The following is an 818,471-nucleotide window of genomic DNA, read 5'->3' on the forward strand; positions in this document are numbered from 1 at the left end:
TCAACTTAAAATAAAGCCACAGCTTTGGCACAGCAAAGGAAACTATCAACAAAACTAAAAGGCTGCCTACTTAATGAGAGAAGAGATTGGCAAATGATATATCTGATACGGGGTTAATATCCAAAATATAAAAAGAACTCATATAACTCAGCAACATCAAAAAACAAACAACCTGATTGAAAAATGGGCCAAGGATCTGAACAGACATTTTTCCAAAGACATACAGATGGCCAATAGACACATGAAAAGATGCTCAACATCACTAATCAACAGGAAAATGCAAATCAAAACTACAATGAGATATCACCTCACACCTGTCATAATGGCTATTACCAAAAAGACAACACATAACAAATATTGATGAGGATGTGGAGAAAAGGAAACCTTCATGCACTGTTGATGGGAATGTAAATTGGTGCAGCCACTATGGAAAACAATATGGAGATTCCTCAAAAAATTAAAAATAGAACTACCATATGATCCAGCAATTCTACTCCTGGCTATTTATATGTAGAAAACAAAAACACTAATTACAAAAGATATATGCACACCTATATTAATTGCAGCATTATCCATTAATAGACGAATGGATGAAGAAAATGTGGTATACACATACACACACACACACACACAATGGATATGCTCGGCCATAAAAAAGAATGAAATCTTGCCATTTTCAGCAACATGGATAGACCTAGAGGGTATTATGCTAAGTGCAAGAAATTAAACAGAGAAAGACAAATACTGTATGATTTCACTTATATGTGGAATCTAAAAATAAAACAAATGAACAAACATAACAAAACAGAAACAGAATTATAGATACAGAGAACAAACAGGTGGTTGCCAGAGGGGAGAATGTGGTGGGGGAAGGAGAGAATTGGGTGAGGGAGATTAAGAGGAACAAACTCCCAGTTGCAAAATAAGTCAAGGGTATGAAATGCATGGTGTGGGGAATATAGTCAATAATTACGTAGTATCTTTGTTTGGTGAGAGATGGTAACTAGACTTATCCTGGTGATCATTTTGAAATATAGCGAAGTATGGAATCACTATGCTGTGTAACAGGAACTAACATAGTGTTGGAGGTCAATTATACTTCAAAAACAAACAAAAAACACAGAAAAAGAGACCAGATTTGTGGTTATTGGAGGAGCCAGGTCAGGGGAGGGGGAATTGGATGCAGGTGGTCAAAAGGTACAAACTTTCACTTACCAGATAAATAAGTACTAGGGATACAATGTACAACATGATAAATATAATTAGCACTGCTGTATATTATATATTAAAGTTGTTAAGAGAGTAAATCCTAAGAGTTCTCATCACAAGGAAAAAATTTTTTTCTATTTCTTTAATTTTATATCTATATGAGCTGATGGACAGTCACTAAACTTAATGTGGTAAACATTTCATGATACATATGTCAAACATTATGCTTTACACCTTAAACTTATACAGTGCTATATGCCAATTATATCTCAATAAAACTGGGAAAAAAGCATTGACATGTTAAAAAAAATAGATAAAATAAAATAAAATAAAGCCAGTATTTCATTTTACTTTAGGGCAGTGAAACATTATATAATTCATTATAAAATCATCTGAATCAACCAACCAAATCTAAATTTTCAATTGATAGGAAAAATAAAATTAACTTATTAGTAAAAAAAGAACACAAAGTGCTGTTATGGCTGTCAAAGTTGTTTAACATATAGAAATGAAGTAAACCCATGGCAGTGAAATTTGGGGATGAATGGGCATATAACATTCATTATGATTTGAATTAAGGAGATACACTGTTTCAAAGCTCAAGGGAAAACAGGTACCCCCCACCCCGATAATATTTAGTTCCAGAAGATTTATATGCTTAATTTTAAAACATAACATTCTCTTAAAACATTAAATAGTTATCTTAAATTCAAGCCAAACCAGCAATCATCATCATAATAATAATGCTATGTGTTTACATAATCATTGTTCAGGCTTACACCTTCTATTAATACTTTATTTTATTGTATTTTTAATTAAAATTATACTGTTCAAATTAAGTCAGACATGAAATTAGCTTCGGAAGAAAATCACTTTGGTGTATTATTTAAACCTTTGAGGATAAAATGCATGCAAGTTCTTCCAATCATGCAGATAACAGGACATGTGAGATGTAAAATGCACATTTATTTTTATTATTTTCAATACAAGATCAGAGTTATAATAAGTTTCTCAGAAACTACTGTAATAAATTACTTCATGGTACAAAACTGCCATAGAAATTTTCCTGGTGAATGGCAGATGGGGCAGCTAAGTTTCACATGCTTATTTCCCAAAGTGGTACTGGTAGAGGAAAACCTAATTTCTAAAATGGGGATATGTTAGAAATGTAATACTTCTTTTTGCATGATGTTAATAATTTCTATCTAAATTAATCAAACTAATTAATTTGATGTAATGGGAACTGATGCAAACGGATTTCATTATCAAGGTAATCTAAGTATATGAAATTCTATCTCTATTTAAATTGATTCCCTTTGAAATTTTTCTGTAAATGACATAGCTTCACCAGAAATGCTCACAGGGACTGATTCATAGATGTAATAGTATTACAACTGGACAGACTAAAAAATAAATAACATAGAAAATAATAATCAAGGGTAAATGTCCTGGTTCTACCCTCAAATCATTTAGTAGTATCAGACCTAGCTGTGCTCACTGGTATGCTCTTCATCTTCAAATTATTTACAACAGTGACATTCTAACTCGTGAATGTCAAGTAAGTCCCATATGAGCGTTGCCTCTGAACTAAGCTTAAACAGTCAGTGCTTAATCTTGATCTGGCAATGCTGCTATTGTGGTTTTGTTTTATGACTTGATTCGCACCAAAAGTATAAAAAGAAAAAAGAAAAAAAGGTGGAAGTGGGGGGTGGGGAGGTGTAGGCGGGACTACCTTTATTATCTTGGCAGACAGGCAAATTTTTCCCTTAGAGCTAAAGAAATTCTGCATACTCAACTGTCAAGTTATCTTGAGGTGAAAGATTTACAAGAGCAAAGAGATAATTATGTGAGCAAAGATTTGAAAACCTAGAGCACATCAAATCATTTGATGTTGCGTTAACAGGTCTCTTCTTTTACCTGTACAGCTATGTAAGACAAATCACTCTGTTCACTCTTGATATCCCAGTCCTCATCTGTTTCTGAGTCACTGGAGTTAAGTGTCAAAGAGAGAGGACGTTCTAGACCACAATTCATCAGTCTGAGTAGTTGCATTACATAGCTGTGTTCCAAACACTTTCACTTTGGTCTGAATACCTGAAGGAGAATAAACACAATTACCTATGAGTTAGAATTTGCTTTTCATATACAAAAGACCAATTCAATTGATCAATCAACTGAAAAGTCAAAACTTACCCACACTGTAGTGAGGGGGTCTCTTCAGAGATATTTGTGTACTTTTGTGCACTGGGCCTTCCTCACAGTGAGTAGGTACTGAAGTGACATCATTAGATAGATTATCAGCATGGACTTGTGTTTGTATAACTTGATTTTCATGTGCAATCTAAAAATATAAATCAGAGGAGAATTATACTGAAGGTAAGGCCTTCTTTATATGGTTTTATCTCCTAAAAGTTACAAACAGTGAAAGAGTATAGATAATACTTTTCAAGGTCACATATTAGGAAGGCTGGAATTTGAACCCAGCCAAGCTGGCTCCATAGTCCAAGTTCTTAAGAAGTCTGCTATACTGTCCTTTACTATTTCTAAATCTATTTCTAAGCATTGTGGTCAAGCAGAAATCTATATGCTATTAAGCTATTTGCTGACAACCCATTAAATTTTCCCTAAATCAACAGCTGGAAGAGATAATACTACTAGTACTAAATTATTATAATAGTATTAAATATATCATAGCAAAGCAGTAGCATCGTTCTAGAAAACCTAATCATCAGTCCTTTATACATGACAGAGAAATAATTTAAGATAATATGCTTGAGTGTTTTTATGCTTTCCTGAGAAAAGTTACAACGTGAAATGGAAATTTTGATTTATGGGAGAAGTAAGAGGTAGAAAGGAGGAGAATTTGGATATTCAGAAGGTAATGTAAGACTGAGTACCTGGAAATTACGTGGAAGAGGCTAAGAAAAGATATCTGGAAAATGTAAGAGGGCCTGTGGGAAGAAAAAATAAGTGATAGAGAAATGAAAAAAAGTACTTTGTAATTTTACCTAGGCCACTGAAAAAAATTTTAGCAAGCATCCTTGGTTGCTGTAACACAGGTTATGAATGCCCAAGTTAAAGAAACTTTATGAAGAAACTTTTGTGAAGAGTCCCTTTGTAACATGAAGAATTACACCTAATATTTTTGAGGATTTAAATAAAAATTGAAGTCTTTATCTTTGTGTTTATAGTTATGACTAATTTTGACAGCTAATCTACTTCTACTTTTAAGCCAAGCATTATAAAGGTCTAGAATAAGTATATATTTCTTTACAAAACAGATGTACTCCTGATAAAATGGAGTTTTAGGAATTTATTCAGGCTTTAAAAAATAACTTTTGTTCCCTTTATAACAGTAATACATTGTATCACTGAGGAAAATTTGCACCATACAGAGAAGCAAAAAGAAAAAAAAATTAGCCGTAATCCCATCACTCATAGCTAACAACTTCATATTTTGGTATCATTTTTGTCTTTTTCTATGTATTTCTAAAAATTGGGAATATATGTTTTATAATCCTGTTTTCTTCTTTAATACATCATGTTTCTATGTTATTAAATATTCTACATATAATTTTTATGGCTGCATAAAATCTATTGTACAGATATACTGTAATTTATTAAAACAATCCATAATATTAGAAATCTTTGAACAAAAATTTTTGTGTACATACACGATTACTTCTTTATATTAAAAATTTAAGAAACAGAATTTCCAGATATGTATTAATCAACTGGAACATGAATCAAAAGAAAATTTTTAGAATGAGGCAGAGAAAGACAAAAGGATGAAGGCTATGGAAAAGGTCATAAGAGATATAGCAGAAAAGATGAAAAAGCATAATATATAATAACAGTTGTAGTCCCAAAGGAAAAGAAAGAAAATGGGACAGAAACAATATTTGAACAAATAACATCTGAGAATTTACCAAAATGAATACAAGGCATTAAGACAGGGTTTTACAAAAGTACTAAATGTATTCACTAAAATAAAAACAAAGGAAACCCTATCTATGCATATTACAGTAAAACTGGAAAACAAAGAGAAAAACTTAGGAGGAGCCAGAGGAAAAAAGATACATTGTCTTCAAAGGGGCAACCATAAGACACAGTAAGGCCTAAACTCTTAAGGATACACAAAGATTGAAATAAAAGGGTGTAAAAAAGATGTAATATGCTAACACTAACCTACAGAAAGCTGGTGCTGCTATATTGGTGCTACATAATAACACAGCTTCAAAATATATAACACAAAAATTGTTAGAAGACTAAATATGTAAATTAAAAACCGAGGTGGAAGATTTAAACACACCTCTCTCAGTAACTAATAGGCAGGCAAAGATTCCATAGGGATATAAGAAATTTAAACAACATGATTAATAGACATATATGGAGAATTGTACCCAACTGCAGCACATTCACCTCAAGTGCATATGGAACATTTATAAAAACTGACCTATGTTAGGCCTAATACAGTTTCAATAAATTTCAAAAGATTAAATCCATACGCTCTATATTCTCTGGCCACAGTGTAATTGACCTAGAAGTCTATAACAAAAATATAACTACAAAATACCAGCATGTTTGGAAATTTTAAAATATACGTCTAAGTAACCCATGATAAAATTACAGTGGAAATCAGAAGATATTTTACACTAAATAATAATAAAAATATTCAAAATCTAACACTTGTGGGATTCAGTTAATGTCATGCATAGAAGGGCATATATAGTCTTAAATGTACATAATAGTATAGAAAAAATTAGTCTTAATTTAGATTGCAATTTTAACACCATTCAAAAAATTACTTCACAAAATATTTCTAATGTATCTTCATTTCAGGAGTTTTCCCTCAAACAATAAACTCTACTGAATTCTACATTTGGGAAGTAAGCATGTCAAACTTAGCTATCCCATCTGCCATTCACTATGAAAATTCTGGAAATCAATGATCCAATTTAATGCTCAAGAAGTTAAAGAAAGAATGGTAAATAAAAATTGAAAAAGTAGAGACATGAGAGAGTGAACTGTAAAGTAATTGATGGACTTCGAGTTATAACGATGTGTCAGTGTAGGCTCATCAGTTGTAACAAATGTACCACTCTGGTGGGGGATGTTGATAATGGAGAAGGCTATGCATGTGTGGGGGCAGGGGGTAATTGGGAAATCCATCTTCCCCTCAATTTTGCTGTGAACCTAAAACTTTTCTAAAAAAATAAAGCCTTAAAAAATTTTAAAAAAACTATTGGAAATCTTTTAATATGCAGCTCAATGTTCATAGCAGTATTATTTAAAATCGCTAAGACATGGAAGCAACCTAAGGGTCCATTAACAGATGAACAGAAAGGAAGATGTGGCATATAAATATATAACATTACTCAGCCATAAAAAAGAATGAAATCTTGCCATTTGCAACAATATGGATGACCCTGAGGGTATTATTCTTAGGGAAATATGTCAGACAGAGAAAGACAAATACTGTATACTTTCATTTATATGTGGAACCTGAAAAATAAAACAAATGAAGGAATATAACAAAACTGAAACAGATTCGCAGATACAAACAGCAGACTAGCGGTTACCACTGGGGAGAGTGGTGGAGGGAGGGGCAAAACAGGGAAAGGGGATTAAAAGGTACAAATTATTGGGAATAAAATAAATAAGATACAGAGGGCAGACAGCAGAAGCAAGAAGAACTACAATCCTGCAGTCTGTGGAACAAAAAGCACATTCACAGAAAGACAGACAAGATGAAAAGGCAGCGGGCTATGTACCAGATGAAGGAACAAGCTAAAACCCCAGAAAAACAACTAAATGAAGTGGACATAGGCAACCTTCCAGAAAAAGAAATCAGAATAATGATAGTAAAGATGATCCAGGACCTTGGAAAAAGAATGGAGGCAAAGATCGAGAAGGTGCAAGAAATGTTTAACAGAGATCTAGAAGAATTAAAGAACAAACAAACAGAGATGAACAACACAATAACTGAAATGAAAAATACACTAGAAGGAATCAATAGCAGAAGAACTGAGGCAGAAGAACGGATAAGTGACCTGGAAGACAGAATGGTGGAATTCACTGCTGTGAAACAGAATAAAGAAAAAAGAATGAAAAGAAATGAAGACAGCCTAAGAGACCTCTGGGACAATATTAAACGCAACAACATTTGCATTATAGGGGTCCCAGAAGGAGAAGAGAGAGAGAATGGACCCAAGAAAATATGTGAAGAGATTACAGTTGAAAACTTCGCTAATATGGGAAAGGAAATAGCCACCCAAGTCCAGGAAGCACAGAGAGTCCATACAGGATAAACCCAAGGAGAAACACGCCGAGACACATAGTAATCAAATTGGCAAAAATTAAAGACAAAGAAAAATTATTGAAAGCAGCAAGAGAAAAACGACAAATAACATACAAGGGAACTCCCATAAGGTTAACAGCTGATTTCTCAGCAGAAACTCTACAAGCCAGAAGGGAGTGGCATGATATACTTAAAGTGATGAAAGGGAAGAACCTACAACCAAGATTACTCTACCTGGCAAGAATCTCATTCAGATTCGATGGAGAAATCAAAAGCTTTACACACAAGCAAAAGCTAGGAGAATCCAGCACCACCAAACCAGCTCTACAACAAATGCTAAAGGAACTTCTCTAAGTGGGAAACACAAGAGAAGGAAAAGACCTACAAAAACAAACCCAAAACAATTAAGAAAATGGTAATAAGAACATACATATCGATAACTACCTTAAACATGAATGGATTAAATGCTCCAACAAAAAGACACAGTCTTGCTGAATGGATACAAAAACAAGACCCATATATATGCTGTCTACAAGAGACCCACTTCAGACCTAGGGACACATACAGACTGAAAGAGAGGGGATGGAAAAAGGTATTCCATGCAAATGGAAATCAAAAGAAAGCTGGAGTAGCAATACTCATATCAGATAAAATAGACTTTAAAATAAAGACTGTCACAAGAGACAAGGAAGGACACTACATAATGATCAAGGGATCACTCCAAGAAAAGATATAACAATTATAAATATATATGCACCCAACATAGGAGCACCTCAATACAAAAGGCAACTGCTAACAGCTATAAAAGAGGAGATCGACAGTAACACAATAATAGTGGGGGACTTTAACACCTCACTTACACCAATGGACAGATCATCCAAACAGAAAATTAATAAGGAAACACAAGCATTAAATGACACAATAGACCAGATAGATTTAATTGATATTTATAGGACATTCCATCCAAAAATAGCAGATTACACTTTCGTCTCAAGTGCGCACGGAACATTCTCCAGGATAGATCACAACTTGGGTCACAAATCAAGCCTCAGTACATTTAAGAAAATTGAAGTCATATAATGCATCTTTTCTGACCGCAACGCTATGAGATTAGAAATCAATTACAACGAAAAAAATGTAAAAAACACAAACACATGGAGGCTAAACAATACGTTACTAAATAAACAAGAGATCACTGAAGAAATCAAAGAGGAAATCAAAAAATACCTAGAGACAAATGACAATGAAAACACGATGTTCCAAAACCTATGGGATGCGGCAAAAGCAGTTCGAAGAGGCAAGTTTATGGCTATACAAGCCTACCTCAAGAAACAAGAAAAACCTCAAACAATCTAACCTTACACCTGAAGGAACTAGAGAAAGAAGAACAAACAAAACCCAAAGTTAGCAGAAGGAAAGAAACCATAAAGATCAGAGCAGAAATTAATGAAATAGAAACAAAGAAAACAACAGCAAAGATCAATAAAACTTAAAGTTGGTTCTTTGAGAAGATAAACAAAACTGATAAACCCATAGCCAGATTCATCAAGAAAAAGAGGGAGAGGACTCAAATCAATAAAATTAGAAATGAAAAAGGAGAAGTTACAGCAGACACTGCAGAAATACAAAGCATCCTAAGAGACTACTACAAGCAACTCTATGCCAATAAAATGGACAACCTGGAAGAAATGGACAAATTCTTAGAAAGGTATAAGCTTCCAAGACTGAACCAGGGAGAAATAGAAAATATGAACAGACAAATCACAAGTAGTGAAATTGAAACTGTGATTAAAAATCTTCCAACAAACAAAAGTCAAGGACCAGATGGCTTCACAGGTGAATTCTATCAAAATTTAGAGAAGAGCTTACACCCATCCTTCTCAAACTCTTCCAAAAAATTGCAGACGGAGGAACACTCCCAAACTCATTCTATGAGGCCACCATCACCCTGATACCAAAACCAGACAAAGATACTACCAAAAAAGAAAATTACAGACCAATATTACTGATGAATATAGATGCAAAAATCCTCAACAAAATACTAGCAAACAGAATCCAACAACACATTAAAAGGATCATACACCACGATCAAGTGGGATTTATCCCAGGGATGTAAGGATTCTTCAATATATGCAAATCAATCAATGTGATACACCATATTAACAAATTGAAGAATAAAAACCATATGATCATCTCAATAGATGCAGAAAAAGCTTTTGACAAAATTCAACACCCATTTATGATAAAAACTCTCCAGAAAGTGGGCATAGAGGGAAGCTACCTCAACATAATAAAGGCCATATACGACAAACCCACAGCAAACATCATTCTCAATGGTGAAAAACTGAAAGCATTTCCTCTAAAATCAGAAACAAGACAAGGATGTCCACTTTCACCACTATTATTCAACACAGTTTTGGAAGTCCTAGCCACGGCAATCAGAGAAGAAAAAGAAATAAAAGGAATACAAATTGGAAAAGAAGAAGTAAAACTGTCACTGTTCGCAGATGACATGACACTATACATACTGAATCCTAAAGATGCTACTGGAAAACTACTAGAGCTAATCAGTGAATTTGGTAAAGTTGCAGGATACAAAATTAATGCACAGAAATCTCTTGCATTCCTATACACTAATGAAGAAAAATCTGAAAGAGAAATTAAGGAAACATTCCCATTTACCAATGCAACAAAAAGAATAAAATACCTAGGAATAAACCTACCTAGGGAGACAAAAGACCTGTATACAGAAAACTATAAGACACTGATGAAAGAAATTAAAGATGATACCAACAGAGGGAGAGATATACCATGTTCTTGGATTGGAAGAATCAATATTGTGAAAATGACTATACTACCTAAAGCAATCTACAGATTCAATGCAATCCGTATCAAATTACCAATGGCATTTTTCATGGAACTAGAACAAAGAATCTTAAAATTTGTATGGAGACACAAAAGACCCCAAATAGCCAAAGCAGTCTTCAGGGAAAGAAATTGAGCTGGAGGAATCAGACTCCCTGACTTCAGACTATATGACAAAGCTACAGTAATCAAGACAATATGGTACTGGCACAAAAACAGAAATATAGATGAGTGGAACAGGATAGAAAGCCCAGAGATAAACCCACGCATCTATGGTCAACTAATCTATGACAGAGGAGGCAAGGATATACAATGGAGAAAAGACATTCTCTTCAATAAGTGGTGCTGGGAAAACTGGACAGCTACATGTAAAAGAATGAAATTAGAACACTTCCTAACACCATACACAAAAATAAACTCCAAGTGGATTAAAGACCTATATGTAAGACTGGACACTATAAAACCCTTAGAGGAAAACATGGGACGAACACTCTTTGACATAAATCACAGCAAGATCTTTTTTGATCCACCTCCTAGAGTAATGGAAAAAAAACCAAAAATAAACAAATGGGACCTAATAAAACTTTTGCTTTTGCACAGCAAAGAAAACTATAAACAAGACGAGAAGACAACCCTCAGAATGGGAGAAAATATTTGCAAACGAATCAAGGATAAAGGATTAATCTCAAAAATATATAAACAGCTCATGCAGCTCAATATTAAAAAACCAAACAATCCAATCAAAAAACGGGCAGAAGACCTAAATACACATTTCTCCAAAGAAGACCTACAGATGGCCAAGAGGCACATGAAAAGCTGCTCAACATCACTAATTATTAGAGCAATGCAAATCAAAACTGCAATGAGGTATCACCTCACACCAGTTAGAATGGGCATCATCAGAAAATCTACAAACAATAAATGCTGGAGAGGGTGTGGGGAAAAGGGAACCCTCGTGTACTGTTGGTGGGAATGTAAATTGATACAACCACTATGGAGAACAGTACGGAGGTTCCTTAAAAAACTAAAAATAGAATTAACATATGACCCAGCAATCCCACTACCGGGTAATAAACCCAGAGAATACTATAATTCAAAAAGACATATGCACGCCAATGTTCACTGCAGCACTATTTACAATAGCCAGGTCATGGAAACAACCTAAATGCCCATCAAATGGATAAAGAAGATGCGGTACATATATACAACGGAATATTACTCAGCCATAAAAAGGAACGAAATTGGGTCATTTGTAGAGACATGGATGGATCTAGAGACTGCCATACAGAGTGAAGTAAGTCAGAAAGAGAAAAACAAATATATGTGGATATATGTGCATATATGTGGAACAGATAAACCAGTTTGCAGGGCAGAAATAGAGACACAGATGTAGAGAACAAATGTATGCACACCAAGGGGGGAAAGCCGCAGGGGGGTGGGGGTGGTGGTGTGATGAATTGGGAGATTGGGATTGACATGTATACACTGATGTGTATAAAATGGATGACTAATAAGAACCTGCTCTAAAAAAAACCAAATAAAATAAAATTCAAAAATTCAAAAATAAATAAATAAATAAGATACAAGGATGTAATGTACAGCACAGGCAATACAGCCAATACTTCATAATAACTTTGTATGGAGTCTAATCTATAAAAATATCGACTATGCTGTACACCTAAAACTAATATAAGTGTAAGTCAACTATACTTCAATTAAAAAGAATACTAGAAGTGTGTTAAAAAAATGTAAGCAGTTGGGCAAAATTTGAAATATTTGGTAATTCAATATTCCGTCTTCACATAAGCAAGTTAGTTATCCTTAAGTTCTCCTTTGTTTGAAATACTACATCTGAATATGTAAAGATATCCTAGTGTTTAAGTGAAGTTTTCACATTTTAACAAGTTTGTTTAATGTGAAAACATATAGGAAAAGGTCTATGTTAATCATTTTAGCTCAGTAATGTATAAATCTAGTGTATCAATTAAAAATCAAAGCTGAACAAAATAATATGAGGGGAAGAAATAATAAATAATAGAAATAAAAAGAAAATAATATCAGAGAGAAGATCAAAAGGCAGAGTTCACTCTTTGAAAAGACTAATAAAAATCGATAAAAAGAATGAAAAAGCAAAAATTACTAACAGATCATAAAGAATTTTAAAAGATGGAGTATCATGAACACTTTTGTGTCAATATGTTTAAAAATCTAGATTAAACTGACAAATTTTTAGAAAAATACAACTTATCAAAATGGATATAGAAACAGAAAAACTCTGAATAACCCCATAACTATTAAAGAAATTGAATCCATCATTAAAAAAATCTTCTCATAAGGAAAACTTCAGGACTAGGTGTCTTTTTCAGTGAATTCCACAAAATATTAATATCAAATTTATTAGTGGACATATAATGCCAATTTATATAAACTCTTCCAGAGAATGATGAAAGAGGGGAAAACTCCAAACTGGTCAGCATAATCTTGAAACCAAAACCTGAAAAAGGCATTTCAAGAAAGAATAGCTATAGACCAATTTTGCCTATGAACACATATGCAAAAATCTAAATAGAATGTTAACAAATCAAATTAAACAATACCTAAAAGAATAATACACCTTGGCCAAATTGGGTTTGCTTCAGCCATGCAAGTTTGACTCTATATTTCAAAACCAGGCAATAAAGTTCACCACATTAACAGAATAATAAGCAAAATACGTGATCATTAATAGGTTCAGAAAAAGCATTTGAAAAAATTCAACATCATTTATGATTTAAATCTGTAGCCAAAACTTGGAATAGAGGGGAACATTTCTTTTTATGGTAAGAGCAGCTACCAAAAGAACTATAGCAAAAATCATATCAAATGGTGAAATATTAATGACTTTTCCTTTGAAAATAGGAATGAGAAAAGGATTCCCCATCACTTCTGTTTCCCACGCTGTAATGGAGGTTCTAGCTAGTGCAATAGGAAGAATAAGAAACAAAAGCATAAACATCAAAAACTATATGCATATATTTTTTATACATGTAGAAAATCCAGAAGTATCTGCAAATTATCAGAATTAATAAATGAGTTTAGCAAGGTTTCTGGTTACAAGGTCAACAAAAATCAATTTATCCATATACATTTATAGAAAATAAAATTTTAAATAATACTATTTATAATAGCAAAATCAAATAGGAATAAACCTAATGAAATATGTAGAAGACCTCTATATAGAATGCAATAATGTTTTTAAGAGAAATGTAAAAACCCAAATAAATGGAGGGATACATTATGTTCATGGATTGGAAGAATCATTATTGTCAATATGCTCTTTCTCCCCACATTCATTTAAAAATTCAATGCACTCTCAGTCAAAATCCCAACAGATAATTTGTGGAAATTGATGAACCAATCCTAAAATATATATGGAAATTTAAAGAGCCCAAAATAGCCAAGACATCCATGAAGATGAACAAGGTAAGAGGAATTAATCAACTGGATATCAATTTTTTGGGGGGGGGGTGCTGTACAATGACCAAGTGCTTTATTTTGTTTCTTCTGCTCTGTGATTTTTAATTTCAATAGTAACCTCCATATAAAGCAAAACTACTTGATTACCTCAACTTTGGTTTAGATTAAGGTCTCATAACGAATTTTAGCAAGTACATTTAAACTAATACCATAAAACACAATCATTATTGAAAATAAGCATTTGTCAGAAAAATATGCCAACTGGATATTAATTCTTAACATAAGCTATAGTAAAGTATTGTGATAATGGTGTAAAGATAGGCAAGCATAAATGGAACAGAATTTTAAAATGTTGAAACAGACTAATGTGTATATGAAAACTTGATTTATGACAAAGCTGACACTGCAGGACAATGAGGAAATGCTAGCCTTTTCAATAAAAGATGCTGAGTCAATCGGGTATCTATATGAGGAAAAAATGAAACAAACTCCACTTCGTACACAAAAATCAATTCTGAATGGGTTGTAGATATGAATGTAAAGACTAAAAACAGTAAGTTTATGGAAAACAGCTAAGTAGCATGCTTTAAGCATTAAGTATACAGAAAAAGATGGTTAGGTTGGCCTACATTAAAATTAAGAACTAAGTACACAGAAAAAAAAAAAAAAGAAAAGCTCAGTACATCAAAAGACACTATTAAGAGTGAAGAGGAGAAGGTAGTTAAAGCATATTTAACTGACAAAGGACTTGAAGACAGAATTTATTAAGAACTCTATATCAACCAGAAAAAGACAATCCAACAGAAAAATCGGCATATCGCCAAAGAGGCTATCCAAATGTTCAATTAACATTTGAAAAGTTGTTCCCTTACTAATGTCATTTATGAAATGAGAAAGCAAAGTAAACCACCATTACACACCCTTCAAAAAGACTCAATGTGAAAGACCGACAATCCAAGTGTAGGCAAGAATGTGAAACAACGTAAACTCTAATTATGTTTCTAGTAGTGTAAACTAGTACAACTATTTTAGAAAATTATCTGGTATTATTTACTGAAGTTTAATATAATATTATGTCTCAGAAATTCTAGGTATATATCATCAGAAATGTGTGCACATATGAAAAAGACATGTAGAAGGATGTTTACAGCAGGATAACTTCTAATAGCCCCCAAATGATAACAACCCAAATGTCCAACAACAGAAGAGCTAAAAAAATTTTTTGGTATATTCGTATCATAAACTGCTATATAGTAATGCAAACATATTACTGCTATATGCAACAATATGGATGAATCTTACAAATATAATGTTGAACAAAAAAGCCAGATGCAAGAAATGCCTACAGTACGATTCTACTTACATCAAGTTCAAAAGAAAGCAAACTTGGTTGCTTTGAGGATGGAGGAGGAGCTAGGCTTGGGCTCTTGAGTTGCTAGTAATGTTCTAATTCTTTGACCTATAGTAGTTACACATGTTCAGTTTCTGATAATTTAATGATTTAAGCACTTTCCTGTATTTTGCTATATTCGAATTAAAGTTTAAAAAATACAGTTAGGTTAGAAAAACAAGGATGCAAAATTAACAGTTAAGGAGAGACAATAATTCTAGCTATACGAAGCAAAACATCAGTGTATGGTGCTCATCAGAACCCCCTTTTTCCCTTGGAGGTGGCCCCTAATCTTTCCTCAAGCTCCCTAAAGATAGGCTACATTCATACTTCTATTTATCTACATATGGCACAAAACACCCAAAACAGTGTTTACAATAGCTCCTCAATAAATATTGTAGAGTGACTGGAAATTTGCTGTTTAGTCAGTTGGTCTTGGAAAGAAAAACAGTGAGTGGGGGAAGGAGTGAAAGGTGGCACAAGTAAACTTTCTTAGAGATGCTATTGGGGTTCTCAATCCAGACCGGCTAAAAATTTATTGCTATCAAGTCTAAGTAAACTTTTTAAACTTTATATAAAGTACTACTGTTAAAACCTACACATAGTTCCCTAATGACTCAGCATGTATATTAATGTAATATGGATTGTTAGAAGTGTTGGCTGGATATATTTACTAATTGGAAAACAGAGTTGGTATCTATTCTAGATTTCTCAATAGTTAGCCTTTGTTGTATTATAAGATCTTTGGTTGTTTTATTAGCCTGGCTTTTCTTCTCGCAATTTTTGATTAGATGGTCGAATTATGAGGAAGAAAAATGGTGTAAGGGTGTGTGTGGCACATGTTTAATATTTACCTCTTTTACTACATATTTATATATATCTATATATAGATGTACATATATGGACTTGGGTAAAGGTTGGCTAGGCAATGATGGTGGATAGATGGTTCAAGGAAGAGGTAGATGTCTTGACTGGTATACAGCTTGGTGAGAAGGGAAGCTGGCAGAGAAATGAAATTTTAGCGTACTAAAAAAACTGTTCTCATAGTCACATAATCATTCCACAAATATTTATTGAATTCCTTAAATCTGCAAAATATTGTTCTAGTTGCTGGCCATACAATAGCGAACAAAATCAGATAAGATCCCTACTCTCACAGAGCTTACATTCTAATGTGAGGACAAACATTAAGCAAATTATACAATTATTTCGTGACAAATGTGATGAGTGCAACTGAAGTATATGTGCTAATGAAGTGTATGAAGAATGAGAATATATAAGTAGGGAATCAAAAGGGAAGGATGTTTGAGCAGATTTTTAAAGTAAAAGGACTCAATTGATGATGATGGGAAATGGCAGGGGCATAATTCCAGGGCAGTACATGAAATAATGGGGAAAAGGCTTATTGGTAGGAAAGAATACAGCATGTTCAAAAATTGAAAAGATCAGGGGCTTCCCTGGTGGCACAGTGGTTGAGAATCTGCCTGCCAATGCAGGGGACACGGGTTCGAGCCCTGGTCTGGGAACCAGACATGCCGCGGAGCAACTAGGCCCGTGAGCCACAACTACTGAGCCTGCGCGTCCGGAGCTTGTGCTCCGCAACAGAAGAGGCCGCGACACTGAGAGGCCCGCGCACCGCGATGAAGAGTGGCCCCCGCACGCCGCAAGTAGAAAAAGCCCTCGCACAGAAACTAAGACCCAATGCAGCCAAAAATAAATAAATTAATTAATTAATTAAAAGAAAAAAAAATTGAAAAGATGAGCATGACTGGTGCACAGTGAGCAACAAGGACGGTGGGCTGGGATAGGACTGGTGTGGTAGGCAGGGGCAAAAAGCACGCAGAGACTTGTACATTGTGTTAATAATATTATTCTTCATCCTAACAATTGCAGGATGTCATTAAAGGGTCTTAAGCATCCACCCCAATGTAGGAAGCAGGTTGGTATGGCAGAAGAGTTTCTGTCTGGCAATTAGACCTAGAGAAAACGCTCCTGAGGAAATTAACCTCCTGGACTGGCTTCCTTGCGCATAAATAGTGAGTCTGAACTAGATGAGCACTTAGGTTTCCTTCAGCTCTAAAATTCAACGAATACCTCTATATATTCCAAGCCAAAATGTCAGTTACAAGTCACCTGACTTCTTGGTGAATTCCTCCTATCTCTAAAACTGAACACATTTTAGATCCAATTAAGAGTCATAATTTAATCTATGTTATGGTGATAGGGCTGAAGTTTGACTAACTCAAAGAAGAAGACTGAGAAGTCTTCTTTAAGATGGGAAGTGGGCAAGAAGGCAGTAGTGACCAGATGCAAAATAAGTGTAATCGATGCTTATGAGTATCGAGAAAGTAGGCAGAAGAGAGCAAGACAGGAATGTTCAGTTCACTGGAACGATTTAATTTAAAGGCAGCCAGTCAAGAGGAAGTTTAGGAGTGGGAAGGGACAGTTTATGAGCAAGCCCCATCTTCATCAGCATCTCGTATCCCCCTTCCCCCGCCATTTTGACAGTATAATTGATAATTCCTCAAGCTTATGTAATATGGTATGCAGAAACAGTTTCAAGCACCCCATTCCTTGAGATTTGCTCAAATTAAACGCTTTCTATTTAAAAACTCAGGAGCGGAGAGTGAAGGCGACTCTATAATCTGAAGGACGAGAGAGACAGACAGACAGACAGAGAGGGAGAATGAGTGTGTTTTGGGGAAGAGGAGGTAGAAGAAAGTATAATTCCAGAGTGTTAATGCTAAATAGGCTCTTGGAGATCACTGAGTAAACAGAAACCTTCGAGGTGAGGTGACCTTCCCAAGACGACACTAAGTGAAGGAGCCTAGCCACAGACCCGGGGTCCTCCAACGACCCTCGGGGGGCTCCTGGGTGGCCCTTTACCTGTGAAGCCGCAGCCCTCTTCCTGGCCTGGAGGAGTGTACAGCAGGCTGGCCCCGGGGCAGCCTCGGGCTGCCTGACTGCCTGGGGCTCCCCTCCCTTCTCGGGGCCGCCCGCCCCGTCTCCCTCTTCTTGCCCCTTAGGTGCCGGGGAGGACACCCGGTGCAGGGTGGGCACGGCGCCCGCCACGAACCTCAGGCGCTGGGAGAAGCGCAGGTTCTTCTGGATAACCGAAGAGACGTCAAAACAGGCGGGAGCAAAGTGGTCGGAGCAGATGACCGAGATGTCATTGCCCTCGTACCAGTCGGCGCGGCGGCCCCGCACGAAGCGGCCCCACAACAGCCGCACGGCCCGGTCCTTGGGGAAGCGGAACAGCGACTTCCCGGACGTGGTGGTGTTGCCGCAGTGGGCGGCCACGCAGCGGGCAGGCATGGCAGCTGACTCCGGGTTGGGAGACGAGAGCCCTCCGCACGGCCGCGCCCTCCGCACGGCCGCGCCCCCCCCCCGAGCACTCACCTGACGGATTCCGCGTACGCCTTGTCTCCTTCCCCCACCTCCGGCCGCCGGAAGTGCCGAACTGCGGCCCCACCTGGGAAAGTACCCGGCTCTCGGAGATCCTCCTCCTCCCTGCAGCTTCCCCTGAGAGCAGGTGGCCACAGGCAGGGGGATACAAATTTCGCGCGGGCCCAGCTGAGGTGGGCCGTAAAGAGGGACGGACCGGAAGTGGTGGTTGTCATAGCTACCGAGGTGGCTGGCCTCTTCCCCGTCTTATCCTCCTCTCCACACTCCCGCTCTGTTTTTATGAGGCCAGGAAAATAGAACTAGGAAGTGCTGACGTTTTGGGTCCCCCCAAATATAACCAGAGGCTCTAACGAGGGCATCGGCCAGTGATTTGGTGGAGGACCAGACCGGAAATGGTAGTTTCCATGGTAACTCCTGAGCGGGTTGCCTGGGAGATGACCCCTTGCGCTCTCTCTGAATCTGTGCTGTAGCGTCACTTCTAAGGCAGATCTAACTGATCTTCTTGGACTGTCTCCTGCCATGATTCCCGGGAAATACCGCTCTGTTTCTGGCCGGGCTGCGAGCAACGTAGGTTGGGTCTCCTACTTTTTCTTCCCATTCGTAGCGTCCTTTCTGACTGGCGTCTTTGTCCTAGGTGATGGGCTGTATTATTGGGACCAGCACCTCTGAGTCTACGCAAGCTATTGTCTGACCGAGGCTTGACATTCCTGGACTGGAGCAAGGCACTTGGAGGGTATTTAATATTGTGTGATGGGTATTCAAAGTCTTGTCCAGGATCTGGGCTTCCCAGAAGGTGGAGCTGGTCTGCTGTGAAAGGCTAAGCTTCATTTAAATTCCTTTAACTGGTCAATTCCTTTTTTTTTTTTTTTTTTTTAATTAAGAAAATATTAACTGGCACCGCCACCTCCTTCACCGGTCTCACTGAGCTATTGACTTAGACCTGAAATAGCAAGTGTCAAAAGCTTTAGGTGCTAAGTAGAGGGTTAAATTGCTGCAGACATTTTGGAAGATAAATCACAGTGAAACCTTTTAATTCTTAGTTGTGATTTTATTGTTTTCAGCAGATCCCCAGAACATGATAATTTACCAGAAACAAGCAAAAAGCGAGCATTCTGTTTTATTCTAATTTTTTGTTATATCTTTGTGTACTATTTTGGGGAGGTATGTGTGTGTATAAGTTAAGAGCATGTTTTATGGTTTAATTTTTACATTGTAGGTGAACTGTGGGCTTCATCTGGTAATTCAAACATCATCGCTTCCTGAAAAAAACAAAGTAAGATTCAAGCAGATTTGTATTTAAATTGAATATAAATTGTTTTATATTCTGCAAAATAGCATGATTTAAAGAGCAGAGTCTAAACTTGAAAATTTAAGTATATTTACTTTGGTCACTAATCTAAAGGTAATTTTTACTTTCTGCCTACACAAAGCCAACTAGTGGTTACCAAAGAAGAGAAGGAAGGGGGAGGGGCAAATTAGGGGTATAAGATTAAGAGATACAAACTACTATGTATAAAATAGCTAAGCAAGAAGGATATATTGTATATCTCAGGGAACTATAACCACTGTTTTGTTATAACTTTTAACGGAGTATAATCTGTAAAAGCACTGAATCGCAATGTCGTACACCTGAAACTAATATAATATTGTAAATCAACTATACATCAATTAAAAAAATCAAACAAAACGAAACCAAAAAAAACCCCACCTCTTTTAAAAACTGAATCTTATTTCATCAATTACAAGAGGTAAGGTGGGTTTTTTTTTGACACCTAAACATTTCTTAAATCAGGACCCTTCTTAAAACTGATGGCACATCTTTGTTTAATTGGGGAAGTTTTTCCTTCTTAGTAGTGGGTAAAATAATGGCATGTCTTACTACTGATGGAATCTTATAATAGATAAAATGTGATAATTTGGGGGCACATATCTAACATTCCAGAAAATAATTGATTAGCAGTGGAAATATATTAGGCCAAATGCTATTTCTTTTCCCCAGTTTGCCCATATTCTCCCTGGCATTTCCGTAACTTGTGGCTTTTGATTTGATCTCTGAGATACTCATGTTTTCCCCCCCAGCCCCAACCTCAGCTCTCAGATATACTCACCCACCTCCCACACAACTGTGTTTCAAGACACAACACAAATTTTCCTTCTTTGACCAATTTGGACACCTCCAACTGGCACAACTCAGGTTTTTCCTAAAAAGTTGTTAAATAGGTGTCACTGAAGGAACTCTAAAGTGAAGGGCAGAATTTACAGATAAAAACCTGAGAAGGCTAAGGAGGGGCATGAGGAAGGTGGATGGAAGGACACCATTGGTCAAGGAGGCAGCTGTGGATTACATTATGTATCTGGAAATAAACACTTGGAAAATAGACCATTTGATTATCTTGAATAGATAGTAGTTAGCTAGATTAATTGAAAATATTCTTTATTGTAATTGGACCTAATGGATTCCTTCCAAAGCTTTGCTGATTGATTTCATTGGACAAATCCTATGCCACTATTATACATAGTATGTTTCTAGGAACTATGGCCTCATCCAGATTCTTTCCAAACCACTCATTTTCTCTTGTGTGGACATGTATTCTGAGAAAATACCTTAGCTCATATAGTGCATAAGGATATAATGTAAATGCTATTATAATTTTTATAGTAGCATCAGAAACATCATAATTCTTTTATGATATGTATTTAGGGGTTTTGGTAGCTAATCATGAGAGGTTGTTTTGGTTTTGTTTTTCTCAGTCCTCCTATCAAATAATTTAAAATAAATTTAGAGAAAACCCTTCTTAGAAGGTTTAGATATATAATTTTATTATGTTATAATTGGACTGTTAAAGGAATTCTAATGATAAGAACATTGTGATATTTTTCAACAGAATTTAGTTTCTATTGTATGTTTTTTGCTTTTCCTTTTGAGAAAATGATTCTTGTAATCACTGAATTGTGGTGAGAGTATGGAGGAATTGCAAGTGGCTCAGACTGGAGCCTGGTTTCATCTGACCTCATGAAACTGACTCTGATTTGTGTGTGTGTGTGGGGGGGGGTGGTAAAATACACATCACATAAAATTTACCACTTTAACCATTTTAAATTGTACAAATCAGTGGTATTAAGTACATTCACAATGTTGTGCAACCATCACCACTCTCTAGTTTCAGTTTTTATCACCCAAAAGGGAGTCCCTATACCATTAAGCAGTCACTCCCCATTCTACCTTCCCAACCCTCTTGGAAGCCGCAAACCTGCCTTCTGTCTCTATAGATTTTTCTATTCTCAGTATTTCATAAATGGAATCATATAATATGTTACATTTTGTGCCTGGCTTTCTTCGCTTAGCATGATGTTTTCAAGGTTCATCTATGTTGTAACATATATTGGTTATTTTATGTTACTTTATAATTATATTCATTACTTTCTCCAAAAAATTTTTTTTCTTAAATAATGTTTTTTAGGTTGAATTCAAGCTAAATAAAGAAACGCCATCATTCCCTGGTCGACTCTTACAACATGATCTTGAAAGAAACTACTCAAGTAGGCAAGGTATTGTCAGAGAGTAGAGATCAGATATGGTTTATCTTCTTTAAGTAATATTGTTTAATAATGTTGAATTTCTAGATCCAAAGAGACTTGAATTAAAAATGACATCATTCATTGGTTACCAAATTGATTGGGCATTTGTTTAAATCAGAATTGATTTTATATACACAGCATAGTAGATTATTTCTAATACAGGAAAAGCTGTTGTGTTTTAGTTTGGGGTGGGCTCTGCACAAGAGAATGGGAAGGAATCTTCCAAATAATGTCTTAGAACTAGGAAAATAGCTCATTAGTGAGGGTAAGAGTATGGGAACACAGATCTTTAGGGAATAAGGAAACAGTGGAAAGAATGGAAAGTCAGGAGTAGAAAAGAAGCTATCTCTTTCCCTTACTAGCACATATAATTATAGATATTTTATATCAAAGGCCTTAAACTTTTGTGTGCATCCCCCAAGATCTTGTTAGAAATGCAGATTCTTAGTGCTTCCCTTCCCTTGTGCCCGTCCCCATTCTGATTTTGTAGGCCTTGGGTGGGATTTGGAAATGTGCGTTTTAGTAATGCCTCAAGTGATTCTGATGTATGTGGTTTGTGGACCACCTTTTGAAACACAGCCTCGTATGATCTGGTTATATTTCTGAAATGTATTTTTCAATTCAAGGAGAAATTTTCTTTGGAACATTTGAGTTGTTACTTGGTTGCCGACAACTGTTAGCTATCTGTAATGTGCTAGTGTTAAGCACTACAGAATCCTTACATACAGTACTATCCCCATCTCCTAGGAGTTTATATGAGAGGGCTGATGAGTATAGCCTCTCTAGATTGTTTATCTCACTACTGCATGAACATGCGGCGATTTTGAATATTTTATTAGTTTTCTTTTTTTGTTTTGTAACTTCTGGACTTTCGTCTTGGGCCCATCTAATTTGACATGACTTTTCTCTTTCCTATATCCTACACTCTTGTCTTGGTCAATTGCTGGACATGACATCAACCTAACTGCTGTTCCACAATGTAGGAAGCATGTGTCTTGCCTTTTTTGGTTCGATTCAGTATGTATCTACTAAGTGTGTACTGTGTGCCAGACACTGTATTAGGCACAGAGCTATAAATGTGAACCTGAAAATTCTCAAGTAGGAATTTTTTTTATGTTTGCATTGTGAATTTCCTTCACATTTTTGATAATAAATCTTGAATTTGTTTTCTAAAACTTAAATACTTTTCCCAAGGTATTCTTGAGTTAGAGGAGGAAGTTGGTAGACAGATTTGTGTATGTCTGGCTAGGTAAGTTTATTTAAGTGTTAAAGTATTGCTAGATATTTGCTAATGAGGAAATAGTATGGCGGCACTGAATTTTGTGAACCTGAAAGATGAATAAACTCTTGTACATAAATAATGACTTTTGTACTCACTGTTCTTCCTCCAAAGGCACAAAACTTTGGAAAAATTATAAGTAGCAGTTTATCAGGAAAAGTTGGGGAATCTCTATCTAATAGAATGCATCCTGATACCCAATTATTATAATTAATTTCACCTCATTCTTATTTTTTCTATTCTTCAAAATTAATTGGACATATATAATCGCCCCTCACCATAAATTAACCAGTGGTACTCTCAGTCCAAAGTAAAGAAACTCTATGTTTTAGTTAGGCTACTTAGTCTAAAACTTGGTATGTGATTTTTTTAGGCTTTTTATATTAATGTTAAGAGTTAACCCCTGTATCCTTGAGATTTTGTAAGAGCCAGGGACTGCTATACAGTAAAATCTCAGTTAACCAGACCTTAATTGATTAAATCCCTTAATTAAGAATTCTAAAATATGTGTATAGAGAGGAAGAGGCAGTGCTTGACTCTTAAGGTCATGATAAATCATGAAAAATATAGAAACAGGATTTTTGTTACCAAAACAATCTCAAAGGTAAGGCTGAGTGGACACATATATGACCATGTACTGTATTATCCATCCAGCCAGCCAGCCTTCTGTCCATCTCACTGCCCATCTGTCCATCCATCTTTCCGTCCATCCACTCACCCGTCCATCCATCCATGTATCTAGGGTGCAGTGCAGTGAAGACTCTTACCAAACATAGACCATTATGCCTCTAAACACTTTGAGATCCTAATTATGAAAGAATTCATTAGCATTTTTGTACTAAAATGCAAGAATATCTGATTTTCTTTTTTAACGGAAATAATATATGTAAAATGGATTTCTGATTTACTCTTAATAATGGAAAATCAGTTAGTTAATTTACTGATTGCCTAGTGAATTTAGATTCTACAAAGAATATGAAGAATGTAAAATGAGCTCCATTTCTCAAGGAGCTTATAAATTTAATTGGGAAGACAAAAGCTACATATCTGGTGAATTAAATAGTGATATATGAAATCACCAATAACAGAAAATGCTTCAATTAAAATTTTGCCACATAGTAGTGCAGTTTATATGCAGGATGAAACATTCCACATATAATGTGGGTGTTTGATACACCCATATTTGTATATATATGTGGGTGTTTATATATCCACATAAAAATGTGAATGTTTCAATTGCAGATCACTCTGGTTCCCAGTCATTTAGAGCAGCGCTCCCCAACCTTTCTGGCACCAGGGACCAGTTTTGTGGAAGACAATTTTTCCACGGCCGGGGTCGGGGGTCGGGGCATGGTTCAGGTGGTAACGGAAGCAGTGGTTCACGTGGTAATGCGAGCTTTGCTCTCTTGCCCACTGCTCACCTCCTGCTGTGCGGCCCAGTTCCTAACAATTGAGGGTTGGGGACCCCTGATTTAGATTATCTTGCTTGTAGATTTTAAGGCCTTTCTATCTAATCATTCTCATATCCTGCTATTTATTGTATGATGTATTTCATACTGATCGTGATAGTAAGCTCATCATGCAGATAGTAATTTTGACTTCTGTGTATGATAAGAGCTGAAAAGTGTGAGGATGAACTTCCTTTATTCACTGAAGTAATTGGTGAAATTTACTCCTTGATTATTGCCTCTATATCCCAAGTCTTATTAAATTTAAATCTGCCTTCTAAATTGAGGAATGGCTTGAAGCCTTAAGAAAATAATTTTAAAAACCTAATTCTGATGCTAACAAGGGAAATCAAGGTTGTCTATTGTTTGGAGTTTTTCCTTTATCATATTTAGCTGACCAGTTAATCCTTAATCAGTTTATCCTTACACTGGGTTTTGTTCTTTTAACCATCCAATTTTTGATTTCCAAATCAGTTTACTGACTCATGGTTGCTTGGGTACCTTGCTAGCAACTGGTCATGTCACAAGACCAGTTCATTTATGAACATGATCTCAATTCTGAATGCTTGTACTCTAGAACATCATTATTAGTTATCTGATATTTCATGATATTCGGAAAAGTGGGATGTGAGCACTGATTATTTTGTTCAAGAAGCGAGGTATGTGATACTTTGGTTTATATCTTGCATACCTGGAGAAGTTAGTAAATACCACTGCTTTACAGTTCTTTAGTATGATATATATGGAACTTGATTTTAAGATGGCTTCCCAAAGAATATGTTAGCTTCCTATATTTGGGTTCATCTTTTTGCTTTATTGGTCAGTTTAAGCAGTAGAATTCTGTGGTACCTTAAGTTCTATTTTACTGCTTATCACTCCCATCAGCATCGATTGCTGCTTTTAGGAAATTTTCTCTTTGTAGAAGGAAATAGAGTTGATTTCTTCTGGTGTTCAAACTGGTACCTTTGACCCATTGCTCAAGTCTTACTTCATTTACGGAACGTCCCAGCATCTTTTATTAACTATTCTACATTCTTCTAGGTCTTTAGAATATATCTTAATATCCACCTCCCCCAAAACTCATCTGTGACCATCTTCTTTAAGTAAAAAATAACCAGACACATTTATGTGTGAAATTATAAATATATATTGTTTTTTTTATTCTGCATTTTGTGTATGTTGTTCTGTACAGTTTATTAATTTCATATGTGTTTGTCCACTAGATTGAAAGCTACTTAATGGCAGGGACAACATCTAGCCAACAACCTATAAACCTCATAGGGGTGTCACATACCTTGTGGACCCTAACTACAAGTGTACAAGATTTATTGACATCCACTTTGGTCTCTGCAATATCCTCCACCAATAGTAGCTGAACATACAAAGAAAAACGGATGATGCGAGGTTTACATTTGTCATCCAAAACTACTTTCTCTGTATTTCCTGTAGCAAAGTCATGTATTGTGTAGCTTTGTGATAAATTTTTCGATATTTTGAAGGAGATGGAAGAGTAATAAGCCCTTCACCTCGTAATAAATCATCCTGCATCTCATCCACAACAAATGTGGCAGAATTATGTGGGCTGGAAATGAAAACTACCATGAGCTCCTTATCAGCATTTGGAGATTCTTCCATTCAGACACCTTCAAAGTCCAGAATCCGGCCGGGCTGTCATAGTGCTGGCCCAAATGTATCTGGTAATGAGGGACTATCATCTCAGTTGTAAGAGAGTTAAAATTTAGTATTAGGAGTCAGGATTATAAAGGGATAAAGATAGCACTAGCGTAGTTCTATACTTTCAACCAATCTATAAGGCAAGGGAAAAATTATTTGGTATACACGGAACACATAGTTTTGGTTTGAGGAGGAAAGAAATGAGCTCAAGTTTAGTAACTAATTTCAAATATGGAGAGCTATGGAAGCTATATTTTCTAGAAAGGATATTTGTAGGTGCCGGAGTTCTCCAAATATAAGGTGACTATAGTTTCAAGATTTTAAAGCTTTTTCTTAATCAAGTAATTTGTATATCGTTTTCAATAGGTGATCATATTAATTTGGTGAGCTCATCAATGCCATCATTTCCCATTCTCCAACGTTCTTCTGAAGAGAAAATTCTTTACTCAGACAGGTTGACCCTAGAAAGGTGAGGACAACTTACTTTTTTGACTAGATAATTTATAGACATGGTACAAGATTTGAAAGGTACAAAAGTCTCTCTCCCTCCTCTTATTTTCCTGCTATTTAGTTCTACCTAGGTATAATCACTGTTACCAGTTTTAAAATTTATCCTTCCAAGAGTATGTGGAGAAATTTTATATCTATATAATGTAAAAGAGCTTGACTATACTCTAAAACAGTACTATAGATAAAACTTCAAAATATAGTCCTCACATGGGCTTCTCTGCCCTATCCAGTTGAGTTCCCTTTTACCTCATTGGCTCACAGCCTCCTAATCTCTCCTTCACTCACCCTGCTACAGCCATACCTGCCTCCTTGTTGCTCCTTGAATACACCAAACATGCTTAAACCTCAGGCCTTTTGCATTTGCTGTTCTCTCTGCCTGGAATGCTGTTCCACCACATATCTGTAGACTCACTGTCTTTACCTCCTTTAGATCTTTACTCAAGTGTCATCACCTAGGGATAGCCTTCCCTGGCCACCCTCTCCAAAGCTGTAACTCCTTTGACCCTGACTGTCCCCAGCCCCTTTCTCTGCTTTATTTTCCTTCTTAGCACTTATCACCCTCTAACATATTAAATATTTAACTTATTAAGTTTATTGTTTGTCTCCTCCCACTAGAATATAAGCTCCACAGACACTGGGAGTTTTGTTGAGTTCTGTATTTCTAGCACCTAGAACAGAGCCTGGGACAAAATAAACTATCAGAAAATTCTGAATGCATAAGTATGTTTAGGACTTGATCCCCATCTTTAAATCTAGGAAAGTATCAGCAGTAGAATGGTGGATGAAGGATTTCAGCCTTACCTTAGCACTATGACCAGCAGGGAAACTATCTCTGCTGTGCATACCTTTAGCTTAGCAGTGCATATCTAACAGCAAATGGTTAAGCAAACTTCCTAGCTTAGCAATGCCTGAGCAGTGGCTTGATGGCAAATGCACTTCTCTGGTTATGTGACATGGTTCTTTGAATCATCTCAACCTCTATTGCAGAAGGCAATTACATTGAGTGTTTTATGATGTTAAGTTAATTTTATGTGAAATAATTAATGTTGGAGTCTTTTTTAATGCAATGAGAATTAGACTTAATTTTAATAATTACCCTGGCCAAAGTATATTGACTTTTATATGAGTGAATTACACTTAGATCTAGAATGCTTAGTTCATGGAGGCAAGAAGTGGTTCTATTTATCTTTTTCTCCTCACAGCATGGGAGCATGAAGATACTACTATTAATATTTGTAAGAGGAGGCGGACTGCTAAATCAGAACCTTATTAACTTTAAAAAATGTTTTCTAGGCAAAAGCTGACTGTATGTCCTATCATCGATGGGGAAGAACACCTTCGTCTGTTGAACTTTCAACACAATTTTATAACTCGGATCCAAAATATTTCTAATCTGCAGAGGCTAATATTCTTGGATTTATATGATAACCAGATTGAAGAAATTAGTGGGCTTTCTACTCTGAGATCCCTCCGTGTCCTTCTGTTGGGGAAAAACAGGTAATCTTTGCAGATCAGTTTCTGTTTGTTATACTTAGGACTAACGTTGAATCCTATGGTGTTTAGATGGCAACTCAAAATTGAATAATACTTAAGAAACTAATAGACTAAAATTTTTGAAAGATTATTTAAATGCATTAAGATTCAGTCATAATTTGTTTTATGAGATTCAGTCTGACAATTATTCAAACCAAGTAACATTTATTAAGTGCATATTTTATTATTTCTGTTGCTTTCCAGTGCCATATCTTATGCGGAAGTAAATAGCAGACTTTGGCCTTTATGTTTTTCTTTTAATTAATTATTTTATTTATTTATTATTTTTGGCTGCGTGGGGTCTTTTGTTGCTGCGCGTGGGCTTTCTCTAGTTGTGGTGAGCGGGGGCTACTCTTCACTGCAGTGCGTGGGCTTCTCATTGCAGTGGCTTCTCTTGTTGCAGAGCACGGGCTCTAGGGCACAAGCTTCAGTAGTTAGTGGCACGGGCCTTTATGTTTTATTAGGTTATATTTTAAACGTGTATTCACATTAGGATTATGTGTTTCATTTGTGATTCTTTTTGGTGCTTGACTGAGGGTAGACATTTGATACTTTGTGATTGTCGAATTGTAGTCAGTCATCTGTATCCAGTTTCTCATCCATGGATTCAACCGAGGATCGAAAATTCTTGAAAAAAATATTCCAGAAAGTTCCAAAAAGCAAAGCTTGAATTTGCCACGCTCCTGGAAACTATTTATATAGCATTTACACTGTAGTACATATTATGAGTAGTCTAGAGATGATTTAAAGTCTGCATATACTCTGCCATTTCACATAGGGGACTTGAGCATCTGCAGATTTTGATATCCATGGGGATCCAAGAACCAATACCCTGCTGATACCCAGTGACAACTATACTGATTGATTGTTGTTCAGATGATATTCTCAGTATGTATTTGATATTACATCCTATATCAACTTCCCCAGTTCCTTTTATAAGGCTCTATTGTGTAGTGCAGCTACATAATTCCTCACTAATTTCTTTGGGATTTGTTCAAGACTTTTCTTTCCATTCTTTTTTACTAGATAGCTTTTGCAATGCCTACAAAGAAAGGCTGTTTAGCAAATTCCAAGAATGATTTTTATATTATCATGAAGTTTAGATATAGCATTATACCTAAACTTGGTTCCTTCCCTCCCTATTTCCCCTGCCACAGCATGGACCTTGAATTACCTCTTTATTCTTGCTGGCCAATGGTAATATAAGATACTTTTTCCAAGATCATGTCCCAGCGTTCTAGGCTCTTGTCTCTTTTCTGCGGTTTCCTGAAAGTTCCCATCAGTGTAGTTTATCATCTACAGTTGGTTCAAGTGTTAAACTAAGCATTATGGTAGCATGAGGGAATTTAGAGTAATTTTAGGATCATTGAGTATTAGAGTTTGGAGTGACCTCAGAGATCAGCTCTCTTATTTACAGATGAAGAAATGGAGATGTAAATTGACTTTTACGAGGTTAGATATGTCCAAACTATACACACTAGGAGTATGCCACCAGAGCATTCACTCAGTAAAGTGAGGAGTAAACTTTTCGTACAATTAAGGCATTTCCTTCTAGATGCTCCCGGTCATCTCTCCCGGAGACTTCTTTACTAGTTTCTGATCCTTGGAGTTTCTGATTTGTTTGTCTAGCTTCCATTTATTCTTTAGTATCATGGCTTTTAGGTCCTTCTTTTAGTCCTTGAGTAAGTAGTTTTTTGATTGTTTTTGTTTTCTTCCAGTTTTCTTGAGATATAATTGACATACAGCACTGTGTAAGTTTAAAGTATACAGCATAATGATTTGACTTACATACATCATGAAGTGATTATCACAATAAGTTTAGTGAACATCACCATCTTATATAGTTACAAAATTAAACAAATAGAAAAAAATTTTTTTTCTCGTGATGAGAACTCTTAGGATTTACTTTCTTAACAACTTTCATATATAACATACAGCAGTGTTCATTATATTTATTATGTTGTACATTATATCCCTAGGACTTATTTATCTCATAACTGGAGTTTTGTATCTTTTGACTGCCTTCATCCAATTCCCCTTCCTCTCACCCATCCCCTGCCTCTGGTAGCCACAAATTTGATTTCTTTCTCTGACTTTGTTTTTGAAGTATAATCAACCTCCAACACTATGTTAGTTCCTGTTACACAACATAGTGATTCGATACTTCTATACATTTCAAAGTGATCACCATGATGATAAGTTTAGTTACCATCTCTCATCATACAAAGATATTACATAATTGTTGACTATATTCCTCACGCTGTATATTTCATACCCATGACTCATTTATTTTGGAACTGGAAGTTTTTGCCTCTTAATCTCCCTCACCTATTGCTTTCCTCCCTACCCCCATCCCCTCTGGCAACCACCTGTTTGTTCTCTATATCTATAAATGTTTCTGTTTTGTTGTGTTTTTTATTTTCCATATATAAGTGAAATCATATGGTATTTTGTCTTTCTCTGTCTGATGTATTTCACTTAGCATAATACCCTCTAGGTCCATCCATGTTGTTGCAAATGGTAAGATTTCACCCTTTTTTATGGCTGAGTAATATTTATATATATACAACAACATCTTCATCCATTCATCTATTGATGGGCACTTGGGTTGCTCCATATCGTGGCTATTGTAAATAATGCTGCAATAAACATAGGGGTGCACATATATTTTCTAATTAGTGTTTTTCTTTTCTTCAGATATATACCCAGGAGTGGAATTGCTGGATCATATGGTAGTTCCATTTTTAATTTTTTGAGGAGTTTCCATAATGTTTTCCATAGTGGCTGCACTAATTTACATTCCCATCAACAGTGCATGAGGGTTCCCTTTTCTCCCCATTCCTGCGTCTTCTTTTCAGCTTCTCTGTCTTCTTGGAAATAACGTTTTAAGTTTGTTTTTGTTTTGTTTTGTTTTTTAGTAATGTGTGCCTTGAAGACACCAGTCTATCTTTCTTTTTCTACTCCTCCATCTTTTTTAAAATTTAATTTTATTTTTTATCTTTATTTTATTTATTTATTTATTTATTTTTGTGGCTATGTCGCACAGCTTGTGGGATCTTAGTTCCCCAACCTGGGATTGAACCCGGGTCCTCAGCAGTGAAAGCGCAGAGTCCTAACCACTGGACTGCCAGGGAATTCCCTCTTTTTGTTTGTTTGCTTTTCGCTCACATTTTATTTTATTTTTTACATGAAGAAGATAGATGTTTTATTTTTTACATGAAGAAAATAGCTGTTTTATTTTATTTTTTACATAAAATAGAACTGTTAGTGTTCTTTTTTTTATTATTATTAATTAATTAATTTATTTTTGGCTGTGTTGGGTCTTCGTTTCTGTGCGAGGGCTTTCTCCAGCTGCGGCAAGCGGGGGCCACTCTTCATCACGGTGCGCGGGCCTCTCACTATTGTGGCCTCTCTTGTTGCGGAGCACAGGCTCCAGACGCGCAGGCTCAGTAGTTGTGGCTCACGGGCCTAGTTGCTCCGTGGCATGTGGGATCTTCCCAGACCAGGGCTCGAACCCGTGTCCCCTGCATTGGCAGGCAGATTCTCAACCGCTGCGCCATCAGGGAAGCCCTATTAGTGTTCTTGAATCAAAAAGAAAATGAGTCAGAAGACTACTTTCCACACTGTCCCAAATTGCGTATTTCTGAAGTATCAGTACAATGCAAATCTGATCCCTAAAACATGTGCCTACTGCTCTCCAGCCAGCTGACTTTGTCACAGCAAGGGGCCTGTGAGCCTTGAAGATGCAAATCTATAGTAAGGCAGTACTTTAGTGAATATTAGGCAAACCTGGCTGAGGAATGCTAGAGAAGAGAGAAGTACATTTGCCACCCCTTGTGTTTGTCTTGGATGACTTGTTGCCCCCGGCTGGTTAAATCCAGAAAGCACTGTAGTCTTTTAGTCCAAGGCAATGGAACCACATATGAAAATCCAACGCAACCATATGCCTTTAAATTCAAGCAGATCCAACAAAGATTTCTGCTCAGAAGCTAGAAAGATCCTGCTCAGATTCCGTATGTGAAGTTTACATTGCTACCAAAGAATTCCCAACCCCTCTGTACCACTTTGCTGTTGAAGTTCTTACCATCTAACTCTTCTGTTTTCTGTATCCCCTATTTATCCTTGTGAGATCTTCTGGTACCCTGATCATCACAGGCTAATGAATAGAACTTCTGTGGATTTTCTTCTGATCACCCAGGACTATAGATAACAGAATTCTCCACCAGACTATGGGATTCCATATTCCCTTCCTTTTGATTTCTTGAAGGTTCCCACTTAAGGATTTGTCTTTGACACCTGAAAAGCCAGGCCCTGTATAGATCCTGTAGTGGGGTCCTTATTCTGGCATCAATCACATAATGTGGCCTGCAGAGACAAGCTGTGATATATCCCTAGATGTCTGTATCTGCTGAGTGATGAGTGAGACTTGTGTTTTTCTAGTTCAGTTCTGTTTAATGGCGGAACTTTAAAAATTTAAAACCTTTCAGGTCACATTTGTATCAACGTAAAAATCTTAAGCTATTTAGGAACTGACTAGGATTCTGCAAATTCCTCATATCAATAATTAATCTGACCAGTAACCTCCTAGGTCAACTGATGCCTTCATCTGCCTCTGAATTCCTTAGAATTAGATTTGTTTTTATGTTACTTCAGGTACTGGGGGGTAGGGAAAGAATCTATGGCAAAGGCAGTTCATGAGAACAAGAGAGCAAGATATTTGGCTGCTCTTGGGGTTAACCGACTGAGCAACTTGTCTATTTTTCTTCCTATTCACCTGGGCAATCAGAATCAAAAGTGAGAGTCATAAAGCCACTATGTGTCAAAGCTAAGATAATGCTTGAAGTCACAACAGATAGTGACTGTTTTACTGGATAGCTTAACAGTACGTGTGGCCCTGGTGGAATGCTTTGAGAAGGCATATTACACATGAAGTTTTCTGTGACTGAAGTGCCTTAAATGTGCCCAGAGTTTCTGATAAATACAGAAACAGATTACATTCATCCGCCACATCAGAGAAACTTGGACTGAGACAATCTCCATATCTTATGTATAATTTTGAAAATATTAAAAATATAATTCTCAGACCAATAGATGGTAACTACAGGCCAAAGTTTTAATTAACTCAATAGTGAGGGAACCGGTGGGATGACAAAGCTGGTTCAAAGGAGGATAAGAGACACTGATATATAGTCAATGAAAAATAAATAATGCTGGAATAAGATTAAGTTATTGAACAGGTTAATATCCTACAAAGCACTAAACTCATAACCCTATGGGTTACCTTTTCTATTAGACAGAACAAACTACATTCCTACTTGGCAAAAATTATCATTACATCTTATTAGTTTTCCACAATTTAGTATGTAATGTTACAGAGTTTGGGCTCTAGTTAGTTGTAAACAGTCAGATGATCCTTAGGTAGGTTTGTTGACAGTGCTCTGATAGGACATTGAAAGGACATGCAGTCATCGCTTTGCCTTATTTCCAAGTTTTGGTTATCAACACTTGAGTACACCCTTCATTCTATAATCACGTATCACTGTTTTACAAAACTGGTTTTTATACTATGTGTTTTTTACTTGAATATATTTTATTATTTACTTCTTCTCATGTCATTACGGGTTCTTTGAAAATTAAGAGCTACATAATATATATGGATATATATAATAATTTACTTAATAGTTCCCTTTTGTTAGACTTACATTGTGTCCTTTGTGTATGTGTGTGTGTGTGTGTTGTGATGAATATCCTTGTCTATAAATCTTTGTCTGCATCTCTGATTGTTTCCCTAAGGAATTCTAAGATAGGCTTTAGTAGATGAGTTCACCCTCATAAAGCTTATATGAGGGGGGAATTGAGATTTGATGAGGAAAAAAGTCTATATTTTAGGGTAAAAGTCTATATTTTAGGGTGTGGCTCACAGTGTGATTCCAGGACCAGCAGCATCAACACCACCCAAGAACTTGTTAGAAATGCAGATTTTTGGATGCTATCCCAGAAACTCTGGAGGTAGGACTCAGCAATTTGTGTTTTTAGCAAGCCCTCCAGATGATTCTGATACACACAAAAGTTTGAGAACCACTGTTTTAGGGAACGTGAGCTTGGGAGTATAAAAGAATTGAATGAAAGTCTTCTCTAATACCTGTGAGGTCAAATTACTGTTAGAAAGCATCACTCTGTCCTAAGCCATATTTTTAGGGTACTGTAATTTTCTCCAACCATTCTAGGTATTTCAAGAGCAAAGCAGACAGAGGAATAATTTTGTTCAAAGTTTTGTCTGTTTTCCCATCTGGTTTAGCTGCTGTTATTATTATTCTTGTTATTATTAATATTGACTATTATTATTAGATTTAAGTGTAAGGTGAGATAATCTTAAACGCCTGAATGCCTGACTCTGGATGAAGGTTAATGAAGGATTCCTATGAGTCCAGAGGATGTTAATGGTTTGGATGAACTGACTTAGGGGTGTTCAGGGGTAGAGTGCTTTCTAGGAAAGGAGCAGATTCTGCCAGTGTTGTGGTGTGACAAAGGGGACTGATGAGGGGGTTGTGGTCATAAGGGAGTGTGGTGTGTGTGTGTGTGTGTGTGTGTGTGTGTGTGTGTATGAATGAGGGAGAGAGAGAGAGAGAGATAAGGGAGAGAGGAAGAACTATAGTCACTCTGTGATGGAACATAATAGGTGTATGATAAATATTTTTATAAATTAAATTGGATTGGATTGGTTGTGGTAATATAAGTCTGGATTTGGCTATGATGTAAGATGGCTCAGGTTAAATGGAGATAGAAATTCATGACGTTTAAATGTGCGTTATCTTTACATAGTGATCAGCATATATGAAGCTTCAAGGTATGATCCAGGTTCTGGAAACATTTAAGAAGGTAGAAATGGTTCTTTGAGGCAATAAACAATGACAACAGAAATAAATAGTGATAGACAGATGATGATAAAGATGGATTGTATGAACTTCATTTTACCCTTTCTTTGCCATTGCTCCTTTCCCTCTACTGAATAATGGTAGTAGGAGAAAGTAGGATCTGTAGGAGGGAGAACAATAAAAGGGAAGTGGTTTTTGTTTTGTTTTTTTGTTAAGAGGACAGTCCAGTTGGAGGCAGTTGGACAGGTAAGGTAGCCATCGAAGATAGGAATTAGGGAGACAGTGGGTAGGCCCTAACCATTAGGGAACTTAAGAGGGGGCGTTTTATTTTATTTTATTATTTTTTTAATATTTATTTATTTGGTTGCACTGGGTCTTCGTTTCATCAGGTGGGCTTCTTAGTTGCGGCTCCAGGGATCCTTAATTGCAGTATGTGGGCTCCTTAGTTGCGGCAGACAGGCTCCTTAGTTGCGACTCGCGGGCTCCTTAGTTGCGGCTTGTGTGCTCCTTAGTTGTGGCACGCAAACTCCTAGTTGTGGCATGCATGTGGGATCTAGTTCCCTGACCAGGGATCTGGTCCTGGGCTTTTGTTTGTTGGAAGATTTTTAATCACAGTGTTAATTTCAGTGCTTGTGATTGGTCTGCTTATATTTTCTGTTTCTTCCTGGTTCAGTCTCAGAAAGTTGTGCTTTTCTAAGAATGTGTCCATTTCTTCCAGGTTGTCCATTTTATTGGCATATAGTTGCTTGTAGTAATCTCTCATGATCCTTTGTATTTCTGCAGTGTCAGTTGTTACTTCTCCTTTTTCATTTCTAATACTATTGATTTGAGTCTTCTCCCTTTTTTTCTTGATGAGTATGGCTAATGGTTTATCAATTTTGTTTATCTTCTCAAAGAACCAGCTTTTAGTTTTATTGATCTTTGCTATCGTTTCCTTCATTTCTTTTTAATTTTTTCTGATCTGATCTTTATGATTTCTTTCCTTCTGCTAACTTTGGGGGTTTTTGTTCTTCTTTCTCTAATTGCTGTAGGTGTAAGATTAGCTTGTTTATTTGAGATGTTTCTTGTTTCTTGAGGTAGGATTGTATTGCTATAAACTTCCCTCTTAGAACTGGTTTTGCTGCATCCCATAGGTTTTGGGTCATGTTTTCGTTGTCATTTGTTTCTATGTATTTTTTGATTTCCTCTTTGATTTCTTCAGTGATCTCTTGGCTATTTAGTAGTGTATTGTTTAGCCTCCATGTGTTTGTAGTTTTTACAGATTTTTTCCTGTAATTGATATCCAGTCTCATAGCATTGTGGTCAGAAAAGATACTTGATATGATTTCAATTTTCTTAAATTTACCAACGCTTGATTTGTGACCCACGATATGATCTATCCTGGAGAATGTTCCATGAGCACTTGAGAAGAAAGTGTATTCTGTTGTTTTGGGATGGAATGTCCTATAAATATCAATTAAGTCCATCTTGTTTAATGTATCATTTAAAGCTTGTGTTTCCTTATTTATTTTCATTTTGGATGATCTGTCCGTTGGTGAAAGTGGGGTGTTAAAGTCCCCTACTATGATTGTGTTACTGTCGATTTCCCCTTTTAGGGCTGTTAGCATTTGACGTATGTATTGAGGTGCTCCTATGTTGGGTGCATAAATATTTACAATTGTTATATCATCTTCTTGGATTGATCCCTTGATCATTATGTAGTGTCCTTCTTTGTCTCTTGTAATAGTCTTTATTTTAAAGTCTATTTTGTCTGATATGAGAATTGCTACTCCAGCTTTCTTTTGATGTCCATTTACATGGAATATCTCTTTCCATCCCCTCACTTTCAGTCTGTATGTGTCCTTAGGTCTGAAGTGGGTCTCTTGTAGACAGCATATATATGGGTCTTGTTTTGAATCCATTCAGCCAGTCTATGTCTTTTGGTTGGAGCATTTAATACATTTACATTTAAGGTAGTTATCGATGTGTATGTTCCTATTACCATTTTCTTAATTGTTTTGGGTTTGTTATTGTAGGTCTTTTCCTTCTCTTGTGTTTCCTGCCTAGAGAAGTTCCTTTAGCATTTGTTGTAAAGCCGCTTTGGTGGTGCTGAATTCTCTTAGCTTTTGCTTGTCTGTAAAGGTTTTAATTTCTCCGTGGAATCTGAATGAGATCCTTGCTGGGTAGAGTAATCTTGGTTGTAGGTTTTTCCCTTTCCTCACTTTAAAAATGTCCTGCCACTCCCTTGTGGCTTGCAGAGTTTCTGCTGAAAGATCAGCTGTTAACCTTATGGGGATTCCCTTGTATGTTATTTGTTGTTTTTCCCTTGCTGCTTTTAATATTTTTTCTTTGTATTTAATTTTTGATAGTTTGATTAATATGTGTCTTGGCATCTTTCTCCTTGGATTTATCCTGTATGGGACCCTCTGCGCTTCCTGGACTTGACCATTTCCTTTCCCATATTTGGGAAGTCTTCAACTATTATCTCTTCAAATATTTTCTCAGTCCCTTTCTTTTTCTCCTCTTCTTCTCGGACCCCTATAATTCACATGTTGGTGCATTTAATGTTGTCCCAGAGGTCTCTGAGACTCTCCTCAATTCTTTTCATTCTTTTTTCTTTATTCTGCTCTGCAGTAGTTATTTCCACTATTTAATCCGTTCTTCTGCCTCAGTTATTCTGCTACTGATTCCTTCTAGAGAATTTTTAATTTAATTTATTGTGTTGTTCATCCTTGTTTGTTTGCTCTTTAGTTCTTCTAGTTCCTTGTTAAACGTTTCTTGTATTTTCTCCATTCTGCTTCCAAGATTTTGGATCATCTTTACTATCATTACTCTGAATTCTTTTTCAGGTAGACTGCCTATTTCCTCTTCATTTGTTTGGTCTGTTGGGTTTTTACCTTGCTCCTTCATCTGCTGTGTGTTTCTCTGCCTTCTCATTTTGCTTAACTTACTGTGTTTGGGAGCTCCTTTTCCCAGGTTGCACGTTTGTAGTTCCCATTGTTTTTGGTGTCTGTCCCCAGTGGCTAAGGTTGGTTCACTGGGTGCTGTAGGCTTCCTGGTGGAGGGGGCTGGTACCTGTGTTCTGGTGGATGAGGCTGGATCTTGTCTTTCTGGTAGGCAGGACCACGTCTGGTGCTGTGTTTTGGGGTGTCTGTGACCTTATGATGATTTTAGGCAGCCTCTGTGCTAATGGGTGGGGTTATGTTCCTGTCTTGCTAGTTGTTTGGCATAGGGTGTCCAGCACTGTAGCTTGCTGGTCGTTGAGTGGAGCTGGGTCTTAGCATTGAGATGGAGTTCTCTGGGAGAGCTTTTGCCATTTGATATTACATGGAGCTGGGAGGTCTCTGGTGGACCAATGTCATGACCTCAGCTCTCCCATCTCAGAGGCACAGGCCTGACACCCGGCCAGAGCACCAAGACCCTGTAAGAAAGAAAGAAAGAGAGAGAGAGAGAGAAAGAGAGAGGGAGGGAGGGAGGGAAGGGGGGAGGGAGGAAGGAAGGAAGGAAGGAAGAAAGAAGGAAGGAAGGAAGGGAGGAAGGAAATAAAGTTATTAAAATTAAAAAATAATAAAAAAAATTATTACAAATAAAGAAATTAAAGTAATAATAAAAAAGAAAGAAGAGAGCAACCAAACCGAGAAACAAATCCACCAATGATAACCAGTGCTAAAAACTATACTAATAAAAAAAAAAACCCAAAAAACGGACAGACAGAACCCTAGGACAAATGGTAAAAGCAAAGCTATACAGATAAAATCACACAAAGAAGCATACACATACACACTCACAAAAAGAGAAAAAAGAAAGAATATATATATCTATATATAAAAATAAAAGGAAGAGAGCAACCAAATCAATTAAACAAGTCTACCAATGATAATAAACTCTAAATACTAAACTAAGATAAACATAAAACCAAAACCAAATTAGATGTAGAAAGCAAACCCCAAGTCTACACTTGCTCCCAAAGTCCACAGCCTCAATTTTGGGATGATTTGTTGTCTATTCAGGTATTCCAGAGATGCAGGGTACATCAAGTTGATTGTGGAGATTTAATCCGCTGCTTCTGAGGTTGCTGGGAGAGATTTCCCTTTCTCTTCTTTGTTCGCACAGCTCCTGGGGTTCAGCTTTGGATTTGGCCCCGCCTCTGCATGGAGGTCACCTGAGGGCGTCTGTTCCCCGCTCAGACAGGATGGGGTTAAAGTAGCGGCTGATCTGGGGGCTCTGGCTCACTCAGGCCGGGGGGCAGGAGGGGTACGGATGCGGGGCGAGCCTGCGGCGGCAGAGGCCGGCATGACGTTGCAGCAGCCTGAGGCGCGCCATGCGTTCTCCCCGGGGAAGTTGTCCTTGGATCACAGGACCCTGGCAGTGGCGGGCTGCACAGGCTCCCGGGAGGGGAGGTGTGGATAGTGACCTGTGCTTGCACACAGGCTTCTTGGTGGCGGCAGCAGCAGGCTTAGCGTTTCATACCCGTCTCTGGTGTCCGTGCTGATAGCCGCGGCTCGCGCCCATCTCTGGAGCTCGTCTAGGCGGCGCTCTGAATCCCCTCTCCTCGCGCACCTAGAAACAATGGTCTCTTGCCTCTTAGGCAGGTCCAGACTTTTTCCCAGAGTCCCTCCCGGCTAGCTGTGGCACACTAGCCCCCTTCAGGCTGAGTTCACGCAGCCAACCCCGGTCCTCTCCCTGGGGTCTGACCTCTGAAGAAGCTGGAACCTCAGCTCCCAGCCCCCGCCCGCCCCGGCGGGTGAGCAGACAAGCCTCTCGGGCTGGTGAGTGCTGGTCGGCACCGCTCCTCTGTGGGGGAACCTCTCTGCTTTGCCCTCCGCACCCCTGTGGCTGCGCTCTCCTCTGCAGCTCCGAAGCTCCCCACCTCCGCCACCCGCAGTCTCCTCCCGTGAAGGGGCTTCCTAGTGTGTGGAAACCTTTCCTCCTTCACAGCTCCCTCCCACTGGTGCAGGTCCCGTCCCTATTCTTTGTCTCTGTTTTTTCTTTTGCCCTGTCCAGGTACATGGGGATTTTCTTGTATTTTGGGAAGTCTGAAGTCCTCTGCCAGCATTCAGTAGGTGTTCTGTACGAGTTGTTCCACATGTAGATGTATTTCTGATGTATTTGTGGGGAGGAAGGTGATCTCCACGTCTTACTCCTCCGCCATCTTGAAGGTCTCTCCTCAAGAGCTCTTTTTGATAAGGTCATCTGGAAAGGCTGCTCCGAGGAGATATTTGAACCAAGACTTGAATAACGTGAAGGAGTGAACCATGTGAAGTTCTGGGGGAAGAACATTAAGGAAGAAGGAACAGCAAGGGTAAACACCCCAGGCAGAAATTAATTTGTCAAGTTAGAGATGGCAAGAAAGCTCCTGTGGCTGGAGCAGAGTGAGTGGGGGCGCTGGAGTCTTGGTAGGAGATAAGCTGGAGGAAGAGTCAGTAGCCAGAGAGTTTAGGGCCTTGAGGACTGCGGTAAGGAATTTAGGTTGTATTCTAAGGTGAAAGGAATTGCCTTGAATAAGTGCCTTGTGCTAAAGTTCCTAGGAGTAGAATTGTTCTTTCCTAAAGATAGGACTTTCAAGCTGACTTTGGGACATTTCCCCAATGGGACTGCATCTTTAACATTATAATTAAATCAATGAAAAAAATGTTTTAATATATAATTTTATATAATTTCTCTCTATGTATATTTCTATGTCTGTCTGTCTGTCTATCTGCCTGCCTATCTACCTATCTAGAAAGAATAAATGAAAATGAGTTATGCCTTAGAGTTTTTGATTTACAGTAGATGTGGTACATCTGTATTTCTACTCTACTTACTCTGATTTTCAGAATCAAGAAAATCTCAAATCTGGAGACTCTAAAAAGCTTAGATGTCTTGGACCTTCATGGAAATCAGGTATTGTTAAAGCCCTTTCATTTCTTTCTTATTTGAAAAAGCTCTAGGAAATTTCATATAAAAGTTTTAAGAATTATACTTGTGTTGAATTTTTCCAGAGTTACTTTACTGATTCACTGAAATTAGCTATGGTATTAAGGTATTAAGCTCATTTATATAAGGTTTGGTAATTCCTCAGTGGTAAGTGACAGATAAAACTTATAAAACATTTAGAATTCTTATAGTTATGACAATTTTGATTCTTATTTAGTCTTTTATTAACTTATAGCCAACCCCAACCCAAGAACTAGAATATTACTAATGATTTTCTTCTACTTAAGTGTTCTTTCTTTATTCCAAGATACCACTATTCTGGATTTCACATTTATCATTCCTTTATTGGTGTTTTTAGTTGGTTTTATCACATATATATGTGTCTAAATAATATATTGTTTAGTAGTATTGTCTTTTAATTTAAAAAAAGGTGTCAAACTATATATTGTCATCCAGTGTTTGCTTTTTGGATACAACATTATGTTACTGAGTTTCATCTATTTTGACTACATAGCTGTAGTTTATCTTTATTGTTGTATGTTCCACAGTTTGATTATACAAAAACCTTTTTCTGTGTTTTATTATTGATAGACATTTGGGTTGATTCCTTTTTGTTTGTTTGGGGTTTTTTTGTTTCCTATTAGGATAGTACTTCTAAGAACATTCTTGTACATGTTTCTTCCATACATCATATGTACTCTAGGGTATATATCTAGGAGTGAAACTGATGGGTCACAGGTTATTTAAATGTGTAACTTTAAAAGTTAATGCCACATTGTCTTCCAAAGCGATTGCACCAGTTTATACTCCCACCAGTAACACATAGTAGATCCTGTTGCTTCACATCCTTTTCAACATTTGGAATTTTCCGACTTCTTAATTTGTGCCAATTGAATTGGTATAAAGTGGTGTCCCCTTATGGTTTTGATTTATAATTCCGTGATTACTGTATAACCTGGGATCATTATTCCATTTGATTAGTTTGTCTACCCATATATTTGTCTGTCTTAATTTCTCTGTCTGGTTTGTTATGTTCCCTCTCCTTATTCTTCTCTTGCAGAGCATCTTAGCTGTTTTTTAACCCTTTGCTCTTACATTTAAATTTTAGTCTTTGCAATATGAGTACTTATTTATAAATAGCTACATGAGCTACATACTCATGCAGAAGGTAAAACCTCTCCTGAGGTGGTAAGTGTACATGGTGGGGTGATCTGGGAGTCCCTGCCTGTTGAGAACAAATCTCCCACTTGCAGTTGGTCAGGTGTAAACCTCAGTGTGATCTCTTTAGGCCTTCTAATAGCTGTTAGTCCTAATCGTTTTGTTGAAAAGCTAATATAATTAATAAAACCTTGATAGATATATTAGATAGGCCACATCTGCTAGGTTCTAATCTCATCCCAGCCCCATCTATATGTCTGCCTGTGTGTGTACTCAGAGGGAGGAGTGTTGATGCCTGGGAATTGTCCAGCTCTGCAGGCTGGTTAGTATCACTCTAGTAGAGGGAAAGTTACCCAGTTAGTTAGATGGTGTTGAAAGAGGAAGAAGAATTAGAGTCTTGTCAGTAAGAGAGCATCATATATAAAAGCACTGAGACTAAAAACAACATGATAAGTATGTTTTACTGTTGGAGAATTTAGCACATGTTGAGGGATGGTGAGAGATGAGGCAAGAGAGGTAGGTTTAAGGCCAGACTGTGGAAAGCTTTATATGCCATAATAAGGAATTGCTATGTTATCTTTCTGTAACCCACTATTTTAAATACCATTCATCAGTATAAGTGAATCATTTTATGGTAGCAATATTTTTCTTAAGTTTAATTTAAAATGTATATATGAGAAATAAGCATTTATGCGGTTTTTATATTATAATATACCTTTAAGAATTCATGGGCATTACCCAACATCTATAAGAGCAACTGGTAAATGGATAACGTATCACTTGGTCTAAATATTAGACCAAGTCACCTTGTTACCTTGTTAGCTGACCTGTGTTATGTGTTATGTGTTAAATGAAAATCTGAGTCTTGTTTCAAATATTTAAATCCAATAAACAAAAATTTGGAGTATTTCAAAGCAAAGACAGTCTTGGTGACTAAAAAGTCAGGAGATACACTATTCAAGTTGAAACAACGTGCAACTCTAAAAAAATAGCATCAGGTAGTTAAAAAACTAAAAGAAAATTAAGTGACTATTTTTTGTGTTTTGAATTTACTTCCATTGGAAATAAAAATGATACGTGGTGTACATTGTGAAAAGAAATATAATTGGTTTACGGATGTGAAAACATTGATAGGAATAGTGATAGTGTTCAAGAAACAGATTGGGGAATGTAAAGAGTTGAGGGGAGGTGAAACTGGAGACAGAGAACAGCTGAGAGACTAATTCAATAATCTTGGTGAGAAGTAATGGCAACTTAAAGTTGTAGCGATAGGTATATAACAAGGGGGCAGATTGGATAAATATTTAAAAAGTAAAAACATTAAGATTTAAAAATTGATTATATGTGAGTAGTAAAGAATACAGAGGAATATGAGAGGTTGACTCTCAGTTTATGACCTCGATTTTTTTTTGTCTACCAGAAAATGTTCTCTTGGTAAACGCTTGCTTTAACATGGACACAAATGTGCTTCAAAAAGAATCTGTTCTTTCAGTGACATCTTTTCCTTCAGGGAGAGCTGGCTCTTTCTGTGGTTGCTTGCCTGAAAGCAGATGTCTTTCCTATTGCTGAGTAAGAAGGTTGTCTTTATCCAGATAGAGCAGTCTGGGTTACTAGTATACACATACATAAGACTGGAGTATCCAGCTTTCCTAGACGTACTATAAAGCTCTGCTGTCTACCTTGAGACTCTCTCTTATCAGTGTGACCCAGGATTAGGCTTTTGAACATTCCTATCATCTCTTCTTCTGGCTGTGAAATTTATTAACTGATCAAGAACTCTGCTCTCACCCTACACCACCTTTTTTCTGAAATTTCTGTCATTTGCTCTATGCCTGTGACTTTGTCCATGGCTGCAACAAGTAACAGACTATTCCATCAGAGATGTTGCACACAATTCTGACCTGTCTGATAGCAAACCAAGAAGCTGAACAATATCCCCAGTGACTTTTTTAAAATTACGGATTGATATATATAAGAGTTAACAACGTTTCTTTTCAGAGTGACCAAACTAATATGTAGGCATTCTAATTATATGTCCCACCAGGACCAAATAGAATTGGAAAAAGGTAGTTTTCTAAAAGAAATGTCCCAGGATTATTAGCAGAAGGGAGAAGACACCATATACAGGCTATGTACCCCTTCATTCTGTATATTTATCTTTCTTGAGTTCAGAAAAGTTTTATGTATATGTATAAATTTATGTATATATTTACATATTGCTTTTCCATATACCTATCTCTATTTTTTTAGTATTTTAGCAGAATTTCTCAAGCTTATGCTGTTATTATTGATTTTCTACAGTATCTATTTTACTTTTTGCTGATTCTATACATTTTAAATTCTATCACCTATTTAGTTTTGAAATGTTTTTGTCTATGTCTTACTGTACAGCTCTGTAATCTGCAAATACTGATAACCTTGTTTCTTCTTTTACAGATTTTATTTTCATTTTACATTAGTTACACCAAAAATCTCAGGACAAATTTTAAAGCATGGTCATATATTATCTTTATATATTATTGAATTTGCGATAAATATACTTAGGTTTCTCCTCTTGAATGTAGATGAAATCTAGACGGTATTTCTCGAATATAAGAGAAGGTCCAAACAATATCATAGAAAACTGGATTATAAATCTTAAAAACAGGCTATTTTAGCCAATATCTGCTTTGAAGTGTTAAATAGAAAATTTCAAATAATATTGTGATGGCAATACAGATGAGAAAATTAATCTTCAGTGATTGTGAAATTTGTTTTAATGTTCAGAAGAAAAGTGTTGTGTATAACTCATTGTTACTTAAGTACATTACATTAAAAGGTTGAAGCCCTCTGCAAGAAGCCCTATTTCTGGGTCACGTAGAAACACATCCCGTTGTGCTACGCTTGCTGTATTACAGTAGTGGGGCTGAAAATCATGTTGAGCTCTCATCATTTCATGGGCTATACCCTTTAACTTATCCTTACTTGTGCAACTCAAATTCCTCCGCTGCAGTTCAGTGCTTATGTGCATGTGTATATTCCATAATTCAAGTCCACCATATTGTACCCTGCCTAAATATTATCTGTCTCCTCTCTTAAGCAGTTTCACTACTAAAGAATATCCATCCTCACCCTCTACTGGGGATCCTAGTTCCTTGAATCTTTTCCATTCAGACTCTTGATTGCTCTCAGGATCCTGCAGTATAAGTGGAGAATTAACAAGGGGAACTTGGTATCATTCCTTTTCCTTGCCTTTTCTCTCAGAAGGTAGTCTTGTTTGATCAAAACATTGTGAGCTTATGCCTTGGGCTCACAGTTTCTATTTGACAGCTAGTATATTTCTCTTCACCTTCATGGGACCTGGCACAGTGTTGGACACTTAGAGATGCCCAAGCAATGGACTTATTATTTGATAAAATATACTTACCATGGTCAAATTATAAAATATGTTCTGTTAGTTAATTTTCACAAGTTAAGTAACTTCATAATATCTACAACAGAGGAAACTGGAAGTAGATTTTGAAATGTCTTCATATAAACTTGTCACTGAATTCAATGACTGTGTCTTTTATTTTTATAACATGCATATCTGAGATTTATGCCTGCTAATCATCCCTTCCTCATTTTTTAACAGATTACCAAAATTGAAAATGTCAATCATTTGTGTGATTTGAGAGTTTTAAATCTTGCTAGGAACCTTTTAAGTCATGTTGATAATCTTAATGGGCTGGATTCACTAACTGAGCTTAACCTGCGACACAATCAAATCACTTTTGTGGTGAGTATTAAAATGGAATCAATATGTGATTTCTGGCTTTTCTTTTAAGGGAATGAAATAAATGTTATAGCATTGCTTTCTGCAAAGTAAGAATCTAAAGTAATTTAGTTTTTTTCTGAATTTAAATTGCGGATATAATTGTTAAGCTTTATAATATTTTGATTTGGGAAATGTTGTGGTGTTTTCCATTCTAAAAGATAAATGTAAAATTAGGAGCACAAGTGTTATCAGTAAATGAATCAACTAGTGGTAAATGAATACTGAATCCTTTCCTGTGTTGTTATAGGAAAACAATTAATAAGAAAGAAAGTTATTGTTGACTGAAAGTTGATAACTTATTGCACCGAGAGGAAAAAGGCACAGAGAGGAGTGGTTGAGGGCTTTGAAGACATGCATAAATATCATATTATTTGCAGTTTTTCAAAGGCAGCTTGGTATGGTGGAAAGAGCATTGTTACATAGGACATGAGAGGCCAAGTGCAGGTCTGCTTCAGCTCTCATTATCTGTGTGACCTTGGGTAAATCACTTTAACTCTGTAAGCCTCAGTTTACTTTTCTCTAAAATGAGGACATTGGGCTAGATCATCGCTAGAGTCCTTTTTGGCTTGCTGGTTCTGAAAAAAGATATAAATATTGTAGAAAGCTGGCATGTGAGCAGGAAGAAGAGTTGGCATTGTGGGGACAAAACTATATAGAAAGGCTACTCTGAAACTCTGAGGATGAACTTCGTTAGATTTATAGTTTTATTCAAGTTTAGCAACTAAATAACAGCTTGATGCTCAGGTATTTTGAACTTGTGCATATATGAAGAGCTCTAGAAATACGACTTTCAGCTGTATGACATGATGCAGGCCAAGAAGACATCTGAGGATTTATAAAAACATTTGTTCTTTTAACAAGTTTCCTTTGTTTACATGCAATAGAAAAACTACATTAGGTTTTCTTTGGGTATCGTTTAAGCACTTTTAAAGGTAAAATCTGATTAACTTTTTCAAGACATTGAGTTCCTTAGTAAATAGTTAAATGTACTGTAAGTGGTACACTGGAAAAAGCTGGGAGACAGATGATGCCTTATCTCTAGGCCTCATTTTACAGATTGGTTTCATTTTGAAATTTTCCCAGAAAGTCTGAGCCAAGTAATGCTCATATCTTCTAGGAGGTTGGGATAATTTCAGAACCTTCTCTAAGACATGGAGTTATCCCAGAACCTCTAAATTCTGCCAGCTCTTCCCCCAGACTGGATTTAAATATTGGAAATGGCTTGTTTATTTTAAAAGGCACCCATATTAATCTGTTACATTGCTGTCTCTAGAACTGTTCAGACTGGACTTAATCTGTCCTAGGGACATTGGGTATGGTAAGAATCCAAAAAGCTTTGGTAGAGTGGAGTACAGAAATCTATTGGCCTTAGCGTATTCCTGTCTATGTTTTGTCTTTCATTTGGAAAATGTATAATACACATCCAGGAAATTGCTTACCCAATTTCCCATTGAGTATTATGTCTAATCATTACTGTTATAGATTAGGCAGCAGTAAACATCTTATGGAAAAGGAAATTGTCTTAATTTCTAAAAGTGAAAAAGATTTATTAAGTATTATGCATATGGTATAATTATCATGATAATAAGTATCATGCATATTAATTGATTGGATATTGTGAATATACGTGTAAGAAAAAATCAGAAACTTTTCCAACTCTATTTCTTTTTTGAAGCATCCTTTTCCTAAAAGAGCCAAGAGACTTTTAAATCTGAGGATTCTTCTTTTTGGTTTTTTTTTTTAATTGTCTCTTCTTTTTTCCAGGGTCAGTTATCATACTTATTCTTTTTGCTTTTTTTTCTCTTGTGGTTTTGATTTTCCTCAATAGCTGGTAATCCTTAAATGAAGGACTATGTTAAGGAGTGTCTGGCTCTCCTGTGCAGCTGAATAGGTCTTTTTAACCATAAAATCTCTCCCTGGAATGATCACTAGATCTGTGTAAGTTGTTGAATCCCACACACTGGCTGACTTCCCTTTAGCGTGAGTGGAAGGGAATAGGGAGCCTCACTCTGTAACTGCCAAAATAAGAAAAACTACTTTGTGTATGTGTGTGGGTGCGGGTAAGAAGGACTTCAGTAACTTTTGCGCCAGCTGAAATTGCCATTCCTTTTCCCCCTCTGGTTCTACTGTAGCAGTTATTAACCATCTCCATAGATAAAATACCCATGCTGTCCATCCTTCCTTGATACTGTTTTGTTGGAGAACAGATCCTGAGGCTCTAGCTGAGGTTTTCTTCAGCCAGCTGCTCTGTACCTGGTTGCGTGTGTGCATGGCAGGGGTGGGAGTGGGCTGGGGGTGGGGTGGGTTGGTTGGTGTTCCAGGAATAGCTGTTGAGTAGACAGATGTTTAATAACACATCTACTTGATTAGCCACAGTTACCCATAGTCCACGCCTGTTCTTTGTATGTACTGACTCTGAGCGTGGAAGGTCGCGTTCTTCTGGAAGGAATTGCTGCATTTGCAGCGCAGCATCTCTCCTGCCAGTTCTGAGCCGCAGTTTTCTCTGTTCAGGGTTATCTCCAATAAGATCCTATCTGCTTTCCACCTTCCTGAAATTCATCAAAAATGTTGATCTATTAATAGCTCTCTTGTTTTTATCATTTCCATGGATTCACTCATTTTGTGTATTTTTTGTTTGTTTGTTTCACCCATTGAATCTTGGGAAGGAGATGAAACAAAGGCATTACCTACTTTACCATCTTATCAGAAACCTTCTTCACTGGTATTTTCAACATAGAAAAGTCATTGTTTATTGTATTAAATTCACTGATCTTTTTCTTGGAAATTTTATAAATTTCTAACCAAATGTCTTTTAAGTTTATATGGTATCTTTCCCTTTTAAAAAAGTATGAAACCTTTCAGACATTCCCAAAGAATAGGAAATAATATTACAAACATTTGTATGTCCACCAATGAACTTAATAAGTAAAAACCTTTTAAATATAGTTGAGGCCTACTATGTATCCCTCCTCCAACACATTCCCTGCCTCCTTTGCAGAGGTAACCACAGTTATGAATTTGGTGTTTATTCCTATGCGTGTCTTTTTCCTTTTCCTGTATATATCCCTAAACCATCCCATATATATACCCCTAAACAATGAAGTAATTGTTTTGCATGCTTTTAAGTGTTCTGTAAATGATATCATCAAACTGTACATATCTTCTGTAAGTTACTTTTATTATGCTTTGAGATTTATCTATGTTGATACCTGTAGCTCCAGTTCACTAATTTCCATTGTTATATAGTATCCCACTGTGTGATTGTAACTAAATATTTATTCTTCTCTTTATGGACATTAATATTATTTCTAATTTTTTGTCGTTAAGAAGAAATAACATTTTTGTACATGTCTTTTTGTGCATAATTATAACAATTTCTCCAGGACAGTGGCTTTCAGACATTTTTTAGCCATAATCTACAGTAATAAATAAAATTTACATTGAAACCCAGTAATTAAATACATATTTATATGAGTACATTATAAATAATGGAAACAAGCATTTCATGACTATACCTACCCTTACTGCAATCCATTCTGGTATATCCTAGTCTATTCTATCTCATTAAAAAATGTTGGACTCAAAAAAAAGTTAGTCTCAATCTACTGAATTGATTTCTTGACAAATGAAAAATTGGTTGCAACCTGCATTTGAAAAATAATGCTCAGTGGTGGATACTTGGGAGAAGCATTGCTGGGTGCCAGGACTATGCACATCATTTAATTTTATCAGCTAGCACCACGTTTTTCTCAAAGTGGTTGTACCAAATTACATTCCCATCAGCATTACCCGAGGGTTCCTTTAACCTCACAACCTTAGTGACACTTGATGTTGTCAGACATTTTCATTTCTGCCAGTCTTGTAACTATGAAATTGTATATATTATATTGAGATTTTAATTTTAATTTCCAGTGAGATTGAATGCCTTTCATCTTTTTTTCAGTTTTGATATTGAGATTGCCTCTTCTGCAAATAGCCTTATCCTTTGCCCATTGTAATAACATTTTTTTTTCTCTTTCATATTGATCTGTAGTATTTCTTTTGTTTCTGCTGTCTTTTGAGAAACAGAAGTAAAAATCATCAATAGTTTCCTTTATTGTTTCTTCTTTTTGTTTGAAAAATCCTTTCTTATGGGCTGAGGACATAAAGATATTTTTCTGTGTTGTCTAACAAGAGTTTTAAAGTTATTCTTCACATAGAGGTGTTTCATCTATTTGGAATTGACTTCTGCTTGTGATGTGCAGTTGAAATCCAATTTCATTTTTTTTTTTTCTCATGGATTACCAATTGTCCCAGCACGTTTTATTGAAAAGTGAATTCTTTTTGTTCTTCCCTCTCCCCTTGGCAGTATCTTCCTTTAGCAAATTAAATATCCACACATGCATGGGTCTGTGCCTGGCCTCTCTGGTCTGTTTATTTGGTCTCTATCCATGTTCCAATATAACACTGTCATAATAACTATAACTTTCTATTATGTTCTAAGAGCTAGTAGAATGAGGTCCCCAATCTTCCTTTCCCTTTCCTTCCTTTCCCAGCCTTCCTTCCTTTTAAAAAAAATTATCTTGGTCTTTTCTTTTTCTGTATACACTCTAAAAATAGCATGTTAAGTTTCACGAATAACCCTACTGGTCTGTTTGATTGGACTATCTTTTAAATTGAAGACAGCTGATGTTTTTATGACATTGCAGGCTCAATATCATAATGTGAACATGGTATATTAATATGAATGGCATAGTATGACTAGAGCACATTTCTCAATTCATATGTCTCATTTGATGATTTTTATGCTTTTCTCCATAGATCATTATTTGTTTTTGTTAGATATCTTCCATATATCTTATACTTTTTTGTTGTCATTGTAAATTTTTTTGGTCAGAAATAGATTTCTTACTGTTACTAGTATATGGAACCACAGTTGATTTTGGTTCATTGACCTTAAATCCAGAAACCTTACTCAGACACTTAACAATTCTAATAATGTGTCTGTAGATTATCTTAGATTTTCTGGTTAGACAATTATAATTTTTTTCGAACAATGATAGTTTTTCTTTAATCATTATATATTTTGTTTCTACTTATTTGACTGAGCTAGACTGAAGTTTGACTTAACCTCTAGTACAAAGTTGAATAAAGAAACAAAAGTGGTCCTCCTTGCCTTATTCCTGATTTTAAAGGAAATGCATCACTGTCTATGTTTGCTAAATGCCATTTATCAGTCTGAAGAAATTATCCTCTATTTTTAGTTTGCTTAGAGTTTATATTATGAATGGTTGTTGGATTTTATTAAATAATTTTTCTACAATCCTTAGATTGTCATACGGATTCTTCTTTAATCTTAATTTTGAAAATTATATTACAAGATTTTTGTTATGATAAGTCATTCTAGCATTTTGGGTTGTTATATATATTATGGGCTATATATCATCACATTCCTTTTTTGTTTGCTAATATTTGATTCACAACTATGATAATAAATGATATTGGCCTGTAATTTCCTTTTATTGTTCTTTTCTGCTATCAGGGTCATACTAGCCTCATAAAATAAGTTGAAGAGTGCTTCCTATTTTAATATTCTGTGATTCCCTATTTTGATTTCCTATTTGGTATAAATGTCAGCTTATATGAGATAAAGATGGTCTGTTCCTTGAATATTTTGGTAGAATTTTTCTTGTAAAATAGTCTGCATAGTTTTAAACTGTTGACTCAGTATAATAGTGGACATCAGTTTTGATACGTTGTAGTTTCCTTTCATCTAAATTCTTTTTTTATTTTATTTTTTGGCTGCTCTATCTATATAGTCTTGTTCCTCTTGTCACTTCTACTAATGCTTATTTATACTTTCTTTTTTCTTGATCAGTATTGTCAGAGGTTTGTTTATCTTACTAGTAGTTTCAAAGAACCAGCTTTTAGCTTTCTTGAACCCCTCTTACAGCTTTTAAAAATATTATTTTATTGACTTTTGTTCTTATCTTTCTTATTTCCTCTATTTAAAAATTTTTCTCTCTAAAGTTTTGTGTTAGGTATTTGATACATTGGTTTTCAGTCTTTTTTATTTTTTGATGTAAGCATATAAGGCTATAAATTTCCCTCTAACTGCCACTTCAGCTTCTTCAAAGAAGTTTTGAAATTTAGCATTTTTATTATTATTTAGTTCTAAATATTTTCTAAGTTCCATTATTTCTTCTTTGATCCAAGTGCATATTTAAAAGTGTATTTAAACTTTTTGATATGTGTGGATTTATTACTATTTTTTTTGTCATTCTTCTCTAATTTAATTGCATTGTGGCCAATGAATGTTGATTATATGTAATTGGTTTGTTAAGGTTTGCTTTATTGCCCAGTGTGCAGTTACTATTTATAGTCAATACTTACTTTCAGTATATTTGCCTAGTATGTGGTCAGTATTGAAAGCTGTGTTTCTAGGTGCTTACAAGATTTAAATTGATGTATCTTCCTGGTAAGTTGTTTCTTTTATAATTATGTATTAACTGCCTTTATTACTAACTCCTTCATTTTGTAAGTATTTTATCAGCATAGGCTACATGCCAAGCACTGTTCTAAGTATGTAGTATATATCATGAAGCTAACAATACTTCTTGCCTTGACATTTATTTAGTCTAATGTTAATATCAGCTTTCTTTTGGTTGTTTCTTTCCTGGTATATGTTTTTGACCCCTTAACCTTTTTAAAATTTAAAATTTTGACATAATTTCAGAAACTGCTGCACCAATAGTATAAAGAATTCAAAGTACCCTTTACTCAGAGTCCTTAAATGATAACATTTTAGTACATTTGCTTTATCCTCTCTCTTGATCATTCTCTTTCTTCCCTTCTCTTTATAGCTACCAATCTCTCTCTCTATGTATATATTTTATACATATAAATATATATGTATAAAAAATATATATTTTTTTCTGAACCATTTAAAAGTTGTAGACATAATGCTTCTTTATTTTCATATACTTTAGTGTGTATTTCCTAAAATCAAGGAATTCTTTTACATAACCATATTATAATTATCAAAATCAAGAAATTAACATTGATCTGATACTAATATCTAATCTATAGTTCCCATTCAGATTTTCCCAATTATCTCAGTAGTGTCCTTTATAGCAAAAGAAAATCCAAGATCATACATTGCATTCAGTTTTTATGTCTCCCTAGTCATCTTTAATCTGGGATGGTACCTGAGTCTTTCTTTGTATTTCCTGACATTGACATTTTTGAAGAATATCAGTTTATTTTGTAGAATGTTACTCAGTTTGGACTTGTCTAATTGTTTCCTAATGATTAGATTCATGTTATGTACTTTTGGCAGGAATATTAACAGTAGTGTTGTTGAATTCTTCTCAGTGAATCATATTAAGTGTTCTTTAACTTTCAGCCTTTTTCTTATAAAGAATGCACACTCCTTTTTAAATTTACAATCTGAGGATCTGTCTTCTGACCAGAGACTTTCATCTGTTACTAATTGTGATTACTGATATATTTACATTTATCACTTTGATGTTATTTCACGCTTTCTATTTGTCCTGCTTTTCCTGTGCTGTTTTTTTTTCTTGTGTCTTATTTCGAGTTGATGGAATTTTCTCTATTCTTCTTCACTTTAATGGTTAGTCTTACCATTTTAAAATACACACTTGTCTTAAATTATAGTGTTAATACACATCCCTACCCTCTTCTCAAATAAGGACCTTAGAATCATTTAATCCAGTAAAGTCCTCCCATGTGGCATGCTTTTGTTGTCTAGTATTTCCTTTTTATTTTTTTACTACCCAATTTAGATATTTTAATTCCTATGTTTTCAGTCAATGCTTATTTGGATTCATCCACCTGCTTGTTTGGGTTCACTACTCCTCCCCAAATACATAATTTAGATAAAGTTCCTGTGGCTCTGGTGGTAGTAAGCTCTCTCAGTTTGTTTGTCTAATAATTTGTTTATTTCATTTTTACTCATGACTGTTTGATTTGGTTGAATCAAACCAAATTGTTTGGTGTTTTTGTTGTTGTTGTTTTTCTCCCAGATGTTTGAAGCTCATATTCCATTGTCTTTGGCTTTTTATTATTGTAATTAAACTGTCTACTATCATTTTTTGTAGGCATTCTTTTTCTTCCTCTATTTTAAGATTATAAGATTTCTTTTTGAAGTCCTTCAGACTCACTATGATGTGTTTAGATGTGGAACTACCATATTTGACCAATTTGAGACATGCATTTTTCTGTATGTCAACAACTCTCAAATCTGAATATGTCTTACAATCTACATATGGCATCTTAAAATCACTATTGGACAGGCTACAGCAATTTCACTGCTATATATATGTGAATTTGGTTATAACTGTTTATATTATTGTCATTTCAGTTGTTGGTATTACATGTGTTGAGTTTAATTACTCTTCAAAATGTATTTTAAAAGGTTAGGAAGTGAAATGAAATATTACTCTATTCAAAAAGGCATGGAAATAGAACAGCAAAGACCTAAATTTAATATTAGTGAAACATACATTGGAGGAATGACTGCAATTCCACATTTTTTGCTAATTAACAATCAAATACTTTAACAGGAAGATAACCACGTTTGACAAAGCTGTGTTACATTTTGCTACTGAGATAGGTTCAGAGAAGTTGCTTATCACATGCCAAGCAATATAACTGAAGGCAAGAGAAATTGAGCAAACTCCTTGGAATAGGTGAAAGAAATTTCAAAGCAACAGGAAGCTGTATGGATAATTAATGCTTGTGTCTTAGTCCATTTGGGCTGCTATAACAAGATAGCCCAGACTGGGTAGCTTATAAGCAACACAAATTTATTTCTCACGGTTCTGGAGTCTAGAAAATCCAAGATCAAGGGGCCAGCATGGTTACATTCTGGTGAGAGCTCTCTTCCTGGTCCATAGCTGTCACTTTCTCTCTGTGTCCTCACATGATGGAAGAGGCTAGAGCTCTCTGTGGGGTCTCTTTTATAAGGCACTAATCCTATTCATGAGGGCTCCACCCTCATGACTTCAGCACCTCACAAAGGTTGTACCTCCTAATACCACCATTCTTGGTGGTTAGTATTTCAACATGTGAATTTGGAGGAGACACAAACATTCAGACCATAGCACTAGTGTTTCTTTACCTTAACAATATCAAAACATAAGAATGGTTGTCAGCAGCTTGGAAGAAGATCCTGTAGACGATAATAGAGCACACTTTAGGATATATTGCATCACCAATGTTCTTGATGGCATAGAAGACAATATTGTGTGAAAAGCATGGACATTATTAGGTAAATAGGGATTCAGAAGTTGAACTCTAAATATGAAAACTTTCCCTCCATACTTTATTAAAGTATAATTAGATACAGTAAAATGCACAAAACTGTACAGTTAAAAAAATAATTTTTTTTATATAAGTGTACTTTCATTTGCCTACCACCCAGGTTAAGAGAGAAAACATTTCTATCACTCCAGAAAGTTCGTTTTGCCCCTTTCCAATCAATGCCTTTCCCTGCCCCAGAGGTTTCCTGACTTTTATCCCCATGGATTAATTTTGCTTGTTTTTGAAATTTTTATTTTAAATATATATATATATATATATAAATATAAAGTGTGTACACTTTTGTGTACTAAACATAATGTTTCGATATTCCTCCATTTTGCTGTGTGTATCAGTAGTTCTTTTTACTTGTTGAGTTGTATTTATTGTGTAAATACAGTTTGCATTTTCATTCTTCTGCTCAAAAGCATCTTCGGTATTTCCAATTTTTGGCTCTTACAAATAAAGCTGCTATGAATATTCTTGTGGTCTTTTATTTATGTATTTACTTTGTTGGACATATACTCTTATTTCTCTTACATAAATATGTAGGCATATCATTACTGAGCCATGAGGTAGGTGGGTGTCTAAATTTATTAGAAACTGCTAGACAGTTGTATAAAGTGATTATACCATTTTACACTCCCACCAGCAATAAGTGAGAATTCTAATTGCTCTACATCCTTGCCAACATTTGACATTGACAGTCTTTATAAGTTTAGTGATACTATGATTTTCATTGTAGCTTTAATTTGCAGTTACTTAGTGACTAATGATATTGAGCATCTCTCCAATTACTTATTGGCCATCCTGGCATATCCCTTTGTGAAGTATCAGTTCAAGTCTTTTGCCCATTTTAAAAAAATGGGTTCTCTTTTTATCCTTGAATGTGGTGGATCTTTATTCTAGATTCAGTCCTTTGTTTCGTATAGGTATTGAATGTATTTTCTTCATGGCTTCCTTTTTGCTTTCATAACAATGTTTTTGATATGTAAAAGCTTTAAATTTTAGTGACATACAATTTATCAATTTGTTTTCTTTTATCATTAGTGCATTTTTTGTCTTGTCTAGAAAGTCTTTGCTTACCCCAATATCGTAAATATGTTTTCCTCTGTTTTTTTCCAGAAGGCTTATCGTTTTACCTTCATTTTATGTCTGTCATCCACCTTTAATTAAATTTTGTGTATGGTGTGAGATGTAGAGGTCATGATTCATTTTTCCCAAATAGGGATGTCTATTTGATCCATTGCCTTTTATTCAAAAGACCTTGCTTTCCCCATTGAATTAAATTGGTTTCTTTTTCAAAATTGAGTTATAATCAAATGAGTCTTTTTCTGAACCTTCTATTCTGTTACATCTATTTGTCTACCATTATGCCAAGACTATACTGTCTAATAACTCTAGCTTTATAATACATGGAGATATTTGGGGAGATCATTAATTTAATGAATTTAATTTGCTTAGATTTTATGTGTGAATAAGAATGATGTATGGTTAAATAAATCTAAAAGAGCTCTTTCAGTAATAATGAAATAAAAATTCAAAGTGATATTTTATTATTGGTTAATCATAAGTTTATTTTCACCAGGTGTTACATAAAATAATTGTGAGATGGTATCTTAGATTTGATTAAATACGGTAATTTTATTAGCATACCTAATATTTGTGTTTTATGAATCTGCAGGTTCATTTCTTTTACTAATTATGGGAACATTCTGAGCCTTTATATTTTCAAATATTGCCTTATCCCACTTTCTCTTTTTCTACTTCTTACACACCTGCTAGACATGGTATGGACCTTCTTGTTCTAGTTTTGTTTCTTAAAATTTTCATCATTCTTATTTTTCTCTGCTACATTTCTGCATGATTTTTACTTCTTTAATGCTATCTTTCAGTTCACTAACTTTCTCCTCAGTTTTGTCTAATCTGATTTTCAGTCCATCCATGAGTTTTTAATAATGACAATAATTTTTTGCTTCTAGAAGTTCTGCATGGATTTTTAAAAAACTAAATGCCCAGATACCTTTATTTATAGCATCTTTTTTTTCCTCATGTTTTGATTCATTTTATTTCTCTAGTAATTTTAGACATAGATATTCCATAGTCTTTATCAAGTTATTATGTTTTCTTAGGTTTTTGGTAATTCTACATTTGTTGCATAAAATTTATTCTTACTCTTGCTCACAGTAATTTTTTTCCCATAACTTGATCATTGGGGATTGTCCAAATGCCATAAAGTCTGAATTGAGTTTGTGTCTTTCCAGTGAGTTTTGCCAGGGGGCGAGAATGCTGGGGACCCTTTTTATGAGGAGTCTTGTTAGATCATGCATGTGATGTAAATTTGAACTACAAATTCAAATGTGGAAAGTCCTATGATTGTGAAATTGAGACTTTTTCTATTTTTCCTCATAGCTGTTATATCTAGCTCTCTTAGATTATAAAGACTGGAAATCTCTTAGTCAGAGCATCAGTGCGTGTTTATTAATCTGGTTTTTAGTTCCTTTTTATTTGGGGGGAATTACAACAGTGTATAGAAGAAAATCAGACTGAAAGAGTAGCTTGCAGCTAGATTGACATATCTATTGTCATGTAATGAGTAGTAAATAAATATAAAAAGTAGATACACATATTAATGCCTTTGGATAATAGAGGCAGATAACGGACATTTTTCATGGCAAATAAAAGTATGATGAGTTGTTGATATGACGGCTTACACATATTATTCCTCATGTGTCTGTGTTACAAAGTGATGGCTATAGCAAGTAGTTATTTTGGAATTAATTTTATAAAGCTTTTTATAGAAAAGAATACTTTTTTCTTTGATTTTTTTCAAACTTATTCAGTGCTTTGTTAATAAACCTGTTTTTACTTCTCAAAATTAAAATAATTACCCATACATATTTTAACTCTGACTTTTTTATATAACAGAATAGATACCAAAATGAGAGTAGCCATGATTTTATTATAGTCATCTTTGTGCTCCTTGATGCATGCCAAAGCCTCTATCTCTTCACCCTTCTTCTTCCTTATTCCTCTGCAGGAGGCTGCTCTAAAAATAGCTCCAGTAATAGATGTTCTACACATAGTCAGATTGCTGAATCATTTAGTTCTTTTGTGAAGTTTAGGAATATGGAAAACTGTCTGAGTTGAGTAGGACAAGCATGTTTCTAAAACGGCAGGTCATTATTCTTTTGAAAAATAAAGAATTATAATCCTCTCATAATCTTGTAGTAAGTAATTTTTAAAGTCTATTTTTACAGGATTGTATTTTTTAATATATGAAATGGTTTTGAGTCTTACTTTAAAACATATTTTGAATGTGATTCTGGAATTGTGTTTTGTTAAATATAATAAATTTGACACTAAGAGAAGGTTAACAGAGGAGCTATAAATATTCCCCTATATGTAAATATTTTATTTCATCTTCTTTTTCTTATTTTAGGTATGTTATTGCCTCTTTGCAATAGTTTTACTGCCCGTGAAACAGTTACCTCCAGAAAAGAATTTCTGGTAGTGTTTGACACTTGACAGTGAAATAAATGTGCTGACTTTTTCTCAAAGTGATGAGGATTTAGCTTTCTGAAATTATCTTTAGCCCCTTATTTCTCCTTTCCCCATTATTTCAAAATAATTATATATTTTTTTGATAAGCAGATTGTTGAGTGCTGGCTTCCCCAGAGTGGCACCAGAATAACCTGCTGATAAAGAAAAACTGAGATTATTACTTACTGGCAAGAAGAGCACATTTCCCTGACACAGTCTTAGTCATGTCTTTAAGGGCTAAGGCAAGATATTTATTTTTGAGATTTCTTGGGGGTCTGGTTTAAGGTGGGTCTTTAGTGCAGTGGCTTCAGATTGATGAATTTATGATATAATAGATTAGGATTGTCTGGCACAGCAAGATGAGCGTTTCAAAGTGAATATTGGACCATTATGTTAAACTTTTCTTTTCTCTGGCATTAATAACTATCTCACTTCTCCCATTAATTGAAGGTTCTATTTAAGTACCATTAATTAATGTCCAAACTCCCTAAGAGAACTCTAAAATTCTTCTCTGTATCGGCAAAGATCTCAAGTAATCTATCTGTTTCATTTTCTCTCTTCAAAGATACCCCTTCTGGAGCCCTCTGTCCCCTGTCTCTGATGTAGACTGGTTGCCCTTAGGCCTGCTATGGAGATGACATCCTTGGATTTCTGTTGCCTCCAATAGTGAATCAAATTCCTGGATCTTATGTTTCTACATCTTTGGTTTACTCTCATATTAGAGCAACCATCTTCTAGTAGCTTTCAGCAATCTTTTTTTCTGTAAATAACTCCTGCATAGATAATTGATACGATAAATAGGATGTTTTCTTTTTGTCTATTGTAATGCTAGAAATTCATTACAAAGTATACCTTAGAATTGCTAGAAAGACTAAAGTTACAGTTTTCTTATAGGAATGAAATTTGGAACAACAAAAATTACTGTGGGTAATTATTTTGCTTTTTAAAGTTCTGGAAAGGCTATCTACTAAAATGGTTTTGGGGTATGTGTAGTTGAATTCTGATTTTTAGTTTTTCAACTTGTGAATATTTTTTATAGCTCTATCAGGTAATGAGAGTTAATAATTTTGAAAATTTGATAAAAACTTCTGGTAAAATTTTGTTTCTTAAATGAAGATAAGTACAAAACACTGTAATCAAATAAACTTAAAAACCCTTTTCTCACAATTTATACCTGATGTAATTTGAGTTTATATTTTAATAGCAAAAAAATTATGTCTTTGAAAGGTATCTGTGTGTCTGTAGTCTTTGAAGGTGGTAGGCTGGGGCTCAAAGAGACAAGTGTATTTTTTTTTAAGGTGCCTTGATTCAAAGGAGATTCCGGCTACTGCTTCTCAGTTTCAACCAGTTAGATGTCAGCAAACAATGTTTATGCCCAGAAATATCTCACGTAGGTTCCAGGAAGAATTTAGGAGAAGAGGGCTTCCTCAAACAGAGAAGGCTTTCAATCTGGCTGTGACTATAAACTTCTAGAGACCAGATAGGAAGCAAGCTACCCTTTCCTTTGGAAATTAGGGCCCTGGAACAAAAAGAGGTAATCCAGTTCTCCTCCCTTCCCCCACTGTACTCTCATTTCTGGGAATATCAGAGAGAGGTAGCTGGTGGAGATGATTCAAGAAGTTTGCCAATATATAGAGCCTGTCACCCAGTGAGGCAAATTTGATTGTCTTACTGTTTTCTGAAGACTTATTCTTTGACCATGGTTGAAAAACTCTCAAAATCACTAACTCACATCTGTGGAACAGGCTTTTCAGGGGTGGGCCTGAGAATGGTAATGCCAAGTGAATCGTATACATAGCCAGTGTTTTGATCACTGGTAGTTGTATTTCTTTTACATGGATTAGGGTCTAAGGGGTTGAGAGAAGGTTGAAGAATGGCACACGAGGGAAGCTATGTGGGAGAATGTCTTAAGCCAGATTCATTTCTCCTATGTCCTCTCAAAAATCAGTGAGACGTGGCTCTGCCACAATTCTATCACTTTATGTTTTCTTGGTATAACAAGCTTTAAAAAATAAATAAATGAACTGTTTTTTGAAAAGCTGATCTTGTCTGTAATTTTAATGCATTGCCTAAATTTTTATTGGGTCTTGGAAATAATGGTAGTTTTAAAAGGGAGGAAGAAAAGGAGGGAGGAAAGAAGATGATGACTTATGCAAACAGTAAAACAAGTTTTGATTGGGTTTAAATATTGGTCCCAATAATATTTAAAATGTACATACTTTTATTAGCATCATTCAATCTCATATAACTAGGAATTGTTTTAAACAATATTGCCCTTAAAAATGAAAAACATTTAATATGAAGGTAGCACTGTGTGTAGTATTTTAAAGAGCAGAGCATTGGAAGTCAGGATAACTGGAATCTTGTCCTTTCTTGGCTTCTGTATGTATGACAGAATGTGTCCTGGGTCACCTTTCCACCCCTCTCCCACGCTGCCCCTGCGACAACCTCAACTGTTTACTTTTTCTCATGAGAATAATCTAGGTAAATTACTAAGCTTCCTCTCAAGATTCTGGTATTCCAGAATATGTCATACTTTTCAGAAGGTTTGTGTCTTTTCGCTTAGTAAAATTAGTAAAAAATCATTTGGACCAAAACATTTCAATATTTGCTAAAGGTAACTATGTTTAAACAGCAGTGTTTTGCTCAGGGGTGCTGCACCTAAACAGAACAGCATAGATTTCCAATTGTAAGAGTCTCTGATTCTTGCTTAGATTGGAATTTGTCCTTAACGATGCCCTCCGTTGTCACTTATTATGATCTACTTTCAGTGTTACAGGGGAATTGTCAGTGTACTGGTTCATTTGTAACTGAGTGGTATATTTCTGTGGGTTTGAGAATAGTGAGGTAAATAGCTTTGAAATTCTCAGTACTGTTTGGAAAGCTGATTGCATAAATTTAAAATGTAAGGCATTTGAGCAGCTTCTTTTTAGAAGTGATGTTTAACAAATGTTTGATCGTCGTACTGTATTTGTGCTACAGTTGAAAAGCTGAAGTAGCATTTTGGCTCCTTTCCCAAAAGCATGCTTGAAGAGGCTAGCAGCAACATCTCCCTCTGTTCTCTTCAGTGCTTGTTACCTTGTGAGTGGTGCAGCTTGTTCTGCGGATGTACTGAAACCCTCCCATTTAATCTGCAGTGGAGAAGAATGGAGCTCAATCTCCAGTAGGAATCAGTGGTCTAGCAAGGTTGCAGTAAATAGAAATGACTATATATTTCAACAGCTGAGCAAGGAACCATTTTTTAATATTTTTCTTCTGTCAGCTGGTAAATTTTTACTTTCTGTTTCCTTCTAGAGAGATGTGGATACTTTGCCCTGCCTCCAACGTCTGTTTCTCAGCTTCAACAATATATCTACGTAAGTGGAAACTCCCAACTTGTCATTTATTAATAACTTGATTGTGTGGGTTCTAGTGCTTTAAATTAAGATTGTAAATACCTTGGAGTAATCTATTGGCATGTAAGATTTTAAGTTGGAAAATAATAGGGCTGTCTGTGACCAAGTTCTTTGTGGAAAAACAAAGCTCTTGTGTATATCAGTGACTCTGATGCTAAAATGATGAAATTAGTGTAACATGTGTTTTTTATAATTTTACTTTAGAGCTGTTCCTTTGTAAAACACGTACGTGGAAATTTCAACATATATTTTGCCGTCCTTTGTTTGACGCTTAACTGCACTAGTCAGTTGAATTAGAATTTCTTTCATAAATTATCATCTACAATCTGTGTAGCTACTAAGCAATTTTGGCATAGCAGGCTATATTTTTCACTAAGCCACTTGCATATTAGGCCATAGCTTCTAACTTGGTGTCCCTACTTAGAGAACTAATGCAGCTAGAAGACTGTATATTAGAATATATAAATGTATACGTTTTGTTTTCTGAAGATTTGAAGCATATCATCCTTTCTATTGTGACGATACATCATTCAGTGTCAACGTGGAAGATTTCAGAACTGGAGCTGAGGACGGGCAGTCAGACTTTTCAATGCAGAAGGAGTAGCTACTCTTCCCTAATTCTCTCCTTCTCCTCCTTCCCCCTTGCCCTTCAGTTCTTTAGTTTCACTTCAAGACTGTTCTCTGAACCTAACTTTTATAGGAGGGTCAGAACTAAGTATAAAAGTGTTGAGAGCACATCTTTTCCTGAGCTCTAGGTCTATGTTTCTGATTATTAAAAACCAGTTGAGCTTTTGCACATTTTCTGTTTGCATCTTTTTCCTGTGTTAACCCCACATCCCTGTACTATATCTCTAAAAGGTAGAGATTAAGTCTGGATGGTGAATTTTGCATATAGGCGTTGTCTCAAAGGAAATACCCATAATTATTCTCTTATTACTCTTCTAAAGTTTTCTGAAAAACTTTTAATATTCTCTTCAATTTAGGTTGAAGGCTGTTCCAGGGCTTTCATTTTCTTACTGATTGCTTTCTTTGTGTTTCTACATAGGCTTAGCCCTTTACCCTCCTCTAGTGCTTCCAGGTGATCTGCTTCTGAGGTCAAGTACATTTTCTGCTCTGTTCCTGTTGATGCCTATGGCCCGGGAGATGGTATAGAGAATATATTGGATCTGGGAGGAGAAATTGGAGAGTGCAAGCCTTGAAAACATTTCCGTGAGCTTTACTTAAGGCACAAATATCTCAGATAGCTGGGAAAGTAGATGATCTGTAGTGATAATTATGGTATCCTCATGTCCCGAGTGTCCTGCTATAGTCCTGGCATGATACAGTTGCCTAATTTTATAGTTCAGTGACCCAGGAATAACATATAAGAAGAGTAGAAATAGCAGTGTAAAGGTAAAAGTACCTTTTAGGACTTTCTCTGGATAACTCTCAAATATCATCCAGCAAATGAAAATATCCAACAGTATATCCATTTTGGGGAGACAAAAATGTATTGACTGTTACATAGTAGGGCTTTTTGGTTTTGACCAAGTTGTTGGATTCTTAGAGGTCCATTTGCATAAATGGTCCATAAATGGACTTCTTGCAGGTCCATTACCTGGTGGAAATTCAGAAAGTTCCAAAATGTGATGGCACCCTACTGCATTCAGAGAGCTTCAACTTGGGATAAATAGGTACCTATATTTAATGGTAGGTTGACCATGGCCTTTGTGGACAGAACCATTTTTGTATGTTTTCCTGCAGATACTAGAACAGTTCATTTAGTTCTACTAGTAGGCATGCAAGATATATTTAGAGAATGAATGACACATATCCACGTCTATGTATCTGAATAGAACCAGTGCCTCTGGTCAAAATATCCCTCAGAGCGTGAGGAAGACAGAGACACGAATAGGTAATTATAATACAGTGAGTTAAACTTATTCGTGGTAATACGCAGAGATACTAGAAAATGTAAATCACTGTGGGGAAGGGAAGTAAAGGAAGCCTTCCTAGAAGGAGATGGTCCCTGGGCTGAGCTCTAAAGCTCACTTTACCCTTAGTAAAGTGAAGGGTACTTGGACATTCCAGGTAAGGGCACAACCTGGACAAAGTAGACGCAGAAGGCTCAGAGTGGACTCACTAGGTCCACCCTCTGGGCACCTGCAGTGAGATGCTTGCCCTCCGGCTCCCCTACCCCTATACTAGCCTCAGGTCTTCCTCCAGCTCACGGAATGCTGGAGGGACCTGCCAAAGTACATTTTATAATGATGACCCTGAGAGAAATACTCTGTGGCTAATCAAGAGAATTGGTTATATCTAATTCATTCTTCAGACATGTTCATTTCATTATTCAGCTCTTCTGAGGTGCTGTTGTCTGCTTGATTTGTTTTGTTTTTCTTGACTCTCATGATCTTAATTTCCAAGTAGTCTGCATTTTTTTCTCTAATGGCTTATTCTTGCTTTACGAATGAGATAAAGGTTTTTTTTAATTTCTAGAATTTATTTTTTTCCCGTTACCTGTATTTGTTTTTTAAACTAAACAAAACAAAAATGCTTTCTTTCTTTTGTTCATTTGTTCTATGCTTATTTGGATGGCAGTTCTTATTTATAAATGAGAATCTGGATGAATTTGTTTCCTCAACATAGGTTAGAAATATCACTGTGAATGCAAGTTATAAGGTCTCTGTCTGCAGAAGATATAGGAGGGAGGAGGAAGGATATCCACCCAGTTGGACTTTCCTTTATGATGTCCACAAGAAACTTGCCTTCTGGGAATGGGTGCTCCTTTTACGTCTTGGCCCAGATGCACTTACCCAAAGCACTGCCCTATTCTCTTACCATTTTCAACCTGGGGACAATTCAGGAGTCAGCTGCTTTGAGGGTGAGAGGCTGGCGAATTGTTACCAAACCCTCCGATAATTACTGGACAACTGACCCACATCTGCTGGCAACATTTTCTGCCTCTGATCCTAGGGAATATTCTGAGGTTCTTCTGGCAACATTTACTTAACAATGATCCTGTTCATTTCAGGTTTTACTGATTCCATCTGCTGTATATCTTCCAGAAATTCCTTAGTGTTCTGGTCTCCTGATGGAACTCTTCCTGGTTTTCTAGTATTGCTAAGGATATTTTCATACTTCTTTTTTTTTTCATACTTTTATGTTCAGTCATTTCAAAGAGATTTTGAGAGGGTGGAGAAAGGTAAGAACATGTGCTTAGGCAGTCATTCTCATAACTGTCCTTACTTTGAGTGATTTCCCCAAATAGGCTACACATAAAAATATCCTTGGAAGCTTTAAAAACACATAGTCCTTGGTTCACTGCTGGGTAACCTGCTCCAGTAGATTTGGAGTGGGGCCAGAGAGCTGTATTTTTTTAAGGCTTCTCAGAGAATACTGATGTGCAGCTTGATGCTAGATTTGGGAACCACTGAGTTATGGCACCCCAAAATAAGAATATTTGTTAACTTAAAGATTACTATTTTATGTAAAATTTCCTTTCACAAGGAAAAGCTTTTAGACAAAAATATTTTTCAGGGATAAATATGTACTACCCTCAGGAGGTAGTTTATGATCTGTAGCCAAAACCCAGGGTGTTTCATCTGTTTTCCACAGAGGCAATGCAGAGTTCTGCTCTTCATTACAAGGTTAAGTTGTAATTGATTCTTCTTTCCTGTCTCTCTTTTCTTTCATTCTCCAACGCAGAAAGTTTTTACGAGCTTCTTTTTTTTAAAACAAAGGAAGATGCATTTATAATTCTAGTGCCTTCCTTGCCTAAAAGGGAATGGTTACTATTGCTTCCAGAACCGAGGGGACGTTAGTATCATTGGGAAAGGAGTCAAATACTAGCCAAGGTCAAGTATCAGCTCAGGACTCTTAGTCTCATATATTCTTTTTTTGAATTGTGGTAAAATACTCATAAAAAAACCATCTTAACCATTTTAAAGTATACGGTGCAGTGGTGTTAAATACAGTTACATCCTTGTGCAGCCAATCTTCTGTTGCGCAGAACTCTTTTCATCTTGCAAAACTGCAACGTAATGCCCATTAAACAATAATTCTCCATCCCTCCCTCCCCAAGCCCCTGGCAACCACCATTCTACTTTCTGTCTCTATGAATTTGACTACTCTAGGTACCTCACGTAAGTGGAATCATGCAGTATTTGTCTTTTTGTGACTGGTTCATGCCACCTAGCATGATGTCCTCAAAGTTCATCCATGTTATAGCATGTGTAAAAATTTCCTTCCTTTTTAAGGATGAATGCTCATGTATGATCCTTGAGGCGGCATGGAACCAACTAGAAGAGGGAGCTGGCAGCATGAACCATGACTACCTCTTCATCCTCACTGTCTTCCCATAGTGCCCTATGAACTTGCCGTGTTCCACTGAACTTCCTTAGACATCATGCTCCCCCCCCTTGCCCACTCAGTCTTCGCATCTACTGTGGCTTCTGACAATAACATTTTTTCTATCCTCTGTCTGTCTGAATAACACCTGAGGATCCTTTAGATCTCAGGTTAAATGACACCAAGGGTTCTCAAACTTTAATATGCCTAAGGATCATCTGGAGAGCCTGCTAAAATGCCGCGCTCGGGAACCCATCTTCCATGGATTCTAATTCAGTAGTTTTAGATGGGGCTCAGGAATTTGTATCTTTAGCAAGTCGTGCAGCTGACTTAAAAATACCGTTGGTCTGTGTTTTTCAGACTTTGAGTCAGAACCCACACAAGGATCCTAAAGTCGATTAGTCAATTTTAGTTCAAGCCCAGAAAAATAAAAACAGAATAGAGAATATCAGTTTGTTACGCATTGTAAGGGTGAACACTGTCTCATGAAAAAGTTACAGTTTTAATATACGTGGGTGTATCTATGCATGCATGTGTGTGTGTGTGTGTGTGTGTGTGTGTGTGTGTGTATTATTTTACTGTAGATATTTGGGAACTGGGTTACATTGTAAATATATTTCTCACTATGGATTGGGTTTAAAAAGTTTAAAAAATACTGTGGGGTCTTGCTACATGCTTTCATAGCTTCCCTATATTTCTACTACTATTGCAGTGTTCATAATTAATTGTACCTTCATTTTAAATTATTCTCCCTGCTAGATTGTAAACTTGACGAAGGCAGAGGAATGTCTGCTTTGCTCACTACAGTCTCTCCAACATCTAGCACGTATGTGCTCTTAGTTGAAAATTTGTAACAAGAATTTAATCCCTCAAATAGAAAGATTTTCCTGTGTGGTCTTGTTTTGGAGGGCCCTCTTTCTTATCATTACTAAGTCTTTTGGACTGCTTAATGTCTGGGCGTGTGAGGTTTAAAGGCTTAAGCAGTCCAAATTATTTTGGTAGTTGTTTCTGGCTTCCAGGTCAATATACTGATTTGCCAGTAAGGATCTTGCCAAGAACTTCTAGATATGAGACAAATCTATAGAAACTAAACCTTCCTGTTAGACAGTGCTGTATTAAGGCTAGGGTCGTGGATATGCTTTGTCCCAGGGTACAGGCAATATGGAGCTGCAGTTTCTGCAGCAGTAGAGCATTTATATGGTCATTTATACTTCAAAAACAAATGGACAAACAAACTCATAGGAAGAGAGATCAGATTGGTGCTTAGCAGAGGCAGGGGGTGGAAGGAGGAGGAATTGGAGGAAGGCAGTCAAAGGTACAAACTTCCAGTTATGAGATAAATAAGTACTAGGGATGTAATGTGCAACAGTCTAATGAACACTGCTGTATGTTATATATGAATGTTGTCAAGAGAGTAAATCCTAAGGGTTCTCATCACAAGGAAAAGGTATATACATTTCTATTTCTTTATTTCTGTATCAATATGAGATGATGGATGTTCACTAAACATCATTGCTTCTTCTTATCACTATGCACTGGAAATTTTAAACAGTACTCCTTCCTGCCAGTGTAGACCTCTCATACGTCCTTCTTCCCCTAGTAAGACAATGGTATTTGGACTCTGCTTTCTCTTTATGATGTCATGGAGAATTTTAAACTAGGTTTCCATTTTCTTTTTTGAGGAAGGAATGCTTTTACACGTTGTCTAATGACCTCTCTTAGTAATTATAGTATAACTAAAGGTCAGTGAACTACAAGCTTTGGGGTGTGACTTTTCCTTTATTACAGGGCAAGATGATCCTCCAGGCTATTTTCAAAATTTTACTGAAAATGGTTCATGGTTTTACCTTTATCAGGAAGTCATTTTCTTTGCATTTTTCTCAAACTGTACTTCAACTTGGTAAGTCATTCTGTATGAATTATATATTCAGGAAAGAAGCTATGTTAAGCAAGTCAGAGAAAGTCTAACTGCCTTGCAGTTGTCTCTTTTAGTACTAGCTGATACTTTGAGGAGTGAATTATTTCACTGACCTTCAGAATGTATTGATATTTGTTATGAACTCAGGTTGTTACATAAAGTAGTCCTATAGTTGAGATGTAGGACAGTGTTGCTATGTCATTTTGGCTTGAAGGAAATTAATTTTCCTTAGTTCTAGTATCCAGCAGACTGTTAGAATACCTTCATTTTTTTTCCTTTGTGAGTAAAATTAACAGGTAACCAACAGTATAGGAATCTTCTTGCTAACTGAATGAAACACAGGAAATCACCTATTGACAGATCTTTTCTGACCACCTACTAAGAGCTTTAAATTTGAGAAATGATTACATACTTATTGAGGAAATTTCATTATCAGTATCCATTTAACTACTTAGCTTCTCTTGAGGTGTTTGCCTAATGGCTGACATGTGATTCACCTTCAGACAAACATTTAATTGCATTTTTCTAAATATGATGACCTTCATCTAAAGAGAACCTACAAGAGCAAATTCTAAAAATAGTTTGTTTTTTTTTTTAATCCATTGCTGTTTTACTCCTTTACCATGAGCAAAACCCCCAGACTATGCTAAGGCATAGTCCCTTAGTGGCTGACGGTCAAGCCTAGCTGCAGCTTTTGAATTCTTTCAGAAGGAAAATAGGGGAAAAGATATGTCTCCACAACTAATGACAGATTTTTTTTCTACTACTTCAGAACAGTAGACTCTGAGGTACGATAAATTTGTTTTATCATTCTCATAGTTGACGTAATTATTTGATCTAAATTTAATTTATTTAAAACATAGAAATTTTACTAAAATAATTTTTATATAATTCTATTATATACCTGATGCCAATATTACGTTATTACAGGCAACTTTTTCTTTTAGAGATCAAAAGTAGAAATTATTCTAAGACATAAAAATGTTTAAAATGGACCAACTTCATTTTCTTCATTGTTTTTAGGACATTCAGTTTGTTAGATGACTGTGCTGTCTGTAATGCATTGCATTCTAATACAAATGCTTTGAATTTTTCTACACTAATTTAATTAGTTAATTTCCTCTGCCTTTGTTTTATTTTTGTAATCAAAATGACTTTTTATTTCTGTTAGTTTTAGGTGTTTGCTGATCTCCTGTTAGACTACTAACTATGCAGATGGAATATGAATACTGTGATACTGTGTACTCTTGCCAAGTGGCAGTATTTATTATTGAAGACATTGGAGGTTTTTTTCTGATTTAAGGGAACTAGCATTACTGCTATTCACACAGTAAAACTGTAAGATTTGAAATTGTAAGATTATCCTATTAGGTTCTGTAGATGAATGAGCATTAGAAATCAACAACTTTCTATGCCTTGTACATGCTTATAGTATTTTGTACGGTTATAAAATCTAAAAGTGTTTTGCGTTAGCTGGATTTTAAAGTGTGTAGAATACATTTGCTTTATATCTTCTAGTTTACTCAGCTGAATATAGAATTTACTGTCAAGAGAAAATTACTGAAGTGACATGACGAAAGGTTAAAGGCTTCAGTCAGAGGTGTTGTCAGGGAGCACCTGAAAACCAGGTGACTGACTGCAGCAGGGTCAGAGCTTTTATAGGACATTTGGCAAGTTGAGTATGTAATCTTGTGGTTTACCATACGAAGCAATTTTCAACTTTAACCTCCATTAGAGGTTGTGGATTATTCTTGTTTTCATGCCTGTTGCGTGAGGACTCAATAATCATTAGAACAGTATTTTTTGAGGACTGTTTTTGCAAGCCTTGTGGTTTATTAAAGAGTCAAAGTTATAGGGCATGGGTGGTAGATAGTAAAAAGGAAAGAAAGCAGGGAATAGGTACGAGGCTGTGGGGAAACTGGGGATCCTCTATCATATTTGTTTTATTCCTTTTGTGTTATCTTTGAAGGAGAGAAAGGCAGGAAAAATCTATTGGGTAGCAGTTACTTTTTATTGTTATTACAAGCCGATTTTATTATCTTTCTTTCTATCAGTATCTGTAGTCATGTAAAACATTAATTCTGTAGGTACAATAATTTATACAAATGCTGTTATGGATTTTATTTATATCATTATGAAGGAACTTCACAGGAAGTTTTCTGGCTATTCTTATTATAATCATAAAGTTTCCTTTTCATTTATGTAAGGGTAATTTACTTGTGTGTGTATGTGTGAGTTTTTCTAAAAGGAAGGATTCTTGAACTAAAATTAAACTAAGACCCTGTGAGCAGGCTGTTTGCACACCTAGGCTCATACTGGGTTCATACATACATAGTTGAGAGGCTGATAGCTATTCATGGCAGTAAATTAACATTTTAAGGCACTGATGTGTCAAAGTCCCTTTTGGGTTTTACTAATGTGAAGGTTCTAGAAGTTGCAGACATTTTTGGTACATATTACTAAGGGGGAATTTTGAGTCTTAAAATTACTCATGATTATATGTTATATTGGGAGATTGTTTCTAGGTGTTCAGAAACACAATTATGGTAAATTGAGACCAATGTGTGTTTTATGATTTCCTTTTTGTTTTGTTCTACAAATTCAAGGTATAAGTAGATTAAATCCAAAGTACATTTAGAAATAAACTTAACGTATATAGGTAACTTCCACTGGTGCTCTTCCTTGTACTTGTAGAAAATACTTCCAAAAGGGGTTTGAAGTATTTTGCAATAAAAGTCTCAAGTACAGTGAACATAAACATTTAAAACAAAGGTAAGTGACTGTAATATTCCCTTCTTGTCTTTGTCTTGTTATGTTATGTTTTGTTTTCATTGCAGTATAGTTGATTTACAATGTTAGTTTCAGGTATACAGCAAAGTGATTTGGTTCTCATGAAAATAGAAATTCTAAAAAAAAATGTTTACATATCTGTTATGGGTTAATTTACGTCCATTCCACCTCCCAACTCCCCCACCCCAACCCAAATTCCTGTGTTGATCTCTTAACCCCCAGTACCTCAGAATGTGACCTTATTTGAAGATATGGTCTTTACAGAGGTAATCAAGTTAATAGAAAGACATTAGGGTGGACCCTAATCTAATAAGGCTGATATCCTTATAAAAAGGGGAAATTTGGAGACAGGTATACAGGAAGAGTGCCATGTGAACATAAAAATGGCTATCTACAAGTCAGAGAGAAAGGCCTAGAACAGATCCTTCCCTCACAGCCCTCAGAAAGAAGCAACCCTGCCAACACGTTGATTTCAGACTTCTAGCCTCTAGGACTATGAGATAATAAATTTCTGTTGTTTAAAAAAATAAAAATAAAAAATAAAACAAAGGTAAGTGAACAGACACTGAAAGGACTGAATAAACTGGTTAGTTACTTTCAGGAAAAAAACAAGGTTAAAATCAATCATGCCAAAACCCCAAGTATGTACTGCTAACCACAAAACTTTCAAATTTGATCTACTGGAGGAACTTTTGTTCATCCTTTATAAATTAATTCATCCTTTATAAATTAATTCAAACACTAAACAGGGAGAATTATTTTCTTTTTCTATTATCTCTACCATACCTCTTAGAGTACTATATATAATATCTGTTTTGATGTATATCCAGTTATAACTTAATCATAGTATCTGTCATATTTGGCACGTAGTAGGCATGTAATTATTATTAGTTTAATTAATGAATAAATAAGACCAAAGTTTAAAGCTGATGTTTTTCAATATTTATAGATAATTTTTAATAGCCCTTTTCAGCATGTTATCTTATTTAGTTGTCTGAGGATTCAGTTTGCAGCTAATTCAGCATGGCTGTCCCCTGGGATATAAAATGCTAAGAAGTAAATAAAACAAGGAAACTAAATTAAAATTATTTTATGGTAGAGTTGGGTTATTAGAAACAACTGTCACAAGATCTTCCAGACTGAAAGCTTTCTTCAGTGATTTAAGATTTCATTGGGTTACTTTTTGAATATTTGAGTAGATTCAAAGTTGTTCTTGGAGAAGAACTGAGACTGTGCTTCAGGTAGTTTCTAAATTATCTAATGCAAAGATAAGATAACCCTCTTGTATATAAATATAAATATATGCCGTTTTAAAGTCCTTGTCTACTAATTCCAGCATTCCAACATCTGTCATATCTGGGATTTTTATCGTGACCTGTTTTTCCTCTTTGATATATGTATTAAGTTTTCTTGCTTTCTCATGTGTCTGGCAATTTATTATTGCATTCTTGGCATTGTGGATATTATGTTGTTGAGACTCTGTGTTTTGTTGTCTTAATTTAAAGACTGTTGAGTTTTGTTCTGTAAGGTAGTTAAACTACTGGAGAATCAGGCTGATGCTGTTGAGGCTTATTTTTAGGTTTTTTTTAGGGCAGGTCTAAAGTAATCTTATTCTACAAGTAGAGAAATAAGCTTTGTATCTATATTTATTTTTTCCTGACAGTAAACACAAGGTTTCTACATCAAAGGCAGACTGATTAATACCTGCAGAATATCTTTGCACTGGTTTCCCATGTTCCATTTTTCCCCAAAGGGTTATGTGATGGGGCAGATGTCACGTACATGTACCGGGTGGGGAGTTTCTAGCACATCAGAGGAACCCAAAATTATTAGTTTTGGAGCTTATATAGGAGATGCTTGCACAGCTTCACCTCTTCCCCTCTGGAGAAGGAGAGAGAGAGACAGAGACACAGAGAGAGAGAGAGATGGGGAAGGCTTCTTGGTCAAATACCCTTTAGAATGTAACTGCTTAGTTCTGGGAGATAAAGTTCTATGTCATTCCAGAGGTCTCTACCTATGCAATCACTTTTAACCCAGGTGCCAATTTTCTTTGCTCAGAAAGCCCTGCATATGCAGAAATATGAACATCTTAACATTGCCCAATACAGAGCAGACCAACAGCTAAGGCATAGCATTTCTGGGACCTCAACTGTATTCACTGTGTGTTCTCTCTACTATGTCTGGTTGGAACTCCAATGTCTCCCAGCTCTGTGTGGCCTATAGGTACACTTTTCATCTCATGGCCCCTTAATAGTTGTATTTGGTAGGCTTCCCGGAGCCACCCTGTGTTGGTACATCTTAATATTCAGCCAAATACTTGAAAGACTTCTTTGCAGATTTCTGGAGTTTCTTCTCTACACAAGTCCTTATTCTCCACTACCCCCCACCTCAAATTCCAGCAGCCCCAGCGGACCCAAACTCTGACCTCTGTTTCATCCACCCTGTGAGACCTCTGTTCCTTTTTGACTCCCCTTCTCTGTGCTATGATCTGGAAAGTGCCTCCAGGCAGAAAGCAAGACTAAAGTGGCCTTCATGTGTTTCTCTTCTCCAGTGATCACAGCTCTATCCTGTCTGTTGTTCAGTGCTTGCGTCTAATATTTTGTCCAGTTTCGTAGTTGTTTACATTGGGAAATAGAGTCTGATACCATCATAGCCCAAACTGCAAGTTCCTTCTACTATATTTACAAATTATCATGTTGTAGACCATCTTTGCCATCTGCCTGTCTGGTATTTAAAGGATATGAATTCCCTTTAAATTAACAATACTGTATTCCTGTATCTAAGAACCAGTGACTTAATCTAATCCTGAATTGGTACATGTGCAGTTTCTGTCAAAAGCCTTCCTGATATTTAAAATAAACAATTAAGAAATGAGCTAAAAATCTATTGTAAAAATCCACTCCAATATCATGTTATTTGTCCAGAAATCTCCATGCTCTGTCTTTATTACTTTATCTCCCTATAGAAATTCCTTCAAAATTTAACATATTCTAATATTTTTTAAAGAGATTGAGGAAAGAACTAGTTAAACCAGAAAATTCTGGCAAGTGAAAGATACTACAATGGAGCACCGATTTTGTTATGGGTTAAAGTGAAAAGGGAACACTATGAATGTATGATTAAATTATTGGGATACTTTTTCATATGCCCACACATTAAATATGTCTACATATAGTCGTTCCTGAGTCCATGTCTGAGATTACAGGATCGTGTCATTCTCAAAAGAAAAATACTTTTTCCTATTTGTGATAGAAAAATACATGTTATCTAAAAGCTGTGTTAAATTATTTAGGAATACATTTATAAGAATTGTATGTTTCTATAAAACCTGCTGACTTTCGATGTTTGAAGGGTGATTGATAATCATACCCTTTCTCTTCTGCTCTAAGTTTTGAATCAATTGAAAGATACAGGAATCAGACAAATGGAGTATGAAATAGCAGAATGCAGTTTAGTTATGCACCTACAATCAGGCTTCCTAATATATCTCTCCTGGATTGGATTTTCAACTCACTGGCAGAGGAATTGGAAAACTGAGATCTCCCTCTCTGGGAGGAGTGGAGCTAAAGAGAGCACTCCCGTCCTGGAGACTGGGTGGCCTGAAAGCAAAATAAGAGAATACTATTATGGTATTCTGGTACTATTATGTATGCACTTCTCCTTTTGAGAGTTTACCTCCTAAGAATTGTGTGTGTGTGTGTGTGTGTGTGTGTGAATAGGTTATCAGGTGGGGTAAATTAGTTGCTTTCTCCATATTAGTTTTTAGTATTAAAGATGACTTTTATGAAGGGCTGAAACTTAGCTTGGTCAGGAAGGAAAATTATTGCCTGATCTTGATAGCCGCTGAACTTCCAGTCAGGCCTTGGTTAAAGAACAGGGCATTTTCCCCTTTAAAAAAAATCTTGCTTATACCCAAGTAAGGGAGTTGGGGTTCTCTATAAATAGGGAGGATATTTCTGGATTCTTGCGTTGAAGGGAGGTGAGTCAGTTAGGCTTGTTTGTCCTGGGCACCTAAAAAGATATCCCAGTGGCTTAATTATATACTCCAAGATACCTTAATGGGTAGTTCAGAACTGTTGACTAGCATCTGGGAATTGTTTTTTGACAAAACGTCCTTCTTATGGTTTAAAAAGAAGTTGACAATGTCAGTTGTAGACCCCATGTTAGAGACCATAGTTTTTAGTTTAGGAATCTCCTGGGAAGCACTGAATAATGTAAGCCAAATTAATAATATTTCTCTGCTAGTTCCTTTCATCTTGTCTTTGGGGTTTGCTTTTTTGCACTTCTGGGGTATTGGCTTGTGATTCTCCAAAATAACCCACTTGAGGGATTATGAGAGTGCTTTTCACAGCTGCTTGGGATTAGGATGTAGGACTACCTTAGAGATATCCAGAGGATGGTAGCTAATAATTGATCCTCACCCTTCACATCCTCTACCATTTCATGAAAATAGCTTCACCTCTTTCATTTAAAGAATTTAAAATTTCTTCCCAGTTGGTTTCTGAAGAACGTTGTTGATACATTTCTCTACGTAAAACACCAAATAAGGCATTGTGGGGAGTGACAGAGGATAAATATATGGCTTCTTTTTTCTATGAGTGTATAATCTAATGACAGAGAACATACAAAGACACAAACGTAAAACAAACCACCACAGCTGCCTATAGAAAAGCCAACAGCCCCAGAATCACAGTCTGTCAGCTTAGAAGCTCTGATGCAAAGAGCACTTCTTCCCTGATAACTCTGGCAAAAAGGTTTTTTTGGGGGGTTTGTTTTTTTAATGAAATATAGTGTTATTGAAGTATGTTGTGTTAGTTTCTGGTGTACAGCAAAGTAATTCCGTTATACATCTCTCTCTATATATATATTCTTTTTCATATTCTTTTCCATTGTGATTTATTATAGGATACTGAATATAGTTCCCTGTGCCATGCAGTAAGACCCTGCTGTTAATCTATTTTATATACAGTAATTTGTATCTGCTAACCCCAAACTCCTACTTTATCCCTCCTTCACTCCCTTTCCCCTTTGGTAACCATAAGTATGTTTTCTATGTCTGTGAGTCTGTTTCTGTTTTGTAAATAAGTTCATTTATATCATATTTTAGAGTCTACGTATAAGTGATATCATATGGTATTTGTCTTTCTCTGACTTACTTCACTTAGTGTGATGATCTCTGGGTCCATCCGTGTTGCTGCAAATGGCATTATTTCATTCTTTTTTATGGCTGAGTAATATTCCATCATATATATACATATATATATATATATATGTATATATATATATATATATATATATATCACATCTTCTTTATTCATTCATCATCAGTGGACATTTATGTTGCTTCCATGTCTTGGACATTGTAAATAGTGCTGCTATGAACATTGGGGTGCATGTATCTTTTTGAATTAGAGTTTTCTCCATATACATGGCAAAAAGTTTTTGAAGAGCCCTAAAGTTCAAAAATGTGGTCCTGGACCAGTAGTATCAGCATCACTGGACGCTTATGAGGAATCCAGAATCTCAAGCCCTACCCTAGACCAACTAGATCAGAATCATCATTTTTGAAAGATCCCTGGGTAATTCAAATGTGCATTATAGTCTGGGAAGCACTGTTACAGAGGATTCTGATTGTGCTTGTTTGTTATTTAGGTCAAGTGCCCAGTTGGAACTAATCACTCTGGCCACAGGCATATAGGACATACTGAATGTTCAAGGCTGGGACATATGTTCTCTATTCCCTAGCACAATATGCATAGGATCAGTTTGTGGATTGGGTTTGCTACAGAAAAGAAGTGTTCTGTTACCAGGGGAAGCAGGGAGATAAGAGATATCTGACAAACTTATTTCCTCTTTCAGATCTTAGCTTACATTAATGTTAGGGCCATCTGTTTAGTAGCCTGTTCACTTTGGGTCATTTCATCCCATTTCCTCTGTGTGTGTTTGTGTGAGTGTGTGTGTGTGTGTGTGTGTGTGTGTGTGTGCATGCGTGCGTGCGCGTGCATGCGCAGGCACACGTGCTACTCCCAATCTCCCTCACCTCACAGTACCATCTGTCTGGCTGACCTAGATATCACAGATTCTTGCTTCTTCCACAGCATGGTTCTTCTATCACCTCTCACCATCATATTTATCAAATACATATGAACACTTTAGGATAAGCACACACAGACCTGTGCCTAAGTCTGAATTCACTTCCTTGTCTTGGTAAGCATGTATCCCTCACTTACTGTCTTTCATCTTGCCACTAAGGAATTAATCCTTGGAGTCATGCCTCTTCAAGCTATGAATTGTTAAAATGCATTTATATTTACTAGAGGGAGTCATACTTTTAGCCCTCAGGAATTATAACACCTAGTGACTAACTTACAGAAAGTTTTATAACAGGGAAAGAGAAGGTTATAATCTTTTACTATTGTTATTTACAATTGACCCTTGAACAACGCAGGGGTTAATCCGCTGATAATTTATAGTCAGCTCTCCTTATCTGAGGTTCCTCTATATCCTCGGATTCAATCAACTACACAGTACTACTGTGTAGTACTGAAGTATTTACTACTGAAAAATATCTGCTTATAAGTGCACAGTTCAAACTCACATTGTTCAAGGCTCAACTATATTTTGATGTTCATATTTTCTTGGATTTGTTAAGCTGTCTCCTATTATCTTTTGATATGTCCTCATTCTTTGAGCACTTTCTTACTTTCTGGCACAACTAGATGTTCCAGGCTCATCTTTTACAGGGGTTCTGATTCCTTTTAGTGGAAAACGGTATTTAGACATCAAGATTTGAGTGCCAGGTATGTTCATGGTTACTGGGATATCATTGCTTCTAGGCCTTCTCAGTGGATAGAATTAGGAAATGTGTGTGTGTGTGTGTGTGTGTGTGTGTGTGTGTTTCTGTGAGTTATATCTATTTATCTATTTGTCTATCTGTATACATTTAAAACTATGGCTTTATACTGACACCTTCATGAATTCAATAATGAAACTTTCAATTACGATTCAATTCCACAGGGCTTATGTTAGCTTATGTTAAGTTTTTCTATACCTTGATACTTGAAGGACAGTTTGTCTAAATATAAAATTCTTGGTTCTTTCATTCTTTCCGTGAGTTTTTAAAAAAAATATATTGCTGTTGTTACTTTGCATTGTAAGTTGTGTTTAGGGCATCTGGTGCCAGTCTGATTTCAATTGTCATCTTTACGCTTAGAGGTCTTGAGGATTAAAAAAAAAATTTTTTTTTAAGTCTAACAGTTTTATTAGGATATGTTTTCAAATTGATCATCCTGGTTCAGTTTTCCCAGGTACCTGCTGGTCCTTTTCAATATGTACATCTTGGTCTTTTCTTATTTCCAGAAAGTATCCTTGGGTTATACTTTTAAGTATTAGTTCTGTTCAATTGTTTTGTTTTTATCTTCAGGACCTCCTATTACACATACTTGTTTTCTTCTTTGGGTTTCTTCTATTTCAACCACTTTACTTCTGATCCATTTTCTTTCTTTGCCTTGTTTTCATTCTCTTGGTTGTTTTTTCTGGCTTTCTTCAAGGTCCCTTAGTAAAATTTTATTTGGATCTAGTCTCCCTTGGGGACTTTGTAATTTAATCTTTGATTCTGCAATGATTTTGTCTTTTGCTTTCATTTCTTTCCTAAGTTCAATCAACTCTATTTTTATTTCTTCCTGTTATTGTCCATTTCTGCTTTTAATTTTTGAATTTTATATTCAAGGTGGTTTTTCATACCTCCAAATGCTTATTTGAGGATAATTAATTCAGTGTGGAATATCATGTTATAGTTTTCCTGTTCTTCATATTTCTTTTCGAGGTGGGAGGGAATTTTCATCAGCTTAAGTGGGCTTGATTTTGTCTTCTTAAAATACTTGGTATAGATTTAGTCTGTTATTGCCAGTTTATTTTGTGAGTTTGGGTGATTTACAAGAATCTTAGGTCAAGGGTATCTTCTGTCAGTGTAGCAAAAGTACAGTACGTGTGTGTGTGTGTGTGTGTGTGTGTGTGTGTTGGGGAGAAGGGGTTGTGTATCTTTCTAATCTTTTTTTTTTTTAATATTTATTTATTTTTTGGGGGCTGTGTCGGGTCTTAGTTGTGGCATGCAGGATCTTTCGCAGTGCATGGGCTCTGTAGTTGTGGCACACGGGCTTAGTTGCCCTGCGGCATGTGGGATCTCAGCTCCCCAACCAGGGATCGAACTGGTGTCCTCTGCATTGCAAGACGGATTCTTAACCACTGGACCACCAGGGGAGTCCCCTTCTTTCTAATCTTTATTTTTGGGGTTCTCTTTTGTCTTGCAAGCCTCTACATTTGCCCCTTTTGCCCCTTTGCCCATTTTCACCTTCACCATCCAATTTCCAAAGACCTCCTTTACCTTCCTTTCTATCGTCTCAAGATCAATGAATTTTTGAAGACTGCCACAGCGAATCATGTGCTCTTAAAAGTCCATTCCATGTAGTACATGCTCTGATCTAATGGCACTCTCCAATATTTTTGCACCTAGTGTGGACTTTCTCTTTCTGGTGGTGATTGTAAATTAGTCTTAGTCCCACTACTCGTTCCCCTTTTCTCTCTTGGACAGAGTGTTTTTCCAAAGTGTCCTTCTATATTACCTACTTATAGGTAATTTGATACTTGCGCACTCTCTGTCTTTTTGTTATGTTATGGGCATTGGTTTTATGTGATTTGTCTGTTGTTCTTGTAGTTCTCATATTGTTTTTTGGAAGATGGACTGGGGCATTCAGTTTATGCCCCTGCATTTACCTCACATATATGTGTATACATGCATGTATGCGTGTATATACTTATCTCTCCTATCAGAATGTAATTTCCTTAAGAGTAGAAATTCAATTTTACTCATCCTTCTGTCCTTAACAATAATCCCAGTGCCTATCATACACAATGCCCTTTAAACCTTTCTTTTCCATATTAACAATTAAAACAAAATTGTAGTACAACATGTTACTCTGTTAATAAATTATCTCTCCCTTTCCCAAAGGCTGCAGGTAGCTAAAGGCTTGTAATATGAAGTGAAAACTCTTCTAACTATGCAACTATGCCCATGTGGGCTAGATAACCGGCACTGGGAGTTATTATTTGAGAACCTGAATATACAGAAATTGCCATGTTCCTCATAAGTGAAGGAATATGATTTATATAGCACTATAAGATGATGCTCTTCAGTTTAGAGGAGAGCCCCATGGTTCCTGAATGAATACATTATTGTTATTATTCTTGTGACTTGACTGTAAAATGAAATGCGAGATTTCAGGAATCTTTTGTTCAAATGAAGAGATAAGTAGCAGTGTTACATTATGCTACTGTAGTTTAAATTGGTTGGGAAGGTCAAAAGTGCTACAATGAATATTTAATGTTCTGATGAAATCTTAAGGGAAATGATGCTGTATTCACCAATACCAGTTTCACACTGAACTCTTCCTTACCGTCATTCTGTCTGGATCATGTAGCAAATGAAATTTAATGTAACTGCCATTTGAATAAGAGACAGATACTTTTGGCAGTTCAGGATTCAGAAAGAGAAATAAGTGATGGATAGGGATATAGGGATCAAACCTAAGCATATGCATAAAGACTTATATACGAGTGCTATGGGCTGAAGCGTGTTCTATTCCCCCCCCCCACCCCAATTCATATGTTGAAGTCCTAATCCCTGGTACCTCAGAATATGACCTTATTTGGAGACAGGGCATTTAAGGAAGTAATTAAGGTAAAATGAGGTCATATGGGTGGGTCCTAATTCTGATAAGAACAGGACACCTCTACACACACACACACAAGAAAGCCCATGTGTGTGAAGACGGGGATAAGATATGGCCATCTACAAGCCAAAGAGAGAGGCCTCAGAAAAAATAAACCCTGCTGACACCTTGATCTTGGACTTCTATCCTCCAGAACTATGAGAAAATGAATTTCTATTGTTTAAGCTACCCAGTTTGTGGTACTTTGTTGATAACCCTACCAAACTAGTGCTACAAGGATACTCATTACAGAATTTTTTAATAGCAGTTCAAAATGGAAACAACATAGGTGTCCAAGAGTGGAGGCACAGATCTATTCTTTTCCGAGGTTACCTATCCTACCCCCTCTGGCAGTCTCTTTGATGGCAGCAAAAGACAGTAAGAATAGTCAAGGATGCAGGCTGCCACCATCATAAGTAACCCAAGCCAACTCATGAGAATTACCAGTAGAATGAGCACCACTATCTTTCAGTCTATGGTTTCCTCTATGCAGTGGATAGTGTAGCAAGGCCCCATGGATTAAAACATTAGTTTTATGTACGCTGATCATGAACATGCCAGAGAGAAAAAGAAGACAGGTACTATGCCTGGAAATTCTAAGCACACAGGCTCAGTATATCACTTTTTACCAAAATGATTTCATTATTTGTTTCCTATACAAATTTCCACCAGAACCTCCACTGAATTAAGATTTAAACTGCTCAGTTTATTCTTGTTTATTATCCCTAATCTCAAATTACTATGCCAAGACCAAAACATATTTGCTTATATCTGATTAAATATTTCTGTTTTTTGCCAACTAAACCTTACAGTATAGTCCCCAAAATTCATTACCACAAACAAAAATCTTTCAAGGTTTATTTCTCATATATATTATTTCTTGTAATTTCTCTCCATTTTAATATAGCAGATTTGTTCCATAGATGACTAGAATCCAGCAGGTTAAAAAAATTAGGATATTCTAAAAACATTGAAATACTATGCATTCATTAAAATAATAATTTTAAAATAATGGCATGCAGAAGTGTTAGTAGACTATTAAGGAAGCAGTATACAAAGCTATTTCATATAAAATGCTCTACATTTTGTATATATATAGATATCTATCTATCTATCTGTCTATATATATATATATATCTTTAGGAAGAAAGATTTCACATGGTTTTGGTTTTTTTCCAAATTTTGTTTTTATACTTTTCCAAATTTCCTCACAGATTATGTATTACTTTTATAATCAGAAAAAAAGGAAGGCAGAAAGGAACAGATATGGAGAAGACTGCTGATTTAATCTCATTCCACACTTAAGATTTTTTGTTGTATAATTATGGAGTGAGGTGAGGTTTTCAAAACAAATTTTTTTTAATGCATGGACACTGATTCGGTCAGAATAGGTGCTAAACTGGATCTCGAGGCCCCTGCTGTGTCAAAGGTTAATCTTTTTGCCGCCGAAATAATAGGAGGTACAGGGCACCTCAGGGCTGAGAGTGGAGCAGTGAGGAGGGGCATTTAGGTATTTTGAGAGTAGTGGTCTTTATCACCTGGCATGGAAGTATTTCAGAATTTTAACTAAGTCAGTTAGTTGTACGAAGTGTATATCAGCCCTGCATGTACATCTCATCCTCTTTAATGGCTACATTTAATTTCATTGAATGGATTAATCTTAATTTATTTGATGAGTCCCTTATTGATGGTCATTTAGATAGTTTGCCATTTTTTGACATATTATATTTGTGAACATGGGCCAGTATATCACAGTGTGACTTTGGAGAAGTCATCTTTCTCCTCAGAATTGTGAATTCTTTCTTAATATTAGCAAGGAATTGTGAAGTTCACATTAGAAATCTGTAGTTTTAAGGGGATATTGAAGTTTACCTCAATGGTCTCAAACCTTGACTTTGCATTAGAATCACCTATAGAACTATTAGGAATTATTCACCTATGACCCTACACCTAGAGATTCTGATTTAGATCTGGATGGGTTCTAAGTATTTGTATTTTTCAATAAGCTCCACAAATGATTCTGTTGCCCAGCCAGTATTAGCAGCTACTGAAATGTAGAAGAATTAATATTTTAAAAGAGGACAAGATTGTACGATTTGCCAATGTCTAACATATTATAAGAAGCATTGGCGAAGATGTGGAGCTACTGAAGCTCTCATACCTGCTAGTGGGAGTGTAAATAGGTAAAATCATTTTGTGAAACTCTGGCAGTATCTATTAAGTTGAACTTAATAGCATACTTTATACTCAGCAGTTCTACTCCTAGGTTTATACTCCACAGAAAAGCTTAATATTCTTAGTTTCTCTATTTATAATAACACCAGCCTGCAAACAAGTGTCCATTAATAGTAGAATAGAGGAAGTAAATTGAGTGCTATTTTTATATAATGGAATACTACCCAGCAATGTGAAATCATCAAACTACAACTACATACAATATGGATGAATCTCAAAAAAACAAAACGTGTAGCAAGAGAAGCCAGATTCAAACAAATGCATATATACAATTTTATCTAAAACAGGCAAATCTGTATCTATAGTGTTAGAATTGGGAGAGTGGTTACCTTTGGGAGGTGTAATGGCTGTAAGGGGACACAAAGGGAGGCATCAGGGTGTGGGTAATATTTTGATCTGGGTACTAGTTACATGGATATGTTCAGTTTGTGCAGAATCATCAAGTTGTGTACTTGTGATCTGTAGTCTTTCTATGTATTACACGTTGATAAAAAGTTCAAAAATATTGTAAAACCATCATTAGGAGGAAGTTCCTCCAAATAACAAAATTTTTTCATGATAGAATAATAGCTGTCCTTCCATTAACTGTAAAAGAGGAATTTGGTCTGCAGTGGTGTGCTGAGGCCAGCTTGTACTGGCTCACTAGACCAATTTAGGTGCATCTCCTCACCTCAGCAACGTCATCTTCATAGCTTAAAATTGGCCATGTTGGAAATATTTACACCATGGAATTGGCAAATGCTACATCAGGTGGTTGTTTTCTCAGAGAGCTGCTTACCTACTCAGTACTGAGTTTACATCTCTTTGTATGTGGGGATATTATTTAGCCTGCTTTGTAGCTCATGGAATTAGTAAACAATATAAAGGTCTAAAGTGGCTAAAATGATCATGCCTTGTAGAATTATCATTATCATATTTGAGACTGCAAAGAATCCTTTTTTTCTTCTGTAATTCACATATCAATCCAGTAAGAGGAAATATGTCATTAAGAACTTCCTTTGTCATTTTAAATTTGGTTTCAGTGTCACAAATTAGCATTACAAGAACATTATCAGGTCCTGAAATCTACCCTCAGTAATCAGAGTCATTGTGAATCACCTGAGACTGAAGCTATGTTGTTGTTTTTTTCCATTTTACTGCTAGAAAATGATCACTGTAGCCTGGAGAAAGCTAATAGAATTGTCATCTGCAATTGAGACACTCAACTCTGTGCTGATGTCTTCTGTCAACCAGATGCATACAGACATAATAGATATTCTCTTTATTGAATCGTTGTCATGGCATTGTTGTAACAAAAGATATGTAAAGAGACAGTTTAACATTTTTCTCTATTACTTCTGTTCAACTCTTTAGGTCTCTATCTTCTCCTTTTCACTTTCTTTTTGATTCTATCTATATCCACAGTCTTCTCTTTATTTCTCTCTGTTGTCACTTTAGCTTCTCAGATATTAAAATCTTTTAAATATTGTGATGAATGGGTTAAACTACTAAGTTTCCCCAAGGGAAATTTGGCGTTCTTTTTCGTGCAGTGTGAAATTTTTTTTCCAGCATATTTTTGCTTTGTGACAAAAACATAATGACTTATTATTAGAAGGTATCTTGAGATTCTTTAGAACCATTCATTTCTAAGAACCCCCTACTACCATCATGTACTAAAAAGAATTCTAGTGACTAACATTAATTAACATGTATCAAACATAGATGGTTACTTGTTATGGAGCTCCAAAAGAAACAGGAAAGTGAAAGAAAATGTATACGGAGGAAAAAAATATATATGTATATACGTATACATATATATTGGGTTGGGCAAAAAGTTCGTTTGGCCAACCCAATACATACATATATATATATTTATATGAAAAAATGCATGTTAGTTTTGCTGACTATAATGCTAAAACTGATTATGGGGTTCAACGGTTGTTAGCCTATTCCATTTTTAATAAAGTTCCCCATCATCTTTTCACCTAAGTATTTTAGTAGTTACTGATGATCGTTGTCTGAATCCATTACTTCTTTGGGGGTTACAAATGGTGATATTCTATCATTCTTCATTTTTTAAGCTATGTTTCTTCTGTAAAGAAAACTTTTACTAGCTTTTTGGTTTGTTCAAGGAAAATAGAGTAAGTGCTGATTCCCTTTATCTCCATCCACTGCCTTTGACTTTTTTACTTTAATTAAAAAAAATTTTTTGATCTCTAGAAGTTCTGTGCCTTTTCAGCTCTTCTTGGAGTTTACTCACATTTTTAAACCTGTTTTTATTTCTTGGAATATATTATAATTTTTATATTCTGTTTGATGATCCCATTATATGAAGAAGTCATAGCCAGTTTGACAGTGTCACCTGTTGTTTCTGCTGGCTGTTAGAGTGTTTTATTTCCTTTTGAACCGTGAACTGTTTATTTATCTTGGTACCTATCTTTGGGAATTCTTGGGGTCTTGTATAAAGGTAGGTTTCTCCATGGAGGAGTTTCATTTGTTTCTGTCAGATGCCTATGGACCTAAGAAGCCTTCGACCTCTTCAAAATACCAATTCTCCTCTTGAAACATTTTAGACCACCCATTTAGTGTGGATTCAGGTTGCAAATTGTGGTCTGTGGTTACAAGTAACCAGGGAAGAATTTTCCTCCAGTTCTTAGCCCCAGGTTTTGAGACAGGCAATATTCCTGGGGTAGTAGGTAGAAAAGTTTATAACTCACCCTATATTGAGACCCTAGCCCTTGGGGTCGCAGGGTTATGGACAGGTCTCCAGTAGACTCTCCAACTTGGGTGGCCCCTGGGATTTGTCTTCTGTCCTCCAGCTTTGAAGGTCATGTAAACCAGAGCTCAGGTTCATTGGGTTCAATAAGTACCCTCACAACAAAAAGGTCAGTTTCAACATTCTGCTTACCTCTCTGGCTTCCTACCTTTACTTTTTTTTTTGGCTTGCGTATTTCTTTTTTTTTTTTTTTTTAACAGGTTATGGATGCATTTGAGAAGATTTTTAAAATATATTTTATGCAGCATTTTTAGTTGTTTTTAGCAAGAGCCTCAGCCCACAAACTTAGTTCATCATTTTATCAGAAATACAAACACTGTCATTATATGCTCTTTTCTTTAACTGTGCTTCATTCTTTAAGACTTAGATATTATCTTATTGATCTTTCTAGTTATTTTATGTTTATTAATTGTGTATATTTCAGTCCTTGTGAGCACACTTGATTTATTCTACTGTTCCATTTCATTTTAGCCTGCTAGACACAGAGTAACTATTCAGTAAAATTCTCACTTATCAGTATAAAATAAGTGAGCTTTTCATTAAGATTATTCCAGAGTACTTGATACTTCATTGGTATGAAAGAGTAAAACCCCTTTTACTAGAGTACCTATCTTACTTTTGGGGAGAACTTCCTAATTGGAGAAATTTGACTGGTATTTGGGAATTCTTAGTTAAATATCTATGTGGTATACATGCATATATGGGAATTTTATATTTTCTCAGTATTTTATTAAGTAAGCATAAAATGGACTGAAATAGTTCATTTTCCTTTTGAGATGAAAGTTTTGATCAGTAGGGACAAATTGTTCCTCTGTAGGTTCTTTAGCAGATAGGAAGCAGATGTGGCATTGGGAGGAGACTGCTAGGGGAAGAACAAATGTATGAGTAATCTGGAAAATGATTAAAGTCAAATTATGAGTTAAATGTCAGCCTTTGGACCAAAACTTTTCCATTCTTGGTACTTTGAAGAGACAAGCAACTGAGTGTTCTTAATAAAGGAGAGACTGTTCTTAAAAGCCAGTACTATTCCACTATACTTAGTGTTGTATTCACAAGTGTTTTTGTTTTTTAACAATCTGATTTAGACTTTCTTTGGTTAGGTGGGATATAACCCTTCATTAGCCTGTATTTGTACCTAAGGAGTCTGGTTTTATTTGATTAGAGAATGTCTTTAAAATCATATGCACTTTGTCAGTGTATTTCTAGGAATGTCTGGCATGTTTACTGGTCAAATGCCTTGCAGATGGAAATGAAATTTTGTGAGGAAACTTCTGGATCAAATACGAATCTATTTTTACTTTAATAAAACTATTCAAAGCGTAAAGACTTCAGTCTGGGTGTAAAATGCTAGCTGCTGATCTGGGAAGGGTTGCCAGGAAGGTACCTGCTAAGGATTGAAATGATTTCCCCATTCCTGGTGCCTCTTTTTTGGTTGTGCTTTAATTACAGGCATAAACCAGATGGGCATCAACAGGTCTTCTAGATCTCTGAAGTGCTTCATGATGACTACATTCACTAGGCATAATGTTTTCTCCTATATTCACTAATGTGCTTTATAGTATTTGAATTCAGTGAAGATACTGTTTAGTTTTGTGTTTAACAACACCCATTTAGAAATTATTAGACTAATTCCATTCTCCAGGGGAATACTTGAGAGGTAGAGCTGGGAACAGTTATAATCATTTCAGTTTAAAATTATACCTGCAATAAGAAATAAATCATAGACTCTCTGTAGTCCAGCTTGTAAATAAATAGTAAATAACAATAAAATTAGAATATATCTACAATGAATGAAGTTTTCCAGCTTCTCTGTGCTTCTGGACATATTTTCCACTTTTCAGTGCATCTACCTAATTAGTGACAAATATCAGGTCATAGTGGTCTTATCCGGTCATAGCTTACAGTTTAATTCTGTTCAGATATGCTGGGCCATTGAAGAAAAATGCTCTTCAACATAGAAGAGCTATGTTGCCTCTGCTTCTCACATTAGTTAATATCTTAATGTTGAAATTAGTTATCCCATCCTGTGGTAGTTGGAGGAAAACGTAATGAAAGCCTTTTGGAAACATGTGCTAATAGCCCCTGGCCACCAGTGTAGCATAGTGTTCCTCATAAAGGAGAGCTGATAGATGAAAAGGTGATCTGTCAAACATGTATTTTTTAATACTTTAAGTTTCTTTGTAAATCAATTTATTGAGATGTAATTTACATGTAATAAAATGCACCCATTTTAAGTGTAAAGCTCAGTGAATCTTGACAAACTACACACTCTTGTAATCACCGCCTCAATCATTAACCAGAGGGAGAAACCTGAATGTTTTTCCAGATTCCTCTCTTCCTCACACCCAAATAATTACTAATTTCTGTTCATACTACACTCTGAATTTCTGTAGAACCTATTCCCTCCTCTACTCTCATAGCTACTACCTTAGATATGCTTGACCCCTACTTTTTTCACCTCTGTTACTTACTGCAATCTACTTTATAACTGGTTTTTTACTCTTTAACTCTTTTTTTTCTTTTATACCTTCCATAATGTTACTAAGTTATGATTATTCTAATCACATTAGCCCCCTACCTTGCTTAAAATCCCTTGATGACCCTTCACAGTTCCCATTCTCAGTCATCAATTTCTAAGTAAGAGATTGGCTCATAGTGGCAACTGCCTTGATGACTTAATCAGTTATGAAATATGCATGGAGAAGCAGATTTGTGAAGGGAAGGTGATGAGTTAGTTCACTTAACAATGTGAAAGGAGTAAAAGTTTGCCTTGTGTTTCAGTTTTAAAGTTATCAGAAGCATTTTATTTGATTCTAGCTTTACATAAAAAACTATGAGCGAAGGAGAGAAGCATCTTTCAAACGTTCATCTAAAACACCGTAAACTGTTTTGAGATATTTTATATTGATGAAAAACAGAATTTTATCAATGCTAGGTAGGAAAAATTGCAATATTTGTTCTCGTTTATTTATACTCAAAGCAATTATTAAGTCTAAATTCATGAACACTCATTTTATTTGCATATACTAGCCTTTTAAAAAGTGTCTTCCCTAATTCTCAACCACGTCTCAAAACCCATAATGTGTATATGAGTTATGAGATTTACCTTTTAGATTGGTAAAGATAAGCTCTGAGGTAAAATAATTGATAGCAGAGTATCTCTACCTTGAATGGGAGGAAAACATAGAAGAAATATTTAAATATGACAATAAAAAGCATAATGAACTTTATTTTTGCTACAGATATCATCTCAACCTTAATTGTCAAGCATATAGGTTATTTTCTATACCATAAATATTCTATATCCTCTAGTTTTTCTTAACACAGAAAGATATTTAGTATAGTTCCTAAATATAAGTAAAGTAGTCCTAAAGTACTTTTAGGCCTGTTTACATTAGTTACTTGAATAGTCATTAAAGAGAGTGATTCTAATTTAAATGAGTTTTATCAGTCTGCTCTGGGGTATTATTTAGAAAAGTGATTATTTCCTTCTTTAAAAAATGAAAGTCCTCAAAAATTAAAAATAAAACTACCATGTGATCCAGCAGTTCTTCTTCTGGGTATTTATCTGGAGAAAATGAAAACAGTAACTGAAAAAGATATAGGCACCCCCATGTTCATTGCAGCATTATTTATAGTAGCCAAGATATGGAAACAACCTAAGTGTCCATTGATGGATAAATGGATAAAGAGAATGTGATACACACACACACACACACACACACACACACACACACACACACGCACAATGGAGTATTATTCAGCCATAAGAAAGAATGAGATCTTGCCATTTGCAACTGCATAGATGGACCTTGAGGGCATTATGCTAAGTGAAATAAGTCAGAGAAAGACAAACACCGTATGATCTCACTTATATGTGAAATCTAAAATAAATAAATAAAATGAAATACCAAGCTCATATATATATAAAACAGATTGGGTAAGGGGTGGGTTAAATGGGTGAAGGGTGTCAAAAGGTACAAACTTCCACTTATAGAATAAATAAGTCATGGGGATGTAATGTACAGCGTGTCAACTATAGTTAATACCTTATTTCATATTTGAAGATTGCTAAGAGAATAGATCTTAAAAGTTCTTATCACAAGAAAAAATATTCTGTAACTATGTATGGTAATGGATGTTAACTAGACTTAATCATGGTGAACATTTTGCAGTATATACCAATATTGAATCATGTGTATACCTGAAATTAATACAGTGTTGTATGTCACCTGTACCTCAATAAAAATATGAAAGTCCCGATCAAAATCCCAGCAAGCAGATATTGACAAATGGATTCTAAAGTTTATATGGAAAAGCTAAGACCTAGAATAGCAACATGACACTGAAGGAGAACAAAGTTGGAGGACTGACACTTACCTATTTCAAGACTTACTATAAAGGTACAGTAATCAAGACAGCACGGTACTGGTGAAAGAATGGACACGTATATCAATGGAGAAGAATAGAGGGTCCCAAAATAGACCCACACAAATATAGTCAAGCGATCTTTGACAAAGGAGCAAAGGCAATTCAATAGAGAAAGAATAGTCTTTTCAATAAATGGCACTGTAACAATTGGATATTCATATAAAATTGAATCTAGACATAGACCTTATACCTGTTGCAAAATTAACTCAAAGTGGATCATACCTAAATATAAGACATGAAACTATAGAACTTCTAGAAGAAAACTTAAGAGAAAATCTAGGCACTGTTGGGTTTGGCAAGTTTTTAGATACAACACCAAAAGCATGATCCATGAAAGAGAAAATTGATAAGTTGGACATAGTTAAAATAAAAAACTGCTGCCCTGTGAAGGACGCAATTAAGAAAATGAAAAGGCAAGTCAGACTGGGAGAAATATTTGCAAAACATATATCTGATAAAAGACATATTCGTGATATGACAAAAAAACTCTTAAAACTCAACAATAAGGAAACAAAGAACCCAATTAAAAATGGGCCCAAGAGCTGAAAATGCAGAGAAGATATACCGGTAGCAAATATGCATATGAAAAAATGCTCAACATCTTTGTCATTTGGGAGTTGCCTATTAAAACAATGAGACCACTACAGACCTATTGGAATGACTAAAATTTTTTAAAAACCTGACAGATATGAAATGCTGATAAGAATGTAGAGCCAGTAGGAATGCAAGATGGTACAGCCACTTTGGAAGACAGTTTGGTGGTTTCTTAGAAAGCTAAACATAGTCTTACTGTACAATCCAGCAATTGCACTATTGAGTGCAATTCAATACCGAATTGATATGAAAATTTATGTTCACACAAAAACCTGCAGATGAATATTTAAGCCGCTTTATTCATAATCACTGAAAACCAGAAGCAACCAAGATGTCTTCAATAGGTGAATGGACAAACTGTGGTACATATAGACAATGGAATATTATTACTCAGTGATTTTTTAAAAAATGGAAGCTATGAAGCCACGGAAAGATACAGATGAACCTTAATTGCATACTGCTAAGTGAAAGAAGCCAGTCTGAAAAGGCTACAAACTATAATATATGATTCCAACTATATGAAATTCTGGAAAAAACAAAACTATATAGACAGTAAAAAGATCAGTGGCTGCCAGAGATTCAGGGAGAGAGGAGGATGGTTAAATAAGGGATTTTTTAGGGCAATGAAACTATTTTGTATGATACTTTCTTGGTGGATACATGACATTATGCATTTGTCAAAACCCATAGTACTTTACAGCACAAAGAGTGAACTTTAATGTATGCATATTAAAAAAATAATTTAGGAGGTTGGAGGATCCCAGGAAGAAATGAATATAGACTATGACAGGAGATTGTAATTGTATGGAACAACCTTCTTGAAGGTATGAGCAAGGAAGAGTGGGAGGGGAAGGTGCTGACCTAAGTAACTTTGGAAATGAGTCTGTAAGACTAGGTGCAAAAGGAATTACACATTATCATTATGCTTTTGTTAATAAAGTTATTTCCCATGGGGGTACAAATTGAAAATTCTGATACCACTATACATATATTCTGGAATTAATAATTAACTAAATGGATGAGAGACGGTGGGAGCCAGATTTCTCCTTGTTGGAGTAGGAATTTACAGATAAGTAAGGGAAAGAGGCTAGAATGATCCCTTTGGTAATAGATTAGAGTTGGAGACATCAGTTTGAACTCATGGTTAGCTTAACGTAGACACAGATGGTTTCATAGAGAAATATCGATATACGTATACGCACAGGTTGGTATACACACATATATTTCCTTGCTCTGTCATCAGAGGGCCTAAAAGAAATGACACCTAGTAGTAAATAGTACACCTAGCCACTAGATCTTTGTTTCTAATGCCATTCCCCAATAAAGGGAATCATGGCTTCTTGAAGAAATGGCTGATTCTAGGACTGGGGTAGGAAATGAGTCTAGAGAATGAGAAATGAGTCTAGAGAATCTTATAATGCTAGAAAGTAAGGAAGTGCTTACAAAAACAAAAAGTCCATGTTAATAGGGGTATGTCAAATGGACATAGGAGCCAACTGAAAGAGGTCCAATGGCCAAAGCTGGAACAATTTGAACAATAAAATAAGTAAACTAGTACTGGATTATAACCCAAAGAATGAAATGAAATGTCCATGAATCAAAACTGATATAAATAAATACACAGGGAAAAGACAAACTCCCTGGGAAGAAGAATTCCAAATAAATTATGTAGATACTGTGCCCTCAATGAGAGGAAACTGAACTTCCACTCCTTAAGTATGGGCTGCGCATAATGACCACTTTCCAAAGAATTCAGTATGGAAAGAAGGGGAGGGAAGAGTAACTTTACATTGGAGAAACCTGACAAACACTGTTTCAGTTAGGTGATCAAGGTCAACTTCAACAGTGATAAGTCATATTAATTAATAGTATGTACCGTAACCCTAATCTCATCATGAAAAAAAATATCAGACAAATTGCAATAGAGGGGCAGCCTACAGAATAACTGATCAGTACTCCTCAAAACTGTCAAGATTATCAAAAATAAGGAAAGTCTAAGAAAATGTCACAGCCAAGAGGAACCTAAGGAGACATCACAGCTAAATGTAATGTGGTATCCTGGATGGGATCTTGGAACAGAAAAAGGACATTGTGTAAAAACTAAAGAAATCTGGATAAAATATTGAGTTAGTAAGAATATATCAATATTAGTTCATTAATTGTAAAAAATGTACTATACTAATACAAGATGTTAATAGTAGGGGAAACTTGGTGTGGAGCATGTGGGAAGTCTGTACTATCTTCCCAATTTTTCTGTAAATCTAAAACTGTTCTAAAAAATAATGTGTATGAAACAAAACAAAGTACTATTTGAAGGTCTCACAGTAATCCAGTGGTTTCTGTCTTTCCTGCAGTTTTGAGAGTGTTTGCTGCCTTGCTGATTCTACTTCTCTCTCAGACATCACTTTTGATGGCAATCCAATAGCTCAAGAGTCATGGTACAAGCACACTATCCTTCAGAATATGATGCAGCTGCGCCAGCTAGATATGAAGAGAATCACGGTGAGTGAGAACTCTTCTAAAGTGCTCACCATATTGTTTTAGTTAGCATGGGTTAGAACATTGGGGTGCATATTCTTTGCTTGAAATGCTTCTTATTTTTAATGAACTATGGATTATCATGACTATATACTTCATAATTATAATGACAAATTTTTTACCTCCTATCCGTATTCCCAATTTCATTGAATTAAATTTCTAGCCTTCTTTTAAAATTAGTCATCATGCTTGTTTTTCATTCTTGCTTAATATCCAGCTAATAATTTACTCTGAAATAAATGAATAAGAATTTCGTTGATAAGTTATATAGCGTAATGGTTAAGAACATGGGTGCTGGAGCCAGACTGCTTGAGTCTGCATCCTGGCTTGACCATTTTCTAGTCATATGACCTTCAACAATTTACTTAACCTTTCTATCTAATTTTCCTCAAGGTAAAATGGGGATCATAATTATATTATGTCATAGGGTTGTTGTCAAGATAAAGTGAAGCACTAAACCTTAGAACAGTGTGAGGCTCCCAGGAAGCATAATATGGAGCTATCATTATTATTATTATTATTATTATTATTATTATTACTACTACTATTGATGCTATACCTCTCAAAGTAGCTATCTCTTTTTTTATTCATTCTGTCTCCATGGTAGACATTTTCTACACTTAGAAGTTTCGATATGGCTCCTGATCTAAGTGAAATGCCGCATGTAATAATACCCCTCCTTTTAGGTGTACAATGCACATTAGCATACTTTAGGCTCCAAGAAGTTCTGTAATAAAGAAACTTGCCTTAATTTGTTTCATTGCATCCCAAATTTATTTGAACATTTTATGATCTCAGAAAATATCTGTTAATGATCTCATTTTGATAATCTCTGACCTAGAAAAATATCCTAAACCTCCACTGTTTTCTTACTTCTAGACTCTGCTAATTTTGATGTGGATTCTTTTTTTTTTTTTTTTTTTGCCACACCTCACAGCTTGTGGGACCTTAGTTCCCCGACCAGGGACTGAGCTTGTACCCTCGGCAGTGAAAGCTCAGAGTCCTAACTACTGCCAGGGAATTCCCTGATAATGGATTCTGAGTGATCAGCTAGGTTTATTCAATTGCCAGTTGACTCACTGCCTGTCCACTGGTTTCACACTGTGGCCCATTCACATTTCTACCTCAGCAATATTATGGACACCTAGGGTGGCTAACAGACAAAGTGTTGATGAATTTGTAAATACCAGCAGTCTTCTGGGGTTGCACCTCTCTCTGTTCCAGCGTGGAGGAAAGGTTCTTTGTCCTCTCGGTTTGTTTGGATCTATACTGGCAACTCTGTCTTGTACTTTTACCCTTATCTCCAGGTCTTTCTTAATTAAGCATCTTTGGTACTTCTAATCAATTGATCTTCCTGATGAGGTTGCAAGAACAGGGTGAGAAAGGAAGCTAACCAATTAAATAAATTAGTAATCATATAGTATGTTTCTCATGTGAATTTATGCCAGTCTTGTCTACTCAACTAATGTACATAGTCCTCGAGGGCAGAAGCCATTCTTTGTCTTCCTTGCCTGATACATGCAGATGTTCTATCTATACATGTTTATTTCCTTTCCTTCTCTATCTCACACAATGCTGAGAATGTAGTAATGTTCAGTAAAGCCTTGTTGGTTGAGTAAAGTTTACGTACTTCCATGCCTTAAATAAAGGAGAACAATATTGTCTATAATTACTGTCCGTGTACATTCCCTAGGATGTGTTTGCTTGGTAAGGAAATGAGGAAAATCACCTGGGATGGGAACAGGGCCAGCTCTTCTGCTAATACAGAGCAGTAATCCCTGCACATCTGCTCTTCCACTGTTTAATGCTAGAAATTTAAAAAATTTTTAATGGAAATAATCTCAAAGTTACAGAAAAGTTATAAGTACAGGACAAAGAACTTTTGTTCCTGAACCATCTGAGAGTAAGCTGCTGACTCAATTCCCCAACCTCCCTGAACACTTCAGTATGTATTTCTTGCGAGCAAAGACATTCTCTCATGTAAACACAATATAACCAACAAAATCAGGAAATAAACATTGAATAATTGCTAGTGTGTAATCCTCACACCACATTCAAATTTTACCAGTTATATTAATAATGTTCTGTGGGGCGAAATGATCCAGTTTGGAATTATACGTTGCACAGAGGTACATTTTATTGTCATGTCTCTATTGTCACCATTTTTCAGGAACAGTTCCCTAGTCTTTCCTTGACTTTCATGGCTTTGACATTTATGAAGATTATAGGTCAGTTATTTTGTAGAATGACCCTTAATTCGGATTTTATTTGATGTTTCCTGACTGTTAATTATTTGTTATAGACTTCTGGCATAAATATCACAGAAGTGATTTTGCATTCCTCTCACTGCGTCCTATCAAGTGATATGTAATTTATATTTATCTCTTTATTGACGTTGTTCGCTTTAAGATGTTGTCTGCCAGGCTTCTGCACGTGAAGTTATTCTTGTTCCCTTTTCTTCTGGTGTTCTGAGACTCAGTTTCCAGTGGGGTGGGGGCAGGGTTCCCCACAGCTCCAATGAGAAATTCTCAGAACACCATCTCAGTGTCTAAGAATTCAATTCAATTCTGACACTGTCTACCTGGAAGGTAGCACCAGATTCCACAGGTTGAGGACTCAGTCCTGTAAGACTGCACACGCACCCTTCTCCCCCCACCACCCGCCCCCCCCGACCAGACGCCAGTAACAAGTCCAGGTTGTTAACTGTACTTCCAACCCCCTGGCTATAAATCAGAGGTTCCCACAACCCCCTCTCCTCAGGTTTGATTAATTTGCAAGAGCGGCTTACAGAACTCAGAGAAACATTTTACTTACTAGGTCACCAGTTTATTGTAAAAGGATATAACTCAGGAACTGCCGGATGGAAAAGATGCGTAGGGCAAGGTATGTGGGAAGGGACACGGAGCTTCTAAGCACACCACTCTCCCCAGATCTCTAGGTTTCACCAACCCTGAAGCTCTCTGAACCTGTCCCTTTGGAGTTTTTATGGAGGCTTCATTACATAGTCATGATTTATTATATCATCGGTCATTGGCAATTTCTTCTTTTTTAATAAATTTATTTATTTTATTTATTTATTTTTGGCTGCGTTGGGTCTTCGTTGCCACGCGGGCTTTCTCTAGTTGCGGCGAGCGGGGGTTACTCTTCATTGCGGTGCGTGGGCTTCTCATTGTGGCGGCTTCTCTTGCTGCGGGGCACCGGCTCTAGGAATGCGGGCTTCAGTAGTTGTGGCTCTAGGAATGCGGGCTTCAGTAGTTGTGGCACGTGGGCTCAGTAGTTGTGGCACACGGGCTCTAGAGCGCAGGCTCAGTAGTTGTGGCCCACGGGCTTAGTTGCTCTGTGGCATGTGGGATCTTCCCAGACCAGGGCTCGAACCCGTATCCCCTGCATTGGCAGGCGGATTCTTAACCACTGCGCCACTAGGGAAGCCCAGCCATTGGCAGTCAATTCAACCTCCAGCTCCTCCTCTCTCCCTGGAGGTCTGGGAGTGGGATGGGAAGTTCCAACCCTCTAATTGCATGGTTGGTTCTCCTGGCAACCAGCCTCCATCCTTAGATGGGGTCCAAAGTCACCTCATTAACAAAACAAAAGACACCTTTATCACTCTCCACACTTAGGAAATTCCTAGGGTTTTGGGAGCTGTGAACCAGAAACTGGGATGAAGACCAAATATATATTTCTTATAATAAATCACAGTATCACACCTTTATAATTCCATACCTCATAAAAATTTCAATTTAATAACTTATTCATATCGGTATAGACTCATGGTGTTCTGACTCACCTTTTGTTTATACCTTTTTAGTAACTTTAGTTTGGAAAGAATATACCTTTTAAAAGACTTTCTATTAATTTGCCAACATGGGCTAGTGTTGACAAACACTAGCCCATGAGCGGGCCACCTGTTTTTGTAAATAAAGTTGTGTTAGAACACAGTCATATCCATACATTTATATATTATTTATATCTGCTTTGATGCTACAGTGGCAGAATTGAACAGTTGTTAAAGAAACTATATGGCCTACAACCCTAAAATATTTGCCACCTGGTGGCAAATTTTGCTGATACCAGTTCTATAACTATTTTTCTCTTTAAAGATATCTTTTGATTAAGTTTTATGTAATTTACCATATGGACATTCTAGCTGGGGTGGATTACACAAATATTTAATGAACTTCTATGCACTGGGGCTATGGTTCCCCAAACGGCATTCCAAGGATACTGCAGTGAACTCAGAGGGGCAATGTGGAATATTTATAATTTCCAAGCAAAACACAATGATATTTTATATCTGTGAGACACTGAGAAAATTACTAGCTTAAGGTAGTTTACCATTTCAACATTAGGTCACAGTATATTTCTCTCTATGGCATTATATCCTGGCAAGGCTGACCTTTCAGTGGTTGCGATAAAAACAAATACCATGCCAAAATCAATATAGAGCAGGAAATGAAGGTGACAGTGTCCAATCTAATTCTAATGTTTGAGAACTTGTGTAATGCCTTGCAGACACACACATTTCATTAGTAAGTACTTGTGGTTATTCAAGAATGGTATTTTTTCTTTAATTTAAAAGTATTATTTTTTCAAATGGCTACTAAGTTGCTAGAACATGAATACTTATTAAGTTGTTTACTAACTACTTAGTAAACAGAGCTGTAACATATTTCTTTTGACCTAAAGTCACCATGAAAAAATTCCTGAGACATTCTTAGGCACCTTGAACTGAAGTTTCTGCACTGGGGTATGTATTAGACTCTAGAGATGACAAGATCAGAATCATAATTCAGGCCCTCAAGTTACTTACAGTCAAGTACAGAGGCAGGCATGCAGCCAGATTATAATGCAAAATGACAAGCTAGTTAGATGAGCTCAATCAGGAAAAGTTCCAAAGGAGAAAATACTTGACTTGAGACTTGAAGAGGGGCAAAGAAGAAGGAGGTTGTATCAGTGGAAAGTGTTCCAGGGAGAGAGAAGGCGTGCAAAATGCAGACGGGTGTGAGAATACAGCAACTGATAGCAGTTCAACATGGCTGAGCACTGACTGTACATGGGGGAGAAGAGCAAGAGGAAAAGGATGTATGACCAGCAAGGGCTGGGTCATGAAGGGCATTTTATGACATAGGAAAGAGTTTAGATTTTTGTGTTGAACATAGGAAATCCTTAAAGAGTTTTAAGATACTTAAATTGGATTAGTCTATTGAAAAGTTTATCTGAGTAGCAGCCCAGAGGATGAATTGTGGAGGATAGGATGGGTGATAAAGTGAGAAGCGGGGAGGTTAGTCAGGATAAGAGCTTCTGGGGGTCTGATCCAGAGGAATGGCAAGAGATAATATGATATCAAAAGATAATGTGATTTCCTGGCCTCAATTCCTATTTTGCTTTTGTTATCTCTGTTCAGAAGAATGGCTTTTAGTCAGTAAAGAGAAGAAATAAATATTAATTAAGTGAAAGTAAAGCCTAGGATAGGTGAATAAAAAGTTTGAATCCAGACCCATTTAGATCAGGGGCTGGCAAACTTTATCTGTAAAGGGCCTGTTAGTAAATATTTTAGGGTTTTGGGGCTATACAGTCTCTGTTGAAAACTATTCAACTCTCTCATTGTGATGTGAAAGCAGGCATGGAAAATACATAAATGAGTGAGCATGGATCTGTTCCAATAAAACTTTATTTACAAAAAAAAAGGTGGCATACTGGATTTGGCCTGTGGGGTAGAATTTGCCAATCTTCGATCAAGAGCAATGGATAAATGTAGTGAATAAATTGCTGGGCCTTTGAAAGTTATATCTGGGAAGCAGTATAGAATAGTAGAGTAGCTGAAAGATAAGATGAACTAATCTGTCTTTGTATCATGGAAAGAAAAAATATTGTAACAATAAACTTAAATGTAGATTATGAAAGAAATCTAAACTGGATTATTAGAAGATGGGTTGTGAGTACTTAAGGAATTGATCACCAGGAGGCAGCATTAGTTCACAAAAAACAATTTGTGCCCTACAAAATTAGGTTCCTGTTTTAGATATTATAAACAGACCCTCTCAGAAGAGTGCTATAGAGAGACAGTGTTTTGTTATTTAAGCAAAACATTGGACAGAGTCTTTTATGATGGCATGTTGAGTACGTTGTATGACAACATTGTTAAGTGGATTTGTGATTCAGGTATACCTACGGAACAGAAAGTAATGGATTAATGCCAGCCTGCAGAGAAATCTGTACTGGTGTGCTGTGAGGCTTTTTCTTCAAGCTTATTCTCTTCAACATTTTTGAATGTTGACTAGTTGAGAACATTTATATTATTCTGATAAAATATGTAAATGACAAACTGGAAAAGTTAGAGATCCTGATGTACTGGTTGATCAAATCAGAATCCAAAAGTAGCTCAATAATCTAAAACAAGGTTTGGCAAACTACAGTCTGTGGGCCAAATCCATCCCACAGCCTGTTTTTTTCTTTTTACAGCTCTCAAGCTATGAATGGTTTTTATATTTGTGAAGCATTGTGAAAAAAGAAAAAGAATATGCAATAGGGATTTTATATGGATCACAAAGCTTAAAATATTTACCATCTGGCCCTTTACAGAAAAAGTTTGCCGACTTCCAGTCTATAAATATAAGCAGAACTTAGCAAGATAAAAAATAGAGAAATAGAAAATTCTGGACTTTACTTCACAACAAGAAGTGTAACAATTCTCAGCCAAATGCAGGGTTTTGGGAAATGAGACTTAGCATATTTGAAAAAGACTTGCATTGGAATCGATAAGTTCAAAGTGAGTTAATTATGAGATATGATTGTTAGAAGTTAATATGGTTTAAAACAATATTCATTTATAGAAATAGAGAATTCAGAAAAATGGACAATAGTCCCCTTTTTTTCTTTAACGGTCAAATTATACCTAAACTATTAGTTTTAGAAGGGTGATCACAAACTGGAAGTATTTCCAGAGAACCTGGCACAATTCGTTGACAAACGAGAAGATATTACAGTAGTCTTCAGATATTTTTACAACTGTCCAAAAAAGGAGAGAATAGACACATTTGGAGGGGCTAGAAGAAGGACCATTGTATAGAAAATTCCGCCTCCCAGAATTTTTTATTTCCAAGGCAGTGTTTTGTGAATGCAGGTGCTATTCTCACAGTTCTGAAATGGACACAGTGTCTAAAGTTTTCACCTCAAACTCACATTTAGTTGGCTTCACATGATCTTGTTTACAATTTGCCCTCCAAAAAATGCAGTAGCCTATCTGAGATAGAGGTGAGTCTCCTGTCGTGGTAGCCATTACTAAGGCTCACCCATGCGTTCTTGTTCTCCTCCTCTTTTTAACAGGTGGAAAGATGATATTTCCCTTTCCATTGGAGTTAAACGTGGTCGTGCAGCTTGCTTTGGCTAATGAAATGTGAGCAGAAGTAATGTACATAATTTTCAGACAGAAGCATTTAAAAGCTGAAGTGAGATTTTCCGTGCTTTTCTCCCATGCAGTGGTCATTGTGGAATCATACATTGAGTCGAACATGCCATCAGGTCATAGTACCCAGGAATACTTAGCCACTACATGGAGAACAGTTGCAGTGTTCTTTGCATGATCAAGAAATAAAATTTTCTTATTGTAAGCTAGTGTGAGTTTTAAAGTTGTTATGGCAGTATAACCTAGCCTGTTCTGGCTCCCCTCCCCACCAAAGTATAATATAGCTATTATCCGTGGGCCAGTAGAAGTCAGGTGACATGGCTTCTAATCTTCACTCTGACATTAACTGTGACCCTGGGAAATCAGTTTTGTCTGTAAAAACAAAAAGATTGAATGAAAAATATGGGCCATTCTCTTCTAGACAGAAACTCTGTAATTTTAAATCTGTTTTAATATTTAGTGTAGTCAAGGAAAACAATGTTTTATATAACTATCTATTCTAAAGTATATGGTTAAAACCTCACATTGCCATTGTTTTTAAAATTCCACATAATAAATTGCTGCCTATATTAGGACTGCTATTATTTATTTGCAGCAAAATGTCTTCTCATATAATATATGCATTGTTTTAGAGCCTCAATAAGCTGCTAACAGTATAATCTAAGTTATTAAACACCTATTAAATCACTGCACTTCCTAATTAATTAGAAATCATTTCTGTATTGGGTCTTCATGACAAACTGAAGTAAGGAAAAAAGTGTATGTATATTTTTAGTCCCAGATAGATCCCTTTCTTTTGTTACATAAAGGATATGGCTTTTGTCCCAGACGTTGGACTATTATCGTGAAGATGCCAGAATTTTACAATTTTTTTCCTTCTTACCAACAGACTTATAGCTTATCTTTACAATTAGAGGTGCATTTTTGTTTCTAAGTTTAGTTACTCTATAATTATTTGGGCTGAAATATAGTCATCAGATGTATAACTTTTTAAAAACACTCAATATTTGAATTGATTTGGCATATATCCAGTTTTCCTAGGTTTAGCTTTCCTTTTAAAGTCGTACTGCCTTTAATAGAAGCTCAAATTCTTTTTGAAAATCTGATGAAATCATCTCTTAAGTATGTGTAGTACGTGACCCATACAGTTTCTAGTACCGTTTAAAATTGCTCTTTGAAAAACCAATCTGTTTCTAGTTCACATTCAATACATGAGTCAACAATAGAACGTCAATATATTTTGTTATTTTAAAAAGTCTTTTTCTGAAGCAGGTTATACTTAATAGGTACTAAATCAGCATCGACTGAGCAAAAGAGTTTAATATGCTTATTAATCCAGCTATTCTACAAAGCCTAGTAATCAAGGTTCTGAATTTCATTTTTAGTTTATTTCTCCTCATTACCTCTATTCAGCCTTTAAATATCAAGAATAACTATTTTCCAAATTGTAAAATACAATTTATTTATTTATTTAAAATCTTTATTGGAGTATAATTGCTTTACAATGGTGTGTTAGTTTCTGCTTTATAATAAAGTGAATCAGCTATACATATACATATATCCCCATGTCCCCTCCCTCTTGCGTCTCTCTCCCACCCTCCCTATCCCACCCCTCTAGGTGGTCACAAAGCACCGAGCTGATCTCCCTGTGCTATGCGGCTGCTTCCCACTAGCTATCTGTTTTACATTTGGTAGTGTATATATGTCCATGCCACTCTCTCACTTCGTCCCAGCTTACCCTTACCCCTCCCCATGTCCTCAAGTCCATTCTCTACATCTGTATCTTTATTCCTCTCCTGCCCCTAGGTTCTTCAGAACCTTTTCTTTTTCTTTTTTTTTTTAGATTGCATATATATGTGTTAGCATACGGTACTTGTTTTTCTCTTTCTGACTTACTTCACTCTGTATGACAGACTCTAGGTCCATCCACCTCACTACAAATAACTCAATTTCGTTTCTTTTTATGGCTGAGTAATATGCTTGTATATATGTGCCACATCTCCTTTATCCATTCATCTGTCGATGGACACTTAGGTTGCATCCATATACTGGCTATTGTAACTAGAGCTGCAATGAACATTGTAGTACATGACTCTTTTTGAATTATGGTTTTCTCAGGGTACATGCCCGGTAGTGGGATTGCTGGGTCGTATGGTAGTTCTATTTTGAGTTCTTTAAGGAACCTCCATACTGTTCTCCATAGTGGCTGTATCAATGTACATTCCCACCAACAGTGCAAGAGGGTTCCCTTTTCTTCACACCCTCTCCAGCATTTATTGTTTGTAGATTTTTTGATGATGGCCATTCTGACTGGTGTGAAGTCATACCTCATTGTAGTTTTGATTTGTATTTCACTAATGATTAGTGATGTTGAGCATCCTTTCATATGTTTGTTGGAAATCTGTATATCTTCTTTGGAGAAATGTCTATTTAGGTCTTCTGCCCATTTTTGGATTGGGTTGTTTGTTTTTTTTGATATTGAGCTGCTTGTAAACTTTGGAGATTAATCATTTGTCAGTTGCTTCATTTGCAAATATTTTCTCCCATTCTGAGGGTTGTTTTTTCGTCTTGTTTATGGTTTCCATTGCTGTGCAAAAGCATTAAGTTTCATTAGGTCCCATTTGTTTATTTTTGCTTTTATTTCCATTCCTCTAGGAGGTGGGTCAAAAAGGATCTTGCTGAGACTTATGTCATAGAGTGTTCTGCCTATGTTTTCCTCTAAGAGTTTTACACTGTCTGGCCTTACATTTAGGTCTTTAATCCATTTTGAGTTTATTTTTGTGTATGGTGTTAATGAGTGTTCTAATTTCATTCTTTTACATGTAGCTGTCCAGTTTTCCCCGCACCACTTATTGAAGAGGCTGTCTTTTCTCCAGTGTATATTTTTGCCTCCTTTATCAAAGATAAGGTGACCATATGTGCGTGGGTTTATCTCTGAGCTTTCTATCCTGTTCCATTGATCTATATTTCTGTTTTTATGCCAGTACCATACTGTCTTGATTACTGCAGCTTTGTAGTATAGTCTGAAGTCCGGGAGCCTGATTCCTCCAGCTCCGTTTTTCTTTCTCAAGGTTGCTTTGGCTATATGGGGTCTTTTGTGTTTCCATATAAATTGTTCAATTTCTTGTTCTAGTTCTGTGAAAAATGCCACTGGTAGTTTGATAGGGATTGCATTGAATCTGTAGATTGCTTTGGGTAGTATAGTCATTTTCACAATGTTGATTCTTCCAATCCAAGAACATGGTATATCTCTCCATCTGTTGGTATCATCTTTAATTTCTTTCATCAGTGTCTTACAGTTTTCTGCATACAGGTATTTTGTCTCCTTAGGTAGGTTTATTCCTAGGTATTTTATTCTTTTTGTTGCAGTGGTAAATGGGAGTGTTTCCTTAATTTCTCTTTCAGATTTTTCATCATTAGTGTATAGGAATGCAAGAGGTTTCTTTGCATTACTTTTGTATTCTGCTGCTTTACCAAATTCATTGATTAGCTCTAGTAGTTTTCCGGTAGCATCTTTAGGATTCTCTATGTATAGTATCATGTCATCTGCAAACAGTGACAGCTTTACTTCTTCTTTTCCGATTTGGATTCCTTTTATTTCTTTTACTTCTCTGATTGCTGTGGCTAAAACTTCCAAAACTATGTTGAATAATACTGCTGAGACTGGACAACCTTGTTTGTTCCTGATCTTAGTGAAAATGGTTTCAGTTTTTCACCATTGAGAATGATGTTGGCTGTGGGTTTGTCATATATGGCCATTATTATGTTGAGGTAAGTTCCCTCTATGCCTACTTTCTGGAGGGTTTTTGTCATAAATGGGTGTTGAATTTTGTCGAAAGCTTTCTCTGCATGTATTGAGATGATCATATGGTTTTTCTCCTTCAATTTGTTAATATGGTGTATCACATTGATTGACTTGCGTATATTGAAGAATCCTTGCATTCCTGGGATAAACCCCACTTGATCATGGTGTATGATCCTTTGAATGTGCTGTTGGATTCTGTTTGCTAGTATTTTGCTGAGGATTTTGCATCTATGTTCATCAGTGATATTGGCCTGTAGTTTGCCTTGAGACATCTTTGTCTGGTTTTGGTATCAGGGTGATGGTGGCCTCATAGAATGAATTGGGAGTGTTCCTCCCTCTGCTATATTTTGGAAGAGTTTGAGAAGGATGGGTGTTAGCTCTTCTCTAAATGTTTGATAGAATTCGCCTGTGAAGCCATCCAGCCCTGGGCTTTTGTTTGTTGGAAGATTATTAATCACAGTCTCAATTTCAGTGCTTGTGATTGGTCGTTTATATTTTCTATTTCTTCCTGGTTCAGTCTCGGAAGGTTGTGCTTTTCTAAGAATTTGTCCATTTCTTCCAGGTTGTCCACTTTATTAGCATATAGTTGCTTGTAGTAATCTCTCATGATCCTTTGTTTTTCTGCAGTGTCTTTTGTTACTTCTCCTGTTTCATTTCTAATTCTATTGATTTGAGTCTTCTCCCTTTTTTTCTTGATGAGTCTGGCTAATGGTTTATAAGTTTTGTTTATCTTCTCAAAGAACAAGCTTTTAGTTTTATTGATCTTTCCTATTGTTTCCTTCATTTCTTTTTCATTTATTTCTGATCTGATCTTTATGATTTCCTTCCTTCTGCTAACTTTAGGGTTATTTTGTTCTTCTTTCTCTAATTGCTTTAGGTGTAAGGTTAGGTTGTTTATTTGAGATGTTTCTTGTTTCTTGAGGTAGGATTGTATTGCTATAAACTTCCCTCTTAGAAGTGCTTTTGCTGCATCCCATAGGTTTTGGGTCGTCGTGTTTTCACTGTCATTTGTTTCCAGATATTTTTTGATTTCTTCTTTGATTTCTTCAGTGATCTGTTGGTTATTTAGTAGCATATTGTTTAGCCTCCATGTGTTTGTATCTTTTACAGATTTTTTCCTGTAATTGATATCTAGTCTCACAGTGTTGTGATCGGAAAAGATACTTGATACGATTTCAGTTTTCTTAAATTTACCAAGGCTTGATTTGTGACCAAGATATGATCTATCCTGGAAAATGTTCCATGAGCACTTGAAAAGAAAGTGTCTTCTGTTGTTTTTGGATGGAATGTCCTATAAATATCGATTAAGTCCATCTTGTTTAATGTGTCATTTAAAGCTTGTGTTTCCTTATTTATTTTCATTTTGGTTGATCTGTCCATTGCTGAAAGTGGAATGTCAAAGTCCCCTACTATGATTGTGTTACTGTCGACTTCCCCTTTTATGGCTGTCAGCATTTGCCTTACATATTGAGGTGCTCCTATGTTGGGTGCATAAACATTTACAATTGTTATATCTTCTTCTTGGATTGATCCCTTGATCATTATGTAGTGTTCTTCTTTGTCTCTTGTAATAGTCTTTATTTTAAAGTCTATTTTGTCTGATATGAGAATTGCTACTTCAGCTATCTTTTGATTTCCATTTGCATGGAATATCTTTTTCTATCCCCTCACTTTCAGTCTGTATGTGTCTCTAGGCCTGAAGTGGGTCTCTTGTAGACAGCATATATATGGGTCTTGTTTTGAATCCATTCAGCCAGTCTATGTCTTTTGGTTGGAGCATTTAATACATTTACATTTAAGGTAGTTATCGATGTGTATGTTCCTATTACCATTTTCTTAATTGTTTTGGGTTTGTTATTGTAGGTCTTTTCCTTCTCTTGTGTTTCCTGCCTAGAGAAGTTCCTTTAGCATTTGCTATAAAGCTGCTTTAGTGGTGCTGAATTCTCTTAGCTTTTGCTTGTCTGTAAAGCTTTTAATTTTCCACCAAATCTGGATGAGATCCTTGCTGGGTAGAGTAATCTTGGTTGTAGGTTTTTCCCTTTCATCACTTTAAATATGTCCTGCCACTCCCTTCTGGCTTGCAGAGTTTCTGCTGAAAGATCAGCTGTTAACCTTATGGGGATTCCTTTGTATGTTATTTGTTGTTTTTCCCTTGCTGCTTTTAATATTTTTTCTTTGTATTTAATTTTTGATAGTTTTATTAGTATGTGTCTTGGCATGTTTCTCCTTGGATTTATCCTGTATGGGACTCTCTGCACTGCCTGGACTTGATTGACTATTTCCTTTCCCATATTAGGGAAGTTTTCGACTCTAATCTCTTTAATTATTTTCTCAGTCCCTTTCTTTTTCTCCTCTTTTTCTGGGACCCCTATAATTCATATGTTGGTGCATTTAATGTTGTCCCAGAGGTCTCTGAGGCTCTCCTCAATTCTTTTCATTCTTTTTTCTTTATTCTGCTCTGCAGTAGTTATTTCCACTATTTAATCCGTTCTTCTGCCTCAGTTATTCTGCTACTGATTCCTTCTAGAGAATTTTTAATTTCATTTATTGTGTTGTTCACCATTGTTTGTTTGCTCTTTAGTTCTTATAGGTCCTTGTTAAATGTTTCTTGTGTTTTCTCCATTCTATTTCCAAGATTTTGGATCATCTTTGCTATCATTACTCTGAATTCTTTTTCAGGTAGCCTGCCTATTTCCTCTTCATTTGTTAGGTCTGGTGGGTTTTTACCTTGCTCCTTCATCTGCTGTGTGTTTCTCTGTCTTCTCATTTTGCTTAACTAACTGTGTTTGGGGTCTCCTTTTCGCAGGCTGCGTGTTCATAGTTCCCGTTGTTTTTGGTGTCTGCCCCCAGTGGCTAAGGTTGGTTCAGTTGTTTGTGTAGGCTTCCTGGTGGAGGGGACTAGTGCCTGTGTTCTGGTGGTTGAGGCTGGATCTCGTCTTTCTGGTGAGCAGGACCACGTCCGGTGCTGTGTTTTGGGGTGTCTGTGACCTTATTTTGATTTTAGGCAGCCTCTGTGCTAATGGGTGGGGTTGTGTTCCTGTCTTGCTAGTTGTTTGGCATAAGGTGTCCAGCATTGTAACTTGCTGGTCATTGAGTGGAGCTGGGTCTTAGCATTGAGATGGAGATCTCTGGGAGAGCATTTGCCATTTGATATTTTGTGGTGCCAGGAGGTCTCTGGTGGACCAATGTCGTGACCTCGGCTCTCCCACCTCAGAGGCACAGGCCTGACACCAGGCTGGAGCATCAAAACCCTGTCAGCCACACAGCTCAGAAGAAAAGGGAGAAAATAAGAAAGAAAAAATAACATAAAGTTATTAAAATAAAAAATACATAATAGTTATTAAAAATAAAAGAAAAATTAAAAAGTAATAAAAAAGAGCAAAAAAAAAAGAAAGGAAGAAGAGAGCAACCAAACCAAAAAACAAATCCACCAGTGATAACAAGCACTAAAAAAGCACACTAATAAAAAAAGAAGAAAAAAAAGAAACAGACAGATAGAACCCTAGGACAAGTGGTAAAAGCAGAGCTATACAGACAAAATCACACCAAGAAGCATACACATACACACTCACAAAAAGAGAAAAAGCAAAATATATATATATATATATATATATATATATATATATATGTATATAAAAGAAGAGGAAGAGAGCAACCAAATCAATAAACAAATCTACCAATGATAATAAACTCTATATACTAAACTAAGAAAAACATAATACCAAAAGCAAATTAGATACAGAAGGCAAACCCCAAGTCTACAGTTGCTCCCAACGTCCACCCCCTCAATTATAGGATGATTCGTTGTCTATTCAGGTATTCCACGGATTCAGGGTACATCAAGTTGATTGTGGAGATTTAATCTGTTGCTCCTGAGGCTGTTGGGAGAGATTTCCCTTTCTCTTCTTTGCTTGCACAGCTCCTGGGGTTCAGCTTTGGTTTTGGCCCCGCCTCTGTGTGTAGGTCGCCTGAGGGCATCTGTTCTTCTCTCAGACAGGACGGGGTTAAAGTAGCAGCTGATGAGGGGCTCTGGCTCACTCAGGCCAGGGGGTGGTAGGGGTATGGAATGCGGGGCGAGCCTGTGGCGGCAGAGGCCAGTGTGACGTTGCAACAGCCTGAGGCACACCATGTGTTCTCCCGGGGAAGTTGTTCCTGGATCACAGGATCCTGGCAGTGGCGGGCTGCACAGGCTCCCGGGAGGGGAGGTGTGGATAGTGACCTGTGCTTGCACACAGGCTTGTTGGTGGCTGCAGCAGCAGCCTTAACATTTCATGCCCGTCTCTGGTGTCCGCGCTGATAGCCGCACCTTGCGCCCATCTCTGGAGCTCGTTTAGGCGGTGCTTTGAATCCCCTCTCCTAGCGCACCCCGAAACAATGGTCTCTTGACTCTTGGGCAGTTCCAGACTTTTTCCCAGAGTCCCTCCCAGCTAGCTGTGGCTCACTAGCCCCCTTCAGGCTGTGTTCACACAGCCAACCCCAGTCCTCTCCCTACGATCTGACCTCTGAAGCCATAGCCTCAGCTCCCAGCCCCCACCCGCCCCGGCGGGTGAGCAGACAAGCCTCTCAGTCTGGTGAGTGCTGGTCGGCACCGATCCTCTGTGCGGGAATCTCTCCGCTTTGCCCTCTCTACTCCTGTTGCTGCGCTCTCCTCCATGGCTCCAAAGCTTCCCCCCCCGCCACTCCCCATCTCTGCCAGTGAAGGGGCTTTCCAGTGTGTGGAAACTTTTCCTCCTTCACAGCTCCCTCCCAGAGGTGCAGGTCCTGTCCCTATTCTTTTGTCCCTGTTTTTTCTTTTTTCTTTTGCCCTATCCAGGTACTTGGGGAGTTTCTTGCCTTTTGGGAAGTCTGAGGTCTTCTGCCAGCATTCAGTAGGTGTTCTGTAGGAGTTGTTCCACAAGTAGTTGTATTTCTGATGTATTTGTGGGGAGGAAGGTGATCTCCACGTCTTACTCCTCCACCATCTTGAAGGTCTCCCTCCGTAAAATATACTTTAAATTCATCAAAAAATCACATAAATTTTCATTCCCTTTAAAACAACTAAATCATATGGCAGATTGCTACTAAATTGTGACCTCACCTTTTTCGTCTCTCTAAAATCAGTAAAACACATTTAAATATATCCTTATTATAAAAATACAAACTGCATTCTCACAAATGACTTCTGGTCCTGATCCTGGCTTTGTCACTGGCTGTGTGACCTTGTATAATTTACTAAACTTCTCAGAGTATTCATTTCCTCATTTCTAATATTAGAGTTTTACCGGAGATGCATTCTACTTTCCTTTTTAACTCCATGATAGTTTCTCTTTGTGCATTTTTTATTTACTTCTTTAGTCTAGGTCCTTTCTTTGTTTTCAGAAGCATTTGTAATGTCTCACACCCTAGAATACATATTTGTGATCTGTTTGACCTTCCTTAATTCTAATATAATGTATATACTGATCAGGATAGGCTAGATTATATTACAGTAACAACTTCTCTAACCTCAGTGGATTAAATCCACAAAGTTTATTTCATGCTCATACTGTCAGTCTGCCCATAGTATGTGATCTGGGAACTTTACTCTGTGTTGTCCTCATTCCAGGACCAAGGCCTTCAAAGTACCCAACCTCTGAAGCTTTGCAAATTCTACAGTAGAGGTGAGAGAGAGAATAGCTATGTCATCATTGTCTGAAATCTTCCACCCAGAAGTAAACACATGTCACTTTTGTTCATATGACATTGACCAAAGCAAGTCACATGACCTCAACTGACTTCAAAAGGGCATGAAGTGCTATCTCACAATGTGGCCAGGATGTGGGAAGACACAGGAATATTTGATGAACAGCTCTTATGACTATCCATTATATTTTAAATCAAATGTTAACTTCTGGTAGAAGTGTCAATTAGTACTACATTTATGGAGGGCAATTTGCAAACATATCAAAAGCCCTAGAAATATGTCTACCACTTGATTTAGTAGTTTCAGTTTTAGGAAATTATTGAACAGATATATAGAGATGTACATTCAATAATTCATTCCTTGAATATATGTTTATTGAATATCTACTATGTAATGGGGAGCTGACATGGTCCATACCTTCATGGAGCTATTTGCAGGAAAGGGGAGAGATAGTACCAGAAATAATTTAAATGAAACAGTTTAAGTGCTGTGATTGGCAAGTATAGGCTGGTATGAAAGCATACAGGAAAATTTCTTCTGACGTGTTTTCCAGTTGACTGATTCTCTCTTCAGCTGTGTAAAATCTGCTCTTCAACCCACCTCCATTAAATTTTTTATATCAGTTTTTATAATTTTTTATTTCTTAAAAAGTTCTCCTTCAAATGTACTGAATTACTTTTTAAATTTTCTGTCATTGAAGATATTTTCAAGTTTGTCTTTTATGAAGAAATTGTTTTCTCAAATTATGACATCATTTTGAATGCCTACAAATCTTTTGGTAATAAAAATTAAAACTTACATGGTTATAATTTACTTTATTAAAATTTGCCAATCTTCAGGGGGAAAAAAACATGATCCAGATTGTGTATACAGATTGCAACATTTAAAAATTTGCTCATAGTGAGTATTGTAAGGTGATACAGAAATGATAATATTTGAGTTAGGGTGTTAAGATTATGACTGATTTTAAAGATTTTTTCTAAACTGTAATGTTATTACAGTAATATTATTTCATAGTTTTTAGAATGGAAGAAATTAGCCTGGCCAAATCAACTTAAAAACAAAGTAAAAGTAATGATATAAATGGAGAATAATTTATTAATATCAGTGGAGAGTTTTTAAAAGCTTTCACAGTTGTTTTGTCGTTAAAAAAATACCTCTGATTTGCAACCATAAATAAAGATTGTTAGGAGTATAATTTTTATCCTTTTTATCTTCATGATAGCAAGTTTGTTAAGTCTCTCCATGTGGAACTACAGTACAAAGAAAAACTATACAAACCTGCTTCCCCTTTCTTTTTTCTCTTCTCATTCTTTTTTCTTTCTTGTATTAGTTAGGTTTATCTCACATCAAGAGTGTGGAGCAGAGTTAAGAATGTACAGGTTTCTTTTAGAATTAAGATGGAAGAAGAAAATAAAGAGGAACATACTAACTTTTTCTTTGAGGGCATATTTTCTATTAGCAAGTAGTATGCCTCTCACAAAGAAAATCAGACTTGGAGAACTGAAGATATTTAGCATAAAAAAGGTTAAATACTTAATAATACTTTTTTACATTTTTCTTTTAGGAAGAAGAAAGGCGTATGGCATCTGTTGTAGCCAAAAAAGAGGAAGAGAAGAAGCGAGAAAGTCATAAGCAATCTTTGCTTAAGGTATTTTCTCTGACGTCTACATTCATATATGTGCACATGCACTCACACACACTGAAGCTAGCTAGCTAATCAGCTAGAAAAGTAGTTTCTAAACTGTAAATTTTTCATTCCTATCAATAGAGTGTTTTTAATAAACAAACACCCTTAAAACTTTTATAAGTTACTACCTATAAACAAACTTGTACTTCTGAAATACAATATAATGTACATTGTAAAACACATGCAAAAGCTAGAAATTGTAAAAGAGATTAAAAATAAATATAACAGAAGTTATAATTTTTTCCACACCAGTACATCACCGTGTGTATCCTCATGGCATGTGCATTTCATTTTGGAAACCGCTGTAGTAGACTGTCATCTTTAGTGATATATTTTAATGAGCTCTGCTACATGGGTTTTTTTTAAATGATGGCTTTTTGCATTTAAAAAATTTCTCCATTAGCTTCTCTGATATAGAGGTGGTAAAGATTTTGAGGAGTATAGGAATTAAAGGTTTTTTTAAACTGGTTTTAAATTATTTAACATATCAGATGTTACTTTCCTTAAAATGTTTTCTTTAAAAATATTTTATATTAACATAACAAAGTATAATAAATAAAGACAGCTTAAAGTTTATAGTTCTTATTATGATTCTACTATGTTCTGAAACTAAGGATATCACCCTGATTATCATTACTCATTCTTGTCTTGTGTAGGTGCTTTTCTTTTTAAAATTAAAATGGCATTCAGAATTTTTAAAAATGACTAATAGGGATACAAAGTTGTATCCTAGGGAACTTACTGGGGTGATGGAAATGTTATGAGTTAACAGATATATGCATTTGTCAAAACTGATCAAAGAGTATACTTGAACCTGTGTATTTTACTCTATGAAAACTACTCCAAAATTAACAAACAAAACAGAACAAAACAAACTTGGTCCCAAACCCTCTCAGCTCCAGGCTGCTACTTCAAAAGTAATTAGAACTGTTACTCAGTATGCTAAAATTTTCTCACCTGCTGTTATTGGTGATTTAACTCTCAGGCTTCCAGTGTAAGTAGAACCTGGTATAGGCAACAAATCGTACTTGACTCCATCTTTGAACTGAACATTCTTTGTTATATACCCAATTCAGCTGCTTGTAACCATCAGTGTTTTTGGAAATATGCCATTAAATTTTTAGCTAACATGTTTTTTAGATGTTTGGAAAATTTTTATGAAAACTTCAAAAAATACCTAATGCTTCTCTTGAAGTCACTAAATAGGACTCTTTAATTATGAGGGTTATTTAGTTTTAAAATTTTTTAGTAAGAGGAAAAGTATAGGAAATCAGGAATTCTAGCTGTAGCTCAGACTCAGGGTCATGATATCAAAGACCCTCAGCCTTTACTGGAGATTGTTTCATGTGACAACACATATTGATCATTAAGAAAATGGGATGTGTGGTTATAGAGGGGCAGGAAGAGTGTATGGACCTGTATCTTCAGCCTTATCGCTTTTCTATCTTTCTATTTTCTTTTCAAACTTGGAAATGAATGGAAGTGATAGTTATGGGATATACTGGTGTGGTATTGCTCGGACTATAAAGAATAGACTCAAGTGGCAGAAGCTGAAAGTTGGCGTCTTCTAAAATAATTGTCACTTTAACACAGACTTGGCAAATTGCCGTCTAGCTATAGTCATGATTGTACTAATATATGCCAAATGCATCCATGATCTTTGAGCATGAAATTTTTGGGGTGTACCCCCTTTTGCCTTACAGAATCTCTAGGCTTTCTTTTGCTCCACAGACACCTAGGGCCCTTGTTTGGCCCCCTGGCCAACCAGCAATCCCCACCTGACCCCAGACTGCACTCTTGTTTTAAAATATGTCTTCCCTTTTCTTGGCCTCGGTGAAAATATCCATTTTCTTAGTCAACCTGGTGTTGATCTGATTTTAATAACCCAATTAAAGAAAGCTTAACTTTGGGATTGGTATAGGAAAGTGTTTGCATTTTCAGAGTATCTTGTTATAAGTTTGTTAACATACTCAGTGGTGTAAACTTTTGTGCCATTTTTCTAAGCATCGCTATATCTACCTCATTAAGAATATTTATTTTTGCCGACTCCAAGTCAGCCAGAAAACCAAATGCATGGAGCCAGCATGATAGCCATCCTCCATTTACTCACTGCCCCTGCCTCTTTCAAAGTAGCCTTGGTACTGAGTAAAAATAGTGGTATTGCTTAGATTAAGAATTGGGTTGTCCCAGTCATCTGCAAATAACTGAAATAGAATTCTTTAAGGTAAGGTGCGTTTTTATCATAGATTTGGGGGAAAAATTTATAGTAGAATGGCAGATTCCTACTTGCTTTAGATAAGAAGGACATACATAAAATGTCAAAAAGGCTCAGAAGTATATACATATTAAGTATAACCCATTTAATTATATAAACAAATTTGAAATTCCAAGCAATAGAAAAAAGAACCCATGCTAAAAACATTTTTAAATGCAGAAATAGAACTTTAAAAATGTTTAGTTTTAATTAAGCTTTGTCACCACTTTTCATTCCTATCCAATGCCATTTCTACATCTAAAATTTTAGACAGGGAAAGAGGTGGAACTAAACATAAGTATTCTGCATGTGTGAATGCACTGAGGGAATGGGCAAAGAATCTTCCTAACAGCCTTCACTGGCTCCAAAGAGAGCAGGTGACAGTATCACACAGATGACTTTTCACTGGATGATTGTTTTCTAAGTAAAGAGAAAAGGGAAAGTGTCCATTTTCAGCACTCTGATTTAATCAATATGCCATTTAAAAATGTTAACTTTTGATAATGGATAATCTAGGATGCTACTAGTTATCTAGAAATATTTCAACCTAGTACAATTTCATTTAGTAGTCTATGTATGATTATTAACTTTCAGACATTGTAATTTATGCTGTGAAGCTTGGAACATTGATCAAACTCTCTCCTTCCTCCCTTTCCCCCCAAAGTATTCCACCATATTTGCCATAATTATTGAGTAGGAAAATTAAAATATCATTAGTTTTTTCTTGCTGTGTTTAAACACAAAGGCATAATTTTCTGTCTAATTAAAACTTCACATAACGCTTGAATATATAAATTTCTGTCAAATTAAACTTTCAAATAGTGAATTTTCTTATCTCCAATGGAAGTAATTATTGTTTGTATATAATTTGTTAAGGATGATAGAACATTGTTGAGATGGTTGATTGCATAGGTTAAATAAAGGCCACTTATACTGTGTTTTAGAATACATATTTGGTAGCTACTTTTAAGTAACATACTCCTTTTAAAGGTGTGATAAGTAGTACAAACAATATGCTTCTTGGACTCTTCTGCTACAAAAATTGCATTATGTAATTCTTGTCCCAATGAACTTTTTCATAGGAGAAGAAAAGGTTAACAATTAACAACGTAGCTCGAAAGTGGGACTTGCAACAACATCGCATTACCAATATTGCTACAAACCAAGATAGAAAAGATTCTGACTCTCAGGACCACTGTCAGAACGATGGAAGCACCATCTCTGCATTTCCAGAGGAAACAGGGTATGCAATGGTATTCTTTCCAGATACTACTATCTTTGGAGAACTGAATTTGGAGCAGAAACAGGAAAACATTTGACATATAATTATTTTAAGATAGTTTTCTTAAGAAAACCTACTGAAATTAGCAGTAGGTTTTAAAAGTTAAGATGGAAATATTGAAAATATAAGCTGACCCCTAATTTAAAAACCCTTCAGTAGTTTCTTATTTTTCATAGGAATAAATCTAGATTACTTAATATAGCCTGTGAGACCCTCTACCCACCTCACCTATTTTATCCCATACCATCAGCCACTTTATTCTTGTGCTGCAGCCTCAGTGATTTCCAGTTCAGTTACTTCCTACTTCAGAACCCTTTTCTTACAAACAGTTGTATTCTCCCCTGCCCTACTTCCCTCACCCTACCCTGGCTAACTACAACTCAGCCTGGAGGTCTTAAATTTAAACCTCACTTCCCCTGAAAAGCCTTCCCTAACAACTTCCCGGAGACTAGGCTAGATCAGATACCTTTTTTTCTCCCAGTACTCTGCACTTGCCCTTGTTAGCACTTATCATGACCATAATTAAATAACTAGTGGGTAATTAGTTGTTTCATAACTGTCTTCCCCACTAGAATGTAAGCTTCTCAAGGAAAAGAATCCTAATTGTCTTAACCTCTGTTGTTTCCCCAGTAGCTATCACAAACCCTTACTCCTTAACTAGTAGTATTAAGCAATTCGGCATAAAATCTAAATAGTTACTCCAGTTGTGTTCTATAATATCTGTCTATTCTAGTGGCTCACAGCCTCTTTCTTCTATGACACATTGGTCAGATAACACATATCCCTTGATTTATGAGCAAATCTGAGGACACTTTCTAGACTTCATATATTTCTCTTCCTCTCAAGAAGGCATACTAGAATCAAGTAAATAAGAGGAATATAAAGCATATATATCTTCATAGTTTATTTATAATTTAAAAACATATGTATATAATTTAAAAATAAAACCTAAAAATCAAAGATAGAATGCACTGCAATTTTGTTTCACTTGATGCACAGTTATCTAATGACCAAACCAAATTCTGAAATACATTTCAAACTAAATATAATATAGCTTTTATTTCAAGTTTTCAGCTAGTATTCTTTAAGCTTTCCATATATGAAGAATGTAATACAGTCATTTAAAAGGAATTAGAATAATATTTTAGAAGTTTACTGGAGTTAAAGAGTTTGACATGTATTTTAAAGACAAATATACTTTTACAATTTTAGTTATAAGATTAATTTATATTGATCAATGTACCTCCTTCAGCTCACTTGGGTATCCACATGTAGATCTTTTAGCTAGAAAAATAAGGAAACAAGAATTAAAATTCTAATTAAGTATAACAGATATATCACTTATATTGCCCTGGAGCTTTATTTAATATTATTGAAATGTCAAAATATAATTTTACTTGGCTAGAACTATACTTTATAAAATTAAAACTTTGTATCATTGGGCTTTAGATTTATGAAATACTACACAAGTCAGTTCTATTTCTGATTTATCTTTTCTTAAAAAATATTTTTTCTATCTACCTTAAGAAGGTTTCCTAGTACCTAGTTTATCCAAATGATCTTATAAATTTTATTCTAAAATTTTAATAAGGTTTTAAAATTACTCCTTTAATACGTCAAATTTATTTTTATATATGGTGTTAGGTAAGAGTCTAACTTGATTTTATTTCAATTGACTAGTTAATTTTCTAATAGCATTCCTCAATTAAATTATTGTCTTTTTTAATGAGAATGCCATTTTCATCTTATAGTAAATTCCCATAAATATTGGATATATTTCTGGACTTTCTATTCCATGTCACTAATCTACTTATATGTCTTGATGCCAATACCAGACTCTTTTGATTATTGTCATTTTATACTAAGTTTTAATATCTAGTAAGGGAAATATGCTTTCACTATTCTTTTCAAAGTTTCAGTTCTCACACACTTGTTCTTACATATGAACTTTAAAATCATTTAATCTAAATGGAAATGTTAGAATCTTATTCAAATGGCATTTAAGTTGTTTATTTCAGTAGGATTAACATTCTTAAGATAATAAATCATCACTTTAAAAATCATGGTATATCTCTCCATACTTTTCAAGTATACTAGGGAGCTAACTGGGGAAGTGTTGCGTTACTGAAGGAAAATCCTGAGGAACTAAAGGAGGTTATAGACCATGAAACTGTAGCAACTACAGTCTGAATTGTTGAGTGAGTATTCCAGGAGCACAGAGTAGCAAGGTGTATCAGTAGAGAAGCTAAATGTCTTATAAAGAATAAGGAGATAAAGGATCAAAGATAAAGAATTTAAAAATTCAAGTATAATGACAAAAGAAAGAAATGATGGACCATATGGTCTAGGCGATTTTTTTTTTAATTAATTGCTTTTTTATTATAGTAAGAACACATTATGAAATCTACCCTCTTAACACATTTTTAAGTGTACTATGCAGTATTAATAAAGATAGGCACCACATTTTATGGCACATCTCTAAAATGTAACAGAAACTTTATACCTATTAAAAACAACTCCCCATTTCTCCGTGCCTCCCCCAGCCCCTGACAACCACCATTGTATTCTTTTTTTTTTTTTAACATCTTTATTGGAGTATAATTGCTTTACAATGGTGTGTTAGTGGGCAAGATGAATCTATCCTTCTTTTTACTTTTCTTCCCACCTTTTTACATTGCAGTTTCTATCAGCTATACTTTTCTAATTTCCCTTGCTATATCTTCCTTGACCTATTGGTTGAGTGTAGTTTAATTTCCACATATTCGTGAATTTTCCAGATTTCCTTCTGTTACTGATTTCTAGTTTCATTTCATAGTGTGAGTTCAAACTTTCAAAATTTATTGAGACTCATTTTGTGGCTTCTGCCCTGAAGAATGTTCCATGTGCACTTAAGAAGAATGCATATTCTAATGTTGGGTAGAATCTTCTGTATACATCTGTTATATCTAGTTGTTTTATAGTCTTCTTCAAGTTCTCTATTTCTTTTTGATCTGTCTAGATAGTCCATCCATTATTGAAAGTAGGGTATTGAGGTCTCCAAATATTATTGTAGAACTATTTCTCCCTTCAGTTCTGTCAGTTTTTACTTCATATATTTTGGGTGTTAAGTGCATGTATGTTTATAATTGTTATGTGTTCTTGATGAATTGACCCTTTTATCAATATAAAATGTCCTTCTATGTCTCTTGCATGTCTCCTGTGACAATTTCTTATATAACATCTCTTTTGGTTACCATTTGCTTTGAATATCTTTTTCCTTCCTTTCAATTTCAATCTATGTGTGTCTTTTAATTTTGTAGAAAGCATATAGTTGAATCATTTTCTTAAAATCCATTCTGCTCATATCTGCCTTTTAGTTGAAGAATTTAATATATCAGGTCCTAATGAGAAAGGTCTTACTTCGGTCATTTTGCTTTTTTTTTCTACTTGTATATTTTCTTTATTCCTCAATTCCTCCATTCCTATCTTCTTTTGTGTTTGATTTTTTTAGTGTAACATTTTAATTCCCTTCTCATTCCTTTTACTGTATATTTTGTAGTTTTTTTTTTTAGTTGTTACCCTGAGGATTACAATTAACATCTTAATGTATAACATTTTAGTTTGCATTAATACCAACTTAGTTGCAATAATATACAAACACTTTGCTCTTATATAGCTCCACACCCCTCTATGTTGCTGTTATCACAAATTTCATCTTTATACATTGTGTGGACATTAACATAGATTTATAGTTATTATTTTATGCATTTGTCTATTAAATCATATAGGAAAAAAGAGGAGTTACCAACCAAAAATACAGTAATACCGGCTTCTATATTTATCTGTGTAATTACCTTTTCTAGTATTCTTTATTTCTTCATGTGACTTTGAGTTATTGTCTAGGGTCCTTTCATTTCAATCTAAAGGACTTTTAGCATTTCTTAAAGGGCAGGTGTACTAACAATGAACTCTCACAGTTTTTGTTTATCTAGAAATGTCTTAATTTCTCCCTGAGTTTTGAAGTACAGTTTTGCTGGATATAGAATTCTTGGTTAACAGGTTTTTTTTTTCTTTCAACACTTTAGGTGTGTCATCCCACTGCCTTCTGCCTTCCATGGTTTCTGATGAGAAGTTGGCTGTTACTCTTATTGAGAATTCCTTTTACAAGACTAGTCATTTCTCTCTTGTTGCTTTCAGGAATCTCTCTTTGTCTGTGTCTTTCCACAGTTGGAGGTGATTGTTTAGGGTCCTCTCAGGTCTTTTCTGAGCATAAATGTGAACATAAATGTTGCCCTCTAGATTCCCTGGAATACACAGGAGCTTCTCAAAGTCCCTCTTCCCCTAAGTATCTTCTTCCCCAGCCTCTTGTTTCTCAGTCTTTTTGGTCTGTCTATGTTTGCCCCATGTGGCAGCAGCTAAATATGTTTTTGCCTTTAAATACTTTTGAGGGCTTCCCTGGTGGTGCAGTGTTTAAGAATCCGCCTTCCAATGCAGGGGACAAGAGTTTGAGCCCTGGGCCGGGAAGATCCCACATGCCACGGAGCAACTAAGCCCGTGCGCCACAACTAAAGACCCAACGCAGCCAAAAATAAATAAATTTGTTTAAGAAAAAAAATACTTTTGAAAAATGCTGCCCGGGAAGCCACCTCAGCCATGAGGAAGCTCTGAGTCAAGAAAACAAAGGCAATCCCTTGAGCTGATCCTTTGGGGAGCTATTAGATGTGTCAAAACACATAACAACAATTTTTTGATAGTAAGGTATGTATGGCTTCCTCTGGTACCAGCAACCTACACAAGGAATGTGGACTGTCATCTTCAAGGCTGCCACTGAGCAGGGGAGTGGGGAATGGTAGCAGGGTAATTTAAAATGCCACAGAACTCTCTTAGTAAAATTCAGCACTTTTTTTCTTCATTAAGCATTCCTCTGGTTGTTGTAATTTCTTTTTAGACTCCAGAATTCTGAAAAAGTTGATTCTGACAGTTTGTGCTATCGTATTTGTTGCCTTCTGTAGGGATGGAGTTTCTCTCCTTTGATATGCTAGTTTTGCTGTATTCTATGAGCTGTTCTTTTACATTTCAAGATCAGTATCATTTTTATCTGTTCTGTAACCAAAACATTTGTCAATTGGTAGCATCTAAAGATTGAAAACTGGTAAACAGTGTTTAAATTTCTGTGATTATGTAACTATCATGTAACTATATTTTACTTGAGAGTTAAGTAGTATACTATGATTATATCTCATTTTCTGCTCCCTAAACCATTCAAGGAGACTAGTCCTAGCATCAGATTCAAATATTACACTTCAAAGTTTGTTCAAAACCATGCCACACTTCAGTTTGCTTCGTATTTGAGCCATGCCTTTCTTACATAGTTTCTTTTTATCTGGGGTTTCTGATGGCCTGTTTTGTTGTGTTGTTTTTGTTTGTTTGTTTAACAAAGAAATGTGTGCTGCCTTTACCACATTCCAATTTCTTTGAATTTCTTTTTTATCTTTTGAATAGAATCCACTCTTATTGAAGCTTTCTATGTCCCTGACCTAATTTAGTCTCATTATTTCCTTTTGGACCATTGTTTACAGTTTATTATTTTATATCATATTACTAGCAGCCTTTGCTTTTTACTTGGATTATGTGTATTTTTCATATCCTCAAGTACTTCTATCCTCTCAACCTCTAGGTGATAGAATTCCTCTGAATTTGATCCTGGGCCCTCTTTTCACTCTCTGCTTCCCCCCTAAGCAGTATCATATATTTCTTTGACTTTAAATGTCATTTATATTTTGAAGATACCAATATGTATTATCTCTTCTTTTATGGTTTACCCATTTGGATTGTGTTTAAGGGAAAAAATCTTTTACTACATTGAGATTATAAAAATATTCTCCCATTTTGTCTTCCTAAAGGTTTAAAATTTTGCCTATCATATTTTAGTCTTTATTACACTTGGAATTGATTTTTTAAGTTTGAGGCTGAGGTCAAATTTGTTTTTCCCCTTAGGAATAACCAGTTGCCCCAGTGTTATTTATTGAGTATTCTTTCCTTTTCCCACTGAACTGCGATGCCCCTCTGACTGTTTTATTGGCAGTGGGAGAAGTAGGTTGTAGGGTCCTTTTGCAGATCTTCATTTAATGCCCCTCCCGCACTTCTCATTCCCATCTTCCATCATATCTCTGTTCTTTCCTTTCCAAAGTTCTACTGGGCAGCTTGGCTGCCGTCTTTGTTCTTGTCTCCAGTTCATATTCAAAGCTATGGCTTCCTTTGTCCTTCTTCCTCACTCAAAATTCTTCACCTTCCAGCTTCCAGAAATTTGTTGAAACTTCTTGCTGAAGACTGTCTCCCACTTTCCTTTTTACTTGTTATTGTGGGTATACAACATTTCAATTACTTTAATGGGGACTTAGAGGGAGAGGTTTCAAACACATGTGCTCATTCTGTCTACTTTTTTATCTGAAAGCACAAAGTGAAACATTTTAAATATTAGAAGTTATATTACTACATTCTCTGTAAATATTTAAAAATATAATTAAATTTCATCTTTTGGGAATGATATAAGCCTGGCTGTCTCTGAAGGTAGAAAGCTAGTCAGAGGGCCACAAAGTCTCTTCCTTAGGGTTCCAATTTGTTTTTTAATGCTTCATAAGATTTTCCATTTTCAACTATCCCATTTATAGTCTTTAGTATTTCATAATGCCAAAATAGTGGCTAATTCTTGTGTTACAATGTCTGTGACCTTTGGCTTGTGGGTGTGTAACTAAACGCCTGGAAATAAGTATCCATGAAAAAAGTACAGGCACATAAAGAGAAGAAATTCTGTAAAACTTTGGTATATCCCATTAATGATTTCACTGTTCACTATACTTGGGACAGATCTATAGTAAAGTGACATACTACAGGTTTCTTTCCCTTGCCAGAAATGGGAAAGTACTTGGTGTAATATTTTCTTTGCTTACATTGGATGCATGCAGTGAAGCTGGTTTATTTTTGGTCATTTCCTGTCTATGAACACTGTGTTATTTTAGCCAACACTACTATAATAAAATATAATACATAAAATGAATTTCCACTCCTATGAATGTTGTAATAGAAATTCATAAAATACGTTATTATAGGAATCAGCACCACTTATTCACTGGGAAAAGAATCTTCTGAAATATTTTAAGTCTTTCTGTTCTGGCCTGTTATAGAATGCATAAAGATTTTTTTAAAAACCTGTAGTCCTCTGAAATATTGTCTTTTTTTTCCATTTAGGCATTTAAGAGTATATTCTCCATTTAGCCTGGCTTCAGGGACTCATTACTGTGTTGCATTAAGTTAATCACCCTGTCTTAGTGTCCTCTACTAATCAAGAAGGCATGGAATATTTTTCTGATTAATTCTTACATAAAGATTGAGTTGGATAAATGAACATTTGTACTTGGAATTAACCAGTAAAGATCTTGAAGAGAATTCCTATTTGATGGCAAACTGCCTACTGTTATATAAATAATACTTGAGTAGGGAAATATACATGGAAATGTATTGGGCTTCATGGAGAAACAAATTTTAAAGCATAGATCCTCCATAGAGGAATACCACATTTCTTAAAGCATAAATTTAAACTAGACAAGGGTAAAACCTAGACCAGGTGACTCCATCACCTAGTCTAAAACATTTGAATAACACTTGAATCCTCCCTCTCCTTCCTTCCCGACAATCACTAAGTCCTACTTTTATGATCTCTTAAATATCTGGTATATCTGTGTTCTCTTCTTTTATTAATAATTATCACTAAAATGTATTGAACTAAGCATGGAGTATGGTTTAGAATATGATTTCTAGTCTTAATAACAACTCTGAAAAAATATGTATTATGACAACCATTTTACATACAAGGAAACTGAAACCACAAAGAAATTAAATAACTTGCTCCAAAAGTCATCTATTTATCACTGGCAGATCTGGGATTTGAACTAAGCTCTATCTGATCTTCATGTCAATGCCTTTTCTACTGCATGATACCCTCTTTTTTGTTATGCCCTTATATGGTCTAGTTGACACTATTGCACTGGTCTTCCTACTAATCTCTCTCCATTCAGTCTCTCCCTGCTACATCCTCCACAAAGTTCACCAATTTATTATCTGTCTCAAGTAGGTCCTTGAGGGCAGGGAACATATCTTATTCATCTTTTTATCCCAAGCACCAGAACCTAGCTCCATGCATGGCACATTGGAGATGCTTAAAAACTTGCATTGAATATGGTTCTGTTACTTTTTTATTTAAAAATCTTTTTCTGCTCCTCAACCTTATGGGATAAAATCTGACTTTTCAGCTTCATCTTCAGCTACTACTCCCCCATATGTTTAAGTGTTTAATTTCTATGTTTCAGTGTTCCATACATATTGAAATTGTTCTTAACTGAATATGTTATATATAATTAGGCTTCTGTGCCTTTATTCATTCTATTTTTCTTATCTAAAGTGTGCTTCTTCCTTCTACTTCTGATGAAATTCTACTGTTCATCTTTCAAGGACCAGTTTAGATACTACCTCCTTTTGAAACCTAACTTCTCCCCACTAGAAGAATTCATTGTCCTTCCTCTGCATTTCCATAGCATATTGCTTAAATATTCATTATATGACAATAAACATAAATATTATATTAGGATTAATGTATACATTTATCTTGCTTTCCACCCTCCATCCAGATTGGGAGCTCTTTAAGGACAAATAAGTATTAATTTATCTTTATATCCCCAGTGCCTACCACAATATCTGACACATAATAGGTTCTCCAGATTAACCTATTTGTTTAATGAGGTTGAGGTCATTTCAGTTTAGAAATTATACCCATGTGTTTATTAATTTAACTGCAGAGTATGATTAGAGCAGTTCTATTTCTGGGAACATAGCCCAATAAAAGTGAAGAGAGTTTTGATATATTTAAAAATTTGCACATGATTTCTATACTGATTGTCCTTATCAATTCAGATGAGTTGGTTGCCTGGGACAAATTCTTAGGACAGTGCCCTGTGGGCTTTTAGCAAATGTTTGGTGAATAAGTGAATAAGGGAGCAAATGAAATAATATGTATGTATGTTTGACTAAAAAGATGTGGACATATCTATTAAGCACACAGGGAAAACTGGAAGGACGATCCCCAACATATAAACATGGGGAGCAAACGTCCTAAGTTATGTTTTATGGAAATCAGAGCACACTTTCGCCGAGGGACAGATTCCTCTGTTCCATATTGGCCAGCGTCTGAGGCTAACCTCAGGCCTCATTCAGAAAATAACTGAAATGGGTTTGGTCTTGTATGACCTATTTAATAGGTGCTTTGTTTCCTATCTACATCCCAGCAAACTTGCCATTTGTTGTTACTGAATGTCCATGTGAGGTCTATAAAAGTTAGAAATTACTTCTGCTTTGTTTTGTAACTACACAACTGTTTTGCTGAGGCTAGGTTTGTTTATTTCACTTATTTTCCTAACAGTTTGCTTGACAAACCTTTAAAGAAAATAAATAATCCTTTTCTAATAATAGACATTTTATTTTGTAGTTTATATTCTTAAACTTTTAATCATGTGGAAAAAAGGTAAACAAGACACTTCCAAATAGATGATATAAAACAACACAGCTTCTCAAAGGATTTATTCATGTTTTTGGCACATAGCTGTGATTCAGCTTCTTTTGTTGCATGTCATGACCATCAGGCATCACTACATCAACTAGCAAACCTTTTTCTTGCCTTGACTTTACTTCTTCATTATTGGTCTTTGCCTCACCTGCAGAAACCTTCTTACTAACCCTTAGCCCGTGACTATGTCACTGACTTGTCCCTTTGCTCGAACCACAGTTTATGATTGGAACACCCTTCTTAAGAGTCCATAGATACTCATAAGAAACTTCATAATTGTCTCATTTCATTAATTCTTTGAAGAAATATTTATTGAGCACAACATGTGCTAGGGAACTGTGCTAGGTGCTGGATCTACTATAGTGAATGTGACAAAGTTTGAGCCCTCAAGGATCACAATGTTTAGTAAGAGAGACAGACAAGGAAACAAGTAACTGCAGTGCAGTGTGGTTAAGTGCTGTAATAGTGGTATATATTCTTTTCATTAAGCCCTCTTTATTTCAGTGGCATTGAAATGTAACTCCTATCATTTATCCTATTCTAGGAATGATTATATGCTTTACATAGCTCAACACAAAGTTATCACACAAAGCACAGTATAAGGAATTCTTCATTCTCATCTTATTTTTGTTCTATATTATCAGCCATTACATTTATAGGATTATCATCTAAGATTATTCACACACCACTGCTCACTGAATGTTTGATTATTGTCAGATAATAATCATTGTCTTGAGCACTAGTCTGGCAGAAATCAGTCCTTTTATATTTTCTCAGTTGCATATTCACTTAGAGTTGATTGATGTCATTACCCAGCTTCTTATTGTGTCAACAAATGTGTTACATGTTAACTGGTACCTATGAAGTAAGTACAGTAAGTCTAGTAAAGCATGATAAACCAACAGGGTGATGGTTTGTCAGTCTTACTCCCAGCATCAGCATTATAAAACTTTTGAAGATCTTTAATAATGCAGTCATTTACATTGTGAAAGGCCCATTGTGAAAAGCTCATAGATTCCAGAGCCCCAAAGCTGAAAAAATATAGTCAAAATTGTAAACACATAATTATGCTTGAGTATGAGAAGTGATGTATTGGAAGAGTGTACAAAATTCCATAGGAGCACAAAGGAGAGCAAAGCACTAATATATTAGTAAGGGCAAATAAATAACTGTCTGAGAGCAGAATTCCAGAACGAAAACCCATAGAACAAAAACCAAGCATCGAGGGCTTCCCTGGTGGCGCAGTGGTTGAGAATCTGCCTGCCAATGCAGGGGACGCGGGTTCGAGCCCTGGTCTGGGAAGATCCCACGTGCTGCGGAGCAGCTGGGCCCGTGAGCCACAATTACTGAGCCTGCGCCTCTGGAGCCTGTGCTCCGCAACAAGAGAGGCCGCGACAGTGAGAGGCCCGCGCACCGCGATGAAGAGTGGCCCCCGCTCGCCGCAACTAGAGAAAGCCCTCGCACAGAAACGAAGACCCAACACAGCCAGAAATGAATAAATAAATACATAAATTTATTAAAAAGAAAAAAAAACAAGCATCGACTGAGTTTTGAGATTGGGTAAAACAAATAGTTATGTCTCTATTCACAAAGCAGAAAATTTGAATTGGATCAAGCTATTTCTTTTCTTCTTCAAAGAGCTATCATTTAGGTAACCTTTTATAAAACATGTGGCTCTAACTGAAAATAATAACAATGATCATATTCAGTAGATATGTGAAGTTATTTCGTATATGTATGTGTGTGTGTGTGTGTGTGTGTGTGTGTGTGTATATATATACACACACATAGAGTCAGTAGTGGATTTTTTTATCATTTCTTATTTCAAAATGGGGAGGAAATCTTCATTGATTGTACTGCTTATAACTGTAATATATATACACTTGCAAAATTTCAAACAACATTGAAATATTCAAAAATAGAAAGTCAAAGTTACCCTTTAATCCAGCTTCTGAAAGAGAAACTATTCTTAGCAGTTATTATATAAATTCCCAAGTGTTTTATAAACGTAGTTTTATATTACATGGTTCTTACTATAGAAATATTATTTTGTAAAATACAGGTTTTTTTCAGCCAGACAGTGGAATACTTTATAGATTAGGAAAACCTATTTGTTTTCACATGCAAAGATATCTATGATATATTAAATGGATTGTTTTAAAACCAAATAGACTATCAATTATCTTTCATTGATATAAATAATTTGGGTTTAAAAGTGGTATTTTTGTTGTTCACACGTGCCTCTTTTTGAATTGAAGTACATGACTAGAAGAACACAAAACTTGTAGATAGTCTATTGAAAATTAGTCTTTGGTGCTCTGGGTTTAATTACCGAAATGAAAAAAAGTGAATATAAAATTTCAAATACCTTTCCAACAGGTCTTTATAATTTGTTATTTACTTTGCATGATAAGACTTTCATTTAAAATTATATGTTGGGTTTTCCAGGTCTCTGGACTCAGGACTCACCAGTGCTTTACAAGGTCTATCTGTCACAGACACACACCTTGTCGAAGTGGAGGGAGACACACTTTCCTTGTATGGCTCAGGAGCGCTGGAATGTCTGGATCGGAATTGGAGTGTGCAAACAGCAGGAATGGTGACAACAGTGTCCTTCACTTTCATAGAATTTGATGAAATCGTCCAAGTGCTTCCCAAATTGAAGATTAAGTTTCCTAATTCTTTGGTAAACATTTCCTTTTAGTTGTATGTTTGAATTCTTCTCAGTCATGACTTGTATATTCAGGCCAAAGACCTGTTTTAACTTTTATTTCTGCAGTTTCTATCTGGCAAGGAGACTAAGTTCTTGTGTTGATTTTCTGAATCTGGGATTTAAATTAGTATTCATAAATGGACTTACAGTCTTCTGTAAATATTGGAAATTATCTCTCTAGAAAATGCTTCTTTATGGAGTATAACGGACTAATGTAATTTTATTCAAATTATATATTTCTACTTTGTAAAACTTTCAACAGGACCTCACCCAACTGTATATTATATATTCATTTATTGTACCTGGTATTAATGGGACATATATATTTACATATAATTTTTACAGTAGTCCCCTAACAACACTTAAAATAATTTTAATAGCTCATTAAAATTACTTTGAGAAATTAGCCCTTTCCAATTATGGTATTATTGTATTATTTATTAGTATGAATTTGCAGAAACTGTGATTTCCATGAATTATCTCCTGAGTTTTTATTATCATTGTGTTTTTCTCTGTCAGCCAAGTGATTTCCCTCACCTACCCTTTATTAAGTGTTTTTTATTTTTCTTTTGTTATATCATCCTCCCTAAAAAAGATAGAAGTGGAGACAGTATGTTTAGAAAAGACCATCCAAATTCACAGACAGAACACTACATTAGCATTTCGGTTTTAGTGATTTTATTTTCTAGTAGCCAGTTTAAGTAGCCTACATAGTAATTAGCAAGATAAAAGTAATAATGGTTAACTAGTTTTTCTCAGAAGCGCTGTGTGAGCCCTGTATTTATAAAATTCTGAAAATTTTACTTCTGATCTTTCCTTTGTAGATTTCATCTCATTGTAAAGCATATAAAATCATTGTAATGCCTGGAAGAGTCTGAATTATTGTATATTTATATAATTTTTAAGACTCTTAGGTTGTTAATGAATAGGGGGATGTCCTTTGCAGAAGGGAAATCACTTTGAATCCAATATTGGATGGATTAATATATTCCATCAATAATTTTGCATTAGGTGGATTAAAGTTTATGTAAGTTTAATACATTCAGTTGGTTTAATGTAATTGAAAACATATTGGCTAAGCGTAAAGTTTACATTTATTTGGGGAATGATCAGTGAAGCTTTAATGTTAATGTTTTAAGATGGTTAAACTCAATATTCACCTCTTTTTTTGTTTTATTGTTGTAGCACCTTAAATTCAAGGAAACAAATCTTGTAATGCTGCAGCAATTTAATGCACTAGCACAACTCCGTCGAGTTGACCAGCTGACAATTGATCCTCAAGGAAATCCAGTTGTCAGTTTTACGCTCTGGAAATATTATGTTCTGTTTAGACTGAGCCATTTTAATATGCAGAAAATAAATGGAACAGAGGTAAGCTAAACACGAAGTCAACTGTAGAATTAAAATATTCCTTTTTAGGGGAAGTAGTCATAAAAATGGCCAGGAATTTATGTATAAAATCATGATAGAACTTTTGAGAAATAATGTTTTAAAAAAAAAAAATCTTGACATTTAAAATGTTGAAAAGCTAAAACTATTTATCTAAAAACTTCTAAGGTATTAGACAAATTTTGAAAATAAAATAGTAACCAGATCATGGTGAATAGTAAATACTTTTGTGATAGTTTAGGTATTCAGAGAAGTAAAGTGTTTGTAGGATAATAGTTTAAAATTTAGAAAAACCACTTCTGTAAGTAATGTGATCTTTGTATTTTTCAGAGTGCTTTACAGACTGTCTGACATGCAAAATGGTATGGGGAAGTGATACTAAATGTCAATTAATAAGGATTGTGGTAGAGGAAGGGAAGAATAACATGGAAAAAAGAATGTACATAGGGAAAGAAGAGTGATTTTAAAAAGAAGAGATGAGAAGGAGAAATAAGCAAGGAGGAAAGATAAAAGAAGATAAAGTAAAGATGAGTGAAAAAGGAAGTAAAACAACCATAAGTCCATAAACGTCCGGACTGCTTTGTTAATAGTTTGTAGCAGATGCTTTTGGCATATCTGCATTGTATAACTTGGACCTGGAGCCTGAATAACTGGAAAATTATTAGTAAAGAGTTATTTTTCAGATTGATTCTGCTAAGGTTGTCACAGGGTTAATCCCCCAGCTATCCAAAGATCATGTTCTCTTTAAATATTACTTTGGAAGAAAAGAGAGAAACTATGCTTCTTCCTCTACTGTGGAATTCCAGAACTGAATTTAAATAATCCTCTAAAGGAAAAAATCTTTAATATGCTGTTAGTATTATTGTGCTTATCTCTTAAAATTCAGACCTCCTTATTGTAAGATGAACTATAATCAACTTTGCTAGCATGGTGGTAATAGCAACTGTATTTCCCTGCAGCTGATACACTGTAAGTAACTCTAGCCTAAAACTCCAAAACTACAGCATACCATTAGGAGACTGGAGGTCTCTGGGTCATTGTACAAAAGCCATATGAAATTTGCATCAACCATGGTAGGCCCATGACCACAGTATCAGCCATCTGTTGAAGATGTAGGGCAAACCTGGAACCTTCAGATGGCTATTAATTTCTCCAGCTAGTTCTCAAGAGATTTGTTTCAGCTTTATGTACCCTCTTGGTACTTCCCCAGAGAGGCTGTGAGTCACCGGTCAGATCTAATAATTAGTTCCAAAAGTTTCCAAAGCTAGCCTACACTGGAAATAGAATAGTTATTTTTGCTATGGGTGAGTAATTCTTCCTCATTAGTGGCCAAATCGTTATCTCAATTAACCCTAAATAGTGTATTTACCCAAATGTGGATCACTACTGGAGATGTAATAATTATTATAAAACCTTGAGATAGGAAGTAATAGTATAATATAATTGTATAAAGTAGAGAAGAAAGAGAAAGAACCAATGTAATTTATTCTGATTGAAAGTTCCGAAAATGTCAATGCCAGGGATATTTGACCCTTTAATAAAAGACCTTAAATAAAACTGCTTATCTCATCCTTGACAATATATAATAATGTTATACTATATTTCTACTTCTCTTTGTATAAGAGAGAATGATATTGCTTGAGGAGACTTAAATTGAGTTATGAGCATCGAGAGGAAAAGATGGAGTAGTGCCCTGCACTGGCCACTAGGTGACTATATTAGACCAAACAACTTAGCTGTCAGCTGAAGGACGGATACCAGGGAGCAGCAGCCTCATTAACTATGAAAGTCTAGGGAAGGGAAGGGAAAGAGTCAGTCTGCACTGATTCATGTGTATAAGATGCTTGTGAATTAGGCATTTATTTTCCAGAAATTCCTGTGTAGTGTATTACAGCTAGTGTAAAGAATAACGTTTTTAAAAATGCAAAATTTAACTATACCAGGGTTTCTCAACCTCAAATGCTCTGTTGGGATTTTGGATCAGATAATTCTTTATAGTGGGAACTGTCCTGTGCATTGTAGGACATTTAAAGGCATCCCTGGCTTCGACCCACTAGATGCTAGTAGGACCCCTCCACCAGTTGCGATAAACCAAAATCATCTCCAAACATTGCCAAATGCTCCCTAGGGGCCAAAATGGCCCCTGATTGGGAACCACTGCATTATATTGACAATCTAATAGTATTTAAAATGCAAGCAACCTAATTTTATATTAAAAAATATGCCTACATATTAATACAAGTCCTGCTTTTAGTAGTTTCTTGGTTAACATAGGAATGAGCCCTCATGGGGAATATATCTGTGACAGATTATTCCTTGTGGGGAGAAAGGCGGACATAATATCAGAACGAATAGGAGTGCCTTTCCTAATCCAATGTTCATTCCCTCAGAAAGGGACAAAATTATCCTTTTAGGAACAAGGTATGAACAACACCTTGTCTTACCTTTGACACTTTTTTTTTTTTTTTTTTGGGGGATTATTTTAATCCTGTAAATTAAATTGGGAAGAAGGTAAATCTTTATTATATTGCCTTTTAGCCAGAAACTTGATAGATAGATAGATAAATCCATTTATCTTCAAATCTCTTTTTTTTTTTTTTTTTTTTTTTTTTAGAGGGTTCTGTGAGCTGAGAAGCTGTTGTGGGGCTTTTCAGATTTTTTTTTTTTTTTTTTTTTTTTTTTCACACACACACACACTGTATTTTATTTTTACAAGAGATAAATAGACTGACACCAAGCATTGTACATGGATGACCACAACAAAAGCAACAATGATTGCAATTACCAAACATGAAACACACTCATACTATGTCATAATATTGACATTCAGTCCAGTAATCCTCCACTGTAACAGCTCCTTTACTTTGCAGTGAAAACTGATTTGTATCTTCTTTGCCTCTGAGTCCTTGTGGGATTTTTTTTTTTTTTAATTCAGACAGAAAGTCACAAAAATTATACTCATCCTCATCAGTTCACTCAGTCCCATGTAATTAATTTTTTTTTTCATCTTGATCTTTTGTTAGCACTTTTATGAGTTCATCAGTTTTTCATTAGAGTTCTGAAAATGCTTATTCATTCAGTTCAGCAGTACAGTCAGTTACCAGAAACCTGTACTTGTCAGAGTCTTTTCCATGAATTTTTTGAAGATGAAACCCTTTTATAGGAACATATTTGCAAAATCATCAGAGTACACCCAGAACTGTCTGTAAATGACAAAAGACTTAAAAATGACCACGGTTAAAGATTTGATGAAAGTTCATAATAATGCAGTTGACAAGAAAATTAGTTATTTCTGAGATATACATTTTAAAGTAATAACTAGGATTATTACATATAACATTATACCAGAACATATAAGATTTTTAGAAATTTCATGTAATGTCTGAAACATTTATATTAACATATTTCCATACATATTTCCATACAAATACAAATATAAGATTTTTAGAAATTTCATGTAATGTCTGAAACATTTATATTAACATATTTGACACATTATTAAAGTCAATCTATTCCATTGACACTTGAGATTTTTCCCCCTAAATCATTCTACTCAAAGAAGCTATAGGATTTTTGAAAAAATTTCATTAAGAATTTATGGTGTCTCAAATATAATCCTTAGGAACCATGGCTTCTAAGTCAGAGCTAACTCCTCACTTCCCAGCCATCATCCATCACCATGGGCCACATTTGTATCAATACATCTTCATTCTAATCAAGCGCAAGGAAGAAAGAGAAATATCAATGAGAACTCACTCTCCTCTTACAGCCCAGGAGCATGTATTTTTCTGGACTAAAAGAAAATATTTAATCTGGAAATTTCTTTGGAATTATGTTAGTTGTATCAAGCTAAGAGGCAATGTCATTTTTGACCCCTCTCCTTGATATCTCTTCAGGTGACGCAAAATGATATGATAATGGCTGAAAGGCTCTTTGGAATCCTAGCACATGTAGCATCTTCTGAATTACCCCAGTACCATCTGATTTCAATTCTGGGTGATGCCAGGTAACCTTTGATTTCTATAGTTTTTATAGAAGTACTGTTGCACTAGAAAAAGAAATATATTCCACACACCTCTTAATTGTGCTATTTATTCATCCCACAAACATCCTAAATTTGTTTTGTGTCTGGCTCTCTCCAAAGTGTTGGAGGTATAAAGATGAATAAGACAAAGTTCTTGCTCTTGGGTGGCTTATAAGCTAATAAATTAACTTACTAGCTTATAAGCTAATAAATTAAAGACATTTCAGATGCTATAAGAGAGGGCTGTAGGAGCATAGGAGACACTACATTTTGGAAAAACATTGGTGAAGGCTTCACAAAGGAGGTAACATTTTTCTAGTTCTTCAGGAATGAATAGGAGTTTTTTCAGGTACAGGGTATGAGGGAAAGAGATCTGCAAAGGCACAAGGAATTGTAAATAGTTCAATATAATTGGAGCATAGGATGATTGCAAATTGTGATAGGAGATGAAGGTAGAAAGATTGATTGTGATCTGATTTTGAAGAGCCGAGAAATCCATGAAAAACAAAACTGAATACTGTGCTTTGTAATTAAGCACAACAATCTGTGATTAGATTCATGTTCTAGAAAGGCTGATATTTAAGAGGACAGAGATGGAAGGAATGGAGACCAATCAAGAGGCTAGTCTGTAGTCCAGGAGAGAGATTATAAGGGTCTGAACTAAGACAGTGAGAATGGAGAAGAGGATAATTTGAAAAATACTTAGAAGGCGTGTACCTGACAGAAAACACTGACTGACAGGATGTAGCATAGATAGAAGGAGAAAAGTCAAAGATGGTGTGTTAGTCATGATTCAGTTATAGATAATTCACTCTGGCTAGAGTAAGGAGAAAATAATTGATATATAAGAAATTAGTTATCTACAGAATCATTGGAAGGAATAGGGAAGCAGTCTCTAGACTGGGCCTGGAAAGGATCTCAGAATGATACCACGGAACCAGTCCACCAAGGAAACTGCTACCTTTGCTATAGTCTGGGAGCTGGGTGATCAGGAGGCTTGTCCTGACCTCGACCTCCAGGATCATACCACTTTTTACTTTGAGGATCAGGAAGTTCCCCATTCCCCTCCCCAAAACTTGGCTCCAGAGCCATGCTACCTTACTATAATCTATACCAACAAAATGGGTATCTTGTGTGCTTACTTCCCCACTTAGTTCAGTTCTGATTGCATTGGTGAGAGCAGAAAAGTGGCAGTTTTCTCTAAGAAATTATAACCAAAGCCAATCTTCAGGTAAATTTGCAGCCTGAGTTTATAATACATGCATAGTTTAAAATAATTTCAAAATTTAAACATTACTATCTCTAGATACCTGGTAAAAACAAATGCACCTTCTATCTGGAGGAAGTTACTCTCATCCTATCTCAGATAATCCCCATGGATAATTTTTAAGGACAATGACCAACACACAATGAAAAGAATTTTTTTAAATAGCCAAGCACACAAGGAAATAAGGCACCATGTATAAGAACTAGCAGGAAAAAAATAGACCACAGAAACAGACCCACAAATACTTTAGATTTGGCGTTATCACCTATAGATTATAAAATGACTATGCCTAATATATAAATATTTCATGGTATAATAAACAAGGTTGAAAATATCTGGAGAAAACAGGAAATTTTTAAAAAGTGATCCATCAGATTTGAAGGGAAACTAAAGGAACTTCTATAAATGAAAAATATAATAAGCATAATTATTAAAGCTTAATTAAGAGGTTTAACAGCCAATTAGACACACCTGAAAAGAGAATCAGTAAACTGGGAAATAAACTAGAGAAGGTTTTGCAAAATGCAGAACAAAGAAAAAAGAACACTATATGGAAAAATGGTTAAGAAATTTGAAGATGGAGTGACTTAGAAGATTTAACGTTATGTTTGACTGGAGTTTCAAAAAGATACAATAGAGAGCATAGGATAGAGATAACAGCAAATAATTTTTTCAGAATTGATGAAATACACTAATCTACGCATTAAATAAACTCATCCATTCCAAATTTGTTAAATTAAAAGAAATCTACACCTAGTCACATCACAGAACACTGACTATAAAGTAAAAATTTTTCAACAACCAGGAAAAGAGAGGTTATCTTCAAAGGAGTGCACATCAACAGTTGACTTCATAACAGCAACAGTGGAAGCCAGAAGACAGGGTAATGAATGTGTTCAATGTACTGAAGTAAATTAATTGCCAAGCTAGAATTCCATACAGGCAAAAAAGTCTTTTAAGAATGAAGGTGAAAGGGACTCCCCTGGTGGCACAGTGGTTAAGAATCCGTCTGCCAATGCAGGAGACACGGGTTCGAGCCCTGGTCTGGGAAGATCCCACATGCTGCGGAGCAACTAAGCCCATGCGCCACAACTACTGAGTCTGCTCTCTAGAGCCCACGAGCCACAACTACTGAGCCCTCGTGCCACAACTACTGAAGCCTGCGCTCCTAGCGACCATGCTCTGCAACAAAAGAAGCGCACCGCAACGAAGAGTAACCCCTGCTCACGGCAAGTAGAGAAAGCCCACGCACAGCAACGAAGACCCAACACAGCCAAAAAAAAATGTTTTAATAAATAAATTAAAATAAAAACCTTATAAAAAACGAATGCAGGTGAAATAAAGACATTTTAAAACAAAATAATAAAAACAAAACTTAAGAGATTTCCCATCAGTATTCCTGCAGTAAATGATAAAACCTATAATTAAGGCAGAAAGAAACTGATCCCAGATAGAAATTCTGAGGTGCAGGAAGAGCTAAAGAGCAAGGAAAGTATTAAATTTGTGGGATAAAACTAAATGAACATTGACTATATAAAGCAACAATAATAGTATTGTGAGATTTTAAAATGTAGAATTAAAATACACTACAACAGTAGTATATATATTGGGAGGGGTAGATGGAATTATAGTTTTCTAGGTCCTTGTATTATCTAGGATGAAGATATAGTAATTAAGCTTAAATGTTAGTAAGTTAAGAGTGCATGTTGTAATTTCTTTGGTAACCAAAGAATAAAAGAGTATATAACTTCCAAACTAGTAAGGTCAGGGCAGGGGTGAGAAGTGGGGAGAAGAAAAAAAGGAAAAGAAACATAGAATATTTGGTCAAATAGAAAGAAAATAAAATGTTAGATTTAACCTAAATACTAGTATATCAGCAATTACACTTGTACCAAGACTCAGTGACTTAAAACAAGAAACATTTTCCCACTGAGTCTGTAGGTCAGCTGGGTGCTTCTTCTGCCCTCAGCTCGGGACCTCATGCATCTGCAGTCACCTGAGGGTTGGATAGGCAGCTCTGCAGATCTTCCCTAAGCTCTTTCACTTTTGGGGGGTCTGAGAGGTTGTAAGCTGGTCTACAAAGACCTTACTTAGGACAACTTGTCTCTGCTCCACATGGTCTTTCATATACCAGAAATCTTCCTGGGCTTGTTTTCATGGCAAAGGCAGGGTTTGAAGAGAGCGCAGAAACATGCAAGACCCCTTTAGGCCTAGGCTAAGAACTGGTGCACCATGATTTCCCACATTCTATTGGTCACAGTCACAGGGCAAGATTTAAGAGGCTCGGAGGTATACTTACCTAACTGTGAAATCATATTGTAAAGGGCATGGATTCAAGGGAGCCATTAATTATGACCAAATCTACCTCAATGATAAAATGCAAATGTACTAATTGTTCTGGTTAAAAGTCAAAGATTGGGGCTTCCCCGGTGGCGCAGTGGTTGAGAATCCACCTGCCAATGCAGGGGACACGGGTTCGATCCCTGGTCTGGGAAGATCCCACATGCCACGGAGCAACTAAGCTCAGGTGCCACAACTACTGAGCCTGTTCTCTAGAGCCCGTGAGCCACAAATACTGAGCCCGCATGCCGCAACTACTGAAGCCCGCACACCTAGAGCCCATGCTCCACGAGAGAAGCCACTGCAATGAGAAGCCTGCGCACCACAACAAAGAGTAGCCCCCGCTCGCCGCAACTAGAGAAAACCCGCGCACAGCAACAAAGACCCAACGCAGCCAAAAATAAATAAATTAAATAAATAAATTTAAAAAAAAAAAGTCAAAGATTGTCAGACTCAATTTAAAAAAAAAGTTCAACTGTACGTCGTTGAAAAGAGACACATCTGAAACATAAGGTTACATAAAGTTTGAAAGTAAAAAAGTGGTAAAAGATAAACAACATCAATACTAACCAAATAAAAACAAAGTAGCCATTGAGGACTAAATAAACTAAGGTTAAAAGCAGTACTAGAAATAAAGAGGATCATTTCAAATGATAATAGGTTCAGCTCGCCAGAAATATCAATTTGCTAATTTAATTTGTCTGCAACCTATAAGCTTAGCCTTAAAAACTTATAAACCAAAAATTGACATTACTGCAAGCCCACAGCTGCAGTGGGAAGTTTTAATATACCTCTGAGTAATTAATAGAAAAAGGATGTAAAATACTTGAACAACATGATTAACAAACTTGACTTAGCCATTTAGAGAACATTACCCCAAACAACTGCAGAACACAAATTCTTTTCAAGCATACATGGAATATTTATAATAATTGATCAAATACTATCCAGAAAGCAGATGTCAACAGATTCCAAAGGATTTACATGGACTATGCTCTCTGTTCAAAATGAAATTAAACTTTAACTCAGTTACAAATGTTAACTAGGAAATCCCCATGTATTTGGAAATTAATGCATTTCTAAATAACCTACAAGTTAAAGACAGTTTTATAATGTAATTTTGAAACGACCTTGAACTGAAATGTAGTAAAAATACCACATTTCAAAACTTGTGAGATCAAGTTACAGTGGTGCTAAGTGGAAATATTTTAGCCCTGAAATGGGCACATTAGGAAAGAATAAAGACTGAAAATGAATGAGCTAAACATTTATCTAAAGAAGTTAGGAAACCAATAGCAAAATAATCCTGAAGCAAGTTAAAGAAAAGAAATAATGACATTAAAAACATAATTAATGAAAAATTGATTATTTGAAAAGACTAATAAAAGTGATGGATAATTTGTATATTGCTTTTGTAATTAAAAATCAATAAAATAAATGCAGATAAATACCTATATGTTACTTTCTTCTTTATAAGAGTGAGAAAATTATGCTACTGAAATATCCAGTAAAAGGGACTGATTATGTAAATTGATCTACGTCACAACTGAATTTTATTCATTCATTAAAATATTAATTTCAATACCATAGAAAATGCTTATTATATACCATTAAGCAAAAACAGTATACGAAACTGGATGTTTAGTATGATCTTAACGTTTTACAAAAATTTATAGAAAAAGCCTGCAAAGAAATATGTCTAATGTGAACAATGTTAATGATTTACATAGATTTATATGCTATAGACTTATGGGTGATTTTACTCTATTTCTTCATACTTTTCAAAATGCGTACCCCTTATAATTTCTAAAATAGTTGTGTTATACTCTTAAATTGGGAAAAGGAAGACATTTTTAAAAGATATATTCCTTTTCTGCTCCCAATCTTCAGTTCACAGTTCATAGTAAAGCATTTATATCACTTCCCTGAGAGACACGCTAAGTGGTAGAAACCAGAAAGTGACCTTCATGAAGGACGAGTTGCAGTCCTCTGGAATTCTAGGCTTATGGGTCTGCAAGTGATGCTGTGAGCACTGTTTCTGTTCTTCATAACCAAACGAAGCTTCCTGTTTCACTATTTACCTCCTAATAAGATCTTACCCTGATATGATAACAGTTAGAGGTTTTTGGGTTTTTTGTGTTTTGTTTTTACCTAAACTTAAACCAGTATTCCATTCCATTTCTTTTTTTTAATATATAAATTCATTTTTTTTATTTATTTATTTTTGGCTGCATTAGGTCTTCTTTGCTGCACGCGGGCTTTCTCTAGTTGTGGTGAGCGGGGGCTACTCTTCATTGCGGTGCGTGTGCTTCTCATTGTGGTGGCTTCTCTTTTTGCGGAGCATGGGCTCTAGGCACGTGGGCTTCCGTAGTTGTGGTGCACGGGCTCAGTAGTTGTGGCCCATGGGCTCTCGAGCTCAGGCTCAGTAGTTATGGCGCACGGACTTTGTTGCTCCGCAGCATATGGGATCTTCCCAGACCAGACATCGAACCCACGTCCCCTGCATCGGCAGGCGGATTCTTAACCACTGTGCCACCAGGGGAGTCCCTCCATTCCATTTCCAGCTATGGGTAATACTACTGAGCTGCATAATGGAATTATGAACTATTTGTGTGATTTATAAGATGTGTAACTAACATGTTTTATGGGATATAAAGACTTCGAAAGTTTGGTCTACTACATGTGTAATTAGCGTTGGTCCTCTGTGATTATTTAAGTTTTATATTGTTTTTTTAGAGTTTTTTCACTTTAGAAATGCTTGAGACATGTTTATGTTGATGATTGGTAGTTGTGAAACAAAAGAATTTGAGTTGTATAGCTTAATTAGTAGAGAGATTGGGGTAGTGAACTGACTTAAAAAAACTCAAACTCATAAAACAGATATTCAAAAAAACATATGCTACCCTCTAAAGTCAACAAAAACTAGACATATTTTCACAAATCAGATAAGTAACTCTCTAAATCTCTTTACTGTCTTTCTACAGGAAGAAGCAATTCCGGTATCTTCTAGAAACGAAAGGGAAAAAACCTGGTATTGTCAATGAGGAAAATAATGATAGCAAGAGACTTGTGGGAGAAAACACAAATCGTGCTACACTAAATTATACCACAAGAGACTTTTATAATGAAAAGCTGGAGGTAAAACTATCATTATCTTTGGAACCTATTGTCTGGATAAATCCCAAATGGCTTGAGACTTGGGAGTTGTACGTTTCTCTCCTAATCAGTTAGGATAACTTTTTTTTCTTCTGGAATGTTAGCCAGCCTTATATACAGAGCTGGGGACAGTAGGCACCAAGGCATTAGGGAGAAGTAGAGCCCACAGTTTCAATATATTTAAGCAGAAAAAAAAAAATGTTCAAAAGAAATAGGTACCAAAAATCCAGACCAAAGTAGGTCCAGATCTCTCTGAAGTAAGAAAACTGATATAGGCTTGCTCTGAGTACTTAACTAGCCTGTGCCGGCCTGGCAGAGGACACAGCAGAACCTCCATTTCTGTTCTCTTTGCCTAGGTCCTTGATGTTTTAATTCACTATTTTATTCTCCTACACCATTACCTTCTGTGTTCTTAGTCACATAATTTTAAGCTATTCTGTTTCCACCGTAGCTATTTAGACAGAAAAGCTGGAACCAATTCTTTATTCCTTTATGTGTTCAGAAGTTTACTGAGGGAACATTGTGCTAGGGTACTGCAGAACTACCAAGAAGAAAGCCATGCAGCGCCTGCCTTGATGGAACTCAGAGAAAGCTGCAGAAACAAGTCATCTAAATAACAATAGAAAGTTCAGATTCTACAAGAGATTTTGAGGGGACTAAGTGGTGTGTGTGTGTATACTTATATATATACACAAAATGGCCAAACATTTTTCAAATGTTTTATAACAGCTGTGAGATTCTTTATTCAAACCATATTGTAGCTGGAAACTCAGTATTTCAAAAGAAAGCAAAACAGCAGAGCTATTCTTGTTGTAGATGGAGTTCAGGGCTTTATTTGATTGGATCTTCTATTCTTTTCCTCTCCCTCACCTCACCCCCTGTCCTGAAGCATATTTTTGGAACCCATAGGGCTCTAAGGATTATAGCTTGAAAAATGCTTGAGAACTCAGTGCAGCAATATTTTTATAGCATCCTGAAAAATGTTCAGATTCTGCTTTAAATTCTCCTAGTGCAAGAAAGGTCACTGCTTCATGAGGTAGCTGTATATCACTGAACAACTCTAACAGTGAAGAAATTCTTACCCATGTTAAGCGAAATCTGCCTCCTAATAACTTTCAGTTAGTGATCCTAGTATTATTGCCTTATGTAGAAAAGAGAACAAGTCGTTCTTATGAAAACTCTTCAAATACTTGAAGTCAGTTCCTTGAAGTCCTCTCTATAGTCATACTTTCATTCATTCAAAAATCATGTGTTGAGCACCTATCGCACATAATACTTGGGCTGTAAGAAGTCGCTGTCCTTATCCTCATGGATCTCACATTCTAATGGGGGAGATAGACATGTGCAGGGATAAATGAAAATCACTACGTCAAGAGAGTAGAAGAGGGATAGCTTATCCAGATCCAGAGAGGCTTTCTAGAGAAGAAGCTTCCTGAAATCTTAAAGGATAAAATATAGCTATATGGTAAAGGGAAAAGGGCATTTCTAGGAAATAGCACAGTATGAATAAAAGACATGGAAGCATAAATTAGTTAAGGAGAGGGCCAGGAACTTTAAGCAGTTCACTGTTGTTGAAGCACAGAGACTGAGGTAGATGGTGTTAAAAGATGAGACTGGGAAGGTAGTAAGAGGGGAAAGAGATTGAATTTAATCCCTTGGCAAATAGGAGCTTCCCGATGTTACGAAAAGGGAAAATGAAAGCCAAGCTGGCAGGATTATGAGTCCTTGTCTTCCTGAAAGCAGTCAGTTCTAGGAGTCAAAAATTAATACTGATTTCAATAAAGGACATTTAGAAAAATATCAAAGGGCTGCTTGCAAAACAAGAATAGTTTCATAGAGAAATCTACCAACTCTTTAAGGAACAGACAATTCCAATAATTTTTGAATTGTTCCAGAGTATTAAAAAAAAGGAAAACTTCTTCACTTTTTAAAGTCAGACAGTGTAACATTGAATCCAAACCTTCCAGGACTGCACAGAAGAAGAAAAGCCAGACCAAATACCTAAGAATATTGATGATGCAAAAATCCTTAAAAAATTATATCAAGCAAAATACAGCAGAACATTAAATGAATAATGAAACATTACAGCCAAATATGGTTTAGTCTAGGAATGTGAGAAATATTCGATATCAGTAAATTATTAATAGATTGAAGGTAAAAATTTGTGATTATTTCTATAGATATTCAAAAGGCATGTCATACAATTCAACATCTGTCCTTAATTTTTTCAGCTCAATAAATAGGATAATTAGAAATTGGATAGATAGCTGTAGTAATTAAGGCAGTATAGGAATAGATACATAGACCCATGGACAAAATAGCCAGAACTATCCCACGTATATAGGAAAACTTTATACAGATAGCAGGTATTGCAGACTAGTACAGACAGACTATCTAATAAATGCTACTGAGGAAATGGAATATCAAATCAGAAATAAATACAGGCCCCCTACTTCACACCACACAAGAAAAATTAACTCCATATCAAATAACCCAAGTATGAAAAGCAAAACTTTAAAGTGTAGAGGGGAAAAATTTGATAAATTTGGCAATAGAAGTCATTTTTATTCAAAACAGGGATAGTTTCAGTGGAGTCATATAAGCAGAGTCCTGCTTAAAGTGGTTTGAGCAGTAAATAAGCAATCAAGAAGTAAAGACAGCGAATGTTGACTACTGTTTTGAGACATATCGAAGGGAAAAGAAAAAACCTGAAGCCACATAACATTATAGAAAGAATACTATGCCATTAGGAGACTTGGATTTGAGCCCATGATTCCACCACTTATTTATTGCCTGAAAGACCTTGCCCATGTCCCTTAATCACTTTCTCTTGACTCACAACCTAGCATTCACCACTTCTTAAAAAATATTTAAATCACTGCAACACAAAGTGCTCATTCTCTCTCCTCTGTATATCCTGAGTTGTTAAAGGAATTACTTGAAGTAAGTTTCTCACAAATCAGGGTAAGCAGACCCTTTCATTATACATATGACATGTATAATTCTGTTGCTTGGTAGTTGTTCATTCAACCTCCTGGCTCATTCTGAAAAAGATTTAAGATGGACGGAGAGCTGAAAGGGACTTTAAAAGAATCCAGTCATGTTCTTAGACAGGTAAGGAAAACTGGAAACTTAGGTGAACTACTGAGGCTCACATGGGGAGATCCTGACTGAACTGCCTCTAGAACTCAGACCCTCTGATTCCTGACCTTGGCTTCTTTCACAGTATATCATGCTGTTTCCTGAAGTCTTCTTGACCACCCCAGCAGAAAGGGCTCTCGCTTCTTTGAACACTGATTGTATTTGCTGTCTAAACATCTCATTCAGCACTTATTTACTGTTTCATTTCTTTCAGTTAAGCTTTTAACATGTGTAGGCCATCTCTCCAACTAGACTGCAGGTTCTACAAGGACTAGACTAGAGTTTTCTCTAGATTAGTATTAGTAGATGATGTCTAATCCTGAGCAAGTCTCTCGACCTCTGTTGACCTTAGTTTCCCATTTATAAAATGGAGATATGGATTAAATTCCTATACAAATACCATTATAGTTAGCGTAACTCTATAACAAATCTACCTTTGACCTACTTTTTTTCCTATCTTCATGACAACAAAATTTTAGTTCAATGAAATAATATAAACAATATTGTATAGAGTTCACCTCATCAGGATTGAACTTGTAAAATACTTGATTTATGACCCCGCACAGGGATACTGTGGGCTAGAAAAAAAATAAGTATATGAAAGCATTTGAGAATGGAAAAAGCATTATTCAAAGAGCAACAGCTTCTTGACAGGTCAGGGCAAGAGAGGTATCTCTAATGTGCTCTTAACAGGATCATTCTGGACATGCAGAGTGCATCGTCCTGGCAGACACCTGATGAGTTATAGAGTTTACTGTATGGAGAGACAGGGTAGTTGGCTTAGAAGAGAGAAGAAATGATGAAGTAAAGATGCTTTCAAACACATTTACTAAATTAAGGGTTATTATAATAGATAAAGTTCTGTATCAGCATGTTTCTAAAGAAGTCGTGGAAGAAACTATAGCAGGAAATTTTAAACCACCAAAAATTGCACTATGCCAATTATGAAAAGTTTAATTTGTATTATGTATAAATTATTTAACAAAATTCATCATTTAAAAATTCTGTAAATTTTTGTTATCCCTTATTATTATAAAATTTTTCCAGCCCCTGCCGCTAGAACATTTTTTAAAATTCAAAATCATGTTTTCAGAAGCTTAGAAATCTGTAAGAGAGGTCTTCTACTTGTGTAAATACATTGCCCATTGTAAAACATTGCTCATTTTAGTTACTGATCTCTGGTGATTCACATTTGTCTTTCTTCCTGGTAGTCCCTTTGTAGCCCAGATTTACTGAGTGTTAAAAGGGGGCAGCTAAATGCTGTTCTCATCGACAAGCTAACTTAGTGCAGGTGGCTAAGTCCCAGACTATATTTCAGAGTTAGTGAAGTTAGGTTCACCAGAGAAGTCGCCAGCTGGAACCATTTGTTATTTATCGCCCATCAAAATCTGTACATATTTTTATGATAGGTCAATTCATGCCCTATTGTTTTTAACACATGAACTAAATCAGATCAGCATGTTGATTCCTGAATGGTGAGTGATTACTTAGAGAAATCTTATATGTCATAGGAAAATTTCCAAAATATGCCTCTGTTAGAGGAAGTTAGTGACAATTGGGACTCACCATTAATTTATATTAATTGATCAAGAATCTAAAACATGTTTATTTTGTTGTTCTATAAATTGTAAAAATTTGGAAAAGGAAGAGAAATAGAAAAAAGGAGCAAAAAATACTCATTGTCTCAATACCCAGAGACAATCTTAATGACACTTCAGTATAATTTTTTATTAATTTTCTATATATTTTTGTAACTTTTAAAGGAAAATTTCAAACATACAACAAAGTTGAAAGAATCTTACAGTAAACACTCAATACCCAAACCTAAATTCTACTCTTAGTGTTGTACTGTACAGTGTACTTGCTTTGTCACTTATCTATGCATTTACCCATCCTTTATCCATCAACAATCCACCTTATTTTTAAAATTTATTTTAAAGTAATTGCACACATTACCACACCTCTCCCTAAATAATTCAGCATGCAGATCATTAGAGTTCAGTATTTCATATAGTTTCTTATTTTGAGGTAAAATTTATATACAATGAAATGTAAATCTTAGGAGTACAGTTGCTAAGTTTTGACAAATACATACACTTATGTAACCCAACCTCTATCAGAATTTCATTTTGTATTTTTCTTTTTCCACTTAACATTATAATGTAAGCATTTTCCTTGTTAGTACAAATCTCTGTAGTGTGATTTTAATGGCAATATTTGTTGATATTTTAAATTTAACTATTTTTAAATTATTTTGGTGTTTTGATTTGAGTTGGAGGTTTCAGTATATCCTTTTCCAAGTAGTTAAACCTATTGACACATTGACATTTATTATTTCTTTCTTCCTCCATTTATGTGAATTGCTTCTTCTTTAATTCTGATTATCTGATCTATTCCATTGATTTTTTTTCCATATATATTATGGCACTTTCCATCATCATGCCTAGATACTCTCTAAAAGTATCAACAGCCAAAATAAATGTTGAATTCTTGCATTAATCAAAATGGCTTTGTTTCAGCCTCTAGGATGATATTGAGGCCCAGTGCCCCAATAGCCTCGGGCCCAAAACTTCTTCTGTTGTGTTTTGAACCCAGGTTTTTCATTTGCAGACTGCCAGACCCAGAAGTTGAGTGGGAACACTGTCTCTTCTGAAGGCCAAGTTCTGGGTCCCAGGCTTGTATATATGTCCTCTTCCTCCTTGTACACTTTTCCCCCAACTTTGTCCAAATGGTCTTGGCCACATAAGTCAGTGTAATGCATCACTACATGCTTTCCTAAAATACAGAGTGAATTCACAGTATGGATATTTCAAATATGTATATGGATATTAACTGACCTCATACTAATTAAGAGTGTCAGCCTCAATGCCCTGATATATTTACTACTAGAAGGCATGAATCTATGCATTCAGTTAATTTGTGCGAAGTAAACTACTTTCACTGAGAAAGGAGAAAGTCTATCAATGAAGAAATAGTTGTTATGATCCAGTGATTCCAATAAAGAAACACTTTTCTTAACTATAATTTAAAAGCTTTATTTCCCCCCACAATTAGCAAATGGGTTTCATATTAGTTCACCTGCAAGTTTTCTTCCTACAGCTGCCAAGAAATACATTTTTAACAGAGCTGTCCCACGGAGGTGGGAGTGGACTGGACAGAAGTGAGCTCCCAGTTGCTGTCTTTACTCAAGCAGAGCTCTGTGTCCAGAGTGTCTAGGAGAGTCTTCCTGCTATGAGGGTTGGGGGTCAGAATAGATTATTTCAAGTTTCTCTGGTTCAGCTAATTGTTGCTTTGGTTTGGGGATTAATTATGATTGACTGTAAAATGTTCTTTTTTTTAACAGGAAATAAAGGAAAAAAAGAAATTCTGCAAGATGTATATCGAGGATCTTGTGAAGGAAGCCACAGAAATCAACATGAAAAATGAGGCTTTGCAGAAGCTTTGGCCACAGATGTTCATTGAGCTTGTTAGGGATGCAGTCGTGGAGATCCGCAATAAAAATTCCTATATGAAGCTTTGCCTACAGCAGATAACTGACCAAAAATAGAAATGGCTTTTAGTTACAGTTGATTTTTGCAGTTTTATGTTTTTGAAGGTTGAAAATATGCAGGTTAAACATGTTAAAACAACAACAACACTATCCTACAAACTAGAAAGACTAGCGTCAAAGCATTATTGCCTACTGTTCTTGTAGTTAAAGGTTAGGAAGGAAAGAAGGAAAGAGAGGGAAAGGGAGGAGTCATTTCCTAGGTATGTTGACCAAGCAATCTTTGGGAACTAAGCAGTCTTTAGAGATAGCCTGGGCCTTGAATGGGCCCCGCATCTTCAGTTCTTGCTTTGACTGGTGCCCCTGCTATAGCCCAAAGCACGTAGTGTTTGCTCATGGTTCAGCATGAGTTGCTTCTATCTACTTTCAGCTGATAATTTTTAGTTACTTGCCTCTTTATTTTATGTCATTATTTCAAAGCCAAAAATATGTTCTTTTTTATGAGTGAAGAATAAACTTATTAATAAATTAGTTTAAAAGAAAATGTGTTTGCCTCCTTAATCCGGTCAGAATTGTCATATTTATTATATGTTTCTCTTTAGCTGAGTGGGAGCCCTTCTCTTCACTTATATAGGAAGAGGCCTCATTATATTCTAAGGATGCATCCTCAGGGCACCAAAGGGGGTCCTGGGGGGTCACTACAGGCAGAAGATATGAAAATGAGTCAAAACTGGGGCAGGAAGAAAATGCTTTTTCTTAGGAGATCCTGAGTGTATGTAAAATGTAGTGACTAATCCTTAAGTCTCCTTCTCTGAATGGTGTTTCTTTCTGTTGTTAGCTATTCTAAGGCTCTTTTTTTAGGTAGGCATGTATACCTGTACCTCAAAATTATTAGGGATTTATGAGTGAAAGTTTCTAATTTTTCTAATTCCAGTTGAAGGTCAAACAGGTAAATAAGATGTAAGCCAGGTGTTGTCATACTTCCTGCTGGTGAGGAAGGTGTTTGGAGCCCATTACCGTAGCCAGAAGTGATACAACTTAAGAAACACAATCTTGCAGGCCAATAAATAGGAATTCTCCAATTTGCTCAGATTTTACCAGGCAACTCTGTCACAACAGGACCACCAGGATGTGGGAAAATGAGAACAGAAGTTACGGGACAACAAAGTCCTACGGAAATGCTCGGAAGGAAGTGAGGTAAGCTGCCTTTGCAGTTCTAAGAAAGGCCTACATCCTTAAGAGCTCGCGGTCACCCTCGCCCAAGAAGGAGTGCTCAAGTTTAGGAGGTTAGCATCATGTTTCAGAACGTAGCCTTTTAAGTCTCAGCACTTCAGCTCCCAGTTTAGCTTGTGACCCATCTGCACCTCAATGTCCTCATAATAGTACCTACCTCATAAGATTGTTCTGAGGATGAAATGAGATAATGCATTTAAAGCATTTATCATAATGCCTGGCACAAAGCGACCATCCCGTCAAAGAAGCTGTTCTTCGTCTTCTTCTAGAAACAGGTTGAACCACAGAGTTGGTGCCCCAGGACAGGAAGAACTCAGTGTCTCCTGGTAATCCTCTGTCTCTAAAGTGAAACATATGGACCATCTCTCATCTGTCTGGTAAAGGGTGATCTCTCCCGGGGTCTCTGTCTTATTTGGTACAGAAATGAGACCTACCTTGAGGGTGATGTTGAGATGAGAAATAAGAATATCTTGTTCATGGGCTTCTAGGAAATAGGAGAGGCAAGAACGTGTGACTCCTCAGGCATGTGGGGAATGGTTGCTCGCTCAAAGCCAGGCAGGTGAACGCCTGGCTGTTTCAGAAATGACCTGTCTAGCTTCCTGAATGCTGCCTCTCCGCCCCTAACCCTCCCACCCCTGATGCTAAAGAGACTTGACCCTCACATTCACATGAATTCTTGGCCCTCCACAATCCTCCTGGGTATTTAAGGAACCGAAGGTCAGCACACACTGACTTGGCAGAAAGCCTACATGCACTGCTGCCTCTGCCCAGACCACCTGCTTCTGGCCTTCTCGTTCCTGAAACCAAACCTCCTTAATGCCCCAGCTTTAGTCACTTGGTCTCTCATCCCTTTGTACCTGAGCCCCCTCTTGGCTACCCCCACTGTCTCATACCAATTGATTTCTATTACTTGAATCCTTATTTTGCCTGGTCCCAAACTCCCACTGGCTGTGTCCTCCCATATAATTCTTGTCCCCTGCAACTAAGCTTCCTCCCAACCCGTGCTTGCTGGAGTTCCTGGGCGAGAATTACGCCCAGATGAAAGGACAAGGGGACCTGGGTCTACTGTGGCTGGAATCAACTGAGGGCCCTATGTTGCTAGTGGTGATCCCTGGAACGAGTTGTCCTCTCCACTTGAGGCTTTCCAGGGTCTTTGGGAAGGGGGAAGAGATGCACACCCCACAGTCTGAGACTATCAAGGCTAGTATGTTCTGAAGGATTGCTTTTTTCCAAAAGGGATCTCGAGCAGAAACAGAATATCGCCTCAAAAGCAGAAATGTCCAGTATCTGCTATCTGGCGAGATACTGTCCCCCATGTTCTGGTTCAGCAGTTAGGTTGTTAACGTGTGCTGTTACATCTGGGGATGGCTGCTAAGTGTGCTGTTGGATCTGAGGCTAGCTAAGTGTGCTACTGTCTGAGGATGGTGCTGGTATCAGCTCCCCACTTCCAGAACTTCACTCCACTAAAGGCCTGGCACGTAAGACAGTGAAGCCTTACCCTGCTCCTGATCTACTCCCGACGAGGGCAGGGACTACAGTAGAATTCATATTCTCCTCCACTGACTAATAATAATCATAACAACAACTAAGATTTATTGGGTGGCGCCTTGCATTATTCTAAGCTCTTTACATGCATTGTCTCATTTAATCTCCCCACACTGTGATATACATGCGCTATTACCCCTATTTGAACATTAGAAAACTGAGGCAGAGAGGTTAAAAACCTCACCCAAGGGTATTTCAGCCAGTATATATTAGATAGGACCTGCATTCATAACCACTGTTAGTCTTAAGCATCTGGCATCTGAGTAAAATAAATGAAAGAATGAAAAGAAAGGAAGGAAAGGAAAGAAGAGGAAGGAAAGGAGAGAAGGACAAAAGAAGTGAAAAGAAGAACCTGGCTAGTTAGCAAGGCAAAAATGCAAAACAGAATACAGAGATACTGCTCAGGAGAGTATTAAGTTAAATCTTGAAGAACAAAGGTTAGTTTTCCTAACCTGCTTTTATGGGTCAGCTGGAGATGGAATGGTTCCTGTTGCCAAGAAGTTCAGAGCCAAGTTTGAAACTTGATCACAGTGACTGTGGTTAACCAGTATTGGTGGAATATTTGTTATCTTTGATCCTGATTTTCTACTTAGGTTTATGTTTTCCTGGCTCATTGTATGTATCTTTTGTTGCAAGCTTCCTCAAATCCTTTCTGGAAAGAGGATAAGGATAAATAAATGAGCTAAAGTACACCCCAACTCCAAAGAATACACTACTCCTATATTTTTGGGCAATGAAATGCTTTACGGTTTCTCTTCAGGAGACAATGAAACTATTAATTCCTTACACCAGTCTCTCTAAGCTTGAGTTATCAGAGAGTTGACTTCTTTCTTCTCTTTGTTTATCTTGAAATATATCAACATGCAGAAAGGCAGGTAGAATAGTATGTCAAATGAATACCCTGTATCCACCACCAAGCATAACAGATATTAATGTTTTTCCACATTTGCTTCAGATTTTAAAAATAAAACATCACAAGTAGAAATGGAGCCTCTGTGTACCTCTTTCCCTAGAGGTACCACTATCCTGAATTTGATGCTTATCATTCATTCATGTTTTCGTACGATTCCTATTTATGCATACATGCATAGGGAGTTCATTGAATTGACTTATATTTTCATATTTTACATAAATAGTATCATGCAGTATGTATTTTTTGCGTAGTTTTTTTCCATTCACTATTCTGTTTCTGAGTAGCTCTACCCAGAAACATAACTGATGGGAGTAACTCTACTTTCTTTTTTACTGCTGTTTCATATTTGACTGTATGACCAATGCATGATTTATATATCCATTTTCTTGTTGGTGGGCATTGAGTGATTTCTGGTTTATAACTATTACACACAATGCTGCTTTGAATATATGTGCTCACATGTCTTGAGTTTTGGGGGTACACAATTGGCAGTGGAGTTTCTGGGTCATATGCACACATTCAACTGCATTAAATATTGTCAAATTGCTTTCTGAAGTCATTATCAGTTTACATTCCATAAGCAGAGAATACAGTTCAGTTGTTCCACATACTCAATGACAATTAGATTTTTTTTTTTAATTCTTTATTGAATTTGTTACAGTATTGCTTCTATTTTATGTTTTAGGGGGGTTTTTTTTGGCTGCAAGGCATGTGGGATCTTAGCTCCCCGATCAGGGATCGAACCCGCACCCCCTGCGTTGGAAGGTGAAGTCTTAACCACTGGACCACCAGGGAAGTCCTGACAATTAGATTTTAATTTTTGCAATCTGATGTGTTAATGTGAGGTATGTGTGTGTACTTGAGGGTGGCTTTTGTGCAGAGAAGAGATTGTTCAAGACCTTTTTTTTTTCCTAACATCTTTATTGGAATATAATTGCTTTACAATGGTGTGTTAGTTTCTGCTGTATCACAAAGTGAATCAGCTATACATATACATATATCCCCATATCTCCTCCCTCTTGCGTCTCCCTCTCACCCCCCCATCCCACCCCTCTAGGTGGTCACAAAGCACCAAGCTGATCTCCCTGTGCCATGTGGCTGCTTCCCACTAGCTATCTATTTTACATTTGGTAGTGTATATATGTCCATGCCACTCTCTCACTTCGTCCCAGCTTACCCTTCCCCCTCCCCGTGTCCTCAAGTCCATTCTCTACATCTGCATCTTTATTCCTGTCCTGCCCCTAGGTTCTTCAGAACCACTTTTTTTTTTTTTTTTTTTAGATTCCATATATATGTGTTAGCATACGGTATTTGTTTTTCTCTTTCTGACTTACTTCACTCTGTATGACAGACTCTGGGGTCATTCAACTCACTCCAAATAACTCAATTTCATTTCTTTTTATGGCTGAGTAATATTCCATTGTATATATGTGCCACGTCTTCCTTATCCATTCATCTGTCGATGGACACTTAGGTTGCTTCTATGCAAGACCTTTTTTTAAAGGTGAAATTTATATACAGTGAAATGCACTTAAGTGTAAAATCTGATTAATTTTGAAAATATCATCAACAACCCAATTAAGATATAAAACATTTTAATCACTTGAGAAAAGTTGTTCTAGTCTATCCTTGCCCTCCCCTATGAGCTACTATTTTTCTAATTTTGTTCACCATGGATTGATTAATTTTGTCTCTTCTAGAACTTCTTGTAAATGGAACAATAGGTACTCTTGTGTCAGGCTTCTTTTACCCAACATATGTTTTTGAGAATCACTCATATTGTTTCATGTATCAGAAATTGATAATTTTTTATTGCATATTGTGAAGATACCACAATTTGTTTAACCATTCTATTGGGTTGTTTCTAACTTTGGGGCTATTATGAATAGACATTTTGTACAAGTCTTCTTGTTCAATGGAACTACTGGGTCATAGAATAGTTTTAAGTTGGACTTTATAAGGAATTGCCATACATTTTTTCAAAGTGTTTGTATGATTTTACACTCCCTCCAGCAATGTACAGAGAGTTCTAACTGCTCCACATATTTGCCAACATTTGTTGTTGTGAGCCTTTATTATTTTTAACAATTCTAGTGTGGCTTTTTCAGCCATCTCATTGTTGCTTTAATTTTATTTTCTCTGATGTCTAATGATGTTAATCATGTTTTTACGTGCCTTTTAGTCATTTTTATTTCTTCTTTTGTGAAGTAGATGTTCAGGTCTATTGCCCAGTTTTAAAATTTGAATTGTCTTTTTATTATTGATTTGTATGGGTTCTATATATGTTCTAGATAAAATACTTCTGTTTTGAATTATGATTAAGTCAATTCATTGATTCTACTTTTATGGCAAGTGCTTTTTGATGTTCTTTCTAAAATGGTTTGCCTGCCCAAAGTTTGCAAAGATATTCTCCTCTGTTTTCTTCTGGAGGCTTTATAGTTTTAACTATTACATTCAGGACTATTATCCTCCTTGAATTAATTTTTGTGAATGCTGTGAAGTAGGGGTCAAACTTCATTTTCTTTTCCATATGGAAACCCAGTTGTTCCTGTATAACTTGGTGCAGAAAAGTTCCTTTCTCCCATTGAATGGCCTTAGCAATTTATTGGAAAATCAATTGACTTGTATATGTGTGGGTCTCCTTCTAGACTTGCTATTCTTTTCTATTTAAAAATTTTTACATGAATACCGTACTGTCATGATTACTGTAGCTCTGTAGTAAGTCTTGAAATCACGTAATGTAGTTCTTTCAACTTTATTTTTATTTTACAAAATTGTTTCAGCTAGTCTAGGTCTTTGCATTTCCATATAAATTTTAAAATCAGCTTGCCAATTTCTACAAAGAAAATGATTTGGGGCATTTTTATTGGGATTATAGTGGCTCTATAGATGAATTGCGGAAGATAGATATCTTAATATATTGAATCTTCCAATGCATGGATATGAGATATCTCTTCATTTATTTAGATCATTTTTTCAGCAAAATTGTGTAAGTTTCAGTTTAAATTTTATTCTGAAATAAATTTATTTATGACTTTTTTATATTTTAAAGTATTTTAAAGTTTCACTTCCAATTGTTTTTGCTAGTATATAGTAATACAATTTATTTTTATATATAGCTGATCCTCATTATTTGTAGATTCTGTATTTGCAAATTCACCTATTTGCTAAAGGATATTTGTTACCCCAAAGTCAATACTCACAGTGCTTTCATGTTCATTCACAGACATGAGCAGTGTGATGAAAAATTCAACCAACACACACCTCCCAGCTGAGGTTACGGAAGGCAACATTCTGCCTTCTTGTTTTAGTTGTCACAATGTAAACAAGTGTCCTTTTCATGGTATATTTAGTGTCACATTTGTTGCATTTTTATCTTTTCTGTTGGTGACGCTGCTGTTTAAAATGTCCCCTAAGGTAGTGCTGAACTGTTCTCTGGTGTTCCTAAGCACAGAAGGTTGAGATGTGCCTAACAGGAAAAATACTTGTGTTAGATAAGCTTTGTTCAGGCATGAGTTATAATGCTGTTGGCCATGAGTTCAGTGTTATCGAATCAACAATATATATTTTTTAAAGATGTCTTTAAACAAAAGCACGCATTAAAAAAATGTTCCTATTGATTGACTGTCAAAAGTGTTGTACTCAGGTTCTCGAGAATGTAACCCTGCAGTTTTCCTAGGAGCAAATGCTAGTATTTGCTAATTCAGTGTTCACAACATCTTTATAGGATAAAACTTCAGTGAATAATGAGAATCTACTATATTGACCTTGTATCCTGTAACCATGCTCTCCTAATTTTGATAGATTCTTTTGTGGATTTCTTAGGATTTTCCAAAAATCATTTTGTCTTCAAATACAATGTTACATCTTCCTTTCCAGTTATTATACCCTTTATTTCTTTTTCTTTCTTTATTGCACAGGCTAGGACTGCCAGCTCAATGTCTAAAAGAAATGGTAAGCGTGGTCATCATTATTTTATTCCTAATCTTACAGTAAAAGTTCGATATTTCACTATTATAAGTTTAGCTGTAGGTTTACATAGATAACCTTTGTCAGACGGGGGCAATTCCCTTTTATTCCTAGTTTGCTGAAAGTTTTTTTATCGTAAATGAATATTGACTTTTGTAAAACATTTTTCTACATCTGTTGAAATAATCGTATGACCCTTTTCCTTCATGCTGTTAATGTTATTGATTACACTGATTGATTCCCAAAGGTTAAATGAGCTTTGCATTATTACTAGGATAATATAATGATATCCTTTAACATATTACTAGATTTTATTTGCTAAAATTTGTTTAAAGATGTCTTTGTCTATGTTTATTAGGAATATTGGTCTGTAAGATTTTTCCTGTTGCATCTTTTTTCAGGTTTTGGTATCATGTTTAAGTTGGCCTCATAAAACTAGTGGGAAAGTGTTCCCATCTACTGTGTTTTCTGAAAAAAACAGAAGAAGAGCTATACCCTTTAAAATATATGCTAAACTTCCTTGTGATTTATTCTTTGACTTGGAGGTTATTTAGAAGTGTGTTGTTCAATTTCCAAGTATATGGCCCATTATTTGAATAATAAAACTTTTCATGTCCTGTTGATATGTGTGTGGTATCACCAGTATCAACATCTGAACCAAAGTTTGATTGAGGAGTCTATCTCAGTTCTGAAAGGTGACTATAACATCTGTATATCAATTTAGGTCAAAATTCTTAAGTATGTTGTTCAAATCATTTATCTTTTTTTCCTGCATAGTCTATCGATTATTGAAAGACTCAAAATCTCTGACTAGGATTTTGGATTTATCAGTTTCTCTTTGTATTCTATTATTTTTTGCTTTATGCATTTAAGGGCATGTTATTAAGTGCATACAAATGAAAAACTTACATATCTTACTGGTGAGATGATGTTTTTGACATTATGAGATAGCTCTTTTATCTCTAGAAATTCTTTGGCCTTAAAGTCTATTTTGTTCAATATTAATATAGCTACATCAGCTTTCTTTTTTTTACAATTTGAATGAGATATTTTTGTATACTTTAATTTCAACCTTTCTATATCCTTATGTTTTAGGTGTGTTTCTTTTAAACAACATATAATTTATATTTTTATCCAGTCTAACAATCCAGCCTTTTAAATGTGAACTTAGTTCATTTGCATTTACTGTAATATAAAATTAACTGGGTTTAAATTAACCACCTCAACTTGTGCTTTTACTTATCCCACCTCTTCCATGTTTTATTTCATTCTGTTTTTTCATCCTTAATTGCTTCCTTTTGAATTATTGGGTATTATTGGATATTAAATTATGGATATTTTTAACCATAATTTTCTCTATATGGATTTAGAAGTTATACACTCTTTCTATATTTTGAATGACTTCCCTAGAACATATATATATGATAGTTTTATAATGAACAATGAATTGAGAGTTAGAGGTAAAAGCACCACCAGTTCAATAAAACCCAAATTTTATATAGACTTAATAATGTACATTTGTACTTCATAGTCACACTTTTATATTTCATCTGTTCATGTCAAATCATGATTTTACACAGTTCCATATGCCCAGCACATTCATTTTCTCATTCTTTACACTGGAATCAGCTCACTATTTAAATTTATATAATTTCCATTAATTTAATATGTACATCATTATTCTTGACCAATAAACCATTTTTGTGAACTGTGGCTAAATACATTATAATAGAAATGAGAAATATGCAAATTAAGGAAACATTCATTCAACAAATATTTATTTGAGTACTTATGAGTATATTGAGTATATACCAGGCATTGTGCTGTGGCTCAGAATATAAAAGTGAGCAATAATAGATGTGGCCTCATAAAACTCATAGTCAAGTAGACAGTACAGTGTGAATGGTGGGAAGCTACGTTAGCCCAGAGGAACTCTATTGACTGATTTTCAGCAGAAAACAACTGTTTGGAAGATGGATAACCTTTAAGAATAAAAATATAGGAATATGTCTATACTTCTGTGAAAATAATTTTATGTTCCAAGTTTGTGGAATATATATATATATATATATATAAACAATTTTTGAAGTATTTTTGACCTCTCTGAAACTACCAGATTATCTGCAGCCCACTCATTTAAACTGCTGGGGTCCAACAATGGTCTAGAGAAAGTGATTTGAAAAATATACATATAGATGTGTTTTTTAAATATCCCCCTCCAGCAGTGTAGCAGAATTTTGGTTGGTGGGATTAACTTCACTTCCTTGCTCCAGGGTTGAGCCTTGTTTGACAAAAGTTGGTTAACATAGTCTCTTATCTCTTGCTACAGTCATTGTGCAGTGAATCAGATTTAAGCCAATCAACATATGGAATTTCTCTAGCATCAGTAATTGGTTCAGTAGGGCCAATCAGAGAGAAGTACAGTTTTGTTTTGTTTTGTTTTGCTTTATGCTTTGAATGGTTGGGAATAAGAGAGTTGTCTCTCTCTTGCTCTCAATACAAGATGTACAAATCTGAAGTCTGGAACTCCTGTAGCTCTTTAATATCGCAAAAGAAATCACCCACACTCAAAAGGGATTGCTGATAAATTAAAGAGGACTGGAAGAGTCCTGTTGGAATTATGCTTGAAGCCCTCTCTACTGCTGGACATTTTCTCTGCTGACTGATGTCTGGGGCCTCAGGAAGGAAGAGGCATAGGCTGGCATCTGGAACAATCTGAAGGATTATTGACTCATATGTCTGGTGGTTGATGCTAGACTGGGACTTCCCCTGGGGCTGTCACCCACAACACCCACACATGGCTTCTTCAAGTAGCTGATTAGGATTCCTCATAGCATGGCAGCTGGGTTCCAAGAGAAAGCATCCCAAGCTCTATCATCTTTTATGACTTAGCCTCGGAAGTTGCATAGCATCACTTTGAGATCAGAAATCACATTGATCCAGCTCTAATCTGGTGGAACATCAAAGTCACATTGTCAAGAAAAGCATGTGGAATGGGAAATAATGTTACATCCATTTTGAAAACTACAGTTTGCCACCATACCATGCTGTTTCTTGTTTCTAAGGCCTTAGATATTTTGCAACATTTTTTTCTACCTTTTTCACTGGCTAAACCATACTGAACCTCCTCTGGGTGAGAGGGATCCCTATGAATGCACACACAGCACCCTGTATTTCTTTTATAGAGTTTACTTGTAATTTACCTGTCTGTCTCCTCCACCAGTCTGTAAGGTCCTTGTCTTCAAGTCTTCATTGCTGTAATCCAGCATATTTAGCAAAATATATGGATGAGTAATAAAGCTTTATCTTGCACTTTGTATAGCAAACCAGTTTCATTTAAACTGATTTCTCATTTTTGAGACAGCCCTCAACTTCAGACTTTTAATATCCTTACATCCTGCATTTTTAAGCCCTTTGCACTGACACCTCTATGCATCTTCCAGATACAAAGTTCAGACTTTTATAAGTCAGACTTTTATAAGCCAGGCAAAGAACGTTCTAAGCTACCTCATGGTGGCCATGTCTGGCAACCAATTGTTTGGTCTTAGAAACATCACTATGTGTGCACAGCAGAGCGAGTGGAAAAAGGAAAAAATATGTAACTCTGATACTAGTGATAAGAAGTAAAAATCTCACAGGTACTATGATAGAGTCAAAGATGGAAATGATTAAAAATGATGAAAGTACAATAAAGAACAAGAAAAGAACAAAATGGAAAGAACATGTACAAGATGCTGGAAATATCATCAAAGATGGAATCTAAAAAGTAGGATATTACTATGAATTTTATCATTTTTTTTTAGCTCTCTGAGACTGAAAGCCCCTCATAATATATAAATTCTTCTGTTGAACTTTTGATTTTCTAGCAGATTTATAGGGATACATTGTACACTAAAAGAGTAGATTGCCTATCCTAAAAAAGATGTGATGCTCATAATTAGTTTACATCGACTCTGCAAGTCAAGTTTAACAGTGTATCCAGGCTGTGAACTGATGTTGAAGATGGCAACAGTAGGATATATGGTCCGGGAAGAAGATTTGAAGACTTAGATATACCTGTGCCTGACACAAGCAGAGGGTCATACCGGGTTCAGGATTGGCAAGACACCGTCTAAAATGTAAGCAAAGACCTACTGTCATTACTCTGGGCAATGTTTCTCAAGGAATGGCATAGGGAGGCCCACATCAGAATCATATTAGGGAGTCTTATAATTCAGATGCCTGCCCCCATCCCCTTTCCTCAGACCAAATCCCTGCGAGTGGATCCCTGCCTTTTTAACAGGCTCCCAGATAACTCTTATACATACCAAATTTTGGGACCAGTGCTTGGTAGATGCTGACGTTGGAGCCATGAGTCACTTGGCCTATCCCTGCAGGCTGGAAAGGAGTCCACTTTAGTCTCACCACCATGAGAAAGTCAACCTGGACAGACCCCAGACCCCAGGTGGTATAAGCCTATATTAACAAGAAGAGAGGTTTGCAACAAGAGAATGAGAAGAAGAATCCAAGGAAAGTTTTGGCCATCAGCTTTTAAAATGCTAACTTGATGCATTTTCAAATGTCTAAGGTCTCTGCCTTTCTCCCCTGGCTGACATTGGAATAGCAGAACTGGGTAGCCATTCTTCCAACAAATTTCTGTGAAGTGCTGGTCACGTGGTCTAGAGAATATTAAACTGGACTATGGGAAGAGACAAGTGGCTAGTGATGGAGCATTTTGTGAGACTGTGATGCAGAGACTGAAGGCTTTAAGTATTTGTAAGAATAATAACACTTCTGGCTTCTGCGCTGTGTTATAGCCGGCTGACAATGATGGAAATGGTGACAGGATAGGATTGATCAACCATGCGTGGGGCAAGTGAGACCTTTGACTTTCAGCTAATCCCAGCACTGAATGTAAGAACGCAGAGATCTTCCAACTCATGAATTATGGGAAGTTAAATCTAGTAGCTGAGCTTACAAAGCCTAAGATGGCCAACAAGATGAACATGAAGATGCTGTAGGCAAACAATAAGTAGCCTAATGACCAATGCCCAAGCAAAACTGAAAATGGAAATATGTAGCTCCCCCCATAGAGCTTACTTCTTAATATGAGTTCAGCTAAAACCATTCAAATTCTGCTGGCTTTTTCCATCAGTGAGTCTGTGGCTTGTATTTACGGTATGGGAAAGAAATAGTACGAGCGAGCCTCTCTCTACTTTTCTTTCTCATCCTGACCATTTTTCTCTCCTTTACTGTCCTCATGTCTCTCCCTGCTTCTCATATCTTGCTGTAAATCTTCTCTCAAAATTAATCATTTTTTCTATATCTGTCATTTATTTTTCTCCCTTTATTTTTTGTCTCAAATATTGCTGTAATCCTCTTGCTATCTTTCCTGCTCCATTCTCTCAGTACTCTCTCTTTCCCACACTTCTCATCACAAAAACACATCTCCCTCCCTCTCATTCCATTCATCTTTTCCTGTCTTTGTTTTTGTTTCTTTGTTTCTGAGTGTCTCCAGCCACTTGTCTGTGTATCTCAGTCTTCCAAGACCTCTATGGCTATTTTTAAAATCTCTGTGTTGATCTCAATCTCCATCAAGTTATTCTCAGGAGTATTATGTGCCAAGGGAAGTGAGATATTCTGACGAGCAATGTCTAAGATCCTATGGCGAGAAGAATAGAGACATGTTACATCCAGCTTATCTCCTACTAGACTGTGAATTCCTCAAAGCAGTGCTTAGACCATGTTAGGAGCACGTATATTTATAGAACTGTTGTTTCTGGGGAGAAAGTCTTGGTATCAGGTGATACCGATTACTATAAGAAAAGTAGGGTACATCAATATAACACCATTAGCAAGAGCAAGGAGCCGTGGGGATATATGTATATGTATAGCTGATTCAATTTGTTATAAAGCAGAAACTAGCACACCATTGTAGAGAAATTATACTCCAATAAAGATGTTAAATATATATATATATATATATATATATATATATATATATATATATATATATATATATAAAACACCATTAAATTTGAAAAATCACTGGAAACCATAGTTTATTTTTTAAAGTCGCATTTTCCAGTGCAAGTGGCTCAACAGCAGTGTTGAAACTTTTGCCCATCTTTCATATGTGTCCTCCCATGCCCACTATTCTAATACTTTTTTCAATTAAAAAAATAAAACAGGACTGCTCAGAGAATAGTTGGCTCTTTGTGCTGGGAAAGGGAAAAGAACGATCAGAATGAGACTGGAATATCCTGTTGCCACCAGAAAGCAAGAATCTGATTTTTTTTAAATGTTAGGGGCAATATGAGAATGCCAAAGGACCCAATTTAAGGGTTTCCATTGACCAAGCTGTAACAATTTGAGCACAAAATATTATTGTTATTATGGTTACTTGGAGCAAGTTGAGTCTATGAAAGACCATGGATTCATAATATTTCTCAAAAGAGAAAAGTTAAAATAATGAGTACAAAAATATAGCTGTAATCAAAAAATGGATAACCAATTATGGATTTGCTTCTTGTTAATGGATTTTAACAAGCGGCTATTATTTATATATGGATATTTCGTTAATTATTGTTTTGTATAGAAATGCGTAAATATATATGTGCATATTTGTTTCTGAGGAAAAAAGAAAGCTATGGAAATGAGCAAACCAATAATCTAGGGAAAAAACAGGAACTCTATCAAGAGGAGGACAGACTGGTTTTGTTGGTATGAGATTAACATATAATTTAGATGGAAAGAAAGTCCAACACTTAATCAGGATCAGTGATCACACAAAATTACCAAGTAGAAGAAAGGGTCAACAGGGTCTTCCAAAAAGATGAATTAGTCAAATGTCCCAAAGAGGAAGAAACTACAACCCAGACCCAATGCCTCATCTTACAGGAAGAGAAACCACTAGATGGTCCTACTCATTTTAATAAAACAGCAATAAGGAATACATATTTCTTTAAAAAGGTAACAGACCAAGTCAATATATCATACTGATAGGATATTGGGTTCTGTAACTCTGGTAAAGTGAGACTTTAAAAGTATGTTATTTCCTGAAAGACATCAGGTTGTAGAAAAATAAAACCCAAGTGAAGGTGTGACCTTAAAAATCATGTTGCAGTAAGGCCAGAAGTTATTGCAGCCTGATGATGTGTCCTGTACCCAGACCAAAAATGGATCAGCCAGTAATCCAGATTCTGCTGCCTTGGCTGGGCTGAGCACGTATACTTTTTCTTTGGGGTCTAGTAATATTACTCCACCCCTGGGAAGAAATAAAAATATATTACTAAAACTCTAGGAAGATATTAAAATAAGTATACTAATATCCCCTCAGAAGGTATAAAACAAGCACATAAATTATCAAAGAAATGAATAAGTCCATTGTTCTGAGGCTTTAGAATACATTCAAGTGTAAGTATAATAATAAGCTTTGTAGTCACTGCATTTGTGAAAGTTTTATATATTTGAAGTGTTCAAAAGATCAGCCATAATACATCTGCAAATGCATTTTAAAAGATATAGGAGAAATTAATCAAATTATAGTCAGTTTAAAATTTCAAGATACTTTGTTTTAAAAATATTTTTTATTAGGTATATGAGTTCAGTAATTTGAACATTAAACAAAATACAAGTTTCTTGCTCCTGACAGGAAAATTAAGAAACCTGGGCTGTGAGGTCCCTTCCCCTAAATCATCCCAGAGGAAATTGGAAACCTTTCTTGCACATTAGAATTACCCAGGAAGCTTTAAAAACTATTGATAATCAGGGGCCCTCCTTGGACCATTTGTATCAGAATCTTCAGAAGCAGAATCTGGGCACTAGAGTTTTTTTTAAAGACTCCTCAGTTCCAGCTAATATGCAGCCAGAGTTGAGGAATTAATAGAGGAGTTGAGAAGGCAGAGTCTGCGGAACTAACATCAAAACTTTGAAAAGGCCACAAGGAGACCAAAGACAGTTGTAAGTTGGTGTAGAAGCTCAGGGCAGTCTGGGATGGGGGCATAGTGGAGCAGTATGTGTAGCTATGGCGGGTGAATTTTGCTGTTACTTACCCCCTACATTGCTTTGGCGGGATTTTTTTCTGGCCCCATCACTTCCATGGACTGGAAATTAGCAAGAGCAGCCCGGTTATGCATATGGGGGAAATGGAAGGGTTGGGGAGATGGGGAGAATATCAGGGTAGCTTCAAGACCCTCCCAAGTTGAGAATCTGGTGAGAACACGTGCATAACATCTAGCTGCCCTAAGGCATTTGCTTCCTCATTCCCTTCCTCTCCATACCCTCCATGACAGTGGATTGCAACCTAAGAAGTTTATCTCCTCTTGGAGATAATCTCGTTTTTTCCAGGAATTTAAGGAAGATTCTCTGAATGGAGGCAATGCCTGGTGAAGGAACTGGGAATGGAGTTGGTCTGCAGGTTCTGTGATGTGTGATGCTCTCATTCCTAGAGACCTTCCCCAGCCTCCACAAATAGTCCCAAGGATCAATACCACACAGACTATATTCTCTGACCGCAACGCGATTATGTTAGGAATAAATTACAAAAGAATAATTATTGGGAGATGATTCTCCATGGGTCTCTTGTGTTTCTTCTGTATGTCTTCTGAGCAGAGGCACTGTCAGCTTTTGACTACCTTTTCAAGTATGTTTATGTAACAAACAGCCTTGGAAAATAAAGATAGCATCTCCCTCCATGGCAGAGGGCAGGTGTGTTTGCTCCCTAGTAAAATGAAGGTAATGTCTCCCTGTGGGGCAAAGATTGGGTAGGTTGGCTTATACCCCCTTATGAAAGATTGGCGTTTCCTAAGCTCAGGGTCCTTCAACTGTGACTGAAACCTACTATAGGTGCAGCATCCTCCTGGACCCATATATGCATCACTCTTGTAGGACTTAGGAGGCAAGGGGCACCAATGAGAAAATGAAGTCATTTGTCTTTGATCCAGGAGTCTCATATCTTCCGCCATTGTTTTTGAAACTGACTGGCTACCTTGGTACCTTACAAGCAGGTAAAATCCAAGATTCTTCACAGTTGTTGATAATAACTTTTTAAAATCCTTTAAGTCTAGAAATGAAATTGCATACAACTAAAAAATCTTTAGATTAAAAAGGAGTTCATGAATATAATACAGAAAAGAGAATAAACTGAAAGCATTTTAAACCAAAATTTATGGACATAGCTAAAGCAGTATTTGGGGGGAAATTTATGAATTTAAATAAATGTATCAGGAATCAAGAAAGATTGAAAACTAATGAGCTAACTGTTTAGTTCAAGAAGAAAGAAAAAGGAAATTAGAGCAAAACTAAAGAAATCAGAAAGGGAGAAATATTAAGGGCAGAAATCAAAGTAAAGAATAAGAAAACAATAATACTACAAGATATAATAATAGTAACAACAAATGATACTGAAGATCAGTAAAATTAAAAGCTGATATTTAAATTTTTTTGAAAAGATAAGATGGTCTTCTGGAAGAAAGAAAGAAAAAGATTGTATAAAGCAAAATGCAGAATGATAAAAAGGGAATAACTGCAGACACATAAGACATTTAAAAATAATAAAAGAATATTGTGAAAACTATAGCCTAATATATTTGAAATGGTAGATGAAATAGATTTTGCTCTACACGGTAGTATTTAAATAACTCAGCAACAAGTAAAGCTTGGTGCTGCCTAATCAGGATGGGCATGTGCCAATCAGAAAGCATTCTGCCTGGTTGCCAGGCTGGTGTGTCCTGCCTGAAGAACAGCTCTGTATTTCTGAGATGAAAATTAAATTCCCAGTTGGCCCAAGGAGAAATATAAATATCAAACAGGCCAGTGAGCATTAAAGAAGCAAAATGGTAATCAAAGGTTTCCTTTTCCAAAAAGCTGCAGCCCAGAAAGTTTTTTAGATGAAAGCTCTATGAACTTGTAAGGAACAGGTAATTCCCTACTTCATATATTCTCAATGGGATCAAAATCCACTGGTTTTGGGAGAAGGGGAAAAATCTTAGGTATTAAAACACTGTGGTCCTCCAAAGGGTCACGGTACATAAACAGATATACAGTGTCTCTATGGTATTAAAATTTCAAGGTGGGGGATTAGAAAAAAAAACCTATCTAAAGAGGCTCCATGGAGAGGGGGAGACTAATGGAAAAAAAAAAGAAATTGAGAAACACTCCCTAATTCTAGTCAAGAAAATAGAGAAAGAGCAAAAACTTCCGAAAGGCTAGTATAACTGAATACAAACCTGGATAAGAAACGCGCACACACACACGTACACACGTATATATTTATATACACATATGTATGTATTTATATTCATAAGTGAAATGTCCCTCTGTAGATATACAGAGTCATGTTCAATTATGAAAATGCGTGCAAAAATCCTCCATAAATACTCGTTAAATTAATCCAACAATATTAAAAATATATCTCAGAACCAGATTTACCCTCCTGCCTTAAACAATGAGAAAAACTGGACAGAATATATGGAGCAACTGTTTTAAGATATAGGATGATATGAAGATGAAGACTGTGATTCCAGAGAGAAGGGAAACCAATGAGGTGAGTCCTACCATCACTGTAGCTTTCTGCCTGGAAGTACATTCTGGAGAGCAGAGTGTGTAGGACATTCCCAAGCAGAACACAGTGTCCTCTCTGAGTTGAGGAGCAGAGATTGGAGTTCTGGGAGTCTGAGGGAGCTAGAAGCTGTGGAGGCCGAGTTCCATAGAGGAGAGAACTACAGAAAACCAGCTCAGTCTTTGGTTAATACTAGGATGTGTAGACACAGAGTGAAACTCTTCTATATACATTTATGTACATCTATACATTTCTGTGCATATATGTAACCAGAATATTACTATTTGAAGGTAGATTGTGATAAGTAGAGCTGTTTACTATACATGCTAAAACAACTACTGTATACAAAACAAAGAGTTATAACTAATGTCCCCAAAGGAGAAGAAAATGGGTTCATAAGAATATTCAATTACTCCAAAGGAAGTCAGTAAAATAGGAAGAAATTCCCAAATAACAGATGGAACAAATAGAAATCAAATAGTGAGGTAGAAGCATATGACTTATTGCATAAAGTACAAATTGTATAAGCACCAAATTAAAAGGCAGAGATTGTCAGATTGGATAAAAAAACAACACCTAACTATATGCTGCCTACAAGCAATCCACTTTAAATATAAAGACACAATAGATTAAAAATGAAAGAATGGAAAAGAATACCAAGGTAACCCTGATCAAAATAAAGCGGGAGTGGCTATACAAATATCAAACAAAGTAGAATTCATTGAAAATAATCTTAGCAGGGATAAAGAAGATTACCATTTAATAATGATAAAAAGATCATTTCATCAAAGGATATAACAATGATTTTTGCACCAAGTAACAGAGGATCAAGATACATCAAGCAAAAAGCTAATGGAGTTGAAAGGAGAAATTGGCAAATTTACAATTACAATCAGAGATTTCAGCATCCTCTTTTAATAATTAATAGAACAAGTAGAAAATCTGTTTGGACATAGAAGACTTGAATGACACCATAAACCAAACCATAAAGGTAAACCATATTTATATTTATAGAACACTCCACCCAACAGCTACATAATACACATTCTTTTCAAGTGCTCAGGGAATATTGACTAAGACAATATTCTGGGATGTAAAACAAACCTCAATAAATTGAAAACAATTCAACTCATGCAAAATATGTTCTCTGACTACAGTGCAATTAAATTAGAAAACAAGAGAGAAATACCTGAAAAACCTCCAAGTATTTGGAAACTAATATACTTCTAAATAGCCCATGGATCAAAGAAGACATCAAAAGTGAAATCGGAAAGCATTTTGAACTGAATGAAAATGGAAACACAACATATCAAATATTGTAGGATGCTAGTAAATTAGTGCTTAGAATTTGTTGGAAAGGTATCAAATTAACGACCTGAGTTTCCACATTAAAAAAGTAGTAAAAATAGAGCAATTCAAGCTCAAAGAGAAAACCAATGAAACACTTGTTTTTTAAAAAAGTCAATAAAATTGATGAATCTCTAGTCATATGGATTAAGACAAAAAGAAGACACTAGGAGAAGGAAGTGATGTAACCACAGTTTCAACAGACATTTAAAGGATAATAAGGGAATATGATGAACAACTCTACAGACATAAATTCGGCAACTTAAATGAAATGGACCAATTCTTTGAAAGACCCAGACAACGGAAGCTTATTCAAGAAGAAATAGATAACCCATATAGCCCTGTATCCATTAAAGAAACTGAATTTTTACTTCAAAGCCTTCCCACCAAAACAACTCCATGCTCAGATGACATCACTAGTGAATTCTATCAAATATTTAAGAAAGAAAACTAATTTTAAATAAACTCTCCCAGAAAATTGAAAACACTTCCCAACTCATTCTTTAAGTTAACATTATTCTGATCCCCAAACCAAACAGACATTATAAGAAAGAAAATTACAATCCCAAATCCCTCAGGAACAGAGATACCAAAATTCTTAACAATATTTTAGCAAATCACGTCCACTGATATATGAAAAAATATTACATCATGACCAAGAGGATTTCATTCCAGGAATGTAAGGTTGGTTTAACATTTGAAAAATTAAACAATGCAAATCACTATATTAAGGACTACAAGAGAAAAATGAGATGATTATCTGAGTAGATACAGAAAAAGTACTTTGTGCCATCATTCACAGCCTCCCCTGTGGCCCACGCACAAGGGCAGGAGAACATCAGGAGAGAGGATCTGTAACAGCTTTGCGAGTGACGAGAGTCACCCCTCCACACAGACATCCAGATTGCTCCTAAAGGGTTCTTGCCTCTGGGCCGGCTCCAGGGAGTGGACAGAGAGGCCTTCCCTTTGCCTTGTGATCAATAATTCCCAGACCTGCCTATGTGATGGCCCCCAACTACTGCCTGATCCATCAGAGTTTTAACCCCCATCTTAGACTACTGGTTTCATCCTATGATCTTAGGGTATTAGGTGGCCAGGTGCTTCACCCAATCCCCTCTCTGCCAGTAATGGGGACTGACATGCCCACCACCCCTGAGGTACTGACCCCGCCCCATTCCCTTGATGATGGTTAAGTGGTCAGTTTAGGGCTTTGCTACCACAGGTGAATATTGTTTACCATTCAACCCACCCTACCATTTTGTCATCCCAGATGGATGATAAAAATGGGTTTATATTTTCTTTTCTTTTTTTTCTATAAAATTCTTTGTTTCTATTCTTAGAATATTAAGTTGAAATTTTAAAATCATGTTTATTCATTCTTTAAACATTTACTGAGTGACTATGTGGATAAGTTCTCCATGAATGTAATGTAAATTTAGCTTCAGGGGATATTTTTTGTTTGTTTTTATTTGTTTTGTTGCCTTTTGGCCCTCTTCACCTATTTCTCCTAACCCGCACCCCTCGCCTCTGACAATCTCCAATCTGTTCTGCATACCTGTGAGCTTGGTTTTTTGTTTTTGTTTTCATTTCTGTTTAGATTCCACATATAAGAGAGATCATATGGTATTTGTTTTTCTCTGTCTGACTTATTTCACTTAGCATAATACCTTCAGTGTCCATCCATGTTGTCCCAAATGGCAAGATTTCATTACTTTCTATGATTGAATAATACTTCATTTTCTATCTATCTATCTCTCTATCATCTATCTATATATTTATCTATATCATTTTCTTTATCTATTCATCCATCAATGGACATTTAATTTGTTTCCATATCTTGGCTATTGTAAATAATGCTGCAATGAACACATGGGTACATATATCTTCTCAAGTTAGGGCTTTCCTTTTTTTTTGGATAAATACCCAAAAGTGGAATTGCTGGATCTTATGGTAGTTCTATTTTTAATTTTTTGAGGAACCTCCATACTGTTTTCCATAGTGACTGCACCAATTTATATCCCCACCAACAATGCACAAGGGTTCCCTTTTCTCCACATCCTCACCAACTACTTATTTCTTATTTTTTATAATAGCTATTCTAACAGGTGTGATGTGATATCTCATCGTTTTGATTTGCATTTCCCTTTGATTAATGATATTGAGCATTGTTTCATGTACCCATTGGCCATCTGTATGTCTTCTTTGGAAAAATGTCTATTTAAACCTTTTGCCTATTTTCCAATCAGATTGTTTATTTTTTTTTACTACTGAGTCGTATGAGTTCTTTATATATTTTGGATATTATCTTCTTATCAGGTATATGATTTGCAAATATTTTCTCCCATTCAGTAGATTGTTTTCTCATTGTGTTAGTTTCCTTTACTGTGCAGAAACTTTTTAGTTCAATATAGCTCCACTTGTTTATTTTTGCTTTTGTTTCTTCTGCATTTGGTGTCAGATTCAAAAACTCATTGCCAAGACCTATGTCAGGGAGCATACTGCCTTATATTTTATTTCCTGTGTACTCTAAATAGGGCCAATAGCTTCTTGCTTTTACTCTCAAATCACCCGTAATTTTTCTCATAATAATCTCCACACTTTAATATTTCCAGAGCCCCCTCTAACCCAAGTTTGTTGTTAAGATAGTTTCTTCAGTGAGGAGAGGGAGCCTGCTGGCAAGACTGTGGGAAGAGGACTACTGTTTTACATTATAAACCTTGGAAGCACTATTTGACTTTTAAAACTGTATATATGTAATTCTTATATAAAATTAAATCAAAAAAGAAAAAGAAAAGGTCTAGTATGCTTGCTGTTCTTCTTCATCCTGGGCCTAATGCAGGCATCACTAATCTGTAACAGTGCTCCTTTCTACTATCTCACAGCCTCACAGCCCTTCTCAACACAGTACTCCAGGCAGGCACTACCAACCAGAGTTGACGTGAAACCAGTTCTCCATTCCTGATCTTTTTCATCGGCTCTGCTTAGAGATTTTGATTTTGCTTTTCTAGCTCTGAACTTTGTGCCTTTTCCAGAATGAATGCAAGCTTCAGCTCTCCGGTGTCATACACCACAGCCTATGATGTATACTGCTTCTAAACCAAGCCATGCCTCACTGCCAGGGAACCTTCTGTGGACTCCCTGCTCAATGGGGAGGGGGATTTAATAGCTATAGTGTACCAGAGCAGATTCATTTAAAGAGGTCCAAACAGCCAGAACCCCTAAGAGAAACCCCCTTTGGGGATAGTGGGTGCAGCTGACTGGACATCTTATTGCTTCAGAGGTCTGCAGTCCCTTCTGTCAATGTGGATCACCCTCGGGACAGAGAGTGGCCTCCTACCTTTCAATACTTTCCTCTCTAAGAAGAGTAGCAGCTTCTTACAACCCTTCCAACTGTGGTTGGGTTACACCAGGTAGAGAGATCTTGTATTATATCCTCAGAGGGTGTGGTACAGGAAAATTACAGCAGTGAGAGCTGTTACTCCATGCTCCCTCCCATTAGGAAGAGCACTGACCGCTTTTTTATATTTTCCCTTGCAAATCTTCAGTCTCAGAATCAGAACAATCAATCGTATTGTCAACACAAATAGGCCTCATAAAATTCAAAGTTAAAGTCACCTCTGACGGTTTCCTCACCCATAAAACGAGCGGGGTAGACCAGATAATCTCTCAGGGTCTTTCCAGCTCTCACATCTAGTGACTTTATGGCTTCAGTCAACAAGATAAAATAAGAGTGGAAAGCAAAGGACTCCCTTTAAAACTTAGCACAGGTTCTGGAGAAAAAGAGGATTGATTTGAAAGGTAAGAAGCCAAAATGAATTCTGAAATGAAGTAGGACAATGAGAACGTGCTTGTAAAATGAATCACCACCCAAGTGCCTTCCAGTGGGCTCTGGATAACTTCCAGACTGGGTGATTACCGACTGATAAGAATCGTTCTTCATTAATGTAACCGTGATTTGTTGTGTTTGCCAAAGGTTGGAAGAAAACTGAGCCAAGAGCTGGAGGCCAGAAGTTCCCACTCCTGCCCTACACATCTAGACTTTGCATTTGTACATTTTCCACTACATTTCAAGGCAAGTAACTTTAATTTTGCTTCTCTGTCCTCTGTCACTGTGAAATACCACATCTCCATGGGAACAGAGGATGCCTTTACCTTCAGCAAACCTGCTAAAGTCCTTCGAGAATGTGACGTAGCAGGATTTGCCTTTCCGTTGTTGGAGGTTCGGGCCTGTACGAGAAGAGTTGCTTGTTTCCAGAATGCAAACTCTCCAAATCCAGAGATACAGGAGCTCTCTCATGGAGGAAGCAGTGGCTGCAAAAATTTAAATGGAAAATCCTTAGGCAAGAAAAGCTTGTCTTAAGTTTGGCACAGAATTTGGGACCATTGCTTCGGGAGTCAATGACACCCAGATGGGAATGGAAACCTCCGGGATGGGTGAGGGAGCTCAGGGAGAGCAAGTGTGTTCAGGGGGAAGGGATGACTTGGGAGAGGAGGCTGTGGGATGGGTACTATCTTGGGTCTGTTCCTAAGAGGCATGTTTTTCCAGCCTCTTCATGCCATCACACACCTCCACTTAGTAGAGTGTTGCATGTCTTTATTCACTTATTGAATCATCCATTCTTTCACTTACTCACTTGCTCATTTGTTCAAAAAGCATTTATTCAGCACCTACCACGTGCCAAATATTGTCTGAGTTCACGTGGAGGGATAGGACACTGTCCCTGCCCACCAGGGCTCACAGCCCAGGTTGGGGAGGTAGATGCCACTCAGCACGGTCCATGCCACGGTGGGGTGAGCAGATGAGGCGGTGGGAGCATGGGAAAGGGGCAGCTAAGCCACCTTTGGGAGGGAGCTCAGCGGGCTTTTCAAAGGAGAGCCTACCTTATGGGTCCTGAAGGGCATGGTGTTATTTGAAGGGTCCTGAAGTGGTGAAGGTGTATTCTAGGCTCAGGGGGTAGCTTGCAGGATGGCTCTGAGACAGGGAAGAGCACATGGGGCTTGGAGGTCTACAAGTGGTTCAGAGAGTTCGGATGATGAACTGACCACACGCTTTGTGGGGGGCTGGAGCCCTCATCTTCACTGGAGGGTTTCCTGAGCCCCTCCTGCTAAGAAATCACCTTGTTTGTGCTGGCCACGTGAATTCATGTGGTTTGATTGTATTTGACTCTGTGTGGTTGGGTTCAACGCAAGGTTCCCTCTTCGGAAGGAACATGTGGATTTTTGAACCGGAGAGTAACTGAAGAAATTGTGCAGTAGTGGACAAGATGATTGCTCGGTGAAGGGACTGAAAGGAGAGGCCCTCAGGAGAATCTGGCCACCATCAGAGGCATTCAGAACGGCGCATACACAGTAGGGAAGGGAAGCAGTGTTCACTTTTGTATCAGGCACCAGGAGAAATGCTATAGGCAGGTTACCTCAGCTCCTCACCACCACCTAATGGAAAGGGGTGTTACTACACCCACTGTACAAATGAGGAAGCAGAGGCCTGAAGTTTGTCAAAGCCACTTGCCCTGCATCGCTTTGAGAGGTTTGTCATGGTTTTCTGACTTAAGCAGAGACTGAATTAGGTCGGCAGAAGTAAGATCCATGTTGGGGGAAGAAGCAGCACAACTGAGTGTCTAGTTAGGTGTGAGCAGCTCAGGAGACCTTCCATGAGCTGGAGGACGTGACAAGTAGTGGTGTCACATATACGGCAGGGAACTCAGGAGAGATGGCAGATTTTTAGCACACAGTTTCATCATTCTTCATTCTAACGGTTCAATGAAAGATTACACTAGACATGCAGCAGCAAAAGCAAAGAAAAAGAGACAAAGATCTGTGCTATTATGGACCTTACATTCTAGTGGGGAGGCAGATAAACAAGATAAATACATTTACACTAGAGTAGGGTAAATGGTGACATGCACTAAGGAGAGAAATAAAGGAAAGAAAGGAACACAGAAATGTCAGGGTGGTTATATTTTTTTGAAGGAGTGACCAAGAAAGTAGCTTGTGAGTTAAGAAAGACCTGAAGAAATTGAAAGGTGAATGATGAGGATATCTGGGGGGAAAGCGTTTCTGGCAGAGGAACTAGCAAGTGCAGTCCCAACACTGGCTTTGAAGTCTGTTTAGTTTCATGGTCACTCCAGGGATCTCTTGGAAACTGGTGGGAGGGTGCCCTGTCCCCTGTATGGTATTTTTATGAGGCATTTATTTTTCCTGCTAAAAATATCCTGTGCCTTTCTGAAGGTGGGGGGGGGGGGGGCGGGGAGGGAAGTGGAATGGAAAAATTATTTCAGCATCTTGCTTGCAAATCTGCTCAGTGGACTGGAGTTTTTACCTACTGTGGGTTTGAGCACTTGCTTTCCATGCCCATGTCTGGATGTCCTCACTAACATATTCCAGCCCAGGCCCTTCCTGTTTTAATGAAAGGAAAGCAGTACAATCCCACCCACTCATCTTAGATACTCCCTCTGGATGGCCTGGCCAGTTTCCATTCCAGTAGATGGCACGAAGCTGAGTTCATGGAGCACAGAAAGTCTGAACATCTGTTTCTATGGGTCTAAATGATGTCATTTGTCCTGAAACACCCCCAGCCCCACACACAGACAGCCCAGATTCTAAATTTGGAGGAAGAAAAAAACAGAAGGGGAATTCCTACCAGGCTAATGTTCTGGATGTGGAGGGGTACCCAAATCTGGCTTCCATGAATGGAATGATTGAGCTAGGTAGACTCAGGAGGGTTAATCTCCCCTCACTGCTTCCCTAAACGCTGTCCTTTGAAAAAAGAAAAGAAAAATAGACTGGGAAAAGTCATTACTGTGTGAAATGGGGCTGGGGATTAGGATTTCCACGGGTCTAAGAGCAATTGAGTCATTACCATTGCACAGATTCAAGGTTGATTTCAGGGTGGCTGAGTTCATATGTCTGAGAAACTGTCTAAAAAAAAATTTCACTGTGACCCAGCCTGAGCCAGAGTAACAGCTTGCTTCAGAAAAGCGAAAATAAGTAAATAACGTCCCAACTGTAGAAAGAGGTGGGGTAGAGACTGAAACATGGAGAAAGGAGGAAGCCATGTGAAGGGAACTTTATGTGACTCAGAGGAAGGGCTCCTCCCTGAGCTTCAGGAAAGTCCCTGCAACAGTTCTTCAGGGTGAGGGCTGTGACCCTTCCAGGTCTCAGAACCAGGACTTGGGACCACCATGCTGGTCAGTTTGGGTTTGGGGAAGGATGAGAAAGGGATATTCTGTGGACAAAATTTAGCGTTCCAGGTTAGGTGGGCTGCTTTAAAGTCCAGTTCGGGAGCGGGTCACAGTGCACAGTGCTGGTAGAAGGCCAGGGCGGGAATGGGTGGGGTATAGCTTAGGTTCTGTTTTGCCAACTTGGGGCACTAGACTCTCAATGGCAGCAGCATATGGGGTCCTCCTGGTAGAAAACTATATCCACAGCATTATCTGGAGAAGTGCTTTATCTTAGCACTTTAAGAAGATAGCAAAAGATGTGTTTGAAGCTATACTTTTGAATAAGAACTTTATGTTGTTACAGTATAGATAATGTAAGTTTAATTATATACACCTGTGCAGAAGGGTTACCATAACAAGCATGAGACTGCTGTCCTTAGAAAGGCCCACTTGTCATGTTGGCCCTTGGTTGGTGTGTGGGAACTTGGCCAGTAAACAGTTCCCGAGACTGATACAAAACTCACCCTAAATGATAAGGGTAGCTCACTATGCCTATCCTGTTTGTATAATGTGGTTTATGTTGAACACCTGGTTTCCTTCTGGGAGTCTGGAATGTTGATACAATAGGGTGTCTGTATGACCAGCCCCCCCAAAAATCCTTGGACGCTGAGTTTCTAATGAGCTTCCCTGATAGACAGCACTTCACATGTGTTATTACAACCCGTTGCTGGAGGAATTCAGCTTGTCCCATGCGACTCCACTGGGAGAGGACTCTTGGAAGCTTGCACCTGGTTTCCTCTGGACTTCTCCTCATATGCCTTTTCCCTTTGCTGACTTGGCTCTGTATCCTTTCACTATAATAAATCATAGCCATGAGTGCGACCACATGCTGACTTCTGTGCGTCCTCACAAATCACTGAACCTGGAGGTGGTCTTGGGGACCCCCGCACAACAGTAAACCATACATACTATAGGGCTGAGTTCTAAAATTAATGACCAAGCAGCTGCATCGCACAGGGAGATCAGCTCGGTGCTGTGTGACCACCTAGAGGGGTGGGACAGGGAGGGTGGGAGGGAGGCGCAAGAGGGAGGGGATATGGGGATATATGTATACATACAGCTGAGTCACTTTGTTATACAGCAGAAACTAACACAACACTGGAAAGCAATTATACTCCAATAAAGATGTTAAAAAAAAATTAATGACCAGCTTCCTCTACACTAAAGAATTTGAAAAATTCTTCAGTTAGGTAGGGTCAAAGGAAGGTGCTGATTCCAGCCTGGATAATCCTGTTGACTTATTCTTGGTGACCCCTACCGTTCCTGTCCCGTGCCCTGTCTCACAGAGTAATTGCTTCCCTGTACCAGGACCCTACCCCCATGTGCATGCTATTCTCAGTCTCTACTTACCTATCACGGAGCACAGGCAGATCAGAGACAAGGAAGGAGTATTGGGATCTATCAGTGATTGCTGCTCAGAACTCCATGGGCGTTTGCAGTTCAACTCTCAAGCCAGCAGGAGAGTGACGATGATACGCTGGCCTACAGGTCCAGTTCAGGACAGACCCCTTCAGCAGGGCGTAGATGGGCTTTTCCCAAGTGTGCCTTTCTGACTGAGGTTTTTCTAGATTCCAAGCTGACCTACCTTTACCTGGTTTCCACACACTTTTTCTTTAGATATGCTGATGCAATCAATTAATTAACACAGAGTCATGCACTGGCTTGTGGGCCTCAGCTTCTGTAAGGTGGCTTTTTCTGTCCATAACCCCATGTGCTGATTGGCTCTGAAAGACCAGATTGATCCAAGCTTGGGGGCACTCCTCACTCATGGTTCCTTCCTCCAGCTGCAGTTACCACCTTGTATGCAGAATTGCTTAGAAGCCTGCTGTCATTTCTGGACCATCCCACAGAGAAAAGCACGTTTTCAGCTTGTATGTGCTGTTCAAGGTCTTAGAAAGCAACTTGCCACGTACCACATTGTGGTTCCCAGACAGCCGCTCATATGTGGAGGCTTTCCTGGCAGGACGAGCCTATTTCTCCAGCGTCATTCCTTTCTGCAGACATAGCCTACATCCGTGAGGATATGAGAAGGGACCTTAGGAAGTACACAGGAGACATACTGAGAGGAGGTCATTCTCAGAAGTCTGGAAGATGTGTTTGTCTTATAGACTTTTGACTCCAAGGGCTGGTTTTCTACATTTCCTAGTCCTGATTTGCTTTGGAAGAAAATAGTCCATGGGTCTGACAGGCCCCATAGAAAGCCAGAGAAAAGTGGGGCTCCTGGGTGTGGAGGTGAAGGGAATAAAGGAACAGAAGTGTCTCAGTGGCCGCAGGACCCAAGGGAGTGGTAGGAGAAGGAAAGAGAGATGTCCATGCATGAGGGGCCAGTAAACCCTAAGAGCTTTTTTCTGATAGAAGTCTTATCACCCCCACTGAACAGTGGAATAGGATCGAGGGACCACTCATGATTGTTGACCCAGCGTGGACCTTCATGGGTTGCTACAGGTGGGTTGTTACACGTAGCTTCAGATCCAAAAAGAGAAACCACTCAACGTGTTCTGCCTCTGCATGATGGATAGGCTGAGAGGAAGACTTTTGGCTCTGTAGGAAAAGCGGAAAATCTCATAATTACCACTACAGGAAGTGCTAGATGATCAGAGGAGTATATTAGAACTCCCGACTTTCCTATCTGGCAACTTTTCCTCATTGTTAACTTCAAAAGTCTCTTTATCTGAGGTATTTGGGGTCAGAAGCCTTTAAGGAACCATGATGTGAAGAAGGTGTCCTTTCATATCTAGAGGATCTGCTCCCCATCTCCAATGACTGTGAGCAGAGACCCCATCATTTGCACTGACACACATTGGCTGTGCACCTGGGGTGGCTGGGAGAAGCCATAGAGTACTGACTAAGACACAACCTCTTCCTTCAGGGAGCTTGCCATCTAACATGGTAAGATCAGTAAGTAGGACTAAGAAGATGGCATATTATTGAACAGAGGACAAGTCAATGGACCAATCCCAGCCCTCATCGGTGGAGGGTTCTATCCTTACACGTTTCCCATCTGCAGACAGATTTGCTCAGAAGACTGTGGGAGCTATATCCATTCCCCAGAATTAATGGCTTTCTGCACCCTCTGTAAATATCTTTTAAGGAGGTCTTCAACAAGTGTATTTTAGTTTCTCATAACTCAAGCCAATCCAACATTTATTAAGGCCTACAAGAATGGAAAAGAATGTGGTCTGTAACCTCAGGTCCCCTGCTTTTGCTCTCTTGAGATTGCCCATGAACCCCAAATCACTGCTTGGCAGGCAGCACAAAACTTCCAACCCCAGCTGAGCCATTGAATAGGTGCTTAAGTTGAAATTTCAGAAACATTCCAGAGGAAAAAAAAGCAATTTCCCTAAGCATACAGAAATATTTCATGTAGCTGTATTTGTATACTCTGCATTTCTTCCTGTTGCAAAGGATGACCTCTCTCTGCCTCTGCCTCTGCGTCTGTCCAGGGCAACCCACCACCTGTTGACTGGGTCCTATCCCTTCTTTCCTTTCAAGGACTTTGCATCTTTCTCTTGTATCATTAACTTTCCCATTTCTAGAGGTTTATCCCATTGGCATATCAATATGTTGTAATGTCCCTTAAGATATTAAAAAATAAACAAATCTCTTCTCGACTTCCAGTTCTTTATCTATTCTTTCTTTATTTTGCTTTCTTTATAGCAAAACTCCTCAAAACAGCTGTTGCTCCTATCTCTACTTCCCCTCTTCCTATTCTTTCTTTGACCCATTTCAGTCAGGCTCTAGTCTCCACAGTAATAATGAAGCCAGAATTCTCACAGGCCCCAACAACTCTCATCTTGCTAAATCCACTGGTCAATTCTTATCTTCATATCAGTTGACCTCTCATTAGCATTTAATGCAGGAGGTCACTTCCTTCTTCTGGAAATCCTTTCTTTTCTTGAATTTGAGGTAGCCCATTCTCCTGGCTTACTTATACACTGATTACTCCTCCATGCCCCTTACTGACTTCTCCTCCTCTTCCCTCCCTGCAAATGTCGGGGTGTTCTTGCGCTCAGCCATCAGACTTGTTCTCTATCTCCCCTCACTCTTAGGTGATCTTACCCAGTCTCGTGATTTTAAACACTGTTCATGCTCTAATGACCCCCAAACATGTTTCCAGCCCTGACCTCTCCCCTAAGCCAAACACCTTCTTACCATGCCCACTTGGACACCTGCTGGGCAGTTCATAGTTTGTATGTCCAAAACAGAACTCTTAATTTCCCACAAGAACCCCTCCTCATGTCTGTGTCTTTTCCAATTCACCCCTCTCTCAGTCAAGGGCACCACCACTTACCTAGATGCTCAACCTCCAAGCCTATGAGCTGTAATTGAGTTTTCTCTTTACCCTACATTCCACATCTAAACCATCAGTAAGTTTGGTTGGTTCCATCTGCATAATACATCCCGGATTCAACCACTTCTCACCACTCTTACTGATGTCACCTGTCTGAGCCACGCCCATCACTCTCTGGACCCACTCCAGTAGTCTCATAACTCATCTCTCTGCTTCCCCTCTTGCCATCCCTCCCCCAGTCTATTCTCTTCATGGCCACCCAAGTGGATATTTTTAAAATGCAAATCAAATCATGTCAACCCGTGCTCAAAACCTAGAATGAAACCCAATTCCTTACCATGGCTGCCTCTCACTCTCACTTCTCTCTCTTACCCTCCTATTCTCACTACACCAACCTTCTTGCTTTTTCTCAACCCACTAACTTTATTCTCACCTCGTGGCTTTCATATTTCCTATACCTACTGCCTAGAATGCTGCCCAGGATCTTTTGCATTCTTACTTCTTCACATTACGTAGATCTCAAGCACTTATTTTTGCCTGATATTATAATGTTTATTAATTTATTTACTTGCTTATTGTCTGCCTCTAAATTTTATGGTGAGAATTGAGTCTGTCTTGTTCACCAGTGTGTCACTAGTACCCGAAATAGGGCCTGACACCTGGAAGAGGCTCAAGAAATGTTTGTTAAATGAGTGAGAAATAATGATAGCTAGAACTTATTGAGCATTTACTATGTACCAGATACTGTGATAAGGGCTTTACATACTCATTTAACTCTCACAGTAACCCTTTGAGACTTTACTGGTATTTTACCCAGTTTTACAGATGAGGAAACTTCCACGTAAAAAGATGAAGAAAACTTGCCTAAGATTACACAACTACAGAGGGATGGAACTGGACCTTGAACCCAGCTTGGCCTCACTCCAAAGCTCCTGCTCCTAACCACTAGATTATAATGCCCCCAAGGAAAGCAGCTTCCCTTCCAGTTAAAGTCCCAAAGAAATCAATTTAAGGTCCCCTGCTTAAGAATTCTGCATGTGGGCACCATCAAGTGCTCCTTCCATTGTCTAATGGGGCTGAAAAGAGCCATCATTGCTTAGGAAAGAGTTATGAGGACTCTCGGCCTCCAATTCTCCTGCCCTGCCCCTATAAATGGATTCATATTTCAAATATGGGGTAGAGGGTGGGGAAGGGGAGGAGTACAGGTGGGATGAGAGAGAAGAACTGTATTCCTGGAGGCCCAGGTTTCCAATCTTTCGAATCTAGGCTTTGACATAGGGCAAACTCCATGTGTTCTCCTGCTGTCTTAATTCTCCAGCTTCACTTTTGCTGCTCTCCCTTCCTCCTTCTCTGGATGAGAGGGTGGGACTCTCTTTAGGAGATGCTCTAGGTCCCCCAACCACAGCCCCTGGGTCTGCCCTAGAGTTCATTTGTAGACAGTTCCTCACAAGGAATGTTTTCCCAGGTCTCTGCCTAAGGACAATTTCCAGCCCAAGAATGTGCTTCGTTACCAGTAGGGGACAGGCCAGAGGTGCCAGGTGAATTATGTTCCACAGTTTCCCAGAGGGTCCCCAGCAGGACTGAGCCCCAGTTGCCCACAGTGGTAACCCACTCATTAACACACCCTTCATCAACTTTCATTTCTTCCCTGTCTCACCTCCTCTCTCCCTCACATGCTTCCTGAGCTCACCCCCCAAGTAAGTTATAAGCGCTGGAATCCTCATCTCAGTGTTTACCTGACTCATGACAGACCAGCTCTCCTGAAACTCTTGAGCAGAACAACATCCAGGAGTCATCGGAAGAGTCAGCCCACCTCCCTCCAAATTTAAGTTAAATTACATTTCAATGAGCTGTACATTTCACAGCTTCTGCCATGATTTCATTTAATGTTTTCAATCATCCTGCGGTGGACACTGGTTGGGGAGTGTCAGCCCATTCCACACGTGTGAAAACCAAGGCTCAGAGAAGTGAATTAAATAACTGACTAAAGAGACTCCAGGTCAGCTGCCACTTCCCCTTGGAGGTTTGTGTAAAGATCCAATAAACTCCACTCTATACCATACCCAGCAGAGAGCCTAGCCCTCAGTGGGTGTTCAACCCATGCAAGTTCTCTTTTCTCTTTTAACTTTTATTTTTCCAATGAAAGGTCTTAAACCATTTTGTCAATGGAGTTTGGCCCATATTTCATAGTCAAAAAAAAAAAAAAAATAGACGTACCTCAAGCACTTCCTTCTCCTAGGTGAATATGAGCTCATGTTTCAGAAATTCCCCACTGGAGTTCATCCCCTTCTTTCCACAGGCGAGGTTTCTGAATCAGACTAAACTTGACTCTGGACAAGCTGCCCATTTCCAGGCTGGCATGTCAGCCTCTGCTGACCGCCACCTCTGACCTGACTCCAAGCTTCTTCTCAGGCTCCCAAAGGAGGCAAGCACCTCGATTCTCTCAAGGGCTTAGATTGGAGCAAAACAGGCTGGAGTGAGAGCTCGGGGCTCAAGCCGAAATGTGGGCTGGTTCCTGATCCTGGCGTGGAGCACATCTCTCCTTCCAGCATGTCTTTGCTGTGGGTCTGGAGCCTGAGAAGTTGGTGTCTTTAATGAGCACACTCTGGAAACGTGTCAGCTATCTGATTACAGCTTCCTCAGAGGTGGAGCGTGCGCCCTGCCCGCCCATGTGTTTCCCCCACAACTCTTCCTTTGCTGTTCCACAATAAGGCCCATCTACCATAGCAACGCCTACAGCTAGTGACACCTTGCAGGGTGTTTCTTCTCAGCAGCGCAATGTTTCCTTAAAGAAACACACACCTTGAAGTGGAATTTCTGGAATGATTCTTGGATGGATGTTTTCCAGAGGAACCCTAGCAACATGTGCAAATACCCTTTTATTTTCCAACCAGGCAACAAATATTTCCCATCTTTCTTTTTAGTGTGGGGACTGGGCTCAGTAAGTACTCAGGTGACACGTTTCTGGGTGGCAGGGGTGGATGAGGCCAAAACAACACCTGTCGGTTCTGGGTCATTTCCACCAGCACCGAGTGGATTATTATTTTAATATCCCAGTGGAGATTGCAAACTGAATCCCAGGGAAAAAAAGATGGAGATGAAAATTCTGGAGAGAGGGAATTTTAAGCTATGAGAATGGATGCAATCTCTGCAGAAGAGAAAAGAGAAAGGGGTAGAGAGTGATAGGCAGGAGGAGATAGGGCCTCAGGTAGCTTGATCATATAATTTGTTGCCCAAACTGGAACAACTTAGGGAGAGATAGGAGCCACTATTAATAATGACATTGGGAACTCAGATGTAAACCATAATTGTATTCGGCATGGGAGGACATATGGTCACCCTAACACGAGGGTCACCTCTACTGAAGGGCTGGTGATGATTGCCTTTGCCACAGCCCTGACACTTTCTTACATGACAGCAGGAAGTGGTGAAGAGGTGATCATCTGCTACAAGTCCAGAACATGAGTCCTTTCAGTAGGGTCTCCTGAGGGGACCATTGTGAACTCTGGCAACTTGTCTTCCCTTGGGGCCTCTAGCCCTTCTCCCATCCTCACATCATTCCTTGGGGACAAGTGTGGTATGATGAGGATAGGACACAGATGTGCGTGTGCTCTCCAAATGCCTCAAGGGGGAAAACTGTAGCTATTGGGAAATTGATAGAATTGTCAAGAGAATATAATCAGCTACATAAATCGTTTAACCAAAGTCACAGTGCTGTGATAAAAATTAAAATTGTCTTCATATGCTATTAAAACTGATACCACATCCATATAATTCCCGTCTCCCTCCAATCTAATTGCAACATACCTTTGTCCCTACTTAGTTTCTGACCCAGTCTCTTTATTCTAGGCCCTCCTACCTCTTCTGGGACCTTGATCCATATTTTAAAAAAATCATCTCTTGACCCTGAGTCTCCCATTTTAACCTATATCTATAAGAGTGTAGATGCAATATCTTCCATTCTCTCTCCCACCCCTTTTACTCCCTAACCTATGGGTTTTTTCATCTCCATTTTTTTTTTCAGTGTTTCAGACTAGACTGAAGAGTTCTGACTTCATCTGAATAAGTGTGGTTCACAGTAGGCTCTGACTAGCTGAGCCATTTCTGAATGTCAGATTTCTAACAGAAACCAACTTGTTCTCAGCAGTAACCAAAGTAGCAAACTGATTCCAAATTGGTCAAAATCAGTTTTTAACTGGTTCGAACCAGGTCAAAACCAACATTCCTGGTTCAAATTGGATAAAGCCAGGTCAAGCAGGATAAAACATTCCAACTTAGGACAAATCAGATTCAAAGCAATTCACGATGATTGAGACCAGATGGGCCTGGTTCTAACTTGTCCTTACTGGGTCAGACCAACATGAATTGAGTCACAATGGTTCAGAAGGAGGAAACTGGATTCAGCCAGGTGACACTGCTTCGTATTAGGGAAAAAATAAATAAAAAATGATTTTTAGCAGAGCAAACAGATTCTAACTAAATTAAACCAGTTTAAAGTCACATTTGTTGGAAGGAAATCTAAAAAAGAGGGGATATACGTATAACTGATTCACTTTGCTGTACAGCAGAAACTAACACAACATTGTAAAGCAACTATACTCCAATAAAAATTAAAAGATAAAATCACATTTGTCAAAGTAGCTTGATTCAAGTTGGATCAAATCAGCTCTAATTTCAATAGTGTTGCCCTTGCTGATTAAAACCAGCTTTAGCCAGTTTAAACCAGATCTGGCACCATTGCTTAAAATATATATTATTAACTATTTATTGAGGAAAAAAAGAGATGGATAGGTTATAGATGTCATTATATCTTATAATTTACATTTTGCTTTCATAGATCATTAAGAGGTATATAAAATCCAAAGCAAGCTCTTTACCGATTCAGTAATCTGTAATGTCCATTCGGCTACAGATTTCTCTCGGCATTAAAATTATTTCTTACACTGTTGAGTTTCCCAAGTTTTAATCAAGTTGAGGCAGGTTGTCTGCAGAAAAAAATTTCCCCAGTCATCTAGAGAAGAGATTCCCTCAGTGGAAGTGAACTACATCACCAGGCTCTGACCTTCTCACTGGTCTTTTGGCAGAACGTCTTTTTTCATGGGGACATTACCCAGATTTGAATTGCTTCATCAAAAGTAATTAATGAGGAGCTAGACCTACAACAGCAGACATTTTCAAAGAGAAATGATTTCTCCAGATCTGTGGGGACTCTGTCCCGAGGTGGTGCTGCTTTTATGGAAAATATGTTGACTCATGAACTGTTGAACCATCTTTCCATGATCTGAATATAGCTCTCTAATAAAAACCTTTTCATATTTTTTTCTTCAAATAATTTCTGGATTAAATCATAATTTGATACTGATGGACAGTGCAAAAATGAATGAATTCAGAACTATGTTGGTGACCTAGGAGCCACCTGAACGGATACCTAGTCATACTTATTTATCCAAATGGCAAACTAGTACAGAAGAAGAACAAAAAGGTGTAGAAATTGAAAGAGAATACAAGTTATAATACAATTAATAGTAAAACTGAAGTGGAATGGTAATTTATATGAACAACATTCTTAAAATGTATTTCAGAGACTGAGAGTAAATACTGGATTTTGTGTTTCAAAACCAGACACCTACAAAACTGCAACCCTGGTCGATCAGATCAAACTTGTTTCAACAATTCTATGCAAATGAATTTGTGCTCGATTCTTTAAGCTGCTTGCAATTGGATTAAATGAGAACTGCCTTTTCATTTCAAAGTTTGCACTGCCCATGGTCTCACAGTGTTCTCTGGGAGGCTAGATTGTGAAGTTAGAAAATGCCTCTCCGCTGCTATACTCTCACCATCCATCACATCTCCATTTGTTCCCTTGGGGAAGAGTTGTTTTGTGCAAAGGAGCCCCCAAATGATCCATGTGCACTTGAAAGGAATGTGTATTCTGCTGGTGGGTGGAGGGGTCTACAAATATCAATTAGATTCCATTGGTTGATGGCGTTGCTCAGTTCTTCGGTTTTTGCTGGTTTTCTTTCTACTTATACTATCAATTACAGAGAGAGGAGTTTTGAAGTCTTCAGCTCTAATTGTGGATTTGTCATTTCTCCATTTATTTCTATCAGTTTTTGTTTTTTGTATTCTGAAATTCTGTTGTGGGTACATATGCATTTGGGATTGCTACATCTTCGTTGTGAATTGGCTCTTTTATCATTATGCAATGTAGTTTTCCTTGTACAGTAAGTCCTCTACATACGTTCTGAGGCGGGTTCGTAAGTCCAATTTGTTCGTAAGTCCAACAAAGTTTGCCTAGGTACCCAACTAAGACAATCGGCTATATAGTACTGTACTGTAATAGGTTTATATAATACTTTTCACACAAATAATACATAAAAGACAAACACAAAAATAAAGAGAACGTTTTTAATCTTACAGTACAGTACCTTGAAAAGTACAGTAGTACAGTACAGCAGCTGGCATACAGGGGCTGACATCGAGTGAACAGGCAAGAAGAGTTACTGACTGGAGGAGGGAGAGGAGGTGGGAGATGGTAGAGCTGAAGGATCGTCAGCAATAGGAGATGGAGGGCAAGCTGCAATGTCACTCACGCCTGACGCTGATGGCACAGGTTCTGGTTCCTTGCTGGATTCAATTCTATCTACCCTCTTGAAAAAACGATCCAGTGATGTCTGGGTAGTAGCTCTTTTCTCGTCATCGATGACACAGTAGCACTGGATTGCATTCTGAACGGCTACTGCAACCTTCATGTATCATTCTACGTTCGGGTCCTGTGCCTCAAAAACTAACAGTGCCTCCTCAAATAAAGAAAACCCCCTTGCATTTCCTGCATCGTGAATCTCTTCGGTTCTTCAGTTACTTCTCCTTCCTCTTGTTGCTCTTTGGCCTTTCTCTGTGCCTCCAATTCCATCAGGTCTTCATTAGTAAGCTCCTCATGTTGCACAGCAAGGAGTTCAGTGACAGCGTCTTCTGGCAGATCTAGCTCCATCTTCTCGCTGAGGGTCACTAAGTTGCTGAAGACCTCTTTGGACTCCTCATCCACCTTCCCAAATCCACGAAAATCGTGAACAAACTGTGGGCAAAGGTTCTTCCAAAGCACATTCAGGGTGAAGCCTGTAACGTCACGCCAAGCAAAGTCAATGTTTTTTATGGTCCTGTAGATGTTATAGTCCTTCCAAAATTGTCACAAGGTTGTTCCTGATTCATCTTTCACCTTTACTACCTGATGAAGAGTGTAACATAAATAATATTTCTTGAAAGTCGTTATAACTCCGTGGTCCATAAGCTGGATGAGTGACGTAGTATTCGGTGGCACATGCACTACTTTGATGTTGGGATGGAAGTCATCCATGAATGGGGTGTGGCCCAGAGCATTGTTGAGCAGCAAAAGAATGTTGAATGAGACATCTTTCTCCAAGTAACATTTCTCTACCCCAGGGATAAAGTGGTGGACAAACCACTCCTGGAAAATGGCCAGGCTTTGTAGCCTGTGTAACCCAGGCTTTGGGGTTACTCTTCCACACCGCAGGAAGAGAGTCCTTGGCTCTGTGTTTTGTTTTGTTTTTTCTTTGTTAACATCTTTATTGGAGTATAATTGCTTTACAGTGGTGTGTTAGTTTCTGCTGTATAACAAAGTGATTCAGCTATACATATACATATATACCCATATCTCCTCCCTCTTGCGTCTCCCTCCCACCCTCCCTATCCCACCCCTCTAGGTGGTCACAAAGCACCGAGCTGATCTCCCTGTGCTATGTGGCTGCTTCCCACTAGCTATCTATTTTACATTTGGTAGTGTATATATATATCCATGCCACTCTCTCACTGTGTCCCAGCTTACCCTTCCCCCTCCCTGTGACCTCAAGTCCATTCTCTACATCTGCGTCTTTACTCCTGTCCTGCCCCTAGGTTCTTCAGAGCCATTTTTCTTTTTTAGATTCCATATATATGTGTTAGCATACGGTATTTGTTTTTCTCTTTCTGACTTACTTCACTCTGTATGACAGACTCTAGGTCCATCCATCTCACTACAAATAACTCAATTTCGTTTCTTTTTATGGCTGAATAATATTCCACTGTATATATGTGTCAATCTTCTTTATCCATTCATCTGTCGATGGACACGTAGGTTGCTTCCATGTCCTGGCTATTGTAAATAGAGCTGCAATGAACATTGTGGTCCATGACTCTTTTTGAATCATGGTTTCTCAGGGTATATGCCCAGTAGTGGGATTGCTGGGTCGTATGGTAGCTCTATTTTTAGTTTTTTAAGGAACCTCCATACTGTTCTCCATAGTGGCTGTATCAATGTACATTCCCACCAACAGTGTAAGAGGGTTCCCTTTTCTCCACACCCTCTCCAGCATTTATTGTTTGTAGATTTTTTGATGATGGCCATTCTGAACGGTGTGAGGTGATACCTCATTGTAGTTTTGATTTGCATTTCTCTAATGATTAGGGATGTTGAGCATCCTTTCATGTGTCTGTTGGCAATCTGTATATCTTCTTTGGAGAAATGTCTATTTAGGTCTTCTGCCCATTTTTGGATTGGGTTGTTTGTTTTTTGTTATTGAGCTGCATGAGCTGCTTATAAATCTTGGAGATTAATCCTTTGTCAGTTGCTTCATTTGCAAATATTTTCTCCCATTCTGAGGGTTGCCTTTTGGTCTTGTTTATGGTTTCCTTTGCTGTGCAAAAGCTTTTAAGTTTCATTAAGTCCCATTTGTTTATTTTTGTTTTTATTTCCATTTCTCTAGGAGCTGGGTCAAAAAGGATCTTGCTGTGATTTACGTCATAGAGTGTTCTGCCTATGTTTCCCTCTAAGAGTTTTACAGTGTCTGGCCTTAGATTTAGGTCTTTAATCCATTTTGAGTTTATTTTTGTGTATGGTGTTAGGGAGTGTTCTAATTTCATTCTTTTACATGTAGCTGTCCAGTTTTCCCAGCACCACTTATTGACGAGGCTGTCTTTTCTCCATTGTATATTTTTGCCTCCTTTATCAAAAACAAGGTGACCATTTGTATGTGGGTTTATCTCTGGGCTTGCTATCTTGTCCCATTGATATATATTTCTGTTTTTGTGCCATTACCATACTGTCTTGATTACTGTAGCATTGTAGTATAGTCTGAAGTCTGGGAGCTTGATTCCTCCAGCTCCGTTTTTCTTTCTCAAGATTGCTTTGGCTATTCGGGGTCTTTTGTGTTTCCATACAACTTGTGCAATTTCTTGTTCTACTTCTGTGAAAAATGCCACTGGTAATTTGATACGGATTGCATTGAAACTGTAGATTGCTTTGGGTAGTATAGTCATTTTCACAGTGTTGAACATGGTATATCTCTGCATCTGTTTGTATCATCTTTAATTTCTTTCGTCAGTGTCATAGTTTTCTGCATACAGGTCTTTTGTCTCCTTAGGTAGGTTTATTCCTAGGTATTTTATTCTTTTTGTTGCAATGGTAAATGGGAGTGTTTCCTTAATTTCTCTTTCAGATGTTTCATCATTAGTGTATAGGAATGCAAGAGATTTCTTTGCATTACTTTTGTATCCTGCTACTTTACCAAATTCATTGATTAGCTCTAGTAGTTTTCTGGTAGCATCTTTAGGATTCTTTATGTATAGTATCATGTCATCTGCAAACAGTGACAGCTTTAATTCTTCTTTTCCGATTTCGATTCCTTTTATTTCTTTTTCTTCTCTGATTGCTGTGGCTAAAACTTCCAAAACTATGTTGAATAATAGTGCTGAGAGTGGACAACCTTGTCTTGTTCCTGATCTTAGAGGAAATGCTTTCAGTTTTTCACGACAGAGAATGATGTTTGCTGTAGGTTTGTCCTATATGGCCTTTATTATGTTGAGGTAAGTTCCCTCTATACCTACTTTCTGGAGGGTTTTTGTTTTATCACAAATGGGTGTTGAATTTTGTCAAAAGCTTTTTCTGCATCTATTGAGATGATCATATTGTTTTTCTCCTTCAATTTGTTAATGTGGTTTATCACACTGATTGATATGAGTAGATTGAAGACTCCTTGCTTTTCTGGGATAAACCCCACTTGACCATGGTGTATGATCCTTTTAATGTGCTGTTGGATTCTGTTTGCTAGTATTTTGTTGAGGATTTTTGCATCCATGTTCATCAGTGATATTGGCCTGCAGTTTTCTTTCTTTGTGACATCTTTGTCTGGTTTTGGTATCAAGGTGATGGTGGCCTCGTAGAATGAGTTTGGGAGTGTTTGTCCCTCTGCTATATTTGGGAAGAGTTTGAGAAGGATAGGTGTCTGCTCTTCTCTAAATGTTTGATAGAATTTGCCTGTGAAGCCATCTGGTCCTGGGCTTTTGTTTGTTGGAAGATTTTTAATCACAGTGTTAATTTCAGTGCTTGTGATTGGTCTGTTCATATTTTCTATTTCTCCCTGGTTCAGTCTCAGAAGGCTGTGCTTTTCTAAGAATGTGTCCATTTCTTTCAGGCTGTCCAATTTATTGGCATATAGTTGCTTGTAGTAATCTCTCATGATCCTTTGTATTTCTGCAGTGTCAGTTGTTACTTCTCTTTTTCATTTCTAATTCTATTGATTTGAGTCTTCTCCCTTTTTTTCTTGATGAGTCTGGCTAATGGTTTATCAATTTTGTTTATCTTCTTAGAGAACCACCTTTTAGTTTTATTGATCTTTGCTATTGTTTCCTTCATTTCTTTTTCATTTATTTCTGATCTGATCTTTATGATTTCTTTCCTTCTGCTAACTTTGGGGGTTTTTTGTTCTTCTTTCTCTAATTGCTTTAGGTGTAAGGTTAGGTTGTTTATTTGAGATATGTCTTGTTTCTTGAGGTAGGCTTGTATTGCTATAAACTTCCCTCTTAGAAGTGCTTTTGCTGCATCCCATAGGTTTTAGGTCGTCGTGTTTTCATTGTCATTGGTTTCTAGGTATTATTTGATTTCCTCTTTGACTTCTTCAGTGATTTCTTGGTTATTTAGTAGTGTATTGTTTAGCCTCCATGTGTTTGTATTTTTTAGATTTTTTTTCCTGTAATTGATATCTACTCTCATAGTGTTGTGGTTGGAAAAGATACTTGATACGATTTCAATTTTCTTAAATTACCCAAGGCTTGGTTTGTGACCCAAGATATGATCTATCCTGGAGAATGTTCCATGAGCACTTGAGAAGAGAGTGTATTCTGTTGTTTTTGGATGGAATTTCCTATAAATATCAATTAAGTCCATCTTGTTTAATGTATCATTTAAAGCTTGTGTTTCCTTATTTATTTTCATTTTGGATGATCTGTCCATTGGTGAAAGTGGGGTGTTAAAGTCCCCTACTATGACTGTGTTACTGTCAACTTCCCCTTTTATGGCTGTTAGCATTTGCCTTATGTACTGAGGTGCTCCTATGTTGGGTGCATAAATATTTACAATTGTTATATCTTCTTCTTGGATCAATCCCTTGATCATTATGTAGTGTCCTTCTTTGTCTCTTGTAATAGTCTTTATTTTAAAGTCTATTTTGTCTGATATGAGAATTGTTACTTCAGCTATCTTTTGATTTCCATTTGCATGGAATACCTTTTTCCATCCCCTCCCTTTCAGTCTGTATGTGTCCCTAGGTCTGAAGTGGGTCTCTTGTAGACAGCATATATACAGATCTTGTTTTTGTTTCCATTTAGCCAGTCTATGTCTTTTGGTTGGAGCATTTACTCCATTTACATTTAAGGTAATTATTGATATGTATGTTCCTATTCCCATTTTCTTAATTGTTTTGGGTTTGTTATTGTAGGTCTTTTCCTTCTCTTGTGTTTCCTGCCTAGAGAAGTTCCTTTAGCATTTGTTGTAGAGCTGGTTTGGTGTTGCTGAATTCTCTTAGCTTTTGCTTGTCTATAAAGTTTTTAATTTCTCCATCAAATCTGAATGAGATTCTTGCTGGGTAGATTAATCTTGGTTGTAGGTTTTTCCCTTTCATCACTTTAAATATGTCCTGCCACACCCTTCTGGCTTGCAGAGTTTCTGCTGAAACATCAGCTGTTAACCTTATGGCGATTCCCTTGTATGTTATTTGTTGTTTTCCCTTGCTGCTTTTAATATTTTTTCTTTGTATTTAATTTTTGATAGCTTGATTAATATGTGTCTTGACGTATTTCTCCTTGGATTTATCCTGTATGGGACTCTCTGTGCTTCCTGGACTTGATTGACTATTTCCTTTCCCATATTAGGGAAATTTTCAACTATAATCTCTTCAAATATTTTCTCAGTCCCTTTCTTTTTCTCTTCTTCTTCTGGGAGAACTGTAATTCGAATGTTGGTGCATTTAATGTTGTCCCAGAGGTCTCTGAGACTGTCCTCAATTCTTTTCATTCTTTTTTCTTTATTCTGCTCTGCAGTAGTTATTTCCACTACTTTATCTTCCAGGTCACTTTCCGGTATTCTGCCTCAGTTATTTTGCTATTGATTTCTTCTAGAAAATTTTTAATTTCATTTTTTGTGTTGTTCTTCATTGTCTGTTTGCTCTTTAGTTCTTCTAGGTCCTTGTTAAACATTTCTTGTATTTTCTCCATTCTGTTTCCAAGATTTTGGATCATCTTTACTATCATTATTCTGAATTCTTTTTCAGGTAGCCTGCCTATTTCCTCTTCATTTGTTAGGTCTGGTGGGTTTTTACCTTGCTCCTTCATCTGCTGTGTGTTTCTCTGTCTTCTCATTTTGCTTAACTTACTGTGTTTGGGGTCTCCTTTTTGCAGGATGCATGTTCATAGTTCCCGTTGTTTTTGGTGTCTGCCCCCAGTGGCTAAGGTTGGTTCAGTGGGTTGTGTAGGCTTTCTGGTGGAGTGGACTGGTGCCTGTGTTCTGGTGGATGAGGCTGGATATTGTCTTTCTGGTGCAGCCCAATTTTTTAATGAAACAAACATGAACCCATGCGTTTCATGAATATGTGGCTCCTTTCTTGTCCATGTAATTGATGTAATGTGTCACTCAAGTTCTCATTCTCAGTAGAATTGGGAAGTAAACTGGTCCATTAATGTTACTCCTTTTCTTCTGGTTGTAACACACAATTCCAGGGTAGCATAGTAACTTCCAGCTAAGCGAGGCCTCTTTGGGGTAACGGCAGATTGTTAAAGGCTTCTCTCCCCTCCCGTCTCCCAGATGGTGATGCTGCAGGCCGCATCTTGCACGCTATCTCCAGGCCTGGGTCTTTGTCCTAGGGAACGTACTGAGGATGTGCTGGGCTCACCCAGCATTTGGACCCCACCGGGTTCTCCCAGGAGCAAGGAGTAACTTCTAGGTTTTCTTTTAACCAGTTGCGATGGCCCCGTACTCCTAGGCTCTGTTTTTAAGGGCTCTTTGGTTCTCTGAATGATAAATTAAGAGAGGCTTCACCTTCATATCACCGGAAGCTTTGCCACCAAACAACAGAGTTAGCCTATCCTCTGCTGCTTTATAGCCTGGCATCAACTTTTCCTCCTTACTGATGTAACTTCTGTCTGGCATCCTCTTCCAGTGCAGTCCTGTCTCATCCACATTAAAAACCTGCTCTGGTAAATACGTGCCTTCATCAATAATTTCTCGAAGCATTTCAGGAAATTCCCGGGCAGTTACCGTATCTGCACTCACTGCCTCGCCACTTACTTTTACGTTGTGAAGGTTGTCTGTAGCCTTGAACTGATGAAACCAGCCATGGCTGGCATTAAAAGATGCACTCTCTGATTCTTTGCCGTGTTTCTTCAAGTCTTCATAAAAGCTTTTAGCTTTCTTTTGAATTGGCATTAAGCTGAGCGGGACTTGACGCTGATGCTGATTCTGCATCCACACACTGAGAAGTTTCTCCATCTCCTCCATCACTTTTCCACGCTTCTTCGATATTATTGTTGGCATCATCCACACCGCAGACTTCACATGTTCCATGATCTTGTCTTTGTTCTTCAGAATCGTGCCGATGGTTGAACAGTTCATGTTATAAGGACAAGCGATCGATGTCTACCATCTTTTTGCCTCGCTCCACTCTCTCAATTATTTTCACTTTTGTTTCCATTGTTATCTCTTGGCACTTCTTAGCAGTACCAGCCACATCACCGCTGCTTTTACACTTGCTTCTGGATACCCTGGGCTTGAACTAAAGATACTGTACTACTGTACTCTATACAGTACTGTACAGTAAAGTACACAAAAGCACAACCACTTGTAGAGGATGCACTCATGTAACAATGTACACCAGACACGTGAACTAACTTACGTGACTGGACATGTGAATACCCGTTTGTATCTTTGAAAGCTCGCAACTTGAAGCTCGTATGTATGGGACTTACTGTACTAAAGTCAATACTTTAATTATTGTACTTTTCAGTTCCAAAATTTCCATCTCATTTGTTTTTATATCTTCCTTTTTTTCCCAGAGACCTTCTGTTTTTCTTTTGTTTCAGGAGTGCTTACCCTTACTTCTTTGAGCATAGTTACAATCACTGCTTTAAAAATCTTTGATTATCCTAACAACTGCATCTTCTCGGGGTTGATATCTGTTGATTTTCTCTTTCCCTGTTAGTTGAGACTTTCGTGATTCTTCATATGCTGAGAAATTTTGGCCTATATCCTTGATATTTTGGAATATTATGAGACTCTGAGTCTGGTTTAAATCTAGTTTAAAGAAACATTGTTGTTTTTTTTTTGAAGCAGGCAATTAACCACGTTATATTCTGGCTGTAAGTTCCAACCTGCCTCTGTGGGCTATGGTTCCAATACCAGTTCTGTTTTCAAAGTGCAGCCTTATTCACATCAGTCCTGTGTGTGTGCCACCCAGTAGGCAGTCTTGGGGTAGAATCTTGGTCTAACCTGTAGTTCAGTTCTCAAAACCTGTGGTATGCTTTTTAAAGTCAGATCCATACATGTTCAGCTTGGAGGTGAACCCAGGAGTTCATACATTAAGTTCATGGATTTCTTTCTTAACATCCCTACTCTCCATGATCTTGCCAACACCTCTTGGCTCCTCGGAGCCTTCTTCCTAGTCCTTTAGCCAGCAGGCTTGGTCTATAGTTCGCTAGCTCTGCCACACACTTCCTGTGACTGTTATTGTGTCTGGAGTCGAGTGGCAGGAGGACAGAGAGAGGAAAAAAAGGAATGGAGACTTGCTCACCTTCTTCTGATCACTGCTTCTCTGGTCAAACAGAATGGTTCTCCTTCCTCCCTCAGGGCTTTAGGTGCCTGCCCATCACCACTGTCACCACCCCTGCTCCCATCCCCACCACCACTGCTGCCTGTGGGAGAGGCTGAAAAGAAGGAAAAAAAGAAACAAAAACCAGAGGATTTCCCCTCTCTTTCTCTCTGACTCTTAGGAGTCCCCTTTCTTATTTCTTGGACCAGAAACAGAGGACTCTCTTGGAGCTATTTCTGTCGGCCCCTGGGGCACACTTCTGAGTTTCTGGCTGCCTTTGAGTCCAGACTGGGCAACACTAGAGGAAAAAAATGGCAAACGCACTGCTGGCTTAGCAGAACTTTGAATCCTGGTCTCCTTCCCCAATCTGCCTGCTATAATTTATGTTTCAGGGCCCTCAGAGAGCTACTCCCTCCATTCTGTCCAGGATTTATAGTTGCATTTAGTGTGCCCTTCCTTATTCTATCTTTTGTGGAATCAGCATCTCATTTAAATCATTGGTCTTTTGCTATGTGGAAAATGGTATGTGTATATATATATATATATATATATATATATATATATATATATATACACACATACATATATATATATATATATATATACATATATATATATATATATACCCCCAGAAGTTGCATTTTAACATTTCATTGACCAGCAATAGCTCTTTATTATGGCTCTTTTTTATGGCCTGAAAGAATTAGGCAGTCCACGTCCTATTTTCTGAATCTACAATTAGAGACATTCCCCCCCCGAAACACAAATTCTCAAAGGAACAAATTCACATTAAGACTGAACCACAACCTTACCTGGCCTGTACAGTACTTTCAGTTGTTTCTCTTGTTTACATTCTCCCCTTTCACATTAACAGGAAAAAAAGAGTGTCCCAAGAGGCCATAAGAATTCTGAGATTTTAAGCCTAAGCGATTGGGAAGACAGCTGCCCTTCACCCAGATATGGAGCCTGGAATAAGGAGACAGCGGTTTTGGTGGTGGGAGGTGATGGTTCCCTCCGTCACACGCTGACTTGAAGCACCTGCTAGATTATCCAGGAAATGGAAGCCTGGAGTTGAGAAGTTATCACGGAAGATGTGAGGAAGAAAACTATTACAGCAAGAAAGGAGAGACAGGGACCACATACCGAGGTGAGCTTAAACTTCCCACTGCCAAGGATGTCCCTCCCCCCGCCACAATGCTGGTCTCATTCTAAATTGCTGCCCTTCGAGACCCTCCCACTGCGGTGCCTGTTCATCCCTGAGCATCACTCAATTCCCCAGAGCCTGTGAAATCTCCCTAGGCATCTCCCCTTTTAGGTCATCGATTGACCCTTTATCTGGAGCTTATTCAAAGGTAGATGGGGTATTTTGGTCACCAAGGCAGAACTACTGGGGGAGATTTTTTAGGATTTTCCTGATTCTGGCCCCTGGTGGAGACAAATAGTCTGGATTAAGTTGCCACTTTCTGTGGCCTGCCTGACCCGTGCCCAGAAGTTGCCCCTTAACTTGGGCTAATCAATACAATTACCTCTGGATAGTGAAATAACAAGGCTTCTCGAGCACATTGCCACTGCCAACTGGTATCTACAAATACCATCATATTTTATTGTAACCACCACTGTTTCAGTCACGGTGTACTAGGTTTTGCTGCAATAATAAACAAACCCAAATCTCAGTGGCTTAACACAGCAAAAGATGCTACACATCCAACAGGAGTGGTGGGTGCTCTGCTCATCAGAGACCTCTGAGACCCAGGCTAACCAAGGTAACATCTTAACCGTAGCTTCCACAATCATGGCACCAGTGGGAAGGAAATGTGATTGGTACGCTGAGACTTAAAGCATCTGTTGGCTTTCCTCCCTCCCTCCCTTCCTTCCTTCCGTCCTTCTATTTTTCTTTCTCTCTTTCTTTCTATTTTTAAAAAGAGAAGTCATATTCCATCGACCAAAGAAAATCACATGGCTACATTTAACTTCAAGGGGACAGTGAAGTTAAATCCTCTCTTGCCCCTAAAGGGGAAATAGTAGTGAATGCCCAAACCGTGCCCTCAAGAATTGTTATCTTCTCTTCAGAGCTGAAAAACTCAGACTCCATTAGGGCACTTTTCCAAAGTCACACCGTTAGTAAGTGAGCAGAGCACGGACCCAGGTGCACACTTGTTTAGCTCAGATGTCTCCTCTTCAGGAAGTCATTTTATAGAAGGTGTTTCTTATTATCTTCAAGGGAACTTCAGATGCTGACAAGTAAAAAGCTTGACCCCCAATTTCACAAAGTTAATTTTTCTTTGTTGAAAAAGAATGAAAGAATGAAAAAAACAAAAGAACAAAAGAAAAAAAGAGAAAAAGAAAGAAATTGAAAAGAGAAGAAAAAATAAAAAGCAACCAGGGCTCTTGTCCACCTTCACCAATATCTGATTGCATGTCAGGGTGATTTGGTTTCTTTCCCTCTGTGTGGTATTTTCCATTTGTAGGACTGGGTCAGAAGTTTGTATATTAGTCTACATGCTTGTTCTTGCTCATGTTTGTTCTCTGCTTGATCCCATACCCTTCATTCATCCTTGGAATGTTCCAGTGACAATGGAAAAACAGCAATATAGCTAGTCAGACAGAAGGGACTGACCAGGGACACAGCCCACCTTCTCTCAGAATTCTAAGAGGGAAGGTAGAGGGCATGAGAGTGCGCTCTACACATTTCCCCACTTGAGAGAAGTCAGCTGTGAGCGTTTAGTCTCACTCGGCAGATGAGAAAACTGAGGCTCAGAGAGGTGAAGACAACGTTCAAGGTCACATGGCTAGAACCAGATTAAAACAAGCTGCTACGATTTTTCTGAATCGTAGCTTCAGACCACCCCACTCTGCAGCCTTCCATCTACTCTCATACTCATGGTACACCTGCCCTGAAATATATTATGCCAGCTGATGCAGGGGTAGCTCTGCCTTGTCTAAAGACTTCCACCTTCACACGGCTTGCTCTTCGAAGGGCGCAAGGGCAGGTGCAGTCCTTTCCCATGGAGAAGTAGAGGTGAGGCAGCAGCCCCGCTGCTCAGGCTGCCGGCTCTGGAGGTGGTAGTCCTCCCAACGCTTTAGAAGAAATGCTTCCCGGGCCTCAGAACTCTTCCTGAACAAACTTGAGATCCATAGATGAGTTCTAGAAAGAGGCAAGGCATGGGTAGTAGTAGAAATTTGTGTCCATACTGCAGGGCCAAGCCTCCAAACAAGCCCATGAGGGAGATCCAGCAGTGTTTTTGTTTGAACCCCAAAGAAGGAAAAACACCACTTGATTAGATCAAATATGCTTTGAGTAGGGCCTGAAGTCCTCAGCTTTAATGTGTATGAGATCTGAAACTCAAGATGTTTTTAGTGGCTTTGAGAGCTGTTTCTGACAGCATGAGACCCCAGTTGTCTCCATGCATGAACTTACAAGGGGAAGGACGGCTCCCTGAAATAGCTCAAGGCCTGGCCCCCGTGCGGTAATGGAAAGGGCACCAGCCCAGCACTTATCAGGGGTTCTTGCTCTCAATCAAACACACACATACTCATAGTATGAATGTTTGCCACTCGCTTATCTGCGTAAGAAGAAATGCCCTCTTCCGCCTCTAGAACTCCATGATTTGAAATAGGGAAAGGTGACCTTAGGAAGAAGCTGGCCACGGACAAGGATCCTATAGCCCTTGGACTGACAGCTACTTCATGGGGAACATCGGAGCCATTCCAGGGCTCACACACACAGCAGGCCTTCTCTCATCCGTCCGAAACAAATGAGCACAGCAGCTAAGTCAGTGAGTATTAAAGCCTCAAGACACGGGCTGTAGGGAGTTTTCTCTTGAAGCCATAATGTGGCACTAGAGTTGTGTGGTAATTCTCTACATTGCAGGAATAAAAGAAGGCGTTTCAAATGCAGCTTGAAATTTTTAAAAAAGAAGTCACATGCTTCTCTGTGTATGTCATCTTTTCCCAGATGGATCCAAAATGAGCCACATAATTTCCCTGTTGCAGAGTTTCTGAGAGAATAGATCTGAGAGCTGGAAGGGGCTACAGGAGTTGGTGTGAGCCCCTTTTCTTCCAACATGTATAAATAAGTTCTTCCTATTTTCTAAATGAGGGGACTGCAGTTCTGAGGTTGGTGATTTCGATATTGACATGGCCAGCGAGTGATACTGGCGTGGAGGTTGGGGGATACCTGCCTTCTTCTACTACACTCAACTGCTTCTTACAAGGAGAAGATGCCACCATCACGCAGAGAGTAGGAAACAGGAAACAGGAAAGAAAAAAAAAAAGGAATGCAGGACCCATAGAAATCTTGGCAGCAAAGTCTGGCCAGATGTCACAAGTGGCACACAGTAGGTCTCTATATATTGACAGTAGAGGCAAGACAAAGATGACTGGCAAAGTAGAGCAATGAACCTAGAGACGGTTTGACTTTGTGGTCTGTAGTGCCTGGGATTATGTACAAACCATATCTGGCCCGTGTTCATTGGATATGCGGTATCTCCGAGACTTTGTAAAAATCAATTCATTCAACAAGAAAGCCAGTTTGATAAAAGAGGGAAAATTGCCAATGAGGCTAAGGTGACAGCAATTTCAGGCACCGTGTAAGCTGATTAGCCTCAAACAGAGACACTGCTCTCTGTGCTGAGACCTCTAACACCGCGGCCGTCTTGGAGACTTGCGGTGCCAGTCACGAGGGCAGCATGGGCAATGAGTGAAGGCCAAGACCTTATTAGGAGAGTCTCCCAGGAAGCAGGGGAAGGCAAACACAGGGCATTCCTTTAGAATGATGGATTTGTTTTATTTTGCATTTATTTTTGCATTACAAAAGAATTGTGAAATGATGTTTTTACATTACCTTTTTTTTCTTTCTTTCTTTCTTTTAATTAACCAAAGGAATTTGTTTTCTCTCCCTTTGGATAAACACAGATCTGGTCAGGTCAGCCCCTGCTTAAACGACCTCAGAGGCTTCTTCTTGCTCATTTGAAAATAACCCAGCTCACGAAAATGACGCTAAACATCACTGACCTTTAACAGATTTGCGCAGGACAGCTTTCCCTATCGATCACGAAATGATATGTTTTTGGATTGGTTGATTAATAGCCACTACCTTGAGCTGCCCCCAACACTTCTTCCCCTCTGGGATCCCTGGACCTTCCCGAAATCCAGCATCTAGGGCAGCAGGGGGGCCCCAGGACCCTGCCCCAGCCTGTGGCTTGTATCTGTTCTGATGGGACATGCCTGTGCCTTTGTGGTTGTCAAAGGCTCATTAACCACTCCCGGAAGACTCAGCACGGTCAAACGTATCCCCCTGCCCCACTTCCCCCCTTTCTCTCCCTGAGCCCTGGCCACACAGCCCTTCTTTATGTTCCCCAGGTGCATCATGCTTCCCTCGGGGCCTTTGCAAGTGTGCTTCCTTCTGTCTAGAACAATCTCTCCCACCCTGTCCCCTTTTGACTTTGGTTAACGTTTCTCATCCTCCCTTCGATCATTCATAGTCAGCTTCAATAAATATAGGTTGGATGGATGAATGAAAGAATGACCAATCATGTGTGAGAGGAGCAGACGCTAGCAAACGGACCTCTTCCATCGCTCTCCATTGTCTTTGCCTAGTTAATCATCGCCAGAAGGAGAAAGGGGGCCTGTGGATCTGGAGGCTGTGATGTCCGCCTTCTGCTTTGCTCCGCATTGCTGCTCCTGGAGAGAAACGGCTTCAACCTGGGTGATGCCTTTTAGCTGTGAGTATTACCGCTTGCAAAGAGGGAATAGAGAAATAATCTGAATATTTGGGATTCCAAAAGTTGTCTTGTACCAGGTAACTTGAGGCTTCCTATCTCCTCTTTCTGGCCATGAGACAAGAAAGGGAATGAGAGTGAAGTGAGAGAGGTAAGGGGAATTAGATAACCTGAACACAGCCTGAAGACTCCCCGACACTTCATCGGAAACCGACATTCCATTGAGAAGTCATTTTACGTCTGTCCTCTGAGCTTGCGGTACAGCTATTCTCTTACAGGCCAAGTGGGGGCCAGCCCCAGGCAGGCCCTCGGGAGGAACCCGGTTTTTAGGTCCATACCCCAGATGCCCTGGAGGAGGAAGAGAAAGAAGTAAGTTAAGGAGGCAAGCAGGGGAGGGAAGGCTTCTTAACACTCACCAAAAGGTTCTCAGAAGCAGCTTAAAACTACATGTTTACCAGCTCGCGAGGGGCTGTGTTGTGTTGTGGTGCTCTGTTTTGTTTTATTTTGTTTTGTTTAAATCACGCTTCCCTTATTTCCTTATTATTCACTGGGCACAAGCTTGCCTTGACTTTACAGTCTACAAACGTTCACAACCAAGAAAATGAAGAGAACAATTTTGCATTGTTCCCGGTACCAGGTACCTCGCTGGAGCCTGAAATTAGGGGTTGGACTACATGTCTGCTTCCCTTCCACCTCCAAATGTTAACAAAGTAGGGATAATGGAGGGGTTTTCTTCCCTGCTGGGACACAACCCCCAGAAATGCCATTAGGATGAAAACGTTAGTGTTTGTCAAGAGCAGAGAGCAGTATTTTTTCAAAGCATAACTTCTGGAACTCTAGCCCCAAGAAATATTCTGCTGGTAAAAGGATTCCTGGTCGGTACTTATTAGTGAAGTGCAGAAGCTGGGTTACTCATACGTTCCCCCAAAAAGGTCCGGTTGTCCCAAGCTGCCTTCCTGCAGTCTGTTCACACTTGGCTCTTGTTCCAGTCCCACGTGCTCTGAAATCCCAGGAAGCTGCTCTCAGCAGTATGTCATCTGTCCCCCAACATTAGGAAGTCCTCACTAGTGCCGACGTTATGCTCCAGGCTGGGGACCCCCAGGAGGAATGGTGGGATGTTGGGCATGTGGCGCTGGGCAGGGGGCAGGCTTAGTGGGGCGGGGTGGTGGCAGTCTTGTGCAGGATGACCAGGTCGTCTATCATAGCAACCTGGACAGTGGAGTGAAGGGGGCACTAATAATTCCTAAGTATGCATGGCAGCAGGTGGAAACTAGGGCTGCCCTATATATGTGGAGCTGACAGAGGGGTTATGATTTTTGTTTCTCATCTTGGGAGCCACTTCTAAGGCCAATGGGCAGTGGTCACAGGAAAAAGGTTTCAGTTAACCATTAGAGGGGGCTTTGTAACAGAAAGTCTCCAACAACAGTATGGGCTATTTTATGAATAGTGAGCATCTTGACACCGCAGATATGTACGAGGGTAACTGACAACTTGCCCTCCAAGATGTTGTGTACAGAAGACACTGACATGCCAGGGAGCTGGACGGCCACGGGGTGTTCTGTGACTGGGAGCTGAGGCACCCACTCTGCTTTGTCCTCTCTGTTGGAGACGGTTCGTTGTTTATACATGAGGACCAAATTCTGCCAGTCTGATGCATGCACACACATACGCTTGGGCAAAAGTAGGAATGCAACAGGACCGAAAGATTTAAAACTTGTTGATTTTGTATAATTAATATTCTCCTGTGTCTCTACATAATGTAAATAGCTCTGTTTAAAATGAGACTAGATTTCACAGTCTTGACTTTAAAAAAGAGAACGCTCTGTGACATGTAAGCAAAATGTGGTCACAACTATTTGAACAAGTTTGAAGTGGATCAGAATCAGCTCTGAAAAGCCAGCTTAGGTCACTTGGATTAAGTTTGGTCAATAAAAATTGCACTCTGGTTATGTAAGATGTTCACATCAAGGGAAGAAGGGTGGGAATATAAGGGAATTCTTTGTACTATTTTTGCAACTTGTCTGTATGTCTAAAATTAGTTTTTAAAAAACTCCATATCCTTGGCTCCTAAGCCCTGCTCATACCATGGCCTGCCTGATGAACTTCCCCCATCCTTTAAGGCTCAGCTCTGGCAGAACATCCCAGATTTCCGATCCCCTCCCATGAGTTCGGGATCTGCAGATGCCCCAATTATACCTACCACCTACCAGTAGGATTTTCTATTTTGCACCTTTCTCGCCTTACTCTGAGCTTCTTTTGGACTGGAATGTTTTCTTCATTTTATCTTTACCTCTGAGTACCAAGGCCCTACTCAGCACTCTGTACATATCTCTTCAATAAATTAATAAATCAATCCATTTTGAACAAGTTTTATTCGTTATTTTTTCTTCTTAAAAATTGTGGTAAAATATACACTACATAATTTTAACCATTTGAAGTGTCCAATTCACTGGGACAATAAGTGTATCCCAATGTTGTATAATTTTTCTATCATTTTAAATGGTTTAAACTGGTCAGAGCTGTTAGAGCCACTTAATCTGGACCCAAGGGACTCATGACACTCAGAATTAATTTAATCCCACTGTTCCTCCAATCAGAATCTGTTTGAGGGAGTATGGAATTATTTCATCCTATTTGAACTAGCTTGAATCAGGGAGAACTGGCTCTGCCCAGGCTCCAGGCCAGTAGTCGGCACTCAAAGTTGGTGATTTTCTTTGGCCTAATCTCTTGGGTTGTCGCATTCTCTTTTGTTAGTTTTTTTCCCTTGGAGCTATCTGCCCCGCTGCTCTCCTTTCTCCTCCCACATACCACACCCGTCCCTGGTTCGGCCTGGCTCTGGGGCAGGGAGCTTACATTCTACTGCCACCTTCATTGTCCCACCCGTGCACCTGCACTTTCAAAACAACTCCTGCAGGCAGGCTTTGGAGGCAGTCGTAATCAAACAGGCTGCCTCATTTAGGGAGTCTACCTGTAGCTGGACAACCTCTTCAGATATTTAAGGTCACCCTTACCCCCTCCTGGGAGAGGAGGGACATTTTCTCACAGTCATTCTATTTCCTACCTCACTAGCTCTAAATGCCTCCATTTGAATTGAAAGAATGTAGCACTGCATTAGGAACCAAGAAAATGGGCTCTAGTAATTTTCCGGCCATTAGCTAGCTGGATAATTTTGGTCATGCCCTCTCTGGGACGATATTTGCCAGTTAGTAAAAAGAAGGGCTTGTATATACAGATCAAAGTTTGATTTTTATCATTACTGTTTTGCAGCAGGTTTTTTTCTGTGTGTGGGGATACAGTATCACCCTAAGACAAGAAAAATGCCGAATCCCTCTGGCTGTCAGAAGCGTGTTTTCTCTCTCCCCCATGCTGTCTAACCCTAGTTAGAATGTGGAGGGCTCTTGTCCTTTGTCCCTTGCCTTTAGAAGGAGCCCAGTGAGTCTTATCTTGTGTGTGAGTGTGCTCGTGTGACTGTGTGCCCTTTACAGGAGGGCTCTTCTTTCGCTGTCCTTATAGTCACTGCCTTCTTCTCCGCTCTTGTTTACAGCAAAAATTTTCTTGCTGGCTCCCTGCTTCAGCCTCATCCTCACCCTCTTGTAGCCAGAATGGTTGTCCCAAAACGCAAGGATGCCCCCATCCCTCCTGTGCCTCGGTCCTTCAATGGCTCCCACAAACCTCTGGATAAGATTAGCGCGGAATTCAGGGCCTTCCACCATCTATCTGGCCCTAGTTTAATTACCTCCTGGTCTCACCCCTTTTTCCTCTTACTTGGCCAGCCCGGACCGCTCTTCCTTCCAATCTCGCCACCCTCCTCCCTCCTTTCCTCGGGCTAGACTGTCCTCCCCTCTACGGGATGATGTCTGTCCTCTCTCACCCAGGGATCGGTGGCGCTCATCCTTGTTAAGGGGCCCCTCTGGGGAGTGAGGGTGGGTTGGGGGCCGGTGCTTCCCGAGGCGGCCGCCAGGGGGCGTCAGGAGCGGCTCCAGATGACAGCAGGAGGCCGCGAGTGGGGGAGGGAGGAGGGACCGAGGGAGCGCGGATCCCGGCTCTCGGGATCGCAAACTCAGAGCCAGAGCTCTCCGCGCGCACCCGAGCCTCTGGCAGCCCGCGCAGCCCGACGCGGAACCCGGGCGCAGCGGGAGCCCGTGCAGGACGGGCGCGGGGCGGGGGCGGCGGCCGTCCATGCGGCGCGCTCGGGGCTGCCCGGCGCCGGGAACCACGCGGGGGCGAGGCGAGGCGTCCACCGGCCGCTCCGGGACACGGACCGCCAGGTGAGCCGAGCTGCCCGCGCCGCGCGCCCCCTGCGCCCAGCCCGCGGGGTCCCGACCCGGCCCGGCCGCTGCCAGCCTCTCGGGGCCCCTCTGGACCGCCGGGCGGGCTGGCGCGGGTGGCGGGGCGCAGTGGGTGTGTCGGGGGCGCCGGGGGGCTGCGTCCGAACCAGGCTGGGGGAGCCAGCGCGCGCCTAGTTCGTGCCGACGGCTGCGCCTCCTTCTGTCCTCTTCTTTTCCTGGGGGACTTGCTCTGTCCCAGCGCCAGCACTCACCCCTCCACCCTCCTACTTGGAAACTCTAGGGACAGTCAACCTTGGCCGTCCTGGAGTCGGGGCCCCGAGCTCTCTTGGTTGCGGCAAATGGGGACCGGCGAGTGAACACCCAGCCCGCGCGACCCCACGCCGGCCTCGCCAACCTCCTGCCCGGGGCCGGAGAGAGGGTCGAGTCTCGGTCGGCGCGCGTCGAGACCCAGCCTGGGGCCTCGGCCACATCGTTTTCTAGAAAGCCTCACATCTCTGTGTGTGTGTGTGTGTGTGTGTGTGTGTGTGTGTGTGTCTCAGCTAAACCGCTGCAACCTAGCGCCTCTGGGAGCCGGAGTGGATGGGCGGTTTCCGCCAACTCCGGACACTTCCTCAAGTGTAGCCCAAGTACCTGCAGTCCCTTGGCGCGCTTGTAGAATTAGCTTTTACAGAACTAGCCCACTCTGGAGCTTTAGCGATCTGGAAGTTAATATTTTTTTCTTTGAAATAACATCAGCCCTAAGTTGGGAAGAGGCTTTCAGGTCGTTCTCAGGCCCACTTAGCATCGGGAATTTGTGGGGTCTGGGGTCTCCTTAAGCAGTCCACAGCCAGCCGCGCGCCCCACCCCCCTGCCCGTGCCTCCACTACTGCCTGGCGAGTGTGCGTGCCTGCGCCTCTTCCTGTCTCCTCTGTGACCCCCACCACGCAGCCCTTTGTCCCTTGGCAGGCAGTAAGTGAATCTGAAGCCTTGGTCCTGGGTAGCCAAAGCGATCATGGGATGCCTGTTGGAATTTGGAAAAAGAGAAATAGAGACCTGAGAGAGGTCTACGGAATCATCTCCTCCAACTGTCCTTTCGCAGCTGAAGGCACCCAGATACAAAAGAGTCTAAAGATTTTTCAAAGATCACACAGCTCTTAAAACCTGTATAACCTGCATATGTCTTCTCCTTCATTGATAAAAGTAATGAAGTGGTTGGGCTTAATAGGATTTTAATGGGTCTCAAAATACAAAGAAGCAAACATTTTAAAAAGGTGATTTAAATACAGTGCTACTCAATTCCTATAGATTTTTGTTGGCACCATAGTTGAATTCCTTTAGAAAACAAAATCCTAGCCCTGAAATTAATGCAAGGAAGCAGACAGGAGTCCTGGGACTTTCCTATAAACCTCTGCAGGGCTGGAACAGGGATTTCCCAGAGGTCTGGGAAACAAGTTTGGGTGATCAGAATACTGGAGGCCCTAGTGAACAAGCAACTCGGGTGGCCTCTTGTGGGGAGGGCTGGCCAGATGAGCTTGTGTGGTCTCCTCCATGCCCAGCACCCAGCAGGGTGCCAGCTTGGTCTTATCTTCATTTCAGTCTCCCCTGCCATGAAGAAGTGGTTCCAGTTGGCTGTTAGGAAAAAATAAATAAAATACAGCCTAGAGTTTGGGCATAAGATCAGGATTGGATATTTTGACTTGGACGGTTGTTGTTGACCTAGAAATGCTTATTGTGATTGTAATCAGTTATCCTAAAGAGAGTCTGGGTACTGATTGCCTATCCTTCTCCATCCCCCAACGTTTCTCTCCATGGTACCACCTTTCTCCCAGTTGGCTGGGAGTCTCTATGTTTGAGGGCACCAGACTCCGCGTCCCAGCCCCCTCATTTATAGCTAATTCATTACCAAGTCCCATCCACGTTCTTCTGTGGGTCCAGGAAATTATCTTCCTGTCTCCATTCCCTCTGCTCCCTCCTTAAACCATGTCCGCGTTACAGTAAGAGTCTCCTCTCTTGACTTCTGGCCACGAGTCCCTTTCTTCATTTTAATCCATCATCTTTCATGCTGACAAATTAATATTCCTAAAATTCTGATTGCACCACATCACTTCTTTCAAGAAATCACAATGGCTCCCCAGTATTCACTTCTATTTAAGTCTTCTCCAGCCAATATTTTTGGGGGTCTGCTGTGTGCCAGGGAGTGTTACCACATGCTGAGGCTTAAACCAAGAACAAGACAATATCCTTGCCCTTGATTTGTTGACAGGCTAGCAGATGATGTATAGCCACCTGGGAGAGAAAGAGATGTAAAGAAAGAACCACAAAACAAAGCAAAACATTGGGAGTGTGCAAAAACATCAAGGAGACACAGATGAGGGAGAAATATTTTCCTGCATGGGAAGAGCTAGGAATATTTCTGCTGGGCTTTGAAGCATGGGGAGGAGTTCAAGGAGATGGGAAAGGCTGGAAGGAGGGGAAGCATGGCAGGCAAAGGGAAGAGCCTGAGCAAAGACCTAGAGATGTGAAAGCGTTGGTATGGACATGGTGGCATCAAGGCCACTCTTCATCTGGATGTTTCAAACTTGCCTTAATTTGAGTCTACTTTATTGATCCAAGAACAGCCCAACTCTTCCCTGCCTGAAATCCTTCACTCCACTTACCTGTTCTTTTTATCGTGGTCTTGTATGTCCCCTACCCCCAGCTCAGAAATGCAGATTTCCCCTCTGCTGGTCTAAATTTTGCCAGGAAGTGGATCCCAGCCCTTCTTGCACACGCCCATCCCTCTCTTCCATGAACCCATTTTATGTGTTCCCCTGCATTCTTTGCACGGTCTCTGTATTCAGCCTGGACATGTCCTAGTGGGCAAGCCGCATCTCCCCAGCCACCCCAAAGTTTCTCCAGAGCAGCTCCTGGGTTTCTGTTCCTAGGGCCTCTCCCGGGCCGTGGGGCACAGTTCCAGCACGTTGCCAGCACCAGCGAACTTGAAAATGTGACTGGCTTTGACCTTCCATCCTACTTTTCCCTCCTTTCTCTTCTTCTCTCCACTTGTCCCACCTTTTATCTTTCCTCGTGTGTGTGTGCAGAATCGTGATATTTATTTACATATGTGCAGATCTAAAGGTTGCATGTGTGTTTATTGGCTGGCTTCTCTTTGAAGGTAATGGTTTAGAAATGCTGTGCCAATTGCTCACGCAGGGCCCAGTCTGCCACTGGGAGGGGAGCTTCAGTGCGAGGCTCTGCCTTGAGGCCGCTTTGCTGACTCTTGCCCTCTTTCAGGATCCCCCCTCTTCACTCCCCTCTGCTTGACCTGTGCGCTGATGCTGGGCCACCCCTCATCTTGGGCCTGATTTGCCTTCTTTGCTTTCTCCAACCCATCAGAACTGACTTCTCCGGTTTCTGGAGCCTTGCTGGCCTGACGGACTCTTTCAGGTCATGTTTAATGAGCCCTGTGTGTGTGCTGGGCTTGATGCTTTCATCCTTCCAGCAACCTGTGACAGAGACAGTATCATCTGCATTTTACGAGGAAGGAAACTCCGCTTACTTGCCTGAGGTCAACAACTCAGGTTTTGAATCTAAGTCTTAGAACCCAGCTTCCTAAGTCTGGTGCTCTTTCCACTATATCGCTGTTTCCTGAAAGGGTTGTATTCAGAACACCCGAATCAGAATTAGGATCTGGTGGGGAAAAAAAACAGATTCCAGGGTGGAGGCAGGGCGTGGGAGAATGAGCATTTTAAAGACAGCCTCAGGTAATTCTGCACGCTCAGGTTTGAGGACCACCGCCCTAGGCTGCCTTTACAATGAGGTTCTAATGACAGGTGGTGAGTTAATGAGCCACTGGATCCCAGGTAGCACGGTCCCTTTTAACAGAGGCCTTGACCTTGACTCTTAAGGAGTGAGCCATGGAGCAGAGCCCCCTTTTGGTTAAGGGGGTCTTCAGTTCAGTCCTGAAGGCATGCTCCCCACCTCTCCCCATCAGGCTCACTGTGAGTGTATTTCTGGGCCTGAGCATGTGCTGAGGGAGAGGGACCAGGGTGGATTGGTTTGGAGACCCAAGTTTCCTGAGGTGACAGTGGCCTGGGACTCCCCAGACAGGGCTGAGCAGGTGGGCGTGGTGAGTCCCACCTCCTTCCCCGGAGTGGGGTCTGGTCACTGACACATCTCCTTCATTCTACAGGCCTTTATTTTGCACCCTCCCACCTCTAGGCTTGGTTTCCCCATCTGTAACAAAGGATGGCCACATCCTGGAGGGCTGGTGTAGGGACTGGTGCACAGGCACACGGGGCATTAAGCAAAGGCCCGGCATCTAGTGGGTGCCCGGTGTCAGTTCGCATCCCATTTAACTGCTCTGTACCCAGTCAGAGCTTGGCAGGCAGTTGGTGCTCAATAGATGAGCTCTAGAAAAAGTACATCATCTCAGGCCCCCTCAGGTCCGGGGGGTTTGTGTCTGAAGGGCTGAGTATTGCAACCTTATATTCAAACCCAGGAGATGAACACCCCCAGCTGTGCAGTAATAATAGTGATGATGATGATGATGATGATGAAGAAGAATTATCCATTCAACATCCTCTTCCCTCTCTATTTCCTTCCTCCAATTTCCCTTTAGTTTCCTCTAAGAAGGACCTAAGAAACAGGTAGGCAGCAGTTTGCTTTTATTGATGGTTACTTGTCCCGGGAGAGTGGTCTCTTTCTGCTTATCTCTTTTTCTTTTTCCCTAATCCTTTCCCTGAACATACTGCGCATGCTGTCTTCTCCCATGAGCCTTACTCAAGCGGATCACCGAGCAGTACCCCGGCAGCGTTCTCCCTTAACCCCTCTCCTCTCGGGCGTGGTCCGGAGAGCCTGCTTACACTACACTTGTCCCAGAAGGGTGGCATCAGGCAGCCCACGACCTGGGCTGGGCAACCCTCCCAGACAGCTGGCCGTCTGCCCTAGGGCTGGCCAGCAGCAAGGACCCAAATAATGAGTGATTAATGGGCGCCCCATCTAATCTCCTGCCAGGGGAAATGAAGGGCCAGCCGTGGGCTGGGGCTCGTCATGACCTGCTCCAGGTGGGCTTGGAATGCACCCAGCTCAGGATGGGGATTAAGGCTTGAAAGATGAGAGGAAATGAGACGTTAACCCTTTAGGTTGTGGCCCTCTGAGCCCCAGCAGGGAAATCGCAAGGGAATTATCTGTAGGCATCTGATGAAAGGGGAGCTTGGCCTTTGATTTACGGCAGGGACGCAGCCACATGACTGAGGGGAGAGCAGCAGGGTGAGACAAGTGACGTCTTTGACTTAACCATTTTTCTTGGAGGCTCAGGTTAATTTCTTATGCAAATGGATACGCGGACTGCAGGGAGGCTGCTCTACCTGCTTCCTTCTTGGAAACCTTCCGATCATATCAGCACGTCACAGATTTGTAGTTGCCAAACAGACTATTCCTTCTGTAGCACGGTGCCTCTGATCCCTTGTCATTTCGAGGAGGATGGAGAAGGGAGTCTGCCACTGGCTGGACACCGTCTTCGGCAGCGGGTCCACCTCCTTCCCCGGGTCAGGCAGCTGAGGGTGGGAGCCCTCCCGAGCCGGCTGCCTGAGTTCAGGCCTTGACTCAGCCATGCTGGGGGACCCTGAACAGTTCCTTAACCTCTTGTGCTGTAAGTCTTCCCATCTGTAAAATGGGCATAATAATACATACATACATACATACATACTGTGGGTGAGAGTCATGAGAACGTAAAAAGCTTAAAACAGCCTCAGGCACGTGGATGTGCCATGTGAAGGTTAGCCATCACTTTTTTCTCGCCTCTCTGGGAAGGATGTAAGCAGCTTCTCTTCCACACCTCTCACATTTGCTTAGGGTGATTGATCTCGATTGTTTGACCTCTAACCCTCACATGCCTTGAATTCTGGTCCCTCTCGCCCCTCCCTTTGCTACTGGCTCCCTGGCCTTCAGCTGCCCTTTTGATTCCACTCCTCGCCCCCCGCCCCTGCCTCCATGCTTGGCGGCCAGAGCTGGTGGACTGGGGAGTGACACCTGCCTGGTCCTGTGGTGGCACGGCCCTTCCACGCCAGCGCTGCCCGCAGCCAGCCTCGCTGTGACCTGACAGCCCGGAGAAAAGTGGCTGAGAGTAGGGAGGGCAGCTGCCTTGAAAGCAAAATTAGGAGCCGTGGAGACAGTCTGACCTGGGTGCAAATCACGGCTCTGCCCCTTCTTCTGGTTTCTTTGAGCTCTGGTTGCTTCATCCTTGATTGATGCTAAGAATAGCAACACTTATCTAATGGTCGAGAGGGTCCCACCCGACAGTGGACATGAGGCTCTTTGAGACTGTCGGTGGAGGCGGAGAGTTTATTGCTGGTTATAAGGTGAGCCTTGGGAGTGGAGCTGTGTGTCTGCAAGTTTTGAAGTCTCGTTACAGGGTATGCACCGACATCCTAGCCTCTAGCTCTGTTTAGTGTCTTTTCCAGAACAGACGAGTACTCAGGTCCTGCTTGACTTTAGTGATGTTTTAGTCAAGGCCTAGGGTTTCATTCTTTTTTTTGATTAATTTTTATTGGAGTATAGTTGATTTACGATGTTGTGTTAGTTTCTGCTGTACAGCAATGTGAATCAGTTATACATATACCTATATCCACTCTTGTTTAGATTTTTTTTCCCATATAGGTCATTACAGAGTATTGAGTAGAGTTCCTTGAGCTATACAGTAGGTTCTTATTAGTCCAGGGTTTCATTCTGCTTGAAGTTCGAAGGATCTTCTGGCCAGCTAAGGGAGAGGGAACTGCTGTTTATGGAGCTCTGTGTCAAGTGCTGGGATTTACCTGCATGAACTTATTTAATCCTCTCAACAATCCATGTAAGCTAGACAATATTCTCCTTGTTGTACAGCCTAGAAAACTGAGGCTCAGAGAGGTTAAGGAAATTACATGGGCTCACACAGCAAGTGGATGTCAGAGTGATATTTGAATTCCAAGTCATCTGCCTCCAAACTATGTGCTCTGGGGGAACTACTGGGCCAGTTAGTGCCTCATTATAATTATAACCCGCTGAGAAGTCTAATTGTAACCACTTAAAAGTCTAATTGTAACCCACTTGAAAATTTTAAAAATTGAGATTCACCATTTTAAAGTACACAGTTCAGTGGTTTTTACTTTATTCACAAAGTTGTGCCGCCATCACCATGATCTAATTCCAGAATATTTTCAGCACCCCTAAAAGAAATTCTGCACCCATTAGAAGTCATTCCCCACTCCTTCCTCTCCCAGCCTGTGGAAACCATGACTCTACCTTCTGTCTCTATGGATTCTGGACATTTTATATAAATGGAATCATATAATACATGGTCTTTTGTGACTGACTTCTTTCACTAAGAATAACGTTTCCAGGGTTTGTCCATGTTGAAGCATGTATCAGTGCTTCATTCCTTTTTATTGCTATGTAACCCACTTAAACTAAAAAGTAAGGCTGACTCTTTTGCTTAGAGAAGGGGTGGAGTTACAATCGCAAAACAGATGTAGCACAAAGGGGGGCTCATTTTTTACTGTGGGCAGGTGTGAAAGAACCGTGAATATGGGAGCAGGTGGAGTGAGTAGGGCTGCCTGAGTGTGTGGAGGCGGAGGCGGGAGGGAGGTTGGCTGGGTTCCCACGTCTGGGAGTAGCAGGGATGCCCAGCTTCTCTCCTCCAGGCACTCGTGCTGCCCTTGGCTTGTGCCACTGGCAAAGCCTATTGAGATGTGCCCTGGAGAGGCCATGTGGGTGCCATGGACCCCTGCCTGGGAGAGGCGGGCTGGAGGGTTTTGGAGCTGTCTTTGCCACAGTCTGCCTAGTTTCGGTACAGTATAGACAGTTTAGCCCCTGCACAGTCTGCTGCATCGCTTTTAACTCCACGTGGACCCCAGTGTCAAAAGCTGTTTGCTGATAACGGCACTGCTGATTTGCTTTTTAAGTTTCTAGATATAACACTTTATTTTTTTCTGATTACAAAGGTAAGATATATTTATTGCAGAAAACTTAGAAAATACAGAAAACACAAAGAAGAAAAATAAAAATCAACCATAATTTCCCAACCAATGATGACCATTATTTTGAATGTGTATCTTCCTGGTGTCTTTCTCTCTCTCTCTCTCACCCTGCCCACACACTCTTTTATAAGATTGGTATTATGTTAAACATATTGTTTTGTTCACTACTTTTTTCACTTAATAATTCATCATAAACATTTTCCTTCTGTACCAAACATTCGATATTCTTCCAAGACATGATTTTTTAAATGGCTGCAGTGTATTTTTTAAAAATATTACTGTTTGATTTATGATAAAAACCCTCCAGAAAGTAGGCATAGAGGGAACTTACCTCAACATAATAATAGCCATATATGACAAACCCACAGCCAACATCATTCTCAGTGGTGAAAAACTGGAACCATGTCCACTAAGATCAGGAACAAGACAAGGTTGCCCACTCTCACCACTATTATTCAACATAGTTTTGGAAGTTTTAGCCAGAGCAATCAGAGAAGAAAAAGAAATAAAAGGGATCCAAATTGGAAAAGAAGAAATAAAGCTATCACTGTTTGCAGATGACATGATACTATACATAGAGAATCCCAAAGATGCTACCAGAAAACTACTAGAGCTAATCAATGAATTTGGTAAAGTAGCAGGATACAAAAGTAATGCACAGAAATCTCTTGCATTCCGATACACTAATGATGAAAAATCTGAAAGTGAAATTAAGGAAGCACTCCCATTTACCACTGCAACAAAAAGAATAAAATACCTAGGAATAAACCTACCTAAGGAGACAAAAGACCTGTATGCAGAAAATTATGAGACACTGATGAAAGAAATTAAAGATGATACAAACAGATGGAGAGATATACCATGTTCTTGGATTGGAAGAATCAACATTGTGAAAATGACTATACTACCCAAAGCAATCTACAGATTCAATGCAATCCCTATCAAACTACCACTGGCATTTTTCACAGAACTAGAACAAGAAATTGCACAATTTGTATGGAAACACAAAAGACCCCGAATAGCCAAAGCAACCTTGAGAAAGAAAAATGGAGCTGGAGGAATCAAGCTCCCGGACTTCAGACTATACTACAAAGCTACAGTAATCAAGACAGTATGGTACCGGCACAAAAACAGAAATATAGATCAATGGAACAGGATAGAAAGCCCAGAGATAAACCCACATACATATGGTCACCTTGTTTCTGATAAAGGAGGCAAGAATATACAATGGAGAAAAGGCAGCCTCTTCAATAAGTGGTGCTGGGAAAACTGGACAGCTACATGTAAAAGAATGAAATTAGAGCACTCCCTAACACCATACACAAAAATAAACTCAACGTGGATTAAGGACCTAAATCTAAGGCCAGACACTGTAAAACTCTTAGAGGAAAACATAGGCAGAACACTCTATGACATAAATCACAGCAAGATCCTTTTTGACCCACCTCCTAGAGAAATGGAAGTAAAAACAAAAATAAACAAATGGGACCTAATGAAACTTAAAAGCTTTTGCACAGCAAAGGAAACCATAAACAAGATGAAAAGACAACCCTCAGAATGGGAGAAAATATTTGCAAATGAAGCAACTGGCAAAGGACTAATCTCCAAAATTTATAAGCAGCTCATGCAGCTCAATATCAAAAAAACAAATAACCCAATCCAAAAATGGGCAGAAGACCTAAATAGACATTTCTCCAAAGAAGATATACAGATTGCCAACAATTCATGAAAGGATGTTCAACATCCCTAATCATTAGAGAAATGCAAATCAAAACTACAATGAGATATCACCTCACACCGTTCAGACTGGCCATCATCCAAAAATCTACAAACAACAAATGCTGGAGAGGGTGTGTAGAAAAGGGAACCCTCTTGCACTGTTGGTGGGAATGTAAATCGATACAGCCACTATGGAGAACAGTATGGAGTTTCCTTAAAAAATTAAAAATAGAACTATCATACGACCCAGCAATCCCACTACCAGGCATATACCCTGAGAAAACCATAATTCAAAAAGAGTCTTGTATCACAATGTTCATTGCAGCTCTATTTACAATAGCCAGGACATGGAAGCAACCTACGTGTCCATCGACAGATGAATGGATAAAGAAGATGTGGCACATATATACATATACATGTGGAATATAATATGTGGCACATATATATGGAATATTACTCAGCCATAAAAAGAAATGAAATTGAGTTATTTGTAGTGAGGTGGATGGACCTAGAGTCTGTCAGACAGAGTGAAGTAAGTCAGAAAGAGAAAAACAAGTACCGTATGCTAACACATATATATGGAATCTAAAGAAAAAAAAAAAGGTTCTGAAGAACCTAGGGGCAGGACAGGAATAAAGACGCAGACGCAGAGAATGGACTTGAGGACACAGGGAGGGGGAAGGGTAAGCTGGGACGAAGTGAGAGAGTGGCATGGACATATATACACTACCAAACGTAAAATAGCTAGCTAGTGGGAAGAAGCCGCATAGCACAGGGAGATCAGGTCGGTGCTTTGTGACCACCTAGAGGGGTGGGGTAGGGAGGGTGGGAGGGAGACGCAAGAGGGAGGAGATATGGGGATATATGTATATGTATAGCTGATTCACTTTGTTATACAGCAGAAACTAACACACCATTGTAAAGCAATTATACTCCAATAAAGATGTTAAAAAAATATTAATGTTTGCTTAAACAGTCCCCTATTTTGGACATGTTGGTTTTTTTTCAGTTTTTCGATATTATTTATGAATAAAACTGCTTCTTTTGTGCATTTTTTGTACATCTATTAATGCATAGCGCTCCTTCTGGGGCAAAAGATATAAATACTCTTAAGGTATTTGATACATATTATCAAATTGGCCTTCCAGAAAACTATATAATTCCACAACTGTGCTATATTTTAACTTGAGTTTTACTGTACGTGTTACTTTGCCGAAGTACCCCTCCGTTCCCCTCTCCCTCCCTCCTCCCCTCCCTTCTCTGTACCCCCTGACTCACCCCACATATCTGCATAGTACACTAATTGCTCATATTGTTTTCTCCTTGATATTTGCCTATATTTTAATTTAAGCATGTCTTTTTCACATAGTATGATTTTTATGTTAACATTTCTCTTGACATAGTCGGGGTTCCCATTTTTAAGCTTAGTGACCATTTCCATCATTTTGCCCCATCATGGTTTCCTTAGCCATTCCCCATCCTCTGTTAGAGATCTACCTGGTTTCTCGTTTCTTCGTCATCAGAAAACTAGTACTACCAACTTGAATGTTCAGTTTGCTCTTTTGTTTTGTGTTTTTCTGATCTCATGTTCCATTTTGGAAATTCAGTTCCCGGTCATTTAATTACTAGGTCCAAAGCAGGAACTGTTCTAATAACATTAATGCTGCTGAGGGGCCTTCAGAGAAAAGGCACCTGGGAGGCCCAGGTGAGAGAACCCAGAAACAGAATGGATGCTTATTTTGGCCTCCCTTTTCCCTTCCTTATTAGGTACTGTTCTTTCCTCAGGGAAACATGGGAGGAACTCAACACCTCACTCCTACGAGGGATATAAGAGGTGCTGCGAATTGGGACTTCCCGAGTTCCATGCAGGGAAATTATGTCAGTGTTCGTATGGTGTCCACATATAAATGGCATCATACGATAGGTGGTCTTTTGTGACTAGCTTCTTTCACTAAGCATAGTGAAGGGGAAGATCTTGGCGGCTTCTGAGATTGTGCAAATACGCTTTCGTGGTTCTGCGTGGGCCTCGCCTTGCGTCCATTCGCCCTGCTTCCAGTACTTTCTGAGCCCCGACCACGCATGGCAGCAGGCCCCTCCATCGTAAATGGTGTGAATTCCAGTCCTGACTTTGTCACTTAGTGCCTGTGTACAGCTTAACCTGTTCCAGCTTCAGTTTCCTCGTTTGTGAAAAGGACTAATGATCACTGTACCTGCCGTCAGAGTGAGAGGAGACAGCGTTTGTTCATTCCTCTCTTGAAACGAAGGGCCTTCATGGGCGCTGGGACATCTGTCCGCCTTCAAGAGAAAGGAGCTGGCATTCCTGCCTCGGGGGGCACTTACAGCCTTGGAGGGGCCAGGCGGGGAGACGATGCGTGTGATAAAGGGAAGGCAGGGGCCCAGGAGAAGGGCATCAGACTGAAAGTGGTGGGAGGTCACAGCGACTTAAGAAGGGCCGCACGCTAACATGGGAAAGGGAGGGAGGACGCAGAAGCCTGTTTTACGGGAGGGCTGCATTCTCGAAGACCTCACAGAATTCAGATCTCTCATCATTCAGACTGTGGTTTTCCCCAGAGAATAAATGTGTAGAGCGTGCATGGGTGCGTGGTGCATTCTCAGAATGCATAATTTTGCTTGAAGTTGGCTTTTCACGCTGTCACTGTTATCACCAACACTGCACAGAGAGCTCGCTCGTAAACGGCCCACTTGGTATCTCAGGACACTTGTTTGGCTTCCTCAATAGCCAAGCTGCTGGTGGTGGTTGTTACTGTCATCAGCACAGTGTGTTTTCAATCCAGCACCACCATCTGACAGACCATCTAGATCAGAGGTCAGCAAACCTTTTTTGTAAAGGGCCAGTGAGTTAATATTTCAACTTTGTAGGGTCTTTGTTGCAACTAATCAGCTCTGCCTTTTGAGCACAAAAGCAACCATAGACGACACGGAAAAGAATGGGCAGTAAAAACCTTACTTGCGCGCGCTGCAATTTGAATTTCATATAATTTTCATGTCGTAAAATAGTATTCTTCCTTCGATATTTGTTCAGCCATTTGAAAATGTGACAAGAGCAGGCCGTGGGACAGGTCTGGCCCACTGGCCAGGGTTTGCTGACCCCTGGTCTAGATGACTATAATATTTGAAAATTGTTTTCAATTGAGTGAATGTTAAAAAAAATAAATAAAAAGAGTGAACGTTAAAATAGCCCTGCAGTCAACAAAATCACTTATAGAAGTTCCAGTGATCATAAGAGTATAGCTAAGTTCACAAGTTCTATCAAAAGATTGTGGGTATTTATCAGCCTGGGCGATGCCAACGTAGGCAAGTTATTCTAACGAATTTTAAAATTTAAATCATATTGTTTTGAAATGTAGGCATCAATTGACTTTATTAATAGTTATATCATTCTATTTCGTGGTTCAAATTGTATCCCATAACTTTGTTCATTACTGTGTACCATCCTAGAATCTAACAGCTCTGCCTGCCTCTAGACAGTCTGATGGCCTATGGTAAGGGGTTTGGAGCTTGATCCTGGCTGGAATTGTTGTTGTAGGAGCATGGGAAGGAGCACCAAGGCGTATGTCTGGCACATGGTGAATGTGGGATAAACTTTGTTCTCTCTTTTCCCTTTCTTTTCCTCCCCACCCAAATGTTCTGTATATTTGGTCAGCTCCAAAACATGCTGAGCCTCTTTGAAATTGGTACTCTGGTTCTTTCCACATGCAGTAAAGTCACTAACCTTTTTAAATGGAAACAAAAACAAAGGCTGTTAGAAAGCAGTTTCCCCTCCCGGGTCACCAGCTTTCCCTTGCTGGAGAATAAGCAGTGCTGTGCTGAGACCACGGCCGGGGCCAGAAGAGAGGCCCCAGGTCCAAAGCAGGCGCCTCCAGCTGGGGGCAGACCCAGCTCTCCAGCCAGGAGCAGACCCAGCTCTCCAGCCAGGAGGGGGGCGTCTGGTCTGCTGGCTGCTCTGAGGTCCACGGCTCCTGGGTGTATCTTGGTTTCAGAGATTCCAACGGTAGGAAAGCCAGGATCGTCTCCAGATGGGAGACCACCAGCCCCGAAGGTGACTGTGCTGCTGTGGTTCTTGGCTCTCGAGTGTGCTTGTGCTGTGTGTGTTGGATGGAAGGCCCGTCTTGAGTAGACGTGTGTTTGTGTTGTTCAGGGGCTGATGTGCGTAACCACGTGTGCTTTCTGGCCTGGGGTCTGGCAGGATGTGAAAAGAGGCAGCCACTATCCTTTGGCCGGTGAGATTTTGCACTGTTATGTTGGGGAGGGGGCTGGCATTCTTCCTGTGCTTTTGGAGCTCTTTGGTTTATAGACGAGTGGTCTTGGAGCTGAGGGCATAGACACTGAGTCCTGACTTTGCCACCACTTTGTCATTTGATCTCCAGTAACCCATCCTACTCTGTCTCTGGGGTCACTAATTCCTCACTCCTGAATGAATGATGATAGCCATTTCTGGGGGCCCATTTCTCAGCTGAGACATGTGGGGAGCCTGGACTTTCACTCCCACCCAGCAGCAGTAAGGCGTCCTTGCCCCTCCCCACTGGGTGGTCAGAGGAGGCCTCGTGGAGAGTCAGGACTCTTAACCACCACCCAGTAGTAACGAGGCCACGCATCCTCTCCTGCCCCCTGCCTTCCCCCAGTGGTGCCAGTGGAAGCCTTGTGAGGCACAGTGATGTGGCCCTCGTACCCCTCCCAGCCAGGGAAGTATCGGTGGAGACTTGTTGGGGAGCTGGAACCCTCTCCCCTATCAGCAGTAATGATGAGTCCTCCTCCCCACTTAGGAGGCCAAGCGGGGAACCTTGACTTCTATCCCCACCTGGCTGCGATGAGGTAGGATTCCCCTTCCTCCCTGGAACAGTGTCAGAGGAAGCCAGCTAAAATGGAAGGTTTAAGTAAGTTCTAGAGCCTCATAACGTCATACCTGAAATGTCCAGGTTTTAGTTGAAAACCACTCATCACACCAAGTTGCATGCAGACCTCAAGCTTAATGAGAAGAGACAACACTGAGGTGACAGGGAAGTGGCAATTATCTGAGGAAGATTTTGAAGCAGTCATCATAAACATGCTTCAGTGAGCAATTACGAACATGCTTGACACAAACGAGAACCAAAAAAATAAAGTCTCAGCAAAGAAACAAAAGGCATAAAGAAGAACCAAATGAACATTTGAGAATGGAAAAAGACAGTAACCGAAAGAAAATCACACTGGTTGGGCTATACAGCAGAATGGAGATGACAAAGGAAGGGATCAGTGAATTTGAAGACATAACCATAAACATTCCCCGATCTGAACGACAGAGAGAAAATAGACGGGAGGAAGAGAAAAAGAGCAGATCCCCAGGGGACCTGACACTTGGGTCTTTGAAATCCCAGTAGAGGGGAAAGAGGGTAGGACTGAAAAAGTTCTCAGTAGACTAATTGCTGAAAACTTCCCAAGGTTAGGATGAGACACAAGCCTCCAGATTCAAGAGCTTAGCGAATTCCGAACAGGATAAACCCAAAGAAATCCATACTGAGATATGTCATGCTCAAACTTCCGAAAATAATTTTGAAAAAGAAGAAAGTAGGAGGAGTCAGTCTCCCAGGTTTCAAGACTTATAGCCACAGTAATCAAGACCGTGTGGTGTTGGCAGAGGGACAGAAGACAGAACCTAGAGGTGTGCCCATCTGATTTTTGGCAAAGGTGCTTAGGGAAATCGGAGAAACACTCACAGCAGTGACCTGGATGGTGATTTGGAAGAGGCTGGTAGTAGATGGAGAGGAGGGGGGAGGGTGTACCTGAGAGACAGTTACAAACAAAGAATTGACAGCTGGCAAGAGATGGGGTCTAGGGCTCATGGGAGGGGGAAATCACAGAAGCCCAGGTAGGCTTTGAGCTTTGTTCATTGGAAGAATAGTGATACCACCATCAAAGTAGGAAAGCTCGACAGGAAGAGGACTTTGTGTGGAGCTGGTGACCAGGTCCTTTTATCATTCAGCACGTGTGGGCCATCAGCAGGAGGAAACTAGAAGTACAGGAAAACAGTGTGAATGAGAGGGTAGGCCTTGAGGTGTTGGGTATTTGAGACCTCTGCATGAGATAATAAGCAGAGGTCGGAGTGTAAGAGTGCTTACCCAGTGTACAGAGCTCATTAGCGGGGGATGGGTTGTGGTTGATATTTTTCTAGTCCTGGTTTGGGTCCCCGGGGGAGCAGACAGAGGAGACCGGCAGGGAGCAGACAGAGGAGACCGGCAGGGAACCGACGCAAATGGCTGCTGACGATTGGGTTCAAGAAAAAGGGTACGGTAACGGTTTTATTCTTGCTAAACCCAATTGTCTTTTACTGTCCCCCTTGACCTTTGGGTGACCTTTGACTCCAGTGACTTGCCTCTCTTGGTTTCCTTGAAAATATTTCCTAATTCACAAGATGGCTGTCTGTTTTTCATTCTCATAATCTTTTAATCATGGCACCCGATTTCAGCTTTACCTAATACCAGCCCATCACAGAGTTGTGTCAAGGAACTAAGACTAATTTGCTGGGTTTTTGCTTCCCTCTGTAAGGATATATGAGCCTTTCAGCCTACACCGCACGGCAGTGATTGCTACAAATCATTGACTAGATTTCTATCGCTTAAAAAAATAATGACATAACTCAGATGTCAATGCAGAAGCCCCAGGAGCTGAGCAGGAAAAGGCAAATCCTCCTCTCTGATGTTCAGAAGCACCAAGGGCAGAGTGTGTGGCCGGCTGATTTACGGTGGCCGAGGCACACGGAGCCGGGATGTGTTCTGGACGGGTAAGTGCATGGGGGCACTGAGATGATATGCTGGACTCAAGGCCAAAGCTGCCGTGGTGGAGTGAACGGGGCAGAGCACAACCTCATACACAGCAGCTCCCCTGGCGGGGCCCAGGCTGCAGCCTGCGTTGTGCACTCGGTAAACGTGAACTCAAGCAGCTCTCCAGGAAATGTGTATCTGATGCAGTGTGTCAGGGGACCTGAGAGGCAGCTTAATGGAGTGCTGACGCAAGCCAGGACTCGACAGCAGGTGGGCTTGGGTTCCATCATGCTGCTGCCCTTTACTAGGGGCATATTGCCTCTGGTGACCTCGGACACAGTGCTTCACTGCTCGCCGCCTCAGTTTCCTTCTGTGTAAAATGGATATATCAATAGCACCTACCTCGTAAAGTAATGTTTGAAAAGTGTTCAGCGCAGTCTGTCAGGTGTTATACACTCAATAAAAATTAAAAATCCGTAGTCTGATGTGGACATGGTGGGGGGAAGAGGAGGGTGGGACGAATTGGGAGATTAGGATTGACGTATATACACTACCATGTGTAAAATGGATAGCTAGTGGGAACCTGCTATAAAGCACAGGGAGCTCAGCTCGGTGCTCTGCGATGACCTAGATGGGTGGGATGGGAGGGTGGGGTGGGAGGGAGGTCCAAGAGGGAGGGGATATATGTATACATATATAGCTGATTCGCTTCATTGTACAGCAGAAACTAACACAACATTGTAAAGCAATTATACTGCAATAAAAATAATCTCTAGTCTGAGCTTTGCCTCTAATTAGCTGCGATACTTTGCACCAGTCAGCTTATTTCATTGAGCAATCAGTTTATTCATCTGTGAATCATGATTACAAAATAATGGATTTGGAGAGTTGGGTGGGAATCTCCCAGTTTTTGTGTGCTTTGTGATTCTGTGACGAGATGTCAATCAGAAAAGTCACAAAGGAAATGACTGAAAGATTTAAAGACAAAATAAAAACTTATTTGCATAAAAGTTACAAGCAAAATTACAAGACAAAAATCAAACTGAAAGAACTTGACAAAATGAGGGTCAATGTCCTTAATATAGAAACAGCTTCTTAAAAATCAACTGAAAACATTATGAGCTCTACCGAAAAACTGGCAAAAGAGGTAAAAAATGCACAGAAGGGATAGTACACGTGGCTAATAGAAATGAAAAACGATTGCAACTTTACTAGTAATTGAAGGAATACAGTTAAAATGATTTACCTTTTTTTGGCCTATTGTGAGTAACACACTGAATGCCCACCCTGTACCAAGCAAAGTTATTTACTCAAAGGTTTCCTGGGAGTATGGACAGACCACATTTTCCACACGCTCTTGCAGTTAGGTATGGCCATATGACTAATAGAATATGAGTGGCAGTGATTTGTTAACGGCTTCTCACAGCTGTTAGCTCAATCCCCCGTGCTTTCTCTTTTCCCTTGTTTGTTCACTGGCTGGAAAGTAGAAAAAAACCAGCTGAGGATTCCGAGGCTCTAGACAATGGTGGAGCCACTAAATGAAAAGAGACTGGGTCCCTGGATGCCTGCATGCCTGTGTGGAACAGTGTGCCTCTTCCAAGCCACATCAGACAATGAATTGAGCAAAAACTTATTGTTGTGTTAAGGCTTTGAAACTCTGGGATGGTTTGTTGCAGCCCTTAGCCCACCCTAACTAATTATCGACCAAATTAAAAAAAGATTATAATGCTAACATTATTGGCAAGTGTGTTTATTTTACCCACTACAGTGGGATTTTAGGTGGATATGCTCTTTTTGAAAACAACCCATATGTAAGAAGGACCTTAAACAGTCATACCTTTTGGCTTAGTGATTCTGGTTTTAGGAATCTACCATAAGGATCTAAGCAGAGAAACAGATAAAGAATTTCCTGTAAAGATACTCATCACAAATTCCAACAATAAGGGAACTACTTAGATATGTTATCCAGCTTCCATGGGGTGAGCTATTATACGGTGATTAAATGAGATGTTTATGATTTAAAGTCAAAACTAGAATGCAAAACTGCATAAGTGATTTTGTATATGTAGAATAGATAGATAATATAGCTAAGCATTAAGCACAGAAAAAAGACCAGAAGGAAGAACATCAAAAGCATTCAGAGTGGTTAACCTGGAATCTGAGGCTATGAGTAATTATAGCTTTCCTCTTTTATGTTTTCCTGTAGCTTTCAATTTTTCCTCAATAAACATGTGCAATTGTAGAGACAGTTTTTTTCTAAAAGACTATCATATTAGCCATGTTCCACCCAGCCTTGAAGTCTCACCTAGACCTATCTTGTGGATGAATATGATGCTTGCTATCTGTGAGTTTGTCTCTTAGTGTTAGTGCACGTGGCATACCCACTTCCCCGACGTGTGTGTGTGTACGTGTGTGTGGTGCATACGTAGATGTACACAGGTGTTTGCCAGAGTGCCAAGAGGCCACTTGGAGATGCCAGGACCTTATATCACAAGGAGGGGAAGGTGGACCAGGAGGGGAGCTCAGCCTGAGCCAAAGCTGCCATTAGTCTCATGGCCACCTGCCTTTGACCAAAGGTGGCTGGAGAATATATTGCTTTTTGAAATGAGATTCATCATCGCCTTGGAGAAGGCCTGGGTAGCACATCAGAAGATCTGTGTTTCCTGTGCAGAGCTCAGGCTGTGGAAGTCTGATCTTGTTTCCTTTGATGACTACAATCCAGGGATTGCAAATCACTCTTGGCAGAGGATGCGGGGGAGAGGTTGAGTCTGAGTGGGGAAGAAGGCTGGAGTCTGCCTCTAGGTATCTTCGATTCCTAGGTAGGGTGGCCTGCATCACATCACAGCTGTTTATTCGTGTGTCCAAGTAGGGCAGAGAAGGTCACTGATGGTGTTAATTTCAGAAACAATTAGCAGTCGCTACAAAACAGGAAAGTCTCTATTCAGATTGTGGGCTGGGCATCAGTACGTTAGAAATGTAGTATGGTCATGCTTGAAGAGAATGTCCTCCGTGTGAGATTGAATGTTAAGTTCTCTCTGTCATCACAGAACACCTGTTGGGCCCCCAGCTGCTGTTCTAGGCACCAGGAATATAAAAAATAAGTCTTTGAGAAAAGTCTTTACTCTTCTGTAGTGTCCTGTTATGGGGAGGAAAGGAAAGCACAAATCATGATGATACACTGTGGCAGTTGCTAGGTTGGAGTTCTGCATGTGCGACTTACACAGAAGTAAAGAAATTTAACCAAGTTTATCAAGTGCTGTAAATCAAGTGACTAAGTAATATTTGGAGAAGAGAAAGCGCCCTTACTCCAAATGCATTTCTCCCTTCGATCTGCAGTATCATGTCATCCGAAATTGAAAAAGCAACTCTCTACAGAAGCAGGAACAAATGGCTCATTTATTGAAAATATCTTGCCTGCCTGCTATTTCTACCCTTGACTGTTTCCCTTAGTTACCTGGAAAGCGTTTTTTAGGACGGAAAGCAAATATACACCACATCAGTGTTGATGACCATGAAGATGATGTAGTTTTCATTGAAATGCGTGACTAATCTGTGCTGATTACCTAGTTTCTCCAGGGAAGAAAGGAGAAGTAAGGTGTTTCCTTTAATGAGTTAACAAAACCCACTGTAATGTGTTTGCTTAATAGTATCCAGGGAGTTTTAAGATCTTCTTCACATTTGTACCTAATTCAGATTCTCTGGGTTTTCAGGATGCTCTGGGCAAGCCAGCCAGTTTGCAGAATGGAGGTTCAATGGGAAGAAATGAGTTCTGTGGCTGGGTTTGAATGTGATGGGAAAAAAGGATGGGCTTTGCAAGGGGTGGGAGAAAAGACCAGAGATTGAGAGCAGAGGGGTTGTCAGGAGAACATACCTCTGGCTGGCCTCAGATCAGTAGGGGGGAGACTGGAAAGGTGACCGGGGGCCTGGGGCTCCAAGGTCAGCTTTCCTGAATGCCCTGCTGCCTGAGGCAGGATTTCCTGAGAGGGCTGTGGCGAGTGGTGATGGCCAGCAGAGGGCTTGGGAGGGTCGGACCCTCCGTGGAGGCAGCACACATCTGCGGTGGGCCGGTGCCTTCGTTCTTTCTCTAGGGCAGTCTGTAGCCATTCACTGAGCACCAGCAATAGCACCTAGAGAGAAATCAGACATGGGCCCGCTTCCTAAGAAGTACAAGTCTATTGGAGACACGTGCTGTTCATCCTTCATTCATTCATCAAACTTTTATTGCAGGGCCACTCTGTACCAGGCAAAGATGAGTAAAGATGAAAAGATGAATAAACTTATCCCTGGCCTTGAGAAGCTCCCCATCCAGTGAGGGACAAGCGTAAACAGAACATAGAGCGAGCATGCCCGGTATCGGTTAAAAGAGATGATAATCCCTTCTCTTTTAAGCTTCTAGACCCTGTCCTGTACCTCCTATTGTTCTCTGGCAAATTTGCCCACCGTATTGTTAATGGTGACTCTTTTGAGAAAGCATATTTCTTTCTCAAAAGAATAACGTAAGTGCTAATAATAAAAGTCCACTGTGCTATTTACTTCCTTGGACTGTTGGCATTCCTTTTGCCTGTACCAGCCATTGGGCACTCAGTCTAGGGTAATGTATCGTTGTGAAAGAAATATTCATTTATGTATTTTTGTATTTATTTGTCTGCCTCAGTAAAAGTGTAAGCTTCTCAAGGGCAGGGATCCCCCCCCCCCCCGCCCCCGCTTGTCATATGTAGTATCTGGCACGAAGCTTCCTACCCCAATAGGTATTGAAAGCTCATTAGCTGGTAACCTGATTGCCCCACATACAAATGTTCAAGGACTTCAGGATCACTGGTCCCAGCCCTACAGGAGACCTGGGACCACTCTGATGTGTTGCGACTTGAGGAATCCATTCAGCGTATCCATTGAGACCTAGAGTGTTCCTTTATCTCTAAACTAGTAGTCGAGATGACACCTGGGAAAAGATGTGGGCCAGCAGCAGACACAGACTCTGTTTTGATCCTTTAAGCCAGCCCTGTTCGTGTGTGGGTAGAAGGCAGTATCAAATGACGGTTCAGTGCATAAACTCTGGGCTCAGGCTGCCTGGGTTTGCATTGTGACTTTCCCACCTACTAGCTGCGTGACTTTGGAAAAGTTATTTAACTTCTCTGTACCTCCATTTCTCAATGGTACCTCCTTCATGGGGTTGTTGTGAGGATAAAATGAGTTAATATAAAGCACTTAGAAAACCATCTGACACATGGCAACCACTCAGTAGATGTTTGCTTGAGTGCCCAGCTACGTTATTATTATTCTTATCTGAAATAATAGGTTATTACATTACTCATCTTGGCTCACTTTGCTGTAGGTGGTGTTCATGGCACAGTCAAGTCATGTCCTGAAATGTTTCATCTCCCAGCAAAGAGGTGAGGTACACCCAGTCCCCTTGGGGTAGCATCCATCCATCCATCCATTCATTCATTTGTTGAGTGTCTAGCTATGATTCTCTACCAGGTGGGAGGTAGTGAGTCTAATAAAGTGAAAAGAGGAGAAGCCCTATGGTTGGTGGTCTGTATTCAAGTCCAAGCCCTACCCTCCACCCGTCGTGTGGCCTAAGTTTTGCTGTGAGAATTAAATAACATGCTTATATCGCATATCAGGTGTGTTGTGTAGTAAAAGTGGATTCCTGACTTTCTTGACTTTTCTTCCACTTTCCTGTTAATGGAAGACAAAGGTAGGTTGGACACACTGATGTTGGGAGCCGACATCCTGGTACTTTGGTCCACAGACAACTGGACCAGTCAGGTGGGGACGCCGCACACAGTGGGCTGGGGTTCTGAGAGACGATATTTCTGGGGGAAGAAGACGGTATTTCAGGAGGAGAAGCCTATGCGTGACGGCAGGGAGGGCAGGAAGGGGATCTGGGGTCTGTGGTTGGGATGTGGCCGCAAGGTGGTCTTTCGGAAGCCAGACCTGAGAGGCTGATCAGACCCTTCTCTTTAGGGTGCACTGAAATCAGGGGGCGTCTTCCAGGGGTTCTGGTCAGGCCAAGAAGAGAAGGGGCAGGAAGGATACTCAGAGGTGGCCTGTGGGAAAGGGGCAGCACAACAGCGCCAATGTCCAGGGCACCGTGGCCCCTTCTGGGGTCAGGGAAGCCAGCTCCTGCCCTGGGTTACATCTGTTGTGGCCCCTCTTTCCGTCCCCTCCATCCCAAGCCTTCGTGCCTCCTGTCACATCCTTCCTGTTCCCCAGGTGTGTGGGGACCGTGACTTTGGCCTGAACCAAATCAGGTGACTTGTCCAGCCTTCCTGCAGGGTCTTTGTGGAGAGGAGAGCCGGCGGGGCCTCCATCGGCCAGGGAACATATGTTTTAACAGAAACTAGATCGTTCGATTTTTTTTGTTCACTGTCAAGAAAGGTTATAAATCAACAGGAGCAAACCCCCAAAGGTGACTCGCTCCACAGATAGCATGTTTACTCAATCCCCGGCGCTGTTGCCAAATGGATTTTCGGGAAACCTCACTTTCATCAGGTCCCTCCCTGCTCCAGAACCTACAAGGGCTCTTTCTTCCCCATCTCGTCAAAATTCTCCTGGTGCTTCCCAGGGCTTGGTTAACGTGTCTTCGCCACATCTTCACAGTTTTACTCCTTCGTCACGGTGAGAATCCTGCAGTGCTTTCTGATCGTCCAGAGCCAGGGCTATTTAAACTTTTCTGACCAGTAGCCACAGTGAGACATACTTACTTAGCCTCACTGTGTGTGATAAACGCTGGTACTTTCTTTTTTGTTCTTTTCTATTTCATTTAAAAAAGTGCAGGTCATGACTCACGCAGTTGATTTCATGACAGACTAATGAGTTGTGACCCACAGTTTGAAAAGCAGAGCTGACTTAGCACATAGTAATCATGTTGGCACGTCCAGGCTCGTACTGTTCACTGCGGGACAGGCCAATCAATCGAGAGACGAGCTGCTGGGGCAAGGAATAGCGAGCGACTTAATTCAGAAAGCCAGCAGACCGAGAAGACGGTGGACTCGTGTCCCAAAGAACCATCTTACCCAGGTTTGGACGCCAGTTCCTTTTATAGAACAAAGAAGGGGAGGTGAGGAGGTAAAGTAAAAAAGGTGATAAGTTGTTAGAAATATTTCCTGGTTCCGGCCAGACTCCACAGGGGATGTGTTAATTTCTATCTTCCTGCAGCCATTCACAGGTAGGCCTGGTCAGGAAGTTTCCTGTGAGCTAAACAAAGGTATTTTAACTTAACACTCAGGCATGGGAGGCAGGGTTCCTGGAGAATGGGCCATTATGTATACTTTAAGCTCTAGGCAACATCCCTTGAGTGATTAATTTGTAGAAAAAGCAATAGAATACAAAAGTTAAAGAAACAGATCCAACACGGAGTCAGATTTGTTCTTCCCTATCACAATCATAGAGACCCAGGTGAGTATCAGGAAATGGCAGAGCTGCTACCAGCTGTGCCAGGACACCACTCATCAACCATTTCATAAGATAAAAGTGACCAGTCAAATCTGACAAGAAGTTGGTCAAAAAACACTCAAGAGTAATGGCCTCCACAAATTTTTTTTGATTGCACACCCCATCAGTAAAAAATGTTTGAGCGTACAACGCTAATCTATGTTTGGTTATTTTTTTAACCTATCAATGTATGACGTGACCACATAAAACACACACTCAAAATATAAATTGTAAAAGGGTGGCATAAAGATGAAAGGAACCATATTTTAAAGTGACATGCTAATTGTGATGGCTTCATTCTATTATCAGCAAATATCTGAAGGCAAAATACACAGAACGAGGTTCATGGTTATCAGCAGCGGTTGTAAATCTATTTTCAAACTGTTCTGATCATTCAAGATGTTTTTCTGGTTGACTTCTTGTCAGATTTGGAAACCACTGCCTTATAGCACACCCTCTTCCCTCAACGTTGCCCTTCCTTTCCTGACAAAACTAAAAAAGCTCAGTTAGCACCTCCTTTTGCTACCTCAGTCCACCAGAAATCTGGAGGGGGTGGAGGGAGTCCCCTTTGACACCTCTTTCCCTTGCCCCCCTCACCATTCATTTTCCACATTCTGTGGATTCTACTTCTCAGTAGGGGGTCAGCTCTTCCCGGGGTTTCCTTTGATTGCTACGTTCCCACCATGCTACTTCCTTCCTTCTTCCTCCCAGTTCCTCACGTGCCTTTACATGTGCGATTCCCTCTCCGTGGGATGCCCCCCTGCCTCTTCACCTGCCTGACTCCCGCTCACCCCTCAAGGCCCAGCATAAAGGTCTTCCTCAGAGGGACCTTCTCTGACCACTGCCCAGTATACTTTCTGAGGCACCTTGCACTTTCTTCTTGGCTTCCATAGGTCTTATCACAATTTATTTTTATAAATATTTTATAAATTTTATTGTAGAATGTAATTTCCTTGAAGGCAGGGACCATGCCTGGCGTGTGTGTGTGTGTGTGTGTGTGTGTGTGTGTGTGTATCTAGCACCTAGGTCCTGGAGTCTCAATAAATATCTGATATGCACAACAACCCTATGAGGTAGTTATAGACAGTATCCCCATTTTACAGATGAGGAAATTGAAAGCCAAAAGGGTTAATTGCCTAAGGTCACCTGCTTAATAAATGGAGGTATTGGTCTTAGATCCAGGTCTTTCAGTTTACAATGTGTACACTCTTGCACTCTTTGGATTGTTCTTTTGTAACCCACATAGGCTAAGGGCTGATGTTCAGTCTCATCTTCCTTGCTGATACCTGACCAGCCCTCTCTAGTGATTCTCCTTCTCTTGAACTCGCTTGATTTATGCTCAGGGTCTCTGTGTAACACTATTTACCCTGTGTTGTTCTGGATAACACCAACCTTTTCCCACACAATTCCATGTCCCTAAATCTTATCCATGTAAGCTAGGTTGTAAAGCAAGACTCTGCATTGCCTCATCTCTTGAATTCCATAGCACCTTGGAGAGGACCTGAGCACCCCACATGAGTAAATAATTGCTGATTAGTTGATCATTATCAGGAGCTTGGCAAAGATCTCATCTGACTCCCAAGTTAAATCCCGTCTTTGTGCATATCCGCTTCCCAGCCAAGAGCAAGAAGACCGTGCCTCGGATTCAGAGGAGTTTTAACTGTTCCAATTTGCACTTGTTGGCCTTCTTCCTGGTGGATCTCAGTGTAACTTTTGGCTGAGACCCAAGAACTTAAGGGTCTTCAATACCATGAGTAATTTCATGAGTTGCTGATGGCTAATTAGGGGTGATTACATTCAAGAGGCTTGATTTTCTTAATAACCCCCAGAAAGGGCTGGTGGTAACTTTACAAATCTTATTTCCCCCTGCAAATGGAATTTTCTGATTCTCCTGACTGTCTTTTCGTAAGTCCTTGTAATTTATCCACCATCTCCCGTTTCTAGTGAGAAGGAAATTTGCAGTCCTGAGAAGAATTTGGAAACCAGTGATTTTGGAAAACTCTGGGGTTCAAGCCAGGGATTGAACCCGGGCCACCGCAGTGAAAGCTCCTAGTTCTAACCACGGACCACCAGGGAATTCCGCAGAGCTACGTTTAATTGAGCGTCCTCTGTTCCAGGCACTGGGCTAAGTGTATGACATGTGTCCATTCATTTAATCTTCATAATCTGCCACAGTTCTTTAGGCCATATTTTTTGAACAGTTTTATTGAGATGTGATTCACATACCATACACTTCGCCAATTTAATGTGTACAATTAAACTTTCTTTAGTGTATTCACAGGGTTTGTGCAATCATCATCACAATCTAATTTTAGAACATTTTTGTCACCCCAGGAGGAAACCTCAGACCCTCGAATTAGCCCCTCCCCACCCTCCAGACCTTGGTAACCACTAATGTATTTTTTGTCTCTATAGATTTGCCTATTCTGGACATTTCCTGTAAATGGAATCATATAATAAGTGGCCTTTTGCATCTGGCTTCTTTCACTTGTGTAATGTTTTCATGGTTCGTCTGTCTTGTAGCATGTATCCAGACATCATTTCTTTTTATGGTTAGGCTGTATTTTTACCCCTACTGTACAGTTGGAGAAACCAAGACACAGAGGTGAAATGACTTTCCTGTGGTCAAGTAGCCTTTAATGGATGGGGCAAGTTTTCCAACGCGCATTTGCCTAATGCCAGCTCTGCTCTTAGCTTAGAATCTGAGGTAGTCATACTGATGGGAGTTTATTAAACATCTTCTATGGGTCAGTCACTGTGCTGAGTGTCCTGTAAATTTGTTACCTCATGTTCATACATAATCTGCTTTCATTTGGGCAATCTGGTAACCATAATTGGGCATAACTGGGCAATGGTATTTTTGTCCTAATGTCTTCCATTTGCTTACTTCTGGTTTAATTGGCCAACTTAAGCTGCAGAATCTTAGGCTCTAGAATCTTCCTAAGCAAACGATGCTAAAAATAGCATTGTTATTCTTCTGTAGGAGTTGAGTGCCACCCCCATCTGCAGAAAATTGGCAGCATCTCTGAGGAACCCTTGCTTTTCCTGGGATACCCAGCATCATGGTTCCCTGTTTCCTGGAGTCTCTCAGGTAAGTGGAGGACCTTTTAAAAAAAGAACAGGGAAATAAGAAATTTGATATTTGAATTTTACTGTATATTTCTTATAATAACTAGCCTTGAGGGCCTGCATCTCACAGATATTTTTGATATGCTGTGTACATATGTGTAGTAAGTTTGTTATTCACAAAGGCTGCTGGGGCCTGGGGAACTGTGTGCTGTGGTGAGAGGTATTTGGACTGAGATTCAAGTGACTTAGTTTCGATGCTGTGCTCTGCTATTTGCTGGGAAACATCTAGGACTCAGATTTTTTTTTTTTTTTTTTTTTTTTTTACATAAAGATGTCACTGGATTGGTGGGTATTTATCATGGTTGCACAATAGAATCACCTGAAAAACTTTAGAAAATATTGTCCTCTGGCTGTATCCCCACAGACTGTGACTTAATTGATCCAGTGTATTTAGAAGGTGACCTCTCTGGTCCCTTCTGTTCAAAACATCTATGACTTACACCTGTATGTTTTATTTGATACAGATATCAACCATGCAAAGTAAGTAGAACAAGTAGTATCGTCTCTATATGCAAACCAGCAAATCAATGCTTAACTCCAGTTGCTCATTTCCCTCAGTGCAGAGTCAGGGAAAGGGCTCGGTGCTCTAGAATCGAGGCTGTTTTCAAACTTTCCTTAAGATGATAGACCCCCTTAAAAATTCTTCAATCAAAATCCTATGTAAAAATCTCAACATACAAATAGCCAGCGACAGTATTTTATTAAGAGAAATTTATTTTAGATGTTTGAGTTTGTAATATTTACACATTATGAGATTAATGAGTCTGTCTGGATAAATATCAAAATTTGACATCAGATTTATGGATGATGGCTTGTACATCAGTCTCAGCATCTAGTTTATTTTGCGACTGGTTTTAGCTGCCTAGTATTAAGAAAATCTTGATCCATACAGGTAAGTAATGGCAATTGGTAACAGTTCTTCAATGCAGCTCATTTTGCAATCTCAGGATACTCTTTAAAGAAATTGATTCAGAATCTAGAAAGGGAAAGGAAGCACTTTTTATTTCACAGTTGAGTCACTAAGGATATCCTGTAGTTTTTTTTCCCCCCTTTATGTTAGTCCCAGATGCCCAGAACTTACACTGAAAAGTAAAACGGTTTGTAATATGTTATTATGACGGTGCCACATGTGATGGCCCAACCAGGGCTAGAGCATTTGCCAGGCAGATGCTCTTAGGCCCATGCCTGGCATTTCGCTGAGTGTAGTACGTGTGTGTGAGCTTAGGCTGTAACTGCCTGTATAATTTTACATGAATTGACATGTGCAGGCCTGCAGTCCAAAGACCCATACAGAGCTATAAGCTTCTTCATCAATGACATAAACAAGTGTGTCAAAAAAGAGTGAGAGAAGGCAGGAAAAGCTCCATCCAGAGGCTTCTGCAGAATCCAGCCATGAACAGAGCAGCCCAAGTCTCTTCAGGGTTAGTCTTTGGTATCTAGTCTAAATTAGCATGGGTGCATTTTTTTAGCCATAGTTTAAAACATAGTTTAAAAGATATTTCAAGACATAAAATATGTATCCAGTTTGTGGAAGCTCCAACATACTGCTGTAAAACCACAGGGGAATGAGAAATGCAGTTGGACCACTGGGTCACTTTAGGACCACAGCATATTTGAACACCAGGACCCAGTGGGAGACACAGAAGTGGAGGTCACAGTCATATATTGAACTGGATTGAAAAGAGCAGCAGATAAAACCTAAGTTTCCCCATGTGGTACGCAAGTGTAAATCTAGCTGCCATCAGAAAGGCCCCTACGAGTACTGAAGACCCTCAAAATTGTGGCCACCCAGGCTGTACGAGAAGGGCTTCATTTGAGAGAAGTCCCTTTTGCAAAGTTTTTTTTTTTCTTAATGTTTGGAATTTTAATTGATGCCCCTGCAGTTAATCTCTGTAATGATCTGTGATACGGAGGCCATCTCCCTTCAAGGGAGGCTTGGCGGGCTCACCTCCAAGCTGTGCATTATTTCAGAGAAATTGCCCACAGATTAGAAATTAGCAGGGTGGGAGTTGTTGAAAGCTAGATGTGGCCTTGCTACCCTGCGGGCAGAACTCTGGAAGTCTTGACAGGCCTCCAGGATTATGGTCCTGCTGAAGGGATTGTTCGAACAGAGCTACTCAGCAGGACGTTTCTCCAACAGTCCTGCTGTAAGGACTGGGGAAAGAAAATGTGAGTTATGAGGACGGGAGAGTCTTTGGGAGAGCTCAGCTGAAGATTTCCATCAAGTCTCCTTCTTCATAAGCCAGGTACTCATAAACCATTTTGCATTCTGTTCCTAGGGCCACGTAAATATATTTTAACCTGAAAAAAACAAACAAACAAAAACTAGAGTGTCTTTTGTTTAAATGCTTTCAAAATGTTCTGGGGGAAAGAGCTATGGTTACTTTAAGAGTGAGAGGTCTTTCGGCCACATGAAGCACATGAAAAGATGCTCAACATCACTAATTATTAGAGAAAGGCAACTCAAAACTACAATGAGGTATCACCTCACACCAGTTAGAATGGGCATCATCAGAAAATCTACAAACAACAAATGCTGGAGAGGGTGTGGAGAAAAGGGAACCCTCTTGCACTGTTGGTGGGAATGTAAATTAATACAGCCACTATGGAGAACAGTATGGAGGTTCCTTAAAAAACTAAAAATAGAATTACCATATGACCCAGCAATCCCACTACTGGGCATATACCCAGAGACAACCGTAATTCAAAAAGACACATGCACCCGAATGTTCACTGCAGCACTATTTACAATAGCCAGGTCATGGAAGCAACCTAAATGCCCATCAACAGACGAATGGATAAAGAAGAGGTGGTACATATATACAATGGAATATTACTCAGCCATAAAAAGGAACGAAATTGAGTCATTTGTTGAGACGTGGATGGATCTAGAGACTGTCATACAGAGTGAAGTAAGTCAGAAAGAGAAAAACAAATATCGTATATTAACGCATGTATGTGGAACCTAGAAAAATGGTACAGATGAACCGGTTGCAGGGCAGAAGTTGAGACACAGATGTAGAGAACAAATGTATGGACACCAAGGGGGGAAAACTGCGGTGGGGTGGGGATGGTGGTGTGCTGAATTGGGCGATTGGGATTGACATGTATAAAGTGATGTGTATAAAATTGATGACTGATTAAAAAAAAAAAAAGACACAACTGGAGAAAAAAAAAAAAAAGAGTGAGAGGTCTTTGATAAAATTGGTAGATGAGAAGCACACAGAGAAACACAAATATTAAGGGCTTTTAAATACTTATCAAGGCAACCAAATACATAAAGATCAATAGGAAAAGCTGGAGGATTTCTCTACCTATAGAGAAAACACTAGAGAAAAATTAGGAGTTAGCTGCCAAGAAAATCCCTGAGAGGAAAAAGCATTTAAGGGGATTCACAATTCTGATATGCAGAGATTTTCTTTAAAAATCCCTCCCCAGTTCTTGCCAAGCCACAGGGAAACAGAAAGCCAGCCTCCCCGTCATTGAAAGAGATGGAGAAGCCCTGAGTATTAACATAGCAAGAGTGTCTCTGCCCTGCTCAGAATCTGTAGTAAGCAAAAGAACCACGGTTAAACCCAGTAGCCGAAGAGACGCTAAGATTTTAACTCTAGATGGAGCTGGTTAGCGAGTTGCCATTGAACCTTGGACAAGACTTGGACGCCATGCAAAATTCAGGGCAAGTGAAATCCGTTTGGACCAAAGGATTGGTCAAGGCTAGATTAAGGTTTGTCACCTGTTACAAGTTAGAGAGGAAAAGGCACTAAGTAATACAGAAGTGTATATATTTCTTAAAGACTTGCTCCAAATTATTCACCTTTTTTTTGTATGGACAGTTACATCTTTGTGTGTTTTTTCAGTGCTTGAGTGGAAGGAAACTCAGTTTTCTCCCTAGAAGCAGTGTAACAAGTGAAGATGGCCACCTACCATGGCCAGCCAACAAAGTCTCTTTAGAGCCAGTCTGCTTGATCAGGGGCTCTTTCTTTACCTCATGGAGTGCTTTTGTATAGTTGATACAATTTATCTTTGAAATGAAAACCCAGAGGAAAACAAAATTATTGAAAATGCCAAACAAGTGGTTAAAGTTGATTCGGGGATCCTTATTTTGAATAGTAGTTTTTGAAGAAATGCGGATGTAATTAGAGGGATTACGGGGTTAGATGGTGATTTTTATTGCTCTTACAAAGGAAAGTTCTGGATCATTTTACAGGTTGATGGCCTTAGGTCAAGTGTCTGGTTTTAGTCTTCTGAAAAGTAAGGCTTTTCTTTTCCTCGATACACACAGTAATATTACTGTAATGCCTGTCAGCTACTTCGCTGAGAAATACAACCAGAAGGGATTGAGGAAATGAGAAAGAGAAAGGCGGCTGTTCTTGGGGAACTGAAAAAGATCCTGAATACAAACAACAAGAAGGAAGGGGGTTGAGAAAGTTTACTGGTAAGTGTGAGAAAGAGAATGCCCAAAGTAGTGATAGCTGAGGAATGCAAACTGAGACTCCCCTCGGAGTAGAGAAATATGTGATAATTGGGAAGGGTCATGGGATCAATTAGGGTCCTTATGCCAGTGATCAAGAAATGGGGTGAAGGAGGAGGAGAAATATGGGCAGGAAGAAAACAGGAAAGAGGAGGGGCAGGAGTGGGAGTGGGAGGGGCAGGAGGAGGAGGGGGAAGAGAAGAGGCCAGGCTGGGATCCTAAGTATTGAACTTCAGGGTGTCAATAAGGCAGGGCTGAGTTGGTGTAGCCCGCATCTAAACCACTATCCAGTTGATGGTTAATAAATATTTGTTGAATATTGAATGAATAAGTTAATAATTATCTTTCATGTGAGAGAAAAAAAGGAGAAGATTCTTCTTTCCTGATTAGGATCTTCAGTTAACTATAAAAATAGGTTAAAGCAGAAGATCATACAAATGATACAGACACACACCTTTAACAGTTTATTTTTAACTTAAAACACATGTACATTCACTCCCCAAGTTTTTGATATGGGGGCCAAGGACTTTTCTTTGAGCGTGAACCCCTGATTGTCTTTCTTGCACAAACCACACCCGTAAGCATTATCTGAGGTTTCCATCTGGGTTTCTTTAAAGTGGAATGGGACTCTAAAGACATTTGCAAAGCAATCTGAGTATAGAATGATTCTGGATTTTTATTATTTTTGCCCCTAATCATTTACAGTTGTCTCATCCACACCTAATTTGCCAGTTTTTTGGGGGTTTTTTTTGGCAACTTGCCTTTATTGAGTCTTTCCAAAGCATTCAGCTTCGTTTGTGTAGAAACAACTACCAACTACTCTTTCTTTCTGCATTCTGCTTCATGGGCCTGTGTACTATTTGAATATTTTATGTAATTACAAAGCCCTGGCATGGTCAATTTTGGGACCATGGTTAAACTCCATATAAACACAACTCATCTGGTGGATGCAGAAGAGTACAAGTGCAGCAAGGAAGAACCTGCTGGAGTCTTTTGTGGGAAGCCCGGTAGGAGCCATCTGAATGGTAGGCACAGAGGCTAGCAGGAAATAAAATAGCTTTCTGGAGGACTGCCCTGGCAAACCCACCCCTGTGAAATGATGGCAGGCGTTCGGACAGTATTGATTTTTCTTTATGCCTGGCACAGTGCTGCACCTGGCACTCATCCTCATCACTCAGAACTTGACTGTGGGATTTGCTAGAACCTTCTGTACCAAAAAGGGTTCAGTGGAGTCAAGGTGTGATCATTGAGCTGCCAGCTACCTGTTCCTTGTATACTCAAGTGAATTTATATGACTCAGGTTAACATTGACACCCCTCCCACCCCGGGATCAGAATCAACGTCTCCAACTTGTAGAAACCCACCTTTTAGGATTGTCTTTTTCCTTCCCCAAGTTCTGTTTTTCCAACAGAGAATTCTGGGATGTACTAAGAAAACACTTTACTGATGAAAGTGTCGGTCACAGCAGCACTTTGTATTTCTTGGTGACTGGCATTTCCTCTCTCTCATTTTTCTTTCTCCCCTCACTTCATTCTCTCCTTCCATTCTTTTATTCACTTGCTATTGATTAGCCCTGAGTTTGGACCAAGACGGCGCTGGTCGTCCTGCTTGCTGCAAAGATGAATCAGAACCGTTTCCTCAAGAAGCCTACCATGAAGCAGGGGAATTTACCAAAGGATCTTGTGTCTTAAAAAGCTGTGCTGTGACAGAACACCTCACTTTTCCAGAGACCCCAGTCCAGAAAACACAAATGGCTGTGAGAGTTGAGAACCTGGAAATAAGCAATAAAAACCAATAGGCAATTAGAATAGGTGTCCCTAAGTCCATGCTCTAAAATGGAAACATTTACTCCACGCAAGCCAGGCAGGCCTTTTCCCTGAGCCTGTTTGATCTTGGTTTGGCTGCAGCCTGGTTGTCTAACGGTTTCCGAGGCCAAGGCGGACCCGAAGGAAGCCGAGTTAAGAGGCGCAGGCTTATCTGTAGGAAGGTAAGCGAAGCCTGCCTGACAGTAGGGAGGAGCCGGCCAAGGGCCAGCTGGATTCAGAAAGCCCCAGGCTTCCACGGTGCTCTCAGGCTGCTCTGCTCCAAGGCCGCCACCTTATGCTGCACAAACTGATTAATACTCACTCTGGTGACTCTGAGCCATCTAAACAAGATTGCTTAAGCACAGCATATTCTGTATGAGAAAGCAGGGCAAGGAAACAGAATGTATTTTTTTTTAAGTTTGGGATTTCAATGGTAAGCTTCAATTATTTTAAAATTTAGACTGTTGTCTAGTGAGAGTGGATACATGAAGTTTTACTGTATCCGCTTATTGTCTGATTACTTTTTGCAAGCAATGACAGAAAGTAAAACAGACGTGTGAAGCCACAGCCTTATACAGACTGAGGAAGAAAAGTGATGTAATAAAATGGCAAATGCTTGGTTTCAAGGTGTGTTGTGTCCTGGGAGGCCCCAGAGCACAGGGTCCAGGCCAAGAATCTGACTTCTGGCATTGAAATCAGGCTTTGCCACTCATTAGGTGTGTGTGCCCTTCAATAAGTGACTCTTAGCCTTTCTGTGCCTCAGACTCCTCGCCTGAAAAATGGGTGTAATCAAAGTGTCTGATAGGATGGTTTTGACGATTAAATGAAATTATACTTGTAAGCGTTGAGGTCAGTGGTAACCACGTAGTCTTCTGGCTAATGTCATTTGTAACCCATCTCCTTCTCTTGCTGCCTTTACTCTTTAACTGCTGTCAGAGGAAGGCAGAGGGTTGAGTTGAACACAGTAAAATGCACGCTTAGCAAAAATTTTTGATCTGCAGAGTGCAGGTGGAGATTTCACTTCGATGCTAAGATTTTGGCTCTTTTTTGTGAAGGTCGGTATAATCTTATTCGTGATCATGTTGCTCCCAAAATATCTCTTGGGTTGTATTAACTGAAAAGGAAAACAGTAAGTTTTTTGGGTTTTTTTTTGCTCTTTTGCTTGTTTTGTGACTTGATATGCTCAAGTGGCATTGAGTTCATTGAGATAATCCGAGGTACACAGAGGCTGTGACATGATCCACCCTCACTGGAGTCAAGGATGATTGGGGGAGGGGGGTGGGAAGGGGTTGGCCCAGGCGAATACACAAGGGCAGAATCCCAGTTCCGTGATGTCAATCTCGTACCAAATTTCAGTGGGCATTATTTTCTACAGGAAATGAAATGTTGGAGTGTTTAAAATCTAGAACAGGGCTGGGTAAACGGCATAACTTTTTTTGTTGTTGTTGTTCTGATTGGTGTGAAATGTTGGGCTGCTTCCCCTGCAAGGTGAATCGGAAAGTCTTGCTAGAAATGTGGCTTCCGCCACCGCTTGGAGGGGAGAGTGTGATTTGTTTGCCAAAGGCCCTGGTAGCCTTCAACCTGTCAAAACGTTTGCAAGCTGGGAGCAGTTTGCCAAAGCAAACTATCAAAGTGGAATAACACACGAGTCGCACACACACAGACACACACATGCTCTCCCATTCCCCAAACATTAATTTCGAATTGGGTCAGGAGGAACAAGGCTTTGGGCCAGATTGTCAGTGTTTTAAAGAGGTGTGGGCACAGCTGTGGACTAGCAATTAGATAGGTATGTGTGAGCAGGGTGAGGTGTCCTAAAACGGAGTCTACAGAGTAGGGGTGGGAAACTTACAGCCCTTGGCCAAGTTTCATCTGGCCCCTGGGGTTATATATTGCTCTGGCTGCTGTGATTGCAGCCCAAAGAATAATTTCCCCTCTGGGGGAATTTATTCTATTCCATTCAGAGCAGAGCCCATTTACTAACTAAGGTTTTATTCCAGCAAGAATTTTATTGGGTATCCCTATGCATTTTAGCCTCACTGGGGCCCAGCTTGATGAGGAAAAGAAGCATCTGAACATCTAAACATAACTTGCATAGCACTTTTGCAACAAAAGCACCAACAGACATTCTGCTGCCAGACCTTGTGTAAATCCTATGAGAATGAATTTTTGGAAAGTCACGTAGAGACTCAAAAGCACACTGATTTTTATAAATCCCTCATAAAAGAGCTTTGCAAAGCTCCCAAAGTTACTTTGGACATTTTGAAATCCACTAATCCACACTATTTCCACTTATCTTGAACTTTCACAGGTCATAAGATGATGAGGCCTCATTCATTAATTCAATGAATTAAGCTCTTCCTATATAGCAGACACTTTCCTGGGTGCTGGGAGATAAAGTAGTAACAAAACAGATTCCCTGATCTCATGGACCTTATATCCTAGTGGGCAGAGGAAGAAATTTAAGTGAATAAAGACATACTATGTGAAATGGAAAGTGCTATGGAGAAAGAGAAATAAGCTGGGCTGGGAGAGGGAGTCCTGTTTTTTGTAGGGTCAAGGAAGCCTTATGGACAAGAGACACCTTTGGGCAGACACCTGAACGTGGGGAGGGAAGGACCTGTAACCATATCTGGGGGTAGAGTTGACCAGGCAACCCTGGAATGCAGTCCCTCCAAGACAACAGGAAACCTAGAATTTTCCCTTCTCCCATCTTTCACTCCCTCTCCCAACTCCAAGTCCCCAGACTGTTATGGAAGTGCAGCCTGGGATGAGTGATTATGCAAAACGGCTCCTGATTGCATTACAAATATGTGGCTTAGGTGTGTGCCAAGAACTTTGAGGGGCTGAGGTGTAACGCATTTCTGGAGCTGCTGTTTGTTTTCTTAACAAAACCACACCAATCTGGTTTTCTTTTTAAATGAGTAAACAGTGCCAGAATGTGTTACAAACGATTCAGATTTGTAGGCATGGCTTCATAATGTGCTTTCTTGCACATGAACTCATTTGAGGTAGGCAGGGCGGGTTCTATTATTCCCATGTTACAGATGAAGAAACTGAGGTGCAGAGGTGCTTTGCCCAAGGTCATGTAACCAAGGAGCATAAACTCCCGAATTGTGATGCACATGTCCTAGGTTGGTTTCTAGGACCACCTGGATCCGGTAAGGATACAACTAGAAAAATAACTCTTCTTTTCCCATCACTGTGTTCACACCCACTCCTTTAGATACCCCTGCCCCGTGCCTGGAAGACAGGCTTAGGCAGTTTTCTGGTCCATTGCAGGCTTAATGAGCAGTCTCTCTTTCAAGTATCAAAAGGCCCCAAAAGATGTGTGTATGTGAGGGAGGGGGGGTAGCTTTAATGGTTGAATGCCCATCCTTCTAGAAGTTTTAGTTTTCCTTCAGTAGCTTTAGTTTTTGTTTTCCTTGAGTACTTTTTGGATGAATCTAAGGCATCAGTAACTTCACCATCCAGGCGTGTACCCTTAGCCCCCCGTGTGCTGAGCAGCACAGATCCGTATGCCTGTGCATTGGACAGTACAGAGAGAGAACATTTCCATTGTTGTAGAAAGTTCTCTTGGACAGCACTGGCCTGGAGCCTCAGCAAGTTATAAATCAACTCTTTGATTCTTTTCACCACTAATTTTATATTTTTCTGAATAGATTCCTTACTTGGAAGGATTTCGTGTACAGATATGCTACATTAAAAGAAAGTCTAGTCAGATATAAAATCTTCAGTCTCTCATCCAATTTAAAGCTTCTTTCTTTCCCCCATCCTGGGCCTGGTCTGGCCTCAGGCCCCTGTGGTGGGAAGAGAGGCCTTGGCTGGTTTCTTCACACTCCTAGTTCCCCCCTGTGGCCCCCTCCCTCTGGTCCTCATTAGTTCCTCCAGGACAGAGCAGGGGAGGGGACAGATAGCTGGGCAAAGGGGATCTCAATAGCATCAGTGCCCGCTGTCATCTGGTGTTGCTGTCCTGGCTTGGCTGATGTCTATGTTGTGGATTCTCCTCTCAGGGCCCTTTGGTTGGTCCTTTGGAGGACCTCCCCCTCACTGGGATCTCCTGCTGCACATCCCCTGGTTCAGGCTGTGCAAGTACCGGCTGCCTCTTTATCCCGCCTCCCCCAGCTCCCGGGCCCCGTGGGTACACACCACACATCACCTGTCTTTTGGTGAGCGATCTGCTTTGATGAGGTCCTTGCCAGAGAACCTACGTCCTGCTTTCCCTGGGAGAACCCCAGCTTTTCTTGCCCCCGTAAGCTCCAGGTACGTAGGCTGCTCCCACTCCAGCCCTCTCTCACCACTCTGCCCTCCTACACACTCCAGCCAGGTTTTGGCCTTTAAATACGTTTCAGGGGAAAATCAAGCACTGCTCCTTATACCCCAAACCCAGGGGGGTCCAGATCAAGCTCTCGAATGGTAGCCCTCCTTGTTTGGCTGGGAAGAGCTCCAACTTTTCCTCCCCTAAGGGGGGTGGAGGGGCTGTGCTCAGCATTCCTACGTCCCTAGCAAACTTCTCCCATTCTCCAGCCCACACCCCACTCCTTGCTCAGCCTGAAGGTTTAGGGTGAGGGGCTGCGGGACAGGATGCGGGGGGCAGAGGGAGGCACCTCCGTTTCTGGTCCTGAGTACACGGCGCAGCCCTTCTCTTTGGAATGTGCGTGTATGTCGTCCCGTTGGTTCTTAGCTTTGGGGCCTCAGTGCGACTCTAAGACAGCAACAAAAAGGATGCATGTAACACCTTGGTACATATCCCTTCCCCCCTGCTTCTTGTCCCACCACACGGTCCCTAACCAGTCCGGCCACATCCATTCCGTGTGGTCTGCTAGGACCGGTCTCATTTTCAGGCACAGTGAAGGTTAGGGTGGAATTTAGGGTTCTCAGAGATGGTGGGAGCTTTTCCAGCTCCACAGGCCTTACCCCCCAGATTCAGACAGGTTTTCCTCATGCCCGCTTCTACACTTTGAGTTTTCCTTGGACAAGGGCATGTTTCACATCTCTCAATTACGTTAGAGGCCTCAAAAAGATTGAGAAGCACTGGGTTACCTAACGGCCCTCAGGGTTAAACCCTTAAAAAAAGGATTCAAAAGACAACTAAGTAGAACCAGTGGCCTTTTTCCTGGGATGCTTCAAACAATGCTGTTGATGATGCGACATCAGGAAGCTTCAGGCATTTAATTAATTGGCAGTACTTGTTTCTCCTCTGACTAACTAGCTGTGCCGGGCGTGTTCATCTCTGTTATCTTCAGTGATCCTTACAGAAGATGGCAACATTGAGGCCCAGAGACATTGGCTCACCCGGGATCACCCAGATGGGAATGGCGGAGTTGGGATTCTGGCCTCGATGTGTTTGAATCCAAAGCTTCACGCTCTCCCAGCACACCCTGCTGTCTCGGGGCCAGCTGGCTCCTATTTCTACACCTTCTCTTTATTTGATGACAAGCCCTAATCAGGGCTGGTGACAGTGGGGCTTAACACAGCTAACCCCACCCATGGAGAACATATGTGACACTGAAAGGCGAAGGACGGGCAGAGGAATGGTTCCGAGGAAAGCCTGGAGTGCGGGAGAGGAACTTCCCTGGGAGAAGCAGCCCCCTTTCTGGCCTGACCTTACCACCTCCACGAGGACCAAGCATGCACGAGCACTTACTCTGTGCCAGGCACGGTGTGTTATCTTATACAGGCCTCCCCAGACCTCCAGCCAGCTTCTGTGGTATCCCCCTCTTCCAAGGGAGGAGACTGAGGCTGAAAGAGGTTAAATGTCCTGACTTGGGAACCTTGCCGGTAAGCGGTAAAGTGGGGTTTGATCCCAGGTCTGCCTCATGCCACAGCCCCGCCCGCAGCTGTCTCCTCTCCTGTGGGGCCCTTTGCATCTTCACGGGGTCACATCCAGGGCCTGGGTTGGACTGTGCTCTCCCTTCCAGTGATGAGACGGAGATGTGCCTTCTGGCTGCTGCTGCCTGGAACATACTCACAGCCCTGCCTGTTGCTGTTTTTCTTTCTCAGTGTCCTGGGTTCCCTCCTGCTGCTTGGACTCCAGCTCGTCTGCCCACAGCCCTCCACTGAACACAGAAAGGTAAGCCATGGCCATTCAGAGGCTTTCCTTCTCTGCCCAAGGGCCTGGGGTTGAACTAGTCATCACCACCTTGAGCTTTGTTCTATTTGGAGGTGAGTCACCGCTGATTCTCAGAGGAAGCACCTCTTATAGGATGTTCACCAGTCTTCCTATCCTTCCTAAGTTCTTGATCTTCAAAATGAAGCTGGTGTCCAGAGTCAGTCTCTGATCCGAAAGCAGTGCTGCCTTTGTAGCCCGTGTCCGTTAGAGTGGGGCGGTTAAGGAGAGGTCATTGAGCAGACTCTACCTCCCGTAGGAGTGGAGGAGCACCAACACGGAGCTTTTACCCCCTCGAGGGGCACCTTCAGGGGGATGGGTGTGGATGGTTAGAGAGAGAGCTGCAGCTAAAGCTGAGGCCGTAGCCATGTAAGAGCACCCCTCGGAGGGAGCCATCCATGATCTTCGGTTAGAAGGACACTGCAGCCAGCGGCCAGGCAGGGAGGGAGCAGGGAAATAAGGACCCAGTCCTCTTTTTCCTCCTCCCCTCCATCTCCTGCTGGTGACTCCCTAAACCTGAATCCAACCAAAGGACAGAAGACAGAAAAATCCCTTAATGCAGTGCTCAAAGGCCAGCCTCCTGGGCAACAGGGCCAGGTGGAGAAGGGTGGACAGAGCATCTGGAGGGACAAATGGACAGTATCAAGCATGCTTCCCTTCAGGCTCTGTGTGTTTCATAGTAAGGGAATTATTCACTGTTGCCTAAACAAGCCCAATGCTGTCCTGCAACAGAGCAGTTGTGTGATTAATATTTCCTTAGAAACAGATGCATGATATGACTTTGGGAGGATCCCTGAAATCCCTTTCTCCTACCTAGGAACTCCTTATGTCTACAGGTAATGAAATGCAGATACTTCTGAGATGACTGATAGGTCAGTCATTTGTATCTAACTGTGACTGAGTTGGTTGGAACCTTTCCTAGAGGGGCTTTTCATAGGTGAAGTCCAGGAGAGAAGGGGGCCAAGAAAAGAGTATGTGTACAGGTTTGCCTAGATGTGCACCTTCTTGGGAGAAGTTCTTGATGTTCTTGTCTGATTAGTCTAATTTATCTTAGGTCTGTGGATTATGTTCTGACTTTGTCTTTCTGGGCCAGATGTGAACCTGTATTGGGTTGTGTCCCCCATTAGGGTGTCAGCTCCATGAAGGTGGGATCTTATCTGTCTTGTTCACTCCCCGATTTCCACCTCCTGGAATACAGCCTGGCCTGTTGTAGGTGCTCAATAAAATACTTGTTGAAAGACTGACTGAGTGAATGGAAAACCTGGCCAAGATCTAAGCATCATTTTGTTGGAGTCACTTGGCAATTTACACCCCTTTTACTCTACTGCATCATCCCCATTCATGATTTCAAGAGTCAGAGAGGGCAACTATGATAGATTGAATATTTGTGTCCTCCCTGCCCCCCAGGTTGGTGTGTTGAAACCTAAACCCCTATGTGATGGGATTTGGAGGTGGGACCTTTGGGAGGTGATTAGGTGATGGAGTGGGGTCCTCAAGAATGGGATTAGTGCCCTTGTTAGCATTATGGGAGAGCTTGCTGCCCCACCATGTGAGGATACAAGGAGAAGTCTGCACCCCGGAGGTTGGCACTGTGCTGGCACCCTGACCTCAGACATCTAGCCTTCATAACTGTGAGAAATCAATTTCTGTTGTTTGTAAGCCACTCAGTCTATGATATTCTGTTTTAGCAGCTCAAACGGACTAAGACAAAAATCGGCACTGAGAAGTGGTGGTGCTGCTATAACAAATACCTAAAACGTGGAAGTGGCGTTGGAATTGGGTAATGGGTAGAGGCTGGAGGAGTTTTGAAGTGCATGCTAGAAAAAGCCTATGTTGCCATGAATGGACTTTATTTATTTATTTATTTTTAATTAATTAATTAATTAATTAATTTATGGCTGTATTGGGTCTTCGTTTCGTGCGCGGGCTTTCTCTAGTTGCGGCAAGCTGGGGGCCACTCTTCATCGCGGTGCGCGGGCCTCTCACTATCGAGTCCTCTCTTGTTGCGGAGCACAGGCTCCAGACGCGCAGGCTCAGTAGTTGTGGCGCACGGGCCTAGTTGCTCCGCGGCATGTGGGATCTTCCCAGACCAGGGCTCGAACCCATGTCCCCTGCATTGGCAGGCAGATTCTCAACCACTGCACCACCAGGGAAGCTCACCATGAATGGACTTTTAAAGGTGATTTGGGTGAGAGCTGAGAAAGAAAAGAGGGGAGCTCAATCTTCCTAGAGAATACCTAAGTAATCCCGAATAAAATATTGGTAGAAATATGGAGGTTAAAGGCCATTCTGATGGGGTCTCAGATGGAAATAAGGAACATGTTATTGGAAACTGGAGGAAAGGCTGTGCTTGTTATAAAGTGGCAAAGACCTTGGCTTTTTCCTGTTCTGGTGTTTTGTGGCAGGTAGAACTTGCAAGCGATGAAATTAGATATTTAGCCAAAGCAATTTCTAAGCAAAGTGTTGAAGGAGTGGCCTGGTTTCTCTCGACTGCTCATAGTAAAAAGTGAGAAGAGAAAAATGACTTAAAGATGGAACTGTTAACTGGAAAGGAAGCAGAACACAGAACTTAAAGATTTTGGAAAATCTTCAGTGGATCCATATTGAAAAGAATGAGAAAGCTTGTCCAGGAAAGGATACTATGGGTGTGGTCGAGAGACCGTTTGATTAAGGCCATTAGTCAGTTATCTTGACAGACGCCAGGAGCTATTGTCCAGGACAGCGGAAGAATGCAGAGGGGGCTGCGGTGCCTTCCAGATCTGGCTCATCTAGGCATCACCTTGCTTGGCGGTTTCCACTCCCTGCACTCACTCTGAGCTCCTCAGCTGTGCCAGGAGCTGCTCCAGTGGCCCAGGGAGGGTGTGGGCTGTGCCCAGCAGAGCCTTGGGGACATGACTGCCTCCACCCATTTCAAAGGACAAGGCTTGAGCCCAGGTCCCAGGACCCCAACCTTGGAGAACCACAGTGGGGACAGGGCAGCCTGAAGCTTTGGGGCCCCAACCCGTGCAGGTAGGACCATGGGCCCAGTGGGCCTGGAAGGCAGAACACGGAGCCACAGAGGATTATTCTTAAGCCTTTATGGAATTTCCCCGGGTGGGATTTGGACTTTCTTCTTTCCTCTTTCTCCCATTTGGAATGGGAATGTCTCTCCTGTGCCTGTCTTACCATTGTATTTTGGAAGCACATAACATGTTTCATGTCACATATTCACAGCTGGAGAGCAATTTGCTTCAGGATGAATCATACCTTGAATCTCACCTGTATCTGATTTAGATGACATTTCACTCCGGGCCTAGAGTTTAATAATGATGCTGGAACCAGTTAAGACTTTCAGGGTTACTGGGATGGAATGAATGTATTTTGCTTGCAAGAAGGGTGTGATTTTTGGGGGCCCAGGGATGGAATGCTATAGACCAAATGTGTCCCCGCAAATTCATATGTTGAAACTTAATCCCCAGTGTGATGATATTTGGAGGTGGAGCCTTTGGGAGGTGATTAGGTCATGAGGGGGTAAATGCCCTTATGAAAGGGTCCCAGAGGGATCTCTAACCTCCTCTACTATGTGAGGATACAGGGAGAACATTGCTGTCAATGAACCAGGAAACAGGTTCTCCCCAGACACCAAATCTACAGGCCCCTTAATCTCGGACATCCCAGACTCCAAAATTGTGAAAAATAAATTTAAGTTTTCCATAAACCACCCAGTCTATAGTATTTTCGTTATAGCAGCTGGATCAGACTAAGACAACTGTCTATTTTCATTATTATGTTGTATTATTTCTTAGTGTTCAGAGTTAATCAGGGTTGTTAATCCTAATAGTTGAATCAATCTACCAGTGTTCATTTTTTTTTGCTGCTATTCAAACAGACCATCATAACTGAAAATGTTTTATAAATGGTCAATTTACTTTGCTGTTTCTCTTAATTTTCCAAGTTAGCCTGAATGATTTAAATGTAGCCTGAACAAAAGGTTCACAAAAAGGTATTGCCTCCATATTTCTTTCCTTTCTTTTTTTTTTTTTTTGATGATGTTTATTCTCTTTACCAAGCTGTACCATAATGTGCTTGATAAGCCTCCATATTTCTTAAAGAAAGTATTTGTTCTGAGAAATTTTAAAAAATGATTTATGAATTACTTTAGAATGTTGAATTTAAAAACTGAGCAAAAAGTTTCACATCTTGGTGTATGGTTCCTCCTTGTCAAAATATTAAAAACTTGGCAGTAGAAAGTTAGATTAAAAAAATTATTTTTTCAAAATAATGTATAGATACCTTTACTTGGAAATCATGCATTTTAGGTCAGTTCTTCAATATATTTATACGCATTTTAGCTGCCAGGATCATTGTCATTGTCATTCACCCCAGAGAAGAAAAGACTCAGTGCTTTCTTGGGTGGTGAATTTCTTCTTGACGTTTTATTGGAGCTCTGTGGAGCTGTGACTGTCATCCTGCCTGGCTATATCCCCAAAATCCTTGAACACAAGCAGTACTGGCAGTAGTAGCATCCATTTATTTCTGCAACGTAAGAAATAAGGAGATATTAAAACAGGGGTTGGAAATGTTTCTCTCTAAATGGCCAGTTGTGACTATTTTAGGCTTTCTGGGCTACCAAGTCTCTGTCACAACTAGTCAGCTCTGCTTTTGTAGCACAAAAGCAGCAATAGATAACATGTAAATAAATGTACATGGCTGTGTTCCAGTGAAACTTTATTTACAAAAAAACTGGATTTGCCCCATGGCCCACCATTTGCCAGCCACTGCTCTGAAGTCGGGTAGAGAGAGGTTAACTGTAATTACTGTATATGTGTTTTGAAGTTGGAAATTGTCTCCTCCTGGGACCTCAAGGAACACAAAGGATTTGAGAAAAACAAAAAGTATATGTTTTCATTAAAACATAGGAATTATGGTTGCTATCAAATTGTTTTCATTACTTAGATAAATCATAATTGAATTCCTGCTGACTGTTTTGTGGCAAGATCCACTCTCAATCTGTAGTAGAGAGCAGCAGCAAGAATAAGAAAACCATTTATGGTAAATTCTTAAGGGACAACATTACTGATTTGTGCATACTGTAGTTTAGTATGCGTATGAAAACTACCCTCTAAAAGACATCTCTTTTTCTTCCTCATTTATTATAGCATGTCCAACTTTAGCATATGGAAGCATTTCTACAGTGTAAGTTATTCTGAGGAAAAGACATAATTTGTAAATGCTGTCAAGTAAACTATGCATTTCTAAATGCTGCTTGGGTGACTGGATACATCTCTGTAAAAACTGTCCCATAATAGTGCAGGAAAAGAGGACTCGGGTGCAGAGTGTAAGTAGCTCGTTTGAGATATTTCTATCCAGAAGTCTTTCTCTCACTTCTGCAACATGGATGGCATCAGAAAGGATTGCTCAACCTCTGTTCTTGGTAGTTATTTAATGACACGTGGCAAATGATTTCATTTTAAAAACTCCCTGTGGCTTCATTTGCTGATAAGGTAAGACCAAAAGCAAAAAAAGCTTGACCCAGACTTTAATAAAAACCATATGTTATTAGTACGGGAAAATATGTAGATTGCAGAAAGCTTTTCAGTTAACGAAACTGTTCTGTCTGCTCGACAGACATTCACTGAGCAAGTTGCTTTATAAGTCATAATGTGTATGGTCAACATAATCTATTTAGGAAAGAATCGTGAAACATCGTATTTTATTCCTACAAATGGAAAAACATACACATACTTTAATCACAATTGCTTAACTTGTTTTTTTTTTAAAGTTTACTTTTTAATTAAAAGTATGCATGTTTATTACAGAGCATTTAGAAAACAATGAAAAACAATGAAGAAGGAAATAAAAACTCACTCCTAGGGCCACCAGCCAAAGAGAAGTGCTCCTCAATCTGTTATTTATAGAAACTTTAAAACAAGCAAACAAACTAAAAAAACCCAGACACGCTACAGGATGAAGAAAGGGTGAAGAAAAATATTTGTTTTGCTAGCTGATTAGCAAGCCACAGTGTGAATAGCAGGGGACCTTGTAATGGGTTTAGAGCCTACTATTACTGTGTGCAGCTATTGACTTCAAATTGCCTCTTGACAATGTCCTACAACTGGATATTGAACAGAAAGCCTATAGAAGGACAAAAAGAAGTTTTAGGTAACATAAAATTTCTCATATTATTGCTCCTGTATTCAAGAAGGGAGAAAACAGTAATGTTTCCAGAAGAAAATATATGAAAATATCCTGACGATTTGAGGTAGGCAAGGATTTCTTAAACAACACACCCAAAGAACTAACCATAAAAGAACTGGACTTCATTGAAATTGAGGACTTTTGTTTATCAAAATAGACCATAAAGAGTGAAAAGATAAGCCATAGACAGGATGAAGATATTCACAATTATATATTTGGTAAAAGATTTATACTCAGATTGTATAAAGAAACTACTAATCATTAAGAAAAAGTTAAGCAATTCAATTTTAAAATGGGCAAAAGACTTGCAAAGACACTTCATGTAAGAGGGTATTCTAATGGTCAGTAAGCATATGAAAAGATGCTCAATCAAAATCATTAATTAAGTAAATCATTAGTCCCTAGAGAAATACAAGTTAAAATGAGACACCACCAGAATGGCTAAAATGAACAACACTGACAGTACCAAGTGCTGATGAAGGTGTGGAGCAACAGGAACTTTCATACATTGCTGGTGGGAGGTTAAATAGTAAACCCCTTTGGCAGCGTATCTTAAAACTGTTTGGCAGCATATCTTAAAGCTAAACATAGGCTTTTTTTCTAACAACCTGGCTATTCTACTCCTAAGTATTAATATTAACCCAAGAGTGATGAGTGCATGCCTCACCAAAAAATACACATTAAAAACGTTCATAGAAAAAAAAAAAAAGTTCATAGAAGTTTATTTACAATAACTCAAAATTGGAAATAATCCAAAAGTCTATCAGCAAGAGAATGGATAAATAAATTATAAAATGTTCATACAAGATAACATTAAACAACAATTAAAAATTAGACGTCTGTTTCCAGCCAAGATGGAACAACAGGGATCGGATTTACTCTCCCATCTAGAATAAGAGCAAAATGGCCAAGATAGAGCAACAGGGACCAGATTTCCCCTAATCCCCTGACCTGAAACAACCAAAAGAAAATAAAACCAAACAACATATATAAAACAGTGTTTTTCAAAACACTGGACGTCAGGCAACAAAAGACAGTGATCCCTGAGAGATGAGAAACAAATGAGTTGAATGTGAAAATTTCCCCAGCTAACTGCTGGGGAAATGGGAATACAGGCAGAACCTTTTGGCCTCCTTGAGTTAAGGAGATGGACTTGACAGTCCAGCAAGATCAAGGTGGAGAGAGTCTGCAGGGCAGAGTACCAGAGAGGAGAGAACTACAAAAAGGGAAGACTGCAAGAGATCTGCTGGACTTTCTCCTCAAGGATACAGTGCTGCACTGATCAACACATGTGTGAGGAAATAGCTTGAGGCCAGAAGAGAATTGTCAGACAGGATTAAAGGGAACAATGCCTGGTACTCACGCAGGAACAGGAACAGTGACTCTTCCCAGCAGCCAGGCTTTATAAACTCATAATCCAGGAGGCATTGGAGAGAATACTCAGGAAGCTCTTGCCTTGGTACTGCATTGCTCCGAACATGACAAACAAGTCATAAAAGCACTACTGAAAGGGTCAAACTGTTTCTAAATAACTTAGCTATCCTAGCACAAGTCTCAAGAATATAGGAATATGAAAAAAAAAAAAAAGAATATAGGAATATGAAAATATCCAGCACCCAACAAGGTAAATTTTACCAACAAGGTAAAATTCAAGATGCCTGGCATTTAGTCAAAGATTACCAGGCGTGCACAGAAGCAGAAAAACATTAGCATTATTCTCCATAATGAGGAGAACAGTCAATCAATTGAAACCAACTCAGAATGACACAGATGTTAGAATTTGAAAACAAGGATTTTAAAAGTTATTAAAACTGTATTCCAAATATTCAAAAAGTTAAGTAGAGGTTTGGAAAATATAAAAAACATCCATGTCAAACTTCTCGAGATGAAAATGAAAAATACACTGGATGGGATAATGGAAGATTAGACAGTGCAGAAGAAAAGAGAACTTGAAGATATAACAATAGAAACTTTCCAAAAAGAATCTAAAAAAGATGAGGAGTATCAATGACCTCCGGAACAACTTCAGGTGAGTTTTTATATGTACAATTGGAGTACCAAGAGGAGAAGAGGTGGGGGGGGGGGAGGGGTGACAGAAAAATATTTTTTAAAATATTAGGAAATGTCCCAAATTTGATTAAGACTATGAACCCAAGAATATCAATGAACTCCAAGCACTGGAAACATGAAGAAAATGGCACCCTTACACCATTATCAAATTGCTTAAAATTAGTGATAAAGAGAAAAAATTTTAGAGCCCTTAGGGGAAAAAACATTACATCCACAGAAGCAAAGATAAAGATGATAACAGATTCCTTGTCTGCTGTCACTCATGCAAGTGAAGCAATATCTTTAAAGTACTGAAAGAATACAACTGTCAACCTAGAATTCTATACCCAGAAAAAACAACTTTCAAAAAATGAAAGTGAAGATGTATTCAAACATAAATGCTATACCAGACCTGTACCACAAAAATTGTTAAAGGAAATTCTTTAGGCAGAAGGATAATGATATCAGATAGAAATATAGACCTATACACACAATGAGATGAACCAGAAATAATAATTGCGTGGATAAATATATAAGGTTTTGAAAAATTACTTAAATCTCTTTTAAAGATTGACTCCTTAAATGAAAATGATACAATGTGTTGTGGAGTTTATAACATATGTATAAGTAAAATGTATGGTAACAATAGTGTAAATGCCAGAAGAGGATAAATGGAAGTATAGTATTGTAAGGTTCTTATAATATATGTAAAACTGTATCATATTACTTGAAGGTAGACTGTGATAAGTTAAAGATGTATACTATAAACCTTAAAGTGACAATTCAAGAAACACAACAAAGAATTTTAGCTCAGAAGGAAATAAAATAGTGTCATAAAAATACTCCAATAATTCAAAAAAAGGCAGAAATAGAAGGAAAAGAGATAGGACAACTAGAAAACAAATAGCAAGATGAGAGACTTAAATATAATTATATTAATAATCACAGAAGCACCTCAACTAAAAGGCAGAGTTTGACAGGTTGGATATAAAAAAACAAGACAGTCAACTGTCTGCTGTTTACAGGAAACACACTTCAACATAAAGACACAAATTAGGTTAAAAGTAAAAGGATGGAAAAAGATATACCATGTTAACACTAGTCAAAAGAAAGCTGGAGAGACTCTATTAATATCAGATACAGTAGATTTCAGAGCAAAGAGTATTACCAAGGATAAAAAACACCATTTCATAATGGTAAAGGGGTCAATTCATCAGAGGACATAACAATCCTAAACATTTATGTATCTCATAATAGAGCTTCAAATTACTGAAGCAAAATCTGATATAGCTGCAAGGAGAAACAGAGAAGTCCACAATTACTGTCTGAGATTTTAATACCACTTTCCTAATACTGGTAGAGCGCATAGACAGAAAAATCAGTAAGAATGGAGAAGACTTGACTATGACCATCAATCAACTTGACCAAACGGACATTTGTAGAACATTCCCCCAAACAAAATCTGATATGTATTCTTTTCAGGTGCATGAAGAACACTTACTAAGATAGATCATATTTGGGGCCATAAAGCAAGTCTCAATAGACAGGATTCAAGTCACTGAGAGTTTATTCTCTGATCACTGTGGAATAAATTTAGCAATCAATAAAAAAGATACCTGGAGAATTCCTTAATATTTGGAAATGAAATAAAACACTTCTAAATATCCATGGGTCAAAGAAGAGATGAAAGAAATTAGAAAGTACTTTGACCTGAATGAAATTGAAAACACAAAATATCAGAAATTGTGGGATGCTGCTAAAACAGCACGCAGGGGGAAATTTATATAACTAAATACCTATAAAGACAACAAAGGTCTCAAATCAGTGACCTCAGCTTCCACTGAGGAAGCAACTAGAAAAAGAATGATTAAACTCAAAGTAAGAAGGAAGGAAATAATAAAGATCAAAGAAGGAATCTGTAAGGTAGAAACAGAAAAACCATAAAGGAAACCATTTATTCCAAAAGTTGGTTCTTTGAAAAGATCAATAAAATGGATAAATCTTGAACCAGAATCATCAGGGATAAAAAAATGAAGACACAAATTGTCATTATCAGGAGACAGGCTGGTAACATCACCATAGATTCTGTAGATATTAACAGGATAATAAGGGAATATTATTCATACTTTATTCTTATAAATTCAACAACTTAAATGAAAAAGACAAATCATTTGAAAGATACAGACTACCAAAGCTCACTCAAAAAGAAATAGATAGCCTGAATATTCCTATATTTATTAAAGAAATGGAATTTGTAGTTTAAAACCTTCCTGCAAAGAAAACTCCAGGTCCTGATGGCTTTACTAATGAATTCTTACAAGCATTTAAGGAAGAAATAATACTAATTTTACAGAAGCTCTTCCAGAAAATTGAAGAGAAAGAAAACTTCCCAACTCATTCTATGAGAACAGCACTACATACCAAAGCCAAATAAAGATGTTACAAGATAAGAAAACTATAGGCGATTATTCAACATGAACAGAGATACAAAAGCTCTAAATAAAATTTTAGCAAATTAAATCCAACATTATAAGAAATGATAATACATCATGAATAAGTGGGCTTCATTCCAGGCAAAAGAGTTTGGTTCAACATTTAAAAATGAATTAATATATTTCATCATATTAACAAACTAAAAAAGAAAAACCATATGGCTACCTCATTAAATGCAGAAAAGTTCTGACAAAATCTGACATCCATTCCTGATAAAAGCTCTCAGCAAAGTAGGAATAAAAAGAAACTTGCTATAACCTGATAAAGGACATCTACTAAAAACATATAGCTAACCATACTTAATGGTGAAAGACTGAATGCTTTCCTTCTAAGACGGAGAAAAAGACAGCAGTGTTTTCTCTCACCACTTCTACATTGTACTGGAAGTTCTAACCAATGCTGTCAGGCAATGAAAAGAAATAAAATGTATCCGGATTGGAAAGGAAGAAGTAAAATTGTCTTTATTTTCAGACAGCAAAATTGTCTGTAGAAAATCTGATGAAATCTAAAAAAGACTATTAGAATAAGTGAGTTTAAGTAAGCTATTAGATATAAGGTCAATATGCAAAGAATCAATTGTATTTCTGTCAACTGCCAATGAGTAATAGAAAATTAAGTCAAAAAGAATATCATTTACAACAGCATGAAAAATATGAAATACCTAGGGGTAAATTTGACAAAAGATGTGAAAGACCTATACACTTATAACTATAAAACATTATTGAGAGAAATTAAAGAAGACTTAAATAAATGGAGAAATGTACTATGTTTATGAGTAAGAAACTCAGTATTATTAAGATAACCATTTTCTCTAAATTGATGTATAGATTTGACACAATTCCAATAAAATTCCCAGCAGACTTTTTGCAAAAATTAACAAACTCATTAAAAAACCTTTATGAAGTGCAGGGGACCTAGAATAGCCAAAACAAATTTCAAAAAAAGAATAAAATTCCAGGAGTTACACTACCTAATATTTGCATTATTATGAAACTACAGTAATAAAGATATCATGTTATTGGCATCAGGTAGATACATAGTGGAACAGAATATAGACCCACAAATATATGGACAACTGAATTGTGGAAAAAGTGTGATGGTAATTCAGTGGAAAAAGGGTAATCTTTCAATAAATAATCCTGGGACACTTGGATATCCACATGCAAAAGAGTGAACTTCAATCTATACCGTGTACAATATGCAAAAATTAACTTGAAATTGATCATAAATCTAAATGTAAAACCTAAATCCTTAAACCTTCTAGAAGGAAACAAAGGAGAAAATACTTGTGACTGGACTAGCCAGAGATTTTATTTTTCAGATACATCAAACTCGTGACCTATAAAAGAAAGAGTTGATTGATTAAATTTTATCAAAACTACTAACTTCTGTTTTAGAACACTCTTAAGAGAATGAAAAGGCAAGCCACAGACTGAGAGAAAATATTTACAAATCATATATTGATAAAGGACTTGTATCCAGAATATATAAGGAACACTCAAAACCCAATAATAAGGAAAAACAACCTGATACAAGAGTAAGCAAAAGATTTGAAATGATGCTTCACCAAAGAAGGTACATGGTTGGCAAATAAGCTCAGGAAAAGCTTCTCAACATCATCAGTCATTAGGGAAATACAATTAAAACTACGATGAGATATGGCTACACACCCACTAGAGGAGCTTAAATTTAAAAGACTGATTGTACCAAGTGCTGATGGTGACGCGGAGGAGCTGCCTCCCTCGTAGGCTGTTGGTGGGACTATAAAAATGGTAAACTATTCTGGAAAACACTTTGGCAGTTAAAAAAAAATTACACATATACCTATCGTATGATCCAGCATTTACCCAAGAGAAAAGGAAATATATATTCACACACAGACCTGTACATGAATATTCATAGCAGCTTTATTTGCCGTAAACTGGAAACAACCCAAATGTCCATCAACAGGTGAATGGATAAACAAACTGTTGTCTATCCACACAAAGAAATACCACTCAGCAATAAAAAGAAAGGAACTATTGACACCTGCTACAACATGGATGAATCTCAAAGTAATTATGCTGAGTGGAAGAATCTACACAAAAAAGTGGACTGTATTAATCCATTTATATAAACTTCTAGGAAATGTAAACTAATCTATAATGATGGAAAGAATATCTGTGTTTGTGGGGGTTGGAGAAGGGGAGGAAGGGGAGATGACCAAGGGGTACAAAGACACCTTTGGGGCGATGGATATGTGCATTATCTTGATGATGGTGATGGTTTCATGGGTGAATACGTATGAGCAATCTTATCCAATTGTACACTTCAAATATGTATAGTTTATTGTGGGTCAGTTATACCTCAATAAAGTTGTTAAAGATAAACTACTCGTATAAGCAACAACTGAATAAATTTCACATGAATTCATTCAGTAAATTCACTGAATACATTTTTCTTATTGACTCGAAGAAACTAGACACAAAATACCTACAGTATGAGTCCATTTATATTAAGTTCAAGAACAGACAAAGCTAATATGTGGTGAAAATAAAATCAGAATAATTGATACCTATGAGGGGTGGGAGTGGGATTGACTAGTAAGAGGCATGAGGAAACCTTCCAGGATGTTGGAAATACCCTTGATCTTGACCTAGGTGCTGGTTTTTTAGGTCTTAAAAGCGTAAGGAGTCATACATTTAGAATAAGAATACTTTATGCACTTCATGTGTGTTATACCTCAGTAAAGAAAAGGAGAAAGAAGACCATGCAGTGCATTAAATGCCAGTACTGAAATGGCAATGAAAGTCTTTGGAGCAGTGTGGGATTGTCCTTTGAGAGTTACCAGGAAACAAAGATGCTCTTCAAAGAACAGCATAAGGCACATTCTTATTAGTGAGTATCCAGCCACAGAACCCTTGCAGAATTGGAAGCTGACTCTAAAGCAGGCACTGTGTCTTTTCCAGCTGGTATTTGTCAGACCTTCTGTTTCTAATGGCATAAATATAACTGACTGCTTCTGAAAAATTAAGAGTTTTTCTACTTATGAGAAATGAAGAAATTAAAGTAAAAGGACCTTATTAAGGACTGGGAAGAATGTCAATGTTCATTAATTCATGCTGTGCCGAATCTCTTGGATTCAAATCCAGCAGCCAAGAAGTCAAATTTGCTTCTATTACTAATGGAGCAGCAAGCTTTGGACCGTATGTTCGGGAAAGCCCTTGACAACGTAGCAGGCTTTTATTTGGTGCATAATGGGGCATTCCTGGCCTCTTAACCTTTTTCTGGTATAGGGCCAGGATTCCCTACCAGATGTCTAATTTTATTCTGAGTGTGCTATTTGCCCATGGGTAGATGGCACAAAGCGGAACACAGAATAAACCACTCTGCCTGGAACCCAGTTTTCACGTTGGCCAATGCTTGCTGACTTCCTCAACCGCAGACCAGGTCTGCCTTCCCAGCCCCTTGGGACTTCTTTGCCTTCTCCAACCTTGGCTGACTTAACTTGCATTAGGTTTTCATCCTCCCAGCCTTGTGGTATCTACCAGGTCTCTCCTGTGGAGAAGGAGTCTTGGTCCCATTTATGCTGATGTCCACTGCCCGTGGCCGGTGCCAGGAAAACAGGAAGGAAGTCACAGCCATCCCCTTCCCAACATGGAGGCTCTGCCTTTGTTAATCCTCTGCTCTGCTTCAGATCCCTCCTTCTCTAGATTGTGAAAGGAGTTCTTATCTTGTGGGAAAGCTCTAAATCAAGAAATGAAACATGAAAGACCTAGATAAACTTGGGTCACATATTCTATTTGTAGAAGTCTGTGAAGATGCTGAGGGACCATCAGAGGAAGCAGACACTGGGGTAATGTAAGCCGGGAAAACTGAGGCAACCAGAACACATTTTTAATGGCAAAAATGATATCTATTGAGTTTCTTTTTTTTTTTTTAAGATTTACTTATTTATTTTATTTATTTTTGGCTGCGTCAGGTCTTAGTTGCGGCACACAAGATCTTTGTTGTGGTGCATGGGCTTCTCTCTAGTCGTGGTGTGCGGGTTTTCTCTTCTCTAGTTGTGGCGTGCAGGCTCCAGGGCACGTGGGCTCTGTAGTTGTGGCACGCGGGTTCCAGAGCGCGTGGGCTCTGTAGTTTGCGGCACATGGGCTAGAGCTGAGGCGCGCAAGCTCCGTAGTTGTGGCGCGCGAGCTCAGTAGTTGTGGCGTGCGGGCTTAGTTGCCCCGCGGCATGTGGGATCTTAGTTCCCTGACCAGTAATCGAACCTGCGTCCCCTGCATTGTAGGTGGATTCTTTACCACTGGACCACCAGGGAAGTCCCTCCGTTGAGTTTTGAGCGTTCCTTCCCTATGACACCCTGTGCCCTGATTTCTTTAAAAAACTATTTTTGGTATTTAATTCGTACTAAGTTCAGGGGCAAAAAAACCTTTATTTTTCTACATCGTGAATATTTCTTTTGTTCTAAGTGATTTTCCTGCTTCTCACAAACACACACAACCCAGTTTATAAATTCCTTCCTTTGGAAGTTTGTAGTTCCATTTGTAACAGTATTTAAAAATAAATACATTATAAATTTGTTATTATTGTCTGAACAAACTCAGCACCCGTATCTCACATGTGATCTTACTACAGACAAGCAGAGTTCTACAGAATAGATTTTTTGTGTGTGTTTTGACCCTAACAAAGTGACTTTGAGACTATAAATAGTTGTAAGAAAAAATGACTATTTTATGTACTTTAATTTTTTTCTTGAGATTTCCATTCCCTCCCACACTTATACACACAAAACTCAAACCATAAAAAGGTGTGTTTAAAATAACTTCTAAATTCCCCACTATGTTATGTTTCCAGGCCAGATTACAGTTAAAACAAAATTTTGACAGACAGAATAACTTATCACTTAGGCCACAAATCTCGGTCTTTGGAAAAGAAAATGAATAGTACAGTCTAGGGCTTCCCTGGTGGCGCAGTGGTTGAGAATCTGCCTGCCAATGCAGGGGACACGGGTTCGAGCCCTGGTTTGGGAAGATCCCACGTGCCGCGGAGCAACTGGGCCTGTGAGCCACAACTACGGAGCCTGTGCGTCTGGAGCCTGTGCTCCGCAACAAGAGAGGCCGCGATAGTGAGAGGCCCACGCACCGCGATGAAGAGTGGCCCCCGCTTGCCGCAACTAGAGAAAGCCCTCTCACAGAAACGAAGACCCAACACAACCAAAAATAAATAAATAAGTAAATAAATTTAAAAAAAAAATAGTACAGTCTTAAGGCCACTGTCCTTGTGTGTATGTTAGTGGCCCCCTTCTCCTCCAAATGATGATGTTACCCGATTCTTGATGGTGGAGGAATTTGGCAAGTGGAGTCTTCACATGCCAGCTGGCTTCCATCCCCTCCACAGGATGCTCACTTCTTGGGTAGTTTGGAGAAGTAGAGAAGTCAATGTCCTTTTGTTCCTAATTTTATTCTGTTTGTATTGCTTCTCATATCTTTGATGCATGTTTTTACTTATGGCCAAGTTCATCTCTTTTCCATTAACTCATCAAACACTTACCAAGTGCCTACTATGTGAATTTGGACTCTGGAGCCAGACTGCTGAGTTGATACCTAGCTCTGCTGCTTACTAATTCTGGACCTTGGGCGAGCTCCTGTGCCTCAGTTTTGTCATCTGTAAAATGCGGATGATAATAGTACGTATTGCATAGGTTGTTCTGAGGATTACGTGAGTTGTACATAAAGAGTGTAGGATGTTGTTGGACCCAGGAAGTCGTATGTAAGGGTCGCTGTCATTGTTTGCTGTTGTTGTGATGGCAGATGCCAGCTTTGAGCTACATGCTGTGCACCCAAACAGGCTGCTTCTCAAGGAGCTTCCCTTCTAATGCCACAGGCAGGATTTCTACCCAAGCCTGATGTATCTAGACCAGAGTTTCTCAGCCTCGGCACTATTGGTATTTTGGGCTGGGTAATTCTTTGCTGTGGGACTGTTCTGTGCACTGTTAAAAGTTTAGCAGCATCTCTGGTCTCTACTCACTAGATGCCAGTAAGACGCTCCTTCAGTTGTGACCATGAGAAATGTCTCCAGACGTTGCCAGATGTTCCCTGGGAGGCAAAATTGCCTGCAGTTGAGGGCCGCCTGTTGAGCTGGGTCAATCCACCTGCAGAGGCAGCACTGTGGTTCCCCCTGCTTTCTAGGGAGACCCCTGGCTACCTGTGGTCATCTTCCCTCCGAGCTTGTTTTTGAAGAGCCATGTTACGTTTTACAGGTGTCTCTTAACCACGTGTTTGGAACCATAGGGACATTTCTTCTGTGACCACTGTGGCCTCCTTAGTAGGAGGGACTCCTTTTTAAAATAGCCTCCTCTTTCTCAATTTCTTGGGCTTCTTTAGAGAGAGGAACGAGAGGGACTTCCCTGGCGGTCCAGTGGTTAAGACTACATGCTGTCACTGCAGGGGACACTGGTTCGATCCCTGGTCGGGGAACTAAGATCCCACATGCCGTGCAGCCAAAAAATAAAAATAAAAAAGAGGAAAGAGAGAGACATAATCTTCCTAGCATTTCAGTTCAGGGCTCCCCGTGAAGGCAAGCCCCCTGGCCCTTTATAGCTTAAGGAATTTACTGCTTACCAGCATGGGGAACAAGCAGGGATCGCAGGACCACACATGGGGAATCTCACTATGGGAGTTTGTGTGGCCATGGTCCTTGGTCCTTGCTGATGGTTAACATTGAGAGAATGCTCACCATGCGCCAGGCTCTGTGCTAAGCACATGATGAGGGTTGTTCACATTCACCCTCGAAGGCAGATATTTTTATCCCTGTTTTATAGGTGGGGAAGCCTCAGCTTAGAGATATTAAGACCGCAGCTACCAAGTGGCAGAAGCAGGATTCAAACCCGGGCGACTGAATGCAAAGTGCTTGACCCCAGCGATACTTATCCTCAACGGCATCTGCCTCTGGTCTCTAGGAAGCAGCAACTCACTTCTTGGGATGTCCCCTGTCTGTGCCCTAATTACCTGTCGGTTCCTAGAACCCATCCTGGTCGTATACAGCTGTCCATCAGTAACTTCAGGCTGACCTGAGATGTGATGGGAGTGATTTTATTTTGTTTTGTTTGCGTGCTGATAATGTCACAGCTGAGACCGCCCCCCCCCCCCGTCCCCCGCCCCTATTTCTTGGCTCTGCCTATGCTAAAAACCAGACCATTTCCTTCCCTGTGTTTAGGCTCACTGTGTGCTTCTGCTAAATGACAAGGGTCGCTGTGGTGTAAACCAACCTTGTAAATTAGGTTAGAACTTTTGAGCTAAGCCCTTCGGTCACAGAACTTACCCTGTTGGCACCAGGTGTCCTAATATCTAAATTTCCCTAAGACGAACCTCTTTAAAACTATCAATACTAATTCTGTAAGCAAAAAGTGATCACTTTTAATATAGCTCCAGTTCTGCCCCAGGCAAAGAACCCCATATAAGCCCCAGACAAGAACTTAGTATGGAAAGAGAGTTATACCTAATTTCAAGGGCCTTTACTAGAATTTTATTGTATTGAATATTGTTCAAAATATGTTGCCCATTGAAGGTATGGTGTCTTTTTTCCCCTAGTTTATGCTAACAGGTTATGGTTTGGACCATAAATCCATCTATTACCTGATTTCTCTTTGGCCTACCTTGGTTTCCTTTTGCTGAGGCCACATGGATCTGCTTTACTTTTCCACTCTGTATTAAAACCCTTGGCTTTAAGATCATTGTCCTTATAATTTTAGTAAAAGCATCAGCATCTGGAGAAAGCACTCAGAGAAAATGAAGGTCATAAAATGTCAGAGTACAAAAGAATTTTGTAGAATCTTTGCCTTAGAATATTTCTGAGTAGCATCAAGAACATCTTGTTCTCTTTCTTTATTCTCCTCCCACGCCTTTTACAGGGACACTCCACGTCCATGCACAGAACCACAGGAGGAGGGCGTAGAGTTCAGTCTGGAATTAATCATCGAGGCAAAAAAATGCAGGAGGTTTATTGAGCACTTGCTGTGTGCCAGGCACTATACAAGGTCCTGGGGATATGATGGTGTGGTACTGGCCTCTCCCTGGAGGAGCTCAGGGCCTAATGGGGGCGACAAAAATAAACGATCACGGTGCAGTTGGGGAGATGCTATGATCGTGTCTGACCATTGAGTTTGGGATCACAGAGGAGAATGGTGATGCTGATAGTGACACCTAACATTTACTGAGCACTTTTTACATGCTTGACACTGTACCTTCTACACATTATCTATTTTTTTAATCCTCACAACAACTGTGTGAGGTAGAAGCTACTCTTATCCCCATTTTACAGATGGGGAAATTGAGGCTCAAAGAGAAATTCCCTAAGCTTTGTCTTAAAAGCCAAGTAGGAATTATCCAGGGGGAAGAAATGAGGAGGTGGAGATTCTGGAATGAGGGAAAAGCAAGTACAAAAACACAGAGACGAATGGATGGGATGACCTCTGTGTATCAAGAGGGCATTGGGAGCTGGGGGTACACCATGTGGTTCTGCCCATGGTTAAGTGATTTCAACCTTTTGACTTGTTTTTTCATTGAAGAGCAACCTATGCTTCCTCAAGTAATGGGCCGCTTAATTATGTAATGCACCCATGTGATGGGGGTGAACTCCTCAACCTTGAAGTGATTGTTCAAGTGACTCTGATTTTAGGCTTGTGGGAAATAACAGCTGGGCCTCTCTGGGAAAGTCGTAGGGCTGGCAGGATCCCGGGGGGTATTGGGTTCTCAGGCTTCCAAGCTGGACTTCAAGTGTCCTTAGGCAACTCAGCCTCTGTGACATTCGCTTTGTCCCTCAGATGTTCAAGTCTGTATCCCCAGAACCTACTTCACTTGTATAATCCATAAAATGGGGATACCAGTGAAGGCAAGGCATTTCAGGTGATTAATTCTAGCTCAGATGAAAGCCTTTAAACCATTTGGTGAAAGGTGAGGCATAAATAATCCCACTTCACAAGATTCCTTCATTAACTAGTCACCAGTGATCTGAGTCCTTATATGTAGAGCTGGCAGATGTTAGATGTACTAGGAAAACTGTCTTGGCCTCTGCTTCGTGCAATTTTAGTTCACAGCGGGTGGGTACAAATAAGAGCAAACCAGAGGTGGAATTTTTTTCCATACAAGGAGCATGCCTAGTGGAAAAGCAGCCTTTTCAGCAGGGGAAGGCAGGTCGAGCAGGACAGCCCCTGATTGTGCCTTGTCTGATGGCTTCTCCTTTGCAAGGGCTGATCCCTGACATTGAGTTGGGGGAGGGTGATGATCGCATTGAAATATCTGCTCACAGGCAAGGCCCTGCCTTCCTCCACACCCTCTCTCCTCCTCTAAAGACTTTCTGGAAAACAGAGCAAAAACAATGAGGCAACCCCAAGGGTTGATGAGAAGTGCATTCTCCGTGCAGCCACGATTACCCTACGCCTTTGTCCCCGTGGACTCTGTGAAGGGTATGGCTGTCAGGTGTCGCTCCTCCCTGGGCAGGGTAATCTGCACTGATTGACTTGTCCATTGTCCTTCCCCTGGAGCTAAAAACAAAACAGGAAAGGCTGCTTGGTGGGCATGGAGGGGAGCTTGGTGGCCAAATGCTGTTGCTTTCCCCGCGTTGGACACAGGCTCATTCTCTCTGAGAAACTTACATCCAAAGGCAGTGACTTTGAAAGGACCGTGGCTGTGGAATTAGAGACAGATGCTTAGCTGGCCATGAGTAGATATTAAATTGTATTAAACTATGCAAACCGCATTTCTCATGCAAGGCCTGTTTCAACCTTACATCAGCCCTTGGGCTGCATTTGCATCTCTATAGAGAAGGAAATAAAAGCAGCATGTCACTTACTCATTTCTATTCATAACTGTGAGCTGTTATTATTCTAGCTCTTGTCTCCCCTACACAGCACGGGCCAGATTAATCTCTCTAAACCGCCATCAAGAGCTAGCTGCCAGCATTTCACTTTATCAACTCCTGTTTATAAGGCCCAGGAGCTGAGAAGGATATAAGGAGACGTAAGATGGGACTAATTTTAAGGTCACCAGACATCCTGCTTTGTCTGGGACTGTCCTTGTTTATGCCTGTTATTCTGATATAATTAGTAATAAGACCCCCTTCCACTCTCAGAAGTGATCCAGTTTTAACGATGAATTGCATGGTCACCCTACTCATGCCTTTCAAGTGCTCATAAGCTAGAAGGGGCAGAAAGTATGAAGCGAAATAATTGCAGAACAAGGTAGACACTGGAGGAAGAGGGTCAGAGGAGGAAGGGAGCCACCCCAGGCCTGAGATTGACAGGGCTGCCTACGCAAGCCTAGGCTTCAAAGGATGAGGAAGACCCAGACAAAGGGGGAAGGAGACCTTGATGAAGGTAGGCAATCAGCATGGCGAACGGTGCGTGTTCAGGGTTCTCAAGGGGCCACATAGATGGAGGTTTCTCCCGAGGAGAGGACAGAGTGGACCGGAGAGGTGGGAGGGATGTATCTGGAGGGCTTGAAAGGTAGCGGGGATCTTGTGCCTTACCTTGGAGCCTGCAGGAAGCCACAGGTAAGGGCATGAAAGGCTCAAGGTGAGTAGGAGGATTAAACTGCTCCCGGTCTAGGACTGGTCACCCAAGTACTAGCTGCAGCTACAGGATCTGAATGGTGGAGGCTGTGCTCTCCGCCGTCATGCCATTCTGCCTACCTGTCTCCCATGTCCCTCACGATTAACTAGGCAAATTAAAATTTTCCACACATGACAGCGTGAGGCAAATGGATGTTCCGGTGTCTTTGGTTTCCTCTAAGCAAAAGTCTCCAGCCAAGAGTTGACGTGAGCTTGCTGTTTTCACATCATTTAAAATAATGATTTTAGCATGATTTTTGACAGGAAAACAACCCAAAGCCTGCATTTACAGGAGCAGGCTGTGCAGTTAGGACAGGTAGGACCCTTCAGGGGGCCGTCAGAGAATGACTGGGGTGTTTCTGTGTTCCGTGGAGGTAATCATCTTCTTAGTAATTCTGCTTGACTGTAGTCAGAGGTAAGGTTCCACATGTGCAGCGAAGCTATTTGTTTCATCTGTGTCACTTCTATCTCGTCTCTTCATTCCTTTTTTTTTCCTTTCTTTCAACTAAAACCATTTATCGGGTACCCCAAACACGGCCAGACTCTAAGCTGGATGCCCGCTTCACTATCACAACAACCATCCAATCCTCTGAGATCAGAGCCTACCCATTTTACAGCTGAAGAAAGTGAGATTCGCAGAAGTTAAGAGAGCTCCTCACAAGCCAAACCTATTTTCGTTTGCTAAGCTAGAGAGTCTAACTGTCACTTCCCAAATCAATAATTTTAAAAGTCTCTTTGTTTGTGGAACGTGTGCCGTATGTGTTCATGAGAGGAAACCCCTTGGGGAGTAAGTGATTAACCTTGGTTGCCCAGCAGAATCACCTAGGAAGTTAAAAAAAAAAAAAAACCCACAAAAACTACTGATGCTGGGCTCCGTCCCCCACTCCTCAGCATGTCTGGAGGTGGGTCCTGCTCTGGGTAGCTTTGTGAACATCACCCCCGGTGCAGGCTGGGCTGGGAGAGGGTGGCCAGAGGCATCAGCGCTGTGCAGGCGCCTCCTTAACCAGATGCCATGCGGGCTTCTGACACCTGCCTGCAGATTCCCTTGCAGGGCACCCCTTCTCTCCCCGCACCCCTTCCACGTACCACTTTGATTTTCCTGCCAAACAAAATAGAAGGGAAAGCAGTCAAGGGCCTGCTGACACCCATCACCGTCCTGGAGGTTCCCTGACAGGAGGCTGAAATAGGTGACAGCTGGTGACACTGTCCCAGAACAGCAGGAAGGAAGCTGTGTTTCCGGAGCAGCGCCAGAAGATCTAAGCTCCGGCAACAGAGTGTCTCTGCTCACTTTTGTGAATGTCGGGATGCACGGGGTGCCACCAAGAGGAAACACTTCTGCGTGGGGACTCCCCGGCTCTCAGCCCTCTCCACTCAGTGCCAGGTTCCTAGTGCCACCTTCACCAAGACTTACTCCATCATAGCTGCCCGCTCGTGCTTCACAAAAATTGCTTTTGCTTGAAGTCACCGGGGCCTCCTAAGCGGCACTTCTCATTCTCTCTGCTCTCCCTGAATCACCTGGTGCGGTTGGCCACCCTCTCCTCTCCTGGCATCCTTAGTCCTGCCTCCTTTCTGTTCCTTCTCTATTTCCTTTACTGACGTCTTTGCCTTCTCTCGCCGGTCAGTGGGAGCCTTTCCCCAATGCCGCCGTCTTTGTCCCTCAGCACTTCTCCCCACACTATCTTTCTCTTGGGATTCTTTCCCCAGATCCAAGGCACTGGCCTGACATACGCTGAGTCCCAGTCTCCCCATAGCATCTATTCACAGAACTTCCTCTTGTGTTCACCAAATTGGCCCTGTCTCTGGGACCCTCTGTCTTTATTTCAGGCACCACTGTCTCTTCTGATTTCCCAGGCATGGGAGCTGAGCTGCGTTAAGCTCCGTTATCCGGTCAATACCCGTGTCTGGTCCACGTTTCCTTCCTGATGCCTCTCACGATGGCTGTTCTTGCCTGTGCCTCTGCTACCTTGCGCTGGGTTGTTGTGAGAACCTTCCAGGGAGCCAGCCACTTTCCAGTCTCACTCTACCCCCATCTACATGTCGCTCTCAGCGTCCTCCTTCTTATGTGCTTTTACTCCTCTCCCAGCAAACATCTATGGATCTCGTGCCGAGTGCCTGGCATAGTGCTAAGCGTGGTACATCTGTTATCAACCCGACGGCGACCTTATGAATCAGTAAACACTATTATTTTTCCTCTTTTACCTGTGAGGAGGCAGATTTGGAAATGGTTGGGAACCATCCATCCATCCAAGGCTCTTAACCAAGGACAAGTGGTGGAACAGAAATTCAGACTCGCTCTGGGCCTCTGAACCAGACTCCGTTGCCTCTCCCTTTGCCCACGGCCCTCAGCAGTTGCCCAGCACATGTAGAATAAACACCAAGCTCCTTGGATTGGCACACAGGCTTTTCCAGATCTGCCCTAGCCTGCCTTTGCCATCTTCTCTTCTTTCACCCTTCCATGTAGGCGTTAGCTCCACGTGAACCGGTTTACTCCTGGGTCCCCGAGTCTCATCGCTCTGTCCCTCTTGCCCAAATCGTTGGTGACATACCCCAGGGGCAATGCCATTCCTGGAGCTTGGTCTTTTGGGCCTCTTCAAACCTTCTGAATTTCAAAAGCCTTTTTTGGTGTACTCTCTTGTGTTTTACATTCCTTTTGTTCATTTTAACGTGAAACTGCTGTGGACTCCTTTTCAGGTATTTCAGTGTTATTTTCCTGGATGGGTTATAAACCCTGGTGGGTAGGACTGTGTCATAAACTTAGTTCCGTGTCCTGAGTTCCCAGCGCTGCATCCTTGGATGCAGTGGTCGCTCAAGTCCGAGTTGATTATTTTGACTTCTGCTCTTGTCCATTACAGCGTCTTGTGCTTCACGATGTAAATGAGGCTGTGAGAGGCCGTCCCACCTCCAGGAGCTGTTCTGCTAAGGTGCCCTGGTCCGCCTCTGGTCCTCTGCACAGCCGGAATCGCTTGTTAGATTAGTTTTCCATCCTTCGTGGGAATCATTTTTCTTCATACGTTTTTGTCTTTAAAGTTTGAGTAAAATGGAGACTTGGCTGGACACCAGGGAAGTTTAGGGGAGAAATGAGCAGTGAGACCCCCCCCCAGCCAAACCTGGCTGCAAACCGCTGACTGCACAGGAATACAAATGACTTCTAGCGGAATGGGTGGGACTCCTGGGGGACATACTGCCGTTCGTGCTTTGGATCAGGGGCTGGGCTGGTGTTGGGAATCTGAGTACAGTTGTCCCTTGGTATCTTCGGTATCTGGTATCCACGGGGGATTGTTTCCAGAACCCCCTCGGATACCAAAACCCACGGATGCTCAAGTCCCTTATATAAAATGGCATAGTGTTTGCATATAACCTATGCATATCCTCCTGGATACTTTAAATCCTCTCTAGATTACTTATAACTAATACAATGTAAATGCTATATAAATAGTTGTAAATACAATGTAAATGCTACGTAAATAGTTTCTGGCAGGTGGCAAATTCAAGTTTTGCCTTTTGGAAATCTCGTGAATTTTTTTTCAGATATTTTTGATTCGAGGTTGGTTGAGGCTGTAGTTGAGGAGCTCATGATACAGAGGGCTGGCTGTATTAGTGCAGCCCTCCAATGGGCTCCCTACTCTGTACCTTCTGGGGTGAACTGGGTGTCCACAGTGAGAAAGGGTCACCTCTGCTTCAGATCTGCCTCTTGCCAACGGGCACAAGTTGGTGTTTGGGTCGGCAGCTCATGACATGTCTTATACAGCATTATGTGAATAATAGTAGCATGCTGTGAAACAGAATGACATATAGCACGACAGTGAAATAAACAACTAGGTACGATGGGTACAATTCTGGTGATTCATAACTTCTAGGATTTCTAGGTTCTTCCGCCGCCTGGATTATGGTTCTAGGCCAGTGTCAGAGAGTCAGGGTTACCTAAAGGAATAGCTGCTGGGGTTGGCAAGAACCCTGAAGTACTATGAAGGTACCTATGAAGGATGCACGAGGTCTATGTCCTGTTTCTTTCTTCCCTTTAATGGATGATGAAAAGTGATCCCCACATCCCTTTTCCACAAGCTCAAGTTGCTTTTCTTGCCCCTGAGCAGCAGTCGCCTCCTCTGGTTTAGCCCCAGCCGGCTTCCAGCAGTAGCAGCCGCCTGCCACTGAGAAGCACAGCCCACCCATGGCTTCAGCACTAAGAGCCACGTGGAAGGGTCTGGAAACAGTCTGCTGCTTCCACACTCTGGGCCTGGGGGATAAATTTAGGGAGCATAGGGTACAGTTTCCCTATGACTCCATCCCAGGTGGCCTGTTGCCTTACTGGGCCCGATTCCTGTTTGTCACTCATTTTCTCGCTGAAACCAAGGCTTGACCCTGAATGTAGGCCCTGTTTGGAGAGGCCCCACAAACCCAGTTCGGTCCTACCAGTCCAAGGCTGCACCTGCTTTTTAGTAGCCTTTAAGTGTCTCAAAAATTGTGCATGCCTCTGCTTCCTGGACACCAGCCATTCCTGGTCTTCTGTGGCATCTGCTTCGGGGTGCTCACATTTGCACTGTGAGATCCTAAGACCCACTGCAGTGGCTTCACTGCAGAGGCATGGAAACCGTGGCTAGTCGTCACCTGGTGGGCTGTTACACCTGGATTCCCAATTGGAAACGCTGCTCTGGGGAGAGCTAGAGGCTTCCAGGGGTGCAGGAAGAGGAACGAAACAGCCTGGCATGCAGGAGCCCAGGAGGGGGCTGGAACCCTGTCTATCATCCTTCACCATGTGGGATGTGTCCTCCATGCTCTCACGGGGCACTGCTTTCTTCAGTCAGTAAATATTTATTGACTAGTTTTATGTGCAAGGAATTGCATTAATTCATTGTAGAAGGTGGAAAAGCAATAATGTTCGTGAATGTACCTAACAGTACTCAGTCCGTGGGAGATGCCAAGAAATGTTAAAATCTTTAGGTATGTATATTCTCCTGCAAAAGATAAAAAGACAGCTGAGCATTATTGAGTTCAGTGAAGGACAGCGTCTCTGCTGGGATCCAGAGGGTTTGGGGAGGCAGAATTGGGAAGAGTTCAATAGATGGAGGCAGGTAGGGAGGACGTGTCTCTTGTCAACTGGAGTGTGTGTAGGGTGGAGGGGGATGGGGAGACACTGATGGTGGGGAAACCAGCTGGTGGTAATGATAATAATAACAACCAATTATTGAACATCCCCTAGGTACTAGGCTCTGTACACATATGATTTCTATCTTACTCAACAACCTGACAGAGTGAGTACACTTAACTAATGAGGGAACTAAGACTTATCCATATTGAATAGCCCACCCAGAGTCATAGAGAGTTTGTAAATGGCAGGACCAGCATTTGAACTCAGGACTGCCTTTCAAAGCCCAGGCTGGAGTAGGTGAGGCGTTTTTTATTATGAATTTGGGATTCAAATTAGGGGAGTTATAATCAAATTGAAAAGAAGGGTCAGATGAAAGACATGACTGGAAGAATTAAGAAGACTTGATAACTGACCAGGTTTGCAGGGCAAAGGAAACTCAGGGAAAAATAATGACTCCATTTTGTAGCCTCGGATATTGGGAGAGAGGCAGTCCAGCCACCCGACCCCAAGTGTCATGAGGAGGAGGTGATCTTGAGCAGGTGAGGCGAGAAGGTATTGTGATGAGTTTCAGAAATGTGACAATTGATGATATCACTTATACGTGGAATCTAAAAAATAACGTAAATGAATGTACACGCAAAAAAGAAACAGACTCGCAGAGACATAGAAAACAAACTAGTGATTACGAAAGGGGAGAGGGAAGGGAGGAGGGGCAAATCAGGAGTAGGATATATTGTATAACACAGGGAACTATAGCCATTATCTTGTAATAACTTTTAAAGGAGTATAATCTGTAAAAATACTGAATCATAATGCTGTACACCTGAAATGAATATTGTAAATCAGTTGTACTTTAATTTAAAAAAAAAAAAAGAAAGAAATGTGACAATCAAGGTAGCGGCAGACATGCCAGGGTCAGGCATCTTCTCTGACTCATGTTGTAGACAAACTGGGAACATGAATGAATAGGAACATGGAAAGGAGAAAGCCTCCTATGTTAGGGGTAGATTCTGGAGGAAGTTAGAATGAGGAATGGCAGTGGAAGTAGCCGTCAGAGAAGCAGGAAGAGGAACAAGGATGGCATCATGGTGTGCATGGCAGACACCAGCTACGGAGGTGGTCCCAAGTAAGTTGTCAAGGTGTCATACATGTCCGAGAAGGCAAGACGCATGCTCCTGCCTGAACTTGGGAGGACTCAGTTCAACTCACCATGTACTCAGTAAGTGGCTCCCATAGGCCTGGCCTTGTATTTGGTACAGAGGATAGAAAAAGGCAAGACCCTGCTGTTGACAGGCTCAGGAAACCTTGAAACAGACCTGAGTTGCAATGTGGCTCTTCCACTTAGCAAGACTGCTATTCTCTGAACTTCTGTTTCCTTGTCTATAGAATGAGCATACCCCCGAGCAAGTATTGCTGCTGGGAATTGTTCTGGGATTCACAACCGATACATGTACAACACTCACCCAATACCTGGAGCTTAATGGTGCTTGCTCGATCATGCTTGGAACTCATAATGACAAATAAGAGAATGAAGGGCAGTTTCTGAGGGTCTGCCTGCCAGACTCAGGGAAGCCTGCCTTCCTTGGGAAGGCATCCTCTCTTCAGTGGTTTGTGCTGTTCAGTCAATCAGGCCTGATTTCTGCTGCCTCATGTGGCTTTTCAGGACTGAAAAGAATCTCCTATTTCTAGAACTTCCCGTCCTTTAATGTGTTTTTTTGGCCCAGATGTTCCAACAGAGCTCCCTTTCATTTTTCTTCCCCAACTTCAGACAGAGACAGAGCCCCCTTCTGATGGCTGGTGGTGTTCTCACTGGCCACGCCCCAGGAAACATATGGAGTGCTCCGTGACAGATGAGAGGATCCCCAAGGGCTCTGAAGGTTGACAGCACAGATGAGCTGGATGTACCATGGGCCGAGTGGACTGACCCTTTGTCCTCTGGGGGCCCGAGGGCTGCAGGTCTCTGTGTTTATCTGCTTGAGGGCCTTGCTGCCCCCAGCACAGCCTCGCTGGGGACTGGGAAGTGGGGAGGCGGGTAGGGGTATGGCTCTACGTGTGTTTGGCACTGTTGGGACACTGGGGTGTAGAGGCTGGAGGCGGGGGATTGATGCCCCAAAGATAAGTGCTCCCGGAGGAATCCGTGTGTGACCTAGAAGTTGGAGGATGTTGGGGGAGGGGGAGATCAAAGAGGGACAGGAAAGGCCAACAAGGTGCCCTGTGAGGCTGGCACAGGAAGGTTGCACTGCCCAAACACTGCTTCCTTCACCAGCTCTTCCTGGTAGGCAGCTCCGTCCCATTTCTTTGCTGTCAGTCACCCCGGGTCTATATCCGGGGCATGGAGATTTTTGCGTGTCAGGCTGGGAGGGCCTTCAGGGGTCACCCATCCCTTCCCCTCCCTCCTCCCCGCAGTTGACTGTTGCCTCAGTTTCCCAGATGGTTGGAGGAATGTAAATCACAGGTGTCTCAGGGTCACAGCTGTAGCTTTGGGCCTGGAGAGCAGACTGGGTCATAAGGATGCTCATATCCAGGGTAAGAAGCTTGCTAACCTTGCATAGTCTGCCTCTTCTACCTAGCCAGGTAGGCCCGGCACCGAAGAAGGCCAGCTGGGATGTGTGGGCTCTAGGTTGAGTTAACTCTCTCGGCAATGCAGGTAGGGGCACACCACCATCCACCGATAACGGATGACCCAGGTGCCTTTAAATAAAAATTCACTTACACCCCGATCGTTCCAAGGGCCCTGCCTCAACCATTTAATGGGTCAGAGCAGCATTCCCTTTCATTCCGATTGACCGATTCCAGTCTGGGTATCTTCCCTATTTAACCTCAGTAGTATCAACTTTAATCAACTGGCATAAGCAGTTCCCCTATTAATAGATTCACTGGAAATCCCCTGATGTGTCATTTTATTTGTTGACCTTGTTTAAAATTAGCGCATACCAACATCCACTCGCCAGGCATCAAGAACCAAACTGACCTACCCAGGCTCTTTGCACGGGTGCCATGAGATATTAGAGGCCGGGCCCGGGATACATCTCGGGGTCCCTCACATGTGCACTCCCACATTCCCATTCCCTTTGGACCTTCTCTTTTTGGACCTTTGCTCCCTCCCACTTTGTATCCCACCCCCTTCCTCCTCTCAGCCACGATGCTGGTGCTCTGGGGACCAGATTCTCTTGCTCTACACAGGCCAGAGATGGAACTCTGCAGAGAGCAAGGCTGAGTCATGTCAGGGTATCCCTGGCTTACTCCAGAGCAGGGTTTTTCATCCTCAGCACCATTGACATTTTGGGCCAGATAGCTGTGAAGGTGCCTGGGGAGCAGAGGGTGGAGATGACTGTCTCATGGACTGTAGCATGCTAGCAGCATTCCTGGCCTCCACCCACTAGATACAAGTAGTGTCCCCCACACCCTCAGATGTGACAACCAAAAATGCGTCCAGCTACTCTCTAATGTCCCCCGGGTGGGCAGAATTGCCCCTGATTGAGAACCATTGTTCTAGAAACAACAGCAGCCGTGAGTATTTCAGAGGCCTCTGGAGCTTTCCCCACGTTTCTCCTTCAGTCGGGAGTTTCGGAGGCATCTCCGGCTGCGGGGAAGAAAGGGCATGTCCCAGCTCCCTCCACATTCCTGGGCCCAGCGTGCTCCTCCTTCATTTCTGTGACTGTTCTTTCAACCAGAACCCCATCACTCTTCACATTGGTCTGTGGTTTGCTGAGTCCCTGTTGTCCCAGACAGGCTGGTCTGCAGAGTCTCTGACCTTGCATGGCAGGTTGACTGGGGGCAGGGGTGGTGGAGAGAGTGTGAGAAATCCTGGACTGGTGTCCTGGCTCTGCCTCTCGCTGGCGGTGTGACTTAGATTACCTTGTGTGGAATGTCAGCACTGGGTCCTAGCGAGCTTGTCATGTCATCCAATGGTATTACGGCCAGAGATGCTGAAAGGCCTGACTCCTGCCTGTGGGATTCCCACGGGAGAGAGACCCCGACAACAGTAGCAGATGGGAGACAGAGCATGGTGTGTCCTGTTCTAATGCCTTAGTTATCTCCCTGAGGGGTTTTGTGCTAAACATCAAGCCATCAAAGCCATGTTTCGAAGGAACAAAAGGGTTAAGTGTTTGAGAGTTTCATACTTGCAAGAATAATTTTTTTCTCTGTAAGAATTAATGAAGGGTTATTAGTGGTCACAGAGTATGTTTTGGTAAAATGTGTAGGCCATTGTCATCATGATCCATTGTTATAATCAATAAAGTACGAAATTGAAATAAGATGTTGGGGATAGGGTGCGCCGTATCCAAACAGTGCAGCTCCCTTCACAACCGCCTCCCTCAGCAGGAGAAGACGCCGTGTTGTTGGCAAACCTCGAGCAGAGCCGTGCCCACCTGGGGCAGCGGTGGCTTCTCCCGCGCCCCTGGCTGGCTTCCCTCGGGAATCTCACTTGGCCAACGTCCGTGTGATGGTGGCTGTGCTCATTTTTAATCATTCCCGTTATATCCAATTTACAGTAAGAGTTCTTTTGTGAGTAAAATGCCAGAAAACACTTTACCTGGGTCAGTGCCTAATGGCTCCCAGTGCAGAGTTCTGACAAATCCTAAGTGGATTATATAGCTTAGATTTGAGGCCTACATGGAACCTTCTGTGTCTGTGAGCCCAAAGCAGTGACAGCACCCTCAAGAGCTTGTAAAGAAAGAGGTGGAGGACCCCGTGCTGTGGAAGAAACAGCCGGAGGATGGAGGCTTTCAAAGTGGTACCTCTGCTTGCCAATAAATGTGGTCCAGGCAGCATAAGGGATTCTAACAAATTAGATTAATGACTCTCGTATGGATGAAAGGTTGATGCTGATCTCCCAGGATTGGGGTATGGATTAAATGAATTTATACTAATGTAGTATTCTTACCATCAAACACGTCGGGTCTCAAGCCTCAAACAGCTTGACGATCCAAAGGTGCCTCTGATTTCCCCACACTGGAACTGCCCCGAACGTGGCAGAATCCGCCTGCCCTCCCAGCGCTTCCTACGGCACCTTTGGTCTCCCACATAATCGACTGTGAGCATTGGAAATAGCTGTGGCTTTTAATACAGTGATATTTCCTCTTCAGGGACTCTAGCCCCTGGTCTGATTTCAACAGCTGCTAGCACGGTCCCAAAACGTGGTTCTTGTTTCTTCCTTGTCTAATGGAGAGAGTGTTTGCATTTGCACAGGGTTTTTAACGGGCTATACACTGTTGGCTCTGAGAGGGATTCTTGGTTCAGAGCCAGGGAGAGTTTAAATGTTTGGGGAAGCCTACACGAGTGCTGCAGAGGAGGTCCTTCCGGGGCTGTCCACGTGACCCACATCCACAGGGTCAGGGAGACATCCTGGCAAGCGGAGGTTGCCAGCAAGCGAGGAGCCCACCTCCATGGGATGGGCACTGCTGGAGGGTTCTGTTGCTCACCTGAGCAAGGACTCTGGACCAGGTGACCTTTTCTATGAATGTCTGGGGCAGAAGTTTCAGAGCAAGCCAGAGACTGTTAAGAGGGACCCTTTCTTTTTTTTTCTTACCATTCCAGAAACAGTGGTGGGAGCTTCCAATTTGACTGCCGCTGGTGGTCTAGACCATAGCGTTCTCGGGATGGAAATAATTTCCTGAGATTTTCTCTTTCAGGCAAGACCACACCTACGCCATCCCAGAAAGACAGGTCTGTTTTATTTTGAACTGCTCTGCGAAGGAGGCTTTGCGACCATCCTTGGACACCCTTGGAGTCTCTTTTTAATAATGTCTGTGCTTTTGCCTTGTCACCTAAACCACTTTAGCTGAGGTCTGTTGACCTTTGTCTCTTTAGCACCATCCTTCGTGACCTTGAAGATCATTGTTTAGGACGGTTATCCCTCGGTTACTCTTCTCTTTGCTAAATCATTTCAACTCTAGTACTTTTGGGTGGTGGCCAGTACAGTTTGGGGCTTCTCAAATGTCTCCCCCAAAATGTCCCACTAGAAGAGTGTGAACCTTTGCACACACACGCACATGCACGTTCACAGTCATGCACAATACAGCCTTTGGAGGAGCCCGAAGTAGCCTACTGAAGGCTTAACATTTCCTTGAACTCTACTTTTTTCTTTAAACATTCTTGGAGATGTGACATTATGTCCCAAAATACAACTGATTGTTTTAATTTTAAAACAATCCTTTAAATTACTTAACATCAGGAAGAAATTCACATACACATACACCTGTTTTTTTTAAACTCTGAGGAAATTGGCTGTTGGGGAAGATGCCATATCTTTTTTTTCTGGCATGTCTGGTGCACTGCTAACAACCCCAGTTAGAGAAGGTTGGGGACTGGGCATCTTGGCTCCTGGAGCAGGTAGATCTGAGTTTCAATTCTGACTATATCACTTTCTAGAGCCTAAACTTACGCAGAATATACTAGCTTCTCAGTTATACCAGAGGGATGATATTTCCTACCTAGAAGGGTGTATTCATTCAGCACCTACTATGTATTAGGCTCTGCTCTAGGGCCTGGGAATAGAGGTGAAAAAGAGACACAAGACCCTCATATATAAGGAGGCATATCTATTCCAGATGGGAGCAACAGACAATAAACAAACAAGCAAATAAGAGCATTTCAGACTGTATGAGGGAAGTGAAACAGGGCAATGTGATAGTGACTCTGTGTGTGTGTGTGTGTGTGTGTGTGTACATGTGTGCCCATATACACTTGCTACTTTAGATGATGTGGCCAGGGAAACCGCTTTGAGGAGATGACATTTGAATTAAGGTCTGATTGGTGAGGCAGAGCCAGCTTTGAGAATTCAGTGAAGTAAATTAGTTAAGTGCCTGGCACATGGTAGGGCCTTAATAGACATTAATTGCCTCTCTTTCTAGAAGAGTCAAAGAAATGCTATTTAAACACAAACAGATTTTTACAGGTCATTGGATGTGATTGGAAGGATCTCAAAAGGGTAACTAAGGAATTCAACTGGACTTTGGAAATGATATGGTCAGAAAATTTGTTTGCGTCCCATATTATTGCACCTCTTTCAGGGATGGCTGCCCATGGGTGTTCCTGAGTAAACAGGAGTTTGCTAATTGCATTTGCACATGGGCCCCTGATAATCAGCATCTTTTCCTTTGTTGAGAGGTTCCGATTTTCTGCTCACCTGCTCCCATGGAGCATGTAATAATATCTTTCCCTCCTTAATCAAATAATATCAGGTTTGAGTTGTAACCTGTTAACTCTATGGAGAGAACTGATATACATATTATCTCCTTAAAGAGGCATTGTATTGTGCAAGATAGGACATTTCCTAAAATGTGCCAGTTCCTTTTCTAAAGTATTTTCCTTTGACCTATATAAATAGAAATAACCTAAACTAACCACTGTATAGGACTTTATGGCCTATGAAGCTCTTTGGTACCCAGTATTTGGGCCTCATAGCATTCTTGAGAATTAAGCAGCAGGGGCAGAGAGAGGAGTCAGAACGTTGGAATCAGCCCAGCCTGGGGTCAAATCCTGGCTCTGAGTGTCATCATTTTTCTTTAAAATTAAAACAGTGTTTTATAAGCCAAGGACCCATAGCTCCCTGGAATCCTGGGTATATTCTTGGTGAACTGCAACTTAAATTAGATTTTTTTAGTTGAGAATTTTCATTTTGATGATAACCTAAAAATATATGTCTATTCTGGATAATCTGAATGACAGTTTATACCTCCGTTTTAGTGAGAAAAAATTTTTACATTTTTGAATCCATAAAAGGGTGGGGATATTGAGATACCATCTGGGGTGCCAATCTCCAAAGACCCTGTCCTGTAGAGATTCAGAACCATGTTCACCTTCAGCTGTATACACAGGTTCTGCCTTTTGTGACCCAGATCATACTAGCTCACTCATAGTAAATACAGTGGTAAATAATAGTGAATTTTTTTCTTTAAGCAGCATTTAAATTTTTTTTCAGCCTTATAGATTGGTCCTTCTAAATGATGGATTGGTGGTGTAAACAGGTTCATTTTTCAAAAGGAAAACATAACAACTCAAATGATGGTCCATCCTGCTCTAATTTAAAAGAATCTAGTCAATAAGTGAAACCTCAAAGACTTAAATGTGTCCTACATCACACCCTACAATGTCTATTTAGTTTCATTAACTATCTATCACATTAAATTAATATTGTTAATTTGATTTTGTTGGTTGTTTTCAGTTTTGTACTTATTCCATTTGTAAGTAAGCGTAAGAAATTTATACTTGGTTTTGTTTCACAACTTGGGGTATGAGACATGTCAAAAAAGAAGTTATAATGGAATATAGTGAAGTGTGCTCAAAGTTCTGTGGACGCCTAAAGGACAGAGCAGCTATCCTTGCCTGGAGAGTTGGGGTCGTCTCTAAAGAGGGTGTACTTCTTTCCAATAGGGTCTTGAAGAATGAGCAGGAATTGATCAGGTGAAGTAAGGGTGGGAGGTGAGGGAGGGCTTTTGAGCCCAGTGGCATGTCATATAGCACAGGGTGGTGTAAAGACTTGGGGTGGTTGAGTGAGAAGTTAAGAATAGGGAAGTGCTGGCAGGGGAGGCTGCAGGTCTGGGGAGAGGCCAAAGAGTGAAGGGCCTTGTGAGCCAGGCTGGGGGGACTAGATGTAGTTCGGGGGGCAGAGGGGAGCTCCGGGAGGTCTATAAACATGGGTCTTGATTGATGTGATTTTTAGGAATGTAATTCTAGAAGTGGGGGAATGGGGAGATTGGATGGATAGAGACGAGGTAAGAGCAAATGGGAGTGAGACCGTGACCCAACCACGGGCCGTGGGGATGGAGGAAATGGGACAGAGTCCAGGGATATTTTTGAAGTCAGACTAGTAGGATTTTATGTCCAGTTGGATGAACCAGAAGATGGAGCAGGCATTCAGGTCCTGGTTAGGTGACATATTGAGTATGAGAAGCCCATGCGTCATCCTGGCGAGTATGTAGAGTTGGTGATTTGGAATGTAAATCTGGTGCCTGGGACAGAGTTTGGGGCTACCCATTAATAAGGGTGATATCATCATAAAAGATCTTTGCTGATGCTACAGTATTTCCCTGTAAGAAGGGTTGGATGAGATTGGAAAACCAAGAATGGAGCCCTAATATTTGAAGGGCAGGTAGAAGGGGAGAAGCCAGCAGATAGAAGAAGAACTAGATAACAGAAGAGGAGAAGAGAGCTACAAGCTTAGGAGGAAAACCAGGACAATATGGTGTCCTGGAATCAAGGAGAGAGAAAGTTTCAACAGGCAGGAGATAGCCAAGGGATCAAATACTGAGTGTATTACTTTCAAGAGACAGAACTGTCACTTAGGCACATGGAGCAAGGGAAACGATAGAGGCATCATAGATCACCACCCAAGTGGCTGAACAGCCATGGCACATGCTGCTCTAGGGAGAGGAGGTGTTTGATGTTTCACAGAGCAAGAAACCAAGCAGTTGGTACATTCGTCATTCATCCATCCATCAAATATTCTCTGAGGGCCTTGCCAGGTGACAGACTCTGTAAGAGGTGCTGTTAGAGTAGATGGAAGACGAAGATAAATAAGCATAATCCCTGCTTGGAGGGCTCACGGTGTTACTGGGGAGATGGTTGTGTACACAGATAATTATAGTGCCAGGTGGTGAGTGCTATGGAGAGCCATGTGGGTAATGGCCCTGCAGCATGGGAGAGAGACCATTTGGTCTTTGGAGCTGGGTAGGAGTTCCCAGGCAGAGGAGGAAGGGAGAGGTATTTGAAACTATTTGAGCTTCAGCAGGGTGAAGGCAGGAGGGGAGAAAGGGCGTGTCCTGCTTCCCTACTTCGTGCACGCTGGGAGCACTGGGGGTGGGGCAGAGGGCAGCAGAGGAGTTGAAGCTGGAAAGGAAGGGTGAGGCCAGTTTATGAAAGGCTTAGAATGCCACGGCACGGAATAAGTTTGGATCTCATCTTCTGGAGAGTGAGAACTCAAGAGACATTGGTAAGCAAGAGAGTAACGCAATAGGGCTAGATTTCAAGAAAATAGCTTTGGTGGCACGAGGAGGCCTGAGTGGACAAGGGAAAGACTGAAGATGGGGATCCAGGTAGGGTCCCATCTCAGCCCATCTGCAGGCTCCTTCATTCAGCAGAGTGTTTCCAGAGCATCTACTGTGTGCTCTGCTCTGCGCTGGATGCCGCCAAGTTGCAGGGAGTGCTTTCCAATTGCCTTCCTTATAGGGGCCTGCGGATCCCAGCTGCTTCCTGGGGAGTGTTGGAGATTGACTCAGATGCAGTTGGCCAAATCACCAGGCAGAATTCTCTGCTGGAAGGTTGCTGTTCCCCAAGTCAACCTCTGGGTCCAGAAGCCGGCCCTCTTTATTGTGTGAATTACTCACTATTTTGACTGTCCTGGTTGGCTTGGGTTGAAGGTAGGGGATTGCTGTTGAGCGCATGAGGCCAAAGGGACTAGCCACTGAACAAAAGAACACACCCAGGCACTGTGCACAGAGACATCTGCTTCTGTTTCCTGAGTAACTGCGCAGCAACACAGGGCGGCCTCGGTACCCAGGCACATGCTCTGCGTTATTTTCTAGTTATAACCGAGGATGATTTCCATGTGGCTGGTGATGAAAGAGTCAGGTCCATTTCAGAAGGGGGAGTGTTTCCGATTATGTAGATCACATTCAAATATTTACCTCATTCCATCCTTTTGGCTGGGCCCTGCCTTCGAATACTGTGGAAAGGCATCCAGGCCTCCTTTGCACCGCCTTTAGGGAAGATCTTCTGTGCCTAAAGCCTGCTCTTTGCTGGCAGTGGGGACCCCTGGGCACAACCTCTGGGACTGCCTCTCAGTTGTGGTACTTGAAGCGAATCAATACGTGGCAAGGAATGTCAGTGCTCTTCCAGGAAAAATCCGAGCCTGTTAGCACTGGAAGGGACCCCAGCCCTCATCAACCCCAACCGGCTCATTTTACTGATATGGAAACTGAGGTCCAGACCCACAGACCGACTTGCCCCGAATCAGAAAGTGAGTAACGGCAGACTTGGGACCAGAACACAGGGGCCAGTCCAGGGTTTCCCACGAGGCTTCCCTTCCCTCTTCTTTCATCTTTCTACAGTTCCCATTGCTGCTGTCCTTCTTTTCTTAAAAGTACATTTCAAATGGAGTCTTCTTAGCATGGATCCCATGTTAGGTGGGTATCGTTCTGTGAATGTTTTCCTGCCTCATATGATAAGCTCCAGGTTGGCCTCAACTTGAATGGCAGAAGTGGCAGGGGTAGGCCAAAAAGCAGGGAATTTGAGGGTGATAAAATAATGTGGCTAGAACATTTGGGGATTAAGGAAGTAGCAGTATATGGTAAAGGTCCAAAGTCCAGAGGGTAAGCTCAGTTGAGTGCTTTCCTCTGAGTTTCACCTAGAGGTATCCGGGGGCCAGTGATTCTCAAACCAGAGGATGCATTCAAATCACTGGGGAAGCTTGTTTAAAATGCATATTCCCGGGCCCCACCCCAGAGGTTTTTATTCACTGAGTTTGCTGTGGGATCCAGGAATCTGCATGTCTCAAATAGACGTGAGGTCGATTATGTTGTGGGTACCTTGTGGGTCACACATGGAGAAACAACACAGGATTAGGAGGACGAGGGTATCTCTGTGTTCGTCTCCAGTGTTTGGGTCAGAGTATATACTCAGTACCACAGTGAGTGGATATAGTGGAGTTTGATGTATTTGAGATCATTTACCGTCAGGATTCACCAACTGGGAGGACACAGGTATTGAGAGAGGGCCTGAGGGCCTGGCAGACAGAGCTGGAATTGGCAGGGCAACCAGACTCACACTTGCTTAGCTTTTGGGTGACTATGTCAGTGGATTTTCCTCTATATGGCACATGCTTTGGCTCAGGCTTGATATTTCTCTTTCCATACATCTCTCTCTCTCTCTCCCTTAACCTTCACTCATTCCTCCCCCTGTTATGGCTTTGTGCAACTGCATCCTTTTAACTGTTCCTGAAGTGCATTGGTGAACTCCCTTATATATAAACTACTTTGTGGGAGATTCTGACGCAATGGTCAAGGCTGAGCATGTTTTACTCCAGTCCAGTCTCCCATATTTGTGAGATTCTCATATTCATTTTGCAGCTGCCGGCCTTGACATTGTGCTGAGAGGTAAGATTAGGGGCTTTTGCAGTCTGTGTTGTGTCAGAGTCAAGATAGGTGGTTAAGATGTAAGGTTAAATTTGTGTCTCCGAGAAACCATCGTGGAGGTCCTTAATTTAGATCTGGTTTGAGTTTGGAGCTTCTTTATCAAGATGCACCACCTCCCCATGCTCCTGCACAGGTAACAAATGTCCTAGCTGAGCTGCCACTTCTATGTGCCTGCTTTCATGTGCTCTCGGAGTTCCAAAACTTTGCTCTCTGGGCTCAAACTCCAAGGTGTATTTTTGTAATGTTTGCGTTAGGGTGTTGACTTGTTATGTGGCTAAAACAAAACCTCCTTTTCCCAGTCTCTTCTAGAATGAGACTTCAGAATGTCAGACTTTGCATGTGACTCACTTTCTATGAAGAACAGATGGTGGGTTTAATTTTGTAGAAAGAAAATTAGAAATCAGTGAAATCTTACATGATTTCACATTAGTACCAAAACCAAATACATTGAAAACATTTAGAGCTGTTCCTAGCTAGTTACGGATTTACTGGTGGCGATGAGAAATTCCCAGAGCTTTCTGTGAGGAGGGCTACCACCGACTCTTGGTCTATTCTGTGCCTCCCCCATCCCCCAGCAGTCTGTTCTGAATCTTTCTCCACTTAATCTATTTATTTTTATTTATTGAGCAAGCAATATCATAACCATGACTGAGCTTTTCTAAATTACAAGAAAACTTACCCGGGGTCCAGCTTCAGTAACAGATCGTATGTTTTCATTTTTCCACGTTCCCTTCCAGGCTTTGTTCACATGCTACAGAATCTTTACATTATTATAATCATGGTATAGTTACAAGTTTGTATTTGGCATTTTTCACTTAGTATTATATTACAGGACTCTTTCCGCATTGCTCTGTATTATTCATGATTATGCTATTTCATTGAGTCATGAAGCCCCAGTTTATTTGACCACCGTTCTATTTTAGTCACATATGTTCATCTTCCTTAAAAAGATGCTGATGGAATAAAACACAGCCACAATACCTCAGATTGTTGCTTTTCCAACTCCTCTAAGCTCACTTGCTGTCTGTCCCTGTGATCTCCTATTCACTTAGCCCATCATGTTTCATGGAGACCTCGGTTCTCTGGTTACGCTGACTGTGGTCAACTGTTGTCTCCATATGAATCCTCCAGCCCTGGACCCCCTTAATCCCAAGGCTTCTGCCAAGTCAGGACCACCTTTAGTCATTCCACTCATTGCTTTCTCTCCAAGTCCTGTGCCAAAGGCAGACCCGGCTTATTTCACACTGCCTTTGTTACCACACTTTATCCATATATTTTAATATTTGCACTCATTTAGATACCATTTAGGGTTCTTTACTGCAAGCCACAGAAACTAACATAAGCAATGGGAAATTTCTTGGAACCAGCCTAGGAAGCAGGTGGGCATTGAGACACTCCAGAGAGCAGCAGGAATGGTCTCAGAGCGTAAGCAGTGAGGTCAGGACGAAGGATCCAAAGCCATTTGCAGTCTCTCAGCCACTTTACTGGTGATTCAAATTCCAGGGAGTGTTCAGTTGGCTCACATTGCTTACCTTGGCTTCAGCTGACAGGGTCCCTGAATACATTCCTATCACACTTCATCCAGTGTGGAGGGGTGATTTCCTAGAGGACCCAGGGAAAGGGGAATGATTGCCAGGCTGCCCTACACACGCATATCCTACCATCAGTATACATTTACAAAAACATCCCTGCCTAACAGTCACTTCCATACAACAGGTCCCACAGTGTTGTTAGTTACGGCATCCATCTCCAAACCCAAAATCTTTGGGGGATTTTAATCCCCCCTCCAGTTCTACTACAACCTCTTCTTTCGCACGACCCGAGTTCAATAGGGATGTGACTAACGTGATTCTCCTACTTCTTTGAATACCTTCCTTTTTTTTCTGTTCCCTGGCTCGTGCCCCACAGTGACTATCTAGAAAAGCATAATATCAAGCAGTCATTTTTCTATGAGGAAGGGGGCTGTTAGAAGGTTCGGAGGATTTTATCCAAAGTACACATTTCCCTTGATCCTAGGCAAGACATATTATAACCTCTGGGGAAAAGGCATGGCATGGTATGTGTACTTTGAAAAGTCTTCTCTTTTAATTCTGTTATCTTGCCTCTGCATCCACCCTGCCTCTGTTCTTTAAAACCTCCGGTGGAATGGAGAGAGCACCAGTTTTATTTGAGGGCTCGATCTGCTTCTTACACATTATAAAACTTTTGATGGGTGATGTAAGTTCTTCCAGTGAAGGGACGAAATTAGAGGTCTTCTATGCTCCTGCTTGGTGACTGGTAGTGTGTTTGACGCTTTACTTCAGTATTTCATTTCATCTACCCAACAACACCATCAGATCTGCATTGCAGTCAATCCTTGGATACGCGGGGGATTGGTTCCAGGACCCCCAGGGGTACCAAAACCTGCAAATGCTCAAGTCCCTTATATAAAATGGCATGGTATTTGTGTATAACCTATGTGCATTCTCCCATATACTTTAAATCATCCCTGGATTACTCATAATACCTAATACAATGTAAATGCTATATAAATAGTTCTAAACACAATGTAAATGTTATGTAAACAGTTGCCAAGTCAAGGCAAAATCAAGTTTCGCTTCTTGGAACTCTGGTATTTTTTTTTTCTGAATATTTTCAATCCAAGGTTGGTTGAATCTACAGATGTGGAACCCGCAGATATGGAGGGCCAACTGCATTTTGTTTCTTATGTGTATTTTCAAAACCCATGCTTCATCCACTAGGGCACTCTGAACCTCAGTGACCATATCTGCAAAATGGAAGTAAAAATCCTTGAAATGAATCTTGTGAATATCAGATGTAGGGCTTACGCTAAACCAGTTCAGGCAAATAAAGGAAATTTTTGCTCATCCTAACTACACCTTCTTTCTGTAATCTTCCAGTCTGTCTCTCTCCTTCTTTCAGTGGCAGATCTTACCTCTTTCCTAGAAGGCTGAAGCCATCCAATGTGAACTTCGTCACCCACTCCTTTCCTTACAGCAGAATATTGCCTTTCATGACAGAAGGTCAAATATCAATAATTATTTGTTTCAACCTAGTGATATCTGTAAATAGGTCTATTCTCTAACACTGTTCTACTTCTTGGTATTTTTTTCACTAATTAATATATCATGGAGAGTTGTCCAATTTAACAGGTATAAATCTATCAATACCTCATTCTAACAGATAAGTTGTAATCCATTGCTTGGATGGATTAGATTTGGGAGGATTTAACCAGGCTCCTATTCGTGGGCATTTAGGTTGTTCCCAGATATTTTTGCTTTTGTTCTTACAAAAAGTAATGCAATAAAAGTTTTTCTATAAACAGCTTTATGCACTAGTTTTGAGTGTATCTATAGGGTGAACTACTGAAAGTAGAGCTGCTGGGCTAAAGGGTACGTACATTTCAGATTTGGTAGGTATTGCAAAGTTCCTTCCAAAGAAGTGCCCCAGTTTAGACTCCCATCAGCAGGGAACATTCTTGCCATATCAGTATTGTCAAACTTTATAATCTTTGCTAATCTAATAGAGATAAAATGGAATTCTGTTGTTTTAGTTTGCATTTATTTGATTATATGTGATGTTATACAGTTTTCATATATGTATTGTATTTATTTTCCTGCTGTACTAGTCAGCCTGGGCTGCTATAACAAAATACCATTGACGGGGTGGCTTAAACCACAGGAATTATTTCTCACCGTTCTGGAGGCTGGGAAAAGTCCAAGATCCAGGTGCTGGCAGATTTGACTCCACAGTGGGAACTCTTTTCTTGGATTGAAGGTGGCTGGCTTTTCACTATGTCCTCACATGGTGGAGAAAGAGAGAGAGTTCTGGTCTTTCTTCCTCTTCTTATAAGGATACGAATCCCATCAGAAGGTCCCATCCACCCGACATCATCTAAACCTAATTAACTCCCAAATGCCCTACCTCCAAATATTATCACATTGGGGTTAGGGCTTCAAGACGTGAACCTTGAGGGTACACAGACATTCAGTCCATAACAACTGTAAACTCCCCATTCAAAGTAGGTTCCCTTTGAACCTACTTCCATTGGGTTGTTTGTCTTTTTCTTACTGATTTGTTAGAACTCTTCATAAATGAAAGAAATCAGCAGTTTGGGGGTCATTTGAGAAGCGCTTCGTGTTTTCTGCTTCAGTCTTTACATGTCGTGTGTGTCTTGGGGAAGGGACAACAGGCTGGCAGTTGACATGGCTTTGAGTTTCTATTATTTGTTGGTTTTTGTCTCTCAGCATGATTTATTCTTTGGTTTTGCTGTTTGTCATTGACTAACTGAGGTCCTGTGAGTTAGTCCTAATTTTAGGAATATTATGTCTCAGAACACTTGGAATTTTTCCCATCCTGCCTCACAGAAAACTCCGTGACCATCAGAAAAGAAGGAAGGAGGAGGGTCATTAGGAGGACTGGGAAGACGTAGAGGGCAGATGGGAAGTTGATGGAACTGCGAGGCTGACACGCAAAGCTCTCCTCCCTTTATTTTTTCTTTGATATTTCTTCCTTTCTTTCTCTGCATTTCCCTCCTTCCTTCCTTTCTGTTTCTCTTTTTTTCCCCTGGCTATGTACTATAAAAATACAATTCTGGAGCATGGGGTTGGATTCCCACCGTGGGGACTGAGATGGAATTTCAAGTCACTCACCATAATTCAACTTTATAAATTAGAGAATTCTTATGAATAGAATAGGATGGAATGTGGTTTCATGTTTTCCTTCCCTAGGGACCCTGCCCAGTTTGGCAATAGGAAACTAAATTAAGGGTGGGATTAGCTCTAGGAAGTGGATTTTTAGTCCAGCTGCACGTCTAAGCCAAATATTATAGACAGTGCCTTAGTTATCTATGTTCATGAGCAATCAGGAAGTGGTGGGTAACTGAAGTCCCCAAATGTGCCAGAAACATACTTCTGCCTTTGTTTGTTTATCCTGATTATCCTCCTACTAGACTATCAAAGTGGATTTATTACTACTCATTTTACTCTTCTGTTTTCCATCAACAACATAGGCAGGGAGGCAAAATGCTGCATGAAAAAAAAAAAATGCTACAGTAGGTGTCAGGAGACCTCAATTTTAGTCCTGTCGGTGCCCCTCACTAGACTGAGACATGGGCAAGTTATACAGCTTCTCACGGCCCCAGTTTCTTCCTGTAAAAGGGACAAAATGACCAACCTCCTAGGGTGGCTCAGGGGCCCTGTAAAGTGTGACCTGGAGCTCTTGGTGCCTATATCATAGAGTCCGTCCCCATGCATGTGAGCTGTTTGCACGGTACCCGGCACAGAGAAGGAGCCCAACAAATGCCTGTCTGCTTTTCTTCCTTGTCCTGGAAGTACCAACAGATTGTATTAGTTTCCTAGGGCTGTCGTGACAAATAACCACAAACTTGGTGGCTTAAAGCAACAGAAATTTATTCCCTCACAATTCTGGAGGCCTGAAGTTCAAAATCACGGTGTTGCCAGGGCTGTGCTCCTTCCAGTAAGTAGGGGAGAATCCTCCTTGCTTCTTTCAGCTTGTGGTGGCTCCCGGCCTGTGGCTGCAGCACCCCAGTCTCTGCCTCTCTGGTCACATGGCCTTCTCCTCTGTGTCTTCTAAGGACACTTGTCATTGGATTTAAGGGCCACCCAGAAAACCCAGGATGATCTCATCTCAAGACGCTTAACCTAATTACATCGACATTGACTCTTTTTCCAAATAAGGCCACATTTACAAGTTCTGGGGCTTGGGGTGTGGACATACACCTTTTGGGGAAGGCCACCATTCAACCCACCACACACACTCTAGGGATTACTTTATATATCAAGACTATGGCCTGATTCGGCACATTTTTTTTTACAATCATCCAGCGAATCCACCATCGGTTGGATATTAATAAATCAGGGTATGTCAGGGAGGAGAAAAAAGAACAAAAGCTTGGTTTTTGTTTGCTGTGTTTTGTTTTATATTTATAACCCTTCTCTCCTGGGTTCCCAATTTAGTAGTGATGAGTTGAGTGTATTTGCTATTCGTGCGCCCTTCTTCCTGCCTGCTGCTCACATACTGGTGGTCAGGAAACTGCAGCCCTCCTGTCGCGGAACCTTCTGTCCCGCCCTCGCTCCACTGCATCTCCCGCTGGCTCCACTCACATGACCCCTTGACCTCTCGCCGTGGCTCTCTGAACATGGCGCCCATAGACTGGCGGGCTGACATCGAGCTCTGGGCTTAAACCTCTGATTAGATGCTTGTTTGCTTCCTGGACTCCTCAGCTCTCTCACTCATCTTGCCAGTAGTCACTCCCCGAACCTTCAGGAACCCAGCTTAAGCTATCAAGGTCATCCAGAGACCCCCGTCTGTGCCCTGGAATGTATTGAAGGAAGGTGGCCCCAATTAAACAAGCCCCATGGCTTCAGGGTAACTGAGTACCTGGGAGCAAGGACTTTACCCTGGAGCTGAGCCCTGCAGGGCTTTTAGTGACTATGGTGCCATTACAGTGGTGGCTTACTCTTTCTGAGCTCTCACCTCAGGCTCTTGGGGGGGGGTTTCCTCATCCACACCACCCTCTGAGGTAGTCTTAGCTCCAAGTCTCATTCCCATGTGCTGTGAAGGAGTTCAGCCTTATCGGGTTTGTTCCACACAAAGGGGAAGACAATCCCTGTACCTTCTCACCTCTCAGGGGTATCGTGGGGACAGAAGAGTGTAACTGCGAAAGGTCTTCAAGCTCTTGGACCAAACAATGCTGATGAAACCCAATATCTAAAAAAAAAAAAAAAAAAAGCCAAGGTAATCTGGAGGCAATTATGCATGTCAGATGGAAGCCTGAGGTTCACTGAAAATCCCACATTTTTTTTTTGAATTTTATTTTATTTTTTATACAGCAGGTTCTTATTAGTTATCTATTTTATACATATTAGTGTATATATGTCAATCCCAATCTCCCAATTCATCCCATCACCACCACCACCACCACCCCCCACCACTTTGCCCCCATGGTGTCCATACGTTTGTTCTTTACATCTCTGTCTCTATTTCTGCCTTGCAAACCGCTTCATCTGTACCATTTTTCTAGATTCCACATATATGGGTTAATATACGATATTTGGAAAAACCCACATTTTTTAAGGAAAAAAAGTGTTTTAAAAAGTGTTAAAAGTGTTTTAAGTGTTACTCGGTGTCCCAAGGGTAGGAAGGACATTCCAGGGGAAGGCTTCAGAAGCGCAAGAGCAGCTGTCTGCTGGGGGGAGAGCAGGGAGTGCTGGAGCTGCAGGTATTGGAGGCTGGGGAGACTCGAGTCCAAACTCTGCTGCAGCCACATGACTAGGGTAGGTCACAGGTCTCTGAATCTCAGGTGGGAAACCTCTTCTCTGAAAGGTGAGAATGGTTGTAACCAGGGCTGCTGTGAGGACTAGAAATTACATGCGTTATCTGGCACCAAGTGGGTGCCTGAATAATTACAGCTCTTTTACCATGATTGCTCCTCTGAGGACTTCTCAAGCCCCACCCTACCCAGACAGGCAGCCAGTCCCCCCCGGGGAGCCTCCCTAGGCTTGTCCTAGCTACATAAAGCTCTTTGCTGCTGGGCCAGGCCATTCGTGCAATCTGGGGTGCTTTTCTCCTTGTCCTCAGGACCTAGCTTAACACTGGTATATACCTGGTGCTCAGAGCCTGTCTGCATCATGAAGGAACACAGTGTACCCACGCTTAGCACCCTGCTTGGCATGCTAGATCTCTGTGAAATGACCAGTTAAGTGAATGGGGGTGTAGAGTCACCCTCGGGATAGAACTTTAAAACTTTCTGACGTTTTTAATCTGATTCATCTGGGAAGCAGGAAAGGTTATCATTATGGATTTAACAAGTATGTGTTTAGTGCCAGCTCTCTGCTTTGCACGTGGACATCTGACTTAAATCTCCTTACAGCCCTGTGAAGTAGGTAGGTACCATCCCTCTTTAGAACACAGAGCGCTTCAGAAACCTCCCAGTCACGCTGGTAGAAGAGGTGGCAGGGGTGTGACTTCAGGCATCTGGTTCTAGAGCAGGGACTCTAAACCCTGGAGTTGTGTTGCCTTTACTGCATGGAGACACTGGGGCATGGCCTCCTCAGCAGCTTAAGGGAAGCCCTGTCCTTCTAGCCTGGACCCTAAGCACCAGAGGGGTAAGCCTCAGTTAGGAGGTGAGGGCACCACACTGAGCTCTCCAAGGCCGTGGCCCCCAAAGCCAGGACCACATACAATTTTGGTGAGCCCTATGCACTCCGGCCTTTGTGTGTCCCTTCATTTATTTAAAAAAAAAAAAATATATATATATATATATACACACACACACACACACATATATATGTATACACATACGCTATATATACTCATTCATTCTATTTTATGACTGCGTCTGCGTCTGTATGAAGACGAGTATAACCCAGGCTGGATTCAATTTTGTTTCTCAGATTTTTAACACAGTCCCTGTGCCAACTTGTGCCTAATGGAGAAGCCTTTCGGGTTATCCAGAGCCTTTGCGGGTGAAGCAGGAACGGGTGTTGCGGTCCCCTAACCGGCCTCTGTCTCCACAGGTCCCGCAGCGGATGGCGGTGGCCGAGGGCGCTCCCGAGGACGGCGGCGGCGGCGCCCCGGGCGTGTGGGGAGCCTGGGGCCCCTGGTCCGCCTGCTCGCGCAGCTGCAGCGGCGGCGTGATGGAGCAGACGCGACCCTGCCTGCCCGGCTCGTACCGCGCACGCGGGGGAACGCCGCCCGGAGCCCCCGCGCGCGCCTTCGCAGGCCACGTGGTGTCAGCCGTGCGTACGTCGGTGCCGCTGCACCGGAGCCGCGAGGAGCCACGCGCCCCCGCCAGCCTCAACTCCAGCCGCCAGGGCCCGGCGCAGCGAGGCAGCCGGCACCCGCAGGCCCGGGGCCGCGAACCCACGGCGGAGAGAAGGTACACGCCCTCCCGGCCCCCGCCCGCCACCGTCCCCGTCCCTGTCCCTGTCCCTGCCCCTGCCCGGATGTGCCGCGCGCGCTGCTCTTCATCCTGGATTGCGCGGTTAATTCCTTGCTTCTGCCAGAGGGGGAGGAATTCTTGGCTCCACAGACCTCCTTCCATCCTTTGGTTTATTTTGCAGCCTTTTAAAAGCGTTGAGGCCACTCCCACCCCCTCAGTGATTCTGAATTGCCTTCAAAGTGAAGCTGAGTTTCAGAATGCCCTTAGGCTCAACCTTAGGGAGGCCCTGCGGAGGGTTGAAAGAAAGAGCTACCCGGAGCCGGGAGACGTCTGTCCTAGTGCTCCCCTAGTGCTGGGGGAAAGGGGGATTCCTGGCCGCAGGATGTGTGGATTTGAGCTGAGGACACAAAACAAGGGGCCTTTTAACCCAAGAGCTGACATGAGTTTGGAATCCTTGAACAAGTTAAGTGTCTGGAGTCTAACTTGCTCCCAGGCTGTAGGTTTGAGGATTCTATGAACTTTTCTACAAAGTTTCTCCAAAGTATTTTGAGTGAACACACAACTTTGAGGATATGTCTAATTAAAGACCTGGACATTTTTTATAGTCTTAATAAAACATGAACTCCAGAAATGGCATACTGGCATCAGAATAGTTGTGTAGCTCTCAAAAGCCTCGGGTGGCTAGGCTAGCATAAATATGCCAAAGTAGACAGTGCCCATGGAAAGGTAGGAATATAGAGGCTGAGAAGAGCTTGTCAGTGAATTATTCAACCAACATTGACAGATTATTCAGCATCCATTCAGCAGTATTTGTTGGGCGCCCGAAGTCCATGATAGATTCTGAGAGAATATTCATATGGAAGCAGTAACAATAACAGCAAACATTTACAGGAAGAACAAAAAGCGTAAGCTATGCTCGCTGTGCTTAAGAAATACATAATTTAGTGGCTAAGCCAAGTTCATGCCCATCCCAAGCAGGGCACGAACATATCAGGTGGGCCCTGCAGTTCAGACATTAGCACCAATGGCCACCCTGCCCCACTGTGGCTAACGCTGCCTGAATCCTTCTCAGCTGCCAGCCACCTGGAGGTGGAGAGGAGGTGCAAGCCATCCACCCTTGCCAGGCACACGAACTCTCTTGACCTGGTCACTGGGAGTTTGGAGAGAGAGGATCATTTCACGGAGAAGGTGCTTTGGCCGAATTCTGAATGATGAATCAAATCTGAGTTGATAGAAGGGAGAGTCCTGAGGACTGGCATGGCATGTCGGTGGGAGAATAAAAGAGAGACCAGCTGGGAGAGGATGATTCCTTCTTTCTCTCTTCCTGCGTATAGACCCGAGGACCCTCCAACGTCACTGTGGGACTGAGGGGCTGCTACTACTAAAGCCAAGGGTTTGACATGTGTTTTCTCTCTTCATCCTGACCACAACCCCATAATAACGTAGCTCCCCAGCCCCTTATCTGCAATGCTCACGGCCAGTGCATTTTAGGATTCAGAACTGTTCAGAGTTTAGAAAGGTATTGTTAGGGCATATTTCACATGTTAATGACATTCCTTCCGTGGCGTACGGCAGCATCCCATCATCAAACACATTATTACTGTTGCAGTGAAACATACGAATGTTCACATCAGCTAGGATAAAATAAAAGACCATGAAAAGCTTTATGTCTGTTAAGGTGAGGTTTGCTGCCCAATTAGTTTTGCCACCAAACTGAGAAAAATATAACAAGAAAAGGAAAGACGAGGGACTTCCCTGGTGGTCCAGCGGTAAAGAATCCGCCTTCTAATGCAGGGGATGCGGGTTTGATCCCCCTGGTCAGGGCTCTAAGATCCCACATGCTGTGGGCAACTAAGCCTGCGCACCACAACTGTTGAGCTCCTGCGCCTCAACTAGAGAGCCCGTGTGTTGCAAACTGAGAGCCCACACACCCTGGAGCCGGTGTGCCACAACTAGAGAGAGAAAAACCTGTACGCTGCAACTAGAGAGAAGCCCGAGTCCGCGACAAAGAGGCCGCATGCTGTAAGGAAAGATCCTGCATGCCTCAGCGAAGATCCCGCGTGCCACAACTAAGACCCGACACTGCCAAAAAGATAAGGAAAATAAATAAATTAAAAAAATAAATATTAAGAAAAGGAAAGACAAAAACTTGGTTTTCAAAACTTTTGGTTTCAGAATTGCAGATTTATAACAGCTAAAGTTTATTGAATGCCTATTCTGTACCAGGCACTGTTCTTGTCCCTTTGCACTGACAACCGTATGAGATAGATGCTAATATCATCCGCATTTTAGAGGTGAGGAAACAGAGGCCCAGAGAAGGGGAGTAACTTGCCCAAGGCCACACAGCTAGTCTGTGAAGAGTTAGGGTTGGAACCCAGGCAGTCCTGGCTCTAAGGACCTAATGAAGTATCGTTACACATGAGGATCTAAGGCCCTAAGAGGTTAAATGACTGCTCAGATTCCTAGAGCCATGGGAAAGCTGAGATTTGAAGGTGCTGCTGATTCCCAGATCCCTGGAGGACTAGGGACTTCTCTTCCAGCCTCTGTGGTTGAGAACCAACCTAGGAGAGCTGCCTAGGGAACAGGCTCAAGTTGGCTGCAGGCCTGGGCTGCAGACATTCCAGCCCACGTGTTTTGGCAGCAGGAATTTGTTTTTTCTTCGAACTTATTGACAAGGGGCCAGTTACTGTTTACTATGAAGTTCCTACAAGTTTCTAGCATGCTCTTGTAATTTGACAGTTTTAGGTGAAACACTCCAAATATTAGCCTGGAAGACCCGCACTGCTGACAAATGTCGAGCTCTTCCTGGCTGACGAAAATCACATTTGCTTATATTTATTAGTCATTAGGAACTTGCATAGTATATGTGACCCCAGAAGAAATGTCAGTGTGTTCTCTGGATGGCCGTCTGCCCCACTCTCTGTTTCAGGTTTGAGGTTTGAGGCGAAGGCTATTGGGAGCTTAGATGTTTAAGAAACTGTTAGGTTGTAGGCAACTGAAAACCTGATTGGAGACAGATAACAAATAAAACAAAATAATTCAACCTTCTAACAAATATTTATTAAGCATCTACTATGTTGTAAGGCCCTGGACAGACACAAAGGTATAAAAACCAGGTGAGGGGTCCTCCAGGCTCTTACTGACAGGCTGGAGCAGCTGTTTGCAAACTTAACTATTTTTTGAAGCATAAGAATCCTTTCTGCAAAATCAGCCTTAGGTAGAGGCTCAGTCTGTCACACAGACAAAAGCTGAGGTGCTCTGGTGGAAGCCTCAGAGGCATTGCTATAGAAACCCAGGGTCTAGATCCAAATGCAGCAATGGTTTTCAACCTTGGTTGACCATCGGAATCCTTTGCCCATCTTTTAGAAGTCTTGACGCCCTGGTCACATCCCAAGTGAACATCTGGATCTCTAAGGGTTGTGCTTGAAGATCTATATAATTCCAATCCAGCCAAGGTTGGGAGCCATTGATCTGGAAGTATCTCTTTGGAACCTCAAGGTTCTGTGGAAAGTAATTTGGGAATCAGTCTTGTCCAGCAGAATTTTCCAGGTTTGGCGAGAACGTATCAGGATCACTTGCAGTGGGGTGGGGAGGCTTGTTAAAAGTAGAGTTGCCCAGTCTCCACTATCTCCCCTGCCTGATGGGGATTCTGTTCTGTAGATTTGTACTGTGACCTGGGTAGCTTTATTTTAAATGATTCTGATATGCTCCAGAGTTTGAGAACCACTGCTCTAGAAGGTTGGAAAAGGCGTGTGTGTAAATGCCTTCCAGATAAGGCAGTGGGCTGAAATAGTAATCGTAATGGTGATGGCTACCATTTTGGATCATTCTTATGTACAGGCACTATGTCAAATGCACTGTAACGTTTACAGTTCACACAGCCCTATGAGGCCGATGCAGATATTCACGTTTTACAGATGAGGAAGCAGACTCGGAGGAATGAAGTGACTCACTCAAGCTCACCCACTTCAGAAGCAACAGAACCAGAGTTCGAATTAGGTCTGTCAGAGTCCAGCACTAAAGTTCTTTTCTCTGAAATGAGTATTTTTGAAATGGGTATTTTGAAAGTGGGGCTGCTCACTTCCAGCAGGTGTGGTCCAGAAGAGCTGCTCGGAGGTTGGATAGCTTGAGACACGTCTTGAAAAGTGGATGGGATTTGGTAGTCAAGGTTTAAAATGAACTGCATCTCTTCCTTGCAGTGTTCAGCTCTCTTACCCAGGGAAATCTTTGCATCTAGTCCTGGGTACCAGGGCAGTTCAAAAAAAATTGGAAGCCATGGTCCTTGTCCTCGGCAGCCTGACAGTGAGGTAGTGGATAAGTGGCAAACTCACAGAACACTGCAAGGGCCAGAAAACAGTAGACATGTGGCCAGAGTTCAGGAAGATGGGAAATCTTGGTGGGATGGAACAGTCAGGGAATACTGCACAGAACAGGTAGGATTTGAACCTAACCTTGATGAATAAATAGAATTTACTTGGCTGGAATAGATCTGGAAACTTCTTTTTTTTTAAAATTTTATTTATGTATTTATTTATTTATGGCTGTGTTGGGTCTTCGTTTCTGTGCGAGGGCTTTCTCTAGTTGCGGCAAGCGGGGGCCACTCTTCATCGCGGTGCGCGGGCCCCTCACTATCGCGGCCTCTCTTGTTGCGGAGCACAGGCTCCAGACGCGCAGGCTCAGTAATTGTGGCTCACGGGCCCAGCCGCTCCGCGGCATGTGGGATCTTCCCAGACCAGGGCTCGAACCCGTGTCCCCTGCATTGGCAGGCAGGTTCTCAACCACTGTGCCACCAGGGAAGCCCTGGAAAGTTCTTGAGTCCAGTTGCTTCCACATCAGACTTTTGTCTCATTAAAACACACACATTCACACTCTAAAAAACCTTAGAAATCATGTCAGTACTGATTGGAGCTCTCCCAAGGATCCTAAAGTTATTTAACCTCTCTGAACCTCAGGGGCTTCATCTTTCAAATGAGGATAATAATACTATCTGTCATATGGGACTGTTGAGTAATTAAATGAAATAGTATATCATCTGGTCCATAGTAGGTGCTCAATAAATTGTAGCTTTAATGCCATTATGAATTTAGAGGCTGAGCGGTAGTGTGTTGGAGAGTTCCAGTTAGAACTCTTATTCTGCAGGAAGAATCGAGTGGAGAACTAGGACCACAGAGGAAGACAGGGAGTCGGGAACTGAGGACTAGTCTAGGAGGGCAGGACTCTGGGCAGCACAGTGTGGGTGCAGCCAGGATGCCAGGGCCTGGGCACCCTTCCCTGTGCCCTTTCCTGATGTAGCCTGCTCGGAAAAGGCCTCCACAAAGGTGGCCTTCCCTGGGATTTCGTCAGAGCAGTGGCAGCCTGGGGAGGCTCAGGCCGGGGGGACTGCAGCCTGCAGGTCTTGGCCAGCAGATTCCAGAAGCATTGCACCAAGTCCTTCCATTCTCCATGTCCAAGGCTGTGTCCCTGGGATGGCTAAAGGGAGAGGGGTGGGCGGGGGAGGCATTTAGGTGAGTCGGGCAGCAGTGCAGCAACTCCCACCTGGGAAATTAAAGACACCCCTCAGCAGGAGAGGCCTCCCCCTCGATTTCTGGAAAAGGGCACCCGCAGACTGGAGGGAGGCCCAAGGCGCCCCCTGCTACGGTAGGACCTTCCCTTTTGTAACAGCAAAACCAGACAGATTTCCCATTCCCGAAATGTCTAGTGACAGCGGCACCCAAAGTGAGGTCCTGCTGCCCGGAGTTCAAGTACATAAGCTTACAGAACCTGTTGTGAATACCTGCTGGCCAGTTTCATTCAGCTTCCACAAAGACAGGAAATGAGAGCAGCGTCCACTACTATTTGAGGACCACTTCAGGTAGCTTTGTCGTCGCTCTCATTGCCAAAGAGCCCGCTAACAGGCAGACATTCCTCCCCCTGGGCTTCCTCACGCTCGCCTGCGTGAGCCAGTTTTCCTCATCATTATGCGTGTGAACCAGCTGGGGAATCCGGGGAATGGGATGCTTGATGGCTTTAATTCGGAGATGTTCAAGATAGGGAACGCCCTCCCGCAGTGGGCATTGCCAAGTCGAAAACTGTCATCTACTGGAGACCATTGTAGGAGCCTGGGGCTGGAAATTCACAGCTGTGAAAATCATGGTCATTGTTTCCATTGGGTGGAGTGTCATATTCCTCAGGTGTGAGAAAGAGGTTGTAGAGGGTGAGCTTCCCAGAGCCTCCGAGCAAGTAGAGCGAAGTTTCCTCTGGGAGGTAGTCTGGCTGGATCAGCCATTCTGTCGCCCAGGCTGTGCAGACTGCTCTCGGGAGCAGTTTGTGGTCAGTTCTCAATTATTTTTTTTTTCTTAGAAATATTGGTCTTTATTTGTTGTCACTCTTTTTTTTTTTTTAAAATTGAATTTCACACTCACAAGAAATAATTGTTTAATTATTATTATTTATTTATTTATTTATTTATTTTTGGCTGTGTTGGGTCTTCGTTTCTGTGCGAGGGCTTTCTCTAGTTGCGGCAAGCAGGGGCCACTCTTCATCGCGGTGCGCGGGCCTCTCACTGTCGCGGCCTCTCTTGTTGCGGAGCGCAGGCTCCAGACGCGCAGGCTCAGTAGTTGTGGCTCACGGGCCCAGTTGCTCCGTGGCATGTGGGATCTTCCCAGACCAGGGCTCGAACCCGTGTCCCCTGCATCGGCAGGCAGATTCTCAACCACTGCGCCACCAGGGAAGCCCCTGTTGTCAGTCTTTTAACCAAACCTTCTGATGATGGGGCAACGGGAACTAACCCATCCTGAGAGGCTGCAAATTGCATGACGGTGAAGAGCTCAGCTCTGGTGTTGACACGTCTGGGTTCTCTGCCCAGTTCTGCCCCGTGCTTGCTGTGTGTCCTGCTGACACCGCTTAACTTTCCCCTGATGAGGATAATAACACACCTGCTTTGTTGGGTTGCTGTGAATTGGATAATTCATACAAAGTGTTTAGCATAGTGCAGGGGCTACTCATAAGCCCTCAGTAAAGGTGTCAGAATGCCTTCCACATGCCAGGCACATTGGCAGGCGTTTTATATGTGGCATTTTATCATATCTTCATCCCAGTTTTGTGTGGCAGACTTATATTGTTCCATTTGTGGTAGACGAACTCGAGGGTCGAAGAGAAAATGTCAAGTTCAGGGTCACACAGAAGGAAGGCAAGAGAATCAGGGTTTAAACGCATCTGTACTTACCATGTTCATCTCAGACTTGCCCTTCTAGAGAGCCGTTTTCAAAGTTAAAGGTAACACTCGTGAATTAAGCTAAGTTTGGTAAAGTAATACTTCTCTGTTTGAGATGAGACACAAAAATGGTCTCCAATATTTACCCCATATATAACATGGACATAGATACAGATATAGATATAGTAACACTGAAACCATCTCCACATGATCCCATGTGTGGGATCCCAGGAGAAATACCAACTAGCCACAGTCAACAGCTGGCCATGCAAAACTTTCACATAAAGGTATCTGCTTTTAAAGGCTGCCTCTGGATCACAGGGCTTAATTAATAGAGATGACCTGGGCATTACCTTGTTGTGTATAGTTTTCATTTTAATTCAGTCAACGTTCCTTGTGTATTTGCTGTGACCCAGGCCCTGTGCTAAACACAGAAAGGATAGACAGGTGAAGGAGGTGTGGTTTTCAAGGACCTCCACGCCTAATAAGGAAACAGCTCAGGAATAACCACCAGAATGCGGTGTAGTGAGTATTCTACCTGTGGGGTGAGCAGAGGCCGTGGGAACACAGAGGTGGAGCTAATTCTTGGGGAATTAAGAGGGCTTGGTTGGTGGAAGTCCTTCCTTGCAGGGTGAGTTCGCATTACTCAGGGGGGAAAGAGCTGGGGAGTACTTGGTATGGATGGGAGATGGCAGCGGTTTGGTGACACAAGAGGAACAAGAAAGTCTCCTTGTCCTCAAGGAGGGCATGCTGGTGGGGTGGGAGAGGAAGACAAGCAAACAGACATTTACAAGACCAAGTGCTCTCTTAAGAGAGATGCTCAGGGTGTGAGGAAGGAAGGGAGGGCAAGAAGGGGCACCAGGGAGCCAGAGAAGGCGTCACAGAAGCAGACTGAGCTGAGCTCTGAAGAAGGATTTTAGCAGAGAGGTGGGCATTCCCCCCAAAAAAAACAAACTGCGAGGGCTGACCCCTGGAGGCATGATGAGCCTGTCATGCTCTAGAAGTTCTAAATGGTCTGATGGGGCTGGAGCACAGGCTGTATATGAAGGTGTGTGCAAGCGAGACCAGGAAAGTTCACAGGCTCCTTTCCAAGGACGGATTATCAAGCAGTCCTAAGGGGATTGAAATAGAATTTCTTCGAGAGAGGTGGTCCCCGTAAACATGGATAACCAACACTTTTTCATCTTAAAGCAAGATGATGTCTCCATTGTATAGTTGGTCTAAATCTCTTCTTAATGCCCTTGTGATTTTACAAGTATTTGGCTCTGCTACCCTCCTCCCCCAGCCCCATCTCCGTAAAGCTCATGAAGCTGGGGTTTACTGCCTGGGAGCTTGGGCTTGATCCTCTAGTTTTGCAGTAGGTGTTTTAGTTTCCTATTGATGCTGTAACACTGACCACAAATTTGGTGGCTTAAAACAGCCCAAATTTATTCTCTTACAGTCTGGAAGTCTAAAATCATGGTGTCGGTAGGGCTATGTTCCTTCTTGGGGCTTCAGGGGAGGATTTGTTTCCTTCCCTTTTCCAGCTTGTGGAGTCGGCCTGCCTTCCTTGGCCCGAGGGCTTTTCCTCCCATCACCCCACCCTCATGCCTCTGTCATCTCACCCTCTCTAACTCTTATCCACCCGATCTCCTCCTTATAAGGACCCTTGTGATTACGTGGCACCCACTCAGATAATCCAGGATAATCTCCTCATTTCAAAATCCTTAATCACATCTGCAAAATCCCTTTGCCACTTAAGGTAACATTCACAGGTTCCGGGGATTAGGATGTGGGCATCTTGGGGTTGGGAAGGGGGGAGCATTATCCAGCCTACCATAATGTACTTGCGTTTGGGGGGGGGGGTCTTAAGAATACCCTAGTAATAGGACAGTTTCTGTGCTAGCAGGACCACCAGCCATTTCCCCACATCATGTCTGGTAATCGTCTATGGGAAATTCAGCAGTGCCGTTTCCCAGTGAAAAGAAGAGGAAAAACCACGCATTCCCCATTGCGCTCTTCTGTGCTGTGCTTCGGACATGCAGGGTTAATCAAGGACAGTGTTAATGAACTTAAAGATAATAGACGCCCAAGGCAGCTGGCGTAGAATAAAGAACTCTGTATTCCAGTCCAGAGTCCAGGGTCCAGTTCCCAGCTCTCATGAATGCTTTGATCTTGGGGAAGTCACCTCATTTCTCTGAGCCTTAGTTTACATGTTTGTAAAACAAAGGGATTTTATCCATTCATTAAGGTCTCTTGCCTGGTATTGATGTGTTATTGAGGTCCGATTGCTCTTTTAAATGCTCCCACCACCCTTCTGCCATCCCAAGTGATGGAAAGACGGTGGCTGGGAGACACAGATCTCAGACCTGTTTTCCAACACACTCTGGAATGCGACGGCTTTTTTTCTCTCTAGATGCATCCACATCGTAACCCTCTGTTCAGACTTCTGCCCCATCACGTGAGTTTTTCTTAAAAGTGCTGTCCATATGTCTGACCTCCTCTTCTTGGTCTCCCCCTGGGCTTTGGCCCTTTTCTGTTGGAAGCACTGGCAGTTCTTACCTTGGAAAAGCCCTGGGCTGGGAGTCATTAGACCCCACTTCCTGTCTCATGGCCGTGACTTGCTAGCTGGATGACCTTTGGGAATCAATCTAATCTATAAAATCTGGATAATTATTTGTCCTCTGTCTTCCATACAGGCCTGCTGAGAGGGTCAGATGAGGTAACAGCTGTAAAAGTACTTTCAAAATATAAGACACTGTTCAAAACCAACATGGCTTGATTATTTTATTATCATTGACCAGATCACCTTTGGGTTTTAGAGCCTTGAGTCTTTTTCTGTAATTTCTAGCCTATGCGTGTACATGCGTGTGTGTGTGTATGCATGTAGTGTATGTATGTGTGTGCATGTGTGTGTTTTTGCTTGAAAGGTCCTTTCATTTCGAAACAGGACAGACAGGATCAGGCCTAGGTCACAGGCTGTCCCATCCTTCCCCACCTCCCCAGGGAACTGTCTCTGGCTTGTGGGTAAGAATCATTTGTTTTTTTAGCTCCTCCTTTCCTGCCCACTTTCTTGGAGGCCATTTGCATTTCATCATTAATAACTCTGGAGCAATATGTTGTTTCTGCCCTGAGGGCCCCTGGAGCCAAGTGGGCCCCTTCATGATGTTGGATAGCAAATTTTGCTGTTAATTAAACTTCACGAGGCCACATGCCATTTTCTTGACCCTCCGTCGAAACCTAGGGAGTCTTGTTACATACAGGCAAGAAACCACATGACAAGAGAAGGGAAAGCTTTGGCATTGTCTGTGTTTCTCCTTGGAAAACCTCCCTGGCGATCCTGGGCAGTTAGCAGAGAAAGCAGGTACATCTGTTTGAAATGCATACTCTATGATTTTGGTGTTGTTTGTTTTCTGCCTGCAAGGAAAGTTTTGTTTCTTTACCTTCTTTTGAAGCAGGATTTCTACTTAGTCCCTGAATTGTTTGACAAGAAGTTACCTGTTGATGCTAACCAGATAAATGGTGTTTTAATATGCTTCGGTTTCTAAATCTGAAACCTCAGCGTTTGTAGCAGAGCCGGGCTCACTGGTGTGTACACTTCTGCCTGTAGGTTAGGAAAGGTTGGAGCCAGATTTTAAGCTTGAGCGACTCTGCTTGCAGACAAGGCTCCAAAGAGCCCATGCTCCTTTCTTGTGGCATTTCGTTAAGTGTCAGAAGTGTTTCATTAGTTATCAGAACGAAGATCACGTTTGCCATAAGAATGCTGCATTGAAACTCCTCCAAGTCATTCATAACTCCGGGTTCCAGAAGAGAGATGATGGGCTCTGGAAAAAGCCAGACAACAATATGTGTGCCCCACAAAGGGGATCTCCATCTTGCATCTGGGACCCCTAGGGCTTCTCCTTGGATGCATGCCTGGTGGCAATCAGAGATGCCTTCGTGTAAGGATGGGAGGGGGGACACATCCTGTACGTGTGGGGTTACTGTCATTTCCTTTACTCACCCCCTCCCTGTACACGTTGCTAATTCAGTCGTAGTGAAGACAACCATTTTTATAGCACCTACTATGTGCCACATCAGTCGCATGTGTATTTGAGCCTTAAGCAGCCCCATCTTGCAGTTGAGAACACTGAGCTGAGGTAGAAAAATCCCCAGCGTCTTGCTCCTGTAAGGGGCGGAGTGGATCTGAGTGCGGTGTCGCCTGACCCCAGCCTCCCCACTCTTCCTACTCCGAGCCTATAATGTGCATCCAGGTAATTTACCTGTGAGAGAGTTTGGGGTACAAAAGCTGTGGCCTCACTGTTGGTTTTCATGGCAAAGTACTAACAGCCCCTCAAGGGCTTTCTGAGTCCTCACTTTCTCATCCATCCATAGACCCTTTCCTGGGCATATCATTCTTTTAGCTCATCTCTGTTAACAGTAACAAGGGTAACCACAACCGATGTTTATTGAGGGTTTACTGTGTGTAACAGGCTGAATAACAAACCCACCACCACCCACCCAAAGGTATCAAGGCCTGATCCCTGGAGCCTGAAAATGCTAGCTTATCTAAAAAAAAAAAAAAAAAAAAAAAGACTTTGTAGATGTAATGAAGGATCTTGAGATGGGGAGATTATCCTACATTATACAGGTGTAGGCCCTAAATGCAACCATGAGTGTCATTATAAGAGACAGGCAGAGAGAGACTTGACATCCAGACACACAGAGGAGAAGGGGATATGAAGACAGAAGAGAGAGATTTGAAGGTGCTGTTCTTGAAAATTGGAGTGATGGGGCCACAAGCCAAGGAATGCTGGCAGCCATCAGAAGCTGGAAGAGGCAAGAAAATAAGAGTCTCCCCTAGAGCCTCCTGAGGGAGCACAGCCCTGACAACAACTTCATTTCAGTCCATTGATACTGATTTTGAACTTCTGGCCTTCAGAACTATGAGAGAATAAATTTCTGCTGTTTTAAGCCACCAAGTTGGTGGTAGTCTGTACGGCAGCTACAGGAAACTAATGCACCGTGTTGAAGGCTTTGAGCTAAACCTCTAAGGACTCTTAACACGTAAAGTAATCCATATTATCCTTTTTTTTTTTAAATACGAGAAGAACTCTGCGCTTAGATGAAGTGATGAGCCTTCGGGCCCAGAGCTAGTAGGTTGTAGAACAGGGATTTGAATCAGAGTTTGGCTCTAAGCCTCTGCTTTTAATCACTGTGTTGTTCTCTCTTCCTGTCCCCTAGACTTATTTCTTGGTTTAATGCCCCCTACGTCAGGCCTAGGTCAAGATCAGACCTTGCCCCAGAGACTTCCTTTTCCTCTTTACAGTCTGACTTCCAGACATGCATTATTTTCTTTTTTCCCTCATGAAACTTTTTCCTATAGAAGCATTTAGTCCTCCGTGGGCCTTGTGGATCCAGCAGCAGTTAGCTCAGATTTCCTTTTCCTCGGTGATTAGAACACATGGGCTAGTGCTGAAAATGTTTTCTTTCTGGATTTGGAGGGAAACAGTAATTTCCCCCACCCTGTTTTCCAATAAATGCTCATTCCAAACAGTCCTCCCCTATAATCCTTTGTGAATGGCATTTGTTATTTATAAGCTGTACTCCACTGCAGCTGTTTAAGCTCCTTAAGAGCTTACCATTCATTCATTCAGTAACATTTGTTAATATCTCAGTTATATCCATTCACACAGACTTTCTAGCTTGGAAGGTTGTTTAATATTTTTTAGACTCAGTTTCCTCAGGTATAAAATAGGAATAATGACCCACTTTACGGTTTGCAGGGTTAAATGGATAACACGCATAAAACATTTGGCAGGTGTTCAGTAAATTACTGTGATCTGAATACTGAATTTATTTAAGTACACAGTGCCATTTTGGGGGACGGAGTAACAGCTAGGACAAATCCCTTTTTCCTTCAGTTAACTGAGGGTGACAGACTTGTACCTAAAAAACTTCCTCTAACACAAAGAAGAAAGTTATGCATCATTTTTCACACCCGACCGTTATAACTGAAATATTTCATATTTATAATAAAGAAAAAATGAAGTGATATATGGCAAGTGGGTACACAGAAAGTGGTATGTGTAAAAGCTCAGATTGGAGAGACATTCAGAATATGAGAGAAATACCATTGCTTCCTCCGTGGGCCTTTCACATAAAAGATGCTCAAGAAATGTAAGTTGCATTATCATCATTATTACTGTTCCATTAATAAATTCAGCAGAACTTACAGAAAATAGTTCTTCAGTTTGCTTCAACCTGCTGGGGGGTCAGCCTCTGGGGCAGAGAGCACTGTTTGAGAGTCCCCAGGGGAGAGGGGTTAGGAGCTCATGTTTGCTTAGCACCTGCCTGGCCAGGCACCGTGCCCCACTCCAATCTCGTTTGGTTTCCCCTAAGCCCCCGAGTCACGCAGGGCCGCTCAGGTTCAGATCACAACACACACCAGCACCAGGTTTGATTCCCAAGAGGGCTCCTGTCAGTTACGCTGGAGAAATGAATGCATTTACTGTTCTTTCATGCAAAGCCAGCGCTGTACCTCTCAGCCCCCATTTGGCTGTCTGCCTCTGCAGTGACCTTCGTGTGTCAGGGTTGCAGGCTGTGTGTCTCTCTCCTTGGGGACAGTGCAGCTGTCATGGTAACCACAAGTTATGGAGCATTCACAAAGGCTAGGCCCTTTACCTTCATTGTTTCATCAACACCCGCTCAATGGCCCTTATTCCACCCCTTGGGGCCCACACTGCACAAGGCACCTGAAGATCAGTCCTGGAAACCCAGGGTCACTCAGATGCGCAGTGGCACCAGTGAGCCCTGTGGTGACTTGTTCTTAGGGATACTTGGCTGGCTTTCAAACACCATCCTTTAGACAAGGGGAAGCAGCCTGATGGCAAGATCTACATCAAAGTCTAATTCATCTCCTGGGATCCTTGCCCCAGAAGAACTGGGTCCGTTCTGAAGGCTGTTTTATATTTGGGGGTGTGTGCGGGGACAGCGCCATGGTCCTTGCCTTCTGGGAGGCCGGCGGTTTGGTTGGGTCACTGAGGATAGGGTCTTCTTGAGGCTTGGCTTCCTGGTGAAAAGAGGGCCTTTTAAACTCAGAGTCTCTCCGTTCTGCTTTCTTTGCTAGATTGCTTGCCTCTTGGCTCCTGCTAGTACCCCTGAATCCATTCGTCACTTGCCCCTGTGTCCTTCCTCCCTCTCTCCCTCCTGCCTCTCCCCCCTCAGCCATGTATAAGCCCTTGAGATCCTTCTTCCCTGAAGGTTCAGAGCAAACCTATCAGCTGATTCTTTTTTTTTTTTTCTAATTTTATTTATTTATTTATGGCTGTGTTGGGTCTTCGTTTCTGTGCGAGGGCTTTCTCTAGTTGCGGCAAGCGGGGGCCACTCTTCATCGCGGTGCGCGGGCCCCTCACTATCGCGGCCTCTCTTGTTGCGGAGCACAGGCTCCAGACGCGCAGGCTCAGTAATTGTGGCTCACGGGCCCAGCCGCTCCGCGGCATGTGGGATCTTCCCAGACCAGGGCTCGAACCCGTGTCCCCTGCGTTGGCAGGCAGATTCTCAACCACTGCGCCACCAGGGAAGCCCCTATCAGCTGATTCTTACGCTGGTCTTTAGATCCAGACCTTGAATACTTTCTGGGGAGCAGATGTGGTTAAACCGGCATATGCGTGTGACAGTGTGTACCGGCCGGTAGACAGACAATCAGGAAAGCTTTTGTTTTCCTCATCTTAATTTTTATTTCCCTAAGTGGTCAGATTTTTGCCTCTTCTGGAGACACCAGAGAATTTATTGCCTGGAACTGCTCTGGCAGAACTTTCAGTCTTCTGAACTTCTAAGAAGACATATGCACTCAACCTAAACCATTTGCTCACAGCCTCTTTGAACTTAGCACATTCTTTCTCCCTTGGGCAGGTGATCACAATGGAACAGGGCGAATTTTAGGAACACAGGGCTCTCTTTCCAGCTTTGAGCTGCAGACTCCTTTCCCTCCAGCTTTGCCTTGGATCACGAGGCCCCCTGGTGAGCGCATGTTTCTGCTCTTCAGCTGCTGTAACCTTCCATTCTTCCTCCCCTCGAATTTGAGCATTAAGGTCTCTCTAGGTGGCCACTGGCTACTGATTTTTAATTTCACCAGCGCCCTTTGCTTCCCACCCAGAAGCGTGGGGCTGCCTTGACTTCTTGCTTATTGGAACTTAGAGCCTTTATATCTCTACTAATTGATCCATAGAGGTAACCTTTACTGACCCACTGGTAAGAAATGCTGAGCAATTAAGCTATGGTCTCTAACAGGTGCTATTTCAACAAACCCTCACAGAGTGCCTCTGGGTCAGACCTGCTGCTAATCTCAGGGATTACACACACGGGAATAAGAGACTGACAAGCCTTGCCCCCAAAGACTAGAAGACTTGTGAGGAAGCCAGACCTTTTACTTAACAAAGTTACCAAGATACAGTGTTAATGCCATGGCAGAGGGGTGTGCGGACTGCAGAGAGCACTAACTGTGTGGGGACCACTTGGGGGAAGCATACAGGCGCTGATGTTTATTTTGGGCCTGGAAGGCTGTACCAGTTCAGAAGTCGGTAGGTAGGGTAGAATTCCAGGCCGGCCCTTAGAGGCACAAGAGCTCAGTGTGTTTGGGAGATGATGAGTGATCCTTTATGCCTGGGAAGTGTAGGGTTGGCGGCAGGAGACGGGGGAGAGGATGAAGACTGGAGTTGAATTTGGGAAGAGAGACTGAGACCAGATGATGAAGGACTTAACGTGGCGTCAAACCAAATGTGCCTTAAACCCATCTATGTTTGAACCTTATTTTCTAGGCAGAGATGAGCCATGAGTGCTTCTTGAAACAGAGGGTAATGACCAAGGGCTGTGTTTATGAAAACAAATCTAGTGGAAAGAGAAGTCAAAAGTGCATGAGGTTCCTGACCCTGACTTGGGTACCTCCTGGATGGGGATGCTATAGACAACCTGGGAATATGCACTGGGTGTTTGTCATCACTATAAATACCGGATTGGATGTCACAGAGCCAGTGCTATTCCTTACCTAGGCTATGTCGCCCAGGCACATCCAGACTCCAAAGAAGCTGGGCACAAGGCTGGTGATGGCCTTTGTTGATCTAAAATCTTCTGGGAGTATATGACTTTTCGGTTATTGACAGTGACATTTCAGAAGAATATTTTCTTCCCTAACTATTTCTGTCCGTTCAGTCTTTGGGGATTACAGCTTCTTTATAAGTGGGTATTTTGTGTCCAGTTGAAATGTCTGCATATTTAAGTATTAAGTTTGCTGACTTGTATTCTCTTTGTGATGTTGTGTATACAGCAGGCAAAACCTTTAAGGAGAGTTCTGACTGGGGATTTCTGCGTTTGCTTCTTACGATCCTCCCCACATCCAGCTGCATTTTAAAAAATTCAGTGGAAAGCAGTTTAGTGTTATTCTTTTTGACATCACTTTCATATATCGAAAACGTGCAGAAGACAAAAAATATATATATATATTTTTTACGATAGTAGGAAAGGGTAAGAAATGACAAAGGAATCTGCTTCAACCCCACCCTGTTGAGTCCGCTTCCCAGAGGAAATCATTGCCTAAAATTTCATTTGTATCAGTTCAGAAATGTATCCAGCATATCTATGATATATTGTATACATTTTTTTCTCTTTTCTTTTTAAACACAAATGGGGAGCATGAATGCTTAGTGTCTTCTGTGTCTTGTTCTTTTTCATTTCCCTGTACTTTGGAGACCATCCTGCATCAGTATATACGCATCTGCCTCATTCTTTTAAAGAGCTTTATTGAACTCCAATATGTACTCTGACGTTTACCTTAATTTGCCTAGCTCGTTATTCTCCTGTTTAAGGATGTTTGGGTTGAGTGTCAAATTTACAGTCACAACTCAGATACGCAAAATGCAATTTATTTTTCTACAACTAGGTTTGGTTCTTCATGAGTCTCTGTTTCTGCTGTTGCAGGAAAACTGCCAACTCCAGGACACTCAGATGATTTGACATGTAATGTTAAACATGATCAGTTTGGGGGTTTATACTCAGTTCATTCAGGGTTCTCCCCCTTCCTCAAATGCTACTGTTTTCCCCGGGGGCGACCTGGGTCCCCAGATGAGAGGCTTCTCTGCAGTCTTTGTTCCTGCTCCACTTCCTTGACTGCCTCCCATCCTTTGCAGTAACTGTTGCTGAGGTCTCCACATGCGCTCTAGTCAGTGAGGGCCATGTGCTCTGGGTCCTTGCGAGGACCACAAAGACCCCTTTGGGATGACCTACAAGTGCTCAGGTGGGCCCCTCCCTCCCAAGGCCTCCCACATCAGGCGCCATATTGGACACCGGCTTCCCCACAAAGCTTGCAGGTCCCTTCTGTTCTCGGGCTCCTAAACAAATCTGGAGTTTCTATTACTCCCCACACCAGGCAGAGTATTCTGGCCTAAGCTTTGGTTACTGCCTCTCAGTTGCTCCTTCCTCCGCCTGCTAGCCAAACTCTTCATTTCCTTAGGTTTGAGAAGGTAATTCCAAAGTCATAGCATCTTCTTCGTATTCTGTGGTGGATACTATACCTCTGCTTTCTATGCCTCAGACTTTGGTTCTTGCCAGACAAAGTCCAGCTTTTCAAATTCTAAAGAAACTTCTTTTCTCCTGCTGACCTTTAGGTCTTCTCTTCTCTGGTGCTGTAAACATCAAGGTCATTCTAGAAGCACTGAGAGGAGAGAGAAGGGACTGCTGAGAGGGAGAAATGTACTGGCTAATTTCTCAAAACGTTGTCCTGTGAGGGTTGTTTCAGGTGTCCTGCCAGTTCAAGAGGGCTGCACTGAGGACTCCTGAGCTCACGTCCCTTTGTACCTCTGTAACCACCTGAAAAGATAATTCCTAGTTATGATTCCTGCTGCCCAGTATCTTTGAAAATGTCTATTAAAACCTCTTTAAAAATGCATTTGGGGATAAATTAGGAGTTTGGGATTAACAGACATGCACTACTATATATAAAACATATAAACAACGAGGACCTTGTATAGCACAGGGAACTATATTCTATATCTTATAATAACCTATAGTGGAAAAGAATATATCTATATACATATCTATATCTATATCTATATCTATATCTATATCTGAATCACTTTGCTGCACACCAGAAACTAAGACAACATTGTAAATCAGCTATCCTTCAATAAAAAAAAAAATGCTGGGACTTCCCTGGTGATGCAGTGGTTAAGAATCCGCCTGCCAACGCAGGGGACACGAGTTTGAGCCCTGGTCCGGGAAGATCCCACATGCCGCGGAGCAACTGAGCCCATGTGCCACAACTACTGAGCCTGTGCTCTAGAGCCCGCAAGTCGTAACTACTGAGCCTGCGTGCCTAGAGCAACGAAAAGAAATCCCCACTTGCCGCAACTAGAGAAAGCCCGCGTGCAGCAATGAAGACCCAACGCAGCCAAAAATAATAAATAAATAAACATTAAAAAAATGCTTTTGGTCATACTAATGGATTTTGGGAAATGCATTTCACTTGATAGTAGTTACAAATCACATCTTCCTCCCCTCTCTCCAAGCTTAGAGTGCTGAGTGGAAATGCCTTGTTTTCTCAGTGAGAAGAGAAAGGGAGGAAGAATGTGCACATTTTAGATGCTGGTGTAGAGGCAACCCTCAGATGCAGCATCCCTGCATCTGTAACTAGGAAACTGTGATTTTAGCTTCTCATTACCTAAGACCTGTCTTCGATGCTAAGACTGACCAGGTAAATTTGCCCCCAAACATTGGCTTGGGAAGAGTTTAGTTTTGATATGTAAAAACAGTGCAAGGTGCAAATGTGGAGTAAAGGATCCCTTTAAATCATATGGAGATTTGTTTTCTACATCTGTGACTCTATTTCTGCTTTGCAAATAAGTTCATCTGTACCGTTTTTCTAGGTTCCACATATAAGCAATATTATACGATATTTGTCTTTCTCTTTCTGACTTACTTCACTCTGTATGACAATCACTAGGCCCATCCATGTCGCTGCAAATGGCATTATTTCGTTCCTTTTTATGGCTGAGTAATATTCCATTGTATGTATGTACAACATCTTTATCCATTCCTCTGTCGAAGGACATTTAGGTTGCTTCCATGTCCTGGCTATTGTAAATGGTGTGGATATATGTATATGTATAACTGATGCACTTTGCTGTACAGCAGAAACTAACACAACATTATAAAGCAACTATACTCCAATAAAAATTAATAAAAAATAAATCATATGGGGATTATTCGTTAGATACAGTAAGATTCAACAGGATCTTAGATTTTCTCAACAGCATCTAGTACAGGAACTTCCACCCACCCCTGGTTCTGTGAGCCATCTCCAGTAATCAGTAATATTCCATCTCGCAAACCTCCTTCCCATCTTCCCTGTGGAAGGATTGACTTCTTTTTACCTAAAATTCAACTCAGGTAGCTCGAGCTTGCTGCAAGGGATGCGCCTCTCTAAATGCTGTAAAACCTGGAACCTCCGAGATAAAGCCATGCAAGGAGACTTTCCACTTGAGCAGGGGCACTTGACCTCACTGCCCAGCCCCTGGCTGTCAGGCTTAGGCTCCTAGGGGTCCTTGCAGGCTGCTCCCAGGGTCTGCTGCTCCACTGGATGCTGGGGCCCGTGTGTGGTTCATGTTAGCACAGATGAGAGAGGCTGGACCTCTCACGGAGACCTGACTGAGCTTGAAGGGAAAACACAAGGGAAATAAACATAAAGAGTATAAGAAATACAAACAGCCTGGCTTCCAGAGGCAGGGTTCTCTCTCTGCCCATTCCACTCCGTACTGGAAACTAAGACAAGAGATGGGAAGCCATCCTGTAGTCGCAAGCAGCTGACAGACAGCCTTTCCTGGTGGCTCTCCAGCTCTGACAGGTATGCGTGGAGCACCTTGACCTCTTAATTCTTCCCGCCTTTTGAGAATAAAGCTGCGTCCCAGCCTCTGTCGGATCCTCCTTTCTATTCCAAGGACCCATGTCTTCTCCAGGTGTTTGGTATCAGGAATGGTCTCACCCAAGAGATGAGACTTTTATTGCTACATAGAGGGATAATTCATGTACCGGAAATTAAACACAGATAGTAAGGGGAAGGGGAGATTTTCCTTCCTTTGGCAATCATGGTTTGAGCCATTCCTTCATTTGTTATTTCAGTTTTTCAACAGTTATTGAACACCTACTCTGTGGCGGCCGTTGTACTAGGTTCTAAGGATATAAGACAAATAAGACATACCCCCTGCTCTCAAGGAGCCTATAGTCTGGTAGACTAAGGCAGACTAAAGAAATCGGCATAATAAAGGGTTATTGTGCTGTGACAATTACATGGGGTCCAGTGGAAGGACAAAAGAGAAGGACATTGATACTATGGAGTGAAGGGCTGGGCTGGGGTTTGGACCAGGACAAGCTTCATGGGGGAATTAATGCTTCAGCTAAGTCCTAAAGGGCGAACAGATAGTTGTTATAGAAAACGGTGGTGGGGAAGGCAGCCTGGAGGAGGAAACAGCATAGCCAGAGCATATGGAGAAATAACTTGGGTTGTTCTGTTGGGAAACTCCAAGAAGTGTAGCGTGGGTGGTCCACGCAGTACCCAGGGTGTGACCAGCCATGTGGTGCAGGCTGGGTGACTGAGCCAAGGACTTTGAACTTAATATACAGGGGTGAGGAGAACAGAAGAGCCAGCCGACTTCAGGGGATGTTGTGGTACTTGGGAGTGAAACAGAGCATTGTGGCCCACAGACCAACAGCATCCCTTGGGAACCTGTAAGAAATGCAGATTCTCAGACCCTACCCCAAATCTCCTGAATCAGACTCTTTGCAGGTGGGGTTCAATAGTCTGTTTAGATAAGACTTCCAGGTGATTCTGATGCTTGTTCAAGCTTGAGAACTACTGAGAAGGAGAGTATAGGAAGAACTTGAAAGAGAACCCTTTTGCGTCATGGGGTGAAGATGATGAATTTGGGCTTGAATGTGTTGAGCTTGAGATGTCTGGGGGGATGTCTAGGTAGAGAGAGCAATTAAAGTGTAGTCAGAGGACCCACAACATCAATGTCATCTGGGAGATGGTTACAAATGCAGAGTCAGACCCCCACCCCCTGACCTCCTGAATCAGAAGCTGTAGTTTGACAAGATCCCCAGGTGACTTGCATGCACCTCACAGATGAGAAGCAGTGCTATTCTAGAGGTTAGTTGGGTCTATGGGATTGATGCTCAAAAGAGGCGTCTGGGCAGGCAGTAGACATGTGAGTGTTGTCAGTTTCAGGTGGTAGCTGTAGGTGACACACTTCAGGGTTCGTGTATAGAGCTGGGAAGAGGGAGGCTAGATGCGGTGTCTTTGCTTGAATCATCACACTAACTGGCCAGGATTAACATCACCAAGCTGCACAACATCACACATAATGAGCCCCTGGATGGTAGCCAGCCTGTTGTAAGGAAAGTGTTTTATGTGCTTATTACCCTTTCCAAAATGCTATTTGCAGCCATTTTCTCAAGAAACAACAATTTCCCCAGACATCCATAGTAGGTCATTGGAAGAACTGGGACCAGAACCTGCTGTCAGAGCACTTACTGCCCTGTTCTTGTCATTGCGGGGGAGGGAGGCATTGCACTTAACTAATGTCGTCAGGCTTGGGAATGTGAACGAGCAGAAAAAAATATCACACATGATGTGCTCATAGATCAATAAAAGTTTGTTAAAGGTTGTTGAAACAAGTGATGGAAAATGAATGATAAAAACTGCTTTCAGATTTGAAAAATGCATTCCTGTTGGTAACCTCAATTTGACCTTTACGACATCACTGTAAGTAGATAAGATGGGAATTATTCGTGCTCCCATTTTAAAAAAATAACAGCTTTATTGATATAATTAATGTACCATAAAATTCACCATCTAGAGTGTATAATTCAGTGGTTTTTTAGCATATTCACAAGGTTGTGCAACCATCACTACTATCTAATTACAGAACATTTCCATCACCCCAAAAAGAAACCCGTACCCTTTAGCAGTCACTGCCTATTCTCCCCTCCCCTCCAGCCCCTGGTAAGCGCTAATCTGCTTTCTGTCTCTATGAATTTGCTGTTTCTGGACATTTCATATAAATGGAATCATGCAATACGTGGCCTTTTGTGTCTGGCTCTTTTCACTTAGAATAGTGTTGAGGTTCATCAGTATTGTAATATATATCAGTACTTCATCTCTTTTACGGCTGAGTAATAATCCAGTGTATGGATATGCTCTGTTTTGTTTATCCAATCATCAGGTGATAGGCATTTGGGTGGTTTCCATCTCGCGGCTATTATGAACAAAGCTGTTATGAACGTTCGTGTACAAGTCTTTGCTTGGACATATGTTTGCACTTCTCTTGGGTATACACCTAGGATTGAAATTGCTGGGTCACACGGAAATACTGCATGTAACTTTTTGAGCAACTTCGAGATAGTTTTCCAAAGTGACTGCACTATTTTACGCTCCCACCAGGAATGCATGAGGGTTCCAGTTTCTCTGCATCCTCTCCCAACACTTGTTATTATTTGTTCCTTTTATTATAGCCATCCTAGTGGGTGTAACTCATTTTATAGGTAAGAAAATTGAGGGTGCATTTTTTTTGCCAGAGTTTGTGGAGCTAGTAAATGGCCAAGCTTGAACTTTTTTTTAAAAGAGCAAATATGTATATGAAGCATGCTCTGTGCAAGGCATTATTTAAGTCCTTTGCTCTTAAGTCATTTATGTTTTACAACAACCTGGAAGGAAGGCACTATTATCATCTTTATTTATAAATGCATACAGGGCCAGGACTGGACCTGAGATGCAACATTTAAGGAGACATCGCAACCCTGAGAGTGAGTGTCTCCTTAAATGTTGCATCCTAAGTGCTTCAAAAAGCCTAGTGACTGACCCAAATTTCATAATTACCAGGTGGCAGAGCTGGGATTCAAACTCAGGAAACCTGGTTTCAGAGTCCAAGTCTAACCACTATGCTTTACTAACATCCATGTCCTTGACTTCCAACTCAGGCTTTTTCCATTTCTTTCTCAAAACCTAACTTTGCAAAATTAGCTAGAACTTTGACAAATGGGATATCCCAAGTAAAATCCCAGAGATGGGTTATGGGGAGACTAAGCAGAACTAATCAACCTAACAGCCCCCAGGGCACCTACCGCGAGCACCCCTGGAAGGGTTAACCGGCTACACAGATCCTGTCGGCCGCATCTGTGCTTATTATCCCAACTCCGCATAAATCTACCCAGTTCATGTTGGCCCCCTTGCAAGCGGCCAGATGGACTCTGTCCTGGTGGGGAAGAGGCCATTCTGAACCATCAGGATGATAAGCTCTGACCAGCCGGCTGTAAGGAAAACACACATTCTCCTGGCCAAGTGGGGATGAATCTGCGGCTTGTCCAACTGTTCCGAGTCAAGGATTCAGAAATCCTCTCTCTCACAAGGGCACCCTAACTGGCTGCTCCTTCTCTGTAGTCCGTTTATCAGAATTAACTGGCCGTTTGTTTCTGAATCATCCTCTTTACGATGGTGCTGCTGTTTGAGTGGGTTTTGAATGGTTCTCTGGTTTAGGCAGAGCCTCCCACAAGGCAGAGTGAATCCAAAAATATACATGTGCACGTGTATCCCTTACCCCCTCAGGGGTGATGGGCAGCCTTTGGAAAGATGCTTACACAGGTCATCAGCCAACTGTAGTAGGTTCTCCCTCTGCCTCCTCTACTTTCCAAGAGCAAGGTCAAGGCAGTCTGGGTTCAGCACCTCTCACTGAGCTATAGCAGTGCAGCCCGGCCCAGACCAGCAGATTTTTGTATATGTCACAAACGCAGAGGTTTTTATAACAATTTTATAGCTGTCTTCCTCCATGAAGCATGATACATTTTGTTGTTGAATTCTCACTCTTTTGTTTGGAATATCAATTCTGTTCTTTGATTTTGTTCCTCAAGTCATGCTGGTGATGCTTGTCCAAAGTCGCTGGTCTAGGAAGCAGCGTCACCTGGGAGCTTGTTGGAAACGCAGAATCCTGGGCCCCGCCCCAGACCTCCTGAATCAGAATCTGACTCTCAACAAGACCCCTAGGCGATTCCTGTGCACATTCAAATCTGAGAAGCATCACTCCATGTGTGTTTATTTCTCTGTTACCTTCAGCTGGGGTCTCCACCCAGTGCTTACTTCGAAGCTAGAATTTCTGTTAGGCTTTCAGAGCTTTAAAAAAAAAAAAAGAAAGACAAACACACACACAGAAATTCTTTCCTTCACTTTTTCATGATGTCATTCATTCATGTTACCTGGCCTGCCACAAGAAGAAAAAAAGCAAATTATATCCAACATATATATATATATATATATATATATATATATATTTGTTCGTTTGTTTTAAGGCTAACTTCTTTTTTTGTTGTTGATTTTTCATCTAATTTATTTCAAGATTGTTATCTTTCTGCATGAATCTTTGCTAGCATTTCTTTTTTTTTTTTTTTGACATCTTTATTGGAATATAATTGCTTTACAATGGTGTGTTAGTTTCTGCTTTATAACAAAGTGAGTAAGTTATACGTATACATATATCCCCATATCTCTTCCCTCTTGCATCTCCCTCCCTCCCACCCTCCCTCTCCCACCCCTCTAGGTGGTCACAAAGCACCGAGCTGATCTCCCTGTGCTATGCGGCTGCTTCCCACTAGCTATCAGTTTTACATTTGGTAGTGTATATATGTCGATGCCACTCTCTCACTTTCTCCCAGCTTACCCTTTCCCCTCCCTGTGTCCTCAAGTTCATTCTCCAGTAGGTCTGTGTCTTTATTCCTGTCTTGCCCCTAGGTTCTTCATGACCATTTTTTTTTTTTTTTTTAGATTCCGTATACATGTGTTAGCATAGGGTATTTGTTTTTCTCTTTCTGACTTACTTCACTCTGTATGACAGACTCTAGGTCCATCCACCTCACTACAAATAACTCAGTTTCGTTTCTTTTTATGGCTGAGTAATATTCCATTGTATATATGTGCCACATCTTCTTTATCCATTCATCTGTTGATGGACACTTAGGTTGCTTCCATGTCCTGGCTATTATAAATAGAGCTGCAATGAACATTGTGGTACATGACTCTTTTTGAATTACGGTTTTCTCAGCGTATATGCCCAGTAGCAGGATTGCTATCGTATTTCTATTTTTAGTTTTTTAAGGAACCTCCATCCTGTTCTCCATAGTGTCTGTATCAATTTACATACCCACCAACAGTGCAAGAGGCTTCCCTTTTCTCCACACCCTCTCCAGCATTTATTGTTTCTAGATTTTTTGATGATGGCCATTCTGACCGGTGTGAGGTGATACCTCATTGTAGTTTTGATTTGCATTTCTCTGATGATTGGTGATGTTGAGCATTCTTTCATGTGTTTTTTGGCAATCTGTATATCTTCTTTGGAGAAATGTCTGTTTAGGTCTTCTGCCCATTTTTGGATTGGGTTGTTTGTTTTTTGATACTGAGCTGCATGAGCTGCTTGTAAATTTTGGAGATTAATCCTTTGTCAGTTGCTTCATTTGCAAATATTTTCTCCCATTCTGAGGGTTGTCTTTTCGTCTTGTTTATGGTTTCCTTTGCTGTGCAAAAGCTTTAAGTTTCATTAGGTCCCATTTGTTTGTGGTTATTTCCATTTCTCTAGGAGGTGGGTCAAAAAGGATCTTGCTGTGATTTATGTCATAGAGTGCTCTGCCTATGTTTTCCTCTAAGAGTTTGATAGTGTCTGGCCTTACATTTAGGTCTTTAATCCATTTTGAGTTTATTTTTGTGTATGGTGTTAGGGAGTGTTCTAATTTCATTCTTTTACATGTAGCTGTCCAGTTTTCCCCACACCACTTATTGAAGAGGCTGTCTTTTCTCCACTATATATTCTTGTTTCCTTTATCAAAGATAAGGTGACCATATGTGCATGGGTTTATCTCTGGGCTTTCTATCCTGTTCCATTGATCTATATTTCTGTTTTTGTGCCAGTACCATACTGTCTTGATTACTGTAGCTTTGTAGTATAGTGTGAAGTCCAGGAGCTTGATTGCGCCAGCTCCATTTTTCTTTCTCAAGATTACTTTGGCTGTTCGGGGTCTTTTGTGTTTCCATACAAATTGTGACATTTTTTGTTCTAGTTCTGTGAAAAATGCCAGTGGTAGTTTGATAGGGATTGCATTGAATCTGTACATTGCTCTGGGTAGTATAGTCATTTTCACAATGTTGATTCTTCCAATCCAAGAACATGGTGTGTCTCTCCATCTATTTGTATCATCTCTAATTTCTTTCATCAGTGTCTTATAATTTTCTGCAAAGAGGTCTTTTGTCTCCTTAGGTAGGTTTATTCCTAGATATTTCATTCTTTTTGTTGCAGTGCTAAACGGGAGTGTTTTCTTAATTTCACTTTCAGATTTTTCATCATTAGTGTATAGGAATGCAAGAGATTTCTGTGCATTACTTTTGTATCCTGCTACTTTACCAAATTCATTGATTAGCTCTAGTAGTTTTCTGGTAGCATCTTTAGGATTCTCTATGTACACTATCATGTCATCTGCAAACAGTGACAGCTTTACTTCTTCTTTTCCGATTTGGATTCCTTTTATTTCTTTTTCTTCTCTGATTGCTGTGGCTAACACTTCCAAAACTATGTTGAATAATAGTGGTGAGAGTGGGCAACCTTGTCTTGTTCCTGATCTTAGTGGACATGGTTTCAGTTTTTCACCATTGAGGACAATGTTGGCTGTGGGTTTGTCATATATGGCCTTTATTATGTTGAGGAAAGTTCCCTCTATGCCTACTTTCTGCAGGGCTTTTATCATAAATGGGTGTTGAATTTTGTCAAAAGCGTTTTCTGCATCTATTGAGATGATCATATGGTTTTTCTCCAATTTGTTAATATGGTTTATCACATTGATTGATTTGCATATATTGAAGAATCCTTGCATTCCTGGGATAAACCCCACTTGATCATGGTGTATGATCCTTTGAATGTGCTGTTGGATTCTGTTTGCTAGTATTTTGTTGAGGATTTTTGCATCTATGTTCATCAGTGATATTGGCCTGTAGTTTTCTTTCTTTGTGACGTCTTTGTCTGGTGTTGGTATCAGGGTGATGGTGGCCTCGTAGAATGAGTTTGGGAGTGCTCCTCCCTCTGCTATATTTTGGAAGAGTTTGAGAAGGATAGGTGTTAGCTCTTCTCTAAATGTTTGATAGAATTCGTCTGTGAAGCCATCCGGTCCTGGGCTCTTGTTTGTTGGAAGATTTTTAATCACAGTTTCAGTTTCAGTGCTTGTGATTGGTCTGTTCATATTTTCTGTTTCTTCCCGGTTCAGTCTCAGAAGGTTGTGCATTTCTAAGAATTTGTCCATTCCTTCCCAGTTGTCCATTTTATTGGCATGTAGTTGCTTGTAGTAATCTCTCATGATCCTTTGTATTTCTGCAGTGTCAGTTGTTACTACTCCTTTTTCATTTCTAATTGTATTGATTTGAGTCTTCTCCCTTTTTTTCTTGATAAGCCTGGGTAATGGTTTATCACGTTTGTTTATCTTCTCAAAGAACCAACTTTTAGTTTTATTGATCCTTGCTATCGTTTACTTCATTTCTTTTTTCATTTATTTCTGATCTGATCTTTATGATTTCTTTCCTTCTGCTAACTTTGGGGTATTTTTGTTCTTCTTTCTCTGATTGCTTTAGGTGTACGGTTATGTTGTTTATATGAGATTTTTCTTGTTTCTTGAGGTAGGATTGTATTGCTATAAACTTCCGTCTTAGAACTGCTTTTGCTGCATCCCATAGGTTTTGGGTTGTCGTGTTTTCATTGTCATTTGTTTCTAGGTATTTTTTGATTTCCTCTTTGATTTCTTCAGTGACCTCTTGGTTATTAGGTAGTGTATTGTTTAGCCTCCATGTGTTTGTAGTTTTTACAGATTTTTTCCTGTAATTGATATCTAGTCTGATAGCGTTGTGGTCAGAAAAGATACTTGATATGATTTCAGTTTCTTAAATTTACCAAGGCTTGATTTGTGACCCAGGATATGATCTATCCTGGAGAATGTTCCTTGAGCACTTGAGAAGAAAGTGTATTCTGTTGTTTTTGGATGGAATGTCCTATAAATATCAATTAAGTCCATCTTGTTTAATGTATCATTTAAAGCTTGTGTTTCCTTATTTATTTTCATTTTGGATGATCTGTCCATTGGTGAAAGTGGGGTGTTAACATCCCCTACTATGATTGTGTTCCTGTCAGTTTCCCCTTTTATGGCTGTTAGCATTTACCTTATGTATTGAGGTGCTCCTATGTCGGGTGCATAAATATTTACAATTGTTATATCTTCTTCTTGGATTGATCCCTTGATCATTATGTAGTGTCCTTCTTTGTCTCTTGTAATAGTCTTTATTTTAAAGTCCATTTTGTCTGATATGAGAATTGCTACTCCAGCTTCCTTTTGATTGCCATGTGCATGGAATATCTTTTTCCATCCCCTCACTTTCAGTCTGTATGTGTCCCTAGGTCTGAAGTGGGTCTCTTGTAGACAGCATATATACGGGTCTTGTTTTTGTATCCTTTCAGCCAGTCTATGTGTTTTGGTTGGAGCATTTAATCCATTTACATTTAAGGTAATTATCGATATGTATGTTCCTGTTACCATTTTCTTAATTATTTTGTGTTTCTTATTGTAGGTCTTTTCCTTCTCTTGTGTTTCCTGCCTAGAGAAGTTCCTTTAGCATTTGTTGTAAAGCTGGTTTTGTGGTGCTGAATTCTCTTGGCTTTTGCTTGTCTGTAAAGGTTTTAATTTCTCCGTCAAATCTGAATAAGATCCTTGCTGGGTAGAGTAATCTTGGTTGTAGGTTTTTCCCTTTCATTACTTTAAATATGTCCTGCCACACCCTCTGGCTTGCAGAGTTTCTGCTGAATGATCAGCTGTTAACCTTATGGGGATTCCCTTGTATGTTACTTCTTGTTTTTCCCTTTCTGCTTTTGATATTTTTTCTTTGTATTTAATTTTTGATAGTTTGATTAATATGTGTCTTGGCGTGTTTCTCTTTGGATTTATCCTGTATGGGACTCTCTGTGCTTCCTGGATTTGATTAACTATTTCCTTTCCCATATTAGGGAAGTTTTCAACTATAATCTCTTCAAATATTTTCTCAGTCCCTTTCTTTTTCTCTTCTTCTTCTGGGACCCCTATAATTCGAATATTGGTGCATTTCATGTTGTCCCAGAGGTCTCTGAGACTGTCCTCACGTTCTTTTCATTCTTTTTTCTTTATTCTGCTCTGCAGTAGTTATTTCCACTATTTTATCTTCCAGGTCACTTATCCGTTCTTCTGCCTCAGTAATTCTGCTATTGATCCCTTCTAGAGAATTTTTAATTTCATTTATTGTGTTGTTCATCACTGTTTGTTTTCTCTTTAGTTCTTCTAGGTCCTTGTTAAACGTTTCTTGTATTTTCTCCATTCTATTTCCAAGATTTTGGATCATCTTTACTATCATTACTCTGAATTCTTTGTCCGGTAGGCTGCCTATTTCCTCTTCATTTGTTAGGTCTGGTGAGTTTTTACCTTGCTCCTTCATCTGCTGTGTGTTTCTCTGTCTTCTCATTTTGCTTAACTTACTGTGTTTGGGGTCTCCTTTTCGCAGGCTGCAGGTTCGTAGTTCCTGTTGTTTTTGGTGTCTGCCCCCAGTGGCTAAGGTTGGTTCAGTGGGTTGTGTAGGCTTCCTGGTGGAGGGGACTAGTACCTGTGTTCTGGTGGGTGAGGCTGGATTTTGTCTTTCTGGTGGGCACGTCCATGTCTGGTGGTGTGTTTTGGGGTGTCTGTGACCTTGTTATGATTTTAGGCAGCCTCTCTGCTAATGGGTGGGCTTGTGTTCCTGTCTTGCTAGTAGTTTGGCATAGGGTGTCCAGCACTGTAGCGTGCTGGTCCTTGAGTGGAGCTGGGTCTTGTCGTTGAGATGGAGATCTGTGGGAGATTTTCACTGTTTGATATTACGTGGAGCTGGGAGTTCTCTGGTGGACCAATGTCCTGAACTTGGCTCTCCCACCTCAGAGGCACAGCCCTGACGCCTGGCTGGAGCACCAAGAGCCTTTCGGGAGGTCTGAGGTCTTCTGCCAGTGTTCAGTAGTTGTTCTGTAGGAGTTTTTCCACATGTAGCTGTATTTCTGATGTATTTGTGGGGAGGAAGGTCATCTCCACGTCTTACTCTTCCCCCATCTTGAAGCTCCTCCTAAGACCAACTTCTTAATTGCATCTCTCAAAGCAGCATTATGGATCCTCCCATCATTCATAGAGTCCTAAGTGTTGCCAAGATTAATTGAGAAATGCCTAAACGCAAAATAAACACTAGCACAGTTTAATTCAAAACTGTATCAGCTAAGAATGATGGTGCAATTAGTGATAAAGATGTTAATAATTACTTGTGGTCTGTTAAATGTTGCGTTCAGTGGTTATGTAGAGTGAAGCAAGAATTTCCTCGTGAGTGCAGAAATTAATGTTTCACCTTGATCGCTATTTTAATGTGCTTATTTTAATGGGGCCATCCTGTAGAAACTCTTGGGCACATTTCCAATTTCACATAAATGTAGAATTAATTATTATGGAAGCATAAAATTTTAGAGCTGGAATGACCTTCGTGGTCATTTAATCCAGTTCAGTCATTTTACAAATAAGTTAGAGTTATATGTCTCACTTAAATCCTTCCACAGAGTGTTGGAACCTTGCTTCCCAACTCTCAGACCAGTGATGGTGAAACCTTCTCAGATCCCTGCAGACAGAAGGGTGAGGAATTCTGAGGCATTCTCTTAACTCAGAATTCCTGACGCTTTGCTTGTTGTATTGCTCCCAAGGCTGTTACCCCACCTTGTGTTATGTTCTAGTTGCTTTCAGTTGTACGGTTGGGATCTTGGGAACCCTCTCTGATTCACTTTTATATTTCTTCATCATTCCTAACTCTGTATTTTGCAAACAGTATTTTCACAATACATTTGTATGCAGTGGTGTGCTGGAGTTTGTTTTTCCCTGCTTGTTAGAGATGATTGTGTCTTCACATTGATAGCTTGAAATTGGCCATGGTGGGAGGACTTACACCGTGGAAATGGAGAAATGGCACAAATCAGGGCTTTCCCCCCCCCACCCCGGAAAGCCAGTTGTTGGAAATTTACATGCACACTTCTGTTTACATGATTGTCATAAGACCTCACAAGGCAGCTGGTCTTCACAAAACCTAAAGATCCATACCAATGTGAAGATGACCATTTACTCATTGTTCCACATGGGTTCCGCATTGTTCAGCCTCCTCTCATTTCATCAGGGATTGAGTTTGACCCAGAGCAAGTCACCCCTCAGGACTGCATTAGTCTTTGGTTGCTTAGCTAGGGTCCATTTACCTGGAAAAGCTATTTGGGCATGAATGGTCATGGAAGCAGGGTCTGAAATATCAGGTACAATTAAGTGAGAAAAAAAACCCCACAAACTATTATCTGAAAAAAAGTGAACAGGACGTTACTCTGGCTGAAATTACAATTCTATATTCTTCTCAAAAAATCTTCAGTGGCTCCCTACAACCTACAAAAACACCCAAACTCCCTGACATAAATCACATACTGGCCGCAGCTTACCGTTCTAACCTCATTTTCCACCAGTCACATCACCCACTGTTGATTCCCACCTTCATTCTACATGGCAGTCTCTGTAGAGCCTCTGTTCCAGCCTCCAGAATCTTCCCTTCTCCTGGAAAGCCCTCTTTTACCTCCCTGTTCCACTGTAGGCTCTCTCCCAGGCTTCTGTTCCTACCCAGTTCCCTCTCCCATGGATCAAAGCTTCTGGGTTAACATGAAAATCCTCTCTTGTGTGTCTCTCTTTAGGAGCAGGACTCGAGGTCCCATCGGCCCCGGCATGTATGGCTATGGTAAGGCCCCATACATCTTACCACTGCAGACGGACTCTGCACACCTGCCACAGAGGCTTCGGAGGCAGAGGCCCTCATCCCGGAATTCCAGGTCCCAGGGGGCATCTGGTTCTAGCCATGGCTACAACCTTCCAGCCCACCGGGGCCCCCGACATGGACCTCTGTACCAGAGTGACAGTGGCCCTCGTCCTGGACTGCAAGTCTCAGAGAGCTCCATCTACCAGCTGCCTCTGACCCATGACCAAGGCTTCCCTGAAGCCTCAAGTCTCTTCCACAGCCCAGAAACAAGCAGCAGCCCTGGCCTGGGGGCCCACAGGGCAGCTCAGAGCTTCTCCCAGCCTGCCCGATCTACAGCAATCTCCTGCATTGGGGCCTATCGGCAGTACAAGCTGTGCAACACGAATGTGAGTATACACCGCCTGAGACTGGCCCTGGAAACAACTGCTACTCTTATCTTTCTGCTGGTTGGCAGTAAACGTGGTGGAAGACAGAGAGGGCATGGTTTTCTAGGCCACGTGAATGCACCTTTTAGCTTCCCTCCCTTTCATTTCTCTTCATGTGTTCTTCCCATATACTTTTCTTTTTTATAAGGTTATTACTTTAGTAACTTATGGATAACTTCTTGAATCACTCATTGACAATCACTATTGCTGCATATAGCAAACAACCCTCACATTCTCAGTGGCTTTATATCAACAATATTTTTTCTTTGCTCGTGGGTCTGCGAGTCAAGTGCAGTTTGGCTAACTTAGGGCAACCAGTGGTGGTGTCAAAGATGTGGGAGTTTTGGGAGGTTTGACCAGCATGCATATCATCCAGTAAGTTTCCTGGAGGCTCCCTGCTCTTCAAGGCATAAAGACTTTGCATATTGTACCGTGAAGAAGTCTGATAGTGAAAAATTGCTGAAGATTCTACAGCTAATGATTCCACAGCAAGGCGAATTATAAATGGAAACTACATAAGATGACCAAATGTGTTTTTAAAAATAAATATCAGTTTAAAGACTTTATATAAAAGAGAAAGGAATGAGAATGTTTAAAGGTTAAACTTCCAAGTTACTATATTTTTCATTAATAATTTAATCTGCCTTAATAGTCTGTTACTGGATAACAGGACAGCTGTTATATATTAGCTTCAATTTCCTCATTAAAAATATATTTCCTGCCGTAGAGTCCATAGAAATGACTTAATTTGTGATTTTAATAATTCCTCTGAATGCCTGGATTGCTTTTCAGCTTGTTCTTCCACTGACAGACTTCAGGAATTATTGATTTTTGTAAAGCAGTAGTTTTCCTAAAGCCTAAAGTAATTTTCCTAAAGCCATCAGTCAACTAGTAAGTCTTAATTGAGCATCATTGCTTGTCTTGTAACGGACCAGGCTCCATGGAAGATAGAAGTCATATTATCTACCTCATGGAGTTGTTACAGGGATCAAATGAGGTGATGTTAAGAAAGTGCTTTATAAATCAAAAAAAATACTTGTGTCCATGATAAGACACAGTCCCTGTTCTGGAATATCCATTGCAATTTTTAAAAAATGAAATGAATTCGTTTCTAATGTAGAATATATTCTCCCATTGACTAGTATGTGTCAATTTTAAGGACCAAGTAATCCATAAAGAGAAGGGAAAAGAGAGAAGGCGTTTGACATATATGTGGACCTGATATCTACTTAGCACTTCGTTCATTTAACCTACGTTTTTGAAGCATACACTTTTTTCCAGACCTATGCTGCCAACAGCAGGGCTGTCTCTTCTCATGTAAAAGCTGTGGCTTCTCCGGGTGCTGGATAACTCCACTACCGAGGAGATTGAATTGCAAGGAATATGTAAAAATTCTTGTGAATTCATGATGTCTGCATGATTTTGGATGTAGGTAAAACAGTGTCTCACACATTTTCTTAGACAAAGAAGTAAATGTTGACAGAGGATTGTACAGGTTTAATTCCCTTCTTTTCACTGTAACATTTTGCATGCCGTCACCCCAAGTCACATCCTACTTACCCTTATTGAGAGATAGCTTTCCTTAGAGGTCCCATTACTACATATCTTCTTTTTATAAGCCCATGGCTTCTTGTGACTTGGGCCATGCCCCGTGGACACTTTAAAACTCCCTGTGTTAGTGGTCCCCCAAACCACTCCTAGGTTTAATGATTTGCTAGGAAGACTCACAGGACTCAACATATAGTTGTATGCACAGTTATGATTTATTACAGTGAAAGGATACAGAGAAAAATCAGCACAAAGAAAGGTGCATGGGGCCAAGTCCAGAGGCAAGCAGGGACAGTCTTCCAAGAGTCCTGTCCCTGTGGAGTTGCACAGGATGTACTTCGTTCCCTCAGCAATGAGTTGTTACACACGTGAAGTGTTGTCTACCAGGGAAGCTCATTACAGATTCCGTGGCCAAAGTTTATATTGGTGGCTAGTCACATAGGCACCCTTTGCCTGCTACATACTAAAGTTCCAGGTTCCCAAAAGGAAAGCAGGTGCTTAGCATAAAATATATTGCTTGTACATATAGTTGGAGCATAGTGAGTCACTCTTATCACTTAGGGAGTGGTGGGAACCCTTTTGAAATCCAAGTTCCCAGACATCAGCCAAGGACCAACCTTGCAATCAGGCCTTTCTAAGGAGAGCAGTCTCCGTCTTCTGTGTTGTCTTATTTGCACATCCTCCACGTGGACCCACGTGCTCCAGCATCTTAACATCAATGACCTTATGTAGACATGTACGTATCCTCCTCGATGTCCAAGTGAGGGGATGGCATGAGTCTCCCAATTATGTAAATCTTCCTACTGAAAAAAGAAAGAGGTGAAGGGTAATACTGTGAACAAGGAATGACAGTTATCACTTACGTCCTCTTCAAAAATTAGAAAATCATGCATACATTTCGAGTTCTCACCCAGTTATTATCTGGGAGAAGAAAAAGAAGGGAAAGTAACCCAGGGTAGGTTGGAAATATCTACTGATTTCAGAACTTCATCCCTTTAACCAAGTGCCCAGTGTATCCCACCCCAGTTCTTGACGGAATGCCCCCTTTCTAAAACTACCCCACAGTAAAGGGCTCAGTTCTGAGCTGTGAGCTCACGCGTATGACGGGTGGTCTGAATTAGGGGAAATGTTTTTGCAGGCTTCCCAATCTTATCACTGGTCACAATCCCTCCCTCAACACAGCAGAGAAGGTGCTAAATGCAGCCACTTGTAGGTCATAGCACTGGGTGCTGGAGCACTTAGTGAGGGGGAAGGAGCTCTGAGAGCACAGGGCAGGAGGCCACAGGGTTGGGGAAGGGAACAATTGAGCTGGGCTTTCAAGGATGGCAAAAAAAGGGATAAGAGCATTTGGGGCCAAGGAAGCAGCTTAGTCAAGGACAAAAACGCAGGATTGTTTCAGGATCTTGGGTGCTGCGGTGACTGCCAGGTGGTAGGGACCCTCCTTTCCCTCCCGCCTCCTTCTATCCACTTTAAATAATCACGGTCTTAATGGGAAACTTACGCTTTAACATCTCAGAATACAGAAGTATCACACGGTCTTGCTGGACTTTCATACATGAGATTGATGGGTGAGAAACGTTTTAAACACAGTGAAAAATCAGACAGCAATTCTAATCAGCTGGTTTAATTGGATGTTAAGCCTGCAAGACAGTGTGGGACAGTGAGTTTGGGAGCTAAGCTGAGCTGGATACAAACCCCAGCTCCAACACCGGGAGCTGAGTTTCCTTGGACAAGTTACTTAACTCTTTGAGGATCATCTGTGAAGTGGGGAGAATAATAGTACCTGCTCCATAGGGTTGATGTGAGGTTCAGATAAGGTCATGTGTAAAAGGAGCTTGGCATGTGCTGACACATTGTTAGTAAATAAACCATTTGGACCTGGATAAGTGCACGTGGCTGAAGATAAGAATGGAGTAAGATGTCTGCATATCTGAACAGCTCCCAATTCCTAAGGGCTGAGTCATGGAACTGTGGATGAAATGGTCAGACTTGCTCAGAATCCCCTTTTGTCCTTTGGGCTAGCTGTGCTTGAGAGTCCTTTACCTTTGCCCAAGAATAAAACAAGATTGCTGAGAGACCCAGCATTTTCGCTGTGATGTGGCTTTCAATGTAATCACCCTTGGGTCATGTTTAAAAGTGATAAAAGTCAGCCTATAGGTAACTTCATGCCAGTGAAGCCTTTATACCCTCAAATGTGCATATTTAATATTAAGCCCTACCTTGTGATGTCATCTGGGAATTTTAAGCATGCTAGTTTGTCTTTAGGATTGTTCGGTTCATACAAGATGTCCTGTATGAAATAGTACTTCAGTATCAGTAATAAGTGCAGCACTAATGATCCCTGAATGTAGACTTTAAAAATACGGAAGGTTTTCTTTTTCCTTGCCTACAACGTGTATGAGGAAGTGAAGGTGGTACACTCCAGTAAAAATAAAGAATCTGTGGTCTTTTAGAGCAGGCATCATCTTAGACGTCTACTAGTACAACAGTCCAAGTCGCTCACTATTGCGGGTTTTTGCTTGGAGACCATAAGCACGGCACTGACATCGACTGAGTGGGGTCAGGGACGCTGAAATTAGAGCAAGCTCTGAGCCTAAGCTCAAAGTCCAGCGGGAGAGAGAGACTCATAAATAGGTAATAACAAGCTCAGGGCACAGGCACCACGCTACACGCTGTGTAGGCACTTTGAAATCTCCAGGTAGTGGAAATGAACCTGGCTTGGGTGGAGGCAGCAAAGGCCTCCTGCAGGCGATCCAGCAGAAGGGAGAGTTTTCTAGGAAGAGGGAGTGACAGGGATCCGAGAGCCCCTTTGCGCTCCCGTAAGAAGGGGCGCTTGGAGGACCTCTCGGTGGAATGAGATGCTTTTGCCATGAGTGGTGGCTTCACCTGCAAGTATGTCTTCAGCAGTGAAGGGGCAACACAGAGGTGTCCGTGGTTTATCCACAGCCCTGCACTTCCTCAGCTATGGCTAAAAATTATAAGTATTCAAGCAATCGAGGAAATAGATAAGTTTCTTCTTCATGGACTTTCATTGAAGGTTAAGACCTGGGAGCAAAAGGACTAGAGTCTTTATAGGGGTGACACAGGGGAAGGAGAAAACCAAACCACAATCCCTCCTGGTGCCCGTGGAGATGTAGTAAAAATACAGTTCTTTTCTACTAGCTGTTTCTGGGGGTTTGTATTATTTTTTGCAAAATACATGAACCAACCAAGACACCTTATGCCCTTTGTCCTGGAGACCTAGGTGTCTCTCTCCCTCCTTCTTCTCTTAAGCACTGTGAGTTCAGTGCTTCCTCCCTGGAGAGGGGACTGACACACAGGCTCCTTCTGGATCAGGGAGGCTGGAGGGAGTCACCAGGTGCAAGGCGGGGGCAAGCTTTCGAGTTTTTAAAGGGCTTTGCTGCCAAAGGAAGTATGATCCTGAATTTAGACTGAGTGCACTTAACGTTTCAAGGGGAAAAACCTCTGGGGCTAAAAAGCAGCTTTTAGCAAACAACGGCTGTGATGAGTTCTGGTATCAGTGACTCTCCAGTAAATTTCCCTGGGGTGGGACTGACTTCTGACAATGGGTTTATCCATGTGGACTTGTTTCTGGCTCAAAGTAAGTGAAAAATGAAGGGAAGATGTTGGACAAATCTCAAATATAGCTAAACTCTCTATAGGCAGATTCTAATTCTATCCCATTCCTAGTCTCATATGAAATGAGACTAGGAGCTGACAGACAACTTCCTGCGTGCAGTTTAAGGAGAAACTTAGCAAATGGGCCACGTCAAGAAGTCAGTGCAGTTCTGTAAGGTGTAAAACATGCCAGGAAATGTGGGACCAGTTAGCGGATGGACGGGTCATCTAACTTGAGGGCTCAGTGTAGGTTTCTCCTATCGTGAGCTTGTCACCAGCCTCCTTATCTGTGAAATATATGCTAGTGTCAGTGCTTTTTGCATTATTCTGCTTTCCATCTTCTCAGACCACTGGCAATTTTCCACAGAAAGTTCTCTTATTGACTTTCATATGTATATGAAAAGTGGCCTTACATATATATATATATATATGAAATAGGTATATGAATAGTTTGTGAACATACACATATTGAATATATTAAACACGTAAATATTAAATATAAATATTCAAATAAATTTCATATAGATATATTTCATAGGTATGAAATATAGATGTGTGAATCATACACATATATATGAATTGTTCACAACTGTCACTTTTCATGATTATAAAAAGTAGTACAAATAGGAAGAAATATCACAGTGGTAGAGAGAGGTGTATATATCCTAGTCCCTCTCCCAAGATGGAATCACAGTCAATCATTTAAAAGTTTTACTCTCATTCTCTCCATAAGTCTAAATAGTGTACCAACATCTCTGCTTCTTGATGTGTCAACTTCAAATTTTCTCTGACTCCTTACTCTGAAAGATGAAGAAATGATCCTCTTTCCTTCCACTCTGCTGACCTCTGCTAGCCACATTTTATTTTCACTTATATTTTTATTATATATAGTATATTGACAATTTTTATTGTCTTGATTTATCAATATTAGAAAGGATCAGTCCCCTCCTTATTTTGCAAGGTTAGAAATGTAGTGCCCAAACAGTTCGCCAAATTCCTCTCACTGCATTACGTGTTTTGGTTTATGTTTTATTTGTTGTTGGGCTTTTTCATTTTTGTTTGTTTTGTTTTGTTTTGTTTTGTTTTACCTTGGCCTGTGAAATCCCTGCGAGAGACTATTATGAGGGATTTTTCTCTGTCTCCTCAATGCTTGCAACACCTGACACATAGTAGGGGCAGAGTGACTATTTGCCTTTGAAGGAATTTCACATCCTGCCTCAGCAGATAGCAGAGGGGAAGAAACCAGTCTTATTAATGTGATCCCTAAAGTAGCCGAGAAATTTATGCTCCCTGGGGGAGTAGGAGCTGTGAATTTAAGTTTACATTTTGCCACATACTTCCTGGTTAGTTAGAAAAAAAGATATTCTCTTTCAGACCTTCTTACAGGCATAGAGATACATTCATAATCTAAAGAGAGAGAAATAAACAAGCATTCCTGGGGTAAGCCTAGGTTTGTATAGACATGTGTACAGAGTATTTATTTATTTATTTATTTTTATAAATTTATTTATTTTATTTATTTATTTTTGGCTGCGTTGGGTCTTTGTTGCTGCACGTGGGCTTTCTCTAGTTGTGGTGAGCGGGAGCTACTCTTCCTTGCGGTGCATGGGCTTCTCATTGCGGTGGCTTCTCGTGTTGCCCAGCACAGGCTCTAGGCACACGGGCTTCAGTAGCTGTGGCATGCAGGCTCCAGAGTGCAGGCTCGGTAGTTGTGGCGCACGGGCTTAGTTGCTCCGCGGCATGTGGGATCTTCCTGGACCAGGGCTCGAACCCGTGTCCCCTGCACTGGCAGCTGGGTTCTTAACCACTGCACCACCCGGGAAGCCCTGTACAGAGTATTTAAAAAATAGGGTTCTCCCGGGTGAATGGATGGGCTTAGTTATAGTAATATTCTTTGGGTCTTTGATGTATTTATTGAATAAGAGAGAAACTCCTTTCTCTAGGAGAACAGTATGAACTTGGATAGGAAAAAAAAAAAAAAGTGTTTGAGAACTAAGAAAACCTCAGTTATTTGTTTTTTGTTTTTTAAATCCAAAGCCTTTACCCAGCTCTTTTGGACGAACCAATTCACTGACTGTCTAGAGGGCCCTGGAAGTGGTAGGAGGTGGCAGAAGAGTTTTTGTGAGGTTGAGTTTGTTCCAAGTGACTTGAGAAAGCAGATGTTAAACATATTTGAAAATTGTGCTGGATAACTTGTAAGAAATTTTGGTCCATGGTTATGTGATTCTATATCATATAACAAGATGATGGGAAACAAAGCCCATCTTCCATCTGTAGAAGAGAAAAGAAGGGAATGTTTGCTCAGAACACCTGCCTGTCGGGCACTTAACAGCTTCTGGAACTGCTGGATTCATCTTTGATGTCTTCTTTGATTCCAATTCAGCTAACATTTATTGAGCATTACTATGAGCTAGAAACTTTAATATATTACTAGTTTACTCCTCACAGAATTCCCGGGTTAAGGGGTGAGGGAAGTGGCACAGGGCTTGTTATTGAAATGCAGTCATTTAGGTTTAGAAGAGCAAACTGCTTTGCCCAAGGTCACATAGCCACTTTCTCATGGCAGTACGGGGACATTTTCTAGATTTTTTTCTTTAGATTTTTTTTTTCACTGTGGTGATGTTAAATACATCGTGTGTTGCTACGGTAGCCGGTCTTTTGATTGAATCCAGAGCAATGCAAAGGGCAAAAACAAAAATGCATATTGGACCCAGGCAGACCCCAAGGTCATGTTCCTTGGTGTCATCTTCATCGGGGATGATACTCTTCAGTCTCCTGGGGAACTGAAAGTAATTAATTACTGAAAGTTAATTGTGTGATCACCGACAGCGGCCTCTTGAGCAGTGAAGTTACATACGGGCAGTTGTCATCTCAGATTAACCAGGGTCACTAGAAACATAGTCAGAGTTTCCATAATACTCTTTGTGACTCATAGCAACTCCAGGCAGTTGTCTAGATGGAACTTTGGATAGGGCCTGAAGTGCTTTATCAGGATTCAGCTCATTATATTAAAGTACATCTTTATTCTTCTTCCCATAAGAGACCAGTGGGAATATCCCTCCCTCTCTGTGGTGGAAAGGAGTCATTTGAAGGGAGGTTATCTCCCAGGGCCGTTCCTTGGCTATAAAGCTCCGGTCTTAGCTGGCCGCATCCTGAATGAGCCTGATCTCTATCTACATGGCTTTTCCCTTGTTTCAGTTTTCTGGCCTGAAGATTATAAGAATCCGTGCCCATGGAAAGGATCAGCTGTCTGCAGGAAATCTGCCCAAAGCCAACTCACAGTGTAATAAAGAGACAGTTACTGATAAGGTGAGGGTGACTCAGTCTATGGCATCAGGAAACAACCCACTTAAAATATAACAAATGTAAAATGATCTGTAACCTGGAAGTTTTAACTTCAGAGAGTCTGTTAAAATGAGAGGAGATCTTATACTGATAATAGTATAAGTACAAACAGATGTAATCTACAAAAGAGACATGAAACAGAAATTCCCCAGCCCTCCTTGGTTTTTATCCTCAATCCACGGCTCCCTGATCCTTGTTGCTGGGGCCACTTCAGTAGGCCTCAGAGGCTGAATCTGAACTTGATCTCCAGGACGTCTCCTGACAGTAGGCAAGAAGAAGTTTACAGCCCTCTTGTCTGAGGACCCATTGCAAATTAACTACTATCCACACATTCTTGAGGGGCACTGTGGCATAGTGGTTACTGTTGTGGGTTCTAGGTTCAAATCCTGACTCCCCCTGCGGTCTTGGGCAGCTCATTTAACTTTTCTTTGCCTTGGCTTCCTCATCTGTAAAATGGATATAACAGTGGTTGTCCGGATTAAATGAGCAAATACACACAAATCATGGTGGAGTGGCTGACATTTAGTAAGTGTCAATAAAAGTTAGCTATTCTTAACACCATCATCATCATTATCACCCCAGGCATCTGTGTTCCTCACCTGTACCATAATTCTGTCTCAGTAGCCCACTTCCATATCTGGACTCTGTGAGGCTTGCATTTCTCTGGCCAGGTCTCTCTCCTCCCCAGGAAGTAGTGTCCTGCCTTTAACTGGCAGCTCACCTGGCGTCTTGTGGGTCCCTGCTCAGGGTCACGCACAGGGAGACCCCCATCTTCCAGAGCACCTTGTTACCTCCTGCTGCACCTTCCCATGCTAGGTGCTCGCTGGATACCATAGTCAACCTCTGGGCTCAGCTGCCTCCTGGCAACTGTAGGTGGATTTGCTGCTTCAGCACCTGATGCCTCACTGTGGGTCTGATGCCACGTTAAGCCCTCTGGCCTCAGGAGGTAACTGGGCCACACTCAAATATAAAGAACTTGTTGATGACCAGGGACAGGGTATCCTGAATGACGCATCACAGGTAGCTGCTTGATTAGGCAGATGCTTATGGAAATAATAAGAGCACCAGGCATTAGCATTAAAAACACTGATAAAAATGTTATCAGTGTTGAGCCCTTCCAGCTTTGCGTGGCTATGTGTTTGGAAGGGCTCAATACGGATATGTTTTTATTACATAAATGTCATATATTTATTGTAGAGAAATTAGACAGTACAAATAAACCAAAAGTTAGTTGTAAAAAGAAAACTTCTATAACCCACCTTCCAGAGATAACACTTTTAGCCTCTCTCTCTACACACACACACCCCACACACATAATCACTTTTTTCACTTAATGGATTGTGGACTGCTTTCCATGGCATGAAATATGCATTTATATCATCAAATATCGAGCAATTCAAAGTGATTCTGAAGGTGTGTTGTTTCGTGGTCCAGCCCATTGGCACTATGTTACTGATGGGTAGAAAGAGGTTAAACAGACTGGCTAAGTTAGGTCTACAGCTTCTAATTCTGGTAATTGCCACTAGGTTAATTAGGGTGGCTTCTGGCTGGAGCCTCATTCAGAGCAGCTTGGCTTTACGTAGTTATTTGAGGAACAGGACATTGGGCCCACTTGTTCTGGTCTCTTTCCATTATGAAAACCTGCCACCCACCCAGCAGCGGATCTCGAGCTTCTAGTGATGGCCAGGGTGGGTGGTCAGCATTCTAGGCTCTGTCTCTGTGTCACCGTGGGACTTCTGGTAAGGTACCCCACTTCGCCACACCTCTATTTCCTCATCTTTAAATTAAAGGGGTTGGATTTGCTTTTCTTCTGCTCTCACACTGTGATTTCATGTTAAGTAATTTGGCGTGTGATTGAGGCTTGGGAGTGGCTCTTAATTGCGGCTGCATAGTCTGGTGCCAGGCTGGCTGTGCCAGAGGGAACACTTCGAGTGTATATTCCTGGCCCTCTTGCCCACCCTCCACTGGGGCGAAGCCCGAGAATCTGTATTTTTAACAAACCCCTTAGCGATTCTTTCTCATCGCAAGGATGGTACTTACTCCCAAGCTGCCCAGCTGATCCCATCCTAGTCGAACTTTGGTTCTGGCCAAAGGGTTGTAACAAGCATCTTAACTCCAAATCCTTCATGGAGGCAGCTGGTATTGCTGGGAAGCCTACACGGTTCCGGCTTCAGGACCACCAGCAGCTTGGCTTCCAGAGCCCTTGGAGACAGCCTTCCCCAGCCTGTCAGCTTCTCACCCATTGTCAGAGCTCAGCCGGCCCTGCCCATCCTTCCAGCCCTTTTTTCCCCCACCAGTTTCCATCACGTTCTACTTCACATGGTTTCTTGCTCCATATGGTTTGGCTCAGGCCGCAGCAGGGTTATGACCACCCTGAGTGTTTGTCCCAGAGGCCTCCCCAAGTGCCCTTTATCAAGCAGGGGATGTTTTTCCTTCCACCTGGTTTCATTTCTTCCTCTGTTCCCTCATCTTCCACGAGACCTGATATTTCTAATACATGTTTAGATTTCTTTCTAAATCCTTCAGGACTTGAGCTATCATATTAGCAGTTTATTCCAGAGACTTCTATACAGAGGTTTTAATATTTAAGGGGCCAGATGCCTTTCCCGTCTGATTATTAAAACACCCCCTCACCACACACACACCTTACACTTAAACAGAGTGTTGCTAGTTTTAAAAAGCTAGATCCTAGCTTTAAATGAGAGATTCTGATCTTATTTCACATTTATGTCACATTTTGCTCATATTTATCATTTATAAATGGGACTTCCCTGGTGATGCAGTGGGTAAGAATCTGCCTGCCAGTGCAGGGGACACGAGTTCGAGCCCTGGTCCGGGAAGATCCCACATGCTGCGGAGCAACTAAGCCCGTGCGCCACAACTACTGAAGCCCACGCGCCTAGAGCCCGTGCTGTGCAACAAGAGAAGCCACTGCAATGAGAAGCCCACGCACCGCAAGGAAGAGTAGCCCCCGCTCGCCACAACTAGAGAAAGCCCGCGCGCAGCAACGAAGACCTAACACAGCCAAAAATAAATAAATTAATAAAAATAAAATAGAGATAGTTATTTAAAAAAAAAAAAAAAAAAAAAGGAAAGAAACCAGAGGGAGCTGGATGTTTTCTTTGAGTAGTCTAGTGTATCAGAATTATCTGGATAGTTTGACGAAATACAGATTATGGGGCCTCCTGCCAGATTTTCTGAATAATAATCCTTGGAGGAGGGATCCAGGAGTTTGCATCTCCCAGGAGCTCTCTGGGTGGTTCTTTTGCATGCTGAAGGCTAGGAGCTCTTGCTTTAGATGGTGGAGAGAATTTAGACCAGAATTTAGACAAGATGGGAGGACACTGAGAGAGAGCCTGGTGGGCACCAGACTTCTTGGGGTTCAATCCAGCCTCTGTCCTCACTGGCTGTGTGGCTGCTTCGTGCCTCAGTTTGCTCACCTGTGAAAAAAATCTAAAAATACCGTATCAATCACATTGGCCATCGTGAAGATTAAGTTAGTTAATATGTGAAATATGCTTAAATAGTGCCTGCACCTGCTAAGAGCGCTGTACCTGTTTGCTGTGAATATTATCCCACGCACAGGAATGGCACGAAAAAAGTCAAACAGATGGAAATGGATGGCCTCTTTGAGGGAGGCGAGCAGACCACTTTGTCAGGAGCAGGTTTGGTCGGTGGTTCTCAAATTATGGTATGGAAAAACTTAACACGGGGAGCGTGTTAAAACTTTAGTGTCCTTCCAAAGTTTCTGATTTAGTAAACTTGGAATGAAGCCTTGGGATCTGCATTTAAAATTTTCGATATAGATGATCAGCACATTTGTAGAACCCCAGGTTTCGGTGGAGGAGGACTGACATTTAACGTTGGAGGGGTCTCCTGGGATTTGGCTGGGGCCATGAAGAGATATGGACACTAATTGCATGTTTAATATCTGCTTTATTAGGTGTGTCCAGAAAGCAGTAGAAGTATCTGGGAGGTACAATGTGCATCCTACAACAACAAGCCGTTCATGGGCCGGTTTTATGAATGGGAACCGTTTGCAGAAGGTAAGAATAGCCCTAGCCCTGTCCACAGCAATTATTTTCTGTCTGTTCTCCAACCTTGTTGCCCTTTGGTTATTCCTGGAGGAATTGGTGTGATCCTGGCTAGAGTGACAATGAGGGAGAAAGTGTGACCCCCAGGGCAAGGGGGAGCCGGTAGGGGTCTTTACCAAAGGTAATGTAGCTCAGGTGACACCTGGACCATCAGTCAGATGGATGAGGCATTGACTGAAGCAAGCAGTGTCTGAGGACGGCAGGATGAGTGAGACGGAGCAGGGTTTGAGGAATGGGTTAGAGCGAGAGTTTCAAGCTAAGGTTGTGAGGAGTGAGCAGGGATGGAGTTTCCCTTTTCCTTGGTTCCTGCTGCAAGCGCTGGTGTGGTGGCTTAAGAGAGCATGTAGAGTTGTAGGGTTGGCAGTTGTTTGGCTTTTGTGTTGGCGGAGCCTTGAATGCTTTTTCCAAAGATGAAGTGTGGTAGGTAGCCATTGCCCTTGGGACCAAGGTTCCTCCTGCCTTTTCAAAATGATGGGAGATCTGATATTGGTAGAGCTTGTCAGTACTGTTCTAGATCTTGGAGTCACTTTCCTTTGTTGAAACCCAGATGATAGCATGGCTTTTGGGCTGAGAAGTGTTGAATTCTGAGATATATCTTCCCATCACAGAGAAAGTAGGCTCCAAAGTGGTGATGGGTCAAGCAAAACTTGTGGGGTTCAATACCGACAGCCATGCTGGCCAGAGGAGAGAGTGCAGCTGCCCTCAGTGTCCAGCTGAAGGGCTCTGCTCAGCGTCAGCCCAAGGCAGTGACTGGGGCAGCTGGGCTGGGCCACAACCCAGTGTGTGGAGCACTGCTGTTATGTCTGATCTCTGGAGAAATTGTCCTGGGGGGGGGAGGGCTTGATAATGAGTTGTGCGGATTCCATTACAGAGTCAATGTCCAAATGTGGAAGGTTGTGCCTCGGTGTAAGCCCTCGCGGAGGAGAAGGCAGGATTGACGTCCGCTCTGAAATGGGATGCAGAATTATTCTTGTCTGTGCATTTTTCTCAGAGAAGAGTCTGTAGCCTTGATCGGATTCTCAAAGGGGTCTCATGACCACTGCCCACTAGAATCGCTGAAGAGCCTTCTAGAAATACTGATGCCTGGGCACCACTCCCAGAGATTGTGATTTACTTGGTTTGGGGTGTAGCCTGGGCATGAGGATTTTTTAAAGATCCCAAGTAATTCTAATGAGCAGCTGGGGTTGAGAACCTCTAATCCGAGAGAGAGGCAGGATTTCAGAAGAGCTGGTGACTCTGGCTTAAATTAAGGCACAGAATCATGGGTGTTTCATAACCTGTGAAATACATTCTTGTGTCAGAACAACAGTACTTGTCAGTGAGCATTTAGAGCATTTTGTCTGAGCTGCACCCTTGCTTTATTGCTGGCTGTGGATAATAATAGCTGCTTTGCCGTGATTCACTGGGAAGAAAGGCGAATTCCTCCAGCCTTGCACTGTGCTCCACATTGTTTCCCCTGGAGCTGGAGCCCCATTGCCCAACCGTCTCTGCTTAGCTCAGGGTGGTCATCTGCCAGCCACCTGATCCTGTCAAGCCCGGTAGACTCAGGTCTAATATCAAAAGCCCTTTGCATCCAGCAAAGAAAACTTGTGCTAATATTTTCACCTATTATCAATATTCCCTGTGGATGCCTGCTATTGTCTGGTTTATGTATGATTCTACCTTTTCTGTTCTTTTGTTTGCCCTGATTTGTGCTGGACTTTAATTGTGAGTCCTGGCCGGGGGAGGGGAGGAGGCTTTTTGAACATTTGATTTAACTTTTTATTTTGGAAAATTTCAAACATATGTAAAAATAGAGAGAATAGTATAATCGTATAATAATAACCTCCTATTTACCCGTCACTTAGTTTCAACAGTTATCAACTCATGGCTAATCTTTTTCATATATAACCCACCCGCTCTTCCCCATCCAGATATGAGGAGCTATTTGGATTCACATTATATAGCATAATTCACTGGTGTGTATATTACTTAGAACTCTCGGTTGTTAGTGACCGAAATCCAACCTACCTATATATAAACAAGAAAGATATTTTGTTGGTCATGTTACTGGGAAGTCCAAGAGGTGGGCTGCGATTCAGATATGGCTGCATTCCAGGAATTCAATAATATTAGGACCTTGCTTTTCTCTATCTTTCTCCGTCTCTTGGGTCTGTTTACTTACTTCTCAGGTGGATGGGCAGGCTTACATGGCTTTGAACTTGCAATCATAGTGAGAAAGGCTCTGTCTTATCTAGTGCTGTGGGTTGAATTGTGTCCCCCAAAAAAGATATGTTTAAGTCCTATCCCTGGTACCTATGAATTTGCTTATTTGGAAATAGGGTCTTTGCATGGTAATTAAGGTGCAAGTTAAGAAGAGGTCATACTGGATTAGGGTGGGCCCTTATCCAATATGACTGGTGCCCTTATAAAAAGAGAAGAGGCACAGAGACACACATACAGGGAACACTCGGGCACAGAGACAGAGGGAAGATGGCCACGTGACGACCAAGGTGGAGATTAGAGTGATGCAGCTACAAGTCAAGGAACACCAAGGATTTCGGGAAAGCACCCGAAACCAGGAGAAGGCACAGAAAGATTCTTCCCCAGAGATTGCAGAGGGAACATGGCCCTGCCAACACCTTGATTTTGAATTTCCAGCCTCCAGAACTGTGAGAGAATAAATTTATGTTGTTTTAAACCACCCAGTTTTTGGTAATTTGTTACGGCAGCCTAGAAAACTAGCATGCCTAGTGATGGTTTCAATCTCAGAAAAACCACACTGTGATCTTGTTTGGATCATATCCCCATCCCTGGACCTGAGTTCAGGGCCTGAGAGGGTCGCTGGGCTAACTCAGGTCATGTGATCGACCCTCTGGTGGGAAACACACATCCCAGCAAGCGGAGGTGGGGAAGAGGGGATTGGGACAGACGGAAAAACAGAATCTTCTACAGAAATTATTGTCTACTTTTTGGCCATAAGCCCTGAAAGTTTGAAGAAGGCAATTAGAATCCTGGTATTTTACAAAGAAAAGAAAAATGCAGACTAGCAGCAGACTAAAGAAATCAGCTATCTTCTACACTGTGTTTGTTACTTTGCCTAGAAAATTCAGCATTCTTTAAAAATATTTATTGACGTTAATATGTCTCACATGCCTAGAAGAGGATCCCATAGTCACCGAAGCTGCATTTACTTTGGCTTTCTTTAAACAGTTCTTCTTGCTGCTAAGATTGTTTTCTTGATTTTGTCCTCTCTCCTTTTAAATGACTGCCAGGCTGACCAGTGGGAGGAAGACGCTGTTAATGTTTCTGCAGGGTGTTCATACTTTACGGCTGGATTTTGCATTGGGCTCTTGGTTTTGTTTGGAAGTCTACTGCTATTTGCACGTGCCTACTTAGGGAAACAGCTGCACTCATTCAGTCCAATGCCACACAGAATAGTAAAAGCAGAGTACACTCTCTGATAAACACATTAATTTCTCCACATGCTTCTTCTTAGGCTTTTAAATGCATTTCCTGGATATGGTGATCTGTCCTAAGATAATGCCTCTAGGAATTTTTCTCATAGACCTAATACCGTAAAGACGATAGAAGTAGAATTCCAGCGCCTCTGCATCCCTGTTTACTCAGGATAGTGATATAGTTCATGCCTGTCACCCTAGTCCCCCTTCATTCAAAACCACTTTGGACAATAAATTATATGGTCAACGTAGCTATAATGGGAAAGTCTTCTTTAATAGACTTTTTTTAGGTGCATTGGGGAAAATTGTACCTGTTTTCATGACTAGAGTGTTGGGGCTGGGCGGCCCTAGAATCTAGAGTTTTGCTGGGTCGCTGTGGGCTATTCAGCAGCAAGCATCAGTCTTAATCCATAAACCAGGGACAGCTTTGTATTGGAGTACCATAAGTGCACCGTGTGTCCCCAGTAGCTGAACTAAATAGAGTGCAAATCTAGAAGCCAAAAGTGAGGCTGAGTCAGAAATTGGAGGTTGCTAAGTGGTCATGTGACCAGGGCCACTGTATCTGTCAGGGCTTAGTAGCTTATGCTGCAGGAACAAAGAGCCCCCAAATCCTAATGAACAAAGAGCCTCCAAATCCCTAATGACATGAACAAAAGTTTGTCTTATGCTCATGCTACCTGTGTAATGTAGTAAGTATTCTGCTCATTCGGGGACCCAGGCTGATAGAAGCTGCACCTCAACTTCTGCTTCCACTGAGGCAGGGAAAGGGAGCAAGTGAATCACACATGGGTTCTTCAAGCTTCTACTGGAAGCGATCCCTGTTGTTTCTGCTCACATCTCATTGGCCACAGCAAGTGGCATGTCACACTTAACTTCAAGGGCAGCAGGGAGGTACCCATCCCACTGTGTGCTCAAAGGAGGAGAAATTGAATATCCGTGACCAGCCCTAATGACTAGCACAGGCAGGGAGCTCCAACAGTGCCTTCCTTCTAAGTCCAGGAGACTTTTATTAGGCTGCTTGCAAGGAGAGTAGATTTTGCTCCAGGAAATATTAAAGGTGCCACATAGTTTCTAATAGCCACAGCCCCCTGAGCCACTGAGACCATTTCTTCTCCTTGACTAAAGCTCTGAGGGGCAGAGGTGGAATGTTGGCGCCCAGGTGCCCAGGTGTGCTGCTGACTCCCCCACCAGTCTGCCCTGGCACAGATACTCCACTGGCGCGTGGGGCAAGGGCTGCCATAAACATGGACAGTATTATCCAAACTGTATGACATGAGGAAGGAGGGCTTAGGACCAAGTGCTGGTCAACCTGGGATTAGGATGTTCATGTTTTAATGAAGCACCTTCATTCATTCCTAGGTACCTGCAATTCTCCATCCTCCAGCCCACCCCTCCTGCACAGACAGTTCATAGTCATCAGGGACCTTTCAGAGTGGACAGGGGAGGCCTAAGGGTAACGAGAGGAGTTTTCCAGTAATACCTCCCCCCACAAGATCCGTTCTCAAGCTCTCTTATCCATGCCTAGGAATACCTGGCAAGGCTAGGCCGTGATTGCTTACATATGAGTGTATTATTGAGGACAAAGCAAAATCCTGAGGGCAACCTCTTTGTGAAAACAAAACGGTGATTTGGGTTTTATATACGTTGAGTTTGAATGAATGGTAGCGAGATGCCCAGCAGGAAGTTGGGGATGTTTAAGGGAGATACCTTAGGGTTGTAGACCTATATTTGAAGCCATTAGCTTTGGTGTGATAATTAAAGCCACTGTGATGGATAAGACCTTCAAGAGAGTGTAGAATCATGAGGACAAGGGATCCAGGAAGGAGCTTTGGATTATGCCCACTTTAAAGAAGCAAGGGAGAGAGAGTCAACCATGAAAGGTGCCTGAGAAGAGGTGGCACCAAAGCATTATAATGCCTTATATCATCTCTTACAGTAATATAGTCTATTATGGTTTATAAAGTTCTCTTATTACATACACCACAGTGAGGAACAAATGAGATAATAGAAATTGCTTGTATTTATTGAGCACTTACTATGTACCAGGCATAGCTCTAAATGCTACTCATTTATTCCTCACAACAACCCTGTGAGGTGGATACTATTATCAGCCTCATTTTACAGAAGAAACAAAGTATATAATAGTTAACTAACTTGCCCAAGGTTATCCAGCTAGTAAGTGATAGAGCCAGGTTCAAAACTCAGAATCTTGCTACAGGATCTCTACTCTCAATGTGTATGGAAGTCAGGAGAAAGATGTGTACAGTTACAGTTGTGAGCATTTAAGACCAGTCATTGGGTACCTGTTTTCCTCGTAAAAACTATCTGAGTAATTAACGTTTAAATTTTCTTTAAAAGATAAAAGAAGGGGCAGTGGGGGAGAAGCAGTCATTAACAGCTTAACACAACAAGAGGTCAAGGAGAGAATGAGAACTGGGAAATTAAGACTAGGATAGATGGTTGGGAAAACCGCTGGAAAGAAATTAAAGAGGGTAGCCGGTGAATAGAGCTAGCTCTTTCTTTTAAAAATTGCCGTGAAGAAGGCATATGGAGAGCGTTTGCTAGTTTAAGGGGAAAGAGAAAGGTTTGTTTGGAATGGTAGAGAAATGAGGATTCTGTAGATTGAGAGAATGAAACTTACAAAGAAGAATAAAGGGTTAATAGAATGGTGCCTATGAACCTCCTCTATCCTAGAAGAAAAGGTGGAAAATAGGCACTTTTTTTCCTCTTGGAAAAAGTATGTTATTGTTTCTCTGCATTCTGTTATAGAAAGCTTCTTCACCATTAAATAAAAATGCATTTATTCAAGAGAAATGAAAGCAATCATAGGTCCATAAAAAATATTTGTTTAAGAATGTTCAGAGCAGCTTTTTTTCATAAAAGCTCCAAACTGGAAACAACCCAACTATCCATAAACAGGAGACTGAATAAACAAACTATGGTACCTTCATACAATGGAGTATTACTCAGCAATAAAAAAGAACGCTCTACTGATGCATATAGCAATCTGGATGAACCTCAGAAACATTATGTTGAGCGAAATAAGCCAGATATAAGAGTACATACTGTCTGATTCCTTTTATATTATGTTCTAAAGTAGGAGAAATTAGGCTATGGTGATGGAAGTCCGAACAGTGTTTGCCTGTTTGGGTGTGGGGAAGGATTAGCTGGAAAGCGGCATGATAGAACTTTGTGGAGCAATGGTAATGATCCAAATCGTGATTGGCATGTTCGTTACACAGGTGAATATAGTTGTCAAAACCCATCAACTGAATTCTTGTGATCTAGGCATTTTCTTGTATATAAATGATACTTTTAAAAGTCCATTAGATTCTCTTTCCTCTTCTCTGTCTTCATCTCTGTGTTCCTAAAAGTGAAATTTAGAGCCAGTATAAATTTCACCACTATAGAACTATCCTAAGGCTTGCTAGTTTACCTCTTTCTCTCTCATTCTATTTTAAATACTCTTTATTACTGACCATGGAGAAACAAGAGGATTTTAGGGAGAATGGACTCAGATGCAGAGTACCATTTTTGGAATCATTTAGGATCGATCATAGGGCTTTGTTGGGCCTGGAAATCCTCAGATAGGTCTGGAATCTGAGGAAGCAAGCTGCACATCTGTATAAGTTAGCATTCTTTTCTTTTTTCCTTGTAAGCAACAGACACCAATTTTGGCCGAGTCAAACACAAAAGGATTTTATTGGAAGGATATACAGTAGCTCCGAGAATCAACAGGAAGTGTGCAGGACCAGGCTGGGTGAAGGACAGAAACTGAGGAAGCTCTGGGGATCCAGGTGGACAGAACTGACGGTCTTACTTGTCTGCTGCTGCTGCTGCAGTGGATAAATTCCAACAGGTTTCTCCATCCAAGAGTCAAAGCCCTGGAAATAAGAGCCCTATTGGCTTGCTACAGGCCACATGCCCACTCCTCGGCCGGGGGTAAAAGGGTGGGGGGAGTCCTGACTGACAGTCGCAGCAAGACTACACATAGAGGGGGAGGATTAATTTCCAAACCAAAAGAAGGAAGAATGGGTCTTGAAGGGCCCCAAATGACCAATGTCCATGACAGAAACTCGTAAGTCAGGATGCCCATCTGGTTTGTCAACTGTCCTTTCAGTCGTAGGCTCACAGGGCTTCTTGACACCTTTGAGGGATTATTGGAATGAGGATATTACGTTTGAGTATCACTCGTTTGTTCTCCTTGTGTTTATGTTTCTGCAGATTTCTACAGATAGGCCTCCTTATGCATGTATGACATGTGACTGTGTGGGTCCCCTTTGCTTCCACACATTATCAGGCATAATTCAGGTTTACCAGTGTGCTTTTACACGGGGGCACAGGAGAGAGGCTGGTGTTCTGTGGTAACCTTTACCATCCCACTGCATCCTGTGTGGATGATGATGACCTCACGGGGAAGGGAAGGGGGCTTAGTAATGGTTCTGTTCCTTCCCCCGATTTCCGTAACCCTAGTCACCCTCCCGCTCCCCAGTGGGATTATCTATGTGAAGTACACCTAGAACACGTCTAGTTCTTGCATCCACACTGTGTTTCTCTCTGTATCTGAAGAGTATGAAAGATGTAGGGTGGAGCACACGGTGTCACATCTCTGTGAGTCTCTTTTCCCTGGGAGATTTAGGATTTAGAAAGGGAAAGATTGTTTGAGGGAGAATATCGCCCCTGCTCTAAAGTATTCTGGAAGGTATAAGTGATTCGTGTAAAAGCAATTTCTTTCCTGGCACTTGAACCAGCGTCATTCTAGGTAATAGTAAAGAAAAGCCTCAGGGTATATTTCAACATCTAGTAAGCAGATTAGTCTAAATGTGAGTAATTTTGAGGATTGAAAACCAAGGGTAGAGCTTAAACCCATTGCAAAATATTAAATAATGAGACCCAATCCTGTCATTTCTGTCTTCTAAGAAGCTCAGCTTTCTTCAAAGACTGCCTCATCTTCATGGTGTCAGGATGGGCAAGGTCCGATGTCACTACAGTGTTCCTAGTCTACAGACGCAGGCACTGAGACTTCAGGTTGGATGGTTTGCTCCGGGTCGCAGGATAAAATAGAAGGATCAGATTAAACAAGAAGTTACATAACCACAGCCTGTTGATTTCAGAGCAGTCATTTGCCTCAGGGGCTACAAAAGAATTTCTCTCTCTGTGTAACCAAGCTGTGACCAATTCGGTACCTTTAAAAACAAACAAATGTGTTTTTACATCGACTAAGACTTTTCCAGGAAATCCTGGGGCTCTGTCTTAGTCCCTTGTAGCACAGCTCCGTCACCCTCTGAGCAGAGGCCTCTGATTGTAAATTGGTAGAGCTGGGTCCCAGCTCTAGCTGGGTTGCACCTTGCATGAACATCGAGACATTAGTATGGGGCCAACATCAAGAGGTTTTTAGAGTTAGAGGCCTTAGGGCTAGAAAGTAATCAATGAAAATGCAATTTCTGTTTAAACTGTAAATCCAGCCCATCCTTTTGCATATTTATCAAAGAGATTCTCCCTCATCTGCATAGTCCCTCCCCAAAAGCTATTAAATAGCAACCATACCTGTCTGTATCTGCTTCTTAGAAATTCCATGAGTGAGAACATTCCATGAGTCAGTGGGACTTGTTTACAAAGGATTAAAGGAAAAATCTGTTGTGTATCTGTGGTTGGGTGGGAAGAAGGGAGAGAGCATGCTTCAGCATTCCCAGGCAGTCTGCTTCACCTTCCTCCTCACATTGCCTACACTTTGCAATAATGGCATTCTTCTAATGCCACTATAATTCACCCTGGGATGATTATTTGTTGCCTGGCTACCCTTTGGAGCCACATTGAATGAAACCTCCAGGTTCCCCCTTCAGATACTTGAAAGCAGCCGTCTTGTCACCCTAAATCTTGTTTCACCAGCCTGCTGAATGTTTATTTCCTTCAGTTGATGCCTTATGGATTGGAGCATGCAACTTGTTTATCATCTTGGCTCTTCTCTTTAGAATCAATACATGAGTCCTAACAAGCAGCTCTGGTTGAGTGTGGCTCTGATGTGCTGGGCTCAGGAGCAAGGAGTGTCTCTGGGATTGATTAGTGATGTCTCGCGGAGGTATGGGAAGGGAAATGGCAGCACGAACACTGCCTCTTTTCTGTCTTTACAGTTTTTTTATATATATTTTAATCTTATTGGAGTAGAGTTGATTTACAATGTTGTGTTGGTTTCAGGTGTTCAGCAAAGTGATTCGGTTATACATATGCATATATTCATTCCTTTTTAGATTCTTTTGTCATATAGGTTATCACAGAATATTGAATAGAGTTCCCAGTGCTATACAGTAGGTCCTTGTTGGTTACTTATATATCATAGCGTGTGTATGTTCATCCCAAGCTCCTGGTTTTATCCACCCCCACCCCATCCCACTGTGTTTCCCCTTTGCTAACCTTAAGTTTGTTTTCGATATCTGTAAGTCTGTTTCTGTCTTTCACATTGTGATGATATAGGTGCCAATTACCCCTGTTAGTTGTTTGAAAATTTGGGATGAGTTCCTATTTATTGAACAGAGATGAGACTCTTAAATGATTCACAAAGTTTGCCAAGCAGCACATAGGTCTTGCTTCAAATGCAAGTATAAAGCTTCTGAGTTTAGACTACAGTAATCAAGGAAATGATGCAAATAAATATAATGAACACATCATTGTACTAGTTATGTCTAAAATGTGTTCACATTTAAAATGTAAGTAAAAACCAAATAATGTATAACTGTTTGTAATTTTCCAAGAGAGGCCTTTTAGGATGGCTGAAATAGCCAGGGGAAGGCCTGCTTTCCCAGAGTGGTCCTTTAAATTAAGGGTTCTTTCAGGGGCTCGGTGTATCTAGAGGTGGAGGGACTAACTCAAGGACAATTTCTAAAAACTGGATTGTCTGATATTGAAGTGTGCAATAGGTTTCTTTCTACCTTTGGAATTGTACTTCCTGTCTGCATCTGAGGCTGTGTCTACTGCAGCAAAACAGAATGAAGTAGTGGCAGGGACTTTCCTGGTGGTCTAGTGGGTAAGACTCCGCGCTCCCAATGCAGGGGGCCCGGGTTCGATCCCTGGTCAGGGAACTAGATCCCGCGTGCATGCCGCAACTAAGAAATCCACATGCCGCAGCTAAATATCCTGCGTGCTGCAACTAAGACCTGGTGCAGCCAAGAAAAATAAAAGAAAAAGAAAAAGAAAAAAAGTACAAGGCAAAATTTTTAAAAAATGAAGTAGTGGCAATGATTTATATTTGAATTATCCTGCTTCCAAGTCCAGCTATTTTCAGCCTGAACTGTGGAGAGCACTTGTCATCATGTCTTGAGTTCACATGCATCACTATCACACCTCTTTCCTGCAAACCTAGGTGACACGAACAGCTAACTATTTGAGGTCCTTTGAACCCAAATACTTAGCAACCGAGTATATATTGGGATGTATGTTTTTCTTTAAGCTTACTAATTGTGATACATAGCCTGATATATAAGGCTTTAGTTCACAACCATTTCTGTTCATATGGGAGAAATTTCTGGATTGTTTTATTTCCCCTCTCTTTCTTGTTCTGTGACTGTCACTGCTCCATTCTCACCCATGATGGAAACCAGTGATCTTTGGTTGGCCCACTGAAGGAGACGTACATTTCTGGCCCTTTCTGTGCTGGAACTAACAGGATGCAGATTCTGTAGCTCCCCCGGGGCAAAGCAGAAGTACTCTATTATATGATTCGTACTGTTCAGCTCACCCTTCTCTGGTTAGTGCTTAGTGTTTTTACTGGATTTTTTCCGTTCTCTCTTTTTGGATTACCACATACACACATACACATACCGCCACCACCACCAAAACCCCCTGTGAGGAAATCACTGTATAACTTTGTTGACAAACACATGTGTGGATATGTTTAAATAGTTCAGAAGTAAAACAAGGAAAAGCCCCGTATAAATTCTACTTTTTTTTTTTTTTTTTTTTTTAAGGAATACGAGAATGATTATTTTAATTTTTTTCTTTTGAGAGCACTATACAATAGGGGATAGTGGGGGTGTTTTTGTTTTTATTTATTTATGTATTTGTTTATTTATTTATTTATGGCTGTGTTGGGTCTTCGTTTCTGTGCGAGGGCTTTCTCGAGTTGCGGCAAGCGGGGGCCACTCTTCATCGCGGTGCGCGGGCCTCTCACTATCGCGGCCTCTCTTGTTGCGGAGCACAGGCTCCAGATGCGCAAGCTCAGTAATTGTGGCCCACGGGCCCAGCTGCTCCGCGGCACGTGGGATCTTCCCAGACCAGGGCTCGAACCCGTGTCCTCTGCATTGGCAGGCTGATTCTCAACCGCTGCGCCACCAGGGAAGCCCCTAAATTCTACTTTTGAACTAAAGACTAGATAGTGGTTTTGCAAATGTAAGTGATTGATAACTGATTAGCAGCTTTGGAGCTGGTCAACAGACTTTACAACTCAAGATTGTTATTTAGTAATTAATGACGAGAAAAGTTTAGGAAAACAAAATTCTACATTGTACTCAGTTAATATTTTTCTTTTAAACCTTGTTGCAAACGGTTTTCATCGTGGAGGCATGGAGGAGAATGGTGAGTAGACACTGACTGGGAAGGGATTGCAATTGGGAGAGGCTGAAATAGAGCAGGTTATGGGGGTGGAGAGAGCCAGTCATTTCAGGGGTCAGACTGCTAGGCAGACAAGCCTTGTCATGAGCTTAGTGAGGCCAGAAGTCACCAACAGATAGGGCAAGAGACTGGCAGGGCAAACCATAGATTTCACATGGTTACCCAATTAATTTTTGCTTTAAGATTTTATCAAGTGAGCCATAATTTATTGGGCTGAGTCAAATTTTGTTCAGGGGAGCGATTAAAGTTTGGGTTAATCCCTGGAAACAGCTTCCGTCTAAAGTCATGTTCCAGCAAACAATGTTTTTTTTAAAAATATTGAGCAGCACATTAAAAATAGGTCAGATTTAAACAGGACAGTGGAGCTTTTGGTCTGGGGGAAAACTTGCAGTCACTATTAAGAGATGTGTCTGTTGTGAGCATTAGGCCTGCCAGTCTTTAGGAAAGGGCGAAAGTGGAGGGGAGGGCTCTGACCCTCCATTCTGTTCATGTAACCTCTTGATGCCAAAAATTAGAAAGGAGAAGCGTATCTGATACATACAGCCCAAATTCCATTTGTACTTAAGGTTACATAACTGCTCATCATGTAATAGCTTTGGCCCTTGCCCAACGAGCATGTAGATATTGGCAGCTTTGCGTGCCTAATAGATCCCCATCAATCAGTCACGATGCCTTGTCCCACACCCAGTTGCCTTGTTTGTTTAAGCTGGCTTTGGAGGTTGTATAAAGAGCTTTAGCAACCTGCTGTGCCACCCCTGGTGATCAATGGCACCTTCAAAAACTCCCTTGGCATGTTCTTAGGATTCGAAGGAGTAGAACTTGGCCCACTGATGTTTACCATGGTTATCGGTCTTCTTCCCTGTATGTTCTCATGCATCACAGGCAGGGAGCATGGAGGGGCCCCTGGGGTAACTGCTCCCACCCTGGCTCCCTGGACCTGCCAGACCTCTGCCTTTCAGAATCAGCTAGTGTATTGTCCCACCTGATGGAGCCTGGCAAGGGCTGCACAGGGACTGCCAAATGAAACTCTGCCTCAGGACTGGACAGGTGAGTTCAAGTTCACACAGAACAGAAAGGTGCACTTTTTCTCCTTAAAAAGTGAAAATAATAAAAGGTTGCTACAACATGTTGGCGTTGATTCAGGCAGCCACCTTTTGTTCTGTGTGAGGGATAGCCTTGGAAGGACAGTGGACAGAGGACACAACCCCAGAGGTACCAGCCACAGCTTCCTTGGACCACAGTAAGAAATAGCTTCCTCCCGTTGTGAAGATCCAGTTAGATGATGTGTATGTAGCATGTGTATAAAGGTTGTAAGTTCCACTATTGATGACCAGGTGCCTGCATCCTCCAGGTGGAACCTGGAACGGTGAATAGTATGGGGCATATGCAGATGTCGGGAAAGGCATTCCAGGCAGAGGGAACAGCACAAGCCAAGGTGCAAGGGTGGAAAATACAGAATGTATTAGGGGAAATCAGGGAGTGTCCTTTGGCTGGAACAAAGGGTATTTAAAGGGAAGAAATGCAGGATAAGGTTGGGCTGGAAGTTTGGGGCCAGATTATGGAGGGCCTCAAATAGGAGGCTAAGGAAATTGGACTTCATTTTACAGGCAGTGAGGAGGTATTGGGGTTTTTTAAAGCAGGGGAGTAACATGATCAGAGCTGAGCTTCAGGAAAATTAATCTGGCAGCAAAATGCTGCAAAACCTCTTTGGAACAAGAAGGGATATAAATAAATAAATAATTCGAAAATTTGGCAGGAGTGTTTTCAAATACGTTCTGAAATGTATATGCTATATATTTTGAAATGATAATATCTGTCTTGTTCTTTCTTTTTTTTCCTCACAGCAGCCAAATTCCTTTTTCATTCCCTCTCTTTTCTTTCTTTTCTGTGTTCCCTCCCTCTTTCCCTCTTCCTTTGTTTCTTTCTCTCGCTCATTCACTCTGTCAATCCTTCTCTCCTGTCTGCCTTTCATGGTGGGTGTTGCTTTGGCGGGGGTGAAAACCCAGCCAGAGGTTGAGGGTTCCAGCACAGTGCTTCCAGGAGGTCCAGCCTTCTGGAGCCTCTGCGCCTGCTGTGATGGGGTCCCACTACTGAAGGCAGCAGAAACATCCAACCTTGATTGTCACCAACCCCGACCATACAAAACATAGGTATTTTGAATGAGCAGGCAAATTCCTGTAATTCATGTGGACAGTGTTTCTATAATCCAATTTTCTGGACTCATCACCAAAAGGTTCAGTCGACTTCTGTAACACCTGGGTTAGCAAGAACAATGGCATTTCTATGGGTTTTATCGGTATGGCCCATGTCCTTTGCTCAAGCAAATTTGATAAATGTGTTTAGACCCTAGGTGTTTCTGGATTTCACTTGCAGGTTTGTGACACTGTGTGAGATCCCCTGACTGAGATATGAATCTGAAAAGTCTGCTTTGCAAGATGTGTGTCTGGAAAAGTGTCACTTAGCTTTATTTTTCTTCACTTATTTGTGCATTTGCAACAATGCTCATTAATTAGTTAGAAAAATTTTGCTTGTTTCTGTGAAAAATGGCAATCAAGTGAGATATAAACCTATCATGAGATGTGAAAGTATGGTTAACTTGTAGTGTGTAGCATAAGGCTATGAACAGGAAACTCTCCATGGATATTTGATTCCTGAAAAAGCTGGGAGCCTCTATAAATATTTTTGTGTTTGTGAATCTGGGAACTCAAGAAGGTTCCAGATATATGCCTCAGGAATGTCAAGAGTCTGCTGTAAATCCAAATTCACAAAACAGATAAATTTTTGGATGATTATTCAGATTGCAAAACAATTTTTCATTTTAATAAATATTTACTCTTCATGTTTACCCTAGAGAAGTTCTTTAAGGAAATATAGTTAGTATTTGATTTACAGACATTCACTGTATACAACTGTTTCTTTTTTTTTTCTTTTTAGCATCTTTATTGGAGTATAATTGCTTTATAATGGTGTGTTAGTTTCTGCTTTATAACAAAGTGAATCAGCTATACATATACATATAATCCCCATATCTCCTCCCTCTTGCGTCTCCCTCCCACCCTCCCTATCCCACCCCTCTAGGTGGTCAAAAAGCACGGAGCTGATCTCCCTGTGCTATGCGGCTGCTTCCCACTAGCTATCTATTTTACATTTGGTAGTGTATATATGTCAATGCTACTCTCTCACTTCGTCCCAGCTTACCCTTACCCCTCCCCGTGTCCTCAGGCCATTCTCTATGTCTGCATCTTTATGCCTGTCCTGCCCCTAGGTTCTTCAGAACCTTTTTTTTTTTTTTAGATTCCATATATATCTGTTAGCATGTGGTATTTGTTTTTCTCTTTCTGACTTACTTCACTCTGTATGACAGACTCTAGGTCCATCCACCTCACTACAAATAACTCAATTTCGTTTCTTTTTATGGCTGAGTAATATTCCATTGTATATATGTGCCACGTCTTCTTTCTCCATTCATCTGTCGATGGACACTTAGGTTGCTTCCATGTCCTGGCTATTGTAAATAGAGCTGCAATGAACATTTTGGTACATGACTCTTTTTGAATTATAGTTTTCTCAGGGTATATGCCCAGTAGTGGGATTGCTGGGTCGTATGGTAGTTCTATTTTTAGTTTTTTAAGGAACCTCCATATTGGCTGTATCAATTTGCATTCCCACCAACAGTGCAAGAGTGTTCCCTTTTCTCCACACCCTCTCCAGCATTTATTGTTTCTAGATTTTTTGATGATGGCCATTCTGACCAGTGTGAGATGATATGTCATTGTAGTTTTGATTTGCATTTCTCTAATGATTAATGATCTTGAGCATTCTTTCATGTGTTTGTTGGCAATCTGTATATCTTCTTTGGAGAAATGTCTGTTTAGGTCTTCTGCCCATTTTTGGATTGGGTTGTTTGTTTTTTTTGATATTGAGCTGCTTGTAAATTTTGGAGATTAATCCTTTGTCAGTTGCTTCATTTGCAAATATTTTCTCCCATTCTGAGGGTTGTCTTTTCGTCCTGTTTATGGGTTCCTTTGCTGTGCAAAAGCTTCTAAGTTCCATTAGGTCCCATTTGTTTATTTTTGTTTTTATTTTCATTTCTCTAGGAGCTGGGTCAAAAAGGATCTTGCTGTGATTTATGTCATAGAGTGTTCTGCCTATGTTTTCCTCTAAGTGTTTGATAGTGTCTGGCCTTACATTTAGGTCTTTAATCCATTTTGAGTTTATTTTTGTGTATGGTGTTAGGGAGTGTTCTAGATTCATACTTTTACGTGTACCTGTCCAGTTTTCCCAGCACCACTTATTGAAGAGGCTGTCTTTTCTCCAGTGTATATGCTTGCCTCCTTTATCAAAGATAAGGTGACCATATGTGCGTGGGTTTATCTCTGGGCTTTCTCTCCTGTTCCATTGATCTATATTTCTGTTTTTGTGCCAGTACTATACTGTCTTGATTACTGTAGCTTTGTAGTATAGTCTGAAGTCAGGGAGCCTGATTCCTCCAGCTCCATTTTTCATTCTCAAGATTGCTTTGGCTATTCAGGGTCTTTTGTGTTTCCATACAAATTGTGACATTTTTTGTTCTAGTTCTGTGAAAAATGCCATTGTTAGTTTGATAGGGATTGCATTGAATCTGTAGTTTGCTTTGGGTAGTATAGTCATTTTCACAATGTTGATTCTTCCAATCCAGGAACATGGTATATCTCTCCATCTATTTGTATCATCTTTAATTTCTTTCATCAGTGTCTTATAATTTTCTGCATACAGGTCTTTTGTCTCCTTAGGTAGGTTTATTTCTAGATATTTTATTCTTTTTGTTGCAATGGTAAATGGGACTGTTTTCTTAATCTCACTTTCAGATTTTTCGTCATTAGTGTATAGGAATGCAAGAGATTTCTGTGCATTACTTTTGTATCCTGCTACTTTACCAAATTCATTGATTAGCTCTAGGAGTTTTCTGGTAGCATCTTTAGGATTCTCTATGTATAGTATCATGTCATCTGCAAACAGTGACAGCTTTACTTCCTCTTTTCCGATTTGGATTCCTTCTATGTCTTTTTCTTCTCTGATTGCTGTGGCTAAAACTTCCAAGACTATGTTGAATAATAGTGGTGAGAGTGGGCAACCTTGTCTTGTTCCTGATCTTAGTGGAAATGGTTTCAGTTTTTCACCATTGAGGACGATGTTGGCTGTGGGTTTGTCATATATGGCCTTTATTATGTTGAGGAAAGTTCCCTCTATGCCTACTTTCTGCACGGCTTTTATCATAAATGGGTGTTGAATTTTGTCGAAAGCTTTCTCTGCATGTATTGAGATGATCATATGGTTTTTCTCCTTCAATTTGTTAATATGGTGTATCACGTTGATTGATTTGTGTATATTGAAGAATCCTTGCATTTCTGGAATAAACCCCACTTGGTCATGGTGTATGATCCTTTTAATGTGCTGTTGGATTCTGTTTGCTAGTATTTTGTTGAGGATTTTTGCATCTATGTTCATCAGTGATATTGGCCTGTAGTTTTCTTTCTTTGTGACGTCTTTGTCTGGTTTTGGTATCAGGGTGATGGTGGCCTCGTAGAATGAGTTTGGGAGTGCTCCTCCCTCTGCAATATTTTGGAAGAGTTTGAGAAGGATAGGTGTTGGCTCTTCTCTAAATGTTTGATAGAATTCGCCTGTGAAGCCATCTGGTCCTGGCCTTTTGTTTGTTGGAAGATTTTTAATCACAGTTTCAATTTCAGTGCTTGTGACTGGTCTGTTTATATTTTCTGTTTCTTCCTGGTTCAGTCTCGGAAAGTTGTGCTTTTCTAAGAATGTGTCCATTTCTTCCCGGTTGTCCATTTTATTGGCATAGAGTTGCTTGTAGTAATCTCTCCTGATCCTTTGTATTTCTGCAGTGTCAGTGGTTACTTCTCCTTTTTCATTTCTAATTCTATTGATTTGAGTCTTCTACCTTTTTTTCTTGATAAGTCTGGCTAATGGTTTATCAATTTTGTTTATCTTCTCAAAGAACCAGCTTTTAGTTTTACTGATCTTTGCTATCGTTTCCTTCATTTCTTTTTCATTTATTTCTGATCTGCTGTTTATGATTTCTTTCCTTCTGCTAACTTTGGGGTTTTTTTGTTCTTCTTTCTCTAATTGCTTTAGATGTCAGGTTAGGTTGTTTATTTGAGATGTTTCCTGTTTCTTGAGGTAGGATTGTATTGCTATAAACTGCCCTCTTAGGACTGCTTTTGCTGCATCCCATAGGTTTTGGGTCGTCGTGTTTTCGTTGTCATTTGTTTCTAGGTATTTTTTGATTTCCTCTTTGATTTCTTCAGTGATCTCTTGGTTATTAGGTTGTGTACTGTTTAGCCTCCATGTGTTTGTATTTTTTACAGATTTTTTCCTGTAATTGATATCCAGTCTCATAGCATTGTGCTCAGAAAAGATACTTGATACGACTTCAACTTTATTAAATTTACCAAGGCTTGATTTGTGACCGAAGAAATGACCTATTCTGAAGAATGTTCCATGAGCACTTGAGAAGAAAGTGTATTCTTTTGTTTTTGGATGGAATTTCCTATAAATATCAATTAAGTCCATCTTGTTTAATGTATCATTTAAAGCTTGTGTTTCCTTACTTATTTTCATTTTGGATGATCTGTCCATTGGTGAAAGTGGGGTGTTAACCTCCCCTACTATGATTGTGTTCCGGTCAGTTTCCCCTTTTATGGCTGTTAGCATTTACCTTATGTATTGAGGTGCTTCTATGTTGGGTGCATAAATATTTACACTTGTTATATCCTCTTCTTGGATTGATCCCTTGATCATTATGTAGTGTCCTTCTTTGTCTCCTGTAATAGTCTTTATTTTAAAGTCTATTTTGTCTGATATGAGAATTGCTACTCCAGCTTTCTTTTGATTTCCACTTGCATGGAATATCGTTTTCCATCCCCTCACTTTCAGTCTGTATGTGTCCCTAGGTCTGAAGTGGGTGTCTTGTCGACAGCATATATACGGGTCTTGTTTGTATCCATTCAGCCAGTCTGTGTGTTTTGGTTGGAGGATTTAATCTATTTACATTTAAGGTAGTTATCAATATGTATGTTCCTGTTACCATTTTCTTAATTGTTTTGGGTTATTGTAGGTCTTTTCTTTCTCTTGTGTTTCCTGTCTAGATAAGTTCCTTTAGCATTTGTTGTAAAGCTGGTTTTGTGGTGCTGAATTCTCTTGGCTTTTGCTTGTCTGTAAGGGTTTTAATTTCTCTGTCGAATCTGAATGAGATCCTTGCTGGGTAGAGTAATCTTGGTTGTAGGTTTTTCTGTTTCATCACTTTAACTGTGTGCTGCCACTCCCTTCTGGCTTGCAGAGTTTCTGCTGAAAGATCAGCTGTTAACTTTATGGGGATTCCCTTGTATGTTATTTGTTGTTTTTCCCTTTCTGCTTTTAATATTTTTTCTTTGTATTTAATTTTTGATAGTTTGATTAATATGTGTCTTGGCGTGTTTCTCCTTGGATTTATCCTGTATGGGATTCTCTGAGCTTCCTGGACTTGATTGACTATTTCCTTTCCCATATTATGGAAGTTTTCATCTATGAGCTCTTCAAGTATTTTCTCAGTCCGTTTCTTTTTCTCTTCTTCTTCTGGAACTCCTATAATTCAAATGTTGGTGTTTTTAATGTTGTCCCAGAGGTCTCTGAGGCTGTCCTCATTCTTTTCATTCCTTTTTCTTTATTCTGCTCTGTTGTAGTTATTTCCACTATTTTATCTTCCAGTTCACTTATCCGTTCTTCTGCCTCAGTTGTTCTGCTATTGATTCCTTCTAGAGAATGTTTAATTTCATTTATTGTGTTGTTCATCATTTTTTGTTTGCTCTTTAGTTCTTGTAGGTCCTTGTTAAACGTTTCTTGTATTTTCTCCATTCTATTTCCAAGATTTTGGATCATCTTTACTATCATTACTCTGAATTCTTTTTCAAGTAGACTGCCTATTTCCTCTTCATTTGTTTGGTCTGGTGGGTTTTTGCATTCCTCCTTCATCTGCTGCATAGTTCTCTGTCTTCTCATTTTGCTTAACTTACTGTGTTTGGGGTCTCCTTTTCGCAGGCTGCAGGATCATAGTTCCTGTTGTTTTTGGTGTCTGCCCCCAGTGGCTGATATTGGTTCAGCGTGTTGTGTAGGCTTCCTGGTGCAGGGGGCTGGTGCTTGTGTTCTGGTGGATGAGGCTGGATCTTCTCTTGTTGGTGGGGTGGACCACGTACGGTGGTGTGTTTTGGGCTATCTGTGACCTTATTATGATTTTAGGCAGCCTCTCTTCTAATGGGTGGGGTTGTGTTCCTGTCTTGCTAGTTGTTTGGCATAGGGTGTCCAGCACTGTATCTTGCTGGTTGTTGAGTGGAGCTGGGTCTTGTTGTTGAGATGGAGATCTCTGGGAGATTTTCACCGTTTGATATTACGTGGAGCCAGGAGGTCTCTGGTGGACCAATGTCCGGAATTCGGCTCTCCCACCTCAGAGGTACAGGCCTGACACCTGGCCAGAGCACCAAGACCCTGTCAGCCACACAGCTCAGATGAAAATGGAGAAAAAAAGAAAGAAAGAAAAAAATAAAGTTATTAGAATAAAAAATTAAAAATTATTAAAAATTAAAAAATTAAAAAGTAATTTAAAAAAAGAAAAAAAAAGAAAGAAGAGAGCAACCAAACCAAAAAAGAAATCCACCAATGATAACAAGCACTAAAAACTGTACAAAGAAAAAAAAAATGGACAGACAGGACCCTTGGACAAATGGTAAAAGCAAAGCTTTACAGAGAAAATCACACAAAGAAGCATACACGTACACACTCACAGAAAGAGAAAAAGGAAAAAAGAAAAAAAATATATATATATATAAAAGGAAGAGAACAACCAAATCAATAAACAAATCTACCTATGATAATCTCTAAATACTAAACTAAGATAAACATAAAACCAGGAACAAATTAGATGTAGAAAGCAAACCCCAAGTCTACAGTTGCTCCCGAAGTCCACCGCCTGTATTTTAGGATGATTTGTTGTCTATTCAGGTATTCCACAGATGCAGGGTACATGGAGTTGATTGTGGAGATTTAATCCGCTGCTCCTGAGGCTGCTGGGAGAAATTTCCCTTTCTCTTCTTTGTTCACACAGCTCCCAGGGTTCAGCTTTGGATTGGCCCTGCCTCTGCGTGTAGGTCGCCTGAGGGCGTCTTTTTCTGGCTCAGACAGGATGGGGTTAAAGGAGCAGCTGATTAAGGGGCTCTGGCTCACTCAGACCAAGGGGAGGGAGGGGTACGGAATGCAGGGCGAGCCTGCCGCAGCAGAGGCCAATGTGACGTTGCACCAGCCTGAGGCGTGCTGTGTGTTCTCCTGGGGAAGTTGTCCCTGGATCACGGGACCCTGGCAGTGGCAGGCTGCACAGGCTCCTGGGAGGGGCGGTGTGGATAGTGACCTGGGCTTGCACACAGGCTTCTTGGTGGCTGCAGCAGCAGCCTTAGCGTCTCATGCCCGTCTCTGGGGTCGGTGCTGGTAGCCGCTGGAGCTCCTTTAGGCGGTGCTCTGAATCCCCTCTCCTCGCACCCTGAAACAGTGGTCTCTTGCCTCTTAGGCAGGTCCAGACTTTTACCCGGGCTCCCTCCCAGCTAGCTGTAGCGCACTAGCCCCCTTCCGGCTGTGTTCTCGCAGCCAACCCCAGTCCTCTCCCTGGGATCTGACCTCCGAAGCCCGAGCCTCAGCTCCCAGCCCCCACCTGTCCCAGTGGGTGAGCAGACGAGCCTCTCAGGCTGGTGTGTGCTGGTCGTTACCAATCCTCTGTGCGGGAGTCTCTCCGCTTTGCGCTCCGCACCCCTGCGGCTGCGCTCTCCTCCGTGGCTCAGAAGCTTCCCCCCCGCCAACCCCCATCTCTGCCAGTGAAGGGGCTTCCTAGTGTGTGGAAACTTTTCCTCCTTCACAGCTCCCTCCCAGAGGCACAGGTCCCGTCCCTATTTTTTTGTCTCTGTTTTTTCTATTTTCTTTTGCCCTACCCAGCTACATGGGGGAGTTTCTTGCCTTTTGGGAGGTTTGAGGTCTTCTGCCAGTGTTCAGTAGGTGTTCTGTAGGAGTTGTTCCACATGTAGATGTATTTCTGATGTATTTGTGGGGAGGAAGGTGATCTCCATGTCTTACTCCTCTGCCATCTTGAAGGTCTCTCCTATACAACTGTTTCTGAATAGATGTATTATGTTAAGTGGAATCCCCTTTTCATGGCATTAGGAAATTTGAAGATAATCATTTCTCCACTTGAAAAATTAATTTACATATATGAAAGGTACTCATTCAATAATTATTAATTTGTTTTTTAACCCCAAAGAATTTTGCATTATGAATGATTCTAATTTTCAAAGCTGCTTCATAACAAAGGTTCTTATTTGTTATGCTCAGTCATCATCGTATTCAATAACCTTTGGTTTACGCCCATATAAAATAGCCTTTAAAACTCTGATGTGTACCTGACTCTGCTGACCATAGGCCTCAGATTCTGCATCAGTCAAATGCGGATAATAGTAGTATCCCCTCAGAGGTCTTTGAAGAACATTAAATGAAGTAATTCATGCACCTTGTGCCTAGTAACTGCTCAATAAATGTAAGCTATTATGTTATTACTATTATTACTATTTTGCCAAAAACAAGATCAGCTAACTCAAGCTAAGCAGTATTTTATTTCCAAATGAATGTTTTTTACTCAACTTTTATTCAGGATCTAAACTGTTACACATTTTACAAAATGAGAAAATGTTTGGCATCTAACTTAAACTACTGGTGTTTAGCAGTATCAGGAGACCCTACCTTATCTGGTGCTTGGATTAAAGTGTTTTAACAGTTCATTAATTTATGATATTCCCTACCCAACTGTACCATAGCCTAAGAAAGAAGTGAAAGGGGAAAAAAGAAGAAGAGGGAGAGGGATGGGGGAGGGGGAGGGGGAGGGGGAGGGAGAGGTGTCACTTTTATGTGCATGTTTTGTTGATCCCGGTTATTGTCATGGTCTTATTTCTAGCACTATCCTCTTGCTTGTGCAGTGGTGCCTTGCTTCCAACATGGCCAATCTAATATCTGCTCCTTGGCTTGGAGGATCCACAAAGTCAAACACCCACAGTAACCCACGTTTGCTTCCCTACCATTTCACTTCACATACTTTCCATTCTAACCAGGCACATCCCCATGAACTTGCTCATGTATTGACTCTGCCTAAGATCTCCTCCACTTCCCTTTTGTTTATCCAAATCCCGGCTAGTCTCTGGGACCCACTCAGTGCTTATCAGATCCATTAAGGCTTCCATGACTGCCTTACTCGTCACTGATTTCTTCCTCATTCAACTTTTGTGTCCTTTTCAGCCTTGACCCTATCCATATCTGTGGTTCCACATCCACAGATTCAACCAACCACAGATCCTGTAGCACTGTAGTATTTACTCTTGAAAAAAAAAAAAATCTGTGTATAAGTGGACCTGCCCAGTTCAAACCCATGTTGTTCAAGGGTCAACGGTAATGGAAATCACAGCAATAAATACAAACCCTCATAAAATTCTCTAGCCCCCAGAACTTTTTCACTTTCATTATTTCTGTAACTTTTCTAACAACCCTATGAGATAGGCAGGTGGGATATTTTTATCTCTTACTGTACATGGTTACTTGGTCAAACTTACACAGCCAGTGAGACCAATAACTTGAACTCACTAAGTCTACTAGCCCTATTTCCCAAATATGGTTTTATACCACTTGTTTCTTGTATCATCTCCTTAACTAGTCTGTAAAATCTTGATGTTGGGGGGAAATGTCTTTTACTCCTGAACTTCTCAATAGCACTTGGCACTGTATCCAGCACTTACTAAAGACTTGGTGCCTAATAACAGTCATATTTAGCAATTGCTTCCTGTGTGGTAGGCATTATGCTGAGCTTCTTTACAGGAAATATCTCACTGAATCCTCAGAATGCTTCTATAATATAGGTGCCATTATTACGTTTAGTTTCAATCTAGGTTCAGAGAGGTTTAGCAATTTGCTAAGATCCGATAGATCAAAAAAGTAGTAAATAGCTTTAACTCATCACAAAGATTGCTGTTACCATGGGAGATTTTTTGTGTTGTTTCTTTCTTTTTTTATTAATTTTTTTGGAGTATAGTTGCTTTACAGTGTTGTGTTAGTTTCTGCTGTACAGCAAAGTGAATCAGCTATACGTATACATATATCCCCTCTTTTTTGGATTTCCTTCCCATTTAGGTCACCACAGAGCATTGAGTAGAGTTCCCTGTGCTATACAGTAGGTTCTCATTAGTTATCTATTTTAGTGTTGTTTCTTTTTAAACTGAGACTTCTAAATGGAGACTTTAGGAGAAAAAGACCTTCCTTTCTGTCCTGTTTGGATCTTTTATCTTAGGAAAGAGCAGCCCATTGGTCTCTTACCAGAATTTCACATTTTAGTTGGATGGAATTATGTCAGTACCGTAATATTCTACTTAAACCAGAGGTATAGTGCTTCTGATACCTTTTCTCTCAAGTGCATTTAATCCCAGAGCAGGTAAGTGAGAACCCTGGGTATGTGGCCTCAAGTAACACAAAGAAAGGCTAGGAATGTCTATACATTCTTACAAATGCACGAGGGTTTTTCATTGTACATGATAACATATACATATTCGTCTTAGTAGAAAAATTAATTTATATTGCTTACCATTGAGGGAAAATGTGAGATACTGTTGTTTGGTTATTTTTAAAAATTGGGTTGCTAATGCTGCATAATAATACGTTCTAGGTCCAGACAGCTTCTCCCTCTTTCCTGGCGTTACAGTATTTTGAAAACATAAACTCATACAAATAAGTGTTGGGGTATTGTACGTGGGAAGATGCCCAGAATGTTGCCAAAGAAGTGGTTTCATGCTGTATTTTCAGGCTCCTGAAAATTTCCCTGAGTATTTCTTCCTCTGAGAGACCAAGTTACTCCTATAATATGACGGACCCAAAGCGTTTCTGATTTCAGTTATGAAAAAAACTGGTGTTTTTTGTTTTGGCCATTAATATAAATAAACTGCCTCAAAGACATATAGTTCCTGGGGTCTGTGCTCTTCATATAAGTCAAACTTTTTTATTGCAGCAGTCAGTTCTGCCTTGCAGTGGTGGGTTGAGGGATTTCAGCCGTGCAAAAAAAACTTTCCCAAGGAGGTCAATTTGTGAATATCAAAATAATTCAGTGTATCCAGGTCTTTACCCTTTATTTTGAGAACAGTTGCTCCTGCATTAAGAAAAACAACCAATTCAATAGTCAGTTTAAGAACATTAGCTGAGATCTAGTCTTTCCTCCAGCAACAGCCAGTATTCAACGAGGTAATAGAGCAAGCTTTTGGATGCACTTTTTATTACAATGTGTCTAAAAAGTTTAGTAGTCAGACACTGTCCTTCTTTCCTTTTAAGGTGTGTTCTCTGTTGAAGCTACAGCAGTTTTGAGTGCACTCACCAGCCTCCATCCAGGCTGTCATTCTCAATTTTAGCCACTGTCTGTACGTTTTCAGATATGTGAGCACCATTATGATTATGAGTGGAATGGAATGGAATAATCATACCTTGCTAAAAATTACTTCATCAGATATTTCACAGCTAAACATTTTGCACATTAACAAGCCTTTACAACGATATTATAAACAGAAGCAGCAAAGACCATAAGTGGACTAATAGTTAATACTTCTCAACTGTCTGGAAAGTTCCTTAGATGCTCCTTTACTTGTGTCTGTTGAATACTTTAAAATGTGTTGTTTGGTAGTAGTATTGATTTTTTTTAGCCTATCTCTTTTTGATCCAAACCAGAAAAATTCATGTATACATATCAGGGCTTCACCAGATGTTCTCTTGACTGAACTTTATCTCCTAAGGTGTTTCTGAAACTAACCCTGAAGAAAGCTACAAGCAACTTAGGGCTTCACTAACTGTGTTTTCCAATGGATTGTTCCAAATCCCAACTTCTCTCTTACATTGAAAAAGGTCCTAGTGGTTTTTCTTCAAAAGTTTGCATAATTTATTAATAAATATCATTGCAGGAAACTTTTTTCATGCAGCCAATCCTCAGATTTTTTTTCCACCATAATAAAAAAAGTCAGGTTTAGGTTCATTTGTATATCTACAATGATAAACTCTTTCTTTGATGTATACATAGAATGCATTTAAAAAAATTGACATTTACATATAAATGCATCCTATGCATTTTAGACAGATTGTGACCAGTTTGCTATAAGTTGGGTTTGGGGTAATCCTATTATTCTTGTTGTTGTTTTGCTATTGTTATCATTACTTGTTGTCAGTTTTATAGTGAGGAAATTTCAAAACTTGGGCTGATTTCAAATTATTTTGAATTTTGCCTATTATTGTCCACATTTTTGATTGTTTAAAGTTTATACTTCAAACTTCCACTTTTTAACAAATGGTTATCATTCCTAGCAGTATGCTGACTCCCGTTTGGGAAGGATCATACTTGAGTTAAACTCATAGTCACAAATAAATTAACACTAAAAATTGTGTCTACCTGGAAAATATACCAGAGAAAATGAAATACTTAGGTAGCAAAGGGAAAGTACGAGAGTAGCCTTTTGGGTGGTTGAATACAGCAGTGTCAGATGCTTGTATTTACAGAAGGAAATGGAAGAAAGTTCATCATCTTACAGAATACTGTGTTAATATTTAATATTTAGAAAAGTGTAATAGCATCCAAGAAAAACTGAAAATAATATGCTTATTATCCCATAGTGTTTTTATATAAGCCTACAGACCTAGATTTTTACCCACTGCACTATCTGTAATAAGCATTATGGGGTAATATTAATGTCCTTACATTCTTCTTTCATATGCATGAGAATATTTTTAAATTTAAATGTTTTATATCCAGAGCAGTTCCAGACATTACCCGAAAAAACAATCAAACTTCATGTGGTGAAGAGAAATAGGAATATGTTTCTGGGAAACTGATAGATGTAGACTTTAAAAACAGCTTTGAGTGAGGCAACATAATATGTTCCACAAACATATTTTGTGGAAAATAATCTTGCACGATTTTGAAACTAAGACAAGCCTCCTGCCACACAGGAGTCAAGGACCACCATGGGGTCAAATGCCAAGAGGATGAACTTGCATATTTCAGATGCTTCATATTTTGCTTTTGATATTCTGAGCCGCTGGAGTCGGGTACAGTTCTTCTTGGGTTGATAAACTGTGTTAGGAGACTTCAAGTTCAAGAAGGAATTTTTAACCCTTCTTCACTTAAAAATGAATGACTTCTATGGCTAAGGGCTAATACAGTTCCTATGATACTTGGGGGAAAATTTGAGGAAGAAAACAACTCCTTTTCACATTTGTGCAATTTTATACAATATGTGCAGCATGCCCTGTTAGTACAGAGAGGCTACCTGCAGAGGATTCTGGGTGATACTTCCTGCAGCAAATGCCCTAGTTTATGCCCAATGAGACATATAAAATGTTTAGAAAAAAATGAATCTTACAGTCCCACATAACTGTTTGCTTGGTATTTACTGAGTTCAAGCCTGCGTTTAGATGGTAAAAAGGAATAAGTCCTCAGTGAACATTTAATGTGAAAAGAGATAAAGACAAATCAAAAACTTTCTTATCCTGTCGTTTTGATCTCTTTTTGAAAGAAGGCATTCTGACCTCAGCGAGGAAATATCAGCTTGGAATGAATACCTATTTGATTTGGCCGATGTGAATAACTATTCTTTCTGAGGCTCCAAGAAGTAAAAACATGGGACAGCCACTGAAATATACCTCAGAGTCATTCCCCCATTGTACAGATGGGGAAACTGAGGTCTGGAGGTGTCTAATGACCTTCTTGGGTCAAAGGGCAGGTGAGGGTTGGAATGGAGAGTCAAAATAAATACCTGGACTCCTCTCATCATCCCACCTCCTCCTCCTGGTCAAGTCCAGTTGGAAGTCAAAGGGCAAGGACTCCCTCCTGAGACACAGAGCAGGTCAAAGAAAGGCAGAGAATGGGTCAAGGAAGGCAGGCAGAGAATGACACATTGATCACATCCGTAATGAAGAACGTCCTTATGAATGCTGATTCAGCTCATTCAGTAAATCACAGTATCTTACTCATCACAACAGCATCCGCATACATTTGAAATGGCGCCTATGCACATGTGTGAGACTTATTAGTTACACAATCTGCTGACAATACTTGGTGCAGTTTCTGTCTTCAGGCTCCCCTCACGGTTACACCAGGACCTTCCAGGGATCTGTGGTCTTCTGCACGGGGGATTTCTGCATAAAGAAACAAAGAAAACACTTCCAGTGGGCAAATCCCCAACTGGTGGAGGTTTCTATTTATTAGTACTGCTTTTTGAAAATGGGAGATGGGTCCTTCCCTGCCTCACGCCCCATACCGTTCCTCCTGAATAGAATAGTAGCTCTGCTTCTATTAGACTAAGATAGATACCAAGGCCGTGCCTTTGTGGGTTCCCTCTTGAGGTCCAATTTTCAAAGGAACTAGTTAGGCAACTATTAAGTAAGTATGGAGGACATTAAGTGGACCAATCAGTAATCTAATTATTGTGGATAGAGTGTAGAGTTCTAAACTGCCTGATATTGCCTTAGCCTGACACCTTCTCAGCTCTTGTTTGGGGCTCATCGTTTATCACAGGGCGTGGCTTTGGCTTCCTCCTGACAGGGGAGAAATGACTGGAATTCACTTTCCTGTTTTCCCAGCTGGATGATCCCTCCCTGCTGAATAATCCAGAATGAAGCGATGGTGCCAGCGCATTGGGGGAGCACCCACACATACTGAACACCTCCTCACCCACCTTTTCCTAAAGCAGATATGCATCAAACACCAAAGAATTTTTACCAGTTCTTCCTTTCCCGCAATAGATGGGATAGGGAGAAGGGTGTTGGAAGTTTTGCTCTGGATCAAACTGCCTCGGTCCCTGTACCACGTCCTCTTGGTAGTACTGATGGTGCAAGCTGTCGGTGATGGTGACCATGTGGTGTGTAGCCTTGGGGGCAGGTGCCGGTTCAGCATGTCCTCTGTTCCTGGCTGAGTAGCTTCCAAGCTGGCTCTCATGGAGATTGTGAGCTGCCCAATGTCCTTTAAATATATTTTCTGTTTAATCCAGCTAAGGTGGGTTTGGTGTTTGCAATAGCACAATAGAGCACTTTTAACATCCATGAATGATGCTGTCATTGGAAATTTTAGTCTAAATCCCAGCTTTCATTTGTATGTCGTTTAGATTTTCTTCCCTCTTGTCCTGTTAGTGTCTCTTTGGGACCTCCACAACTATCCACTTACTAGGTTGCTTTTAAAAATGAGCTTGTTTACAATAACATCCAACACTTGGAAAAATTCTTTGCTTCCAGGAAGCTGAATGCATGGTAATTAGATTTATTTCAGGCTTTGATTACTAAGAAGAGCAGAGATACATCATTCACTAGTACTTAATTTAAAAAAAATTTTGATTGTATAGATATCTCTTTTGGTCATAATATATAAATTAGTTACCTTTGAATCTTGTTTATAAGCCATGAAACACTTAACTGCATAAAAAGCTGTTGATTACAAATAAGTAACCTTGTCATCACGTGTTAGAGGTGGCAGGAAGGTTTGTCTCTACTGCCAATTCCAATTAAGTTATTGTTAACATGTATAATCACACCCTAATTGATCTATCTTAAAAATCTGGTTTCCTTTCTTTTTCCTTTTTTAAATTAACTTTTATTTATGAACATATGCATATAATTTAAAAATCAGATAGTCCTTAAAGGCTTATAATGAAAAACAGTATTCCCCCCAAATCCTATCCATTCCCCAGAGGCAACTGTCTTCAACTTCTTGAGCTGTTTCTTTTGGCATTTACCTCCATTTTTCTAGACAATGTGAGTTATCCATTTTGAATATTCCTTCTTGACTTATTGTAAAGTAACTGGATTTAGCATTCTTAAACCAATCACTCCCAGCCTTACTACTGCCCCCTCCCCGCCGCTTCCCCCCGCTCCCCCCTCCTCCAACCTTCCCCGTGTAGTTGTAACTGAACTTTTAAATAGTCATTGTTCATATAATTATGACCATGGAAATACTGTTCACTACAGTTCTTTCATATGTTACCGTTATTTCTTTCTAAATAGTTCAATACATCTGTATTTGTCAGAATTCTCCAGAGACACAGAAGCAATAGGATGTATGTATGTGTGTATATATGTATATATTTACTTACTTATTTGTTATAAGGAATTGGTTCACATGCTTTTTGGAGGCTGGCAAGTCCCAAGATCTGCAGTTGGCAAGCTGGAGACCCAGGAGAGCCAATGGTGCAGTTCCAGTCCGAAAGGCAGTAGGCTTGAGGCCCAAGAAAAGCTGATATTTCCGTTTGGCTCCAAAGGCAGGAAAAACCTGATGTCCCAGCTTAAGGCAGTCAGACGGGAGGAATTCCTTCTTATCACCGGAGGGTGAGCCTTTTTGTTCTATTCAGGGTTTCAGCTGGTTGGATGAGGCCCACCCACATTAGGGAGGACAATCTGCTTTGCTCAGTTTATTGATTCAAATGTTAGTCTCATGCAGAAACATCCTTACAGATACACCCAGAATAATGTTTGACCAAATGTCTGGGCACCCTGTGACCCACTGAGCTGATGCATCAAATTAACTATAACAGCATCCTTCTGACATCCCTCGATTTTTCCAAGTGCTCAAATACATAAAATAACCTACCATTTATATTTTGTTTTCTCTTGGAGATCTTCCCTCCTTATCTCTCCACCCTCCTGCTCTGTCCAATCTGGACTTGTTGGTTGTGTTCTAGGCTGAGGGCATAGCTAGCATCCTCTCTTGTGTTGGCCCTTGTCTACTGTGTTCTATGATCTTCTGCTTTCTTGGTTTATTCTTTTGCTTGGCTGAAGCACATCCTCTAACAGCTTCCTAAGGAAGGGTGCAAGGGAAATATTTTATCTTTAGTTTTTGCATATGTAAAAAATGTGTTTATTCCACCCCATGCTTGACTTATAATTAAACTAGCTTTAGAAATCAATATTGGAAATCCTTTGTCTCTGAGAATTCTGAAGGCTTTTTTCACCATTGTCTTCCAGCATTCTGCTTGAGAGAAGACTTTCATGCCATTCTGATGCTCCTTGCTTTGCGAGGGGTGTGAATTTTGCCTCTGGAAGCTTTTAGGGTCTTCTCTTAATCTCTGGTGTCTCCATACTTCACAATGAGATGCCTTGGAGCAGACCTTTGTGTGTGTCCATTGCATCATATGCATACCTTATGATGGACCTTTCAAGCTGGAAATGCATTCTTGGGCAGTTTCTTTTAATATTTCTTTGATAAGTTTTTTTGTATTTTCTCTGTTCTTAATTTCTGGAACTCCTTTTTGGATAGAGTCTCAAATGTTCTTATCTTTCCTGTCCTATTTTCCATTGTTTTGCTTTTTTGGTTCTACTTTTTGGGGAGTTTGCTTGACTATCTTCTAGATTCTCTGTTGACCTTTAAAATTTTATGACCATGTAATTTCTAAGAGCTCTTTCTTGTTTTCTGATTACTTCTTTAACATAGCATCCTGTTCTTGTTTCATGGATGTGATATCTTAATGTATTCACTTTCTAAGAATATAATAGGATTTTTCAAAGTTCTTTTTATTTGCTCTGCATCTCCCCTCACCTCCAAGTTATTTTTCTGTTTGTTTTGACTCTGCCTTTCCTGTTAGATCTGCCGACCTTTAGTGAGTTTTTATATTTGACAGTAAGTCACTAAAAGCTACGTGAAAGTTCTACGTACACAGGTCGGGTAGTTGGCTGATGAGCTTCCTTTGGGGAGAACAGATTTTTGAGCTGGCCTTTTTGTTGGAACCTCACACACACATGTCAGTGTATGGATGTCTTTCCTCTGAGGTTATTCATTTTCTCCAGGGAAGAATTCTTTAATCTCCTGCCTGGGGAGGCGGACGTGTGACTGGTGTTCTGGGAGTCCCTCATCCCTCGCTTCTGTTCTCCACCACGTCTGCTTCCTGAGTCTGCAGCCCCTCCTCAGTTTCTCCCGAGAATAAACCTCTTGCCTGCTCAGAGCGGGAGATGGAGAATACAAAGTGGTCTGGCCTCATAAAGTCACAGTAATGCTGTTTTTTTTTTCATTTCCCTGATGCCCATCTTTCATGGAACTTATGCCTCCAAGGCCTGAGCTGCTGGGGTTGTCAGGCTGGTTGGCTTTGATCTCAGCAGATCCTTCACGGCGGATTCTGAGTTTAAAACGTGTACTCTATTACCAACTTTGCTGAAACCTTTGATTCGCTGATGTCTTCTTTCTGTTGCCTTTATCCTTGTGGGTTACAGTATTTTTAATTGCTTTACTGACACTTTAGTAGGGTTTTGGGAGGGAGAGGAGGTGAAGGCTGATAGTCACTCCTCCATGTTTAACTGGATGTGAAAATCTTGGCTTTCTCTTCAGGCCTGAGAAGTGTCCGTGGAGCCCAGTTCCTCCCAGTGGCTGCCTGGGGGCTGCATGGGGGATTCTGGGGCCACCATGCATCCTGGGGTGGGGGCATTTGCAGCCCCTGTGCTAAGTGTTTGCCATCCCCATTTTAGATGTCTGTCCTCCTACCCTTTGCTTTTCTTCCTATTTATCCTGCCTTAGTCCTCGCCCTCTTCTAGCCTCTCCTGTGCACATTTATGTTCTGCTGCTACTGCTGCTTACATTTTCAACAAGTCTTTCACACCTCTGTGAGCTAAATGCTGTCAGGTTAGGCTTTCTTTCTCCCGGCCTGAGCCTGCTCTGCCGTGGTAAGTGGGGAGCTGCCGTTTCTTTTGTCTTCTTGTCTGTCCCGAGTGACGTTTTACAAAGAATGCCTGTTAATCTCTGTCCAGTTCAGTCACCAGGAGCCAACTAGTCAGTGACACAAGCAGTTTCCTCCAAGGAGTCAGATTCCTCTTAGAGCTAATAAAGCGAAGAAAATGTGGCCTAAGCAAGCCGAGTTGAAGGGGTCCCTTCTCACCTTCGCCTCTGCCACATCAACGTTCCTGTCTGATTGTCTGATCTCATAGGCTGAGAGCTCAGAACCCACTGAGATGGGTTCAGTTCAGGAGGTACCAGGGTTTACATTTTTCCTTCTCAGAAAGCATCTTGGCCTAAATGTTCCCCATCCTGACACAGGCTGCCCGTCTCTCCCTAAGTGTCAAAGCTGCCATGACCATCTCGGTCCCTTACTATTCTTGGTCTGCGATGTCTATATTCACATCAGGGCTCTATGATTATCCATAATGTAAACGGCTGGCCCCAAAATGTATGGCCTGAGTTTATCCAAGGCCCAAACAATTACCAAACATTCCTTTTAGATAGAAGACAGATTTCTTTCCCTTGGCAAAGATTTTCTACTGAGATATATTACAGGATGTTTTACATTCTCTTGGTCTTGTAATAACACCACACCCAATCCAGTATTGATGCATTGGTGGCCACTCGGAAGGTTGTTATTTTTTAAATATATATTGTTCTCAGTCTGGGGCTGTCATATCTGTAAAGAAATACAATCCTGTTTCCCCCTTTCCAGAGTTTTATGACACCTGGTGACTTGGATTAAGTCAGGATAAGACCAAGATCGGGGTGGGTTTGTGGTGCCTGCATCAGAGAACTTGAAAGGGCCTGTGAGTGCCCTGTAAGCTGGAAGGGATGTTCTAGTTGTGGCGTTTAGATAAGCAGATTGGGCTGGACACCTGTGGTTTCAGTTAGGCAGGAAAGGAAATCATCTGGAGTAATCTCTTGCCTGGATTATTCCGTGTCTTCCCTACTGGGGTCACGGTGATCCTGGGAGCGTGATGTTATCAGCTGCGTTTACAGATGGATGAACACGATGAGACTCAGGGAGGTGGGATGACCTGCCCAGGGTCACCATTAACTCTCAGGGCCAGGATTTGAACTCAGGCCTCCTGACTCCAAGTCTATGCCCTCCAGCTGCTTCCTGAGCCCCTTTCCTGGATCATTCAAGCAAAACAAGCCAGCTTCCTGCTCTTTGAGGGGGAAAAGGGTCTAGTGGGGACTGAATCATTAAGGTTGTATGTTCCCTTTGGTTCATTTCAGCAGGTCATCCCCGGCTCTCTGTTTCCTTTTCCGTAGTCACAGATCAGAGGCATTCTGACTCTGTATAAATTCACTTTGTGACACTGGGTGAATCATTTCCCTCTCTGGGTTTCAGTTTCCATCGTAAGATAAGTATATTGGAATTCAGTGGTTCTCAAATCTGCTGGTGCTTCAAAGTCATCCAGAGAGGTTTTTTTTTTTTTTTCTAAAGAAACAACTCTATTAAGGCATATTTTATGTATCATAAAATATAAAATTTACCTATTTCAAGTGTAAGAATTCAATGAGTTTTAGTAAATTTACCCGGTTGTGCAACCATCACCATAAATCAGTCTTAGAACATAGAATATATGCACTTTCTATCTCTGTAGATTTATCGTTTCTGAACATTTCATGTGAATAGAATCATGCAACATGTGATCTCTTGCACTTGACTTCTTTTACTTAACATGTCTTTGCGGTTCATTAATGTATTAGGTATCAACAGTTTGTTCCTTTTTGTTGTTCAATAGTATTCCATTGTCCGGATATACCACATTTAGTCTATCTGTTTGTCAGTTTATGGACACTTGGCCCAGGTGATGGACTTAGCAGGTAGTGAATAATGCTGCTAAGAACATTCATGTAGAAGTTTTTGTGGGAATGTATGTTTTCATTTTTCTTGGGTACATACCTAGAAGTGGAATTGCTGGGTCATATGGTAATTCTGTGTTTAACTTTTTAGAAAACTGCCAAATTGTTTTCTAAAGTGACTGTTCCATTTCACATTCCCATCAACAATGTATAAGGGTTCCCTTAGGGAGTTTTTTAAAAATTCTAATTTCTGGGCCTAACTCCCCAGGGGTCTGGAGTGGGGCCCAGGAATTTGCATTTAACAAGCTTCCCAGGTGATCCAGATACATCGGGCCGGTGGATGTGTGTTTGGACCCACTAAGACCAGGTGGTCTCCAAAGCCTCCCTGAGGCCAGTTGTTTCTATTAGTTTGTGCCTCTAGGGCAAGATGCATATTCCTGCCAACTATTTCTTGGTGTTTGTCTTTGGATCCGAGAAGCAGTTATGTAGGGTGGGGTTGAGGGAGTTGGCCAAGTCGTATTCATAAATCTGTGCAGCACCTGTCCTTCATTATCCTCAACACAGGCCAAGGCTTTGTGTCCCTGGCTTCATAGACATAAAATTTTATCACAGCTTTTTATGTGTTATCACACTGTAAAAGTACCATAAAATCAAGGGTCCAGTTTTCAGTGCGTCTGAAAGCATCCTCTTTCTTTAAGTTATAATCTTGGTTGCTGCGATTTTAGTAACTTATTGAGAAGCTTCATCCCAACCTTGCCATTTATTAGCTGTGACTGGTTTCTTAATGGCTCTGAGCCTCTGTTTCCTTGTCTGCAGAATGGGACTAATAATATTAACATCATGGAGTCTCTTGTGAGGATTAAATGAGATAATATGAAATGTAACTAGGATGGGCCTTAGTCCTCTTTTCTCCCTCTTTCTTGCCCTGTGCCCTATTTCATTATTATACATATTTTCATGTGCTTGTTGGCCACTTGTATATCTCCCATTATTTCTTTAAAATTTTATTTTACTGTAGTCAAAACACAACATGAGATCTACCCTCTTAACAAAATTTTAAGTATACAATATACTATTGTTAATTACAGAGACAATGTTGTTCAGCAGATCTCTAGAACTTATTCATCTTGCATAATTGAGACTTCATGCCCATTGATTAGTAACTCCCCATTTCCACTCCCCCAACCCCTGGAAACCACCATTCTACTCTCTGATTCTATGAGTTTTGACTAGTTTAGGTACCTCATATAAGCACAAACACGCAGTATTTGTCCTTCTGTGACTGGCTTATCTCACTTAGCATAATGTCCTCAATGTTCATCCATGTTACCGCATATTGCAGGATTTCCTTCTTTTTTTTTAAAAGACTGAGTACGATTCCATGATTTACCACACTTTCTTAATCCGTTCGTCCATCAGTGGACATTTAGGTTGTTTCTACATTTTGGCTATTGTGAACGGTGCTCCAAGAACATGGGATTGCTAATATCTTTTCAAGATCCTGATTTCAGTTCTTTTGAATACATTCCTAGAAGTAGGATTGCTGGATCACATGGTAGTTCTATTTTAATTTTTGTGGAATCTCCATATTGTTTTCCATAGCGGCTACACTATTTTGCATTCACTCCAACAGCATGCAAGGGTTCTAGTTTCTTCACATTCTTGCCAACATTTGTTGTCTTTTGGTTTTTTTTGAAAATACCTATTCTAATTTTGTAATAACCTGTAAGGGAAAATAATCTGAAAAAAAATAGATATATATGTATGTCTAACTGAATCACTTTGCTGTACACCTGAAACTAACACAACATTGTAAATCAATTATACTTCAATAAATTTTTTTAATTAATTAATTAATTTACTTTTGACTGTGTTGGGTCTTCGTTGCTGCATCTGGGCTTTCTCTAGTTGTGGTGAGCAGGGGCTACTCTTCGTTGTGGTGCATGGGCTTCTCATTGCAGTGGCTTCTCTTGTTGTGGAGCATGGGCTCTAGGTGCATGGGCTTCAGTAGTGTGGCACACGGGCTCAGTAGTTGTGGCTCGCGGGCTCTAGAGTGCAGGCTCAGTAGTTGTGGCGCATGGGCTTAGTTGCTCTGCAGCATGTGGGATCTTCCTGGATCAGGGCTCAAACCCGTGTCCCCTGCATTGGCAGGCGGATTCTTAACCACTGCACCACCAGGGAAGTCCAAATACTACAGTAAAATTTAAAAAAAAAAAGAAAAGAAAATGACTATTCTAACAGCTGTGAAGTGATATCTCATTGTGGTTTTGATTGCATTTCCCTGGTGATTAGTGGTGTTGAGCATATTTTCATGTACCTATTGGCTATCTGTATTTTCTTCTTTGTAGAAGTGTCAATTCATGTCTTTAGCCCATTTTAAAATTGGGTTATTAGGTTTTTTGCTATCAAGTTGTAAGAATTTCTTTTTTTTTTTTTAACGTCTTTATTGGAGTATAATTGCTTTACAATGGTGTGTTAGTTTCTGCTTTATAACAAAGTGAATCAGTTATACATATACATATGTTCCCATATCTCTTCCCTCTTGCGTCTCCCTCCCTCCCACCCTCCCTATCCCACCCCTCTAGGTTGTCGCAAAGCACCGAGCTGATCTCCCTGTGCTATGTGACTGCTTCCCACTAGCTATCTATTTTACATTTAGTAGTGTATATATGTCCATGCCACTCTCTCACCCTGTCACATCTTACCCTTCTCCCTCCCCATATCCCCAAGTCCATTCTCTAGTAGGTCTGTGTCTTTATTCCCGTCTTGCCACTAGGTTCTTCATGACCTTTTTTTTTTTTTTTCTTAGATTCCATATATATGTGTTAGCATACTGTATTTGTTTTTCTCTTTCTGACTTACTTCACTCTGTATGACAGACTCTAACTCCATCCACCTCACTATAAATACCTCCATTTCGTTTCTTTTTATGGCTGAGTAATATTCCATTGTATATATGTGCCACATCTTCTTTATCCATTCATCCGATGATGGACACTTAGGTTGCTTCCATGTCCTGGCTATTGTAAATAGAGCTGCAGTGAACATTTTGGTACATGACTCTTTTTGAATTATGGTTTTCTCAGGGCATATGCCCAGTAGTGGGATTGCTGGGTCGTATGGTAGTTCTAATTTTAGTTTTTTAAGGAACCTCCATACTGTTCTCCATAGTGTCTGTATCAATTTACATTCCCACCAACAGTGCCAGAGGGTTCCCTTTTCTCCACACCCTCTCCAGCATTTATTGTTTCTAGATTTTTTGATGATGGCCATTCTGACTGGTGTGAGGTGATACCTCATTGTAGTTTTGATTTGCATTTCTCTAATGATTAATGATGTTGAGCATTCTTTCATGTGTCTGTTGGCAATCTGTATATCTTCTTTGGAGAAATGTCTATTTAGGTCTTCTGCCCATTTTTGGATTGGGTTGTTTGTTTTTTGTTATTGAGCTGCATGAGCTGCGTATAAATCTCGGAGATTAATCCTTTGTCAGTTGCTTCATTTGCAAATATTTTCTCCCATTCTGAGGGTTGTCTTTTGGTCTTGTTTATGGTTTCCTTTTGCTGTGCAAAAGCTTTTAAGTTTCATTAGGTCCCATTTGTTTATTTGTGTTTTTATCTCCATTTCTCTAGGAGTTGGGTCAAAAAGGATCTTGCTGTGATTTATGTCACAGAGTGTTCTGCCTATGTTTTCCTCTAAGAGTTTGATAGTGTCTGGCCTTACATTTAGGTCTTTAATCCATTTTGAGTTTATTTTTGTGTATGGTGTTAGAGAGTGTTCTAATTTCATACTTTTGCATTCCTATACACTAATGATGAAAAATCTGAAAGTGAAATTAAGAAAACACTCCCGTTTACCATTGCAACAAAAGGAATAAAATATCTAGGAATAAACCTAACTAAGGAGACAAAAAACCTGTATGCAGAAAATTATAAGACACTGATGAAAGAAATTAAAGATGATACAAATAGATGGAGAGATATACCATGTTCTTGGATTGGAAGAATCAACATTGTGAAAATGACTCTACTACCCAAAGCAATCTACAGATTCAATGAAACCCCTATCAAACTACCACTGACATTTTTCACAGAACTAGAACAAAAAATGTCACAATTTGTATGGAAACACAAAAGACCCTGAATAGCCAAAGCCATCTTGAGAACGAAAAATGGAGCTGGAGGAATCAGGCTCCCTGACTTCAGACTATATTACAAAGCTACAGTAATCAAGACAGTTTGGTACTGGCACAAAAACAGAAACATAGATCAATGGAACAGGGTAGAAAGCCCAGAGATAAACCCACGCACATATGGTCACCTTATCTTTGATAAAGGAGGCAAGCATATACAGTGGAGAAAAGACAGCCTCTTCAATAAGTGGTGCTGGGAAAACTGGACAGCTACATGTAAAAGAATTTCTTATATATTTTGGAAAGCAGTCCCTTATGTGATACAAGATTAGTGAATATGTTTCTCCCATTCTGTAGGTTGCCTTTTCACTCTATTGTTTCCATTGCTGTACATAGGCTTTTTCATTCGATGTAGTCCCACTCTATTTTTGCTTTCATTGTCTATGCTTTTGATAGCATATCCATGAAATCATTGCCAGGACCAATGTCATGAAGCTTTCCTCCTGTTTTCTTCTAGGAGTTTTATAGTTTCAGTTTTTCCATTTAACTTTTTAATTCACTTTGAGTTGATTTTTGTGTATGGTGTAAGATTAGGGTCCAATTTCATTGTTTGAACATGGATATTCAGTTTTCCCAATACTGTTGAAGAGACTATCTTTTCCCTACTATGTATTTTTGGCACCCTTGTTGGAGATCAGTTGACTGTATATGTGTGGTTTGATTTCCAGGCTCTCTATTTTGTTCCTTTAGTCTATATGTCTATCTTTAAGCCTGTATCCTACTATTTTGATTACAGTAGCTTTGTAATATATTTTGAAATCAGGAGTGTGATGCCTACAGTTTGTTCTTTCTCAAAATCATTTTGGCTATTGAGGTCTTTTGTGGTTTCATATGAATTTTAGTACTTTAAAAAAATTCCTGTAAAAAATGCCATTGGGATTTGCATAGGGATTGCATTGAATCTGTAGATTTCTTAGGGTAGTGTGGACATTTTAACGATATTAAGTGTTCTAACCCATGAACACAGAATTTCTCTCCATTTGTTTTCTTTAATTTATTTCATGAATGTTTTGCAGTTTTCAGTGTATAAGTCTTTCACTTCCTTAGTTAAGTTTATTCCTAAGTATTTTGTTTATTTCTTTACTTATTGTGCGCTTGTAAATGAGATTGTTTTCCAATTTCCTTTTCAGATAGTTCGTTGTTAGTGTATGGAAATACAACTGATTTTTGTGTATTGATTTTGTATCTTGAAATTTTATAAAATTTATTTATTAGTTCCAACAGTATTTTGTGGGCTCTTTAGGGTTTTCTGTATATAAGATCATGTCATTTGCTAATAGAGATAATTTTACTTCTTCCTTTCCAATTAGGATGCTTTTTATTTCTTTTTCTTGCCTAGTTGCTCTGGCTAGGACTTCTAGCACTATGTTGAATAGATGTGGCGAGAGTGAGCATCCTTACCTTGTTCCTGATCTTAGAGGAAAAGCTTTCAGTTTTTTTACCATTGGGTATGATATTGGCTGTGCACTTTCCAAATATGGCCTTTATTATGTTGAGGTGAGTTCCTTCTATTACTAGTTTGTTAAGAGTTTTTCTCATGAAAGGATGTTGAATTTTGTCAAATGTTTTTTCTGCATCTATTGAGATGATCATGTGATTTTTATCCTTCATTTTGTTAATGTGGTATATCACATTATTTGATTTTCATATATTGAACCATCCTTGCATCCCAAGGATAAATCTCACTTGGTCATGGTGTATGATCCTTTTAATACTGCTACTATTTGGTGAGGATTTTTGCATCTGTATTCATCAGAGTTATTGGCCTGTAATTTTCTATTCTTGTAGTATCTTTTTCTGGATTTCAGGGTAATGTTGGCCTCATAAAATATTTGGACGTGTTCTTTTCTCTTCAGGTTGTTGGAAGAGTTTGAGAAGGATTAGTGTTAATTCTTCCTTAAATGTTTGGTAGAATTCACCAGTGAAGCCATCTGGTCCTGGGCTTTTCTTTGTTGGAAGGTTTTTGATTCTGATTCAATCTCCTTGCTAGTTACAGGTCTATTAGGACTTCCTGTTTCCTCATGACTTAGTCTTGATTTATGATTTTGGCGTCATATTTAGGAATCCATTGCCAAATCCAGGGACATAAAGATTTACCCCTATGTTTTCTTTTAAGCGTTTTATAGTTTTGCTCTTAAATTTCAGGTCTTTGATCCACTTTGAATTAATTTTTGGATATAGTATGAGGTAGAGGTCAAACTTCATTCTCTTGTGTATGGCTATTCAGTTGTCCAAGCATCATTTGTTCAGTCAGTCTATTCTTTCCTCTTTGAATGATCTTGGTACTCTTGTCCAAAAATCAATTGACAGTAGATCCATAAAGGTTTATTTTTGGACTCTCAATTTTAGTCCATTGATCTATATGTCAGTAATACCACACTGTCTTTGTTATCGTAGCTTTGTAGTAAGTTTTAAAATTGGGAAGTTTGAGTGCTCCAATTTTGTTCTTTTTCAAGACCCTCTTCCGTTATTAACTGGCCATCCTACTGTTCTGCAGTACCCACTTAAAACACATTCATTCTTTTGCTACTGGACCAGGGTATCAGCTAAGTATACTGTAAAATCACCTATACATGTCTGGCCTCACTGTTTTTTTTTTCACTTGATGAGGCTTCATTTCTTCTCTTCTAGGCTCACCTAGATATTCCCTCCTTCAACGTGGCTAACACTACCTCTATCTTCAATCTGGAGTTTTATGGCTAATTTCTCTTTAAGCCCCTGGTCCAATGCTGACCTTTTATTTTAATCCCCTCCATGGTTGGAGAAGTAGAATTTTTGTTGTTGGGTCCCCAGGATGCCCTTCAGGCCTCAGCTCTCCTCTCGTGACCATCCAGCTCAGCTTAGGAGCCCTCTTGGTGTGTCTGAGACCCAGCTTGGCAGCTTCTACCTTCCTCGCCTGCCCTGATATTGGTGCTCTTTGCCCAGAGTGGGCACCTCTGAATCAGATCTCAATGAGCCTCTTGGGTTTTATTATAACAGGGATTGTCGTTTTTTACTGTCATCGCTCTTGCACCCTCCCATTTCATCAACATGCATATCGTCTCCCCCAAAGAGATTAGGTGCCTTGTCCCAATTGGGAAGAGTTAAAACCCAGGATAGAACACTTGTCTCTTGATGTCAAGTCCAGTGACACTGCCTTCTTCCTAGATGGCTGTGCTTTCTGTCTGTCTCTTGAGAAGAGCATGGATATTGAATTCAGACAAATGCGGATTTGATTCTAGCTCAGGCCCTTGCTATTATGATGTGAAGTTGGGCACACTTCTTAAACTCTTTGAGCCTCAGGTTATTCATCTGTGAATTGGGGATAGCAGTTCTGACTTTACAGAATTAGTACTCAGATCAAATGAAATAAGGAATGAAAACCACCTAGCACAGTACCTGACACAGGTGCTGGATATCTTTCGAAGCCTCCAATGTCCTTTACAATGATGCTTCCCATTGTGTGCAGTTTCCAAATTCCCACAGATTATTGCATTCCTTCTCAGATGGCTTTCAACTTGGGGACCACCGGGTCTGGTGCCAGGCATCTCCATTGTCCCTTCCTTCTGCACCAGCCTGATGCTCTCAGATTCTGCCCTGGCTTTTGTGAGTCTCTGGTCTCAGTTGTACTTCATCCTGCTGAGCTGGACAGCGCAATTGAGAAACACAGAGCAGAACGATAATTAAAAAGAGGAGAGCTAGAGTTGGGTGACTTTTATGGAACTGTTTGAAACGTTTTACCATATTTTGAGGTTTTTAAAACTTAGGTCATCTTGTAGTTTTTGTTTTCAAATGCTTGGCTTCTTGATAGGGGCAAGCTAAGCATTGTGGATGCTTTGATATTCTTCAAATATTTGTTCCACTATTTAGAGAAGCTGTGCAGGGTGATAGGGAGAAGGAGGACCACTGGGGCAGCAGCTCCTTTGTTGTCCTGGGCATTTCACCTCTGGCCCCAAACTTGCATGCATCACTGAGCAAAATAAAAACAATGTGCTTAACAGGAATCACCTACCTGAGAAAGCATTTTGGTGACCGCCTACTGTCACTCAAGCATACCCCTTACGGTTGTCATGACAACCACAGGCCCCTTCATCAGAGGACTTTCAACCATTTACAGAGCCCTCTTTGAAAGGAGTTCTGGCAAATCCTATTTTCTTTCTCTAGTTAGGTTTTCCTTGTATTTTGGCATCTTGGCAGTTTCCCTGCTGGCCTGCCCCTTAATCTGGAACTGGAAGGGACCCTGACCTCTTAGAAAGCAAGTTCTGAAAAACACTGTAGCTGAGGACCCTGGGTGGGGGTGGGGGAATGGTATAATAAGAGAAAATTGCTGAACGTACATGCTCTCTAGACCCAGAAAGCCCTAAACTAATGGTCAACTCTCACACTACTAGGGATAAGGAATGGAATTTTCATAAATGTGCCTTTTGAAGGTTATTAAAAAACTGGTGTGGAATATATTCTTACACTGCATCAGTCTGGAACATCCTCATAAGTTAGCAGCCCTATTGTAAAATGAGGGCCAAGCTTTCATCTAAAGAACAGTTTTCTGTCTACAGCTGTGTTCCCTCCGAATACCTAACAAAACAGCTTTTTCTCAAATATTATTTTTTTTACACTGTCCTCAAGGATACACCACTCCTATATGTTTTATTTTTTATTTTTTTCAAAAACTACCAGAGTTAACAGAAGGACATAAATGGTACCTTTAACTGGGAATCAGAGGAGCATCTCTCCAAGATAAGGACCTTTGTCTAGAAGAGGCTTTCAGAGCTGCACAGGGATGGCTGGAAACTTGGGATGGTTTGATTAATGCTGATTATTAGGGATTGGTTTAGTTGTTATTTCTGGACCAGGTGCTGTATTCATAGAAGTTTCTTATCACTTTTCCTGCTAAATCGCTCAGTCCTATCCTAGGCAGAGTTCGACTTTTTAAAGCCCTAACGCTTACCAATTTTTCCAAAATTATCCATGAAGATACTAGTCTAAGAGTTTAAAAGTACCAGTAAATATCTAGAGAATAATGTGTTCTTTTTGATTGCTTTGTCTGCTTTAAACTCTTCATGTAATGTCTGGCAGTAGAACAGTATATGAGAACTTAAGTTTCAAATTAAGAAATTACAAGCTACATAATAAAATAAACAGATTGTGTTGGCAAGTTCTAAGGGAGCATCAAAGTGCCTTGATAAACATCTTCTTCCCAAAGAACCAACTCCCAGCTTCTGAAACCACAGCCAGAGGACTCTTTTGCTCTGAGATTTTACCATTGTCCAAAACAATATCTGTTTAATTGGAAAAATCCCTTTTAGGACATAAGAATTTGCTAAAGGAGAAGATAAAATCTGGACAGTGCTTGTTTTATTTAAAATAATCTGTGCCTTTCCTGCAAGACAAGGGAAACTTCTCTACCCGAAGGGCATTTTCCTCTAATTACCTAAAACTTGCTTCATTAAAGGTTGGGAGTTTCTGTTGTTTTTGTTTGTACATTCTTAAACAGAAATAAGGACTGAAGGCAAAAGAGAAAAAAATCAGCTCTGATTCCCTCACGCAGAAGTAACTATTAATTTGTTCTATATGTTATTTAGCTTTTTAACAAAAACTGAGATCATAGTGTACATAATATTGCTTAGCCTGTCTTTCTGCGCTTAAAAATGTATTGTAAACAGCTTTTTAGGCCAACAAAGAGAGGCTTAGATCATGATTTTTAGTGGCTTCAAGTATCCTATGTAATGGATGGATCATAATATATTTTATTAACCACCTATCGATTGCTATCTAAGTTGTTTGTAGGATATTACTATTTGAAACAATGCTTTAGTAAACATCTTTGAACACATACCTTTGTGTATTGGGGATAATCATTCTTCTCCATCTTTGCTGTTCTAAAAAAATGTTATCTCTTAAGTTCTTTCTGAGTACTTTTCCAGGTCTTCTGGCCATTTATATTTCTACTTTTATGAATTGTTTCTTGATGTTATTTGCTAATGACAACTTCTCTTTAGATTTCTAGAAAACTTTTATTTGCCCTCATTTATAGGGGATAAAAGAAAAGCCTGGTTCTCTTTGGACTCTTTTACCTGGCTCTGAACTCTAGACCAGAAGTTCCTAAACATGATGGAACACTGGAATCAATTTCCTGGGGATCTTTAAAAACTGTTGGAGCCTGGTTCCCAATTCCAGACACAGATTTAGTTGGGATGGGGTGGGACCACTGCTCTAGCCTAGATCAATCATCAAGCTTGCTTCCATAGATATATATTTCCTTCCAGTTTGTCCCATATATATATTTATTTCACTCAGAGCGTCTGTACATCTTTTATTCTGCATTTTAAAAAGTTTCATATTATATCACAAGCAGCTTTCCAGACTTTATTTAGTAACCATCATTTTAGGCCCACACAATACTATTTTGAGTTAATTGACAATAACCTATTTTAAGTGTATCCTACTAAGAACATTTCAGTTGATTTTGCTAAAGAAGCAGCTGAGTATAATGGATGCAAACACTGACTCTGGTTTTAGACTGTCTGGATTTGACTTACTAACTCTATGACTGTATGACCTTGAGCAAGTTGCTTAACTTCTCTTGACCTCAGTTTCCCCATTATAAATGGGGATGATAAAATAGTACCTACTGCATATGATTGTTGTGATGATTAAATGAGTGACTGTATATAAATCATTTAGACAATATTTGTCTGTTAGTAAGTAATCAATAAGGGCCATAAAACATCTCTGAGAATAGCTCTTACAGCACCTTATAAGATATGATATATATATATTTTTAATTTTATATTTTTTATATTTCTATTTTATAAGATATATTTTTAAGCTATTATATCCTACTAATATGATTCCATTATAACTCCTTTGTAATATGTGTTCATATCCAGAAGGCCTGATTCCCCTTTATTTACTCTGCTTTTTTCCAAGGTTCTCTTTGCTGTTCTGGGCTGTCCTTTTTCCAGATGAACATTAGAGTGATTCTTGTGCTTTCTTTTGAGTAGTTTAGTATCTTTTTTATAATGATTTTCTCTGGGGTATCTGAAGATCTTCTCCAGTAATTTGAGTTTCAAGTTACAACTCCATGTTTCTAATTTGAGTGTGTGTGTCAAGGTAGTTGAAATTGTGTTCTGCTTGGATACTTGCCAGGTAACTATCCTCTCTTCTAGCCAGTGGAACTTGTTGGGAGGGAAGGAAACATCACTCAGTCTTTTCAGTACATGACATTAGAAAGATGGGGTGCTTTTCGATTCCTCCTGCCAGAGGATCTCGTTGGGGTCTGACTTCAGCTGCTTGATGCCCATGCTGGTGCCACAGCCAACTACAGGACATTTTGATTTTGTGCTCAGACAAGGACTGGAGTTGTCTCTCCGTGGGAGCAAGGTTAGGGTTGGTTTATTTGGGGACATATTTCTGAAGACCGAGGTTTAAAGTAGTAGGTTCAAACCCGGAAAATCTTTCTGCACGTAAGAGATGAGCTGCCAAGTATTGCTGTCGAAGTCTCCTTTCCCTGGCAGGGCTTTCAGTCCTTGTTTGGTGGGATTTCATGGGCCTGGGGCTACATAGAGATTCTCTTCCCCAGGTTGGAGAGAACACCAGAAGTGGCAGAGGGTGAGGGCTGGCAGGGCAGACCTGAGACCCAAATAGAGAAGCCAAACTCTGGTGACCCCAAGAGGGAAGGCCAGTGGGTCACCAGAACCACAGGGGCCGCAAACAGGCACTGCAGCCAGAACACACAGCCGGGAAGGCCATAGTCAGAGAGATGAGAAGAGCAGGGCCAGCAGATCCCATCCGACAGAGAGGCTCTGGTCTGCTCCTGAGAGCGGGTCCCATCTCCGGCATGGTGCACACCACCTGCAAAAGGGCCTGCTCACACCCAAGATCCAAGTGGGATGCTTTGGGGGTGTCCATGGGGAGTAAGTAAGGCAGCCAGGTAATGACGATTTGGGGCTCCTGTCTCCAAACACACTCCTACCCACACTTAGCCCAGTGGACACATCCCTTCTTTGGGCCAGCAGCAAGTCTGCTTGGCTGCTGCAGAGGGGCATGTAATGATGTCAGTCACTTCCCCTCATCTGGGGAGATAGTACCCGTTTTCACTCCTTCCACCACCATGGCCCCCCAAGCTCTATGCCTTCTGGCTTCTCATTCAGCCCTTCTCCCCCTACCACTCTGCAGGGTGCAGGGCCTCAGGGGGCCTTCCCTTCCCTGTGAAGCCTTGGTTTGACCCCTAGAAATGGCAGCCTGCATCCAGAGAACACTACATGCAGCTCTAGGTCTCCCAGCTTCTGATGTAATGTCTGCCTTTGTGCACTGTGTGCCTCTCAAAACCCTTCGCCATTCTCATTCCAAAACTCCCTCGCCCAGGAGGAGACTCTGATTTGCCATGTCTGGGAGAAACCTCGGAATCTGTGTTTATAAAAGCTCCCCACGTGATTCTGGCAGTCAGTACATCTAGCTTCGGGTACCCATACGTTCCCTGTGCCAGCTGGGATGGTGGCCAAACCTCCAGGCAAGGCCCACATAGACTCCAATTAGGGAGCTGTAGGGCAGGAAGCGGGCAGTCAGCATGGGCTAAGTTCTTGCAGATCTCTGGCAGATGCTGATGTCTGCTCTGGCTGAAGAGGGAATGGGGAGACAAATGATAAATGGGCTCTAAAGTTGTAAAGGCTAATGTGATATGTGTTTGCTTATAAGTGTGGACCTCACGCAAGCCACTTCTGTGAGTAAAGCAGTACATTTGACATGAGGTTTCTGCTTATCTGTTTTTGATTTTGTAGGAAGAACCAAGGTGGTGGGCCTGATAGAAATTGGCAGTGGGTCTCAAATGTGTCGCCTCTTCCAGAATCTTCCCTTTCAGGTTTTCCCATATTACTACTGATACTCCTTCTCTGGAGTCTTGCATTTAGTGCCATTCGTCTGGGTGATACTTCCTCCTAACTGGGTGCTGTGCTGGCCTTTGGGAGTCCTTAAGGAGGACGTTTTACTGGTGTTCTAGGTTAGTCCTAGCCTGACATTGTGCCTGGTGTGGTTACGCCAGGTAATGTTTACCTAGAGAACACCACCGGGCATACGTAGGTCCTTTAACACTCTCTGGGTGTTAAAGACGCCTCTAAGCTGCTCATCATGCCAGCAACCCCAGGCTGCTCCACTTTGGTTCACAAGGACCACTTTGCCTGGACCCAGAGCAGGCCCCTTTGGTTCCCTTTCCCTGGTTGGCCCTAGCTGTGACCTTCGGGATCAGAGGGCAAAAGTGGAGAAGGACATTTCCCCAAGGAAGGGCACTAGGGGTTGAAGAGCAGAGGGGGCCCAAGCTGCCCGTTCCATTTATTCCAGCTGTGGGTAGGGGGCCTCCCAAGGTGGCAGCCCGTCCCAGAAACCACCCAGGATGCTGCACTTGCCCTGGGAGGGAAACTGAAAGGACTGAATCATGCAAAGGCCGGGGCCTCTCACTCTTTGTGAAACGTGAGAAAGCCTGTCCCATCTGGCTGTGACCTGCAGGGCCTTTGGTGGGGGCTGTCCGGGTCACCCCGCACCGGGTGAGCCGTGAAGGGGAAAGGGGGAGACTTGTGACTTGTGCTCCCTTCAGAGGTTGAATGGTGCTTTGACAATTGTTACTTCAGACCCTAAATCCTCTGGTTGGAGTTCAGGGGAGACATCACTTATTCTGAAGTTTGCCACATAGAACATAGCACTTCTATCCCAGTGTATCCCAATTAATTCTATTTCCAGTATAGTTATAATGTACGGTATTATCCTGCATATTGAAAAATATGTTTGACAGTAAAATTTTCAGTCTTATCACTGAAATCTTGGCTCAAGTTCTCTTTCCTCCTTTCTGTCTCTTGCCCAATTTGAGGATTCTATCAATGTTTCCCTTCGGGAGAACAGAAGAGCATTACCTAAGAACCTTGAGATTATTTTCCAAGAACTCAGGTTCACCTAATTTGGAAGACGCCTACAGGGATTTCCAATGTTCTCCAACCTTGTCCATGGTAAAAGGTATTCCATGTAAGAGATCCCTGCTACAAAGAAGTAACCAAAAATGCATATTTGCCCCATATCAGATAATTAATCTCCCTAACAGACTTGTCGATTTATGCAAAAAGAGTGGTAGAATATAAAAGATCATTAATCATCCTGGCATCATGGTCTCATGTTGTTGTGAAATAAATATGCTTACTAAATGGATCCAGATGCTATCAAATACATGCGTCCAGTAAAGACTATTTTCTCTTCTTGGCCTGGGCAATAAACACACGAGGCTTGTTTGAAACGCTTCTCTTCCATCAGTCGCCAGTGGTCCTACACATATTCTTTTAACCTCTTTCCTTAACCGCTGTGCTGCTGGTGAAAGGTAGGCAAGTGTTTTCTGATAAGGATTCTGGGGAAAACCCTAAGGAGCTAGGAGACTTTTCCCCATGACCCAGAGCTGATAGATGATAAGGAAATGACAATCATATAGCCAGTCATCTACCAATCCGGGACAAAACATTTTTCTCTATTCATCTTCTTGCTCAATACATCAAAGCACAAATTCCAACCCAAGACTGTACCAGTCCCCAGAGGACAGACTCGAGTCTTAGAGGACCCCCTGCAATCTGCCGTGTCAGGACGGAATGACAGAAAGATGGAGACAGATTCAGTTACCATTAAACACCAGGTTCTTGACATGGTGAGCTGTCTTCCCAAGACCGCCCCCGGGGGTTGACCGCAGGGCTGGAAGGCAGAGAGGGCCCATCGTTGTGAGAGAGGATGGTGTTCATAGTTGAGGGCAGTGGCTAACATGGCTTTGGAGCCAGACACATATAGGTTCCAATCTTGTGACCTTCAAAGGTGTTCTGCCTCTCTGAGTTCATTTTCTTTATTTGTTAACTCTGAGTTGCTGGGAGGATTAATGAGGCTGTTATTATAAACTGCCCAGTAGCTAGGATGAGCCTGAGACGTGGTGGCTATCATGACCTTTATAACGAGATTACCGCGGATGGAGACTCTGGTCATCCAGGAGAAGTATATGAGTATCAAAAAAGCTATCGACTCTAATAGCAGTGACGCTTACATGTGCTACTAACCACAAGGCCTGTCCTGCTAGGAAAGACCTCTCCTCACAGCTTAGGCTTGAAAACTCCGTGAGAGCCGTGACTTCCTCTGTCTCGTTCACTGGGTATCTCCACTTACTAGAACAGTGCCTGGTGCATAGTGGGGCTCAATAAATATTCACTAGAATGGATGAGTAGATGTAGGTTAAAATTAGTTTTAATATATGGATAATTTCAAAATTTAAAAAAATACTGCTTTAAGGGGAAGAGAGCATTTACCTTTTGGAGAAGAGTTTCTCAGGAGAAGCATGTCGTTTTTGACTTTTGATTTATTGTGGTTACCCCTGCCCCTATGCAGCTGAGGTCTTGGCTGTCATCTATCTACACAAGGCTCCCTTCATTTCAGAAGACTAGTACTGACAGCAGGTCGCTGTGGCTTTCGTGCCATTATTAGTATCATTTTTGTACATGATCATCTCTTTAGCCGAATTTTCTCTATTAGAACTAGGACTCAGGTCGTCAGAAAAAACACAGTCCAGGCTTCTACTAACAAAAGCAAATGACAGCTGTCCTTTAAATGAGCTCTTATGTGTTAATACGGATGACTAGATGTATGGAGTGTTTTCCTGCGGGATTCTTCTGTCAGGAGGGGCTTTGAATACCAAGTTGCTGAAAGTCCTACAACTTTTCCCAGTCTTTAGAGAACATTGACCCTAAGAAAGTTTCTGGGTGAGTTAGAAAGGATCATTTTAGTCATACGATCATAGCTCTTTTGAAAGGTTTGGTAAGAGTCAGTTTATCGAGAAAGAGACTGAATGTGTGCCTTTGGGTAGGGAGCAAGAAGAACTCATTTGTGTGTTTATTTGTTTTCAAAAGGTGGGTTTAGCTTTAAATGTACTTAATTGGAAATCAAGTTGGGATATTAAGGGAGAGCCATTCAGCAGAAGTTGGAAAAGCGAGAATGAAGAGCAAGATGGAGGCCAGGAATGGCAACAGAGATAAATCACTGCAGTAGGGGAATCAGGTGGTGTGTGACTTTAGTTATGGCCGGGGCCCTGTCTTGGAAGCAGATTCTCATACGGGCTGAATTTTAGACTTGAAAATTTTAGCAATCTACTGGTAAGACTTAACAATGAATACTTAATGTTTGTTATTTTTTGTTCTGTGCCGCCAAGGATGATTTCGGCCTGGTGTGGAAAACTGTTGGTTGTCCCCAGAGAGTTTTATCCCCATTTGCAGACTAGTCCCTGCTCGAAAGTGGCCCGTGAGTCTGCAGAAAGAACCATGAAGTCAACACAAAAGTTACATTTTCACTGTTTTTTTTTTTTAATTTATGGCTGCGTTGGGTCTTCGTTGCTGCACGTGGGCTTTTCTCTAGTTGCGGCGAGGGGGGCTGCTCTTTGTTGCGGTGCGTGGGCTTCTCATTGCAGTGGCTTCTCTTGTTGCGGAGCACAGGCTCTAGGCGCACGGGCTTCAGTAGTTGTGGCATGTGGGCTCAGTAGTTGTGGCTCACGGGCTCTAGAGCGCAGGCTCAGTAACTGTGGCGCATGGGCTTAGTTGCTCCGCGGCATGTGGGATCTTCCCGGACCAGGGCTCAAACCCGTGTCCCCTGCATTGGGAGGCAGATTCTTAACCACTGCACTACTTTAATCATGAGGTCTTGGAAGAGTCCTTCAGGTTTTAAAAATGTTTGACAACACTTATGAACATGGCTGTAGTTAAAGGAATCCAACCTTTATCCAGAGCTGAAACACTGTGGGATGTGTTCAAAACAACTTTCATTTCGAAAGTTCACTTCTAAGTTTCATTCTTAAGTTGGATTCCTCTCTACTTTCCCAGCACCACATTTCTGTTCTATGGGGGAATTTAGGCCACTGCATCCTTATGAAAAACGTTTAGAACAGGAATCGTATGATACCCGTGCATTACCTTGTACGATTTCAATATGGCGCCATATTTTTGGTGATCATATTGTAGCCCTTGTTATCTCTGAATGAGTTTTCCAAGAAAGGATTTTATTGAAATACATGATTAAATATTTCCATGATTGGCCCTGATTGATTGGCTGATATTTATATACTACAAAGCTTATAGGGCATCTTGAGACACATATTTACTTTGTTTTTTGAACATCTAGTGTTTAAAGATTCTCTTTTTCTCTAATAACCCCAGAGTTTGTATTATAGCTTTTAAATAGATTTTTAAGAATAAAGGGCCATAGGAAGGAGAGAGATTTTTGAGAGCCCACTGAAAATTTCTGGGCTTAATTATCTTTTTCTTATGGTACCAGGGTAAAGAATAAGTAGAAGTGAGCTCATGAAAAAGTCTTTGTTTAACACCTTGGCTGGTAGAAATTGCCTGTGTCAGAACTGGACCTTTCTACTTTTACTCTATCAATAACTATCCTGTGAAGTTGTTGAAGGAGAAATAAGAGGTGCCTCTTAATACTTGTGCCAAATAATTTGTGCCAGCATCTCTTTGGTTTGCTGAGTCAGGCTTCTGCCAGGCTTGCAAGTGTAATACGGAAGTGTTTAAGGGCGTGTCACATGCTTTACTGGGCTAAATAATAGTATTGTATAATGGTCAGTCGTACTCCTTCCTGAGACCAGCTTCTTCTGCGTAAACCGTGTTCTTTCTCCCGTTGCCTTAATTTTGTAATAAGTATGCTGAAATTGAACAGAGAAAAAATAGCAATGTCAAAATAGGAGAGGAAATAGGTAGCCACTCCGGCAGCTCCCTTAAAGATGGGATGCTTGTCTGAAGCCTACATTATAGTCTGGTTCTCCCCTGCAGAATCAGACATGAGGTGTTAGGGATTTTAATTACATGAGCTTCAAATTATTAAGAGTAATAAATGCAACTACCAGGTGACGTAGAGACATGTTAGCTGGTTCTCACATTCTTCTCCCTAGAGGAATATGTATAGGGGAAGCCAGTTATTATTCCAGAGGAAGAGCAGTTATCCTGATGTGATGTAATGAACATGAGCTGTTCAGCTGGACAAGGGTGACTTGAACATAGGTTGGTAACTCAGCCCTCTGGCTTACAGTGTGTGACTTTGTGTAATCTTACTAAGTTCGTGGAACCCTAGTTTTCTTACTTGTAAAATAGAATAGTAATCATTTATTCTACTGAATTGTGAGGATTACATGACGTAACATGTAAGTGCCAAGCACCGTGGTAGTTACTGATATTATAGTATTTTTATTTAAAGATCACTTGACCATTGAATTTGAGCAGAGGAAGTCTAAGAAGGCTTAAAGTCTTGGAGTCTGATGCTTCCTTTTTCATGATCAGAAAGCATGTGTCCAAAAAATAGACACTCATCTGATTTGTCCAGGCCAAGCTCTCCCTGGGATATAGCTGGAGATATTTCATGCTCCAAGGACTTACCCTCTTGAGAATCCAGACAACCCCCTTCTAATAAGTAGTCCTTCTTCATATTATGAATTGCTTTTCATAGACCACCTTAAAAAATAAAGCTAGCCAAGTCTTTCTTACCTGTTTTGACAAACTTTCTGCCTTTTAAGGTGACTAATGATTAATGTGGATCTTACTTTTTGTATTGGTTCTACCAATTTATGCTCAGGACTGTACTTATAATAATAAAAATAGTACTGTGTATACTTATAATAATAAAAATAGTAATTATAATATCTATCATTTATTGAACAATTATGTGTTTGCATTGTGCAAAATGCTTTGCATTGATTATCTCATTTAATTCTTATAAAGAAATCTATGAGATAGATACTATCTTTATTCTCAGAGTGAGGAAAAGGAGACTCTTAGAGAGTTGAAATGACAGCTATTAACTGGCAGAGCTGGTGTTATTACAAAGTTGCACTGCCCCCAAGTTTTGGGGACACACCTGTTTTTGCCTTGTACTTTGGTAGCTATATTTAGAAGGCTTATCCAGTAGTGGTGATCAGGAGCTTTTTATGCTTTTATTTTATATTATTGTTATTTAAATTAGAAAATTTCAAATGTAGAGAAAGGTGTAGAAGGTAATAAAACATGGTGTATTCACTACTAGTATTGAATACATGCCACCATTTTGCCATATTTGATACAAATTTTTAAAGATACAGAAATAACTAAAACGCATCTCATCATTTCTTCTTATTCCTTAATCTCCTTAGCAGAACCTAATATACCGAAGGCAATGAATATCCTTCTCTGCGTGTTTTTATGATTTGTGACTTATGTACGAACCTAAACAAAATATGTAATATTTCTTCAATGTGTTTTTAAAATGGTACCATATTGTATCTTACCTTTTGCAAGTTTTAGCTGAAATTTATTTTTGTTGATACATGCAGATCTAATTCACTCCTGCTGTATAATATTCTAGTGTGTAAGCACTTCACAATTTTTTTTATCTATTCTCACATCGATGGACATTTAGGCTGTTTTCATTTATTAGCCCCTGCAGACAATGCCTCCTTATACACATGAGTGAAATGAGTGTGTGCTAATCTTTTGTCGGCTATGTGTATTGCAATTACTTTCTTCTAAACCAGGTAGGTATCAGCAAACTCTTTCTGCATAGGGCCAGTTAGTAAATGCTGTAGGCGTTGTGGCCCACTGAGTCTCTGTGGCAACTACTCAACTCTGTCATTCCAGCGTGAAAGCAGCTGTAGACATAAACAAATGGGCAAGTCTGTATTCCAATAAAACTTTATTCACAAAAAAACAGGCAGAGGGCCAGATTATGGCCCATGGGTCATGGTTTGCTGACCCCTGTTCTAGATTATTGCAACTTTATGAAAGCTTTTGTTATACTGAATTTTTATTTGAATGCAGTCGGTTTTTCCCAATCTTTTCCTATTTGTTTCTGTTTTGGGGTTCTTTTCAAGATACTCTTCTCTCCTCTTTGTATTAAATACTTTGTCCTATTTGCACCTCTGAAAGCTTTAAAGTTTTGCATTTTATATTTAAGTTTTCAATTGGCGTGGAATTTATTTTCGTGTGATGTGAACGATGAATCTAATTTTAATTTTCTTTCTATGGAGGGGTTGTCCCAGCCATTTATTGAATAGGCCATCTTTCCTTCACTGATTCATCAAACTGCCTCTGTCGTATACCAGTTTGTTTAAAAATAACCCTTGTTAAATGCTGCAGAAGCAACAGTAAGCTGCTATGTATTGATTGCTACCCATGTGAAGAATTAAGCTAAGTTTGAGACCTTCTAGTTGGGCAAAATTTAAATATTCCTGGGAGAAACACCTTCTTAGGATTCTTGCCAGAGAAACACGATGTAATTAGTCAATCTCATGCCTGAGTATTGGTCAGGGTAGGCTCACTGCTACAGCAAGCAACCCCCAAATCTCAGTGACTTAACATAATTAGGATGTATTTCTCGCTCACATCACACACCAGTGTGAGTGGGTGGTGGGTAGATGGGAGTGCTTGGTTCCACGAAGTTATTTAGGGACTTTAGCTCCTTCCACCTTATGGATCAATGTCCCTTGTTGGCCTTGGGGACCTCCAGTGGGTCCTCTGCCACAGGATTGTGTGCGACGGAAGAGAGAAAGCATGTGGAGTTTTATGGGAGGTAGTGTACATGGCTTCTATCCATACTCCATTGGCCAGAGCTCAGTCAAGTCACGTGGCTGCATCTGACTACGAGAGGTCCTGGGAGGTGCTGCCTAGCTATGTGTTTAGAAAGAAGAGGAAATAAATTAGGTGGTTATGGATAAATATAGGAGCCCGCCTGCATTCAGATCCAGAAATGATTCACTGTGAGAGCAGGACCATGTTTATTGCACTCCCCTGTCTCCCTAGCACCTAGCACAGTGCCTGCCTTATGGAAAGGGTTCATTGAAAAACTAGAAAGAAAGAAAGAAAGAAAGAAAGAAAGAAAGAAAGAAAGAAAGAAAGAAAGAAAGAAAGAAAGAAAGAAAGAAAGAAAGAAAGAAAGAAAGAAAGAAAGAAAGAAAGAAAGAAAGAAAGAAAGAAAGAAAGAAAGAAAGGGGACTGAAAGAAGGAGGAAGGGGAGGGAAGGAAGGAAGGAGGAATGGAAAAAAGGAGGGTAGGTTGACAAGAGAGTGAATGAATGAATGAATGGGGAAGCCCGAGGCATTACCGAGGTGATTGTCCCAGACTTTTGTGGAATCTATAGGTCAGACACAGGTGTACCTTTATTGAGGGTGAGTGATACAGAACTGTGACTCTGCAGCGGCCTGGATGTCATTTGGCTCTTTAAGTGCAGTAGACCCCAATCTAAGCCCATTGCTGGTAGGGATGGGGACACAGCATGCTTCTAGGCTTGGCTTCTAGAGGCCAGAGGACTGAGTAGAACCAATCCTGCAGATGCGCTTCTTCAGTGCAGCTGCTGAGCAGAGCAGGGCTCCCTGGGCCTAGGGCATGCAGGGCCCCCAGGGAGCAGCAGGAGATGGCTGGAAGGTTTATGTTCCCAGCATCTCAGTGGAGTTCCCAGAAGACAGTGTACTGGGTGTCAGGGCCAAAATCTGGAGACCCTCATATAAGACTATTTTTCCTGCCTGTTCTGGGAAAGCCCATGTCGGAAAAATACGCAAAGTATTGTACTTTGTAGTTATCAGTGAGACCTAATAAACCATTGCCAACCCTGACATTTATATTTTTATGCAACACAAAATGAGCCATGGGAACTGCCATCCAAGGTCCCTCAGAATGTGTTGGGAGAACCCGAAGTTTAAAAACGATTGGGTGAGATGTAAATGTTTAGACAGATTAGATTGCTTAAGTGTTTGCTTTGTGTAAGAATAGTCTGAATATATATATATGTATAGCTGATTCACTTTGTTATAAAGCAGAAACTAACACACCATTGTCAAGCAATTATACTCCAATAAAGATGTTGAAAATAAATTAAAAGAAAAGAATAGTTTGAATAAACTGCCGAGGGATTACTTTCAGGGTTGGATATCGGTGTCTAAAATAGTCGATATGAAAGTGACTAACTCTCTATTCCCTTTACCTGTGAAACAGATTTGTGATTGAGAGAATTAAAAGTGATGAGTAGCCACGAAAGGAAAAAGGGTGTTTGTCTCCCATGAACCCATCTCTGTGTACGTCAGGTGGAGTTCTTTGGAAGATGGTAAAGTGTTCCCATTGGGGAAATTTGTTTTTCCTTAAGATTCCAAGGGTGAGGTTGCCTGTGAAAGAGGGTAGCAGAATAGCTGAGGATTAGGGATGGCCTGGTTTCAAATCCTGGATCCACCACTTAAAACTGATATCTGACAAATTATTCAACCTCTTTGAACTTTTCCTCAGACAGCATGAGGGTAATCACAGTACCTATCTTCATCGGGTTCCAATGGTGTTAGATGAGATAAGCCACCTAAAGTGCTTGATTAGCAAAATGCCTGGTATTTGGTCAGTGCTCAGTAGATGTTAGTGGCTCTCACTATTGTTATTATCAAGAGAGGAAACAGTGGAGCTTAGAACATATAGACCCAGGAATAGGGTACTTCTTGCCCCCAAATCCACCTGCCAGTGGCTTTTAGGGGGCTGTAGAGGGAGGAAAGATTCAGGAAGCGTGGAGTTATGTGTTCCTAATCTGCTTGGGCCTCCCATGGGGGGAGTCGTTAGGGAGGCCCTTCACAGGAGGCATGCCATGAGCCAGAAACAAGGCAGTGAATTTGGAAAGGCAAGGACTTGAAACAGCCAAGCCTCCTGGTCAACATAGAGTAGGACAGTCACCGTGGATGGCCACCAGCATGAAGGCTGAGGAGATCAGGTGTGCAGACAGACGGGGGAGTCAGGGAGTGGTGGGAGGGATGGGGGCAGGGTGGTTGGAAGCAGGGCTAATTCAGTGTCCTCTGCACCTGGGCCTTTTGTTCCTGAGCCACAGTGAGAGATGGAGTCTTAATAAAGAGTTGGAATCCTGGTCCAAGATGAAGGCTCCTGGAATAATCATCCTGATGGGAAAGGCCAAAGTTCTTGGGAGGCACTCAGGGTTTGGCCACAGAGTCACTGATGGGGCCAGAGTCGTTAAGGTCATTCGGACCAACACAAACACAGAGTCAAGGGCCCGTAGCTGAGGCTGGGGCTCAGCCCATCAGTATCAGAAGGACCCCAGAGACGGCAGAACCACACAGAATCATTTCATTCTGGGGTAGAAGCCACTAAGGTCAAGATACTAGGGGCAGTGAATCTAAGACTTAGGGCAGAAGGAAGACAGACATCCAGGTTAACTGGAAAAAGGTCAGATGATGTCAGGTGTGAACCTGAGTAGCAGGAGGCAGAGGGGCCTAAGTGTAGCCCATGGAGAGAGCGCTGAGCTGGGAGCTGGTACCCTACATGCCAGTGGAATTATCCTAACTTGGTGTATGGCCTCGGACAAGCTGCTCTGTTTCTCAGTCTCAGTTTCCTCATCTGCAAAACGGTCGTGGCCACACCCTGGGTCATAATGTCGGTTAATGGCAGAATCTGAATTAGAGCCGGACCTTCGGGGGATCACAGTTAGCACTTGTGCCTTACTTTGGTGCTTGCAAAACCCTCTCTTAAGTGATCACATTTGTTGATATTTGGTCCAGGTCTGTTTTCAGCACACCATGGTCCTAAATGGTCTCTTTAGGACACTCTTGCTATGTCTGATCAAGGAAACAAGGAACACTAAAATACTGACATGAAACAAGGATTTCAAAATCTCTAAAATGTCCCAAAGTTCTTAAAATTTCTGGGAAATACTCTTTTACATTAATTCCAGAGTGAAAACACTCTTCCTTAAAGCATTCAAGAAAACAGAACACTATTTCTTCCTCAACATTTTTCTTTGTCCTGGTCCCAGAGTGCCCTGTCGGTGGCGCCCTGGTAGAAATCAATTAGGGTGGCCCTGAACATGCATTTTGCTAAGCTATTAATGAAAGCTTATTTGGCGAACAAGTAACAGACATGTGCTTAAACAAAGGTAAGCAAATTATTATAGGACTTCTCAACGCTTTTACTCTACTAATGGGAATTATAAATTTTTGAAAGGAAGTTACAGTAACCAGGCTTTACCAAAGGGTAAAGGGTCACAGAAGTTTTTTTAAAATTGGGCTTTTTTTTTAAACAGGAATCTCTCACCACTAACATTCTTAAGAAAGTGCTTTGGAAAATGCTGACTTAAGGATTCATGTTTGCTGAGCTCAGAGTTTGCTGAGTCACCCCTGTGAACCCCAGTTCCCCCAAGTTGGCTTTTGAATGAGTCATCGTCCCAAATCAGGGTAAACTGGGTGAGGTCATTCTGTTGTCACCATAATAACCACATCACAGTCTAATGGGATAATTCCGTAATGCCTTACATTTGGTATAAGACTGAAGTTCATAAAACACTTTTGTATATTTGGAGGGTACTAAGGACCACCAGCTAACCCAGACTGAAACAACCTCAAAATTGTTTGCTGAGTGTCTCTGTATTAGAGCAACTCCCCTTCTCCCATGCTCTTTCCTTTACTTCTTTTCATGGGGATACCGCCTTCTAGAAAAAGGGACTCTCCTTTATATCACAAATTATTCCCCTTCTTAAAGGTCCCTGATATTACTAAGATTTAAAATAGGTCAACTCACATTTCTGGCCTTTTAATACAATGCGATCCATCGTGGATTAGTAAAGAGACAGACAACACGTAAAAGAGAAGATCTGAATAGCCACGGAAACCCATTCCTGGAATATCACTGAATGTTTTGCTCCACCACGTATCTTTCGTCAGCTTTTCAGAAAGTGTGAGACTCACACTGCTGGTGGTAGCACATCCCTTGACTTTAGGTGGAACCAAGAAACCCAATTACCTAACACTGAATCATAGAATGAGAAAGTCATCCTTTTTTAGTTCTTTTTCAACCCCACGATACATCTTTTTTTTTTCTTTAACATTGAGAAAAATGTCTCAGTTGGGTGTTAGTTATCTCCAACAATTCTCAAACGGAGCTAGCCTTTGACAGTATTCACCCAAAATTTAATAACATCGTTTGGCTTTCCTTTGTATTTATTTTCTTGCGACCTTTCATGGATGGAAATTGATGTGGGTTTTCCACTTACAGGGTAAGATGAAATTTCTTTTGAAAATAAATTTTTAAAAGTTTGAAATTTTAGTCCATGAGATGGCAAAAATTGTGAAGGAACTGCTGTCATAACAGTTGCCAGGCCACCTTCCGAAGTTGACCCCACTTGATGAGTTGACCCTCATCATTTTACAGATGAGCAAACTGAGACTTGGAGAGGTGAGATGACTTTGACTCAGTTATTTGACTGGACAGCCAGAGCTGGGACCAAGATCTTTGGCGGAACTCACCTCATCAGAACTTTTGTATCAGCTCTTTGTGTTAAAACATAAGGTTAAAATAGTCTCTTAAAATAATTTTTCCTCTCCCCACAATACTTTGATATCCTATTCCAAGAATAGGTTAGAACTAAATAAGGTCTTAAAATATTAAAAGCAGTTACGAATATAAAAGCACTAAAAAGGCTTCCCTGGTGGTGCGGTGGTTGAGAGTCTGCCTGACAATGCAGGGGACACGGGTTCGAGCCCTGGTCTGGGAAGATCCCACATGCCGCAGAGCAACTGGGCCCGTGAGCCACAGTTGCTGAGCCTGCGTGTCTGGAGCCTGTGCTTCGCAACAAGAGAGGCCACGATAGTGAGGGGTCCGCGCACCGCGATGAGGAGGGGCCCCCGCTTGCCGCAAATAGAGAAAGCCCTCGCACAGAAGCGAAGACCCAACGCAGCCATAGATAAATAAATAAATAAAAGCACTGAAATAAATGTAATTGCATTCTTAAAATGCTGTAACATCAGATGATAATTTTAAGTTAGACTATTTAACCAAAAAACAGCTGAAACGACTTAAGACCTGTTAAAGCAACAAATGAGCTAATGTGAGCAAAGTTGAAAAGAATCTTAAAATATTATAGTCAATTTAATAGGGGCCCAAAAATATTACTTAAAACCTTGAAAAGCAGCTAAAACAAATAAAAGCCAGAGTCAACAATTGCAGATGTTAATAACAATCAAAATCCACGAGAACTGAAGGGCAAATTTAGAACTGAGTAAAAATGATAACATAGATTTCTTTTGGGGGTTTTAATATGGGTCAAATTAAGTTGAAATCAATCTCGGAGTATACTGAAATGCACCTACTAATAGTTTTAAAAAACTATTAATAGTTTTAAAAAATCCATTGCAGATCAAACATTGTTGTGGAATTCTGCCTGGAAGGGATAGGTGACTCTTCAGGAACTTTGAAGAAATGTTCCCCTAGTCTGCCTGATTTATACCTACTGGCTCACTTGCTGGAAAAGAGCATTTTCATGAGGTAAAGAGACTGGGAGGCTGAGATTATAGGTAGGCTGACTGAACAAACTCAGCCCTTGCTAGAGGATATTTGGTTATCAGAACCATCTGGGAAAAAGGGTCAGAAAAAAGTGAGCAAATTTAGTCCAAGGAGAAGATCAGAATAACTTAATGGGTTTGTTGAATCATTGTGATTTCCTCCTATTTTAAAATTTTCAACCCTGTCTATTTCACACAGTATCGGGGGTGGGGGGGAGGCGGTAGTAGAATTCTAAAAACACAAATGTATTAGCTGCCTATTGCTGCATAACAAATTATCCCCAAACTGAGTGGCTTAAAAACAACGATAAATATTTATTATCTCACAAAATTTATGTGGGTCAGGGATTCAGAAGTGGCTTGGTTGGGTGGTTGTGTTTGGTGTTGCTCATGAGATGTCTGGGGCTAAAGTCATCTAAAGGCTTGACTGGGGCGGGAGCATAAATGTCCAAAGCAGCTCACTTGCAGGGCTAGCAATTTGGCACTGGCTGTTGGCAGGAGGCCTCGGTTCCTCTCCACCTGGGCCTTTCCACAGGGATGCTGAGAATCTTCCTGACATGGTTGCTGGCTTTCTTCAAAGCAGGCAATCAAAGAGGCAAGGTGGAAAGTACCACATCCTTAATGACCTAGTAATGGAAGTCATAGACTGTTTACCTTTGTCATCCTCGGTTGATTACACAGGCTGGTCCTGATCCATGTGTGGGGAGACTACACAGAGTGGTGAATCACAGAAGGCATTGATCATTTGGGGGCCCTTTTGGAGGCTGACTACCACAGCAAAGGATTAAAGATCATGAAGAGAGTAGAGAAACCCCTGTTGTCCTGTGGCCAGCATTGCAGGAGCAGGAGGCCCAAGAGATAGATAAATGGTGGCAGCTTAAAAGGAGAAAGAGTCAGCTAAACCCCAGTGAGGCCCATTGGAAAGAAGATGAGATTGTTCAGGCAGCCAGTGAGGAATTGAGCGGGGGAGCATAGCAGGAGAGGGGTGGGGAGTGGAGCCCATTCAGTTTTCTCAGATTTCCTGAATACTGGCTATAGAGCTTCTGACTGGTTTGGGTTCCAAGAAGGTCATCCTGAGCTGAAAGCTTTGGGCACTGTAGCAGTTCCTTACAGTTAAGTTGAATGAGTGTCCCAAGGTTGCAAGAGAAAAGTTGGTTGATGGGAAGAAAAATAAAAGATGAAGCAGCTGGACTTCCCCCGGTGGTGCAGTGTTTAAGAATCCACCTGCCAATGCAGGGGACATGGGTTCCATCCCTGGTCCAGGGGGATCCCACATGCCGTGGAGCAACTAAGCCCACGAGCCACAACTACTGAGCCCACGTGCTGCAACTACTGAAGCCTGCGCGCCTAGAGTCCGTGCTCCGTAACAAGAGAAGCCACCAAAATGAGAAGCCCACGCACAGCAACGAAGAGTAGCCCCTGCTCGCCACAACTAGAGAAAGCCCACACGCAGCAACGAAGACCCAATGCAGCCAAAAAAGAAAAAAGAAAAAGGATGAAGCAGCAAAAATCAAGGGCTGCCTATATGGCTCTGCTGCTCCCTTTGGTTTAGCACAAGGTTAATACAAGAATCTGACTCTTAGAAACACACACACAGAGCCCTTTTCCTCATAAAGAATATATTGATGATAGGAACTTTAGAAAATGCAGGTAAGCAAGAAGAAAATAAAAATAATCTGTAACCCCACTACTCTAAGAATACTACTGAAATTATGACTTCTGTTTTCTCCAGTGCTAGTGAATTTCTCACTCTATCAGTGAGTATGTGTTTTACCAAAGCAGTGTCACGCCACTGTTACCTGCTTTTCTCGTGTAGCATCTTTAATGTCAACCCCTGTCGTGAATGATTCTTCTACAGCAGTGTTTCTTGGCCTTCTTTTCATTACTGCTTCACTAAGGAGTCCTTTTAATACTACCATGAAATTTTAATACCACAGATATACTGTATATCTGATTATATATTATGGTTCTTGGGAGGGCTGCAAATAATTGCAGTATCTAAGATTTTTTTTTTACCTCCCAAGAACAAATGTTTGCCCCCTGTGACACTGCATGTACTATAGCAACATTTTATATAGCTTTATGTTATTTCATTATATGAGTGTACAGTAATTTATATAACCATCCGCCTTGACTGAAAATGTGGGGATTATTTCCAGGTTTTACTTGTTATACACAATGTTGTAACAAACTCCTCACACATGTCCAGGAATCGTTTCTCTCATCCATAGGAGTCAGACTCTGATCTGTAATCTCCAGGACGATTGCCTCCTTTCCCTTTGATTTCACGACCATGAGTTTTCTCTCCATTCCTCGGGGCAATAGTCCCTGAGTACCAGGCTGTTGCCAGCCCATCCTGAGTCTGGTACTGGAGAGAGACAGATGACTGAGAACCTGTTTCTATATGTGGAGGGAAGGAGGCAAATGTGAGGATGAAAAGGAGGCAGGGAACCTTGACACCAAAAGAGGGTCCTCAGTATGGTCTAAGGGGGTTCAAATGTAGGATATGTCATAGCCCCATCTTCCTTGGTACTCAAGTCAGAGCACAAGATCACATGTTTTGTGATTGTTGCAAACCTTGATTTCCACATCTGCACAGTGGGCTAGCAACATTGACTGCACAGGGTTTTTTTTTTCCCAAACCTGTGCATCTGGGGCTCAGCTTCTGAAACGCCAAGCCCAGATCAGAGCGGAGTCCAAGGAAGTGCTAAATTAGAGCCCATTTGACTTCTGAGTATGATGTAAATTAAACAAAATAATCTCCCCTGGATAGTTTGTCCAGGGGGACACTGTGGGTTTATGATGACATCAAAGTCAGAAAGAAATAAAAATTTTTACTGGGAACTTTTTTCCTCTTACCCCTGAGTAATTCTAATGACATGCATGTAAAATACATTATGGCAAATCCTCTAACAATTTCCGCCTCGGTAGTAAATGTTGCATTCTAGTAGAGCAAGAACATCTGCTTAATAATTTCATGGAACTGCTCTGCAAAGCTGCCGGGGGAGGGAGAATTTAGTCAGTTGGGTATAGCATGAAGCGGATGGCGTGGGAGAAAGGAAAGATGCATTTTGAACCGAGATTCAGCCACTGATGTGACCTGGGGCAGGTGATTTAACTTCTTCAAGCCTCAGTTTCCTCATCCACAAAGTGGAGATAATAAATGATACATACCATACAGGGTTGTTGTGAGGATTCTGTGAATGAATGTGTGTCAAGGGCTTAATCTTAGTGCCCAATACAGAGCCAATATCTGGTCCAGTGTGAACACTCAATAAATGGCAGGTGATGATAATGGTGGTGATGATAATGGTGATGGTCATGATGGTGATGATGGTGGTGGTGATGGTGGTGGTGATGATGGTGGTGGTGGTGATGATGTTGATGGTGATGATGGTGGTGGTGGTGATGATGGTGGTGGTGGTGATGGTGTTGATGGTGATGGTGGTGGTGGTGATGATGTTGATGGTGATGGTGGTACTTTTGGTGACAGTGATAATGACAATGGTGATGGTGGCGGTGGTGGTGGTGATGATGGGAAAGTGAAAAAATGTATTGCTAACATGAATCAGGAGTGATTTTCTGGTTGTATTGCAGCTGTAGCTGAGATGCAGAGTCAGGAAAAGAGAGTAGTAATTTGGAGGAGGGGTGGGGTGGACAGAATGAAACTATTTCAGAAAAGAGAAAGAGTAGAAAGAACAGAGGTGTGGGAGGCCAACAGACCAAGCAACATTTTGCCTCTAATCTTCTATAGGCTCTGTGATGTTCAGTCTCGGTGATTCTTGATTGTCCACCTGTGAAATGGGAACAGGACCTTCCCTTCAGGTTGTAGTGATGACCAAAGGAGACAGTACGTGTGAAAGCAGCTGATGATGGGCAGGCCCAGTAAATGGTAGTTGTGTTCATGAAAAGGATATTCAATTAGCAATTTGAACTCTCCAATGGACCACACGTCTTATTCCATTTCCTCTTTTTAATTGTTTTATGGTTGCCTTTTTTCCTCCTATGAAATGCATAAATTCCCATGCTTGTGGAGGGGCTCACACTGTCCTGCCACCCACATTTGTTTCAAACAGCTCCTGCCAGTCTAAATCTTAGCCTCCATCTACCACATTGTTGTCACCTCCCTCAGGAAGCCCTCCTTAACTAACCTGACCCACCTAGAGCTTCCTTTCTTGGGACTTCTGAATCATGCATTTTATAAAACAGTTCACTAATGCTTTACTACGCTAAGTATGTATATTTATTTTATATATGTGTTTGTTGTCTCCCTAACAAATTAAAACTCTATGAAGTCAGGAACTCTGTTATATTTATTTTTTGAATATCATCTGCTTTCTTTTATCCAGATTCCCTCCCCCTAAAAATTCATTATGATACAGAGCTGAACAGATAATGGGCATTCGATAAATAAAGCTGTATTTGGATTTCTTTTTATAAATCCTGCTTTTTCTCTTGTCCTTTTTCTTCACCTCACTCCCCGTATCGTGTGCCTTCAAATATATACAAATACAACCTTTTATGTTTATATATTTAGTGACCTGCTTGTGAAAATAAACCTGTTACCATGTGGGGCCTGGGACACCTAATACCATTGGAGCCTCAGAATATATTAATTAATTCAGTCGTGTTGGTGAGAGAATGGTAATTTCTTAATTTAAGTAAGTGTACTGTAGCGAAGGCCGGTATCTTTCCCCACAAAGATACTGAAGTGAGGAATAGGATGAAAAGGAAAGCTACTCTCTTCACTGCCTCGCTGATTGGGCTGTGTGTCCTCTGTTCCCAAACCCCAAGGTGATCTGACTCTAAAAATATTAAAAACCCTGGCTCAGAGGAGAGGCCTCTGGACTAATGTTGCATCCAGCTGTGGGATCCACTGTGACCCCTCTTATTAGCAGTCTGTGTCACTGTATTTTTGTCCTTGTCTTTATTTCTCTTCTTTCTATTTCTTTCTCTTCTTTTTTAAAATTGAAGTATAGTTGATTTTCAAAATCGTGTTAGTTTCAGGAGTATAACAAAGTGATTCAGTGATAGATATATATATACATATATATATATATATATATATATATGTATATATATATATACATATATGTATATATATACACATATATATATTTTTTCAGATTCTTTTCCAAGATATTACAAGATATTGATATAGTTTCCTGTGCTATATAGTAAATCCTTGTTGCTTATCTATTTTATATATAGTAGTATGTATCTGTTAATCCCATAATCCTAATTTATCCCTCCCCCCTTCCTTTCCCCTTTGGTAACCGTAAATTTGTTTTCTATGTCTGTGAGTCTGTTTCTGTTTTGTAAATAAATTCATTTGTATTTTCTTTTTAGATTCCACATGTAAGTGATATTATATGATATTTGTCTTTCTCTGTCTGACTTACTTCACTTAGTATGATAATCTTTACGTCCATCCATGTTGTTGCAAATGGCAACATTTCATTCTTTTTTATTGCTGAGTAATATTCCCTTGTATATACATACACCACATCTTCTTTATCCTTTCACCTGTCGATGGACATTTAGGTTGCTTCCATGTCTTGGCTCTTGTGAATAGTGCTGCTATGAACATTGGGGTGCATGTGTCTTTTCGATGTAGGGTTTTCATCTTTTCTGGATATTTGCCCAGGAGTGGGATTGCTGGATCATATGGCAGCTTTATTTTTAGTTTTTTAAGGAACCTCCATACTGTTTATTTCTTTTTCTTCTTAATTCAATCTTCAATCATATAATCTAGCCAGCTGTGTGGATGATAGTGGCCATTTGGGTGTTTCGATCTGCCTTTTATGGAAAGATGATGCAAGAACTTTTCATCTAATCCTCCTGAAAGTTATCAGTGACTGCATACCTTGGTGGCAGGAAGGGAAAAGGGTAATTTCACATTATTTCACTTGTGGCTTTGCTCTCCCCTTCCTACCAAGAGTCAGTTTGGCCTGATGGTTCTCTTCCTTATATTTACCCATTTGTTCATTCATTCAGCCAGTCTGCCTTTTTAATAAATATTTAACCTTTGTCCACCAAGTGCCAGGTGCTATTCTGGGCTTTGGAAGTAGAACAGTGAATTACACTGATAATGCCCTGCTCTCCAGAAGCCAGCATTTTAGCAAGGGAAAGAAAACAGTGTATGGCACGGACATTTTTTGATTGGAATTTTTTAAAAACCCTGACCCTTGGAAAAAGTCCACTTTCCATGGGCTCATTAAATATGCAGAACCAGACAGTTAGTGCTGCTGACTAGAGATCAGGGTTCAACAAACTTTAGCTCCATGACACAGAGCATTTGATTTTATGATTTATAAAATTAAAAAGTACGGCCCTCCGCGGATGTCACATCTGGTTTGTTCACTGTGTTCCCTAGAGGCAACACAATGTCATGGAAAAAAAGCAAGACCAAGCTTTGTGGCTCCAGTCACTTAGGCTCACTGGGCCTCAGGTTCCCCATCTGTTAAACGGGAGGGCGGGGGTTGGATAGTATCTATGGTTCCCTTCCCATCTGCAGTCTGATGACTCTAGTCCTACAAGATCAAGATCTTTTTCCTAAACAGCCTTTTGCCATCTTTTAGCTTCAGGCCCAGCCAGGGCATCTGAGAAATACCGAGCCTTCGTTATGATGTGTCACCATGAAAACGCTGGCTGCCCTCTGGACGGAACTCTGCTGATGCTGTGGCCCAAAGTTAAATTTAGATAAAAATCAGTTAGGAGCTTAAAATATTCCCAGCTTTCCTGACAGGTCGTATCCATCATCATGGGAGGAAAAACAAGGAGCTGGCTGCCTGGCGATAGGGAGGGGGCCAGGCGAGTGTGAGCTCAGGCCTCAGCTGGAATCTCGCTGACTTTGGAAGGCCAGAGCCGTGTCCTGGGAAGTCAGAGGCAGACGGCGGAGGCTCGGGTCCGAGGAAAGTTCAACGGGAGAGAAAGGTGGCCAGTTGTCCGGGTGACCCACCCTGCCCGTAACTTCTAGAAGGTTCTTTTAGGGAATCCTGTTCAGGATGAAACCCCGAAACTTCCTTTGCTGATTCCTTAACAACTTGCTTTAAAGGGATTCTTCAGCCAAAAAGCATACTTTAACTCAGTGGAAAGGTGATGATTGCGTTGATCTGTGTCCTGTAAGACACCACGTTGGCAGGCGGTATTGTGGGTCTGAGTTAGAACTGCAGCTCTGCTCCCAGTACTTGTGTGGCCCTGCCTGTCTGAGCCTCGGATTGTGAAATCGAGGTCATGCCACTTACCTGGCAGGGCTGTGGTTACAATCACATGAGGTTAATATGTGCAAAGTCCTTGGTTTGGTAGTGAGCCCATTGTTAACGCGCAGTCAGTATTCAGGGTCATTGCTAGCATAATACTGCCCTCCTGGGCCGTGTGAATAGTGGCTCTGGCTGCCCCTGGGTGCCCATGGGAAGGACTTAGGGTGTATGGAGCCAGTCAGACTCGGTTCCAACCTGTGCCCCACCCCACCTGTGTGACTATAGCTATACGACTTTTACTAAATTCATCTTTCTGAGTCTTTGTTCTCACTTCTCAGAAACGGGTAAGACATGGATTTTGTAAGGTTATTGTAAGGATTCCATGAGGTCATGTAATTAAAACACCAGGTACACAGTAGGTATTCAGAAAACACAGGGAATCATGCATTGTTTTGCGGGGTAGAGTGAGCTCCGACGGTAGACTGACGTTAAAACCCAGGCCTGGGCTTCCCTGGTGGCGCAGTGATTGAGAATCTGCCTGCCAATGCAGGGGACACGGGTTCGAGCCCTGGTCTGGGAAGATCCCACATGCCGCGGAGCAACTGGGCCCGTGAGCCACAACTACTGAGCCTGCGCGTCTGGAGCCTGTGCTCCGCAACAAGAGAGGCCGTGATAGTGAGAGGCCCGCGCACCGCAATGAAGAGTGGCCCCCACTCGCCACAACTAGAGAAAGCCCTCGCACAGAAACAAAGACCCAACACAGCTAAAAATAATAAATAAATAAATAAATTTATTAAAAAAAAAAAAAAACCCCAGGCCTGACCGATTATTAGTTGGAAGGCTTTGGGCAAGTTGCTTCACCACTCTGAACTTCAGTTTCTTCTTCTGTAAAGTAGAAATAATGATAGTACTGACTGTCTAGAGTTACCGTGAGGATTAGATGACATAATGCACGTAAATCAATTAGCACAGTGTGTGGCACTCAGCAAAGCCCTCAATAACCGTTAGCCCTTTCCTTCCTGCCCTAAGTTCTTCCGGGACCCAGTTGAAGGCAGTGCTCAGGCACTGTGTTCCTTCTGACCTAAAATACTGTTTTATAAACCCGCTCACTTTTTCTCACTTTTTCTCTCTGTCTCTGCCGTGGCTGACCCTGGTCCACTGCCCTGTTGGCTGCCAAGAGTAAGAGAGAGGCTAGTTCCGTGAGTAACTTAAAACAGACGTCATCAGTTGACACATCAGAGGTGTGAATGGCATGGACGCTAATTAGCCTGTTTACCAGCTGTCCCTGCAAGCTGGCCTTGGCGAGAGGGGAGGAAGGCCGTGCTCATTTGCTCTCCCACCTGTGAGTCTCCCGGGGCATAGACAGAGAACTGAGCTCCCTTCTGTACTCCCCTCAGTGGCCTTTGGCCGGCAAAGCTGTTTGTCTCCCCTTCCAGTCTTCTGCTACAGTCATCGAGACACCATTGATTGGTTTTCCTGCGGTGGTGTTTGGGCGTCTCCCCCCAGCCACCTAGGTGTTTGGCCTGCAGTGGTGATGGAGGGGTGACTGCCCTTCCTCAGGCTCCTCCTGGCATTGGAGAAGCAGCTTTGAAACCTCCAGCTGGGGCAGGCCGAGAATATTTGGATGCGGACACATGAACCCCTGGTTTCATCTGAAGACGGTCAGGTCTCAGGCGGCCAGATCACTGGGAACAAATGTGGCTTTGCATCTGAACTCCACGTTTGGGGAGACTTGGAGTTATCAGTCTCAGCTGGCTCCGACTCAGAGCCGATTAACTTTTATGAAATGATTGTCTCCAAACACACTTACTAAATGCAAAAACCTGCTGTGGCTCCACGGGGCGGGGTGAACGGCAGAGGCGCGTTCTCTCTGGGATGGCTCTGATGCGGTCTGGCTCTGGAGCACGGCGGGGCGGGAGGCGGAATCCCAGATACAGATGCTGAAAACCTAGGCTTTGGTCTTGGCCCACCGCTAATCAGTTGTGGGACTTGGGGTAAAGGCGTCCAGCTTCGCAGAAAACACCTTAGGCCCTGTCTCTGGGGCTCTCTGTGGAGGGTTGGGCGGTGTCTGTGTCATTTGGATTCCCAAATAGCTAATATCGAATTGCAGCTCTTTGCTCATCCCTTTTGTGACACTGGGCCAGTGCTTGTTTCTTGAACTTCAGCCTCCCCATCTGTAATACAGAGGTAATGAGATTCTGTTTGTCAGGATCTTACAAGAAGCAGACACCAAGACAGGATTAAATGGGCAAAGGTTTTATTAGGGGAAACGTGTGGGCTAGGAGAATGGTCAGACAGCAATGCAGGTCTGTCCTCGATTGAAGGAGACAGGGAGGGAAGGTTGTGGGGAAGGATCCTAGATTTCCAAGGAAGACCATATCGGGGAGCCCTGGAGTCAAAGTTGGCTATCAGAGGATCCGTGTCTCCCAGGAACAGACTTGCCTCTGTACCCCTGCTGGGTTCAGCCATTGTCTCTGGGAAGCACAGCTCACTGCAGAGCCAGTGCTGCTGCAATGATGAATTTCAGAACCCAGCAGCTGGGGCCCTTGGTCTGTTACACTCCCTGTAGTTGAAGGTCTGCAAAGGACATCGTTCTCAGAGGCGCCACAGATACCTACACTGCAGGTGGCTGGGAGGATAAGAGATCAAAGATGTAGAGAACGGGACATCTTATTTTAAGGTTGATGTATCTGTATGCATGGGTACATGTGTGTATGGCAATTCTTGGCTGTAGAATATGGAGGGAAGAATGCCAGGCTTGGAATCAGGAGACCAGGGGCGGTGGGGAGACAAGGACTCTACTTAAGGTCCTTCAAATTCCTACCTTAATTTAATCATCCCCACAAACCCAGGGAAGCTGGGCACCTGAGGTTGCAAAGGTAGAGTGCAGCACGCCTGGGATTTGAACCCCAGTTCAAGTCTTGCGAGGTTAACATTTTATGACCCAGGGGCTGTCACAAGGTTAAGGCAGGGTTCATTGTCCCTGAAGGCAGCTGGGTCTGTCTGTTTTGTCCATGCTGTGTAATCAATACCTGGAATCGTGCTTGGTACACAGAAGGCTCTCGAGTAAATATTTGAGTGATGAATCCATTGATTGCAGACTGTTAGTTTGGTGTCCAATCTAGCTCATCCAGATTCCATTTGAGCACCCCACCCCCATTAGGCCTCCCTAACTGTGGTGCTTCTATGGGAAGACTGGGACGCTGGGCTGAGAAGGACATCTTCCCTCTTTGCTGGCTGCAAGGTCATGGAGGAGAGAGCCCCTGTGCATTGTGCTTTCTGCTTCCTGCTTGAAGAAGAGGGGTATAATGCAAGCTTTAGCAGCTCAACCCAAGAGAGTGGGCTTCCTTCCTTTGGAATCTCCAGGCTGAGGTTGTGTCAGGAGGAGTTTACGGAGGTTCAGCCTTCAGATCAGGCATGCGTTCTGTGGAGTGGGTCCCAGCCCACCTAAAGCCCCCTCGTTGCTGCCCTTGTGACTGTTAATGTATCGTGGAAGTGGAGAATTGCCCATCAGGACTCCAAACAGCTGCCTATTTTATTTCCCATTTCTGATGTGTGGGCCTCTCAGATTTGAGCTTTCTCACCCTCAACATGCTCTAATTAGGTTGAGCCTTTGTCTTTTCTTGGCCAGGAGCCTTGTTGTTTTGGCATCTACAATTTTGGACAGGAAAAGTATGGATTTGAGTGTCTGGCAACTGGTACACTGAGAAGGGCAGTGATATTAGAGGACAATCCCAGGCCATCAGGTGGGCCTTTTAATTCTCCCAAGAATCCACCAGACTAGGATACTAGGGGCTGTGCTTGTCATTAGAGACACATATGAAGTCTTTACTTAATACTTGACTTAATGCTATTTCCCTCTCATTAGAGGTAACGTTTGTGTCAAACATCTGATCTTTAAGGCAGTACCAAGCAGGAACAAACCTCTCTCTCTTGCAGGGCTTGGTAGATGCTTGTGGACAAAGTGTGAACTTTAGTTGACGAGATAGTTCTACCGAAGGTTGTGGTTTCCTTCCCTCTCCTACTCTCCAGTCCTTTATCGTCAAGTCACATTTCTAGCCTGACTCCTTTATGCCAGATATGTGGAACTCAGAGATGAGTAAGACACAATCTCTGCCCTCGAGAAACTCACAACCTCCCAGCCTGCTGTTTTTGGTGCTGGTTCGGTTAACGAAAGTATTTAAAGAAAGACCACTTTTAAGATTTAGAATTCACATTATGGAGGACTGTGTGATGAGATACATCCAGCAAACAGGGAGCCAGAGCAGTATATCAACAACCAGAACAGTCATAAACAGAGAACTTAGCTCCTTTCCACAAAATCATCCAAAGCATGTTCACATGCATCGTTTTTCTTCGGGATATATAATATGTGAACAACAAGGAGAATTCTCTCCTTCTTGCAAATGGGCAGACAGCGTTAAAGCCCCTCTTCAAAATCCTAGCTTTGAAACCAATCCATGGTTTCTCTAGAACCGTTTCTCCAAGAGATAAACATTAGCAGCCTTTCTACATGGATAGGTCATAGGAGAGAGTTGGGGCATTAAACATGAGAGTTTATATGTGAAGCATTTGGTACATTGCAAGGGTGCTTACTGAACATCCAGTAAAATTGGTAGCTCTCATTTTTTACTATTATGTTCATCATCATTCTTATCTTCCCACTTTACAGCTCTGGGAGCAGCTGGTGCAAGGCTGTCACCCAGGATCCAAGTGTGTGGCCGAATGCCATCCCATCAGGGCAAATGACTCAACAGGCCAGGGTCTGACCCAAGCCCAAGAGAAGAAACACAACAGCTTTCCTGTCTCCAGTTCTTTGAAATGAAGCCTTTGACATCATCTGATTGCTGGATAGGTCTGTCAGCCTCACAGCTCTCAGAAATGTCATCAGATATGGTAGATAGAGGAAGGGAAATGTATGTTCTCCATGGAAGCTGTGCTATTCATCTGGGGCAAAGGTGGACTGTGTAACAGAGTGTGCTGCTTTCTGAAGCTGCTTATTCAGAAATAGAATGTGGCTAAGTGACAGACTGGAACAGATGCGCCAGGCCTGCGCTGGAGTTTAGAAAGGCCCTCCCCCTTGAGCAGAATTAATGGAGCTCAGGTCCTGGGAGGCTGAGAGCACTCTTGGCATGCAGCTGTCCTGTGTGACTTGGGCTACACTCATCTGTGGAACATGTTGGATCTGAGAAATGAGTCTTGGATCCTGGGTCATGTTAGCGTCAGAGTCATCTTTTATTAATTAAATGAGACAGTACATGTGAGGTGCTCAGAGCGCCTGGCACACAGCTCACGTTCAGTAAATGCAAACACATCAGCACCAGCATCTTTTAGCTGAAGGCTCTTTGCTTAAATCAGCGTTGTTGGGTTCGGAGATGGTACTTCAACGAAACAGAACTTTCTACTCTGTTTAGGAATTGAACGAAGTACCCCCTTCCTCGTGAGGATTTTTGTATAATCCTCACCCTTTCGAACCTAGCCTCCAGGATGGCAAATAGAATTAATCTGGTACCGTGGATTCTGGCTGTACTCCGTTTTGAGAAGAATTCTGGGGTTGATTTCAGATTCAGAGGAAAAGGATATAGGGATTGATTAGTGATGTCTGTCATGAGTGTGGGAGAGGGGTGGAAGGGCGTATGCGCCATGCTTTTACCATCTCTAACCAAACAAAGGAACCTCAAGGCCTGACCTCCTCCATCAAGATGCGTATGAGGCTCATTTCTGAAGATGTTGCCATTCTGGCAAGCAGCTGAGACCTGAACAGCTGTTTGTCTTCCCGGTCATGTTTCTGGTTTCTGGCTGTTTGTCTTTTAACGAGAGGTCAGCTATTAAGGGCTCCTCCACATCTGCAGGGAGTTTCCCGCAGAATTAGGATGTGTAAAATAAACCTACGAAATCAAAGCCCCAAGCAGATGCTGGAGATTGTTTCCCACTTGAGGTCATCCTTCTTCTTGGAAGGGCACGGGGGTGGGTTGTAAGGGAATGATGTGGAAGGCCAAACTTGAGGGGCTGGACTGCAGCAAAGCATAATGAATTTTAAAAAATTCTGAAACTGGGGAGAAATCACCTCAGTGGATGGCCTTTCAATTTTAATTCACTAGGGAGGGGCACTGTAGTGGCGGCTGCCATACCCCTATGTGTGAGAGATGCATGCACGCTCTCTTTCTCTCTCCCACAAATGCTCACGCTTCTAGAACCTATTTAAACAGTTAAGTGATTTAAGGCAATAGTTTTTCAACTTTTAATATTACAGCCTTGGTCTGAGTGGTGTGTCTCTCCATGATGCATGGAAAGAAGAGGCATCTAATAAATATATGAAGACCCTTTTATTAGAAGTTTATAATAATTTGTTGAATCTGAAATTCATTTAAACATAAAACAAATTCAAATTCAAGTTACCGAAAAGTTAAAATTCCTATTAGCAATATTTGAAGCAAGGAATTCTTTACTTGGCCATTTTAACATGTAAGGAAGAAAGTAAAGTGGTCACTTGGGTGTGATTGCTTTTCTTAAAGTTGATGATCAGTACGTGGAACGGTTGGTGTTACCACTAGTCATTCATTAAATTCCACATAGAACCACGTCTCCATTTGTTTTAAAGTACCATATGTGCAAAGAAACAATAGATCTCAGAGAATTAGACTTTTTTAAAAGGCGTAACGTATTAAATTTCTGTAAGACATGCGTTCAAAACCCTAATCTAGCAACTCATCATTTCTCTCCCTCAAAAGATTTTTTAAAATTCATAACGTATTTTCTCTTATTTGGTCATTCAGGTACAGTTTCTGAAGCAGCAAACAGATGGAACCTCAATCTGATTTTTCTGTAGGAAGTGGGTGAAATTCTAAGAATGATGCACAAACCTGTCAAAATGAGCGAGGTGTTCACACCATCAGGAAAAATGCTATTTACTATTTTTTAAGGTCACCTGGAGGTGACTTTGGTCATATTTAAGCATATGCCTTAGGGAAGCAAGGGCGTTCTTTGCATGGGTACCATTTGCTTGAGGGCCTTTTGTTGTCTGCCCAGCCCTTCCAGATCTTAGGACAGATCAGATAGTGTATGCATACGTGTCTGTCTGGTGGGGAGGGGGAAGAGGGGAAGAAGAAGAAGGGCTAGAATGACCACTTAGTCCTGGGCTAGGCAGAGGACATCTGTGGATATGGGTGTGGCTCGACTGGATGCAGCACTCAGTTGCTCTCTAGCCCCACCCATAAGAACTGCTCTAAAGCTGAGTGGCCATTTCCCAACCCAAGAGAGGACTGTAGGGGGTGGTCGTCCCTGAAGCTACCGAGCCTGAGGAATGGACGGTGGACCCAGCCTGGAGGCCCAGAGAACCTGGCGGCTGTGTTAGGGTCCAGGTGGACGCGTAGAGCCAGGCCCCATGGCCCCTGGTGGCCCTAGGAGGGAGGAGCAGGCTGAGCCCAAGGGAGCTGGGAGGAAACGTGGCCCTGGAGGGCCTGGCCCCAGTTATTCAGTGTCTTGTCGCCCCGGGAACGAAACCACAAATACTTGCCGTGTGAGCTAAACCTTACAAGAATCAACTAGTTAACGGGTAAAGAGTCATCCTAAATAGGAACTGGATAAACTGGTCTGGCCTGATAAATAGCAAAAGGGTCTCCCAGCCAGGAATGGGGTGAGAGAGCCCTCGGACGTTCTGCCCAGGCAGGCCATCCATGCAGCAAGTCTCTGTTCAACCCTGGAGGTCTCGGAAGCCTGGGCCCCGGGCCAGAGAGGCCCCAGCCGGGCTGGAAGATAAGGCTTTGCGTGTTGGGTGCCCCACACGGGCCTGATGGAGGGCTGAGACACCCGGAGACATGCCTGGAAAGCTTGAGGGGTTAGTAAGGTAACTCCCGGATGCGGTGTGATGTAGGCAGAATGCTCATTTGAAGGTCAGACTGAGTTCTAATCTGGACTCTCATTCACTAACTGACTGGTCCAGTTTCTGAGCCTTTTTCAACCTCAGCTCCCTCCCTGGATAAATAAATCGGGGCACTGACGACCTCGTTCAAGGATGGTGAGGATTAACAGAACTTTGTTAAACACAGTTTATCACCCAGTGGTACCCAGCAAAGGCTTGTGTCCACATTTCCCCTCCCAGTGCTGTTCTTAAACTCCCCCATCCTCTCCTCCTCAAATGCTATCACCTTATTTATTTCCCCAAGAACTGGGTTCAAAGTATGGTTTTTAACATGGAAGAATCAGAAGTTTGGGCTTTGAATCCTAGCTTCCCTCCTTGGCTGAGCAACCTTGAGCCAGTCCTGCAATCTTGGCGTGCTTTGAAATGTCAGGATTCCTTGGTGGTGGCTCCGGCCCTCCCGCCCTGACCTCTCCGAGCTCTCTGCAGTAGCGCAGGAGACTCCAAAAGTAGTCTGCTCACACGTTGCACGATCAGTGTTCTTTGGACCTGTGTCTAAGCCAGTCTTGCACGTCAGGGAGCTCCATGCCGCTCCAGTTCCTACTCACATGTGGAACCTAGAATCAGGCCGTGAGGTAATGCCAGGAGTATGCGGACTGTATAAATTAATATGCTGATCTCCTCCACAGTGAGGTTCTTTCAGCTCTGATTTCTCCTTTTATGGTGTCTCTTTAGAGGAAGGCAGGGAGGTTAGGAGGCCATTGACTGAGGAGTTACAGAGGCACGTGCCTTTGGCTCGAAAGGGCTGGAGTTCAGCTTTTTGTTTCTGAGCAAATTCTATTGTTCGGGTTTGCTTAATCGGTGATGGAAAACTGAGATTATTAGAAGGAAAAGGCACTCGTAACCAGCCTCTTGCAGTAACCAACACTTCGTGGGAGGTAAGAGAGGAGGTAAATGGGACAAAATAGAAAAGTACGTCCAACCTGAACCACCAGAGTGGGCCTGGCGAAGACTGCAGTCTCCAGTTTGGTGTGGCCAGAGCTGAGGCCAGAGTCCAGCCACTGTCTGGAAACCAGGATCAGGATTCTGGGGCTACCCGTCTGTCCTAGGGGTCACCCCTAGGCCTGTGTGGCCGGTGTTTATAGGATAAGCTTCTTGCAGGGCGGTCACCCTGTGTCGCTCCAGCCGCTGGCCGTCTCTGAGGCTCGCCTCCTTCCAGGCCATCTTGTCCTGATCTCATCCTGGATCCTGGATCTTTTTGTCAGCCTTGTTTTCAGCCTTTGAAATATCACTCCCTCTGTGCACTGTGCCCTGCTCTTCATAGCAGTGTAGCATTCTTAGCATGTTTCATCTCAAACTTTTTCAGTGTTCTGTGCTGTTTCTTGCTTTTTTTTTTTTTTTTTTTTTTTTGCCTCTGCCTATCCAAACTCTTGCTTCTGCCTCCTTTTGATTTCTTTATTTTTTAAACCCAGAAAATCTTCCATTCGTCCTTCAAAACCCAGATTGAGTTTCATCACTCTTAGGAAATCTTCCTTGACCTTCTCAGATATTTTATTATTTCCCGCCTGGGTTAGCACACATGTCCTGTTAAACTGATCACGGTGCATTATTTTATATTTAAGTGCCTTGTCCCTATCTAAAAATGTAACCTCATTAAAAATGAGAGCCGTATATTATTTATTATCAAGTAGGCATAAGGTATAGTGTGGAAGAGATGGATTACTTAGATGAAAATCCCAGCACTACCGTCTGCAAGCTTTGTGACTTGAGGCGCGTTCTTAACTTCCCTGTGCCTCAACTGCCTAATTTATAAAATGGGAACAATTAACGAACCCACCTCCTAGGCATGTTGTGAGGATTAAACGGCAAAGATGTATGAAGCACATAATTGCTCAGCGTTGTGGTTGCTCAGCGTATTATTGTTGATGTTGATCTGATCTCTAGGCTCCATTACAGCTGTGGAGCTTAGCATGGTCTCAGTAGATGTGTGCTGATCTGCTTTGTGTTCTGAGTCCTGACCAGGCTGGGTTTGCTGAGGAAGGGCAGCGTGACCTGCCTGCTAAGGTACATGGTGGATTTGGCCCTTTGCTAGGATGGGTCTCCTATCCCTGCTTCATAGATGAGGAACCTGAGGCTCCGAGAAGTTAAGGGACTTGTGGAAGGACACTTTGAAGTCCAAGATATGGTAGAAGTCCTGGAACTCTAAGTGAGAGCTTGAACCAGAGAGTCTAAAATGTCAGCCACCCTCAAATTGAAAGGTTCTGGCCTCTCAAACTAAATCCTCAAGGGGATGAGCTAGAGGAACCAGGACGTGTGGCCCTTTCCACGCGGCATGGGAAGCTCATCGCGCTGCCCGCCCTCTGGCTGGCCTTGGCTGTGGCGGCCTCCCGTTACCCTACCACCCAGTCTTTCCTCTGCAGGAGAGGTGGCCGGTGTTTGGGCCTTAATGAGCCTGCAGAGACCCTTCCATAAGCTTTCCAAGGGGGTTCACTTGTGAAAATGGGATAGGAGGGCCTACACTGGGACCCGGGTTTCTAAGGTGGGTATCTAGATAATGACGTCACCATTTCTTCTGAGTGGGTCTCATTCTCTCTGTCTCCAGTTTCTTTTCATTTCTTTTCTTTTTCCTTTCTTTCCCTTCTTTTTTCTATCCTCCCTCCTCTTTCCTCTCCTTCCCTCCTTTCTTTCTTTCTATTTATTTCCACTTATGGGAATTTTATTATATTTCTTTTAAAATAATGACCTGAATGCCTTAATTTTTTTTTTCTAAAAGTAGTGTGTGTCCAATGTAAAGAATTCAACAATCCAGATGAAAGCCAAGAAGAAAGTAAAACAATCACTCCAGATTACACCACTGAGAATTAATTCTTGTTAACAGTAGGTGAACATAATTCCAGGCATCTCTGATGCGTCACACACACACACACACACACACACACACAGTAGGATGGATGAGTGGGTTGGTTGATGGATATCCTGTTAGAGAAACCAATACATCAATTGACTGAAATGCTTTTTATAAAAATGGAACAGCAGATATTATTTAGCAACATCTACTCAGTTCCATTTTCTTCCTGGAGTTTAAAAATAACGCAGCTGATAAGGTTTTTTCCTTTTTTTGTTTTTTATAAATTTATTTATTTAGTTACTTAGTTGTTTGTTTATTTTTGGCTGCATTGGGTCTTCGTTGCTGTGCGCAGGGGCTACTCTTTGTTGCGGTGCGCAGGCTTCTCCTTGCAGTGGCTTCTCTTGTTGAGGAGCATGGGCTCTAGGCGTGCAGGCTTCAACAGTTGTGGTACGTGGGCTCAGTAGTTGTGGCTCGCGGGCTCTAGAGCGCAGGCTCAGTAGTTATGGCACACGGACTTAGTTGCTCCGTGGCATGTGGGATCTTCCCAGACCAGGGCTTGAACCCGTGTCCCCTGCATTGGCAGGCGGATTCTTAACCACTGCGCCACCAGGGAAGTCCCTGATGCCCCATGAGATTTTAAAGTATGCTTTGGGAAGCTGGAACGGAGGGGCCGTTTGTGTTACAGAGACTGTTGTAGGTAATGTGAACTATGCATCATGTACATGATGAATCTGATAAAGAAGTGGGGGTGTGTCCTGGGCTCAGGCCTGTGGTCCTCTCCCTGCAGACACTCTGGAGGGCCCTGAGTCAGGGGGCGGCCTGAGAACAGGAGAGAAGAGACAGCGGAAGTGCAATCTCAGCATCAGTGTCTCTCCTTCTCCGACCTCCCATTGAACTGACCTCCACATGGTACAACATCTTCCACTCTCTAGACTCCCTCACCTGGCTCTCCATGTCTCCTTATGCCCCTGCCCTGAGGTGCTGGCAGGGACAGACCCCACAGGGCTGCAGAGTGACCCCTGGGTGCAGCCCACAGTTGCAGCCTCGTTGGCTGACTCTCACGTACTTTGCTCTCAACACAATGAGCGCTGTGCCAGGTCCTCGTGTTGGAGGGAGCCCAGCCCCAGCCGTAAGCAGCACCTGAAGCGGCCTTCCCCACCCAGCATCACAGATGGGGGCCCAGGACACCAACTAGATGCCCCTTTCCTCATGGTGAATTTAACTCCTGGGGTCTTTGATGTCGGGCCCACCTAGACCCTCTGAGAAAGTCAGGTGCTGAGTCTCAGAAGGTGTTTGCCATCCTAGTTTGTTTGAGGCTCTCTGCTATCTCACCATCTACTTCTGCACCCAAAAGGATCTTCAGAGAAGTAACCTTTGCCACACCCCATAAAGTTCCATTTCATTCGCATGCCAGAGACTTTGTGCCTACTGGTCTTATGTTATCATACCTGGGAGCGAAAATGATTTCTTCTCTGGACAGAGCCCACCCCTAAATGCCCACCCCTAAATGCCCTGCCTTGCTCACTGTATGAGTTTCCTAGGGCTGCTATAACAAACGACCACAGACTTGATGGCTTGAAACAAGAGAAATTTATTCTCTCATGGTTTCAGAGGGCAGAGTCTGAAATCAAGGTGTTGACAGGGTTGGTTCCTTCTGGAGGCCCTAAGGGAGAATTGTTCCATGCCTCTCTCCTAGCTTCTGATGGCTGCTGATAATCCGTGGCTTTCCTTACCCTGTAGATGCATCCCTCTAATCTCTGCCTCTTTCTTCATATGGCATTCTTTTTGTTGTGTCTGTGACTCTGATCTACCTCTACCTCTCATAAGGACACCTGTCTTTGGATTTAGGGTTACCCTAAATCCAGGCTGGTCTTATTTCAGGATCCTTACTTTCATCTGTAATGCCCCTTTTTCCAAATAAAATCACCTTCACAAGTTCCCAGGTTAGGATTTGGATCTATTTTTTTGAGGGGGGTGGGGCGGTCACTCTCTACTATTTAACGCTCTACTCCCTCCTGATTATCAAGAAGCATTGGCCGTGTCTCCAAAACACGTGTGAGCTGCCTCTCCAGACACACGTGCGAGGTGCTAGCTAGCTGGGTGTCTGCTTAAAAAACCTCACCTCCTTTACCCTTTGTGGTGTCCTCCTTGACACCTAGCACTGTGCTGTAAGCTTACCTTTAGTTTCTTGCCAGACATGATAATTTAGGAAAAATAGTAAACAGTGTGAAAGTTTCTCTGGGCTTAAGGTACGGGCATTATTTTCACACTCAAAAAAAAAAAAGAGCCATGGAAATACTGGGTTGTATCGCAAGCATTCAGAAGGATTTCTCATGCTTGCCTCTGTGGATTCTGTGTTCATATGTACGAGGTCAACCCAACAAATTGACCTTGCTCACCAGAATCTGCAGGGTTGTGGGAAGGATTTGAAAATGGTGTGGTATCAACGTCTATTTCTCAGTTCCAACCAGTGAGAGCTACCCAGGTGGGAGATGCCCTTTAGGTGTGATGGCAGGAAAGTGAGCCAAGAATTCTGAGTATGGATGTAGTCATAAGGAAAAAGTGTGGAAAGAGAGGTGCAGATTGCACTAGGCGAAATATTCAAGGGGGAGAGCATGAAGCTTAAAGTCCAAAAGAAGACCGTTGTCAGGTTTCTTCATCTTTATCCTTGACCTTCCTTAGTCTAGATGGGGTCTGTGACATTGGCTATAAATATATGTGTGACTTCTCATTTCTGTAAGGTACATTTTTGTTCTGTCTCAGTGGGCAGTTTTATCTCTCTCTGTGTGTGTGTGTGTGTGTGTGTGTGTGTGTGTGTGTGTAGGGTGAAGGGAGGGACTGACTTTGAGTCAGGAGGAGTTGTACCCTAGCAGCCTGCCAATAGGAAGCGTATTTCATATGTTAGCAACTCCAGTCTCAGGCCAGAGGAGGTGGAGGATGGGAAGCTGAAATACAGAAGGCAATAATGCAGGGCCAAGGGTAGCTGAGAGGCCTGTAGAAGAAGAGAGTCCTGAACTCTTTGATGGACCACTTTCTTCAAACAGGAGAGCTAATGCTACCTAATGGCAGATTTTTTTTTTAACTTAAACAATTTTGAATTTGATAATAAATCACACATAAGAAATCTGGAGGTAGCTAGTTTGTGGGCTTGCTAGTTTAGCAGCTCAACAACATCAGTCTCTGGGATGGTTTCTCTGAGTTTCTAGTGGCTTTTCCCTATTTGCAGGGTGACTGCCACGGCTCCAGGCATCAGCGTCAACACATAAATGTCTACCTTAGGTGGAAGGGAAGAGATTTCCTGCACACTGTTCCCTCTTTTTGCTAGAGAACATCTTTCTGAGATGTCTCCAAAGAGTTCCCATTACAGTCCATGGACTCCAAATAGATAACCATGGTTTATTTTTATTTTTTACGTTGAAACAGTCTCAAATTTACAGAAAAGATGCAAATCCTGTACCCAGAATTATTTTTTTCCTGAACTATTTGAAAGTAAGTTGCCAGCAGGATGCACCATTACCCCTGCATGCTGTATTTCCTATAAACAGAGACATTCTCAGACATAATCACAATAAGTCCATCAAAATCAGCGAAGTAATATTGATATATTACTACCATCAAACATCATTCACATTTCATCAATTGTCCCAAGAATATTCTCATAGCGAAAGTATCTAGTTCAGAATCACATGTTATATTTAGTTGTTTTATCTCTTTGGTCTCCTTCAATCTGGAATAATTTCTCAGTCTTCCCTGGACTTTCAGGGCCTTGACATATTTGAAGAGTGCAGGCCATTTATTATGTAGGATGGCCCTCGGTTTGGGTTTGTCTCATGATTAGATTAGATTAGATTTCTCATGATTAGATTCAGGTTGTACATTTTTAGCAGGAAAATCACAGAAGGGATGGTGTGTCCTTATTGTATCCTAGCAAGTGGTACATGATGTCCATTTGTTCCTTTATTCAATCATTTATTTATATCAGTATGGACACATGGATTTCTCTAAAAGAGAAGTGGTTTATGATTTGTTACTATCATTCCTTATTTTTAGGCTCAAATTGTCCTAATTGAGCCAGTGGGAGTCCTGTCAACTTGTGTCTTTTTTGACACGCCCCCGTCATTCTTTGAGCACTTCCTCACTTTCTGGCACAATAAGATATTCAAAGCTTATGTTGTGTTTTTCCAATCTATGCCTGGGAATCAGCCATTTTTCCAAGGAGACTTGGTTCACTTAAGTGGGGAATGGAAGTTAGAAGCCAAGATCTGGAAGATGGGTGTACCTATTGCTACTGGGGCATTGCTGCTCCCAGGCCCTCAAGGTGGACGTAGCTAGGCAATATGTATGTATATACATACATATTTACACCCATATCAATCTATTAATTTCTGTGTCCATATATATATATATATATAATTGTGAGTTCATACTCATATCTCAAGTTTCAATCCAACATCATAAGGTTCATTCCAGTTTTCTCTCTTTCCATATTTGTAACTGTTTTCTCTGATGATGAGAAATCCAGCTCCCATTATGCTTTGTATGTTTATTTGCTCAAGCACCTTACATGTAGTTAATTTTCCGTTGCTACCATTACCCCTGTCCTATGTAGATGCCCACTCAGTGCCAGATCATCCTCCCACATGAATGCCATCTTTCTCCCACTAGGGCTCTGGCACCTTGCTCAGGCCACCACCAGATGAACATCTCCCTTGCTCAGCCCCCTAAACACACACTTTTAAAGGCAAAGAGTTTGACTTTATCAGGATCTACATTTTCTGTATGTCTAAATCTACTCATTCAATCCTTTCTCCTTCCTTGATTGGTACCTTTAGTGCCCCACTAATGACCCTTCCCTAAGTGGGGATTCTGCTGGTCCTCCTTGGGCCCGAGGCAGGCTCAGGGGCTGGTTTCCTATCCATAGTGTTTAAATATGCCTGTGCTGTCCAGTATGGTGGCCAATAGTCACATGTAACTTTTAAGTTTAAATTAATTAAAATTAAATAAAATTTAAAATTCAGGCTTCTTAGTTGTGCTAGCTATTTTCTAAGTGCTCAATAGCCACGTGTGACTAGCAGTTACCATATTGGACAGTGTCGATATAGAACATTGCCACTGTCACAGAAAGTTCTATCGGACAGCTCTGTTATATACTGCATAAACCCACTCTTTTTTCCTCCTAATTTGACATTGATCCTTCCCTGACTGCTCTTCATCCCAACTCCAGCTTAATTTTTCATTTTCAGATGATCAGTTGATCATCCAAACACTTGGCAGTCCTCCACGCTAACTAGCCTGGCTCCATACCCACATGGTAACAGCTTCACTAATCTCACCCCTAAGTACTCATTCACAGTACGCATCAGTCCATCCATTGTCCCAGACTGTCCATAATATGTGGTCTGCAAATGGAACAGAGTATTTGAAACTGAGACTGTCTTGGAAACTCTTGGGCTTACACTTACAGTAGTTATAAAATGAGTGGAATCAAATTCCTGCTTGTCTGAGCTTTTGAAAAGCTTGCTTTTTAGGTTATCTGTGGGAACCTTGATTCCATGTTGTCTTTTCAGTTCCTCAGTACCCAACCTTTGGCATAGGGCCTCCTCCTCCAGATCAGTGCTTCTCAAGCTTTAATATGTAGCAGAACCACATGGAAATATAAAAATGCAGATGCTCTGATTTAGGAGGTCTGGAATGGGCCTGAGATTCTGCCTTTTAATGAGCCCCAGCGGGTGCTGGTGTTGCTGGCCTGAGAACCACAGCAGCAGGTCCTGGATGTCTGAGATGCTGCATCCCAGAAGTGTTAACTCTCTCCTCTGTTTTTCCTTTGTCTTCTCTCAGAACACCTGCTCCGCAAAACTTGATATCTAGGTGAATGTTGTCTTTCAACAGAGATACCGCAAGAGTCTACACCCTGGTGATACCACCATTTCAGAAAACAGCTCAGAGCTTAGCTCTTGCTTGTGTTCAGAGACAGGCAGGGCCACTGAAGATGTAGTGTCTCTGTTTTATAGTCACACCAATTTATAATGGCTGTTTTTGCCTTTAATTAAAATTTACACTTTCCCATACAGCCTTTTGCTGCAGATTTGGTTCCAAAAGATGAACACCTATAACCACCAAGCTATTTAAAGGAATGCGCCACATGTTCTATAACTCCATGTAAATAAGGAGTCATATAAGCATTTTGAGTAACTGTATCATCTTTGGAGTAAGCGCCAAGTCTCCAGGGTGAGCCCCTTGAAAGGGGGGCAGTGCTCTTATTTGGAGAGGCGGGTTTTCACCTTTTAATTATGAAATTCACTTTCCCTTACAAATGCATCGTGTACTGCAATCTCTATAGCGATCCATTCTGGATTTCAGACATATATTCTCTTTTTCTGGATGGTCCTCCTACCTGTGGCCTCAGATCTAGCTCATCCTCCAGGGCTGTGCCGCATGGAGCAGTGGGGAAACCGGGACAGCAAAGTCAAACTAACCCGGGTTCAAATCCCATGTCAGTTCTTCTTAACAGCAAGATCATAGACAAATTATTTAACTTCTCTGAATTTCAGTGTTTTCATTTAAAATGAGGCTTCTCTGACACTTGGGGGTTGAATTAAACATAGTGTATATGGAGGATAAATTGGATACAGAAGTGCCCAGCCCAGAAAAGCACCCAAAAATGTTGTTTCCCTTTTTTAGTTGTTTCTCTCTTTTGTTTTTTTTTTTTTTTTTTTTAAACATCTTTATTGAAGTATAATTGCCTTACAATGGTGTGTTAGCTTCTGCTTTATAACAAAGTGAGTCAGTTATACATATACAATATGTTCCCATTTCTCTTCCCTCTTGCATCTCCCTCCCTCCCACCCTCCCCATCCCACCCCTCTAGGTGGTCAAAAAGCACCGAGCTGATCTCCCTGTGCTATGCGGCTGCTTCCCACTAGTTATCTATTTTACATTTGGTAGTGTATATATGTCCATGACACTCTCTTACCCTGTCACATCTCACCCCACCCCCTCCCCATATCCTCAAGTCCATTCTCTAGTAGGTCTGTGTCTTTATTCCCGTCTTGCCACTAGGTTCTTCATGGCCTTTTTTTTTTTTTTTTTTTTTTTTCCTTAGATTCCGTATATATGTGTTAGCATACTGTATTTGTTTTTCTCTTTCTGACTTACTTCACTCTGTATGACAGACTCTAACTCCATCCACCTCATTACAAATACCTCCATTTCATTTCTTTTTATGGCTGAGTAATATTCCATTGTATATATGTGCCACATCTTCTTTATCCATTCATCTGTCGATGGACATTTAGGTTGCTTCCATGTCCTGGCTATTGTAAATAGAGCTGCAATGAACATTTTGGTACATGACTCTTTTTGACCTATGGTTTTCTCAGGGTATATGCCCAGTATTGGGATTGCTGGGTCGTATGGTAGTTCTATTTGTAGTTTTTTCAGGAACCTCCATACTGTTCTCCATAGTGGCTGTATCAATTTACATTCCCACCAACAGTGCAAGAGTGTTCCCTTTCCTCCACACCCTCTCCAGCATTTATTGTTTCTAGATTTTTTGATGATGGCCATTCTGACCGGTGTGAGATGATATCTCATTGTAGTTTTGATTTGCATTTCTCTAATGATTAATGATGTTGAGCATTCTTTCATGTGTCTGTAGGCCATCTGTATATCTTCTTTGGAGAAATGTTTATTTAGGTCTTCTGCCCATTTTTGGATTGGGTTGTTGGTTTTTTTGTTATTGAGCTGCATGAGCTGCTTGTAAATCTTGGAGATTAATCCTTTGTCAGTTGCTTCATTTGCAAATATTTTCTCCCATTCTGATGGTTGTCTTTTGGTCTTGTTTATGGTTTCCTTTGCTGTGCAAAAGCTTTTAAGTTTCATTAGGTCCCATTTGTTTATTTGTGTTCTTATTTCCATTTCTCTGGGAGCTGGGTCAAAAAGAATCTTGCTGTGATGTATGTCATAGAGTGTTCTGCCTATGTTTTCCTCTAAGAGTTTGATAGTGTCTGCCCTTACACTTAGGTCTTTAATCCATTTTGAGTTTATTTTTGTGCATGGTGTCAGGGAGTGTTCTAATTTCATACTTTTACATGTACCTGTCCAATTTTCCCAGCACCACTTATTGAAGAGGCTGTCTTTTCTCCACTGTATATTCTTGCCACCTTTATCAAAGATAAGGTGACCATATGTGTGTGGGTTTATCTCTGGGCTTTCTATCCTGTTCCATTGATCTATATTTCTGTTTTTGTGCCAGTACCAAACTGTCTTGATTACTGAAGCTTTGTAATATAGTCTGAAGTCAGGGAGCCTGATTCCCCCAGCTCCATTTTTCGTTCTCAAGATTGCTTTGGCTATTCGGGGTCTTTTGTGTTTCCATACAAATTGTGAAATTTTTTGTTCTAGTTCTGTGAAAAATGCCAGTGGTAGTTTGATAGGGACTGCATTGAATCTGTAGATTGCTTTGGGTAGTAGAGTCATTTTCACAATGTTGATTCTTCCAATCCAGGAACATGGTATATCTCTCCATCTATTTGTATCATCTTTAATTTCTTTCATCAGTGTCTTATAATTTTCTGCATACAGGTCTTTTGTCTCCTTAGGTAGGTTTATTCCTAGATATTTTATTCTTTTTGTTGCAATGGTAAATGGGAGTGTTTTCTTAATTTCACTTTCAGATTTTTCGTCATTAGTGTATAGAAATGCAAGAGATTTCTGTGCATTAATTTTGTATCCTGCTACTTTACCAAATTCATTGATTAGCTCTAGGAGTTTTCTGGTAGCATCTTTAGGATTCTCTATGTATAGTATCATGTCATCTGCAAATAGTGACAGCTTTACTTCTTCTTTTCCGATTTGGATTCCTTTTATTTCTTTGTCTTCTCTGATTGCTGTGGCTAGCACTTCCAAAACTATGTTGAATAATAGTGGTGAGAGTGGGCAACCTTGTCTTGTTCCTGATCTTAGTGGAAATGGTTTCAGTTTTTCACCATTGAGGACAATGTTGGCTGTGGGTTTGTCATATATGGCCTTTATTATGTTGAGGAAAGTTCCCTCTATGCCTACTTTCTGCAGGGCTTTTATCATAAATGGATGTTGAATTTTGTCGAAAGCTTTCTCTGCATCTATTGAGATGATCATATGGTTTTTCTCCTTCAATTTGTTAATATGGTGTATCACATTGATTGATTTGCGTATATTGAAGAATCCTTGCATTCCTGGGATAAACCCCACTTGATCATGGTGTATGATCCTTTGAATGTGCTGTTGGATTCTGTTTGCTAGTATTTTGTTGAGGATTTTTGCATCTATGTTCATCAGTGATATTGGCCTGTAGTTTTCTTTCTTTGTGACATCTTTGTCTGGTTTTGGTATCAGGGTGATGGTGGCCTCGTAGAATGAGTTTGGGAGTGTTCCTCCCTCTGCAATATTTTGGAAGAGTTTGAGAAGGATAGGTGTTAGCTCGTCTCTAAATGTTTGATAGAATTCACCTGTGAAGCCATCTGGTCCTGGGCTTTTGTTTGTTGGAAGGTTTTTAATCACAGTTTCAATTTCAGTGCTTGTGATTGGTCTGTTCATATTTTCTATTTCTTCCTGGTTCAGTCTCGGCAGTTTGTGCATTTCTAAGAATCTGTCCATTTCTTCCAGGTTGTCCATTTTATTGGCATAGAGTTGCTTGTAGTAATCTCTCATGATCTTTTGTATTTCTGCAGTGTCAGTGGTTACTTCTCCTTTTTCATTTCTAATTCTATTGATTTGAGTCTTCTCCCTTTTTCTCTTGATGAGTCTGGCTAATGGTTTATCAATTTTGTTTATCTTCTCAAAGAACCAGCTTTTAGTTTCATTGATTTTTGCTATTGTTTCCTTCATTTCTTTTTCATTTATTTCTGACCTGATCTTTATAATTTCTTTCCTTCTGCTGGCTTTGGGGTTTTTTTGTTCTTCTTTCTCTAATTGCTTCAGGTGCAAGGTTAGGTTGTTTATTCGAGATGTTTCCTGTTTCTTGAGGTAGGCTTGTATTGCTATAAACTTCCCTCTTAGCACTGCTTTTGCTGCGTCCCATAGGTTTTGGGTCGTCGTATCTCCATTGTCATTTGTTTCTAGGTATTTTTTGATTTCCCCTTTGATTACTTCAGTAATCACTTCGTTATTAAGTAGTGTATTGTGTAGCCTCCATGTGTTTGTATTTTTTACAGATCTTTTCCTGTAATTGATATCTAGTCTCATAGCGTTGTGGTCGGAAAAGATACTTGATACAATTTCAATTTTCTTAAATTTACCAAGGCTTGATTTGTGACCCAAGATATGATCTATCCTGGAGAATGTTCCATGAGCACTTGAGAAAAATGTGTATTCTGTTGTTTTTGGGTAGAATGTCCTATAAATATCAATTAAGTCCATCTTGTTTAATGTATCATTTAAAGCTTGTGTTTCCTTATTTATTTTCATTTTGGATGATCTGTCCATTGGTAAAAGTGGGGTGTTAAAGTCCCCTACTATGATTGTGTTGCTGTCGATTTCCCCTTTTATGGCTGTTAGTATTTGCCTTATGTATTGAGGTGCTCCTATGTTGGGTGCATAAATATTTACAATTGTTATAGCTTCCTCTTGGATCAATCCCTTGATCATTATATAGTGTCCTTCTTTGTCTCTTGTAATAGTCTTTATTTTAAAGTCTATTTTGTCTGATATGAGAATTGCTACTCCAGCTTTCTTTTGATTTCCATTTGCATGGAATATCTTTTTCCATCCCCTCACTTTCAGTCTGTATGTGTCTCTAGGTCTGAAGTGGGTCTCTTGTAGACAGCATATATATGGGTCTTGTTTTTGTATCCATTCAGCCAGCCTGTGTCTTTTGGTGGGAGCATTTAATCCATTTACATTCAAGGTAATTATCGATATGTATGTTCCTATTCCCATTTTCTTAAATGTTTTTGGTTTGTTATTGTAGGTGTTTTCCTTCTCTTGTGTTTCTTGCCTAGAGAAGTTCCTTTAGCATTTGTTGTAAAGCTGGTTTGGTGGTGCTGAACTCTCTCAGCTTTTGCTTGTCTGTAAAGGTTTTAATTTCTCCATCGAATCTGAATGAGATCCTTGCTGGGTAGAGTAATCTTGGTTGTAGGTTTTTCTCCTTCATCACTTTAAGTATATCCTGCCACTCCCTTCTGGCTTGCAGAGTTTCTGCTGAAAGATCAGATGTTAACCTTATGGGGATTCCCTTGTGTGTTATTTGTTTTTTTTCCCTTGCTGCCTTTAATATGTTTTCCTTATATTTAATTTTTGACAGTTTGATTAATATGTGTCTTGGCGTGTTTCTCCTTGGGTTTATCCTGTATGGGACTCTCTGTGCTTCCAGGACTTGATTAACTATTTCCTTTCCCATATTAGGGAAGTTTTCAACTATAATCTCTTCAAATATTTTCTCAGTCCCTTTCTTTTTCTCTTCTTCTTCTGGGACCCCTATAATTCGAATGTTGGTGCGTTTAATGTTGTCCCAGAGGTCTCTGAGACTGTCCTCAGTTCTTTTCATTCTTTTTTCTTTATCCTGCTCTGTAGTAGTTATTTCCACCATTTTATCTTCCAGGTCACTTATCCTTTCTTCTGCCTCAGTTATTCTGCTATTGATCCCATCTAGAGTATTTTTAATTTCATTTATTGTGTTTTTCATCATTGCTTGGTTCCTCTTTAGTTCTTCTACGTCCTTGTTAAATGTTTCTTGCATTTTGTCTATTCTATTGCCAAGATTTTGGATCATCCTTACTATCATTATTCTGAATTCTTTTTCAGGTAGACTACCTATTTCCTCTTCATTTGTTAAGTCTAGTGTGCTTTGACCCTGCTCCTTCATCTGCTGTGTGTTTTTTTGTCGTCTCATTTTGCTTATCTTACTGTGTTTGGGGTCTCCTTTTCACAGACTGCAGGTTTGTAGTTCCCGTTGTTTTTGGTATCTGTCCCCAGTGGCTAAGTTTGGTTCAGTGGGTTGTGTAGGCTTCCTGGTGTAGGGAACTAGTGCCTGAGCTCTGGTGGATGAGGCTGGATCTTGTCTTTCTGGTGGGCACATCCACGTCTGGTGGTGTATTTTGGGGGTGTCTGTGGCCTTATTATGATTTTAGGCAGCCTCTCTGCTAATGGATGGGGCTGTGTTCCTGTCTTGCTAGTTGTTTGGCATAGGGTGTTCAGCACTGTAGCTTGCTGGTCATTGAGTGATGCTGGGTCTTGATGTTGAGATGGAGATCTCTGAGAGATTTTTACCGTTTGGTATTACGTGGAGCTGGGAGGTCTCTTGTGGACCAGTGTCCTGAAGTTGGCTCTCCCACCTCAGAGGCACGGCCCTGATGCCTGGCTGGAGCACCAAGAGCCTTTCGTCCACACGGCTCAGAGTAAAAGGGAGAAAAAATAGAAAGAAAGAAAGAAAGAAAGAAAGAAAGAAAGAAAGAAAGAAAGAAAGAAAGAAAGAAAGAAAGTAAGAAAGGAAGAAAGAAAGAAAGAAAGAAAGAAAGAAAGAAAGAAAGAAAGGAGGGAGGGAGGGAGGGAGGAAAGAAAGAAAGAAAGAAAGAAAGAAAGAAAGAAAGAAAGAAAGAAAGAAAGAAAGAGGCTATAATATAGTGAAGCAAAATAAAGCTATTGTAAAGCAAAGCTATACAGACAAAATCTCACCCAGAAGCATATATATATATACACTCACACAAAAAAAAAAGGAACAGGGGAAAAATTAATATATCCTGCTCCCAAAGTCCACCTCCTGAATTTGGGATGATTCGTTGTCTATTCAGGTATTCAGCAGATGCAGGCACATCAAGTTGTTTGTGGAGTTTTAATCCGCTACTTCTGAGGCTGCTGGGAGAGATTTCCCCTTCTCTTCCCTGTTCACACAGCTCCTGGGGTTCAGCTTTGGATTTGGACCCGCCTCTGCGTGTAGGTCACCTGAGGGCGTCTATTCCCCGCCCAGACAGAACGGGGTTAAAGGAGCCGCTGCTTCGGGGGCGCTGGCTCACTCAGGCCGCGGGGAGGGAGGGGTACGGAGGAGGCGGGGCGAGCCTGCGGCGTCAGAGGCCGGCGTGACGTTGCACCAGCCTGAGGCGCGCAGTGCGTTCTCCCGGGGAATTTATCCGGGGATCACGGGACCCTGGCAGTGGCGGGCTGCACCGGCTCCCGGGAGGGGCGGTGTGGAGAGTGACCTGTGCTCACACACAGGCTTTTTGGAGGCGGCAGCAGCAGCCCCAGCGTCTCACGCCTGTCTCTGGGGTCCGCGCTGATCGCCGCGGCTCGCGCCTTTCTCTGGAGTTCGTTTAGGCGGCGCTCTGAATCCCCTCTCCTTGCGCGCAGCGAAACAAAGAGGCAAGAAAAAGCCTCTTGCCTCTTCGGCAGCTGCAGACTTTTTCCCGGCCTCCCTCCCAGCCAGCTGTGGTGCGCTAACCCCTTCAGGCTGTGTTCACGCCGCCAACCCCAGTCCTCTCCCTGCGATCCGACCGAAGCCCGAGCCTCAGCTCCCAGCCCCCGCCCGCCCCGGCGGGGGAGCAGACAAGCCTCTCGGGCTGGTGAGCGCTGCTCGGCGCCGAGCCTCTGTGCGGGAGTCTCTCCGCTTTTTCCTCTGCGCCCCTGTTTCTGTGGGATCCGCGCTGTTAGCTGCGGCTCGCGCCCGTCTCTGAAGTTCGTTTAGGCGGCGCTCTGAATCCCCTCTCCTCGCGCACCAGGAAACAAAGAGGGAAGAAAAAGCCTCTTGCCTCTTCAGCAGCTGCAGACTTTTTCCCGGCCTCCCTCCCAGCCAGCTGTGGTGCGCTAACCCCTTCAGGCTGTGTTCACGCCGCCAATCCCAGTCCTCTCCCTGCGATCCGACTGAAGCCCGAGCCTCAGCTCCCAGCCCCCGCCCGCCCCGGCGGGGGAGCAGACAAGCCTCTCGGGCTGGTGAGTGCTGGTCGGCACCGCTCCTCCGTGCGGGAGCCTCTCCGCTTTGCCCTCCGCACCCCTGTGGCTGCGCTCTCCTCCGTGGCTCCGAAGCTTCCCCCCTCCGCCACCCGCAGTCTCTGCCCGCGAAGGGGCTTCCTAGGGCGTGGAAATCTTTCCTCCTTCACAGCTCCCTCCCACTGGCGCAGGTGCCGTCCCTATTCTTTTGTCTCTGTTATTTCTTTTTTCTCTCTTTTGCCCTACCCAAGTACGGGGGGAGTTTCTTGCCTTTTTGGAGGTCGGACGTTTTCTGCCAGCGTTCAGTGGGTGTTCTGTAGGAGCAGTTCCACGTGTAGATGTATTTCTACTGTATCTGTGGGAAGGAAGGTGATCTCCGCGTCTTACTCTTCCGCCATCTTCTCTCCTCTCCCTCTCTTTTGTTTTGACCTCTCTCTTGCTCAGTTCTTTCCTTCTTCACCCAGTCGTGCACATGTCCGCTATCGGGAAAGCAGTGACATGGACCTGCTCCTTTCTCTACATGCTATTCCATGTCCTGTCCTCCCTCCACTAACAGTTTCCTTGAAGACATGGCCACCGGCTGTTCTCATCACTTCCCTGTCTGCCTGGCCCCGAGAGCACGTGGCCTCGGTCTGGACAGTCCTGTATGTTCTCTGACCCGCTCCCTCTGGGAGCCCGCATCTCCAATCTTTTCTTCACTCGATGGTACTTTCACAGGTAAAAGTGGGCCACGCCCAGCATGGGTCAAAAATCACTGCGGCCAGAGGAGGATTGCTGAGCGATTAATCAAAGGATTGGTTTTTCTTTTTGTTTTGCTTTCACGTGTTTTGGAGAAATGCGACAAGGCTGTTGTGTGCGTACATTTGTGTTTGAAATAGGATGGCATCCTTACTCTTAGAGGTTTCGGGGGCTTTGTAACTGAGGGGGAGATGGAATGTGGGCCCAGCCGGGGTAGCTGATAAGCAGCTGGTCTCAGGAGGGAGGTTAGAGCAGGAGGGAGAGACACGGTATGTTTCTCCAGGAGCAGAGGTTTACAGCCCATTAATTTTAACGTAATGCAAATCGGTTTATGGAAGTGCTGACACACTGTTATTTAAAAAGCATGAGTAGCATGATAATTAAATCTCCATCTATATTTTATTCTAGCACATTTATAGTGTATCCTTGTCCAGCTGGTGTGATAGATTTCCAGTCTTAAAATTGTAGAAACTGCAAAGTACCAAAAAAAGAAAAAATAGTGAATTGTGATGCCGAAACCGTGGAGGAGGGGTGTATTAACTTGAGCTTCATTATTTTAAGCTGAACTTTGTTTTGTTCCTGAGTTTGATGACATTTACTCACTAAAAATATCCCAAAGTTACGCTTTCCAGTATCTAACATGAGGGGATATTGGGGTCTGTTCAGTGTTTCTTTTCGGCACCTTCATTTTGAAGCGTGCATTCTTGGTGGGGAGCCGAGTGCCTTAGAATTCACACAGTCATTCCCTGCCGAGTGGAGGAGTGGAACAGAAGCAAGTTCTTTGCTGGGAATCAAGAGCCCTGAGCTCTGCTTTGGGGCTGCCACTGACTGGTGAAGCGGCTACCCCTCTGGGAGCCGAGGTGCTGTAACTTCTAGAGCGAACATTTTGTGACTCGAATTTTTCTTTTTCCTTCTTCCTCTCTTAAAATAAAAATCTCCCAACCCTGCCGTTAACACAACTCTGAAGTCAAATTTCTTCAGTTCCAAAACATTCAAGTAGAAAGAATGGCCAACAAGCTTGAGATGTCCATGGACGGTTAGGAGGAAGGTGGGGAGGAGAGCCAGGGAGATAAGCTGAGACCTTGAGGGAAGGGCAAATGGGAAAAAGAACAGAGTTGGTGACAAGGGTGTGCCACCCCCAGGTTTGGGAGTCTCCTCTTTATAAGTTGCAGGCAAAACATGTGGACACACCTCTAACCTCTTCATTGCATTAAGCCTGTTGGTAATTCTAAGAAACACCACTGGGAGGATGGGTGATTTTTATCACCTTTAAGCTGAGCTGATTCGTGAGGCCACTCGGGTCCCTGTGTTCGAGGAGCATAATCAAACAAGTCTGACCACAAGCCACGGTTGGAGCAGCTTTGCTTGAGCTCCAGCTGGGGTACCAATTACCTCTGTTTGGGAAATGCTTTCCAGGGCCAGCTGTGGTCCTGGGGTATCAGGTGAGCGGTTGGGGAGCCACTGGGGAGTAGTAGAAGTCCATGTATACTCTGTAGGAAAAAGGCCCTGCATCACAATTAAATGTTGCATGGTAAATCAATCACGGGACGTGAGCACTGCGAGAGGCATTAGAGAGCATCTGGCCCAAGCCTAGAGGCCCAGACTCAGCGAGTGAGGGCCAGGGCCAATCGGCTACCTGATGCTGAGCTGAGCTTTCTGCGTTTCCCACTGTAACACACTATATGTATGTCATTATTACAAAAAAAAAAAAAAATCCTTTCTTTAGGAAAAGTATGCATAAGTAATGCAGACACATACAATAATAGGCCCTTAAACTATATTGCTTCTGTTGATTGATTTTACCCTCTAAATACTGTTTCTTCTCCCAACTTACAGATTTCATGAGACTTCTAATCTCGTTCCTTCTCCCAGCTGTCTGCTCTTAAATTCCTCCCGGTACAAAAACTAAACAACCTTTTATAACTTCAAAATAATATCTAAATGCTTCTCACATGTGCTCTTGCTCTCATTGTCTGGCTCGAGACTGCAGGCTCTTGGCCACAGCTATTTCTAGGTTCTCACCAGAGACGGCGTTTGCCTGGTCCCTCTCCTGGGCTGGTGATGGTTTTCTCTGTGGCCAGATTGGCCTGGAAACAACATGGAAACCAGTTCCCCTTCTGCAACATGTCTCCCAGCTCGGTCCGTGCCTTTGCTGCTGTCTCCTTACTCCCTTCCAGGAGCCATATTGGTTAAGAAGTCAATTACCAACTCATGGTTACTTGCCGACTCTGGTCTGCATTTAGGAAACCCCTTGCTTTCTGCCATTTAGCTTTTCCACCCACAGTTTGCCAGCCTTTGGTTCTTTTTAAAACTTCTCAGTACATGTGTGCAGCTACCTGATAAAAGCCCCCTTTGAAGAATCATGACAGCCCTGTACGTCTCACTTTGGCGTCCAAAGTGGGCCTATTACTTAAACAAAAGAAAAGATTACAATGTTCCTTTATTTTTGGCAAGTTGTTGATTTGAATTAGTTGATACCTTCCTGGTCCTTTTTCTTTTTCTTTTTCTTTTTTTTAAGCATCCTTTTCCAATCAGGAACATGTTGAATATTCATTTGGAAAGATAGAAACTTCCAGGACACTCACTCCTGGTGTTACTGCTTCTATTACGTTCAGTCCTCAGCCAGGTTAAGGTTTGATGATCGGTCCACAAGGTAAACCTCTGACTTAAGACACATGGCCTGAGTTTATCCGAAGCCCTGATGGTTGCCAGCCATTCTTTCTGAGAAGCAGATGTGTTTCTTTCCCTTGGCGATGGCTTCCTATGGAGATAAATTACAGGATGTTTCACGTAGTCATGGCTCCATAACAGAGTAGCAGGCATTACTGTGTCTGCTGTGTCGGTTATGAACGGGGTTGAAAGGTATGGGTCTTTAAAAACCAGGTAAATTGGAACATATTGAACTTTACTAAAGCTTCTAGACACCCTGGGACTTAGAAAGAGTTTGAGAGGATTTGCTAGTGTAGTTGAGGTCATTCCAAAGAGTATTTATTGAGAACTTCTGTGGTCTGCTAAGGATACAAATGTTAAAGACATGGGTCCTGTCCTCAGGAGTTCCGGGGAGTTCGAGATACCAGGAGAAAGAAGGGAATACTTGTAACCCAGTATCATATGTGCTATGATTGATAGAAGTTTAGCAGCTATCATAACACTTTATGAGCCCCGCCCCCGAAAAGAAAAGGAACTCCAACCAGAGTTTGGGTGGGGGAGGGGTAATGGAAAGCTTAACTTTTAAGCTGGATCTTTTTAAAAAATTGAGATAGAACTGACATATAACATTATATAAGTTTCAGGTGTACAGCATAATGATTTGATATTTGTGCATATTGCAAAATGATCACCACAATAAGTCTAGTTAACATCCGTCACCAGACACAGTTACAATTTTTTTTTTTCCTTGTGATGAGAACTTTTAAGCTGGATCTTGGTGGAATTCTCCATGTGGACACATGGATGGAAGGGCTGTCTAGGAGGAGGGAACAGTATGAGCGAAGGTCCAGAAGCCTGAAAACTCTGGGAAATACTGTTTTTGTCTCTGTGGCTTGTCTAGATGTGGAGTAGGTAGGAGATCAGGAGATGAGTCTATAAAGGCAGCTGTGGCCAGCTCTCCAAGGACCTGGCAGGCAATAACTCCCATTTGTTCAACACCATCTCCTGTACCAGACACTTTGCTGAACACTCTGTGTTTGGTGCTTCATTTAGTTATCACAGCATATCCATCAGACCCTGATGATATCAACAGACACATGCCACGTGAAGCAGAAGCAGGGTTTCTCTGTTTCCATCCAGGGGTGTCACACCTAGAAGAGCCGTGGAGGATGAGGAAAATAAAATCTTCATGGGACACAACATCTTTAATTTGTTTGGGCCTAGTGCAGTTTTTGACAATAGATGATCCATGTCAATAAAGTGTCCAATGATTCATTAGAAAGCACTTAATCTGTTTGCAAAACAATCCATGATGTGATACAGTTTTCAGTTTGCTTTCGAGAGGCAATGCAGAGCAGACGAGAAGGAACACCTAAACCATGGTTTTATTTAAAATACTTCAAAGATGTTTTCTCTGTCTTTACAGGATACGTTATTAAATTTGAGGTTTCTGACCCAGACGGAGTTACTGATGAGCTTCAGGGAGATCCAGGACACCCTTTAAATTGCATACAAACGTTTTCTCTACCAATACATACCTATGTCAGGTCCCTTGGAGAAAGTCCATGCTTTTATACAATTCTAAAAAGGGTCTGTTAGTCCCCCAAATAATAGGAGCCGCTAATGTATAGGTTATCTACAGAATGCAATGTCCCCAACACTTCTTCAAAGCCTGGATGATAAGATCTCAGCTTCTTTGCATTGAAGGCATAGATTTGAGCATCAGACAGACCTGAATTCAAATCCTGTCCCAATCCTTCGCTGCTGGTGTGACTCAGCTTTCGTTTCCTCCTTTGTGGACATGGAAAGTTATATGGGAACAGATAATGAGATTCACACATGTGTAAAAGGGAGAGCAAATGAGATTGCCAGGTGATTGAGGAGGGAAGGGGCTGAGGATGGAACCCTGGGGAGCATCAGGATCCAAGGGGCTGTCGAGAAAGGGGAGCCGATGAAGGAGGCTGAGAAGGAGAGGCCAGGGAGCTGGGACAGAAGTCAGAGAGGAAGAGGGTCCAGCAGGGAGGCATCAGAGTGGCCTTAGACTGATCCAGTTAGGTAAGGACTGAGGAGACACCTTTGTATTTTTTTTTTTAAAGCTATCTTTTTTTTTTTTTTTTAATTATTTCCAATTTGTTTATTTATTTACTTTTGGCTGTGTTGGGTCTTCGTTGCTGTGCGCGGGTTTTCTCTAGTTGCGGCGAGCGAGGGCTACTCTTTGTGGCGGTGCACGGGCTTCTCACTGCAGTGGCTTTTCTTGTTTCGGACCGTGGGCTCTAGGCACATGGGCTTCAGTAGTTGTGGCACGCGGCTCAGTAGTTGTGGCACATGGGCTCTAGAGGGCAAGCTCAGTAGTTGTGGCGCACGGGCTCTAGAGCACAGGCTCAGTAGTTGTGGTGCACAGGCTTAGTTGCTCCATGGCATGTGGGATCTTCCCGGACCAGGGCTCAAACCCATGTCCCCTGCATTGGCAGGCGGATTCTTAACCACTGCACCACCAGGGAAGTCCCTAGAAGACACCTTTGGTTCTTCATTTTAATCCCAGATTATACTTCTCAAAAGTGTGGCTCAGAGAGTACTTGATGAACTAAAGACTCCTCTATTATTAATGTAGTGTCAATTTACTGCATGCCTATTATGTGCTGGGCAAAGCCAGTGGTGTCATGGAGCTTGCTTCATGCGGTCTCACCTTTAGAAACTTTAGGCTAACATGATTCCCACCCCTACAGTTGCTAATGAGCATTGGATGAGATGACCAGACAACATATTGGTCCACTGAGTGGCCATGGGCAGGCCACAGGATCTCTCCAGGCCTAAGGGATGGGGACTAGGTTATCTGTCAAGTTTCTCCAATCTACAGTGAATCCTACATCACTGCCCAGTCAAGATGGGGGCAGGAGGTGGTAATCAATGAATGCCTTTCACATATAGAACTCTGGTTATACCCAGAGCACATCATCGTGTAGGATGTCCCTCTGTCAACTTCATGGCCCTCTTGTTCTTCCTTGCAACTCCTGGGCCTGTGTGGTGTCTCTGCCCATGTTTGGTGGGTGGATAAAGTATTGCAGGTGAGGAGTTTTTCCTCCCAGGGAATCCTGTTGTTTTCACACGAAACCAGTACAGATGTTTTATAAAACAAAAATAACATTGCTGAACGCCAACCATGAGCTAGGCCCTGTGCTAGATTTTTTCATATACATGACCTTGTTTGGCGTGAGGGTCCTCTTTATGGAGATTTCAATGCACTGCAGATCAATTAGTGTTTCACATAAAGGTTTTCCTGGAGCAAAACCGCAAGCCATAAAAGAGTGATATAACACGCTAACTGCATAAGGTGAGTGTTAATCCTGGCCTCCTTACACCCAACTCACCAAGGAGTTCTTCTTTATGTGAAATTGCCTTCCAAACCTGATGACTTTCGGAGCAAGACATGCTTTCCTCCAGCTGGTTTGAAATTTGCCTCTTGTGTGTGTGCACGCACGTGTACACACACAAAATAGAGGCTCTAAATGAATGTCTCGCAGTTGATTGCCCTAACGTCCCAGAGGTTGGTTTCTTGTTTTTGTTCCAAGTGTGGACCGGAAGCTCAAGTACCAGATTGTGTTGTTCAGTGGTGCCCTGAGAGGAGAGGAGGGATCACCAGGTGAACGGGACTGTGCTGGGCTGGTCAGCAGTTGCGGGAGGAAGGAAGTGGCTGGCCCAGCCCCTGCTCAGCTGGGAATGTGCTCTTGGGCAGCCAGGTCTGGGCCTCGGGGAGCTGAGCTAGTGGACGGCAGGGCCCATGGAGGATGCTGGCGCACGACCGAGTTTCCATCAGCAGGACCCGGTGGCAAGGAGTAAGGCGTGATGTAGTATCTTCTTCATGTGTCAAAAACGGAGTCTTCGCCTCTTCCAAGTTGTCTGTCAGCTTCTTCCGCTTAGCTCTAATTAGTTTTTTCTCCAGAACATTCTATTCAGTTTCTTCTTCCAATGAGGTCGATGACTGGTCTCTGCACATGGTTATTTCTGGGGCCCCAAGACCTTCCGTGAGCACCCAGAGCAAAGTGGCCGTGCAGTCAGTCCCTTCCTGGTCCCCCCCTCTGGTTCTCCCCATCACACTTTCAATCCAAAAAGAAGCTGGGGGAGCTCTTTGTTTGTTCATTTATTTATTGTCTCTCGCCCCCTGCCCCCCCACAGTGGAATGTAACTTGGTGAGAGTGGAGACCTAGCAGCCTCATTTCCTGCTGTGTCCCCAGAGGCTAGAAAAAGTACTTGGTGCGTAGTAGGTGCTCAATGAAAATGTGTTGAATGAATGAACAGAAAGCAAAGGGAAGGAAAGTAAGAGAGGAAGGGAGGGAAGGAAAAAGGGATGGAGGAAAGAAGAAGGAAACTTCAGCGGGGATACTATCTCTTCTTTTTTTTTAATAAGTTTGTTTGTTTGTTTATTTATTTATTTATTTATTTGGCTGTGTGTTGGGTCTTCGTTTCTGTGCAAGGGCTTTCTCTAGTTGCAGCGAGCGGGGGCCACTCTTCATCGCGGTGCGTGGGCCTCTCACTATCGCGGCCTCTCTTGTTGCGGAGCACAGGCTCCAGACGCGCAGGCTCAGTAGTTGTGGCTCACGGGCGTAGTTGCTCCGCGGCATGTGGGATCTTCCCAGACCAGGGCTCGAACCCGTGTCCCCTGCATTAGCAGGCAGATTCTCAACCACTGCGCCACCAGGGAAGCCCTAACTCTTCTTGTATTAAGCAAGCTGGGGTGGAGGAGGCCACGGTCATCAAAGCTCACGAGGGGTACCCTGCTCCCGGAGTGCGGCTCACCTACCCCCTTGGAGCTCACAGCGCTCTCTGTCTTAAACCAGATAGGAGTCTGCCGTGGCTATTTCAGCACCAAGGGGACCTGGAATGCCCTCACAGCTCCTTCTTTAAGGGGAGTTCTTTTCCCAGGACATTAGCAGCACTGTGCACCCAAAGACACCAAGGGACAGGGCCCAGGGAGGCAGTCAGGTCTAGCCTGGGGGACAGCAGAGAGAGACAGGGGCTGCCCAGCTCAGCCTCTGCTTCTCCCCATCTTACAAGTGCGAAAGATATTTTCTTTGTGCATTTGGGGTAAGAAGGGCACATCCATGTCCGTGCTCCCAGAGCTTAGTAGGTGCACAGGACATGATGGCTGCCCCATTTGTGTCCTGCAGCATCCGGGCCAAGGACCACTCCTTCCCAAATGCTCATGCTTATCATTGTATAGCTGGTGGAGAGGAAGCAAAGGAATGTCCCCTCCTCCTCGCTTCCCACCTCCCACCCAAGCACTTACTGCTCTCAGCCCCTTGATTTGGTGGCTGCCACGCTTGGGACAGGCAGTGTGTGGTGGCGCGTCTTTGCTGCCGTGAGGACCCTGTTGCTGTCCCTGAGATGGCTCAGCTGGGAGGCTTGCGTTTCCTTGGCTACCACTCCTGGCCCGGGTGGGAGACGCTGTGCAGGATGCTCGTCAGTGTGATTTTCAGCAAGTCGACCCGGTGCGACTCTGTGCAGGATGGCTTCTCCGAGAGGGCGTGAGCTGTACTGCCAAGTGCGGGGAGGGCGGCGGCCAGGCTTTGAGAAAGTATTTGAGGCATGGAGGCCGTGCAGGGCCCCATGCCCTTGCTCCCTCTCCCCTCCTGGCTCTCGGCCTGCAGTTTTAAGATGGGCGGGGGCTGGATTAAGTGTCTTGGCAGAATCTAGCAACTGGAGTCCTTTCTGGCCGAGGATGGAGAGTGCACTTCAGGATCACATTCCAGATGCAGGGACTGAGATTTGGGAAGGATAAAGGAAAGAGAGTGACAAAATTAAATGTGGCGAGAAATGGATTTTCCCTTTCTGCCGTCTGAAAATAACTGAGTTATGTTATTTTGCAAAATTATCTGTTTGGGGGTTTTTCCTGGTCCCCGTCATACTACCGATTGCCTTACTGATTTGAAGAGGGGAGAAAAAAGCATTCATTTTGGCCCTGTGCTGTGGTTCCTACGAAATACCTCAAACCTGAGCCACATTCTAAGAGATGGCTCTGCTGTCTGTTAATGCTGTGGAAACGAGAACCCAAGGCCTGGCCTTTTAGGGGAGGGGTGGCCGGATCCCCTTTGGCTTCTCCCACTTATCCAGACAAGTGCCCATAGCACGGACTTCCCCCGGGCCTTCCCCTTCTCTGGGCTTTGAAGGGCTTAGTCACCTTTGGCTGGAGACCCTCAAAGGTGTCTGTCTCACCTCGTGACGTCCTGTCAGAGAATCTCTCCCCTCGTTCCCAGCTGTTCCTTGAATTCTGCTCCTCGCCTCTCTTGGTGGTGGCTTAAGGGAGAGTTCCCACATCAGGGTTGCCCTGACAGTGAAAGCTCTTCATTAGCAGTCCAGGGAGTATTTAGTAACTGTACTTTAATTGTAGAGTGTGATCAGGTGGAACTTCCGGCATCTCTCCAGCTGAAATCCCATTAGGTAGGTGTCCATTTAGAAGCAGCCTCACCGTGTGACAGGAACAGGCATGGGGCTTTCAAGAGCTTCAACTCTGGAGCCAGATTTCATAAATTCATATCCTTCCTTAGCCACTCATCAATGGGATGGCCTTGGACAAAGATGTAACTTCACCGTGCCTCAGTTTTCCCAGCTGTGAAATGGATGCAAAAATAGTATTTACCTCTGGCTGCTGGGAGGATTCAATGAAATCATGAACATAAAGTGCTGAGAACAGTGCCTCATATTACTTAGCGTCAATGCCATTGTCATCATCATCTTTACTTACTATCTGGTGGCCTTTTGTAAGTTACTTTCATTCTCTGAGCCTTGGCTTCCTTATGTGTAAAATGGCTATAACACTAATAGGATTGTCAAGAAGATTAAGAGAGAATGTATGTAAAGACATTAGCCCAGGGCTTGACACCTAGTGAAAACTTGGCAAAAATGAGTTCCCTTGTCCCTCTCCGCACAGCCTGCCTCTGTGTAGCCTGTCAGCTATTTGGATGGAAGGATCCATTTTATTATAGTGTGGCTGGCTGTGTATGGCAAGTATAGTCCTTGTCACTTGTTGTAACGTGGTAGAAGTTACCATCATCTTCAGTCTAAAAGTCAACTCCTTTTCCCATCCTCCGGTTCTCTCCTTTGCATCTTCTCTTCTGCTGTGCATCAGTCAGGCAATTAGTTTTGAGGGCCTTGTACATATCTAGGATAGCGGCAGGAGGCCCAGAGCTCACTGAAGGTGTGGAAGAATTTCTCCTTGGATGTCAAACTCAACATGCCTAATACTCTTTCCTGACCCCCATTGCATCATTCATATCACCATTCTCCCATTAATCTTGAGTTACCTTTGATTCTTCCTCTATTGCTATAATACCTTCCATTCAGTAAAGGCCTATAGTCACCGTACTATGTGTCTTTACTTTGTCATCTCATTGATTTTCACAGTAACCCTGGGTGGTAGGAGCTATAATCATCCCATTTCACAGATGAACAAACTGAGGCTTAGTGAGATTAAGAATTTTGCCGAAGGCCACTCGGTAGTAAATTAAGCTGGGATTGAAACCCAGGTACGTGAGAATCCATCTTCTGCATTTCCCACTCTGTTATTTTGTATCTGCTGGTTCCTTTATGTTTTGGCTATCTATTTCTATGTAACAAATCACTGAGCGGCTTAAAGCAACAGCTTATTATTTTTTATTATTACCTCTCATTATTCTGAGTGACTGCAGTCAGCTGGGTGATTCTTGCTCGTTCTCTCCTGTACTTGCACTCAAATGGTGACCAAGGCAGGGGCCATCTAAACGTTCCTTCACTCAAATATTTGACACCTGGGCTGGGAAGAGCTAGGGGCTGATCAGGCATCTCTTTCTCCCAGTGTGATCCCTCCATGTGGCTAGCTTGCACTTTCTCACAGCATGGTGGTCTTAGAGCAGTCAAATTTCCTACGTGGCAGCTGACTCTCCCCAGAGCAAGCATTCTAAAAAATCCACTGGCAGCTGCAAGGCTTCTTATGACCTAGCTTTAGAAGTCCCAGACCTTCACTGCCACCACATTTTATTGGTCAAGAAAGTTACTAAGGCCAGTCCAGACTCAGTGGAATGAGTTATTAGGCTTGATCTCTTGTTATGAGAAGAGGCATGTGTGTGTAGTGAAGGAAGGAATTGATGGTCGCCATCTTTATCTGATCAGCCACCAAGACCCATCAATGTTTTTGCTTTAAAAAAGTCCCTCTTAGCTGTCCTATTCTTTTAAAAAAAAATTTTTTTTATTGGAGAATAGTTGCTTTACAATGTTGTGTTTCCACTGCACAGCAAAGTGAATCAGCTACACGTATACACATATCCCTTCTTTTTTGGATTTTCTTCCCGTTTAGGTCACCGCAGAGCATTGAGAAGAGTTCCCTGTGCTCTACAGTAGGTTCTCATTAGTTATCTATTTTATACATAGTATCGATAGTGTATATATGTCAATCCCCATCTCCCAGTTCATCCCACCCCCCTTCCCCCCTTGGCGTCCATACCTTTGTTCTCTACGTCTGTGTCTCTATTTCTAGAAAAATGGTATAGATGATATTATTAGCTGTTCTATTCTACTGCTACCACCTTTGTAGAGTTCCGTTTTGTTGTGCTTCATCTTTGGTTCACTACAACCGTCTCCTAACTGGGTTTTGACACTCTCCCCAGCTCCTAATCCACTGTGTACTTCAGTAGCATACAAATCCTCATGAGATGCCTCTTTCAACCATCAGTTCATATATTCATGGATCTAATGAGGACCTTAGAGTCATCCAGTCTCACCCTCTCATTTTACAGAGGAAGAAACCAAGACCCCAAGAGAGCATATTCAAAATCATATGGTTAATTTTTTAACAAAGGTTTTTTTTTTGTTTTGTTTTGTTTTTTTAAATTTTATTTATTTATTTATTTATTTATTTATTTATTTATTTATGGCTGTGTTGGGTCTTCGTTTCTGTGCGAGGGCCCTCTCCAGTTGTGGCAAGCGGGGGCCACTCTTCATCGCGGTGCACGGGCCTCTCATTATCGCAGCCTCTCTTGTTGCGGAGCACAGGCTCCAGATGCGCAGGCTCAGTAATTATGTATGGCTCACGGGCCCAGCTGCTCTACAGCATGTGGGGTCCTCCCAGACCAGGGCTCGAACCCGTGTCCCCTGCATTAGCAGGCAGACTCTCAACCACTGCGCCACGAGGGAAGCCCTGGTTAATTTTTTATAGAGCTTCAGGTCGGTCAGCACTTACAAACTGTCCTCCTTAGGCTAGAAGAACAAAGAGGGAGAAGACCCAGTTCCTGCCCTTGAAGAGACTATAGTTTAATAAGGGTGATGGGTACCTTAGAGATAATTTTAATGGAAGTTTGCACATGGTCCCATATGAGTACAGAGGAGAGGCATGTAACACAATTTGGGCTTCTGGGAAGACTTCTTCCCAGAAGAATTTCCTTGAACTGAATCTCCAAGTTTATAGAAAGAGTTGTCTGAGCAAAGTAATGTGGGAGGATATCAGGACAGAGGGAATGGCCTGAGAGACAAAAGTAAGAGGTGGGAACTAGGGCAGGGTACGTGGTAGCACAAGGTATTTGGTGTTGCTAGAGCATGAAGGGCCCTGGATGTCATACTAAGAGGCCTGGACTTGATTCTATAGGTAATGGGGAGCCACTGATGGGTAAAACCTACACGTGGTTCTTTAACATGTTCCACTTATCTGGGAAAGAGTTTAAAAGCTTACTTACTGCCTTACTTCTCTGTCCCCCGACTCCATCATGGCCGTACTTGGATGGATTTTAAAGGGTCAGTTCCCTCCCCCTTAAAAAGACCAATAGCCCAAAAGAAAATGAACCAAAAATATTTGAACATACAGTTCTTAGAGATGCAAATACAAATGACTTAACTATATGAAAAGATGCGCAGCTTCATTCATAATAAGGAAAGTGCAATTTTAAGCTACAGTGAGATACTATTTGTCATGTCTTAGAGCAGCAAAGATCAAAAAGACTAATAGCACCTGGTTTGGTGAGGGTATGGGCTTCCTCATACCTTGCTGGTAGAAGTATAATTTTGGTCCCCTCTCCATGGAAAACGACTTGGTGATATCTATCAAAATTATAAATGCCTGTATTATTTGACCTAGCAATTCTACTTCTCAGTGTACAGTTATTCTTATGTTTAGAGGAAGCAACAAATGCACGTGATTATTGTAGCATTGTTTGCAATTGCAGAGGATTGGAAATAACCTAAATGTCTTGGAAAGGAAACTGGTCACATAAATTATACTCCATCCATATGAAGGAATGCTATGAAATTTCGAAAAAAGAGAATGAGAATTTCTGTATGTGCTGATCTGGATGGCTTGTCAAAACAAAGTATTGGGTGAAGAGAAAAAAATTGTAAAAAGAAAGTGGAAAAATAAATATACATACATATTTGCTCAAATATACATAAAATATCTCTGGAAGGAAACATAAGAAACTTTCGATATTGTTTATAATAATGAGTAACTGGGGAACAGAAGTAGGAGGAAAATATTTCATTGTTTACTTTTTTGTACCTCTTGAATTTTGAACCATATGAATCTCATTTTTATTTAATGGAAAGGAGACAAAAGAAAAGCAAGAATTTCAAACAAACAAACCATTAATACTGGGACCTTCTTCAGATCTAGAGTAGACTAAATACTCCATGGATCTCCTTCATTATACGGTCAATTAATGAGAGAGGAAACTTGGCCTAATCTTCCCAAATTAAAGACTATGAAAATAAAATCTTAAGCAAAGCAAATATGACAAAATAGTAAAGTGAGTTGAGTTGAGCACACAAGTATTTCATACTGCCTTTCCATATGCTTAGGGTTATTTTGCAGTAACAAAGAAAAATTGTGACAAGTAAATAAGTAGACAAACTAATCATTTGCATGGCATGGCTTTGGTGTTCTACTGTGAGATTACTGAAGTTCCTTAGCCATTTGCAGCCATACTCAGCACTCCCATCTAAGTTTCATTTCTCCCCTAAACGCTCCCAGCCATGGAGACTCACTTTATTTTATTGTCATTTTTGGATTTTCATCTAGGTATACTCATTACTTCCCTTCACGAGATTATGAACTCTGTAGAAGGTAAAGATTGTGTCTAATTGAGAAGTCAGCAAACTTTTTCTGTAAAAGGCCAGATAGTAAATATTTCAGGCTTTGCGGGCCAAATAGTCTCCGTCATAACTACTCAATGCTGCTGTTAGTTATATCACAAAGGCAGCCATAGTTAACGCACAAATGAATGCATTCCAATAAGATTTTATGTACAAAAGCAGGTGGTTAAATCAGATTTAGCCTGAGGGCCATAGTTTGCTATTACCTAATTCCCAGTTTGCTATCATCGGATTTCGCTCTCTCCCTTTCCCTTGTCCCCCTGGCAAAGGGCTGAAATTCCTGGTCTGTGTGCATGTGTGTGCATGTGTGTTTGTGTACACATATGTGTGCATTTGTGGTCCCTGGGAAGGGAGGAACTGAAAAAGAAAGGAGAAAACATACTGTGTTTCTAAATTAGTGAGGAATTCAGCCCAAGTATCTCAGGCAACAGTGTTAAGGAATAGTTTTTTAGGAAAAGGTACAATCATGATGCGCTTTCAAATATAAAATGAACATGTGTCGAAGATTTTATTGAACTCATTAACTAATGAGGGAACCAGTACGATGTTACAGCTGGTTCGAAGGAGAGAGCAAGCACACATAAAGGCCAACCGGCGTGCTGAAAGGAATTGGCTGTAGATTAAAATCTAGCCTCTGGGGAAGCAAGGGGGCTTATAATTTGTGTCTCCACAAATGACAAAAATCATTTGCATTACTATCAGTTTTCTACCATTTATAGAGTCGTAAAAGAGCTCAGCTAAAGACTACGAAAGGCACTGACCTATAAAATTAGGTCATCCAGAAAAGGTTATTAAACAGTGCCTAATTTTACCAGAAAACATGCTCAAAAATCTTTTTTTGTTCTTTCAAAGTTTTCCCCAATTTTGTGTGATAGAAATAACATTCAGTAAAGTCATGGTACTCTAGATTATAGAAGATCTTGCAATCTAGGCATGCGGTTTTCAAACTCAGACAGTGATGGGCAGCTGTGGCAGATGCTTGAGCCTGTGGCATAGAAGGTACAGGAGGGAGATACATTTACCAGCAGTACTCTAGGTGAAGACTGATGTTTGACCAGTGAAAGTGAATGAAGTGGACAATTCCAGGGACCATTTCAGAAGAGGCAGCGTGGTGACATGGAATTGCACAGTACTGGAGTTAGAAAAGCCACATTTGAGTCCAAGCACTGCTACTTCACACCCCTCTGACATGCAGCAAGACTGGCCAGTTTGCTCATAGCTGGTTAGGGGGTAATAACAACTGCCTCACAGACCATTGTATCAAATGAGAAAGCACATACTTCATACTTACCACTTTGCCTGGCCCCAGCAGTTTGGTATACTGGTAGGGTATAATGTTAATTTCCCACCTTCCATCTGAGGTGCTCGCTAGACACTAACTTGTGTGCCCTGGGCAAGTAGCTTCAGCAACCTGAGCTTTGGTTTCTTTATCTGTTCAAATGCAACAAACGATACCCAGCTCTCAGATTCGCTAAAAGAAACGGCAGGTAGCGGTTCCAGAAAATACTAGTTTCCCTTTGGGGGTTCAGGAGGTTCTAACAGAGATGACCACCAAGTCAAGTCTTGATGGATGATTAGATGTTTTTGCATGTCAGCATTTCCAGATTTTGTAACATTTCCCAGCACGATTATTAGTGTTTTTGCAACTCAGTTTTATTTATTTTCGTCACATCATTTTGGACCATTTGTGTTTTCTTTCTGGCCAGCACATGGCACCGCGTTTTAAAGCGTGTTATGGTAGGGGCATGTGTTCTGGTCGTAGCAAGTACAAAACGGTATGAAATTGCTTGCAGCTTATTTGGGGATGGATTATAAATGGAACATATATTGTGCATGTGAATTAATGGTTATGTAAAGCCCTGTTAAATTGCACTTTGGGGGGGACAGCCCTAATCACAAATATTTTCACCCATGGCTTCCACCTAAACAATAAAATATCTTAGGAATTCTGTTATTTTTGACACCTAAACTACATATCCCAGAAAAAAAATACAAAAAAATCAGATCGTTGAAAATGAAGCTCATTTAACTTTAGTTCATAAAATTGTGTTTGTTTCTCTCCCTACGTGTGTGTGTGTGTGTGTGTGTGTGTGTGTGTGTGTGTGTATGTGTGGGGGTCTGTGTGTGTGTGTGTGTGTGTGGAGAGAGAGAGAGAGCAAGCCCACCAGCCATGACCCACTTGATTGGGTGGGTGCTGCTTAAGGAATTTGCATGAGGATTTCCAGGGGAAGCAGAGAACGCTCTAGCTCTGACTTTCCCTGCTTGCCTTCTGGTTGTCAGTCTTCTATACCTCACGTCACTGTTGCTGATGTAACAGTAACAAGGCCGCCAAAGTGGTGGTTCGGGCAGGTCTCCAGAGGAGGAGGCTTAACCCCAAGGGCACTGTCTCCACTCCATCAAGCTCTCTTTCTGCCTGCCTGGGATTCCTACCCTATCTTCCTTGAGCTGTGGTTGCCCTAACTCTCCCCTTCTAGTAAAAAGCCTCCTTCCATCCTTTTCCTATCTCTCAGAATCCCTCTATCATGTATTTCCCTTTCTCAGCGATAGCCTTCAACAGCACAATCTGCTGAAACTTTAGAGATATATGGGGGAGTGGAGAGGGGGACAAGGAAGAGGTTTTATAAACTGAAAGGAGGTTTTGGGCTGCCTTTGGAGCCCTTGGTATCCCAGCATCCTGAATGGAGATGGATGGAATGGAGATATAACTTGTAAGTGCAGCCAGTAAATTGAACAAGAAATTCATGGGATGTAATTACAAGCAACTTTTCTTTTTCTCTCACTGCCTTTTTAAAAGTATTTCAGTAGAAGTTCTTCCACTGCCGTTGATTGAAAACTCAGGCAGTCCTATGACTTTTCTCATCACTCTCAGGTAATATAAATTCCTTGGAACACTGGAAGTTGACAACACAGTCTCAATTTAGTTTTTAAGTGACCAGTCTACGTAATAATTTCCAACTTGTTTTAAATTTAGATCTGCTCCTCTTTCTAAATTAGGAGCCAATGCAGGTGAGAAGAGGATGAGTTTCCTTTTGGCTCTGCTTTCACACATCCTCGCTCATAACTGTGACCAGCGTTGCCGGCTCTGCTGGGTATATGGACTGGGAAGAGGAAAAGGCAGGAAAGCTCTGACTTGACAAGTCCTGTTGTAAGGTGTCCTCACTGGGTGGGCGTGGAAGGTCTATAGAGCCAACTATTTCCCTCATGGATTTTTCTGTGGGCTCTTTTGAGATGCTTACTGGGAACATTGACCTATATGTTCCCTGACACACATGTTGCATTTTCCGCCAGCCAGCTCTCCTTTCCTCAGCTTTCAGACCCATTCGGTTGGGCTTCTGTCACTTTCCCATGGAATCCTCTTAGGTGGGATTTAAATAGATCCAGACTCACTCTCTCCACAGTACACCTTCTGGTCCACAAGAAGCTCTTACAGAGCATCTGCCCTGACGATCTCTAGGAAAACAGTGCCCAACAGACACTTCTCCTTTGCTGGTACCAATAGAGCATCTAATCTTTTAGATTTTCCAGGCAGGAATTAGACCCACGGCTCTGTGTCCCAGTAATTGTAAGGAGACCAAATCAAACCCTCCAATGATCTCACTGAAGTTCCTTTCTCTCAACCTGAAGAAGAGCCCCACCCTTTCCCCTGGGGAGGGGGAAATGCCAGCACAACTCTCTCCAAAGATATCCTCTCTTAAGCTCCATTTTCTCAAAACTATTCTATGCTCACTGTGAGTAAGGGATTCAAGTCATGTATTTGCCCTTCAACTTTGAAATTTTGTGTTGTATTCCCTTCAAAATGTAGCATCCACTGTCTTCCTATTTTAGCTGAAAAGGGGACAGAACAGGCCCGTTTTAACATCCAGTTACACAAGCTTGGCCTTAGAGCCGGCGTCGCATTTGTTGTCTATGCTAGACCCCTTTTCATATTATCTCTTTTAATTCTTGTCACAAACTCTTTCTTGAGAGAAGGAAATTGAGTGATTATATGATTTGTCCAAGAGCGTTCAGATAGTGTTAGGGCTAGGCTTGGAAACAATTCTTCAAAATAGTTAATAATTTTGGTTTTGATTGCCTCTTTAATCAAAAGAGTTATTTCAAGGAATGTCCGTAACTTGCAAGCGGATAGATTAAAAATAAGTCTTCTAGAATCAGTTTCTAGTTTTATGCTTTGTTTCTTTTGGGAGCAGAAATATAGCCCTGCATTCTAACTTTTAGATTGTAGTGAGGTTTGTATGGTGGCCTAATACATCGGCAGTTTTTGTAACTGTTCCATGGATATTTGAAGACTATGTATTTGCTTTTTCATTGCTGGATAGAGTTCTGTGGCTTTCTCTTAACTTGGCTCCTAGTTCAGGGTGTTACACACAGGAGATCCCAGAGACTGAAACGAAGCCATTATGGAGTGCTTACGACCAACACAGCAAACTTTCATCGAAAACTTTAGCATACCCGAGACTCAACTACATTTTTGTTATCTCATTCTCAAGAAAGCAGGAGGTCTCTTCTAGATCCATAAGATCTGGTGGGGAGGCGTTCTCCACTTCTAAAACAACTTTGGATGGTGAGGCGGGACACGTGAGTTTTTGGCCCAACTCTGCCACTAACTTGCCCCTGGGTGAATTGCCTCCCCATGAAACACGGCGGTCGGGGCAGATGTTCTCATGGTCAATTCTGCTTCTCAAAGTCTCAGACCCTGCACAGTGGGCCTCTGGCTTTCCATCCTCAGGGTCATAGGCAGTTCATGAAGCAGGGTGTTCCCATCGCAAATGAGTGTTTCTTGGAGAAAGCATTTTGCACAGGCAAGTGCTACACACTGGTCCCTGGGAATTGCAAAATCATTATTTAAAAAGTGCTGGAACTGCTGGTCTGCAATCAGTTGTAAAATCACTGGGGTACCCCTTTCCTCAGTTTGTTATATGAACGCTGGACCAAGTTCAATGACAAACTAGGTCAGAGGGCAGACCTGGAATGATAAGCACAATCCTGGCTTGTGTTTTCTTTGTCTAGAACAGCTGCACATGGCCTGGGTGATGTGTGTACTCCCTGAAGGGGATGCAAGCACATGTTTCTAGCACTCACTGCTGTACTGTTTCTTCCCAGATGCCCTTGACTGTGGGGTAGGTGAAGCTCTCAAAAGGGGGAAGTGGAGGGCGTGTAACGGTCTATGCAAAACACATGGGTCGTTTTCTTCATTTCAAATGTCCCCTTGAAACTGCATCTTAATTATTTCATTCATTTTCCATCTGTTGAGCATTTAATACGTGTCAGGTTGTGCTATCTTCTGCAGAGACAAAGATGGAGTAGAGACCAGAAGAGTTTAATGGATATCTGTCACTTCTTATCCCACCTAAAGTAAGGCATGAGCTAACCACATTCTAAATAAGAATAAATGAGTGTGGTGAGATAGGCGATGTGGTAAGAAAATATCCATCTAACTTTCCAAATCAGAAAGGGACAGTTTTGGGGAGAAGGTGGCAGCGTCTACTCATTCAATGGTCAGAAAAAGCTGCCTTGACCTCATCAGAGCACTGGGGCCTCCCTCCAGCTTCCTCAGAGGCTGCTTTGGGGAATGAAGCTTGCGGGTGAGCAATGGCCCTGACCCTCAAACTTTGAATTCTAATAATGAGGTTGTTTGCAGGAATGAGCTCAGCCTAATCACTTGAAATTAAGACAGCAGAGGAAAACGCCCCATCTCTGTTTATAAACGTGGAAAACAATTTTCGAGACAGCTATTACTCAAGCAAGAGACTGTTCACAGATGGTGGCTTGGACTGGGAGTGGACACAAAGGCTAGGACGATGGGCCATTAATCACCGTCTGCAGATGTGCTGCCAGTTGTAAGCGGCATACCGGGCTGAGGCAGGGTTTAGTAGGGCTTGGTGTTGAGCCCCCTGTCCTGCAGGTGATTAGAGAAATCCTCACAGCCACAGAAAGCACCAAATCGCCGGGGGGATTTCAGCCAAACCCATATGTCCTCACGTTCCCCACTCATCCTCTCCCATGCCTTCCTAAATACAGAACAACTCCAGCCTGTTGCAAAAGTATGCATTCCATCAATGAATAAAAACGTCCACGTCTGCTAGAGCCCAGCTTCCTAAGGAATGCCTGGGTGGATTAAAGATCAGCTCTTCATCCAGGTTGGTTACTGTCTAGACGTGGAGATAAGGTGGAGCGTGTGTGTATATACAGGTGTGTGTGCAAAAGGTAAACAACCCCAGGCAATACGTAAGTTTCTTCCCCCCCCTTCCAGATTACCTTCTCCTCATCCTTCAGGTCCAGCTCAGGTTCACGTTCCCCTGAGCAGCCTTCTCTGATCTTCTAAGACCGAGTGAGGTGCTCTGTGTGTTTCCACCGCTGCCTGTGCTTTCCCTGTCACAGGACCTCTCACACTGAATTGTAATTGACTATAAAATTCTTTGTGACTTCTGGGAACAGGGACTTTGCCTGTCTCTGTTACTCCCAGCACGATACATGTTTGTCGATAGATCGTATACACAGTGTTGATAATGTTCTCTAAAAGTGGAGATGGACGAGGTCATTTTAAGCCCAGGAGAAAGGACTCCAGCTGGCCCCGAGAGATAAGAACGAGACGAGAGATGATATGGTTTTACCTAGTGCAGTGGTTCTCAAACTGAGGTCCCTGGACCAGCAATATTAGCATCATCTGGGAACTTGTTAGAAATGCAAATTTCTGTCGTCACCCCACACCTACAAAACTAGAGACCCTGGAGGTGGGACCTGGCAATCTGGGTTTTAATAAACCCTCCAGGTGATTATGATGCACATCAAAGTTAGAGAACCGTTGACCTAGCGCCCTGCAACTCTGTCTCCGTGTTATTTACAGCTGAGCCAGTGAACTCTCACATACAGATTTGGCCCTACCTGTGACTTTGGGACCAGGCATGACAAATAGAATGTATCTCATGTGCTACTTTCGATTGATTGACAGTGGCTGTTTGGAGATCTTGTATGAAGGATTCTGAAGTTATTTCTGGGCCCAGAGGGAAAACGTGCCATGATCAATTATTGACCTCTGCCATGTGTGCAGGAATAAGGAGTACTCAGGTCCCTTGTGTCTGCCATTGTTGATCTGGAGCCAATCCTGAATTTATGCAGGACAAGGTGAAGACCATGCTTAGGGCTGACAGTCTGGCTGCGGGTTCTGTTCTGACCTTCATGCTCTAGTATTCTAGGACCCACCCTCCTTTCTTGTGCCCCAGTTTGGGAGTCCTGCCCCTTGACACTAGTCTTGCCGTAATTGGGTCTTCAGTACGGGCCACTGGACCTCTCCCATACTGATCACCACTCCTCTGGGTCTTGGTTGATGGCCTGCCCTGTCACTGTTTGACCAGCCCCTCAACCCCTTGTTCTGCACTGGGACCTTTCTCTAGCTGCCCTCGTGACCTCCTTCTGTGGCTGGGTCAGATCATTTTGGATCTGCCCTTGAACATACATAATTTTGATGTGCCCTGAGAAAAACAAATCTTTTCCCCCTTGTTCCCATTTGCAAACACTTTAATCTTCACACACACCTAGTCCTGGCTGTCTCCTCAGCCTGCCCCACTTATCAACAAAACAGATATCATGTATTAACGCACGCATGTGGAATCTAGAAAAATGGTACAAGTGAATAGGTTTGCAAGGCAGAAATAGAGACACAGATGTAGAGAACAAAAGTATGGACACCAAGGAAGGAAAGCGGGGTCGGGGTGGGGGGCGGTGGTGGTGGGATGAATTGGGCGATTGGGATTGACATGTATACATCAATATGTATAAAATAGATAACTAATATGAAACTGCTGTATAAAAAATTAAATTAAATTAAATTAAAAAAAAAAAAAAAAAGAAAAGAAAGGGATTCCAGGTGGTGGCACCAAGTACAAATAAAGGCACAGAGGTCAGAATGTGAAAAATGATCGGGTCCCCTTAGAAGACCGGTCTGGCTTGGCTAAGAACCCATGTCAGAGTTTGGGATTGACGTAAACACACTATTATATTTAAAATAGATAACCAACAAGGACCTACTGTATAACACAGGGAACTCTCCTCAATATTCTGTAATAACCTAAATGGTAAAATAATTTGAAAAAGAATAACTATATGTATATGTATAACTAAATCACTTTGCTCTACGCCTGAAACTAACACAACCTTGTAAATCAACTATAGTCCAAAATAAAATAAAAATTAAAAAATAAAAGAACCCATTCCAAGGCACATTGGACTGAAACACTGGCAAACAATTGGTAAGATCAGATTATGGAAGGTCTTAATTCCCCAGCTCTGGAGTTTGGACTTTGCGCTGTAGGAGGGAGCCATCAGTGGCTCTGAGTTGGAAAAGGTGGTGACACTTGAAAGAGGTTCTGTAGGAGTTGTGACGTAGCAAGTGTGCTCAGGGTGATGAGCAGGGCAGGGACCAAGAGGAGACTGCCACAGTTATCCAGGCTTGATGTGGCACTGGGTGCAGGAGTGGAAAGAAACTGACATGTGAACGAAACACTGGAGACATTCCCGAGAGGGACTGAGTTGGGCTGGATGGGTGACTTCATGCAGGAGCTAAGGGCTAGAGAAGAGTCAAAGATGACACTGTTTTGAAGCTATGTGACTGGAATAACGGCACCCCTGACACGAAACAGGCAGTCCAGTGGGGAAGAACAGAAGTGGGAGGAAGTTGAGAGCTTGAGTTTAGCTATGAAGTGAGTTTGTGGTGAAGTCAGGATGTCCCAGTGGGAATGCTGTACAGGCATATGGAGAGCCAGGACCACAGGTTGTGTGCAGATTGGGATGAACAGGCATGTGGGTGCCCTCCATCCCGGGAAACAGATGAAAAGGGGGGAGTGGAGAAGGAAATTCAGACTCTGAGGCATGACCTTCGGAGAATGCCTATCCGGGGTGGAGGAAGAAGAACCAGGGGAGGAACAGCCCAGGAGGAGGGCAACCTGGAGACTGCAGTGCTAGGGATGCAAAGGGACAGGAGAGCACTGAGGGAGGGGGGGTGATCTGCAGTGTAAATCTGCAGAGAGGACAAGGAAAGAGAACAGACCTGATGAGTATACCTGTGGGTTGATGGACAGCACCCAGAGTGCTGTGGGCCATTCCATGTCAGGACAGCTATTTGGTACCTAAACTAACAGTGTATTGCCAGGGAAATCCTTTTGTGGACAAGTTTACAGATCAGACTTGCTGGGCCTGAGAACTTTGTGATGGAGAGAAGTCATTCTTTAGATTCCTTGTGATCTAACTTGTGATCACTGCTTGCCCCCTTCCCAATTCCCTAACACACACACAAACACACACAATCCCGCCTCTTTCTGTCAGTGACTCTTCTGAAGCCAACATGAAAGTAGCAGAACATAAATAGTTCTACCGTTTGCCACCAGCTCATAGGCTCGGTTTTTCAAGGCTAGTCACATAGATGCCTGAAAGAAATCATCTGCCTTGCACAGTTGTTCAGGCTGTGCACTGAACAGGTTACTGCATCTCCAGGGTCAGTATTTACATTGTAGGTATCTTTTCTTTTTTGAATTTTTGAATTTTATTTAATGAATTTTTTTATACAGGTTCTTATTTGTTATCCATTTTATACATATTAGTGTATATATGTCAATCCCAATCTCCCAATTCATCACACCACCACAACCACCACCCCCCCACTTTCCCCCCTTGGTATCCATATGTTTGTTCTCTACATCTGTGTCTCAATTTCTGCCCTGCAAACCGGTTCATCTGTACCATTTTTCTAGGTTCCACATATATGCATTAATATAAGATCTTTGTTTTTCTCTTTCTGACTTACTTCACTCTGTATGACAGTCTCTAGATCCATCCACGTCTCTACAAATGACCCAATTTCGTTCCTTTATATTGCTGAGTAATATTCCATTGTATATATGTACCACATCTTCTTTATCCATTCGTCTGTTGATGGGCATTTAGGTTGATTCCATGACCTGGCTATTGTAAATACTGCTGCAATGAACATTGGGGTGCATGTGTCTGTTTGAATTATGGTTTTCTCTGGGTATATGCCCAGTAGTGGGATTGGGGTGGGTCATATGGTCATTCTATTTTTAGTTTTTTAAGGAACCTCCATACTGTTCTCCATAGTGGCTGTATCAAGTTCCATTCCCACCAACAGTGCAAGAGGGTTCCCTTTTCTCCACACCCTCTCCAGCATTTGTTGTTTGTAGATTTTCTGATGATGCCCATTCTAACTGGTATGAGGTGATACCTCATTGTAGTTTTGATTTGCATTTCTCTGATAATTAGTGATGTTGAGCAGCTTTTCATGTGCTCTTGGCCATCTGTATGTCTTCTTTGGAGAAATGTCTATTTAGGTCTTCTGCCCATTTTTGGATTGGGTTGTTTGTTTTTTTCATATTGAGCTGCATGAGCTGTTTATATATTTTGGAGATTAATCCTTTGTCTGTGGATTCGTTTGCAAATGTTTTCTCCCATTCTGAGGGTTGTCTTTTCGTCTTGTTTGTAGTTTCCTTTGCTGTACAAAAACTTTTAAGTTTCATTAGGTCCCATTTGTTTATTTTTGTTTTTATTTCCATTACTCTAGGAGGTGGATCAAAAAAGATCTTGCTGTGATTTATGTCAAAGAGTGTTCTTCCTATGTTTTTCTCTAAGAGTTTTATAGTGTCAGGTATTACATTTAGGTCTCTAATCCATTATGAGTTTATTTTTGTATATGGTGTTAGGGAGTGTTCTAATTTCATTCTTTTACATGTAGCTGTCCAGTTTTCCCAGCACCACTTATTGAAGAGACTGTCTTTTCTCCATTGTATATCCTTGCCTCCTTTGTCATAGATTAGTTGACCGTAGGTGCGTGGGTTTATCTCTGGGCTCTCTATCCTGTTCCGTTGATCTATATTTCTGTTTTTGTGCCAGTACCATATTGTCTTGATTACTATAGCTTTGTAGTATAGTCTGAAATGAGGGAGTCTGATTCTTCCAGCTCTGTTTTTTTCCCTCAAGACCACTTTGGCTATTCGGGGCCTTTTGTGTCTTCATACAAATTTTAAGATTTTTTGTTCTAGTTCTGTAAAAATTGCCATTGGTAATTTGATAGGGATGCATTGAATCTGTAGATTGCTTTGCGTAGTATAGTCATTTTCACAATATTGATTCTTCCAATCCAAGAACATGGTATGTCTCTCCATCTGTTTGTATCATCTTTAATTTCTTTCATCAGTGTCTTATAGTTTTCTGCATACAGGTCTTTTGTGTCCCTAGGTAGGTTATTTCCTAGGTATTTTATTCTTTTTTTGCAGTGGCAAATGGGAGTGTTTCCTTAATTTCACTTTCAGATTTTTCATCATTAGTGTATAGGAATGCAAGAGATTTCTGTGCATTAAGTTTGTATCCTGCAACTTTACCAAATTCATTGATTAGCTCTAGTAGTTCTCTGATGGCATCTTTAGGATTCTCTATGTATAGTATCATGTCATCTGCAAACAGTGACAATTTTACTTCTTCTTTTCCAATTTGTATTCCTTTTATTTCTTTTTTCTTCTCTGATTGCCGTGGCTAGGACTTCCAAGACTCTCTTGGATAATAGTGGCGAGAGTGGACATCCTTGTCTTGTTCCTGATCTTAGAGGAAATGCTTTCAGTTTTTCACCATTGAGAATGATGTTTGCTGTGGGTTTGTCATATATGGCCTTTATTATGTTGAGGTAGGTTCCCTCTGTGCCCACTTTCTGGAGAGTTTTTATCATAAATGGGTGTTGAATTTTGTCAAAGGCTTTTTCTACATCTATTGAGATGATCATATGGTTTTTCTTCTTCAGTTTGTTAATATGGTGTATCACATTGATTGATTTGCGTATACTGAAGAATCCTTGAATCCCTGGGATAAATCCCACTTGATCATGGTGTATGATCCTTTTAATGTGTTGTTGGATTCTGTTTGCTAGTATTTTGTTGAGGATTTTTGCATCTATATTCATTAGTGTTATTGGTCTGTAATTTTCTTTTTTTGTAGTATCTTTCTCTGGTTTTCGTATCGGGGTGATGGTGGCCTGATAGAACGAATTTGGGAGTGTTCCTTCCTCCGCAATTTTTTGGAAGAGTTTGAGAAGGATGGGTGTTAGCTCTTCTCTAAATGTTTGATAGAATTCACCTGTGAAGCCATCTGGTCCTGGACTTTTGTTTGTTGGAAGACTTTTTTTTAATTATTTACTTATTTATTTATTTGACTGCATTGGGTGTTTGTTGCTGCACACGGGCTTTCTCTAGTTGCGGCGAGCTGGGGCTACTCTTCATTGCGGTGTGCGGGCTTCTTATAGCGGTGGATTCTCTTGTTGCAGAGCATGGGCTCTAGGCACATGGGCTTCAGTAGTTGTGGCACGCAGGCTCAGTAGTTGTGGCTCATGGGTTCTAGAGTGCAGGCCCAGTAGTTGTGGCACACTGGCTTAGTTGCTCCGCGGCATGTGGGATCTTCCCGGACCAGGGCTCGAACCCGCGCCCCCTGCATTGGCCGGCAGATTCTTAACCAATACGCCACCAGGGAAGTCCCTGTTGGAAGATTTTTAGTCACAGCTTCAATTTCATTACTTGTGATTAGTCTATTCATATTTTCTATTTCTTCCTGGTTCAGTCTTGGAAGCTTATACCCTTCGAAGAATTTGTCCATTTCTTCCAGGTTGTCCATTTTATTGGCATAGAGTTACTTGTAGTAGTCTCTTAGGATGCTTTGTATTTCTGCAGTGTCTGTTGTAACTACTCCTTTTTCGTTTCTAATTTTATTGATTTGATCCTCTCCCTCTTTTTCTTGATGAGTCTGGCTAATGGTTTATCAATTTTGCTTATCTTCTCAGAGAACCAGCTTTTAGTTTTATTGATCTTTGCAACTGTTTTCTTTCTTTCTATTTCTTTTATTTCTGCTCTGATCTTTATGATTTCTTACCTTCTACTAACTTTGGGTTTTGTTTGTTCTTCTTTCTCTACTTCCTTTAGGTGTGAGGTTAGATTGTTAATTTGAGATGTTTGTTGTTCTTGAGGTAGGATTGTATTGCTATAAACTTCCTTCTTAGAACTGCTTTTGCTGCATCCCATAGGTTTTGGATCGTTGTGTTTTCATTGTCATTTGTCTCTAGGTATTTTTTGATTTCCTCTTTGGTTTTTTCAGTGATCTCTTGGCTATTTAGTAACATATTGTTTAGCCTCCATGTGTTTGTGTTTTTTACGTTTTTTTCCCTGTAATTGATTTCTAATCTCAGAGCGTTGTGGTCCGAAAAGATACTTGATATGATTTCAGTTTTCTTAAATTTACTGAGGCTTGATTTGTGACCCAAGATGTGATCTATCCTGGAGAATGTTCCATGAGCATTTGAGAAGAAAGTGTAATCTGCTGTTTTGGGGATGGAATGTCCTATAAATATCAATTAAATCTATCTGGTCTACTGTGCCATTTAAAGCTTGTGTTTCCTTATGAATTTTCTGTTTGGATGATCTGTCCATTGGTGAAAGTGAGGTGTTAAAGTTCCCCACTATTATTGTATTATTGTCAATTTCCTCTTTTAGAACTGTTAGCAGTTGCCTTATGTATTGAAGTGCTCCTGTGTTGTGTGCATTATATTTATAATTGTTCTATCTTCTTCTTGGATTGATGCCTTGATCATTATGTAGTGTCCTTCCTTGTCTCTTGTAACATTCTTTATTTTAAAGTCTATTTTATCTGATATGAGTATTGCTACTCCAGCTTTCTTTTGATTTCCATTTGCTTTCAATATCTTTTTCCATCCCCTCACTTTCAGTCTGTATGGGTCCCTAGATCTGAAGTGAGTCTCTTGTAGACAGCATATATATGGGTCTTGTTTTTGTATCCATTCAGCAAGCCTGTGTCTTTTGGTTGGAGCATTTAATCCATTCACATTTAAGGTAATTATCTATATATATGTTCCTATTACCATTTTCTTAATTGTTTTTTTTTTTTTTTTGTAGGTCCTTTTCTTCTCTTGTGTTTCCCACTTAGAGAAGTTCCTTTAGCATTTGTTGTAGAGCTGGTTTGTTGGTGCTGAATTCTCTTAGCTTTTGCTCGTCTGTAAAGCTTTTGATTCCTCCATCGAATCTGAATGAGATCCTTGCCGGGTAGAGTAACCTTGGTTGTAGGTTCTTCCCTTTCATCACTTTAAATATGTCCTGCCACTCCCTTCTGGCTTGTAGAGTTTCTGCTGAGAAATCAGCTGTTAACCTTATGGGAGTTCCCTTGTATGTTGTCGTTTTTCCCTTGTTGCTTTCAATAATTTTTCTTTGTCTTTAATTTTTGCCAATTTGATTACTATGTGTCTCGGTGTGTTTCTCCTTGGGTTTATCCTGCCTGGGACTCTCTGTGCTTCCTGTACTTGGGTGGCTATTTCCTTTCCCAGGTTGGGGAAGTTTTCGACCCAAATCTCTTCAAATATTTTCTCAGGTCCTTTTTCTCTCTCTTCTTTTTCTGGGATCCTATAATGTGAATATTGTTACATTTAATGTTGTCCCAGAGGTCTCTTAGGCTGTCTTCATTTCTTTTCATTCTTTTTTCTTTAGTCTGTTCCGCAGCAGTGAATTCCACCATTCTGTCTTCCAGGTCGCTTATCCGTTCTTCTCCCTCAGTTATTCTGCTATTGATTCCTTCTAGTGTATTTTTCATTTCAGTTATTGTATTGTTCCTCTCTGTTTGTTTGTTCTTGAATTCTTCTAGGTCTTTTTTAAACATTTCTTGCATCGTCTCGATCTTTGCCTCCATTCTTTTTCTGAATGTCCTGGATCATCTTCACTGTCATTATTCTGAATTCTTTTTCTGGAAGGTTGCCTATCTCCCCTTCATTTAGTTGTTTTTCTGGGGTTTTATCTTGGTCCTTCATCTGGTACATAGCCCTCTGCCTTTTCATCCTGTCTATCTTTCTGTGAATGTGGTTTTTGTTCCACAGGCTGCAGGATTGTAGTTCTTCTTGCTTCTACTGTCTGCCCTCTGGTGGATAAGGCTATCTAAGAGGCTTGTGCAAGTTTCCTCTATAGGTATCTTTATTGTTTTGATTTTCTTCATATTTTCATTATGACTCTGTTGACTCAAAAGATGAATGATTTGCATATTTACTGTGACAACTTTCCAGCAGATGGCAAAAAGTGGCTTTTTCTAATGGTGTCAATACATTATGACAATTTTCTATCAGGAGGAAGTAAGTGTGTTGAGGAAGGGACACGTATTCTAATTCTTGTAAAGGCACCATGAAGGAGACCTGGAGAGCTCACATCAGATGAACAAGGGGCCAGCACTTTGGCAAGTAGATCATCAGCCATCTGCTCTCCATATGTTGAGGGACCATTAGAATCGGCTCTGGTTGGTCCATTTCAATTTGACAAGCATTTATCGAATACCAGTTGTGTGAGAGGACCTCTGTCTAGGCTACTAGGATGAGAAGACCAGGTTCCATCGTCCTCAAGGAACTCCTGATCTAAGTGTGGGCGTGAGTAGGAAAACAACATAGTACAATAATCACAGGTATAAAGTGCTGGGGGCCGGAACTCAGTCCTGCCACATCCACTGTTCTACTCCATTATGCGCTTGCTTTTAATGCAATAAGCTTACATATTAGCCATTAATTAAAGCATCAGTTTTATGGATCTTTTATTGTTGTAAGTCATTGCTTAATAAACCTAATTCTTTCTTCTAGGCAAAAGGAGATAACATGTTTTAAACCAGTTGTTGAGATCAAAATTATTTAGGCCTTCTACCCCCTGGACTAGGCAGCTGTGGAGAGAGAGAGAGAGACAGAGAAAGAGAGAGAAGGCGTTTTTCTTTAGCTTTTCTCATTTTCTCCTTCTCAGGTACATTTTAGCAGATGGTCTTGGAGGACAAGGAAAGGCCTGCCTTTCTGTTCAGCTCTACAGTTCTAAGTTCTCTTTAGGTAGCCGGAGGAGGGTTGGGTCCTCTTGGGCTTATCTGACTCTCGTTTTCTTATAGTCAGGTATTCTCATAGCTAGCTTGTCCTTCACCAGCTCTCCTAAGAGAAGGACAAGATCAGCCTAGCTTTTAGTTCCTTGCCAACCTCTGACTCCCAAGTTTGTCGTCTTTGAGAGGCTACTGAAGCAGGTGGCTTCTTTACTTGCCTGGGCCTCTTTTTCCTCTGACCATCATAAATAGCGTGGACTTAAGGGATCAGTCCCACTTCCTTACTGTACAAATAAAGAGATGGAAGCCCAGAAAGCTGCTCAGGTTCGGACTGGGAGTTTAATACCAGGAAGCAATAATTTATAAATAGAATTGCACGTTGTTTACTTTAAAGAAAGGAATGGCAGAATGGAGAGTAAACTAAAGGCATGGAGGAATTGATTCTGAAAAGTGATGCTAATGATGAAACAGAAAGGACAGAGAAGTAGTCGTGTACACAGGCCACGTGCACTTGTATTTCCTGGGGCTAATCACTGAGTGGGTGTCTGGCCAAGGTGGAATCCACACAAACGTACAGAAAAGCAAGAGACTTGAAGGCACCAGAAACAAGAGCGGGGCAACCACAGCCTTGTCCTCACGGCCCAAATGTTTGTGTGTTTATTTATTTTTAAAAATCAAAGACAAAACAGGCAGTTATTGAACAGTTTTGCCCAGCCAAATAAAGGAGCTCATGCTGGGAAAAGCTAAGATCATAGTTCAAAGGAATGCCAGCCCGGGGCGGGGGGTGGGTACGGGAACCACTGACCTCCAGGTAAACAATATCCAGCTTCAGAGAAGGGTTTCTGGACTAACCTAAGGATGTACAGTTCTAAAGAAAGACTGATGGGGACCTGCCCAAATCGTGGGGAAGGGAGTGAACAGGGGTTGGGAGAGGTCCTGCAAATGCCACAAGGATGAAGACCATTGGGGGCCTCGGAAATAAGGAAAAAAGCCAGATGTTTCAAATAAAATGGCAAGGATTATGAACGAGAAAGTGGGAATGTAAATTTGACCTAGATTTATAGGACAGTAAAACTAACATTATCTGCCTTTAATGCAGACATCTAACTTTCCAGCAGATGGAGATGTTACCATGTGAAAGAGAAGTTTGACAGGTGGGCACAGCCCCAGCCTTCCTACTTTCCAGAATGGGATGGCTTGTTTCTTAGGAGGGAGACACAGAGAGTCTGAAATATGTAGACTCCGATCACTAAGTAAATAACACTTTTTAAGAGAAAATGTGGGCGTTACCTAGGTTCCAAAGTCAGAGGTCAGCTGTTAAAATGAGGAAAGTCTTCCCCAGTTATTTCCTTCTCTATTTGGAAGAACTTGGAGAAAATCAATTGTTTTCCAAGCTTTGTGTTTGGAAACCATAGGCTGAAAAGGGTTCTATTTGCCTTCTAATCAACATACATTTGCATTATAGTACTTGCTACTTTAGGAGTCTAGGTTTCAGGGTTTTCTGTTTTTGTTGTCTTTTCTTTTTTTCCTGGGCCCTGGAGATTCCCTTGCAACCGTGGGCATGGGGGTCAAGTTGTTTTCACAGCTTGCTTGCGTTTTGTTTTAGGCTTCTGAGGACTTGGGCAGGATGCTTTTATCACCCGTTTGAAGAATTGAATAGCTGTGCACTGCAAGCTAGCTGCTAGGCATAACTCATTAACATTAAAAAAAAAAAAAACCTGTCTGAGTGCCTATAGAATGGGATCTTTTTGAGGACAGTGTTGTCTGGGTGATCTCAGGTGTTAGATAAGCATTTTCAGATCTGCTCAGGATGCTGTGGTTGGTGATTGTCTCTAAATCAAGGAAGTGGTACCCATGAATCAGGGCTTATATAGGGGTTAATACGGCCTTAGGTGTAAAGGGGATAATGTTTTATCTCCCCCAAAGTCTTTTTCCTAATGAGTTTTTTAAAAAGAACTCAAAATTCATTCAAATACATTTTCAGGAAAACTGTAATATGTTCTCTTCTTTTAGATTTTAGTCTTAGAATAAATTCCAGGAGGGGGATGAATAGATCAGTGGGTATGAATTATGTCACCTGATATCTGCCTTATTTTCCCAAAAGTATTGGACCAATTATACAAGGATACCACTTTCACCCGGAACTTGCTTTATGTGCCATCATTTTTAAAAAAAGAAAACAAGACATCTTTTTTGTTAATTATAAGTATATGCGGCAAAGGCTTAGAAGTAAATATTATGGTCAGGTCAGGGAATTTCAGGCATGTAGCTCAGAATTCTGGTCTGCACAGCTTAGGAGAAGCATCTTACAGATTTTCTTCTCAGCCCAGAACCCCTTTTCCACATTCCTCTAAGTTCAAGCAAAGGTTACCCTCCCTTGGCCAGGGGACCTCTTGCTGCCTGCCAGCCGGGAAGTCTGGATCTTCTTTTGATCTTCTATTTTTTTCTCAACCCAGAGCTATTTAATCTCTCTGGGGAGAGGCAGAGACATTTGTTATTTGGCCATCAACAGTTAACTGCTTTTGTGGTTTACACACATAAACAGAAGACAAATCAAAACTGCACTCAGGATATCACACATTCCCGGTAAAATCTGAGACTTCAACAAGAACCTACTTTACCTTGTTTCACATAAATCATCCCTCGGATTTGTCCACAAAGAGCAATCAATTTGTGTTTTTAACACTCTCGAGGGGTTCTTACAATTCTGTCATATAGCTGCCTGGTTCATTCCCCTTAAGCCTTTTAGTGACTCATTAATTTGCTCACCAAACCCATATGGAGTACCCAGTATGTGCCAGGCCCTTTCAGGAGGAGAATGCGGGTGAAAGCGATGGAAATGTATCCCAAGTAATGGGGAATGAAGCAACCTTCACCCATGCTTTGCTGGTTTGGAGTCAGTAATGCCATCTTTGTTTGCAAAGGACAGCTGATGCCCACTTCACTTGACGAGAGCAGACAGCAAATCTCTGTGGGGCAGCGTGATCTGGTGGATCATCCAGCTATTGGAATTTGACCACCAATTTTAGGTATTGTTTCATTAGAGTGTTGATTTGAGCCTTGGAATATAATGGGAGGAGGGGCAGACTTTTGAATGTAAAGACTCTAGTTCCGTTTTTTCAAATTTGTAGCAAAATACAGATAACAAAATTTACCATCTAAACTGTTGTTAAGTATACAGTTCAGTAGTGTTAAGTACATTCACATTGTTGTGCATCCAATCTCCAGAACCCTTTTATTCTTGCAAAACTGAAACTCTGTACCCATTAAATAATGGCTTCTCATTTTACCCTCCCCCTAACTCCCGCCACCACCATTTTGCTTTCTGTCTCTAAGAATTTGACTACTCCAGGTGCCTCATGTAAGTGGTACCATGCAGTGTCTTCTTTTAAGTGGCTTATTTCACGCAGCATAATGACTGAAGATACATCCATGTTGTAGCATGTGTCAGAATTCCCTTCCTTTTTAGTGCTGAATAATACTCCATTGTAAGTATATACCACATTTTGTTTGTTCATTCATCTGTCGATGGATACTTGGGTTACTTCCACTTTTTTGGCTCTTGTAAACATTGCTATTATTGTTGTAGGAAAAAAATGAGGTGTGAGAGGATGGGCCCAATGGAATCTAGGCCAAAGGTTTAAAAGAGCTTATATTACAGTCCCTCTCTGTTTATGTTATCTAGTTTGATTTTCATGGGGCTATCTGTTTTTGGTGAAATCTTTGTATGGCTTTAACTGGACAAGGAGAACAGTGGGGGAAGAGTAGAGAGGACTTGGAAATATGGTTAGAACTATTGGAAGATTTCTGGATTGCAGAGGGAGCTGTGGAAACTTTGACTTTCTTAGGTCCACAAGGTTGAATCCAGCTTTGCATCTCACATCTCCCTCTGTCTACTCTGTCACATAACCTTCTCCTGACCTCCAGCACTCTGAACCCACAGAAAGACCTTGAGTGTCGTTGCTCTAAACATGTGCTTGCCCATTTGTCACAGTGCCCTGCGTTTAATATGTTGGATGATCCAGGAAGTTTTCCTGGAGCCTGATCTGCCTAGTACAGTGAAGAGGAGAGTAGAGGATAAGCTGGATTACTCAGTCAAAAAGATCACATCCTTTTATCTCAACTCTATTAGGCATTTAAAGAGAATTCTTTTTCTGGCCCCCTCCCCCGATTTTTTAGGTAATTATGGCTGGCTAAATCTTCCCAAAGGAATCCAGAACATCGGGCTATGGCTACATAGTCAAGGTGAAGTAGGGGACTGGGTCTAGGAAAAGAACCAATAATCTCACAAAGGTATACTGGCTGTGACTAGGTACTGTTGGAGTATGGGGAGAGGTGCCTTCTTTCCAGGCATCCCGGTCTGTCACATGCTTTTCATTGAGGCAGAGTGTGCTTGTCGATGGGAACTTCTGCTGAAGGAAAAGAATAGCGAGTCCCTCACTAAGACCTATATTTGTCAGTGGCTGAGGGTTGAACTGCAGGGGATGCTGGCCCTTTAGAACACAGCAGACTCTCAGAAGACGGATTAAAACCGTTTCTCTATACAGATCCAATAACGAAATGAAACTTGCAGGTGGCTATTTGCAAGAACCATAAAGAGAAAGAAAATAGAATAATGAGATCTTAAACAGCGTTCCCAAGGTTTGGCTACTGAGCAGCTGGAGTCCTGAAGTGCAGCCAAAACACCATGGAACCGCTCTCCCTACTCGTCTTCCAGGCTTATTTTAACTTGGCCACGCTGTTTCGGCAATTATCAAAGAATATTCAAAGAACGGGCAGCTCCGCAGAGCTTTGAAGACAGCCTAACGTCAATTAACTACCTACTGACAAGGGAATACTTTTAATAAAGACTTGAAACTAGGGGGGACTACCACCTAGCGCATCTTTTTACCTCCAGCCTCCAAGGGTTGCCACATTTCAATAAAGTCAGATATTTCCATGTCTGCAGTTCTTACTAAAGCTTCCAAACACAGACTTCGTCACTTCCCTGGACATCTAGTTTCGGGGGAGAAGAAAGGAAGTGAACAAATATTTGCACCTGTGCTTTTACAAGCCTTCTCTTATTTGATTCTCAGACAAGACTGTGAGATAAGCATTAGCATACCCATTTTAACAGATAAGGAAAGCAAGGTTCATAGACATAATTAGTCCAATGACACAAGCTTAGTAAGCGGCAGAACTCAGATTCAAACCTAGGAAAGGACGTAACAGAGCCACGCTCTTTCTCTTTCCCTTTTATGCCTTTCAGTGGATTCGTGAATGCTACGTGGTTTGTCTAAAGGTCTAACCAGCATCTTTTCTGCTGCATTTCTTTAGATACAATTTTTAAATTGCATTTTGAAGGTGCTAATGGACCCTGAAGGCCTTGCCTAGGGAGCCGCAATGCTGGCAGCAGCTAGTTCTGCAAAACGGCTTTGGGTCTCTGAGATTGAAAGGAAGGCTGCACCTCTTTTAACTCAATGGCCACCATCCAAATCATCCCAACAGTCAAGAAGTGGGCCGCTTTTCATGCCTCTTCTGTACACATCCTTTGTTTTTCCTTTTTGTCTTTGCCCATCCTTTCCCCCAGATATCACAAAACACTGTTTCAGCCTGAGGTTTCAATTAGGTTCTGGCGTGATGAGCTCATGCCACGCTTTGTGTGGCCACGGCAAGAACATCCTTCCCAGTGCTTTCTTAGCGAGGGAGCCGGGGCTGCTGAATTCCCTTTTCATGCCTCCACAAGGGAGCCTCCGTTTCTCATTTGTCCAAATCCTTGTTTGTCTTCAGGAAGTGAAATGCTTGCATTTGATTGTGATTGGGATGGATTGACATCTTTTCAAGTCCTGTGGAGGAATGAAAGCCAAGCTTACTCAGAGGGATTATTCCCCTGCTTTCAGTCGGGTTGAATGTTGCATTCGTTTGGTAAATAGTGGTGGAGGGTCCCACCCCTGCCTTTTTCTCTGGGTGGCTGTGCATATTTGGACAGAACGTGTTCTGCCTGCAGAGAAGGCCCGAAAAAAGTCTCTTAGCAAATAACTAGGACCTGAAAGGGACAAACGAGGCTGGCTGGTGAGGCCTTTCAGTGTCACAGTTCCCATCTTAAGGTAAAAATGATCCCTTTCCACACTTGTCATGTCAATTCCATGGGCCACCATGCAAGAGTAAATTCACCAAGCCAGCAAGGAGGAGAGCCTTCTTGGTTCCTGGCTCTTATAGAGCCTCCGGAAAAAAGCAGGAGTCTAGCTGGTCAAAGCAGCCGCTGGCTGGGGTTCTTTGTGTCTGTCCCTGTGTTTGTGCATGTGCAAGTGGCCTCTGCTCTGTCTGGCTGGCTGTTTATTTTGTTTGGAAAGCTCCTGGCTGTCTGGGATTGTATCTATTCATCCCCCTCTGTACAGAGGCATGTAAATGAGCTTGTTAATTCAATCAAACAATTGATTAGGCTGTTGTTTTAATGTGCCCAGCGCTGTCCTAGGCACAGCAGGAGGGCATGAAAGATGCCTCAGCGGGGTCTTTATCTGTGACCTTGAGCAGCTCCGGAGCCTTTCTGAGCCGCCTGTTCTTATCTGTGGAGCTAGAAGGTCAGACTACCTGATTTCTAGGACTCTTCCTGCTCTGAGGTTCTCTGATTGAGGTCATGAGAGATGGAAAGAACTGAAGCCAGCTAAAAAATAAGACCTGTTGTGGTAGAGAATACAAATGAGTTATGTAGAAAAATATGTCCTTTGGTTGTATCCAGCGTAAGGTTGCTAGCAAATAAAAATAAAGAACGTCCAGTTAAATTTGAATTTCAGATAAACAAATAATTTTTTAATGTATTTAGCCTAAGTATGTCCCATACAACATATCTTATGCATCTGAAAATTTTAACTGGGCATTCTGCACTTTATCTGGCAACCCTGATCCAGAGAGATCATGAGAACTGTGGACTTAAAGAAGGGTCACCCCTCCAGGCTCACTCCTCTCCGGGCTGTCTCTCCAGCCACACTGGCCTTCTTTCCACTCCTCCTACCACAGGGCCTTTGCACAGGCTGGTACCACTGCTTGAGGTGGCTTCCTCTCCATCCCCTCTCTCATAAAACTAATTCATTCTTCAGATTTCAGTTCAAAAGTCACTTCCTCGGTAAAGCCTTTCCTGATACTTTAGACAGAGTGCATTTCTCTGTTCTATATTCCCTGGGAGACTCTGCCTTCACAGCACTTGTCACAGTTTTTAAGTTTGTGTATTTCACAATCATATGCTGGAGGTAGGGTTTGTGTTGGTAGATTGGAATGTCAAGGACATTCTGGAGAGGTGAACAAAAGAAATAGAGCCACAGAGGTGAGAATGCCCACGGTGTGTTTCCAGAACAATGAAGAGAATAGTTGAGTCGTTAGTGAAAGACCCACTTGTAGAGAACGATGTCCTTGAACCCCATCTTAGGGGCTGGAAGTAGACGTTCTGAGGAGAGTGACGAACTCGGGATGGCTGCAAGAGGAGTGGTAACGCGATGAAAGTCATTCTTCAGCGGGTTTTATGAAGCCCCAGAAGGGAAAGCTGAGTCTGAGGTTAGCTGGGGCTCCTTGAAGTTTTCCCCTGAATTCTGAGAATTTGTCATACCAAGGCATCAAATGGCTTTTGATGGCCTCTCAAAACTTTCTTCCTGCTGAAACCTTCTTTTTCTAGTGTCTTACCATGTCTGCTCTTAAATGTTTAGAAGAGAGAGCCTTTGTTAGAACCACTGCTTGGTTTTCAGGTATGTGGATTTGCTACATCTGCCCACACATTCATGCAATGTTTTGCCACCTTATGCATCAGCTCATATTGTGTTCTTATCATTCTTGATTGCTTTGGCCTGGCGCCAACAGACTCTGGAAGATACATGTGTGCATACACACTTATATACATGAACACACTTATACACATAATGCACACGTAAATAAGTACACATATACACACGAATATATGCACACAGGCATTCCTACACCCAGATACATGCAACATATATACATACTACACACATGTAAATATACACATATACACGCATACCTATACATGTATATATTTTTTACTATGATAATGGCAGGAGATGGGAAGTCAAGCCACCCTCCTCTGGGTGTTGCCTGCAGAGATGGTGTCACTTCCTCTGCCTCTGAGTTTCCCTGGCCTCTGAGACTTTTACTTTACAGGGCAGTTTGTACCAGAGTTCCCTTCCCCAGCTTCCTTCTCGGAGCTCTCAACAGCCTCAGTCCTTAACAAGAAAAACCCCAGCCACATTGTTTTGCTGGAGGATATGTATATATGCCGTATTTTAATATATCCACATCCGCTCAGATAGATATATATTTTCCCATAAGAAACTGGTTATGACCTCCCACTTCTATTGAAGCTGTCAAGCTGCTTTCCTGACAGTTGGCCAAACTGGCTTTCTACTGACAGAACCCCTTTCACACTTTCATTTTTTTATTAAATGTAACATTTTAAGATGTAGCGCTACATGTCACACAGCTTGAAGAGTTTTGAACAGCATGATTTTTTTCCATAATGGTATTTGTTTTCAGTCACTTTTTCCAGCTTTGGATTTACTATGACATGAGAGAAAAAGAACACATTTCAGAAAAAAGGTTGGGTAACTTGGACAATGTTGGCTTAACCAATTCCTGTGAAATTACGTGTCTAGGAACTTTCTCCAAATGGGAGGCTACTGCTGTTCCACGTTCTGCTATCAGGAAAAGTGCAAAGAATGCTAGCCATGGTGCTTCGTAGAACTCAAGACAAGTGTGTTCATTCTTTCTACAAGAATGATGGTCTTGCATGCCCTGGGCTGCCGATCTGCCTCTGCAGCCTCATCTCAGCTCATCTGCCCTCGCTCTCTACTTCCACCATGGAGTATGTCTCTCACCCCTCAAACGGGCCATGTGCTGTGATGAGCTTGCCTGAGCCTCCAGGGGTGAGGATTAGCTGAGTCAATGTACATAAAGAGTCTGGCACATAGTAGGTGCTCAGTAAACAGTAGACATAAAAATTGTAAAAGGCAGGAAGAGGTTAGGCAGCCAGAGGCAAATGCAGATGCTAAAGAAAGAGAAGTTCCTTTTCCCTCTCCGTTTCCTGCATAGTATGGACCGTACCTGCCAGCTCAGAAGGGAACTTCCTCCTTGAATGGCCTCTTGATTACAGTCTCGACTGGCTGGCTTGCATGTATAAAACTGTAACCTTTGATTTAGTTAGCTGAACATCATTTTGTGTGTCAGCTTTGGCAGTGCATTCCCAGGGTGTCAACTAGTGGTCTGGTCGCTGGGTGGGTCTCCTTTCCCCATCCTGGTTCAATAGCACCAATTAGAAGAATGGTTCTCAAAGTGTGGTTCCCGGGCCAGCAGCATTAGCATCACCTGGGAACCTGTTAGAAAGGCAGATGCTGGGTTTGGCAAGAATCAGAAACCTAATGAATCAGAAACTCTGGGGCTGGAGTCCATCAAACTGTGTTTTAATGAAACCTCAAAGTGATTCTGAGTACACTAAAGTTTGAGAACCACCATTAAAGTGTTACCTACTAGAAATGTGTGTAAGTGTGAGCAGTGCTAAGAGGAATTTAACATCTATGCAACATTGAGCCAGTGATTTTTCAGGATTTAAAAAAGGCATTTTGGGGCTTCCCTGGTGGCGCAGTGGTTGAGAATCTGCCTGCCAATGCAGGGGACACGGGTTCGAGCCCTGGTCTGGGAAGATCCCACATGCCACGGAGCAACTGGTCCCGTGAGCCACAACTACTGAGCCTGCGCGTCTGGAGCCTGTGCTCCGCAACAAGAGAGGCCGCGATAGTGAGAGGCCCGCGCACCGCGATGAAGAGTGGCCCCCGCTTGCCGCAACTAGAGAAAGCCCTCGCACAGAAACGAAGACCCAACACAGCCAAAAATAAAATAAATAAAATAATAATAATAATATTAATAATAATAATAATAATAAATTTTTTTAAAAAAAGGCATTTTGTGTACTGTTTTTAGTCCAGATCTCCAAGTCTGTTAAGACTGTCAATTAAATAAGATTCAAAGTTTAAATCACACAGTTGCAGTGTGGGATAGAAGGTTAGGGGTATTATTGTCCGTAATTGATAAGCTGTATGCTTTTGTATTTAAGGTTTGATAATGGAATGCACGGCCAAACAATTTCCTCTTCAGAACAGGAAAAGCTAAGAATTCGTCTTGCCCCTCGTCCCTACTTTTTCAAACAGTTTTCTAATTCCAGAGTAGAGTCTGGGCTCTCAGAAGCATTCTCCTCCTCTTATTTTCCATAACTTTGTCCTGGAAAATACAGTCTGGAGGAAAGCAGTTTATAGAGTAATCATCTGCGTCTAGTGCAGAATTTGGAGTCCAAGGGCAGGCAGATCCTTCGTCATAAACAGGAGGATTAGCACGTAGATAATGTAGTTTGCAGAGGTCAAGCCCGGCATGGCTATGGCTATGGCTCTGGCTGCCCTGGATTACTCACCCCCAAGCAAATGCTGCCAACTCCGTGCCCATTGCTAGGACTTTGGGCAAACACCTTTTTATTTTATATAAACCCTGCATACACAGTTAAGACAGTGCATCCGCACGTTTCTAATTCGTTTACACTTCACTCATCAGCATGTGTTGGGTGAACACCCTGCCACGTCTGAGTTTTATGAGCTGCGTTTACGAGGCTGCTTTTCTTGAACAGGGATATCATATATTCTACCAAAAAAATGGAACTTGAGCCTGGGAAACGAGGGCTTCAGTGTTAAACTTGGAGTGAACTTGTGAAGTTTGAATGGATCCGAAACTAAGCACAGATGTTATCCATTCTCCAAGAATAGCCTCACGTATTTATTCACAGAATGTCTCTCCTCTTTTCTTACCTGAAATTTTCTCTCTACTTAAGGGAGGGCGAAAGAATGTGCATTTGTGGGGAAAGCCTGAACCTCATTTCCTGCCACTTTGAGGAGTCTCCCTCTTGCTTACTAAGAGATAATGCAAGCCTTGGTAGTAGCAAAGCTGGCTAAAATCTAGAACCTTCAGCAACGTGTTGCTTTCGTGGAAAGCAACATTTTTGCTCTCCCACTTATGCTGAGTTCCTGAAAAGACAGCAAGGAGTTTTATAGTTTTGTGTTAATTTTGAATAGAGATGGAAGGGACCTACCACTGATAGAAACTGTGCAGGATTCCATTTCTCAGAACCCAAATTGTTGGAGTTATTTTTTAAATTCTTTTTAAAAATAATTTTTATTGTTTAATCTAAGTTACGCATGCATGTATCTTACAGAGTCAAATAACTCTACAAACTTTGTCCCCTCCAGTATTTCTTCCTCCCCAATAATTTTAGCTGTTCTTTTGATATTTACCTTCTTATCTCTGAATAATGTTTATATCGTTACTTCTGGATTTTTCAGTTTCAGGTATTTTCTGTTGAAGGTGATGATGTAGCCCTCTTTCATCATCCTCTCCCTCCACCTCACCACACATACACACTTCCCATTCCACACACTCTCAATGTAATTATGTTGTAATTTTGGTTAGATTAATAACCATTGCTTACAGCATGACTATGTGCATGCGCTTCACAGCTGAGCCATAATAGTGTACTAGGTCAGATCTCCAGGATGCTAATCCTGAGGCAGAGATTTGTGCCCAGTGTTTATTAGGCAGTGATTCTGGAACTATGCCTGTGAGGGGTGTGAGATGCAGGAATGAACAGCTCTGAGCTGGTAATTACCCCAAACTGAGACGGGATGGGCCATTGTACAACCATATCGACCCCGTCCTTGGACAGGGGCTATCCCCGAGAAGGAGGTTGGGTGAGGCGGCTCCCTTAGGCTGGGGGCAAGTTCCAAAAAGACACAGCTGTGAGCTAACAGCAGGCAATACTCCCAGCTGCTGGGGGAATCCTGACTTGGGTTAGGATGGTAATGGTAGATAATCTGAGCACCCTAACACCCTGGTCCTGGGCACTTGGTGGGCTCCTTCAATCTGGAGAAACAGAAACTTTCTTGATATTTATGTGTTGATTTCTTGGGGATCTAGGAAGCTAACTGCTGCTGCTGGTCCTTTTTAAAAAAATAACGGCTTTATTGAGATAAAATTCACATACCATAGAAGCCACCAATTTAAATAGTACAATTTAGCAGCTTTTAGTATAGAGTCATACAACCATCACCATTATATAATTTCAGAACATTTTCATCACCCCAGGAAGAAAGTCCATACCCATTAGTAGTCACTCCACATTCTCGCCTCCCTCCAGCCCCTGGCAACCACTAATCTACTTTCTACCTCTATATGTTTGCCTATTCTGAATATTTGATATAAATGTAAGTATACAATATGTGACTTTTTGTGATTGGCTTTTTTCTCTTAGCATAATGTTTTCAAGGTGCATCCATGTTGTAGCATATATCAGTGCTTCATTCCTTTCTTTTGTCACGTAATATTTCCTGTATGGATATACCACATTATGTTTATCCATTCATCAGTTGAAGGACACTTGGATTGTTTCTGCTTTTTAGCTATTATGAATAATGCTGCTATGAATTTTCACGTACAAGTTTTTGTGAAGATGTATGTTTTCATTTCTCATTGGTATATTCCTAGAAGTGGAATTGCTCATATGGTAACTCTACATTTAACATTCTGAGGAACTGCCAAATGTATTCCAAGGAAGCTGTTCCATTTTACCATCCAGTCAGCATTGTAAGAGGGTTCTGAGTTCTCTACATCCTTGCCAGTGCTTCTTATTGTCTTTTTTTTTTTTTTTTTCTTCAGCCATCCTCTGTGTGACGTGATATCTCATCGTGGTTTCAATTTGTATTTCCCTAATGACTAATGATATTGAGCATCTTTTCATGTGCTTATTAGCCATTTGTATATCTTCCTCAGAGAAATGTCTATTTAAGTCCTTTGTCCATTTTTAATTGGAATCTCTTTTTATCTTTTAGTTATAAAAGTTCTTCATAGATTCTGGATACAAGTCCCTTATCTGGTGTATGATTTGCAAAAGTTTTGTCTCATTCAGTGGGTTGCCATTTCATTTTCTCAATGGATTTCTGTGATGAAGTCCAATTTATCTTGTTTTTTCTTCTGTCACTCGTCCCTTTGATGTCATATCATCTAAGAAACCATTGATAATCCAAAATCATGAAGATTTGTGCCTATGCTTCCTTCTAGGAATTTTATAGTTTTAGCTTTTACATTTAGCTTGATGATCCATTTTGAGTTAATTGTTATATATGGTGTGAGATAGGGGTCCAGCTTCATTCTTTTGCATGTAGATATGCAGAGTTGTCCCAACACCATTTGTTGCAAAGACTATTCGTTCCTCATTGAATTATCTTGACACCCTTGTCAAAAATCAATTGACCATAAATATAAGGGTTTATTTCTGGACTCTCAGGTCTGTTCCATTGATCTATGGCCTAGCCTGTGATAATATCACACTCTTCATTACTGTAGTTTTGCAGTAAGTTTCAAAATCAGGAAGTATGAGTCCTCCAACTTTGTTTTTCTTTTTCAAGGTTATTGTGGCTGTTCTTGGTTCCTTGTATTTTCATATAAATTTTAGGATCAGCTTGTCAATTTCTGCAAAAAAAGACAGCTGATATTTTTTTTTTTAATTTTTTTTTTAAAAATTAATTAATTAATTTTTTGGCTGTGTTGGGTCTTCGTCTCTGTGCGTGGGCCTTCTCTAGTTGCGGCGAGCGGGGGCCACTCTTCATCGCGGTGCGCGGGCCTCTCACTGTTGCGGCCTCTCTTGTTGCGGAGCACAGGCTCCAGACGTGCAGGCTCACTAATTGTGGCTCACGGGCCCAGTCGCTCCGCGGCATGTGGGATCCTCCCAGACCAGGGCCCGAACCCGCGTCCCCTGCATTGGCAGGCGGACTCTCAACCACTGCGCCACCAGGGAAGCCCGACAGCTGATATTTTGATTAGGATTGCACTGAATCTGTAGATCAATTTTGGGGAGTATTGCCATCTTAATATTGTCTTTCGATCCATGAACATGGAATTTCTTTCCATTTATTTAGATCTTCCTTAATTTCTTTCAACAGTGTTTTGTATTTTTCAATGTGTAAGTCTTACACTTCTTTTGTTAAATTTGTTCCTAAGTGTTTTCTTCTTTTTGATGCTATTGTAAATGCTATTTTTACAATAAAAAATATGCTATTATTTTAAGGTTGTTTTATTGATAGTGTATAGAAATATAATTGATTTTTGCATATTGATCTTATATCCTGTAACTTTGAGGAACTTGTTTATTGGTGCACTTAAAAATTTATCTATACACAAGGTCATGTCATCTGTGAATACAGATAGGTACTTTTACTTCTTCTTTTCAATCTGGATGCCTTTTCTTTTTCTTGTCTATTTTGCCCTGGCTAGAAGTTTGTTTTGTTTTGTTTTGTTTTTGTTTGTTTTTTGTTTCTCTAAAATCAGTAGTAATGTCCCCTCTCTGTTCCTAATTTTAGTATTTTGAGTCTTCTCTCTTTTATTCTTGGTTAGTCTATCTAAAAGCTTGTCAATTTTTTCCCTTTAAAAAAAAAGCCAACTTCAGTTTCATTGATTTTCTCTATTGTTGTCTCTCCCTTGTGTGTTTAATTTATTACCATTCTAGGTTCCTTCTTCCTGTTGGCTTTGAGTTTAGTTTGCTCTTCTTTTTTCAATACTTAAGGTGGGAGATTAAGTTATTGATTTGAGATCTTTTTTAACATAGGTGTTTATAGCTATAAATTTCCCTCTAAGCACAACTATAACTGCATCCCATAAGTTTTGGTATGATGTGTTTTAATTTTTATTAATCTCAAAGTTTTTTCTGATTTTCCCTGAGGTTTTTTTTTCTTAATCAGTTATTTAGAAGTATGTTGTTTAATTTCCACATATTTTTGAAATTCCTAAATTTCTTTCTGATATTGATGCCTAATTTCATTCCATTGTGATCAGTAAGCATACTTTGTATGATTTCACTCCTCTTAAATTTATTAAAGCTTGTTTTATGACCTAACATTTGTTCCCTCCTGGAGAATGTTTCATGTGTACCTGAGAGGAATGTGTATTCTCCTCTTCTTGGGTGGAAGGTTCTATAGATATCTATTGGGTCTAGTTGTTCTATCCATTATTGAAAGTGGAGTATCAATGTTTCAAACTATTATTGTTGAATTGTCTGTTCCTCCTTTCAATTCTGTCAGTTTTTGCTTCATGTATTTTGGGGCTTCATTGTTTGTCTTCCTGATGGATTTTATCATTGTAAAATGCTCTCATTTGTCTTTGGTAAAAATGTTTGTCTGAAAGTCTGTTTGGTCTGATATTAGTATAGCCACTCCAGCTTTTTCCAATGTTCTCATTGCTTTTATGAAGGAGCTGATTTTCAAAGGCTTTTAGCTAACCATTCTGGAAAGTAGAACCTCTGACTAATTCTTAAATACGCTTATAGATAATTTTTCTGTTTTTAGGCCTGCTCTCTCCCCTATTTCCAAAGTTGCCTTCTGGAGATGGTACAATACTAGGTAGCTTCATTGTTTCAATTCCTGCTTAAGATCCATTTGCTTGGGTCTGTCTGCTAAGTCATTTCCATGGATCCTTCTGCTTCCCACCTTCCAAAATTTTATAACTGTTAGCTCTTTTTCTATATTCTTTGCCCTTTATCACTTAAAAATATCTTTACTCTTAAATCAATGGATTTTCCAATTAAAGAGTTCAATGAGTGATTTAAACATTTAACCTGTATTTGAGGGTAAACCCTTTAGCTGTTAGTCACTTTATTCTAAGCAACCTGAATTTTCTTGTATATTCTCCAGAATTTTAAAAAATGATCAGAGGGCTGTTTTACTGTCAGAGATCCAGGCACTATCCTAAATTAAAAATAGTGCTTGTATTAACTTTTAAATTTAGGCATGGAATTTGAACATCTTTGATTCAATGTAAGAACAATCAGCTGCTTCCAAGTCTGTTCACTACTTGATGTTTTCATAGAGCAGTTGTTCCCAAACTTGACCATGCACTAGAATCACCCAGAGGGCCTGTCAAAATACAGGTGTCCAGACTCCATCCCCAGGGCTTCTGATTTAGGAGTTGGAAGTGAGGCCCAAGAATTTGCATTTTCAACAAGTTCCCAGGTGACGCTGATGCGTCTGGTCCTGGGACCACACTGAGAGTCACTACCTCGGTGGTGTGTGGAATGTAAAGGTATTCCCTGTGGGGGTGGGGAGGACCTTTAGGAAGCAGATGAGAGCAGAGAGGGAGAGCAGTAAGAGGGAGATAAGCGCGGAGGAGAAGGATGTGCCCACTTGCTCTTATCCTGTTGTTCTAGCTTGTGCTCTCCTGTTTTGCCCCCTCTCTCTGCAAGGAGGAAACCACGACAAAATCTGCTTAGAGAAGAGGCTCTTGGCATCAGAACTGTAATTCTATTCAAGGGGAGAAAAGAGGAGTGAAGTGACCATCCATGAAAAACATTAAACTGTAGCCCTGCAGATGTATTTTTATGTGGCATTTTAAAGCGGTTGAGGAGTACGAGGAGGGTCTGGAGAAGTCAGGGCTAATGTAATTTTATGAGATGCTCTACATGCAATATTGCTAAGGCAGCAGGATTCTGGGCAATTTTGTCAGGTAGTCACTTGTCCCCAGGTTTCAGTTATCTCCTAGGATCCCCCTTTTCCTTGTTGCAAGTCTGAGAAGGCAGGGACACTGCCTAAGCCACATAGGCAGAGGGTCAGAGCTAGTAGCTGGTTTGGGCCACAGGTAGGAGAAACCCAGACTTAAGGCCGTTCCTCTGGGTTATTTTCGTGTAGCCATTTGCTGTCATTGTCTCATGTTTAGCCATCTTTTTTTTTGTTCTCAGAATGTTCTTCCATAGTATGGTTGCAAATATTGAGGGATAAAGCTGTGGCTGCCAGTGATAGTATTCCAAAGGATAGAGGTGATTGGGAGGAAGCCCAGAGAAGTGAGAACTCAAAACCCTTGCCCTCTGGGAGGCTGCCTTTCAGACACTTTTATTACAAAATGCAACAACGCACCTGGATAGTTCCTGCTATATCACCTCCCAAAGTAAGGAGCTGGGAGAGAGGAAATGGGGTCTGGATACATAGACGACATGAGAAAGCAGGTTGTAGGAGACTAATTTTCCCTCTAACTTGTCACTTCCTTTCTTAGGCCTGGTGTGTGTGTGTGTGTGTGTGTGTGTGTGTGTGTGTGTGTGTGTGTGTTTAATCCGTAAAATGATGGTTTGGTTTCAGACATTCCCAAAGGTGCTTCGTCTCTGGTAATCTTTGACTTTTCCAAGATCACCTCTTATATCTTTTGGGCAGCCAGTGCAGGAAATCAAGTCTCTCGATTTCTCCAATAGAGCTCAGAGTACACAGAAGATTTCAGTCTTCCATAAACCATGCGGTCCCAGAGGTTGCCCGTGATTTCCTGTTAGCGGTTTTCAATGGCTTTGGAGTAGAAGGAAGTTCATTGCTATGACAGTCACGCAGCCACACTGGGGAAAGTATGATGTATTGTGTTGTGTAGGAAAAAGTTAGTATTATCCAATGCAGTAATCAGATTTTCAGACAAAGGCATGACCCTGGAACATGCTGTTTATGGCTGAACATAGCATCAGTCTTGTCTCCAAAAACAGTGAAACAAAATCAGTGTGTACTTGGCATGTCTTTCTCCCTTGGATATGGAAATATATCTCGCCTGAACATTTTTCTCATTCTTATTTTGGAGGCAACTAGATTGCTCTGAAAATATTAGTTGTAGCAGTAATTAATTTAGGATTTATTGAGCACCAGCCTTTGTGCTGGTGAAGCGCTTTTTGTGAAGTAACAAAAATATAAAGAAACACCCCGAGGTAAGGGAATCTATCTAGTGGGGAGAGAGGAGAGAAAGGCAAAAACAAAAACAAAACAAAAAAAACCCCAAAGGCCAATATTCATTTATCTATCCCTCCTTTTATTCCTCAGGGATTTGTTGAGCATTTGCTATGTGCCCAGCTCTCTACTGAGTGTTGGGGATATAAAAGTGAATAAGATAGACACATCTCTGTGGTCCCTCAAAGCCATGCTTCAAATGAAGTTTGTTTAACCTTATAGTAGAGGAGACTGGGTCAGCCTGTGATGGATGGACCTATAGAGTAGATCAGGATCTGTGGAGGGCTTCCCAGAGGGGGTGACCTGGGAACTAAAGCAGAGTAGAAACAGGTGCTAGCCAGAGGAACAGTGAAACAATGGCTGGACAGAGGAAGTGCTTAGTTGGGGATAGAATGCACATTTAAGGAGGAACAGGGGGAAATGAGACTATAAAGGTAGCCAAGGTTCAGCTCCTGAAAGATGTTTTATCCCTTGCTGAGGACTTTGGACTCCAAACTAAGGTGATAGGGAAACCACTTAAATATCTGGTAATGGAGGAATTATTACAGGAAACTCAGCCATTTAAAAGAACATAAAATGATATAATTGTATAGATCTTAAATAATAAAAAGTAGAACATAAACATTGTGTGCTCACTGTGATTGCTGATTTATACGATATAATTTTGACTATGTTAAAGCATGGGAGGATGTCTAAAAGTGGAGTCTATTATTTGCATTGTGAGATTCTTTAAGAATTCCTTTACAGTACTCACTCAGCATCGAATCTCTACTATGTGCCTGTAGATCAAGATACAACCCCTTCTCTCTACCATCAAATAGAGAGAGATCTAATAACTTTCACGCATTTTAAAAGGTGTGTGACTGTGACATGTCCAGAATAGGCAAATCCACAGAGACAAAAAATAGATTTGGTGGTTGCCAAGGTCTTGGGGGGAGGAGAGAATTGGGAATGACAGCTAACAGGTCCAGTGTTTCCTTTTTTGGGGTGATAGAAATGTTCTGGAATTAGTTCACGGGGATGGTTGTACAACACTGTGAATATGCTAAAAACCACTGAAATGCACACTTTGGTTAAAATGGTTAATTTTATGTTATGTGAATTTTATCTCAATAAAAAATATAGGAAAAAAAAGATGCTTATTGATTATTGGGTTGTGTTTTTCTTTTTCGGTAGCCAAGGGCAATCGGAAGTGTGAGCTGAACTGCCAGGCAATGGGCTACCGCTTCTACGTACGGCAGGCTGAGAAGGTCATTGATGGTACCCCCTGTGACCAGAACGGCACGGCCATCTGCGTGTCTGGGCAGTGCAAGGTAAGTGCCCCTGGACTGGCGTATCTGGAGTGGCTCTCGGGTGTTTGATCTGTGCCTGCCGACTGCACTGTTTGCCAGGCTGTGGTGTGCTTCCTCCCCACAACTTATGGTCCCCTCCACTCCAAACCATGAACTCCGGGAGAAGTGCGTAAGACAGGGCGGCTTGTTTTGCTCCGTGTTTTCGATCTTTGGGAGTTGCCAAGTCTCACTCTGGCATTTCAGTTATTAAGTGATTTATGCACGTTTATATCACGTGCGTGGTAAGAAACTCAGCGATCTTTCCTTGTTGGATCCAAAGCTTCTTCCTTCCCTCTGAAGTGGAGGTTATGGAAAGGGCACTGCTGGATCAGTCAAGAAACAGTTGAAGTCATCAGGGTGGCATTTTAAGGGCATGGCGTATTTTATCTTGCCTCCCACCAGCTGGGGCCAGCTTCCAAATGAAAGTTGTCTAGTGCCTTTATAGCTGCAGTTGTACTTTCAACAGGAAGTTTTTAGCCTCCTTGGACTTCTGAAGTCTGTTCCAGGAACTCCCAGCCCTGCATTCTGCAAACATTCTGGTCTGTAGAGAATCCCTGTGGGATGCTACCCTTTGACAGAAAGCACCATGTGGTTAAAAATAGGTGCCCCAGAGGAGATGGCACCAATTCCACAGCCACATTAATTGGAGCCTGGATGTCGACCCTCCTTTCATCTATAAATGTAAGAGTGGAGGTCTGACTCTAGCAGGTAAGTTACTCTTTGGAGCCCAGACTAAGATTCTATCTTAATTAAGTTGCTGGCAGGACTGAGTTTCATCAAAGGAAGAGCTCTTTGGCTATCACGTCTGAAAGTTCCTGTTCTACTTTGAATGTAAATTGCCACTGTGTTTAGTATTAGAGCTATTTGAGTATGATTTATAAGCACCCCCATTCCCCTTCCAGCCTTTTTCTTAATGAGGTTTTAAATAGGATACAAAATAATTTATCAGAGCAGTATGGATATTCTCGGATTGTGAATAAAGGAGGGAAAAAGCTGTCATTTGATATCTGATGCATGTGAGGTTGTCTTCGGATGAGCAAGAAACCCCCAGAACATTGATGCAGCACAAAAGAGGTAGGGAGTATGATGGGAAGCACACTGAAGGCTGGGACCCATCTGGCCTCCAATCTCTGCTCGTTTGGAAAAAACTGGGTTTCACGCATCCCCTCCCTCCTTACTGTCCTCAGATAATACCCAAAGGAGTTCCATTAGTGTTCTGTGGTTTCCGGCTCAACTAGTTCCTGCTTCTAAATGCTACTGAACCTGAAATAATGCACCTTATAGCAACCTAGCTTTTTCTTTCAGATCCTGAATCAACTGTTCTATTTCCTGAATACAGGTGCACACTGCTGGGAGGTGGTGTAGTTTAGTGGTTAAAAAACATGCCCTCTGAAGTCAGACTGCTTGGGTTCAAATCCTACCTCTTCCATGATTGACTGTGTGACCTGGTACAAGTTCCGTAAGCTCTCTGTGCCTGTACATCATTTACAACACGAGGAGGATGGTACCTACTTCCTGCATTGTAGTGAGGAGTCCCGAGCCAATACACATAAGGTCCTCATAACAGGTCTGGCGCTTAGTAAAGCATGCTGGCTTTTCTTAGTATTATGTTTGCTTATGCCCACATATGTCCTGTTGTATATGAATTTTCTATGCGAAAGTATTTGCTTTTTTTTTTTTTTTTGCAGATTGTAGATTTGTGAGATTCACATTATCTTTTGAGGCAGCGTTCTTACACTGTAGTGTGAATCACAGGGGGATGGCAGATTCTACATTGGTAGGTCTAGGGAAGGGCCTGAGTAGTCTATTTTTTTCAACTTTAATACTGTATCTTATTTGACCTAGTGTATCCAAATTATTATCATTTCAACATGTAATCAACATAAAAATTATTAATGACATTTTTACATTCTTTTTCATATTAATTCTTCAAAATCTGGTGTGTATTTTACTTCTTTCAGTGCAACTCAGACTAGCCACGTTTCAAATGCTCAGTAGGCACATGGGAAAAGGTGCTAAACCTCACCTGTAATCAGGGAAACTCACCAGATTGCCAAAAATTTAAGGGGCTGACAATGACAAGTCTTGGCAAGGATATGGAGGACTCTTTGTTTTTAACTTTTTATTTTATTTTGGAGTAGAGTTGAGTTGTCTGTTTTTCCAACAAGCTCCCTCCCATGTGATGCCCATACTGCTGGTCAATGGATCATACTTTGAGTAGCAAAATCTTAAAGGGCACAGTGATTAAAATATAGTTCACAAAGATGCCCATCTGCTGGTCAATGGATCATACTTTGAGTAGCAAAATCTTAAAGGGCACAGTGATTAAAATATAGTTCACAAAGAACCAGAAATGTAAATATACAGTGGTGAGATGAGTTGGAAGGAAGAGGAAATGTGGTCTCTTTCCACTGGGGGAGCTTGTTTTCTTAGTGTTGCATTAAGTGCCTCTAAGCTGATGATATGAAAGGAAAACAAACACTTACAAGGACATGGGTATGGATTCTTACTAATTGATGAAAACCAGTGGTGTAGGACAGCACAGTTTGAAGATGATAATTGCTGAAAGACTGAGACAGACATTCCCCAGGATGTGAGTAGATGAATAGGAATTGGATGTTACAAGGACAACTTGGATATTACTCCGTATTTGTTCTCTGTGCATTTGCCTGAAATTCGCTCATTGATGTTGTTGGAACCGCTGACTGTCGAGTCCTCTTTAGAACTTCAGTTTAAATAATCAGAAGTACATATGCTTCCCAGGCTGAAGTTCTGTTTAGTTTGCAACTTTCAAAGGGTAAAGTGCCCTTTTCTGAATACTTGATCAGAAGCCCAGAATTCAAGTTGCTCTCTCTGCCTCGCTGACCTGTGGCTGAGAGAGCTGTCACTCTCTGACAGGAGTGTCTACATCTGAAATAGCTCCAGAAAGCCTCTGCTGGACACAGAGAGTTGAAAGCAAACCCGGGCCTGCCGCAAAAGTTAATGAAAAGTGACAAGCATTAAATAAGAATACGCGCTAAACCTACACAAGAGTAGCTGAGGGAGAAGCGTGTCCTCCTGACACCAAACCACTTCCAAGCCACCCCAGGCCCACCCAGAGCAAGCTGGAATGCTCTGTTCCAGCTCCTGGCAGAGCGCTCCCTGGCCAGCCTGTGTTTACCCTGTTGCTGGAGCTCCACTGGGGTTTTAGATCCAAGAGTTGGAAGAGGGGCTGTAAGAATGCAGAAACCCTTGAGCTCGGGGCTGCAGAACATGGGAATTCCTCGCCAGTCCCTCAGAACTGGGTGACACTTCCTTTCTTGACAGGGAATGAAGGATCCTAAATGTTGGCCTCAGACTAAGGACTGCATATTGATAGCCAGGCTTTGAAGGGAAAGAACTCTAGCCCTGACTTTTCCTAAATCAAGAGGGTGTATCTGAAGCCCACAGAGATTCTGCCTTCCTCGCCTTAAACTCATCTCTCTAGACATCAGATAGGAACATCCGGCCAGTCTTCAGAGAAGTCTCTGCCCCACCCAGTCATGATTGTCATTGATGGGAATGGAATAGCATTTATGTCTAATTAACAGAGAGCACAGTAACCATTTCTATCATTAAGCATCACATTAAGTGTGCTATGAGGTTTTTTTTTCCCTTGATCTCAGTTTCAAGCTCTGCAAAATTCTGGATTTTCATAGTTTGATAAAGTACATATTATTTTTGCTGGAAACTTAATGCAAATAGATGGAACTTTGCCTCAGAGGTATAGCAGCCATTTGAAAGAACAGGGTCCCTTGGATAGAAACTAAAAAGTAGCACAAAAAACAACCTTAGCTCCCTGGAGACCAGCCTTTCAGAAACCTCGGGCTTTCAAACTTGAATGATCATGAAAGAGTCAGACTCACCCCAAGACCTACCCTCCCTCCCACCAGAAAAAAATCCCTGATGGTGGAGAAACAGTCCTTGAGTAAGTGCCTTGAAATAATAGGCTGATGCAAAACCTCCACGCAGGAAGGTGTTGAAGCTAATGCACACAGCAAGGAGTTGCTTCTGAGTGTTCACCCTGTGCCAGACACTGTGATGTGTGCTGTTCATACAGAAGGATGCCTTAAGCCATTTGTCTTCACAATAACTCAGTCAGTATGCATTATCAGTCCCCATTTTACAGACAACTGTTATGAAGACAAAATGAGTTGGATAATACTGGCTTTTTAGGGTGAATTGTTAATATTGGCTTTTTAGGGTGAATTGTTAATCAGAACAGAAAGAGTAATTTAAATGTGATAGGCGGAAACTCTTGTGCTTTAGGTGTCTCCCCTATTCTGATTTTATTTTCCTCACTGCGTCTTTCCAAAACAAACTGTCTTTCTAGAACACACATTAGGATTATGCCTCTCTTTTGCTTAAACTCCACCTGTGGCTCCCCTTGCCTGTGGAATAAAGTCCAGGCCCTTCATCGTCTGTCTCCTGCCTGGCCTTCTGGGGCCCTGTTGCTGGCTGGGCTGGGATGTGTTGCTCCCTGAGCCAGGGGTCCTGCAGGGCTGTGCCTCCACAAGAATGAACACACTGTCTGGCAGCCTGGAGAGCCGTTCCACGTCCACTCTTGGGCCACCCGGTGGGCTCGGCCCAAAAGCCACTGGCTGACCCCGTTGAGCACTGTTTCTGTTCTTCTGTTCCCACTTCTTGTGATTATTTGTTCCCATCACCACTGCCTACCACCCATCCAGGCCAGGAGCAATTCCAGGCACTTTGCTTTTGAATAGGTACTTAAAATAATTGTGTAAATGAATTGAGGTACTTGGTGACTCAATCTGTTGGATTTCAGCAAACGAAATTAGTCTTGAATCCAACACAGAGCTTTCTCTTTTGGCTGGGATGGGCAGTTGAGGGCTGATAACACAAGGATATGAAGGCCCCTTGGCTAAATCCCCGGAACCCAAGGCTTTGAAGGTCAGGGAGAATTCTTGGCACCTCCCCAGGCTCCTGTCTTGTTTTTAATTTTATTCACGCTGAATTTCTTGAGTCCTGACCGAGCTAATGACAAGAAGAAGCTAAGCAAAGGGTGAGAGTGCAGTCTCCCATGGTGCCTTCTGTTGAGGGAAAAGACCCCCTTCTGCCACCCACCTGCCCTCTTCATCCCTGGTCAGCCAGCACCTTCCATGCGGGGCCCACCGTCTGCGCCCCTCCCCGCTCGACGGGGGCTTTCATACCTCCTCTCCCAGCTGGGTCACTGCTCGGCTTGGACCAGGACACATCAGTGGACATTTTCATATTTATTCAGTAAACTAAAGCAAGGTAACTCTTTCCACATGTCCAGAGATAAGCTCTGGACCAGCATGTTGCCGTGACTGGGAAGGATGACATGATGGGCGTGTGCATCTATGTGCACCTGTGAGTTCAGGAGCCAGATTTCCTCCATCCTCTATAAACTGCTGTTGTGCTCTCCTGAACCAAACAACCCTGTTCATTTCTCTGCCCATTTGCCCTAAGTTGCTTTTTTTTTCTCTTCTGGTTACTGGCTTTATTGTGTGGGCTTTGCTTAGAGTTCTGTTGTTACTCGAATGAAACCAAGAGAATCATTGCTTTGAGCAAAGTGTTCTTGCCTGTGCCAGACATATGCATGAGTCAAGCCTTGAAATAGGGTGGAGAGCTTTTACTTTGCTTGAATTCTGAGCTTATGTGACACTTGGTGGGCTCCCTGTTGCATCCCCACCCCAAGCAAACTGTGTTCTAAAAGTACTTTCTGCTTGTATTAAAATGCTTATCATGTTATGTTACAGTAATTTTGACATGTGTCTGAGCTCCTAAAGCAGAGGGAGTGTTATACATATTTGTATCCTCAGTGCTTAAGGTATTAAGATTATTCAATAAATTGAATCAGTTTTAAAAATGTGTAAATGAACGAACCGAAGAACAAGTTAGAAATTGGCTTTCCTAACCCCTTTTCCTAAAAATGATCAAGAATAGGATTAACTAAGCATTAAAATTTTAGAGCCCAAGCCCTGCCTGATTGTTCTCAGGGCCTCTTGAAATCTTAAACAGAAACCTAAAGTGAACTTGATGAAATTTGCCTGATTCTATGTACTTCTTTTCCATGATCTATGATTTTTCTCATTTTCAAACATTGGGACCACTACCTAACAAAACTCAGTTTGGATTTCTTAATATATACTTATGAATTATTAACTAATCATTCATCAATAACCCAAGCAACATGCACAATTAACTCAACAAATAGTCTTAACTGCTCCCAGCCATACACTGGGCTAGGCATTGGAGATAAAAAAATGGGAAAGATTAACAAGGTTCCTACCCACATTGAGCTTAATTTAATGGAGAAAGTAATAAAGAGAAAAAGTCGGTTAACAAACAAAAAGAATGACAAATTTTGATGAGCACTTTGAAGTTAATAGGGAACTGAAATAGTGAACAGTGGTGAGAGCACATGTTAGATGGGGTGTCAGGGGAAGGTCTCCGAGGCGAGCAGGGGTCGGGAGAACAAGTGGAGGCTATATTACCGGCCATGCAGGTCCAGGGACTGGCGAAAATGTGTGCCAGCTCTCCAGGCAGGACCCAGTACCTATGCAGTGCTCAGGAGCTGATAGATACCAAGGTGATCATTTTGTGTTTTCTTCTGCTGTCTGCCCTTGGGTGAGTCTGGTCTCCCCCTGATGGTGCCATTCTTTCCTCCAAGATACTCACACATCTTCCTGGGTGCATGCTGGCTTTAGCAATAGAAAGCCCTCCACTGGGTCATTCTCTAAGCCGAGAAAGATTGCCCTGGAAACTGGATGATATAATGGGTCGAGAACAGGTTTGGGGGTCAGCCAGGATCTCTAATATCAAAACAGATGAGAGAGGGTTTGCTTAGGTAAGATTGGGGTAGGATGTCCGGAACCTCCAACCTGCCCTTCCTGGTGGTCAGTCCTATACCAGAGTGTCGGAAGAGAGAGAATTTTAGGGTTCCTTTCCCCTGGTCTTCTGAAGGAAGGGGCAGCCTTCCCCACAAAGGGGACTTAAAGAGCTATTCTATCCAAATTGGCAGGAGTGCTGACTGGCACTTGTAACTGAGAAATGAGAGGAAGCTTCAGCAAAGTCCCCTGGGCCAGACAAACAGTCCACCTTTGCCCCAGTCCATCTCTATTCCTACCCTGAACCAAACACAGGCTAGAAGCACTGCCTGAGTATGACCTGTTATGATACAGACGCTACGGAGTTATGCAGCGCTCATTGTATATAAGCTCATCTGCAGATACTTTTCCACAAGGCACGTAATAAAAATTTTAAGGATGCAGAAAACTGTATTGCGTGTGGAAACCCCAAGGCAGTGTCTATTCAGACTAACAGAGCCAAGGGGAGCAGTCCCCCCGCCCCTTTCCCTTTGGCCCCTGTGCACATTCTTGCTGAGTCAGCTCATGTTCTTAACTGATGATATTGACAGAGGACCAGACTTTAAAAAAAAAAACCAAGTAGGCTGCTTAGCCTGATGATGACTTCGGTAGAGCCTGAAAGCCCATCACCCTGACACCAAGTTTGGGCATCTTTTTATAAGTCAGGTCAAACCAAGTAGTGAGTAGCACTGCTAGTGTGTTAGAAAAGCTTCAGAAAAGTATCCTGAGGTGTTGTGCATCTAGGTAGAAATAGATATTCGAGGGCAACAGTGCCAGAGGAAAACACATTTTTTATTTTGTATTTGTAATAGATAATAATATATTACATGACTCCAATATCAAAAAATGTGATCCCCTGTCTCCATCCACCCCGTTTCCCATTCCCCAACAGGAAATAACCACTCTCTGAGAGTTCCTTTTTTAAGGCAGATGCTTTCATGCACTTACCAGCCCATTCGTATTATATTATTTTCCCTTCTTCTTGGCAAATATGGTCTGGACCTTGTTTTTCTTTTTTCTTTTAAAAATTATTTATTTATTTGTTTGTTTATTTTATTGAAGTATAGTTGATTTACAATGTTGTGTTAGTTTCTCCTGTACAGCAAAGCAATTCAGTTATACATATATACATTCTTTTTTTTATTGGAGTGTAATTGCTTTACAATGCTGTGTTAGCTTCTGCTGTACAACGAAGTGAACCAGCTATATGTATACATATATCCCCTCCCTCTTGGACCTCCTCCTCCCACCCCCACGCCCCCATCCCACCCATCTAGGTCATCGCAGAGCACCGAGCTGAGCTCCCTGTGCTACACCGCAGGTTCCCACTAGCTATATCCATTATGGTTTATCACAGGATATGAATATAATTCCCTGTGCTATACAGTAGGACCTTGTTGTTTATCCATCCTATGTATGTAATAGTTTACATCTGCTAATCCCAAACTCCCAATCCATCCCTCCCTCACCCCCTTCCCCCTTGGCTACCACACGGACCTTGCTTTTCTTACTTAACATATCTTGGAGAACTTTCCCTTTTAATATCTAAAGCACGGCCCCCTTCATTCGACAGTGGCATGGTACTGTACTATATGAACTAATCGTAATTTATTTAACCGTGATGCATGTTCAGGTCGTATCCAATCTTTCACCGTTACCAGCAGTGCTGCAATGAATACTCCCATGAGTGAGTCATTTTATGTTTGCCTGTATCTGTAGGATAAAGTCTTAGAAGTGAGTCAAGAGTCCATATGTATTTGTGATTTTAATGCCCAGTGGGTGGCAAATTGCTCTCCAGAGTGGTTGAAACCACTAACCCTTGGACCAGCAATGTCTGAGGGTAGTGTGTTGTCCAATATTTGGATTTTTGCCAATCTGATAAGTGAAAAATTGTATCTCGGGTAGTTTTCATTTGCTTTTATTTTGAATGAGGTTGTGCATCTTTTCGTATGTTTAAGATCCCTTCAGGGCTTGGAGTAGGATGAGTGAGGTGCCTTGGATGCAGAATTTAAGGAGGCACTGAATAAAATGAAATTCTCAGGGTCTCCTTAAATCTTGTCCCTTAGGCACCTCACCTGTCCCACTCCAGTCCCAGCCCTGCACTGCACCTTGATCTCCTGACCTGGGAACCATTTATATTCCTCTCCTGTGATCTGTTTTTCTATTGGGTTATTGATCATTCTCTTAATTTGTAGGAGCTTTTCATACATGAAAGAATTTTGCATGATATAAATTGCAAGGCTTTTTTCTTCAAATAGCCTTTTGACTTATGCCTTTGCTCATGCAGTTTTATTTATCTTTTTGCCAGGCAGAAGTTTTACATTTTTTAAATGGTGAATTTAGTAATTTTCTCTTGTCTGATTCTAGATTTTGTGTCATGGAAAGTCTTTCTACACTTTGAAGTTAAAAAATTTCTTCTGTGTCTTCTTTCAGTAATTTATAACTGTATGCTTTTACATTTTTACATTTCATATTAATCCGTTTGGAATTTATTCTAGTGTGTCATATGAGGTATGGATTCAATTTTACTTTGTTTCAGATGGCTACACAGTTACGCCTTTATCATGATTGAATAAATCTTTCCCCCACTATTTTGGGGTTCCCTCTTTATTACCATATGTATGTATGCATGCATGCATGTATATATGTAGATATGTATTTTGGGCTTTCTAGTATATTCCATTAGTCTGTATGTCTATTCATAAATGAATACCAGAACATACACTTTGAAAGAGAAAAAAATGGACTGGCATTTAACCTTATGAAAGGTAAGTTTGCTCTTTGCTTGGAGCTAATGCACTCATGGCCTTCAAATGGAAACGTTTGTTTATCACTTGGAAAAGCCATCTGCATTTAGGGACCTTAGTAAGCCTTCATATTTACAATACATTTTTACTTGATTGAAAAGTGTATGTTCCATGACTTTTAGGACTGGAATAGCAGAAGTTACAATCATGAAAAGTACTCCAGATGGCAAAACCATGGCAAAAAAAAAAAAAAGGAATTAGATTTATTAAGATTCATTGAAAAGCACAGAATAAAACGTCTAGCAGCTATTTGCTTTTAGAATAAACTGGATTTGACAGGGAAAAAATGCTGTCCCTAAGAGCAACTCAGCTCTTGGGGTCCCATCTTCTGTCATTCAATAAGTAGGAACATCTTCTACAAATTTTATTTAATATGTTTATGGATCCTATCAATTTCTGAAAGTTTAACAACTCATCTCCTGATGGTTAGAAATTTACTATTTTCCTACTTATTTTTCCTGTGTTTTATTTTCAGCATAATGCTAGTAGTTGTAGCAATTAATACCTGGTCTCCTAACCAAATCTTGAGAGGGTGCCAGGAGAAAAGATTCTTTCTTGCCCTACCGCCAAAATCACTCAAATTGGACTAAGGAAGGAAGATTAGTAGTGGCCCATGATTGTCAAGAGACTGAATAAAATCATGTGAGTTAAAAGACCTTGGATTCAAATGTTGGTTTCCAGATACCAGCCTTGTTTTCTCAAAACTGTACTTGACAAAACCTCAAAGTATGTTTGTCTCCCTTATGAGAGCTATGATGAGCTTTTCCTGGGTGAAAGATTTTTGTATGCTATGGGTTTCAAATCATTTTCTAAAAGCCCAATCTAAAGACCTCACACATGCAATGGGAGGTTTCAATTCCTGGTCTTCCAGTGGTGCTTGATATGATTTTATTATTATTTCTCACTTGGGGAAAAATAGGCTTTTTTTTTTAAGCCCCTCAAAGTGAGCCTAGAGAACATGCAGTATTTTAATGAAAGTCTGTCTTATTGCTGTGTTCCAGTTTTTATAGATTAAGTAGCACAATACCACGTAAATGTGACTTTAATAATTCTTGGTGATGACTTTTTCCCTGGTACTACTTTATGAAGGGTGGTTGTGTGGAACCGGTTAACCGTGACATCTAGTGTCCAGTATTGAAATTACATGTCTTTTTGGGAAGCATGGAATTTGTAGCAACGTGGATGGATTTAGAGATTAGCATACTAAGTGAAGTAAGTCAGAAAGAGAAAGACACATACCATGTGATATCATTCATATGTGGAATCTAAAATATGACACAAATGAACCTATTTAGGAAACAGAAACAGACTCACAGACATAGAGAACAGACTTGTGATTGGCAAGGCGGGGTGGGTGGGAGAGAGATGGATTGGGAGCTTGGGGTTAACAGATGCAAACTATTATGTATGAAATGGATGGGCAACAAAGTCCTACTATATAGCACACTGTATAGCATTCCGTGTCCTGTGATGAACCATAATGGAAAAGAATATAAAAAAGAATGTGTATATATATATATATATATATATATATATATATATATATATATATACACACACATATGACTGAATCACTTTGCTGTGCAGCAGAAATTAACACAACATTGTAAATCAACTATACTTCAATAAAAAAAAAGAAATGTTGGTGGAATTGATGAACAGGAGAGGGAGAGGAGAGAAGTGGAACAGAGGGAGAATACAAGTGTAGCAACTTGGTCACTGAATCTAGGGGAAGGGCGTGTGGATGTTAATGGAACTCTTCTTGCAACTTTTTCTTTAGGTTTGTAATCCTTCAAAATACAAATTGGAGGAGGGAAAAATGAAAGATTTGCCCTGTTTTCATTTTTGCATTCAAAGCATTTCTTTTGGGGGAGACTGGACCCATCTGCTGTGTGTTTCCCCCTTCCTCACCTGGCCTCCCTGGGCTGCTCTGGCTGCTCGTACTTTTTGTGTCCAAAGGGAAAAGCTGTCCTCTGCCCACAAGTCTCTACCTGACTTGGCTCTGCTCAACCGGGGTTCCACCTCTAATTACGAGAAAAACAGGTTCCTCTCTTTCTAGGTATAAACACTTAATGTTGCTTGGAAGCCACAACATATTTCGGAATTGGGGATGAGGAGGAATAACGTTAAATTTTGCAAAGAGGAAGCATTGAAACAACCCCTTGAAAATGCTTGTTCATTTCAGAAGCAAGCAAACAACAAAACTGTACGTTTTCACTTCTGGCTCCCCCTGCTGGGCATTTGCAGAACTGCGGCATCCCAGATCGCTGGTAATTTCTTGTGCTGTACTTTTGAAAGGCATGAAGGGTGCCACGTTCAAATCTATATCCCATCCCATTCCCTTCTGCAGCAAGCATTGCTTAAATCTTTAAGCTCTGTACTGAATTAAAGCAGAATGGGCAAATCTCATTTCAAAACAAAAGCCACATAGCAAACGCTCCTCAAGTGCTTCTTTTTTTTATATATATATAAATTTATTTATTTTGGGCTGCATTGGGTCTGTTGTTGGGTCTTCGTTGCTGCGCGCGGGCTTTCCCCAGTTGCGGCGAGTGGGGTCTACTCTTCATTGCAGTGTGCGGCCTCTCATTGCGGTGGCCTCTCTTGTTGCAGAGCTTGGGCTCTGAGTGCGTGGGCTCCAGTAGTTGTGGCACTCAGGCTCAGTAGTTGTGGCTCACGGGCTCTAGAGCGCAGGTTCAGTAGTTGTGGCGCACGGGCTTAGTTGCTCCGCGGCATGTGGGATCTTCCCGGACCAGGGCTCGAACCCATGTCCCCTGCATTGGCAGGCGGATTCTTAACCACTGCACCACCAGGGAAGTCCCTCCTCAAGTGCTTCTATTTTATTTTTTAGAAGAAAGGGCCTGAGGCCAATCCTAGAAGTAAAGACTGTCATACATCCCTTCTGTTATGTGGGTTGCTTGAAGATCAGATGCTTTTTCTTAATTGAAAATCTGCCTCTCCTAAGGCTGAGGGTACTTTCTGAGATAACAGACCTTTAGTCAACTTTTTTTTTTTAATTCCTAAGAAACGGAATTTTCCAGCAATGGAATGGCCCTTTTCATGTGGTATACTGCCTTCCCCATTAAAAATGGTGTGAATGCCTGTTAAATGTGTGGTGAACGGGGCGGGGGGTGGGCAGGCAGGCACATAGAAAGATGCACGGGCAGAGCATGGACAGACTGATGCACTGGTGCTGGGGAACGGATGTCTAAATTGAGTGCAGTCTTTCCATCTAAGATATTGCAAATCTGCCATTCTAAAGTATTGAATGGAGAGTTTAAAGCACTGAATCAATCTGAAGTGTCTTAGACTGATACCACCTCTTCTGTGACCACAAGTGACATTCCTAACTTGTCTGGTCTTTTACCAATTTAATTGTTGGTCAGAAGACAGATATTTACCAAGAGAATCAAGGTGTCCTCTGTAGCTAGGCCTCTTTTGGGAGCTCCAGACTCATACTAATTCACTATTATGCATTTCCACCTGGAAATGTTCAGCTTGATCAAATCTGAACTCATGTTTCCCTCCCTCCTTGTTCATCTTCATGTTTCTGATTTTGGCAAGTGGCGCCTCCATTCTACTGGTTTCCCAAGCCAGACCAGCCGGATGCCTTCCTCATTCTTGCCTCCCCACATCCAGTGGTGACCAAGTTCTGTCCATTCTACATCCTTGAAGTCTCCTGTGTCTGCCCCTTTCTTGCCTTCTTGAAGCCACTGCCTCATTTCAGGTCTTCAATCATTTGGACCATTGCAGGGGCCTCCGAACTGGTCTTCCTGCCTCTTTTCTTGTTTTCTTTCATGGAAGTTGAGCTTTCACTTTGCTGCCAGGGGGATTTTAAAATATAAATCAGAGTAAATTTACTCTCTTTCTTCTGTGCCCATGATACCCACCCCTGTTGTCCACAGACAGAGTCCAGACTCCTAGCCTGGCATTCAGTATGCACCATGATGTAGTCCCGCCTACCTCTCCACGCTGAAGGCACTTACCCCAGCCACACCAAACCAGGTACAGCTCTCTGAATAGGCCATGCCTCTGTTTTATGCTTTGCCCCTCCTTCTTCTGCCTGGAGTGTCTCTTCTTCCCTATACAAACGGCAAATAGCCGTAGACCAGGCAAGACTCAGTTTAGGCGTCATTACCTCTATAACACTGTTACTCTTGGTCCCAGGAGAGGATGGACGCCTCTCCCAGTTGTGCTCCAAATAGACTTCTATCAAGACACCTGTAATTCACTGTTGCCTTTTTGATTTACATGTCTGCCTCTCCATGGATGCCCAGAAACACCTTGAATCAGTGACCAACCTTGTCTTTCTCATCTTTAATCGTCCATTGACTAAGCACAGTGAGTCAGCACATGGTACTTACTTTGTTCAACCAGCCATGAGATTTTTCAACACTGTTCATTTAGAGCTACTGGATTATATGATCTGTTCATTCTTCACCAGGTCTTACCTGGGTATCTCCTGACCTCACAGTCACATTTACAGCAGGACCCACAGTGTCCATGTTCAACTTGATCAGCAGGAGGTTCTCTCTTTTCTCAGATGATCCTCCCAATCATTTCAATGGTGCTATCAAGTAGGCAGCTGGATATCCAAGCCTGAGGTTCAAGGACTGGTCGGGCTCATTGTTCTGGCTGACTGGAAAGAAGTGATGGTTTAGTTTTCTGACTAAAAGCCTCAGAAATTTCTTTTCAAGGTTACAGGATTCAAATATTACCCATGAAAGTGCATGGGCTCTTTACGATTTTGTGCTTTTCTTATACATAACAACGTGAAGCATGGGGGACGTTTGGCTGAGTTCAGTCTTGGAAACGAGTCCCTACTTTACCCCCTTTAGCAACTACATGCAGGATGGCTCCACCTAGATGTCCAACAAGGACCTCAAACCTCAGGATAATTAAAATGGAATGTTTCCTATCTTTCCCCCCAAAGGAAACAACCTTACCATCATAGATGCTCTCTCCTGTATCTCCATGAATAGCATCCAACTAGTTATCCAGGCCAGAAATATGAATGTCATCCTCAGTTCCTCTTTCCTTCCCCCCACCACGTCCAGTGGTGATTCAGGTCCCAAGGAAACTGCCTCAGTAAGTTTCTGCATTTTGCTCCCTTTCTTCAAGTCTTCATCATTGCTGGTGTAAGTGAGTAAAGCAACCACTGTCATGATCTTCCCGTCTCTGGCATTGCCCCTCCTTATACAGAATTACCAGTGTCACCTGCTGAAAAATTTCAGTAGTTCTTTCAGGGTCTTTAGGTCTCTGCTTAATTGTGCCGTGTCACTTCATCACACTACTCTTTCACCTTACACGTGGGTAGTACTAATACTTCTAGATCTTAAAACAGGTCATCTTCTGTCATATCTCTCATTTCTTTAGTACACGCTGCTGCTTCTGTCTAGAATGCTTTTGTAGCAGGATGTTTTTGGCTGCAGGTAGCAGAAAATCCAGTCCAAAAGACTTAAACACTAAGAGGATTTATTAACTCACATAGCATAAGCCTGGGCACCTGGTGGTTCTAGGCTTGATTAAGACGGCAAGTCGGTGATGTCACTGAGAACAAGGTCCCCTTCATCCTTCCACTCTGCCAAACTCTGCGTGGTCTCCTCAGGGTTCCTTCCCTCGTTTTCAGGACATCTGCCATGCGTCTAAGCATCGCGGGCAGACATGAGGTCCAGCAGAAGAAAGAAGAGTCCATTCTTTCTTCTTCTTCGAAGAGTGAATAAAGCTCTTCTAGACACCCTCACAGCAGAATTTGCCTCCTGTCTCATTAGAACCGAGTCTCATGCCCCTCCTAAACCAATCACCAGCAAAGGGATTTAACAAAGTCAAAAGGGAGAGGGAGGGAGGGAGGGAGGGAGAGAGGGGAAGACATTGGAATGAAAGCCAAGGCATGTCAGCATGGAGGAAGGGAAAACACCTGTTGGGTTGGCAAACAACTGTGTCTTCTGTAGCCCTCCTTCCCCTTCTTTAGCAGGTTAATTTTACCAGGCTAATTCTGAATATTCAACTAAGGAGTCGCCTTGCGGGGAGATTTCTCTGACCACCTCCCTTCCTTCCGGTCCCTTCTGATGAGTTACACTGCCATAGAACCCATCCCACCAGACCACAAGTGCCTCGTGGTTAATCAGTACCTGGCATAGTTACTGTCACGTGGTTACAGGCGTGTACTCTAATATTTGTTGAGTAAGAAAATGAATGGCAAAACCTGAGTTGTTTTGTCAGTTAGGAATGACTTTCTGCTTATAACAGAAATCCAACAATAGTGATTTAACCAAATAAGGGTGTGTTTTTCCCACGGAACAACAACTCCAGAGGAAGAGGCCCTAGGCCAATGAAGATGCTCTTGTCAAGGACCGAGACTCCTTCTGGCGCCTTAGCATGTGACCACGTGTCCTCATGAGGACCAGGTGGCCATTCTGCCCCACTGAGTTCCACGTTCCAGGCAAGAAGAAGGGCGGAGGGTGCTTGTCAGCCAAGTCTGTGTCTTTTCCTCAAACAATAGCTTTCTCAGCAGCAACACCTAGTTGACTTCTGGTTACATCCCATTAGCTAAACCTGGATCTGGTCTTCCGGGGACATTGCCAACGTTGCCAACCCATTGTCAGGGTTGTGTTAGGAAGAAGGGGAGGCGGGAGAATGTGCATGCGCTTAGGTAGTGCCTGCCTCAGTCACCTCCAAAGGGTCTCAAGATAATTTATTCTTTACTTATTGTCCCACCTGCCAGCTTGAAACAAAATAGCAGCCATTCAAAGCAGTCACACGGAAGTACCGTGTTATATCCTGGAACTGGGCCTTGTAAGAATGGTTTATATCACACTATCCAACAGCCTCATTGAGAATGTTGAGAAGACAAAGTGGAGAGAACCGAGGCCCAGAAAGATGTCATTTGCCCAAGTTTGATGAGAAATTAGGTGATAGAGATTGTCTGGGAGTAACCTATCCTTATCTCCCTTAACATACTGGGCATTTAGTGATTTCAGTGCATATGATCCTGGGGTAATGGAAATTAAATTTATTAACTTCTTTTTCCAGTCTTACATAACAAAGTATTCAAAAGCAGAAAGTGTATCTGTATGATTTTCTAGATATCATGCTCAGTATCGAGTCATGTAATGAGGATCTTCATGTAGTCATTGCTTCCTGCTGTTTCTGCAAGGGCTCCTAGAAAGATCTATGAAAGAACAGTGCAGGACCGACGGTGGCCTGCAGTTACCTCCATTCACACCTAGGTGGCACTCATACATCGATCGGGAAACGGTTGACTGATAATAGTAACCTCCTGGTAGGAACTGACAGACTCTTGGATCAAGGTGGTGAAAAGTTAAATGTAGGTGGCTTTCAGGCACGGCTGGGTGAATGGATTCGTTAAAGGAGAGGTGGTGAAAACTGGGGCCTGGCTGTAAACACGTTTGATGATTACGTAGGACTCTCCTGGCCTTCTGTTCATTCTCCTTCAAATCCCAGGTCCCTCCTGGGCCAGCCACAGCAGGCAAGCCCAGAAACTGGCGGGCCGGTCTCACCTGCGTGTGCCTACCTGACCAGGGACAGCCTCAGCACTGCCCCAGAGGACGCCGGGGAGCCTATTCACTTCGGTCACAGGCTCTAAGGTGGTCATCACAGAGGAGACTAGGTGGCCAGGCCCTGTCTTCACTATTCAAATGGAGAAGGCTTATATGTTGGGTTGCGTTAGCAACTAGGTGATTGGCTTTTAAACTACTCTTGTAGACATAAACACACATGTCCTTATTCAGTACCGCTGGTGTCAAACTCTTGTGCTACTGACTTAACTAAATTATCTGGAGGTATATTGGACACTGTTTCTATGTGGTAGCACAGTAGAGTGGTGAAGAACATGGGCTTTAGAGTTAGAAGGAGCTGGGTGCTAGTTTAGGTTCTATCACCTACTACTCTGTGGCCTTGGGTAAGATTAATTAGTCTCTCCTCTCAGAGAAATGGAGGTAATACTAGAATCTACTTCCCAGAGTCATTGTGAGGATTGAGTGAGATAATTCTGTGTGAACCACCTAGCACACAGTACCTGCTACACTGTGAGTACTCAAAAAAAATTAGCTACTATTGTTGCCATAATCCAAATTCATGAAAGTCACAAAGGACGGTGATGTCTATTCTGTTTTCCCCTTCTATACAGGCATTTTATAATCAGCTTAACTTGAGTTGTAAAAAGTGCTGAGAGCAAAATCAATAGTATTTGACAGTAAAATCTATTACTAAGTTCAAGTTAAACTAGCATTTTAGAAATAAGTAGATTTAATTAGGGGGAAATTGATTTGCAACATAAATTCAGACCTCAAGCTACTAGAAAACAAAAAGCAGGTATAACCTGCTTTTAACCAGTTTAACCCCATCTGGTATCTGTAAGATTTGCTGGCCAAAGTTAATGCCTAGTTCTCTGGGTAGCTTTCACCACAGATGTATAGTAGGGTTTGAGACACTTAGGAAAAAAAATTTCATTTTAAACGTAGGACAAGAAACTATTCTCCATATTAAAGCAACATGGCAATGCAAAGAGATGGATCAGGGCTCTGATGTAGAACGACCATCCAGGGTGGACACGGATGGCCCTAAGGGAGGTGTGAGGTGCAAATCTGGATGGAATCCAAAGAAGGGACAGAGGAAGGAAGGTGTTGGTGTTGGACAGATATTTCAGTCCAGCGATGTGTGTTTGAACACTTGAAGGGGATGGCAGACCTGTCTCTAAACCAGGTCAGATCGGGTCATTGTAGCTAATGACTTGAGTAGCTGCTGTCCCTCTGGTCTCATATGTTCCACTAACTGGTTGGCGTTTCTGCCTGGAGGAGACGTGGGCTCGGGAGAAAAGTGTAGACTCACCCCGTTGGTGCCCTGTGACTGTGGGCCAGAGTGAAAGTAATGCAGGCAGCTGAGGATCTCGTCTTGCCTTCTTTTCACCCGAGAGAGCTGAGCCTGCTCAGAGAGGCTTGGGAGAGAACAGGAAACAAACCCAAAGCACATTGAACTTAGGCTCAGAAAATTCAAGTTCACACGCAGCTTCCTTCTCTTACAAGCTGTGTGCCCATCGACAAGTTGCTACCACTCTCTGATCTTTCATTTTCTCATCTGCAAAATGGAAATAGCAAAGCTTACAGCACCCAAGATAATGAGACACGTATAAAGTAAACAGCCACAAAGGGGAGCTTGTGGAGGTGTGACTTTGTTCATAACCGAGTTCAACTCGTTCACAAGGCCCCGTTTCCACTAAGTAGACAGAGTTGCCGGGGCTGGGGAGGGGGTGGCATTTAATCTTGTCAGTTAAAGTTCGTCATTTCTGCTTTAGAAATCTCCTCTGGACTAACTCAGTGTCTTTGGGAAAAATCCTCTATCTCTCAGAGTTCCTCCCTCTTTCTCGAGGGTCCCTTCTCTGACCCTGTTCTCCTGGGGAGGGTCGAGGTGAAAGAGGACGTGTACAAAGCCTGGTGGTGCTGGGGGCCGAGGCTTTGGCCCCCTGTGGGCCTTCCTGCTAGCTCCTGCTGACTGGTTGACTGGAGTCCATATTGCCTGGTCTTTGGGTGTCCCCTCCATCCTCGCTGCATCTGCTCCAATAGCAGCGAATGGAACTGCAGCACAGTTGAGGGCTGGTGGACTCCAGTCCTCCCTCATGCCCATTTTGGCCACTGATGCTCCCAGGCCCCCCTGCCTGCCCCTGAGGCTCCCAGTTCTGGGCCATCCACCTCATGCCTCAACTCCTCATGCAGCCACGTGCTGGCCTGGGTTGGGGGGGGTGGTGCATCTCAGCTCCTTTCTCTGCCTAGACCCACCACACCACTGTTTCTTCTCTCCTGCAGCTTTCCTGTGTTGCTGGGGACACAGGGAGGGGGTCTCCCAGTTCCCACTTTCCCATGTGGGAAGGTCGACACACATCCCCTTGGCTTTGGGTTCCCAGCTATTTCTGGAGGTTTCTATTCCCACCTCCAGTGTTTCTACCCTGGGCTGGATGGGGGGGGGGGGGCTGCATGTGGTGAAGGAACAGGTCCTACACTTGAAACTTTAGCCCTCCCCCCCACCGCCCTTCTCCCAGCTTTCAAGGGCATTTATGCCTGTTCTAGACTGAATTTTTGCCCCCTTTCCCTAACATGCATATGTTGAAGCCCTAACCCTAATGCGATGGTATTTGGAGGTGGGTCCTTTGGGAGGTAATTAAGTTTAGGTGAGGTCATGAGGGTGGAGCCCCCATAGTGGGATTAGTGCCTTTATAAGAAGAGACCCCAGAGAGCCTTCCCTCTCTCTCTCTCTTTCTCTCTTTCACTTTCCCCTTCTTCCTCTCTCTTTACGCAAACACGTGGAGGAAAGGCCATGTGAGGTCATAGCAAGAAGTTGGCATCTGCAAGCCACGAAGAGAGTCCTCACCAGAAATCAACTCTGTGGGACCTTGATCTGGGATTTCTACCCTCCAGAACTGTGAGAAAATACATGTCTGTTGTTTAAGCCACCTGGTGTGTGGTGTTTTGCTGTGGCAGGGGGAGCTAAGACAGCCCCTGCCCCCCTGTGGCAAGACACTGCCCATGCAAGAGCTTGCTCTGTCGTTTCCAGTCACAGCCTGTGGTCAGACCCAGCTTGGGGTGATCTTGCAGGCCAAGCCCTTTCAGAATTCAAAACTAAACTCTTTCGCACCGAAGCATCTAGCTCTTGCAAGTCAAAGGCCTTCTGTCTGACATGGGCTTCAGGAACTGACCTGTGGTCTCCATTGTGCCTCAATGGATGGAGGGCCATGGAACAACTTGGTGTTACCGACCACAAGTGAGCAATACATTGGATAATGATTGTAAATAGTATTGGGGGATATACTATTCAGCAGATGTGAAATTGTTTAGTACTATGCCTGGTAAACAGTTGGTGCCCAGTGAATGTTTCCTAAATTTTGACGTTGAGTAACAGCTGTGAACTTGAATATCCTAAAAAATAAAGCTGAACTACATTAAAACGATGGTTGTCCACTTGTTAGCAGCTTTGTCCCCTGGAGGCATGATATTCAGACCTGGCGGGATGTGGTTGTGTGCAGTTGTGAAGATGCTCTGATGGGCATCTAATGGGTAGTACATCAGAAAATCCAATGTGGTGGTCGTTGCCTTCTTGTGTCATGACCGTCATGGCCACCTACTGGCAGCCCCCAGAGGTGAGGAACCCCAGGCTCGGGAGCGTGGTTTATTTGTTGCAAATGAATCTTGGTGTCCATGGTGGGTGAAATGTACATTTAAAACCACTCTTCCCTCTCTTGCTCTTCTAGGAAAGAAATGGGGTGGGGGGGAGAGAGGAATAAAACTTCATGTTTAAGTCAAACAAGGCTGTTCCTGTACATTGATGTAACTGGATAGCTTTGAAAAGGAGGGTGGGATCATCCCTGGCCTGGGTCTTGGAGCCCGGCTGCCAAAGAAAGAGGCAGCCTGGCCCCTCTCCCAGCTGTGGGGCTCCGGGGCTGCTGAGCCCGAGGCCCCATGTGTGACACCTCGTTCTTAAGATACTCTAATTTATAGTTAACGCCTTTTAAGCAAACAAGAGGGAGAAAAAAAAATCTGGTTCATATTATGGCAACTTGCAATGAAGGGAAGTCTGGGAGTTCAAAGAAAAATGTCCCAGGAAAAGCACAGCCCGTTAAAATTCATTCTAAGTGGTCGAGATGGTAATTGGAAAGAAGGCTTTGTCAGTGCGAGGTTGGCAGCCTGGTCCCCCTCCCTCCAATCATTTCTCCCTGACACGAGGTCATTCCAAAGAGGAACAAAATTAACAAGGATCGGTTACTAAGACAGGCTAAATTGACTGAAGAAATAAAAACTCCAGAGCTCAGCTGAAAGGATCAAGACAGGAGGAATAAGTACACTCTCCTTCCAAAGCCAGAATCCACTTCGGTTTGACTTGAGGGTCACAGAAGCTCCCTCTCCCTTCCCACACTCACCTTTGCGGTCCAAAAAAAATCGCTCTCACCTGCTGCTCCTCTGGGGCTTGATTTTCTACCAGCAGTAAGTTCCTAACTGGATTCTTTGAGCCAAGGCGTATTTTGTGGCTCTAAGTGCTTGTTGGAGGTCTGCGGGGCAGGAGGGATGAGAGCCAGAAGAAAGCAGGTGAACTTTGCTTCACCCCCCTGCTCCTCACCTCTGCCCTACGTTGAAGCCTTGGGCCTCTCCAGGCTGGAGGGTTTTCATATTTGATGTAGCGGTGGCACCAGGATGACTAAATCAGAAGGGCTTGGGGCGGCAGAATGGTTGGAAGGCAGTGTTAGGGGGCTCATCTATAGCTGTGCTTACTGAGAAGCCTACCGTTTGGGCTCAGACTCTGCGCTGAATTGGTGGTTTGGTGGGTGGGCGGGGTTTGAAGGAGAGCATGGCGGAGGTAACATCGTTCATCCCCGCCAGCTCTCCCATTGGCCCTGATACTTCATGAAAGGGGGCGGCCCACCTCTTAATAAACAGGCATCATTCAACCCTCCGGGGTAGCCTGTATGCCGTCAGCCCCATGCCCAGCATTGGGTATTCATTCCTTTGACCTAAGGAATTGGCCTGTAATCAAATGCTCTTGTCCCTCCGCGGCCTGACCCCCCTGCCTAGTGGGAAAGTGAATTGATGGATGTAATCCGTTCCAGATGAACCCCAATTTGGTTGAGGGGTAGGGGGCAGGAATTAGGAGCACTGAGGAAGGGGGCAGAAATTTGACACAGTCGATGCTGAAAGGGAGGTGGGAGGTGTCAGAGACAAAATTGCCCTTTTCACCTCGGGGTGGCCCTGGATTGCAGCAAGAAGGAGCACCGTTCTTTGTGCTTTTCCCCACAATTCTCATGGGTCCTATTGTTTTTCTTGAGCAGCAGAGGCCACTGATGCCTGCCTGTTTCATCCAGGTCAGTTTCCTCTCTTTCTGCGCCTGCCGGAGAGTCAAGGGTCAAGCTCAGCCCAGTTTGACCCGCTGACTTTTCAGGCTGATCCCCTTTTGTAAACAAAGTCAGGCTTGTCCTCCCTTAATTAGAATCCCCTGGTGTGAATGGCAGTGTTATTTGGTTTGGGTATGAGGAAAGAACTTTTCTCTTCCTTTCTTTTCCTCTTGTGGTTTGCTTTTAGATTATTTAAATAAATAGAGGAAAATGTCCCCAGGTGAGCATTCAAGGAGTGCCAAGGCAGCATGCCATGTTTATTCATATATTTTCCACCCTGTGTATTCCTCTTCACCTCGGATTCTAAGGCAATCTTTTGCCTTTCTTTTTCCTGCGTAATTTCTTCCATTTCCAGAAAACATTTTTGCCAGTAGCTAAAAGGAGCTGCCTTTAAGTATCAATGAGATAGTGGAAATGCTGAAATGCTCATGCTTGCTGAAATAAAAAGAGCTAGCATTGTCTCATGCATTGTGGAGATGAGTGAAGCTCTCTGCTAAGCACAGTACCTGCCCATCTCAACCGATCCCCAAGCAACGTTACTAGGTAGGTTCTGTCACAGTCCTCAGTTTACCCATGGAGACCCGATGCACACAACAGTGTGACCGAGGTCTTATACCCGGTTGGTGGCTGAGTCAGGAGTCACACCTCATCTGAGGGGCTTCTGAGTCCGAGAACCCCATCCGGGGGCTGCACTGCTTCCTTCTCAACAAGGCCTTGTTAGAATTTGAAAGAGTTGGGGCAGAATGGGGAGGTGAAGCAGATGAGGAACTTCCATGAGTATCCTTTAGACAAGGATGAAGGCCCCATGGGTGTAGAATTCCATCCCAGCCTATGAAGGAGCTGGCCTCGGAATGATGGTGGTGCTGGTGTTTCCAACCTGTACATTCAGCCTGAGGTTAAGAAGCAGAGGTTCATCACCTGAAATAAAATCCATACTCCTTGCTGTGGACTACAGGTTCTCTATACTCTGGCCCCTTCCCACTGCTCTACTCTTCTCTCTGCTACTGTCACTTAGCATCTGCCACCTCACCCTTCTTGTTCTTGGGTCTTGTCAAGCTCATCCCAGCTCAGGGGCTTGACACTTGCCGTGACATCTGCCTGGAGCACTCGACCCTGGGATCTTTGCGGGGCTCATTCCTTCGCTTCTTTCACATTCCTCTGGAAGGATCCTCCTCTAACCAGACTAGCTCCACCCTGCCTCTACCACCACACTCTCCTCCCTTGAATGGCTTATTTTCTCCATAGCACCATTACCTGAGACGACAGTTATTTATTTAGTTATATGTTCATGGCCTGCCATCCCCACCAGAATGTGAGCCCCACAAATGCAGGGTCTTTGTCCAAATTGCCCACCACTGGATTCCCTGCAGCATGACAGTGCCTGGCACGTATGTGTTGAATGAGCAGATGAATTCACGGAGTCTGTGGCATCTGCCATTATCAGAATCTCTATCAGCTGATTTCTGGGCTTTTCCAGTTCTAGGATAAATTATTAAAAATGACACAATCGGGCTTCCCTGGTGGCGCAGTGGTTGAGAATCTGCCTGCCAATGCAGGGGACACGGGTTCGAGCCCTGGTCTGGGAAGATCCCACATGCCGCGGGGCAACTGGGCCCGTGAGCCACAACTACTGAGCCTGCGCGTTTGGAGCCTGTGCTCCGCAGTAAGAGAGGCCGCGATAGTGAGAGGCCCGCACACCGAGATGAAGAGTGGCCCCCCACTCGCCGCAACTAGAGCAAGCCCTCGCACAGAAACAAAGACCCAACACAGCCAAAATAATAAATAAATTAATTAATTAATTTTTAAAAAAATGACACAATCCTGTGAAAATGTAATCTTGTTATAATAGATCTCTTTCACATATGCATTAGTTTTGTTCTTTAATGGCCATGGGTAAATTGTTCTAATTGATATCAATATTTCTGTTTCATGGATGGTAAAACTGAAGCTCAGAGAAATGCATTGACTTGCCAAAAACCATATAAGCTTTGAACAAGAATTTTATCGTATAAATACATGTGGAAATTTGATTTGTGTATCTATTGTTATAGAGTGGAAAGAGCCTAGGATTTGGAGTCAAACGTTTTATATTTTATATTTTGTATTAGTTTGCATTTTAGCATGTTTATCACAATACTATCTCAGACAACAGACTTCCCTTTCTAAGCATCAGTGTTCTTATTGTAAATGAGGATAATAAATGTTTAAAAATAGGACTTCATTCACAAGGCTACCTGTGATAGCATATTTAGTATTTAGTAGAGTCCAGCATACCTGTTAGGCACACAGTAAATATTGGTTGACTTATACACACCTATTTCCTCACCTGTAAAATACTATGCCCACCTCTCGGGGTTGTTATTAAGCTCAAATAAAGTAAGGTGTCAAAAGTACTTCATGAACTATAAAAAGCATAATGCAAATGTTAACTGAGTATATTATTGTCATGTTTCAAAACACTGGGCATCCTAGAACTTTCTAAAAGAGAAATAAGTGTAATGAAAATATTCTTTTCATCCTTAGACATAATTGGAAAAACCATTGACGGCATTTATGTTACCGAGAGAGAGTCCTTCTTACCCTGTGAGATTTCCACAACTTTACGGTTTACTCTTTTTTTAAAAAACAGTTTAATTAATTAATTTATTTTTGGCTGCGTTGGCTCTTCGTTGCTGCATGCGGGCTTTCTCTAGTTGCTGTGAGCGGGGGCTACTCTTCGTTGCAGTGCGTGGGCTTCTCATTGCGGTGGCTTCTCTCGTTGCGGAGCTCGGGCTCTAGGCGCACGGGCTTCAGTAGCTGTGGTGCACAGGCTTAGTTGCTCCATGGCATGTGGGATCTTCCTGGACCAGGGCTCGAACCCGTGTCCCCTGCATTGGCAGGCGGATTCTCTTTTTTTTTTTTTTAATTAATTAATTTATTTTAATTATTCATTTTTGACTGCGTTGGGTTTTCATTGCTGCGTGCAGGCTTCTCATTGTGGTGGCTTCTCTTGTTGCGGAGCATGGGCTCAAGGAGCGCAGGCTTCAGTAGTTGTGGCATGCGAGCTCAGTAGTTGTGGCTCGCGGGCTCTAGAGCGCAGGCTCAGCAGTTGTGGCGCATGGGCTTCGTTGCTCTGCAGCATGTGGGATCTTCCTGGACCAGAGGACCAGGGCTTAAACCTGTGTCCCCTGCATTGGCAGGTGGATTCTTAACCCCTGTGCCACCAGGGAAGTCCCATTTATGGTTTATTCTTATGCACAGAATTTTTAAAAGAAGCTTCAAAAAACTTGACTCTGTTATTCCTTTACAGTGGTACTAAGTGTAGATAGTGCTTTCACAAGTTTTGTTATTTGCTGGATGCATGGGAACTTCTCTGCTTGAATCCTTGCCTGTGCCGCCATTAATGTTTTACACGTTACTTGAAAAGAGTTGGAACTTATCTTTGAGGGAACCGGAAGGGGTACTTAAGACAGCTTTCTCATGAATCCCTAACTGTAACTTTGTCAATTCTCTTTGAGTCTTCAGTACTAGTCAGCATTTTCATTTCTTCTTGTTTTCTGTCTGGTTAACGTGCTTCTGAGCTAGTCACTCAGCAAAGCACACCAGTGCTGTCACAGGTGGGAGTTTTAGTCTACTCACCTTGCTTGGTTCAAGGTAGATGGAAACATTTCTCCTGTAAGTTTTCTTCAAAGAGTGTATCTCTTGCCGTAAAATAGAATATATGAAGCAAGTGTTATTTAGATTCCTTTTTAATTTGAAACTTTCAAAAAGATACACATATACCTTCCAAGTAACACTCACACATAATCCTTGAACTGCAGCAAAATATAAATAAAATAAGAAGTGAATACATGTAAACTGAGTTATATCATAACTAATGTTATTTCAGAATAACATTTCAGCTTTGTGAAGGATTAGCCCGTTGTGAGTAACTCTGAACTAGAGAGTAGCAAATGAATTGATAAATCCTAGGGAGGTATTATTAGGCCAGTAAGCTTTACACTTTTTAATCTTCTGCATTATGTTCCCTCTTACAGCCTCGATAGTGAGCCTTCCACAGACTGGGTCTACATCTTGTCCCCTGCCACACTCAGCAATACCTTTTGTGGCCCTGGAGGGACCAACACTCTCTACCTCTGGGCCCGTCTCCAAGTTTCTACCCATGAGAAGTGCCATGGCCCCTTTTCACGTTTCTCTGGAGCTGTCCCCTCTCTCCCCCTTGATTCAATGCTGATGGTAATTTTCTTTCTCAAGCACATTCCCTGAGGATCCCCTAAGGGAATGGCTAAGAGGCTGAAACCTAGGCCAGTTGTTCAGAGCCAATGCATGCTAATAGAAGAAATAAATCACCTACCAGCATTCAAAAATATATAGGTAGATAAGCAAGGAGGAGAAGAAATACAAGCCGCCTGGTTTTTTTAAAGCATGCCTTTGGTCCCAGATAACTCCAGGAGTAGATTAAATGGTATATTAAAAGGCACTTACGTATCATGCCTGCTCTCGCAGAATTAATGGATCGGAGTACATTCCACACGGAGTTTATTATGCCTGCCAGCAGGGCTGGATGGCATGTGGACATATTTGCACATTGTGGAAACAGTAGCTTGGTTTATGACAACCCAAGTCCTGAGCTCACATCAGAATCTGACAGTTTTGCCCATGACTCTATGGGAGCTGATTTATCCTGGACCATTTAAAGTCAGCAGATACTTTTTGCTATCTGAGTCCTGCCCTTTCTGTCCCTGGGCTGGTGGCTGTCTCTTTAGTGAAAATAGAAAAGGGCTACCTTGTGACAATGATGAATGATCCCTGTTTGAACACAGTTCAGCCACCTTTAGTGTTTAAGGCCAAGGTTATTTTTTTTCATGATGGTGTCTAGTCATTGCCACCCAGCTAGATGGGACTGGAAGTTACCACATCACAGTTTGCTTAACTAATCATTCATTGCCCAGGGCAGTCAGTCCTGGGAAGACCAAATAAAATCTGTGTCTTCTGTATAGTTTCCTACATCCTCATTTTATACATGTTGGCCCCCTTAGTGAGGTCCCTACTATTTAAGCACTAAAAAGAAAAATGGAGTTTTACTAATTGTAGCTCAGTATTAACTCTCCTGTGTTAGTTATCTCTTGCTGTGTAACAAATTACTCCAAAACTTAGTGACCTAAAAATAATAATCAACATTTATTTTACCACAAAGTTTCTGTGGGTCAGGAATTCTGGAGCAGCTTAACTGGATGGTTCTGATTCAGGGGCTCTCGTGAGGTGGCAGTCAAGATGTTAGCTGGGTCATCCTGCTGCCATCTAAAGTCTTGACTTGGGCTAGATGATCTGCTTCCAAGATGGCTTACGCACATGACTAGTAAGTTGGTACCGGCCATTGGTAGGAGGCCTCCGTTCCTCATGGCTGAGTCTCTACAGGGCTGCTTGAGTGTCTTTACGATATGGCGGCTGGCTTCCCCAGATGATCCAAGAAAGCACAAAGTAGAAGGCCCAGTGCATTTTATGACCTAACCTCAGAAGCCACACTTCATCATTTCTGTAATATCTCATTGGTTACACAGATTAGCCTCATTCAGTATGCAAGGGAACTACAAAAAGGCATGAATACCAGTTGGCCAGGATTATTGGAGGCCACCTTAATGGGGGCTACCACACTCTCTATAGCCCTTCAGAATTTGAATCCCCTCTAGTAGAAAATTCTAATAGTGTTATTTCAAATAAAGAACCAAAGGTGCTCTTGGGATCTGTAGGTTCCATCAGTATTAAATATGGCTACCAAACAGTGTCAATATTATACGTAGTCCTGTTAAAAGAAAGATTCAATTGCAAACATCTGATTTGATGTTTGTTAAGAAACAAAACAGTCCAGAAAAGTCAGGGTTAGAGTCCACTTTATTTTTTTTTTTAATTATTTACTTACTTACTTATTTATTTATTTATTTATGGCTTTGTTGGGTCTTCGTTTCTGTGCGAGGGCTTTCTCTAGTTGCGGCAAGCAGGGGCCGCTCTTCATCGCGGTGCGCGGGCCTCTCACCATCGCGGCCTCTCTTGTTGCGGAATACAGGCTCCAGACGCGCAGGCTCAGTAATTGTGGCTCACGGGCCCAGTTGCTCCGCGGCATGTGGGATCTTCCCAGACCAGGGCTCAAACCCGCGTCCCCTGCATTGGCAGGCAGACTCTCAACCACTGTGCCACCAGGGAAGCCCTAGAGTCCACTTTTGATCACACTTTCCAAACAGGATTTTCTTCTACCAAGATGAAGCCATATGGGCACTGTCAGTTTTCTTTTCTTCCCCAGTGTTTGCACTGAGGAAAGTTAAACAAATCAGAACTGAACCCATTCACAAAGTTACCATTGTCATGGATTGCCATCCTGGAGTGCAAGGCCAGTGTCTTTTGTTAGCTGCTGCTTTGAAATCCATAGCCAAGATTGCCTGGCACAAAGTTTTGCGTGTTGGCAAGCCAACCCCAGTGAATTGGAAGTACATTCAGAGCTAAAGGAATAAGACCAGAAGCGCTGTAGAATCAGATCTCTGATAGCCTCACGGTTGGACAGAATCTACAAGACCCTCCAGACGAAACTTCCAATGTATGCAGGTATATATTCTGAAATACTAAAGATGTGTAGATGATCATCCTGCTTCTGCTTTAATATCTTAAGTAAGAAAAAGCTTAAGCTACCACTCCCTTTAATTGTCAAAGAGTTCTAATTTGCTGCTTAAGCCACATTTTTATCTCTGTGTATCTTCTGACCATTGACCTTCCCCCCCACCAACCCCTGGAACAAAACCAAATGTGAAATTACTTCAGATATTTGAAAACCGCTCTCATGTGGGTCTCCTTAGTCTTTTCCATGGGTTAAATATTCCATGTTTGTTTAGCCTCCACATCCCTTGCCATCTTAGTTTCAAGGTCCATCTGAAAACGTGGTATCCATTCATTTGTGCGACCAAGTATTTGTTGAATGCTGTCTGTTGGCAAGGCACTGTGTCAGTCCAGATGTCTGAAAAAGACAGAGTTGAGTGGAGCTGTTTCTTCCAGTTAACTTAGATGTTATGTTTCTGTTGATGTCACCAAAGATTGCATTAGTTTTTTTGTAGCCATGTCAAACTATTGGATTACTTTGGGCTGTGATCAACTAAAGTGATCACTTTTTGTTGAAGGGAATTCTTCTCAGTTCTTGTCTTCCCAACCCTGTAATTGATTTTTTAATTTTTTGAATCTAAATGAAAGACTTCACATTTATCTCTATCCAGTTACATCTCATTGGTCCAGCTCATCATTCCAGTCCATCGAAGTCGTGTTGATATTTGCTGACTCGTAGATCTTGACTTCATTGTATTAGTATTTCTTGCAGCTTTGTGTATTCATCTGCAATTTTGATCAGCATTTCTTCTCTCTTTGCATCCAAGTCACTCCTAGTAATGGGGAGTAGAATAGGACCAGTGACAGAGTCATTTGGTGGGCCATTAGACCCTTCCCTTCCCCCTTCCATCCCCTCTTTGCGAACAGATTTTCAGCCAACTATGAGTTGCCCAAATTATACTGTCGTCTGGTCTGCATTTCTCCATCTTGTCCACAAGAATTTCCTGAGAGACTTTGCCAAATGCCTTGATTAATCAACACATGCTGGGTCTCTGACATTCACAGTTGTCAGTTGTAGTGACCTGCTTCTTGCTCCAGAGGAAGAAAGGGAATGGGGCAAGCTGGGAACGGTTCTGTCTTCTGCTCCAACTCCCTAACCACCAAACTCCTGGCTCAAGCTAGGGGACTGCCAAGTTCATGAAGATGTATCTATTGACTGACCCCTTGACCTGACCCTTTAGAACCAAGACATACCTTGTTGCTTAAAAGTATTAGAACCTTGATTAGAACCCAAGTCTCTTCATTCCTGATCAGCTGTTCTTTCTAGCTGTCTTGGGTTCACGTCACTCTCCCCTTTTGACCTCATTTGTCCGTTCTCTACCTTGCTTTGATCCTCAGGATCATGGGTTTTCATAATTCAAATCACCAAATATTATGAGTGCTTAGTGTACGTTCCTGTACAAGATATGGCCATGCCATGTCAATACTTTTTAATGCACCCTACGCAACTTCCCAAACAACAGTCCATAACAAGCCACCCTGGTCAGCTCTGCTCCACCTTAGGAAGTCCTGCAAACTCACACCTGTCTCCACCATCCTAGGTGTCCAGCCTTACGTGTTAGGATCTGTGATTTCTCCATTATTTTTGGCTTCATGCCCTGCCATGCCCATTGTCTTTGGGTCTTAGATTTGGTAACTAGGTTCAGACAGTCTACTCTGGCTCAGACCTTGTTTCCCACCAGCAGATGACTTCTATTGGATCAAGCACTGTAGGTAGGATGCATATTGCCCTGCCCCACCCTGGAACCTCCATCACAGAACTTGCCCTTCACCTGTCAGAAAGATTAGAAAGACAGTGGGCAGAAAAATAGATGGAAAGACTGGGTTCCAGTTCCCAGTCCAGTACTGATAATCCAGTATAGTTTATTGCCCGTTAATTTTAGATAAAGCATACTTTTGCAGGGGAGGGGTGCTGATTTGTAGTAATGAGACCCAACCATCATTCTTGGTGATAAGAATGAAAAGGTACCCACCATCAAGGGTCACAATTCAAGTAACTGTGTTACCCACAATCTGTCTCTTCTAAAGTCTGTAGGACCTTTAAGTTGTGAGCAACATACTCAACAAGTTTGCCCTCATTTTTTCATGGAAAATATAGAGCTTTGGTGCTATTTTCTGGGACACACTCGTTGTCTTAGTATAGAGTCATAGTCTAACCTGGACATTTTCCTCTCTAAAGCTTAAGCTTTTAACTCTCTAGATCAGAAATTCTTCTGCCATCTTTTCTCCAGTTTGGGGAGATGTACATTGTTTCTTTTTATTTCTTTATTTTAGAGTTTTTGTTTTTCCTAATTTTATTGAGATATAATTGGCATTTAACATATTTTTAAGATGTACAACATGATTTGATATATGTATGTATTGTGAAATGATCACAATAAGTTAACATCCATCACATCGCATACTTACAAATATTTTCCTTGTGATGTATGTATTTTTAAGATATAATCTCTTAGAAACTTTCAAATATACAATACAGTATTGTTAATTATATTCAACATGCTGTACATTACATCCCCAGAACTTATTAATCTTATAACTGGAAGTTTGTACTTTCTGATCACCTTCACCCATCTCCCCCATCCCCTACCCCCCGCCTCTGCCAACTACTAATCTGTTCTCTGTTTCTATGAGTTCAGTGCTTTTTAGATTCCACATATAAGTGAGATCATACAGTATTTGTCTTTCTTTGTCTGATTAATTTCATTTATCATAATGCCCTCAAGGTCTATCCATATTGTCTCAGTGGCAGGATTTCCTTCTTTTTATGGCTGAATAATATTCCCTTTTATACATATGCCACACTTTCTTTGTCAATTCATCCATCGATAGACATTTAGGTTGTTTCCATGTCTTGGCTATTGTAAGTAGTGCTGCAGTGAACATGGGGGTGCAGATATCTCTTAGAGGTAGTGATTTCATTTCCTTCAGGGTTATACCCAGAAGTGGAATTGCTGGATCATATGGTACTTCTGTTTTTAATTTTTTGAGGAACCTCTATACTGTTTTCCTTAGTTGCTGCACCAACCTACATTCCCACCAACAGTTCGTAAGAGTTCTCTTTAATTTACATTCTCACCAACACTTGTTTTCTCTTGTCTTTTGGATGTTAGCCATTCTGATAGGTGTGAGATGATATCTCACTGTGGTTTGGATTTGCATTTTCCTGATGACTAGTGATGTTGAACATCTGTTCATGTACCTGTTGGCCACTGGTATGTCTTCTTTGGAAAAATGTCTATTCAGTTTCTCTGCTTGTTTTTTAATTGGAGTGTTTGGTTTTTTTGCTATTGAGTTGTATTATTTCTTTATATATTTTGGATATTAACCCGTTATCAGATATATGATTTGCAAATATTTTCTCCCATTCTGTAGGTTCCCTTTTCATTTTGTTGATGGTTTGCTTTGCTGTGCAGAAGCTTTTTAGTTTGGTGTAGCCCCACTTGTTTAGCGAGCCCCAACTTGCTTTTGTTGCCTTTATTTTTGGGGTCAAATCTAAAAAATCATTACCAACATGGATGTTAAGGAGCTTATTACTCCCTATGTTTTTTCCTAGGAGTGAGGTGTACACTGTTTCTGCCCAAGAAGTCATAGAATCCTTATTTGTAAACCCTGCCCAGGTAGCCAGCTACCAATTTCCCATGTATTCCATGATCTTCCAAATCTATGGCCTTCAACTGGAGTAAGAGATGAAAACATCACCTCTTTCCTTAAATCAGAGGTCCCCAACCTTTTTGGCACCAGGGACCGGTTTAGTGGAAGACAGTTTTCCCACGGATTCGGGGGCTGGGGGGTGGGATGTGTCTCAGGCGGTAATGTGAGTGATGGGGAGTGGCAGGCAAATGAAGCTTCGCTCACTCGCCCGCCGCTCCCTCCTGCTGTGTGGCCCTGTTTCTAACAGGCTGCGGACTGGTACAGGTCCACAGCCGGGGGGTTGGGGCCCCCTGCAAATCTTTAATTCCCTACTTAGGAAAGTGAATATATGCATTTTTAACATCAATTTATATCCCCTAAATGATAAGTGAAAATGAATGTTTAAAACTTTCCAGATTAAGTAAAATTTGTACTTGTGTGTGGCCCTTACCTGGGGTATTTGTTCCCCGGTGGGTGACTGACAATAGAACTCAAGCCCCTGGCTCTCCCACTAAACACTAGGAAATCGGAGCTTTTAGCCTCTGAAATTCTTTACTAAATGAGCCTGTTTCTACTCATTTTCAAATGTATTAATCTACTCTAACATTTCACTGTGAAGAAAACAAGGTTTTTATTAATTGAAGTGGGATCTCCCACCGGATGTTCGGTGTGATTGGCTGCATCATTACATAATAGTAATAAACAAATGAGCCGCCTTTGAACTCAGCAGTTCAGGCTCCTACTGTATCTTGGCTGTGGTTCCATAGTTTGACACTTGTGCTGCAGTTAATTAGGGTGACTGTGAAAGGTAGACAGGGGCAGAGAAAAGGCAGGATTTAAAAGCTGTTCCTGCTACCTTTTGGGGAGTTTTAAGTCCTTTCTACATTATAAAGCTAAATGATAGATTTATGCTTCATTTTCTCCCTGGCCTCCCTCTTTGGCTTCAGATTTAATGAGCCCAAAGGAAAGGGGATTCATTATTTAAAATCTGGGTGACGTGCATTTAAATTTAAGATTTGTATTTGCCTAGACTTTTTATTCCTGCAACCCAAGTTACCTACATATAAATCAAACTTCATCAGTTACATGGTCGGTATTCATCTCCCCTGTTGGGAAAAGCTTAATCTAATGGGTTACTTCCCAAAACCTGCTTTGTTGCTTTCTTATTTGTGATGCATATAGTATCAGCTGAAGGAGGGAGGAAACTGGAAAGAATGCTTCGGTCACTTGACATGAGTTTTTAAATAGGGGCAAATAAGGGAATGCCTATTCACAGTGCTTATTGGCAATTCCTTGGGGTGTCAGGTGCTAACGTTTCCTGTGACAACAGAGTGAGAAGTCTAGAAAGCAGGGCCCAGGATGAAATTGATGCAGGGAAGAGGGCCTGACCTACCCTTCCTTGAGAATTCTGAAGGATATTTCTTCTTCCTCTTCCAGCTTTTCTGCCCCTCTTCTACTTTAAACACAGGGAATAGAGGCCTGAGGAGGAGAAGCTGGACCAGGGAAACAAGGTCAGACTGGATATGCCGTAGACCCTCACTGCCCGCCTGCTCTCCAGGCCCCCCAGTCCGAGGCCCTATCATGCTTTAAAAGGTCCTTTCCTTTATCTGCCAGACCTCCTTCTCTGGCCCCGTGGAAGAAACCTCTAGGTAGACTCTCCCTAAGTTCCACTCTTCATCCCTCAAGTGTTTGTTCCACTCTCTGGATCTCTCTCAAATGCTGTTCTCCTCCCTCCCCTGGTAGAGGCCATCAGTACCTCCTGCTTAGATTGCTGCAGTGACTTGGAAATTGCTCCCCCACATCATGCTGACTCGTCCCTGACCCTCTTTCTGTGTTGCAGCCAGGGCTGTCTTTCCAGAAGGCAATGCCAATCTCGAGCTCCTCTGGTTAAATCTGGAGGGACTTCATCCTTGTGGCCCTGAAGATGAAATCTCCACGCCCTAACAAATCTCCGAGGCAGTTCATGACCTGACCTCTGCTATCTCCCGTTCCTCCCCTCTTGCCCTGCTAAGCTCTATTCCAGCTACACTGGACTGGACATGAGCTCTCGTGCCTCTGGGCCTAGTGCCTCAAGGTCCTCGGGTCTCAGCTGAGACAGACTTCCTTACCCAGACCCTTAATCAAGTGTCCCCTCTCAGGTATTGCTTCACATTTATAACCAGAGCCCCAAGTTTCCCCTCCAAGAAAACCTATTAAATTCTAGGAAAGGCCTAGAAGCTCCAAAGCATTTCCCATGATTTCCAGAGACTTCCCACGCTTGCTTTTTCATGCTTCTCTCTGCCTCTTCACTTCAGTATCTTCATGTGCTACCTTGGTTTCTGTCCTCATTAGTCAAGCCCCCAAATCCACTTCCTGCAGAAATCCACATGGTATGAGTTTACTTTCATGAATTGACTATCTTTACTGAAGATTGAGGTGATCATGAGAGGTGACTTTAACAAGTGATTGGTCATATGTCCCTTCACTGGCTCAACCCTCATTCCACTGTCTTTTTCTTATTCCCCTTTACATTAAGTTCAACTCTAATAGAAATAATAATAATAATTGCAGTGATCTAAAGGAGTTTATTTCTGTCTCACATTGAAGAAGTCGGAGAGTGGCAGGGCAGTTTTGTTGTCCTCAGTATGAGTTCTTCTTTCATTTTATTTCTTCATACTTGGCTTCTATTCCTGAGGTCCTCTCACTATCTAAAATGACTGCTGCAGCTCCAGCCATTACTCATACGTTCCAGCCAGCAAGAAGGGCATGCACTCTCCCTTTAAGAATATTTCCCAGAAGTTGCACAGACCACTTCTGCCTCCACCCTGTTGGCCAGAAGTTAGTCATATGGCCACACCTTATTACAAAGTAAGTTGGGAAATGTAGTCTTTATCTGGGCAGACATGTGCCCAGTTAAAACCTAGGACTTCCATTACTGTGGAAGAAAGGGAGAATAAATATTGTGGGGGCATCCCATAGACCTATAACACCTATAACAATAAACACCCATCCACTTTTCTTGCCTTGCCTAGTTTGATGTATGGTCAGGTTTCCTCCAAGCTTCACATTTGACCCAGGAACTTGTTTGGGTATATTTCCCAAACACCTACAGCTTACTTCCAAAGAGGGTGCTGCTGAAAAAAAATTTTTCTCCATCTTATAAACCATGCTAACTTCTCTGTGTCCTGCATTGCTCAGACCCCCTGTGGTTGTCATGGGTCTGTACCAGTGGGGTTCCTTGGGTTGCACACATAGGCCTGGTCTGCACACATACGTAACAGTTTCAGTCGACTCAGGTCACAGTTTCAGATTTACCAGTTCTCAGAATGCAACAGCAAATTCACAGGTCAACAGCCATGGTGAACAGTAAAAGAACAATGTGAGAACGTCCTTGGTATGGCTCCCTCATAGCCGCAGGTCCACGGACACACACTAATGTCTGGGTTCAAGGCTGAGAAGCTACCCACCAACTTCTTCTGATAGCTCCCTTCTGGTGAGGCGAGGCACAGGTGATATTTATCTACTAAACAGCACCCATATGAATACATTTAGCTGGATATGTATTCAACTTATGCTCAACACATCTGCATCAAATATATCTTTGGAAGACTGCCCTTTTTGGGGAGGAAAGCAGGAAATTCATAATCTGGTTATCTCCCTCCCCGTGTTCTCCACTACACCGGTCTTGCTCACTCTTGACTCCTTTTTCAGTGCTTCACTTGGAGCCTGACACAGAATAGGCTTTCAGTAAGTATTTGTTTAAAGAATAGATGAAAGAACACCATATGCTAAATGATGAAGATGCAAAGTTAACTGAAACATGGTCTTTATCCTCAGAGCTCAAAATCTAGTGGGGGAAGCCAAACATAAGCAATCATATTATAGAGAAAAGTATACAGTATAAATACATGCACAGTGTTGAAGTAGCACAGAGGAGATGTCTGAGTTGGATTTCGTTGTATGAATATGAGTTTGCTAGGCCCATGGAGGTAGAGAAACCAACTTGTACAAGGGTCTAAAGGGACAAAACAACCTTACATGTTCAGGCAATAAGTATAAGAGGTTCCCTAACTTAAAGACCTTATAGTTTTTAAAGTAGCTTTTTTTTTTTTTTTTTTAATTTATCTATGGCTGTGTTGGGTCTTCGTTGCTGTGCGAGGGCTTTCTCTAGTTGCAGCAAGTGGGGGCCACTCTTCATCATCGCGGTGCGCGGGCCTCTCATTATCGCGGCCTCTCTTGTTGCGGAGCACAGGCTCCAGACGCGCAGGCTCAGTAATTGTGGCTCACGGGCCTAGTTGCTCCGCGGCATGTGGGATCTTCCCAGACCAGGGCTCGAACCTGTGTCCCCTGCATTGGCAGGCAGATTCTCAACGAATGCACCACCAGGGAAGCCCTAAAGTAGCTTTTTGTAAAACTAAACTTTTCCTCTTTTTTTTCTAGAAGTGATTCATAATTACTACTGATTTATCAAAGTTCAGAGCTTTGATTTAGAATGATGATTTGCATGCAAATGTTATAGAACAGGATCTGGTCATTTGTTAGAGTTCTATCCACTCCCCACCTGGGGGCACCAGTAAAACTGAAAATTCTGCTTTCTTTCCTAGATGTTGAGTACTTGGAGCCATGTGAATGCTACACTTCAGTAATTTCAATATAAATGTCTTTTAAAACCCCATCAATAACCACAACTAGAAATCAGCAACAACAATTGTTAATATTTACATGGCAGAGTGCCAGGTGCTGTTCTAAGCATTTTATATGTATTGACTCATTTAATTTTTATAATAACCTTATAAGGTAGGTGCTAGTATTATCCCCATTTCATTGATGAGGAAACCAAGTCACCAAGATTTAGTGACTTGCTCAAGGTCACAAAGCTCAAGGGCACTCAAGCGACTGAGTTAGGATGTTAAACTCTTACACAGTTCAAAAGTTTTACAGTGTATTTAAAGTTATCAGGCTGTTTCTTTTATTATTTTACTTGTTGAGCTTTTCTGCTAGGCAAAGAAGTTTTTTTATGAGGAAAACCAGAAAGAGTTTGCTGGGTTTTAGATAACCCCTTGGGCCCTGACATCTCGGGAGCATTCCCTCACCTCCGTGTGCTGTGGGCCCCTCTCCAGCATGGCTTCCCTCTCTGGCTACTCCCTCAGTGGCTGGTCCCCACCTCTGCTCCCCATGCCAGCTACTCTGAACATGAGCACCGGCCCTCTGCATGGGAAGATTCAGAACTAATCACTAGAGCAAGCAGGTGGAGGTATCCAAAAGTCAGATCCATGGAACAGTTTCTAGAACGTTCTTACAGGAGGCCCTGCCTCCCTCTGAGACTGTGAATGCACTTAATCCTTTCTGTTTCATCCCTTGAGAGCAGGGTATACCACTCTCACCTCTTCAGTGGCCCTTCTTGCACACCCAGGCAGCTCTGAGGTGGAAGACTGGGTCTGCAGTGTGCAGTGTGCCCCTCTGAGGCCGTCTGGCCCACTGCCCCCCGTTCCCCACCTCTGGCCTGGCCCATACCCCTTTTGTATCACCTCAGTCAGATGTTTGCCTTTTGCAACATAAGGGAGAAGTATAGTCAAGTAGCCAGGAGCAAGGATGGTCTGCTCAGACACGCCCGGGGTTCAAATCCTGGCTCAGGCATCATACTAAGTATGTCACCTTAGGCAAGTCCCCCAAACTTGTTATTCCTCAATTTCCTAATCTATAAAATGAGAGTGATAATACCTTCCTGGCAGTGTTGTCATGAGGATTCAGGTAAGATGATCCCTAGTGCTCAGTAGCAACGGCTCTCAGAGGCTGTCTGTACAGTGTCAGAGCCTGGGCTCTGGAGTCCCACAGTGGGTTTGAATCCCAGCTTGGCCACTGTCTAACTGTATGACCAGTGACTTTGTGACTTCTCCTCCTTTGTAACATGGGGCTAATAGTAGTATCCACCTTATTAGATTGTTGTAAAGATTTCATGCTTATCATATGGTGAAGTGCTCAGTGGGCTGTCTGGCACATACTGGGTGTTCAAGAAATACTAACTACTACTGTTTGTCATTTCTCATCATCATTACCACCAGTTGAAGTTAACCCATTCTGGATGAATGATCCGTAGTGGCTGCGAAAAGGCTCATCTGAGTGGGGATCCTTTCCAGCACAGCTCAGACTGTCCCTGTAAGCCTTACTCCTGCTCTCCCTCCAAGTTCCCAGTTAGAATCTCCCCAGCTGAAGGTTTCTTTGCTTTTCTTAGTGGACAGAGGTTTGCCTACCCTAATGGGCAGGGTTCCACAACAGACAAACTAGGAATTTCTCCCTGAGGAGTCTTCATTCCAAGATGAGCGTTCCAGAACACTCATCTTTCTCTCAATGCATCTTTGGAAGTCCCGCTCGCTGACCTGCTTGGAAACTGGAATCTTGATTTTAAGAAAGGTTGATTTCACAGGAGGTTGGCTGTATGTTATTCTCATAAAGCACATGTCATCTTAACTGAAACTGTGTGAGTGGTAAACTTTGCATTCTAAATTTAGAAAAACGGCATTGGGAGGGAATGTAACCTTTGAAACAGTGGAGGAGACAGTGTGAGTTGTTTTATGTAACTCTGGTGGGAAGAATACCTGGGTCGTGCAGGCTGACAGCTGTTATTGGTGAGGTCTTTCTGAATAGCACGTTTTTAGGGTTTAGTTTTTTTTTTTTTTTGGTTTTTCTGATGTTACCCAGTCTTTTTGCAATTTTTATTGACCATATGCAGCTTTGTGAATCTTAACCTGTTTTACTTCATTCAGTACTATTTTAAGAGCCACAACCTTTTTTCTGGGCCATGCCCCAACTAGGACTCTTCAGACTAGATCACTCAGAGTTGTTATTGTTTCTGAGTCTTCAAATCCACAAGGTGACCTGTTGGTAAATTATTATTCTCTCTAATAATAGTAATAGCCTCAGCACTAATCCCTGGCATGCTCATGTCGTTGTAACAAGGTGGTCTCACCCCTCTCTTCTCAGCCCTACATACAGAAGAGAGGCAGGGAGCATTCCCTTCCCATTGCCACTGCTCCTGGTGGGCGTGGGAGTGGTGTCAAGGACCCTGCCCCCTGTTTTGGGAGGCTGTTGACAGTGAGGGACTTGGAGCCTAGAGGAGTGTGAATGGGGCCAGCAAAATCCCCATGCATGTGCATGCTGCAGGATGCGCAGAGATGTACAGGTCGCCACCAGCGGAGGGCGCTCATCAGAAAGCAACCAGCCCAGTGCAGCATCACCTGGGACTTTCTTACTTAGCAGCCCAGGCTATCCCAGACCAGTTCAGTTGGAACTTCTAGGGCTAGGGCCTGTGTGGTAGTTTTCAAAGCTTCCCAGGTGGTTCAGATGTGCATCCAGGCTGAGACCCACCCTACTGAGGTCCCTCTGGTGATGGACCTTGCTGGGCAGTCTCTTGATGCTGACTCCTTCTCATGAGGTTCTCTGGTTAGGCTCACTCGCTGCCCCTCTGACCTCCTCTGGGGTCAGGCTTTGTCCACTCAAGGAATCCTAGTGCCCCAGGGGCAGAAGTAGCCACAGTTCATAGCCTCTTGTGCCCTTACAGAGATATTCTGCAGTATTTGTAGACAAAGGTCAGCATCACAGTACACACTGTTCGACATTGGCTGCTTTATTCTTGTTCCTGATGGCAGAGTTCTCCATGGCTTCATGCAACCAGTCTGCTGTGGTGCCAGATATTTTCCTCTTGCCCCTCCAGACCCTTTGGCTGCCCTTTCCATCCCTCTGTCTGCCTGCAGGAGGCTCTATATGGATTGTATCATCAGGCCTCCCTCCTCCTGGTTTCCCATTGGGTTCAGCCAGGGGGAAGCTCAACGTGAGACAGGAAGGCGAGAGGAGAGTGAGGTTGGGGTATTTATTCCCTTGCCTCACTTCTTACTTCTTAGGTGCTTTTTCTACGTGACCGTTTCCTTTCGGGTTTCAGCAATCTCTCCCTCCCCTTGTCCCGTTGGGCCAAGGGGCCTCTCCTTCACTCTTATGTCCTAAGTTAGTACACTATGCAAGTGATCCTCAAAGTGTGACTGCTAGACCAGCAGAATCAACATCACCTGGAAACTTAGAAATGTAGACTCCCAGGCCAGCCCCAGACCGAGTGATTCAGACCCTCTGGGGATGGGGGTCCAGCAGTGTGTGTTTTAACAAGTCCTCTGGGTGATTCTGATGCACAGTTAAGTTTGAGAACCACTGCCCTAAGCCTTCTTGTTTTGCCTTACTTTGCTAATAATCCCTTTATTAAGCCCTCCTCAAATTGTCACAATTTGAACCTGCCATCTGTTTCCCTGCCTGATGTACCTGTTGACACACATTTAGGTTTGCTGTTCCAAACAGTTGTGATCTTTGTTTATAGATCTCTGCACATATATATGAGCTTATAGGTAGAATTAAATTCCTTCAAATAGCATAGGATGTGTATTTTAAATTTCAATTGCTATTGCCAAATTTGTTCCCTAAAAAGGTTGTCCCAATTTGCTATTTTCTAAACTGGTCTCTAGTTATTTCACATTGTAGTACCTCTTCCAGTGGCTATTAATTGACCAGACAGTGGCAGTGTGTCAGGGTCATACTTCTCAGACTTGGGTGCACACAGATCACCTGCGGATCTCGTTAAATGCAGATCCTGATTTGGGAGGTCTGGGGTGGGGCCTGAGAGTCTGCGTTTTTAACAAGTTCCCAGGTGATCCAGGTCTGTGCTGGTCCTGAATAACAAGGAGTTAGAGAGTAAGCATAACGTAATGGCTAAGAAATAGGCTTTGGGTTTAAATCCCCAGTCAACCACATACGGTGACTTTTGGCAAGTTTCTTAATCTCCTTGAGCCTCAGTTTCTTCATCAATAAAGTGGGGATTGGATCACAGGTTTTATGATGATCAAATAAGGTAACACATGTATATAAAGCACTTAGCAAAGGGCTTGACACATCACTGACATTCCATAAATGGGAGCTCAGATTCTTCTTTGCCCCACCCCTGCCTATTCCTGATGGTTATTTGCCCCATGTTCTGTCTGTTGCTGATACTTAGCTGCCCTTAAGTCCCCTCAAACAGCTTCCAGTGTCCCAGACTGGCAGCTTCTCCAGAAGGTTCTGCTTATCTTCAAGTCAGCCCCCGGATCCTAAGCGATAGCTGGAACCCAGTACTATTCTGCTTTAGCATCTTTAGAGCGGAACTTGTGGCCAAGTCACTGCCAAACCCTCTGCTGAGCCATTGTTCCACTAGTTCAAGAAACGTTGGAGACATTCGCTTTTAGTCAAGTGAGCCTTAGGGAGCACCAGCTGCCCCAGCAGTCTCCCAGGCAGGCATCTAATCCATCTTTTTCTTTAGAATGATCGTAATCCTAATGAAAACCTTTAGGAAAGTCTCTAATCCTTCTTTTCTTTTGGACGAGCTTAAGGGAACCCCCCAGTGGCATCCACCCATTTGGAGCAAAAGGTAGAGCGCCTGAATTACTCCCAGCAGAATCTAAACTCAGCTTTCTAGGGAACTTGGCCATATGCAATCTTGCCTACAGATGCCACTCATAGCCTGTGGGGATATATATGCAAATTGTCCCCTGAAATAGCGCAGTTCACCCAGGTAAACATGTAAATCATTTGTAATACAGATCCTGGTTTACAAACATTTCAAAAACCAGAGCCATGAGTTCATGGCATTGAGAAGAGGGCTCAGACCCGCATGGGGCCAGCCAGAGCCAGCTGCCCAAGAGTGGGTCCCTGACGGGCTTGCCTCATTCTTCTGTGTAATGTGGAGTGGAGTAAGAGCATGAACAGACAGCCAGGAAAACTGCGAGCATGTGTGGAAATGGCTTTGAAGTTGCCCAGAGGAGTCCAGAAGTGGAGGAAGTGGATGTGCTGCACCACAGGCCCCGGGTCTTGAATTCATTTTCCCCACACTGCCCGCAGCTCTTGTGCCAGGAGGATGAACGGACGGGCGGATAGCAAGAGACACTTGAAAGTTCCGGGAGGGGTATGGAGGCCACATTGGGAGCCTCACGCTGCAAGTTACAGAAAAAGAAATAAAAGCTGCTGCTTCCGTTACTTCTTGAGCAGCTCTCTTATCTGTGGGTCCTCGGCCCCTTCCATTTTCGCCCCCTTAGCTGGGTCCGCTCGTCCTCCACTGTCGTGCTGGTGATTCTCCAGTCTTCATCACTAGCCCAGATCTCCCTCCCAATCTCCTGCCCTGCGTCTCCAGCTGAACGTCCCTCCAGAGCCCCGCCATCAGCATCCCTAAGACCGCTCTCCAGCCCTGCTCCTCTTTCTCTGTTTCCCACTCCCAAGTAAGGCTTCATGTGAAAACAGTGTTCTGCAGCTTAATAAATGATTACAAACAGTCATTCTGCTTGCTTCCAAATCCGTCCCTGGATCAGGTGCAGTGCAGTAGAGCTGTGTGACCAGATCAAATTGTTCTGGTCCCCAAGGAAGAGGGCTTACGCTTTCAGCCTGCTTTGAGGGCTGTTGTTAAAAACAGCCCCATGAAACTGCTAGCTGGCTCTGTGCAGTGTTTTCTTGAAGATGTTGTTCATTACATTCCACAGCAGCCTTTTAATGAGGACCCAAGGAAGAGATTTCCCTCAGGTTTAGCTGAGTAGAATTAGCTGTCTTTGTACTGAGCAATCAGCCGACTCTGGTCCTGTGAATCCTGTGTCATATTGCTTATCACAGCAGAAAGTTCAGAGCTTACCTCTAGCAAGTACATGAGAAGGTGTGTTATGTGTTGTGTGCTAACTCCACTCCTGGCTTTGTTATGTCTTCATCTACTTATTTAAATTTATGTGATCTTGTGTTATAACATATATTTATTTAAGATTGGATATCAAATATAAAGGATTATACCTTCCATTCTCATATTTTTATAAATGAACATGCACATACGGTGTCTATAGAGAGACATTTATTAAGTAGAAAGATGCAGCTTTTAGTGGAGAACATGATTTGGTGGATTCTTTCCAAACTATGTACTAAATAGTGACAAAATCAAAGTAACAGCATTTTTAGTAACCTGTTATAAAATAGTGCAGCATTGTGAGGAGAGATTTAGATCTTGGACTTCAATTGGAGAGAATGTCAGTTGTAGGTAGCAACCAAAATTCCCTTTTATGTGGCTTAAAGCACACACACTCACTCTAATTATGTAACATGTAACAAAAATATTGGGGACCATTTCCTGATAATGGGAGGTGCCTGGCAACCAAATGAGTGTTTGCAAGGCACATGAACCATATGGACTTTCTTCCAGACACTGGGCAGTGTGGCAAAGTGCTCTGAGACCTGTCTTTCCCGTGCTTCCCTAACGGGCCATTAGAGAAAGGAACTATTTGCTGGTTAACAGAGATGAAAGTTTCTGTCATTTTCCTGCAAGTGGACAGGTCTTTAATATTTCCTGAAACCACAGGTCTGCTGCGTGTCTTGTAACTGAAACAACTATAATCCTTAACACCAGAGAGCAGTGGGCCCCCAGTAGTACAATGGCAGTCCAAGGGAGCAAAAACACCTGCAGAAAAATTAGGCAGGACATTTTTTGCAAGCCATGTCTGGGATCTGTAAATGCTAGCTGATCACTGGCAGGTTTTTTTGGTTTTTTCTTTTGTTTTCGTCAAATGTTTGCAATGACTCTGCTGTACCTGAGTGAGGTATTTGATGGAGATATTTCACACGAATTCCCAGGAGATTTAAATACCATTCTCCACATCCATTTGTCAGTGTTATTTATCATGTTCACAGCTTCTGTTTCTGATGCCAAATCTTAGTCCTTTTAATTGGGTAAGCTTTCTTTTTCCCTGACACTAATGAACTTATTTTCATTAGAGTCTGCCCTTTCCCAATCAGTGCTTCTGGATTTGGGGTTTTACGGACAGATCAAGGGCAAATCATCAAGTTAGAGGTGGGAGAGAAGGTCAACTTTACCTTTGGGAAACCGTATGAAGACTAATTCACAGATATGCTACTCAGAATCTGAAGCAAAGGCTTTTTATCGGTTGAGGTAGGAGATGGACAAATTTGAGGAACAACAGGTTGGGCTGTTTTTAGTACTTTGATGGGAATTTGGTTTAATTTTTGAAGCACATTTCAAACTTTAGTTGCCAGATTTTTTAAAAACATACCTCTAACTCTCTAGGAAAAGAAAACTTTTTTCCTCTGGAAGGCCAATAATACCTGACAAATTATATCCAGAATTCTATACAAGCTTTAATTGATTTTCTAAATGAAATAACTCTATTGTTTTAATTCTGACTTAAAATTGCTATAAGCTTATATTTGATACAAAAAATCAGATGTTCATAAAAAAGAAAGTGAAAATATTTATATTCTTACCACTCAGAGAGAAACACTGCTAACATTTGGTATATTTCTTTTCAGGCTCTTTCCTATACATGTAAACGCATATATGTATATATATTTTGTATAAGAAAGGATTCATGCTATACATAAAATGTTTATAACTTGCTTTTTTCTTAATATGTTTTAGATATTTTCCATGTCAATATGTACATAGGTCACTATCATTAATAATAATGACTATCGGGACTTCCCTGGCGATCCAGTGGTTAAGACTCAGGGGGGCACGGGTTTGATCCCCGGTCGGGGAACTAAGATCCCGCATACCATGCGGCGCAGCCAAATAATAATAATAATAATGATAATAATAATAATGACTGTTGAATGCTCCATTATATGTATCGCAATTTATTGAATTCCTTAGTTTTTGATATTTAGGTTGTGTATCAGTCACCTATGGTCATAATAATGCTGTGTAACAGACAACCACAAAATCTCAGTGCCCTGTAGAAATAAGCATTACTTCTTACTCATGAGTTTACAGACTGGCTGCAGTGGCACTGGTGGTACATAATGAGGTAGATGGGGAGGCTCTGATCCATGAGTCTGTCATTCCCCCTCCTGGGATCTTCTCACACGGATGCCAGCTAGTGTTGTATGTTTTCTCATAGTGATGACAAACGTGCAAGGGTGAAAACCCAATTGCACAAATGCTTGTCAATCCTTGGGTTGCATCCTGGTCATGAATATTTCATTCGCCAAAGAAAATCACTGGTCCAGCCTGAATTCAGGGGGTAGGAAGTACACTGGGTCCACAGAGAGGGACATAGGAAGAGTATATATTTCCAAACATGAATCTAATATACCACATTGGCTTCATTTTTCATTATTGGAAGCACTGCCGTGAACTCTCCTATGCTTACAGCTTGCACACATGATTGATTTTTTTTTTTAGGATAAATTCATAGAAGTGAAAATTGGTCAGGGGTCAAAGCATATATAAAGTTTTGATTTTTATACATGTGACTGGACTGCCTTTGTTAGACTTGTTTAAAAACAAAACTGTTGTCTAGGAATGATTTTTTTTACTGATGTTTGTGAGATTGTTTTGGGGAGAGGAGAAAGGAGGCTATTCACTAAGCCAAAAAACAACAACAAAATACCTGTACTTGATTGAGAGAAAAAAAGCTCCAATGATGACAGATTTTGCCTTTAAATATAACCTTTAGACTTTGTGAAATAAGAAGCCCCAGTTAGATCCAGGGCAAGGTATTCTGATGACTTTGGAATATCATACTGTTAAACTCGTATGGAAAGTACTGAAAGATATCTATAACTTCTAAGTATATTATAGAATTTGAGTTATTCCTTTATATGTATATACATATATATATTTTTTTTCTTGGTGTTTCTAGCCATTCTTTGAAAATGCATCCTTTTAGCTTTTAACACCAGAAAAGTGGCCCAGAACCATGGGTGCCCTTCCCAAAGTCCAGCATCAATGTGGGGTTTAAAAGAAATGATCCCTACTCCTTCTGACTGTACTCTAATCACAAAAGGGCCTAAGATAACAGCCATATCAATTAGTAATGTGATTGGCTTCAAGTAATAGTAACCAACAGAGTCGCTTAAACCAAGAGGGATTTGTTTTCCTCTCATAACAAAAAGTCTAAAGTTAGGCACTAACCAATGTTGTTGTTCAGTACTTTAACAACCATATCATCTCTACTGATTCCCTTGGCCTTTCTCCCATGGTCAGGGATGGCCAACCGTCATCTCTGAGTTCAAGGCAGAAAGAAGGATAGAAAGGGGAGTACTGCAACCTAAGTGTCCATCATCGGATGAATGGATAAAGAAGATGTGGCACATATATACAATGGAATATTACTCAGCCATAAAAAGAAACGAAATGGAGGTATTTGTAGTGAGGTGGGTGGAGTTAGAGTCTGTCATACAGAGTGAAGTAAGTCAGAAAGAGAAAAACAAATACAGTATGCTAACACATATATATGGAATCTAAGGAAAAAAAAAGAAAAGGTCATGAAGAACTTAGTGGCAAGACGGGAATAAAGACACAGACCTGCTAGAGAATGGACTTGGGGATATGGGGAGGGGGAAGGATAAGATGTGACAGGGTGAGAGAGTGGCATGGACATATATACACTACTAAATGTAAAATAGATAGCTAGTGGGAAGCAGTCGCATAGCACAGGGAGATCAGCTCGGTGCTTTGTGACCACGTAGAGGGGTGGGATAGGGAGGGTGGGAGGGAGGGAGACACAAGAGGGAAGAGATATGGGAACATATGTATATGTATAACTGATTCACTTTGTTATAAAGCAGAAACTAACACACCATTGTAAAGCAATTATACTCCAATAAAGATGTTAAAAAAAAAAAAAAAAGAAAGGGGAGTACTGTAAGTTTTAATAGGAAAGCAAAACTTTCCCATTACTGCTACCTCCAGCTAATCCCAACTTATATGTCATCGGCCAGAACTGTTGGCATGCCCATCCCTAGCTATGAGGGAGACTGGGAAAGTGAATGTTTCTGTTGAAGACATCAAAAAAAGAAGGGGGTTGAGAATAGGTATTGGATTGCCAATAAAAAATGTCTTACACAACAAGGAATACAAAATATTAAAGAGCTATAAAAGCACCATCCAGGGATAGAGAGGGAGCCAAGGGAGAAGGTACACAGGCCAAGTTGGGCTGACTGAAGTCTTGAGTCCTTCAGCCTTGTTCCAAGGTATCAGATACCTCAATTCTTCTTGAATACCTTCTTCTTAAACTTCCCCAAAACTTTATATGTTTGAATATATGTAAATGTATGGTTTATATCTTATTTGATATATTATTGGTATCAAAATGGATAAGAAATTACTAATTACTAATGCTAATTACTGATATTTGGCTTTTGACTGGACATTTTATTTAAGTGAGAGTAATGTTCTTAAACTTGGTCAAGTGGAGCGAGAGGCAGCGCCTGTGTCATGAGAAGAGCATTTGATGGCAATTTGCTTAGGAAAGTAACTTGAACTTTCACAGCCTCAGTTTCTTCTTCTGGGGAATGGAGACTGCAGCCTCTTTGCCTACCTCATAGTGTTGTGAGCAAAATGTAACAAATGAGAAAGTTCACGGTAAACAATTATGGGCCCTTCCAGTGTGTCCCTGTTTATTTCTCAGTGGGCCCATCAAATAGCTCTTCCCTGAGCCTGGACTTCCTCAAGATTTGAAACCGTGATGGAGACCAGACTACTCCCCAAAGGGAGCTTTTGAAGTATTTTCCTGCAAAATTCCTAAAGCTCTGACCACCGGGGAAATCCTGCTGATCTCATTGGTTCCACCGGCACAGCTGAATGGTGAAGAGCATCCCTGGAGAATGGTTCTACTTTTCTAAATTAGCTCTCAGAAAGGCCCACATGCTGTTGTTTCCATGAGTAACATCAGAATAAACTGGCCGTGGATCTCTTCCTAAACTGTTTTTCCGATGAAATAGGTACTATTATTATTCCAAATTTAAATTCGAGGAAACCAAGGCTCAGAAAGATTATGTGTTTTAACCAAGATCTGGCTTTTAAACCCGATCTGCCTTATCCGAAGGCAGAGCTCTTAGCCTCAGCTCCTATCAGGGGTCAGAGGTAACATCATCAACATCAAAATTCTTGTCTTCCTCCTCCTTCTCCTCATTTTCCTTTAAGCACACCGTTTATCTTACATAACCCCCTCTTCTCACCTCTGAGGTTGTTTGAACTGTGAGTTTATTAGCCCCAGTTTACAGGTGAGGAAACTGAGGCTTAGAGACATGAAGTCATCCATCTATGATGCTACAGGGAGTTCATGATTGAGGGAGACCTTGTGATGGAGTAAGACCTGGAGTCAAGATTCTCCTTCCCAGACAGTTGGAAGCATTCTAACTTAAAAGAGGTCGTGGTGCAGAGAACAGACTGGTGGTTGCCAAAGGAGAGGGGGTTAGGGGAGGGATGGAGTGGGAACTTGGGGTTAGCAGATATAAGCTTTTATATATAAAATGGATAAACAACAAGATCCTACGGTATAGCACAGAGAACTATATTCAATATCCTATTATAAACCATAATGGAAAAGAATATTAAAAAAAGAATGTATGTATATGTATAACTGAATCACTTTGCTGTACATAGGAATTAGCACAACATTGTAAATCAACTATACTTCAATTTTAAAAATTGAAAAAATAAATAAATAAAAGAGGTCATGGGTTTCTGACAAAAGGTTTGGTCCTGGTTCATAAAATATGCAATCTGTTTGAATTCACTGAAGATTTCCCATCTTCTCTGAAACAGACATCTGGCCAGTGGCCTCCGCTCTCCTGACTCTTGCTGACCTGCTCAATGACATTCAACAAACGTTTAAACCAATCTGTGCCTTCATGTATGCCATTTCTCCACTGTTTTCCTGAGCTCCACTAGAAGCTAGTGTTTCCAGATTTGGAAGGAAGAGGGCAGGGCTGGGGAAGGGTGTTTTATGAGTAACCACCACTGCCCCTCCTGCTATCCTCATTAATGTTAATGGTTTTTTCTAGGCCTCATTGGCTCAACATATGTATATTTTTTTCTGCCATTATTCAGCTGACCTGATTCTCATCAGCACAGTGCGGAGCCCTAGATGAGGAACTGGAAGACACAGGTTCTAGGCCAAGGTCTCCACCTCTGGACCTCAGATCCTTTTCCCTAAGCTGACATGGTTGAACTGGAAACCCTCTAAGGGATTTCTCTGTGATTCATTTCCCTCCTTGGGCAGAGTTACAATTCACCATCATTGACTATTTTTGGCTCAAAATTATTGTGGTTCAGTGGTAGGAGAGGAACTTATTGCAAATTCATCTTTAAAGTGTTTTGAGATCATTCACAGAAAATTGAGCTCACCATTGCTTCTAGAGCATTTGATTTTACCAACCTTGCCAGGCAGAGGGAGTCCTGAGTGAAGTGGAATTTGGAGTCAGAAGTGCCTGGAGATCCCAGACTCCTCCTCCTCCCACCTTCTATGAAGGGGAGACCACAGCCCAGGTCGCCCCACTTTTAAGAACAAAACAGAGCATACAACTGTGTTTTCTATATTATTTTATGATTACTTTCATAGAATGGCAAATCTTTACTAATATATATCTTAGTGTTATTCCTATAAAATTAGTGACCATGTGTATCAGCAATGCATACCATTTTCTTTGTGGTCGAGCTCAGTTACTACTACAGCTCAGTGACAAGTTCTTTTTTCAGCCTGTGGAAATAATTACATCGTCAAATACCACTTCATGATTAAAAACTTTTCTAACCAGGAATAGCTTCCCTTTCACAGTAATTACTTGTGGCAAGTATCCTTTTTTTTAGAAAATAAACGCTGAACAAACTCAAGTCAGATCATTTTTTCCTCTCCTGCTAAAATAATTGTATGAGTAAGAGGTGACTCCAGTTTGGGGGATGTTTGTAGTTTTTGTAGTTTTATATATTGCATGGTATTCAGTCTTCAGCACCCTTAGACACCCTCCTCTGCAGCTTGAAATGTTTCTCTTTCTCAGAGTCGGGGCTGAAATGGATACAGCTTCCTTTAAAATCAGCTCTCTTTAATTCTTCCTTCCTGGGTGATAGTAAGCCCTCGATTTTACACATTTTTCTTTAGCAGCTGTAGTTTCTCCCCCTTTACTATTTTGAGGTTCCAAATCCAGTTCCAGTTATGCGACCTTGGGGAAGTTAAACTCAGGCTCAGTTTAAAAAACTGGGAATAATGATTTTATCCCACAGGCTAGTTGTGGGAATTATATGAGAAATTTACATTTTAGGAGAGTGGCTGGTACGTAATTAGCTCAGTCAGTGTTCATTCTCCCACTTACTTATTGTTTTTCTATTTTGGCTTATGGCATACAGGTGGTGCTCACATCCTACCGTGAGCATTGGAGCCAGTTGCCTACCTCCCTGGTACAAAGCTTCTTTTCTACTTTTTGTTTTTATTTTTTCCTATTCTTTCCTCTATTTCTATAAACATTTTAGACAGAGTTTTTAAAAGTCTCTTTCAGACTGGCCTCTTATCTGCTATTCCTGGGTGTGAATTCCCTTATTTTGAGTGCTAATGCCAGCTCATGGTTGGATATTTCTCCCATGCTTTGCAATTTTGGAGTCGAGCTGGTTCAGCAGGAATTGTTTTCCCTGAACAACCCATTTGTCCTGTGTTCAAGAGGAGTACCTATGGGAAGATTTTGAATTTACCTTTCTGGGGTGCTACAGATTTCTCCATGGGCCATGTTATATGTTAACTTCTGTTTTTCAAGACAACACCAATTGAGTGGTTCCCCACTGGTTCATAAAACTTCCAGTTTATGCTGAGAAAACCCCTCAGGTCCAGCTTCTTTTCTGCCTAGGAGGAGGTTGGCTATAGTCTCAATTGTGGACAGTTTTAAAATTGTATTCGTATCTCATCCCTGCAGGTTTTATTAGGGTCTGGTACCACTGCAAGACTTTCAGCTTAATGCCAGCATGACATCCTGACTTTGTGTTTCCTCTTTATTTCTGATGCCTCAGGATTTCCCTTTCTTATTCTGAATGTGGCTGTGTGGGATTTTGCATATATATGTATTTTATCCAATGTAACAGTGTGCTTGGAGCAGGAAGATCAGCTTTTTGCATCAGTTCACCTCCCTGTAATCAGGTGAGAAGTTCTGTGCCTCTCTTTGGGCACTGAAATGAGTGGCTTTTGGTAACAGCTGCTGACTGGTTTTCAGACTCACTATTCTATGGAAACTGCTTTCTTGAAGGTCAGCAGTAACCTCTTTGTTGCTAAATCTAGTTGCCTTTTCTGAGTCTCAGTATACATAGATTTTTGGGAGTATTTTATAGTAATTGCAAGAAATTGTCAACCAAAATATGAGGTCACAAGTAGTGTGGTAAAGAACAATTCTTGTTTGACTTATGTTTGCAATCTGCCTGAAGCCCAGCACAGAATCTTGTATGTAGATATTTGTCTAGTTCCAAGGAGGTAAAACCATTGATACTTATATTAAGATCATGTTAAATGTACACAATCCAAGAACACGGCATGACTTTACATTGTTCAAGTGTTCTCTTGGAACCTTCGGAAATATTTGAAATATTTTTATAAGTAACTTTTACACTTCTTAATTTATGTGTATTTTAATCTTTTTACTGCTGTTGTAAATGGAAGCTTTTTTTCCCCATTATATCTTCAGTCTGGTTATTATTTGTAAATATGAAAGTTATTTAATTCTGTATAATTTTTCTACTTTATTATCTTCCTAAATTATTTTATTATTTCAGTAGTTTTAATTTTTTTTTCCTTTTGGATGTTCAAAGTATGTAGCCGTGTCACCTGCAAGTAGTGGTAATTTTGCCTCCTTCTAATCAATATTTTTAGCCCTAATTTCTTTTTCTTGTCTAATTATATAGGCTACTACTTCTGGTACAGTTAAATAAGAGTTAAATCCTTGTATCTTTGTCTTCTTCTTGACTTAACTGAAGATGCTTCTTGTATTTCTTTCTTTAGCATGATGCAGGCTCTTGGGCAGGGGTAGATTTACTGTTAAGGGAGCATTCTTATACCATTGAGTATTTTAATAAAAATAGATGTTGAATTATGCTTTTTCTTCTTAAACTTACTAATATGTAAATTGTATTAACATGTCTCCTAATATTAACTTGTCTCTATTCCTGGCATAAACCCCACCTGGATAGGATGCACTGTTCTTTGAATATTCTGGACTCTGTTTGTGTTGTAACTTCTTTAAATTTGTTAAGTGGAGCACAGGGTGCTGGATGGTGAGCACCATTCAACAACAGATCACAAGAGAAATTGAAATAGAGAAGTTAATTACTCACAGGTCCTAGAGGAAGTACACAGCACACCTTGAGGGGCCACATGGGAAGGTCAACGCACAGTACAGACAGTGAGAGGCAGGACCTGGGGCACATGCCTTTATTAGGATCTGTGGGTAGAGTGCTTTGGGGTTCCCAGGCTGGGGCCTGATTTGTTGATTCAGACCAGAGGAGTGGTTTTTTGGTAAGCCCCACAAGGGTCTTATCTAAGGGGCTCAAAAGGCATACAGGCCCTGGGAGATTGTTGATCACAAGGGCTATTGGGGAAGTCATATCAGGAGCTTACATTTGTGTGTGACTGCAGCTGCTGTCTAGGGTATGTGCTTGCATTAGGGGGCTAGTGTCAGTTTAAGGTCCATGAAAGCTGCTTAGCAGAACAAAATAGATGCTGAAGCAGTAATATCACAGAGTAGCTTAGCTAACCTCTCAACACTTTAACATTTTGTTTAGGATTTATGCATCAGTATTCATAAGAGATGGTCTGTGACTTTATTTGTGAAATCTTTGTTGCATTTAGTTATTGCTCACAGCAGAAAATTTGGAAGTATTCATTCTATTTCTGTGTTCTAGAATAGTTTAAATTACATTGGAACTGTCTATTCTTTGAAATTTGGTGGAAATCCTATATGAAACCAGCTGGATCTGGTACTTTTTAGGAGATGAGGCTCTTTGTCAACTTTCCTCATTTTTTTTCCCCCATGGAAACTTGTCTGTTTAGATTATCTCTTTTTCTGCAGTCAGTTTATGTAAATTATATTATCTTCAAAAATTGTTCATTCGCCTAGGTTTTCAAATGTATTTATTTTGAGTTTAGCAAAGTAGTCTTTTATGGTTCTTTTAGTTTGCTTAGATTTTGTAGTTATTTCCTTCTAACATTTCTTACTTATATATTTACTATTTCCTCCCTTTTCCTGATTAAGTTTTAGCGAGCAGATTAACTGTCTTTCTCCCAAAAAAAGCTTTTAGTTCTATTTATTCTGCTATTTTCTATTTTCTAACTCACTAATATCTGCTTTTATTTCTATTAATCTCTTTCTTCTGCTTCTCCTCAGTTTATTTTCCCTTTTCTAACTTATAATGCTCAAATTTGTTGTTGTCTTAGATGTACAGTTAAGTGTATTCAGAGTGCCCTACCAGTCCTTTTGCTGCAGTTTCCCCAGTCATCTTTTGGTGGACTGTAGTGCATCTTCTAGAAATTTCCACAGAAAACTCATGGGGTCAGTGTTCCCTGAGTTCTTGCATATTAAAATTATTGTCCTATGAAGAGGTGATCAAGGACTATGCAATCAAAAAATATAGGGAAAGAAGATATTTAGAGGTGGGGCATTATAGAAGAGGGGTTTTATAGAGGTGGATCAAGCAGGTAGTTGCAGTTTTTAGAAACATATTATTTTTCTGGATTTTGGTGGTGTGTGTGGAATTTATCAGCTTAAAAATTTACATGTATTACCCTAACTTTGCTCATTCTAAATAAATACGTTTGTGCATAATTCTGTATTTAAAACATACTATCTTTAAAAGGGGCCCCCAAATTGTATAAGCTTCAAGCCCACAGCACTGGATCTACTTCTGACTGCTGCCCAGCTCACCCCCATCTGCGAACCCTCTCTTACAGATGACGTCTCTGCCTTAGTCCCCTGGGTGTGTCCATCACCCTCCAGAAGTGCATTATTTTTAGGGCTCTATGAGCTCTGCTGTGCCTAAACTGTCTCTCCTCCTCTTCTTTATACTTCCTCCTCTGGAGCTCCAGAGAAAATTTGTTTGCCTTTTGTATCCCTTTAAAAAGTTGATGTATGTTTCTTGGTTCTGCCAGAAATGGAAGATGGTATGTTTTTTCCTTTTATCCTCAGTTTTGGACTATTTCCACAAGCAGGAGGGGGAGAATGCTGACTTATGCAACTATATTCACACGAGAAGTCCATTTCTGTCATCTTAAACATTTCTTTCTATTTTAAAAATAAAATACATATACATTATAGAAAATTCAGATCCTGAGAAGTATAAAAAAGAAAATTAAAACCATCACTGTTAAAATCCTTGTGTATTTCTTTCTAATCCTTTTTCCATGCTTACATATTTTCTTTCCCTTAAAAAACTGGGATCATTCTAAACCTGCATGATAAAAAAATCTTGATTTTTTTTCACATAAGCATTTTCCCAAATCACTAAAAGGAAAAGAAGGGTTGTAAAAGCTGCATAAAATCAATTATATTATCATTTCCATGTTGTAAGCATTAGGTGAGTGTATTTTTTTTTAAAGATTTATTGATTGATTGATTGATTGCTATGTTGGGTCTTCGTTTCTGTGCGAGGGCTTTCTCTAGTTGCGGCAAGCGGGGGCCAGTCTTCATCGCGGTGCGCGGGCCTCTCACTATCGCGGCCTCTCTTGTTGCGGAGCACAGGCTCCAGACGCGCAGGTTCAGTAGTTGTGGCTCACAGGCCTAGTTGCTCCGCGGCATGTGGGATCTTCCCAGACCAGGGCTCGAACCCGTGTCCCCTGCATTAGCAGGCAGATTCTCAACCACTGCGCCACCAGGGAAGCCCTATATTTTTTATTACTATAAATTGTACTATACAGGTTGGAAAACTATGGTTCATGGGCCAAATCCAGCCTGTGGCTACCTGTTTTTATAAATCAAGTTTTTTTGGAACACAGCCATGTCCATTCCACTATGTATTGTTTGTGACTGGTTTCTCCCTGCAGTGGTAGAGTTGAGTAGCCACAGAGACTGACTGGCCTGTGAAGCCTAAAATATATGCTATCTGACCTTTATAGAAAATTCCCTACCCTGTTGTACTGCAGTGAACATCTTTCCGTATTCATTTTTTATATACATGTCTGTGTATATACATGTTTATTTTCTCAACATAAATTCCTAGAAAAGGAGCTATTTTGATCAAAGGGGTATGAACATCTTTATGACACCTGACAAATTGTCCACCAGAAAAGTTTCACTTTTCTGTAAGATCCACGCTTACATAACTAGAAGATGAAACTTTGCCCTTATCCCCACACCCTTGAACAACACTGGGCATAATCATATTTTGTAACAAATTTTGTAAGTTGATGAAAGGTGTCTCATTTTCATTTGCCTACCTTTGGTTACTAGTGAGGTGGAACATTTCTTCATAACTGTCACTACCGTTTCATTTCTGAACTGCCTGTTCACCTCCTTTGCACATTTTCCTGTTGGAGTGTTTGCTCTTTCTTTGTGACCTGTTAGACGTATTTAAACGTTACTGATATTATACATGTGATGCTTTGGATGTAGGCAGCTTTGCTTTTTCTCAAAATAATGTGCTCTCAGTATCCATAACAAGAATGGATGGTGTACCATGAGTCTGAAGTCATATGTCAGTTCTTTCCAGCTTAGGTTTTGTTTTGAAGGAAAGTACATGTGTGTGGGAAAGCTAAGGACCTGGCTTCTTCTCCCTGAACCTAAGAGAAAGAAAGCTTCCAGAAAAGAAACCTAGCAGTTTAGGAAGCAGACCCCTTTTTCCTTTCTTTTCTCAGGCCCGGAGTTAACCCAGGGTCTTCTTCAAAGCAGAAAAGCGCCCCCCTGCCATTGTTCCTGTATAAGCCTCTCAATCAATTCCATACTCATGGAGCCTGGTAGAAGGAATGGATGTGTGTGTGGCAGTCATTATTGCTGAAGCATGCCACGTTTAAACCCTTTGCCCTCCATGAAATATCTTTTTTATGTTTTTCAGAAACCGTTTAATGAACTGTTGAAAAAGGGTTAATCGCTGTAGTGCGGAAAGTAGCCCCTTGAAAAGCCACACCAGCCATCACACTTTCCAAATAAAATTTTGTGAATTCAGGTGGGCGTCTTGGCTGGGAGAAGGCAGCAAGAAGATACTTCTGAACCATATGGTTGTCCCTCATGTCTTAAAATAAACAAACCTGCTTGGGTTACTCAGAGTAAAATGGTTTGGGAAGACCTTCTCAGGTTGGCATGAAAGCATGCACACTAAGCCAGCTTGCCCCTCATTGCCCTCTCTGTGCTCTGGGATAATGAGGTGATAGCAGGTTTTTTGAGCCAGCTGGAGGGTCTAACGTTTAACTGCGAGACTGCCTGTGGCCTCTTCTGAAGTTTGGCTGGCAAATCAGTTCTCCATCCCTGTACCTCTCACTCTTATATTTCTTTGATTGTTTATAATATTTTATAATTTCCCCTGAGTTAGGGCTGGAGCCATCTCAAACTTAATAATAACGTATATTTTTGTATAGCACCCCACAGGTTCAGTGAGCTTCCTTCGCGTGATCTTTATCATCTGTGAGGAAAATGTAGCTGACCATTCTCCCCATTTTACAGCTGAGTAAACTGAGGCTCCAAAAAGCTTGATGGGTTCTCGTGTATGAGTCATACGACTAATGTGCATCAACATTTGTGTATGAACCTGGGCTTTATTATTACTCCAGGAACTCCATATACTTCAATGTGGACAAAAAACACAATTGGATTGCCCTGAAAGTGCCGGCGCAAACTCTCTTTGTCTTGGGGATAGCAGCTCCTTTCACCCAGAAGGGAAATATTTATCCCACTCACACTATGTACCGTCCGTTCTGGGAGGTGTTTTACATACAGTATATTGAATCGGCCATAGGTACCCTGGGAAGGAAGGGCTATTGCCATCGTTAGAGCTGGGGAAAGGGAGGCTCAGAGTGGTTACCTTGCCCAAGAGCACATCAGAGGTTGTGCCGGGTGTGAACCCCGCCCCGTGCAGCCCGGCTACTTGGTGTTGTGCTGACCTGCATGAGGCTCAGGTTGTGAGTGGTGGCGAGGGCACGGCTGAACCTGGCAGCCTCGACCCAGCCCTTCCTAGTTCACAGCACTGCTCTCGGGTAGCATCTGAGTGATGGAACACCCAGATGGAATCCAACTTTAATTTGATTCAAGACTGCAAAGGTCAATTTCATAAGGAAATTATGCATACCAATATGGGGAGGTTTTTAAATTACGCATGAACCTTTGTAAATGAAAAAATTTAGGTAAAACTGTTTTTTCAGTTTACACCTACTGTTTTTATTTGCAAACTAAACTCGTTGGGAGGAGGATTTTTTTTTTTTAATTACAGTGAAATAAATGAACACCAACATGAGAAGAAAGGATTGGGTTCATCTCTGTCCCCATTTTTTCCTTTCTAACCCCACCTTCCAAGCTGGGAAACCTTGTGCCCTAAACGCGTCAGAGGGCCCAAGTCATGATCAGCCCTAGAGTCTCGAGAATTCCAAAGGCTGGCACAAAGCACAGGCAGCTTCCAGATCCAACAGGACACGGATTTTTAATTAAATATTTTCGAAAGCTTTCAAGCAGCCTACGTATGTATTATACAAAGTTTCCTCTTTACTCTTCCATATTCTGACCCCCTCCCCCATCACCACCACGTCATGGATCCCCAAAGAAATACTGTCTGGATCCTTGCCCATTAGAGAATTCACTATTTTTCTTTTAAGTTCTGTTTCAGTTCAGGAAGAAGAGTGGCTTTATAAACCATTACCAAATCAAAGCCCCATCAGAGGAGGACAGAAGCCCCCATACGTTGGGATGAATTATTTTTGGTTCTTGATTTTATGCCAGTGCTAGTGAAATTTCACAGCTGGTTATTAAAAAAATCCTGGGGTCGGGGTTATGTGCTATTTATGTCACAAGAAACAGGAGAAATGAAATACCCTAAAGATATGAAAATATTTTGTAAATCGACATATTTGGGGCATATGTTTCTCTTTCAGGGCCTAGGAAGTGATTTATGTGCTCTGATGAAGTGCTGGTAGAAAGACCTCCACTGAATCCCCACTTAATGGTCCACGCACCTTCCAAACTATTGATACAGCTGACCTGACTAAGGCCCGTGGCGGGTGAGATGAGGGAGACTGAGGAAATGGGGACAATTTATTGCCTTTCAGAAAGAAATGGTGCGAGTGACCTAAGTCACAGTTTCCTCTAAAGGTGGAAACTGCTAACAATTCAAGTTGACAACTGCCAATGGCAACCCAGCTTTGCTTTTCTCCCTATAAACTTGAATCGTTGGGTTATTTGAGAGAATGCAAAAATGGAGTGCCCCCCTCCTACTGCTTGGATCACTTCCAGCCCTACCCTCAAATGCAAAGAGCCAGACACCAAAGTCCCTTTTCTAGACATGAAGATGGCCCACAAGCCAGCCCCTCCCAGAACAGATGTATGCCTCCATAGAGGAATGGGCTTCAAATGTCTTATTGTGATTAGCTAATGGTTCCCAATATCCAGTCCTCTGAGAATAACACTCTAAGCTAAACTAAAATACGAAAAGTGTAGTTTCTCTTTGTTAGTTAGAAATATGCTATAGGAGAAAAGGAATCATTTTTTTCTTTGCTCAGGAGATCTGACACCCAACAAATCAAACAGGACATGCCCAAGCTGCTGGGTCCAGAAAACTGCAGACTGCAGAGGTTGGGAAGGATTAAAATGAGGGTCAGTATTATTATCGTTGTAATGAAAAGGATTTGGGTTGAGAAACTTCCCATGTGGGCTGTAAAGGAGGAAGTCTAAAGCTATATCTCACAGACACATCTCACTGCCCCCCAGGGACACTCCCAGGCACCCAGTCCATCTTATTTTTAGCTTCTCCTTGAGGCTTCACGTCAGGAAAAGAGCGTGCATCTCGTTTAAGCCCATGGTAGAGTCACTAGAGGGGCTGATTACAGCTTCAGGCTTTGGAAGCATTCAGGGCCTCCTCCGTTTGTCTCAGGACAGTCAGCTGAGGCTCACACTCATTACTTTCTAGGCAGTAAAGCACCAGCTCAGGTGCTGGCCCGCCTTGGAGCAGAGGCTTCTTTCTTGGAGGGAATGGTGGATCACAGCTAAGTACCATCCTTTGGTTTCTTAAGTTACAGATCAGTTTGGAACCTCACTTGTCCTGCATGAATCTATTCCTTGATTAAGCTGAACTGAGATCGTTTAACGATGTTAGTGAGACCCATCTGTAACTTACATGAACTACAGCTTTTGCATCCTAATGTTACCTCATGGTATAGAAAAGATAAGTTTTTGATATTAAAATTGACTTAGTGTACAATAGAAAGCTGTTGGTTTGAAGCATTACATTAATTAAGATTAGAATCTGCTGCACAAACAGAAGACTCAAAATAACCATGGTAGAGTCCCAAAGGGGGTTTTCTTTTTCTTTCACTTGAAAGAAGTCTGTATGCAGGCAGTGAGGATCCTAAATTCCTCTGCTGTTTTGTTCTGTCCCCTCAGTATGCAGCTTTCATCCAGGTTGCCTCGGGGTCCAAGGGGCTGCAGGAGCTCCTGTCAACAGAAACGCATTCCAGGCAACAAGAGGAAGGAAGGAGAGAAAGATAAAAAGTACTACTGCTTGTTCCCCTGTTAGGGAACTTTCCCAGAAACTGCCCTACAACTTCCACTGACATCTCATTGTACACCCCTGGCAACAAGAGAGGGTAGAAACTATAATCATTTAGTTGGGCTCCCTGATGCATGCACTAAAACCAGGGTCTGTCCTAAGGAAAAATGAGAGAACGAGTAAGTGACTCAGCGTCTCTGCCACAAGCAGTACTAGAGAAAGGAGAAGACTGTGGCACAGCCCCTGCCCCCTTTCCTCTTGGGGTGGCAGCAGCTGAAAATGAGAGAAACCACTCTGGGAGCATTTTCTAGAAGCTTTGTGCCCTGAGCAAAGTGATGAATTGGTTACCGAACGGAGAAGGAAATACATGAACACTGGGCATGTTCTAGACTTTTCCATCCAAGAAATGAGAATGCCAGTACTGCTGTTGCTCCCTAGCCCCCAAAGAGTATTTTGCAAAAGGAAGGATGTTTTACAGATTCTGAAGTTGTTGTACCCCAAAGTAGATCTTTCTGCAGTAAAGATGTAATTACACAAATTTGAATATTTTTCAAAATGCTCTGTTAATAAGGAGAAGAGAAAGGGAGTATGGCCATGTGTATGAAGGTATATATGTGCATGAGATAATATATATGCATATAAGAAATATATAAAAAATACATTTAATTAAATTCATCGTATAGTGCTTACTACATTGTGTCCTTGTTCAAGGGGTCTTGTCTACAGACATAAAGTTTAATCTCTTTAAGACTGAAATTCCCTGGGGAAAAGCATTACTTGCCAAGCAATCCTCACTGGGTTATAAGGTCCCCAGGTTACTGCAGTCTTTGCAATTGTTTTTTCTCTGTTAATCAACATACGGTTGTCCATCTTTGAATATAACTATGGAACTGTAAAGATTTCTCTTTGTTGAATAGGCAGAATGGGCTTTTAATGCCATGGTCTAATAAAAAAAAAAATTGGTTTCAGTGCCCTGAAAAGTAGAATATTGCTTCAGGATCATCAACGCAATGCACTTGGTGGATAGAATGTCTGGTACATGCCAGTGGAATTTTCAAACGGAGGAATTAAACATGTTTTGGTTAAAATTATATTTAAAGGAAACTGAATTCTTTGCAAGAGAAGAGTCGAGTGTAGGTTGATTCTTCTAATGATTTAGGCACTTGTCCTAACTGGGGGTGGCATGAAGCCCAACATGAGCTGGTGATAGAAATCTAACACTTGAATTTAATGATTGAGTGACTTTTAACTAATAGAAACCCTGCTGTTGGATTATGTTACTCAAAACAATATTAAGTTTTGTAACACTGTCTAATCAGAAAGAATCCATGGAAATAATCCATATAATATCGTCATTTATCATGCTTTATGGGGGAAACTACTCATTCTTCTTGAGAAAGCTGATTATTTCTCATCTAATTAAAACGCTAACATTTTAGGGGCCATTGCAAGTTGATACCCACAAAACCTTCCTGCTGTGTGCAAGTACCTTAAATGTATTTTAGAATATTTAAAATTTTTTCACCCCAGTTGTGCTTGTTATTAATACCTTACTGATACATAAGAGTTGGGGCAAAGTATTTTATTGTTTTTCGTTCTCTTTTTTTTTAATCCCATGGCTGCCTCTCCTAACGTCTCTCAACCTTAGGGTTTCTGTAGAATCATTCCTTCGTCTCACTGCCATGACCACCTCCCCAGTCCAGGCTTCACTGCTGGTTTCCTAGATGATGAAGTAGCCACCATGGCTGCTCCCTCTGCCTCTGTTTCTGCCTTTTCCATTGATCCTGTACAGAGCAGCCGGATTCATCTTCTGATGACATGACTTAGGTCACCTAATCACCAAGCTCAAGAACATCTATTAGTATTGAGTTGATGCCAGATGAAGCGCTGTAGCTTGGCATTGATCAAGCACATCCTACTTATCCCACCCTGTCTTTCATTATTTTCAGACATAAACCGTTCACCTTGGTCTAATTGGTCCCGTTCCTGGTACTCAGAGTTGCTGTTCCCTCTTTGCAGTTTTGCTTCACACTATCTTCTCTACCGAGGATGTGTCTCTTTACTGAGTCTGATCCTCCCCGCAAGGCCCAGGAGGAAGCCTGTCCTTTGCTTTGACTACCCATGGGGCAGTGCTCTCTCCAACACCAAGTTTTCAAAGCACATGTTGTCCCTGATACTATGTCACGTAAGATTCCATGTACTATGTTTTCCTTACATTTATGCTCTAAGCAACTTCAAAGCCAGGCTTATATATCTTAGAGGCTTAGCACAATTCTTTATGTATAATAATAAGATTGTTGTTGATGATGAAAGGGTATGAAAATATCACCAAAGCTAGGGGTTTGTCTTTCTTTCTTTTTTCTTTCGGAGGAGGTAGGAAGAATGAAAGAAAGCAATTAACACATATTTGGCACTTTCGCTCTATCAAACGCTTTCTACATATGATTATTCTTAGTACAAACTCACGAGGTAAGTGTTGGTCTCCTTATTTTGCAAAGAAAGAAACTGAGACTCACATTTAATAACTTCGGTTATTAAAGGTTCATGCAGTGAGTCCATGGCAGAGTCTGGGTTTGCCCAGAGTGGACTTGTCTGACTTCCAAACCTGTGTTTTGTTTATTCTCATTCTCATCTTCAGTCTCTTCTCCATTTCTCCCCTCGCTTTGTCTCTCTTCCTCTCCATGATGGTGTTTTCCAACTCTGCCAATGTGAGCTGTTGACCGCCTTCATACCAGGGCTAGGTAATGCCAAGGTCAGTATTAGCCATCCTTTGGCAAGTGTATTTCATTATGGCAAGGGAATTTAATGGCTGAACTGATGGAATAATCCAGTGTGCTCTGGCTTAATTCAGTAACCTTGTGAGTCTCTTTTGAACAGCCAACAGTTGAAGGCAGATATGAATTTAAAGATGCAAATAACTCTTTCCATTCTGACACCCTTGTGAAACTCCAGGACCATTTTCGTTTTGGTGTCATTGAGTTATCTTGTGCCTTCCCTTTCCTATCTCTGCCTCCTCTGTTTAGTACATGTTACATAATTTCTGCCACCAGAGAGAGAGCAAATCACGCAGAGAACACACCTATTTAACTATGCTTAAGATCTGCCCAGGAATGTGGAACATGTTTAAATATAAAGCTGAGAATGAGGGCTTTGACATTGATTGATTTTAGAAATAAAGTAGGACTAATCCACAATACCGATCTCATAGAGAACTATTTTCACAAAATTCCAGAACATTTGTGGGAACTGGACCTTAACTAGAGCCCCATTGTACAGGGATAAATAGCATGATCCTTAGAGTTGATATAGCTACTGAAAGGAATGGCACATAATCAGGGCAAGCTGGTACATTTAGATATTATAGACGTTTAGAACTGCTTGTATATAATATAGGGCCAGTCCAGAAAGCATTGAAAAATACATCTCAACACTTTTTATGGGCTATTGAAATTAACTAGGAGTACAAAAGTTCAGCAAAATTAGGGTGGGGAAATGAATGAAAACAATGGGATATGCTTCTTTGTGAACTTCTGTGGAAAACAATTTAGAGGTCACCATGGATCACAGATGAACAGGAACGCAATATCTTATCCAAAAGCAAGCACAAAGGGTGTTTGAACAATTATAGAATCTATTAAAAATCTTCCAACTTAACATTAACTGTGTACAACAATAATGTATCAAGTTTTATGCTTCACAAGTTAGAGAAATGAAACTCAAAGGAGTTCAAATATGATTAAAGCAATGGAAGGTAAAATGTAAGAAGAGTTGAAACAGTTGACTTGGAAAATAATAGATTGGATCATCGTATGTTATATATTATATATTGAATAGAGGCAAGAGGTTCTACAGAAGATAATTTCAGGCTCCTGTCCATCTTTAGATAGAAAAAGGCTAGAAAACATTGTAAGTGAGAGTTGGAGAAAGAAAACAAATCATTTAAATGAGGTCTTTCTGGCATATGGTCAAATATTGGATCCTCACTACTGACCCTACACATGCGGTTGCTTCAGTCCTCATGTGTGCCAGGTGCCACATCAGAGGCTGTCATCTGACTCAGGGAATTTGCAGTCAAGTGTACTTACATACTGTTGAACTTGTATAGTATATACTGTATATCCACATATATCCATATGGGTATAGATATATAGTATATTTTATATATATATATATATATATATACACACACACACACACACACACACACACACACACACATATACACAGTTTATATACTAACATGTATAGTATATATAACTGAACTGATACAGTGTAAGAATAGCACAGGGTACCGAATACTATAGGAGATGTAAACAAAACCCCACCCAAGCTGCTAGGGGAGAGCCTTCCAATAAGGGTGCTTTTCTTTTTCTTTTTTTCTAGTTTTTATTGGAGTATAGTTGATTTACAATGTTATGTTAGTTTCAGGTGTACAGCAAAGTGAATCAGTTATACATATTCATATATCCACTCTTTTTCAGATTCTTTTCCCATATAGGCCATTACAGAGTATTGAGTAGAGTTCCCTGTGCTATACAGCAGGTCCTTATTAGTTATCTATTTTATATATAGTACTGTGTATATGTCAGTCCCGATCTTCCAATTTATCCCTCCCCACCTCCTTTCCTCCCTGGTAACCATAAGTTTGTTTTCTACATCTGTGACTCTATTTCTGTTTTGTAGATAAGTTCCTTTGTACCATTTTTTTAGTTTCCACATATAAGCGATACCATATTTGTCTTTCTTTTCAAGTGTTACTGAAAATCAGGCAAAACAGAGCCTCAGAACCAGTTCTCTTGTAGGATCCACTGTTATAGCGTTGGTGTGAACACACCAGGTTTATGGAGGGCCCGGCTTCTGTCTTTTCACATGAAACCTTATCCTTGAACCTGGCCTTTCCATGGAGCTGTTCTGTCTGGGGATCCTGAACCCACCCATTAGGAGCTTGTCTGGTCCATAAGTGAAAACAAAACAAGGCAAACCCCCAGCTTGGCTGGGACCCATACAGTCTAGGAGTTGCTGCAGCAAAGGGGGTCTGGGCAACACCTCTCTGCTGACCTCCCAACTCCCGGCCCCCCCCGCCACCAGAGTGTCACCCTCCAGGGTCGTGGCCTAATTTATTTGCTCTTGAGCCCTGAATTGAGAGTTTTGATGGACAGTCAGCACAGTAAAGCCAAAAGAAGCACCAATTTCACTCCTGGAGCCAACCCTCCCATCTTTTTCAATAGCTGAAAATCATGCACAAAACAGGAAAATGGAACCATTGTCTGTACTGTAATTTTCTAACTCAAGTGACCATGAAGAACCAGTTCATACTGGCACTTATTATGCAGACAGCCTTTGGAACCCAGTTACTCAGTAAATTATGATTTTAGAGGGTATATAGCATGGTGGGAGGAGAGAGGTGGAAAAGAATGGTGGAAAATTATGGCTTTTCAAATAGCAGGGCAAATCATACCTTTCAGATTCAGCAAGGCCCCTGGGACATGCCCTTGTTCTGAGCAAGTAATGAAGAATTTCATCTTTCTTTATCTTTATGACTTGAGGGCTGGGACTCCAAGTCAACAGGGAATCTTGAGGGGTAGCTCAGAGCCTGGCTTATTATAGGACCTTCAATATATGTGTGTTGAATGAATGCACAAGGGAATGAATGAATATATGCATGCAAGGTTATGGAAGCTGAGACAGTTAAAGGTGAGGATGGTCACCTCTGTTGATTTACACAGAAGAACTGATGAAAGATTAAGGGACTTCTTAATTAAGTCAGATGACTTCAGAAGAAACAATTTTAGAAGCATTAAAAACTAAAGCCACATATTCCTCTCACAAAGTATGCAAATAATTATAGAAGGTGGAAAAAAGAAAAGATACAAAATGGAGCCAGTGGCTAAAGCCCCAACTACAAGGAATTTGAGAATAACATATTGTTTGGATTAATTTTTTTAAATAAAGTTTTTATTTTGGAATAATTTCAGATTTACCCAAAAATTGCAATGATAGTTCGGAGAATTCCTGTGTACTGCTTTAGCTAGTTTCATTTTTGCCTAATGTTAACATGATAAATTACCAAGGTACATTTGTCAAAACTAAGAAGCCAGCACTGTTCAGACACAGTGTCAGGAGTTGGTCCCTGCCCACTGGGACATCGCTATTAACTAAACTCTAGACTCTATTCAGATCACCAGTTTTTCCATTATCGTCCTTCTGTTCCAGGGTCCAAGCCAGGATCCCACATCACGTTAGATCATCACATCTCCTTAGTCTCCTTTGGTCTGTGACAATTTCTCAGTCTTTTCTGGTTTTCATGTGCTTGACATTTTTTGACAGTTTTGAGGTGTGTGGTCAGGTATGTTGTAGAACATCCCTCAAAAATGGGTTTGTCTGAGGTTTTCTCATGGTTAGACTGGGGTTACGGGTTTGGGAATACCCCAGTAGTCCACAAGGTGACTACCGCAAAGGTGAAGTGCCCTTCTGGACATGTCATATCAGGGGCCACATGACATCACTAGGGATATTAATCTTGATTAATTTTTTGGACCACAGTTCTTGCCTTTACCCAACATGGTCCCATCCTATGGCCAACCTCCCACCCTTCCAGGCTCACATTAAGTAGCTTGGAGTCTCCTTTCAGACATCCTCAGAACCCTGTTCCTTTGTACCGTAACTGAGACCCTGTTCCCACACGTACTCTCTTTTGCTTTAGCAGCAATGAACTCTCCCTTTATGGATGTTTGTTGAGTATCTGTTTAAACATTATCAAAGAGAGTGAATGAAACAGACATGCACTTAAAGACGTTCTTAGGGCTTGAGGAAGGAGATGAAAGCACTGAAATGCAAAATGAGATACAAACAAAGAACAAAACAGGAGAAAGATGGCAGCCAAAAGTAGACAGCCAAATCAAACAAGAGCAAAATTTGTGATGAAAATAGCAAATGCAAAATGGAATAGTGGTCAAAAGCAAAGTTAAAAAAATTCAAAAGTTAACCAACTTTAAAATTTTGCAGGACTTCCTTGGTGGTCCAGTGGCTAAGACTCTGCGCTCCTGATGGAGGGGGCCCTGGTTCGATCCCTGGTCAGGGAACTAGATCCCACATGCGTGCTGCAACTAAGAAGTCCGCATGCTGCAACTAAGACCTGGTGCAGCCAAAATAAATAAATATTTTTTAAATTTTGCAAAAGTAGAGGAAATTTAAGTCGTTCGGGTTTGTAGGGACCAAAACATAAACCAAAAAATATGTTTCAAATAGGTAAAGCAAATTTTAATGAAAAGCAAAATAATATAGTTATCTGATTTTACAAAAGGAAAATACTGCAATTTGGAGAGTGCAAGAACCTTTGGGCAACCCTTAAGTGATAGTAGCTATCAGCTTGAGCTTAACGAAGGGGTCTGAGGAGGACTGTACCGAAGGCTTAAATTTGGACCTGTTTTCTTTGTATAAACAGAGTCGTTTTGTTTTGAGAGGCAGACAACAAAGGAATTTTAAATCCTTTTTAGAAAATTTAGCTTGGTAAATGGTTTTTGTTTGTTTGTTTATTTTTGAGGAAAAAATGCATGAACATGTTTTCTAAATGTGGCTCATGCCCACGATGTCATATGAAATGTTTTCTTTCACTCAGCAATTTATTGTGCATAGTCTCTCTGTTCAGACACAGTGTGAGGAGTTGGTCCTGCCCCCAGGGACTTGTAGTCTAGTTAGTATATGCCCATTTTATTCCTTACCTCTCATTTGCATTTTTGCTGGTTTCGAGCTTAGGAGTGAAATCTCTTTCGCAGGCAGGGTTTTGGTTTTGCTTTTTCCTTCTGTAGCCCAGGCTATGCACCATGTCATTTAGGAAAGTGTATTACACATCAGGATGAGTGACCTGTCTCAGCACCTCTCTCCTACCCCCTGCCCAGGTTAAGTACTGTATTGCTGATGCTCTCACTCTCACTTCCCCATGTGCTTGCAAGAGGAGCAACCCATGAACATGGTAGAGACAGTAAATTTGTCTCCATAGGTTGGCTCTACTTTGTATACTCCCTTGCCAACCAAGCCCAGGTTGTTTGCAAGTGACCTGCCTTGTCCAGCCTTTCGTCCCATCCAGCACAAGTGCCACACACCGGACATTCCGTCCCAAATAAGAATGTCAACACAAGGTTATGAAAATCCGTGTAATCCACACAAAACTATGTAACACATTAAACCTTCAGGTTGCATATAGGAAACAAAGATCCTACTATATCCCACAAGCCCCATTATTTTTTAGTTTTGTCAATTCCATCACTTATGGTTGCTTGAAGAGCAAGTTGTCTTTCTCAGCCTGAACTGGCCCAAGGCCCCTGCCATGGCTGGACCTTTCTGCCAGCTTTATAGGGTTTGTGTTCTAGGCTCATCTGTCAGGTGCTGTTCTGTTCTAACTTGTGTTCATGTCACATTGCTTAGTTCACAAATGCCTGGTAAAAGGAGGAATGCTACCAATATACCATGTAAGTTAAGTTGATTCATCTGTGATTTTCTAAGGTAGAATAACAGAAGTAGAATTACAAACTTCAACAGCTTCAACAGGACAACAAAACAAAGCAAAACAAAACAATACCTCAGTAGGGTGCTGCATAGACTAGAGCCTTTACAGACGTATCTTAAGCAAATTAAAAATGAGTGCAGTCAGGGAGATCAGCTTGGTGCTTTGTTGACAACCTAGAGGGGTGGGATAGGGAGGGTGGGAGGGAGATGCAAGAGGGAGGAGATATGGGTATATATGTATACCTATAGCTGATTCACTTTGTTATAAAGCAGAAACTAACACACCATTGTAAAGCAATTACACTCCAATAAAGATGTTAAAAAAAAAAATGAGTGCAGGAACTTCCCTGGCGGTCCCGTGGTTAAAACTCTGCGCTTCCAGTGCAGGGGGTGTGGGTTCGATCCCTGGTCGGGGAGCTCAGATCCCACATGCTGCATGGCGAGGCCAAAAAGTTAAAAAAAAAAAAAAAATGAGTGTATACCAAGGGCTCCAGCCTCCAGAAGAAGCACACCTCCTGCCTTTTGGGGCTGTAGGGCTGCAGTTAGTTGTGCTTCCTGCTGTGCCTTTAATGGCTACCCTGTGGCTCAGAGCTCTGCTTCATCATCTTGACTCAGCACCTGCAAGCCAGTGCTGCCACTCTTTTGTCTTTGTACATTTTTAATATTCCCTGAGGTCGACTCCAGAACTCTAAACTTCCTGCTTGGGGTGTTAAATTATATCCCAGGAACCAATTATTGTTTTTGCCTGGCTTCTGGTTACAAAGTTGCACAGGTTTTAAATGGTTGGCCCTTAGTTTTCCCAAAAACTCTACATTTTTAGGGCACTATTTTGCAGAACACAAGGTTTTTCAGGGGTGCATATTGAAAGGCCTATACTCATCTGTGTTTTTCTTTCAACCACACTCAGATCTTTTCCCTTTGATATGTTCTTAGCTGGGGACACTGCGCCTTTCATTGTCCCAAAGTTTGAAAGGTGGGGGCTGAGGAGAAGAGGGGTGGAGTCACATAGTTCCTAGCAGTTACCTCAATGTATTGCCACTGCAAACTCCATTCCCTCTAGACCCCAAACTCCATGAAGACAAAGACCAAATGTTTGGTCTCCACATCCCTCATGCCTGCAGAAAAGCCTAGACTCAGAGTTGGAATGTTAACTCAAATTGTCTGTAACAGGTGTCAGAAAGCCAGATGCCCTTCCCAAATACACTCCCCATGGAAGCAGGGCCAGAATTATACTGCAAGACTTTTAGGGATAAACCCCATGATGCTCCAAGGGGCCCACTCTAATTCAACTAAGCAAATTGACCAATACCTCAATTAGATCTTCTAATAACTTGTATTGGGCTTTTCTCCTGAAACGGGGAAGAGCAAAGTCATTGCTACCAAAAAGTAAAATAAAAAGTACAATGGTGCAATAATGTCATTCGAAAATAATAGTGGGAGAAGAAGAGAGAGATAAGTGTATGACTGAGAAAGATGTGTTACATGAGTTGTGAACATAGCTAAGGGAGCGGGAGGACCCCTTAATTATCCAGGGAATTAGGAACTGTCTAGACAAGTAATTCAGATACCTCAGGCCGAAGCCAACCCTTCAGGAGTTTGTGCCAAAGCCCAACCTCAGTCCTGCCTACTGGAGTCCCAGGGTTTTGTTTTGCCCTGGGTTAAGCAGCATCGCAGTTGGTGGCCAACTATTAACAATGAGTGGCTTACCATAAGAAGCTCACTCCTAAGGGAATTCTTCTCCCTCCTGTCCACTGTAGTAAAGGGCCGGTGAACTAAAATGCAAAGAACTACTTCCCCCAAGTTCAGAGGGTCATGGTTACCTTGGCCAGACCCTCCATACCCCGCCTTGCCCTGCTACCCCTTGCAGATCCCTCAAGGAGAAGGCATAAGAAATAACACTGGAAATCAGAGGGCTTGCATTCCAGCTCTGCCGAGGACCTGCTGGGAATCTGGGGGCGGTCATTTAACCTGTCTGTTTCTTAGTTCCTCATCTGTGAAGTGAAGGGGCTGAATGAGAACACTGCATTTTTTTCTGAGTAGAGAGGTGATAAAACACATTTTCATTGTTGTAAAACATGGAAAAATATCATGCGTATGTAAAGTATTTTTAGAGATTATAAATACAATTTGGGATCCTGTTTCTTCCCCTAACGTTATATGAAGCACTTCTCCATTCATTAAAATAATTACGTGTCATTATTAAAATTTCACAACGCTGGGTTTCCAAAATGCCTTCCAGCTCAAACATTTTAGGATTCTTTGAGTGATGATACAAAAAAAAAAGGATGAAACTTTATTTAAAAGAATGCCTTGGGAGGACCTTCAAGATGGTGGAGGAGTAAGACATGGAGATCACCTTCCTCCCCACAAATACATCAAAAATACATCTACATGTGGAACAACTCCTACAGAACACCTACTGAATGCTGGCAGAAGACCTCAGACTCCCCAAAAGCCGTGTGGCTTACAGGGTCTTGGTGCTCCAGCCGGGTGTCAGGCCTGAGCCTCCAAGGTAAGAGAGCCAAGTTCAGGACATTGGACCACCAGAGACCTCCCAGCCCCACATAACATCAATCGGCGAGAGCTCTCCCAGAGATCTCTGTCTCAACGCTAAGACCCAGCTCCACTCAACAACCGGCAAGCTCCAGTGCTGAACACCCCATGCGAAACAACTAGCAAGACAGGAACACAACTCCACCCATTAGCAGAGAGGCTGCCTAAAATCATAATAAGTTCACAGACACCCCAAAACACACCAACAGATGTGGTCCTGCCCACCAGAAAGACAAGATGCAGCCTCATCCACCAGAATACGGGCAGCAGTCCCCTCCACCAGGGAGCATGCACAACCCACTGAACCAACCTTGGCCACTGGAGGCAGACACAAAAAACAACGGAGACCCCTGCAAAAAGGAGACAGCCTGCAAAAAGGAGACCCCAACACAGTAAGTTAAGCAAAATGAGAAGACAGAGAACTACACAGCAGATGAATGAGCAAGGTAAAAACCCACCAGACCAAACAAGTGAAGAGGAAATAGGCAGTCTACCTGAAAAAGAATTCAGAGTAATGATAGTAAAGATGATCCAAAATCTTGGAAATAGAATGGAGAAAATACAAGAAACGTTTAACAAGGACCTAGAAGAACTAAAGAGCAAACAGACAATGAAGAACAACACAAAAAATGAAATAAAAAATTCTCTAGAAGGACTCAAAAGCAGAATAACTGAGGCAGAAGAACAGATAAGTGACCTAGAAGACAAAATAGTGGAAATAACTACCACAGAGCAGAATAAAGAAAAAAGAATGAAAAGAATTGAGGACAGCCTCAGAGACCTCTGGAACAACATTAAATGCACCAACATTCGAATTATAGGGGTCCCAGAAGAAGAAGAGAAAAAGAAAGGGACTGAGAAAATATTTGAAGAGATTTTAGTTGAAAACTTCCATAATATGGGAAAGGAATTAGTCAATCAAGTCCAGGAAGCACAGAGAGTCCCATACAGGATAAATCCAAGGAGAAACATACCAAGACACATATTAATCAAACTATCAAAAATTAAATACAAAGAAAAAATATTAAAGCAGAAAGGGAAAAACAACAAATAACATACAAGGGAATCCCCATAAGGTTAACAGCTGATCTTTCAGCAGAAACTCTGCAAGCCAGAAGGGAGTGGCAGGACATATTTAAAGTGATGAAAGGGAAAATCCTACAACCAAGATTACTCTACCCAGCAAGGATCTCATTCAGATTGGACGGTGAAATTAAAACCTTTACAGACAAGCAAAAGTTAAGAGAATTCAGCACCACCAAAGCGGCTTTACAACAAATGCTAAAGGAACTTCTCTAGGCAGGAAACACAAGAGAAGGAAAAGACCTACAAAAACAAACCCAAAACAATTAAGAAAATGGTAATAGGAACATACATATCAATAACTACCTTAAATGGAAATGGATTAAATGCTCCAACCAAAACACAGAGACTAGCTGAAAGGATACAAAAACAAGACCTGTATATATGCTGTCTACAAGAGACCCACTTCAGGCCTAGGGACACATACAGACTGAAAGTGAGGGGATGGAAAAAGATATTCCATGCAAATGGAAATCAAAAGAAAGCTGGAGTAGCAATTCTCATATCAGGCAAAATAGACTTTAAAATAAAGACTATTATAAGAGACAAAGAAGGACACTACATAATGATCAAGGGATTAATCCAAGAAGAAGATACAACAATTATATATATTTATGCACCCATCATAGGAGCACCTCAATACATAAGGCAAATGCTTACAGCTAGAAAAGGGGAAGTTGACAGTAACACAATCATAGCATGGGACTTTAACACCCCACTTTCACCATTGGACAGATCAACCAAAATGAAAATAAATAAGGAAACACAAGCTTTAAATGATACATTAAACAAGATGGACTTAATTGATATTTATAGGACATTCCATCCAAAAACAACAGAATACACTTTCTTCTCCAGTGCTCATGGAACATTCTCCAGGATAGATCATATCTTGGGTCACAAATCAAGCCTTGGTAAATTTAAGAAAATTGAAATCATATCAAGCATCTTTTCAGCGCTATGAGACTAGATATCAGTTATAGGGAAAAAACTGGAAAAAATACAAAACATGGAGGCTAAACAATACGCTACTAAATAACCAAGAGATCACTGAAGAAATCAAAAAATACCTAGAAACAAATGACAATGAAAACACGACGACCCAAAACCTATGGGACGCAACAAAAGCAGTTCTAAGAGGGATGTTTATAGAAATACAATCCTACTGCAAGAAACAAGAAAAATCTCAAATAAACCTAACCTTACACCTAAAGCAATTAGAGAAGGACGAACAAAACAACCCCAAATTTAGCAGAAGGAAAGAAATCATAAAGATCAGATGAGAAATAAATGAAAAACAAATGAAGGAAACGATAGCAAAGATCAATAAAACTGAAAGCTGGTTCTTTGAGAAGATAAACAAAATTGATAAACCATTAGCTGGACTCATCAAGAAAAAAGGGGAGAAGACTCAAATCAACAGAATTAGAAATGAAAAAGGAGAAGTAACAACTGACACTGCAGAAATACAAAGAAAGGATCATGAGAGGTTACTACAAGCAACTATATGCCGATAAAATGGACAACCTGGAAGAAAAAGCAGGCATAGAGGGAACTTACCTCAACATAATAAAGACCATATATGCCAAACCAATAGCCAACATCGTTCTCAATGTGAAAAACTGAAACCATTCCCACTAAGATCAGGAACAAGATAAGGTTGCCCATTCTCACCACTATTATTCAACATAGTTTTGGAAGTATTAGCCACAGCAGTCAGAGAAGAAAAAGAAATAAAAGGAATCCAAATTGGAAAAGAAGAAGTAAAACTGCCACTGTTTGCAGTTGACATAATACTATACATAGAGAATCCTAAAGATGAAAAACTACTAGCACTAATCAACTAACTTGGTAAAGTAGCAGGATACAAAATTAATGCCAGAAATCTCCTGCATTCCTATACACTAATGATGAAATATCTGAAAGAGAAATTAAGGAAACACTCCCATTTACCAATGCAACAAAAAGAATAAAATACCTAGGAATAAACCTACCTAAGGAGACAAAAGTTTTCTGTGTGCAGAAAACTATAAGACACTGATGAAAGAAATTAAAGATGATACAAACAGATGGAGAGATATACCATGTTCTTGGATTGGAAAAATCAATATTGTGAAAATGACTATACTACCCAAAGCAATCTACAGATTCAATGCAATCCCTATCAAACTAACAATGGCATTTTTCATAGAACTAGAACCAAAAATTTCACAATTTGTATGGAAACACAAAAGACCCTGAATAGCCAAAGCAATCTTGAGAAAGAAAAACAGAGCTGGAGGAATCAGGCTCCCTGACTTTAGACTATACTACAAAGCTACAGTAATCAAGACAGTATGGTACTGGCACAAGAACAGAAATATAGATCAAGGGAACAGGATAAAAAGCCCAGAGATAAACTCACGCACATCTGGTCACATTATCTTTGATAAAGGAGGCAAAAATAAACAATGGAGAAAAGACAGCCTGTTCAATAAGTGATGCTGGGAAAACTGAACAGCTACATGTAAAAGAATGAAATTAGAGCACTCCCTAACACCATACACAAAAATAAACTCAAAATGTATTAAAGACCTAAAGGTAAGGCCAGACACTATAAAACTCTCAGAGAAAAACATAGGCAGAACACTCTATGACATAAATCACAGCAAGATTCTTTTTGACCCAGCTCCTAGAGAAATGGAAATAAAAACAAAAATAAACAAATGGGACCTAATGAAACTTAAAAGCTTTTGCACAGCAAAGGAAACCATAAACAAGAGGAAAAGACAACCCTCAGAGTGGGAGAAAATATTTGCAAATGAAGCGACTAACAAAGGATTAATCTCCAGAATATACAAGCAGCTCATGCAGCTCAATATCAGAAAACAAACAACCCAATCCAAAAATGGGTGGAAGACCTAAATAGACATTTCTCCAAAGAAGATATGCAGATTGCCAACAAACACATGAAAGGATGTTCAACATCACTAATCATTAGAGAAATGCAAATCAAAACTACAATGAGGTATCACCTCACACCGGTCAGAGTGGGCATCATCAAAAAATCTACAAGCAATAAATGCTGGAGAGGGTGTGGAGAAAAGGGAACCCTCTTGCACTGTTGGTGGGAATGTAAATTGATACAGCCACTGTGGACAACAGTATGGAGGTTCCTTAAAAAACTAAAAATAGAACTACCATATGACCCAGCAGTTCCACTACTGGGTATATCCCGTGAGAAAACCATAATTCAAAAAGAGTCATGTACCACAATGTTCATTGCAACACTATTTACAATAGCCAGGACATGGAAGCAACCTAAGTGTCCATCGACAGATGAGTGGATAAAGAAGATCCATTGTATATATATGTGGCACATATATACAATGGACTATTACTCAGCCATAAAAAGAAACGAAACTGAGTTATTTGCAGTGAGGTGGATGGACCTAGAGTCTGTCATACAAAGTGAAGTAAGCCAGAAAGAGAAAAACAAATACCATATGCTAACACATATAAATCTAAAAAAAAAAAAAATCGTTCTGGAAAACCTAGGGGCAGGACAGGAATAAAGACGCAGATGTAGAGAATGGACTTGAGGACACGGGGAGTGGGAGGGGTAAGCTGGGACGAAGTGAGAGAGTGGCATGGACATATATACACTACCAAATGTAAAATAGATAGCTAGTGGGAAGCAGCCGCATGGCACTGGGAGATCAGCTCGGTGCTTTGTGACCACCTGGAGGGGTGGGATAGGGAGGGTAGGAGGGAGACGCAAGAGGGAGGGGATATGGGGATATATGTGTACATATAGCTGATTCACTTTGTGATACAGCAGAAACTAACACACCATTGTAAAGCAATTATACTCCAATAAAGATGTTAAAAATAAATAAATAAACAAAAGAATGCTTTCTAAGAGAGATGGTTGCATCTTTGGCTATCATGTTGTAGGCACTGTGGGACATAATCTAATCATGTTACTCTTGGGCCACAGTCCTCTATGGGTCTCTCGTGCTCTCACATGTCTTCCTGAGTATGCCAAGAATATGAGGCCACGACTGCTTTTTACCTGAGCCATTTTTCAGAGTTGTATTTTCGGCAAGCAACCCTGAGAAATGAGCTAAGATCTACCTCCAGAACAAAGAGGAGGCTTGCTTATTGCTGGCTGTAAAAGCAGTGCATCCCCCAAGCTCAGTGTTCCTCAGCTGCAGTGCAAACCCACTACATGTGCAACATCTATCTGGACCCCTCTGCATTGGCCTCAAGGACTTGGGGAAAAAGGTAGCTGATCTAAATACTGATGTCCATGCTGCTTGCTGTGCTGTGAGTAATGAAGTCTTTAGTCTCTGACCCAGGGGGTCTCATATCTTCTGCCAGCAATAGATTAACTCATTAACTTACAAGTGGGGTCAAATCAACCCTCAGAGAAAACAATACTTACATGTTAGTTAAACGATGACAGTTGAGCAGCAAGGACATTTAGACTCCAAGAAGGAAGGCATCTTGCTTAACTTTACATAGCTGATGATGGCAGAGCTAGAAATGAAACCTGAGTCTATCAGATTCCAAACCCCATATATTTTATTGATTGCTTTCACCATATCAGACACCATACTGAATCCTCTAGTCAGTAGAAACCATTTCATATGAAATTAACTGAGAACTTCAAATGGATTCTTCATTAAGAAAAATAGCTGATCCTACTTAGATGTTAAGTCTGAAGTGACTTTACCTGGAAAACCTTACCAAATGTTACCTCTTTGGAGGGTTCATCTACCAAGCTACACCACTGGTTTATTTAGATTAAATGAAAGCACTTAAATCTGGTTCTTGTGGTGTTTTATTGGTTTTAAAAAGAATTTTTTCTCCAGCAGGCTCCAGTTCATAAATATTATGGATATTCCTGAAAATGAAATAAACACAGTAGGAATCATTCTAATACCCATGTTGGCAGAAAGTTATAAACTTTCCATACTGGAGTGAAAAAAAGGTGATGAGTAACCCTAGTGACATGTGTCACTGCTATGCTGGGGCACGAGACCTGTGTTTTTTGGGTTTTGGGGGGTTTTTTAATTAATTTATTTATTTATGGCTGCATTGGGTCTTAGTTGCTGTGCACAGGCTTTTCTCTAGTTGCAGCGAGTGGGGATTACTCTTCGTTGCCGTGCGCGGGCTTCTCATTGCGGTGGCTTCCCTTGTTGCGGAGCAGGGGCTCTAGGTGCACAGGCTTCAGTAGTTGTGGCACGTGGGCTCAGTAGTTGTGGCTCGCGGGCTCTAGAGCGCAGGCTCAGTAGTTGTAGCGCATGGGCTCAGGTGCTCCATGGCATGTGGGACCTTCCCGGACCAGGGTTCAAACCCATGTCCCCTGCATTGGCAGGTGGATTCTCAACCACTGTGCCACCAGGGAAGCCCCAAGAGACTTGTTTTTTTTTTTTTTTTTTTTTTGACAGGCCCAATTTTTTTTTTAATTAATTAATTAATTTATTTTTGGTTGTGTTGGGTCTTCGTGTCTGTGCGAGGGCTTTCTCTAGTTGTGGCAAGCGGGGGCCACTCTTCATCGCGGTGTGCGGGCCTCTCACTATTGCGGCCTCTCTTGTTGCGGAGCACAGGCTCCAGACGCGCAGGCTCAGTAGTTGTGGCTCACGGGCCCAGTTGCTCCGTGGCATGTGGGATCTTCCCAGACCAGGGCTCGAACCCGTGTCCCCTGCATTGGCAGGTGGATTCTCAACCACTGCACCACCAGGGAAGCCCCGAGACCTGTTTTTAAGACTTATTTTTTTTTAAAGCAGATTTAGGCTCCCAGAAACATTGAGAGGAAGGAACAGAGATTTCTCACATCCCCCTGCCCCTACACATGCATGGCCTCCCCCTTTAACAACATCCCCTACCAAAGTAGTACATTTGTCACAACTGATGAACCTACAATGACATGTCATTATCACCCAAAGTCCATAGTTTATATTAGGGTTTGCTGCAAGAGACTTTTTATTGATTAAAAACAGAATATTGCCTATTGACAGAAATTCCTTATGTTGCTAGAACACCCAGTGAGCTTGCTAAAAGTACTCTCTGCAGCGTCTGGTATCTAGGAAACACTCAGTAATTGGTAGATATTGTGATTAGGTGCTTAGTAAATGCCTTCCAATGAATGACAGTTATTTGTTCATCCATTCATGTGTTCCATAAGTGCACTGGTGATACAGCAGTGAACAAGACAGACGTTCCTGCCCTCATGGAGCTTATGTTCTAGAGCAGGGGTCCCCAACCCCCAGACCACAGACCGGTAGCAGTCCGTGGCCTGTTAGGAACCGGGCCGCACAGCAGAAGGTGAGTGGCAGGTGAGTGAGCGAAGTTTCATCTGTATTTACAGCCACTCCCCATCGCTCGCATTACCGCCTGAGCTCTGCCTCCTGTCAGATCAGTGGTGGCATTAGATTCTCATAGGAGCACGAACCCTATTGTGAACGGCGCATGCGAGGGATCTAGGTTGCACACTCCTTATGAGAATCTAATGCCTGATGATCTGAGGTGGAGCTGAGACAGTGATGCTAGCGCTGGGGAGTGGCTGCAAATACACATTATCATTAGCAGAGGGTTTGACTGCACAGAGACCATAATAAGTCAATTGCTTGCACACTCATATTAAAACCCTATCAGTGAGTGGCAAGTGAAAACAAGCTCAGGACTCCCACTGATTCTGCATTATGGTGAGTTGTATAATTATTTCATTACATATTACAATGTAATAATAGTAGAAATAAAGTGCACAATAAATGTAATGTGTTTGAATCATCCCGAAACCATCCCCTCCCCACCCCCACCCCCAGTCCATGGGAAAGTTGTCTTCCACGAAACCAGTCCCTGGTGCCAAAAAGGTTGGGGACTGCTATTCTAGAGGGAAGACTGATAATGAACAGATACACAAATCTAGAATGTCAGTGATGATAACGGCTCTGAAAAACGTTAAATGGGAAGAAGAGGCTAGAGAGACATAGTGTGAGTGGGGCTCTTTTAGATTATGTGGTCAGGGGAGGTCTTCGCACGGAGATGATATGTGAGTAGAAACCTGAGTAAGATATGGGAGCAACAGTGGGAAGATGTGGGTAATGCTACCTGGATTAAGAATAGACATGAGAGTCACATAAAAAGGTTCCTTCGCAGCCCAGCCTCATTTCCTGTTTTGGACTATGGCCTCTCTGTGGAACTCAACTCACCGGTAGCCTGGGGATAATCCTTATGCATAGAGACAGCAAACAGAGCCTTTGGCATTGTGAATGAATCATCAGAGTGCTTATCATTTACTGCAGGTGGCCATCATAGAAGCAGAAATTTTTGTTTTTATTTAAACTTAACAAACATTGGTGTTTCTCACAGGCCAGGCTCTGATCCCAGAGGCTGAGTGTGATTGTGCTTGGTGGTGTGACTAGCTGTGTTTTGTTATCAGGATTGTGGGGAGAGCAGTGTGAATGGGGATAAGGAGAAATAAAAAACATGGCTTCTGTTTCCAGTGGAGCCAATCAGATGGATAAGATGCCAGACCATGGGAAGCAGGGAAACAACAAGGAAAGGGAAAGAGAGTTGTTCTGGTTATGGGCTGTTTATGGACCTGGTGGCCAGGTTGGTCTCAATGGGCATTTTTGTGGACATTTGGTATTGGTCCAAGGCAGGGGTTGGAGACACCAGCCTCTTTCTCTCAGCTTTTGGCTTAAAAGGACTTAAAGAAGAAGAATAGATTCTCTTCCCTTCTTAGCTAAAGTTGGGCATAAAGGTGGGAGGATTAAGAGACTTTTTGAAGACGTGGGTCTTCTCATTGAGTTGAATAACATAAATTTTATTGTCATTTTTTCTTCCTCCCCGGAAAAAGAAAAAAGATTTACTTCCATTGCAAATATTTAAGCATTTGTAGGGTTCATTTTCACAAAAGAGTTAAAACGTGGGAAAACCAAACATCCCCCCCTCCACCGCTTTCATTCTGGCTTTTGCTTAATTTTGTAACATTAATTCTTTGATCCTTCCAACCATAAATCATTTAAGTGACTTTGATTAAATAACTGCTTAACTTCCAAAATTCTTTCGATAATGACTGTGTTTCTTGTCATATTCCGTACAATTATAATGAGGTTTTCCATAGCGGGTTCAAATGCCAACGCACCTGGACTCCTGCTGGCGTGCCATGATTTAAGGCAAGTTATTTCACCTCTCAAAGCTTAGCTGTAGCATTGGTTAAGAAAAGTTTGGTATTTAATATACATCCCCCCATGGAGAAGGTGTCGGGAATTTTATTCAGTTAGTGTTCATAAAGGATCTTTATTGGAGACCCCAGGGAGGGCAATGCTTTAATATGCGATAGGAAATCTGCTCTTTGGACCATCTAACCGATGTTATATAATGACTTGTTTTTTGGCTCCACATTTCCTACTGAGACTTTTCTTCTGGCTTCTCTGGAGACTGAGTTTTGCTGTTTTCCCAGTGGCTAAGAAATCAGGGGTGTGGCTGCAAGTTGAACACATGCCCAGCATGGTCTTCCTTTGGTGTGGACGCCCTGATTATGTCTGCATAGGATCAACAGCAACTGCCAGTGTCTCTAGAGGGTATATGCAGATCTGTGAAATACAGGACCCCTAGCTCAGCTCACAAGGTTTTATCCAAAATTCTAGCAAATTACTCTTAATTTTGCTCACCTTACAGCTTTATTAGCAATACCGGTTGACTCCCACTGACATTTATGGGTGGCTGTGTTACAAGGGTTGAGCCATTTCAGTCTGTTGAGGTTTTCCTGTGACCCCTACGTTTACCGTAACTATTAAAGACGACAGTAAAACGTATATAATGGACATGGTTCAAATATTTCCCACTGCTTCTGCAATGATTATTTCTCCACAAGAACAGGAGACTAGTGAAATGTGGGCTTAAGGAGAGACAGCAACAAAAACCATGGGTTTTCAAGTTTAAGCTAATATTTAACATAGGATAAAGACTACTGGTAAATATTGATTTATCTTCCCTCCTATTCCCCTAGGGGCTTAATCTCACAGCACAGAACATTAAACAATTGTTTATTATTCCAGCAGTATTATAAAAACGATACTGGAATTCTTTTCCTTCTTTCTTTCATTCTTTTTTTTTTTTTTTTTTTTTTTAAGAAATAAAAAGCATCCAGTATCCCCGCAGGGCAACTGCATATGAGACAAACGACACACCCATATAGGAATAGGCCTCGCTGGACCCTGTCCTTCACAGGCCTCTGCTTTTCTTCCTGGCCTGATTCTTACCTGCAACAATACTTGAAAGAGTTCTTTTAACTCTAGGCTTTAAAGAGAGCAAAAAGGATTGGTGGTAAATGATTGACCCCCCGGGAGTCAGGTGAGCCATCCAGAGCAGCGCTGTCTGATAGGAACGCTTGGAGGTTATGGATATGTTCTGTATCTGTCGTCACTGTGTGGTTACCATGGACCACATGTGGCTACTGAACACTTGAAATGGGGCTGGTGCAACTGAGGAACTGAATTTTCAATTTTGTTTCTTTTTGAATAATTTAAATAGCCACATGTGGCTAGTGGCTACCACATTAAACAGCACAGATTTCTAGTTTCTCAAGAGGTAACTTAATAGTACATATACTCCCGCATACATACAACACAAGTAGAACTGAAATGCAGGAGTGGTTCAGATGTTACCTTGAACCCCACTTCACCTGGAGAATGGCACATCCTGGGACAGTCTGGCCCTCCCTTTGTGGTTGAACTTTGTCCCTGCCTCTCTTCTGTATTCCACCTTGCCTGCTCTTTTTTGAATATTTAACAACTTGATTGAGATATAAGTCACGTACCATATAACTCATGTTTTGAAAGTGTACAGTTCAGTAGTTTGTCCTATATTCACAAGGCTGTGCAACCATCACCCCTGTCAATTTCATAACGTTTTCATTACCCCAAATAGAAAGCCTATACCCATTAGCAATCACTCCCCATTTCTCCCCAAACTCTCACCCCCAACCCCTGGCAACCACACATCTACTTTCTGTCTCTATAGATTTTCCTACTTTGGACATTTCCTATAAATAGCATACGATATATGCTCTTTTGTGTCTGGCTTTTTTCACCTAGCATAATGTTTCCAAAGTTCATCCATGTTGTAGCATATGTCAGCACTTCATCCCTTTTTATTGCTGAATAATATTCCATTGTGTGGATGTGCCAATTTGTTTATCCATTTACCAGTTGATGGCCATTGGGTTGTTTTTGCTTTTTGGCCATTATGAACATGGATGCTATGGATATTCGGGTGTAGGTTTTTGTGTGAATGTATGTTTTCATTCCCCTTAGGTATATACCCATGAATGAAATTGCTGGTTTCACATGGTAACTCTATGTTTAGCCTTTCGTGGAACTGTCAGACTGTTTTCCAAAACAAGTGCACCATTTAACATTCCCATCAGCAATGTGTGAGTATTCCAGTTTCTCTACATCCTTGCCAACACTTGCTATTATCTGTCTTCTTTATTATAGCCATCCTAGCAGGTGTGTGAGGGTATCTCATTGGATTTTGATTTGCATTTCCTGATAGTCAGCAACTCTTTGCCCCTGTCCATTCACATTTATGTAGGCCCTTGCCACGGGTAGGTTTGCCCTGGGAATGCAGGTTTGCAAGAAAAGAGCAAGTTCCACTGGTGTTTCTTCGGAAATAACAGAAGTTACTCCTGTGGCACAGTTACAGACTGAAACCAGGGGTGATCGTGTTCAACCGTTTCATGCCCAACTAGATGCTGAATATATTTATACTTTTTTTTGGTCAGATTCCTAGGCAGGACGTCTTCCCCTCAAAACAGTCTCTGTAAGTAAAAGTGGCTTGAGCCTAATCCTAGGGGAATGTTTTTAAAAAATTTCCTATTACAAAAGAATTTCCCCAAAAGTCCTTTCTCAAACAGGCACAGAATATTCTAAGATCACCTTCAAATTGTCATGCTTTAAATGATGCAGAGCAAGAATCAAAATGCTGACACAGACTGGAAATGGAAAGATAGAAGTCCAGGTGTGGAAGGCCTTGACAGGCAGGGTGAATGGTCTGCCTGCAGAAGCCACACTGCCCTCTGCTGCCTTGCATTCAGGGTGTCATGCATCCATTTCTTTAGCAAGTATTGAGTGCTTCCATGTGCCAGGCACAGCTCTCGGGAAGAAACAGTGAGCACAATGGGCCTGGTCTTTGTCTTCACGAGGTCAGGCTGATATTAGTCAAACAGTCAAACCAGCCAGAGTTAGGAAGGCACAGTACAGGGCACTCTGTGACTGAGACCATCTATTGCTTGCTTGTTTGATTTCTTTCCAGGTACTCAGATAGTACCTCAGTGGGAGATTCGCCATCCGGGCATGACTTACCTAGGTGTCGTTTCTTTTTTTTTATGGTTAAGTAGTTGATACTTTATTTCTTTCCTTTCACTTTCTCTCTCTCTTTTTAAAACATTCTTTTTAGCTAATGTAATCTCTATAACTGAGTTTTTCAGCATCTTGAGAGGTTAAAAGTTTGGAGACGTAAGTTTCTGTTGATACTCTTCCCTGTCTTTCTGTCATATTTCTACTTATCCTTCAATGCACTGCTTGAATACTACCTTTTCTGTGAAATATCACCATCACTGTCAGTCCTGATGGCCTCTAGGAATAAGTATTCCATTTCTCCCCTGAACTTCTGTAGCACCTTGTACCTGCATTATAACGCTTGCCATGTTGTAGAAGGAAAGTTCTTTACCTGTTGGCTTTCCTCACCACTCAGTGAGCGTCTCAGAGTAAGGTTTTGTGTATGAGTCTTGTTTATATTTTCAGCTACAAGCACAGCAACTCACATCTAGCAGGTGATCTGTAAATGCTGAATAATGAATGAATGAATGAATGAATGAACGAACATATAGAAGAGTCAAAAAATCACATGAACCCGGATTCTTTCTTCTATCTAGGAATAATCTGTCATTGAAACAGCAAAGAATTGTCAACTCTTGTGATCCCTGCTTATTATTTTCTATTGATCTTTTAATTTAATAGGGAAAAATATAAGTACATTTTCATATTGGAAAATTTATTTTTAAAACAACAAAAACTAGATGGGGAAAGATGATAAGGAGTCAGTTGTTGAAGACTTTTAATGCTAAAGCGAATGCAAATATTTTATTCTGGGAAACACAATCCACCTCTAACCACACAGAGCATCCTGACAATATTATTTCTCGGGTAAGGAATGAGGAACCAAGTCTAGCAGACCATGGGCACACCCGGATATGCAGGGAATAAAGTAAGCTGGACCCGGGACAGAACCGAGGGCCTGAAGCCACATAAACAAGCCAGAGTACAAGCAGCTTTTGACCCTTGGAATAAAAGCAAGACCACGAGTCAGAGTCAGGAGGGCAGGCAGGAAGCTGGGCTAAGGACAGGATTCAGGAAAGGCAACAAGTCACACAAGAAAATAAAAACATAAATCTTAGTTGCAGGAAGCTCAGAGCCCAGTATTTCAGGAAAAAGAAAGGCAATTAGAGATCAGAGCAAAAAAATTGATCCAGAATCTAAGCAGAGTCTAGGGAATAATAATGGTGACACAAGCTGATGGGGAAGCAGTGTGAAGGAAGACAGAGAATCAAGAGGATCGGGGGTAAAGTATACATCCTTCCAGCATGGCCAGAGGCTTCCCAAGGTGGTGAGGCAGAGCTAAGAGCTTCCTGCCATCTCTGTACATGAGGATGTACCATCCTCGCAACGCTTTTAGCTCCAGGTATCCTGTTCCTTACAAAGAGAAGAATTGTGACTTCCATTAAGAAAGGCTATCCTTAATTATAGCCTGTCACAGCATTGTCTAATTTGCTCTTTACCTTGAACGTCTGAGGTAGGTAGGAACGTACTTTTAAAACCATTTTACGTGACAGTGGACTTGTATCCAGAATACATGAAGAACTCAATCCTAACAAGACTAACAACCTATTAAAATGGGAAAAAGGCTTAAATTGGCACTTAGCAAAAGATGATACATGAATGGCCAATAATTACGTGAAGATGCTCAAGATTCTTAGTTGTTAGGAACATGCAAGTTAAATCTCCCGTGCACTACCACGAATACCACTTCACTGGCAATACCTCGTATTGGTGAGGACGAAAGACGAATCTTCATCCGTTGCTGAGGGGCACGACCACTTGGGAGAACTGATCCACAAATTCCATGCCTAGGTATTTACTAAAGAGAAATCAAAATGTGTGTACACACACACACACACACACACACACACACACACCTGCACACACATAGGACTTGAATAGGAGTGTTAATATCACCTCTATTCATAACAGCCCCAAACTGGAAACAACCCAGACATCCATCAGTAAGTGAATGGATAAACAAATTGAGGTATATTCATGCAATGGATATATTGCAAAGGATATATTCAGCAACAAAAAGAAACAAACTACTGATATTCACAACCACATGGATGTATTTCAGAAACATCACGTTGATCAAAAGAAACCAGACACAATCTGCAAGAGTCCATTCTCTGTGGTTCTAGGACATGTGGGACTAGACTGTGGTAATGGAAATCGGAAAGTAGACGCTTCAGTTTAGAGACGGGGCAGGAAGGAACTTTCAGGGATAACGGAAATGTTCTGTATTTTGATTAAAGTGGTGGATACATGAGTGTAAGTATCTGTCATATTTGTAAATGTTTGTCAAAACTCAGTGAACTGTACATCTAAGAGACGTGCATTTTGTAATGTGTAAATTGTACCTTTACAAAAGAGGAAAGTCGGGTTCAGAGAGAAGATACTTGCTTAAAGTGGGGCAGCAAATAAATGGCAGAGTCAATACTTGAACTCAGGCTAACTGATGTCAGAGTGAGGGCCCCTTTGGCTACATCATCCTCTCAGCGTAGAAGGAAGGTGAGGAAGAGCAGAAGGGAGGCTCCCTTGTACCAGGGGAAGGGAGAACAGGAGTCGCAGAGGTCACATTTCTGTCTTAGGCATAAGGCTCATAATGGTGCCTGTGATGGAAAGAGCCAGTTCCATCTGGCCACCTGCAAGAGTAATTAGGAGGGCTTGAAAGACATTGGCTCAGAGATAAGTATCATCATCTGATTCATGGAACCTGCCAGTAGAGAAAGTATTAAGGTTATTCTTTTGCTGGTATCCACCTTCAGTAGTAAATAATAAATGTGTTTCATTTTTAAGACCTTTCTAAAACTCTTCATGAGTTAATCAATACATTTTCCATTGCAAAAAATAGAAAAATAGAAAAAATTAAAACTTCCTAGGGCCTATTGTCCAATGATAGTCTCAGATTTTTTTATTGTTTGCTAATAAATAAAAAGACTTCAGCTTAACAAAAGCAGGATCATACAAAATGTGCTGTTTTAGAGTGTGCTTTTTAAACAACATATCATGAACATTTCTCTCTGTTAGAGGATATAAATAGATATCCTTTCTGTTGAATACATAACATTCCATGGATGGCTATATCCAAATTTGTTTAACCAAGCTTTGCTGTTACATATTAAAGTTGTTTCCAGTTTTTTGCTACTATCTACTAACCTCCTGCAAGAGAAAATCTTGTAAGTGATGTTTGCTCCCTTTCTTAAGTTATTTCTTCAGGGAAAGTTCCTAGAAGTTGAAATTCTGGGTCAAAATTGAGGTTTGGACATCTTTAAGACATTTAATACATATTGTCCTTTTTTTCTTTTATTTTTTTGACTGCGTTGGGTCTTCGCTGCACGCGGGCTTTCTCTAGTTGCGGCAAGCAGGGGCTAATCTTCATTGCAGTGGGCGGGCTTCTGACTGCAGTGGCTTCTCTTGTTGCGGAGCACAGGCTTGAGGCACACAGGCTTCAGTAGTTGCAGCACGTGGGCTTAGTGGTTGTGGCTAGCGGGCTCTAGAGCGTAGGCTCAGTAGTTGTGGCACACGGGCTTAGTTGCTATGCAGCATGTGGGATCTTCCCGGACCAGGGATCAAACCTGTGTCCCCTGCATTGGCAGGTGGGTTCTTAATCACTGTGCCACCAGGGATGTCCCCATTTTTTCTTCTTAGAATTCACCAGCAATGAATGAATGAGTCACCCTGTTTCACCCTAATGCATAGACTGTAACTTTGGTCCCCACCTTAGGTACCACCTCTTCATGGGTTAGAGATTAACCTTTGATGTTGTCCAGCTCCATCTCCCAAGCAATGCCTGAATCCTCTTTTGGATTCCTCTAGTTTGAAATGAAAAATATTTCTTTTAAAATGTTAATTTGAGAATATGATTGATATTTCAATGTAGTAGAAAAATTGGGAGAATTAGAAGGAGAAGTGATCCTGGGGTCAGAGTACCTTGGTCTCAGGGCTGGCTGTATCATCATCTGTTGCTGTGTGTTACATCCGGCACGTCACTTGCTTACTCTGCCTGGCCCTCAGTGGCCCCATCTCTAAGATACAGGGTTGAGGAGGATCCCATCTTTACTTTGCCTTCAGTTATGACGTTCTGTAAATCTTTGCCTATTTAAAGCATTCCTCTCTAAGGCTGGGCTTGTAAATTGAGAGTGTCAGGCCTTTAAAATGCAGCTAGTGTGGGAAAGGAAAAAACCCAGCAGCTAGTATGCTGCTGGATCAGAATTCTATGTTCTTTGTGAAGTAATAAATTGTGTCTTGGCTCCCGGATTATTCCGGGTTGCCTTGGGTTTTGCGGAAGTGGCTTTTTCAGGAATTGTTCCCATTGCCGGAAAGTGGGTGTTAATTTGTGCCTTGGCTGTTTTTCAGGGCACAGTCTGGCAAAATCCTGGCAGCTTTTTCAGAGGATCAGCAGATGCCATGACCTGGTTATTGCTCTTCCGGCAGGATGACACACACTCTACATGAATAACCCAAAACAGACACATATAAGAGACCTAGGCTTTATCATGGACCACTTATCCTGGCCTCTGAAGTGTTTTCTAGACCAAGTGGAAACACTCTGATCAACATACCACAGGAAACAGGATAGCCAAAAGCATAGTATTGGTCAGTATTCCTTAATAAAGATCTGCATCTGTGATCCATGAAATGGGGTCCAGGTGGTGTCCTGGGAGAGGAGATGAAGCTAAGGGTAGTGAGGAAGGAATAACATTGAGTAACATTTGTATTTGGTTCTCTACAGTTTGCAGCCTATGCTGCCCTACTGTACTTTTTAATGAAAATTTATTTTTTAATAGACTTTTAAAAAATAGTCTTGAGATATAATTCATATACCATACAATCCACCCAATTAAAGTATACTATTCAATGCTTTTTAGTGTATTCACAGATCTGTATAACCACAGTCAATTTAAAAAAAAATTTTCATCACCTCAAAAAAAACCTTCTATACCCTTAGCTGTCATCTCCTTATCCTCCCCACCTACCCATCTCCCAGCCCTAAGCAACCACAGATCTATTTTCTCTATAGATTTCCATTCCCTGGGAATGGAATCATATAATATGTGGTCTTTTTTTTTTTAACATCTTTATTGGCATATAATTGCTTTACAATGTTGTATTAGTTTCTGCTGTATAACAAAGTGAATCAGCTATATGTATACATATACCCCCATATCCCCTTCCTCTTGTGCCTCTCTCCCACCCTCCCTATCCCACCCCTCTAGGTGGTCACAAAGCACCAAGCTCATCTCCCTGTGCTATGCGGCTGCTTCCCACTAGCTATCTATTTTACATTTGGTAGTGTATATATGTCAAGGCTACTCTCTCACTTCGTCCCACCTTATCCTTACCCCTCCCTGTGTCCTCAAGTCTATTCTCTAGGTCTGCGTCTTTATTCCTGTCCAGCCCCTAGGTTCATCAGAACCATCTTTTTTTAGATTCCATATATATGTGTTAGCATATGGTATTTGTTTTTCTCTTTCTGACTTGACACTGATGAAAGAAATTAAAGACGATACAAACAGATGGAGAGATATACCATGTTCTTGGATTGGAAAAATCAACATTGTGAAAATGACTATACTACCCAAAGCAATCTACAGATTCAGTGCAATCCCTATCAAACTACCAATGGCATTGTTCACAGAACTACAAACAAAAAATTTCACAATTTGTATGGAAACACAAAAGACCCTGAATAGCCAAAGCAATCTTGAGAAAGAAAAACAGAGCTGGAGGAATCAGGCTCCCTGACTTCAGACTATACTATAAAGCTACAGTAATCAAGACAGTATGGTACTGGCACAAAAACAGAAATATAGATCAATGGAACAGCATAGAAGCCCAGAGATAAACCCACGCACATATGGTCACCTTACCTTTGATAAAGGAGGCAAGAAAAACAATGGAGAAAAGACAGCCTGTTCAATAAGAGGTGCTGGGAAAACTGGACAGCTACACGTAAAAGAATGAAATGAGAACACTCCCTAACACCATACACAAAAATAAACTCAAAATGTATTAAAGACCTAAAGGTAAGGCCAGACACTATCAAACTCTTAGAGGAAAACATAGGCAGAACACTCTATGACATAAATCACAGCAAGATCCTTTTTGACCCAGCTCCTAGAGAAATGGAAATAAAAACAAAAATAAACAAATGGGACCTAATGAAACTTAAAAGCTTTTGCACAGCAAAGGAAACCATAAACAAGATGAAAAGACAACCCTCAGAATGGGAGAAGATATTTGCAAATGAAGCAACTGACAAAGGATTAATCTCCAAAATATACAAGCAGCTCATGAAGCTCAATATCAAAAGAACAAACAACCCAATCCAAAAATGGGTGCAAGACCTAAATAGACATTTCTCCAAAGAACATATACAGATGGCCAACAAACACATGAAAGGATGCTCAACATCACTAATCATTAGAGAAATGCAAATCAAAACCACAATGAGGTATCACCTCACACCGGTCAGCATGGCCGTCATCAAGAAATCTACAAAGAATAAGTGCTGGAGAGGGTGTGGAGAAAAGGGAACTCTCTTGTACTGTTGGTGGGAATGTAGATTGATACAGCCACTGTGGAGAACATTATGGAGGTTCCTTAAAAAACAGAATTACCATATGACCCAGCAATCCCACTACTGGGCATATACCCTGAGAAAAGCATAATTCAAAAAGAGACATGTACCACAGTGTTCCTTGCAGCACTATTTACAATAGCCAGGACATGGAAGCAACCTAAGTGTCTATCGACAGATGAATGGATAAAGAAGATCCATTATATATATAAATGTGGCACATATATACAATGGAATATTACTCGACCATAAAAAGGAATGAAACTGAGTTATTTGTAGTGAGGTGGATTGACCTAGAGTCTGACCTACCTTATTTATTCCACACGGCATCTCTGGGATCTCTTCATTGCCACTTTGCCCTGATTCACCCAGCAAGCAAATGCAAGAGCTGGCGTAGTGGTGGCCAGTGGCCCGATTACTTCTACAAGCAGAGAGCTTGGCTTGAAGTCCCGCAAGTCTCTGCTTTCTTGGCAGATTTTTGAGGTCTCACACTCCTTCCTCTTCTATCTTACTCTTCTATGACAATAGTTGAAAAACAACTCTTCTTTCTTGCTCTGTGAGTCCACAGGAAAAAATCAAAGTCGACTGCCCATCTTAGTATGATGTGCTTAGAAGACACTGTCTAGTCTAGTATTTCCCAGACTTTAGTCATTTAGCCTTCACGATTTATGCCATGTTCATGTACCTCGTGTACTATTATTTACTTAATACTCATCTTCAAATAAATACGCTATTTCATTTTTTCTTATTCTAAGCAATACGATATCTGTGAAATCATCAGTTGGACATACCGGTTATAGTTTTCTAATATACCTTAAAAAACTACATAGCTATTAAATATTTTAAATAGTCATTTGTGTAATGTATTTCACTTTTACCCCCTTTGTTATACACACCATACTCTGAGAAATTCATTAAAATTAAATAAAATTTAAAATTCAGTTCCTTGGTTGAATTAGCCACATTTTAAATGCACAGTAGCCACTGTGGCTACCATGTTGAACAAGGCAGAGAGCAGCCCTATCATCCCAGAAAGTTGTACTAAATGGATCTGCCTAAGGTTTGCCCAGGGCATGTTGACTGCTTTCATTGGCTAAAGCCAAACCAATATACAGTAAGATTACCAAAAGAATTGTGAATAATGATTAATTTAGGAAATGCTACCAAAAATGTCCTCTCTCCCAGTCCGTCTCTCTCCCTTCCATGTGTGTCTGAGTGTGTCCTCTGCTTTCCTGCTTCTCTTCCTCTTGCTCCACCTCTGTTCGTCCTAGCTCACTTTCTTTTTTTTAAATTGAAGTCTAGTTAATTTACAATGTTATGTTAGTTTCAAGTGTACAGCAGAGTGATTCAGTTATACACGTATATATATTCTTTTTCAGATTTTTTTTCCATTATATGTATTACAAGATATTGAATATAGTTCACTCTGCTATATAGTAAGACCTTGTTGCTTACCTATTTTATATATAATAGTGTATATATGTTAATCCCAAACTCCTAATTTCTCTCTCCCCCACCCCTCCCTGCTATCCTCTTTGGTAACCCTAAGTTTGTTTTCTATGTCTGTGAGTCTATCTCTGTTTTGTAAATAAGTTCATTTGTATCATTCTTTTAGATTACACATATAAGTGATGTCATATGATATTTGTCTTTGTCTGACTTACTTTGCTTAATATGATAATCTCTAGGTCCATCCATGTTGCTGCACATGGCATTATTTCATTCTTTTTTATGGCTGAGTAGTATTCCATCTTCTTTATCCATCTTCTTTATCCATTCATCTGTCAGTGGACATTTACCTTGCTTCCATGTCTTGACTGTTATAAATAGTGCAGCTGTGAATATTCCCAGCTCACTTTCATTCTTGCCCTTAGTCCTTTCTCTCCCTTTCTACCTATGTTCCTTTTACCTTCTCACCCAAAAATCTCCCTAATTCAAAATGCGAAGATATTTGGATTTTGTTTTTTAAATTATTCTTCAACTACAAAAATTTCAGGCCAGAGGACATTCTCAGTTGTAACTTGTGTAAGGGATACCTTCTAGCAGAATTCCTTAGGGATGTGGTCAGTGGCACACTGGACATCTCTACTTGGAAGTCCCCCTGACATCTCAAGGTCAGGATGCCTAAGACTGAGCCATTTCCCACTCAAACCCCTGCCTGCCCCTCGCTGATGTAACCATACCAAACTAGCTTTACCTCCTCCTCATCCAAAGCCACCTTTAAAAGAACAAGAGAATTTTTGATCATGCTTCTCTTCAGGCCCATGGAAGAGGGGCCCAAAGCTCCCTCTTTGGCACTGGTTACCTTTATTGAGCAGGCAAAAAACCAGGAATTGCCTAGAAGACTTGATGCAACTTCTTTTGAAATAAGAAATGACCCTGCTAGCGCTTAGAAAGCCTCTGGAGGATCCCCAGAGGGAGGAAAGTGCTGTATAGACATATGTATGCTTTGTCTGTTGGCCATGAACGTTGAGGAGTAGAACAGACCAGACCCCTCTCTCCTTATTTTAATTAACCAGAGACCCCAGACAGGAAAGTAGAGGAGAAGTTGGATCCAAGAGCTCTCAGTAGAGCAGGATGCACTAGGGAACATATATGTGTTGTTTGCATGAACTAGACCCTTCCTTAGGAGAACAAAGTTGAAAGTTTCCCATACTCCTTGCAGGAAAATGTGTTCTTTTTTTCCCATTCTAAGTGCATTCAGTTAGGCTATGGAAAATTTAGTTCCTCTTGTTAATTTATACAAGGAGTTATGATACCTTGGGATCGTCATCTGTCAGCTTGAAAACCTTAAATATGGCATTGATTAGTCTCAGGAAGGTGATGTGATGATCTGCTCTCTTTCTCAGACAAAGAGAGGCAGTTGTCCAAAATGGGAAGTCCCTACCTGGGTGGGAATGATAGAAACTTCCTTCTGGCTGGGTTCTGTTCTGCTCCACTCTGAAAAAGAGAAACAGATCCAAGTTTAACTAACCTTAATCTTACTAAGGTTTAGGGTCTGTGTTGTCCTCTGGATAATAATAACTATAACAACTATTTGTTGAGTGCTTGGAATTTTCCCAGCAGTGTGTTAGGTGCTGTAGACGCAATCTCATTAATCCTCATCATAACCGTGATGGTGGGGACCACCACTACCATCCCCCCCATAATTTAGTTTGAGGAATTTGAGTTTGGGAGAGATAAATAACTTGTCAAAGATCACACAGCCAATACGTGGCAGAGCTCAAATGCAAACCTGGGTCTGTCCAATGCCAGAGCTCTGTTATCTTTGGGCCCTGTAGTTTTGTGTCTGTTTTTTCGTGAAGTGTTTATTGATGGTTACTATGGGCCAGGCACTATTCTAGGCTCAAAGAGAGATCTCTGATCATATGCATCTTATATCCTAGAGAGAAAAGATAGGAAAAGAATAAGTTAAAAAAGAATCTAGATCGTTTCAGATGCTGGTAATGCCATAGAAGCAATAGATGGAGTAAAGTGATAGTGAATGTGGGACTGCTTATGTTGGGAGCTCTTTGAAGGATTTTCTGAGATGGCCTTTGAACTCAGACCCGAATAATATGAAGGATTATGCAGGTATTGAGGGCAATGGAAACAGCAAGTGCAAAGGCCCGGGGGTGAGAGTGAGTGCCCTGTGTTTCAGGAACAACAAAAAAGCCCATTTTTCTATGTGGCCATTGTGGGTGAGTGATACAAGGTCAGACATGTAGGCAGGCTTTGGGTTTTGTTCCAGGTATAACACGAAGCCACAGAAGGGTTCTAAGCAGAAGAGGCATATGATCTGAATTAAGTTTTTAAAAGATCCCTCTGGTTTCTGTGTGGAGAATAGCAGGTACAGGAACAAGACAGGGAGTAGGGGAAATGGTTAAAAGAACATGAACTTCAAGGGGGCTGGAGGTTTTTGAAGAAGATGCAGCCTTGGCTTTGGAAACCGCCAAGGGGGTGAGGGCAAGAGGGTACTTACCATCATCTAGGCCCTGAGATACTCGAGATGTGAGGAGGGAGCCTCAGGGGCCAGCCAGGTCCAGTTAGTGGGCAAAAGGGAAGGGGACGTTTAGAAAAGAAAATGAAGGGAATTCCCTGGCGGTCCAGTGGGTAGGACTCCGCACTTCTGCTGCAGGGGGCATGGGTTCGATCCCTGGTCGGGGAACTAAGATCCCGCAAGACACACAGAGCGTTCCAAAAACTAAATAAATAAAAATATTTTTTAAAAACGGGAAAAGGAGATGAAGCTATAGGGAGCCTGCTTCAGTGTCAGTGCTGGCAGATCATAGTAATAACAGCTAGTTTTCTTGAGCATGGACTGTGTGTCTAGGGGTATTCTGAGTACTTTTCTTGAAATAACTTCTTTAGTCCTCTCAATAGTCTTAAACCCCAGATGCTTTTTTTTTTTTTTTTTTTTTTTTTTTTTTTGGTTGCGTTGGGTCTTTGTTGCTGAGCGCGGGCTTTTCTCTAGTTGCCACAAGCCAGGGCTACTCTTCGTCGCGGTGCGCAGGCTTCTCATTGCGGTGGCTTCTCTTGTTGCAGAGCACGGGCTCTAGGCACGCGGGCTTCAGTAGTTGTGGCACGTGGGCTCAGTAGTTGTGGCTCACGGGCTCTAGAGCGCAGGCTCAGTAGTTGTGGTGCACGGGCTTAGTTGCTCCGTGGCATGTGGGATCTTCCCGGACCAGGGCTCGAACCCGTGTCCCCTGCATTAGCAGGCGGATTCTTAACTACTCTGCCACCAGGGAAGCCGCCCCCCCCCCCACACAGATGCTATTATTAGCCCCATTTTACACAGGAAACTGAGACACAGAATAGTTAAGAAACTTGCAGCTACTACGTGATATGAGTACTACTAAGTGGGATGACAGATTCTTAACTTTAGAAGTCAGAGTGGTAGGGTTTGGGGCTGTCAGGGAGAATTGGAAAGTGACCTAACTAAGGGTGGGGCAGACTGGTCTGGAGATGAGACCCAGATGACAAAGGGGATCTGGGAGGGAGTGATGAAGGTGAACAAGTTTGTCCCATGATATCACTCATCCTGACTGACTCTAGAAGGAGGTTCCTGACCAGTGCAAGCTGGAAGCGTGGAGCCCTGAGTGATGCTCTTTCCTGCAGCTTCCTGTGGGTGGGGTGAGCCAGGGCCCCCTCCCTGGGAATGCTTTCTTAGGCAGCTTGTGGGAGAAGAGCAGTTTCATCTAAACAAGACAGTGTCTTGACTTCTTTTATCCCACTGCTCTTGGGTGGGAGAATGCTCACATTTACACATTTCTGAGATGTTTTATGGTGACTCTCATTTGGAGATAATAATCACTTACTATGATAAATTAGGTACTTACTATGTTTTAAAGTTCTATGCTGAGCACTTGTTGTATATTATTCCTTCAGTAAACACAAGAATCTTGTGATATAGCTACTAGCCTTGCTCTCCTTTTTCTGATGGACTAACTGAGCTCTAGATGGGTTACATAACTTGCCCAAAGTTACAGTGAGTGATGGACCTGAGATTTGAACCCTGACGATCTGGTACCAGCGGTTAATCCTTAATCACTCTGGTACAAGTGAGGAACGTATGTATGCTGGGTTGAGGGGTAGCGCTTCCTGAGAAGTCTTTGTAAACCCCCCAAAAATGAGTGAATGTAGCAACACAAAGTTGGAAGAGAGGTCTTGGGAGTGAACAGCCGAGGTGTTCCTTGACCACATTGATTTCGAAATGTCGGTAGACCAACTATCAAGATCAGGGAGCAACCTGAAGGTGGTGGACTTGAGGGAAACATGGATTGGAAGGGGGGAAATTGATATGAATAGAGAGAAAGAAATTATTGCTTTACTTACTTGTCTTCCACCACTAAGTATAAAAGTGACACTACTCAAATAGTACTTCCCCCCCCCTTTTTTTAAATAAATTTATCTACTTTAATTTTTATTTATTTTTGGCTGTGTTGGGTCTTTGTTGCTGTGTGCGGGCTTTCTCTAGTTGCAGCGAGCAGGGCCTACTCTTCGTTGCGGTGCGCGGGCTTCTCATTGCGGTGGCTTCTCTTGCTGCGGAGCACAGGCTCTAGGCACGTGGGCTTCAGTAGTTGTGGCTCCCAGGCTCTAGAGTGCAGGCTCAGTAGTTGTGGCGCACGGGCTTAGTTGCTCCACGGCATGTGGGATCTTCCCAGACCAAGGTTCGAACCTATGTCCCCCGCATTGGCAGGTGGATTCTTAACCACTGTGCCACCAGGGAAGCCCTTTTTCCACCTTTTAATTCCACTAAATGAACACCTAAAAAGCTGTCTACTTCCCCACCCTCCCCACAAGACAAGTGATGGGATTATGAATACTGTTTGGTAAGGTATTTTAGTTTTCCATGATTTTTTAAAGAAAATAAATATGCAGGGTATTTTAAGAGGAAATCATTTAAATAAATGAAATAAGATTCTTTAGGCATCACATTTAATTGATTCCATTTCATCATTTAAAAAAATATATTTTCTTTGACTTTCGTCTATTCCTATCCAGACACATGGGTGGATAATCTGATCTCAGTTTTCTTAGGCTCCGTGGTCTTGGCAAAGTCATTTTTAATCGTATGTCTGACTTTCTCTAACTTGAAAATACCTAGACTCACAGGACGACTGAACTTTTGTGGAAGGGCCATGAACTTCTCTGCCAAAAGGCCATGAGTAAGGAGATGGCCTCTTAGATAGATCTCAGTCCTTCATCTGTATTCTAAAAGAGTTTATTAACCTGTACATCAATTTATTTTCTTTTGATTCACCTGGTGGACAAGCAAACCCAGAATCTTTATTTCCTTTCTGTGTGCCTCCTGGAATATATAATTTAACAACTGTGTATCTCTGAGTGGAACCAAAAGGTTTGAGTGGCAGAGTTTATGGATGCCTCTCTTCAAATGCTATTTAGTGAGAGAGCAGGCACTGTGGTGGTAAATCTGAGAGGTAAAAAGAAAGATCTAGTAAGTTCCAAAGCTGGAGATTTCAGAGCCAGCAACTTAATGAAACTCCTGTCTGTAACCTGGAGCAGGGACAGCCAAGCCTTCAAGAAGGCTCCCTTGCACGGCAACCTCACACATGGAAGTACCACCACGTGACGACCACACTTTGTTATCTGACCACGTGATGGGAACAGAGGAGTCAACACTTTGGGGTAAATCGGCTCAGGTTGCTTCGTTTTTGGAGATGAGTGTAAGGATGTGATGACTATTCATTTCCTATGACTGCTATAACAAATTACCACACACTTCTTGGCTTAAACCAACAGAAATTTAATCTCTCACAGTTCTGGAGACCAGACATCCAAAATCAAGGTGTCATCAGGGCTACATCCCTTTTAAAGGCTCTAGGGGAGAATTAATCCTCCCCTCTTCCAGCTTCTGGTGATTCTTTGGCTTGTGGCTGCATCACTCCAATCTCTGCCTCTGTTTTCACATGGCCTTCTCCTCTTCTCTCTGCATCTTTCCTCTGTGTGTCTCTTATAGGACACTTGTCATTGTATTTAGGGCCCACCCAGATAATCCAAAATGGTTTCATCTTGAGATCCTTAATTTAATTACATCTGCAAAAACCCTTTTTCCAAATAACGTCATATAAGGGAGGAAAAATATCTTTTCCTTCTAAGTTCTTGGCTGGGATCCCTGTAACAAAAGACAGATTAACAAGAGAGAATCATTCACATTTATTTAATATAAGTTTTACATGACACGGCAGCCTTTAATGAAACGAAGACCCAAAGAAACAGTTAAACCTGAGTGTCTGTATACTAGGTTTAGTGACGAATGGAGAGTTGTGGGAAAATGTGATAGGACAGAAACGGGTCTGAGCTGAGAGTAGTAAACTGTGGGAAACTTAGCAGCCCTGTTCATTTAGATTCTTCTTGGCGTCTCTCCATCTTTAAGATAAAGGTGCATCTTTCCTCCAGGTATAGGGAGGGCACCTCTCACATGAGGGTCTTGTGACCTGCCTCAGGGAAGATCAGAGAGTCCTTCCTGCACTTGACATTTCTCAGATCCCTTTAGCCTAAAATATGCCAAGGTGCTATATTTAGGGGTAACATGTCCTGAACTCCATTATCCACAGTCACAGGTTCTGGGGATTAGGACATGGACATGTCTGTTGGGGGAAACACAATTCAACCCATTACACAGACTCTGATGTATTAAGAAGATAGTCTGACAAGGAGAGTAGGATGGTGAGGATGGGTGAGACACTAGCCTCCCCGGCTGCTCTGGCCTTAGTCCAGGACTGAGGAAATGAGGAACTGGACGGGGGAGGGGGGCGTGGGAGTAAAGCAGAGGAGGTGGAATCAGGAGACATTTGATGAAAGAATTAGCCAGGACTAGATCACTGCATGTGTGGTAAATAAGGGAAAGGGAAAGCTTTAATTCGGCACTAAAGCAGGTTTCCCAAAAACGTGCACTGTAGAATATACTGGATCTTGGAATGTCAGTAGGTATTATGTGCGGGAAGTGGTTCTATAGACAGACACCTCTGGGAAACACTGGATCAAACAGGGTTGAACTGACTTCTCTGCAGTGCTTCTCTAAGCCTTTGGCGTGCTTATGTATACTGTGGTTCCCTAAAGGGAGCTTGTGGGGGACAGCCTTTCCCAAACTTACTTGACTGTGGACCTGTTTTACCTAGATTATCTTGAAGAACAAATGATCCACACACCTCTAGAAAGTATTGCTCTTAGGCTCCCCATCCACTGAGACAGGGATGAGGGAGAAAAGAAAATGTGAAGGTTAGGAGGATGGAATGAAGAAAAATTGAGTCAGGTGGTCTGTTGAGGGCCAGGTGTGTTTCCCAAGACCCCTGCCAGCAATAAGAATAGCCACAGAGACTGACAGCAGTTGGCAGAAGCCACTTGAAAGCTTGCACAGCCCTCTTTGACTTGAATAGTCTGTGGGACTATCCTGTGGTTTGGGTTCTTCTTTCTCTGGTACCTTCTTCTCCATAGAAGAAGCTTTCGCTTTAAGAGGAGGTGTGGCACATCAGTTTCAACCATTGTGACAACACTGATCCATTGGATGGCAATGCTCACGCTGCCTGGAGTAGGATGCCTGGAAGAGTGCTGCGAGTGATTAGTGATGTCTGCCATGAGCACAGGAGGAGGGTGGGGATGAGATTTGAGCCCCTCTTGCTTTATACCCTGAAGAACTGCCTTTCCCACCCTCCCCCGCCCTCCGTCTCCATGCGTGAAAGGGGCCATCCAAGAGTGCAACTGAAGCTCCCACCGCCACAGTAATCCTAGACCCTCCTATCTTTAGCACTCCCTGCCCCATGTAGAGAAGAATGGTTGGTACCAGTGACAGAAATATAGACATCAATTTTGCAATGAATAGTAAAAAAAAAAAAAAAAAAAAAAAAGTGAATGTTTACTGAGCTCATAGTATGCATCAGACACCACATTAAGTGTTTTACATGCAATATCTCATTTAATTCTCATGACAGCCCTAAGGGATAGGTACCATCAATGATCAGATTTTATATATGGGAACACGAGGCACATAGAAATTAAGTTACTTGCCCAAGGACGCATAGCTGGTGTGTCGTACAGCCAGAATTTGACTCCAAGCAGTCTAATGTTAAAACTAACGTTCATAACCACTAGATTTGAATTTAATTGTAGATGTTTTAGAGTTCAAATGTTGGTAAGACTTGCAGATGGAAATATGCAGAAGGCAGTGGAGGATATAGAATTGGATAAAGTCAGGCCTGGGCTCAGAGCCATCCGGGCAGATGGTGGTTGAAAATTGCCCATGGTTACATTTATTCAAACGATGAGGTCAAGAGTTGGTTATAAGATTTACAATGCAGAAGGGACTCCATGCAAAGATTTTATGCATTAAAATGTTTTTAATTTTCCCAAGCAATGAGTTAGAAATAACTGGCTACTGTTATCACAATCCATGGACAGAACGTTCCAACTGGGAGGAAGCAGGACCCAGACACAGAAGTCTATATCCTAAATCATGCTGAAAAGTCAGAATCGGTTGGGATTTTTGAGAAGCAGAGAAATCTCACTGGTCCCGTAAGTGCAGTAGAAAACCATGGTCCTCAGTGAAAGCCAGTGAGGAGATCTGATAATAGACCACGGCTCTGCCTTGACATCTCACCACAGACTCAGTACCCTCCGCATTCCCTGGAGCCCCTGGGGCACGGGACTGCATCTCATTTGTCTAGAAGCTCCTAACACCAGGCACAATGCAGACACCCAGGAAATAGTCACTGAGCCGAGGAAATGCGAACCAACCCTGTTCGGCTACATTCTGCTCCTGGATACATTATCCATTATTAAAGTGTTTTCACTGATCCATCACTACGCCATTGCAGATGCCTGAATTTGTCCACATATACTGGGGACAAAGCCGCGATAAATTGCTACCTACTTGCACTGAGTTTCATTTTGTTCTGATTCATTGCCTACTTCAGAGACCTGCTAAAATCACAGTTTATGGACTCTACATCCTGGTGGTTCCCAGAGAGAAATGAACCTAGATTCCGGGGAATGCAGATGTCTTCAAACTTGCAGCGAGCTTCCAGGCTCCCTGCAAAGGTCTCTTAAGCCCCTAAGTATTTCCTCTCTTAAATCACACATCACTGGCACAGGCAGAATATTTGTTAGGAGACAGTCGCTTAAAGGTCTACGGAGTAGACAGAAATGCTGTCGTTCTTGGCAATTTTATTGTATTGTTCTTAGGTTTAATTTAGTGATTCTTTTTTTAAAGTTGTGTTTGGTATTTTCTGTTCCTGAAAGAAACTACTTCTTCAGTGCTGCATTTGAAACATGATGTTGAATCTCTCTTGGCATGTTTATGGGCTGGGTGAAGGACTGTATGTGTGAAAGGGAGCTTAATATTTCACTTGTGCAAATGTCGTGACTTTTATTTGACACATTTCTAATTAGGTGATGTGAATCCCTACAGCCAGTGATATTGGTTACTGCATCACTGTGGCACCCAGGGTACTGCCAAATTTTGATCTGGATGTAATGGATTTATTTTTGCTTCAACCTAGAATAGATTCTCTTATAGCGTCTGGCAGGTGGTGTGTTGAAGTGAACAGGTTATGGGATGTGACGCAGAGTGAGGCAGTTTTCTGTGCCACATCAAGTTAGCACATACGGAAAATGGCCGTTTACTGAAATATGCAAACGCTTCTCGTGAATACAAAAAAGCATGTGGTCAGGGCAGCAAACAGTTTTTCTCGAATGGGGGGGTCGACGAAAGTGAATAAGGTTACACAACTGTGGGAAGTTTTTGGAACTTCCTGAAGCCTTTTTTTTTTTTTTTTTATAACCACTGTTGACCTTTAAAGTCCTTCAAGTGTACAGCCCAAAATTTGAGTATCTGAAATTGTGCTATAGGCACACACAAAAACGTTACAGACCACTGATCTATTCCCAATGACATCAGTTAGGCTGTGATACACACACTCACACACACACACATACACACTTCAGTTCACATTTATGATTCTTCTTTTGAATGTTCTTCAAATTTTGCTGCATTTCTTCATGGACATTATTCCGATTTTGTTGATTTCCACCCATGTTTCTGTGTATACTATCATATTTTGCCTGAGATATCCTAGGTTCAAGCCTAGGAAAATTGTCTTAAGTAAGAATGAAGAATACCTTGAAATCTCTTGCTCTCATATATGTACCCAACTTTCCAAAGTGATTATTACTGGAAACCACAAAAGTTGAAAATGGAGCACAGCTAACTTGGAAAATCCCCTCATCCCTCCACCTTTGTCATTGTCAGGGTCAGTGATTAGGATTCGAGGCAAGTGCTGTCGCCCATGTGTCGTGCGTGTCGTTGTGGTAGACAGGGCTCCTTGACTCTCAGAGTCGTGGCCCTTAAGAACGTCAGGAGCTGCCACAGAGAGCGATTGTCAGGAACTTCCCATTCTGGGCCCCCCCTAGTGTCACCTAAGAGTGCTTGGCTCTGTGGGAAGCAGTGATATGAAGGGAAGTATTTGGACTCAGCACCCAAACTGGGGTCCACTTCTTACTACTACTGCGACCTTGGCAGAGCTGTCTACTCGTGTGAGCCTCAGGCTTCTCATCTGGAAAGTGGAAATAAAACTCCTTTCTCAAGACAAATACTGCATGTTACCACTTATAAGTGTAATCTAAAAAATAAACCAAACAAATGAACAGAACAGAACAGACACAGACTGACAGAGAACAAACTAGTGGTTACCAGCGGGGAGAGGGAAGAAGAGAAGGGCAAGATAGGGGTAGGGGATTAAAAGGTACAAACTACTATGTACAAACACTATACAAGGATATATTGTACAGCACAGGGAGTATAGCCAGTATTTTATTATGACTTTAAAGGGAGTATTATCTATAAAAATATTGACTCACTATGTTGTACACCTGAAACTAATATAATATTGTAAATCAACTATACTTCAACAAAAAATGTCTTCTCCACAAATATTAGTAAAAAGCTTTAGCCATGTGAGTGGGTAACCTTAACTTGTTCTGTCTGCCAGGGACACAATTTGGATTCAACTGCTATTTATAAACTAGTGAGTTTTGTATTGTTGTACCTGATTCATGGCTAAAGTTTTGGAACAAAAACTATAGCGTGTCTGTGTCTGTCTGTATGTTTATGCATGTGTATGGGTATGTTATGTATATGTGATTTTTTTACCTCCACAGGGTATTGCCAAAATTATATGTAAAAGAGCTCTACCTAATTGGCTTGAAGAAAAATAAGCTTTAATATCAATAATATATTTATGTAAAACTCAAACAATTTTCTTTCATCTGCTAAAATGAGAAGATGAAACTTCATCTTGGACTATTGGTCTGTCCTACATGAGATTGTGAAAGGTTTTTCTTTACCTTCTAAGTAATCAGCCAAGAAAGATTCTGTGTTTCATCAAAATGGTTTCCTGTGCCTCATGTCTTCTTTAAGAGGTCTTCGATTATTTAAGAAAACTGAGTCTCCACCATTAAAAGAGCGAAGATTTTCACAACGAGGTAGCTTTCAAAACATTCCTTTCTCCATCGTTATTAAAAGTAAATAACATCATGTCTGTCAAGTGCCAGCATAGAGTAGGCAATTGATAAATGTTCGTTTCCTCGCCTCCCTGCACCTCATAATTTAAGCAATAACTCCCTCTGCAGCTTCTGTTTCTGAAACTGAAATATCTGAGCATTAACCGGTGGGATGACGAGACATGCTGCTTCAGTGAATTCCTCAGATTTCCTGGCTGGACTGAGATGAAGCAAAGGCAGGGGGAAATCTAGATATGAAACAGACATTTAGGCCTCATAGATAGCATGAAAGAAGTCTGGGCTATCCAGGGTCACCTTACTACAAATATACATCACACGCTTTTACAACACGGGTAACGGCAATGAACCCTCCCCTTCAGAAGATCCTGACTGCTATGCCACACCTGTGATTCTTCTCTCTTGGGCCCACAGCCAGGTCATATTTCCTAGCCTTCCTGCGGTTGGATGTGGCCAGTGGAAGGTGAGAATCCTCCACTTTCTCCCCTCCTCGTCTGCCAGGTGGACGTCGATGTCCAGGGTGACCCTGAACAGCATGTGCTGAAGCAGGCAGAGCCTCGGGCAGCCTGGATCTCTTAAGTGGCCACGAGGAGCAGAGCACCGCCTGCCCTACCATCTGTCCCACCATCTGGACTTTACCCAAATAAGAAATAAACTCTTCGTTAAGCCATTAAAACCTCAAGGTTTATCTGTTACAGCAGCTACCACTACCTTAACTAATGAACTTGGTGAAACACGAGGTGAATTTTTAAAACTCTCTCCTTGTGATGGCACTTGACACTTTTCTGAATATGACAGCGCCATTTTATATTTTGTTACTATGGGAGAACAAATTTCATAATTGCTTAAAAACTAACTATGTGGTCTATCTATTCAAAAATATGCTGTGTATATTGATCATAAGAAGTATGGCACAAGGTTCTCCGTCAGCAAGAAGTCCATTTGATTTTTTTGCCTAACAGTTTCCGCTGAAAGCCAGGGTTAGTGATTAACTACTTTTATTGTGTTTTAAATTAAATTAAACATTCCTGGTGCCAGGTGCTGGGCTGACAAGGGAGAGCTCAGTAAAACAGGAGAAATAGAAGTGATTATTAGAAATTCAGAAATTAGAAAACTAAAAACATTTCTCAGGTATTCTATATACTGGTATGTTTTCTTAAATAAACTATACTGAAAATAATTTTACCTTCCCCAGTCCTCAGCTTCATCAACCATAAAATGAGGGATACTTAATCCATAGGATTTGAGGATTAAATGAGGATCATGTCTACCTCCCCGCCTAATGCCTGGCACAATAAATATTAAGTAATGCACACAATAACTGTTGAAACCTTGACCTGTTTCTTAATGATTTGGTTTATTGGATTTTGCTTTGGAATTATGCTTAAGAACATGAGTTACACCCTCAGAGGCTTGTAAACTATCTGGCTGCTTACCTCAACTTCAGTTGGTGCTAAATAGCAGTGGTTTTAGTTACGGTATCTACTTTTACAATTTATATTGGCTTCTTCTTACTACTTTTTACTGGTAGCTACAGCCTTGAAGTGATCTTCGTCAAATCCTTTTATGGGAAGAAGAAAATAAAACACCCCGGTAGAAATTATTACTAAAAAATGAACAAGCTCTATATCCAAGCTGTGGGAAATACCCCAGGCAGAGCCGATTACCAGTCTTCAGAGGGCTGTTTCAACGGCTTGGGGGTCCATTACATTCAATGCCAAGATTGTTGCTGGTTCCAGCAAGTTGAGGTTAACAGAAGTCAGAACTCCCTGCCTAGGTATGGCGTTGCTGCACTTTCAGCTTTTATGTCGGGAGGAAGGAGAGAGGAAAGAGAGGTAAAAGGTAAAATAAGATTGGGGATTGAAGGTGGAAAGCTGGTTGAGGGTAAGAAGTAACTTTGGTTGCTCTTCTGTGTACACATCAAAAGTTTGAGAAACCCAGCTCTTAAAGCACCTGTTCTGATTTACATTCTCACCAGCCTTATGTCGACTACCCGCTTTTCTGAACTCTTGACAATAGTGGGTATTACCATTCACAAAAACTCTTTTCTGGTGTATCAGGTGAACATGGTATGATGTTATTTGGTTTTGTAATTCTTTGGTAACCACTGATGTTAAATTGCTTTTCATCTTCCATTTTCGTATTGCATTTGTATATCTTCATTTGTGAATTTACTATTTCATGGTCTTTCCCATTTTTATTGTTATAGTCACCATTTTTTTTCAAATGAAAATAATTTTGTTTTTCTTACTACATTTATTCCTCTGCTGCTCATTGTAGGAAAAAATAACTAAAATTTAAAAAACAAAAATGCGATTCATCTTTTATGTTTGCCCCAAACAGAATTAAGGATGCCACATTATGGTCTACTTTTTAAAAACAGCTTTATTAACAATAATGCACGTATACTAGTCACTCATTTAAAGTATATAATGCCATATTTTTAGTATAGTCAGAGTCGTACAACCATCACCACAATCTAGTTTTTGGAAATTTTCATCACCCCAAAAAGAAATACTACCCATTTCTTCTCACCCTCCTCAGGCCTAAGAAACTACCAATATACTTTCTGTCTCTATAAATTTGCCTACCCTGAACATTTTATATTAATGGAATCAGTTAATAAGTGGACTTTTGTGACTGGGTTCTTTTACTTAACATAATATTTTCGAGGGCCATCATGTTGTAGCATGTATTAGCACTTAATCTCTTTATTGCCAAATACTATGCTATTGTTTGGGTATTTTTATTCATTCATCAGGTGATAGACATTTGAGTTGTTTCCACACTTTGGCTATTATGAATAATGCTGCTATGAGCATCCGTCCAATGAAAACATAGTGTGGACATATGTTTTCACTTCTCTTAGGTGTATAACTAGGATTGGAATTGCTGGATCATGTGGTAATTCTACATTTAACTTTATAGTGCAGCTGCCAGATTGTTTTCCAAAGCAGCTGCACCATTTTACATTTTACCTCCAGTAGTGTATGAGGGTTTTGATTTCTCCACATGCTCACCAACATTTGTTATTACCTGTATTTCTGATTAGCCGGTAGGAAGTGGTGTCTTACTGTAGTTTTGATTTGCATTTCCCTGATGACTAATGATGTTGACCATCTTTTCATGTGCTTATTGGCCATTTGTATATTTTTTGGGGAAAATGTCTGTTCAAGTCCTTTGCCTACTTTATAATTGGGTTGTCTTCTTTTTTGTTATTAAGTTTAGGAATTTTTTATATACTCTGGATATAAGCCCCTTACCAGATATATTATTTGTAAATATTTTCACCCAACCTGTGGCTTGTGTTTATCGTTAGCAGCACGAAAGTCTTTAATTTCAGTGAAGTCCCATTTATTTCTTCCTTTGTCACTTGTGTTTTTGGTGTCTTATCTAAGAAACTGTCACCTAACCCAAGGTCACGAAGTTACGCCTATGTTTCTTCTAGGAGTTTTACAGTTGTAGCGCTTACATTTAGATCTATATATTAGTGTCTATGGCTGCTGTAAACTAACACAAACAGTAGCTTAAAGTAACACAAATTGATTTTCATACAGTTCTGGAGGTCAGAAGTCTGAAATGGGTCTCACTAGGCTAAAATCAAGGTGTCAGCAGGCTGCATTCCTTGTGGAGGCGCTAGAGAAGAATTCCTGTTTTGTTGCCTTTTCCAGCTTCTAGAGACTGTCCACGTTCGTTGGCTCATGGCTCCCTTTTATCTTCAAAGCCAGCGATGGCATGTTGATTTCTTCTCACACCAAATTACAGTCAGCCCTCAGTACCCACTGGTTCTGCATCCGTGAATTCAACCAACTGAAGATAGAAAATATTTGGGAAAAAAAATTCCAGAAAGTTCCAAAAAAGCAAAACTTGAATTTGCCACATGCCAGTAACTATTTACATAGCATTAACATTGTATTAGGTGTTATAAGTAATCTAGAGATGATTTAAAGTATACAGGAGGATGTGCAAATACTATGCCATTTTATATGAGAGACTTGTGCATCCACGGATTTTGGTATCCACGGGGTTCTGGAACCAATCCTCCCAGGATACCGAGGGAAGGACAACTGTACTCTTGATTTCCTCTTCTGCCTCACTTTTCCACATTTAAGGAACTTTATGATTACACTGGGCCCACCTGGATAGTCAAGATACTATTCCTATTTTAAAGTAATCTGATTAGCCACCTTAATTCCATTGGTTATCTTAATTACCCTCTGCCATGTAATGCAACGTATTCGCAGATTCTGAGGATTAGAACATGGACATCTTTGAGGGACTATTATTCTGCCTGTCATAGACTGTAATCCATCTTGGGTTAATTTTTTTTTTTTTAATAAATTTATTTATTTTTTATTTATTTGTTTTTGGCTGAGTTGGGTCTTCGCCGCTGCGCGCTGGCCCTCTCTAGTTGAGGCGAGTGGGGGCCGCTCCCCATTGCGGTGCCCGGGCCTCTCATTGCGGTGGCCTCTCCTGCTGCAGAGCACGGGCTCCAGGCGCACGGGCCTCAGTAGTTGCGGCACGTGGGCTCAGTAGTTGTGGCTCTCGGGCTCCAGAACGCAGGCTCAGCAGTTGTGGCGCACGGGCCCAGCTGCTCCACGGCACGCGGGATCCCCCCAGACCAGGGCTCGAACCCGCGTCCCCCGCATCGGCAGGCAGACTCCCAACCACTGCACCACCAGGGAAGTCCCTTGGGTTAATTTTTGTGTGTGGTGTGAGGTAGAGGTCCAGCTTCAATCTTCTGCCTGTGGACATCCGGTTATCCCAGCACTATTTGTTGAGAAGACTCTTCTTCCATTTAAGTGGCCTACTTTTGTCTTAAAACAATATAATATCAAAATGTACCCATATCAATAAATATATGACATAGTCACTTTAAATGATTGGATGGGATTTCACTTTTTGGATATACCATACTTTATTTAGCAACTTCACTATTGGACATTGCTTTTAGCCTTTCCCTATTAAAATAGACATTATCTGATTTATGGGGTTTTAAAAATATGTTATGGACACAAACCCTTTTCCTTTATAGATGTTGTAAATTACCTTTGAAATTGGTCACTTCTGTTCACCATCCTGGTTTAAGCTCTTATCCCTTTCAGCTGGACTCCAGCCAGAATCTTCTCACTGGTCTCCCAGCCTCCACTGTTGGCCTCTCTTCAGCCCTGTCTCTATAAACAGAGTAGCCTTTGCAAAATGCAATTCTAGTCATGTAACTGCTGCCTCTGCTTTTAAAACAGATTCTCATTAGGAAAAGGATGGAACTCTTTATCGTGGGCTCCTCGCTTTGTCTTCAGCCTAATCTGATGCTGGGCTCCCACTCGCCCACTCTCTCTGCATCCACACCTGCTTCCTCTCAGGTCCTTGTGAAAGCCATTGTTGCTCCTGTCACAAGCCAATCTCCCTAATGAGGACAAGCCTCTTATATCACCACATATCTTTTCTTTGCAGCCCTTTTCACGTTGCAATTTTTACTTTACTTATTGCGTTTCATTAATGTTGGCCTCCTGCACCAGACAGCAAGCTCCACAAAGATAGGAATTGAGTCTGCTTTTGCTGATCCCTGTCTCTCCAAGTCCCGGCACATGATAAGTATTGATATTTTAAGTTATTTACTAGTGAAATACATTTTCTACTGTGTATTTGACTTTAAGTTATGTTAATGGTATGTAAATTTTTGATTTACAAAATCTTCAAAGTACATATAAATCTTTCTTCTATGATTTCTGCCTTTGTTAGAACTATGCTTAAAAGTCCTCCTCCACTCCAAGCATACAGAAATATTGACCTATTTTTTTTTTTTTTTTTTTACTGCTTTCACACTTCTATTGTTTGCCTTAAAATCTTCAATCTACCTGCAGTTTATTTTTAGCATATGGTATAATTTAGGGAAATAACTTTATTTACTTCCCAAATAGCCATTTTCCTAACACTTTTCCATCCTTTCCTTGCAGATCTGTAGTGATTCATTGCTTGCACCCTAAATCCTTTTCTATGTTTAGTTACGTAAATAACGTCTATTCTTAACACTGGTAGTATCTGCTACTGTTTTCATTATTATAGCTTTAGGCTATGTTTTAGTATCTGACAGTCACATTTTCTAAGAAAATATGTTTTTAATAAAATAATACTTCCAAGTTATACAATTTGAATTCGGGTTACTAGACAGAGAACTGCTGGGTAGAGCAACACAAATCCTTGAGCCCCACCCCCAGAGTTTCTGAGTCAGTAGGTCTGGAGTGGGGCCCAAGTATTTACATCTCTAGCAAGTTTCCTGATGATGGTGACGCTGCTGGACCAGGGACCACAATTTGAGAACCTCTGCCTTAGGGTAAATAATTGAAATAAAGAATGTGGTCAACATGAGAATGGTCCTGATGTCTGCATTCCCTCCCTGGTGTCCTCTCAGACTTAGGATGAGCCTACCCCCTGTACTTTGTGTGAGCATCTCCCTGACGGTGTCTCTGGCCCTGCTCCTGGCTCAAATTCAAAGGCGAGCCAAGAAGCATAGCCCTCCTTTCAGTGACCCCCGCAAGGTGCTCAGCCGAATAGCACAGGTGCCCTACTGGTTACAAGAGTCAGGCTTTGGCCCCTCATAAGCAGAAACTAGAGAAAGGGAAGGACCTGTGACTCCCTTTGCTGGAGCTTCTCATGATTTTCCTTATGTTTAAGGGGAATAGAGCTGAGAACTCCCCTTTGCTTTCCGCATTCCCACTTCCTTGGCTATTTAATGGCTCCATGGTCCACACAAAGGGAGAGTTAATTACTAACACCTGCTCCCGGACCAATAGCCAACTTCTTGACAAAGATTTTTTTCCACCTATTCCATACAATGTAAGCATATTTAAGGAAATAAAAAAGTAGTTTGACCTGTTTAGCCATATAGTATATATCTCTGTGGAGAAAGTGGCATCTTACTTCTTCCTTCATAAAGGGATGGACACTCTTTGCAGGAAATAAAATGGCCTTAAGGGTGCTATTTGCATTTGTTTTCCCTGTTTTTTGTTACTCATGTTTCTCCCAGTCACTTATATTTTCTCTATCTAGGTCACACAAAAGTTAGGTTGGAAATTGTCTGCATTTCCTGGAGGGATTCAGTTTCTGGAAATTTCTCCTTTTCATTTTTCACTTCGTAGTATCTAAAATGTGCCATTAGAAGACCTCTCCTCCCATCACAAGCAGACGAGAGTTTCCTATAGGACACTTTCTTGCATGCATTCCCTAATTCAGTGCACACTGAATGAGGCAATGTGTGAAGCCATGGGAACACAGAAAGATACATCTCCTGTCATCAAGGCCTCACTCTCTACTGATGAAGGCAGATACATTAGCTAACAATTACCATAAATATTGCACTGGAGGAAATCAGAGGATTCCTGGGGACAAAGGCCAGGGGCACTGCCCTCGGCTTGGTGGGGAGCCCGTCAAGGCATAACTCCCAGGAAAGGTGACATTTAAGTGAATCGTTGATGGAGGGGGTTTGTGTATGTATTTATTTATTTCTGTTATTAACTGTTATTATTACCTCATTTTTATTTACTTTTGGAATAGCAATACACTCACATGTTTGACAATTCAGTTAGTACGAAAGGGACGTAGAAGTGCTGCCCCATAGAAATACGTGATTTAAAATTTTTCTAGTAGCTGCATTTTAAAAAGTAAAACAAGTTGTGTAATACCATACTTTATTTAAACCAACATGTATAAAATTATCATTCCAACATCTAATCAGCAAAAAAACGTATTAGTGAGATATTTTACGTTCTTTTTTCATGCCAGGTCTTCCCACTGGACAAAGTATATTTTACATTTATAACACATCACAATTTGGAAAAGCCACATTTCAAGGGCTCAGTAACCACACGTGACTAAGTGGCTACATAGTCATAAGTTTCAACCCCATTTCTGCCCTGAAGCTACTGAGTTCCCCTCCCTAGAAGCAGGCACTGTTGGTAACCTCAGGTGTGTTCTTCTGCAGAGAGTTATTATGTATACCAGCAATTATAAACACATACTCACAAATAATAGGATAATAATTACACTGTGGTGCATCCTACATTTTTTCACTGAATAAATCTTGAAGATGTTTCATTATATGGGAAGCAAGCTCAATCTTTACTGCTGCCGAGTGTCCTATTTTATGGATGTCACAAATTATTCATTTAGTCCTTATCGATGGGCATGTAGATGGTTTCCAGTATTTGGTGCTTATTTGAGCTGGATTTTCAAAGAGGCAGAGGGCAACAGGTGCTAACCCACTGAGGGTGAGGGAATGATATTCTAGAGAAAGAGACCAGCATGAAGGAAGGCATGGGGCACAAGGACACATGGCATTTAGGGATAATTTCTTGTGGCTCAAGATGTCTGGACAGTGGAGTGTGTGTGAACAGAAAAGAGGATGAGGAGGCTGGAAGGGCAGGAAGAGACCAGATTATAAACAGCCTCGCCAGTGTCATATTAAGGAGTTTGGACTTCATCCATGATGGAGAGTAATCAAAAGGTTTTCAGAAGCAGGGAAGAATTAATAGATGATTGAAATAATAAATAAATGGGGCAGGAGGGACAAATCTTCCATACGGATGAATTCTGATTAATAGATGTAGATGGGAAACAGAAAATAGCCATTTAGAGGACTACAGTAATAATTGCTGCAGGCAAGATCTACCTATGAATATTCAAATTAGTGGATGAAACTTTGAGAAACAGAATATTTGCATAGCCTCAAAGTATCTCCCCCAAAATATGTATTAATTATTGTGATGGTTTTAACATATGTCCAAATATTCTTTGATACTCCCTCTCCAGGAAGTGGAGCTTAATTCCACTGGACTTGCTCACTCACTTCTAATGAATAAGGTATGGAAAAGGAAAAATAGTAACCTTACAGTGGACAAACCTGGCAGACACCACCTCAACCAAGTGATCAAGGTCAACATCACCAGGAATGTTGAAATAGGGTGCCCCTGACAAATGTGATGAGAAGGGCACTTCACCTCTGTGGTATATTTCCTCAAAACCCATAACCAGGTCTAATTATGAGAAAGCATCAGATAAACCCAAATTGAGGGACATTCTACAAAAAAGCTAATCAATATTCTTCAAAAGTGTCAAGGTCATAAAAAACAAAGACTGAGAAACTGTCACACACCAGAAAAGACCAAAGAGATATGGAATCCTGGGATGGGGTACTGGAACAGTAAAAGGACATTGGGGGAAAACTGGGGAAATATGACTGAAGTCTTTATTTTAGTTAATATCATTGTACCAATGTTAATGTCTTAGTTTTCGTGAAGGTACCATAGCTATTTAAGATGTTAACATTAGAAGGAGCTGGGTGAAGATATACCATGGTGCTCTGTGCTATCTTTGCAAACGTTCTGTAAATATAAAATTATTTCAAAATAAAAGTTTAAAAAAAAAGAATCAGGACAGTGACATGATTAGATTCACATTTTAGAAGAATCCCAGTGGTTGCAGTGAAGAAGAAGTTTGGAAGGGGAAAGACCAGAGTAGGGAGGTTACAAGGTCTTGCTACAAAAAGTCAGGAAGGGATAGTGGAGGCCCAAATGGGGGCAGAGGCGGCAGGAATCTGAGGCAATGGACAGACTGGAGAAGGAAACTGAATCAGATCTGGTGATGGTTTGGTAAGGAAGTACGAGAACTCAAGATAACACCCGGTTTTCAACCGTTAGATGGGCAATGACGTCATTCACTGAGATGGAGAAAACAACAAGAACAGGTTTCAGGGAAACGTTAGTTCAGTTTTAGACCCGTTGAGTTTGGAGTACATTTAATATTATCCAAGTGTCCATCAACAGATGAATGGATAAATAACATGTGGTATGTCCAGCGGTCCCCAATCTTTTCGGCACCAGGGACCGGTTTCGTGGAAGACAGTTTTTCCTTGGTGGGGGGGCGGGGGCGGATTGTTCAGGCGGTAATGCGATGGGGAGCGATGGGGAGCGATGGGAAGCGGCAGATGAAGCTTCGCTCGCTAGCCCGCCGCTCATCTCCTGCTGTGCGGCCCGGTTCCTAACAGGCCGTGGACCACAACTGGTCCGCGGCCTGGGGGTTGGGGACCCCTGATCTATACAGTGGAATATTATTCAACCTTAAAAAGGAATGAAGTTCTGACGCATCCTACAACACGGATGAAACTTGAAACTATTATGCTAAGTAAAATAAGTCAGATACGAAAGGACAAATATATGATTCCATTTAGTTGAGCAACCGAGAGCAGGCCAATTCATAAAGACAGAAAGGTGAATAAAAGGTTACCAGGAGTCGGGAGGAGGGAGGAGTGAGGAGTTATTATTTAATGAATACAGAGTTTCTGTTTGGGATGATGAAAAAGTTCTGGAAATGGATAGTGGTGATGGTGGTACAACATTGTGAATATACTAAAATGCCTCTGAATTATACACTTAAAAATGGTTAAAGTGGTAAAATTTTATGCTGTGTATATTTTACCACAATATTAAAAAAAAAAAAAAATAGAAGGCCATGGTTAATGCTGCAAAGAAGCCAAATAAGATAAGCTCTGAAAAATTATCCTTTGCAGTTTGTGCCATGGAGGCCATTGGTGATATTTCCAGAGCCCTTGCAGTGGAGAAAAGGTGTTAAAAATCAGATTGCAGTGGGTTGAAGGATGATTGGGAAGCGTGTGGACCAGGCATTGGCAAACTCTGGCCAAATCTGGCGTGCTACCTGTTTCTGTAAATAAAGTTGTATTGGACCACAGCCCACCCCTTCCTGCATGTATTGCCTTCGGTTGCTCTTGTGCTACCCCAGCAGAGCTGAGTAGCTGCCACAGAAAGCATGTGATCTGCAAAGCTGCAAATATTTATTATCTGGCCCTTTACAGAAAGTTCCCCAACCCCCGGTCTAGACAAGACCCCTGGTCTTTCAAGAAGTTTGGTTTTCTTAGACAATTCCTGCGTTTCTGGTGAGGTTATTGAGTAGATGACAGTGCCCCTTCAGTCACCTAGCATAACAGACCCCATGCTAAGCAATAATAATAATGAATAAGAAGGAGAAAGAAGAGGAGGAAGGGGAAGAGGAGAAGTTCATTCCTTCCTTTCTCTAACGAGGTATTATCTTCACCATTACCTTCTGTCTCTTACAGCCCTGGAAAAAGGGATTGAAAGTCCCTTCACCCAACCGCCAAAAAAACTCCCCACTAGTAAATTGTCACATGACTGGTGATAATAAACCTTCTGAAATGGCTACAAACTGCAGTTTGGTTTAAAGTTTCCTCATTAATGCAAGAAAATGCCCACAACCTGAGGCTTTTCAAGTGTTTATTAATTTACTTTCTGGGACTGAGTGCCAATACTTACTCAGATCAAAGAGAAAGCCGATGTCTTTAGCACTTACTGTGTATCAGAAACTGTGCCAAGTTTTGTGCCTAGGTGACCTCACCGATAATCATCAAAACCCAGCTGATGGCCTTTCCCCATTTGACCGGTGGAACGGCTGGCTTTAGCAAGACCTGCTCCCCAGCCTGCTCCTGTGCTCCCTCTGTCCATAAGCCCCACTTTGATGGTCCATGTGATTCTGCCCAGAGGTACGGCTCTAAAACCATCCTGCTTTCATGCACTCTGCCAGTGTCATGTAATACCTGGGTTTCACTTGTTCCCACCTTACCATTTATTTTTACGTCATCTGCAATAATTCCTCAAGCTCTTGGTTAGACACAGAGACCCAGTGAGGCAACAGGAGGGGGTTATAGTGGCTTCCTCAGTTCCCATCTATTCATGTCCAGGTGATTGGCACATAAATGCATAGCAGTCAAACGCATAGTGTGACTTCTTTCCTCTTCAAGGCTGCCCTTGATAGCACAGCCTTTGACTGCCTAGATTTCTGCAGCCGTCAAATCAGAACTAAAAGGGAACTCAGAGGTCATCGACCCAACCCTTGACTGTACCACTGAGAAAACCAACCGAGGAGCAGAGAGGGTTGGCAACTTATCCAGGCACACACAACTTGTCAATAGCAGATCCTGGACCAGGAAGGCCCCAGTTGTTCCAGCTCCCAGCCTAGGGCTTATCCTGCTGCAGTTCACTGCCTCCTGCCTGCCTCAGTTGATGAAGCAGGGGCCGTCTGCCTGCCTGTGGAGTGCTTACCTTGGAGCCCTTTTCATGAATGAGACCAGATGCAGAACTCCACATTGATCATTTCTGTCCCTCCCCTTTCTGCTTTCGGTTAAAGGCAGCCCCCCCAGCTCCCAGCTGGCTCCTGTCCCCTCCCCCAGCCGGGAGAAGTTATTACATGAAGAGATCAGCTTACCAGTTTTCTTCCGAGCAGAGGCTGAGCTCGGAGCTCCGGGTAGTACAGTGAGGGAGAGCCGAAGGAAGCAGCGCGGTGCCTAGCGGAACTCCGGGGCTGGAATCCCGAGACACAAGTGCATCTGCTAGCTGTTAGCACTTGGCAGACGGACTTCTCCTCTAGGGTAGTTCTAACGTTGGGTAATAATGTTTGTCAGCTACCTGATATTAACATTGCTCCACGTTCAAACAGCAGTGTTAGCAAGACCTGGGGGAGAGGTAAGCCAAATAAAATATCTTGTCAGAAGTTGTATTTTCGTCAGCATTATATTTCCTCTTCTATCTACCAAGAGGGATCAGGGAAGGGGTTTTTATGGTGTGTAAAGAGTCATGCTTGATTTTGCTTTTTTAGGCTTGCCTTGTCTTTTCTTACAGGAAGACTTCTTTTCTTCTTGAAAAATCCTGTAATTTCTAAAATCTTCTTCTGGTACAGCTGCCACACCAGGGCATTGGCATGGTCTTGGTGACAGATGCCTGGAGCATGTACGTTTCTAGTTCTGCTGTTGCAAAAAAAAAAAAAAAAAAAAAAAAAATGTACATGTCAGCTTCCAATAGAGACTATTACCTGTTGCGAATTTTTCTCCAGTATTGCATATGCATGCTAGAGGGTGCGTACTAGAGGAATTGCTTTTCTTTGCTGCTTTTGCCTTACACTTTCCTCCTTTTTTGCTTTGATGTGCTTGGAAAAAATCTGTGTTTAACTTTGTATCATAGGTTTGAAGAAGGGTAGTGATACATGACAGGGCTCAGAGTGTCCCAGATCTACTGATCTACCGTAGAAGGGAGGCATGTTTAAGACCCATGAGGATGATTTATTCTTATTGGTTTAGCTCATATGTTTGCTGGATACATTTTTGAACCTCATAAATGCCTGTAGGAGCCAGTTTTTGACACAGCGATTGGAAGGGATGATCATATGGGCTGGAGAGGGAAGCACTGAGGTGTATCCACCCTCACCTGCAAACGAGCCTGCAACAAATTTAACCTCGTCCACTGCTTTTACTCCTTATTCTGATGAAAAGTCTTGGAGACTGATGGCTGAGTAATGAAAGGACAGCCTTTTTCCTGAATCCATCTTCCTCTTTGAAAAGCCAAGTGAAAAGTGCATCTCCTAGAAAGGCCACTGGGCCACTTCACAGCTCTGCCTTTTGTTAGCATTGTGGGGACAGAGCAGTCTCTGAGAGCCTCCTGTAATGACTTCCCCTTTTCTAAGAGGAGTGGAAGTGAGCTGCTCCCAAATCCAGGCTGCAAGGCAAGCTATGGTTGCAGCAGGCTGTTTACTCTGTTCGAAGCAGACATGGTACAGAGGTGTGCAGCAATGGGTCGTTTGTTCTAGGCTTTTAGCCTATTAGTTACCCGTGTCTTCTGCTCTGCAGTTATTTTCTGGGCCTGTTGGGTGGGGTGGGGGTGGGGGGGGGGAGGCGGGGTCTTGAATGGGAGCTGGAGGAGCTGAATGGGTTAGTGATGCGGAGGCAGAAAGCGGACCATTACCCTCTAGTTGCAGTTGAAGTTCGCAACTTCCCTGTTGATTTTTTAGTGGAGTAAATGACAAATGGGCCGGCCTGACTCAGCCTGGAGCACTTAAGCATGTGAGAGGAGAGCTCATATGGAAAATATTTCTATCACCGCTGCATACGCATATGGTCTTGGGAGACCCCCATACAGAGCAAATCACAGCGCTCCAGCAGCCCCTCAGTGGCGTGCCAATTATGCTTATTAGCAGCGGGGCCAAGGGCAGGCTCCAGTTACCTGCACACAGCTGGCTCCCGGCGAAGGCCACTCTGCAATGCGTGTGCTTCAAGCCTTGTGTCACATGCGGAGAGGCCAGTGGCTCTGTTTCACTTTACAGTCAGCACAGCAGATGAAAAATTCAAGGGGATTACACGGGCTCATCCAAATCTTGACTGTTCAGACGGCACTTAGCACTCAGGAGAGGAAGGCAGAACTTCTGTCTTTTGAGTTAAAGTGTGTGTGTGTGTGTGTGTGTGTGTGTGTGTGTGTGTGCTTAATACTCAGAAAAGCCAATCAGAGGTGATGAATGCCTGCTGTCTCTTCCTTTGTTCTACCCTGCTATGCTAAATAAAGACCCTCCTGTGCCTTTTCCCCTTTTCTTTCTAGTTTACCTTCCTTCCGTGTGTGTGTGTGTGTGTGCGCGCGCGCACGCGTGTGTGTGTGTGTGTGCCGCTGCAAAGCCTTGGCTCCATAACTACTGTGCTCCTAGAAAACTGTACAATTAAGATTCCTTTCCCCTTGTTGGAAATGAAACGATGAGGAAGAACATGAGTACGAACTGCTCCCCCTCCCTCCTTAAAAAGAATGTCGTTTATATGGAGCTTTGGAGAATGTAGCATTTCTTTGTAAGAGCCTCTTTTTTTATAACCATGTTACTTACAAAACACACCCGTAAACATGTGGTGTCATCCCCAAGTCACCCAGATTTTCATTTTCTCGGCCAGCCCGTTTTCTTGCAGGTTTTAATTACCTTCCCTTTAGATGTTTATAAAAACACATGAGGAAAAAGAAGGAAGGGGAAGAGAGTGTCATACACCTCGTGGTGTTTGGCTGGCTGTGTTCTCAGTGTGGATGGACGCCAAGCAGCAAACTCTGAGCAGGAGCTCACAGACTCAGTTTTCTAGGGTGTGAGGTCCTTCCGGATAACCAGGGGCTGGCAGGTGGTGGGAAGAGGGGGTGAGATTCAAAGCAAGTCTTCTTTAGCGTCCTGTTGCTGGCACTGTTGCGTTGGTGACTGTCAACCAAGGACAGAACAACCCAGTATGCGGTCGGTGCATGGGTTGGAGAACAAACACAGAGAAGGACTGTTCCCTCTTTCATTTTCTGGTTGCAGGAGCATTAAACTAAGAAGACTGAGGCCCCTAGAATGCTTTTGCCTTTGTCACAATAGGACAGCATTGGTGTTCACTTGTACAGACTGTGTGCATCCCTTGAAAGAATGTAAAGGACCGTGAATCAGGCTGGACCTTGGGTGCATTTTACAGTGTGGGAAGCGTGCCAGGATCCAGTTTCTTTGCAGGATGCAAGAGAATGGTGTGTGGGGATGTGTGTGTACATTTCCTGAACTTGGACGTACCTTCTCAGATAAGACCAATGCGATACAGTTATACGTGCAGAGGGGGTGGGAGAGGCAACTGGAAACCTGTATAGTTCGTACACTGTGGTGAGACAGATTCCTAGAAGTGAGCCAAGAAGACGTTTATTTTAATTTTGATGAAGCAATTTGGCAAAACTTATCAAAATTAAAAATAAATATCTTAGCTGCTAACAGGTACGGGCTATCTTTTGTGGTGATGAAAATGTTTCGGAGTTAGTGGTAATGGTTGCACAATCTTGTGATTGTACTGAGTCGTACCTTTTAAAAGAGCAAATTTTATGGCATGTGAATAATATCTCAACTTATTTAATTAAAAATAAATAATAAGTATCTCCTTGATGCAGCTTTTCCATTTCTAATACTTTATCAAATAGATCTACTCTGAATGTGCAAAATGCCCTCTAAACCATTTTCCACTATGTAGCTGTTACAACAGCCTACATGTCCCTCAGTCGGGGACAAATGCACCCAAAGTCCAGCCGGACTCACAGTCCTTTACATTCTTTCAGGGGATGCATGCAGCCTGTGCAAGTGGACACCAATGCTGTCCTATTGTGACAAGGGCAAGGGCATTCTAGGGACCTAGAGTGGACCTAGCATTAAACCTCTTAGTTTAATGCTCCTGCAGCCAGAAAATGAAAGAAGGAATAGTCCTTCTCCGTTTGTTTTCAAACCCGTGCACCGACCCCATACTGGGTTGTTCTGTCCTTGGTTGACAGTCATCACCAAGGTGTTCAGAAAGAATGGGGCAGCTCTACACGCACTGATACGAAATGACCACCAGGATATGTTGCTAGGTAAGAAAAGAACAACGTGTATAAAATGCTACCCTTTTTGTAAAATGTGTTAACATATTTGTCCATCCTCTCTCTGGAAGGATACGTGAGAAAATGAGGGAAAAAATAGAGTGGCTGGGGAAGGAGAGCCGGTGAGACTTATGATTTACTATATACCTTTGGTACCTTTTGAATTGTGTGCAGTGAGCATGTCTTATCAGTTAAAAAATAACAAAATGCATGATGTAATAATAAATCACTTAGTAATGAAATACGTGATACAATAGATAACATCCTCAACAATTGCTCATAGCAGGTGCCAAGGTGAATTGTACATGAGTTAATAGGCATAACACAAGTTCAGCTCAATGAAGTGATTCCTTAAGGGCTAAAATGATGTTCTTTAGGTGGCTCATTCATTCATTTAACACCTACTTAAAACCCCTCTGTTTTCTCATTTTGCAATGAGGGTAACAACAGTAGCTATTTTAAGGGTGGTTGAAGGATTACCATCAACCAACAGACTCACAGATACGGAGGACAGCCTAGTGGTTACCACTGGGGAGAAAGAACGGAGAGGGGCAAGATACAGGCGTAGGATTAAGAGGTACAAACTACTATGCCTAAAATAAATAAGCTATAGGGATATATTGTAGAGCACAGGGAATATAGCCAATAACTATAAATGGGGTATAACCTTAAAAAATTGTGAATTACTGTGTTGTACACCTGAAATTTATATAATATTGTAAATCAACTATACCTCAATTTTAAAAAAAAGATTTTTAAAATGTGATCATATGTGTAGAGCTCTTAGCTTGGTGTGTCAGGCACAGAGTAAACAGCACTTATTGGCTATTACTACAATTACTATTGCAAATGCTACCAGAGTGTGCCACCTCAGTGCTGAAAAAAGGAAGGTAAAAAAATAAGGTCTTTGTCTTTGATGAGCTTATACTTTAAAAGGGGCACAGAGTGCAAACAATTAATGATTATGCGATAAGAAGCTCTCTTTAATTGCAAGAGCAGAGGCAAAGAAGCAGTGAAATCTGCCGAAGAAAGTGAAGAAAGATTCCACAGACAATGTCAATTTGAAAAACTCGAAGTGTTTTGCGTTGGGGCTCTTCAAGACAACCCCCAGGTTCGGTGATTCACAGTGATTCTATAAATCAGCATATAGTTGCACTTACAGCTATAAATGATCACAGTGACAGGATACAAGAAAACCAACAAAGAAGAAGGTGCGTAGGATGAAGCTGGGGGGAAACCAGACGAAAGTTCCAATGAAGTGGAGTCACACAGGGCCCACTTCATACCCCCAGCAATGTGTTGTGATAACACGTGTGAAATATTGCCAACCAGGGAAGCTTGTAGACCCTCAGCACTTCAGGTTTTTGTTGGGGGCTGGCCACGCAGGCACTCTCTGCCTGCCACGTACCAACATTACAGACTCCCAAAGGGAAACAGCTATTCAGCATAAACCGAATTGTTCATGCAGTACATGCAAGTGAGCCACTCTTACCAGTTCTGGGAATGGTGAGCACCCTCCCAAAATGCAAGTTCCCAGACACCAGCCAATGGCCAACCTCATAAGCAGGTGTTTTTTTTGGCTGCGTTGGGTCTTCGTTGCTTCGCGCGGGCTTTCTCTAGTTGCGGCGAGCGGGGGCTACTCTTTGTTGTGGTGCGCGGGCTTCTCATTGCAGTGGTTTCTCTTGTTGCAGAGCACGGGCTCTAGGCACGCGGGCTTCAGCAGTTGTGGCACCTGGGCTCAGTAGTTGTGGCTCGTGGGCTCTAGAGCGCAGGCTCAGTAGTTGTGGTGCACGGGCTTAGTTTCTCCGCGGCATGTGGAATCTTCCCGGACCAGGGCTCGAGCCCATGTCCCCTGCATTGGCAGGCGGATTCTTAACCACTGCGCCACGAGGAAAGCCCCATAAGCAGGTATTTTTAAAGGAGAGTAGTCAGGTCTGCTATGTTAACTCCTCTGCACAGGTGGGTAGGCAACTTAAGGGGAAAAATAGGGCAGGAGGATGTTCCAGGCAGAGGGAAAAGATATGTAGAGACCCAGAAATAAGAAAGAACATGGCATACTCCGGAGGCAGTTCAGACTACACAATCATATTGTGAGGGATGTGTCAGGAGAAGGTTTGTCAGTCACCTGGATCCCGAGGGTTGGAGTTTTTTTCTGTGCCTTTGGAAGTTCCAGAAATTCTGTGTCTACAGTCTTAAGATTATATTTTTATGACATCATTTAGATTACCACTGTGGAACATTTTCTTGGTCATAGATTATTGAAATTATTTCCTAAGGGTTAAAGTAAGTGAAATAGTGAAGGTAGGGTTGTTTTGTAAGTGGTGACAGACTTTATAAGTAGCTAGCCATCATTATTAGTCCGTAGAGTGTTACTTGTGGCAAATAGGAATGAAGGATCAATGTAATGCCCTGAGTGACTGATTCTTTGTGCACAATTCTCAGTGGCTCCACCTTTCTTTCGCCTTCTTAGGAATACAATTTTCAAAACCAACTATGTGGAACTACCTTGATAATATAAGACCTGAGTTTGAGCCTTGGGTCTACCATGTTTAGCCATATGACTTTTGACATTTTTAATTGTTTTTTTTCTTTAATTATGAAAGCTGTTGTTATTGTAAAACAAGTTCAAGCAATAAAGAAATGCAAAGAATAAAAAATTAAAGGTTCCTCTTTACCCTCACTTCCTACCCTATCCCTCTTCCCTCCCTGGATGAAACCATCAGTAACAATTTGGCATTTGTCCTTCTAGAACCATTCCTACACATTTACAAGCATAAGGGTGTGTGCATATGTGGATGTGTGTGTCTATGAGTATATGTGTGTATATGCCTTAGACTTGCAAATAATGACAGTTTTGCTTCTTTTCTGATACCTGGTGCCTCTTGTTTCTACCTCTTATCTAATGCAATTGCTAGGATTCCCAGGATACAATGTTGAATTAGCGCAATGAAAATGAACATTCTTGTCTTCTTCTAGACTTAAATGGGAAAGCTTCTAATATTTCATGACTAAGTGTGATGCCTGCCAATTGTTTTAGGTAGATAAATTTTATCTGGTTACAATTTCCCTTCTATGTTTTTGTTGAAAATGGTTGTTGAATTTTATCAAACCCTGTTTACCTTCATGAAATGCTGATATGGAATTCTCCTTTAATCTACTTAGATAAGGAATTATATTAATAGATTTCTTAACGTTGGGTTCACTTTGCATTCCTGGAACTTAACTTTCTTAATCATAGTGATTTATTCATTAAATTTGCTGATGGATTTGATTTGTGAATATTTTATTTTGAAATTTGTCTTTTTTTATAAAAATGAGTACTATTGGTTCATGGCTCTCTTTTATTGGGCTAGGCTGGGGTTTTGCTAGTTTTGTGAAGTAAATTCAAAAGTTTCTCATACTTTAGCGTGCTTTGAAATAGTTTAAACAACAGAGGAATTAGCCTTTTCTTGAAGGTCTGTTGAACTCAGTCATGAAACCAGCCCTTTTGTGGAGTGGTAGTCTCTGAGTACCTTTTTTACCTTCTCTTTTATTTCTAAAAAATGTGTAATATTTAATATATATGATAATATATATAAGCAAGTTATAAAGCAAAATAATAAAACAAACACCTATGAGCCCATCACCCAGCTAAAGAAATAAAACATTTTCAATACTGTAGGCTGCTCCTAGTTTTGTCCCCCTCACTTCTCTCCCTCAGAGAGAAATATCATCCTGAATTTTATGATTATCGTTTCTTTGCTTTTTTAAAAATAATTTTATCACATATGTATGTATCTTTAAAGAATATATTGTTTGATTTTGTTTGGTTTTGAATTACATAGACATGGTATCTTGATTTTTTTTATTCAACTTGATTTTTTATTCAATAGGCGGATGCATATAGCTATAGTTCATTTATTTTCACTGATACGTAGTGTCCTTCTATGTGAATATACCATATTTTTTACTGTTGATAGTTATTTAGGTTCTTTCCGTGTTTGTTTTTATTTATTTTTTTATTATAAATGATACTGCTGTGAACATTTTGGAACATATCTCTTCACATATATGTGCAAGGATTCCCTTAGGATGTATACCTAGGAGTTGAGTTACTGGGTCATAGAGTATGTGTTTGTTTCACTCTACAGTATAATGTCAAATTGATTTCTAAAGGGTTCCATCAATTTTCGCTCCCACTAGCAGTGTTTAAGGGTTCTCAATTATCTATCTCCTTGTCAACGTTTGGCACTATCAGACAGGCTAATTTTTGCTGATACATTAGGTATAAAATGTTATTAGTATATGTTAATTGACACTTCTCTTTTCACTAACTCTTGCAATATAGTATAATTTTTACATGTGTACAAGTTATTCACGTTTTGTCTTCCATGAAATGCCTGTTCATGACTATTTTCTGATTTTAAATTTGGTGCTTCTTTGTTCCACCACTGACGTAAGAGTTCTTTATGTATTTTGAATATGAATCCTCTGCTTGTTATTCCATGCACTATTTCCTCCGGTTTGTGCCTTGTATATTTTTTTTAATTTTTTTTTTTTAATTCTTTTTTTTGGCTGTGCCACTCGGCATGCGGGATCCTAGTTCCCCAATCAGGGATTGAACCCACACCCCCTGCACTGGGAGCGCAGAGTCTTAACCACTAGACCACCAGGGTAGTCCCTGTGCCTTGTATTTAAATGTTTATAGTCTTTTGATAAACAGAAGTCTTCAGTTTTAGTGTATTTGAATTTACCAGTTTTATTTCTTTGTGTTAACACTTTCTATGTCTTGTTTAAGAAATTACTGAGCCCGAGGTTATGGAGTTATTATCCTATGTTCTTTAGTAAAATTATTGAAGTTTTGCATTTCATATTTGTGTCTTTAATACACTTAGAGAATTGATTTGCCTGCTTAGTGTGAAGAAGGGATCTAATTTTTTTTTTCTCATATTGGTAATCATTTGTTGCAGGACCATTTATTGAAATCTCTCTACCTTATTCTTACTTTGGGGGAGTGTTCTTAGTTATTCTTAGACATTCTTTATGAAATTTGAAGTTAACTCATCAATTTTCCTTGAAAAATCCTTTAGAAAATTTTATCAGAACTGTATTGAATCTATAGATCAATATAAGAGCACTAACATCCCAATATTGAGCCCTTATATCCATGAACATACTCTACACCTTACATTTATTTAAGTCATCTTTGAACTTTTTCAATAAGGTTTTATAATTTTCTACATAAAGGTCTTCTACACTTTTAATTTTAGATTTATTCCTACCTACCTTGTTATATTTTTGTTATTGTAAATTATGTTTATTTTTTAAGTTATTTTTAAAATTTTGCTAATGCCTAGAAATGCAACCAGGCAACTTGCTAAACTCTCTTATTTATTTAAATCAGTTGTCTGTAGGAACCTTTGTGATTTCTTTTTTTTTTTTTAATTTTTTTAACATCTTTATTGGAGTATAATTGCTTTACAATGGTGTGTTAGTTTCTGCTGTATAACAAAGTGAATCAGCTATACATATACATATATCCCCATATCCCCTCCCTCTTGCGTCTCCCTCCCACCCTCCCTATCCCACCCCTCTAGGTGGTCAAAAAGCACCGAGCTGATCTCCCCGTGCTATGCAGCTGCTTCCCGCTAGCTATCTATTTTACATTTGGTACTGTATATATGTCCGTGCCACTCTCTCACTTCTTCCCAACTTACCCTTCCCCCTCCCCGTGTCCTCAAGTCCATTCTCTATGTCTTCGTCTTTAACCTTTGTGATTTCTAAGTACATAATCATGTCATCTGTGAATAATGACTTTGAATAATGACCATTTGGGGTTTTTTTCCTTTTTCAATTCTTTTACCTTTTATTTCTTATTTTTATTGCACTGGCTGGAACCTCCAATAAAATGTTGAATAGAGGCAGTGCTATTTTGTTTCTGATTTAAAAGGAATGCTTCTAACATTTTGCCATTAAAAATGAAGTTTGTTGAAAGTGTTTGGTTGTATTGGGTTGATAAATTCTCTTATATTTGTTAAGAGATTTATTCTTTAATCATGAATAGGTATTGAATTTTATCTGAGGCATTGCCTCTGTCTATATTGAGATGATCATGTGGCTTTCTTTAATCTGTCTCATTGCAGAAATAGGCATTACAATGCTAAACCATCCTTGCGTTCCAGGGATAAATCTGACTTGGTTATGATATATTTTGATTTTTATTAAATTAATTCTACATGTGACTATTTTGTCTAGAAGATTTTTTAAAATCTGTATTCAAGAGTATTGAATTGTATTAAATGGTTATAGGAAAATTAAAGCTTCCTATTTCTTCTTGGATAATGTTTGAAAGTTATATGTGTCTAGGAATTTGTCCATTTCATTTAAGTTATCCAGTTTTTTAACATAAACATATTCATTATATCCTCTAATTATCTTTTCAGATGCTGCAGATGTCCTTAGTTTTTTCCTAGCATTGTTCCTTTCTGACTTCTATTTTACTGACCATTCTCACCAGAGGTCTGTCAATTTTATTAATCTTTACGAAAAAATCAACTTTTGGCTTTGTTGACCCTCTGTACTGAAGCTTTGTTTTCTATTCTATTTAGTTCTGCTCTTCTTTTTACTTCTACTTTCTTTGAATTTATTCATTTGATTTTTTTCTTTATTTCTTTAACTCCTTAAATTTATGTTTAGCTCATTAATTTTCAGCCTTTAATCTGTTCTAGTATAAGCATTAAAGATGGTGGTTTTTTTCCTTGAAATATCACTTTTGTTGCATCCTTAAGTTTTGACATACAGTATTTTTATTATTCAGTTTTAGTGTTTCTTAAAATTGTCATTATGATTTTTTTAACCCATGTATTATTTAATTATATTTTCACAAGTATGACCCATGCTCATTTATAACTTGATTGCATGGTGGTCAGAGAATGTGGTATCTGTAATACTTATTCTTTTAAATTAGCTGAAACTTGCTTTATGGCCTCATATGTGGACAGTCTTTGTAAACATTCTAAGTGTGCTTGAGGAAAATGTTCATTCTTGATAACTGGATACAGGGACTATTTATATATGTGTTCAATCAAGATTGCAGATTGAATTTTTCAAGTCTGTATCTTTGCTAATGTTTGCCTGCCTCATCTATCAATATTTGAGAGAGACATGTTGAAATCTCTCACCAGCTGCTCTGTTGGCCTGTGGAAGGGATGGGGCATGACTGACCTCACTGTTCTTCAGGGAATCCTGTCCTTGATATTAATGACCACTCTCGCTCAAGGGCCCCTCCTGCTCATTGTACCTGTGGTTTCTGTGTTTAGAATTTTTCCATCTCTGCAATAGTCTGCTTTAGTAGTTTTTTTCTGCTGTGGTTTTTTGCCAACATAAACTTTCTAATACTCAGAAATTCCTCAAAAATTGTTTATCTGCTGATTGTATCCTTACTTCTTTTGTAGTTGTTTTTACAACATGTGCATCTTTTCTGCCATCTGAATGGAATTTTGGAAAGAAAATAGAAAACCAAATACTTTTGCTCAGTCTACCATCTTGACCTTTGTAAGATACATTTTTATCCTTTCTTCTTTTCTTCCTTTTCCTTTTTCTCCCAACATGTGTTTATTGGGCAAAGAATTTTTCTAGACCTCTGTTTCCTCATCTGTAAAATGGGGATAATAGTAATATTCATCTCAATGCCATATAAGGAACATTAATAAGATAATGTCCATGTAGGTGCTTTGCAAACTGTAAAGACCTATACAAATGCAAGCTATGGCCTTTAGCACCTTTCCTTAACTTTCCTTTCCTTTTGTACAGCTAATGTTATAAAGCAGCTCAGCTACATTAGAGAAAAGTGATTCATTGTGGTTGGCATATCATGAGAGCCTCAAACAAAATTTTATTTGCCACTTTTTGAGAAAATTACTCGCCAAGAAACTATTGGGTGCCTTAATAGAAAGTCACAAGTTTGATAAATGGAAGTATTTATTCAATCTAAAAACTAATGCCATAGTGGGTGTCTTTTTCCCCTATTTTCTTGTACTGTGTTGTTGGCATGCATACTCAAATTAGGCATTTCTTCTTTAAAAATATTTTTTTTTACTTAAAATACTTATTTGCTGATTCAGCATATTATATAAATTTATTTACTTTAGCTTAGAAAGTTAATATGAACTGACAGAAAGAATGCTAAAATTTCAACCCAAGCATATTTAAAAGACAGAATGAGTCATTGATGTAAAAGTCCAAGTGGTTTGTATTAGAATGTACTGAAATCTGCCTATCTACAATTACTTTTTTTCACACTCCTGTGTTGCACCACGGCAAAAGTAAACAACTCTCAATTAAATTCAACAGCTCTGTATTGAGTGCTATTTTGTGTATGAGGTTTGTGCTAAGTGCTCTGGGATTCGTAAGGAAGTGAGAACCACCTCTACCTCCACTGTCCTCCAAAGGTGGGCATGAACAATTAGGTTAGTTAAAGCTAAAATGTAAACTACTCTAATAAACATATTACACCCTATTGTGAGGCTCAGGACCAGCCTTATGGAAAAAATAGTGTTTGAGATGAGATTGAAGAATGCTTAAGCATTCTATAGACAGATAGTGGAGGAAGCCATTCCCAGCCTCAGGAACGATATGAATAAAGAAAGGTCTTAAATGGGGAAAGGTAAGGGCATATTTAGACAATGGCAAATAATTCTTTTTTTTTGGTTCCCTTTGGCTAGAAAGTCAAGTACATGCATGTAGTGGGAGACAATGCATGCAAGACAGCTTGGGGACATATATAGTATACAATACAATTCCAGCCTTAAAGAAAGGATTGAGGCTTTCTTTGTGGTCAAATATTCCAATTTTTGTAAATGTTCCATGGCAGCTTGTAAAGATATACTTTACATTTTTATTATAAATATAGATGTATATAATAAGTGTGCATTCTTTCATGTAATTATATCATTCCTTCCCTCTGTGTGGGTATGTTCTTATATTTCTTAAGTTCTACTAGAAGTAACTAAAACTAAATGATTTATTAAATATGTTCCAACTTTAAAATTCTCTGAATCTAGAAGTGACCACTAAACTACAAATGCATACTGTGAACCCCTGAATAGCGTTACTGTCTTTAGTAGAATGGAGAAGGCCCATGGGCTTTGAGGCCCGTGGGCCTGAGCTTGAATCTCCAGTCCTGCACGTTCTTAACTGGGCAGGCTCAGTGACTTCCCTAAGCATCTTTTCTCTCATCTTTAAAACGGGGAGGATTGTGTCAACATCATAGTTTTAGTGAAGATTAAGGAGGTAATTTCCATAGAGTGTTTGGTACACAGCCGATGCTTGATGGTTGGCAGTTATCCTGGTCGTAAACATATTTGACCTCTCAAGCCTAATGGAAAAGGATTCTTCAGTAAAGCTTCAAGGAGATATTCGTCAAATTAAAGCAGAATATAAAGTGAGAGGAAGGAGAGGGAGTGAACGTGGATTTGGGGGGACCATCCATGGGAATAAAAAGAGAAGATCCTAGAGAGGGGAGGTTTATGGTCAAGACACCGCAACGTGGCTCCAAATTTCTCAACCAAATATTATAGAGGCAAAGGCTCTGACTGAGAGAGAAAGGAGAAGAAAATATCTAGGATGCTTTAAGATGGGAAGGTAGGGATGGCCCATTGAAAGGCGAGAAAGAGCAAAACTAGGATTCTTAAAGCTAGAACAAGTCAGCCACACCTTCCCTGTGGGTAAAGGAGGGGGCTAGGAGGTCGCTGTGGTTTTCCCAGCAAAAGGGTGGATAAAAAACACTGTCTTCCCTAGAGCCAAAAAGTGGTGTTAAACACCAAATTCCAATCTCTTAAATCATTATTTGAGAAGGAACCTTAGAGATAATCCAGTCCAACCCATTACTTTTGCATAGGAGGAATATGACTCTTTTAGAGGTTATGTGGCTTTCCCAAGACCACACAGTTGCTCAACCCAGAGCTGGAGGGTGAATGGTCTAGAAGCAGCATAATCACTATGGGCCTAGTTGTAGCATCTGAAACCTTTGGGCGAGTGAAAGCTTGGGGGTAACTTGAAAGACAGTGGTTGTGGCTTTAAATCTTTTTGGCTGCAGCAGTTAAACCAGATGCATTAAATGTGTTCAAAGCTATTTGTAAGAGACCTCAGCTGTATACAGTTTGTTCCCCAAGTATGCTGACCCGTGGGATGGTTAGATTTGTGCATCAACCATCTGAGTCTGTTGGAAGGTGGTGGGGAGGGAGGAGAAAGGGTGGAATCCAGGTCTCCACTGCATTCAGCAACACATTATTTCTGGAGGGCCTGCTATGTGCCAGGCGCTGTTCTAAGTGGTTGGCATACATCAGTGAATCAACCAGACAAAGGTGCTGACCTCACATTCTAGCTTTCTCGCCCCGGAAGTGTAGCAGAAGAGCAGGACGTGGATGTGGTGAGGCTTCCATTTCATCACACCTCCCGCTTCCTGCTCATTCCCAGTCTCACACTTCCGTGACATCCCCTAGCATACCACCTCTGGTCCTAGAGCGCCCTCCGCTTTGGCACATAATGTAACATCAAGCCTTGGATCTGGTTTGACCTCCATTGCTCTCTTCCTAGTTTCCCCCATGAGCAGCTGGTCTCAGGGTGAGCCTGTAAGCACCGGAGGCTGGAAAACCAGCCCTACCTCCCGCATCATCCTGTGGTACACGGTGCTGGACCCCAGGTGCATGCAGGTGGCATACATTTATAGAGCCTTCACGTAAGACTGGAGCAGAAAAGCTGTGTCATGACTGAGGAGGACACCCTTCAAAGACGAGAAGTCAGCAGAGTCTTGCTGGGGGACCCGCTTGCAAGACTACTCCAGGAATCTTCCCTGTGAGGTACAGGTAGTGAAGACCCAGTTAGTGCCCTGGGGACAGCTCCTTTGGACCCATATCCTCTAAATGCTCTGGAAAACCCATTCAAAGGGAATTGAAATCCCAAATGCCACTGAAAACATCTAAGAACTATGAGTAAGCACTGTGGGATTGTCAGATGAAGGGGGGCCTCTAATCATGAAGCATTTTGATGATTAACAGAATTCTAAGCTAAGACTTGAAGCCAGATACACACCATAATGGTTAAGCCAAATAACAATCATTTTGGCTCTTATTCCTGAGAAACAAAGCACACTGAAATAGAAAGGTAGTACGTTTTTTTAAAGGTCCACTTATTTTTATTGGGTTCAAATAACCTAATTCTAAGTACTTACATGGCCTCTGATTTCCATGTTTCGTAGCATGTCTGTCAGTAACCTCAATAGAGGTGGCTTTGTCTGGCCTCAAAGAAGGTTGTTACCCAACCAGGACTTCCTACTTCCCAGTTACTGTTTCCATCTCCCATAAATGTATCCAGCTGATGAGTAAAGTCTTAAGCCCAAGTGGCAAACGTGTATCAAGGCCCCCACCATTCAGCAGCCCCCCAGGGCTGTAGTTTGACGTGCAGGTCTAAGGCAGCCCTGACTTGTTAGTGATGGGATGCGTTGGAAGTGATGGGAGAGATCTTATCACTCTAGTTTCTGCTCCAGGACTCTCTTGCAAGTTTAATTGTAAACAAGCATTGAATTTGAAGAGGGAACAACAGACAGATTTTCCTGGACCTGAATGAACCTCTGAGACCGCAGGATATAAATTACTGGGGTACAGTAATAAGAGGAAAGACATCATCTTGTAATTTATTGACAAGGGAAGAAAAGCAAAGGAGTCGTTAAGGTTTAGATGTTCTCGGACAGCTTCTGAGGTGCTCGGGACACAAGTGTGACGATGGCAGACAGAAGTAACTCTTTATGGCCACCCAAAGGACTCAGTCCTCTGCTTTCCCAGGGGCACTAGAATGGAAACAGACCAAAGACCCAAAAAGGCTCTTCAAGTGCATTTGGCCCAGTGCCCCTCGATTTTTAGTTATGGGGAATCTGAGGTTCAGGGAGAGGAATAACTTGATAAGGTCACAGCTAGTACTTAAAGAAAAGTAATGAGTAAACCATTTCATTTGGTTTTGTTTTAGACATTTTTTTTGCTGAAATTTAATAGTGAATTCAAGTACCCTTCAGGCATTGTTATTCTGTAACAGTGCACCATTTGAATGTTGTGTGCGTTTTCTCTGTATAAGAATTTAATCAAATAAAAATGCAAACTAGCTTTGAAATAGCCATGAGTCAAAATACCCACTTTCTGAGTCAAAATACCCACTTTCTGAGGGTGGAGAAGTTTGTGGTCAGAGGTGTCCACGCATTTCTTTAATTCAGGGTCGGCCAACATTCCCACACCAGTATTTAGGGAGCATCTACTTTGTGCTCAGGTGCTCAGGCCAGCAGAGCTCTCTGTGATAGGGATTATTATCCCATTTTTTAGATGAGAAAACTGAGCTAGACAGATAAGGAACACTCTGACTGTACCTTGCTAAAGGCTGTAGGACTCGTCTTAGTTCCTCAGCCACGCTGGGTGATACACATCCCGTCCTGAGTTTCTGTAGTACAGACCCTGATCTCTCGGACCGTTTTGCCACATAATTCCTTCCTACACTGCAACCAGATTTTGTGGGTTATAATTGACTCACTGTGCCTCCAGAGAGCCCTGTCATTTCCTCTCTTGGTCTCTAAAACTGTCCTCTTAGCTCTTGGGCCTCCCTTCCTCCCTCCTCATGCCCTTCCCACTTCCTTGGTCATCACAGGAACCCATGTGATGGCTGCTCCAGACCCTAGCTCTTCTCTCCTCAGGGCCACCTCCCCATCTCCAACCCTGAAGGCTTCTGCTGAACAGACTGGGATACTCTGAAAAACACTTCAGCAGAGAGCACGGTGATTTTCTTTCTCCCTAAAAGCTTAAACTCATGTAGGTATGGCATATTTTACATCAAGGAATCTTAGAACCGGAGGGGACCAGTAGACCAGCCCTCTCTTGTTAGAGCTTAGGAATCTGCAGGCCAGATAAAGTTATTGGCTCCACTTTATTGGCTCCAATGCTAAAAGTTCGTTCTATCAAGTGGACCCCTCACCCCGAGCAGGGAGCAGGTGGCCATGGCATTGATTATGTGAAACTGGCCGTGGCTGTGCTGGACGTCCTTATATGAGGCAGCAAGTGGCAATCATCATTGTGTTTACTACATTTCACTAGATCTCACAGCGTCTAGGTCTTGGTTTGGGTTCTCCCAGACACAGACTCTGAGCCAAAGAGCCTAGTGCAAGTGGTTCATTTGGCAGGTGGTCACAGGATACCCCAGTAGGGAGTGGGGAAGTAAGGCACGGAGGGAGGCACTCAGTACAGGTGTGTTGTCAAGCCAGTGACCATGGGGGCAGCTGGGGCTCCATCTGGATGGGGGTCTCTGAGAGTCATTGTAGCACATACCTCAGAATTATTCAACAGAGGAGCAAGGAAGCTGGCATATTTGCCCACCTACTTGGCCTCATCTTTTTAAGGACCTACAAGAGGAAGTACATCAGCCATCAGAAGCAGGAACACCAGGACACCTGATCTGTGTGTGTGTGTGCGTGCATGTGTGTGTGTGTGTGTGTGTGTGTTTGACTTACAGACACTGATTTTGATGACCCATCATGCTTGCTTCTCAGTCTTTGCAATTTGGAAGCTCAGAACCAATTTATAACCCACCTCTAGCTATTGGATAAGACCTTATGGGAATATAACCCTTGTACCAACCCTACCTTTTTATTTCCCTTCTCTCATTTATTTTCCTTCTGCCCCAGTTTCTTTGTATATTTATTCTTACTCTATTTGTGCATGCCTTTAAAAGGCTCCTGGAATCTCTGTGTTGGTATAAGTTGGGTACAAATAAATACAAAACCAGGTTACGCAGTTGAAAGAGACAAATCTGGGACTGCCAGGCTGCTGGCTGGTCTCTAGCTTTACCTAAAGATTTTTTATCTGGGCTTCCTGGTCTTCACGCAAAGGTCTTGATTGCATGGGGAACCACAGAATTCTTACACATGCATCAAGTTTGTAGTGAGTCACCAGAGAACTGCAGATAAAGGAAAATGCATGTGTTCTTCAAAGTGGCTGCAGAAACAGTGCTATAAAATAGGAGACTCCTGCATCACATGGGTAATATGACCAGGGTTCCTGAAGGCCAAATCAGAGCCCACAAGTCTCAGTTTTGATGAATCAGGATTCAGGACCCTTCTGATAATACGGAAAATAGAAAAATAAATGAAGGTAAGTACTAGCAGAAGCGCCCTCCAGAACTTTAATAGCTGTGATCTTACCTCTCTTTTTTTAGGCTAATATTTAAAACATTTCCTCCCATGCATGATTTTTTGCTTAATATTTTTTACTACTTGTCTGTACAGTATACAACAAATTTCCTTTAATGAGTATATATTACTCCTAAATGGAGAGAAGATGAAAAGGTATTTCCTCCCATAAGAATATATTTTAATCATGACATCCTCTTCAATATCTTGGTTTTCTAAAAATACATGTTTTGCTAAAAGCATCCAAGGCAAAATGTGGCCTGCTGGTCAGATACCCAAGGTTTGGGTTGTTTTCTTTGCTGGTCAGAAGCCCTGAAGAAATGAAGATTCTGCCCTCTGATATTCATGGATGTGAGTACAGACCCATGCTAATCTTTCTTTGCCATTTGGTTTCACGTTTCAAGGAAAATATTAAGGCAGATGTCACAGTTAAAAGGAGCGAGGAAGAGGGACAGAGGGGAAAGAAGGAAGGAAGGAAGGAAGGGAGGGAGGGAGGGAGGGAGGGAGGTTGCAAACCTGGACTCCACTCTAGTTTCTTTCTCTTTCTTTTGTTCAGCAGTCAAGAATGTGAATTGAGCATCTCTCAAAAGTTATTTATTTATGACTCCTTTATTCTAAAAAGTGTTGAAAACAACCATAAAAAGTTTAGTGAATGTAACACGGTAACAAGTAAGGGAGGAAAATGGAGCATAGGGAAAACTTAGCATAAGAAAACTAAGAGAAGGATAAAAACTAGTGTCTAAAACCCATGCCATTAAGTCCCGCTGAGTATGGGTCAGAAGTTTTACTCTGCGCTTCATAGTAGCCGAAGGAAACACAATCAAATATGTGACTCATAGGTCAGGGGAGAAAAACGTAATTCATTTTGGATGGGGTACTGTGCTAAGTATTTTGGAGAACGTATACAAAGGAGATAAGAGATATTAGCCCTTGGACTCAAGGAGTCAGTGCCACTACTTACGAGGACAAATAATAATACTAGCTACCATCAACTGAGTGCTTCTTATATGCCAAGCACAATCCCAGCCAATGTACTTATGGCACAAGAATACCATGCATTAAGTACAGCTGCTTATATTTGTAAAAGTAGAATTTGTGGTTTATAAAAGACTTTCCCATTTGTATTTACTTAATTACTCGAAATAACCCTTTGAGATATTGGCCAGGAAGACATTGTTTTTCCACAAGGAAGGCAAGGTCATATAGCTAATAATTGGTGGACCTGGCACGCAAATCCAGATTTTTCTGATAGACCGTTTCCACTACCTTGTGATCTAGGAGGCAAAACTGTGATGATAGAAATAGGATAGTTGGCTCTAGGATCTTAAGCTGAGTTTGTGTGAGGTGTCTACTCCCAGGCCCGCCATGAACAGGCTGTGGGGTATTGAGAAAGTCCCTTTTCCTCTGGGAGCAGCAGTGTCTTCAACTGGAAAATTAGAAGGTTGATGACTGTCCAGGGAGATTCATTCCAGCTGCAACAGTCTGTTCATCTCTGGGTTTCTATGGCTCCAGGCGGTTTCCCAGACTACACTCCAGGGTGTTCCTAGTCATTTTCGCATTAGCAGTTGCTCTGTGGTACGGCTTGGCTGTGCCTCTGTGGGCCGTTTAACCTTCATCATTGTCCCAGCCTGCTTTGGGGGCTGAGCTGGGCTTGCAAGCTGCATGTTAAAGGCTGAGAGAAACCAGAACTCCCTTTCAGCCTGAGGTGTCCCACGGGGTGTTTCTGCGGCATCACCAGGACAGGTTTTGTTGTTGCTGATTGATGCTTCACCTTCCATGCATCTTCTGGGAAGATTCAAGGTGGAAAGTGCCTGAAGTTGAATCCAGACCTAGTAAAGAACTCACTTTTTTTTCCCCCCTTTCCTTTTTAAGCCTCTTCTGAGCCCAAAGATCCCATGTACACATCTTGGATTCTTACAAGTTAGCCGTGTCTCCGTGGGGGGATTCCCTGGGGGCCAGAATGTTGTGTTGTTAGTTTCCTGTGCCCAAATAAATAAACCCTGTCCTAAGCTGTAGGCTCCAGGTTTGCTTCTGGCATCCCTTTGCCTCAAAGTTTCTGTATTGAATAAAACAGAAATGTTTAGCAAATCCCAAGAAATTCCTTATTTAATGGAAAAAAGAGATCCCTGAGTTTATATTTCAAAATGTGATTTCCATGTTCCCACCGTATTAAGGCAAGTTCACCTCACCAAATCCCCAGATGTCTGGTATGCTTTTCTAAAAATGCCTGTATTTAGCCCCTAGAATGCATTTCGAGTACCTATTGTGGACAGGATTCTCCTCTGAGCCCTGTAGGAGATAGAGTCCCCAAGTGAGACTCAAACCCCACCCTATAATTTAGTTGTAAAGATTGCATTAGAATCTATAGGAAGTGTCAGCTCTAGCCTGCAGACCGGCTTTCTCCCTACATGTTGATCGTCTACACTATGCAATATAGCATCTTCATGTGGCCACCTGTCCTCCTTCCTGATGATGGTAAGTTTAGCTCTGGGATTGGCCACAAATAGCTTATCTCACTAGCTAAGATGCCATCTAGCAACTGCCTTGGCAATTTCTCTATGAGTTGTATTTTCTTTCTTCCAGCCTCTTTGAAGAGTGGGTTTTTTTCATTTGCTTCTTGTTTCTGTCAACCCTAAACTGTCCTCCCTCCTAAAATGTTTGTCTTTTTTCCTAAAAGTAATTTATATTCATTGTTGAAAGAGAAAGAGAGACAGAAACAGAAAGAGACAGCGTGCAGAGAGAAACTTAGAAAAAGATAATAAAGAAAATATGATCCTACCACAGCAAATATACTGCTGTTAATATTTTGGATTTCCAAAAGTATGATTGCCTGTGGTTATTTATCCTCAACCCTTGCCAATTATGTGAATTTCGAGCTGGGGGATAATAATTATATTATATAGTGAGCAGTTTTCCTCTATCATTAAGTCGTCTTCAAAACCGTATTTGTTAATAGCTGCACAACATTCAGTTGTACGGGTGAAGCTGTCATTTTAACCATTTCCTTTGTGCTGGACTTGTAGATGGTTTCCACCTTTTAACTTCAAACCCACCGATAAGGTGGTAGCTGTAGCTTGGTAGCCACTTACAGAGTGTGTAGCTCACGTCTGGCACTGGGCTAGCTCTGGGGATAAAGGAAGAAAAGGCACTGGCTTCGCCCCCAGGGAGAGGGGTGGTGAGCACTGTTTCTGGGCGTGTATCATGTCTACTAACGTGATACTTAATATTAAGGGCCCTCCCTTGTAGCATAGCAGAGTCTGAAAGGGCTTGCTGAGTCATCTAACGCTATGATATTCAGTATAATCTCAGAGTTATGTATATTTCATTATTTTCTAAGTCTGAAAAGTGATTTTCGGGGTGGCGGTGGGGAGTAAGCTCCCTAAGAGAAGTTGACCCTTGAGCTACTTCTTGAAGGACAAAGTGACAAGGAGGAAGGAGGGAAGGTTGGGGGCTGAGAGTGGGAGAGGTCATTCCAGGAAAGGCAAATAATGCCGAGAAAGGGAGCTTGGGCAGGGTTGGATATGTGCCAGGGCTTTGTTCTGGCCTGAATTTAGGATGCATGACAGGGGCTGCCACTGGAGAGGTCTGCAGGGGACATGTGCTGAGAGGCTTTTGATGCTCCACTAGGGAAACACTTCAACCAAAGGCTTGGTGAACCGCTAAGGGTTACAGGTAGAGGTCTGAGCTCGGCGGACGTGCAGGACGTACAGGATGTCTAGGAGAGTCACTGTGGCATCCGTAGCGGGGACAGGAGACATGGGGGTTTCTGGGGAGAGGTAGCAGGTGAGGACTCTGAGCCTCCTGGGCACAGGAATTGTGACTTTTCTTTACCGCTGCCTGGCACATGACGGGTGCTCAGTATTTGTTACATCTGAAAGAGGCTGTTACAAGATTCCAGGAGGAATGCTGAAGGTGGTGGCATTGAGAAGGGTAGGGTGGGGTCCCATTAGAAAGACATGTAGGAAGGGGATGTGGATGAGATTTACTGACCGTAAAGCCAAGGATCCCAACAGACCTTATTTTTCAGCCCTGAACGAAAACTAGAATATGGCTTTTGAAAAGGTATTTGACTTCAGGAACCAATAGGCCAATGGAATGTTTCTAGACCTTTTGAAACTCTCATCTCTGCTTTGTGAATTACATAGTTTGGTTCTATTCAGTGGGTCCCTTTTTCCCCAAAAATGCCACCTGTGAAATAAGTTAAACACCACACTGTCTTAATATAAAAATATTTCCTCAAACCCACTGTATAAATTAATTACTCTTTAGGGAATAGAATAATCTAATTTTCCTTATACGAGGTACTCCATTCACACGTTCTACATTGCTGTCGGGGTAGGTGATGAATCAACTGTTTCTGAAGGATTGTGAGCGACAATAAATGTCAGTCTGAGCTCTGATTGATTTCCTACAGTCTCACTAGTTGTGACTTCATTTGGTAACTTAATACTAATTGTGCCACTTTGATTACCTTTGATTTTCACTGTACTCCCAGCATGTACTAGAGTACCTGGAACAAGCAAGGTGCCTAGTAAATGTCTTTTGAGTGGAGGAGGACTTAAGTCCTTTAAAAATGCTCCTCTGGGGAATTTTAGAGAGGTCAGAGAGAACTGCAGTTCAGGGAGACGTTCACCTAAGAGGTGAAACCAGAATTTGGTCCTTGATGCAGTGACACAGACTTGCTCTAACCCCTTGATCCCACTACTTTGGAGGCACTCAGTGAATATTAGCTCCGTGATCAACCTTGCCGGAGCAATGTCTGGTGCTGAGCCACAGCCATCAGTTCAAGCTTGTGCCTCTGGCAATAATGCAACTTTTCTTGCATGCATTCAGCTTTTATTGAGCACCCGCAGTGTGCCCACACAATAGCAGACATTCATGGTGTTCCTTGGATTCCAAAGAGATTTCTCCTTTTGAACCTCGCGACCACCCTGGTAGATATTATCGTCCCCTTTTGCAGATAAGCAAAATGAGGTTGGAAACACTAAAGTTACTCATCCAAGGTGGTATAATCAGAGGGGAAGCTGGCTGTCTCACCGCCCTCTTCATGGTACCAGAAACTGGTTTCTGGCTCTCCTTTTACCAGCTAAGTAAGCAGTAGGGGGCTATGAAGTAGGGTGTCAGGATGTCAGAGGGTTTGAAGGCTCCTTGCCTTTCTGCTTTGTGACCCAAGCAGTTCCTTCCTCTCTCTGGCCCTCAGTTTATAGTGCCCAGGTGAGAGGTGATGAACTGAGGGGCACCAGAACAGATGGAGAGGAGCAGCTGGACACAAGAATGTTAAGGGGAAAATCACCTGGACATGATGATCGATGCAATGTAAGGCAGGAAAGAGTGGCTTAAAATAACAGCCATTTATTATTGTTCCTGAGTCTGCAGGTCAGTTGGGGTGTTTCTGTCGATGTGGGCCATGCCTGGCTGACCTTGGCTGGGCTGCATCTGTGGTTGGTCAGGAGCTGGCTGATCTAAGAGAGCCTCACACACATGTCTGACAGTTGCCTGGCTATCCACCAGGGTGACAAGGGTGAATGGAGCACGCATCTCTCATTCTCTACAGGCTAACCCAAGCTTGTTCATGTGTCAGTGTTGGAATTCCAAGACTATGAGCGGAAACATGCAAGACCTTCAAGGGTTGATAAGGAGATAGACTCCATCTCTTCACGGGGAGGAGCTGCAAAATCACATTGCCACGGGCTTGGCTACAGAGAAATGTGAACAAGTGCAGCCATAGTGATTGCCTGAAGCTGATATGATCAATCCGTTTCCCTAGAGGCCCTAGAATAGCTTCAGACTAAGCCAGACTGGCAGAAGCTGCATAGCTGAACCATAGCATTATAGCCCTCAGTAGAATTACCTGTACTAACAGGGCTTTAGTGATGCATCAGTCTGTACACAAGGGAAGTTACAGGAAACCGGACTCTTGAGCTCATTGTCATATTTACTCCCAGTTTGTTGTTGAAGACATTGTGCATTTTAGTACACGGTGGAGAGGTTCCTGACTTGTCTCCATATTAGGCACGCCTGGGTTTCTCTAGAGCTGGGCTGTTTTTTAATCTTACAAATTTGTGACTCATGAAGTGAATGGATTTCTCTCTCCAACTGTCTACTAGAAAGTTTAGAGCTGAATAGTGACCCACTACTAACAAACATGGAGACCCTGTGACATATATTTTGGTACTGATTTCACTTTCAGCTCCCTTATATTGTTCCTCTTAACAGGTCTCCTCCCTACTTACTTTAAATCTTATTTTGTTTGACTGCATTGTATATTTTGGTAAGTGGTTAAGTTTTGAAGAAAGTAGACAATAAAAAAAATGACTGAATGAATAAGCGAGCAGAATACCTTCATATACCCAGCAATGTACTGAAAATCAGTGTTTTTTATTATTGTTTGTTTATTTTTAATAAGTTGTTTTTGAAGTCCCACCTTGAGGACTGGAATTTCATACTTTGAAACTTTACAGCTTCTAAATTTTATTTTGGAAAGACTGCAGTTACCCTTCTCACCACTAGGTGACACTCTGTCATTATCTAGGTGGGTAATAGCTGTACGGACTCTGCTGTAAGGACTGTGGGATATTTATGCACGACCACTCTAAGGCATAAAACCTATGTCTCTTTTATATAGGGTTGGGTGTACAAATATTTGGCAATGGAATGGAAAAGGTTGAGGGCATGGTACCCTGTATGTGGGCTGGCCCCCTGCCTGCAAGACGCTTACAGTCAAGGCCAGAGGTTTCCTAACCCTCCTAAACGCAGTTTTCCGTGGCCCTGAGCAAAATGTGAATGAAAACTAGTGTAGAGAACCTTACATGAAGCTAAATATATTCTTTTTTTTTTTCTTAATTAATTTATTTTTGGCTGTGTTGGGTCTTCGTTGCTGCGTGCGGGCTTTCTCTAGTTATAGCGAGCGGGGGCTACTCTTCGTTGCGGTGCGCAGGCTTCTCATTGCGGTGGCTTCTCTTGTTGCGGAGCACGAGCTCTAGGCACGCAGGCTTCAGTAGTTGTGGCACACGGGCTCAGTAGTTGTGGCGCACAGGCTTAGTTGCTCCGCGGCATGCGGGGTCTCCCTGGACCAGGGCTCGAACCCGTGTCCCCTGCATTGGCAGGCGGATCCTTAACCACTGTACCACCAGGGAAGTCCCTAAAGGTAATCATTTTTAAAAGTTCTCTTTTTCTCTGAGATTTTGCTTTTCTACTTTTTTGGTATTAAAATGTCTTTTCTTTTATGAAATGATAGTAAGAATAGATGGAAGACAGTTTTTTTTCTTTTTGTGAAAAAATGTTTCTACTTGACAATAAAAAGGGAACAAATCCATAGAGACGTCAGAGTTCTTTGGGGGAATTTAAAAATTTTGGCCCACAAAATCCAAAATTCTGGAAAATGTGCAGTTGTATAAGAAAGGAAACCAATACCAAAATATTTAATATAATCCTTCTCAATACATTTGTATGTATCAGGCCCTTCACAGAAAATATGATCTCATATCACTTACAGTCCAGCTCCTATTATAAACCATGTTTTTTTAAAAAGGTGGTATTTAGGAAACAGTCTAAGGAATATTCTCCTTCCTCCCCTCCAGCTGGGAATTCTAAATCTACCCTTTAAGCATGTTAGAATACTTGGCCTCAATAATTACATTCCACTGTCATGTTCTTAGCCTTTATAGAGATCAAAAGATGAAACAACCTATTAAAACTCTGTTTCTGCCTTTGTTTTATTTTAAAGCTATTAGTAAGGACACCTTCACTTATATTACACAGTAGACTTTAAAGTTCCATATAAGGAAGTTTTAGGGTCCTTTCTAATGTTCTGTGGATCTATCTTTTCTTCTCCTTTCAGATTACAAGATAGCATGTTACCTTCTTGCCTTCGCTGAGTGGCTCCGGTTCAGATTTTATGCTCAACCAGAACAACTTTGTTTACCCTTAAGAGTGATAACATTTTCTGTTTCCTGGTTTCTTCTTCTATTTTTATCAACCTTGTAATGTCTTTTATTATAAACCCTCCAAAGCCTATGTTGGAGTGATATACAAATACTTCCAAAATAGAAATAGATTTCTTTATATAATAAGGGGGATATTTTGGAAAGTACTGAGTTCTTCAGTATAAACTGTGAATGCCTCCAGAATATCTTCCAGGACTGTCCTAACAAAAAACCTTTAGTATTCTCTTATTCAAAATCATTTCACATATTTAAACCTTCTTTCCTGGACTAGAATAGAATCCCTGTTGTGGGAAGAAACTTTGTTTTGAATCCCTCATAGTTTCTAGATCGATGCCACAACGTAAGAAGTACTCAGTGAATACTTGCTGACTGACTAATCCACTGATCTGTGTGTTCTGGGAGAATCAGAAAAGCTTTCCTAGACGGGGTGCAAGGAAATGCACAGAAGGCATGACATTCATCTCCCTAATCCTTGGCTACTCTAATGTTAAACGTGATGGCTAAGGTTTCTTTTTTTTTTTTTTTTTTTTTTTTAACATCTTTATTGGACTATAATTGCTTTACAATGGTGTGTTAGTTTCTGCTTTATAACAAAGTGAATCAGTTATACATATACATATATCCCCATAGCTCCTCCCTCTTGCGTCTCCCTCCCTCCCACCCTCATGGCTAAGGTTTCTAACGTTCTGGGACTTTACAGTTGTTAAGTAGGACAGGAGACTGTGGAAGGTGGTGAATGACAGTTTTCAGATTCATGGGGGCAGAAGTAAATGTGGTATTGTGGAGACACTTTCAGGATGGAGGAACGTTTTGTAAACTGTAAAGTGCGGTGAAATTATGCCTCTTTGGTTTACAACCATTTGGCTTTACTACAGCTTTCACTGCGTGCCCCTGATTTAGCCCTGAGAGGGCTGTCCTGGTATTCATGAAAACCAGTTTGGACTGGTGCTCCTTGTGAGCAGCGGGGTGGCCTCCAGGTGGCCATCTGGGCAGTGATGCAGGTCACACCAACATCTGGCTGGGCGTGCTCCTTTCAGATGACTCGTGGTTTGCTGGTTGTAGCAGGGATGCTGTTTCATTATGACGGCAACTTGTTGGATGAGTATGGTGTCATCCGCACTGTGTTCATTGATTCTTTTTGGCTTTACTATTTTTTTTAATTAAAGGTTGAATTATTTAAACTTTCAGTATCAAATACACGTTTTGTTTTTTTTAGTATAAAGTATTCAGGGGGTCATAGCCTAAGGAGAACAGGTAAATGGCTATTAGATAGACTGACTAATAAAGAGAAAACACTTGGTTGGGTTATATCACCATACCGATGTTGTCTAGTAAAGTAGTTAAGACCATTTTAGTGATATTTGGTGTTGTCTTTACGTACATTGATTTAATTTGGGGTTCTGGATTGCACTAACTTTTTTCTTATGAAATTAGTGGTAATTATGTTTTCAGTTTAAGGTAATTTGCCTTCATAAAGTGGGGATAAACTGAATTTAGGTAAGGGGATATTCTGTTATTCCTTTTTTATTCTCCTTCAGATCTGGTTCTTTACAGATGTCCAAAACCTATCATTGTTAAGTTGCTAGAGGCTGGCTGGAATTTCAGAGAGTATTACCTAGAGCTAGCATGTCCTTCTGAAGAGGGACCCACGCCTGTTCTCATGATGATCTGACTATTGCAAATCTATGGAGTTTCTGATGACGAAAGGAATTAGAAATACCTCTGGGTAAACAAGTCCACAAAAGAAGGAAAGCACACATGTGAAAAGTAATAATAATTCAACTATCAGACTTGACGTGGTTCAGGAGGTTTGTTATTTTAGCAAAGTAGTTTCACCCAGAAAAGATTGCTGCTACACTCTTAAAGGATGATTCCAATCTACTCTGCAGTAATTGGTAGATACCTCTCAAATTACTTCCTTTATCTCTCCCTACCCTCAACCTTGGTTTTTATTTTCCATTCATAACATTTAAAGGATCTGAGCCACCATAATTTGCAAGGTAAAACAACAGCAACAAGAGACACCAATTTCACAGACAGAGAAATAAATAGAAAACCTAGCTAGTAACTAAATCTGCCGAATTCTATGTATAACTAGTTTTCTATTGCTTTGTAACAAAATACCACAAACTTAGTGGCTTAAAACAACACAGATGTATTATTTCATAGTTTCTATATTATATACGGGATGCATACATTATATTAATTCATATACATCATCATTTCTGTAGGTATGAAGTCTGGGCACAGCATGGCTAGGTTTTTTGCTCAGGGTCTCACTGGGCTGAGATCAAGGTGTTCCCAGGACTGCCATCCTCACCTGGATGGAGTCTGGAGTGATGTTCCAAGCTCCCTGCTTGGTGGCAGAATTCATTCCTGAGGTCCCTGTTTCCTTGCGGCTATCAGCTGGGGTCACTGAGCTCCGGGAGGCTGCCTACTTTTCCTTGCCCTGTGATCTCTCCATCTTCAAGCCAGAAACAGCACGACAAATACTTGTGTTTCAAATCTGCAACCAACCAGTTTAAAAACTTTCTGCTTTTAAAAGGCTCGTGTGATTAAGCCAGGCCACGCAGATAACCTCCCTGTCTTAAGAAGGTCAACTGTGCCATTTAACATAAAGTAATCATGGGCGTAAAACCCATCACATTGACAGTCCTGGAGAGCATCCAGGGCATGAGGCTCATCTTAGAATTCTGCTTAGCCCTGAGGAAAACTGCTTATCAGAACCAACAAGCATCATGCCTGCTGTGGAGGATATAAAATGCCTATAAGTCCTTTTCTACCCCTTCACAGTTTGCAAAGTACTTCCGCAGCTGTGATCTCATTGCCTCTTAAAAAGAAGAAGAAGGAGAAGGAGAAGGAGAAGGAGAAGAAGAAGAAGCTGAAGCTCTACCACCTTTTCATTTTATATGCAAGGAAACTGGAGCTCAAAGAGGTTATAAGATTAGCCCAAGGTAAAAAACCCAGTGACTTGCAGCTGGGACTTCTGAGTCACGGATGAGATACTCTGCTCTAAGATGGGAACTTTCACTGTGACGTATTTCCACCCTCAAGAATTTTGTCATTTGGAAGACGATGGAAGCCAATGCAGAAAGCAGTTGCAGACTAAGGGGTAAACATCCTAGTGGTGTTTTTAACACAGCTTAAGTTGAAGGGCAGTGTGAGGCTGGGGTAGCTTTTGATACTTGATGGGGAGATGGGCACAGGTATGCAGAGGGCAGGAAGAAAGGGGCAGGCAGGGGGCACAGTCTGAGTAAAGGCAGGAACAAGCAGGGGAAGGGGGGAGTGTTGGCAGGGGGAGGGGGGGAAACCTGTCAAAGTGTTAATGACCTGTCAGAGACCCAGGAATTTGCGGTAAGGCGTTAGATGTTAGGGAACTGTTGTGTTTGTTTAGCTGGAGAGTGATTTAAAAGAGCAGTCTTTTAATGGGGAGTTGAAGGTTCACATAGCCTTCCATCCACTCAGCAATTCCACACCTGGGTATATACCCTAGACCCATATATGGATCATGAAATCAGTTTGGTGGGTTTTGAACAGCACTTAAAATATAGAATAGGATGGAATGAAATATACTAAAGGACAGAGGATGCAATAAGGGTAATAAGTATTGTTACTTGAAGCAGTTCCATTATGTGTAAGTATGTGGACATATTTTGTGTCTTGTGTAACATACTGTGATATAAAATATATTTCTTACTGTGGGTTGCAGTCAAAAAAGTTCAAAAAAGACTGCCCAGAGAAACTCTTGCAGATGTGTACATAAGTACAGTAATGTTGGTAGCAGCACTGTTTATAATCGCCAATAATAGGAAACCCCCTTGATGTTCATCCTCAGGAGAATAGATAAGTTGTGGATTATGCATATAATGAGGTACAGAGTAACACTTAAAAAGAAAGAAACTAGAGACACATCATCATAGACAAAAAACATCAAAGCTGAAAGAAAAAAAAGGTCTCTGAATTATAAATGTATTATATCATTATATAGACCTTAAAAACATACAAAACAATGAAATACATTATTTATGGAGGAGTATAAACATGCCTGAGTAGGATAACAGCAAATTGAGGGTAGCGGTTATGGCTGATGAAGGAGAGAGGGGAATGGCATCAGAGAGAGGGACTTTCCCCTGCATCTGTTTGTGTTAAATTGGGTGATGGGAACTCAAGTGTTTGTGGTAACATTCCCTATATTTGTCTGCAGGCTTGAAATATTCTGTAGTACATTTGCTTAGAACAGAACCATAGGATAATTCATGAGCCAGCGCTGGGCAGAGACTGACTGGGAGACTTGCAATAGTATAGCTTTAAAGGCAATGGTCCTGGATTAGGGCGATGACAAGAATAGGCTGTTCTCATACAGTAGTGTGTGTGATAGCGGTGATAATAATACCCTGTATTTTTGGATGAGCTTTTCAAAATAGAAAAATACTTCTACAGACATCTTCTCATGTTACGGTCACCAGACAGGCAGGTGACCTCAGAAAACTGAAATTTAGAGATATGAAATGACTTGGCTGAGACAAGACAGTAAGGAGTAGTGAAGTGTGGAATTGAATCCAGTCTGCCCATGTTTTTTTGGTCTTTCAAGACATACGTACACTAATATGTATAAAATAGATAACTAATAAGAACCTGCTGTATAAAAAATAAATAAAATAAAATTCAAATACTCAAAAAAAAAAAAAAAAAGACTAGCATATTAGGTCCACCTTTGACTAAAGTCCAAGTGTTGTTCTTTAAGTCTCTGGTTTTCGCTTATACGTGTCACAAACATATGCTATAAAGACTGTGATTGGGCTTCCCTGGTGGCGCAGTGGTTGAGAGTCTGCCTGCCAACGCAGGGGACACGGGTTCGAGCCCCGGTCCGGGAAGATCCCACATGCCGCGGAGCAGCTGGGCCCGTGAGCCACAACTACTGAGCCTGCGCGTCTGGAGCCTGCGCTCCGCAACGGGAGAGGCCGCGACAGTGAGAGGCCCGCGCACGGCGATGAAGAGTGGCCCCCGCTCGCCGCAACTGGAGGAAGCCCTGGCACCGAAAAACGAAGACCCAACACAGCCAAAAATAAATAAATAAATAAATAAAATTTAAAAAAAAAACGACTGTGATTGTGGAGGCATTGTCAGCTCTCATGAAGCAAGAACACTGCTGTAACTCACTCACGTCTTCAAGATGCAAGAGCAGATCCTCACCTGGGCTTCCCTGTTGGTCATGGGGCATGTTCCCTGTGTGACACATGACACTGAAAGGGAGAATTCAAGGGCAAATACCTGGTAGACTCTTGCTGGCCGAGCTTCAGAGGATGTCAGAGGGCAGCTGGTAGGGGGAACGAGGCCTGGTACAACCTTCTGCAGGAATGTCTGCAACCAGCCTATGTGTGGCTAGAGAGGCTTAGACTGGAGCCAGATGTTCTCCCTAGCAAAAAAAGAAAAAAGAAAAAGGCAACAAACCCAGACATCTTCCATAGACTAGGCCCTAACAAACAAAAACCTGGGTGTGTAACAAGAAAGCAGCAGGTAACTGTGAATGGCATTGTTCAGATGTGGTTTCACTCCAGAAATAACAGAAGAAAAGACGAAAACAAATGTTTCTGGGTCTAAAGTGTAGGTTCCGTGTCAGGTTTTGATGAACACATTATTCTCATGCAATTTTCCCAACAACCCTCTGAGGCAGGTGATAATATCCTTCAATTTAAAGACTGGGAAACAAGAGCTAAGGCATTAGCTGGTCTGCCCAGGGTCACTGGCTAGCAAGTGATGCAGCCAGGATTTGAAGTCGGGTTTTGCACCATAGCTCACAGTGTTTCCTCTATATCGTGCAGTGATAAAATTGAGAGGGAAAAAGAAAGCACGTTTATAAGCCAACATGTGGTGACCATGGAAAGAAGTAGATTTGGGGGGTGGGGCTGGAATACTGGAAGAGGAAATTTAGACCTTTGGGCTGGGAAACTAGTCTAGGTTCTTGAGCAGACGACTGTCTAGGTGAATGCTGTGTTCTGGCATGTTCCATCCAGCAATGAAGTGCACGGTGGGCGGGAGCTACGAGAAGCAGGGGCAGAGAGCAGAGGGGCACTGCTGGCATTTCCCCAGTGCCCCCCTGGCCCTACTGAGCAGCCACATGCCCTGCTATCCCAGGAGTTGAGCAGGTACCTCCCTGTAGAGGTGCAGTGAGCTGTCTGGGATCCCAAGTCGGAATGCAGAACACATTTTCCCACGGAAAGCATGTCCTCCTCGGTCTTGGGCTCTGGCCTGCAGAACAGTGACAGAATCCACTGTGGACTAGATTGGCTTTTATGGGCAGGTCTGGGAGCCCAGTCACCACATATCACATACATTCTGTAGGAAAATGTGTGCATAGTTCAGCTTTCAAATGGACATTTGGAACATAGCCTGCCTTAAGCTGAGGAGAGCCTACCTTGGAAACATGCGGAGGTTTGAGGTGTTAAGCGTCTGGGTTCCAGTGTTGCCTGAGGGAGGGGACGGGGAGTGACATTTAGTGGGCACTCACAGGTACCCAGGGCTGTGCTGGGGATTCTATGTAACCTCTGGTCTTGTTCCAACTCTAGTTCTGGGAAGTCAGTAGAAGCATCCTTATTTTTGTGCAGGGGATTGGACTCTCAGAAAGGTTAATTAACTTTTCCAAGGGTTTACAGCTAGGGAGAATTGAGGTCTACAGTTCAAGTTCTTTCCAGAAAGAGATCAAACCTCTTAATCGGAGGGTCTCTTCCTGCCCCAGCCTTGCCCCTTACCATCATTGTGATAAAAAGAACCCATACGAAAGCCTCATGGGGGCCTTTTAAAAACACACTAGGTTGCTGGAGACTGTGTGACATGGGCAGGATGGTAACACCCCTCATAGCTGCTCCTGCCCTTTCCCGGACCCACTGTCTCATCTCCCTTTCTCTTCTCTGTGTCTGGCTGGAAATTCTTGCTATCAAATCAGTGGCTGTTTATAGTCACTAAGAGAGGAGGCCAACGGGAAAGGGGGCAGAAGGGAAGGCGCCCAAGGACAGAAGGGAGCTGAGGAGGTGGGAGGTGTAGGGGGTAGGGGCAGAGGGATGTGAGTTCCATGGGGGGGCTAAGCACATAGTATGGGGTGTCTTTTCCTGCCAGGTGCCTCCCTCTGCACCTTTTGCCCCACAGCCCAGGCACCCACTGGATTGCTGGCACCATTTACTCCGGTCCATTCCCAAGCCTGCATGGACCTCTTTCAATCTAGGACTTCTGCTTCGCTGTGAGCCAGCTTCTGCCCTAGCCCAGGAGGATCCAACCTGACTCAGGTGTGACCAGGTGATTCAGACTTCCCGAATCCAAAAGTTCCCCACACTGCCTTCGGTGGAGACCTTGGGCCTCCCCCTCGGCACTGACAGCAGACATGTGAAGGCAATTCTCCAGGTCACTCGTACTCTTGCCTCTATTTACACAGCAAGCGTTAACTCACTGCCTACAATGTGTCAGGCTTCGTGATATGCTGGGGCATAAAGGAAAATAAGATATAGTCTTGGTCTGGAGGAATTAACAGTCGAGAGAGAGAGATGTAAACGAAGTATGTTGTATGCCTGAAGAAGGCACAAAAAGCTTGGGAGCAGAGATAAGTTAGTATCTGAGTGTCCCTGGGATTAGGGAATTGGGGACGCCTTCTCTGAGGTGGTGACATCTGAGCTGGGCATTCAAGAAGGAGGAAGCATTAACCAGGTATGTAGGGGGCTGGGCAGTCCCAATGGTGGGAATTGAGTGGCAGAGCATGGAGGCCAGGGATGAGCCGAGTTTGGAAAGTCAAGTGATGTTGTTACTAAACTAAATGTATGAGCTTCTTCTCTCTTTAATCAGACTGGGATTGGAAGCTGTGCGGTGGTACTTCCATGTAGATACTGGGTGATGCTGGAAAGCCACTATGGGCAGGAAGCCTTGGAAGTCAGACACTGTGACTCCTAAAAATTTGTTTTAATAAGCAATTCAGTTAGAGCTTGGGAAATTCAAAAGGCCTAAAATTGCATGTATGTATATGCCAGTCCAAAGGAAGAAGCTAGCATCCTTTACCAGTTATTGTATTCCCAGAGCCCTGTTAATAATTATTTAAAGAACATCCTCCCCTGAATTATTAGAGCAGAAGAATCCCCTCACCCCATCATCGCAAGGTCTGCTAGTTCAACACCATCCATTTAAAGACGGTAGGTAACTGTTATACCCATTCTACAGATAAGTAAACCAAGACCCAAAGAGGCTAAGGTCATCCTAAGTGGCAGAGAAGGGTTTCTGCCTGTGTTTGCATAACTGCATATTTTGGTTTCACTGAGAGATGGCACAGCTTTCTGGGGTGACTGTTTCAGCATCTCCTAACCTTAATGTCAGGACATGAGTCCTTCTGTCCAACCTCATCATTACTTTTCTTTCCCAGCAAAGGTTCTGTTTTGGTTTTTTTGTTTTTCAATCACAACCGGAATGTCCTTGAGGTATTCTTTGTTTGTATTTTTGTTTCTTATGAGTATTCATTCCATCCTTTATTGAAAACATGTCTTTAGAGAAATCACTGAGTAAAAGGCGACTTTCTATTTTGCCGACTGGTTTGAAGGGAGAGTGGCCTTCCGCAAATGACATGATGTGTGCCACCCCTCTGTGGGTAGAGATGTAGTCAAAATCATGACATCATTGTGGCTTTCTCCCTTTCTCTTTTTTCCAAGTACAAACACAAGGTAATTATCTAAAGACTCTTTTATGAAAAAAGAAACATCTTCTACCCAATTCCAGAAGTAGCCATCTGTTTCTCTAACCCAATAAATGCAGCCAGCATCCACCTCCCAGGAGGTGCTGTAAAAGCTTATTGCTGAGAGTTTTGTGTTTTGTGAACAGCGAGTTACCACTCAGATTGTCCTTAGCAACCCAAGACTGGTTGCATGGGAGCAAACTAAGATACTTAGTTTTATCTAGTTACTCCAGATCAAGACACTTGTTGGGCCTCTTTGAATTCTAAAGTTTCCTGGTGTTGAAGAGGCCCAGCTTGATCCTTGCATGGAAGTGCTCTTCAGGCTCAATTTGGCCAACCTGTTGATGATGGGACCACTGTCTGCTTGTTTCCTGTTGTGCGTGGTGGGGTGAGAACCCTGTAGACTTCCCACCTGGGGAATGATGTCCTGTTTTGGGAGCACAGAAGCAGAGCAGGGTGGAAGGGTGATGGTGGTTTGCTGGGCCTTGGGTTGACCCTGGCCCTCCTGGCTTGGAATGCCCTTGTTTAAGAGCTGCAGCCAGAGATGGGGTGGGGACGAAGGAAAGCAGCCAAGAGACACTGAAGCCGTAAGCTTTAGGGAACGAAGCTGGGTGAGGCAAAGAGGAACTATTGCTAAACCAAAATATTTGACTAGATTTCACTTTTTTCCTTCAGTCCAGATTCTTTGCTTGAAAGTTGAGCTTTGAAGTTGTTTCTTTTCTTAATGTTCCAACAATATTGTTCTTCTAATCTTGTTTTTTTGGGTGGAATGTAGACTCTTTAGATTATTTCTAAATCATAGCATCAAATTTCTCAAATTCCTGGGTATGCGTTCAGTCATAGGCCTTCTTTGGTGCGACCCAGAATCTTCTTTCTCAAACAGGCACGAACGTGTAAAAACAGCCTGGCTAAAACCGACAGTGGATCTTTAGTGTCTGGTATTTTGCAGATTTTCAGAGAGATGCTAAATGTATTATATATTCTTATAATCTGTGCAGCTCTTTCGGACGTCTTGATACAGAATACGTATGCCAGTTCCTCCGATAGACAACCCACACTGTAAAGGGCATCATAATAGAAGTCATTAGAATGATCATAAGATTTCTAGAGAAAAAGGTTTTCACCAAAAGACATGTTTACAAGAGAGCACAACCTTTTTATTTTACTTGGAAAAACAAGGTGAGACGTTCCCTAGTCAAATCACTGAGCTTTGATGGATTCACTTCCCTTGCATACTGCACCCCCTTCTCTTCCAAGTCACTGGATAGCACTTATGGGTTTTTAACAAGCTCAGCATCCCATGTGAGAAAAGCCTCTTCCATCCACGGCCTCCTGGGATTGGAAAGTAGATCCCACCGGCCAACCCCCAAGCACAGCTTCTGAGCCCCCAGGGTGGTACAGTGCAGCTCATCAGGGTAGCGCCTGTGTCAGCCCCAAAGGAAGTGAGTTCAGGCACCCTCTTGAATTGCTTTTCATTTCTCCCTCGTACATTTAGCGAGTGCCTGCTCTGAGCCAGATCCTGTGCTGGACCCCAGGATCGCCCAGATGAATTAACCATGATTCAAGCTGCTCCCAGGGGAGAGAGAAGTGCTCATTGGTACAGGCTAAGCTGAGTAAGGAGGACAGCAACAGAGAAAGAGATAGGAAGGGTTGTATCGGAGGATAGAGTCACCAGGGTTGGCAAAGGTTCACGGAGCCAGTCACTTGTAGCTTAGACCTTGGAGGACTGGTGAGCATTGGTCAAGTAGATGAACAAGAGGGGCCTTCCAGGCCAGGGGAACAAGAACAAAAATCAAGGGCAGAAAGTATTCAACCCATGATATGTTTGGAAAATGCCAGTGTGGCTGATGTGGCTACATCAGGAGACTTGAGAAGTCAGCCAGGATATACCCCAAAGCCAGGAGTTTGACCTTTAATCTGAAGGGACTGATGGGAATTGAGAAGAGGAGGGCCTGGAGGTATACATGGTATCAAGTATAAACACACTAGAGGATTCCTTGGAAAGACCAGGATTTGACAAAAGGTTGGGGAGAAGGCTCATTATCTTGTTGAGTCTGTTTTCCACCTGCCCCGCTGCACCCCTCCTCCTCCTCTCCCCCAGGCTTTGTGCTGGAGTCTTCTACGCACAGCCAAGGACTCAGGGCTGTTAACAGTAACTAAGATAGTCTTTGGAGGCAGAAACCAGCAGGCCTCACAGGTTTGTGTCTGAGAGAACCCCGCCGCATGCCTGAGGAGCTCGTGTTTTCCCACCAAGCCTTCTCTGTAATCCATGTCATTGCGAATTGAATTGTTCGTATCCTTCAAGGCAGCGGATGCCCCAGGCTAATGCCAAGAACGGCATTTCCATAATTAAGCTCCCAGGTGGGAGAACGAACCTCCTTCCTGGGTTGTTAATTTAGTACCACTGCACAATAGATTAGTTCTATTGAAGGCTGCTTTTCACTCTCAATACCCCCCAGCCACGTAATGTATGCAGGATCCAGAAAAACCATACTATTCTGAATATGCTTCTGAAAGAACCGTTTTATTGTATAATATTTTAAATGAGAACAGGGCTTAGGCAAGTTCCACCATACTCGTGTTAGCTGTGGGAGGTTCAAGAACAGAGCTGGGTTCGAATCCCTCCCCACCTCTGACAAGCCAGATAACCTCAGATGACAATTATCTCACAAGATTGCTTAGTACTTAAAGAGATCTAACAAAGAATGCTCTTTCAGTTTCTCTGAAAAGTTGTTTTTTAAAGACTGGTGAAGGTATGTGCCACCTATGTTAGGAGCAACCCAGGGAAAGTTCCACCCACTTTGTGACTCCCTTTTTAACTACTCATACTTGCTCTGACCTTTTTATATTCTCTGAACCCCACTTGCACTCACAGTCAATATTTACAGTTGGGACCACTTGAAAACCTTAGTAAAACCCTAAATGATGTTGGGTACAAGTATTTATTTCATGTGGCTTAGTTTTGTCTCCCAAACTAAATGGTAAACCTTTGAGATCAGGGGGCATGTATTATATTTCTTTGAATCCAGCCCTCTGACTCTAGCATGGTGCAATGCACGGTATGTAGGAGATAAATACTTGATTGATGGATTTGCTGTGGCTTTTCCCATCCAAGTGGAAATATGGATGTTTGTCGCCTGAGGAGGATCCAGGTCCTCTGAGCTGACGTCACACACGGAACTCACTTTCCATCAATATATTCATTCACATTGTCACATTCCAACCGGACACAGACTGAGCCCCTGCTATGCCAGACCCTTTCCATACACATTATAATGTCTTCTCTTAGTGCCAAAATTTGAGGCTCAGACTTACGCAAGCTATTCACTGTTCTGACCAGAGCTTGGTCACCTGCGAGGTCATGGAAATGCTGTGGAGTATCTCAAGGGTGGAAAGGACCTAAAACCAGGAACCCTGCCCACCGCAAGGTAACTAGACTCCATCAATCCGGTGGCATGCACCACCTCTCCCCGCCCCCCTCAAGGTCCCGCTCCATTTGCTTCGTAAAACCTGATGAGGAGCACTTTTTTTTTTAAAGCAAGAACTCTTCCATTCTGCCACTCAGCTGCTATGGTGGCTGCTGGCTGCGGCCCTGAGGAATGTGTGTGCACTCAAGGGCAAATGTCACCTCCCTGCATTGTGTGGAGAGCTTGCTTTGTGCCTGAAGACCGGGAGCTGCATAAAGCCCCAATGTCTTCCCCACAATGCACCCCAGTATGCAAAGTTCCTTTTCAGCGGCAGAGCCACAGATCTCGCTGAGATGCACTTTGGCTCTCTGTCTTCCTATAAGCTCTCACGTCTCAAATTCTGAACCATCCAGGCTTAGTTAGTGTCATCTTTCTGTTATGACTCCATCTGGTGAAAACCTATTTAATTTCCCTTCCAAAGTGACTGATATGAGCACCAAAAGCTTTTTTTTTTCTTTAAAGATTGAAACAGCAATTAAGATTTTATAGTAGTGTGACCTTGGGAAAGTACCACTAATTAGCTACAGTCAATTCTGTGGATTCGAGAGTATTCTGTGCAAGACTGCCACTCACACAGAAAGTTCTGTCTGGATTTCCCAGCCTTGTCCTCTTCCTGGAATGCCCGTCTCCTAGTCTTCCAATGGTCAAATCACTTCACTATCATCACTTTGCTAGCTCAGGTATCACCTCCTCCAGGAAGCCTTCCCTGATTTCACTCTTCTTCTGAATTCCCATAGGGCTTTGTTTCCTCTTCTCTTGGAACTCTTTTCATTTTTTTCTTTGTCTCGTCTTAATAAGAGCATATGTTACTTGTATTCTTCTCTAAGATCCTTGAGGAAAGAATCTGTGTCTTCTTAATCATTATTCTTCCCATAATGCTTAATAAAGTGCCTTACACATACATGACACTTTCTAAATATTTGGTGTGTGGGCATAGAAAAGGAATTATTGGAAATTATTTGAATGAATTGTAGTCAGCCATTTTTTGTTTTGTTGTTTTTTTACAGTTTTATTCAGATAAAATTGACATATAACATTGTATTAGTTGAAGGTATACAGCATAAAGATTTGTTATGTGTGTGTACTGCAAAATGATTACCAATAAGTTTAGTTAACATACATCACCTCACATGGTTACAGTTTTTTTTTTTTTTCTTGTGATGGAGAACTTTTAGGATCTACTCTCTTAGCAACTTCCAAGTATACAATACAGTATTGTTAAGTGCATGACATCCCCAGGACTTATTTATCTTATAACTGGAAGTTTGTTCCCATACTCAACCATTTTTAATGACCTCCACGATCAGTTCCTAAGAATGTTGTCTGATGAGGACGATAGTGATGATGGTGATGATAAGAGTGGCCATCATTCATTGAACAGTTGCTGCGTTCTACATGCTACAAAGTAACAGCACTTTACATGTTACTCTACTCATCTTAATAATGAGGAAATGTGGTTTTAGAGAGAGCAAATAACATGCCCAAAGCCAGGATGAATAAATGCTAGAAGTGAGATTTGAACCCAGCTCCATTTGACAACAGAGCAAGAGCCATGAACTGTTGTGTTATCCTAAAGGGTATCATTAAACAGCGATTTCTGCTGCGTGTGAGAGCAGTCTCTTTCCCTTTATTCCCTCAAGGCTTGGGCTAGGGCAGTGGGGAGAACTGATGCATTTGTGAAATCAAGCTAGAATGAAAGCATTTCGCAGCTTAGAAAGAGCATTACAGGTCATCTACGCTTATCCCAGCTCCAGCGATTGCCCCCCCTCCCCCCCCCCCCCCCCCCCCGGTCTCCACAATGCTTCCAGAACAAGGGAATGGAAAACTGGGTGAGCACCCCCCAGGCGGCCAGTCTTTGGGAGGCATTGTCACGGACCTGCCAAGCCTCTTTTCATGTTGGCTACTTTATAAATGACTATAATTGCACCAGGCTTTGGTGGAAGACTCTGAGCCTAATAAAAATGTCAAACTCATTAAGAAGGTTTCCAAGAGCAAATAAACTCTGAAGAGGCTGTAATCTTTGATGGCTGTAAATTTGCAAATCACAAGAATGTGGAAAAATATAACTGCCACGTACAGAGCTACTGAAATGTCACTATTTATTGCTTCAACATCAGCTCGTAATGGCAGTTTGGTTGCAAGATCAGAAATCTCTCCTGAAAAAACTGTAGCGCTCTTTTTCTTTATTGTAGCAAAGCAGCTGTGCATATGAGCTGTCCTGGATGTGTCACAAAGGAAAATCTAGAATAAACACAAGTCTGATTAGCCTGGAGTCATGGCCCAAATCTCATTATGTTGGAAATGTTTAAAGTCAGGCCGTAGGGCTTTTTTTTCTGTCTTCAGGGTAGCTTAGGAAAACCATGGGAAAAACAGAAGTTACACTGGAGAAGGTTTCACAAGTAGGGGTAGAATTTCAGCTGGATCTTCAACGTTGGGTTTGGAGAGGCAGTGATCTCGGAGACAGAAATGAGCTGAGGGGCAAGAACAGAGTGTAAGGTGAGGATGGTGATAAAGATGATGGGTTGGCTGGAGCTAAGGGTTTCATACTGGGGACTCTGAAGGGTTTAGCAATTTATTAAAGTCCTCTTAGATGCCAACACTGAGCTAGAGGCTTAGCAATCCTCACATTAGTCCTGGAAGGTAAGTGTTATATTCAGCTTAGAGTTAATTAAAACTGAGGCTAATGCAAATCCATAGAGGACAGAAAGGAGATTGGTGGTTGTCAGGGGCTGGGAGAGGGGGAAATGGGAAGTGATTGTTAATGGATACAGGGTTTCTTTTTGGGGTGATGAGTGTTCTGGAATTGGATCATTGTGATGCTTGTACAACTTTGTGAATATACTACTGAATTATCTACTTTAAAAAGGGTGAACTATATGGTATATGAACTGTATCTCAAAAATAATAATAATGAGGGGGAAAAAACTGAGGAACAAAGAGATCAAGTGACATTGCCAGGGTCATGAAGCTGGTGGTCAATCGGCAAACCGGGATTTGAAGCCAGTGCTTCCTGGCTCCAAAGCTTGTGATCTTCCCCCTAGACCATGCTGTCTTCTGTCCTTTCAGGACCTATGAAGGCTTAGCCATGAAGTTGGTCACAGAGTTTGATCAATGAGTAAAATGTATTTTTACAAATGCAATGATGCTGTCTGACAGATACAGTGTAAAACCTAGTGGGTCATGAGACACATAGTAAAGTTTCTAGTAGGAAGTAACACACCAGATACTGCCTTTGAAGAGAGCAAGACGAATTCTGGACTCCACCTGAGGTCAGGATGGGGGATGCTGGGGTGCTGCCTCCCAGGGTTCATTGACCAACTGAGCCTCGTGATGGAATATTTTTGTGCCCACAGCTTGTGGGCTGTGACAGGTAAGGTCTGCAGGAGGGGATCATATTAGGAAAGACTTGAAATGCCCTCCCCTCTGGTGGGGAAATTGTAATTCGGGGCAGTGGGCAGTGGTGCATTAGGGATATTATTGGTGTTGGAAGGTTCTTCTGGCAGTGTACAAAGGGTGGGTTAGTGTGAAGACAGAGTGGGTCACGGAGGCCAGCTGTAATCATCCAGGCATGAGTTAAGGAGAGTTTAGTTCAAGGTTTTGGTAGTAGAAATGGAGAGGAGGAATGAATCGGGGTCAGATTTAGAAAAAATAAATAATAGCCTCAGCCACAGATGGAGAAGGAACAGTTATAGAACTATCCTAAGTTTCTCTTCTTTTTAACTCTAGGTTTTGCACCTGGAAGGCTGGAAACTTGAAAGTGCTAGGGATAGAAACGACATAGAAAGGAGGCTTAGTTTGAGGAGAAGATAATGAAGTAAGTTTGCAGCCTAATGAGTTTGGGGTAATGACACTGGAACATTGGCACAAGAGTTGGGCTAACTCCCTGCCCAGGCCCTCATCCCAGACAGATGCAGCCTTTTCCTTCCTTGCACTTTAGGAAAGTAAGGTCTGATTGATGTGCCAGTGAGAAATATGAAAGAGTAATAACACTGGCAATCCAATGCATTTTCATAATGCTTTGTAATCTACAGATTATTTTGGCATCTTTTTTTCTACTTAATGTGACGCAGTTTTATCATAATTCTTCCACAATGGAGAATTTGCCCTGCACAAAACTACAGTTGGATTTATTATGGCCTTCCATTCAGCAGTTTGAGTGACAGAGGGAGTTCAAGAGGAAGAATCAGAAAGGCCCTGAATATTTGGATGCAAGATGAGACACCCCCACCAGTGCCTGGTGAAATGTGTGTTATCTGCATCAAATTAAACAAATACCCCATTCAAACTTAGGGGAGCTCCAGGAAAGCAAGGAGCTCCAGGAGCTCCACTGCAAGCAAGTGCTGGGAAAATATATGTGTATTAACCGGTGCCCATTATTTACCGTTTCAAGGTATATAAATGTCCATTGTAATAGAAAAAGACAGTGGAATGGTGTCTTTAAGTGCTGAAAGAAAAAACACTGTCAACCTAGAATTCTATATCCAGTGCAAATATTCTGTAGAAATGATGGAAAAAGAAATGCTATGGAGAAGAATAAAACAAGAAATGTCAGTAAGAAGTGCAGGGGTGGGGTCTCAGTTTTAAGTAGAATGGTCAAGGAGGACCTTTCTGGGAATGTGACAGTTGTTCAGAGACCAGAAGGTGAGGAGGGGGTGAGCCATGTAAACAAATGGGAGAAGAAGTTATAACAAGCAGAAAGCCCCTGAGAAGGTGCATGTCTGACGTGTTTAAATAACAGCAAGGAGACCAGTGTGGCTGAGGAGAAGGATCGAGGAAGAAAAGAGAAGGGGATGACTTCATAGAGCTGACAGGGGACCAGACTGTGTAGAGGATTATGGGAAGGATAAATATATATCTTGTTGGCCTGGGACAATCCAAATGTATACTTATTGTCCCGATATTATTTTATTAAAAACATGTCCTGCTTTGGATGAGAAACTTTATGGTAACCCTAAGTTAGGTCATTTAAAGAATTTGGCCTTTATGCATATTGAGATGGGAACCTCTGGAGGTTTTGACCAATGATCTGGCTGTAACATGAGTGTCAGACTATCATGTGGAGAATAGATGCTAAGGGGGCAACACTGAAAAGAGGACACCAATTAGCTAACCATTGAACAATCCCAGGTGAGAGGTGAGGGTGTCTTGGGTCACAGGGCGGTAGAGGTGATGAGAAGTGTCTGGATCCTGGAAGTATTTTGAAGGGAGAGTGGCATACCTCTTGCAGGGTGTGAGAGAAAAAGGGTAGTTCGAGGGTGACATCAAAGATTTTGGCCTAAACAATGGGAAGGATGGAGTAGCCCACAGCCGAGATGGGGAACAGATTTGGGAGAGGAGATCAGGAACTAGATTTTGGATTGTGAAGTTTATGGTGCCTTTTGGACAGCTAAGTGGAGATGTTGGAGCCACGGGTATAAAAGTCAGAGGTTCGGGGAGAGCTTCAGACTGGAATATAAATGTGGTATTTAACACCAAGAGACTAGATGAGCTTGGCAAGAATAGAGGAGAGAAGATGGTCAAAGAACTGAGCCCTAGGATGCTACAATGTTTGTAGTCTGTGAAATGGGGAGGACAGCAAATAAGACTGAGAAGCAGCAGTCAGGAAGTTCGGAATAAAACTAGGAGAGAGTGCAGTGCCAGAAGCCAACTGAGGACAGTATTCTAGGGAGGAAGGAGTAAATCATTTGGGCCAAACGTTCCTGTTGGTTATGGCAAGATGAGGACTCAGAGAATTAGTATCAGGGCCGTCACTGGGAACCTTGACGATGGAAATGTCTGTACCTAGTGAGGGCAGAAGCCCGACTGCAGCAAGTTCAAGAGAAAATGCTGTCTCTGTTTTTGTTGGGTTTTTTTTTTCCTTTCATTTTGTTTTTTGTTGTTTTCTTTTCCACACTCTCCTTGGTTGGTCTTTGTGAAAAGCAAAAGATAAAGGAAGTTTCTCCAAGAGACCTCTTCTAATATACTTTGCACAGTGGCTGGGCAGAGAGACCACAGAAGCTATATGGTTTTCTGTTGTCGTCATCTGGCTCCTTTCGGGGTTGAGGGCATTTTGCAGCAGCACGATAGCTCATTTTATGTTCCTTGTCACTTAAGCTCCTGCGGCAAAGGGAATGCAATTTGGGAGCTGCAAACTCCAGCAGGGAGACGGGATCAACAGCTCAAAGGAACAAGACCTCCCAGAAATAACATATTTCTAGGGGCAATTGTAATGTGGTTGTCCTTAAAATTGGGAGATGAAATATGAAAACATTTCTGAGGGGAAAAAAACCAGGGCTGGATGACAGCTTGGCTTTGGGGGATGAATTAGGGGAGAAGAAAAAAATTGTCAAACCTTTTGGGCGAGCCAAAAGCTTAGCAGTGCTGAGCAGAAATGTGTTAGTAGGAAAAGAGGGGCCAGCTGGGGGCAACGCAGTATGTTCAATTTGGGACTTTGCAGGAGATACAAATGGAGATGATCTAGCACTGGCTGGAAACCGACACCAGAGAGTCAGAATGGCTAAATGTGGATCCAGGGGTCCCTGAATGGGAAGTGGCAGAGGAAGTCCTGTTTCATAGGAGAGGTGGGATTTAGGAGACATTGCAAAGGTTGAAGAAAGGCAGGTTGACCGTCTTGGGAAGAAGTGGTAATGGGGAAGGTCACAGGCAGATGGTCCAGCTGGCAGGACGGCTCAAAGGTGAGGAAGGATGGCATTTTGGCATTTGTAAATGACAAGGACCTTGAGAGGTGACTTGTGAGTTAAGATGCTGGAATAAGAGTCTCTCACTTCTGTACTCATTGACTCACTGCTAAGACCCAGGCATCATGCCCAGCACTGAGAATTCAGAGGTGAGCAAGGTACAGTGTCTGTACTTTCTGTAATCACCCTCTCTGTTGTGGTGAAACGGCAGTGTGTGCTCAACACAGCACAAAGCATAAGAGTTGTAATCAAGGCATGAGGAGGTGGAACCTTACCCACCCCCGAGTCTCAGTGCAGGTGTGCAGATAGAGTCATACTGAATAGGGTTTAACTAGGTCTGGGGAGGAGAGACCTGTAACTTTTTCCAACACGGACAAACACTAGGGTGTGTGGAAAAGCATGTAAGATCCTGGGAGGTACAGGGAGTTCAGAAGTATGGAAGGGCCTGGAGTCCAGAGGAAAGCAGGAAATGAGGTAGGATATTGACGAGGGCAGATCAGCAGCGACTTAGTAAGCATGCTAAGGGGCTGGAGGCGGGGAGGGGACTCACACTTAAGTACCTATCGTATAGCAGGCCCTTTGTTAAGGTTTTCATATTTTTAAGTTTAGTTGTGATCTTTCAGTTTTTTAAAAAAAAATATGCTCGTTGTAGAAAAATTGTAAAACACAAAAAGAAAGAAGACAACCCATCCTGACATACTTCTTCCTGGCATTTTTATATAATGTCTCTTCCATCCTTTTATCACTTAGCATTTTAAAGGGGATCTCCCACATTATTAAAAATCCTTTATAAACATCATCTTAAGCGATATCTAATATTCCATCCTGTGAATGCACAGTAATTTATTTAATCATTCTCCTAGCACTGTGTATTCGGGTTGTTTCCAGTTTTACGTAAATGTAAATAAAGCTGTGATCAGCATCCTTGTATGTCAGTCTTTGACCTTGTTTTCGATTATGCCTTCACGGTTAATTCCCATAACTGGAATGACTGGGTCAAAGGGCATGAACATTTTCAGCCTCTTGATCCCTGTTGCCAAATGGCTTTCCAAAAACTCTTTCCAATCTGTGTTTCAACTGGCAGCATTTCACTGCATACTCTCCAAAAATGAGCACTGTAATTTAAAATTTGATATCACTTAATCCTTATGATATTCTCATGACATGAGTATTATCCCCAATTCACAGATAAGAAACTGAGGTCGACAGGTTACTTCACCAGCTCCAAGTCACATAGCTAGGAAGGCACAGAGACAGACCCAACACGGGGTTTGGCTCAGAATTCGAGAGCTGCATTGCTCTCTCCCTGGACAGCTAAGGGATCCCACTGAAGGGTTTTAAATCCAGAGAGTGACATGAAGGACAAGGTCCTCTTGGCCTGCTCTTCTTAGCCCTGGCTTGTATATTGGTGATGGGTCTAAAGAAGATTAACTACCAGCTGACACGAGAGAATCCTTTCTTGTTCTTTGGGATTTATGAGCTGAAGACTGATTATATGGAGAGGGGCGAAAAAAACAGAAAATGTAATGTAGGTTTTTAATGTTAATAGGTAACATATATATGAGTTCACACAAGTTAGTTAACAAATGTGACCCACTGCAGTAATTTCAAAACAGTGTTGTATAGTTAATAATTGTGGAAGGGGTCGTTTCACTAGGAATTAATTTGAGCTATTCTCAGCTCGGCCACGTCTCTGAAACCTCCCACATCTCTCCAGCTTTTCAGACCTGAAGGTCAGAGGCATGACATCCAGGTCCAGGGTCACCTCAGGGTTTAACTCAGGCTCTGGCCAGATTAGCCACATGGGTTTGATTTGCCCTCTTGAAAGATCCAAATTGGCCAATAATCTCTCTTGGCCACACATAGGGAGTGTAAGAAAAATAACAATCAGAACTACCATTTATTGAGTGCTTACTGTATGCCAGACACATAGAGAAAATTAACTCCCTTGGGCACATTTGGGACCCAATAAGCAAACCAAATTAAAGACAGACTCCCTGGCATGGAATCCAAGACTGTCATCAGCAATAAAGAAGTGAAAACTGTTTGCAAAAGGGATTTAGATAATCTGTTTTAGAGCACATTGAATCATGCATAGTCCTTCCCTAACTTAAAGAAGAATACACTGGTATTAAATAGGAGAAAGCGGGACTTCCCTGGTGGTCCAGAGCGTAAGACTCTGCGCTCCCAGTGCAGGGGGTCCAGGTTCGATCCTGGTCTGGGAACTAGATCCCACATGCCGCAACTAAAAAAAAAAAGATCCTGCATGCTGCTACGAAGACCCGGTGCAGCCAAAACAAATAAATAAGTATTAAAAAATACATAGGAGAAAGCATCAGATTGACAAGCAATTGATAGTGGCAACCACTCATGTGTCCCGAAGAAAATGAATGCTGCAGAGAGGAAGGAACCGTGTGGCACTCTGCCTGTTGGGATGTGTCACCCCTGCTGCAGGGCCCCTCCATCCACCTTCTGCCCTGTCCTATCTTCCAGCCCTTCATTTTCTGTCCATTGCTCCTGTTAGTTAGAGAAACACCCATTTCATAAGCATGTGTGAACTGCGGAGATCCACTATCATCCAGAAAATGGCATCTTTAGGAAGGCACTGGGGCAGACTGAAGGCAATGCTAATTTTTTCACAACAGAACTCCTGTGAGAATGGGGCTCAAATCAGCAAGGACTGCCCTTGTAGAAACAGTCTGTCTCGCCACAGGAGGGAGATTACAATGGGGGCGGGGTTCCACTTAGTAGGGATGGATGTGTGGGACGTTCCTGGTTCCAGTAATTTACTCTCTGTGCTCAAGTGTAAACTCAGGTGATTTATATACATTCATTTACATATTTACTGGAAGATGCTCGTGCATTAATAGACTCTGTTTCCCTAGATTGAATAAAATGCGGTCTTCATGCTTCTTTGCTTATGTAAGAGGAGGTAACACCCTGACAGTCATTCCTCAAATATAAGTTGGAGGCAAACAGAGCACAGAGCAGACAGGGCAGTCATATGATGGCAGTGGGGGACTAGAGGGGTGCCCCTCGGTGAGTTGGCATGTACGTATACTTACATCCACATGTGTATGTATGTATATGTGTGTGTATGTATGTATGCATTTGTGTGTGTGTGTGTGTGTGTGTGTGTCTGTGTGTAGGAGAAAGACAGGCTGGGGTGTGGAGAGGGTTACATGAATGAACACCATGCTGACCTCTATTCTTAGCATACAACTATTTGCAGAGGCCTTGGCGGTTTTTAATGTGTATTTAGATGCCTTACTAGAAAAAGCATTGCACTTATGGCTGCTTGGGCCCAAACCTCAGTTATGCCACCTTACCAGCTGCGCAATCAGTAAATATGAGAAGTGTCAGCGGTAACCAGTTCCAGTCAGTAGATAACACATTTCCCTTCTGTATCCCTGACCCTTTCAGTGTCCTAATATTGCTGTACTGATCTCCTGTTTCCTACGTCCGGCATTTGGAGAGTCCTGGGGTTTTCACTGGAATACTAAAGTATTGCCGTTTCCTCCTAGACATAGATTAAGGGTGGTCCCAGGCTAGCCTTTTCCATTTCATGCTGCCTGCTTCCCACTGCCATTGTTTCCTATGGAAGTTACCTCCCCTCAGAAGCCCTGTGCCCATCCGCAGCGGAAGCTCAGCACGCCTCCTCTTTTCTCAGTAAGCACCCTGTGGACACCTGCTCTGTGCTGGGGACCCTCAGGAGCTCACAGTCTAGACATAGGAGAGACGATCAATAACAACTAACCATTGTATAACATGACAGGTGAGCAATTAATGTTATGTGCAGAGGAGAGAGAAGGATTAACCCAGCTTGGGGAGGTCAGAGAAGGCTTCAGAGGAAATGACATTTCAGTTGGAACTTGAGGGATGATTTTTGTTTGACAGGCCAATGAGGACAATTAAGGCAGAGCCTACAGCATGATAGGATTAAGGGACAGGGAATAGTCTGGAATACCTGGATCGGGGTGGGGGGGGGGGCGGGGGGGTGTGCTGGTTGAGCATGTAAGTTGTGGAATGGGAAATGGCTATAAATAAGGTTGGAAAATTAGGCAGGGGTCAGGTCTTGCAGGCTTGGAGCTGAGCAGAATTTGAGAGCAAGCTCTTTGCCCCGAGAACCGCTGCTGTATAGAGGCATTTAAGTCAGTGCGTGTACCATTCGTAGCTAAGGCATTTGTGGGCCCAGAGTACTGGGTCACTTGAAAGACATCCCCTGTTAGCCAGTTCTGTGGAAATGGACAACCCTCAAAGACTTGAGGAACACTAGCTGTGTGGTCAGGGAGGGGCCAGAAGGCCTGGGAGACCTTTGGAATAGGGTCATGAATGACCAGTATCTTTGTGCTTTTGTCAGTTTAATCACTAAAGGGGAATTAAAGCCTTTTGTAAAAGAGGTAATGAGGCTTTCTAAGGTTGGATGAGCTCACAGTTTCAACTAATCACCCCTCAGTGGGGCTGATGCCAGACTTCCTCTGCAAACTTCTTTGTAAGATGGCTCCTTGAATGGAAGGATTTCTACAAACAGATAATTCATAGAGGAAATGGTTTCACAGAGATGGAGGATCTGGAATTCAAAGGGCAGACAGCAGGAAGGCAGAATGGCGTCGGCATCCCAGGCTCTGTGAGGTTACTTGGATTGTTAGTGTGTGAACCGTACAAGGTTGTCCATGGCTGTTTTCACCCGTGAAAAGGAGTAGGTTCCATGGCTGCAGCTGTTGACAGAGACAAAGAGGGATGTGCAGCTGCTTCAACTTTTGACACATTGCTGTGGGACTGGAATGGGAGGCCATTCAACTTCCTCTCATGTCTTCTTTGCCTTCTGAATTCTGCAATTGAAAGGATCACACTCAGACAGAGGCCCCAGCTGTGAAATTAATTCCCAACAGAGTCAATGCATTGATACGTTTCAAAGGCCCAATCCAGGGTACTCCAATGAGCTTAGAGCAAGGTGGATGATTGTCGGCGCTTTCCTGAAGTTTCTGATTGTTGCTAAATGTGACTGAAGTCAGAATGCTATCGCCATCAGTAGGAAAGAGTCAGCAAATTCACAAATTGTGCTTTTGATGATAATTCTATCTTGAAGGGTACTGTTTATTTAATAAAAGCCTTTGTCACTTGGTCACATGAATAACCAAGGTAAAGCCTTTGTGGAGTCTGCTTCCTTAATGAAAAAGCATTGTGAAATTCACCTTGACTTACGGAAAAGCAAATGCATTTTCATTTGCTAATGGCCAGTCACAGGCATGGTGTTTGCATAAGCAAAGCTGGTGACGAGCAACCTTTCCCCAAGTGTGTTCCAATACCTTTTGTCCTTTGGGAGTCCTGCGCAGGAAAGGGTTTACATGCGAGTAAATCCAAGAAATGCTGTGTGTTATATGCTTCTCTTGGAGATTCACGAGGCCCACTGGCATAGTAAAGACACTGAGGAAACCTGGTTGGGTTTGGGCATTTCCCAAACTTGTTTTCTATGGAGCCACTGTTTTGGGGTGTTTTTTTCCCCTATTTTTAACATCCTTTAAAATCCTGCATATTCAGAACGACTTTAGGAGATGCTGCTTTGGATAACTAAGACATAAATAGGAGTAGGATTTATTGATTTAAATTGTCTTCGCTCACTTTTGACAATGTTGAGCCAGGTCATCATTAGCTTGGAGATATTTATCGAGCCACATATATAAAATGAGTCACAGTCTCTCTCTCCAAACCCCTCTTCCTTATCTGGATCCTCTCATGTTCATAACTCCCCACATCCACCCAAGCAAAACTGGCCTGACCATGTCAATTTTCCTCTACACCCTGTTTATGAAGCTCTATCCATACCAACTGTTGTGCTCGGAAAGGTTCTTCTATCCACATATGGGATCATATCCCATGTAAACCACTAAATCCATGCACAACCTATGAACTCCAAAAAAAACCAGTCCTGATTAGGTGGAATGTAGTATCACATTTGGGCCAAATTCCCAGCTGACCAATATGCCTCCTTTTTTGTGGAGTGTTAAGTATAACTCGTCTAAGCTTGGAGTATGTGTAACCGATATCCACCTATGGTCTGAAAGGAGGTTTGCTGCATGTTGACCAGACTGTAAGCTCACTGAATAAATAGACCCTTTTCCCTGTCCTCCCCTCACTACAGGGTATATTTATTAATTCAACTTTTAACCGCAGAAGCCAGCTCCAGACGTGGAGGCTTTATGGTTAGAGCTGGGTCATCAGAACGGTAGAATAGCAATGCTCGCTCCCTGAAGTACCTTATCTTCTTTTAAAAACTCAGCTACTCTGTTTCGGCTAAATATTTATCTGTCTTCCCCAAATAAATATTTGCCAGTGTTTGAGAGAACTCTACCCACTTCTTGCATTTCCTTGCCATCATTTACTTTGTTCTGTTGCCCATCCCAGTCTGGATTCAGCCACCTTTACTCCTGAGGACACTGGTCACTGCCTAATTATCATGTCCACTTGGCATTGTCACAGCTTTATTTTTTCCACCTCCTCAAAGTCTTCTTGAGGACCTCTTCTCCTGACTTATAGGATGCTGAATTCTCCTTGTTCTCACATGCTCTTGAAGTCAGCCCTTCCAGTCTCTCTGTCTTCTGCACGGAATGCTTCCGTCCATTTAACTCATTTATCTCCAGCCACCTCAGGTTGCTGCCCCACCTCTGATTCTTTTGGAATACTGCAGGGAATAAACAAGTAAACTGAACCTGTTGCTTCCTCCAAATATTTCTGTTTCTCTAAATGAAATCATAAATTTCCCAGGTCAGTTGAATTTAAAACATCAGGATTATCTTTGACTTCCCTGTCTCCCTGACCTCCTGTGACATTTGTGACCGTGTCATAAATTTGGAGGCACGGGGGCAGGTCTGTGAAAGATATTTATTTCTTCTGTTTCCTGCTCAAATAAACAGACTTTATTTAATCCATTTTATTTTATGCCGGGAAGTTGTCCTGCTCTCTAACATCCTCATACATTAGTTCAAAATGCTCCCTGGCTTGGTTCCTATGTATGTTATTGTCATCTAAAAGTTGTATGTGTTTTATCAGAGCCCTCTATTTATTTACAATTCTGGTGGCTGCCTTCTGGTGAATGGCCATGGCTGTTAATGATTTTGTAAGCCTAGATCAGAGGTTTTACTCACTGCCTGGCTCAGCCTTGTACGGGATTTTTGGAAAGAAGGGGAAGAGTGAAATTTCGTTCCATTTTCATAAAGCTTCATCTCACTGGACAGGAAAGCCATAAATCTGAAAGGTTTAAATAACAGTTTCTGAAAATATTTAATTAAATCAGAAATGCTTAGTTGGAAGACATACTTCAAGTATAGGAAGAGAGGGAGAGGTTAGTGTGGGTGAGAGTCAGTGTGGAACATTTCAAAAAAAAGATAAGACTTTGAGTGGAGATGAAGAATATGTAATATTTGAAGAGAGCAGTAACTGGAGACAAGGAACTCAGGGGCTATTTCTTCCTCCGTTTAAAACGGAGAGAGGCAACGAGCTAGACCTGGCAGGGGGAGAAGCACGCCACGTGAGTGTATGTGAACCCCCTACCCCAGCAGTTCACATTTACTGAGACTGACTCTGGGCTGGGTGCTTTTACAACCAGAAGATGAGACCTGAGTGTAGGAGTCTCCACCAGCTCGGGATAGAAGATGCCACCCTTCCTACCAAGCCACTGCCCTCAATTCAAAAACAGGACCCAAGAAAGGACTGGCCTTTGGAGCGGTTCTTAGATTACACTACCTTCGATGTAAATCAACTTGTACAGATTTGCTTTTGCAAATGAAAACAGTGGGCCAGTGTTTTATAGCTCTCTACTTCTGCCCTCAGCCTTGTTCACTTTTCCCTTTTAAATATAAATGGAAAAATGGAAACGAGGTTTCCATGATGCACAGGATCTCTATTTTCGGAAAAGATAAACAGGATCTCCTGGTCAGAGACTCCAAAGAGAAATATGGCTCCCAAAGGGATGGAGGACAAAATAAATGAAAATGTTGCTAGATAGGTAAGTGAATTAATAAAATTGGACAACCAAACAAAACCTCTAAACTCAATTCACTTTACCATTGAAAGAAACACCATTGAAAGAAAATGAGAACCAGGGAAAGGAGGGAAACTTCCGAAGAAACCCATGAAGCTGTCTCTAGAGATCTCACGAGCCCGGGTTTCCAAAAGTTTGGTCACATGGGCGCAAGGGGATCACGCACCCAGATGAACACACACAGCAGTGAAACGTAGGAAAACAGGGTCAGGAAGGCCAAGGCTGGAATCAACCAGGACTCCTGAAAAAAGGGCCTCTAGATCATTTGGATGTCTTGTTGGCCTGTCGGTAAGCAAGGCATCAGAAACAGTGGTCAGGGTAATATATGCATTTAAGGTACAGGAATCCTGGGTTTGGGGCCCAGCGAGCAGCCTCATTTCCACAGGTGTCCGGTCAATAGTTCACTGCTGAGCTACTGACGGGTGCACTCATTTCCTAATAATGTGACACCGGACATGTCACTGAGCCTGTTTTCCCAGCTGTAAATGAGGATAAAAATACCTCATCAGATTGCTATGAGGATTAGAAAGGACTGAAGGAGTATATGTGAGATATACATAACACGTACTTTATACTGAGTGAATGTTCAACAAAAACGGAACCTTCTCCTTCAATTCGTCATCATTATCATCCTTTAGAGCAAGTAGGAACAGAGTGCAGGGTCAGGCCTACTCCTCAGGGTCCCAAGAATAATGTTATTAAATAGCGAAGAGAAACAAGGGCTGTTCCTACATGGATTCTGTGTTTTCCTGGGTGGACATTGCTCTTTTCGTGGGAAACGAGAAACAGGGTAAAGAGGCACCTGCAGCCCAGGGTAAGTGAGGAGGTGGAGCTCTTGAGATGAATTTGGGCTTCTGGCCAATCCTAATTGTTTGTGGACTGGCCCCAGAACCCCAGGGAGAGATACTCCTTCAGTGTGGATGAATGTGTGTTCCCATGGCAACTTGCTCCTGGGCTATTGTAATCTTCTCATCACTTACGTGACTCTCCCCACTGGATAGAGGCTCCGCAAGGGCAGAGATTGTGTCTCATTCACTGCCATTCCCAGCTCCCATTACAGCAGCTGGCCCAGAATAGACACACAATACAAATGTGCCAAGACTAGAGATAGACAAATGTCTACATTTTCAAAATGAAAAAGGGTAAAATTTGGGAACTACAAATATCTAAGCTTGATGGTAGTTCCAAAAAAAATAATAAATCTGGGAATAGCTGGTTTGAAAATCTGCAGTTCATCTAGAAATGATCTGGAAATTTGAGCTGACTTTCTTTAAAAACCGCTAGTGCAATGAAAAGATGCTGAAAGCGAATCTAATTATATATTGCATTACTAGAAATATAGGGTCCTGAGTAATCATAGTTCTCTTTGAATTGCTGGTCAGACCACATTATGTTCTGTTCCGAGCAGCTCACTTTCAGAAGGGCTCTGATAATCTCTAGATTATCAGAGGGAGGGTGTCCAGGACCAGTCATTAGAGTCCCTATCAAATAAGTACAGTTGAGAGAGCTGGCATGGTTTACCCTGGAGAATATTGGTGGAGGTAAGCAGGAAGAGGCAGCAATGCCATCTTCAAAGCTCTGGAAAATAGGTGTAGATCTCCTTTGTTCTACTTACAAAGGCAGAACTGGGACCAATGGGTAGAAGTAATAAGGGACCTGTATTTAATCCACCAAAGAGAAGAATTTCCTAGAAAATAGAACTGTGCTGCCCCCAGACACAAAAGAGCAAATGTTCCACAGAAGTGCCTGGATAACGTGTTCAGGGAAGGTGTACATGGGATTCCTGCATTGAGCAAGAGGTTTGAACTGGGTGGTCTTCAACACCAGGAATTCATGATGGTGAATTAATCATGAATAGGATTGGCTCTCTACAAGGAACCTTTCCAGATGAGGGCCACTGTGCAGCAAAGCCCCTTGGAGGCTCCATTCACATTATTTTCCAGGTCAACTGCTCACAGTAACCCGTATCCGTCATAGGGATTCAAAAGAGTTTAGCAATTAGTTTAAAGCAACTTCCTACCTGTCACCAGGGAGCGGCCAATCTATAATTAATTCTAGTTTTTAAAAGATAATTTGTAAGTTAGAACATTGATTCACATCACATCATGTGATATCATGGCAAATGTCAGCAGAAGTTTCTAGTGATAAATGAACTGACATGAACTCCAATCTCAGAGTTCTTGAATTCCTCAAATTCCCTATCTCAAATTCCTCTCCTCCAGTTGTTTTTAGAACATTTAATAGCAATCTTCTACTTTTAAAATAAAACCACATAAAAGCCAGAAATAAAGTAATGGAAGTACATAAAATTAGACTATAATCTTTTTCTTAAATTATTTTACTTTAAATTTTTTCCACCATCATTTAGGTTTCACTTCTAATTTTATTACTAATTTCTTATTGTCTGCCCCTTTTCTTCTTCTTCCTGCCTTTCATTTCCTTTCATCTTCTTTTCCTCTAAAATTTATATATATATATATTTGAATTTTATTTTATTTTTTTTTTTATACAGCAGGTTCTTATTAGTCATCCATTTTATACACATCAGTGTATACATGTCAATCCCAATCGCCCAATCCATCACACCACCACCCCCCAGCCACTTTCCCCCCTTGGTGTCCATACGTTTGTTCTCTACATCTGTGTCTCAATTTCTGCCCTGAAAACCGGTTCCTCTGTACCATTTTTCTAGGTTCCATATATATGCGTTAATATACGATATTTGTTTAGCTCTTTCTGACTTACTTCACTCTCTATGACAGTCTCTAGATCCATCCACATCTCTACAAATAACCCAATTTCGTTCCTTTTATGGCTGAGTAATATTCCATTGTATATATGTACCACCTCTTCTTTATCCATTCGTCTGACCATGGACATTTAGGTTGCTTCCATGACCTGGCTATTGTAAATAGTGCTGCAATGAACATTGGCGTGCATGTGTCTTTTTGAAATATGGTTTTCTCTGGGTATATGTCCAGTAGTGGGATTGCTGAGTCATATGGTAATTCTATTTTTAGTTTTATCAGGAACCTCCATACTGTTCTCCATAGTGGCTGTATCAATTTACATTCCCACCAACAGTGCAAGAGGGTTTCCTTTTCTCCACACCCTCTCCAGCATTTGTTGTTCGTAGATTTTCTCAAGATGCCCATTCTAACTGGTGTGAGGTGATACCTCATTGTAGTTTTGATTTCCATTTCTCTAATAATTAGTGATGTTGAGCAGCTTTTCATGTGCTTCTTGGCCATCTGTATGTTTTCTTTGGAGAAATGTCTGTTTAGGTCTTCTGCCCATTTTTGGATTGGGTTGTTTGTTTTTTTCATATTGAGCTGCATGAGCTGTTTATATATTTTGGAGATTAATCCTTTGTCCATTGATTCGTTTGCAAATATTTTCTCCCATTTTGAGGGTTGTCTTTTCCTCTTCTTTATGGTTTCCTTTGCTGTGCAAAAGCTTTGAAGTTTCATTAGGTCCCATTTGTTTATTTTTGGTTTTATTTCCATTACTCTAGGAGGTGGATCAAAAAAGATCTTGCTGTGATTTATGTCAGAGTGTTCTTCCTATGTTTTCCTCTAAGAGTTTTACAGTGTCCGCTCTTACATTTAGGTCTCTAATCCATTTTGAGTTTATTTTTGTGTATGGTGTTAGGGAGTGTTCTAATTTCATTCTTTTACATGTAGCTGTCCAGTTTTCCCAGTACCACTTATTGAAGCGACTGTCTTTTCTCCATTGTATATCCTTGCCTCCTTTGTCATAGATTAGTTGACCATAGGTGCGTGGGTTTATCTCTGGGCTTTCTATCTTGTTCCATTGATCTATGTTTCTGTTTTTGTGCCAGTACCATATTGTCCTGATTACTGTAGCTTTGTAGTATAGTCTGAAGTCAGAGAGTCTGATTCCTCCAGCTCCATTTTTTTTCCCTCAAGACTGCTTTGGCTATTCGGGGACTTTTGTGTCTCCATACAAATTTTAAGATTTTTTGTTTTAGTTCCATAAAAAATGCTGTTGGTAATTTGATAGGGATTGCATTGAATCTGTAGATTGCTTTGGATAGTATAGTCATTGTCACAATATTGATTCTTCCAGTCCAAGAACGTGGTATATCTCTCCATCTGTTGGTATCATCCTTAATTTCTTTCATCTGTGTCTTATAGTTTTCTGCATGCAGGTCTTTTGTGTCCCTAGGTAGGTTTATTCCTAGGTATTTTATTCTTTTTGTTGCAGTGGTAAATGGGAGTGTTTCCTTAATTTCTCTTTCAGATTTTTCATCATTAGTGTATAGGAATGCAAGAGATTTCTGTGCATTGATTTGTATCCTGCAACTTTACCAAATTCATTGATTAGCTCTAGTAGTTTTCTGGTGGCATCTTTAGGATTCTCTATGTATAGTATCATGTCATCTGCAAACAGTGACAGCTTTACTTCTTCTTTTCCAATTTGTATTCCTTTTATTTCTTTTTCTTCTCTGATTGCTGTGGCTAGGACTTCCAAAACTATGTTGAATAACAGTGGTGAGAGTAGTGGACATCCTTGTCTCATTCCTGATCTTAGAGGAAATGCTTTCAGTTTTTCACCATTGAGAATGATGTTCGCTGTGGGTTTGTCGTATATGGCCTTTATTATGTTGAGGTAGCTTCCCTCTATGCCCACTTTATGGAGAGTTTTTATCATAAGTGGGTGTTGAATTTTGTCAAAAGCTTTTTCTGCATCTACTGAGATGATCATATGGTTTTTATTCTTCAATTTGTTAATATGGTGTTTCACATTGATTGATTTGCGTATATTGAAGAATCCTTGCATCCCTGGGATAATCCCACTTGATCATGGTGTATGATCCTTTTGATGTGTTGTTGGATTCTGTTTGCTAGTATTTTGTTGAGGATTTTTGCATCTATATTCATCCGTGATATTGGTCTGTCATTTTCTTTTTTTGTAGTATCTTTGTCTGCTTTTGGTATCGGTGATGGTGGCCTCATAGAATGAGTTTGGGAGTGTTCCTTCCTCCGCAATTTTTTGGAAGAGTTTGAGAAGGATGGGTGTTAGCTCTTCTCTAAATGTTTGATAAAATTCACCTGTGAAGCCATCTGGTCCTGGACTTTTCTTTGTTGGAAGATTTTTAATCACAGTTTCAATTTCATTCCTTGTGATTGGTCTGTTCATATTTTCTGTTTCTTCCTGGTTCAGTCTTGGAAGGTTATACCTTTCTAAGGATTTGTCCATTTCTTCCAGGTTGTCCATTTTATTGGCATAGAGTTGCTTGTAGTAGTCTCTTAGGATGCTTTGTATTTCTGCGGTGTCTGTTATAACTTCTCCTTTTTCATTTCTAATTTTATTGATTTGAGTCCTCTCCCTCTTTTTCTTGATGAGTCTGGCTAATGGTTTATCAATTTTGTTTATCTTCTCAAAGAACCAGCTTTTGGTTTTATTGATCTTTGCTATTGTGTTCTTTGTTTCTATTTCATTTATTTCTGCTCTGATCTGTATGATTTCTTTCCTTCTGCTAACTTTGGGTTTTGTTTGTTCTTCTTTCTCTAGTTCCATTAGGTGTAAGGTTAGATTGTTTATTTGAGATTTTTCTTGTTTCCTGAGGTAGGTTTGTATAGCTATAAACTTGCCTCTTCTAACTGCTTTTGCCACATCCCATACGTTTTTGGATCGTCTTGTTTTCATTGTCATTTGTCTCTAGGTATTTTTTGATTTCCTCTTTTATTTCTTCAGTGATCTCTTGGTTATTTAGTAACATATTGTTTAGCCTCCATGTGTTTGTGTTTTTTATGGTTTTTTCCCCTGTAATTGATTTCTAATCTCATAGCATTGTGGTCAGAAAAGATGCTTGATATGATGTCAATTTTCTTAAATTTACTGAGGCTTGATTTGTGACCCAAGATGTGATCTATCCTAGAGAATGTTCTGTGTGCACTTGCAAAGAAAGTGTAATCTGCTGTTTTGGGATGGAATGTCCTATAAATATCAATTAAATCTATTGGGTCTCTTGTGTCATTTAAAGTTTGTGTTTCCTTATTAATTTTCTGTTTGGATGATCTGTCCATTGGTGAAAGTGAGGTGTTAAAGTCCCCCACTATGATTGTGTTACTGTCGATTTCCTCTTTTATAGCTGTTAGCAGTTGCCTTATGTATTGAGGTGCTCCTATGTTGGGTGCATCTATATTTATAATTGTTATATCTTCTTCTTGGATTGATCCCTTGATCATTATGTAGTGTCCTTCCTTGTCTCTTGTAACATTCTTTATTTTAACGTCTATTTTATCTGATATGAGTGTAGCTACTCCAGCTTTCTTTTGATTTCCATTTGCATGGAATATCTTTTTCCATCCCCTCACTTTCAGTCTGTATGTGTCCCTAGGTCTGAAGTGGGTCTCTTGTAGACAGCATATAGATGGGTCTTGTTTTTGTATCCATTCAGCAAGCCTGTGTCTTTTGGTTGGAGCATTTAATCCACTCACGTTTAAGGTAATTATCGATATGTATATTCCTATTACCATTTTCTTAATTGTTTAGGGTTTGTTTTTGTACGTCCTTTTCTTCTCTTGTGTTTCCCACTTAGAGAAGTTCCTTTAGCGTTTGTTCTAGAGCTGGTTTGTTGGTGCTGAATTCTCGTAGCTTTTGCTTGTCTGTAAAGCTTTTGATTTCTCCATCGAATCTGAATGAGATCCTTGCCGGGTAGAGTAATCTTGGTTGTAGGTTCTTCCCTTTCATCACTTTAAGTATATCATGCCACTCCCTTCTAGCTTGTAGGGTTTCTGCTGAGAAATCAGCTGTCAACCTTATGGGAGTTCCCTTGTATGTTATTTGTCATTTTTCCCTTGCTGCTTTCAATAATTTTTCTTTGTCTTTAATTTTTGCCAATTTGATTACCATGTGTCTCAGCATGTTTCTCCTTGGGTTTATCCTGTATGGGACTCTCTGTGCTTCCTGGACTTGGGTGGCTATTTCTTTTCCCACGTTAGGGAAGTTTTCAACTATAATCTCTTCAAATATTTTCTCGGGTCCTTTCTCTCTCTCGTTTCTCCTTCTGGGACCCCTATAATGCGACTGTTGTTGCGTTTAATGTTGTCCCAGACGTCTCTTAGGCTGTCTTCATTTCTTTTCATTCTTTTTTCTTTATTCTGTTCCGCAGCAGTGAATTCCACCATTCTGTCTTCCAGGTCACTTATCCATTCTTCTGCCTCAGTTATACTGCTATTGATTCCTTCAAGTGTATTTGTCATTTCAGTTATCGCTATTGTTTGTTCTTTAATTCTTCTAGATCTTTGTTAAACATTTCTTGCATCTTCTCAGTCTTTGCCTCCATTATCTTTGTTAAACATTTCTTGCATCTTCTCAGTCTTTGCCTCCATTCTTTTTCCGATGTCCCGGATCATCTTCACTATCATTTTGAATTCTTTTTGTGGAAGGTTGCCTATCTCCACTTCATTTAGTTGTTTTTCTGGGGTTTTATCTTGTTCCTTCAACGGGTACGTAGCCCTCTGCCTTTTCATCTTGTCTATCTTTCTGTGAATGTGGTTTTTGTAGAAGTGGGTCCTTTAAATACCAGAAAACCAGAGCTGCTCTGGAGCTGCTGGGAGAGCACTGCAGGAGCCTGAAGACCCTGGGGTTTGCAAAGGATCTTGCTGTTACCTTGTTTTACTTGTTCATCACTCTTGGAGATGTTTGCCTTATTACAGTAAGTTTATCTCTTGGTTTATGACAGTTAGCCACTTTTAAGACTATTTCCAATTTGGGGGGAGGACTCCGTTTGTCTGGTAATATCGAGCCAACTGGTGAATACGGCTCTCAATCAGAATCAGATGGAATTTAGCATCTTTGTCCTTTCTGTTTCTCTCGAGATGCTTTTGAACAGCAACAGCTTCTTAATTAAATGATAGAGGTCCTCAGGAAGATCAGGAGCAAGTCCTTTGGACTTAAGAATTCTCTAGATTTTATTGCCTGTCACAAAACGTACTTGTGCAACACCATGTGAGTCTCTCAGGATCGCACCATTTGCGTGGGGGTCAGGCCCTTCTTGGCCGGTTTCTATATCTGCTCCTTCACGTCGTCAGACGTCAGCTTCAGCCAGGTGGGGACACTGTGGTGGTAGGGCAGAGCCGACTGGGACAGGCCCTTCCCGGGAGCATGCATGCGACCAAGTTTATAGTTTTTAAACTTTCCCAGGACTCAATTAATATCACTTAAGAAAATTTTTGTGGGACCACTGAAGTCTTGGGGCTGCTGCATTTAATACTCAGCCGAACCCTGGAAACCCAATCTGTAGCCAAACATTTGGCTTTGGTTTAGAGGCAGAAGTCAAAAAGGGGAATTGATATGCAGGTGTGGTACAAAGCTGGTCTTAAAAATACAGATGTTATTACCTCTGGGCCCTAGGGACCTGGAACAAAATGCAGCGAGCCACCCCCAGAGGTGAAACAATGGTCATAAAATGGTTTCTCGGTTCATGAGTTTTGCTGAGCTGTCTCTTTGCAACATTTAGTAACTATTTAATAACAGTAACAGCTCTTTGAGCTAAATTGCTAACATTTGGGGAGCAAGGTTATGTAAAACAAAATTGAATTATGAAAACAATTTTCCAGTTAGCTCTGGCATTTCTTTATTTCTGTTTATCTTTGTCCTCAAAGGAGCCATTTACCAGTTCCTACCCGGCAGGCATGAGCTGATGTCCACAGACCCCAAACAATCAGCACACACCTCTGAACAACAAGCGTTCTTATTTTCCATCTCTGGTCGTAGCCCAAACCTTGGGAGTACATTCAGTCATGGAAAGCTCTAAAACCAAGGAAGTACCCAAAGTAGTCTTTTGAAGAAAATTATGATGCCTATTTAACCTCACTTAAATTTTCATAAGACTCTCTTAGCCTAGTACTGTTGGAGGTTGTCTTACTTAGATGTAGAAACGGTGTGTATTGATACCTGAAACTTAAAAACAGAGGCACTTCCTAGTAAAATTGAAAGCGCGCACACCATAAAAGCAAGCAATTCCACTTCTAGGTATATACTTCAGGGCAACTCTTCCACATGTGCCCTCTTAACAGCAGTTAAAATGAATAAACCAGATGCACATGTGTCCACATGGCTAGCTCTCAAGAACACAGAGTGAAGAAAGCAAATTACTAAAGATACATTACCATTATGCAAATATTTGAATTAAAAACACAAAACAGACACTATAAGTGCATGGATGTACCCCAGCTTCAGAGACTGCCTCTGGGGAGAGGATGGAAGTAGGGAGGGATACCAGAGCCTCCTCAACATGATCAGTAATGTTGTGTTTCCATAAGAAAGAAAATATCTAAAGCAAATTTAACAAAAAATTAATTTACTGAGTACTTGGTATTACTTTCTATGCCTTTCTGCATCTTTACACATTTTTTTGATTTTTTTAATTGAATGAACAGTTCTTTACCTCCTATAGTGATTTACAGTTTTCAAAGGTTTCACACATGCATCTTTATACATTTTACAAATTAAACATAAAGCCCAAACCAGGATTTAAACAAAAAGAGTGGATGCACTATCTAGCACCCAGGAGGGTTTCTCTCCAAACCCAGCAAAGCAAGGATAGTTGGCATCTGGTAAAACAAACTGAGGACCCAATCTTCTGGAAGACAGAAGTACCGGCAAGTTGTGTTCAAACTAATTCATTCTTTCTCTTTCATCAGCCTGCTCTTAAGACTCCATAAAAGCTTGTTGTTTAATGACTTAACTTCCTGGTCACATTCTTCTTGCCTGGCACAAATTTTTAATCCCACCTGGTGATACTATAAATCGAAATTTCCATTGCTGCTATTCATTCTATTCCTTTGTGGCTCAAGTTCCTCTTCTCTCTGTTCATTATATTCAAATGCATACACCCAAACAGGACCTATAGGTGGATGGCACAGCTTTCTCTCTATTCCACATAGAACTTTATTTAATAAATGGAAATAAATATGTACAGGTGGAGGGAGGTCTGATTGACAGTAGCAATTCATTTTTCCAACTAATTCAGGTAACACCTGATAGGAAATCCTGACCAAGGTCTGAAGTTCTTTCAATGTTGCTTAATATCACTTCTGTTCAGCCAGTATCTAGTCAACATCTTCTCTGTCAAGGGTGACCAGCCTATAAGACTGGAATTACGTGCAGCTCTTTAGAAAATCATCTGCAGTCCCAGAAGGCAGTTTGAAGAAAAATATACAATGCGCTGTCCGTTGCATTGATGCTGTGATTAAAGGCCTTTGAGAGTCCTGAGAGGGAGGCATGGAGGAACCAGTGCAGTGTTTGGGATCAGACAAGTGGAGCTCTGGATGGCAGCTCTGCCATGATACCCCTGGTGAGCCCTTGGAAAAGTTACTTAACATCTCTGATCTTCTATTTTCTCATCCAAAACATGAGGTTAGTAAGACCTACCTTCTGGGATGGCTAAGAACTGAGTGAGGACTTCCCTGGTGGCGCGGTGTTTAAGAATCCACCTGCCAATGCAGGGGACACGGGTTCGAGCCCTGGTTTGGGAAGATCCCACATGCCATGGAGCAGCAAAGCCCGTGCGCCACAACTACTGAGCCTGTGTTCTAGAGTCCACAAGCCACAACTATTGAGCCCGTATGCCACAACTACTGAAGCCCGCACGCCTAGAGTCTGTGCTCTGCAGCAAGAGAAGCCACCGCAATGAGAAGCCCGTGCACCACAACAAAGAGTAGCCCCTGCTCACCGCAACTAGAGAGAGCCCACGTGCAGCAATGAAGACCCAATGCAGCCCCAAACAATTAAATAAATAAATAAATAAAAAAGAACTGAGTGAGATAAGTAATGTACAATGCTTCACACAGTGCCTGACATATTGTAGGTATTTGAAAGCATAGTTGTAGCTTCCTCTTCCTTATTCCTGATGCAAGACACAGGGAGAGACATGTAAATGCTGCACATTACCTATGAAGATATGATTTGCATGTAACGCATCAACATGGAAAAAATATTGGTCCAGCTTTGGTCAGATTGGCATAGCAAGGTCTTGCCTAGGGGATTGTAACCATCCATATGCCCTTTACCAAACAGAGGTCATCTTCTCGCAAGATAATTTGTCATCAGGAGGGCATCAGGATTAGCTCATTGTGAAGCAACCCTACTGATAATTGTGGTATCAAATAACACAATTAGATTTTTGAATTCTGTGTATAACCTTGCATAAGCTTGAAGTGAAACCTTGGGTGGATAAAGGTGATGTAAATGAATGTTGCACAAACTGTGTTTGCGATACTTTTTGTAGTACTTTAGGAAACATTACACGTTCTCAGAAGCTCTTGATATTGCTCTAATTAGGAGGGAAAATGCTGTTAATGAGAACAGTCATAAATTTTTAGCATATAATTACAAGAGCAGCCTATGGATATAATCACTTAAATAACTTTGTGGTGATTTGTGCCACTGCATTTTATTTTTAAAAATTTTATTAAAGTAAATGCATTTTTCTAAAAAAAATTTAAAATGGCTGTGTATATATCCCATGTCATCCCTCCAGCCTGGACTCACTGCCCTAGTGACCACTGTTACTGGGGTGAGGGTTGAAAAGGTTAACAACCGGCAGGTCAGTTTCAGGCTGGGAGTCCAACCTATTTTCCATTCTCCCCATCAGCTACCCCCCTATTATGTCATCTTGAGCAAATAACTTCCTAGCTCTGAATCTCTTGGTCTTTAAAAACAGGGATGAAAAAAAAAAAAAAAGAAACGGGGATGTAGGATGTTAGATGAAATGATTTCTGGATTCCTTTGCTTCAGAATTCTGCATGTTCATGACCTCTTGTTTTTTGCATGTATGATTGCACACTAAAATGACCATGTGTTTTCAATTGTAAAATGCACATTTTTTTTCACATTTTAACATCCAAAAAATTACAACTGCTGGTAATTTAGATTGCTGTGAAATACAGTGTTAAATACAGGAGAAGTACTGGATAATAAGTACTATTTTATCAAGAGTTTCTACAAGAAGATGGAAAATTACTGTCAAAATACTGAGTGAAAATGAGAATGTACAATTCTTGTAACTTAATGGAGATTTTTAACATAAAAACAACCCAGAAGCTGTAAGGACAATTGTCCCAGGGGAGGGATTGGTTTGGGTGTCCCTGAAGGTCCCTTTCGGCCCAGAGATGCTCTGACACACTAACTTTGTTTCACTTATTTGGTTATTTTGTGCACTCATTAAGTATAGAGCATTTTGGAAAAAATAGAAGATGGTTTATGGGAATGACATAGTAATATTGTATCTATTAAATAATTACATGTAAATTTCCATTGAAGTGTTAAATTACTGATATTCTGATCAGCTGAGTGTTCCTATAGCTGTCACACATTGATTATCTTCAAATAAATATGTTTGGACACTGAAACTGCAGGAAAATAATTTCATATTTGTTGATGGCTTCAAAGGTTCTTTGGATCCTTGTAGAAACTCAAGAGTTAATTGCTATGAGCACAGTGCTGTATAACAAAAAATATTTTTTACTTGTGCTCTAGATAAATGGAACTTCCATGTTAATTCTTACCCTAGGAATAGAGGAAATATTACTTTATTATAACTGCTAATGATTTTGGTTGCTGTTGAGCTTATATGCATAAAGGGAAGCGATTATTACTTATGGATGACTTGTTTCTTGATTTACCAAGGCTTCATAATAATTACAATGCATGTTGTCATAGTCAGTCGCACTGTAGCTCTTAGCATGAATTCATGAGAATTGAAGCAATTTTGAACCTGACTATAGCAGGAACAAAGCCCAGAGCTGTGGTGCGGTTGATCTTGGAGGAGGTGCTTAGAAAGTGGTTCCAACGCCAAAATCTGGGATCGGTTATCCAAAGAGCCATATTTGAGGGCTGGGTTTGATTTCTGGGTTTCCCTAATTGACAGTAGAAATCTCAATTTATCACATGTGCCATGAATTTGTTAGTCTGAAGGAATTAATCAAAATCCTGTTTCTGTAAACATTTTTATTGATTCATCATTTCTGAAATCATGCAGTTTATGAGTTGGTCCTATTTTGGGTAATAGCAATTACTTATGAAAGCTGCTAGATAGTTTCTGTCAAGCTTAATTAAACCTTTTCTGCTGGGAGACAGACTTTTTAAAGAGTTTGTGAACTGCCGACTGTTGATACTATGTCCCAAATATTACTCATAAAATGGAATCTCTACCAGTAAAAATAAGTTGGAGGCATCAAACCTCCAAATCTGGAAGCCACTTGACTTCTTTTAGACAAATTCCATATGTCTCATTACCTCATCGTGGCTCAGCATTTGGTCTTGTGTGTTATTTGTGGGTGGGAGTCACTTTTTTTTAAACCTTTTTTTCTTTTTTGAGATGTCCACTCTATTTTTTAGTACTATCCTTTTGTAAATTTTAATGATGTGAAAAGCGCCTAAGGACTGATGGAGATGCTCAGAATAGCAACCTTTGTAGTCTGTCCTGATGACAAGCTTATCAAGGGAGATTTTTGGACTCATTTATGAAATCGGAGGAAAACGTAGAACTTTAAGGCTGCCTTTGACTATACAGTATTAGAAACGTGGGAGGATGCTAGACTCAGGACAGGGGTAGCTATTGACTTAGATAGAGAGGAAGTTTAATTGATGGGGTCCACTTTGATCTGGGCAGGGTTTGGATTGATTTAAAAAAAAAAAAAAAGGGAAAGTAATTCAGACTGGTGGTTCAAAGACAATAAAGAAGAGTTTTCTCCATTGGAAAAATGGTTGGATGACTACGGAAGAGCCACTTTTTAAAGGTCGTGGTAATCAGGAGTCCCTGAAGAATTTTGAGTGGAGAAGTGATATAATGAAAGCAACATTAAAAGAAAAGAATTCAGTGACATTGGATAAAATTGGAGGGAAGGAGTAAGGTGAAGGAAAACTAAGAGGCAGGAAGACCAGTTTCTATTACAACAATCAAGCAGTAAAGTGATGATTAAAGTAATAATAACTAAGGTCACCGGAGTCGTGCCAGTGTTATGCCATTCATAACAACAAAGCTACCATTAATTGAATGCTTATTATGTGCCAGGCATAGTGCTAAGTGCTTTACATAGAGTATATCATTTAATCATCATCACAACAACGTTATGAGATAAGAGTACTGTTATTAATCCCATTTTGCAGATGAAGAAACTGAGATTTAGAAAAGTTAAATGATTTCCCCTAATTGGTAGAGTGAAGATCTCAGCCTAAGTCATCTGACACCTGAACCCATGTTATAAAAGAGAAACATTAGAAGTATTTGAAAGGTAGAAATGAAAAATAGCCAATATATATTTTGCTTAGCACCGTACTTGATATTATAGCATCTTAAAGTAGTTAAGACCAAATATTTTATCATAAGAGTTTAAAATCTAACCAGAAAATCAAGTTGTAACATGAACCAAACAGATGTCAGAGGTTGGATTCCCCAGGAAATAGACCTTGAGATCTGTGTGCAGAAGGTTTATCAGGGAGAGTGCTTGGGAACAATATCCCATGAAAGGTGAGGGATGCAGGAATGGGCAGATGCAACAGAGACCTCAGCTGATCTTATAGGGAGTTCTGGAGCTGGAATGGCCCTTCAGAGTTGTCCCAATAAAGGCAAGGAGGCCAGGCCTTTGTACCCCTCCATCAAGCAATCAGTGGATGCTGGCTGCCCCCAGGAAGGGAGGGTAACCTTTGAACAAAGCAGCTTCCTTCTCCTGAAGACAGGTCCTGGGGAGGGACTCAGCTGTGTCCTCAGTCCTGAAGGGAATCGGGACAACATACTACAGCATCCACTACAACAAAATATAAGAACATACTTCTATTTTTAAAACTATCTACTCTTTAATATAAACACCTTAAGTCACATTTGGGGGGAATACTTTCCTTTCAAAGTACTATTTTGGTGGGCAGGAGACACCCAACAAATCTATCAGTGCATTTCTTTGCTATAGAGTGGTAGCTTTAGTTCTTGATGAAAATAATCAATATGGAAGGCATTTGGTGTGTGGCTTAATTGAAACACTGTGTTTTGGACCCATTTGGTGTTAATGTGTAAATCCAATACTGTTTTCACACCTGCCCTCTTTTTTTTTTTTAAAGGAATTCCTTTATTTTTTTTGAAAATTATTTATTTATTTATTTATTTATTTATTTATTTTTAGCTGTGTTGGGTCTTCGTTTCTGTGCAAGGGCTTTCTCTGGTTGTGGCGAGTGGGGGCCACTCTTCATCGCGGTGCGCGGGCCTCTCACTATCGCGGCCTCTCTTGTTGCGGAGCACAGGCTCCAGACGCACAGGCTCAGTAGTTGTGGCTCACGGGCCCAGGTGCTCCGCGGCATGTGGGATCTTCCCAGACCAGGGCTCGAACCCGTGTCCCCTGCATTGGCAGGCAGACTTTCAACCACTGCGCCACCAGGGAAGCCCTGCCCTCTTTTTATGATGCCTTTTTCAAGTGGAAGTCTAGTATGGATTTCTTGCTTCAGACTAAAGAAAGGGCATGAACTGTCATCACTGGCCAGGAATCCAAATCATATGGTGTCATGAAGTCATCCTTCACGTCCATCAAAAAGACCCTGCCAGGCTTGCCTGCAGAGAGGAGCTGTGTGAATAATGTCCTGGGCCAAAGTCACCCAAGGGACACTCCATTATACCACAGCTGATCTTGACAAATATTAGGCACAAACACACAAAATACATACATACCTGGACTTCACCTCCCAGAGAATCTGATTCCTGGTGGCTGGAGTGGGATCCAGGAATACTTATTTTGTAACAGCCTCTAAGATTCACCAGAGTTCAAGAACCCCTTTCCAGTGAGCCAGTGGAGGCCTTTGATAAATCAGTCTATTCTATGGGAGTCTTTAAGGATGATGTCACCAGCTGGATATGTTGGGGCTCTTCAAAAGGCTGAATCTCAGAAAGAAAGATCTTCTTAGAGGAAATGGGGAGTACCATCTAGAAGAAAGAAAGAAGTTGAAAAACTCTGCACTCAAAAGAGCAAGAGAACACAGGACAGAATTGGGAACTAGAAAGGAGGGATAGGGATTATGAAAAATCTCTAAGATTCATAGATCTTTTTTAAGTTCCTCCTGTTTCTTTTTATTATCTTATCCATTGTTCTTAAATGAAGATGATCCTTGTGTTTATCTTGAGGGATAGCAGATAAGCGGGAGCATATAAGCAGGGATCTGTCTTTTATTTATTCACGCAATAAACCCTAGTTGAGCAGTTACTATATTCCAAGCACTGTGCAAATGTCAGCAGTGCAATGACAGGAAGATTCAACCTCTGCCTTCAGGAGCTCACAGCCCGAGGGAGCAGGCTGAGACTGACAGATAATAGATCACAAACACAGAGAGGCACAGGAACTGGGAGAGCACAGACAGGTGGTCCCTAAGCCCTCCCCCTGAGAGTCAGGGAGAACTCCCTGGAGGAGGTCTAGAGGACTCTACAGGATTGGAAATGCGTAAGTCAAATGTGGTTTTTCCATCCATAATTGTGTCACATATTTCCACCTACTTAGATCTTCTTTTTTATCCTTTAAGAGGATTTTTATACATTTTCCATAAAGATCTTTTATTTGTCTTTGAACTTAATTCCTAAATAATTCATCATCTTTGACGCTATTGTGAAGAGTATGTTATTTTATATTCTTTTTTTGGTGGTTCATTGTTGGTTGTAGAGAAGTACAATTGACCTTGACATAGTATCTTGTATCGTGCAACCTCACAGTACCCTGTGACTAATTCTAAGAGTGTTTGGATTTTCTTGGGTTTTCTATGTAGATAAACATACCATCTGCAGACAAAGGCAGTCTTGTCTCATCTTTTCCAGTCTTTATATTTCTTATTTCCTTTCTCTGCGTTACTGCACTGGCCAGGACATCCATAAGGAAAGAGCAGCAGTAATTTGGGCATCTCTGTCTTCTCCCAGACCCTAAAAGGAATATGTCTTACTTTTCTCCTTTGAGAGTGATGTTTTCTGCGGGTAGGTTTTGGTAGATTACCATTTTCAGGTTTAGGAAGCACCCTTCTACTTCTAAGTTTTTCTAGGAATGCTTTATCTTAAATACAAATTGGACTTTAACAAATGCTTTATTTAAACAGCATCTTTTGAGATGCCCATATGATTTTTATTCTTTAGTACCAATGATGGAATGAATTACATTGATATATTTATCAGATTGTACCATCCTTACATTCTGAGATAAAATCACTTGAATATAATTATTACCATTTTAATACACTACTGGATTACATTAGCTAACATTTAATTCAAGATTGTGGCATGTTAAAGTAGGGAACATTGGCTTATTGTTTTCTTTTCTTTCACTGTTCTTATCCAGCTTTGGAATCAAAGCTATTCTAATGTCATTAAATAAAATGGGAAGCTTTCCTTCTTTTTCTGTACTCAGGAACAACTTGTAAAGTGGGGATTATCTGTTCCTGGAACATCTGATAGAACTTACAAAATCATCTAGGCCCAGTGCTCTGGGGGAGGAAGGTGAAGCATAAGAAGATTCTTTATTACTATATCAATGACCATGAGGGCTGGCGGACATGAAGGAGCCCCCGTGGGTCGCAGAACCAGCCATCGCCAGTCACAGCGGGCTGGCTATCCTGGGAACCAGAGGAACCAAACTCCTGTGAGCTGGGGCTGCAATCGACATATCTCGAATGAGGAACGTGTACAGAAAGGCTGCTTGAGCAGCTGCCTACAGGATGGATTTTATTGGGGATGGGGACAGGGCACATAAATCAAGAAAGAGAAACTTCCAGGGAGGCTGATGCCACAGTCTAGGCGTGGGATGTGGGGTGGCGTGGTGCCCGGATGAGGAAAAGGCAAGTCTATGAATATCACAAAGGAGTAACTGGGAGGCCCTGAGCCTCTTCTTATGGATAATATCCTCCAGAGCTGAGCTTCTCAAGCTGTCCTCACACACAAGAAATGATGGTACAACGAGGGAGGTGGTAAGAGTTAAGAAGAAGTGAAACCATGGACATGCGATGGGGAGTGCTGGGGACATGCGATGGGGAGGATGCTTTCACTTAGATCAGGGAGGGTGACAATAGCGTGTCCTGAACGACAGGTGTCATCCCTTGAGGACTATGGAGGGAGCACAGAGGCAGAGGGACATCCGGGGAAGGCCTTCAGGTCCCTCGCACCCTCTGTCTCGAAGCAGGACCTGTAACACTTCCAGCTCGTTCAACAGTGCTTGATGTGACGTGTTCAGGTCTCCTCGCCTGTCTGGCCGCTCTCCCTGGATGAGGCCCCGTTTGTCACAGTTCCCGCTGAGACAGGGCCCGGAGATCTGAAGCCAGTTGTCCAGCTGCAGGCTGACTGGGCAGAGAGAGCTGGTTTAGGACACTTCTATTCATGCAGATGGAGCCTCCATTAGTTTTCTGGCAGTTCCACAACATTGTTTATTCATATCGAGCCAGCCTGGTGACAGACTGGACATAGAGGCTGACAGAGCAAGAAAAGTCAGGGTATTTCAGGGGTTTGGGCCAGGAAAACTGTAAGTTAGACACGTAACCCAACCCCATGATAACTGTTTTGGTTTAGGCTCACTCCACCGGATTATAAAAGTGACTTGTTTATCTTTCCATCTCAAGTGCCTAGAACAGTCTCCAGGTCTCTGTGGGCACCCCATAAATATTAGTTGAACCACCGGATGATTAACCCTATTTCTCTCACTGCCAGCCCCATTCTTGTTTCCCAGGGAAGCCTGTCTGATGCCTCAGTAGGACAAGCAGTGGCTGTGAGTCAAAGTAGAGACATCCCAAATGTGCATGGACATCAGGCGACATCTCTTTTTCTCAGTTTTCTCATCTGAGAAATACAGTCATCAAATTCATTTATAATCAAGGACATCAGGATCATCTATACTCTCAATACAGGCAGACCTCGTTTTATTGCACTTTGCTTTATTTTGCTTTGCACATATTGCTTGTTTGCTTGTTTATTTATTTATTTTACAAATTGAAGGTTGTGGTAACCCTGTGTTGTCAGGTGATGATTTGCATTTTTTAGCAATCACGTATTTTTTTAAAAAACATAATGCTATTGCACACTTAATAGACTACAGTACAGTGTAAATGTAACTTTTATATGCGCTGGGAAACCAAAAAATTAGTGTGACTCGCTTTACTGTGATATTTACTTTATTTCCGTGGTTGTGAACTAATCCCACTATATCTCCAAGGTATGCCCACAGAGACCTGAAGACTGTTCTAGGCACTTGAGATGGAAAGATAAACAAGTCACTTTTATAATCCGGTGGAGTGAGCCTAAACCAAAACAGTTATCATGGGGTTGGGTTACGTGTCTAACTTACAGTTTTCCTGGCCCAAACCCCTGAAATACCCTGACTTTTCTTGCTCTGTCAGCCTCTATGTCCAGTCTGTCACCAGGCTGGCTCGATATGAATAAACAATGTTGTGGAACTGCCAGAAAACTAATGGAGGCTCCATCTGCATGAATAGAAGTGTCCTAAACCAGCTCTCTCTGCCCAGTCAGCCTGCAGCTGGACAACTGGCTTCAGATCTCCGGGCCCTGTCTCAGCGGGAACTGTGACAAACGGGGCCTCATCCAGGGAGAGCGGCCAGACAGGCGAGGAGACCTGAACACGTCACATCAAGCACTGTTGAACGAGCTGGAAGTGTTACAGGTCCTGCTTCGAGACAGAGGGTGCGAGGGACCTGAAGGCCTTCCCCGGATGTCCCTCTGCCTCTGTGCTCCCTCCATAGTCCTCAAGGGATGACACCTGTCGTTCAGGACACGCTATTGTCACCCTCCCTGATCTAAGTGAAAGCATCCTCCCCATCGCATGTCCCCAGCACTCCCCATCGCATGTCCATGGTTTCACTTCTTCTTAACTCTTACCACCTCCCTCGTTGTACCATCATTTCTTGTGTGTGAGGACAGCTTGAGAAGCTCAGCTCTGGAGGATATTATCCATAAGAAGAGGCTCAGGGCCTCCCAGTTACTCCTTTGTGATATTCATAGACTTGCCTTTTCCTCATCCGGGCACCACGCCACCCCACATCCCACGCCTAGGCTGTGGCATCAGCCTCCCTGGAAGTTTCTCTTTCTTGATTTATGTGCCCTGTCCCCATCCCCAATAAAATCCATCCTGTAGGCAGCTGCTCAAGCAGCCTTTCTGTACACGTTCCTCATTCGAGATATGTCGATTGCAGCCCCAGCTCACAGGAGTTTGGTTCCTCTGGTTCCCAGGATAGCCAGCCCGCTGTGACTGGCGATGGCTGGTTCTGGGACCCACGGGGGCTCCTTCACGTCCGCCAGCCCTCATGGTCATGCCCGCTGTGTGCTCCGAGAGGGGCCCTCATCCCTCTTAGCCGGCTTTCCTTCTTCTGCCTCAAGTTGAAATCGCTCAATAAAAAGGGAAACAGTTTCCAAGCATCAAGCTTATGTCCATGTAAGCTGGCTCTCGAGCACTTTCTTTTTTTTCTTAAAAGTTGTTCCCATCTCACCACGTTCTAAAATTCCCCCAATCAAAAAGAAAACAAACAGACAAAAAAAAAAAAAAAAAACCCTCCTTTAATCAATGCTTGCTTAACTAGTGCTTCAGACAAGCACTTCTTAGGGGAATGGATGACCACATGGATTTTCCAGGGAGGGGCGGGGAGATGTGAAATTGGCACAGAGCTCTGTTCTGTCTCCTTTGATCTTTAATTCGAGCCATTCCAGGCAGAGCTCAGTCCACTCTGAAAACACACTTTGTGATTACAAAATGGGCGGTACCTCAGCCAAAACATTTGTTTATATTTTACCCCCAGTTTCAGTGTTCTTGTCATGCTTTCCTTGAGAATTTTCTTCCTGTAATTAAAGAGGTGTGAGCGCTCTGAGCATGACTGTGAATAGGATACAAAGTGCAGTTTCCTCCCCTGAAGACAGAGCAGGGTTTCTCCCCACCTTCTCAGGCACAACGTCCATAAGGATATGACAGAAACAACCTTCGCTGTAACGTTTCCAGAACGGTAATAACAGGCAGTCTGTCCAGGAAAGAAGGAGCCGCTCACAAAGACTGAGTCCTTCCAAATAGGGCCTCTCACAGCCCCCGGGGGAGCCCCTCACAGGTGCGAGGGTGTTTGAATGCACCAGTGTGTGTCTCTAGTTCCGTTAGAGAGGGGTTTCTCAACAGTGGCACTATTCACATTTTGGACCGATAATTATGGCTGTGGGGCTGTCCTGTGTGCACTGTAGAATGTCTAGCAGCATGCCTGGCCTCTACCCACCAGGTGTCAGTAGCACATTCCCCCTGCCTCCACCGATCGTACAATCAAAAATGTCTCCAGACATTTCTAAATGTTCCCTGAGGAAAGAAAAATCCTCCCCCCAACCCCCATTTGAGAACTGCTGCTTTGGATGGACTTGGAAAGGGATCCTTCTAAGAGGCAGCGTTTATGGGACCCAGAGTGGTGAGTCACCTGAGACACTTCAACAAATGACCATGGCCAGGCACCGTGCCAGACCGAGTCAGAGTCTTGGGGGAAAGACCCAGGCATCAATGGCTTTAAAAGGCCCCCAGGTGATTCTAGTATACACTCAGTGTTGAGAAAGAGAGAACTCTGAAAAGAGGGACTATTTCATGACCTCCGTCAAAGGACTGAGAAGAAGAACACGGACCTTAGAACATCGCCATTTCATTAATAATGGGAGTCAGAAAGGAAAGACCAAGAAGGACAAATGACCAGCTTAAGCTCTTGTGTTTGCTCTTTTTTCTTCCTTAGTGGTTAGAAGAACCTTGAAATGAAGAAGCCCTGTGCTGGGAAGGGTCAGGGAGACCCAGTTACATCTCACAGCCAGGCTGTGAGAGAGGAGGAATCCTAAAGGGGTAGACTGTGTCTTGGAGATACTAAAAAGAAAAGTCGGCTGAGCCTCTGAGGCCTCAGGGTAAAGGGAAAGAGGGAGAGACAGACCAGGAGGGGAAGCAGCCCTGAGGCTGAGAAGTCATTCCTTCTTGGCCACTTGGTTCCAATTAACCAAGGGTTAGGAAATGGCTTCAGCTGTGTTGGCTTAGGGGTCTTGTGATGTTCCTCCATTTTCCTCTGTGGTAACATAAGTCCTATACTAAAGGGATAAGAAAAACAGTAGGATGCTTTAGTGTCAGACTTCCGGGTTTCAGTTCAGGATGCTACCATCCCATCGCATATCCTAAGCTAGAAATCCTCCTGTCGTTTTGCACCCAGATTTCTACTACGGCAGAGAGATTAAGAGCGTGGAGTCACTAGAGTTGTGTTCAGCTCTTGAGTCCATGTCTTACTAGTGGAGAGATCTTAGAGAAGTAGGCTGCTTGACCTGCCTGGGCCTCAGTTTTCCATCTGTAAAATGGGGATAATCATCATGCCTATCTCATAAAGCTGGTGGAAGAATTGAATGAGATAATCCATGAAAAGCATTAAGTACAGTGCTCACTAAATATTAGCTACTATCATTATTTATTCTTTGGCCACAACATCCAGTGGGTCAAGAAGTTCTGTTACCTGTTCCATGGAAATGTCTTTTTTTTTTTTTTTTTAATATTTATTTATTTATGTATTTATTTTTGGCTGTGTTGGGTCTTCGCCTCTGTGCGAGGGCTCTCTCCAGCTGTGGCGAGCGGGGGCCACTCTTCATCGCGGTGCGCGGGCCTCTCACTATCGCGGCCTCTCTTGTTGCGGAGCACAGGCTTCAGTCACGCAGGCTCAGCAGCTGTGGCTCACGGGCCTAGTCGCTCCGCGGCACGTGGGATCTTCCCAGACCAGGGCTCGAACCCGCGTCCCCTGCATTGGCAGGCAGATTCTCAACCACTGCGCCACCAGGGAAGCCCGGAAATGTCTTTTGAAAATATGACCCCCAGCTTCCCATCTTTGTTGGTATTACCTGGGTTCTGTGTCCCATCTTTGTTGGTATTACCTGGGTTCTGTGTTACCAGCCACACCCCCTGTAAGTCTACCTTGCTGTGTCATGCAGCTGACATCTCTCCAGGTGTTACTAGGGTCATGTGACTCCTGATTAAAATTTCCAGAGGTTCTCTGGAACCAACAGGGTGAAATCCAGAAGCCATATGGCCAGAATCTACTTCTTTGGACCCCCTGTGTTCTCCCAGTGTGTCAGAATTGTTAGTTTTGGTTCCCACCACCAGAGAGCCTGGACTGGCTTACTTTGCTTGGGTTTTAAATGTCTGTATGTTTTCAAGTCACTCTAAGTGTTGGTCGAATGAACTCCCCGTCCACAGTTTATATGCCTTGGACTGAAGTGTTGCACACTTTTTTCCTGTTATGTTTTAAATATAACGTTTTGTTTTCCCAGCAAGTGCTGTCAGTGATTTGGAAATATTGCCTGGCCCTGGTTAATTTCTTTTCTGCATCTCATGTAGGGTCTTGTTTACTTACATTAATAAAAAGACTATACAAACAGCTTACATGTGAAATTTTCTCCTGTGGGCACAGAGGCCAGTGATGGGGGCTAATTCATGAGTGAGGAGAAGTTGAACTCTAGGTCCTTTCAGCTCTTGTCTGACCTATTGCTGCAACAAATCTCCTAATTACTACAACAGACCTTGTCTAAGGCAGTTATTTTATTACAGGTCTCCCCAGTTTGGCACCTTAGCTAACAATTTGTCCTTTTTTTCGGGGAGCAAGATGAGACAGGAAAGAAAAGCGTTCCTAAAGGGAAAAAGCAACTAAAAGACAAACTGCTCCAAATGCAAACTCTTTGGAATTCCTAGGCATTGGTTGACGCTCAACAGGAAAATTGCTTCCAGGAATATTTTGTCACATTGCCCCCAAATTTAGATTCTTCAGATTCTTATTCTAAGTCAGCCCCCATCTATTGGGTGTACAAATAGGCATCCCCACTTGTGAGAATGACTCCACTGCGTGAAGACAGGGGTAACTGGGGAAAGATGGTGACTTGAAATCAAGAGCAGTATTTCTCTTGAAGGGATAAATTTTGATTCCTTGAACATGCAGCTCCCCTGGGTGTTGGTATAGATTATTAATATGTCCTCCTATTAGTTCTTTTTCCTGCTGGGTTATAATTATCAATGATGTTATAATTATCAATGATCAATGATTGTGAACTTCTTTGTCTATTTCCCTCCACTAGACTGGGAAGCAAATGACCAGAAAGGAAAGTCAGCATAGCGTAAGGGAGAAGGGCGTGAGATCTGACAACGGAAAGCCTGTTCTCATCCTAATTCTGCTGCTTACTGGCTCCCTAGCTTGGGGAAAGTTATCTGATTGCCCTCCCACTCAAAATTCAGTTTTGTCATCTGTCAAATGAAATAATAATAGTAGCCACTTCACTGGGTTGTTCTGAGGGATAAGTGGGATCATATAAGTAGAGCACCTGGCAGAGTGCTTGGTATACCCAGCCCATGTCAGTTGCTGTAGTGACAAGGAGGAGGGTTTTTATAAGTTCCTTGAGAACATGGAGTGTTCTGTGTACATCGCCAGCTTCTAGATCAGTATCTGGAAATGAAAGTGTCTGAAATGAATGAATGGATGTCATACTCACATGTTCAGGTCTCTGCTGTCTTCAGTATAAGTATTTAGGTAAGCGTGAGCACATCCACAACCCAATGACACACCCGGTACTTTGGCCACAGCTGGACAAGTGACATTTTTAAATCCTTATGTGATTTGGGAGAAGGAATCTCCCCCAGGGTAATCAGTCACATGGCAGATGTGGACAGAGAAGAAGAATTGTAGCTTGGGGACTAACTCATTGAGGAGATGGGAGGAGCAAGTTGGAGATAGGTTGATCAGAAATGAGAGGAAAAAACTGGCCTCAGAGGTGAAGGGAAGAGTTTCTTGAAGGCGGTGAGGCTCCTCTGTGCCCAGGGTGGCCGCAAGGTCAAAGGGAAGCCCGGTCCATGTAAACTTTGTACGAACACTCATTTGGGCACCCAGTTTTGTTACAGTTGCATCACCCCACAATTTCATTGTTCTGTTCTGATTAGCAGTGAAGAGCCTTTCCACACTGCCACAAATGGAAGCTATTCTAATGGCTCTCAGCTGGGCTGTGGTTTTGCTCGCCATTGTTTGCACACAAAAGCCTGATCCCATTAAGATGGTCAGATATTTCCTGCCATCGCATGGCCTCCTGCTTACAAACATTTGATGCTATTTAAAGCCTCTTCTCTGCAAATATGCTTTGGTCACATTTGTGTAGTGCCCATTAATTAAGGCCAGATTTGAAGCTCTCACAGCTGTCACTTCTATTAACTGACTTCAGGGAATGTAGGACTTCATTTTTCCAGGAGATAATTTGGACATCAGAGAAAAGCCAAGAGATCCTCCGAATCCCTGTGGCATTTACCTTAACTTCCAGGCTTCTAATGAAAAAGCTTCTTAGACAAAAAGGGACACAAAGACCCTTTCACAGAAACCATCAACACTCCCTGCCAAGTGGGAGATTTATTGGGTGGGAACACACACACACACACACACACACACACACACACACACACACACACACAGGCTTTATTTGAGGCACCCTGGAAAATGAAAAGCTATCTGGGAAAAGTAATCATGTGAGAAGATGGTCTTGAAGATAGCAGTTGGGTTTTCTGTGAAAGTAAAAATGGACCAATTGACAACTGTGAGTCTGCTGGAAGGCTGAAAGAATGGTCTATTTTCTCCTATATCTATCTTTCTCTAAAGGAAACACATCGTGGATTGGTTGGAACACGTGATCTTCTGGTTACCAAATGCTTTAATTAATAGGGAGTCAAAAATATATTGTACAAAGATTGCCAATTACCAAAGAAAGAAAATACTATTCTTTCCCAGCAGCATGATTTGGAACAGGAACATGGTGGCAGAGGCGATACTAAAAAAAAAAAAAAAATCACAATCATAATAAAAAGGGAGTTTATGTTTATTAGGTCCTTAGTCTGTGGCACTTTCAATGTATGCATTTTCATGAATTATCTCATTTGACTCTTGAAAACCTATGAGGTAGGCACTATTATCTGTCCATTTCATAGATGAGGAAATTACAGTTTTGCAAGCTTAAGAAACTTACCAAGGTCATCCAGCTGGGAAATGGCAGGGTCAGAACTCAGATCTCAGTGAGGTCTGTCTGTCTGTCCTGAAGCTCTTGCTCATCACCTTCTGTTATCCTGGTTCAATGGAAAGTACGTGGGCTTTGCAGGCAGACCAGAGTTTTGTCCAGGTCTGTCATGTGATCATCAACAAATTGATTAACTTTTCTGAAACTGTCCTTCAACTCAAGTAAAATGGGAAAAATAATAGCTGCCTCATAGTTAGTATAAAAATTAAATGAAATAAGGTTAAATGAAGTACAGAGATATTCAACAAATGTCAGTACCTCCTCCTCCTCCTCCTCCATTTTATTTCATTCCAGTTATTTCTTATTTCCATCCCTGGACTGAGGCGCCCACCATCTTCTGCTACATTGTCCCTGCACTGTTGGCTTCTTGGCTCTCTATCATGGGTGGGGACCAGCACAAAGAAATCTTTCTTTGCTTAGCTCTTCCTAGCAATCCTGCAGCTGTGCCTTCAACTCCCCTGACCCCCGCCGGTCCCCCAGGAATCACAGGCTCCCACCTCTCTCCTCAATTCCCATGACATCCCGGAACCACAGGAGGACCTGTGAGGTGAGAAACCTGCAAGTTTGATTACTGGCCCAGCATTCCCTTCTATTCAGGAATTTCTCACATTTAAGCAGGTTCCTAAGAGAAGAGCTTTGAATGACATCTGTTTTCGCCCTCAAAACTGCTTTCTAGATTCAGATTTTATTTCTTCGAGAAACTTGGGCATTCCTGCCGTAGTATGGTTTCTGAATTTCCTGGAGGATGAGTAAAAAAAGAGAAAAGACAATAATTAGCAGAATGCTTTTCAAATATAATCCATGGACTTTAGCTGGAAAACACAGACACCTAAAGAACTAGTTAAGATTGTGGTCTTTTGTGTTAGGAATTCAGGTGAGAATAAGTAGATGAATTTACTGATGGCAACAGGATAAATAGAAAACTGAGAGTGAACAATTCTCTTGAGAGAACACCCACTGTTAGGAGGTAGTAGGGAATCAGTGATCAGTGCTAGTTTCAAGTCTGATTAACTCTTTTTAAGCATTGTTTACAGATCTTTAACTTCTTGTTTAGTTTCAGGACACCTGTTTTTGAAGTTTTAGATGAAAACTAAAGTTCCTTTACTAACAAATTCTTTAAAAGATTGGCTTTCACACTATGGAGAACAGTATGGAGGTTCCTTAAAAAACTAAAAATAGAATTACCATATGATCCAGCAATCCCACTACTGGGCATATACCCGGAGAAAACCACAATTCAAAAAGACACATGCACCCCAATGTTCATTGCAGCACTATTTACAATAGCCAGGTCACGGAAGCAACCTAAATGCCCATCGACAGACGAATGGATAAAGAAGTTGTGGTACATATATACAATGGAATATTACTCAGCCATAAAAAGGAATGAAATTGGGTCATTTGTTGAGACGTGGATGGATCTAGAGGCTGTCATACAGAGTGAAGTAAGTCAGAAAGAGAAAAACAAATATCGTATATTAACGCATATATGTGGAACCTAGAAAAATGGTACAGATGAACGGTTTGCAGGGCAGAAGTTGAGACACAGATGTAGAGAACAAACGTATGGACACCAAGGGGGGCAAGCCGTGGGGGGGTGAGGATGGTGGTGTGATGAATTGGGCGATTGGGATTGACATGTATACACTGATGTGTATAAAATTGATGACCAATAAGAAAAAAAAAGATTGGCTTTCAGAAAACATCCTGGGCTGTATAGACTGAGAAAGTACAGTCAAGAACTGAGCCTTTGGCCCCTCTCCCTGCCATCCCATGTTAAATATTTGCAGACACGAATCTAAAGAGTATTAAGAATCGAACTGAGACTTTGGAAGCCCACAGTTAGGAAACAAGTAGAGGAAAGGAAGAAAGGAGAACATGGAGGGCCAAGGTGGGTGCAAAGGCAGAGAATAATTCAAGAGGTGAGGCATGAGCAGTGCTCTTGGGAATGAATGAGAACTGAGAAGACCCCATTTGATACAGGGTAAAATGAAGTCATTCACATCTTCAAGGGAAAAAAATCTCAGTAACTAGCAAGGGTGGGAGTCCGTGGCTAAAGGTTAAGAGACGTGATTGTTTGAAAGTTGGTGCTTGTTTGAGCTATTTGGTAGTGAGAGGATAATAGCCAAAAGTGGAGGCAGCACCATACCTGGGGCAGCAGTGAAGGTCAGGATTGTCCATGTGTAATTTCTAGTTTTTTGCAGGACATGGTTATTCTTGTGTAGTATCATGTTGAGCTGATAGTATGCAGTGGGGACAAATGAATGCAGGATTCTCCAGGTTGTATTTTCAGAAGGCTGAAGGCCATTTGGTTACTTGTGGACCTCTGTTTTACTCTGGCTTTGTGTGATACATAGAAGTTGTGATGAAATGCTTTGTAGATTCCTTAACAGGGACCTTCATGGAGCTTTCCAAACTATATCTCATAACCCAGAAACGCCAAGTTAAAGTCTGAACCCTAGGAGACTAAAAGTATACATGAAAATCATGAACTGCATGTGGAATTGGCAAGTAGCATTCTGTGTCTATTAACAGTTTGTCTTTTCTACATAATAAAGAAAAAATCTTTTTAAGCAATTTCAACTACTCAATTTCAAACTTTATTATTCTCATAGTCATAGTAATTTTAATTTACGATATAGCAATGCAATAGCACACTCTCAATCAGGCATTAGAAGGAAAAAATTCAGAACATAGTTTGACCTACCAGATATTAGAAATTAGTATGATCTAGTCTTTGTCACCTAGCATGAAATTCTACATAATTTTTTGTCTGTAGGTTTAAAAATTTAACCAGAAGTTCTGTATCAAGCAAAGTAATCTGTGTTACGCTTGAGTGACAAATAAGGACAAAATATCAGTGACTTAAAACAAAGATTTCTTTTTCATTCCAGTCCTTCCAGGACCAGCAAGACCTCTGTTTATCATAGTCCTTCAGGGTCCCAGGTCGGTGGAGGCTCCACCACCTTAGGCAGCTGCCATCTCACCCAAAGTCTGCAAGATTTGCTCTGGCAGAGGAAGAAAAGTTTGGAGAGCTGAGCACCAGCAATTAAATCTTTCAACCTGGAAGTGATACGTGCCACTCCCACATGCATCCCATTGGCCAGAACTAGGCACATGGTCACAGCTAACTTCAGAGGGGTAGGAAATTGTAATCCACCATTTACCTAGAAGTAGAAGAACCACATACTGAGGAATATCCGTAATGTTGAACAGAAGTTCATCCTACCATTCCCTTTGCCGAAGAAGAAAAGATGAGTACTTTCATCAACTTTGTAAACTGTAATTTTGAAGTAAATGCTGGTGACTTGCTTGGGGGATGGGAGAGAGTTCCAGTAAGCCAGATATAACTCAGAAGTGACATCCACTGAAGCTAAGAAAGTATCTCTTTGACATAAACACCTCATTTGCAATACAGAAGCAAAAATGCACTAAACCACAAAATTTCACTCCATGTGGACCTAGGCTCTAATTTCTTCATTGTCTGAATGAGACATTCTGTAAACTGAAAAGGAAGCCCAGTTGCAGCCATAAAATTTTACTTAATTCAAGAATTATTATCACTTAGTATGTGCTAGTTCTGAAAGGCATACAGAGCTAAATTTTGTATGTTCTTTGCTCAAGACACTTAGATGTAACTTGAACACAAGGTCGATGATAATGTTGGGATTTAAATATTTTAAAAGACTTGCAGTTAAATTAAAATGTTAATCGACAAAGAATTATGATCTTTATCTTGTGGCTTTATGTAATCCTGACCTACTGCCAATATATCCCTGGGGATTCTCATCTGCTAATTCTTATAGGATAGTCTAGGTCAATTACAAGTAACCCGTTTAGCAAAAAGAGCAAGCCAGAAAAGCATTAAAATATAGTCAGGTATAAGGTATATTTTTTCTTATTCAAAATAAAGTTTAGTGTCATGAAGAATAATGCATCTCATAATATATATTACTGGCCTTTTTCAGTAGAGACAGGTCAAGAAAAAAATGGTACTCTTTTTTAGCCACCAAATAGTAATATTTGGGGACGATTTGAAAAGCAGTAAAAAAAAGCAAATTTCTAGTCTAGTGTAGTGAAGTTAGAGGGCAGACAATAGCAAAACCTGGTGGGTAATTTATGGCAAGAGGGCCAGGGTTCGCCCAGGACTGGTCTTGAATTTTCCATTGTTAGGTTGATTTCCCTGATACAAGTTGGGGCCGCCGAACCACGTGACTCCTTCAGAGCCAAGAGCAAAAGGACAGCATGACACAAAGACCCAAGTTGTGCTGACTTTTTTTTTTTTTTTTAATTTACTTATGGCTGTGTTGGGTCTTCGTTTCTGTGCGAGGGCTTCCTCTAGTTGCGGCAAGTGGGGACCACTCTTCATCGCGGTGCGCGGGCCTCTCACTATCGCGGCCTCTCTTGTTGCGGAGCACAGGCTCCAGACGCGCAGGCTCAGTAATTGTGGCTCACGGGCCCAGTTGCTCCGCGGCATGTGGGATCTTCCCAGACCAGGGCTCGAACCCGTGTCCCCTGCACTGGCAGGCAGATTCTCAACCACTGCGCCACGAGGGAAGCCCCTGTGCTGACTATTATTTAGACATTCCAGGCGTTCCCAAAACTGCAGTTGATCTCTTGTTTCTTTTGCTCACAGGTATCATCCCCCGGGCTAGACACTAAGCCCACTGAGAGCAGAGACGTGACATACCCCACTTTTGATTTTTCTAGAGGATTGTGTCAGTGCTAGGCGCATGATAGGTGTTTAATTAATTCTTCGATAATATAGTAACTCACCTGATGATTTAAACCTTTCTTTCCAGACGCTTCCATCCTCAGTCCATTCTGACTATTGATGTTGAGCATAGCTAAGATTTATTGAGTGCCTACTATGTTCCAGGCTCAGTGCTAAGTCCTTTATACAGATTGTGACATCCGATACTCATAGCAATCTTACGAGGCAGGTATTCACTGAGACTCCATTTTGGGACCAGTAACGTGATAGGTCTTTCTGTACAATGCCCCTGCGGGTCCCAGTCCAGCCTCTTGGGACCACGAAGAGGACATCTTTCTTCCATGTGACAAAGCCTCCAATATTTAGAGCCATCTAGCATGTCTGTCTTCTTTTCTTCCTGCTAAACACTCCAGATCTTTATACTGTAATTGTTAACAACAATCACAAACTCTTATTCCAAATACTGTGAGAAATGCTTTCCTCTTGTGGCTTAAATTACTATAATTTTCTTATTTAAGCACCTTGCCTAAGGTCACACAGCCAGAGTGGCCAACAGGATTGGAACCCCAGGAGAGCATGATTCCAAAGACAGAGTTTCCAGTTATTACTCAGTGTCATTGCTACTTAATAGTAATTTTATCTTTTTTCACAGTATAAAATTTCTTATGTCATCTTTTTAATAGAAGAGTGAAAAGGGCAAATACTTTGTCATAGAAAGAAGATTCGCGAAAGGGGTATTTTCAAGCCCCTGTTTTCTCAGGAAAACCAAATGCTAGAAGAAGTCCAATACTGAAAATATATTTTTGATACTGTACATCAGTAAAGTTATTCTAGATCATTCATCTTTGGAGCTGGAAATCGAGGGCTTTCCTTGCACCAGAGTCTCATCCCATAGTCCTGACAAAGAGGGGATAATGTTGAGGAAAAGGACTGTTTTAGGCAAAAACGTCAAACCAAATGGAAAATATTAGAAAGGAAGTGGGACAGGCCAGTGTCCAAAGGTCTCCAGAGATCTGAGTACAGAGCACTGGTGGAGGGTACACAGAGAGTGGTTTCCAAAGGGAGGATTTGTTACACGTCAGAGTCTTTCAGGGATGAATGGCCTCCTCAGCAGGTGGGGAGCTCCCTGACAGTGGGAGAGGGTCAAACAAACAGATAGACAGGGTTCTTGCCAAGAAGGGAAATGTCTTACAAAGTTAGGGTCACCAGGCACCCATGAGGTCATCAGGAGATGTAGTGAGAGTTGGAGTTAACAATCCATGTTCTGGGACCAGACTGCCCAGGTTACATTCTAGCTCAATAGCTTGCTTATCTAGGACAATTTTCTCAACCTCCTTGTGCCTCAGTTTTCTCATCTCTAAAATGGAATGAATATCATCTACCTCTTGGGTTGTTGGGAAAATTCAATGCGTTAATTTATGTAAGGCATTTTATAAAAATAAGTGCTATGCTTGTGCTAAATTATCTAATCTTATAGTCTTCACTTTTTAGCAGCAGTGCTCTTTTTTCCAAACAAAGTGGTATGAGAGATCCTAATCATAAGATAAATTTTTAAAAGCTCGATGTGTTGTGTTAGTATTAATTAATTTTAATTAAAACATTAGCATCTAACTGTTATAATAGCAATTAGTGAGCACGTGGCTTTTTTGTTGAGTAGAAATTTTGGCGCATAGAATATGGAAAATGACTTTAGATGCCTGAGCGTCCAATTTATTTCTGAATTTTATTTTAGCTTACAGTTCTTGAGGTGTTCCTGATTAAGACAGACAACAAATTGCAAACTGTAGACAGGCAATCTCTTTGATTAAAAATGGGAGCAGTTTGTCCTGAGGGCTGCATAAGAATGAGTTAATACAGCAGTGTCCAGTGTGTTATAATTAGGCATATACAATGGTTAAAAAGGATGCTTATCAAGTTCTTCATATTTTACAAACATGTTTTAAAGATTATGAAAACATTAAAGTAGAACCTTAGAATAGCTTGAAAGCCTGTTTAGTCTAGCACACACGTTTTATCAGTTAAATTAGCCCCAGTGACCTGTCCAGGGTCTCAGCAGGGAACAGTAGTTCCTAGGCTGACACCAGTGTGGATTTTGGCCCCTTACATTACCTCCTCTGACCTTGGTTAGACCAGATGACTTCTTTGGTTTCTTCCGCTCTAAGTCTGTGATCCTAGCATTCTTTATTTAGTGGGAATACTTGGTAATAAGACTGATTTTACTATGATAAGCCTCCTCGTCCTCCTATGGGTTGGACCATTTTGTTCTTCTCTATATGACAAAAATCTGTTAGGAAAAAGAAATTCAAAGTTATATTTTTTGAAAAGGACATCCTTTGCTGAAAATCCATTTTATTATTGTTCCTACCCACTTTAGTGATGTTTGTATAAAATAGAGAACTGTGGTTTTCTACAGCAAGGAGAGATAGTGGGGTATTTGCTAACGCTCACTGGCAACTGCAAGGTCCAAATTTACAAAGAAATCCAAATTTGCTTTTCATGGCCAGCTAGGTCAATGCCCTATGCCACCCTCGTTTGTGTTCTGTTCCCTGACATTTTAGCTTTTATTAAAAAAAGAAAAAAAAAAAACCTGGTTCAATTTGTCGATGACTTTGAACGACAGCAGAGAGGAAGACAAACATCCTCGTCTGCGCTGATGCTATGGTTTTCCAGCCATCCTAAGAAGGAGATAAGTCATTCTGCTAGTTACCATCTGAATGTCTTTGTGTCAACAGTGTCACTACTCCCAACTTATTTGAGGCAAAGATTTTTCCGGTGTTCAAGTAGACACTTCCAGTAACTCTCTGTAGCACTCCAGTTCACTCCTCATCTCAGGGGTAAAATCTTGGTTAACAGCTCAAAATCAATGTTCTACCAAAGCACCTATTAAGTTATAGGTTTATAGCCTTCCTCTGCTCAAGATCTCTAGAAGTTTCTGTGTCTTAAAAAGAGCAGGCTGTTTCCTATCATTATTTAAAATACAAGTTGAGCAAGTTGAATCTACAGGGGTTTCTTTGTAGCCCTCAAACATATAGAATACAGTCTCAAAGAGGGTGACCTTAGGTCTCAAAAGGGAAGCCCCAGGATTGCTAGGATGACTCAGATACACTCAGAGAAAAGGTGGTCTTGGAGAAATCCTGGTCTATAAGCTCGTGATGCCATGATTTTAGCTTCCCTTTCCACTCACTAGTCAAAAGAGAACATTCTGGAGGCTTGAGGCAGAGTGAGTCTAATAGGAAATAGAGGCTGTCCAAAAGATTTAAAGACCCTTGGGTTTGTACTGGAGAGAAAGCCTCCATCAGATCCTTTTGTTACAACAGGAAAAAGTGGTTGGGAAAATTTTTCGTGCCAGGGCTTCAAGCAACACATGGAGACAATGGATAAGAGAGAACCCAAAGATTCTGAGAAACTGGAGCTTTCCCATGAGTATAAAAAGGCAGTCCAACACAATAATAAGAGACTCCCTTCCGTGAACTATCAGGGAAGAGCAGGCAGTCAGAAGCCATTTTTCTCTCCATCACTGTCAACCCCAAGCTGCATGTCCTCATCCAGGGGACACTTGCCTTTGTGGGCACTGCATTCACCCACTTCCAGAGCTGTTCTCACTCCCTCTCTTGTAGCTCCTGCTGTTCCCCCTTAGTGTGTGCTGTTCACCACCGTGTTCACTGTCTCAGTCACTATTCACCTCGCCTGTTTGGCTTCCGCCCTATCATTCTGTTTCTAAGAGTTTGAGCTAGCTAGCTGTGGGTTCATAGCCTGACTCTTAGCTATATGACCTCTTTCCTTCTCTATTAAAATGGTAGTAAATATTGTCACCTTACTAGATTCTCAACAAGTACCAGTCTCCTTTCTCTCTGTTGCTTTTCTTGGCATCCATCAGCACCTCTATGGACTCCTTTGAATAATGAGAACCTGCCTTTCTTACAGGGTCCAGAGAGTCCATCAATTGTCAAAACTGAATTTTTGACTCTTTTTGACTTTGGCTCTGGCTCGCTTTTAACTAGGGTTTCTTTTTAGTCTGCCAGAGAAATGCTTTTCTTTTTACTTCCGTATTTCCTGCCATTCCACATTCCTTAAAGTATACGCAGTCCGGCTGTTCTCTAGCTAAGTAACATTCCAAGGCAGCTATTGTTTAAGCTACGAATGAATATCATTTGTTTGTATTTCTTTGAATTTGCCCTCTATGTTATCTTTAACTTGACTTTAAATAAAACATAATATGTATTGAGTTCCTCCCCTGTGTCAGATGCTTTTCACAAACTTTGCCTCCGTTTATTATCACAAAACCAACCCAACAAATTAGAGCAGAATTAATAATTAGCATTGCTAATTAATATGTACTGTCACTTTAACAAAGTATTTTTGCTGTCAAAGCGTAATGATGCTGGATCATTTGCAAAATTTCTACTTTCACTCAGTTATCACACCTGGGGTAAAGCTCACGCTTGAGATACTATAGCCCCGGGCACTCCTTTCCACCTGGAATCAGGAACTTAAATATAGGCATAATGCCTAGGAGAAAATAATCAGCTTGTTTAAGTGACAACTGACATCAGGAAGCCTTTTGAGCCAGAGGACTGACATGATGACAGCAGTACTTTGGGGAGATAAATTTCACAGCCACATGCAGGATAGATTACCTGAAATCACAACATTAGCATTTCTTATGCTTATACATCTGGGGGGCATGACTTAAAAGCTCATAAATATGATCTGTTTAAAGAAGGGACTGGTGAAAATTAAGAATTTCAGGGTTCCACCAAAGATGGTGAAGAATCAATGTTTATCCAACTGGTTTGCATGTCCTAAATATTTATGTACACGAGTGCATATAGGTAGTACAGTCACTTGGAAGCCACGTGTGGGTATCCTATCTGCCATTGCCCTACCTTAAAGTTGGTTTAAAGTTGCAGAAGAAGGGAAAATTTCTGCAAGCGTGAGAATTATTCATCTGGCTGCCACCTGAATTATTGTTATGGAACACATTGAGTTTGACAGATAACCCTGTTCTTAGACATCCTTCAAAAGAAGCGTGAAGGAGCCTTCGTGTTTAAATATTTCAGCCAAATTTCTTCCTTCTGAGCATGCATGGAACACAATGTCTTTCTTTTAATTTTATTTATTTATTTTTGGCTGCGTTGGGTCTTCCTTGCTGTGTGCAGGCTTTCTCTAGTTGCGGCGAGCGGGGGCTACTCTTTGTTGAGGTGTGCGGGCTTCTCATTGTGGTGGCTTCTTTTGTTGTGGAGCACGGGCTCTAGGCGTGCGGGCTTCAGTAGTTGTGGCACGCGGGCTCAGTAGTTGTGTCATGTGGGCTCTAGAACACAGGCTCAGTAGTTGTGGCGCATGGGCTTTGTTGCTCTGCAGCATGTGGGATCTTCCCGGACCAGGGCTCGAACCTGCGTCCCCTGCATTGGCAAGTGGATTCTTAACCACTGCACCACCAGGGAAGCCCCTTTATTTCTTAATGAAATGAATATTCACATTGCATGCACCTATGGTTAGGAGAGAGAATAAGAAGGAATTATCTTTATTTGATTTCTTGGTCAGTCTGGCCCTAAAGAACAAGCTCTTGGATTGGGTAATGATATCTCTCATGGAATGATGTTTTTCCTTGAGTCATAAATATTTCCCAGCTTGGTGCACCAACAGTTTCCATTCCCAGCAAGACAAATGAGAAAGCTAGTTACCATTTCAATAAATAAGTTTGGACCTATGAATTTGTTATGAAAGAAAGGATGGTGTTATAGATGTCCCCTCCCTTAGGTGAATGAGCGCTGCATGAGGGGAAGGAGACAGCATGGGACTTTGGGGGGAACAAGAGAACAAAGAGAAGCTATAGGAAGGAGATGCGGAAACAGTTCAGTCAGCCCTTGTGGGAGTCCTCAGACCGTAAGTAGCGCCCCGTGAAAGGGTCTTGGGAAAAGCCAAGCACCAAAGAGATAGAGCAGCCCTAGAGATAGAACAATAAGAGGGAATTAGCCTTATTTGATTTCTTGGACATTCTAGCCCTCGGTATATGTAGCCCTTGGTCGGCCATCTACCAGGCTCTGTTCTTAAGGTAAAGAAAGATTTCCGCTGGGCTAAGGGACTATGCCAGTAGCAAAGGAGAAAGAGCCAGAAGTCCCTTCATTCAAACCCACCATCACCACCTCTGCGTTACGCATTACGTATCTTCTGTGAGCTTCGATAAAGTAGGGATAGTCAAGATAATTAAACAGGATACCATGTTAGGTGCCTAGCACGTGGCCAGCACTCTACCCATGACAGCTATCAAATGTATATGTGGGGCTTCCTACCGCCTGAATCCCTGGGAGTTGCTTGAATCCCTGTTTGCATGTTTTCCACCTACAGTCCATCTAAGACCCTGCTCCAACATGCCTGAGCTGTGAGCTCCACCCACAGTTTCCCTTGCTCTGTTTCCGAAATGAACATAACCTCTTTACAGCGTCTGAGGCTTTCCATAACTGGTCTCTAAGACAAACCAGGAAAGACTAACAGAACAAGCAAACCCACACTGTTTTTAAAAAATAGAGAGGTAACAAAGTTATAAGAAAATCTCTGGAATTCTTGATCCCCATTGTCCCAGAATGTTATTGAAATGCAAATAGATCATAGCAGTTTGCCCTGTTACAACCCTGGCTTGGAACACCACTTGAGAATCGTGTGTAAATAGAAGTGGGGTTTCTGTGGACAGTGCAAACAGAACAACCTCCTCTGTTAGAGTAGAAATGTGTGCGCCTGGTGTGAGAGTAAGGATTCCCATGGCCATGCCCAGGGACAGGTCATTGAAGGGAGGCAGGTGCAGCCTCAAGGAGAAGGAAAGCATGCCAACATTTTTCCAGCCCCAAGTCCAAGCCAGTTCTGAACTAGGTGCCTTCATCTGCCTGTTTTCATTCAACCTTCACAACAGATTTGAGAAACTATATTTTAATACCCTTGCTTTACAGGGAAGGAAACCAAGGCTCAGAAAGATGATGTCACCTGCAGGAATACATTAGGGATGCTCTTAGGCGGACATCCCTGTGTCTAGAAGAAAAACTTTTGAAGATGTGGGAACATAGAAGAGAAATTTTTATTTCAGATTATGGAAAGGAAGAGGGGTTAAAGGAACCTAAACCAGGAATTTTAAAGGCAGGAAAATAGGCATAACGTAGATGTAGGGCTTCAGTGAAGACTTGGGAAGTCTGGGAACAAAGAGAGGTTTAAATCACAGCAAGCACACTTCAGATTCAAGGTCAGTGTTAATAGTGCTCCCAGCCACTCAGGGCTTCGCATTGACCCTCCGCAATCTCGTAACTTCTCTCCTCCTTCTCTTTTCTGTCCCTTTGTTCCGTCTCCAGCTCTGGAAGCAAAACCAGACTCTTCTCCTATTTAGCCATATCTCAGTTTAGCCATTATCTCTTGTTGCCTTGATTTCTGCTGACCCCCAGGCCTCAGGGTCCCACCTCCCAGCCCATGCAGTTTTTCCAAGTATTTTCACAGAGACAGTTTGCTTTCCAAAAGGAGTCGCTATTCTAGCTGGTAGACAAAACCTTTTTCACATGGTTACAGGGACGTAAGCAGAAGAAAGAAAAGAACATAGACCATTTAAGTGAGGAAACATTAAAACCCTGCCTCAGAAGGAGCAGGGGGCCATCATAGTATCATGAAAAGGAGTCTCTAGCCTGTAGTCTCTAGAGAGAGGAAGGCCTCTCTCTGCCACCCTGGAGAAATCCCTTCCCCTCCTGGGACTTTGTTCTTCATCCCTGGAGCAAGAGGCTGGGTCTCCCAGAGCCCTTCCTGCTGTCCAGTCCTGGGATTCTCAAGAGACTGTGTTTAGGAACGTGTGTCCTTGCTTCCACCCCGTCCCTATTAAAAATATCACAGAGAAAAGCTTCCCAAAGGCATTATTTCTTTTTTTATTTTTTAATAAATTTATTTATTTATTTATTTTTGGCTGCGTTGGGTCTTCGTTTCTGCGCGAGGGCTTTCTCTAGTTGCGGCGAGCGGGGGCCACTCTTCATCGCGGTGCGCGGGCCTCTCACTGTCGCGGCCTCTCTTGTTGCGGGGCACAGGCTCCAGACGCGCAGGCTCAGTAGTTGTGGCTCACGGGCCTAGTTGCTCCGCGGCATGTGGGATCATCCCAGACCAGGGCTCGAACCCGTGTCCCCTGCATTGGCAGGCAGATTCTCAACCACTGCGCCACCAGGGAAGCCCATTATTTCTTTTTAATTTTTAACCTAGAGGCTGATGATGTTGTGTTGTCTTTGTTTTGACTGGGTGGGGGAGTTGGTTGTGCAACTTGGGAAAAGTAGAAAAAACTCGGAGCAAACAAACAGTGATCCAGAAAGTCAAATAGTCTCAGATAGCACAGGAATCACCTGAGGACGCTACTCAAATGTAGACTCCGATTCATTAAGCCTGCAGTGGGCCCCAAGGTTTCTAACGAGCTCTCAGATGATGCCTATGCCCATGGACCACACTTTGGGTAGCAGTGGGGCTGGAGAAGGTCAAATAGTGCTTATTATTCTTGATTTTTAAAAAAGAAAATCAAAACAGAGGAGTGAAAAATATAGTTTGGAAGGATTCCTATCCAAAAAGCTAAAATTAAAAAAATGTTTAGTGTTCTAGAGGAAAGTTCCAGTGAAAGAGGGAGAGAGAATTAATATGACTAAATTTAATGAATGAATTAGTGATTATCAAGATGTACACTCAGACCCTCGCTCTAAGATAACTCCATCAAAGGTCTGCTTCCCTAGGAAAGCTTCTGCCTGAAACAGGCAACACTACTAATCTTCCAGATTCCAAAGCTACCTACGGACCTCCAAGTCTTCCTTACTTCACTTTCAATAGACCATCCTTCATCACTCTATTGGTCATTCCTCCAGCCTAACGTTGGTGTGCTCTTGCCCTCTGTTCTAATTCCATCTCTCTGGTCCAGGCCACCATCCCTCTGTGTCCATTTTAATGCAGTTGTCTGTGTGCTTCTCAATCTCTAGTCTCTTCCATCTCTAATCCACTGCCTGTGTCTGCCAAGCGTCTTCCGACAACAGCGTTTCAGTGTGCCCTTCCCCCACTCAAGAGTCTTGGGATTCGAGCCCTCGTGCTTTGGGAGCCAGCTTTTCTTCTCATCTCCCGCCCCTCATCCACCCACCCACCCACCCAGCCAGTCTTCTCAACCATCCCTGAAGAGATCACCCAGTGACATCGAAAAAGCCCATGTAACCCCCAAAGTTTAACTCACACAGCTTTTTAAGCATTTTCTTGAACATTCTGGAAATAAAAGGCCTGAATATCCCACCCACGTTTGTAAATGCTCCACAAAAACATTTTGAGAAATGAACATCACATCTTATCAACATGGCAGCAACCTGCACATAAGAGCACAATAAATATAGTCACCCTGAATTTCTGAGTCTACCCTTCCTGTGTTTCTCGACTATCATTCCTTTTGATGTTTAACCACTGTTTCACGTCCCTAAACTAGTTGCTAATGTGAGTACCCTTTTACAAAGGCTTTTAGGTGCCATCTTGTGGAGAAAAATGCAAACAGGCAGGTCTAGAGATAGGCTGTGAGTCAAGGAAATGACAAGGGCAAGCATGAGCCTCCCTCTTTGCTGGTCCCTGGATTCACCCACAGTCCTCCAAGGGCCTTTTGATTGGACCTGTGGATCCCGGCTGTCTGCACCCAGGAGGCCGTGTAAATGGCGCCGGTGTGCAAGCAGCCGCCATCCTACAGCACAGTTCATCCGCCCAACTCGCTATTGCCTTTTTGCTAGTAATCTGGCTTCCGGAACTTTGCCCTGTAGAGTGTAGACAAGTAGCTCTCTGCTCCTTTCTGCAAGAAACTTCCTAATCCTGACCCCTTGGCTGCCCAGACCACAGCTCCTCACAGACCCGTCCCTCCTGAGCCCCTACAGAGTGAAGATACAATCTGACCAAATACTTTAAACAGAATTCTCTTTAAACAGAGAACAGTCAGCCTTACATTTTAAAAGTAAAGTGGAAGTCCAGAGGTTTCTGCTATTCTGTACAAAAATGTGGACACCTTACTTTTATAATAGAGCAATTGTCATTGTTGTAATTCATTCATGCCCCCCCCCCACCCCGCCATTTCAGTCCATCAGGGAGGAAGATCATGAAAGCGAAGCACTGAAATTTTAGAGTTTGGGATACCCCTACTCTCCAGGGAAAGACGACCCTAGTGGGAAGAGGGGTGGTAATTCTCTCACTGCATATCAAATGTTTCCCTCTCAGGACTACTTCCCTCAGATTTGTAAACACTCATGTGGTTGATTCTCACCCAATTTTATCCTAGGAGAACACCAACATTTCCTTCCAGTGGAGTCACTTGGTAAGGTGCTATTCTCTAATGAAATAAGATGAGGTACTGAAAAGGGAGAGCCATAAGCTTGATTAAAACCAGATTGCCAGTTTCACAATTACCTTCCTTAAGGAAGCCAAAATACCTTTGATCCCATGGACCATTTCTTCCCTCCAAATGAATGACATTGTCAGTTTGTTTCCCGTTGATTCCTGTTTCCAATTTAATTTTGTCTACATGAAGCAAATTCCTCTGACTTTAGACGTGGCAGGATTCTTCACATCAGGGCTGTATCATTTTTTTTTCCCCCAGAAACAATTTAGCACCAGAAGAGACTTAGAGATGATCCAGTTCAAGAAGCAAGTTGGTTCCTATAATTTTGATCTCTTGATTCCTCAACCAGCTGCTACTTCATTCAACACTTACTATGCACCTACTGTATGCCAGGCACTGTGCTCTTTCCAGTACATAACCCTGCTCATATTGAAGTTCAGCCAAAAGGCAAGATTCAAGAGCTCTAGAAGGCTACTGGCTAGCCTGATAGCAGTGGGGAAGGGTTTTTTAAAACTGGATAATTAAGTATTCTGTGCTCATTCGCTTCTGACACTTACAGATGACTGTTTTTGCACTTCTAGGAAATTGCCATTGATTTAAAGCTTTTTTCCAGGGGATCTGTGCTCCTAGGTGTTCCGTGAGCTGTGGAATAAACTAGAGCAGTGCTTCTCAACCGGGGGTGGTTTTGTTCCCAAAGGGACACTTGGCAATGTCTGGAGACAGTTCTGTTTGTCATACTGAGGGGGAGGGCTGCTACTGGCATCCAGTGGGCAGAAGCCAGGGGTGCTGCTAACCATCTTACAATGCGGAAGACAATCCCCACAACCAAGAACTATCTAGGCCTAACTGGCACTAGAGCCGCAGTTGAGAAACCACGGCCGTGAGGAACAAGAGCCAGCAGGAAGGTGAGACGCGGGCTTCCAAACCCTGCCAGCCCCTCTTCAACCAGAACAGTTCTGCTTTTCTCATTTTACGTATTGGAGTTCTCTCTGTTTCTGCGTGAGGTTTTGTTTGAAAAGTATGTGTCTTCTGCTTAAGGAAAAGAAGAAGACAACTGAGGTAGAAGGTAACTCTTTGCCTTCCGCTTTATAGTTGAGACACATTGGGACGAATCAAGTGGGCAGCGGGATGAGGGCCAGTCAGGGGCAGACTGGAGCCTTCAACCTGAGCCTCGGCCTTGTCTGTGCAGGGCTCTGCATGCCTCCCTCTGAACATATACATGCCATGTTGAAAGATGGCATCGTGTCTGCCTTTTTTTTTTTTTTTTTAACATCTTTATTGGAGTATAATTGCTTTACAATGGCGTGTTAGTTTCTGCTTTATAACAAAGTGGATCAGTTATACATATACATATGTTCCCATATCTCTTCCCTCTTGCATCTCCCTCCCTCCCACCCTCCCTATCCCACCCCTCTAGGTGGTCACAAAGCACCGAGCTGATCTCTCTGTGCTATGCGGCTGCTTCCCACTAGCTATCTATTTTACGTTTGGTAGTGTATATATGTCCATGCCACTCTCTCACTTTGTCCCAGCTTACCCTTCCCCCTCCCCATATCCTCAAGTCCATTCTCTAGTAGGTCTGTGTCTTTATTCACGTCTTGCCACTAGGTTCTTCATGACCTTTTTTTTTTTTCCTTAGATTCCATATATATGTGTTAGCATACTGTATTTGTTTTTCTCTTTCTGACTTACTTCACTCTGTATGACAGACTCTAACTCCATCCACCTCACTACAAATAACTCCATTTCGTTTCTTTTTATGGCTGAGTAATATTCCATTGCATATATGTGCCACATCTTCTTTACCATTCATCCGATGATGGACATTTAGTGTCTGCCTTTTGATTTAAACCAGGGGTTGGCTTTTTTTTTTTTTTCTGTAAATCACTAAATCATAAGTATTTTAGGCTCTGTGGGCCATACTATCTCTGTTGCAACTACTCAGCTCTGCTGTTATAACACAAAAGCAGCTCTGGACAGTAAGTAAACTGTAAGTAATGGGCATGTTTGTGTTCCAATAAATCTTTATTTATAAAAACAGGTGATGGGCCAGATACGGCCTGTGGGCGGTAGTTTGCTGACCCCTGATTTAGACCATAAGTAGGAACCGTGTTGGTTTTACCTTCACGTCTCCCCTGCCTCACACCGTATTGGCATGTAGTACAGGCTCCTCAGGAAACATTTACCAAACTACATTGAGGGTCAATCATGCGGGCACAAGTGCTAGAAGATTTTCATGAGAAAAACAACTGGAAAAATATCCCTCCAGTGTTTCCCAGAGGACTTCTGTATATTGTTTAACTATTTCCCTATGTTGGACATTTAGGATGTTTCCATTTTTTCATTAATAATGAATAATAATAATAATACTGTGATGAGCTCCTTCATAGAGAAATTGTTGGCCTCATTTCTTATAATTTCCTTAGTGTAAATTCCTAGAAGGATTCCTGGATCAAACAGTATATATTGCTAAATAGCTTTCCAGGAAGGTGGTATTGATCTACATTCCTGACCGTAATAAGAGGGAGATATTTATCATAGGCAAAAGATTTCTTTCAACAGGGTGTCATGAATAAAAGTTTTGGCATCCATACGTATTTCCACGAATTAGCTCACCGTAAATGTAAGTAAATTGGTGTTAGTGACTAATCATTTTAATAATAACGTTCTCCCACGCTGTTGGGAAAGCATGGTTATTAAGGCACATTGTTTTACCTGTCGGTGTCATCTAGCCAGCCAGTTGAGTTTACCCCATCTGATGTGTTTACTGAGCACACACAGAAGCATCTGCTTCCCATTAGGGAATCAGAAGCTCCACTATCAGCACGCCTGGCACCAGCCTCCCCTGCCATGCTGTACAGAGGCCTCCTCCCTGTGAAATTCACCACCAACTATGTCATCCAGCTTGCTCATTTCCCACAGGAAATTTCATTTAGGTTAATTTTGGCATACAATTGGGGGCAATTCTTGAGCAATTTCTCCTGTGATGGCTTGCAACATATAAAATTTTCCTACAACATGTTGCAAAAATCACTGGAAGAGTATAAGGATATCTCATAGTTGTCCAATTGCCTTTGTAACAACAAGAAATATCTCTTTTGAACGACAGTATATGGTGAGCAAAAAAAAAAAAAAAAAAAGAGAGAGAGATGAAATATAGATCAGGGGCCAGGGACCAGATGTTTGTTCTGTCCTTTTTCACTCAATGCTTTTGGAGCAGTAAGGGTGCAAAGGAGCCATGTAAGCTGTCTTACCTTTATGGAGAACTTGGCCTTTTCTTAGCCCTTCACACGTTTCTGAATTTCTCCAAATGAAGAAGAGAATATCTGCAACTGAGAAGTAATAGAAAGTGCTATAGAAATAAGAGTGAGTCTGAACACTTATATAAGGATGGGATTTACTTTAAAATGGCTAGATTCCAGATGAAACCAAGTCTATGAAGACAATGATAAACCCAGAGTTGTCTGAGAAGCCACCATATCCAGCATCCTTCTTTTTATTTTATTTATTTATTTTTTTTTCTTTCTTTTTTTTTTTAATCAGTCATCAATTTTATACACATCACTGTATACATGTCAATCCCAGCATCCTTCTAAATGCCTTCCGTGTTTACCTCATCTGATCCTCCCAATAGTGCTATGAGGTACCACCCCAGCCATAGATCAACTGAGGCTCAGAATGGCTGATCAACAGGTCCAATGATGCAGCACTCCTAAGTGGCAGAGCCAGCACGAGACCCAGGTCCAGCAGTGTCACCTTAAGTGCCCACTGATGGCACTTTGGTGGTGCCTCTGAAAGAGTTTAGAGGCACAGACCAGCACTATTAAGTCAACCCCATCAGAGACCAATTGACCAGACTTCTGATATGCAAACCAGAATTCAGGTCAGATTCATTTCTGAGCACTGTCCCCTGAAAGATCTGGATGGTGGTGGAAATGTTTTCAGCACCAAGCCCAGAGAGAAGCAAGCCACCCAGCATCACACATAAGTCAGGGACTGAGCCAGGACTATGCTTCAGGTTTCCTGATTCCCAGTGTGACATTTTTTCCCTCATGCCGAACTGCTTTTCCTGCTAAATTACGTCAGCTCCACTTATCAACTTATACCTCCATGTTTTAGAGGAGAATACCAGCTGCTTTAAAGAAAGCAACAAAGCACATGAATCTGTACATGTGATAAAATTTTGTAGACCTATACACCAAGAAGAAGTGCAGGTAAAAAATGGCAAAATCCAAATAAGGTTTATCTGTGAGTTAATATGTTATACTGATGTCCATGATATGCATGGTTTTGACCACATGCTGTGCTAATGTGAGATACTGTCATTGGAGGAGCCTGGGTGATGGGTCACTGAAATGCTCTGTACTGTTTTTGTAACTTCTTGTGAGTCTTAAACTATCTCAAAGTTAAAAGTTAGAACAGTAAGAAAGTTATGGGACAGTAATGTGATGGGAAGATGAGCTAAAGTATTTATTCGCTTACTGTGTGTATAATGGTAAAACAGTCAACGTGAGAGAGATACAAAATGTGCTCGGTGCTTCATAATGTTGGAAGAGGAGAATGCCAGAGTCACTTCTGGACCAAGCTCTCACAGTCACTATAGTAACAGTGCCTTGAACTAGCTCCTCCGCACCTATAGGTCACAGCCACCATCCACTCCTTCGACAAAGCTAGAACCCTCAGTGTGACCTCTGATCCTTTGGAAGGGGGACAGTTTTTGCATAATGGTTACAAGCATGGGATTTGGGTTCAAATCCAGCCCCACCTCTTATTAGCAGCATAGCCTTGGGCCAGTTACCTAACCTCTCCCTTAAGTCTTAGTTTCCTAGTTTTTCAGCAATAGCACAGATTGCTCTTAAGATTAAACGAGGAAACTACATATTCAGAGGACCTGGAATATGACAAAGACTGTAGATGTTAGGTTTGATGATACTAAGGGGGAGGAGGAGACAATGATTTGAGTTCCCTTCTGCCTCACAAAGGCCTGTCCATTTTGCTTCCTAAGCATCTTTCAAATCCTCTTCGTGCCACCATCATCCCCCTAGTTCAGACTGGGATCTTGCCACATTCTCCAGACTTATGCACCCCATTGTTAATTATCAGCTTTCTAAAAGAGAATTGATCTGGCCCAGCACGACATAGAGAATGCAGGGACTCCTCGTTGCCTAATAGCGTGTGATTTTCTGCATGTGTGTCCAATCGCCCCAGTTAGATTCAAATTCCCATAGTCAGGACCCATGTCAGAATCAGCCTGGGATTCCCCAGATTTCACCCAGTGCAGTCACTCAACAACATCAGTGATAAAATGTGTGTTCACATATTTAGATCTTGCCATGGTTGATCCTTCTTTTCCTTCAGATTCTAGCCCAAAGGTCACTTCCTTAGCCATGCCTTGCCTGGACTCCAGGTCCACATTTTCCCTCATTATATCATCTGATCTTCATAATAGCCCCATGCAAGAGAAGGGACAGTTGTCAGATATGTAATTTACCTGTGCCCTCAGTGCTAAAAATAAAGGTCTTGAAAGCACGTCATCTGCCCAGTTCGCGTTATGGGGTTGTCCCTCCTGCTTTGCGAACTGCATGTGGGACATTTAGCAACTCCATAGCAGCTGAGCCTCTCGGAGACCCTGGCTAGCCACTAGAACACTAGAAGGGTGCTCGGTTAGCCTTTTGTCACCCCTCAAGGAAGGTTCACACACCCCTTGTTCTGACTTCTCTCTTAAGGAGTGAACCCTGGGTGCTCAGAATCCAGAGATGGGCTTTGAGGAGGCAGGATGTTACCTTCAGTTCTTGGCATCACTTGTGCAACCACATGCATCATTGAAGCCAACCTCCAGGCTCTTGGACATCTACCAGGAAAAACTGCTGCAGCCCTCCCTCCCCATGTCTAGATTCATCCTGAGTGGCAGTGTGGTGCGGGAAATCTGGTGTGGGATCCATTGGAATGTGCAGAGCATTTTAATAGAGGGTCTATTTCCAAGATAAAATGGCGTTTTGTCTGTGTGTGTGGTTGTCCGAAGCAATCCACGGCTGTGTAATTTCCTTGTGATCGTCCCATTCTAACTGAGCTGCGGGCTGAGGATTGATGCAGAGTCAGTCCCTGTCTTCAGAGGCTCTTGTTCATTCCTGAAATATCCCATACACCCCATTGACAAGAGAAAGACTCACTGGACTGCCTGCTCTCCCCTCTCTAAGACCCACTCCTCACTACAGCTAAAGTTATCACCTGAAAAACAAATCTGAGGATGGCCCCCTCCTTCTTCAGCGGTTGCTGATATGATAGAATAAAATTCTGATTCTTCACCCTGGCAAACAAGATCCTTAATGAATTCAGCTAAATTCTCCAGCCTCCTTTCATCCTTAGCAGCAAACCTACACTTCAACCATGTCTGTCTATGAGCATGCTTTCCTACTTCCTCAGTGTTCTTTCCTACTTCTGTGCCTTGGTACACGTTGTTGCCTTTACCTGGAGTGCCCCAAGGGAATGAGCTCCATCTGGGATAAGTTGAGGCCAGGGGTAGCAAGAATGGATCATGCAGCGGGGAAGGGAAGAAGTTAAGATTTTGCTAGACAGGGCAGGGTGTGAGTGCTGCCAGGTTTTCTGTTCATCTTCCCCTTCAGTGGGAACCAGAGGCATCTCCGTTCAGTTAGAACCTTTCTTTAGCAACATGGGATCTACTTTCCCAAACTTTTGCTGATGGTGGCCTTTTTGTTTGTTTGTTTCAAAACAAAGGAGAACCCGGAGCAGGGGGTGCGGGCTAGAAACCATGCACGGAAAGCGTTTTCCTTATTTTTCTGCTAAAACATGCACAGGGCAAGGGCAAGAAATATTTGAGGGAGGAGAAATTCATAGCAAACATGGCACTTTGAAAGGCTAATTGGATGTGGAGGAACATATTGAGACGATGTTCTGTTATTGTCAGAAATAATGTTTTACAGAGAAGCTATTTGTGAAGAGAGACCAGTTATTGTTGATGGACTAATGTGCACTCAGGAATATGGAAATAATAATGCAGATGTACAGTGCCTGCAGAAAGATGTCAGTCAAACATGAAGTCGGAGGGGAAAGAATGAACACCTTTTGATTTGACTCTGCCTGTAGGATTTGGCCCATAGGACCCACGTGAACAGACCCAGGATTGTTTAACAAAATCAAAAGTGGACTTCGAATGGTTTGCTGAGCACTTTGCCCCTCAGGTGGGGTCTGACGATTGCTCTTAGAATTCCAGAACCAACACAAACCTCTGATTCAGCAGACATGTGTCTCATGTTGTAGAATACCATTCTGATTTCAAGTATCATTTCCTATCCCCGTAACCCAGTGAAATAGTCCTGTCATCCCGATATTTCATTGTCCAAACTATAATCAGCTCACTTCTATCTGCCAACAGAAGTGTGACAGAATCTTCTCTGTTCAGACCACACGTCCCAACTTTAAATTCAGGCTACACGAATGTGAGTCCTGTGGACTCAGCTGCAGACGTGGAAAAGGATTCTGTGAAGACCATTCCATTCGGTCCTAAGGTTTAATTGCCTGAGAAACACATGAATAGGGAGGGGGAAGATAAAGCAAAAAGATCTTGGGATGAATAATGAGAAGATTCATTGGGGAGGAAACGCAGGAAGGTCAGAGTTCATTTAAACTCTGATGCATCCCATTATTTAGATGCGTATCATCCAGTTTCCTGATGTTTCTGGTCCTTGCTTCCCTGTATCCTTCTGCCCTGGGAAAAATGCTTTAGAGGAGCCAAGCAAAAGTCCCACCTGCTCAGCTTTTCAGAGTCACCGTGACCAGTGGGGACCCAGATCTCAACCAATTTGATTTAATTTCCTAAGAAACAGGGCCTGAGAACACTTACTGTTGGGGGTACTTGGCTAAGTGTTTGTATCGTCTGTCGTTTAGGACAGAAGACTTGAGGACAAACCCCAGTTTTAGGTCCCAAAAAACTTCCAGCAGGGGGATGGATTTTCAGGACAACTTCACTGTCCAGCCTGTTTAATAAATGTCCAGTCCCCACACCCTCCTTATGTATTTCCTCTGTGTTATTTTTCTCCTGATTACCAAGTGTGCTTGTTTTACTTACTTGTTTACTGATGTGGCCCCCCACCTCGCCCCTAGAACGTACATTTCACACATAACCTAGGAAAGAAGTTCCTTGCCCAGAGTAGGTGCTCAGTGGAAACCTGTTGAGCGAAGGGAAGAATGAACTTGCTTATCTACAGGATCTGGATGGGGGCAGGAGGAAGTTCAGGTCGAGACCCACCAATGGATCTTCAGTCGTCCCCTCTCCCCTTCTTCCCTGGGATGCTCCTGACATACGCTACAAGAGTCTCTTGTTTTCCACCTCTTTGCAGAGCATTGGCTGTGATGACTACCTAGGCTCCGACAAAGTCGTGGACAAATGCGGGGTGTGCGGAGGCGATAACACGGGCTGTCAGGTTGTGTCGGGTGTGTTTAAGCATGCCCTCACCAGCCTGGGCTACCACCGAGTTGTTGAGATTCCTCAAGGAGCCACAAAAATCAACATCACCGAGATGTACAAGAGCAACAACTATTTGGGTAAGCTTGATCTTTTTCCAGAGGAAACCAGCTGTCCCTACAAGATGATTTATTCCTTCCAGGATTGTGACACGGCAGTGTCCAGAGGTCCTTGGACCTGTAGAAGGTGCCACTGGGGAATGCCAAAGCACTACCCGGCCTCCCCTTGAAATGATGTGGAGAAAGTAAAAAAGTCCTTCTTGCAAGGAGATGTTTAATATCTACGTATTTAAACCAGCCTTTGTTCCTTCCAAGAGATACAAGGCTATGAAATCAGGAATGACCTAAATTGTTTCTCTGAAATGGGGGAGGCTCTTTGAAATGCCAAGAGATCTGCCAGTCTTCTTCTGTTGGCATTTCGGGGGGACAGGGGCAGTTGATGATCCTGTCCGGACTCTCACTCTGCGGGGGTCTAAAGCAAAAGCCATTATTCTCTTCTTTCTGCTTCATCAGCCTGGGGCAACAGTATGTGTGTGTCTTTGGAACAGCTACAGAACCCCTCAGTGATCATTTTGGGCAATATCATCAATATTGGGAGACCATTTTTAACCCATTTTCCCACAAAAGGAGATCTTTGTTGATTCTTCCTTCTCTGTTTCTGGCTGATTTTATGCAAAGCAAATCAGGTCCTGCAAGTTAATTTTTAGCAATTCTAATTCATGTAAACATGGACAAATCAGTTAACAAAATAGTATAAGGAAAGCAATTTCTTAAAAACATTTAATGAACAGCAATATACATTTTTATTTTTTTGATTATTTATTTAACAGAAATTTAAATAGCACAGACTGTGTGCCAGGCACTATTCTTGGTGCTTTACAGGTATTAAATCATAGAACCCTCTCAACAACCCTAAGAGATGGGAGCTATTGCCCTCCCCATTTCATACATAAGGAGACAGGCACAGGGCAATTATGTAACTTGACAAGGTCACACAGCAAGGAAGAGGTGGAGCTGGGATTCAAAGCCAGGCAGTCTATCTCCAAGCCTGGTAGTCTACCGAGAGATAACACCCATGAGCAGTTCTGGTACACCATTGGCCGTGCAGCAGTCAATGGCTGCAGCAACTGAGAGATCACTAATTTTATAAATTCGAGTACCAGGATCACCCCAGAAGATAATTCAAGAACTCTAGATTCTGCAGCTCTTCCATCTTTGGGCAAATGCATCCAAAATTAGCTTCACTTGGTTTTATTGGTGGGAGGAGGAAGGGATGGCAGATGGGACTCTGAAACAAACCCAGTTAAAGTGGAAAGCTATTACATTTGCTCTGGCAAACCCAGGAGCCACCAAAGTGGCAATAAGGCTAGTTTCCCCCTGAGTTGTTTGTGTGTTATTTTTATTTGCAGAAAAAAAGTGGTCTTTTTGCTTCCTTTCTTTTGTACTATTAAAAGAGCAAATCTTCATAAACGTCCTGTTCCTAGAATGGAAAATGTTCTTTGAGGGATAACTTTAAGTGTGATTATGTTCAAATGCACGAGCAAACAATGCCACTTTTTGTGAGCTTTGCGTAGTTTTTAGTAATTTCCCTGGCTCGAATTAGTTCTATTCAGTAAGTAGCTTTTAAGCTGTGCCTTCCGAAGGTAAAATAGATAACCTGCGTGATTACCCACCAGATGTCTGAGTGGAAACTGCTCTCAGAGCCTCAGTGTTTTCATCTAGAGTATGGGAATAAGAATCTGGACCTTATAAGTATTCATGAGAATCCATAGGATAACAGATATTCAGGACCCCACCGAGCCCCTGGCCCTTATTAGCAGTTGACAAATGTTCAATCTCTTTCATTTTGTCTCAGAGAGCTTGTCAGTATGTCAAAGATTCATGGAATACAGATTCCCTAATTCCCTGAAATTCCCTAAAAAAGATGAAGAGGAGGCAGAGGAGGATGGATGTACCCAGAATCAATGGAAGGGTGATTCAGAAAATCATGTTCAACTTCTTATGCCCAGTGACCAGTGGGGTGCATGAGAAATCCAGAGTCCATGGCAGTATGATGTGACGCCATGTGGCCAGAGTGGGGAGAGTAGAGATAGAAGAACAGGCGAGAGTGGAAGGAGTTTCCAGAGGTGATGAACAGGGGCTCCCGTTTAGGGCACTTAAGCATCACTTGGGCTGTACCGTCACCCAGAAGGCTCTTTTTTTTCTTTTTCTTCTTTCCTTCTATTATTGAGATTTAATTCGCCTACCATAAAATTCATTCTTTTAAAGTGCACAGTGGATGGGATGGTCTTTTTCTCATCACAGGTGTTCTCTTCCCCTATTCCACTTAATCCTATGAAATTTCCTGTTCTGGGAAGTCTATATATGTTAAAAGTTAAACTGCATGCAATTGTTTGAGATTATGTGTAAGCTATTAGAGCACAGGTCTATCAAGGTATTTTTGAACTTTCCAATGACTGTATTTCACATTATACATTTTCAAACATTGAAACATTTTTCTTTCTTTTTTTTTTTTCTTGAAACATTTTTCAAAGAGGTATGTAGTAGGGTTCTCCACAATCTTCCAGGTCATGATAAAAGTTTTGGTTTTCTTACCTTGTGATTTCTGGCTATGTAAACTGTATTTTGTACAAAAATTTGACTTGATGCACAAAACTGATTTGGCTGTCTGCGTACATTTGTTCTGCAGAATACACAATGTAAAGGAAATGAATAGTTCAAATGTGTATCATTGCTTTTAAAAAATGCACACCTTTAACAAGTTTTTTCAGTTGCCCTATTGTTTTCCTGAATGGCCTGTGGGTTATTTGTAATAAAAATCACATTTGCCTTGTGAAATACTTGGAATTTTTTAAATGACTGACTCTCCAAACTTGATAGAGATAGAAAGTAGATTTCTATGAAAACAGAAGGACTTGTATTATTAGTGCTGGAGAACGTGGTTTAATCACCTCATTTTTAAAGGTTTTTTTAAAACCCACAATATTTAAATGACTTATTCTAGGCTATTCGCTTAGTTAATAATAGTAGTCATGCTACATGTGTAGTACTTTAGTCTCCAAGTGTTTTTACATGCATGGTCTTCTGACTTTTAAAAATGGACATTCTTTACTTTGCTTGCTTCAAAAAAGATCTGGAGTTATTTACTAAAGATGCAATTATTGAGTTAGTATGTGAAAATTGAAATTTAAAAATCAAAAACTTTGGAAAAATATCTGTTCAGGCCTTTTGCACATTTTTAATTGGGTTGTTTGGTTTTTCTGATATTGAGTTGTATGATCTATTTATATATTTTGGATATTAACCCCTTATTGGTCATATCATTTGCAAATATTTTCTCCCATTCAATAGGTTGTCTTTTTGTTTTGTTGATGGTTTCCTTTGCTGTGCAAAAGCTTTTACGTTTAATTAGGTCCCATTTGTTTATTTTTGCTTTTGTTTCCTTTGCCTTAGGAGACAGATTCAAAAAAAATATTGCTACAATTTGTGTCAAAGAGTGTTCTGCCTATGTTTTCTTCTAGGAGTTTTATGGTTTCTGGTCCTACATTTAGGTCTTTAATCCATTTTGACTTTACTTTTGTATATGGTGTGAGAAAATGTTCTAGTTTCATTCTTTTACATAGCTGTCCAGTTTTTCCAGCACCACTTATTGAAGAGACTATCTTTTTCCCATTGTATATTCTCGTCTCCTTTGTCATAGATTAATTGACCATAAGTGTATGGGTTTATTTCTCTGCTCTCTTTTCTGTTCCATTGATCTGTGTGTCTGTTCTTGTGCCAGTACCATACTGTTTTGATGACTGTAGTTTTGTAGGATAATCTGAAGTCAAAGAGTGTGATGCCTCCAGCTTTTTTTTTTTTTCTCAAGATTGGTTTGGCTATTCTTGGTCTTTTGTGGTTCTACATAAATTTTAGGAGTATTTGTTCTAGTTCTGTGAAAAATGTCATGGAGAAGACATAGAGATGGCCAAAAGACACATGAAAAGATACTCAACATTACTAATCATCAGAGAAATGCAAATCAAAACCACAATGAGTTATCACCTCACACCTGTCAAAATGGTTATCATCAAAAAGACCACAAATAACAAATTTTTGCAAGGATGTGAAGAAAAGGGAACCCTCCTACACTGTTGGTGGGAATGTAAATTGATGCAGCCACTGTGGAAAACAGTACGGAGGGTCCTCAAAAAACTAAAAATAGAGCTACCATATGATCCAGCAATCCCACTCCTGGGTATATATCGGAAGACGAGGAAAACACTAATACTAAAAGTTATATGCACCCTAATGTTCACAACAGCGTTACTCACAGTAGCCAAGATATGGAAGCAACCTAAGTGTCCATCAACAGATGAATGGATAAAGAACATGTGGTACAAAAAATGGGATATTATTCAGCCATTAAAAAAAAGAATAAAATCTTGCAATTTGCAACAACATGGAACGGGAGGGTATTATGCTTAGTGAAATAAGTCAGACAGAGAAAGACAAAGACTGTATGTTATCACTTATATGTGGAACCTAAAAAATGAAACAAATATATGTGGAATCTAGAAAAATGGTTCAGATGAACCTATTTGCAGGGCAGGAATAGAACGCAGATGTAGAGAACGGACGTGTGGGCACAGGGGGGATGGGGAGGGGGGGATGAAATGGGAGATTAGGTTTGACATAAATACACTGCCATGTGTAAAATAGATAGCTAGTGGGAATCTGCTGTATAGCACAGGGAGTCAGCTCAGTGCTCTGTGATGACCTAGATGGGTGGGATGGTGGGGGAGGGAGGTCCAAGAGGCAGGGGATTCATGTATACATATAGCTGATTCACTTCACTGTACAGCAGAAACTAACACAACATTGTAAAGCAATTATACTCCAATAAAAAAAAAGAATGAATGTAACAAAACAGAAACAGACTTACAGATATAGAGAACAAACTAGTGATTACTGGTGGGGAGAGGGAAGGGGGAGGCGCAAGATAGGGGTATGGGATCAAGAGATACAAACTACTATGTATAAAATAGAAAAGCAACAAGGATATATTGTACAGCACAGGGAATATAGCCAATATTTTATAATAACTTTAAATGGAGTATAATCTATAAAAATATTGAATCAGTATGGTGAACGTTTGAAGCATATAATATTGTAAATCAACTATATTTCAATTTTAAAAAATCAAAAACTTCACAGAAGAAAGAGGCATATATACCAAAAGCCTTGGCTAATATGTAAATAGCGATGGAGCATTCGACCTGACTCTTGAGTTTATGGCTTTCTTTGGTTTGGCCATCAAGAACTGGACCTGCTGGACTCAGAATCTGAAGGCCTGAGTTCTGGCCCTGGCCCTGCCATAACTCACAAGGGGTTCTGGCCCATGTGTAGCCGGGAAGACAGGCCAGCTCAGCACCTCGTGATGCTTACTATTTCTCTGAGCAAAGCTGAAGAGATCACGACGTTTAATGATGCACAGATTTCAGGAGATAGAATGTTTATCTGTCTCATTTTAGGTTGGAAGCCAATGAAGTTCTGCAGAAATGAGCTCCACTTTTCAGTGTTTATTTGAATTTTTCATGTGCTCCAAAATACAGACTAGCTGGTAGATTATAGATTCCTAGATCTTTTTTTTTTTTCGTGGAAAATACTTTAGAACCAGTGTATCTATTGTAAACTATGTAGTCTCCTTTTCCACTTGAGTTATTCTGAACCCTGCTCTTTGGAAATAAAAAGTTAAATCTAATTTTATTAAAATGATTGACATTTTATATTACTTGCCTCTTCCTTAATAAGATGTTGTGAGATTATTTTAGCTGAAATATCAAAGTTTGGCATAGTTCAGCCAGCTCAATTTACTAATGTCATTATGTAACAGTTAAGAAATCAGACATAAAAGCATACCAAGCAAAAACTGATTCTACAGGACATGTTCTACCTGCCAACATGTTTACACTGTCATAGAGCTTTAGACTTAGAAGGGATTTTTTTTTTGTTTTTGAAGATTTATAAACTTTTAAAAATAAACTGGCAGACTTCCCTAGTGGTGCAATGGTTAAGAATCCGCCTGCCAATGCAGGGGACATGGGTTCAAGCCCTGGTCCAGGAAGATCTCACGTGCTGCGGAGCAACTGAGCCTGTGCACCGCAATTACTAAGCCTGCGCTCTAGAGCCCAAGAGCCACAGCTACTGAGCCCTCGTGCCACAACTACTGAAGCCCGCGTGCTTAGAGCCCATGCTCCGCAACAGGAGAAGCCACCACAATGAGAAGCCCGCGCACCGCAACGAAGAGTAGCCCCCACTTGCCACAACTAGAGAAAGCCCACGCGCAGCAACAAAGACCCAACACAGCCAAAAATAAATAAATAAATTTTTTTAAAAAACTAAAATAAACTGGCGATACCTTTACTTTTAAACACGTTTTCTTAAAAGTTTTAAACAATGAAAGTAGTGGTCAGCATTTTAAAAATCAAGTATCGTGGATCATCTGTAACTTGCAAGCCTTTATTTGTTAGTTGAGCAGCTTTCTATGTGGGAAAGACTAGAGTATTTAAATAATATGATGCCTCACATTTGTATGATGATTAATTCCAAAGATTTAGTCACATGCATTGTAAAAATTTTGAACAATACAGATGCTATAGAGCAAAAAGATGAAATTCTTTTTCCATGCCAACCTCACACTTGATCCACCGGTTTCAAGTGTAAAGATGGAGATAAAGGACCACTCTTAACAGTTCAATATATACCCTCCAGTCCTTTGTGGAAATACAAATAAATATATATTTTCTAAAATTCATGTTACTATATACACTTTCTGCAATGTGCTCCTTTATTTTAATGTTATATCATGATAACTTCTCATAGCAATGCATATAATAAGCTAATACATTATTTTTGAGTAAAGAATATTCCATACAACAGATGTAACCTAATTTATTTAAGCATTTTCCTACTGAGGAATGTTTAGACTGGCTCCAGTTTTCTAATAGTGCAGATAATACTTTCGATTTGTGGTTCAAGATGGCAGACTGCATACATGAGTTTTTCTTCCCTTCCTCCCAAGGTTTCATCAAAATGACACTAAAGGAATAAGAGAAGGTATAACCTACAACCACCAAAAAAATGGGGGGGGGGGATCTATTACATGATTTTAACACATTTCTGGAACAAATTCTCAAGAGTAGGTGGAAGAAAGTTCACTAATAGAGCAAAGGAAATCACAGCCTAGGTAGCAGAGGGGACTGTGATAAAGGGGGGTTGACCTGCATGCAGAGCCCCATGAGCCTGTGAGTCTGGGGGACAGCAGGTAAAATGGAAGGTGGGAGGGCAGAATGGAGCTGCAAAACAGGGAAACAGTGAAAAAACTTGTATGTGAGCAGGCAGCCCACACACACACATTCAGAATGCTGGCACTGACTTCCTCATCCAAAAGGGTGTGGGTGAGAGGATTGGTGCTCCAAGACCTCAGTATTCATTCTGGAATTGCAAGAAGGAGCTGCTGAGTGACTGGTACCCCATCTCCTAGAACTTGGCCTGTTAATAAGCTCAGCCAATGTGTACAGAGTTCTCAGGCAGCCTTCCCACTGCTTTTGTCTTAAATATCAATGGATGATTGAAAATAACATGAATGGACAACCAAGGATCACTAGACATTTTTTAAAAGTCTGAAAGAGAAAACCCAAGATAAATAACTGAGAAAGATGTTTCTAGAAGAAACAGAGCAAATTCTTGGAGAAGAAAACTTGAAGAATGGTTCTTTAACAAGTAGTGCTTCCATGAATATCCTAATATGTGTATCCTTTCATACTTACATAAATATTTCTATAGGATAGACTCTTAGAAATAGAATTTATAGGTCAAATGGAATGAACACTTAAAATTCTGAAAGATAAAGCAAAATTCCTCTCCACATTTAGTTGTAGCGATTTATACCCCCACCAAAAGTTCATGAAAGAACCATTTCTCCACACCTTTACCAACACTAAATATTATGAATTTACTTAATTTTTAGTATATCTTTTTAATTTACATTTCCCTGACCACTCATTTTTGTTATTTGTACTCCTTCTATGAATTTGCTATGAATTGTGTTTGTAGTTTTCTTGCTGATTTTAAGAACTCATATATGTTATGAATAATAACCGTTCTCTTCGTGTATGTTTATTCGTCTTTATCTTGTGTTTCAACTCTGCTTATGACATCTATTGCTCTGTGGAGAAACTTTTAGTCTTTTTTTAGTCAAATCTATCAATCATCTTTTTATGGCTAGTGGATTTTGTCTTACATAGGAAGACCTGCCCACCTCCAACATTATAAAATTATTCTCTAATATTTTCTCCTATTACTTTTATAATCTCTTTTTATATTTAAACGTTTAATCCATCTGGAATTAAGTTTTGTGTGCAGTGTGAGGTAAGGATCTGTCTTTTTCCTAATAGATAGACAGTATTGTCCCAATACTGCTTATTAAATTTCCCTCACTAATTTGAAATGACACCTCTACCATACATTAAATTTAAATATCTGTAGATATACCTGTGAATTCTCAGTTCAGGTCTATTGATCTATCTGTCTCTTCCTCCTTTAGTACCATTTTTTTTCATTACTGTAATTTCATATGTTTTAAGTTTTTGTAGGTCAGCTCTCTGACTCCTCCCAAACGCTTTGTTTTTTCCTAAATTTTCTTGGGTCTTCTTGTACATTTGTTCTACATACACTTTACAAATCAATTTGTCAAAATCTATAAAACTTCTGTTGAGATTTTAATTGAAAGTTCAATAAACTTACGGACTAATTTGAAGAAGAAAAAATTGTCTTCACAATATTGACTTTTTTGATTCCAGAGCATAGAGTATCTCCTTGTTTTATGTTCTTTAATAAAATGTCTTTACCTAGACTTTGCATATGTTTTATTAGGTTTATTCTATAGTTTTTCCTAATATGGGATAAGATCTTTATTCCATTATATTTCCAATTACTCGTGCTAATGCATATTAAATAGTTTATTTATTTTGTACCTGTACACCTTGCTAGACTTTCAATTCTAATAGAATTGTTTTTCAGTTATTTAACATGGATTTTCTAGGTGGAAAATCGTGATATCTGTAGATAATATTAATGTTATCTTCCCTTGAAGTATTCTACCTCTTATTTCTTTCATATGTTGTTGCACTTAGAGACTCAGACCTCTAAAAATTTTTGGAATAAGCATACTGATAGTGGACTTCTTTCTCATGTTTCTGACGATGGGAATGCTTCTAATAGATGTTTGCTGAAGATTCTGATAGATACCTCTTATCAAAGTAAGGAATTTTCTTTACATAACTAACTTTTAAGAATTTTTATTGTAATTTGCCCTTGTTTTTGTTTTTGCTCCAGTGACTGATTATCCTTAGTTGCCAATTTACATTTATAAAGTTAATGAATATTTGCTTATTATAGGTATATTAAGTGGTTTCCTTCAGTTACTGCAGTGGACTGAACGCTCACATCCTTCCCAGATTCATTTGTTGAAACCTCCAAGGTGGTGGTATTGGGAGGTGAGGCCTTTGGGAGATGATTAGGTCATGAGGGCAGAACCTTCATGAATGGGATTCGTTCCCTTGTAAAAGAGGCCCCGGAGAGATCCCTGACCCCTTTCTGCCACGTGAGGTTACAGGGAAAAGAGTCGTCTAGGAAGTAGGCTCTCATCAGTCACTGAACCTACCAGCACCTTTATCTTTACTTCCCAGCCCCCAAAACTGTGGGAAATAAATTTCTATTGTTTACAAGTCACCCAGTCTGTGCTATATTTCTCTAGTGACCCAAACAGACTAAGACACTTACCTTTCCTTAAAGTGGAACAAACCTCAGTATGCTGTCAGTCTGCTGTCTGAGAGGTTTCCTCTGAGTGTGTATGGGCAAGTGGCGACACAGAGTAGATACAAAACCACTACCTCCTAGAGGTATGCAAGGATTCAGTAGGATAATAAACATAAAGCTTCTAGCATGGCAAGGGCTTAATTCATAGTTTCCCTTTCTCATCTCAAGGTTCCAATATTTATCAATGACTGCTTAACAAAACTCGACTTTTCCTTGTAATGGCTAAATAGAAAACAGCCTTCTCTTCCACCCATTGCCAGAAGCCCTCTAGGATTATGCTGTCTCAAGTGTAAAAATGTGTACCTTTCTTCTTAGACATCAAAAGCCTACCTGATGTAACTTAATTGCTCTTAATAGCTTAATAGTTATGTGTCCTTCTGCCCCACCACCCACCAACTGTCTCTCTAGGAGTAACTCCTTCTTCCCAGCAGAACAAAGAAAGAAACACAAGTGAACACGTGTGTTCAGCATCTCCCCTGTGATGACCTCATTCTAATCAGAAAATGGTTTCTTTTAAACCCACAGACATAGAAAACAAACTTACGGTTACCAAAGGGGAAAGGTGGGGGGAGGGATAAAGTAGGAGTTTGGGATTAACAGATACACACTACTGTATCTAAAATAGATAAACAACAAGGACTTACTGTTTAGCACAGGGAACTCTACTCAATATCCTGTGATAACCTATACGGGAAAAGAATCTGAAAAGGAATAGATATATACCTGAATCACTGTGCTGTACACCTGAAACTAACACGACACTGTAAATCAACTATACTCCAATAAAAAGAAAAGAAAATGGCTTCTTTGCGGTATAAACTTATAATCACGTATTTACTCCTTCCACCTCCACCTCAGACTGCATCCATTGCTTCGAGTGACATTTCTCTGCTCTTGTTCCTATGTCATCTCCACTTCTTGATTTGTCTTCCATTCAGTCCAGCATTGCCCATTGAAATTGCCCTTTGCAAAGCTACCATTTCTGACTGGGATGCTTTTGGACAAGTTTGTTAATGTTTCTGAGATTCCGTTTCCTCATAGGTAAAAATGAGAGAAACAGTTCTAATTTCATAGAGCCTTTGACTTTAAATGAGATGTATGTAAAATACCCAGCATCTTAGAGGCACTCAGTAACTGTTAGTTCCTTAATCTCCCTGGGTTACTGGTTCTCACCCTGGCTGCACAATGGAATCACAGGAGGTATAATATTTGGGGTCTATTTGAAATATGCCCATGCCTTGCTCCCATCTGCAGTTTTAATAGATCTGGGGCACGGTTTGGGTATCAGGATTTTTTAAGCTCCTAGGTGATTCCAGTGTCCTTTCAGGGTAAAAGACCATTTCCTTATACAGTGGGTCTCAACTGGGGACTATTTTGCCCCCCACCCTGATACCCATACATGTGGCAATATCTGGAGACATCTTTGATTGTCACAACTTGGGTAAGGTTGGGGGTTGCTACTGACATCTGGTGAGTAGAGGCCAGGGCTGGTGCTAAGCATCCTACAATGCACAGGACAGCCCCGCAGCAAAGAATTATCCAGCCCCAAGTGTCATTAGTGCTGAGATGCGAAACCCTGGCCAATGCTATCACTAAGATCTCTTTTGGTGCTAAAGTTTCATGGGTCACTTATTTCAGAGTGGTGTCTTAATGATAATAAATGTCTAAGGTGCTATTGGCATGACTGTTCTATCTACCATTAAGTTTGCATTTGTCAACTCACTCTGAATTCTTAGTTCCCAAACCCAAGCCCTCTCCTGCATTTTACCTTCAATCTTTCACTCAGTCTGTTGGTTGTGGGCCCTTGGGTTACAGCCCCGTCAACAGAAGTTCCAGCTTAGATCACCTTCCTACGCCTTACAACACCTGCCTTTCTGGAATCTGTAGTCCTTGCTTGCTTTCTTAATACATGGCAGAAGAATAAAAGACAGATAGATAAAAGGAAAAGCAAAGAGAGATTTTTCCTTTGGACTCCCATAGGACTTTGATCATATCTCCAGTTTGGCACTCACCATATTTTATTTTATTGTCATTTATCTATTGTAATTTGTCTGTGTTCTCCCTGTGTACTCCTTGAAGACAAACAGTCCAGACTTAGACATTCCTTCCCTCGAGTACCCTCCAGGTGCCAGCAACTGGGATGAGTAGTGGGGATACAGAAATCAAGGCAGGCCTTGGCTCTCCTGAAGCCATTTTAGGGGTCCATGCTCAGGTATCCTTAGCCCACCTTGATCACGAGACCTCACTTATAGTACTGGGGTCGTGTGTTACTCGTAGACTGTAGGAATCCTGGGTCTGCCTGCTTCGTGTAATGCAGCGCTCTCACAGTGGTGGTGGGCTGGTAGGGTCCTATCAGCATCTGCATTTAGAGCTGAGGATACTGAGCTCAGCCTGGTTGAGGGACCTGCTGAGGGGAACAATTCGTGAGTGGTGGAGTCAGGTCTCAGATCCAGGCTCAGTCCTTGTTCATGACCTACATATACACCCGTGGCCATTGGCAGGAAAAATGTAGCTGGGGCGTGGAGGAGGATCTGTGCCTTCTCTGCCCCCTCCCTACCGCCATGAGAAGGAAAATATGTTCTAATTCCTCACAGCCTTTTGTCCCCTCCACACTGTTCCATCCCTACCCCCACTATTACTTCAAACTTGCTGACAATCATTTGGCCTACCCTCATGTTGGAAATCCTTGGGCTAGCTTGCCAGAGTTATGTCTTAGTCACTAGACTTTCACCGTCTGCCTCAACAGCGTTCTTCTGAAGCTAGCGTCCAAAAGAACGTTCAGCTCTTAAAAAGTGTGGAGCATTTTGGAGTAATGAAACACCATGTGGCTTTTTTTCTCCTTTTTAAAAAATTGTGGTAAAATATATATAAACATAAAATTTATGGTTTTAACAGTTTTAAGTGTATTCTTCAGTGGCATTAAGTACATTCATGATGTTGTCCAACTACCACCACTATCGGAACTTTTTTATCATCCCCAAAACTGTACCTAATAAACAATAATTCTCCATTTTCCCTTATTTCAAACCCCTGGTAACCTCTATTCTACTTTATGTCTTATGAATTTACCTATTCTAGGTACCTCATACAAGTGGAATCATACAGTATTTGTCCTTTTGTGTCTGGATTATTTCACTTAGCATAATGTTGTCAAGGTTCATCCGTGTTGTAGCATGTGTCAGAAATTAATTCCTTTTTATGTATCTACCACATTTTTGTATCCACTCATCTGGTGATGGACATTTGGGTCGTTTCCACCTTTTGTCTATACTGAATAATGCTGCTGTATAGGTATCTGTTTAGTCCCTGCTTTCATTTCTTTTGGGTATATACCTAGGAGTGGAATTGCTGAGTCATGTGATAATTCTATGTTTAACTTTCTGAGGAATTGCACAACTGTTTTCCACAGTGGCTGCACCATTTTCTATCCCCACTAGCTACGCATGAGGGTTCCAGGTTCTCCACATCCTCACCAACACTTCAAGCGTGTTTTTAAAAGGGTATTTAAGCAGGTGATATGACATGGCCTGCTTTCAGGCATCAGGAAAGGCTGCTGAGATGGGCTTTGTGACCCTTCTCGGTTACCTGTTACAGGTAGTGGCAGCCCCAGGAAACATCTCAGAGTGATACCCTGATTCGCGGCTGGAGGTTCCTCATCAATGCTGGCACACGAGAGAGGGTGATCCTTGAGCATTTGGTTTTTTATTTGGATTCAGTTCTTGCCTTCTCTTCAGCAGCAGGCTTTTATGATTCCTGTCTAAAACCAAATCTTTGCCAAAGATCCCGTGCCAGAGAGACAGTGGAAAGATGCTGTTATTTGTTTGAGCACTCCTGGACTTAATTTTGCATTACATACTTTCCACCTGGTGTCTGACAGCACTCTTCCCTTTGATTTAGGAAAGCTCTGATGTCCTTGCGTCTGTTTACATGGGCTTTCTTTTTACTTTTACAGTCGCTCTGCCTTGAAGAGCTTTCAGAGACGCTGGAACCAATTCTGCCCCACCTCCTTATGCTCCTTGTGTTTTCACATTTTCTACTTTTTAGTTAGCACCTAGTTGCCTGGAAATGTAAGACTGAGTTTGCCTCTTTGTACTTGGATTTGCCTTTTGTTTTGTGGGGAGGAGTTAAGCTGAGATTTGCCTTTGTTTTTAATTATATCATCTGTCTCAGACATACGCAAAGCACCCACACCTGCTTTTTTGCACCTAATGGGATGCTTTCCTCAAGTGCAGGAAACAGCTGTCAAGCAGGCTGGGTCTTAGATTTTTATGGAAGTGGTTTGACAGCCCTGTCCCTTCAGGGAGAATAACATTATCTCCCAGCAGCACCTGCAGACAGCATCTTCAGCAGGGCTGCTAATCGCTCCCAGGTCTCCTACCTGGATTAGGGTAATAATAGCTCAGAACCCATTATCTGTGAGTCCAGCATCGATAAAGCTGTCCTCAATCCATCCACTCCCTAACCCACTTGGAAGTGCCTCTAAGCCTTCCCTCTTTGAAGCAAAGTTTGGCTTTTTGCAGTGTGTTAGATCACTGAGCTTCCACATTAGGGAATTAATACAAGTTAAGCCTCAAGAAGAGATCTGTAAGGTTTAAACGACATTTAGTAAATATAGTTGACTTAAGGAAAGAAGCAACAGCCGAGAAAAACAGTAACTTCCAGACTTCTTAACCAGCAGCTGAGGCTGCCCATACTTTGCTGCTCCATTGTCAGTGCTGTCTTCAGAAGGTCCCCTACTTTCTCTCAAGAGTTAAAGCTTCAGAAATGGGAAATCTGCCTCCTAGGATGGTCCCCCTCTTCCCTCCAGGAGAAACTGAACATGCTTTTCCCTTCTCACATTAAGCAAAGCTCCAGTCAGATTCTGCTCTTCCTTTAAACATTTAATTCTTGCTAATAAATCCCTGAAGGGGTGAACTTTGAAGATAAAGTTCTTTTCTGCTGCTAGTTGTGGGCTGCCTCTGTTAGCTCCCATCCAACTGTTTTAGCCAAGCTTCAACAGCTCTTGAAAGAACTTTTGGCATCTCCTAATTCTACTCTATCCTTTTCCCAAGCCAGACACTATTCCTTGAATTAGAATCATATACATGTCAGTGTGGGAGAAGTCTACTTCTTCTGTCTGAATTGAGTCGATATTCATGTCCTTAGAAAATATACATAGCCCAACTCCTCCAGCTTCCTTTGTGCCTGATAGTCACACTAATATTTATTTTGCTTTGGGGGCAAAATTTGTCTCCTTGATCAGTATTTGCTTCTTCCTTAATCTAGTAGTTCTATAATCTGCTTAAGTAAAACATTGCTCTTCATCTGACTTGATATTCATGCAAAATAATTAAGCATTTTAATGAATATCTATAAAGCACACCCTCTCTGTGCAATGCAATACAGAGATGTGAAGCTGTGGTCCCTGCCCCCGAGGCATTTACAGTCTGTTTGAGAATCCTTTGAAGACTTTGATAAAGAGACCCAGCACTACGGGAGTGCAAAGGATGGAGACATTACTTCTAACAGAATAATCTGAGGAGGAACATGGGGAGATGCTGTTTAAACTGGGCTTTTAGTACAAGGGTTGGCAACCTGTTTTGGGAAAGGGCCATTCAGTAAATATTTTATGCTTTGCAAGACATTTCGTCTCAGTTGCAACTACTCTGCCATCATAGCGAGAAAACAACCATAGACAATAGGGGTTTGAGTAGGCATGGCTCTGTTCCAATAAAACTTGATTTACAAAAAAGGCAGTTGCCAAAGTAGGCCTCCATGCTGTAGTTTGCCAACCCCTGTTTTAGAGGATGGGTAGGGCTTTATCAGAAGAAATAGGGAAAAGAACATTTCAGTCCAAAGGAGCAGCATGAGCTAAGGTGCAGAGAAGGAGGTAATGTGAGACATGTCTGGACTCAGTGTCTTCTAAGACAGTGAGAGTGACGTTGAATTTGAGGCTGCAACTGTAGGATAAGGCCAGACTGTGGAAGACCTTTCATCCCAGACTCCATCCTTTGGATTAATGTTTGAGCAGTGGTCAGCCACTGAAGATGTGGGGCTAGAGAAGGGTTGTGACAGAATCATGCCTCTGCTCTAAAGGTATTTTGGGGGGCAGCAGGAGGGAAGGAAGGGAACGGAGAGCAAGCATTTCAGAAAGGCCAGGTCTATACCAAGAGCCATAGGACAGGAACTGACTAGTAAACAAAGATATTGGTGTGTATCAGTGGGCTCCATGACTCCAAACAATAAACTGAACCTTAGAAGACCAGAGCTTATGTATGTGTGTCTTTCATCAATGACTGTAAGTGCCTCATTATACAAAAACATACTATCCACCAAAGCATTGCTAGATCCTGGAATGATAAAGTGCATTTGGCATTTTGAGATGATCTGGAGCAAATGAGAGTAGAAGGCACTGGTGAGTAATTTCAGGAATTGGAAATTTAAGTGATCGATCCTACTTATAAAAAGGAGAGCGGGGACAATATGCAAAGGGAAATATAAGTGGCATTTGAGAGAAGCTAAGTCTCTTTTCTTGTCTCTAAAGCAGCTCTCTTGAAACAGCCCAGTCTTTCCTTCCTTGTTGGTGAGTTCTAGGGATACCAGAGCCCGAATGGTTATCTAGCTCTTTACCCGTGGCAATGACCTAATCCTCACAGCAAGTTCCCATCGGGCAGCAGAGATCCTGTCCCCATCCTTCATTAAGGCTTTGCTTAAACAGAATTCCTCTATTTTTAATGGTCCCTCACAAGTCATATATTCCATAAATTCCCAAAATTGCTGCAAGAAGACCAATATTAACCCTTAAGATAAAATTTTGTTAGTTCGGTGGAAAGCTGTTCATCAAAGAAAAAGGAACTAATCAACTAACTTAAGATTTCTTCTGAATGAATACTCCACATTATGGTTGGCCTTTCCTTTACTTACAAACATGTGAATGGCTAAGACTAACTTGGAATTTTCAGAAACATTCATAGTTACCGGTTTCACTGGCAAAAGTACCCAAAGTACAAAGTCGCAAACATTTCAATACGAGCAGAACTGTGCAGGTTGTGAAATGCAACTTTCTGGCTCTGTGGCCTTTAGTCAGTTACTTGACCTCTCCATATACCATTTTCTTTATCTGTAAAATGAATGGACAATAATGTTTATCTCCTAGGACTTTTGGGAAAATTAAGTAAGATACTACCAGTAAACCACTCATCACAGGGACTGGCACAACATACTTATTCAACAAGTATCAGATGTTATTATTGCTATGTTTATTGTTGTTACTATTATACAAACTAGTCCAGAATTATATGGTTATATATTTGTGCTTTGAGATTTTTCTGGACAAGAAATACCCTTCCACAAGCAAAGACTTTTTTTCTAACCATACCAAGCCAATAGTGAAATCGAAGTTTTATGGCACGTGCTTTTATAATTGACAGTGAACTAGATCTTAAGGGCTGTTTGGATTGTATCCAGCCCATGTGATGTCCCTCATGGAGCTCATTGGCTTGAGGTGTTACTAAGATGTTCATAGATGCAATCAGAAGTTGATCAATACTTATATTTAAGGTCTGGGCAGGGATCAAGGATTGGGCTTTTAAGTTTATTTATTTATTTATTTATTTATTTTATTATGTATTTTTGGCTGCGTTGGGTCTTCGTTGCTGCACACGGGCTTTCTCTAGTTGTGGCGAGCGGGGGCTGCTCTTCTTTGTGGTGCGTGGGCTTCTCCTTGCAGTGGCTTCTCTTGACGTGGAACACGGGCTCTAGGTGCGCGGGCTTCAGTAGCTGTGGCACGTGGGCTCAGTAGTTGTGGCGCACGGGCTTAGTTCCCGGACCAGGGCTCGAACCGTGTCCCCTGCATCGGCAGGCGGATTCTTAACCACTGCGCCAGCAGGGAAGTCCCAAGGACTGGGCTTTTAGATGTTCTGCTTTTAGTATGAATACTGACTTTCTATTTTGTGATGTGTTTTTAAAAATGTTCAACCATGTCTCAGAGAACCACAGAACAGTGAAATGTCTGCTGTGAGCATAGGGAACTCTCATAGAAACATAAACCCTCAGTGCTGGTCAGCATGGGGAATCTCAGAGCCACTGTGACACAGATCCCTCGTGGAGGGATGCAGACGTGTTTCAACCCAAGGTCCTTATGGACCTGCTTAATTGATTACAATGACATAAGTTTAGCTTTTCACCACAGACCTTTAGTCCCTCTTCTCAAAACACAAATGGAAAGGAAATGCATGTTTAAGGATGGAAAGCCTGACCTCTGGCCAGAACCATCAGCTGGCCTAGTACTTATTTTTTGTTAAATAAGCTTTTTATTGAAGTATTAAGTGTAACTATATAGGAAAAGTCCTCAGTTAAGATGTGTACAGCTTTGATGAATTTTCACAAAGTGAACACACACTCGTGTAACTAGTGCCCAGATCAAGAAATAGAACCTTATTGGCGTTCCAGGAGCACCCTGCCCCCAGTCACCTCCAAAGGAACCACTACCTTTACTGTTAACACCATAGATTAGTTTTGTCTGTTTTTTTAAAAGCCTTATATAAATATGGAATAATACAGCATATACTCTTTTATGTCTGGCTTGGGGGCATAGGGGTCTAAACATTCTTACACTTAATTTGGACAATAGTATAAAATGCGATTATAGATTTTTCCCCTAATATTTAGCCAATTTTCCAACCCAACGTTTTGGATAATTTATTTATTTAACATTGGAATGTTTAGAATGTGCTACATCCTCATATTTATCCTAGGTCTATTTCATGGCTGCTTGCTCTGTTCCATTTATCTGTCAAATAAACTCCATACCACATTTTGACTGTTGCAGCTTTAAAATGTGTTTTAATATTTAGCATGGCAAGTCTCCCCCCTTTTGCTTCTTTTTTAACACCATTGAAGATAATCTGGGGTGCTTGTATTCCAGGTGAATTTTGGAACCATTTTGTCACATTCAAAAAAAAAAAAAATACTATTGGTGTTTTCTTGTGATTGTGTTAAATCCACTTGATAAACATGTATTGAGCACTTACTGTGTGCCAGGCTCTGTTGTAGGCGCTGGGAATACTGCTGAGAAGAAGGGCACACCCCTGCCCTGATGACAGTTACTTTCTAATGGGGGAGATGGGAGACAAAAAAGCGAAAAGATCATTTCAGATGGAGATATGTGCTATAAAAAAGGAAAACAGGGGAAGTGGAGAACGAGCGGCTGCCTAGAGGGGCAGGGTGCGTTCTGAGTTCAGTGGTCAGAAAAGATCTCTCAAAGGAGGTGACACTTGAATTGGAACCTGCATCCTGTCTAGAGTGTACCAGATCTATACATCAATTTGAGAGTAAGAGACATAATTAAAACATCCAGCCTAAGAACGTAGCATTTATTTCCATTTATTCAAATAGTTTGCATCTGCCAGTAAAATTTTGTTATTTCTCATGTAGGTTCTCTGCATTTCTTGTGAAGATTGGTCTTAGGTATTTAACTGTATTTTGCTGTGGTATGATGATGATGATGACGATGATGGAGAATGAAATCTGTTCCTATCTTATCTTCAAACTGTTATCATCAGTATATAGGAAAGCTATGGATTTCGTACATTTACTGGCCACTTTGTGAACTTTTATTAATTCTGAGTATTTTCAATTGGTCCTCATGATTTTCTAATGATATAATCATATCAGATAGAAATAATGATTATGTTGCCTTCTTCTTTCCAACAGTCATACCTCGATTTCTTTTTCGTGATATATTACCAAAAGTTTACCAAAACGTCTAAAACAACTGTTAGTGAGTGATAGCAGACATCCTTCACCTATCTCTGACTTTCACGCGAATACCTCTGATTTTCACTATCATGAAAGATAAAGGTATGCTCAATAAATATTTTAAATTAATGTATGATTACATGCTTATTATCAGGTTGAGAAAGTCTGTTTCTGATTTTATGAATGTTTTTTTTACCAGGATGAGTTTTAAATGTCATTTTTGGCAGCTATTTAAATTATTTTTTTCCTAAAAATTTCCTATATTAAATCATTCTTGCATTCCTGGCATACAACCTTCTTCATCTTGCTCAGGGATTCTTTTACTCTTCTGTTGAATTCAGTTTGCTGGTACCTTACTTAGGACTTTTAAAATCTATAATTCATCAGTGAGACTGGCCTATTGCTTTCATTTTGGGCCACTTCTCTGAAGCTTAGGTTAGGTTAGCTTTCCAATTTTTATATTCTCTGGAAAGGTTTATAACATTACCTAGTCCTTTAGGTTTTGATGGAAACGCACCAATAGAAAACATCTGGCTCTGGAATCTTTCTACAAGAAATTATTTTGGGTAACTCTTAAACATTCGTTTACGGTTACTAGTCTATCATGAGTTTCTTTTGTTCATCTTAAGTCAATTTGGTAATTTTTTCATGTAGCTTTTTCATGAAGAGCTTCGAATGTCGTAGTATAGAATTACATATAGAATTCACTCATTATTTAAATGTCCTCTGATGTATTGTCTATTTTTAGTTGTGATACAGTTTGAGGGGCTTTATGGCTTTTTTCTTTATCAAGGTTGCTTATTGAAAAAGTACAAACTTCCAGTTATGAAATAAATAAGTCGTGAGGAGGTAATGTACAGCACAGTGGCTGTAATGCCTGGTACATCTGAAAAGCGGCTTACTCTTTACCCGCTGACCATGTTAAAGGAAAATTCTGCCAGCACACAGATGAACAGTAATCAGGATAATGAATAGTCACATACTGTGCCTGTTAGCAGGTACCAAAGCTGGACTCATTCCTCATTCCAAAATTTAGTTGAGAAAAGTTTCGTAGTCAATTATGAGCATAGTGCTAGATGGTGGCTAGTAAGCCCTAGGGAATAAAAATTAAGCTACCAACTTCTTACTAGGCGTTCATTTTCTGTAATTGCTTGCTCTTTAGAACTCTTTAGTCCACCTCTTAATGTTTGTTATGGTCTGCTATTTTAAATAAGAATTTTATTTTATATGAAAATTTATGCTGATATGCTTTAATTTTTCGAAGTTGTGGGGTCTTGGCTGTTTGGGCCAGGAGGCCATAAGCAGGACTTCGTTGCTTCCTTCTGACAGCACTTTCTGTTTGGGAAAAGCCCATCAGAGGACAATGAGCTCGCAAACTAACCTTAAAAACTAACATCTCAGAAACTGATCTGTGTCAACCATCAATCGGTCAAAAATATTGGAGTGCTTATATACAAGTTACACTTATTCATTCACCTTTCTTTCATTTATTCACTCATTCAACAGACATTTATTGAGAGTCTGTTACAAGCCAAGTCTGTTTTAGGCTACAGTTAATGACTTCAGTTACAGCTTCTTGTAAATGTTTGTTTTGTTCACATGTGCTCGTAAGGATTCTATATAATTATTTCTTCTACCTTCCCTTTTGATAGTAAAAGCTCCTTGAGTGAAAATCTGGATTTTCCCTTTTCTTCATAATGCTCCACAGTTCCCAACTGGATACTCCACACGGAAAAAAGTGCTTAGCTCATGACTTTGATTTACTGACTGGTGGGAAGGCTTTATAATCCCGTCTTCTGTCTTAAGGCCTATCCAGAATTCCTCCCTTAATTTTCCTATCATTCCCAAAGGTTGCAAAGAACATTTTCCTTTCTGCCTTTAAGGCTTTGTGTAGAATTACCAGGACCCAGACTTCACCCTAAAGATGAGTGTATTTACATACTCAAATGAAGTGATCCTGAGGTAATATTCTGAATTGCGTCCTAACTTTTAAAGAGTGTCCATATTGCATTTGATTCATAAAACTGAAAAGTAAAATGTTAATGTCTGAAAGTGTTATTCCAGGTAATAAAACCTGTTCCCAGCCTTTCATAATCACTTCCAGCCCAGTCGACAAGCTTATTAGGAGAAAAAATGGAGGGGAAAGGGAAATTAAAACTTTTATAATTAAAAAGAATAACGCTTTTATTAAGTTACCTGTTTATTACCCACAGTTGTTGGGTGTTTTGTTTTTTTCTTCACGTGAGCTGCCTATAATTTTTAAAACCCTACTTCTGAGGGCAAAATGTTAACATCTTGGAATAATCACTCCCCATCCGTTATTATTTATTTATTTTTAGTCATTCACTTTGACATTTCCATTCCAAGTTGTGATGTTCCAGAACCCCGTGCATCTGACTCTTCTCGGGAGCAGGACCGTTTGCCTGCTTCCTATCCATCTCCACCCACGAGATAACGCACATGAAAGTCTTTTGTCCACCGTTGGGTGTCAGGCAAGTGCCAGGGATCCTCTGCTCTGAAGCTCTGCCCATTAGGACCTGCAGGGATCTTCAGTTTACTTCTTCCTCACTGAGATTCTGATAGATAAACAGTAGGTCTAAAATGTGACCCCAAAATAACAATCTTCCTGCTGGAAGTTTCTACAAAGTGTTTTTAACCCTCAAAAAGCGTTTTATCCTCTTGGTATCCTCGTGTGGGTGTGTGTAGTCAGACCGAGGACGGATTTCGGAGCTGCTGTGCCCTTCCGGCTCTGGAAGCCACCACCTGGTTCCTCCTGGTGCTCGGCACCTCTGGGCTTCTGGAAGCAGCATCCAGGAAGGGGCAGTGGAGAGAGTCCCGGACTCGGAGCCACAGTCAATCTTTGAATTCCGTGCCCACCACTGGGCAGCTCTGTGATCTTGGGCATATACTGTGAACTCTGTGAATCTCCTTCTCCTGACATATAAAGTAGGGGTGACAGAAATGAGATAGTTGTATAAAGCTGCCTCCAGATACGAAGTAAGCTCCGTTTTCTTGCCTCTGCTCTCAGAATTATCATAAAGTCACTGACTTCCTGAGCCAGGAAGGAGAGCCAGGAGCGTCCGGGCTTCCCAATGAGAGAGTTATGTGGCCTGAGCACCAGGAGCCCGGGCCATCCTCCAACCCCTGCCTTGGGCAAGCTCTGGTACCTGGGGTGAGTCTCTGTGACTCGCCAGTTTTCTGATCCATAAAGTGGAGCTAATACTGTCATCCTCGTTGAGGTCGTGAGTGTCTATAAAATGACTAGCATCTCATCTGGACCAGGGAAGGGATTCTCCAGCTGTGTTTTCCCTCCAGGTTGGGTTCAGAGTCCAGAATCCTATCTGGAGCTCTCTGGACCACTCTCCCCAGCTTCCCTGAACACAGACAGAGGCAGAGTGACTTCCTCACGGGGCAGGCTCTTCCACCCCAAACAGTTCTGATTGCTCAAAAGTCCTTTCTGTTTAACCCAAATCTGCTTCTTCAAACTTCCCACCCGTAATCCATAAAATGGAATAAATGCCCCAAGCCTTTCTCCAATTAAGGTGTTTTTTTTTTTTTTAATCCCAATGGAATCAGGTTCAATTAAGCATCAAAGTCAATCTTAAAAGGGAAAAATAAAAAGTCAGCCAGAGGGCTCTTTGCAGAAGACCATCCTTGCCCTTCATCTTGGCCCTGGTGGTGTAAATGGTTTTGTGATGGATGGGCAGTTACTTCTGTGTGTTCTCTGAGCCTCCCATTTTCAAGACTACTTGGTGGAACTGTCCTCTTTGGATTCCCTCTCTGGAATTGCTGAGCATCAGTTCAGAATCCTTGCTGCGAAGCTGGGGTCCCAGAGGAGCTGTAGCTCCCACTCCCCCTCTCTTAGGATGGTACTAGAGTCTATATTTCTAGATTTTCACAAAGTTGCTTAGCAGGGTGGGAGCCAGGGGTCAGCACACATGTCAGAGGGGGACATGGGGACTTGAGTGCCACCATCAGCCAGCTTCAAGTAAAATTGCGAGGAGGCAGAGTCGTGTTGATACTCCCTGTGGTAAGCAGAATAATGCTCTCCCCCAGAGAATGTTCACATCCTATTCCCTGGAACCTGTAAACGTGTTAAGTTACATGGCAAAGGGGAATTATGGTTGCAGATGGAATTAAAGTTTCTAATTAAAACCGTGTGATGGGGAGATTATCCAGGTAGGTCCGATGTAATCACAAGCGTTCTTGTAAGCGGAAGGGGAAGGCAGAAAAGTTGTAGTCAGAGAGAAATTTGAAGATGCTTCACGGCTGGTTTTGATGATGGAGGTAGGGCCACGAGCCAAGGAGTGCAAGGAAGACGGCTCTAGGAAATGGCAAAGAAAAATGTAATCTCCCCTAGAATTTCTATAAAGGGACATCTGCCAACACCTTGATTTTAGTCCAGTGAAACCCATTTCAGACTTCTGACCTCCAGAACTGCAAGAGAATAAATGTGTGATGCATTAAGCCACCAAGTTTATAGTAATTTGTTACAGCAGCAGTAGGGAACTAATACACCCCCCTTCTTTCATTATCCTGCTTCCCGCTGTGGGTGTATCGTTGTTCACTGTCACCTGCCTGGAGACCGTGACTGCTAAGGTGTTAACTCATCATTAAGAGGCAACTTGCCTGGAGAGGAAAGAGCACAGACTTTGGATCCAGGCAGGACTGGATTGAGTTCCAGTGCCATCACTTCCCGGTTGCACAGCCTCAAATTGCTTCATGGCCTTTATTATCCTCATCTATGAAATGGGCATCACGAAAGGATCAAACTGCAGAAGGTTCTCCTTGTGGAGTACCTGGCACCTAGTGGACTCTCAGCATACCGCCTCTTTTACTAATGACTCTGGGAAGCGTTTCTCTTTATTTAGAGTGTAGGAGGTCAATGTTCTCTCCTCTGTACAGCACTGGGGAGCCTGGCTCCAGGGATTCCTAGTGACACCACTGCAGGTAGTTGGACTCTCGCAGCTGGACACTCTCTTCTCCAAGGACAGCTAATACGTGAAGACTTGGCACAGCACATCTCTTTGGATGTCAAAACCAACCAGCCATCAAGATTCCCAAAGATCACGCCAGCCAGGTGAAAGCCTTGAGTAACCAAAAACGGCAGTGTGGTTGGGCTAGAAAGTTTAACCTCTCCACGAGGGACCACAAAATTCCAGCTGGGACGTTCACCAAAAGTAACAAGAAATCACGCGGGCGTGTTCTCTATTTGAGTGACCAGAGCCTCCGTAGGGCCAATTTCTCATATAATTTTAAGAGTGAAAAAATACCAGGACATGGATATATACAAATGAGGGTTCCAGAACATCCAGGCACAAACTGATAAAAGACACATGGGGATAGATGCACATGGAAGAGAACATTTGAGTCTAATTTTGATTTTTCCATTATTCTAAACTGAATCGCTGTTATGGGTTTCAAGAATTATAGAGATTATGAGGTCATCTTACTGGAATTTTACTCCCAGACCATCCTTCAAAGCAGTTCAGGACTTTTCCACCACCCCCCCCCCTTTTTTACTTTGCTGGATGCCAAGGGGATTTAGCTAGACAAAAGCTGTATTTTATGGCAGGACACATATTCTTCCACTGGAGATTTTTTTCATTCACTGGGTTGTAAGATTTAGCTCTGCAGTATGCTGGGAGCTACCAGTGAGCTGGAGGTCAGGAGCCGGCCACGGTGAACTCAGCTCAGCTATCAGAGCCCGTCTTTCCAGCTGGCCACCCTTCAGTCTCCCGGTCTCCTCTTCTGTGCTTGGGGGATTGGACGGGAACATCCCTGAGTTCACGTGTTGCTCTGACATCTGAGGGTATCTTAGAGAAGCAGCAGGAGAAAGTGGGAAGGGGAGGAATGGCACTGAGGTGCCTGCAGGTAAGAGTCACTGGCTCTATTACTGGCAGTAAGAAATCCTGCTCCACACCCTGGTATCTGGTGGGACTCATGTTCCAGTGAAGACAGTTTGGCAAATGCTGACCTGGGTGATATTTAATATTTAAAAGTATCTTTGAAGTCATTGAGTCAACTTTATTTACAAGTCACTATCCTGGAATTACAATTCCATAAAACTTCCGACTGGGCCAAGAATACAAACGTCAGGAAGAGAGAGCAGTGTCCTAAACGGGTAATGAGAGTGAATTCAAAACTGGTTTAGAAGAGACACAAAAATATCTCAAATTTCTGGCTGTGGTTCTAGACGTTTAGATTTGTTTGTAGACTGAATCAACCATGATGTTAACTCACTATTAATTTCAGGATGTGGGGATGGTGGAGGGAAATCCAGCCTATGGAAAAGGAAAATCAGGAAAAACTCTTAGGGGGTAGATATTTCTCATTGCTACCAAAGGATTGGAAGGCGAAAAACATCCCTTAGCAGGAAGTATTTGTGGGGTGGTCCAGACGTGTTCTCTGGTGGGGCAGCAGGGCAAGGAAATCCAACTTCCATGATCTGTCTCCTTGTGTCCACTGGCAACAGAAGATACTGAACTGGAGTGAGAGGTGGAGGAACAAAGCTTGGGTTGAAGGTGGGACTCTGAGGAGAGGGGAATGGGAAGAGCTTTCAGATGAAGCTTGATCCTTGGTGAAGAATCTGAGAAGGACTCTTGAAAAGCCGTCAGCCATTGAATGGATTTTCACTTATGTTCTAGTGACTGTATCCTTCTTGTATTATCACAAGCAATTCATCTCTGAATGTTTAGATCTCTCCTCTGTCTGTTTTTTCTTTGTATTTTATTTTTCCCCACAATAGAGATTTCCATCTGGTTAGCTTTTCATCATTTGCCTCCAGATCACTGTTTCTGATGACTTTTAATAAAAGTCTGATGTCCTTTAAGCATGACTTCAGGTCATCACATTTTCTTATAACATGGTTAAGCTTTTCAAGAATTATGCGTTTTCCTTCAATTTGTTCAACATGTTTCCTAGCGGCTTATTTTTCCCTTCCTCTCTATGGTTTAATCAAAATTTTTATTGAAATGATTGTGGATTCACATGCAGTTGTAAGAAATAATACAAATATTATTTCAGGTTTTAACTAACTGAAAACTTCTGCGCCCAAACAAAGGAGCCATTAAAAACTTTTTAAAAAGTCTAATGACTGCTGCCCATATTATTGTGTCCCAAGAAAAAGTGCAGATACCCTGAACTTAGGTTTTCAGGATGTGCTACCATAACTGTGTATAACTTCGTCAGGAGAAGCCTGAAGCACAAATCTGAGGACGTCCATAGCCCCGTCCTCGTGCCAAGGACCACCCCAGTAGACCCCGCAGGACCACAGCAAACCACACAGAACACCCACAGCATCCACCTGGGCCTCAGGTGCACCTGGCGGCCAGGAAAGCCCATAAGTGGAGCCAGTCAAGAGAGGCAGAAAGATACAATATAGAACGAGCATGTGCATAGAAATGGCCAGGTACCCTTGTCTCTTAATTTAAACTTTTCCTTTGGTGCCTCTTGAGTTCATATCCCATTCACTATCCTCATATCTCCCTTCTTCCAAAATCCCATGGAACACGTGTATATCTTTTTTTTTTTAACATCTTTATTGGAGTATAATTGCTTTACAGTGTTGTGTTAGTTTCTGCTGTATAACAAAGTGAATCAGCTATATGCATATGTATATCCCCATATCTTAGTGAGTTATTACAAAGTGAAGAACTGGAAATCTGCCAGTCACTAGAAGCCCCTCCACATGCCCTGTCCCAAGCTCTGCTCCCTCCCTCCCCCTCCTAACTTGTAGAGAAATCACTTCCTTGCATTTATTTATAATTTTTTTGCCCAAGTGGTCATCCTTGGACCTCATGGTTCAGTCTTGCCCACTTTCAATTAGGTCCTTTAAACCTCTCTTCACCTACAGATTCTCTCTTCTCTTCTTTTCTTTATGAGTTACCTGTTGAGGACACAGGGTCATTGATTGTCATGTAACCCGTGGTGGTGAGTTTTGCTGATTGCAGAGTCACAGGGCAGTTTAGTATGTTCCTCTGTCCTCTCTATTTTCTGCCAATTGGCAGTTGGATCGGAGGCTGGATCAGAGTCAGGTACAGTCCCCGAAGTGAGACATTAGTCCCTATGTTGACATCTCTAGAGTAGATCAAGGTCAGTAAAGAGGTTGGAAGACTGCAGCTTCTCACCTTCAGAGACCCCCTCCAACCCCACTCCTGAGTCTGCTGCCCACGCTTGTCATTCCAGGAGACGGGCCCGCCTAGACATGGAATGTCCTTGCCCCAAAAGAAGGCAAACCCATAGCTCTGTGAAGTCAGGGGACAATCTCACAAAAGGAAGATCGGGCCTCTGCTATCACTCCTGCCATCCCGGGGCCCCCTCATGAAGGGAGAGGTGGTGGCGACCACAACAGAAGCAGTGAGAAGGTGGCCTGACCCCCACCCTGCCCTAGGGTCATAGCCCCCATGTCTGGGAACAGCTTCAGCCCCTCACACGCAGGAGCCAGCACACATGCTACCTTCCTCTTCCTTCACAAGAGAGAAGAATAGCTTTGGAACCAAGCTCGAATCCCTGCTTTGCACCTTGGTAGCTCTGTGACCTTGGGCAATTTACTTGGCCTGTCTGAGCCTCTGCTTCTTCATGTGTACAGTGCAGCTAATAATGCCTACCTGGGGACTTTATGAAGAATATACATGATAATTTGTGCATATTGTGCAAGTTACTTAACTTCTTTATAAAATCTGAGTAATAGAGGTACCTACCTGATAAGGTGGTTATGGTAATTAAATGAGTTATTACAGGTAGAGCATTTATCATACAAGTTGCATAGTAAGTCCGCAATAAATGTTAGCTCGTTTTACTGTTATTATGTAAGGTATAATATATGGTCTATTGAAAAGCTCTATTCTGGTAGCAATGATCATTTAAAAGAAGAACACAGGGGCTTCCAGGTAGCTGAAAATAAGGACAGCAGCTGGGTGCCCATCTCCCAATATTTCTTCCACAAACAAGCTAGAACATCAAGAAAGGGGAAAAGAAAGTGCACAAAAATCACACCCTTGGCATAACTTGAGGCCAGAGAATGCCCAAACGTTAAAGTAACTGCAATTCAAAAGAAAAAGAACACCACATCCCAGCACACAAAGGTGCACACGTCCTCCCACCTCACCCGCATCCCCACTGCATGGCCGGGGGAAGCAGAGACGTGCAGAGAATCTGCAGGGAAGGGAGAAGAAGGCTTCAGATTGATCTAAAACAGCTCCTGGCAGAATTAAGTCTGCTCTAAGCCTGAAAATACTAACCCAGGTGTCCAGGGAGATCAGAGCACAGACTCTGGGGGAGTCACAAGTACAAGTGTCTTGAACGGGCAGTCTACGCAACAGACAGCTTCCAGGGGAGGAGAACAGGTGAGGAAGGGAGAAGTGTGATGGGGTGGAAAAGAGGGAGGGAAGTAAAGGGGGAAAATCGGGCGGCCACTGTTAAGGGCACACAGATACCAATTATTACGTGAAAAGGGGAAGTATGAGAAGAGCTGTGTCCAGGAGAATTCCAGAAGGAATCTTAAGTTGGAGAGCTTCAAAAGGGGAAATGGGAAAATTAAGTGAAGGAGCTGTCCCAAAGTGTGGGATGGTAGAGCAGAAGGGGGGTGTGGAGGGCAGTGACATGAAATGATGAAGAGGTGCGTGACATCAGGGAGCCGGGAGCCAGCCAGCGGGAGGTGGAATGTGCTGGAATGCCAGCTTCGTGAAGCAAACTGGGAATTCATTTCAGGAAAATGAGGGGAAACACCTGCTTAAGGGAAGTAGACACAGAGACACAAAGACACAAACACACCTGTTCTGCAAGCTGCCTGGGCCAGAGGATCCCAGGGCCCACAAGCAGGGGAAACGGGGGTGGGGAGCGCCCCCGAGGGCTCTGCCATAAAGAAAGAGTATGGTTTTGGACCCAGATGAAAGGACAGAGGGAGAAAGTGATGATTCTGGCACCATAGACTAGGAATGCTGTAGAATTCAGGTCACCGAGTCTAAAATGTACCATATAAAGTGAAAAGAGGAAGATAGAGCCACCTTGATAACACCTGATTAACACTTAGGGTTTTGCAAATTATGGTGTTCGCAAAATCTGCATTTGTGTTCTGTGTGTGTTGGGGGAGATATTATTGGATATTTGTAAAACGTCACATCTTTCTGGTTACAAAATGTGAATTCATTTTTGTGGCACAAGACGTGGGGGGTCTCCTCTTTGAAGTTTTAAAGAAGCTAGATAGCTAGTATTTTCTCTAGAATATGTACAGAACAGGGCCTTGGGTGGAAATGTGAGTTTTTCTTATTTTTCTGGCAGTGAAACTTTAATAGATGAAATTTTGCACAGAACCCCCAATTCAGCATGTGAATGAGACACAGGGCCTTTCTCTCACAGAATAGGGAGTCGAGGACCTGTAGCCTCATGAGCGCAGCCCCTCCCTCACTCTGCAGAGTCCTTCATATGCCACTCAGGACCTTAGGGCTCTGTGACACACACTTTGGAAACCATCGGATGCAACCACTTCCTGCATACACTGTGGTAGATATGGGAGACATACAGATAAATAAGTATCGTACCCTGCCCTTGGAGAACTCAGAGTCTAGAGGGGAGACAGAAGGTTAAACAGCCCTCTGGAACACAACGCTGAGGTAGAATCAGAGAGAAAACAATCAACTCTTCCCAGAGGGTGTGCAGAGGAGAGAAAGAAGGCTTACAGAAGGCCTTCAGAGGAGCTGCCTCTGAGCTGGATTGTGAAGAATAAATCAAGTTCTCCAGGTGAGACTAGAGAAAGAGCTTTGAAGGCAAAGAGAACAAACTGTAAATCCATGAAAGTATAAATGTGCATAAAATGTTCTGGAAATGTTATTCTAGAACACAGGATGATGTAAAGGTAATGGGAAATGAGACTGGAAAGGCTGGGTGAAGTGAATTAGGAAGTCCAGGAGCAAAAAGGGAGGAAGGGGACCTTGCCAACCAGATTTGCCAAATTGACTTGAACGATCCATGAGGTGGCAGGATTACAGACTGGTCATCTTCGCAGGATTCAAGATGACATTTGGAATCATAATCTCTTGTGAGACCTTCCCTAAACTCCAGGGTTATGAAATGTTTCCTTTGGGAACAGCAAAGCTAGATACGTAGATAGTTTTCGTAGCTAAGAATGTATATACTGTATTTTGTCTGTCTTCTGATCTGTTATTTTTCTCCAGCTTTCGAAGCAAAGTTTCTGCCAATATTTTATTCCAGTATTTAGTAATGTTATTAGCTGTTAGTGTCTATTATCTTCTCTCTTCTTGAAAATAACATTGTCATTCCCTTTGTTTCTCTGTTTTGGACATTTCACACTTCACTTGATAGGTTCAGCCTAGGGTTTGCCAAAGCCTCCTTCAAACTGGGTCTACACCCAAGTCTTACAGCTAGACATACTGCACCTTCATCGGGGCCTTCCAGGCCTGAAAGCACCAAACAGATCAGGAATTGGTTAAGAGGTGGCAGGTCCAGCATTCTGGAGGGTTTTCCGTGTTAATATGACAATCTTTGTTGTTTCTAATGGAAAATCCCATTAGAAAGGCATGTTGGGGAGGGGATTGTCACTTAATTTCAAAAACCCAAATAATTCTGGGAATAAAAAAGATAGTTAATATTAGAAAATCTGTTACTACACCAATATATTAAATGAAAAAGTATTTTAATAGATGCTAAAAAGTCACTTGATGACATTTGCCACCCAGTTTGTATTTGAATTCATTCATTCATTCCCTCTTAATAAGCTAGGGATCCCTTAATTTGATAAAGACTGTCTATTGGAATCCAATAGTATTCATCGTACTTAATGGTGAAACTTGAAAAGCAATCCTATTTCAGAGAAATAGCAGGGATACCTACTATCACTGTGAAGATTCTAACCAATGAATTAAGATGAGAAAAATAAACAAGGTATAAATATTGGGGAAAAGAGATAAAACTGTCCTTACTTACATATTACATTACTTTTTACGAATTAAATTATTGACAATTCATGTAAAGTTCATTAGACCTAATCATATGTTCATTACAGGTAAATTCAAAAATCATTAGCTTTCCTATACATAAGCAATAACCATATAGAACATGCAATTTTTAAAAGACGCCATTCAATAAAGCAACAAAAATTTTAAATATTTATGAATAAATGAAGCAGTAAACACACAAGAGCCATATGAAGAAAACTGTGAAACTTTACTAAAGGATATATAAGTAAACTTAAATAAATTTAAGAATATACCATATTTATATCTGACAACTCCGTATTAAAGAGTCATCAATTTCCCCCAAATTAATCCACAATTCAATTTTTTAAAAACCTCAACATTCCAGTAGAATTTTAATGATAATCACCTAACTGATTCATCTGGAAGAACAAATGTGCAAGAATAACTAAAAATTTTTGAATAAAGATGAAGTGAGAACATGTCCTACCAGATATCAAAATACTGTAAGCCTACAGCACTTAAAACAGTGTGGAACAGACACAGGGATACCAGAGAGATTGCAGTGAAATGAAATAGTCTAGAAAAAGACTGTGTATATAAAAACATAGTATATGATAAAAGATGCATTTATTTATTTTTAATTTTTGAATTTTATTTTATTTTTATTTTTATACAGCAGGTTCTTATTAGTCATCAATTTTATACACAACAGTGTATACATGTCAATCCCAATCGCCCAATTCATCACACCACCATCCCCAACCCCCCGCGGCTTCCCCCCATTGGTGTCCATACGTTTTGTTCTCTACATCTGTGTCTCAACTTCTGCCCTGAAAACCGGTTCCTCTGTACCATTCCTCTAGGTTCCACATACATGTGTTAATATACGATATTTGTTTTTGTCGTTCTGACTTACTTCACTCTGTATGACAGTCTCTAGATCCATCCACATCTCAACAAATGACCCAATTTCGTTCCTTTTTATGGCTGAGTAATATTCCATTGTATATATGTACCACACCTTCTTTATCCATTCGTCTGTCGACGGGCATTTAGGTTGCTTCCATGACCTGGCTATTGTAAATAGTGCTGCAATGAACATTGGGGTGCATAGGTCTTTTACAATTATGGTTTTCTCTGGGTATATGCCCAGTAGTGGGATTGCTGGATCATATGGTAATTCTATTTTTAGTTTTTTAAGGAACCTCCATACTGTTCTCCATAGTGGCTGTATCAAGTTACATTCCCACCAACAGTGCAAGAGGGTTCCCTTTTCTCCACACCCTCTCCAGCGTTTGTTGTTTGTAGATTTTCTCATGATGCCCATTCTAACTGGTGTGAGGGGATACCTCATTGTAGTTTTGATTTGCATTTCTCTAATAATTAGCGATGTTGAGCAGCTTTTCATGTGCTTCTTGGCCATCTGTATGTCTTCTTTGGAGAAATGTCTATTTAGGTCTTCTGCCCATTTTAGGATTGGGTTGTTTGTTTCTTTAATATTGAGCTGCATGAGCTGTTTATATATTTTGGAGATTAATCCTTTGTCTGTTGATTCATTTGCAAATATTTTCTCCCATTCTGAGGCTTGTCTTTTCATCTTGTTTATGGTTTCCTTTGCAGTGCAAAAGCTTTTAAGTTTCATTAGGTCCCATTTGTTTATTTTTGTTTTTATTTCCATTACTCTAGGAGGTGGATCAAGAAAGATCTTGCTGTGATTTATGTCAAAGAGTGTTCTTCCTATGTTTTCCTCTAAGAGTTTTATAGTGTCCAGGCTTACATTTAGGTCTCTAACCCATTTTGAGTTTATTTTTGTGTATGGTGTTAGGGAGTGTTCTAATTTCATTCTTTTACATGTAGCTGTCCAGTTTTCCCAGCACCACTTATTGAAGAGACTGTCTTTTCTCCATTGTATATCCTTGCCTCCTTTGTCATAGATTAGTTGACCATAGGTGCATGGGTTTATCTCTGGGCTTTCTATCTTGTTCCATCGATCTATGTTTCTGGTTTTGTGCCAGTACCATATTGTCTTGATTACTGTAGCTTTGTAGTATAGTCTGAAGTCAGGGAGTCTGATTCCTCCAGCTCCGTTTTTTTCCCTCAAGACTGCTTTGGCTATTCGGGGTCTTTTGTGTCTCCATACAAATTTTAAGAGTTTTTGGTTCTAGTTCTGTAAAAAATGCCGTTGGTAATTTGATAGGGATTGCATTGAATCTGTAGATTGCTTTGAGTAGTATAGTCATTCTCACAATGTTGATTCTTTCAATCCAAGAACATGGTATATCTCTCCATCTGTTGGTATCATCTTTGATTTCTTTCATCAGTGTCTTATAGTTTTCTGCATACAGGTCTTTTGTCTCCCTAGGTAGGTTTAGTCCAGGGTATTTTATTCTTTTTGTTGCAGTGGTAAATGGAAGTGTTTCCTTAATTTCTCTTTCAGATTTTTCATCATTAATGTATAGGAATGCAAGAGACTTCTGTGCATTAATTATGTATCCTGCAACTTTACCCAATTCATTAATTAGCTCTAGTAGTTTTCTGGTGGCATTTTTAGGATTCTCTATGTATAGTATCATGTCATCTGCAAACAGTGACAGTTTTACTTCTTCTTTTCCAATGTGTATTCCTTTTATTTCTTTTTCTTCTCTGATTGCCATGGCTAGGACTTCCAAACCTATGTTGAATAATAGTGGTGAGAGTGGACATCCTTGTCTTGTTCCTGATCTTAGAGGAAAGGCTTTCAGTTTTTCACCATTGAGAATGATGTTTGCTGTGGGTTTGTCGTATATGGCCTTTATTATGTTGAGGTAGCTTCCCTCTATGCCCACTTACGAATAACTTCTGTGATGTTAAAAAAAAATTCAGATTGTTCTGATGGAAAATTAAAACTGCCAGAGGTAACACTGCTGTACAGTCAACTCTGAAAAATGCCTTTGGACCAGATGTATACTGCCAGGCCTCCTCCCTAACAAAGGTATTCTGAACCAATCGACCAGCAGTCTTCAAAAACTCGGCTGTTGGCAAATCACTCAGTGACTTTCCTCCCGGGGTCAGGCTTTCCCACCAGGTTGCTCTCCCTGCTGCTCAGAAGGCTTCACTGAAGGTGTTGCCTCATCCAGGGTCTCCCAACACCACTGTAACTGCAGCCTGGAGTGTTGTAACAGGACCCGGGAGAGGCCACCACCAAGTCTGTGGAGCTCGTCATCATATTTAAACTCCTGGTTCACTGATTCATTTTACCATTTCAAATTCATTATTTTAATTAAATTTAATCCTTTAAGAGAATTTTTCACTTAAAGGGACCTTGGAAATCTTTTTGCTCAATCCTAACATTTTAGGGATGAGGAATCAGCCCAGGGAAAGAGCCTTCATAAATTGTATTAGATTTAAGACCCATAATTTAGAGGCTCAGCCTTGTAAGTTAGTTTCTTGGCTCTTATGAAAGCCACCTCCGGCCCTTGTGCTACCACTTGAGAATATTATTGTCATCCTCCTGCCCGTCCACTTCCAGAAGGGGGACCATTGTCCCTTCTCTTCACGAGGACGAAAGTCATCAGCCAGACCTCCCGTCATTTCTTCAAACCAAGTTCTTCTGACCTTTGGGCCTGTGCACATGCTGTTCCCTCTTTCGTGGATGCAGTTCCCTGCTTTTTGCAAGGCTGGCTCCTTCCCACACTCAGGCACCTCCTCAGAGAGGCCTTCCCTGACCTGGTGTAAATTAAATCCTCGCCCCATCATTGTCCCTTTCAGCAACCTGTTTCCCTCTAAGAAGGCAGATTCCATGTCCCTCCTGTGTGTCCTTAGTGCCCAGCACGACAGGACACATAGTAGGTGCTCAAAAGGAGTTTGTTAAGTGAATGAATGAGCAAATATGACAGCTACTTTTAAAAGGTTTCTGGTCCCTACTCTTAGGTGATTGTCTCCTTATCTAGTCCATGAAATGTGTATTATCATGTAATTTTTTGTAAGCAAAACCATGATACAGCTTTATTATTTTAATTTGTGTAGATTACATGGGAGACAGAACATATTTCCATTAGCTTGTATCATTTGCTCAGCTGTCCATCAGCATCTGACTCTTTTAGTCAGTTATTCCTGGGTCAGCGAGGCGGGAACCTGTGAGTGGTGGTAACCTGAGGCACCTGGCAAAGAAAAGGGATCGATTTCACCTAGGTCTTAAGTTGCACCAGGGAGGGCCTCAGGCAGGGGCTCTGTGCTCTCATGGACACCTAAAGCCAGCCCCACCCTTTGACCTCTCTCCACAGAAGATAGCTCATCTGCGCCTGCAGTGCATGCATGCATTCATTCATTCATTCAATGACTATTTCATGGTTGCCAACTCTATTACAAGGAGGATGTAAAGAAGAAGAAAAAGAACTAGACATGGGCTTTTCCCTCCAAGAGTGTGTGACCACTTAATCTAATGGGGAAGGTAAGAAGTAATCAGTGATAAATCCCTAAAAGAAATATATAAAGTGATACAGGAATCCAGAGGAGGAGACATTACTTCTAGTTTGGGTGCAGCAGGGAGGGAGTCAGGGAAAATTTAGGAAGGAGGCGAAACTACCATGAATCTTGAAGGATAAATAGGCTGTGGACATGTAGACATGGTGAGAATCACAAAGCTCTAGAGATTGTCCGTCTAAACCCTTATTGTGCATATGAGGACACAGACCCAGGCTGGTAGGAGCAGGTCTGGAAACTGAGCCGTTACCTAAATGCAGCGTATGTCCACACGGTGCCCTCCTCACCCAGCACACACTGCGGGCCAGTGCCTGGAGGTGTGGAAGTTCTGACTGTGGATGGTGGAATGGGGATCACAGTTTGCTTGGAAAATAGGATTTTGTAACTGATTAGACACCAGGGGTAAAGAAAGAGCTGGGGAAGAGCAGAGGTTTCCAGCCCGATGACTGGGAGGACACCTGGGCCAGTGAACAGGCGAAGCGGGGCTGGGAGAGATCATGGGGTGTTTGCTTTGGGACGTGTTGAACTTGAGGGGTGCAGGGCATGTTTATGAAAGGTACAGAGTAAAGTTCTGGCAGGCCTTGGAAACCTGGTGCTGGAGTGCAGGAAGGAGACAAGACCAAAGATATAAGTTGCAAGTCATCTCTTCAAAGTGGAGAACTGGAGTTGTCGCGGGGGTGGGAGGAAGGCAATAGAATGGAAGGGAAATAAAAGCCAAGCAAAGAGGGCTTCCCAGGTGGTGCCATGGTTAAGAATCCGCCTGCCAATGCAGGGGACGTGGGTTCGATCCCTGGTCCGGGAAGATCCAACATGCTGCAGAGCAGCTAAGCCCGTGCACCACAACTACTGAGCCTGCACTCTAGAGCCCACACGCCACAACTACTGAAGCCCGTGTGCCTAGAGCCCGTGCTCCGCAACAAGAGAAGCCACCGCAGTGAGAGGCCCGCACACCACACCGCAATGAAGAGTAGCCCCCGCTCACCGCAGCTAGAGAAAGCCCACATGCAGCAACGAAGATCCAACTCAGCTAAAAATAAATAAATAAATAAAATAAATTTATTAAAAAAAAAAAAAGCCAACCAAAGACTGCAGCCACAGCTCCCTTTGGACAGGAGAAGGTAGAGGAGGGGCAGAGGTGCACAGAGATAGGCAGGAGTCAGGGGATGCAGCAGCCCGGAGGTGAGGGATGAGAGAGATGCACTGGGGAGCAGTCTACGTCCCAGTAAAAAAGGGTTAACATTCCATAGGCAGGAGGCCTGAGCAGAGAGGCAGCTGGATCTAGCCACCAGACCGTTGCTCCTGACATTTGCAGGTGCAAGTCACCCAGAGTAAATGTTATTTAGGAAGTTTGACAGTGCAGAGGAGGAGGGAGATTAAGGGGTGCCAGGGCTGAGGCAAGATGTGTTTCTTTTCTTCTTGAAGGCTAGGGTAGACTTAAACATGTTTCTTGGAAAATGGAGAGGAGCTGGCAGAGAGAGAGGGAGATAAGAGTTGGAGGGGAGAAGGAATGCTTGCTGGCGGGTGATCTTGAAGGAGGCAGGAGGGATCAAGGTCAAGGACATGGCCCGTTGACAGCTGGAATGGAAGTCTCTGAGCTGAGGTGGGAGGGCCAGGCTGGGGTGAGCACTGAAGCTCCCGGATGGAGTCAGTCACGCAGGAAGAAGAAAACCAAAGGGCCAAGGCTTGAACACTGGGAGAAACCCAAAGGTCAAGGTCAGATAGGCACCAAGAAGAGGACAGCTGGAAAACACAGTCATGATGTCCAGAGGCCCAGACAAGTCAGTACGTGGTACCCAGCCCCTAAGATGGGGCTAAAGGAAGAGGACCAACAAGGATAACGTTTGCTTTGGAGACAGGTTAGAATGATAAAGCTCAAGTCCCTTAAGCCACATAAACACATGCATGATTTCTCTGCTTGCACTGGACTTCAACTTCCAAATATTTTAATTAAACCAATATGTGAGTATTGAAGATATCAAAAGAACAAGGGCATTATTAATGTGAGAATCAGGCAACTAACCACTTGATCCTTTTAAGTCATTTCCTCATTTAGGTCTAATCTGAGTAACAAACATTCCTGTAGCTCCACGATAATGTTCCTGGATTTAAAACCACAGCTCGGTTTTTTACCCCCTCAGGGACTTGTTTCTTATCTCATGGGTCTTTTTGAAATAAGCAGTTATCAGATCAACCTTTAGCTCACTGGCCTTGGGTTGAATAGGTAATTTTTCCCCTGACTCATAAGCTCGTAAGAATTCAAGCCAAAATTCCAGGCTGACTTTAAGCAATAAATACTGTAATTAACTTCTAACCAGGCAAGCTAACATTTTGCTTGGAGAAAGCATCGTTTTCGCAAACAAATGTCTCTTAAATAAAAACAATTTCATGCCCTCTTTTTCCAGCGTGATACTTTACAGGGCTTGGGAATAACCAGTGCGTCGTGTGAGAGCCTGTTCTTAGAGATTTTTAAAATCCAGTTTTCTCTGGTTATCTGTCCAGCCAAGGAAGATGCACTATCTTCTAGGGGTCTATCGTTCCTAACAGAGTTCTTTTCCATCTGAACTGTTGGGCAAGTTCTATGGAAGCCCTACCGAGCCTGGTTAGATGTGACTTCCATCCTGCCCAAAAGACAGGGCAGAAATGGAGCCCAGGGCTGTAGCAGGTTGGGATGGACATTTGTGACTGAATGTTACCAAGGTGAGGGGGGAAGGGGCAGTGGGAGGAGTATTTTATCATGGTGATAATAAAAAAGCATCAACTGCTAGACAGTCATTACCATTTTTAAATCCTCTACAATGTACCTCCTTATTCCCTGCACTCAGGACAGACCACGCCCACTGCCCAGACAATGAATATCACACTGTCTTTAGCTCAGTCAGTGAAATAGGTGAAATTAAGACCCATAGTAGCGTCAGCAATGGGAGTCTGAAATCAGGAAGTCCCGAGAATGTTCCAAATGTGCAGCCAGAACACTGAAGCCCAGGGTCAGAGCTGAGCTGGAAACTAAAAGGGTATATAATTAAGGTGTCAGTTGTTAGAAGAGATTTTTTTAAGTCCTAGGGCAAACACAAGCCAGGAACCAAAAGGAGAATAAGGCATCCCATGTATATGCAGGAAGGGATCCATCGTGAGATGAATTATGAATTTTTGCCAAACAGGTTGCCACTCTCTGACCTGGTTTTTGTGATTTGGTTCAGCCATGCACATGGCGGCCTTTCTCCAAGGAGGTTTTAAAGTAACCACATAATTTCTGTCAGCATTCAGAGTGAGGGGCGTGTCACGTGGCCTGAAACCTGGCCTTATTTTCTCAACACTGTGGCAGAGCCCCCTGTCCCGTGATTATGGTGCTGCACCCACACAGTGCAGAGAGCTTGGGTGGCCCTGGAACACGGCCACATAGAGCAGCAGCAACAACCAGAGGTCTGTATCCCGTGAGGTCCTGTCCCCAGCCTGCCATGGACATTCAGTTACGTGGGAGGTGGTGTGACACAGTGTAGGAATTTAAATATGGAAGCAGGAGCCTTACATTCCCCCCATCCCAGCTCTGCTACTTGCTAACCTCGTGGTTTGGGGCACAATTCTTCTTTATTTTAAAACCAGCTTCCTCACCTGAATAATGTGATTGGAATAAGAACAGCTGAGGAGGAGGAGTAATTGAAATAAGGTGTGTGAATTTACTTTGCAAACTGTAAAAGGCTAAGGGGTGTAAGAGCGAATTGTCTCCAGGCTCTGCTGATTTGGTTTTCTGGTTGTCCTTAGGCCTTAACCAGTAATTCATAATTCGTATCCAAATTCAAGGGGGGAAAGGAATTGATGGAAATCATCAATTCCATCCCAGCACAGTGCACTCCAGGGGAGGTACCTCACTTTCAGAGAAATGCAGACCAGCCCGATCACATGCTGCTGGAGGAGACATCCAGGGAGCGCTGGGATTTTCATTGGAAGGGGAAAACTCTGTGAGGAAAGTGAAAGCTGTCTCTGGATTTTAAACATAAAGGTTCTTATGTGGAAGACAGATTTGAATTGTTACATGTGTCTTCAACAGGAGTAAGAGCATGTAAGGCTACGGTTCCCAAACTTTGCTGCAAATTAGAATCACCTAGGAAACTTTGAAATCACCCATGGGCCCGGCTGCACCCCAAACCCATTATATCAGAATCTCTAGGGGTGGGGCCTAGGCATCAGTATTTTTTAAACCTCTCCAGGTGATTTCAATGGGGAGCCAAGTTAGAGAAGCACTGATCTACAGAAAGACTGATGGCATCAGAACTAAGCTAAAAAGTGAACTGCTAGAGACATGGAGATTCCCTGCCCTTGAAGCTGCTCAGACCCAGTCTGGGTGTCATGTAGTTGTGATGAATGCAAGCCTTCCGTGGACGGTTAGACTGAAGTTCACAGACCTCAAGTTCCCACCCATCCTGAGAGGCTGAGTCAATGCTCTGAGGTGGAGGTTTTCAAATTTCTTTAATAGTTCCAAAGAACTATTTGTTCAAATAAAATCTTTAAAACAAAAGAAGAAGGAGGTGGCTTCCTCCCCACCTCACCCCTACACACACCAAGTCCATTCTACCCCCTTCTCCATGATGACCTGTGAGGACACTGTGGAAATCTAGAAAGTTAATGAAAAGCTCTAGGACTCCAGGGAACACAGTTTTTAAAACCACTAATTTAAGGGAAGGGAAATAGGATTTCCACAGAAATGAATTTTGTATTCAGCCATCTGTAGTTGGAATCCTGATTGTTTGGATGAATAGAAGTAGCAAATCCCAAATGGAGAAGAGCCAACATAAATGACCACGGACTGAAACTATTTGTTAGTTGGGAACATGAACAGCATCAGCCAGTCTGTCGTTCATCCAGTGCCTTAAAAATTAGACCCAGGTCTATTTCTGCTTATTATCTTGGTGCCACAGGTAGGATATAAGAGCCACTTCCTCCAGGTCACCATGGTGTTTCCAAAGGGAAGAATGCTTACATATTATTTACTGACACTTCCCTGGCTTTGCAGTCACTTATTGAGTGTTCTCCCTGAATGAGCTCTGTCGTTATGTCCCGCAATGTGCAAAGCATGTCTTGAACCCAGGTGTTGTCATTTCCAATATTTTTTTGCAATTTCATGGCACCTTCTGTGCCACACAGACTCTGGCTTCTGTACCAAAGCCATAACTTACATATATGGCAGCCTAGTAACAGAGAAAGGAATAGGACGTGAGAACAAATAAGTCGAGTCCTAGTTCTGCTATTAGCCAGCTGTGTGAATACAGACAAGTCACCTAACTTACCAGTTTCCTCTCCTCTAAAATGGAAATCATAATACCTGCTACCTATTGCATAGGATTATCGTGAGGTTAAAAAAAGCCAAGGTCATCCTCTTAAGTTATATGAACTATGCGTGATTATTGAAAGCAAAAATAACACTGGGAGGATTTCAGTGTATGTAGATGCAAAACATATGGCAAATATATCAATAATATAAATAGGGGAGTGTAAAAGGACCTATATGTTTTTAAGACTTTATGTTTTATTTGAAGTGGTAAATATTAACATTAAACTGTGACAAATGAGCTTTGTGTATTATAATCCTTAGGTAACAACTAAAAAAAGTACAAGAGCTATGAACAAAAAGCCAATAGATAAATTATATGGATACTAAAAATTATTCAAATCCAAAAGAAGGAAGGGAAAGAGAGAACAGAGGAACAAAAAAGAGAGGAGACAAACAGAACACTAAGAAAATGGTAGACCTAAATCTAATCAATAATTATGCTAAATGTAGATATTATCCAGTTGGGTTTTTTTTTTAAAGACCCAATGATATGCTCCCTGTGAGAAACCTACTCTAAATTTAATGATAGAAATAGATTAAAACTAATAGGATAAAAAAAAAAAAGATATGCCATGGAAATACTAAACAAAAGAAAGGTGTGTTATAATTACACAAAGTAAACTTCAGAACAAGGAAAAATTACCAGGGACAAAGAGAGAACTTACATAATAATAAAGAGGAAATTAACAAGAAAACATAGCAGTCATAAATGTGTATATATCTAAACAGCAAAGTCCCAAAATACATAAAGCTAAAACCGATAGCACTGAAAGGAAAAATAGACAAATCCACAATTATACTTGGAGACTTTAGTGTTACTGTCAAGATAATTAATAGAACAAGAAGACAACTTGATCTAATCAACATTTATACAACAGTCCACCCAGCAGCAGCAGAAATACACACTCTTTCCAAGTGTGCATGGAACAGTCAGCAAGATAAACTGTATTCTGAGCCATAAGGTAGACCTTAACAAATTTAATATAGTGATAATCATATAAAATAAGCTTTTTTTCCAACCATGATGGGAATTTAACTAGAAATCAGTAATCAAAAGAGATCTGGAAATTTCTCAAATATTTGAAGTTTAACAATACATGGAAATAAAATGACAAAAATTTCACGTGAACTTAGAAAATATTTTGAACTGAATGAAAGTGAAAATACAACATGTTGAAACTTGTGGGATGTAGCTAAGGCAGTACTTAGAGGAAATTTATAGTGTTAAGTGCTTATATTGGAAAAGAAGAAAGATTCCAAATCAGTAATTTAATCTTAAACCTTGAGAAAGTAGGAAAAGAAGAGCAAATGAAACCCAAAGCAAGCAGAAGGGAGAAAATAATCAAGATAAGAGCAGAAATCAGTGAAATTGAAAATAGGAAAACAATTGAGGAAATCAATGTGCTTATATACAACCTTTATATTTCTTTGGTAAGGTCTCTGTTCAAATCCTTCCCCCAATTTCTAAGTGGATTTTTGTTTTCTTACTGTTGAATTTCAAGAGTTCTTTATATATCTTGGATATAGAATAAATACAGAGTCTTTCACAAAGCAAAACTTTTTAATTTTGATGAAGTCCAGTTTATCAGTGTTTTCCTTTATGGATCCAGCTTTGGGTATAGTATCTAAGAACTCTTCTCCTAACCCAAGGTCATAAAAGTTTTATCCTATATTTCTTCTAAAAGTTGTATAGTTTTACATTTCACATGGAATTCTATGATCCATTTTGATTTAATTTTTGTGTAAAGTGGGAAGTATAGGTTGAAGTTCATTTTTTTGCATATAGATGTGCAACTGTTAAAGCATCATTTGTTTAAAAGACTACCTTTTCTCCATTGAATTCCTTTGCAACTTGGTCAAAAGTCAATTGGCCACAGTTGTGCGGGTCTACTTTGAGACTCTATTCTGTTCAATGGATCTATGTGTCTATCCTTTCTCTAATACCACACTGTCTTAATTCCTGTAGCAGGCATGAAGGGAGTTTCAGGATGGGTTAATATCTAAAATGGGTAAGCTTCAGCGATGTCCACTGCCTATGACTTATAATAAAATTTAAAAGCAAAATTAATAAGATTAAATATAGCAACAAGGATGCTTACGTTTTGCCTCATTTGTTAATATCTTTCTCAAGCTCGTATCCCATTTTTCAGGTAGAAATAAGTTTTAGGCTATTTTAAATAAGAATATGCTTATATGCAAGTGTGTTTGTGTGTGGGGGGGGTGTGTGTGCATGTACACACACACACACACACACACACACACACACAGGCATTTGGAGAACACAGATTGGGTATCACATCCCTGATTCTTAACAGTTGTCCATGTCTCAAGTTGACCTAACCTATAGAGTGGTGATTATCAAACTTGAGTGTGCAATAGAATCACCAGGAGGGCTTGTTAAAACACCCATTTCTGGGCCCCACTTCCAGGGATTCAAGTTCAGGAGGTCTGATATGGGGCCTGAGAGTCTGCATTTCTAACAAGTTCTCCGATGCTGTGGCTGTTGGCTCAGGATTCACACTTTGAGAACCATAGCTCTAGCTCTGTGCTGCCCTAACTGGACCCCATCATCACTTGGTGCTCAATACCCCAAGTGCAGGGACAGTGCCCAAATGGGCAAATTTGGGCAAATTCCATTCTGAGCTCCACCTTGCATTCCTTAACCCAATTTGGAAAGGGAATTAAATCAGAGAAGTAAAAAAAGATAAATCTGCTCTATTCTTGAAATCTGAATTGAGTGAATACTTCCAGGGGAAAGAACAAGTCTATCTCCCCTAAGAGAAGGGTTGAAAAGCAAAAAAGATAAGGAAGCAATTAGAGAGGTATAATGAAGAATGGCTGAATGTTGATAATTCCTGAAGCTTGATGATAGGTACATGAGAATTTATTATACTGCTTTGTTTACTCTTAATATTATATGTTTGACATTTTCCATTTTTTTAAAAGTTATTTTTAAGTAAACTGAGATTATAAAGTAGAGGAGCCTAGCAGAAGATGGATGTGTGTTAGAGAAAATTTAAATGCTATTTTCAAATTCTCAAGATGATTTAGAGATAAATCCACTTCACCAGTGCTTCTTAGACTTTCCTTTAAGCCCTTAGTACTGAGGAAAGTTAATACTTACCTGACACTAACAAGGTAGCCCAAGGTTGTTCTACTGCCAAGTCCAAATGTCTTTGAAATTTTGTGTTTTATCTCCCAAATGTGGTTTTGCATCCTAGTTAGTATCCATTTGGTTTCATCTAAAAATGTTTTAAATTATTATCATGGGAAAATGTTTCCTACCTGTTCACCTAATGGACGGACAAGCTGCCATCATTAACTGTATAACCCTTATAACTCCAAAGACGTAAGTGATTCAGTCTCAGGGGAGTATCAAGTGCAAGAACCATAGCTCAACAAAGTAATTAAATAGGAATTTCTTTCCTTGTGTTTGCTTTCAGAGGACACTGAAATTGATATGCATTTATCGCTCAGTGTTCCCATACTCAGACAACAAAAGGGTTTGGGTTCGTTTGTGTCTCTGCAATAAAACTCTTATATTACATTACATCTAAGTACATCCTATGCGTTTTAGATTAACTTCTGCCATTACCAATTCACTAGTAAGGATTGAATTAGTACCATCATCTTGGAACCCTCAGCAAAAAAGTAGTGTGTATGTGTTAATCCCAAACTCTTAATTTATCTCTCCCCCCCACCGGAAGAATCTGAAAAAGAAAGTGTCTGTATGTGTATACATATATATATTACATACACATAACTGTATCACTTTGCTGTACACTTGAAACTAACACAACATTGATTTTTAGTTTTTTTGGTTTGGCCACACCGCACGGCATGCAGAACTTCCCCAACCAGGGACCGAACCAGTGCCCCCTGCAATGGAAGCACAGAGTCTTAACCACTGGACCGCCATGGAAGTCCAACAACATTGTAAATTAACTATACTTCAGCGAAAAAGGCTTTAAAAAAAGAAAAGAATAAAAGGGGTGAAAATGCTATTAGACTGGTTGTTTGGAATTTCCCACAAGATCTTCCATCTTTTCATTGGATTCAAGTTTATGCTTGAATCTTAAAAACAGGTTTGTTGGGGAAAAAGTGGCATATGTATTAATATTATACACACACATACGTATCACATTAGTGTAGGTGCTGGTTAGGACAGGCAAGGGGTGATGTCAGTGAGAATCCAGTGTGAAGGGGAAAATAAAATAAGACAAGAGAGGCAGGCCTTGTACAGCAAAAATGTCCTGAGCTGAGGAGACTGATTAATTCAACTTTCTGCTCCTGAGGTTAAAAAAAATCTTGGGAGCTTAGATGCAGCATTAAGAATAGTAAAACAATCAAGACAGCCATTGATTGAGCCTCAAAAAAAACAGGGCATGGACACTAAGATTAGGGTTAAGAGGTTAGAAGCAAGAGAGAGCAGCTCTTGAGTAAGACCCTCAGGATGAGAAGGGGATGCTAGCTTTATTCGACAACGTCTACTGAGTGTCCTTTTGTCACATACTAAATAAGACAGGGCTCCTGCCCTATGAAAAAACACAGTAGGATTTTTTTAAATCTCAGATACAAATTACCGACATTTTCCATACTTGATTGAAAAGACAAGGGGGCTGTGCAAGATGGTTGAAGGCAGGGTCAAATCACACAAGACATTGATTGTGAATCAGGGGAGGGTGGGCTTTATCCTTTAGGCATGGAAATTTGGAGGCAGGGGAGGAACAGGAGGAAAGGGGTATTTTACGAAGATCAATCTAGGGTAGCATGCAGGGAGATCCATGATCAAACTTCTGCCGTGGTCCAGGGGGGAGGCAAACCGAACTTGAATGTGGGGAGGGGACTAGGCAGGAGGAGAAAGGAGAGAGAAAAACAAGGAAAAACCAAAGATGATTGCCAAAACTTGAATCTGAGTAGTGGGAGAATAATTCTTTTTTAAAAGGAGGAGGAGTTAGGAAGCAAGTTCATTTAGGGTGAGAAAGATATCGGGTTTATCTCTAGATGAACTGAGCTATAATGAGACCTGTTAGAGTAACTAGGCCCCTGGAATTCCTTCTAAAGGGCAGGGAGGTCCCCCCTGCTCGTGGGGGGTAGACAATTCAGCCTAGAGAAGAGAGGTGGCCCCAGATGGCTGCAGTGGCAGAGCTGGGGCTGCCCATGAGGCATGGTGGACGCTCAGAAACTGTGGTGGTCGTGAACTTTGGGGCCTCTCCTATTCAGCAGCCAGTGTTCTCTCCTAAAACCAGATCTCAGCTGTTCCTCTCCTGATCAAAAACCTTTCATGGCTCCCCAGTGCCCATCATCCAGCCCTCACAGTCTGCCCACAGCAGTCACTTCCCACCTCACCTCCAGGGGCTCTCACTCCACACCCCCACCCCACTCTACTCCAGCCCCCAGCACCCCATGATGCCCCTTCTCTAACCACACCAGACTGTCCCCCACCCCTCCAAGGTCAGGCCTCTTCTGGCCTCTGCCTTGGTCCACGTCCTTCTCTGTTCTCCCATGAATTCCTCCCCCTACCCCGCCATCCTCTGCCTGGTGAACTGCTTCTCACCCTGCAAATTCCAGCTCAGACACCACCAACACCCCCTGCTGTGATCCTCTGCACCCCCCCATGGAAATTTTACCAGTCTCTCTATTCACGTCATATTAGTATGTGTCCAAGCTCCCAAAGTTGTGGGCTGTGTCTTACCTTTACAGCCCCCCAATACCTCTTTGCTTAGCTTATTATCTTACTTAAACCATAGATAGGATCTATTTCATACAACATTATTTGGGGCTTAAAAATACACAAACTTTCTTTATAGTTAGTAAGCATTCAAAGGAAATTTGGAGTCAAAATAAATCAAATGTTAATATTGTAAAGAAAGAGAATTAGCTGTACTTAGCCATAATTTAGCAATTAAATAACAGACTTGGCAGTTCCCTTTATTCAAACCCCTCACAACCTGTAATCACACAGTGCCAAAGAGAAAGCCAGCCTTCTTTCTCTGATACTCTGATTTTCAGTCCAAATGTGTTACATCATGTTGTAGAAAATCACACAGGTTCAATTCTTTCCAAACTCAAAATGCCAAAGTAATCTGAACTGAAAAATCAGTGTGATATGTGTGTATATTTGTTTAACAGAAACCATAATCTGGACATTTTATCAGACTGGACCTGGATCTACCCAAAGAGAGATGTTGCTTTTTTTTTGTTGTCATTTTTTTTTCAACAGAATTTTTAGGCATCACTGCATGCATTTACCATTTTGACCAGGAGGAATGGAGGACATTTTTGAGATTGAAATTCTTAAACAGGAACATCTAGATAAAAGCAGGACTTCAAGGAGTTTTCAAGAGCCTCTTATCTGAACTCCAAAGTAAAAATAAGATAGATCGGAACAATACAAGGACTTCCCTGGTGGTCCAGTTGTTAAGAATCCGCCTTCCAATGCAGGGGATGTGGGTTCGATCTCTGGTCGGGGAACTAAGATCCCACATGCCGCAGGGCAGCTAAGCTCATGCACCACAACTACAGAACCGGTGTGCCGCAGCTACAGATCCCACATGCTCTGGAGCCCACGCGCCACAACTACAGAGGAGCCCGCGTGCCCCAACGAAAGTTCCCACATGCCACAACGAAAAGACCCGACGCAGCCAAAAAAAAAAAAAGGAACAATACACCTCATAATTTACTTCTATTCAATAAGCATTTATTGAGTGCCAAGCAAGAGCTAAGTAGTGGGGCAAACATGTACATGTCACAGTATCTGCCTTTAAAGCACTCACCTTCTATCAAGGGAGGCAGGTATATACACATATAGTTCAGGGAAATAAACTTAATAATAGAAACCAGCCATAACATATATTTATTTACAGATGCTACTTCTTTCAAAGTTGCATCGACGTTGCACTCTAAGCCTTCTTCATACCCAGATCCTAAAACTTCTTTTGCACCACTTTTGGTCTTTGGCAGTTCTGTAGAGCATCACAGTGACAGAATGTTTTGTGTGATCTGTGCACATGGTCTCCCTACAGCATGTTTTTTTAATTAATTTTTATTGGCGTATGGTTGATTTACAATGTTGTGTTAGTTTCAGGTGTACAGCAAAGTGAATCAGTTATACATATACATATATCCACTCTTTTTTAGATTCTTTTCCCATATGGGTCATTACAGAGTATCAAGTAGAGTTCCCTGTGCTATACAGTAGGTCCTTATTAGTTATCTATTTTATATATAGTTATCTATTATATATATAGTGGTGTGTACATGTCAATCCCAATCTCCCAGTTTATCCCTTTCCCCCAGTAGCCATAAGTTTGTTTTCTACTGATACATCTGTGACTCTATTTCTGTTTTCTAAATAAGTTCATTTGTACCATTTTTTGAGATTCCGCATATAAGTGATATCATATGATATTTGTCTTCCTCTGTCTGATTTACTTCACTCAGTATGACAATCTCTTACCTATCAGTACACGTTCAAAGCACATTAGAGAATACTGGGGCTTTGTCTGAACTTCTTGTTTGATTATACATGTTGTTTCCCCTTCATCACATTATGTATTTCTAGAAGTTATCCACTGAACGTTAGCTCAAAACTTTAGAAAAATAGATGGGGAGAAACACACTTGTGGTTCAGGATGCAGGAAACAGTGGCACCTACTTCTGCTTTGGAAATTCTGTTATCTAATCCAGTCCTGGCTGTACATTAGTATCACCTGGGAGCTTTTAAATCACTCACTGTGCAAGCTGTACCTCAACCAATTAAATCCAAATCAATGGGGAGATGCGACCCAGGTGTGAGTATCTGGGGGCGAAGGAGTCATCTTGTGTTTTTAAAAAAAGTTTTTATGTGGAAATAATTTGAATTCAAATTATTGAATAAATGTTGCAAAAGTTAAAATAGTACAGAGAACCCCTGTGTTTACTTATTCAGAGTCACCTGTAGTTTTTCCCTCTGAACCATTTGAGGGTAAGTTACGTGTACCACAGCCCTTTATCCACAAATACCCCAGTTTCAGTGAGTATTTGCTAAGAATGGGAATACTCTCTTACGTAACCACAGGATAGCCTGCAACTTCACACATTTACGTTGACACAACATTTACAAGTATTTAATTTACCGTCCATACTCCAGTTTTGTCAGTTGATCTAATAATGTCCTTTATAGCACTTTCCTTCCTCCAGTTCAGGAGGAAATCTAGGCTAGGTACTACATTCATTTGACATTTCTACCTCTCCTCGTTTAATCTCTAATGTTTCCACAGACTTTGTCTTTTATCATACTGACATTTTTTAAGAATACAGTCCCCCACCCTTAAAAAAATTAAAATGTTCCTCGCTGTCTGATGTTTCTCGTGACTAGATTAACGTTATACACTCTCAGCTGAACCCTGGGTTAGGGGTGGTGCGCCCTTTGCAAGGTACCACGTCAGGAGATACACAGCGTCTACCTTTTCTCACTGGTGCTGTTCATTTTGATCACCTGGTAAAGTGTTGCCCAGTTTCTTCACTGGATAATTACTCTTTCTTTTTTCTCCCTTGCAACTAATAAGCAGTCTGAGGGGCTGACAAGACCACTGGAATATCTTGCTCCACAGCAAAATTTCCCCCCAAGGTGTGTTGATGATTTCTGGCTGATCCAATCTTTACCATGACGATTGCAAAATGATTTTCCAACTCCAGCACTCTCTCTATATTTACCAGTCGGCCCTTGAAATTTTTCATAAGCAAGAGCCCTCCCTTCTCCCCCATGTATTTATTTATCTACTTATTATTGGTATGAGCTCATGAATTTCCTTTTCTTTCAGTAATTTGTAATTTGTTACCATACTTATTTGGGTGCTCAAACTGTCTCAGATGTGGCCAATAGGAGCTTCTTCAAGGTGACTCCTATGTCCTTGTGACATGTCCCCATCGTCTTTGTGAACACTTCCTTACTTCCAGGCTTATCTTATACCTACCCTGCCCCATCCCTGGAACTAGTCATTTCTCCAAATAAGGGTGCCTTTTCATGGGGAATGGTATTAGAGACCAAGATTAAGGTGCAGGGTTTGCTTATTGCTAGTGGGGTGTCTCTGCTTCTTAGCCCTCTTAGCAGACAGAGCTAGGAAATATATGCATGTATGTATACATATGCAAACGCATAACAAAAATACACATACTCACATACGTATACATATGTACGGTGTACATATAAACATGCACATATACCTACATATACATGATTTCAAAATTATGAATTCACACTGATATCTTAAATTTAAATCCATGCCCCACAGTGTTCTGTGTTGCCTTCCCCCTTTCCATATTTGTATGCCTCCTTTTCCACAGTGAGATCCCTGGCTCCCAACAACAAGTCCAGCCACTTTGGAAAAATGTTTGGCAGTGCCTACTGCAACTAAGCATACATATGCCTTTAGCACAGCAATTCTACTTCTGGGTATATTCCCAACAGAAATGAGAACTTATGTCCACCAAAAACATACAAGAATGTTTTATAGCAGCTTTACCCAAAGGAGCCAAAAACTGGAAACACCCAAAAGTCAATCAACAATAGAAAAGTAAATCGTGGCATATTTATATGATACTAAATTGCTATGAAAAAGAATGAACTACTGATAAATGCAACAAAGTGGATGAGTCTCATGGGCATCAAGTTAAGTAAAAGATGTCCAGTGCAAAAGAATATATATGTTATTATTCCATTTACATGAAATTCAAAAACAGGGAAACTGTGGCTCTAGACAGCAGAGTAGTGGCAACATTCGAGACTTGTGAGGATGGGGTAAAGACTCTGAGGGGACAGGAAGGAGACTTGTGGGGGGCTGGAATGTTCTGTATTTTATCCAGGTAGTAGTAACACAGGCATAATACAGATATAAAAAAATCATCAAGCTATAAACTTATAATTTAAATACTTTACTATATGTGAGTTATATCCTATTTTTTAAATTTAATACAGCTATAAATTGGGTTGCCAATGCAATTAACTCAACTGAAATGACTTAATCGGACCAAATTCACACGTGTTCAGGAAATGACAACTCTATCAGGACTTAATCATCTGCCTGACAACTACTGCTTTTCTGTTGTAATACCCATCCAGTGTCAGTAATGGGAAAATGGGAAAAAAATTGTGCATCCAAGGATTTAACAGTACAGTACCTGGGCTTACTCAGTGTCTTGATATAATTTTTTGTTGAGTTGAATTGGACTGTCTTCTACACACACACCCCGAGGGTTAGTCACAATCCAAACCCTTAATGGTTTATGCTTTGTGTGTAAAGTCACACGATGATAGGTGTCCTCTGGGATTGCTTGCTGGTAACTTGAAATCCATGGGAAAGTCAGCTCTGGGAATCCTAAATGCTCGAAGACAGGGTGGGAGAGTGCTATGGAGAGAGCTTCAGTGGTAGGGTGGAAGGAACATAAAGTGTCAACCCCCAGACTGGACCTTTTGCTCCCCTCCTCTCAGTGTGGGCCCTTTTGCCCAGGCAAAGCCAGTATATGAGAAGTGAAACCATTTCTCCCTCGACTGAGAATGCGTCTCTTTTGATCAGGACTCAAAAATAAGAGAGGAGGGCAGGAAGGTGTACCGTAGTGCTTCTCCAACTTTAAATGCACGACAACCACCTGGAGGGCTTGCTGAACCTGAATTCTGGACCTCACCCATGTTTCTGATTCAGCTGGCCTGAACCTACGTATCTACCAGCTTCCAGGGGATGCTGGTCCAAGGACCACACTTTGAGAATTACTGGTGTAATTGCATGAATGTGGAATTAGAGCATCAACGTCCAAGTCCTAAATGCTACCAAATAGTCTGTGACCTTGAGCAAACAACTTAATCTCCCTGAACCTATTTCCTCATCTGTATGATAAAGATAATACGTGTCCTGCTTGCCCTATAGGATTGGCATTCATGTTATGAGTTCATTTGTGCTTTGAAAACCATAAATCACTAGACCAGATGTTCTTCACTTTTATGTGCCATGGACTCCCTTGGCAGTCTGTGGATGCCTTCTCAGAATAATGTTTTTAAATCCATAAAATAAGATACAGAAAAATCCAAAGGAAACCAGTTATACGTAATTATCAAAACACTTTAGAAAACCAATTTTTACTATACATAGTAACATGCTCCTTTAACATTAAAATAGGCAATCTCATGGAGGGTCTAATAACTACTGTAATTCTAAAATAGTGATGAGTTATTTAACAATATTTCATAATATCTGTAACATCCGTAATGTCTTGTGAATAGATAAGTGATTTCTATTGGTGACAAAGCCACAGTACTGCTAATACTGTTATGGTTTGTTGCCTACATGTATAATAGAAAGAATGCTAAACTTCAGTTGGAAGCTAGTGAAAATAAAGATGTAATTGACAGACCCCTCCATGGTGGTAGTATGAAGTGAATAGCTGTGCTCCATTTTCAGGGTATCTAGATTAGCTAAAATATTCTGAGACTCACTTGGGATCATGCCCATATGTGGGCTTCTGTGGAAGCTCATAGACCAGACTGAAAATGGCAGGACTACAAACCTTCAGCTACATCATGGCAATGGCCAGTGATGTCTGACCCCTTCACCCTTAAGTTTGTTGTGCTGCTTCCCTAATAGCTTCTAAGAATGGGTGAAACATTAAGAAGCTTGGAAGTTTGTTGATAGCGGGAACTTAACCTTCATTTCCAAGGGAAGAAACAGACCTCTAGATCACAGTGATCTGTTTGCTGTAAGGAAACCACCTTCTTTATTTGATTGTGGGAGCCAGTGTTTGGGTCATCAACAGTGGGCATTAAGATGGTGGGATAAGTCTTCCCTGGTGGCGCAGTGGTTAAGAATCCACCTGCCAATGGAGGGGACACAGGTTCGAGCCCTGGTCCAGGAAGATCCCACATGCCGCGGAGCAACTAAGCCCATGCATCACAACTACTGAAGCCCACGCGCCTAGAGCCCATGCTCCGCAACAAGAGAAGCCACCACAATGAGAAGCCCGCGCACCGCAAGGAAGAGCAGCCCCCGCTCACTGCAACTACAGAAAGCCCCCCATGCGCAGCAACAAAGACCCAATGCAGCCAAAAATAAATAAAAATAAAATAAAATAAAATAAAATAAAATAAGATGGTGGGATAAGGTATATGAGAAGCAGGGCTTGGATATATTAGCAATTCCTATATGAACCTTGGAGAAAGGCATTATTGGTGCAGACAGTTTAGGCCAAATATATATGCTCAGCGTTGACAACTAAAACTGGAATAAAACCCAAATGTCTAACAAGAATGGAGATTTCCTCTTATTGGCATAGTTGTGAAGTTGCCTTTCAAATAGTCTCTGCCAAAGCTTGACCTTCAGTGAACACACCCATTAGCAAGAACCATGAGTCACCTGCACCTTTTTGTGGGCTAGTTCTGGACACCATTAATAGCTCTGGAACTGCTTACAGGCACAGAAGTTGTAGATGCAGCTGTTTTCAATATGCAAGACCAGGCCAGATAGGGGCTAGTTTTGGAGCTATTTCAGAAGCTAAACCGTGGGCATATGGAATCAGGACCGTATTTACTAAAAATCTGATGTGGCTTTTTTTTTTTAATGCTTTGCTATTATATGATTAAAGATTCATCTAAACCTTTAGAGGGAATGTACAGGTAACAGTAGTGGATGGTAAAAAGATTCAGGATCCCAATGTTTTATTTCCTGGGAGGCCTTTGATGCTCTCTCCCATACAGTACTTCAGATGTTCTTTAATGGACTTTTTGGTTTCCAGATAATAACCCCTTCTACAATACTGCCATTAAAAGCAATAAAATCTTAGCCAGAACCTACCTTAATTCTGAGCTCTTGATGCTTTGAATGGTCTTTTAAGGAGAAGCTGTAAAAAAAAGGGAAAATCTTTATATCCCTTAGTAGTATTTCTATAGTACCTTGTCCTTTATATTAATTAAAAATTTTAAGCTTTAAAGAAAGTAAGAAAGTAATATATGCATATGGTAAACAAATTTTTTAATGGTAGTAAAAAGATATAAAATGGGAAATAAATGTCTCCCTTCTAATCTCCCATCCCAACCTAAACCCCAGTTCCTGTCCCCAAATGTTAACAGTTTTAGAACCATCTTTCCCTGAAATGTTTTCTGTGTGTGTCTCCATGTTTTATGTGTATGGTTTTTTTTAAAATAAATTTATTTATATTTATTTTTGGCTGTGTTGGGTCTTCGTTTCTGTGCGAGGGCTTTCTCTAGTTGCGGCGAGCGGGGGCCACTCTTCATCGCGGTGCGCGGGCCTCTCACTATCGCGGCCTCTCTTGTTGCGGAGCACAGGCTCCAGACGCGCAGGCTCAGTAGTTGTGGCTCACGGGCCCAGTTGCTCCGCGGCATGTGGGATCTTCCCAGACCAGGGCTCGAACCCGTGTCCCCTGCATTGGCAGGAGGATTCTCAACCACTGCACCACCAGGGAAGCCCTATGTATATGTTTTTATTTAAAAGCACATCACAGGGACTTCCCTGGCGGTCCAGTGGTTAAGACTCTACGCTTCCACTGCAGGGGGCGCGGGTTCGATCCCTGATTGGGGAACTAAGATCCCGCATGCCCACTGTGCAGCCAAAATGAAGAAAAAAAAAAAGTATTCAAGTAAGAAAATCAAAATTTTATTTTAATGTATCACAGAGTTCTTTTCGTACCCACGTACACAGACCTGCCTCATCATTTTTAGGGCCACGTGATAGTCCATTGCATGATTATCCAGGGTGACAATTTACTTAAGCAATCCTCTACTAATGGATATTTAGGTTGGTCTTAGTTTTTCTCAAGTTAAAACAGTCTGCAGAGAATATCTTTATTAAAAACACTTTTGTACACATATAGAAGGATAGCCCTCAAGTAGTTTCCTAGAAGTACAATGCTCAGGTCAAGAGGATGGGCATTTAAACATCCTCTTGACCTGAGAACAGATTGTAACCAAACTGCCCTCCAAGGTTGAATCGGTTTACATTCCCACCAACAATGTCATGGGTGCTTGCTTGTTCACACACATGTCAATTCCGGCAGTATTAAATTTTTTAAACATTTGCTGATCTGGTGGGTCAAGAATATTTCATTGTGGTTTTGACTTGCATTTCTTAAATTATAAGTAAGGTAGAGCATCTTTTCATTTGCTTATGGAATTTGTATTTCGTTTTCTGTGCATTGCCTATTTATCATTCTTTGCCTGTCTTTCTTTTGAGCTGTTGCCTTTTTCTACTAGATATTTTTGCATTCAGTAAGTATTAAGTTCCTACTACATGGTGAGCAGTATGCTGGGCACTAGAGCTCACTATTGTTGGTGAGGAAACACCACTGTCTTTGCCCTTTGGGAGCTTACAGTACTGGGACACAAACATTAACCAAGTCATGCTCTGAATGGGTATACATACAGACTGAGTCAAGTGCCTTGAAGGAAAGGCTCTTGCATCTCTTAGAGCATGTGAGAAGAGAGAGGCGTGGAGTGAGGGTAGGAGAAGATTACCTGAAGGAGCTGACATCTAAAGAACAAATAGGATTTGTGGTTAGGGAAAGCATTTCTGGAAGAAGGAACAGCATTTTGGAGGGAATGTGATGTTATCAGATGAGCTAAAAGAAGGCCAGGGATCAGAGCACAGAGAGAAGAATAACAGTGACACAAGATGAGGCTGGACTACATTACCTGGGCCCTGACCCCATTGACGATTGAGGGGTTCTTCTCCTAGAGAAATAGAAAGCATTGAAGGATTTTGAGTCACAGTCGGTTATCAAATCTGCACTCTGAAAAGATCACTCTGGCTGAAAAGAAGGTAAACAGGAAGACCAGTCAGAAGGTTTTTGAGTTAGTCCATATGAAATCTAATGGTACCTTGGCCCTGGATTATGGCAGTGGACATGAAGAGAAGTAGATGAGTCCAAGAAATATGGAGAAGGTCAAATAAAATTTGATGATGGATTGGATATAAGGGATAAGGAAGGGAGGAAGTGTCCAGGATGATTCCTAGGTTCCTAATTAGATGGATGGTGGTACCATTTCCTGAAATAAGAACCACCATATGATCCAGCAGTTCTACTCCTGGGTATACATCAAAAAGAACTAAAACACTAATTCAAAAAGATGTATGGACATAGCAGCACTATTAACAATAGCCAAGATATGGAAGCAAACCAAGTGCCTGTCAACAGATGAATGGATAAAGAAGATGTGATATATATATATATTCCATTACATATATATATATATATATATAATATTACTCAGCCATAAAAAGAATGAAATTCTTCCATTTGCAGCAACATGAGTGGAGTTAGAGAATATTATGTTAGTGCAATACGTCAGACAGAGAAAAACACTATATGATATCAGTTATATGTGGAGTCTAAAAAAATAATATAAATGAATGATATATGCAAAACAGAAATGGACTCACAGGCATAGAAAACAAACTAGAGGTTACCAAAGGGGAGAGGAGAGAGAGAGTATAATATGTAAAAATACTGACTCATTATGCCGTAAACCTGAGATTAATATAATATTGTAAATAAACTATACTTCAATTAAAAAAAGAAATACTGGAAGAGGTCAAGGATGAATTCAGGCTTACACAACACATCTGAGTGAAGCTGTCAAATAGCTAATTAGGTATAAAAGTCTGGGACCAGGGAATTCCCTCGTGGTACAGTGGTTAGGACTCCACACTCTCACTGCTGAGGACCTGGGTTCAATCCCTGGTCAGGGAACTAAAATTCCATAAGCCTGGAACCAGAGGAAAAGTCTGGATTGGAGACATAAATATGGAAGTCACTGGAATATAGTAATTAAAGCCATGAGCAAAGATGCAATCACCCATGAAAGGAGTACAGCACCCAAATCAGGTCTACTCTGAAGCCTTAAGGAACACTAACATTTAATGGCCGAGTAGAGAAAGATGAGACAAAAAAGAAAGAACAGGTGAGCAGCCCAAGAGCAGGAGGAAAACCAGCTGAGTGAGGTGTCCCAGAAACCAGTGAAAGAAGGTTTCAAATAGAATGGAGCAGCCAGTAGTGCCAAATGCTTTTGAGACATCTAATAAGAGGAAGGCTGGAAAATGCCCATTGGATTGGGCAACATGGAGGTCCCGGTGACGTTCATTTGAATTGTTTCAGTGAAATAATGGGGGCAGGAGTCAGACTGGAGATGACTGAGAAATGAATGGGAAGTGAAAACACGGAGACACCGTATGGACCACTCTCAAGAAGTGTGGTTTTGAGAGAAAACAGCCACAAACCTATTCATCCTCAACCTCTACTCTTGACCCTTCCTTGCCACTCAGTAAGCTGAAGTGATTTTCTAATTTGGTATTTGATGTTCCACAGCTGTGGTCTCCCAGGAGCCATGGCAACAAGCCAGCCAGGGATAGAGTCTGCAGGGGAGGCCACCTCAACCTTGGGGGCTCTTCCACCTCTCGGAACAGCTTCTGACTCTGCAGGCCTGGGAAGCCCCATTGTAGAAAACGCTGCTGAAACTGGCTTTCAGAAACAAAGAGTCCTTATATTTTAGAGACACCTACTGAAAAATGTAAGGATAAGTAGTGTCTGGGATTTGCAAAGCGAAACAAGCTAAGCCAGGAGTTGATAATTATTGAAGCTGGGTGATGGGATGGGTACATGGAGATCTATTATACCCTTCTCACTACTTTCGTTTATGTGTGAATTTTTTTCATAATACATTGTAAAAACATTAAGTTTACTAACTATGTAAATTGGAAGTACACAGAGCCGGTGACTGTCACAGGCCCACTGTTGACCATGCCACTTAAAGTGGGATCTCCTTTAAACACAATTTGCCATTCGCTTGTGGGTTTCAAGGTACCAAATGTCCAAGGGAGTCAAGCCTGCTCTCAGATGCTGTCCTTCCTTCTCTCAATAACCCTAACACCTTGTTCCTTGCCCCTCTTCTCCGTTCTTACCTCCCTCCTGAGTCCACTGTTATTGGACTCCAAATAGCTGTTCTGTCACTTATCTTCATGAACTTGAACAACTTCCTTCTCAGACTTGAACCATGTTCTGAAAGATAAGGATGCACATCCGCTTAGCAATGTTGTGAAGATGAATTCTGACAGTTTATGTGGGAGTAGGTAACATAGCTACGTCCTCAAAAGTCCACAGAAGTCAGGTAGTACAAATGAATGAAGATGACCAAGTAGGAGAAAGTCCTGTGACCCTTTTAGCCTGTCTTTAGCTTTGCCACTTTTAGTAGACATACCAGTAGGAAGAATTGTAAGAAAATTTCTATTCTATAAGGAAAATATTAATTCAGCATGATCATAAATGGAATAAATAATCTATATTCATAAATAAATGGGTAATAAACTGAGACTTAGCCTCAGTGTTGGGGAGCATTAGGGAGCGGTGGGGAGTAGGGCAAGCCAGAGCACGCAGGCCCCATCTAACACAGGCATTCCTCCTCAGCGCCATGACTGCTGCCATGAGAGAATGTGGAGCCAAGGTTAACATGTCTTCTTGTTTTACAAGAGAAGCTAGAACTCTAAAATTTTTATGTGAAATCTCCCAATTCTTAAATTTGGTTTCAATTATTTACAAAAAAAGAACACTACAATGGCTAAAATAATTCCATCTGTGGGCCAAAAGCAGCTCATGAGCTGCCAATGTGCAACCTCTCACCTAGATAATGGGATAGAACACAGTTTCCCTTCCCCACCCCTTTATCTTCCACCTCTAACTTTCTCCTGTCTCACATTTTCCACATTCTTCTCTCCTAGCCACTCCCACCCTTCCTTTCTAGACTAAGTCCAAGTGGTAGAAGGGATTGAAGTGGGTTGAAGAAGTGACGAAGCCCAAAGGGCTGTGATCTAGATGCCTCATCCTGCTCCAGGGCCTAGGCCAGTGCCCTGCACATAGTGGATCATAATGACAAACCTGATGAATGAATAGCCAGCAAGTAGGGGGCAGTCAATTTCTTGTGCACGCCTGGGCTTACCTGAGGACTCTCATTTTTCTCAACAGCCTTGCGAAGTCGTTCTGGCCGCTCCATCATCAACGGGAACTGGGCAATTGACCGGCCTGGAAAATATGAAGGAGGAGGGACCATGTTCACATACAAGCGACCAAATGAGATTTCGAGCACTGCCGGAGAGTCCTTTTTGGCCGAAGGTCCCACTAATGAGATCTTGGATGTCTATGTGAGTTTGAACTCTTGCCTGGATTTTGTATCTTCTTGCTTCTCAGGACCACACTTAGAACAAATAAACAACAAATATTGCCCCTGCTCAATAAGACCATTTGAGCGGCGCCTTTTGGGGTACCCTTACATGCTTGGCATTCATCTCTGCCCCTCACCTCCGAATGTACCTAGCTCATGGAAACCTTAAACTCTCCCAGATGCTTATTACCCTCAGCGTTTATTGAGCCAGTAAAACCAATTTTACTTGTTGAACCAAATCAGAGGCAAAACATATCCTTTATTTCATGAGCATTGGCTCTCCTCCAGGCACTTTCCTCCTATGCTAATTTGGCGTGTTTTCTTTTTATGGCAAAAGAAAGCAAATGCCTAGAGCAAGACAAGACCACTCACAGTTCCCAGCCCTCTTCAAATTCTATTAAAGCAAGTGAAGAAACAAGAACTCCAGAGTACTCCAGATGACACAATAAAGCTTGGAGTAACAATATAGAGATTTACTAGTCGTTCCCTGCTTCGCAGAAGACAGAGCTTGGATTTCTTTGACAAGAAACTAAAGTATTCAGTTGCCCCAGAGTTAAAAATGGTCCTTATTTTTTAAAAGAAACCACTAGAACCCAATCTTCTTAAAAAGATCAGGAAATAAAAGGTGACCGGAAATAAAAGCTCAAAATCACGTTTTGATAAAAAAGATCGCGCTCACCCGTAGATATATATTCTCTCACCATCTCGAAAGCCATGCTGGTCTACTGGATATTTGCCGAGTTCGAATTTTATAAATATTACTTGTCCAACTATACAGTTACATGTTCATTCCCTTTGGGCCTAGTGGCTCATGGGCTAGAAACTACAAAGGAAGTCTTGTTATAGCTCATTTTGAATATTTTTTTATAGACTGTCCAGCTGGTGTTGGACTCCGGGTAAATTTCGAATGGCATCAGGGGTAAAAACTCAGGTTGTTAAAGGCCCACTGTGGGTGGTCTGGGATGTGGTGGCCAATAATAATTTCATAAATGGGACAAGGTTTGCACTGGCAGAATGTTCACACAGAAGAGGCACAGTAGAGGGGGAAAGGCTTTCCGGCCCCAGAATGACTGTTGGATTGTGTGAAAAGAGAAGTGAGGGGATTAAGAGTAGACAGCAGGGACCTGAGGTCACACCCCCGTGTCCCTCGGGGGTTCTCTGCTCCCCACCATGGTTCCTGGATGTAGGGGGCCCAGGGGTTCTCATGTCTGCCTTCTGTTGGGTGATTTCTAGACAGGAGGCCACGTTTCACATGTAGGGAAGGGGTAAAGGCTGATGGTGTAACTGGATGGCATAGACACCCTCATGGACCAAACAGGACCCACCCATGCAGGAGTGACTCAGAGAATCCCTGTAGCTAACAGGACCTCAGAGATCAGCTGGATTCTCACCTCTTGCTTCTCCAGATGAAGAAATCGAAAACCATGAGACTGAGGGACTTGCTCTAGGTGACCCAGCGGGTAAACAGGAGAACCCCTTCGTAAAGCAGTAGAGATAGAAATATCACAGCGTGACCTGTCTCCTTGCCTGGCTCGTATTTTCACTGCAGATTTGCATTCCGCGGCTCCATTTAGCCCACCACCCTGCTTCCCTCCAGGAAAGCCATGAGCACAAAGGATTTTGTGCTCCAAAGCCAATAGGGAGGGATTTATTCTGCTCAGCCATGCTGGCTTGTTTTGTGTTCTTGTCCTGGACAATGTTTAGTTGCTGACTTCCACAGCCCTAGGTAGCTTTTGTCATGGGTCCCTGAGAGAATAGGACCCAAGGAGACTTATTGCCCTTATACCTGTTTTCCTCACCTCATCTCTCTGTGGTTCTGGAACTTTCCATGGATGAGAGGGGATGGGACCCAGAGAGTCAATGAGGGAGGGGGTTGGGTCAGACCCTTCCTGAGCCAGCGTCCCGGGCCAGGTAGAGGACTTGGGAAGAACCTAGGGGATCTCGGGCTGACGCCTGCCAGAGGCCTGGCCCTTCCTTACATGACTCTGTCTCGCCACCTAGTGTTCAAACGGGTTCTCTGTAGTGTAAACTTAAGTGTCTCTTTTGGATATTTTGAGGGCCTTGAGCAAAATCTAAGCAATGGTAGAGGATGGTTGGGAGCCGACAGAAAGGTTCCCTACCATTGCTCCCATCTTCCTGTTTAAAATTTATAAAATCTTGACTTTCAGCCTAGTTTTCTTCTTATTCTCTCAAAGACTACGTTCTTCATTCTTCAAAAGCAGATAGCAAAAAGCCATCTGGAAATAGCTTTCGTTTAGTGTGTCACCAGTCTGCTAATATTATTAGATGTAAATCAATCCACTCATTTATAGTTAGTGCCACTTACACCACTGAGCCCAAAGCCAGCAGGAAGGGGATATGCATGTGCGCCAGTGCAGTGACGTTGACCTTTGTGTTGTCAGATGATACACCAGCAGCCTAACCCAGGAGTCCACTACGAGTACGTAATCATGGGGAGCAATGCCATCAGCCCACAGGTGCTGCCTCACAGGAGACCAGGTAAAATTTCTGGTTTTGCGGCCAGTCACTCCAGATCGTTTCCTTTTAACGCCCTTTCTCTCTTCTTCTTGTGTATCTGCCCTCTGTCTCTCGGTCAACACAGAGAAAACCTATGGACACATATTACAGAGTCAGTGGGCCTTGATATCAGAGGATGCTTCACCATTTGCCTGAGCCTTCACTGATAAGAGTGTTTCATTCACTTGATTCAAAACTGAAGTGAACATTCTCAGTCTGTCTTTCCAGTTTAACATTTTGAAATGTCTTTTATATTAGTTTCCTATCACTGCTATAACAAATGACCTTAAACTCAGGAGCATAAAGCAACACAAATGTACTGTCATATAGTTCCGGAGGTCAGAAGTCCAAAATGGATTTTGCCGGGCAGGAATCAAGATGTTGGCAGGCTGTGCTCCCTCTGCAGGCTCTGGGAAAGAATCAGTTTCCTTGCCTTTTTCAGCAGAGGCCACCTGCGTTTCTTGGTTCATGGCCCCTTCCTCCGTCTTCAAAGTCAGCTGAATAGCACCTTCAAATCTCTCTCTGCCTCTGACCTTCTTCTTCTGTCATCTCTCCTTCTCTGACTCTCGCCCTCCTGCCTCTTTCTTATAAGGACCCTTCCGATTACATTGAGCTCAGCCAGATAATTCAGGATAATCTCTCCATCTCAAAATCCAGGATAACTTAATCACGTCTGCAAAATCCCTTTTGCCGTATAAAATAACACATCCCAGGTTCCAGATATTAGGACACAGGCATTTTCAGAGGGCCGTTATTCTGTCTACCACATGCCTTTTCTCTTGGTCCCCTTCTGCTTCTGCTAACACAGCTTTCACCTATAAGAAAAGAATAATGAATTCACACCTAACAATCCACCTCTTCCCTGTGGGCTCTGCTGACAGATCCAGCAGCTTTGCTTGCCTCTGCTGGGTATAGCACAGCCCCTGGCTGATATTTCTTTACCAAATGGTGATGGAGCCCACCACCCAAATGGAGGTTGTCTTTTCCATCTTTCAGACAGAAGGGTCTGCAGAAATATTAATAATAATCGCTAATAATCACTCACACGCAGAGTCATTGCTATGTGCCAGACACTGCTGAGCCCTTCACATAGACTAACTCATCAAATTCTCACAACTATGCTCAGAGGGAGGTACTGTTATTAGCCCCATTTTAAGAGTAAGGAAATGGAAGCTTAGAGAGATTGAGTTACTTGCCCAGGTCCCACAGTGACCTCAGGTTAGCCTGGGTCACTAGCCCCTGTGCTTATTACACTGCCTACAGGTGACCTGGTCCAACACCTGTCCTAGGAAGTGAGGGGACAGATGCGAGACCTGGCCATACATCCTTCTCTGGGCTGCCGATTGGATAACCAGGTTATCTGATTGTTACAGGTCGGGGAGGAGCCACTTGGCACGTGGGGTGCATGTGTTGTCCAAACTCCAAGTCAGCACACTCAGCCTGAAAGAATTTTTAAACCATTTCCAGGAGCAATATACAGTCTGAGAAACCAAGTTCAGATGGGGAAATATTGAGATTACTGATGCTGATTTATAAGGGCAATTGGACAGACTATTTGAAATCATATAGGATGATGATGAGTGATAACAAGCCTAATGGGTCTCAGCTAATGGGTAGCATGTGGTTCTGGGATCAGCTGTCTGGGACAGGCAGGCCAGAAGGGGTCAGCTGTAAAAAGTTGGTGAGGAGAGGCAATCTGGACCGGGCTTCATCCACTGTATCAGTGGAGTCAGGAGACCAGAGCTTGAATTCAATTCTGCCACTTTCTTGCTGTGCACCCTCAGGCAAGTCAGTAACTTCTCTGAACACGTTCACAGTCTACAAAATAGAGAGGGAAAAACATACACTCAGAGGCTTTATTTGGGAGGGGGAAGGTATTGAATAAATTAGGTGTCCGTCCTAGCACAGTGCCCAGTACATATAAGGTATATAAAAGATTTTAAAATGTTTTATCTGATAACATCTTGGACAGTTTCATTTATATCAATATGCTGGTCTTGATTCTATTAGTTTAATTTGCATATAATATTTTAAACCATGAATATTTTAAATTTAAATATTTTAAATTTTAATTTGCATATAGTATTATAAGTAGCCAACCAAATAAGAAAGTGCTGCTGAAAGGGTAGAGAAAGCTCTAAGTTTTAACTTCATTTTATAGTAACCTTAGAATTTGCCTCCTTATTTTATATTAAACTAATGAATGCTTGAACACTATTCAATCAAAACAGAAATATGTAAAGTAAAATGCAACTGCTCTATAACTGCCAAAACTTGGACGCATCCAAAATGTCTTTCAGTAGGTGAATTTGGATAAAGGAACTGTGGTATATCCAGACAATGGAATATTATCCAGTGTTAAAAAAAAATGAGCTATCAAGCCATGAAAGGACAAGTAGGAATCTTAACTGCATATTACTAAGTGAAAGAAGTCAATCTGAAAAGTCTCCATATTGTGTGATTCCAAGTATGTACATACGGTATTCTGGAAAAGACAAAACTGTGGAGACATTAAACAGATCAGTGGTTACCAGGGTTTAGAGGGGAGGGAGGGATGAATAGGCAGAGCACAGAGGATTTCAGGGCAGTGAAACTATTCTGTGTGATACTACAATGGTCGATAGATGTCATACATTTGTCAAAACCCACAGAATGTACAACACCAAGAGTGAACCCTAATGTGAACTATGGACTTCGAATGATAAGGATGTGTCAGTGTAGGTTCATCAGTTGTAACAAACGTACCACTCTGGTGTGGGATGTTGATGGTGGAGGCTGTGCATGTGTGGGGCAGGAGAGATACGGGAACTTTCTAGACTTGCCACTTGATTTTGCTGCGAACCTAAACTGCTCTAATTAATATATGTATTTTATATTATATATATATGTCTATTTAAAAAAAAAAAAAAGCAGTATTCCCAACCTCAGCCCTCTCCCAGCTTCCCAGAGGGAATCTCTCTTTACAATTTGGTGGGACCCTACCCAGCCCTTTCCGTGCGTATACAAACATGTATGCGGCCAGTTTGAAGATTTGTCTACAATCTAAGTGTGCCAGGAGCATCACGTGCCAGTCTTTTCCATAAGCCAACATACATCTAACCTCAATTTGAAACTTCTCTGAAACTGGTAGAAAACTCAATCTCAGTCAATCTGGGGGCTCCCACACACACCGCAGATAGAGGAAAGGTACCTGCCTGGCAGGTCTGTGGTGCTCAGGAAACCCAAGACCTCAAACACCTGCCTCTCCTCACTTTGGAGATCTCTCTCTCTCTGTCTCTCTCTCTGTGTCTGTCTCTCTCTGAAAAAGCGCTCTCTCCACTTTTCCCTCCTCCTTTCCCTGGGCTGGCCCCTCTGGGACCTGTTATCCTTTCTCGGAGCTCAGGCTTCCCTGTGGGAAGGAAGAGCGGTTAACTTCCTGCAGCTTTCACTTTCACTCCTGCAAAAATCTCAGACAAGAAGATCTAAGAACTTGGCCACTTGGACTAGGAGAGGAGGAGGAACAGAGATAAAGAACAAAACACAAATTAATCTCTCAAGGACTTCCCTGGTGGTCCAGTGGTTAAAACTCTGCTCTTCTAATGCAGGGGGCATGGGTTTGATCCCCAGTCAGGGAACTAAGATCCCACATGCTACACAATGTGGCCAAAAAAAAAAAAAAATTAGTCTCTCAAAAAGTGTCCGGCCACATCTGTGTATGTGTATACAAACTGAATTCTGCTATGCTTTTTTTCTTTCACTAAACAACCTATGGGTCATATCTCCATGTCACAACGTGTATTTGCTTCATTCTTTTAAAAAAATAGCATAATATTTCATTCTTGGTTGTAGTATAATTTATTTGAACCACTACCACTGGTAGACATTTAAGTTCATTTTACTGGTTTGCTGTTTCAAATTAGTAACCATACTTATACACACCGCTTTATATAAAAGAATGGGAATATTTGTATGACAATTGTCCTGGAAACTGAATCCCTAGGTCAAAAGGTATGTGCATTTAAAATTTAGAGAGATAGGGACTTCCCTGGTGGTGCAGTGCTTGGGAGTCCGCCTGCCAATGCAGGGGACGTGGGTTCGGGCCCTGGTCTGGGAAGATCCCACGTGCCGCGGAGCAACTGGGCCCGTGTGCTACAACTACTGAGCTGCGCTCTAGAGCCCTCGAGCCACAACTACTGAAGCCCGCAGGCCTGGAGCCCGTGCTCCGCGACAAGAGAAGCCACCGCAATGAGAGGCCCGTGCACCGCAACGAAGAGTGGTTCCCGCTCGCGGCAGCTAGAGAAAGCCCGCGCACAGCAACGAAGACCCAACGCAGCGAAAAAAAAAAAAAATTTAGAGAGATATTGCCAAGCCGCCCTCCAAAACTTGGCGTGTATTTGCAGGCTCACCCAGTGTGCAAAAGTGTGTTTTCCTGCACCTTCAGCAAGGGGTTTAGGGATTTAAGGGTTTCCAAAGTTTCTCATCTTTATTGCTAGGTAAATAGAGTTGCTGTTGTTAGTTGCTTTCTCATGTAGTTCTTTAATTAGGAAGGAAGTTGAGCGTTGTTGTGTGACTTTTGACTGTGTGTATTTCTTCTCATGTGAAAAGAAATTGCCTCTCCCTGTCCCTTGCCCACTTTCCCTACTGCAATGTTCATCTTTTTCTTATTCATTTTTAATAATGTTTTTAATATTAGGGAAATTAACATCTGCCTATTTTAAATATACGTGCTATGAATTAGAAATGATCTCATGCTACCTAATTTCTAATGTTGGAGCCATTGCCTCTTTACAACTCACCATCCAAACCCATCTTCTGTGGTGTGTGCACTTGCCTCTCCTAGGGGAGCCCTTCAACGGCCAGCTGGTACCAGAAGGGGGGAGCCAGCAGGAGGGAGAAGGGAAAGAGGGGGACGAAGAGAAGGCAGACGTGCATGGCGGGGCACCTGAAATATTCACCTCGGAATCAGCACAGACCTTCCCGGTCAGGCATCCTGATAGATTCTCTCCCCACCGGCCAGACAACGTGGTACCACCAGCACCACAGACCCCACGGCGGAGCCGGGATCACAACTGGAAACAGCTGGGGACGACGGAGTGCTCGACAACCTGCGGGAAAGGTGAGCTCATGTGTGGGCTGGGAGGGTCTCTGCAGATCCCGGAGCAGGAGTGGGGAACATGCAGGTAGGCCCCAGGCACGTGGCAAAGCTTCCCCTCCTTGAGCCTGACTGTGAGATGGCTCGTTAGTGTGAGGCTGTGTTGGGGGTCCCCAGGACCACCCTCAGGCTCGGTGATCCACCGGAAGGACTTAGAAAACTCAGAAAACCTGCTGTGCTCATGGTTACAATTTATTACAGTGCAAGGCTACAGATTGGCATCAGCAAAGGGAAAAGCACATGTGGCAAAGTCCAGGAGACACCAGGCGCCAGCCTCCAGGTGTCCCCTCCCAGTAGAGTGGCACAGGGATGCACTTGGTTCTCTCAGCAATATTGTATATGAGCCAAGTGTTGCCAACCAGAGAAGCTCACTCCAGCTTTGGTGTCCAGGGGATTTACTGGGGTTCAACCACATAGGCATGTAGCTCCCACATTAGCTACGCAGCCTTTAGCACCCCAGAGGTCAAACTAATACAACATGGCCTAAGGCCTCAGGCATGCAAAGACAGGCATTCACAGAAATCACATTGTTGGCATAAACTAGCTTGTCAAACTGACAGAGCGCAACCCAAGATCTCTGGCATAGAAAAACTCTCATCTGCAGAATATTCCAAGGGCTCTGAGGTTATCTCCAGCCCTGGTCAAGGGCCAGTCCTGAATACAGGTCTCTCTTTGGAATATGCAGGGTCTGAGCAACCCAGGCCTGCTGAGTTAACCCTTTCCTGCACAGTATGCTCATTAATAATCAGAGAATACACTCACCTAGTTCAAGATTTACAAGCTGACGTACAAGTCAAGGTTGTGGAACACTTACACAAATGCCATTCAAAAGTCATTCTCAGATCTAAGGATTTCAGAAAAAAAAATGCTTCGGGAGCTTGAAGTGTTAGTTAGCTAGCTTTTACACTCCACAACTCCATTCTTCCTCCTCGGTAAATTCTTAATCCTGTATTTGTCCCGTTATCTTAAGACCAATCACCTCAGACCACCAGGAACAAGGCTGTAGCCTAACAAAGTCAGTTTATGCAGCAAAGGGGACCACACACCAGTGGGAGCATAGGGCGTCTCTCCAACGGAAAGAAAAGATCCAGTAATAGGATTTAGGGGAAAAGGTGGAGTCTAGGTGAAATTTAAATAAAGCAGGGTTGTGGACTTCCCTGGTGGCACAGTGGTTAAGAATCCACCTGCCAATGCAGGGGATACGGGTTCGAACCCTGGTCTGGGAATATCCCACATGCCACGGAGCAACTAAGTCCGAGAGCCACAACTACTGAGCCTGCGCTCTAGAGCCCATGAGCCACAACTACAGAGCCCTCGTGCCACAACTACTGAAGCCCACACGCCTAGAGCCCGTGCTCCGCAACAAGAGAAGCCACTGCAATGAGAAGCCCACACACCACAACGAAGAGCAGCCCCTGCTCGCCACAACTAGAGAAAGCCCGCGCACAGCAGCGAAGACCCAACACACAGCCAAAAGTAAAATAAATAAATTTATAAAAATAAATAAATAAAGCAGCAGAGTTGTGATAGGCTTGAAGCAAAGCCTGGCTGTGTGTAAAAGGGTCAATATCAATATCAGTCTGGACTGTCATATGGACTCATGGCCCTGTGTCCTTGAACACTCAAAGGCAAGATAGATGTGGGAGGTGGTGTCCAGAAACCCCTGACCTGATGTTCTGCACCTGGGCTGGAAATGGATGCTGCTTTTCTGTTCCAGGTGCCTTAGATCCTCATGGCAAGGATATGTATAACTGTGCAGTCATGATTTCCTTCATATACATGGTGATAGCCTCCTGCTTGTAGTCAAGTGCTATTTGTGACTGTAAAACAGCTGTTCTTCGAGGGGAGGTTACCATAGAAACAGAGCCTGTATCCCTGAGGAGTTTCTGCAGCTGGGAAACTGATACCTCCAGCATATTGGTTTGCGGATTTTTTTTCCTTTTCTTCAAGAGACTTGCGTCTGAGAGTACAAAACTTGGAAACGATGGCATAATCAACACGTGGAAAAACCTTTCACAACCACCTTTAACGCTTTTATCTTTTTCATAAGAGCACCGACTTAGTGGCTTTTGAGAATCGAATTGAAGTCTTTGGTTCCTCTTGGGGTCTGGAGCCCTTCCTGCCTGGAATCTTTGCTGGTTCCATGATGCCTTCATAACTGGAGTGCTAATTTATGGAGGTTTTATCGTGCTTATACTTAATACTTGCGCAGAGAATGTGAACTGGAGAGTCATTGTGCCAACTCCTCTTATAAGCCTTATGAGGGAAAGTTAAATGCCTGTTAAGTGTGTCTTAAAAGAGGCAGAAAGCTAGAGATAATTATGCATTAAGGCCAAAATCAGTTCAGTGAGGATCTGTCCATGACGCCATAGAGGTAAGCAGTGCGAAATGAAATGTACTTGACATAGGAGCCCAGGATCAAAAGGTATTTTGATAGTGCTGAAATAGTCTGCCATTTAGGTAGTGGTGTGATGCCTGCTAACGGAAACAGATACGCTCAGGACTAGGTGAGACCAGGTGAAAACAGATCACTCAGAACTAGGTGAAAACTAGGTGAAAGGATAAAGATTGTTGTCATGTGGTTTGATATCAAGGGTGGCATGTGTAGAAGAGTCTCCTCCATTTCATGTCTTTAAAGACAGCCTGGCCCAGCCTTTCCAGTAGGATGAGACGTAGGCCTGTCTGGAGACCAAAAGGCATTGCATTGTGGACACAGTGGGACAAGGACAAGAGCATGTGCCATTTGCCACGCACCCTGCGTGCTGCTCACCCAGCCTTGTGTTCACTGGACTCATCCAGGTGGTCATTCAACGGCCTGTATCTGTTCTGTACCAGGCATGATGGAGGGACCCCTTTGCTCCCTCTAAGGTTTGCTCCCAGCCAGCGATGGCCTCAGAGACGTCAGGGCAGGGAGGCAGTGTGGACGCGCAAAACATTTAGCTCATCTCATGGCTGTCAGTGGTAGTGACCAGTGTGCCGTGACCAAGAAATTCTGAGCCTGCCAGGGCTGTCCATCTCTTTTCTGCACAACCCAAGTCCACTTGCCTCGAGATCTCATCATTTTCCCCACACAAACCCTCTCCCAAACTCTCCTCCAGTCCTCCCTGGCCGCACTCACCAGACCACAGATTTCTGTGCCTCTCAGATTAAAATTCCAGCATCAGGATAGCATGATCACAGGGAGGAGCCCTGTCACCGGTGTACCAGAGAGGCCCATACTCTGTCCAGTCATTGCCCGGACCTCTGTTTATCTGGTCAAACTCCTGGCTTGGCCCAGTTGATCCCTGACGTTCCAAGACTAGAGTTATTTAATTTTTTCTTTCTTCTTATTTTGTCCATCTCTCCACAATGCCTCACTGACCTCTACACGGTCCCCTGAATTCACTGACTTACCTCATTTAATGCCCACTGATTACCTGTGGTACAGTCCCCCCTCCAACGTAACATACTTCTGTTTAGATCAACACATTGAACGTACAGCCCAACCAAACTGATCCCAGATTGTTCCTGCTACCTGAAGCCCAGCCAGCACCTGACCTCCCCACCCCATTCTTGCTGGCTAGCACTTAGAGGGCTAATTGTGTGGCATGCTTGGACAATGAAGAGGTGGCCAGGTACCATTTTGAGTGATAGTCTCCCTTTCTGCAGAAATATAAACTGACCCAGAGAAAGAAACCTTTTCGGTCATTGGAGTCAAGAACTATAGATCTAGTGTTTTCTCACCATCGGAGACAGAAAGAGTACCTCTGAGTTTATTTCCTTGGATAAACGCTGGAACTGGACCAGGGGGAAGGCAGGCAGTGGCCAAAGTGCACACAGCCCCAAACAGGACCCCTCTTTCCAAGGCACAGAGCATTCCTAGGGTAACTTGTATCCTTTCAGCTAAAGATACTCAATTCCCCCCTCATTAGTGCCAAGCAGTTGGGGTAGTTACTTTTGCCTTCCACTCCACAAATGTGTAAGTAGAAAAGTTAAACCCACATGGTCTGATGGGAAAGGGATGGGCTAAATAATAAAATTTTTACTTAATCCCTTAATAGCTGCGTCCCAATGAGTATCCTGCAAGCTGTGAACTGAATCTTATTCGTCTTTGTAACTCAGCAAAATGTCCTTAATGTTTGTTGAATTTCATTAAAAATCTCTTCTTAATGGAAGCAGATATGTTACTGGACAAAATTTAATTCCACAAAAGTTTTTGCTTCCTATTAATTTTATAGCCAGTACTGCCTTTTTTTTTAGACATCTTTATTGGAGTATAATTGCTTTACATTGTTGTGTTAGTTTCTGCTGTATAACAAAGTGACTCAGCTATACATATACATACATCCCCATATCCCCTCCCTCTTGCATCTCCCTCCCACCCTCCCTATCCCACCCCTCTAGGCGGTCACAAAGCGCCGAGCTGAACTCCCTGTGCTATGCGTAGTACTGCTTTTTACTCACCTAATAATTATGCTTAATTGGAACATTATTTTAAAATAATGGTCTCAAGTTATAACTGCATTGTAAATTTTTACCCCCATAGTAGTTCAAACAAACGATCGTTTCCGATTCAAAACTGTCTTACAAACTGTCACGTTTTTTACAAGAACTACCTTCTGGCTCGGTGTGTCCCACAAGATCAGCTTAAAGAAGCATTGGAACACTTCGTGGCTGCTGAAATATTTAGAGACACATTCAAAGTTGTCCCTTTAGTTACAATTAAAATTATAGCAAGTTGAAGTTGAGAAACTCTAAGTGCCTGGCCAATTAGCAACAGAACTGAGACAAAGCTGTAGGCTACATGCCAGTGTTCTGCCCAGCAGGACTCAGCTACTGGCCTAGACTGGGGCCGGGGGTGGGAGGGGTGGGTACACAGTTATTTATGAAAAACCATCTTACTCTCCAGACGCTCGGGTTGCACCTTCCCCCAGTTAGCGTTCTTTGTAAACACCCAGTAGTAATACTTCAGTGCTGCCACCAGGGGGTAGCAGAGAGAGAGAGAGAGAGAGAGGCAGGCCGAATTGAATCAGTTTTTGTTTTGTTTTTCCAGTTGAGAGCTAGAAATTCCACTGAACAAACTTTGACTTTTTCTCCAAAATAGATTATACCTTATTAAGTATGAAACATGAGGCTGTGCATTTAAAACAAACAAAAAAACCGAGGCAGTCAGTATTTTTTTTTTTTTTAGCAAAGTAACAAAAACAAATGTTAGACCTCTGATAAATATTCGCTCAACAAACTTTTATGGAGCACTTACTCCCCTGCTGTACTGGAGTTACAGGGTTGAGCAAGCACTAGTCCTGTCCCCGAGAAACTCACCATCTCATAGGAGGCAGACATATACTCAAATAACGAAAATTCCACTGGATCAGTACTTTACTGGGGGACTGTGTAAAATGATTTACAAAGGCGAAGCCCGCTGCTTTTCTAGCCTCTCTTGAATCTTCTTACTTCTCTGCCCCAACCTGACTGTTGCTTCAACATACCTGGCGCTTGCAGGCCGGTTTGCCATGCACTTTTGTGCCAGTTCCGCGGCCCGGACAGAGCCCCCCTCCAAGACACACGTGTGCACAGCTACCCCAAACCAACCCTCTCTCTGCAAAACCCTCTCTCTTTCATGTCTGCGGAAAACCTTCAAGAAGTTATTATTTGTGTTCATTTTATAATCATTCCCCTGCCCTATCGATCTCTCTTGTTGTCTTGAACTCTTAGGGGAATTGTTTTTATCTGCCTTTGAACATGTTCAAACCATGTCCACAAATAGATTATAAGGCCTTTGAGGGCAGGAGCTATTCCTGCTCTTCTTTGCCCCGGACAGTGCCTAGGAAAGCCCTTGTGCGGGAGCTGCGTGTAAACTCAGGAATGGATGGAGGGGTGTGTGTGTGTGAATCGTTCTGTTTCTGAGGCTTTTCTTCATCAGCACCCAGATCTCTGCGCATCTGCATTCATAGCCCAGCATTAGAGTGTGTTCTCCTTGTCCCTGCAGGATCGCAGTACCCTATTTTTCGCTGTGTGAACAGAAACACTCACGAAGAGGTTCCTGAGAGCTACTGTGACTTGAGCATGAAGCCGACCCCGGAGGAGGAACCCTGCAACATCTTCCCTTGCCCAGCCTTGTAAGAGGGCCTCTCTGTTCCGGTTGCCTGTTTTCAGCTCACTTCTGGTTGCTTGTGCATAGGACCCTAGTAGTAGATGTAATCTAATGTTTAAATCAGCCTACATCTGATTTAGAAACAAGAGACTTAGTCTATGCATAAAATGCAATCTGTTTAGCAAGCGCACCTGTCTTTCAGGATTAACACAGGAGCTCATAGCCTTTAACTGGTCAGCACACTCCCGGGAAGCCTTTGGTGAATTGGAGCAATTAGGTTATAGCTGGCAAGGAAAACAAAGAGGGAAGCAAAGAGTTACAATCCAGTACAGTCAGTGCTCAGGCGAGCTGTGTACAGAGAGAGACTAATGTAAGTCACAAATACATCTGCTTGGGGAGTGTCTCAGGAGAGGTCTTGGTTTAGTTATTGAATAATAAATAGGACACTTTTAGAAGAACAAGGAGGAAAAGCCCTAAAAGGGGTCAAAACATAATTCTCAAACTAATAAGAACATAATTCTCCTCCGAAGACATAGTGCCCATGTGCCGATGTCTTATTTAAGGAAATGACAAAGCAGGATAACAGAGGAGAATGTGTGAAACTGATATGTAAATAGTTCATGAAAAGTAACAAAGGTTAGAAGAAGATTTCTGAGTTAGTTCCAAAGTGGGTTAATGTTCTACAGGGTAATAAAACTCATGTTTGGAGTTATTTTTCTGACTAGATAAAAATCTTTTGTACCTTCTTGGTTTTCTATAATTTTACGGAATCTGGGCCCTAATCGCTAGTAAAGAGAATATGGAACAGAGCCGCATTCTTTATGGAGTCAGGCGGCCTTAGGCAGACTGCCAGGCACTGCTCTGGGCTGGGGATCACCCATAACAATTCTGATGCTTCTGTGTAAATTGGCTTGGCCAGCTTCTGTGTAAGATGCTCTCTTCCTGTTGACTGAAGTGACCGGTCCCTCTCGATCTCTCGTTCCTGAGCTAGCTGGGACATCGGAGAGTGGTCTGAGTGCAGCAAAACCTGTGGCCTGGGCATGCAGCACCGCCAGGTTCTGTGTCGCCAGGTGTATGCCAACCGCAGCCTGACGGTGCAGCCCTACCGCTGCCAGCACCTGGAGAAGCCCGAGACCACCAGCACCTGCCAGCTCAAGATCTGCAGCGAGTGGCAGATCCGGACGGACTGGACCTCGGTACGCAGCAGGCCAGCCTGCTCTGGAGCTCCCCCTCCAAGACCTACCACCACCCTCCTGCCTCCCCGCTCCAAGACCTGACGCGGGAGAACCCTGGGTTCTCCAGGAGGACCCATCCTATGGGGTTCTGGAAGGACTATTCTGCAAAACATAAGATGTGCTGATAGGGCCATCCTATCATCCTGATAGACTTAAGGGCCAACTTTCAGGGTGAGCCCATGGGAGCCGTGTGCACACAGGTGTTCTCTCTCTCCTGTGTCACGGTGGAGTGAAGGCTGGCAAAGGCTGCTAGAGCCAACTCCTTCTCCGAATCGTGAGTCTCCCATTTTACAGATGGCAAAACTGGGGCCCAGAGGATCAAAGTAGGCAAGACATCCAAGCAGATCTTAGAAGGCGTGTGATGTTTTCAGGCTGGGATCCTGCTTGAGAGAGGACCCAGCAACCCAGGGGTCTCGCCCCACCCCGTCCTCTGCTCGGGTGGCGGGTAACGAGGACGAGGGCACCCTGACCAGAGGGGCCCTCGGAGCTGGCACTGCCCGGTGCGCTGACGTGCGCTTGCTGTGTTTTAGTGCTCGGTGCCCTGCGGAGTGGGGCAGAGGACCCGCGACGTGAAGTGTGTGAGCAACATCGGGGACGTGGTCGATGACGAGGAATGCAACATGAAGCTCCGGCCCAACGACATTGAGAACTGCGACATGGGACCCTGCGCCAAGAGCTGGTTCCTGACGGAGTGGAGCGAGAGGGTGAGCGTGCCGGACGGCGGGCGGGTGGGACCAAGTCTGCTGGGCTGATGGGCAGGAGCCGTGCATCACGAGGTGCCCCCAAACCACACAGAGACGAATGGCTAGCTTGGAATCCCAAAGGTGATTTCTGACTTTGGGGAAAAACCCAGAGGTGAACTACTGTAGGTATCCTTCTATGAAGACTGAGGGCCTCCAAGATCGAGACGTGGGTATGAAAGAATTCATTTAATTCTCCTTAGCACGAATATTAAATAATGATATTCTGCTAATGAAATTCCTTAGCACGTCACACGAATATTAAATAATGAAATTCTAAATAAAACGAGGGATTACATCACACCTTTCCTACATCTTGGGCATGCCTGGCATAGAACAGGCACTCAGCAAATGGCAGGCCCCCTTCCCTGCTTCTTACAAACTCAAAACCAATCCCACCATTCCCCTCCCCAGTAGCCCAGCCGCCTTAATGTCCCTGGTGTCAGGTGTCAAGGATGAACTCAAAGGCGGATATAGTTCATCATTAGCCCACCAGTTAACCTGTGTACTAGGGAAGCCATTAAGAAATTGAATTCATCTATCAAAGACAAAAATAAGAGTTATATCAGAAGAGAGAGGGATTCTGGAGTTGGATGGTGGTGACTGTCACACAACAATGTGAATGTACTTAATGCCCCTGACTTGTACTCTTAAAAAATGATTAATATGGTAAATTTTATGTTATGCGTATTTTACCACAATTTTTTAAAAATGTTAGGGAAAAATACTAAGCAAAATTCGAGGATGTACGTTGGGGTGGAGGAGCGAGCGGGGAAGGAGATAATGGGTTTTGCCTGCCTTTTCTTGTGGAAGCTGTTGATTGGCTGGCAGTAGGCATATTCTGACCAGGGCAGCTGGACTGCTCATCAGACGAACAGTTTCTGGGTTTCTGGATTCTTCAGAAGACCTTGGAAGTTTAACTGGGATGGAGACATAAGTGACTGCCTCTGTCCTTAGTGCCTCCCTCCCAATTAGGCCAGGTCTGCACCATTTCCCTTAGCAGAATCCCTCAGGGTGCTTCCAAACTGTAATGTGCCTACGAATCCCTGGAAACCTTGTTACAGTGCAGACTCTGAGTCATCCTGCCAGGAATGTGCCCCTGTACCTGCTGTCCAGGTGAGCATGGGTCACACAGATAGCAGGGATACTAACACTGACGTGTCCAGTTCCCAGGCCCAGCTCTCCCTTTATATCAGGCCACCTCCCACTACTCCCATAGCTGTGGCCCTCGGGGACTGGAACAATCTGCCCTAGTATCAGGCAGCAATGTCTTGTGACAAACGTCAGCCCTCCTTTCCCAGACCAGTCCAGACTCAGCTACTAGCAGGCAGATGGTGTGCCCGAGTTTTCGCGCTCTCACTATTCTGCTGCTGAATAGATTTTGGAAATCGAAAGCCAAAACAGTAGTCTGACAAGTGTAAGTGTATTAATCACAGCCGTGGGACAGGCTATTTGGAAAGGAGACCGTCCCTGAAAATCTAGGACAGGGTGCCATACTGATATCCCGTAATGGAGGAAAGCGTGCCTGAGAAGTGGTCAGAGGTTTCCAGGGGAAAGAGGTGGTGGGGAAACGCGGTGTCGTTCGCATCCTTTGAGAGTGGCTTCAGAACCTGCAGGGAGGCCTCCCCGCTAAGGCGCCCCTTGCTGTCCCACAGTGCTCGGCAGAGTGTGGGGCTGGAGTGCGGACACGCTCTGTGGTGTGCATGACCAGCCACGTCAGCAGCCTGCCCCTGGAGGGCTGCGGGAACAACCGGCCAGTGGAGGCCACCCCGTGTGACAACGGGCCCTGCACGGGCGAGGTGGAGTGGTTTGCGGGCAGCTGGAGTCAGGTGAGTGGCCAGAACCGGGTGTGTCTGTCCGTCCCCTGACCTGTTTCTGGGTCAGGGAATAGGGCTCGGTGTATCCCGGGGGTGCTGGGTGGGTTTGAACCCCGGCCGTGCTACCCATGACCCTGGAGAAGCTACTTATGCTTTTGGAGCCTCATCCGGTCAACAGTAGTTATTCTTGATTAGTTTGTAAGACCCTCTCTCCAAATAAGGTCAGGTGCTGAGGTACGGAGGTTCGGATTTAAACATATGAACTCTTGGGGGACACAGTTCAACCCATAACTAGTATATAGTTCTATCATTATTGACAAACATTACTGTCATGTAACTACCACCGCGATCAAGATATAGAACAGTTCCACTGCCCACCAAAATTCTCCTGTGCCTTTGTGGTCAACTTTTTCCTTCAAACCTGGCACCTGGCATCCACTCATCTGTTTCTGTCCTCATAATTTTGCATTTTCCAAAATTTCTTATTACTGTATATAACAGTATGTAGCCTTTTGAGTCAGCTTCCTTTTGCTTATATGTAATACACATGCATTTGAGATTTATTCATATTGTTCCATATATCAATAGTTCATTCTGTTTGGGGCTGAGTAGTGTTCCATTGTACGAGTATACTACACTTGTTGATTCCCAAGTTGAGGGACACTTCAGTGTTTGGTGATTTTGAATAAAGCCATTTTAACTTGCATGTACAGTTTTTTTATTTTTTTTTTTTAATTTATTTATTTATTTATTTTTGGCTGTGTTGGGTCTTCGTTTCTGTGCGAGGACTTTCTCCAGCTGCGGCAAGCGGGGGCCACTCCTCATCACGGTGCGCGGGCCTCTCACCGTCGTGGCCTCTCCTGCTGTGGAGCACAGGCTCCAGACGCGCAGGCTCAGTAGTAGTGGCTCACGGGCCCAGTTGCTCCGCGGCATGTGGGATCTTCCCAGACCAGGGCTCGAACCCGTGTCCCCTGCCTCAGCAGGCAGATTCTCAACCACTGCGCCACCAGGGAAGCCCCCATGTACAATTTTTTATGGGTGCATAAGTTTTCATTTCACCTGGGTCAATGCCTAGGAGTGGAATTGCTGAGTTGTGTAGTAAATGGTTTTTTAATTTAATACAGAGCTCCAAGCTCTTCCAGAGTGGCTGTACCCTTTTGTATTCCTGTGAGTAATGTCTAAAAGTTCTAGTTCCTCTGTATCATCAGATCATGGTATTGTCTGAGTTGTTTTTGTTTTTGTTTCTTTTTTGCCATTTTAACAGATATTGGTGATATCTCAAAAAAAAAAACAAACCAGTAGTTATTGAGCATCTACTATGTGCTCTTCTAAGCCCTTGGGATACATCATTGAGCAAAACAAATATCCCTGCCCTCAGGAAGCTCATGGTCCAGCATGGTTTCCTTGTCTATAAAATGCCAATAATGAAGCACATTATGAGGTTATTTTTAGGAGAAATGAAGTAATGTGTACAAAGTATGTAGCGCAGTGTCTGACATACAATAAACACACAGTAAATTGTAACTTCTACTGCTATTATTGCTAATAAAGTCAGTTTTGTCTGTATTTGAGTGTCAAAAGCAGAAATAGATATGATCCAGCAATCCCACTTCTGGGTATATATCCAAAGGAAAGAAAATCATTATCTGGGAGAGATATCTGCACCGCCCACGCCCCCGCCATGTTCGTAGTATTATTCACAATAGCCAAGGTATGGAAATAATCTAAGTGTCTGTCGACAGATGAATGGATAAAGAAAATGTGGCATTTGTTTACAATGGAATATTATTCGGCCTTTAAAAAGGAAGGAAATCCTGCCATTAGCAACAACGTGGATGGACTTGGAGGGCGTTATGCTAAGTGAAATAAGCCAGACACAGAAAGGCAAATACTGCATGGTATCACTTATATGTGAGATCTGAAAAAAAAGTCAAACTCAGGAAAACAGAGTAGAATGATGTTTGCCAGGGGCTGGGGGTGGGGGATATAGGAAGAGGTTGGTAAAGGGTTCAACCTTTCAGTTATAAGATGAATAAGTTCTGGGGATCTGATGTATAACTAACATGGTGACTATAGTAGATAATACTGTATTGTGTACTGAAATTTACTAAGAGAGTAGAACTTAAGTCTTGTCACATGTACACACAAAAAAGGTAAATATGCGAAGTGATGGATGTATTAACTTGACTGTAAGAATCCTTTCACAATGTACATGTATACCATATCGTGTGCATACTTTCAATATATTACAATTTTATTTGTCAATTATATCTCAACAAAGCTGGGGAAACGAAGCAGAAACAGAAAAAGTTAAGTTTGTTCATTATAAAGAACCAATAATACCAAATGCCTCAATAAAGTAACTTAATTGATTAACTATTTTTTCCTTAGGGTTCCAAAATTGAACATGAACCCCCTAAAATCATTCCTTCTTTGCCCCATTAGGATTACCATCAGTATTTTGAGTTCTTGGGCCATTTAGTGTTTGGCTCCCAGGGCTGGCTAGTTCTCCAAAGACTTTTTGGCTGATGGTCATGATTTACACATTATTTGGACCTCTGGCTCCATATAGAATTTTATTTCTTTTAAATAGCTTTAAAAACAGACCCTGAAAAAAAAAAGGACTGCCTTGTCCTTGTAAATCAGCACAACCCCTTTGGAAAGCAATTTGGCAATAAAAGTCAAGAACCATAAAAATGTTCATTTGCCTTCACCCAGTCACCCCACTGCTGGGGATTCATTTTAAGGAAATAATTAGCAGGAGAAAAAAAAGTTTTTTCAACAGAGATGTTCATGACAGCAGGATGGTTAGGGATATTATGGTATATCATAGCTCGTTAAGATACGTAACAAGAACAATGATAATTAGGAAGATGTGGAAAGTACATATAAAAGGCAAGTGAAAAACAGAATATGAAAGTATATGAACCCTATCTCAACCGCTTCAAAGTACAGTTTTTTATATAAACAACATGGGCAAATGTTTTCTTCTCAAATTTCCTTAATATTTTTATAATACAAAGTGTAAAATATTTAAAAATTCAGAAAAGAAAGAATTCAAGTACTTCCAATGCTACCCAAGTCGATATCAGAGGTAAACATACTTGATAACAGATCCCAGTTCTGCGTCACCTTAGTTCTCCGACTTGGGGCAGTTTATTTAACCTCTCTGAGCCTGTTTCCTCATCCAAATATGAGGATAATGATACCAACTTTTTTAGAGTTGCTATTGGGTTTTCATGAGACACTGTATATAAAAGGGTCATTGCTTCGGACGTGGGGAGTACTTAATAAATATTAGTTCCCTTTTCTCCATGTTTATTATTTTTTCTGCCAATGTTTCTGTCTCATTGTTGGTAGCAAAACAACTAGGATCTAAACCCCAAAGATAATTCAGAAGTGGACTGTGGGGCTTCCCTGGTGGCGCAGTGGTTGAGAATCTGCCTGCTAATGCAGGGGACACGGGTTCGAGCCCCGGTCTGGGAAGATCCCACACGCCGCGGAGCAACTAGGCCCGTGAGCCACAACTACTGAGCCTGCGCGTCTGGAGCCTGTGCTCCGCAACAAGAGAGGCCGCGATGGTGAGAGGCCCGCGCACCGCGATGAAGAGTGGCCCCCGCTTGCAGCAGCTAGAGGAAGCCCTCGCACAGAAACGAAGACCCAACACAGCCAAATAAATAAATAAATAAATAAATAAATAAATAAATAATAATTAAAAAAAAAAAAAGAAGTGGACTGTGTATGGGACACTAATTACACCAAGTATTCATGGAAACTGAGGCAATGGGAAGAGTCCTGTGTGAAATCGTAATACTGGATCATAACAGCCTTCACACAGAGAAGATAAGCAGTGCAGTTCGACTCACATGTCCACCAATGTCTGAGGAAGAAGAGAGGGGAGCAGGATTCAGGTTTTTTTTACCTGTGGGCGTCCTGTTGACTCCAGACCTACTCAGAGAACTGAGAGTCGCGTGAATCCTGATGCAGGCAGCATTTATCTCTGCTAAGATTAGAAACATGGAATTTATTGCCTGTCATCCAAAGGGTCAGGACATGATTGATTGTGGACAGGGTTTTGGTTCTGAATTTATAAGACTATCAGAGCCTGCTGGCACCTCCCTGCCCTGGGAATTTGATATTATCCCCAAAGAAAATGAAATAAAAGCATGCTTATCTGTTGAAAGTAAGTCTTAAACATTAACTGACTTCAGGATATAAAAATAAATGTTCCTTCCAGACACGTGGTTTGAATGAGAGTTGGCCTCTTGAACGCCCCACTGGGCCGGTCACAGTGATTAGTCCAGGATGGACATGTGACCCAAGCCGAGCCAAATGGAGTCCTTTCCTGGGACTTTTCATGTGGACTTAGGGGAAGAGACTCCCTGGGAAGTTGTGAGCACAGGTGCTAGCAGTGGTCCTGTTGAGGCTGGTGGAGAAGCCAGCCCAAGAGAATGAGACCTGTCAGGCTTAGGGAGTCTTTTTCTACTCTGGAGACAAAGTAGCCCAACTCTTATTCGTAAGATATTCCACCAAGCAGATGCTTTCTTCCTTCCCTGTCAATTCTGGGTTTACTTCACCCTTAGATTGTCTTAGTTCTTGCGGGGGGTTGGGGGGTGGTTCTTTCACAGTCTTTAGCTATTAAGAGCAGCCTTCTTGTCTGGCCCTGTGTCTGGATCACATTTACTCTCTAACATCTGAGCAGACAGTCCCAAAACTAAGAAGCCCTTGTAGTTTTCTGGATGTCTGTGAAGATGGCAAAAAAAAAGGCACAAAGTGGAAATTGCTGATGCAGATGTTTATTATGCCGTGTGTGAATAATCCATAGTCTGTTGGCTTGGATTTGGGGTACTTTTGCTGGCTAGTGACGTGGGTTTTTCCACCCTGTTTTTATTTCACCATGTGCCTGCATACAGAAGCAAGGATAATATTGAGTTTCAGCTGTAGACATTTTTACAGGCTATTCATAAAGGCAATAGCTTCTTTAAAGTCTTTAAAAGTATATAGATCACAGCTTGTAAAATTTTTTAATCAAAAGGTATTAAGAGTACACCAAACATGAACAAAAAACATTTTACAAAGTAATAGATACTAAATAGAATAACTTATAGGCGGTTACATGCATCGTATTTCCATAACCTAACACAATGAACCAAGACGTGTAATTATCTGACTGGCTTCTTCGTGGCCGCAACCCCAGCGAGCTTCAGCTCCAAGTAAGAAGCCAGAGGATCGGACTCCGCGGACAAAGGCTTCCTGCTGGCTGCCCTGTTGGGAGCGGAGGGCTGACCAGGGGACATTGTCCCAAGTCTGTGGTCTTCTCAGCTTTGTGTGTCCCAAAGAATTTTAATGTAGCCCTTCATCCAGAGGCATGCAGACTCTGGGAAATGAGTTCATTCCCAGTTCCCTCCCCTAAAAGACCAGCAGATAAACTAGAATGTTAGTTCATTGTTTTACAGTGGGAGGTGTCAGAGTCTACCAGACAGAACCAAATTGACTGGCTGGTATGTTCTGTGGGAAAGCCTACGGGACACCATCTCACTCACATTTCACCGAGGGTGCCAGGATCTCAGCAGCCAGCATCCTCAAGCTGTGAGAACTCAGGGCACCCACTCTCCATTCCAGACACAGAAGTGTTAGGAAAATTGGAATCTGTGTGCAACTTTTCCTCCAGAAATGTCTTCCGGGCACCCTCGGGCTCTTCCTCACTGAATCAATGATGGTAAACTCTGGTAAACATCGCTCAATGGATGCTAGTTCTCGTCCCCTTTCCATCCTGTGACACCGAATTTTCTCTGCTTCTTTCTCCAGTGTTCCATCGAGTGTGGGAGCGGGACCCAACAGAGGGAGGTGATTTGTGTTAGGAAGAATGCTGACACCTTTGAAGTGCTGGACCCCTATGAATGTTCCTTCCTGGAGAGACCCCCCAGCCAGCAATCCTGCCACCTCAAACCCTGCGGAGCCAAATGGTTTAACACAGAATGGAGCATGGTAAGTCCCGGTGCTTTTGGTAGAGGTTGTGTTAGTACGTCATTATGCTTCCCCCCTCCCCCCTCACTGTTGGGCCACCTGCTGGGTACCAGGCACTGGGCTCAGCCCTTGAGTAGATTCCCTGCAGCAATCAGCTCTACTTGGTCACAGCCAGGGCGCCCTAGACTCAGCCTGCTTGGCGGGGAGTGGGGAGCCTGAGACTGGGACGATCTTGATTTCTAAACTATAGAGGCCATAAAATAGTGACTCCCAAATTTTTGCGTGCATGAGAATCAGCTGGGATCTGTTTGAAAAGGCCGATTCTGGGTCCAGCATGGCCAAGGAATTTGCTCCTTAGGTGAGTTGGCTACAGGTGTAACCAACATTTTGAGAAATACTGCTGCAGAGGATTGATGTCTGAAAGGATTCAGGGATGCTGTTGAGAATACAACATCATGAAGTGATCTCGTTATAAATCCCACTGGAGGAATTTCTGTCAGACCTCCATACCAGTGTGTGTGTGTGTGTGTGTGTGTGTGTGTGTGTGTGTGTTGTACACTTTTTTAAAATCCTATAGACAATATGGATTATGGGACTGATCCTGTTTTTCTCTTTGAATTGGCTACTAGGAAACTCAGAGCCAAAACTGTGGCCCATCTCTAAGCGAGAGTTTATCAGAATATACAAAGTGACTTATAGGTGCTAATGTCCTCTGGCTTCTCTTTCTCTTTCCTACTTTTATCTTCTTTTTATCCCAGTTTCCTCACTTATTTTTTATCTTGTGGCCCTCTTCTGTATTTCTTAAGCCATCTCAAATCCTTTTTGTACGGAAGGAGGGTAAATGAAGAAAGACAGAGCTAAAGAGAGACAGAGTGAATAGAGAACTAGGTTAGTAAGGAATGAAATGGAAAAGGATGGAAACAGTGATAAAATTCTTTTTTTTTCAAGTGAAAGAGTTTATTGTTAAGAAACTTCCTAAAACAGAAAAATTCCTCAGGTCATCATTCCCAATGACCATTTCATATGACTTGGACACAAGGGGACCAGGGTTCGTTCTGCTTTTTGTCAGGGAAGATCGTCAAGCAGTGGCTGTAGGTCAGTCCAGAGTAGAGGCCAGATCCTTCCTCAAAATCATTCAAAGGTGATCAAAGGGATTTTCTTATAAAATATGTGAATAAAAGCTGAGAATTCTGTTTTCAGACAGTGTATGACAGCCATTTGGGTATGTGGTAAACCACACCTCGGATGCAAATTGGAATAAAGGAGGTGTTGAATTTCAAAGATGTTTTGCCAACTTCTGGGAAATACCATTTTATTATTTTGATATTGGCCAAGGCCCTTGAGAAAGCAGGAACAGATCACTATTTTCTTCTGCCATTCTGCTTAGAGAGTCTAGAAAGGGCCAAACTCACCAGGCCACGTCAAAGGCCACCAACTCCAAAGACACCTGCCTTGCCTGGGAACAACCCAGACGTCCCTCAGCAGGTCAGTGGATAAACAAAATGCAGTGCGTCCAAACAATGGGGTACCACTCAGCAACAAGAACGAATGAACTGATACCTCCCATGACTTGGAGGAACTTCAGATGCATTTTGCTAAATGAAAGAAAGACCCCCCAAAACTGTATGTTGTATGATTACATTTGCATAACATTCTGTAAAAGGAAAAACTATAGGCACAGAGACCAGATCAGTGATTGCCAGAGGATGGGGCAGGGTGACTCTCACTACAAAGGGACGACACAGGAGGATTTGTTGTGTGTGATGAAAGTTCTGTCTTGTTTGCAGTGGGAGATACATGACTCTCTGAATTTGTCAAAACTCAGAACTGTGCACCACAACAAATGAATTTTTCTGCATGTAAATTTAAAAATAAATAAGTGAACTGAAAGTAATATGAAATATATAGTTACTAGAGTAGCAAAGATGATGGAAGCAAGACATTTTTTAATTTACCTTGTTTTATAAATTTGAGTTTGGAACTAAGTAAATATTTTATATAATTATAAAACAGGGACTTCCCTGGTGGCGCAGTGGTTAAGAATCCGCCTGCCAATGCAGGGCACACGGGTTCGAGCCCTGGTCCGGGAAGATTCCACATGCCGCGGAGCAACTAAGCCCGTGCGCCATAACTACTGAGCCTGCGCTCTAGAGCCCGCGTGCCACAACTACTGAAGCCCACGCGCCTAGAGCCCGTGCTCTGCAGCAAGAGAAGCCACCGCAATGAGAAGCCCGGGCGCCGCAACGAAGAGTAGCCCCTGCTCGCCACAACTAAAGAAAGCCCACGCACAGCAACGAAGACCCAATGCAGCCAAAAAATAAAAAAAAAATTTTTAACAAAATTATTCTTTTTAAAAAAGAAATCCCTAAAAATGGAAAATGCAATGAAACAAATTAACCTAAATATGTATGCAGTTGGTGGCATCAGCACTCTCGCATGTGGCTGTAAACCACAGTAATTTGACTGTCCATCCCTAAGGACAAAAAGGACTGCAGAGAAGTGTTTGTATTGTTTGCAATAATCACATTTTTAGTGATAGCTGTTGTCCTGTGTTCTGAGATGGTTGGGTGTATAATGGGTGATAAAGTAAATGAATAATCTACTTTATGGTACTGTGATAATATATGTAACAGTAAACATGCTAGTATGATAGTATAGCTCTATTATCCCCAGTATCCTTGAAAAATAGGATTCTCAACTTAGGAGAAAGAAGATACAGACCAAAAGTAAAAGAGATTTAAGTGAAAATCCTGTTGTCCTGAATTTGACTTAGAAATATCAGTATGAACTCACAAATTAATTTATCTTAAAAAAAATTTTTTCCCTGTTTTATCCACTGAAAGAGCCTGGAAACAATGACCAACTCAGTAGCAAATGGCATGCCTATGAGCCAGAATACGGTTTCAAAATACCACTCCCCACTAAAAGGAACCAAGAATTCTTAGAGAAATGGCTGATTCCAGGTCTGTGACTGTTATAGGTATAAATTAGATCGGGATGTCTTTTCATACCAGGTAGCAAGGAGGTTCTCAAAGACGAGTTCATGTCCCAAGGGCTCAAGAACCAACTTTTGGGCTCCTGATAGCCATTGATGGGGCATCAGTGAGCATCAGCAGAAATAATAACTACCATGGATTTAATGAAATACATCACATATGTTTAAATCCATCCATCTATAATAAGTTTGTAATGATAAAAAAAAAAACTAATTAGAGGTTCCACCATTGGAGGATGTTAGGGGAACCAACTCATTATTCTGAAAACTGATAAATAAAAGAAAATAGTCCAGCATTTACCCTGTCTCTCCTAAACAAGCCATACCACTGGGTAACCAGAGAGTAAATATATGTGAGGAAGGGGTGGGGATTCTTTAGATTCTCAGCTTATAAAAGAGGAAGAGGTGTTAGGATATTATCACCATTTTTCAACCCCAAATGAACTAATGGATCTGCTCAACAGTGGCTGCTGACCCCCTCCAAAGAGAGACAGCCATACACATCCTGTGAAGTAGTCCCACCACAAAAAAATCAAACCTGCACCTGTTAAGGCCTCTTCTGGATCCAACTTCCAATTTACAGGAAATGCAGAAGACAGAGGAACATGTCAAACTGTACCATGGGGATGCAGTCAGCAAAATCCTGACTATGGGAAACTCTACAGGACAAATGACTCAGTTCCTCCAACAAATAAAGTACAAGGGGGAAAAAAACACAGGGGAGGGGAACCCATGGATTAAGAGTCGTAAAAGGCATGTCAGCCAGCTGCAATATACAGACCTGATGTGGATCCTGATTCCCTCCCCAAAAAAAAAAACTCTATTAAAAAAATTGAGGTTCGCAAGGTAAATGGAATTAGGAACACTGAATATATCTTGGAAGATAAGGAACTATTGTTGATTTCTAGGTGTAATAATGGTATCGTGGTAATTTTTTAAGAGTCTTTGTTTTTTAGAGCTGCAGATGGAAATATTATGGAAGAAGTGATATGATATCTAGATTTGCTTCAAAATAATGGACCTGGGTGGGTACAGACGAGACGTGGCTAGCCATGAGTGGGTGCGTGTTGAAGCTGGTTGTTAGGTGCAGGGGAGTGTAATACTCTGTCTCCTTTGGTAGATGTCTGAAATTTTCCAATATCTGTGTTCTCCCGTGTGCTGAGCTAATGGGCTATCAAGAAATCTAACTTTCTTCCTTTGCCCCGGACAGTGTTCCAAGAGCTGCCAGGGCGGCTTCCGCGTCCGGGAAGTGCGCTGTCTGTCTGATGAGATGACCCTAAGTAATCTCTGTGACCCTCAGTTGAAACCAGAAGAGAAAGAATCTTGTAACCCTCAGGACTGCGTCCCTGAAGTTGGTAAGTAGGGAGTCCTATCTTGGAGTAAAATATTCATCTTTCTTAAGCTCCGTCCTGTTCTCTGGTATGAAAATGCCAGGTTCATCCAGGTCTCTCTGTGACCTCGTGCCTAGTCATGGAGTTGAAGGGGGTCAGCATCCTTTTGGTGTATATTTCATAGTTTAAGGTGCCTGTTGATAGCACAGATGGGCGATCCAAGCCACCCGTCAACAGATACACTTACATGGGAATTGATTAAAATGGCAATGCACTCAGAGATTTGGTTCCAGCATCCTTATGGCCAAAGTAGATAGATTTCAACTGCGTGTTTAAAGAAGAAGAAAAAAATATAAGCTCTGAGCCCACACTCACACCTCCCATCAATAATAAACAGCAGGACCGGGGTGAAGAGCCACACCCACCGCCCTTTCTCCTTCCCTGAGTCCAGGCTGCCCCTCGTGCTCAGAGAGTCTTTTCTGTTCTCCTCTGCTACAGACGAAAACTGCAAGGACAGATACTACAACTGCAACGTGGTGGTCCAGGCCAGGCTCTGCGTCTACAACTACTACAAGACCGCCTGCTGCGTCTCCTGCACGCGCGTGGCCAACAGGCACTCGGGCTTCCTGGGGAGCAGATAACACCCCGCTCCGCAGCCGTGGGCAGGTCAGGGAGTCTGTGAGCAGTGGGGCTGGCTGACTGCTGCCCCTCCTGGGGGCTCCCTGGCCTGTGGAGCTGCCAGCCAACTTAGTCAGCACCCCGCCTTCATAAAGTGTACACACGGTGCCCAGGAGCGAGACCACGGGTGTCCTTTGAACATCACCGTGAACTGCCGACCCCTCCTTCAGAAACCTGGCGCCTGCGCTCTCTGCAGACCGAGCGGTGGGGATTGCCTGCAGCTCTCGGCCGACCCCCGTCCTGGCACTTTCTAAGTCAGCAGTCAGGCCCTGTCTGGGCACTGCCTAGCCCCAGTGCTGCTGGCCTTTCTAATACCAGCGCCGCCCCTTGGAGAATCAGAGGAGACAGTCCCCCCACCCCAGAGCCCCCCCCCCCTAAGCCTTGCTAGGATGCCTGCATCCCTCTGTTACCTCAGCCCGGCTGTGCCTATTTTTTACTCTCAAAGACATTAGGCTCTTTTCCAGCCTTGTGACACAAGTATCTCATGCCAGTTTAGAGCTTTATTGTTTTGCAGGTGTATTCAGAGATATTAGCTCATTAGCGGCTGTGAGCACAGCGCCCCAGAATGGGAGTCAGGGAATGAATCGTTGTCCCCATTTTACTGACAAGGAAACTGAGACTAAACTTAGGTAACCTACCTGCCACGTTATCAGGTAATTGACCCATTCAGTGACAGAGCTGAGTCCTGACCCCAGTCGTCTGACCACAAAGCCCTCACCCCGAGGCCTGTCCAGAAGGCTTAGGTCTGCAGGATGTGGCTTCATTTCAGACCTAGAGGCTGAGAAGTTTCCCATTCAGCAAACAAAGCCCAGACCTTTGAATTCTTTCCTCGGGCCAAAAGTCAAGTCTTTATCTCCTGCGTTCAGTTGTTTCAGGAGTCTGTTTCTTTTATCCCTTCCCCCACAAAGTCACAGGTCCTGGTGACAGGACTCTGCACAGTTTCTTAAACCCCATCCTTAATGGGACTATGCCATGAGGTAAGAAAGCCATTGGGGTAGCAAGGTGATTGCCTGAAATTCTGATTCCTCTCCCCAGTGGTACATGCCGCCCATGGAATCCTACATCGTGGACCCTTTGGCCTTTTGTCTCCCAGAGCAGATTTCCAGAGCACACAGCTCTGTCCCCTGGGCTCTCACCCCTTCCTCAGCCATCTCTCCTGGGTCCTTCCCCACACATCGCCCAGTGCAAAGTCTAACCAACCTATCCCAGCAAAAGCCCTATGTTTATATTAGAAAGAGTCTCCCTTGGGTCTTTCTGGTTTGATTTGCAGATGTCTCTCTGTGACTTTGCCTCCCTCCTTCCCCCATGACTCACAACCCATAACCCCCCTCCCAGATGTGCACACTAAGATCTATATTAATGCAGCCAGCCTGGGAAAAGGGGCTGTGAACTCCTCCACGATGGCCGCAGCGGCAGGGTCTTCCCTGATTCACTTCACATAACTCTGTAGTTCCCGAGGCCTCTGGCTGGAAGGGGAATGCAGTGCATATGAAAGATGAGCTATCTGAAAAATCAGTGAGGATAAAGAAGGGGGGACGTATATATATATATATTCTTACACCCACTAAGAAAAATAATTGGAAGCGTATAGAAAATTTATCTTATTTAGTACTATGGTCCTGGACGTATTTCCCTTTCAAAGCAAGCATTTGCTTTGAAATTCATAGCAACTGAGTTTCTCCCGTGAGCCCTTTAACCCAAAAATCTGCTAATTTGATGATGATTTGCAGATTTTGGAAGCAGTATCACCAGCTCAGTCTTACACACTCCGTTGGGTTCCCACTACCCTTGAGCTTTCAGAAAGCACCCTATCTCTCCTGATCCTTACGCAACTCATGCTATAAGCAGCAGGACAGAGGCCCAGATTCCTGTGCCCACCAAGCAAAAACAGACCAGAGAGGCCAAGCATATAGCTGGTTTCCATCCAGCACCCACTCTTTCCCTCTCGCCACTTGCCTTTGCTTCTTGTCCCAAGGGAGGGTTTCCTTTATGCAACTGCTCTCAGATGTTGCTGTACAAGCCAGTCATTTGAAGGATTCTTTGGAGGAAGCTTTCTTTACCTGCTGGGGGACAGAGCAAGATCAATGGGTGGAAGAGCAGAAAGGCTGATTTCAGCTCAGATTGCGGGAAAACCTTCTAGCCATCCAGGCTGCCCAGCGCAACAGAGGTATGGTGTCCTAATGAGTGAGCTCTCCAGCCTAAAAGGGATTTCTCCACCAAGTGGGAGGTGAGCATCCTGGGTCTTTCCAACTCAGACTTCTCACGACTGGGCTGGGGCAGTGACGGCTTTGTCTCTTTGACATCCAGCTGTGTCCTGTGGCTCCTAAACGTTACCTAAAAGTTCTTTAAAGGGACAGTGGTCCTCTCATGAGAACGGCCATCCTGCCAGTTGTGGAATTGGGTAGGAGCAAATAACCCCATGTCTTCAGGGGAAAGAAGTACTGAAAGTAGGGGTCATTTTTCTCTTGCAACAAATAGTTGAGTTAATCTTGGAATTCATTTACGTCTGGAAAGCTTATAAATCGCTAGATGAGAGGTTTTATCAGCTTGACTTGGAAATCCAATTTTTACTAATCTCCTTGTTTCTTATATCAACGTCTAAATGCCTTTGTTCTTAGCACAACACACATGATAATGTCCTTTAGTATTTGCAGTGACAATGTTCCTTTCCCCCTCCAGAGATGCCTCTTTCTCATTTTCTTGTCCCCTTTATCTCACCCTCTCCTTCCCGTGACCCACCATCTCCTTCTCAGTCCTCTGCCTCGTCCCTTAACTGGCCATGATGCAGAACTGAAATTTACATTTTAATACAGCTTTTTTTTTTCTGTGTACCAGATTGCGTCAGTCCCTGCTCTGAATTTTGAAATTAGATAAATTAAAGCTGTTCTGTGTTTTTCTCACAAAAAAAATCAACAAAACTGCAAACAGAAATAGTTTGCTTTTTTTACTATCACTTATTAGAAACAGAAAGTGTGCTCCTTGCAGCCTAGGCAAAGGCCAGTCAGTGCAGCCCATCCTTCCCATCCTCACGTGGACTCGCCTTTCTCCCCTTAGAAAAGGAGCAGCATAAGAAATAGGGCATTTAAAAAAAAAAAAAAAGCTTGTAAACCCGGCCACTAGATGGCGTCAGTACAGTTCATTAAAGGCGTGTACAGTGCCCCCTGCTTGGGAGCTGGTGGGGAAGCCAGATGAGCAGGGCCAGTCCCCGCCCTAGAGGAGCTGCAGTGTGACAGAAGCACTCAGAACTGTCCCCATCTGTCCCGTTGCCTTACTTCTGTGGCCCAGGGCTCTTGGGGTGTGTATCATTTACTCACCCTCAAAGTGTTTAGCATTCAACACTCTTTCCTTTAAAAAGAATGACCTTCCAGAGGGATGAAAATGAGGGACACTGGCTTCATTTCTTTTTGTCAAGCTGTGTGGCAGGGAGAGAAACCCAGATGCTGCTAGTAACTTACTAAACCAGTGGCTCTCTTTTTCTTTAATACAGCCACTTTAGAATTTGAATATCTGCTTTCTAATGTCAAAGACACAAATATAAGTGGTAAAAAGAAACATGACTTCCCTTGAAACAGGCTGAATAGTCAAACCTGAAGGAACCTCTGTCAGCCTGGCAGGTGGAGGCCAACATTTGATCCTGCCATATGAAACACTTTTTACGTGGCTTAGATGGGAAATTAGACACCTTCCTGATGAAATTGGTGGATGCCAAAAAGCTGGAGAGGTAACGCTTGAATGACATGTTCTAGTACCAAAAATGTCTGGGAGACTAGAAGGAAACCTGGGATCTTCAAAATTCACCAGGAAGAAACATAAAGTCCCATCTTTGGATTTTAAAAAATACTATACAAGTACAAGGTGGGGGAGATGCAAGAGTTTCAGTGGATGAAGCTCAATGTGAGTCAAGAAAGTGGGATGGAACTACCCCCAAACACACACACACACACACACACACACACACACACACACACCACACACGACATTTAGGCTACATAAGGAGAAAACGTTGGTGAACCGTATTTGTGATTATTGGAAACTTTAAAAAGAATATTGGTAACGTATAACATTCAGATGAGCACGCCCAATCCTGATGAGGGGCGCAGACTCTGAGAAGCAGTGGAAAGGACTTCATGAGAATGTTTAGCCCGGAGGAGAGCCATCCTAGGACCAGAAGGTAAAAGCTGCAGGGAGACACATTTTACTTCTTGCAGAAGAACCACCTTTCTACAAGGGAGAGCCTTCAGAAGGTAGAGCGCTCTGTGGTTGGTGGTGACTGACCCGTCCCTGGAGGTCTCAGCAGAGGCTTAACGGCCATTTGTCATGGATGCTGAAGGGGGGATTCGAGCACCCAGCTGGGGCAACAGGACTTTTAAGATTCTCTCCAATCTGGGCTTTGGTGACTCTGTAAGTAGAACAGCTTCAAGTGATTCACCTGGTCTGGGATGGCAAGTACACGGCACATGTACTTCCCATTTCTACCGTTTTGAACCCAGTGTTGCACCCCACTCCAGGGCTGAATGTGGCCTCATACCTCGGAGAACCACTAGCCAGTTGGTCAGAGCTGCCCTGTCTGGTCCTGCTTCATAGATGAGAAACCAATTGTCCCGATGGCTAGTTCCCTGCCCAGGGTCACACACCTTGATGGGGGCAGAACCTCGGCTAGACTACCACCCTTTGAATACCATCTCACTTTCTCAACTCACTTTGCTTTCTTGCGCCTTTGCTGGAGCTACGTCATTCTCTCCCCTCTCAACCACACTCCTGGTTCTTTCTATTCAGTGGGTAACAGTGGGAGACTGCCATTGTGCTGAGGAAAAGTGACCCCCACAGGGTGGGATTCTCTAGCCAGCTTTCTTAGCATCTTCCAGACGTTGAGCCCCTTGCCTCAGTGAGAGGAAAGCCATTCTGTTACATAATTTCCACCTGCCTTGACCCCCAGATCCCCACCATTCAGTTTGACGGAAGGATATACTTTGTTATAACTTATTATTTTGTCCTTTGTAAATACAAGATGTTTATAGGAAATGTGTATTCTGAACTCTACCGGCAGAATGAGTCACTACACCAAAATAGTTCTATTATTTAGAATATGTTAATTTTAAAGGGACCTAATAGGTATTTATTTACATATTCGATCCACATTTGTGTAAAATTATTTGATCCTACTAACCCAGCTTCCCGGAAAGTTGCTGCACGTGATGTCTTATTCCAAGTCCATAGTTACAATTTAGTATACTGATTAGCCAAATTCCTGGGTTTTAAGATTGAATATAAATTACTCTGCTTTTCGACTCATTCAGGGGTTTTTACCCTCGGATTATACCTGAAACAGGTCTCTCTGGATTGCCACCTTTCCACCTTGAATATCGTATTTGCTCATGTAATCTGCCATCTCCTCATCCTCAAACACTTGAAGAAGGAATTAGGAGGGTCTTCTTCATCTCTTCTCTTTGTCTTGCCTCATTCCTTAGAATCACCAGCAGGAAGTTGTTCGGGAGGCTGGCTTACAGCTGTGACAGAGGCAGGGTCCCCTGGCAAGGGCAGGGAGGGCTGTAAGGGAGGTGATGCATTCACTGCTCTGACCACGCCTCCAGGGCCCCCGCTGGACACTGCTGAGTGGGAGCTCTGGGTTTTCAACTGCACAGCCAGGAGCAAAGAACCCACAGAATACCCCATCCACCCCAAGTCACCCGAACGGTGTCAATTATTGCTTAAAGAGGCGGAGGCGAATTATATGAGTAAATAATCTGTTTTCTCTTCAGCAAAAATGACAACTGTTTTTGTGTATGACTAATTTATTTTTATTATTGTAAAAATACAATAAACTGGTTTTAAAAAGTCAGCTTTGTTAACACGTCTGTGCTTTCTCGGGCCTTATTCCATTTCTACTCACGTCGCTTCGCACAGCCCTCTAAAAAGAAGAGCCGAGCCCTTTAGAGGTCGGTTGGTCTGTGGGACTTTGGCTCTGGGGGTGCCTGGACCCCTAAGAGGACAGGGAGTGCAGGACATCCGCCTGCTGGTACACGGGTCCTCAACCTTGGCTGAGGAGCTTAAGATAAAATATTCAGGCATGTGCACTTCTACAGGATTTCATGTTTGTTTTGTTTTGTTTTACAGGATTGCACTTTTACAGGTATTTCTTTAAACCTCCCCCAGGAGGCAGAAAGTGTTGGGACCCACTGCGCTGATTCGTGCGGCTCCATCTCTCAACTTGAATACAACTTCTTCCAACTCTCCTCGGGCTGACTTTACCTTGGGCTTGAGCTTAGCAGAGTGTTCGACAAAACCTTTCGGGTTATCTTGATGCCTAATAACGTGAAATATGACTTAGGTCATAAAGCCCATTGAAAGTCACCCTGGACGAGAGAGTCTCTAGTGGAGTGCCTACAGGCTCTGCCCTTGACGCTGGCTGCCCTGTATCAGTAACTCTCAGAAAATTATTATTGTGCCTCAGATGTGCTTTGCATCCCTCCCATCCACCTTTTCTGCCTGGAAAATCCTCATTTACTCTCGTTTTTTTATTGCGGTAAAATTCACTTAACAAAAGTCACTGTTTTAATCATTTTAAAGTGTGAACCGGCATCGGTCTCTCCGGCCGCCGGGCTGCACCGCTTCCCCGCCGTCCACTTCAGCTTCCTGCCGCCCTCCTGTCTTCTGCGTGCCCGGTCCGACCCCCAGTGGCACTAACGTGGGCTCCTCAGGGCGCTTTCCCAGCGAAGCAGTGGCCGCCGCCGGGGTGGCGAGATCCACGGTCTGGCAGAGGAAGAACGCCCGCTGCGGAACAAGGAGCGCAGGCCGCACAACCTCAGCCGGCCCTGGGGGGATGTGGCGATTCTAAACAGAGGATTCACCGTGGCTCAAAGTTGGCCCTGTTCCAGTATTGGTTATGGGTCTACTGTTCGTCGCTTCTGTATTTATGTTGCACGTTTGGGGCAAGTACACGTGTTCATAGATTCAGCTACATCCATCTGTCTGTCATCTGAAGAAGAAAGGAAAAAACCCCAACATATCTTGGACCAAAAGCATGGTGATTTTCTGTTCATGAGAAAGAAAGTTTCTGTAAGCTAACTGTTTTACAGGGAACGTAATGAGAATTGATTTTAAGGAATCAATTTTTTTTCTATGGCTCATAAACTTTTTAATTCATAAAAGAAGTGTGAAATTCAGTGGTATTTAGTACAGAGTGTTGTGCAACCATTGCCAGAACATTTTCGTTACCCCCAAATTCCATTTATTCTTCAACACCCAAATCAGAAGTCTACTATGTGCCAGACGCTGTACTGAGTACCTTCACACATGGTGTCTTATTAAATCTTCACAGCAGACCTAGGGAGTTGGAATGTTGTCCCCTTCTAGAAATGAGAACGTTGAGACTCAGAGAGGTTTCGTGTCCAGCTAACACTTGGTGGCACTAGGATTCTACTGTCGGCTTCCCCTAGAGGCCGGCCTGTGTCTTTCCCAAGTCCATCTCCCCAGGGCCTGGCGTGTCACATGGTCTCAGCATATATTAGCTCCAGTCTCTCTCTCCACATTGATTCCAATCAATGACATTAATTGCCCAAGGACTGGATGGGGTGCTTGGCTGTTGATGAGAAAGTGCAGTGCTGTTTAGTTTACCCATGCTCAGTATGACAGTGTGAGCGGAGGCTGCATTTGAAGATGTACAGCTGCCCCTGAGAGGGAGGCCACAAGCCCCTGTCCAGGGGTCAGACCCAAGCTGGACCCCTCGGTCTCCAGTTCTGGGAATGACACGTCGTATTTAGTCAATTGGCCACCAGGAAAGAGCCCAGAGGATCAGGATGGTGACCGGGTTGGAGGAGGGAGAATCTGGAGGGGTAACTGTCTTCAGCCATCTCCAGGCATCTCTAGGGACAGACAACAAGGTCTACCTCCAGCAGATCAGAAAGAGAAGGGCCCGCGACTCAGACTTGGTTCCAAATAACACGTTCCCGTAATAGACTCAGCGACAGTGACCCTCAAAAAAAGAGTGATCAATGATCTCGCTTATATGCAGAATCTTAACAAAAAAGATGATACAAATGAACTTATTTACAAAACAGAAACAGAGACTTAGAGAATGAATTTATGGTCACCAGGGGGACGGGTGGGGGAAGGGATAGATTGGGAGTCTGGGATTGACATGTACACACTGCTATGTTTAAAATGGATAACCAACAAGGACCTATGTTTAAAAAACTTTTTTTAATTAAAATAAATAAATGAGTAAATAAATAAGAATGATCAAGAACATTTGGGCAGAGGGAAAATTTGAACATGGCCTGTACTTAAGATGACACAACTGAATCCACGTAAAACTTCTTGGATGTGAAGGTGGTGTTTGGTCGGGCAGGAGTACACACTGTGGCAGCCCTAGGGATGAAGATCACAAGGCCTGCAGTTTACTTTCACGTGGGTCGTCAGTAAAACTGTTCGTGTGTGCACGTGTATGTGGAGAGAGAAAGAATACGTGCAAATAAGGTAAAATGCACTTTGCTGAATATTAGTGAAGGGTATGTAGTGTTCATTATATTATTCTTCTCTGAGGTTTGAGATTTTCTAAAATAAAAAGTTGGAGGGAATAAAGTACAAAAAGAGGACAGGGGAAGGGAAACTAATGTTTTTGGCAGCAGCCAGAGCCAGTCCCGGATGATGCTTATCGTCACTGAGGCTGGGAAACCCTAACTTATTGAGCACCTACTATGTGCCAGGTGTCCTCTAGGCCCTTTTACATCATTTAATCTTCAAGATAACACCTTCGAAGCAAACACTTCATTTTGCGGCCATTTTATGGATAAATAAATTGAGATGCAAAGAGAATATAGCTGGGAAAACCAGGTCTCAGCCAGATGAGGAAATTTTTTGATCACACAGGTCCTAAGTGGCTGAGGAAGTCGAACACATATCTGTCTAGTCTCAAAGTGTGTGCTTGTTCCTCTGCGTGGCACTGCCTCGCCACAAGAACTGCATAAACCCATGTGCAAGACAAAAACTCCCTTGAAAATTAACTTAACCCAGAACTTACTCCCTGAGCAAGTAATACACATTACAGCAGATGTTGTTGTTGATTATTGTGGCTTCACAAAGATTCTCATGCTCGAGATGGAGCGCCCAACAACAGTGGGCAGCACACTTCTATGATATGTACACACACAGACACATACAGAGGCACAGAGACACACAAAGACACACACACAGACACAGAGACACACAGACACACAAAGGCACACACATACAGACACACAGAGACACACAAAGATAGACACACAGACACATACACACAGAGAGACACAGACACAGAGACACACAGACACATACAGGCACAGACACAGAGACACACAAAGACACACACACAGACACACACAGACACAGAGACACACACACACAAAGACACACACATACAGACAGAGACACACAAAGACACACACACAGGCACACACAGAGACACACACAGACACATACAGATACACACACACACACACACACACACACACACACACACACACCACTGCCTCCAGAGAAAATGCTTCAAGGAGACGCCTCTACTTCTCTGTCCTGTTTTCATATGTGGCTTCCAAAAATGTGTTCTTCAGAGCCCAGAGTCAACCCTGTTGGGAGGCTGGCCAGGTGGGAGGGGGAACAAGAGCAGGGGGACCCAAAGGATCAAATGTGCTTGAACTTGATACCAGTATCTATCAGCCTCTGCCTTGCTCTACGGGTCAAAGCCGATCACAGGGAAGGGAGATACGCGGATCCGTCCGCCTGCTCCTGCCCTCTGAGCTCTGTCTCCTCAGATCCCAGGCATTCTCCCTCGGCATTCACTGCGCATCCCCAGGCTTTGAGCCTCCCCGGTTGTGACCACCATGCACGCACTCGCTCCTGTGCCCGATGCTCTGCTAGCACTGAATACGCAGCAGCGCAGCAGGGAGACTGCCCTCGGAGCTTACGTTCGAAACAAAGATGTAGACAAGTCGCGTGTGCCCGGCACGTCCGTCAGGCGGTGGTGTGTGTTAGGGCAAACAGCCGAGCTGAGAAGGTGGAGGGGCAGCGGTGGAGACGGGCAGGGGGTGCGACTTTAAATAGGATGGTTGGGGCGCGGGAGGAGCCGGCCACGTGGATAGCTGGGTAACGGTGCCGGGCCGAGGAGCGCGCCAGAGTCCAGCCCCCATGGCGCACACAGGGTGTTCAGGAACTGGGGGAGCGGGGCAGCGCGGGAGGAGATGAGGTCAGACCCTGGGAGCCAGGGACAGGCTGTGGTTTCACCGTGAGACAGAGGAGAGGCCAGCCGGGGATCTGGGCAGAGGGGTGACAGGATTCGAGTAAGGCCAGCAGCCGGACTTGAGCTGCCATTTCTGCCCTTGCAGGAGCTGTGCCCCAGACACGTATTTTCCTGGGTTAAACCATGAACCTTGGAGGCAAGCTGAGAAATACCATCTCAATGAAAATGTTGATTTATGAAACTCCACTCAGTACAATGTAACAAGAGCCATAAAGCTCTTCAGCTTTCACTTAATAATTCCATGCCTGGGAATTCATCCTAAGGAGAGAATGTAATAAAACAGTGTTTTCCCAGAGTGTCTTCAATAATTTTTTTCATTTTGTGTTTTCATGTTAATAATAATCTTTTTTAAATTGGCATGAACATGTCATTGTAAGAGCTGTGTGACTGTAATGAGATTGAACATTCACCTATGCTTAGAAATTTTGCTTTATCTTCACCTTTTAAAAATTATAAATAGCACTGCAATTAAAATAATTGTGCATTAAAAAAAATGTGGGCACGGGGCTTCCCTGGTGGCGCAGTGGTTAAGAATCCGCCTGCCAATGCAGGGGACACGGGTTCCAGCCCTGGTCCGGGAAGATCCCACACGCCACAGAGCCACTAAGCCCGTGCACCACAACTACTGAGCCTGCGCTCTAGAGCCCGCGAGCCGTAACTACTGAGCCCACGTGCCACAACTACTGAAGCGCACGTGCCTACAACCCGTGCTCCACAACAAGAGAAGCCACTGCAACGAGAAGCCCGCGCACTGCAGCGAAGAGTAGCCCCCGCTCGCCGCAACTAGAGAAGGCCCACGCGCAGCAACAAAGACCCAACACAGCACACGCGCGCACACACACGCACACACACACACACACACAAATATATATATATATATATATATATATATATATAGGCATGAACCTATACACCACGTCTAGTTGACCACCTTACGGCCCAACAAGGCCTTTGTTTCCAGCCCTGGAACCAGGTAGTGTTACATTAATTGTCATGGGCGAGCTAATACGTGAAGAATGGAGTTGAATTTAGCAGTAAAAGGATTATTCATGCCAAGCAAAGGCCAAATTATGTCACAGACTTGCTGTTTGAAGCAAGGATCCACAGTAGGGTGGGTAGACAAGAGTGGTGAGTTACTTGTCATTAATGCCAAACCCAAAGGAATTTCCACCATGCATTTCCACCATGCATCCATGTCGTGAGTGGCAGTTGAGTTTCAGCAAAGCATTATCTATCTTATCAGTGATGTTGCCTTTAATTCTGTTTGTTCTGAAATAGTGTTTTTACTTAATTAGCAATTTCATTTTGATTATGTAGCTCTGTAAGAGTTACAGTCCCTCTACTTAGATTCATTTTTGTAACATTGTAATTAAGCATTATTTAATTCAACATCCCAGGTGAGTGAAACAATTATTTTCCTTTACAAGTTGTCTGAACGTTAGTCAGGCATGAGCAACCCTGGAATAAACAGTGGCTTGAAGCATCAGACAATTGAAAACAGCTGTTCCGACGCTGATCCACTGATCACCTACTCAGGAAGGGCTGGCTGCTCCTTGGCTGCAGGAAGGCCTGGAAGAGCAATCAAGGTGTCATTACCTGCCCCAGCCTATTCATGAAGGTCCCCAGGTCACCAGGGCTCCTGTACAAGCAGGCCCTGACAGATTGGTCCAGCAAGGATTCAGGAACATTCCATTCATTTATGCTGTTGGTGACCACACTCTGGGGGAAACAACAGGCGGGTCTGGGTCCAGAAAGTTCTCCAGCTCCCAGGCTCTGGGCACCGACCCTTTATCATCACTCAGGCTCTCTCCCAGGTGATCTCAGTCATCATCTTCTGGGCAACCTCCTCCCACCACCTTTCCATCTTCCCTGCTCTCCTGGCAGCAAGAAGTCAACATCCCAGTCTCTTTTGCTCCATCCCGCCTCCGTGCCAAATGTCTGCTGAGTGAGACGTCCTCTGGGACCACGTGTGTTTGCCTAAACCCGTTGCTTTCATACTTTCTTTTCCTACCCGTAAAGTATAATGTGACAAAGATTCCTGTCTTAATTCAGTAAATGTCCTTCCAGCTCTATGCTCCCCAAACCCCGGTAATCTGGGGCTTGAGGCAATCACCTCTAAGATACAGAAAAGCTGAATTCTAGCCAAAAACTAGAGACAGCTCTAACCATTTTGACAAATCATGTCAACGGTTCTTACGGGAATAGGAAATCCTCCTCACAGAAGAACGTATCTTTTAATGCCAAGCTGGCATTCACCGATGCAATTCAACAAATGCAACATCCATTCCATTCAGCACCCATTTCCTGGATATTTATGATATGTCAGGAGCTCCAATACCTCAGAACAAAACCTTGCAGAGACTCTTGTCATGGGAGGAGGGAGACTCCAAAGAGAGATGAAAACCATTTTCTTATATCAGGGGCTGCTCCCCTGGTAAATCAATGCGGAAACATTACTGTGGAAACCTGGGAAAGATCCCTAGGAAGATATCATTCCATCCTGAGGTAGTTTATTATTTGAACAGTTTTCTACTCTGGCCAGATAAAACCCTTTTATTAAAGCACATTCTCTTTCTATCACGACTATCCGCAACCCTTCATTTTTACTTCTCCCCAGAGAATCTCTAGGTTGACTTGTCTTCAACTGCAAGTAAATGGTTTAAACCTCCTATGACAGAATCAGTGGCAACACTGGCCGTGGGTGTGAGGGCAGCAGGAATGCATGTGGGCTTGCTCTACACCAGGCCCTGGGCCAGGCTCTGGCACGTGAGCAGAGCAGTCTGAGGCAGTGAGATGATTCTATTGGAGGCAAGAGCAGAGGGCAGGGCGAGAGGAAAGACCCGCAAACTCTGCTGGGGAACGAGGGGAAGCTTTCATTTACCCGTTCAGTCAGTTGTTCAATAAATAATTATCAGGCTCCTTCTCTGTGTCAAGCCTTTCAACGAGATGGAGATTTCCGATCTCAGCCATCTCCTGGTTGTAGTTGGAGACGGGCAATAACAATGAAACAAAGAGGTGAATAAGATAGCTTCTGGGGACTTCCCTGGCGGCACAGTGGTTAAGAATCTGCCTGCCAATGCAGGGGATACGAGTTCAAGCCCTGGTCCTGGAAGATCCCACGTGCCACGGAGTAACTAAGCCTGTGCGCCACAACTATAGAGTCTGCACTCTAGAGCGCGTGAGCCGCAACTACTGAGCCTGCGTGCCACAACTACTGAAACCCTCGTGCCTAGAGCCTGTGCTCTGCAACAAGAGAAGCCACCGCAACAAGAAGCCCGCACACCACAACAAAGAATAGCCCCCGCTCGCCGCAACTAGAGAAAGCTCGCATGCAGCAATGAAGACCCAGCACAGCCAAATATAAAATATAAAACAAATAAATAAATTAAAAAAAAAAAAAAAAAAGCGTCTGATCATAAGTGGGATGTGGGGAGAAATGATAGCGTTCTGACCTGAGGGGAGACACTGGGACCTAGTCTTGAGGTGTGAGGAAGAGTTGGCTAGAGGAGAAGGATCCTGGGGCAATCCTGTTGGTAAGCCAACAGTGGGTATCCCAAGTGATAGAAATCAGAGAAAGAAAGATACTGCAGGATATCACTGATAGGTGGAATCTAAAAAAGCCAAACTTGTAGAAACATAGACTAAAATGGTGGTTTCCAGGGGCTTGGGGGTGGAGGAAAAGGGGAGATGGTAGTCAAAGGGCACAAACTTCCAGCTATACGATGAATAAGTCCTGGGGATCTAGTGTACGGCCTGGTGACTATAGTTAATAACACTGTAGTATATATTTATATGTTGTGATCTTAAATGTTCTCACCACAGAAAAGAAATGGTGATCATGTGACATGGTGGAGGTGTCAACTAATCATATTGGGATATATAAGTGTATCAAATCAACACATTGTACCCCATAAACTTGCACAATATCATATGTTGACCACATCTCAGTGAAGCTGGAAAAAATTTTAATAACAAATAAATAAATAGATAAATAAATCCTCAAGATAACACCATAAAAAAGAGAGAGAGAGAAGAAAGAAAGCCAGGCACTCTTATTCAGAGAGAAAGTTGCAGGGTGCCTCAGCCCCAGAGCTCTGCCTTTCTCTCCTTCCAGGAGGGGGCGCTGGTGCACATAACAGCCAACCCAATCCAAAGCCAGCCCCTGGAATTTTCCTCTCCGCTGCATTACCCCTTTCCCCTAAGCTCCTCAAAAATTACGTAGCAAGCTAAAAATTGTCAGTGAAGGCAGACGGAGGGAGGGCTGCAAACTAAGGGAAAAACGAGAAAGACTTAGACTTGAGAGTATGTCCAAAGTCACCGACGACATATTTCTGTTTCATTTTTCATGTTGTCTGCTTGTATGAGCATATATTTTTAAATTAACCTTTTATTTAAGAAAATTTCCATCATAAACAAAATTGTAGAGATAATCGTTCAGTGAAACCCTCTTACCCATCTCCCACAAAAACAACCACCAACCTTAGTTGTTCTCAGTTCATATCCATTTGTTTACTTTTTTTTTTTTTTTTTTTTTTTTTGCTGGAATCTTTAAAAAGCAAATCCAAGACATTGAATCACTTCTCTGGTAAATGCCTCAGCATATGACTCTAACAGTTATAAAGATTGTCTTTTATTAAACATAACCACAATACCATTGTCAGAACAAACCAAATTAAAAACAATTACTTAATGTATTATAAATGTGTGTATTTGTCTGTAAACATTTTATTTTCAAAATAATTTCAGAATTCCAGAGTACTTATTTTAAATTTCAATGTCTTATTCGGGAGTCTTACCTTAAGATTGTGTCTGGGAGTAAAATAATAGATCAACAGACTTAAAAGTTACCATTGAATGGAGATTATTAAATAAATAAATAAGTAACTAGGTAAATAAATAAACATTGAATTGACCATTCTTTATGCTGAAGAAACAGTATAACAACATAAGAGATCAGTAAAATCATAATGCTAATTTATTTTAAAGACTATTCTTCCATTAAATATATTAAATATATTTTAATAAAAATTTTTATAATTTAATAATTCTATTAAATAACATTATTTAATTTTATTAAATAAAAATAATTTCTATTAAATATATTAAATTTAATTCGATATCAACCAGAATGGCTCTGACTTAACAGAATTAGTTTTGGTTTTGTACACAAATGCCATAGTGTTTGTAGCATTTTGTACCTTGCTATTTCATCATAACATTTTTCCATATAATCCCCTTTCAGTGGCAGAAAAAATAGCCATCTGGGAAATGTGTCATAATTTATTAACTGAAAAAAATATATTTAGCTATTTCCAATGCCTGGTGACTGAAAACGACATCTCATATCATGGTGTACTGTCTGTGTAAGAAACTCCATTAAAGAACAGGTCTTCCAAACCCCTTTGAAGATAACAGGGAGCAGGAACAGCATATGTGAAGCCCGTGTTTTGGGGAGGAGTTTGCTGTACTCAGGGATGCAGGAGACCTTTGTGGCCAGAGCAGGGAGCAGGGGCAAGACTGCAGCCCAGGCTGAAAAGATGGGCGGCGGCCAGTATACCCCAGGACCCTTCCTGTACCATTCACCGTAGGGAGAATTGCTTTGAGCATATGCATTTTCTAAAACGTCATTCTAAAAAAGATATCCTCCATCTCTGTGGAGAGGCACTGGATTTTTGCTACCTCAATTTACTGTCTTCACCAAATTAATAAATGGAGCTAATAAGGAATGTCATTAAACACAGCTAACTTCAATATCAGAAGTCAGGAAGGAAAATATGCCAAATGTGACACGTGAACATTGGTCATCTAAACAGCTCAATTTGGTCAATTTCTTTACGCCCATGCAGTTGTCAGGATGCTGTCTGGATCTTCAAGAATAAACTGCAGTAGACACAGGCAGAGCTGGAGTCTTTGTGGCGACATCTCAGTTAGCCCTCCACAGTCACAAGACAGAGTCTCACCACACACACACACACACACACACACACACACACTCACACACACACTCACACCTACACACATGCACACCTACAGGTAATTCCCAGTCATACCTGGTGCAGCCCCAGAGCCCTTCCCTTAAAAGCAAACATAGAAAACAAAGGTTCCTACAGAGTAATCTTTTCACTTTTCTCTATAAGTGATACTGTAGCTTGAGTCTAAGAATCTGCATTTTGTAGAAAAACTGAGAACAAAAATGACAACTCAAAGTCACTTTCCGCAGCCTAGAATATCTGCTTTATCCTTTTAATCTACCTGCAGACAGAATGTGTCTGGAGGAGATTTTCTTTATTAAACATATGAAGGTGGTATTTTAATACGGTATTCCCATTTTATTTTCTCCCTACCCTTAGGCAGATACATTCTCCTAAAATAACCAGCTTATCTGCCTGGGTTTGAATCCCAGCTCTGTCTCCTACTAGCTGTGTGACTTTGGGGAAGTCACTAAACCTCTCTGTGAAAGGAGGATAATAATGATAATGCCCATCTGATAGTGTTGTGAGGATTAAGAGAATTCACGCAGATAAACACACAGAACTGTGTCTGGCAGGTAACAGTTTCTTAAGTAAATATTTCCAATTATTATTATCATTCGAGGTCGTATTTATTTCAAATTAGCTAATCTTTTTTAAAAAGACACAAAAAAGCCTTACCTTAATTATAATTATGACACATGTTCATTATTAAACATTCAAACAACACAGAAAAATATAAAGCAAATAAAAGAGTAAAATTCTCCTTCAGAGAAAACTGCCGACTTTGAGCATCCTCGCAGACAGTTCCTGAGTCTGTATACACACGACACCGGAGATAATGTTACATGCCTGATGGCCTGGGGCGCCTCCCGGACATCTGTCATGGGAAGTGCTTCCTGCATCTGTGAAAACAGATTGGTGACCTGCCTCCAGGAAAGCAGGAAATAACACGGCTCAGGCCAGTGGTTCTCCACCAAGGGCGAGTCTGCCCCTCAAGGGGACATGCGGCAATGTCTGGAGACATTTTTGGTTGTCACCGTTGGAAAGGAAGGGGATGCCACTGGCATCTAGTGGGTAGAGGCCAGGGAAGCTGCTAAACATCCTACAGGGCACAGGACAGCCTCCATGACAAAGAATTATCTGGCTCAAAATGTCAGCCGTGCCCAAGTTGAAAAACCCTGCTTTCTTTTTTTTAACACTTTTATTGGAGTGTAAGTGCTTTACAATGGTGTGTTAGTTTCTGCTTTATAACAAAGTGAATCAGCTGTACATATACATATATCCCCATATCTCCTCCCTCTTGGTCTCCCTCCCACCCTCCCTATCCCACCCCTCTAGGTGGTCACAGAGCACTGAGCTGATCTCCCTGTGCTAGGCGGCTGCTTCCCACTAGCTATCGATTTTACATTTGGTAGTGTATATATGTCCATGCCAGTCTCTCACTTCGTCCCAGCTTCCCCTTCCCCCTCCCCGTGTCCTCAAGTCCATTCTCATACTGAGGGAAGTAAGTCAGAAAGACGAAAGCCCTGCTTCTAGGTTGCTTCATTTCTAGGAGATAATAAATATTATAACCCGGAGGGTCAGCCAACTAGAATACACTGGTATGGTTGTGCCTGTAGTTGAACTTTTAAAATACCTCCTTACTGGTTTTCAAAGAGCTCCCACCCCACCCAACCCTCACTGCCCCAGCCCCTCCCTGATCTGCAGAGCGTCCCGGGGTCCAGCACTAAAAGGTTGACACCAGGCACAGCAAAAGGAAGGGGCGCGTCCAGGACCAGGCCTCCATCTCTGCGGCTGCAGCTGTTCTGATTAGCCAAGGCCCGGCCTGAGCCGCTGCTAGAGATTTGGGCCTTCCCCTTGGGTAACGTGGGAGAGAAACCCAGAACATGAGAAGCTTTTCATTCTCACACATTGAACCACTGAACCATTTCTTCATAAATATTTCCTCTGATGATTATTATTATTGGTAATATTTACTTCTTCATAAATATTTCCTCTGATGATTATTATTATTGGTAATATTTACTTCAGATTAGCTCTTTTTTAAAAACTGAAAAGACCTCTGCTTTATCTTGATTGTATGGTAACACGTGTTCACTATTAAACATTCAAAGGACACAAAACTTTCTGAGTGTGGTGAGAATTTCTGCTGGTCGTAGCTCCGCTAAAGGGTGGAGAAGCCCACCTCTCCGAGCACCGGGGAGAAGGAGAGGTTAAAACAGACGTCGTTCACTGTCAGTCATCACGACACGGAGGAGGGGAGTCTCCCCACAGGCCCCCAGCATGCAGCAGCAGATCGGATGTGTCCTGCACGGCCTGCCTTTTGTCTGCTCGTCCTCGGATGGGGCTGGGAGCCGCTCCTGTTCCTCTCAGACCTTTGAAAGGATTCTAGGAGAGAGACTTCAGCCGCCAAGAGCTGGGAAGCTGCGCAGGGGATATCTGATTATTTCTAAGTGTTGTCTTGAAGAGGAAATAAAGAGGCTTTGTTGAGAAACTTTCCTGCTGGCGTCGGTCCCTTGGAGTCCTGAACCTTCCACTCACTGCTCTAGAAAAAGCAACTATTAATTAATTCAGGTCCTGCCGAGGAGAAGAAGAGTCCCGTGATCTGTGGCCAGAAATTCCTCTGAGACACATGAAATCAAACTGTGCGTGCTGTTTTGCAGCTGGATTGAGGTTGAAATACTGTGGTCGTATTTCCCTGGAAATGAACTTGGGAGCAATGGCTGTGTAGCATTCCACTGTGGGGATGGAGCATACTTCATCTACCCAGTTGTCTGCAGATGGATGTTTTACTAAAATCGCTACAGAGAACAGCCACATAATTAAATCTTGGTGAGAGAGTTTCCTAGAAGTGGAATTGCTGGGTCCTGAGCTCCAGAGCCCATGCACTCGCCACTAGCTATCCTTTCTCAGAGATAGCGAAGACCCTCGGATGGGGAAAAAAGAGAGAATTTTAAAGAAATCCCAAAAGACATGCTCTCACATGCTGTGAATGAGGTTTGCCCCAAACCAGAAGCCCGTGGCTGCCACAATGGGAGCCATGCCACCCAGCCTAAGCAGGCTGATCGGCAGCTGGGTCATCCCAGGAACCGCTGTCTCCGCCCGATGGTGGAGCCCAGTGCTTCTCTGAGGTCTGGGACCTGATGACACCGGGGATGACAGGCCCCAGACAGGCTGGAGCAGGCAGCTTTACCTGCTAGGGTCTTCAAGGTCCAGAGGGAAGTCAGTTCTGCAGCCTTCACCGTGAACCCATCTCCCCACCCGCCCCAGCCCCCCAGCCCCCCTCCACCTGGTCCCAGACTTCCAGGGAGTCAGAAGGAAGTTGCTGACCTGTCCCCTGGGGGAATAATTGTATTAGTGATAAGGTGGCCTCTGGCGGCTTTGTCAGCAGATTCAAGGCTTTGGGCTGAGTAATCCTTTGGTGTCTGCCCCAGCAGCTGTTGGTCACAGATCGGGAGAGATCCCCACCCCCGTCCCCCGGCCCGGCTGGGCTGTCATCTTTTCCCCCAGCACAGTCACAGCTCTGGCTGGGCCTGAACTGCCAGAGAACCGAGGGCCAGGATGAGAAAGGAGCTCGGCTGGAGAGCCAACAATGACATAGAGAGCCAACATAATAAAGTCAAAAGCAACAGTGTAAGAACAAGCAGGTCAGACACTGCCGGTGTCTTTTATTCTAATGGATTTATTTATTTTTTATTCTATACCCACTCTAGAATACCAGGGAAAGAAGGACAAGTTAAAAATGGACTTCTGTCCGTTAAGTGTCTTGTGATCCACATGCCCAGCTTGGCCTGAAACTCTGAACCTGACCCTTGGAATCTCCCATCGACTGAGGAGAGAAAGTTGACCTGGCGTGAGGTCAACATTAAGGACAATATCTGGCCCTGGAGGTGCCTCTAGAAAGAGAGGAGTCGGGGCAGACTACCTGGAGGAGGTGAGCCCTGAACAGGCCTTGAAGGATGGGATTAATTGGGCAGGTAGAGCAGGAGGGGCAGGGCAGCTCAGATGGAGAACAGCAGAGAAAAGACCCACCAGGGGAAAAAAGTCCCCTCCTTCTCCGCTTCCTCACTCAGCTCTCCCCTCGACACCTCCTCCCCATGCCTTCAACTCCTTCCTCGCGGTCCTTCCCATGCACTTGCTCGGAGGAACCGAGCCTTGGAGCAATCCTGGTGTCCACCTCCTCCTCCCAGCCTCTGCCACTCTGCTGGAGGCTCCAAGGAAAATTCTATACCTGCCCAGACTGTCACCGTCTTTACTCTCAGCTGGGACTCAGAGCTTCCCCCAAAGTCCCTCCCTGGGTCCCTTCCCCAGCGCGGCTGCTTCAGACCTCACCTGCGCAAGGTGTTCCCCCCAACCTCTGCCTTCCGCCCCGGCTCCCTTCCACATGCCTCCTCCCTCTCACCTTGGACTGTGTTAGCCCCTGCAGTGTCACCTCCTCTGATCCCACCACAACCCCCCCCGGGGCACTAGCCTACCCAGTTTAGAGAGGGTGAGACAAAGAGAGAGGCAGAATCATTTGCTCACACAGCCAGGAAGATGTAAAACCAGGATCCGAGAGGAGGTCCGCTGACCCGGAGCCTGCCCTAAGCCCTGGGTTCTCTCATTCCTTCCCGGCGACCCCTCTCCAGGCCAAAGCTGTCCCCCTACGTGTGCCCTGCACCCCCCAGGCTTGCTTCAGGGATCCGGTATTCGATTCACACCCCATCTCCAGCTTTACTCTCTCTCCCCTGCCTCTTTCTCCTCTGTGTCTCCCATTATAAAAGGAACTCCAGTTCTCAAATATTTTTCTTTTAATATCTCCCTCCACAGGAAGAAAAAAAACTTTCTTCAGTGTCACCCTTCCTACAAACCCCTTAGCTCTGTCTCCTTCTCCTCTCAGCCCAGTGCTCTGCTTCCAGGTCCTCCCCACCCAGGGCCATCTGCTGTCCCTTCGTGTGGAATGACTCTGGCCAAGGGCGCCAGCTACCTCCTGCTGCTAAAGCCTAGCAGAGAGACTGCTCAGAGTCTTCTTGGAGAGCACCGTGGTGGAAAGCGGGAGTCCGGGGATCAGACACAAGTTTGAAACCCCCATCTCCATCCCCAACCTCCTGCACCACTCTGTAGCTGTGTGGCCTGAAGGGAATTGCTTAACCTCTCTGAGACTCAATTTCCTGATTTGTGAGTTGAGGGTAATAATGATAACTCTTTACAGGGATGCTGTGAGGCTTGGATATATTGCCAGCACTTGTGGAAGCACTCTTCTTGCTTACTTTCTCATCCTTATTGTTGGGGATACAAACGACCTCAAAGGACACTTGACCTGGTGGATGCCTCCATCCTTGAATCCTCCCCAGCCCTTGCTCCCATGACCCGCGCCGTCCCGATTTTCCCTCTTAGCTCCTCTGCCAGCGGATCCTCCTCGGCCCAGGCTTCCAGGACTAGAGGCCGTCAGCTCAGCCTTGGGCACTTTCCTACCGCACAGGGTGCTCCAGGCAGTCTCTCAATCCCGGGGCTTCAGGGACCATCTCTTTGCAGACAAGTTGGGGATGGGTTGGTTGGGGGTGTGTGGAGTTGGTCCGGGGGTATCTGTGGGTGGAAGCTCGGGGCAGAGACGCAGGCAAGAATCTGATGTGAAGTGGTCGTGGAAACCGTGAATGTGTGCAAGATTACCCAAGCGGAGAGTGGAAAGGTCTGCTGGGGCCCTGGAGGTGCAAAGGGGTTCAGAGGGGGAGGAAGACAGTTAAGACAGTTCCAGAAGAATGGAAGAGATGAGCTTCGGGAAGGAGGGATGGGTCAATCGAGTTCAAGGAGATGCCCTTGGCTTTGGAGGTTAGGTGCAGCAGGAGACCTTGGCCGTGGAGGGTCCCGAGGGGCTGCCCATCAGCAGAGCGGTGAGGGCGAGGACAGAGGCAGAGGAGCCCAGGTGAGGGGCCTCAGCTCAGTGGCCTCGATCTTCTGAGGCCCCAGAAAGCGGATTACCCTGCAAAGCCCCTCGAGCTGACTTTCCAAATCCCCAGTAGTGCTTCTCTGTCACAGGGAGGGTTAGCCCCACTTACATAAGGGCGCTGCACCACCCCCTCTGTCCCCTTAACTCCATGATTCCTTCCAGAAGTTTCACACTGTCCCTCCTCTCCCTCAGGCTCTAAGGCTGGGCCAAGCCCTGCCCCATGCTCACCCAGAGGTGAGCCCAGTTCCGCCAGACGCGTGGTCCCCTCCAGACCAACATGGGGTTTTCTGCTGCGGCCTGGGCATGGGGTGGGAATGGGGATGGGGGCCAAGGATCCGGGAAAGGAACGGCTGTTTGCTGAGGATTCCTCTGGGATCTTCTCCACAACCCTGGGAAGCAATCAGAATAACAGCCCCCGTCATTTATTACATGCCTACTAAGTGCCAGGCCCTGGCATGCTTTGAGAATCATCTGACTTAGCTTCCCCAGCTACCCTACAAGGCAGGTACTTCTTCTGTCAACGCCTTTTTACCAGAGACTGGAGCTCAGACAGGTTAAAGCACTTGCTCAGGGACGCGTGGCAGACGGTGAGGGAGCAGGGATTTGAACTTGGGTCTGTCTCAGCTGTCTCCACCCACCCTCGGGGTCAAAGGAAAGACAAACGCCTCCTCCCGCCTCCCCACCTCAGAACCGTCACTGGGTTCGAGCTGGGAAGGCTGGATCTGGGGACGCTGAGGGACCAGGCTGCCTGGGACTGTGAGGACAAGTCAGGGAAGGGCCGGGAGGCCGCCTGAGAGCCCGCAGCCAGGCTCAGGGGCTGCGTCCTCACCCGCTCCAGTCCTGCAGGAGACCCTCCACGTGGGGCTCAGACCCCACCTGCAAGCCGGCCTCAGACCCTACATTGGACCCATTTCCACGTGTGACGGGAGCTGCCTCTGTGCTGGGCGTCTGGGGGCTGCTAGCCTTCCAGGAGTGCCCAGACCCTCAAATCCTGGGCCCCAAGCCGTCCCTTATGAAGGGATTAGGTGAGAAGCGCCGGGGCAGAGAGCAGTACCCGCAGTGCAGCGACACCCAGACACACACACACCTCGGCCGCACACTTGTCCCCAGACCCCTACGGTCCTGGGGCCAGTGGAGTCCACACCTCCCTTCACGACTGGATCAGCTTGAGAGCACAGGGGCCCGGAGACACTGAGCAGCCTGGGAGCCGGTGTGGGCGCAGCAGGCCCGACCGGCTCCCGGGGGCACCTTGGTAATGCTGCAGGTGTGGCTGGTTGATCCCCTGTGGAGACAGTAAAGATTAAGAGGATCATAAGCTGCATCCAGCGCTGCCCTGGGAGAAATCTCCCCAAGCCGGAGCCGCTGCTCTGAGGGGAAGTTGGGGCAGCTCCTGAGTTTAGACAGAGGGGCCAGGAGGCAGGAGCACAGAGAGGAGAGACAAGGAGACAGAGACAGAGGGAGAAGTAGAGATAGACGAGAGACGGGGGCACAGACAGAGAGACAGAGGATCAGAGAGGGAGGCAGAGGCTGGGCCCGGCTCAGCGATCCTGAGGCCTCTCTTAGGCAGGAAGGCGGAGGCTGCCCTGGGACCAGCCAGCACCAGGCTGACAGCGCCCATGAGCTCCAACATGGCTGCAGCGGCGCCGGCAGCTGTGCCTGCCTCCAGGAAGGAGTCTCCAGGCAGGTGGGGCCTGGGGGAGGAGCTGACAGGTATGGCTTTCCTGGACGTAGTAGGGTCTGGACCCTTGGAGAGCGGAGTGTGGGTCAGAGGTTTGCAGGGACCGTGAAAGGAGCCGGAGCGACTCAGACCGAGCCCCAAGGACTGTGGGCAAGTGTGAGGGAACCTGCTGGCAAACCCAGAATCCTAGAAACATGGGGATCAGACAGGACAGCTGAGTGGATGGGGGAGGAAAGGAGAGAGAAGGGCCCTCAGGGGGTGGGAGCAGAGGTCCGTAGCAGTGGTGCCAAGATTGCTTTTGTGCGTGAGGGAGCCTGAAGCCACCTGCAGAGAGAGGGAGCGGGAGGTGGGGCAGAGAGCGTCCTCTTGTTGAGAACTGGTCGTGGCGAGAGAAGGCAGAGGAGGAGGGCTGAGGGGGTATGATAAGCGGGACACTTTTCCAGATGGGAGAGACACCGGCGCGTCTAAAGGTGGGTGCACGGGAACCTGAGGACGAGGAAGCAAGGAGGGCGTAGGGGTCCCTGAGGAGGCGGGAGGGGTATGTGACCAGCCCTGCCCAGTCCCCACCCAGCCCGGCTGCCCCTCAGGCGCAGGGCCCTCGCTCCAGTGCCGCGTGTGCGGGGACAGCAGCAGCGGGAAGCACTACGGCATCTACGCCTGCAACGGCTGCAGCGGCTTCTTCAAGAGGAGCGTGAGGCGGCGGCTCATCTACAGGTGAGGCAGGGCAGCGCCCGCCGCCCTCCAGCTCCCAAAGGTGCCTGGGAGGGACGGAGGATGGTCAGGGAAGAAGGAGCTGTGGCAAACATGTCCGAAACCCACGGCCCAGGGCCTGGGCGGGACCCTGACTCCCTGGGGGTTCCCCTCCGCCCACAGGTGCCAGGTGGGGGCAGGGATGTGCCCGGTGGACAAGGCCCACCGCAACCAGTGCCAGGCCTGCCGGCTGAAGAAGTGCTTGCAGGCGGGCATGAACCAGGACGGTGAGTCGGGAGACCACCCAGAGACGCGTGGCAGAAGAGAAGGGGGCGTGTGACCCGCGGGGCATCCTGACCCTCCCTGTCTCCCCAGCCGTGCAGAATGAGCGCCAGCCACGAAGCACCGCCCAGGTCCGAATGGACCGCGTGGAGTCAGACACGGAGCCCTGGCTGGAGCCCCTGGCGGCTCCCCCGACCCCAGCAGGGCCCAGCCCGCGGGGCCCTACACCGGTGTCTGCAGCCAGAGCCCTGGGGCCCCGGGCCCTCACACCTCCAGGCCACCACCACTTCATGGCCAGCCTGATAACGGCCGAAACCTGCACTAAGCTGGAGCCAGAGGATGGTAAGTGGAAGGATGGCTGAGCTCCCGGGTCCTGCCTTCATCCCACACCCGGGCCCCTGAGAAGCCCCTGCCGCCCACCTTGGAGCAGGCCTGATGCACAGCCTCCTCCAACAGCCGATGAGAATATTGATGTCACCAGCAATGACCCCGAGTTCCCCTCGTCCCCGTACTCCTCCTCCTCCCCCTGTGGCCTGGACGGCATCCATGAGACGTCGGCTCGCCTCCTCTTCATGGCTGTCAAGTGGGCCAAGAACCTGCCCGTGTTCTCCAACCTGCCCTTCCGGGATCAGGTATACCCGTCAGGGGGCCCACAAGAGTCCGCCGGGCTGTGGGCACATACCTCCTTGTGCAGGTGATGATTGGCGGTGCACGCGGCTTGGGGATGGTGACGGTTGGGGACACCCACGCCTCAGAGTCAGTGATGGTCAGAGACACCAGTCTCAGCGATGTGACTGCTGGGGGTGCTACAACTCTGGGCAGCGATGATGGTCGGGGTCATCACCCAGGGGAAAGTGATGGCCAGGGACACACGGGGACCAGGGATTTGAAGACAGTGCCTGTGCCCCTCTGGGTCTTCTTTCCTCCTAGACAAGCCCTCAGGCCCTACAGATGCTCTGTATGTCACAGGGTGGTCTGCACACCCTAAACAGCATCAGTGGGCAAACCTGGGCTCCCTTGGAACACAAATGCCCCTGACTTCAGGGCTTGCATTTCAGCCCTGCCTCTTCTCCTCTAGGACACCCCTCTGGGCTTCTCATGAGCAAGGGGACCTGTCATGACAAATCCAGGAGAAGAGGCACACTGAGAGTCTTGAGTCCTTAGCCAGTGGTTTGGATGAAGCAGCTCAGAAGCCAGGCTGAGTCGGCTGAGGATGCCTAACTTAGGATGCTGGTGGGGAGTCCCTGAGGCTGCCCAGCTTCTCACAGCTCCAGGATTTCCTGTGTGTTCCACTTGCAGCTTTGGATGGAGCCCACAGAGTATCTTGCAGCTGAGGCATCTGGGCCACATAGTGCCAAGTCCCAGAGCTCTGGACCCCTGGTTGATGTCAGGCAGAGGTCAGAATGTTCTGGGCACCCGGGACCAGCCCTTCGTTTCCTAGGACACCCGAGAAGGTGGCAGAGGTTCCAGGCTGAGCCAGAGGAGCTGTGTATCAGTCATAACGCTCGCCCTCTCTCTGGGCACAGGTGATCCTGCTGGAAGAGGCATGGAGTGAACTCTTCCTCCTCGGAGCCATCCAGTGGTCTCTGCCCCTGGACAGCTGCCCACTGCTGGCCCCGCCGGAGGCCTCTGCTGGTGGCAGCTCTCAGGGCCGGCTGGCACTGGCCAGTGCAGAGACTCGAATCCTGCAGGAAACCATTTCAAGGTTCCGGGCACTGGCGGTGGACCCCACGGAGTTCGCCTGCCTGAAGGCCCTGGTCCTCTTCAAACCAGGTAGCTGAGTCTTTGCCCAAGCCTTAGAGGAGAGTTGTTGGGGACGAAGAAGGGGAATTCTGGTGACTTCCTTCTGCCTCTCACCTTCCCTCCATGGCCCCACATAGACGCAGATGTGTACAGACTTCTTCCCTGGGGGCAGGAAGGGATGGATGGCTGCGGGGCTGGCCTCACGCCTCCTGAGGCCCTGGCTGACTGTGAGGGGGGCGGAGGGGCTGAGAGAGAAGCTCACTGCTGCTGCTTCTCTCCAGAAACACGGGGCCTGAAGGACCCTGAACATGTGGAGGCCTTGCAGGACCAGTCCCAGGTGATGCTGAGCCAGCACAGCAAGGCCCACCACCCCAGCCAGCCTGTGAGGTGACCTGCGCACGTGCCTACCTGCCCACCTCTCCCTTCATCTCGCCACCCCCCTGCCCACCTCTCTGGCACCAACTCAGGGCTGCGCGGTTTAGATGGCACAAGGGTCTCAGTACGACCAGCCCATGGCCGACACCTACTGAGTGCCAGGCACAGCACCAGGCCCGGGCGTAGGGACCAAAATGTGCATAAGGCAAACTTGCTGTCTCCTAGGGGTGCCCAGCACAGTGACCACACTGCAGTTGAGGGCTGGTCTTGAGGGCTGCATGTGTCTGCAGGAGACAGAGACCCACTGGGAGATGGGGTGCCAAGCAGAGCTGGAGGCAGGGCTGGACTTGGAGGAAGGATAAGGTCTACAAGGAGAGAAATCATCATTCACCAAGAGGGGGAGAGAGAGAGAGGCGAATACGCATTATGTTCTTAGGTCAGGAGCCCAGTTTGGAAGGTGTAAGAGATCGCTGTCACCGAGAAGGTGGGGGACTAAGCCAGAATGGCTCTCCGGCATCAGCCTGTTCAGGCCAGCCAAAGGCCAAATCTGATTCACTAGGCAGAGAGGAGCCACTGCAGGCTTTTGAGCAGGAGAGTGCTGTACACAGAGCTGGGCTTCATGCAGGGGCGTGGCAGTGAGTACAGAGCAGCCAACCAGGGAGGGAAGCAGACATTGCCATCATCCAGGGGAGCCGTGGAGTTCTGCTCTTTGGGAGTGGAAAGGCAATGACAGATGCGGGAGCCACTGGGAGTTGAGATGGGTCAGACTTGGTACTTGAGTGGATATAAGGAACGAGGGGAAGAAGAGCTATTTGGGAGACGAGGTAGTCAAGAAAAAAAAAGGAAAGTCAGGAGGAAAAGAGTTTTGAGGGAACATGAGGCCTGTTGGAGGTGCAGCGGGACATCTGACAGGGAGGCATTTGCACAAGCCATGTGCATGGACAATAGCCCTGCCCTGGCTGGGTTTGGACGACAGTGGCTGCCAGCTGAGACTGTGGCTGCAGGGCTAGTGGGGCAGGAGCCAGTGCTCTGGGACTGCCCGGCTCGCCCCGGCACCAGCAGATCCAACGGAGCCTCAGCAAGATTGGACCACTTGGACTCCAGGCACCTACTGGCTATTTTGGACCATATTTTCTGCATTCTCTTGGGCCCCCAGCAGTTCTCTCTGAAGAAGTAAGCTAACACGGGCACCCTCGAATCCCCTGTAATCTGAGAAATGATCAAAAGAAGAGGTAATTTTCTTTTAGAAAGAGTGAAAGGTACAAGGACTATACCCATCACACAGAAAGATTTCTGCTATTGGTGAGCATAGGTAGAACGTGTCCCTAAGGCTCAACACAGCACCCTAAGAACAGTCATCACAGACATTCAGGCACCAGCGGCCCTCCTTCACCAGGTTTCTGTTGGGCTCAGCTCCCAGAGATGTCTGGGCATACTGGTTTTGTGTCAAATTTCAAAATTCTGATTAACATTTCCTTTGCCACTCCTGTTGGAGTTGGTTCAGTATCAACTGCAGGCAGAAACTGAGTGCTGAGCAAGTGATTTGGGGTTCTCTAAAGCCAGCGTATTTCAGTTTTTAAAAACTGCAACACCCAGGAAGAAATGCAATTTCCATCATAACCCAATAACACACAGACCCTGAGACAAAGTTCCCCCAAATAATACCTGCCCTTACTTTGAATGATTTACTCTGATATTTCTGTTTAAATTTAAATTGTTTATTGTTTAAAAAGGCTGGCTGTGACCCACTTCCGGCAGTTTGAAAAACAATTTCTCTACTTGGCTTTATAGTTACTCCTTCCTGACACTCCTTAGATCAGAAAAGCAGAAGAAGGGAGGGGTGCACGACTGCTCAGTGCCACCGGCTTGGCTCTTACAAGAGAAAGAAAGCCCTTGGTTTGGCAAAACAAGTTCAGTAGGTCATTGGGAGGTGGGAAGGCTTCCCGTAGACCTCCGTGGTAGAAGCTGAGCTTGGAGTTGCCCCCACTTTGATGTGGCCTCCTTGACATTGGGCACTGACCCCAGCTGTCAGTCCTCCCACCCAAGGAGGGTCTAATGTCCCTCCCTGTCTCTTGGGGCTTCACCATCCGCCTTCTCTGTACTGGGGACCCCTGCCTTGGCAAATGGTTCTTATTTACAGCTACAATGACTCCTTTTCTGGATGAGTATCTCAGCCACAAAAATTAAGTTTCGATTGCAGAACATTTTCACTAATGGCTAGCTACTCTATCATCCTAGGTGGCTTCCAGAGGGGAATTTATATATATATATATATATATATATATATATATATATATTTTTTTTTTTTTTTTTGGCCGTGTCACGCCTTGTGGGATCTTAGTTCCCCAACCAGGGATTGAACCCAGGCCCCATGAGTGAAAGCGCCGAGTCCTAACCACCTGACCAACAGGAAATTCCCAGGAATTTATATTCTTATTCAAATATATGTGGTATTAATCATCATGTAATTATAATCATTATATTCAATTAATAATATATTCACATGTACTATTAACATAAATAACTTCTCACGTTATAATCTTTACACATAATAAACAATATTTATTCACTATTTTCATCACACTCCTCAACTGAAGATTGGAGGAGGGCCACAGTGGGTCAGGGGTAGGCGAATGGGGCCTTTCCCCTAAACTCCTCCTCAGTCGCCCTGGGCACCGGTCGTCCCTCCTCTCCTTCCCCCTCCGCCTCTCCTGGGATGGCACCATCCCTGGGACTCGGGCTCAGAAGCTGGTAAACTGACGGTGTCCTCTATGCTGTTCAGGTTTGGGAAACTGCTCCTGCTCCTCCCGGCTTTGAGGTGTATCACTTCCGAACGTGTTGAGCTCCTCTTTTTCCGCAAGACCATAGGGAACACTCCAATGGAGAAGCTCCTTTGTGATATGTTCAAAAACTAGTGGAGGTGGAAATAAAATGGGTGCGACCACTGTGGAAAACAATCTACTGAAGCTAAACATCTGCCTGCCCTTTGATTCGGCCACTGCACTCGTAGGTATGTGGACCTAGCAGAAATGTCCACCAAAAGATAGGACAAGAAAGTTCGTTGCAGCTTTTTTCATAATAGCTCCAAACTGTACAATGACAATAGGCTGGATTAATAAATTGTGGTACATTCATATAATGGAAAACAGCAATAAAAAGGAATGAACCATCAATATTATGTGGCAACATGGATAAATTTCACAGATGTAAACGCTGAACAAAAGCATCCAGGCACCACTTCTGCTTATACAAAGTTCAAGAACAGGCAAGATTAACCAATGGTGGTAGAAGTTGGAATAGTGGTTACCTCCGCGGCAGGGGGTGGGGTTGATTGGAAAGGGGCCTGAGGGAGCCTTCTGATGTGCTGGAAATGTTCTTTATTTTGATCCAGGTGGTGGTTTCATAAATTTATCCATTCATAAAAAATTAATTGAGCCATGCACTTAAGATTTGTGCAATTTACTGTATTGTCAGACCTTAAAAAAAAAAAAAATTGAAAAAACAAAAACAGGAAGACGATGTGGCCAAGGCTCTCCCTTTGAAGATGCTGAAAGCGTGAGCACAAGGTCTCGAATGCCACCTGGTTGCCACTCCGGGTTGTAGTCCAGGTGCCACGAAGCCAAGCCCAGTGAAAAACCTCCCAGAGGATTCAACAACCCAGCTTCTCTCTAGATGGCATCCCACCACCCCACGGCTTCTCCCCATCTTTCTCTTCCTCATCCTTCCTCACCTCTCCGTAAACAAAGGTGAGCTCCATGCAACTCAACACAAGGCAGCCACAGGCACTTTTTGTGAAGGGGAATCTCCATCCCTTTTTTTTTTTTAAATAAATTTATTTATTTAATTTTGGCTGCGTTGGGTCTTCATTGCTGCACGAGGGCTTTCTCTAGTTGCGGTGAGCGGGGTCTACTATTCATCGTGGTATGCGGGCATCTCATTGCGGCGGCTTCTCTGGTTATGGAGCAGGGGCTCTAGGTGTGCGGGCTTCAGCTTCAGCAGTTGTGGCACGCAGGCTTAGTAGTTGTGGCGCAAGGGCTTAGTTGCTCCACGGCACGTGGGATCTTCCTGAACCAGGGATCGAACCCCTATCCCCTGCATTGGCAGGTGGATTCTTAACCACTGCGCCACCAGGGAAATCCCTCCATCACTTTTTTTTAAAACTTATTTATTTCATTTATTTTATTTTTGGCTGCATTGGGTCTTCACTGCTGCGCTCGGGCTTTCTCTAGTTGCGGCGAGCAGGGGCTACTCTTCGTTGCGGTGTGCGGGCTTCTCATCGCGGTGGCGTCTCTTGTTGAGGAGCACGGGCTCTAGGTGCGGAGGCTTCAGTAGTTGTGGCACGTGGGCCCCGTAGTTGTGGCTCGCGGGCTCTAGAGCGCAGGCTCAGTAGTCGTGGCACATGGCCTTAGTTGCTCCACAGCATGTGGGATCTTCCTGAACCAGGGCTTGAACCCGTGTCCCCTGCATTGGCAGACGGATTCTTAACCACTGCACCACCAGGGAAGCCCCCCACCCCCGCATCACTTCTTCATTCCTTATGGAAAGATGAAGTTCAGACAAACCTCTTCCTTTTCAAAGATAAATCCAGAAGACCTAGAAAATAATAATTTAAAAAATATTAACATATCTCAGGCACTTGATACACCAGGCAGTGAACTGAGCACTGAATGTGTATTGTTATTTAACCCTCAGATTAATCTGGCAGGGGGACCAGTCACCCCATTTATAGTTGAAAAAAGCTGAGGCTCAGAGAGGACGCACACCTTGGTATGACTCCGTTTAACCCCAGCACTGTCCCCCCACCTTGCCCCTCCGTCCCTGCAATCAGCAGAACAATTCCGTTGCATTTTCTGCCTTCAAAGAAGAAATGCTTAAAGCCAAGAAGAAAAAGGTCATGTGAGAAATCTGTGAAATCCTAGGGGTTCCCTGCCCTTTGGCCTGTATATGAATTCTCCTAGTTATCCAGAGATGTCTGGCCTTGATGGAGGAAGGATGGTTCAGAATACTCTGCTCTGGAAATGACAATAGCTAGACTGGTGCCCAGAGAAGAAAGAGTATGGCAAATACTGCCCAGCTTAAGCCCTTCCCACCTAAGCACTCAAACTATTCAAGACCCTTGATCTTCTAAAAGCATCAGACTTGCCTCAGTTATTTGGGTCATTTAATGTCTATAATGCCATTATACTCTCCAATTCCCTATCCAAAGTTCTATCCGTAAGGTTTAAAGGCCTGAAGTCTTTAAACATATAGAAAGCCTGAGCAAAGGCATGCTAGCAAGAAACATGGTTGAAATTTGACCAAATAGGCCCTGAACATTATCCTGCAGTCTTGCTTTGGGGAACATAAGGCTGCAAAGGCAGCCTGCTGAAGTTCACAGGCTAGTCTCTGGGATGTGTGAGCACAGCAATTCTACATTGAGAAAGAGATTGGGATCTTCAGGAAGAAGTCTTGGAGAATTAGAGGAGGTACATAAGCTGAATTATCTGCTGCCAACCTGGCATCCATACCCCACCCCCCGCCCCACCCCTCTTAAGGTCTTGTCTTCATTGCAGAGATGCCAGGAAGTACATTTCCCAGGATCCCCTTCCCCTATGGTTTGCTAATGGAAGGGAGGCACTCACGTGAGATTTGTAAAGTAAATGAGGAGCCATTATTCTCTGGAGGCAGTTGCAGCCATGTGTGTGGGAACACGGAGGTTTCACAGCAGCCTTCTTTAGAGTTGCAGGAGCTTCCAGGCAAGCTCTTGAGAACTTCAGAACTTTTGATTCAGATCTGCTGGCTTTCTGGACCAACTGTGGGAGCTTTCTCTCATCTGTTTCCCCAGTTCTTCCAAAGTTTATGTTAAGCCCCTAATACCTATATTAAGTCCCTCACACCTGAAATATACTAAGTGGCCTCTGTTTTCCTAATACAATACAGCTCTCAGTTGATCCCAAGATTTATTCAACCTTTTGCTGTAAATTGGCCCCATGAAAATTCAAATGGGTTACAGCTCTGTTTCACTGCACTTAGGGCTTTTGCTAGGGGAGGGGACACTACGAAAACTCCTTTCAGCCCTCAACGCCAGAACTGTCTCTGGCTATGAAACACACAAAGAAAGACCCTGTGGGACTATCTGGGCCTTTCTTTTCAACTGCAGTTTTCAGATTTGTGAGACACTTCTCCTCCTCCACCCTTAAGGGAATATTTAAGGGTAGGAAGGGCAGAGAAAGACTCGAAGATGCCAAGAAGCACCCATTCAAATTAATAAATATAACCTGATAGGGGAACCCAGATATTGTGGATGATTAGTCTCCATCTGGTGGACACCACTGGTTTTCCCCAACTAGGATGCGAGCTCCATGGGGGCAGGAGCTTTGTTCAGCAACGTACCACCACCAGCTAGGACAGTGCCCTGGGTGTGGGTGCTCAGTCAACACTTGTTGGATGGATGGATGAACGGCCACACAGAACTGAGAAGTGACATGCTCCTCGGAGTCCGAGATGACTCACAAGATTCAACAGACGTTACATGTGTCTTATCCATATTCACGGTTATGTCCCTGGCTCTAAGATGCTGTACTGCTATCCAATCTAGGAGACAGAACAAGTTTTTAAAAAGCAAAGCTCTGGTCTGCATCTCCTTACAGCTTTCTGCTCTTATCTTTATAATAATCAAAGGTTTGTTGTGGATTCAGTAATCACAGGGGCAACTTTTAAAAACGGCATTACTAGGTTTCATTTAGCCAATTAAGGAAATCTTAGTCCACTATTTTGTTGTAATGTGAATTTAATGCAAAATATAAATGTAAACTTGATGTAAAAAGAAATGTGAAGGATGATCCCAGAATTTTAAAAATTGAGTAAGTTTGACATTAGGGGAAAATCGATCACATTAATTTTTTTTCAGTTCCACCTGAGACTTGGTTTGGCATTTGAGAACCCCTGATCTCATTCAGCCCTCTCATCCAAAATGTTAAGTGTGGGCACCTTTTGTTAGGTGCTGAGGATCTAAGAGTCAGCAAGATAGGCTCTTTTCTTGCCTTGGGAAGCTAACATCAAAGTTTTTTGATGCCACAAATACTGGGAGCTGTTGAGAACACAAGACATCTAAGCCAGTTCAAGGGGGAAGAGGACATTTCCAAGTAGAACTGCTTTTTACACTGAGACCTGAGAGTCAGTTAAGAGTTATCCGAAGAAGTAAACCTGGGGGGAAGAGAACACATTCCAGACAGAGGGCAAATGACTTTCCCAAAGTCATGCAGTGCAGGGGCAGAACAAAAAGGATACACTGGGGCCCTCTATTAGCAGCTATTGCTACTTCTTCATGGCCTTTTTGGTGAGGATCCTCAATGTAGATTTACTGCCTTCCCTGCCCACCTACCTCTAAATTGATTAAATGAAGTCTTGACGCTT

General features: G+C 41.7%; 4 protein-coding genes across 7 annotated transcripts; 3 read left to right on the forward strand and 1 right to left on the reverse strand.

Moving 5' to 3' along the window:
* Window positions 1-2,053: 2,053 nt before the first annotated feature.
* Window positions 2,054-18,536, reverse strand: THAP10 (THAP domain containing 10). Its single transcript, XM_068554814.1, has 3 exons — window positions 18,108-18,536; window positions 3,403-3,550; window positions 2,054-3,303 (listed from the first exon to the last, which is right to left on the reverse strand). The coding sequence occupies exons 1-3, from the start codon at window positions 18,534-18,536 to the stop codon at window positions 3,203-3,205; spliced, it is 678 nt and encodes a 225-aa protein (XP_068410915.1). The 3' UTR covers window positions 2,054-3,202.
* A 517-nt stretch (window positions 18,537-19,053) lies between these two features.
* On the forward strand, window positions 19,054-147,676 carry LRRC49 (leucine rich repeat containing 49). Of its 3 annotated transcripts, none has more exons than XM_068536917.1 (16): window positions 19,054-19,193; window positions 19,843-19,899; window positions 22,088-22,175; window positions 26,973-27,075; window positions 28,410-28,613; window positions 41,320-41,386; window positions 46,191-46,334; window positions 62,511-62,572; window positions 93,785-93,932; window positions 112,405-112,488; window positions 115,864-116,024; window positions 128,107-128,344; window positions 129,557-129,742; window positions 133,657-133,766; window positions 140,376-140,529; window positions 147,032-147,676. In XM_068536917.1, the coding sequence occupies exons 1-16, from the start codon at window positions 19,146-19,148 to the stop codon at window positions 147,233-147,235; spliced, it is 2,058 nt and encodes a 685-aa protein (XP_068393018.1). In that variant the 5' UTR covers window positions 19,054-19,145; the 3' UTR covers window positions 147,236-147,676. The 3 variants fall into 3 exon arrangements, with proteins under 3 accessions (XP_068393018.1, XP_068393027.1, XP_068393036.1); XM_068536926.1 differs by having other exon boundaries at window positions 19,111-19,197; XM_068536935.1 differs by lacking the exons at window positions 19,054-19,193; window positions 19,843-19,899; window positions 22,088-22,175; ... (2 more) ...; window positions 41,320-41,386; window positions 46,191-46,334 and adding an exon at window positions 62,303-62,402.
* Window positions 147,677-230,244: 82,568 nt separating this feature from the next.
* THSD4 (thrombospondin type 1 domain containing 4) lies at window positions 230,245-789,976 on the forward strand. Of its 2 annotated transcripts, XM_068554826.1 has the most exons (17): window positions 230,245-230,348; window positions 242,666-242,735; window positions 289,841-290,202; window positions 322,225-322,672; window positions 335,166-335,268; window positions 477,678-477,814; window positions 696,015-696,219; window positions 755,458-755,633; window positions 758,056-758,152; window positions 762,990-763,265; window positions 769,270-769,399; window positions 770,366-770,570; window positions 771,140-771,313; window positions 773,005-773,178; window positions 778,975-779,154; window positions 783,339-783,483; window positions 783,958-789,976. In XM_068554826.1, exons 1-17 carry the CDS (start codon window positions 230,320-230,322, stop codon window positions 784,098-784,100), a joined length of 3,054 nt encoding a protein of 1,017 aa, XP_068410927.1. In that variant the 5' UTR covers window positions 230,245-230,319; the 3' UTR covers window positions 784,101-789,976. The 2 variants fall into 2 exon arrangements, with proteins under 2 accessions (XP_068410927.1, XP_068410932.1); XM_068554831.1 differs by lacking the exons at window positions 230,245-230,348; window positions 242,666-242,735 and adding an exon at window positions 279,043-279,100.
* Window positions 789,977-807,890: 17,914 nt separating this feature from the next.
* On the forward strand, window positions 807,891-813,991 carry NR2E3 (nuclear receptor subfamily 2 group E member 3). The gene is made up of 8 exons (XM_068536947.1): window positions 807,891-808,018; window positions 808,574-808,700; window positions 808,860-808,963; window positions 809,052-809,300; window positions 809,415-809,590; window positions 810,485-810,731; window positions 810,983-811,088; window positions 813,859-813,991. Exons 1-8 carry the CDS (start codon window positions 807,925-807,927, stop codon window positions 813,989-813,991), a joined length of 1,236 nt encoding a protein of 411 aa, XP_068393048.1. The 5' UTR covers window positions 807,891-807,924.
* The last annotated feature ends 4,480 nt before the right edge of the window (window positions 813,992-818,471 follow it).

Source organism: Eschrichtius robustus, chromosome 1, assembly GCF_028021215.1.
Source record: "Eschrichtius robustus isolate mEscRob2 chromosome 1, mEscRob2.pri, whole genome shotgun sequence".
In the NCBI taxonomy this organism is placed as follows: domain Eukaryota; kingdom Metazoa; phylum Chordata; class Mammalia; order Artiodactyla; family Eschrichtiidae; genus Eschrichtius; species Eschrichtius robustus.

What these genes read in the sequence shown, in the direction of transcription:
- THAP10 (XM_068554814.1), bottom strand. Translation starts at nt 18,536, where the DNA reads ATGCCTGCCCGCTGCGTGGCCGCCCACTGCGGCAACACCACCACGTCC. An exon ending in AGAGGGCTGCGGCTTCACAG is followed by an intron (nt 3,551 to 18,107) that starts GTAAAGGGCCAC and finishes TTATATTTTTAG; the next exon opens with ATTGCACATGAAAATCAAGT. An exon ending in ACCCCCTCACTACAGTGTGG is followed by an intron (nt 3,304 to 3,402) that starts GTAAGTTTTGAC and finishes ATTCTCCTTCAG; the next exon opens with GTATTCAGACCAAAGTGAAA.
- NR2E3 (XM_068536947.1), top strand. Translation starts at nt 807,925, where the DNA reads ATGAGCTCCAACATGGCTGCAGCGGCGCCGGCAGCTGTGCCTGCCTCC. An exon ending in CCTGGGGGAGGAGCTGACAG is followed by an intron (nt 808,019 to 808,573) that starts GTATGGCTTTCC and finishes GCTGCCCCTCAG; the next exon opens with GCGCAGGGCCCTCGCTCCAG. An exon ending in TAAGCTGGAGCCAGAGGATG is followed by an intron (nt 809,301 to 809,414) that starts GTAAGTGGAAGG and finishes CTCCTCCAACAG; the next exon opens with CCGATGAGAATATTGATGTC.
- THSD4 (XM_068554826.1), top strand. Translation starts at nt 230,320, where the DNA reads ATGGTTCCCTGTTTCCTGGAGTCTCTCAG. An exon ending in ACAAGCTGTGCAACACGAAT is followed by an intron (nt 322,673 to 335,165) that starts GTGAGTATACAC and finishes CTGCTTTATTAG; the next exon opens with GTGTGTCCAGAAAGCAGTAG. An exon ending in GCGTGTCTGGGCAGTGCAAG is followed by an intron (nt 477,815 to 696,014) that starts GTAAGTGCCCCT and finishes ACCTCTTTGCAG; the next exon opens with AGCATTGGCTGTGATGACTA.
- LRRC49 (XM_068536917.1), top strand. Translation starts at nt 19,146, where the DNA reads ATGATTCCCGGGAAATACCGCTCTGTTTCTGGCCGGGCTGCGAGCAAC. An exon ending in TAGATATGAAGAGAATCACG is followed by an intron (nt 93,933 to 112,404) that starts GTGAGTGAGAAC and finishes TTTTTCTTTTAG; the next exon opens with GAAGAAGAAAGGCGTATGGC. An exon ending in AGAAAATAAATGGAACAGAG is followed by an intron (nt 129,743 to 133,656) that starts GTAAGCTAAACA and finishes ATATCTCTTCAG; the next exon opens with GTGACGCAAAATGATATGAT.